This window comes from Poecile atricapillus, chromosome 26 (genome assembly GCF_030490865.1).
Source record: "Poecile atricapillus isolate bPoeAtr1 chromosome 26, bPoeAtr1.hap1, whole genome shotgun sequence".
Classification (NCBI taxonomy): Eukaryota; Metazoa; Chordata; class Aves; order Passeriformes; family Paridae; genus Poecile; species Poecile atricapillus.
In genome coordinates, this window is record NC_081274.1 from 2,812,969 (window position 1) to 3,845,657 (window position 1,032,689).

General features: G+C 48.9%; 13 protein-coding genes and 10 pseudogenes across 13 annotated transcripts; 9 read left to right on the top strand and 14 right to left on the bottom strand.

Moving 5' to 3' along the window:
• Window positions 1-3,234: 3,234 nt before the first annotated feature.
• Window positions 3,235-16,598, top strand: LOC131588447 (serine/threonine-protein kinase PAK 3-like). The gene is made up of 15 exons (XM_058857321.1): window positions 3,235-3,313; window positions 4,968-5,005; window positions 5,449-5,580; window positions 7,064-7,198; window positions 7,471-7,815; window positions 8,262-8,351; window positions 8,752-8,926; window positions 10,404-10,467; window positions 11,164-11,212; window positions 11,591-11,703; window positions 12,296-12,413; window positions 13,100-13,199; window positions 13,664-13,860; window positions 15,206-15,343; window positions 16,460-16,598. Exons 1-15 carry the CDS (start codon window positions 3,235-3,237, stop codon window positions 16,541-16,543), a joined length of 1,857 nt encoding a protein of 618 aa, XP_058713304.1. The 3' UTR covers window positions 16,544-16,598.
• A 1,390-nt stretch (window positions 16,599-17,988) lies between these two features.
• Window positions 17,989-515,133, bottom strand: LOC131588521 (zinc finger protein 850-like; annotated as a pseudogene).
• Window positions 49,255-960,855, top strand: LOC131588505 (zinc finger protein 208-like; annotated as a pseudogene).
• Window positions 49,550-89,502, top strand: LOC131588408 (zinc finger protein 729-like; annotated as a pseudogene).
• On the bottom strand, window positions 55,298-60,935 carry LOC131588409 (serine/threonine-protein kinase PAK 3-like). Its single transcript, XM_058857282.1, has 8 exons — window positions 60,880-60,935; window positions 59,998-60,046; window positions 58,877-58,986; window positions 57,992-58,109; window positions 57,501-57,600; window positions 56,885-57,081; window positions 55,840-55,977; window positions 55,298-55,387 (listed from the first exon to the last, which is right to left on the bottom strand). The coding sequence occupies exons 3-8, from the start codon at window positions 58,969-58,971 to the stop codon at window positions 55,298-55,300; spliced, it is 738 nt and encodes a 245-aa protein (XP_058713265.1). The 5' UTR covers window positions 58,972-58,986; window positions 59,998-60,046; window positions 60,880-60,935.
• LOC131588510 (zinc finger protein 850-like) lies at window positions 149,515-237,633 on the top strand (annotated as a pseudogene).
• On the bottom strand, window positions 186,822-203,483 carry LOC131588410 (serine/threonine-protein kinase PAK 3-like). Its single transcript, XM_058857283.1, has 13 exons — window positions 203,480-203,483; window positions 202,749-202,862; window positions 202,255-202,292; window positions 201,623-201,848; window positions 201,344-201,421; window positions 192,836-192,899; window positions 191,949-191,997; window positions 190,828-190,937; window positions 189,942-190,059; window positions 189,449-189,548; window positions 188,833-189,029; window positions 187,788-187,925; window positions 186,822-187,335 (listed from the first exon to the last, which is right to left on the bottom strand). Exons 1-13 carry the CDS (start codon window positions 203,481-203,483, stop codon window positions 187,243-187,245), a joined length of 1,329 nt encoding a protein of 442 aa, XP_058713266.1. The 3' UTR covers window positions 186,822-187,242.
• On the top strand, window positions 205,982-328,408 carry LOC131588448 (zinc finger protein ZFP2-like; annotated as a pseudogene).
• LOC131588552 (serine/threonine-protein kinase PAK 3-like) lies at window positions 245,221-254,060 on the bottom strand. Its single transcript, XM_058857483.1, has 11 exons — window positions 253,943-254,060; window positions 253,407-253,496; window positions 252,844-253,006; window positions 251,278-251,341; window positions 250,534-250,582; window positions 250,043-250,155; window positions 249,333-249,450; window positions 248,550-248,649; window positions 247,889-248,085; window positions 246,402-246,539; window positions 245,221-245,319 (listed from the first exon to the last, which is right to left on the bottom strand). Exons 2-11 carry the CDS (start codon window positions 253,446-253,448, stop codon window positions 245,236-245,238), a joined length of 1,068 nt encoding a protein of 355 aa, XP_058713466.1. The 5' UTR covers window positions 253,449-253,496; window positions 253,943-254,060; the 3' UTR covers window positions 245,221-245,235.
• LOC131588570 (zinc finger protein 239-like) lies at window positions 265,171-267,420 on the bottom strand (annotated as a pseudogene).
• LOC131588609 (zinc finger protein 239-like) lies at window positions 304,639-508,940 on the bottom strand. The gene is made up of 2 exons (XM_058857559.1): window positions 508,691-508,940; window positions 304,639-305,678 (listed from the first exon to the last, which is right to left on the bottom strand). Exon 2 carries the CDS (start codon window positions 305,676-305,678, stop codon window positions 304,953-304,955), a length of 726 nt encoding a protein of 241 aa, XP_058713542.1. The 5' UTR covers window positions 508,691-508,940; the 3' UTR covers window positions 304,639-304,952.
• Window positions 326,296-425,796, top strand: LOC131588535 (zinc finger protein 420-like; annotated as a pseudogene).
• On the bottom strand, window positions 337,446-406,143 carry LOC131588613 (zinc finger protein 239-like). Its single transcript, XM_058857565.1, has 3 exons — window positions 406,022-406,143; window positions 399,723-399,845; window positions 337,446-338,739 (listed from the first exon to the last, which is right to left on the bottom strand). The coding sequence occupies exon 3, from the start codon at window positions 338,618-338,620 to the stop codon at window positions 337,901-337,903; it is 720 nt and encodes a 239-aa protein (XP_058713548.1). The 5' UTR covers window positions 338,621-338,739; window positions 399,723-399,845; window positions 406,022-406,143; the 3' UTR covers window positions 337,446-337,900.
• Window positions 365,992-375,443, top strand: LOC131588538 (serine/threonine-protein kinase PAK 3-like). Its single transcript, XM_058857450.1, has 12 exons — window positions 365,992-366,113; window positions 366,386-366,730; window positions 367,177-367,266; window positions 367,667-367,841; window positions 369,321-369,384; window positions 370,070-370,118; window positions 370,497-370,609; window positions 371,202-371,319; window positions 372,006-372,105; window positions 372,569-372,765; window positions 374,116-374,253; window positions 375,336-375,443. Exons 2-12 carry the CDS (start codon window positions 366,437-366,439, stop codon window positions 375,417-375,419), a joined length of 1,422 nt encoding a protein of 473 aa, XP_058713433.1. The 5' UTR covers window positions 365,992-366,113; window positions 366,386-366,436; the 3' UTR covers window positions 375,420-375,443.
• On the bottom strand, window positions 377,110-378,433 carry LOC131588411 (zinc finger protein 70-like). Its single transcript, XM_058857284.1, has 2 exons — window positions 378,413-378,433; window positions 377,110-377,953 (listed from the first exon to the last, which is right to left on the bottom strand). Exons 1-2 carry the CDS (start codon window positions 378,431-378,433, stop codon window positions 377,285-377,287), a joined length of 690 nt encoding a protein of 229 aa, XP_058713267.1. The 3' UTR covers window positions 377,110-377,284.
• On the bottom strand, window positions 393,813-499,768 carry LOC131588643 (zinc finger protein 850-like; annotated as a pseudogene).
• LOC131588606 (gastrula zinc finger protein XlCGF49.1-like) lies at window positions 554,856-556,979 on the bottom strand. The gene is made up of 2 exons (XM_058857557.1): window positions 556,535-556,979; window positions 554,856-555,799 (listed from the first exon to the last, which is right to left on the bottom strand). Exons 1-2 carry the CDS (start codon window positions 556,584-556,586, stop codon window positions 555,126-555,128), a joined length of 726 nt encoding a protein of 241 aa, XP_058713540.1. The 5' UTR covers window positions 556,587-556,979; the 3' UTR covers window positions 554,856-555,125.
• On the bottom strand, window positions 599,819-610,435 carry LOC131588600 (zinc finger protein 239-like). The gene is made up of 2 exons (XM_058857553.1): window positions 610,189-610,435; window positions 599,819-600,895 (listed from the first exon to the last, which is right to left on the bottom strand). The coding sequence occupies exon 2, from the start codon at window positions 600,866-600,868 to the stop codon at window positions 600,128-600,130; it is 741 nt and encodes a 246-aa protein (XP_058713536.1). The 5' UTR covers window positions 600,869-600,895; window positions 610,189-610,435; the 3' UTR covers window positions 599,819-600,127.
• LOC131588595 (zinc finger protein 70-like) lies at window positions 722,752-724,636 on the bottom strand. Its single transcript, XM_058857547.1, is given in 1 exon segment — window positions 722,752-724,636. A coding segment is annotated over 1 exon segment (774 nt). The 5' UTR covers window positions 724,621-724,636; the 3' UTR covers window positions 722,752-723,846.
• On the top strand, window positions 774,734-781,850 carry LOC131588555 (class I histocompatibility antigen, F10 alpha chain-like). Its single transcript, XM_058857494.1, has 9 exons — window positions 774,734-774,740; window positions 775,016-775,100; window positions 776,575-776,838; window positions 777,363-777,635; window positions 778,663-778,935; window positions 779,021-779,125; window positions 779,221-779,256; window positions 779,376-779,419; window positions 781,598-781,850. The coding sequence occupies exons 2-8, from the start codon at window positions 775,025-775,027 to the stop codon at window positions 779,399-779,401; spliced, it is 1,053 nt and encodes a 350-aa protein (XP_058713477.1). The 5' UTR covers window positions 774,734-774,740; window positions 775,016-775,024; the 3' UTR covers window positions 779,402-779,419; window positions 781,598-781,850.
• LOC131588603 (zinc finger protein 70-like) lies at window positions 788,535-789,446 on the bottom strand (annotated as a pseudogene).
• On the bottom strand, window positions 826,760-851,951 carry LOC131588571 (zinc finger protein 239-like). Its single transcript, XM_058857518.1, has 2 exons — window positions 850,813-851,951; window positions 826,760-827,641 (listed from the first exon to the last, which is right to left on the bottom strand). The coding sequence occupies exons 1-2, from the start codon at window positions 851,412-851,414 to the stop codon at window positions 827,341-827,343; spliced, it is 903 nt and encodes a 300-aa protein (XP_058713501.1). The 5' UTR covers window positions 851,415-851,951; the 3' UTR covers window positions 826,760-827,340.
• A 48,305-nt stretch (window positions 960,856-1,009,160) lies between the features above and the next one.
• LOC131588591 (zinc finger protein 239-like) lies at window positions 1,009,161-1,010,568 on the top strand (annotated as a pseudogene).
• Window positions 1,010,569-1,032,689: the final 22,121 nt, after the last annotated feature.

The window sequence follows — 1,032,689 nt, forward strand, 5'->3', positions numbered from 1 at the left end:
TTCCCCAGTGTGAACCAGGCCATCTCAAACTCCCTCCCAGTTCCTCCCAGCACACCCCAGTCCCCCTCTGGCCCCCCCCAGTGCCTCCCCCGCTGCCCCCGGCGCTGTGGGGGCCGGGCCGTGCCCCAGTGCCGGCTCAGGGGGTGCTCCAGGCTGACGTGCTCCACCTGGCAGCTGGAGCTGAGCCCGCATTGCCGGGGGCGGTTTCCAGCAGCACCAGGAGCTGCTGGCTCCAGTCCCCGCTGGGGAGCACGGCAGTGGCCAGCACGTGGCCCGAGAGCTGCTGCTGGCCCTGGGAGCAGCTCAGCTGGATGTGGGCAGGGGAGAAATCCATCAGGGAGCAGAGCAGGCGGCCGGGGCCGGGCTGGGAGCTCGAGGGCACCAGCGAGATGGACACGATGGGAAGGGCACTGGGAGAGATCAGAGACAGACTGGGATCAGCTGGGGGGGGGAGGAACTGGGAGAGATGGGTGAGGAGTGGTGTGGCATTGGGAGGGACTGGGAATGGACTGGGAGGGACTGGGGTGACACTGAAAGAGATGAGAGCAGATACTGGGAGACAGGAAGAGGGTTTGTAGGTCTGGGAGTGAAGTGGGAATGAACTCGGAATAGTCTGGGAATGGGCTAAAAAGGAGTGGGAGTGACTCTGGGGCCTCAGGGTGGGACTGTGATGGCACTGGGCGGGACTGTGGTGGCACTGGGCGGGACTGTGGTGGCACTGGGCGGGACTGTGGTGGCACTGGGAGGGACTGTGGTGGCACTGGGAGGGACTGGGAATGAAGTGCGCGGCACTGGGAGGCCGAGTCCAGCGTGGGGCTCTCGGCTCTGTGGATCTGCCCGGCAACTGATGAGTCATCAGAGAGACGCGCTCTGATTGGCTGAGGGGCGGCAGATCCCCGGAGGAGCGAGATGGACAGGCGGGGTCACTGGGAGTGACTGGGATGGACTGGGAGAGGCTGGGATGGACTGGGAGAGCCACGGGAGCCACTAGGAGGTCTTAGAGATGGGCACAAGGAAGGCTGAGGGCTCTGGGGTGATTCCCAGGGAGGTTTGGAGGGACCTCTCCCTGCCCTTGTCCTGACCCACGAGGACTTGGATTTGGTTCAGTTCAGTGGAATTTATGGTGATTTGGGGGGAGCTGGAACAAAGCAGCTGGAAAGCACAGTGGGCTTGACAGGGACTGAACCAGGGCAGGAGCTGGGGCTGCCTCGAGTGAGCTCTCACAGTGTGAACCTTCATGGGGTCTTTCTAAGGGAATTTTGTTGAATTTTTACATTGATTATTAAAAAGCAGAGTCACAAGTGGAGCTCCGCTTTCACCTTGAAATGAGGGGATGGAACGTGGGCACTGAGAATTCCGTAACCTCAAGCTGTTCCTTGATACTGGACACTTTAGCTTTGGCAATCTGAAGCCCTTCAGCAGCAATGGCTCTGCCACCCCCTGGTTTCTGGCTCAGACCCAGCTCGCAGCTTGGACAAGGTCTGGGCTTTGTCCTCTTGAGCTTCGGGAGCCTCCCGGGAAGCACCAGCCCTCCCCAGCCCACCCTTGGTAGGACTTTTTCTTTTCTCTCTCCTGACGATTTTATCCCCAAAACTGCCGTGGGAACGTTGTATCCAAGCACATCCTCCAGCGCTGCACTTTCCTCCTGTGAATTCCCTGTGCAGGGAATGTGTCTGTGCTTTTCCCTGCTCTGTTCACTGACAAACAAACCTGAGCCCGTGGGACTGTCAGAGCTCCTTCATGCAATGAAATCAGGTTGTGTTGATCATGGCATGTTCTGGAGGAGCTTTTCTTGGTGTGTCTTGTGCTGCTGGAAATGACACAAGAGCCAGGAGGGAACAGAAGCTGCTGCTGCCCGTTGGCTCAGGGCCAGGGAACCAAGCTGTGCTCCTGTGCAGTTGGGCCCTGCTGGAAGCAGAGCCGCCTTTCCCTTGAGCAGCTCAAGCTTGTGACAGCTCCAAACAGGAAACCTCAGCAGAAAACTCTTCCTCCAAACTCAGCTGCTTTCCCTCCTGCAGCTGTTTGGGAAAGAGCCTCAAAGCACAGACTCTGCTGGGAGCCATTGGTGCATTTCCTCCCTCCCGGCAGCAGCAGCTCTTGAGCCCTTCACAGGCTCCTGTCCCTTCACAAACCCTTCAGCTCCCTTTGAACTCTCAGCAGTCACTAACATATGCATTTCTTTCATATTCAAGTTGCATTTAAACTTCTCTTTTTCTCTCCTCTCTATCTTTTTAATCTCCTCTTTATCTCCTTTAATCCCGTCAGCACCAGTAGGATGGGGATGGAGTCTTGGGGTGGGTGTGGGATGAACTGAGGATCCAGCAGAGAAGGGCAAGGCAGAGGGGAGAGGACTCAGCCAACCCTTCTCCTGCTCTCTCCTCCCCCAGGGTGCAGCTAAAGCAAGTCAGACTGGAAAGGATCCCACAAATGCTGTGTTCTCCTCCCTCTGAGCTTGGCTGGGGATCCTCAGCTTCAGCCTGGTGCAGTGATGGCTTAGATTCGCTAATTTGAGTTTTTTGGCTAATGCACTGAATTGAAGAGGTTTATTATTACTTAATCACCTTCCACCTTTGCCAAGTTCTGCTGCACTGCATCTGCTTTTCATCCAATAGACTGCTAGCTCACGTACACACATGTGCTTCTTATGATAATATTTAGATTCATAGCTTAATCTATAAAATCACACAATTACAGTTGAAAACTCTCCACCATCTCACTCAATGCAGTTTCTTATTTACTTATGGCATATTCTTACTTGCAGCTATAGGAACGTAAGCTTATGAATTCTTGACTCAGTGTCTGTGAACCTTTAGCATTGCATGAACCCAAGCTCCTTCCAAGGCTGTAAATCAAACCCTTCAGTATCTGTGGAAGTTTCTGTCTTTCCATTTCCCACAGCACACCAAAGGATTTGTGACACTTTGTGACAGAGGAGAACCTCCCAGGCAATTTTGTGTTTGCTGTAGGGAAGGTTGGGTTGCTCTGCATCAATTCCCAGAGCACCGCAGAGCATTGGCTTTGTGATGTCAGGGCATGGGTGCCACATTGTCGTGGTGACATCCCAAGGTTGCCTTGGTGCATGGAAGGCCTCAGTGTCAGAGCAGCTCTTGGGCTTGCTCAGTGCAGGAGCATCCTCCTGCTTGAGGCGTTTGTCAGTGGGCAGCTGCACACTGACAGGAGCCTTGTTTGTCCTTGAGTTGAGCACAGTCTGCAAACTGGCACAGCAGTGCTACAATGATTGAGCAGCTCGCTGCTGCCGTTTGCACCCTTTATGGCATTGGCTATTCCGGCTATTACCTGACCAACCTGGCACGTAAGTAGAGGTTTTCCCTGGCTGGAACCTGAGCTGGCTTTTGTAGGTCTCCCTGCTCTTTCTTAGTGACCGGGTTGCTATTGAAACAGAAAGACCATGAGGATGCCCCTGGTTTGGTAAAGCTCCTGTCAACACCTTCAGCAAAACACGGGGTGTCTGTAGCCAGGGGGCTGCGGGCAGCATTTGCAGGGGTTCTGTTCCCTCCACGGGAGAGCCTGTGGCAGCAGAGTCTGTCATTTCCTCACTTTGCTGGCTCAGTGTCTTGGGGTGACTTTACTTTTAAGACAGCTCTGAGAGCTCAGGAAGTTAAAACTGCTGGAGGCTGATGGGAGTTTTTTCTCCTGACTAATTCCTGGCCATGTGTGAGAATTGTCAGCGGTTTGAACTATTGAGAAGTGAGATCAACCTGTGAACACCACCTTAAGATGTAAGGCCGGGAATTTCTTGCTCTCTTTGGTTTCTGGCTTCTGACGAGGTCACAGGGCTCTGTCTCGGCCTCCTCCCCCCCTCCAGGCCGGACAAGGCTGCAGAGGGCGGGGTGGGGGGAGAAATGGAGCTGGCCCGGCCTGACTTGGTTTGCAGTTTCTGCCACTGAACTGAAACCTGACACCATCAACATCTGCAGCTTTAGCAAGATTTTAACTCTTTTACTACCTGGATGAGACTTGCAGATGAATCCTTTTCCAGAGAGAGAGAGGGGGAGTAATCAACCATCAACCCATCAAAGAGAGTGAAGAAAAAAATTAAATTTAGAGGGGGAAGAGAAATAAGGAGATGCTTTAATAAGCTGAAATAGTTTTCTGTTAAAGCTATGGAGATGGACAGTAGTGTTCTGACAAAAACTCCTTTAATTCATGACAGAGTATATTGGGAGGAATGGAGTGTTTCAAAGTGTGGATTTTGAGCAAATGATGAAGTAGTTGTGACACTGTGAGATGCTGGAACAGAGGGGGAGAAGTAATAGTTGAAGATTTTTGGCTTTTAAGAAGCAAAAAGAGAAAACTTTTGTTTCCAGGAGGGCTCACAAAAACAGATAATTTTTGCCTTTGAATAACTCATTCATAAAAATGACATCCCTAGACTCATGACCCATAACACACCTCAGAGTGATGTGAAATGGGAGGAGACAACTGATGGCAGATTTGCGGGCAGCCGGCATCAGAGAAATAGAAAGCTATGAAGAAAAAGAGTTTTCTTGTGAAAAACTCCATAGATAGCAGAAGAAGACTTCTGTTTCTCTACAAAGACTGATGAAAAGACTCTAGCAGGAATTGGGACTGTTGTAAACACCAAAGTTCCAAAGTTTTTTGTCTCTATGTTGTCATGTAAACAAGGGAATGGTTGAGTAGTGAGGGAGAAAAGGGTTGTTCTGGAAATTTTATTCTGGTTTCTTATTCTTGTGGTTTTTATTAATAAACTTTCTTTATTCCATTTAAGTTTTAAGCCTGTTTTGCTCTTGTTCTAATCCATATCTCACAGCAAGAAATAAGTAAGTTTTCTAGTGATTTTTTAGTTGCTGCTTTAAACCACAACAGTCAAGAGGGACACATTTGAAAATGTAGACTGGGAGATCTTCTCAGATGCTGTTCTAAATAGGCCACGGTTCTCTCCAGTTTTCTCAAAGAATTTGGTTCATTTTCCTTGCCCACTGCAGGTCATCTGAGCCGTGTGTTCAGAGGTGCCGATCCTGAGGTGAGTCAGAAAGGAACATTTGATGTTCCTGGTGTTTCAGAATTGTGCAGGGAACTGTGAGCTTGGCCTGTGGCAGTAGAGTGTAGAGGACCAGCTGGGTGGGCTGAAAGAAGATCCATTTCCATGTTTACAACAGCAATAGCAAAGGAATTGTTGGCTATTTCCTAATTTTCCATTACAGAGCTTTAAAAGAACTAAAAACTCAGATTTGCAGAGAGAACGTTGCTTGCTGATAGTAGCCAGGGTGAACTCTCTAATTCAGAGCTATTTGCAGCCTGGTTGAATTAACCCATTTTGATTTAGTTGGAGAGACTTAGAATCCCATTGCTATCAAAGCTGATGATTTGTGCTTGGTAGAGATGGTTGTAGGAATAGAGCTGAATAGAAATAAGGTTCTAAATGATAGGTAGCTGCCTGTCCCTAACTCCACCATCTGTCCACAGAGCCCAGAACCAAGAGCAGACTCTGCTGTGGCTCCCTCTGCTCCTGGAGAAGAGGCCAAAGAGGAGCAAAATGAGCAAAAGGAGCACGAGCCTCCAGCTGTGGTCACAGCCCAGCCTGACCATCCCCAGACAGTAAGTGCCAGTGCTGGGTGCTGCTGTCTTTAGTGCAAGGCAGAGCTGCAAGTTTCTGAGCAGCCAGCACTTGCTGTTGGTGGCTGAGGATGCTGAGTGCTGGAGTCCTGCCAGCACCCAGCCATTCTCCCATCCCGTGGCAGCTGGAAATTGGGCTTTGAGCCATCGTGCTGAGGCCCCAAAGCGCTGCTGCCTGCGGGTGAGCAGCTGGCTGCTTGGCCCAGTGAAGCTCTGTCTCTTGGCTTCTGCCAAGCCATGGCCAAGGGCTCACACGGCATTTCTGGGGCTCATAGGGCTTGGTTTGTTTGCTTTCCTTTTTTGGAAACCTCAGGATGACCTGGAGAAGTGTTCTGCAGTTTTCTTGAGTAATTCTTCACTTCTGCAGAGTCTTTTAGGCCACCTGTCTTTTGGCTTTTGATAAGCTGCAAGGAGATGATTGTGTTGTCCATGAAGCTGTGGCCAGCCATTCTTGTCCTGTGTGGCCAAAGAAACAAACTGCGTAGTTCTGAACCCTTCTTCTGAGGCAAAATCCACAAGGGGCAAGTTTCTGTTGATACGTTTTGTGGTGAAGTCTGCAGCTTTGGAAACTGCATTGGAGCCTAGTGTGGGGGCAAAGCTGCAGGTCCTTGAGTGCTGTCTTGTGTTGCTAAGAACCCCTTTAGAGATGGTTGTTTTTTTCCCCTTAGAGCTGTTTTCCTCCTCCTGCCTCTTCTGTCCTGACAATCCCTGTTTAACCTATAAATTTCTGCCTGTCCTAGTGAGGTGGGACAATTCCATGTTTTAGGTGGTTTTTGGTGACTTTGGTCATACATGCATTACATGACACATGGCTTCCTTCACTGGCATCCCTAGGGGTGTGTCAATTAATTTGTTGATGGGGCCTTTTGAGGATCTCTGTCACTGCCGCTCAGAATTCTCAGCTGACAAAAGACGGAGGAGAAACACCTTGGTCCTCTTCCATATCCTGAGGTGGCCATAGAGGCTCTCTGACCTGCAGCAGAGGATCCAATTGCACACATCCTTGTCTCCTGAATGAGCAGGATTTCTAACAAGAGTGTAGATGTCAGAAGGGCAGGAGTGGCAGTGCAGGCCTGAAAAGAACATGAACTCCAGCAGTGTCTCTCCCAAGGGGTGAGCTCACCCAGGAAGCCCCTGCAGAGCCAGGATGGAGCTGTGGGACAGGGCTGGCTGTCAGTCACTATGGAGAGACAAGCAGGACACAGCAGAAGGGGAGGGAGGCCCTTGAGAAATGCCCCACATTTCCTGTCAGCTGCCCAAGAGTCTGTTGGAGATTCAGTGCCAGATGGGCCCTGATTGCACTGCCAGGGTCACTTTGGAATCTGTGCTTCCCCACGGGCAGAGAACAAGGCAGGAGAGCAGCAGCACAGTGCTTTGGGAACGTGGGAGCCCATCAGTCTTTGAGTCTTGGCCCACAAATGTTGTATGAGAAGTTGAAGCCCATCTTCTCTTGCTTTCTCTGAAGGTCCTTCCAGAGAAAGAGCAGGAGCAGATTGTTTTATCAGGGAGGCCGTGCCAGACTGAGGGAGAGCTGTTCCCAGCCCAAGAGCAGGAAGAGCAGCTGGGGCAGCAGGTGGAAGAGCCACTGGAGAATGGCCAGGTAAGCCTGACTCAGCAGGTGACAGAGTGAAGGGCAGGAAGAGGGGCATAAAACGCAGCTCTTGGGACTGAGCAGGCCACGAGTGCCAGAGGCCCTGAAAGCAAAGAGCCTCTGCAGAGATCAGCAGCGGGACAGGAGGTTACAGTGGAAGCAGAGGTGGGTAGGGAAGCAGAAAGAAGTGACTGAATGAGTGTGATTTTGAGGCTGAAAATGAGGAAGAAGCTGAGCCTGATGGCAGCTCCCAGGCACTTGCTCTCCATTTGTGTGTGCAGAACATCAAGGCAGAGCCCCAAGCAGAGCTGCCCGAAGCTCAGAGGGCCATCATGGCAGTGAAGAGGAGGCACGAGGAAGACGGGAGAAACATCCAGGAGGAGATGAATCTCCATCAGCAGAGAGGCAGTCAACAAAACCAGGTGAGTGAAAGAGTGGCAGACACTCCACTCACAGAAATTCCTCTCTGTCGTTCTTCACAGGCCTCCGATGAGGAGCTGCTGGCAGAGCTGCAGGAAACTGAGGCTAGGATCAAGGAAAGGGAGAAGAGGCTGGAGGAAGAAAGGAAAATCATCCAAGAGAAATTTCATCTCCTCGTTCAGAAGCAAGAGGCTCTAGAAAATCGAGTGAGTGAAAGAGCGATAGGCACAGCAGTCACTGCAGTCTGGTGCTTTCTGCCCTTCTTGCCTTTCCTCTGCAGAGCAGCAGGGGGGTGGGCTGATGCCTCTCAGTGCCATCCTGCTGTAGTGTCTATCCCAGCTGCTTTGAAGGACATTTCCTGCTGTGCTCAATCTCAGCTGCTGCCCTGGACAGTGGGACCAGTCATTTGCCCCTTTTGCCAGCACTCATCTCAAGGGATTCCTGCTGGCCTGCTCCTGCTCTCCTTGTTTCTTCAGGGCTTTTTGCAAGTGAACAGAGTCCCCCAGATAGATTTGGAATACAAGCTGCAAGCTGTCTGTATCCCTTGGTGAATCTGCTGCTGTCCTGCTCTTTCCCTTTGCTCACAGTCAATGAGCCTTGGCACACAGGGACAAGCTGTGGTCTCTGACTGCTTTGTTCTGTTTGACTTGAGGTGGACGTGTTGATATCTCACCTGGCAGCCTGCGAAGGCTTCCAGCAAATGCCTGGTGATGAAGAGCCCCAAGGTCGGCGGGAGGCACAGGTACTGTCCCAAGCACAAGTGCTGCAGGCTGAACACGTTCTGAAGATGGTGCAGGAAAAGAGGACTGAGGGGGAGGAGCTCCAACATTAGAACAAGGAGCTGCAAATGTGTCTACAGCCCTTGGAGGGGGAAAGGGATCCTTGGGAGGAAGTGGAATGGTCGTTGTTGCAGTCATCCTTCAGAAAATCCAGGAAAATGGAATATGAAACTGGCCATGAACTTGATTAAAACCAACCTTGGGTTTTGACCATTTGGTTCCAGAAGCGGGCATCCAAAATAATCCAGTTGATGAGCTTTGCATGTGGCTAACAGCAACTTCCTAAGGGCTTGCATTTGAAAAGGGAACTCGGGGTAATCTCGGCCAGCCAGCTTTCTGACACAAACTCCTTTCTTCTCGCAGATCTACACAGGCTCTTCCATTGAATCTGCTGCAGCAGTAGCAGCAGCAGCAGCATCTAGAGGAGCCTTTGTTCCCCAAGCTGAGCAGTGGAGCCCGGGCAGTTTCTCCATTTCCAGCAGTGACACATCTGCTGCTCAGCTACAGGAGAGCCAGGGAGACTTCCTGGAGCAACTGAGTACGTCTGGTGTATTTCTTGTCTGAGGGACAGTGTATTGTGTGCACGTGCCAGCAGAGCTGTAGCAAATGATCCTCCTCACTTTGGTGTCCCAGAGACATTTAGGACTCCCCACAGGAACTGCTGTGCTCTGAGGCAGCGAGAGAGCGCTCTGGGTGTTCCTGCTGCCTCTGAGGGCAGCTTGGACTGGCTCGGCTTTGCCTGGGATTCCCTTGCCACTAAAGGCAGAAGCAGGAATTGTTCTTGGATCAGCAGAAGGCTGTGGCCTAGCAAATTATCTATGCAAGTCCTCTGTGCTAGTGGCCAAACTGAACAGAATATTTGATTCCTAAATTAGACTCCAGACTCCAGACTCCCCACCATCAGAACCCAAAGACTTCAGAGATATTGATTGGTTTTGGGGTTTTGTCTTTTTGTTGTGGTTCCGTTTTTAGTTTTCAGTTTTTATCCTTTTTTGGTTTTGGATTTGGGGTTTTTTGGAAGAGTTTGTTTTTTCTCCATCCTGAAAGAGCTGTTCTGCCCCATGTGTCTTACTGCTGTCATTTTTAGGACTGTTTTTATTGCCTCTACTACATCTACAAGGTTTTTATGAGAATGCTGTATTTTTGTCAGTGAGGACTCCTTTGAAAGAACATCAGGTGACAGCAGAAACAGAGAGCAAGAGATGTTTTCATTGGGCCCACAATGAAGAAACAGATACTTGTATAACAATCTGTAATTAACACCCTAGTTTTATTCTTATAAAAATGTGTCCAAGAGACACATCCACGTGGTGTGATCAGATAAAACAGCACTGCAGGCATTTCTCAGGAGCGAGCCTGCAGCCCCTCCGCTGTGTATTCCTCAGATCCATGGCACTTTTTCATACCTGATTCCCAGTCATTCCCATGACTCTTAGAATCCTACCTATTGGCCCAAGCCCTGCTCAGATCAGTCTCTGGGAAAACACATCAAGCCCTGTGTGATTCTGCAGCACAACCCATTTAATCTGCTTCTTGCCCATAACAGCTGCCAGTGCTGTGCTCTCAGAAAAGACCTGGTGGGGCTGAGAAAAGATCCCAGCTGATTTGGTGTCTACCTTCAGCTGCTGGGACAAAAAAGGGCCTTGATTTGCACCTGGATGTGTCTGATCTCCAAGGCAATGCTGTTGTGGCCTGAACGGGGGCCACAGCTTGTCAGGGGCTCAGGCTGGCTGTGTCTTCTTGCCATTGCTTGTCAGTGCTCATGCTTGGCCTTTGCCAGCCTTGTGCTGTGCCCTGCTGTGCTCTCTGCGCTTCATTTCCTTCCAAGGACTGGACAAACTCAGTCTCTCTGCTGGCCATTTGTACTGCACAACTGCCTGTCTTGTTGCTGCTGTGGTTGCTGCCCAGCTGACCACAGAGGGTTCAGAGCCCCAGACAGCGGGGCTGCCTTTGGGATCTCCTGCAAGTTAGGATCTCTGCCTGAAAGTGAGCATCTTGCATTTTGTTTCCCTCAGGGAGAATGGTGAACAAGGAAAATCCCGTCACAAAATACATTGAACTGGAAAGTCTTGGCAGCGGGTGAGTCCAACCACAGTTACTTCTACACAGCCATGGGCCAGGTGTTTCCCTGGTGGAATATCCATCAAGTGGGAAGTCAGACAAGTTGTCCACATGTTTAGACACCGGGCTTAGTCTGCCCCATCTCTCAGTACTGGCCAGAATTTGTCAAGTGTGCTCAGAAGGCATTGTCAAAGACATCTCCATGCTGCCAAGGTCTTGCCTGCAGCAAGGAACAGAACCTGGTAAATCTGCTTGTCTCTCAAGTATGGGACAGCTCAGGGTTCATTTCCTTCGCATTTTTGGATGTCTCCAAATCATCTGGCCTCACTAATGAGAGGAGAAGAATCTTGCTTGCCTGAAAGAGCAACCTACCCCCGATGAGAGCTGTCAGATAACAGTTCTCAGGAATGTTTCTCTCCAAGAGTTTGCTAAAGGAAATACTCCATGCTCAGGATTAGAATTGCACAGTTTAGAAGCTGATACCTGGGATGATGGAATAAGCTGCCTTTTGGAGCTGAGGCAGTAAAGCCCAGCGCTTCAGGAACAGGCCCAGTGCCCATGCACTTGAGGGGAAAATGCATCATCTGCCTTCTGGCAGACCCCTCCTGCAACCTGCAGCTTTTAGGCATTTACAGCAGAGCTCTCCTGTCTGGACTGGCTTTCAGTGCAAGATCTAAATGGCTTCTCCTTTCTTTGCTGCTGTTTTGTTTCTAGGGGTTTTGGAGAGGTTTCCAGAGCACTTGACACTGCCACAGGAGGAGAGGTAAATGTCAACAGCCCCTGCAGCCTCTGCTGCTCTCCAGGCCTTTCCCCACTGCTGACAGCTGTGGCTGGAGCTTTGAGTAGAGCTGTGCTGAAAAGGCACAAGAAGCACAGACTGGAGCCAGCCTGCAAATTGCACTTGGAACAGGCTTTGTGGACAAGACAAATCGCCAGTGACCACGTATCCTGTAACTGGCCCCCAAGGGAGCAGAGAAATGGGCTGTTGCAATGTCACTTCCTAATTACTCCAATGATGAGGTCTAATCACAAGGCACTTTGGCACAGCTTGGCTCTGCCATTCCAAAATCACTTGCTCCATGTGTGTTGTGGTCTCATGCTACCAGTTTCCTCAAATTACTCCTTTTCAATGTCCTTTGAGGTGGCCATAAAGAAAATAAGTGTACAAGGAGTGAGGAGGAAGATACTAACCATGAATGAAATCAGGATCATGGAGAGTAATAGGAGTCCCAGGGTCGTGAATTACTTAGCCAGGTGAGTGGTCACGGTCCTATCCCTTGAATGTTTGTTTACATACTACAAGCATGAGAGCTTAAAAACCCACTTTGGTCAGTGGCAGGAAATAGAGCTGTTAATTATTATTTCTCTACTTATCTCCAATGGATGGGAGGAGACTGCATTTTGTCTGCATGAATCTACCCTGGCAAATGCAGACTGAAAATTGTTCAAATACCTGCATCAGCCCTATCTTAAGAATTCAATACCTTGTAAGTTCATTGCCTCCACAGTTCTTTGGGATTGAGTTTTTCAAGTTTCTTAAATGCTGATGAACCATCCAAGAGAGGATTGCCCTTGCACTGTTGCCCCTCTTTTCCACTGCTGTGCATGCCAGGAAGACTAGGTGCTTATTTCCAGAAATGCCATGCGTGACAGGTTTTTTATCTGGGCTCTTCCTAAACTGCCTTTCTCCTTGAGACAGCACAGACTGCAAACACTGCACAGCCTAGAGGCAATGTCTATTCCTTTTCTTCTGCCCTTGTCTCAAAGGGACCCAGAAACAAGACTCAAGCAAAAAACCAACCTAGCCGTGCATGTTCACCTGCATGGCCTTGTTTCCTTTTTTCAGCTACCTTGTGCATGAGGAACTCTGGCTGGTGATGGAGTACATGGACGGAGGCACTCTGAGAGATCTCATCGACGAGGCTCAAATGTCTGAAGAAGAGATTGCAGCTGTCAGTCGGGAGGTCAGGGATCCCATCTGTGCTTCCAAGGCCTTGAGCTGGATTGTCTGGGAAACAGGGGCTCAGAACGGGAGTGATTTCATGGGCCAGGCTTGGTTTCTGTGTTGCTGCTAGGCTATGGGCAAGCAAGAGCATCTCAAGTGAACTGTCTGCCAGTGCCCCTACACTCACTGGACTCACTTCCTGTACTCTTATCCCCTGCTCTTGTATTCTAGCTCTGTCTCTCAGACTGGCATTTGCAGTTCTCCACCTTGCCTAGCTAAACTTTTGCCTGTCTGCACTACATTCCTTGTCTCTAAAGCAAAGGTGTGGTGGCAGGATTTGAAACAAACAGGAAAGAAAAAAAGAGAGACCAATTTCTTTTAGTCCTCAGCTGAAAAGGACAGTAGTGCAGCCCAAATGCTCTTTGCTTCTGAGCACATGCACTGCAGCTGCAGTCACCCTGGCTGGTTTGCAGGGGACAGTCTACAACAGCAGTTGCTGGTGCTCTTTCAAAAGCTGACATGCCTTTCCTGAGAAAGGTGCTGCTCTGCTACTGTTGGAGCAGCAGGCTCTTGCTCTCAATGGCGCTGTGTTCTGCCATTCCTCCCCATTCCCCTGCAAAGGGAACCTTCCACAGCTGTTTCCTTTCTTGTGGGATGAACTCACATCACTACTTTTTGCCCCCCTGGTTCTGTTTTCTCTCTCAGTGCCTGCAAGGACTGGATTTTCTTCACTCCAACCACGTGATCCATCGAGATGTGAAGAGCAACAACATCCTTCTCAGAACCGACGGCTCTGTCAAGCTGGGTCAGTGGATTCTTGGTCAGCTTCAGCGTTCCAGGAATGGGGGGTGTGGGGCTGCTTTCAGTGACTGCCAGCTCCCCAAAAATGCTGCTGCTGGCAGTGCAGGGGTCCCCCCTGCTGTGGGCTGAAGGCACGGTTGCAGTGTGCACAGAGCTATGACAAGGAACCACAAGCAGCCAAGAGTGCTATTGCTGTGTGTGTGTCTGTGTGTGTTCCTTCCAGAGGGAGGGAGCTACAATCTAAACCTTCAGGGGAACAAAAGGCACTGCTGGAGGAAGTGTAAAAAATGGGGGGATGTTTGAAGTAGCCAATTCATATTTCCTTGGCTAAAGCCCCAAGGAAACAGAGCAGGGACTGTTGTCCAGGAAATTCAACTGCACATTCTCAAACTTCTACAGGGGAATTCTTTGCCTTGGTTTCCTAATTGACAGTATTAAAATTAAAACCGTATTTTGCTTTCTCCTCAGCTGATTTTGGCCTTTCTGTTCAGCTCACCCCTGAGAAAAATCAACGGTGCTCAGTGATCGGGACTCCTTGGTGGATGGCACCTGAAGTGGTGAAGCGTCAACCATATGGCCCCAAAGTGGACGTGTGGTCTTTTGGAATTGTGGCAATTGAAATGGCCGAACAAAAAACTCCTTATGACAGTTTCACTGCTCGATCGGTAAGGAGCAAATACTCTCTGATCCCGCTGTCTTTCTCACCTGTCCCGTGTTCTCTGCTCACTGGACAAAATCCCATGGCCATCTGCTGGAAGTACTTCCACCAAGGCCCCTTCTACAAATGTCCCTGCAGCACATCAGCATCTGCTGTAGCTTTGGTTGCAGCAGTGGGGGAACTCAAGCCTTACCTCGCCCAAACCATCTCCATTCTCAGGCAGCATTTTGCTTTGCCTTAGAAGTCGTTCCAGCTCTTGTGGCTGTGTAGATGGCCCGAAGAATAGGAAACAAGCATCTCAGAGCTGGTGTTATCTTTCCAGAAATGAAGCAAAGAAACTCAAACCAAACCGAGTTTCTAAAACAGTGCTTTTGAGAGAAGAAGTGCACCCCCATTCTTCTCACAGGGAAACTTGCCTGAAACCTGGAGATGAGGCTGTAAAGCCAGAGTCTCTTCTGCTTCTTGTGCAGTGCTGCTGAGACACTCAGTGACCACCTTCTTTCATAACCCAAGCCACTTTCTCCATATCACCAAGCTGGAGCCTGGTGACGGGGAGAGCCTGCCAAAACCTCCTGTTTGTTTCCTGGCACTTTCTGGGATGGGCACAGCGTTAATGCATTGACTTGAGAATCCAACGAGCACAGGGTTACCACAGGGATGACACTTCTGATTTCAGCATGAATATTTTCCTTTTGCCACATAAGGGAACCTGAAATTTTCAGAGTGCTGAGAGACAGAGCTGCAGGTGGCTCCTGTGTGCCCAAACAGGCATTTTCAAGCCAATACATTTGTGGAGGCATCTTAATGTGTCTGTGTTGGAAATGAGATTCCAAATGTTTCTTTCCTTCCCTGAGGAACACCTGCTGCATTTCCTTTCGTTTCTTCCAATTGCCATCATTGTCAAGAACAGGACAAAAAGCTGGATGAGTTTTGTTTTATGGCAGTTGTGCTTAAGGGACCAACAAGCACTGCAGAGATTCATATAAGAATCCTTGGAAATAGTAGAGTTAGTTAGAATAGCAAAATCCCTCTTCCAAAAAGGCTGCCAAGCTGCTGGGAATCCTCCGAGAAGGAAACATGTATTTGCTGATGTAGTTGCCACTAACTAGATCAGGCAATGAAATCAGCTGCCAAGGCAAGATCTGCTGGACGTTGGCAAAGCTGTGGCTTTGGAGCTTGGGTTTTTTCATGATACAGGAAAGTCGTCATCCAAATGATACAGGAAAGTAATCTCTGCCTCTCTGCCAGGGCAAAAACTCTGCCACTGCAGAGTGGAGCTTAAACAATGGGCTCTGGAGAGCAGTTACAGATGGGAAAGAAGCAGGTGGAGGCTTGTGTTTCCTTTTCTCCAGGCTAAATACCACATAGCCACAAAAGGGACCCCACAGCTGCGGCAGCCCGACCAATTCTCGCCTTTGCTGCGTGACTTCCTGAGCTGCTGCCTGCAGAAAGGCGAGGCGCAGCGCTGGTCTGCCAAGGAGCTGCTGCAGGTAAAATGCCAAAAGGGCTGCAGGTGAAACAGTGTGCGAGGGATGGGCTCCTCCTCCACTGAAATCCAAGGCATCAGATGAGCCCCCATCCTCCTCACTTCCAACCTTGGTGCTGTTCAGCTGACAATGGGGAGGAATCCTAGACTGGGCTGGGCTGGCAGGGAGTGCTGGGATTTAGCGCTGGCTAAAATCACCAGTTCACTTACTCATTTCTTGCTGGGAGCTATGGATTAGGAGAAGGGCAAAACAGGCTTCAAACTTAAAAGGAATAACAAATTTTATTATCAGGCCCACAAGAATAAGAAAGGTCTCATCTGTGCAGTGAAAGGGTTCAATCTCACCCAGGTCATGGCAGTCACGGTGTTGGATTTCAGGCTGTGCTGGGCCCCTCTCTCTGCCCGGTAGCCGCTGGGAGGGGAGGCTCGGCCTGGAGCCGTCGCTGCACGCCGGGGAGAGGGTTTAGTGTGGGCAAGATGTCAGCAGCCGTGGCCTGGCCCAGCCTGGGGCCGGGGTCCCGCAGCCTCCATCCCCCGCCCGGGAGCCGCTGGGGTCTGGCCCGGCCTCCCCCAGGAGCACAGGCCGTGGGCGAGCAGGGCCGGCCTCACCAGAGCTCCGTTACCTTCGGGGGCCAGAAGCAAAGAGGGCCAGTTCCCGGGCTGGTGGTTTTCAAAATGTGGATCATCACAGAGGCACATCTCATTTCTAAATGGTGCAAAATGTTGTCAGTTCTCAGAACTAGCCAGCCACTGGCCTGTCTCAGGCACAGAGGAAGCTCCCAGCAGCTTCTCTCAAAGAAATCACTTCCGTGCGGGGTTTTTTACTTCTTTCCCTAAATGTCAATTCATTTCAAACTAACACACAGGGACATGGAAAGGTCATCTAGTCTGTGTCCTGCAATGAGCAGGGACATCTTTCAAGAGATCAGGATACTCACTCATCAGATGTTTCCAGGGGTGGGCCTCCTACCAGCTCTTGGGGCAGCCTGTGCCACTCTTGCCCCATGCTCCTGACCTAATCTGACTCAATCCCCTTTTCATTTAAAAAGTATTCCCCTGCCTTTGAAGCTCTTAGCTTGGAAAATCATGCTTTCTTGTTGTTTTCTTTTCCTTTCTGCAGCATCAATTTATAACATCGGCCATGCCTGGGTCCAGCCTGGCACCACTCATCATGGCAGTGAAGAAGTGGAAGGAGGAGATATGAATGCGCCAATCAATTTCAAACTGTTTTTTCCATGCTCAACTTAGAGTAGGACTGTAGAGTAGGATTGTAGAGTAGGATTGTAGTGTAGGATTGTAAAGTAGGACTGCAGTGTAGGATTGTAGTGCAGGATTGTAGAGTAGGATTATAAATAAAGTTACTAATACCTCAACTCCTTTGGAACATTTCTCTCCTTCTGACCCTGTGAGAAAGCTCAACATTTCCTCCTGAATTGTCAGTTTTTTCTTAGAGGTGGAAAGTGACATTGATGGCTTCTTTGGTACAGTTTGTAAGGGGGGAAGGCTCCTCTTCATTCATCCTCTCCAGACCACACTGCCTTTGGAATATGGCCAACTGGCCAAGTTTTGCCCAGCTGTGGCATTTCTATTTGAGGCAGAAACAGCAATGGCATTTGCAGGAAAAACCAAAGGAGGAGCGGTGCAACGCAAACATCCTGTGCAGATGCAGGCTGTGCAGATGTGACTCGGGAACATTTGGGTTCCTGCCACTTGGATTTGTATCCCTAAGAGAAATCTCTTTGGCTGGAGGAGAGTCTGGCTGAAGAGAGAAAGCAGAAAGAGCAGTGAGGGTGCTGTGCAAGGTGTCCTGGTGCAGAGCTGTCAGCGACTGTGAGGTGAGAGCGGGCCCGGCCTTGGCCAGGCTGGAGCCCCAGCAGAGCCCTGGCAGAGCCCGGAGAAGCCTGAGCCTCGGCAGAGGCAGGCTGGAAGGAGGCCCTTGGAGCTGCAAGAGGCAGCAGCCTGGTCCTGGCTGCCTCTTGCTGGCACCAGGCAAATCCTCCGCTCTCAGAGCCAAGCTGGCAGCTGGCTGCTCCTGAGGGGAAGCGGCGCCGTGCTGGGCACAGCACACACTGGTGCCATGGGCTGTCTGGAGTCTGCACAGGAGGAGAGAAAGGCAAAGAGCAGCCCAGGGCTGGTGCCCTGCCTGACCATTCCTGCTCTTCTGCCGCCTGCCCTGGAACTCCTGGCAATGGTCAGCAGTGTGTGCAGCACTCTGGGCACAGGGGGAGGGAGCCGGGCTGCTCCGCAGGCTCCAGCACAGGGCAGTGTCCTTCAGGCACGGCATTTCTGCCAGGGGAACCGAGCCCAGCGTGAGGCAGTGACAGCAAGTCAGGGCACATCTGCACGAGCCAGTGCCTCACACAGCTCTGGGACCAAGCGCCTGCAATCCTGGAGCTCTGCACTCAGCCAGAGCAAAGGTGTGAAATGCAGAGGGTTTTGCAGAAATATTCAGGGGCACCAGGCCAGCCTGCTTTGTGCTCTCTGGGGCACAGCAAGCACTGTGCAATGCAGCTCGGAGCTGCTGGCAGAGAGGGACTATGGGCATGTGCCTGAGGCTTGTTCTTGAGTAGTGATTTGAAAGGGAGCAGAAGGGTCTCAGTAGACAATTTGTGTTTTCTTCATTAATTGCTGAATGAAAGACACAATGTGGCATCATGCAGCAAGAGCACTTGGAAAACCTTTTGACTCTAACTTTATGCTGAATTCCAAGAAAAGGAAGGAGAGGTGTTGGGAAGAACAACATCTTGAAGTATAACAAATAAGGCTTGTGAATTCTGTTACGTTTAACAAACAGTTTTCTGGGATTGAAAGTCAACAAATCTGCTTTCCCCAAGGAATTCCCATGGTTGATCTGTGTCCGAATGGATGTTCCTGCTCCTGTGTCCATCCAGGTGCCCACAGGGAGCCAGGAAGAAGTGGAGCCTCCCAGCCAGGTGTCTTCCCAACACGGATCACCAGGACCACGGATCACCAGGGCTCTGCCCAACGGGGGTCACTGGGGATCATCCAACGCCGATCCTCCCATGGGGGATGGAGCTGGAGCAGCGCACGAAGCTCTTCCCGCACTCGGGGCACTCGCAGGGCTTCCCTTACTGGTGACTCTGTTGGTGTTGGGTCAAGGTAGATCTCCTGGAGAAGCTCTTCCCACACTGGGGACACTCGTAGGGCCTCTCCCCAGTGTGGATGCGCCGGTGGATGGTGAGGATGGTGTTGCGGTTGAAGCTCTTCCCGCAGTCAGGGCAGCGGAAAGGCCTCTCAGCTGTGTGAATCCGCTCATGTCTGATGAGAGTGGAGCTGCGCTGAAACCTCTTCCCACACTTGGGACACTCGTAGGGCTTCTCCCCTGTGTGGATGAGCTGGTGATTTGTCAGGGTGGAGCTCTGACCAAAGCTCTTCCCACAATCCAAGCAGGTGTAGGGCCGTTCCCCACTGTGGCTCCCCTGGTGCTTCCTAAGGCTGGAGCGGTCATTGAAGCTCTTCCCACATTCCCCACACTTGTAGGGCTTTTCCCCAGTGTGAATCACTTGGTGCCGCATGAGGGTGGAGCTCTGGCTGAAGCTCTTCCCACATTCCCCACACTCGTAGGGCTTTTCCCCAGTGTGGATCCTCTGGTGCTGCATCAGGTGGGAGTTCTGGCTGAAGCCCTTCCCACATTCCAAGCACCTGTGGGGCTTCTCCCCTCCATGAGGCTTCACCCCCAGCTCCGAGCTCTGGCTGGATCTCCGGCCGCCTTCCTGGCACTGGGAAGATCTTTCCTCTTCACAGCTCCTTGGGCTGGGTTTGCAGACCCTCCTCGTGTGGGATCTCTGGGGCTTTCCGTTCTCCTCCATCTGGCCTCAGTTTGGGAATGAAAAATCCTGGTTTGGGGAAAAAACAAGAGAAGAATGTCTTGGGCTGGGGATTCCTCCTTGCCCAAGTTCATCTCAGGAAGTCATTGGGCATCTTGTGTCTGTAAGAACCTCCAGGACACCAAGATTCACCACAAACATCCTGCAAACATCAAGATGTTATTATGGGGTTAAATGTTTCTGAAAATGTTTCTTAAAATCATGTAGAGGTAGGCCACAAGCATGCTTGGTATTAAGGATGGTCTAGCAAGCTGAAATGTTTACGGTAATGGGAACTGGTACTTGGGGTCTCCAAGATACCCACCCAGAGATAAGATTCGTACATGTTCATACAAGGATGAGCTAACTCTCATGAAGCAATATTGATAAAGTTAATGAAGATTTATTAATGAAACAATATTGATAAGGTGATTATAGTGATTACTGCTACAGCTGAAATTGTAGAAATATGTGCACTTTGGACAAAGATGATGGAGCTAGATTTGGGTTGCTGATACCCCCAATTCACGCACACTTCAGTAAAGCACCTGCACGTAATCAGTCTGTGATTATGTGTGTTCCTGAACTCTAACATTTTGGTGACCGAGATGGGACTCTGTGAGTGCTGCTGAGTGAGCTCACGACCCGATCACGCTCCAGCCGGCACCGAGGGATTCTCGGGGAGCCCATCCGGCTGCGACCGTCTCCGCCGCTCACAACAACCCTCTGAGAGAGGTAAGGTGCTTTTCGCTCTGCTCTGGTGCCTGCCGATAAGACACAGCCAAAGCTTTGCACGGTTGCGCTGGAGGAATTCCTGGTATTGCCCAGGCGCCGTCTGTCAGACAAGTGTGAAAGCGTTGCAGGTTGGGCAGCAGTGGTGTGTGGTGTATTGTAACTGTAACATGGAGAAGCTTAAAGGGATTTGAGGTGGCAATGCCCCTGTACCACGTACTTCTCCTTTGGGGTGCTTATTAGCACATTGGAAACAGGGTAACTTTGGGCAAGATTTATGTAAAGTTGATTGATTATTGTAATACATGGTGGCCAGGATATGACCTGGACAGTGGGGAAAAGTGGCCGAGAAATGGATCTTTGCAGTACAACACCATTTTACAGTTGATGTTGTTCTGTAAGCCAGAGGGAAAGTGGGATGAAGTTCCGTACGTTGATTTGTTTTCCTATTTGAGAGACAAGCCAGAATGGCAGGCTGAGTGTGGATTGATGGCAGTTAAGGCACGTGTGAGTGACAAATGTGAGGTTTGTGTAAAAGGAAAAAGTTGTTTAGAGCACCTGGCATTAAAAGAAAGTTTGCTTCAGGGGAAAGAGATGGATTTTGATTTACAAGTGGTTTCAGCAGAACCAAAAGAACCCAATTTTGTTTTGTCTGCCTCTGCTTCACCCAATCCTATTTCACCTAACCCTATCTCGCCTAATCCCACTTCACCTTGCCCTCTTTATCCTCCTCTACCGCCTTCACCTGATCCTTCTTCTCCAGGAGATGATCAAAATCTACCTGTGATACAAGGAAATGTGAAAAATGCTGGGGAGGAAGATAGCAGTAGCGGGGGTGATGATAATAAATCAGCGACACCGGTATCCCATCGGACTCGGTCACAGCTTGCTCCGGTTCTGGGTAGAACGGGAAAAGATTTGGGCAGACAAAGGCGGACTGTGATTGCCCCCTTGAGACAAGGAGTAGGAGTAGAAGGGCTGGTGTTTGTGGAAGTTCCTTTTTCACCCACAGACTTGATAATTTGGAAACAATCAGCTGGAACTTAGAGAGAAAATCCTGATAAAGTAGCAGGGGTGGTAAAAGTGATTATGAAAACTCAGAATCCAGACTGGGATGATATACAAGTAATAGTGGAGAATTTAATGGACCCTGCTGAGAAAGAGATGGTGCTTAGAGCAGCCAAGGAGAAGGTGAGAGAAGATCTCAGAACTGGGGTGGTGACGACGACTTTAGATGAGAACTTTCCAACCGAGGATCCAGGGTGGGATCCCAATGCCTTTGGGGACATGCGGAGGCTGAAGAGATATCAAGAGTGGCTCCAGACAGGGGTTTGGAATGCTGTACCTAAGGCTATTGTTAAGTCAAATCTTAAGGCAAGAATCAGACAGCACACCAATATGATGTGGAACTGAGACCTTTATTTTTTGCTCTTGCATTACCTATATAGTTTTTGCCAAGCATCTAAAAATAGAATACAAACTTATAGCTCTAGTTTATAACACTGTTTTCATTCTTCTCTAAACACGTTACTACCCTTATCTTAAAGCAAACTACTAGATGCTTGCAGACCTTTGTTTGATCCTTGTTCTTGCTCAACAAGCAGGAATATTTATCACTTTGTTTTCTTTGGCAGTTCACTGTTAGGGTCAGCATGCTCTGTAAAGAGGCTGTAAGCTAAGCACACCTGCAAAAGCCTCAACAGGCTACGAATTGGTCTAAATTGTATGAGATAAGACAGGAAAAGAAAGAATCCCCTGCTGCATTTTTGGAAAGGCTTAAGGAGGCAGCAAGAAAGTATACAGATTTTCAACCAGAAACAGAACAAGCGAATGTTCAGCTTGCGTTCATTTTTCTTGGGCAGTCGCAGGATGATATTAGGAGAAAATTGTAGAAGTTAGAAGGAGAAGATTCAAGGAATTTGAATAAATTACTTGAAGTGGCTTGGAAAGTATACAATAACAGGGAAAAAGAAGCTAGTAAAAAGCAGCAGCAAAATCTTTTGGCAGTGATCCAAGGAAGAGAGAATCCAAGTTTCAGAGGATGCGGCAGAGGTGGTCGTGGACTGGGGAGGGGCGGACTTGGCAGAGGACGAGGGGGATGGGTTTTGCCAAGATTGGGGTTAAATCAATGTGATTATTGTAGACAAGAGGGGCACTGGAAAAATGAATGCCCAAATTGGTTTAACCAGGGCAATCAGTTCAGCCAGAATCAAGATGCTTCCAAATTAATGGTGCTGGGGGAGTACAGCAGCTGACTAGAATCGGAATGAAAACCAACACAAGAACCTTTAGTTACTATACAACTGGGAGATAAAGAAGTAAAATTTCTGGTGGATACGGGGGCTACATATTCTGTGCTAAATGATCTAAAAGGGCAAACTGGAGACAAAACAGCAACAATAGTTGGAGCCACAGGGAAGGAGGAGAATCGACCATTCCTGCAACCCCTGGATTTGTGTTTTGGAAACACAAAGTGTTAACACATGAATTTTTAGATATGCCTGAGTGTCCAATTCCACTTTGAGGATGAGATTTATTAGCAAAACTTGATGCAGTGATAACTTTTGAAAACGGGGAGCTTTTCATGAAAATACCTGAATCAAAGACAGGACAAATCTTAATGATAAAAGAAAAACCAGTCCCTACTATCCCTCGGAAAGTAGAGGATGCAGTAATTCCCTCTGTATGGGAAACAGACATACCAGGAAAATATAAGTTGGCACAACCAGTACATGTAGAACAAAAAGGAGCAAAAGGTGTCCAGGTTAAACACTACCCCATAAAGCCAGAAGCATGGCAAGGAATAGTAAAGATTATTGAAAAATTTTTGAAGTACCAAATTTTAGAAGAATGTGAATCAGAATTGAATACACCAATATTTCCAGGGAAGAAACCAAATGATGAGTACAGACTAGTACAGGATTTGAGAGCAATAAATGGAATAACTAAAGATATTTAGCCAGTGGTAGCTAATCCTTACACATTGTTGACATCTGTGAAAGAGAAATAGAAATGGTTTACTGTAATTGATTTAAAAGATGCATTTTTCTGCATACCCCTTGACAAAGAAAGTAGGAAACTGTTTGCCTTTGAATGGGAAAATCCAGACAATGGAAGGAAAACCCAGCTCACCTGGACACGACTCCCACAAGGATACAAGAACAGTCCAACCCTATTTGGAAGCCAGCTGGCGAAGGAGCTGGAGATTTGGACCGAAAATGGGCAAGTTCTGAGGGAGCAATACCTGCTGTTACAGTATGTTGATGATATACTGACAGCTACAGAAGAGAAAACAACCTGCATAAAGGTAACAATTGAAATTTTAAATCAGCTGGGAATGGGAGGATATAAGGTGTCTAAAGGAAAGGCACAAATTGCCCAGCAGACTGTGATTTACCTGGGATGTGAAATCTCACAAGGACAGTGTAAGCTGGGTACTAATCGTATTCAAGCCATTTGTGCCATTCCAGAACCCCAGAACCTGCGTGAGCTACAAGTTTTCCTTGGGATGACAGAGCGGTGCCGCCGGTGGATCATGGACTATGGACTAATTGCAAAACCCCTGTATGAAGCCCAGAAGACACAACCGCTTACCTGGGGCAAACCACAGAAGGAGGCCTTCCTCAGACTGAAGGAGGCATTGACAACAGCTCCCGCGTTAGGATTGCCTGATCTATCCAAAGATTTTCAGCTGTTTGTGCATGAAAGATCACACCCAGCACTGGGAGTGCTGACCCAACATTTGGGAAGCTGGAAAAGGCTGGTAGGTTGCTTTTCCAAACAACTGGATAACGTGAGTGCCGGATGGCCTTCATGCCTGCGGGCAGTTGCAGCCACCGTGATGCTGATCCAAGAAGCCAGGAAACTCACGATGGGTAGACACACAGATGTCTATGTGCCACACATGGTGACCACTGTTCTAGAACAAAAGGGGGGCCATTGGCTATCTCCAAGCAAGATGATGAAATTCCAGGTAATCCTGACTGGGCAGGATGATGTCACACTAAAGACAACTAACCTCTTGAATCCAGCTTTGTTCCTTACCATCAAACACATCTGCCCAACGAGCAGAACTGGTTGCTTTAACCAGGGCATTAGAGATGAGTGAAGGGAACAAAGTAAATATCTGGACTGATTCAAAACATGCTTTTGGAATGGTGCATGTACAGAGAGAACTGTGGAAAGAAAGAGGACTGCTGTCTTCTCAAGGTATACACATTAAACATCAAGATGTAGTCCTGCAATTAATAAAAGCAGTACAAAAGCCTGAGCAAGTAGCAATCATGCACTGTAAAGATCACCAATCAGGAAGCTCCAAAATTCATGAGGGAAATCGGAAAGCAGACTGGACAGCCCGACAAGCTGCTCGAGAAGTACAAACTGCATTAGCATTGATACCTTTAAAGACTAATGTATCTCAATTCAATTTACCCCCAGAACCAAAATATTCAATAGAGGATGAGAAATTGGGACGCTCACTGAATGCACAGAAGAATTCAGAAGGGTGGTATGTGACTACACAGGGACAAGTAGTGGTAGCCTCCTTGATAATGAGAGAAGTTCTACAAATTAAACATAATGAATGTCATTGGGGTGCAGAGACATGGTGAAATTGTAAAAACAAAATTTAATTTTAGTACGGATGTTAATAATGGCAAAATCAGTAATGTCAAAATGTGAAATTTGCTTAAAGAATAATCCAGTGGCTAGACGACAGGCACAATTAGGGAAAACCAGGAGATTATTAGCAAGTAGATTTTGTAGAACTACCAAGAACTCAGGGATACAAATATCTATTGGTAGGGGTTGACACATTTTCAGGATGGCCAGAAGCTCTTCCCTGTCACACAAATCAAGCAAAGGAGACAGTCAAGTGGTTACTGCAAGAAATCATTCCAAGATTTGGGGTGCCTCTAGGAATATCATCAGATAGGGGCCCACATTTCACAGCCACAGTAGTGAGGGAGGTGAGTAGGTTGCTGGGAATAGCTTGGGATCTCCATACACCATGGAGACCCCAATCCAGTGGACAGGTAGAGAGGATGAATCAGACATTGAAGAGGCAAATCAGCAAAATATGCCAAGAGGCTAAATTGCAGCAGCCACAAGCTTTACCAATAGCACTGCTGAGGATTCGGATAAAGCCTAGAAGCGGGATGTCAGTCAGTCCTTATGAGATATTGGATGGGAAACCATATGAATCCCCTCAACCTAATCCAAATGTACATGTTACAGGGAAGCAAGAGGTGTAGAATTATGTTCTGTCTCTTGGAAAAGCTCGAGCTCGACTTCAGAGCACCCTTGTGTGGAATAGGCCGCTGACTCTTGAGAATCCAGTTCATGACATCCCCCCGGGAGATGAAGTGTACGTTAAAAACTGGAACGAAGAACCATTAAAAGAAAGGTGGAATGGACCCTATCAGGTACTGTTAACTACCTTGACAGCAGTCAAAGGAGCTGGACTGGATCCCTGCATACATTACACCAGAGTGAAGAAGATTTTCCCTGCACTGTGGACTGCACAAACTGTGGGGCCAACAAAGCTGCAGATAAAGCGGGTTTGATTGTTTCAAATGTCTAGGTTGCTGGTGACTGCAATGGTGATTATTTTATGGCCTTTAGGGCCATCAGTTGGAATCACTGTTACCTTGGGATGTGAAATGCAAAAGGATCAGCTGACAACTCTTCATTTGAGAATGAAGAGGGATGTGGGGGTGCAGCCAGAAACACAAGTGATAAAAGTCTCTAATACTATTCAGGCAGAAAATGGGATGATTGCATTAATTAAAGATTTTGCCAACATGCAAAACAGCAGCAAAATAACTGCCTGTCTGCCAATACCAAAGGCAGCAGGAGACCCAATAAATTAAAGAATTATAACATCAAAATTTCCTGAAATACAAAAGAATAAAAATGAAAATGTGAGCTGTGTATTGCAAATAGATTACGAGTACCCAAATAAGACAGTGTTTGAAAATGCTGTGAAGCCAAAGTATTCATCTATATGGGATTGTCATGAAAATGGAGGAAAGTATGAACCAAAACTAGGCTGGTATGGGGGATTAGGGAATTATGGATGCTGTTATGAAAAGATAGCAAAGGTTATTAAAGAAAAGATTCCAGTATCAAAGTGGAAGTGTGAAGGACAGGAAGGAAAAGATCGGGCTGAAGCTTGGGACAGTGCATGGTCAGTGAGTGTGCTTCAGAAATTCCAATCTATGCCAGATAGCCCTTGGTGCATTAAGTGGGAAGGCTCTGAAAATGAAACAGATCCAGGGGTATGGAACACTGCAACCAGTAGTAGAATGGAGGCAGACAAAGTGAATTGGTGGGTATGGAACAAAACTTAGGACTGTACTTCTGATGATGAAGAAATAAAACAAATGCCAACACTCGTGGTAGCTCTGCAAATTGGATGTGCCTGCAGAAGAATCAAACATAAACAAGGTGAAATAAATGACAAGACAGGACAAGTGATCCAAAAGGTAATATGTAGCACAAGTACAATTCAGAGTCCAGGCCAATTTGGATGGGCAGCAAGCGATGGCACCTGGACAACACATCTGCCTGTAGGTGAAAAAGTAAAAGAGATTACTTTAGACCTTATGCCCAATTTGGAAAAGGTCCCCATTCAAGGGAGAGCTGAACTTCTGCAAATAAGGACGAGACGAGAAGTTCAGGAAAACAAAATTGAAGATAAAGAAAGATGTCTGGAACCCTCCAGCAGTGTAAAATTTGAGTGGGCTCTGGAATCCTTGTTTGGTCCAATAGCAAATTATAATAATAGAAAGATGTTGTACAAACTTACAGGTCAGGTAGAAAGATTGGCAAGAGTTACCAAAGAGGGATTTAGAGAGCTAAATGTACAATTACAAGCCACAACTAAAATGACCCTGCAAAACAGATTGGCTTTAGATATGTTATTGTTGAAAGAACACGGAGTATGTGGGTACCTAAAAGGACAAATTGATCACTGCTGCATCCACATCCCAAATGGAACTGCAGATGTAGAACATGACATTAATCCATTAAAACAAATAGACCATGAACCACAGAAAGAGAGGGAAGATCTGACCACAAGTTGGGTAGATAAAATTTTTGAAGGCTTAGGAACAAAACTATTCCTGAGAGTCTGATAATCGTACTAATTGTGTTCTTAGCAATCTGGTTAATCTGTGCAGTTCTGAAAGGAGAGATAAAGAAAAGAGTATCCTGGAACCAGAAGATAATAAAGGCGCTGACACGGGACAGAGATCCACATCCACATTTGTCATCTCCAAGTCCTCCGAGTGTAACAACGCTCACGACAACTGTGGATTCGAAGATGAACATCAAGTATAAACACAGAAAAAGGACTGTATATAGTGAAAGCATTACACTTATAGTAAAGTGAAATATTTTCAAAGGGGGGAAATATGTTACTATGGGGTTAAATGTTTTTGAAAATGTTTCTTAAAATCATGTAGAGGTAGGCCACAAGAATGCTTGGTATTAGGGATGGTCTAGCAAGCTGAAATGTTTACGGTAATGGGAACTGGTACTTGGGGTCACCAAGATACCCACCCAGAGATAAGATTCAGACATGTTTGTGCAAGGATGAGTTAAGTCTCATGAAGGAATATAGATAAAATTAATGAAGATTTATTCATGAAGTAATATTGATAAGGTTGTTATAGTGATTACTGCTACAGCTGAAATTGTATGTGCACTTTGGACAAAGACGATGGAGCTAGATTTGGGTTGCTGATACCCCTAGTTCACCCATGCTTCAATAAAACACCTGCATACAGTCAATCTACAATTATGTGTGCTCCTGAACGCTAACAAAGACAGATGAAAAACTTCCAAAACACCAAAAATCTGATATCCCCCCCAAAACAGAAAGATTCTGCCCCCACAAAAAAAACCACAAAAACCACCGACATTCAGCCCAATAAAGCTCAGAAACTCCAAGATTCAGCCCCGTGGAAATCGTGCATCTCCCTGCCCGGGCACTCGCTGCATGGGGGGGTGAGGGGGGCAATGAGGCCGGGCCGGAGCAGGGGGTGCCTGAGAGAGGCCCCGAGCCCGGGGGAAGCCCCTGCAGAGCCATGGAAGTGGCTCCTGGCCGGACTCGGGGATCCCCCTGGCGATCCCCGCTGGAGCAGCCTGGTCCTGAGGGACTCTGGCCCCTGGCAGGGACCCCAGGCTGCAGCAGGACAAGGATTCCTGTCCCTCAGGGGGAGGCACTGACATGACCTGACTGTGACCCCCATCCCTGTGCCTCTGGGCGGGGAGGGGGACGGAGAGGGGCACAAAGTTAAGCCCGGGAAGGAGGGAGAGCGGGGGGGAAGATGGATTTCCGGAGGAATTACTTCTCATTTTCTTGCTCTGACATGTTGGATAATAAATTCAATTAATTTCTCCAAATCAGGTGTGCTGTGCCTGTGACCAAGGATTGAACTGTCCCCACCCTCATCCAGACCCCCGAGCCTTTCCTTGTGTGTTCGGCTCCCCGCTCGGGGCAGGAAGCAGAGTCACAGAGTTTTGGCCTCGCTCCGGCATAGCCCTGCTCCATCCCGGACTCACTCCCAGCTCGCAGCGTCCTCAGCTCCCGGGCACCCCGAGCTCCCGGCGCTTCAGCGCAGCGGCGCTTCCTTGGCCTCCTGCCCGGGCCGGGCCCAGCGCCGGGGCCGCTCCTCAGCCCAGGCTAACGAGAAATGGCGGAGCTCAGCCCAAGGCAGGCGAGGCCGTGCCGTGTGCAGAGCCCGCCGCTGGCTGCGATTGGCTGCTTCTGCCGTCACTCGTGGCTCTGGCGCGCGCTGATTGGGCAGAGCGGGGACAAGCCCGGCCCCGCTGGCGCCCCCAGGGCGGCCGTGGGGCAGGAGAGCCGCCATTGCCGGAGCGTCTGTGCGGGCCCGGCAGCGGCGGCAGCAGCGGCCGGAGCCCGGTGAGGCGGCGGCGGAGCTCGGAGGCGGCCCCGGCCATCGCAGGTGGGAGCCGCGCTCGGTTCTGCGGGGGCTCGGGGCTCGCTGCGGGCCCGGGAGGTTGTGTAATAAATGGAATTGATTCATGCTGACTAAATTGTAACTATTCGGAATGTTATTATTAGAAGCAACCAATGGAATCAGTGTTATAAGGCAGATGTACCCCTTTGCAGATGTTACATGTTAAAATTGAGGTACAGGATGTAGTTTAGAAGATAAGTGATGTCTCATGACCAAAACGGCCTTGAGATGGACAAAATTAAAACCACTTTAAGCATTGGGCCTAAAAATCAGTAAATATCAGACTAATGAGTAGAGTAACATAACACAACGCTTAGTACGCACACACAAACCTGTAAGGTTATCCAAAGGACAATGAGGAAGAGGAGAAGCCTTCACCAAAAGACCCCCAAAAGAAGACTGAAGACCCCCTAACAACAAATGATGCATGTGCCTTGAAGGAAAGTGACGTAAAGTCAAAAAAATCGGAAATAGGAGGAAACATACGAGAAACATTAATGAATATGTGTAAGCACACAGTATATAAGTTTAGCTTGAAGTGCTTTGTTCTGTACGTGAGGTGGAGTGAGAAGCCCCCCCCGTACCCCGGTCAGTTTTGCTTATGCCTTAACCATTTGTAACCACTGGCCAATTGTATTCACACATATATATGTATGTGTATATATATATATATATATATATATATATATATATAATTGTATCTTTCTTACAAAATTGTATTCTTTTACTAAATTGTATTCTTTTATTATTTTGTATCCAATTTATTAAAGTATATTATCAATTAATTAGATTGATTGTTTGGAAATTTGAAAGTCATTTATAACAATTTGGTGCCAAAACCCAGGAACTCCGATCTAGGGGAGGAACGGCTAATGATGGGAAGGAGCTCCCCACCAATTTTTCAAGGTGGTGCCAAGGTTAGATCGTGCTCCCTTGGAAATAGAAGTTCCACTTAGGATAAAGCATAAGCAGAAGAAACTGGCTGTAGGAAGCGTGCAGAAGAGCTCCCGTAGAGTGGCGGCCAGAGATAAAGGTGCCTGTAAAACGTCTTGTGCACAAGAAGCGCTGGGCAAACGGAGTGTGTGAGTCCCACGGGGCTGGGCAGGGGGGAGCTGTGTGCCTGTGTGTGTGTGTGCAGTGGCTGAGACGGGGCTGGGCAGCCCGGAGCCACAAAGGGAGTGCAGACCTCCGGCCGTACCGCGTTTTCGGCTCTCCGCGAGGAGACCGGCCGGGAAAGGAGGGAAGGGAAAGAGAAGAACGAGTGAAAATCCCCGGCAGGGACGGGAGGGAGAGTCCCAATCTTAAAACCCACGGGAAAGTCCTCGGGGAGAAGGGAGCGATCTGATCGCTGAGTGAAGTGACTCAGGAGGAGAGTGATCGAGTCAGGTTCAACTTCCTTTAAAAAGAGAAAATAGTTGGGAACTTTAGTACGTAGCTGAGAGGGATTGGGAAGAGAAGTAGCCAGAAATGAGTAGTCGAAGAGGGGTAAAAGAAATTGAGAAAGAGAGGAAATTAGACAGGAAGCGAGTAGTTGGCAAAAGACGGGATAGAGCAACAGAGTAATATTGAGGGAGGGGGGAAGTTGAAGCACGGAGTGAGTGAGGGGGATCAAGATTCTCCTGGTACCGGAGATTTCTTGCTTGGTTGCTGCCAGAGATGGGTTCAAGGGACAGTAAGTCCTTGAACCCAGGGGCTGGGAATTATAAGGGGAATTCGCAGGAGCCCGGAATATCTGAGAACCGTGAGGGGGTTTCTCAGGAGGGGAGCATTCCTCAGGACAGTCCACTGAGGATGATGTTATGATTTTGGGATACATGGGAATCCCGGAGAGGAAAAACAAGCAGAAAATGATTAATTATTGTATGTTTAAATAGACAAAGAAAATGATCCGAAAATATAATTTGAATTGGCCAAAGTTTGGATCGTTTAAAACTGGATTTGTTAAGCTTTAAATCAGTATGTAAATTCAAAAGAACCTTTTAATCAAGAGAGCGACTATGCTACCCTGCAGCTTCCCCGGGGTGGGGGAAAGATAAATTTATTACTAAAACACAAGAAAGCGAGAGTTATCTATTGTTGCTATATTTTATATATTAGTAAAGGCCTGTATGCACAAACCAGCCTTTGAAATAAGTCGTGATATTAAGGGCTAAAGTCCTTGAAACCTTCATGCAGAAGAGAGAGTAAAGCAAAACAATATCCCTGTGTGTAAGAGAAAAAATGTAAACTGTGTGTGTTAGCCAATAGTAGCTCACTCTGCCTGCAAACCCTGTAGAACCCTATAAAAGTGTGCTAAAGATAGAAATAAACTGGCATTCACAATTACTTCTGTGAAGACTGGTGAACAGCTTGGGGGTCTTTCAATAATCTGTTGTATCCTTTACAAACTAATAAGTAGCAGAAAAAAAAAAAAAAAAAAAAAAAAAAAAAAAAAAAAAGAGGTAAAACTGTTCCTTCACCTAAAGATATTTTGCTGGAAATAGAAACAGCAGCACTACCTAAATCCCATTTAACTGAAAAGTGTGCAGTGCTGGCTGTGCCAAGTGAACTCTAACATATAACACAACTGACCATTTGTTACAACCTGGCATTATTTTGGTTTGGTTTATTATATTTACACATTCAAAAGACAAATTCTGCCTTGCTCAGAGTCTGTGAAGCACAAACACATTTTATGAATATATAGTATCTAAATGGTGTGTTACAGTTGTGTTATGTGCATTATAAGTGTTAAAAACATGTAGCAGGTTTTTTTTCACAGAAACTTATATTTCCGTATTTTTAAAATATGTTTGTTTTCCAATATTTTGTATAGTAAATATAAATGGTTTTGACTAAATGTTTTATTTATTTAACAGCAAAATTTTTTCTAGAAGAACCCCCTGTTAATTAAAGCTTTATTAATAAATTGCTAACTGAAGTTGTGTAAAAAGTAACTTTTATTGTAGTTGGCACATCTCTGGAGCTTTAGTAGTTTAAATTAAAAGAAAAAAAATATAACTGACTAAGAGAGAGAGAGAGATAAGACAGTGCTGTGAAATCTGTGCCATCCTTGAAACAAGCAGAGTTGAAGTGGCTCATAGGAACCTTATGAGGCCAAGGGTAGCAGTGAGACCAAACGTGTCAGTGACCAGACCCCAGGGTATAAACTTTGCTACCAAGAAGAGCGGCACCTCGGCCCTTGGCTGCAGCCCAAGGGGCCTTGAGGAAGGTAGAGAGTGAAAACTCCTGAGGATTATTTTCACTGTGTTCATTAAGATACCCTTGGCAACTGGCCAAAACCATAAAGCAGGATGGGACAGAATGAAAAGAATAAGAAAGAAACAAGCGATATTAAAACAAGCAGCACAAAAGCAAACAATGAGCAAACAAACTATGCAAAAACAAAATCACAATAATTCTGATCCATGTGACAAATGCAAACAAATGTGACAAATACAAAAACAAGATAAAATCTATGTTTGTGGCACATCCATATGTTAATGCTGCCTGTTACAATCACAGTAATTTTATAAAAGTATAAAAAAATCTCAGGGAAAGAATTAGAGAAAATTAATAAGTAGTGTGAACAGTTGAAACAGCAGTATAGCAACTGAGATTGGCCAACCTTAACTAAAATATTTTTGTAAGTTAAATGCAAGAAGTAGTTACAGAACTAAAATTATTTAAATGTTAAATTTGTGAAAGACTTAAAATAGCTAAAAAATAGCTGTGGGAAAGTGAGAGTCTAGCTCCAGACCAATTTTTAAAATGAAATCTTACTCAAACTTCCAAGACATTAAAATAACCTGGAAGATAAATTTTGAATCATCAAATAATTAAAACAGTTTGTATCAGATAACAATACTAACACCTGGCCACCAAAAACTCCTGCTGGATATTAGAGAATGACAAAAAGAAACTAATTGTAGGATAACCATGTTGATTTGTGCTGGTATAAAAGTTCTGGAGCTAACCCTTACCAATCCATAAGTGACCTAAAATTCTATTTGGAACAACCAGGTACAACAAGTAACAAATGGAAAGCCCCTGATAGAATATATTAAATTTGTGAGTAAAGAGCATACAGTGAATTACCTCAAAAGTGAAAAAGAACCTGTATCTTAAGAGTTATATGACCCTCCTTCTTCGTTATACCGAGGTCCAGGAGCAATATGTTAAGAACACCACTTTATGAAACATTAAAGAACAATAAAAGAGACTTGAACCTTGACTTTCCAAAAGCAAGAAGAAACCAGAAATGAAGACAAATGGCCTGCAGAGAGATGACCCAGCCACTTGAGCTGCAGATGGATCTTAGAGATACAGAAACCAAATCTATCTATTGAATCAGTTCATAAAGCTGCAGACAGTAGTTAAAGTTGTTTCAAACCACACCTCTACTGCCCTAAAGCTGCTGGCCAAGCAACATTCACAAATGTGAGCATTTGTTTATGAAAACAGAATTGCCCTGGACTATTTGTTAGCTGAAGAAGGGGGAGTTTGTAGAAAGTTTAACAAATCTGAGTGTTGTATAAAGATAAATGATTATAGAAGAGCCATGACAAAAATTGCTAAAGATATTAAAAATGTAGCACATGTACCAGTTCAAAAATAGAATTTTATTTTGAAGACTGATTAGTGAGATAACCTTTTTAAAAGCACTTAGTGGAAAAAGTTAAAATTTATGGTATAGTGTTTTATATTATTGTTTCTATTTTGTATAATTTCATGCCTTATTAGACTAATCCGTTCAGTAATTCAAGGAATACTGAACGAAAAGAAACTATAATAGCTCAAAAAAAAGTTAACTAAATTTGAAAGAGAGTGCAAAAAGCTTGATACAGCATGGAAAAAGTTTAAAAATTAGAAATGAAAATAAAGTAAATGCAAGAAATGAAATTATTGAGAAGATAAAAAAAATAAGATTCAAGTTTGTTTGGTTTTTTTTTTTTTAAAAAAAGCATGAATAAAGGTAATAAAAAAGAGAAATGGGTCACTAAAATAAATGGAATTGATTTGTGCTGACTAAATTGTAACTATTCGGAAAGTTATTATTAGAAGCAACCAAAAGAATCAGTGTTATGAGGCAGATGTACCCCTTTGCATTAAAATTAAAATTAAGGTACAGGATGTAGTTTAGAAGATAAGTGATGTCTCATGACCAAAACGGCCTTGAGATGGACAAAATTAGAACGACTTTAAGCATTGGGCCTAAAAACCAGTAAATATCAGACTAATTAGTAGAGTAACCTAACACAACGCTTAGTACGCACACACAAACCTGTAAGGTTATCCAAAGGACAATGGGGAAGAGGAGAAGCCTTCGCCAGAAGACCCCCAAAAGAAGACTGAAGACCCCCTAACAACAAGTGACGCATGTGCCGTGATGAAAAGTGACGTAAAGTCAGAAAAATTTGAAATAGGTGGAAATTTACAGGAAGTAGTAATTAATATGTATAAGCATACACTATATCAGTTTAGCTTGAAGTGCATTGTTTTGTACATGAGGCAGGGTGAGGAACCCGTACCCCGGTTGGTTTTGCTTATTCTTTAATCATACTTAATTCCTGGCAAATTATATATATAATTTGTAATTTTTTCCTAAATTATATTATTTTACTAAACTGTATTCTTTTATACTAAATTACTATTCAATTTACTAAACTGTATTTATTTTTAATTAAACTGCCATTAACCCAACGGACCTGGTTGTCAAAGTTGTAATTTCATTGATCACAACCGGTGAGGCGGCGGCGGAGCTCGGAGGCGGCCCCGGCCATCGCAGGTGGGAGCCGCGCTCGGTTCTGCGGGGGCTCGGGGCTCGCTGCGGGCCCGGGAGGGGGCGGCAGGGGGCTGTGGCGGGTGGCTTGTGCCGTGGCCGGCCCGTGTTGGCCCTGGGCTGAGGGCGCTGCGGGAGCGGCTGCCCGCGGTCTCCTTGCCGCTGGGGCCTCGGCAGGAGGCGGTGGCGGAGCAGCGCTGGCTCGTCCCGCTTCGTGTCGGGAGGCCGGAGGTGGCTGCGCTGTGCCCGGGACGCTGCGCTGGGGCCGCCTCCGAGCTCCGCCGCCGCCTCACCGGGCTCCGGCCGCTGCTGCCGCCGCTGCCGGGCCCGCACAGACGCTCCGGCAATGGCGGCTCTCCTGCCCCACGGCCGCCCTGGGGGCGCCAGCGGGGCCGGGCTTGTCCCCGCTCTGCCCAATCAGCGCGCGCCAGAGCCACGAGTGACGGCAGAAGCAGCCAATCGCAGCCAGCGGCGGGCTCTGCACACGGCACGGACTCGCCTGCCTTGGGCTGAGCTCCGCCATTTCTCGGCAGCCTGGGCTGAGGAGCGGCCCCGGCGCTGGGCCCGGCCCGGGCAGGAGGCCAAGGAAGCGCCGCTGCGCTGAAGCGCCGGGAGCTCGGGGTGCCCGGGAGCTGAGGGCGCTGCGAGCTGGGAGTGAGTCCGGGATGGAGCAGGGCATGCCGGAGCGAGGCCAAAACTCTGTGACTCTCCTTCCTGTCACGGGCGGGGAGCAGAACACACAAGGAAAGGCTCGGGGGTCTGGATGAGGGTGGGGACAGTTCAATCCTTGGTCACGGGCACAGCACACCTGACTTGGGGAAATTAAATTGAATTTATTGTCCAACGTGTCAGAACAAGAAAACGAGAAGCAATTTAATTCCTCCGGAAATCCATCTTCCCCCCAGCTGTCCCTCCTTCCCGGGCTTAACTTTGTGCCCCTCTCCGTCCCCCTCCCCGCCCAGAGGCACAGGGATGGGGGTCACAGTCAGGTCATGTCAGTGCCTCCCCCTGAGGGACAGGAATCCTTGTCCTGCTGCAGCCTGGGGTCCCTGCCAGGGGCCAGAGTCCCTCAGGACCAGGCTGCTCCAGCGGGGATCGCCAGGGGGATCCCCGAGTCCGGCCAGGAGCCACTTCCATGGCTCTGCAGGGGCTTCCCCCGGGCTCGGGGCCTCTCTCAGGCACCCCCTGCTCCGGCCCGGCCTCATTGCCCCCCTCACCCCCGCATGCAGCGAGTGCCCGGGCAGGGAGATCCACGATTTTCACGGGGCTGAATCTTGGAGTTTCTGAGCTTTATTGGGATGAATGTTGGAGTTTTGTTTTTTTGTGGGGGCTGAATTTTTGTATTTTGGGGGCATATCAGATTTCTGGTGTTTTGGAAGTTTTTGATCTGTCTTTGTTAGCGTTCAGGAACACACATAATCACAGACTGGTTATATGCAGGTGCTTTATTGAAGCGTGGGGGAATTGGGGGTATCAGCATCCCAAATCTAGCTCCATCGTCTTTGTCCAAAATGCACATATTTCTACAATTTCAGCTGTAGCAGTAATCACTATAACCTTATCAATATTGCTTCATTAACTTTATCTATATTGCTTCATGAGAGTTAGCTCATCCTTGCACGAACATGTACAAATCTTATCTCTGGGTGGGTATCTTGGAGACCCCAAGTACCAGTTCCCGTTACTGTAAACATTTCAGCTTGCTAGACCATCCCTAATACCAAGCATTCTTGTGGCCTACCTCTACATGATTTTAAGAAACATTTTCAGAAACATTTAACCCCATAGTAACATATTTCCCCACTTTGAAAGTAATTCACTTTACTATAATAAGTGTAATGCTTTCACTATATGCAGTCCTTTTTCTGAGTTTATACTTGATGTTCATCTTGGAATCCACAGTTGTCGTAAGCGTTGTTACACTCTTGAGGACTTGGAGATGACAAATGCAGATGTGGATCTCTGTCCCGTGTCAGCGCCTTTATTATCTTCTGGTTCCAGGATACTCTTTTCTTTATCTCTCCTTTCAGAACTGCACAGATTAACCAGATTGCTAAAAACACAATTAGTAGGATTATTAATTATTAATATTAATATTAATAATAAAGTAATATTAATTAATATTAAAACTAGTCTCAAGAATAGTTTTGATCCAAGAGCTCACATTCCATCCTAACCCTTCAAAATTTTATCTAATCAACTTGTGGTCAGACCTTCCCTCTCTTTCTGTGGTTCATGTTCTATTTGTTTTAATTGATTAATGTCATGTTCTACATCTGCAGTTCCATTTGGGCTGTGGATGCAGCAGTGATCAATTTGTCCTTTTAGGTACCCACATACTCCGTGTTCTTTCAACAATAACATATCTAAAGCCAATCTGTTTTGCAGGGTCATTTTAGTTGTGGCTTGTAATTGTACATTTAGCTCTCTAAATCCCTCTTTGGTAACTCTTGCCAATCTTTCTACTGACCTGTAAGTTTGTACAACATCTTTCTATTGTTATAATTTGCTATTGGAGCAAACAAGGATTCCAGGGCCCACTCAAATTTTACACTACTGGAGGGTTCCTGCCATCTTTCTTCATCTTCAGATTTGTTTTCCTGATCTTCTCGTATCATCCTTATTTGCAGAAGTTCATGTTCTCCCTTGAATGGGGACCTTTTCCAAATTGGGCATAAGGTGGGGAGGCCTAAAGTAATCTCTTTTACTTTTTCACCTACAGGCAGATGTGTTGTCCAGGTGCCATCGCTTGCTGCCCATCCAAATTGGCCTGGACTCTGAATTGTACTTGTGCTACATATTACCTTTTGGATCACTTGTCCTATCTTGTCATTTATTTCACTTTGTTTATGTTTGATTCCTCTGCAGGCACATCCAATTTGCAGAGCTACCACTAGTGTTGGCATTTGTTTTATTTCTTCATCATCAGAAGTACAGTCCTAAGTTTTTTTCCATACCCACCAATTCACTTTGTCTGCCTCCATTCTACTTCTGGTTGCACTGTTCCATACCCCTGGATCTGTTTCACTTTCAGAGCCTTCCCACTTAATGCACCAAGGGCTATCTGCCATAGATTGGAATTTCTGAAGCACACTCACTGACCATGCACTGTCCCAAGCTTCAGCCCGATCTTTTCCTTCCTGTCCTTCACACTTCCACTTCGATACTGGAATCTTTTCTTTAATAACCTTTCCTATCTTTTCATAACACCATCCATAATTCCCTAATCTTCCATACCAGCCTAGTTTTGGTTCATACTTTCCTCCATTTTCATGACAATCCCATCTAGATGAATACTTTGGCTTCACATCATTTTCAAACACTGTCTTATTTGGGTACTCGTAATCTATTTGCAATACACAGCTCACATTTTCATTTTTATTCTTTTGTATTTCAGGTAATTTTGATGTTATAATTCCCCAATTTATTTGGTCTCCTGCTGCCTTTGTCATTGGCAGACAGGCAGTTATTTTGCTGCTGTTTTGCATGTTGGCAAAATCTTTAATTAATCAAATCATCCCATTTTCTGCCTGAATAGTATTAGAGACTTTTATCACTTGTGTTTCTGGCTGCACCCCCACATCCCTCTTCATTCTAAAATGAAGAGTTGTCAGCTGATCCTTTTGCATTTCACATCCCAAGGTAACTTTGATTCCAACTGATGGCAGTGAAGGCCGTAAAATAATCACCATTACAGTCACTAGCAACCTAGACTTTTGAAACAATCAAACCCGCTTTATCTGCAGCTTTGTTGGCCCTACAGTTTGTGCAGTCCACAGTGCAGGGGAAACCTTCTTCACTCTGGTGTAATGTATGCAGGGATCCAGTCCAGCTCCTTTGACTGCTGTCAAGGTAGTTAACAGTACCTGATAGGGTCCATTCCACCTTTCTTTTAATGGTTCTTCCTTCCAGCTTTTAACGTACACTTCATCTCCCGGGGGGATGTCATGAACTGGATTCTCAAGAGTCAGCGGCCTGTTCCACACAAGGGTGCTCCGAAGTTGAGCTTGAGCTTTTCCAAGAGACAGAACATAATTCTACACCTCTTGCTTCCCTGTAACAGGTACATTTGGATTAGGTTCAGGGGATTCATATGGTTTCCCATACAATATCTCATAAGGACTGACTGACATCCCGCTTCTAGACTTTATCCGAATCCTCAGCAGTGCTATTGGTAAAGCTTGTGGCTGCTGCAATTTAGCCTCTTGGCATATTTTGCTGATTTGCCTCTTCCATGTCTGATTCATCCTCTCTACCTGTCCACTGGATTGGGGTCTCCATGGTGTATGGAGATGCCAAGCTATTCCCAGTAACCTACTCACCTCCCTCACTACTGTGGCTGTGAAATGTGGGCCCCTATCTGATGATATTCCTAGAGGCACCCCAAATCTTGGAATGATTTCTTGCAGTAACCACTTGACTGTCTCCTTTGCTTGATTTGTGCAACAGGGAAGAGCTTCTGGCCATCCTGAAAATGTGTCAAGCCCTACCAATAGATATTTGTATCCTCGAGTTCTTGGTAATTCTACAAAATCTACTTGCCAATAATCTCCTGGTTTTCCCTAATTGTGCCTGTCATCTAGCCACTGGATTGTTCTTTAAGCAAATTTCACATTTTGACATTACTGATTTTGCCATTGTTGACATCTGTACTGAAATTAAACTTTGTTTTATCAATTTCACCAATGTCTCTGCACTCCAATGACATTTGTTATGTTTAATTTGTAGAACTTCTCTCATTATCAAGGGGGGTACCACTACTTGTCCCTGTGTAGTCACATACCACCCTTCTGAATTCTTCTGTGCATTCAGTTGAGTGTCCCAATTTCTCATTTTCTGAGTGTTTTGGTTCTGGAGGTAAATTGAATTGAGATACATTAGTTTTTAAAGGTATCAATGCCATTGCAGTTTGCACTTCTTGAGCAGCTTGTCGGGCTGTCCAGTCTGCTTTCCCATTTCCCTCATGAATTTTGGAGCTTCCTGATTGGTGAGCTTTGCAGTGCATGAATGTTACTTGCTCAGGCTTTTGTACTGCTTTTATTAATTGCAGGACTGCATCTTGATGTTTAATGTGTGTGCCTTGAGAAGACAGCAGTCCTCTTTCTTTCCCCAGTGCCCTGTGTACATGCACCATTCCAAAAGCATGTTTTGAATCAGTCCAGATATTTACTTTGTTCCCTTCACTCATCTCTAATGCCCTGGTTAAAGCAAACAGTTCTGCTCGTTGGGCAGATGTGTTTGCTGGTAAGGAACAAAGCTGGATTTGAAAGGTTAGCTGTCTTTAGTGTGACATCATCCTGCTTGGTTCGGATTACCTGGAATTTCATCATCCTGCTTGGAGATAGCCAATGGCCCCCTTTTGTTCTAAAACAGTGGTCACCATGTGTGGCACATAGACATCTGTGTGTCTACCCATCGTGAGTTTCCTGGCTTCTTGGATCAGCATCACAGTGGCTGCAGCTGCCCGCAGGCATGAAGGCCATCCGGCACTCACGTTGTCAAGTTGTTTGGAAAAGCAGCCTACCAGCCTTTTCCAGCTTCCCAAATGTTGGGTCAGCACTCCCAGTGCTGGGTGTGATCTTCCATGCACAAACAGCTGAAAATCTTTGGATAGATCAGGCAATCCTAACGCGGGAGCTGTTGTCAATGCCTCCTTCAGTCTGAGGAAGGCCTCCTTCTGTGGTTTGCCCCAGGTAAGCGGTTGTGTCTTCTGGGCTTCATACAGGGGTTTTGCAATTAGTCCATAGTCCATGATCCACAGGCAGCACCACTCTGTCATCCTGAGGAAATCTCGTAGCTCATGTAGGTTCTGGGGTTCTGGAATGGCACAAATGGCTTGAATACGATTAGTACCCAGCTTACACTGTCCTTGTGAGATTTCACATCCCAGGTAAATCAGAGCCTACTGGGCAATTTGTGCCTTTCCTTTAGACACCTTTTATCCTCCCATTCCCAGCTGATTTAAAATTTCAATTGTTACCTTTATGCAGGTTGTTTTCTGTAGCTGTCAGTATATCATCAACATACTGTAACAGCAGGTATTGCTCCCTCAGATCTTGCCCGTTTTCGGTCCAAATCTCCAGCTCCTTCACCAGCTGGCTTCCAAATAGGGTTGGACTGTTCTTGTATCCTTGTGGGAGTCGTGTCCAGGTGAGCTGAGTTTTCCTTCCATTGTCTGGATTTTGCCATTCAAAGACAAACAGTTTCCTACTTTCTTTGTCACAGGGTATGCAGAAAAAGGCATCTTTTAAATCACTTAGAGTAAACCATTTCTATTTCTCTTTCACAGATGTCAACAATGTGCAAGGATTAGCTACCACTGGGTAAATATCTTTAGTTATTCCATTTATTGCTCTTAAATCCTGTACTAGTCTGTACTCACTATTTGGTTTCTTCACTGGAAGTATTGGTGTATTCAGTTCTGATTCACATTCTTCTGAAATTTGGTACTTCAAAAACTTTTCAATAATCTTTACTATTCCTTGCCGTGCTTCTGGCTTTATGGGATACTGTTTAACCTGGACAGCTTTTGCTCCTTCTTTTCGTTCTACATGTACTGGTTGTGCCAACTTAGATTTTCCTGGTATGTCTGTTTCCCATACAGAGGGAATTGCTGCATCCTCTACTTCCTGAGGGATAGCAGGGACTGGTTTTTCTTTTATCATTAAGATTTGTCCTGTCTTTGATTCAGGTATTTTCACGAAAAGCTCCCCGTTTTCAAAAGTTATCACTGCATCAAGTTTTGCTAATAAATCTCATCCTCAAGGTGGAATTGGACACTCAGGCATATCTAAAAATTCATGTGTTAACACTTTGTTTCCAAAACACAAATCCAGGGGTTGCAGGAATGGTCAATTCTCTTCCTTCCCTGTGACTCCAACTATTGTTGCTGTTTTGTCTCCAGTTTGCCCTTTCAGATCATTTAGCACAGAATATGTAGCCCCCGTATCCACCAGAAATTTTACTTCTTTATCTCCCAATTGTATAGTTACTAAAGGTTCTTGTATTGGTTTTTGTTCTGATTCTAGTCAGCTGCTGTACTCCTTCAGCACCATTAATTTGGAAGCATCTTGATTCTGATTGAACTGATTGCCCTGGTTAAACCAATTTGGGCATTCATTTTTCCAGTGCCCCTCTTGTCTACAATAATCACATTGATTTAACCCCAATCTTGGCAAAACCCATCCCCCTCGTCCTCTGCCAAGTCCGCCCCACCCCAGGCCATGACCACCTCTGCTGTGACCTCTGAAACCTGGATTCCCTCTTCCTTGGATCACTGCCAAAAGACGTTGCTGCTGCTTTTTACTAGCTTCCTTTTCCCTGTTATTGTATACTTTCCAAGCCACTTCAAGTAATTGATTCAAATTCCTTAAATCTTCTCCTTCTGACTTCTGCAATTTTCTCCTAATACCATCCTGCGACTGCCCAAGAAAAATGAACACAAGCTGAACATTCGCTGTTCTGTTTCTGGTTGAAGATCTGTATACTTTCTTGCTGCCTCCTTAAGCCTTTCCAAAAATGCAGCAGGGGATTCTTTCTTTTCCTGTCTTACCTCATACAATTTAGACCAATTCATAGCCTTAGGTACAGCATTCCAAACCCCTGTCTGGAGCCACTCTTGATCTCTTCAGCCTCCGCATGTCCCCAAAGGCATTGGGATCCCACCCTGGATCCTCGGTTGGAAAGTTCTCATCTAAAGTCGCCGTCACCACCCCAGTTCTGAGATCATCTCTCACCTTCTCCTTGGCTGCTCTAAGCACCATCTCTTTCTCAGTAGAGTCCATTAAATTCTCCAGTATTACTTGTATATCATCCCAATCTGGATTCTGAGTTTTCATAATCCTTTTTACCACCCCTGCTACTTTATCAGGATTTTCTCTCTAAGTTCCAGCTGATTGTTTCCAAATTATCAAGTCTGTGGGTGAAAAAGGAACTTCCACAAACACCAGCCCTTCTACTCCTACTCCTTGTCTCAAGGGGGCAATCACAGTCCGCCTTTGTCTGCCCAAATCTTTTCCCATTCTACCCAGAACCGGAGCAAGCTGTGACCGAGTCCGATGGGATACCGGTGTCGCTGATTTATTATCATCACCCCCACTACTGCTATCTTCCTCCCCAGCATTTTTCACATTTCCTTGTACCACAGTTAGATTTTCTCCCGGAGAAGAAGGATCAGGTGAAGGCGGTAGAGGAGGATAAAGAGGAAAAGGTGAAGTGGGATTAGGCGAGATAGGGTTAGGTGAAATAGGATTGGGTGAAGTGGGGGCAGACAAAACAAAATTGGGTTCTTTTGGTTCTGCTGAAACCACTTGTAAATCAAAATCCATCTCTTTCCCCTGACACAAACTTTCTTTTAATGCCAGGTGCTCTAAACAACTTTTTCCTTTTACACAAAGCTCACATTTGTCACTCACACGTGCCTTAACTGCCATCAATCCACACTCAGCCTGCCATTCTGGCTTGTCTCGCAAATAGAAAAACAAATCAACGTACGGAACTTCATCCCACTTTCCCTCTGGCTTACAGAACAACATCAACTGTACAATGGTGTTGTACTGCAAAGATCCATTTCTCGGCCACTTTTCCCCACTGTCCAGGTCATATCCTGGCCACCATGTATTACAATAATCAATCAACTTTACATAAATCTTGCCTAAAGTTTCCATGTTTCCAATGTGCTAATAAGCACCCCAAAGGAGAAGTACATGGTATAGGGGCATTGCCACCTCAAATCCCTTTAAGCTTCTCCATGTTACAGTTACAATGCACCACACACCACTGCTGCCCAACCTGCAACGCTTTCACACTTGTCTGACAGACGGCGCCTGGGCAACACCAGGAATTCCTCCAGCCCAACCGTGCAAAGCTTTCGCTGTGTCTTATTGGCAGGCACCAGAGCAGAGCGAAAAGCTCCTTACCTCTCTCAGAGGGATGTTGTGAGCGGCGGAGACGGTCGCGGCCGGATGGGCTTCTGGAGAATTCCTGGCTCTGTTAATTGTTCTTCTGGAAGTTGAGGAATGTAGCGGGACTTGGTCTGAGCAGCAGTCCTTGTCAATTAGTAACATTTTCTGTAACTGGTGATTTCTCCCATTGTTTCCTATTGTACAAGTCCCTGGCCCTATCTCCAAGCAGATTCACTCATTGCCTCTGTTTTTTCTTCCTGGGTGTTCTTTGGTTTTGGGATTGCTCTCAGTGCCCTCATTCTCTGTCCTTTTGTAGCCGTTTGTGGCTCAGGAGGCCTGGCTGCCACCTGCATCCCCTTGCTCAGCTGCTGAATGAGCTGCACACAGCAAGGTGTGGTGCATGGTAAAAAGATGAGATTTCCTGTAGCACATGAGAGGAGAAACAGCATTAGTTTAACCCATGATCTGTGAGGGAAGCACAAAACCGTGTCCCATTCCCATCCTTTCCACGTTTGAGCAAGTACATGAGCTGCTTTGCTATTTCCTTTTTTTTTTTATCTGTTTCTGCACCTTTTCCTTGCTGATCTGTTTTCCATCAGTAGTTTCAATCATTTAACTTTCCCCAAACCTCTCCTTTTTCTGCTAAAAGGTAATCTGACCCCAACCCATGGTGAAATGTTGTGTTCCTCACCTGACTGGTTTGGTTGGGAGGAAGGTCAGGAGCTGGAGCTGTCTGGTTGGTTATTATTTCAATGACATCCTGGAATCTAATTATCGCATTGAAATGATAAATGGTTTCTCTGGTACCTGATATGAATTCATCAGGGTTGCCAGGGTCTGGTCCTTGGTGTTGCAGGATTTGTTCTGGTGGTTGTTCATCTTTTCCTCATTTCTGGGCGCTCCCTTTAGCTAGGGCTGCATCAATTGTCAGCTTTTCTCTCATTAAATCATCACATACTTGGATTCCCAGCTGATTTCCCTGAACTTGTGGTAGCAAATAAACCCCAGTGGTCTGATACACCCTATATAACATAGACAGTGACAGCACATGTTGGAGTGGGAACAGGGATGATTCCCCCCCACTTGTTTTAGTGAAGTTTTCACAACATTCCCCATCTTCTGTTTTCCTTTGCAGCTTAACCAATTTCTGCTGCAGAGTCAGATATCCTCACAATGGGCTGTGCCTTTAACTGTGCAAATTCCATCTGTGCAAGCAGGCAGAGCTTGGGCTGAGGGGCAGAGGGAATCATTCCAATTCCTCCCAAGGCAGGAAGCCCCTGAGCCATTGTACAGGCTTTGTCCCAGGAGTGTTAATTTGCATTTCTAAAGCTTCTCTCCTGGCTGCCTGGAAGGAAACTTCTCTTCCAGGGCAGCCATGGGATGACTCACATGTGGCCACTCCAAAAGTGACATTTTTGAAAAAAAAAATACTATACTATCTCTTTACGAGTTAAGGGGGTCACCTTTAAAACTCTTAGTTTTTAAAACTGAGGCATAAATGTGAACATTCAAAAATGCACACCAAAATTTTGCCATCGTAACAGCCATGCACACACATTCCCAAAAAAATCCAAAGCAATCAAGATTTTTTCTACTTCTTGCCCTAAGTCTAAAAACTGATTCTCCCAACCCTGGCCCAGCACTACCAGTCTGAGTAACAATATAGAAGTAGGATTATTAAAGAAAAGCATAATAATGGTGTAGTCTTGTCACCAAAACTGCGAGATGAATAAAAACTCTCCAACAATATAAAATCAAGGCATGACTTGAGTCTGGCCAGAATGTGCAACAGAAATCATTATTTCCTCACTTTGGCTGGGTGTGCAGAGAAAATCATTCCAAGAAATGTAAATTTAATGGATATTTCCTAAACTATATACAGTCTGAACCCATAGAAATCCCTTGGTTTAATGTTCATTGGTTTGAAGGTGTGGAGTTGTTAGGATTTGGTTTCCTGTGGCACCCGGATTTCTGTGCCTGTGATGTGAATTAGGTGGGCACTCCTGGATTTCCTGCTCAGCCTTTTCCAGACCAGGTGTCTCCAGCTGTGCCTGGGGCAGTGTCTGGGGGAGATGTTGGTTGATGTTTGCTGCTGGGTGTTGATGTTTTGATGGTTGTTATCTGGGGGAGAATCTTTTGTGCTATTCCCAGTCTGTTGAGGTGTAAATTTCATCTCTACTGAGTGGTGGAACATCCCTTAAAAAAAACCCTTTAAAATTCCTTTCCCCAAGGCAAAGGCAAACCTAGTGTGACCAGAGAAATAAGATTTGAAGCTATTTTAAAGTTGGTCTATTTTGGCAGCAGCTAATCCCAGGCAGGGCAGAGTGTGAGTGTAATTCAGAGGCAGAGTGGAATTGTCCCGGTGCCTTCCCCAGCAGCTGTGGCGAGGGCAGGCACAGAAAGGGCTGAAGCTGCAAGAGTGAGAGCAAGGATTGTCCCGCAGTGGCTGGAGATGGCAAAGGAGGGTGGCCAGGCCGAGGATTTGAGCAGAGGATCTGCGGGCAGGCCCAGGGGCTTCCCCCGCTGGGGAGCCCTGGCTGCTGCTGCGTTGCCTTCAGTGCAGGCTCAGGGGTGGCCTGTTTAATATTCCCTTGCAATTCAGATTTCTGAGTCTGGAAGAGCCATGGCTGGGGCATCAACCATTTTATTTTTTCATTTTGTTTTGTTTTGTATCATATGTCCACCCATAACATTGAGGCTATCTGGGGGTAAAAAATTCACAGAATGTTCTGGCTAGAAGCGAGAATCCTCAATCCAGCTCCTACAATTCCCTGTTAATCCTAAGAATTGCTGCAGCTCCTTTTTAGTCCTGGGTAGCATTATTTCTGAGGTTACCTGTACCCTCTCAGGGTTAATACAAGACAAAACTTCTGTCAAAATAGGTCCCAAATATTTAACCATTTTCTCCACCATTTGCATATTTTTTTTCATATACTCAAAGCTGCTTTTTTGCCTGAAAATGAAGCCATTTCACAGAGACTTCCTCTACCTCTTCTCCTTGTCCTCCTGACTGGATCAAGTCATCCACATCCTGCATTAAGCCAGTCCCTGGGGGTGAGGTCAATTCCTTTGATATTTCCTGCAAGGCTTGCCCCAGTCAGGCCGGTGCTTCCGTGCATCCCTGCAGAAGGACCGTCCATGTCTTGAGCATTTTCCCTTCTACCTCTTGTTGCCAGCCCAAGGCAGAATTCTGTTTGCATCCTCTGGGAGTGGGCAGATCCCCAGAAAGCATCTTTTGCATCAAGTTGTGAATGGCAGCAGTGTGAGGAGGGCACCTGGTTGAGGATGGTGTAAGGATCTGAGAGTGTGGGGTGCCTCGGTTTCATCATCTCATTTCTTCTTCTTGGGTCCTGCAGCATTCTGTGGATTCCATTGGATTTCTTGTTTGGCAGGATAGGAGCATTCTAGGGAGCCATCCCTGGCTCCCCAAGCCGTGCCTTGAGCAGGACTCAGAGACAGGCTGTGAGCCCTTCCTTCCCTCCCTTGGAACAGGGGATTGCTTTTCGACACCTCTTGTCCTGGTTGCTTGAGGGAAATTTGGAGAGGCTCCATATCTAATTTTGCCAATTTCCCTGGGGCTGCCCACACTTGTGGGTTCACTTCAGCCTGGGCTCTGCCAGACATTTGACACAGAGGTACAACAGAACCAGCCTCTGTATCACCTTTTGCAATATTAATATGCATTCCCCATTTAGCCATCAAATCCCTTCCCAGTAAATTACAATCACAATTGTGAGCAAATAAAAGCTCCTGCATTTCAAACCCACTCCCGACATCTCCTAATAGTGGCTGAATAAAACACTTCCACTCATCTTTCCCACTTAGTGCCTTAATAATTAAAATATTCCCTAACACCTTTAGGTGTAAGATTCCGAGTGGATGGAGAGGCCCCTGTGTCCATCAGGAAAGGTCTCCTCTGGATCCAGAGCCACCCTGGATGTTCCCAAGGGCTGCAGTGTGGTGGGTCCCTGGTGGAATGGGAGCTGTGAGACCGCTAAGAATCCGTGTCCATCAAGGGCTGGACTTGCTGGTGCTGAGGGTGCTCCTGTCTGTGCTTGCAGTGTCCTTGTGCCCTGCAGCTGGAAGGCTGATTCCTTGCCAGGGGCTGTTTGGGTGGGCTGTCCCCTGGCCAGGAGGGCAATGCCTGTGCCAGGTGCTTGTGGCCGAGGGTGTCCCCTGGGTGCTGGGGCCCCCTTGGGCCCTGGGCTTGATCCCTCAGGGGCTGTAGGAAGTGTGCCATGGCCTTTGCCTTCAGCTTGGCCTTTTGCTCATCCCTTCTTGCATTCAACTGCTGAGCCTTTGCAAGGAGCAAGTGCTGCAGGGGCTTCTTGTGGCCCTGCTGCAGCCCCCCTCAGTGCCTGTGGGTGCTCATCGTGTGGCAGCTGCTGAGCTTTCTGCAAAATCCTTCCTTTCTGCAGGGACCCAGCACAAAATGCTTAAAAGATGATGTGGATCCTTGCAGGTCTAATCCCCATTTCTGAGCTGTTCCTTCCTGGTGCTGGCTGTGCTGAGGCTCCCCTCCCCAGCCCGTATCCCAGAGCCGGTCCCTGTCCTGCCGCAGTGTCCAAAGGCGGCCCCCCCGGCGGGCAGGGCCGGCAGCTCCACGGGGCCGGGCAGCGGCCGGGGCGTCCCGCAGCCTCCTGGGGGCCGGGGGCCACTGCCGGCCCTGCCCGGGGGGTGCTGGGGTCAGGCAGCGCCCGGCGCTGAGCCCCGGCTGCCCCACAGCCCCGGCCCGGCCCCACAGCTCCCCACAGGCCCCCAGCCCGTGCTCCCGGTGCCGCAGCTCTGCGCCCGCTCCTGCCGCTCCCAGCTCAGAGAAACCCCCTGAAATCCTCACCTCCTTCTTTTCCTGTCCTGGAAAACTGGGATACAAAGGATCTGAGTCAGCTGGCAAATTCTGAGGATAAGACCCTTCAGTGAAACATCCCAATCCTCAGGTTTTTTTTTGTCTTCCTCCTCTTTTCCATCATCCTTTTTTTTACCCCATAGATTGCTCCTGCTGCTTCTTGCCTTAAGCACATTCCTGCACACTCCCCTTCAGCCAATCCCTTCCCAGCACACCAACCCCATCCAGCCCCTGTTGTCTAAATCCTTTCTCAGTTTCCCTTGTTGTCCCCCTTGTTGTCCATGTTCTTAATTCCCTCTGGGAGAATGTGCAAACGACCTCCACATGCTCCCAAGGGACCCTTGAGAGATATTTTGGGGTCATCATCCCTTTGTCCAGGATGCCCTTCTAACATTCCATTTTCTCCCCTCAATGGTCCTACCTGGATCCCACCTGTGCCCCCCGGGCCTTGGCGCCCCCCTTGAGGGGAATTTGGGGAGGTGGGAGGGGGGAGCGCCAAGGCCGGGCCCCCCCGCGCTGTGGTGGCGGGAGCGGCTGCAGTGGGGAGCGAGTGCGGGCGGAAGCGGCCGAGAGCCCAGCGCTGCCCCAGGCCGAGCTGGCCCAGCTCCATCCGTGCCCCTGCGGTGGGATGCTGTGGGACTGGGGGGGAAGAGGGAGGCGGCAGTGGGTGCTGGGCCTGGGGGCAGGAGGAGAAGGGAAGGAGAAGCAGGGTTGAAGACCAGAATGTTCAAAGGATGCACGTGGGAGGACAAGGTGGGACTGTGCAGGAGGAGGAGAAATAGTAGGAGGAAGAGGAGTGTGAGGAAGAGTAGGGCCACAGGAGGAGGAGGAGGAGCACGAAGAGGAAGCAGGACAAGGTTCCACCCTCCCTGTGTGTGCAGTTCCAGGAGTGTTGCCCTGCCCACCGTCAGCAGGTGACTGGACAGAGGGATCCATGATTTTGATGGGGCTGAATCTTGGTGTTTCTGAGTTTTATTGGGCTAAATGTTGCTGGTTTGTTTTTTTGCAGGGGCTGAATCTTTCTGTTCTGGAGGGAGTTTTGCCTGAATTTGGTGTTTGGGTAGCTTTTGATCTTTGTTTTGATGTTTGGAGGATGTTTGGGCTTGGTGTTTTAGAGATTCTTACATACACAAAATCCCCAATGACTTTCTGAGATGAACTTGGGCAAGGAGCAACCCCCAGCCCAAGGTGCTCTCCTCTTCTTTTTTTTCTCCTAACCAGGAATTTTCCTTCCCAAACTGTGTCCAGATGGAAGAGAAGGAGGAAAAGCCCTGGAGATCCCGCACGAGGAGGGGCTGCAAGCCCAGCCCAGGGAGCTGCGAGGAGGAAAGATCCCCCCAGTGCCAGGAACACGGCCAGAGATCCAGCCAGAGCTCAGAGCTGGGGGAGAAGCCCCACAGGTGCTTGGAATGTGGGAAGGGCTTCAGGTGGAGCTCCCACCTGATCCAGCACCAGGTGATTCATACTGGGGAAAAGCCCTACGAGTGTGGGGAATGTGGGAAGAGCTTCAGCCGGAGCTCCAGCCTTTGGAAACACCAGAGGATCCACACTGGGGTACGACCCTATGAGTGTGGGAAATGTGGGAAGGGCTTCAGAGAGATCTCTAACCTGATGAGACACCAGGTGATCCACACAGGGGAACGGCCCTACACCTGCTTGGAATGTGGGAAGAGCTTTGGACAGAGCTCTCGCCTGAGAAACCACCAGCGCATCCACACTGGGGAGAGGCCCTACGAGTGTCCTGAGTGTGGGAAGAGGTTTCAGACCAGCTCTGATGTCCTCCTACATGAGCGGATTCACACAGAGGAGAGGCCCTTCCGCTGCCCTGACTGCGGGAAGGGCTTCCAGCAAAACTCCAACCTCATCAGGCACCGGCGCATCCACAGTGGGGAGAGGCCCTACGAGTGTCCCAAGTGTGGGAAGAGCTTCTCACAGAGATCTAACCTGGCCAAACACCAAGGGAGGCACCAGTAAGGGAAGCCCTGCGAGTGCCCCGAGTGCGGGAAGAGCTTCATGCGCTGCTCCAGCTCCATCCCCCATGGGAGGATCGGCGTTGGATGATCCCCAGTGACCCCCGTTGGGCAGAGCCCTGGTGATCCGTGGTCCTGGTGATCCGTGTTGGGAAGACACCTGGCTGGGAGGCTCCACATCTTCCTGGCTCCCTGTGGGCACCTGGATGAAATCAGGGGAATGAAAGTCCATCAGGACACAGACCAACAATGGGAATTCCTTGTGGGGAGTAGATTTGTTGACTTTCAATCCCAGAAAATCTTTTAAATTCAGTCCTATCTTCTGGTGGCATCAAGGAATACTGTATGGTCTTGGAGGTCTTTTCTAACATCAGTGATTCCACAAGTTTAATTTCCTTCTGCCCAAGGGTGTCTTTCTCAGCAAAATGTTGATGGTTTTGGGCAAAGATCAATATTTTGGAGACAGTGGGGTGGAAATCCCCCGAAAAAGTTCTTTCCTCCCACCCAACTACGTGGATCATCAGCTGGCATGGACACAGAAATCTTTTACTTTGGGCCTTCTTTGGCTTTTCCTTTCTCTTCATCCTTTGAAAACGCCTGAAATTGGGGAAAAATAAAGACATTGAACTAAGACATGTGTAGGGAGCTTGAGGGACATGGACATGGTAAGACATGGACCTGGAGAGTGACATGGGAACACATGGACATGGACAGGGATGTAGCCATTCATGGGGACATGCGGGGACACTGGCACAGATGTGGGGGACAATGCCAGGGATGGAAACATGGTGGGGACACAGCCCTGGGTGAGGACATGGTGGGCCATGGCCAGTGACATGTGGGGACATGGCTGTGGCCACTGCCATGGGGGGAACTTGCAGGGGCTGTGGGGGATGCTGGGTTTGAGGGAGTTGAGGGTTCCTGGCAGGGACTTGGGGCTTGCTGAGGGCTTTGGGGAACCCAGGCCGAGCGGCTGCGGCTGCGCTGGGAGCCCCTGGCAGAGGTTCTGGGGCAGCTGCTCAAGGACTCCCTGGCCTGGAGCCCCAGCTGGGCATTGGGCTCCTGGAAGGGAATGAACGTCCTTGTGCCCAGGAGGGAAATCCCAGCACCCCCAGGGTATGGGGGGCAGCTGAGAGGCCACAGCAGGGAGGGGAAAGACAGACAGAGCTGTCCCCCTCCAGAACTGCACCCCAAAAATCCCCAAACTCAGGAATTGCTCCCAGGAAAAAGCTGCCAGCATCTGCTTGAATTGAGTGAAAGGGGGGATAAGAGAGGTGGGGTGGTGGATTGGTCGGCAGTGGGGGAGGAGTGGAGGAGCAGGGGAAAAGAGGGGCATGGGAGCCCCATATTGGGTTTGGATGAGTCTCGCTCCTTCTTCATCCCGCGTCCTTCTCCTCTCTGGCCCTTTTTCTCTTCCTCCATCTCTTCTCCTGTTCACCCCCGGCCCAGTGCCCACCCTTGGACCCCCTTTTTTCCCAATTCCTTCAGGCCCCATGGGAGGAGCCAGGATAGAGCCGGGGCAGGTTGGGCTGTGGCAGCGCTGGGCTCTTGGCATGGTCCAGGTACCACCCATGCACCCCCTCCCCAAATTTCCCTGGCGGCTTCAGGGGTCCCAGTGCTTTTTAGGGTTTGCTGGGTGCCATGCTGGAGTTTGGTGTCTCCCAAGGAGTCCCCAGAACAGGGTGACACATGGGGGGGACACACGGGGGTCCTGATCCATCACTGCACAGGGTCTGTCCCTGCCAGGGTCCCCCCACGGGGTCTCCCCATGTCCCTCCCCACTGCCCCCCATAAATGGGAGAGGGGCGAACTGGGAAGCTTTGCTGGGAACACTGGGAACAGCCGGGCGGGGGCAGAGTGACAGCAGGGCTGGGGGGACACACGACCCCTCCAAAATCAGGGTGGGGATGGAGCGGAGGGTCCCAGCCAGGCCTGAGGCCACGTGGAGGGGCTGCGACCGCCAGCGGCTCAGGAGCTCTGTGGGCAGAGAAAAGGGAGTGACACCGGGCTGGGGGTCATGGGGAAGCACACACGCTCCAGGGGAGGGGAGACACAACCTCCGGGACACCCCCTTACCTTCTTGTACAGGTAGAAGCCAATTTCCAGCACCAGGAAGACAAAGCCCAACAAGGAGCCCCCGATCCCTGTCAGCATCTTGCTGCGGGTAGAGTCTGGTGGCATCTCTGGGGGGTCTGCAGAGGTCAGGATCTCCCCCAAAAACTGTCTCAGACACCCCAAGCCCTTCCAAGCACCCTTCCACTCTCGTCCACCCCACCCAGGACCTCTGAAACCTCCTCCCAGTCCCTTCCCAGCCTCCCCAGGACCACGAAAGAACCTTCTGTTGCTATCAGGATCCCACAGCCTCCTCCCAGTTGCCCCCCACTGCCCCAGGACCCCCAAACCCTCTCCCAGTCCTTTCCCAGCCCCACCCGGACTCTCCCCAGTCTCTTCCCAGCACAATGAACCTCATCCCAACCCCTGCTTTCCAATGCCCAGTCTCGTTCCAGCCTTTCCAGGCTCACTCAAATCCCTCCCAGTGACACCCAGCACCCCTAAACTCCCTTCCAGTTTCCACCAGGACCCCCAGAACCCCATCCCACCCTCCCCAACATCCTTTAATCCCCTTCTCAGCCATTCTTGACCCTCAAACCCCTTTCCTAGTTTAAACCAGTCTATCTCAAACTCCCTCCCAGTTCCTCCCAGCACACCCCAATCCCCCTCTGGGCCCCTCAGTGCCTCCCCCGCTGCCCCCGGCGCTGTGGGGGCCGGGCCGTGCCCCAGTGCCGGCTCAGGGGGTGCTCCAGGCTGACGTGCTCCACCTGGCAGCTGGAGCTGAGCCCGCATTGCCGGGGGCGGTTTCCAGCAGCACCAGGAGCAGAAGACACAGAATACAAGTGTACAGCAATTTACATATGGGGAGGGCCCAGGGGTGGATACAAAACTTCAACCAGTGAGGGATATCCTGGGGAGGGGAATAGGACACATGGACCAATGGGGTGCTGTGGATTAGGGGATTTCCAAAGGGGACGTCCAAGCAGGGGGTTGGCATAAGGCAGGATTGACAGGGAACATTTGGGAACAAGGGGCAGGGTGGAAAAGATTGATAGGGAAGGTGCTGAAAAAAGGGGTTGGGATACAATGATGGGCAGGGCAGGGGAGGAGATAACTTTGGGTTAAACCAACAAAGCAGGGGGGTAACAGAACAAACCAATTATACAAACAGCTTCAAACTTTAAATTAAACAAAAACACAGCACAACATCTCCCCTTTTCTGTTTAAAAGGCAGAGCTGTGGTTTTGGGGGATCCATTCTCATTTTGGATACACGTCTCCCCAGCAGGGCTGGTCACTTGGCACTTCTCCCTGATTGACCTCTGCAGTGGGAGAGCCCTGGGAGGACTCGCTGAGCCTTGTCCAGCGGGGCCTGCGGGGCCAGGCCGGTCCCTGGCTGGGCTGCAGGGGGGTCCCAGGGTGTGAGGATGGAGGGTTTGGGAGGGTTCCAGTCCTGGATACAGGGGTGCACGGGGGTCCTGCTGCAGCGGAATGGGAGTTCAGGGGGGTCCCTTCCTATGTTCTGGGGTTCAAGGGGTCCCGGTGTATGAAAATGGAGGTTCAGGGGGGTCCTGGTGCCCAGAAATGGGGGTTCTGGGAGGTTTCCATTCCCGAGAATGGGGGTTCAGGGGGTTCCAGGTTCCAGATAAGGGGGTGCAAGGGTTTTTGGGGCTGGGGAAGGGGGTACCAGGGGGTCCCGGTGCCCCGAAATGAACGTTCAAGGGGGTCTCTGTGCCCAGGAAGGGGGATTCGCCCAGAAATGGAAGTGCAGGGGTTCCCCATTCCCAGTGTAATAAATGGAATTGATTCGTGCTAAATAAATTGTAACTGTTATTAAAGTTATTATTAGAAACTATAAAGAATCACTGTTACAAAGCAGATGTTACACGTCAAAATTAAGGTACAGGATGTAGTTTAGAAAATAAATGGTCAGTAAAATCAGAAAAAGGAGGAAACTTACAGGAAACATTAATGAATATGTAATAGCATACAGTATATAAGTTTACCTTGAAGTGCTTTGTTCTGTACATGAGGTGAGGTGAGAAGCACCCCCGTCCCCCGGTTGGTTTTGCTTATGCCTTAACCATTTCTAACCACTGGCCAATTATATTCATATATATATATATATATATATATATGTATCTGAATATATCTACTAAATTGTATCTCTTTTTTACTAAATTGTATTCTTTTAATAGATTGTATTCTTTTATTATTTTGTATCCAATTTATTAAACTATATTATCAATTAATTACATTTGATAGTCTGGAAATTTGAAAGTCATTTATAACACTACTATCTCAAAAGCAGTTAAAAGTGATTACAAACTGTGCTATATCAAAATAGTTGTGATTATAATAATTTGGAAAAGCCAGCACATAATAGCAAAGGGCAACAACAACATAGTTATTTATCACAAACACAGGGCAGGTTTTTCCCTTGCATGGAGCACTTGGGCCTTCCCCGGGCCCCTTCTGCCCTCCCGCAGAACCAGAGGCATTTTCCAGCGCACACAGTTTGTAAGCAAGAGCCGGCTGCAGCCCAGAAGGCTCCAAGCGCCTCCTTCCAGGCTGACTCTGCAGATGCCGAGGCTGCTCTGGGCTCTGCCAGGCTCTGCTGGGGCTCAGCTCTGGGCGAGGCTGGGCCCGCTCTCCCCTCGCAGTGCTCCGGGCAGCTGAGTCACAGTGGGAGAAGGACAGGACACCTCAAGGGACTTGAGCTTTAACAGAGATTTTATTCAAATAACTGACATAACAAACAGGCTGTCCTAACTACCCTAACTAACTAGCAGTACTAACTACCCTAACTAACTAACAGTGCTAATTAACATTACTAACTACTTGTCCTAACTACTAAAACGAAAAGATGTCCTCCTGTGCTTCATGTCCTCTTCTGCTCCCTCAGTTGCTTTGCTGCAGTGATCAGAGGGGTCAGGCTGGAGAGAGGCTTGGCTGATGATAAAAATGGGTGCTGCCCAAAGGATAAAAAAGAAAGAAATGAACTGTTACTTTCCAGAGTCAAGTTCCTCACAGGCTCTGTTGCAACAGGACAAAGGGGAATGGTTTGAAAGTCAAGAGAGGGAAGCAGGCTCAGATTAGATCTCAAGAAGAATTGCTGTAGCAGGAGAGTGAGGAAACCCTGACAGAGGGAGCCCAGGGATGTGGGAGGTGCCTCCTCCCTGGAAACATCCAGGCTCAGGTCAGGCAGGGCTCTGAGCCACCTGATGTGCTTGAAGATGTCCCCGCTCATGGCGGGGCACCAGGTCCAGATGAGCTCGACAGGAGCCTGCCAAGCCAAAGCAGGCGAGGATTCTGCTTGCTTTGCGTGTGAAAAGCAGCGGGAGTGGAGATGATGGGAGGGGGGCCCCACAAGAAAAGCCCTCCCTGGCGCTGCCGTTTCCCCCGCAGCCGCTTGGCATTCACCTGCAGCAGCTCCTGGGCAGAGTAGCGCCGCTCCTCGTCCGGCTCCAGGCTGCACTCGAGGAAGTCCCGCAGCAGAGCCGACAGGCGCCTGGGCTCCTGCAGCTGCGGGGTCCCGTTCTGCCGGATCAGAGCGCGAGCCTGCAGGAAAAGCAAACACAGCGCTCTGACAGCTTCCTCCACACCCACAAGTGCTCACATCCAGCCCGCTTGCTCTGCCCCAGCTCCCCGGGCACTTTCCTCCCTGGCAGAGATGCTGCTGCTCACAGCTCATTCTTCTGGGCCAACCAAAAAACCCAAACCCTGGTGCAGCCACAGCCATTGCAACACCCAAATGATCTTGCCTTCAGAGCCGATTGCATTGGCTGACTTTGTCAGTAGGAACCTCCATCAGAAATAGCCCATTTTGCTTCTCCAAATACAGACACCAACTTTACAGGCCATTTTCAAGAGTCAGTGTGGTCTGCCTGTGTTATTTCAAGGGATTCTTACATCAAATGCATCTCTGCAGTGCCACTGACACTCAAGTAAAAGCATTCCTGATGCCCCATGCCAGAAACTGCCAGGCAAGGAACAGCAGGTTTGTGTGGCTGAAAGCTCAGGCTTGGTGACACAGAGAAAGTAGCTTGGACTAGGAAAGAAATATGTTAGACTGTGGGGATGTTAAACAATCATCTTCATGTTTTAGACAAGTTTCCCAGTGAGAAGAGCCAGGGGGGAGTTCATCTCACAAAACCTCTTTTAGAAACTCCTTCAGAAAACTTGTTGGGTTTGGGTGTGGGTGTTGGGGTTGGTTTGGGGTTTTCTACAAGACAACATTAGAGCTGATGCACTTGCTTCATGTATTTGGGTCATCCTCACAAGAGCTGCAACAACTTAAATCCCAAAGCAAATTGTTGCTGGAGACTGCAGAATATTTGTCTGTGTTCAGGCTCAGGTGCTGTGGGAATTCCCTTCCCGATGTGCAGAAACCTCCAGCTGCTCCTCCCAGTGCAGGGTCACCCTGTGCTCACAGGCCTCTGCAAAGCCTGGAGAATTTGCCTCTTACCATGGCCCCCGTTTGCTGGAAGTAAGGAGGTTCTCCTTCCACCATCTCGATGGTCACAATGCCAAAGGACCAGATGTCCACCTTGGGGCCGTAAGGAGAACTGGTCACAACTTCTGGGGCCATCCAGTGAGCAGTGCCCACCATGGAGCTGCACTGGTCCTGCTCAGGGCTGAGCTGAGCGCAGAGGCCAAAATCAGCTGAGGACAGAAACAAGCACTGTCAAAGGCAGCTGCAATGAGGAAACCAAGCACAAAGATTCCCCACTCTCAGTCTGAGAATGCAGTGCTGAATCCAGCTGGAAAAGTCCTCAGGGCTGGAGGCAAGGAAAGATGGAACTGGACCCTTAAAGAAGCCCTCAGCTTTCATGCTTGGCTTTTACTGATTTCCTTTGAAGCTTTACATTGCAACTCCTGCCCCTCTGGGAGGGCCATACCCAGAGCAAAGGCACTCCTGACACCCTGCTCCTCTCCTGAGCTCTCTGCACGGGGCAGCCGCTCTCAGCTGGCAGCAGGGGCCGGGCAGTGCCACCAGCAGCACTTGTGGGGCTCTGGCCCTCACTGGGAAGCAGCCCCACAGCCGCACCCCGGGAGCGCCGTGCCTGGCCAGGAACACCCACCCAGCTTGACAGAGCCGTCCATTCCCAGAAGGATGTTGGAGCTCTTCAGATCTCTGTGGATCACCCGGATGGAATGGAGGAAATCCAGGCCCTGCAGACACTGAGAGACAACAAGAAACACGAGGGAAAAATCAGAGGCTGGAATATATCTCACAAGAAAGGACAGTTTAGAATTCTGCCAGCAGCAACTTTGCTGTGACAGCCCAGGAGTGCAGTGCAGACAAGCTCCAGGCAAAAGGTTCAAGGCAAAGCTGAGAACAGTAAATCAGATCCAAAAAAGACAAAGAGCACCACAACAGCAGGAAAGAAGACAAGAACAGAGTAGAAATGCAGTGATATTTGCAGACCATTCACTTCAGAGGCTCTTTCCTTTCCAGCTCATAAAAACGACACAGAAACAAAGGCCTGAGCATGGAGCCACTCTGTTCTCACAGCCTCTTTGGAAGGACCATGGTGTCCCAGCCATGGGAAGCACAAGCAGGATCCCTCACCTCCTGACTGACAGCTGCCATCTCTCCTTCAGCCATGCGTGTCTGTCTGACAACGTCCTGCAAAGTTCCTCCATCCATGTATTCCATCACCAGCCAGAGATCTCCATCAACAAGGAAGCTGGAAGAGGAGAACAATGGCACCCTTGAGATGAATGTGCATTGCTCAATGCCCCCAGGGAAAGGCCTGGAGAGGAGTTTTGTTCCCAGGTCACTTGTCAATGAGGACAGAATCAGATGGAGAGACATTCCTGCCAGGCTGCACAGGCCTTGGAATCTGCACAGTCTAAAGGAGAAGGAGGCACCCGGGAGAAAGGAGAGGCCTTAGATGGCAAGCAGGTGAAAAATGCACTTTAGCAACAGCCCAGCTCAATGTGGAACCACAACACTTGCCCCCAGCTGCTTCAGCATCTGAACTCATCATTTCCACCATTCCCTCTGGAACAAGGCAACACAACTTCCAGAGTTATCCAGGGGAGAAGGCCATGCAGCACTTGGGACAAAAGCAGTCAAATGCTTGGAAAACCTTGCACAAAGTCCCTTCAGAAATAGGCAAGGTCATTGAAAAATGGGCAAATGAGGCATTTCTGGGAACAAGAACCTGGTCTTCCTGGCATTTGCAGCAATGGGAAAGGACTGGGAAGAAGCAGCCAAGGAAAATAATTTCTACCAGGGTTTATCAGCACTTGCTGTAAAACACAGCAAATGGGGTCAACTTGAAGAAAAAGCCAAAGCAAAGCAACAAAAGCACATGGAAGGAGTGAAGTGCCAGGCTGTTGTTCTGGGAGATATGGCTGGGTCAGGCATTTTCAGAACAGGCTACAGACTGGGGATGCCAGGAAAGATGAACGCAGGGCCCATGCACGGGAGAAGACCTGAAGCACTCACCTGTCCAAAGAGTTGACAATGTTGGGGTTCTTCTTGTCCTTCAGGACCACGACCTCATTCACAGCTCGTTCCCTGTTCTGCCCTCTGAGACTCATTTTCTTGATGGCCACCTGAAGGGACATTGCAGACCTTTAACTGGAGGAGTCTGTGGCAGGAGGCCACAGCAAACACGGAGCGAGTCTTTTTGGAGCGACCGAGCCGGGCTGTGCCAAACTGCCTTGGGATGGGACACCAGAGCTCAGCAAGTGCCATTCCCACAGCCCATTGCTCTGCTCGCTGGGGGCTGTTACAGGACTCATGGCCAGAGACATTTGGCTCTGTAAGCTCTGCAGAAATGGTGCCTCAGCTGTCAGCCTCAGAGCTCTAACAACATTCTCTGCACCTACAGTCTTCTCTAATGGCCTCGGCACTCTTAGGATTATTATTCCAACACATTTTGCAAGCAGGAGGTAATTCTGTTTCTGTGCACACAGAGCAAAACAGCCAGGAACCCTTTAGCAATTCTATGGCATTTGGCCATGATTTCAAATGTCCCTGCTCTGTTTGGGATAGCACAACAAAGCAAACGTGCACATCCATTGCTCAGATAATCCCTGCCACAGCTGCCACTCACACCAGACCCAAACACAGCTGCAGGGTTTAGGAGAGAGCTTTGCTCTGGACATCCATCTTCTCATTTCTCTCCCTGGCTCTGTGGGGACAGCTGCAGTAGGACTAAAACCCCAAACTGAGCCCAAGCAGGATCTCTCCTTAATTAGGCCTCGAGGTAACCTGACGAAACTCAGGATGATAAAACTGCTAAACAGTGTTCCTGTCCGAGGCTGGGATGAAGGTAAATTGGGCCTCAGTCTCCAGCAGCTGATGCATTCACACTTTCAGACATGAAGACCAAGCCAGCGTGTCCTGCTCTGACAGACACCGCTGCCCTCCTTGCCTTCCTTTGGGCACTTCAGAAGGACCAAGTCTGTCCCAGCTGTGCTCTGCAGGCTGACACTGCTCTGCCTTCAGAGGAGCAGCCTGTGCAGGAAAGCTCTGCTGGGCCCCACAGCTCCAGCCACAGCTCCCAGCAGAGGGGAAAGGCCTCGAGAGCTGCCAGACGTGCTGGGCGTGTTGACACTGACCTCTCCTCCAGTGGCCCTGTCGAGTCCTTTGGAAACGGTTCCAAAAGCCCTGGAGACAAAACAGCAGAGAAGAAAGAAGCAGAGCTTTAGGCCCTGGCAGTGAAAGCCAGCCCAGACAGGAGATCTCTGCTGCCTGCAGCGTTCACAAAACACCCGAGTGCATCCACCCTTCAAACAACAGCACAGCAGCCACCAGCCCTCTGCCATGCAAGGTGTGCAAGAGAAAACTGAGGCCCAACACGAAGGAAAAGGGCTGGAGGAAATCCCAAATGTCCACACTGATTTCCTTCAGTTCAAAACCTGAGGTGGAGGGTGGGTGTCTGAAGAACTGGAAAAGAATGTATTTCATCCTTTATATATTTCCTGCCTGAGACCTGCAGGATCCCCAGGGGCCCTGCCAGCAGGCAGGTGATGCATTTTCCCCTCGAGTGCAGCAGCTCTGTGTCTGTTACTGAATGTATGGGCTCTGCTACCTGTGCTGAAAAGAGCTGTTATTAGTTCATCACTGGTTTCTGTTTCTAAACCATTATGTTGATAATCCTGACTGATGGATATTTTTGGAAACAAAATATTTGAAAGAAATCTTGAGCACTGTTTTCTGACAGTCACCATCACATGGTGAGTTGCTCTTTTAGGCAATCCAATTCCAGAGACAGAAGATCTTCCAGATCCCGCTCCTTGCTGCAGACAGGACACTGCCAGCCTCAGGGGCCTTTGACGGTGCCTTCTGACCACAGTTATCAATTCTGATCAGCACTGAGAGGCAGCAGCATTGTACCCCAGTGTCTGAAGGGGTTTGGAGCTCTCCTGACTTCTCACAGGATCCTGCACCAGCAAAATACCTGGGCCCTGCTTGTGCAGAAGTAACTGCCTTGCACTTACCCTTGGCCAATCTGCTCCAGTTCCAGGTATTTCTCGGCAGGCTCCCCCACGCTCACGGTGTTCCCTGAAAGAAACCACGTGGAAGATGCTCCCTCTCAGACGAGAGCCAGAATGCAGCCCCACTCCCTGGGGCCGGGAGCCCCTTGCTCTCAGCTGGGGAAGGACAATAAATGACCCTGTGCCATTCAGCTGCAGAGCAACACTGGGTGCAGCTGATGCTGAGACACACACACAGCACCCTGCTCTGGCACACAGGAACAGAGCAGACGTACTCAGCTGCATCAGGCTCCACTCCCCACTCCCCTCTGGCTGCAGGGCTGTGCTGCTGTCAGAATGTTCAGCCCAGGATCCTGCAGCACAGGGAGCTTCAGTGTCCTCTTCAGGAGCAGAGGGAGGTTCCTCATCCTCTTCCCAAAGCAGTGCAGGCTCCTCGTCCTCTTCCCAAAATGCTGCAGGTTCATCATCATCTTTCCAAGCCATGGGACATTCTCTGTCCGCTTCCCATGCTGGAAGATGTTCACCCTCCTCTTCCCAAGCCACAGGATGTCCACCATCTTCGTCCCACACCGGGAGATGTCCACTGTCCTTGTCACACACCGCGGGAGCCTCGCCGTTGTATTCCCAAACCGCGGGGTGTTTGCCCTCATCTCCCAGAACAGCGGGAAGTTCACTGCTCTCTTCCTCCTCTTTGGCCTCCTCTTTGCAAGCAGAGGGAGCCAGAGGAGGAGCTGATGCTGCTTTGGTGCCCTGTGGACAGACGGGAGCGTGAGGGACGGGAAGTTCTATCTCAGTTATCACCTTCTTTATCCTCAGCTACACATCCAGCTGCACTAAGCAGAAATAGGGTTCAGAGCTGTTCAAACTAACAATGGGCAAAAGTCGACATGGCCACTTATTGTTGGGAATTCCATATTCCACCATGGCTAAAGCCAGCAAGCAATCTTCTGCCTGCAAAGCCAGTCCTGCAGCTCTTCAAAAGCTCTTCAGCAGAAACAGAGAAAACTGCCAGGGATCTCTTTGCTGCTGCTGCTGCTGCTGCTGCTGCAAAGACACTGACAGGAACTTTCCTTCAGCCTCCCAGGCTGGCACTCGGCTGCCACACACCCAGCTCACAACTTGCTGCACAATTCTGAACACCAAAGCTTCCTTTGCCACTCACCGAAGGAGGAGCTGCTCGGGATCCACGCGTGAGGTGCCCTGCAATGGGAGAGGGAACATGAACCAGATGTTGTTAGGAAAAAACTGCCTGTGGTGGGAAATGAACAAGGCAACCCTGAGAGAGCATTTTGCTTTCACAGCATCCCTCCAGGAGCCACAGGCCCTTCACACAGCAAGCAAGAGAGCAGCACAAAAGACTGGGCTGTGTCAGCTCTTGGCTGGAGCAGCAAACGGAGGGAGTTCCAGGCTCTGCTGCCACAGACTCCCCGCTTGAGGGAACAGAACCCCCCCAGGCCTCATTGCAAATGCTGTGCACGCCCCGCTGGCTGCAGACACCCCCTTTTTCAGCTGCAGCTGCTGGCAGGAGCTCTCCCAAACCAACCGTGTCCTCATGGCAATTTGGTTACAGAGTCAACTCAGTTCCAGTGGAAGAACAGAAAGCACACAGCAAGCCCAAAGCCACAGAGGCTGCACCGAGGGAAAACCTCAACTTACGTGCCAAGTGGGTTAAAAAATACCCTGAATAAGCCACAGAGAACAGAGTGCCAACTGCAGCAACCACTTGCTGCATCATTTTGGCTGCGCTGCACACGTCTGCAGACTGTACCCCTGCAAGCACAGAAGGACACCCGTCAGGGGCTGGGCTGGCTGCTGAGAATGCCTCGGGCAGGAGGATCCTCTGGCAACGAGCAGGCGCCCAGAGCCGCTCTGGACACTGAGGCCTCCGTGTCCCACAGCAACGGGAACACCACGGGGACGTGGCAACGTTCCTGTGACACCACAGCAGCCGCTCACGCAAAAACCGCCTGGAAGCTTCTCCTGTGTCACAAAGGAGCACAAAGAATCCTCCCAGAGCACAGCCTATTGCCCAAAGGATCCAAGAGGAACTCTGAAAATGCAGCAAACAAGGACACCCCATAGGCCAGCCTGAGCACTGAGGAGGAACGAGGACAGGACCAAACCAAAGCAAACACGACCTGTAGTCACTGATACTGCTGAGTAAAACCAGCAAGGCTTGTTCCATCTGGAATCTTTGTTCTAGTTCTAAAAACAAGCAAGATTCTCCACTCTAAATATACAGAAGGCAGGAACTGGGGAGGAGGTGGGATTAGGAAGGAGGAGGAGCAGGAGGAGGGAGAAAGGAAAAGGAGGAGCAGGAACAGGAATAGAAGGAGAAGCTGGAGGTTCCAGTGCCCCCTGTGTCCGCAGCACCCCCGGCCACGGGCCCATCGCCCCCACCTCATCCTGCAGGTGAGCAGGGAGGGGGAGCTGGTCCCAAATCTGTCAGGGGGTCCCTGAGAGGGTCTTTTTATTGGGGTGTGTTTGGAACTTGCAGATTGAGGAACTGAGCCCAAAATATTGTCTGGTGTCCCTGTGAGGTTTTTTTCCTCTGGGTGTGTAGGTTTGGATCTTGCAGGACCCCAAAGCTGAGCCCCTTGGGGGATCTTTGGGGTCCACGTGGCCATTGCCCAGTATTGGCTGGGGGAGGACATTGGTCCTGGGGACCCCCGGGAGAGCAGAGGAGAGGAACTCCTGGGACCCCCAGAGTGGGGAGAGCAGAGAGGGACGATCCCGGAGCTGGGGGACCCCGGCAGCTTGGAGAGGTGGGAGCCTGGAGAGGAGAGACTCCTGGGATCCCTGGGATCTCAAAGCAGAGCATCAGGAGAGAAGGGACCCCATGGACCCCCAAAAGCCCCTGGATCATCACTAAGGAGGACCCCAGAGGAGGGGGAACCCCTGGAGTCCTTGGACCCCCATCATCCCAGGGAACTGAAACCTCTGGAAGCCCAGAAGTGGAAAGACAAGAGATGGGGAACTCCTGGGAGATTTTTTTGGGCTGAATCTTGATATTTTGGAGATTATCATGGACACAAGACTCCTGCTGAGCTCTAGACATGGACTTGGGCAGGAGGAGCGTCTACTCCAAGGCACTCCCACTTTGGTTTCTCCCAAACCAGGATTTGTCATTCCCAAGCCATGGCCAGATGGAGGAGGAGGAAAATTCCCAGGGATCCTGCATGAGGAGGGGCTGCAAACCCAGCCCAGGGAGCTGCAAGGAGGAAAGATCCCCCCTGTGCCAGGAAGGTGGCCGGAGATCCAGCCGGAGCTCAGAGCTGGGGGAGAGAGTTCAGGGCAGGGAGAAGCCCCACAAATGCTTGGAATGTGGGAAGGGCTTCAGCTGGAGCTTCCAGCTAAGGGAACACCAGAGGATCCACCCTGGGGAATTGCTCCGGGAGTGTGGGGGAGTGTGGGAAGGGCCTCAAGAATAGCTCCCATCTGATCTGGCACCAGGTGATTCACACTGGGGAGAGCCCCTAGGAGTGTGGGGAGTGTGGGAAGAGGTTCAGGAAGATCTCTGTCCTGATTAACCACCATAGGATCCACACAGGGGAAAAGCCTGGAAAGTGCTTAGAATGTGGGAAGAGCTTCAGTCACAACTCCCACGTGATCTGGTGCCAGAACATCCACACAGGAGAATGCCCCAGCGAGTGTGGGGAATGTGGGAAGAGCTTCATTGAGATGTCCAATCTGATTTGTCACCAGAAGATCCACACAGGGGAGAAGCCCTACACATGTGGGGAGTGTGTAGGGGGCTTCAGCTTTAGCTCCAACCTCAGGGCACACCAGTGCATCCTGAGTGTGGGAAGAGATTTCCAAGGAGTTCAGGTCTCATCAAACATCAGTGGATTCACACAGACGAGAGGCTCTTCTGCTGCCCTGACTGTGGGAAGGGTTTCACAAAACTGCACCCTCATTAGGCACCTGCACATCCACACTGGGGTGAGGCCCTACGAGTGTCCTCAGTGTGGGAAGAGCTTCTCACAGAGATAAACCTTGACCAAACAGATCTTGCTGACTCCCTGTGGACACCTGGATGAACACAGGGGCAGGAACGTCCATCAGAACACAGATGAACAAAGGGAACTGCAGATTGACTGGCCCTGAAGATTCACCAGAATGCAGAGATACACCCACAGCCCCTAGAGAAGCCCATGCCTGAGCAGGGGAATGCCTGAGATGAGGCTGTGACCCTGGGGGACACCTGTGGACAGAGGGGCCCCCGCTGGAGCCGCCTGTCCTGGAAGGTCTGACCCTGTGGCAGAGTGACCCACGCTGCAGCACTGTGAGGGGGCTGCTCCCCATGGAATGGACTCAGGTTGGAGAAGTTCCTGGAGACCTCTCTGGTGGAAGAGATCCCAGAGTGCAGCAGGGGAATGACTCCTGTCCTTGAACAGCAGGAAAAGCCACGGGAGATAAACTGACCATGGCTCCATTCCCTGTATCCCTGCACTGCCAGGTTAGGATGCAGAGCTGGAAGGAGGGAGGGGTGGAAGGAAGGTGCTTTTAAGGGTCTTCTTATTCTCCTGCTCTGAGCTTATTGGCAATAAATTCAATTTATATCTCCTGTTTTGCCTGTGACTGTGTTTGATGAGGAAACGCTCCCGGGTCCTTAACTCATGAACCCTTGGTTAAATTATCTCTCCCTGTGTAGCTGTGGAGGGCAGTGAGAGAGCGGCTGTGCTGGGTGCCTGGACTCTGGCCAGCATCACCCCACTGCAGTGGGACATGTCCTTGTGTGGCCCTGTGCTATGGTGCCACAGTTGCTGTTGCTTTTGTCTCCCTTATGATTTTATATTTTGCATTAAATGCTTGTGAAGCGCCCCCGGTGTCCCTCGTGTTCCCTCGGCACCGGTAGCCCTGTCCCTTCCCCTGCTCCCCGTCCCACGTTCCATCCCGGCTGGCGCAGCCTTGGAGCTGCCGTGGGGGCCGTGGGGCTGCCCCGGGGGCTGCGCCCCGAGCCGGGGCCCCTTCCCAGTGCTCCCAGTGCTGGATCCAGCCTGGAGCAGCCAGCGAGGGCTTCAGCTGGGACGGCAGAGAGGCACTGCTGGGGGGTCCCGGCTCACTTCGCTTTGGTTTTGGTATTTTTGGGAGTTTTGTGCAGGAAATCTCTCCTCTCCTCCACTCAGCAGAAGGGGTTTGGTGCGGTTTTCCCTTTTGGGGGGAAATCAAAGCAATGCATCAGTTCTCCTAATTAGACGTAGGAGAAGTGAGGCTCCAGGGCTTCCCGCTGAGCCGGAGTCACCCAGCAGCCAGGGCTGGGCAGGGCGGGCCGGGAGCTGCGGAGAACTTTGTTTGTGTTGGGAGCTCAATGGCGGCTCGGGCCGGGCCCGTTCCAGGGCTGTTCCTCATCCCCGCCTTTCCCCTCACGCAGCCCGGGGCGGGCCCTGAGAGCGCGGGGCGGGGCTGTGCCGCGTGCAGAGCCCGCCGCTGGCTGCGATTGGCTGCTTCTGCCGTCACTCCTGGCTCTGGCGCGCGCTGATTGGGCAGAGCGGGGACAAGCCCGGCCCCGCTGGCGCCCCCAGGGCGGCCGTGGGGCAGGAGAGCCGCCATTGCCGGAGCGTCTGTGCGGGCCCGGCAGCGGCGGCAGCAGCGGCCGGAGCCCGGTGAGGCGGCGGCGGAGCTCGGAGGCGGCCCCGGCCATCGCAGGTGGGAGCCGCGCTCGGTTCTGCGGGGGCTCGGGGCTCGCTGCGGGCCCGGGAGGGGGCGGCAGGGGGCTGTGGCGGGTGGCTTGTGCCGTGGCCGGCCCGTGTTGGCCCTGGGCTGAGGGCGCTGCGGGAGCGGCTGCCCGCGGTCTCCTTGCCGCTGGGGCCTCGGCAGGAGGCGGTGGCGGAGCAGCGCTGGCTCGTCCCGCTTCGTGTCGGGAGGCCGGAGGTGGCTGCGCTGTGCCCGGGGCTGGGCGGGAAAATTCCCGGCGCCAGAGGTTTGTGTGGCCCAAGGAGCCAGAGGAGTGGTGTGCGAGTGACTTTATTGCTGCCCAAAGGGAGAGGCCATGGGCCATTTGCCGTGCGCTCTCTCCAGTTGTTGGAGGACGCGGCCTCGTTTTTGTCCTGATTTTCCCGGCCGCATGTCCCTGTCCCTTTGCCCAACACTGGCGGAGGTGCTTGGAAGGTTCAGCCTTCCCGATCCGCCTGCTGCATGTCCTTTTTGTATAACACCCGATATTCCTGGCTCTGTGAAGTGTTTGTTCTCCTGGAAGTTCAGGAATGTGTTGGGACTTGGTCTGAGCAGCAGTCCTTGTCAATTAGTAACATTTTCTGAAACTGGTGATTTCTCCCATTCCTTCCTTATGTGCAAGTCCCTGGAACTATCTCCAAGCAGATTCACTCATTGCCTGTGTTTTTTCTTCCTGGGTGTTCTTTGGTTTTGGGATTGCTCTCAGTGCCCTCATTCTCTGTCCTTTTGTAGCCGTTTGTGGCTCAGGAGGCCTGGCTGCCACCTGCATCCCCTTGCTCAGCTGCTGAATGAGCTGCACTCAGCAAGGTGTGGTGCATGGTAAAAAGATGAGAGTTGCTGTAGCACATGAGAGGAGAAACAGCATTTGTTTAACCCATGGTCTGCCAGGGAAGCACAAAACTGTGTCCCATTCCCATCCTTTCCACGTTTGGACAAGTACATGAGCTGCTTTGCTATTTCCTTTGTTATCTGTTTTACTACTTTTCCATTGCCATCTATCTGCCAAGAGTAGTTTGAGTTACTTAACTTTTCCACAAACTCTTCCTCGATTTTCTGCTAAAAGATAATCTGATCCCATCCCATGGTGAAACGTTGTGTTCCTCATCTGAGTGGATTGGTTGGGGGGAAGGTCAGGAGCTGGAGCTGTGTGGTTGGTTATTATTTCAATGACATCCTGTAATCTAATTATGCCACTGAAATGATAAATGGTTTCTCTGGTACCTGCTATGAATTCATCAGGGTTCCCAGGGTCTGGTCCATGGTGTTGCAGGATTTGTTCTGGTGATCGTTCGTCTTTTCCCCAGTTTTGTGTGCTCCCTCCTGATATGCGAAATAAAAAGAGCTCTATAACTCGCAGAGTAGTTATAAGAGTAGGTATGAATTTATTCAGCACTGAGATGCATGGGGGATATCTCCTCCGAAAAGCATGCACACCTTTTTGATTTGGTTTTCTCTTTTTATCTTTTACAGACTAGGTTTACAAGATATGCCTAAAACATATTCATTTTTTAACTCTGCTTGTCCTCACTTCATATTACAATTAACTCCATGCCTCTTTCATTCCTCTGGCCACCTTTTGGAACTTTAAATCTGTTCTTTCCAGCTTAGGGCCTGAAGAATCTCCTTTATCTTGTGGTGCCATTGTCTTTGCATCTTGTTTGTGTATTCTGGCTCCTTATCTTATCTTGCAGTCTGACTCTTTTCTTGTTCTTGTGGATCAGAGTGTCAGGGTATGGTTTTTGTCCAACCCCCCTTTTAGTCAAGCATTTCTTTGTGTTTATTTCCTACTTTTTAATTTCTGTTTCACTCCAGCCAGGGCTCCATCAATTGTCAGCTTTTCTCTCATTAAATCATCACATACTTGGATTCCCAACTGATTTCCCTGAACTTGTGGTGGCAAATAAAGCACAGTGGATTTATTTATGGTACACCCTATATAACATAGACAGAGACAGCACATGTTGGAGTGGGGACAGGGATGATTCCCCCCAATTTGTTTTAGTGCAGTTTTCACAACATTCTCCATTTTCTGTTTTCCTTTGCAGCTTAACCAATTTCTGCTGCAGAGTCAGATATCCTCACAATGGGCTCTGCCTTTAGCTGTGCAAATTCCATCTGTGCAAGCAGGCAGAGCTTGGGCTGAGGGACAGAGGGAATCATTCCAATTCCTCCTGCAGGCAGGAAGCCCCATGGCCATTGTGCAGGCTTTGTCCCATCAGTGTTAATTTGCATTTCTAAAGCTCCTCTCCTGGCTGCCTGGATCAAAGCTTCTCTTCCAGGGCAGACATCCCAGGACTCACACGTGGCCCCCACTGATCTGCTATTTTTTTTTTTTAAACAATATTTTATTAACTCTTTATGTGTTAAAGCGCCAACTTTAAAGCTCTTCTAGTTTTCAAAGTGCAGCTTAAACGTGAACATTGAAAACTCATACCATCATTTTGCCATCACTAAGAGTCACGTAGAAATATAAAACAAGAATGAGAAAGCAATCAAGTGTTTTCCTTCTCCTAGGACTAAAAACTGATTCTCACACCACTGGCCCAAACAGAACCGACAATATAGTAGTAAAATTACTATGAAAGTTTATTCTAACCGTGTAATCTTTTCACTGAAATTGTGAAAAACAAAAACTCTCCACAATGTCTTTAGAGAAATAAGGCATTACTTGATTCTGGCCAGGATGTGCAACAGGAATAATTTCATGCACTCTTAGGCTGGGTGTGCAGAGAAAATCATTCCATGACACATGAGTTTGACTAGATTTTTCTAAATTTATACAGTCTGACCCCATAGAAATCCATTGGTTTAATGTTCATTGGTTTGAAGGTGTGGAGGTGTTAGGATTTGGTTTCCTGTTGCACCCGGATTTCTGTGCCTGTGATGTGAATTAGGTGGGCACTCCTGGGTTTCCTGCTCAGCCTTTTCCAGACAAGGTGTCTCCAGCTGTGCCTGGGGCAGTGTCTGGGGTGGATGTTGGTTGATGTTTGCTGCTGGGTGTTGATGTTTTGTTGATGGTCGTTATCTTAGTGGGAATCTTTTGGGCTATTCCCAGTCTGTTGAGGTGTTAATTTCATCTCTGCTGAGTGGTGGAAAAGAAACATTAAAATTCCTTTCCCCAAGGCAAAGGCAAACCTGGTGTGACCAGAGAAATAAGATTTGAAGCTATTTTAAAGTTGGTCTATTTTGGCAGCAGCTAATCCCAGGCAGGGCAGAGTGTGAGTGTAATTGAGAGGCAGAGTGGAATTGTCCCGGTGCCTTCCCCAGCAGCTGTGGCGAGGGCAGGCACAGAAAGGGCTGAAGCTGCAAGAGTGAGAGCAAGGATTGTCCCGCAGTGGCTGGAGATGGCAAAGGAGGGTGGCCAGGCCGAGGATTTGAGCAGAGGATCTGTGGGCAGGCCCAGGGGCTTCCCCCGCTGGGGAGCCCTGGCTGCTGCTGCGTTGCCTTCAGTGCAGGCTCAGGGGTGGCCTGTTTAATATTCCCTTGCAATTCAGATTTCTGAGTCTGCAAGAGCCATGGCTGGGGCATCAATCATTTTATTTTTTTCATTTTGTTAAGTTTTTTTCTCTTTCTTATTTCCACCTCATAACATTGAGGCTATCTGGGGCTAAAAAATTCACGCAATATTCTGGGTGGAAAAGAGAATCCTCGATCCAGCTCCTACAATTCCCTATTAATCCTAAGAATTGCTGCAGCTCCATTTTAGTCCTGGGTAACATTATTTCTGAGATTCCCTGAACCCTCTCTGAATCAATACACCACAAGCCTTCAGTCAAAATAGGTCTCAAATATTTAAACATTTTCTCTACCATTTGCCCTTTCTTTTTTTTTCAGACACTCAAAGCTGTTTTTTTGCCTGAAAATGAAGGCATTTCACAGAGGCCTCCTCTACCTCCTCTCCTTGTCCTCCTGACTGGATCAAGTCATCCACATCCTGCATTAAGCCAGTCCCTGGGGGTGAGGTCAATTCCTTTGATGTTTCCTGCAGGGCTTGCCCCAATCAGGCCGGTGCTTCCGTGCATCCCTGCAGAAGGACCGTCCATGTCTTGAGCATTTTCCCTTCTACCTCTTGTTGCCAGCCCAAGGCAGAATTCAGTTTGCATCCTCTGGGAGTGGGCAGATCCCCAGAAAGCATCTTTTGCATCAAGTTGTGAATGGCAGCAGTGTGAGGAGGGCACCTGGTTGAGGATGGTGTAAGGATCTGAGCCTGTGGGGTGCCTCGGTTTCATCATCTCATTTCTTCTTCTTGGGTCCTGTAGCATTCTGTGGATTCCATTGGATTTCTTGTTTGGCAGGATAGGAGCATTCTAGGGAGCCATCCCTGGCTCCCCAAGCCGTGCCTTGAGCAGGACTCAGAGACAGGCTGTGAGCCCTTCCTTCCCTCCCTTGGAACAGGGGATTGCTTTTCGACACCTCTTGTCCTGGTTGCTTGAGGGAAATTTGGAGAGGCTCCATATCTAATTTTGCCAATTTCCCTGGGGCTGCCCACACTTGTGGGTTCACTTCAGCCTGGGCTCTGCCAGACATTTGACACAGAGGTACAGCAGAACCAGCCTTTTTGCAACATTATTTTGACTACCAAATTTAGCCATCAAATCCCTTCCCAGTAAATTACAACCACAATTGTGAGCAAATAAAAATTCCTGCATTTTAAACCCATGCCCCACATCTGCTAATAGTGGCTGAATAAAACACACCCATTCATCTTTCCCACTTAGTGTTTTAATAATTAAAATATTCCCTAGCACCTTTAGGTGTAAGATTCTGAGTGGATGGAGAGGCCCCTGTGTCCATCAGGAAAGGTCTCCTCTGGATCCAGAGCCACCCTGGATGTTCCCAAGGGCTGCAGTGTGGTGGGTCCCTGGTGGAATGGGAGCTGTGAGACCGCTAAGAATCCGTGTCCATCAAGGGCTGGACTTGCTGGTGCTGAGGGTGCTCCTGTCTGTGCTTGCAGTGTCCTTGTGCCCTGCAGCTGGAAGGCTGATTCCTTGCCAGGGGCTGTTTGGGTGGGCTGTCCCCTGGCCAGGAGGGCAATGCCTGTGCCAGGTGCTTGTGGCCGAGGGTGTCCCCTGGGTGCTGGGGCCCCCTTGGGCCCTGGGCTTGATCCCTCAGGGGCTGTAGGAAGTGTGCCATGGCCTTTGCCTTCAGCTTGGCCTTTTGCTCATCCCTTGCTGCATTCAGCTGCTGAGCCTTTGTGAGCAAGTGCTGCAGGGGCTTCTTGTGGCCCTGCTGCAGCCCCCCTCAGTGCGTGTGGGTGCTCATCGTGTGGCAGCTGCTGAGCTTTCTGCAAAATCCTTCCTTTCTGCAGGGACCCCAAAACAAAATGCTTAAAAGTTCATCTGGATCCTTGCAGGTCTGATCCCCATTTCTGAGCTGTTCCTTCCTGGTGCTGGCTGTGCTGAGGCTCCCCTCCCCAGCCCGTATCCCAGAGCCGGTCCCTGTCCTGCCGCAGTGTCCAAAGGCGGCCCCCCCGGCGGGCAGGGCCGGCAGCTCCACGGGGCCGGGCAGCGGCCGGGGCGTCCCGCAGCCTCCTGGGGGCCGGGGGCCACTGCCGGCCCTGCCCGGGGGGTGCTGGGGTCAGGCAGCGCCCGGCGCTGAGCCCCGGCTGCCCCACAGCCCCGGCCCGGCCCCACAGCTCCCCACAGGCCCCCAGCCCGTGCTCCCGGTGCCGCAGCTCTGCGCTCGCTCCTGCCGCTCCCAGCTCAGAGAAACCCCCTGAAATCCTGACCTCCTTCTTTTCCTGTCCTGGAAAACTGGGATACAAAGCATCTGAGTCAGCTGGCAAATTCTGAGGATAAGACCCTTCTGAAACACATCCCAATCCTCAGTATTTTTCTCTTCCTCCTCTTTTCCATCATCATTTTTCTTACCCCATAGATTCCTCCTGTTGCTTCTTGTCTTAAGCACATTCCTGCACACTCCCCTTCAGCCAATCCCTTCCCAGCACACCAACACCATCCATCCCCTCTTGTCTAAATCCCTTCTGGACTTCCCTTATTGCCCCCCTGGGTGTCCATGTCCCTAGTTAGCTCTGGGAGAATGTGCAAACGACCTCCACATGCTCCCAAGGGACCCTTGAGAGATATTTTAGGATCCTCATCCCTTTTGCTGGGACCCCATTGTGGCTTTCCCTTTTGTCCCCTCCCTGGATGCCCTGCCATGTTTACTCCCCGAAGATCCCACTGGAGTCACTGCTGAGATTTTCAGTGCTCTCTCCCTGGTGACTCTTGAGAGCCCCCCTGATCCGTCCCTCGTCTGTCTCCTGCTCACTCTCGGGTACCCAATCAATCCCCGGTGCCGCCGCCAGCCGAGGGAGCCGATCCCCCAAACTGGGTGAGGCACCTTCAGCTGCACTCAGTGCCCGCCGGCCCGGACGGTGGAAGGAATTGCGGAGGAGCCCCAAGGTGTGTGGAAAAATTGACATCCCCAGAGGTTTCTGTCCACAAGGAAGACAGAGGAGTCCTGTAAAAGTAATTTCATTCATAAAAAAGGGAGTGGCCATGGGACATTTCTAATGAGATTTCTCCAATTGTTGGCAGACACAGCCTCCTTTTCATCCTAATTTTCTTGGTCACATCTCCCTCTCCACATTGGTTGATGTACTGTAATGGTACAGACTTCCCAATGCACCTCCTACATACCCCCTTAATATGCACCCCACTTTTGTATAGCTAACGATATTGATGGCTGTGTTTAGTCTTTGTTGTTCTTCTGGAAGTTGATGAATTTAGCAGGACCTTGGCTGATCAGCAGTCTGTGTCATCAATTAATAACATTTTGTGCAGCTGATGGCTCCTCCTGTCACTTCCTTATGTCCACGTCCCTGGCCCTATGTGCAGTGAGGTTGACGGGATCAGTTTGTAAAGAGCCTTTGTTGTTGTTCCTTTGCTGGGGTTCCCCCGTTTTGGGGCCATCCCCCCTGGAGCAGGGTGTCCCCCCTTGGTGCAGGCGCAGGGCTCAGGCAGGGCTGAGCCAATCAGAGCGCGCGGCGCTGATGACTCATCAGTGTCCAGGCAGAGCCGCAGCTGCCAGCGTTCCCCAGCTGGAGCCCAGCTGCGCCCCTCCCCCCCGGGCCTTGGCGCCCCCCTTGAGGGGAATTTGGGGAGGTGGGAGGGGGGAGCGCCAAGGCCGGGCCCCCCCGCGCTGTGGTGGCGGGAGCGGCTGCAGTGGGGAGCGAGTGCGGGCGGAAGCGGCCGAGAGCCCAGCGCTGCCCCAGGCCGAGCTGGCCCAGCTCCATCCGTGCCCCTGCGGTGGGATGCTGTGGGACTGGGGGGGAAGAGGGAGGCGGCAGTGGGTGCTGGGCCTGGGGCCAGGAGGAGAAGGGAAGGAGAAGAAGGGTTGAGGAACAAAACGGTCAAAATATGTACCTGGGGTTGTGCAGAAGGAGGAAGAGGAGTGTGAGGTAGACCAGGGGCACAGGAGGAGGAGGAGCAGGGAGAGGAAGCAGCATAAAGTTCATCCCTGTATCTTCAGTTCCCCTACCCCAGGAGTGTTGCCACCCCACATGCAGCAGGTGATTGGGGAGGGGGATCCACGATTTTCTTGGGGCTGAGTCTTGGTATTTCTGAGCTTTACTGGGCTATACGTTGGTGCTTTGGTTTCTTGTGAGGGCTGAACCTTTCTGTTCTGCAGGGGGTTTTGGCTGAATCTTGTTTGATTAGTTTTTGATCAGTGTTTTCTTGTTTGGGCTGAATGCTGGTGTTTTAGAGATTCTTTCAGACACAAGATGCCCAATGATTTTCTGAGATGAACTTGGGCAAGGAGGAACCCTCAGCCCAAGGCGCTCTCCTATTGTTTATTTCCCCCCAACCAGGATTTTACGTTCCCAAACCGTGTCCAGATGGAGGAGGATGAGGAAAAGCCCTGGAGATTCCACACAAGGAGGGGCTGTGAACCCAGTCCAGGGAGCTGCGAGGAGGAAAGATCCCCCCAGTGCCAGGAACACGGCCAGAGATCCAGCCAGAGCTCAGAGCTGGGGGAGAAGCCCCACAAGTGCTTGGAATGTGGGAAGGGCTTCAGAAAGAGCTCCCACCTGATCCGGCACCAGAGGATCCACACTGGGGAAAAGCCCTACGAGTGTGGGGAATGTGGGAAGAGCTTCAGCCACAGCTCCAAACTGAGAAATCACCAGAGGATCCACACTGGGGAAAGGCCCTATGAGTGTGGGAAATGTGGGAAGAGCTTTGGAAATATCTCTGACCTGATGAAACACCAGGTGATCCACACAGGGGAACGGCCCTACACCTGCTTGGAATGTGGGAAGAGCTTTGGGTGGAGCTCCTACCTGAGGGCACACCAGCGCATCCACACTGGGGAGAGGCCCTACGAGTGTCCTGAGTGTGGGAAGAGGTTTCACACCAGCTCCAATGTCCTCAAACATGAGCGGATTCACACAGAGGAGAGGCCCTTCCGCTGCCCCGACTGCGGGAAGGGCTTCAAGCAGAACGGCAACCTCACCGTCCACCGGCGCATCCACACTGGGGAGAGGCCCTACGAGTGTCCCCAGTGTGGGAAGAGCTTCTCACACAGCTCAGCCTTGACCCAACACCAACGGAGGCACCAGTAAGGGAAGCCCTGCGAGTGCCCCGAGTGCGGGAAGAGCTTCGTGCGCTGCTCCAGCTCCATCCCCCATGGGAGGATCGGCGTTGGATGATCCCCAGTGACCCCCGTTGGGCAGAGCCCTGGTGATCCGTGGTCCTGGTGATCCGTGTTGGGAAGACACCTGGCTGGGAGGCTCCACATCTTCCTGTGTCCTTGTGGGCACCTGGATGAAAGCAGGGGAATGAAAATCCAACAGGATACAGAATGACAGTGGGAATTGTTGACTTTCAATCCTTGAGAACCTTTTGCCTCAGGAGCTCTGTGGGCAGAGAAAAGGGGGTGACACCTGGCTTGGGGGGCCCAAGGGGAGCACACACGCTCTGTGGGGGGGGAGGACACGACTCCCAGGACCCCCCCTCACCTTCCTGTACAGGTAGAAGCTGAACCCCAGTACCAGGAAGATAAAGCCCAACATGGAGACTGCAGTCTCCGTCAGCATCTTGCTGTGGGCAATGTTTCACGGCATCCATGATGCATCTGCAGAGATCAGGAACCCCCAGAACCTCTCACAGAACCCCCAAGCTCCTCCAAAGACCCTCCCAGTCTCCCCCAGCCCACCCAGGACCCTCTGAAACCTCCTTTGGAGTCACTAATTTTAAACAATGAACAATTTTAGAAAAATTAGAGATCTTAGCTAGAGATCGGCCTTGCTGGAACTAGTTAGAGTTAATGATTAAGTGAGAAGCAGGATTTGAGATAATGAATCTCGGACTGAGGTAAAAAATTACTTTTCATTGTATGTTTGTTCAGCTGTGCTTATAATGAGAAAAGAGAAACTGATCAACGGGTTCAGGAAGATCACAGACCTTACATCTGGAAACCCATTTAAAAGTCACAAGGGAGAAAATTTGAGTTGTACCAAATGTCATTTGTAATGTCCACCATTGTAAAGGTAGAAAGGTGAGAGTGAGGAAGAGCAGTTTTCCTTCATCTCTTTATGACCCCTCCTCACCAAAATGACCTCAAATTAGGGAGCCCATCACGTAGGCAGAATGACTTTTTAAACTCATTACCGTGCATTTTAATCCAAAGTGGGGAATGGGAGGTGTTAGAATTGTGAATATGTATTAGTAATAATATGTATTCATCTTTTGGAAATTCAAGACTTTTGTAAATAAATAGACACTGGAATCTTTTGTCAACTTGCAGTGAGTATTAAGGGGATGAGTCCTGCACTCACCCAGTGCTGTGATTAAACATCCACTTTGTAACTTTAAACTGTTGGAGAGGTTTTTTGTCCATTAACAGATTGATGTTGATACTGGATCAATATTGCTATTTTGGTAAATCACTCCCAGTCTCTTCCCAGCCTCCCCAGGACCCACCAGAGCCCCTCCTGTTCCTCTCAGGATCCCACAACCCCCTCCCAATTTCTCCCCACTGCCCCAGGACCCCCAAACCCTCTCCCAGTCCCTTCCCAGCCCCACCAGGACTCATCAAGACTCTTCCCAGTCTCTTCCCAGCACAACCAACCTCATCCCAATCCCTGCTTTCCAATGCCCAATCTCCTTCCAGCTCCTCCAGGCTCACTCAAATCCCTCCCAGTGACTCCCAGCACCTCCAAACTCCCTCCCAGGGTCCACCAGGACCCCCAGAACCTCATCCCACCCTCCCCAACATCCTTCAAACCCCTTCCCCGCCATCCTAAGCACCTCAATCCCTTCCCCAGTTTAAACCAGTCTATCTCAAACTCCCTCCCAGTTCCTCCCAGCACACCCCAGTCCCCCTCTGGGCCCCCCCAGTGCCTCCCCCGCTGCCCCCGGCGCTGTGGGGGCCGGACCGTGCCCCAGTGCCGGCTCAGGGGGTGCTCCAGGCTGACGTGCTCCACCTGGCAGCTGGAGCTGAGCCCGCATTGCCGGGGGCGGTTTCCAGCAGCACCAGGAGCTGCTGGCTCCAGTCCCCGCTGGGGAGCACGGCAGTGGCCAGCACGTGGCCCGAGAGCTGCTGCTGGCCCTGGGAGCAGCTCAGCTGGATGTGGGCACGGGAGAAATCCATCAGGGAGCAGAGCAGGCGGCCGGGGCCGGGCTGGGAGCTCGAGGGCACCAGCGAGATGGACACGGTGGGGGCACTGGGAGAGAGCAGAGACAGACTGGGATCAGCTGGAGGGGAACTGGGAGAGATGGGTGAGGAGTGGTGTGGCATTGTGAGGGACTGGGAATGGACTGGGAGGGCCTGGGGTGGCACTGAAAGAGATGAGAGCAGATACTGGGACACTGGAAGAGAGTGTGTAGGTCTGGGAGTGAAGTGAGAATGAACTCGGAATAGAATGGGAATGGGCTAAAAAGTAATGGGAGTGACTCTGGGGCCTCTGGGCGGGACTGTGGTGGGACTGGGAAGGACTGTGGTGGCACTGGGCGGGACTGTGGTGGCACTGGAAGGGACTGTGGTGGCACTGGGCGGGACTGTGGTGGCACTGGGCGGGACTGTGGTGGCACTGGGAGGGACTGGGAATGAAGTGCGCGGCACTGGGAGGCCGAGTCCAGCGCGGGGCTCTCGGCTCTGTGGATCTGCCCGGCAACTGATGAGTCATCAGAGAGACGCGCTCTGATTGGCTGAGAGGCGAGGGGATCCACGAGAGGGGAGATGGATCAGGGGGGCATTTGGGGTGACGGGGATGGACTGGGAGAGGCTGGGATGGACTGGGAGAGCCACGGGAGCCACTAGGAGGTCTCAGGGATGGGCACAAGGAAGGCTGAGGGCTCTGGGGTGATTCCCAGGGAGGTTTGGAGGGACCTCTCCCTGCCCTTGTCCCGAACCACGAGGACTTGGATTTGTTTCAGTTCAGTGGAATTCATGGTGATTTGGGAGGAACTGGAGCAAAGCAGCTGGAAAGCACAGTGGGCTTGACGAGGACTGAACCAGGGCAGGAGTTGGGGCTGTCTCGAGTGAGCTCTCACAGTGTGAATCTTCATGGGGTCTTTCTAAGGGAATTTTGTTGAATTTTTACATTCATTATTAAAAAGCAGAGTCAGAAGTGGAGCTCTGCTTTCAGCTTGAAATGAGGGGATGGAACGTGGGCACTGGGAATTCCGTAACCTCAAGTTGTTCCTTGATAGTGGACACTTTAGCTTTGGCAATCTGAAGCCCTTCAGCAGCAATGTCTCTGCCACCCCCTGGTTTCTGGCTCAGACCCAGCTCGGAGCTTGGACAAGGTCTGGGCTTTGTCCTCTTGAGCTTTGGAAGCCCCCCGGGAAGCACCAGCCCTCCCCAGCCCACCCTTGGTAGGACTTTTTCTTTTCTCTCTGCTGACGATTTTATCCCCAAAACTGCCGTGGGAACGTTGTATCCAAGCACATCCTCCAGCTCTGCACTTTCCTCCTGTGAATTCCCTGTGCAGGGAATGTGTCTGTGCTTTTCCCTGCTCTGTTCACTGACAAACAAACCTGAGCCCGTGGGACTGTCAGAGCTCCTTCATGCAATGAAATCAGGTTGTGTTGATCATGGCATGTTCTGGAGGAGCTTTTCTTGGTGTGTCTTGTGCTGCTGGAAATGACACAAGAGCCAGGAGGGAACAGAAGCTGCTGCTGCCCGTTGGCTCAGGGCCAGGGAACCAAGTTGTGCTCCCGTGCAGTTGGGCCCTGCTGGAAGCAGAGCCGCCTTTCCCTTGAGCAGCTCAAGCTTGTGACAGCTCCAAACAGGAAACCTCAGCAGAAAACTCTTCCTCCAAACTCAGCTGCTTTCCCTCCTGCAGCTGTTTGGGAAAGAGCCTCAAAGCACAGACTCTGCTGGGAGCCATTGGTGCATTTCCTCCCTCCCGGCAGCAGCAGCTCCTGAGCCCTTCACGGGCTCCTGTCCCTTCACAAACCCTTCAGCTCCCTTTGAACTCTCAGCAGTCACTAACATATGCATTTCTTTCATATTTAAACTGCATTTAAACTTCTCTTTTTCTCTCCTCTCTATCTTTTTATCTCCTCTTTATCTCCTTTAATCCAGTCAGCACCAGTAGGATGGGGATGGAGTCTTGGGGTGGGTGTGGGATGAACTGAGGATCCAGCAGAGAAGGGCAAGGCAGAGGGGAGAGGACTCAGCCAACCCTTCTCCTGCTCTCTCCTCCCCCAGGGTGCAGCTAAAGCAAGTCAGACTGGAAAGGATCCCACAAATGCTGTGTTCTCCTCCCTCTGAGCTTGGCTGGGGATCCTCAGCTTCAGCCTGGTGCAGTGATGGCTTAGATTTGCTAATTTGAGTTTTTTGGCTAATGCACTAAATAATGTGGTGGGTTTAGCACTGGCTGAAATCTCCAGGGCACTTACTCATTTCTCACTGTGAGATATGGATTAGGAGAAGGGCAAAACAGGATTAAAAGTTAAAAGGATTAAAGAAACTTTATTAACAGGACTACAAGAATGAGATACGAGAATAAAACTTTCAGAACGCCTTTCTTCTCCTGAATAACTTTTGTGTTTTTTTTTTTTTTTTTAACTGACAGCATAGAGATAGAACTTGGGATGTTTAAACAGTATTCATTACACAAGAGTTTTTTATTAGTTTTTGTAGGGAGAGGAGTCTTTTCTTATTGTATCATGGGGACCTTTTTACAAGAAACAGGTTTTTTGTGGTTTTTTATTTTTACAAAGAGCAGCCATCTGGGAAAAAATTTTTCTATCGTGACATTTTTCTCATTTTTACAGCCCTCCTAGAGGTGTGTCTATGGGTTATGAATTCATGGGGTGTTATTTTAAGGATGAATTGTTTGAAGGCAAAGGTTTCGTCAATTTTTTTTTGATCATCTTTGGAAACAGAAGGTTTCTTCTTCTCTCCCTGGAGGCAAAGGGCATTTTATTGTTTTTATTTATTTTTCTGTTCAAACTTTTTACTGGATTACAGTTACTTTAACATTTGTTTGGTTTCATTAATGGATGCTTTTCCTTACATTTACAATTTGTATACTTTATTTTTTTATACTTTTTTTTCATGAATTAAAGGAGATGTTTTAGTATATCATTGTTTATTCCTATGGCTTTACTATAATAATATTTTAGTTTCAGTTGCCATTTTTTCATTTCTTTTCTATCTAAGGTTTGTCTTTTTTGTTTACTGACTTTGATGTTTTAATGTTGGGTTTTTTTGCATGTTGTTACTCTGTCCTTTTCTGTCCCTGGAGAGATGAACAAGGTTTGTAGGTCTCATCTCTGTATTGAAAGGGTTAATATCTTGCCCAGTGTTATAGATACATTTTATATTGTTGGCTTTTCGCAAATATTAAAATGAATGTTATGTGTATAAGAATGAGAAATTTTGTTGTATTAATATAGTTTTCTTTTTTTCTGTTATTGATGAAATTTAGAAATAGTAGTATAATACATATATGTTAGGTTATGGCATAGTATTAAAATAAAAACTGCTTTTGTTTGTATAACCCAAAGACTGAGGAAAAATAGCTAGAGAACTCCTGCATTTGTAAACTATCTTATCCAGATGAAGACAGCAGTGACCAGAACTCTGGGGGGAGGAATTTATTGCATTCCTGGTATCAGAGAATGTAAATCTCAATGGCGCCAAGAAGATTGATCTATTGGGAAGGGGGCAAGAGAAAACTAAACAGAAGAACACCAAAGATCCTAAGAAGAATGTATGAATATGTATGAGAAATTATGGATATGTAGTAGGGTTCTGTTTTTAAGGGACAATCCTTTGTTAGTAAGGTGTGCTCTCTTAGCTGAATGCAGAGACACCCGGCCGTATCTGTATACTTTATTTTTTTCTCCTAATTGTTTTTTTATTAAACTTTTAAATTCTATAAAAATTATGTGAACCTCGTTTTTCACAATTGGGGGCTCTTTGTCCAGGATAAACACCTCGCCTCTGAAGAGCACCGAGGGATCCTGAGTGGGAAAAAGCGCGCACCCTGCTGAGTTCAGCGGACCCCGCTCCGTTTCCCCTGGTGTGAGTCAGCAGTGGCTGCAGGTAAATACCCCGAGGACAAGAAGGAGAAGAAATAAAGCAAAGGAAAGGGAAAAGGCTCCCTAAACCGCGGTATTTGCTCCATAATTCTTGTGCACGAAGACCCAAAGAAGAAAACGGATTGTAAGTAATCTGTGGGGGAGCGGAAAGCGGGGGGTTGCAAAATATCCCCGGGGTCACTGGGACTGGGTCTCAGGGGAGGGGTGAGCCCCTCGGGAAAGGGAGCCGAGGGTTTTCCTGGCACAATCCACTGGGAAAACGGGATAAAAGCGGGGATCCCCAACACAGTGCTGGATTGAGGGGTACAGCCAAGAGCATCTGGGGTTAACAGTGCTGGATTGAGGGGTACAGCCAAGAGCATCCGGGGTTAACAGTGCTGGATTGAGGGGTACAGCAAAGAAACCTAAAACATCCAAGGCCTTATAATACCCATGGGAAGATATCAGTAACTTGAAAATAAAACATATTTTATTGTTGTTTAGCTTTGAGTAAAAATGAGTGAGAGTAAGTAAAACAGACGTGAGTGAATGTGAGTAAATAAATGTGTAATTGTTATTTTAAATAGTTGATTTTGGTTTGTTCAGAAGGAAGTGGACTGTATTAGGTTGTTTGTGTTGTGGTGAGGGGTTAAGGACTGGTGTGAGGCTATCAGAGAGCTCTTTCTAAAGCCAGATGTGCAAGTAGAATGCAGAGTGGTGCTGGGGTTAGTCGCAATTAAAGGGGAATGGGGGGGGGCACCCTGTAGTTATAGCTTTTGTTTTGTTAAGCCCCAAGACAATTTTTTTGTGAGATTGTGAGTAAGCATTTGTGATAGTGAGCTGTTTTGGTTTTTTTTCTGGTTTAAAGTGTAAGATTTCAGGAAGAGCAGAGAAGAGACAAAGAAATAAAAAGAGCGGGTGGAAATGGAGGAAGGAAAATGTTGTTGAATCTATGTTTAATTTTATTTTTTTGGGGAGGGGGAAAAGTTTATTGTGTTGTATGGTATTGTATAATATTGTATTGTTAAGAAAAAGGGTTTTCAGTGCCTGGGAAGAGGTGGGGAAGAAGGTAGTGTTTGGGTTGGTAGAAATAAATTGATTAAAAAAAAAAAAAAAAAAAAAAAAGGGGGCAGAAAACCAGTAAGTCGGGTTTGGGGAAAAACAAAGGTAAAAAGAAATTGCTAGAAGAAATACCCCAAGATAGCCCTTTGGGAGTTATGTTAGCTAATTGGGATATTACCCCAAGTACAAGAGAAAAGGATAGAGTAAAGATGATTAATTTTTGCATGATTGAATGGGCAAACAAGGAAGTAAGATCTGACCACGTTTGTTGGCCTAGATATGGTTCTTTTGAAACTTGGATTTGTCAGGCTTTAAACGTGTTTGTAAATTCAAAAGAACCGTTTAATGCAGAGGAGAAAGAATATGCAGCATGCTGGATGGGGGACACAAACTCTGAGAGAGTAAAAATTCTAGAAATATCAGAAATCTCAAAGATAAAACAAGAAGAAAAAAAGAAAGAGAAAAGCTGGGACCCTTTAGAAGTGTTCCCCCCTCCTCTCCTGCTTGGCCCCCGCCTGCTGCAGATGTCCCGCTGGGGGTCCCGCCTGCCCCGGCTGCAGCCGCGTGGCTCGCACTGGGCACCCCGCCGGCCCTGCCGGGGGTTCCATCTGCCCCAGCCCCGGCTGCTGTGCCCGCACTGGGCACCCCCGCTGTCCCATCCTCAGTCACTTTTCCCGCAGCTGCCCCGGCCATCCCGGCCCCGGTGGCTGTGTCCGTGCCGGCTGCGCTGGGCACCGCTGCTCCTGCCCCAGCAGACACCTGCAGACTGTCCACGCCCCGCTTTGGTTTCTGCCGAGAGACTCCGCTCTCTCGGTGCTTCCGGTACCAGTTCCTGCCTACGGCCCCCCTTGGAGGACTCAGCGGCGGGACGGATCCCTGCCTTCACCATCCCATCAACCTCTGCCATGGACGCAGCGCTCCTAAAGAATTTCTCCCGTAACGGAGAGGTACCATACCAAAATACAAGAAGCTTAGTTCAAAAGAAGGTTTCCCCTGACTCCTCCCCAAAACAATACAGAAAGGCTACTAGTTTATTCCCATTACGAGAAGTCCCAATGGGAGGGGGAAATATGGGATTTGTAAATGCCCCTTTGACTTCCTCAGAAGTCAGAGATTTTAAAAAAAGAGCTAAAAGGATTTGAAGTCAAAACTAACCTAGCCTTTCTTGTTTAACTAATTTGAACTCACAGAAAGAGATTAGCTCCTATGTTTACTGTTAAACTTTGTTTGATGTGATGTTTTCACTTTCCCTGTGTTGCTAAGAAATCCCTTTCAGGTACTACTGATAACTAAGGCAGCGAAGCTGCAATCTGGACCAAAGAGTAAAGTTGGATTCACACCAATAAGATCGGACTATAACACCGAAACCGAGTGATACCAAATGGACTCTTGAACAGAGACCGGCGGTAGTGAACTGAAACAATCCAAATGATCCAAGGGATGAGCTAAGAATTATGCCTAACTGGGAAGTAAGAGCAAGCCTGTATCAGTAATTTCAAGTCCTGCCTGGACAAGTTCTGGGACACCTTCGATATCCACCTTGGGGGGGGGGGGAAATTCCCACCCCAAACAGGAGGACTGGGGCTGTTTTGGTCGGGAAATCCTCATCTATTTTTGCTTTTGCCTGTGATGTGTATAAAGGAGGGGAGAAAATCACAACTTCCATCAGTGCCACATCATATACCTTGTCTAAATCATCCCAGTATGAGACATGCTAGCTGGATTAAATATAAGTACTTAAATTAGAGAAAAATAAGTATTGTAGTTCACAAAGTTAAGCCTCTCATTGCAGAAAGTGCTGTGTACCAAATCTATTAAGAATAACTTAAATGATAACTTTCGCTTTACAGATGGGAGATTACTAGTGCCTGTTGAGTGGGAAATACCTAAGAAACGGTGAGAAACTACTGTTAAAAGGTGTCAAAAAGGATTTACTGAGAAATTAAAAAAGAGGAAGTGCCAAAAGCTATTTGCCTGGAAACTGACAAAAAGGAGTTGATAAGGAAATAGAGGGCAAGACCGGGTTGGCCGCTGTAGTCGCCACCAAGAAGATACAATACACCTGCTATGGGTAGCAACCCCATAGGCATGGGAGGTGGGAATACAAGCCAAACCAGACCTCTGTTACTCCTTTTTTTGCACTCATTTTTTGTCTTTTCTCTTTGGGAATACCAGCAAACACGAGCCATAAATGCTACCGAAAGCTGTATATGCAAAGACATCGAGGTTCCTTTTTTGTCACTCATACCCGTATCAACAGTCACTGTTATAACCCATCCAAACTAGGTAACTGTATGCATAATGGGAAAAAATATTGGGTTACAGAAAATTTGGGAGCAAGTGGTAATAGGTTAGGAAGTGAATGTCCAAAAGGGGAGAGATGGATTTGTTTTACATATGTTATTGAGAGCAAAACCCAAGATTTAGAAAAAGAACAACTGATAAGCAAAAAGGCAAAACCAGCACAGCAATCTAATCCTGTGTCAGTTTCACTTCAAGATTTGTATACAAAACTAGAACAACAATTAGAAAAAGAAATAGATATCTCAAGACTGGGAAAAAAACAGTTTGTGGAGTTGGGAGAGAGAATCAGTAAGGAACTTAACATCACTAACTGTTGGGTATGTGGAGGGGCTTTGACATCAGAAGAATGGCCACAGAAAGGCAGCAGCTTAGGTCCAATTGAACTCCTAAAATGGAACCAGACAATTACAAAGAGAGAAAACCGTCCTGAAGGGTGGATTTTAAGCTCAACAGTGATAGGAGAAGAATGTCTCTGGCGCACAGGGAGGAATTTCCTTAATGAAGTAGGAAACACTCCCTGTAAGAGATATAAAGTTAGTAATGGAACTTCCACATGGTGGATCCCAGATGAACCAACTTGGTACTGGGCTCCCAGAAAAACAAAGGAAGGGGATTGCAAATATAATAATGAAACTAAACTGTTTCAATGTAAGAATAAAGGCAAGAATCCTTACTTTAGTATACCTGAAATCTCCAAACTCTGGGACAACTTAAATCAACAGAAAATTGATTTTTGGAAAGCACCAGATGGCTTATTTTGGATATGTGGAAAAAGAGCATACCCAAAACTCCCCCCACGATGGAAAGGGAGTTGTACTTTGGGAATTATACAGCCAGGATTTTTTCTTCTGCCAGGACCAAATGGAGACAAACTAGGAGTGCCAGTATATGAGGACCTAAAAAGAAGCAAAAGGGAGGAGACTGGAGGATTTCAAAAATGGGGAGATGAGAAATGGCCCCCTGAGCACATACTGGAAACCTATGGGCCAGCCACCTGGGCACAAGATGGGAGTTGGGGATACCGAACCCCAATTTATACTAAATCGCATCATAAGACTCCAGGCAGTTGTAGAAGTAATAACAAATAAAACTGCTCGGGTAATAGAATTAATATCCACTCAGCAACGTCAAGCCAGAGCTGCAATATATCAGAATAGGTTGGCTTTAGACTATTTGTTAGCTGAAGAAGGAGGTGTTTGTGGGAAATTTAATACATCAGATTGTTGTTTAAAAATAGATGACAATGGGGATGCCATTCTAGATATAGTCAATGATATCAGAAAAACAGCACATGTACCAGTTCAAAAATGGGACCCAATACTAAAAAGCAGTTGGTGGGATAATCTATTGGAAATAGAATGGTGGAAAAAGTCAGGCTTCTTCCTTTTGTGTGCTACAACTGGCTTGATATTTCTTCCTTGTTTAATCCCCTGCTTTATTCAGCTAATCACCAGAGTAGTTCAGAGTATGCAAGTGATAACAATGCCTATAGATCCAAAATTGACTACATCTAGAGCGGCACAAAAAATTATGGTGTTAAAGACACAGAACAACATAGAAGATCCTCTTGAAGAAGCAAGATTAATTTGGAAAAAAAACGAGCGAATAATGAAGGCTAGAGGACAAGAAATATTGGTCAAGCCAAATGATTCATGAAAAGAAAAAAGGGGGATATTGTTATAAATGCGTATCATATTATTGGCTTTTCACAAGTATTATAATGAATATTATATGTATAAGATTAAAAAATTTCGCTGTAATAATATAGTCTTCTTTATTTCTGTCATTAATGAAACTTAGAAATAGTGGTATAATACATGTATGTTAAGCTATGACATAGCATTAAAACAAAAACTACTTTTGTTTGTGTTACCCAAAGACTGAAAAAGATAGCTGGAGATCTTTTTTTCTTTTATAAACTATCTTATCCAGATGAAGACAGCAGTGACCAGAACTCTGGGGGGGAGGAATTTATTGCATTTCTGGTATCAGGAAATGTAAATCTCGATGGTGCCAAGAAGATTGATCTATTGAGAAGGGGGCAAGAGAAAACTAAACAGAAGAACACCAAAGATCCTAAAAAGAATGTCTGAATATGTATGAGAATTTATGGATATGTAGTAGGATTCTGCTTTTAAGGGACAATCCTTTGTTAGTAAGGTGTGCTCTCTTGGCTGAATGCAGAGACACCCGGCCGTATCTGTATACTTTACTTTATTTTTTCCTCCTAAGTGTTTTTTTATTAAACTTTTAAATTCTATAAAAATTATGTGAACCTCGTTTTTCACAGGATGTTATACAAAAAGGACATGCAGCAGGCGGATCGGGAAGGCTGAACATTCCAAGCACCTCCGCCAGTGTTGGGCAAAGGGACAGGGACATGCGGCCGGGAAAATCAGGACAAAAACGAGGCCGCGTCCTCCAACAACTGGAGAGAGCGCACGGCAAATGGCCCATGGCCTCTCCCTTTGGGCAGCAATAAAGTCACTCGCACACCACTCCTCTGGCTCCTTGGGCCACACAAACCTCTGGCGCCGGGAATTTTCCCGCCCAGCCCCGGGCACAGCGCAGCCACCTCCGGCCTCCCGACACGAAGCGGGACGAGCCAGCGCTGCTCCGCCACCGCCTCCTGCCGAGGCCCCAGCGGCAAGGAGACCGCGGGCAGCCGCTCCCGCAGCGCCCTCAGCCCAGGGCCAACACGGGCCGGCCACGGCACAAGCCACCCGCCACAGCCCCCTGCCGCCCCCTCCCGGGCCCGCAGCGAGCCCCGAGCCCCCGCAGAACCGAGCGCGGCTCCCACCTGCGATGGCCGGGGCCGCCTCCGAGCTCCGCCGCCGCCTCACCGGGCTCCGGCCGCTGCTGCCGCCGCTGCCGGGCCCGCACAGACGCTCCGGCAATGGCGGCTCTCCTGCCCCACGGCCGCCCTGGGGGCGCCAGCGGGGCCGGGCTTGTCCCCGCTCTGCCCAATCAGCGCGCGCCAGAGCCACGAGTGACGGCAGAAGCAGCCAATCGCAGCCAGCGGCGGGCTCTGCACACGGCACGGACTCGTTTGCCTTGGGTTGAGCTCCGCCATTTCTCGGCAGCCTGGGCTGAGGAGCGGCCCCGGCGCTGGGCCCGGCCCGGGCAGGAGGCCAAGGAAGCGCCGCTGCGCTGAAGCGCCGGGAGCTCGGGGTGCCCGGGAGCTGAGGGCGCTGCGAGCTGGGGGTGAGTCCGGGATGGAGCAGGGCTATGCCGGAGCGAGGCCAAAACTCTGTGACTCTGCTTCCTGCCCTGGGCGGGGAGCAGAACACACAAGGAAAGGCTCGGGGGTCTGGATGAGGGTGGGGACAGTTCAGTCCTTGTTCACGGGCACAGCACACCTGACTTGGGGAAATTAATTGAATTTATTATCAAACATGTCAGAACAAGAAAATGAGAAGCAAAGTAATTCCTCCGGAAATCCATCTTCCCCCCAGCTCTCCCTCCTTCCCGGGCTTAACTTTCTGCCCCTCTCCGTCCCCCTCCCCGCCCAGAGGCACAGGGATGGGGGTCACAGTCAGGTCATGTCAGTGCCTCCCCCTGAGGGACAGGAATCCTTGTCCTGCTGCAGCCTGGGGTCCCTGCCAGGGGCCAGAGTCCCTCAGGACCAGGCTGCTCCAGCGGGGATCGCCAGGGGGATCCCCGAGTCCGGCCAGGAGCCACTTCCATGGCTCTGCAGGGGCTTCCCCCGGGCTCGGGGCCTCTCTCAGGCACCCCCTGCTCCGGCCCGGCCTCATTGCCCCCCTCACCCCCCCATGCAGCGAGTGCCCGGGCAGGGAGATCCACGATTTTCACGGGGCTGAATCTTGGTGTTTCTGAGCTTTATTGGGCTGAATGTTGGTACTTTGGTTTCTTGTGAGGGCTGAACATTTCTATTTTGGAGGGGAATTTGACTGAATCTTGTTTGATTAGTTTTTGATCTGTTTTGATGTTTGGAGGGTGTTTGGGCTTAATCTTGGTGTTCTGGAGATTCTTCCAGATACAAGATGCCCAGTGATTTTCTGAGATGAACTTTGGCAAGGAGGAACCCCCAGCCCAAGGCACTCTCCTGTTGTTTTTTTCTCCCCAGCCAGGATTTTACGTTCCCAAACCGTGTCCAGATGGAGGAGGAGGAGGAAAAGCCACGGAGATGCCGCACAAGGAGGGGCTGCAAACCCAATTCACAGAGCTGCGAGGAGAAAAGACCCTCCCTGTGCCAGGAACACAGCTAGAGATCCAGCCAGAGCTCAGAGCTGGGGGAGAAGCCCCACAAGTGCTTGGAATGTGGGAAGGGCTTCAGAAAGAGCTCCCACCTGATCCTACACCAGAGGATCCACACTGGGGAAAAGCCCTATGAGTGTGGGGAATGTGGGAAGAGCTTCAGCCAGAGCTCCAACCTGAGGAATCACCAGATGATCCACACAGGGGAACGGCCCTATGAGTGTGGGAAATGTGGGAAGAGCTTCAGAGGTATCTCTGACCTGATGAGACACCAGGTGATCCACACAGGGGAATGGCCCTACACCTGCTTGGAATGTGGGAAGAGCTTTGGATGGAGCGCTGCCCTGAGAAAACACCAGCGCATCCACACTGGGGAGAGGCCCTACGAGTGTCCCCAGTGTGGGAAGAGGTTTCAGACCAGCTCCCATGTCCTCCAACATGAGCGGATTCACACAGAGGAGAGGCCCTTCCGCTGCCCCGACTGCGGGAAGGGCTTCAAGCACAACTCCACCCTTGTCAGACACCGGCGCATCCACACTGGGGAGAGGCCCTACGAGTGTCCCCAGTGTGGGAAGAGCTTCTCACAGAGTTCTCACTTGACCCAACACCAACGGAGGCACCAGTAAGGGAAGCCCTGCGAGTGCCCCGAGTGCGGGAAGAGCTTCGTGCGCTGCTCCAGCTCCATCCCCCATGGGAGGATCGGCGTTGGATGATCCCCAGTGACCCCCGTTGGGCAGAGCCCTGGTGATCCGTGGTCCTGGTGATCCGTGTTGGGAAGACACCTGGCTGGGAGGCTCCACATCTTCCTGGCTCCCTGTGGGCACCTGGGTGAAAGCAGGGGAATGAAAATCCAACAGGATACAGAATGACAATGGGAATTGTTGACTTTCAGTCCTTCAGAACATTTTGCGTCAGGAGCTGTGTGGGCAGAGAAAAGGGGGTGACACCAGGCTTGGGGGGCCCAAGGGGAGCACACACGCTCTGTGGGGGGAGGACACGACTCCCGGGACCCCCCCTCACCTTCCTGCACAGGCAGAAGCTGAGCCCCAGCACCAGGAAGACGAAGCCCAACACGGAGACTCCAATCCCTGTCAGCATCTTGCTGTGGGCAGCGTTTGACAGCATCCCTGGGGGGTCTGCAAAGGTCAGGACCCCCAAAACCTTTCACAGACACCTCAAGCTCCACCCAGGACCCTCTGAAACTTTCTTTGGACTCACTAATTTTGAAAAATGATGAATTAGAGAAAAAGTAGAGATCTTAGCTAGAGACAGGTTTTGCTGGAACTAGAGTTAATGATTAAGTGAGAAGCAGGATTTGAGATAATGAATCTTGGACTGAGGTAAAAAATTGCTTGTCATTGTATGTTTGTTCAGCTGTGCATATAATGAGAAAAGAGAAACTGATAAACGGGTTCAGGAAGATCACAGACCTTACATCTGGAAACCCATTTAAAAGTCACAAGGGAGGAAATTTGAATTGTACCAAATGTCATTTGTAATGTCAACCATTGTAAAGGTAGAAAGGTGAGAGTGAGGAAGAGCGGTTTTCCTTCATCTCTTGATGACGACTCCTCACCAAAACGACCCCCTCCTCAAATTATGCAGCCAACCATGCAGGCATAATGACATTTTAAAATCATTAACATGAATTTTAATCCGAAGTGGAGCATGGGAGGTGTTAGCATTATGAATATGTATTAGTATTAATATGTATTAGTATTTTGGATATTTAAGACTTTTGTAAATAAATAGACACTGGAATCTTCTGTCAACTTGCAGTGAGTATTAAAGGGATGACTCCCACACTCACCCAGTGCTGTGATTAAACATCCACTTTGTAACTTTAAACTGTTGGAGAGGTTTTTTGTCCATTAACAGATCGATGTTGATACTGGATCAATATCGCTATTTTGGTAAATCACTGCCAGTCTCTTCCCAGCCTCCCCAGGACCCACCAGAGCCCCTCCTGTTCCTCTCAGGATCCCACAGCCCCCTCTGGGCCCCCCCAGTGCCTCCCCCGCTGCCCCCGGCGCTGTGGGGGCCGGGCCGTGGCCCAGTGCCGGCTCAGGGGGTGCTCCAGGCTGACGTGCTCCACCTGGCAGCTGGAGCTGAGCCCGCATTGCCGGGGGCGGTTTCCAGCAGCACCAGGAGCTGCTGGCTCCAGTCCCCGCTGGGGAGCACGGCAGTGGCCAGCACGTGGCCCGAGAGCTGCTGCTGGCCCTGGGAGCAGCTCAGCTGGATGTGGGCAGGGGAGAAATCCATCAGGGAGCAGAGCAGGCGGCCGGGGCCGGGCTGGGAGCTCCAGGGCACCAGCGAGATGGACACGATGGGGGTGACAGTAAAAGGTTCTAAAATCTTAGAAAATTTGGAGACTTAGCAAGAAAGTTAAGTTTGCCAAGCCCTGGGAAAAGTAGGCCCTGGGAAATGTTAGACCTTGTGCTCACTAAAGATCAGGTCAAACTGCACCTGTGTAATCAGTATATGATAAATGATACAGTTGTTAGATATGATTAGATATAATTATTGTTTAAAGAACATGAGGAACAATGTTAGGAAGCTGGGGGAGATCACGAGAAATCCATGCTTGGATAAAAACAATGCGTACAATAGAACAATATAAGTTTAATAATTAATATGTAAGTTATATAAGGATGGAGTGTAAAAACATGTTCAACTCAAAACCAAGTCGGGTCAGATTTGGGTATGTGTACCCCTGACACCCAGAGCTCTTCAATAAAGCACCTGCATATAATCATTCTGTGATTATGTGTGTTCCTGAGCTCTAATATTTTGGCACCCCAGGTGGGACCCTGTGAGTGCTGCTGAGCTCGCTCACGACCCGATCACGCTCCAGCCGGCACCGAGGGATTCTCGGGGAGCCCATCCGGCTGCGACCGTCTCCGCTGCTCACAACGTCCCCGGGAGAGAAAGGTAAGGTGCTTTACTTTGGTTTGGGTGCCTGCCAGTTAGACACAGCGAAAGCTGCGCGTGGTTGGGCTAAAGGAATTCCTGTTGGTATTGCCCAGGCGCCGTCTGTCAGACGACTGCGAAAGCGTCGCAGGTTCGGCATTTGGTGTATTGTAGTTGTGACATGGAGCAGGGTTCTGGGCTGCAATGCTCCCATACTGGGTACTTCTCCTTTGGGGTGCTTATTAGCACATTGGAAACAAGGTAACTTTGGGGAACAATTACATAAGACTAAGTTAATTTTGGTGAGATCTCCCACAGAAAAAGACCCCAGCGACACCGTCTCATCTGTTGGTAGCTATAACCCCCTCTTCTCTCTCTCTTTACTTTGTTTTCTTTATCTCTCTCTCTCTCTCTCTCCCCTCTATCACATAACCCTTGTTGTTTTTACTAAAATAAAGGTACATTATTGCTGTTGTGATTTAAACTGAAATCCCTTTGTGTCCTTTTTGCACTCTGAGATCAAACAAACCTCTCACGAGTCCCACTCGCATTATTGAATCCTGACATTTAAACTGGAGTCACGGACAGGATTTCTGACAGACAGAAGGGGCTGCAGGTTTGTTGTGCAGTCTGTATTAGGGGAAGGACGTCTCGCTCCAGCCGCACCCAGCCCGACACTCCCAAAAGAGTGAGCGGTGTCTAGAAAGCAAGGGGGGCGACTCGAATTTCCCACAAACTGCACACACCGAGGTGAAAAGCACCCCACACTCACTTGAGGGCTCTGTCTGCAGAATTTCACAAAAGATCCCTTAGTGCAAAAGGGCGGGACTGTTTTTGTTCTTGTGTGTATGAATTTTGACTGCTTGGTGTAGCAGAAAGACAACCAGAATTTTAAACTGAAGGAGTGCTTCCCAAGCAGATTTGGTCTTTTCACCCATACAGGGAAGCAAAAAGCTCTGTGTGTGTGTATAATTTAAGTTTATACCTCTCTGTAGTGGTTTTTCCCTTTGTAAAATGACTGAAAACAGCAGTGCAAAAGTTAAAGCTACATTTTATGCATGTTATGCTCTGTTAGCAAAACACAATGCCAGACCTTCTCCAGGAGGGAAAAGTTGGTGCTTAATAATTGGTTTAATTTGGAAAATGTGATTGACAGAGTATGTTCTTTACAACATGAAACAAAATTTAAACTGGACAAAAATAAAACTGTACTCTGCTCAGTTTTGGGAGCTTGTCTTACAGCAGCTATAGAAACTCACTGTAAGTAAAGAAGTGAGGAAAAAACATCAACAGACTCCCTCCAAAACCTAGTTAAAACTTTGCAAAAACAATTGGATGAAGAAAGAAGTAAGATCAATCTATTGCGAGCAGCCCTCCATAATAAAATTCAAAGAATGTTGACTTGCTAAAAGAAACAAGAGAGGGAAACCCCTCTCATTAATCAAATTTACCCTCAAAAAGAGCTAACTTGGATAAAATTGTGGGGAACACTGCTGTCCTAGTTTGAAACCTCTAATTAAAACAGAATATAATTATATCAATGGTGAAAATCTTGATCCGCACATAACCACTAAAAATAGAAAAAAGGAAAAAAAAAAAAAAGAAAAAAAAAAAGAAAAAAAGGGAGTACGGGCGTCTCCCTCACGAGTCAGAGACAGAATACGTATTCCCAGTGTCTCTCACTGGAGGTGATCAAATTTGGTTGAGAGAACGGGAATCCAGTGGGCACTGGGGACATGAAGTCTTCTTAACAGCAGGAGACAGACGTAACCCATGGTCCCTAACTCAGCACACAGCTTATTGGGCAGAGGGGCTTCACCCCTTGGAAAGGGGGGACCCTATAGCTATAGTGAGTACCCCAAACCAACTCCTGAAAACATTCACAAAGCTGCCTGCTTGCAAATGATACACAAAAGAAAATTAATTGCTGGCTATGAATCACCAATGTTGTTACCTGTGAAAACTGAAATTATGACCCCTTTCATTCAAGGCCTTCCAGAATCACTTAAACCTACAGCAATTTTCCTCCAAAAACATAGCAGCTATAAACTCTGTGGATACACTAGACAGATTTCTTGGGAACCTGACTGCTCAACCTGGTTCCACTGATCCTGGGTTTACTCCCTTCACCACCCCCTCTCAGCCCACAGGTTCACAATTGTGTTCTCCTGCTAGGAACCATAAAATTTGGACACGGAGAAAAGTTGCAAAAGAGCTAATTAATTACAGTAGCAATTATGGACCTGTAAAAATCCCAGAAGAAAAATCAGAGAAAGCAAAGGGTGTTAGATACATTGGTTCTCTTAAGGAAAACCCAGAAAAGAGAAAACAAATCTCTAACCACCAGTATTGGTGGTCACTAGAGATAAAGAAAGGGGTCCCCAGAAACATAATGGATGGCTTATCACTTAAAAGTTGAGTAAAGCAGTTTCTAATTGGCACTGTCCCACTGTTCATTGTATCAAATGCCCCATTGTATAACCCAGCACAGCTCCACAGGCTCTGGGCTGGGAGCCAAAGCAGTCTCCTTCTCAGCTTCTGGGAGTGGAGCCCAAACAGCTTTAGAATCAGGGAAACTGGTAACTCTGCCTCTCATGGGTGAGCAGAGAGGCAGAGGTTGGTTGTATTTAAAATGCTCACTAGAAATAACAAAACTGGAGACGTACTGATTATAACAATAGTGGGTCCTAAACGTGCACCTATTACTTCTGTAGTTAACACTCGAGCCCAAATTTCTGTGTTGACCAATACAGACTAGTACAGGATTTGAGAGCAATAAATGGAATAACTAAAGATATTTAGCCAGTGGTAGCTAATCCTTGCGCATTGTTAACATCCATAAAAGAGAAATAGAAATGGTTTACTGGAATTGATTTAAAAGATGCCTTTTTCTGCATACCCCTTGACAAAGAAAGTAGGAAACTGCTTTTGAGTAGGAAAATCCAGAAAATGGAAGGAAAACCCAGCTCACCTGAACACGACTCTCACAAGGATACAAGAACAGTCCAACCCTATTTGGAAGCCAGCTGGTGAAGGAGCTGGAGATTTGAACTGAGAATGGGCAAGTTCTGAGGGAGCAATACCTGCTGTTACAGTATGTTGATGATATACTGACAGCTACAGAAGAGAAAACAACCTGCAGAAAGGTAACAATTGAAATTTTAAGTCAGCTGGGAATGGGAGGATATAAGGTATCTAAAGAAAAGGCACAAATTGCCTGGCAAACTGTGATTTACCTGGGGTGTGAAATCTCACAAGGACAGTGTAAGCTGGGTACTAATCGTATTCAAGCCATTTGTGCTATTCCAGAACCCCAGAACCTACATGAGCTACAAGTTTTCCTTGAGATGACAGAGTGGTACCACCTGTGGATCATGGACTATGGACTAATTGCAGAGCCCCTGTATGAAGCCCAGAAGACACAACCGCTTACCTGGGGCAGACCACAGAAGGAGGCCTTCCTCAGACTGAAGGAGGCATTGACAACAGCTCCAGTGTTAGGATTGCCTGATCTATCCAAAGATTTTCAGCTGTTTGTGCATGAAAGATCACACCCAGCACTGGGAGTGCTGACCCAACATTTGGGAAGCTGGAAAAGGCTGGTAGGCTGCTTTTCCAAACAACTTGACAACGTGAGTGCCGGATGGCCTTCATGCCTGCGGGCAGTTCCAGCCACTGTGATGCTGATCCAAGAAGCCAGGAAACTCACGATGGGGAGACACACAGATGTCTATGTGCCACACATGGTGACCACTGTTTTAGAACAAAAGGGGGCCATTGGCTATCTCCAAGCAGGATGATGAAATTCCAGGTAATCCTAACCGAACAGGATGATGTCACATTAAAGACAGCTAACCTCTTGAATCCAGCTTTGTTCCTAGGTACCACAACTGAAGAAGGCTCATTAGAGCACGACTGTGTAGAGGTAATAGAGTACACCTATTCAGCAAGAGAAGACCTGAGAGACATCCCACTGGAGCAACCAGAGTGAGAGCTATTCACAGATGGAAGCAGCTTCGTGGAGAACGGGACCAGATACGCTGGATATGCGGTAACAACAGTCAGTACAATAGTGGAGGCAAAAGCATTATCACCAAATACATCTGCCCAGAGGGCAGAACTGGTTGCCTTAACCAGAACACTAGAATTAAGTGAAGGGAAAAGGGTAAACATATGGACTGACTCAAAGTATGCTTTTGGAGTAGTGCATGTACACGGGGCACTGGGGAAAGAAGGAAGACTACTGTCTTCTCAAGGTATATACATTAAACATCAAGATGCAATTTTGCAATTGATAAAAGCAATACAAAAACCTGAAGAATTAGCAATTATACACTCTAAAGCACACCAATCAAGAAACTCCAAAATTTTGTGAGGAAAATCGAAAAGCAGACTGGACAGCCCGACAAGCTGCTCGAGAAGTGCAAACAACAATGGCATTGACACCTTTAAAAGTTAATGGATGTCAATTCAATTTGCCTCCAAAGCCGAAATATTCAATAGGAGATGAGAAATTGGGACATTTGCTAAATGCACAAAAGAATTCAGAAGAGTGGTATGTAACTGCACAAAGACAAATAGTGTTAACCCCACTGATAATGAGAGAAGTTCTACAAATTAAACAAAACAAATGTCATTGGGGTGCAGAGGCATTGGTGAAATTGCTAAAACAAAAATTAATCTCGGTACGGATGCTAACAATGGCAAAATTAACTCAGTGGCTAGACACAGGCATAGCTAGGGAAGATTAGGATAGGAATAGAATCAAGATAACACTTGGCAAGAACCCTCTAGTGAAGTGAAATTTAGGTGGGCCCTGGAGTCTTTGCTTGGTCCTACAGCAAACTATCAGAATAAAGAAATGTTGTACAAACTTACAGGTCAGGTAGATAAATTAGCAAGAGTGACCTGAGAAAGATTTAAAGAACTAAAGGTACAATTACAATTTACTACTCCTGAAAGAGCATGGAGTGTGTGAGTTTTTTTAAAGGGATGGATTGATCATTGCTGCATCCACACCCCAAATGTGACTGCAGATGTAGAATATGACATCAATCAGTCGCAACAAATAGAGCATGGAGCACAGGAAGAGCAAAAGGATTTGTCTACAAGTTGGTCAGGCAAAATCTTCAAAGGGTTAGGGTGGAATGTGAGTTCATGGATTAAATCTATCATTGAGAATGTGATCATCTTACTAATTGTATTCTTAGCAATTTGGTTAGCTGACAGCATCTTCAAGGGAGAAATACAGAAGAAAACGTCTTGGAACCAGAAAATAATAAAGGCACTGACACAAGATCTACCCCCACCATCTTCTGGTTCTCCAATTTGTGACAACATCCAGGACAATGCTTACATCAATCAAGGATTCGAAGAACATCAAGTATAAACTCAGAAACAAAGTACTGTATCAAGTGAAAACATTTGCACTTATGGTGAAGTGAAAATGCTTTCAAAGGGGGGAATGATAGTAAAAGGTTTTGAAATCATAGAAAATTTGGGGACATAGAAAGAAAGTTAGGTTTGGAAAGCCCAGGGAAAAGTAGGCCCTGGGAAATGTTAGGCCTTGTACTTGCTAAAGATCAGGTGAAACTGCACCTGTGTAATCAGTAGATGATAAATGATACAATTGTTAGATGTGATTAGATATAATTATTGTTTAAAGAACATGAGGAACAATGTTAGGGGGCTGGGGAGAATCACGAAAAATCCATGCCTGGGTAAAAACAATGCATGCAATAGAACAATGGAAGTTTAATATGTAATAGATATTATATGATAGAGTATAAAACATGTTCAGCTCAAAACCAAGATGGGTCAGATTTGTGTGTGTGTACCCCTGACACCCAGAGCTCTTCAATAAAGCACCTTCATATAATCATTCCATGACTATGTGTGTTCCAGAACACTAACAGCTCTGTTCCTCTCTTCCAGCCCTTGAAGACATGGCACATAACATCAGCCCCGCCATCAGAAGCCTGGCAATTCAAAAACTTTGTATCCTCTAGGCAGTAGAGAGAACTCAATATTCCATCTTTGGAAACCTGCAAGATCAGCTCGACATGGCACAGAGGACACGGTCTCATCTCTCAGGCCTTGACTGGATGCGCTGCTGGAGCTCTGCTGAGAGCTGATCTGGGAGGCTCTGTCTGCTGGGGCCACCTGAGCCAGCCAGGATTTTATTTTTCTTCAAAATTGTTCTTTCCTTATTTTTGTTTTTGTTTAGTATGTAAATATAGGATATGTTATAAATACACAGATTCCCAGGAGCTTTCTTTTGCTGCCCAAGGTCCACAGGATATCGGGGAAGAGAGGGAAAAGGGTCCTTGTGCTCAGCAACCTGCCGGGGTGTGCAGTGGTGAAGGGAAAATGGCCAGAAGCCCCTTGGCCTTTGGTGGTTTTGCTGAAGCCACAACCCCTGTCCCAGCCAGGAAGTGCCATCTGTGTCCTCGTGCCCGTGTGGTGCTGGCTGGGCTGCTGAGGGCTCCCAGGTGCCTCTTGATCCAGCTCCTCTGGAGCTCCTGTGGGGCTGCGGTGCTGCTGCCGGGCCACGCTGGGGGAGACCCTGAGGGAACAGGGTGCTGGGAGGCCATGAAGGGATGAGGGGCTGTGGAGGCCCTGACGGGACAAGGCAGTGGGAAGGCACAAGGGGGATGTGTGAGGGAGTGGATGGCAGGAGGCTCCGAGTGGATAGGAGGCCCCTGAGGGGCCGGGGTGGTGGGAAGACCTGAGGAACTGGGTGTCAGAGGCCATAAGCAGCCCCTGGGCAGCTGCCTGGTTCCTGACACCCGGCTGATCTGGCACTTCCCCAAAAAGTCTCCCAGGCCTGCAGCAGAAGCCCTCGAGGCTGGGACACCACCCCTCCAGGAGGGTGGGGACAGCCTGAGGTGTGCTCAGGCTGGGCTGGCTGGGGACATGGAGGGCAGGGTGGTGCTGCCAGGCCATGGCCACTGGGTGCCTGCGATGAGGGGCAGTGGGCAGAGGCAGGGCTGGCAGCCAGGCCGGGCCCTCACGGCTGCCCAGGCCACGCTGCTGTGACCGAGGCCCCCCTGACACAGAGCTCGGGGCCCACAGAGCTGCTGCCACCATGGGGAGGGTGGCGATGTCTCCTCCAGCAGGGCTGCCCAGTCACTGCTGCCCAAGCGGCTCTGGAGCCCACAGGAACAACAGCAGAGTGTGCACAGGAACAGCAGCAGAGTGTGCACAGGAACAGCAGCAGAGTGTGCACAGGAACAGCAGCAGAGTGTGCACAGGAACAGCAGCAGAGTGGGCACAGGAACAGCAGCAGAGTGTGCACAGGAACAGCAGCAGAGTGTGCACAGGAACAGCAGCAGAGTGGGCACAGGAACAGCAGCAGAGTGGGCACAGGAACAGCAGCAGAGTGTGCACAGGAACAGCAGCAGAGTGGGCACAGGAACAGCAGCAGAGTGGGAACAGGAACAGCAGCAGAGTGTGCACAGGAACAGCAGCAGAGTGTGCACAGGAACAGCAGCAGAGTGGGCACAGGAACAGCAGCAGAGTGGGCACAGGAACAGCAGCAGAGTGTGCACAGGAGCAGCAGCAGAGTGTGCACAGGAACAGCAGCAGAGTGTGCACAGGAACAGCAGCAGAGTGGGCACAGGAACAGCAGCAGAGTGTGCACAGGAACAGCAGCAGCCCGAACGTTGGCACCTGTGCACTGAGGCGTCCGCAGCAGCCGGGTGCCAAACAGGGGGAGGCTGTGGGCACAGCTGCCTTTGGTTTGGCAAAAGGCTTCAGCAGAATTGGCCACAATGGCTTTCTCTTGACTTGCCAGCCTCACAGCAACGCTTGGCAGCTTCAGCTGCAGCCTGTGCCCGTGACTGACTTGGATGGCCGTGCTTGAGGGCGGGCTCGCCTTCCACACTCAGGTGTCCCAAGACAGCGGCCTTGGCACCATCGTGACACAGAGAGAGAGAGACTCAGGACATGAGAACACAGGAACAGCCTGTTTGGCTCATTCTTGAGTTTGCTGCTCCTGCCTAAAATAATCATCAGGAGTATATGCTGATATAAAAGTATAGCTGAACACCAAGGACTTTTTCTGTACTGTCTAGAACTAAAACCTTCTGTGACTGTTCAGAGACTATAAAATGCAAGGTGAGAATGACAGCTCTGGTTTGTAAAAGTCCTAAAAATTTTGACATGTGATTTTTCTAGTCAAGGATTTTAATTCCAATGTGGAAACTACAAAACTATTAAAATTTGTTTTCATTGGCAACCGCTTTGAAATGGCATCAGCACACCTACAGGTGTACTGAGGACAGTACTTGGCAATTCATGGCTTCAGATGTGGGAGATAAATATTTTGCCCGGTTTCACCTTGAAGTTTTCCCAGGGCTTTGATTGACTGGTCATTGCAGGTAACTTTAATAAATGCAAAAGGATGTGAAAGCACAATTTCTGGAGAATGTGCACTGGGGACACAGAGAAAACCTTGAAAACAGTCAGCAGGCTCTGGAAAACTTAAAAAAAAATTAAAATTACTAATGTAAAAATTACTAATGTAAAAATAGATGTAGCTCTGTGACTGTTCAAGCAGGACTCTGTCTGTGGATGAAATGTTTGCCTTGCATCAGCTGTACCACAGACAGACACACAGCAACTGGAGCCTTGAACATCAGAGACTGGGCTAATGTTTGTCCCAGAAAAAGACAGAGAAGATCCCACTGATACAGGACAGTGCCTCTGTACAATCTAGCCATCCTGGGAAACTCAGCAGCTGATGGTGTTTTTGTGCTACTGCAAGCCCCTTCCATGAAAAACATCATTCCAGGAAGGAGCAACATCATCTGACAGATAGCAGCAATAGCTCCACGAGCTCCTGCCAAGACCCCAAAGGAAGGAGCCCAGCCCCCAATTCACGGGGCTTTGGCTTTGGCCCTCTGGCACAGAAGCCCCCCAGGAGCACAGGTCTCTGGGGCAGGAGAAGGACACCAGGGCTCGGCTGGGATGGCAGGTCTGCCTCGGTGGGGACTCTGCCACACCTGCTGATTTCAGTGCTGCCAGGCCCCTGTACAGATTCTGTGCGAGGCCCCGTGCCCTTCCTGCTGCAGCTGCCTCGGCAGCCCTGGGGGCTCCTTCTGCTGCCCTGAGCCTGCAGAGCAGGGCAGCGTTTGGTTGCTGTTCCTAAAGATCCTGTCAGGCTGTCTTAGACACTTTGGGCAAGGGATTCCTTCCATCCTGGGCCACTTTGGGGGGGATGGGGGCGGAACCAGGAAGGTGGCAGGGCGTGCAAGGGCCGTTAGTGACACGGCACAGCCTGGTAACCGTGGAATGGAACGGTGGAATGGACAAGAGCTGGCGGTGACAAGAGCACACCAGAGTGCCTGGTGCATGCGACGGGACAGGACACGCCAGAGTGGTGCTGTGAGGAGCCCCCACACAGCCCACTCGTTAGTGCCTGACCCGGAGCTTTTCTGAGGCGTAACTCCTACAGCTCACGTTGTGAGCAGACTGTGGGTCTTGGTGAGCCGGAGCTTTCCGTTGACATCTCTTTAGAAGGTGCTCCCAAGGCCCGATTTTGTCATGGCGGGCAGATTCTTCAGGATATTCAGAGTGTTCCGACGGAACGGAAACACCGACCCTGGAGCTGCCCCAGCAGAACACCCTGAAGAGCCAGAGCAGTTCCAGCAAGGGCAGGATGGTGAGTGGCAGAGCTGGGCCGCAGGGCTGAAGCTGCAGCCAGCTGGGCCCTGCACCATCCCATCCCATCCCATCCCATCCCATCCCATCCCATCCCATCCCATCCCATCCCATCCCATCCCATCCCATCCCATCCCATCCCATCCCATGTGGACATTCTCAAGGGCAGGACGGAATATGGGCTGGGTCTGACCCCTGGCAGTGGCCGTGCTCCATCCCCTGAGCCACCCCAGGGCTGTCCCTGCCTGGGGAGTGCAGGGCTGGGCTGCGTTCTCCGGCCTCTCCCGCAGCCCCTCAGCTCTGGCTGCTCTTTGACAGATGCAGCCATGGACAGGACACAAGAGCAGGAGCCTGCCCGTGGCCGCTTCCGCAAAATGCTGAAGGTACCTGCAGCCATCCCCACCTGGGCTGGGCCTGCTGTCACTGCTCAGCCCAGCTCTGCACATGGAGCACTCCTTGGAACATGCCTCTCTTCCCTGTCCTTTGTTCATTCTGCACAGAGGTTCCGCCGGTTCCTGCCAATTCGGCATAGAAAGATCAGCCCCAAGGGAACTGAGGGCACAGCTGAGCCTGACTCGGGGCTGACTGAGCTCCAGGCAGAGCCTGATGTCAGCCCAGATTCAGCTGCGCCCTCACAAGACTCTGATGCTGCGGTGAGTGATGCCAGGGCAAACTCTGATGTGGCACTGACTGAGGACACGGCCATTCCAAACACCAGAGAGACTCAGGGCATCACAAATACTGACACTACGCCCCCTCCCATGGTGAGTCACGCACCTAATACGGATGTTTTTGAAAGGGGGGTGTTCCTTCTGACCAGCAGGTAGCCAGCCAGGGGCCAGAACTGGAGGTCTGGCACGATCGTGTGCCCCTTCAAGCCACATCCACAGGGCCCCCTCAGCTTTTGAGGCCAGCACAGTGTGGCAGGAAGGGAAGCACTTCTTGGGAGAAGCTGGGGAAGCTGCTGCCTTGGACAGCGCTCCAAGTCTTCCCCATTCCTACTCTAGGTGCCAGCTATTGTACGGAGCATTCACCAGTGTCTTATGTGCTCCGTTACGGTGGATGCCAGGCTGGCCACTAACATCGTGAGGCTGGCTGAAGAACACCCGGACGATGTGGTGCTGACCCTCCTGCGCTGTGCCCCATCGTGTGACAGGTATGGGGCCCACGTGCCTTGAGAGCTCAGGGCTCACCGGCCTTTAGGGCCCATTGCCCTGCACAGCCTGTCCAATGGGCTCTGCCCAACAGGCAGAGAGCTCCAGGAGCCTCGGGCCCCTCTGTTTCCTGAGGCTGCTGCCAATGCTCCCTCCCTGCCCCTCAGGGCACTGGGGCTTTGTCACCTGGGACCCCACAGCTACAGAGGGCATGGCTCTGTGACTCAGACACCCCTGACACAGAGCTCTGATCTCACAGAGCTGCTGCAGTGATGTGGCAAACCATAGCCTCATCAGGACCAGCAATGGAGAAGGTGCTGCCAACTCTGCTCCATGTGATGGAGAACTGGCCACTTTGCAGCATCTGCACCTCTGATGAGGACAACAAGGACGTTTTTGCTCTGGCTGTGAGTTTGTGGAACTGGCCTTGACTGTCCCCTAGGTCGCTTCTCCAGCAGCTCTTCATCCTCTCCTTGCCTCAGGCTGGGCTGAAACCTGGGCTAGGGGCAGGCCCAGGGGGCACCAGGCCCGCTGTTCCCCCTGCATCTCCCCTTGGGCTCTGCCCCATGGACGCCTTGGCACTGAGCGCTGTCTTGGTGTGCTTCTTTTGCAGGCAACTCTGGTGCTCTGGGTGATTCTGCAAGTGCCTCAGCGCCATGAGGCGATGATGCATTATTCCAGCTCTCTCTTTACGGCTCTGCTGTTGCAAGTTTTCACCACCACACAGCTGATGCCAGCAGAAGTTGATAACTTCTGGAGAGCATGCCAGCAGGAACACCACCTTCCCAAAAAACCCAACAGGTGCCAGTCCTCCTGTCCTTCCCATGCCCCTGTGGCTGACACCAATTCACCCAATGTGACCTGGGCTTTGCTCTGCACACAGGTTTGCAGCGCAGGCCATGAAGGCTCTGCTCTGCTTTCTGCACTATGACAATGAGTTGATGGCCATGGAGCGCAAGTGTGGCTGGGAAACGCTGCTCCGTGCTGACACCCAGCACTATGCCGTGGGTCTGTTGGCCAGGTGAGACCCCTTCTCACCACTGCCTCTGAAATGTGTGCCCTGTGCCCAGGGTGCCCTACCACAGTCCCTGTGGTCCTGGCCAGAGGGCTTTGCCATTGAAGGATGGCTGAGCAGACTGGAGAAGTCTGAGAGGAGGGTGCCCAGAAGGAGCCCCATGGTCCCAAAACACCCACAAGTCCCTCCAGGGATGCTGGGGAAAGGCCAGATCTCCGTGAGTCATTCCTGGGAGAGGTTTGCCCCCCCACCCCCCACCTCATTGTCTTGGTGCCATTTCCCCCCTTCCAGGGTGATGCGCCGTGACTTGACGCCCTTGTGTTACCATGTTGCACACCAATTTATCCGGAGGCTCATCAGGGAGGAGGCACCTTGGGATCTGTCCTCCCTGGCATTCCTTGTGGAGGTGAGCCTGATGGCCAGCACTACCTTGCTGAGCTGCCTGCCAGCCCTGTCCCCTTGCATAGCCACAGCTGCCTGGGACGGTGCCCGCGCCCTGTGCTGCTGCCTGGGCCCAGCCCTGTGCAGTTCCAGGCTCCTGCCGGCTGGTTCCCCTGTCACTGCCCTGTGCCTTTCAGGTCCTGGATTGCCTAAACTTGAGTGACTGTGGGTACTGTGTCCTTGAGATCACGTCAAGGCAGCTGCAGAGCGAGTGCAGGCAGAGGTGTCGCCTGGCGCTCAGAGGCCTCGTGGTGCTCAGCAAGGAACCCTCGCTGGTGAGAACGGGGCAGCGGCTGAAGCTGTGCTGGGCAAAGCAGCCCCTTGGGCTGGCTGTGATTCAGGAGCTGAGGCAGCTGCTCCCAGCTCTCCTGCCTCACCTGCCTGAGTGCTTTGGGACAGGCCTTTGGCCTCTGGGCCCAGCAGCAGCAGGGTGGGGTTGCAGTGCCAGGGTGGTCTTGGCACTGCAGCCGTTCAGGGCTTCCCAGCACAGCCTTGTGTTCCACACAGGCCAGACCTATACGCAGACTGTGTAAAAGCGTCCTGCAGCTGCTGAGTGACACAGACGGAGAAGTGGTCAGCATGTCTCTGTCTGTGTTCACAAATCTGCTCAAGAGAAAACATCTTCGTTTATCAAGGAATGCTGCCCCCAAGATTGCTGAGCCACTTGTGCCTCTCTTTGACCATGTAAGGCTCTGTGCCCCAGCCACGGGCACTGGCTACTGCCCACACAAACTTTGGTCCTGTGGATTTTCAGGCCTTTGCCCAGGTGGGCTGGAGAAGTTGGCGCTGAGATCTTTTCCTCCTTCTTTCCTCCAGGACAAAAGCCACGTGCAGGTGCTCTCCATTCACCTCTTCTGCAAGGCCATGAACCTGGTAGTGGAAGAGGGAAAAAAGGCGATGGAGGGAATTGTGAAGCAGAGCCTGCTCCCACTCATTTTGCACTGCCACGATGAGAACCTGCGCGTGGCTGATGTGAGGTTTTGTGTGATGCTGGTTGATCTCTGGGAGGGGGCTCGGCTGCTTCCTGCTCTGCTGCCTCCCAGGCTGCAGCTTCCTCCTGGCCTTGGCACAGGGATGCAACTCCTGTGCCCTGGGCAGCAATGCCATCTCTGCATCTCTCCAGGCCTCTCGGGAAACCCTGCACTGTGCTGCCACCTTCTTGAAGAACACAGAGCTCCTGTGTGTGCTGCCAACAGAGGATCTGTCGAAGATCGCCGAATGTGTGGTAAAGGACGGCCTGGAAACCCCAGCCTCAGCCTGGAGAAGCTCCCTGGCCCCAGTGCTCAGTGTGTGGGGCTGGTAGCTGTGGCCCAGTGCTGCACCCAGGGGAGCCAGCCTGTGCCCCACATGCTGCTCCCTTCCCTGGGCCACACGGGTTCCTCTCCAGGCTCCTGTGGCCCCGAGCCGGGTGTCGATAGAGCCCCAGCCCAGTGGGGCTGCTGGCCGGGCCTCAGGGCTGGGCGGGCACGGGAGGCCGGGGCTGGCCGCAGGCAGCGCCCGGCCGAGGGGCAGAGCCCGCACCAACCCTTCCCTCCTGCCGCTCTCTGCAGCTGGCACAGGACGAGAGCCGAGCGGCCGAGCAGGTGAGCCGGGCCCTGCCATATCTGGACAGCCCACAGGAGTCCCTGCGAGAGGCGGCCGTCAGCTTCATCGGTGAGCCACGAGCCCGGGCTCCCTCCCCGCCCCGCCGCAGCTCGGCCCCAGCCCCGGCTGCTGCCCCGGCAGCGGCACCCGGGCCCGGTGCCCTGGAGCCCCGGCTGCCCTCGGGGCTGCTGCTGCCGGCCTCTGGCAGCCGTGCCCTTGGGCTGAGTCAGGATGCGGCAAGGGCCCGGGCTGAGCCCTGCCGGGGCGGGAGGCCGTGTGGCCCCAGGGCTGGCAGCGCCGCTGGCAGGGAGCTGTGCTGCTGGGGCCCTGACAGGCTCTGTGTTCCCAGGCACGGTCAGGATGTTCATGAACAAGGGCGCACAAGGAAGAGCTGCAGACCCTCAGTGAGGGTGAGTGAGAGCAGCAGGCTGGCACTGGGGGCTGGCGGGGGGCACTTGCAATGCCTGGGCAGGGAGCTGCAATCCCTGGCCCAGCTGCAGAGTGCTTCGTTCCCTGTCTGGGTGAGGGCGGTGTGGGCAGAGAGCAGAGAGATTTCAGGGACATGGGTGGGAGCTGTGGCCAGCACCTTCTGGCTGATCCTGTTGTCTGGTCCTCTCTTGTGGCCACTGCAAGAGCCAGGTGGAATGTCCTTGGGAGGAATGTCTCCTAGGATCCCTGCAGATGCATGCCCTGACCGTGCCTCTCCTCCTCTCTCTTCCAGCCACTGAAGCCCCGAGGAAAGACACCACTCCATCCCACAGCAACCAGAATATCCAAGCTCAGTTTGCCAGTAAACAAGTGTCCCAAGAACAGCAGCAGGAGACACTGAAGAGGACACCACCTCCCAGTGCCACTGGAGACAACTGGCACAGCTGAGCCTGTGGGATTCTCACGGGGCTTCAGCCCTCTCCCAGCCTGTAGATAGCTCCCTCCAGCCCTCAGACTGTGCCCATCCCCTTTTTTCCCTCTATTCTTCCTCCCTTTTGACAGCTCCTTCCCTCCAGCCCTCAGTCCATGCCCATCCCCTTCTTTCCCTTTCCAGTTCATCCCTGTTAATAAACAGTTTGCCTTTTTCACTTAACCTGCATCTCTGTGGAGCTGAAGGGTCACAAATCCGGAGCGCTGTGACACACAGGCCCCTCCTGCCGTTCTCTCCTGCACCGTGTTTTGTGCAGAGACACAGAGGAAGGAGCGCAGATCAGGCTGGAAAGGTCCCTGTGCTGAAGGCCTGGATCCACAGCATTGTGGAGTTAAAGGTGTTACTGAAGGCCAGTAGTGGGACAAGGAGCCTGTGTGTGTCAGGGAGCAAAGTTGTGTCTAAGGCCCTGCCGTATTTGGTCCTCTGTTGTGCACACCAACAGGATGACAAAGAACAGACTTTGAAGGAAACCTTATGGGTCGACTGCTGGGAATTTGACCCTTAAGAGGAACAACGGATTGATCAATTGATGGGAAGTTAGCCTGTGAAAGAGGAACAGTAACAATGAGGCTGTTATTGGCATGGTGACCTTACCTCCTGTACTGGCCAAGGGTGAGATGACATGGTAACTGGGAAAATTCCACTCCAGGGGAGAAGGTAGGAGGCTTGGTTCTGCAGAGGAGAGGCAAGAAGGACAAAATGCACGCCTTTTTGATGCAGGGCATGCCCTGAAGGTGCATGGCCTGCCTGCCCCTCCCATTGGAGCACCATGCTCCATCTCCTGCCGCTGCTCAGTGGCTTTTCACCAATCCAGAGGTTTGTAGGTATTATTTGCAACAGCAACTAATAAAATAAGACTTGCTTTGCAATTTTGTGCACGGGCATCTTCCAGCACCCATGATGTTCTTGGCAACGAGGATGGGATGCCCAGAGCACAAAAACCCATGGTGTTTTGAGCACGTGTGAGTGAAAAATGGACGCATGTTTGAGTGTGGGTAAGCGAACAGGGACAGGGTTTGGGCAGTGGAGTGTATGGTTGTGTAATATATGTTGGTATAATTTGTGTTTTATTGTACAAAAATATAATCAAGTATCAAAGCATATTTTATACTTGTACAAAATCAAGTATAAAAGCATGTTTTATGTAAAACAAAAACCACAAGCAACTTAAGATTGCAAAAGCAGCTGCTGGAAAACCAGGAATTTGCAAGAGAATGACCCAGCAATTAAGATAACACTGAGAAGAGCTGGGTCCACCCAAGCAAGATAAGCGCTCTAAGGACCCTGTGATTAACGCCTGATACCGACCTGATCTGATTCTCCAGGACCATACATCTCAATGTTGGTTTCCCAAAAAAAACTACGCAGACTAAAAAGAAAACTCACTACGATTCTACATCTCAAAGCCTGCTTCCCGAAAAACCACTCAAACTTCATCTTCTTCTCAGAAAACTTGTTATAAATTTGTATTGTGATATTGGCTTTCGCAGATGAATATTATATGTTAAATACTTTTTAGCTATGTGTTATAAATGCAAAGGCAATTTTGGGATAAAATCAAAGAGAAATTTATTAATAAACAATAATAAGTAGAAACAGCGATAAAAACCCACAATAAAAAGAACAGCGCAGCGCTGGGTGGACAGGGGTCTACACCGGAGGTATAGGTTTCCCAAATCCACGTCTGAGCATCCTCAGGATTGGGGTTTTATAGGATTTTTAAGTCCTCCGGCCAAAATTCCAGGCAGGTTCCATTCACCAAGTGTCCTTGATTGTCCAGTGAATGGATTTCCTGACATAGAATGATGACATTATTTCGTGTCCGGCCAGAATCTCCTCATATGCAAAGGAGACTCTGTGTGTTGCAATGTTAGGTTTTTCATGACAGGGTGGTGGAATCCGGGCTGGTGCCGATGGGTATCTCGGCCGGGTTTCCTCCTTTGTTTCCCCTGATTGCTTTTTCAACACAGAAATGTTTAAGTCTGGCGAAGTCTTTCTTTTGGAACTTGTCTTTTTCCTACTGATCGGTTTCTCTACCCACTGGAATCCGCAGGGCGTTGCTTGGATCCGGAGGTAGATAATTTCCCGAGCTAGTGTCATTGTTTTCCTGATGATCCGTGTCCTGTCTGTTTGTTTGGGTTGATGGGCCGGTTTTGGTTAGTTATCTTGGGCGTTGCTGGCAATCAGCAACTCCTTGGAGAAAAGCCTCATCCCACTTGGGGGGGAGGCTTTTCCATGCTTTATATTTTGTTTTGTCTCTACAAAACATATCTTTCTTATATACACTCCGAATTTTTAATACAACCATAATTTATTACAGTCCCCCACCTAATAATTTATCACATTTAAAAATTCGTTATTTTCACACTTTCTTTTAAAGAAAAGTATCCTTTTCTTACTCCTTTTTCCATCATCATTTTTTTTCTTTGTCTAATTGTCAATTTTAGTGGTCAGCATATGTTCGTTTTCAAATTTTTCTAAGGCCCTTAATGCCTTATTACTCTCTTTCTCTTCTTCTAAAACCAGTAATTTAGAAAGAAGGGCATTTTTATCTTGTGATTTTTCCGGATCTATTGGGAGGGCGGCAATTTGCATTCCTTGCACTACAGATTGTATTAGCCTAACCAGACAAGGAATTAAACAAGGCACAAAGATGATTCCGGCTATTGAACATCCTATAAAGAACATTAGCTTTTTCCACCAAGCCCCTTGACCGAAAATTTGGTCCCACCAAGAGGCTTGTAGAATAGAATTCCATTTTTGAACTGGCACATGTGCCACTTTCTTGATTTCCGCAGCTAGTCCCTTTATAGTCTCGCCATAATCATCTATTTCCATGCAACACTCTGATTCATTGAATCTCCCGCACACCCCTCCCTCCTCAGCTAGCAAGTAATCGAGGGCCAGTCTGTTCTGGTAAACAAAGGCCCTCATTTGAGAATGTTGCCTTGCTAGGAGTTCCAGGGCTTCTGAGGTGTGATTTGAAACTACCTCCATTACCGCTTGCAGTCGAATGAGCCGATTCAGAAGATAAATGGGGGTTCTATAACCCCAACTGCCATCATTCGCCCAAGTGGCCGGACCATAGTATTGTATGATTCTCTCGGCCGGCCATTCCTCCTCGTTCCATTTCTGGCTCCCTCCTGCTATCGGTAATATCTTTTTTAGGTCCCTCTTTTGTCGAGCTAATGTTTCAAAGAGGGGAGCCCCTAGGGATTTACTTTCATCTTTTGGTAGGGTGAAGAAAAACGGCCGAATTAGTCCCAGTGTGCATGACCCTTTCCACTTCTGAGGTAATTCACTGTATGCCTTTTTCCCGCATATCCAGTAAATTCCATCGGGAGCTTCCCAGTTTTTATTAGTTTTTGCCGGATCCTCCCAATAATCCCTCAGGCCTATGAAAACATGGAAGGGATTGGCCCCCGGCTTCTTGTTCCAACATAATCCGATAGTCTCTACCCACTCGCAATTGTTTTCCCGATAGGAGATCCAATATCCTTCGGGTGATTCCGGGTGCCAGATTTTTGTTTTCTTTTCTGAGTTTACTGTGAGTGTATTCACACACGGAGTGTATCCTACCAAATCGGTAAACTCTTTTCCCTCCCGGCTAATGCAAAACGTCCCAATTATTCGGTCATCTATGACCCATCCTTCTGGCCTCCGGGTAGTTTTTGAGAATTTTAATTCTGTCCCTTTTAATATTTGTTCCGGGGTCAATCCCTCTCCTTTCCATGGCCACCTCTCCGCTGATTTTAAACCACCGCATATCCAGCAGTTGGATATACCTAATTCAGTGGCTATTTCCTGCATTAGATCAACAAACAAGTTTTGGTTAGGGCTGGGTAATTTCCAATTATCGTATTGTCTTTCTAATAATTCATATTGTTCACTGAGAGAGTTTAACCTCTCTTGCTCCAGCCTTTTCTTTTTATTTTCCATTTCTTTTCGTTTTAAGTCTATAGCTATTTGCTTTATTTTACTCTCTGGATCTAATCCCTTTTCATCCTTTGAAAAGCAGAACACTGGGTCAAATTGAAGACACGAGTTCTCATCATCTGACTTCAATAATTCCAAAATTATGGGTTCATTATTGAATGTCAGCCTTGTCTCGTGTTTCACATTTTTCCCTTCCCAGTACAGCTTTCCCCCCATCATGCACGGTTTTAAGCTTGCTTCATTGTAGCAGGTAGGGTTAACTCGGTGGTATGCCAAAAACGTCGAGTGCTTCTTTCCCCCAATCCAGACAGTCTTATTACACTGTCCACAGACCTCGATTGGGGGAATTCCCTTTATTTCTCTTTTGTTTCGGAAGCGGGTCTCAACAGCCCCTATTTCTTCCAAGTTCCGAATGGGTTTTTCCTTGATACTTACTCTCGAGTTCGAGCACCAGATTTTCTTTTTTGATTTACACAATTCGAACTGAGTGCCGTTTAACCAACAAATACCTGCATGTAGTTCTGAAGGGCACTTGGTCAAGAGCTCGTTTTCTGGGGCAGTCTGACACTGCTCACACTTCCCCTGGGGAGCCTCCCCTGGGGGGGCCTCGGCCTCTATTCTCTTGATCGAGTACATGACTAGGCTCAGGGACATCAGGATTCCCCACAATTGTATCCCTCTGCCATTCCCTCCGCCCGTACAAAAGTATACGGCGGGGATAACCATCTTCCCGGCAGCAAGGACTGTCTTCAGGGGCCCTTGATGTCCTGATGGCAAACCTCCGCTTGAAGGTTGCCCACCGAGATGCTTTAACTGGTTCAAATCTACAAGGTACTTTTACGGTCCTCCGGCACTCAATTTCCAAGGGGTCTGCTTTGCAATCAAGCTGACCCCCTAATCCTTTTTGGTAAAACAGGAACCACTCCGGAGAGTCAAGTTCCAAAAGGCCCGCTCGAGTTGCAAGTATCAGGAATTGATTGGTCTGGTCTAACTCCCTCTCGTAGCACCTAGTGCACAATCCCCTCGGTTTATAACCCCTTATGCAATGAGTTACCCAAATCTGCTTACAATAAGCGCACTTAAAATGTATAAACGGGAAACAATAACAATCGCGGATATTGCAACTTATCCTCTCGCTATTGTTCATTTGTGGTGCCTTCGGAGCTTGATTTTCAAATCTCCTGGCGGGGTGGTGATCTTCCACTCGGGGGCTTGGCAATCCGGAACCTTCTTGGCCCGAGAGAAGTGAGTCCACCCTTTCTCGGCCGTTCGCACAGCAGTGTCCGTGGTCAGGAGAACGAGGAAGGGACCTTCCCAATGAGGACTGAGGGGAAGTTCCCTCCACACTTTAATCAATACTTTGTCGCCCGGCTGGATTTTGTGAATTGGAAATCCCAATGTTGTGCTCTGAGGAATCAATCCTTTTTTCCGGAGTTCCTGTAGATTTTTATTTATAGAAATGAGATAAGGTTGTAATTGCACATCCTCTATTTGAGGGTGTGCCACCGGCATCCCATGCCTATATGGCATTCCATATAGCATTTCAAAAGGGGATAAACCGGTTTCAGAATGAGGCATGGTCCTGATGTTTAACAAAGCTAAAGGAAGACATCGGACCCAAGTCATTTTTGTTTCGATTATTAATTTGGACAATTGCGATTTTAATGTTTGATTCATCCTTTCTACCTGTCCCGAGCTTTGAGGGTGCCAGGGGGTGTGATATTGCCATCTGATTCCCAATGCTTCTGACAGTTGTTTAATGATTTTGGAGGTGAAGTGAGTCCCTTGATCCGAATCGATATGGTCTATTATCCCATATCTAGGAATTATTTCCTCTAGTAGAATTTTAGACACGGTTTGGGCCGTAGCCTTTGCTCTGGGAAATGCCTCGACCCAATGTGTCAGTTTATCCACTATCACTAATAAATATTTATTTCTCCCAATCTTTGGTAGTTCCGTGAAATCTACCTGGACTCTCTCGAATGGCCTATACGAAAGTGGTCGGCCACCCCAATTTGTTTGTTTTGAATTGGCACGATTTACTTTCTGGCATATCACGCACCCCTGTACCTCTTGCTTGGCAAGTTCAAAGATTCCTTTACATCCGAAAAATTTTAAAAATTGTTCAGCCAGTGCTCTGGTTCCCCAGTGGGTTTGTTCATGCAATCTCCTGAGTATTCCTCTCGCTATACTTTTTGGAACCAGCTCCCTCCCGTCTGGCAACCACCATTTATTTTCTTTAAAATATCCACCTACCTTCTTGAAATCTTCTTGCTCCTTCTCTGAAGGAAGCACGGACACTTCTGGGGTTTCTTTGGGACTGATCTCGGGAATACTTACCGCCAGTAACGCAGCTCGTTTCGCCTCTTTGTCCGCTAGATTGTTTCCCCTGGTGTGAAACCGCCACCCAGTTTGGTGTCCTTTTACATGGACTACGGATATCTCCTGGGGCTCTCTGATAGCTTCTAAAATTTGTTTAATTATTTCTCCATGTATTAATCTTTTTCCCTTGGTGTTTATTAAACCTCTTTCTTCCCATATTTTCCCGAAAGTATGCACTACCCCAAATGCATACTTTGAATCCGTGAAAATAGCTCCCCTTTTTCCCTTCAGGCCTTTGAGGGCTCTTAAGAGTGCAAATAGTTCACAGGCTTGAGCCGACCAGCATGCCTGCAAGGGACCTGATTCTATGATTTGTTTCGGTCTTACCATTTATGATGGCATAACCTGACTTTCTTTTTCCTTCTACCATTTTTGATGAACTATCAATGAACCATTTTTCCCCCCCTTCTAACTCTTGATCTTCCAGGTCCGGTCTTACCTTAGTTTGCAATTCTACTGCTTCAATGCAATCATGCAATAGCTCACCTGTTGGTTCCCCAAACAAAAACTGCGCCGGGTTTTGGGCAGTAGTTGTCCTCAACTCGAGGCCTGGTGAACTAATTAGCATGGCTTCATATTTCAGAAGTCTTGAATCAGTTAGCCATTTCTCGGCTTTTTGTTGTAAGATATTTCTTACATCATGTGGGGTGTAGACTGTTAAAGAGGCTCCAAAAGTTATCTTTTTTGCTTCCCCAACTAACAGAGCTACTGCAACAATTGCTTGCAAGCAAGTAGGCCACCCTCGACTGACTGGATCTAGGATTTTTGATAAAAATCCTATGGGCTTTTTCTTTTCTGCCCACTCCTGGGTCAGAACTCCTTGGGCTGTTTGTCCACTTACATCAACAAATAGCTGGAATTCTTTGTTTGTGTCTGGCAAGGTTAGAACAGGGGCAGTTATGAGTGCAGTTTTCAATTCCTGAAACTTGCTTTCATCCTGAGTGGTCCATTTCACTCTATCTGTGTTTAATCTCTCATACAAAAATTTTACTTTTTCGCTGTATCCTTCAATCCACTGTCTGCAATATCCCAGGAGCCCTAAAAATTGCCTGATTTGTCTTTTCGTTTTTGGGGCTGGGAGCACGAGAATCCCAGCCACTCTGTCAGGATCTAACATCTTTTTCCCCTGAGAAATCCAATGTCCCAGATATTTTACCTCGGGCTCCGTAAACTGCAGTTTGGATTTTGATACTTTCAAACCCTTTTTTCCCAAAAAATTCAACAATGAAATTGTACTTTTTCTGACTTTTTCCTCCATGGTTCCAGCAATTAATAAATCATCTACATATTGTAAGAGCTTTGTCCCTTCCTCTGGAATGAATTCAGTAAGTAATTGTTCCAATGCCTGTCCAAATAAATTGGGTGATTCCACAAACCCCTGGGGGAGGACCGTCCACCTTAATTGTTGATTTCTGTTCGTGTCCGGATCCTCCCACTGAAAGGCAAAGAAATTCCTACTCCCTTCATCCAAAGGACAAGTCCAGAATGCGTCTTTTAAATCAATTACACTGTACCATACATCCTCGGGTGAGAGTCTGTTAAGTAAAGTATAAGGATTTGCCACTACCGGAAACCTGGTTCGGGTTCTAGCATTTACTGCCCTGAGATCCTGAACCAGTCGGAAGCTCCCATCCGCTTTCTTTACTGCCAGGATGGGGGTGTTATGTTGGGACATGCAGGGTTCGAGGGTACCTCCTCTAAGGAGGTCATCAATTACTAGTTTCAAACCCCTTTTCCCTTCTATCGGGATGGGATATTGTTTTACCCTTATCGGGTCCTCTGGGTTTTCTATTTCAATTTTGATGGGGGTGATATCTAATTTCCCCACCTCCCCTTTTGAATGCCACACTTTGGGATCAATTTCCCTTTCATCTTTCGGAGTTAAATGAAATATCTTTATTACTAATTCAGAATTCTTTACAACAATGTTTATACCTAACGAGACAATCATATCTCTTCCTAACAAATTGTAATCGGCTTCTTCTACTAATAACAAATTTCCTAGGCATATTTTATTTTCAGACTCTATTTCCACATCTTTAATTACAGAAACTTTGAAGGGATCTCCCTTCGCACCGATTACCACTACCTTTTCTTTACTTGCTACGCATCCCCTGGGTAATTTTTGCAGGGTGCTTCTCTCAGCTCCCGTGTCAACCAAAAATTCTATTTCCTCACGATGGGGACCCACTTTTTACTTTATCAAGGGCTCTTTAGCTGTTATCGTCCCCATCTGAAAGAGCCCAAGACTTCCCTAATCTTCTTGAAATACTTGTTCATCTTTTATTTTCTGGCGGCAATTCCGTTGTAAGTGTCCTACTTTCTTACAGTAAAAACATTCTGGGGGATCTTTCCGCGGGGCGGAGCCATCCTTCTGTGGCTCCTGCGGCTTTTTCGGCGCTGTTTTAAACTTGCCGTGCGCCTGTTCTTGTTTCTGAGCTTCTTTTACTGCGGCCACTAGTATTTTGGCCTGAAGTTTCTGTTTCTCGTCCTCTCTCCTCATGTAAATCTTTTGAGCTTCCCTTAGAAGCTCTTGGAGACCTTTCTCTTGCCACCCTTCAATCTTTTCTAATTTCTTTCTAATATCCTCCCATGATTTCGCCACGAATTGTGTTTTGAGTAACACTTCTCCTACCGGAGAGCTAGGGTCTGTCCCAGAATAAATCTGCAGACTTCGCCGCAATCTCTCCAACCACTCGGTGGGGGATTCCTCCTTCCCCTGACATTCCCCAAACACCTTACTAATATTTTGGCCCCGGGGAACCGCTTCCCTTATTCCTTGCACAATTATATTCCTTAAATCATTCATGCTCCTTCTGCCATCCTCTGTTTGGGCGCTCCAACTCGGGCTTACGCTCGGCCACTTCTGGTCGCCTGGCGTTCCCTGAGGGTTTCGCCGCTCCCAGTCTCTGATACCAGCCTGTTTAATCATTTCTCTTTCCTCTTGACTAAACAGAGATCTCAAGATAGCCATGAGATCCTCATATGTATAAATGCTACTGCCTAAAAATTCATCCAATCTCTCTGCTACTCCAAACGGATCATCTAACAATCGTCCCATCTCTTTCTTAAACGCTCGCACATCCCCTGAATTTAGGGGTACATTCACAAACCCAATCACTCCCGGAGCAGTAGGCACTTCCCTGAGAGGGAACATTCTGTGCCTACTCTCATTCTCTTCCCATTCTTCACTCATCTGTCTAGACTTAAACCGAGTCCTGCTTGCGGGGGGGGAATAGGGGTTTTTGAGAGTTTGTTCCTTTATTGCTGATGAACAATCAGTCGCCACTAGGTTATTATGAAGGATTCCCCTTGCCAAATTCGAGGAACCTGGCTGGGGCAGCGGGACGGGCAATGGGGGATACGGAGATCCCCGACTTTGCGCTACCATGGTTTCTGGGGAAACAGCGGCGGTTGCGGTTCCCACAGGAGGAGCCAGAGGAGGGGCCACCGGAACCACTGCTGGCGCCGGTTCCCCTGTTCGCGATGTGTGTGCTTCACCTTGTTGCGCTGGCGAGCTCGTGGGAGCTGATGGCACCACTTGATCCACCACGGGAGACCCTGCCGGCCCGTGGTATGGAGGGGGTAAATGATCAAGGGGCTCCCAGGTTTCTGTTTTTGTTTCACTTTTTAGTTTCATCGGAAATAGTCCTACTCTGGCCTTTAGCCAGAGTCTGGCATATTCCTTTTCCTCGGAGTCCGAGGAAACCTTGCTCTCTACATAAGAGAGTAACTCATTGCACGTCCACTTTTCAAACGTTCCTAATATTGGCCAAGTGAGATGGGGTCTCAGTTCCTGTTCACCCCAAACCTCGGCACAATAGTAGATCATTTTTGCCTTGGACTTCTTTTTCCTCTCAGGGCAATTTTCCCAATATTTTAACAACCAACCTAAAGGACTTTCTGGTGGGATGTCTAACAATTCCTTCGTTTCTATGGAAGGGTTTTTCTTATCTACTGGCTTTTGCATTTTACTCTTTTTCTGTCCCATGGTGAAGAAAAAAACCAAGAGTCTTACCTAGTACTCTGCGTTGTGTTTGTGGTTTGAGAGTCAAAAGTCTGCTAATACTCACCTTCGCGGTTTGCTGTTCCGGGGTTTTTCTTAGCGCTTTGATCTCTCCTTCGGACCTCTCCTGGATCCTAATTGCTAGAAGAGTTTACTCTTTCCCGAGCTCTACTGGACGTCTTCTTCCTCTTCCAGCCCTTTGTGATCGGTCCCCCAGAGCACCCCTTTGGCCCCAGGCTTTACAAACGCGTAGAGAGAGTCCTCTCACACCGATTCGCTTCCTCCGTGGCCGGCCAATTCCCTCGCGGGAGGATGGAACCGCGACTTTTGGAGTCCGCACTCGCTCCGTGATCAGATCACGTCTCACACACGCTTGCCCAATCACCCCGCTCAACCTCGCAGTACTTACAGCAATTTTCTTGCGAGGATGTCTTCGTGCACAACTGACTTTTTATGAGCTACCAAGCCGCGGCTTCTTTTCCCGAGCTCTTCTTGGATCCGTATCCTCTTTTATTGTGGTTTTTACCTCAGCCTAAATTTGGTTCGGATGTCGGAGTGAACTGCGGAGGTTCTCGGCTTCCCAGGCCGCTGAAATCAGCGGGGGTACCCCCCTGGATAGCGAGGTTCTCCCACAGTATTTCCGATCCGAGTCACGGCACCAATCTGTTATAAATGCAAAGGCAATTTTGGGATAAAATCAAAGAGAAATTTATTAATAAACAATAATAAGTAAAAACAGCGATAAAAACCCACAATAAAAAGATCAGCGCAGCGCTGGGTGGACAGGGGTCTACACCAGAGGTATAGGTTTCCCAAATCCACGTCTGAGCATCCTCAGGATTGGGGTTTTATAGGATTTTTAAGTCCTCCGGCCAAAATTCCAGGCAGGTTCCATTCACCAAGTGTCCTTGATTGTCCAGTGAATGGATTTCCTGACATAGAATGATGACATTATCTCGTGTCCGGCCAGAATCTCCTCATATGTAAAGGAGACTCTGTGTGTTGCAATGTTAGGTTTTTCATGACAGGGTGGTGGAATCCGGGCTGGTGCCGATGGGTATCTCGGCCGGGTTTCCTCCTTTGTCTCCCCTGATTGCTTTTTCAACACAGAAATGTTTAAGTCTGGCGAAGTCTTTCTTTTGGAACTTGTCTTTTCCCACTGATCGGTTTCTCTACCCACTGGAATCCGCAGGGCGTTGCTTGGGTCCGGAGGTAGATAATTTCCCGAGCTAGTTTCATTGTTTTCCTGATGGTCCGTGTCCTGTGTGTTTGTTTGGGTTGATGGGCCAGTTTGGGTTAGTTATCTTGGGCATTGCTGGCAATCAGCAACTCCTTGGAGAAAAGCCTCATCCTACTTTGAGGAGAGGCTTTTCCATGCTTTATATTTTGTTTTGTTCCTACAAAACATATCTTTCTTATATACACTCCGAATTTTTAATACAACAATAATTTATTACACCCTTCTCCTAATCCATATCTCACAGTGAGAAATGAGTAAGTGCCCTGGAGATTTCAGCCAGCGCTAAACCCACCACATTATTTAGTGCTTTAGCCAAAAAACTCAAATTAGCGAATCTAAGCCACTGCACCAGGCTGAAGCTGAGGATCCCCAGCCAAGCTCAGAGGGAGGAGAACACAGCATTTGTGGGATCCTTTCCAGTCTGACTTGCTTTAGCTGCACCCTGGGGGAGGAGAGAGCAGGAGAAGGGTTGGCTGAGTCCTCTCCCCTCTGCCTTGCCCTTCTCTGCTGGATCCTCAGTTCATCCCACACCCACCCCAAGACTCCATCCCCATCCTACTGGTGCTGACGGGATTAAAGGAGATAAAGAGGAGATTAAAAGGATAGAGAGGAGAGAAAAAGAGAAGTTTAAATGCAGCTTAAATATGAAAGAAATGCATATGTTAGTGACTGCTGAGAGTTCAAAGGGAGCTGAAGGGTTTGTGAAGGGACAGGAGCCCGTGAAGGGCTCAGGAGCTGCTGCTGCTGCCGGGAGGGAGGAAATGCACCAATGGCTCCCAGCAGAGTCTGTGCTTTGAGGCTCTTTCCCAAACAGCTGCAGGAGGGAAAGCAGCTGAGTTTGGAGGAAGAGTTTTCTGCTGAGGTTTCCTGTTTGGAGCTGTCACAAGCTTGAGCTGCTCAAGGGAAAGGCGGCTCTGCTTCCAGCAGGGCCCAACTGCACGGGAGCACAACTTGGTTCCCTGGCCCTGAGCCAACGGGCAGCAGCAGCTTCTGTTCCCTCCTGGCTCTTGTGTCATTTCCAGCAGCACAAGACACACCAAGAAAAGCTCCTCCAGAACATGCCATGATCAACACAACCTGATTTCATTGCATGAAGGAACTCTGACAGTCCCACGGGCTCAGGTTTGTTTGTCAGTGAACAGAGCAGGGAAAAGCACAGACACATTCCCTGCACAGGGAATTCACAGGAGGAAAGTGCAGCGCTGGAGGATGTGCTTGGATACAACGTTCCCACGGCAGTTTTGGGGATAAAATCGTCAGGAGAGAGAAAAGAAAAAGTCCTACCAAGGGTGGGCTGGGGAGGGCTGGTGCTTCCCGGGAGGCTCCCAAAGCTCAAGAGGACAAAGCCCAGACCTTGTCCAAGCTCCGAGCTGGGTCTGAGCCAGAAACCAGGGAGTGGCAGAGACATTGCTGCTGAAGGGCTTCAGATTGCCAAAGCTAAAGTGTCCAGTATCAAAAAACAACTTGAGGTTACGGAATTCCCAGTGCCCACGTTCCATCCCCTCATTTCAAGCTGAAAGCGGAGCTCCACTTGTGACTCTGCTTTCTATTAATGAATGTCAAACTTCAACAAAATTCCCTTAGAAAGACCCCATGAAAGTTCACACTGTGAGAGCTCACTCGAGGCAGCCCCAACTCCTGCCCTGGTTCAGTCCTTGTCAAGCCCACTGTGCTTTCCAGCTGCTTTGCTCCAGCTCCCCCCAAATCACCATGAATTCCACTGAACTGAACCAAATCCAAGTCCTCGTGGGTCGGGACAAGGGCAGGGAGAGGTCACTCAGGGACCACCATCAGGGGCACAACAGCCCGACATGGGGAAATGAATTGAATTTAGGACGGAGCAAATCAGACCAGGAGAATGAGGATTAAAATCAATCTTGAGAAACACCTCCTCCCGCTCCTGAACTTTTCTGTCCGGGCCGCTGCTCGTGGGGCACAGAGAGGGGCCCGGCCATGTCCTTCCAACCCTCCCTGGGAATCACCCCAGAGCCCTCAGCCTTCCTTCTGCCCATCCCCGGGGCCTCCCAATGGCTCCCGTGGCTCTCCCAGACCATCGAGCCTCTCCCAGTCCATCCCAGTCACTCCCAGTGACCCCGCCTGTCCATCTCGCTCCTCCGGGGATCTGCCGCCCCTCAGCCAATCACAGCGCGTCTCTCTGATGACTCATCAGTTGCCGGGCAGATCCACAGAGCCGACAGCCCCGCGCTGGACTCGGCCTCCCAGTGCCGCGCACTTCATTCCCAGTCCCTCCCAGTACCACCACAGTCCCTCCCAGTGCCACCACAGTCCCGCCCAGTGCCACCACAGTCCCGCCCAGTGCCATCACAGTCCCGCCCAGTGCCATCACAGTCCCGCCCAGAGGCCCCAGAGTCACTCCCACTCCTTTTTAGCCCATTCCCAGTCTCTTCCGAGTTCATTCCCACTTCACTCCCAGACCTCCACACTCTCTTCCAGTGTCCCAGTATCCACTCTCATCTCTTTCAGTGCCACCCCAGTCCCTGCCAGTCCATTCCCAGTCCCTTCCAATGCCACACCACTCTTCACCCATCTCTCCCATTTCCCCCCCAGCTGATCGCCGTCTGTCACCGATCTCTCCCAGTGCCCATCCCAGCGTGTCCATCTCGCTGGTGCCCTCGAGCTCCCAGCCCGGCCCCGGCCGCCTGCTCTGCTCCCTGATGGATTTCTCCCCTGCCCACATCCAGCTGAGCTGCTCCCAGGGCCAGCAGCAGCTCTCGGGCCACGTGCTGGCCACTGCCGTGCTCCCCAGCGGGGACTGGAGCCAGCAGCTCCTGGTGCTGCTGGAAACCGCCCCCGGCAATGCGGGCTCAGCTCCAGCTGCCAGGTGGAGCACGTCAGCCTGGAGCACCCCCTGAGCCGGCACTGGGGCACGGCCCGGCCCCCACAGCGCCGGGGGCAGCGGGGGAGGCACTGGGGGGGCCCAGAGGGGGACTGGGGTGTGCTGGGAGGAACTGGGAGGGAGTTTGAGATAGACTGGTTTAAACTGGGGAAGGGATTCAGGTGCTTAGGATGGCTGGGAAGGGGTTTGAAGAATGTTGGGGAGGGTGGGATGGGGTTCTGGGGGTCCTGCTGGACCCTGGGAGGGAGTTTGGGGGTGCTGGGTGTCACTGGGAGGGATTTGAGTGAGCCTGGAGGAGCTGGAAGGAGATTGGGCATTGGAAAGCAGGGATTGGGATGAGGTTGGTTCTGCTGGGAAGAGACTGAGAGGGTTCCTGATGAGTCCTGGTGGGGCTGGGAAGGGACTGGGAGAGGGTTTGGAGGTCCTGGGGCAGTGGGGGGAAATTGGGAGGGGGCTGTGGGATCCTGAGAGGAACAGGAGGGGCTCTGGTGGGTCCTGGGGAGGCTGGGAAGAGACTGGCAGTGATTTAGCAAAATAGCAATATTGATCTAGTATCAATATCAATCTGTTAATGGAGAAAAAACCTCTCCAACAGTTTAAAGTTACAAAGTGGATGTTTAATCACAGCACTGGGCGAGTGTGGGAGTCACCCCTTAATACACACTGCAAGTTGACAAAAGATTCCAGTGTGGTTTTATTCACAAAAGGCTTGAATATCCAAAATACTAATACATATTCATAATGCTAACACTTCCCATTCCCCACTTCAGATAAAAATGAATGGTAATGTTTTTAAAATGTCATTATGCCTGCATGGTGGGCTCCCTAATTTGAGGAGGGGGTCATTTTGGCGAGGAGGGGTCATCAAGAGATGAAGGAAAACGGCTCTTCCTCACTCTCACCTTTCTACCTTTACAATGGTTGACATTACAAATGACATTTGGTACAACTCAAATTTTCTCCCTTGCGACGTTTAAATGGGTTTCCAGATGTAAGGTCTGTGATCTTCCTGAACCCATTTATCAGTTTCTCTTTTCTCATTATAAGCACAGCTGAACACACATACAATGAAAAGTAATTTTTTACCTAAGTCTAAGATTCATTATCTCAAATCCTGCTTTTCACTTAATCATTAACTCTAACTAGTTCCAGCAAGGCCTATCACTAGCTAAGATTTCTAATTTTTCTAGAATTGTTGATTTTTTAAAATTAGTGACTCCCAAGGAGGTTTCAGAGGGTCCTGGGTGGGTGGGGGAGATTGGGAGGGTCTGTGTAGGGGCTTGGGGTGTCTGTGAGAGGTTTTGGGGGGATCATGACCTCTGCAGATGCCCCAGGGATGCCGTGAAACGCCACCCGCAGCAATTTCCTGATGGGGATCAGGGACTCCATGTTGGGCTTTGTGTTCCTGGTGCTGGGGCTCAGCTTCTACCTGAGCAAAAAGTGAGGGCGGGTCCCTAAATTCGGATTCCCCCTCCCCCAGAGCGTGTGTGCTCCAGTCGGGGCCCCCAAGCCCAGTGTCACCCCATTTTCTCTGTCCACAGAACTCCTTGAGGTGACGGCAAAAGGATCTCTAGAATTGAAAGTCAACAAATCCACTCCTCCCAAGGAATTCCCATTGTTGCTCTGTGTCCCAATGGATGTTCCTGCCCCGGTGTTCATCCAGGTGCCCACAGGGAGCCAGGAAGATGTGGAGCCTCCCAGCCAGGTGTCTCCCCAACACCGATCACCAGGACCACGGATCACCAGGGCTCTGCCCAACGGGGGTCACTGGGGATCATCCAACGCCGATCCTCCCATGGGGGATGGAGCTGGAGCAGCGCACGAAGCTCTTCCTGCACTCGGGGCACTCGCAGGGCTTCCCTTACTGGTGCCTCCGTTGGTGTTTGGTCAAGTCAGAGCTGTGTGAGAAGCTCTTCCCACACTGGGGACACTCGTAGGGCCTCTCCCCACTGTGGATGCGCCGGTGGACGGTGAGGGTGGAGTTGCGGTTGAAGCTCTTCCCACAGTCGGGGCAGCGGAAGGGCCTCTCCTCTGTGTGAATCCGCTCATGTAGGAGGACATTGGAGCTGGTCTGAAACCTCTTCCCACACTCAGGACACTCGTAGGGCCTCTCCCCAGTGTGGATGCGCTGGTGTGCCCTCAGGTAGGAGCTCCACCCAAAGCTCTTCCCACATTCCAAGCAGGTGTAGGGCCGTTCCCCTGTGTGGATCACCTGGTGTCTCATCAGGTAAGAGATACCCCTGAAGCTCTTCCCACATTTCCCACACTCATAGGGTCGTTCCCCAGTGTGGATCCTCTGGTGATTCCTTAGGGTGGAGCTCTGGCTGAAGCTCTTCCTACATTCCCCACACTTGTAGGGCTTTTCCCCAGTGTGGATCCTCTGGTGCCGGAGCAGCTCAGAGCTCCACATGAAGCCCTTCCCACATTCCAAGCACTTGTGGGGCTTCTCCCCCAGCTCTGAGCTCTGGCTGGATCTCTGGCCGTGTTGCTGGCACTGGGGGGATCTTTCTTCCTCGCAGCTCCCTGGGCTGGGTTTGCAGCCCCTCCTTGTGCGGCATCTCAGGGGCTTTTCCTCTTCCTCTTCCATCTGGACACAGCTTGGGAATGAAAATTCCTGGTTAGGAGGAAAAAAAGACAGGAGAGCACCTTGGGCTGAGGATTCCTCCTTGCCCAAGTTCATCTCAGAAAGTCATTGGTCATCTTGTGTCTGAAAGAATCTCCAAAACACCAACATTCAGCCCAGATATCCTCCAAACATCAAAACAAAAATCAAAAACTACCCAAACACCAAATCCAGGCAATCCCCTCCAGAATACAAAGATTCAGCCCCTGCAAAAACACAAACCACCAACATTTAGCCCAATAAAGTTCAGAAACACCAAGATTCAACCTCATCAAAATCGTGGATCCCCTCCCCAGTCACCTGCTGATGGTGGGCAAAGTAACACTCCTGGGACTGCACATACAGGGAGGGTGGAACCTTGTTCTGCTTCCTACTCCTGCTCCTCCTCCTCCTCTTGTGGCCCTACTCTTCCTCACACTTCACTTCCTCCTACTATTTCTCCTCCTCCTGCACAATCCCACCTTGTCCTCCCACGTGCATCCTTTGAACATTCTGGTCTTCAACCCTGCTTCTCCTTCCCTTCTCCTCCTGCCCCCAGGCCCAGCACCCACTGCCGCCTCCCTCTTCCCCCCCAGTCCCACAGCATCCCACCGCAGGGGCACGGATGGAGCTGGGCCAGCTCGGCCTGGGGCAGCGCTGGGCTCTCGGCCGCTTCCGCCCGCACTCGCTCCCCACTGCAGCCGCTCCCGCCACCACAGCGCGGGGGGGCCCGGCCTTGGCGCTCCCCCCTCCCACCTCCCCAAATTCCCCTCAAGGGGTATCCTGGACAAAAGGGATGAAGACCCCAAAATATCTCTCAAGGGTCCCTTGGGAGCATATGGAGGTCGTTTGCACATTCTCCCAGAGGGAATTAAGGACATGGACAGCCAGGGGGGCAATAAGGGAAGTCCAGAAGGGATTTAGACAACAGGGGATGGATGGTGTTGGTGTGCTGGGAAGGGATTGGCTGAAGGGGAGTGTGCAGGAATGTGCTTTAAGTCAGAAGCAGCAGGAGCAATCCATGGGGTAAGAAAAAGGATGATAGAAAAGAAGAGGAAATAAAAAATACTGAGGATTGGGATGTGTTTCATATAAGATGTCTTATCCTCAGAATTTCCCAGCTGACTCAGATCCTTTGTATCCCAGTTTTCCAGGACAGGAAAAGAAGGAGGTCAGGATATCACGGGGTTTCTCTGAGCTGGGAGCGGCAGGAGCGGGCGCAGAGCTGCGGCACCGGGAGCACGGGCTGGGGGCCTGTGGGGAGCTGTGGGGCCGGGCCGGGGCTGTGGGGCAGCCGGGGCTCAGCGCCGGGCGCTGCCTGACCCCAGCACCCCCCGGGCAGGGCCGGCAGTGGCCCCCGGCCCCCAGGAGGCTGCGGGACGCCCCGGCCGCTGCCCGGCCCCGTGGAGCTGCCGGCCCTGCCCGCCGGGGGGGCCGCCTTTGGACACTGCGGCAGGACAGGGACCGGCTCTGGGATACGGGCTGGGGAGGGGAGCCTCAGCACAGCCAGCACCAGGAAGGAACAGCTCAGAAATGGGGATTACACCTGCAAGGATCCACATGATCTTTTAAGCATTTTGTGCTGGGTCCCTGCAGAAAGGAAGGATTTTGCAGAAAGCTCAGCAGCTGCCACACGATGAGCACCCACAGGCACTGAGGGGGGCTGCAGCAGGGCCACAAGAAGCCCCTGCAGCACTTGCTCCCAAAGGCTCAGCAGCTGAATGCAGCAAGGGATGAGCAAAAGGCCAAGCTGAAGGCAAAGGCCATGGCACACTTCCTACAGCCCCTGAGGGATCAAGCCCAGGGCCCAAGGGGGCCCCAGCACCCAGGGGACACCCTCGGCCACAAGCACCTGGCACAGGCATTGCCCTCCTGGCCAGGGGACAGCCCACCCAAACAGCCCCTGGCAAGGAATCAGCCTTCCAGCTGCAGGGCACAAGGACACTGCAAGCACAGACAGGAGCACCCTCAGCACCAGCAAGTCCAGCCCTTGATGGACACGGATTCTTAGCGGTCTCACAGCTCCCATTCCACCAGGGACCCACCACACTGCAGCCCTCGGGAACATTCAGGCTGGCTCTGGATCCAGAGGAGACCTTTCCTGATGGACACAGAGGCCTCTCCATCCACTCAGAATCTTACACCTAAGAGGGGAATATTGTTAAGGAATATTTAAATTAAGGCACTAAGGGGGAAAGATGAGTGGGTGTGTTTTATTCAGACACTATTAGCAGATGTGGGACATGGGTTTCAAATGCAGGAATTTTTATTTGCTCAGAATTGTGGTTGTAATTTACTGGGAAGGGATTTGATAGCTAAATTGGGAATTCAGATTAATGTTGCAAAAGGTGATACAGAGGCTGGTTCTGTTGTACCTCTGTGTCAAATGTCTGGCAGAGCCTAGGCTGAAGTGAACCCACAAGTGTGGGCAGCCCCAGGGAAATTGGCAAAATTAGATATGGAGCCTCTCCAAACTTCCCTCAAGCAACCAGGACAAGAGCTGTGGAAAAGCAATCCCCTGTTCCAAGGGAGGGAAGGAAGGGCTCACAGCCTGTCTCTGAGTCCTGCTCAAGGCACGGCTTGGGGAGCCAGGGATGGCTCCCTAGAATGCTCCTATCCTGCCAAACAAGAAATCCAATGGAATCCACAGAATGCTGCAGGACCCAAGAAGAAGAAATGAGATGATGAAACCGAGGCACCCCACACTCTCAGATCCTTACACCATCCTCAACCAGGGGCCCTCCTCACACTGCTGCCATTCACAACTTGATGCAAAAGATGCTTTCTGGGGATCTGCCCACTCCCAGAGGATGCAAACACAATTCTGCCTTGGGCTGGCAACAAGAGGTAGAAGGGAAAATGCTCAAGACATGGACGGTCCTTCTGCAGGGATGCACGGAAGCACCGGCCTGACTGGGGCAAGCCTTGCAGGAAATATCAAAGGAATTGACCTCACCCCCAGGGACTGGCTTAATGCAGGATGTGGATGACTTGATCCAGTCAGGAGGACAAGGAGAAGAGGTAGAGGAAGCCTCTGTGAAATGGCTTCATTTTCAGGCAAAAAAGCAGCTTTGAGTATCTGAAAAAAAAGTGCAAATCATGGAGAAAATGGTTAAATATTTGAGACCTATTTTGACTGAAGGTTTGTGTTTTATTGAAAAGTTGGCTCTTTTACACATAAACAATTAATAAAATATTGTTAAAAAAAAAAATAAATAGCAGATTCTGTGGGGGCCACGTGTGAGTCACGGGATGTCTGCCCTGGAAGAGGAGTTTCCTTCCAGGCTGCCAGGAGAGAAGCTTTAGAAATGCAAATTAACACTCCTGGGACAAAGCCTGTACAATGGCCCAGGGGCTTCCTGCCTTGGGAGGAATTGGAATGATTCCCTCTGCCCCTCAGCCCAAGCTCTGTCTGCTTGCACAGATGGAATTTGCACAGCTAAAGGCAGAGCCCATTGTGAGGATATCTGACTCTGCAACACAAATTGGTTAAGCTGCAAAGGAAAACAGAAAATGGGGAATGTTGTGAAAACTTCACTAAATTAAGTGGGGGGGAATCATCCCTGTCCCCACTCCAACATGTGCTGTCTCTGTCTATGTTATATAGGCTGTATCAGACCACTGGGGTTTATTTGCTACCACAAGTTCAGGGAAATCAGTTGGGAATCCAAGTATGTGATGATTTAATGAGAGAAAAGCTGACAATTGATGCAGCCCTGCCTGAAGGGAGCACCCAAAAATGGGGAAAAGATGAACAACCACCAGAACAAATCCTGTAACACCATGGACCAGACCCTGGGAACCCTGATGAATTCATATCAGGTACCAGAGAAAACATTTATCATTTCAATGGCATAATTAGATTACAGGATGTCATTGAAATAATAACCAACCACACAGCTCCAGCTCCTGACCTTCCCCCCAGCCAATCCACTCAGATGAGGAACACAACATTTCACCATGGGATGGGATCACATAATCTTTTAGCAGAAAAAGGAGAGGTTTGGGGAAAGTTAAATGATTGAAACTGCTGATGGAAAACAGATCAGCAAGGCAAAGGTGCAGAAACAGATAAAAAAGGAAATAGCAAAGCAGCTCATGTACTTGTCCAAACGTGGAAAGGATGGGAATGGGACACGGTTTTGTGCTTCCCTGGCAGACCATGGGTTAAACAAATGCTGTTTCTCCTCTCATGTGCTACAGCAACTCTCATCTTTTTACCATGCACCACACCTAGCAAGGTGAGTGCAGCTCATTCAGCAGCTGAGCAAGGGGATGCAGGTGGCAGCCAGGCCTCCTGAGCCACAAATGGCTACAAAAGGACAGAGAATGAGGGCACTGAGAGCAATCCCAAAACCAAAGAAGAACCAGGAAGAAAAAACACAGGCAATGAGTGAATCTGCTTGGAGATGGGGCCAGGGACTTGCACATAAGGAAACAATGGGAGAAATCATCAGTTACAGAAAATGTTACTAATTGACAAGGACTGCTGAGACCAAGTCCCAACACATTCCTGAACTTCCAGAAGAACAAACACTTCACAGAGCCAGGAATATCGGGTGTTATACAAAAAGGACATGCAGCGGGCGGATCGGGAAGGCTGAACCTTCCAAGCACCTCCGCCAGTGTTGGGCAAAGGGATAATCAGATTACAGGATGTCATTGAAATAACACTCAACCAGACAGCTCCACCTCCTGACCTTCCTCCCAGCCAATCCACTCAGATGAGGAACACAACATTTCACCATATGATGGGATCACATTATCTATTAGCAGGAGGCAGAGTTTGTGGAAAAGTAAATGACTCAGACTGCTGTTGACAAATAGATGAGAACAGATACTAAAGGAAACAAGAAAGCAGCTCATGAACCAGTCCAAATGAGGAAAGGATGGAAATGGGAAACATTTTTGTGCTTCCCCAGCAGACCATGGGTTAAACGAATGCCAGACAGAGCTGTCCCCCTTCAAATCTACACACCAAAAATCCCGTAACTCAGGGATTCCTCCCAGAAAAAAATCTGCTAGGATCTCCCCATATTGAGTGAAAGGGGGCATGGGACCACCAGACTGAGCAGGAGGGGTCTGGGACCCCCAAATCCAAGCACGGGGGAGGGAGTTGGGGATTGGAGGGATGATTGGGAAGGGGCAAAAGAGTGGGGGAAAAGAAGGGTCTGGGACCCCCAAAGCGTGGGGGAGGGTGCTGGGAAACCCAAATTGCATTGAGAGGGGTCAATGAATTGGGGAAAGGGTGAGAAAGGTGGAGAGAGGAGAGGGAAAGGTGGGCTTGGGATGAAAGAAACCTGGTTCCCTGTCCTGCAGCACTCGATCCATGGAGCGATTCCCTGCGGCTTGTGGGGAGGAAGATCCGCATTGCGGGGTCCCCAAGCCCCCTGCCCATCCCAGCGTGTCCATCTCGCTGATGCCCTCGAGCTCCCAGCCCGGCCCCGGCCGCCTGCTCTGCTCCCTGATGGATTTCTCCCCTGCCCACATCCAGCTGAGCTGCTCCCAGGGCCAGCAGCAGCTCTCGGGCCACGTGCTGGCCACTGCCGTGCTCCCCAGCGGGGACTGGAGCCAGCAGCTCCTGGTGCTGCTGGAAACCGCCCCCGGCAATGCGGGCTCAGCTCCAGCTGCCAGGTGGAGCACGTCAGCCTGGAGCACCCCCTGAGCCGGCACTGGGGCACGGCCCGGCCCCCACAGCGCCGCCAGGGGCTGCCAGGACACGGAGGGCATTTGGGGCTCCTGGGCTTAACTGGCAGCCCCTCCTTGAGAACCCCTCTCCCCCTGTCCCAGCTCCCCTCATCCCCCTCTCCCAGCCCTTTCCCACCGCCTCCCGGCCCCGCTCCGCTCACCCCAGAGCTCCTCACCAGCAGCCGAGAGATGGAGGAGGAGGGGAAGGAGGAGGAGGAGCGGGAGGAAGAGGAGGGGTAGAGGAGGAGCAGGAACTGCAAGAGGAGCAGCAGAGGAGGCCCCACGTGCGTCCATCGCTCTCTGGATCTGCAGCCCCTTCGCGCCGGGAGCATCGGGCCCCGCGTCCCGCAGCTCACCGGGGACGGGAATGACGGATTTGTTTCTCTTTACAAACCAGCTGGGGCTCTGCTGACAGATGGAACCAGCAGTGATCGAGAAAAGAAACAATGGTGTTATAAATGCAAAGGCAATTTTGGGATAAAATCAAAGAAAAATTTATTAATAAACAATAATAAGTAGAAACAGCGATAAAAACCCACAATAAAAAGAACAGCGCAGCGCTGGGTGGACAGGGGTCTACACCGGAGGTATAGGTTTCCCAAATCCACGTCTGAGCATCCTCAGGATTGGGGTTTTATAGGATTTTTAAGTCCTCAGGCCAAAATTCCAGGCAAGTTCCATTCACCAAGTGTCCTTGATTGTCCAGTGAATGGATTTCCTGACCTAAAATGATGACATTATTTTTGTGTCCGGCCAGAGTCTCCTCTCATGCAAAGGAGATTCTGTGTGTTGCAAAGTTAAGTTTTTCATGACAGGGTGGTGGAATCCGGGTTGGTGCCGATGAATATCTTGGCCGGGTTTCCTCCTTTGTTTTCCCTGATTGCTTTTTCGACACAGAGATGTTTGAGTCTGGCGAAGCTTTTCTTTTGGAACTTGTCTTTTTCGATTGATCAGTTTCTCTACCCACTGGAATCCGCAGGGCGTTGCTTGGATCCGGAGGTAGATAATTTCCCGAGCTAGTGTCATTGTTTTCCTGATGGTCCGTGTCCTGTGTGTTTGTTTGGGTTGATGGGCCGGTTTTGGTTAGTTATCTTGGGCGTTGCTGGTAATCAGCAACCCCTCGGCAGAAAGCCTCATCCCACTTGGGGGGGAGAGGCTTTTCCATGCTTTATATTTTGTTTTGTTTCTACAAAACATATCTTTCTTATATACTCCGAATTTTTAATACAACCATAATTTATTACAGTCCCCCACCTAATAATTTATCACATTTAAAAATTCGTTATTTTACACTCTTTTTAAAGAAAAGTATCCTTTTCTTATTCTTTTTCCATCATCATTTTTTCTCTAATTGTCAATTTTGGTGGTCAGCATATGTTCGTTTTCAAATTTTTCTAAGGCCCTTAATGCCTTATTACTCTCTTTCTCTTCTTCTAAAACCAGTAATTTAGAAAGAAGGGCACTTTTATCTTGTGATTTTTCTGGATCTATTGGGAGGGCGGCAATTTGCATTCCTTGCACTACAGATTGTATTAGCCTAATCAGGCAAGGAATTAAACAAGGTAAAAAGATGATTCCGGCTATTGAACATCCTATAAAGAACACTAGCTTTTTCCACCAAGCTCCTTGACCGAAAATTTGGTCCCACCAAGAGGCTTGTAGAATAGAATTCCATTTTTGAACGGGCACATGTGCCACTTTCTTGATTTCCGCAGCTAGTCCCTTTATAGTTTCGCCATAATCATCTATTTCCATGCAACACTCCGATTCATTGAATCTCCCGCACACCCCTCCCTCCTCAGCTAGCAAGTAATCGAGGGCTAGTCTGTTCTGGTAAACAAAGGCCCTCATTTGAGAATGTTGCCTTGCTAGGAGTTCCAGGGCTTCTGAGGTGTGATTGGAAACTACCTCCATTACCGCTTGCAGTCGAATGAGCCGATTCAGAAGATAAATGGGGGTTCTATAACCCCAACTGCCATCATTCGCCCAGGTGGCCGGACCATAGTATTGTATGATTCTCTCGGCCGGCCATTCTTCCTCGTTCCATTTCTGGCTCCCTCCTGCTATCGGTAATATCTTTTTTAGGTCCCTCTTTTGTCGAGCTAATGTTTCAAAGAGGGGAGCCCCTAGGGATTTACTCTCATCTTTTGGTAGGGTGAAGAAAAACGGCCGAATTAGTCCCAGTGTGCATGACCCTTTCCACTTCCGAGGTAATTCACTGTATGCCTTTTTCCCGCATATCCAGTAAATTCCATCGGGAGCTTCCCAGTTTTTATTAGTTTTTGCCGGATCCTCCCAATAATCCCTCAGGCCTATGAAAACATGGAAGGGATTGGCCCCCGGTTTCTTGTTCCAACACAATCCAATAGTTTCTACCCATTTGCAATTGTTTTCCCGATAGGAGATCAAATATCCTTCGGGCGATTCCGGGTGCCAGATTTTTGTTTTCTTTTCTGAGTTTACTGTGAGTGTATTCACACACGGAGTGTATCCTACCAAATCGGTAAACTCTTTTCCCTCCCGGCTAATGCAAAACGTTCCAATTATTCGGTCATCTATGACCCATCCCTCTGGCCTCCGGGTAGTTTTTGAGAATTTTAATTCTGTCCCTTTTAATATTTGTTCCGGGGTCAATCCCTCTCCTTTCCATGGCCACCTCTCTGCTGATTTTAAACCACCGCATATCCAGCAGTTGGATATACCTAATTCAGTGGCTATTTCCTGCATTAAGTCAACAAACAAGTTTTGGTTAGGGCTGGGTAATTTCCAATTATCGTATTGTTTCTCTAATAATTCATATTGTTCGCTGAGAGAGTTTAACCTCTCTTGCTCCAGCCTTTTCTTTTTATTTTCCATTTCTTTCCGTTTTAAATCTATAGCTATTTGCTTTATTTTACTCTCTGGATCCAATCCCTTTTCATCCTTTGAAAAGCAAAACACTGGGTCGAATTGAAGACACGAGTTCTCATCATCTGACTTCAATAGTTCCAAAATTATGGGTTCATTATTGAATGTCAGCCTTGTCTCGTGTTTTACATTTTTCCCTTCCCAGTACAGCTTTCCCCCCATCATGCACGGTTTTAAGCTTGCTTCATTGTAGCAGGTAGGGTTAACTCGGTGGTATGCCAAAAACGTCGAATGCTTCTTTCCCCCAATCCAGACAGTCTTATTACACTGTCCACAGACCTCGATTGGGGGAATTCCCTTTATTTCTCTTTTGTTTCGGAAGTGGGTCTCAGCAGCCCCTATTTCTTCCAAGTTCCGAATAGGTTTTTCCTCGATACTTACTCTCGAGTTTGAGCACCAGATTTTCCTTTTTGATTTACACAATTCAAACTGAGTGCCGTTTAACCAACAAATACCTGCCTGTAGTTCTGAAGGGCACTCGGTCAAGAGCTCGTTTTCTGTGGCAGTCTGACACTGCTCACACTTCCCCTGGGGAGCCTCCCCTAGGGGGGCCTCGGCCTCTATTTTCTTGATCGAGTACATGACTAGGCTCAGGGACATCAGGATTCCCCACAATTGCATCCCTCTGCCATTCCCTCCGCCCGTACAAAAGTATACGGCGGGGATAACCATCTTCCCGGCAGCAAGGACTGTCTTCAGGGGCCCTTGATGTCCTGATGGCAAACCTCCGCTTGAAGGTTGCACACCGAGAGGCTTTAACTGGTTCAAATCTACAAGGTACTTTTACGGTCCTCCGGCACTCAATTTCCAAGGGGTCTACTTTGCAATCAAGCTGACCCCTTAATCCTTTTTGGTAAAACAGGAACCACTCCGGAGAGTCAAGTTCCAAAAGGCCCGCTCGAGTCGCAAGTATCAGGAATCGATTGGTCTGGTCTAGCTCTTTTTCGTAGCACCTAGTGCACAACCCCCTTGGTTTATAACCCCTTATGCAATGAGTTACCCAAATCTGCTTACAATAAGCGCACTTAAAATGTATAAACGGGAAACAATAACAATCGCGGATATTACAACTTATCTTCTCGCTATTGTTCATTTGTTGTGCCTTCGGAGCTTGATTTTCAAATCTCCTGGCGGGGTGGTGATCTTCCACTCGGGGGCTTGGCAATCCGGAACCTTCTTGGCCCGAGAAAAGTGTGTCCACCCTTTCTCGGCCGTTCTCACAGCAGTGTCCGTGGTCAGGAGAACGAGGAAGGGACCTTCCCAATGCGGACTGAGGGGAAGTTCCCTCCACACTTTAATCAATACTTTGTCGCCCGGCTGGATTTTGTGAACTGGAAATCCCAATGTTGGGCTCTGAGGAATCAATCCCTTTTTCCGGAGTTCCTGTAGATTTTTATTTATAGAAATGAGATAAGGTTGTAATTGCACATCCTCTATTTGAGGGTGTGCCACCGGCATCCCATGCCTATATGGCATTCCATATAGCATTTCAAAAGGGGATAAACCGGTTTCAGAATGAGGCATGGTCCGGATGTTTAACAAAGCTAAAGGAAGACATCGGACCCAAGTCATTTTTGTTTCGATTATTAATTTGGATAATTGCGATTTTAAGGTTTGATTCATCCTTTCCACCTGTCCCGAGCTTTGAGGGTGCCAGGGGGTGTGATATTGCCATCTGATTCCCAATGCTTCTGACAGTTGTTTGATGATTTTGGAAGTGAAGTGAGTCCCTTGATCAGAATCGATATGGTCTATTATCCCATATCTAGGAATTATTTCCTCTAGTAGAATTTTAGACACGGTTTGGGCCGTAGCCTTTGCTCTGGGAAATGCCTCGACCCAATGTGTCAGTTTATCCACTATCACTAATAAATATCTATTTCTCCCAATCTTTGGTAGTTCCGTGAAATCTACCTGGATTTTCTCGAATGGCCTATACGAAAGTGGCCGGCCACCCCAATTTGTTTGTTTTGAATTGGCACGATTTACTTTCTGGCATATCACGCACCCCTGTACCTCTTGCTTGGCAAGTTCAAAGATTCCTTTACATCCGAAAAATTTTAAAAATTGTTCAGCCAGTGCCCGGGTTCCCCAGTGGGTTTGTTCATGCAATTTCCTGAGTATTCCTCTCGCTATACTTTTTGGAACCAGCTCCCTCCCGTCTGGCAACCACCATTTATTTTCTTTAAAATATCCACCTACCTTCTGGAAATCTTCTTGCTCCTTCTCTGAAGGAAACACGGACACTTCTGGGGTTTCTTTGGGACTGATCTCGGGAATACTTACCGTCAGTAACGCAGCTCGTTTCGCCTCTTTGTCCGCTAGATTGTTTCCCCTGGTGTGAAACCGCCACCCAGTTTGGTGTCCTTTTACATGGACTACTGATATCTCCTGGGGCTCCCTGATAGCTTCTAAGATTTGTTTAATTATTTCTCCATGTATTAATCTTTTTCCCTTGGTGTTTATTAAACCTCTTTCTTCCCATATTTTTCCAAAAGTATGCACTACCCCAAATGCATACTTTGAATCTGTGAAAATAGTTCCCCTTTTTCCCTTCAGGCCTTTGAGGGCTCTTAAGAGTGCAAACAGTTCACAGGCTTGAGCCGACCAACATGCTTGCAAAGGACCTGATTCTATGATTTGTTCGGTCTTACCATTTATGATGGCATAACCTGACTTTCTTTTTCCTTCTACCATTTTTGATGAACCATCAATAAACCATTTTTCTCCCCCCTCTAACTCTTGATCTTCCAGGTCTGGTCTTACCTTAGTTTGCAATTCCACTGCTTCAATGCAATTATGCAACAGCTCACTTGTTGGTTCCCCAAACAAAAACTGCGCCGGGTTTTGGGCAGTAGTTGTCCTCAACTCGAGGCCTGGCGAACTAATTAGCATGGCTTCATATTTCAGAAGCCTCGAATCAGTTAGCCATTTCTCGGCTTTTTGTTGTAAGATATTTCTTACATCGTGTGGGGTGTAGACTGTTAAAGAGGCTCCAAAAGTTATCTTTTTGCTTCCCCAACTAACAGAGCTACTGCAACAATTGCTTGCAAGCAAGTGGGCCACCCTCGACTGACTGGATCTAGGATTTTTGATAAAAATCCTATGGGCTTTTTCTTTTCTGCCCACTCCTGGGTCAGAACTCCTTGGGCTGTTTGTCCACTTACAACGACAAATAGCTGGAATTCTTTGCTAGTGTCTGGCAAGGTTAGAACAGGCGCAGTTATGAGTGCAGTTTTCAATTCCTGAAACTTGCTTTCATCCTGTGTGGTCCATTTTACTCTATCTGTGTTTAATCTTTCATACAAAAATTTTACTTTTTCACTGTATCCTTCAATCCACTGTCTGCAATATCCCAGGAGCCCTAAAAATTGCCTGATTTGTCTTTTCGTTTTTGGGGCTGGGAGCACCAGAATCCCGGCCACTCTGTCAGGATCTAGCATCTTTTTCCCCTGAGAAATCCAATGTCCCAGATATTTTACCTCGGGCTCCGTGAACTGCAGTTTGGATTTTGATACTTTCAACCCCTTTTTCCCCAGAAAATTCAATAATGAAATTGTACTTTTTCTGACCTTTTCCTCCATGGTTCCAGCAATTAATAAATCATCTACATACTGTAAGAGCTCTGTCCCTTCCTCTGGAATGAATTCAGTAAGTAATTGTTCCAATGCCTGTCCAAATAAATTGGGTGATTCCACAAACCCCTGGGGGAGGACCGTCCACCTTAACTGTTGATTTCTGTTTGTGTCCGGATCCTCCCATTGAAAGGCAAAGAAGTTCCTACTCCCTTCATCCAAAGGACAAGTCCAAAATGCGTCTTTTAAATCAATTACACTGTACCATACATCCTCGGGTGAGAGTCTGTTAAGTAAAGTATAAGGATTTGCCACTACCGGAAACCTGGTTCGGGTTCTAGCATTTACTGCCCTGAGATCCTGCACCAGTCGGAAGCTCCCATCCGCTTTCTTCACTGCCAGGATGGGGGTGTTATGTTGAGACATGCAGGGTTCGAGGGTACCTCCTCTAAGGAGGTCATCAATTACTAGTTTCAGACCCCTTTTCCCTTCTATCGGGATGGGATATTGTTTTACCCTTATCGGGTCCTCTGGGTTTTCTATTTCAATTTTGATGGGGGTAATATCTAATTTCCCCACCTCCCCTTTTGAATGCCATACTTTGGGATCGATTTCCCTTTCATCTTTTGGAGTCAAATGGAATATCTTTATTACTAATTCAGAATTCTTTACGACAATGTTTATACCCAATGAGACAATCATATCTCTTCCTAACAAATTGTAATCGGCTTCTTCTACTAATAACAAATTTCCTAGGCATATTTTATTTTCAGACTCTATTTCCACATTTTTAATTACAGAAACTTTGAAGGGATCTCCCTTCGCACCGATTACCACTACCTTTTCCTTACTTACCACGCATCCCCGTGGTAATTTTTGCAGGGTGCTTCTCTCAGCTCCCGTGTCGACCAAAAATTCTATTTCCTCACGATGGGGACCTACTTTTAATTTTATCAAGGGCTCTTTAGCTGTTATCGTCCCCATCTGAAAGAGCCCAAGACTTCTCTAATCTTCTTGAAATACTTGTTTATCTTTTAATTTCTGACGGCAGTTCCACTGAATGTGTCTTACTTTCTTACAGTAAAAACATTCTGGGGAATCCTTCCGCGGGGCGGAGCCGTCCTTTTGAGACTCCTGCGGCTTTTTCGGCGCTGTTTTAAATTTGCCCTGTGCCTGTTCTTGTTTTCTGAGCCTCCTTTACTGCGGCCACTAGTATTTTGGCCTGGAGTTTCTGTTTCTCATCCTCTCTCCTCATGTAAATCTTTTGAGCTTCCCTCAGAAGCTCTTGGAGACCTTTCTCCTGCCACCCTTCAATCTTTTCCAATTTCTTTCTAATATCCTCCCATGATTTCGCCACGAACTGTGTTTTAAGTAACACTTCTCCTACCGGAGAACTAGGGTCCGTCCCAGAATAGATCTGCAGACTTCGCCGCAATCTTTCCAACCACTCGGTGGGGGATTCCTCTTTCCCCTGACATTCCCCAAACACCTTACTAATATTTTGGCCCCGGGGAACCGCTTCCCTTATTCCTTGCACAATTATATTCCTTAAATCATTCATGCTCCTTCTACCATCCTCTGTTTGGGCGCTCCAACTCGGGCTTACGCTCGGCCACTTTTGAGTGCCTGGCGTTCCCTGAGGGTTTCGCCGCTCCCACTCCCTGATACCAGCTTGTTTAATCATTTCTCTTTCCTCTTGACTAAACAGAGATCTCAAGATAGCCATGAGATCTTCATAGGTATAAATGCTACTGCCTAAAAATTCATCCAACCTTTCTGCCACTCCAAACGGATCATTCAACAATCTTCCCATCTCTTTCTTAAATGCCCGCACATCCCCTGAATTTAGGGGTACATTTACAAATCCAATCACTCCTGGAGCAGTAGGCACTTCCCTGAGAGGGAACATTCTGTGCCTACTCTCATTCTCTTCCCATTCCTCACTCATCTGTCTAGACTTAAACCGAGTCCTGCTTGCGGGGGGGGAATAGGGGTTTTTGAGAGTCTGGTCCTTTATTACTGATGTAAAGTCCGTTGCCACCAGGTTATTATGAAAGATTCCCCCTGTCAAATTTGAGGGACCTGGCTGTGGCAGCGGGACGGGCACTGGGGGATAAGGAGATCCCCGACCTTGCACCACCATGGATTCTGGAGAAGCGGCGGCGGCTGCGGTCCCCACAGGAGGAGCCAGAGGGGGGGGGGCCACCGGAACCACTGCTGGCGCCGGCTCCCCTGTTCGCGATGTGTGTGCTTCACCTGGCTGTGCCGGCGAGCTCGTGGGAGCTGATGGCACCACTTGATCCACCACGGGAGGTCCTGCCGGCCCATGGTACGGAGGGGGTAAATGATCAAGGGGCTCCCAGGTTTCTGTTTTTGTTTCGCTTTTTAGTTTCATCGGAAATAGCCCTACTCTGGCCTTTAGCCGGAGTTTGGCGTATTCCTTCTCCTCAGAGTCTGAGGAAACCTTGCTCTCTACATAAGAGAGCAATTCATTACACGTCCGCCTTTCAAACATTCCTAATATTGGCCAAATGAGATGGGGTCTCAGTTCCTGCCCACCCCAAACCTCGGCACAATAGTAGATCATTTTTGCCTTGGACTTCTTTTTCTCTCAGGGCAATTTTCTCAATATTTTAACAACCAACCTAAAAGGACTTTCTGGTGGGATGTCTAACAATTCCTTCGTTTCTATGGAAGGATTTTTCTTATCTACTGGCTTTTGTATTTTACTCTTCCTCTGTCCCATGGTGAAAAAGGGAGTCTTACCTGTTTCTCTGCGTTGTGTTTGTGTTTTGAGAGACAAAAGTCTGCTAATACTCACCTTCGCGGTTTGCTGTACCGGGGTCTTTCTTAGCGCTTTGATCTCTCCTCCGGACCTCTCCTTGGGCCCTGATTGCTAGAAGAGTTTACTCATTCCCGAGCTCTACTGGACGTCCTCTTCCTCTTCCAGCCCTTTGTGATCGGTCCCCCAGAGCACCCCTTTGGCCCCAGGCTTTACAAACGCGTAGAGAGAGCCCTCTCACACCGATTCGCTTCCTCCGTGGCCGGCCAATTCCCTCGCGGGAGGATGGAACCGCGGCTTTGGAGTCCGCTCTCGCTCCGTGATCAGATCACGTCTCACACACGCTTGCCCAATCACCAGCTCAACCTCGCAGTACTTACAGCAATTTTCTTGCGAGGATGTCTTCGTGCACGACTGACTTTTTATGAGCTACCAAGCCATGGCTTTTTCCCGAGCTCTTCTTGGATCCGTATCCTCTTTTATTGTGGTTTTTACCTCAGCCTAAATTTGGTTCGGATGTCGGAGTGAACTGCGGAGGTTCTCGGCTTCCCAGGCCGCTGAAATCAGCGGGGGTACCCTCCTGGACAGCGAGGTTCTCCCACAGTTTTCCGATCCGAGTCACGGCACCAATCTGTTATAAATGCAAAGGCAATTTTGGGATAAAATCAAAGAAAAATTTATTAATAAACAATAATAAGTAGAAACAGCGATAAAAACCCACAATAAAAAGAACAGCGCAGCGCTGGGTGGACAGGGGTCTACACCGGAGGTATAGGTTTCCCAAATCCACGTCTGAGCATCCTCAGGATTGGGGTTTTATAGGATTTTTAAGTCCTCAGGCCAAAATTCCAGGCAAGTTCCATTCACCAAGTGTCCTTGATTGTCCAGTGAATGGATTTCCTGACCTAAAATGATGACATTATTTTTGTGTCCGGCCAGAGTCTCCTCTCATGCAAAGGAGATTCTGTGTGTTGCAAAGTTAAGTTTTTCATGACAGGGTGGTGGAATCCGGGTTGGTGCCGATGAATATCTTGGCCGGGTTTCCTCCTTTGTTTTCCCTGATTGCTTTTTCGACACAGAGATGTTTGAGTCTGGCGAAGCTTTTCTTTTGGAACTTGTCTTTTTCGATTGATCAGTTTCTCTACCCACTGGAATCCGCAGGGCGTTGCTTGGATCCGGAGGTAGATAATTTCCCGAGCTAGTGTCATTGTTTTCCTGATGGTCCGTGTCCTGTGTGTTTGTTTGGGTTGATGGGCCGGTTTTGGTTAGTTATCTTGGGCGTTGCTGGTAATCAGCAACCCCTCGGCAGAAAGCCTCATCCCACTTGGGGGGGAGAGGCTTTTCCATGCTTTATATTTTGTTTTGTTTCTACAAAACATATCTTTCTTATATACTCCGAATTTTTAATACAACCATAATTTATTACAAATGGGATGGATTCCACTGATTGATGAATGGAAAAAGATATTTGCCTTTACAAAGAAACTGTAGATTTGCTGGTAAATGAGTTTGGATATTGAAAGATGAAGGAGGCAATGGGGAAACACCATAAATTCCATAAGAATTAAAAATGAAGACGCAGGGTTATACACTGTAGGGGAATCTTAGTTATCAGGCATTCTGGGAAATCTGTATCTCTCAAGTACCTCAGGCAATGGGGAAAGAGAGGGAGATGGAGCCGGGAAATTGGGATAAAAAGGAGGCTTCGTCCACCAAGAATTTGAGAGACCCCAGGGGAATGCCCCATGGCCTTTTCCTCTATTTGACTAAAGTAAAAGGACTCCTCTGTCTCCTTTTTGGACATAAACCTCTGATGTTTGTGGATTAATTTCGTGACAGCTGGAAGGAGGTAGGCATGAGGAGAAGCTGGTTTTAGAAGTCTTCCTTTCCTTCTCATGATCGTGCTCTGAGTTTTTGGAGTTTCTGCCAGAAATCTCTCCCCTCCCCCACTCGTCCACAGCGGTTTGGGGCGGTTTTCCCATTTTGGGGGAAATCAAAGTGATGCACTGATGCTCCTAATTAGACGTAGCAGAAGTGAGGCTCCAGGGCTTCCCGCTGAGCCGGAGCCACCCAGCAGCCAGGGCTGGGCAAGGCGGCCCGGGAGCTGCGGAGAACTTTGTTTGTGTTGGGAGCTCCATGGCGGCTCGGGCCGGGCCCGTTCCAGGGCTGTTCCTCATCCCCGCCTTTCCCCTCACGCAGCCCGGGGCGGGCCCTGAGAGCGCGGGGCGGGGCTGTGCCGTGTGCAGACCCCGCCGCTGGCTGCGATTGGCTGCTTCTGCCGTCACTCGTGGCTCTGGCGCGCGCTGATTGGGCAGAGCGGGGACAAGCCCGGCCCCGCTGGCGCCCCCAGGGCGGCCGTGGGGCAGGAGAGCCGCCATTGCCGGAGCGTCTGTGCGGGCCCGGCAGCGGCGGCAGCAGCGGCCGGAGCCCGGTGAGGCGGCGGCGGAGCTCGGAGGCGGCCCCGGCCATCGCAGGTGGGAGCCGCGCTCGGTTCTGCGGGGGCTCGGGGCTCGCTGCGGGCCCGGGAGGGGGCGGCAGGGGGCTGTGGCGGGTGGCTTGTGCCGTGGCCGGCCCGTGTTGGCCCTGGGCTGAGGGCGCTGCGGGAGCGGCTGCCCGCGGTCTCCTTGCCGCTGGGGCCTCGGCAGGAGGCGGTGGCGGAGCAGCGCTGGCTCGTCCCGCTTCGTGTCGGGAGGCCGGAGGTGGCTGCGCTGTGCCCGGGGCTGGGCGGGAAAATTCCCGGCGCCAGAGGTTTGTGTGGCCCAAGGAGCCAGAGGAGTGGTGTGCGAGTGACTTTATTGCTGCCCAAAGGGAGAGGCCATGGGCCATTTGCCGTGCGCTCTCTCCGGTTGTTGGAGGACGCGGCCTCGTTTTTGTCCTGATTTTCCCGGCCGCATGTCCCTGTCCCTTTGCCCAACACTGGCGGAGGTGCTTGGAAGGTTCCGCCTTCCCGATCCGCCTGCTGCATGTCCTTTTTGTATAACACCCGATATTCCTGGCTCTGTGAAGTGTTTGTTCTTCTGGAAGTTCAGGAATGTGTTGGGACTTGGTCTGAGCAGCAGTCCTTGTCAATTAGTAACATTTTCTGTAACTGATGATTTCTCCCATTGTTTCCTTATGTGCAAGTCCCTGGCCCCATCTCCAAGCAGATTCACTCATTGCCTGTGTTTTTTCTTCCTGGGTGTTCTTTGGTTTTGGGATTGCTCTCAGTGCCCTCATTCTCTGTCCTTTTGTAGCCGTTTGTGGCTCAGGAGGCCTGGCTGCCACCTGCATCCCCTTGCTCAGCTGCTGAATGAGCTGCACTCAGCAAGGTGTGGTGCATGGTAAAAAGATGAGAGTTGCTGTAGCACATGAGAGGAGAAACAGCATTTGTTTAACCCATGGTCTGTGAGGGAAGCACAAAACTGTGTCCCATTCCCATCCTTTCCATGTTTGGACAAGTACATGAGCTGCTTTGCTGTTTCCTTTGTTATCTGTTTTACTACTTTTCCATTGCCATCTATCTGCCAAGAGTAGTTTGAGTTACTTAACTTTTCCACAAACTCTGCCTCGATTTTCTGCTAAAAGATAATGTGATCCCATCCCATGGTGAAATGTTGTGTTCCTCATGTGGGTGGATTGGTTGGGAGGAAGGTCAGGAGCTGGAGCTGTGTGGTTGGTTATTATTTCAATGACATCCTGTTATCTAATTATTCTGTTGAAATGATAAACTGATTCTTTGGTACCTGATATGAATTCATCAGGGTTCCCAGGGTCTGGTCCATGGTGTTGCAGGATTTGTTCTGGTGATCGTTCGTCTTTTCCCCATTTTTTGGGTGCTCCCTCCTGATATGCAAAATAAAAAGAGCTCTATAACTCGCAGAGTAGTTATAAGAGTATGTATGAATTTATTCAGCACTGAGATGCATGGGGGATATCTCCCCTGAAAAGCATGCACACCTTTTTGATTTGGTTTTCTCTTTTTATCTTTTACAGACTAGGTTTACAAGATATGCCTATAACATATTCATTTTTTAACTCTGTCCTCACTTCATATTACAAATAACTCCATGCCCCTTTCATTCCTCTGGCCACCTTTTGGAACTTTAAATCTGTTCTTTCCGGCTTAGGGTCTATAGAATCTCCTTTATCTTGTGGTGCCTTTGTCTTTGCATCTTGTTTGTGTATTCCAGCTCCTTATCTTATCTTGCAGTCTGACTCTTTTCTTGTTCTTGTGGATCAGCGTGTCAGGGTATGGTTTTTGTCAAACCCCCCTTTTAGTCAAGCATTTCTTTGTGTTTATTTCCTAATTTTTAATTTCTGTTTCACTCCAGCCAGGGCTGCAGCAATTGTCACCTTTTGTCTCATTAAATCATCACATTCTTGGAATTCCCAACTGATTTCCCTGAACTTGTGGTAGCAAATAAACCCCAGTGGTCTGATACACCCTATATAACATAGACAGAGACAGCACATGTTGGAGTGGGGACAGGGATGATTCCCCCCAACTTGTTTTAGTGAAGTTTTCACAACATTTTCCATTTTCTGTTTTCCTTTGCAGCTTAACCAATTTGTGTTGCAGAGTCAGATATCCTCACAATGGGCTCTGCCTTTAGCTGTGCAAATTCCATCTGTGCAAGCAGGCAGAGCTTGGGCTGAGGGGCAGAGGGAATCAGCCCAATTCCTCCTGCAGGCAGGAAGCCCCTGGGCCATTGTGCAGGCTTTGGGGCATCAGTGTTAATTTGCATTTCTAAAGCTCCTCTCCTGGCTGCCTGGAACAAAGCTTCTCTTCCTGGGCAGACATCCTGTGACTCACAGGTGGCCCCCACTGATCTATTTTTTTTTTTAAACAATATTTTATTATCTGTTTATGTGTTAAAGCGCCAACTTTAAAGCTCTTCTAGTTTTCAAAGTGCAGCTTAAACGTGAACATTGAAAAATTCACACCATCATTTTGTCATCACTAAGAGTCACGTACAAATATAAAACAAGAATGAGAAAGCAGTCATGTGTTTTCTTTACCTTCTCCTAGGACTAAAAACTGATTCTCACACCACTGGCCCAAACAGAACCGACAATATAGTAGTAAAATTATTATGAAAATTTATTCTAACGGTGTAATCTTTTCACTGAAACTGTGAAAAGCAAAAGTCCTCAACAATGTCTTTAGAGAAATAAGGTGTTACTTGATTCTGGCCAGAATGTGCAACAGGAATAATTTCATGCACACTTAGACTGGGTGTGCAGAGAAAATCATTCCATGACACGTGAGTTTGACTAGATTTTTCTAAATTTATACAGTCTGACCCCATAGAAATCCATTGGTTTAATGTTCATTGGTTTGAAGGTGTGGAGTTGTTAGGATTTGGTTTCCTGTTGCAGCCGGATTTCTGTGCCTGTGATGTGAATTAGGTGGGCACTCCTGGATTTCCTGCTCAGCCTTTTCCAGACCAGGTGTCTCCAGCTGTGCCTGGGGCAGTGTCTGGGGGAGATGTTGGTTGATGTTTGCTGCTGGGTGTTGATGTTTTGTTGATGGTCGTTATCTTGCCATGGTGAGAATCTTTTGGGCTATTCCCAGTCTGTTGAGATGTTAATTTCATCTCTGCTGAGTGGTGGAAAAGAAACATTAAAATTCCTTTCCCCAAGGCAAAGGCAAACCAAGTCCATTTAGTGAAATAAGATTTGAAGCCATTTTAAAGTTGGTCTATTTTGCCAGAATCGAATCCCAGGCAGGGCAGAGTGTGAGTGTAATTGAGAGGCAGAGTGGAATTGTCCCAGTGCCTTCCCCAGCAGCTGTGGCGAGGGCAGGCACAGAAAGGGCTGAAGCTGCAAGAGTGAGAGCAAGGATTGTCCCGCAGTGGCTGGAGATGGCAAAGGAGGGTGGCCAGGCCGAGGATTTGAGCAGAGGATCTGTGGGCAGGCCCAGGGGCTTCCCCCGCTGGGGAGCCCTGGCTGCTGCTGCGTTGCCTTCAGTGCAGGCTCAGGGGTGGCCTGTTTAATATTCCCTTGCAATTCAGATTTCTGAGTCTGGAAGAGCCATAGCTGGGGCATCAATCATTTTACTTTTTCATTTTGTTAAGTTTTGTTCTCTTTCTTATGTCCACTCCATACCATTGAGGCTACCTGGGGCTAAAGAAGTGGCAAAATGTGTTGTCTGCAAAAGAGAATCCTCAATCCAGCTCCTGCAATTCCCTGTTAATTGTAAGAATTTTACCAGCTCCATTTTAGTCCTGGGTAACATTATTTCTGAGATTCCCTGGACCCTCTTAGGGTCAATACAAGCCAGAGCTTCAGTCAAAATAGGTCTCAAATATTTAACCATTTTCTCTACCATGTGCACTTTTTTTTCAGATACTCTAAGCTGCTTTTTTAGCCTGAAAATGAAGCCATTTCACAGAGGCTTCCTCTACCTCTTCTCCTTGTCCTCCTGACTGGATCAAGTCATCCACATCCTGCATTAAGCCAGTCCCTGGGGGTGAGGTCAATTCCTTTGATATTTCCTGCAAGGCTTGCCCCAGTCAGGCCGGTGCTTCCGTGCATCCCTGCAGAAGGACCGTCCATGTCTTGAGCATTTTCCCTTCTACCTCTTGTTGCCAGCCCAAGGCAGAATTGTGTTTGCATCCTCTGGAAGTGGGCAGATCCCCAGAAAGCATCTTTTGCATCAAGTTCTGAATGGCAGCAGTGTGAGGAGAGCACCTGGTTCAGGATGGTGGAAGGATCTGAGAGTGTGGGGTGCCTCAGTTTCATCATCTCATTTCTTCTTCTTGGGTCCTGCAGCATTCTGTGGATTCCATTGGATTTCTTGTTTGGCAGGATAGGAGCATTCTAGGGAGCCATCCCTGGCTCCCCAAGCCGTGCCTTGAGCAGGACTCCCAGACAGGCTGTGAGCCCTTCCTTCCCTCCCTTGGAACAGGGGATTGCTTTTTGACACCTCTTGTCCTGGCTGCTTCAGGGAAATTTGGAGAGGCTCCATATCTAATTTTGCCAATTTCCCTGGGTCTGCCCACACTTGTGGGTTCACTTGAGCCTAGGCTCTGCCAGACATTTGACACAGAGGTACAACAGAACCAGCCTCTGTATCACCTTTTGCAACATTAATTTGCATTCCCAATTTAGCCATCAAATCCCTTCCCAGTAAATTACAATCAGAATTGTGAGCAAATAAAAATTCCTGCATTTCAAACCCATCCCCATCATCTGCTAATAGTGGCTGAATAAAACACACTCACTCATCTTTCCCACTTAGTGCCTTAATAACTAAAATATTTCCTAGCACCATTAGGTGTAAGATTCCAAGTGGATGGAGAGGCCCCTGTGTCCATCAGGAAAGGCCTCCTCTCATGCAGAGCCACCCTGAATGTTCCCAAGGGCTGCAGTGTGGTGGGTCCCTGGTGGAATGGGAGCTGTGAGAGCGCTAAGAATCCGTGTCCATCAAGGGCTGGACTTGCTGGTGCTGAGGGTGCTCCTGTCTGTGCTTGCAGTGTCCTTGTGCCCTGCAGCTGGAAGGCTGATTCCTTGCCAGGGGCTGTTTGGGTGGGCTGTCCCCTGGCCAGGAGGGCAATGCCGGTGCCAGGTGCTTGTGATCCTTAAAAGTTCATCTGGATCCTTGCAGGTCTAATCCCCATTTCTGAGCTGTTCCTTCCTGGTGCTGGCTGTGCTGAGGCTCCCCTCCCCAGCCCGTATCGCAGAGCCGGTCCCTGTCCTGCCGCAGTGTCCAAAGGCGGCCCCCCCGGCGGGCAGGGCCGGCAGCTCCACGGGGCCGGGCAGCGGCCGGGGCGTCCCGCAGCCTCCTGGGGGCCGGGGGCCACTGCCGGCCCTGCCCGGGGGGTGCTGGGGTCAGGCAGCGCCCGGCGCTGAGCCCCGGCTGCCCCACAGCCCCGGCCCGGCCCCACAGCTCCCCACAGGCCCCCAGCCCGTGCTCCCGGTGCCGCAGCTCTGCGCCCGCTCCTGCCGCTCCCAGCTCAGAGAAACCCCCTGAAATCCTCACCTCCTTGTTTTCCTGTCCTGGAATCTGGAGGTACAGAGGATCTGGATCAGCTGGTTTGGTGGTTTTAGCAGTAGCTAAAAATCACTAGAATACTTATTCATTTCTTGTTGTGAGTTGTGGATTTGGAGAAGGGCAAAACAGGATTAAAACTTAAAAGGAATAAAGAAATTTTATTACTCGAACTACAAAAATAAGAAACCAGAATAAAACTTCCAGACACCTTTTCTTCCCATTTCACCTTTTTCCTTGCCCGACTGACAGCATAGAGACAAAATCTGGTGGTTAAAGCAGTCCCAGCTATACAATGGTCATTTCATCAGTCTTTGTAGAGAGAGTTCTCTCTTGTCATTCCATGGAGAGTTTTCCACAAGAAAAACAGTTTCTTGTGGCTTTTCCTTTCTCTTGATTGGCAGCTGCCCGGAAAAAACTCTGCCATCATTCCCTCTTCCCATTTCACACCACTCAGAGGTGCGTTCATGGGCCATGAACTCAAGGAGTATTATTTTAAGGATGAGTTATTCAAAGGCAAAGGTTCTCTTCATTTCTCCCTGTGATCATCTCTGGGAACAGAGGTTTTCTCTTTTTCTTCCTGGGTGCCCAAGTATCTCCATCAACTCTCACTTTTCATTCTCTGTTCCAGCATCTCATGGGATCACAACTACTCTCCCATCTGCTTAGCTCATCAGTGGATACCTTTGCTCAGAGTTCATGGTTTGAATAGTTCATTCCACCTTATACTCTTTTCATGAATTAAAGGAGTTATTCAGAAACATTGTTCATCTCCATGGCCTTACCAAAAGAGTATTTTAGCTTATTAAAGCATGTCCTCATTCTCCTTCCATCTGAGGCTTGATTCCTTCCTTCACTGACTTGGATGGTTTATGTTGTCTCTTTACATGATGATCACTCTCCCTTTCCTCTCTCTGGAAAAGGATTAAACCTGCAGGTCTCATCTGGGTAGTGAAGTGGTTTAAATCTGGCCCAAGTCTTGTGGATGCTCACGGGCAGAGGCTGGGGCTGTTTTTGATGGGTGATTTTTCAGTGGCTGTGCTGGGGGAGGGTGGCCAGCATCTCAGCACGCTGCAGGCCGATGGCTTCCCCTGCCCGTACTCGGCAGTTTCTGGTGAAATCCAGCGGCAGCAGAAATTTCAGCTGAGCCAGGGACCGGCCTGGCCCGGCAGTGCTGCTGTTCAGGGCTCGGCGGGCTTCCCGAGGGGCTCAGCCACTCTGGGAAAGGGCTCCTGCCAGTCTCCATCCCCTTCCTGGGAGCTGCTGGGCTCTGGCCCCACGCCCCCACCCCGAGGCCGTACAGGCTGTGGGGAAAGCGGGGAGGGGGGGGCCCGGCTGCACCAGAGCTCTGTTATGTTTTAAAGCCAGAAAAACAAAAGACCCAAAAGCTCCTGGCTTTAGGGTTAAAAGGTGGTATTCACAAAGGTAATCTCACTTTTCAGTGGTCAAAAATACTGTCAATTCTCAGAACTGGCCAGCTATTGGCCAGGTCTCAGGCAGAGAAGAAACTCCCAGCAGCCTCTCTCAGAGCCATCGTATTCGTGGATGTTTCCGACTTTTTTTCTTAAATGCCAACCCATCAGAGCTGGCAAATTTGGAGGATGAGACCCTTCTGAAAAACATTTCCAATGCTCAGTATTTTTCTCTACCCCCTCTTTTCTATCATCCCTTTTCTTACCCCATGGATTGCTCCTGCTGCTTCTTGCCTTAAGCACATTCCTGCACACTCCCCTTCAGTCAATCCCTTCCCAGCACACCAACACCATCCATCCCCTGTTGTCTAAATCCCTTCTGGACTTCCCTTCTTGTCCCCCCTTGCCGCGGCGGTGTCGATGACGGGTTCTGCGACTACCCTGAAGAAGCCGTCCTGAACAGGACTGCCCAGGGGAACAGGCACGTCCTCTGCCCGGCGAGTGATCTCAGCTCAGCGGCAGCGTGCAGGCAACGCGGAGAGAGAGACTAGAGAGGTGTATGGCATTCCACTGAGAAATAGCCTTTTTTATAGCAGGGCCCTCAGTGAAGGGAGCCAGTGACAGCAGCTGCCTGAACTGGGGAAAAACCAGGGTATTTATAGAGGAGGAGAGGGGTGGGGGAAACTTGGATACATGTATCGGGGTGGATTGATAGGGAGGGAAACCAATGGGGTGTAACAAATTAACATGTTCAACTCAAAGGCCTCTGGGAGTGACACTTTTTCTCTGCATGACATAGAAGTGTCTTGCCTAGGGAGAAGCTCTCCAGCGGAGAGCCAAGATTTCTGAACTGGCTGGTTCCCCAGTCCCCACACCCCCTGGATGTCCATGTCCTTAATTCCCTCTGGGAGAATGTGCAAACTACCTCCACAGGCTCCCAAGAGACCCTTGAGAGATATTTTGGGGTCATCATCCCTTTGTCCAGGATGCCCCTCTGGCATTCCATTTTCTCCCCACATTGGTCCTACCTGGATCCCACCTGTGCCCCCCGGGCCTTGGCGCCCCCCTTGAGGGGAATTTGGGGAGGTGGGAGGGGGGAGCGCCAAGGCCGGGCCCCCCCGCGCTGTGGTGGCAGGAGCGGCTGCAGTGGGGAGCGAGTGCGGGCGGAAGCGGCCGAGAGCCCAGCGCTGCCCCAGGCCGAGCTGGCCCAGCTCCATCCATGCCCCTGCGGTGGGATGCTGTGGGACTGGGGGGGAAGAGGGAGGCGGCAGTGGGTGCTGGGCCTGGGGGCAGGAGGAGAAGGGAAGGAGAAGCAGGGCTGAGGAACAAAATGGTCAAAGGATGCACGTGGAAGGAGAAGGTGGGATTGTGCAGGAGGAGGAGAAATAGTAGGAGAAAGAGGAGTGTGAGGAAGAGTAGGGCCACGGGAAGAGGAAGAGGAGCAGGAAGAGGAAGTAGCACAAGGTTCCTCCCTCCCTGTATGTGCAGTCCCAGGAGCATTGACCTGCCCGCAGTCAGAAGATGACTGGGGAGGGGGATCCACGATTTTCATGGGCCTCAATCTTGGTGTTTCTGAGCTTTATTGGGCTAAATGTTGGTGCTTTTTTTTTGCAGGAGCTGAATCTTTGTATTCTGGAGGCGGTTTTACCTAAATTTGGTGTTTGATTAGTTTTTGATCAGTGTTTTAATGTTTGGAGGATGTTTGGGGTGAATGTTGGTGTTTTAGAGATTCTTACAGACACAAGATGCCCAATGACTTCCTGAGATGAACTTGGGCAAGGAGGAACCCCAGCCCAAGGATCTCTCCTCTCTATTTTTCCTCCTAACCAGCAATTTTCATTCCCAAACTGTATCCAAATGGAAGAGGAGGAGGAAAAGCCCTGGAGATCCCGCACGAGGAAGGGCTGCAAACCCAGTCCAGGGAGCTGCGAGGAGGAAAGATCCCCCCAGTGCCAGGAACACGGCCAGAGATCCAGCCAGAGCTCAGAGCTGGGGGAGAAGCCCCACAAGTGCTTGGAATGTGGGAAGGGCTTCAGGTGGAGTTCCCAGCTGATCCAGCACCAGGTGACCCACACTGGGGAAAAGCCCTACGAGTGTGGGGAATGTGGGAAGAGCTTCAGCTGGAGCTCCAACCTGAGGAGTCACCAGATGATCCACACTGGGGAACGGCCCTATGAGTGTGGGAAATGTGGGAAGAGCTTCAGAGATACCTCTGACCTGATGAGACACCAGGTGATCCACACGGGGGAACGGCCCTACACCTGCTTGGAATGTGGGAAGAGCTTTGGGTGGAGCGCCGCCCTGAGTGCACACCAGCGCATCCACACTGGGGAGAGGCCCTACGAGTGTCCCAAGTGTGGGAAGAGGTTTCAGACCAGCTCCCATGTCCTCCTACATGAGCGGATTCACACAGAGGAGAGGCCCTTCCGCTGCCCCGACTGCGGGAAGGGCTTCAAGCACAACTCCACCCTCACCGTCCACCGGCGCATCCACAGTGGGGAGAGGCCCTACGAGTGTCCCCAGTGTGGGAAGAGCTTCTCACAGAGCTCAGCCTTGACCCAACACCAACGGAGGCACCAGTAAGAGAAGCCCTGCGAGTGCCCTGAGTGCGGGAAGAGCTTCGTGCGCTGCTCCAGCTCCATCCCCCGTGGGAGGATCGGCGTTGGATGATCCCCAGTGACCCCCGTTGGGCAGAGCCCTGGTGATCCGTGGTCCTGGTGATCCGTGTTGGGAAGACACCTGGCTGGGAGGCTCCACATCTTCCTGGCTCCCTGTGGGCCCCTGGGTGAACATCGGGGCAGGAACATCCATTGGGAAACAGACCAACAGTGGGAATTCCTTGTGGGGAGCAGATTTATTGACTTTCAATCCTAAAGAACCTTTTGTCGTCGCCTCAAGGAGCTCTTTGGACAGAGAAAACTGAGTGACATTGAGCGTGGGAGCCCTGGAGGGGAGCACACACGCTCTGGGGGAGGGAGGACACAATCCCCAGTACCCCCCTCACCTTCTTCCTCAGATAGAAGCTGAGCCCCAGCACCAGGAAGACAAAGCCCAACAAGGAGCCCCTGATGCCCATCAGCATCTTGCTGTGGGCAGTGTTTCACGGCATCCCTGGGGCATCTGCCAGATTTAGAACCCCCAAAACCTCTCACAGACACCCCAAGCCCCTCCAAAGACCCTCCCTGTTTTCCCCAACCCACCCAGGACCCTCTGAAACCTCCTTTGGAGTCACTAATTTTAATAAATTAAGTATTTTAGAAAAATTGGAGATCTTAGCTAGAGATAGGCCTTGCTGGAACTAGTTAGAGATAGTGATTAAGTGAGAAGCAGGATTTGAGATAATGAATCTCGGACTTAGGTAAAAAATTACTTGTATGTTTGTTCAGCTGTGCTTATAATGAGAGAAGAGAAACTGATCAACGGGTTCAGGAAGATCACAGACCTTACATCTGGAAACCCATTTCAAAGTGACAAGGGAGGAAACTGGAGTTGTACCAAATGTCATTTGTAAAGTCAACCATTGTAAAGGTAGAAAGGTGAGAGTGAGGAAGAGCGGTTTTCCTTCATCTCTTGATGACTCCTCCTCACCAAAACCACCCCCTCCTCAAATTAGGGAGCCCATCATGTAGGCAGAATGACTTTTTAAACTCATTACTGTGAATTTTAATCCAAAGTGGGGAATGGGAGGTGTTAGAATTGTGAATATGTATTAGTAATAATATATATTCATCTTTTGGAAATTCAAGATTTTTTAAATAAATATACACTGGAAGCTTTTGTCAACGTACAGTGCCTATTAAGGGGATGACTCCTGCACTCGCCCAGTGCTGTGATTAAACATCCACTTTGTAACTTTAAACTGTTGGAGAGGTTTTTTGTCCATTAACAGATTGATGTTGATACTGGATCAATATCGCTATTTTGGTAAATCATTGCCAGTCTCTTCCCAGCCTCCCCAGGACCCACCAGAGCCCCTCCTGTTCCTCTCAGGATCCCACAGCCCCCTCTGGGCCCCCCCAGTGCCTCCCCCGCTGCCCCCGGCGCTGTGGGGGCCGGGCCGTGCCCCAGTGCCGGCTCAGGGGGTGCTCCAGGCTGACGTGCTCCACCTGGCAGCTGGAGCTGAGCCCGCATTGCCGGGGGCGGTTTCCAGCAGCACCAGGAGCTGCTGGCTCCAGTCCCCGCTGGGGAGCACGGCAGTGGCCAGCACGTGGCCCGAGAGCTGCTGCTGGCCCTGGGAGCAGCTCAGCTGGATGTGGGCAGGGGAGAAATCCATCAGGGAGCAGAGCAGGTGGCTGGGGCCGGGCTGGGAGCTCGAGGGCACCAGCGAGATGGACACGATGGTGGCACTGGGAGAGGGTGGAGACACACTGGGATCAGCTGCGGAGGAACTGGGAGAGATGGGTGAAAAGTGGTGTGGCATTGGGAGGGACTGGGAATGGACTGGGAGGGACTGGGGTGGCACTGAAAGAGATGAGAGTGGATACTGGGACACTGGAAGAGAGTGGGGAGGTCTGGGAGTGAAGTGGGAATGAACTCGGAATAGAATGGGAATGGACTAAAAAGTAATGGGAGTGACTCTGGGGCCTCTGGGAGGGACTGGTGGCACTGGGAGGGACTGTGGTGGCACTGGGCGGGACTGTGGTGGCACTGGGCGGGACTGTGGTGGCACTGGGAGGGACTGTGGTGGCACTGGGAGGGACTGGGAATGAAGTGCGCGGCACTGGGAGGCCGAGTCCAGCGCGGGGCTCTCGGCTCTGTGGATCTGCCCGGCAACTGATGAGTCATCAGAGAGACGCGCTGTGATTGGCTGAGGGGCGGCAGATCCCCGGAGGAGCGAGATGGAGAAGCGGGGTCACTGGGAGTGACTGGGATGGACTGGGAGAGGCTGGGATGGACCGGGAGAGCCACGGGAGCCACTGGGAGGGACAAGGGGCACCGGGGAAGGGCACAAGGAAGGCTGAGGGCTCTGGGGTAATTCCCAGGGAGGTTTGGAGGGACACGACCGGGCCCCTCTCTGTGCCCCGCGAGCAGCGGCCCGGACAGAAAAGTTCAGGAGCGGGAGGAGGTGTTTCTCAAGATTGATTTTAATCCTCATTCTCCTGGTCTGATTTGCTCAGTCCTAAGTTCATTTCATTTCCCCATGTCGGGCTGTTGTGCCCCTGATGGTGATCCCTGAGTGGCCTCTCCCTGCCCTTGTCCCGACCCACGAGGATTTGGATTTGTTTCAGTTCAGTGGAATTCATGGTGATTTGGGAGGAGCTGGAGCAAAGCAGTTGGAAAGCACAGTGGGCTTGAGAGGGACTGAACCAGGGCAGGAGTTGGGGCTGCCTCGAGTGAGCTCTCACAGTGTGAACCTTCCTGGGGTCTTTCTAAGGGAATTTTGTGAAGTTTGACATTCATTATTAAAAAGCAGAGTCACAAGTGGAGTTCCACTTTCAGCTTGAAATGAGGGGATGGAACGTGGGCACTGGGAATTCCGTAACCTCAAGTTGTTCCTTGATACTGGACACTTTAGCTTTGGCAATCTGAAGCCCTTCAGCAGCAATGGCTCTGCCACCCCCTGGTTTCTGGCTCAGACCAGCTCGGAGCTTGGACAAGGTCTGGGCTTTGTCCTCTTGAGCTTCGGGAGCCTCCCGGGAAGCACCAGCCCTCCCCAGCCCACCCTTGGTAGGACTTTTTCTTTTCTCTCTCCTGAAGATTTTATCCCCAAAACTGCCGTGGGAACGTTGTATCCAAGCACATCCTCCAGCCCTGCACTTTCCTCCTGTGAATTCCCTGTGCAGGGAATGTGTCTGTGCTTTTCCCTGCTCTGTTCACTGACAAACAAACCTGAGCCCGTGGGACTGTCAGAGCTCCTTCATGCAATGAAATCAGGTTGTGTTGATCATGGCATGTTCTGGAGGAGCTTTTCTTGGTGTGTCTTGTGCTGCTGGAAATGACACAAGAGCCAGGAGGGAACAGAAGCTGCTGCTGCCCGTTGGCTCAGGGCCAGGGAACCAAGTTGTGCTCCTGTGCAGTTGGGCCCTGCTGGAAGCAGAGCCGCCTTTCCCTTGAGCAGCTCAAGCTTGTGACAGCTCCAAACAGGAAACCTCAGCAGAAAACTCCTCCTCCAAACTCAGCTGCTTTCCCTCCTGCAGCTGTTTGGGAAAGAGCCTCAAAGCACAGACTCTGCTGGGAGCCATTGGTGCATTTCCTCCCTCCCGGCAGCAGCAGCAGCTCCTGAGCCCTTCACGGGCTCCTGTCCCTTCACAAACCCTTCAGCTCCCTTTGAACTCTCAGCAGTCACTAACATATGCATTTCTTTCATATTTAAGCTGCATTTAAACTTCTCTTTTTCTCTCCTCTCTATCTTTTTAATCTCCTCTTTATCTCCTTTAATCCCATCAGCACCAGTAGGATGGGGATGGAGTCTTGGGGTGGGTGTGGGATGAACTGAGGATCCAGCAGAGAAGGGCAAGGCAGAGGGGAGAGGACTCAGCCAACCCTTCTCCTGCTCTCTCCTCCCCCAGGGTGCAGCTAAAGCAAGTCAGACTGGAAAGGATCCCACAAATGCTGTGTTCTCCTCCCTCTGAGCTTGGCTGGGGATCCTCAGCTTCAGCCTGGTGCAGTGGCTGAGATTCGCTAATTTGAGTTTTTTGGCTAATGCAGTAAATAATGTGGTGGGTTTAGCGCTGGCTGAAATCTCCAGGGCACTTACTCATTTCTCATTGTGAGATATGGATTAGGAGAAGGGCAAAACAGGCTTAAAACTTAGAAGGAATAAAGAAACTTCATTAACCGGAGTACAAGAATAAGAAACCAGAATTAAACTTTCAGAACACCTTTCCTCCCCCTGAATAACTTTTTTTTGTTTTATCTGACATTGTCGAGATAAAACTTGTGATTTTAAAACAGTATTAATTATGCAATAGTTTTTATTGGATTTTGTTATGTCATGGAGACTTTTTTACAAGGAACAGGTTTTTTGTGGTTTTTTATTTTTACAAATAGCAGCTGTCTGGGAAGAAATTTTGCTATTGTGACGTTTTTCTCATTTTTACAGCCCTCCTAGAGGTGTGTCTATGGGTTATGAATTCATGGGATGTTATTTTAAGGATGAGTTGTTTGAAGGCAAATGTTTTCTTCATTTGTTTTTGTGATCATCTCTGGGAACAGAAGTTTTCTTCTTCTCTCCCTGGGGGCAAAGGTTTTTTATTGTTTTTATTTATTTTTCTGTTCAAACTTTTTATGGGATTACAGTTATTTTAACATTTGGTTGGTTTCATTAATGGATGTTTTTGTTTAGATTTACAGTTTGAATATTTTTTTATACTTTTTTCATTAATTAAAGGAGATATTTTCATACATCATTGTTTATTTCTATGGCTTTACTAAAAGAATATTTTCGTTTTAATTTACATTTTTCCATTTTTTTTTCTATCAGAGGTTTGACTTTTTTTTTACTGACTTTGATGTTTTTATGTTGTTTTTTTGCGTGTTGTTAGTCTGTCCTTTTCTGTCCCTGGAGAGATGAACAAGGTTTGTAGGTCTCATCTGTGTATTGAAAGGGTTAATATCTTGCCCAGGCCTGTGGCTGGTTACTCGCTCTGTGCTGGGGCAGCTGCCGGAGCTGTTCCTGCTGGATGATTTTCCCGTGGCTGCACTGGGATCTCAGCAGCCAGGCCAGCACTCAGAGGCCGCTTCCGCTCCCCCTGCCCGGCAGCTTCTGCAGAAACTCAGTGGCAGCAGAATTTCAGCCGAGCCGGGGGCTGGCCCGGCCCGGCAGCGCCGCTGGAAGGGGCTGGGCGGGTTCCCCGGGAAGGGCTCGGCCCCCCGGGAACGGGACCCAGAGGGATTCCCGGGAGGGGCCAGCGCTGCAGCAGAGCCCGGCCCGGCCCCGCCAGGGCCCAACAGGGGCCGGATCCCCGTTACCTGCTCAGGGACAGAAGAAAAACAGAAAGAGGTTCCCAGGCTTGGGTTTTTGAAATGTGGTACTCACAGAAGCAGATCTAATTTTGAATGGTAAAAAATGTTATCAGTTCTCAGAATGAGCCAAATATTCTCACCCTGCAGAATCTCAATAAGAAGAACCTAAAGCACAGTGGATATCCTGCTGCAGTTTGGTGGTTTTTTTCATTCCTACATAGTCTACATAATGTTTGAAATAAGTAGTGTTATAAATGACTTTCAAATTTCCAAACAATCAATCTAATTAATTGATAAAATACTTTAATAAATTGGAAACAAAATAATAAAAGAATACAATTTAGTAAAAGAATACAATTTAATAAGAAAGATACAATTTAGTAAATATATTCAGGTATATATATTTCTATATATATGTGCTGTTGAAGAATGGCTCTCTTCTTGAGGCCATAGCTCCTTGGAAGGCCTGCACAACCCTGACTTTGAGCTAGCATAAGTCCTTGGCAAAATATTGTATCAAAGAAACGAAGAAGACTAATTGTTAATAAGACAATGAAGAATAAGAATTTAGGATGAGAAATCTGATAAATGTATCTTAACAAGTTTTACTAAAAAGTATCTTATAGAGCTTGGGTGTTATGAGCTGGTCCAATAGAAATGTAGAAATTAATGCATGAAAAATAGCAATTATCCAATCATAGTAGAATACAGATCGCAGGTTAGCTTTTCAAAATACTATAAAAATGTAGCTAAGATTGTAATAAATTTGGAAAAAGCAACTAACTCACATTGGGTCCTCTCTTGATTCCCAAACCTGTCTCTTACAATGTGCATACAATTGGGCAGTGGTTACAGATGGTTAAGGCATAAGCAAAACCGACTGGGGTACAGGGGGTGCTTCTCACCTCACCTCACGTACAAAATAAAGCACTTTAAGCTAAACTTATATACTGTATGCTTCTAAATATTCATTCATGTTTCCCGTAAGTTTCCTCCTATTTCTGATTTTGCTGACTTCACGTCACCTTTCTTCAATGGCGCATGCTTCACTTGTTGTTAGGGGGTCTTCAGTCTTCTTTTGGGGGTCTTTTGGCGAAGGCTTCTCCTCTTCCTCATTGTCCTTTGGATAACCTTACAGGTTTGCATGTGTGTACTAAGCGTTGTGTTATGTTGGTCTACTAATTACTCTTATATTTACTAATCTTTAGGCCCAATGCCTAGATTCATCCTAATTTTGTCCATCTCAAGGCCATTTTGGTCTTGAGACACCATTTATCTTCTAAACTACATCCTGTGCCTTAATTTTGACATGCAACATCTGCAAAGGGGTACATCTGCTTTAAAACACTGATTCTTGATAGTTTCTAATAACGACTTTAATAACAGCTGCAATTTAGTTAGCACAAACCAATTCCATTTATTACACTGGGAATGGGGAATCTCTGTGCTTCCATTTCCAGGTGAACCCCCCTTCCTGGGCACAGAGACCCCCTTGAATGTTCATTTCGGGGCACTGGGACCCCCTTGTACCCCCTTCCCCAGCCCCAAAAACCCTTGCACCCCCTTATCTGGAACCTGGAATCCCCTGAACCCCCATTCTTGGGAATGGAAACCTCCCAGAACCCCCATTTCTGGGCACCGGGACCCCCCTGAACCTCCATTTTCAAACACTGGGACCCCTTGAACCCCAGAACAGAGGAAGGGACCCCCTGAACTCCCATTCCGCTGCAGCAGGACCCCCGTGCACCCCTGTATCCAGGACTGGAACCCTCCCAAACCCTCCATCCTCACACCCTGGGACCCCCCTGCAGCCAAGCCAGGGACCGGCCAAAATGAGAATGGATCCCCCAAAACCACAGCTCTTCCTTTTAAACAGAAAAGGGGGAGATGTTGTGGTGTGTTTTTGTTTAAAGTTTGAAGCTGTTTGTATAAGTGGTCTGTTCTGTTACCCCCCTGCTTTCTTGGTTTAACCCAAAGTTATGTCCTCCCCTGCCCTGCCCATCATTGTATCCCAACCCCTTTTTCCAGCACCTTCCCTATCAATCTTGTCCACCCTGCCCCTTGTTCCCCAATGTTCCCTGTCAATCCTGCCTTATGCCAACCCCCTGCTTGGACGTCCCCTTTGGAAATCCCCTAATCCACAGCACCCCATTGGTCCATGTGTCCTATTCCTCTCCCCAGGATATCCCTCACTGGTTGAAGTTTTGTATCCACCCCTGGACCCTCCACATATATAAATTGCTGTACGCTTGTATTCTGTGTCTTTTGTCCCTGGACCCTTGGGCGGTTAAAACTTTCCCTCAAACCCAATATAAAATACCTTCCCCCCACTCTTGCCTCCACACTGTGTCTGACAGCTGTTAAGTGCTGTAGAGCATTGCTCTAAGCCACACCTCGAGTCATCCTGCTCGCGAGGTGTGTCCCACTTCCACCGTGGAGTGGATGAAGAGTTAACCGGGTCGGGCACTGTGTCACACCCAGCTGATCCCAGTGTGTCCCCACTCTCTCCCAGTGCCCTCCAGCATGTCCATCTCGCTGGTGCCCTTGAGCTGGAGCCAGCAGCTCCTGGTGCTGCTGGAAACCGCCCCCGGCAATGCGGGCTCAGCTCCAGCTGCCAGGTGGAGCACGTCAGCCTGGAGCACCCCCTGAGCTGGCACTGGGGCACGGCCCGGCCCCCACAGCGCCGGGGACAGCGGGGGAGGCACTGGGGGGGCCAGAGGGGGATTGGGGTGTGCTGGGAGGAACTGGGAGGGAGTTACAGATAGACTGGTTTAAACTGGGGAAGGGATTCAGGTGCTTAGGATGGCTGGGAAGGGGTTTGAAGAATGTTGGGGAGGGTGGGATGGGCTTCTGGGGGTCCTGGTGGACACTGGGAGGGAGTTTGGGGGTGCTGGGTGTCACTGGAAAGGATTTGAGTGAGCCTGGAGGAGCTGGAAGGAGATTGGGGATTGGAAAGCAGGGGTTGGGATGAGGTTGGTTGAGCTGGGAAGAGACTGGGAGGAGTCTTGATGAGTCCTGGTGAGGCTGGAAAGGGACTGGGAGAGGGTTTGGAGGTCCTGGGGCAGTGGGGAGAAATCGGGAGAGGGCTGTGGGATCCTGAGAGGAACAGGAGGGGCTCTGGTGGGTCCTGGGGAGGCTGGGAAGAGACTGGCAGTGATCTACCAAAATAGCGATATTGATCCAGTATCAATATCAATCTGTTAATGGAGAAAAAACCTCTCCAACAGTTTAAAGTTACAAAGTGGATGTTTAATCACAGCACTGGGCGAGTGCAGGAGTCATCCCCTTAATATGCACTGCAAGTTGACAGAAGATTCCAGTGTCTACTTATTTAAAAATCTTGAATTTCCAAATTACTAATACATATTAATATTAATAGATATGCATAATGCTAAACACTTCCCATTCCCCACTTTGGATTAAAATGCACTGTAATGAGTTTAAAATGTCACTATGCCTGCATGGTGGGCTCCCTAATTTGAGGAGGGGGTTGTTTTGGTGAGGAGGGGTCATCAAGAGATGAAGGAAAACCGCTCTTCCTCACTCTCACCTTTCTACCTTTACAATGGTTGACATTACAAATGACATTTGGTACAATTCCAATTTCCTTCCTTGTGACTTTTAAATGGGTTTCCAGATGTAAGGTCTGTGATCTTCCTGAACCCGTTGATCAGTTTCTCTTCTCTCATTATAAGCACATCTAAACAAACATACAATGAAAAGGAATTTTTTACCTAAGTCTGAGATTCATTATCTCAAATCCTGCTTCTCACGTAATCATTAACTCGAACTAATTCCAGCAAGGCCTATCTCTATCTAACGTCTCCAGTTTTTCTAAAATACCTCATTTTTTTAAAATCAGTGACTCCAAAGGAGGTTTCAGAGGGTCCTGGGAGGGCTGGGAGATATTGGAAGGGTCCTTGGAGGGGCTTGGGAGGTCTGTGAGAAGTTTTGGGGGTCCTGACCTCTGCAGACCCTCCTGGGATGCTGTCAAACGCTGCCCACAGCAAGAGGCCGACGGGGATTGGAGTTTCCATATTGGGCTTCATCTTCCTGGCACTGGGGTGACGCGGATCCGGATTTTTCCCCAGCCAGCTCCCGGCACCCAGCCAAGAGTGGGCTGCTCATGGAAAGCAGGGCAGCTTAGGGCTTATGCTCTATGGCAGTGGCTGTCCAGCATCGAGGGCAGGAGCAAGGACGAGGGAGAGGTCTTCCATGTGGTTTCCAAGAGGAATTTATTCTCTTGAAGGTTCCAGGGAAGAGAGATAAAAGATACAGGGGTACAGCAACTTATGTGTGGGGGAGGAGCAAGGGGAGTGTACAAATAATAAACCAATAGGGAAGACTTAGGGGAGGAGCACAAGGCGGGGTTACATAATACATAAACCAATGGAGAACACAAGGAGAGGAGAGTGGGGCACATGGGCTAATGGGGCTCTGAGGAATAGGGGAATTCCAAAGGGGGCGGTCCAGGCAGGTGTTGACACAGGGGAGGATTGACAACTTCATGGGAGGGGGAACAGGGAACATTCGGTAACAAGGGGCAGGTATCAGGGTGGCTTGGCAGATGGGGTAGGAGGGCATGATTGGGACCAAAGTATTAACATGTTTGAGGGGGGTAAAACTTAACAATAAAGAATGTAATTGAATCAAATATAATAAACAATGCACTGCAACACTGGGGCTCAGCTTCTGCCTGTGCAGGAAGGTGACTTGGGGGGCCCAGGGGTCGTGTGCTCCCCCCCACAGAGCATGTGTGCTCCCCTCGGGGCCCCCAAGCCTGGTGTCACCCCCTTTTCTCTGCCCACACAGCTCCTGAGGCAAAAGGTTCTAGAGGATTGAAAGTCAACAATTCCCATTGTCATTCTGTATCCTGTTGGATTTTCATTCCCCTGCTTTCATCCAGGTGCCCACAGGGAGCCAGGAAGATGTGGAGCCTCCCAGCCAGGTGTCTTCCCAACACGGATCACCAGGAGCACGGATCACCAGGGCTCTGCCCAACGGGGGTCACTGGGGATCATCCAACGCCGATCCTCCCACGGGGGATGGAGCTGGAGCAGCGCACGAAGCTCTTCCCGCACTCGGGGCACTCGCAGGGCTTCCCTTACTGGTGCCTCCGTTGGTGTTTGGTCAAGTCAGATCTCTGTGAGAAGCTCTTCCCACACTGGGGACACTCGTAGGGCCTCTCCCCAGTGTGGATGCGCTGGTGGAGAGTGAGGGTGAAGTTGCGGTTGAAGCTCTTCCCACAGTCGGGGCAGCGGAAGGGCCTCTCCTCTGTGTGAATCCGCTCATGTTTGAGGACATCGGAGCTGGTCTGAAACCTCTTCCCACACTGGGGACACTCGTAGGGCCTCTCCCCAGTGTGGATGAGCTGGTGATTTCTCAGGTTGGAGCTCCACCCAAAGCTCTTCCCACATTCCAAGCAGGTGTAGGGCCGTTCCCCTGTGTGGATCACCTGGTGTCTCATCAGGTAAGATGTGCTGGTGAAGCTCTTCCCACATTTCCCACACTCGTAGGGCCGTTCCCCCGTGTGGATCACCTGGTGATTCCTCAGTTTGGAGCTCTGGCTGAAGCTCTTCCCACATTCCCCACACTCGTAGGGCTTTTCCCCAGTGTGGATCCTCTGGTGCTGGATCAGGTTAGAGCTCTTTCTGAAGCCCTTCCCACATTCCAAGCACTTGTGGGGCTTCTCCCCCAGCTCTGAGCTCTGGCTGGATCTCTGGCCGTGTTCCTGGCACTGGGGGGATCTTTCCTCCTCGCAGCTCCCTGGACTGGGTTTGCAGCCCCTCCTCGTGCGGGATCTCCAGGGCTTTTCCTCCTCCTCTTCCATCTGGACAAAATTTGGGAATGAAAATTCCTGGTTAGGAGGAAAAAAAGAGAGGAGAGCGCCTTGGGCTGGGGGTGCCTCTGTTGGGAAGGTAGAATTAGAAAGAAATTATAAATATGACTCTTTGGCCAGAAAGGCTAAAGGAGAAATACAAATGAAAGCACGGTTTGAATAATTCAAATAAACCAGGCTGGTATGCCAGAGCACGTTCTTTCCCCCAGTAAAACTAAGCTGAGACCCCTCTTCCCCGCCTTATAAGGAAAGGTCTGAAGGACCCTGAGATAAAACAGTGATTTCTATAGGTCACACACAAATGTTACTGTATTAGTATACTTAGAAAGATTGGTTAGTAAAGGAATAGAATATTCAATGTATAGGTTACATAAGTAATTGTAAAAGAGAGTTCTCTCTCTTTGCTCTCTTGGTTCTCTTAGTCTCTCATAACTCTTGGCTCTCTTGCTACTCTCTCTTAGCTCTCTTGTTTCTCTTAGCCTTCTTGCCTCAGGCTTTCTACACTCTTGCTGCTCTCTTTTTTCTGCTCTTCTTTATCCCTTTTTCCCGACTCTCTCACTTCTGATCTGTTACTCTCTTTCTTAGCAATCTTAAAGTCTTGAACTCATGTATTCATATTTTACCCCCTTTTGTATTGTTCTCTCTGAGCCTGCTTTGCGCTCTGTTGGCTCATAGCAGGCTCTCTCTCTCTCTCTCTCCCCCATGCCCTGAAATAAACTACTAACATCTAACTCGACTATAGAGGTCTCTGCCGTGTCTCAGACCATCCACCCCCGAAGTGTCTCCTACATGCCCCCTTGCCCAGGTTCATCTCAGAAAGACATTGGGCATCTTCATCTGTAAGAACCTCAAAAACACCAAGATTCAGCCCAAACAACAAAACACAGATCAAAAACTAACCAAACAACAAGATTCAGCCAAAACCCCCTGCACAACAGAAAGGTTCAGCCCCTGCAAGAAACCAAAGCACCAACATTTAGCACAATAAGGCTCAGAAACACCAAGATTCAGACCTGTGAAAATCGTGGATCGCCCACTGTGGTCACCTGCTGCATGTGGGGAGGCAACGAACCTGGGGCTGGGGGAGCTGCAGATACAGGGATGAACTTTGTGCTGCTTCCTCTCCCTGCTCCTCCTCCTTCTCCTGTGTCGCTACTCTTCCTCACACTCCTCCTCCTCCTTCTGCAAAACCCCAGGTACATATTTTCACCGTTTTGTTCCTCAGCCCTGCTTCTCCTTCCCTTCTCCTCCTGCCCCCAGGCCCAGCACCCACTGCCGCCTCCCTCTTCCCCCCCAGTCCCACAGCATCCCACCGCAGGGGCACGGATGGAGCTGGGCCAGCTCGGCCTGGGGCAGCGCTGGGCTCTCGGCCGCTTCCGCCCGCACTCGCTCCCCACTGCAGCCGCTCCCGCCACCACAGCGCGGGGGGGCCCGGCCTTGGCGCTCCCCCCTCCCACCTCCCCAAATTCCCCTCAAGGGGGGCGCCAAGGCCCGGGGGGGAGGGGCGCAGCTGGGCTCCAGCTGGGGAACGCTGGCAGCTGCGGCTCTGCCTGGACACTGATGAGTCATCAGCGCCGCGCGCTCTGATTGCCTCAGCCCTGCCTGAGCCCTGCGCCTGCACCAAGGGGGGACACCCTGCTCCAGGGGGGATGGCCCCAAAACGGGGGAACCCCAGCAAAGGAACAACAACAAAGGCTCTTTACAAACTGATCCCGTCAACCTCATTGCACATAGGGCCAGGGACGTGGACATAAGGAAGTGACAGGAGGAGCCATCAGCTGCACAAAATGTTATTAATTGATGACACAGACTGCTGCTCAGCCAAGGTCCTGCTAAATTCATCAACTTCCAGAAGAACAACAAACACTTAACACAGCCATCAATACTGTTAGCTATACAAAATTACAGCTAAAATGGTGCATATTAAGGGGGTATGTAGTAGGTGCATTAGGAACTTCAGCCAATGGGGAGAGGGAGATGCGGCCGGAAAACTTTGAATGAAAAGGAGGCTGTGTCCTCCAACAATTGGAGACCACATGGGAAATGTCCCATAGCATCAACCCTTTTTTATGAATGAAATGACTTTTACAGGACTCCTCTGTCTTCCCTGTGGACAGAAACCTCTGGGGATGTCAATTTTTCCACACACCTTGGGGCTCCTCCGCAATTCCTTCCACCGTCCGGGCCGGCGGGCACTGAGTGCAGCTGAAGGTGCCTCACCCAGTTTGGGGGATCGGCTCCCTCGGCTGGCGGCGGCACCGGGGATTGATTGGGTACCCGAGAGTGAGCAGGAGACAGACGAGGGACGGATCAGGGGGGCTCTCAAGAGTCGGCAGGGAGAGAGCACTGAAAATCTCAGCAGTGACTCCAGTGGGATCTTCGGGGAGTAAACATGGCAGGGCACCCAGGGAGGGGACAAAAGGGAAAGCCACAATGGGGTCCCAGCCAAAGGGATGAGGATCCCAAAATATCTCTCAAGGGTCCCTTGGGAGCATGTGGAGGTCGTTTGCACATTCTCCCAGAGGGAATTAAGGACATGGACAGCCAGGGGGGCAATAAGGGAAGTCCAGAAGGGATTTAGACAAAAGGGGATGGATGGTGTTGGTGTGCTGGGAAGGGATTGGCTGAAGGGGAGTGTGCAGGAATGTGCTTAAGCCAAGAAGCAGCAGGAGGAATCCATGGGGTAAGAAAAAGGATGATGGACAAGAGGAGGAAGAGAAAAATACTGAGGATTGGGATGTGTTTCAGAAGGGTCTTATCCTCAGAATTTGCCAGCTGACTCAGATCCTTTGTATCCCAGTTTTCCAGGACAGGAAAAGAAGGAGGTCAGGATTTCAGGGGGTTTCTCTGAGCTGGGAGCGGCAGGAGCGGGCGCAGAGCTGCGGCACCGGGAGCACGGGCTGGGGGCCTGTGGGGAGCTGTGGGGCCGGGCCGGGGCTGTGGGGCAGCCGGGGCTCAGCGCCGGGCGCTGCCTGACCCCAGCACCCCCCGGGCAGGGCCGGCAGTGGCCCCCGGCCCCCAGGAGGCTGCGGGACGCCCCGGCCGCTGCCCGGCCCCGTGGAGCTGCCGGCCCTGCCCGCCGGGGGGGCCGCCTTTGGACACTGCGGCAGGACAGGGACCGGCTCTGGGATACGGGCTGGGGAGGGGAGCCTCAGCACAGCCAGCACCAGGAAGGAACAGCTCAGAAATGGGGATTAGACCTGCAAGGATCCAGATGATCTTTTAAGCATTTTGTGCTGGCTCCCTGCAGAAAGGAAGGATTTTGCAGAAAGCTCAGCAGCTGCCACAGGATGAGCACCCACAGGCACTGAGGGGGGCTGCAGCAGGGCCACAAGAAGCCCCTGCAGCACTTGCTCCCAAAGGCTCAGCAGCTGAATGCAGCAAGGGATGAGCAAAAGGCCAAGCTGAAGGCAAAGGCCATGGCACAGTTCCTACAGCCCCTGAGGGATCAAGCCCAGGGCCCAAGGGGGCCCCAGCACCCAGGGGACACCCTCAGCCACAAGCACCTGGCACAGGCATTGCCCTCCTGGCCAGGGGACAGCCCACCCAAACAGCCCCTGGCAAGGAATCAGCCTTCCAGCTGCAGGGCACAAGGACACTGCAAGCACAGACAGGAGCACCCTCAGCACCAGCAAGTCCAGCCCTTGATGGACACGGATTCTTAGCGGTCTCACAGCTCCCATTCCACCAGGGACCCACCACACTGCAGCCCTTGGGAACATTCAGGGTGGCTCTGGATCCAGAGGAGACCTTTCCTGATGGACACAGGGGCCTCTCCATCCACTCAGAATCTTACACCTAAAGGTGTTAGGGAATATTTTAATAATTAAGGCATTAAGTCGGATAGATGAGTGGGCGTGTTTTATTCAGCCACTATTAGCAGATGTGGGGGATGGGTTTGAAATGCAGGAATTTTTATGTGCTCACAATTGTGATGGTAATTTACTGGGAAGGGATTTGATGACTAAATTGGGAATTCAGATTAATGTTGCAAAAGGTGATACAGAGGCTGGTTCTGTTGAACCTCTGTGTCAAATGTCTGGCAGAGCCTAGGCTAAAGTGAACCAAGAAATGTGGGCAGCCCCAGGGAAATTGGCAAAATTAGATATGGAGCCTCTCCAAATTTCCCTCAAGCAACCAGGACAAGAGCTGTGGAAAAGCAATCCCCTGTTCCAAGGGAGGGAAGGAAGGGCTCACAGCCTGTCTGGGAGTCCTGCTCAAGGCACGGCTTGGGGAGCCAGGGATGGCTCCCTAGAATGCTCCTATCCTGCCAAACAAGAAATCCAATGGAATCCACAGAATGCTGCAGGACCCAAGAAGAAGAAATAAGATGATGAAACCGAGGCACCCCACACTCTCAGATCCTTACACCATCCTCAACCAGGTGCCCTCCTCACACTGCTGCCATTCACAACTTGATGCAAAAGATGCTTTCTGGGGATCTGCCCACTTCCAGAGGATGCAAACACAATTCTGCCTTGGGCTAGCAACAAGAGGTAGAAGGGAAAATGCTCAAGACATGGATGGTCCTTCTGCAGGGATGCACAGAAGCACCGGCCTGATTGGGGCAAGCCTTGCAGGAAATATCAAAGGAATTGACCTCACCCTCAGGGACTGGCTTAATGCAGGATGTGGATGAATTCATCCAGTCAGAAAAACATGAAGAGGTAGAGGAAGCCTCTGTGAAATTGCTTCATTTTCAAGCTAAAAAGCATGTTTGAGTATCTGGGAAAAAAGTGCAAATGGAAGAGAAAATGTTTAAATATTTGAGACCTATTTTGACTGAAAGCCTGTGGTGAATTGACTCAGAGAGGGTCCAGGGAATCTCAGAAATAATGTTACCCAGGACTAAAAAGGAGCTGCAGCAATTCTTACAATTAACAGGGAATTGTAGGAGCTGGACTGAGGATTCTCTCTTCTAGCCAGAACATTGTGTGGATTTCTTTTCCCCCAGATAGTCTCAATGTTAGGGAGTAGACATAAGAAAGAGAACAAAATTTAACAAAATGAAAAAATAAAATGATTGATGCCCCAGCCATGGCTCTTCCAGACTCAGAAATCTGAATTGGAAGGGAATATTAAACAGGCCACCCCTGAGCCTGCACTGAAGGCAACGCAGCAGCAGCCAGGGCTCCCCAGCAGGGGAAGCCCCTGGGCCTGCCCACAGATCCTCTGCTCAAATCCTCGGCCTGGCCACCCTCCTTTGCCATCTCCAGCCACTGCGGGACAATCCTTGCTCTCACTCTTGCAGCTTCAGCCCTTTCTGTGCCTGCCCTCGCCACAGCTGCTGGGGAAGGCACCGGGACAATTCCACTCTGCCTCTCAATTCCACTCACACTCTGCCCTGCCTGGGATTAGCTGCTGCCAAAATAGACCAACTTTAAAATGGCTTCAAATCTTATTTCTCTGGTCACACCAGGTTTGCCTTTGCCTTGGGGAAAGGAATTTTAAATGTTTATTTTAAGGGATGTTCCACCACTCAGCAGAGATGAAATTAACATCTCAACAGACTGGGAATAGCCCAAAAGATTCCCCACCAAGATAACGACCATCAACAAAACATCAACACCCAGCAGCAAACATCAACCAACATCTCCCCCAGACACTGCCCCAGGCACAGCTGGAGACACCTGGTCTGGAAAAGGCTGAGCAGGAAATCCAGGAGTGCCCACCTAATTCACATCACAGGCACAGAAATCCGGGTGCCACAGGAAACCAAATCCTAACAACTCCACACCTTCAAACCAATGAACATTAAACCAATGGATTTCTATGGGTTCAGACTGTATATAGTTTAGGAAACATCTATTAAATTCACATGTCTTGGAATGATTTTCTCTGCACACTCAGCCAAAGTGAGGAATTAATGATTTCTGTTGCACATCCTGGCCAGAATCAAGTCATGCCTTGATTTTATATTGTTGGAGAGTTTTTATTCATCTCGCAGTTTTGGTGACAAGACTACACCATTATTATGCTTTTCTTTAATAATCCTACTTCTATATTGTTACTCAGACTGGTAGTGCTGGGCCAGGGTTGGGAGAATCAGTTTTTAGACTTAGGGCAAGAAGTAGAAAATATCTTGATTGCTTTGGATTTTTTTGGGAATGTGTGTGCGTGGCTGTTACGATGGCAAAATTTTGGTATGCATTTTTGAATGTTCACTTTTATGCCTCAGTTTTAAAAACTAAGAGCTTTAAAGGTGACCCCCTTAACTTGTAAAGAGATAGTATAGCATTTTTTTCTTCAAAAATGTCACTTTTGGAGTGGCCACATGTGAGTCATCCCATGGCCTCCTGGGAAGAGAAGCTTTGTTCCAGGCAGCCAGGAGAGGAGCTTTAGAAATGCAAATTAACACTGATGGCCCAAAGCCTGCACAATGGCCCAGGGGCTTCCTGCCTGCAGGAGGAATTGGGCTGATTCTCTCTGCCCCTCAGCCCAAGCTCTGCCTGCTTGCACAGATGGAATTTGCACAGTTAAAGGCACAGCCCATTGTGAGGATATCTGACTCTGCTAGAGGAATTGGTTAAGATGCAAAGGAAAACAGAAAATAGGGAATGTTGTGAAAACTTCACTAAAACAAGTGGGGGAGAATCATCCCTGTCCCCACTCCAACATGTGCTGTCTCTGTCTATGTTATATAGGGTGTATCAGACCACTGGGGTTTATTTGCTACCACAAGTTCAGGGAAATCAGTTGGGAATCCAACTATGTGATGATTTAATGAGAGAAAAGCTGACAATTGATGCAGCCCTGGCTGGAGGGAGCACCCAAAAATGGGGAAAAGATGAACAACCACCAGAACAAATCCTGCAACACCATGGACCAGACCCTGGAACCCAAACAAATTGATATCAGATACCAGAGAAACCATTTATCATTTCAATGGGATAATCAGATTACAGGATACCATTGAAATAACACCCAACCACACAGCTCCACCTCCTGACTTTCCTCCCAACCAATCCACTCAGATGAGGAACACAACATTTCACCATGGGATGGGATCACATTATCTATTAGCAGAAGGAGGCAGAATTTGTGGAAAAGTAAATGATTCAAACTGCTGTTGACAAATAGATGAGAACAGATACCAAAGGAAACAAGAAAGCAGCTCATGAACCAGTCCAAACAAGGAAAGGATGGGAATGGAAAACGTTTTTGTGCTTCCCCAGCAGACCATGGGTTAAAGAAATGCCAGACAGAGCTGTCCCCCTTCAAACCTACACCCCAAAAATCCTGTAACTCAGGGATTCCTCCCAGAAAAAAATCTGCTAGGATCTCCCCAAATTGAGTGAAAGGGGGGATGGGACCCACAGACTGAGCAGGGGGTCTTGGAACCCCCAAATCCGAGCACGGGGGAGGGGGTTAGAGATTGGAGGGACGATTGGGAAGGGATGTGGAAGAAGAGTAGGAAAAAGAGAGGGCTGAAACCCCCAAAGTGTGGGGGAAGGTGCTGGGAAACCCAAATTGCATTGAGAGGGGTCAATGGACTGGGGGAAGGATGAGAAAGGGGGAGAGAGGAGAGGGAAAGGTGGGCTTGGGATGAAAGAAATGTGGTTCCCTGTCCTGCAGCACTCGATCCATGGAGCGATTCCCTGCGGCTTGTGGGGAGGAAGATCCGCATTGGGGGGTCCCCAAGCCCCCTGCCCATCCCAGCGTGTCCATCTCGCTGGTGCCCTCCAGCTCCCAGCCCGGCCCCGGCCGCCTGCTCTGCTCCCTGATGGATTTCTCCCCTGCCCACATCCAGCTGAGCTGCTCCCAGGGCCAGCAGCAGCTCTCGGGCCACGTGCTGGCCACTGCCGTGCTCCCCAGCGGGGACTGGAGCCAGCAGCTCCTGGTGCTGCTGGAAACCGCCCCCGGCAATGCGGGCCCAGCTCCAGCTGCCAGGTGGAGCACGTCAGCCTGGAGCACCCCCTGAGCCGGCACTGGGGCACGGCCCGGCCCCCACAGCGCCGCCAGGGGCTGCCAGGACACGGAGTGCATTTGGGGCTCCTGGGCTTAACTGGCAGCCCCTCCTTGAGAACCCCTCTCCCCCTGTCCCAGCTCCCCTCATCCCCCTCTCCCAGCCCTTTCCCACCGCCTCCCGGCCCCGCTCCGCTCACCCCAGAGCTCCTCGCCAGCAGCCGAGAGATGGAGGAGGAGGGGAAGGAGGAGGAGGAGCGGGAGGAAGAGGAGGGGTAGAGGAGGAGCAGGAACTGCAAGAGGAGCAGCAGAGGAGGCCCCACGTGCGTCCATCGCTCTCTGGATCTGCAGCCCCTTCGCGCCGGGAGCATCGGGCCCCGCATCCCGCAGCTCACCGGGGACGGGAACCTCGCCCCGAAGGTCTTGGGCCGTCCTGGCAGGATTTCTTTGAAGGGGAAGGGATATTTGGAGCTCACTCGAAGTATCTTTGGGGACCCCTGTTCCTTTTTCTGGGCACGGGCAGGGCAGAGCGATGTTTGGATCTTGCAGGACTCCAAAGCTGACCTGAGATGCCCGGTACCGGCAGGGGGAGGGGAGCAGCGAAAAGGGGGGAGCCCCGGGAGTCCCGGAGCCTGAAATGGGGGCCTGGAGAGGGGGGACCCCGAGAGCCGGGAGTGAGGGGAGCCTGGAGAAGGGGCAGCCCGGAGAAGGCATGAGCCTGGAGAGGGGGAAGCCCTGGGACACCAAAGTGGGGGCCCCACAGAAGGGGGACCTCAAGGAGTGATTTTTTCCTCTCAGTCCTGATGCTTTGGAGATTTTCATGGACACAAGATACCTGATGACTTCTAGAGATGGACTTGGGCAGGAGGAACCCTGAATCCCAGGTGGTCACCCCTTGTTATTCCCCCCAAACCAGACTTCTCATGCCCAAGCATTAGACAAATGGAGGAGAAGAAGGCAGAGAGGAAGATGCTCTGGGAACCCCAGGCAACAACAGTCAGTACAATAGTGGAGGCAAAAGCATTATCAGCAAATACATCTGCCCAGAGGGCAGAACTGGTTGCCTTAACCAGAACACTAGAATTAAGTGAAGGGAAAAGGGTAAACATATGGACTGGCTCAAAGTATGCTTTTGGAGTAGTGCATGTACACAGAGCACTGTGGAAAGAAAGAGGACTGCTGTCTTCTCAAGGCACACACATTAAACATCATGTGGAGGCTAGATTTAGAGCAGGGTGTAGGCCCATGGCCTGCCAGCCCTGCCTGATAGCTAGCCTGGGAATTTCATGGGAGGATTCCAAACAATCCTCAAAGATAGAAAACAGCCTGCAGGTGCTGTTTGTCTGTTCCTTGGTTTTCCTTGCAGGAGAGGGTCAGGGGGGTGGTGAGCCCCACTGACTAATGATGGTAATGTAGTACTTTACTAACCAGTAAGAGTTTCCTTTCTGTATTTTCCACGATCTGGTCTATAAGACAAGCCTAGAGCAATAAACTAGAGATTCTCTCCTGTTCTGACTCCCTTGAGAGTCCTGTCGTTCTTTCCAGCCGTTCCCAAATAGAACGACATCATCAAGATGCAGTCCTGCAATTAATAAAAGCAGTACAAAAGCCTGAGCAAGTAGCAACCATGCACTGCAAAGCTCACCAATCAGGAAACTCCAAAATGCATGAGGGAAATGGGAAAGCAGACTGGACAGCCCAACAAGCTGCTCAAGAAGTGCAAACTGCAGTGCCATTGATACCTTTAAAAACTAATGTATCTCAATTCAATTTACCTCCAGAACCAAAATATTCAATAGAGGATGAGAAATTGGGACGCTCACTGAATGCACAGAATTCAGAAGGGTGGTATGTGACTACACAGGGACAAGTAGTGATAACCCCCTTGATAATGAGAGAAGTTCTACAAATTAAACATAATGAATGTCATTGGGGTGCAGAGGCACTGATGAAATTGATAAAACAAAATTTAATTTCAGTATGGATGTTAACAATCCAAAATTATTAATGTCACAATGTGAAATTTGCTTAAAGAACAATCCAGTGGCTAGACGACAGGCACAATTAGGGAAAACCAGGAGATTATTGGCAAGTAGATTTTGTAGAATTACCAAGAACTCGAGGATACAAATATCTATTGGTAGGGCTTGACACATTTTCAGGATGGCCAGAAGCTCTTCCCTGTCACACAAATCAAGCAAAGGAGACAGTCAAGTGGTTACTGCAAGAAATCACTCCAAGATTTGGGGTGCCTCTAGGAATATCATCAGATAGGGGCCCACATTTCACAGCCACAGTAGTGAGGGAGGTGAGTAGGTTACTGGGAATAGCTTGGCATCTCCATACACCCTGGAGACCCCAATCCAGTGGACAGGTAGAGAGGATGAATCAGACACTGAAGAGGCAAATCAGCAAAATATGCCAAGAGGCTAAATTGCAGCAACCACAAGCTTTACCAATAGCACTGCTGAGGATTCGGATAAAGCCTAGAAGCGGGATGTCAGTCAGTCCTTATGAGATATTGGATGGGAAACCATATGAATCCCCTGAACCTAATCCAAATGTACATGTTACAGGGAAGCAAGAGGTGTAGAATTATGTTCTGTCTCTTGGAAAAGCTCGAGCTCGACTTCGGAGCACCCTTGTGTGGAACAGGCCGCTGACTCTTGAGAATCCAGTTCATGACATCCCCCCGGGAGATGAAGTGTACGTTAAAAGCTGGAAGGAAGAACCATTAAAAGAAAGGTGGAATGGACCCTATCAGGTACTGTTAACTACCTTGACAGCAGTCAAAGGAGCTGGACTGGATCCCTGCATACATTACACCAGAGTGAAGAAGGTTTCCCCTGCACTGTGGACTGCACAAACTGTGGGGCCAACAAAGCTGCAGATAAAGCGGGTCTGATTGTTTCAAATGTCTAGGTTGCTAGTGACTGTAATGGTGATTATTTTATGGCCTTTAGTGCCATCAGTAGGAATCAATGTTACTTTGGGATGTGAAATGCAAAAGGATCAGCTGACAACTCTTCATTTTAAAATGAAGATGGATGTGGGGGTGCAGCCAGAAACACAAGTGATAAAAGTCTCTAATCCTATTCAGGCAGAAAATGGGATGATTGGATTAATTAAAGATTTTGCCAACGTGCTAAACAGCAGCAAAATAACTGCCTGTCTGCCAATACCAAAGGCAGCAGGAGACCAAATAAATTGGGGAATTATAACATCAAAATTCCCTGAAATACAAAAGAATAAAAATGAAAATGTGAGTTGTGTATTGCAAATAGATTACAGGTACCAAAATAAGACAGTGTTTGAAAATGCTCTGAAGCCAAAGTATTCATCTATATGGGATTGTCATGAAAATGGAGGAAAGTATGAACCAAAACTAGGCTGGGATGGGGGATTAGGGAATTATGGATGGTGTTATGAAAAGATAGCAAAGGTTATTAAAGAAAAGATTCCAGTATCGAAGTGGAAGTGTGAAGGACAGGAAGGAAAAGATCGGGCTGAAGCTTGGGACAGTGCATGGTCAACGAGTGTGCTTCAGAAATTCCAATCTATGGCAGATAGCCCTTGGTGCATTAAGTGCGAAGGCTCTGAAAATGAAACAGATCCAGGGGTATGGAACACTGCAACCAGTAGTAGAATGGAGGCAGAGAAAGTGAATTGGTGGGTATAGAACAAAACTTAGGACTGTACTTCTGACATTTATTTCTGATGAAGAAATACAACAAATGCCACCACTTGTGGTAGCTCTGCAAATTGGATGTGCCTGCAGAGGAATCAAACACAAACAAGGTGAAATAAATGACAAGATAGGACAAGTGATCCAAAAGGTAATATGTAGCACAAGTACAATTCAGAGTCCTGGCCAATTTGGATGGGCAGCAAGCGATGGCACCTGGACAACACATTTGCCTGTAGGTGAAAAAGTAAAAGAAATTACTTTAGGCCTCCCCACCTTATGCCCAATTTGGAAAAGGTCCCCATTCAAGGGAGAGCATGAACTTCTGCAAATAAGGACGAGATGAGAAGTTCAGGAAAACAAATCTGAAGATGAAGAAAGATGGCAGGAACCCTCCAGTAGTGTAAAATTTGAGTGGGCTCTGGAATCCTTGTTTGGTCCAATAGCAAATTATAACAATAGAAAGATGTTGTACAAACTTAGAGGTCAGGTAGAAAGATTGGCAAGAGTTACCAAAGAGGGATTTAGAGAGCTAAATGTACAATTACAAGCACAAGCCACAACTAAAATGACCCTGCAAAACAGATTGGCTTTAGATATGTTATTGTTGAAAGAACACGGAGTATGCGCGTACCTAAAAAGGACAAATTGATCACTGCTGCATCCACATCCCAAATGGAACTGCAGATGTAGAAAATGACATTAATCAATTAAAACAAATAGAACATGAACCACAGAAAGAGAGGGAAGATCTGACCACAAGTTGGGTAGATAAAAGTTTTGAAGGCTTAGGATGGAATGTGAGCTCCTGGATCAAATCTATTCTTGAGAGTCTGATAATCCTACTAATTGTGTTCTTAGCAATCTGGTTAATCTGTGCAGTTCTGAAAGGAGAGATAAAGAAAAGAGTATCCTGGAACCAGAAGATAATAAAGGCACTGACACGGGACAGAGATCCACATCCACATTTGTCATCTCCAAGTCCTCCAGAGTGTAACAACGCTTATGACAACTGTGGATTCAAAGATGAACATCAAGTATAAACACAGAAAAAGGACTGTATACAGTGAAAGCATTGCACTTATTATAGCAAAGTGAAATATATTGAATGTGGGGAAAAACGTTACTATGGGGTTAAAAGTTTCTGAAAATGTTTCTTAAAATCATGTAGAGGTAGGCCACAAGAACGCTTGGTATTAGGGATGGTCTAGCAAGCTGAAATGTTTACGGTAATGGGAACTGGTACTTGGGGTCTCCAAGATACCCACCCAGAGATAAGATTCGTACATGTTCGTGCAAGGATGAGCTAACTCTCATGAAGCAATATAGATAAAGTTAATCAACCAATATTAATGAAGCAATATTGATAAGGTTGTTACAGTGATTATTGCTACAGCTAAAATTGTAGAAATATGTGCACTTTGGACAAAGACAACGGAACTAGATTTGAGTTGCTGACACCCCTAGTTCACCCACGCTTCAATAAAGCACCTGCATATATTCAGTCTGTGATTCTGTGTGTTCCTGAACGCTAACAAAGACAGATCAAAAACTTCCAAAACACCAGAAATCTGATATGCCCCCAGAATAGAAAGATTCTGCCCCCACAAAAAAACAAAACTCCAACATTTAGCCCAATAAAGCTCAGAAACTCCAAGATTCAGCCCCGTGAAAATCGTGCATCTCCCTGCCCGGGCACTCGCTGCATGGGGGGGTGAGGGGGGCAATGAGGCCGGGCCGGAGCAGGGGGTGCCTGAGAGAGGCCCCGAGCCCGGGGGAAGCCCCTGCAGAGCCATGGAAGTGGCTCCTGGCCGGACTCGGGGATCCCCCTGGCGATCCCCGCTGGAGCAGCCTGGTCCTGAGGGACTCTGGCCCCTGGCAGGGACCCCAGGCTGCAGCAGGACAAGGATTCCTGTCCCTCAGGGGGAGGCACTGACATGACCTGACTGTGACCCCCATCCCTGTGCCTCTGGGCGGGGAGGGGGACGGAGAGGGGCACAAAGTTAAGCCCGGGAAGGAGGGAGAGCGCGGGGGAAGATGGATTTCCGGAGGAATTACTTTACTTCTCATTTTCTTGCTCTGACATGTTGGATATTAAATACAATTTACTTCCCCAAATCAGGTGTGCAGTGCCCGTGACCAAGGATTGAACTGTCCGCACCCTCATCCAGATCCCCGAGCCTTTCCTTGTGTGTTCTGCTCCCCGCCCGGGACAGGAAGGAGAGTCACACAGTTTTGGCCTCTTTCCGGCATAGCCCTGCTCCATCCCGGACTCACCCCCAGCTCGCAGCGCCCTCAGCTCCCGGGCACCCCGAGCTCCCGGCGCTTCAGCGCAGCGGCGCTTCCTTGGCCTCCTGCCCGGGCCGGGCCCAGCGCCGGGGCCGCTCCTCAGCCCAGGCTAACGAGAAATGGCGGAGCTCAGCCCAAGGCAGGCGAGTCCGTGCCGTGTGCAGAGCCCGCCGCTGGCTGCGATTGGCTGCTTCTGCCGTCACTCGTGGCTCTGGCGCGCGCTGATTGGGCAGAGCGGGGACAAGCCCGGCCCCGCTGGCGCCCCCAGGGCGGCCGTGGGGCAGGAGAGCCGCCATTGCCGGAGCGTCTGTGCGGGCCCGGCGGCGGCGGCAGCAGCGGCCGGAGCCCGGTGAGGCGGCGGCGGAGCTCGGAGGCGGCCCCAGCGCAGCGTCCCGGGCACAGCGCAGCCACCTCCGGCCTCCCGACACGAAGCGGGACGAGCCAGCGCTGCTCCGCCACCGCCTCCTGCCGAGGCCCCAGCGGCAAGGAGACCGCGGGCAGCCGCTCCCGCAGCGCCCTCAGCCCAGGGCCAACACGGGCCGGCCACGGCACAAGCCACCCGCCACAGCCCCCTGCCGCCCCCTCCCGGGCCCGCAGCGAGCCCCGAGCCCCCGCAGAACCGAGCGCGGCTCCCACCTGCGATGGCCGGGGCCGCCTCCGAGCTCCGCCGCCGCCTCTCCGGTTGTTATCAATGAAATTACAATTTTGACAACTAGGTCCCTTGGGTTAATGGCAGTTTAATTAAAAATGAATACAATTTAGTAAATGAAATAGTAATTTGGTATAAAAGAATACAGTTTAGTAAAAGAATATCATTTAGCAAAAAATAACAATTTATATCTATCATTTGCCAGTAATTAAGTATGATTAAAGCATAAGCAAAACTAACCTGGGTACGGGTTCCTCACCCTGCCTCATGTACAGAGCAAAGCACTTCAAGCTAAACTTACATACTGTATGCTTATACATATTCATTAATGCTTCCTGTAAATTTCCTCGTATTTCAAATTTTGCTGACTTTAGGTCACTTTTCTTCACGGCACATGCTTCACTTGTTGTTAGGGGGTCTTCAGTCTTCTTTTGGGGGTCTTTTGGTGAAGGCTTCTCCTCTTCCTCATTGTCCTTCGGATAACCTTACAGGTTTGTGTGTGCGTACTAAGCGCTGTGTTATGTTACTCATTAATCTGATATTTACTGATTTTTAGGCCCAATGCCTAAAGTCGTTCTAATTTTGTCCATCTCAAGGACGTTTTGGTCTTGAGACATCACTTATCTTCTAAACTACATCCTGTACCTCAATTTTAACATGTAACATCTGCAAAGGGGTACATCTGCCTTGTAACACTGATTCTTTTGGTTGCTTCTAATAATAACTTTCCAAATAGTTACAATTTAGTCAGCACGAATCAATTCCATTTATTTTAATACCCCATTTCTCTTTTTGATTACATTTATTCATGCCTTTTTTTAAAAAAAACATAAACTTGAATCTTATTTTTTTATCTTCTCCATAATTTCATTTCTTGCATTTACTTTATTTTCATTTCTAATTTTTTAACATTTTTCATGCTGTATCAAGCTTTTTGCACTCTCTTTCAAATTTTGTTAACTTTTTTTTGAGCTATTATAGTTTCTTTTCCTTCAGTATTCCTTGAATTACTGAATGGATTAGTCTAATAAGGCATGAAATTATACAAAATAGAAACAATAATCTTAATATAAAACACTATGCCATAAATTTTAACTTTTTCCACTAAGTACTTCTTAGGTTATGTCACTAATCAGTCTTCAAAATAAAATTCTATTTTTGAACTGGTATATATATCTTTAGCAATTTTTGTGACGGCTCTTCTATAATCATTTATCTTTATACAAGACTCAGATTTGTTAAACTTTCTACAAACTCCCCCTTCTTCAGCTAACAAATAGTCCAGGGCAATTCTGTTTTCATAAACAAATGCTCACATTTGTGAATGTTGCTTGGCCAGCAGCTTTAGGGCAGTAGAGGTGTGGTTTGAAACAACTTTAACTACTGTCTGCAGCTTTATGAACTGATTTAATAGATAGATTTGGGTTCTGTATCTCTAAGATCCATCTGCAGCTCAAGTGGCTGGGTCATCTCTCTGCAGGCCATTTGTCTTCATTTCTGGTTTCTTCTTGCTTTTGGAAAGTCAAGGTTCAAGTCTCTTTTATTGTTCTTTAATGTTTCATAAAGTGGTGTACTTAACATATTGCTCCTGGACCTCGAAGAAGGAGGGTCATGTAACTCTTAAGATACAGGTTCTTCTCCACCTTTGAGGTAATTCACTGTATGCTCTTTACTCACAAATTTAATATATTCTATCAGGGGCTTTCCATTTGTTACTTGTTGTACCTGATTGTTCCAAATAGAATTTTAGGTCACTTATGGATTGGTAAGGGTTAGCTCCAGAACTTTTATACCAGCACAAATCAACATGGTTATCCTACAATTAGTTTCTTTTTGTCATTCTCTAATATCCAGCAGGAGTTTTTGGTGGCCAGGTGTTAGTATTGTTATCTGATACAAACTGTTTTAATTATTTGATGATTCAAAATTTATCTTCCAGGTTATTTTAATGTCTTGGAAGTTTGAGTAAGATTTCATTTTAAAAATTGGTCTGGAGCTAGACTCTCACTTTCCCACAGCTATTTTTTAGCTATTTTAAGTCTTTCACAAATTTAACATTTAAATAATTTTAGTTCTGTAACTACTTCTTGCATTTAACTTACAAAAATGTTTTAGTTAAGGTTGGCCAATCTCAGTTGCTATACTGCTGTTTCAACTGTTCACACTACTTACTAATTTTCTCTAATTCTTTCCCTGAGATTTTTTTATACTTTTATAAAATTACTGTGATTGTAACAGGCAGCATTAACATATGGATGTGCCACAAACATAGATTTTATCTTGTTTTTGTATTTGTCACATTTGTTTGCATTTGTCACAGGGATCAGAATTATTGTGATTTTGTTTTTGCATAGTTTGTTTGCTCATTGTTTGCTTTTGTGCTGCTTGTTTTAATATCGCTTGTTTCTTTCTTATTTTTTTGGATTCTGTCCCATCCTGCTTTATGGTTTTGGCCAGTTGCCAAGGGTATCTTAATGAACACAGTGAAAATAATCCTCAGGAGTTTTCACTCTCTGCCTTCCTCAAGGCCCCTTGGGCTGCAGCCAAGGGCCGAGGTGCCGCTCTTCTTGGTAGCAAAGTTTATACCCTGGGGTCTGGTCACTGACACGTTTGGTCTCACTGCTACCCTTGGCCTCATAAGGTTCCTATGAGCCACTTCAACTCTGCTTGTTTCAAGGATGGCACAGATTTCACAGCACTGTCTTATCTCTCTCTCTCTCTCTTAGTTATTTTTTTTTTTTCTTTTAATATAAACTACTAAAGCTTCAGAGATATGCCAACTACAATAAAAGTTACTTTTTACACAACTTCAGTTAACAATTCATTAATAAAACTTTAATTAACAGGGGCTTCTTTTAGCAAAATTTTTGCTGTTAAATAAATAAAACATTTAGTCAAAACCATTTATATTTACTATACAAAATATTGAAAAACAAACATTTTAAAAATACGGAAATTTAAGGTTCTGTGAAAAAAAAATGTGCTACATGTTTTTAACACTTATAATGCACATAACACAACTGTAACACACCATTTAGATACTATATATTCATAAAATGTGTTTGTGCTTCACAGACTCTAAGCAAGGCAGAATTTGTCTTTTGAATGTGTAAATATAATAAACCAAACAAAATTAATGCCGGGTTGTAACAAATGGTCAGTTGTGTTATATGTTAGAGTTCACTTGGCACAGCCAGCACTGCACACTTTTCAGTTAAATGGGATTTAGGTAATGCTGCTGTTTCTATTTCCAGCAAAATATCTTTAGGTGAAGGAACAGTTTTACCTCTTTTTTTTTTCTTTTTCCTACTGTTTAGTTTGTAAAGGATACAACAGATAACTCTCGCTTTCTTGTGTTTTAGTAATGAATTAATCTTTCCCCTACCCCGGGGAAGCTACAGGGTAGCATAGTCGCTCTCTTCTTGATAAAAAGGTTCTTTTGAATTTACATACTGATTTAAAGCTTAACAAATCCAATCTTTAAATGATCCAAACTTTGGCCAATTCAAATTATATTTTCGGATCATTTTCTTTGTCTATTTAAACAAATAATAATTAATCATTTTCTGCTTGTTTTTCCTCTCCGGGATTCCCATGTATTCCCATGTATTCCATGTATTCCCCTAGATTGGAGTTCCTGGGTTTTGGCATCGAATTGTTATAAATGACTTTCAAATTTCCAAATAATCAATCTAATTGATAATATACTTTAATAAATTGGATAAAAAATAATAAAAGAATACAATTTAGTAAAAGAATACAATTTAGTAAGAAAGATAAAATTTAGTAGATATATTCAGATATATATTTATATATATATATATGTGTGTGAATATAATTGGCCAGTGGTTACAAATGGTTAAGGCATAAGCAAAACCGACCCGGGGTACGGAGGGGGTTCCCCACCCTGCCTCACGTACAGAACAAAGCACTTCAAGCTAACCTTATATACTGTGTGCTTGTACATATTCATTTATGTTTCCCGTATGTTTTCTCCTATTTCCGATTTTGCTGACTTTAGGTCACTTTTCATCAAGGTACATGCTTCACTTGTTGTTAGGGGGTCTTCAGTCTTCTTTTGGGGGTCTTTTGGTGAAGGCTTCTCCTCTTCCTCATTGTCCTTTGGATAACCTTACAGGTTTGCGTGTGCGTACTAAGCGTTGTGTTAGGTTACTCTACTCATTAGTCTGATATTTACTGGGTTTTAGGCCCAATGCTTAAAGTCGTTCTAATTTTGTCCATCTCAAGGCCGTTTTGGTCTTGAGACACCACTTATCTTCTAAACTACATCCTGTACCTCAATTTTAACATGTAACATCTGCAAAGGGGTACATCTGCCTTATAACACTGATTCTTTTGGTTGCTTCTAATAATAACTTTCCAAATAGTTACAATTTAGTCAGCACAAATCAATTCCATTTATTACACAACCTCCCGGGCCCGCAGCGAGCCCCGAGCCCCCGCAGAACCGAGCGCGGCTCCCACCTGCGATGGCCGGGGCCGCCTCCGAGCTCCGCCGCCGCCTCACCGGGCTCCGGCCGCTGCTGCCGCCGCTGCCGGGCCCGCACAGACGCTCCGGCAATGGCGGCTCTCCTGCCCCACGGCCGCCCTGGGGGCGCCACCGGGGCCGGGCTTGTCCCCGCTCTGCCCAATCAGCGTGCGCCAGAGCCACGAGTGACGGCAGAAGCAGCCAATCGCAGCCAGCGGCGGGCTCTGCACACGGCACGGACTCGCCTGCCTTGGGCTGAGCTCCGCCATTTCTCGTTCGCCTGGGCTGAGGAGCGGCCCCGGCGCTGGGCCCGGCCCGGGCAGGAGGCCAAGGAAGCGCCGCTGCGCTGAAGCGCCGGGAGCTCGGGGTGCCCGGGAGCTGAGGGCGCTGCGAGCTGGGGGTGAGTCCGGGATGGAGCAGGGCATGCCGGAGCGAGGCCAAAACTCTGTGACTCTGCTTCCTGTCCCGGGCGGGGAGCAGAACACACAAGGAAAGGCTCGGGGGTCTGGATGAGGGTGGGGACGGTTCAATCCTTGGTCACGGGCACAGCACACCTGACTTGGGGAAATTATTTGAATTTGTTTTCAAACGTGTCAGAGCAAGAAAATGAGAAGTAAAGTAATTCCTCCGGAAATCCATCTTCCCCCCAGCTCTCCCTCCTTCCCGGGCTTAACTTTCTGCCCCTCTCCGTCCCCCTCCCCGCCCAGAGGCACAGGGATGGGGGTCACAGTCAGGTCATGTCAGTGCCTCCCCCTGAGGGACAGGAATCCTTGTCCTGCTGCAGCCTGGGGTCCCTGCCAGGGGCCAGAGTCCCTCAGGACCAGGCTGCTCCAGCGGGGATCGCCAGGGGGATCCCCGAGTCCGGCCAGGAGCCACTTCCATGGCTCTGCAGGGGCTTCCCCCGGGCTCGGGGCCTCTCTCAGGCACCCCCTGCTCCGGCCCGGCCTCATTGCCCCCCTCACCCCCCCATGCAGCGAGTGCCTGGGCAGGGAGATGCACGATTTTCACGGGGCTGAATCTTGGTGTTTCTGAGTGTTATTGGGCTGAATGTTGGAGTTTTGTTTTTTTGTGGGGGCTGAATCTTTCTATGTTGGGGGGGATATCAGATTTTTGGTGTTTTGGAAGTTTTTGATCTGTCTTGATGTTTGGAGGATTTTTTGGGCTGAATCTTGGTGTCCTGGAGGTCCTTCCAGACACTAGATGCCCAATGACTTCCTGAGATGAACTTGGGAAAGGAGAAATCCTCAGCCCAAGGCTTTTTCCTTTCTTTTTTTCCCCCAAACCAGGATTTTTCATTCCCAAGCTGTGGTCAGATGGAGGAGGAGGAGGAAAAGCCCTGGAGATCTCACACAAGGAGAGGCTGCAAACCCAGCCCAGGGAGCTGTGAGGAGGAAAGATCCTCCCTGTGCCGGGAAGGTGGTCGGAGATCCAGCCGGAGCTCAGAGCAGGGGGTGAAGCCCCACAAGTGTTTGGAATGTGGGAAAGATTTCAGCCACAGCTCCAGCCTGCTCCGGCACCAGGTGATCCACACTGGGGAAAAGCCCTACGAGTGTGGGGAATGTGGGAAGAGTTTCAACCAGAGCTCCAACCTGAGGGCACACCAGGTGATCCACAGTGGGGAAAGACCCTATGAGTGTGGGAAATGTGGGAAGAGCTTCAGAGATACCTCTGACCTGATGAAACACCAGGTGATCCACACGGGGGAACGGCCCTACACCTGCTTGGAATGTGGGAAGAGCTTTGGGTGGAGTTCCAATCTGAGGAAACACCAGCGCATCCACACCAGGGAGAGGCCCTACAAGTGTCCCAAGTGCGGGAAGAGTTTTCGGACCAGCTCTGATGTCCTCCTGCATGAGCGGATTCACACAGAGGAGAGGCCCTTCCGCTGCCCCGACTGCGGGAAGGGCTTCAAGCACAGTTCCCACCTCACTGTCCACCGGCGCATCCACACTGGGGAGAGGCCCTACGAGTGTCCTCAGTGTGGGAAGAGCTTCTCACAGAGATCTGACTTGACCAAACACCAACGGAGGCACCAGTAAGGGAAGCCCTGCGAGTGCCCCGAGTGCGGGAAGAGCTTCGTGCGCTGCTCCAGCTCCATCCCCCGTGGGAGGATCGGCGTTGGATGATCCCCAGTGACCCCCGTTGGGCAGAGCCCTGGTGATCCGTGGTCCTGGTGATCGGTGTTGGGAAGACACCTGGCTGGGAGGCTCCACATCTTCCTGGCTTCCTGTGGGCACCTGGATGAACACCTGGGCAGGAACAACATTGGGACACAGACCAACAATGGGAATTCCTTGTGGGGAGTGGATTTGTTGACTTTCAATCCCAGAAAATCTTTTGCATTCAATCCACCTATCTTCTGGTGGCATCAAGGAGGTCTTGGAGGTCTTGTCCAACCTCAGTGATTCCACAATTTTCATTTCCTATTGCCCAGAGGTGTCTTCCACAGCCAGATGTTGATGAAATGGGTCAAAGACCAAGGTTTTGGAGACAGTGGTCTGGAAAGCCTTCCAAAAAATGTTGTTCCCTTCCACCCAAGCACAGGGATCCTCAGCTGGCAGAAATCCTTTCAATATGGTCTGATGGGCTTTTCATTTTTCTTTATTCCTTCAAAATATCCAACTTTGGGGTGAAAATAATGACATTGAACTAAGACATGGGTGAGGACATTGAGACACATAGACATGGTGGGACATGGACAGTGATGTGGGGACACATGGACAGGGACATGGACATTCATGGGGACATGGGGGGACACAGGCACAGATGGAGACGTGGGGGACAATGCCAGGGATGGAAACATGGTGGGGACACAGCCCTGGGTGAGGACATGGTGGGCCATGGCCAGTGACATGTGGGGACATGGCTGTGGCCGCTGCCATGGGGGGAACTTGCAGGGGCTGTGGGGGATGCTGGGTTTGAGGGAGTTGAGGGTTCCTGGCAGGGACTTGGGGCTTGCTGAGGGCTTTGGGGAGCCCAGGCCGAGCGGCTGCGGCTGCGCTGGGAGCCCCTGGCGGAGGTTCTGGGGCAGCTGCTCAAGGACCCCCTGGCCTGGAGCCCCAGCTGGGCATTGGGCTCCTGGAAGGGAATGAACGTCCTTGTGCCCAGGAGGGAAATCCCAGCACCTCCAGGGTGTGGGGGGCAGCTGAGAGGCCACAGCGGGGAGGGGAAAGCCAGACAGAGCTGTCCTCCTCCAGAACTGCACCCCAAAAATCCCCAAACTCAGGAATTGCTCCCAGGAGAAAGCTGCCAGCATCTGCTTGAATTGAGTGAAAGGGGGGATAAGAGAGGTGGGGTGGTGGATTGGGCGGCAGTGGGGCAGGGGTGGAGGAGCAGGGGAAAAGAGGGGCATGGGAGCCCCATATTGGGTTTGGATGAGTCTCGCTCTTCCTTCATCCCGCCTCCTTCTCCTCTCTGGCCCTTTTTCTCTTCCTCCATCTCTTCTCCTGTTCACCCCCGGCCCAGTGCCCACCCTTGGACCCCCTTTTTTCCAATTCCTTCACGCCCCACGGGAGGAGCCAGGATAGAGCCGGGGCAGGTTGGGCTGTGGCAGCGCTGGGCTCTTGGCATGGTCCAGGTACCACCCATGCACCCCCTCCCCAAATTTCCCTGGTGGCTTCAGGGGTCCCAGTGCTTTTTAGGGTTTGCTGGGTGCCATGCTGGAGTTTGGTGTCTCCCAAGGAGTCCCCAGAACAGGGTGACACATGGGGGGGACACATGGGGGTCCTGACCCATCACTGCACAGGGTCTGTCCCTGCCAGGGTCCCCCCATGGGGTCTCCCCATGTCCCTCCCCACTGCCCCCCATAAATGGGAGAGGGGCGAACTGGGAAGCTTTGCTGGGAACACTGGGAACAGCCGGGCGGGGGCAGAGTGACAGCAGAGCTGGGGGGACACACGACCCCTCCAAAATCAGGGTGGGGATGGAGCGGGGGGTCCCAGCCAGGCCTGAGGCCACGTGGAGGGGCTGCGACCGCCAGTGGCTCAGGAGCTCTGTGGGCAGAGAAAAGGGGGTGACACCGGGCTGGGGGTCATGGGGAAGCACACACGCTCCAGGGGAGGGGAGACATGACCTCCAGGACACCCCCTTACCTTCTTGTACAGGTGGAAGCCAATTTCCAGCACCAGGAAGACAAAGCCCAACAAGGAGCCCCCGATCCCTGTCAGCAGCTTGCTGCGTGTAGAGTCTGGTGGCATCTCTGGGGGGGTCTGCAGAGGTCAGGATCTCCCCCAAAAACTGTCTCAGACACCCCAAGCCCTTCCAAGCACCCTTCCACTCTTGCCCACCCCACCCAGGACCTCTGAAACCTCCTCCCAGCCCCTTCCCAGCCTCCCCAGGACCACGAAAGAACCTCCTGTCCCTATCAGGATCCCACAGCCCCCTCCCAGTTGCCCCCCACTGCCCCAGGACCCCCAAACCCTCTCCCAGTCCTTTCCCAGCCCCACCCGGACTCTCAGTCTCTTCCCAGCACAATGAACCTCATCCCAACCCCTGCTTTCCAAGGCCCAGTCTCCTTCCAGCCTCTCCAGGCTCACTCAAATCCCTCCTGGTTACACCCAGCACCCCCAAACTCCCTCCCAGTTTCCACCAGGACCCCCAGAACCCCATCCCACCCTCCCCAACATCCTTTAATTCCCTTCTCAGCCATTCTTGACCCTCAAACCCCTTTCCCAGTTTAAACCAGTCTATCTCAAACTCCCTCCCAGTTCCTCCCAGCACACCCCAAACCTCTTGGGCTCCCCCAGTGCCTCCCCCGCTGCCCCCGGCGCTGTGGGGGCCGGGCCGTGCCCCAGTGCCGGCTCAGGGGGTGCTCCAGGCTGACGTGCTCCACCTGGCAGCTGGAGCTGAGCCCGCATTGCCGGGGGCGGTTTCCAGCAGCACCAGGAGCAAAAGAGAGAGAATACAAGCGTACAGCAATTTATATATGGGGAGGGTCCAGGGGTGGATACAAAACTTCAACCAGTGAGGGATATCCTGGGGAGGGGAATAGGACACATGGACCAATGGGGTGCTGTGGATTAGGGGATTTCCAAAGGGGACGTCCAAGCAGGGGGTTGGCATAAGGCAGGATTGACAGGGAACATTTGGGAACAAGGGGCAGGGTGGACAAGATTGATAGGGAAGGTGCTGGAAAAAGGGGTTGGGATACAATGATGGGCAGGGCAGGGGAGGAGATAACTTTGGGTTAAACCAACAAAGCAGGGGGGTAACAAAACAAACCACTTATACAAACAGCTTCAAACTTGAAATGAAACAAAAACACACCACAACATCTCCCCTTTTCTGATTAAAAGGAAGAGCTGTGGTTTTGGGGGATCCATTCTCATTTTGGCCGGTCCCTGGCTCGGCTGCAGGGGGGTCCCAGGGTGTGAGGATGGAGGGTTTGGGAGGGTTCCAGTCCTGGATACAGGGGTGCACGGGGGTCCTGCTGCAGCAGAATGGGAGTTCAGGGGGTCCCTTCCTCTGTTCTGGGGTTCAAGGGGTCCCGGTGCCTGAAAATGGAGGTTCAGGGGGGTCCCGGTGCCCAGAAATGGGGGTTCTGGGAGGTTTCCATTCCCGAGAATGGGGGTTCAGGGGATTCCAGGTTCCAGATAAGGGGGTGCAGGGGTTTTGGGGCTGGGTAAGGGGGTACCAGGGGGTCCCGGTGCCCCAAAATGAACATCCGAGGGGGTCTCTGTGCCCAGGAAGGGGGGTTTACCTGGAAATGGAAGCACAGAGGTTCCCCATTCCCAGTGTAATAAATGGAATTGATTCGTGCTAACTAAATTGTAACTGTTATCAAAGTTATTAATAGAAACGATCAAGAATCAGTGTTACAAAGCAGATGTACCCCTTTGTAGATGTTACGTGTCAAAATTAAGGTACAGGATGTAGTTTAGAAAATAAATGGCCAGTAAAATCAGAAAAAGGAGGAAACTTATGGGAAACATTAATGAATATGTATAAGCATACAGTATATAAGTTTAGCTTGAAGTGCTTTGTTTCGTACGTGAGGTGAGGTGAGAAGACCCCCCCCACACCCCGGTCGGTTTTGCTTATGCCTTTACCATTTGTAACCACTGCCCAATTATATTCACATATATATATATATATGTATAAATATGTATCTGAATATATCTACTAAATTGTATCTCTTTTTTACTAAATTGTATTCTTTTACTGAACTGTATTCGTTCATTATTTAGTATCCAATTTATTAAAGTATATTATCAATTAATTAAATTTGATTGTTTGGAAATTTGAAAGTCATTTATAACACTACTATATCAAAAGCAGTTAAAAGTGATTACAAACTGTGCTATATCAAAATCGTTGTGATTATAATAATTGGCAAAAGCCAGCACATAATAGCAAAGGTCAACAACAACACAGTTATTTATCACAAACACAGGGCAGGTTTTTCCCTTGCATGGAGCACTTGGGCCTTCCCCGGGCCCCTTCTGCCCTCCCGCAGAACCAGAGGCATTTTCCAGCGCACACAGTTTGTAAGCAAGAGCCGGCTGCAGCCCAGAAGGCTCCAAGCGCCTCCTTCCAGGCTGACTCTGCAGATGCCGAGGCTGCTCTGGGCTCTGCCAGGCTCTGCTGGGGCTCAGCTCTGGGCGAGGCTGGGCCCGCTCTCCCCTCGCAGTGCTCCGGGCAGCTGAGTCACAGCGGGAGAAGGACAGGACACCTCAAGGGACTTGAGCTTTAACAGAGATTTTATTCAAATAACTGCCATAACAAACAGGCTGTCCTAACTACCCTAACTAACTCACAGTGCTAACTACCATAACTAACTACTTGTTCTAACTACTATAACAAAAGGCTGGCCTCCTGTGCTTCATCTCCTCCTCTGCTGCTCCCTCAGTTGCTTTGCTGCAGTGATCAGAGGGGTCAGGCTGGAGAGAGGCTTGGCTGATGACAAAAATGGGTGCTGCCCAAAGGATAAAAAAGAAAGAAATGAACTGTTACTTTCCAGACTCAAGTTCCTCACAGGCTCTGTTGCTACAGGACAAAGGGGAATGGTTTGAAAGTCAAGAGAGGGAAGCAGGCTCAGATTAGATCTAAAGAAGAATTGCTGTAGCAGGAGAGTGGGGAAACACTGACAGAGGGAGCCCAGGGATGTGGGAGGTGCCTCCTCCCTGGAAACATCCAGGCTCAGGTCAGGCAGGGCTCTGAGCCACCTGATGTGCTTGAAGATGTCCCCGCTCGTGGCGGGGCACCAGGTCCAGATGAGCTCGACAGGAGCCTGCCAAGCCAAAGCAGGCGAGGATTCTGCTTGCTTTGCGTGTGAAAAGCAGCGGGAGTGGAGATGATGGGAGGGGGGCCCCACAAGAAAAGCCCTCCCTGGCGCTGCCGTTTCCCCCGCAGCCGCTTGGCATTCACCTGCAGCAGCTCCTGGGCAGAGTAGCGCCGCTCCTCGTCCGGCTCCAGGCTGCACTCGAGGAAGTCCCGCAGCAGAGCCGACAGGCGCCTGGGCTCCTGCAGCTGCGGGGTCCCGTTCTGCCGGATCAGAGCGCGAGCCTGCAGGAAAAGCAAACACAGCGCTCTGACAGCTTCCTCCACACCCACAAGTGCTCACATCCAGCCCGCTTGCTCTGCCCCAGCTCCCCGGGCACTTTCCTCCCTGGCAGAGATGCTGCTGCTGCTGCTCACAGCTCATTCTTCTGGGCCAGCCAAAAAACCCAAACCCTGGCGCAGCCACAGCCATTGCAACATCCAAATGATCTTGCCTTCAGAGCCGATTGCATTGGCTGACTTTGTTAGTAGGAACCTCCATCAGAAATAGCCCATTTTGCTTCTCCAAATACGGACACCAGCTTTACAGGCCATTTTCAAGAGTGAGTATGGTCTGCCTGCGTTATTTCAAGGGATTCTTACATCAAATGCATCTCTGCAGTGCCACTGACACTCAAGTAAAAGCATTCCTGATGCCCCATCCCAGAAACTGCCAGGCAAGGAACAGCAGGTTTGTGTGGCTGAAAGCTCAGGCTTGGTGACACAGAGAAAGTAGCTTGGACTAGGAAAGAAATATGTTAGACTGTGGGGATGTTAAACAATCATCTTCATGTTTTAGACAAGTTTCCCAGTGAGAAGAGCCAGGGGGGAGTTCATCTCACAAAACCTATTTCAGAAACTCCTTCAGAAAACTTGTTGGGTTTGGGTGTTGGGGTTGGTTTGTGGTTTTGTACAAGACAACATTAGAGCTGATGCACTTGCTTCATGTATTTGGGTCATCCTCACAAGAGAGGCAACAACTTAAATCCCAAAGGAAATTGTTGCTGGAGACTGCAGAATATTTGTCTGTGTTCATGCTCAGGTGCTGTGGGAATTCCCTTCCCGATGTGCAGAAACCTCCAGCTGCTCCTCCCAGTGCAGGGTCACCCTGTGCTCACAGGCCTCTGCAAAGCCTGGAGAATTTGCCTCTTACCATGGCCCCCGTTTGCTGGAAGTAAGGAGGTTCTCCTTCCACCATCTCGATGGTCACAATGCCAAAGGACCAGATGTCCACCTTGGGGCCGTAAGGAGAACTGGTCACAACTTCTGGGGCCATCCAGTGAGCAGTGCCCACCATGGAGCTGCACTGGTCCTGCTCAGGGCTGAGCTGAGCGCAGAGGCCAAAATCAGCTGAGGACAGAAACAAGCACTGTCAAAGGCAGCTGCAACGAGGAAACCAAGCACAAAGATTCCCCACTCTCAGTCTGAGAATGCAGTGCTGAATCCAGCTGGAAAAGTCCTCAGGGCTGGAGGCAAGGAAAGATGGAACTGGACCCTTAAAGAAGCCCTCAGCTTTCATGCTTGGCTTTTACTGATTTCCTTTGAAGCTTTAGATTGCAACTCCTGCCCCTCTGCGAGGGCCATACCCAGAGCAAAGGCACTCCTGACACCCTGCTCCTCTCCTGAGCTCTCTGCACGGGGCAGCCGCTCTCAGCTGGCAGCAGGGGCCGGGCAGTGCCACCAGCAGCACTTGTGGGGCTCTGGCCCTCGCTGGGAAGCAGCCCCACAGCCGCACCCCGGGAGCGCCGTGCCTGGCCAGGAACACCCACCCAGCTTGACAGAGCCGTCCATTCCCAGAAGGATGTTGGAGCTCTTCAGATCTCTGTGGATCACCCGGATGGAATGGAGGAAATCCAGGCCCTGCAGACACTGAGAGACAACAAGAAACACGAGGGAAAAAATCAGTGGCTGGAATATATCTCACAAGAAAGGACAGTTTAGAATTCTGCCAGCAGCAACTTTGCTCTGACAGCCCAGGAGTGCAGTGCAGACAAGCTCCGGGCAAAAGGTTCAAGGCAAAGCTGAGAACAGTAAATCAGATCCAAAAAAGACAGAGAGTACCACAACAGCTGGAAAGAGGGACAAGAACAGAGTAGAAATGCAGTGATATTTGCAGGCCATTCACTTCAGAGGCTCTTTCCTCTCCAGCTCATAAAAACAACACAGAAACAATGGCCTGAGCATGGAGCCACCCTGTTCTCACAGCCTCTTTGGAAGGACCATGGTGTCCCAGCCATGGGAAGCACAAGCAGGATCCCTCACCTCCTGACTGACAGCTGCCATCTCTCCTTCAGCCATGCGTGTCTGTCTGACAACGTCCTGCAAAGTTCCTCCATCCATGTATTCCATCACCAGCCAGAGATCTCCATCAACAAGGAAGCTGGAAGAGGAGAACAATGGCACCCTTGAGATGAATGTGCATTGCTCAATTCCCCCAGGGAAAAGTCTGGAGTGGAGTTTTGTTCCCAGGTCACTTGTCAATGAGGACAGAATCAGATGGAGAGACATTCCTGCCAGGCTGCACAGGCCTTGGAATCTGCACAGTCTAAAGGAGAAGGAGGCACCCGGGAGAAAGGAGAGGCCTTAGATGGCAAGCAGGTGAAAAATGCACTTTAGCAACAGCCCAGCTCAATGTGGAACCACAACACTTGCCCCCAGCTGCTTCAGCATCTGAACTCATCAGTTCCACCATTCCCTCCGGAACAAGGCAACACAACTTGCAGAGTTATCCAGGGGAGGAGGCTCTGCAGCACTTGGGGCAAAAGCAGTCAAATGCTTGGAAAACCTTGCACAAAGTCCCTTCAGAAATAGGCAAGGCCATTGAAAAATGGGCAAATGAGGCATTTCTGGAAGCAAGAACCTGGTCTTCCAGGCACCTGCAGCAATGGGAAAGGGCTGGGAAGAAGAAGCCAAGGAAAATAATTTCTATCAGGGTTTATCAGCACTTGCTGTAAAACACAGCAAATGGGGTCAACTTGAAGAAAAAGCCAAAGCAAAGCAACAAAAGCACATGGAAGGAGTGAAGTGCCAGGCTGTTTTTCTGGGAAGATATGGCCGGGTCAGGCATTTTCAGAACAGGCTACAGACTAGGGATGCCAGGAAAGATGAACGCAGGGGCCGTGCACGGGAGAAGACCTGAAGCACTCACCTGTCCAAAGAATTGACAATGTTGGGGTTCTTCTTGTCCTTCAGGACCACGACCTCATTCACAGCTCGTTCCCTGTTCTGCCCTCTCAGACTCATTTTCTTGATGGCCACCTGAAGGGACATTGCAGACCTTGAACTGGAGGAGTCTGTGGCAGGAGGCCACAGCAAACACGGAGCGAGTCTTTTTGGAGCGACCGAGCCGGGCTGTGCCAAACTGCCTTGGGATGGGACACCAGAGCTCAGCAAGTGCCATTCCCACAGCCCATTGCTCTGCTCGCTGGGGGCTGTTACAGGACTCATGGCCAGAGACATTTGGCTCTGTAAGCTCTGCAGAAATGGTCCCTCAGCTGTCAGCCTCAAAGCTCTAACAACATTCTCTGCACCTACAGTCTTCTCAAATGGCCTCAGCACTCTCAGGATTATTATTCCAGCACATTTTGCAAGCAGGAGGTAATTCTGTTTCTGTGCACACAGAGCAAAACAGCCGGGAACCCTTTAGCAATTCTATGGCATTTGGCCATGATTTCAAATGTCCCTGCTCTGTTTGGGATAGCACAACAAAGCAAACGTGCACATCCATTGCTCAGATAATCCCTGTCACAGCTGCCACTGACACCAGACCCAAACACAGCTGCAGGGTTTAGGAGAGAGCTTTGCTCTGGACATCCATCTTCTCATTTCTCTCCCTGTCTCTGTGGGAACAGCTGCAGTAGGACTAAAACCCCAAACTGAGCCCAAGCAGGATCTCTCCTTAATTAGGCCTTGAGGTATCCTGATGAAACTCAGGATGATAAAACTGCTAAATAGTGTTCCTGTCCGAGGCTGGGATGAAGGTAAATTGGGCCTCAGTCTCCAGCAGCTGATGCATTCACACTTTCAGACATGAAGACCAAGCCAGCGTGTCCTGCTCTGACAGACACCGCTGCCCTCCTTGCCTTCCTTTGGGCACTTCAGAAGGACCAAGTCTGTCCCAGCTGTGCTCTGCAGGCTGACACTGCTCTGCCTTCAGAGGAGCAGCCTGTGCAGGAAAGCTCTGCTGGGCCCCACAGCTCCAGCCACAGCTCCCAGCAGAGGGGAAAGGCCTCGAGAGCTGCCAGACGTGCTGGGCGTGTTGACACTGACCTCTCCTCCAGTGGCCCTGTCGAGTCCTTTGGAAACGGTTCCAAAAGCCCTGGAGACAAAACAGCAGAGAAGAAAGAAGCAGAGCTTTAGGCCCTGGCAGTGAAAGCCAGCCCAGACAGGAGATCTCTGCTGCCTGCAGCGTTCACAAAACACCCGAGTGCATCCACCCTTCAAACAACAGCACAGCAGCCACCAGCCCTCTGCCATGCAAGGTGTGCAAGAGAAAACTGAGGCCCAACACGAAGGAAAAGGGCTGGAGGAAATCCCAAATGTCCACACTGAATTCCTTAAGTTCAAAACCTGAGGTGGGGGTGGGTGTCTGAAGAACTGGAAAAGAATGTATTTCATCCTTTATATATTTCCTGCCTGAGACCTGCAGGATCCCCAAGGGCCCTGCCAGCAGGCAGGTGATGCATTTTCCCCTCGAGTGCAGCAGCTCTGTGTCTGTTACTGAATGTATGGGCTCTGCTACCTGTGCTGAAAAGAGCTCTTATTAGTTCATCTCTGGTTTCTGTTTCTAAACCATTATGTTGATAATCCTGACTGATGGATAGTTTTTGAAACAAAATATTTGAAAGAAATCTTCTTGAGAACTGTTTTCTGACAGTCACAGTCACCTCATGGTGAGTTGCTCTTTTAGGCAATCCAATTCCAGTAACAGAAGATCTTCCAGGTCCTGCTCCTTGCTGCAGACAGGACACTGCCAGCCTCAGGGGCCTTTGACGGTGCCTTCTGACCACAGTTATCAATTCTGATCAGCACTGAGAGACAGCAGCATCGTACCCCAGTGTCTGAAGGGGTTTGGAGCTCTCCTGACTTCTCACTGGATCCTGCACTAGCAAAATACCTGGGCCCTGCTTGTGCAGAAGTAACTGCCTTGCACTTACCCTTGGCCAATCTGCTCCAGTTCCAGGTATTTCTCGGCAGGCTCCCCCACGCTCACGGTGTTCCCTGAAAGAAACCACGTGGAAGATGCTCCCTCTCAGATGAGAGCCAGAATGCAGCCCCACTCCCTGGGGCCAGGAGCCCCTTGCTCTCATGAAGCCATAAAATAGATAGCCTTCAAGAAATAATGGGTTAAAACATAGAATATGAAGGGAACATCTGGAAGTAATAAACACAACGACAGGAGGGAAAGAGAAGGATAAAAAAAATCACCGGACTAAGCGTAATTTAAGCCGAAGCTAAAGCATGCCTAATGTCAATATGATAAGTTGGCCCTAGGAGGTTGGGAACTCGGCCAACTACACCGGGAAAGGACCAAATTTGGAAAGAAGTTCAAAAGTTTAAGGAGGAAGACTCCTCGGAGACCCTCGCCCACGATGAAGGCCGACCGGAACGACCCCCGAAAAGATCCTCAAAATAGAAGTTTCCGCCCACGCCCCGCCTACGGCACGCCCCATATGAATATGCATTGATATGATGTAATTCCAAACCTAAACTGTATAAAAGGCATGCTTTTGTTGTAAGACTTTGGAAAACTCCCTTTAGAGATTTCCCCAACGTGCACGTTGCTAATAAAATACCTCCTGTCTATTTGACTTAAACTGCGTCTCTTAGACAGTTATTCATCGCCTTTTGGGGCAAAATTCGGCATCAGTTCTGGCGACCCAGATGGGACGAAACAGGAGACTCAGACTTTGAGGGGTTCCCTCCGAAGAGCCGGTCCGGGGCCGGGACCCTCTGGGGCCCCTGACGGATTTTTGTCAGAAGAGACTCCCCTCCTGGACCAGCGCTCTTCGGCAGAGGAAGGATTCCCTGCATCTCCTGCTCCAATTAAGAGGTATTTTTAATTGTTTATTGGTTTTGGTTTAAAGCGCTTTATTGGGACACGGGGGTCAGACGTGACCACCGAAGGGTAAACCAGGGGACGCCCTGGTAAAAATCCCTAATTGGTACCATTTGTGTTCGATATCTCGGACATCATAGGTTTTGGTACTATTGGTGTTTGTCCCTAATTGGTACCATTTGTGTTCGATATCTCGGACATCATAGGTTTTGGTACTATTGGTGTTTGTCCCTAATTGGTACCATTTGTGTTCGATATCTCGGACATCATAGGTTTTGGTACTATTGGTGTTTGTCCCTAATTGGTACCATTTGTGTTCGATATCTCGGACATCATAGGTTTTGGTACTATTGGTGTTTGTCCCTAATTGGTACCATTTGTGTTCGATATCTCGGACATCATAGGTTTTGGTACTATTGGTGTTTGTCCCTAATTGGTACCATTTGTGTTCGATATCTCGGACATCATAGGTTTTGGTACTATTGGTGTTTGTCCCTAATTGGTACCATTTGTGTTCGATATCTCGGACATCATAGGTTTTGGTACCATTGGTGTTTGTATGTGTTTTGTGTCATAGGCTTTGGTACCATTGGTGTTTGTATGTGTTTTGTGTCATAGGTTTTGGTACCATTGGTGTTTGTATGTGTTTTGTGTCATAGGTTTTGGTACCATTGGTGTTTGTATGTGTTTTGTGTCATAGGTTTTGGTACCATTGGTGTTTGTATGTGTTTTGTGTGTTCGTTTTATGTGTTTGTTGCAAAGTTTTATAGGAGACATCTTGTCACTCTTTATGTAATAGACTGAAACGCGCATTGTGCTGTCTACGTGCCTTGAATTTGGGAAGCCGGTACTTCACAGTTTGAGGGCGACTTTTTTTGTGACAAAACCTGGTAAAACAATTTTATTTTATAAGTGTGTGTTGTATGTGAGGGTGAGTGAGACGCAGCGTAGCTGCGAAGCGAGAGGGAGTCCTGCTCCGCATTTCCTGTTCTTCGCGAGAAGCCAGGTCGGAAACGGACGAAGCGATTGAGATTGTGTGCATGAAGTGTTAAAATATATCAGCATATCGTGGTTGCGAGAGAGGGACTGTTTCGGTTAACAGAAAACGCAGATACAGGGGATAGTCATGGGAGGTCAACAGAGTAAGGACGCAAATATGAAAACCCCCTTAGGGTGCATCCTAAAGCATTGGAAGGACCTGGGAGGGAGTCCGGGGTTGGAAGGAGGGCAGCCCATTAAAATCAGAGATTGACGGGAGAAAAAACAACCCTCAGGGACTAGATAGTCCACAGGGGTCAGGGAGCTACATGAATGCTGACAGCCCACCCACACTGGAGGTTGAGGGGGAGGAAGGCAGTGGGTCAGAAGCAGAGAGCCGAAGGGAGGCACGTAGCATACCCGAGCTCAGTCCATATGGAGATAGCAACACCTCCAGAAATGGAGGCGTCTGTAGAATGGAAACCAGTGCACCAAGGACTGGGGATAAAAGCAATTCACCGGGAGGCGACGTCCCTAAATTGAGATACAGCAAGAAGAATGATAATGAGGCATGCGAAAGGGAGGCAGAGAGTAAGTCACAGAAACTGAACATAGTAATTCAGATAGAGGATAAGAGAAGTGGAGGGGGAGCAGAGGATGAGAGGAACCGCAGCCCGGGACAGGATAAGAGCTGGCAGATACAAAAGAGGCGACAGACGCAGGATGAGAATCGGATGGATTGTGTGATAGAGATAGGAGAGGAAAATGAAGAGCAAGAAGGGGGAAAGAAGAAAGAGAAGAGAAAGAATAGGGAAAGCATTGAGGCACAGGAAGAAAATCCCGGGGAGGGGACCAGTCACTCGTATTACACCAGATCTGTGGCACGGGGGGAAGCAAAGCAAGGGGAGAAAGGGAATCGCACGATAGCTCCTCTCCGACAAGTTATGCCAATGGTAGGGGAAAAGACTAGAGTAAAGGTGCCATTCTCGACGAGTGATTTGAACAATTGGAGGGATGAGGCAAGGAACTTCAGGAGGAATCCAGAGGGAGTAGCAAAGAGGTTTGAACTAATGGCAAAGAACTTAGATATTGATTGGGAGGATATAGAAGTGATGTTGTCAGAGTTGACAGATACGGAAAGGGAACTCGTATTGGAAACGGGGAGGCGACATGCCCAACTATTATCGGGGAGACTAGAAGATAATTTTCCCAGCAGTAAACCAGAGTGGGACCCGGGCAACGCGGAACACTATCAACGGCTAGTGCAGTATAGAGCTAGGGGAGGGTAAAAAGGAATTAGACTTTTTGATTGATACGGGAGCAACCTTTTCGGTTTTAAATCAAGAATTTGTACCTAAAAGTGATGAATTTGTGCAAGTTGTGGGAGCAACAGGCCAACCAGAAAAGGCTTACTTTTGAAACCCATTAAATACAAAATTGGGAAGCAAATGGGAATTCATCAGTTCCTGTATTTACCAAATTCACCAAAACCCCTACTAGGGAGAGACTTATTGGAGAACTTGGGGGCCGTAATAAAGTTTAACAAAGACCAATTGGAGTTTCAAGTAAATGAAGAACAACTGATTACAGCTCTAAGCCTAACGATCAGTTGTGTGGAGCCTAAACCTGAAAGCCACAATTTCGAGCAAATCCTGAGCAAGATGTACCCATTGGTGTGGGCTACTGATATACCTGGAAAATCAAAACAAGCAGCACCGATTGTCGTTGAACTTAAAGCTGGGACAAAACCGGTGAGAAAGAAACAATACCCTCTGAGGATAGAAGATAGGAAAGGGATTGAGCCCACAATCAGAAGGTTTATGGAACTGGGGTTATTGGTAGAATGCGAATCAGATTTTAATACACCAATCCTGCCAGTCAAGAAACCTAATGGAACCTATAGGTTAGTCCAGGATCTGAGAGCAGTAAATGAAATAACTAAGGCATTGCATCCGGTAGTTGCTAACCCATACACGCTTTTGACCAGACTGAAGGAGAATTTGGCCTAGTTCACCGTATTAGATTTAAAAGACGCGTTCTTTTGCCTCCCCTTAGCTCTCGAGAGTCAAAAGATTTTTGCCTTTGAGTGGGAATCTGTAGATAGTGGAAGAAAGACCCAACTCACCTGGACAGTGTTGCCCCAAGGGTGGTGCAATTCCCCTACGATTTTTGGGAATCAGTTAGCCAAGGAACTAGAACAGTGGGAAAGGCCGCTGGGAGATGGCACCCTTCTGCAGTACGTAGACGACCTCCTAATAGCAACAGCGACAGAGGAAGAATGCATTGAATGGACCATTTCCTTGCTGAATTTCCTGGGTTTAAATGGATATCGAGTCTCTCGACAGAAAGCACAGCTGGTACAGACACAAGTGGTGTACCTGGGATACGAAGTCTCCAGAGGACAGCGATCCCTGGGAGCAGCTAGGAAAGAGGCCATCTGCCAGATGCCCAAACCAGAGACGGTGAGAGATCTGCGCGCCTTTTTGGGGATGACAGGTTAGTGTCGGTTATGGATCTACCAGTACGGGATACTCGCTAAACCACTGTATGATTTGTTGAAGGAGGCTAAGAGCATCCTAGTTTGGACTCCCGAGGCAGAAGAAGCCTTCAAGAAGTTGAAGATGGAACTAATGAGAGCACCAGCCTTAGGTCTCCCAGACGTATCAAAACCATTCTGGCTGTTCTCCCACGAACGACAAGGGATGGCCTTAGGAGTCCTAGCACAGCAGCTGGGACCGCACAAGAGAGCTGTGGCCTACTTCTCTAAGCGATTGGATGAAGTAAGCAAAGGATGGCCAGGCTGTCTGAGGGCAGTGGCCGCAGTGATAATTAACATAGAAGAGGCCAGGAAGCTCATGCTGGGCCAAAAGGTGACTGTACTAGTATCCCACACCGTGTCAGCTGTGCTGGAACAGAAAGGCAACCATTGGTTGTCGCCTTCCAGATTCCTAAAATACCAGGCCGTTCTGGCTGAATCAGATGACGTAACCATTCAGGTAACTAACATTGTGAACCCAGCTTCATTTCTAGAAGGAAGAGCCCCGGCAGAACCCATCGAACACGACTACCTGGAGACAATTGAAGCTGTCTATTCCAGTCGCCCGGACCTCAAAGAAGAGCCGTTCGAAGATGCGGACAACTGGTTCTCAGATGGCAGCAGCTTCGTGAAGCAAGGAGTAAGAATGGCTGGTTATGCGGTCACTACTACAGAAAGGGTAATTGAGTCGAACCCCTTACCCACAGGAACTTCAGCCCAGAAGGCAGAACTGATAGCTCTGACTCGAGCTCTGGAATTGGCAGAGAATATGCAAATCAATATATGGACAGACTCTAAATATGCCTTTTCTGTTGTACATGCTCATGGGGCCATCTGGAAAGAAAGAGGACTGTTGACTACACAAGGAAAAACAGTCAAACATGCAGAAGAGGTTCTGCGATTGCTAGAGGCGGTCCAACTCCCAGCTCAAGTGGCCATAATGCATTGTAAGGGACATCTGAAAGGCAATACTATTCCAGAAATAGGAAATAGAAAGGCAGATACAGAGGCCAAATTGGCTGCCACAAAGTCTAGGGAAGTGGGAATAATGGCCCTAATACCAGGAGACCTGGATATCAGTATCAAGCCAGATTACCAGGAATCAGACCATAAATGGATTCAAAGAAATAAGGGCAAAATATTAGAAAATGGTTAGGGTCAATTGGAAACAGGACAGTTAGTAGTACCAGGAAATGTGATGTGGCAGTTTGTAAAAGCAGAACATGAGAAGGCCCATTGGGGTTTGGATCCGCTTTACCAATATTTGCAAACCAGGATAGCAGGACCGAAATTATTTACTACTATAAAGCACGTAACATCCCAGTGCGAACGGTGCCTGAGAAATAACCCGAATACGAGAACCAAGATACACCAAGGAGCCATAAGTCGAGGTAAATTCCCAGGTGAGGTATGGCAAATTGATTTTTCTGAGCTCCCAAGAAAAGGGGGGCTCCGATATTTGTTGGTATTAACTGATACATTTTCTGGGTGGCCTGAAGCATTCCCTTGCAGGACAAACAAGGAAAGAGAAGTGACCGAAATACTGTTGAATGAAATCATTCCGCGGTTTGGGGTACCGAAGAGTATTTCCTCGGATAGGGGTACACACTTCTGTGCGAAAGTGGTGAGAGCAATAAGCAAAGCATTATGGTATCAAGCCTTGCCTATTGCTCTGCTGAGGCTGAGAGTCAAACCAAGGTCAAAAGAGAAGCTAAGCCCATTCGAAATCCTGTATGGTAGACCTTATGCTATGCAAGTTGTAAACGGGGATGCCATAGGCCAAATCGGTAACCAGTACATTTATGATTATGTAATTACAGTGGGGAAACAATTGGATAAGAATGCTACCGTGGTAATAGAGCACCAACCTAAACAACCTGATTGTAAATTGCATCCGTTTAACCCCGGTGATTGGGTGTATGTTAAGAATCTTTTAGGAAAACCCCTACAAGAGAAGTGGGAAGGACCTTTCCAAGTGCTGCTGACTACCTTCACCGCGGTCCGGATCAAGGAGCGACCTACGTGGATTCATTACTCGCGGGTCAAGAAAGCTCCAGAGAGTAAACAAGAGGAACGGACATCATGACCTTGACTTCACCTCAAGCCCTTTCAACCCTGATCATTGGACTCTCGATAAGTATAGTTCTTCCCCGAGACTCTGACCCGATAGATCCATGGTCTCACGCACACCAGTGTACCCACCCGGAATGGGGAGCGAAGGGACCCTATTTCGAGGTATATGCCCTACGTAACAATCAGCCATACGCAAGTAAATTATGGCATCAATCTTCCATGGTAGCATACAAGGGAGACCAAATCCAAATTGGGTGTCGAGAGCTTGACTCAGTGGAAGGAAGAACAAAGCAGCTAGTATTGACAATTCGATCCTTGGGGAAGTCAGCATCCGAACATAACTTAATTACCTTTAGTCCGGTAAAAATGGGTAAGCCCACTATTTGGAGGCAGCAAAAGGGCCCAATTTCATGTCGGTGGAGTGATTTCCGGGAAGATCCAACCGGATCACAGCCCCAAAGACTTGCCCCAAGAAACCACTCCACCAGCGGAATGCAAACAATGTTTGGGCCAGTTATGATTATATCAAAAATAAGTGGCAATCGGTTAGCACAGAAGCATGTATTCCTAGAGGACAGCTAGGTTATGTTTGCGAAAACGCTGTAGTAGAGGCAGAAGATTTATGCTTAGATGCTGAGAATAGAGTGTGCACCTTTGAAGTGCTTTTGCGTAATCGAACACAGTCACAAGTTTACTATATAGGGAATGGGTGTGCTTGCGTACGGACAGCCTGTGACAATGTCACTATAGATAATTGCCAAGAGGAAACTAACAATACTAACTTTTGTGTATGCAACTTTACCAAAGTAGTGGGTTGCGATTTTCATTATACTGTCCCAATAACTACTCAACAGCTAATTAACACAGATTTTAACCTGTATCGAGAAATACCAGAATTGCAAATAGGGATGGATGTCAAAATTCTCAAAGCAATGCTTGCACACCCTAAAGTAAAGGAATTGGTGCAAAGAGTGAATCAAACAACTACACGGATGGTATGGCAGGTAGAACATGATTCAGAAAGAATAAAGAATGTCCTCACCGAAGTAGAACAAATAGGCCAGCATCATTGGTGGGATATCTTCACAGGATTTTCCCCAACAGCCACACAGGTTTTCAATTACCTGGTGCCCCCAATGATATTGGTAGTTGGAGCCTTGTTGGTTTTAACTTTTACAAATATTTTTATGTGGTGGAAGCTAAGGATCATAATGAAAAGGACCCAAATGGTTTGGGCTATGGTACGAGCGCATCAGCGCTCTTAGGATTAGACATCAGCACTCTTAGGATCAGACCTTGACGAAAGAATTCGTAAGTCATAAGAAAAGGGGGGAATGAAGCCATAAAATAGATAGCCTTCAAGAAATAATGGGTTAAAACATAGAATATGAAGGGAACATCTGGAAGTAATAAACACAACGACAGGAGGGAAAGAGAAGGATAAAAAAAATCACCGGACTAAGCGTAATTTAAGCCGAAGCTAAAGCATGCCTAATGTCAATATGATAAGTTGGCCCTAGGAGGTTGGGAACTCGGCCAACTACACCGGGAAAGGACCAAATTTGGAAAGAAGTTCAAAAGTTTAAGGAGGAAGACTCCTCGGAGACCCTCGCCCACGATGAAGGCCGACCGGAACGACCCCCGAAAAGATCCTCAAAATAGAAGTTTCCGCCCACGCCCCGCCTACGGCACGCCCCATATGAATATGCATTGATATGATGTAATTCCAAACCTAAACTGTATAAAAGGCATGCTTTTGTTGTAAGACTTTGGAAAACTCCCTTTAGAGATTTCCCCAACGTGCACGTTGCTAATAAAATACCTCCTGTCTATTTGACTTAAACTGCGTCTCTTAGACAGTTATTCATCGCCTTTTGGGGCAAAATTCGGCATCACTCAGCTGGGGAAGGACAATAAATGACCCTGTGCCATTCAGCTGCAGAGCAACACTGGGTGCAGCTGATGCTGAGACACACACACAGCACCCTGCTCTGGCACACAGGAACAGAGCAGACGTACTCAGCTGCATCAGGCTCCACTCCCCGCTCCCCTCTGGCTGCAGGGCTGTGCTGCTGTCAGAATGTTCAGCCCAGGATCCTGCAGCACAGGGAGGTTCAGTGTCCTCTTCAGGAGCAGAGGGAGGTTCCTCATCCTCTTCCCAAAGCACAGCAGCTTCTCTTTCCTCTTCCCAAAACTCTGCAGCTTCTCTGTCCTCTTCCCAAAAAGCTGCAGGTTCATCATCATCTTTCCAAGCCATGGGACATTCTCTGTCCGCTTCCCATGCTGGAAGATGTTCACCCTCCTCTTCCCAAGCCACAGGATGTCCACCATCCTCGTCCCACACCGGGAGATGTCCACTGTCCTTGTCACACACCGCGGGAGCCTCGCCGTTGTATTCCCAAAGCGCGGGGTGTTCGCCCTCGTCTCCCAGAACAGCGGGAAGTTCACTGCTCTCTTCCTCCTCTTTGGCCTCCTCTTTGCAAGCAGAGGGAGCCAGAGGAGGTGCTGATGCTGCTTTGGTGCCCTGTGGACAGACGGGAGCGTGAGGGACGGGAAGTTCTATCTCAGTTATCACCTTCTTTATCCTCAGCTACACATCCAGCTGCACTAAGCAGAAATAGGGTTCAGAGCTGTTCAAACTAACAATGGGCAAAAGTCGACATTGCCACTTATTGTTGGGAATTCCATATTCCACCATGGCTAAAGCCAGCAAGCAATCTTCTGCCTGCAAAGCCAGTCCTGCAGCTCTTCAAAAGCTCTTCAGCAGAAACAGAGAAAACTGCCAGGGATCTCTTTGCTGCTGCTGCTGCTGCTTAAAAGACACTGACAGGAACTTTCCTTCAGCCTCCCAGGCTGGCACTCAGCTGCCACACGCTGAGCTCACAACTTGCTGCACAATTCTGAACACCAAAGCTTCCTTTGCCACTCACCGAAGGAGGAGCTGCTCGGGATCCACGCGTGAGGTGCCCTGCAATGGGAGAGGGAACATGAACCAGATGTTGTTAGGAAAAAACTGCCTGTGGTGGGAAATGAGCAAGGCAACCCTGAGAGAGCATTTTGCTTTCACAGCATCCCTCCAGGAGCCACAGGCCCTTCACACAGCGAGCAAGAGAGCAGCACAAAAGACTGGGCTGTGTCAGCTCTTGGCTGGAGCAGCAAACGGAGGGAGTTCCAGGCTCCGCTGCCACAGACTCCCCGCTTGAGGGAACAGAACCCCCCCAGGCCTCATTGCAAATGCTGTGCACGCCCTGCTGGCTGCAGACACCCCCTTTTTCAGCTGCAGCTGCTGGCAGGAGCTCTCCCAAACCAACCGTGTCCTCATGGCAATTTGGTTACAGAGTCAACTCCGTTCCAGTGGAAGAACAGAAAGCACACAGCAAGCCCAAAGCCACAGATGCTGCACCGAGGGAAAACCTCAACTTACGTGCCAAGTGGGTTAAAAAATACCCCGAATAAGCCACAGAGAACAGAGTGGCAACTGCAGCAACCACTTGCTGCATCATTTTGGCTGCGCTGCACACGTCTGCAGACTGTACCCCTGCAAGCACAGAAGGACACCCGTCAGGGGCTGGGCTGGCTGCTGAGAATGCCTCGGGCAGGAGGATCCTCTGGCAACGAGCAGGCGCCCAGAGCCGCTCTGGACACTGAGGCCTCCGTGTCCCACAGCAACGGGAACACCACGGGGACGTGGCAACGTTCCTGTGACACCACAGCAGCCGCTCACGCAAAAACCGCCTGGAAGCTTCTCCTGTGTCACAAAGGAGCACAAAGAATCCTCCCAGGGCACAGCCTATTGCCCAAAGGATCCAAGAGGAACTCTGAAAATGCAGCAAACAAGGTCACCCCATAGGCCAGCCTGAGCACTGAGGAGGAACGAGGACAGGACCAAACCAAAGCAAACACGACCTGTAGTCACTGATACTGCTGAATAAAACCAACAAGGCTTGTTCCATCTGGAATCTTTGTTCTAGTTCTAAAAACAAGCAAGATTCTCCACTCTAAATATACAGAAGGCAGGAACTGGGGAGGAGGTGGGATTAGGAAGGAGCAGGAGCAGGAGGAGGGAGAAAGGAAAAGGAGGTGCAGGAACAGGAATAGAAGGAGAAGCTGGAGGTTCCAGTGTCCCCTGTGTCCGCAGCACCCCCGGCCACGGGCCCATTGCCCCCACCTCATCCTGCAGGTGAGCAGGGAGGGGGAGCTGGTCCCAAATCTGTCAGGGGGTCCCTGAGAGGGTCTTTTTATTGGGGTGTGTTTGGAACTTGCAGATTGTGGAATTGAGCCCCAAATATTGTCTGGCGTCCCTGGGAGGTTTTTTTTCTCTGTGTGTGTAGGTTTGGATCTTGCAGGACCCCAAAGCTGAGCCCCTTGGGAGATCTTTGGGGTCCACGTGGCCATTGCCCAGTATTGGCTGGGGGTGGACATTGGTCCAGGGGACCCCCAGGAGCGCAGAGGAGAGGAACCCCTGGGACCCCCAGAGTGGGGAGAGCAGAGAGGAGCGATCCTGGATCTCAGGGACCCTGGCAGCTTGGAGAGGTGGGAGCCTGGAGAGGAGACACTCCTGGGATCCCTGGGATCTCAAAGCAGAGCATCAGGGGAAAAAGGGACCCCATGGACCCCCAAAAGCCCCTGGATCATCACTAAGGAGGACCCCAGAGAAGGGGGAACCCCTGGAGCCCTTGGACCCCCATCATCCCAGGGAAGGGAAACCTCTGGAAGCCCAGAAGTGGAAAGACAAGAGATGGGGAACTCCTGGGAGATTTTTTGGGGCTGAATCTTGATATTTTGGAGATTTTCATGGACACAAGACTCCTGCTGAGCTCTAGACATGGACTTGGGCAGGAGGAGCCTCTACTCCAAGGCACTCCCACTTTGATTTCCCCCAAACCAGGATTTGTCATTCCATGGCCATGGCCAGATGGAGGAGGAGGAAAAGCCCCAGAGATCCTGCATGAGGAGGGGCTGCAAACCCAGCCCAGGGAGCTGCAAGGAGGAAGGATTCCCCCCCGTGCCAGGAAGGTGTCCAGAGATCCAGCCAGAGCTCAGAGCAGGGGGAGAGAGCTCATGGCAGGGAGAAGCCCCACAAATGGAATGTGGGAAGAGCTTCAGTCGCAGCTCCCACCTGATCTGGCACCAGAACATCCACACAGGAGAATGCCCCAGCGAGTGTGGGGAATGTGGGAAGAGCTTCACTGAGATGTCCAATCTGATTTGTCACCAGAAGATCCACACAGGGGAGAAGTCCTACACGTGTGGGGAGTGTGGAGAGGGCTTCAGCTGGAACTCCAGCCTTGGGGTATACCAGTGCATCCTGAGTGTGGGAAGAGATTTCCAAGGAGCTCAGGTCTCATCAAACGTCAGTGGATTCACACAGACGAGAGGCCCTTCCACCACCCTGACTGTGGGAAGAGCTTCACAAAACTGCACCCTCATCAGGCACCGGCACATCCACACTGGGGTGAGGCCCTACGAGTGTCCCCAGTGTGGGAAGAGCTTCTCACAGAGATAAACCTTGACCAAACAGATCTTCCTGACTCCCTGTGGGCACCTGGGTGAACACAGGGGCAGGAACATCCATCAGAACACAGACCAACAATGGGAATTGCAGATTGACTGGCCCTGAAGATTCACCAGAATGCAGAGATCCATGAGGATGCAGAGATCCCTGGATCCAGAGATCCACAGCCCCTGGAGAAGCCCATGCCAGAGCAGGGGAATGCCTGAGATGAGGCTGTGACCCCGGGGGACACCTGTGGACAGAGGGGCCCCCGCTGGAGCCGCCTGTCCTGGAAGGTCTGACCCTGTGGCAGAGTGACCCACGCTGCAGCACTGTGAGGGGGCTGCTCCCCATGGAATGGACTCAGGTTGGAAAAGTTCCAGGAGACCTCTCGGGTGGGAGAGATCCGAGTGCAGCAGGGGAATGACTACTGTCCCTGAGAAGCGAGAAAAGCCACGGGAGATGAACAGACCGTGGCCCCATCCCAGCTGGCGGAGCCTTGGAGCTGCCGTGGGGGCCGTGGGGCTGCCCCGGGGGCTGCGCCCCGAGCCGGGGCCCCTTCCCAGTGCTCCCAGTGCTGGATCCAGCCTGGAGCAGCCAGCGAGGGCTTCAGCTGGGACGGCAGAGAGGCGCTGCTGGGGGGTCCCGGCTCACTTCGCTTTGGTTGGCTCTTCCCAACCTGGGGACAAACGATTTTGGATGTTTTGTGCAGGAAATCTCTCCTCTCCTCCACTCAGCAGAAGGGGTTTGGTGCGGTTTTCCCTTTTGGGGGGGAAATCAAAGCAATGCACCAATTCTCCTAATTAGATGTAGGAGAAGTGAGGCTCCAGGGCTTCCCGCTGAGCCGGAGCCACCCAGCAGCCAGGGCTGGGCAAGGCGGGCCGGGAGCTGCGGAGAACTTTGTTTGTGTTGGGAGCTCAATGGCGGCTCGGGCCGGGCCCGTTCCAGGGCTGTTCCTCATCCCCGCCTTTCCCCTCACGCAGCCCGGGGCGGGCCCTGAGAGCGCGGGGCGGGGCTGTGCCGTGTGCAGAGCCCGCCGCTGGCTGCGATTGGCTGCTTCTGCCGTCACTCGTGGCTCTGGCGCGCGCTGATTGGGCAGAGCGGGGACAAGCCCGGCCCCGCTGGCGCCCCCAGGGCGGCCGTGGGGCAGGAGAGCCGCCATTGCCGGAGCGTCTGTGCGGGCCCGGCAGCGGCGGCAGCAGCGGCCGGAGCCCGGTGAGGCGGCGGCGGAGCTCGGAGGCGGCCCCAGCCATCGCAGGTGGGAGCCGCGCTCGGTTCTGCGGGGGCTCGGGGCTCGCTGCGGGCCCGGGAGGGGGCGGCAGGGGGCTGTGGCGGGTGGCTTGTGCCGTGGCCGGCCCGTGTTGGCCCTGGGCTGAGGGCGCTGCGGGAGCGGCTGCCCGCGGTCTCCTTGCCGCTGGGGCCTCGGCAGGAGGCGGTGGCGGAGCAGCGCTGGCTCGTCCCGCTTCGTGTCGGGAGGCCGGAGGTGGCTGCGCTGTGCCCGGGGCTGGGCGGGAAAATTCCCGGCGCCAGAGGTTTGTGTGGCCCAAGGAGCCAGAGGAGTGGTGTGCAAGTGACTTTATTGCTGCCCAAAGGGAGAGGCCATGGGCCATTTGCCGTGCGCTCTCTCCACTTGTTGGAGGACGCGGCCTCGTTTTTGTCCTGATTTTCCCGGCCGCATGTCCTTGTCCCTTTGCCCAACACTGGCGGAGGTGCTTGGAAGGTTCAGCCTTCCCGATCCGCCTGCTGCATGTCCTTTTTGTATAACATCCGATATTCCTGGCTCTGTGAAGTGTTTGTTCTTCTGGAAGTTGAGGAATGTGTTGGGACTTGGTCTGAGCAGCAGTCCTTGTCAATTAGTAACATTTACTGAAACTGGTGGTTTCTCCCAGTGTTTCCTTATGTACAAGTCCCTGGCCCTATCTCCAAGCAGATTCACTCATTGCCTCTGTTTTTTCTTCCTGGGTGTTCTTTGGTTTTGGGATTGCTCTCAGTGCCCTCATTCTCTGTCCTTTTGTAGCCGTTTGTGGCTCAGGAGGCCTGGCTGCCACCTGCATCCCCTTGCTCAGCTGCTGAATGAGCTGCACTCAGCAAGGTGTGGTGCATGGTAAAAAGATGAGAGTTGCTGTAGCACATGAGAGGAGAAACAGCATTTGTGTCACCCATGGTCTGCCAGGGAAGCAAAAAACCGTGTCCCATTTCTATCCTTTCCACGTTTGGACAAGTACATGAGCTGCTTTTTTATTTCCTTTTTAAACTGTTTTACTACTTTTCCATTGCTGTCTATTTGCCAAGAGTACTTTGAGTTACTTAACTTTTCCACAAACTCTGCCTCGATTTTCTGCTAAAAGATAATGTGATCCCATCCCATGGTGAAATGTTGTGTTCCTCATCTGAGTGGATTGGTGTGGGGGAAGGTCAGGAGCTGGAGCTGTGTGGTTGGTTATTATTTCAATGACATCCTGTAATCTAATTATGCCATTAAAATGATAAATGGTTTCTCTGGTACCTGATAATGAATTCATCAGGGTTCCTGGGGTCTGGTCCATGGTATTGCAGGATTTGTTCTGGTGGTCGTTCATCTTTTCCCCAGTTTTGGGTGCTCCCTCCGGATATGCGAAATAAAAAGAGCTCTATAACTCGCAGAGTAGTTATAAGAGTAGGTATGAATTTATTCAGCACTGAGGTGGATGGGGGATATCTCCTCCGAAAAGCATGGACACCTTTGTGATTTGGTTTTCTCTTTTTATCTTTTTCAGACTAGGTTTACAAGATACGCCTATTACATATTCATTTTTTAACTCTGCTTGTCCTCACTTCATATTACAATTAACTCCATGCCCCTTTCATTCCTCTGTCCACCTTTTGGAACTTTAAATCTGTTCTTTCCGGCTTAGGGTCTGAAGAATCTCCTTTATCTTGTGGTGCCTTTGTCTTTGCATCTTGTTTGTGTATTCCAGCTCCTTATCTTACCTTGCAGTCTGACTCTTTTCTTGTTCTTGTGGATCAGAGTGTCAGGGTATGGTTTTTGTCAAACCCCCCTTTTAGTCAAGCATTTCTTTGTGTTTATTTCCTAATTTTTAATTTCTGTTTCACTCCAGCCAGGGCTGCATCAATTGTCAGCTTTTCTCTCATTAAATCATCACATACTTGGATTCCCAACTGATTTCTTTGAACTTGTGGTAGCAAATAAACCCCAGTGGTCTGATACAGCCTATATAACATAGACAGTGACAGCACATGTTGGAGTGGGGACAGGGATGATTCCCCCCCACTTGTTTTAGTGAAGTTTTCACAACATTCTCCATTTTCTATTTTCCTTTGCAGCTTAACCAATTTGTGTTGCAGAGTCAGATATCCTCACAATGGGCTGTGCCTTTAGCTGTGCAAATTCCATCTGTGCAAGCAGGCAGAGCTTGGGCTGAGGGACAGAGGGAATTATTCCAATTCCTCCTGCAGGCAGGAAGCCCCTGGCCCATTGTGCAGGCTTTGGGCCATCAGTGTTAATTTGCATTTCTAAAGCTTCTCTCCTGGCTGCCTGGAACAAATCTTCTCTTCCAGGGCAGCTGTGGGTGATTCAAATGTTCTCCCCAATTCCCTGCTGGTGCCTTTGGTCCTTTTCTTTTTGTGACAAAAAATATTCTATTAACGGTTTATGAGTTAAAGGGTCACCTTTAAAGCTCTTCTAGTTTTTCAAAATGCAGCTTAAAGGTGAACATAAGATAACCCATACCATCATTTTGCCATCACTACGAACCACACACAAACATAAAAAGAAAAATTACAAAGCAATCAAGTGTTTTCTTTTTCTTCTGCTAAAATTAAAAAGTGATTCTCACAACATTGTCCCAAACAGAACGAACAATATAGAAGTAAAATTATTATGAAAAATTATTCTAACAGTGTGAACAGTGAAAAATTATTCTAACAGTATTCACTGAAACTGTGAAAAGCAAAACCTCTTTAACAGTGTCTTTAGAGAAATAAGGTGTTACTTGATTCTGGTCAGGATGTGCAACAGGAATAATTTCATGCACACTTAGGCTGGGTGTGCAGAGAAAATCATTCCATGACACATGAGTTTGACTAGATTTTTCCAAAACTTTATACAGTCTGACCCCATAGAAATCCCTTGGTTTAATGTTCATTGGTTTGAAGGTGTGGAGTTCTTAGGATCTGGTTTCCTGTTGCAGCCGGATTTCTGTGCCTGTGATGTGAATTAGGTGGGCACTCCTGGATTTCCTGCTCAGCCTTTTCCAGACCAGGTGTCTCCAGCTGTGCCTGGGGCAGTGTCTGGGGTGGATGTTGGTTGATGTTTGCAGCTGGGTGTTGATGTTTTGTTGATGGTCGTTATCTTGGGGGGGAATCTTTTGGGCTATTCCCAGTCTGTTGAGATGTTAATTTCATCTCTGCTGAGTGCTGGAACATCCCTTAAAAGACACCTTTAAATTTCCTTTCCCCAAGACAAATGCAAACCAAGTCCCTTTAGAGAAATAAGATTTGAAGCCATTTTAAAGTTGGTCTATTTTGCCAGCAGCTAATCCCAGGCAGGGCAGAGTGTGAGTGTAATTGAGAGGCAGAGTGGAATTGTCCCGGTGCCTTCCCCAGCAGCTGTGGCGAGGGCAGGCACAGAAAGGGCTGAAGCTGCAAGAGTGAGAGCAAGGATTGTCCCGCAGTGGCTGGAGATGGCAAAGGAGGGTGCCCAGGCCGAGGATTTGAGCAGAGGATCTGTGGGCAGGCCCAGGGGCTTCCCCTGCTGGGGAGCCCTGGCTGCTGCTGCGTTGCCTTCAGTGCAGGCTCAGGGGTGGCCTGTTTAATATTCCCTTGCAATTCAGATTTCTGAGTCTGGAAGAGCCATGGATAGGGCATCAACCATTTTATTTTTTTCATTTTGTTAAGTTTTCTTCTCTTTCTTATATGTACTCCATAACATTGAGGCTATCTGGGGGGAAAAATATTCATGCAATGCTCAGGCTAGAGCAAAGACTCCTCAGTCCAGCTCCTGCAATTCCCTGTTAATTGTAAGAACTGTACCAGCTCCATTTTAGTCCTGCGAAATGTTATTTCTGAGATAACCTGGACCCTGTCTGAGTCAATTCCCCTCAGGCCTTCAGTCAAAATAGGTCTCAAATATTTAAACATTTTCTCTTCCATTTGGAGGTTTTTTTCAGACACTCAAAGCTGCTTTTTTGCCTGAAAATGAAGCCATTTCACAGAGGTTTCCTCTGCCTCTTCTCCTTGTCCTCCTGACTGGATCAAGTCATCCACATCCTGCATTAAGCCAGTCCCTGGGGGTGAGGTCAATTCCTTTGATATTTCCTGCAAGGCTTGCCCCAGTCAGGCCGGTGCTTCCGTGCATCCCTGCAGAAGGACCGTCCATGTCTTGAGCATTTTCCCTTCTACCTCTTGTTGCCAGCCCAAGGCAGAATTCTGTTTGCATCCTCTGGAAGTGGGCAGATCCCCAGAAAGCATCTTTTGCATCAAGTTCTGAATGGCAGCAGTGTGAGGGGGGCACCTGGTTGAGGATGGTGTAAGGATCTGAGAGTGTGGGGTGCCTCGGTTTCATCATCTTATTTCTTATTCTTGGGTCCTGCAGCATTCTGTGGATTCCATTGGATTTCTTGTTTGGCAGGATAGGAGCATTCTAGGGAGCCATCCCTGGTTCCCAAAGCCGTGCCTTGAGCAGGACTCACAGACAGGCTGTGAGCCCTTCCTTCCCTCCCTTGGAACAGGGGATTGCTTTTTGACACCTCCTGTCCTGGTTGCTTCAGGGAAATTTGGAGAGGCTCCATATCTAATTTTGCCAATTTCCCTGGGGCTGCCCACACTTGTGGGTTCACTTCAGCCGTGGCTCTGCCAGACATTTGACACAGAGGTACAACAGAACCAGCCTCTGTATCACCTTTTGCAACAGTAATTTGCATTCCCCATTTAGCCATCAAATCCCTTCCCAGTAAATTACAATCACAACTGTGAGCAAATAAAAATTCCTGCATTTTAAACTCATCCCCCATATCTGATAATAGTGGCTGAATACAACACACACGCTTATTTTTCCTGCTTATTACCTTAATAATTAAAATATTCCTTAAAAATTTTCCCCCCTTAGGTGTAAGATTCCGAGTGGATGGAGAGGCCCCTGTGTCCATCAGGAAAGGTCTCCTCTGGATCCAGAGCCACCCTGGATGTTCCCAAGGGCTGCAGTGTGGTGGGTCCCTGGTGGAATGGGAGCTGTGAGAGCGCTAAGAATCCGTGTCCATCAAGGGCTGGACTTGCTCGTGCTGAGGGTGCTCCTGTCTGTGCTTGCAGTGTCCTTGTGCCCTGCAGCTGGAAGGCTGATTCCTTGCCAGGGGCTGTTTGGGTGGGCTGTCCCCTGGCCAGGAGGGCAATGCCTGTGCCAGGTGCTTGTGGCCGAGGGTGTCCCCTGGGTGCTGGGGCCCCCTTGGGCCCTGGGCTTGATCCCTCAGGGGCTGTAGGAAGTGTGCCATGGCCTTTGCCTTCAGCTTGGCCTTTTGCTCATCCCTTGCTGCATTCAGCTGCTGAGCCTTTGGGAGCAAGTGCTGCAGGGGCTTCTTGTGGCCCTGCTGCAGCCCCCCTCAGTGCCTGTGGGTGCTCATCGTGTGGCAGCTGCTGAGCTTTCTGCAAAATCCTTCCTTTCTGCAGGGACTCAGCACAAAATGCTTAAAAGATCATGTGGATCCTTGCAGGTCTAATCCCCATTTCTGAGCTGTTCCTTCCTGGTGCTGGCTGTGCTGAGGCTCCCCTCCCCAGCCCGTATCCCAGAGCCGGTCCCTGTCCTGCCGCAGTGTCCAAAGGCGGCCCCCCCGGCGGGCAGGGCCGGCAGCTCCACGGGGCCGGGCAGCGGCCGGGGCGTCCCGCAGCCTCCTGGGGGCCGGGGGCCACTGCCGGCCCTGCCCGGGGGGTGCTGGGGTCAGGCAGCGCCCGGCGCTGAGCCCCGGCTGCCCCACAGCCCCGGCCCGGCCCCACAGCTCCCCACAGGCCCCCAGCCCGTGCTCCCGGTGCCGCAGCTCTGCGCCCGCTCCTGCCGCTCCCAGCTCAGAGAAACCCCCTGAAATCCTGACCTCCTTGTTTTCCTGTCCTGGAAAACTGGGATACAAAAGATCTGAGTCAGCTGGGTAATTCTGAGGATAAGACCCTTCTGAAACATATCCCAATCCTCAGTATTTTTCTCTTCCTTTTCCTTTCCATCATCCTTTTTCTTACCCCATAGATTCCTCCTGCTGCTTCTTGCCTTAAGCACATTCCTGCACACTCCCCTTCAGCCAATCCCTTCCCAGCACACCAACACCATCCATCCCCTGTTGTCTAAATCCCTTCTGGACTTCCCTTATTGCCCCCCTGGGTGTCCATGTCCTTAATTCCCTCTGGGAGAATGTGCAAACGACCTCCACATGCTCCCAAGGGACCCTTGAGAGATATTTTGGGGTCATCATCCCTTTGTCCAGGATGCCCTTCTAACATTCCATTTTCTTCCCTCAATGGTCCTACCTGGAGCCCACCTGTGCCCCTCCCAGGCCTTGGCGCCCCCCTTGAGGGGAATTTGGGGAGGTGGGAGGGGGGAGCGCCAAGGCCGGGCCCCCCCGCGCTGTGGTGGCGGGAGCGGCTGCAGTGGGGAGCGAGTGCGGGCGGAAGCGGCCGAGAGCCCAGCGCTGCCCCAGGCCGAGCTGGCCCAGCTCCATCCGTGCCCCTGCGGTGGGATGCTGTGGGACTGGGGGGGAAGAGGGAGGCGGCAGTGGGTGCTGGGCCTGGGGGCTGGAGGAGAAGGGAAGGAGAAGCAGGGTTGAAGAGCAAAACGGTGAAATTATGTACCTGGGGTTGTGCAGAAGGAGGAGGAGGAGTGTGAGGATGAGTTGGGACACATGAGAAGGAAGAGCAGGACGTGGAAGAAACACAAGGTTCCTCCCTCCCTGTATGTGCAGTCCCAGGAGTGTTTCCCTGCCCACAGTCAGCAGGAGACTGGAGAGGGGGATCCATGATTTTCACTGTGCTGAATCTTGGTGTTTCTGAGTTTTATTGGGCTAAATGTTGGTGCTCTGTCTTTTTGCAGGGGCTGAATCTTTCTGTTCTGGAGGAGGTTTTGCCTGAATTTGGTGTTTGGGTAGTTTTTGATCAGTGTTTTGATATGTGGAGGATATTTGGGCTGAAACTTGGTGTTTTGGAGATTCTTAGATTCTTACAGGCACAAAATCCCCAATGACTTCCTGAGAAGAACTTGGACAAGGAGGAAACCCCAGTCCAAGACGCTCTCCTCTTGTTTTTTTCCTCCTAACCGGGAATTTTCATTCCCAAACCATGTCCAGATGGAAGAGGAGAAAAAGCCCCAGAGATCCCGCATGAGGAGGGGCTGCAAACCCAGCCCAGGGAGCTATGAGGAGCAAAGATCCCCCCAGTGCCAGAAGCATGGCCAGAGATCCAGCCAGAGCTCAGAGCTGGGGGAGAAGCCCCACAAGTGCTTGGAATGTGGGAAGGGCTTCAGGTGGAGCTCTGACCTGCTCCGCCACCAGGTGATCCACACTGAGGAAAAGCCCTACAAGTGTGGGAAATGTGGGAAGAGCTTCACCAGCACATCTTACCTGATGAGACACCAGGTGATCCACACTGGGGAACGGCCCTACAGCTGTTTGGAATGTGGGAAGAGCTTTGGGAGGAGCTCCAATCTGAGAGCACACCAGCGCATCCACACTGGGGAGAGGCCCTACGAGTGTCCCGAGTGTGGGAAGAGGTTTCAGACCAGCTCTGATGTCCTCGTACATGAGCGGATTCACACAGAGGAGAGGCCCTTCCGCTGCCCTGACTGCGGGAAGGGCTTCAACCGCAACTCCAACCTCACCATCCACCGGCGCATCCACACTGGGGAGAGGCCCTACGAGTGTCCCCAGTGTGGGAAGAGCTTCTCCAGGAGCTCAACCTTGACCCAACACCAACGGAGGCACCAGTAAGGGAAGCCCTGCGAGTGCCCCGAGTGCAGGAAGAGCTTCGTGCGCTGCTCCAGCTCCATCCCCCATGGGAGGATCGGCGTTGGATGATCCCCAGTGACCCCCGTTGGGCAGAGCCCTGGTGATCCGTGGTCCTGGTGATCCGTGTTGGGAAGACACCTGGCTGGGAGGCTCCACATCTTCCTGTGTCCTTGTGGGCACCTGGATGAAAGCAGGGGAATGAAAATCCAACAGGATACAGAATGACAATGGGTATTCCTTGAGGAGAGTGGATTTGTTGACTTTCAATCATAGAGAACTTTTTTCCACTGCATCAGGAGCTCGGTGGGCAGAGAAAAGGGGGTCACTGGGCAGTGGGGGTCCCTGGCGGGAGCACACACACTCTGGCGAGGGAGGACACAATCCCCAGGACCCCCTCTCACCTTTTTGCTCAGGTAGAAGCTGAGCCCCGGCACCAGGAAGGTGAAGCCCAACATGGAGCCCCCGATCCCCATCAGCATCTTGCTGCAGGTGGCATTTCACGGCATCCCTGGGGCATTTGCAGAGGTCAGGAACCTCAAAACCTCTCACAGACACCCTAAGCCTCTCCAAGCTCCCTCCCAGTCTCCCCCAGCCCACCCAGGACCCTCTGAAACCTCCTTTGCAGTCACTAATTTTAAAAACTGATGAATTTTAGAAAAATTAGGGATCTTAGCTAGAGATAGGCCTTGCTGGAACTAGTTAGAGTTATTGATTAAGTGAGAAGCAGGATTTGAGATAATGAATCTTAGACTTAGGTAAAAAATTGCTTGTCATTGTATGTTTGTTCAGCTGTGCTTATAATGAGAAAAGAGAAACTGATAAATCAGCTCAGGAAGATCACAGACCTTACATTTGGAAACCCATTTAAACGTCACAAGGGAGGAAATTGGAGTTGAACCAAATGTCATTTGTAATGTCAACCATTGTAAAGGTAGAAAGATCAGTGAGGAAGAGCAATTTTTTTTCATCTCTTGATGACTCCTCACCAAAACGACCCCCACCTCAAATTATGAAGCCAACCAGGCAGGTGTTATGACATTTTAAAATCATTACAGTGCATTTTAATCCAAAGTGGGGAATGGGAAGTGTTAGCATTATGCACATGTATTAGTATTTTAGATATTTAAGACTATTGTAAATAAGTAGACACTGGAAGCTTTTGTCAACTTGCAGTGTGTATTAAGGGGATTCCCATACTCACCCAGTGCTGTGATTAAACATCCACTTTGTAACTTTAAACTGTTGGAGAGGTTTTTTGTCCATTAACAGATTGATATTGATACTGGATCAATATTGCTATTTTGGTAAATCACTGCCAGTCTCTTCCCAGCCTCCCCAGGACCCACCAGAGCCCCTCCTGTTCCTCTCAGGATCCCACAGCCCCCTCCCAATTTCTCCCCACTGCCCCAGGACCTCCAAACCCTCTCCCAGTCCCTTCCAGCCCCACCAGGACTCATCAAGACTCCTCCCAGTCTCTTCCCAGCACAACCAACCTAATCCAAATCCCTGCTTTCCAATCCCCAATCTCCTTCCATCTCCTCCAGGCTCACTCAAATCCCTCCCAGTGACACCCAGCACCCCCAAACTCCCTCCCAGGGTCCACCAGGACCCCAGAACCCCATCCCACCCTCCCCAACATCCTTCAAACCCCTTCCCAGCCATCCTAAGCACCTCAATCCCTTCCCCAGTTTAAACCAGTCTATCTCAAACTCCCTCCCAGTTCCTCTCAGCACACCCCAATCCCCCTCTGGGTCCCCCCAGTGCCTCCCCCGCTGCCCCCGGCGCTGTGGGGGCCGGGCCGTGCCCCAGTGCCGGCTCAGGGGGTGCTCCAGGCTGACGTGCTCCACCTGGCAGCTGGAGCTGAGCCCGCATTGCCGGGGGCGGTTTCCAGCAGCACCAGGAGCTGCTGGCTCCAGTCCCCGCTGGGGAGCACGGCAGTGGCCAGCACGTGGCCCGAGAGCTGCTGCTGGCCCTGGGAGCAGCTCAGCTGGATGTGGGCAGGGGAGAAATCCATCAGGGAGCAGAGCAGGCGGCCGGGGCCGGGCTGGGAGCTCGAGGGCACCAGCGAGATGGACACGATGGGGGCACTGGGGGAGAGCAGAGACAGACTGGGATCAGCTGGAAGGGAACTGGGAGAGATGGGTGAGGAGTGGTGTGGCATTGGGAGGGACTGGGAATGGACTGGGAGGGACTGGGGTGACACTGAAAGAGATGAGAGTGGACACTGGGAGACAGGAAGAGGGTTTGTAGGTCTGGGAGTGAAGTGGGAATGAACTCGGAATAGTCTGGGAATGGGCTAAAAAGTAGTGGTGGTGACTCTGGGGCCTCAGGGCGGGACTGTGGTGGCACTGGGCGGGACTGTGGTGGCACTGGGAGGGACTGTGGTGGCACTGGGAGGGACTGGGAATGAAGTGCGCGGCACTGGGAGGCCGAGTCCAGTGCGGGGCTCTCAGCTGTGTGGATCTGCCCGGCAACTGATGAGTCATCAGAGAGACGCGCTCTGATTGGCTGAGGGGCGAGGGGATCCACGAGAGGCGAGATGGATCAGGGGGGCATTTGGGGTGACGGGGATGGACTGGGAGAGGCTGGGATGGACTGGGAGAGCCACGGGAGCCACTAGGAGGTCTCAGGGATGAACACAAGGAAGGCTGAGGGCTCTGGGGTGATTCCCAGGGAGGTTTGGAGGGACCTCTCCCTGCCCTTGTCCCGACCCACGAGGACTTGGATTTGTTTCAGTTCAGTGGAATTCATGGTGATTTGGGAGGAACTGGAGCAAAGCAGCTGGAAAGCACAGTGGGCTTGACAGGGACTGAACCAGGGCAGGAGTTGGGGCTGCCTCGAGTGAGCTCTCACAGTGTGAACTTTCATGGGGTCTTTCTAAGGGAATTTTGTTGAATTTTTACATTCATTATTAAAAAGCAGAGTCACAAGTGGAGCTCCGCTTTCAGCTTGAAATGAGGGGATGGAACGTGGGCACTGGGAATTCCGTAACCTCAAGTTGTTCCTTGATACTGGACACTTTAGCTTTGGCAATCTGAAGCCCTTCAGCAGCAATGGCTCTGCCACCCCCTGGTTTCTGGCTCAGACCCAGCTCGGAGCTTGGACAAGGTCTGGGCTTTGTCCTCTTGAGCTTCGGGAGCCTCCCGGGAAGCACCAGCCCTCCCCAGCCCACCCTTGGTAGGACTTTTTCTTTTCTCTCTCCTGACGATTTTATCCCCAAAACTGCCGTGGGAACGTTGTATCCAAGCACATCCTCCAGTGCTGCACTTTCCTCCTGTGAATTCCCTGTGCAGGGAATGTGGCTGTGCTTTTCCCTGCTCTGTTCACTGACAAACAAACCTGAGCCCGTGGGACTGTCAGAGCTCCTTCATGCAATGAAATCAGGTTGTGTTGATCATGGCATGTTCTGGAGGAGCTTTTCTTGGTGTGTCTTGTGCTGCTGGAAATGACACAAGAGCCAGGAGGGAACAGAAGCTGCTGCTGCCCGTTGGCTCAGGGCCAGGGAACCAAGTTGTGCTCCCGTGCAGTTGGGCCCTGCTGGAAGCAGAGCCGCCTTTCCCTTGAGCAGCTCAAGCTTGTGACAGCTCCAAACAGGAAACCTCAGCAGAAAACTCTTCCTCCAAACTCAGCTGCTTTCCCTCCTGCAGCTGTTTGGGAAAGAGCCTCAAAGCACAGACTCTGCTGGGAGCCATTGGTGCATTTCCTCCCTCCCGGCAGCAGCAGCAGCTCCTGAGCCCTTCACGGGCTCCTGTCCCTTCACAAACCCTTCAGCTCCCTTTGAACTCTCAGCAGTCACTAACACATGTATTTCTTTCATATTTAAGCTGCATTTAAACTTCTCTTTTTCTCTCCTCTCTACATTTTTGGGTTTTTCCTCTTTATCTCCTTTAATCCCGTCAGCACCAGTAGGATGGGGATGGAGTCTTGGGGTGGGTGTGGGATGAACTGAGGATCCAGCAGAGAAGGGCAAGGCAGAGGGGAGAGGACTCAGCCAACCCTTCTCCTGCTCTCTCCTCCCCCAGGGTGCAGCTAAAGCAAGTCAGACTGGAAAGGATCCCACAAATGCTGTGTTCTCCTCCCTCTGAGCTTGGCTGGGGATCCTCAGCTTCAGCCTGGTGCAGTGGCTGAGATTCGCTAATTTGAGTTTTTTGGCTAAAGCACTAAATAATGTGATGGGTTTAGCACTGGCTGAAATCTCCAGGGCACTTACTCATTTCTCACTGTGAGATATGGATTAGGAGAAGGGCAAAACAGGCTTAAAAGTTAAAAGGATTAAAGAAACTTTATTAACAGGACTACAAGAATGAGATACGAGAATAAAACTTTCAGAACGCCTTTCTTCTCCTGAATAACTTTTGTGGTTTTTTTTTTTTTTAAACTGACAGCATAGAGATAGAACTTGGGATGTTTAAACAGTATTCATTACACAAGAGTTTTTTATTAGTTTTTGTAGGGAGAGGAGTCTTTTCTTATTGTATCATGGAGACCTTTTTACAAGAAACAGGTTTTTTGTGGTTTTTTATTTTTACAAAGAGCAGCCATCTGGGAAAAATTTTTTCTATCGTGACATTTTTCTCATTTTTACAGCCCTCCTAGAGGTGTGTCTATGGGTTATGAATTCATGGGGTGTTATTTTAAGGATGAGTTGTTTGAAGGAAAATGTTTTCTTCTTCTGTTTTTGTGATCATCTTTGGAAACAGAAGGTTTCTTCTTCTCTCCCTGGAGGCAAAGGGCATTTTATTGTTTTTATTTATTTTTCTGTTCAAACTTTTTATGGGATTACAGTTACTTTAACATTTGTTTGGTTTCATTAATGGATGCTTTTCCTTACATTTACAATTTGTATACTTTATTTTTTTATACTTTTTTTTCATGAATTAAAGGAGATGTTTTAGTATATCATTGTTTATTTCTATGGCTTTACTATAATAATATTTTAGTTTCAGTTGCCATTTTTTCATCTTTTTTCTATCTAAGGTTTGTCTTTTTTGTTTACTGACTTTGATGTTTTAATGTTGGGTTTTTTTGCATGTTGTTACTCTGTCCTTTTCTGTCCCTGGAGAGATGAACAAGGTTTGTAGGTCTCATCTCTGTATTGAAAGGGTTAATATCTTGCCCAGTGTTATAGATACATTTTATATTGTTGGCTTTTCATAAATATTAAAATGAATGTTATGTGTATAAGAATGAGAAATTTTGTTGTATTAATATAGTTTTCTTTTTTTCTGTTATTGATGAAATTTAGAAATAGTAGTATAATACATATATGTTAGGTTATGGCATAGTATTAAAATAAAAACTGCTTTTGTTTGTATAACCCAAAGACTGAGGAAAAATAGCTAGAGAACTCCTGCATTTGTAAACTATCTTATCCAGATGAAGACAGCAGTGACCAGAGGTCTGAGGAGGAGGAATTTATTGAATTCCTGGTATCAGGGTATGTAAATCTCAACAGTGCCAAGAAGATTGATCTATTGGGAAGGGGGCAAGAGAAAACTAAACAGAAGAACACCAAAGATCCTAAGAAGAATGTATGAATATGTATGAGAATTTATGGATATGTAGTAGGGTTCTGTTTTTAAGGGACAATCCTTTGTTAGTAAGGTGTGCTCTCTTAGCTGAATGCAGAGACACACGGCCGTATCTGTATACTTTATTTTTTTCTCCTAATTGTTTTTTTATTAAACTTTTAAATTCTATAAAAATTATGTGAACCTCGTTTTTCACAATTGGGGGCTCTTTGTCCAGGATAAACACCTCGCCTCTGAAGAGCACCGAGGGATCCTGAGTGGGAAAAAGCGCGCACCCTGCTGAGTTCAGCGGACCCCGCTCCGTTTCCCCTGGTGTGAGTCAGCAGTGGCTGCAGGTAAATACCCCGAGGACAAGAAGGAGAAGAAATAAAGCAAAGGAAAGGGAAAAGGCTCCCTAAACCGCGGTATTTGCTCCATAATTCTTGTGCATGAAGACCCAAAGAAGAAAACGGATTGTAAGTAATCTTTGGGGGAGCGGAAAGCGGGGGGTTGCAAAATATCCCCGGGGTCACTGGGACTGGGTCTCAGGGGAGGGGTGAGCCCCTCGGGAAAGGGAGCCGAGGGTTTTCCTGGCACAATCCACTGGGAAAACGGGATAAAAGCGGGGATCCCCAACACAGTGCTGGATTGAGGGGTACAGCCAAGAGCATCCGGGGTTAACAGTGCTGGATTGAGGGGTACAGCCAAGAGCATCCGGGGTTAACAGTGCTGGATTGAGGGGTACAGCCAAGAGCATCCAGGGTTAACAGTGCTGGATTGAGGGGTACAGCCAAGAGCATCCGGGGTTAACAGTGCTGGATTGAGGGGTACAGCAAAGAAACCTAAAACATCCAAGGCCTTATAATACCCACGGGAAGATATCAGTAACTTGAAAATAAAACGTATTTTATTGTTGTTTAGCTTTGAGTAAAAATGAGTGAGAGTGAGTAAAATAGACGTGAGTGAATGTGAGTAAGTAAATGTGTAATTGTTATTTTAAATAGTTGATTTTGGTTTGTTCAGAAGGAAGTGGACTGTATTAGGTTGTTTGTGTTGTGGTGAGGGGTTAAGGACTGGTGTGAGGCTATCAGAGAGCTCTTTCTAAAGCCAGATGTGCAAGTAGAATGCAGAGTGGTGCTGGTGTTAGTCGCAATTAAAGGGGAATGGGGGGAGGCACCCTGTAGTTATAGCTTTTGTTTTGTTAAGCCCCAAGACAATTTTTTTGTGAGATTGTGAGTAAGCATTTGTGATAGTGAGCTGTTTTGGTTTTTTTTCTGGTTTAAAGTGTAAGATTTCAGGAAGAGCAGAGAAGAGACAAAGAAATAAAAAGAGCGGGTGGAAATGGAGGAAGGAAAATGTTGTTGAATCTATGTTTAATTTTATTTTTTTTGGGGGGGGAAAAGTTTATTGTGTTGTATGGTATTGTATAATATTGTATTGTTAAGAAAAAGGGTTTTCAGTGCCTGGGAAGAGGTGGGGAAGAAGGTAGTGTTTGGGTTGGTAGAAATAAATTGATTAAAAAAAAAAAAAAAAAAAAAAGGGGCAGAAAACCAGTAAGTCGGGTTTGGGGAAAAACAAAGGTAAAAAGAAATTGCTAGAAGAAATACCCCAAGATAGCCCTTTGGGAGTTATGTTAGCTAATTGGGATATTACCCCAAGTACAAGGGAAAAGGATAGAGTAAAGATGATTAATTTTTGCATGATTGAATGGGCAAACAAGGAAGTAAGATCTGACCACGTTTGTTGGCCTAGATATGGTTCTTTTGAAACTTGGATTTGTCAGGCCTTAAACGTGTTTGTAAATTCAAAAGAACCGTTTAATGCAGAGGAGAAAGAATATGCAGCATGCTGGATGGGGGACACAAACTCTGAGAGAGTAAAAATTCTAGAAATATCAGAAATCTCAAAGATGAAACAAGAAGAAAAAAAGAAAGAGAAAAGCTGGGACCCTTTAGAAGTGTTCCCCCCTCCTCTCCTGCTTGGCCCCCGCCTGCTGCAGATGTCCCGCTGGGGGTCCCGCCTGCCCCGGCTGCAGCCGCGTGGCTCGCACTGGGCACCCCGCCGGCCCTGCCGGGGGTTCCATCTGCCCCAGCCCCGGCTGCTGTGCCCGCACTGGGCACCCCCGCTGTCCCATCCTCAGTCACTTTTCCCGCAGCTGCCCCGGCCATCCCGGCCCCGGTGGCTGTGTCCGTGCCGGCTGCGCTGGGCACCGCTGCTCCTGCCCCAGCAGACACCTGCAGACTGTCCACGCCCCGCTTTGGTTTCTGCCGAGAGACTCCGCTCTCTCGGTGGTTCCGGTACCAGTTCCTGCCTACGGCCCCCCTTGGAGGACTCAGCGGCGGGACGGATCCCTGCCTTCACCATCCCATCAACCTCTGCCATGGACGCAGCGCTCCTAAAGAATTTCTCCCGTAACGGAGAGGTACCATACCAAAATACAAGAAGCTTAGTTCAAAAGGTTTCCCCTGACTCCTCCCCAAAACAATACAGAAAGGCTACTAGTTTATTCCCATTACGAGAAGTCCCAATGGGAGGGGGAAATACGGGATTTGTAAATGCCCCTTTGACTTCCTCAGAAGTCAGAGATTTTAAAAAAAGAGCTAAAAGGATTTGAAGTCAAAACTAACCTAGCCTTTCTTGTTTAACTAATTTGAACTCACAGAAAGAGATTAGCTCCTATGTTTACTGTTAAATTTTGTTTGATGTGATGTTTTCACTTTCCCTGTGTTGCTAAGAAATCCCTTTCAGGTACTACTGATAACTAAGGCAGCGAAGCTGCAATCTGGACCAAAGAGTAAAGTTGGATTCACACCAATAAGATCGGACTATAACACCGAAACCGAGTGATACCAAATGGACTCTTGAACAGAGACCGGCGGTAGTGAACTGAAACAATCCAAATGATCCAAGGGATGAGCTAAGAATTACGCCTAACTGGGAAGTAAGAGCAAGCCTGTATCAGTAATTTCAAGTCCTGCCTGGACAAGTTCTGGGACTTGGATATCCACCTTGGTGGGGGGGGGGAAAATTCCCACCCCAAACAGGAGGACTGGGGCTGTTTTGGTCGGGAAATCCTCATATATTTTTGCTTTTGCCTGTGATGTGTATAAAGGAGGGGAGAAAATCACAACTTCCATCAGTGCCACATCATATACCTTGTCTAAATCATCCCAGTATGAGACATGCTAGCTGGATTAAATATAAGTACTTAAATTAGAGAAAAATAAGTATTGTAGTTCACAAAGTTAAGCCTCTCATTGCAGAAAGTGCTGTGTACCAAATCTATTAAGAATAACTTAAATGATAACTTTCGCTTTACAGATGGGAGATTACTAGTGCCTGTTGAGTGGGAAATACCTAAGAAACGGTGAGAAACTACTGTTAAAAGGTGTCAAAAAGGATTTACTGAGAAATTAAAAAAGAGGAAGTGCCAAAAGCTATTTGCCTGGAAACTGACAAAAAGGAGTTGATAAGGAAATAGAGGGCAAGACCGGGTTGGCCGCTGTAGTCGCCACCAAGAAGATACAATACACCTGCTATGGGTAGCAACCCCATAGGCATGGGAGGTGGGAATACAAGCCAAACCAGACCTCTGTTACTCCTTTTTTTGCACTCATTTTTTGTCTTTTCTCTTTTGGAATACCAGCAAACACGAGCCATAAATGCTACCGAAAGCTGTATATGCAAAGACATCGAGGTTCCTTTTTTGTCACTCATACCTGTATCAACAGTCACTGTTATAACCCATCCAAACTAGGTAACTGTATGCATAATGGGAAAAAATATTGGGTTACAGAAAATTTGGGAGCAAGTGGTAATAGGTTAAAAAGTGAATGTCCAAAAGGGGAGAGATGGATTTGTTTTACATATGTTATTGAGAGCAAAACCCAAGATTTAGAAAAAGAACAACTGATAAGCAAAAAGGCAAAACCAGCACAGCAATCTAATCCTGTGTCAGTTTCACTTCAAGATTTGTATACAAAACTAGAACAACAATTAGAAAAAGAAATAGATATCTCAAGACTGGGAAAAAAACAGTTTGTGGAGTTGGGAGAGAGAATCAGTAAGGAACTTAACATCACTAACTGTTGGGTATGTGGAGGGGCTTTGACATCAGAAGAATGGCCACGGAAAGGCAGCAGCTTAGGTCCAATTGAACTCCTAAAATGGAACCAGACAATTACAAAGAGAGAAAACCGTCCTGAAGGGTGGATTTTAAGCTCAACAGTGATAGGAGAAGAATGTCTCTGGCACACGGGGAGGAATTTCCTTAATGAAGTAGGAAATACTCCCTGTAAGAGATATAAAGTTAGTAATGGAACTTCCACATGGTGGATCCCAGATGAACCAACTTGGTACTGGGCTCCCAGAAAAACAAAGGAAGGGGATTGCAAATATAATAATGAAACTAAACTGTTTCAATGTAAGAATAAAGGCAAGAATCCTTACTTTAGTATACCTGAAATCTCCAAACTCTGGGACAACTTAAATCAACAGAAAATTGATTTTTGGAAAGCACCAGATGGCTTATTTTGGATATGGGGAAAAAGAGCATACCCAAAACTCCCCCCACGATGGAAAGGGAGTTGTACTTTGGGAATTATACAGCCAGGATTTTTTCTTCTGCCAGGACCAAATGGAGACAAACTAGGAGCGCCAGTATATGAGGACCTAAAAAGAAGCAAAAGGGAGGAGATTGGAGGATTTCAAAAATGGGGAGATGAGAAATGGCCTCCTGAGCACATATTGGAAACCTATGGGCCAGCCACCTGGGCACAAGATGGGAGTTGGGGATACCGAACCCCAATTTATACTAAATCGCATCATAAGACTCCAGGCAGTTGTAGAAGTAATAACAAATAAAACTGCTCGGGTAATAGAATTAATATCCACTCAGCAACGTCAAACCAGAGCTGCAATATATCAGAATAGGTTGGCTTTAGACTATTTGTTAGCTGAAGAAGGAGGTGTTTGTGGGAAATTTAATACATCAGATTGTTGTTTAAAAATAGATGACAATGGGGATGCCATTCTAGATATAGTCAATGATATCAGAAAAACAGCACATGTACCAGTTCAAAAATGGGACCCAATACTAAAAAGCAGTTGGTGGGATAATCTATTGGAAATAGAATGGTGGAAAAAGTCAGGCTTCTTCCTTTTGTGTGCTACAACTGGCTTGATATTTTTTCCTTGTTTAATCCCCTGCTTTATTCAGCTAATCACCAGAGTAGTTCAGAGTATGCAAGTGATAACAATGCCTATAGATCCAAACTTAACTACATCTAGAGCGGCACAAAAAATTATGGTGTTAAAGAAACAGAACAACATAGAAGATCCTCTTGAAGAAGCAAGATTAATTTGGAAAAAAACCGAGTGAATAATGAAGGCTAGAGGACAAGAAATATTGCTCAAGCCAAATGATTCATGAAAAGAAAAAAGGGGGATATTGTTATAAATGCGTATCATATTATTGGCTTTTCACAAGTATTATAATGAATATTATATGTATAAGATTAAAAAATTTCGCTGTAATAATATAGTCTTCTTTATTTCTGTTATTAATGAAACTTAGAAATAGTGGTATAATACATGTATGTTAAGCTATGACATAGCATTAAAACAAAAACTACTTTTGTTTGTGTAACCCAAAGACTGAAAAAGATAGCTGGAGACCTTTTTTTCTTTTATAAACTATCTTATCCAGATGAAGACAGCAGTGACCAGAACTCTGGGGGGAGGAATTTATTGCATTTCCGGTATGAGGGAATGTAAATCTCGATGGTGCCAAGAAGATTGATCTATTGAGAAGGGGGCAAGAGAAAACTAAACAGAAGAACACCAAAGATCCTAAAAAGAATGTCTGAATATGTATGAGAATTTATGGATATGTAGTAGGATTCTGTTTTTAAGGGACAATCCTTTGTTAGTAAGGTGTGCTCTCTTGGCTGAATGCAGAGACACCCGGCCATATCTGTATACTTTACTTTATTTTTTCCTCCTAAGTGTTTTTTTATTAAACTTTTAAATTCTATAAAAATTATGTGAACCTCGTTTTTCACAGGATGTTATACAAAAAGGACATGCAGCAGGCGGATCGGGAAGGCTGAACCTTCCAAGCACCTCCGCCAGTGTTGGGCAAAGGGACAGGGACATGCGGCCGGGAAAATCAGGACAAAAACGAGGCCGCGTCCTCCAACAAGTGGAGAGAGCGCACGGCAAATGGCCCATGGCCTCTCCCTTTGGGCAGCAATAAAGTCACTCGCACACCACTCCTCTGGCTCCTTGGGCCACACAAACCTCTGGCGCCGGGAATTTTCCCGCCCAGCCCCGGGCACAGCGCAGCCACCTCCGGCCTCCCGACACGAAGCGGGACGAGCCAGCGCTGCTCCGCCACCGCCTCCTGCCGAGGCCCCAGCGGCAAGGAGACCGCGGGCAGCCGCTCCCGCAGCGCCCTCAGCCCAGGGCCAACACGGGCCGGCCACGGCACAAGCCACCCGCCACAGCCCCCTGCCGCCCCCTCCCGGGCCCGCAGCGAGCCCCGAGCCCCCGCAGAACCGAGCGCGGCTCCCACCTGCGATGGCCGGGGCCGCCTCCGAGCTCCGCCGCCGCCTCACCGGGCTCCGGCCGCTGCTGCCGCCGCTGCCGGGCCCGCACAGACGCTCCGGCAATGGCGGCTCTCCTGCCCCACGGCCGCCCTGGGGGCGCCAGCGGGGCCGGGCTTGTCCCCGCTCTGCCCAATCAGCGCGCGCCAGAGCCACGAGTGACGGCAGAAGCAGCCAATCGCAGCCAGCGGCGGGCTCTGCACACGGCACGGACTCGCCTGCCTTGGGCTGAGCTCCGCCATTTCTCGGCAGCCTGGGCTGAGGAGCGGCCCCGGCGCTGGGCCCGGCCCGGGCAGGAGGCCAAGGAAGCGCCGCTGCGCTGAAGCGCCGGGAGCTCGGGGTGCCCGGGAGCTGAGGGCGCTGCGAGCTGGGGGTGAGTCCGGGATGGAGCAGGGCACGCCGGAAAGAGGCCAAAACTCTGTGACTCTCCTTCCTGTCCCGGGCGGGGAGCAGAACACACAAGGGAAGGCTCGGGGGTCTGGATGAGGGTGGGGACAGTTCAATCCTTGGTCACGGGCACAGCACACCTGACTTGGGGAAATTAAATTGAATTTATTATTCAAACATGTCCGAGCAAGAAAACGAGAAGCAATTTAATTCCTACGGAAATCCATCTTCCCCCCAGCTGTCCCTCCTTCCCGGGCTTAACTTTGTGCCCCTCTCCGTCCCCCTCCCCGCCCAGAGGCACAGGGATGGGGGTCACAGTCAGGTCATGTCAGTGCCTCCCCCTGAGGGACAGGAATCCTTGTCCTGCTGCAGCCTGGGGTCCCTGGCAGGGGCCAGAGTCCCTCAGGACCAGGCTGCTCCAGCGGGGATCGCCAGGGGGATCCCCGAGTCCGGCCAGGAGCCACTTCCATGGCTCTGCAGGGGCTTCCCCCGGGCTCGGGGCCTCTCTCAGGCACCCCCTGCTCCGGCCCGGCCTCATTGCTCCCCTCACCCCCCCATGCAGCGAGTGCCCGGGCAGGGAGATGGACGATTTTCACGGGGCTGAATCTTGGAGTTTCTGAGCTTTATTGGGCTAAATGTTGGTGCTTTGTTTTTTTGTGGGAGCTGAATCTTACTATTCTGAGTGGATATCAGAATTTTGGTGTTTTGGAAGTTTTTGATCTGTCTTTGTTAGCGTTCAGGAACACACAGAATCACAGACTGAATATATGCAGGTGCTTTATTGAAGTGTGTGGGAACTAGGGGTATCAGCAACCCAAATCTAGCTCCATTGTCTTTGTCCAAAATGCACATATTTCTACAATGTCAGCTGTAGCAGTAATCACTGTAACAACGTTATCAATATTGCTTCATTAATATTGCTTCATTAACTTTATATTGCTTCCTGAGAGTTAGCTCATCCTTGCACAAACATGTCCGAATCTTATCTCTGGGTGGGTATCTTGGAGACCCCAAGTACCAGTTCCCGTTACCGTAAACATTTCAGCTTGCTAGTCCATTCCTAATACCAAGCATTCTTGTGGCCTACCTCTACATGATTTTAAGAAACATTTTCAGATACATTTAACCCCATAGTAACGTATTTCCCCACTTTGAAAATATTTCACTTTACTATAATAAGTGTAATGCTTTCACTGTATACAGTCCTTTTTCTGAGTTTATACTTGATGTTCATCTTTGAATCCACAGTTGTCGTAAGCGTTGTTACACTCTGGAGGACTTGGAGATGACAAATGCGGATGTGGATCTCTGTCCCGTGTCAGTGCCTTTATTATCTTCTGGTTCCAGGATACTCTTTTCTTTATCTCTCCTTTCAGAACTGCACAGATTAACCAGATTGCTAAGAACACAATTAGTAGGATTATCAGACTCTCAAGAATAGATTTGATCCAGGAGCTCACATTCCATCCCAACCCTTCAAAATTTTATCTACCCAACTTGTGGTGAGATCTTCCCTCTCTTTCTGTGCTTCATGTTCTATGGGTTTTAATGGATTAATGTCGTGTTCTACATCTGCAGTTCCATTTGGGATGTGGATGCAGCAGTGATTATTGAGAGACCGCCAGCTCTTCACCAGTCTTCACAGAAGTAATCGTGAATGCCACTTTATTTCTATCTTTAGCACACTTTTATAGGGTTCTACAGGGTGTGCAGGCAGAGCAAGTTACTATTGGCTAACACACACAGTTTACATTTTTTCTCTTACACACAGGGATATTGTTTTGCTTTACTCTCTCTTCAGCATGAAGGTTTCAAGGACTTTAGCTCTTAATATCATGACTTATTTCAAAGGCTGGTTTGTGCATACAGGCCTTTACTAATATATAAAATATAGCAACAAGTGATCAATTTGTCCTTTTAGGTACCCGCATACTCCGTGTTCTTTCAACAATAACATATCTAAAGCCAATGTGTTTTGCAGGGTCATTTTAGTCGTGGCTTGTAATTGTACATTTAGCTCTCTAAATCCCTCTTTGGTAACTCTTGCCAATCTTTCTACCTGACCTGTAAGTTTGTACAAGATCTTTCTATTGTTATAATTTGCTATTGGACCAAACAAGGATTCCAGCGCCCACTCAAATTTTACACTGCTGGAGGGTTCCTGCCATCTTTCTTCATCTTCAGCTTTGTTTTCCTGAAATTCTCATCTTCTCCTTATTTGCAGAAGTTCATGTTCTCCCTTGAATGGGGACCTTTTCCAAATTGGGCATAAGGTGGGGAGGCCTAAAGTAATCTCTTTTACTTTTTCACCTACAGGCAAATGTGTTGTCCAGGTGCCATCGCTTGCTGCCCATCCAAATTGGCCTGGACTCTGAATTGTACTTGTGCTCCATATTACCTTTTGGATCACTTGTCCTATCTTGTCATTTATTTCCCCTTGTTTATGTTTGATTCCTCTGCAGGCACATCCAATTTGCAGAGCTACCACAAGTGGTGGCACTTGTTTTATTTCTTCATCATCATAAGTACAGTCCTAAGTTTTGTTCCATACCCACCAATTGACTTTGTCTGCCTCTATTCTACTACTGGTTGCAGTGTTCCATACCCCTGGATCTGTTTCATTTTCAGAGCCTTCCCACTTAATGCACCAAGGGCTATCTGCCATAGATTGGAATTTCTGAAGCACACTCATTGACCATGCACTGTCCCAAGCTTCAGCCCGATCTTTTCCTTCCTGTCCTTCACACTTCCACTTTGATACTGAAATCTTTTCTTTAATGACCTTTGCTATCTTTTCATAACACCATCCATAATTCCCTAATCCCCCATCCCAGCCTAGTTTTGGTTCATACTTTCCTCCATTTTCATGACAATCCCATCTAGATGAATACTTTGGCTTCACAGCATTTTCAAACACTGTCTTATTTGGGTACTCGTAATCTATTTGCAATACATAGCTCACATTTTCATTTTTATTCTTTTGTATTTCAGGTAATTCTGATGTTATAATTCTTTAATTTATTTGGTCTCCTGCTGCCTTTGGTATTGGCAGACAGGCAGTTATTTTGCTGCTGTTTTGCATCTTGGCAAAATCTTTCATTAATCTAATCATCCCATTTTCTGCCTGAATAGTATTAGAGACTTTTATCACTTGTGTTTCTGGCTGCACCCCCACATCCCTCTTCATTCTAAAACGAAGAGTTGTCAGCTGATCCTTTTGCATTTCACATCCCAAGGTAACAGTGATTCCAACTGATGGCAGTGAAGGCCATAAAATAATCCCCATTACAGTCACTAGCAACCTAAACATTTGAAACAATCAAACCCGCTTTATCTGCAGCTTTGTTGGCCCTACAGTTTGTGCAGTCCACAGTGCAGGGTTAACGTTCTTCACTCTGGTGTAATGTATGCAGGGATCCAGTCCAGCTCCTTTGACTGCTGTCAAGGTAGTTAACAGTACCTGATAGGGTCCATTCCACCTTTCTTTTAATGGTTCTTCGTTCCAGCTTTTAACGTACACTTCATCTCCCGGGGGGATGTCATGAACTGGATTCTCAAGAGTCAGCGGCCTGTTCCACACAAGGGTGCTCCGAAGTTGAGCTCGAGCTTTTCCAAGAGACAGAACATAATTCTACACCTCTTGCTTCCCTGTAACATGTACATTTGGATTAGGTTCAGGGGATTCATATGGTTTCCCATCCAATATCTCATAAGGACTGACTGACATCCCGCTTCTAGGCTTTATCCGAGTCCTCAGCAGTGCTATTGGTAAAGCTTGTGGCTGCTGCAATTTAGCCTCTTGGCATATTTTGCTGATTTACCTCTTCAATGTCTGATTCATCCTCTCTACCTGTCCACTGGATTGGGGTCTCCATGGTGTATGGAGATCCCAAGCTATTCCCAGTAACCTACTCACCTCCCTCACTACTGTGGCTGTGAAATGTGGGCCCCTATCTGATGATATTCCTAGAGGCACCCCAAATCTTGGAATGATTTCTTGCAGTAACCACTTGACTGTCTCTTTTGCTTGATTTGTGCTACAGGGAAGAGCTTCTGGCCATCCTGAAAATGTGTCAAGCCCTACCAATAGATATTTGTATTCTCGTGTTCTTGGTAATTCTACAAAATCTACTTGCCAATAATCTCCTGGTTCTCCTCCTACCCAAATTTTCCCTAATTGTGCCTGTCATCTAACCACTGGATTGTTCTTTAAGCAAATTTCACATTTTGACATTACTGATTTTGCCATTGTTGACATCTGTACTGAAATTAAACTTTGTTTTAACAATTTCACCAGTGCCTCTGCACTCCAATGACATTTGTTATGTTTAATTTGTAGAACTTCTGTCATTATCGAGGGGGGTACCACTACTTGTCCCTGTGTAGTCACATACCACCCTTCTGAATTCTTCTGTGCATTCAGTGAGCGTCCCAATTTCACATCTTTTATTGAACATTTTGGTTCTGGGGGTAAATTGAATTGAGATACATTAGTTTTTAAAGGTATCAATGCCATTGCAGTTTGTACTTCTCGAGCAGTTTGTTGGGCTGTCCAGTCTGCTTTCCGATTTCCCTCATGAATTTTGGAGTTTCCTGATTGGTGAGCTTTACAGTGCATGATTGCTACTTGCTCAGGCTTTTGTACTGCTTTTATTAATTGCAGGACTGCATCTTGATGTTTAATGTGTGTACTTTGAGAAGACAGCAGTCCTCTTTCTTTCCACAGTGCCCTGTGTACATGCACCACTCCAAAAGCATGTTTTGAATCAGTCCAGATATTTACTTTGTTCCCTTCACTCATCTCTAATACCCTGGTTAAAACAACCAGTTCTGCTCGTTGGGCAGATGTGTTTGCTGGTAAGGAACAAAGCTGGATTCAAAAGGTTAGCTGTCTTTAGTGTGACATCATCCTGCAAAGTTGGGATTAACTGGAATTTCATCATCCTGCTTGGAGATAGCCAATGGCCCCCTTTTGTTCTAAAACAGTGGTCACCATGTGTGGCACATAGACATCTGTGTGTCTCCCCATCGTGAGTTTCCTGGCTTCTTGGATCAGCATCACAGTGGCTGCAACTGCCCGCAGGCATGAAGGCCATCCGGCACTCACGTTGTCAAGTTGTTTGGAAAAGCAACCTACCGGCCTTTTCCAGCTTCCCAAATGTTGGGTCAGCACTCCCAGTGCTGGGTGTGATCTTTCATGCACAAACAGCTGAAAATCTTTGGATAGATCACGCAATCCTAACACCGGAGCTGTTGTCAATGCCTCCTTCAGTCTGAGGATGGCCTCCTTCTGTGGTTTGCCCCAGGTAAGCGGTTGTGTCTTCTGGGCTTCATACAGGGGTTTTGCAATTAGTCCATAGTCCATGATCCACAGGCGGCACCGCTCTGTCATCCCAAGGAAAACTTGTAGCTCATGTAGGTTCTGGGGTTCTGGAATGGCACAAATAGCTTGAATACGATTAGTACCCAGCTTACATTGCCCTTCTGAGATTTCACATCCCAGGTAAATCACAGTCTGCTGGGAAATTTGTGCCTTTTCCTTAGACACCTTATATCCTCCCATTCCCAGCTGATTTAAAATTTCAATTGTTACCTTTATGCAGTCTGTTGAGATTTTAAACACATCTCTGCTGAGTGGTGGAAAAGAAACATTAAAATTCCTTTCCCCAAAGCAAAGGCAAACCAGGTCCATTTAGAGGAATAAGATTTGAAGCCATTTTAAAGTTGGTCTATTTTGGCAGCAGCTAATCCCAGGCAGGGCAGAGTGTGAGTGGAATTGAGAGGCAGAGTGGAATTGTCCCGGTGCCTTCCCCAGCAGCTGTGGCGAGGGCAGGCACAAAAAGGCCTGAAGCTGCAAGAGTGAGAGCAAGGATTGTCCCGCAGTGGCTGGAGATGGCAAAGGAGGGTGGCCAGGCCGAGGATTTGAGCAGAGGATCTGTGGGCAGGCCCAGGGGCTTCCCCCGCTGGGGAGCCCTGGCTGCTGCTGCGTTGCCTTCAGTGCAGGCTAAGGGGTGGCCTGTTTAATATTCCCTTCCAATTCAGATTTCTGAGTCTGGAAGAGCCATGGCTGGGGCATCAATTATTTTATTTTTTTCATTTTGTTAAGTTTTTTTCTCTTTCTTCTGTCCACCCCGTAACATTGAGAATATCTGGGAGTAAAAAAGTCACACAGTGTTGTGGCTAGAAGAGAGAATCCTCAATCCAGCTCCTGCAATTCCCTGTTAATGATAAGAATAATTCCACCTCCATTTTAGTCCTGGGAAATGTTATTTCTGAGATTCCCTGGACCCTCTCAGGGTCAATATACCACAAGCCTTCAGTCAAAATAGGTCTCAAATATTTAAACATTTTCTCCACTATTTGAACTTTTCCGTCAGATACTCAAAGCTGCTTTTTTGCCTGCAAATGAAGCCATTTCACAGAGACTTCCTCTACCTCTTCTCCTTGTCCTCCTGACTGGATCAAGCCATCCACATCCTGCATTAAGCCAGTCCCTGGGGGTGAGGTCAATTCCTTTGATATTTCCTGCAAGGCTTGCCCCAGTCAGGCCGGTGCTTCCGTGCATCCCTGCAGAAGGACCGTCCATGTCTTGAGCATTTTCCCTTCTACCTCTTGTTGCCAGCCCAAGGCAGAATTGTGTTTGCATCCTGTGGAAGTGGGCAGATCCCCAGAAAGCATCATTTGCATCAAGTTGTGAATGGCAGCAGTGTGAGGAGGGCACCTGGTTCAGGATGGTGTAAGGATCTGAGCCTGTGGGGTGCCTCGGTTTCATCATCTCATTTCTTCTTCTTGGGTCCTGCAGCATTCTGTGGATTCCATTGGATTTCTTGTTTGGCAGGATAGGAGCATTCTAGGGAGCCATCCCTGGCTCCCCAAGCCGTGCCTTGAGCAGGACTCCCAGACAGGCTGTGAGCCCTTCCTTCCCTCCCTTGGAACAGGGGATTGCTTTTTGACACCTCTTGTCCTGGTTGCTTCAGGGAAGTTTGGAGAGGCTCCATATCTAATTTTGCCAATTTCCCTGGGGCTGCCCACACTTGTGGGTTCACTTCAGCCTAGGCTCTGCCAGACATTTGACACAGAGGTACAACAGAACCAGCCTCTGTATCACCTTTTGCAACATTAATTTGCATTCTCAATTTAGCCATCAAATCCCTTCCCAATAAATTACAATCACAATTGTGAGCAAATAAAAGCTCCTGCATTTCAAACCCATGTCCCACATCTGCTAATAGTGGCTGAATAAAACACACTCCAACTCATCCTTCCCACTTAGTGCCTTAATTATTAAAATACTCCGTAGCACCTTTAGGTGTAAGGTTCTGAGTGGATGGAGAGGCCCCTGTGTCCATCAGGAAAGGTCTCCTCTGGATCCAGAGCCACCCTGAATGTTCCCAAGGGCTGCAGTGTGGTGGGTCCCTGGTGGAATGGGAGCTGTGAGAGCGCTAAGAATCCGTGTCCATCAAGGGCTGGACTTGCTGGTGCTGAGGGTGCTCCTGTCTGTGCTTGCAGTGTCCTTGTGCCCTGCAGCTGGAAGGCTGATTCCTTGCCAGGGGCTGTTTGGGTGGGCTGTCCCCTGGCCAGGAGGGCAATGCCTGTGCCAGGTGCTTGTGGCCGAGGGTGTCCCCTGGGTGCTGGGGCCCCCTTGGGCCCTGGGCTTGATCCCTCAGGGGCTGTAGGAAGTGTGCCATGGCCTTTGCCTTCAGCTTGGCCTTTTGCTCATCCCTTGCTGCATTCAGCTGCTGAGCCTTTGGGAGCAAGTGCTGCAGGGGCTTCTTGTGGCCCTGCTGCAGCCCCCCTCAGTGCCTGTGGGTGCTCATCGTGTGGCAGCTGCTGAGCTTTCTGCAAAATCCTTCCTTTCTCCAGGGACCCAGCACAAAATGCTTAAAAGATCATCTGGATCCTTGCAGGTCTAATCTCCATTTCTGAGCTGTTCCTTCCTGGTGCTGGCTGTGCTGAGGCTCCCCTCCCCAGCCCGTATCCCAGAGCCGGTCCCTGTCCTGCCGCAGTGTCCAAAGGCGGCCCCCCCGGCGGGCAGGGCCGGCAGCTCCACGGGGCCGGGCAGCGGCCGGGGCGTCCCGCAGCCTCCTGGGGGCCGGGGGCCACTGCCGGCCCTGCCCGGGGGGTGCTGGGGTCAGGCAGCGCCCGGCGCTGAGCCCCGGCTGCCCCACAGCCCCGGCCCGGCCCCACAGCTCCCCACAGGCCTCCAGCCCGTGCTCCCGGTGCCGCAGCTCTGCGCCCGCTCCTGCCGCTCCCAGCTCAGAGAAACCCCCTGAAATCCTGACCTCCTTCTTTTCCTGTCCTGGAAAACTGGGATACAAAGGATCTGAGTCAGCTGGCAAATTCTGAGGATAAGACCCTTCTGAAAAACATCCCAATCCTCAGTATTTTTCTCTTCCTCTTCTTTTCCATCATCATTTTTTTTACCCCATAGACTGCTCCTGCTGCTTCTTGCCTTAAGCACATTCCTGCACACTCCCCTTCAGCCAATCCCTTCCCAGCACACCAACACCATCCATCCCCTCTTGTCTAAATCCTGACTCAGTTTTCCTTGTTGTCCCCCTGGGTGTCCATGTCCCTAGTTAGCTCTGGGAGAATGTGCAAACGACCTCCACGTGCTCCCATGGGACCCTTGAGAGATATTTTGGGATCCTCATCCCTTTTGCTGGGACCCCATTGTGGCTTTCCCTTTTGTCCCCTCCCTGGGTGCCCTGCCATGTTTACTCCCCGAAGATGCCACTGGAGTCACTGCTGAGATTTTCAGTGCTCTCTCCCTGGTGACTCTTGAGAGCCCCCCTGATCCGTCCCTCGTCTGTCTCCTGCTCACTCTCGGGTACCCAATCAATCCCCGGTGCCGCCGCCAGCCGAGGGAGCCGATCCCCCAAACTGGGTGAGGCACCTTCAGCTGCACTCAGTGCCCGCCGGCCCGGACGGTGGAAGGAATTGCGGAGGAGCCCCAAGGTGTGTGGAAAAATTGACATCCCCAGAGGTTTCTGTCCACAAGGAAGACAGAGGAGTCCTGTAACAGTAATTTCATTTATAAAAAAGGATGAGGCCCTGGGACATTTCTAATGAGATTTCTCCAGTTGTTGGCAGACAGAGCCTCCTTTTCATCCTAATTTTCTTGGTCACATCTCCCTCTCCCTTTCCCCATTGGCTGAAGTACTGGAGAGGTACAGACTTCCCATTGCACCTCTTTCATACCCCCTTAATATGCACCCCACTTTTGTGTAGGTAACGATATTGATGGCTGTGTTAAGTCTTTGTTGTTCTTCTGGAAGTTGATGAATTTAGCAGGACCTTGGCTGAGCAGCAGTCTGTGTCATCAATTAATAACATTTTGTGCAGCTGATGGCTCCTCCTGTCACTTCCTTATGTCCATGTCCCTGGCCCCATGTCCAATGAGGTTCAGCGGATCAGTTTGTAAAGAGCCTTTGTTGTTGTTCCTTTGCTGGGGTTCCCCCGTTTTGGGGCCATCCCCCCTGGAGCAGGGTGTCCCCCCTTGGTGCAGGCGCAGGGCTCAGGCAGGGCTGAGCCAATCAGAGCGCGCGGCGCTGATGACTCATCAGTGTCCAGGCAGAGCCGCAGCTGCCAGCATTCCCCAGCTGGAGCCCAGCTGCGCCCCTCCCCCCCGGGCCTTGGCGCCCCCCTTGAGGGGAATTTGGGGAGGTGGGAGGGGGGAGCGCCAAGGCCGGGCCCCCCCGCGCTGTGGTGGCGGGAGCGGCTGCAGTGGGGAGCGAGTGCGGGCGGAAGCGGCCGAGAGCCCAGCGCTGCCCCAGGCCGAGCTGGCCCAGCTCCATCCGTGCCCCTGCGGTGGGATGCTGTGGGACTGGGGGGGAAGAGGGAGGCGGCAGTGGGTGCTGGGCCTGGGGGCAGGAGGAGAAGGGAAGGAGAAGCAGGGCTGAGGAATAAAATGATCAAAATATGTACCTGGGGTTTTGCAGAAGGAGGAGGAGGAGTGTGAATTAGAGCAGGGCCACAGGAGGAGGAGGAGCAGGGAGAGGAAGCAGCATAAAGTTCATCCCTATATCTTCACTTCCCCCACCCCAGGAGTGTTGCCACCCTACATGCAGCAGGTGACTGGGGAGGGGGATCCATGATTTTCTTGGGGCTGAGTCTTGGTATTTCTGAGCTTTACTGGGCTATACGTTGGTGCTTTGGTTTCTTGTGAGGGCTGAACCTTTCTGTTCTGCAGGGGATTTTGGCTGAATCTTGTTGTTTGATTAGTTTTTGATCAGTGTTTTCTTGTTTGAGCTGAATGCTGGTGTTTTAGAGATTCTTTCAGACACAAGATGCCCAATGACTTTCTGAGATGAACTTGGGCAAGGAGGAACCCTCAGCCCAAGGCGCTCTCCTATAGTTTATTTCCCCCCAACCAGGATTTTACGTTCCCAAACCGTGTCCAGATGGAGGAGGATGAGGAAAAGCCCTGGAGATTCCACACGAGGAGGGGCTGTGAACCCAGTCCAGGGAGCTCCGAGGAGGAAAGATCCCCCCAGTGCCAGGAACATGGCCAGAGGTCCAGCCAGAGCTCAGAGCTGGGGGAGAAGCCCCACAAGTGCTTGGAATGTGGGAAGGGCTTCAGGTGGAGCTCTGACCTGCTCCGCCACCAGAGGATCCACACTGGGGAAAAGCCCTACGAGTGTGGGGAATGTGGGAAGAGCTTCAGCCACAGCTCCAAACTGAGAAATCACCAGAGGATCCACACTGGGGAAAAGCCCTACGAGTGTGGAAAATGTGGGAAGAGTTTCAGAGATATCTCTGACCTGATGAAACACCAGGTGATCCACACAGGGGAACGGCCCTACACCTGCTTGGAATGTGGGAAGAGCTTTGGGAGGAGCTCCAATCTGAGGGCACACCAGCGCATCCACACTGGGGAGAGGCCCTACGAGTGTCCTGAGTGTGGGAAGAGGTTTCACACCAGCTCCAATGTCCTCCTACATGAGCGGATTCACACAGAGGAGAGGCCCTTCCGCTGCCCCGACTGCGGGAAGGGCTTCAAGCAGAACGGCAACCTCACCGTCCACCGGCGCATCCACAGTGGGGAGAGGCCCTACGAGTGTCCCCAGTGTGGGAAGAGCTTCTCACACAGCTCAGCCTTGACCCAACACCAACGGAGGCACCAGTAAGGGAAGCCCTGCGAGTGCCCCGAGTGCGGGAAGAGCTTCGTGCGCTGCTCCAGCTCCATCCCCCATGGGAGGATCGGCGTTGGATGATCCCCAGTGACCCCCGTTGGGCAGAGCCCTGGTGATCCGTGGTCCTGGTGATCCGTGTTGGGAAGACACCTGGCTGGGAGGCTCCACATCTTCCTGTGTCCTTGTGGGCACCTGGATGAAAGCAGGGGAATGAAAATCCAACAGGATACAGAATGACAGTGGGAATTGTTGACTTTCAATCCTTGAGAACCTTTTGCCTCAGTAGCTGTGTGGGCAGAGAAAAGGGGGTGACACCGAGCTTGGGGGGCCCAAGGGGAGCACACACGCTCTGTGGGGGGGGAGGACACGACTCCCAGGACCCCCCCTCACCTTCCTGTACAGGTAGAAGCTGAACCCCAGTACCAGGAAGATAAAGCCCAACATGGAGACTGCAGTCCCCGTCAGCATCTTGCTGTGGGCAATGTTTCACGGCATCCATGATGCATCTGCAGAGATCAGGAACCCCCAGAACCTCTCACAGAACCCCCAAGCTCCTCCAAAGACTCTCCCAGTCTCCCCCAGCCCACCCAGGACCCTCTGAAACCTCCTTTGGAGTCACTAATTTTAAACAATGAACAATTTTAGAAAAATTAGAGATCTTAGCTAGAGATCGGCCTTGCTGGAACTAGTTAGAGTTAATGATTAAGTGAGAAGCAGGATTTGAGATAATGAATCTCAGACTGAGGTAAAAAATTACTTTTCATTGTATGTTTGTTCAGCTGTGCTTATAATGAGAAAAGAAAAACTGATCAACGGGTTCAGGAAGATCACAGACCTTACATCTGGAAACCCATTTAAAAGTCACAAGGGAGGAAATTTGAGTTGTACCAAATGTCATTTGTAATGTCCACCATTGTAAAGGTAGAAAGGTGAGAGTGAGGAAGAGCAGTTTTCCTTCATCTCTTTATGACCCCTCCTCACCAAAATGACCTCAAATTAGGGAGCCCATCACGTAGGCAGAATGACTTTTTAAACTCATTACTGTGCATTTTAATCCAAAGTGGGGAATGGGAGGTGTTAGAATTGTGAATATGTATTAGTAATAATATGTATTCATCTTTTGGAAATTCAAGACTTTTGTAAATAAATAGACACTGGAATCTTTTGTCAACTTGCAGTGAGTATTAAGGGGATGACTCCTGCACTCGCCCAGTGCTGTGATTAAACATCCACTTTGTAACTTTAAACTGTTGGAGAGGTTTTTTGTCCATTAACAGATTGATGTTGATACTGGATCAATATTGCTATTTTGGTAAATCACTCCCAGTCTCTTCCCAGCCTCCCCAGGACCCACCAGAGCCCCTCCTGTTCCTCTCAGGATCCCACAACCCCCTCCCAATTTCCCCCCACTGCCCCAGGACCCCCAAACCCTCTCCCAGTCCCTTCACAGCCCCACCAGGACTCATCAAGACTCTTCCCAGTCTCTTCCCAGCACAACCAACCTCATCCCAATCCCTGCTTTCCAATGCCCAATCTCCTTCCAGCTCCTCCAGGCTCACTCAAATCCCTCCCAGTGACACCCAGCACCTCCAAACTCCCTCCCAGGGTCCACCAGGACCCCCAGAACCTCATCCCACCCTCCCCAACATCCTTCAAACCCCTTCCCCGCCATCCTAAGCACCTCAATCCCTTCCCCAGTTTAAACCAGTCTATCTCAAACTCCCTCCCAGTTCTTCCCAGCACACCCCAGTCCCCCTCTGGGCCCCCCCAGTGCCTCCCCCGCTGCCCCTGGCGGCGCTGTGGGGGCCGTGCCGTGCCCCAGTGCCGGCTCAGGGGGTGCTCCAGGCTGACGTGCTCCACCTGGCGGCTGGAGCTGAGCCCGCGTTGCCGGGGGCGGTTTCCAGCAGCACCAGGAGCTGCTGGCTCCAGTCCCCGCTGGGGAGCACGGCAGTGGCCAGCACGTGGCCCGAGAGCTGCTGCTGGCCCTGGGAGCAGCTCAGCTGGATGTGGGCAGGGGAGAAATCCATCAGGGAGCAGAGCAGGCGGCCGGGGCCGGGCTGGGAGCTCGAGGGCACCAGCGAGATGGACACGGTGGGGGCACTGGGAGAGAGCAGAGACAGACTGGGATCAGCTGGAGGGGAACTGGGAGAGATGGGTGAGGAGTGGTGTGGCATTGTAAGGGACTGGGAATGGACTGGGAGGGCCTGGGGTGGCACTGAAAGAGATGAGAGCAGATACTGGGACACTGGAAGAGAGTGTGTAGGTCTGGGAGTGAAGTGAGAATGAACTCGGAATAGAATGGGAACGGGCTAAAAAGTAATGGGAGTGACTCTGGGGCCTCTGGGCGGGACTGTGGTGGGACTGGGAAGGACTGTGGTGGGACTGGGCGGGACTGTGGTGGCACTGGGCGGGACTGTGGTGGCACTGGGAGGGACTGGGAATGAAGTGCGCGGCACTGGGAGGCCGAGTCCAGCGCGGGGCTCTCGGCTCTGTGGATCTGCCCGGCAACTGATGAGTCATCAGAGAGACGCGCTCTGATTGGCTGAGAGGCGAGGGACTTAACGAGAGGCGAGATGGACCAGGGGGGCATTTGGGGTGACGGGGATGGACTGGGAGAGGCTGGGATGGACTGGGAGAGCCACGGGAGCCACTAGGAGGTCTCAGGGATGGGCACAAGGAAGGCTGAGGGCTCTGGGGTGATTCCCAGGGAGGTTTGGAGGGACCTCTCCCTGCCCTTGTCCCGAACCACGAGGACTTGGATTTGTTTCAGTTCAGTGGAATTCATGGTGATTTGGGAGGAACTGGAGCAAAGCAGCTGGAAAGCACAGTGGGCTTGACGAGGACTGAACCAGGGCAGGAGCTGGGGCTGTCTCGAGTGAGCTCTCACAGTGTGAATCTTCATGGGGTCTTTCTAAGGGAATTTTGTTGAATTTTTACATTCATTATTAAAAAGCAGAGTCACAAGTGGAGCTCTGCTTTCAGCTTGAAATGAGGGGATGGAACGTGGGCACTGGGAATTCCGTAACCTCAAGTTGTTCCTTGATACTGGACACTTTAGCTTTGGCAATCTGAAGCCCTTCAGCAGCAATGGCTCTGCCACCCCCTGGTTTCTGGCTCAGACCCAGCTCGGAGCTTGGACAAGGTCTGGGCTTTGTCCTCTTGAGCTTTGGAAGCCTCCCGGGAAGCACCAGCCCTCCCCAGCCCACCCTTGGTAGGACTTTTTCTTTTCTCTCTGCTGACGATTTTATCCCCAAAACTGCCGTGGGAACGTTGTATCCAAGCACATCCTCCAGCTCTGCACTTTCCTCCTGTGAATTCCCTGTGCAGGGAATGTGTCTGTGCTTTTCCCTGCTCTGTTCACTGACAAACAAACCTGAGCCCGTGGGACTGTCAGAGCTCCTTCATGCAATGAAATCAGGTTGTGTTGATCATGGCATGTTCTGGAGGAGCTTTTCTTGGTTTGTCTTGTGCTGCTGGAAATGACACAAGAGCCAGGAGGGAACAGAAGCTGCTGCTGCCCGTTGGCTCAGGGCCAGGGAACCAAGTTGTGCTCCTGTGCAGTTGGGCCCTGCTGGAAGCAGAGCCGCCTTTCCCTTGAGCAGCTCAAGCTTGTGACAGCTCCAAACAGGAAACCTCAGCAGAAAACTCTTCCTCCAAACTCAGCTGCTTTCCCTCCTGCAGCTGTTTGGGAAAGAGCCTCAAAGCACAGACTCTGCTGGGAGCCATTGGTGCATTTCCTCCCTCCCGGCAGCAGCAGCAGCTCCTGAGCCCTTCACGGGCTCCTGTCCCTTCACAAACCCTTCAGCTCCCTTTGAACTCTCAGCAGTCACTAACATATGCATTTCTTTCATATTTAAACTGCATTTAAACTTCTCTTTTTCTCTCCTCTCTATCTTTTTAATCTCCTCTTTATCTCCTTTAATCTCGTCAGCACCAGTAGGATGGGGATGGAGTCTTGGGGTGGGTGTGGGATGAACTGAGGATCCAGCAGAGAAGGGCAAGGCAGAGGGGAGAGGACTCAGCCAACCCTTCTCCTGCTCTCTCCTCCCCCAGGGTGCAGCTAAAGCAAGTCAGACTGGAAAGGATCCCACAAATGCTGTGTTCTCCTCCCTCTGAGCTTGGCTGGGGATCCTCAGCTTCAGCCTGGTGCAGTGGCTGAGATTGGCTAATTTGAGTTTTTTGGCTAATGCACTAAATAATGTGGTGGGTTTAGCACTGGCTGAAATCTCCAGGGCACTTACTCATTTCTGGCTGTGAGATATGGATTAGGAGAAGGGCAAAACAGGCTTAAAACTTAGAAGCAATAAAGAAACTTTATTAACTGGAGTACAAGAATAAGAAACCAGAATAAAACTTTCAGAACACCTTTCCTCCCCCTGAATAACTTTTTTTTGTTTTATCTGACATTGTCGAGATAAAACTTGTGATTTTAAAACAGTATTAATTATGCAATAGTTTTTATTAGATTTTGTTATGTCATGTAGACTTTTTTACAAGGAACAGGTTTTTTGTGTTTTTTTATTTTTATAAATAGCAGCTGCATGGGAAGAAATTTTGCTATCGTGACATATTTCTCATTTTTACAGCCCTCCTAGAGGTGTGTCTATGGGTTATGAATTCATGGGGTGTTATTTTAAGGATGATTTGTTTGAAGGCAAAACTTTTCTTCATTTGTTTTTGTGATCATCTTTGGGAACAGAAGTTTTCTTCTTCTCTCCCTGGGGGCAAAGGGCATTTTATTGTTTTTATTTATTATTCTGTTCAAACTTTTTATGGGATTACAGTTACTTTAACATTTGTTTGGTTCCTTTAATGGATGCTTTTGTTTAGATTTACAGTTTGAATTTTTTTTATACTTTATTAATGAATTAAAGGAGATATTTTAGTATATCATTGTTTATTTCTATGGCTTTACTAATAATATTTTAGTTTCGATTGTCATTTTTTCATTTTTTTTTCTATCTGAGATTTGACTTTTTTTACTGACTTTGATGTTTTTATGTTGTTTTATTGCGTGTTGTTACTCTGTCATTTTCTGTCCCTGGAGAGAGGAACAAGGTTTGTAGGTCTCATCTGTGTATTGAAAGGGTTAATATCTTGCCCAGGCTCATAGTCTTCCTAGTGTTCCAAATAAATAGGTACTGTGAGGGATACATATCACAGGTGAGCACCCACTGCACAATCTGCTTTGGATTAAATCCCATCTCCGTCTTCATCAGCTCACAGTCACTGTGACACTATTCCTGCATGGAAGAAACAGGCTGGGATGGCCCTTTCTGCTTTTGGTCCTTTTTTTGGCAAATGAAATATTCTATTTGAAAACATTCAAAGTCTGGAGTTTCTTTGTATTTTCACCTGCAAATGCTGCCAGCCGAGGTTCCCAAGTGTCTGGTTCGTGTTTGTGTGCACAGAGCAAAGGTGTCAGCCTGTGTCCGTGGCCCGGGTGTCTGTCAATGTCCATTGAAGCAGACGGCTGGAAGGGGGCTCTGCCCGCCCTGCGCTGCTCCGGGGCTGGGGCTGGGCTGGCAGAGGCTGCAGAGCGCTCTGAGAGGCACCGCCTCAGCCCCGGCCGCCATCTTGTGCATGGTGGCACCGCCTCAGCCCCGGCCGCCATCTTGTGCATGGTGGCACCGCCTCAGCCCCGGCCGCCATCTTGTGCATGGTGGCACCGCCTCAGCCCCGGCCGCCATCTTGTGCATGGTGGCACCGCCTGGCCCCGGCCGGCATCTTGTGCATGGTGGCAGCTCTGAGGGCTGTGCGAGGGACGCTCTTCCCCAGCGCTGTTTCGTGTCCTTTCCTTTCCCAGGATGGCATTTGGAAATTTTTTTCAGCCTTGTCAATACACAACTCACTGTCTTACTTTATGCTTAGAAGGTTCTAAGAAGAAAATGAAAAGCATAGTGTGATTATGATGCACAAAAAGTAGTCAAGAAATCAGTACTCCATCGTGTAGGGCCTACAGAGCAGGGATTTGTTTCTTCAATACCAGGAGTGAGGGGGAAAGCTCCACCACAAACTCATTCATCCATTCTTTGCACAGGAGAAGCTTTTAAACTTTTTTAACTTAATGGGCACATTCTACTTTCCTAAGCTTCATATTTTCTAATTCCGTGATTATGGAAGCCCTTGTAGCAGGGCTCTGCATGAGGTGGTCGTCAGCCTCCTGGTGGTCATTTTGGATGAAGGCTCAGAAGCTAACTGAATTCAAAAGCCCTATTTGTTACACATCAACACCTCTCCTTCCTTTTCTGGGAATTCAACACAAACTTCTAGTCAGTAAGTTCTGCAAGTGCTCTTGCTGCGTGAAGCCACATTGTGTCTTTCATTCAGCAATTAATGAAGAAAACACAAATTGTCTACTGAGACCCTTCTGCTCCCTTCCAAATCACTACTCAAGAACAAGCCTCAGGCACATGCCCATAGTCCCTCTCTGCCAGCAGCTCCAAGCTGCATTGCACAGTGCTTGCTGTGCCCCAGAGAGCACAAAGCAGGCTGGCCTGGTGCCCCTGAATATTTCTGCAAAACCCTCTGCATTTCACACCTTTGCTCTGGCTCAGTGCAGAGCTCCAGGATTGCAGGCGCTTGGTCCCAGAGCTGTGTGAGGCACTGGCTCGTGCAGATGTGCCCTGACTTGCTGTCACTGCCTCACGCTGGGCTCGGTTCCCCTGGCAGAAATGCCGTGCCTGAAGGACACTGCCCTGTGCTGGAGCCTGCGGAGCAGCCCGGCTCCCTCCCTCTGTGCCCAGAGTGCTGCACACACTGCTGACCATTGCCAGGAGTTCCAGGGCAGGCGGCAGAAGAGCAGGAATGGTCAGGCAGGGCACCAGCCCTGGGCTGCTCTTTGCCTTTCTCTCCTCCTGTGCAGACTCCAGACAGCCCATGGCACCAGTGTGTGCTGTGCCCAGCACGGCGCCGCTTCCCCTCAGGAGCAGCCAGCTGCCAGCTTGGCTCTGAGAGCGGAGGATTTGCCTGGTGCCAGCAAGAGGCAGCCAGGGCCAGGCTGCTGCCTCTTGCAGCTCCAAGGGCCTCCTTCCAGCCTGCCTCTGCCGAGGCTCAGGCTTCTCTGGGCTCTGCCAGGGCTCTGCTGGGGCTCCAGCCTGGCCAAGGCCGGGCCCGCTCTCACCTCACAGTCGCTGACAGCTCTGCACCACAGGAGACCTTGCACAGCACCCTCACTGCTCTTTCTGCTTTCTCTCTTCAGCCAGACTCTCCTCCAGCCAAAAAGATTGCACTTAAGGATACAAATCCAAGTGGCAGGAACCCAAATGTTCTCGAGTCGCATCTGCACAGCCTGCATCTGCACAGGATGTTTGCGTTGCACCGCTCCTCTGGTTTTTCCTGCAAATGCCATTGCTGTTTCTGCCTCAAATAGAAATGCCAGAGCTGGGCAAAACTTGGCCAGTTGGCCATATTCCAAAGGCAGTGTGGTCTGGAGAGGATGAATGAAGAGGAGCCTTCCCCCCTTACAAACTGTACCAAAGAAGCCATCAATGTCACTTTCCACCTCTAAGAAAAAACTGACAATTCAGGAGGAAATGTTGAGCTTTCTCACAGGGTCAGAAGGAGAGAAATGTTCCAAAGGAGTTGAGGTATTAGTAACTTTATTTATAATCCTACTCTACAATCCTGCACTACAATCCTACACTGCAGTCCTACTCTACAATCCTGCACTACAATCCTACACTGCAGTCCTACTTTACAATCCTACACTACAATCCTACACTGCAGTCCTACTCTACAATCCTACTCTACAATCCTACTCTAAGTTGGGCATGGAAAAAACAGTTTGAAATTGATTGGCGCATTCATATCTCCTCCTTCCACTTCTTCACTGCCATGATGAGTGGTGCCAGGCTGGACCCAGGCATGGCCGATGTTATAAATTGATGCTGCAGAAAGGAAAAGAAAACAACAAGAAAGCATGATTTTCCAAGCTAAGAGCTTCAAAGGCAGGGGAATGCTTTTTAAATGAAAAGGGGATTGAGTCAGATTAGGTCAGGAGCATGGGGCAAGAGTGGCACAGGCTGCCCCAAGAGCTGGTAGGAGGCCCACCCCTGGAAATATCTGAGGTGTGAGTATCCTGATCTCTTGAAAGATGTCCCTGCTCATTGCAGGACACAGACTAGATGACCTTTCCATGTCCCTGTGTGTTAGTTTGAGATGAATTGACACAGAAGTGATTTCTTTGAGAGAAGCTGCTGGGAGCTTCCTCTGTGCCTGAGACAGGCCAATGGCTGGCTAGTTCTGAGAACTGACAACATTTTGCACCATTTAGAAATGAGATGTGCCTCTGTGATGATCCACATTTTGAAAACCACCAGCCCGGGAACTGGCCCTCTTTGCTTCCGGCCCCCGAAGGTAACGGAGCTCTGGTGAGGCCGGCCCTGCTCGCCCACGGCCTGTGCTCCTGGGGGAGGCCGGGCCAGACCCCAGCGGCTCCCGGGCGGGGGATGGAGGCTGCGGGACCCCGGCCCCAGGCTGGGCCAGGCCACGGCTGCTGACATCTTGCCCACACTAAACCCTCTCCCCGGCGTGCAGCGACGGCTCCAGGCCGAGCCTCCCCTCCCAGCGGCTACCGGGCAGAGAGAGGGGCCCAGCACAGCCTGAAATCCAACACCGTGACTGCCATGACCTGGGTGAGATTGAACCCTTTCACTACACAGGTGAGACCTTTCTTATTCTTGTGGGCCTGATAATAAAATTTGTTATTCCTTTTAAGTTTGAAGCCTGTTTTGCCCTTCTCCTAATCCATAGCTCCCAGCAAGAAATGAGGAAGTGCCCTGGTGATTTTCGCCAGCACTAAATCCCAGCACTCCCTGCCAGCCCAGCCCAGATTCCTCCCCATTGTCAGCTGAACAGCACCACGGTTGGAAGTGAGGAGGATGGGGGCTCATCTGATGCCTTGGATTTCAGTGGAGGAGGAGCCCATCCCTCGGACACTGTTTCACCTGCAGCCCTTTTGGCATTTTACCTGCAGCAGCTCCTTGGCAGACCAGCGCTGCGCCTCGCCTTTCTGCAGGCAGCAGCTCAGGAAGTCACGCAGCAAAGGCGAGAATTGGTCGGGCTGCCGCAGCTGTGGGGTCCCTTTTGTGGCTATGTGGTATTTAGCCTGGAGAAAAAGGAAACACAAGGCTCCACCTGCTTCTTTCCCATCTGGAACTGCTCTCCAGAGCCCATTGTTTAAGCTCCACTTTGCAGTGGCAGTTTTTGCCCTGGCAGAGAGGCAGAGATGTCTTTCCTGTATCATTTGGATGACGACTTTCCTGTATCATGAAAAAACCCAAGCCCCAAAGCCACAGCTTTGCCAACATCCAGCAGATCTTGCCTTGGCAGCTGATTTCATTGCCTGATCTAGTTAGTGGCAACTACATCAGCAAATACATGTTTCCTTCTCTGAGGATTCCCACCAGCTTGGCAGCCTTTTTGGAAGAGGGATTTTGCTATTCTAACTAACTCTACTATTTCCAAGGATTCTTATATGAAAAGCATCTCTGCAGTGCTTGTTGGTCCCTTAAGCACAGCTGCCACAAAAGAAAACTCATCAAGCTTTTTGTCCTGTTCTTGACAATGATGGCAATTGGAAGAAAAGAAAGGAAATCCAGCAGGTGTTCCTCAGAGAAGGAAACAAAAATTTGGAATCTCATTTCCAACACAGACACATTAAGATGCCTCCACAAATGTATTGGCTTGAAAATGCCTGTTTGGGCACACAGGAGCCACCTGCAGCTCTGTCTCTCAGCACTCTGAAAATTTCAGGTTCCCTTACGTGGCAAAAGGAAAATATTCATTGTGAAATCAGAAGCATCACCCCTGTGGTAACCCTGTGCTCGTTGGATTCTCAAGTCAATGCATTAACGCTGTGCCCATCCCAGAAGGTGCCAGGAAACAAACAGGAGGTTTTGGCAGGCTCTCCCCGTCACCAGGCTCCAGCTTGGTGATATGGAGAAAGTGGCTTGGGTTATGAAAGAAGGTGGTCACTGAGTGTCTCAGCAGCACTGCACAAGAAGCAGAAGAGACTCTGGCTTTACAGCCTCATCTCCAGGTTTCAGGCAAGTTTCCCTGTGAGAAGAATGGGGGTGCACTTCTTCTCTCAAAAGCACTGTTTTAGAAACTTGGTTCGGTTTGAGTTTCTTTGCTTCATTTCTGGAAAGATAACACCAGCTCTGAGATGCTTGTTTCCTATTCTTGGGGCCATCTACACAGCCAAAAGAGCTGGAACGACTTCTAAGGGAAAGCAAAATGCTGCCTGAGAATGGAGATGGTTTGGGCGAGGTAAGGCTTGAGTTCCCCCACTGCTGCAACCAAAGCTACAGCAGATGCTGATGTGCTGCAGGGACATTTGTAGAAGGGGCCTTGGTGGAAGTACTTCCAGCAGATGGCCATGGGATTTTGTCCAGTGAGCAGAGAACACGGGACAGGTGAGAAAGACAGCGGGATCAGAGAGTATTTGCTCCTTACCGATCGAGCAGTGAAACTGTCATAAGGAGTTTTTTGTTCGGCCATTTCAATTGCCACAATTCCAAAAGACCACACGTCCACTTTGGGGCCATATGGTTGACGCTTCACCACTTCAGGTGCCATCCACCAAGGAGTCCCGATCACTGAGCACCGTTGATTTTTCTCAGGGGTGAGCTGAGCAGAAAGGCCAAAATCAGCTGAGGAGAAAGCAAAATACTGTTTTAATTTTAATACTGTCAATTAGGAAACCAAGGCAAAGAATTCCCCTGTAGAAGTTTGAGAATGTGCAGTTGAATTTCCTGGACAACACTCCCTGCTCTGTTTCCTTGGGGCTTTAGCCAAGGAAATATGAATTGGCTACTTCAAACATCCCCCCATTTTTTACACTTCCTCCAGCAGTGCCTTTTGTTCCCCTGAAGGTTTAGATTGTAGCTCCCTCCCTCTGGCAGGAACACACACAGACACACACAGAGCAATAGCACTCTTGGCTGCTTGTGGTTCCTTGTCATAGCTCTATGCACACTGCAACTGTGCCTTCAGCCCACAGCAGGGGGGACCCCTGCACTGCCAGCAGCAGCATTTTTGGGGAGCTGGCAGTCACTGAAAGCAGCCCCACAGCCCCCATTCCTGGAACGCTGAAGCTGACCAAGAATACACTGACCCAGCTTGACAGAGCCGTCGGTTCTGAGCAGGATGTTGTTGCTCTTCACATCTCGATGGATCACGTGGTTGGAGTGAAGAAAATCCAGTCCTTGCAGGCACTGAGAGAGAAAACAGAACCAGGGGGGCAAAAAGTAGTGATGTGAGTTCATCCCACAAGGAAGGAAACAGCTGTGGAAGGTTCCCTTTGCAGGGGAATGGGGAGGAATGGCAGAACACAGCGCCATTGAGAGCAAGAGCCTGCTGCTCCAACAGTAGCAGAGCAGCACCTTTCTCAGGAGAGGCATGTCAGCTTTTGAAAGAGCACCAGCAACTGCTGTTGTAGACTGTCCCCTGCAAACCAGCCAGGGTGACTGCAGCTGCAGTGCATGTGCTCAGAAGCAAAGAGCATTTGGGCTGCACTACTGTCCTTTTCAGCTGAGGACTAAAAGAAATTGGTCTCTTTTTTTCTTTCCGTTTGTTTCAAATCCTGCCACCACACCTTTGCTTTAGAGACAAGGAATGCAGTGCAGACAGGCAAAAGTTTAGCTAGGCAAGGTGGAGAACTGCAAATGCCAATGCAAGAGACAGAGCTAGAATACAAGAGCAGGGGATAAGAGTACAGGAAGTGAGTCCAGTGAGTGCAGGGGCACTGGCAGACAGTTCACTTGAGATGCTCTTGCTTGCCCATAGCCTAGCAGCAACACAGAAACCAAGCCTGGCCCATGAAATCACTCCCATTCTGAGCCCCTGTTTCCCAGACAATCCAGCTCAAGGCCTTGGAAGCACAGAGGGGATCCCTGACCTCCCGACTGACAGCTGCAATCTCTTCTTCAGACATTTGAGCCTCGTCGATGAGATCTCTCAGAGTGCCTCCGTCCATGTACTCCATCACCAGCCAGAGTTCCTCATGCACAAGGTAGCTGAAAAAAGGAAACAAGGCCATGCAGATGAACATGCACGGCTAGGTTGGTTTTTTGCTTGAGTCTTGTTTCTGGGTCCCTTGGAGACAAGGGCAGAAGAAAAGGAATAGACATTGCCTCTAGGCTGTGCAGTGTTTGCAGTCTGTGCTGTCTCAAGGAGAAAGGCAGTTTAGGAAGAGCCCAGATAAAAAACCTGTCACACATGGCATTTCTGGAAATAAGCACCTAGTCTTCCTGGCATGCACAGCAGTGGAAAAGAGGGGCAACAATGCAAGGGCAATCCTCTCTTGGATGCTTCATCAGCATTTAAGAAACTTGAAAAACTCAATCCCAAAGAACTGTGGAGGCAATGAACTTACAAGGTATTGAATTCTTAAGATAGGGCTGATGCAGGTATTTGAACAATTTTCAGTCTGCATTTGCCAGGGTGGATTCATGCAGACAAAATGCAGTCTCTTCCCATCCATTGGAGATAAGTAGAGAAATAATAATTAACAGCTCTATTTCCTGCCAGTGACCAAAGTGGGTTTTTAAGCTCTCATGCTTGTAGTATGTAAACAAACATTCAAGGGATAGGACCGTGACCACTCACCTGGCTAAGTAATTCACGACCCTGGGACTCCTATTACTCTCCATGATCCTGATTTCATTCATGGTTAGTATCTTCCTCCTCACTCCTTGCACACTTATTTTCTTTATGGCCACCTCAAAGGACATTGAAAAGGAGTAATTTGAGGAAATTGGTAGCATGAGACCACAACACACATGGAGCAAGTGATTTTGGAATGGCAGAGCCAAGCTGTGCCAAAGTGCCTTGTGATTAGACCTCATCATTGGAGTAATTAGGAAGTGACATTCCAACAGCCCATTTCTCTGCTCCCTTGGGGGCCAGTTACAGGACACGTGGTCACTGGCGATTTGTCTTGTCCACAAAGCCTGTTCCAAGTGCAATTTGCAGGCTGGCTCCAGTCTGTGCTTCTTGTGCCTTTTCAGCACAGCTCTACTCAAAGCTCCAGCCACAGCTCTCAGCAGTGGGGAAAGGCCTGGAGAGCAGCAGAGGCTGCAGGGGCTGTTGACATTTACCTCTCCTCCTGTGGCAATGTCAAGTGCTCTGGAAACCTCTCCAAAACCCCTAGAAACAAAACAGCAGCAAAGAAAGGAGAAGCCATTTAGATCTTGCAGTGAGAGCCAGTCCAGACAGGAGAGCTCTGCTGTAAATGCCTAAAAGCTGCAGGTTGCAGGAGGGGTCTGCCAGAAGGCAGATGATGCATTTTCCCCTCAAGTGCATGGGCACTGGGGCTGTTCCTGAAGCGCTGGGCTTTACTGCCTCAGCTCCAAAAGGCAGCTTATTCCTTCATCCCAGGTATCAGTTTCTAAACTGTGCAATTCTAATCCTGAGCACGGAGTATTTCCTTTAGCAAACTCTTGGAAAGAAATGTTCCTGAGAACTGTTATCTGACAGCTCTCATGGGGGTAGGTTGTGCTTTCAGGCAAGCAAGATTCTTCTCCTCTCATTAGTGTGGCCAGATGCTTTGGAGACATCCAAAAATGTGAAGGAAATGAACCCTGAGCTGTCCCACACTTGAGAGACAAGCAGATTTACCAGGTTCTGTTCCTTGCTGCAGGCAAGACCTTGGCAGCATGGAGATGTCTTTGACAATGCCTTCTGAGCACACTTGACAAATTCTGGCCAGTACTGAGAGATGGGGCAGACTAAGCCCGGTGTCTAAACATGTGGACAACTTGTCTGACTTCCCACTTGATGGATATTCCACCAGGGAAACACCTGGCCCATGGCTGTGTAGAAGTAACTGTGGTTGGACTCACCCGCTGCCAAGACTTTCCAGTTCAATGTATTTTGTGACGGGATTTTCCTTGTTCACCATTCTCCCTGAGGGAAACAAAATGCAAGATGCTCACTTTCAGGCAGAGATCCTAACTTGCAGGAGATCCCAAAGGCAGCCCCGCTGTCTGGGGCTCTGAACCCTCTGTGGTCAGCTGGGCAGCAACCACAGCAGCAACAAGACAGGCAGTTGTGCAGTACAAATGGCCAGCAGAGAGACTGATTTTGTCCAGTCCTTGGAAGGAAATGAAGCGCAGAGAGCACAGCAGGGCACAGCACAAGGCTGGCAAAGGCCAAGCATGAGCACTGACAAGCAATGGCAAGAAGACACAGCCAGCCTGAGCCCCTGACAAGCTGTGGCCCCCGTTCAGGCCACAACAGCATTGCCTTGGAGATCAGACACATCCAGGTGCAGATCAAGGCCCTTTTTTGTCCCAGCAGGTGAAGGTAGACACCAAATCAGCTGGGATCTTTTCTCAGCCCCACCAGGTCTTTTCTGAGAGCACAGCACTGGCAGCTGTTATGGGCAAGAAGCAGATTAAATGGGTTGTGCTGCAGAATCACAAAGGGCTTGATGTGTTTTCCCAGAGACTGATCTGAGCAGGGCTTGGGCCAATAGGTAGGATTCTAAGAGTCATGGGAATGACTGGGAATCAGGTATGAAAAAGTGCCATGGATCTGAGGAATACACAGCAGAGGGGCTGCAGGCTCGCTCCTGAGAAATGCCTGCAGTGCTGTTTTATCTGATCACACCACGTGGATGTGTCTCTTGGACACATCTTTATAAGAATAAAACTAGGATATTAATTACAGATTGTTATACAAGTATCTGTTTCTTCACTGTGGGCCCAATGAAAACATCTCTTGCTCTCTGTTTCTGCTGTCACCTGATGTTCTTTCAAAGGAGTCCTCACTGACAAAAATACAGCATTCTCATAAAAACCTTGTAGATGTAGTAGAGGCAATAAGAACAGTCATAAAAATGAAACAGTCATAAAAAATAAAAATTACACCAGTAAGACACATGGGGCAGAACAGGTCCTCCAGGATGGAGAAAAACAAACTCTACCAAAAAAACCCAAATCTGAAACCAAAAAGGGATAAAAACTGAAAACTAAACACAGAACCACAACAAAAAGACAAACCCCAAAACCAATCAATATCTCTGAAGTCTTTTGGTTCTGATGAGTGGTGGGGAGTCTGGAGTCTAAGGAGAATTTAGGAATCAAATATTCTGTTCAGTTTGGCCACTAGCACACAGGACTTGCATAGATAATTTGCTGGGCCACAGCCTTCTGCTGATCCAAGAACAATTCCTGCTTCTGCCTTTAGTGGCAAGGGAATCCCAGGCAAAGCCGAGCCAGTCCAAGCTGCCCTCAGAGGCAGCAGGAACACCCAGAGCGCTCTCTCGCTGCCTCAGAGCACAGCAGTTCCTGTGGGGAGTCCTAAATGTCTCTGGGACACCAAAGTGAGGAGGATCATTTGCTCCAGCTCTGCTGGCACGTGCACACAATACACTGTCCCTCAGACAAGAAATACACCAGACGTACTCAGTTGCTCCAGGAAGTCTCCCTGGCTCTCCTGTAGCTGAGCAGCAGATGTGTCACTGCTGGAAATGGAGAAACTGCCCAGGCTCCACTGCTCAGCTTGGGGAACAAAGGCTCCTTTAGATGCTGCTGCTGCAGCAGATTCAATGGAAGAGCCTGTGTAGATCTGAGAGAAGAAAGGAGTTTGTGTCATAAAGCTGGCTGGCAGAGATTACCCCAAGTTCCCTTTTCAAATGCAAGCCCTTAGGAAGTTGCTGTTAGCCACATGCAAAGCTCATCAACTGGATTATTTTGGATGCCCGCTTCTGGAACCAAATGGTCAAAACCTAAGGTTGGTTTTAATCAAGTTCATGGCCAGTTTCATTTTCCATTTTCCTGGATTTTCTGAAGGATGACTGCAACAACGACCATTCCACTTCCTCCCAAGGATCCCTTTCCCCCTCCAAGGGCTGCAGACACATTTGCAGCTCCTTGTTCTAATGTTGGAGCTCCTCCCCCTCAGTCCTCTTTTCCTGCACCATCTTCAGAAGGTGCTCAGCCTGCAGCACTTGTGCTTGGGACAGTACCTGTGCCTCCCGCCGACCTTGGGGCTCTTCATCACCAGGCATTTGCTGGAAGCCTTCGCAGGCTGCCAGGTGAGATATCAACACGTCCACCTCAAGTCAAACAGAACAAAGCAGTCAGAGACCACAGCTTGTCCCTGTCTGCCAAGGCTCATTGACTGTGAGCAAAGGGAAAGAGCAGGACAGCAGCAGATTCACCAAGGGATACAGACAGCTTGCAGCTTGTATTCCAAATCTATCTGGGGGACTCTGTTCACTTGCAAAAAGCCCTGAAGAAACAAGGAGAGCAGGAGCAGGCCAGCAGGAATCCCTTGAGATGAGTGCTGGCAAAAGGGGCAAATGACTGGTCCCACTGTCCAGGGCAGCAGCTGAGATTGAGCACAGCAGGAAATGTCCTTCCAAGCAGCTGGGATAGACACTACAGCAGGATGGCACTGAGAGGCATCAGCCCACCCCCCTGCTGCTCTGCAGAGGAAAGGCAAGAAGGGCAGAAAGCACCAGACTGCAGTGACTGCTGTGCCTATCGCTCTTTCACTCACTCGATTTTCTAGAGCCTCTTGCTTCTGAACGAGGAGATTAAATTTCTCTTGGATGATCTTCCTTTCTTCCTCCAGCCTCTTCTCCCTTTCCTTGATCCTAGCCTCAGTTTCCTGCAGCTCTGCCAGCAGCTCCTCATCGGAGGCCTGTGAAGAACGACAGAGAGGAATTTCTGTGAGTGGAGTGTCTGCCACTCTTTCACTCACCTGGTTTTGTTGACTGCCTCTCTGCTGATGGAGATTCATCTCCTCCTGGATGTTTCTCCTGTCTTCCTCGTGCCTCCTCTTCACTGCCATGATGGCCCTCTGAGCTTTGGGCAGCTCTGCTTGGGGCTCTGCCTTGATGTTCTGTACACACAAATGGAGAGCAAGTGCCTGGGAGCTGCCATCAGGCTCAGCTTCTTCCTCAGTTTCAGCCTCAAAATCACACTCATTCAGTCACTTCTTTCTGCTTCCCTACCCACCTCTGCTTCCACTGTAACCTCCTGTCCCGCTGCTGATCTCTGCAGAGGCTCTTTGCTTTCAGGGCCTCTGGCACTCGTGGCCTGCTCAGTCCCAAGAGCTGCGTTTTATGCCCCTCTTCCTGCCCTTCACTCTGTCCCCTGCTGAGTCAGGCTTACCTGGCCATTCTCCAGTGGCTCTTCCACCTGCTGCCCCAGCTGCTCTTCCTGCTCTTGGGCTGGGAACAGCTCTCCCTCAGTCTGGCACGGCCTCCCTGATAAAACAATCTGCTCCTGCTCTTTCTCTGGAAGGACCTGCAGAGAAAGCAAGAGAAGATGGGCTTCAACTTCTCATACAACATTTGTGGGCCAAGACTCAAAGACTGATGGGCTCTCACGTTCCCAAAGCACTGTGCTGCTGCTCTCCTGCCTTGTTCTCTGCCCGTGGGGAAGCACAGATTCCAAAGTGACCCTGGCAGTGCAATCAGGACCCATCTGGCACTGAATCTCCAGCAGACTCTTGGGCAGCTGACAGGAAATGTGGGGCATTTCTCAAGAGTCTCCCTTCCCTTCTGCTGTGTCCTGCTTGTCTCTCCATAGTGACTGACAGCCAGCCCTGTCCCACAGCTCCATCCTGGCTCTGCAGGGCCTTCCTGAGTGAGCTCACCCCTTGTGAGAGACACTGCTGGAGTTCATGTTCTTTTCAGGCCTGCACTGCCACTCCTGCCCTTCTGACATTTACACTCTTGTTAGAAATCCTGCTCATTCAGGAGACAAGGATGTGTGCAATTTGATCCTCTGCTGCAGGTCAGAGAGCCTCTGTGGCCACCTCAGGATATGGAAGAGGACCAAGGTGTTTCTCCTCCGTCTTTTGTCAGCTGAGAATTCTGAGCAGCAGTGACAGAGATCCTCAAAAGGCCCCATCAACAAATTAATTGACACACCCCTAGGGATGCCAGTGAAGGAAGCCATGTGTCATGTAATGCATGTATGACCAAAGTCAGCAAAAACCACCTAAACCATGGAATTGTCCCACCTCACTAGGACAGGCAGAAATTTATATGTTAAACTGGGAGTGTCAGGACAGAAAAGGCAGGAGGAGGAAAACAGTTCTGAGGGGAAAAAAACAACCATCTCTAAAGGGGTTCTTAGCAACACAAGACAGCACTCAAGGACCTGCAGCTTTGCCCCCACACTAGGCTCCAATGCAGTTTCCAAAGCTGAAGACTTCACCACAAAACGTATCAACAGAAACTTGCCCCTTGTGGATTTTGCCTCAGAAGAAGGGTTCAGAACTACGCAGTTTGTTTCTTTGGCCACACAGGACAAGAATGGCCGGCCACAGCTTCATGGACAACACAATCATCTCCTTGCAGCTTATCAAAAGCCAAAGGACAGCTGGCCTAAAAGACTCTGCAGAAGTGAAGAATTACTCAAGAAAACTGCAGAACACTTCTCCAGGTCATCCAGAGGTTTCCAAAAAGGGACAGCAAACAAACCAAGCCCTGTGAGCCCCAGAAATGCTGTGTGAGCCCTTGGCCATGGCTTGGCAGAAGCCAAGAGACAGAGCTTCACTGAGCCAAGCAGCCAGCTGCTCACCCGCAGGCAGCAGCGCTTTGGGGCCTCAGCACGACGGCTCAAAGCCCAATTTCCAGCTGCCACGGGATGGGGGAATGGCTGGGTGCTGGCAGGACTCCAGCACTCAGCATCCTCAGCCACCAACAGCAAGTGCTGGCTGCTCAGAAACTTGCAGCTCTGCCTTGCACTAAAGACAGCAGCACCCAGCACTGGCACTTACTGTCTGGGGATGGTCAGGCTGGGCTGTGACCACAGCTGGAGGCTCGTGCTCCTTTTGCTCATTTTGCTCCTCTTTGGCCTCTTCTCCAGGAGCAGAGGGAGCCACAGCAGAGTCTGCTCTTGGTTCTGGGCTCTGTGGACAGATGGTGGAGTTAGGGACAGGCAGCTACCTATCATTTAGAACCTTATTTCTATTCAGCTCTATTTCTACAACCAGCTCTACCAAGCACAAATCATCAGCTTTGATAGCAATGGGATTCTAAGTCTCTCCAACTAAATCAAAATGGGTTAATTCAGCCAGGCAGCAAATAGTTCTGAATTAGAGAGTTCACCCTGGCTACTATCAGCAAGCAACGTTCTCTCTGCAAAACTGAGCTCTGAGTTCTTTTAAAGCTCTGCAATGGAAAATTAGGAAATAGCCAACAATGCCTTTGCTATTGCTGTTGTAAACATGGAAATGGATCTTCTTTCAGCCCACCCAGCTGGTCCTCTACACTCTACTGCCACAGGCAAAGCTCACAGTTCCCTCCACAATTCTGAAACACCAGGAACATCAAATGTTCCTTTCTGACTCACCTCAGGATCGGCACCTCTGAACACACGGGTCAGATGACCTGCAGTGGGCAAGGAAAATGAACCAAATTCTTTGAGAAAACTGGAGAGAACCGTGGCCTATTTAGAACAGCATCTGAGAAGATCTCCCAGTCTACATTTTCAAAGGTGTCCTGCTTGACTGTTGTGGTTTAAAGCAGCAACTAAAAAATCACTAGAAAACTTACTTATTTCTTGCTGTGAGATATGGATTAGAACAAGAGCAAAACAGGCTTAAAATTTAAATGGAATAAAGAAAGTTCATTAACAAAAACTACAAGAATAAGAAACCAGAATAAAACTTCTAGAACAACCCTTTTCTCCCCCACTACCCAACCATTCCCTTGTTTACATGACAACATGGAGACAAAAAACTTTGGAACTTTGGTGTTTACAACAGTCCCAATTCCTGCTAGAGTCTTTTCATCAGTCTTTGTAGAGAAACAGAAGTCTTCTTCTGCTATCTATGGAGTTTTTCACAAGAAAACTATTTTTCTTCATAGCTTTCTATTTCTCTGATGCCAGCTGCCCGGAAATCTGCCATCTCCTCCCATTTCACATCACTCTGAGGTGTGTTATGGGCCATGAGTCTAGGGATGTCATTTTTATGAATGAGCTATTCAAAGGCAAAAGTTCTCTTTATCTGTTTTTGTGACCTCCCTGGAAACACAAGTTTTCTCTTTTTGCTTCTTAAAAGCCACAGCTCTGTTCCAGCATCTCACAGTGTCACAACTACTTCATCATTTGCTCAAAATCCACACTTTGAAATACTCCATTCCTCCCAATATACTCTGTCATGAATTAAAGGAGTTTTCTTCAGAACACTACTGTCCATCTCCATAGCTTTAACAGAAAACTATTTCAGCTTATTAAAGCATCTCCTTATTTCTCTTCCCCCTCTAAATTTAATTTTTTTCTTCACTCTCTTTGATGGGTTGATGGTTGATCACTCCCCCTCTCTCTCTCTCTCTGGAAAAAAAGGATTAATCTGCAAGTCTCATCCAGATAGTAAAAGAGTTAAAATCTTGCTAAAGCTGCAGATGTTGATGGTGTCAGGTTTCAGTTCAGTGGCAGAAACTGCAAACCAAGTCAGGCCGGGCCGGCTCCGTTTCTCCCCCCACCCCGCCCTCTGCAGCCTTGTCCAGCCTGGAGGGGGGGAGGAGGCCGAGACAGAGCCCTGTGACCTCGTCAGAAGCCAGAAACCAAAGAGAGCAAGAAATTCCCGGCCTTCCATCTTAAGGTGGAGTTCACAGGTTGATCTCACTTCTCAATAGTTCAAACCGCTGACAATTCTCACACATGGCCAGTAATTAGTCAGAGAAAAAACTCCCATCAGCCTCCAGCAGTTTCAACTTCCCGAGCTCTCAGAGCTGTCTTAAAAGTAAAGTCACCCCAAGACATTGAGCCAGCAAAGTGAGGAAATGCCAGACTCTGCTGCCACAGGCTCTCCCGTGGAGGGAACAGAACCCCTGCAAATGCTGCCCGCAGCCTCCTGGCTACAGACACCCCGTGTTTTGCTGAAGGTGTTGACAGGAGCTTTACCAAAGCAGTGGCATCCTCATGGTCTTTCTGTTTCAATAGCAACCCGGTCACTAAGAAAGAGCAGGGAGACCTACAAAAGCCAGCTTAGGTTCCAGCCAGGGAAAACCTCTACTTACGTGCCAGGTTGGTCAGGTAATAGCCGGAATAGCCAATGCCATAAAGGGTGCAAACGGCAGCAGCGAGCTGCTCAATCATTGTAGCACTGCTGTGCCAGTTTGCAGACTGTGCTCAACTCAAGAACAAACAAGGCTCCTGTCAGTGTGCAGCTGCCCACTGACAAACGCCTCAAGCAGGAGGATGCTCCTGCACTGAGCAAGCCCAAGAGCTGCTCTGACACTGAGGCCTTCCGTGCACCAAGGCAACCTTGGGATGTCACCACGACAATGTGGCATCCATGCCCTGACATCACAAAGCCAATGCTCTGCGGTGCTCTGGGAATTGATGCAGAGCAACCTGAGCTTCCCTACAGCAAACACAAAATTGCCTGGGAGGTTCTCCTCTGTCACAAAGTGTCACAAATCCTTTGGTGGGCTGTGGGAAAGGGAAAGACAGAAACTTCCACAGATACTGAAGGGTTTGATTTCCAGCCTTGGAAGGAGCTTGGGTTTATGCAATGCTAAAGGTTCACAGACGTTGAGTCGAGAATTCATAAGTTTATGTTCCTATAGCTGCAAGTAAGAATATGCCATAAGTAAATAAGAAACTGCATTAAGTGAGATGGTGGAGAGTTTTCAACTGTAATTGTGTGATTTTATAGAGTAAGCTATGAATCTAAATATTATCATAAGAAGCACATGTGTGTACGTGAGCTAGCAGTCTATTGGGTGAAAAGCAGACACAGTGCAGCAGAACTTGGCAAAGGTGAAAGGTGATTAAGTAATAATAAACTCCATGTCAATTGTCCATTGTACCAAAATGTGATATATTGCTGTGTAACAAAGAAACTCATGACTACCTTTGAGCTATGGCCCACTTATACTCCTCCAAAATCTCATGCCTTCAGACTGAGACCTTTTTTGATGTATTTCAGCAATAAATCGACTTCACAGCACCAGTGGTCCCACCCCTGGTTATTTACAGCCTGACAATGGGCCAAACCCTGTTGTTGAAGAGATCCAAGAGTAACTCCAAGATTGCCCTGTGGAGAGAGAAAACAAAGAGAAGTTGTCATAAGACAACAAGGACCGCTCCTCAGTCAAGGCAGGATGGATGGAACAGAGTTTCTAAAATGTAACAAGTAGCAGAAGCAGAGGAGTTTGCAGAAGAAATTGTTTTACAAGTGCTTGCCCTAGGGAAATAAAACTGATGTGGCTAATAGGGAATTAATCATGTCTATTATTCATTAGCAGCCATCTGAACATTTATACTATTGGCTATCCAGGCTCACACTATTCTAACCCAATAGGAAAAAGAGCATGAAAGTTATGTGCACTTGTAATAAATGTTTCCAGATATACCACCTCTGGGGACCATGCATTGTTCATGTGCTGCAGTGCCCCAAGCACCCACATCCTGCACCGCAGCTGAGCTCTGAGATGGGACTAAACCAAAGAAAATTGGGTTTTTGGCCATTGATGCTTGTGACTAAACCCAAGAATGCCTGTTCCTGTACCAAAGGAACTGCACAGCCATCAGCCTGCTGCAGCACTGCTGGGGCATCTCAAAGAAGCATGTGGGCCTGTGCCTCAGCCCTGGAGCCCCCCCTGGGCACTTTTGTGAGCCACAGAGATGAGGCTGCAATGGTCATAAGGAAAGAGAAGAAGAAAGTCACAGAAGAATGGGGGAAGATGTAGAAGATGGTGGGAGGAGGAAGCCAGTGGGAGCAAATGGGTAACTTTCATCCAAATTGGGAGCTACGAGGCAGGGACCCAAGAGATGTGGGATAGAGACCCCATCACCTGTGACTTCCTCTCTCAGCTGAAAAGAAAAAGAACAGAGAAATAGCTGGGCTTTGGCTGTGTGTCTAGATATGAAGCCACGTTACATTTTTGAATGGCTCCACACGAGTTCTTCAAGTTTTCTCCCAGCCTGCAGGTTCCCCTGCCCCAGGACCACCAGTGGCCAGTTTTGTTGGTTTTGCATGGTTTAAATTTTGGTGAGGAGGGAAGAAGCCAGCCATGGGAATGCTATTTCTGCTAAAAGGAGCTGCTAAAAGCTTTCTCCATGCCTGGCAAAACCAATCACTGGCTGGCTCTGAGAACAGGCCCATTGCTAAGCCAATTAGAAAAGCTGGAAACACTTTGATGACAGCAGATTTAAGAGAGGAAAGAAACGTGGGAAGCTCTCTTTCTTTCTGCCCTCCGAGGGGTGGTGAGGGGGCACCGAACCCCTTCCCAGCAAGCCAGCTGTGGTGGTTTGGCATTTTAGAGAAAAAAGTAGAAAACACCCACAGAAGTGATTTCTCTGAGAGAGGCTGCTGGGAGTTTCTCTCTGCTTGAGATCAGGCCAATAGCCGGCCAGTTCTGAGAACTGACAGCATTTTGCAGCACTGAAAAGTGAGATCACCTTTGTGAATAGCACATTTAAAAACTCCAGCTGGGGAAGTTGTCTCTTTTTGTTTGCAGCCTTGAAAGGTATTGGAGCTGTGGTGTGGCTGGCCCCACTCCCCGCAGCCTGTGTGGCCTGGGGGGGCTGGGCTGGAGCCCAGTGGCTCTGGGCTGGGGGGATGGAGACTGCGGGACTTCCCCCGGCCCCAGGCCAGGCCGGGCTCTGCTGTGGCCCCTCCCGGGAAGCCCTCCCAGTCCCATTCCATGGGGTGGCTGAAGCCCTCCCCAGGGGGACCCCGGCCCTGAGCTGGGCCGGGCCACGGCTGCTGACATCTCGCTGATCCCCACCATGGCCTGCACAGACCGCTCCAAGCTGGAAACCGTCCCCTGCCTTCCAGCAGCTGCTGAGCTGAAATCCCACACCAGGAATGCCTGCCACACCTTGGGCCACATTTAACCCTTCCACTACACAGATGAGACCTGCAGACTTCATCCCCTCTCCAGAGAGCGCAAAGTGGGAGCGATCGACACGTAAAAGACAACATCAAACATCAAGGTCAGTACGAGGAAGAGTCAAGCCTCAGATGGAAGGAGAATGAGGAGATGCTTTAATAAGCTGAAATAGTCTTTTGGTAGGGCCATGGAGATGGACAATAATGTTCTGAAAAATAACTCCTTTCATTAATGAAAGAGTATTGGGAGGAATGAAGGATTCAAAGTGTAAATCTGAGCAAAGGTATCCATTGATGAAGCCAAGCAGGTGGTGGAGTAGCTGTGACCCCATGAGACCCTTGAACAGAGGGAGAGAGAGATGAGAGAGATGAGAGCTGATGAAGACCCTTTGGCCCCAGGGAGAGAAGGAGAAAACTTCTGTTCCCAGAGATGATCACAGAGACAGATGAAGAGAATAACTCTTGAATAACTCATGCTTAAAATAATACCCATTGAGTTCATGGCCCATGAACACACCTCAGAGTGGTGTGGAAATGGGAGGAAGGCACGATGGCAGAGTTTTGCCCTGGGTGGCTGCTATTCATAGAAATGAAAAGGCACGAGAAAACTCTTTTCTTGTAGAGAACTCTCCATGGAATGACAAGAGAAAACTCCTCTCCCTACAGATACTGATGAAAAGACTGTTGTATAGTTGGTACTGCTTTAACATCCTAAGTTTTATCTTTACATTGTTAGTTGAGAAAGGAAAAAGTTGGGTGGGGAGAGAACAGGTTTCTGGAGGTTTTATTCTGGTTTCTTATTTCTTGAAGTCCTGTTAATAAAGTTTCTTTATTCCTTTTAAGTTTTAAGCCTATTTTGCCCTTCTCCTAATCCATATCTCACAGTGAGAAATGAGTAAGTGCCCTGGAGATTTCAGCCAGTGCTAAACCCACCACATTATTTAGTGCATTAGCCAAAAACTCAAATTAGCCAATCTAAGGCACTGCACCAGGCTGAAGCTGAGGATCCCCAGCCAAGCTCAGAGGGAGGAGAACACAGCATTTGTGGGATCCTTTCCAGTCTGACTTGCTTTAGCTGCACCCTGGGGGAGGAGAGAGCAGGAGAAGGGTTGGCTGAGTCCTCTCCCCTCTGCCTTGCCCTTCTCTGCTGGATCCTCAGTTCATCCCACACCCACCCCAAGACTCCATCCCCATCCTACTGGTGCTGACGGGATTAAAGGAGATAAAGAGGAGATTAAAAAGATAGAGAGGAGAGAAAAAGAGAAGTTTAAATGCAGTTTAAATATGAAAGAAATGCATATGTTAGTGACTGCTGAGAGTTCAAAGGGAGCTGAAGGGTTTGTGAAGGGACAGGAGCCCGTGAAGGGCTCAGGAGCTGCTGCTGCTGCCGGGAGGGAGGAAATGCACCAATGGCTCCCAGCAGAGTCTGTGCTTTGAGGCTCTTTCCCAAACAGCTGCAGGAGGGAAAGCAGCTGAGTTTGGAGGAGGAGTTTTCTGCTGAGGTTTCCTGTTTGGAGCTGTCACAAGCTTGAGCTGCTCAAGGGAAAGGCGGCTCTGCTTCCAGCAGGGCCCAACTGCACGGGAGCACAACTTGGTTCCCTGGCCCTGAGCCAACGGGCAGCAGCAGCTTCTGTTCCCTCCTGGCTCTTGTGTCATTTCCAGCAGCACAAGACACACCAAGAAAAGCTCCTCCAGAACATGCCATGATCAACACAACCTGATTTCATTGCATGAAGGAGCTCTGACAGTCCCACGGGCTCAGGTTTGTTTGTCAGTGAACAAAGCAGGGAAAAGCACAGACACATTCCCTGCACAGGGAATTCACAGGAGGAAAGTGCAGCGCTGGAGGATGTGCTTGGATACAACGTTCCCACGGCAGTTTTGGGGATAAAATCGTCAGGAGAGAGAAAAGAAAAAGTCCTACCAAGGGTGGGCTGGGGAGGGCTGGTGCTTCCCGGGAGGCTCCTGAAGCTCAAGAGGACAAAGCCCAGACCTTGTCCAAGCTCCGAGCTGGGTCTGAGCCAGAAACCAGGGGGTGGCAGAGCCATTGCTGCTGAAGGGCTTCAGATTGCCAAAGCTAAAGTGTCCAGTATCAAGGAACAACTTGAGGTTACGGAAGTGACAGTGCCCACGTTCCATCCCCTCATTTCAAACTGAAAGCGGAGCTCCACTTGTGACTCTGCTTTTTAATAATGAATGTAAAAATTCAACAAAATTCCCTTAGAAAGTACCCATGAAGATTCACATTTTGAGAGCCCACTCAAGACAGCCACAACTCCTGCCCTGGTTCAGTCCTTGTCAAGCCCACTGTGCTTTCCAGCTGCTTTGCTCCAGCTCCCCCCAAATCACCAGGAATTCCACTGAACTGAAACAAATCCAAGTCCTCGTGGTTCGGGACAAGGGCAGGGAGAGGTCCCTCCAAACCTCCCTGGGAATCACCCCAGAGCCCTCAGCCTTCCTTGTGCCCATCCCTGAAACCTCCTAGTGGCTCCCGTGGCTCTCCCAGTCCATCCCAGCCTCTCCCAGTCCATCCCAGTCACCCCAAATGCCCCCCTGCTCCATCTCGCCTCTCGTGGATCCCCTCGCCCCTCAGCCAATCAGAGCGCGCCTCTCTGATGACTCATCAGTTGCCGGGCAGATCCACAGAGCCGAGAGCCCCGCGCTGGACTCGGCCTCCCAGTGCCGCGCACTTCATTCCCAGTCCCTCCCAGTGCCACCACAGTCCCGCCCAGTCCCACCACAGTCCCGCCCAGAGGCCCCAGAGTCACTCCTATTACTTTTTAGCCCATTCCCATTCTATTCCGAGTTCATTCTCACTTCACTCCCAGACCTACACATTCTCTTCCAGTGTCCCAGTATCTGCTCTCATCTCTTTCAGTGCCACCCCAGTCCCTCCCAGTCCATTCCCAGTCCCTCCCAATGCCACACCACTCCTCACCCATCTCTCCCAGTTGCCCCCAAGCTGATCCCACTCTGTCACGTTTTCTCCCAATGTCCCCGGCGTGTCCATCTCGCTGGTGCCCTGGAGCTCCCAGCCCGGCCCAGGCCGCCTGCTCTGCTCCCTGATGGATTTCTCCCCTGCCCACATCCAGCTGAGCTGCTCCCAGGGCCAGCAGCAGCTCTCGGGCCACGTGCTGGCCACTGCCGTGCTCCCCAGCGAGGACTGGAGCCAGCAGCTCCTGGTGCTGCTGGAAACCGCCCCCGGCAATGCGGGCTCAGCTCCAGCTGCCAGGTGGAGCACGTCAGCCTGGAGCACCCCCTGAGCCGGCACTGGGGCACGGCCCGGCCCCCACAGCGCCGGGGGCAGCGGGGGAGGCACTGGGGGGGCCCAGAGGGGGATTGGGGTGTGCTGGGAGGAACTGGGAGGGAGTTTGAGATAGACTGGTTTAAACTGGGGAAGGGATTGAGGTGCTTAGGATGGCTGGGAAGGGGATTAAAGGATGTTGGGGAGAGTGGGATGGGGTTCTGGGGGTCCTGGTGGACACTGGGAGGGAGTTTGGGGGTGCTGGGAATCACTGGGAGGGATTTGAGTGAGCCTGGAGGAGCTGGAAGGAGATTGGGCATTGGAAAGGAGGGATTGGGATGAGGTTGGTTGCACTGGGAAGAGACTGGGAGGAGTCTTGATGAGTCCTGGTGGGGCTGGGAAGGGACTGGGAGAGGGTTTGGGGGTCCTGGGGCAGTGGGGGGAAATTGGGAGGGGGCTGTGGGATCCTGAGAGGAACAGGAGGGGCTCTGGTGGGTCCTGGGGAGGCTGGGAAGAGACTGGCAGTGATTTACCAAAATAGCAATATTGATCCAGTATCAATATCAATCTGTTAATGGACAAAAAACCTCTCCAACAGTTTAAAGTTACAAAGTGCATGTTTAATCACAGCACTGGGCGAGTGTGGGAGTCACCCCTTAATACACACTGCAAGTTGACAAAGAATTCCAGTGTCTATTTATTTACAAAAGTCTTGAATATCCAAAATACTAATACATATTTATAATGCTAACACTTCCCATTCCCCACTTCAGATAAAAATGAATGGTAATGTTTTTAAAATGTCATTATGCCTGCGTGGTGGGCTCCCTAATTTGAGGAGGGGGTCATTTTGGCAAGGAGGGGTCATCAAGAGATGAAGGAAAACCGCTCTTCCTCACTCTCACCTTTCTACCTTTACAATGGTTGACTTTACAAATGACATTTGGTACAACTCCAGTTTCCTCCCTTGTGACTTTGAAATGGGTTTCCAGATGTAAGGTCTGTGATCTTCCTGAACCCGTTGATCAGTTTCTCTTTTCTCATTATAAGCACAGCTGAACACACATACAATGAAAAGTAATTTTTTACCTAAGTCTAAGATTCATTATCTCAAATCCTGCTTCTCACTTAAATCATTAACTCTAACTACTTCCAGCAAGGCCTATCTCTAGCTAAGATCTCGAATTTTTCTAAAATTCTTCATTTTTTAAAATTAGTGACTACAAAGGAGGTTTCAGAGGGTCCTGGGCAGGCTGGGGGAGACTTGAAGGGTCTTTGAAGAGGCTTGGGGTGTCTGTGAGAGGTTTTGGGTGACCTGAATCCAGCAGATGCCCCAGGGATGCCGTGAAATGCTGCCCACAGCAAGATGCTGATGGGCATTGGGGGCTCCTTGTTGGGCTTTGTCTTCCTGGTGCTGGGGCTCGGCTTCTATCTGAGGAAGAAGGTGAGGGGGGTACTGGGGATTGTGTCCTCCCTCCCCCAGAGCTTGTGTGCTCCCCTCCAGGGCTCCCAAGCTCCATGTCACCCCATTTTCTCTGCCCGCAGAGCTCCTGAGGTGACGGAAAAAGGTTCTCTAGGATTTAAAGTCAACAAATCCACTCTCCTCAAGGCATTCCCATTGTTTATCTGTATCCTGTTGGATTTTCATTCCTTCGATTTCATCCAGGTGCCCACAGGGAGCCAGGAAGATGTGGAGCCTCCCAGCCAGGTGTCTTCCCAACACGGATCACCAGGACCACGGATCACCAGGGCTCTGCCCAACCGGGGTCACTGGGGATCATCCAACGCCGATCCTCCCATGGGGGATGGAGCTGGAGCAGCGCACGAAGCTCTTCCCGCACTCGGGGCACTCGCAGGGCTTCCCTTACTGGTGCCTCCGTTGGTGCCGGGTCAAATGAAAGCTCCTGGAGAAGCTCTTCCCACACTGGGGACACTCGTAGGGCCTCTCCCCACTGTGGATGCGCCGGTGCCTGATGAGGTGGGAGTTACGGTTGAAGCCCTTCCCGCAGTCGGGGCAGCGGAAGGGCCTCTCCTCTGTGTGAATCCGCTCATGTCTGAGGACATCAGAGCTGGTCTGAAACCTCTTCCCACACTCAGGACACTCGTAGGGCCTCTCCCCAGTGTGGATGCGCTGGTGTGCTCTCAGATTGGAGCTCCACCCAAAGCTCTTCCCACATTCCAAGCAGGTGTAGGGCCGTTCCCCTGTGTGGATCACCTGGTGTGTCATCAGGTGAGAGATATCTCTGAAGCTCTTTCCACATTTCCCACACTCATAGGGCTTTTCCCCAGTGTGGATCATCTGGTGCTGGATCAGGTTGGAGCTCTGGCTGAAGCTCTTCCCACATTCCCCACACTCGTAGGGCTTTTCCCCAGTGTGGATCACCTGGTGCCGGATCAATTCAGAGCTCTTTCTGAAGCCCTTCCCACATTCCAAGCACTTGTGGGGCTTCTCCCCCAGCTCTGAGCTCTGGCTGGATCTCTGGCCGTGTTCCTGGCACTGGGGGGATCTTTCCTCCTCGCAGCTCCCTGGGCTGGGCTTGCAGCCCCTCCTTGTGCGGGATCTCTGGGGCTTTTCCTCTTCCTCTTCCATCTGGACACAGCTTGGGAATGAAAATTCCTGGTTAGGAGGAAAAAAAGAGAGGAGAGCGCCTTGGGCTGGGGGTTCCTCCTTGCCCAAGTTCATCTCAGAAAGTCATTTGGCATCTTGTGTCTGTAACAAACCAAAACACCAACATCCAGACCAAACATCCTCCAAACATCAAAACAAAGATCAAGAACTACCCAAACATCAAATTCAGGCAAAACCCGCTCCAGAATACAAAGATTCAGCCCCTGCAAAAAAGCAAACCAGCAACATTTAGCCCAATAAATCTCAGAAACACTAAGATTCAGCCCACTGAAAATTATGGATCACCCTGTCCAGTCACCAACTGACTGTGGGCATGGCAACGCTCCTGGGACTGCACATACAGGGAGGGTGGAACCTTGTGTTTCTTCCTCTTCCTGCTCCTGCTCCTCCTACTGTGGCCGTACTCTTCCTCACACTCCTCTTCCTCCTACTTCTCCTTCTCCCGCATAATCCCACCTTCTCCCACGTGCATCCTATGCCCATTTTGTTCCTCAGCCCTGCTTCTCCTTCCCCTCCCCTCCTGCCCCCAGGCCCAGCACCCACTGCCGCCTCCCTCTTCCCCCCCAGTCCCACAGCATCCCACCGCAGGGGCACGGATGGAGCTGGGCCAGCTCGGCCTGGGGCAGCGCTGGGCTCTCGGCCGCTTCCGCCCGCACTCGCTCCCCACTGCAGCCGCTCCCGCCACCACAGCGCGGGGGGGCCCGGCCTTGGCGCTCCCCCCTCCCCAAATTCCCCTCAAGGGGGGCGCCAAGGCCCGGGGGGGCACAAGTGGGATCCAGGTAGGACCATTGAGGGGAGAAAATGGAATGTTAGAAGGGCATCCTGGACAAAGGGATGAGGGTCCCAAAATATCTCTCAAGGGTCCATTGGGAGCATGTGGAGGTCGTTTGCACATTCTCCCAGAGGGAATTAAGGACATGGACACCCAGGGGGGCAATAAGAGAAGTCCAGAAGGGATTTAGACAACAGGGGATGGATGGTGTTGGTGTGCTGGGAAGGAATTGGCTGAAGGGGAGTGTGCAGGAATGTGCTTAAGGCAAGAAGCAGCAGGAGGAATCTATGGGGTAAGAAAAAAGATGATGGAAGAGAAGAGGAAGAGAAAAATACTGAGGATTGGGATGTGTTTCAGAAGGGTCTTATCCTCAGAATTTGCCAGCTGACTCAGATCCTTTGTATCCCAGTTTTCCAGGACAGGAAAAGAAGGAGGTCAGGATTTCAGGGGGTTTCTCTGAGCTGGGAGTGGCAGGAGCGGGCGCAGAGCTGCGGCACCGGGAGCACGGGCTGGGGGCCTGTGGGGAGCTGTGGGGCCAGGCCGGGGCTGTGGGGCAGCCGGGGCTCAGCGCCGGGCGCTGCCTGACCCCAGCACCCCCCGGGCAGGGCCGGCAGTGGCCCCCGGCCCCCAGGAGGCTGCGGGACGCCCCGGCCGCTGCCCGGCCCCGTGGAGCTGCCGGCCCTGCCCGCCGGGGGGGCCGCCTTTGGACACTGCGGCAGGACAGGGACCGGCTCTGGGATACGGGCTGGGGAGGGGAGCCTCAGCACAGCCAGCACCAGGAAGGAACAGCTCAGAAATGGGGATTAGACCTGCAAGGATCCAGATCATCTTTTAAGCATTTTGTGCTGGGTCCCTGGAGAAAGGAAGGATTTTGCAGAAAGCTCAGCAGCTGCCACACGATGAGCACCCACAGGCACTGAGGGGGGCTGCAGCAGGGCCACAAGAAGCCCCTGCAGCACTTGCTCACAAAGGCTCAGCAGCTGAATGCAGCAAGGGATGAGCAAAAGGCCAAGCTGAAGGCAAAGGCCATGGCACAGTTCCTACAGCCCCTGAGGGATCAAGCCCTGGGCCCAAGGGGGCCCCAGCACCCAGGGGACACCCTCGGCCACAAGCACCTGGCACAGGCATTGCCCTCCTGGCCAGGGGACAGCCCACCCAAACAGCCCCTGGCAAGGAATCAGCCTTCCAGCTGCAGGGCACAAGGACACTGCAAGCACAGACAGGAGCACCCTCAGCACCAGCAAGTCCAGCCCTTGATGGACACGGATTCTTAGCGCTCTCACAGCTCCCATTCCACCAGGGACCCACCACACTGCAGCCCTTGGGAACATTCAGGGTGGCTCTGGATCCAGAGGAGACCTTTCCTGATGGACACAGGGGCCTCTCCATCCACTCACAATCTTACACCTAAGGGGGGAAAATTGTTAGGGAATATTTAAATTATTAAGGCACTAAGTGGGAAAGATGAGTGGGTGTGTTTTATTCAGCCACTATTAGCAGATGTTGGGGATGGGTTTGAAATGCAGGAGCATTTTTATTTGCTCACAATTGTGATTGTAATTTATTGGGAAGGGATTTGATGGCTAAATGGGAAATGCAAATTAATTTTGCAAAAGGAGAAACAGAGGCTGGTTCTGTTCTACCTCTGTGTCAAATGTCTGGCAGAGCCTAGACTGGAGTGAACCCACAAGTGTGGGCAGCCCCAGGGAAATTGGCAAAATTAGATATGGAGCCTCTCCAAATTTCCCTCAAGCAACCAGGACAAGAGGTGTCGAAAAGCAATCCCCTGTTCCAAGGGAGGGAAGGAAGGGCTCACAGCCTGTCTGGGAGTCCTGCTCAAGGCACAGCTTGGGGAGCCAGGGATGGCTCCCTAGAATGCTCCTATCCTGCCAAACAAGAAATCCAATGGAATCCACAGAATGCTGCAGGACCCAAGAAGAAGAAATGAGATGATGAAACCGAGGCACCCCACACTCTCAGATCCTTACACCATCCTCAACCAGGGGCCCTCCTCACACTGCTGCCATTCACAACTTGATGCAAAAGATGCTTTCTGGGGATCTGCCCACTTCCAGAGGATGCAAACTGAATTCTGCCTTGGGCTGGCAACAAGAGGTAGAAGGGAAAATGCTCAAGACATGGACGGTCCTTCTGCAGGGATGCACGGAAGCACCGGCCTGACTGGGGCAAGCCTTGCAGGAAATATCAAAGGAATTGACCTCACCCCCAGGGACTGGGTTAATGCAGGATGTGGATGACTTGATCCAGTCAGAAAAACAAGAAGAAGAGGTAGAGGTAGCCTCTGTGAAATGGCTTCATTTTCAGGCGAAAAAGCAGCTTTGAGTATCTGAAAAAAAATAAGCAAATGGTGGAGAAAATGTTTAATATTTGGGAACTATTTTGATGGAAGTTTTGTCTTGTATTGACTCAGAGAGGGTTCAGGGAATCTCAGAAATAATATTTCCCTAGACTAAAATAGAGCTGGTACAATTCTTAAAATTAACAGGGAATTGTAGGAGCTGGATTGAGGATTCTCTCTTTTAGCCAGAACATTCTGTGAATTTTTTACCCCCAGATAGCCTCAATGTTATGGGTGGACATATGAAAGAAAACAAAACAAAATGAAAAAATAAAATGATTGATGCCCCAGCCATGGCTCTTCCAGACTTTAATATTCCCATGAATTGCAAGGGAATATTAAACAGGCCACCCCTGAGCCTGCACTGAAGGCAACGCAGCAGCAGCCAGGGCTCCCCAGCGGGGGAAGCCCCTGGGCCTGCCCACAGATCCTCTGCTCAAATCCTCGGCCTGGCCACCCTCCTTTGCCATCTCCAGCCACTGCGGGACAATCCTTGCTCTCACTCTTGCAGCTTCAGCCCTTTCTGTGCCTGCCCTCGCCACAGCTGCTGGGGAAGGCACCGGGACAATTCCACTCTGCCTCTCAATTACACTCACACTCTGCCCTGCCTGGGATTAGCTGCTGCCAAAATAGACCAACTTTAAAATGGCTTCAAATCTTATTTCTCTGGTCACACTAGGTTTGCCTTTTGTCTTGGGGAAAGGAATTTTAATGTTTCTTTACCAGCACTCAGCAGAGATGTATTTAACATCTCAACAGACTGGGAATAGCCCAAAAAATTCTCCCCAAGATAACGACCATCAACAAAACATCAACACCCAGCAGCAAACATCAACCAACATCCACCCCAGACACTGCCCCAGGCACAGCTGGAGACACCGGGTCTGGAAAAGGCTGAGCAGGAAATCCAGGAGTGCCCACCTAATTCACATCACAGGCACAGAAATCCAGCTGCAACAGGAAACCAAATCCTAACAACTCCACACCTTGAAACCAATGAACATTAAACCAAGGGATTTCTACAGGGTCAGAGTGTATAAATTTAGGAAAATCTCGTCAAACTCATGTGTCATGGAATCATTTTCTCTACACACCCAGCCTGAGTGTGCATGAAATTATTCCTGTTGCACATTCTGGCCAGAATTAAGTAATGCCTCATTTATATAAGACATCATTGGAGAGTTTTTGCTTTTCATAGTTTCAGTGAAAAGATTACACTGTTAGAACAATTTTTCGTAATACTTTTACTTCTATATTGTTGGTTCTATTTGGGCAGTGGTGTGAGAATCAGTTTTTAGTCCTAGGAGAAGAAAAAGAAAATATTTGATTGCTTTGTAGTTTTTCTTTTTATGTGTGTGTGGCTCGTAGTGATGGCAAAATGATGGTATGAGTCCTAGGTACCACAACTGAAGAAGGCCCACTGGAACACGATTGTGTGGCAGTGATAGAACACACCTGTTCAGCCAGAGCAGATTTGAAAGACGCCCCACTGGAACAGGCAGACTGGAGCTGTTTACAGATGGAAGCAGTTTTGTGGAGAACAGGACCAGTTACGTTGGATATGGGATAACAACAACAGGTGCAGTGGTGGAGGCAAAGGCCTTGCCAGCAAACACATCTGCCCAAGGAGCAGAACTGGTTGCTTTAACCAGGGCATTAGAGATGAGTGAAGGGAACAAAGTAAATATCTGGACTGATTCAAAACATGCTTTTGGAGTGGTGCATGTACACAGGGCACTGGGGAAAGAAAGAGGACTGCTGTCTCCTCAAGGCACACACATTAAACATCAAGATGCAGTCCTGCAAATAATAAAAGCAGTACAAAAGCCTGAGCAAGTAGCAATCATGCACTGCAAAGCTCACCAATCAGGAAGCTCCAAAATTCATGAGGGAAATCGGAAAGCAGACTGGACAGCCCGACAAGCTGCTCAAGAAGCGCAAACTGCAATGGCATTGATACCTTTAAAAACTAATGTATCTCAATTCAATTTACCCCCAGAACCAAAATATTCAATAGAGGATGAGAAATTGGGACGCTCACTGAATGCACAAAAGAATTCAGAAGGGTGGTATGTGACTACACAGGGACAAGCAGTGGTACCCCCCTTCATAATGAGAGAAGTTCTAGACATTAGGCATAACAAATGTCATTGGAGTGCAGAGGCATTGGTGAAATTGTTAAAACAAAGTTTAATTTCAGTACAGATGTTAACAATGGCAAAATCAGTAATGTCAAAATGTGAAATTTGCTTAAAGAACAATCCAGTGGCTAGATGACAGGCACAATTAGGGAAAACCAGGAGATTATTGGCAAGTAGATTTTGTAGAATTACCAAGAACTCGAGGATACAAATATCTATTGGTAGGGGTTGACACATTTTCAGGATGGCCAGAAGCTCTTCCCTGTCACACAAATCAAGCAAAGGAGACAGTCAAGTGGTTGCTGCAAGAAATCATTTCAAGATTTGGGGTGCCTCTAGGAATATCACCAGATAGGGGCCCACATTTCACAGCCACAGTAGTGAGGGAGGTGAGTAGGTTGCTGGGAATAGCTTGGCATCTCCATACACCATGGAGACCCCAATCCAGTGGACAGGTACAGAGGATGAATCAGACATTGAAGAGGCAAATCAGAAAAATATGCCAAGAGGCTAAATTGCAGCAGCCACAAGCTTTACCAATAGCACTGCTGAGGATTTGGATAAAGCCTAGAAGCGGGATGTCAGTCAGTCCTTATGAGATATTGGATGGGAAACCATATGAATCCCCTGAACCTAATCCAAATGTACATGTTACAGGGAAGCAAGAGGTGTAGAATTATGTTCTGTCTCTTGGAAAAGCTCGAGCTCGACTTCGGAGCACCCTTGTGTGGAACAGGCCGCTGACTCTTGAGAATCCAGTTCATGGCATCCCCCCGGGAGATGAAGTGTACGTTAAAAGCTGGAACGAAGAACCATTAAAAGAAAGGTGGAATGGACCCTATCAGGTACTGTTAACTACCTTGACAGCAGTCAAAGGAGCTGGACTGGATCCCTACATTACACCAGGGTGAAGAAGGTTTCCCCTGCACTGTGGACTGCACAAACTGTGGGGCCAACAAAGCTGCAGATAAAGCGGGTTTGATTGTTTCAAATGTCTAGGTTGCTGGTGACTGTAATGGTGATTATTTTATGGCCTTCACTGCCATCAGTTGGAATCAATGTTACCTTGGGATGTGAAATGCAAAAGGATCAGCTGACAACTCTTCATTTTAGAATGAAGAGGGATGTGGGGGTGCAGCCAGAAACACAAGTGATAAAAGTCTCTAATACTATTCAGGCAGAAAATGGGATGATTGCATTAATTAAAGATTTTGCCAACATGCACCAGCAAAATAACTGCCTGTCTGCCTATACCAAAGGCAGCAGGAGACCAAATAAATTGGGGAATTATAACATCAAAATTTCCTGAAATACAAAAGAATAAAAATGAAAATGTGAGCTGTGTATTGCAAATAGATTATGAGTACCAAAATAAGACAGTGTTTGAAAATGCTGTGAAGCCAAAGTATTCATCTCTATGGGATTGTCATGAAAATGGAGGAAAGTATGAACCAAAACTAGGCTGGTATGGGGGATGACAGAATTATGGATGGTGTTATGAAAAGATAGCAAAGGTCATTAAAGAAAAGATTCCAGTATTGAAGTGGAAGTGTGAAGGACAGGAAGGAAAAGATCGGGCTGAAGCTTGGGACAGTGCATGGTCAATGAGTGTGCTTCAGAAATTCCAATCTATGGCAGATAGCCCTTGGTGCATTAAGTGGGAAGGCTCTGAAAATGAAACAGATCCAGGGGTATGGAACACTGCAACCAGTAGTAGAATGGAGGCAGATAAAGTGAATTGGTGGGTATGGAACAAAACTTAAGACTGTACTTCTGACGATGAAGAAATAAAACAAATGCCACCACTAGTGATAGCTCTGTGAATTGGATGTGCCTGCAGAGGAATCAAACATAAACAAGGGGAAATAAATGACAAGACAGGACAAGTGATCCAAAAGGTAATATGGAGCACAAGTACAATTCAGAGTCCAGGCCAATTTGGATGGGCAGCAAGTGATGGCACCTGGACAACACATTTGCCTGTGGGTGAAAAAGTAAAAGAGATTACTTTAGGCCTCCCCACCTTATGCCCAATTTGGAAAAGGTCCCCATTCAAGGCAGAGCATGAACTTCTGCAAATAAGGACGAGACGAGAAGTTCAGGAAAACAAAATTGAAGATAAAGAAAGATGGCAGGAACCCTCCAGTAGTGTAAAATTTGAGTGGGCTCTGGAATCCTTGTTTGGTCCAATAGCAAATTATAACAATAGAAAGATGTTGTACAAACTTACAGGCCAGGTAGAAAGATTGGCAAGAGCTACCAAAGAGGGATTTAGAGAACTAAATGTACAATTACAAGCCACGACTAAAATGACCCTGCAAAACAGATTGGCTTTAGATATGTTATTGTTGAAAGAACACGGAGTATGTGGGTACCTAAAAGGACAAATTGATCACTGCTGCATCCACATCCCAAATGGAACTGCAGATGTAGAACACGACATTAATCCATTAAAACCCATAGAACATGAAGCACAGAAACAGAGAGAAGATCTGACCACAAGTTGGGTAGATAAAAGTTTTGAAGGGTTAGGATGGAATGTGAGATCCTGGATCAAATCTATTCTTGAGAGTCTGATAATCCTACTGATTGTGTTCTTAGCAATCTGGTTAATCTGTGCAGTTCTGAAAGGAGAGATAAAGAAAAGAGTATCCTGGAACCAGAAGATAATAAAGGCACTGACACGGGACAGAGATCCACATCCGCATTTGTCATCTCCAAGTCCTCCAGAGTGTAACAACGCTTACGACAACTGTGGATACAAAGATGAACATCAAGTATAAACTCAGAAAAAGGACTGTATATAGCGAAAGCATTACACTTATTATAGCAAAGTGAAATATATTGAATGTGGGGAAATACATTACTAGAGGGTTAAATGTTTCTGAAAATGTTTCTTAAAATCATGTAGAGGTAGGCCACAAGAATGCTTGGTATTAGGGATGGTCTAGCAAGCTGAAATGTTTACGGTAATGGGAACTGGTACTTGGGGTCTCCAAGATACCCACCCAGAGATAAGATTCGTACATGTTCATACAAGGATGAGTTAAGTCTCATGAAGCAATATGGACAAAGTTAATGAAGCAATATTAATAAAGTAATATTGATAAGGTTGTTATAGTGATTACTGCTACAGCTGAAATTGTAGAAATATGTGCATTTTGGACAAAGATGATGGAGCTAGATTTGGGTTGCTGATAACCCCAGTTCCTGCATGCTTCAATAAAGCACCTGCACATAATCAGTCTGTGATTATGTGTGTTCCTGAACGCTAACAAAGACAGATCAAAAACGTCCAAAACACCAGAAATCTGATATCCCCCCAAAATACAAAGATTCTGCCCCCACAAAAAAAACAAAACTCCAACATTCAGCCCAATAAAGCTCAGAAACTCCAAGATTCAGCCCCGTGAAAATCGTGGATCTCCCTGCCCGGGCACTCGCTGCATGGGGGGGTGAGGGGGGCAATGAGGCCGGGCCGGAGCAGGGGGTGCCTGAGAGAGGCCCCGAGCCCGGGGGAAGCCCCTGCAGAGCCATGGAAGTGGCTCCTGGCCGGACTCGGGGATCCCCCTGGCGATCCCCGCTGGAGCAGCCTGGTCCTGAGGGACTCTGGCCCCTGGCAGGGACCCCAGGCTGCAGCAGGACAAGGATTCCTGTCCCTCAGGGGGAGGCACTGACATGACCTGACTGTGACCCCCATCCCTGTGCCTCTGGGCGGGGAGGGGGACGGAGAGGGGCACAAAGTTAAGCCCGGGAAGGAGGGAGAGCTGGGGGGAAGATGGCTTTCCGGAGGAATTACTTTACTTCTCATTTTCTTGCTCTGACATGTTGGATATTAAATACAATTAATTTCCCCAAGTCAGGTGTGCTGTGCCCGTGACCAAGGACTGAACTGTCCCCACCCTCATCCAGACCCCCGAGCCTTTCCTTGTGTGTTCTGCTCCCCGCCCGGGACAGGAAGGAGAGTCACAGAGTTTTGGCCTCGCTCCGGCATAGCCCTGCTCCATCCCGGACTCACCCCCAGCTCGCAGCGCCCTCAGCTCCCGGGCACCCCGAGCTCCCGGCGCTTCAGCGCAGCGGCGCTTCCTTGGCCTCCTGCCCGGGCCGGGCCCAGCGCCGGGGCCGCTCCTCAGCCCAGGCTAACGAGAAATGGCGGAGCTCAGCCCAAGGCAGGCGAGTCCGTGCCGTGTGCAGAGCCCGCCGCTGGCTGCGATTGGCTGCTTCTGCCGTCACTCGTGGCTCTGGCGCGCGCTGATTGGGCAGAGCGGGGACAAGCCCGGCCCCGCTGGCGCCCCCAGGGCGGCCGTGGGGCAGGAGAGCCGCCATTGCCGGAGCGTCTGTGCGGGCCCGGCAGCGGCGGCAGCAGCGGCCGGAGCCCGGTGAGGCGGCGGCGGAGCTCGGAGGCGGCCCCAGCGCAGCGTCCCGGGCACAGCGCAGCCACCTCCGGCCTCCCGACACGAAGCGGGACGAGCCAGCGCTGCTCCGCCACCGCCTCCTGCCGAGGCCCCAGCGGCAAGGAGACCGCGGGCAGCCGCTCCCGCAGCGCCCTCAGCCCAGGGCCAACACGGGCCGGCCACGGCACAAGCCACCCGCCACAGCCCCCTGCCGCCCCCTCCCGGGCCCGCAGCGAGCCCCGAGCCCCCGCAGAACCGAGCGCGGCTCCCACCTGCGATGGCCGGGGCCGCCTCCGAGCTCCGCCGCCGCCTCTCCGGTTGTTATAAAAGAAATTACAATTTTGACAACCAGGTCCGTTGGGTTAATGGCAGTTTAATTAAAAATGAATACAATTTAGTAAATTGAATAGTAATTTGATATAATAAAAGAATACAGTTTAGTAAAAGAATATAATTTAGGAAATAATTACAAATTATATATATAATTTGCCAGTAATTAAGTATGATTAAAGCATAAGCAAAACCGACCGGGGTACGGGTTCCTCACCCTGCCTCACGTACAGAGCAAATCACTTCAAGCTAAACTTATACATATTCATTAATGCTTCCCATAAGTTTCCTCCTATTTCCGATTTTGCTGACTTTACATCACTTTTCTTCACGGCACATGCTTCACTTGTTGTTAGGGGGTCTTCAGTCTTCTTTTGGGGGTCTTTTGGTGAAGGCTTCTCCTCTTCCTCATTGTCCTTTGGATAACCTTACAGGTTTGTGTGTGCGTACTAAGCGTTGTGTTAGGTTACTCTACTAATTAGTCTGATATTTACTGGTTTTTAGGCCCAATGCTTAAAGTCGTTCTAATTTTGTCCATCTCAAGGCCGTTTTGGTCTTGAGACATCACTTATCTTCTAAACTACATCCTGTACCTTAATTTTAATTTTAATGCAAAGGGGTACATCTGCCTCATAACACTGATTCTTTTGGTTGCTTCTAATAGTAACTTTCCAAATAGTTAAAATTTAGTCAGCACAAATCAATTCCATCTATTTTAATGCCCCATTTCTCTTTTTTATTACATTTATTCATGCTTTTTTTTAAAAAAAAAAATAAACTTGAATTTTATTTTTTTATCTTCTCCATAATTTCATTTCTTGCATTTACTTTATTTTCATTTCTAATTTTTAAACTTTTTTCATGCTGTATCAAGCTTTTTGCACTCTCTTTCAAATTTAGTTAACTTTTTTTTTGAGCTATTATAGTTTCTTTTCATTCAGTATTCCTTGAATTACTGAATGGATTAGTCTAATAAGGCATGAAATTATACAAAATAGAAACAATAATCTTAATATAAAACACTATGCCATAAATTTTAACTTTTTCCACTAAGTACTTCTTAGGTTATCTCACTAATCAGTCTTCAAAATAAAATTCTATTTTTGAATTGGTGTATATGTATCTTTAGCAATTTTTGTGATGGCTCTTCTATAATCATTTATCTTTATACAACACTCAGATTTGTTAAACTTTCTACAAACTCCCCCTTCTTCAGCTAACAAATAGTCCAGGGCACTTCTGTTTTCATAAACAAATGCTCACACTTGTGAATGTTGCTTGGCCAGCAGCTTTAGGGCAGTAGATGTTTGGTTTGAAACAACTTTAACTACTGTCTGCAGCTTTATGAACTGATTCAATAGATAAATTTGGGTTCTGTATCTGTAAGATCCATCTGCAGCTCAAGTGGCTGGGTCATCTCTCTGCAGGCCATTTGTTTTCATTTCTGGTTTCTTCTTGCTTTTGGAAAGTCAAGGTTCAAGTCTCTTTTATTGTTCTTTAATGTTTCATTAAGTGATGTTCTTAACATATTGCTCCTGGACCTCGAAGAAGGAGGGTCATGTAACTCTTAAGATACAGGTTCTTCTCCACCTTTGAGGTAATTCACTATATGCTCTTTACTCACAAATTTAATATATTCTATCAGGGGCTTTCCATTTGTTACTTGTTGTACCTGGTTGTTCCAAATAGAATTTTAGGTCACTTATGGATTGGTAAGGGTTAGCTCCAGAACTTTTATACCAGCACAAATCAACATGGTTATCCTACAATTAGTTTCTTTTTGTCATTCTCTAATATCCAGCAGGAGTTTTTGGTGGCCAGGTGTTAGTATTGTTATCTGATACAAACTGTTTTAATTATTTGATGATTCAAAATTTATCTTCCAGGTTATTTTAATGTCTTGGAAGTTTGAGTAAGATTTCATTTTAAAAATTGGTCTGGAGCTAGACTCCCACTTTCCCACAGCTATTTTTTTAGCTATTTTAAGTCTTTCACAAATTTAACATTTAAATAATTTTAGTTCTGTAACTACTTCTTGCATTTAACTTACAAAAATATTTTAGTTAAGGTTGGCCAATCTCAGTTGCTATACTGCTGTTTCAACTGTTCACACTACTTATTCATTTTGTCTAATTCTTTCCCTGAGATTTTTTTATACTTTTATAAAATTACTGTGATTGTAACAGGCAGCATTAACATATGGATGTGCCACAAACATAGATTTTATCTTGTTTTTGCATTTGTCACATTTGTTTGCATTTGTCACATGGATCAGAATTATTGTGATTTTGTTTTTGCATAGTTTGTTTGCTCATTGTTTGCTTTTGTGCTGCTTGTTTTAATATCGCTTGTTTCTTTCTTATTTTTTTGGATTCTGTCCCATCCTGCTTTATGGTTTTGGCCAGTTGCCAAGGGTATCTTAATGAACACAGTGAAAATAATCCTCAGGAGTTTTCACTCTCTGCCTTCCTCAAGGCCCCTTGGGCTGCAGCCAAGGGCCGAGGTGCCGCTCTTCTTGGTAGCAAAGTTTATACCCTGGGGTCTGGTCACTGACACGTTTGGTCTCACTGCTACCCTTGGCCTCATAAGGTTCCTATGAGCCACTTCAACTCTGCTTGTTTCAAGGATGGCACAGATTTCACAGCACTGTCTTACCTCTCTCTCTCTTAGTCATTTATATTTTTTTTCTTTTAATTTAAACTACTAAAGCTCCAGAAATGTGCCAACTACAATAAAAGTTACTTTTTACACAATTTCAGTTAGTAATTTAATTAATAAAGCTTTAATTAACAGGGGGTTCTTTTAGCACAATTTTTGCTGTTAAATAAATAAAACATTTAGTCAAAACCATTTATATTGACTAAACAAAATACTGGAAAACAAACATATTTTAAAAATACGGAAATTTAAGTTTCTGTGAAAAAAAAACTGCTACATGTTTTTAACACTTATAATGCACATAACACAACTGTAACACACCATTTAGATACTATATATTCATAAAATGTGTTTGTGCTTCACAGACTCTGAGCAAGGCAGAATTTGTCTTTTGAATGTGTAAATATAATAAACCAAACCAAATTAATGCCAGGTTGTAACAAATGGTCAGTCGTGTTATATGTTAGAGTTCACTTGGCACAGCCAGCACTGCACACTTTTCAGTTAAATGGGATTTAGGTAATGCTGCTGTTTCTATTTCCAGCAAAATATCTTTAGGTGAAGGAACAGTTTTACCTCTTTTTTTTTTTTCTTTTTTTTTTTTTTTTTTTTCTGCTACTTATTAGTTTGTAAAGGATACAACAGATAACTCTCGCTTTCTTGTGTTTTAGTAATGAATTTATCTTTCCCCCCACCCCGGGGAAGCTGCAGGGTAGCATAGTCGCTCTCTTCTTGATAAAAAGGTTCTTTTGAATTTACATACTGATTTAAAGCTTAACAAATCCAATCTTTAAACGATCCAAACTTTGGCCAATTCAAATTATATTTTCGGATCATTTTCTTTGTCTATTTAAACATACAATAATTAATCATTTTCTGCTTGTTTTTCCTCTCCGGGATTCCCATGTATCCCAAAATCATAACATCATCCTCAGTGGACTGTCCTGAGGAATGCTCCCCTCCTGAGAAACCCTCTCACGGTTCTCAGATATTCCGGGCTCTTGCGAATTCCCGTTATAATTCCCAGCCCCTGGGTTCAAGGACTTACTGTCCCTTGAACCCATCTCTGGCAGCAACCAAGCAAGAAATCTCCGGTACCAGGAGAATCTTGATCCCCCTCACTCACTCCGTGCTTCAACTTCCCCCCTCCCTCAATATTACTGTGTTGCTCTATCCCGTCTTTTGCCAACTACTCGCTTCCTGTCTAATTTCCTCTCTTTCTCAATTTCTTTTACCCCTCTTCGACTACTCATTTCTGGCTACTTCTCTTCCCAATCCCTCTTAGCTACGTACTAAAGTTCCCAACTGTTTTCTCTTTTTAAAGGAAGTTGAACCTGACTCGATCACTCTCCTCCTGAGTCACTTCACTCAGCGATCAGATCGCTCCCTTCTCCCCGAGGACTTTCCCGTAGGTTTTAAGATTGGGACTCTCCCTCCCGTCCCTCCCGGGGATTTTCACTCGTTCTTCTCTTTCCCTTCCCTCCTTTCCCGGCCGGTCTCCTCGCGGAGAGCCGAAAACGCGGTACGGCCGGAGGTCTGCACTCCCTTTGTGGGTCCGGGCTGCCCAGCCCCGTCTCAGCCACTGCACACACACACACAGGCACACAGCTCCCCCCTGCCCAGCCCCGTGGGACTCACACACTCCGTTTGCCCAGCGCTTCTTGTGCACAAGACGTTTTACAGGCACCTTTATCTCTGGCCGGCACTCTACGGGAGCTCTTCTGCACGCTTCCTACAGCCAGCTTCTTCTGCTTATGCTTTATCCTAAGTGGAACTTCTATTTCCAAGGGAGCACGATCTAACCTTGGCACCACCTTGAAAAATTGGTGGGGAGCTCCTTCCCATCATTAGCCGTTCTCCCCCTAGATCGGAGTTCATGGGTTTTGGCACCAAATTGTTATAAATGACTTTCAAATTTCCAAACAATCAATCTAATTAATTGATAATATACTTTAATAAATTGGACACAAAATAATAAAATAATACAATTTAGTAAAAGAATACAATTTAGTAAGAAAGATACAATTTAGTAGATATATTCAGACATATATTTTTATATATTTATATAGATATAGATATAGATATAGATATAGATATAGATATAGATATAGATATAGATATAGATATAGATATAGATATAGATATAGATATAGATATAGATATAGATATAGATATGTGTGTGTTTGAATATAATTGGCCAGTGGTTACAAATGGTTAAGGCATAAGCAAAACCGACCGGGGTACGGGGGGGGCTTCTCACTCCACCTCACGTACAGAACAAAGCACTTCAAGCTAACCTTATATACTGTGTGCTTGTACATATTCATGAATGTTTCTCGTATGTTTCCTCCTATTTCCGATTTTGCTGGCTTTAGGTCACTATTCTTCACGGTACATGCTTCACTTGTTGTTAGGGGGTCTTCAGTCTTCTTTTGGGGGTCTTTGGCGAAGGCTTCTCCTCTTCCTCATTGTCCTTTGGATAACCTTACAGGTTTGCATGTGCGTACTAAGGGTTGTGTTATGTTACTCTACTCAGTCTGATATTTACTGATTTTTAGGCCCAATGCTTAAACTCGTTTTAATTTTGTCCATCTCAAGGCCGTTTTGGTCTTGAGACACCACTTATCTTCTAAACTACATCCTGTACCTCAATTTTAACATGTAACATCTGCAAAGGGGTACATCTGCCTTATAACACTGATTCCATTGGTTGGTTCTAATAATAACTTTCCAAATAGTTACAATTTAGTCAGCACAAATCAATTCCATTTATTCCACTACCTCCCGGGCCCGCAGCGAGCCCCGAGCCCCCGCAGAACCGAGCGCGGCTCCCACCTGCGATGGCCGGGGCCGCCTCCGAGCTCCGCCGCCGCCTCACCGGGCTCCGGCCGCTGCTGCCGCCGCTGCCGGGCCCGCACAGACGCTCCGGCAATGGCGGCTCTCCTGCCCCACGGCCGCCCTGGGGGCGCCAGCGGGGCCGGGCTTGTCCCCGCTCTGCCCAATCAGCGCGCGCCAGAGCCACGAGTGACGGCAGAAGCAGCCAATCGCAGCCAGCGGCGGGCTCTGCACACGGCACGGACTCGCCTGCCTTGGGCTGAGCTCCGCCATTTCTCGTTAGCCTGGGCTGAGGAGCGGCCCCGGCGCTGGGCCCGGCCCGGGCAGGAGGCCAAGGAAGCGCCGCTGCGCTGAAGCGCCGGGAGCTCGGGGTGCCCGGGAGCTGAGGGCGCTGCGAGCTGGGGGTGAGTCCGGGATGGAGCAGGGCTATGCCGGAGCGAGGCCAAAACTCTGTGACTCTCCTTCCTGTCCCGGGCGGGGAGCAGAACACACAAGGAAAGGCTCGGGGGTCTGGATGAGGGTGGGGACAGTTCAGTCCTTGGTCACGGGCACAGCACACCTGACTTGAGGAAATTAATTGAATTTATTATCAAACATGTCAAAACAAGAAAATGAGAAGTAAAGTAATTCCTCCGGAAATCCATCTTCCCCCCAGCTGTTCCTCCTTCCCGGGCTTAACTTTGTGCCCCTCTCCGTCCCCCTCCCCGCCCAGAGGCACAGGGATGGGGGTCACAGTCAGGTCATGTCAGTGCCTCCCCCTGAGGGACAGGAATCCTTGTCCTGCTGCAGCCTGGGGTCCCTGGCAGGGGCCAGAGTCCCTCAGGACCAGGCTGCTCCAGCGGGGATCGCCAGGGGGATCCCCGAGTCCGGCCAGGAGCCACTTCCATGGCTCTGCAGGGGCTTCCCCCGGGCTCGGGGCCTCTCTCAGGCACCCCCTGCTCCGGCCCGGCCTCATTGCCCCCCTCACCCCCCATGCAGCGAGTGCCCGGGCAGGGAGATCCACGATTTCCACGGGGCTGAATCTTGGCGTTTCTGAGCTTTATTGGGCTGAATGTCGGTGTTTTTTGTGGTTTTTTTTGTGGGGGCAGAATCTTTCTGTTTTGGGGGGGATATCAGATTTTTGGTGTTTTGGAAGTTTTTGATCTGTCTTTGTCAGCATTCAGGAACACACATAATTGTAGATTGACTTTATGCAGGTGTTTTATTGAAGCGTGGGTGAACTAGGGGTATCAGCAACCCAAATCTAGCTCCATCGCCTTTGTCCAAAGTGCACATACAATTTCAGCTGTAGCAGTAATCACTATAACAACCTTATCAATATTACTTCATTAATAAATCTTCATTAATTTTATCTATATTCCTTCATGAGACTTAACTCATCCTTGCACAAACATGTCTGAATCTTATCTCTGGGTGGGTGTCTTGGTGACCCCAAGTACCAGTTCCCATTACCGTAAACATTTCAGCTTGCTAGATCATCCCTAATACCAAGCATTCTTGTGGCCTACCTCCACATGATTTTAAGAAACATTTTCAAAAACATTTAACCCCATAGTAACATATTTCCCCCCTTTGAAAATATTTCACTTTACTATAAGTGTAATGCTTTCACTATATACAGTCCTTTTTCTGTGTTTATACTTGATGTTCATCTTCGAATCCACAGTTGTCGTGAGCGTTGTTACACTCTGGAGGACTTGGAGATGACAAATGTGGATGTGGATCTCTGTCCCGTGTCAGCGCCTTTATTATCTTCTGGTTCCAGGGATACTCTTTTCTTTATCTCTCCTTTCAGAACTGCACAGATTAACCAGATTGCTAAGAACAGAGTTAGTACGATTATCAGACTCTCAGGAATAGTTTTGTTCCTAAGCCTTCAAAAATTTTATCTACCCAACTTGTGGTCAGATCTTCCCTCTCTTTCTGTGGTTCATGTTCTATTTGTTTTAATGGATTAATGTCATGTTCTACATCTGCAGTTCCATTTGGGATGTGGATGCAGCAGTGATCAATTTGTCCTTTTAGGTACCCACATACTCCGTGTTCTTTCAACAATAACATATCTAAAGCCAATCTGTTTTGCAGGGTCATTTTAGTTGTGGCTTGTAATTGTACATTTAGCTCTCTAAATCCCTCTTTGGTAACTCTTGCCAATCTTTCTACCTGACCTGTAAGTTTGTACAACATCTTTCTATTATTATAATTTGCTATTGGAGCAAACAAGGATTCCAGGGCCCACTCAAATTTTACACTACTGGAGGGTTCCTGCCATCTTTCTTCATCCTCAATTTTTTTTTCCTGAACTTCTTGTCTTGTCCTTATTTGCAGAAGTTCATGTTCTCCCTTAAATGGGGACCTTTTCCAAGTTGGGCATAAGGTGGGGAGGCCTAAAGTAATCTCTTTTACTTTTTCACCTACAGGCAAATGTGTTGTCCAGGTGCCATCGCTTGCTGCCCATCCAAATTGGCCTGGACTCTGAATTGTACTTGTGCTCCATATTACCTTTTGGATCACTTGTCCTGTCTTGTCATTTATTTCACCTTGTTTATGTTTGATTCCTCTGCAGGCACATCCAATTTGCAGAGCTACCACTAGTGGTGGCATTTGTTTTATTTCTTCATCATCAGAAGTACAGTCCTAAGTTTTGTTCCATACCCACCAATTCACTTTGTCTGCCTCCATTCTACTACTGGTTGCAGTGTTCCATACCCCTGGATCTGTTTCATTTTCAGAGCCTTCCCACTTAATGCACCAAGGGCTATCTGCCATAGATTGGAATTTCTGAAGCACACTCATTGACCATGCACTGTCCCAAGCTTCAGCCCGATCTTTTCCTTCCTGTCCTTCACACTTCCACTTCGATACTGGAATCTTTTCTTTAATAACCTTTGCTATCTTTTCATAACACCATCCATAATTCCCTAATCTCCCATCCCAGCCTAGTTTTGGTTCATACTTTCCTCCATTTTCATGACAATCCCATCTAGATGAATACTTTGGCTTCACAGCATTTTCAAACACTGTCTTATTTTGGTACTCATAATCTATTTGCAATACACAGCTCACATTTTCATTTTTATTCTTTTGTATTTCAGGTAATTCTGATGTTATAATTCTTTAATTTATTTGGTCTCCTGCTGCCTTTGGTATTGGCAGACAGGCAGTTATTTTGCTGGTGTTTTGCATGTTGGCAAAATCTTTAATTAATCCAATCATCCCATTTTCTGCCTGAATAGTATTAGAGACTTTTATCACTTGTGTTTCTGGCTGCACCCCCACATCCCTCTTCATTCTAAAATGAAGAGTTGTCAGCTGATCCTTTTGCATTTCACATCCCAAGGTAACATTGATTCCTACTGCTGGCACGAAAGGCCATAAAATAATCCCCATTACAGTCACTAGCAACCTAGACATTTGAAACAATCAAACCCGCTTTATCTGCAGCTTTGTTGGCCCTACAGTTTGTGCAGTCCACAGTGCAGGGGAAACCTTCTTCACTCTGGTGTAATGTATGCAGGGATCCAGTCCAGCTCCTTTGACTGCTGTCAAGGTAGTTAACAGTACCTGATAGGGTCCATTCCACCTTTCTTTTAATGGTTCTTCGTTCCAGCTTTTAACGTACACTTCATCTCCCGGGGGGATGTCATGAACTGGATTCTCAAGAGTCAGCGGCCTATTCCACAGAAGGGTGCTCCGAAGTCGAGCTCAAGCTTTTCCAAGAGACAGAACATAATTCTACACCTCTTGCTTCCCTGTAACATGTACATTTGGATTAGGTTCAGGGGATTCATATGGTTTCCCATCCAATATCTCATAAGGACTGACTGACATCCCGCTTCTAGGCTTTATCCGAGTCCTCAGCTGTGCTATTGGTAAAGCTTGTGGCTGCTGCAATTTAGCCTCTTGGCATATTTTGCTGATTTACCTCTTCAATGTCTGATTCATCCTCTCTACCTGTCCACTGGATTGGGGTCTCCATGGTGTATGGAGATGCCAAGCTATTCCCAGTAACCTACTCACCTCCCTCACTACTGTGGCTGTGAAATGTGGGCCCCTATCTGATGATATTCCTAGAGGCACCCCAAATCTTGGAATGATTTCTTGCAGTAACCACTTGACTGTCTCCTTTGCTTGATTTGTGCTACAGGGTAGAGCTTCTGGCCATCCTGAAAATGTGTCAACCCCTACCAATAGATATTTGTATCCTTGACTTCTTGGTAGTTCTACAAAATCTACTTGCCAATAATCTCCTGGTTCTACTCCTACCCAAATTTTCCTTAATTGTGCCTGTCGTCTAGCCACTGGATTGTTCTTTAAGCAAATTTCACATTTCGACATTACTGATTTTGCCATTTTTAACATCCATACTGAAATTAAATTTTGTTTTAACAATTTCATCAGTGCCTCTGCACTCCAATGACATTCATTATGTTTAATTTGTAGAACTTCTGTCATTATCAAGGGGGGTACCACTGCTTGTCCCTGTGTAGTCACATACCACCCTTCTGAATTCTTCTGTGCATTCAGTGAGCGTCCCAATTTCTCATCCTCTATTGAATATTTTGGTTCTGGAGGTAAATTGAATTGAGTTACATTAGTTTTTAAAGGTATCAATGCCATTGCAGTTTGCACTTCTCGAGCAGCTTGTCGGGCTGTCCAGTCTGCTTTCCAATTTCCCTCATGAATTTTGGAGCTTCCTGATTGTTGAGCTTTACAGTGCATGATTGTTACTTGCTCAGGCTTTTGTACTGCTTTTATTAATTGCAGGACTGCATCTTGATGTTTAATGTGTGTGCCTTGAGAAGACAGCAGTCCTCTTTCTTTCCACAGTGCTCTGTGTACATGCACCACTCCTAAAGCATACTTTGAGCCAGTCCATATGTTTACCCTTTTCCCTTCACTTAATTCTAGTGTTCTGGTTAAGGACAACCAGTTCTGCCCTCTGGGCAGATGTATTTGCTGATAATGCTTTTGCCTCCACTATTGTACTGACTGTTGTTGCCTGGGGTTCCCAGAGCATCTTCCTCTCTGCCTTCTTCTCCTCCATTTGTCTAATGCTTGGGCATGAGAAGTCTGGTTTGGGGGGAAAAACAAGGGGTGACCACCTAGGATTCAGGGTTCCTCCTGCCCAAGTCCATCTCTAGAAGTCATCAGGTGTCTTGTGTCCATGAAAATCTCCAAAGCATCAGGACTGAGAGCAAAAAATCCCTCCCTGAGGTTCCCCTTCCCTGGGGTCCCCACTTTGGTGTCCCAGGGCTTCCCCCTGTGCAGGCTCATCCCTTCTCCGGGCTGCCCCTTCTCCAGGCTCCCCTCACTCCCGGCTCTCGGGGTTTCCCCTCTCCAGGCCCCCATTTCAGGCTCCGGGACTCCCGGGGCTCCCCCCTTTTCGCTGCTCCCCTCCCCCTGCCGGTACCGGGCATCTCAGGTCAGCTTTGGAGTCCTGCAAGATCCAAACATCGCTCTGCCCGGCCCAGCCCCAGAAAAAGGAACAGGGGTCCCCAAAGATACTTCGAGTGAGCTCCAAATATCCCTTCCCCTTCAAACAAATCCTGCCAGGACGGCCCAAGACCTTCGGGGCGAGGTTCCCGTCCCCGGTGAGCTGCGGGATGCGGGGCCCGATGCTCCCGGCGCGAAGGGGCTGCAGATCCAGAGAGCGATGGACGAACGTGGGGCCTCCTCTGCTGCTCCTCTTGCAGTTCCTGCTCCTCCTCTACCCCTCCTCTTCCTCCCGCTCCTCCTCCTCCTTCCCCTCCTCCTGCATCTCTCGGCTGCTGGCGAGGAGCTCTGGGGTGAGCGGAGCGGGGCCGGGAGGCGGTGGGAAAGGGCTGGGAGAGGGGGATGAGGGGAGCTGGGACAGGGGGAGAGGGGTTCTCAAGGAGGGGCTGCCAGTTAAGCCCAGGAGCCGCAAATGCCCTCCGTGTCCTGGCAGCCCCTGGCGGCGCTGTGGGGGCCGGGCCGTGCCCCAGTGCCGGCTCAGGGGGTGCTCCAGGCTGACGTGCTCCACCTGGCAGCTGGAGCTGAGCCCGCATTGCCGGGGGCGGTTTCCAGCAGCACCAGGAGCTGCTGGCTCCAGTCCCCGCTGGGGAGCACGGCAGTGGCCAGCACGTGGCCCGAGAGCTGCTGCTGGCCCTGGGAGCAGCTCAGCTGGATGTGGGCAGGGGAGAAATCCATCAGGGAGCAGAGCAGGCGGCCGGGGCCGGGCTGGGAGCTCGAGGGCACCAGCGAGATGGACACGCCGGGGGCATTGGGAGAAAACGGTGACAGAGTGGGATCAGCTTGGGGGCAACTGGCAGAGATGGGTGAGGAGCGGTATGGCATTGGGAGGGACTGGGAATGGACTGGGAGGGACTGGGGTGGCACTGAAAGAGATGAGAGCAGATACTGGGACACTGGAAGAGAATGTGGAGGTCTGGGAGTGAAGTGAGAATGAACTCGGAATAGAATGGGAATGGGCTAAAAAGTAGTGGGAGTGACTCTGGGGCCTCTGGGCGGGACTGTGGTGGCACTGGGCGGGACTGTGGTGGCACTGGGAGGGACTGTGGTGGCACTGGGCGGGACTGTGGTGGCACTGGGAGGGACTGGGAATGAAGTGCGCGGCACTGGGAGGCCGAGTCCAGCGCGGGGCTCTCGGCTCTGTGGATCTGCCCGGCAACTGATGAGTCATCAGAGAGACGCGCTCTGATTGGCTGAGGGGCGAGGGGATCCACGAGAGGCGAGATGGCTCAGGGGGGCATTTGGGGTGACGGAGATGGACTGGGAGAGGCTGGGATGGACTGGGAGAGCCACGGGAGCCACTAGGAGGTTTCAGGGATGGGCACAAGGAAGGCTGAGGGCTCTGGGGTGATTCCCAGGGAGGTTTGGAGGGACCTCTCCCTGCCCTTGTCCTGACCCACGAGGACTTGGATTTGTTTCAGTTCAGTGGAATTCATGGTGATTTGGGAGGAACTGGAGCAAAGCAGCTGGAAAGCACAGTGGGCTTGACGAGGACTGAACCAGGGCAGGAGTTGTGGCTGTCTTGAGTGGGCTCTCAAAATGTGAATCTTCATGGGTACTTTCTAAGGGAATTTTGTTGAATTTTTACATTATTTATTAAAAAGCAGAGTCACTAGTGGAGCTCCACTTTCAGCTTGAAATGAGGGGATGGAACGTGGGCACTGAGAATTCCGTAACCTCAAGTTGTTCCTTGATACTGGACACTTTAGCTTTGGCAATCTGAAGCCCTTCAGCAGCAATGGCTCTGCCACCCCCTGGTTTCTGGCTCAGACCCAGCTCGGAGCTTGGACAAGGTCTGGGCTTTGTCCTCTTGAGCTTCGGGAGCCTCCTGGGAAGTACCAGCCCTCCCCAGCCCACCCTTGGTAGGACTTTTTCTTTTCTCTCTCCTGACGATTTTATCCCCAAAACTGCCGTGGGAACGTTGTATCCAAGCACATCCTCCAGCGCTGCACTTTCCTCCTGTGAATTCCCTGTGCAGGGAATGTGTCTGTGCTTTTCCCTGCTCTGTTCACTGACAAACAAACCTGAGCCCGTGGGACTGTCAGAGCTCCTTCATGCAATGAAATCAGGTTGTGTTGATCATGGCATGTTCTGGAGGAGCTTTTCTTGGTGTGTCTTGTGCTGCTGGAAATGACACAAGAGCCAGGAGGGAACAGAAGCTGCTGCTGCCCGTTGGCTCAGGGCCAGGGAACCAAGTTGTGCTCCCGTGCAGTTGGGCCCTGCTGGAAGCAGAGCCGCCTTTCCCTTGAGCAGCTCAAGCTTGTGACAGCTCCAAACAGGAAACCTCAGCAGAAAACTCTTCCTCCAAACTCAGCTGCTTTCCCTCCTGCAGCTGTTTGGGAAAGAGCCTCAAAGCACAGACTCTGCTGGGAGCCATTGGTGCATTTCCTCCCTCCCGGCAGCAGCAGCAGCTCCTGAGCCCTTCACGGGCTCCTGTCCCTTCACAAACCCTTCAGCTCCCTTTGAACTCTCAGCAGTCACTAACATATGCATTTCTTTCATATTCAAGCTGCATTTAAACTTCTCTTTTTCTCTCCTCTCTATCTGTTTTAATCTCCTCTTTATCTCCTTTAATCCCGTCAGCACCAGTAGGATGGGGATGGAGTCTTGGGGTGGGTGTGGGATGAACTGAGGATCCAGCAGAGAAGGGCAAGGCAGAGGGGAGAGGACTCAGCCAACCCTTCTCCTTCTCTCTCCTCCCCCAGGGTGCAGCTAAAGCAAGTCAGACTGGAAAGGATCCCACAAATGCTGTGTTCTCCTCCCTCTGAGCTTGGCTGGGGATCCTCAGCTTCAGCCTGGTGCAGTGGCTGAGATTCGCTAATTTGAGTTTTTTGGCTAATGCAGTAAATAATGTGGTGGGTTTAGCGCTGGCTGAAATCTCCAGGGCACTTACTCATTTCTCACTGTGAGATATGGATTAGGAGAAGGGCAAAACAGACTTAAAACTTAGAAGGAATAAAGAAACTTTATTAACTGGAGTACAAGAATAAGAAACCAGATTTAAACTTTCAGAACATCTTTCCTCCCCCTGAATAACTTTTTTTTGTTTTATCTGACATTGTTGAGATAAAACTTGTGATTTTAAAACAGTATTAATTATGCAATAGTTTTTATTGGATTTTGTTATGTCATGGAGACTTTTTTACAAGGAACAGGTTTTTTGTGGTTTTTTATTTTTACAAATAGGAGCCGCCGGGGAAGAAATTTTGCTATTGTGACGTTTTTCTCATTTTTACAGCCCTCCTAGAGGTGTGTCTATGGGTTATGAATTCATGGGATGTTATTTTAAGGATGAGTTGTTTGAAGGCAAATGTTTTCTTCATTTGTTTTTGTGATCATCTCTGGGAACAGAAGTTTTCTTCTTCTCTCCCTGGGGGCAACGGTTTTTTATTGTTTTTATTTATTTTTCTGTTCACACTTTTTATGGGATTACAGTTATTTTAACATTTGGTTGGTTTCATTAATGGATGTTTTTGTTTAGATTTACAGTTTGAATATATTTTATAGTTTTTTCATTAATTAAAGGAGATATTTTCATACATCATTGTTTATTTCTATGGCTTTACTAAAAGAATATTTTCGTTTTAATTTACATTTTTTCAATTTTTTTTCTATCAGAGGTTTGATTTTTTTTTTACTGATTTTGATGTTTTTGTGTTGTTTTTTTGAGTGTTGTTACTCTGTCCTTTTCTGTCCCTGTAGAGATGAACAAGGTTTGTAGGTCTCATCTGTGTATTGAAAGGGTGAATATCTTGCCCAGGCCTGTGGCTGGTTACTCGCTCTGTGCTGGGGCAGCTGCCGGAGCTGTTCCTGCTGGATGATTTTCCCGTGGCTGCACTGGGATCTCAGCAGCCAGGCCAGCACTCAGAGGCCGCTTCCGCTCCCCCTGCCCGGCAGCTTCTGCAGAAACTCAGTGGCAGCAGAATTTCAGCCGAGCCGGGGGCTGGCCCGGCCCGGCAGCGCCGCTGGAAGGGGCTGGGCGGGTTCCCCGGGAAGGGCTCGGCCCCCCGGGAACGGGACCCAGAGGGATTCCCGGGAGGGGCCAGCGCTGCAGCAGAGCCCGGCCCGGCCCCGCCAGGGCCCAACAGGGGCCGGATCCCCGTTACCTGCTCAGGGACAGAAGAAAAACAGAAAGAGGTTCCCAGGCTTGGGTTTTTGAAATGTGGTACTCACAGAGGCAGATCTAATTTTGAATGGTAAAAAATGTTGTCAGTTCTCAGAATGAGCCAAATATTCTCACCCTGCAGAATCTCAATAAGAAGAACCTAAAGCACGGTGGATATCCTGCTGCAGTTTGGTGGTTTTTTTCATTCCTACATAGTCTACATAATGTTTGAAATAAGTAGTGTTATAAATGACTTTCAAATTTCCAAACAATCAATCTAATTAATTGATAAAATACTTTAATAAACTGGAAACAAAATAATAAAAAAATACAATTTAGTAAAAGAATACAATTTAGTAAGAAAGATACAATTTAGTAAATATATTCAGGTATATCTATTTCTATATATATGTGCTGTTGAAGAATGGCTCGCTTCTCGAGGCCATAGCTCCTTGGAAGGCCTGCACAACCCTGACTTTGAGCTAGCATAAATCCTTGGCAAAATATTGTATCAAAGAAATGAAGAAGACTAAGTGGTAATAAGACAATGAAGAATAAGAATTTAGGATGAGAAATCTGCTAAATGTATCTTAATAAGCTTTACTAAAAGGTATCTTATAGAGCTTGGGTGTTATGAGCTGGACCAATAGAAATGTAGAAATTAATGTGTGAAAAACAGCAATTATTCAATCATAGTAGAATAGAGATGGCATGTTAGCTTTTCAAAATACTATAAAAATGTAGCTAAGATTGTAATAAATTTGGAACAAGCTGCTAACTCACACTGGGTCGTCTCTTGATTCCCGAACCTGTCTCCTACATTTTGTTGCCCAAAACAGGGACCCAGGGATTACAAATAAAGCCAGCACGCTGCCTGAGGACCTTGTCAAGAGGCTCAGTATTGCAGAAATGCAGTAAAAGAATCCAGTGGATTCTGGAATAAGGAGAGAAGGCGATTCGGCACAAAGCGCCTGGAGAGGTTGAGAGGATCTGACGGCCGTCCTCCGAAGTGCCGGTAGCAGCGCTATCTCGGGAAATGGAGAGAGAAGCGGCATTATCGCTGCTGGCAGAATTTCTCGCTAAGTGAGAGCCCGGTGTAAGCACAAAAAAACTCCAAGAGCTATGTAAATGGGCAAAAGAGAAGGGATTTATGCAAGATTCCATGGAAACCTTTAACCGAACAGAGTGGCAAAAAATTGGAGATGCCTTATGGGATGCCACTATTGATGGCAGTAAATCTGCTAGAGACCTTGCTACCACTTGGAGAGAAATTATTCATGCGCTAAATCAATACCAAGCTGAAAAACGTATGGCATTAGCTGCACAGAAAATGTTAGGAGGGGAAGATATAGAAGTGTCAGCAAAATCAAGTTCTTTTTTATTCACTGACCCTAGTCCTGCAAAAGGTATTAAAGTGCCTGTCAAAACAAGTGCAAAAGAAATTGCCAATCAAGAGACAGGACTGACCTCAGTAACTCCGAATGCATCCCCCTTATCTCCTGTGAACAAACAACACAACACAGAAACAGGAGGCAAAGACTGTACAATTTCCCAATTCCGTACAACTAGTGCAAAAAACTCTGGGGATGAAAGCTCAGCTGACGAAGCTGACGGAACACCCTCTGATATTACAGTTCCAAAACATAAGAGGCCATCAGATAAACTTCTAGAAAAAGTAATCAAGAAAATGAGCAATCTAAATCCTCATGGAAGGCAGCCAGTAGGTGACATGATAATTACCACTTCAGGGGGAATGCAGATACGACCAGTTGAATCTCACAGTCGCTGGTCTGCAGTAATCAGGGATGCTATTTTAGAAGGACAATGGGAAGCTGCAGCTGCCTGTTCTCCACATGCCTATCCAGTACAGCAAGGAACTCTTGCTAATGGCCAGCCTGGAGCACAATATACACCTTTTGAATGGAAATTAATGCAGCAATTACGAAATACAGTTACTCAATATGGACTACATTCAGAGCCCTCTAAGCAAATGATTAATTATATTTTTGCATCTAATGTTTTGTCACCTGACGATTGTATGGCCATAGCAAAACTATTACTCACTCCCTCACAGTATGTATTGTGGGAGCGAGAATGGGAATCTGGCTGTAAGAGAATTATAAATACACCACGACAGCCAATTGATCCTCTTCATGGTGCCACTATCGATATGTTAATGGGCAAAGGTATCTATGCATCAGCGGCACAGCAATTACAATTTCCAGCAGATTTGCATAATGCATCTGCTGAGGAAGCAAAGCAAGCCCTGTGGAGGATTCCAGCTGATAAAAGAGCACCAAGCTACACCACTATCAAACAGGGAATGAATGAGTCTTTTGACTCTTTTATTAACAGACTTGTCATTTCACTCGATCAGGCAACAGACCTAACTCCTGAAGTACGAGAACAATTAACAAGGACTTTTGCATTTGAGAATGCAAATCCAAAAGCTAAAATGATACTAGCTACTCTCCCAGGCACAGCTGACTTGGGAACAATGTTAGAACGTATGGCCAATGCAGTGTATCAACAGCAAGCTGCTTTTATGTCAGAGGCTGTAGCTAGTGTTGTGAAAACACAAAATGAAACAATGTTAAATGTAATAACCACCCAAACCCAAGCTTTTGCTGCGGCTTTAAAACCTCTTGTAAAAGGAGGACGCTCCTGACCGACAAATGTTTGCTTTCGGTGTGGAAAAACTGGGCATTTACAAAAGCAATGTGTAGGCAATGTAAGGTGTAATAATTGCCAATCTAATACTCATGCTACCATGAGTATTAGATTGATGCCTACCATGACTGCGAAAGGCAGTCGCGTGCGGATAACAGCAACTGCCCCCGAGACCCAGAGTTATGCCCTGCAACCACAGGAAGCCTGGGAATCGACTTGGAAACAGCAGTAGGAGTTACCCTTATAGACAATCAGCCGCAAAAGATACCTACAACTTTCAAAGGTCCAATTCATTCCTCTAAACACGATGTAGGAGCATTATTGCTAGGACGTTCATCGGCAGGCTTAAAAGGTATCTTGGTGATACCAGGACTCATTGATGCAGATTACACGGGAGTTATTCAAATTGTTGCATATACACTGCATCCGCCTTTGTTTATACCTCAAGGCAGTAAAATTGCACAAATAATTCCCTTTCAAAATCTTGTATCTGCAATGATGAAAGGATCCAAGCCTATGTGACCCATGAGAGGAGATGCTTGCTTTGGTTCAACAGGACCAGTTACATACCTAACACTACGAATGCATGATCGTCCTGTTCAAAACACAACCATCATAAATGGAAAAGAACAGATAAATATACAAGCACTGTTAGATACAGGTGCAGATATTACCATCATTTCTAGTAAAATTTGGCCACCCTGTTGGCCATTGCAAACAACCACAACTGCTGTGGATGGAGTTGGAGGAGTGTCTGCAGCTGCTTCAGTCACACCTAATCCTCTAACATTTGTGCTTGAAGAAAGGCCTGTGCAGTTGCAACAGTAATACCTTTGCCAGAAGGAACATTTGCCCTCATTGGTCGAGAATGTTTAACTCAATGGGGAGTGGTACTAACTACCCCAGATTCGGTTTTCTCACCGCGGTCCCTGCAGTGCAGCCAGCCCCATGACAACTGACCTGGAAAAGTAATGATCCTTTGTGGGTGGAGCAGTGGCCGCTAAGTGAGGAACGGCTGCAAAAAGCACATGAATTGGTTAATGCAAAACATATTAAACCATCAGTAAGTCCATGGAGTACACCTATTTTTGTTATACCCAAGAAATCAGGAAAATGGAGACTTTTGCATGATTTACGAAAAGTTAATGAACAAATGCAGCCCATGGGAGCTTTACAACCAGGATTACCTTCACCTGCAATGTTACCACAAAAGTGGCCACTGTTAATTGTTGGTTTAAAAGACTGTTTTTTCACTATTCCACTACATCCAGATGATACAAAACGGTTTGCATTCACATTACCTGCAATTAATAAAGAGAAACCTAGTGAGAGATATGAATGGATTGTACTGCCTCAAGGAATGCACAGTAGTCCCACCATGTGTCAGCTGTTTGTGTCCACAGCTTTGCAGCCAATACATGAACAATGGCCACAAGCTATCATCTATCATTATATGGATGATATTCTCATTGCACAGGAACACCCTTTTACAGATGAACAATTAAAGGTGCTCACACAAGTATTGTCTAATGCTGGATTACAAATTGTTCCTGAGAAAACCTAAAAAACTGCCCCATGGAAATACTTGGGGTGGCAAATTAGTGACAGCATAATACATCTACTGAAAGCAACACTGAATTACAAAATACAAAATCTTACAGATGTACAAACTTTAATGGGTGATTTACAATGGGTCCACACTGTTGTTGGAATTACTAATGAAGATCTTGCCCCCTTGTGACCTTTATTAAAAGGAACTAACCCTGCTGCTCCAATTGTTCTCACAGAAACACAGCAACAATGTATTTAATATCTTCCTTCTTTACTTGTTACCAGATGGCCATCACAGCGTGTAATAAATTTACCTCTTCGTTTGCTTGTTATTTCACAGCCTTCTTCAGTGTGTGCCATCATTGCTCAATGGCAAAAGAAAAACAGGGGAGAGTATCTGGTTTACATAATTGAGTGGGTCTTTGTATCAATGCAACCTAAGCATAGCTTACAGACCCGGATGGAACAAGTGGGAGAGACAATTAAAAAAGGTTGTGATCATACAATTGCTTTTTCAGGAAATGGACCAGTGAGTATTCATATCCCAATGACTGCTGCTGATCTTGAACGGACAATGCATCACTCTTATCCTCTTCAGCTTGCATTATTGGCATACAATGGGCAAGTAACTAATGAAATTCCAAAAAGTAAAGTTATTCAAATATTGAAAGATCATAATTGGATTCAATTGCCTAAACATTCATTAATTCCTTTAAAAGAGGGACATACAGTTTTTACAGATGCTGGTAAAACAACCAGACGAGCAGCAATTGTCTGGCAGCAACAGGGATCTTGGACTTACCATATTTTACATGCTGAGCAGGGAGACTCATTACAGATGCTTGAACTAGCAGCAGTTTGTTGGGCTATGTGTCGGTGGATAAAATGTCCCCTTCATGTGGTTACAGATTCATTGTATGTTGCAGGTATTTTGAAAAGGATTGAGGATGCTTTTATTAAGGAAACTCAAAATAAACAGTTAATGCAGTTGTTTCAACAAATACAACAAGCTACATGATTAAGATCAGCACCATATTGTCTAATACATATTAGAAGTCATAAATTTCAAGAAGGCCTTGGTCTTGGCAATCATATTGCAGATCAATTAGTTAGTTGGGTGCAGAGGAGAGTTCCTCTCAATCAGCTTGAGTTTGCTCATATGGCTCATGAAGTTTCATCAAAATGCAAAGGGCCTACAAAGACAGTTCTCATTATCAATTTCAGAAGCACAAGGAATTGTACAAGCATGTCCACAATGTAGTCATCATGGTCCTGGGTTAGGGATAGGAGTCAACCCTAGAGGGTTAAAAGCCCTAGAGATATGGCAGATGGATATTACCCATGTTTCTGAATTTGGCAGATTAAAATATGTACATGTTACTGTAGATACCTATTCAAAATTTGTATGGGCTACAGCCCAGACAGGAGAAAAGAGTTTGCATGTAAAGAAACATTTAACCCAATGTTTTGCTATTATGGGGGTCCCAGAGTGAATTAAGACTGATAATGGCCCTGCATATGCCATTGACAATATTAGAAAATTCATGCAGCAATGGGGAGTTGACCATATTGAAGGGATTCCAAACTCTCCTACAGGACAAGCAATAGTGGAACGAACTAACAGAACCTTAAAGAAATATCTTAACAAATTCAAAGATATCTCTGACCCAATAGAAAAATTAGATGAAGTTCTTTTTGTAATTAACCATTTGTGTGTTTTTGCAGATTGTCAAGACCCTCCAGCTGTCATACACAATGAATGTGTAAAATCAAGTGTTGTAACTAATGAAGTATTTGTTCCTTACAGAGAGCCTAAAACAGGACATTGGATAGGACCAGCTAAAGTCCTATTTAATGGCCGAGGCTACGTGTGTGTTGATACCCCTACAGGACTGTTATGGGTGCCGAGTAAATGGACACGAGCCACAATCAACCACATCAACAGTGGGATATCACAGCCAGACTGCAAGGAAGTAGATGGTGGCGAGAAAGTAAACAGTGGCAACTTGCCCTTGAGCCATTAGTGAGAGAAGTCAATTATCTATTAGGTGTACAAGTTGATTATAGAACTCCCTATATAGAAAGCGTTTATTTTTCTGTTTATCTACAATGGGTTAAAGAAAAATTAGAAGGTATAAGGTGTTGGTATTGTAAAACCACAGAAAAATTGTGGATAAGAATTGTGTGTGAAGGTTGTAAAAGAGATTTGTGAGAATATCAGAGATCAAAACCTCACAGAGGTTGTCTTAGGTGTTATAGAGAAATTCACCATTTAACTCCGCTTGCTGCATTGACAAAATACTTAAATTGTTCTTTAACACAGGCAGAAGCCGTATCATTATGGGAAAATGTGGGTGCATTAGAAAGTGCCAATCTAATATTTAGAATTCAGAAAATAGCAACATTTACAAAACTTGCTCAGAAAACAAATATAATTGCAGCACAGTGCAAAAACTGTACTATTTCATGTAGACAGTGGGAAAGAGCACAAAATGGCAACTGGCATTTTCATTCTCGTAATTTTACCTTTAATAACAGGCATGTTAACTAGAGACCATAGATCCATGGGAAAATGTATGGGTTTCACTTGCTCGTAGTTTAAATACTACAACCTTCTGTGCTAGTCTGTCGACACCTCAGTCTCCTTTCATTATTTGTCTGATTGGTGTTCCAGTCAATGAATCAAGGTGGACTTTGTTAGACAAGGCAATGAAAGAGACTCAGGACATTTTTAAGACAAGGTGTCTAGGGAATAGATATAAGAATTTTTCACAATGTATGGAGAATTATGATGTTTGGAATGATCATCTTCCAGAAGGCCCTGAGCCACAAGAAATTGATCTAGCAGATTCATTAGATGCTGCTTATTGTATTTATCTAAATGCTAGCAACAAATTGTGTGCAAAAGGTACTGATCAAAGATGTGAACAATCCAGTATCATCACATTGACAAGTCCAACTGGCAATTTTTTGCAGTGGTGTGCTAAAATGGTGAGGAATGCATCAAACCCTGTATTTGGGACTCAATCCCCTCGTAGACTACCAACAGGTTATTTTCTAATTTGTGGTAACAGAGCATGGGCAGGTATCCCATCACAACCTGTTGGAGGTCTTTGCACAATTGGACAACTCAGCGTGGCGCTTCCACACCATCATCCTAATAGCACACATCGTGTCAGATGGAAAAGAGATCTTTGTCAAATTTTGAGTTCTGACTGTGATGATAATTTGGATTTATGGAACAGATGGCAAGTGGTTTTTGCTTCTACCTTTTTGCCAGGTGCTGCTGCTGCTAGAGCTCATCACAATTTAAAAAAACTTAGTTGTTGGGTTGTAAAACAAGCAAACGGTACTAGCAGAGTACTTTCTGAATTAGCAATTGATATGTCACAAGTTCAGCATGCAGTACTGCAAAATCAAGCAGGCATTGATTTTTTGTTGTTAGCACATGGTCATGGATGTGAAGACTTTGATGGTATGTGTTGTATGGACTTACAAGATCATTCAGAATCCATCCACAAGGAAATTCAAGAACTCATGCAATATACACAGAAGATCAAAGAAGATGTGGGATTCTTTGGGATTGATGAACTGGCTGATTGGCTTGGACTGACAGGATGGGTTAAGAGTTTATGTAAAACAGGATTATTAATTATCTCTGTTATGATCATTGGATTGTTATGTGTTAGTTGTGCAATATCCTTTGCAATTTTGTTGGATATTGCAATATCCTTTGCAATATCCAACAAAATCAAGCGTTTGTTTGTTAAGGTAACCAAAGTCATGGTTGTGCAGACGGAAAACGGGGGAATTGTTGAAGAATGGCTCGCTTCTCGAGGCCATAGCTCCTTGGAAGGCCTGCACAACCCTGACTTTGAGCTAGCATAAATCCTTGGCAAAATACTGTATCAAAGAAATGAAGAAGACTAAGTGTTAATAAGACAATGAAGAATAAGAATTTAGGATGAGAAATCTGCTAAATGTATCTTAATAAGTTTTACTAAAAAGTATCTTATAGAGCTTGGGTGTTATGAGCTGGTCCAATAGAAATGTAGAAATGAATGCGTGAAAAATAGCAATTATCCAATCATAGTAGAATACAGATGGCATGTTAGCTTTTCAAAATACTATAAAAATGTAGCTAAGATTGTAATAAATTTGGAACAAGCAACTAACTCACACTGGGTCGTCTCTTGATTCCCGAACCTGTCTCTTACAATGTGCATACAATTGGGCAGTGGTTACAGATGGTTAAGGCATAAGCAAAACCGACCGGGGTACAGGGGGTGCTTCTCACCTCACCTCACGTACAAAATAAAGCACTTCAAGCTAAACTTATATACTGTATGCTTATAAATATTCATTCATGTTTCCCATAAGTTTCCTCCTATTTCTGATTTTGCTGACTTTACGTCACCTTTCTTCAATGGCGCATGCTTCACTTGTTGTTAGGGGGTCTTCAGTCTTCTTTTGGTGGTCTTTTGGTGAAGGCTTCTCCTCTTCCTCATTGTCCTTTGGATAACCTTACAGGTTTGCACGTGTTGCATTCCTAAGCATTGTGTTATGTTAGTCTACTAATTAGCCTTATATTTACTAATCTTTAGGCCCAATGCCTAGATTCATTATAATTTTGGTCCATCTCAAGGCCATTTTGGTCTTGAGACACCATTTATCTTCTAAACTACATCCTGTACCTTAATTCTGACATATAACATCAGCAAAGGAGTACATCTGCTTTATAACACTGATTCTTGATAGTTTCTAATGATAACTTTAATAACAGTTACAATTTAAGTAGCACGAATCAATTCTATTTATTACACTGGGAATGGGGAACCCCTGCACTTCCATTTCCGGGCGAACCCCTCTTCCTCGGCATAGAGACCCCCTTGGATGTTCATTTCAGGACACCAGGACCCCCTGGTACCCCCTTCCCCAGCCCCAAAAACCCCTGCACCCCCTTATCTGGAACCTGGAATCCCCTGAACCCCCATTCTCGGGAATGGAAACCTCCCAGAACCCCCATTTCTGGGCACCAGGACCCCACTGAATCTCCATTTTCAGGCACTGGGACCCCTTGAACCCCAGAACAGAGGAAGGGACCCCCCTGAACTCCCATTCCGCTGCAGCAGGACCCCCGTGCACCCCTGTATCCAGGACTGGAACCCTCCCAAACCCTCCATCCTCACACCCTGGGACCCCCCTGCAGCCGAGCCAGGGACCGGCCTGGCCCCGCAGGCCCCACTGGACAAGGCTCAGCGAGCCCTCCCAGGGCTCTCCCACTGCAGAGGTCAATCAGGGAGAAGTGCCAAGTGACCAGCCCTGCTGGGGAGACGTGTATCCAAAATGAGAATGGATCCCCCAAAACCACAGCTCTGCCTTTTAAACAGAAAAGGGGAGATGTTGTGGTGTGTTTTTGTTTCATTTCAAGTTGTTTGTATAATTGGTTTGTTCTGTTACCCCCCTGCTTTGTTGGTTTAACCCAAAGTTATCTCCTCCCCTGCCCTGCCCATCATTGTATCCCAACCCCTTTTTCCAGCACCTTCCCTATCAATCTTGTCCACCCTGCCCCTTGTTCCTGAATGTTCCCTGTCAATCCTGCCTTATGCCAACCCCCTGCTTGGACGTCCCCTTTGGAAATCCCCTAATCCACAGCACCCCATTGGTCCATGTGTCCTATTCCCCTCCCCAGGATATCCCTCACTGGTTGAAGTTTTGTATCCACCCCTGGACCCTCCCCATATATAAATTGCTGTACGCTTGTATTCTGTGTATTTTGCTCCTGGTGCTGCTGGAAACCCCCCCCCCCCCCGGCAATGCGGGCTCAGCTCCAGCTGCCAGGTGGAGCACGTCAGCCTGGAGCACCCCCTGAGCCGGCACTGGGGCACGGCCCGGCCCCCACAGCGCCGGGGGCAGCGGGGGACGCACTGGGGGAGCCCAGAAGAGGTTTGGGGTGTGCTGGGAGTACCTGGGAGGGAGTTTGAGATAGACTGGTTTAAACTGGGAGAGGGGTTTAGGGGTCAAGAATGGCTAAGAAGGGAATTAAAGGATGTTGGAGAGGGTGGGATGGGGTTCTGGGGGTCCTGGTGGAAACTGGGAAGGAGTTTGGGCGTGCTGGGTGTCACTGGGAGGGATTTGAGTGAGACTGGAGGGGCTGGAAGGAGATTGGGGATTGGAAAGCAGGGGTTGGGATGTGGTTCATTGTGCTGGGAAGAGACTGAGAGGGTTCCTGATGAGTCCTGGTGGGGCTGGGAAGGGACTGGGAGAGGGTTTGGGGGTCTTGGGTGGGCTTGGAGAGACTGGGAGAGTGCTTGGAAGGGCTTGGGGTGTCCGTGTGAGGTTTTAGGGGGGATCCTGACCCCTGCAGACCCCCCAGAGATGCCACCGGACGCCGCCCACAGCAAGATGCTGATGGGGATCGGGGGCTCAGCTTCTACCTGTGCAAGATGGTGAGGGGGGTCCTGGGGGTCATATCCTCCCTCTCCTGGAATGTGTGTGCTCCCTCAGGGCCCCCAGCCTGATGTCACCCCATTTTTTCTGCCCACAGAGCTCCTGAGCCTCTGGTGGTTGCAGCCCCTCCCCGTGGCCTTGCACCCGGCCAGGAGCCCCCGTTCCATCCCTGTGCGGATTCTGGAGGGGTCGTGTGTCCCCCCAGCCCCGCTGTCACTCTGCCCCCGCCCGGCTGCTCCCAGTGTTGCCAGTAAAGCTTCCCAGTTCACCCCTGTCCCGTTTATGGGGGGCAGTGGGGAGGGACATGGGGTGACCCCACGCGGGGGCTGTGGCAGGAACAGACCCTGCCCTGTGATGGATCAGGACCCCCGTGTGTCCCCCCCATGTGTCATCCTGTTCTGGGGACTCCTTGGGAGACACCAAACTCCAGCATGGCACCCAGCAAACCCTAAAAAGCACTGGGACCCCTGAAGCCACCAGGGAAATTTGGGGAGGGGGTGCATGGGTGGTACCTGGACCATGCCAAGAACCCAGCACTGCCCCAGCCCGGCCTGCCCTGGCTCCATCCTGGCTCCTCCCGTGGGGTGTGAAGGAATTGGAAAAATGGGGATCCAAGGGTGTGCACTGGGCCTAAAGGGGAACAGGAGAAGAGATGGAGGAAGAGGAAAAATGCCAGAGAAGAGAAGGAGGCAGGATGAAGTAGGAGCGAGACTCATCCAAACCCAATATGGGGCTCCCATGCCCCTCTTTTCCCCTGCTCCTCCAGTCCTGCCCCACTACCGACCAATCCACCACCCCACCTCTCCTATCCCCCCTTTCACTCAATTGAAGCAGATCCTGGCAGCTTTTTCCTGGGAGCAATTCCTGAGTTTGGGGATTTTTGGGGTGCAGTTCTGGAGGGGGACAGCTCTGTCTGGCTTTCCCCTCCCTGCTGTGGCCTCTCAGCTGCCCCCCACACCCTGGAGGTGCTGGGATTTCCCTCCTGGGCACAAGGACCTTCATTCCCTTCCAGGAGCCCAATGCCCGGCTGGGGCTCCAGGCCAGGGGGTCCTTGAGCAGCTGCCCCAGAACCTCTGCCAGGGGCTCCCAGCGCAGCCGCAGCCGCTCGGCCTGGGCTCCCCAAAGCCCTCAGCAAGCCCCAAGTCCCTGCCAGGAACCCTCAACTCCCTCAAACCCAGCATCCCCCACAGCCCCTGCAAGTTCCCCCCATGGTAGCGGCCACAGCCATGTCCCCACATGTCACTGGCCATGGCCCACCATGTCCTCACCCATGGCTGTGTCCCCACCATGTTTTCATCCCTGGCAATGTCCCCCACGTCTCCATCTGTGCCAGTGTCTCCCCATGTCCCCATGAATGGCCACGTCCCCATCCCTGTCCAGGTCTCACCATGTCACTCCCCATGTCTGTGGCCCACCATGTCTATGTCCCTCAGTGTTCTCACCTGTGTCTTAATTCAGTGTCTTTATTTTTACGCCAAAATTAGATATTTTAAAGGAAAGAAGAGAAATGAAAAGCAAATATAGGCCAAAACAAAAGGATTTCTTTGTGCTGGCTGAGCATCCCTGTGACTGAGTGGGAGGGAAGAAGCTTTTTTGGAGGGCTTTCCACCCCACTGTCTCCAAAACCTTGATCTTTGCCCCACTTCATCACCATTTGGCTGTGGAAGACACCCTTGGGCAATAGGAAATCAAAATTGTGCATTTAATGAGGTTGGAAAAGACCTCCAAGACCATTCAGTATTCCTAGATGCCACCAGAAGATAGGATTGAATGCAAAAGATTTTCTGGGATTGAAAGTCAACAAATCTGCTCCCCACAATGAATTCCCATTGTTGGTCTGTGTCCCAATGGATGTTCCTGCCCCGGTGTTCATCCAGGTGCCCACAGGGAGCCAGGAAGATGTGGAGCCTCCCAGCCAGGTGTCTTCCCAACACGGATCACCAGGAGCACGGATCACCAGGGCTCTGCCCAACGGGGTCACTGGGGATCATCCAACGCCGATCCTCCCATGGGGGATGGAGCTGGAGCAGCGCACGAAGCTCTTCCCGCACTCGGGGCACTCGCAGGGCTTCCCTTACTGGTGCCTCCGTTGGTGTTGGGTCAAGTGATAGCCCCTGGAGAAGCTCTTCCCACACTGGGGACACTCGTAGGGCCTCTCCCCACTGTGGATGCGCCGGTGGACGGTGAGGTGGGAACTGTGCTTGAAGCCCTTCCCGCAGTCGGGGCAGCGGAAGGGCCTCTCCTCTGTGTGAATCCGCTCATGTAGGAGGACATGGGAGCTGGTCCGAAAACTCTTCCCGCACTTGGGACACTTGTAGGGCCTCTCCCTGGTGTGGATGCGCTGGTGTTTCCTCAGATTGGAACTCCACCCAAAGCTCTTCCCACATTCCAAGCAGGTGTAGGGCCGTTCCCCTGTGTGGATCACCTGGTGTTTCATCAGGTCAGAGGTATCTCTGAAGCTCTTCCCACATTTCCCACACTCATAGGGTCTTTCCCCACTGTGGATCACCTGGTGTGCCCTCAGGTTGGAGCTCTGGCTGAAGCTCTTCCCACATTCCCCACACTCGTAGAGCTTTTCCCTAGTGTGGATCACCTGGTGCCGGAGCAGGCTGGAGCTGTGGCTGAAATCTTTCCCACATTCCAAACACTTGTGGGGCTTCACCCCCTGCTCTGAGCTCCGGCTGGATCTCCGACCACCTTCCCGGCAGAGGGAGGATCTTTCCTCCTCACAGCTCCCTGGGCTGGGTTTGCAGCCTCTCGTTGTGTGAGATCTCCAGGGCTTTTCCTCCTCCTCCTCCATCTGACCACAGCTTGGGAATCAAAAATTCTGGTTTGGGGGAAAAAAAGAAAGGAAAAAGCCTTGGGCTGAGGGTTTCTCCTTTCCCAAGTTCATCTCGGGAAGTCATTGGGCATCTAGTGTCTGGAAGGACCTCCAGGACACCAAGATTCAGCCCAAAAAATCCTCCAAACATCAAAACAGATCAAAAACTTCCAAAACACCAAAAATCTGATATCCCCCCCAAGACAGAAAGATTCAGCCCCCACAAAAAAACAAAACTCCAACATTCAGCCCAATAACACTCAGAAACACCAAGATTCAGCCCCGTGAAGATCGTGGATCTCCCTGCCCAGGCACTCGCTGCATGGGGGGGTGAGGGGGGCAATGAGGCCGGGCCGGAGCAGGGGGTGCCTGAGAGAGGCCCCGAGCCCGGGGGAAGCCCCTGCAGAGCCATGGAAGTGGCTCCTGGCCGGACTCGGGGATCCCCCTGGCGATCCCCGCTGGAGCAGCCTGGTCCTGAGGGACTCTGGCCCCTGGCAGGGACCCCAGGCTGCAGCAGGACAAGGATTCCTGTCCCTCAGGGGGAGGCACTGACATGACCTGACTGTGACCCCCATCCCTGTGCCTCTGGGCGGGGAGGGGGACGGAGAGAGGCAGAAAGTTAAGCCCGGGAAGGAGGGAGAGCTGGGGGGAAGATGGATTTCCGTAAGAATTACTTTACTTCTCATTTTCTTGCTCTGAAATGTTGGATATTAAATACAATTAATTTCCCCAAGTCAGGTGTGCTGTGCCCGTGACCAAGGATTGAACTGTCCCCACCCTCATCCAGACCCCCGAGCCTTTCCTTGTGTGTTCTGCTCCCCGCCCGGGACAGGAAGGAGAGTCACAAAGTTTTGGCCTCTTTCCGGCATAGCCCTGCTCCATCCCGGACTCACCCGCAGCTCGCAGCGCCCTCAGCTCCCGGACACCCCGAGCTCCCGGCGCTTCAGCGCAGCGGCGCTTCCTTGGCCTCCTGCCCGGGCCGGGCCCAGCGCCGGGGCCGCTCCTCAGCCCAGGCTGCCGAGAAATGGCGGAGCTCAGCCCAAGGCAGGCGAGGCCGTGCCGTGTGCAGAGCCCGCCGCTGGCTGCGATTGGCTGCTTCTGCCGTCACTCGTGGCTCTGGCGCGCGCTGATTGGGCAGAGCGGGGACAAGCCCGGCCCCGCTGGCGCCCCCAGGGCGGCCGTGGGGCAGGAGAGCCGCCATTGCCGGAGCGTCTGTGCGGGCCCGGCAGCGGCGGCAGCAGCGGCCGGAGCCCGGTGAGGCGGCGGCGGAGCTCGGAGGCGGCCCCAGCCATCGCAGGTGGGAGCCGCGCTCGGTTCTGCGGGGGCTCGGGGCTCGCTGCGGGCCCGGGAGGGGGCGGCAGGGGGCTGTGGCGGGTGGCTTGTGCCGTGGCCGGCCCGTGTTGGCCCTGGGCTGAGGGCGCTGCGGGAGCGGCTGCCCGCGGTCTCCTTGCCGCTGGGGCCTCGGCAGGAGGCGGTGGCGGAGCAGCGCTGGCTCGTCCCGCTTCGTGTCGGGAGGCCGGAGGTGGCTGCGCTGTGCCCGGGGCTGGGCGGGAAAATTCCCGGCGCCAGAGGTTTGTGTGGCCCAAGGAGCCAGAGGAGTGGTGTGCGAGTGACTTTATTGCTGCCCAAAGGGAGAGGCCATGGGCCATTTGCCGTGCGCTCTCTCCAGTTGTTGGAGGACGCGGCCTCGTTTTTGTCCTGATTTTCCCGGCCGCATGTCCCTGTCCCTTTGCCCAACACTGGCGGAGGTGCTTGGAAGGTTCCGCCTTCCCGATCCGCCTGCTGCATGTCCTTTTTGTATAACATCCTGTGAAAAACTAGGTTCACATAATTTTTGTAGAATTTAAAAGTTTAATAAAAAAACAATTAGGAGGAAAAAATAAAGTAAAGTATGCAGATACGGCCGGGTGTCTCTGCATTCAGCCAAGAGAGCACACCTTTCTAACAAAGGATTGTCCCTTAAAAACAGAACCCTACTACATATCCATAAATTCTCATACATATTCATACATTCTTTTTAGGATCTTTGGTGTTCTTCTGTTTAGTTTTCTCTTGCCCCCTTCTCAATAGATCAATCTTCTTGGCACCATCGAGATTTACATTCCCTGATACCAGAAATGCAATAAATTCCTCCCCCCCAGAGTTCTGGTCACTGCTGTCTTCATCTGGATAAGATAGTTTATAAAAGAAAAAAAGATCTCCAGCTATCTTTTTCAGTCTTTGGGTTACACAAACAAAAGTAGTTTTTGTTTTAATGCTATGTCATAGCTTAACATACATGTATTATACCACTATTTCTAAGTTTCATTAATAACAGAAATAAAGAAGACTATATTATTACAGCGAAATTTTTTAATCTTATACATATAATATTCATTATAATACTTGTGAAAAGCCAATAATATGATACGCATTTATAACAATATCCCCCTTTTTTCTTTTCATGAATCATTTGGCTTGAGCAATATTTCTTGTCCTCTAGCCTTCATTATTCGCTCGTTTTTTTTCCAAATTAATCTTGCTTCTTCACGAGGATCTTCTATGTTGTTCTGTGTCTTTAACACCATAATTTTTTGTGCCGCTCTAGATGTAGTCAATTTTGGATCTATAGGCATTGTTATCACTTGCATACTCTGAACTACTCTGGTGATTAGCTGAATAAAGCAGGGGATTAAACAAGGAAGAAATATCAAGCCAGTTGTAGCACACAAAAGGAAGAAGCCTGACTTTTTCCACCATTCTATTCCCAATAGATTATCCCACCAACTGCTTTTTAGTATTGGGTCCCATTTTTGAACTGGTACATGTGCTGTTTTTCTGATATCATTGACTATATCTAGAATGGCATCCCCATTGTCATCTATTTTTAAACAACAATCTGATGTATTAAATTTCCCACAAACACCTCCTTCTTCAGCTAACAAATAGTCTAAAGCCAACCTATTCTGATATATTGCAGCTCTGGCTTGACGTTGCTGAGTGGATATTAATTCTATTACCCGAGCAGTTTTATTTGTTATTACTTCTACAACTGCCTGGAGTCTTATGATGCGATTTAGTATAAATTGGGGTTCGGTATCCCCAACTCCCATCTTGTGCCCAGGTGGCTGGCCCATAGGTTTCCAATATGTGCTCAGGAGGCCATTCTTTATCTCCCCATTTATGAAATCCTCCAATCTCCTCCCTTTTGCTTCTTTTTAGGTCCTCATATACTGGCACTCCTAGTTTGTCTCCATTTGGTCCTGGCAGAAGAAAAAATCCTGGCTGTATAATTCCCAAAGTACAACTCCCTTTCCATCGTGGGGGGAGTTTTGGGTATGCTCTTTTTCCACATATCCAAAATAAGCCATCTGGTGCTTTCCAAAAATCAATTTTCTGTTGATTTAAGTTGTCCCAGAGTTTGGAGATTTCAGGTATACTAAAGTAAGGATTCTTGCCTTTATTCTTACATTGAAACAGTTTAGTTTCATTATTATATTTGCAATCCCCTTCCTTTGTTTTTCTGGGAGCCCAGTACCAAGTTGGTTCATCTGGGATCCACCATGTGGAAGTTCCATTACTAACTTTATATCTCTTACAGGGAGTATTTCCTACTTCATTAAGGAAATTCCTCCCCGTGTGCCAGAGACATTCTTCTCCTATCACTGTTGAGCTTAAAATCCACCCTTCAGGATGGTTTTCTCTCTTTGTAATTGTCTGGTTCCATTTTAGGAGTTCAATTGGACCTAAGCTGCTGCCTTTCCGTGGCCATTCTTCTGATGTCAAAGCCCCTCCACATACCCAACAGTTAGTGATGTTAAGTTCCTTACTGATTCTCTCTCCCAACTCCACAAACTGTTTTTTTCCCAGTGTTGAGATATCTGCACTTTGAAAACTAGAAGAGCTTTAAAGTTGACGCTTTAACACAAAAACAGTTAATGGAATATTGTTTAAAAAAAAATAAATAGCAGATTCTGTGGGGGCCACGTGTGAGTCACAGGATGTCTGCCCTGGAAGAGAAGCTTTGTTCCAGGCAGCCAAGAGAGGAGCTTTAGAAATGCAAATTAACACTGATGGGACAAAGCCTGCACAAAGGCCCAGGGGCTTCCTGCCTGAGGGAGGAATTGGACTGATTCCAGGAAGAAAAAACACAGGCAGTGATTGAATCTGCTTGGAGATAGGGCCAGGGACTTGTTCTCTTTTTTATGTCCCCTGTCTAACACTGACGCTATCTGTGGCTAAAGAAGCACACAATGTTCTGGCTAGAAGAGAGAATCCTCAATCCAGCTCCTGCATTTCCCTGTTAATTGTAGGAATTGTCCCTTTTTAATCCTGGGAAATGTTATTTCTGAGATTCCATGAACCCTCTCAGGGTCAATAAAACACAAAGCTTCAGTCAAAATAGGTCTCAAAGATTTAACCATTTTCTCCACGATTTGCACTTTTTTTTCAGATACTCAAAGCTGCTTTTTTTGCCTGAAAATGAAGCCATTTCACAGACGCTTCCTCTACCTCTTCTGCTTGTCCTCCTGACTGGATCAAGTCATCCACATCCTGCATTAAGCCAGTCCCTGGGGGTGAGGTCAATTCCTTTGATATTTCCTGCAAGGCTTGCCCCAATCAGGCCGGTGCTTCCGTGCATCCCTGCAGAAGGACCGTCCATGTCTTGAGCATTTTCCCTTCTACCTCTTGTTGCCAGCCCAAGGCAGAATTGTGTTTGCATCCTCTGGGAGTGGGCAGATCCCCAGAAAGCATCTTTTGCATCAAGTTCTGAATGGCTGTAGTGTGAGGAGGGCACCTGGTTGAGGATGGTGTAAGGATCTGAGAGTGTGGGATGCCTCGGTTTCATCATCTCATTTCTTCTTCTTGGGTCCTGCAGCATTCTGTGGATTCCATTGGATTTCTTGCTTGGTAGGATAGGAGCATTCTAGGGAGCCATCCCTGGCTCCCCAAGCCATGCCTTGAGCAGGACTCCCAGACAGGCTGTGAGCCCTTCCTTCCCTCCCTTGGAACAGGGGATTGCTTTTGGACACCTCTTGTCCTGGTTGCTTGAGGGAAATTTGGAGAGGCTCCATATCTAATTTTGCCAATTTCCCTGGGGCTGCCCACACTTGTGGGTTCACTTCAGCCTAGGCTCTGCCAGACATTTGACACAGAGGTACAACAGAAGCAGCCTCTGTATCATTAATTTGCATTCCAAATTTAGCCATCAAATCCCTTCCCAATAAATTACAATCACAATTGTGAGCAAATAAAAATTCCTTCATTTCAATCCCATCCACCACATCTACTGATAGTGGCCGAATAGAGCACACCCACTCATCTTTCCCACTTAATGCCTTAATAACTAAAATATTCCCTAGCACCTTTAGGTGTAAGGTTCTGAGTGGATGGAGAGGCCCCTGTGTCCATCAGGAAAGGTCTCCTCTGGATCCAGAGCCACCCTGGATGTTCCCAAGGGCTGCAGTGTGGTGGGTCCCTGGTGGAATGGGAGCTGTGAGAGCGCTAAGAATCCGTGTCCATCAAGGGATGGACTTGCTGGTGCTGAGGGTGCTCCTGTCTGTGCTTGCAGTGTCCTTGTGCCCTGCAGCTGGAAGGCTGATTCCTTGCCAGGGGCTGTTTGGGTGGGCTGTCCCCTGGCCAGGAGGGCAATGCCTGTGCCAGGTGCTTGTGGCCGAGGGTGTCCCCTGGGTGCTGGGGCCCCCTTGGGCCCTGGGCTTGATCCCTCAGGGGCTGTAGGAACTGTGCCATGGCCTTTGCCTTCAGCTTGGCCTTTTGCTCATCCCTTGCTGCATTCAGCTGCTGAGCCTTTGGGAGCAAGTGCTGCAGGGGCTTCTTGTGGCCCTGCTGCAGCCCCCCTCAGTGCCTGTGGGTGCTCATCGTGTGGCAGCTGCTGAGCTTTCTGCAAAATCCTTCCTTTCTGCAGGGACCCAGCACAAAATGCTTTCAAGATCATCTGGATCCTTGCAGGTCTAATCCCCATTTGTGAGCTGTTCCTTCCTGGTGCTGGCTGTGCTGAGGCTCCCCTCCCCAGCCCGTATCCCAGAGCCGGTCCCTGTCCTGCCGCAGTGTCCAAAGGCGGCCCCCCCGGCGGGCAGGGCCGGCAGCTCCACGGGGCCGGGCAGCGGCCGGGGCGTCCCGCAGCCTCCTGGGGGCCGGGGGCCACTGCCGGCCCTGCCCGGGGGGTGCTGGGGTCAGGCAGCGCCCGGCGCTGAGCCCCGGCTGCCCCACAGCCCCGGCCCGGCCCCACAGCTCCCCACAGGCCCCCAGCCCGTGCTCCCGGTGCCGCAGCTCTGCGCCCGCTCCTGCCGCTCCCAGCTCAGAGAAACCCCCTGAAATCCTCACCTCCTTCTTTTCCTGTCCTGGAAAACTGGGATACAAAGGATCTGAGTCAGCTGGCAAATTCTGAGGATAACACCCTTCTGAAACACATCCCAATCCTCAGTATTTTTCTCTTCCTTTTCCTTTCCATCATCCTTTTTCTTACCCCATGGATTCCTCCTGCTGCTTCTTGCCTTAAGCACATTCCTGCACACTCCCCTTCAGCCAATCCCTTCCCAGCACACCAACACCATCCATCCCCTGTTGTCTAAATCCTTTCTGGAGTTCCCTTATTGCTCCCCTGGGTGTCCATGTCCTTAATTCCCTCTGGGAGAATGTGTAAACTGCCTCCACATGCTCCCAAGGGACCCTTCCTGGATATTTTGGGGTCATCATCTCTTTGTCCAGGATGCCCTTCTGACATTCCATTTTCTTCCCTCAATGGTCCCAGCTGGAGCCCAGCTGCGCCCCTCCCCCCCGGGCCTTGGCGCCCCCCTTGAGGGGAATTTGGGGAGGTGGGAGGGGGGAGCGCCAAGGCCGGGCCCCCCCGCGCTGTGGTGGCGGGAGCGGCTGCAGTGGGGAGCGAGTGCGGGCGGAAGCGGCCGAGAGCCCAGCGCTGCCCCAGGCCGAGCTGGCCCAGCTCCATCCGTGCCCCTGCGGTGGGATGCTGTGGGACTGGGGGGGAAGAGGGAGCCGGCAGTGGGTGCTGGGCCTGGGGGCAGGAGGAGAAGGGAAGGAGAAGCAGGGCTGAAGAACAAAATGGTGAAAGGATGCATGTGGGAGGAGAAGGTAGGATTGTACAGGAGGAGAAATAGTAGGAGGAAGTGAATTGTGAGGAAGAATAGGGCCACGGGAGGAGGAGGAGGAGGAAGAGGGAGCAGCACAAGGTTCCTCCCTTCCTGGTGTGTGCAGTCCCAGGAGTGTTGCCCTGCCCACAGGCATCAGGTGACTGGAGAGGGGGATCCACAATTTTCACTGGGCTGAATCTTGGTGTTTCTGAGTTTTATTGGGCTAAATGTTGGTGGTTTGTTTTTTTGCAGGGCCTGAATGTTTTTATTCTGGAGGAGGTTTGCCTGAATTTGGTGTTTGGGTAGTTTTTCATCACTGTTTTTATGTTTGGAGGAAGTTTGGGCTGAATCTTGGTGTGTAGTAGGCTCTTACATACACAAGATGCCAAATGACTTCCTTAGATGAACTTGGGCAAGGAGGAATCCCCACCCCAAAGCGCTGTCCTCTTGTTTTTTCCCCAAACCAGGATTTTACATTCCCGCACCGTGGCCAGATGGAAGAGGAGGAGGAAAAGCCCTGGAGATGCCGCACAGGGAGGAGCTGCAAACCCAGTCCAGGGAGCTGTGAGGAGGAAAGATCCCCCCAGTGCCAGGAACACAGCCAGAGATCCAGCCAGAGCTCAGAGCTGAGGGAGAAGCCCCACAAGTGCTTGGAATGTGGGAAGGGCTTCAGAAAGAGCTCCCACCTGATCCAGCACCAGAGGATCCACACTGGGGAAAAGCCCTATGAGTGTGGGGAATGTGGGAAGAGCTTCAGCCAGAGCTCCAACCTGAGGAATCACCAGAGGATCCACATGGAGGAACGGCCCTATGAGTGTGGAAAATGTGGAAAGAGCTTCAGAAGTATCTCTAACCTGATGAGACACCAGGTGATCCACACAGGGGAACGGCCCTACACCTGCTTGGAATGTGGGAAGAGCTTTGGGTGGAGCTCTGACCTGAGAACACACCAGCTCATCCACACTGGGGAGAGGCCCTACGAGTGTCCCAAGTGTGGGAAGAGGTTTCAGCGCAGCTCCCATGTCCTCGTACATGAGCGGATTCACACAGACGAGAGGCCCTTCCGCTGCCCCGACTGCGGGAAGGGCTTCCAGCAAAACTCCAACCTCACCCTCCACCGGCGCATCCACAGTGGGGAGAGGCCCTACGAGTGTCCCCAGTGTGGGAAGAGCTTCTCACGGAGCTCTCACTTGACCCGACACCAACGGAGGCACCAGTAAGGGAAGCCCTGCGAGTGCCCCGAGTGCGGGAAGAGCTTCGTGCGCTGCTCCAGCTCCATCCCCCATGGGAGGATCGGCGTTGGATGATCCCCAGTGACCCCCGTTGGGCAGAGCCCTGGTGATCCGTGGTCCTGGTGATCCGTGTTGGGAAGACACCTGGCTGGGAGGCTCCACATCTTCCTGGCTCCCTGTGGGCACCTGGATGAACACCGGGGCAGGAAAAACCATTGGGACACAGACCAACAATGGGAATTCCTTGTGGGGAGCAGATTTATTGACTTTCAATCCTAAAGAACCTTTTGTCGTCGCCTCAAGGAGTTCTTTGGACAGAGAAAACAGGGTGACATTGAGCTTGGGAGCCCTGGAGGGGAGCACACACGCTGCAGGGGAGGGAGGACACAATCCCCAGTACCCCCCTCACCTTCTTCCTCAGATAGAAGCTGAGCCCCAGCACCAGGAAGACAAAGCTCAACAAGGAGCCCCTGATGCCCATCAGCATCTTGCTGTGGGCAGTGTTTCACGGCATCCCTGGGGCATCTGCCAGATTTAGAACCCCCAAAACCTCTCACAGACACCCCAAGCCCCTCCAAAGACCCTCCCTGTTTTCCCCAACCCACCCAGGACCCTCTGAAACCTCCTTTGGAGTCACTAATTTTAAACAATTAAGTATTTTAGAAAAATTGGAGATCTTAGGTAGAGATAGGCCTTGCTGGAACTAGTTAGAGTTAGTGATTAAGTGAGAAGCAGGATTTGAGATAATGAATCTCGGACTTAGGTAAAAAATTACTTGTCACTGTATGTTTGTTCAGCTGTGCATATAATGAGAAAAGAGAAACTGATCAACGGGTTCAGGAAGATCACAGACCCTACATCTGGAAACCCATTTAAACGTCACAAGGGAGGAAACTGGAGTTGTACCAAATGTCATTTGTAATGTCAACCATTGTAAAGGTAGAAAGGTGAGAGTGAGGAAGAGCGGTTTTCCTTCATCTCTTGATGACCCCTCCTCACCAAAACCACCCCCTCCTCAAATTAAGGAGCCCATCACATAGGCAGAATGACTTTTTAAACTCATTACCGTGCATTTTAATCCAAAGTGGGGAATGGGAGGTGTTAGAATTGTGAATATGTATTAGTAATAATATATATTCATCTTTTGGAAATTCAAGATTTTTTAAATAAATAGACACTGGAAGCTTTTGTCAACTTGCAGTGTGTATTAAGGGGATGACTCCTGCACTCGCCCAGTGCTGTGATTAAACATCCACTTTGTAACTTTAAACTGTTGGAGAGGTTTTTTGTCCATTAACAGATTGATGTTGATGCTGGCTCAATATCACTGTTTTGCTAAATCACTGCCAGTCTCTTCCCAGCCTCCCCAGGACCCACCAGAGCCCCTCCTGTTCCTCTCAGGATTCCACAGCCCCCTCCCAATTTCTCCCCACTGCCCCAGGACCCCCAAACCCTCTCCCAGTCCCTTCCCAGCCCCACCAGGACTCATCAAGTCCCCTCCCAGTCTCTTCCCAGCACAACCAACCTCATCCCAATCCCTGCTTTCCAATCCCCAGTCTCCTTCCAGCTCCTCCAGGCTCACTCAAATCCCTCCCAGTGACACCCAGCACCCCCAAACTCCCTCCCAGGGTCCACCAGGACCCCCAGAACCCCATCCCACCCTCCCCAACATCCTCCAAACCCCTTCCCAGCCATCCTAAGCACCTCAATCCCTTCCCCACTTTAAACCAGTCTATCTCAAACTCCCTCCCAGTTCCTCCCAGCACACCCCAATCCCCCTCTGGGCCCCCCCAGTGCCTCCCCCGCTGCCCCCGGCGCTGTGGGGGCCGGGCCGTGCCCCAGTGCCGGCTCAGGGGGTGCTCCAGGCTGACGTGCTCCACCTGGCAGCTGGAGCTGAGCCCGCATTGCCGGGGGCGGTTTCCAGCAGCACCAGGAGCTGCTGGCTCCAGTCCCCGCTGGGGAGCACGGCAGTGGCCAGCACGTGGCCCGAGAGCTGCTGCTGGCCCTGGGAGCAGCTCAGCTGGATGTGGGCAGGGGAGAAATCCATCAGGGAGCAGAGCAGGCGGCCGGGGCCGGGCTGGGAGCTGGAGGGCACCAGCGAGATGGACACGATGGGGGAACTGGGAGAGAGTGGAGAGGAGTGGTGTGGCATTGAGAGGGACTGGGAATGGACTGGCAGGGCCTGGGGTGGCACTGAAAGAGATGAGAGTGGATACTGGGACACTGGAAGAGAGTGTGGAGGTCTGGGAGTGAAGAGAGAAAAAGCTAGGAATAGACTGGGAATGGCTAAAAAGGAGTGGGAGGGTCTCTGGGGCCTCTGGGCGGGACTCTGGTGGCACTGGGAGGGACTGTGGTGGCACTGGGAGGGACTGGGAATGAAGCGCGCGGCACTGGGAGGCCGAGTCCAGGGCGGAGCTCTCAACTCTGTGGATCTGCCCGGCAACTGATGAGTCATCAGAGAGACGCGATCTGATTGGCTGAGGAGCGGCATATACACGGAGGGGCGAGATGGACAAGCGGCGTCACTGGGAGTGACTGGGATGGATTGGGAGTGACTGGGATGGACTGGGAGAGCCACGGGAGCCATTGGGAGGAACAAGAGGCCCCGGGGATGGGCACAAGGAAGGCTGAGGGCTCTGGGCTGATTCCCAGGGAGGTTTGGAGGGACACGGCCGGGCCCCTCTCTGTGCCCCGCGGGCAGCGGCCCGGACAGAAAAGTTCAGGAGCGGGAGGAGGTGTTTCTCAAGATTGATTTCAATCCTCATTCTCCTGTTCTGATTTGCTCAATCCTAAGTTCAGTTCATTTCCCCATGTCTGGCTGTTGTGCCCCTGATGGCGATCCCTGAGTGACCTCTCCTTGCCCTTGTCCCGACCCACGAGGACTTGGATTTGGTTCAGTTCAGTGGAATTCGTGGTAATTTGGGAGGAGCTGGAGCAAAGCAGCTGGAAAGCACAGTGGGCTTGACAGGGACTGAACCAGGGCAGGAGTTGGGGCTGCCTCGAGTGAGCTCTCACAGTGTGAACCTTCATGGGGTCTTTCTAAGGGAATTTTGTTGAAGTTTGACATTCATTATTAAAAAGCAGAGTCACAAGTGGAGCTCTGCTTTCAGCTTGAAATGAGGGGATGGAACGTGGGCACTGGGACTTCCGTAACCTCAAGTTGTTCCTTGATACTGGACACTTTAGCTTTGGCAATCTGAAGCCCTTCAGCAGCAATGGCTCTGCCACCCCCTGGTTTCTGGCTCAGACCCAGCTCGGAGCTTGGACAAGGTCTGGGCTTTGTCCTCTTGAGCTTCGGGAGCCTCCCAGGAAGCACCAGCCCTCCCCAGCCCACCCTTGGTAGGACTTTTTCTTTTCTCTCTCCTGACGATTTTATCCCCAAAACTGCCGTGGGAACGTTGTATCCAAGCACATCCTCCAGCGCTGCACTTTCCTCCTGTGAATTCCCTGTGCAGGGAATGTGTCTGTGCTTTTCCCTGCTCTGTTCACTGACAAACAAACCTGAGCCCGTGGGACTGTCAGAGCTCCTTCATGCAATGAAATCAGGTTGTGTTGATCATGGCATGTTCTGGAGGAGCTTTTCTTGGTGTGTCTTGTGCTGCTGGAAATGACACAAGGGCCAGGAGGGAACAGAAGCTGCTGCTGCCCGTTGGCTCAGGGCCAGGGAACCAAGTTGTGCTCCCGTGCAGTTGGGCCCTGCTGGAAGCAGAGCCGCCTTTCCCTTGAGCAGCTCAAGTTTGTGACAGCTCCAAACAGGAAACCTCAGCAGAAAACTCTTCCTCCAAACTCAGCTGCTTTCCCTCCTGCAGCTGTTTGGGAAAGATCCTCAAAGCACAGACTCTGCTGGGAGCCATTGGTGCATTTCCTCCCTCCCAGCAGCAGCAGCTCCTGAGCCCTTCACGGGCTCCTGTCCCTTCGCAAACCCTTCAGCTCCCTTTGAACTCTCAGCAGTCACTAACATATGCATTTCTTTCATATTTAAGCTGCATTTAAACTTCTCTTTTTCTCTCCTCTCTACATTTTTGGGTTTTTCCTCTTTATCTCCTTCAATCCCGTCAGCACCAGTAGGATGGGGATGGAGTCTTGGGGTGGGTGTGGGATGAACTGAGGATCCAGCAGAGAAGGGCAAGGCAGAGGGGAGAGGACTCAGCCAACCCTTCTCCTGCTCTCTCCTCCCCCAGGGTGCAGCTAAAGCAAGTCAGACTGGAAAGGATCCCACAAATGCTGTGTTCTCCTCCCTCTGAGCTTGGCTGGGGATCCTCAGCTTCAGCCTGGTGCAGTGGCTGAGATTCGCTAATTTGAGTTTTTTGGCTAATGCACTAAATAATGTGGTGGGTTTAGCGCTGGCTGAAATCTCCAGGGCACTTACTCATTTCTCACTGTGAGATATGGATTAGGAGAAGGGCAAAACAGGCTTAAAAGTTAAAAGGATTAAAGAAACTTTATTAACAGGACTACAAGAATGAGATATGAGAATAAAACTTTCAGAACGCCTTTCCTCTCCTGAATAACTTTTGTGGTTGTTTTTTTTTTTTAAACTGACAGCATAGAGATAGAACTTGGGATGTTTAAACAGTATTCATTACACAAGAGTTTTTTATTAGTTTTTGTAGGGAGAGGAGTCTTTTCTTATTGTATCATGGAGACCTTTTTACAAGAAACAGGTTTTTTGTGTTTTTTTATTTTTACAAAGAGCAGCCATCTGGGAAAAATTTTTTCTATCGTGACATTTTTCTCATTTTTACAGCCCTCCTAGAGGTGTGTCTATGGGTTATGAATTCATGGGGTGTTATTTTAAGGATGAGTTGTTTGAAGGAAAATGTTTTCTTCTTCTGTTTTTGTGATCATCTTTGGAAACAGAAGGTTTCTTCTTCTCTCCCTGGAGGCAAAGGGCATTTTATTGTTTTTATTTATTTTTCTGTTCAAACTTTTTACTGGATTACAGTTACTTTAACATTTGTTTGGTTTCATTAATGGATGCTTTTCCTTACATTTACAATTTGTATACTTTATTTTTTTATACTTTTTTTTCATGAATTAAAGGAGATGTTTTAGTATATCATTGTTTATTTCTATGGCTTTACTATAATAATATTTTAGTTTCAGTTGCCATTTTTTCATTTCTTTTCTATCTAAGGTTTGTCTTTTTTGTTTACTGACTTTGATATTTTAATGTTGGGTTTTTTTGCATGTTGTTACTCTGTCCTTTTCTGTCCCTGGAGAGATGAACAAGGTTTGTAGGTCTCATCTCTGTATTGAAAGGGTTAATATCTTGCCCAGTGTTATAGATACATTTTATATTGTTGGCTTTTCGCAAATATTAAAATGAATGTTATGTGTATAAGAATGAGAAATTTTGTTGTATTAATATAGTTTTCTTTTTTTCTGTTATTGATGAAGTTTAGAAATAGTAGTATAATACATATATGTTAGGTTATGGCATAGTATTAAAATAAAAACTGCTTTTGTTTGTATAACCCAAAGACTGAGGAATAATAGCTAGAGAACTCCTGCATTTGTAAACTATCTTATCCAGATGAAGACAGCAGTGACCAGAGGTCTGAGGAGGAGGAATTTATTGCATTCCTGGTATCAGAGTATGTAAATCTCAATGGTGCCAAGAAGATTGATCTATTGGGAAGGGGGCAAGAGAAAACTAAACAGAAGAACACCAAAGATCCTAAGAAGAATGTATGAATATGTATGAGAAATTATGGATATGTAGTAGGGTTCTGTTTTTAAGGGACAATCCTTTGTTAGTAAGGTGTGCTCTCTTAGCTGAATGCAGAGACACCCGGCCGTATCTGTATACTTTACTTTATTTTTTTCTCCTAATTGTTTTTTTTATTAAACTTTTAAATTCTATAAAAATTATGTGAACCTCGTTTTTCACAATTGGGGGCTCTTTGTCCAGGATAAACACCTCGCCTCTGAAGAGCACCGAGGGATCCTGAGTGGGAAAAAGTGCGCACCCTGCTGAGTTCAGCGGACCCCGCTCCGTTTCCCCTGGTGTGAGTCAGCAGTGGCTGCACGTAAATACCCCGAGGACAAGAAGGAGAAGAAATAAAGCAAAGGAAAGGGAAAAGGCTCCCTAAACCGCGGTATTTGCTCCATAATTCTTGTGCACGAAGACCCAAAGAAGAAAACGGATTGTAAGTAATCTCTGGGGGAGCGGAAAGCGGGGGGTTGCAAAATATCCCCGGGGTCACTGGGACTGGGTCTCAGGGGAGGGGTGAGCCCCTCGGGAAAGGGAGCCGAGGGTTTTCCTGGCACAATCCACTGGGAAAACGGGATAAAAGCGGGGATCCCCAACACAGTGCTGGATTGAGGGGTACAGCCAAGAGCATCCAGGGTTAACAGTGCTGGATTGAGGGGTACAGCAAAGAAACCTAAAACATCCAAGGCCTTATAATACCCACGGGAAGATATCAGTAACTTGAAAATAAAACATATTTTATTGTTGTTTAGCTTTGAGTAAAAATGAGTGAGAGTGAGTAAAATAGACGTGAGTGAATGTGAGTAAGTAAATGTGTAATTGTTATTTTAAATAGTTGATTTTGGTTTGTTCAGAAGGAAGTGGACTGTATTAGGTTGTTTGTGTTGTGGTGAGGGGTTAAGGACTGGTGTGAGGCTATCAGAGAGCTCTTTCTAAAGCCAGATGTGCAAGTAGAATGCAGAGTGGTGCTGGGGTTAGTCGCAATTAAAGGGGAATGGGGGGAGGCACCCTGTAGTTATAGCTTTTGTTTTGTTAAGCCCCAAGACAATTTTTTTGTGAGATTGTGAGTAAGCATTTGTGATAGTGAGCTGTTTTGGTTTTTTTTCTGGTTTAAAGTGTAAGATTTCAGGAAGAGCAGAGAAGAGACAAAGAAATAAAAAGAGCGGGTGGAAATGGAGGAAGGAAAATGTTGTTGAATCTATGTTTAATTTTATTTTTTTGGGGGGGGGAAAAGTTTATTGTGTTGTATGGTATTGTATAATATTGTATTGTTAAGAAAAAGGGTTTTCAGTGCCTGGGAAGAGGTGGGGAAGAAGGTAGTGTTTGGGTTGGTAGAAATAAATTGATTAAAAAAAAAAAAAAAAAAAAGGGGCAGAAAACCAGTAAGTCGGGTTTGGGGAAAAACAAAGGTAAAAAGAAATTGCTAGAAGAAATACCCCAAGATAGCCCTTTGGGAGTTATGTTAGCTAATTGGGATATTACCCCAAGTACAAGGGAAAAGGATAGAGTAAAGATGATTAATTTTTGCATGATTGAATGGGCAAACAAGGAAGTAAGATCTGACCACGTTTGTTGGCCTAGATATGGTTCTTTTGAAACTTGGATTTGTCAGGCCTTAAACGTGTTTGTAAATTCAAAAGAACCGTTTAATGCAGAGGAGAAAGAATATGCAGCATGCTGGATGGGGGACACAAACTCTGAGAGAGTAAAAATTCTAGAAATATCAGAAATCTCAAAGATAAAACAAGAAGAAAAAAAGAAAGAGAAAAGCTGGGACCCTTTAGAAGTGTTCCCCCCTCCTCTCCTGCTTGGCCCCCGCCTGCTGCAGATGTCCCGCTGGGGGTCCCGCCTGCCCCGGCTGCAGCCGCGTGGCTCGCACTGGGCACCCCGCCGGCCCTGCCGGGGGTTCCATCTGCCCCAGCCCCGGCTGCTGTGCCCGCACTGGGCACCCCCGCTGTCCCATCCTCAGTCACTTTTCCCGCAGCTGCCCCGGCCATCCCGGCCCCGGTGGCTGTGTCCGTGCCGGCTGCGCTGGGCACCGCTGCTCCTGCCCCAGCAGACACCTGCAGACTGTCCACGCCCCGCTTTGGTTTCTGCCGAGAGACTCCGCTCTCTCGGTGGTTCCGCTACCAGTTCCTGCCTACGGCCCCCCTTGGAGGACTCAGCGGCGGGACGGATCCCTGCCTTCACCATCCCATCAACCTCTGCCATGGACGCAGCGCTCCTAAAGAATTTCTCCCGTAACGGAGAGGTACCATACCAAAATACAAGAAGCTTAGTTCAAAAGAAGGTTTCCCCTGACTCCTCCCCAAAACAATACAGAAAGGCTACTAGTTTATTCCCATTACGAGAAGTCCCAATGGGAGGGGGAAATATGGGATTTGTAAATGCCCCTTTGACTTCCTCAGAAGTCAGAGATTTAAAAAAAAGAGCTAAAAGGATTTGAAGTCAAAACTAACCTAGCCTTTCTTGTTTAACTAATTTGAACTCACAGAAAGAGATTAGCTCCTATGTTTACTCTTAAATTTTGTTTGATGTGATGTTTTCACTTTCCCTGTGTTGCTAAGAAATCCCTTTCAGGTGCTACTGATAACTAAGGCAGCGAAGCTGCAATCTGGACCAAAGAGTAAAGTTGGATTCACACCAATAAGATCGGACTATAACACCGAAACCGAGTGATACCAAATGGACTCTTGAACAGAGACCGGCGGTAATGAACTGAAACAATCCAAATGATCCAAGGGATGAGCTAAGAATTACGCCTAACTGGGAAGTAAGAGCAAGCCTGTATCAGTAATTTCAAGTCCTGCCTGGACAAGTTCTGGGACACCTTTGATATCCACCTTGGGGGGGGGGAAATTCCCACCCCAAACAGGAGGACTGGGGCTGTTTTGGTCGGGAAATCCTCATATATTTTTGCTTTTGCCTGTGATGTGTATAAAGGAGGGGAGAAAATCACAACTTCCATCAGTGCCACATCATATACCTTGTCTAAATCATCCCAGTATGAGACATGCTAGCTGGATTAAATATAAGTACTTAAATTAGAGAAAAATAAGTATTGTAGTTCACAAAGTTAAGCCTCTCATTGCAGAAAGTGCTGTGTACCAAATCTATTAAGAATAACTTAAATGATAACTTTGGCTTTACAGATGGGAGATTACTAGTGCCTGTTGAGTGGGAAATACCTAAGAAACGGTGAGAAACTACTGTTAAAAGGTGTCAAAAAGGATTTACTGAGAAATTAAAAAAGAGGAAGTGCCAAAAGCTATTTGCCTGGAAACTGACAAAAAGGAGTTGAGAAGGAAATAGAGGGCAAGACCGGCTTGGCCGCTGTAGTCGCCACCAAGAAGATACAATACACCTGCTATGGGTAGCAACCCCATAGGCATGGGAGGTGGGAATACAAGCCAAACCAGACCTCTGTTACTCCTTTTTTTGCACTCATTTTTTGTCTTTTCTCTTTTGGAATACCAGCAAACACGAGCCATAAATGCTACCGAAAGCTGTATATGCAAAGACATCGAGGTTCCTTTTTTGTCACTCATACCCGTATCAACAGTCACTGTTATAACCCATCCAAACTAGGTAACTGTATGCATAATAGGAAAAAATATTGGGTTACAGAAAATTTGGGAGCAAGTGGTAATAGGTTAGGAAGTGAATGTCCAAAAGGGGAGAGATGGATTTGTTTTACATATGTTATTGAGAGCAAAACCCAAGATTTAGAAAAAGAACAACTGATAAGCAAAAAGGCAAAACCAGCACAGCAATCTAATCCTGTGTCAGTTTCACTTCAAGATTTGTATACAAAACTAGAACAACAATTAGAAAAAGAAATAGATATCTCAAGACTGGGGAAAAAAACAGTTTGTGGAGTTGGGAGAGAGAATCAGTAAGGAACTTAACATCACTAACTGTTGGGTATGTGGAGGGGCTTTGACATCAGAAGAATGGCCACGGAAAGGCAGCAGCTTAGGTCCAATTGAACTCCTAAAATGGAACCAGACAATTACAAAGAGAGAAAACCGTCCTGAAGGGTGGATTTTAAGCTCAACAGTGATAGGAGAAGAATGTCTCTGGCGCACGGGGAGGAATTTCCTTAATGAAGTAGGAAATACTCCCTGTAAGAGATATAAAGTTAGTAATGGAACTTCCACATGGTGGATCCCAGATGAACCAACTTGGTACTGGGCTCCCAGAAAAACAAAGGAAGGGGATTGCAAATATAATAATGAAACTAAACTGTTTCAATGTAAGAATAAAGGCAAGAATCCTTACTTTAGTATACCTGAAATCTCCAAACTCTGGAACAACTTAAATCAACAGAAAATTGATTTTTGGAAAGCACCAGATGGCTTATTTTGGATATGTGGAAAAAGAGCATACCCAAAACTCCCCCCACGATGGAAAGGGAGTTGTACTTTGGGAATTATACAGCCAGGATTTTTTCTTCTGCCAGGACCAAATGGAGACAAACTAGGAGTGCCAGTATATGAGGACCTAAAAAGAAGCAAAAGGGAGGAGATTGGAGGATTTCAAAAATGGGGAGATGAGAAATGGCCCCCTGAGCACATATTGGAAACCTATGGGCCAGCCACCTGGGCACAAGATGGGAGTTGGGGATACCGAACCCCAATTTATATTAAATCGCATCATAAGACTCCAGGCAGTTGTAGAAGTAATAACAAATAAAACTGCTCGGGTAATAGAATTAATATCCACTCAGCAACGTCAAGCCAGAGCTGCAATATATCAGAATAGGTTGGCTTTAGACTATTTGTTAGCTGAAGAAGGAGGTGTTTGTGGGAAATTTAATACATCAGATTGTTGTTTAAAAATAGATGACAATGGGGATGCCATTCTAGATATAGTCAATGATATCAGAAAAACAGCACATGTACCAGTTCAAAAATGGGACCCAATACTAAAAAGCAGTTGGTGGGATAATCTATTGGGAATAGAATGGTGGAAAAAGTCAGGCTTCTTCCTTTTGTGTGCTACAACTGGCTTGATATTTCTTCCTTGTTTAATCCCCTGCTTTATTCAGCTAATCACCAGAGTAGTTCAGAGTATGCAAGTGATAACAATGCCTATAGATCCAAAATTGACTACATCTAGAGCGGCAAAAAAAATTATGGTGTTAAAGACACAGAACAACATAGAAGATCCTCTTGAAGAAGCAAGATTAATTTGGAAAAAAAATGAGCGAATAATGAAGGCTAGAGGACAAGAAATATTGCTCAAGCCAAATGATTCATGAAAAGAAAAAAGGGGGATATTGTTATAAATGCATATCATATTATTGGCTTTTCACAAGTATTATAATGAATATTATATGTATAAGATTAAAAAATTTCGCTGTAATAATATAGTCTTCTTTATTTCTGTTATTAATGAAACTTAGAAATAGTGGTATAATACATGTATGTTAAGCTATGACATAGCATTAAAACAAAAACTACTTTTGTTTGTGTAACCCAAAGACTGAAAAAGATAGCTGGAGACCTTTTTTTCTTTTATAAACTATCTTATCCAGATGAAGACAGCAGTGACCAGAACTCTGGGGGGAGGAATTTATTGCATTTCTTGTATCAGGGAATGTAAATCTCGATGGTGCCAAGAAGATTGATCTATTGAGAAGGGGGCAAGAGAAAACTAAACAGAAGAACACCAAAGATCCTAAAAAGAATGTATGAATATGTATGAGAATTTATGGATATGTAGTAGGATTCTGTTTTTAAGGGACAATCCTTTGTTAGTAAGGGGTGCTCCCTTGGCTGAATGCAGAGACACCCGGCCGTATCTGCATACTTTACTTTATTTTTTCCTCCTAAGTGTTTTTTTATTAAACTTTTAAATTCTATAAAAATTATGTGAACCTCGTTTTTCACAGGATGTTATACAAAAAGGACATGCAGCAGGCGGATCGGGAAGGCTGAACCTTCCAAGCACCTCCGCCAGTGTTGGGCAAAGGGACAGGGACATGCGGCCGGGAAAATCAGGACAAAAACGAGGCCGCGTCCTCCAACAACTGGAGAGAGCGCACGGCAAATGGCCCATGGCCTCTCCCTTTGGGCAGCAATAAAGTCACTCGCACACCACTCCTCTGGCTCCTTGGGCCACACAAACCTCTGGCGCCGGGAATTTTCCCGCCCAGCCCCGGGCACAGCGCAGCCACCTCCGGCCTCCCGACACGAAGCGGGACGAGCCAGCGCTGCTCCGCCACCGCCTCCTGCCCAGGCCCCAGCGGCAAGGAGACCGCGGGCAGCCGCTCCCGCAGCGCCCTCAGCCCAGGGCCAACACGGGCCGGCCACGGCACAAGCCACCCGCCACAGCCCCCTGCCGCCCCCTCCCGGGCCCGCAGCGAGCCCCGAGCCCCCGCAGAACCGAGCGCGGCTCCCACCTGCGATGGCCGGGGCCGCCTCCGAGCTCCGCCGCCGCCTCACCGGGCTCCGGCCGCTGCTGCCGCCGCTGCCGGGCCCGCACAGACGCTCCGGCAATGGCGGCTCTCCTGCCCCACGGCCGCCCTGGGGGCGCCAGCGGGGCCGGGCTTGTCCCCGCTCTGCCCAATCAGCGCGCGCCAGAGCCACGAGTGACGGCAGAAGCAGCCAATCGCAGCCAGCGGCGGGCTCTGCACACGGCACGGCCTCGCCTGCCTTGGGCTGAGCTCCGCCATTTCTCGGCAGCCTGGGCTGAGGAGCGGCCCCGGCGCTGGGCCCGGCCCGGGCAGGAGGCCAAGGAAGCGCCGCTGCGCTGAAGCGCCGGGAGCTCGGGGTGCCCGGGAGCTGAGGGCGCTGCGAGCTGGGGGTGAGTCCGGGATGGAGCAGGGCTATGCCGGAGCGAGGCCAAAACTCTGTGACTCTGCTTCCTGCCCTGGGCGGGGAGCAGAACACACAAGGAAAGGCTCGGGGGTCTGGATGAGGGTGGGGACAGTTCAATCCTTGGTCACGGGCACAGCACACCTGACTTGGGGAAATTAATTGAATTTATTGTCCAACGTGTCAGAGGAAGAAAATGAGAAATTAAGTAATTCCTACGGAAATCCATCTTCCCCCCAGCTCTCCCTCCTTCCCGGGCTTAACTTTGTGCCCCTCTCCGTCCCCCTCCCCGCCCAGAGGCACAGGGATGGGGGTCACAGTCAGGTGATGTCAGTGCCTCCCCCTGAGGGACAGGAATCCTTGTCCTGCTGCAGCCTGGGGTCCCTGCCAGGGGCCAGAGTCCCTCAGGACCAGGCTGCTCCAGCGGGGATCGCCAGGGGGATCCCCGAGTCCGGCCAGGAGCCACTTCCATGGCTCTGCAGGGGCTTCCCCCGGGCTCGGGGCCTCTCTCAGGCACCCCCTGCTCCGGCCCGGCCTCATTGCCCCCCTCACCCCCCCATGCAGCGAGTGCCCGGGCAGGGAGATCCACGATTTTCACGGGGCTGAATCTTGGAGTTTCTGAGCTTTATTGGGCTGAATGTTGGTGCTTTGGTTTCTTGTGAGGGCTGAACATTTCTATTTTGGAGGGGATTTTGACTGAATCTTGTTTGATTAGTTTTTGATCTGTTTTGATGTTTGGAGGGTGTTTGGGCTGAATCTTGGTGTTCTGGAGATTCTTCCAGATACAAGATGCCCAGTGATTTTCTGAGATGAACTTTGGCAAGGAGGAACCCCCAGCCCAAGGCGCTCTCCTGTTGTTTTTTTCTCCCCAGCCAGGATTTTACGTTCCCAAACTGTGTCCAGATGGAGGAGGAGGAGGAAAAGCCACGGAGATGCCGCACAAGGAGGGGCTGCAAACCCAATTCACAGAGCTGCGAGGAGAAAAGACCCTCCCTGTGCCAGGAACACGGCCAGAGATCCAGCTGGAGCTCAGAGCAAGGGGAGAAGCCCCACAAGTGCTTGGAATGTGGGAAGGGCTTCAGGTGGAGCTCTGAGCTGCTCCGGCACCAGGTGACCCACACTGGGGAAAAGCCCTACAAGTGTGGGAAATGTGGGAAGAGCTTCAGAGAGATCTCTCACCTGCTGACACACCAGGTGATCCACACTGGGGAACGGCCCTACACCTGCTTGGAATGTGGGAAGAGCTTTGGGTGGAGCTCCTACCTGAGGGCACACCAGCTCATCCACACTGGGGTGAGGCCCTACGAGTGTCCCAAGTGTGGGAAGAGGTTTCACACCAGCTCCAATGTCCTCAAACATGAGCGGATTCACACAGAGGAGAGGCCCTTCCGCTGCCCCGACTGCGGGAAGGGCTTCAACCGCAATGGTAACCTCACCGTCCACCGGCGCATCCACAGTGGGGAGAGGCCCTACGAGTGTCCCCAGTGTGGGAAGAGCTTCTCACAGAGCTCTCACTTGACCAAACACCAAAGGAGGCACCATTAAGAGAAGCCCTGCGAGTGCCCCGAGTGCGGGAAGAGCTTCGTGCGCTGCTCCAGCTCCATCCCCCATGGGAGGATCGGCGTTGGATGATCCCCAGTGACCCCCGTTGGGCAGAGCCCTGGTGATCCGTGGTCCTGGTGATCCGTGGTCCTGGTGATGCGTGTTGGGAAGACACCTGGCTGGGAGGCTCCACATCTTCCTGGCTCCCTGTGGACACCTGGATGAAAGCAGGGGAATGAAAATCCAACAGGATACAGAATGACAATGGGAATTGTTGATTTTCAGTCCTTCAGAACATTTTGTGTCAGGAGCTGTGTGGGCAGAGAAAAGGGGGTGACACCGGGCTTGGGGGGCCCAGAGGGGAGCACACATGCTCTGTGGGGGGAGGACACGACTCCCAGGACCCCCCCTCACCTTCCTGCACAGGCAGAAGCTGAGCCCCAGCACCAGGAAGACAAAGCCCAACACGGAGACTCCAATCCCTGTCAGCATCTTGCTGTGGGCAGCATTCGACAGCATCCCTGGGGGGTCTGCAGGGGTCAGGACCCCCAAAACCTTTCACAGACACCTCAAGCTCCACCCAGGACCCTCTGAAACTTTCTTTGGACTCACTAATTTTGAAAAATGATGAATTAGAGAAAAAGTAGAGATCTTAGCTAGAGACAGATTTTGCTGGAACTAGAGTTAATGATTAAGTGAGAAGCAGGATTTGAGATAATGAATCTTGGACTGAGGTAAAAAATTTCTTGTCATTGTATGTTTGTTCAGCTGTGCATATAATGAGAAAAGAGAAACTGATAAACAGGTTCAGGAAGATCACAGACCTTACATCTGGAAACCCATTTAAAAGTCACAAGGGAGGAAATTGGAGTTGTACCAAATGTCATTTGTAATGTCAACCATTGTAAAGGTGGAAAGGTGGGAGTGAGGAAGAGCGGTTTTCCTTCATCTCTTGATGACCCCTCCTCACCAAAACGACCCCCTCCTCAAATTACAGAGCCCACCATGCAGGCATAATGACATTTTAAAATCATTAACATGAATTTTAATCCGAAGTGGAGCATGGGAGGTGTTAGCATTATGAATATGTATTAGTATTAATATGTATTAGTATTTTGGATATTTAAAACTTTTGTAAATAAATAGACACTGGAATCTTTTGTCAACTTGCAGTGAGTATTAAAGGGATGACTCTCACACTCACCCAGTGCTGTGATTAAACATCCACTTTGTAACTTTAAACTGTTGGAGAGGTTTTTTGTCCATTAACAGATCGATGTTGATACTGGATCAATATCGCTATTTTGGTAAATCACTGCCAGTCTCTTCCCAGCCTCCCCAGGACCCACCAGAGCCCCTCCTGTTCCTCTCAGGATCCCACAGCCCCCTCTGGGCCCCCCCACTGCCCCAGGACCCCCAAACCCTCTCCCAGTCCCTTCCCAGCCCCACCAGGACTCATCAAGACTCTTCCCAGTCTCTTCCCAGTGCAACCAGCCTCATCCCAATCCCTGCTTTCCAATGCCCAATCTCCTTCCAGCTCCTCCAGGCTCACTCAAATCCCTCCCAGTGACACCCAGCACCCCCAAACTCCCTCCCAGTGTCCACCAGGACCCCCAGAACCTCATCCCACCCTCCCCAACATCCTCCAGTCCTTTTCTCAGCCATTTTGGACCCCCAAACCCCTCTCCCAGTTTAAACCAGTCTATCTCAAACTCCCTCCCAGTTCCTCCCAGCACACCCCAATCCCCCTCTGGGCCCCCCCAGTGCCTCCCCCGCTGCCCCCGGCGCTGTGGGGGCCGGGCCGTGGCCCAGTGCCGGCTCAGGGGGTGCTCCAGGCTGACGTGCTCCACCTGGCAGCTGGAGCTGAGCCCGCATTGCCGGGGGCGGTTTCCAGCAGCACCAGGAGCTGCTGGCTCCAGTCCCCGCTGGGGAGCACGGCAGTGGCCAGCACGTGGCCCGAGAGCTGCTGCTGGCCCTGGGAGCAGCTCAGCTGGATGTGGGCAGGGGAGAAATCCATCAGGGAGCAGAGCAGGCGGCCGGGGCCGGGCTGGGAGCTCGAGGGCACCAGCGAGATGGACACGATGGGGGTGATAGTAAAAGGTTCTAAAATCTTAGAAAATTTGGAGACTTAGCAAGAAAGTTAAGTTTGCCAAGCCCTGGGAAAAGTAGGCCCTGGGAAATGTTAGACCTTGTGCTCACTAAAGATCAGGTCACACTGCACCTGTGTAATTAGTAGATGATAAATGATACAATTGTTAGATGTGATTAGATATAATTATTGTTTAAAGAACATGAGGAACAATGTTAGGAAGCTGGGGGAGATCACGAGAAATCCATGCTTGGATAAAAACAATGAGTATAATAGAACAATATAAGTTTAATAATTAATATGTAAGTTATATAAGGATGGAGTGTAAAAGCATGTTCAACTCAAAACCAAGTCGGGTCAGATTTGGGTCTGTGTACCCCTGACACCCAGAGCTCTTCAATAAAGCACCTTCATATAATCATTCTGTGATTATGTGTGTTCCTGAGCTCTAATATTTTGGCACCCCAGATGGGACCCTGTGAGTGCTGCTGAGCTCGCTCACGACCCGATCACGCTCCAGCCGGCACCGAGGGATTCTCGGGGAGCCCATCCGGCTGCGACCGTCTCCGCTGCTCACAACGTCCCCGGGAGAGAAAGGTAAGGTGCTTTACTTTGGTTTGGGTGCCTGCCAGTTAGACACAGCGAAAGCTGCGCGTGGTTGGGCTAAAGGAATTCCTGTCGGTATTGCCCAGGCGCCGTCTGTCAGACGACTGCGAAAGCGTCGCAGGTTCGGCATTTGGTGTATTGTAGTTGTGACATGGAGCAGAGTTCTGGGCTCCAATGCTCCCATACTGGGTACTTCTCCTTTGGGGTGCTTATTAGCACATTGGAAACAAGGTAACTTTGGGGAAGAATTACGTAAGACTAAGTTAATTTCGGTGAGATCTCCCACAGAAAAAGACCCCAGCGACCCCCTCTCATCTGTTGGTAGCTATAACCTCTTCTCTCTCTCTTTACTTTGTTTTCTTTATCTGTCTCTCTCTCTCTCTCCCTTTCCTCTATCGCACAACCCTTGTGGTTGGCACTAAAATAAAGGTACATTATTGCTGTTGTTATGATTTAAACTGAAATCCCTTTGTGTCCTTTTTGCACTCTGAGATCAAACAAACCTCTCACGAGTCCCACTCGCATTATTGAATCCTGACATTTAAACTGGAGTCACGGACAGGATTTCTGACAGACAGAAGGGGCTGCAGGTTTGTTGTGCAGTCTGTATTAGGGGAAGGACGTCTCGCTCCAGCCGCACCCAGCCCGACACTCCCAAAAGAGTGAGCGGTGTCTCGAAAGCAGGGGGGCGACTCGAATTTCCCACAAACTGCACACACCGAGGTGAAAAGCATCCCACACTCACTTGAGGGCTCTGTCTGCAGAATTTCACCAAAGATCTCCTAGTGCAAAAGGGTGGGACTGTTTTTATTCTTGTGTGTATGAATTTAGACTGCTTGGTGTAGCAGAAAGACAACCAGAATTTCAAACTGAAGGAGTGCCTCCCAAGCAGATTTGGTCTTTTCACCCATACAGGGAAGCAAAAAGTTGCGTGTGTGTGTGTATAATTTAAGTTTATACCTCCCTGTCGTGGTTTTTTCCTTTGTAAAATGACTGAAAACAGCAGTGCAAAAGTTAAAACTGCATTTTATGCAGGTTATGCTCTCTTAGCAAAACACAATGCCAGACCTTCTGCAGGAGGGAAAAGTTGCTGCTCAATAATTGGTTTAATTTGGAAAATGTGATTGACAGAGTATGTTCTTTACAACATGAAACAAAATTTAAACCGGGCAAAAATAAAATTGTACTCTGCTCAATTTTGGGAGCTTGTCTTACAGCAGCTATAGAAACTCGCTGTAAGTAAAGAAGTGAGGAAAAAACTACAATAGACTCCCTCCAAAACCTAGTTAAAACTTTGCAAAAACAATTGGATGAAGAGAGAAGTAAGATCAATCTGTTGCAAGCAGCCCTCCATAAAAAAATTCAAAAAATACTGACTTGCTAAAAGAAACAAGAGAGGGAAACCCCTCTCATTATTCAAATTTACCCTCAAGAAGAGCTAACTTGGATAAAATTGTGGGGAACACTGCTGTCCTAGTTTGAAACCTCTAATTAAAACAGAATATAATTATATCAATGATGAAAATCTTGATCCACACATAACTACTAAAAATAGAAAAAAGGAAAAAAAAAAAGAAAAAAGAAAAAAAAAGAGGAAAAAAAGGGGAGTATGGGCGTCTCCCTCACGAGTCAGAGACAGAATACGTATTCCCAGTGTCTCTCACTAGAGGTGATCAAATTCGATTGAGGGAACTGGAATCCAGTGGGCACTGGGGACATGAAGTCTTCTTAACAGCAGGAGACAGACGTAACCCATGGTCCCTAACTCAGCACACAGCTTATTGGGCAGAGGGGCTTCACCCCTTGGAAAGGGGGGACCCTATAGCTATAGTGAGTACCCCAAACCAACTCCTGAAAACATTCACAAAGCTGCCTGCTTGCAAATGATACACAAAAGAAAATTAATTGCTGGCTATGAATCACCAATGTTGTTACCTGTGAAAACTGAAATTATGACCCCTTTCATTCAAGGCCTTCCAGAATCACTTAAACCTACAGCAGTTTTCCTCCAAAAACATAGCAGCTATAAACTCTGTGGATACACTAGGTAGATTTCTTGGGAACCCGACTGCTCAACCTGGTTCCACTGATCCTGGGTTTACTCCCTTCACCACCCCCTCTCAGCCCACAGGTTCACAATTGTGTTCTCCTGCTAGGAACCATAAAATTTGGACACAGAGAAAAATTGCAAAAGAGCTAATTAATTACAGTAGCAATTATGGACCTGTAAAAATCCCAGAAGAAAAATCAGAGAAAGCAAAGGGTGTGAGATACATTGGTTCTCTTAAGGAAAACCCAGAAAAGAGAAAACAAATCTCTAACTGCCCGTATTGGTGGTCACTAGAGATAAAGAAAGGGGTCCCCAGAAACATAATGGATGGCTTATCACTTAAAAGTTGAGTAAAGCAGTTTCTAATTGACACTGTCCCACTGTTCACTGTATCAAATGCCCCATTGTATAACCCAGCACAGCTCCACAGGCTCTGGGCTGGGAGCCAAAGCAGTCTCCTTCTCCGCTTCTGGGAGTGGAGCCCAAACAGCTTTAGAATCAGGGAAACTGGTAACTCTGCCTCTCATGGGTGAGCAGAGAGGCAGAGGTTGGTTGTATTTAAAATGCTCACTAGAAATAACAAAACTGAAGATGTACTGATTATAACAATAGTGGGTCCTAAACGTGCACCTATTGCTTCTGTAGTTAACAGTAGAGCCCAAATTTCTGTGTTGACCAATACAGACTAGTACAGGATTTGAGAGCAATAATAGAATAACTAAAGGTATTTAGCCAGTGGTAGCTAATCCCTACGCATTGTTAACATCTGTAAAAGAGAAATAGAAAAGGTTTACTGGAATTTATTTAAAAGATGCCTTTATCTGCATACCCCTTGACAAAGAAAGTTGGAAACTGTTTGCCTTTGAATGGGAAAATCCAGACAACGGAAGGAAAACTCAGCTCACCTGAACACGACTCCCACAAGGATACAAGAACAGTCCAACACTATTTGGAAGCTTAAGCTCTTGGCTAAGGAGCTGGAGATTTGGACTGAGAATGGGCAAGTACCAAGAGAACAATACCTGCTGTTACAGTATGTTGATGATATACTGACAGCTACAGAAGAGAAAACAACCTGCATAAAGGTAACAATTGAAATTTTAAATCAGCTGGGAATGGGAGGATATAAAGTGTCTAAAGGAAAGGCACAAATTGCCCGACAAACTGTGATTTACCTGGGGTGTGAAATCTCACAAGGGCAATGTAAGCTGGGTACTAATCGTATTCAAGCCATTTGTGCCATTCCAGAACCCCAGAACCTGCATGAGCTGTGAGTTTTCCTTGGGATGACAGAGTGGTACCACCTGTGGATCATGGACTATGGACTAATTGCAAAACCCCTGTATGAAGCCCAGAACACACAACCGCTTACCTGGGGCAAACCACAGAAGGAGGCCTTCCTCAGACTGAAGGAGGCGTTGACAACAGCTCCAGTGTTAGGATTGCCTGATCTATCCAAAGATTTTCAGCTGTTTGTGCATGAAAGATCACACCCAGCACTGGGAGTGCTGACCCAACATTTGGGAAGCTGGAAAAGGCTGGTAGGCTGCTTTTCCAAACAACTTGATAACGTGAGTGCCGGATGGCCTTCATGCCTGCGGGCAGTTGCAGCCACTGTGATGCTGATCCAAGAAGCCAGGAAACTCACGATGGGTAGACACACAGATGTCTATGTGCCACACATGGTGACCACTGTTTTAGAACAAAAGGGGGGCCATTGGCTATCTCCAAGCAGGATGATGAAATCCCAGGTAATCCTAACCGAACAGGATGATGTCACACTAAAGACAACTAACCTCTTGAATCCAGCTTTGTTCCTAGGTACCACAACTGAAGAAGGCTGATTAGAGCACAACTGTGTAGAGTTAATAGAGTACACCTATTCGGCAAGAGAAGACCTGAGAGACATCCCACTGGAGCAACCAGAGTGAGAGCTATTCACAGATGGAAGCAGCTTCGTGGAAAACGGGTCCAGATACGCTGGATATGTGGTAACAACAGTCAGTACAATAGTGGAGGCAAAAGCATTATCAGCAAATACATCTGCCCAGAGGGCAGAACTGGTTGCCTTAACCAGAGCACTAAAATTGAGTAAAGGGAAAAGGGTAAACATATGGACTGACTCAAAGTATGCTTTTGGAGTAGTGCATGTACATGGAGCATTGTGGAAAGAAGGAAGACTACTGTCTTCTCAAGGTACACACATTAAACATCAAGATGCAATTTTGCAATTGATAAAAGCAATACAAAAACCTGAAGAAGTAGCAATTATACCCTGTAAAGCACACCAATCAAGAAATTCCAAAATTTGTGAGGAAAATTGAAAAGCAGACTGGACAGCCCGACAGACTGCAACATAAAACATGCTCAGCTCAAAACCAAGATGGGTGAGATTTGGGTATGTGTACCCCTGACACCCAGAGCTCTTCAATAAAGCACCTTCATATAATCATTCCATGATTGTGTATTCCTGAACGCTAACACCGCCCCTCAGCCAATCAGAGCGCGTCTCTCTGATGACTCATCAGTTGCCGGGCAGATCCACAGAGCCGAGAGCCCCGCGCTGGACTCGGCCTCCCAGTGCCGCGCACTTCATTCCCAGTCCCTCCCAGTGCCACCACAGTCCCTCCCAGTGCCACCACAGTCCCTCCCAGTGCCACCACAGTCCCGCCCAGTGCCACCACAGTCCTTCCCAGTGCCACCACAGTCCCTCCCAGTGCCACCACAGTCCCTCCCGGTGCCACCACAGTCCCGCCCAGTGCCACCACAGTCCCTCCCGGTGCCACCACAGTCCCGCCCAGTGCCACCACAGTCCCGCCCAGTGCCACCACAGTCCCGCCCAGTGCCACCACAATCCCGCCCAGTGCCACCACAGTCCCTCCCACTCCCTCCCAATGCCACACCATTCCCTCCACTCTCTCCCACTGTCCCCATCGTGTCCATCTCGCTGGTGCCCCCGAGCTCCCAGCCAGGCCCCGGCCGCCTGCTCTGCTCCCTGATGGATTTCTCCCCTGCCCACATCCAGCTGAGCTGCTCCCAGGGCCAGCAGCAGCTCTCGGGCCACGTGCTGGCCACTGCCGTGCTCCCCAGCGGGGACTGGAGCCAGCAGCTCCTGGTGCTGCTGGAAACCGCCCCCGGCAATGCGGGCTCAGCTCCAGCTGCCAGGTGGAGCACGTCAGCCTGGAGCACCCCCTGAGCCGGCACTGGGGCACGGCCCGGCCCCCACAGCGCCGGGGGCAGCGGGGGAGGCACTGGGGGGGCCCAGAGGGGGATTGGGGTGTGCTGGGAGGAACTGGGAGGGAGTTACAGATAGACTGGTTTAAACTGGGAGAGGGATTGAGGTGCTTAGGATGGCTGGGAAGGGGTTTGAAGGATGTTGGGGAGAGTGGGATGGGGTTCTGGGGGTCCTGGTGGACACTGGGAGGGAGTTTGGGGGCGCTGGGTGTCACTGGGAGGGATTTGAGTGAGCCTGGAGGAGCTGGAAGGAGATTGGGCATTGGAAAGCAGGGATTGGGATGAGGTTGGTTGAGCTGGGAAGAGACTGGGAGGGTTCCTGATGAGTCCTGGTGGGGCTGGAAGGGACTGGGAGAGGGTTTGGGGGTCCTGGGGCAGTGGGGAGAAATTGGGAGGGGGCTGTGGGATCCTGAGAGGAACAGGAGGGGCTCTGGTGGGTCCTGGGGAGGCTGGGAAGAGACTGGCAGTGATTTAGCAAAACAATGATATTGATCTATTATCAATATCAATCTGTTAATGGACAAAAAAAATCTCCAACAGTTTAAAGTTACAAAGTGGATGTTTAATCACAGCACTGGGCGAGTGCAGGAGTCACCCCCTTAATACACACTGCAAGTTGACAAAAGATTCCAGTGTCTATTTATTTACAAAAGTCTTGAATATCCAAAATATGAATACATATTAATACTAATACATATTCATAATGCTTAAGACCGACCATGCTCCACTTTGGATTAAAATTCACGGTAATGAGTTTAAAATGTCATTATGCCTGTGTGGTGGGCTCCCTAATTTGAGGAGGGCGTTGTTTTGGTGAGGAGGAGTCATCAAGAGATGAAGGAAAACCGCTCTTCCTCACTCTAACCTTTCTACCTTTACAATGGTTGACATTACAAATGACATTTGGTACAACTCCAGTTTCCTCCCTTGTCACTTTTAAATGGGTTTCCAGATGTAAGGTCTGTGATCTTCCTGAACCTGTTTATCAGTTTCTCTTTTCTCATTATAAGCACAGCTGAACAAACATACAATGACAAGAAATTTTTTACCTCAGTCCAAGATTCATTATCTCAAATCCTGCTTCTCACTTAATCATTAACTCTAACTAGTTCCAGCAAGGCCGATCTCTAGCCAAGATCCCTAATTTTTCTAAAATTCTTAATTGTTTAAAATTAGTGACTCCAAAGGAGGTTTCAGAGGGTCCTGGGTGGACTGGGGGAGACTGGGAAGGTTCTTGGAAAGGCTTAGGATGTCTGTGAGAGGTTTTGGGGGTCCTGACCCCTGCAGACCCCCCAGGGATGCCATCAAACACTGCCCACAGCAAGATGCTGATGGGGATTGGAGTCTCTGTGTTGGGCTTCGTCTTCCTGGCACTGAGGTTCAGCTTCTGCCTGCGCAGGAAGGTGAGGGGGGGGTTCTGGGGATTGTGTCTCCCTCACCCAGAGTGTGTGCACTCCCCTCAGGGCCCCCAAGCCCAGTGTCACCCTTTTTTCTCTGCCCACAGAGCTCCTGAGGCTGCGGCAAAAGGTTCTCTAGGATTGAAAATCAACAAATCCACTCTCCTCAAGGAATTCCCATTGTTGGTCTGTGTCCCAATGGATGTTTCTGCTCCTGTGTTCATCCAGGTGCCCACAGGGAGCCAGGAAGATGTGGAGCCTCCCAGCCAGGTGTCTTCCCAACACGCATCACCAGGACCACGGATCACCAGGGCTCTGCCCAACGGGGGTCACTGGGGATCATCCAACGCCGATCCTCCCATGGGGGATGGAGCTGGAGCAGCGCACGAAGCTCTTCCTGCACTCGGGGCACTCACAGGGCTTCCCTTACTGGTGACTCCGTTGGTGTCGGGTCAAATGAGAGCTCCTGGAGAAGCTCTTCCCACACTGGGGACACTCGTAGGGCCTCTCCCCACTGTGGATGCGCTGGTGCCTGACAAGGGTGGAATTTTGCTTGAAGCCCTTCCCGCAGTCGGGGCAGCGGAAGGGCCTCTCCTCTGTGTGAATCCGCTCATGTCTGATGAGAGTGGAGCTGCTCTGAAACCTCTTCCCACACTTGGGACACTCGTAGGGCCTCTCCCCAGTGTGGATGCGCTGGTGTTTTCTCAGATCAGAGCTCCTCCCAAAGCTCTTCCCACATTCCAAGCAGGTGTAGGGTCGTTCCCCTGTGTGGATCACCTGGTGCCGGATGAGATGGTCTTTCTGGCTGAAGCTCTTCCCACACTTCCCACACTCATAGGGCTTTTCCCCATTGTGGATCCTCTGGTGTTTCCGCAGGCTGGAGCTCTGGCTGAAACTCTTCCCACATTCCCCACACTCGTAGGGCTTTTCCCCAGTGTGGATCACCTGGTGCCGGTGCAGGTTGGACCTGTAGCTGAGGCCCTTCCCACATTCCAAGCATTTGTGGGGCTTCTCCCCCAGCTCTGAGCTCCGTCTGGATCTTTGGCCACCTTCCTGGCACTGGGGAGATCTTTCCTCCTTGCAGCTCCCTGGGCTGGGTTTGCAGCCTCTCCTGGTGTGGCATCTCCAAAGCTTTTTCTCCTCCATCTGGCCACAGCTTGGGAAAATAAAATCCTAGTTTTGGGGAAAGAAGAAGAGGAGAGCGCCTTGGGCTGGGGCCTCCTTCTTCCAAAGTTCATCTCAGGAAGTCATTGGGCATCTTGTGTCTGTAACAAACCAAAACACCAAGATTCAGCTCAAACATCCTCTGAACATCAAGAGACAGATCAAAAACTAATCGACCATCAAGATTCAGGCAAAATCCTCCTCCAGAATACAAAGATTTAGCCCCTGCAAAAAAACAAAGCACCAACATTTAGCCCAATAAAGCTCAGAAACACCAAGATTCAGTCCCAGGAAAATCATGGATCCCCCTCCCCAGTCACCTGCTGACTGTGAGCAGGGCAACACTCCTGGGACTGCACACACAGGGAGAGTGGAACCTTGTGCTGCTTCCTCTTCCTGCTCCTCCTCCTCCTCCTGTGTCCCAACTCTTCCTCACACTCCTCTTCCCCCTTCTCCTGCACAATCGCATTTTTTCCTCCCACGTGCAGCCTTTGACCATTTTGTTCCTCAACCCTGCTTCTCCTTCCCCTCCCCTCCTGCCCCCAGGCCCAGCACCCACTGCCGCCTCCCTCTTCCCCCCCAGTCCCACAGCATCCCACCGCAGGGGCACGGATGGAGCTGGGCCAGCTCGGCCTGGGGCAGCGCTGGGCTCTCGGCCGCTTCCGCCCGCACTCGCTCCCCACTGCAGCCGCTCCCGCCACCACAGCGCGGGGGGGCCCGGCCTTGGCGCTCCCCCCTCCCACCTCCCCAAATTCCCCTCAAGGGGGGCGCCAAGGCCCGGGGGGGCACAGGTGGGATCCAGGTGGGACCACTGAGGGAGGAAAATGGAATATTAGAAGGGCATCCGGGACAAAGGGATGATGACCCCAAAATATCTCTCAAGGGTCCCTTGGGAGCATGTGGAGGTCATTTGCACATTCTCCGAGAGGGAATTAAGGACATGGACACCCAGGGGGGCAAGAAGGGAAGTCCAGAAGGGATTTAGACAACAGGGAAAGGATGATGTTGGAGTGCTGGGAAGGAATTGGCTGAAGGGGAGTGTGCAGGAATGTGCTTAAGGCAAGAAGCAACAAGAGCAATCTATGGGGTAAGAAAAAGAATGATGGAAAAGAAGAGAAAGAGAAAAATACTGAGGACTGGGATGTTTTTCAGAAGGGTCTTATCCTCAGAATTTGCCAGCTGACTCAGATCCTTTGTATCCCAGTTTTCCAGGACAGGAAAACAAGGAGGTCAGGATTTCAGGGGGTTTCTCTGAGCTGGGAGCGGCAGGAGCGGGCGCAGAGCTGCGGCACCGGGAGCACGGGCTGGGGGCCTGTGGGGAGCTGTGGGGCCGGGCCGGGGCTGTGGGGCAGCCGGGGCTCAGCGCCGGGCGCTGCCTGACCCCAGCACCCCCCGGGCAGGGCCGGCAGTGGCCCCCGGCCCCCAGGAGGCTGCGGGACGCCCCGGCCGCTGCCCGGCCCCGTGGAGCTGCCGGCCCTGCCCGCCGGGGGGGCCGCCTTTGGACACTGCGGCAGGACAGGGACCGGCTCTGGGATACGGGCTGGGGAGGGGAGCCTCAGCACAGCCAGCACCAGGAAGGAACAGCTCAGAAATGGGGATTACACCTGCAAGGATCCAGATGATCTTTTAAGCATTCTGTGCTGGGTCCCTGCAGAAAGGAAGGATTTTGCAGAAAGTTCAGCAGCTGCCACAGGATGAGCACCCACAGGCACTGAGGGGGGCTGCAGCAGGGCCACAAGAAGCCCCTGCAGCACTTGCTCACAAAGGCTCAGCAGCTGAATGCAGCAAGGGATGAGCAAAAGGCCAAGCTGAAGGCAAAGGCCATGGCACAGTTCCTACAGCCCCTGAGGGATCAAGCCCAGGGCCCAAGGGGGCCCCAGCACCCAGGGGACACCCTCGGCCACAAGCACCTGGCACAGGCATTGCCCTCCTGGCCAGGGGACAGCCCACCCAAACAGCCCCTGGCAAGGAATCAGCCTTCCAGCTGCAGGGCACAAGGACACTGCAAGCACAGACAGGAGCACCCTCAGCACCAGCAAGTCCAGCCCTTGATGGACACGGATTCTTAGAGGTCTCACAGCTCCCATTCCACCAGGGACCCACCACACTGCAGCCCTTGGGAACATCCAGGGTGGCTCTGGATCCAGAGGAGACCTTTCCTGATGGGCACAGGGGCCTCTCCATCCACTGGGAATCTTACACCCAAAGGTGTTAGGGAATATTTAAATAATTAAGGGACTAAGTGGGAAAGATGAGTGGAAGTGTTCAGCCACTATTAACCAATGTGGGGGATGGGTGTGAAATGCAGGAATTTTTATTTGCTCACAATTGTGATTGTAATTTACTGGGAAGGGATTTGATGGCTACACTGGGAATGCAAATTAATGTTGCAAAAGGTGATACAGAGGCTGGTTCTGTTGTACCTCTGGGTCAAATGTCTGGCAGAGCCACGGCTGAAGTGAACCCACAAGTGTGGGCAGCCCCAGGGAAATTGGCAAAATTAGATATGGAGCCTCTCCAAATTTCCCTGAAGCAGCCAGGACAAGAGGTGTCGAAAAGCAATCCCCTGTTCCAAGGGAGGGAAGGAAGGGCTCACAGCCTGTCTGGGAGTCCTGCTCAAGGCACGGCTTGGGGAGCCAGGGATGGCTCCCTAGAATGCTCCTATCCTGCCAAACAAGAAATCCAATGGAATCCACACAATGCTGCAGGACCCAAGAAGAAGAAATGAGATGATGAAACCGAGGCACCCCACACTCTCAGATCCTTACACCATCCTCAACCAGGTGCCCTCCTCACACTGCTGCCATTCACAACTTGATGCAAAAGATGCTTTCTGGGGATCTGCCCACTTCCACAGGATGCAAACACAATTCTGCCTTGGGCTGGCAACAAGAGGTAGAAGGGAAAATGCTCAAGACATGGACGGTCCTTCTGCAGGGATGCACGGAAGCACCGGCCTGACTGGGGCAAGCCTTGCAGGAAATATCAAAGGAATTGACCTCACCCCCAGGGACTGGCTTAATGCAGGTTGTGGATGACTTGATCCAGTCAGGAGGACAAGGAGAAGAGGGAGAGGAAGCCTCTGTGTAATGGCTTCATTCTCAGGCAAAAAAGCAGCTTTGAGTACCTGGAAAAAAAGGAAGAGCAAATGGTAGAGAAAATGGTTAAATATTTGGGACATTTTTTGACTGAGGGACTGTGGTGTATTGATTCAGAGAGGGTTCAGGCAATCTCAGAAATAATGTTTCCCAGGACAAAAATGGAGCTGGAACAATTCTTAGGATAACTAAGGAACTGCAGAAGCTGGACTGAAGATTCTTTGTTCTAGCCTGAGCATTGTGTGACTTTCTTAGCCCCAGATAGCCTCAATGTTATGGAGTGGACATAAGAAAGAGAAAAAAACTTAACAAAATTAAAAAAATAAAATTATTGATGCTTCAGCCATGGCTCTTCCAGACTCAGAAATCTGAATTGGAAGGGAATATTAAACAGGCCACCCCTGAGCCTGCACTGAAGGCAACGCAGCAGCAGCCAGGGCTCCCCAGCGGGGGAAGCCCCTGGGCCTGCCCACAGATCCTCTGCTCAAATCCTCGGCCTGGCCACCCTCCTTTGCCATCTCCAGCCACTGCAGGACAATCCTTGCTCTCACTCTTGCAGCTTCAGCCCTTTCTGTGCCTGCCCTCGCCACAGCTGCTGGGGAAGGCACCGGGACAATTCCACTCTGCCTCTCAATTACATTCACACTCTGCCCTGCCTGGGATTAGCTGCTGCCAAAATAGACCAACTTTAAAATGGCTTCAAATCTTATTTACCTGGTCACACTAGGTTTCTCTTTGCCTTGGGGAAAGGAATTTTAATCTTTCTTTTCCACCACTCAGCAGAGATGTGTTTAACATTTCAACAGACTGCATAAAGGTAACAATTGAAATTTTAAATCGCTGGGAATGGGAGGATATAAAGTGTCTAAAGAAAAGGCACAAATTGCCTGGCAGACTGTGATTTACCTGGGGTGTGAAATCTCACAAGGGCAGTGTAAGCTGGGTACTAATCGTATTCAAGCCATTTGTGCCATTCCAGAACCCCAGAACCTACATGAGCTACAAGTTTTCCTTGGGATGACAGAGCGGTGCCGCCTATGGATCATGGACTATGGACTAATTGCAGAGCCCCTGTATGAAGCCCAGAAGACACAACCTCTTACCTGGGGCAGACCACAGAAGGAGGCCTTCCTCAGACTGAAGGAGGCATTGACAACAGCTCCTGCGTTAGGATTGCCTGATCTATCCAAAGATTTTCAGCTGTTTGTGCATGAAAGATCACACCCAGCACTGGGAGTGCTGACCCAACATTTGGGAAGCTGGAAAAGGCTGGTAGGCTGCTTTTCCAAACAACTTGACAACGTGAGTGCCGGATGGCCTTCATGCCTGCGGGCAGTTGCAGCCACTGTGATGCTGATCCAAGAAGCCAGGAAACTCACGATGGGTAGACACACAGATGTCTATGTGCCACACATGGTGACCACTGTTTTAGAACAAAAGGGGGGCCATTGGTTATCTCCAAGCAGGATGATGAAATTCCAGGTAATCCCAACTGAGCAGGATGATGTCACATTAAAGACAGCTAACCTTTTGAATCCAGCTTTGTTTCTTGCCAGCAAACACATCTGCCCAACGAGCAGAACTGGCTGCTTTAACCAGGGCATTAGAGCTGAGTGAAGGGAACAAAGTAAATATCTGGACTGATTCAAAACATGCTTTTGGAGTGGTGCATGTACACAGGGCACTGTGGAAAGAAAGAGGACTGCTGTCTTCTCAAGGTACACACATTAAACATCAAGATGCAGTCCTGCAATTAATAAAAGCAGTACAAAAGCCTGAGCAAGTAGCAATCATGCACTGCAAAGCTCACCAATCAGGAAACTCCAAAATTCATGAGGGAAATTGGAAAGCAGACTGGACAGCCCGACAAGCTGCTCGAGAAGTGCAAACTGCAATGGCATTGATACCTTTAAAAACGAATGTATCTCAATTCAATTTACCCCCAGAACCAAAATATTCAATAGAGGATGAGAAATTGGGACGCTCACTGAATGCACAAAAGAATTCAGAAGGGTGGTATGTGACTACACAGGGACAAGTAGTGGTACCCCCTCGATAATGAGAGAAGTTCTACAAATTAAACATAATGAATGTCATTGGAGTGCAGAGGCATTGGTGAAATTGTTAAAACAAAGTTTAATTTCAGTACAGATGTCAACAATGGCAAAATCAGTAATGTCAAAATGTGAAATTTGCTTAAAGAACAATCCAGTGGCTAGATGACAGGCACAATTAGGGAAAACCAGGAGATTATTGGCAAGTAGATTTTGTAGAATTACCAAGAACACGAGGATTCAAATATCTATTGGTAGGGCTTGACACATTTTCAGGATGGCCAGAAGCTCTTCCCTGTCGCACAAATCAAGCAAAGGAGACAGTCAAGTGGTTGCTGCAAGAAATCATTCCAAGATTTGGGGTGCCTCTAGGAATATCATCAGATAGGGACCCACATTTCACAGCCACAGTAGTGAGGGAGGTGAGTAGGTTACTGGGAATAGCTTGGCATCTCCATACACCATGGAGACCCCAATCCAGTGGACAGGTAGAGAGGATGATTGAGACATTGAAGAGGCAAATCAGCAAAATATGCCAAGAGGCTAAATTGCAGCAGCCACAAGCTTTACCAATAGCACTGCTGAGGATTTGGATAAAGCCTAGAAGCGGGATGTCAGTCAGTCCTTATGAGATATTGGATGGGAAACCATATGAATCCCCTGAACCTAATCCAAATGTACATGTTACAGGGAAGCAAGAGGTGTAGAATTATGTTCTGTCTCTTGGAAAAGCTCGAGCTCAACTTCGGAGCACCCTTGTGTGGAATAGGCCACTGACTCTTGAGAATCCAGTTCATGACATCCCCCCGGGAGATGAAGTGTACGTTAAAAGCTGGAACGAAGAACCATTAAAAGAAAGGTGGAATGGACCCTATCAGGTACTGTTAACTACCTTGACAGCAGTCAAAGGAGCTGGACTGGATCCCTGCATACATTACACCAGAGTGAAGAAGGTTTCCCCTGCACTGTGGACTGCACAAACTGTAGGGCCAACAAAGCTGCAGATAAAGCGGGTTTGATTGTTTCAAATGTCTAGGTTGCTGGTGACTGTAATGGTGATTATTTTATGGCCTTTAGGGCCATCAGTTGGAATCAATGTTACCTTGGGATGTGAAATGCAAAAGGATCAGCTGAAAACTCTTCATTTTAGAATGAAGAGGGATGTGGGGGTGCAGCCAGAAACACAGGTGATAAAAGTCTCTAATCCTATTCAGGCAGAAAATGGGATGATTGCATTAATTAAAGATTTTGCCAACATGCAAAACACCAGCAAAATAACTGCCTGTCTGCCAATACCAAAGGCAGCAGGAGACCAAATAAATTGGGGAATTATAACATCAAAATTTCCTGAAATACAAAAGAATAAAAATGAAAATGTGAGCTGTGTATTGCAAATAGATTACAAGTACCCAAATAAGACAGTGTTTGAAAATGCTGTGAAGCCAAAGTATTCATCTACATGGGATTGTCATGAAAATGGAGGAAAGTATGAACCAAAACTAGGCTGGGATGGGGGATTAGGGAATTATGGATGGTGTTATGAAAAGATAGGAAAGGTCATTAAAGAAAAGATTCCAGTATCGAAGTGGAAGTGTGAAGGACAGGAAGGAAAAGATCGGGCTGAAGCTTGGGACAGTGCATGGTCAATGAGTGTGCTTCAGAAATTCCAATCTATGGCAGATAGCCCTTGGTGCATTAAGTGGGAAGGCTCTGAAAATGAAACAGATCCAGGGGTATGGAACACTGCAACCAGTAGTAGAATGGAGGCAGACAAAGTGAATTGGTGGGTATGGAACAAAACTTAGGACTGTACTTCTGATGATGAAGAAATAAAACAAATGCCAACACTTGTGGTAGCTCTGCAAATTGGATGTGCCTGCAGAGGAATCAAACATAAACAAGGGGAAATAAATGACAAGACAGGACAAGTGATCCAAAAGGTAATATGGAGCACAAGTACAATTCAGAGTCCAGGCCAATTTGGATGGGCAGCAAGCGATGGCACCTGGACAACACATTTGCCTGTAGGTGAAAAAGTAAAAGAGATTACTTTAGGCCTCCCCACCTTATGCCCAATTTGGAAAACGTCCCCATTCAAGGGAGAACATGAACTTCTGCAAATAAGGACGAGACAAGAAGTTCAGGAAAACAAAATTGAAGATAAAGAAAGATGGCAGGAACCCTCCAGTAGTGTAAAATTTGAGTGGGCCCTGGAATCCTTGTTTGGTCCAATACCAAATTATAACAATAGAAAGATGTTGTACAAAATTACAGGCCATGTAGAAAGAGATTGGCAAGAGTTACCAAAGAGGGATTTAGAGAGCTAAATGTACAATTACAAGCCACGACTAAAATGACCCTGCAAAACAGATTGGCTTTAGATATGTTATTGTTGAAAGAACACGGAGTATGCGGGTACCTAAAAGGACAAATTGATCACTGCTGCATCCACATCCCAAATGGAACTGCAGATGTAGAACACAACATTAGCCCATTAAAACAAATAGACCATGAAGCACAGAAAGAGAGGGAAGATCTGACCACAAGTTGGGTAGATAAAAGTTTTGAAGGCTTAGGATGGAATGTGAGCTCCTGGATCAAATCTATTCTTGAGAGTCTGATAATCCTACTAATTGTGTTCTTAGCAATCTGGTTAATCTGTGCAGTTCTGAAAGGAGAGATAAAGAAAAGAGTATCCTGGAACCAGAAGATAATAAAGGCACTGACACGGGACAGAGATCCACATCCACATTTGTCATCTCTAAGTCCTCCAGAGTGTAACAACGCTTACGACAACTGTGGATTCGAAGATGAACATCAAGTATAAACTCAGAAAAAGGACTGTATACAGTGAAAGCATTGCACTTATTATAGCAAAGTGAAATATATTGAATGTGGGGAAAAACGTTACTATGGGGTTAAATGTTTCTGAAAATGTTTCTTAAAATCATGTAGAGGTAGGTCACAAGAATGCTTGGTATTAGGGATGGTCTAGCAAGCTGAAATGTTTACGGTAATGAGAACTGGTACTTGGGGTCTCCAAGATACCCACCCAGAGATAAGATTTGTACATGTTCATGCAAGGATGAGCTAAGTCTCATGAAACAACATGGACAAAGTTAATGAAGCAATATTAATAAAGCAATATTCATAAGGTGGTTATAGTGATTACTGCTACAGCTGAAACTGTAGAAATATGTGCACTTTGGACAAAGATGATGGAGCTAGATTTGGGTTGCTGATACCCCCAGCTCCTGCGCGCTTCAATAAAGCACCTGCACATAATCAGTCTGTGATTATGTGTGTTCCTGAACTCTAACAAAGACAGATCAAAAACTTCCAAAACACCAAAAATCTGATATCCCCCCAAAATAGAAAGATTCTGCCCCCACAAAAAAACAAAACTCCAACATTCAGCCCAATAAAGCTCAGAAACTCCAAGATTCAGCCCCGTGGAAATCGTGCATCTCCCTGCCCGGGCACTCGCTGCATGGGGGGGTGAGGGGGGCAATGAGGCCGGGCCGGAGCAGGGGGTGCCTGAGAGAGGCCCCGAGCCCGGGGGAAGCCCCTGCAGAGCCATGGAAGTGGCTCCTGGCCGGACTCGGGGATCCCCCTGGCGATCCCCGCTGGAGCAGCCTGGTCCTGAGGGACTCTGGCCCCTGGCAGGGACCCCAGGCTGCAGCAGGACAAGGATTCCTGTCCCTCAGGGGGAGGCACTGACATCACCTGACTGTGACCCCCATCCCTGTGCCTCTGGGCGGGGAGGGGGACGGAGAGGGGCACAAAGTTAAGCCCGGGAAGGAGGGAGAGCTGGGGGGAAGATGGATTTCCGTAAGAATTACTTAATTTCTCATTTTCTTCCTCTGACACGTTGGACAATAAATTCAATTAATTTCCCCAAGTCAGGTGTGCTGTGCCCGTGACCAAGGATTGAACTGTCCCCACCCTCATCCAGACCCCCGAGCCTTTCCTTGTGTGTTCTGCTCCCCGCCCAGGGCAGGAAGGAGAGTCACAGAGTTTTGGCCTCGCTCCGGCATAGCCCTGCTCCATCCCGGACTCACCCCCAGCTCGCAGCGCCCTCAGCTCCCGGGCACCCCGAGCTCCCGGCGCTTCAGCGCAGCGGCGCTTCCTTGGCCTCCTGCCCGGGCCGGGCCCAGCGCCGGGGCCGCTCCTCAGCCCAGGCTGCCGAGAAATGGCGGAGCTCAGCCCAAGGCAGGCGAGGCCGTGCCGTGTGCAGAGCCCGCCGCTGGCTGCGATTGGCTGCTTCTGCCGTCACTCGTGGCTCTGGCGCGCGCTGATTGGGCAGAGCGGGGACAAGCCCGGCCCCGCTGGCGCCCCCAGGGCGGCCGTGGGGCAGGAGAGCCGCCATTGCCGGAGCGTCTGTGCGGGCCCGGCAGCGGCGGCAGCAGCGGCCGGAGCCCGGTGAGGCGGCGGCGGAGCTCGGAGGCGGCCCCGGCCATCGCAGGTGGGAGCCGCGCTCGGTTCTGCGGGGGCTCGGGGCTCGCTGCGGGCCCGGGAGGGGGCGGCAGGGGGCTGTGGCGGGTGGCTTGTGCCGTGGCCGGCCCGTGTTGGCCCTGGGCTGAGGGCGCTGCGGGAGCGGCTGCCCGCGGTCTCCTTGCCGCTGGGGCCTCGGCAGGAGGCGGTGGCGGAGCAGCGCTGGCTCGTCCCGCTTCGTGTCGGGAGGCCGGAGGTGGCTGCGCTGTGCCCGGGGCTGGGCGGGAAAATTCCCGGCGCCAGAGGTTTGTGTGGCCCAAGGAGCCAGAGGAGTGGTGTGCGAGTGACTTTATTGCTGCCCAAAGGGAGAGGCCATGGGCCATTTGCCGTGCGCTCTCTCCGGTTGTTGGAGGACGCGGCCTCGTTTTTGTCCTGATTTTCCCGGCCGCATGTCCCTGTCCCTTTGCCCAACACTGGCGGAGGTGCTTGGAAGGTTCAGCCTTCCCGATCCGCCTGCTGCATGTCCTTTTTGTATAACACCCGATATTCCTGGCTCTGTGAAGTGTTTGTTCTTCTGGAAGTTCATGAATGTGTCGGGAGTTGGTCTGAGCAGCAGTCCTTGTCAATTAGTAACGTTTTCTGACACTGATGGTTTCTCCCATTGTTGCCTTATGTACAAGTCCCTGGCCCCATCTCCAAGCAGATTCACTCATTGCCTGTGTTTTTTCTTCCTGGGTGTTCTTTGGTTTTGGGATTGCTCTCAGTGCCCTCATTCTCTGTCCTTTTGTAGCCGTTTGTGGCTTAGGAGGCCTGGCTGCCACCTGCATCCCCTTGCTCAGCTGCTGAATGAGCTGCACTCAGCAAGGTGTGGTGCATGGTAAAAAGATGAGAGTTGCTGTAGCACATGAGAGGAGAAACAGCATTTGTTTAACCCATGGTCTGTGAGGGAAGCACAAAACTGTGTCCCATTCCTATCCTTTCCACGTTTGGAGAAGTACATGAGCTGCTTTGCTGTTTCCTTTGTTATCTGTTTTACTACTTTTCCATTGCCATCTATCTGCCAAGAGTAGTTTAAGTTACTTAACTTTTCCACAAACTCTGCCTCGATTTTCTGCTAAAAGATAATGTGATCCCATCCCATGGTGAAATGTTGTGTTCCTCATCTGAGTGGATTGGTTGGAGGGAAGGTCAGGAGCTGGAGCTGTGTGGTTGGTTATTATTTCAATGACATCCTGTAATCTAATTATGCCATTGAAATGATAAATGGTTTCTCTGGTACCTGCTATGAATTCATCAGCGTTCCCAGGGTCTGGTCCATGGTATTGCAGGATTTGTTCTGGTGATCGTTCGTCTTTTCCCCATTTTTGAGTGCTCACTCCGGATATGCGAAATAAAAAGAGCTCTATAACTCGCAGAGTAGTTATAAGAGTAGGTATGAATTTATTCAACGCTGAGGTGGATGGGGGATATCTCCTCTGAAAAGCATGCACACCTTTTTGATTTGGTTTTCTCTTTTTTTCTTTTACAGACTAGGTTTACAAGATACGCCTAGTACATATTCATTTTTTAACTCTGCTTGTCCTCACTTCATATTACAATTAACTCCATGCCTCTTTCATTCCTCTGGCCACCTTTTGGAACTTTAAATCTGTTCTTTCCGGCTTAGGGCCTGAAGAATCTCCTTTATCTTGTGGTGCCTTTGTCTTTGCATCTTGTTTGTGTATTCTGGCTCCTTATCTTATCTTGCAGTCTGACTCTTTTCTTGTTCTTGTGGATCAGCGTGTCAGGGTATGGTTTTTGTCAAACCCCACTTTTAGTCAAGCATTTCTTTGTGTTTATTTCCTACTTTTTAATTTCTGTTTCACTCCAGCCAGGGCTGCATCAATTGTCAGCTTTTCTCTCATTAAATCATCACATACTTGGATTCCCAACTGATTTCACTGAACTTGTGGTGGCAAATAAAGCACAGTGGATTTATTTATGGTACACCCTATATAACACAGACAGAGACAGCACATGTTGGAGTGGGGACAGGGATGATTCCCTCCCACTTGTTTTAGTGCAGTTTTCACAACATTCTCCATTTTCTGTTCTCCTTTGCAGCTTAACCAATTTGTGTTGCAGAGTCAGATATCCTCACAATGGGCTCTGCCTTTAGCTGTGCAAATTCCATCTGTGCAAGCTGGCAGAGCTTGGGCTGAGGGGCAGAGGGAATTATTCCAATTCCTCCTGCAGGCAGGAAGCCCCTGGGCCATTGTGCAGGCTTTGGGCTATCAGTGTTAATTTGCATTTCTAAAGCTCCTCTCCTGGCTGCCTGGAACAAAGCTTCTCTTCCAGGGCAGACGTCCCCTGACTCACACGTGGCACCCACAGAATCTGCTTTTATTTTTAGTTTTTTTTTTAACAATATTTTATTAACTGTTTATGTGTTAAAGCGCCAACTTTAAAGCTCTTCTAGTTTTCAAAGTGCAGCTTAAAGGTGAACATAAGATAACCCATACCATCATTTTGTCATGACTAAGAGTCACGTAGAAATATAAAACAAAAATGAGAAAGCAATCAAGTGTTTTCTTTTTATTCTCCTATGCCTAAAAACTGATTCTCACACCACTGGCCCAAACAGAAGCGACAATATAGAAGTAAAAATACTATGGAAATTTATTCTAACAGTGTAATCCTTTCACTGAAACTGTGAAAAGTAAAAACTCTCCACAATGTCTTTAGAGAAATAAGGTGTTACTTGATTCTGGCCAGAATGTGCAACAGGAATAATTTCATGCACACTTAGGCTGGGTGTGCAGAGAAAATCATTCCATGACACATGAATTTGACTAGATTTTCCCTAAATTTATACAGTCAGTACCCGTAGAAATCCCTTGGTTTAATGTTCATTGGTTTCAAGGTGTGGAGTTGTTAGGATTTGGTCTTCTGTTGCAGCCGGATTTCTGTGCCTGTGATGTGAATTAGGTGGGCACTCCTGGATTTCCTGCTCAGCCTTTTCCAGACCAGGTGTCTCCAGCTGTGCCTGGGGCAGTGTCTGGGGTGGATGTTGGTTGATGTTTGCTGCTGGGTGTTGATGTTTTGTTGATGGTCGTTATCTGGGGGAGAATCTTTTGGGCTATTCCCAGTCTGTTGAGATGTTAAATACATCTCTGCTGAGTGCTGGTAAAGAAACATTAAAATTCCTTTCCCCAAGACAAAAGGCAAACCTACTGTGACCAGAGAAATAAGATTTGAAGCCATTTTAAAGTTGGTCTATTTTGGCAGCAGCTAATCCCAGGCAGGGCAGAGTGTGAGTGGAATTGAGAGGCAGAGTGGAATTGTCCCGGTGCCTTCCCCAGCAGCTGTGGCGAGGGCAGGCACAGAAAGGGCTGAAGCTGCAAGAGTGAGAGCAAGGATTGTCCCGCAGTGGCTGGAGATGGCAAAGGAGGGTGGCCAGGCCGAGGATTTGAGCAGACGATCTGTGGGCAGGCCCAGGGGCTTCCCCCGCTGGGGAGCCCTGGCTGCTGCTGCGTTGCCTTCAGTGCAGGCTCAGGGGTGGCCTGTTTAATATTCCCTTCCAATTCAGATTTCTGAGTCTGGAAGAGCCATGGCTGGGGCATCAATCATTTTATTTTTTTCATTTAGTTAAGTTTTGTTCTCTTTTTTATGTCCCCTGTCTAACACTGACGCTATCTGTGGCTAAAGAAGCACACAATGTTCTGGCTAGAAGAGAGAATCCTCAATCTGGCTCCTGCATTTCCCTGTTAATTGTAGGAATTGTCCCTTTTTAATCCTGGGAAATGTTATTTCTGAGATTTCATGAACCCTCTCAGGGTCAATAAAACACAAAGCTTCATTCAAAATAGGTCTCAAATATTTAACCATTTTCTCCACGATTTGCACTTTTTTTTCAGATACTCAAAGCTGCTTTTTTGCCTGAAAATGAAGCCATTTCATAGAGGCTTCCTCTACCTCTTTTTGTCCTCCTGACTGGATCAAGTCATCCACATCCTGCATTAAGCCAGTCCCTGGGGGTGAGGTCAATTCCTTTGATATTTCCTGCAAGGCTTGCCCCAGTCAGGCCGGTGCTTCCGTGCATCCCTGCAGAAGGACCGTCCATGTCTTGAGCATTTTCCCTTCTACCTCTTGTTGCCAGCCCATGGCAGAATTCTGTTTGCATCCTGTGGAAGTGGGCAGATCCCCAGAAAGCATCTTTTGCATCAAGTTGTGAATGGCAGCAGTGTGAGGAGGGCACCTGGTTGAGGATGGTGTAAGGATCTGAGAGTGTGGGGTGCCTCGGTTTCATCATCTCATTTCTTCTTCTTGGGTCCTGCAGCATTGTGTGGATTCCATTGGATTTCTTGTTTGGCAGGATAGGAGCATTCTAGGGAGCCATCCCTGGCTCCCCAAGCCGTGCCTTGAGCAGGACTCCCAGACAGGCTGTGAGCCCTTCCTTCCCTCCCTTGGAACAGGGGATTGCTTTTCGACACCTCTTGTCCTGGCTGCTTCAGGGAAATTTGGAGAGGCTCCATATCTAATTTTGCCAATTTCCCTGGGGCTGCCCACACTTGTGGGTTCACTTCAGCCGTGGCTCTGCCAGACATTTGACCCAGAGGTACAACAGAACCAGCCTCTGTATCACCTTTTGCAACATTAATTTGCATTCCCAGTGTAGCCATCAAATCCCTTCCCAGTAAATTACAATCACAATTGTGAGCAAATAAAAATTCCTGCATTTCACACCCATCCCCCACATTGGTTAATAGTGGCTGAACACTTCCACTCATCTTTCCCACTTAGTCCCTTAATTATTTAAATATTCCCTAACACCTTTGGGTGTAAGATTCCCAGTGGATGGAGAGGCCCCTGTGCCCATCAGGAAAGGTCTCCTCTGGATCCAGAGCCACCCTGGATGTTCCCAAGGGCTGCAGTGTGGTGGGTCCCTGGTGGAATGGGAGCTGTGAGAGCGCTAAGAATCCGTGTCCATCAAGGGCTGGACTTGCTGGTGCTGAGGGTGCTCCTGTCTGTGCTTGCAGTGTCCTTGTGCCCTGCAGCTGGAAGGCTGATTCCTTGCCAGGGGCTGTTTGGGTGGGCTGTCCCCTGGCCAGGAGGGCAATGCCTGTGCCAGGTGCTTGTGGCCGAGGGTGTCCCCTGGGTGCTGGGGCCCCCTTGGGCCCTGGGCTTGATCCCTCAGGGGCTGTAGGAACTGTGCCATGGCCTTTGCCTTCAGCTTGGCCTTTTGCTCATCCCTTGCTGCATTCAGCTGCTGAGCCTTTGGGAGCAAGTGCTGCAGGGGCTTCTTGTGGCCCTGCTGCAGCCCCCCTCAGTGCCTGTGGGTGCTCATCCTGTGGCAGCTGCTGAGCTTTCTGCAAAATCCTTCCTTTCTGCAGGGACCCAGCACAAAATGCTTAAAAGATCATCTGGATCCTTGCAGGTGTAATCCCCATTTCTGAGCTGTTCCTTCCTGGTGCTGGCTGTGCTGAGGCTCCCCTCCCCAGCCCGTATCCCAGAGCCGGTCCCTGTCCTGCCGCAGTGTCCAAAGGCGGCCCCCCCGGCGGGCAGGGCCGGCAGCTCCACGGGGCCGGGCAGCGGCCGGGGCGTCCCGCAGCCTCCTGGGGGCCGGGGGCCACTGCCGGCCCTGCCCGGGGGGTGCTGGGGTCAGGCAGCGCCCGGCGCTGAGCCCCGGCTGCCCCACAGCCCCGGCCCGGCCCCACAGCTCCCCACAGGCCCCCAGCCCGTGCTCCCGGTGCCGCAGCTCTGCGCCCGCTCCTGCCGCTCCCAGCTCAGAGAAACCCCCTGAAATCCTGACCTCCTTGTTTTCCTGTCCTGGAAAACTGGGATACAAAGGATCTGAGTCAGCTGGCAAATTCTGAGGATAAGACCCTTCTGAAAAACATCCCAGTCCTCAGTATTTTTCTCTTTCTCTTCTTTTCCATCATTCTTTTTCTTACCCCATAGATTGCTCTTGTTGCTTCTTGCCTTAAGCACATTCCTGCACACTCCCCTTCAGCCAATCCCTTCCCAGCACACCAACACCATCCATCCCCTGTTGTCTAAATCCCTTCTGGACTTCCCTTCTTGCCCCCCTGGGTGTCCATGTCCTTAATTCCCTCTGGGAGAATGTGCAAACGACCTCAACATGCTCCCAAGGGACCCTTGAGAGATATTTTGGGACCCTCATCCCTTTTGCTGGGACCCCATTGTGGCTTTCCCTTTTGTCCCCTTTCTGGGTGCCCTGCCATGTTTACTCCCCGAAGATGCCACTGGAGTCACTGCTGAGATTTTCAGTGCTCTCTCCCTGCCGACTCTTGAGAGCCCCCCTGATCCGTCCCTCGTCTGTCTCCTGCTCACTCTCGGGTACCCAATCAATCCCCGGTGCCGCCGCCAGCCGAGGGAGCCGATCCCCCAAACTGGGTGAGGCACCTTCAGCTGCACTCAGTGCCCGCCGGCCCGGACGGTGGAAGGAATTGCGGAGGAGCCCCAAGATGTGTGGAAAAATTGACATCCCCAGAGGTTTCTGTCCACAAGGAAGACAGAGGAGTCCTGTAAAAGTAATTTCATTCATACAAAAGGTAGAGGCCATGGGACAATTTCCATGGTGTCTCTCCTGTTATTGGAGGACACAGCCTCCTTTTCATCTGAATTTTCTTGGCCACATCTCCCTCTCCCTTTCCCCATTGGCTGAAGTACTGGAGAGGTGCAGACTTCCCAATGCACCTCCTACATACCCCCTTAATATGCACCCCACTTTTGTATAGCTAACGATATTGATGGCTGTGTTAAGTCTTTGTTGTTCTTCTGGAAGTTGATGAATTTATCAGGACCTTGGCTGAGCAGCAGTCTGTGTCATCAATTAATAACATTTTGTGCAGCTGATGGCTCCTCCTGTCACTTCCTTATGTCCACGTCCCTGGCCCTATGTGCAATGAGGTTGACGGGATCAGTTTGTAAAGAGCCTTTGTTGTTGTTCCTTTGCTGGGGTTCCCCCGTTTTGGGGCCATCCCCCCTGGAGCAGGGTGTCCCCCCTTGGTGCAGGCGCAGGGCTCAGGCAGGGCTGAGGCAATCAGAGCGCGCGGCGCTGATGACTCATCAGTGTCCAGGCAGAGCCGCAGCTGCCAGCGTTCCCCAGCTGGAGCCCAGCTGCGCCCCTCCCCCCCGGGCCTTGGCGCCCCCCTTGAGGGGAATTTGGGGAGGTGGGAGGGGGGAGCGCCAAGGCCGGGCCCCCCCGCGCTGTGGTGGCGGGAGCGGCTGCAGTGGGGAGCGAGTGCGGGAGGAAGCGGCCGAGAGCCCAGCGCTGCCCCAGGCCGAGCTGGCCCAGCTCCATCCGTGCCCCTGCGGTGGGATGCTGTGGGACTGGGGGGGAAGAGGGAGGCGGCAGTGGGTGCTGGGCCTGGGAGCAGGAGGAGAAGGGAAGGAGGAGAAGGGCTGAAGAACCAAATGGTCAAAATATGTTGGGGTTGTGCAGAAGGAGGAGGAGTAGTGTGACATAGAGCACAGACACAGAAGGAAGAGGAGCAGAAACAGGAAGCAGCACAAAGTTCCTCCCTGTATCTGCAGCTCCCCCAGCCCCAGGAGCATTTCCCCCCCCCCCCCCCCCCCAAATGCAGCAGGTGACTGGGGAGGGGAATAACCATTTTCACAGGTCTGAATCTTGGTGTTTCTGAGCTTTATTGGGCTAAATGTTGGTGCTTTGGTTTCTTGCAGGGGCTGAACCTTTCTATTCTGGAGGGGGTTTTGGCCAAATCTCGTTGTTTGATTAGTTTTTGATCTGTTTTCATGATTGGAGGTTGTTTGGGCAGAATCTTTGTGTCCTGGATGTTCTTATAAACACAAGATGCCCAATGACTTCCTGAGATGAACTTGGGCAAGGAGAAAACCCCAGTCCAAGGTGCTCTCCTGTTGTTTTTTTCCCCCCAACCAGGATTTTACGGTCCCAAACTGTGTTGAGATGGAAGAGAAGAAAAAGGCCCAGAGATCCCACACGAGGAGGGGCTGCAAACCCAGCCCAGGGAGCTGCGAGGAGGAAAGATCCCCCCAGTGCCAGGAACAGGGCCAGAGATCCAGCCAGAGCTCAGAGCTGGGGGAGAAGCCCCACAAGTGCTTGGAATGTGGGAAGGGCTTCAGGTACAGCTCTGAGCTGCTTCGGCACCAGGTGATCCACACTGGGGAAAAGCCCTACGAGTGTGGAAAATGTGGGAAGAGCTTCACAAAAATGTCTCACCTGAGGCAACATCAGGTGATCCACACGGGGGAAGACCCTACAGATGCTTGGAATGTGGGAAGAGCTTTGGGTGGAGCTCCACCCTGCGAAATCACCAGCTCATCCACAGTGGGGAGAGGCCCTACGAGTGTCCCCAGTGTGGGAAGAGGTTTCGGACCAGCTCTGATGTCCTCAAACATGAGCGGATTCACACAGACGAGAGGCCCTTCCGCTGCCCCGACTGTGGGAAGGGCTTCAACCGCAACTCCAACCTCACTCTCCACCGGCGCATCCACACTGGGGAGAGGCCCTACGAGTGTCCCCAGTGTGGGAAGAGGTTTCGGACCAGCTCTGATGTCCTCAAACATGAGCGGATTCACACAGACGAGAGGCCCTTCCGCTGCCCCGACTGTGGGAAGGGCTTCAACCGCAACTCCAACCTCACTCTCCACCGGCGCATCCACACTGGGGAGAGGCCCTACGAGTGTCCCCAGTGTGGGAAGAGCTTCTCACAGAGATCTACCTTGACCCAACACCAACGGAGGCACCAGTAAGGGAAGCCCTGCGAGTGCCCCGAGTGCAGGAAGAGCTTCGTGCGCTGCTCCAGCTCCATCCCCCATGGGAGGATGGGCGTTGGATGATCCCCAGTGACCCCCGTTGGGCAGAGCCCTGGTGATCCGTGATCCTGGTGATCCGTGTTGGGAAGACACCTGGCTGGGAGGCTCCACATCTTCCTGGCTCCCTGTGGGCACCTGGATGAACACTGGGACAGGGACATCTATTGGGACACAGACCAACAATGGGAATTCCTTGAGGAGATTTGATTGGTTGACTTTCAGTCCTAGAGAACCTTTTGCTGCTGCCTTAGGATCTCTGTGGGCAGAGAAAAGGGGGTATCATCAGTGGGTGTCCTTGGGGGGAGCACAAATGCTCTGGGCGAGGGAGTACACAACCCCCAGGACCCCTCCCTGACCTTCTTGCTCAGGTAGAAGCCGAGCCCCAGCACCAGGAAGACGAAGCCCAACAAGGACCCCCAATCCCCATAAGCATCTTGTGGTGGCGCGGCGTTTCACAGCAACCCTGGGGCATCTGCAGAGGTCAGGACCCCCAAAACCTCTCATAGACACCCCATGCCCCTCCAAGGACCCTCCCAGTCTCCCCCAGCCCACCTAGGACCCTCTGAAACCTTTTTTGGAGTCACTAATTTTAAAAAATTAGCTATTTTATAAAAATTAGAGATCTTAGCTAGAGATAGGCCTTGCTGGAAGTAGTTAGAGTTAATGATAAAGTGAGAAGCAGGATTTGCGATAATGAATCTCGGACTTACGTAAAAAATTACTTTTCATTGTATGTTTGTTTAGATGTGCTTATAATGAGAGAAGAGAAACTGATAAACGGGTTCAGGAAGATCACAGACCTTACATCTGGAAACCCATTTCAAAGTCACAAGGGAAGAAACTGGAGTTGTACCAAATGTCATTTGTAATGTCAACCATTGTAAAGGTAGAAAGGTGAGAGTGAGGAAGAGCGGTTTTCCTTCATCTCTTGATGACCTCTCCTCGCCAAAACCACCCCCTCCTCAAATTAGGGAGCCCACCATGCAGGCATAATAACTTTTTAAACTCATTACTGTGAATTTTAATCCAAAGTGGGGAACGGGTGGTGTTAGCATTGTGAGTATGTATTTGTATTTTGGATATTTAAGACTTTTGTAAATAAATAGACACTGGAATCTTTTGTCAACTTGCAGTGTGTATTAAGGGGATGACTCCCGCACTCGACCAGTGCTGTGATTAAACATCCACTTTGTAACTTTAAACTCTTGGAGAGGTTTTTTTGTCCCTTAACAGATTGATATTAATACTGGATCAATATCACTATTTTGTTAAATCACTCCCAGTCTCTTCCCAGCCTCCCCAGGACCCACCAGAGCCCCTCCTGTTCCTCTCAGGATCCCACAGCCTCCTCCCAATTTCTCCCCAGTGCCCCAGGATCTTCAAACCCTCTCCCAGTCCCTTCCCAGCCCCACCAGGACTCATCAAGACTCCTCCCCTTCTCTTCCCAGCACAACCAACCCCATCCCAATCCCTGCTTTCCAATGCCCAATCTCCTTCCAGCTCCTCCAGGCTCACTCAAATCCCTCCCAGTGACACCCAGCACCCCCAAACTCCCTCCCAGGGTCCACCAGGACCCCAGAACCCCATCCCACCCTCCCCAACATCCTTCAGATCCCTTCCCAGCCACCCTAAGCACCTCAATCCCTTCCCCAGTTTAAACCAGTCTATCTCAAACTCCCTCCCAGTTCCTCCCAGCACACCCCAATCCCCCTCTGGGTCCCCCCAGTGCCTCCCCCGCTGCCCCCGGCGCTGTGGGGGCCGGGCCGTGCCCCAGTGCCGGCTCAGGGGGTGCTCCAGGCTGACGTGCTCCACCTGGCAGCTGGAGCTGAGCCCGCATTGCCGGGGGCGGTTTCCAGCAGCACCAGGAGCTGCTGGCTCCAGTCCCCGCTGGGGAGCACGGCAGTGGCCAGCACGTGGCCCGAGAGCTGCTGCTGGCCCTGGGAGCAGCTCAGCTGGATGTGGGCAGGGGAGAAATCCATCAGGGAGCAGAGCAGGCGGCCGGGGCCGGGCTGGGAGCTCGAGGGCACCAGCGAGATGGACACGCTGGGAGCACTGGGATCAGCGGGGACAGACGGGGATGAGCTTGGGGTGAAACTGGGAGAGATGGGAGAGGAGTGGTGTGGCGTCGGGTGTGACCGGGAACCGGATAGCAGGGACTGGGGTGGCGCTGAAATAGATGAGCGTGGATACTGGGACACTGGATGAGGGCGTAGATGGCTGGGAGTGGAAGGAGGAATTAATTCGAAATGGACTGGGAGTGGGCTAAAAGGAGTGGGAGGGACTCTGGGGCCTCTGGGCCGGACCGTGGTGGCACTGGGCGGGACTGTGGTGGCACTGGGAGGGACTGTGGTGGCACTGGGAGGGACTGGGAATGAAGTGCGCGGCACTGGGAGGCCGAGTCCAGCGCGGGACTCTCGGCTCTGTGGATCTGCCCGGCAACTGATGAGTCATCAGAGAGACGCGCTCTGATTGGCTGAAAGGCGGCAGATCCACGGAGGGAAGAGATGGACAAGAGGAGGCACTTGGTGAGACTGGGATGGACTGGGAGGAGCTGGGATAGACTGGGAGAACCACGGGAGCCATTGGGAGGGACAAGGATCCCCGGGGATGGGAACAAGGAAGGCTGAGTGCTCTGGGGTGCTTCCCCTTCAGCTCCCTTTGAACACTCAGCAGTCACTAACATACGTATTTCTTTCATATTCAAGCTGCATTTAAACTCCTCTTTTTCTCTGTTCTCCACGTTTTTGGTTTTTTCCTCTTTATCTCCTTTAATCCCATCAGCACCAGTAGGATGGGGATGGAGTCTTGGGGTGGGTGTGGGATGAACTAAGGATCCAGCAGAGAAGGGCAAGGCAGAGGGGAGAGGACTCAGCCAACCCTTCTCCTGCTCTCTCCTCCCCCAGGGTGCAGCTAAAGCAAGTCAGACTGGAAAGGATCACACAAATGCTGTGTTCTCCTCCCTCTGAGCCTGGCTGGGGATCCTCAGCTTCAGCCTGGTGCAGTGCCTTAGATTCGCTAATTTGACTTTTTTGGCTAATGCACTAAATTGAAGATGTTTATTATTACTTAATCACCTTTCACCTTTGCCAAGTTCTGCTGCACTGTGTCTGCTTTTCACCCAATAGACTGCTAGCTCACGTACACACATGTGTTTCTTATGATAATACTTAGATTCATAGGTTACTCTATAAAATCACACAATTACAGTTGAAAGCTCTCCACCATCTCACTCAATGCAGTTTGTTATTTACTTATGGCATATTCTTACTTGCAGCTATAGGAACATAAGCTTATGAATTCTTGACTCAGTGTCTGTGAACCTTTAGCATTGCATGAAGCCAAGCTCCTTCCAAGGCTGGAAATCCAACCCTTCAGTATCTGTGGAAGTTTCTGTCTTTCCATTTCCCACAGCACACCAAAGGATTTGTGACACTTTGTGACAGAGGAGAACCTCCCAGGCAATTTTGTGTTTGCTGTAGGGAAGGTTGGGTTGCTCTGCATCAATTCCCAGAGCACCGCAGAGCATTGGCTTTGTGATGTCAGGGCATGGGTGCCACATTGTCGTGGTGACATCCCAAGGTTGCCTTGGTGCACGGAAGGCCTCAGTGTCAGAGCAGCTCTTGGGCTTGCTCAGTGCAGGAGCATCCTCCTGCTTGAGGCGTTTGTCAGTGGGCAGCTGCACACTGACAGGAGCCTTGTTTGTCCTTGAGTGGAGCACAGTCTGCAAACTGGCACAGCAGTGCTACAATGATTGAGCAGCTCGCTGCTGCCGTTTGCACCCTTTATGGCATTGGCTATTCCGGCTATTACCTGACCAACCTGGCACGTAAGTAGAGGTTTTCCCTGGCTGGAACCTGAGCTGGCTTTTGTAGGTCTCCCTGCTCTTTCTTAGTGACCGGGTTGCTATTCAAACAGAAAGACCATGAGGATGCCACTGGTTTGGTAAAGCTCCTGTCAACACCTTCAGCAAAACACGGGGTGTCTGTAGCCAGGGGGCTGCGGGCAGCATTTGCAGGGGTTCTGTTCCCTCCACGGGAGAGCCTGTGGCAGCAGAGTCTGTCATTTCCTCACTTTGCTGGCTCAATGTCTTGGGGTGACTTTACTTTTAAGACAGCTCTGAGAGCTCGGGAAGTTGAAACTGCTGGAGGCTGATGGGAGTTTTTTCTCCTGACTAATTACTGGCCATGTGTGAGAATTGGCAGCAGTTTTAACAATTGAGAAGTGAGATCAACCTGTGAACACCACCTTAAGATGTAAGGCCGGGAATTTCTTGCTCTCTTTGGTTTCTGGCTTCTGACGAGGTCACAGGGCTCTGTCTCGGCCTCCTCCCCCCCTCCAGGCCGGACAAGGCCGCAGAGGGCGGGGTGGGGGGAGAAACGGAGCCAGCCTGGCCTGACTTGGTTTGCAGTTTCTGCCACTGAACTGAAACCTGACACCATCAACATCTGCAGCTTTAGCAAGATTTTAACTCTTTTACTACCTGGATGAGACTTGCAGATTAATCCTTTGTTTCCAGAGAGAGAGAAAGGGAGTGATCAACCATCAACCCATCAAAGAGAGTGAAGAAAAAAATTAAATTTAGAGGGGGAAGAGAAATAAGGAGATGCTTTAATAAGCTGAAATATTTTTCTGTTAAAGCTATGGAGATGGACAGTAGTGTTCTAAAAAAAACTCCTTTAATTCATGACAGAGAATATTGGGAGGAATGGAGTGTTTCCAAGTGTGGATTTTGAGCAAATGATGAAGTAGTTGTGACACTGTGAGATGCTGGAACAGAGGGGGAGAAGTAATAGTTGAAGATTTGTGGCTTTTAAGAAGCAAAAAGAAAACTGCTGTTTCCAGGAGGGCTCACAAAAACAGATAATTTTTGCCTTTGAATAACTAATTCATAAAAATGACATCCCTAGTCTCATGACCCATAACACACCTCAGAGTGATGTGAAATGGGAGGAGACAACTGATGGCAGATTTCCGGGCAGCTGGCATCAGAGAAATAGAAAGCTATGAAGAAAAAGAGTTTTCTTGTGAAAAACTCCATAGATTGCAGAAGAAGACTTCTGTTTCTCTACAAAGACTGATGAAAAGACTCTAGCAGGAATTGGGACTGTTGTAAACACCAAAGTTCCAAAGTGTTTTTGTCTCTATGTTGTCATGTAAACAAGGGAATGGTTGGGTAGTGGGGGAGAAAAGGATTGTTCTAGAAGTTTTATTCTGGTTTCTTATTCTTGTAGTTTTTGTTAATAAACTTTCTTTATTCCATTTAAGTTTGAAGCCTGTTTTGCTCTTGTTCTAATCCATATCTCACAGCAAGAAATAAGTAAGTTTTCTAGTGATTTTTTAGTTGCTGCTTTAAACCACAACAGTCAAGCAGGACACCTTTGAAAATGTAGACTGGGAGATCTTCTCAGATGCTGTTCTAAATAGGCCACGGTTCTCTCCAGTTTTCTCAAAGAATTTGGTTCATTTTCCTTGCCCACTGCAGGTCATCTGACCCGTGTGTTCAGAGGTGCCGATCCTGAGGTGAGTCAGAAAAGAACATTTGATGTTCCTGGTGTTTCAGAATTGTGGAGGGAACTGTGAGCTTGGCCTGTGGCAGTAGAGTGCAGAGGGCCAGCTGGGTGGGCTGAAAGAAGATCCATTTCCATGTTTACAACAGCAATAGCAAAGGCATTGTTGGCTATTTCCTAATTTTCCATTGCAGAGCTTTAAAAGAACTAAAAACTCAGATTTGCAGAGAGAATGTTGCTTGCTGATAGTAGCCAGGGTGAACTCTCTAATTCAGAGCTATTTGCTGCCTGGCTGAATTAACCCATTTTAATTTACTTGGAGAGACTTAGAATCCCATTGCTATCAAAGCTGATGATTTGTGCTTGGTAGAGCTGGTTGTAGAAATTGAGCTGAATAGAAATAAGGTTCTAAATGATAGGTAGCTGCCTGTCCCTAACTCCACCATCTGTCCACAGAGCCCAGAACCAAGAGCAGACTCTCCTGTGGCTCCCTCTGCTCCTGAAGAAGAGGCCAAAGAGGAGCAAAATGAGCAAAAGGAGCACGAGCCTCCAGCTGTGGTCACAGCCCAGCCTGACCATCCCCAGACAGTAAGTGCCAGTGCTGGGTGCTGCTGTCTTTAGTGCAAGGCAGAGCTGCAAGTTTCTGAGCAGCCAGCACTTGCTGTTGGTGGCTGAGGATGCTGAGTGCTGGAGTCCTGCCAGCACCCAGCCATTCCCCCATCCCGTGGCAGCTGGAAATTGGGCTTTGAGCCGTCGTGCTGAGGCCCCAAAGCGCTGCTGCCTGCGGGTGAGCAGCTGGCTGCTTGGCTCAGTGAAGCTCTGTCTCTTGGCTTCTGCAGTGCCATGGCCAAGGGCTCACACGGCATTTCTGGGGCTCACAGGGCTGGGTTTGTTTGCTTTCCCTTTTTGGAAACCTCTGGATGACCTGGAGAACTGTTCTGCAGTTTTCTTGAGTAATTCTTCACTTCTGCAGAGTCTTTTAGGCCACCTGCTTTTTGGCTTTTGATAAGCTGCAAGATGATTGTGTTGTCCATGAAGCTGTGGCCGGCCATTCTTGTCCTGTGTGGCCAAAGAAACAAACTGCGTAGTTCTGAACCCTTCTTCTGAGGCAAAATCCACAAGGGGCAAGTTTCTGTTGATACGTTTTGTGGTGAAGTCTGCAGCTTTGGAAACTGCATTGGAGCCTAGTGTGGGGGCAAAGCTGCAAGTCCTTGAGTGCTGTCCTGTGTTGCTAAGAGCAGGAAAGGCATCTGGAAATGATAGCTGCAGTATTTTAAGTCAAATGTGCAACTGGGTGCTTGGGCAGCTGCCTGGGACCAAAGCACCCAGGGGTGCCGCTCAACAGCAGCTGAAGCTGAGCCAGGCTGGGTTGGCTCAGGTGGCCAAGAAGGCCAAGGGCCTGCTGGCCTGTGTCAGCAATAGTGGGGCAGCAGGAGCAGGGCAGTGACCGTCCCCCTGTGCTGGGCACTGCTGTGGCCGCAGCGCCAGTGCTGTGTCCAGTTCTGGGCCCCTCTGATCAGAAAGTCATTGAGGAGCTGGAGCGTGTCCAGAGAAGGAGAAAGGCACTGGGGAAGGCTGTGGAGGACAAATGCAGTGAGGAGGTGCCAAGGGAGCTTTATCCTGGAGAAAGGCAGGCTGATGAGGGACCAGCAGGCAGACTTCCATAAATCCCTACATGACCTTGTTCACCACAAGGGCTTTTTCCCTGCCAAACATCCCCTCGCTGCATCCAAGTACTTTTGACACTGGAGGAGGTGACATTTTCACCTTATCTCTGTTGCATTGTTGGTCTGCAAAGAGGAGAAAACCTGTTTCTTTTCTCTTTCTCCAGCAACCAAAGATGCTTTTTGCTCCAGATTTCCTGTCTTTTTCCAGCACTGGTGGAGATTGTGATAGACTTTCAGTTTGCAAGGTGGAAGTTCGGGAAGATGCAGTATTTTTGCATGAGAACATGTAGTTTGGGGCAGGGATGTTGGTGCAGAAGGAGCTGTTCTGGTACCAGGCAAGACAGCAGGGCTTGCACATCTTTTTCAGGTTCACAGTGTTCATGTCTTTTTGCAAGCCTGAGGGATCAGTATGTGTTGTGTTTGGGAACTGAGCAGGAAATCAATGCCCTTGCATTGCAGCTGGTCCTCCAGAGATCAGAGAGGCTGGGAGGGGCTGGGATTCATTTCTGATTCCAGCCACTTCAGCACCGTCACTGTGGTTGTGTCCAAGAGAAGAACTTGTCTGAGCACAGATGCACAAAGACTGCAGTTCCCAGTGCAGTGCTCTGGCTCTGATCACATTCCATAAGGACCGACACGCTCCAGATTCCCCAGGAGTGCGGTTTATTGGAGCAACAGGAGAGCGAGTTCAGCATTGCTGCTGATCAGGGGACTGGCTACCAAGGGTTGATGTGTGTAGTGACAGAAATTATAGTGAGAGAGTTTATAATAGTGAGATCTAGCTGTCTGTCTATCTATCCATCTATCTATCCATGTAACTTTTACATAATTGATTCTTCCCAGCTCTGGTCCAAAGCCATTGGGGGTGCAAATCTCACCTAAAGGCATCCCATTCAGGAGAAGAGAAGAGACATGTTCTGTTGACTGATCCTCAGCAGGCAGAGATGTTTTCCCCTTTAGAGATCGTTGTTTTTTTCCCCTCAGAGCTGTTTTCCTCCTCCTGCCTCTTCTGTCCTGACAATCCCTGTTTAACCTATAAATTTCTGCCTGTCCTTGTGAGGTGGAACAATTCCATGGTTTAGGTGGTTTTTGGTGACTTTGGTCATACATGCATTACATGACACATGGCTTCCTTCATTGGCATCCCTAGGGGTGTGTCAATTAATTTGTTGATGGGGCCTTTTGAGGATCTCTGTCACTGCCGCTCAGAATTCTCAGCTGACAAAAGAGGGAGGAGAAACACCTTGGTCCTCTTCCATATTCTGAGGTGGCCATTGAGGCTCTCTGACCTGCAGCAAAGGATCAAATTGCACACATCCTTGTCTCCTGAATGAGCAGGATTTCTAACAAGAGTGTAGATGTCAGAAGGGCAGGAGTGGCAGTGCAGGCCTGAAAAGAACATGAACTCCAGCAGTGTCTCTCACAAGGGATGAGCTCACCCAGGAAGCCCCTGCAGAGCCAGGATGGAGCTGTGGGGCAGGGCTGGCTGTCAGTCACTATGGAGAGACAAGCAGGACACAGCAGAGGGAGAGGGAGGCCCTTGAGAAATGCCCCACATTTCCTGTCAGCTGCCCAAGAGTCTGTTGGAGATTCAGCGCCAGATGGGCCCTGACTGCACTGCCAGGGTCACTTTGGAATCTGTGCTTCCCCACGGGCAGAGAACAAGGCAGGAGAGCAGCAGCACAGTGCTTTGGGAACGTGGGAGCCCATCAGTCTTTGAGTCTTGGCCCACAAATATTGTATGAGAAGTTGAAGCCCATCTTCTCTTGCTTTCTCTGCAGGGCCTTCCAGAGAAAGAGCAGGAGCAGATTGTTTTATCAGGGAGGCCGTGCCAGACTGAGGGAGAGCTGTTCCCAGCCCAAGAGCAGGAAGAGCAGCTGGGGCAGCAGGTGGAAGAGCCACTGGAGAATGGCCAGGTAAGCCTGACTCAGCAGGGGACAGAGTGAAGGGCAGGAAGAGGGGCATAAAACGCAGCTCTTGGGACTGAGCAGGCCACGAGTGCCAGAGGCCCTGAAAGCAAAGAGCCTCTGCAGAGATCAGCAGCGGGACAGGAGGTTACAGTGGAAGCAGAGGTGGGTAGGGAAGCAGAAAGAAGTGACTGAATGAGTGTGATTTTGAGGCTGAAACTGAGGAAGAAGCTGAGCCTGATGGCAGCTCCCAGGCACTTGCTCTCCATTTGTGTGTACAGAACATCAAGGCAGAGCCCCAAGCAGAGCTGCCCGAAGCTCAGAGGGCCATCATGGCAGTGAAGAGGAGGCACGAGGAAGACAGGAGAAGCATCCAGGAGGAGATGAATCTCCATCAGCAGAGAGGCAGTCAACAAAACCAGGTGAGTGAAAGAGTGGCAGACACTCCACTCATGGAAATTCCTCTCTCTGGTTCCTCACAGGCCTCCGATGAGAAGCTGCTGGCAGAGCTGCAGGAAACTGAGGCTAGGATCAAGGAAAGGGAGAAGAGGCTGGAGGAAGAAAGGAAAATCATCCAAGAGAAATTTAATCTCCTCGTTCAGAAGCAAGAGGCTCTAGAAAATCGAGTGAGTGAAAGAGCGATAGGCACAGCAGTCACTGCAGTCTGGTGCTTTCTGCCCTTCTTGCCTTTCCTCTGCAGAGCAGCCGGGGGGTGGGCTGATGCCTCTCAGTGCCATCCTGCTGTAGTGTCTATCCCAGCTGCTTGGAAGGACATTTCCTGCTGTGCTCAATCTCAGCTGCTGCCCTGGACAGTGGGACCAGTCATTTGCCCCTTTTGAGTGCTCTCATCTCAAGAGATTCCTGCTGGCCTGCTCCTGCTCTCCTTGTTTCTTCAGGGCTTTTTGCAAGTGAACAGAGTCCCCCAGATAGATTTGGAATACAAGCTGCAAGCTGTCTGTATCCCTTGGTGAATCTGCTGCTGTCCTGCTCTTTCCCTTTGCTCACAGTCAATGAGCCTTGGCACACAGGGACAAGCTGTGGTCTCTGACTGCTTTGTTCTGTTTGACTTGAGGTGGACGTGTTGATATCTCACCTGGCAGCCTGCGAAGGCTTCCAGCAAATGCCTGGTGATGAAGAGCCCCAAGGTCAGCGGGAGGCACAGGTACTGTCCCAAGCACAAGTGCTGCAGGCTGAGCACATTCTGAAGATGGTGCAGAAAAAGAGGACTGAGGGGGAGGAGCTCCAACATTAGAACAAGGAGCTGCAAATGTGTCTGCAGCCCTTGGAGGGGGAAAGGGATCCTTGGGAGGAAGTGGAATGGTCGTTGTTGCAGTCATCCTTCAGAAAATCCAGGAAAATGGAAAATGAAACTGGCCATGAACTTGATTAAAACCAACCTTGGGTTTTGACCATTTGGTTTCAGAAGCGGGCATCCAAAATAATCCAGTTGATGAGCTTTGCATGTGGCTAACAGCAACTTCCTAAGGGCTTCCATTTGAAAAGGGAACTCGGGGTAATCTCTGCCAGCCAGCTTTCTGACACAAACTCCTTTCTTCTCTCAGATCTACACAGGCTCTTCCATTGAATCTGCTGCAGCAGCAGCAGCAGCAGCAGCATCTAGAGGAGCCTTTGTTCCCCAAGCTGAGCAGTGGAGCTCGGGCAGTTTCTCCATTTCCAGCAGTGACACATCTGCTGCTCAGCTACAGGAGAGCCAGGGAGACTTCCTGGAGCAACTGAGTACGTCTGGTGTATTTCTTGTCTGAGGGACAGTGTATTGTGTGCACGTGCCAGCAGAGCTGGAGCAAATGATCCTCCTCACTTTGGTGTCCCAGAGACATTTAGGACTCCCCACAGGAACTGCTGTGCTCTGAGGCAGCGAGAGAGCGCTCTGGGTGTTCCTGCTGCCTCTGAGGGCAGCTTGGACTGGCTCGGCTTTGCCTGGGATTCCCTTGCCACTAAAGGCAGAAGCAGGAATTGTTCTTGGATCAGCAGAAGGCTGTGGCCTAGAAAATGATCTATGCAAGTCCTGTGTGCTAGTGGCCAAACTGAACAGAATATTTGATTCCTAAATTCTCCTTAGACTCCAGACTCCCCACCAGTCATCAGAACCAAAAGACTTCAGAGATATTGATTGGTTTGGGGGTTTTGTCTTTTTGTTGTGGTTCTGTGTTTAGTTTTCAGTTTTTATCCTTTTTTGGTTTCAGATTTGGGCTTTTTTGGTAGAGTTTGTTTTTCTCCATCCTGGAAGACCTGTTCTGCCCCATGTGTCTTACTGGTGTCATTTTTATGACTGTTTTTATTGCCTCTACTACATCTACAAGGTTTTTATGAGAATGCTGTATTTTTGTCAGTGAGGACTCCTTTGAAAGAACATCAGGTGACAGCAGAAACAGAGAGCAAGAGATGTTTTCATTGGGCCCACAATGAAGAAACAGATATTTGTATAACAATCTGTAATTAATATCCTAGTTTTATTTTTATAAAGATGTGTCCAAGAGACACATCGACGTGATGTAATCAGATAAAACAGCACTGCAGGCATTTCTCAGGAGCGAGCCTGCAGCCCCTCTGCTGTGTATTCCTCAGATCCATGGCACTTTTTCCATACCTGATTCCCAGTCATTCCCATGACTCTTAGAATCCTACCTATTGGCCCAAGCCCTGCTCAGATCAGTCTCTGGGAAAACACATCAAGCCCTTTGTGATTCTGCAGCACAACCCATTTAATCTGCTTCTTGCCCATAACAGCTGCCAGTGCTGTGCTCTCAGAAAAGACCTGGTGGGGCTGAGAAAAGATCCCAGCTGATTTGGTGTCTACCTTCACCTGCTGGGACAAAAAGGGCCTTGATCTGCACCTGGGTGTGTCTGATCTCCAAGGCAATGCTGTTGTGTCCTGAACGGGGGCCACAGCTTGTCAGGGGCTCAGGCTGGCTGTGTCTTCTTGCCATTGCTTGTCAGTGCTCATGCTTGGCCTTTGCCAGCCTTGTGCTGTGCCCTGCTGTGCTCTCTGCGCTTCATTTCCTTCCAAGGACTGGACAAACTCAGTCTCTCTGCTGGCCATTTGTACTGCACAACTGCCTGTCTTGTTGCTGCTGTGGTTGCTGCCCAGCTGACCACAGAGGGTTCAGAGCCCCAGACAGCGGGGCTGCCTTTGGGATCTCCTGCAAGTTAGGATCTCTGCCTGAAAGTGAGCATCTTGCATTTTGTTTCCCTCAGGGAGAATGGTGAACAAGGAAAATCCCGTCACAAAATACATTGAACTGGAAAGTCTTGGCAGCGGGTGAGTCCAACCACAGTTACTTCTACACAGCCATGGGCCAGGTGTTTCACTGGTAGAATATCCATCAAGTGGGAAGTCAGAAAAGTTGTCCACATGTTTAGACACCGGGCTTAGTCTGCCCCATCTCTCAGTACTGGCCAGAATTTGTCAAGTGTGCTCAGAAGGCATTGTCAAAGACATCTCCATGCTGCCTGCAGCAAGGAACAGAACCTGGTAAATCTGCTTGTCTCTCAAGTGTGGGACAGCTCAGGGTTCATTTCCTTCACATTTTTGGATGTCTCCAAATCATCTGGCCTCACTAATGAGAGGAGAAGAATCTTGCTTGCCTGAAAGCACAACCTACCCCCGATGAGAGCTGTCAGATAACAGTTCTCAGGAACATTTCTTTCCAAGAGTTTGCTAAAGGAAATACTCCGTGCTCAGGATTAGAATTGCACAGTTTAGAAGCTGATACCTGGGATGAAGGAATAAGCTGCCTTTTGGAGCTGAGGCAGTAAAGCCCAGCGCTTCAGGAACAGCCCCAGTGCCCATGCACTTGAGGGGAAAATGCATCATCTGCCTTCTGGCAGACCCCTCCTGCAACCTGCAGCTTTTAGGCATTTACAGCAGAGCTCTCCTGTCTGGACTGGCTTTCAGTGCAAGATCTAAATGGCTTCTCCTTTCTTTGCTGCTGTTTTGTTTCTAGGGGTTTTGGAGAGGTTTCCAGAGCACTTGACATTGCCACAGGAGGAGAGGTAAATGTCAACAGCCCCTGCAGCCTCTGCTGCTCTCCAGGCCTTTCCCCACTGCTGAGAGCTGTGGCTGGAGCTTTGAGTAGAGCTGTGCTGAAAAGGCACAAGAAGCACAGACTGGAGCCAGCCTGCAAATTGCACTTGGAATAGTCTTTGTGGACAAGGCAAATCGCCAGTGGCCACGTATCCTGTAACTGGCCCCCAAGGGAGCAGAGAAATGGGCTGTTGGAATGTCACTTCCTAATTACTCCAATGATGAGGTCTAATCACAAGGCACTTTGGCACAGCTTGGCTCTGCCATTCCAAAATCACTTGCTCCATGTGTGTTGTGGTCTCATGCTACCAATTTCCTCAAATTACTCCTTTTCAATATCCTTTGAGGTGGCCATAAAGAAAATAAGTGTGCAAGGAGTGAGGAGGAAGATACTAACCATGAATGAAATCAGGATCATGGAGAGTAATAGGAGTCCCAGGGTCGTGAATTACTTAGCCAGGTGAGTGATCACGGTCCTATCCCTTGAATGTTTGTTTACATACTACAAGCATGAGAGCTTAAAAACCCACTTTGGTCAGTGGCAGGAAATAGAGCTGTTAATTATTATTTCTCTACTTATCTCCAATGGATGGGAAGAGACTGCATTTTGTCTGCATGAATCCACCCTGGCAAATGCAGACTGAAAATTGTTCAAATACCTGCATCAGCCCTATCTTAAGAATTCAATACCTTGTAAGTTCATTGCCTCCACAGTTCTTTGGGATTGAGTTTTTCAAGTTTCTTAAATGCTGATGAACCATCCAAGAGAGGATTGCCCTTGCATTGTTGCCCCTCTTTTCCACTGCTGTGCATGCCAGGAAGACTAGGTGCTTATTTCCAGAAATGCCATGCGTGACAGGTTTTTTATCTGGACTCTTCCTAAACTGCCTTTCTCCTTGAGACAGCACAGACTGCAAACACTGCACAGCCTAGAGGCAATGTCTATTCCTTTTCTTCTGCCCTTGTCTCCAAGGGACCCAGAAACAAGACTCAAGCAAAAAACCAACCTAGCCATGCATGTTCACCTGCATGGCCTTGTTTCCTTTTTTCAGCTACCTTGTGCATGAGGAACTCTGGCTGGTGATGGAGTACATGGACGGAGGCACTCTGAGAGATCTCATCGACGAGGCTCAAATGTCTGAAGAAGAGATTGCAGCTGTCAGTCGGGAGGTCAGGGATCCCATCTGTGCTTCCAAGGCCTTGAGCTGGATTGTCTGGGAAACAGGGGCTCAGAACGGGAGTGATTTCATGGGCCAGGCTTGGTTTCTGTGTTGCTGCTAGGCTATGGGCAAGCAAGAGCATCTCAAGTGAACTGTCTGCCAGTGCCCCTACACTCACTGGACTCACTTCCTGTACTCTTATCCCCTGCTCTTGTATTCTAGCTCTGTCTCTTGCATTGGCATTTGCAGTTCTCCACCTTGCCTAGCTAAACTTTTGCCTGTCTGCACTACATTCCTTGTCTCTAAAGCAAAGGTGTGGTGGCAGGATTTGAAACAAACAGGAAAGAAAAAAAGAGAGACTAATTTCTTTTAGTCCTCAGCTGAAAAGGACAGTAGTGCAGCCCAAATGCTGTTTGCTTCTGAGCACATGCACTGCAGCTGCAGTCACCCTGGCTGGTTTGCAGGGGACAGTCTACAACAGCAGTTGCTGGTGCTCTTTCAAAAGCTGACATGCCTTTCCTGAGAAAGGTGCTGCTCTGCTACTGTTGGAGCAGCAGGCTCTTGCTCTCAATGGTGCTGTGTTCTGCCATTCCTCCCCATTCCCCTGCAAAGGGAACCTTCCACAGCTGTTTCCTTCCTTGTGGGATGAACTCACATCACTACTTTTTGCCCCCCTGGTTCTGTTTTCTCTCTCAGTGCCTGCAAGGACTGGATTTTCTTCACTCCAACCACGTGATCCATCGAGATGTGAAGAGCAACAACATCCTGCTCAGAACCGACGGCTCTGTCAAGCTGGGTCAGTGTATTCTTGGTCAGCTTCAGCGTTCCAGGAATGGGGGGTGTGGGGCTGCTTTCAGTGACTGCCAGCTCCCCAAAAATGCTGCTGCTGGCAGTGCAGGGGTCCCCCCTGCTGTAGGCTGAAGGCACGGTTGCAGTGTGCACAGAGCTATGACAAGGAACCACAAGCAGCCAAGAGTGCTATTGCTCTGTGTGTGTCTGTGTGTGTTCCTTCCAGTGGAGGGAGCTACAATCTAAACCTTCAGGGGATCAAAAGGCACTGCTGGAGGAAGTGTAAAAAATGGGGGGATGTTTGAAGTAGCCAATTCATATTTCCTTGGCTAAAGCCCCAAGGAAACAGAGCGGGGACGGCTGTCCAGGAAATTCAACTGCACATTCTCAAACTTCTACAGGGGAATTCTTTGCCTTGGTTTCCTAATTGACAGTATTAAAATTAAAACAGTATTTTGCTTTCTCCTCAGCTGATTTTGGCCTTTCTGTTCAGCTCACCCCTGAGAAAAATCAACGGTGCTCAGTGATCGGGACTCCTTGGTGGATGGCACCTGAAGTGGTGAAGCGTCAACCATATGGCCCCAAAGTGGACGTGTGGTCTTTTGGAATTGTGGCAATTGAAATGGCCGAACAAAAAACTCCTTATGACAGTTTCACTGCTCGATCGGTAAGGAGCAAATACTCTCTGATCCCGCTGTCTTTCTCACCTGTCCCGTGTTCTCTGCTCACTGGACAAAATCCCATGGCCATCTGCTGGAAGTACTTCCACCAAGGCCCCTTCTACAAATGTCCCTGCAGCACATCAGCATCTGCTGTAGCTTTGGTTGCAGCAGTGGGGGAACTCAAGCCTTACCTCGCCCAAACCATCTCCATTCTCAGGCAGCATTTTGCTTTGCCTTAGAAGTCGTTCCAGCTCTTGTGGCTGTGTAGATGGCCCCAAGAATAGGAAACAAGCATCTCAGAGCTGGTGTTATCTTTCCAGAAATGAAGCAAAGAAACTCAAACCGAACCAAGTTTCTAAAACAGTGCTTTTGAGAGAAGAAATGCACCCCCATTCTTCTCACAGGGAAACTTGCCTGAAACCTGGAGATGAGGCTGTAAAGCCAGAGTCTCTTCTGCTTCTTGTGCAGTGCTGCTGAGACACTCAGTGACCACCTTCTTTCCTAACCCAAGCCACTTTCTCCATATCACCAAGCTGGAGCCTGGTGACGGGGAGAGCCTGCCAAAACCTCCTGTTTGTTTCCTGGCACCTTCTGGGATGGGCACAGCGTTAATGCATTGACTTGAGAATCCAATGAGCACAGGGTTACCACAGGGGTGACACTTCTGATTTCACCATGAATATTTTCCTTTTGCCACATAAGGGAACCTGAAATTTTCAGAGTGCTGAGAGACAGAGCTGCAGGTGGCTCCTGTGTGCCCAAACAGGCATTTTCAACCCAATACATTTGTGGAGGCATCTTAATGTGTCTGTGTTGGAAATGAGATTCCAAATGTTTGTTTCCTTCTCTGAGGAACACCTGCTGGATTTCCTTTCTTTTCTTCCAATTACCATCATTGTCAAGAAGGGGACAAAAAGCTTGATGAGTTTTGTTTTATGGCAGCTGTGCTTAAGGGACCAACAAGCACTGCAGAGATTCTTTTCATATAAGAATCCTTGGAAATAGTAGAGTTAGTTAGAATAGCAAAATCCCTCTTCCAAAAAGGCTGCCAAGCTGGTGGGAATCCTCAGAGAAGGAAACATGTATTTGCTGATGTAGTTGCCACTAACTAGATCAGGCAATGAAATCAGCTGCCATGGCAAGATCTGCTGGATGTTGGCAAAGCTGTGGCTTTGGGGCTTGGGTTTTTTCATGATACAGGAAAGTCGTCATCCAAATGATACAGGAAAGACATCTCTGCCTCTCTGCCAGGGCAAAAACTGCCACTGCAAAGTGGAGCTTAAACAATGGGCTCTGGGAGAGCAGTTCCAGATGGGAAAGAAGCAGGTGGAGCCTTGTGTTTCCTTTTTCTCCAGGCTAAATACCACATAGCCACAAAAGGGACCCCACAGCTGCGGCAGCCCGACCAATTCTCGCCTTTGCTGCGTGACTTCCTGAGCTGCTGCCTGCAGAAAGGCGAGGCGCAGCGCTGGTCTGCCAAGGAGCTGCTGCAGGTAAAATGCCAAAAGGGCTGCAGGTGAAACAGTGTCCGAGGGATGGGCTCCTCCTCCACTGAAATCCAAGGCATCAGATGAGCCCCCATCCTCCTCACTTCCAACCTTGGTGCTGTTCAGCTGACAATGGGGAGGAATCTGGGCTGGGCTGGCAGGGAGTGCTGGGTTTTAGCGCTGGCGAAAATCACCAGGGCACTTACTCATTTCTTGCTGGGAGCTATGGATTAGGAGAAGGGCAAAACAGGCTTCAAACTTAAAAGGAATAACAAATTTTATTATCAGGCCCACAAGAATAAGAAAGGTCTCATCTGTGTAGTGAAAGGGTTCAATCTCACCCAGGTCATGGCAGTCACGCTGTTGGATTTCAGGCTGTGCTGGGCCCCTCTCTCTGCCCGGTAGCCGCTTGGAGGGGAGGCTCGGCCTGGAGCCGTCGCTGCACACCGGGGAGAGGGTTTAGTGTGGGCAAGATGTCAGCAGCCGTGGCCTGGCCCAGCCTGGGGCCGGGGTCCCACAGCCTCCATCCCCCGCCCGGGAGCCGCTGGGGTCTGGCCCGGCCTCCCCCAGGAGCACAGGCCGTGGGCGAGCAGGGCCGGCCTCACCAGAGCTCCGTTACCTTCGGGGGCCGGAAGCAAAGAGGGCCAGTTCCCGGGCTGGTGGTTTTCAAAATGTGGATCATCACAGAGGCACATCTCATTTCTAAATGGTGCAAAATGTTGTCAGTTCTCAGAACTAGCCAGCCATTGGCCTGTCTCAGGCACAGAGGAAGCTCCCAGCAGCTTCTCTCAAAGAAATCACTTCTGTGTCAATTCATCTCAAACTAACACACAGGGACATGGAAAGGTCATCTAGTCTGTGTCCTGCAATGAGCAGGGACATCTTTCAAGAGATCAGGATACTCACACCTCAGATATTTCCAGGGGTGGGCCTCCTACCAGCTCTTGGGGCAGCCTGTGCCACTCTTGCCCCATGCTCCTGACCTAATCTGACTCAATCCCCTTTTCATTTAAAAAGCATTCCCCTGCCTTTGAAGCTCTTAGCTTGGAAAATCATGCTTTCTTGTTGTTTTCTTTTCCTTTCTGCAGCATCAATTTATAACATCGGCCATGCCTGGGTCCAGCCTGGCACCACTCATCATGGCAGTGAAGAAGTGGAAGGAGGAGATATGAATGCGCCAATCAATTTCAAACTGTTTTTTCCATGCCCAACTTAGAGTAGGATTGTAGAGTAGGACTGTAGTGTAGGATTGTAGTGTAGGATTGTAAAGTAGGACTGCAGTGTAGGATTGTAGTGCAGGATTGTAGAGTAGGATTATAAATAAAGTTACTGATACCTCAACTCCTTTGGAACATTTCTCTCCTTCTGACCCTGTGAGAAAGCTCAACATTTCCTCCTGAATTGTCAGTTTTTTCTTAGAGGTGGAAAGTGACATTGATGGCTTCTTTGGTACAGTTTGTAAGGGGGGAAGGCTCCTCTTCATTCATCCTCTCCAGACCACACTGCCTTTGGAATATGGCCAACTGGCCAAGTTTTGCCCAGCTCTGGCATTTCTATTTGAGGCAGAAACAGCAATGGCATTTGCAGGAAAAACCAAAGGAGGAACGGTGCAACACAAACATCCTGTGCAGATGCAGGCTGTGCAGATGCGACTCGAGAACATTTGGGTTCCTGCCACTTGGATTTGTATCCTTAAGTGCAATCTTTTTGGCTGGAGGAGAGTCTGGCTGAAGAGAGAAAGCAGAAAGAGCAGTGAGGGTGCTGTGCAAGGTCTCCTGTGGTGCAGAGCTGTCAGCGACTGTGAGGTGAGAGCGGGCCCGGCCTTGGCCAGGCTGGAGCCCCAGCAGAGCCCTGGCAGAGCCCGGAGAAGCCTGAGCCTCGGCAGAGGCAGGCTGGAAGGAGGCCCTTGGAGCTGCAAGAGGCAGCAGCCTGGCCCTGGCTGCCTCTTGCTGGCACCAGGCAAATCCTCCGCTCTCAGAGCCAAGCTGGCAGCTGGCTGCTCCTGAGGGGAAGCGGCGCCGTGCTGGGCACAGCACACACTGGTGCCATGGGCTGTCTGGAGTCTGCACAGGAGGAGAGAAAGGCAAAGAGCAGCCCAGGGCTGGTGCCCTGCCTGACCATTCCTGCTCTTCTGCCGCCTGCCCTGGAACTCCTGGCAATGGTCAGCAGTGTGTGCAGCACTCTGGGCACAGGGGGAGGGAGCCGGGCTGCTCCGCAGGCTCCAGCACAGGGCAGTGTCCTTCAGGCACGGCATTTCTGCCAGGGGAACCCAGGCCAGCGTGAGGCACTGACAGCAAGTCAGGGCACATCTGCACGAGCCAGTGCCTCACACAGCTCTGGGACCAAGCGCCTGCAATCCTGGAGCTCTGCACTGAGCCAGAGCAAAGGTGTGAAATGCAGAGGGTTTTGCAGAAATATTCAGGGGCACCAGGCCAGCCTGCTTTGTGCTCTCTGGGGCACAGCAAGCACTGTGCAATGCAGCTCAGAGCTGCTGGCAGAGAGGGACTATGGGCATGTGCCTGAGGCTTGTTCTTGAGTAGTGATTTGGACGGGAGCAGAAGGGTCTCAGTAGGCAATTTGTGTTTGCTTCATTAATTGCTAAATGAAAGACACAATGTGGCCTCATGAAGCAAGAGCACTTGCAGAACTTATTGACTATAAGTTTGTGTCAAATTCAAGAAAAGGAAGGAGAGGTGTTGATCTGTAACAAATAGGGCTCGTGAGTTCCATTAGCTTTAACAGCTTTCTAGGATTGAAAGTCAACAAACCTGCTCTCCCAAAGGAATTCCCACTATTGGTCTGTGTCCCGATGGATGTTCCTGCCCCGGTGTTCATCCAGGTGCCCACAGGGAGCCAGGAAGATGTGGAGCCTCCCAGCCAGGTGTCTCCCCAACATGGATCACCAGGACCACGGATCACCAGGGCTCTGCCCAACGGGGGTCACTGGAGATCATCCAATGCCGATCCTCCCATGGGGGATGGAGCTGGAGCAGCGCACGAAGCTCTTCCTGCACTCGGGGCACTCGCAGGGCTTCCCTTACTGGTGACTCCGTTGGTGTTGGGTCAAGTTAGATCTCTGTGAGAAGCTCTTCCCACACTGGGGACACTCGTAGGGTCTCTCCCCAGTGTGGATGCGCCGGTGGATGGTGAGGGTGGAGTTGCGGTTGAAGCTCTTCCCGCAGTCGGGGCAGCGGAAGGGCCTCTCGTCTGTGTGAATCCGCTCATGTCTGATGAGAGTGGAGCTGCGCTGAAACCTCTTCCCACACTCGGGACACTCGTAGGGCCTCTCCCCAGTGTGGATGACCTGGTGTTTTCTCAGGTCAGAGCTCCTCCCAAAGCTCTTCCCACATTTCAAGCAGGTGTAGGGCCATTCCCCTGTGTGGCTCCTCTGGTGTGCCCTTAGGTTGGAGCTGTAGCTGAACCTCTTCCCACATTCCCCACACTCGTAGGGCTTTTCCCCAGTGTGGATGCTCTGGTGTGCCCTCAGGTTGGAACTGTAGCTGAACCTATCCCCACATTCCCCACACTCGTAGGGCTTTTCCCCAGTGTGGATCATTTGGTGCCGCATGAGGCTGTAGCTGTGGCTGAAGCTCTTCCCACATTCCCCACACTCGTAGGGCTTTTCCCCAGTGTGGATCACCTGGTGCCGGATCAGGTGGGAGCTCTTTCTGAATCCCTTCCCACATTCCAAGCACTTGTAGGCCTTCTCACTCTGCTCTGAGCTCCAGCTGGATCTCTGGCCGCCTTCCTGGCACTGGGGGGATCTTTCCTCCTTGCAGCTCCCTGGGCTGGGTTTGCAGATCGTCCTTGTGTGGGATCTCTGGGGCTTTTCCTCCTCCTCCATCTGGCCACGGTGCAGGAATGAAAATCCTGGTTTGGGGAAAAAAAAAGAGGAGACTGCCTTAGGGTGGGGATTCCTCCTTGCCCAAGTTCATGTCAGGAAGTCATTGGGCATCTTGTGTCTGTAAGAACCTCCAGGACACCAAGATTCAGCACAAACATCCTCCAAACATCAAGATGTTACTATGGGGTTAAATGTTTCTGAAAATATTTCTTAAAATCATGTAGAGGTAGGCCACAAGAATGTTTGGCATTAGGGATGGTCTAGCAAGCTGAAATGTTTACGGTAATGGGAACTGGTACTTGGGGTCTCCACGATACCCACCCAGAGATAAGATTCGGACATGTTCATACAAGGATGAGCTAACTCTCATGAAGCAAAACTGATAAAGTTAATGAAGCAATATTAATGAAGCAATATTGATAAGGTTGTTATAGTGATTACTGCTACAGCTGACATTGTAGAAATATGTGCACTTTGGACAAAGACAACGGAACTAGATTTGGGTTGCTGATACCCCTAGTACCCGCACACTTCAGTAAAGCACCTGAATATAATCAGTCTGTGATTATGTGTGTTCCTGAACTCTAACATTTTGGGGACCCAGATGGGACCCTGTGAGTGCTGCTGAACGAGCTCATGACCCGATCACACTCCAGCCGGCACCGAAGGATTCTCGGGGAGCCCATCCGGCCGCGACCGTCTCCGCTGCTCACAACGTCCCTCTGAGAGAGGTAAGGTGCTTTTCGCTCTGCTCTGGTGCCTGCCGAGAAGACGCAGCGAAAGCTTTGCACGGTTGGGCTGGAGGAATTCCTGGTATTGCCCAGGCGCCGTCTGTCAGACAAGTGTGAAAGCGTTGCAGGTTGGGCAGCAGTGGTGTGTGGTGCATTGTAACTGTAACATGGAGAAGCTTAAAGGGATTTGAGGTGGCAATGCCCCTGACCCACGTACTTCTCCTTTGGGGTGTTTATTAGCACATTGGAAACAGGGAAACTTTGGGCAAGATTTACGTAAAGCTGATTGATTATTGTAATACATGGTGGCCAGGATATGACCTGGACAGTGGGGAAAAGTGGCCAAGAAATGGATCTTTGCAGTAGAACACCATTGTACAGTTGATGTTGTGCTGTAAGCCAGAGGGAAAGTGGGATGAAGTTCCATACGTTGATTTGTTTTTCTATTTGCGAGACAAGCCAGAATGGCAGGCTGAGTGTGGATTGATGGCAGTTAAGGCACGTGTGAGTGATAAATGTGAGCTTTGTGTAAAAGGAAAAAGTTGTTTAGAGTACCTGGCATTAAAAGAAAGTTTGTGTCGGGGGAAAGAGATGGATGTTGATTTACAAGTGGTTTCAGCAGAACCAAAAGAACCCGATTTTGTTTTGTCTGCCCCCACTTCACCCAATCCTATTTCACCTAACCCTATCTCACCTAATCCCACTTCACCTTTCCCTCTTTATCCTCCTCTACCGCCTTCACCTGATCCTTCTTCTCTGGGAGATGATCAAAATCTAACCGTGATGCAAGGAAATGTGAAAAATGCTGGGGAGGAAGACAGCAGTAGTGGGGTGATGATAATAAATCAGCGACACCGGTATCCCATCGGACTCGGTCACAGCTTGCTCCGGTTCTGGGTAGAATGGGAAAAGATTTGGGCAGACAAAGGCGGACTGTGATTGCCCCCTTGAGACAAGGAGTAGGAGTAGAAGGGCCGGTGTTTGTGAAAGTTCCTTTTTCACCCGCAGACCTGATAATTTGGAAACAATCAGCTGGAACTTAGAGAGAAAATCCTGATAAAGTAGCAGGGGTGGTAAAAATTATTATGAAAACTCAGAATCCAGATTGGGATGATATACAAGTAATATTGGAGAATTTAATGGACTCTACTGAGAAAGAGATGGTGCTTAGAGCAGCCAAGGAGAAGGTGAGAGAAGATCTCAGAACTGGGCTGGTGACGGCGACTTTAGATGAGAACTTTCCAACCGAGGATCCAGGATGGGATCCCAATGCCTTTGGGGACATGCGGAGGCTGAAGAAATATCAAGAGTGGCTCCAGACAGGGGTTTGGAATGCTGTACCTAAGGCTATGAATTGGTCTAAATTGTATGAGGTAAGACAGGAAAAGAAAGAATCCCCTGCTGCATTTTTGGAAAGCCTTAAGGAGGCAGCAAGAAAGTATACAGATCTTCAACTAGAAACAGAACAAGCGAATGTTCAGCTTGCGTTCATTTTTCTTGGGCAGTCGCAGGATGATATTAGGAGAAAATTGCAGAAGTTAGAAGGAGAAGATTCAAGGAATTTGAATAAATTACTTGAAGTGGCTTGGAAAGTATACAATAACAGGGAAAAGGAAGCTAGTAAAAAGCAGCAGCAAAATCTTTTGGCAGTGATCCAAGGAAGAGAGAATCCAGGTTTCAGAGGATGTGGCAGAGGTGGTCGTGGGCTGGGGAGGGGCAGACATGGCAGAGGACGAGGGGGATGGGTTTTGCCAAGATTGGGGTTAAATCAATGTGCTTCTTGTAGACAAGAGGGGCAATGGAAAAATGAATGCCCAAATCGGTTTAACCAGGGCAATCAGTTCAATCAGAATCAAGATGCTTCCAAATTAATGGTACTGGGGGAGTACAGCAGCTGACTAGAATCAGAACAAAAACCAATACAAGAACCTTTAGTAACTATACAATTGGGGGATAAAGAAGTAAAATATCTGGTGGATATGGGAGCTAAATATTCTGTGCTAAATGATCTAAAAGGGCAAACTGGAAACAAAACAGCAACAATAGTTGGAGCCACAGGGAAGGAGGAGAATCGACCATTCCTGCAACCCCTGGATCTGTGCTTTGGAAACAAAGTGTTAACACATGAATTTTTAGATATGCCTGAGAGTTCAATTCCACTCTGAGGATGAGATTTATTAGCAAAACTTGATGCAGTGATAACTTTTGAAAACAGGGAGCTTTTCATGAAAATACCTGAATCAAAGACAGGACAAATCTTAATGATAAAAGAAAAACCAGTCCCTACTATAACTCGGGAAGTAGAGGATGCAGTAATTCCCTCTGTATCGGAAACAGACATACCAGGAAAATCTAAGTTGGCACAACCAGTACATGTAGAATGAAAAGAAGGAGCAAAAGCTGTCCAGGTTAAACAGTATCCCATAAAGCCAGAAGCACGGCAAGGAATAGTAAAGATTATTGAAAAGTTTTTGAAGTACCAAATTTCAGAAGAATGTGAATCAGAATTTAATACACCGATATTTCCAGTGAAGAAACCAAATGGTGAGTACAGACTAGTACAGGATTTAAGAGCAATAAATGGAATAACTAAAGATATTTACCAGTGGTAGCTAATCCCTACACATTGTTGACATCTGTGAAAGAGAAATGGTTTACTGTAATTGATTTAAAGGATGCCTTTTTCTGCATACCCCTTGACAAAGAAAGTAGGAAACTGTTTGCCTTAGAATGGGAAAATCCAGACAATGGAAGGAAAACCCAGCTCACCTGGACACGACTCCCACAAGGATACAAGAACAGTCCAACCCTATTTGGAAATCAGCTGGTGAAGGAGCTGGAGATTTGGACTGAGAATGGGCAAGTACCAAGAGAACAATACCTGCTGTTACAGTATGTTGGTGATATACTGACAGCTACAGAAGAGAAAACAACCTGCAGAAAGGTAACAATTGAAATTTTAAATCAGCTGGGAATGGGAGGATAGAAGGTGTCTAAAGAAAAGGCACAAATTGCCTGGCAGACTGAGATTTACCTGGGGTGTGAAATCTCACAAGGGCAATGTAAGCTGGGTACTAATCGTATTCAAGCTATTTGTGCTATTCCAGAACCCCAGAACCTGCATGAGCTGCGAGTTTTCCTTGGGATGACAGAGTGGTACCACCTGTGGATCATGGACTATGGACTAATTGCAGAGCCCCTGTATGAAGCCCAGAAGACACAACCACTTACCTGGGGCAGACCACAGAAGGAGACCTTCCTCAAACTGAAGGAGGCATTGACAACAGCTCCGGTGTTAGGATTGCCTGATCTATTCAAAGATTTTCAGCTGTTTGTGCATGAAAGATCACACCCAGCACTGGGAGTGCTGACCCAACATTTGGGAAGCTGGAAAAGGCTGGTAGGCTGCTTTTCCAAACAATCCAGTGGACAGGTAGAGAGGATGAATCAGACATTGAAGAGGCAAATCAGCAAAATATGCCAAGAGGCTAAATTGCAGTAGCCACAAGCTTTACCAATAGCACTGCTGAGGATTCGGATAAAGCCTAGAAGCAGGATGTCAGTCAGTCCTTATGAGATATTGGATGGGAAACCATATGAATCCCCTGAACCTAATCCAAATGTACATGTTACAGGGAAGCAAGAGGTGTAGAATTATGTTCTGTCTCTTGGAAAAGCTCGAGCTCGACTTCGGAGCACCCTTGTGTGGAACAGGCCGCTGACTCTTGAGAATCCAGTTCATGACATCCCCCCGGGAGATGAAGTGTACGTTAAAAGCTGGAAGGAAGAACCATTAAAAGAAAGGTGGAATGGACCCTATCAGGTACTGTTAACTACCTTGACAGCAGTCAAAGGAGCTGGACTGGATCCCTGCATACATTACACCAGAGTGAAGAAGGTTTCCCCTGCACTGTGGACTGCACAAACTGTAGGGCCAACAAAGCTGCAGATAAAGCGGGTTTGATTGTTTCAAATGTCTAGGTTGCTAGTGACTGTAATGGTGATTATTTTATGGCCTTCACTGCCATCAGTTGGAATCACTGTTCCTTTCGGATGTGAAATGCAAAAGGATCAGCTGACAACTCCTCATTTTAGAATGAAGAGGGATGTGGGGGTGCAGCCAGAAACACAAGTGATAAAAGTCTCTAATACTATTCAGGCAGAAAATGGGATGATTGCATTAATTAAAGATTTTACCAACACGCAAAACACCAGCAAAATAACTGCCTGTCTGCCAATACCAAAGGCAGCAGGAGACCCAATAAATTGGGGAATTATAACATCAAAATTTCCTGAAATACAAAAGAATAAAAATGAAAATGTGAGCTGTGTATTGCAAATAGATTACGAGTACCCAAATAAGACAGTGTTTGAAAATGCTGTGAAGCCAAAGTATTCATCTAGATGGGATTGTCATGAAAATGGAGGAAAGTATGAACCAAAACTAGGATGGTATGGGAGATCAGGGAATTATGGATGGTGTTATGAAAAGATAGCCAAGGTCATTGAAGACAAGATTCCAGTATCAAAGTGGAAGTGTGAAGGACAGGAAGGAAAAGATCGGGCTGAAGCTTGGGACAGTGCATGGTCAATGAGTGGGCTTCAGAAATTCCAATCTATGGCAGATAGCCCTTGGTGCATTAAGTGGGAAGGCTCTGAAAATGAAACAGATCCAGGGGTATGGAACACTGCAACCAGTAGTAGAATGGAGGCAGACAAAGTCAATTGGTGGGTATGGAACAAAACTTAGGACTGTACTTATAAAATAAAACAAATACTTATAATAAAATATATTTATTATAAAATAAAACAAATACTTATAAATAAAACAAATGCCACCACTAGTGGTAGCTCTGCAAATTGGATGCGCCTGCAGAGGAATCAAACATAAACAAGGGGAAATAAATGACAAGATAGGACAAGTGATCCAAAAGGTAATATGCAGCACAAGTACAATTCAGAGTCCAGGCCAATTTGGATGGGCAGCAATCGATGGCACCTGGACAACACATTTGCCTGTAGGTGAAAAAGTAAAAGAGATTACTTTAGGCCTCCCCACCTTATGCCCAATTTGGAAAAGGTTCCCATTCAAGGGAGAACATGAACTTCTGCAAATAAGGACAAGACAAGAAGTTCAGGAAAACAAAACTGAAGATAAAGAAAGATGGCAGGAACCCTCCAGTAGTGTAAAATTTGAGTGGGCCCTGGAATCCTTGTTTGCTCCAATAGCAAATTATAACAATAGAAAGATGTTGTACAAACTTACAGGACAGGTAGAAAGAGACTGGCAAGAGTTACCAAAGAGGGATTTAGAGAGCTAAATGTACAATTACAAGCCACAACTAAAATGACCCTGCAAAAGAGATTGGTTTTAGATATGTTATTGTTGAAAGAACACGGAGTATGCGAGTACCTAAAAGGACAAATTGATCACTGCTGCATCCACATCCCAAATGGAACTGCAGATGTAGGACACAACATTAGCCCATTAAAACAAATAGACCATGAAGCACAGAAAGAGAGGGAAGATCTAATGACAAGTCGGGTAGATAAAAGTTTTGAAGGCTTAGGATGGAATGTGAGCTCCTGGATCAAATCTATTCTTGAGAGTCTGATAATCCTACTAACTGTGTTCTTTGTTGGAGTCTGAAATACAAACTTTGTGCCTTTGCTTTTAATGTTTAGTTCTGGGATTCAAGGGAACACTGAATTTCATATAATATGAAATTCATGAGCATGTTTTCATAGTGGTACATGAAAACAAATGCTAAAGTTAGATAAGAAAAGTAAGTGTGTAGATTAGAAAGTTTCTTAAATCACTGGGTGAAAAAGTAGTTTAGAGAACAGGAGACAAGATGGAGGATTTAGGGTGTTGTCTCTTGTCCTTCCTCTTTCTTCTTCATGTTCTGCTCCTAGAGGTTTTTGGGTAGTAGTTAGTAATTGGATAGAAAATGCCGCAGTGCATCACAGAGGTGATGGGTCATTGGGTCATTAAGAAAAATAATATACGTGTCTATTGTTAATTGGGTAAAAATAGGTATAAAGATAAAAGAACTGCGTAATTCGGGGCCATTTTGTGTATCAGACATGAAGTGTGCCACAAGGCCTTGTTCGTACCATCAGAAGAAAGAAATGTGCCAAATTGCAAAGATTAACCTTGAAACCAACCTAGAGAAACCTGTTAACTTTTGTAAGGATCCTGCAATAAACACGAGAAACAAGATTCTAACGAGCTCGAGAGTTTACTTCGAATAATGAGAACTGAGATAAGTGGAACTCCCCACGAGGGAGGATCCCGGGAGAATTCAGCCCAGAGGAGGCTGGGGAATTAGAGAAGAACTGTATTCACAGAGAATTCAGCCCAGAGAAGGCTGGGGAACTATAGAAAGGCTGTATCTACAGAAAATTCAGCCCAGAGGAGGCTAAGAGACTATAGAGAGCTGTATTCACAGAGAATTGAGCCCAGAGAAGGCTGAGAGACAAAGAAAAGATATATCCACAGAGAACAGAGCCCAAAGGAGGCAAGGAAAAGAGAGACAGAGGTAACAAGTGGTGCCCCGTGTGAGGACAAACTCACAGAAGCTTCAATCAACACCTGCAGGATCACAGCAACCAGTTCCTGAAAGAAATCCGTCTGGAGAAAAACATCTGCTATCACATTCCGAAATTCCAAGGGCCCTGGACTCGGAACATTGGATTCTGCTGGTCGGTAATCTGAAGATAGCCAGGTCTGGTAAGCTGTATACAGTCTAGATAATGGGGTTGAGTATTTATAAAGAGAGATTGTTTAAACCCAGGATTTGGGGGAAAATATAAATATGATGTTTAAAGAGTTAGAACCCCGGGAATAGGGGGAGATGAACTGCCCTTTCTGAAAGCGCGGGAAACCCAGATAATTCCCCAGCGGCGTGGTTCCCCTGCCCCTGTCCCTTCAGAGAACGTGGGGGGACGAGGGAGGAATGCGAGGGAAAACTGAACACCGGGAAGCTTGTGTTACTTCAGAAAGCAGAGTGAGCAGTTTGTTATATTGTTAGAGGTTAAAAAGATTGCATGGAGAGATATGATGGTTTATATAGAGTCTTTTTGGAATTATTGCAGTTAGAAGAAATCGCGGGGGGGGGGAATGGAAAAAAAAAAAAAAAAAAAAAAAAAAAAAAAAAGTTAGAAGAGTTCCACGCTGTTTCTGAAACCACGCCTTTAGAACAGCCCCCTATCCTGCACCCTCCATGCACGTCAGAGGAGCCAGAGCGAGGGAAGGAGCCTACCCCGCCCTCTGACGAATTTAATAATCCAGAGATGTTAGAAAAGGCTGGTAAAGGTGTGTCTGCCCAAGAGGGGACACGGAGGGGGGGTAATTGCTCAGCAGGCAACCCCGAAAATACCCGCCCATCAGGCGGAGTTAGAAGCTGCCCAAAGAGGAGAGGCTTCAAAGAGCGGCGGGAAACGGCGGGATGGCCGCGCCGCGGAGTGACCCCGAGCAGAGGGGGGAAAGATTAGAAAAAGAAAAAGAAATATATTAGAACGCTGCCATAGACAGACAGCGAAAGAAAAGGGGCTGGCCAAAGTTATAAAGGCACGCCCCGCAGGGAAAGCACAGCCGTGATCTATGAAGGGGAGGACCCGGCCCTCCAGAGGGGAGATTGGCGGGGTCCCTTGTCGAGCCGCGCATGCGCGTTTCAGCACTGAAAGCCGAGCCTGTGAAGTTCGGGAAATCAGCCCGGCTGGCTCAGCCGGCAGAGCCTGAGACTCTTAATCTCAGGGTCGTGGGTCCGTTTTCTGGCACAAACAGCAGTCACCCAAAAAGGGATTTATCTCCTAAAAAGGAGTTTCTTCCTAAATATAAGTTTTTAGAGTTTTTTCTTAGATTTAAAAGCAGCACTTGATAGCACACAGCAGCCAGAAACGCTGTCGCCATGACAACCACCGGTAAAACAACTCCAGCAACTTCGATGAAGCTACAGAAAGCAACAAAACAAAAGAGAAAGAACAGAAAGCTGGACATCCCAGAGAAGGACAAAAAAGAGAGTGTTTTGATTGGACAATTAAAAAATTTGAAACTTTGCAAATTGTATTGTTGATAAATCAGCAAATTGTTGTAATAATGATTAACATTTAAAAAGAAGTCTTTATTGAATAAAGTGCCTTCAAAAATAGATCAAAAAGTTTATAGATATTTTATAGTAAAATATATATAGATGTTGTATTTCTAATAATATCTGCTGGTTTTGTTTTTACAAAATAGCATAGAAAATGATATTTATACATCCCAAGAAATTTAAAAGATTTTTATTCTGTTTCAGTATTTCTAATATATGAAGGTTTTGAAAATGTTATCTTCTCTATACATCTACTGATAATGTAATACTGTATCATATGGAGTGATCATCAAGCATTATTACTGTAGTTACAGTCAGTTTCTGCAAGAAGCAGTTCTTTAAAATTGAGTTGAAAGATCATATGATTAACCCTACAGAAAAAGGATTGAATGACAAGTTTCTTTCATTTTTAACCTTTCCTTTCATTTGAGTAACTGTATTGTGGAGTTAGTTCAATACAGTTTTCAGTAATTTCAAAATTATGTTAACCATATATTACCCATTTGCTTGGTATTTTTTTATAATTAAGCAATTTCTATGTGAGTCCTTTTGTTACAAAAAACATGTATAACAGCATATATATCAATTTGAATTTTAAATTTTAGTTAAAAAGTTAGACTTAATGTTTCTGAAAAGTACTACAAAAACTGAATAGCAGATTACCAAATCTGTAGTATTGTATTTTTTTTTCTAGTGAAACTGCATTCTAAAAATCCTAACAAATGTAAGCATATACCAAGCAAATTCTTGTTATGAATTGGTATTTTTAATAGCATCTACAATTATTATGAATTATTTTCAAAACCAGATAACATAGAATAGTAATAAATTTGTTACATCCCTATAATCTCTATAGTGAACCAATATTCCTATTATATTGTGTTCAAAGAAGTGTATACCAAACTTTTAGTTGCTTTTTTTTTTTATAATAATAGAGTAAGATTAAGTCATATTTTCATCTAATACAGATTAAGTGTTAATAGAATTAATCAAAGTTAAATTTCACTATGTTTAAGTTTGAGTGTTTTTAACTTAAGTTATAACTTTGGTATTTTTTGATTTTAAGTTTTGTTACTTCCTCCTATCATAATTAATTTCTAACAGGTTTAAAATTAAATTGCTTTATGTTTTATTGAAGATATTTGTTTAAATTGCAAAGTATAGTTATTTTCCTAAAGAGATGAAGATGAACACCTGCTTGTGGACAGAATTGAATGCAGTCTGTGACACCTTTGACTTCATTGAGAGTTCTATTGTTTGTTGTTATATTATTATTGTTATATTGTTATATTGTTGATATATTATTATTGCTATTGTTATAGCTTTCTTATTTTTCAGTGTTTTCAGAATTTTAAGATGTACCATTACTAAAGGTCAGCTGCCATGAGAGAAGCTTCAGATTAAACCAACTGCTGCATGGTTTAATTGGTCTGGTACCTAAAGCTTCTAGTCATTTGCTTTATACAAATGCTTTTTAAAAGTTTGCTGTGTTTTAACCATCTTATAGCTGTTATTTTTAAACCCCTTGCTTTGAGAATGAGTTAGGAGACATCTTTCCAGATGAAGCCTAAGGCTCTGGCCAAGCCTTGACTTTACCTGGATGGAGAATTTACCAATAAACCCAGAAGTTTTCTGCATCGAAACAATATTCAGGTCAATTTGACTTGGCAATTAGTGAATTAATATAGCAGCTGGATTTTACATTGAGCTTGGAAAATTGTTATCCGGACATGATTTTCCAATCTTCCATTGATTTATCAGCTGTAGCAGACTCTGGGATGAGAGTATATATTTAGTACATTTAGCCATTCATATTACAGATTATTTAAATAAGTTTAATATCGCATAATATTAATTATGCATCTTCTTAATAAGTTCTTGATTTCTGTAAAAGTGTTATTTCCTATGTGTATACATGTGCAAGTGTTTTAATTTGATAGTTTTTCATTGTCATAACAAAAAACCAAATACCTTAATTATATAAAAAAAAAAGGGGGGGACCAAGGCTATGCCTCGGAAGTATAAAAACCTAATATATCTTAAATTTTTGAAAAAAGCATAAAGATCTTATATGTATTGCAAACAATTCTTGAACAGTCCTTTTTAAACAAGTCTTTTACGAAGCCAGTTCCATCAATTATTAGGTATTGTTCTAATAGTACTCAAGCAAATTTGAAAGAGATCTCTTAAGTTCTAGTCAAAAGTTCAGAAGCAAAAAGATTAAAAAATCTATTTCAATTAATAATTTGGAAGAAAGTGTGTGTTTGTGTATTCACAGGTTCAAAACAAAAATAACTTCCTAGCAAAGAACATGAAAACTCATCAGCTGCAGAGACAAGCAGACAGCCCAGAGAGCAGAAGAGCGAGTACGCTGATGTGAACTGTATCAAGATCACAGTTGACAGCAGAACAGCTTGGATCCAACATGCAAGAACAGTGAACTTTGGGTTTCATGTGAAACAGTGGGAAAGTCAATATTTTAAAGCCTCATTTGTTAAAGCATGGTGTGAACAGTGTCAAGATTCAGAATCTTGCACGAAAGATAAAGTCCTTGAATATGAAGGTGAATCAGGTATCACCCTTAAGCTGTATCATTTTGTTGATCACTTTGTGATGCAATTTCACCTGCATCACTTCTTTTAGTTAACTCAAAAGAAAGTATACCTTATCTCAGAAAATAGATTTTTGTATAACATCCAATTTTTCTGTGTTAAAACAGAATGAAGATGAGATAATGAATGTTATTCCAAATCATACTCTATACAAAGAAGCAACATCTTAGTGTAATCTTATATCAATCTTAGTTACACCTGATTGTGAAGAGTTTGACTTTTGAAATTTTAGATAGAGATTTATAACAACTCAGCTTTCAATTCAAGTAGCTTCAGCAGAAACTTTAGAGCAATTAGACAAATTAAGCTACTGGTCAAGTAAGCAACCTAGATCTATTCCTCTAGTTTTGAGTAGTTAGTTAACTAATGTTCAAAACTGGAGGCAGAGCGCTCTGTGGAACAGAGCAGCAGTTCTGTTGTTAGTGCATAAAGCATGAGTGAAGGAAAAATAACCCTTCTTGAAAAGAAATCAAAGAAAAGCTTTGAGTTGATTTTTTTTTTTTTTTTTTTTTTTTTAAAGAGAGGGGCAGATGTTGGAGTCTGAAATACAGACTGTGTGCCCTTGTTTTTAATATTTAGTTCTGAGATTCAAGAAAACACTGAATTTCATATAATATGAAATTCATGAGCATGTTTTCATAGTGATACATGAAAACAAATGCTAAAGTTAGACAAGAAAGGTAGGTGTGTAGATTAGAAAGTTTCTTAAATCACTGGGTGAAAAAGTAGTTTAAAGAACAGGAGACAAGATGGAGGATTTAGGGTGTTGTCTCTTGTCTTTCTTCTTTCTTCTTCATGTCCTTCTCCTAGAGGTTTTTGGGTAATAGTGAGTGATTGGACAGAAAATGCCGCAGTACAGCACACAGGTGATGGGTCATTGGGTCATTAAGAAAAATAATATACGTGTCTATTGTTAATTGGATAAAAATAGGTATAAAGATTAAAGAACTACGTAGTTCAGGGCCATTTTGTGTATCAGACATGAAGTGTGCCACAAGGCCTTGTTTGTACCATCAGAAGAAAGAAATGTACCAAATTGCAAAGATTAACCTTATAACCAGCCTAGAGAGACCTGTTAACTTTTGTAAGGATCCTACAATAAACACGAGAAACAAGATTCTAACGAGCTCGAGAATTTACTTCAAATAATGAGAATTGAGATAAGTGGAACTCCCCACGAGGGAGGACCCCGGGAGAATTCAGCCCAGAGGAGGCTGGGGAATTAAAGAAGAACTGTATTTACAGAGAATTCAGCCCAGAGGAGGCTGGGAGACTATAGAAAGCTGTATCTACAGAAAATTCAGCCCACAGAAGGCTGAGAGACTAAATAAAAGATATATCCACAGAGAACAGAGCCCAAAGGAGGCAAAGTAAAGAGAGACAGAAGTAACAATCCCACACCCACCCCAAGACTCCATCCCCATCCTACTGGTGCTGACCGGATTAAAGGAGATAAAGAGGAGATTAAAAAGATAGAGGGGAGAGAAAAAGAGAAGTTTAAATGGAATTTAAATATGAAAGAAATGCATATGTTAGTGACTGCTGAGAGTTCAAAGGGAGCTGAAGGGTTTGTGAAGGGACAGGAGCCCGTGAAGGGCTCAGGAGCTGCTGCTGCTGCCGGGAGGGAGGAAATGCACCAATGGCTCCCAGCAGAGTCTGTGCTTTGAGGCTCTTTCCCAAACAGCTGCAGGAGGGAAAGCAGCTGAGTTTGGAGGAAGAGTTTTCTGCTGAGGTTTCCTGTTTGGAGCTGTCACAAGCTTGAGCTGCTCAAGGGAAAGGCGGCTCTGCTTCCAGCAGGGCCCAACTGCACGGGAGCACAACTTGGTTCCCTGGCCCTGAGCCAACGGGCAGCAGCAGCTTCTGTTCCCTCCTGGCTCTTGTGTCATTTCCAGCAGCACAAGACACACCAAGAAAAGCTCCTCCAGAACATGCCATGATCAACACAACCTGATTTCATTGCATGAAGGAGCTCTGACAGTCCCACGGGCTCAGGTTTGTTTGTCAGTCAACAGAGCAGGGAAAAGCACAGACACATTCCCTGCACAGGGAATTCACAGGAGGAAAGTGCAGCGCTGGAGGATGTGCTTGGATACAACGTTCCCACGGCAGTTTTGGGGATAAAATCGTCAGCAGAGAGAAAAGAAAAAGTCCTACCAAGGGTGGGCTGGGGAGGGCTGGTGCTTCCCGGGAGGCTCCCAAAGCTCAAGAGGACAAAGCCCAGACCTTGTCCAAGCTCCGAGCTGGGTCTGAGCCAGAAACCAGGGGGTGGCAGAGCCATTGCTGCTGAAGGGCTTCAGATTGCCAAAGCTAAAGTGTCCAGTATCAAGGAACAGCTTGAGGTTACGGAAGTCCCAGTGCCCACGTTCCATCCCCTCATTTCAAGCTGAAAGCAGAGCTCCACTTGTGACTCCGCTTTTTAATAAAGAATGTCAAACTTCAACAAAATTCCCTTAGAAAGACCCCACGAAGGTTCACATTGTGAGAGCTCACTCAAGGCAGCCCCAACTCCTACCCTGGTTCAGTCCCTGTCAAGCCCACTGTGCTTTCCAGCTGCTTTGCTCCAGCTCCCCCCAAATCACCATGAATTCCACTGAACTGAACCAAATCCAAGTCCTCGTGGGTCGGGACAAGGGCAGGGAGAGGTCACTCAGGGATCACTATCAGGGGCACAACAGCCCGACATGGGGAAATGAACTGAACTTAGGACTGAGCAAATCAGACCAGGAGAATGAGGATTGAAATCAATCTTGAGAAACACCTCCTCCCGCTCCTGAACTTTTCTGTCCGGGCCGCTGCTCGCGGGGCACGGAGAGGGGCCCGGCCGTGTCCCTCCAAACCTCCCTGGGAATCACCCCAGAGCCCTAAGCCTTCCTTGTGCCCATCCCCGGGGCCTCCCAATGGCTCCCGTGGCTCTCCCAGTCCATCCCAGTCACCCCAAATGACACCCGGGTCCATTTCGCGTCTCGGCGGATCTGCCGCCCCTCAGCCAATCACAGCGCGTCTCTCTGATGACTCATCAGTTGCCGGGCAGATCCACAGAGCCGAGAGCCCCGCGCTGGACTCGGCCTCCCAGTGCCGCGCACTTCATTCCCAGTCCCTCCCAGTGCCACCACAGTCCCGCCCAGTGCCACCACAGTCCCGCCCAGTGCCACCACAGTCCCGCCCTGAGGCCCCAGAGTCACTCCCACTCCTTTTTAGCCCATTCCCAGTCTCTTCCGAGTTCATTCCCACTTCACTCCCAGACCTCCACACTCTCTTCCAGTGTCCCAGTATCCACTCTCATCTCTTTCAGTGCCACCCCAGGCCCTGCCAGTCCATTCCCAGTCCCTCTCAATGCCACACCACTTCTCACCCATCTCTCCCAGTTCCCCTCCAGCTGATCCCAGTCTGTCTCTGCTCTCTCCCAGTGCCCCCGTCGTGTCCATCTCGCTGGTGCCCTGGAGCTCCCAGCCCGGCCCCGGCCGCCTGCTCTGCTCCCTGATGGATTTCTCCCCTGCCCACATCCAGCTGAGCTGCTCCCAGGGCCAGCAGCAGCTCTCGGGCCACGTGCTGGCCACTGCCGTGCTCCCCAGCGGGGACTGGAGCCAGCAGCTCCTGGTGCTGCTGGAAACCGCCCCCGGCAATGCGGGCTCAGCTCCAGCTGCCAGGTGGAGCACGTCAGCCTGGAGCACCCCCTGAGCCGGCACTGGGCCACGGCCCGGCCCCCACAGCGCCGGGGGCAGCGGGGGAGGCACTGGGGGGGCCCAGAGGGGGATTGGGGTGTGCTGGGAGGAACTGGGAGGGAGTTTGAGATAGACTGGTTTAAACTGGGGAAGGGATTGAGGTGCTTAGGATGGCTGGGAAGGGGTTTGAAGGATGTTGGAGAGGGTGGGATGAGGTTCTGGGGGTCCTGATGGACACTGGGAGGGAGTTTGGGGGTGCTGGGTGTCACTGGGAGGGATTTGAGTGAGCCTGGAGGAGCTGGAAGGAGATTGGGCATTGGAAAGCAGGGATTGGGATGAGGTTGGTTGTGCTGGGAAGAGACTGGGAGGAGTCTTGATGAGTCCTGGTGGGGCTGGGAAGGGACTGGGAGAGGGTTTGGGGGTCCTGGGGCAGTGGGGAGTAATCGGGAGGGGGCTGTGGGATCCTGAGAGGAACAGGAGGGGCTCTGGTGGGTCCTGGGGAGGCTGGGAAGAGACTGGCAGTGATTTAACAAAAAAATTGCGATATTGATTCAGTATCAATATCAATCTGTAATTGGACAAAAAACCTCTCCAACAGTTTAAAGTTACAAAGTGGATGTTTAATCACAGCACTGGGCGAGTGCAGGAGTCATCCCCTTAATATGCACTGCAAGTTGACAAAAGATTCCAGTGTCTATTTATTTACAAAAGTCTGAAATATCCAAAATAATAATACATATTAATACTAATACATATTCATAATGCTAACACTTCCCATGCTCCACTTTGGATTAAAATTCATGGTAATGATTTTAAAAAGTCACTATGCCTGCGTGGTGGGCTCCCTAATTTGAAGAGGGGGTTGTTTTGGTGAGGAGGGGTCATCAAGAGATGAAGGAAAACGGCTCTTCCTCACTCTCACCTTTCTACCTTTACAATGGTTGACATTACAAATGACATTTGGTACAACTCCAGTTTCCTTCCTTGTGACTTTGAAATGGGTTTCCAGATGTAAGGTCTGTGATCTTCCTGAACCCCTTTATCAGTTTCTCTTTTCTCATTATAAGCACAGCTGAACAAACATACAATGAAAAGGAATTTTTTACCTAAGTCTGAGATTGATTATCTCAAATCCTGCTTCTCACTCAATCATTAACTCTAACTAGTTCCAGCAAGGCCTATCTCTAGCTAAGATCTCCAATTTTTCTAAAATACCTGATTTTTTTAAAATCAGTGACTCCAAAGAAGGTTTCAGAGGGTCCTGGGAGGGCTGGGAGATATTGGAAGGGTCCTTGGAGGGGCTTGGGGTGTCTGTGAGAAGTTTTGGGGGTCCTGACCTCTGCAGACCCCCCAGGGATGCTGTCAAACGCTGCCCACAGCAAGAGGCTGATGGGGATTGGAGTCTCCGTGTTGGGCTTCATCTTCCTGGAGATGGGGCTCGGCTTCTGCCTGTGCAGGAAGGTGAGGGGGGGTCCCGGGGGTGGTGTCCTCTCTTCCAGAGAGCGTGTGTGCTCCCCTCGGGGCCCCCCAAGCCCGGTGTCATCCCCTTTTCTCTGCCCACACAGCTCCTGAAGCAGGGGCAAAAGGTTCTGGAGGATTGAAAGTCAACAATTCCCATTGTCATTCTGTATCCTGTTAGATTTTCATTCCCCTGTGTTCATCCAGGTGCCCACAGGGAGCCAGGAAGATGTGGAGCCTCCCAGCCAGGTGTCTTCCCAACACGGATCACCAGGACCACGGATCACCAGGGCTCTGCCCAACGGGGGTCACTGGGGATCATCCAACGCCGATCCTCCCATGGGGGATGGAGCTGGAGCAGCGCACGAAGCTCTTCCTGCACTCGGGGCACTCGCAGGGCTTCCCTTACTGGTGCCTCCGTTGGTGTTGGGTCAAGGCTGAGCTCTGTGAGAAGCTCTTCCCACACTGGGGACACTCGTAGGGCCTCTCCCCACTGTGGATGCGCCGGTGGACAGTGAGGTGGGAACTGTGCTTGAAGCCCTTCCCGCAGTCGGGGCAGCGGAAGGGCCTCTCCTCTGTGTGAATCCGCTCATGTTGGAGGACATGGGAGCTGGTCTGAAACCTCTTCCCACACTGGGGACACTCGTAGGGCCTCTCCCCAGTGTGGATGCGCTGGTGTGCCCTCAGGTAGGAGCTCCACCCAAAGCTCTTCCCACATTCCAAGCAGGTGTAGGGCCGTTCCCCCGTGTGGATCACCTGGTGTGTCATCAGGTGAGAGATCTCTCTGAAGCTCTTCCTACATTTCCCACACTCATAAGGTCGTTCCCCAGTGTGGATCCTCTGGTGTTTCCACAGGCTGGAGCCGTGGTTGAAGCTCTTCCCACATTCCCCACACTCGTAGGACTTTTCCCCAGTGTGGATCCTCCGGTGCTGGATCAGGCTAGAGCTCTTTCTGAAGCCCTTCCCACATTCCAAGCACTTGTGGGGCTTCTCCCCCAGCTCTGAGCTCTGGCTGGATCTCTGGCCGTGTTCCTGGAACTGGGGGGATCTTTCCTCCTCGCAGCTCCCTGGACTGGGTTTGCAGCCCCACCTCGTGCGGCATCTCTGGGGCTTTTTCTCCTCCTCCTCCATCTGGACCGAGTTTGGGAATGAAAATTCCGGATTAGGAGGAAAAAAAGAGAGGAGGGTGCTTTGGGCTGGGGGTTCCTCCTTGCCCAAGGTCATCTCAGAAAGTCACTGGGCATCTTGTGTCTGTAAAAAACCAAAACACCAAGATTCAGCCCAAACATCCTCCAAACATCAAAACAAAGATGAAAAACTACCCAAACACCAAATTCAGGCAAAACCCCCTGCAGAAGAGATAGATTCAGCCCCTGAAAAAAGACAAAGCACCAACATTTAGCCCAATAAAGCTCAGAAACACCAAGATTCAGACCTGTGAAAACTGCGGATCCCCCTCCCCAGTCACCTGCTGACTGTGGGCAGGGCAACGCTCCTGGGACTGCACATACAGGGAGGGTGGAACCTTGTCCTGCTTCCTCTTCCTGCTCCTCCTCCTCCTCTTGTGGCCCTACTCTTCCTCACACTCCTCTTCCTCCTATTTCTCCTCCTGCACAATCCCACCTTCTCCTACCAGGTGCATCCTTTGAACATTTTGCTCTTCAGCCCTGCTTCTCCTTCCCTTCTCCTCCTGCCCCCAGGCCCAGCACCCACTGCCGCCTCCCTCTTCCCCCCCAGTCCCACAGCATCCCACCGCAGGGGCACGGATGGAGCTGGGCCAGCTCGGCCTGGGGCAGCGCTGGGCTCTCGGCCGCTTCCGCCCGCACTCGCTCCCCACTGCAGCCGCTCCCGCCACCACAGCGCGGGGGGGCCTGGCCTTGGCGCTCCCCCCTCCCACCTCCCCAAATTCCCCTCAAGGGGGGCGCCAAGGCCCGGGGGGGAGGGGCGCAGCTGGGCTCCAGCTGGGGAACGCTGGCAGCTGCGGCTCTGCCTGGACACTGATGAGTCATCAGCGCCGCGCGCTCTGATTGCCTCAGCCCTGCCTGAGCCCTGCGCCTGCACCAAGGGGGGACACCCTGCTCCAGGGGGGATGGCCCCAAAACGGGGGAACCCCAGCAAAGGAACAACAACAAAGGCTCTTTACAAACTGATCCCGTCAACCTCATTGCACATAGGGCCAGGGACGTGGACATAAGGAAGTGACAGGAGGAGCCATCAGCTGCACAAAATGTTATTAATTGATGACACAGACTGCTGCTCAGCCAAGCTCCTGCTAAATTCATCAACTTCCAGAAGAACAACAAAGACTTAACACAGCCATCAATATCGTTAGCTATACAAAAGTGGGGTGCATATCAAGGGGGTATGTAGGAGGTGCATTGGGAAGTCTGTACCTCTCCAGTACTTCAGCCAATGGGGAAAGGGAGAGGGAGATGTGACCAAGAAAATTAGGATGAAAAGGAGGCTGTGTCTGCCAAAAACAGGAGAGACACCATGGAAATTGTCCCATGGCCTCTCCCTTTTTTATAAATGAAATTACTTTTACAGGACTCCTCTGTCTTCCTTGTGGACAGAAACCTCTGGGGATGTCAATTTTTCCACACACCTTGGGGCTCCTCTGCAATTCCTTCCACCGTCCGGGCCGGCGGGCACTGAGTGCAGCTGAAGGTGCCTCACCCAGTTTGGGGGATCGGCTCCCTCGGCTGGCGGCGGCACCGGGGATTGATTGGGTACCCGAGAGTGAGCAGGAGACAGACGAGGGACGGATCAGGGGGGCTCTCAAGAGTCGGCAGGGAGAGAGCACTGAAAATCTCAGCAGTGACTACAGTGGGATCTTCGGGGAGTAAACATGGCAGGGCACCCAGGGAGGGGACAAAAGGGAAAGCCACAATGGGGTCCCAGCAAAAGAGATGAGGATCCCAAAATATCTCTCAAGGGTCCCTTGGGAGCATGTGGAGGTCGTTTGCACATTCTCCCAGAGGGAATTAAGGACATGGACACCCAGCAAGGCAATAAGGGAAGTCCAGAAGGGATTTAGACAAAAGGGGATGGATGGTGTTGGTGTGCTGGGAAGGGATTGGCTGAAGGGGAGTGTGCAGGAATGTGCTTAAGGCAAGAAGCAGCAGGAGCAATCTATGGGGTAAGAAACAGGATGATGGAAAAGAGGGGGAAGAGAAAAAAATACTGAGGATTGGGATGTTTTTCAGAAGGGTCTTATCCTCAGAATTTGCCAGCTGACTCAGATCCTTTGTATCCCAGTTTTCCAGGACAGGAAAAGAAGGAGGTCAGGATTTCAGGGGGTTTCTCTGAGCTGGGAGCGGCAGGAGCGGGCGCAGAGCTGCGGCACCGGGAGCACGGGCTGGGGGCCTGTGGGGAGCTGTGGGGCCGGGCCGGGGCTGTGGGGCAGCCGGGGCTCAGCGCCGGGCGCTGCCTGACCCCAGCACCCCCCGGGCAGGGCCGGCAGTGGCCCCCGGCCCCCAGGAGGCTGCGGGACGCCCCGGCCGCTGCCCGGCCCCGTGGAGCTGCCGGCCCTGCCCGCCGGGGGGGCCGCCTTTGGACACTGCGGCAGGACAGGGACCGGCTCTGGGATACGGGCTGGGGAGGGGAGCCTCAGCACAGCCAGCACCAGGAAGGAGCAGCTCACAAATGGGGATTAGATCTGACAGGATCCAGATGAACTTTTAAGCATTTTTGTGTTGGGTCCCTGCAGAAAGGAAGGATTTTGCAGAAAGCTCAGCAGCTGCCACACGATGAGCACCCACAGGCACTGAGGGGGGCTGCAGCAGGGCCACAAGAAGCCCCTGCAGCACTTGCTCCCAAAGGCTCAGCAGCTGAATGCAGCAAGGGATGAGCAAAAGGCCAAGCTGAAGGCAAAGGCCATGGCACAGTTCCTACAGCCCCTGAGGGATCAAGCCCAGGGCCCAAGGGGGCCCCAGCACCCAGGGGACACCCTCGGCCACAAGCACCTGGCACAGGCATTGCCCTCCTGGCCAGGGGACAGCCCACCCAAACAGCCCCTGGCAAGGAATCAGCCTTCCAGCTGCAGGGCACAAGGACACTGCAAGCACAGACAGGAGCACCCTCAGCACCAGCAAGTCCAGCCCTTGATGGACACGGATTCTTAGCGGTCTCACAGCTCCCATTCCACCAGGGACCCACCACACTGCAGCCCTTGGGAACATCCAGGGTGGCTCTGGATCCAGAGGAGACCTTTCCTGATGGACACAGGGGCCTCTCCATCCACTCAGAATCTTACACCTAAGGGGGGAAAATTGTTAAGGAATATTTTAATAATTAAGGCACTAAGTGGGAAAGATGAGTGGGTGTGTTTTATTCAGCCAATATTAGGAGATGGGGGGGATGGGTTTGAAATGCAGGAAGTTTTATTTGCTCACAATTGTGATTGTAATTTACTAGGAAGGGATTTGATGGCTAAATGGGGAATGCAAATTAATGTTGCAAAAGGTGATACAGAGGCTGGTTCTGTTGTACCTCTGTGTCAAATGTCTGGCAGAGCCTAGGCTGAAGTGAACCCACAAGTGTGGGCAGCCCCAGGGAAATTGGCAGAATTAGATATGGAGCCTCTCCAAATTTCCCTCAAGCAACCAGGACAAGAGGTGTGGAAAAGCAATCCCCTGTTCCAAGGGAGGGAAGGAAGGGCTCACAGCCTGTCTGGGAGTCCTGCTCAAGGCACGGCTTGGGGAGCCAGGGATGGCTCCCTAGAATGCTCCTATCCTGCCAAACAAGAAATCCAATGGAATCCACAGAATGCTGCAGGACCCAAGAAGAAGAAATGAGATGATGAAACCGAGGCACCCCACACTCTCAGATCCTTACACCAGCCTGAACCAGGTGCCCTCCTCACACTGCTGCCATTCACAACTTGATGCAAAAGATGCTTTCTGGGGATCTGCCCACTTCCAGAGGATGCAAACACAATTCTGCCTTGGGCTGGCAACAAGAGGTAGAAGGGAAAATGCTCAAGACATGGACGGTCCTTCTGCAGGGATGCACGGAAGCACCGGCCTGATTGGGGCAAGCCTTGCAGGAAATATCAAAGGAATTGACCTCACCCCCAGGGACTGGCTTAATGCAGGATGTGGATGACTTGATCCAGTCAGAAAAACAAGGAGAAGAGGTAGAGGAAGCCTCTGTGAAAGGGCTTCATTTTCAGGCTAAAAAGCAGCTTTGAGTATCTGAAAAAAAAGGGCAAATGGTAGAGAAAATAGTTAAATATTTGGGAACTATTTTGACTGAAGCTTTGTCTTGCATTGATCATGAGAGGGTTCAGGGAATCTCAGAAATAATGTACCCTAGGACTAAGAAGGAACTGCAGCAATTCTTAGGATTAACAGGGAATTGCTGGAGCTGGATTGAGGATTCTCTCCTCTCGCCAGAACATTGTGTGACATTTTACTCCCAGGTATTCTCAATTTTACGGGGTGGACATAAGAAAGAGAACAAAACTTAACAAAATGAAAAAAATAAAATTATTGATGCTTCAGCCATGGCTCTTCCAGACTCAGAAATCTGAATTGCAAGGGAATATTAAACAGGCCACCCCTGAGCCTGCACTGAAGGCAACGCAGCAGCAGCCAGGGCTCCCCAGCGGGGGAAGCCCCTGGGCCTGCCCACAGATCCTCTGCTCAAATCCTCGGCCTGGCCACCCTCCTTTGCCATCTCCAGCCACTGCGGGACAATCCTTGCTCTCACTCTTGCAGCTTCAGCCCTTTCTGTGCCTGCCCTCGCCACAGCTGCTGGGGAAGGCACCGGGACAATTCCACTCTGCCTCTCAATTACACTCACACTCTGCCCTGCCTGGGATTAGCTGCTGCCAAAATAGACCAACTTTAAAATGGCTTCAAATCTTATTTCTCTGGTCACACTAGGTTTGCCTTTTGTCTTCGGGAAAGGAATTTTAATGTTTCTTTGCCAGCACTCAGCAGAGATGTATTTAACATCTCAATAGACTGGGAATAGCCCAAAAGATTCTCCCCAAGATAACGACCATCAACAAAACATCCACACCCAGCAGCAAACATCAACCAACATCCACCCCAGACACTGCCCCAGGCACAGCTGGAGACACCTGGTCTGGAAAAGGCTGAGCAGGAAATCCAGGAGTGCCCACCTAATTCACATCACAGGCACAGAAATCCGGCTGCAACAGGAAACCAAATCCTAACAACTCCACACCTTGAAACCAATGAACATTAAACCAAGGGATTTCTACGGGGTCAGAGTGTATAAATTTAGAAAAATCTAGTCAAACTCATGTGTCATGGAATCATTTTCTCTACACACCCAGCCTGAGTGTGCATGAAATTATTCCTGTTGCACATTCTGGCCAGAATTAAGTAATGCCTCATTTATATAAGACATCATTGGAGAGTTTTTGCTTTTCATAGTTTCAGTGAAAAGATGACACTGTTAGAACAATTTTTCGTAATACTTTTACTTCTATATTGTTGGTTCTATTTGGGCAGTGGTGTGAGAATCAGTTTTTAGTCCTAGGAGAAGAAAAAGAAAATATTTGATTGCTTTGTAGTTTTTCTTTTTATGTGTGTGTGGGTCGTAGTGATGGCAAAATGATGGTATGAGTCCTAGGTACCACAACTGAAGAAGGCCCACTGGAACACGATTGTGTGGCAGTGATAGAACACACCTGTTCAGCCAGAGCAGATTTGAAAGACGCCCCACTGGAACAGGCAGACTGGAGCTGTTTACAGATGGAAGCAGTTTTGTGGAGAACGGGACCAGATACGTTGGATATGCGATAACAACAACAGGTGCAGTGGTGGAGGCAAAGGCCTTGCCAGCAAACACATCTGCCCAATGAGCAGAACTGGCTGCTTTAACCAGGGCATTAGAGATGAGTGAAGGGAACAAAGTAAATATCTGGACTGATTCAAAACATGCTTTTGGAGTGGTGCATGTACACAGGGCACTGGGGAAAGAAAGAGGACTGCTGTCTCCTCAAGGCACACACATTAAACATCAAGATGCAGTCCTGCAATTAATAAAAGCAGTACAAAAGCCTGAGCAAGTAGCAATCATGCACTGTAAAGCTCACCAATCAGGAAGCTCCAAAATTCATGAGGGAAATCGGAAAGCAGACTGGACAGCCTGACAAGCTGCTCGAGAAGTGCAAACTGCAATGGCACTGATACCTTTAAAAACTAATGTATCTCAATTCAATTTACCTCCAGAACCTAAATATTCAATAGAGGATGAGAAATTGGGACGCTCACTGAATGCACAGAAGAATTCAGAAGGGTGGTATGTGACTACACAGGGACAAGCAGTGGTACCCCCCTTGATAATGAGAGAAGTTCTACAAATTAAGCATAACAAATGTCATTGGAGTGCAGAGGCATTGGTGAAATTGTTAAAACAAAGTTTAATTTCAGTACAGATGTTAACAATGGCAAAATCAGTAATGTCAAAATGTGAAATTTGCTTAAAGAACAATCCAGTGGCTAGATGACAGGCACAATTAGGGAAAACCAGGAGATTATTGGCAAGTAGATTTTGTAGAATTACCAAGAACACGAGAATACAAATATCTATTGGTAGGGGTTGACACATTTTCAGGATGGCCAGAAGCTCTTCCCTGTCACACAAATCAAGCAAAGGAGACAGTCAAGTGGTTGCTGCAAGAAATCATTCCAAGATTTGGGGTGCCTCTAGGAATATCATCAGATAGGGGCCCACATTTCACAGCCACAGTAGTGAGGGAGGTGAGTAGGTTACTGGGAATAGCTTGGGATCTCCATACACCATGGAGACCCCAATCCAGTGGACAGGTACAGAGGATGAATAAGACATTGAAGAGGCAAATCAGCAAAATATGCCAAGAGGCTAAATTGCAGCAGCCACAAGCTTTACCAATAGCACTGCTGAGGATTCAGATAAAGCCTAGAAGCAGGATGTCAGTCAGTCCTTATGAGATATTGGATGGGAAACCATATGAATCCCCTCAACCTAATCCAAATGTACATGTTACAGGGAAGCAAGAGGTGTAGAATTATGTTCTGTCTCTTGGAAAAGCTCGAGCTCGACTTCGGAGCACCCTTGTGTGGAACAGGCCGCTGACTCTTGAGAATCCAGTTCATGACATCCCCCCGGGAGATGAAGTGTACGTTAAAAGCTGGAAGGAAGAACCATTAAAAGAAAGGTGGAATGGACCCTATCAGGTACTGTTAACTACCTTGACAGCAGTCAAAGGAGCTGGACTGGATCCCTGCATACATTACACCAGAGTGAAGAAGGTTTCCCCTGCACTGTGGACTGCACAAACTGTGGGGACAACAAAGCTGCAGATAAAGCGGGTTTGATTGTTTCAAATGTCTAGGTTGCTGGTGACTGTAATGGTGATTATTTTATGGCCTTCACTGCCATCAGTTGGAATCACTGTTACCTTGGGATGTGAAATGCAAAAGGATCAGCTGACAACTCTTCATTTTAGAATGAAGAGGGATGTGGGGGTGCAGCCAGAACCACAAGTGATAAAAGTCTCTAATACTATTCAGGCAGAAAATGGGATGATTGGATTAATTAAAGATTTTGCCAACATGCACCAGCAAAATAACTGCCTGTCTGCCTATACCAAAGGCAGCAGGAGACCAAATAAATTGGGGAATTATAACATCAAAATTTCCTGAAATACAAAAGAATATAAATGAAAATGTGAGCTGTGTATTGCAAATAGATTATGAGTACCCAAATAGGACAGTGTTTGAAAATACTGTGAAGCCAAAGTATTCATCTAGATGGGATTGTCATGAAAATGGAGGAAAGTATGAACCAAAACTAGGCTGGGATGGGGGATGACGGAATTATGGATGGTGTTATGAAAAGATAGGGAAGGTTATTAAAGAAAAGATTCCAGTATCGAAGTGGAAGTGTGAAGGACAGGAAGGAAAAGATCGGGCTGAAGCTTGGGACAGTGCATGGTCAATGAGTGTGCTTCAGAAATTCCAATCTATGGCAGATAGCCCTTGGTGCATTAAGTGGGAAGGCTCTGAAAATGAAACAGATCCAGGGGTATGGAACACTGCAACCAGTAGTAGAATGGAGGCAGACAAAGTGAATTGGTGGGTATGGAACAAAACTTACGACTGCACTTCTGACGATGAAGAAATAAAACAAATGCCACCACTAGTGGCAGCTCTGCAAATTGGATGTGCCTGCAGAAGAATCAAACATAAACAAGGGGAAATAAATGACAAGACAGGACAAGTGATCCAAAAGGTAATATGTAGCACAAGTACAATTCAGAGTCCAGGCCAATTTGGATGGGCAGCAAGTGATGGCACCTGGACAACACATCTGCCTGTAGGTGAAAAAGTAAAAGAGATTACTTTAGGCCTCCCCACCTTATGCCCAATTTGGAAAAGGTCCCCATTCAAGGCAGAGCATGAACTTCTGCAAATAAGGACGAGACGAGAAGTTCAGGAAAACAAAATTGAAGATGAAGAAAGATGGCAGGAACCCTCCAGTAGTGTAAAATTTGAGTGGGCCCTGGAATCCTTGTTTGGTCCAATAGCAAATTACAACAATAGAAAGATGTTGTACAAACTTACAGGCCAGGTAGAAAGATTGGCAAGAGCTACCAAAGAGGGATTTAGAGAGCAAAATGTACAATTACAAGCCACAACTAAAATGACCCTGCAAAACAGATTGGCTTTAGATATGTTATTGTTGAAAGAACACGGAGTGTGCGGGTACCTAAAAGGACAAATTGATCACTGCTGCATCCACATCCCAAATGGAACTGCAGATGTAGAACACAACATTAATCCATTAAAACCCATGGACCATGAAGCACAGAAAGAGAGGGAAGATAAGACCACAAGTTGGGTAGATAAAAGTTTTGAAGGGTTAGGATGGAATGTGAGCTCCTGGATCAAATCTATTCTTGAGAGTCTGATAATCCTACTGATTGTGTTCTTAGCAATCTGGTTAATCTGTGCAGTTCTGAAAGGAGAGATAAAGAAAAGAGTATCCTGGAACCAGAAGATAATAAAGGCACTGACACGGGACAGAGATCCACATCCACATTTGTCATCTCCAAGTCCTCCAGAGTGTAACAACGCTTACGACAACTGTGGATTCAAAGATGAACATCAAGTATAAACTCAGAAAAAGGACTGTATATAGTGAAAGCATTACACTTATTATAGTAAAGTGAAATATTTTCAAAGTGGGGAAATACATTACTATGGGGTTAAATGTTTCTGAAAATGTTTATTAAAATCATGTAGAGGTAGGCCACAAGAATGCTTGGTATTAGGAATGGACTAGCAAGCTGAAATGTTTACGGTAATGGGAACTGGTACTTGGGGTCTCCAAGATATCCACCCAGAGATAAGATTCGGACATGTTCGTGCAAAGATGAGCTAATTCTCATGAAGCAATATAGATAAAGTTAATGAAGATTTATTAATGAAGCAATATTGATAAGGTTGTTACAATGATTACTGGTACAGCTGAAATAAGAGAAATATGTGCACTTTGGACAAAGACAACGGAACTAGATTTGGGTTGCTGATACCCCCAGTTCCCACACAATTCAATAAAACACCTGCATACAGTCAATCTACAATTATGTGTTTTCCTGAACGCTAACAAAGACAGATCAAAAACTTCCAAAACACCAAAAATCTGATATCCTCCCAAAACAGAAATATTCAGCCCCCACAAAAAAACAAAGCATCAACATTTAGCCCAATAAAGCTCAGAAACTCCAAGATTCAGCCCCGTGAAAATCGTCCATCTCCCTGCCCGGGCACTCGCTGCATGGGGGGGTGAGGGGGGCAATGAGGCCGGGCCGGAGCAGGGGGTGCCTGAGAGAGGCCCCGAGCCCGGGGGAAGCCCCTGCAGAGCCATGGAAGTGGCTCCTGGCCGGACTCGGGGATCCCCCTGGCGATCCCCGCTGGAGCAGCCTGGTCCTGAGGGACTCTGGCCCCTGGCAGGGACCCCAGGCTGCAGCAGGACAAGGATTCCTGTCCCTCAGGGGGAGGCACTGACATGACCTGACTGTGACCCCCATCCCTGTGCCTCTGGGCGGGGAGGGGGACGGAGAGGGGCACAAAGTTAAGCCCGGGAAGGAGGGACAGCTGGGGGGAAGATGGATTTCCGTAAGAATTACTTTGCTTCTCGTTTTATTGTTCTGACATGTTGGATAATAAATTCAATTTAATTTCCCCAAGTCAGGTGTGCTGTGCCCGTGACCAAGGACTGAACTGTCCCCACCCTCATCCAGACCCCCGAGCCTTTCCTTGTGTGTTCTGCTCCCCGCCCGGGCCAGGAAGCAGAGTCACAGAGTTTTGGCCTCTTTCCGGCATCCCCGGCTCCATCCCGGACTCACCCCCAGCTCGCAGCGCCCTCAGCTCCCGGGCACCCCGAGCTCCCGGCGCTTCAGCGCAGCGGCGCTTCCTTGGCCTCCTGCCCGGGCCGGGCCCAGCGCCGGGGCCGCTCCTCAGCCCAGGCTAACGAGAAATGGCGGAGCTCACCCCAAGGAGAGTCCGTGCCGTGTGCAGAGCCCGCCGCTGGCTGCGATTGGCTGCTTCTGCCGTCACTCGTGGCTCTGGCGCGCGCTGATTGGGCAGAGCGGGGACAAGCCCGGCCCCGCTGGCGCCCCCAGGGCGGCCGTGGGGCAGGAGAGCCGCCATTGCCGGAGCGTCTGTGCGGGCCCGGCAGCGGCGGCAGCAGCGGCCGGAGCCCGGTGAGGCGGCGGCGGAGCTCGGAGGCGGCCCCGGCCATCGCAGGTGGGAGCCGCGCTCGGTTCCGCGGGGGCTCGGGGCTCGCTGCGGGCCCGGGAGGTTGTGTAATAAATGGAATTGATTCCTGCTGACTAAATTGTAACTATTTGGAAAGTTACTATTAGAAGCAACCAAAAGAATCAGTGTTATAAGGCAGATGTACCCCTTTGCAGATGTTACATGTTAAAATTGAGGTACAGGATGTAGTTTAGAAGATAAATGGTGTCTCAAGACCAAAACGGCCTTGAGATGGACAAAATTAGAACGACTTTAAGCATTGGGCCTAAAAATCAGTAAATATCAGACTAATTAGTAGAGTAACATAACACAACCCTTAGTACGCACACACAAACCTGTAAGGTTATCCAAAGGACAATGAGGAAGAGGAGAAGCCTTCACCAAAAGACCCCCAAAAGAAAACTGAAGACCCCCTAACAACAAGTGAAGCATGTGCTGTGATGAAAAGTGACCTAAAGCCAGCAAAATCGGAAATAGGAGAAAACATATGGGAAACATAAATGAATATGTATAAGCATACAGTATATAAGGTTAGCTTGAAGTGCTTTGTTCTGTACGTGAGGCAGGGTGGGGAACCCCCTCCGTACCCCGGGTCGGTTTTGCTTATGCCTTAACCATTTGTAACCACTGGCCAATTATATTCACACATATATATACATAAATATATATCTGAATATATCTACTAAATTTTATCTTTCTTACTAAATCGTATTCTTTTACTAAATTGTATTCTTTTATTATTTTGTATCCAATTTATTAAAGTATATTATCAATTAATTAGATTGATTATTTGGAAATTTGAAAGTCATTTATAACAATTTGATGCCAAAACCCAGGAACTCCAATCTAGGGGAATACATGGAATACATGGGAATACATGGGAATCCCGGAGAGGAAAAACAAGCAGAAAATTATAAATTATTATATGTTTAAATAGACAAAGAAAATGATCCGAAAATATAATTTGAATTGGCCAAAGTTTGGATCGTTTAAAGATTGGATTTGTTAAGCTTTAAATCAGTATGTAAATTCAAAAGAACCTTTTTATCAAGAAGAGAGCGACTATGCTACCCTGCAGCTTCCCCGGGGTGGGGGGAAAGATAAATTTATTACTAAAACACAAGAAAGCGAGAGTTATCTGTTGTATCCTTTACAAACTAAAAAGTAGGAAAAAAAAAAAAAGAGGTAAAACTGTTTCTTCACCTAAAGATATTTTGCTGGAAATAGAAACAGCAGCATTACTTAAATCCCATTTAACTGAAAAGTGTGCAGTGCTGGCTGTGCCAAGTGAACTCTAACATATAACACAACTGACCATTTGTTACAACCTGGCATTAATTTGGTTTGGTTTATTATATTTAGACATTCAAAAGACAAATTCTGCCTTGCTCAGAGTCTGTGAAGCACAAACACATTTTATGAATATATAGTATCTAAATAGTGTGTTACAGTTGTGTTATGTGCAGTATAAGTGTTAAAAACATGTAGCAGGTTTTTTTTTCACAGAAACTTAAATTTCCTTATTTTTAAAATATGTTTGTTTTTCAATATTTTGTATAGTAAATATAAATGGTTTTGACTAAATGTTTTATTTATTTAACAGCAAAAATTTTGCTAAAAGAAGCCCCTGTTAATTAAAGTTTTATTAATAAATTGCTAACTGAAGTTGTGTAAAAAGTAACTTTTATTGTAGTTGGCACATCTCTGGAGCTTTAGTAGTTTAAATTAAAAGAAAAAAAAAATAACTAAGAGAGAGAGAGAGAGAGGTAAGACAGTGCTGTGAAATCTGTGCCATCCTTGAAACAAGCAGAGTTGAAGTGGCTCATAGGAACCTTATGAGGCCAAGGGTAGCAGTGAGACCAAACGTGTCAGTGACCAGACCCCAGGGTATAAACTTTGCTACCAAGAAGAGCGGCACCTCGGCCCTTGGCTGCAGCCCAAGGGGCCTTGAGGAAGGTAGAGAGTGAAAACTCCTGAGGATTATTTTCACTGTGTTCATTAAGATACCCTTGGCAACTGGCCAAGACCATAAAGCAGGATGGGACAGAATGAAAAGAATAAGAAAGAAACAAGCGATATTAAAACAAGCAGCACAAAAGCAAACAATGAGCAAACAAACTATGCAAAAACAAAATCACAATAATTCTGATCCATGTGACAAATGCAAACAAATGTGACAAATGCAAAAACAAGATAAAATCTGTGTTTGTGGCACATCCATATGTTAATGCTGCCTGTTACAATCACAGTAATTTTATAGAAGTATAAAAAAGATCCCAAAGAAAGAATTAGACAAAATGAATAAATAGTGTGAACAGTTGAAACAGCAGTATAGCAACTGAGATTGGCCAGCCTTAACTAAAATATTTTTGTAGGTTTAATGCAAGAAGTAGTTATAGAATTAAAATTATTTAAATGTTAAATTTGTGAAAGACTTAAAATAGCTAAAAAAATAGCTGTGGGAAAGTGAGAGTCTAGCTCCAGACCAATTTTTAAAATGAAATCTTACTCAAACTTCCAAGAGAATAAAATGACCTAGAAGATAAATTTTGAATCATCAAATAATTAAAACAGTTTGTATCAGATAACAATACTAACACCTGGCCACCAAAAACTCCTGCTGGATATTAGAGAATGACAAAAAGAAACTAATTGTAGGATAACCATGTTGATTTGTGCTGGTATAAAAGTTCTGGAGCTAACCCTTACCAATCCATAAGTGACCTAAAATTCTATTTGGAACAACCAGGTACAACAAGTAACAAATGGAAAGCCCCTGATGGAATATATTAAAATTGTGAGTAAAGAGCATACAGTGAATTACCTCAAAAGTGAAAAAGAACCTGTATCTGAAGAGTTATATGACCCTCCTTCTTCGTTATACCGAGGTCCAGGAGCAATATGTTAAGAACACCACTTTATGAAACATTAAAGAACAATAAAAGGGACTTGAACCTTGACTTTCCAAAAGCAAGAAGAAACCAGAAATGAAGACAAATGGCCTGCAGAGAGATGACCCAGCCACTTGAGCTGCAGATGGATCTTAGAGATATAGAACCCAAATCTATCTATTGAATCAGTTCATAAAGCTGCAGACAGTAGTTAAAGTTGTTTCAAACCACACCTCTACTGCCCTAAAGCTGCTGGCCAAGCAACATTCACAAGTGTGAGCATTTGTTTATGAAAACAGAATTGCCCTGGAGTATTTGTTAGCTGAAGAAGGGGGAGTTTGTAGAGAGTTTAACAAATCTGAGTGTTGTATAAAGATAAATGATTATAGAAGAGACATCACAAAAATTGCTAAAGATATATATACCAGTTCAAAAATAGAATTTTATTTTGAAGACTGATTAGTGAGATAACCTTTTTAGAAGCACTTAGTGGAAAAAGTTAAAATTTATGGTATAGTGTTTTATATTAAGATTATTGTTTCTATTTTGTATAATTTCATGCCTTATTAGACTAATCCATTCAGTAATTCAAGGAATACTGAACGAAAAGAAACTATAATAGCTCAAAAAAAAAAAGTTAACTAAATTTGAAAGAGTGCAAAAAGCTTGATACAGCATGAAAAATGTTAAAAAATTAGAACTGAAAATAAAGTAAATGCAAGAAATGAAATTATTGAGAAGATAAAAAAATTAAAATTTAAGTTTATGTTTTTTTTTTAAAAAGCACCAATAAATGCAATAAAAAAGAGAAATGGGGGATTAAAATAAATGGAATTGATTCGTGCTGACTAAATTGTAACTATTTGGAAAGTTATTATCAGAAGCAACCAAAAGAATCAGTGTTACGAGGCAGATGTACCCCTTTACAGATGCTACATGTTAAAATTGAGGTACAGGATGTAGTTTAGAAGATAAGTGATGTCTCATGACCAAAACGGCCTTGAAATGGACAAAATTAGAACGACTTTAAGCATTGGGCCTAAAAATCACTAAATATCAGGCTAATGAGTAGAGTAACATAACACAACGCTTAGTACGCACACACAAACCTGTAAGGTTATCCAAAGGACAATGAGGAAGAGGAGAAGCCTTCGCCAAAAGACCCCCAAAAGAAAACTGAAGACCCCCTAACAACAAGTGAAGCATGTGCCGTGAAGAAAAGTGACATAAAGACAGAAAAATCGGAAATAAGAGGAAAGTTATGGGAAGTATTAATGAATATGTATAAGCATACAGTATATAAGTTTAGCTTGAAGTGATTTGCTCTGTACATGAGGCAGGGTGAGGAACCCGGTTGGTTTTGCTTATGCTTTAATCTTACTTAATTACTGGCAAATATATATATAAATTGTAACTTTTTGCTAAATGATATTCTTTTACTAAACTGTATTCTTTTATACCAAATTACTATTCAATTTACTAAATTGTATTCATTTTTAATTAAACTGCCATTAACCCAAGGGACCTAGCTGTCAAAATTGTAATTTCATTGATAACAACCGGTGAGGCGGCGGCGGAGCTCGGAGGCGGCCCCGGCCATCGCAGGTGGGAGCCGCGCTCGGTTCTGCGGGGGCTCGGGGCTCGCTGCGGGCCCGGGAGGGGGCGGCAGGGGGCTGTGGCGGGTGGCTTGTGCCGTGGCCGGCCCGTGTTGGCCCTGGGCTGAGGGCGCTGCGGGAGCGGCTGCCCGCGGTCTCCTTGCCGCTGGGGCCTCGGCAGGAGGCGGTGGCGGAGCAGCGCTGGCTCGTCCCGCTTCGTGTCGGGAGGCCGGAGGTGGCTGCGCTGTGCCCGGGACGCTGCGCTGGGGCCGCCTCCGAGCTCCGCCGCCGCCTCACCGGGCTCCGGCCGCTGCTGCCGCCGCTGCCGGGCCCGCACAGACGCTCCGGCAATGGCGGCTCTCCTGCCCCACGGCCGCCCTGGGGGCGCCAGCGGGGCCGGGCTTGTCCCCGCTCTGCCCAATCAGCGCGCGCCAGAGCCACGAGTGACGGCAGAAGCAGCCAATCGCAGCCAGCGGCGGGCTCTGCACACGGCACGGACTCGCCTGCCTTGGGCTGAGCTCCGCCATTTCTCGTTAGCCTGGGCTGAGGAGCGGCCCCGGCGCTGGGCCCGGCCCGGGCAGGAGGCCAAGGAAGCGCCGCTGCGCTGAAGCGCCGGGAGCTCGGGGTGCCCGGGAGCTGAGGACGCTGCGAGCTGGGGGTGAGTCCGGGATGGAGCAGGGCTATGCCGGAAAGAGGCCAAAACTCTGTGACTCTGCTTCCTGTCCCGGGCGGGGAGCCGAACACACAAGGAAAGGCTCGGGGGTCTGGATGAGGGTGGGGACAGTTCAGTCCTTGGTCACGGGCACAGCACACCTGACTTGGGGAAATTAAATTGAATTTATTATCCAACATGTCAGAACAATAAAACGAGAAGCAAAGTAATTCTTACGGAAATCCATCTTCCCCCCAGCTGTCCCTCCTTCCCGGGCTTAACTTTGTGCCCCTCTCCGTCCCCCTCCCCGCCCAGAGGCACAGGGATGGGGGTCACAGTCAGGTCATGTCAGTGCCTCCCCCTGAGGGACAGGAATCCTTGTCCTGCTGCAGCCTGGGGTCCCTGCCAGGGGCCAGAGTCCCTCAGGACCAGGCTGCTCCAGCGGGGATCGCCAGGGGGATCCCCGAGTCCGGCCAGGAGCCACTTCCATGGCTCTGCAGGGGCTTCCCCCGGGCTCGGGGCCTCTCTCAGGCACCCCCTGCTCCGGCCCGGCCTCATTGCCCCCCTCACCCCCCCATGCAGCGAGTGCCCGGGCAGGGAGATCCACGATTTTCACGGGGCTGAATCTTGGAGTTTCTGAGCTTTATTGAGCTAAATGTTGGTGTTTTGTTTTTTTGTGGGGGCAGAATCTTTCTATTTTGGGGGCATATCAGATTTCTGGTGTTTTGGAAGTTTTTGATCAGTCTTTGTTAGCGTTCAGGAACACACATAATCACAGACTTATTATATGCAGGTACTTTATTGAAGCGTGGGGGAACTAGAGGTATCAGCAACCCAAATCTAGCTCCATTGTCTTTGTCCAAAGTGCACATATTTCTACAATTTCAGCTGTAGCAGTAATCACTATAACAACCTTATCAATATTGCTTTATTAATATTGCTTCATTAACTTTGTCCATATTGCTTCATGGGACTTAACTCATCCTTGCATGAACATGTCCGAATCTTATCTCTGGGTGGGTATCTTGGAGACCCCAAGTACCAGTTCCCATTACAGTAAACATTTCAGCTTGCTAGTCCATCCCTAATACCAAGCATTCTTGTGGCCTACCTCTACATGATTTTAAGAAACATTTTCAGAAACATTTAACCCCATAGTAACGTATTTCCCCACATTCAATATATTTCACTTTGCTATAATAAGTGTAATGCTTTCACTATATGCAGTCCTTTTTCTGAGTTTATACTTGATGTTCATCTTCGAATCCACAGTTGTCGTAAGCGTTGTTACACTCTGGAGGACTTGGAGATGACAAATGTGGATGTGGATCTCTGTCCCGTGTCAGTGCCTTTATTATCTTCTGGTTCCAGGATACTCTTTTCTTTATCTCTCCTTTCAGAACTGCACAGATTAACCAGATTGCTAAGAACACAATCAGTAGGATTATCAGACTCTCAAGAATAGATTTGATCCAGGAGCTCACATTCCATCCTAACCCTTCAAAACTTTTATCTACCCAACTTGTGGTCTTATCTTCCCTCTCTTTCTGTGCTTCATGGTCTATTTGTTTTAATTGAGTAATGTCGTGTTCTACATCTGCAGTTCCATTTGGGATGTGGATGCAGCAGTGATCAATTTGTCCTTTTAGGTACCCGCATACTCCGTGTTCTTTCAACAATAACGTATCTAAAGCCAATGTGTTTTGCAGGGTCATTTTAGTCGTGGCTTGTAATTGTACATTTAGCTCTCTAAATCCCTCTTAGGTAACTCTTGCCAATCTTTCTACCTGACCTGTAAGTTTGTACAACATCTTTCTGTTGTTATAATTTGCTATTGGACCAAACAAGGATTCCAGGGCCCACTCAAATTTTACACTACTGGAGGGTTCCTGACATCTTTCTTTATCTTCAATTTTCCTGAACTTCTCATCTTGTCCTTATTTGCAGAAGTTCATGCTCTCCCTTGAATGGGGACCTTTTCCTAATTGGGCATAAGGTGGGGAGGCCTAAAGTAATCTCTTTTACTTTTTCACCTACAGGCAGATGTGTTGTCCAGGTGCCATCGCTTGCTGCCCATACAAATTGGCCTGGACTCTGAATTGTACTTGTGCTACATATTACCTTTTGGATCCCTTGTCCTGTCTTGTCATTTATTTCCCCTTGTTTATGTTTGATTCCTCTGCAGGCACATCCAATTTGCAGAGCTGCCACTAGCAGTGGCATTTGTTTTATTTCTTCATCATCAGAAGTACAGTCCTAAGTTTTGTTCCATACCCACCAATTGACTTTGTCTGCCTCCATTCTACTACTGGTTGCAGTGTTCCATACCCCTGGATCTGTTTCATTTTCAGAGCCTTCCCACTTAATGCACCAAGGGCTATCTGCCATAGATTGGAATTTCTGAAGCACACTCATTGACCATGCACTGTCCCAAGCTTCAGCCCGATCTTTTCCTTCCTGTCCTTCACACTTCCACTTCGATACTGGAATCTTTTCTTTAATGACCTTTGCTATCTTTTCATAACACCATCCATAATTCCCTAATCTCCCAAACCAGCCTACTTTTGGTTCATACTTTCCTCCATATTCATGACAATCCCATCTAGATGAATACTTTGGCTTCTCAGCATTTTCAAACACTGTCTTATTTGGGTACTCGTAATCTATTTGCAATACACAGCTCACATTTTCATTTTTATTCTTTTGTATTTCAGGTAATTTTGATGTTACAATTCCCCAATTCATTTGGTCTCCTGCTGCCTTTGGTATTGGCAGACAGGCAGTTATTTTGCTGCTGTTTTGCATGTTGGCAAAATCTTTAATTAATGCAATCATCCCATTTTCTGCCTGAATAGTATTAGAGACTTTTATCACTTGTGTTTCTGGCTGCACCCCCACATTGCTCTTCATTCTAAAATGAAGAGTTGTCAGCTGATCCTTTTGCATTTCACATCCCAAGGTAACAGTGATTCCAACTGATGGCCCTAAAGGCCATAAAATAATCCCCATTCCAGTCACTAGCAACCTAGACATTTGAAACAATCAAACCCGCTTTATCTGCAGCTTTGTTGTCCCCACAGTTTGTGCAGTCCACAGTGCAGGGGAAACCTTCTTCACTCTGGTGTAATGTATGCAGGGATCCAGTCCAGCTCCTTTGACTGCTGTCAAGGTAGTTAACAGTACCTGATAGGGTCCATTCCACCTTTCTTTTAATGGTTCTTCCTTCCAGCTTTTAACGTACACTTCATCTCCCGGGGGGATGTCATGAACTGGATTCTCAAGAGTCAGCGGCCTGTTCCACACAAGGGTGCTCCGAAGTCGAGCTCGAGCTTTTCCAAGAGACAGAACATAATTCTACACCTCTTGCTTCCCTGTAACATGTACATTTGGATTAGGTTCAGGGGATTCATATGGTTTCCCATCCAATATCTCATAAGGACTGACTGACATCCCGCTTCTAGGCTTTATCCAAATCCTCAGCAGTGCTATTGGTAAAGCTTGTGGCTACTGCAATTTAGCCTCTTGGCATATTTTGCTGATTTGCCTCTTCAATGTCTGATTCATCCTCTCCACCTGTCCACTGGATTGGGGTCTCCATGGTGTATGGAGATCCCAAGCTATTCCCAGCAACCTACTCACCTCCCTCACTACTGTGGCTGTGAAATGTGGGCCCCTATCTGATGATATTCCTAGAGGCACCCCAAATCTTGGAATGATTTCTTGCAGTAACCTCTTGACTGTCTCCTTTGCTTGATTTGTGTGACAGGGAAGAGCTTCTGGCCATCCTGAAAATGTGTCAACCCCTACCAATAGATATTTGTATCCTCGAGTTCTTGGTAATTCTACAAAATCTACTTGCCAATAATCTCCTGGTTCTACTCCTACCCAAATTTTCCCTAATTGTGCCTGTTGTCGAGCCACTGGATTGTTCTTTAAGCAAATTTCACATTTTGACATTAATAATTTTGGATTTTTAACATCCATACTGAAATTAAATTTTGTTTTATCAATTTAATCAGTGCCTCTGCACTCCAATGACATTCATTATGTTTAATTTGTAGAATTTCCCTCATTATCAAGGAGGGTACCACTACTTGTCCCTGTGTAGTCACATACCACCCTTCTGAATTCTTCTGTGCATTCAGTGAGCGTCCCAATTTCTCATCTTCTATTGAATATTTTGGTTCTGGGGGTAAATTGAATTGAGATACATTAGTTTTTAAAGGTATCAATGCCATTGCAGTTTGCACTTCTCGAGCAGCTTGTCGGGCTGTCCAGTCTGCTTTCCGATTTCCCTCATGAATTTTGGAGCTTCCTGATTGGTGAGCTTTGCAGTGCATGATTGCTACTTGCTCAGGCTTTTGTACTGCTTTTATTAATTGCAGGACTGCATCTTGATGTTTAATGTGTGTGCCTTGAGAAGACAGCAGTCCTCTTTCTTTCCCCAGTGCCTCGTGTACATGCACCACTCCAAAAGCATACTTTGAGCCAGTCCATATGTTTACCCTTTTCCCTTCACTTAATTCTAGTGTTCTGGTTAAGGACAACCAGTTCTGCCCTCTGGGCAGATGTATTTGGTGATAATGCTTTTGCCTCCACTATTGTACTGACTGTTGTTGCCCGGGGGTCCCAGAGCATCTTCCTCTCTGCCTCCTTCTCCTCCATTTGTCTAATGCTTGGGCATGAGAAGTCTGGTTTGGGGGGAAAAAAACAAGGAGTGACCACCTAGGATTCAGGGTTCCTCCTGCCCAAGTCCATCTCTAGAAGTCATCAGGTGTCTTGTGTCCATGAAAACCTCCAAAGCATCAGGACTGAGAGGAAAAAATCCCTCCCTGAGGTTCCCCTTCTGAGGGGTCCCCACTTTGGTGTCCCAGGGCTTCCCCCTGTGCAGGCTCATCCCTTCTCCGGGCTGCCCTTTCTCCAGGCTCCCCTCAGTCCCGGCTCTCGGGGTCCCCCCTCTCCAGGCCCCCATTTCAGGCTCCGGGACTCCCGGGGCTCCCCCCTTTTCGCTGCTCCCCTCCCCCTGCCGGTACCGGGCATCTCAGGTCAGCTTTGGAGTCCTGCAAGATCCAAACATCGCTCTGCCCTGCCCCTGCCCAGAAAAAGGAACAGGGGTCCCCAAAGATACTTCGAGTGAGCTCCAAATATCCCTTCCCCTTCAAACAAATCCTGCCAGGACGGCCCAAGACCTTCGGGGCGAGGTTCCTGTCCCCGGTGAGCTGCGGGATGCGGGGCCCGATGCTCCCGGCGCGAAGGGGCTGCAGATCCAGAGAGCGATGGACGCACGTGGGGCCTCCTCTGCTGCTCCTCTTGCAGTTCCTGCTCCTCCTCTACCCCTCCTCTTCCTCCCGCTCCTCCTCCTCCTCCTTCCCCTCCTGCTCCATCTCTCGGCTGCTGGCGAGGAGCTGTGGGGTGAGCGGAGCGGGGCCGGGAGGCGGTGGGAAAGGGCTGGGAGAGGGGGATGAGGGGAGCTGGGACAGGGGGAGAGGGGTTCTCAAGGAGGGGCTGCCAGTTAAGCCCAGGAGCCCCAAATGGCCTCCGTGTCCTGGCAGCCCCTGGCGGCGCTGTGGGGGCCGGGCCGTGCCCCAGTGCCGGCTCAGGGGGTGCTCCAGGCTGACGTGCTCCACCTGGCAGCTGGAGCTGAGCCCGCATTGCCCGGGGCGGTTTCCAGCAGCACCAGGAGCTGCTGGCTCCAGTCCCCGCTGGGGAGCACGGCAGTGGCCAGCACGTGGCCCGAGAGCTGCTGCTGGCCCTGGGAGCAGCTCAGCTGGATGTGGGCAGGGGAGAAATCCATCAGGGAGCAGAGCAGGCGGCCGGGGCCGGGCTGGGAGCTGGAGGGCACCAGCGAGATGGACACGCTGGGATGGGCAGGGGGCTTGGGGACCCCCCAATGCGGATCTTCCTCCCCACAAGCCGCAGGGAATCGCTCCAGGGATCGAGTGCTGCGGGACAGAGAACCACATTTCTTTCATCCCAAGCCCACCTTTCCGTCTCCTCTCTCCCCCTTTCTCATCCTTCCCCCAGTCCATTGACCCCTCTCAATGCAATTTGGGTTTCCCAGCACCCTCCCCCACGCTTTGGGTGTTTCAGCCCTCTCTTTTTCCTACTCTTCTTCCACATCCCTTCCCAATCGTCCCTTTAATCTCTAACCCCCTCCCCCGTGCTCGGATTTGGGGGTTCCAAGACCCGCTGCTCAGTCTGTGGGTCCCATCCCCCGTTTCACTCAATTTGGGGAGATCCTAGCAGATTTTTTTCTGGGAGGAATCCCTGAGTTACAGGATTTTTGGGGTGTAGGTTTGAAGGGGGACAGCTCTGTCTGGCATTTCTGTAACCCATGGTCTGCTGGGGAAGCACAAAAACGTTTCCCATTCCCATCCTTTCCTTGTTTGGACTGGTTCATGAGCTGCTTTCTTGTTTCCTTTGGTATCTGTTCTCATCTATTTGTCAACAGCAGTTTGAATCATTTACTTTTCCACAAATTCTGCTTCCTTCTGCTAATAGATAATGTGATCCCATCCCATGGTGAAATGTTGTGTTCCTCATCTGAGTGGATTGGTTGGGAGGAAGGTCAGGAGCTGGAGCTGTCTGGTTGGTTATTATTTCAATGGCATCCTGTAATCTAATTATCCCATTGAAATGATAAATGGTTTCTCTGGTATCTGATATCAGTTTGTTTGGGTTCCAGGGTGTGGTCCATGGTGTTGCAGGATTTGTTCTGGTGGCCATTCATCTTTTCCCCATTTTTGGGTGCTCCCTCCAGCCAGGGCTGCATCAATTGTCAGCTTTTCTCTCATTAAGTCATCACATACTTGGATTCCCAACTGATTTCCCTGAACTTCTGGTAGCAAATAAACCCCAGTGGTCTGATACACCCTATATAACATAGACAGTGATGGCACATGTTGGAGTGGGGACAAGGATGATTCTCCCCACTTGTTTTAGTGAAGTTTTCACAACATTCCCTATTTTCTGTTTTCCTTTGCATCTTAACCAATTCCTCTAGCAGAGTCAGATATCCTCACAATGGGCTCTGTTTTTAGCTGTGCAAATTCCATCTGTGCAAGCAGGCAGAGCTTGGGCTGAGGGGCAGAGAGAATCAGACAAATTCCTCCTGCAGGCAGGAAGCCCCTGGTCCATTGTGCAGGCTTTGTCCCAGGAGTGTTAATTTGCATTTCTAAAGCTCCTCTCCTGGCTGCCTGGAACAAAGCTTCTCTTCCCAGGAGGCCATGGGCTGACTCACATTTGGCCACTCCAAAAGTGACATTTTTGAAGAAAAAAATACTATACTATCTCTTTACAAGTTAAGGGGGTCACCTTTAAAGCTCTTAGTTTTTAAAACTGAGGCATAAAGGTAAACATTCAAAAATGCATACCAAAATCTTGCCATCATAACAGCCACGCACACACATTCCCAAAAAAATCCAAAGCAATCAAGATTTTTTCTACTTCTTGCCCTAAGTCTAAAAACTGATTCTCCCAACCCTGGCCCAGCACTACCAGTCTGAGTAACAATATAGAAGTAGGATTATTAAAGAAAAGCATAATAATGGTGTAGTCTTGTCACCAAAACTGCGAGATGAATAAAAACTCTCCAACAATATAAAATCAAGGCATGATTTGAGTCTGGCCAGAATGTGCAACAGAAATCATTAATTCCTCACTTTGGCTGGGTGTGCAGAGAAAATCTTTCCAAGACATGGGAATTTAATAGATGTTTCCTAAACTATATACAGTCTGAACCCATAGAAATCCATTGGTTTAATGTTCATTGGTTTGAAGGTGTGGAGTTGTTAGGATTTGGTTTCCTGTTGCAGCCGGATTTCTGTGCCTGTGATGTGAATTAGGTGGGCACTCCTGGATTTCCTGCTCAGCCTTTTCCAGACCAGGTGTCTCCAGCTGTGCCTGGGGCAGTGTCTGGGGTGGATGTTGGTTGATGTTTGCTGCTGGGTGTGGATGTTTTGTTGATGGTCGTTATCTTGGGGAGAATCTTTTGGGCTATTCCCAGTCTGTTGAGATGTTAAACACATCTCTGCTGAGTGGTGGAACATCCCTTAAAATAAACATTTAAAATTCCTTTCCCCAAGGCAAAGGCAAACCTAGTGTGACCAGAGAAATAAGATTTGAAGCTATTTTAAAGTTGGTCTATTTTGGCAGCAGCTAATCCCAGGCAGGGCAGAGTGTGAGTGTAATTGAGAGGCAGAGTGGAATTGTCCCGGTGCCTTCCCCAGCAGCTGTGGCGAGGGCAGGCACAGAAAGGGCTGAAGCTGCAAGAGTGAGAGCAAGGATTGTCCCGCAGTGGCTGGAGATGGCAAAGGAGGGTGGCCAGGCCGAGGATTTGAGCAGAGGATCTGTGGGCAGGCCCAGGGGCTTCCCCCGCTGGGGAGCCCTGGCTGCTGCTGCGTTGCCTTCAGTGCAGGCTCAGGGGTGGCCTGTTTAATATTCCCTTGCAATTCAGATTTCTGAGTCTGCAAGAGCCATGGCTGGGGCATCAATCATTTTATTTTTTCATTTTGTTAAGTTTTGTTTTCTTTCTTGTGTCCACTCCATAACATCGAGGCTATCTGGGACTAAAAAACTCATACAATGCTCAGGCTAGAGCAAAGAATCCTCAGTCCAGCTTCAGCAATTCCCTGTTAATTGTAAGAATTGTTCCAGCATTATTTTAGTCCTAGGAAACATTATTTCTGGTATTCCCTGGACCCTCTCTGAGTCAATTCACCACAAGCCTTCAGTCAAAATAGGTCCCAAATATTTAAACATTTTCTCCACCATTTGCCCTTTCTTTATTTTCAGATACTCAAAGCTGAAAATGAAGCCATTTCACAGAGGATTCCTCTACCTCTTCTCCTTGTTTTTCTGACTGCATCAAGTCATCCACATCCTGCATTAAGCCAGTCCCTGGGGGTGAGGTCAATTCCTTTGATGTTTCCTGCAAGGCTTGCCCCAATCAGGCCGGTGCTTCCGTGCATCCCTGCAGAAGGACCGTCCATGTCTTGAGCATTTTCCCTTCTACCTCTTGTTGCCAGCCCAAGGCAGAATTATGTTTGCATCCTCTGGGAGTGGGCAGATCCCCAGAAAGCATCTTTTGCATCAAGTTGTGAATGGCAGCAGTGTGAGGAGGGCACCTGGTTGAGGATGGTGTAAGGATCTGAGAGTGTGGGGTGCCTCGGTTTCATCATCTCATTTCTTCTTCTTGGGTCCTGCAGCATTCTGTGGATTCCATTGGATTTCTTGTTTGGCAGGATAGGAGCATTCTAGGGAGCCATCCCTGGCTCCCCAAGCCGTGCCTTGAGCAGGACTCCCAGACAGGCTGTGAGCCCTTCCTTCCCTCCCTTGGAACAGGGGATTGCTTTCCGACACCTCTTGTCCTGGTTGCTTGAGGGAAATTTGGAGAGGCTCCATATCTAATTTTGCCAATTTCCCTGGGGCTGCCCACACTTGTGGGTTCACTTCAGCCTGGGCTCTGCCAGACATTTGACACAGAGGTACAACAGAACCAGCCTCTGTATCATGAATTTGCATTCCAAATTTAGCCACCAAATCCCTTCCCAGTAAATTACAATCACAATTGTGAGCAAATAAAAATTCCTGCATTTTAAACCCATCCCTCACAACTGCTAATAGTGGCTGAATAAAACACTGCCACTCATCTTTCCCACTTAGTGCCTTAATAATTATAATATTCCCTAACACCTTTAGGTGTAAGATTCCGAGTGGATGGAGAGGCCCCTGTGTCCATCAGGAAAGGTCTCCTCTGGATCCAGAGCCACCCTGGATGTTCCCAAGGGCTGCAGTGTGGTGGGTCCCTGATGGAATGGGAGCTGTGACAGTGCTAAGAATCCGTGTCCATCAAGGGCTGGACTTGCTGGTGCTGAGGGTGCTCCTGTCTGTGCTTGCAGTGTCCTTGTGCCCTGCAGCTGGAAGGCTGATTCCTTGCCAGGGGCTGTTTGGGTGGGCTGTCCCCTGGCCAGGAGGGCAATGCCTGTGCCAGGTGCTTGTGGCCGAGGGTGTCCCCTGGGTGCTGGGGCCCCCTTGGGCCCTGGGCTTGATCCCTCAGGGGCTGTAGGAACTGTGCCATGGCCTTTGCCTTCAGCTTGGCCTTTTGCTCATCCCTTGCTGCATTCAGCTGCTGAGCCTTTGTGAGCAAGTGCTGCAGGGGCTTCTTGTGGCCCTGCTGCAGCCCCCCCTCAGTGCCTGTGGGTGCTCATCGTGTGGCAGCTGCTGAGCTTTCTGCAAAATCCTTCCTTTCTGCAGGGACCCAGCACAAAATGCTTAAAAGATGATCTGGATCCTGTCAGATCTAATCCCCATTTGTGAGCTGTTCCTTCCTGGTGCTGGCTGTGCTGAGGCTCCCCTCCCCAGCCCGTATCCCAGAGCCGGTCCCTGTCCTGCCGCAGTGTCCAAAGGCGGCCCCCCCGGCGGGCAGGGCCGGCAGCTCCACGGGGCCGGGCAGCGGCCGGGGCGTCCCGCAGCCTCCTGGGGGCCGGGGGCCACTGCCGGCCCTGCCCGGGGGGTGCTGGGGTCAGGCAGCGCCCGGCGCTGAGCCCCGGCTGCCCCACAGCCCCGGCCCGGCCCCACAGCTCCCCACAGGCCCCCAGCCCGTGCTCCCGGTGCCGCAGCTCTGCACCCGCTCCTGCCGCTCCCAGCTCAGAGAAACCCCCTGAAATCCTCACCTCCTTCTTTTCCTGTCCTGGAAAACTGGGATACAAAGGATCTGAGTCAGCTGGCAAATGCTGAGGCTAAGACCCATCTGAAACACATCCCAATCCTCAGTATTTTTCTCTTCCTCCTCTTTTCCATCATCATTTTTCTTACCCCATAGATTCCTCCTGCTGCTTCTTGCCTTAAGCACATTCCTGCACACTCCCCTTCAGCCAATCCCTTCCCAGCACACCAACACCATCCATCCCCTGTTGTCTAAATCCCTTCTGGCCTTCCCTTATTGCCCCCCTGGGTGTCCATGTCCTTCCTTAATTCCCTCTGGGAGAATGTGCAAACGACCTCCACATGCTCCAAGGGACCCTTGAGAGATATTTTGGGATCCTCATCCCTTTTGCTGGGACCCCATTCTGGCTTTCCCTTTTGTCCCCTCCCAGGGTGCCCTGCCATGTTTACTCCCCGAAGATCCCACTGGAGTCACTGCTGAGATTTTCAGTGCTCTCTCCCTGCCGACTCTTGAGAGCCCCCCTGATCCGTCCCTCGTCTGTCTCCTGCTCACTCTCGGGTACCCAATCAATCCCCGGTGCCGCCGCCAGCCGAGGGAGCCGATCCCCCAAACTGGGTGAGGCACCTTCAGCTGCACTCAGTGCCCGCCGGCCCGGACGGTGGAAGGAATTGCGGAGGAGCCCCAAGGTGTGTGGAAAAATTGACATCCGCAGAGGTTTCTGTCCACAGGGAAGACAGAGGAGTCCTGCAAGAGTAATTTCATTCATAACAATGGGTGAGGCCCTGGGACATTTCTAATGAGATTTCTCCAATTGTTGGAGAACAAAGCCGCCTTTTCATCCTAATTTTCTTGGTCACATCTCCCTCTCTCTTTCCCCATTGACTGAAGTACTGGACAGGTACAGACTTCCCAATGCACCTCCTACATACCCCCCTTAATATGCACCCCACTTTTGTATAGCTAACGATATTGATGGCTGTGTTAAGTCTTTGTTGTTCTTCTGGAAGTTCATGAATTTAGCAGGAGCTTGGCTGAGCAGCAGTCTGTGTCATCAATTAATAACATTTTGTGCAGCTGATGGCTCCTCCTGTCACTTCCTTATGTCCACGTCCCTGGCCCTATGTGCAATGAGGTTGACGGGATCAGTTTGCAAAGAGCCTTTGTTGTTGTTCCTTTGCTGGGGTTCCCCCGTTTTGGGGCCATCCCCCCTGGAGCAGGGTGTCCCCCCTTGGTGCAGGCGCAGGGCTCAGGCAGGGCTGAGGCAATCAGAGCGCGCGGCGCTGATGACTCATCAGTGTCCAGGCAGAGCCGCAGCTGCCAGCGTTCCCCAGCTGGAGCCCAGCTGCGCCCCTCCCCCCCGGGCCTTGGCGCCCCCCTTGAGGGGAATTTGGGGAGGTGGGAGGGGGGAGCGCCAAGGCCGGGCCCCCCCGCGCTGTGGTGGCGGGAGCGGCTGCAGTGGGGAGCGAGTGCGGGCGGAAGCGGCCGAGAGCCCAGCGCTGCCCCAGGCCGAGCTGGCCCAGCTCCATCCGTGCCCCTGCGGTGGGATGCTGTGGGACTGGGGGGGAAGAGGGAGGCGGCAGTGGGTGCTGGGCCTGGGGGCAGGAGGAGAAGGGAAGGAGAAGCAGGGTTGAAGAGCAAAACGGTGAAATTATGTACCTGGGGTTTTGCAGAAGGAGGAGGAGGAGTGTGAGGTAGAGTGGGGACTCAGGAGGAGGAGGAGTAGGAGTAGGAAGAGGAAGCAGCACAAAGTTTATCTCTGTTTTTGCAGTCCCCCCAGCCCCAGGAGTGTTTCCCTCTCTCCCCCACATGCAGCGGGTGATTGGGGAGGGGGATCCACGATTTTCTTGGGGCTGAATCTTGGTGTTTCTGAGCTTTATTGGGCTAAATGTTGGTGCTTTAGTTTCTTGTGAGGGCTGAACGTTTCTATTTTGCAGGGGGTTTTGGCTGAATCTTGTTGTTTGATTAGTTTTTCATCTGTTTTGATATTTGGAGGATGACTGGGCTGAATCTTGGTGTCCTGGAGGTTCTTACAGATACAACTGCCAAGTGACTTTCTGATATAAACTTGGCCAAGGACGAACCCCCAGTCCAAGGTGCTCTACTGTTGTTTTTTTCCCCCCAAACAGGATTTTACATTCCTGAACTGTGTTCAGATGGAGGAGGAGGATAAGCCCCAGAGATCCCACACAAGGAGGGTCTGCAAACCCAGTCCAGGGAGCTGCGAGGAGGAAAGATCCCCCCAGTTCCAGGAACATGGCCAGAGATCCAGCCAGAGCTCAGAGCTGGGGGAGAAGCCCCACAAGTGCTTGGAATGTGGGAAGGGCTTCAGAAAGAGCTCCCACCTGATTGAGCACCAGGTGATCCACACTGGGGAAAAGCCCTATGAGTGTGGGGAATGTGGGAAGAGCTTCAGCCAGAGGTCCAGCCTGTGGAATCACCAGAGGATCCACACGGGGGAAAAGCCCTATGAGTGTGGGAAATGTGGGAAGAGCTTCACCAGCACATCTTACCTGATGAGACACCAGGTGATCCACACAGGGGAACGGCCCTACACCTGCTTGGAATGTGGGAAGAGCTTTGGGTGGAGCTCTGACCTGAGAAACCACCAGCGCATCCACACTGGGGAGAGGCCCTACGAGTGTCCCCAGTGTGGGAAGAGGTTTCAGACCAGCTCCCACGTCTTGAAACATGAGCGGATTCACACAGACGAGAGGCCCTTCCGCTGCCCCGACTGTGGGAAGGGCTTCAAGCACAACTCCCACCTCACCATCCACCAGCGCATCCACAGTGGGGAGAGGCCCTACGAGTGTCCCCAGTGTGGGAAGAGCTTCTCAGACAGCTCTCACTTGACCCGACACCAACGGAGTCACCAGTAAGAGAAGCCCTGCGAGTGCCTCGAGTACGGGAAGAGCTTCGTGCGCTGCTCCAGCTCCATCCCCCATGGGAGGATCGGCGTTGGATGATCCCCAGTGACCCCCGTTGGGCAGAGCCCTGGTGATCCGTGGTCCTGGTGATCCGTGTTGGGAAGACACCTGGCTGGGAGGCTCCACATCTTCCTGGCTCCCTGTGGACACCTGGATGAAAGCAGGGGAATGAAAATCCAACAGGATACAGAATGACAATGGGAATTGTTGACTTTAAATCTTCGAGAACTGTTGCAGTCAGCAACCTCAGGATCGTCCAGGGAAGCAGCAGGATTCTGGGGACCAACATGAAACACCAACGAGCCGGGCTTCCGGTTCATGAAACCATTTAATCAGCATGGGAACAAACTCAGGTCCAGGACAGAGAGCCCCGAACAGAGGCACAGCAGGGGTTTTTGAGGGACAGAACCCCTGAGGGTCTCCACCCATGAGGGTGGAGTTCAGGGTCATGGACCAGTAGAAGCACAGCAAGGGAGAACCTTCCAGGGACACAAACCCAATCAGAACCTCTGGGCCACCCTTCACAAGGGGTTTGGGGTGGGACAATGTAACCCTTTGTTGTTCCTGAGGCACACTGCCACATCTGCTTCTTTTTTATTATCTTTTTTTTTTTTTCAAATTTTGATTAGGAGCTTAAAATGTTTCCAAACGTAGGCCTTAAAATCACCTCCTGCACAGAGCACCCGCTTTGCTTTGTTGGACACCAAAAACTCAGTAACAAAACACATTAAGCAAACAGAAAAAACAAAATTAAAAACAAACACTTAAATCTCGGACCACGCTGGGCAAATTAAACGGTGATGGTACTTAATACAAACATAATGGTTTTTTAGTTCAGTCTCTTCGAGTTTAGGATTATCTTTTAGGAAGGGTGCAGCTCTTAGATCTTGTCTCACAAGGGGCAGAATTCTTCGATCTCCAGTTTCGGCTCTGATCTCCAGCTTCACCTTTGGCTCCAGCTCCCATGTGGGAGTCGCCCCTTTAGATGTTCTCAGTGAAATGCTGGCTTTGGGAGCTCAGGTTACAGTTTCGATTTCCCCGAGGGGGTGTTGCCCACGATGTCAAAGGCAGAGCCCCCAGGGTGGAGCAGCTGAACAAAGGGGTGGGACCGGAGCAGGAGTTACTGGGGGAAGGGAAGGTTCGGGACGGGAAAAGAAGGAGCAAGGCGGGAAACAAGAGATCCCAGACTGCATGGCTGGCGCCATCTTGGGATGTGGGGGGTCTGGGACGGACTTTCCCGGACAGGGAACGGGGAATATGGAAAGACAGGGGGTGAAGGAGGACATGGAACGGCGGGCAGACGGCAGCAGACCGGCATCACTCTGGATGTTCTCCGTCCCTTGCTTACCTTCAGGAAAACAGGGGATGGGATAGCAGAAAGACACTGGCGTGATGGGGAGACATCCCCGAGCCATCTTGGCTTTTTTCACCCTTTGTCCTGCCCTTAGGAACAGAGGAAAGGGGAAGGTACAGGGAGGTGTACACCAAAAAAGAAAAGGGAACTTCACAGAAGACAAAAAACAGTCTACCGGAAGAGCCATACCGTCCATAATCATCCATAATGTTAATATAATCGTCCATAATATTAATATCATCCATAATATGTCTCGTTGGGTGATGTCCCAACATCCCCTCGTGGGTGTTTGTCCCAGTGTCTGGTCTCGGCTCCCACACCTCCGTAAGCCCTTTTCTTCCCCATGCCTGAGGCACTCTCAACCCAGCCTCCCTGCCAGGTCTCTCGAGTCCTCCTTTCCAAGGTGGGGGTCTCGCCGGCTCTCAAGCCATCAGCCGGGGACTTACGAGGTGTCCATGGAGCCGGGTCCTGCTGTTCTCTTGCTTCGCTGGATGCCACGCATGCTCCACCATTTGTTGCAGTCAGCAACCTCAGGGTCTCATCCAGGGAAGCAGCAGGATTCTGGGGACCAGCATGAAACACCAACCGAGACGGGCTCCCATTCATGAAACCATTTATTCAGCATGGGAACAAAGTCAGGTCCAGAACAGAGAGCCCCGAACAGAGGCACAGCAGGGGTTTTTGAGGGACAGAACTCTCAAGGGTCCCCACCTTTGAGGGTGGAGTTCAGGGTCAGGGACCAGTAAAAGCACACCAAGGGAGAACCCCCCAGGGACTCAAACCCAATCAGAACTCCTGGGCTGCCCTTCACAAGGGGTTTGGGGTGGGACAATGTAACTCTTTGTCTCACCTGAGGTTGCTGCCACAGTTTCTTATCATAAAACAAACAGTCCATTTCATTCTAAAATACAACATGATAAAATAATTAACCTCATAGTCACTATAGCCCGTTATTTATTGTAGTGCCTGCGTAGTTTGTCGCGTGTCAATAACCTTAGGGGCATCGACAACACGTGAAACACCAACCATGTTATGTGCATTCGTTATAGAAGTCAATTGTGTCAACCGCCTCATCATCCTCCAATTCATGATGTACAAAATTGCTGATAGAACAAAACTGTTGGAGTCTGGAATACAGACTGTGTGCCCTTGTTTCTGTTACTTAGTTAAAAGATCCAGAAAAACACTGAATTTCATATCATATGAAATTCATGAGCATGTTTTCATGGTGATACATGAAAACAAATGTTAAAGTTAGATAGAAAAAGCTAAAAGTCTAAGTGTGTAGATTAGAGAGTTTTCTTAAGTCACTGGGTGAAAAAGTTAGTTTAGAGAACAGGAGACAAGATGGAGGATTTAGGGTGTTGTCTCTTGTCCCTTCTTTCTTCTTCATGTTCTTCTCCTAGAGGTTTTTGGGTAATAGTGAGTGATTGGTTAGAAAATGCCGCGGTACAGCACACAGGTGATGGGTCATTGGGTCATTAAGAAAAATAATATATGTGTCTATTGTTAATTGGGTAAAAATAGGTATAAAGATAAAAGAACTGCGTAGTTTGGGGCCATTTTGTGCATCAGACACGAAGTGTGCCACAAGGCCTTGTTTGTACCATCAGAAGAAAGAAATGTACCAGATTGCAAAGATTAGCCTTGTGTAACCAGCCTAGAAAGACCTGTTAAGTTTTGTGATGGCCTTCTAATAAACACGAGAAACAAGATTCTAACGAGCTTGGGAGTTTTCTTCGAATCATAAGAACCGAGATAAGCAGGGCTCCCCACAAGGGAGGATCCCAAAAGAATTCAGTCCAAAGGAGGCTGAGAAATCCAAGAATAAAAAGAAAAATACAGAAGAAATGCAGCAGAAACAGAGAAACAGAAAAAGGATTTTTTAGAGAAAAGTTACAAAAACCAAGTAAAACTAAGACAAAGAGGATGATGATGGGATGACACAATTTGTTCAGAACACCGGTAGCAGTCAGTGACCATCCAAAAAGAGTGTCCCATCACTTGTGTTCAGCATCTTTCCTTATTCTTTCCAAAACACGATGTATTCCTTTCACATTGTGGTGAACCGTAACTAAGGTCTTTTGTCCATCCTTTTTGATCTTTTTCCAAAATTTCGATTAAATCCTGGTGAAGCAACAATTGCCTCACCAGAGTCAAGTTCATTCCAATTGGAGCAGCCACTAAATGATGAATCAAAGTGTGATTATACTGCAAAAGATAATATGAAGTAACTGGAGCTAAATAAGAAAAGTCACATCCAATAATTTCAGTAAAATTGCATACACAAAAATTTGAATGATTCTTAGTATCCACTACTATGTTTTCTACAAGCATACTCTCACAAGCAGTTCTCAAGCATACACATCCATTGCCTACATACACAAGCACTGTTTCAGAAGTCTCATTAGGATGGATTCCAAAATGACAGATATTCTGTTCTATGTCTAAACAAATGTCTTGAGTTTTGATTGCATTACTTTCACAGATAAACCCTTGTTGTTCCTGGACAATTCAATTTTCTAAACCAACAGTTTGCCATTTCCCACCAATCTGACAGGCCCATTCCCTATGCTCTAAAGGATAGAGAACAGCTCCATCATGATTCAGCCCAGTGCAATGATAGGAAAGATTGAATGTACTGAAGCATTACGTATTGTCAGCACAAAAGCTGTGGCTCTGTTTGTGGTGGGATCGTAGGTAAAATTCACCAAATTCCACCAAGATTGAAATTCTTTTTCAAAATCCTTGGCATTGTCCCAGACTATTTTCCGAATTTCAGTGGGAAAGGTGCCTTCTTCACCCTCTCTGATAATTGATGCAGCACCTGACTGCATCCACAACTGGGCTTGAATACAGCTAAGAGCCAGAGAAACATGTTTTGGGTAGCACTGAGTGCATCAATTATTAATTTGTGATCATCTACATTTACCATTTCCCAATTTGGTAATATGTTTGATAGCAACCACTCTTGGGTTCCCAAAGCTGTTAAAGATGACCTCAGTGGTTGTTGTATTTTGGTCAAATCTTTAGTTGCAACAGCCAATTTATTCATTCTGAGCATTCTGAACACTTCTGAATCAATACTATTCAAAATTCCTAGTCCTGATCCCACAGCACTGGTTATATCTCTTGTCGTCTGTTTGTGAAAAGAATTGCGCTTTCGCAACCAGGTTGTCCGCCCCTCAAAGGAAGTCTGTAAAAAAGGTGAACAAGCTGGCTGAATCTCTGAGACATTGTTTTGCATTAGTGATTTGACCTGTTTGATAGACCATGCTGGATTAAATAGCATTTGTTGTTGGCCAGTTTTCCTGATTACATACGGTCCAATTTCAGAAATTTTTGGAGTCAATCTAATTGGTGGCTGTGTGGTAGGTATTACAACCTGAACATTAAGCTCTCCCAATATTTGGTATTGTTTTTACCACACACAACTTCGGAGGACAATTGTACAGCCATTAAATTCAGCCAACAATCTTGATTCCGAGTTTCACAAGATATAACCTGGCCACGAGATCCGGTGACTTGACTGTGTACAGGCTCAGTGTGGGATCCAGTACCCAGTCTGCAGCGTGTTGAAACATCATCACCTTGAGTTAACAGGAAAGAAGGGAAAACATTAGTTTTGCCATTCAGCACAAAAGGGGTGTTCACACCATGGTATGTGATTATTACACTTAATACAGGCCTTGCCACAGCATTTATCTTAAACCTGTGAATTAAACCTGTAAATCCTGATTGACCAGCTGGGTTATTTTGCCAACTGCAGGTCACGTGAACTGGTCTGATTAAGGTAAAATTGTACCAGCAGTCATTGGGCTCCCTTCTACAGAGCTTTGTGCTTTCAACATTGTTGGTGCTAGGATCTAGTGTGTAGTTTCCAATGTTCTTCTGGTGGTAACACAATATGAGGGGATCATATTTGTCACATTTCCAATCTTCTGTGAAACAAAGTTTTGCTGAAATATTAGGGTGCAAACTGCTTGTTAAATTCAGTTCAAGAAGGTTACCAGCAATTGTAATGGTGGAGGCTTTCTCATAACGAGATTTTTTTATTTTCCTACATCCTATCTTAATTTCCTCCCCAATTGTTCCTGTTAGCATTCTAACCCAATCCTTTTGATCCCACTCCCAGTCACCTGGGCAGTACACTTCAGAGTTATGCAGTACTACATTGCTAGATTCTGCTGATGGTCTCCTGTTGCTTTATTAGGAACGGCGAAAGAACGACACAGACTCTCTTGGGAGTCCATCAGGAGAATTTCTCTCTGGTTTATTACCTCAGGTCTTTTTTATAGACCGATATGTGAAAAGTACAGAAAAGAAAACTCTTACTGGTTAGTAAACTAACACATCACCATCATTGGTCAGTGGGGTTCACCACCCCTCAACCTTCTCTTGCCAGAAAACAAGGAACAGACAAATAGCACCTGCAAGGCTGTTCTCTATCTCTGAGGATTGTTTTAATTCCTCCTTATGAATTCCCAGGCCACTTTCCCAGGCAAGACTGAGAAAACTATGTGGCCTTCAATTTCCACAGGCACCGTGCTCTCTATTTCAGAGTGAGCATCCATGGTCTCCAGGGTAATGTCCTATGGCAGAGTTGCTGGTGACTGCTTTGGACCACGGACACTCAGTTGGGTTTTGGCCATGATATTGCGGCAGGATGAAAAGAAGGATTAGTAGTGTTATCGTGGCTTATTCAATTTTCATGTCCCTCGGAGTTCTTCTGTGAAAGTAAAAGAAACAACAGATTCTGCCACATTGGGGCAGGAGATTAAAATGAAGGAATTTTCCAGCGTGTGTTTATCCGATGCTCCTTCCCCAGGGCATCAGATGCTACCCACACATACTTGTTCAAGGGAACTTTCAGTATCAGTGGCACTTCCCCTACTGTGGGGAGGTCCACCAAAACTGGCTGACCAGGGTAGTGCGCTGGATTCTTAGAATCATCTGGCCCCCATGATGCAGGGATGATGCTAGGAGCTTTTGGGCAAAAGGCAGTGATTTTAGGACACCCATTCACCCCCCATCTATCATTTACAGTTTTGACAGCTTTCCATAATTGAACATCCCAATTCCCTTCATGTGGTTTCAGGAGTCGCTTAAGGAGACCATTGGTTCTCTCTACAATCCCGTTAGCTTGAGGGTAGTAAGGGGTGTGAAAGGTCCATTTAATTCCCTCATCCTTTGTCCAGTCTTGCACAACTTTAGCAGTAAAGTGAGAACCATTATCAGATTGAATTTCCTGTGGTTTTGGGAAAGTTCCAAACCATCCCTGCAAAGCCTTAACAGTGTTGTCACCAGTGGCTCTGTTAAAAGCATCAGCCTGAACTAACCCGGACACAATTTCTACCCCTACCAGCACAAAGTGTTTACCTCTTGACTGTTTGAAAGGGCCGATATAATCGACTTGCCATGCATCCCAAAGTCCTTTGCCTGTTCTTAAATGCAAAGGATCATCTTTCAGAGGGTGCCTTTCCAGCCGTTTGAGGCATTGCTCACAGGCTGATACACATGTTTTGCACATTTCTCTGGTAACAGGCCACCCACGGGCAAAAGCTTCTTTATACAAATCCTTTACACCTGTGTGTTGTCTTTTTACATGCAGCCACTCTAATAAGTGATCCCAGTCATCTGTAACAAGTTCCTCCTTTAGAGGACTTATTCTTGCTAGTCCATCAACTGCATTGTTCAGGTTACCAGCTAAATCTCCATTTGTTTGATGTGAAGCCACCCATCCTACAGCAAAATTTCCTTGGGTTGCAATACTTAAAATTTCTTGCCATTTTTTCCTTCTGCCACACTGCAATCCTATTTACTTCCCAATCATTTTGTTGCCAAAAAGAGAGCCACTCTGTACATCCTTTAAACACAGCATAGGGGTCAGTGTAAATCTAAACTACAGAGGTATTCTGTGCCTCACGTTTGAAAACGCTCCAAACAGCTATTAATTCACCCACTTGAGCACTACCTTCTCCTTCAGTAACTATTTGTTCACCTGAGGAAGTGTGGAGAGCTACTGCCCGGTACTTCCATACCTTCCCTTCTCGCTTGGCAGAAGCATCAGTGAACCAAGAGTTTGTTGATTTTTTGGGGGAGAAAGGAGGGGCTACCTTAATTACAGAAACAGGTTTTTCGTGGCCGTCAGCCAAGCTCTCAGTTTCTTGTATGGCCAGATTTTTTATAGCTCCTTCAGTGATTGAAAAGATGTCACAGTAATGTTCGATCTGGGCATACCATTTTCTTACTCAAGCCCTCTGTGCCGCCCCGTCAGGGGGGGAGTCCCAGTAGTGACTGTTTTTATAACTTTAAAAGGGCCTCTCAGCACTATGGGTTGTTGTTGTGTAATTTTCTCCACTTCTATGAGAGCTATGCTAACCACAAACAGTCCCTTTTCCCAGGTGGTGTATCTCTTCTCAGCATCTTTAAAGCCGCAGGAGAAAAACCCAACAGGTCTTGTAGGGCCCTCTGGACCCCATTGCCATATGTGAACTGACAGTGCTGAAGCAGCAAACCCCCATTCTACTTGGAAAGGATCTGTGGGATGTATGGGGCCCAGTGCTTGATAGGCTATTGCTTCAAAGATTAATAATTGCAATGCCTCTTCCTGGGAAGGGGTCCATTCCCATTGCATCCCTTTTCTTAACAAATCATAAAGGGGTCTGGCAATTATTGAAAAATCTGGGATGTGTTTTCTCCAAAACACTAACAAGCCTAAAGCTTGTTGAAGCTCTTTCTTGGATTCAGGCATTTTAATCTGATCTGGAGTGGTTAGGGTATCAGGTGGTATACATGTCATACCTCCCTTCCACCAGATTCCCAAAAATTTCACCTCTTGTGATGGTCTCTGAATTTTTTCTGAGGGGATTTGTAGGTCAAGGCTTTCTAGGTGAGATATTATTTTTTGCTGAACCTCCCCCACTACTTCTTTTTCCTCTCCCCCCACAAGAATGTCATCAATGTATTGATAAACAGCTATATCCTCAGGCTTGGATATCTTGTCTAATTCTTGTGCCAAAGCATGGTGAGCTAAGGTGGGAGAGTGTTTGCACCCTTGTGGTAATCTGGTGAAGGTGTATTGCTGACCGTCCCAAGTAAAAGCAAAACGGTCCATGTCCTCTGGCTGTGTAGTTATGATAAAGAACATGTCTTTGACATCTATAGTTGCCATGAATGGGTGAGCTTTTTCTTGAATTGATATTATTAATTCAGCTAAATTTGGAACAGCTGCAGTGAGGGGATCTGTGTTGGCATTTAGCCTGCGAAAGTCAATGTAAGTCTCTACTTTCCATTAGGTTTCTGCACTGGCCACACTGGAGAGTTAAAAGGGGAATGAGTGTTAACTATTACCCCTTGATCTCGTAAATCCTGAATTACAGTTTTGATACCTTCCTTGGCACCAGAAGGGAGAGGATATTGTTTAACATTAGTGATTTTGCTGTGCGGCAGGGAAGGTGCTACTTGGAGCAAGTTAATGTTAAGATGTGATGTGCCAAAAGACCACAATAGGCCGTCCTGATCTTCCCACTGCCTTCCAGCCAAAACATCCATGCCCAATAAATCATTTGGGATATCTCCAAGCACTACTTTGATAGTTAATTGTTCTTCCTCTCCAGGTAATAAGATTTTTACAAAAGCTATTTTCATAGCTTCTGAAGTTCCCAAAGCATTCAGGACACAATATCTTTTCTTTATTGGAACAATTCCACATTTTTGGGCAGTTGTATTTGTTAACGCAGAAATTTGGGCTCCAGTGTCTATTACAAAAGTGACCAGTGTTTGCTTGGGACCAACTATTGCTGTTATTAATAAATCTCCAGTTTGTCGATTGCGGGTGAGCTGTCCAAGATATATCCAATTGCTCCCCCCATCTCTATGCTCACCTTCAATTAGAGACGGGGGTTCAAGTTTCCCTGCTTCTGAAAATGTTTCAATTCCATTGCTAAACTTTGGGGTTGTTTCTGCTCCCTATCCAGAGCTTGTGAGTGATTTTGCTTTGACCCACTGCTCAGAAACTGTGATTGTTTCTGCTCACTGTCCAGAACCTGTGAGTGATGTTGCTTTGGCCCACTACCCAGATACTGTGCATAAGGCTGTGTTGGCTCACTGTCTGGGGAAGGTGGAATGGGTACAATGTACATCATGGTACAATGGGGCTGGACTCCTGCCACCAAGAAACCGGTTTACTTAATTTTTCAAATGGTAGGTTATCCATTAACCCCTTTGGTATCCCCTTTTTCAGCCCCAAGTTCCACCAATACTGTCGGCTAGAAATTTGCCTACCCTTTTCTGTTTTTATGTTTGGAGGGGCAATGTGCCTAACACCCTTTGTTCTTTCTAGCTTTTCCTCTGGGGTTTTTACAGGACCATATTTTCTGTTATAGTTTAGTAACTCTTCTGCAACTTCACTCCATGTCCAAATTTTGTGATTTCCAGCAACTAAATTGAGTTGTGAGTTCGTATGTGGTGAAGGATTCCTGTACGGAGAAAATCCAGGATCAACAGATCTACTTTTATTTTTTGGGTTTTCCAGAAGCCTGTCCAGTCTTTCTATTGGGCTTATGGCAGCTATCGTTTTCTGGAGAAGGATAGCAGTGGGTTTAAGCGATTCTGGAAGGCCACGAATTAAAGGGGTCATAATTTCAGCCTTCACAGGTAACAACATTGGTGATTCAGAACCAGTAATTAATTTTCTTTCGTGAATCAGTTGTAGACAAGCTGCCTTATGAATGTTTTCTAGAATTTGATCTGGGGAGCCAGTCAGAGCTACAGGATCTCCCCTTTCCAGGGGGTTAAGTCCCCCTGCCCAATATGCAGCTCGCTGGGTTAGGGACCATGGGTTGCGTTTATCTCCCGTTGTTAAGAAAACACCATGTCCCCAGTAACCACTTGCTTCTTGTTCTGTTAATCGAATTTGATCTCCCCCTGTGAGAGACACTCGGAATACGTATTCTGTCTCTGACTCATGAGGGAGACGCCCGTATTCCTTTTTCAACTTAGCCAATTCAGTAGCAGTGTACGGGATTTCTTTAGTGGTTATATGTGGATCAAAATCTTCATCATTGATGTAGTTATATTCTGTTTTAATCAAAGGTTTTATTTGGGAGCAACAGTTTTCACCACCATTTTTTACCAAATGTAATTCTGCTTGAGGATATATGTGATTTATCTGAGGAGTTTCTTTTTCCAGTGACTCCTTACAGGAATCAGCACACTGTGAATTTTTGGCACACTCCTCACTCAGAGCAGGTCATAAGAAATAAATTTCATTTTGCAAACTTTCAACTAAATTTTGTAAGGATTGTATAATTACATTCTCTTTTTGCCTTCATCTCGTGCGAGCCTCTACAGCTGATGTAAGGCAAGCTCCCAGTACAGAATAAATTATGGTTTTATTACGGCCAAATTTGAACTTTGACTCATGTTGCAGGGAGCAAATTCTATCAGTTACATTTTCCAGGTTGAACCAATTATTTTGAGCCCATTCTTCCCCAGCTGGGGAGGGCTTAGCATTGTGCTTTGCTAACAAAGCAAAGAATGCAGCTTTATCTTTTATACTAGAGTTTTCAGAGTGTTCACTCATCTTTGTGTGTGTGAAGGGCCCAGTACCACTACAGGGAGGTAAAACTTAAGTTACGCACAAACGCAGCCTTTGCCACGTCACCCTTCGCGTCCCTGTATGGATGAAGAGACCAAATCTGCTTGGGAGGCACCCCTTTAATTCAAAATTCAGTCTGTCTCTTCACTACACCAAGCAGTCAGAATTCATCAAAAACACATAACAGTACACAGAACCACTCCAGGGAGGTAAAACTCAGTCACACTACATCAGACACAGCCAACGCTGTGTTCCCCCCTGCCGTGGGTGGAGAGACCAAATCTGCTTGGGAGGCACTCCTTTAGTTCAAAATTCAGGTTGTCTCTCCACTACACCAAGCAGTCAGCATATAAAAAATCAGTAAGTCCCACCTTTTGTACTCAAAGGTCCCGTGTAAAATTCTGCAGACAGAGCCCTCAAACGAGTGTAGGGGTGCTTTTCACCTGGGCGTGTGCAGTTTGTGAGAAATTCGAGTCGCCTCCCTTGCTTTCTAGACACTGCTCACCAGCGTGGCAGGCTAGGTGCGGCTGAAGCGAAATGTCCTTCCCCTGATCCAGACTGCACAACAACCTGCAACCCCTTCTGTCTCTCAGAATCCTGTCCGTGACACCAATTTATGTCACGATCCGCAAGGTGGGATTCGTGATGTGGTTCTTTTAGTCGGTCTTAGAGTACAAAAGATTATCAGCAAACCAAGGACTTAAACAGCAAAACACACTTTATTGAGTGCTCATCAGCACTAATATGCGATAGAGAGAAAAGAGGAGAAAGCAAAGCATAAGGAAAAGAGAGTAAGGGGATTATAGCAACCAACGTCGAAGACCACTCAGCCGTCCAACGACGCAGAGTCTTCTGTCCGCTGGGGAGATCTCAAAGGAAGGTAAATTTGGGGTATAATTTTATAGTCTTTTGCAAAGCGAGGGGCACAGAGCCAAAAACGGAGGAGATTAATGATCATTGTGATGAATTCCATTGCATAGGCAGCAGGTGTAGGGTACAGAGCGATCCATGTCTTGCAAGTCTTTGCTCACCAGCAGGAATGAGGGTAATGTGTCGTAGAAAACCCATTGCACTGGGTACCACGCAAAAACCTCTGCTCACCAGCAGGAACAAGGGCAGTGTACCATGCAACCACCTGCAAACAATCACTTAGCAAACATCCACCTCAGCTAGGCCCAAACCCCCAAGCCAAGTCCCTTGTGGTATTCAGGGTCTCAGTCTCTGTCCTTGAGACGGCTGTGAGACAGATGAGAGAATCTTCAGACCGTTTCTTACAAGGTTACAGAAGTCCCAGTGCCCATGTTCCATCCCCTCATTTCAAGCTGAAAGCAGAGCTCCATTTGTGACTCTGCTGCTTAATAAAGAATGTAAAAATTCAACAAAATTCCCTTAGAAAGACCCCAGGAAGGTTCACACTGTGAGAGCTCACTCGAGGCAGCCCCAACTCCTGCCCTGGTTCAGTCCCTCCCAAGCCCACTGTGCTTTCCAGCTGCTTTGCTCCAGCTCCCCCCACATCACCATGAATTCCACTGAACTGAACCAAATCCAAATCCTCGTGGGTCAGGACAAGGGCAGGGAGAGGTCCCTCCAAACCTCCCTGGGAATCACCCCAGAGCCCTCAGCCCTCCATCTGCCGATCCCCAGGGCCTCCCAGTGGCTCCCGTGGCTCTCCCAGTCTATCCCAGCCTCTCCCAGTCCATCCCAGCCTGTTCTAGCTCATCCCCGTCACCCCAAATGCCCCCGGGTCCATCTCGTCCCTCCGTGGATCACCTCGCCCCTCAGCCAATCAGAGCGCGTCTCTCTGATGACTCATCAGTTGCCGGGCAGATCCACAGAGCCGAGAGCCCCGCGCTGGACTCGGCCTCCCAGTGCCGCGCACTTCATTCCCAGTCCCTCCCAGTGCCACCACAGTCCCTCCCAGTGCCACCACAGTCCCGCCCAGTGCCACCACAGTCCCGCCCAGAAGCCCCAGAGTCACTCCCACTCCTTTTTAGCCCATTCCCAGTCTCTTCCGAGTTCATTCCCACTTCACTCCCAGACCTCCACACTCTCTTCCAGTGTCCTAGCATCCACTCTCATCTCTTTCAGTGCCACCCCAGTCCCTGCCAGTCCACTCCCAGTCCCTCCCAATGCCACACCACTCTTCACCCATCTCTCCCAGTTCCCCTCCAGCTGATCCCACTCTGTCACCGTTTTCTCCCAATGTCCCCGGCGTGTACATCTCGCTGGTGCCCTGGAGCTCCCAGCCCGGCCCCGGCCGCCTGCTCTGCTCCCTGATGGATTTCTCCCCTGCCCACATCCAGCTGAGCTGCTCCCAGGGCCAGCAGCAGCTCTCGGGCCACGTGCTGGCCACTGCCGTGCTCCCCAGCGGGGACTGGAGCCAGCAGCTCCTGGTGCTGCTGGAAACCGCCCCCGGCAATGCGGGCTCAGCTCCAGCTGCCAGGTGGAGCACGTCAGCCTGGAGCACCCCCTGAGCCGGCACTGGGGCACGGCCCGGCCCCCACAGCGCCGGGGGCAGCGGGGGAGGCACTGGGGGGGCCCAGAGGGGGATTGGGATGAGCTGGAAGAAACTGGGAGGGAGTTTGAGATGGCCTGGTTCACACTGGGGAAGGGATTGAGGTGCTTACGATGGCTGGGAAGGGGTTTGAAGGATGTTGGGGAGGGTGGGATGAGGTTCTGGGGTGCTGGTGGACCCTGGGAGGGAGTTTGGGGGTGCTCGGTGTCACTCGGAGGGATCTGAGTGAGCCTGGAGGAGCTGGAAGGAGATTGGGGATTGGAAAGCAGGGATTGGGATGAGGTTGGTTGTGCTGGGAAGAGACTGGGAGGAGTCTTGATGAGTCCTGGTGGGGCTGGGAAGGGACTGGGAGAGGGTCTGGGGGTCCTGGGGCAGTGGGGAGAAATTGGGAGGGGGCTGTGGGATCCTGAGAGGAACAGGAGGGGCTCTGGTGGGTCCTGGGAAGGCTGGGAAGAGACTGGCAGTGATTTACCAAAACAGTGATATTGAGCCAGTATCAACATCAGTTTGTTAATGGACAAAAACCTCTCCAACAGTTTAAAGTTACAAAGTGGATGTTTAATCACAGCACTGGGTGAGTGCAGGAGTCACCCCTTAATACACACTGCAAGTTGACAAAAGGTTCCAGTGTCTACTTATTTACAAAAGTCTTAAATATCCAAAATACTAATACATGTGCATAATGCTAACACTTCCCATTCCCCACTTTGGATTAAAATACACTGTAATGATTTTAAAATGTCATAACTCCTGCCTGGTTGGCTTCATAATTTGAGGAGGAGGTCGTTTTGGTGAGGAGTCATCAAGAGATGAAAAAAAATTGCTCTTCCTCACTGATCTTTCTACCTTTACAATGGTTGACATTACAAATGACATTTGGTACAACTCCAGTTTCCTCCCTTGTGACTTTGAAATGGGTTTCCAGATGTAAGGTCTGTGATCTTCCTGAACCCGTTTATCGGTTTCTCTTTTCTCATTATAAGCACAGCTGAACAAACATACAATGAAAACAAATTTTTTACCTCAGTCTGAGATTCATTATCTCAAATCCTGCTTCTCACTTAATCATTAACTCTAGTTCCAGTAAGGCCTATCTCTAGCTAAGATCTCTAACTTTTCTCTAATTCTTAATTTTCTAAAATTAGTGACTTCAAAGAAGGTTTCAGAGGGTCCTGGGTGGTCTAGGGGAGACTGGGAGGGTACTTTGAGGTACCTGGGAGTTCAGTGAGAGGTTTTGGGGGTCCTGACATCTGCAGACCCCTCAGGGATGCAGTGAAATGTCACCTGCAGCAAGATGCTGATGGGGATCGGGGGCTCCTTGTTGCATTTTGTCTTCCTGGCACTGGGGCTTGGCTTCTACCTGAGCAAGAATGTGAGAGGGGGTCCCTAGGTTCAGATATCCCCTCCCCTAGAGTGTGTGTCTTCCCTCAGGGCCCCCAAGCCCTGTGTCACCCCCTTTTCTCTGCCCACACAGCCCACAGGCAGTGAGGAAAGGTTCTCTATGATTGAACGTCAACAAATCCAATCTCCTCAAGGAATTCCCATTTTTGGTCTGTGTCCTGATGGACTTTGATTCCCTTGCTTTCATCCAGGTGCCCACAAGGACACAGGAAGATGTGGAGCCTCCCAGCCAGGTGTCTTCCCAACACGGATCACCAGGATCACGGATCACCAGGGCTCTGCCCAACGGGGGTCACTGGGGATCATCCAACGCCGATCCTCCCATGGGGGATGGAGCTGGAGCAGCGCACGAAGCTCTTCCCGCACTCGGGGCACTCGCAGGGCTTCCCTTACTGGTGCCTCTGTTGGTGTCGGGTCAAGTGAGAGCTGTCTGAGAAGCTCTTCCCACACTGGGGACACTCGTAGGGCCTCTCCCCACTGTGGATGCGCCGGTGGACGGTGAGGGTGGAGTTGTACTGGAAGCCCTTCCCGCAGTCGGGGCAGCGGAAGGGCCTCTCGTCTGTGTGAATCCGCTCATGTCTGATGAGAGTGGAGCTGCGCTGAAACCTCTTCCCACACTCGGGACACTTGTAGGGCCTCTCCCCAGTGTGGATGAGCTGGTGTGCTCTCAGGGTGGAGCTCCGCCCAAAGCTCTTCCCACATTCCAAGCAGGTGTAGGGCCGTTCCCCTGTGTGGATCATCTGGTGATTCCTCAGTTTGGAGCGTTCGCTGAAGCTCTTCCCACATTCCCCACACTTGTAGGGCTTTTCCCCAGTGTGGGTCACCTGGTGCTGGATCAGGTGGGAGCTCTTTCTGAGGCCCTTCCCACATTCCAAGCACTTGTGGGGCTTCTCCCCCAGCTCTGAGCTCCGGTTGGATCTCTGGCCGTGTTCCTGGCACTGGGGGGATCTTTCCTCCTCGCAGCTCCCTGGGCTGGGTTTGCAGCCCCTCCTTGTGAGGCATCTCCAGGGCTTTTCTACCTCCTCCTCCTCCATCTGGACACAGTTTGGAAAGGAAAATTCCTGGTTAGGAGGAAAAAAAGAGAGGAGAGCGCCTTGGGCTGAGGGTTCCTCCTTGCCCAAGTTCATCTCAGAAATTCATTGGGCATCTTGTGTCTGTAACAAAGCAAAGGACCAAGATTCAGCCCAAACATCAAAACAATGATGAAAAACTACCCAAACACCAAATTCAGGCAAAACCCCTCCAGAATACAAAGATTCAGCCCCTGCAAAAAAAACAAAGCACCAACATTTAGCCCAATAAAGGTCAGAAACACCAAGATTCAGCCCCATCAAAATCGTGGAGCCCCCTCCCCAGTCTCCTGCATGGCAACACTCCTGGGACTGCACATACAGGGAGGGTGGAACCTTCTCCTGCTTCCTCTTCCTGCTCCTCCTCCTGTGGCCCTACCGTTCCTCACACTCCTCTTCCTCCTACTATTTCTCTTGTTTCACAATCCAACCTTCTCCTCCCACGTGCAGCCTTTGACCATTTTGTTCTTCAACTCTGCTTCTCCTTCCCTTCTCCTCCTGCCCCCAGGCCCAGCACCCACTGCTGGCTCCCTCTTCCCTCCCAGTCCCACAGCATCTGTCATGGGGTTACTTTACCTTTAAGAAAGTTAAAGTTGCTGGGGACTGCCGGGAGTCTTTTCTCCTGACCAATTATCGGTCATTGCTGAGAATTGACAGCAGTTTTAGCCACTGAAAAGTAGAATCAACTTGTGAACCCCACCTTAAAGTGTACAACCAGAACTCTGTGGTTCTCTTTGTTTTTCTGGCTGTGAAATGTAGCAGAGCTTCGGCCTCTCGCTCTCTGCCCAGCCACGTGGCCGGGCGGGGGCCGGGCTGGGCCTGCCGTTCTCCCGGCCGGGAGATGGGGCCTGCGGGAGCTTGCTCCGAGCCAAGCTGGGCCAGGCCGGTTCCTGGCTCGGCTGCAGGTTTTGCCGTGATGGAATTTACCAGAAAACTGTCGAGTGAAGAAGAAGAGGAGCTCTGGGCCTGCAGCAAGCAGAGACACCGACTGCACTCTCTACAGCAGCTATGAGGAACTTTCTATCGCAGACGGCTCCAGCTCCTGTTCAGCAGAGATCACCGAACCATCTACAGAAGCTTGGGCAAGATTTTAACTCTTTCTTATCCAGATGAGACTTGCGGATTGGTCTTTTTGTCCAGAGAGAGAAAGGGAGAGTGATTATCATGAAGAGAGACTTTATAAACTATTAGTGGCAAGAAGGAAAAGGGGCGTCAGGAAAGGTGGAGAATTAAGAAGATGCTTTGGTTGAGCTGAGGTGTCTTTCTGTTGGAACTATGGAGATGGACAGTGGGGTCCTGAGGGGAACTCCTTTAATTCATGATGGAGTATGGGGAGGAATGGAGTGTTCAAAGTGTAAATTTGGGTAAAGAGTGGAGTAATTGTGGTATAGTGAAGTGCTGAGAGATTTGAGGCCTTGCGAGACAATGAGAAAACTGTTTTCTGGTGAGGCTCACAGAAACAGATGAAGAATACTTTTTGCCTTTGACTAACTTATCCTTAAAAATACTATCCCTAAACATCATGACCCATAACACATTTCAGAGTGATGTGGAATGGGAGAAGTGGGCTTTGATAACAGCAGCTCTGGGCAGCTGATATCAAGGAAACCGAAAACTATAACAAAAATAGCTTTCTTGTGAGAAACTCCATAAATTAACAGAAAGGAACTTCTGTTTCTTTACAGAAACTGATGGAAAGACTGTAGAAAAAATTGAGATTATTTAAACCATCAAAATTATAAAGTTCTTATCTCTGTTGTCATGTGAAGAAAAAAATGGTAGGCAGTGAGAAATGAAAAGGTTTTTCTAAAAGTTTATTCTGGTGTTCTTATTCTTGTAGTTTGTCAATAAACTTTCTTTATTCCTTTTAAGTTTTATGTCTGGTTTGCTCTTGTTTTAATCCATATCTCACAGCAAGAAATAAATAATTCATTTTTTCCCCTTTTTGTTAATTACTGGTTCAAAACCACGACAAAAAGGAAATAGCAAAGCAGCTCATGTACTTGTTCAAACGTGGAAAGGATGGGAAGGGGACACAGTTTTATGGTTCCCTCACAGACCGTGGGTTTAACAAATGCTGTTTCTCCTCTCATGTGCTACAGCAACTCTCATCTTTTTACCATGCACCACACCTTGCTGAGTGCAGCTCATTCAGCAGCTGAGCAAGGGGATGCAGGTGGCAGCCAGGCCTCCTGAGCCACAAACGGCTACAAAAGGACAGAGAATGAGGGCACTGAGAGCAATCCCAAAACCAAAGACCCAGGAAGAAAAAACAGAGGCAATGAGTGAATCTGCTTGGAGATGGGGCCAGGGACTTGTACATAAGGCAACAATGGGAGAAATTACCAGTTTCAGAAAATGTTACTAATTGACAAGGACTACTGTTCAGACCAAGTCCCAACACATTCCTGAACTTCCAGAAGAACAAACACTTCACAGAGCCATGAATTCTCCAGAAGCCCATCCGGCCGCAACCGTCTCCGCCGCTCACAACGTCCCTCTGAGAGAGGTAAGGTGCTTTTCGCTCTGCTCTGGTGCCTGCCGAGAAGACGCAGCCAAAGCTTTGCACGGTTGGGCTGGAGGAATTCCTGGTATTGCCCAGGCGCCGTCTGTCAGACAAGTGTGAAAGCGTTGCAGGTTGGGCAGCAGTGGTGTGTGGTGCATTGTAACTGTAACATGGAGAAGCTTAAAGGGATTTGAGGTGGCAATGCCCCCATACCACGTACTTCTCCTTTGGGGTGCTTATTAGCACATTGGAAACAGGGAAACTTTGGGCAAGATTTACGTAAAGTTGATTGATTATTGTAATACATGGTGGCCAGGATATGACCTGGACAGTGGGGAAAAGTGGCCGAGAAATGGATCTTTGCAGTACAACACCATTTTACAGTTGATGTTGTTCTGTAAGCCAGAGGGAAAGTGGGATGAAGTTCCGTACGTTGATTTGTTTTTCTATTTGCGAGACAAGCCAGAATGGCAGGCTGAGTGTGGATTGATGGCAGTTAAGGCACGTGTGAGTGATAAATGTGAGCTTTGTGTAAAAGGAAAAAGTTGTTTAGAGCGCCTGGCATTAAAAGAAAGTTTGTGTCAGGGGAAAGAGAGGGATGTTGATTTACAAGTGGTTTCAGCAGAACCAAAAGAACCCGATTTTGTTTTGTCTACCTCCACTTCACCCAATCCTATTTCACCTAACCCTATCTCGCCTAATCCCACTTCACCTTTTCCTCTTTATCCTCCTCTACCGCCTTCACCTGATCCTTCTTCTCCGGGAGATGATCAAAATCTAACCGTGATACAAGGAAATGTTAAAAATTCTGGGGAGGAAGATAGCAGTAGTGGGGTGATGATAATAAATCAGCGACACCGGTATCCCATCGGACTCGGTCACAGCTTGCTCCGGTTCTGGGTAGAACGGGAAAAGATTTGGGCAGACAAAGGCAGACTGTGATTGCCCCCTTGAGACAAGGAGTAGGAGTAGAAGGGCTGGTGTTTGTGGAAGTTCCTTTTTCACCCACAGACTTGATAATTTGGAAACAATCAGCTGGAACTTAGAGAGAAAATCCTGATAAAGTAGCAGGGGTGGTAAAAAGGATTATGAAAACTCAGAATCCAGATTGGGATGATATACAAGTAATAGTGCAGAATTTAATGGACTCTGCTGAGAAAGAGATGGTGCTTAGAGCAGCCAAGGAGAAGGTGAGAGAAGATCTCAGAACTGGGGTGGTGATGGCAACTTTAGATGAGAACTTTCCAACCGAGGATCCAGGGTGGGATCCCAATGCCTTTGGGGACATGCGGAGGCTGAAGAGGTATCAAGAGTGGCTCCAGACAGGGGTTTGGAATGCTGTACCTAAGGTTATGAATTGGTCTAAATTGTATGAGATAAGACAGGAAAAGAAAGAATCCCCTGCTGCATTTTTGGAAAGGCTTAAGGAGGCAGCAAGAAAGTATACAGATCTTCAACCAGAAACAGAACAAGCGAATGTTCAGCTTGCGTTCATTTTTCTTGGGCAGTCGCAGGATGATATTAGGAGAAAATTGCAGAAGTCAGAAGGAGAAGATTCAAGGAATTTGAATCAATTACTTGAAGTGGCTTGGAAAGTATACAATAACAGGGAAAAGGAAGCTAGTAAAAAGCAGCAGCAAAATCTTTTGGCAGTGATCCAAGGAAGAGAGAATCCAGGTTTCAGAGGATGCGGCAGAGGTGGTCATGGGCTGGGGAGGGGCGGACTTGGCAGAGGACGAGGGGGATGGGTTTTGCCAAGATTGGGGTTAAATCAATGTGATTATTGTAGACAAGAGGGGCACTGAAAAAATGAATGCCCAAATTGGTCTAACCAGGGCAATCAGTTCAATCAGAATCAAGATGCTTCCAAATTAATGGTGCTGGGGGAGTACAGCAGCTGACTAGAATCGGAACAAAAACCAATACAAGAACCTTTAGTAACTATACAATTGGGAGATAAAGAAGTAAAATTTCTGGTGGATACGGGGGCTACATATTCTGTGCTAAATTATCTAAAAGGGCAAACTGGAGACAAAACAGCAACAACTGTTGGAGCCACAGGGAAGGAAGAGAATCGACCATTCCTGCAACCCCTGGATTTGTGTTTTGGAAACAAAGTGTTAACACATGAATTTTTAGATATGCCTGAGTGTTCAATTCCACTTTGAGGATGAGATTTATTAGCAAAATTTGATGCAGTGATACCTTTTAAAAACAGGGAGCTTTTAATGAAAATACCTGAATCAAAGACAGGACAAATCTTAATGATAAAAGAAAAACCAGTCCCTACTATCCCTCGGGAAGTAGAGGATGCAGCAATTCCCTCTGTATGGGAAACAGACATACCAGGAAAATCTAAGCTGGCACAACCAGTACATGTAGAACGAAAAGAAGGAGCAAAAGCTGTCCAGGTTAAACAGTATCCCATAAAGCCAGAAGCACGGCAAGGAATAGTAAAGATTATTGAATAGTTTTTGAAGTACCAAATTTTAGAAGAATGTGAATCAGAATTGAATACACCAATATTTCCAGTGAAGAAATCAAATGGTGAGTACAGACTAGTACAGGATTTAAGAGCAATAAATGGAATAACTAAAGATATTTACTCAGTGATAGCTAATCCTTACACATTGTTGACATCTGTGAAAGAGAAATAGAAATGGTTTACTGTAAGTGATTTAAAAGATGCCTTTTTCTGCATAGCCCTTGACAAAGAAAGTAGGAAACTGTTTGCCTTTGACTGGGAAAATCCAGACAATGGAAGGAAAACCCAGCTCACCTGGACACGACTCCCACAAGGATACAAGAACAGTCCAACCCTATTTGGAAGCCAGCTGGTGAAGGAGCTGGAGATCTGGAACGAGAATGGGCAAGTACCATGAGAACAATACCTGCTGTTACAGTATGTTGATGATATACTGACAGCTACAGAAGAGAAAATAACCTGCATAAAGGTAACAATTGAAATTTTAAATCAGCTGGGAATGGGAGGATATAAGGTGTCTAAAGAAAAGGCACAAACTGCCTGGCAGACTGTGATTTACCTGGGATGTGAAATCTCACAAGGGCAATGTAAGCTGGGTACTAATCGTATTCAAGCTATTTGTGCTATTCCAGAACCCCAGAACATGCATGAGCAGTGAGTTTTCCTTGGGATGACTTCCCCCCGGGAGATGAAGTGTACGTTAAAAGCTGGAACGAAGAACCATTAAAAGAAAGGTGGAATGGACCCTATCAGGTACTGTTAACTACCTTGACAGCAGTCAAAGGAGCTGGACTGGATCCCTGCATACATTACACCAGGGTGAAGAAGGTTTCCCCTGCACTGTGGACTGCACAAACTGTAGGGCCAACAAAGCTGCAGATAAAGCGGGTTTGATTGTTTCAAATGTCTAGGTTGCTAGTGACTGTAATGGGGATTATTTTATGGCCTTTAGGGCCATCAGCTGGAATCAATGTTACCTTGGGATGTGAAATACAAAAGGATCAGCTGACAACTCTTTGTTTTAGAATGAAGATGGATGTGGGGGTGCAGCCAGAAACACAAGTGATAAAAGTCTCTAATACTATCCAGGCAGAAAATGGGATGATTGCATTAATTAAAGATTTGGCCAACGTGCAAAACACCAGCAAAATAACTGCCTGTCTGCCAATACCAAAAGCAGCAGGAGACCCAATAAATTGGGGAATTATAACATCAAAATTTCCTGAAATACAAAAGAATAAAAATGAAAATGTGAGCTGTGTATTGCAAATAGATTACGAGTACCCAAATAAGACAGCGTTTGAAAATGCTGAGAAGCCAAAGTATTCATCTACATGGGATTGTCATGAAAATGGAGGAAAGTATGAACCAAAACTAGGCTGGGATGGGAGATCAGGGAATTATGGATGGTGTTATGAAAAGATAGCCAAGGTCATTGAAGACAAGATTCCAGTATCGAAGTGGAAGTGTGAAGGACAGGAAGGAAAAGAACGGGCTGAAGCCTGGGACAGTGCATGGTCAATGAGTGCTTCAGAAATTCCAATCTATGGCAGATAGCCCTTGGTGCATTAAGTGGGAAGGCTCTGAAAATGAAACAGATCCAGGGGTATGGAACACTGCAACCAGTAGTGGAATGGAGGCAGACAAAGTGAATTGGTGGGTATGGAACAAAACTTATGACTGTACTTCTGATGATGAAGAAATAAAACAAATGCCACTGCTAGTGGTAGCTCTGCAAATTGGATGTGTCTGCAGAGGAATCAAACATAAACAAGGTGAAATAAATGACAAGACAGGACAAGTGATCCAAAAGGTAATATGGAGCACAAGTACAATTCAGAGTCCAGGCCAATTTGTATGGGCAGCAAGCGATGGCACCGGGACAACACATCTGCCTGTAGGTGAAAAAGTAAAAGAGATTACTTTAGGCCTCCCCACCTTATGCCCAATTTGGAAAAGGTCCCCATTCAAGGGAGAGCATGAACTTCTGCAAATAATGACGAGACAAGAAGTTCAGGAAAACAAAATTGAAGATAAAGAAAGATGGCAGCAACCCTCCAGTAGTGTAAAATTTGAGTGGGCTCTGGAATCCTTGTTTGGTCCAATAGCAAATTATAACAATAGAAAGATGTTGTACAAACTTACAGGTCAGGTAGAAAGAGATTGGCAAGAGTTACCAAAGAGGAATTTAGAGAGCTAAATGTACAATGACAAGCCACAACTAAAATGACCCTGCAAAACAGATTGGCTTTAGATATGTTATTGTTGAAAGAACACGGAGTATGCAGGTACCTAAAAGGACAAATTGATCACTGCTGCATCCACATCCCAAATGGAACTGCAGATGTAGAACATGACATTAATCAATTAAAACAAACAGAACATGAAGCACAGAAAGAGAAAGAAGATCTGACCACAAGTTGGGTAGATAAAAGTTTTGAGGCGTAAGGATGGAATGTGAGCTCTTGGATCAAATCTATTTTTGAGAGACTGATAATCCTACTAATTGTGTTCTTAGCAATCTGGTTAATCTGTGCAGTTCTGAAAGGAGAGATAAAGAAAAGAGTATCCTGGAACCAGAAGATAATAAAGGCACTGACACGGGACAGAGATCCACATCCACATTTGTCATCTCCAAGTCCTCCAGAGTGTAACAACGCTTACGACAACTGTGGATTCGAAGATGAACATCAAGTATAAACTCAGAAAAAGGACTGTATATAGCGAAAGCATTACACTTATTATAGTAAAGTGAAATACTTTCAAAGAGATGAAATATGTTACTATGGGGTTAAATGTTTCTGAAAATGTTTCTTAAAATCTTGTAGAGGTAGGCCACAAGAATGCTTGGTATTAGGGATGGACTAGCAAGCTGCAATGTTTACGGTAATGGGAACTGGTACTTGGGGTCTCCAAGATACCCACCCAGAGATAAGATTCGGACATGTTCGTGCAAGGATGAGCTAACTCTCATGAAGCAATATAGATAAAGTTAATCAACCAATATTAATGAAGCAATATTGATAAGGTTGTTACAGTGATTATTGCTACAGCTAAAATTGTAGAAATATGTGCACTTTGGACAAAGACAACGGAACTAGATTTGAGTTGCTGATACCCCTAGTTCACCCACGCTTCAATAAAGCACCTGCATATATTCAGTCTGTGATTCTGTGTGTTCCTGAACGCTAACAAAGACAGATCAAAAAATTCCAAAACACCAGAAATCTGATATGCCCCCAAAATAGAAAGATTCTGCCCCCACAAAAAAAACCACAAAAACCACCGACATTCAGCCCAATAAAGCTCAGAAACTCCAAGATTCAGCCCCGTGGAAATCGTGGATCTCCCTGCCCGGGCACTCGCTGCATGGGGGGGTGAGGGGGGCAATGAGGCCGGGCCGGAGCAGGGGGTGCCTGAGAGAGGCCCCGAGCCCGGGGGAAGCCCCTGCAGAGCCATGGAAGTGGCTCCTGGCCGGACTCGGGGATCCCCCTGGCGATCCCCGCTGGAGCAGCCTGCTCCTGAGGGACTCTGGCCCCTGGCAGGGACCCCAGGCTGCAGCAGGACAAGGATTCCTGTCCCTCAGGGGGAGGCACTGACATGACCTGACTGTGACCCCCATCCCTGTGCCTCTGGGCGGGGAGGGGGACGGAGAGGGGCACAAAGTTAAGCCCGGGAAGGAGGGACAGCTGGGGGGAAGATGGATTTCCGGAGGAATTACTTTGCTTCTCATTTGCTTGTTCTGACATGTTGGATAATAAATTCAATTAATTTCCCCAAGTCAGGTGTGCTGTGCCCGTGACCAAGGACTGAACTGTCCCCACCCTCATCCAGACCCCCGAGCCTTTCCTTGTGTGTTCTGCTCCCCGCCCAGGGCAGGAAGCAGAGTCACACAGTTTTAGCCTCGCTCCGGCATAGCCCTGCTCCATCCCGGACTCACCCCCAGCTCGCAGCGCCCTCAGCTCCCGGGCACCCCGAGCTCCCGGCGCTTCAGCGCAGCGGCGCTTCCTTGGCCTCCTGCCCGGGCCGGGCCCAGCGCCGGGGCCGCTCCTCAGCCCAGGCTGCCGAGAAATGGCGGAGCTCACCCCAAGGCAGGCGAGTCCGTGCCGTGTGCAGAGCCCGCCGCTGGCTGCGATTGGCTGCTTCTGCCGTCACTCGTGGCTCTGGCGCGCGCTGATTGGGCAGAGCGGGGACAAGCCCGGCCCCGCTGGCGCCCCCAGGGCGGCCGTGGGGCAGGAGAGCCGCCATTGCCGGAGCGTCTGTGCGGGCCCGGCAGCGGCGGCAGCAGCGGCCGGAGCCCGGTGAGGCGGCGGCGGAGCTCGGAGGCGGCCCCGGCCATCGCAGGTGGGAGCCGCGCTCGGTTCTGCGGGGGCTCGGGGCTCGCTGCGGGCCCGGGAGGAAGTGTAATAAATGGAATTGATTCCTGCTGACTAAATTGTAACTATTTGGAAAGTTATTATTAGAAGCAACCAATGGAATCAGTGTTATAAGGCAGATGTACCCCTTTGCAGATGTTACATGTTAAAATTGAGGTACAGGATGTAGTTTAGAAGATAAGTGATGTTTCAAGACCAAAACGGCCTTGAGATGGACAAAATTAAAACGAGTTTAAGCATTGGGCCTAAAAATCAGTAAATATCAGACTAATTAGTAGAGTAACATAACACAACCCTTAGTACGCACACACAAACCTGTAAGGTTATCCAAAGGACAATGAGGAAGAGGAGAAGCCTTCGCCAAAGACCCCCAAAAGAAGACTGAAGACCCCCTAACAACAAGTGAAGCATGTACCATGAAGAATAGTGACCTAAAGCCAGCAAAATCGGAAATAGGAGGAAACATACGGGAAACATTCATGAATATGTACAAGCACACAGTATATAAGGTTAGCTTGAAGTGCTTTGTTCTGTACGTGAGGTGGAGTGAGAGGCGCCCCCCGTACCCCGGTCGGTTTTGCTTATGCCTTAACCATTTGTAACCACTGGCCAATTATATTCAAACACACACATACACATATCTATATCTATATCTATATCTATAAATATAAATATAAATATATAAAAATATATGTCTGAATATATCTACTAAATTGTATCTTTCTTACTAAATTGTATTCTTTTACTAAATTGTATTATTTTATTATTTTGTATCCAATTTATTAAACTATATTGTCAATTAATTAGATTGATTGTTTGGAAATTTGAAAGTCATTTATAACAATTTGGTGCCAAAACCCATGAACTCCGATCTAGGGGGAGAACGGCTAATGATGGGAAGGAGCTCCCCACCAATTTTTCAAGGTGGTGCCAAGGTTAGATCGTGCTCCCTTGGAAATAGAAGTTCCACTTAGGATAAAGCATAAGCAGAAGAAGCTGGCTGTAGGAAGCGTGCAGAAGAGCTCCCGTAGAGTGCCGGCCAGAGATAAAGGTGCCTGTAAAACGTCTTGTGCACAAGAAGCGCTGGGCAAACGGAGTGTGTGAGTCCCACGGGGCTGGGCAGGGGGGAGCTGTGTGCCTGTGTGTGTGTGTGCAGTGGCTGAGACGGGGCTGGGCAGCCCGGAGCCACAAAGGGAGTGCAGACCTCCGGCCGTACCGCGTTTTCGGCTCTCCGCGAGGAGACCGGCCGGGAAAGGAGGGAAGGGAAAGAGAAGAACGAGTGAAAATCCCCGGCAGGGACGGGAGGGAGAGTCCCAATCTTAAAACCCACGGGAAAGTCCTCGGGGAGAAGGGAGCGATCTGATCGCTGAGTGAAGTGACTCAGGAGGAGAGTGATCGAGTCAGGTTCAACTTCCTTTAAAAAGAGAAAATAGTTGGGAACTTTAGTACGTAGCTAAGAGGGATTGGGAAGAGAAGTAGCCAGAAATGAGTAGTCGAAGAGGGGTAAAAGAAATTGAGAAAGAGAGGAAATTAGACAGGAAGCGAGTAGTTGGCAAAAGACGGGATAGAGCAACAGAGTAATATTGAGGGAGGGGGGAAGTTGAAGCACGGAGTGAGTGAGGGGGATCAAGATTCTCCTGGTACCGGAGATTTCTTGCTTGGTTGCTGCCAGAGATGGGTTCAAGGGAGAGTAAGTCCTTGAACCCAGGGGCTGCGAATTATAAGGGGAATTCGCAAGAGCCCGGAATATCTGAGAACCGTGAGGGGGTTTCTCAGGAGGGGAGCATTCCTCAGGCCAGTCCACTGAGGATGATGTTATGATTTTGGGATACATGGGAATCCAGGAGAGGAAAAACAAGCAGAAAATGATTAATTATTGTATGTTTAAATAGACAAAGAAAATGATCCGAAAATATAATTTGAATTGGCCAAAGTTTGGATCGTTTAAAGATTGGATTTGTTAAGCTTTAAATCAGTATGTAAATTCAAAAGAACCTTTTTATCAAGAAGAGAGCGACTATGCTACCCTGCAGCTTCCCCGGGGTGGGGGGAAAGATAAATTTATTACTAAAACACAAGAAAGCGAGAGTTATCTGTTGTATCCTTTACAAACTAATAAGTAGTAGAAAAAAAAAAAAAAAAAAAAGAGGTAAAACTGTTCCTTCATCTAAAGATATTTTGCTGGAAATAGAAACAGCAGCACTACCTAAATCCCATTTAACTGAAAAGTGTGCAGTGCTGGCTGTGCCAAGTGAACTCTAACATATAACACAACTGACCATTTGTTACAACCTGGCATTAATTTGGTTTGGTTTATTATATTTAGACATTCAAAAGACAAATTCTGCCTTGCTCAGAGTCTGTGAAGCACAAACACATTTTATGAATATATAGTATCTAAATGGTGTGTTACAGTTGTGTTATGTGCATTATAAGTGTTAAAAACATGTAGCAGGTTTTTTTTTCACAGAAACTTAAATTTCCGTATTTTTAAAATATGTTTGTTTTTCAATATTTTGTATAGTAAATATAAATGGTTTTGACTAAATGTTTTATTTATTTAACAGCAAAAATTTTGCTAAAAGAAGCCCCTGTTAATTAAAGTTTTATTAATAAATTGCTAACTGAAATTGTGTAAAAAGTAACTTTTATTGTAGTTGGCACATCTCTGAAGCTTTAGTAGTTTAAATTAAAAGAAAAAAAAAAATAACTAAGAGAGGGAGAGAGAGATAAGACAGTGCTGTGAAATCTGTGCCATCCTTGAAACAAGCAGAGTTGAAGTGGCTCATAGGAGCCTTATGAGGCCAAGGGTAGCAGTGAGACCAAACGTGTCAGTGACCAGACCCCAGGGTATAAACTTTGCTACCAAGAAGAGCGGCACCTCGGCCCTTGGCTGCAGCCCAAGGGGCCTTGAGGAAGGTAGAGAGTGAAAACTCCTGAGGATTATTTTCACTGTGTTCATTAAGATACCCTTGGCAACTGGCCAAAACCATAAAGCAGGATGGGACAGAATCCAAAAAAATAAGAAAGAAACAAGCAATATTAAAACAAGCAGCACAAAAGCAAACAATGAGCAAACAAACTATGCAAAAACAAGATCACAATAATTCTGATCCATGTGACAAATGCAAACAAATGTGACAAATGCAAAAACAAGATAAAATCTGTGTTTGTGGCACATCCATATGTTAATGCTGCCTGTTACAATCACTGTAATTTTATAAAAGTATAAAAAAATCTCAGGGGAAGAATTAGACAAAATGAATAAATAGTGTGAACAGTTGAAACAGCAGTATAGCAACTGAGATTGGCCAACTTTAACTAAAATCATTCTGTAGGTTTAATGCAAGAAGTAGTTATAGAATTAAAATTATTTAAATGTTAAATTTGTGAAAGACTTAAAATAGCTAAAAAAATAGCTGTGGGAAAGTGAGAGTCTAGCTCCAGACCAATTTTTAAAATGAAATCTTACTCAAACTTCCAAGAGAATAAAATGACCTAGAAGATAAATTTTGAATCATCAAATAATTAAAACAGTTTGTATCAAATAACAATACTAACACCTGGCCAACCAAAAACTCCTGCTGGATATTAGAGAATGACAAAAAGAAACTAATTGTAGGATAACCATGTTGATTTGTGCTGGTATAAAAGTTCTGGAGCTAACCCTTACCAATCCATAAGTGACCTAAAATTCTATTTGGAACAACCAGGTACAACAAGTAACAAATGGAAAGCCCCTGATAGAATATATTAAATTTGTGAGTAAAGAGCATATAGTGAATTACCTCAAAGGTGGAGAAGAACCTGTATCTTAAGAGTTACATGACCCTCCTTCTTCGAGGTCCAGGAGCAATATGTTAAGTACACCACTTTATGAAACATTAAAGAACAATAAAAGGGACTTGAACCTTGACTTTCCAAAAGCAAGAAGAAACCAGAAATGAAGACAAATGGCCTGCAGAGAGATGACCCAGCCACTTGAGCTGCAGATGGATCTTAGAGATACAGAACCCAAATCTATCTATTGAATCAGTTCATAAAGCTGCAGACAGTAGTTAAAGTTGTTTCAAACCACGCCTCTTCTGCCCTAAAGCTGCTGGCCAAGCAACATTCACAAATGTGAGCATTTGTTTATCAAAACAGAATTGCCCTGGAGTATTTGTTAGCTGAAGAAGGGGGAGTTTGTAGAAAGTTTAACAAATCTGAGTGTTGTATAAAGATAAATGATTATAGAAGAGACATCACAAAAATTGCTAAAGATATATATACCAGTTCAAAAATAGAATTTTATTTTGAAGACTGATTAGTGAGATAACCTAAGAAGTACTTAGTGGAAAAAGTTAAAATTTATGGCATAGTGTTTTATATTAAGATTATTGTTTCTATTTTGTATAATTTCATGCCTTATTAGACTAATCCATTCAGTAATTCAAGGAATACTGAACGAAAAGAAACTATAATAGCTCAAGAAAAAAGTTAACTAAATTTGAGAGTGCAAAAAGCTTGATACAGCATGAAAAATGTTAAAAAATTAGAAATGAAAATAAAGTAAATGCAAGAAATTAAATTATGGAGAAGATAAAAAAAATAAGATTCAAGTTTATTTTTTTTTAAAAAAAGCATGAATAAATGTAATAAAAAAGAGAAATGGGGCATTAAAATAAATGGAATTGATTTGTGCTGACTAAATTTTAAATATTTGGAAAGTTATTATTAGAAGCAACCAAAAGAATCAGTGTTATGAGGCAGATGTACCCCTTTATAGATGTTACATGTTAAAATTGAGATACAGGATGTAGTTTAGAAGATAAGTGATGTCTCATGACCAAAACGGCCTTGAAATGGACAAAATTAGAACACCTTTAGGCATTGGGCCTAAAAATCAGTAAATATCAGACTAATGAGTAGAGTAACATAACACAACGCTTAGTACGCACACACAAACCTGTAAGGTTATCCAAAGGACAATGAGGAAGAGGAGAAGCCTTTGCCAAAAGACCCCCAAAAGAAGACTGAAGACCCCCTAACAACAAGTGAAGCATGTGCCGTGAAGAAAAGTGACGTAAAGTCAGAAAAATTTGAAATAGGAGGAAATTTACAGGAAGCATTAATGAATATGTATAAGCATACACTATATCAGTTTAGCTTGAAGTGCTTTGCTCTGTACATGAGGCAGGGTGAGGAAGCCGTACCCCGGTCGGTTTTGCTTATGCTTTAATCATACTTAATTACTGGAAATTATAGATATAAATTGTAATTTTTTGCTAAATGATATTCTTTTACTAAACTGTATTCTTTTATTATATCAAATTACTATTCAATTTACTAAATTGTATTCATTTTTAATTAAACTACCATTAACCCAAGGGACCTAGCTGTCAAAATTGTAATTTCATTGATAACAACGGGAGAGGCGGCGGCGGAGCTCGGAGGCGGCCCCGGCCATCGCAGGTGGGAGCCGCGCTCGGTTCTGCGGGGGCTCGGGGCTCGCTGCGGGCCCGGGAGGGGGCGGCAGGGGGCTGTGGCGGGTGGCTTGTGCCGTGGCCGGCCCGTGTTGGCCCTGGGCTGAGGGCGCTGCGGGAGCGGCTGCCCGCGGTCTCCTTGCCGCTGGGGCCTCGGCAGGAGGCGGTGGCGGAGCAGCGCTGGCTCGTCCCGCTTCGTGTCGGGAGGCCGGAGGTGGCTGCGCTGTGCCCGGGACGCTGCGCTGGGGCCGCCTCCGAGCTCCGCCGCCGCCTCACCGGGCTCCGGCCGCTGCTGCCGCCGCTGCCGGGCCCGCACAGACGCTCCGGCAATGGCGGCTCTCCTGCCCCACGGCCGCCCTGGGGGCGCCAGCGGGGCCGGGCTTGTCCCCGCTCTGCCCAATCAGCGCGCGCCAGAGCCACGAGTGACGGCAGAAGCAGCCAATCGCAGCCAGCGGCGGGCTCTGCACACGGCACGGACTCGCCTGCCTTGGGCTGAGCTCCGCCATTTCTCGTTAGCCTGGGCTGAGGAGCGGCCCCGGCGCTGGGCCCGGCCCGGGCAGGAGGCCAAGGAAGCGCCGCTGCGCTGAAGCGCCGGGAGCTCGGGGTGCCCGGGAGCTGAGGGCGCTGCGAGCTGGGGGTGAGTCCGGGATGGAGCAGGGCTATTCCGGAGCGAGGCTAAAACTGTGTGACTCTCCTTCCTGTCCCGGGCGGGGAGCAGAACACACAAGGAAAGGCTCCGGGGTCTGGATGAGGGTGGGGACAGTTCAATCCTTGGTCACGGGCACAGCACACCTGACTTGGGGAAATTAAATTGAATTTATTATCCAACATGTCAGAACAAGAAAACGAGAAGCAAAGTAATTCTTACGGAAATCCATCTTCCCCCCAGCTCTCCCTCCTTTCCGGGCTTAACTTTGTGCCCCTCTCCGTCCCCCTCCCCGCCCAGAGGCACAGGGATGGGGGTCACAGTCAGGTCATGTCAGTGCCTCCCCCTGAGGGACAGGAATCCTTGTCCTGCTGCAGCCTGGGGTCCCTGCCAAGGGCCAGAGTCCCTCAGGACCAGGCTGCTCCAGCGGGGATCGCCAGGGGGATCCCCGAGTCCGGCCAGGAGCCACTTCCATGGCTCTGCAGGGGCTTCCCCCGGGCTCGGGGCCTCTCTCAGGCACCCCCTGCTCCGGCCCGGCCTCATTGCCCCCCTCACCCCCCCATGCAGCGAGTGCCCGGGCAGGGAGATGCACAATTTTCACGGGGCTGAATCTTGGAGTTTCTGACCTTTATTGGGCTGAATGTTGGTGTTTTGTTTTGTTGTGGGGGCTGAATCTTTCTATTTTGGGGTGATATCAGATTTTTGGTGTTTTGGAAGTTTTTGATCTGTCTTTGTTAGCGTTCAGGAACACACAGAATCACAGACTGATTATATGTAGGTACTTTATTGAAGCGCGCAGGAACTAGAGGTATCAGCAACCCAAATCTAGCTCCATTGTCTTTGTCCAAAATGCACATATTTATGCAATTTCAGCTGTAGCAGTAATCACTATAACCACGTTATAAATATTGCTTCATTAATATTGCTTCATTAACTTTGTCCATATTGCTTCATGAGAGTTAGCTCATCCTTGCACGAACATGTCCGAATCTTATCTCTGGGTGGGTATCTTGGAGACCCCAAGTACCAGTTCCCATTACCGTAAACATTTCAGCTTGCTAGTCCATTCCGAATACCAAGCATTCTTGTGGCCTACCTCTACATGATTTTAAGAAACATTTTCAGAAACATTTAACCCTATAGTAACGTATTTCCCCACATTCAATGTATTTCACTTTGCTATAATAAGTGTAATGCTTTCACTATATACAGTCCTTTTTCTGAGTTTATACTTGATGTTCATCTTCGAATCCACAGTTGTTGTAAGTGTTCTTACACTCTGGAGGACTTGGAGATGACAAATGTGGATGTGGATCTCTGTCCCGTGTCAGCGCCTTTATTATCTTCTGGTTCCAGGATACTCTTTTCTTTATCTCTCCTTTCAGAACTGCACAGATTAACCAGATTGCTAAGAACACAATCAGTAGGATTATCAGACTCTCAAGAATAGATTTGATCCAGGAGCTCACATTCCATCCCAACCCTTCAAAAATTTTATCTAACTAACTTGTGGTCAGATCTTCCCTCTCTTTCTGTGCTTCATGGTCTATTTGTTTCAATAGATTAATGTCATGTTCTACATCTGCAGTTCCATTTGGGATGTGGATGCAGCAGTGATCAATTTGTCCTTTTAGGTACCTGCATACTCCGTGTTCTTTCAACAATAACATATCTAAAGCCAATCTGTTTTGCAGGGTCATTTTAGTTGTGGCTTGTAATTGTACATTTAGCTCTCTAAATCCCTCTTTGGTAACTCTTGCCAATCTTTCTACCTGACCTGTAAGTTTGTACAACATCTTTCTATTGTTATAATTTGCTATTGGACCAAACAAGGATTCCAGAGCCCACTCAAATTTTACACTACTGGAGCGTTCCTGCCATCTTTCTTCATCTTCAGATTTGTTTTCCTGAACTTCTCGTCTTGTCCTTATTAGCAGAAGTTAATGTTCTCCCTTGAATGGGGACCTTTTCCAAATTGGGCATAAGGTGGGGAGGCCTAAAGTAATCTCTTTTACTTTTTCACCTACAGGCAAATGTGTTGTCCAGCTGCCATCGCTTGCTGCCCATCCAGATTGGCCTGGACTCTGAATTGTACTTGTGCTCCATATTACCTTTTGGATCACTTGTCCTGTCTTGTCATTTATTTCACCTTGTTTATGTTTGATTCCTCTGCAGGCACATCCAATTTGCAGAGCTATCACTAGTGGTGGCATTTGTTTTATTTCTTCATCATCAGAAGTACAGTCCTAAGTTTTGTTCCATACCCACCAATTCACTTTGTCTGCCTCCATTCTACTACTGGTTGCAGTGTTCCATACCCCTGGATCTGTTTCATTTTCAGAGCCTTCCCACTTAATGCACCAAGGGCTATCTGCCATAGATTGGAATTTCTGAAGCACACTCATTGACCATGCACTGTCCCAAGCTTCAGCCCGATCTTTTCCTTCCTGTCCTTCACACTTCCACTTCGATACTGGAATCTTTTCTTTAATGACCTTTCCTATCTTTTCATAACACCATCCCTAATTCCCTAATCCCCCATCCCAGCCTAGTTTTGGTTCATACTTTCCTCCATTTTCATGACAATCCCATCTAGATGAATACTTTGGCTTCACAGCATTTTCAAACACTGTCTTATTTGGGTACTCGTAATCTATTTGCAATACACAACTCACATTTTCATTTTTATTCTTTTGTATTTCAGGTAATTTTGATGTTATAATTCCCCAATTTATTTGGTCTCCTGCTGCCTTTGGTATTGGCAGACAGGCAGTTATTTTGCTGGTGTTTTGCATGTTGGCAAAATCTTTCATTAATCTAATCATCCCATTTTCTGCCTGAATAGTATTAGAGACTTTTATCACTTGTGTTTCTGGCTGCACCCCCACATCCCTCTTCATTCTAAAATGAAGAGTTGTCAGCTGATCCTTTTGCATTTCACATCCCAAGGTAACATTGATTCCAACTGATGGCAGTGAAGGCCATAAAATAATCACCATTCCAGTCACTAGCAACCTAGACATTTGAAACAATCAAACCCGCTTTATCTGCAGCTTTGTTGGCCCCACAGTTTGTGCAGTCCACAGTGCAGGGGAAACCTTCTTCACTCTGGTGTAATGTATGCAGGGATCCAGTCCAGCTCCTTTGACTGCTGTCAAGGTAGTTAACAGTACCTGATAGGGTCCATTCCACCTTTCTTTTAATGGTTCTTCGTTCCAGCTTTTAACGTACACTTCATCTCCCGGGGGGATGTCATGAACTGGATTCTCAAGAGTCAGCGGCCTATTCCACACAAGGGTGCTCCAAAGTCGAGCTCGAGCTTTTCCAAGAGACAGAACATAATTCTACACCTCTTGCTTCCCTGTAACATGTACATTTGGATTAGGTTCAGGGGATTCATATGGTTTCCCATCCAATATCTCATAAGGACTGACTGACATCCCGCTTCTAGGCTTTATCCGAGTCCTCAGCAGTGCTATTGGTAAAGCTTGTGGCTGCTGCAATTTAGCCTCTTGGCATATTTTGCTGATTTACCTCTTCAATGTCTGATTCATCCTCTCTACCTGTCCACTGGATTGGGGTCTCCATGGTGTATGGAGATGCCAAGCTATTCCCAGTAACCTACTCACCTCCCTCACTGCTGTGGCTGTGAAATGTGGGCCCCTATCTGATGATATTCCTAGAGACACCCCAAATCTTGGAATGATTTCTTGCAGTAACCACTTGACTGTCTACTTTGCTTGATTTGTGCGACAGGGAAGAGCTTCTGGCCATCCTGAAAATGTGTCAACCCCTACCAATAGGTATTTGTATCCTCGAGTTCTTGGTAATTCTACAAAATCTACTTGCCAATAATCTCCTGGTTTTCCCTAATTGTGCCTGTCATCTAGCCACTGGATTGTTCTTTAAGCAAATTTCACATTGTGACATTAATAATTTTGGATTGTTAACATCCATACTGAAATTAAATTTTGTTTTATCAATTTCATCAGTGCCTCTGCAATCCAATGACATTCATTATGTTTAATTTGTAGAACTTCTGTCATTATCGAGGGGGGTACCAGTACTTGTCCCTGTGTAGTCACATACCACCCTTCTGAATTCTGTGCATTCAGTGAGCGTCCCAATTTCCCATCTTCTCTTGAATATTTTGGTTCTGGGGGTAAATTGAATTGAGATACATTAGTTTTTAAAGGTATCAATGGCACTGCAGTTTGCGCTTCTCGAGCAGCTTGTTGGGCTGTCCAGTCTGCTTTCCGATTTCCCTCATGCATTTTGGAGTTTCCTGATTGGTGAGCTTTGCAGTGCATGATTGCTACTTGCTTGGGCTTTTGTACTGCTTTTATTAATTGCAGGACTGCATCTTGATGATGTCGTTCTATTTGGGAACGGCTGGAAAGAACGACAGGACTCTCAAGGGAGTCAGAACAGGAGAGAATCTCTAGTTTATTGCTCTAGGCTTGTCTTATAGACCAGATCGTGGAAAATACAGAAAGGAAACTCTTACTGGTTAGTAAAGTACTACATTACCATCATTGGTCAGTGGGGCTCGCCACCCCCCTGATCCTCTCCTGCAAGGAAAACAAAGGAACAGACAAACAGCACCTGCAGGCTGTTTTCTGTCTTTGAGGATTGTTTGGAATCCTCACATGAAATTCCCAGGCTAGCTCTCAGGCAGGGCTGGCAGGCCATGGGCCTACAGCCTGCTCTAAATCTAGCCTCCACATGATGTTTAATGTGTGTGCCTTGAGAAGACAGCAGTCCTCTTTCTTTCCACAGTGCTCTGTGTACATGCACTACTCCAAAAGCATACTTTGAGCCAGTCCATATGTTTACCCTTTTCCCTTCACTTAATTCTAGTGTTCTGGTTAAGGCAACGAGTTCTGCCCTCTGGGCAGATGTATTTGGTGATAATGCTTTTGCCTCCACTATTGTACTGACTGTTGTTGCCTGGGGGTCCCAGAGCATCTTCCTCTCTGCCTTCTTCTCCTCCATTCATCTAATGCTTGGGCATGAGAAGTCTGGTTTGGGGGGAAAAGCAAGGGGTGACCACCTAGGATTCAGGGTTCCTCCTGCCCAAGCCCATCTCTAGAAGTCATCAGGTGTCTTGTGTTCATGAAAATCTCCAAAGCATCAGGACTGAGAGGAAAAAATCCCTCCCTGAGGTTCCCCTTCTGAGGGGTCCCCACTTTGGTGTCCCAGGGCTTCCCCCTGTGCAGGCTCATCCCTTCTCCGGGCTGCCCCTTCTCCAGGCTCCCCTCCCTCCCGGCTCTCGGGGTCCCCTCTCTCCAGGCCCCCATTTCAGGCTCCGGGACTCCCGGGGCTCCCCCCTTTTCGCTGCTCCCCTCCCCCTGCCGGTACCGGGCATCTCAGGTCAGCTTTAGAGTCCTGCAAGACCCAAACATCGCTCTGCCCTGCCCGTGCCGAGAAAAAGGAACAGGGGTCCCCAAAGATCCTTCGAGTGAGCTCCAAATATCCCTTCCCCTTCAAAGAAATCCTGCCAGGACGGCCCAAGACCTTCGGGGCGAGGTTCCCGTCCCCGGTGAGCTGCGGGATGCGGGGCCCGATGCTCCCGGCGCGAAGGGGCTGCAGATCCAGAGAGCGATGGACGCACGTGGGGCCTCCTCTGCTGCTCCTCTTGCAGTTCCTGCTCCTCCTCTACCCCTCCTCTTCCTCCCGCTCCTCCTCCTCCTTCCCCTCCTGCTCCATCTCTCGGCTGCTGGCGAGGAGCTCTGGGGTGAGCGGAGCGGGGCCGGGAGGCGGTGGGAAAGGGCTGGGAGAGGGGGATGAGGGGAGCTGGGAGAGGGGGAGAGGGGTTCTCAAGGAGGGGCTGCCAGTTAAGCCCAGGAGCCCCAAATGGCCTCCGTGTCCTGGCAGCCCCTGCCGATGCTGTGGGGGCCGGGCCGTGCCCCAGTGCCGGCTCAGGGGGTGCTCCAGGCTGACGTGCTCCACCTGGCAGCTGGAGCTGAGCCCGCATTGCCGGGGGCGGTTTCCAGCAGCACCAGGAGCTGCTGGCTCCAGTCCCCGCTGGGGAGCACGGCAGTGGCCAGCACGTGGCCCGAGAGCTGCTGCTGGCCCTGGGAGCAGCTCAGCTGGATGTGGGCAGGGGAGAAATCCATCAGGGAGCAGAGCAGGCGGCCGGGGCCGGGCTGGGAGCTGGAGGGCATCAGTGAGATGGACACGCTGGGATGGGCAGGGGGCTTGGGGACCCCCCAATGCGGATCCTCCTCCCCACAAGCCGCAGGGTATCGCTCCAGGGATCGAGTGCTGCGGGACGGGGAACCACATTTCTTTCATCCCAAGCCCACCTTTCCCTCTCCTCTCCCCCCTTTTTCGTCGTTCCCCCGATCCACTAACCCCACCGAATTCAATTTGGGTTTCTCAGCACCGTCTCCTATTCTTTGTGAGTCCCAGCCCCTTCTTTTCCCCCACTCTTTTGCCCCTTCCCAATCATCCCGCCAATCCCCAACCCCCTCCTCCTATGTGTTTAGATTTGGGGGTTCCAGGCCCCTCCTGCTCAGTCTGGGGGTCCCCATCCTCCCTTTCACTCAATTTGGGGAGATCCTAGCAGATATTTCTGGAGGAATTCCTGAGTTACAGAATTTTTGGTGTGTGGGTTTGAAGGGGGACAGCTCTGTCTGGCATTTGTTTAACCCATGGTCTGCTGGGGAAGCACAAAAACGTTTCCCATTTCCATCCTTTCCTTGTTTGGACTGGTTCATGAGCTGCTTTCTTGTTTCCTTTGGTATCTGTTCTCATCTATTTGTCAACAGCAGTTTGAGTCATTTAATTTTCCACAAATTCTGCCTCCTTCTGCTAATAGATAATGTGATCCCATCCCATGATGAAATGTTGTGTTCCTCATCTGAGTGGATTGGCTGGGGGGAAGGTCAGGAGCTGGAGCTGTCTGGTTGGTTATTATTTCAATGACATCCTGTAATCTAATTATGCCATTGAAATGATAAATGTTTTCTCTGGTACCTGATATGAATTCATCAGGGTTCCCAGGGTCTGGTCCATGGTGTTGCAGGATTTGTTCTGGTGGCCGTTCATCTTTTCCCCATTTCTGGGTGCTCCCTTCAGCCAGGGCTGTATCAATTGTCGGCTTTTTTCTCATTAAATCATCACATACTTGGATTCCCAGCTGATTTCTCTGAACTTGTGGTAGCAAATAAACCCTAGTGGTCTCATACACCCTATATAACATAGACAGAGACAGCACATGTTGGAGTGGGGACAGGGATGATTCCCCCCCCCTTGTTTTAGTGAAGTTTTCACAACATTCCCCATCTTCTGTTTTCCTTTGCAGTTTAACCAATTTCTGCTGCAGAGTCAGATATCCTCACAATGGGCTCTGCCTTTAGCTGTGCAAATTCCATCTGTGCAAGCAGGCAGAGCTTGGGCTGAGGGGCAGAGGGAATTATTCCAATTCCTCCTGCAGGCAGGAAGCCCCTGGTCCACTGTGTAGGCTTTGGGCCATCAGTGTTAATTTGCATTTCTAAAGCTCCTCTCCTGGCTGCCTGGAAGGAAACTTCTCTTCCAGGGCAGCCATGGGATGACTCACATGTGGCCACTCCAAAAGTGACATTTTTGAAGAAAAAAATACTATACTATCTCTTTACAAGTTAAGGAGGTCACCTTTAAAACTCTTAGTTTTTAAAACTGAGGCATAAAGGTGAACATTCAAAAATGCACACCAAAATTTTGCCATCGTAACAGCCACGCACACACATTCCCAAAAAAATCCAAAGCAATCAAGATTTTTTCTACTTCTTGCCCTAAGTCTAAAAACTGATTCTCCCAACCCTGGCCCAGCACTACCATTCTGAGTAACAATATAGAAGTAGGATTATTAAAGAAAAGCATAATAATGGTGTAGTCTTGTCACCAAAACTGCGAGATGAATAAAAACTCTCCAACAGTATAAAATCAAGGCATGACTTGAGTCTGGCCAGAATGTGCAACAGAAATCATTAATTCCTCACTTTGGCTGGGTGTGCAGAGAAAATCATTCCAAGACATGTGAATTTAATAGATGTTTCCGGAATTTATACAGTCTGACCCCATAGAAATCCCTTGGTTTAATGTTCATTGGTTTGAAGGTGTGGAATTGTTAGGATTTGGTTTCCTGTTGCAGCCGGATTTCTGTGCCTGTGATGTGAATTAGGTGGGCACTCCTGGATTTCCTGCTCAGCCTTTTCCAGACCAGGTGCCTCCAGCTGTGCCTGGGGCAGTGTCTGGGGGAGATGTTGGTTGATGTTTGCTGCTGGGTGTTGATGTTTTGTTGATTTTGTCGTTATCTTGGGGAGAATCTTTTGGGCTATTCCCAGTCTGTTGAGGTGTTAAACACATCTCTGCTGAGTGGTGGAAAAGAAACATTAAAATTCCTTTAAAAGAATTATTAAAATTCCTTTCCCCAAGACAAAAGGCAAACCTAGTGTGACCAGAGAAATAAGATTTGAAGCCATTTTAAAGTTGGTCTATTTTGGCAGCAGCTAATCCCAGGCAGGGCAGAGTGTGAGTGGAATTGAGAGGCAGAGTGGAATTGTCCCGGTGCCTTCCCCAGCAGCTGTGGCGAGGGCAGGCACAGAAAGGGCTGAAGCTGCAAGAGTGAGAGCAAGGATTGTCCCGCAGTGGCTGGAGATGGCAAAGGAGGGTGGCCAGGCCGAGGATTTGAGCAGAGGATCTGTGGGCAGGCCCAGGGGCTTCCCCCGCTGGGGAGCCCTGGCTGCTGCTGCGTTGCCTTCAGTGCAGGCTCAGGGGTGGCCTGTTTAATATTCCCTTCCAATTCAGATTTCTGAGTCTGGAAGAGCCATGGCTGGGGCATCAATTATTTTATTTTTTTCATTTTGTTAAGTTTTGTTTTCTTTCTTGTGTCCACTCCATAACATTGAGGCTATCTGGGGCTAAAAAACTCATACAATGCTCAGGCTAGAGCAAAGAATCCTCAGTCCAGCTCCAGCAATTCCCTGTTAATTGTAAGAATTGTTCCAGTACCTTTTTAGTCCTAGGAAACATTATTTCTGGTATTCCCTGGACCCTCTCTGAGTCAATTCACCACAAGCCTTCAGTCAAAATAGGTCCCAAATATTTAAACATTTTCTCCACCATTTGCCCTTTCTTTATTTTCAGATACTCAAAGCTGTTTTTTTGCCTGAAAATGAAGCCATTTCACAGAGGTTTCCTCTACCTCTTCTCCTTGTTTTTCTGACTGGATCAAGTCATCCACATCCTGCATTAAGCCAGTCCCTGGGGGTGAGGTCAATTCCTTTGATATTTCCTGCAAGGCTTGCCCCAATCAGGCCGGTGCTTCCGTGCATCCCTGCAGAAGGACCGTCCATGTCTTGAGCATTTTCCCTTCTACCTCTTGTTGCCAGCCCAAGGCAGAATTCTGTTTGCATCCTCTGGAAGTGGGCAGATCCCCAGAAAGCATCTTTTGCATCAAGTTGTGAATGGCAGCAGTGTGAGGAGGGCACCTGGTTGAGGATGGTGTAAGGATCTGAGAGTGTGGAGTGCCTCGGTTTCATCATCTCATTTCTTCTTCTTGGGTCCTGCAGCATTCTGTGGATTCCATTGGATTTCTTGTTTGGCAGGATAGGAGCATTCTAGGGAGCCATCCCTGGCTCTCCAAGCCGTGCCTTGAGCAGGACTCCCAGACAGGCTGTGAGCCCTTCCTTCCCTCCCTTGGAACAGGGGATTGCTTTTCGACACCTCTTGTCCTGGTTGCTTCAGGGAAATTTGGAGAGGCTCCATATCTAATTTTGCCAATTTCCCTGGGGCTGCCCACACTTGTGGGTTCACTTCAGCCTAGGATCTGCCAGACACTTGACACAGAGGTAAAACAGAACCAGCCTCTGTATCACCTTATGCAACATTAATTTGCATTCCCAATTTAGCCATCAAATCACTTCCCAGTAAATTGCAGTCACAGTTGTGAGCAAATAAAACTTCCTGCATTTTAAACCCATCCCTCACAACTGCTAATAGTGGCTGAATAGAGTACACCCACTCATATTTCCCACTTAGTGCCTTAATTATTAAAATATTCCTTAACAATTTTCCCCCCTTATGTGTAAGATTCTGAGTGGATGGAGAGGTCCCTGTGTCCATCAGGAAAGGTCTCCTCTGGATCCAGAGCCACCCTGGATGTTCCCAAGGGCAGCAGTGTGGTGGGTCCCTGGTGGAATGGGAGCTGTGAGACCGCTGAGAATCCGTGTCCATCAAGGGCTGGACTTGCTCGTGCTGAGGGTGCTCCTGTCTGTGCTTGCAGTGTCCTTGTGCCCTGCAGCTGGAAGGCTGATTCCTTGCCAGGGGCTGTTTGGGTGGGCTGTCCCCTGGCCAGGAGGGCAATGCCTGTGCCAGGAGCTTGTGATCCTTAAAAGATCATCTGGATCCTTGCAGGTGTAATCCCCATTTGTGAGCTGTTCCTTCCTGGTGCTGGCTGTGCTGAGGCTCCCCTCCCCAGCCCGTATCCCAGAGCCGGTCCCTGTCCTGCCGCAGTGTCCAAAGGCGGCCCCCCCGGCGGGCAGGGCCGGCAGCTCCACGGGGCCGGGCAGCGGCCGGGGCGTCCCGCAGCCTCCTGGGGGCCGGGGGCCACTGCCGGCCCTGCCCGGGGGGTGGTGGGGTCAGGCAGCGCCCGGCGCTGAGCCCCGGCTGCCCCACAGCCCCGGCCCGGCCCCACAGCTCCCCACAGGCCCCCAGCCCGTGCTCCCGGTGCCGCAGCTCTGCGCCCGCTCCTGCCGCTCCCAGCTCAGAGAAACCCCCTGAAATCCTGACCTCCTTGTTTTCCTGTCCTGGAATGTGGAGGTACAGAGGATCTGGATCAGCTGGTTTGGTGGTTTTAGCAGTAGCTAAAAATCACTAGAATACTTATTCATTTCTTGTTGTGAGTTGTGGATTTGGAGAAGGGCAAAACAGGATTAAAACTTAAAAGGAATAAAGAAATTTTATTACTGGAACTACAAAAATAAGAAACCAGAATAAAACTTCCAGACACCTTTTCTTCCCATCTCACCTTTTTCCTTGCCCGACTGACAGCATAGAGACAAAATCTGGTGGTTAAAGCAGTCCCAGCTCTACAATGGTCATTTCATCAGTCTTTGTAGAGAGAGTTCTCTCTTGTCATTCCATGGAGAGTTTTCCACAAGAAAAACAGTTTCTTGTGGCTTTTCCTTTCTCTTGATTGGCAGCTGCCTGGAAAAAACTCTGCCATCATTCCCTCTTCCCATTTCACACCACTCTGAGGTGCGTTCATGGGCCATGAACTCAAGGAGTATTATTTTAAGGATGAGTTATTCAAAGGCAAAGGTTCTCTTCATTTCTCCCTGTGATCATCTCTGGGAACAGAGGTTTTCTCTTTTTCTTCCTGGGTGCCCAAGTATCTCCATCAACTCTCACTTTTCATTCTCTGTTCCAGCATCTCATGGGATCACAACTACTCTCCTATCTGCTTAGCTCATCAGTGGATACCTTTGCTCAGAGTTCATGGTTTGAATAGTTCATTCCACCTTATACTCTTTTCATGAATTAAAGGAGTTATTCAGAAACATTGTTCATCTCCATGGCCTCACCAAAAGAGTATTTTAGCTTATTAAAGCATGTCCTCATTCTCCTTCCATCTGAGGCTTGATTCGTTCCTTCACTGACTTGGATGGTTTATGTTGTCTCTTTACATGATGATCACTCTCCCTTTCCTCTCTCTGGAAAAGGATTAAATCTGCAGGTCTCATCTGGGTAGTGAAGTGGTTTAAATCTGGCCCAAGTCTTGTGGATGCTCACGGGCAGAGGCTGGGGCTGTTTTTGATGGGTGATTTTTCAGTGGCTGTGCTGGGGGAGGGTGGCCAGCATCTCAGCACGCTGCAGGCCGATGGCTTCCCCTGCCCGTACTCGGCAGTTTCTGGTGAAATCCAGCGGCAGCAGAAATTTCAGCTGAGCCAGGGACCGGCCTGGCCCGGCAGTGCTGCTGTTCAGGGCTCCTGCCAGTCTCCATCCCCTTCCCGGGAGCTGCTGGGCTCTGGCCCCACGCCCCCACCCCGAGGCCGTACAGGCTGTGGGGAAAGCGGGGAGGGGGGGGCTCGGCTGCACCAGAGCTCTGTTATGTTTTAAAGCCAGAAACACAAAAGACCCAAAAGCTCCTGGCTTTAGGTTTAAAAGGTGGTATTCACAAAGGTAATCTCACTTTTCAGTGGTCAAAAATACTGTCAGAACTGGCCAGCTATTGGCCAGGTCTCAGGCAGAGAAGAAACTCCCAGCAGCCTCTCTCAGAGCCATCGTATTCGTGGATGTTTCCAACTTTTTTTCTTAAATGCCAACCCATCAGAGCTGGCGATTTTGGAGGATAAGACCCTTCTGAAAAACATTTCCAATTCTCAGTATTTTTCTTTACCCCCTCTTTTCTATCATCCCTTTTCTTACCCCATGGATTGCTCCTGCTGCTTCTTGCCTTAAGCACATTCCTGCACACTCCCCTTCAGCCAATCCCTTCCCAGCACACCAACACCATCCATCCCCTGTTGTCTAAATCCCTTCTGGACTTCCCTTATTGCCGCCCCCTGGGTACCCATGTCCTTAATTCCCTCTGGGAGAATGTGCAAACGACCTCCACAGGCTCCCAAGGGACACTTGAGAGATATTTTGGGGTCATTATCCCTTTGTCCAGGATGCCCCTCTGACATTCCATTTTCTTCCCTCAATGGTCCCACCTGGATCCCACCTGTGCCCCCCGGGCCTTGGCGCCCCCCTTGAGGGGAATTTGGGGAGGTGGGAGGGGGGAGCGCCAAGGCCGGGCCCCCCCGCGCTGTGGTGGCGGGAGCGGCTGCAGTGGGGAGCGAGTGCGGGCGGAAGCGGCCGAGAGCCCAGCGCTGCCCCAGGCCGAGCTGGCCCAGCTCCATCCGTGCCCCTGCGGTGGGATGCTGTGGGACTGGGGGGGAAGAGGGAGGCAGCAGTGGGTGCTGGGCCTGGGGGCAGGAGGAGAAGGGAAGGAGAAGCAGGGCTGAGGAACAAAATGGTCAAAGAATTCACGTGGAAGGAGAAAGTAGGATTGTGCAGCAAGAGAAATAGTAGGAGGAAGAGGAGTGTGAAGAAGAGTAGGGACACAGGAGGTGGAGGAGCAGGAAGAGGAAGCAGCACAAGGTTCCACCCTCGCTGTATGTGAAGTCCCAGGAGTGTTGCCCTGGAGGTGACTGGGGAGGGGATCCACAATTTTGATGGGGCTGAATCTTGGTGTTTCTGAACTTTATTGGGCTAAATGTTGGTGCTTTGTGTTTTTGCAGGGGTTGAATCTTTGTATTCTGGAGGGGTTTTGCCAGAATTTGGTGTTTGGGTAGTTTCTGATCTTTGTTTTGATGTTTGGGCTGAATCTTGGTGCTTTGCTTTGTTACAGACACAAGATGCCCAATGACTTTCTGAGATGAACTTGGGCAAGGAGGAACCCCCAGCCCAAGGCACTCTCCTCTCTCTTTTTCCTCCTAACCAGGAATTTTCCTTTCCAAACCGTGTCCAGATGGAAGAGGAGGAGGAAAAGCCCTGGAGATGCCGCACAAGGAGGGGCTGCAAACCCAGTCCAGGGAGCTGCAAGGAGGAAAGATCCCCCCAGTGCCAAGAACACGGCCAGAGATCCAGCCAGAGCTCAGAGCTGGGGGAGAAGCCCCACAAGTGCTTGGAATGTGGGAAGGGCTTCAGGTGGAGCTCTGAGCAGATCCGGCACCAGAGGATCCACACTGGGGAAAAGCCCTACGGGTGTGGGGAATGTGGGAAGATCTTCAGCCAGAGCTCCAGCCTGAGGAAACACCAGAGGATCCACACTGGGGAACGACCCTATGAGTGTGGGAAATGTGGGAAGAGCTTCAGAGATATCTCTAACCTGATGACACACCAGGTGATCCACACAGGGGAACGGCCCTACACCTGCTTAAAATGTGGGAAGAGCTTTGGGTGGAGCTCTGACCTGAGAAAACACCAGCTCATCCACACTGGAGAGAGGCCCTACGAGTGTCCCGAGTGTGGGAAGAGGTTTCAGCGCAGCTCTCATGTCCTCGTACATGAGCGGATTCACACAGAGGAGAGGCCCTTCCGCTGCCCCGACTGCGGGAAGAGCTTCAACCGCAACTCCAACCTCACCATCCACCGGCGCATCCACAGTGGGGAGAGGCCCTACGAGTGTCCCCAGTGTGGGAAGAGCTTCTCACACAGCTCTAACTTGACCCGACACCAAGGGAGGCACCAGTAAGGGAAGCCCTGCGAGTGCCCCGAGTGCGGGAAGAGCTTCGTGCGCTGCTCCAGCTCCATCCCCCATGGGAGGATCGGCGTTGGATGATCCCCAGTGACCCCCGTTGGGCAGAGCCCTGGTGATCCGTGGTCCTGGTGATCCGTGTTGGGAAGACACCTGGCTTGGAGGCTCCACATCTTCCTGGGTCCCTGTGGGCACCTGGATGAAAGCAGGGGAATAAAAATCCAACAGGATACAGAATGACAATGGGAATTGTTGACTTTCAATCCTCGAGAACCTTTTGCCTCAGGAGCTGTGTGGGCAGAGAAAAGGGGGTGACACCGGGCTTGGGGGGCCCAGAGGGGAGCACACACGCTCTGTGGGGGGGGAGGACATGACCCCCGGGCCCCCCACGTCACCTTCCTGCACAGGCAGAAGCCAAGCCCCAGTGCCAGGAAGACGAAGCCCAACAACGGAAACTATAATCCCCGTCAGCCTCTTGCTGTGGGCAGTGTTTGATGGCATCTCTGGGGGTCTACAGAAGTCAGGACCCCCAAAACTTCTCACAAACACTCCAAGCACCCTCCCAGCCCTCCCAGGACCCTCTGAAACCTCCTTTGGACTCACTAATTTTAAAAAATTAGGTATTTTAGAAAAATTGGAGATGTTAGCTAGAGATAGGCCTTGCTGGAACTAGTTAGAGTTAATGATTAATTGAGAAGCAGGATTTGAGATAATGAATCTCGGACTTAGGTAAAAAATTCCTTTTCATTGTATGTTTGTTCAGCTGTGCTTATAATGAGAGAAGAGAAACTGATCAACGGGTTCAGGAAGATCACAGACCTTACATCTGGAAACCCATTTAAAAGTCACAAGGAAGGAAACTGGAATTGTACCAAATGTTATTTGTAATGTCCACCATTGTAAAGGTAGAAAGGTGAGAGTGAGGAAGAGCGGTTTTCCTTCATCTCTTGATGACCTCTCCTCACCAAAACCACCCCCTCCTCAAATGATGGAGCCAACCACACAGGCATAATGACTTTTTAAACTCATTGCTGTGCATTTTAATCCAAAGTGGGGAATGGGAAGTGTTTAGCATTATGCATATCTATAAATATTAATATGTATTTTGGATATTTAAGACTTTTGTAAGTAAATAGACACTGGAATCATTTGTCAACTTGCAGTGTGTATTAAGAGGTGACTCCTGCACTTGCCCAGTGCTGTGATTAAACATCCACTTTGTAACTTTAAACTGTTGGAGAGGTTTTTTGTCCATTAACAGATTGATATTGATACTGGATCAATATCATTGTTTTGCTAAATCACTGCCAGTCTCTTCCCAGCCTCCCCAGGACCCACCAGAGCCCCTCCTGTTCCTCTCAGGATCCCACAGCCCCCTCCCAATTTCTCCCCACTGCCCCAGGACCCCCAAACCCTCTCCCAGTCCCTTCCAGCCCCACCAGGACTCATGAAGTCCCCTCCCAGTCTCTTCCCAGCACAACCAACCTCATCCCAATCCCTGCTTTCCAATCCCCAATCTCCTTCCAGCTCCTCCAGGCTCACTCAAATCCCTCCCAGTGACACCCAGCACCCCCAAACTCCCTCCCAGTGACACCCAGCACCCCCAAACTCCCTCCCAGTGTCCACCATGAGAAGAATGACAGGTTTGTCTTTACAAACAAGCTGTGGGTCAGTTGATAAGATATACTATCAGTGAGAGACACAGAAACAATGGGATGGATTCCAGTAGAAGATCAAAGGGGCACTGAAAGAACACTATGAATTCCATAAAAGTTAAGAAGGGATTATGCATGGAGGGGGGGGGGAGAAAGGTATCACCGCCGGTATCAGGCGTTCCGGGAAGCCTGTACCTCTCAAGTACCTCAGCCTATGGGGAAAGAGAGAAGGGACAAGCGGCCGGGAATTAGGATAAAAAGGAGGCTGCACCCTCCAAGAATTTGAGAGACCCCAGGGGAATGCCCCATGGCCTCTCCCTTTATTCGAATAAAGAAAAAGGACTCCTCTGTCTCCTTTTTGGACATAAACCTCTAGTGTTTGTGGATTAATTTTCCTGACAACCAGAACCCCCAGAACCCCATCCCACCCTCCCCAACATCCTTCAAACCCCTTCCCAGCCATCCTAAGCACCTCAATCCCTTCCCCAGTTTAAACCAGTCTATCTCAAACTCCCTCCCAGGGACTCCCAGCACACCCCAATCCCCCTCTGGGCCCCCCCAGTGCCTCCCCCGCTGCCCCCGGCGCTGTGGGGGCCGGGCCGTGCCCCAGTGCCGGCTCAGGGGGTGCTCCAGGCTGACGTGCTCCACCTGGCAGCTGGAGCTGAGCCCGCATTGCCGGGGGCGGTTTCCAGCAGCACCAGGAGCTGCTGGCTCCAGTCCCCGCTGGGGAGCACGGCAGTGGCCAGCACGTGGCCCGAGAGCTGCTGCTGGCCCTGGGAGCAGCTCAGCTGGATGTGGGCAGGGGAGAAATCCATCAGGGAGCAGAGCAGGCGGCCGGGGCCGGGCTGGGAGCTCGAGGGCTCCAGCGAGATGGACACGCTGGGGGCACTGGGAGAGAGTGGAGGGAATGGTGTGGCATTGGGAGGGAGTGGGAGGGACTGTGGTGGCACTGGGCGGGATTGTGGTGGCACTGGGCGGGACTGTGGTGGCACTGGGAGGGACTGGGAATGAAGTGCGCGGCACTGGGAGGCCGAGTCCAGCGCGGGGCTCTCGGCTCTGTGGATCTGCCCGGCAACTGATGAGTCATCAGAGAGACGCGATCTGATTGGCTGAGGGGCGGTGTTGGCGTTCAGGAATACACAATCATGGAATGATTATATGCAGGTGCTTTATTGAAGAGCTCTGGGTGTCAGGGGTACACATACCCAAATCTCACCCATCTTGGTTTTGAGCTGAGCATGTTTTATGTTGCAATCTGTCGGGCTGTCCAGTCTGCTTTTCAATTTTCCTCACAAATTTTGGAATTTCTTCATCGGTGTGCTTTACAGGGTATAATTGCTACTTCTTCAGGTTTTTGTATTGCTTTTATCAATTGCAAAATTGCATCTTGATGTTTAATGTGTGTACCTTGAGAAGACAGTAGTCTTCCTTCTTTCCCCAGTGCCCCGTGTACATGCACTACTCCAAAAGCATACTTTGAGTCAGTCCATATGTTTACCCTTTTCCCTTTACTCAATTTTAGTGCTCTGGTTAAGGCAACCAGTTCTGCCCTCTGGGCAGATGTATTTGGTGATAATGCTTTTGCCTCCACTATTGTACTGACTGTTGTTACCACATATCCAGCGTATCTGGTCCCGTTCTCCACGAAGCTGCTTCCATCTGTGAATAGCTCTCACTCTGGCTGCTCCAGTGGGATGTCTCTCAGGTCTTCTCTTGCCGAATAGGTGTACTCTATTACCTCTACACAGTTGTGCTCTAATGAGCCTTCTTCAGTTGTGGTACCTAGGAACAAAGCTGGATTCAAAAGGTTAGTTGTCTTTAGTGTGACATCATCTTGCTCAGTCAGGATTACCTGGAATTTCATCATCCTGCTTGGAGATAGCCAATGGCCCCCCTTTTGTTCTAAAACAGTGGTCACCATGTGTGGCACATAGACATCTGTGTGTCTACCCATCGTGAGTTTCCTGGCTTCTTGGATCAGCATCACAGTGGCTGCAACTGCCCGCAGGCATGAAGGCCATCCGGCACTCATGTGGTCAAGTTGTTTGGAAAAGCAGCCTACCAGCCTTTTCCAGCTTCCCAAATGTTGGGTCAGCACTCCCGGTGCTGGGTGTGATCTTTCATGCACAAACAGCTGAAAATCTTTGGATAGATCAGGCAATCCTAACACCGGAGCTGTTGTCAATGCCTCCTTCAGTCTGAGGAAGGCCTCCTTCTGTGGTTTGCCCCAGGTAAGCGGTTGTGTCTTCTGGGCTTCATACAGGGGTTTTGCAATTAGTCCATAGTCCATGATCCACGGTACCACCCTGTCATTCCAAGGAAAACTCGCAGCTCATGCAGGTTCTGGGGTTCTGGAATAGCACAAATAGCTTGAATACGATTAGTACCCAGCTTTTATTGCCCTTGTGAGATTTCACATCCCAGGTAAATCACAGTCTGTCAGGCAATTTGTGCCTTTCCTTTAGACACTTTATATCCTCCCATTCCCAGCTGATTTAATATTTTCAATTTTTTACCTTTATGCAGGTTGTTTTCTCTTTTGTAGCTGTCAGTATTTCATCAACATACTGTAACAGCAGGTATTGTTCTCTTGGTACTTGCCCATTCTCAGTCCAAATCTCCAGCTCCTTCACCAGCTGGCTTCCAAATAGTGTTGGACTGTTCTTGTATCTTTGTGGGAGTCGTGTCCAGGTGAGCTGAGTTTTCCTTCCATTTTCTGGATTTTCCCATTCAGAGGCAGTTTCCTGCTTTCTTTGTCAAGGTGTATGCAGAAAAAGGCATCTTCTAAATCAATTCCAGTAAACCATTTCTATTTCTCTTTTACAGATGTTAACAATGTGCAAGGATTAGCTACCACTGGCTAAATATCTTTAGTTATTCTATTATTGCTCTCAAATCCTGTACTAGTCTGTATTGGTCAACACAGAAATTTGGGCTCGAGTGTTAACTACAGAAGCAATAGGTGCACGTTTAGGACCCACTATTGTTATAATCAGTACATCTCCAGTTTTGTTATTTCTAGTGAACATTTAAAATACAACCAACCTCTGCCTCTCTGCTCACCCATGAGAGGCAGAGTTACCAGTTTCCCTGATTCTAAAGCTGTTTGGGCTCCTCTCCCAGAAGCTGAGAAGGAGACTGCTTTGGCTCCCAGCCCAGAGCCTGTGGAGCTGTGCTGGGTTATACAATGGGGCATTTGATACAGTGAACCTGGGACAGTGCCAATTAGAAACTGCTTTACTCAACTTTTAAGTGATAAGCCATCCATTATGTTTCTGGGGACCCCTTTCTTTATCTCTAGTGACCACCAATATGGGCGGTTGGAGATTTGTTTTCTCTTTTCTTTGTTTTCCTTAAGAGAACCAATGTATCTAACACCCTTTGCTTTCTCTGATTTTTCTTCTGGGATTTTTACAGGTCCGTAATTTCTTCTGTAATTAATTAGCTCTTTTGCAACTTTTCTCCGTGTCCAAATTTTATGGTTCCTAGCAGGAGAACACAATTGTGAACCTGTGGGCTGAGAGGGGGTGGTGAAGGGAGTAAACCCAGGATCAGTGGAACCAGGTTGAGCAGTCGGGTTCCCAAGAAATCTACCTAGTGTATCCACAGGGGTTACAGCTATGTTTTTGGAGGAAAATTGCTGTAGGTTTAAGTGATTCTGGAAGGCCTTGAATGAAAGGGGTCATCATTTCAGTTTTCACAGGTAACAACATTGGTGATTCATAGTCAGCAATTAATTTTCTTTTGTGCATCATTTGCAAGCAGGCAGCTTTGTGAATGTTTTCAGTAGTTGGTTTGGGGTACTCACTATAGCTATAGGGTCCCCCCTTTCCAAGGGGTGAAGCCCCTCTGCCCAATAAGCTGTGTGCTGAGTTAGGGACCATGGGTTACGTCTGTCTCCTGCTGTTAAGAAGACTTCATGTCCCCAGTGCCCACTGGATTCCAGTTCCCTCAATCGAATTTGATCACCTCCAGTGAGAGACACTGGGAATACGTATTCTGTCTCTGACTCGTGAGGGAGACGCCCGTACTCCCCTTTTTTTCCTCTTTTTTTTTCTTTTTTCTTTTTTTTTTTCCTTTTTTCTATTTTTAGTGGTTATGTGTGGATCAAGATTTTTATCATTGATATAATTATATTCTGTTTTAATTAGAGGTTTCAAACTAGGACAGCAGTGTTCCCCACAATTTTATCCAAGTTAGCTCTTTTTGAGGGTAAATTTGATTAATGAGAGGGGTTTCCCTCTCTTGTTTCTTTTAGCAAGTCAGCATTCTTTGAATTTTACTATGGAGGGCCGCTCGCAACAGATTGATCTTAATTCTTTCTTCATCCAATTGTTTTTGCAAAGTTTTAACTAGGTTTTGGAGGGAGTCTATTGTAGTTTTTTCCTCACTTCTTTACTTACAGCGAGTTTCTATAGCTGCTGTAAGACAAGCTCCCAAAACTGAGCAGAGTATAGTTTTATTTTTGCCCAGTTAAAATTTTGTTTCATGTTGTAAAGAACATACTCTGTCAATCACATTTTCCAAATTAAACCAATTATTGAGCACCAACTTTTCCCTCCTGGAGAAGGTCTGGCATTGTGTTTTGCTAACAGAGCATAACATGCATAAAATGCAGCTTTAACTTCTGCACTGCTGTTTTCATTCATTTTTACAAAGGGAAAAACCACTACAGGGAGGTATAAACTTAAATTATACACACACACGCAACTTTTTGCTTCCCTGTTTGGGTGAAAAGACCAAATCTGCTTGGGAGGCACTCCTTCAGTTTAAAATTCTGGTTGTCTCTTTGCTACAACAGTCAAAATTCATACACACAACAAGAACAAAAACAGTCCTGCCCTTTTGCACTAAGAGATCTTTTATGAAATTCTGCAGACAGAGCCCTCAAGTGAGTGTGGGGTGCTTTTCACCTCAGTGTGTGCAGTTTGTGGGAAATTCAAGTCGCCCCCCTTGCTTTCTAGACACCGCTCACTCTTTTGGGAGTGTCGGGCTGGGTGCGGCTGGAGCGAGACGTCCTTCCCCTAATACAGACTGCACAACAAACCTGCAGCCCCTTCTGTCTGTCAGAAATCCTGTCCGTGACTCCAGTTTAAATGTCAGGATTCAAGAACGCGAGTGGGACTCGTGAGAGGTTTGTTTGATCTCAGAGTGCAAAAAGGACACAAAGGGATTTCAGTTTAAATAATAACAACAATAATGTACCTTTATTTTAGTGCCAACAACAAGGGTTATATGGTAGAGAAGAGGGGGAGAGAGACAGAGAGAGATAAAGAAAACAAAGTAAAGAGAGAGAGAAGAGGTTATAGCTACCAACAGATGAGACGGGGTTGCTGGGGTCTTTTTCTGTGGGAGATGTCACCAAAATTAACTTAGTCTTATGTAATTCTTCCCCAAAGTTACCTTGTTTCCAATGTGCTAATAAGCACCCCAAAGGAGAAGTACCCAGTATGGGAGCACTGCAGCCCAGAACCCTGCTCCATGTCACAACTACAATACACCAAATGCCGAACCTGCGACGCTTTCGCAGTCGTCTGACAGACGGCGCCTGGGCAATACCAACAGGAATTCCTTTAGCCCAACCACGCGCAGCTTTCGCTGTGTCTAACTGGCAGGCACCCAAACCAAAGTAAATCACCTTACCTTTCTCTCCCGGGGACGTTGTGAGCAGCGGAGACGGTCGCAGCCGGATGGGCTCCCCGAGAATCCCTCGGTGCCGGCTGGAGCGTGATCGGGTCGTGAGCGAGCTCAGCAGCACTCACAGGGTCCCATCTGGGGTGCCAAAATATTAGAGCTCAGGAACACACATAATCACAGAATGATTATATGAAGGTGCTTTATTGAAGAGCTCTGGGTGTCAGGGGTACACATACCCAAATCTGACCTGACTTGGTTTTGAGTTGAACATGTTTTTACACTCCATCCTTATATAACTTACATATTAATTATAAAACTTATATTGTTCTATTGTACGCATTGTTTTTATCCAAGCATGGATTTCTCGTGATCTCCCCCAGCTTCCTAACATTGTTCTTCATGTTCGTTAAACAATAATTATATCTAATCATATTTAACAATTGTATCATTTATCATCTACTGATTACACAGGTGCAGATTGAACTGATCTTTAGCGAGCACAAGGTCTAACATTTCCCAGGGCCTACTTTTCCCAGGGCTTGGCAAACTTAACTTTCTTGCTAAGTCTCCAAATTTTCTAAGATTTTAGAACCTTTTACTATCACCCCCATCGTGTCCATCTCGCTGGTGCCCTCGAGCTCCCAGCCCGGCCCCGGCCGCCTGCTCTGCTCCCTGATGGATTTCTCCCCTGCCCACATCCAGCTGAGCTGCTCCCAGGGCCAGCAGCAGCTCTCGGGCCACGTGCTGGCCACTGCCGTGCTCCCCAGCGGGGACTGGAGCCAGCAGCTCCTGGTGCTGCTGGAAACCGCCCCCGGCAATGCGGGCTCAGCTCCAGCTGCCAGGTGGAGCACGTCAGCCTGGAGCACCCCCTGAGCCGGCACTGGGGCACGGCCCGGCCCCCACAGCGCCGGGGGCAGCGGGGGAGGCACTGGGGGGGCCCAGAGGGGGATTGGGGTGTGCTGGGAGGAACTGGGAGGGAGTTTGAGATAGACTGGTTTAAACTGGGGAAGGGATTGAGGTGCTTAGGATGGCTGGGAAGGGAATTAAAGGATGTTGGGGAGGGTAGGATGGGGTTCTGGGGGTCCTGATGGACACTGGGAGGGAGTTTGGGGGTGCTGGGTGTCACTGGGAGGGATTTGAGTGAGCCTGGAGGAGCTGGAAGGAGATTGGAAAGCAGGGATTGGGATGAGGTTGGTTGTGCTGGGAAGAGACTGGGAGGGGACTTCATGAGTCCTGGTGGGGCTGGGAAGGGACTGGGAGAGAGTTTGGGGGTCCAGGGGCAGTGGGGAGAAATTGGGAGGGGGCTGTGGGATCCTGAGAGGAACAGGAGGGGCTCTGGTGGGTCCTGGGGAGGCTGGGAAGAGACTGGGAGTGATTTACCAAAATAGCAATATTGATCCAGTATCAACATCAATCTGTTAATGGACAAAAAACCTCTCCAACAGTTTAAAGTTACAAAGTGGATGTTTAATCACAGCACTGGGCGAGCGAGGAAGTCACCCCTTAATACACACTGCAAGTTGACAAAAGATTCCAGTGTCTATTTATTTACAAAAGTCTTAAATATCCAAAATACTAATACATATGTATAATGTTAACACCTCCCATGCTCTGCTTTGGATTAAAATGCACGGTAATGAGTTTAAAATGTCATTACACCTGCGTGGTTGGCTCCCTAATTTGAGGAGGGGGTCATTTTGGCGAGGAGTCATCAAGAGATGAAGAAAAACTGCTCTTCCTCACTCTCACTTTTCTACCTTTACAATGGTTGACATTACAAATGACATTTGGTACAACTCCAGTTTCCTCCCTTGTGACTTTTAAATGGGTTTCCAGATGTAAGGTCTGTGATCTTCCTGAACCCGTTGATCAGTTTCTCTTTTCTCATTATAAGCACAGCTGAACAAACATACAATGAAAAGTAATTTTTTACCTATGACCGAGATTCATTATCTCAAATCCTGCTTCTCAATTATTAACTCTAACTACTTCCAGCAAGGCCTATCTCTAGCTAAGATCTCCAATTTTTCTAAAATTCTTAATTGCGTAAAATTAGTGACTCCCAAGGAGGTTTCAGAGGGTCCTGGGTGGGCTGGGGGAGACTGGGAGGGTCCTTGGAGGAGCTTGGGGGTTCTGTGAGAGGTTTTGGAGGTCCTGACCTTTGCAGATTCCCCAGGGATGCCATGAAACGCCACCCACAGCAAGATACCGAGGGGATCGGGGGCTCCATGTTGGGCTTCGTCTTCCTGGCACTGGGGCTCGGCTTCTGCCTGTGCAGGAAGGTGAGGGGGAAACCCGGGGGTCGTTTCCTCCCCCCCCACAGAGCGTGTGTGCTCCCCTTGGGCCCCCCAAGCCTGGTGTCACCCCCTTTTCTCTGCCCACACAGCTCCTGAGTCAAAAGGTTCTCGAGGATTGAAAGTCAACAATTCCCACTGCCATTTTGTATCCTGTTGGATTTTCACTCCCCTGCTTTTATCCAGGTGCCCACAGGGAGCCAGGAAGATGTGGAGCCTCCCAGCCAGGTGTCTTCCCAACACGGATCACCAGGACCACGGATCACCAGGGCTCTGCCCAACGGGGGTCACTGGGGATCATCCAACGCCGATCCTCCCATGGGGGATGGAGCTGGAGCAGCGCACGAAGCTCTTCCCGCACTCAGGGCACTCGCAGGGCTTCCCTTACTGGTGCCTCCGTTGGTGTTGGGTCAAGTGAGAGCTCTGTGAGAACCTCTTCCCACACTGGGGACACTCGTAGGGCCTCTCCCCACTGTGGATGCGCCGGTGGGCAGTGAGGGTGGAGTTGTGCTTGAAGCCCTTCCCGCAGTCGGGGCAGTGGAAGGGCCTCTCGTCTGTGTGAATCCGCTCATGTAGGAGGACATGGGAGCTGGTCTGAAACCTCTTCCCACACTGGGGACACTCGTAGGGCCTCTCCCCAGTGTGGATGCGCTGGTGTGTTCTCAGGTCAGAGCTCCACCCAAAGCTCTTCCCACATTCCAAGCAGGTGTAGGGCCGTTCCCCTGTGTGGATCACGTGGTGTCTCATCAGGTAAGAGATATCTCTGAAGCTCTTCCCACATTTCCCACACTCATAGGGCTTTTCCCCAGTGTGGATCCTCTGGTGCCGGAGCAGGTTAGATCTCTTTCTGAAGCCCTTCCCACATTCCAAGCACTTGTGGGGCTTCTCCCCCTGCTCTGAGCTCTGGCTGGATCTCTGGCCGTGTTCCTGGCACTTGGGGGATCTTTCCTCCTCGCAGCTCCCTGGGCTGGGTTTGCAGCCCCTCCTCATGGGGGATCTCTGGGGCTTTTTCTCCTCTTCCATCTGGACACGGTTTGGAAAGGAAAATTCCCGGTTAGGAGGAAAAAAACAAGAGGCGAGCGCCTTGGACTGGGATTTCCTCCTTGTCCAAGTTCTTCTCAGGAAGTCATTGGGGATTTTGTGTCTGTAAGAATCTCCAAAACACCAAGTTTCAGCCCAAATATCCTCCACATAACAAAACACTGATCAAAAACTACCCAAACACCAAATTCAGGCAAAACCTCCTCCAGAACAGAAAGATTCAGCCCCTGCAAAAAGACAAAGCACCAACATTTAGCCAAATAAAACTCAGAAACACCAAGATTCAGCACAGTGAAAATCATGGATCCTCCTCTGCAGTCTCCTGCTGACTGTGGGCAGGGCAACACTCCTGGGACTGCACACACAGGGAGGGAGGAACCTTGTGCTTCTTCCACGTCCTGCTCTGAACCTTGTGTTTCTTCCACGTCCTGCTCTTCCTCCTCATGTGTCCCAACTCATCCTCACACTCCTCCTCCTTCTTCTGCACAACCCCAGGTACATATTTTGACCATTTTGTTCTTACTCTGCTTCTCCTCCCCTTCTCCTCCTGCCCCCAGGCCCAGCACCCACTGCCGCCTCCCTCTTCCCCCCCAGTCCCACAGCATCCCACCGCAGGGGCACGGATGGAGCTGGGCCAGCTCGGCCTGGGGCAGCGCTGGGCTCTCGGCCGCTTCCGCCCGCACTCGCTCCCCACTGCAGCCGCTCCCGCCACCACAGCGCGGGGGGGCCCGGCCTTGGCGCTCCCCCCTCCCACCTCCCCAAATTCCCCTCAAGGGGGGCGCCAAGGCCCGGGGGGCACAGGTGGGCTCCAGGTAGGACCATTGAGGGAAGAAAATGGAATGTTAGAAGGGCATCCTGGACAAAGGGATGATGACCCCAAAATATTTCTCAAGGGTCCCCTGGGAGCATGTGGAGGTCGTTTGCACATTCTCCCAGAGGGAATTAAGGACATGGACACCCAGGGGGGCAATAAGGGAAGTCCAGAAAGGATTTAGACAACAGGGGATGGATGGGGTTGGTGTGCTGGGAAGGGATTGGCTGAAGGGGAGTGTGCAGGAATGTGCTTAAGGCAAGAAAGAGCAGGAGGAATCTATGGGGTAAGAAAAAGGATGATGGAAAGGAAAAGGAAGAGAAAAATACTGAGGATTGGGATGTGTTTCAGAAGGGTCTTATCCTCAGAATTTGCCAGCGGACTCAGATCCTTTGTATCCCAGTTTTCCAGGACAGGAAAAGAAGGAGGTCAGGATTTCAGGGGGTTTCTCTGAGCTGGGAGCGGCAGGAGCGGGCGCAGAGCTGCGGCACCGGGAGCACGGGCTGGGGGCCTGTGGGGAGCTGTGGGGCCGGGCCGGGGCTGTGGGGCAGCCGGGGCTCAGCGCCGGGCGCTGCCTGACCCCAGCACCCCCCGGGCAGGGCCGGCAGTGGCCCCCGGCCCCCAGGAGGCTGCGGGACGCCCCGGCCGCTGCCCGGCCCCGTGGAGCTGCCGGCCCTGCCCGCCGGGGGGGCCGCCTTTGGACACTGCGGCAGGACAGGGACCGGCTCTGGGATACGGGCTGGGGAGGGGAGCCTCAGCACAGCCAGCACCGGGAAGGAACAGCTCAGAAATGGGGATTAGACCTGCAAGGATCCAGATCATCTTTTAAGCATTTTGTGCTGGGTCTCTGGAGAAAGGAAGGATTTTGCAGAAAGCTCAGCAGCTGCCACAGGATGAGCACCCACAGGCACTGAGGGGGGCTGCAGCAGGGCCACAAGAAGCCCCTGCAGCACTTGCTCCCAAAGGCTCAGCAGCTGAATGCAGCAAGGGATGAGCAAAAGGCCAAGCTGAAGGCAAAGGCCATGGCACAGTTCCTACAGCCCCTGAGGGATCAAGCCCAGGGCCCAAGGGGGCCCCAGCACCCAGGGGACACCCTCGGCCACAAGCACCTGGCACAGGCATTGCCCTCCTGGCCAGGGGACAGCCCACCCAAACAGCCCCTGGCAAGGAATCAGCCTTCCAGCTGCAGGGCACAAGGACACTGCAAGCACAGACAGGAGCACCCTCAGCACGAGCAAGTCCAGACCTTGATGGACACGGATTCTTAGCGGTCTCACAGCTCCCATTCCACCAGGGAACTACCACACTGCAGCTTTTGGGAACATTCAGGGTGGCTCTGGATCCAGAGGAGACCTTTCCTGATGGACACAGGGGCCTCTCCATCCACTCAGAATCTTACACCTAAAGGTGCTAGGGAATATTATAATTATTAAAACACTAAGTGGGAAAGATGAGCAGGTGTGTTTTATTCAGCCACTATTAGCAGATGTGGGGGATGGGTTTGAAATGCAGGAATTTTTATTTGCTCACAATTGTGATTGTAATTTACTGGGAAGGGATTTTATGGCTAAATTGGGAATGCAAATTAATGTTGCAAAAGGTGGTACAGAGGGTGGTTCTGTTGTACCTCTGTGTCAGATGTCTGGCAGAGCCACGGCTGAAGTGAACCCACAAGTGTGGGCAGCCCCAGGGAAATTGGCAAAATTAGATATGGAGCCTCTCCAAATTTCCCTGAAGCAACCAGGACAAGAGGTGTTGAAAAGCAATCCCCTGTTCCAAGGGAGGGAAGGAAGGGCTCACAGCCTGTCTGGGAGTCCTGCTCAAGGCACGGCTTGGGGAGCCAGGGATGGCTCCCTAGAATGCTCCTATCCTGCCAAACAAGAAATCCAATGGAATCCACACAATGCTGCAGGACCCAAGAAGAAGAAATGAGATGATGAAACCGAGGCACCCCACACTCTCAGATCCTTACACCATCCTCAACCAGGTGCCCTCCTCACACTGCTGCCATTCACAACTTGATGCAAAAGATGCTTTCTGGGGATCTGCCCACTTCCAGAGGATGCAAACACAATTCTGCCATGGGCTGGCAACAAGAGGTAGAAGGGAAAATGCTCAAGACATGGACGGTCCTTCTGCAGGGATGCACGGAAGCACCGGCCTTATTGGGGCAAGCCTTGCAGGAAATATCAAAGGAATTGATCTCACCCCCAGGGACTGGCTTAATGCAGGATGTGGATGACTTGATCCAGTCAGGAGGACAAGGAGAAGAGGCAGAGGAAGCCTCTGTGAAATGGCTTCATTTTCAGGCAAAAAAACAGCTTTGAGTGTCTGAAAAAAAAAGGAAGAGCAAATGGTAGAGAAAATGATTAAATATTTGAGACCTGTTTTGACTGAAGGCTTGTGGTGTATTGATTCAGAGAGGGTTCGGGGAATCTCAGAAATAATGTTTCCCAGGACTAAAATGGAGCTGCAGCAATTCTTAGGATTAATAGGGAATTGTAGGAGCTGGATCGAGGATTCTCTTTTCCACCCAGAATATTGCGTGAATTTTTTAGCCCCAGATAGCCTCAATGTTATGAGGTGGAAATAAGAAAGAGAACAAAACTGAACAAAATGAAAAAAATAAAATGAGTGATGCCCCAGCCATGGCTCTTGCAGACTCAGAAATCTGAACTGGAAGGGAATATTAAACAGGCCACCCCTGAGCCTGCACTGAAGGCAACGCAGCAGCAGCCAGGGCTCCCCAGCGGGGGAAGCCCCTGGGCCTGCCCACAGATCCTCTGCTCAAATCCTCGGCCTGGGCACCCTCCTTTGCCATCTCCAGCCACTGCGGGACAATCCTTGCTCTCACTCTTGCAGCTTCAGCCCTTTCTGTGCCTGCCCTCGCCACAGCTGCTGGGGAAGGCACCGGGACAATTCCACTCTGCCTCTCAATTACACTCACACTCTGCCCTGCCTGGGATTAGCTGCTGCCAAAATAGACCAACTTTAAAATGGCTTCAAATCTTATTTCTCTAAATGGACTTGGTTTGCATTTGCCTTGGGGAAAGGAATTTTAAAGGTGTCTTTTTTTAAGGGATGTTCCACCACTCAGTAGAGATGAAATTTACAACAGACTGGGAATAGCCCAAAAGATTCTCCCCCAGATAACGACCATCAACAAAACATCAACACCCAGCAGCAAACATCAACCAACATCCACCCCAGACACTGCCCCAGGCACAGCTGGAGACACCGGGTCTGGAAAAGGCTGAGCAGGAAATCCAGGAGTGCCCACCTAATTCACATCACAGGCACAGAAATCCGGCTGCAAAAGGAAACCAAATCCTAACAACTCCACACCTTCAAACCAATTTACATTAAACCAATGGATTTCTATTGGGTCAGACTGTATAAATTTAGAAAAATCTAGTCAAACTCATGTGTCATGGAATGATTCTCTCTGCACACCCAGCCTAAGTGTGCAAGAAATTATTCCTGTTGCACATCCTGGCCAGAATCAAGTAACACCTTATTTCTCTAAAGACATTGTGCAAAGTATTTGCTTTTCACAGTTTCAGTGAAGATTACACCGTTAGAATAAATTTTCATAATAATTTTAGTACTATATTGTCGGTTCTGTTTGGGCCAGTGGTGTGAGAATCACGTTTTAGTCGTAGGAGAAGGTAAAGAAAACACTTGATTGCTTTCTCATTTTTGTTTTATATTTGTACGTGACTCTTAGTGATGACAAAATGATGGTATGAGTTTTTCAATGTTCACGTTTAAGCTGCACTTTGAAAACTAGAAGAGCTTTAAAGTTGGCGGTTTAACACATAAATAGTTAAGAAAATATTGTTTTTAAAAAAAAATAGCAGATTCTGTGGGGTGGCCACATGTGAGTCATGGGATGTCTGCCCTGGAAGAGAAGCTTTGTTCCAGGCAGTCAGGAGAGGAGCTTTAGAAATGCAAATTAACACTGATGGGACAAAGCCTGCACAGCGGCCCAGGGGCTTCCTGCCTGCAGGAGGAATTGGGCTGATTCTCTCTGCCCCTCAGCCCAAGCTCTGCCTGCTTGCACAGATGGAATTTGCACAGATAAAGGCACAGCCCATTGTGAGGATATCTGACTCTGCAGCACAAATTGGTTAAGCTGCAAAGGAAAACAGAAAATGGAGAATGTTGTGAAAACTTCACTAAAACAAGTTGGGGGGAATCATCCCTGTCCCCACTCCAACATGTGCTGTCTCTGTCTATGTTATATAGGGTGTATCATAAATAAACCCATTGGGCTTTATTTCCCACCACAAGTTCAGAGAAATCAGTTGGGAATTCCAAGAATGTGATGATTTAATGAGAGAAAAGCTGACAATTGATGCAGCCCTGGCTGGAGTGAAACAGAAATTAAAAATTAGGAAATAAACACAAAGAAATGCTTGACTAAAAGGGGAGTTGGACAAAAACCATACCCTGACACACTGATCCACAAGAACAAGAAAAGAGTCAGACTGCAAGATAAGATAAGGAGCCAAAATACACAAACAAGTTGCAAAGACAAAGGCACCACAAGATAAAGGAGATTCTTCAGACCCTAAGCCAGAAAGAACAGATTTAAAGTTCCAAAAGGCGGCCAGAGGAATGAAAGAGGCATGGAGTTAATTGTAAGATGAAGTGAGGACAAGCAGAGTTAAAAAATGAATGTGTTTTAGGCATATCTTGTAAACCTAGTCTGAAAAAGATAAAAAGAGAAAACCAAATCAATAAGGTGTGCATGCTTTTCGGAGGAGATATCCCCCATGCATCTCAGTGCTGAATAAATTCATACCTACTCTTATAACTACTCTGCGAGTTATAGAGCTCTTTTTATTTCGCATATCAGGAGGGAGCACCCAAAACTGGGGAAAAGACGAACGATCACCAGAACAAATCCTGCAACACCATGGACCAGACCCTGGGAACCCTGATGAATTCATATCAGGTACCAAAGAATCAGTTTCTCATTTCAATAGCATAATTAGATAACAGGATGTCATTGAAATAATAACCAACCAGACAGCTCCAGCTCCTGACCTTCCCCCAACCAATCCACTCAGATGAGGAACACAACATTTCACCATGAGATGGGATCACATTATCTTTTAGCAGAAAATCGAGGCAGAGTTTGTGGAAAACTTAAGTAACTCAAACTACTCTTGGCAGATAGATGGCAATGGAAAAGTAGTAAAACAGATAAAAAAAGGAAACAGCAAAGCAGCTCATGTACTTGTCCAAACGTGGAAAGGATGGGAATGGGACACGGTTTTGTGCTTCCCTGGCAGACCATGGGTTAAACAAATGCTGTTTCTCCTCTCATGTGCTACAGCAACTCTCATCTTTTTACCATGCACCACACCTTGCTGAGTGCAGCTCATTCAGCAGCTGAGCAAGGGGATGCAGGTGGCAGCCAGGCCTCCTGAGCCACAAACGGCTACAAAAGGACAGAGAATGAGGGCACTGAGAGCAATCCCAAAACCAAAGAACACCCAGGAAGAAAAAACACAGGCAATGAGTGAATCTGCTTGGAGATAGTTCCAGGGACTTGCACATAAGGAAACACTGGGAGAAACCACCAGTTTCAAAAAATATTACTAATTGACTAGGAATGCTGCTCAGACCAAGTCCTGCTACATTCCTGAACTTCCAGAAGAACAAACACTTCACAGAGCCAGGAATATCGGGTGTTATACAAAAAGGACATGCAGCAGGCGGATCGGGAAGGCTGAACCTTCCAAGCACCTCCGCCAGTGTTGGGCAAAGGGACAGGGACATGCGGCCGGGAAAATCAGGACAAAAACGAGGCCGCGTCCTCCAACAACTGGAGAGAGCGCACGGCAAATGGCCCATGGCCTCTCCCTTTGGGCAGCAATAAAGTCACTTGCACACCACTCCTCTGGCTCCTTGGGCCACACAAACCTCTGGCGCCGGGAATTTTCCCGCCCAGCCCCGGGCACAGCGCAGCCACCTCCGGCCTCCCGACACGAAGCGGGACGAGCCAGCGCTGCTCCGCCACCGCCTCCTGCCGAGGCCCCAGCGGCAAGGAGACCGCGGGCAGCCGCTCCCGCAGCGCCCTCAGCCCAGGGCCAACACGGGCCGGCCACGGCACAAGCCACCCGCCACAGCCCCCTGCCGCCCCCTCCTGGGCCCGCAGCGAGCCCCGAGCCCCCGCAGAACCGAGCGCGGCTCCCACCTGCGATGGCTGGGGCCGCCTCCGAGCTCCGCCGCCGCCTCACCGGGCTCCGGCCGCTGCTGCCGCCGCTGCCGGGCCCGCACAGACGCTCCGGCACTGGCGGCTCTCCTGCCCCACGGCCGCCCTGGGGGCGCCAGCGGGGCCGGGCTTGTCCCCGCTCTGCCCAATCAGCGCGCGCCAGAGCCACGAGTGACGGCAGAAGCAGCCAATCGCAGCCAGCGGCGGGCTCTGCACACGGCACAGCCCCGCCCCGCGCTCTCAGGGCCCGCCCCGGGCTGCGTGAGGGGAAAGGCGGGGATGAGGAACAGCCCTGGAACGGGCCCGGCCCGAGCCGCCATTGAGCTCCCAACACAAACAAAGTTCTCCGCAGCTCCCGGCCCGCCTTGCCCAGCCCTGGCTGCTGGGTGGCTCCGGCTCAGCGGGAAGCCCTGGAGCCTCACTTCTCCCACGTCTAATTAGGAGCATCAGTGCATCGCTTTGATTTTTCCCAAAAAAGGGAAACCCCCCCCCCCCCAAAAACCCCTTTGGCTGAGTGGAGGAGAGGAGAGGAGAAATTTCTTGCACAAAACTCCCAAAAATACCAAAACCAAAGCGAAGTGAGCCGGGACCCCCCAGCAGCGCCTCTCTGCCGTCCCAGCTGAAGCCCTCGCTGGCTGCTCCAGGCTGGATCCAGCACTGGGAGCACTGGGAAGGGGCCCCGGCTCGGGGCGCAGCCCCCGGGGCAGCCCCACGGCCCCCACGGCAGCTCCAAGGCTCCGCCAGCCGGGATGGAACGTGGGACGGGGAGCAGGGGAAGGGACGGGGGTACCGGTGCCGAGGGAACACGAGGGACACCAGGGGCAGTTCACAAGCATTTAATGCAAAAGATAAAATCATAAGGGAGACAAAAGCAACAGCAGCTGTGGCACCATAGCACAGGGCCACACAAGGACATGTCCCACTGCAGTGGGGTGATGCTGGCCCGAGTCCAGGCACCCACCACAGCTGCTCTCTCACTGCCCTCCACAGCCACACAGGGAGAGAAAATTTAACCAAGGGTTCATGAGTTAAGGACCCGGGAGCGTTTCCTCATCAAACACAGGCACGGGCAAAACAGGAGATATAAATTGCATTTATTGCCAATAAGCTCAGAGCAGGAGAATAAGAAGACCCTTAAAAGCACCTTCCTTCCACCCCTCCCTCCTTCCAACTCTGCATCCTAACCTGGCAGTGCAGGGATACAGGGAATGGAACCATGGTCAGTTCATCTCCCTGGCTTTTCCTGCTGACCAGGCACAGGAGTTGTTCCCCTGCTGCACTCTGGGGTCTCTCCCACCAGAGAGGTCTCCAGGAACTTCTCCCACCTGAGTCCATTCCATGGGGAGCAGCCCCCTCACAGTGCTGCAGCGTGGGTCACTCTGCCACAGGGTCAGACCTTCCAGGACAGGCGGCTCCAGCAGGGTCCCCTCTGTCCACAGGTGTCCCCCAGGGTCACAGCCTCATCTCAGGCATTCCCCTGCTCAGGCATGGGCTTCTCCAGGGGCTGCAGGTGTATCTCTGCATCCTGGTGAATCTTCAGGGGCTATCAATCTGCAATTCCCATTGTTGGTCTGTGTTCTGATGGATGTTCCTGCCCCTGTGTTCATCCAGGTGCCCACAGGGAACCAGGATGATCTGTTTGGTCAAGGTTTGTTGTAGTTGATAGCTTGAAATGTATCTTTTCCCATCTTTTAGTTGTGATTTCCCCCCCCCCCCCCCTCCCCAGCTTCTCTTTCTCCTAATTGTTTACCTGGCGTCAAGTTACCATGGTTACTGAAGTTTCTCTCCTCAGCCCCACGGTGAGAGGCTGGATAGAGTAAAGAGAGGACCCTGCTGGCATTTCCAGCTGCTTGAAGTTTCTTTAGCCCAGGAAAGCACGGGGTTGGGAGAAGAGAGGCCCTTCTTTCCAACACGGAAGTTCCTAACTTTGTTTTTCCTGTCCCAGAATGCCTCTGACCTATGGAAGCTGAGAGGGCATGCTTACCTTCCCTTCCCTTTCTTTCCCCCCTGTGTTGCCAGGAAACCAAGCCCCCCCCTCTCTCCCCCTCTGCCCCTCTGTGGAGAATACTCCTACACCCTTGTGGGCATTTGAAGAAGCTAGTGTCTGTTATTTCTTATCTTGGTGCGTGTAAACCTTGACTTGTAGAAAGTTTGTAAGATGTACTAACTGAGAAAAATAATTGGTTCTTTCTCTGATGTTCCCTCCCTCTGAGAAACCCTGTTAAAAGAGACCCCCCAGACCCCAAATCCTTTGTCTCTCGTCCTTTGGATTCCCCTTCACAGAAATAAACTGTGGAATGCAAAACAGAGAGAGAGTCTCCCCCTGATTTCTTTACTCACTCTATAGACTTGGATTCTTGAAGAAAATCAGTGAACCCCACAAACATATGCTGGCTCGAAACTCGAGTGAAGAGAAACCTCATCACTGAACTAGCTGGGCCACACTCAAGAAGATCGAGTCACTCTCTGTCTTTTTTGGATCTGATTTGCTGTTCTCAGCTTTGCCTTGAACCTTTTGCCTGGAACCTGTCTGCACTGCACTCCTGGGCTGTCACAGCAAAGATGCTGCTGGCAGAATTCTAAACTGTCCTTTCTTGTGTGATATATTCCAGCTATTGATTTTTTCCCTTTTTTCCCTGTGTCTCCTTTTGGTTATTTTCGTTTTCTTGTTGTTTCTCAGTGTCTGCAGGGCCTGGATTTCCTCCATTCCATCCGGGTGATCCACAGAGAACTGAAGAGCTCCAGCATCCTTCTGGGAATGGACGGCTCTGTCAAGCTGGGTGGGTGTTCCTGGCCAGGCACGGCGCTCCCGGGGTGCGGCTGTGGGGCTGCTTCCCAGTGAGGGCCAGAGCCCCACAAGTGCTGCTGGTGGCACTGCCCGGCCCCTGCTGCCAGCTGAGAGCGGCTGCCCCGTGCAGAGAGCTCAGGAGAGGAGCAGGGTGTCAGGAGTGCCTTTGCTCTGGGTATGGCCCTCCCAGAGGGGCAGGAGTTGCAATCTAAAGCTTCAAAGGAAATCAGTAAAAGCCAAGCATGAAAGCTGAGGGCTTCTTTAAGGGTCCAGTTCCATCTTTCCTTGCCTCCAGCCCTGAGGACTTTTCTAGCTGGATTCAGCACTGCATTCTCAGACTGAGAGTGGGGAATCTTTGTGCTTGGTTTCCTCATTGCAGCTGCCTTTGACAGTGCTTGTTTCTGTCCTCAGCTGATTTTGGCCTCTGCGCTCAGCTCAGCCCTGAGCAGGACCAGTGCAGCTCCATGGTGGGCACTGCTCACTGGATGGCCCCAGAAGTTGTGACCAGTTCTCCTTACGGCCCCAAGGTGGACATCTGGTCCTTTGGCATTGTGACCATCGAGATGGTGGAAGGAGAACCTCCTTACTTCCAACAAACGGGGGCCATGGTAAGAGGCAAATTCTCCAGGCTTTGCAGAGGCCTGTGAGCACAGGGTGACCCTGCACTGGGAGGAGCAGCTGGAGGTTTCTGCACATCGCGAAGGGAATTCCCACAGCACCTGAGCCTGAACACAGACAAATATTCTGCAGTCTCCAGCAACAATTTGCTTTGGGATTTAAGTTGTTGCAGCTCTTGTGAGGATGACCCAAATACATGAAGCAAGTGCATCAGCTCTAATGTTGTCTTGCAGAAAACCCCAAACCAACCCCAACACCCACACCCAAACCCAACAAGTTTTCTGAAGGAGTTTCTAAAAGAGGTTTTGTGAGGTGATCTCCCCCCTGGCTCTTCTCACTGGGAAACTTGTCTACAACATGAAGATGATTGTTTAACATCCCCACAGTCTAACATATTTCTTTCCTAGTCCAAGCTACTTTCTCTGTGTCACCAAGCCTGAGCTTTCAGCCACACAAACCTGCTGTTCCTTGCCTGGCAGTTTCTGGGATGGGGCATCAGGAATGCTTTTACTTGAGTGTCAGTGGCACTGCAGAGATGCATTTGATGTAAGAATCCCTTGAAATAACACAGGCAGATCACCCTGACTCTTGAAAATGGCCTGTAAAGCTGGTGTCTGTATTTGGAGAAGCAAAGTGGGCTATTTCTGATGGAGGTTCCTACTGACAAAGTCAGCCAATGCAATCGGCTCTGAAGGCAAGATCATTTGGATGTTGCAATGGCTGTGGCTGCACCAGGGTTTGGGTTTTTTGGTTGGCCCAGAAGAATGAGCTGTGAGCAGCAGCATCTCTGCGAGGGAGGAAAGTGCCCGGGGAGCTGGGGCAGAGCAAGCGTGCTGGATGTGAGCACTTGTGGGTGTGGAGGAAGCTGTCAGAGCGCTGTGTTTGCTTTTCCTGCAGGCTCGCGCTCTGATCCGGCAGAACGGGACCCCGCAGCTGCAGGAGCCCAGGCGCCTGTCGGCTCTGCTGCGGGACTTCCTCGAGTGCAGCCTGGAGCCGGACGAGGAGCGGCGCTACTCTGCCCAGGAGCTGCTGCAGGTGAATGCCAAGCGGCTGCGGGGGAAACGGCAGCGCCAGGGAGGGCTTTTCTTGTGGGGCCCCCCTCCCATCATCTCCACTCCCGCTGCTTTTCACACGCAAAGCAAGCAGAATCCTCGCCTGCTTTGGCTTGGCAGGCTCCTGTCGAGCTCATCTGGACCTGGTGCCCCGCCACGAGCGGGGACATCTTCAAGCACATCAGGTGGCTCAGAGCCCTGCCTGACCTGAGCCTGGATGTTTCCAGGGAGGAGGCACCTCCCACATCCCTGGGCTCCCTCTGTCAGTGTTTCCCCACTCTCCTGCTACAGCAATTCTTCTTTAGATCTAATCTGAGCCTGCTTCCCTCTCTTGACTTTCAAACCATTCCCCTTTGTCCTGTTGCAACAGAGCCTGTGAGGAAGTTGAGTCTGGAAAGTAACAGTTCATTTCTTTCTTTTTTATCCTTTGGGCAGCACCCATTTTTGTCATCAGCCAAGCCTCTCTCCAGCCTGACCCCTCTGATCACTGCAGCAAAGCAACTGAGGGAGCAGCAGAGGAGGAGATGAAGCCCAGGAGGACAGCTTTTTGTCACAGTAGTTAGGACAAGGAGTTAGTTAGGGTAGTTAACACTGTGAGTTAGTTAGGGTAGTTAGGACAGCCTGTTTGTTATGGCAGTTATTTGAATAAAATCTCTGTTAAAGCTCAAGTCCCTTGAGGTGTCCTGTCCTTCTCCCGCTGTGACTCAGCTGCCCGGAGCACTGCGAGGGGAGAGCGGGCCCAGCCTCGCCCAGAGCTGAGCCCCAGCAGAGCCTGGCAGAGCCCAGAGCAGCCTCGGCATCTGCAGAGTCAGCCTGGAAGGAGGCGCTTGGAGCCTTCTGGGCTGCAGCCGGCTCTTGCTTACAAACTGTGTGCGCTGGAAAATGCCTCTGGTTCTGCGGGAGGGCAGAAGGGGCCCGGGGAAGGCCCAAGTGCTCCATGCAAGGGAAAAACCTGCCCTGTGTTTGTGATAAATAACTATGTTGTTGTTGACCTTTGCTATTATATGCTGGCTTTTTCCAATTATTATAATCACAACGATTTTGATATAGCACAGTTTGTAATAACTTTTAACTGCTTTTGATATAGTAGTGTTATAAATGACTTTCAAATTTCCAAACAATCAAATTAATTTAATTGATAATATAGTTTAATAAATTGGATACAAAATAATAAAAGAATACAATTTAGTAAAAAAATACAATTTTGTAAAAAAGAGATACAATTTAGTACATATATTCAGATATATATATCTATATATATGTATATCTGAATATATGTACCAAATTGTATCATGTTTTTAATATATATATATATATGAATATAATTGGCCAGTGGTTACAAATGGTTAAGGCATAAGCAAAACCGACCGGGGAACGGGGGGTGCTTCTCACCTCACCTCATGTAGGAAACAAAGCACTTCAAGACAAACTTATATACTGTATGCTTATACATATTCATTAATGTTTCCCATAAGTTTCCTCCTATTTCCCATTTTTCAGACCATTTATCTTCTAAACTACATCCTCTACCTTAATTTTGACATGTAACATCTGCAAAGGGGTACATCTGCTTTATAACACTGATTCTTAATGGTTTCTAATAATAACTTTAATAACAGTTATAATTTAGTTAGCACGAATCAACTCCATTTATTACACTCGGAATGAGGAACCCCTGCACTTCCATTTCTGGGTGAATCCCCCTTCCTGGGCACAGAGACCCCCTTGGATGTTCATTTCGGGGCACCAGGACCCTCTGGTACCCCCTTACCCAGCCCCAAAAACCCCTTATCTGGAACCTGGAATCCCCTGAACCCCCATTCTCGGGAATGGAAACCTCCCAGAACCCCCATTTCTGGGCACCGGGACCCCCCTGAACCTCCATTTTCAGGCACTGGGATCCCTTGAACCCCAGAACAGAGGAAGGGACCCCCCTGAACTCCCATTCCGCTGCAGCAGGACCCCCGTGCACCCCTGTATCCAGGACTGGAACCCTCCCAAACCCTCCATCCTCACACCCTGGGACCCCCCTGCAGCCGAGCCAGGGACCGGCCTGGCCCCGCAGGCCCCGCTGGACAAGGCTCAGCGAGCCCTCCCAGGGCTCTCCCACTGCAGAGGTCAATCAGGGAGAAGTGCCAAGTGACCAGCCCTGCTGGGGAGACGTGTATCCAAAATGAGAATGGATCCCCCAAAACCACAGCTCTTCCTTTTAAACAGAAAAGGGGAGATGTTGTGGTGTGTTTTTGTTTCATTTCAAGTTTGAAGTTGTTTGTATAATTAGTTTGTTCTGTTACCCCCCTGCTTTGTTGGTTTAACCCAAAGTTATCTCCTCCCCTGCCCTGCCCATCATTGTATCCCAACCCCTTTTTCCAGCACCTTCCCTATCAATCTTGTCCACCCTGCCCCTTGTTCCCAAATGTTCCCTGTCAATCCTGCCTTATGCCAACCCCCTGCTTGGACGTCCCCTTTGGAAATCCCCTAATCCACAGCACCCCATTGGTCCATGTGTCCTATTCCCCTCCCCAGGATATCCCTCACTGGTTGAAGTTTTGTATCCACACCTGGACCCTCCCCATATATAAATTGCTGTACGCTTGTATTCTGTGTTTTTTGCTCCTGGTGCTGCTGGAAACCGCCCCCGGCAATGCGGGCTCAGCTCCAGCTGCCAGGTGGAGCACGTCAGCCTGGAGCACCCCCTGAGCCGGCACTGGGGCACGGCCCGGCCCCCACAGCGCCGGGGGCAGCGGGGGAGGCACTGGGGGGGCCCAGAGGGGGATTGGGGTGTGCTGGGAGGAACTGGGAGGGAGTTTGAGATAGACTGGTTTAAACTGGGAAAGGGGTTTGAGGGTCAAGAATGGCTGAGAAGGGGATTAAAGGATGTTGGGGAGGGTGGGATGGGGTTCTGGGGGTCCTGGTGGAAACTGGGAGGGAGTTTAGGGGTGCTGGGTGTCACTGGGAGGGATTTGAGTGAGCCTGGAAAGGCTGGAAGGAGACTGGGCATTGGAAAGCAGGGATTGGGATGAGGTTCATTGTGCTGGGAAGAGACTGAGAGTCCAGGTGGGGCTGGGAAAGGACTGGGAGAGGGTTTGGGGGTCCTGGGGCAGTGGGGGGCAACTGGGAGGAGGCTGTGGGATCCTGATAGGGACAGAAGGTTCTTTTGTGGTCCTGGGGAGGCTGGGAAGGGACTGGGAGGAGGTTTCAGAGGTCCTGGGTGGGGTGGACGAGAGTGGAAGGGTGCTTGGAAGGGCTTGGGGTGTCTGAGACAGTTTTTGGGGGAGATCCTGACCTCTGCAGACCCCCCACAGATGCCGCCAGACTCTACCCGCAGCAAAATGCTGACAGGGATCAGGGGCTCCTTGTTGGGCTTTGTCTTCCTGGTGCTGGAAATTGGCTTCTACCTGTACAAGAAGGTAAGGGGGTGTCCCGGAGGTCATGTCTCCCCTCCCCTGGAGCGTGTGTGCTTCCCCATGACCCCCAGCCCGGTGTCACTCCCTTTTCTCTGCCCACAGAGCTCCTGAGCCGCTGGCGGTCGCAGCCCCTCCATGTGGCCTCAGGCCTGGCTGGGACCCCCTGCTCCATCCCCACCCTGATTTTGGAGGGGTCGTGTGTCCCCCCAGCTCTGCTGTCACTCTGCCCCCGCCCGGCTGTTCCCAGTGTTCCCAGCAAAGCTTCCCAGTTCGCCCCTCTCCCATTTATGGGGGGCAGTGGGGAGGGACATGGGGAGACCCTGGCAGGGACAGACCCTGTGCAGTGATGGATCAGGACCCCCGTGTGTCCCCCCCATGTGTCACCCTGTTCTGGGGACTCCTTGGGAGACACCAAACTCCAGCATGGCACCCAGCAAACCCTAAAAAAGGCTGGGACCCCTGAAGCCACCAGGGAAATTTGGGGAGGGGGTGCATGGGTGGTACCTGGACCATGCCAAGAGCCCAGCGCTGCCACAGCCCAACCTGCCCCGGCTCTATCCTGGCTCCTCCCATGGGGCGTGAAGGAATTGGAAAAAAGGGGGTCCAAGGGTGGGCACTGGGCCGGGGGTGAACAGGAGAAGAGATGGAGGAAGAGAAAAAGGGCCAGAGAGGAGAAGGAGGCGGGATGAAGAAGGAGCGAGACTCATCCAAACCCAATATGGGGCTCCCATGCCCCTCTTTTCCCCTGCTCCTCCACCCCTGCCCCACTGCCGACCAATCCACCACCCCACCTCTCCCATCCCCCCTTTCACTCAATTCACGCAGATGCTGGCAGCTTTTTCCTGGGAGCAATTCCTGAGTTTGGGGATTTTTGGGGTGCAGTTCTGGAGGGGGACAGCTCTGTCTGTCTTTCCCCTCCCTGCTGTGGCCTCTCAGCTGCCCCCCATACCCTGGGGGTGCTGGGATTTCCCTCCTGGGCACAAGGACGTTCATTCCCTTCCAGGAGCCCAATGCCCAGCTGGGGCTCCAGGCCAGGGGGTCCTTGAGCAGCTGCCCCAGAACCTCTGCCAGGGGCTCCCAGCGCAGCCGCAGCCGCTCGGCCTGGGCTCCCCAAAGCCCTCAGCAAGCCCCAAGTCCCTGCCAGGAACCCTCAACTCCCTCAAACCCAGCATCCCCCACAGCCCCTGCAAGTTCCCCCCATGGCAGTGGCCACAGACATGTCCCCACATGTCACTGGCCATGGCCCACCATGTCCTCACCCATGGCTGTGTCCCCACCATGTTTCCATCCCTGGCATTGTCCCCCACATCTGTGCCAGTGTCCCCGCATGTCCCCATGAATGGCTACATCCCTGTCCATGTCCATGTGTTCCCATGTCACTCTCCATGTCCATGTCTTACCATGTCCATGTCCCTCAAGCTCCCTACACATGTCTTTGTCAATGTCTTTATTTTTCCCCAATTTCAGGCGTTTTCAAAGGATGAAGAGAAAGGAAAAGCCAAAGAAGGCCCAAAGTAAAAGATTTCTGTGTCCATGCCAGCTGATGATCCACGTAGTTGGGTGGGAGGAAAGAACTTTTTCGGGGGATTTCCACCCCACTGTCTCCAAAATACTGATCTTTGCCCAAAACCATCAACATTTTGCTGAGAAAGACACCCTTGGGCAGAAGGAAATTAAACTTGTGGAATCACTGATGTTAGAAAAGACCTCCAAGACCATACAGTATTCCTTGATGCCACCAGAAGATAGGACTGAATTTAAAAGATTTTCTGGGATTGAAAGTCAACAAATCTACTCCCCACAAGGAATTCCCATTGTTGGTCTGTGTCCTGATGGACTTTCATTCCCCTGATTTCATCCAGGTGCCCACAGGGAGCCAGGAAGATGTGGAGCCTCCCAGCCAGGTGTCTTCCCAACACGGATCACCAGGACCACGGATCACCAGGGCTCTGCCCAACGGGGGTCACTGGGGATCATCCAACGCCGATCCTCCCATGGGGGATGGAGCTGGAGCAGCGCACGAAGCTCTTCCCGCACTCGGGGCACTCGCAGGGCTTCCCTTACTGGTGACTCTGTTGGTGTTTGGTCAAGGTTGAGCTCCTGGAGAAGCTCTTCCCACACTGGGGACACTCGTAGGGCCTCTCCCCACTGTGGATGCGCCGGTGCCTGATGAGGTTGGAGTTTTGCTGGAAGCCCTTCCCGCAGTCGGGGCAGCGGAAGGGCCTCTCGTCTGTGTGAATCCGCTCATGTAGGAGGACATGGGAGCTGGTCTGAAACCTCTTCCCACACTCGGGACACTCGTAGGGCCTCTCCCCAGTGTGGATGCGCTGGTGGTTTCTCAGGCCAGAGCTCTGTCCAAAGCTCTTCCCACATTTCAAGCAGGTGTAGGGCCGTTCCCCTGTGTGGATCACCTGGTGTCTCATCAGGTTAGAGATCTCTCTGAAGCCCTTCCCACATTTCCCACACTCATAGGGTCGTACCCCAGTGTGGATCCTCTGGTGTTTCCAAAGGCTGGAGCTCCGGCTGAAGCTCTTCCCACATTCCCCACACTCGTAGGGCTTTTCCCCAGTATGAATCACCTGGTGCTGGATCAGGTGGGAGCTCCACCTGAAGCCCTTCCCACATTCCAAGCACCTGTGGGGCTTCTCCCTCAGCTCTGAGCTCCGGCTGGATCTCTGGCCGTGTTCTTGGCACTGGGGGGATCTTTCCTCCTCGCAGCTCCCTGGAATGGGTTTGCAGCCCCTCCTCGTGCGGGATCTCCAGGGCTTTTCCTCCTTCTCTTCCATCTGGACACAGTTTGGGAAGGAAAATTCCTGGTTAGGAGGAAAAAAAGAAGAGGAGAGCGCCTTGGGCTGGGGGTTGCTCCTTGCCCAAGTTCATCTCAGAAAGTCATTGGGGATTTTGTGTATGTAAGAATCTCTAAAACACCAAGCCCAAACATCCTCCAAACATCAAAACAAAGATCAAAAGCTACCCAAACACCAAATTCAGGCAAAACTCCCTCCAGAACAGAAAGATTCAGCCCCTGCAAAAAAACAAACCAGCAACATTTAGCCCAATAAAACTCAGAAACACCAAGATTCAGCCCCATCAAAATCATGGATCCCTCTGTCCAGTCACCTGCTGACGGTGGGCAGGGCAACACTCCTGGAACTGCACACACAGGGAGGGTGGAACCTTGTCCTGCTTCCTCTTCCTGCTCCTCCTCCTCCTCCTGTGGCCCTACTCTTCCTCACACTCCTCTTCCTCCTACTATTTCTCCTCCTCCTGCACAGTCCCACCTTGTCCTCCCACGTGCATCCTTTGACAATTTTGGTCTTCAGCCCTGCTTCTCCTTCCCCTCCCCTCCTGCCCCCAGGCCCAGCACCCACTGCCGCCTCCCTCTTCCCCCCCAGTCCCACAGCATCCCACCGCAGGGGCACGGATGGAGCTGGGCCAGCTCGGCCTGGGGCAGCGCTGGGCTCTCGGCCGCTTCCGCCCGCACTCGCTCCCCACTGCAGCCGCTCCCGCCACCACAGCGCGGGGGGGCCCGGCCTTGGCGCTCCCCCCTCCCACCTCCCCAAATTCCCCTCAAGAGGGGCGCCAAGGCCCGGGGGGGAGGGGCGCAGCTGGGCTCCAGCTGGGACCATTGAGGGGAGAAAATGGAATGTTAGAAGGGCATCCTGGACAAAGGGATGATGAACCCAAAATATCCAGGAAGGGTCCCTTGGGAGCATGTGGAGGTCGTTTGCACATTCTCCCGGAGGGAATTAAGAACATGGACAACAAGGGGGACAACAAGGGAAACTGAGAAAGGATTTAGACGACAGGGGCTGGATGGGGTTGGTGTGCTGGGAAGGGATTGGCTGAAGGGGAGTGTGCAGGAATGTGCTTAAGGCAAGAAGCAGCAGGAGCAATCCATGGGGTAAGAAAAAGGATGATGGAAAAGAGGAGGAAGACAAAAAAAAACCTGAGGATTGGGATGTTTCACTGAAGGGTCTTATCCTCAGAATTTGCCAGCTGACTCAGATCCTTTGTATCCCAGTTTTCCAGGACAGGAAAAGAAGGAGGTCAGGATTTCAGGGGGTTTCTCTGAGCTGGGAGCGGCAGGAGCGGGCGCAGAGCTGCGGCACCGGGAGCACGGGCTGGGGGCCTGTGGGGAGCTGTGGGGCCGGGCCGGGGCTGTGGGGCAGCCGGGGCTCAGCGCCGGGCGCTGCCTGACCCCGGCACCCCCCGGGCAGGGCCGGCAGTGGCCCCCGGCCCCCAGGAGGCTGCGGGACGCCCCGGCCGCTGCCCGGCCCCGTGGAGCTGCCGGCCCTGCCCGCCGGGGGGGCCGCCTTTGGACACTGCGGCAGGACAGGGACCGGCTCTGGGATACGGGCTGGGGAGGGGAGCCTCAGCACAGCCAGCACCAGGAAGGAACAGCTCACAAATGGGGATTAGACCTGCAAGGATCCACATGATCTTTTAAGCATTTTGTGCTGGGTCCCTGGAGAAAGGAAGGATTTTGCAGAAAGCTCAGCAGCTGCCACACGATGAGCACCCACACGCACTGAGGGGGGCTGCAGCAGGGCCACAAGAAACCCCTGCAGCACTTGCTCCCAAAGGCTCAGCAGCTGAATGCAGCAAGGGATGAGCAAAAGGCCAAGCTGAAGGCAAAGGCCATGGCACACTTCCTACAGCCCCTGAGGGATCAAGCCCAGGGCCCAAGGGGGCCCCAGCAGCCAGGGGACACCCTCGGCCACAAGCACCTGGCACAGGCATTGCCCTCCTGGCCAGGGGACAGCCCACCCAAACAGCCCCTGGCAAGGAATCAGCCTTCCAGCTGCAGGGCACAAGGACACTGCAAGCACAGACAGGAGCACCCTCAGCACGAGCAAGTCCAGCCCTTGATGGACACGGATTCTTAGAGGTCTCACAGCTCCCATTCCACCAGGGACACACCACACTGCAGCCCTTGGGAACATCCAGGGTGGCTCTGGATCCAGAGGAGACCTTTCCTGATGGACACAGGGGCCTCTCCATCCACTCAGAATCTTAGACCTAAGGAAGGAAAATTATTAAGGAATATTTTAATTAAGGCACTAAGTGGGAAAGATGAGTGGAAGTGTTTTATTCAGCCACTATTAGCAGATGTGGGACATGGGTTTGAAATGCAGGAGCTTTTATTTGCTCACAATTGTGATTATAATTTACTGGGAAGGGATTTGATGGCTAAATTGAGAATGCAAATTAATATTGCAAAAGGTGATACAGAGGCTGGTTCTGTTGTACCTCTGTGTCAAATGTCTGGCAGAGCCTAGGCTGAAGTGAACCCACAAGTGTGGGCAGCCCCAGGGAAATTGGCAAAATTAGATATGGAGCCTCTCCAAATTTCCCTGAAGCAACCAGGACAAGAGGTGTCGAAAAGCAATCCCCTGTTCCAAGGGAGGGAAGGGCTCACAGCCTGTCTGTGAGTCCTGCTCAAGGCACGGCTTGGGGAGCCAGGGATGGCTCCCTAGAATGCTCCTATCCTGCCAAACAAGAAATCCAATGGAATCCACACAATGCTGCAGGACCCAAGAATAAGAAATGAGATGATGAAACCGAGGCACCCCACAGGCTCAGATCCTTACACCATCCTCAACCAGGTGCCCTCCTCACACTGCTGCCATTCACAACTTGATGCAAAAGATGCTTTCTGGGGATCTGCCCACTCCCAGAGGATGCAAACACAATTCTGCCTTGGGCTGGCAACAAGAGGTAGAAGGGAAAATGCTCAAGACATGGACAGTCCTTCTGCAGGGATGCACGGAAGCACCGGCCTGATTGGGGCAAGCCTTGCAGGAAATATCAAAGGAATTGACCTCACCCCCAGGGAATGGCTTAATGCAGGATGTGGATGACTTGATCCAGTCAGAAAAACAAGGACAAGAGATAGAGGAAGCCTCTGTGAAATGGCTTCATTTGCAGGCAAAAAAGCAGCTTTGAGTATCTGACGGAAAAGTTCAAATAGTGGAGAAAATGTTTAAATATTTGAGACCTATTTTGACTGAAGGCTTGTGGTATATTGACCCTGAGAGGGTTTAGGGAATCTCAGAAATAACATTTCCCAGGACTAAAATGGAGATGGAATTATTCTTATCATTAACAGGGAATTGCAGGAGCTGGATTGAGGATTCTCTCTTCTAGCCACAACACTGTGTGACTTTTTTACTCCCAGATATTCTCAATGTTACGGGGTGGACAGAAGAAAGAGAAAAAAACTTAACAAAATGAAAAAAATAAAATAATTGATGCCCCAGCCATGGCTCTTGCAGACTCAGAAATCTGAATTGGAAGGGAATATTAAACAGGCCACCCCTGAGCCTGCACTGAAGGCAACGCAGCAGCAGCCAGGGCTCCCCAGCGGGGGAAGCCCCTGGGCCTGCCCACAGATCCTCTGCTCAAATCCTCGGCCTGGCCACCCTCCTTTGCCATCTCCAGCCACTGCGGGACAATCCTTGCTCTCACTCTTGCAGCTTCAGCCCTTTCTGTGCCTGCCCTCGCCACAGCTGCTGGGGAAGGCACCGGGACAATTCCACTCTGCCTCTCAATTACACTCACACTCTGCCCTGCCCTGCCCAGGATTAGCTGCTGGCAGAACAGACCAACTTTAAAATGGCTTAAAAACTTATTTCTCTCGTCACACTAGGTTTGCCTTTGCCTTGGGGAAAGGAATTTTAATGTTTCTTTTCCACCACTCAGCAGAGATGTGTTTAACATCTCAACAGACTGCATAAAGGTAACAATTGAAATTTTAAATCAGCTGGGAATGGGAGGATATAAGGTGTCTAAAGAAAAGGCACAAATTTCCCAGCAGACTGTGATTTACCTGGGGTGTGAAATCTCACAAGGACAGTGTAAGCTGGGTACTAATCGTATTCAAGCCATTTGTGCCATTCCAGAACCCCAGAACCTACATGAGCTGTGAGATTTCCTTGGGATGACAGAGCGGTGCCGCCTGTGGATCATGGACTATGGACTAATTCCAAAACCCCTGTATGAAGCCCAGAAGACACAACCACTTACCTGGGGCAGACCACAGAAGGAGGCCTTCCTCAGACTGAAGGAGGCGTTGACAACAGCTCCGGTGTTAGGATTGCCTGATCTATCCAAAGATTTTCAGCTGTTTGTGCATGAAAGATCACACCCAGCACTGGGAGTGCTGACCCAACATTTGGGAAGCTGGAAAAGGCTGGTAGGCTGCTTTTCCAAACAACTTGACAACGTGAGTGCCGGATGGCCTTCATGCCTGCGGGCAGTTGCAGCCACTGTGATGCTGATCCAAGAAGCCAGGAAACTCACGATGGGTAGACACACAGATGTCTATGTGCCACACATGGTGACCACTGTTTTAGAACAAAAGGGGGGCCATTGGCTATCTCCAAGCAGGATGATGAAATTCCAGTTAATCCCAACTTTGCAGGATGATGTCACACTAAAGACAGCTAACCTTTTGAATCCAGCTTTCTTCCTTACTAGCAAACACATCTGCCCAACGAGCAGAACTGGTTGCTTTAACCAGGGCATTAGAGATGAGTGAAGGGAACAAAGTAAATATCTGAACTGATTCAAAACATGCTTTTGGAGTGGTGCATGTACACAGGGCACTGTGGAAAGAAAGAGGACTGCTGTCTTCTCAAGGCACACACATTAAACATCAAGATGCAGTCCTGCAATTAATAAAAGCAGTATAAAAGCCTGAGCAAGTAGCAATCATGCACTGCAAAGCTCACCAATCAGGAAGCTCCAAAATTCATGAGGGAAATCGGAAAGCAGACTGGACAGCCCAACAAACTGCTCGAGAAGTACAAACTGCAATGGCATTGATACCTTTAAAAACTAATGTATCTCAATTCAATTTACCCTCAGAACCAAAATGTTCAATAAAAGATGTGAAATTGGGATGCTCACTGAATGCACAGAAGAATTCAGAAGGGTGGTATGTGACTACACAGGGACAAGTACTGGTACCCCCCTCGATAATGACAGAAGTTCTACAAATTAAACATAACAAATGTCATTGGAGTGCAGAGGCACTGGTGAAATTGTTAAAACAAAGTTTAATTTCAGTACAGATGTCAACAATGGCAAAATCAGTAATGTCAAAATGTGAAATTTGCTTAAAGAACAATCCAGTGGCTAGACGACAGGCACAATTAGGGAAAATTTGGGTAGGAGTAGAACCAGGAGATTATTGGCAAGTAGATTTTGTAGAATTACCAAGAACACGAGAATACAAATATCTATTGGTAGGGGTTGACACATTTTCAGGATGGCCAGAAGCTCTTCCCTGTCACACAAATCAAGCAAAGGAGACAGTCAAGTGGTTACTGCAAGAAATCATTCTAAGATTTGGGGTGCCTCTAGGAATATCATCAGATAGGGACCCACATTTCACAGCCACAGTAGTGAGGGAGGTGAGTAGGTTACTGGGAATAGCTTGGCATCTCCATACACCATGGAGACCCCAATCCAGTGGACAGGTGGAGAGGATGAATCAGACATTGAAGAGGCAAATCAGAAAAATATGCCAAGAGGCTAAATTGCAGCAGCCACAAGCTTTACCAATAGCACTGCTGAGGACTCGGATAAAGCCTAGAAGCGGGATGTCAGTCAGTCCTTATGAGATATTGGATGGGAAACCATATGAATCCCCTGAACCTAATCCAAATGTACATGTTACAGGGAAGCAAGAGGTGTAGAATTATGTTCTGTCTCTTGGAAAAGCTCGAGCTCGACTTCGGAGCACCCTTGTGTGGAACAGGCCGCTGACTCTTGAGAATCCAGTTCATGACATCCCCCCGGGAGATGAAGTGTACGTTAAAAGCTGGAAGGAAGAACCATTAAAAGAAAGGTGGAATGGACCCTATCAGGTACTGTTAACTACCTTGACAGCAGTCAAAGGAGCTGGACTGGATCCCTGCATACATTACACCAGGGTGAAGAAGGTTTCCCCTGCACTGTGGACTGCACAAACTGTAGGGCCAACAAAGCTGCAGATAAAGCGGGTTTGATTGTTTCAAATGTCTAGGTTGCTAGTGACTGTAATGGTGATTTTTTTATGGCCTTCACTGCCATCAGTTGGAATCACTGTTACCTTGGGATGTCAAATGCAAAAGGATCAGCTGACAACTCTTCATTTGAGAATGAAGAGGGATGTGGGGGTGCAGCCAGAAACACAAGTGATAAAAGTCTCTAATACTATTCAGGCAGAAAATGGGATGATTAGATTAATTAAAGATTTTGCCAAGATGCAAAACAGCAGCAAAATAACTGCCTGTCTGCCAATACCAAAGGCAGCAGGAGACCAAATAAATTGGGGAATTATAACATCAAAATTTCCTGAAATACAAAAGAATAAAAATGAAAATGTGAGCTATGTATTGCAAATAGATTACGAGTACCAAAATAAGACAGTGTTTGAAAATGCTGTGAAGCCAAAGTATTCATCTAGATGGGATTGTCATGAAAATGGAGGAAAGTATGAACCAAAACTAGGCTGGGATGGGGGATTAGGGAATTATGGATGGTGTTATGAAAAGATAGCAAAGGTCATTAAAGAAAAGATTTCAGTATCAAAGTGGAAGTGTGAAGGACAGGAAGGAAAAGATCGGGCTGAAGCTTGGGACAGTGCATGGTCAGTGAGTGTGCTTCAGAAATTCCAATCTATGGCAGATAGCCCTTGGTGCATTAAGTGGGAAGGCTCTGAAAATGAAACAGATCCAGGGGTATGGAACACTGCAACCAGTAGTGGAATGGAGGCAGACAAAGTGAATTGGTGGGTATGGAACAAAACTTAGGACTGTACTTATGATGATGAAGAAATAAAACAAATGCCACCACTTGTGGTAGCTCTGCAAATTGGATGTGCCTGCAGAGGAATCAAACATAAACAAGGGGAAATAAATGACAAGATAGGACAAGTGATCCAAAAGGTAGTATGTAGCACAAGTACAATTCAGAGTCCAGGCCAATTTGGATGGGCAGCAACCGATGGCACCTGGACAACACATTTGCCTGTAGGTGAAAAAGTAAAAGAGATAACTTTAGGCCTCCCCACCTTATGCCAAATTTGGAAAAGGTCCCCATTCAAGGGAGAGCATGAACTTCTGCAAATAAGGAGAAGATGAGAATTTCAGGAAAACAAAGCTGAAGATGAAGAAAGATGGCAGGAACCCTCCAGCAGTGTAAAATTTGAGTGGGCGCTGGAATCCTTGTTTGGTCCAATAGCAAATTATAACAATAGAAAGATCTTGTACAAACTTACAGGTCAGGTAGAAAGATTGGCAAGAGTTACCAAAGAGGGATTTAGAGAGCAAAATGTACAATTACAAGCCACAACTAAAATGACCCTGCAAAACAGATTGGCTTTAGATACGTTATTGTTGAAAGAACACGGAGTATGCGGGTACCTAAAAGGACAAATTGATCACTTGTTGCTATATTTTATATATTAGTAAAGGCCTGTATGCACAAACCAGCCTTTGAAATAAGTCATGATATTAAGAGCTAAAGTCCTTGAAACCTTCATGCTGAAGAGAGAGTAAAGCAAAACAATATCCCTGTGTGTAAGAGAAAAAATGTAAACTGTGTGTGTTAGCCAATAGTAACTTGCTCTGCCTGCAGACCCTGTAGAACCCTATAAAAGTGTGCTAAAGATAGAAATAAAGTGGCATTCACGATTACTTCTGTGAAGACCGGTGAAGAGCTGGCGGTCTCTCAATAATCACTGCTGCATCCACATCCCAAATGGAACTGCAGATGTAGAACACGACATTAATCCATTAAAACCCATAGAACATGAAGCACAGAAAGAGAGGGAAGATCTCACCACAAGTTGGGTAGATAAAATTTTTGAAGGGTTAGGATGGAACGTGAGCGCATGGATCAAAACTATTCTTGAGAATTTAATAATCCTACTAATTGTGTTCTTAGCAATCTGGTTAATCTATGCAGTTCTGAAAGGAGACAGAAAGAAAAGAGTATCCTGGAACCAGAAGATAATAAAGGCACTGACACGGGACAGAGATCCACATCCGCATTTGTCATCTCCAAGTCCGCCAGAGTGTAACAACGCTTACGACAACTGTGGATTCGAAGATGAACATCAAGTATAAACTCAGAAAAAGGACTGTATAGAGTGAAAGCATTACACTTATTATAGTAAAGTGAAATATTTTCAAAGTGGGAAATACATTACTATGGGGTTAAATGTATCTGAAAATGTTTCTTAAAATCATGTAGAGGTAGGCCACAAGAATGCTTGGTATTAGGAATGGACTAGCAAGCTGAAATGTTTACGGTAACGGGAACTGGTACTTGGGGTCTCCAAGATACCCACCCAGAGATAAGATTTGGACATGTTCGTGCAAGGATGAGCTAACTCTCATGAAGCAATATGGACAAAGTTAATGAAGCAATATTAATGAAGCAATATTGATAAGGTTGTTACAGTGATTACTGCTACAGCTGACATTGTAGAAATATGTGCATTTTGGACAAAGACAATGGAGCTAGATTTGGGTTGCTGATACCCCTAGTTCCCACACACTTCAATAAAGCACCTGCATATATTCAGTCTGTGATTCTGTGTGTTCCTGAACGCTAACAAAGACAGATCAAAAACTTCCAAAACACCAAAATTCTGATATCCACTCAGAATAGAAAGATTCAGCTCCCACAAAAAAACAAAACACCAACATTTAGCCCAATAAAGCTCAGAAACTCCAAGATTCAGCCCCGTGAAAATCGTGCATCTCCCTGCCCGGGCACTCGCTGCATGCGGGGGTGAGGGGGGCAATGAGGCCGGGCCGGAGCAGGGGGTGCCTGAGAGAGGCCCCGAGCCCGGGGGAAGCCCCTGCAGAGCCATGGAAGTGGCTCCTGGCCGGACTCGGGGATCCCCCTGGCGATCCCCGCTGGAGCAGCCTGGTCCTGAGGGACTCTGGCCCCTGGCAGGGACCCCAGGCTGCAGCAGGACAAGGATTCCTGTCCCTCAGGGGGAGGCACTGACATGACCTGACTGTGACCCCCATCCCTGTGCCTCTGGGCGGGGAGGGGGACGGAGAGGGGCACAAAGTTAAGCCCGGGAAGGAAGAACAGCTGGGGGAAAGATGGATTTCCGTAGGAATTACTTACTTCTCGTTTTCTTGTTCTGATACATTTGGCAATAAATTCGATTAATTTCCCCAAGTCAGGTGTGCTGTGCCCGTGACCAAGGATTGAACTGTCCCCACCCTCATCCAGACCCCCGAGCCTTTCCTTGTGTGTTCTGCTCCCCGCCCAGGGCAGGAAGGAGAGTCACAGAGTTTTGGCCTCTTTCCGGCATGCCCTGCTCCATCCCGGACTCACCCCCAGCTCGCAGCGCCCTCAGCTCCCGGGCATCCCGAGCTCCCGGCGCTTCAGCGCAGCGGCGCTTCCTTGGCCTCCTGCCCGGGCCGGGCCCAGCGCCGGGGCCGCTCCTCAGCCCAGGCTAACGAGAAATGGCGGAGCTCAGCCCAAGGCAGGCGAGGCCGTGCCGTGTGCAGAGCCCGCCGCTGGCTGCGATTGGCTGCTTCTGCCGTCACTCGTGGCTCTGGCGCGCGCTGATTGGGCAGAGCGGGGACAAGCCCAGCCCCGCTGGCGCCCCCAGGGCGGCCGTGGGGCAGGAGAGCCGCCATTGCCGGAGCGTCTGTGCGGGCCCGGCAGCGGCGGCAGCAGCGGCCGGAGCCCGGTGAGGCGGCGGCGGAGCTCGGAGGCGGCCCCAGCGCAGCGTCCCGGGCACAGCGCAGCCACCTCCGGCCTCCCGACACGAAGCGGGACGAGCCAGCGCTGCTCCGCCACCGCCTCCTGCCGAGGCCCCAGCGGCAAGGAGACCGCGGGCAGCCGCTCCCGCAGCGCCCTCAGCCCAGGGCCAACACGGGCCGGCCACGGCACAAGCCACCCGCCACAGCCCCCTGCCGCCCCCTCCCGGGCCCGCAGCGAGCCCCGAGCCCCCGCAGAACCGAGCGCGGCTCCCACCTGCGATGGCTGGGGCCGCCTCCGAGCTCCGCCGCCGCCTCACCGGTTGTGATCAATGAAATTACAATTTTGACAGCTAGGTCCCTTGGGTTAATGGCAGTTTAATTAAAAATTAATACAATTTAGTAAATGGAATAGTAATTTGGTGTAAAAGAATACAGTTTAGTAAAAGAATATCATTTAGGAAAAAATTACAATTTATATCTATAATTTGCCAGTAATTAAGTATGATTAAAGCATAAGCAAAACCAACCGGGGTACGGGTTCCTCACCCTGCCTCATGTACAGAGCAAAGCACTTCAGGCTAAACTGATATAGTGTATGCTTATACATATTCATTAATGCTTCCTGTAAATTTCCTCCTATGTCAAATTTTTCTGACTTTACGTCACTTTCCTTCACGGCACATGCGTCACTTGTTGTTAGGGGGTCTTCAGTCTTCTTTTGGGGGTCTTTTGGTGAAGGCTTCTCCTCTTCCTCATTGTCCTTTGGATAACCTTACAGGTTTGTGTGTGCGTACTAAGCGTTGTGTTATGTTACTCTACTAATTAGTCTGATATTTACTGGTTTTTAGGCCCAATGCTAAAAGTCGTTCTAATTTTGTCCATCTCAAGGCCGTTTTGGTCTTGAGACATCACTTATCTTCTAAACTACATCCTGTACCTCAATTTTAACATGTAACATCTGCAAAGGGGTACATCTGCCTTATAACACTGATTCTTTTGGTTGCTTCTAATAATAACTTTCCAAATAGTTAAAATTTAGTCAGCACAAATCAATTCCATTTATTTTAATGCCCCATTTCTCTTTTTTGATTACATTTATTCATGCTTTTTTTAAAAAAATAATAAACTTGAATCTTATTTTTTTTATCTTCTCAATAATTTCATTTCTTGCATTTACTTTATTTTCATTTCTAATTTTTAAACTTTTTCCATGCTGTATCAAGCTTTTTGCACTCTCTTTCAAATTTAGTTAACTTTTTTTTGAGCTATTATAGTTTCTTTTCATTCAGTATTCCTTGAATTACTGAATGGATTAGTCTAATAAGGCATGAAATTATACAAAATAGAAACAATAATCTTAATATAAAACACTATACCATAAATTTTAACTTTTTCCACTAAGTTCTTTTAAAAAGGTTATCTCACTAATCAGTCTTCAAAATAAAATTCTATTTTTGATCTGGTACATGTGCTACATTTTTAATATCTTTAGCAATTTTTGTGATGGCTTTTCTGTAATCATTTATCTTTATACAACACTCAGATTTGTTAAACTTTCTACAAACTCCCCCTTCTTCAGCTAACAAATAGTCCAGGGCAATTCTGTTTCCATAAACAAATGCTCACATTTGTGAATGTTGCTTGGCCAGCAGCTTTAGGGCAGTAGAGGTGTGGTTTGAAACAACTTTAACTACTGTCTGCAGCTTTATGAACTGATTCAATAGATAGATTTGGGTTCTGTATCTCTAAGATCCATCTGCAGCTCAAGTGGCTGGGTCATCTCTCTGCAGGCCATTTGTCTTCATTTCTGGTTTCTTCTTGCTTTTGGAAGGTCAAGGTTCAAGTCTCTTTTATTGTTTTTTAATGTTTCATAAAGTGGTGTTCTTAACATATTGCTCCTGGACCTCGAAGAAGGAGGGTCATGTAACTCTTAAGATACAGGTTCTTCTCCACCTTTGAGGTAATTCACTCTATGCTCTTTACTCACAAATTTAATATATTCTATCAGGGGCTTTCCATTTGTTACTTGTTGTACCTGGTTGTTCCCAATAGAATTTTAGGTCACTTATGGACTGGTAAGGGTTGGCTCCAGAACTTTTATACCAGCACAAATCAACATGGTTATCCTACAATTAGTTTCTTTTTGTCATTCTCTAATATCCAGCAGGAGTTTTTGGTGGCCAGGTGTTAGTATTGTTATCTGATACAAACAGTTTAAATTATTTGATGATTCAAAATTTATCTTCCAGGTTATTTTAATGTCTTGGAAGTTTGAGTAAGATTTCATTTTAAAAATTGGTCTGGAGCTAGACTCCCACTTTCCCACAGCTATTTTTTGAGCTATTTTAAGTCTTTCACAAATTTAATATTTAAATAATGTTAATTCTATAACTACTTCTTGCATTAAACCTACAGAATTATTTTAGTTAAAGTTGGCCAGTCTCAGTTGCTATACTGCTGTTTCAACTGTTCACACTACTTATTCATTTTGTCTAATTCTTTCCCTGAGATTTTTTTATACTTTTATAAAATTACAGTGATTGTAACAGGCAGCATTAACATATGGATGTGCCACAAACACAGATTTTATCTTGTTTTTGCATTTGTCATATTTGTTTGCATTTGTCACATGGATCAGAATTATTTTGATTTTGTTTTTGCATAGTTTGTTTGCTCATTGTTTGCTTGTTTTAATATTGCTTGTTTCTTTCTTTTTTTTTGGATTCTGTCCCATCCTGCTTTATGGTTTTGGCCAGTTGCCAAGGGTATCTTAATGAACACAGTGAAAATAATCCTCAGGAGTTTTCACTCTCTACCTTCCTCAAGGCCCCTTGGGCTGCAGCCAAGGGCCGAGGTGCCGCTCTTCTTGGTAGCAAAGTTTATACCCTGGGGTCTGGTCACTGACACGTTTGGTCTCACTGCTACCCTTGGCCTCATAAGGTTCCTATGAGCCACTTCAACTCTGCTTGTTTCAAGGATGGCACAGATTTCACAGCACTGTCTTATCTCTCTCTCTCTTAGTCAGTTATATTTTTTTTCTTTTAATTTAAACTACTAAAGCTCCAGAGATGTGCCAACTACAATAAAAGTTACTTTTTCCACAACTTCAGTTAGCAATTTATTAATAAAGCTTTAATTAACAGGGGCTTCTTCTAGAAAAATTTTTGCTGTTAAATAAATAAAACATTTAGTCAAAACCATTTATATTGACTATACAAAATATTGAAAAACAAACATATTTAAAAAATACGGAAATTTAAGGTTCTGTGAAAAATCCTGTGCTACATGTTTTTAACACTTATAATGCACATAACACAACTGTAACACACCATTTAGATACTATATATTCATAAAATGTGTTTGTGCTTCACAGACTCTAAGCAAGGCAGAATTTGTCTTTTGAGTGTCTAAATATAATAAACCAAACCAAATTAATGCCAGGTTGTAACAAATGGTCAGTTGTGTTATATGTTAGAGTTCACTTGGCACAGCCAGCACTGCACACTTTTCAGTTAAATGGGATTTAGGTAATGCTGCTGTTTCTATTTCCAGCAAAATATCTTTAGATGAAGGAACAGTTTTACCTCTTTTTTTTTTTTTTTTTTTTTTTTCTGCTACTTATTAGTTTGTAAAGGATACAACAGATTATTGAAAGACCCCCAAGCTGTTCACCAGTCTTCACAGAAGTAATTGTGAATGCCAGTTTATTTCTATCTTTAGCACACTTTTATAGGGTTCTACAGGGTCTGCAGGCAGAACAAGCTACTATTGGCTAACACACACAGTTTACATTTTTTCTCTTACACACAGGGATATTGTTTTGCTTTACTCTCTCTTCTGCATGAAGGTTTCAAGGACTTTAGCCCTTAATATCACGACTTATTTCAAAGGCTGGTTTGTGCATACAGGCCTTTACTAATATATAAAATATAGCAACAATAGATAACTCTCGCTTTCTTGTGTTTTAGTAATAAATTTATCTTTCCCCCCACCCCGGGGAAGCTGCAGGGTAGCATAGTCGCTCTCTTGATTAAAAGGTTCTTTTGAATTTACATACTGATTTAAAGCTTAACAAATCCAGTTTTAAACGATCCAAACTTTGGCCAATTCAAATTATATTTTCGGATCATTTTCTTTGTCTATTTAAACATACAATAATTAATCATTTTCTGCTTGTTTTTCCTCTCCGGGATTCCCATGTATTCCCAAATCATAACATCATCCTCAGTGGACTGTCCTGAGGAATGCTCCCCTCCTGAGAAACCCCCTCACGGTTCTCAGATATTCCGGGCTCTTGCGAATTCCCCTTATAATTCCCAGCCCCTGGGTTCAAGGACTTACTGTCCCTTGAACCCATCTCTGGCAGCAACCAAGCAAGAAATCTCCGGTACCAGGAGAATCTTGATCCCCCTCACTCACTCCGTGCTTCAACTTCCCCCCTCCCTCAATATTACTCTGTTGCTCTATCCCGTCTTTTGCCAACTACTCGCTTCCTGTCTAATTTCCTCTCTTTCTCAATTTCTTTTACCCCTCTTTGACTGCTCATTTCTGGCTACTTCTCTTCCCAATCCCTCTTAGCTACGTACTAAAGTTCCCAACTATTTTCTCTTTTTAAAGGAAGTTGAACCTGACTCGATCACTCTCCTCCTGAGTCACTTCACTCAGCGATCAGATCGCTCCCTTCTCCCCGAGGACTTTCCCGTGGGTTTTAAGATTGGGACTCTCCCTCCCGTCCCTGCCGGGGATTTTCACTCGTTCTTCTCTTTCCCTTCCCTCCTTTCCCGGCCGGTCTCCTCGCGGAGAGCCGAAAACGCGGTACGGCCGGAGGTCTGCACTCCCTTTGTGGCTCCGGGCTGCCCAGCCCCGTCTCAGCCACTGCACACACACACACAGGCACACAGCTCCCCCCTGCCCAGCCCCGTGGGACTCACACACTCCGTTTGCCCAGCGCTTCTTGTGCACAAGACGTTTTACAGGCACCTTTATCTCTGGCCGCCACTCTACGGGAGCTCTTCTGCACGCTTCCTACAGCCAGCTTCTTCTGCTTACGCTTTATCCTAAGTGGAACTTCTATTTCCAAGGGAGCACGATCTAACCTTGGCACCACCTTGAAAAATTGGTGGGGAGCTCCTTCCCATCATTAGCCGTTCTCCCCCTAGATCGGAATTCATGGGTTTTGGCACCAAATTGTTATAAATGACTTTCAAATTTCCAAACAATCTAATTAATTGATAATATAGTTTAATAAATTGGATACAAAATAATAAAAAAATACAATTTAGTAATAAAGATACAATTTACTAGATATATTCTGATATATATATATATGTGTGTGTGTGTGAATATAATTGGCCAGTGGTTACAAATGGCTAAGGCATAAGCAAAACCATTTGGGGTACGGGGGGGACTTCTCACTCCACCTCACGTACAGAACAAAGCACTTCAAGCTAAATTTATATACTGTATGCTTATACATATTCATTAGTGTTTCCCGTATGTTTCCACATATTTCCGATTTTTCTGACTTTACGTCATTTTTCTTCACGGTGCATGCTTCACGTGTTGTTAGGGGGTCTTCAGTCTTCTTTTGGGGATCTTTTGGCGAAGGCTTCTCCTCTTCCTCATTGTCCTTTGGATAACCTTACAGGTTTGCGTGTGCGTACTAAGGGTTGTGTTCTGTTACTCTACTAATTAGTCTGATATTTACTGATTTTTAGGCCCAATGCTTAAAGCCGTTCTAATTTTGTCCATCTCAAGGCCGTTTTGGTCATGAGACATCACTTATCTTCTAAACTACATCCTGTACCTCAATTTTAACATATAACATCTATAAAGGGGTACATCTGCCTTGTAACACTGATTCTTTTGGTTGCTTCTAATAGTAATTTTCCAAATAGTTAAAATTTAGTCAGCACGAATCAATTCCACTTATTACACAACCTCCCGGGCCCGCAGCGAGCCCCGAGCCCCCGCAGAACCGAGCGCGGCTCCCACCTGCGATGGCCGGGGCCGCCTCCGAGCTCCGCCGCCGCCTCACCGGGCTCCGGCCGCTGCTGCCGCCGCTGCCGGGCCCGCACAGACGCTCCGGCAATGGCGGCTCTCCTGCCCCACGGCCGCCCTGGGGGCGCCAGCGGGGCCGGGCTTGTCCCCGCTCTGCCCAATCAGCGCGCGCCAGAGCCACGAGTGACGGCAGAAGCAGCCAATCGCAGCCAGCGGCGGGCTCTGCACACGGCACGGACTCGCCTGCCTTGGGCTGAGCTCCGCCATTTCTCGTTAGCCTGGGCTGAGGAGCGGCCCCGGCGCTGGGCCCGGCCCGGGCAGGAGGCCAAGGAAGCGCCGCTGCGCTGAAGCGCCGGGAGCTCGGGGTGCCCGGGAGCTGAGGGCGCTGCGAGCTGGGGGTGAGTCCGGGATGGAGCAGGGCTATGCCGGAAAGAGGCCAAAACTCTGTGACTCTCCTTCCTGTCCCGGGAGGGGAGCAGAACACACAAGGAAAGGCTCGGGGGTCTGGATGAGGGTGGGGACAGTTCAGTCCTTGGTCACGGGCACAGCACACCTGACTTGGGGAAATTAAATTGAATTTATTATCCAACATGTCAGAACAATAAAACGAGAAGCAAAGTAATTCTTACGGAAATCCATCTTCCCCCCAGCTGTTCCTCCTTCCCGGGCTTAACTTTGTGCCCCTCTCCGTCCCCCTCCCCGCCCAGAGGCACAGGGATGGGGGTCACAGTCAGGTCATGTCAGTGCCTCCCCCTGAGGGACAGGAATCCTTGTCCTGCTGCAGCCTGGGGTCCCTGCCAGGGGCCAGAGTCCCTCAGGACCAGGCTGCTCCAGCGGGGATCGCCAGGGGGATCCCCGAGTCCGGCCAGGAGCCACTTCCATGGCTCTGCAGGGGCTTCCCCCGGGCTCGGGGCCTCTCTCAGGCACCCCCTGCTCCGGCCCGGCCTCATTGCCCCCCTCACCCCCGCATGCAGCGAGTGCCCGGGCAGGGAGATGCACGATTTTCACGGGGCTGAATCTTGGAGTTTCTGAGCTTTATTGGGCTGAATGTTGGTGTTTTGTTTTTTTGTGGGGGCAGAATCTTTCTATTTTGGGGGGATATCAGATTTTTGGTGTTTTGGAAGTTTTTGATCTCTCTTTGTTAGCATTCAGGAAAACACATAATTGTATATTGACTGTATGCAGGTGTTTTATTGAAGCGTGGGGAAACTAGAGGTATCAGCAACCCAAATCTAGTTCCGTTGTCTTTGTCCAAAATGCACATATTTCTACAATTTCAGCTGTAGCAGTAATCACTGTAACAACCTTATCAATATTGCTTCATTAATATTGCTCCATTAACTTTATCTGTATTGCTTCATGAGAGTTAGCTCATCCTTGCTCGAACATGTCCGAATCTTATCTCTGGGTGGGTATCTTGGAGACCCCAAGTACCAGTTGCCATCACCGTAAACATTTCAGCTTGCTAGACCATCCGTAATACCAAGCATTCTTGTGGCCTACCTCTACATGATTTTAAGAAAATTTTCAGAAACATTTAACCCCATAGTAATGTATTTCCGCCCTTTGAAAATATTTCACTTTACTATAATAAGTGTAATGCTTTCACTCTATGCAGTCCTTTTTCTGAGTTTATACTTGATGTTCATCTTTGAATCCACAGTTGTCGTAAGCGTTGTTACACTCTGGAGGACTTGGAGATGACAAATGCGGATGTGGATCTCTGTCCCGTGTCAGTGCCTTTATTATCTTCTGGTTCCAGGATACTCTTTTCTTTCTGTCTCCTTTCAGAACTGCATAGATTAACCAGATTGCTAAGAACACAGTTAGTAGGATTATCAGACTCTCAAGAATAGATTTGATCCAGGAGCTCACATTCAATCCTAACCCTTCAAAATTTTATCTAATCAACTTGTGGTCAGATCTTCCCTCTCTTTCTGTGGTTCATGTTCTATTTGTTTTAATTGAGTAATGTCGTGTTCTACATCTGCAGTTCCATTTGGGATGTGGATGCAGCAGTGATCAATTTGTCCTTTTAGGTACGCGCATACTCCGTGTTCTTTCAACAATAACATATCTAAAGCCAATCTGTTTTGCAGGGTCATTTTAGTTGTGGCTTGTAATTGTACATTTAGCTCTCTAAATCCCTCTTAGGTAACTCTTGCCAATCTTTCTACCTGGCCTGTAAGTTTGTACAACATCTTTCTATTGTTATAATTTGCTATTGGACCAAACAAGGATTCCGGAGCCCACTCAAATTTTACACTACTGGAGGTTTCCTGCCATCTTTCTTCATCTTCAGCTTTGTTTTCCTGAACTTCTCGTCTCATCCTTATTTGCAGAAGTTCATGTTCTCCCTTGAATGGGGACCTTTTCCAAATTGGGCATAAGGTGGGGAGGCTTAAAGTAATCTCTTTTACTTTTTCACCTCCAGGCAAATGTGTTGTCCAGGTGCCATCGCTTGCTGCCCATCCAAATTGGCCTGGACTCTGAATTGTACTTGTGCTCCATATTACCTTTTGGATCACTTGTCCTATCTTGTCATTTATTTCCCCTTGTTTATGTTTGATTCTTCTGCAGGCACATCCAATTTGCAGAGCTACCACTAGTGGTGGCATTTGTTTTATTTCTTCATCATCAGAAGTACAGTCCTAAGTTTTGTTCCATACCCACCAATTCACTTTGTCTGCCTCCATTCTACTACTGGTTGCAGTGTTACATACCCCGGGATCTGTTTCATTTTCAGAGCCTTCCCACTTAATGCACCAAGGGCTATCTGCCATAGATTGGAATTTCTGAAGCACACTCATTGACCATGCACTGTCCCAAGCTTCAGCCCGATCTTTTCCTTCCTGTCCTTCACACTTCCACTTCGATACTGGAATCTTTTCTTTAATGACCTTTGCTATCTTCTCATAACACCATCCATAATTCCCTAATCCCCCATCCCAGGCTAGTTTTGGTTCATACTTTCCTCCATTTTCATGACAATCCCATACAGATGAATACTTTGGCTTCACAGCATTTTCAAACACTGTCTTATTTGGGTACTTGTAATCTATTTGCAATACACAGCTCACATTTTCATTTTTATTCTTTCGTATTTCGGGAAATTTTGATGTTATAATTCTTTAATTTATTGGGTCTCCTGCTGCCTTTGGTATTGGCAGACAGGCAGTTATTTTGCTGGTGTTTTGCATGTTGGCAAAATCTTGAATTAATGCAATCATCCCATTTTCTGCCTGAATAGTATTAGAGACTTTTATCACTTGTGTTTCTGGCTGCACCCCCACATCCCTCTTCATTCTAAAATGAAGAGTTGTCAGCTGATCCTTTTGCATTTCACATCCCAAGGTAACAGTGATTCCAACTGATGGCAGTGAAGGCCATAAAATAATCACCATTGCAGTCACCAGCAACCTAGACATTTGAAACAATCAAACCCGCTTTATCTGCAGCTTTGTTGGCCCCACAGTTTGTGCAGTCCACAGTGCAGGGGAAACCTTCTTCACCCTGGTGTAATGTATGCAGGGATCCAGTCCAGCTCCTTTGACTGCTGTCAAGGTAGTTAACAGTACCTGATAGGGTCCATTCCACCTTTCTTTTAATGGTTCTTCGTTCCAGCTTTTAACGTACACTTCATCTCCCGGGGGGATGTCATGAACTGGATTCTCAAGAGTCAGCGGCCTGTTCCACACAAGGGTGCTCCGAAGTCGAGCTCGAGCTTTTCCAAGAGGCAGAACATAATTCTACACCTCTTGCTTCCCTGTAACATGTACATTTGGATTAGGTTCAGGGGATTCATATGGTTTCCCATCCAATATCTCATAAGGACTGACTGACATCCCGCTTCTAGGCTTTATCCGAGTCCTCAGCAGTGCTATTGGTAAAGCTTGTGGCTACTGCAATTTAGCCTCTTGGCATATTTTGCTGATTTGCCTCTTCAATGTCTGATTCATCCTCTCTACCTGTCCACTGGATCGGGGTCTCCATGGTGTATGGAGATGCCAAGCTATTCCCAGTAACCTACTCACCTCCCTCACTACTGTGGCTGTGAAATGTGGGTCCCTATCTGATGATATTCCTAGAGGCACCCCAAATCTTGGAGTGATTTCTTGCAGTAACCACTTGACTTGACTGTCTCCTTTGCTTGATTTGTGCAACAGGGTAGAGCTTCTGGCCATTGTGAAAATGTGTCAACCCCTACCAATAGATATTTGAATCCTCGTGTTCTTGGTAATTCTACAAAATCTACTTGCCAATAATCTCCTGGTTCTACTCCTACCCAAATTTTCCCTAATTGTGCCTGTTGTCTAGCCACTGGATTGTTCTTTAAGCAAATTTCACATTTTAACATTACTGATTTTGCCATTGTTGACATCTGTACTGAAATTAAACTTTGTTTTAACAATTTCACCAGTGCCTCTGCACTCCAATGACATTTGTTATGTTTAATTTGTAGAACTTCTGTCATTATCGAGGGGGGTACCACTACTTGTCCCTGTGTAGTCACATACCACCCTTCTGAATTCTTCTGTGCATTCAGTGAGCGTCCCAATTTCACATCTTTTATTGAACATTTTGGTTCTGGGGGTAAATTGAATTGAGATACATTAGTTTTTAAAGGTATCAATGCCATTGCAGTTTGTACTTCTCGAGCAGCTTGTCGGGCTGTCCAGTCTGCTTTCCAATTTCCCTCATGAATTTTGGAGTTTCCTGATTGGTGAGCTTTGCAGTGCATGATTGCTACTTGCTCAGGCTTTTGTACTGCTTTTATTAATTGCAGGACTGCATCTTGATGTTTAATGTGTGTACCTTGAGAAGACAGCAGTCCTCTTTCTTTCCACAGTGCCCTGTGTACATGCACCACTCCAAAAGCATGTTTTGAATCAGTCCAGATATTTACTTTGTTCCCTTCACTCATCTCTAATGCCCTGGTTAAAGCAACCAGTTCTGCTCGTTGGGCAGATGTGTTTGCTGGTAAGGAACAAAGCTGGATTCAAAAGGTTAGCTGTCTTTAATGTGACATCATCCTGCTCGGTTAGGATTACCTGGAATTTCATCATCCTGCTTGGAGATAGCCAATGGCCCCCCTTTTGTTCTAAAACAGTGGTCACCATGTGTGGCACATAGACATCTGTGTGTCTACCCATCGTGAGTTTCCTGGCTTCTTGGATCAGCATCACAGTGGCTGCAACTGCCCGCAGGCATGAAGGCCATCCGGCACTCACGTTGTCAAGTTGTTTGGAAAAGCAGCCTACCAGCCTTTTCCAGCTTCCCAAATGTTGGGTCAGCACTCCCAGTGCTGGGTGTGATCTTTCATGCACAAACAGCTGAAAATCTTTGGATAGATCAGGCAATCCTAACGCCGGAGCTGTTGTCAATGCCTCCTTCAGTCTGAGGAAGGCCTCCTTCTGTGGTTTGCCCCAGGTAAGCGGTTGTGTCTTCTGGGCTTCATACAGGGGTTCTGCAATTAGTCCATAGTCCGTGATCCACAGGCAACACTGTCATCCTGAGGAAAACTCACAGCTCATGCAGGTTCTGGGGTTCTGGAATGGCACAAATGGCTTGAATACGATTAGTACCCAGCTTACATTGCCCTTGTGAGATTTCACACCCCAGGTAAATCACAGTCTGCCAGGCAATTTGTGCCTTTTCTTTAGACACCTTATATCCTCCCATTCCCAGCGATTTAAATTTTCAATTGTTACCTTTATGCAGTCTGTTGAAATGTTAAACACATCTCTGCTGAGTGGTGGAAAAGAAAGATTAAAATTCCTTTCCCCAAGGCAAAGAGAAACCTAGTGTGACCAGGTAAATAAGATTTGAAGCCATTTTAAAGTTGGTCTATTTTGGCAGCAGCTAATCCCAGGCAGGGCAGAGTGTGAGTGGAATTGAGAGGCAGAGTGGAATTGTCCCGGTGCCTTCCCCAGCAGCTGTGGCGAGGGCAGGCACAGAAAGGGCTGAAGCTGCAAGAGTGAGAGCAAGGATTGTCCCGCAGTGGCTGGAGATGGCAAAGGAGGGTGCCCAGGCCGAGGATTTGAGCAGAGGATCTGTGGGCAGGCCCAGGGGCTTCCCCCGCTGGGGAGCCCTGGCTGCTGCTGCGTTGCCTTCAGTGCAGGCTCAGGGGTGGCCTGTTTAATATTCCCTTCCAATTCAGATTTGTGAGTCTGGAAGAGCCATGGCTGGGGCATCAATCATTTTGTTTTTCTTCATTTTGTTAAGATTTGTTCTCTTTCTTATGTCCACTCCATAGCATTGAGGGTATCTGGGGCTAAAGAAATCATACAATGCTCAGGCTAGAACAAAGAATCCTCAATCCAGCTCCTGCAATTCCTTAATTATCCTAAGAATTGCTTGAGCTCCATTTTAGTCCTGGGTAACATTATTTCTGAGATTCCCTGAACCCTCTCTGAATCAATACACCACAAACCCTCAGTCAAAAAATGTCCCAAATATTTAACCATTTTCTCTACCATTTGCTCTTCCTTTTTTTCAGATACTCAAAGCTGCTTTTTTGCCTGAAAATGAAGCCATTTCACAGAGGCTTCTTCTACCTCTTCTCCTTGTCCTCCTGACTGGAGCAAGTCACCCACATCCTGCATTAAGCCAGTCCCTGGGGGTGAGGTCAATTCCTTTGATATTTCCTGCAAGGCTTGCCCCAGTCAGGCCGGTGCTTCCGTGCATCCCTGCAGAAGGACCGTCCATGTCTTGAGCATTTTCCCTTCTACCTCTTGTTGCCAGCCCAAGGCAGAATTGTGTTTGCATCCTCTGGAAGTGGGCAGATCCCCAGAAAGCATCTTTTGCATCAAGTTGTGAATGGCAGCAGTGTGAGGAGGGCACCTGGTTGAGGATGGTGTAAGGATCTGAGAGTGTGGGGTGCCTCGGTTTCATCATCTCATTTCTTCTTCTTGGGTCCTGCAGCATTCTGTGGATTCCATTGGATTTCTTGTTTGGCAGGATAGGAGCATTCTAGGGAGCCATCCCTGGCTCCCCAAGCCGTGCCTTGAGCAGGACTCCCAGACAGGCTGTGAGCCCTACCTTCCCTCCCTTGGAACAGGGGATTGCTTTTCGACACCTCTTGTCCTGGTTGCTTCAGGGAAATTTGGAGAGGCTCCATAACTAATTTTGCCAATTTCCCTGGGTCTGCCCACACTTGTGGGTTCACTTCAGCCTAGGCTCTGCCAGACATTTGACACAGAGGTACAGCAGAACCAGCCTCTGTATCACCTTTTGCAACAGTAATTTGTATTCCAAATTTAGCCATCAAATCCCTTCCCAGTAAATTACAATCACAATTGTGAGCAAATAAAAATTCCTGCATTTTAAACCCATCCCCCACATCTGCTCATAGTGGCTGAATAAAACACACCTGCTCATCTTTTCCACTTAGTGTTTTAATAATTATAATATTCCCTAGCACCTTTAGGTGTAAGATTGTGAGTGGATGGAGAGGCCCCTGTGTCCATCAGGAAAGGTCTCCTCTGGATCCAGAGCCACCCTGGATGTTCCCAAGGGCTGCAGTGTGGTGGGTCCCTGGTGGAATGGGAGCTGTGAGAGCGCTAAGAATCCGTGTCCATCAAGGTCTGGACTTGCTGGTGCTGAGGGTGCTCCTGTCTGTGCTTGCAGTGTCCTTGTGCCCTGCAGCTGGAAGGCTGATTCCTTGCCAGGGGCTGTTTGGGTGGGCTGTCCCCTGGCCAGGAGGGCAATGCCTGTGCCAGGTGCTTGTGGCCGAGGGTGTCCCCTGGGTGCTGGGGCCCCCTTGGGCCCTGGGCTTGATCCCTCAGGGGCTGTAGGAAGTGTGCCATGGCCTTTGCCTTCAGCTTGGCCTTTTGCTCATCCCTTGCTGCATTCAGCTGCTGAGCCTTTGGGAGCAAGTGCTGCAGGGGCTTCTTGTGGCCCTGCTGCAGCCCCCCTCAGTGCCTGTGGGTGCTCATCCTGTGGCAGCTGCTGAGCTTTCTGCAAAATCCTTCCTTTCTGCAGGGACCCAGCACAAAATGCTTAAAAGATCATGTGGATCCTTGCAGGTCTAATCCCCATTTCTGAGCTGTTCCTTCCTGGTGCTGGCTGTGCTGAGGCTCCCCTCCCCAGCCCGTATCCCAGAGCCGGTCCCTGTCCTGCCGCAGTGTCCAAAGGCGGCCCCCCCGGCGGGCAGGGCCGGCAGCTCCACGGGGCCGGGCAGCGGCCGGGGCGTCCCGCAGCCTCCTGGGGGCCGGGGGCCACTGCCGGCCCTGCCCGGGGGGTGCTGGGGTCAGGCAGCGCCCGGCGCTGAGCCCCGGCTGCCCCACAGCCCCGGCCCGGCCCCACAGCTCCCCACAGGCCCCCAGCCCGTGCTCCCGGTGCCGCAGCTCTGCGCCCGCTCCTGCCGCTCCCAGCTCAGAGAAACCCCCTGAAATCCTCACCTCCTTCTTTTCCTGTCCTGGAAAACTGGGATACAAAGGATCTGATGATAAGAGCCTTCTGAAAAACATCCCAATCCTCAGTGGTTTTCTATTCCTCTTCTTTTCCATCATCTTTTTTCTTACCCCACAGATTGCTCCTGCTGCTTCTTGCCTTAAGCACATTCCTGCACACTCCCCTTCAGCCAATCCCTTCCCAGCACACCAACACCATCCATCTCCTGTTGTCTAAATCCCTTCTGGACTTCTCTTATTGCCCCCCTGGGTGTCCATGTCCTTAATTCCCTCTGGGAGAATGTGCAAACGACCTCCACATGCTGCGAAGGGACCCTTGAGAGATATTTTGGGATCCTGATCCCTTTTGCTGGGACCCTATTCTGGCTTTCCCTTTTGTCCCCTCCCTGGGTGCCCTGCCATGTTTACTCCCCGAAGATCCCACTGGAGTCACTGCTGAGATTTTCAATGCTCTCTCCCTGCCGACTCTTGAGAGCCCCCCTGATCTGTCTCTCGTCTGTCTCCTGCTCACTCTCGGGTACCCAATCAATCCCCGGTGCCGCCGCCAGCCGAGGGAGCCGATCCCCCAAACTGGGTGAGGCACCTTCAGCTGCACTCAGTGCCCGCCGGCCCGGACGGTGGAAGGAATTGCGGAGGAGCCCCAAGGTGTGTGGAAAAATTGACATCCCCAGAGGTTTCTGTCCACAAGGAAGACAGAGGAGTCCTGTAAAAGTAATTTCATTCATAAAAAAGGTAGAGGCCATGGGACAATTTCCATGGTGTCTCTCCTGTTTTTGGCAGACAGAGCCTCCTTTTCATCCTAATTTTCTTGGCCACATCTCCCTCTCCCTTTCCCCATTGGCTGAAGTACTGGAGAGGTACAGACTTCCCAATGCACCTCCTACATACCCCCTTAATATGCACCCCACTTTTGTATAGCTAACGATATTGATGGCTGTGTTAAGTCTTTGTTCTTCTGGAAGTTGATGAATTTAGCAGGACCTTGGCTGAGCAGCAGTCTGTGTCATCAATTAATAACATTTTGTGCAGCTGATGGCTCCTCCTGTCACTTCCTTATGTCCACGTCCCTGGCCCAATGTGCAATGAGGTTGACGGGATCAGTTTGTAAAGAGCCTTTGTTGTTGTTCCTTTGCTGGGGTTCCCCCGTTTTGGGGCCATCCCCCCTGGAGCAGGGTGTCCCCCCTTGGTGCAGGCGCAGGGCTCAGGCAGGGCTGAGGCAATCAGAGCGCGCGGCGCTGATGACTCATCAGTGTCCAGGCAGAGCCGCAGCTGCCAGCGTTCCCCAGCTGGAGCCCAGCTGCGCCCCTCCCCCCCGGGCCTTGGCGCCCCCCTTGAGGGGAATTTGGGGAGGTGGGAGGGGGGAGCGCCAAGGCCGGGCCCCCCCGCGCTGTGGTGGCGGGAGCGGCTGCAGTGGGGAGCGAGTGCGGGCGGAAGCGGCCGAGAGCCCAGCGCTGCCCCAGGCCGAGCTGGCCCAGCTCCATCCGTGCCCCTGCGGTGGGATGCTGTGGGACTGGGGGGGAAGAGGGAGGCGGCAGTGGGTGCTGGGCCTGGGGGCAGGAGGGGAGGGGAAGGAGAAGCAGGGTTGATGAACAAAATGATCAAAATATGTACCTGGCGTTTTGCAGAAGGACGAGGCGGAGTGTGAATTAGAGCAGGGGCACAGGAGGAGGAGGAGCAGGGAGAGGAAGCAGCATAAAGTTCATCCCTGTATCTTCAGTTCCCCCACCCCAGGAGTGTTGCCACCCCACATGCAGCAGGTGACTGGGGAGGGGGATCCACGATTTTCTTGGGGCTGAGTTTTGGTATTTCTGAGTTTTACTGGGCTATACGTTGGTTCTTTGGTTTCTTGTGAGGGCTGAACCTTTCTGTTCTGCAGGGGGTTTTGGATGAATCTTGTTGTTTGATTAGTTTTTGATCAGTGTTTTCTTGTTTGGGCTGAATGCTGGTGTTTTAGAGATTCTTTCAGACACAAGATGCCCAATGACTTTCTGAGATGAACTTGGGCAAGGAGCAACCCCCAGCCCAAGGCGCTCTCCTATTGTTTATTTCCCCCCAACCAGGATTTTACGTTCCCAAACCGTGTCCAGATGGAGGAGGATGATGAAAAGCCCTGGAGATTCCACACGAGGAGGGGCTGTGAACCCAGTCCAGGGAGCTGCGAGGAGGAAAGATCCCCCCAGTGCCAAGAACACGGCCAGAGATCCAGCCGGAGCTCAGAGCTGGGGGAGAAGCCCCACAAGTGCTTGGAATGTGGGAAGGGCTTCAGAAAGAGCTCTGACCTGACCCAGCACCACAGGATCCACACTGGGGAAAAGCCCTACGAGTGTGGGGAATGTGGGAAGAGCTTCAACCAGAGCTACAACCTGAGGAATCACCAGAGGATCCACACGGGGGAAAAGCCCTATGAGTGTGGAAAATGTGGAAAGAGCTTTGGAAATATCTCTGACCTGATGAGACACCAGGTGATCCACACAGGGGAACGGCCCTACACCTGCTTGGAATGTGGGAAGAGCTTTGGGTGGAGCTCCACCCTGAGAAAACACCAGCGCATCCACACTGGAGAGAGGCCCTTTGAGTGTCCCCAGTGTGGGAAGAGGTTTCAGACCAGCTCCAATGTCCTCCTACATGAGCGGATTCACACAGAGGAGAGGCCCTTCCGCTGCCCCGACTGCGGGAAGGGCTTCAACCGCAACTCCAACCTCACCGTCCACCGGCGCATCCACAGTGGGGAGAGGCCCTACGAGTGTCCCCAGTGTGGGAAGAGCTTCTCACAGAGATCTAACTTGACCAAACACCAACGGAGTCACCAGTAAGGGAAGCCCTGCGAGTGCCCCGAGTGCGGGAAGAGCTTCGTGCGCTGCTCCAGCTCCATCCCCCATGGGAGGATCGGCGTTGGATGATCCCCAGTGACCCCCGTTGGGCAGAGCCCTGGTGATCCGTGGTCCTGGTGATCCGTGTTGGGAAGACACCTGGCTGGGAGGCTCCACATCTTCCTGGCTCCCTGTGGGCACCTGGATGAAAGCAGGGGAATGAAAATCCAACAGGATACGGAATGACAGTGGGAATTGTTGACTTTCAGTCCTCCAGAACCTTTTGCCTCAGGAGCTGTGTGGGCAGAGAAAAGAGGGTGACACCGGGCTTGGGGGGCCCAGAGGGGAGCACACACGCTCTGTGGGGGGGGAGGACACGACTCCCAGGACCCCCCTCACCTTCCTGCACAGGCAGAAGCTGAACCCCAGTACCAGGAAGATAAAGCCCAACATGGAGACTGCAATCCCCGTCAGCATCTTGCTGTGGGCAATGTTTCACGGCATCCATGATGCATCTGCAGAGATCAGGAACCCCCAGAACCTCTCACAGAACCCCCAAGCTCCTCCAAGGACCCTCCCAGTCTCCCCCAGCCCACCCAGGACCCTCTGAAACCTCCTTTGGACTCACTAATTTTAAACAATGAACAATTTTAGAAAAATTAGAGATCTTAGCTAGAGATAGGCCTTGCTGGAAGTAGTTAGAGTTAATGATTAAGTGAGAAGCAGGATTTGGGATAATGAATCTTGGACTGAGGTAAAAAATTACTTGTCATTGTATATTTGTTCAGCTGTGCTTATAATGAGAAAAGAGAAACTGATCAACGGGTTCAGGAAGATCACAGACCTTACATCTGGAAACCCATTTAAAAGTCACAAGGGAGGAAACTGGAGTTGTACCAAATGTCATTTGTAATGTCCACCATTGTAAAGGTAGAAAGGTGAGAGTGAGGAAGAGCGGTTTTCCTTCATCTGTTTATGACCCCTCCTCACCAAAACCACCCCCTCCTCAAATTAGGGAGCCCATCACGTAGGCAGAATGACTTTTTAAACTCATTACCGTGCATTTTAATCCAAAGTGGGGAATGGGAGGTGTTAGAATTGTGAATATGTATTATTAATAATATGTATTCATCTTTTGGAAATTCAAGATTTTTTAAATAAATATACACTGGAAGCTTTTGTAAACTTGCAGTGCGTATTAAGGGGATGACTCCCGCACTCGCCCAGTGCTGTGATTAAACATCCACTTTGTAACTTTAAACTGTTGGAGAGGTTTTTTGTCCATTAACAGATTGATGTTGATACTGGATCAATATTGCTATTTTGGTAAATTACTCCCACTCTCTTCCCAGCCTCCCCAGGACCCACCAAAGCCCCTCCTGTTCCTCTCAGGATCCCACAGCCCCCTCCCAATTTCTCCCCACTGCCCCAGGACCCCCACACCCTCTCCCAGTCCCTTCCAGCCCCACCAGGACTCATCAGGAACCCTCCCAGTCTCTTCCCAGCACAACCAACCTCATCCCAATCCCTGCTTTCCAATGCCCAATCTCCTTCCAGCTCCTCCAGGCTCACTCAAATCCCTCCCAGTGACACCCAGAACCCCCAAACTCCCTCCCAGTGTCCACCAGGACCCCCAGAACCCCATCCCACCCTCCCCAACATCCTTCAAACCCCTTCCCAGCCATCCTAAGCACCTCAATCCCTTCCCCAGTGTGAACCAGGCTATCTCAAACTCCCTCCCAGTTCCTCCCAGCACACCCCAATCCCCCTCTGGGCCCCCCCAGTGCCTCCCCCGCTGCCCCTGGCGGCGCTGTGGGGGCCGGGCCGTGCCCCAGTGCCGGCTCAGGGGGTGCTCCAGGCTGACGTGCTCCACCTGGCAGCTGGAGCTGAGCCCGCATTGCCGGGGGCGGTTTCCAGCAGCACCAGGAGCTGCTGGCTCCAGTCCCCGCTGGGGAGCACGGCAGTGGCCAGCACGTGGCCCAAGAGCTGCTGCTGGCCCTGGGAGCAGCTCAGCTGGATGTGGGCAGGGGAGAAATCCATCAGGGAGCAGAGCAGGCGGCCGGGGCCGGGCTGGGAGCTCGAGGGCACCAGCGAGATGGACACGCTGGGATGGGCAGGGGGCTTGGGGACCCCCCAATGTGGATCTTCCTCCCCACAAGCTGCAGGGAATCGCTCCAGGGATCGAGTGCTGCGGGACGGGGAACCACATTTCTTTCATCCCAAGCCCACCTTTCCCTCTCCTCTCTCCCCCTTTCTCATCCTTCCCCCAGTCCATTGACCCCTCTCAATGCAATTTGGGTTTCCCAGCACCCTCCCCCACGCTTTGGGGGTTTCAGCCCTCTCTTTTTCCTCCTCTTCTTCCACATCCCTTCCCAATCGTCCCTTTAATCTCTAACCCCCTCCACCGTGCTCGGATTTGGGGGTTCCAAGACCCCCTGCTCAGTCTGTGGGTCCCATCCCCCCTTTCACTCAATTTGGGGAGATCCTAGCAGATTTTTTTCTGGGAGGAATCCCTGAGTTACAGGAATTTTAGGGTGTAGGTTTGAAGGGGGACAGCTCTGTCTGGCATTTCTGTAACCCATGGTCTGCTGGGGAAGCACAAAAATGTTTCCCATTCCCATCCTTTCCTTGTTTGGACTGGTTCATGAGCTGCTTTCTTGTTTCCTTTGGTATCTGTTCTCATCTATTTGCCAACAGCAGTTTGAATCATTTACTTTTCCACAAATTCTGCCTCCTTCTGCTAATAGATAATGTGATCCCATCCCATGGTGAAATGTTGTGTTCCTCATCTGAGTGGATTGGTTGGGAGGAAGGTCAGGAGTTGGAGCTGTGTGGTTGGTTATTTCAATGGCATCCTGTAATCTGATTATCGCATTGAAATGAGAAATGGTTTCTCTGGTATCTGATATCAGTTTGTTTGGGTTCCAGGGTGTGGTCCATGGTGTTGCAGGATTTGTTCTGGTGGCCATTCATCTTTTCCCCATTTTTGGGTGCTCCCTCCAGCCAGGGCTGCATCAATTGTCAGCTTTTCTCTCATTAAGTCATCACATACTTGGATTCCCAACTGATTTCCCTGAACTTCTGGTAGCAAATAAACCCCAGTGGTCTGATACACCCTATATAACATAGACAGTGACAGCACATGTTGGAGTGGGGACAAGGATGATTCTCCCCACTTGTTTTAGTGAAGTTTTCACAACATTCCCTATTTTCTGTTTTCCTTTGCATCTTAACCAATTCCTCTAGCAGAGTCAGATATCCTCACAATGGGCTGTGCCTTTATCTGTGCAAATTCCATCTGTGCAAGCAGGCAGAGCTTGGGCTGAGGGGCAGAGAGAATCAGCCCAATTCCTCCTGCAGGCAGGAAGCCCCTGGGCCATTGTGCAGGCTTTGGGCCATCAGTGTTAATTTGCATTTCTAAAGCTCCTCTCCTGGCTGCCTGGAACAAAGCTTCTCTTCCCAGGAGGCCATGGGATGACTCACATTTGGCCACTCCAAAAGTGACATTTTTGAAGAAAAAAATACTATACTATCTCTTTACAAGTTAAGGGGGTCACCTTTAAAGCTCTTAGTTTTTAAAACTGAGGCATAAAGGTGAACATTCAAAAATGCATACCAAAATCTTGCCATCATAACAGCCATGCACACACATTCCCAAAAAACTCCAAAGCAATCAAGATTTTTTCTACTTCTTGCCCTAAGTCTAAAAACTGATTCTCCCAACCCTGGCCCAGCACTACCAGTCTGAGTAACAATATAGAAGTAGGATTATTAAAGAAAAGCATAATAATGGTGTAGTCTTGTCACCAAAACTGCGAGATGAATAAAAACTCTCCAACAATATAAAATCAAGGCATGATTTGAGTCTGGCCAGAATGTGCAACAGAAATCATTAATTCCTCACTTTGGCTGGGTGTGCAGAGAAAATCTTTCCAAGACATGTGAATTTAATAGATGTTTCCTAAACTATATACAGTCTGACCCCATAGAAATCCATTGGTTTAATGTTCATTGGTTTGAAGGTGTGGAGTTGTTAGGATTTGGTTTCCTGTTGCAGCCGGATTTCTGTGCCTGTGATGTGAATTAGGTGGGCACTCCTGGATTTCCTGCTCAGCCTTTTCCAGACCAGGTGTCTCCAGCTGTGCCTGGGGCAGTGTCTGGGGGAGATGTTGGTTGATGTTTGCTGTTGGGTGTTGATGTTTTGTTGATGGTCGTTATCTTGGGGAGAATCTTTTGGGCTATTCCCAGTCTGTTGAGATGTTAAACACATCTCTGCTGAGTGGTGGAACATCCCTTAAAAAAAACCTTTAAAATTCCTTTCCCCAAGGCAAAGGCAAACCTAGTGTGACCAGAGAAATAAGATTTGAAGCTATTTTAAAGTTGGTCTATTTTGGCAGCAGCTAATCCCAGGCAGGGCAGAGTGTGAGTGGAATTGAGAGGCAGAGTGGAATTGTCCCGGTGCCTTCCCCAGCAGCTGTGGCGAGGGCAGGCACAGAAAGGGCTGAAGCTGCAAGAGTGAGAGCAAGGATTGTCCCGCAGTGGCTGGAGATGGCAAAGGAGGGTGGCCAGGCCGAGGATTTGAGCAGAGGATCTGTGGGCAGGCCCAGGGGCTTCCCCCGCTGGGGAGCCCTGGCTGCTGCTGCGTTGCCTTCAGTGCAGGCTCAGGGGTGGCCTGTTTAATATTCCCTTCCAATTCAGATTTCTGAGTCTGGAAGAGCCGTGGCTGGGGCATCAATCATTTTATTTTTTCATTTTGTTAAGTTTTGTTTTCTTTCTTGTGTCCACTCCATAACATCGAGGCTATCTGGGACTAAAAAACTCATACAATGCTCAGGCTAGAGCAAAGAATCCTCAGTCCAGCTCCAGCAATTCCCTGTTAATTGTAAGAATTGTTCCAGCATTATTTTAGTCCTAGGAAACATTATTTCTGGTATTCCCTGGACCCTCTCTGAGTCAATTCACCACAAGCCTTCAGTCAAAATAGGTCCCAAATATTTAAACATTTTCTCCACCATTTGCCCTTTCTTTATTTTCAGATACTCAAAGCTGAAAATGAAGCCATTTCACAGAGGCTTCCTCTACCTCTTCTCCTTGTTTTTCTGACTGCATCAAGTCATCCACATCCTGCATTAAGCCAGTCCCTGGGGGTGAGGTCAATTCCTTTGATATTTTCTGCAAGGCTTGCCCCAATCAGGCCGGTGCTTCCGTGCATCCCTGCAGAAGGACCGTCCATGTCTTGAGCATTTTCCCTTCTACCTCTTGTTGCCAGCCCAAGGCAGAATTCTGTTTGCATCCTCTGGGAGTGGGCAGATCCCCAGAAAGCATCTCTTGCATCAAGTTGTGAATGGCAGCAGTGTGAGGAGGGCACCTGGTTCAGGATGGTGTAAGGATCTGAGCCTGTGGGGTGCCTCGGTTTCATCATCTCATTTCTTCTTCTTGGGTCCTGCAGCATTCTGTGGATTCCATTGGATTTCTTGTTTGGCAGGATAGGAGCATTCTAGGGAGCCATCCCTGGCTCCCCAAGCCGTGCCTTGAGCAGGACTCACAGACAGGCTGTGAGCCCTTCCTTCCCTCCCTTGGAACAGGGGATTGCTTTTCGACACCTCTTGTCCTGGTTGCTTCAGGGAAATTTGGAGAGGCTCCATATCTAATTTTGCCAATTTCCCTGGGGCTGCTCACACTTCTGGGTTCACTTCAGCCATGGCTCTGCCAGATATTTGACACAGAGGTACAACAGAACCAGCCTCTGTATCATGAATTTGCATTCCAAATTTAGCCATCAAATCCCTTCCCAGTAAATTACAATCACAATTGTGAGCAAATAAAAATTCCTTCATTTCAAACCCATCCCCCACATCTGCTAATAGTGGCTGAATAAAACACACCCACTCATCTTTCCCACTTAGTGCCTTAATTATTAAAATATTCCCTAGCACCTTTAGGTGTAAGGTTCTGAGTGGATGGAGAGGCCCCTGTGTCCATCAGGAAAGGTCTCCTCTGGATCCAGAGCCACCCTGGATGTTCCCAAGGGCTGCAGTGTGGTGGGTCCCTGGTGGAATGGGAGCTGTGAGACTGCTAAGAATCCGTGTCCATCAAGGGCTGGACTTGCTGGTGCTGAGGGTGCTCCTGTCTGTGCTTGCAGTGTCCTTGTGCCCTGCAGCTGGAAGGCTGATTCCTTGCCAGGGGCTGTTTGGGTGGGCTGTCCCCTGGCCAGGAGGGCAATGCCTGTGCCAGGTGCTTGTGGCCGAGGGTGTCCCCTGGGTGCTGGGGCCCCCTTGGGCCCTGGGCTTGATCCCTCAGGGGCTGTAGGAAGTGTGCCATGGCCTTTGCCTTCAGCTTGGCCTTTTGCTCATCCCTTGCTGCATTCAGCTGCTGAGCCTTTGTGAGCAAGTGCTGCAGGGGCTTCTTGTGGCCCTGCTGCAGCCCCCCTCAGTGCGTGTGGGTGCTCATCGTGTGGCAGCTGCTGAGCTTTCTGCAAAATCCTTCCTTTCTCCAGGGACCCAGCACAAAATGCTTAAAAGATCATGTGGATCCTTGCAGGTCTAATCCCCATTTGTGAGCTGTTCCTTCCTGGTGCTGGCTGTGCTGAGGCTCCCCTCCCCAGCCCGTATCCCAGAGCCGGTCCCTGTCCTGCCGCAGTGTCCAAAGGCGGCCCCCCCGGCGGGCAGGGCCGGCAGCTCCACGGGGCCGGGCAGCGGCCGGGGCGTCCCGCAGCCTCCTGGGGGCCGGGGGCCACTGCCGGCCCTGCCCGGGGGGTGCTGGGGTCAGGCAGCGCCCGGCGCTGAGCCCCGGCTGCCCCACAGCCCCGGCCCGGCCCCACAGCTCCCCACAGGCCCCCAGCCCGTGCTCCCGGTGCCGCAGCTCTGCGCCCGCTCCTGCCGCTCCCAGCTCAGAGAAACCCCCTGAAATCCTGACCTCCTTCTTTTCCTGTCCTGGAAAACTGGGATACAAAGGATCTGAGTCAGCTGGCAAATTCTGAGGATAAGACCCTTCAGTGAAACATCCCAATCCTCAGTATTTTTCTCTTCCTCTTCATTTCCATCATCCTTTTTCTCACCCCATAGATTGCTCCTGCTGCTTCTTGCCTTAAGCACATTCCTGCACACTCCCCTTCAGCCAATCCCTTCCCAGCACACCAACACCATCCATCCCCTGTTGTCTAAATCCCTTCTGGACTTCCCTTATTGCCCCCCTGGGTGTCCATGTCCTTCCTTAATTCCCTCTGGGAGAATGTGCAAACGACCTCCACATGCTCCCAAGGGAGCCTTGAGAGATATTTTGGGATCCTCATCCCTTTTGCTGGGACCCCATTCTGGCTTTCCCTTTTGTCCCCTCCCTGGGTGCCCTGCCATGTTTACTCCCCGAAGATCCCACTGGAGTCACTGCTGAGATTTTCAGTGCTCTCTCCCTGCCGACTCTTGAGAGCCCCCCTGATCCGTCCCTCGTCTGTCTCCTGCTCACTCTCGGGTACCCAATCAATCCCCGGTGCCGCCGCCAGCCGAGGGAGCCGATCCCCCAAACTGGGTGAGGCACCTTCAGCTGCACTCAGTGCCCGCCGGCCCGGACGGTGGAAGGAATTGCGGAGGAGCCCCAAGGTGTGTGGAAAAATTGACATCCCCAGAGGTTTCTGTCCACAAGGAAGACAGAGGAGTCCTGCAAGAGTAATTTCATTCATAACAATGGGTGAGGCCGTGGGACATTTCTAATGAGATTTCTCCAATTGTTGGAGAACAAAGCCGCCTTTTCATCCTAATTTTCTTGGTCACATCTCCCTCTCCCTTTCCCCATTGGCTGAAGTGCTGGAGAGGTACAGACTGCCCAATGCACCTCCTACATACCCCCTTAATATGCCCCCCACTTTTGTATAGCTAACGATGTTGATGGCTGTGTTAAGTCTTTGTTGTTCTTCTGGAAGTTGATGAATTTAGCAGGACCTTGGCTGAGCAGCAGTCTGTGTCATCAATTAATAACATTTTCTGCAGCTCATGGTTCCTCCTGTCCCTTCCTTATGTCCACGTCCCTGGCCCCATGTGCAGTGAGGTTGACGGGATCAGTTTGTAAAGAGCCTTTGTTGTTGTTCCTTTGCTGGGGTTCCCCCGTTTTGGGGCCATCCCCCCTGGAGCAGGGTGTCCCCCCTTGGTGCAGGCGCAGGGCTCAGGCAGGGCTGAGGCAATCAGAGCGCGCGGCGCTGATGACTCATCAGTGTCCAGGCAGAGCCGCAGCTGCCAGCGTTCCCCAGCTGGAGCCCAGCTGCGCCCCTCCCCCCCGGGCCTTGGCGCCCCCCTTGAGGGGAATTTGGGGAGGTGGGAGGGGGGAGCGCCAAGGCCGGGCCCCCCCGCGCTGTGGTGGCGGGAGCGGCTGCAGTGGGGAGCGAGTGCGGGAGGAAGCGGCCGAGAGCCCAGCGCTGCCCCAGGCCGAGCTGGCCCAGCTCCATCCGTGCCCCTGCGGTGGGATGCTGTGGGACTGGGGGGGAAGAGGGAGGCGGCAGTGGGTGCTGGGCCTGGGGGCAGGAGGAGAAGGGAAGGAGAAGCAGGGTTTAGGAGCAAAACGGTCAAATGGTGAAAATGGGGTTGTACAGGAGAAGAAGGAATAGCAGGAGGAAGAGGAGTGTGAGGAAGAGTTGGGACCCAGGAGGGGGAGGAGGAGCAAAAAGAGGAAGTCGTACAAGTTTCCACCTCTCCCTGTATCTGGAATCCCTACAGCCCCCCCCCCCCCAATATGCAGGAAGTTACTGGGGACGGGGATCGATGATTTTCATGGGGCTGAATGTTGGTGTTTCTGAGCTTTATTGGGCTAAATGTAGGTGCTTTGTTTTTTTATGTTGGCTGGATCTTTCTATTTTGGAGGAGGTTTTGGCTGAATCTTGGTGTTCTGGAGGTTCTTACAGACACGAGATTCGGGGTGACCTCCTGAAGTGATCTGGGGTAAGGAGGAATCCCCAGCCTTAGGTGCTCACTTGTTTTTTTCCCCACAGGCAGGAGTTTTATTCCCAAGACATGTCAGCAGGGAGGCAGAGAAAAAGCTCTGGAGCTCCTGCATGAGAAGGGGCTGTAAATCCAGCCTGAGGAGCTGTGAGGAGGAAAGGTCCCCCCAGTGCCAGGAACACGGCCAGAGATCCAGCTGGAGCTCAGAGCTGGGGGAGAAGCCTCATGATAGGGAGAAGTCTCAGAAGTGCTTGGAATGTGAGAAGGGTTTCACGTACAGCTCCCAACTGATCCAGCACCAGATGACCCAGACTGGGGAAAAGCCCTATGAGTGTGGAAAATGTGGGAAGAGCTTCAGAGATGTCTCTGGCCTGATGAGACACCAGGTGATCCACACGGGGGAACGGCCCTACACCTGCTTGGAATGTGGGAAGAGCTTTGGGTTGAGCTCCAACCTGAGGGCACACCAGCTCATCCACACTGGGGAGAGGCCCTACGAGTGTCCCCAGTGTGGGAAGAGGTTTCAGACCAGCTCAAATGTGCTCCAACATGAGCGGATTCACACAGAGGAGAGGCCCTTCCGCTGCCCCGACTGCGGGAAGGGCTTCAAGCACAACTCCACCCTCACCGTCCACCGGCGCATCCACACTGGGGAGAGGCCCTACGAGTGTCCCCAGTGTGGGAAGAGCTTCTCCACCAGCTCAGCCTTGACCAAACACCAACGGAGGCACCAGTAAGGGAAGCCCTGCGAGTGCCCCGAGTGTGGGAAGAGCTTCGTGCGCTGCTCCAGCTCCATCCCCCATGGGAGGATCGGCGTTGGATGATCCCCAGTGACCCCCGTTGGGCAGAGCCCTGGTGATCCGTGGTCCTGGTGATCCGTGTTGGGAAGACACCTGGCTGGGAGGCTCCACATCTTCCTGGCTCCCTGTGGGCACCTGGATGAAAGCAGGGGAATGAAAATCCAACAGGATGCAGAATGACAATGGGAATTATTGACTTTCAATCCTCCAGAACCTTTTGCCTCAGGAGCTGTGTGGGCAGAGAAAAGGGGGTGACACTGAGCTTGGGGGGCCCAGGGGGAGCACACACGCTCTGTGGGGGGGAAGATAGGACCCCTAGGACCCCCCCTCACCTTCCTGCGCAGGCAGAAGCCGAACCCCATTGCCAGGAAGATGAAGCCCAACACAGAAACTCCAATCCCCGTCAGCCTCTTTCTGTGGGCAGTGTTTCACAGCATCCCTGGGGGGTCTACAGGGTTCAGGACCCCCAAAACCTCTCACAGACACCCCAAGCCCCTCCAAGGATCCTACCAGTCTTCCCCAGCCCACCCAGGACCCTCTGAAACCTCCTTTGGAGTCACTAATTTTAAAAAATAAGGTATTTTAGAAAAAATAGAGATCTTAGCTAGTGATAGGCCTTGCTGGAAGTAGTTTGAGTTAATGATTAAGTGAGAAGCAGGATTTGAGATAATGAATCTCAGACTTGGGTAAAAAATGACTTGTCCTTCTATGTTTATTTAGATGTGCTTATAATGAGAAAAGAGAAACTGATAAACGGGTTCAGGAAGATCACAGACCTTACATCTGGAAACCCATTTCAAAGTCACAAGGGAGGAAATGTGAGTTGTATCAAATGTCACTTGTAATGTCAACCATTGTAAAGATAGAAAGGTGAGAGTGAGGAAGAGTGGTTTTCCTTCATCTCTTGATGACCCCTCCTTGCCAAAATGACCCCCTCCTCAAATTACAGAGCCCACCACGCAGGTATAACGACGTTCTAATCCCATTACCATGAATTTTAATCCAAAGGGGGGATTGGGAAGTGTTAGCATTATGAATATGTATTAGTATTAATATGCATTAGTATTTTGCATATTTAAGACATTTGTAGGTAAATAGACACTGGAATCTTTTGTCGATTTACAGTGTGTATTAAGGGGTGACTCCTGCACTCGCCCAGTGCTGTGATTAAACATCCAGTTTGTAACTTTAAACTGTTGGAGAGGTTTTTTGTCCATTAACAGATTGATATTGATACTGGATCAATATTGCTATTTTGGTAAATCACTGCCAGTCTCTTCCCAGCCTCCCCAGGACCCACCAGAGCCCCTCCTGTTCCTCTCAGGATCCCACAGCCCCCTCCCAATTTCTCCCCACTGCCCCAGGACCCCCAAACCCTCTCCCAGTCCCTTCCCAGCCCCACCAGGACTCATGAAGTCCCCTCTCAGTCTCCTCCCAGCACAACCAACCTCATCCCAATCCCTGCTTTCCAATGCCCAATCTCCTTCCAGCTCCTCCAGGCTCACTCAAATCCCTCCCAGTGACACCCAGCAACCCCAAACTCCCTCCCATTGTCCATCAGCACCCCCAGAACCCCATCCCACCCTCCCCAACATCCTCTAATCCTTTTCTTAGCCATTTTTGACCCCCAAACCCCTCTCCCAGTTTAAACCAGTCTATCTCAAACTCCCTCCCAGTTCCTCCCAGCACACCCCAATCCCCCTCTGGGCCCCCCCAGTGCCTCCCCCGCTGCCCCCGGCGCTGTGGGGGCCGGGCCGTGCCCCAGTGCCGGCTCAGGGGGTGCTCCAGGCTGACGTGCTCCACCTGGCAGCTGGAGCTGAGCCCGCATTGCCGGGGGCGGTTTCCAGCAGCACCAGGAGCTGCTGGCTCCAGTCCCCGCTGGGGAGCACGGCAGTGGCCAGCACGTGGCCCGAGAGCTGCTGCTGGCCCTGGGAGCAGCTCAGCTGGATGTGGGCAGGGGAGAAATCCATCAGGGAGCAGAGCAGGCGGCCGGGGCCGGGCTGGGAGCTCGAGGGCACCAGCGAGATGGACACGCTGGGAAGGGCACTGGGAGAGAGTGGAGAGGAGTGGTGTGGCATTGAGAGGGACGGGGAATGGACTGGCAGGGCCTGGGGTGGCACTGAAAGAGATGAGAGTGGATACTGGGACACTGGAAGAGAGTGTGGACGTCTGGGAGTGAAGGGGGAATGAACTCGGAATAGAATGGGAATGGGCTAAAAAGTAATGGGAGTGACTCTGGGGCCTCTGGGCGGGACTGTGGTGGCACTGGGCGGGACTGTGGTGGCACTGGGAGGGACTGTGGTGGCACTGGGAGGGACTGGGAATGAAGTGCGCGGCACTGGGAGGCCGAGTCCAGCGCGGGGCTCTCGGCTCTGTGGATCTGCCCGGCAACTGATGAGTCATCAGAGAGACGCGCTCTGATTGGCTGAGGGGCGGCAGATCCACGGTGGGGCGAGATGGACAGGTGGGGTCACTGGGAGTGACTGGGATGGACTGGGAGAGGCTGGGATGGACTGGGAGAGCCACGGAAGCCATTGGGAGGAACAAGGGGCCCCGGGGATGGGCACAAGGAAGGCTGAGGGCTCTGGGGTGATTCCCAGGGAGGTTTGGAGGGACACGGCCGGGCCCCTCTCTGTGCCCCGCGAGCAGCGGCCCGGATAGAAAAGTTCAGGAGCGGGAGGAGGTGTTTCTCAAGACTGATTTTAATCCTCATTCTCCTGGTCTGATTGGCTCAGTCCTAAGTTCAGTTCATTTCCCCATGTCGGGCTGTTGTGCCCCTGATGGTGATCCCTGAGTGACCTCTCCCTGCCCTTGTCCCGACCCACGAGGACTTGGATTTGGTTCAGTTCAGTGGAATTCATGGTGATTTGGGGGGAGCTGGAGCAAAACAGCTGGAAAGCACAGTGGGCTTGACAGGGACTGAACGAGGGTAGGAGTTGGGGCTGCCTCGAGTGAGCTCTCACAGTGTGAACCTTCATGGGGTCTTTCTAAGGGAATTTTGTTGAATTTTTACATTCATTATTAAAAAGCAGAGTCAGAAGTGGAGCTCTGCTTTCAGCTTGAAATGAGGGGATGGAACGTGGGCACTGGGAATTCCATAACCTCAAGTTGTTCCTTGATACTGGACACTTTAGCTTTGGCAATCTGAAGCCCTTCAGCAGCAATGGCTCTGCCACCCCCTGGTTTCTGGCTCAGACCCAGCTCGGAGCTTGGACAAGGTCTGGGCTTTGTCCTCTTGAGCTTCGGGAGCCTCCTGGGAAGCACCAGCCCTCCCCAGCCCACCCTTGGTAGGACTTTTTCTTTTCTCTCTGCTGACCATTTTATCCCCAAAACTGCCGTGGGAACGTTGTATCCAAGCACATCCTCCAGCGCTGCACTTTCCTCCTGTGAATTCCCTGTGCAGGGAATGTGTCTGTGCTTTTCCCTGCTCTGTTCACTGACAAACAAACCTGAGCCCGTGGGACTGTCAGAGCTCCTTCATGCAATGAAATCAGGTTGTGTTGATCATGGCATGTTCTGGAGGAGCTTTTCTTGGTGTGTCTTGTGCTGCTGGAAATGACACAAGAGCCAGGAGGGAACAGAAGCTGCTGCTGCCCGTTGGCTCAGGGCCAGGGAACCAAGTTGTGCTCCCGTGCAGTTGGGCCCTGCTGGAAGCAGAGCCGCCTTTCCCTTGAGCAGCTCAAGCTTGTGACAGCTCCAAACAGGAAACCTCAGCAGAAAACTCTTCCTCCAAACTCAGCTGCTTTCCCTCCTGCAGCTGTTTGGGAAAGAGCCTCAAAGCACAGACTCTGCTGGGAGCCATTGGTGCATTTCCTCCCTCCTGGCAGCAGCAGCAGCTCCTGAGCCCTTCACGGGCTCCTGTCCCTTCACAAACCCTTCAGCTCCCTTTGAACTCTCAGCAGTCACTAACATATGTATTTCTTTCATATTTAAGCTGCATTTAAACTTCTCTTTTTCTCTCCTCTCTATCTATTTTAATCTCCTCTTTACCTCCTTTAATCCCGTCAGCACCAGTAAGATGGGGATGGAGTCTTGGGGTGGGTGTGGGATGAACTGAGGATCCAGCAGAGAAGGGCAAGGCAGAGGGGAGAGGACTCAGCCAACCCTTCTCCTGCTCTCTCCTCCCCCAGGGTGCAGCTAAAGCAAGTCAGACTGGAAAGGATCCCACAAATGCTGTGTTCTCCTCCCTCTGAGCTTGGCTGGGGATCCTCAGCTTCAGCCTGGTGCAGTGGCTGAGATTCGCTAATTTGAGTTTTTTGGCTAAAGCACTAAATAATGTGGTGGGTTTAGCGCTGGCTGAAATCTCCAGGGCACTTACTCATTTCTGGCTGTGAGATATGGATTAGGAGAAGGGCAAACCAGGCTTAAAACTTAGAAGCAATAAAGAAACTTTATTAACCGGAGTACAAGAATAAGAAACCAGAATAAAACTTTCAGAACACCTTTCCTCCCCCTGAATAACTTTTTTTTGTTTTATCTGACATTGTCGAGATAAAACTTGTGATTTTAAAACAATATTAATTATGCAATAGTTTTTATTAGATTTTGTTATGTCATGGAGACTTTTTTACAAGGAACAGGTTTTTTGTGCTTTTTTATTTTTACAAATCGCAGCCGCCGGGGAAGAAATTTTGCTATTGTGACGTTTTTCTCATTTTTACAGCCCTCCTAGAGGTGTGTCTATGGGTTATGAATTCATGGGATGTTATTTTAAGGATGAGTTGTTTGAAGGCAAATGTTTTCTTCATTTGTTTTTGTGATCATCTCTGGGAACAGAAGTTTTCTTCTTCTCTCCCTGGGGGCAACGGTTTTTTATTGTTTATATTTATTTTTCTGTTCAAACTTTTTATGGGATTACAGTTATTTTAACATTTGGTTGGTGTCATTAATGGATGTTTTTTGTTTAGATTTACAGTTTGAATATTTTTTTATACTTTTTTCATTAATTAAAGGAGATATTTTCATACATCATTGTTTATTTCTATGGCTTTACTAAAAGAATATTTTCGTTTTAATTTACATTTTTTCATTTTTTTTCTATCAGAGGTTTGACTTTTTTTTTTACTGATTTTGATGTTTTTGTGTTGTTTTTTTGCGTGTTGTTACTCTGTCCTTTTCTGTCCCTGGAGAGATGAACAAGGTTTGTAGGTCTCATCTGTGCATTGAAAGGGTTAATATCTTGCCCAGGCCTGTGGCTGGTTACTCGCTCTGTGCTGGGGCAGCTGCCGGAGCTGTTCCTGCTGGATGATTTTCCCGTGGCTGCACTGGGATCTCAGCAGCCAGGCCAGCACTCAGAGGCCGCTTCCGCTCCCCCTGCCCGGCAGCTTCTGCAGAAACTCAGTGGCAGCAGAATTTCAGCCGAGCCGGGGGCTGGCCCGGCCCGGCAGCGCCGCTGGAAGGGGCTGGGCGGGTTCCCCGGGAAGGGCTCGGCCCCCCGGGAACGGGACCCAGAGGGATTCCCGGGAGGGGCCAGCGCTGCAGCAGAGCCCGGCCCGGCCCCGCCAGGGCCCAACAGGGGCCGGATCCCCGTTACCTGCTCAGGGACAGAAGAAAAACAGAAAGAGGTTCCCAGGCTTGGGTTTTTGAAATGTGGTACTCACAGAGGCAGATCTAATTTTGAATGGTAAAAAACGTTGTCAGTTCTCAGAATGAGCCAAATATTCTCACCCTGCAGAATCTCAATAAGAAGAACCTAAAGCACAGTGGATATCCTGCTGCAGTTTGGTGGTTTTTTTCATTCCTACATAGTCTACATAATGTTTGAAATAAGTAGTGTTATAAATGACTTTCAAATTTCCAAACAATCAATCTAATTAATTGATAAAATACTTTAATAAAATGGAAACAAAATAATAAAAAAATACCATTTAGTAAAATAATACAATTTAGTAAGAAAGATACAATTTAGTAAATATATTCAGGTATATCTATTTCTATATATATCTGCTGTTGAAGAATGGCTCGCTTCTCGAAGCCATAGCTCCTTGGAAGGCCTGCAAAACCCTGACTTTGGGCTAGCATAAGTCCTTGGAAAAATATTGTATCAAAGAAATGAAGAAGACTAAGTGTTAATAAGACAATGAAGAATAAGAATTTAGGATGAGAAATCTGCTAAATGTATCTTAATAAGCTTTACTAAAAGGTATCTTATAGAGCTTGGGTGTTATGAACTGGTCCAATAGAAATGTAGAAATTAATGTGTGAAAAACAGCAATTATCCAATCATAGTAGAATACAGATGGCATGTTACCTTTTCAAAATACTATAAAAATGTAGCTAAGATTGTAATAAATTTGGAACAAGCTGCTAACTCACACTGGGTCGTCTCTTGATTCCCGAACCCGTCTCCTACATTTTGTTGCCCAAAACAGGGACCCAGGGATTACAAATAAAGCCTGCACGCTGCCTGAGGACCTTGTCAAGAGGCTCAGTATTGCAGAAATGCAGTAAAAGAATCCAGTGGATTCTGGAATAAGGAGAGAAGGCGATTCGGCACAAAGCGCCTGGAGAGGTTGAGAGGATCTGACGGCCGTCCTCCGAAGTGCCGGTAGCAGCGCTGTCTCGGGAAATGGAGAGGGAAGCGGCATTATCCCTGCTGGCAGAATTTCTCGCTAAGTGTAAGCACAAAAAAACTCCAAGAGCTATATAAATGGGCAAAAGAGAAGGGATTTATGCAAGATTCCATGGAAATCTTTAACCAAACAGAGTGGCAAAAAATTGGAGATGCCTTATGGGATGCCACTATTGATGGCAGTAAGTCTTCTAGAGACCTTGCTACCACTTGGAGAGTGGTAAATCAATGCGCTAAATCAATACCAAGCTGAAAAACATATGGCATTATCTGCACAAAAAATGTTAGGAGGGGAAGATATAGAAGTGTCAGCAAAATCAAGTTCTTTTTTATTCACTGACCCTAGTCCTGCAAAAGGTATTAAAGTGCCTGTCAAAACAAGTGCACAAGAAATTGCCAATCAAGAGACAGGACTGACCTCAGTAACTCCGAATGCATCCCCCTTATCTCCTGTGAACAAACAACACAACACAGAAACAGGAGGCAAAGACTGTACAATTTCCCAATTCCGTACAACTAGTGCAAAAAACTCTGGGGATGAAAGCTCAGCTGACAAAGCTGACGGAACACCCTCTGATATTACAGTTCCAAAACACAAGAGGCCATCAGATAAACTTTTAGAAAAAATAATCAAGAAAATGAGCAATCTAAATCCTCATGGAAGGCAGCCAGTAGGTGACATGATAATTATCACTTCAGGGGGAATGCAGATACGACCAGTTGAATCTCACAGTCGCTGGTCTGCAGTAATCAGGGATGCTATTTTAGAAGGACAATGGGAAGTTGCAGCTGCCTGTTCTCCACATGCCTATCCAGTACAGCAAGGAACTCTTGCTAATGGCCAGCCTGCAGCACAATATACACCTTTTGAATGGAAATTAATGCAGCAATTACGAAATACAGTTACTCAATATGGACTACATTCAGAGCCCTCTAAGCAAATGATTAATTATATTTTTGCATCTAATGTTTTGTCACCTGACGATTGTATGGCCATAGCAAAACTATTACTCACTCCCTCACAGTATGTATTGTGGGAGCGAGAATGGGAATCTGGCTGTAAGAGAATTATAAATACACCACGACAGCCAATTGATCCTCTTCATGGTGCCACTATCGATATGTTAATGGGCAAAGGTATCTATGCATCAGCAGCACAGCAATTACAATTTCCAGCAGATTTGCATAATGCATCTGCTGAGGAAGCAAAGCAAGCCCTGTGGAGGATTCCAGCTGATAAAAGAGCACCAAGCTACACCACTATCAAACAGGGAATGAATGAGTCTTTTGACTCTTTTATTAACAGACTTGTCATCTCACTCGATCAGGCAACAGACCTAACTCCTGAAGTACGAGAACAATTAACAAGGACTTTTGCATTTGAGAATGCAAATCCAAAAGCTAAAATGATACTAGCTACTCTCCCAGGCACAGCTGACTTGGGAACAATGTTAGAACACATGGCCAATGCAGTGTATCAACAGCAAGCTGCTTTTATGTCAGAGGCTGTAGCTAGTGCTGTGAAAAAACAAAATGAAACAATGTTAAATGTAATAATCACCCAAAACCAAGCTTTTGCTGCGGCTTTAAAACCTCTTGTAAAAGGAGGACGCTCCTGACTGACAAATGTTTGCTTTTGGTGTGGAAAAACTGGGCATTTACAAAAGCAATGTGTAGGCAATGTAAGGTGTAATAATTGCCAATCTAATACTCATGCTACCATGAGTATTAGATTGATGCCTACCATGACTGCGAAAGGCAGTCGCGTGCGGATAACAGCAACTGCCCCCGAGACCCAGAGTTATGCCCTGCAACCACAGGAAGCCTGGGAATCGACTTGGAAACAGCAGTAGGAGTTACCCTTATAGACAATCAGCCACAAAAGATACCTACAACTTTCAAAGGTCCAATTCATTCCTCTAAACACCATGTAGGAGCATTATTGCTAGAACGTTCATCGGCAGGCTTAAAAGGTATCTTGGTGATACCAGGACTCATTGATGCAGATTACACGGGAGTTATTCAAATTGTTGCATATACACTGCATCCGCCTTTGTTTACACCTCAAGGCAGTAAAATTGCACAATTAATTCCCTTTCAAAATCTTGTATCTGCAATGATGAAAGGATCCAAACCTATGTGACCCATGAGAGGAGATGCTTGCTTTGGTTCAACAGGACCAGTTACATACCTAACACTACGAATGCAGGATCATCCTGTTCAAAACACAACCATCATAAATGGAAAAGAACAGATAAATATACAAGCACTGTTAGATACAGGTGCAGATATTACCATCATTTCTAGTAAAATTTGGCCACCCTGTTGGCCATTGCAAACAACCACAACTGCTGTGGATGGAGTTGGAGGAGTGTCTGCAGCTGCTTCAGTCACACCTAATCCTCTAACATTTGTGCTTGAAGAAAGGCCTGTGCAGTTGCAACAGTAATACCTTTGCCAGAAGGAACATTTGCCCTCATTGGTCGAGAATGTTTAACTCAATGGGGAGTGGTACTAACTACCCCAGATTCGGTTTTCTCACCGCGGTCCCTGCAGTGCAGCCAGCCCCATGACAACTGACCTGGAAAAGTAATGATCCTGTGTGGGTGGAGCAGTGGCCGCTAAGTGAGGAATGGCTGCAAAAAGCACATGAATTGGTTAATGCAAAACATATTAAACCATCAGTAAGTCCATGGAGTACACCTATTTTTGTTATACCCAAGAAATCAGGAAAATGGAGACTTTTGCATGATTTACGAAAAGTTAATGAACAAATGCAGCCCATGGGAGCTTTACAACCAGGATTACCTTCACCTGCAATGTTACCACAAAAGTGGCCACTGTTAATTGTTGGTTTAAAAGACTGTTTTTTCACTATTCCACTACATCCAGATGATACAAAACGGTTTGCATTCACATTACCTGCAATTAATAAAGAGGAACCTAGTGAGAGATATGAATGGATTGTACTGCCTCAAGGAATGCACAGTAGTCCCACCATGTGTCAGCTGTTTGTGTCCACAGCTTTGCAGCCAATACATGAACAATGGCCACAAGCTATCATCTATCATTATATGGATGATATTCTCATTGCACAGGAACACCCTTTTACAGATGAACAATTAAAGGTGCTCACACAAGTATTGTCTAATGCTGGATTACAAATTGTTCCTGAGAAAACCTAAAAAACTGCCCCATGGAAATACTTAGGCTGGCAAATTAGTGACAGCATAATACATCTACTGAAAGCAACACTGAATTACAAAATACAAAATCTTACAGATGTACAAACTTTAATGGGTGATTTACAATGGGTCCACACTGTTGTTGGAATTACTAATGAAGATCTTGCCCCCTTGTGACCTTTATTAAAAGGAACTAACCCTGCTGCTCCAATTGTTCTCACAGAAACACAGCAACAATGTATTTAATATCTTGCTTCTTTACTTGTTACCAGATGGCCATCACGGCGTGTAATAAATTTACCTCTTCGTTTGCTTGTTATTTCACAGCCTTCTTCAGTGTGTGCCATCATTGCTCAATGGCAAAAGAAAAACAGGGGAGAGTATCTGGTTTACATAATTGAGTGGGTCTTTGTATCAATGCAACCTAAGCATAGCTTACAGACCCGGATGGAACAAGTGGGAGAGACAATTAAAAAAGGTTGTGATCATACAATTGCTTTTTCAGGAAATGGACCAGTGAGTATTCATATCCCAATGACTGCTGCTGATCTTGAACGGACAATGCGTCACTCTTATCCTCTTCAGCTTGCATTATTGGCATACAATGGGCAAGTAACTAATGAAATTCCAAAAAGTAAAGTTATTCAAATATTGAAAGATCATAATTGGATTCAATTGCCTAAACATTCATTCATTCCTTTAAAAGAGGGACATACAGTTTTTACAGATGCTGGTAAAACAACCAGACGAGCAGCAATTGTCTGGCAGCAACAGGGATCTTGGACTTATCATATTTTGCACACTGAGCAGGGAGACTCATTACAGATGCCTGAACTAGCAGCAGTTTGTTGGGCTATGTGTCGGTGGATAAAATGTCCCCTTCATGTGGTTACAGATTCATTCTATGTTGCAGGTATTTTGAAAAGGATTGAGGATGCTTTTATTAAGGAAACTCAAAATAAACAGTTAATGCAGTTGTTTCAACAAATACAACAAGCTACATGATTAAGATCAGCACCATATTGTCTAATACATATTAGAAGTCATACATTTCAAGAAGGCCTTGGTCTTGGCAATCATATTGCAGATCAATTAGTTAGTTGGGAGCAGAGGAGAGTTCCTCTCAATCAGCTTGAGTTTGCTCATATGGCTCATGAAGTTTCATCAAAATGCAAAGGGCCTACAAAGACAGTTCTCATTATCAATTTCAGAAGCACAAGGAATTGTACAAGCATGTCCACAATGTAGTCATCATGGTCCTGGGTTAGGGATAGGAGTCAACCCTAGAGGGTTAAAAGCCCTAGAGATATGGCAGATGGATGTTACACATGTTTCTCAATTTGGCAGATTAAAAGATGTACATGTTACTGTAGATACCTATTCAAAATTTGTATGGGCTACAGCCCAGACAGGAGAAAAGAGTTTGCATGTAAAGAAACATTTAACCCAATGTTTTGCTATTATGGGGGTCCCAGAGTGAATTAAGACTGATAATGGCCCTGCATATGCCATTGACAATATTAGAAAATTCATGCAGCAATGGGGAGTTGAGCATATTGAAGGGATTCCAAACTCTCCTACAGGACAAGCAATAGTGGAACGAACTAACAGAACCTTAAAGAAATATCTTAACAAATTCAAAGATATCTCTGACCCAAAAGAAAAATTAGATGAAGTTCTTTTTGTAATTAACCATTTGTGTGTTTTTGCAGATTGTCAAGACCCTCCAGCTGTCATACACAATGAATGTGTAAAATCAAGTGTTGTAACTAATGAAGTATTTGTTCCTTACAGAGAGCCTAAAACAGGACATTGGATAGGACCAGCTAAAGTCCTATTTAATGGCCGAGGCTACGTGTGTGTTGATACCCCTACAGGACTGTTATGGGTGCCGAGTAAATGGACACGAGCCACGATCAACCACATCAACAGTGGGATATCACAGCCAGACTGCAAGGAAGTAGATGGTGGCGAGAAAGTAAACAGTGGCAACTTGCCCTTGAGCCATTAGTGAGAGAAGTCAATTATCTATTAGGTGTACAAGTTGATTATAGAACTCCCTATATAGAAAGTGTTTATTTTTCTGTTTATCTACAATGGGTTAAAGAAAAATTAGAAGGTATAAGGTGTTGGTATTGTAAAACCACAGAAAAATTGTGGATAAGAATTGTGTGTGAAGGTTGTAAAAGAGATTTGTGGGGATATCAGAGATCAGAACCTCACAGAGGCTGTCTTAGGTGTTATAGAGAAATTCACCATTTAACTCCGCTTGCTGCATTGACAAAATACTTACATTGTTCTTTAACACAGGCAGAAGCCGTATCATTATGGGAAAATGTGGGTGCATTAGAAAGAGCCAATCTAATATTTAGAATTCAGAAAATAGCAACTTTTACAAAACTTGCTCAGAAAACAAATATAATTGCAGCACAGTGCAAAAACTGTACTATTTCATGTAGACAGTGGGAAAGAGTTCAAAATGGCAACTGGCATTTTCATTCTCGTAATTTTACCTTTAATAACAGGCATGTTAACTAGAGAGACCATAGATCCATGGGAAAATGTATGGGTTTCACTTGCTCGTAGTTTAAATACTACGACCTTCTGTGCTAGTCTGTCGACACCTCAGTCTCCTTTCATTATTTGTCTGATTGGTGTTCCAGTCAATGAATCGAGGTGGACTTTGTTAGACAAGGCAATGAAAGAGACTCAGGACATTTTTAAGACAAGGTGTCTAGGGAATGGATATAAGAATTTTTCACAATGTATGGAGAATTATGATGTTTGGAATGATCATCTTCCAGAAGGCCCTGAGCCACAAGAAATTGATCTAGCAGATTCATTAGATGCTGCTTATTGTATTTATCTAAATGCTAGCAACAAATTGTGTGCAAAAGGTACTGATCAAAGATGTGAACAATCCAATATCATCACATTGACAAGTCCAACTGGCAATTTTTTGCAGTGGTGTGCTAAAATGGTGAGGAATGCATCAAACCCTGTATTTGGGACTCAATCCCCTCGTAGACTACCAACAGGTTATTTTCTAATTTGTGGTAACAGAGCATGGGCAGGTATCCCATCACAACCTGTTGGAGGTCTTTGCACAATTAAACAACTCAGCGTGGCGCTTCCACACCATCATCCTAATAGCACACATCGTGTCAGATGGAATAGAGATCTTTGTCAAATTTTGAGTTCTGACTGTGATGATAATTCGGATTTATGGAACAGATGGCAAGTGGTTTTTGTTTCTACCTTTTGCCAGGTGCTGCTGCTGCTAGAGCTCATCGCAATTTAAAGAAACTTAGTTGTTGGGTTGTAAAACAAGCAAACAGTACTAGCAGAGTACTTTCTGAATTAGCAATTGATATGTCACAAGTTCAGCATGCAGTACTGCAAAATCGAGCAGGCACTGATTTTTTGTTGTTAGCACATGGTCATGGATGTGAAGACTTTGATGGTATGTGTTGTATGGATTTACAAGATCATTCAGAATCCATCCACAAGGAAATTCAAGAACTCATGCAACATACACAGAAGATCAAAGAAGATGTGGGATTCTTTGGGATTGATGAACTGGCTGATTGGCTTGGACTGACAGGATGGGTTAAGAGTTTATGTAAAACAGGATTATTAATTATCTGTGTTATGATCATTGGATTGTTATGTGTTAGTTGTGCAATATCCTTTGCAATTTTGTTGGATATTGCAATATCCTTTGCAATATCCAACAAAATCAAGTGTTTGTTTGTTAAGGTAACCAAAGTCATGGTTGTGCAGACGGAAAACGGGGGAATTGTTGAAGAATGGCTCGCTTCTCGAGGCCATAGCTCCTTGGAAGGCCTGCACAACCCTGACTTTGAGCTAGCATAAATCCTTGGCAAAATACTGTATCAAAGAAATGAAGAAGACTAATTGTTAATAAGAAAATGAAGAATAAGAATTTAGGATGAGAAATCTGCTAAATGTATCTTAATAAGTTTTACTAAAAAGTATCTTATAGAGCATGGGTGTTATGAGCTGGTCCAATAGAAATGTAGAAATTAATGCGTGAAAAATAGCAATTATCCAATCATAGTAGAATACAGATCGCATGTTAGCTTTTCAAAATACTATAAAAATGTAGCTAAGATTGTAATAAATTTGGAACAAGCTGCTAACTCACATTGGGTCGTCTCTTGATTCCCGAACCTGTCTCTTACAATGTGCATACAATTGGGCAGTGGTTACAGATGGTTAAGGCATAAGTAAAACCGATGGGGGTACAGGGGGTGCTTCTCACCTCACCTCACGTACAAAATAAAGCACTTCAATCTAAACTTATATACTGTATGCTTATAAATATTCATTCATGTTTCCCATAAGTTTCCTCCTATTTCTGATTTTGCTGACTTTACATCACCTTTCTTCAATGGCGCATGCTTCACTTGTTGTTAGGGGGTCTTCAGTCTTCTTTTGGGGGTCTTTTGGCGAAGGCTTCTCCTCTTCCTCATTGTCCTTTGGATAACCTTACAGGTTTGCATGTGCGTACTAAGTGTTGTGTTATGTTGGTCTACTAATTACTCTTATATTTTCTAATCTTTAGGCCCAATGCCTAGATTCATCCTAATTTTGTCCATCTCAAGGCCATTTTGGTCTTGAGACACCATTTATCTTCTAAACTACATCCTGTGCCTTAATTTTGACATGCAACATCTGCAAAGGGGTACATCTGCTTTAAAAGACTGATTCTTGATAGTTTCTAATAACGACTTTAATAACAGCTGCAATTTAGTTAGCACAAACCAATTCCATTTATTACACTGGGAATGGGGAACCTCTGTGCTTCCATTTCCAGGTGAATCCCCCTTCCTGGGCACAGAGACCCCCTGGAACGTTCATTTCAGGACACCAGGACCCCCTGGTACCCCCTTCCCCAACCCTGAAAAACCCTTGCACCCCCTTATCTGGAACCTGGAATCCCCTGAACCCCACATTCTCGGGAATGGAAACCTCCCAGAACCCCCATTTCTGGGCACCGGGACCCCACTGAACCTCCATTTTCAGGCACTGGGACCCCTTGAACCCCAGAACAGAGGAAGGGACCCCCTGAACTCCCATTCCGCTGCAGCAGGACCCCCGTGCACCCCTGTATCCAGGACTGGAACCCTCCCAAACCCTCCATCCTCACACCCTGGGACCCCCCTGCAGCCGAGCCAGGGACCTGCCAAAATGAGAATGGATCCCCCAAAACCACAGCTCTTCCTTTTAATCAGAAAAGGGGGAGATGTTGTGCTGTGTTTTTGTTTAATTTAAAGTTTGAAGCTGTTTGTATAATTGGTTTGTTCTGTTACCCCCCTGCTTTGTTGGTTTAACCCAAAGTTATCTCCTCCCCTGCCCCGCCCATCATTGTATCCCAACCCCTTTTTCCAGCACCTTCCCTATCAATCTTGTCCACCCTGCCCCTTGTTCCCAAATGTTCCCTGTCAATCCTGCCTTATGCCAACCCCCTGCTTGGACGTCCCCTTTGGAAATCCCCTAATCCACAGCACCCCATTGGTCCATGTGTCCTATTCCCCTCCCCAGGATATCCCTCACTGGTTGAATTTTGTATCCACCCCTGGACCCTCCCCATATGTAAATTGCTGTACGCTTGTATTCTGTGTCTTTTGTCCCTGGACCCTTGGGCGGTTAAAACTTTCCCTCAAACCCAATATAAAAGACCTTCCCCCCATTCTTGCCTCCACACTGTGTCTGACAGCTGTTAAGTGCTGTAGAGCATTGCTCTAAGCCACACCTCGAGTCATCCTGCTCCCGAGGTGTGTCCCACTTCCAGCGTGGAGTGGATGAAGAGTTAACCGGGTCGGGCACTGTGTCACACCCAGCTGATCCCAGTGTGTCCCCACTCTCTCCCAGTGCCCTCCAGCATGTCCATCTCGCTGGTGCCCTTGAGCTGGAGCCAGCAGCTCCTGGTGCTGCTGGAAACCGCCCCCGGCAATGCGGGCTCAGCTCCAGCTGCCAGGTGGAGCACGTCAGCCTGGAGCACCCCCTGAGCCGGCACTGGGGCACGGCCCGGCCCCCACAGCGCCGGGGGCAGCGGGGGAGGCACTGGGGGGGCCCAGAGGGGGATTGGGGTGTGCTGGGAGTATGGATGTTAACTATGAGCAAAAGTAGGGAGCACAGTGCCTGTGGAATAGCAGGCCGCATAACTTTCTCAGTCTCGCCTGAGAAAGTGGCCTGGGAAATCATAAGGAGGAATTAAAACAATCCTCAGAGACAGAGAACAGCCCTGCAGGTGCTGTTTGTCAGTTTCTTGTTTTCTTGCAAGAGAAGGTCGAGGGGTGGTGTACCCCACTGACCAATGATGGTGATGTGTTAGTTCACTGACCAGTAAGAGTTTTACTTTTCTATACTTTCACGTATCGGTCTATAAAAGAAGATCTTAGGTAATAAACCTTAAGAGCTCTCCTGTTCAACTCACAAGAGAGTCTGTGTCGTTCTTCTTGCTGTTCCCAATAGAGCGACACTGGGAGTAACTGGGAGGGAGTTTGAGATAGACTGGTTTAAACTGGGGAAGGGATTGAGGTGCTTAGGATGGCTAAGAAGGGGATTAAAGGTTGTTGGGGAGGGTGGGATGGGGTTCTGGGGGTCCTGGTGGAAACTGGGAAGGAGTTTGGGCGTGCTGGGTGTCACTGGGAGGGATTTGAGTGAGACTGGAGGGGCTGGAAGGAGATTGGGGATTGGAAAGCAGGGGTTGGGATGTGGTTCATTGTGCTGGGAAGAGACTGAGAGGGTTCCTGATGAGTCCTGGTGGGGCTGGAAGGGACTGGGAGAGGGTTTGGGGGTCTTGGGTGGGCTTGGAGAGACTGGGAGAGTGCTTGGAAGGGCTTGGGGTGTCCGTGTGAGGTTTTAGGGGGGATCCTGACCCCTGCAGACCCCCCAGAGATGCCACTGGACGCCGCCCACAGCAAGATGCTGATGGGGATCGGGGGCTCAGTTTCTACCTGTGCAAGAAGGTGAGGGGGGTCCTGGGGGTCATATCCTCCCTCTCCTGGAATGTGTGTGCTCCCCCAGGCCCCCCAGCCTGATGTCACCCTCTTTTTTCTGCCCACAGAGCTCCTGAGCCTCTGGTGGTCGCAGCCCCTCCCTGTGGCCTTGCACCCGGCCAGGAGCCCCTGCTCCATCCCTGCAGTGATTCTGGAGGGGTCGTGTGTCCTCCCAGCCCTGCTGTCACTCTGTCCTCACCTGGCTGCTCCCAGTGTTCCCAGTAAAGCTTCCCAGTTCACCCCTGTCCCGTTTATAGGGGGCAGTGGGGAGGGACATGGGGTGACCCCGCGGGGGGGCTGTGGCAGGGACAGACCCTGCCCCGTGATGGATCAGGACCCCCGTGTGTCCTCCCCATGTGTCACCCTGTTCTGGGGACTCCTTGGGAGACACCAAACTCCAGCATGGCACCCAGCAAACCCTAAAAAGCACTGGGACCCCTGAAGCCGCCAGGGAAATTTGGGGAGGGGGCGCATGGGTGGTGCCCAAACCATGCCAAGAGCCCAGCACTGCCCCAGCTCCATCTGCCCTGGTTCCATCCCAGCTCCTTCCGTGGGATGCGAAGGAATTGGAAAAATGGGGATCCAAGGCTGGGCGCTGGGCTCAGGGGAGCAGAAGAGATGGAGGAGGAGGAGGAGGAGGGCAGAGGAAGTAGCGAGAGAAGGGCCGGAGAGGAGAAGGAGGCAGGATGAAGAAGAAGGAGGAGCGAGACTCATCCAAACCCAATATGGAGCTCCCATGCGCCCCTTGTCCTCTGCACTTCCACCCCTGCCTCACTGCCACTCAATCCACCACCCCACCCCTCTGCTTGGTTTTGGGTGTTCCAGGTCCCTCCTGCTCAATCCAGGCCTCCCATCCCCCCTTTCACTCAATTCTGGCAGCTTCTGGCAGCCTTTTCCTGGGCAGAATCCCAGAGTTTGGGAATTTTTGAGGTGCAGTTCTGGAGGAGCGCCGCAGCAGTGTCGATGGCAGGGGTTCCGTGACTACCCTGAAGAAGCCATCCTGAAAAGGACTGTCCAGGGGAACAGGCACGTCCTCTGCCCGGCGAGTGATCTCAGCTCAGCGGCAGCGTGCAGGCGACACGGAGAGAGAGACTAGAGAGCTGTATGGCATTCCATGGAGAACCAGCCTTTATTGTAGCAGGGTCCTCGGTGAAGGGAGCCAGTGACAGCAGCTGCCTGAACTGGGGAAAAACCAGGGTATTTATAGAGGAGAGGGGCGGGGGAAACTGGGATACATGTATCGGGGTGGATTGATAGGGAGGAAAACCAATGGGGTGTAACAAATTAACATGTTCAACTCTAGGGCCTCTGGGAGTGACACTTTTTCTATTCATGGGAGCAAAGTGTCTCACCTAGGGAGAAGCTCTCCAGGGGAGAGCCAAAATCTCTGAGCTGGCCAGTTCTTTGGGCCCCACAGAGGAAGACAGTGCTGTCTGCTGTGGCCTCTCAGCTGTCCCCCACACCCTGGGGGTGCTGGGATTTCCCTCCTGGGCACAAGGACCTTCATTCCCTTCCAGGAGCCCAATGCCCGGCTGGGGCTCCAGGCCAGGGGGTCCTTGAGCAGCTGCCCCAGAACCTCTGCCAGGGGCTCCCAGCGCAGCCGCAGCCGCTCGGGCTGGGCTCCCCAAAGCCCTCAGCAAGCCCCAAGTCCCTGCCAGGAACCCTCAACTCCCTCAAACCCAGCATCCCCCACAGCCCCTGCAAGTTCCCCCCATGGCAGCGGCCACAGCCATGTCCCCACATGTCACTGGCCACAGCCCACCATGTCCTCACCCAGGGCTGTGTCCCCACCATGTTTCCATCCCTGGCATTGTCCCCCACGTCTCCATCTGTGCCCGTGTCCCCCCATGTCCTCATGAAAGGCCACATCCATGTCCATGTGTCACCATGTCACTCTCCATGTCCCACAATGTTCTCACCCGTGTCTTGATTCAATGTCTTTATTTCTACCCCAAAATTAGATATTTTAAAGGAAAGAAATGATAAGCAAATCAAGGCCAAAACAAAAGGATTTCTTTCTGCTGGCTGAGCATCCCTGTGATTGAGTGGGAAGAAAGAAGATTTTTTGGAGGCGTTTCCACCCCACTGTCTCCAAAACCTTGATCTTTGCCCCACTTCATCACCATTTGGCTGTGGAAGACACCCTTGGGCAATAGGAAATCAAAATTGTGCAATCAGTGAGTCCACCCTTACTGCTGGTTGGTGTTGGGTCAAGTTAGATGTGGTGGAGAAGCTCTTCCCAAACTGGGGACACTCGTAGGGCCTCTCCCCAGTGTGGATGCGCCGGTGGACGGTGAGGGTGGAGTTGTCTTTGAAGCCCTTCCTGCAGTCAGCAGCACAAGGGCCTCTCCTCCGTGTGTGTTTTTTGATGCCTCAGGAGATTTGACCTGGTCCGAAATCCTTTCCCACACTCAGGACACTCGTAGGGCCGTTCCTCACTGTGGCTCTTCTGGTGGCTGATCAGGCTGGATTTCTGGCAGAAGCTCTTGCCACACCCGAAGCACTTGTAGGGCCGTTCCCCAGAGTGGAGCTTCTGGTGCTGGACCAGGACAGAGCTCAGGCTGAAGCTCTTCCCACATTCCCCACACTCGTAGGGCCGTTCCCCTGTGTGCTGCCGCATGTGGGGGATGAGATGGGAGGTGCAGTTGAAGCTCTTGCCACATTCCAAGCACTGGTAGGGCCATTGCCCCGTGTGTACTTGGTGGTGGATGAAGAGGTGGGAGGTGTGGCTGAAGCTCTTCCCACATTCCAAGCACCAGTAGGGCTTCTCCCCGGCGTGAAGCTGCTCATGGACCACCAGGTTGGATCTCTGGATGAAGCACAGGGGGGGTCTTTTCTCCTCAGAGCACCCTGGGATGGGTTTGGAGCCCCTCCCTGTGGGGGATCCCTTTGTCATTTCCTCCCCATTGGATTCCTGCCCCTTGGAGCTGCTCAAAACGGCCTCGTCCACGAGGTTCTGCTGTGGGGATTTGTCCTCCCTGGTCTCCCTCTGCAGCTCAGTGCCTGGGGGAGGAAGGACAAGGGGAGGAAGGAGCGAGGAAGGAAGAAGGGAAGAACAAGGAGAAGAAGGAGGGTAGAGAAGGATGAAGGAGAGGAAGGGACAGTAAGAAAAAAGGGAAAAAGAAAGGGATCAAGAAGGAAGAGAAACAAGAAGAGGAAGGAACAAGGGGAGGGAAGGAGGGAAGGAGGGAAGGAGGGAGGGAAGGAGGGAGGGAGGGAGGGAGGGAAGGAAGGAAGGAAGGAAGGAAGGAAGGAAGGAAGGAAGGAAGGAAGGAAGGAAGGAAGGAAGGAAGGAAGGAAGGAAGGAAGGAAGGAAGGAAGGAAGGAAGGAAGGAAGGAAGGAAGGAAGGAAGGAAGGAAGGAAGGAAGGAAGGAAGGAAGGAAGGAAGGAAGGAAGGAAGGAAGGAAGGAAGGAAGGAAGGAAGGAAGGAAGGAAGGAAGGAAGGAAGGAAGGAAGGAAGGAAGGAAGGAAGGAAGGAAGGAAGGAAGGAAGGAAGGAAGGAAGGAAGGAAGGAAGGAAGGAAGGAAGGAAGGAAGGAAGGAAGGAAGGAAGGAAGGAAGGAAGGAAAAGGAGGGGATGGGATTTGTCTCCAAGCCACAGGGAAGGGGAAGGAGCTGTGCCCAGTCTGTCCCTGGCAGGAAGGCATCTGCAGCAGGGTTGTCCTTCAGTCGGGGGCCATCCTGGGCTGGGAGATGGAGCAGAAGAGAGGGGGAAAGGGGCAGTGACTTCCACCTCACCTGCCTGGGGGTCCCAGAGCATCTTCCTCTCTGCCTTCTCCTCCTCCTCCATTCGTCTAATGCTTGGGAATGAGAAGTCTGGTTTGGGGAGAAAAACAAGGGGTGACCACCTAGGATTCAGGGTTCCTCCTGCCCAAGTCCATCTCTAGAAGTCATCAGGTATCTTGTGTCCATGAAAACCTCCAAAACATCAGAAAACATCAAAACATCATAGGAAAAAATCCCTCCCTGAGGTTCCCCTTCCCTGGGGTCCCCACTTTGGTGTCCCAGGGCTTCCCCCTGTGCAGGCTCATCCCTTCTCCGGGCTGCCCCTTCTCCAGGCTCCCCTCACTCCCGGCTCTCGGGGTCCCCCCTCTCCAGGCCCCCATTTCAGGCTCCGGGACTCCCGGGGCTCCCCCCTTTTCGCTGCTCCCCTCCCCCTGCCGGTACCGGGCATCTCAGGTCAGCTTTGGAGTCCTGCGAGATCCAAACATCGCTCTGCCCGGTCCGACCCCAGAAAAAGGAACAGGGCTCCCCAAAGACACTTCGAGTGAGCTCCAAATATCCTTTCCCCCTTCAAACTGAGAGGAATGATGGGTTTGTCTTTACAAACAAGCTGTGGGTCAGTTGATAAGATGTACTATCAGTGAGAGACGACAGAAACAATGGGATGGATTCCAGTAGAAGATCAAAGGGGCACTAACAGAACACTATGAATTCCATAAAAGTTAAGAAGGGATTATGCATGGGGGGGGGGGGGGGAGAAAGGTATCACCGCTGGTATCAGGCGTTCCGGGAAGCCTGTACCTCTCAAGTACCTCAGCCTATGGGGAAAGAGAGAAGGGACAAGCGGCCGGGAATTAGGATAAAAAGGAGGCTGCGCCCTCCAAAAATTTGAGAGACCCCAGGGGAATGCCCCATGGCCTCTCCCTTTATTCGAATAAAGAAAAAGGACTCCTCTGTCTCCTTTTTGGACATAAACCTCTAGTGTTTGTGGATTAATTTTCCTGACAGTTGGGAATCCAAGTATGTGATGATTTAATGAGAGAAAAGCTGGCAATTGATGCAGCCCTGGCTGGAGTGAAACAGAAATTAAAAAGTAGGAAATAAACACAAAGAAATGCTTGACTAAAAGGGGGGTTTGACAAAAACCATACCCTGACACGCTGATCCACAAGAACAAGAAAAGAGTCAGACTGCAAGGTAAGATAAGGAGCCAGAATACACAAACAAGGTGCAAAGACAAAGGCACCACAAGATAAAGGAGATTCTTCAGACCCTAAGCCGGAAAGAACAGATTTAAAGTTCCAAAAGGTGGCCAGAGGAATGAAAGAGGCATGGAGTTAATTGTAACATGAAGTGAGGACAAGCAGAGTTACAAAAAGAATACGTTTTAGGTGTATCTTGTAAACCTAGTCTGTAAAAGATAAAAAGAGAAAACCAAATCAAAAAGGTGTCCATGTTTTTCAGAGGAGATATCCCCCATGCATCTCAGCGCTGAATAAATTCATACCTACTCTTATAACTACTCTGCGAGTTATAGAGCTCTTTTTATTTCGCATATCAGGAGGGAGCACCCAAAAATGGGGAAAAGATGAACGATCACCAGAACAAATCCTGCAACACCATGGACCAGACCCTGGGAACCCTGACGAATTCATATCAGGTACCAGAGAAACCATTTATCATTTCAATGGTATAATTAGATTACAGGATGTCATTGAAATAATAACCAACCAGACAGCTCCAGCTCCTGACCTTCCCCCCAGCCAATCCACTCAGATGAGGAACACAACATTTCACCATGAGATGGGATCACATTATCTATTAGCAGAAAATCGAGGCAGAGTTTGTGGAAAAGTTAAGTAACTCAAACTACTCTTGGCAGATAGATGGCAATGGAAAAGTAGTAAAACAGATAACAAAGGAAACAGCAAAGCAGCTCATGTACTTGTCCAAACGTGGAAAGGATAGAAATGGGACACGGTTTTGTGCTTCCCTGGCAGACCATGGGTTAAACAAAAGCTGTTTCTCCTCTCCTGTGCTACAGCAACTCTCATCTTTTTACCATGCACCACACCTTGCTGAGTGCAGCTCATTCAGCAGCTGAGCAAGGGGATGCAGGTGGCAGCCAGGCCTCCTGAGCCACAAACGGCTACAAAAGGACAGAGAATGAGGGCACTGAGAGCAATCCCAAAACCAAAGAACACCCAGGAAGAAAAAACAGAGGCAATGAGTGAATCTGCTTGGAGATAGGGCCAGGGACTTGTACATAAGGAAGCAGTGGGAGAAATCACCAGTTTCAGAAACTGTTACTAATTGTCAAGGACTGCTGCTCAGACCAAGTCCCAACACATTCCTGAACTTCCAGAAGAACAAACACTTCACAGAGCCAGGAATATCGGGTGTTATACAAAAAGGACATGCAGCAGGCGGATCGGGAAGGCTGAACCTTCCAAGCACCTCCGCCAGTGTTGGGCAAAGGGACAGGGACATGCGGCCGGGAAAATCAGGACAAAAACGAGGCCGCGTCCTCCAACAACTGGAGAGAGCGCACGGCAAATGGCCCATGGCCTCTCCCTTTGGGCAGCAATAAAGTCACTCGCACACCACTCCTCTGGCTCCTTGGGCCACACAAACCTCTGGCGCCGGGAATTTTCCCGCCCAGCCCCGGGCACAGCGCAGCCACCTCCGGCCTCCCGACACGAAGCGGGACGAGCCAGCGCTGCTCCGCCACCGCCTCCTGCCGAGGCCCCAGCGGCAAGGAGACCGCGGGCAGCCGCTCCCGCAGCGCCCTCAGCCCAGGGCCAACACGGGCCGGCCACGGCACAAGCCACCCGCCATAGCCCCCTGCCGCCCCCTCCCGGGCCCGCAGCGAGCCCCGAGCCCCCGCAGAACCGAGCGCGGCTCCCACCTGCGATGGCCGGGGCCGCCTCCGAGCTCCGCCGCCGCCTCACCGGGCTCCGGCCGCTGCTGCCGCCGCTGCCGGGCCCGCACAGACGCTCCGGCAATGGCGGCTCTCCTGCCCCACGGCCGCCCTGGGGGCGCCAGCGGGGCCGGGCTTGTCCCCGCTCTGCCCAATCAGCGCGCGCCAGAGCCACGAGTGACGGCAGAAGCAGCCAATGGCAGCCAGCGGCGGGCTCTGCACACGGCACGGCCTCGCCTGCCTTGGGCTGAGCTCCGCCATTTCTCGTTAGCCTGGGCTGAGGAGCGGCCCCGGCGCTGGGCCCGGCCCGGGCAGGAGGCCAAGGAAGCGCCGCTGCGCTGAAGCGCCGGGAGCTCGGGGTGCCCGGGAGCTGAGGGCGCTGCGAGCTGGGGGTGAGTCCGGGATGGAGCAGGGCTATGCCGGAGCGAGGCCAAAACTCTGTGACTCTGCTTCCTGTCCTGGGCGGGGAGCAGAACACACAAGGAAAGGCTCGGGGGTCTGGATGAGGGTGGGGACAGTTCAATCCTTGGTCACGGGCACAGCACACCTGACTTGGGGAAATTAATTGAATTTATTATCCAACATGTCAGAACAAGAAGACGAGAAGCAAAGTAATTCCTCCGGAAATCCATCTTCCCCCCAGCTGTCCCTCCTTCCCGGGCTTAACTTTGTGCCCCTCTCCGTCCCCCTCCCCGCCCAGAGGCACAGGGATGGGGGTCACAGTCAGGTCATGTCAGTGCCTCCCCCTGAGGGACAGGAATCCTTGTCCTGCTGCAGCCTGGGGTCCCTGCCAGGGGCCAGAGTCCCTCAGGACCAGGCTGCTCCAGCGGGGATCGCCAGGGGGATCCCCGAGTCCGGCCAGGAGCCACTTCCATGGCTCTGCAGGGGCTTCCCCCGGGCTCGGGGCCTCTCTCAGGCACCCCCTGCTCCGGCCCGGCCTCATTGCCCCCCTCACCCCCCCATGCAGCGAGTGCCCGGGCAGGGAGATCCACAATTTTCACGGGGCTGAATCTTGGAGTTTCTGACCTTTATTGGGCTGAATGTTGGTGTTTTGTTTTTTTGTGGGAGCTGAATCTTACTATTTTGGGTGATATCAGATTTTTGGTGTTTTGGAAGTTTTTGATCTCTCTTTGTTAGTGTTCAGGAACACACATAATCACAGACTGATTATGTGCAGGTGCTTTATTGAAGTGTGTGGGAACTAGGGGTATCAGCAACCCAAATCTAGTTCTGTTGTCTTTGTCCAAAGTGCACATATTTCAACAATTTCAGCTGTAGCAGTAATCACTATAACAACCTTATCAATATTGCTTCATTTACTTTGTCCATATTGCTTCATGAGACTTAACTCATCCTTGCACTAACATGTCCGAATCTTATCTCTGGGTGGGTATCTTGGTGACCCCAAGTACCAGTTCCCGTTACCGTAAACATTTCAGCTTGCTAGACCATGCCTAATACCAAGCACTCTTGTGGCCTACCTCTACATGATTTTAAGAAACATTTTCAGAAACATTTAATCCCATAGTAACATATTTCCCCCCTTTGAAAATATTTCACTTTGCTATAATAAGTGTAATGCTTTCACTATATACAGTCCTTTTTCTGAGTTTATACTTGATGTTCATCTTCAAATCCACACTTGTCGTAAGTATTGTTACACTCTGGAGGACTTGGAGATGACAAATGCGGATGTGGATCTCTGTCCCGTGTCAGTGCCTTTATTATCTTCTGGTTCCAGGATACTCTTTTCTTTATCTCTCCTTTCAGAACTGCACAGATTAACCAGATTGCTAAGAACACAATTAGTAGGATTATCAGACTCTCAAGAATAGATTTGATCCAGGAGCTCACATTCCATCCCAACCCTTCAAAAATTTTATCTACCCAACTTGTGGTCAGATCTTCCCTCTCTTTCTGTGCTTCCTGTTCTATTTGTTTTAATTGATTAATGTTGTGTTCTACATCTGCAGTTCCATTTGGGATGTGGATGCAGCAGTGATCAATTTGTCCTTTTAGGTACCCGCATACTCCGTGTTCTTTCAACAATAACATATCTAAAGCCAATCTGTTTTGCAGGGTCATTTTAGTTGTGGCTTGTAATTGTACATTTAGCTCTCTAAATCCCTCTTTAGTAACTCTTGCCAATCTTTCTACCTGGCCTGTAAGTTTGTACAACATCTTTCTATTGTTATAATTTGCTATTGGACCAAACAAGGATTCCAGGGCCCACTCAGATTTTACACTACTGGAGGGTTCCTGCCATCTTTCTTCATCTTCAGTTTTGTTCTCCTGAACTTCTCGTCTCGTCCTTATTTGCAGAAGTTCAGCTCTCCCTTGAATGGGGACCTTTTCCAAATTGGGCATAAGGTGCGGAGGCCTAAAGTAATCTCTTTTACTTTTTCACCTACAGGCAGATGTGTTGTCCAGGTGCCATCGATTGCTGCCCATCCAAATTGGCCTGGACTCTGAATTGTACTTGTGCTCCATATTACCTTTTGGATCACTTGTCCTATCTTGTCATTTATTTCACCTTGTTTATGTTTGATTCCTCTGCAGGCACATCCAATTTGCAGAGCTACCACTAGTGTTGGCATTTGTTTTATTTCTTCATCATCAGAAGTACAGTCCTAAGTTTTGTTCCATACCCACCAATTGACTTTGTCTGCCTCCATTCTACTACTGGTTGCAGTGTTCCATACCCCTGGATCTGTTTCATTTTCAGAGCCTTCCCACTTAATGCACCAAGGGCTATCTGCCATAGATTGGAATTTCTGAAGCACACTCATTGACCATGCACTGTCCCAAGCTTCAGCCCGATCTTTTCCTTCCTGTCCTTCACACTTGCACTTTGATACTGGAATCTTTTCTTTAATGACCTTTGCTATCTTTTCATAACACCATCCATAATTCCCTTATCCCCCTTACCAGCCTAGTTTTGGTTCATACTTTCCTCCATTTTCATGACAATCCCATGTAGATGAATACTTTGGCTTCACAGCATTTTCAAACACTGTCTTATTTGGGTACTCGTAATCTATTTGCAATACACAGCTCACATTTTCATTTTTATTCTTTTGTATTTCAGGTAATTTTGATGTTATAATTCCCCATTTTATTTGGTCTCCTGCTGCCTTTGGTATTGGCAGACAGGCAGTTATTTTGCTGGTGTTTTGCACGTTGGCAAAATCTTGAATTAATGCAATCATCCCATTTTCTGCCTGAATAGTATTAGAGACTTTTATCACTTGTGTTTCTGGCTGCACCCCACATCCCTCTTCATTCTCAAATGAAGAGTTGTCAGCTGATCCTTTTGCATTTCACATCCCAAGGTAACTTTGATTCCAGCTGATGGTCCTAAAGGCCATAAATTAATCACCATTACAGTCACTGGCAACCTAGACATTTGAAACAATCAAACCCGCTTTATCTGCAGCTTTGTTGGTCCTACAGTTTGTGCAGTCCACAGTGCAGGGGAAACCTTCTTCACTCTGGTGTAATGTATGCAGGGATCCAGTCCAGCTCCTTTGACTGCTGTCAAGGTAGTTAACAGTACCTGATAGGGTCCATTCCACCTTTCTTTTAATGGTTCTTCCTTCCAGCTTTTAACGTACACTTCATCTCCCGGGGGGATGTCATGAACTGGATTCTCAAGAGTCAGCGGCCTGTTCCACACAAGGGTGCTCCGAAGTTGAGCTCGAGCTTTTCCAAGAGACAGAACATAATTCTACACCTCTTTCTTCCCTGTAACATGTACATTTGGATTAGGTTCAGGGGATTCATATGGTTTCCCATCCAATATCTCATAAGGACTGACTGACATCCCGCTTCTAGGCTTTATCTGAATCCTCAGCAGTGCTATTGGTAAAGCTTGTGGCTGCTGCAATTTAGCCTCTTGGCATATTTTGCTGATTTACCTCTTCAATGTCTGATTCATCCTCTCTACCTGTCCACTGGATTGGGGTCTCCATGGTGTATGGAGATGCCAAGCTATTCCCAGCAACCTACTCACCTCCCTCTCTACGGTGGCTGTGAAATGTGGGTCCCTATCTGATGATATTCCTAGAGGCACCCCAAATCTTGGAATGATTTCTTGCAGTAACCACTTGACTGTCTCCTTTGCTTGATTTGTGTGACAGGGAAGAGCTTCTGGCCATCCTGAAAATGTGTCAACCCCTACCAATAGATATTTGAATCCTCGAGTTCTTGGTAATTCTAGAAAATCTACTTGCCAATAATCTCCTGGTTTTCCCTAATTGTGCCTGTCATCTAGCCACTGGATTGTTCTTTAAGCAAATTTCACATTTTGACATTACTGATTTTGCCATTGTTGACATCTGTACTGAAATTAAATTTTGTTTTAACAATTTCACCAATGCCTCTGCACTCCAATGACATTTGTTATGTTTAATTTGCAGAACTTCTCTCATTATCAAGGGGGGTACCACTACTTGTCCCTGTGTAGTCACATACCACCCTTCTGAATTCTTCTGTGCATTCAGTGAGCGTCCCAATTTCTCATCTTCTATTGAATATTTTGGTTCTGGGGGTAAATTTAATTGGGAGTTTTTAAAGGTATCAATGCCATTGCAGTTTGCGCTTCTCGAGCAGCTTGTCGGGCTGTCCAGTCTGCTTTCCGATTTCCCTCATGAATTTTGGAGTTTCCTGATTGGTGAGCTTTGCAGTGCATGATTGCTACTTGCTCAGGCTTTTGTACTGCTTTTATTAATTGCAGGACTGCATCTTGATGTTTAATGTGTGTGCCTTGAGAAGACAGCAGTCCTCTTTCTTTCCACAGTGCCCTGTGTACATGCACCACTCCAAAAGCATGTTTTGAATCAGTCCAGATATTTACTTTGTTCCCTTCACTCATCTCTAATGCCCTGGTTAAAGCAGCCAGTTCTGCTCGTTGGGCAGATGTGTTTGCTGGTAAGGAACAAAGCTGGATTCAAGAGGTTAGCTGTCTTTAGTGTGACATCATCCTGCTCGGTTAGGATTACCTGGAATTTCATCATCCTGCTTGGAGATAGCCAATGGCCCCCTTTTGTTCTAAAACAGTGGTCACCATGTGTGGCACATAGACATCTGTGTGTCTACCCATCGTGAGTTTCCTGGCTTCTTGGATCAGCATCACAGTGGCTGCAACTGCCCGCAGGCATGAAGGCCATCCAGCACTCACGTTGTCAAGTTGTTTGGAAAAGCAGCCTACCAGCCTTTTCCAGCTTCCCAAATGTTGGGTCAGCACTCCCAGTGCTGGGTGTGATCTTTCATGCACAAACAGCTGAAAATCTTTGGATAAATCAGGCAATCCTAACACCGGAACTGTTGTCAATGCCTCCTTCAGTCTGAGGAAGGCCTTTGTTGCAGTCTGCAACCTCAGGATCTCGTCCAGAGAAGCAGCAGGGTTCTGGGGACCAGCATGAAACACCAACGAGACAGGCTCCCGTTCATGAAACCATTTATTCAGCATGAGAACAAACTCAGGTCCAGAACAGAGAGCCCTGAACAGAGGCACAGCAGGGGTTTTTGAGGGACAGAACCGAGGGTTTCCACCTTTGAGGGTGGAGTTCAGGGTCAGGGACCATTAGAAACACAGCAACGGAGAACCCCCCAGGGACTCAAACCCAATCAGAACTCCTGGGCCGCCCTTCACAAGGGGTTTGGGGTGGAACAATGTTAACTCTTTGTCTCCCTGAGGCCGCTGCAACATCTGCTCCTTTTTTTTTTTTTTTTTTTTTTTTTTTTTTTTTTTTCAAATTTTAATTAGGAGCTTAAAATGTTTCCAAACATACACCTTAAAATCTCACCTCTTCCACAGAGCACCCACTTTGCTTTGTGGGACACCAATAGCTCAATAACAAAACACATTAAGCAAACAGAAAAAACAAAATTGAAAACAAACACTTAAATCTCGGACTACGCCGGGCAAATTAAACGGTGATGGTACTTAATGCAAACATAATTTTTTTTTTTTGTTCAGTCTCTTCCACTTTAGGATTCTCTGTTAGGAAGGGTGCAGCTCTTAGATCTCCTCTTACGAGGGGCAGAATTCTTCGATCTCCAGCTTCGGCTCCGGCTCCCATGTGGGCGTCGCCTCTTTAGATGATCTCGGTGAAACACTGGCTTTCGGAGCTCGGTTACAGTTTCGATTTCCCCAGAGGAGGTGTTGCCCACGATGGAGAAGGCACAGCCCCCAGGGGTGGAGCACCGAACAAAGGGATGGGGCCAAGCAGGAGTTAACTGGGAGGTTCGGGAAGGGAAGGTTTGGGACCGGAAAAGAAGGAGCAAGGCGGGAAACAAGGGATCCCAGACCGCGTGGCCGGCGCCATCTTGGGATGTGGGGGGTCCGGGATGGACTTTCCCGGACAGGGAACGGGGAATATGGAAAGACAGGGGTGAAGGAGGACACGGAACGGCGGGCAGACGGCAGCAGACCCGCATCACTCTGGATGTTCTCCGTCCCTTGCCTGCCTTCAGGAAAACAGGGGATGGGATGGCAGAAAGACACCGGGGTGACGGGGAGTCGGCAGCAACCCCGAGCCATCTTAGCTTTTTTCACCCTTTGTCCTGCCCTTAGGAACAGAGGAAAGGGGAAGGTACAGGAAGGTATACACCAAAAAAGGAACTCCACAGAAGACAAAAACAGTCCACTGGAAGAGCCATACCGTCCATAATCGTCCATAATGTTGATATCGTCCATAGTGTTGATATCGTCCATAATCGTCCATAATGTTGATATTGTCCATAATACGTCTCGTTGGGTGATGTTAGGTGCTTGTCCCAGCGTCTGGTCTCGGCTCCCACACCTCCGTAATCCCTTTTCTTCCCCCATGCCCGAGGCACTCCCAACCCAGTCTCCCTGCCAGGTAATCTCGAGTCCTCCGTTCCAAGGCGGGGGTCTCGCCGGCTCTCAAGCCATCAGCCGGGGACTTACGAGGTGTCCATGGAGCCGGGTCCTGCTGTTCTCCTGGTGCTTCACTGGATGCCCGCATTCTCTCACCATTTGTTGCAGTCCGCAACCTCAGGATCTCGTCCAGAGAAGCAGCAGGGTTCTGGGGACCAGCATGAAACACCAACGAGACGGGCTCCCGTTCATGAAACCATTTATTCAGCATGAGAACAAACTCAGGTCCAGAACAGAGAGCCCCGAACAGAGGCACAGCAGGGGTTTTTGAGGGACAGAACCGAGGGTTTACACCTTTGAGGGTGGAGTTCAGGGTCAGGGACCATTAGAAACACACCAAGGGAGAACCCCCCAGGGACTCAAACCCAATCAGAACTCCTGGGCCGCCCTTCACAAGGGGTTTGGGGTGGGACAATGTAACTCTTTGTCTCCCTGAGGCCGCTGCAACAGGCCTCCTTCTGTGGTTTGCCCCAGGTAAATGGCTGCATCTTCTGGGCTTCATACAGGGGCTCTGCAATTAGTCCATAGTCCATGATCCACAGGTGGTACCACTCTGTCATCCCAAGGAAAACTCACAGCTCATGCAGGTTCTGGGATTCTGGAATGGCACAAATAGCTTGAATACGATTAGTACCCAGCTTAGATTGCCCTTGTGAGATTTCACATCCCAGCTAAATCACAGTCTACTGGGCAATTTGTGCCTTTTCCTTAGACACCTTATATCCTCCCATTCCTAGTTGATTTAAAATTTCAATTGTTACCTTTATGCAGGTTGTTTTCTCTTCTGTAGCTGTCAGTATTTCATCAGCATACTGTAACAGCAGGTATTGTTCACTTGGTACTTGCCCATTCTCAGTCCAGATCTCCAGCTCCTTCACCAGCTGGCTTCCAAATAGGGTTGGACTGTTCTTGTATCCTTGTGGGAGTCGTGTTCAGGTGAGCTGGGTTTTCCTTCCATTGTCTGGATTTTCCCATTCAAAGGCAAACAGTTTCCTACTTTCTTTTTCAAGGGGTATGCAGAAAAAGGCATCTTTTAAATCACTTACAGTAAACCATTTCTATTTCTCTTTTACAGATGTCAACAATGTGTAAGGATTAGCTACCACTGGGTAAATATCTTTAGTTATTTCGTTTATTTCTCTCAAATCCTGTACTAGTCTGTACTCACCATTTGGTTTCTTCACTGGAAATATTGGTGTATTCAATTCTGATTCACATTCTTCTAAAATTTGGTACTTCAAAAATTTTTCAATAATCTTTACTATTCCTTGCTGTGCTTCTGGCTTTTTGGGATATTATTTAACCTGTACAGCTTTTGCTCCTTCTTTTCATTCTCCATGTACTGGTTGTGCCAACTTAGATTTTCCTGGTATGTCTGTTTCCCATACAGAGGGAATTACTGCATCCTCTGTTTCCCGAGGGATAGTAGGGACTGGATTTTCTTTTATCATTAAGATTTGTCCTGTCTTTGATTCAGGTATTTTCATGAAAAGCTCCCCATTTTCAAAAGTTATCACTGCATCAAGTTTTGCTACTAAATCTCGTCCTCAAAGTGGAATTGGACACTCAGGCATATCTAAAAATTCATGTGTTAACACTTTGTTTCCAAAGCACAAATCCAGGGGTTGCAGGAATGGTCGATTCTCCTCCTTCCCTGTGTCTCCAACTATTGTTGCTGTTTTGTCTCCAGTTTGCCCTTTTAGATCATTTAGCACAGAATATGTAGCCCCCGTATCCACCAGAAATTTTACTTCTTTATCTCCCAATTGTATATTTACTAAAGGTTCTTGTATTGGTTTTTGTTCTGATTCTAGTCAGCTGCTGTACTCCCCCAGCACCATTAATTTGGAAGCATCTTGATTCTGATTGAACTGATTGCCCTGGTTAAACCGATTTGGGCATTCATTTTTCCAGTGCCCCTCTTGTCTACAATAATCACATTGATTTAACCCCAATCTTGGCAAAACCCATCCCCCTCGTCCTCTGCCAAGTCCGCCCCTCCCCAGTCCACGACCACCTCTGCCGTGACCTCTGAAACCTGGATTCTCTCTTCCTTGGATCACTGCCAAAAGATTTTGCTGCTGCTTTTTACTAGCTTCCTTTTCCCTGTTATTGTATACTTTCCAAGCCACTTCAAGTAATTTATTCAAATTCCTTGAATCTTCATCCTTCTAACTTCTGCAATTTTCTCCTAATATCATCCTGCAACTGCCCAAGAAAAATGAATGCAAGCTGAACATTCGCTTGTTCTGTTTCTAGTTGAAGATCTGTATACTTTCTTGCTGCCTCCTTAAGCCTTTCCAAAAATGCAGCAGGGGATTCTTTCTTTTCCTGTCTTACCTCATACAATTTAGACCAATTCATAGCCTTAGGTACAGCATTCCAAACCCCTGTCTGGAGCCACTCTTGATATCTCTTCAGCCTCCGCATGTCCCCAAAGGCATTGGGATCCCACCCTGGATCGTCGGTTGGAAAGTTCTCATCTAAAGTCCCCATCACCACCCCAGTTCTGAGATCTTCTCTCACCTTCTCCTTGGCTGCTCTAAGCACCATCTCTTTCTCAGTAGAGTCCATTAAATTCTCCACTATTACTTGTATATCATCCCAATCTGGATTCTGAGTTTTCATAATCCTTTTTACCACCCCTGCTACTTTATCAGGATTTTCTCTCTAAGTTCCAGCTGATTGTTTCCAAATTATCAGGTCTGCAGGTGAAAAAGGAACTTCCACAAACACCGGCCCTTCTACTCCTACTCCTTGTCTCAAGGGGGCAATCACAGTCCGCCTTTGTCTGCCCAAATCTTTTCCCGTTCTACCCAGGACCGGAGCAAGCTGTGACCGAGTCCGATGGGATACCGGTGTCGCTGATTTATTATCATCACCCCTGCTACTGCTATCTTCCTCCCCAGCATTTTTCACATTTCTTTGTATCACAGTTAGATTTGGATCATCTCCTGGAGAAGAAGGATCAGGTGAAGGCGGTAGAGGAGGATAAAGAGGGCAAGGTGAAGTGGGATTAGGCGAGATAGGGTTAGGTGAAATAGGATTGGGTGAAGCGGAGGCAGACAAAACAAAATTGGGTTCTTTTGGTTCTGCTGAAACCACTTGTAAATCAACATCCATCTCTTTCCCCCGACACAAACTTTCTTTTAATGCCAGGTGCTCTAAACAACTTTTTCCTTTTACACAAAGCTCACATTTATCACTCACACGTGCCTTAACTGCCATCAATCCACACTCAGCCTGCCATTCTGGCTTGTCTCGCAAATAGGAAAACAAATCAACGTACGGAACTTCATCCCACTTTCCCTCTGGCTTACAGAACAACATCAACTGTAAAATGGTGTTGTACTGCAAAGATCCATTTCTCGGCCACTTTTCCCCACTGTCCAGGTCATATCCTGGCCACCATGTATTACAATAATCAATCAACTTTACGTAAATCTTGCCCAAAGTTTCCCTGTTTCCAATGTGCTAATAAGCACCCCAAAGGAGAAGTACGTGGTATGGGGGCATTGCCACCTCAAATCCCTTTAAGCTTCTCCATGTTACAGTTACAGTACACCACACACCACTGCTGCCCAACCTGCAACGCTTTCACACTTGTCTGACAGACGGCGCCTGGGCAATACCAGGAATTCCTCCAGCCCAACTGTGCGAAGCTTTGGCTGCGTCTTCTCGGCAGGCACCAGAGCAGAGCGAAAAGCACCTTACCTCTCTCAGAGGGACGTTGTGAGCGGCGGAGACGGTCGGGCCGGATGGGCTTCTGGAGAATTCGTGGCTCTGTGAAGTGTTTGTTCTTCTGGAAGTTCAGGAATGTGTCGGGACTTGGTCTGATCAGCAGTCCTTGTCAATTTTCTGAAACTGGTGATTTCTCCCATTGTTTCCTTATGTACAAGTCCCTGGCCCTATCTCCAAGCAGATTCACTCATTGCCTCTGTTTTTTCTTCCTGGGTGTTCTTTGGTTTTGGGATTGCTCTCAGTGCCCTCATTCTCTGTCCTTTTGTAGCCGTTTGTGGCTCAGGAGGCCTGGCTGCCACCTGCATCCCCTTGCTCAGCTGCTGAATGAGCTGCACTCAGCAAGGTGTGGTGCATGGTAAAAAGATGAGAGTTGCTGTAGCACATGAGAGGAGAAACAGCTTTTGTTTAACCCATGGTCTGCCAGGGAAGCACAAAACCGTGTCCCATTCCCATCCTTTCCACGTTTGGACAAGTACATGAGGTGCTTTGCTATTTCCTTTGTTATCTGTTTTACTACTTTTCCATTGCCATCTATCAGCCAAGAGTACTTTGAGTTACTTAACTTTTCCACAAACTCTGCCTCGATTTTCTGCTAAAAGATAATCTGATCCCATCCCATGGTGAAATGCTGTGTTCCTCACCTGACTGGATTGGTGTGGGGGAAGGTCAGGGGCTGAAGCTGTCTGGTTGGTTATTATTTCAATGACATCCTGTAATCTAATTATGCCACTGAAATGAGAAATGTTTTCTCTGGTACCTGCTATGAATTCATCAGGGTTCCCAGGGTCTGGTCCATGGTGTTGCAGGATTTGTTCTGGTGGCTGTTCATCTTTTCCCCATTTCTGGGCGCTCCCTTCAGCCAGGGCTGCATCAATTGTCAGCTTTTCTCTCATTAAATCATCGCATACTTGGATTCCCAAGTGATTTCCCTGAACTTGTGGTAGCAAATAAACCCCAGTGGTCTGATACACCCTATATAACATAGACAGTGACAGCACATGTTGGAGTGGGGACAGGGATGATTCTCCCCACTTGTTTTAGTGAAGTTTTCACGACATAGCCTATTTTCTGTTTTCCTTTGCACCTCAACCAATTTCTGCTGCAGAGTCAGATATCCTCACAATGGGCTGTGCCTTTAGCTGTGCAAATTCCATCTGTGCAAGCAGGCAGAGCTTGGGCTGAGGGGCAGAGGGAATCAGCCCAATTCCTCCTGCAGGCAGGAAGCCCCTGGGCCATTGTGCAGGCTTTGGGCCATCAGTGTTAATTTGCATTTCTAAAGCTCCTCTCCTGGCTGCCTGGAACAAAGCTTCTCTTCCAGGGCAGCCATTTTTGGTAAAATGTGGCCACTCGAAAAGTGACATTTTTGAAGAAAATAATAATATACTATCTTTTTACAAGCTAAGGGCATCACCTTTAAAGCTCTTAGTTTTTAAAACTGAGGCATAAAGGTGAACATTGAAAAATGCATACCAAACTTTTGCCATCATAACAGCCATGCACAGACATTCCCAAAAAAATCCAAAGCAATAAAGATTTTTTCTACTTCTTGCCCTAAGTCTAAAAACTGTTTCTCCCAACCCTGGCCCAGCACTACCAGTCTAAGTAATAATATAGAAGTAGGATTATTAAGGAAAAGCATAATAATGGTGTAGTCTTGTCACCAAAAATGCGGGATGAATAAAAACTCTCCAACAATATAAAATCAAGGCATGACTTGAGTCTGGTCAGAATGTGCAACAAAAATCATTAATTCCTCACTTTGGCTGGGTGTGCAGAGAAAATCATTCCAAGACATGTGAATTTAATAGATGTTTCCTAAACTGTATACAATCTGAACCCATAGAAATCCATTGGTTTAATGTTCATTGGTTTGAAGGTGTGGAGTTGTTAGGATTTGGTTTCCTGTTGCAGCCGGATTTCTGTGCCTGTGATGTGAATTAGGTGGGCACTCCTGGATTTCCTGCTCAGCCTTTTCCAGACCAGGTGTCTCCAGCTGTGCCTGGGGCAGTGTCTGGGGGAGATGTTGGTTGATGTTTGCTGCTGGGTGTTGATGTTTTGTTGATGGTCGTTATCTTGGTTGCAATCTTTTGGGCTATTCCCAGTCTGTTGAGATGTTAATTTCATCTCTGCTGAGTGGTAGAAAAGAAACATTAAAATTCCTTTCCCCAAGGCAAAGGCAAACCTAGTGTGACCAGAGAAATAAGATTTGAAGCCATTTTAAAGTTGGTCTATTTTGGCAGCAGCTAATCCCAGGCAGGGCAGAGTGTGAGTGGAATTGAGAGGCAGAGTGGAATTGTCCCGGTGCCTTCCCCAGCAGCTGTGGCGAGGGCAGGCACAGAAAGGGCTGAAGCTGCAAGAGTGAGAGCAAGGATTGTCCCGCAGTGGCTGGAGATGGCAAAGGAGGGTGGCCAGGCCGAGGATTTGAGCAGAGGATCTGTGGGCAGGCCCAGGGGCTTCCCCCGCTGGGGAGCCCTGGCTGCTGCTGCGTTGCCTTCAGTGCAGGCTCAGGGGTGGCCTGTTTAATATTCCCTTCCAGTTCAGATTTCTGAGTCTGGAAGAGCCATGGCTGGGGCATCAATCATTTTATTTTTTCATTTTGTTAAATTTTGTTCTCTTTCTTATATCCACTCCCTAACATTGAGACTATCTGGGGGAAAAGAAATCCACGCAATGTTCTGGCTAGAAGAGAGAATCCTCAATCCAGCTCCTGCAATTCCCTGTTAATTGTAAGAATTGCTGCAGCTCCTTTTTAGTTGTGGGAAATGTTATTTCTGAGATTCCCTGCACCCTCTCTAAGTCAATTCACCACAGGCCTTCAGTCAAAATAGGTCTCAAATATTTAAACATTTTCTCTTCCATTTGCACTTTTTTTCCAGATACTCAAACATGCTTTTTAGATTGAAAATGAAGCAATTTCACAGAGGCTTCCTCTACCTCTTCTTGTTTTTCTGACTGGATCAAGTCATCCACATCCTGCATTAAGCCAGTCCCTGGGGGTGAGGTCAATTCCTTTGATATTTCCTGCAAGGCTTGCCCCAATCAGGTTGGTGCTTCTGTGCATCCCTGCAGAAGGACCGTCCATGTCTTGAGCATTTTCCCTTCTACCTCTTGTTGCCAGCCCAAGGCAGAAGTCTTTTGCATCCTCTGGAAGTGGGCAGATCCTCAGAAAGCATCTTTTGCATCAAGTTGTGAATGGCAGCAGTGTGAGGAGGGCACCTGGTTGAGGATGGTGTAAGGATCTGAGAGTGTGGGGTGCCTCGGTTTCATCATCTCATTTCTTCTTCTTGGGTCCTGCAGCATTCTGTGGATTCCATTGGATTTCTTGTTTGGCAGGATAGGAGCATTCTAGGGAGCCATCCCTGGCTCCCCAAGCCGTGCCTTGAGCAGGACTCCCAGACAGGCTGTGAGCCCTTCCTTCCCTCCCTTGGAACAGGGGATTGCTTTTCAACACCTCTTGTCCTGGTTGCTTGAGGGAAATTTGGAGAGGCTCCATATCTAATTTTGCCAATTTCCCTGGGGCTGCCCACACTTGTGGGTTCACTTCAGCCGTGGCTCTGCCAGACATTTGACACAGAGAACCAGCCTCTGTATCACCTTTTGCTTTGTTAATTTGCATACCCAATTTAGCCATCAAATCCCTTCCCAGTATATTACAATCACAATTGTGAGCAAATAAAAATTCCTGCATTTCAAACCCATCCCCCACATTGATTAATAGTGGCTGAATAAAACACTCCCACTCATCTTTCCCACTTAGTCCCTTAATTATTAAAATATTCCCTAACACCTTTAGGTGTAAGATTCCGAGTGGATGGAGAGGCCCCTGTGTCCATCAGGAAAGGTCTCCTCTGGATCCAGAGCCACCCTGGATGTTCCTAAGGGCTGCAGTGTGGTGGGTCCCTGGTGGAATGGGAGCTGTGAGAGCGCTAAGAATCCGTGTCCATCAAGGGCTGGACTTGCTGGTGCTGAGGGTGCTCCTGTCTGTGCTTGCAGTGTCCTTGTGCCCTGCAGCTGGAAGGCTGATTCCTTGCCAGGGGCTGTTTGGGTGGGCTGTCCCCTGGCCAGGAGGGCAATGCCTGTGCCAGGTGCTTGTGGCCGAGGGTGTCCCCTGGGTGCTGGGGCCCCCTTGGGCCCTGGGCTTGATCCCTCAGGGGCTGTAGGAACTGTGCCATGGCCTTTGCCTTCAGCTTGGCCTTTTGCTCATCCCTTGCTGCATTCAGCTGCTGAGCCTTTGTGAGCAAGTGCTGCAGGGGCTTCTTGTGGCCCTGCTGCAGCCCCCCTCAGTGCCTGTGGGTGCTCATCGTGTGGCAGCTGCTGAGCTTTCTGCAAAATCCTTCCTTTCTGCAGGGACCCAGCACAAAATGCTTTCAAGTTCATCTGGATCCTTGCAGGTGTAATCCCCATTTCTGAGCTGTTCCTTCCTGGTGCTGGCTGTGCTGAGGCTCCCCTCCCCAGCCCGTATCCCAGAGCCGGTCCCTGTCCTGCCGCAGTGTCCAAAGGCGGCCCCCCCGGCGGGCAGGGCCGGCAGCTCCACGGGGCCGGGCAGCGGCCGGGGCGTCCCGCAGCCTCCTGGGGGCCGGGGGCCACTGCCGGCCCTGCCCGGGGGGTGCTGGGGTCAGGCAGCGCCCGGCGCTGAGCCCCGGCTGCCCCACAGCCCCGGCCTGGCCCCACAGCTCCCCACAGGCCCCCAGCCCGTGCTCCCGGTGCCGCAGCTCTGCGCCCGCTCCTGCTGCTCCCAGCTCCGAGAAACCCCCTGAAACCCTGACCTCCTTCTTTTCCTGTCCTGGAAAACTGGGATACAAAGCATCTGAGTCAGCTGGCAAATTCTGAGGATAAGACATCTTATATGAAACACATCCCAATCCTCAGTATTTTTTATTTCCTCTTCTTTTCTATCATCCTTTTTCTTACCCCATGGATTGCTCCTGCTGCTTCTTGCCTTAAGCACATTCCTGCACACTCCCCTTCAGCCAATCCCTTCCCAGCACACCAACACCATCCATCCCCTGTTGTCTAAATCCCTTCTGGATTTCCCTTATTGCCTTCCTCGGTGTCCATGTCCTTAGTTAGCTCTGGGAGAATGTGCAAACGACCTCCACATGCTCCCAAGGGACCCTTGAGAGATATTTTGGGATCCTCATCCCTTTTGCTGGGACCCCATTCTGGCTTTCCCTTTTGTCCCCTCCCTGGGTGCCCTGCCATGTTTACTCCCCGAAGATCCCACTGGAGTCACTGCTGAGATTTTCAGTGCTCTCTCCCTGCCGACTCTTGAGAGCCGCCCTGATCCGTCCCTCGTCTGTCTCCTGCTCACTCTCGGGTACCCAATCAATCCCCGGTGCCGCCGCCAGCCGAGGGAGCCGATCCCCCAAACTGGGTGAGGCACCTTCAGCTGCACTCAGTGCCCGCCGGCCCGGACGGTGGAAGGAATTGCGGAGGAGCCCCAAGGTGTGTGGAAAAATTGACATCCCCAGAGGTTTCTGTCCACAAGGAAGACAGAGGAGTCCTGTAAAAGTAATTTCATTCATAAAAAGGGTGAGGCCATGGGACATTTCTAATGAGATTTCTCTAATTGTTGGAGGACACAGCCTCTTTTTCATCCTAATTTTCCCGGCCACATCTACCTCTTCTTTTTCCCATTGGCTAAAGTGCTGGACAGGTACAGACTTCCCAATGCAACTACTACCTACCCCCTTAATATGCACCTTACTTTTGTATAGCTAACGATATTGATGACTGTATTAAGTCTTTGTTCTTCTGGAAGTTCTTGAATTTAGCAGGACCTTGGCTGAGCAGCAGTCTGTGTCATCAATTAATAACATTTTGTGCAGCTGATGGCTCCTCCTGTCACTTCCTTATGTCCACGTCCCTGGCCCTATGTGCAATGAGGTTGACGGGATCAGTTTGTAAAGAGCCTTTGTTGTTGTTCCTTTGCTGGGGTTCCCCCGTTTTGGGGCCATCCCCCCTGGAGCAGGGTGTCCCCCCTTGGTGCAGGCGCAGGGCTCAGGCAGGGCTGAGGCAATCAGAGCGCGCGGCGCTGATGACTCATCAGTGTCCAGGCAGAGCCGCAGCTGCCAGCGTTCCCCAGCTGGAGCCCAGCTGCGCCCCTCCCCCCCGGGCCTTGGCGCCCCCCTTGAGGGGAATTTGGGGAGGTGGGAGGGGGGAGCGCCAAGGCCGGGCCCCCCCGCGCTGTGGTGGCGGGAGCGGCTGCAGTGGGGAGCGAGTGCGGGCGGAAGCGGCCGAGAGCCCAGCGCTGCCCCAGGCCGAGCTGGCCCAGCTCCATCCGTGCCCCTGCGGTGGGATGCTGTGGGACTGGGGGGGAAGAGGGAGGCGGCAGTGGGTGCTGGGCCTGGGGGCAGGAGGAGAAGGGAAGGAGAAGCAGGGTTGAGGAACAAAACGGTGAAAATATGTACCTGGGGTTGTGCAGAAGGAGGAGGAGGAGTGTGAGGTCGAGTAGGGACACAGGAGGAGGAGGAGGAGCAGGGAGAGGAAGCAGCACAAAGTTCATCCCTGAATCTGCAGCTCCCCTAGCCCCAGGTTCGTTGCCTCCCCACATGCAGCGGGTGACCAGAGTGGGCGATCCACGATTTTTATGGGCCTGAATCTTGGTGTTTCTGAGCCTTATTGTGGTAAATGTTGGTGCTTTGGTTTCTTGCAGGGGCTGAACCTTTCTGTTGTGCAGGGGGTTTTGGCTGAATCTTGTTGTTTGGTTAGTTTTTGATCTGTGTTTTGTTGTTTGGGCTGAATCTTGTTGTTTTTGAGGTTCTTACAGACACAAGATGCCAAATGTCTTTCTGAGATGAACCTGGGCAAGGAGGCATGTAGGAGACACTTTGGGGGTGGATGGTCTGAGACACGGCAGAGACCTCTATAGTCGAGTTAGATGTTAGTAGTTTATTTCAGGGCATGGGGGAGAGAGAGAGAGAGAGAGCCTGCTATGAGCCAACAGGGCACAAAGCAGGCTCAGAGAGAAGAATACAAAAGGGGGTAAAATATGAATACATGAGTTCAAGACTTTAAGATTGCTAAGAAAGAGAGTAACAGATCAGAAGTGAGAGAGCCAGGAAAAAGAGAAGAAAGAAGAGGAGGAAAGAGCAGGAAAAAGAGAGCAGGAAGAGTGTAGAAAGAGTGAGGCAAGAAGGCTAAGAGAAACAAGAGAGCAGAGAGAGAGCCAAGAGAGAGTAGCAAGAGAGCCAAGACTTAAGAGAGACTAAGAGAGCCAAGAGAGAGAACTCTCTTTTACAATTACTTATATAACCTATACATTGAATATTCTATTCCTTTACTAACCAATCTTTCTAAGTATACTAATACAGTAACATTTGTGTGTGACCTATAGAAATCGCTGTTTTATCTCAGGGTCCTTCAGACCTTTCCTTATAAGGCTGGGAAGAGGGGTCTCAGCTTAGTTTTATTGGGGGAAAGAATGTGTTCTGGCACACCAGCCTGGTTTATTTGAATTATTCAAACCGTGCTTTCATTTGTATTTCTCCTTTAGCCTTTCTGGCCAAAGAGTCATATTTATAATTTCTTTCTAATTCTACCTTCCCAACAGAGGCACCCCCCAGCCCAAGGCGCTCTCCTCTCTTTTTTTCCTCCTAACCAGGAATTTTCATTCCCAAATTTTGTCCAGATGGAAGAGGAGGAGGAAAAGCCCCAGAGATCCCGCACGAGGAGGGGCTGCAACCCCAGTCCAGGGAGCTGCGAGGAGGAAAGATCCCCCCAGTGCCAGGAACACGGCCAGAGATCCAGCCAGAGCTCAGAGCTGGGGAAGAAGCCCCACAAGTGCTTGGAATGTGGGAAGGGTTTCAGAAAGAGCTCCCACCTGATCGAGCACCACAGGATCCACACTGGGGAAAAGCCCTACAAGTGTGGGGAATGTGGGAAGAGCTTCAGCCACAGCTCCAACCTGAGGAATCACCAGAGGATCCACACTGGGGAAAAGCCCTACGACTGTGGGGAATGTGGGAAGAGCTTCTGCCGGAGCTCCAACCTGTGGACTCACCAGAGGATCCACACTGGGAAACGACCCTATGAGTGTGGGAAATGTAGGAAGAGCTTCAGAGCTATCTCTGAACTGATGAGACACCAGGTGATCCACACAGGGGAACAGCCCTACACCTGCTTGGAATGTGGGAAGAGCTTTGGTCAGAGCTCCAGTCTGAGGGCACACCAGCGCATCCACACTGGGGAGAGGCCCTACGAGTGTCCCCAGTGTGGGAAGAGGTTTCGGACCAGCTCCCATGTCCTCCTACATGAGCGGATTCACACAGAGGAGAGGCCCTTCCGCTGCCCCGACTGCGGGAAGGGCTTCAAACGCAACTCCACCCTCACCGTCCACCGGCGCATCCACAGTGGGGAGAGGCCCTACGAGTGTCCCCAGTGTGGGAAGAGCTTCTCCACCAGCTCTCACTTGACCCGACACCAACAGAGGCACCAGTAAGGGAAGCCCTGCGAGTGCCCCGAGTGCGGGAAGAGCTTCATTCGCTGCTCCAGCTCCATCCCCCATGGGAGGATCGGCGTTGGATGATCCCCAGTGACCCCCGTTGGGCAGAGCCCTGGTGATCCGTGGTCCTGGTGATCCGTGTTGGGAAGACACCTGGCTGGGAGGCTCCACATCTTCCTGGCTCCCTATGGGCACCTGGATGAACACCGGGGCAGGAACAACATTGGGACATAGACCAACAATGGGAATTCCTTGGGGAGAGTGAATTTGTTAATTTCAATCCTAGTGAACCTTTTCCTGCTGCCTCAGGAGCTCTGTGGGCAGAGAAAAGGGGGTGACACCAGAGTGGGGGTCCCTGGAGGGAACACACACGTTATGGGGGAGGGAGGACACGACCCCCGGGGCCCCCCCTCACCTTTTTGCTCAGGCAGAAGCTGAGCCCCCAGCACCAGGAAAACAAATCCCAGCAAAAAGCCCCCGATCCCCATCAGCTGTGAGCAGTGTCCGACAGCATCCCTGGGGGGTCTGCAGAGGTCAGGACCCCCAAAAGCTTTCACAGACACCTCAAGCTCCTCCAAGGACCCTCCCTGTTTCACCCAGCCCACCCAAGACCCTCTGAAACCTCCTTTGGGGTCACTAATTGTAAAAAATGAAGAATTTTAGAAAAATTTGAGTTCTTAGCTAGAGATTGGCCTTGCTGGAAGCAGTTAGAGTTAATGATGAAGCGAGAAACAGGATTTGAGATAATGAATCTTGGACTTAAGCAAAAAATTACTTTTCATTGTATGTTCAGCTGTGCTTGTAATGAGAAAAGAGAAACTGATAAACGGGTTCAGGAAGATCACAGACCTTACATCTGGAAACCCATTTAAACGTCACAGGGGAGGAAACTGGAGTTGTACCAAATGTCATTTGTAATGTCAACCATTGTAAAGGTAGAAAGGTGAGAGTGAGGAAGAGCGGTTTTCCTTCATCTCTTGATGACCTCTCCTCACCAAAACGACCCACTCCTCAAATTAGGGAGCCCACCACTCAGGCATAATGACTTTTTAAACTCATTACCATGAATTTTAATCCAAAGTGGAGCATGGGAAGTGTTAGCATTATGAATATGTATTAGTATTAATATGTATTAGTATTTTGGATATTTAAGACTTTTGTAAATAAATAGACACTGGAATCTTTTGTCAGCTTGCAGTGTGTATTAAGGGGATGACTCCTGCACTTGCCCAGTGCTGTGATTAAACATCCACTTTGTAACTTTAAACTGTTGGAGAGGTTTTTTGTCCATTAACAGATTGATATTGATACTGAATCAATATTGCAATTTTTTTGGTAAATCACTGCCAGTCTCTTCCCAGCCTCCCCAGGACCCACCAGAGCCCCTCCTGTTCCTCTCAGGATCCCACAGCCCCCTCCCAATTTCTCCCCACTGCCCCAGGACCCCCAAACCCTCTCCCAGTCCCTTCCCAGCCCCACCAGGACTCATCGAGACTCCTCCCAGTCTCTTCCCAGCACAACCAACCACATCCCAATCCCTGCTTTCCAATCCCCAGTCTCCTTCCAGCTCCTCCAGGCTCACTCAAATCCCTCCCAGTGACACCCAGCACCCCCAAACTCCCTCACAGTGTCCACCAGGACCCCCAGAAGCCCATCCCACCCTCCCCAACATCCTTCAAACCCCTTCCCCGCCATCCTAAGCACCTCAATCCCTTCCCCAGTTTAAACCAGGCCATCTCAAACTCCCTCCCAGTTCCTCCCAGCACACCCCAATCCCCCTCTGGGCCTCCCCAGTGCTTCCCCCGCTGCCCCCGGCGCTGTGGGGGCCGGGCCGTGCCCCAGTGCCGGCTCAGGGGGTGCTCCAGGCTGACGTGCTCCACCTGGCAGCTGGAGCTGAGCCCGCATTGCCGGGGGCGGTTTCCAGCAGCACCAGGAGCTGCTGGCTCCAGTCCCCGCTGGGGAGCACGGCAGTGGCCAGCACGTGGCCCGAGAGCTGCTGCTGGCCCTGGGAGCAGCTCAGCTGGATGTGGGCAGGGGAGAAATCCATCAGGGAGCAGAGCAGGCGGCCGGGACCGGGCTGGGAGCTCGAGGGCACCAGCGAGATGGACACGCCGGGGACATTGGGAGAAAACGGTGACAGACCGGGATCAGCTGGAGGGGAACTGGGAGAGATGGGTGAGAAGTGGTGTGGTATTGGGAGGGACTGGAAATGGACTGGCAGGGACTGGGGTGGCACTGAAAGAGATGAGAGTGGATACTGGGACACTGGAAGAGAGTGTGGAGGTTGGGGAGTGAAGTGGGAATGAACTCGGAAGAGACTGGGAACGGGCTAAAAAGGAGTGGGAGTGACTCTGGGGCCTCTGGGCGGGACTGTGATGGCACTGGGCGGGACTGTGGTGGCACTGGGAGGGACTGGGAATGAAGTGCGCGGCACTGGGAGGCTGAGTCCAGCGCAGGGCTCTCGGCTCTGTGGATCTGCCCGGCAACTGATGAGTCATCAGAGAGACGCGCTCTGATTGGCTGAGGGGCGGCAGATCCACGGAGGGGCGAGATGGACAGGCGGGGTCACTGGGAGTGACTGGGATGGACTGGTAGAGGCTCGATGGTCTGCGAGAGCCACGGGAGCCATTGGGAGGCCCCGGGGATGGGCACAAGGAAGGCTGAGGGCTCTGGGGTGATTCCCAGGGAGGGTTGGAAGGACACGGCCGGGCCCCTCTCTGTGCCCCGCGAGCAGCGGCCCGGACAGAAAAGTTCAGGAGCGGGAGGAGGTGTTTCTCAAGATTGATTTTAATCCTCATTCTCCTGGTCTGATTTGCTCAGTCCTAAGTTCAGTTCATTTCCCCATGTCGGGCTGTTGTGCCCCTGATGGTGATCCCTGAGTGACCTCTCCCTGCCCTTGTCCCGACCCACGAGGACTTGGATTTGGTTCAGTTCAGTGGAATTCATGGTGATTTGGGGGGAGCTGGAGCAAAGCAGCTGGAAAGCACAGTGGGCTTGACAAGGACTGAACCAGGGCAGGAGTTGGGGCTGCCTCGAGTGAGCTCTCACAGTGTGAACCTTCATGGGGTCTTTCTAAGGGAATTTTGTTGAAGTTTGACATTCATTAATAGAAAGCAGAGTCACAAGTGGAGCTCCGCTTTCAGCTTGAAATGAGGGGATGGAACGTGGGCACTGGGAATTCCGTAACCTCAAGTTGTTCCTTGATACTGGACACTTTAGCTTTGGCAATCTGAAGCCCTTCAGCAGCAATGGCTCTGCCACCCCCTGGTTTCTGGCTCAGACCCAGCTCGGAGCTTGGACAAGGTCTGGGCTTTGTCCTCTTGAGCTTCGGGAGCCTCCCGGGAAGCACCAGCCCTCCCCAGCCTACCCTTGGTAGGACTTTTTCTTTTCTCTCTGCTGACCATTTTATCCCCAAAACTGCCGTGGGAACGTTGTATCCAAGCACATCCTCCAGCGCTGCACTTTCCTCCTGTGAATTCCCTGTGCAGGGAATGTGTCTGTGCTTTTCCCTGCTCTGTTCACTGACAAACAAACCTGAGCCCGTGGGACTGTCAGAGCTCCTTCATGCAATGAAATCAGGTTGTGTTTCTCATGGCATGTTCTGGAGGAGCTTTTCTTGGTGTGTCTTGTGCTGCTGGAAATGACACAAGAGCCAGGAGGGAACAGAAGCTGCTGCTGCCCGTTGGCTCAGGGCCAGGGAACCAAGTTGTGCTCCCGTGCAGTTGGGCCCTGCTGGAAGCAGAGCCGCCTTTCCCTTGAGCAGCTCAAGCTTGTGACAGCTCCAAACAGGAAACCTCAGCAGAAAACTCTTCCTCCAAACTCAGCTGCTTTCCCTCCTGCAGCTGTTTGGGAAAGAGCCTCAAAGCACAGACTCTGCTGGGAGCCATTGGTGCATTTCCTCCCTCCCGGCAGCAGCAGCAGCTCCTGAGCCCTTCACGGGCTCCTGTCCCTTCCCAAACCCTTCAGCTCCCTTTGGACTCTCAGCAGTCACTAACATATGCATTTCTTTCATATTTAAACTGCATTTAAACTTCTCTTTTTCTCTCCTCTCTATCTTTTTAATCTCCTCTTTATCTCCTTTAATCCCGTCAGCACCAGTAGGATGGGGATGGAATCTTGGGGTGGGTGTGGGATGAACTGAGGATCCAGCAGAGAAGGGCAAGGCAGAGGGGAGAGGACTCAGCCAACCCTTCTCCTGCTCTCTCCTCCCCCAGGGTGCAGCTAAAGCAAGTCAGACTGGAAAGGATCCCACAAATGCTGTGTTCTCCTCCCTCTGAGCTTGGCTGGGGATCCTCAGCTTCAGCCTGGTGCAGTGCCTTAGATTCGCTAATTTGACTTTTTTGGCTAATGCACTAAATTTAAGATGTTTATTATTACTTAATCACCTTTCACCTTTGCCAAGTTCTGCTGCACTGTGTCTTCTTTTCACCCAATAGACTGCTAGCTCACGTACACATATGTGCTTCTTATGATAATATTTAGATTCATTGCTTACTCTATAAAATCACACAATTACACTTGAAAACTCTCTACCATCTCACTCAATGCAGTTTCTTATTTACTTATGGCATATTCTTACTTGCAGCTATAGGAACATAAACTTATGAATTCTCAACTCAACGTCTGTGAACCTTCAGCATTGCATGAACCCAAGCTCCTTCCAAGGCTGTAAATCAAACCCTTCAGTATCTGTGGAAGTTTCTGTCTTTCCATTTCCCACAGCCCACCAAAGGATTTGTGACACTTTGTGACAGAGGAGAACCTCCCAGGCAATTTTGTGTTTGCTGTAGGGAAGCTCAGGTTGCTCTGCATCAATTCCCAGAGCACCGCAGAGCATTGGCTTTGTGATGTCAGGGCATGGATGCCACATTGTCGTGGTGACATCCCAAGGTTGCCTTGGTGCACGGAAGGCCTCAGTGTCAGAGCAGCTCTTGGGCTTGCTCAGTGCAGGAGCATCCTCCTGCTTGAGGCGTTTGTCAGTGGGCAGCTGCACACTGACAGGAGCCTTGTTTGTCCTTGAGTGGAGCACAGTCTGCAAACTGGCACAGCAGTGCTACAATGATTGAGCAGCTCGCTGCTGCCGTTTGCACCCTTTATGGCATTGGCTATTCCGGCTATTACCTGACCAACCTGGCACGTAAGTAGAGGTTTTCCCTGGCTGGAACCTGAGCTGGCTTTTGTAGGTCTCCCTGCTCTTTCTTAGTGACCGGGTTGCTATTCAAACAGAAAGACCATGAGGATGCCACTGGTTTGGTAAAGCTCCTGTCAACACCTTCAGCAAAACACGGGGTGTCTGTAGCCAGGGGGCTGCGGGCAGCATTTGCAGGGGTTCTGTTCCCTCCACGGGAGAGCCTGTGGCAGCAGAGTCTGTCATTTCCTCACTTTGCTGGCTCAATGTCTTGGGGTGACTTTACTTTTAAGACAGCTCTGAGAGCTCGGGAAGTTGAAACTGCTGGAGGCTGATGGGAGTTTTTTCTCCTGACTAATTACTGGCCATGTGTGAGAATTGGCAGCAGTTTTAACAATTGAGAAGTGAGATCAACCTGTGAACACCACCTTAAGATGTAAGGCCGGGAATTTCTTGCTCTCTTTGGTTTCTGGCTTCTGACGAGGTCACAGGGCTCTGTCTCGGCCTCCTCCCCCCCTCCAGGCCGGACAAGGCCGCAGAGGGCGGGGTGGGGGGAGAAACGGAGCCAGCCTGGCCTGACTTGGTTTGCAGTTTCTGCCACTGAACTGAAACCTGACACCATCAACATCTGCAGCTTTAGCAAGATTTTAACTCTTTTACTACCTGGATGAGACTTGCAGATTAATCCTTTGTTTCCAGAGAGAGAGAAAGGGAGTGATCAACCATCAACCCATCAAAGAGAGTGAAGAAAAAAATTAAATTTAGAGGGGGAAGAGAAATAAGGAGATGCTTTAATAAGCTGAAATATTTTTCTGTTAAAGCTATGGAGATGGACAGTAGTGTTCTAAAAAAAACTCCTTTAATTCATGACAGAGAATATTGGGAGGAATGGAGTGTTTCCAAGTGTGGATTTTGAGCAAATGATGAAGTAGTTGTGACACTGTGAGATGCTGGAACAGAGGGGGAGAAGTAATAGTTGAAGATTTGTGGCTTTTAAGAAGCAAAAAGAAAACTGCTGTTTCCAGGAGGGCTCACAAAAACAGATAATTTTTGCCTTTGAATAACTAATTCATAAAAATGACATCCCTAGTCTCATGACCCATAACACACCTCAGAGTGATGTGAAATGGGAGGAGACAACTGATGGCAGATTTCCGGGCAGCTGGCATCAGAGAAATAGAAAGCTATGAAGAAAAAGAGTTTTCTTGTGAAAAACTCCATAGATTGCAGAAGAAGACTTCTGTTTCTCTACAAAGACTGATGAAAAGACTCTAGCAGGAATTGGGACTGTTGTAAACACCAAAGTTCCAAAGTGTTTTTGTCTCTATGTTGTCATGTAAACAAGGGAATGGTTGGGTAGTGGGGGAGAAAAGGATTGTTCTAGAAGTTTTATTCTGGTTTCTTATTCTTGTAGTTTTTGTTAATAAACTTTCTTTATTCCATTTAAGTTTGAAGCCTGTTTTGCTCTTGTTCTAATCCATATCTCACAGCAAGAAATAAGTAAGTTTTCTAGTGATTTTTTAGTTGCTGCTTTAAACCACAACAGTCAAGCAGGACACCTTTGAAAATGTAGACTGGGAGATCTTCTCAGATGCTGTTCTAAATAGGCCACGGTTCTCTCCAGTTTTCTCAAAGAATTTGGTTCATTTTCCTTGCCCACTGCAGGTCATCTGACCCGTGTGTTCAGAGGTGCCGATCCTGAGGTGAGTCAGAAAAGAACATTTGATGTTCCTGGTGTTTCAGAATTGTGGAGGGAACTGTGAGCTTGGCCTGTGGCAGTAGAGTGCAGAGGGCCAGCTGGGTGGGCTGAAAGAAGATCCATTTCCATGTTTACAACAGCAATAGCAAAGGCATTGTTGGCTATTTCCTAATTTTCCATTGCAGAGCTTTAAAAGAACTAAAAACTCAGATTTGCAGAGAGAATGTTGCTTGCTGATAGTAGCCAGGGTGAACTCTCTAATTCAGAGCTATTTGCTGCCTGGCTGAATTAACCCATTTTAATTTACTTGGAGAGACTTAGAATCCCATTGCTATCAAAGCTGATGATTTGTGCTTGGTAGAGCTGGTTGTAGAAATTGAGCTGAATAGAAATAAGGTTCTAAATGATAGGTAGCTGCCTGTCCCTAACTCCACCATCTGTCCACAGAGCCCAGAACCAAGAGCAGACTCTCCTGTGGCTCCCTCTGCTCCTGAAGAAGAGGCCAAAGAGGAGCAAAATGAGCAAAAGGAGCACGAGCCTCCAGCTGTGGTCACAGCCCAGCCTGACCATCCCCAGACAGTAAGTGCCAGTGCTGGGTGCTGCTGTCTTTAGTGCAAGGCAGAGCTGCAAGTTTCTGAGCAGCCAGCACTTGCTGTTGGTGGCTGAGGATGCTGAGTGCTGGAGTCCTGCCAGCACCCAGCCATTCCCCCATCCCGTGGCAGCTGGAAATTGGGCTTTGAGCCGTCGTGCTGAGGCCCCAAAGCGCTGCTGCCTGCGGGTGAGCAGCTGGCTGCTTGGCTCAGTGAAGCTCTGTCTCTTGGCTTCTGCAGTGCCATGGCCAAGGGCTCACACGGCATTTCTGGGGCTCACAGGGCTGGGTTTGTTTGCTTTCCCTTTTTGGAAACCTCTGGATGACCTGGAGAACTGTTCTGCAGTTTTCTTGAGTAATTCTTCACTTCTGCAGAGTCTTTTAGGCCACCTGCTTTTTGGCTTTTGATAAGCTGCAAGATGATTGTGTTGTCCATGAAGCTGTGGCCGGCCATTCTTGTCCTGTGTGGCCAAAGAAACAAACTGCGTAGTTCTGAACCCTTCTTCTGAGGCAAAATCCACAAGGGGCAAGTTTCTGTTGATACGTTTTGTGGTGAAGTCTGCAGCTTTGGAAACTGCATTGGAGCCTAGTGTGGGGGCAAAGCTGCAAGTCCTTGAGTGCTGTCCTGTGTTGCTAAGAGCAGGAAAGGCATCTGGAAATGATAGCTGCAGTATTTTAAGTCAAATGTGCAACTGGGTGCTTGGGCAGCTGCCTGGGACCAAAGCACCCAGGGGTGCCGCTCAACAGCAGCTGAAGCTGAGCCAGGCTGGGTTGGCTCAGGTGGCCAAGAAGGCCAAGGGCCTGCTGGCCTGTGTCAGCAATAGTGGGGCAGCAGGAGCAGGGCAGTGACCGTCCCCCTGTGCTGGGCACTGCTGTGGCCGCAGCGCCAGTGCTGTGTCCAGTTCTGGGCCCCTCTGATCAGAAAGTCATTGAGGAGCTGGAGCGTGTCCAGAGAAGGAGAAAGGCACTGGGGAAGGCTGTGGAGGACAAATGCAATGAGGAGGTGCCAAGGGAGCTTTATCCTGGAGAAAGGCAGGCTGATGAGGGACCAGCAGGCAGACTTCCATAAATCCCTACATGACCTTGCTCACCACAAGGGCTTTTTCCCTGCCAAACATCCCCTCGCTGCATCCAAGTACTTTTGACACTGGAGGAGGTGACATTTTCACCTTATCTCTGTTGCATTGTTGGTCTGCAAAGAGGAGAAAACCTGTTTCTTTTCTCTTTCTCCAGCAACCAAAGATGCTTTTTGCTCCAGATTTCCTGTCTTTTTCCAGCACTGGTGGAGATTGTGATAGACTTTCAGTTTGCAAGGTGGAAGTTCGGGAAGATGCAGTATTTTTGCATGAGAACATGTAGTTTGGGGCAGGGATGTTGGTGCAGAAGGAGCTGTTCTGGTACCAGGCAAGACAGCAGGGCTTGCACATCTTTTTCAGGTTCACAGTGTTCATGTCTTTTTGCAAGCCTGAGGGATCAGTATGTGTTGTGTTTGGGAACTGAGCAGGAAATCAATGCCCTTGCATTGCAGCTGGTCCTCCAGAGATCAGAGAGGCTGGGAGGGGCTGGGATTCATTTCTGATTCCAGCCACTTCAGCACCGTCACTGTGGTTGTCTCCAAGAGAAGAACTTGTCTGAGCACAGATGCACAAAGACTGCAGTTCCCAGTGCAGTGCTCTGGCTCTGATCACATTCCATAAGGACCGACACGCTCCAGATTCCCCAGGAGTGCGGTTTATTGGAGCAACAGGAGAGCGAGTTCAGCATTGCTGCTGATCAGGGGACTGGCTACCAAGGGTTGATGTGTGTAGTGACAGAAATTATAGTGAGAGAGTTTATAATAGTGAGATCTAGCTGTCTGTCTATCTATCCATCTATCTATCCATGTAACTTTTACATAATTGATTCTTCCCAGCTCTGGTCCAAAGCCATTGGGGGTGCAAATCTCACCTAAAGGCATCCCATTCAGGAGAAGAGACATGTTCTGTTGACTGATCCTCAGCAGGCAGAGATGTTTTCCCCTTTAGAGATCGTTGTTTTTTTCCCCTCAGAGCTGTTTTCCTCCTCCTGCCTCTTCTGTCCTGACAATCCCTGTTTAACCTATAAATTTCTGCCTGTCCTTGTGAGGTGGAACAATTCCATGGTTTAGGTGGTTTTTGGTGACTTTGGTCATACATGCATTACATGACACATGGCTTCCTTCATTGGCATCCCTAGGGGTGTGTCAATTAATTTGTTGATGGGGCCTTTTGAGGATCTCTGTCACTGCCGCTCAGAATTCTCAGCTGACAAAAGAGGGAGGAGAAACACCTTGGTCCTCTTCCATATTCTGAGGTGGCCATTGAGGCTCTCTGACCTGCAGCAAAGGATCAAATTGCACACATCCTTGTCTCCTGAATGAGCAGGATTTCTAACAAGAGTGTAGATATCAGAAGGGCAGGAGTGGCAGTGCAGGCCTGAAAAGAACATGAACTCCAGCAGTGTCTCTCACAAGGGATGAGCTCACCCAGGAAGCCCCTGCAGAGCCAGGATGGAGCTGTGGGGCAGGGCTGGCTGTCAGTCACTATGGAGAGACAAGCAGGACACAGCAGAGGGAGAGGGAGGCCCTTGAGAAATGCCCCACATTTCCTGTCAGCTGCCCAAGAGTCTGTTGGAGATTCAGCGCCAGATGGGCCCTGACTGCACTGCCAGGGTCACTTTGGAATCTGTGCTTCCCCACGGGCAGAGAACAAGGCAGGAGAGCAGCAGCACAGTGCTTTGGGAACGTGGGAGCCCATCAGTCTTTGAGTCTTGGCCCACAAATATTGTATGAGAAGTTGAAGCCCATCTTCTCTTGCTTTCTCTGCAGGGCCTTCCAGAGAAAGAGCAGGAGCAGATTGTTTTATCAGGGAGGCCGTGCCAGACTGAGGGAGAGCTGTTCCCAGCCCAAGAGCAGGAAGAGCAGCTGGGGCAGCAGGTGGAAGAGCCACTGGAGAATGGCCAGGTAAGCCTGACTCAGCAGGGGACAGAGTGAAGGGCAGGAAGAGGGGCATAAAACGCAGCTCTTGGGACTGAGCAGGCCACGAGTGCCAGAGGCCCTGAAAGCAAAGAGCCTCTGCAGAGATCAGCAGCGGGACAGGAGGTTACAGTGGAAGCAGAGGTGGGTAGGGAAGCAGAAAGAAGTGACTGAATGAGTGTGATTTTGAGGCTGAAACTGAGGAAGAAGCTGAGCCTGATGGCAGCTCCCAGGCACTTGCTCTCCATTTGTGTGTACAGAACATCAAGGCAGAGCCCCAAGCAGAGCTGCCCGAAGCTCAGAGGGCCATCATGGCAGTGAAGAGGAGGCACGAGGAAGACAGGAGAAGCATCCAGGAGGAGATGAATCTCCATCAGCAGAGAGGCAGTCAACAAAACCAGGTGAGTGAAAGAGTGGCAGACACTCCACTCATGGAAATTCCTCTCTCTGGTTCCTCACAGGCCTCCGATGAGAAGCTGCTGGCAGAGCTGCAGGAAACTGAGGCTAGGATCAAGGAAAGGGAGAAGAGGCTGGAGGAAGAAAGGAAAATCATCCAAGAGAAATTTAATCTCCTCGTTCAGAAGCAAGAGGCTCTAGAAAATCGAGTGAGTGAAAGAGCGATAGGCACAGCAGTCACTGCAGTCTGGTGCTTTCTGCCCTTCTTGCCTTTCCTCTGCAGAGCAGCCGGGGGGTGGGCTGATGCCTCTCAGTGCCATCCTGCTGTAGTGTCTATCCCAGCTGCTTGGAAGGACATTTCCTGCTGTGCTCAATCTCAGCTGCTGCCCTGGACAGTGGGACCAGTCATTTGCCCCTTTTGAGTGCTCTCATCTCAAGAGATTCCTGCTGGCCTGCTCCTGCTCTCCTTGTTTCTTCAGGGCTTTTTGCAAGTGAACAGAGTCCCCCAGATAGATTTGGAATACAAGCTGCAAGCTGTCTGTATCCCTTGGTGAATCTGCTGCTGTCCTGCTCTTTCCCTTTGCTCACAGTCAATGAGCCTTGGCAGACAGGGACAAGCTGTGGTCTCTGACTGCTTTGTTCTGTTTGACTTGAGGTGGACGTGTTGATATCTCACCTGGCAGCCTGCGAAGGCTTCCAGCAAATGCCTGGTGATGAAGAGCCCCAAGGTCAGCGGGAGGCACAGGTACTGTCCCAAGCACAAGTGCTGCAGGCTGAGCACATTCTGAAGATGGTGCAGAAAAAGAGGACTGAGGGGGAGGAGCTCCAACATTAGAACAAGGAGCTGCAAATGTGTCTGCAGCCCTTGGAGGGGGAAAGGGATCCTTGGGAGGAAGTGGAATGGTCGTTGTTGCAGTCATCCTTCAGAAAATCCAGGAAAATGGAAAATGAAACTGGCCATGAACTTGATTAAAACCAACCTTGGGTTTTGACCATTTGGTTTCAGAAGCGGGCATCCAAAAAAATCCAGTTGATGAGCTTTGCATGTGGCTAACAGCAACTTCCTAAGGGCTTGCATTTGAAAAGGGAACTCGGGGTAATCTCTGCCAGCCAGCTTTCTGACACAAACTCCTTTCTTCTCTCAGATCTACACAGGCTCTTCCATTGAATCTGCTGCAGCAGCAGCAGCAGCAGCAGCAGCATCTAGAGGAGCCTTTGTTCCCCAAGCTGAGCAGTGGAGCCCGGGCAGTTTCTCCATTTCCAGCAGTGACACATCTGCTGCTCAGCTACAGGAGAGCCAGGGAGACTTCCTGGAGCAACTGAGTACGTCTGGTGTATTTCTTGTCTGAGGGACAGTGTATTGTGTGCACGTGCCAGCAGAGCTGGAGCAAATGATCCTCCTCACTTTGGTGTCCCAGAGACATTTAGGACTCCCCACAGGAACTGCTGTGCTCTGAGGCAGCGAGAGAGCGCTCTGGGTGTTCCTGCTGCCTCTGAGGGCAGCTTGGACTGGCTCGGCTTTGCCTGGGATTCCCTTGCCACTAAAGGCAGAAGCAGGAATTGTTCTTGGATCAGCAGAAGGCTGTGGCCTAGAAAATGATCTATGCAAGTCCTGTGTGCTAGTGGCCAAACTGAACAGAATATTTGATTCCTAAATTCTCCTTAGACTCCAGACTCCCCACCAGTCATCAGAACCAAAAGACTTCAGAGATATTGATTGGTTTGGGGGTTTTGTCTTTTTGTTGTGGTTCTGTGTTTAGTTTTCAGTTTTTATCCTTTTTTGGTTTCAGATTTGGGCTTTTTTGGTAGAGTTTGTTTTTCTCCATCCTGGAAGACCTGTTCTGCCCCATGTGTCTTACTGGTGTCATTTTTATGACTGTTTTTATTGCCTCTACTACATCTACAAGGTTTTTATGAGAATGCTGTATTTTTGTCAGTGAGGACTCCTTTGAAAGAACATCAGGTGACAGCAGAAACAGAGAGCAAGAGATGTTTTCATTGGGCCCACAATGAAGAAACAGATATTTGTATAACAATCTGTAATTAATATCCTAGTTTTATTTTTATAAAGATGTGTCCAAGAGACACATCGACGTGATGTAATCAGATAAAACAGCACTGCAGGCATTTCTCAGGAGCGAGCCTGCAGCCCCTCTGCTGTGTATTCCTCAGATCCATGGCACTTTTTCCATACCTGATTCCCAGTCATTCCCATGACTCTTAGAATCCTACCTATTGGCCCAAGCCCTGCTCAGATCAGTCTCTGGGAAAACACATCAAGCCCTTTGTGATTCTGCAGCACAACCCATTTAATCTGCTTCTTGCCCATAACAGCTGCCAGTGCTGTGCTCTCAGAAAAGACGTGGTGGGGCTGAGAAAAGATCCCAGCTGATTTGGTGTCTACCTTCACCTGCTGGGACAAAAAGGGCCTTGATCTGCACCTGGGTGTGTCTGATCTCCAAGGCAATGCTGTTGTGTCCTGAACGGGGGCCACAGCTTGTCAGGGGCTCAGGCTGGCTGTGTCTTCTTGCCATTGCTTGTCAGTGCTCATGCTTGGCCTTTGCCAGCCTTGTGCTGTGCCCTGCTGTGCTCTCTGCGCTTCATTTCCTTCCAAGGACTGGACAAACTCAGTCTCTCTGCTGGCCATTTGTACTGCACAACTGCCTGTCTTGTTGCTGCTGTGGTTGCTGCCCAGCTGACCACAGAGGGTTCAGAGCCCCAGACAGCGGGGCTGCCTTTGGGATCTCCTGCAAGTTAGGATCTCTGCCTGAAAGTGAGCATCTTGCATTTTGTTTCCCTCAGGGAGAATGGTGAACAAGGAAAATCCCGTCACAAAATACATTGAACTGGAAAGTCTTGGCAGCGGGTGAGTCCAGCCACAGTTACTTCTACACAGCCATGGGCCAGGTGTTTCGCTGGTGGAATATCCATCAAGTGGGAAGTCAGACAAGTTGTCCACATGTTTAGACACCGGGCTTAGTCTGCCCCATCTCTCAGTACTGGCCAGAATTTGTCAAGTGTGCTCAGAAGGCATTGTCAAAGACATCTCCATGCTGCCAAGGTCTTGCCTGCAGCAAGGAACAGAACCTGGTAAATCTGCTTGTCTCTCAAGTATGGGACAGCTCAGGGTTCATTTCCTTCGCATTTTTGGATGTCTCCAAATCATCTGGCCTCACTAATGAGAGGAGAAGAATCTTGCTTGCCTGAAAGCACAACCTACCCCCGATGAGAGCTGTCAGATACCAGTTCTCAGGAACATTTCTCTCCAAGAGTTTGGTAAAGGAAATACTCCATGCTCAGGATTAGAATTGCACAGTTTAGAAGCTGATACCCGGGATGAAGGAATAAGCTGCCTTTTGGAGCTGAGGCAGTAAAGCCCAGCGCTTCAGGAACAGGCCCAGTGCCCATGCACTTGAGGGGAAAATGCATCATCTGCCTTCTGGCAGACCCCTCCTGCAACCTGCAGCTTTTAGGCATTTACAGCAAAGCTCTCCTGTCTGGACTGGCTTTCAGTGCAAGATCTAAATGGCTTCTCCTTTCTTTGCTGCTGTTTTGTTTCTAGGGGTTTTGGAGAGGTTTCCAGAGCACTTGACACTGCCACAGGAGGAGAGGTAAATGTCAACAGCCCCTGCAGCCTCTGCTGCTCTCCAGGCCTTTCCCCACTGCTGAGAGCTGTGGCTGGAGCTTTGAGTAGAGCTGTGCTGAAAAGGCACAAGAAGCACAGACTGGAGCCAGCCTGCAAATTGCACTTGGAACAGTCTTTGTGGACAAGGCAAATCGCCAGTGGCCACATGTCCTGTAACTGGCCCCCAAGGGAGCAGAGAAATGGGCTGTTGCAATGTCACTTCCTAATTACTCCAATGACCAGGTCTAATCACAAGGCACTTTGGCACAGCTTGGCTGTGCCATTCCAGAATCACTTGCTCCATGTGTGTTGTGGTCTCATGCTACCAGTTTCCTCAAATTACTCCTTTTCAATGTCCTTTGAGGTGGCCATAAAGAAAATAAGTGTGCATGGAGTGAGGAGGAAGATACTAACCATGAATGAAATCAGGATCATGGAGAGTAATAGGAGTCCCAGGGTCGTGAATTACTTAGCCAGGTGAGTGGTCACGGTCCTATCCCTTGAATGTTTGTTTACATACTACAAGCATGAGAGCTTAAAAACCCACTTTGGTCAGTGGCAGGAAATAGAGCTGTTAATTATTATTTCTCTACTTATCTCCAATGGATGGGAGGAGACTGCATTTTGTCTGCATGAATCTACCCTGGCAAATGCAGACTGAAAATTGTTCAAATACCTGCATCAGCCCTATCTTAATAATTCAATACCTTGTAAGTTCATTGCCTCCACAGTTCTTTGGGATTGAGTTTTTCAAGTTTCTTAAATGCTGATGAACCATCCAAGAGAGGATTGCCCTTGCATTGTTGCCCCTCTTTTCCACTGCTGTGCATGCCAGGAAGACTAGGTGCTTATTTCCAGAAATGCCATGTGTGACAGGTTTTTTATCTGGGCTCTTCCTAAACTGCCTTTCTCCTTGAGACAGCACAGACTGCAAACACTGCACAGCCTAGAGGCAATGTCTATTCCTTTTCTTCTGCCCTTGTCTCCAAGGGACCCAGAAACAAGACTCAAGCAAAAAACCAACCTAGCCGTGCATGTTCACCTGCATGGCCTTGTTTCCTTTTTTCAGCTACCTTGTGCATGAGGAACTCTGGCTGGTGATGGAGTACATGGACGGAGGCACTCTGAGAGATCTCATCGACGAGGCTCAAATGTCTGAAGAAGAGATTGCAGCTGTCAGTCGGGAGGTCAGGGATCCCATCTGTGCTTCCAAGGCCTTGAGCTGGATTGTCTGGGAAACAGAGGCTCAGAACGGGAGTGATTTCATGGGCCAGGCTTGGTTTCTGTGTTGCTGCAAGGCTATGGGCAAGCAAGAGCATCTCAAGTGAACTGTCTGCCAGTGCCCCTGCACTCACTGGACTCACTTCCTGTACTCTTATCCCCTGCTCTTGTATTCTAACTCTGTCTCTCAGACTGGCATTTGCAGTTCTCCACCTTGCCTAGCTAAACTTTTGCCTGTCTGCACTGCATTCCTTGTCTCTAAAGCAAAGGTGTGGTGGCAGGATTTGAAACAAACAGGAAAGAAAAAAAGAGAGACCAATTTCTTTTAGTCCTCAGCTGAAAAGGACAGTAGTGCAGCCCAAATGCTCTTTGCTTCTGAGCACATGCACTGCAGCTGCAGTCACCCTGGCTGGTTTGCAGGGGACAGTCTACAACAGCAGTTGCTGGTGCTCTTTCAAAAGCTTGCCTTTCCTGAGAAAGGTGCTGCTCTGCTACTGTTGGAGCAGCAGGCTCTTGCTCTCAATGGTGCTGTGTTCTGCCATTCCTCCCCATTCCCCTGCAAAGGGAACCTTCCACAGCTGTTTCCTTCCTTGTGGGATGAACTCACATCACTACTTTTTGCCCCCCTGGTTCTGTTTTCTCTCTCAGTGCCTGCAAGGACTGGATTTTCTTCACTCCAACCACGTGATCCATCGAGATGTGAAGAGCAACAACATCCTGCTCAGAACCGACGGCTCTGTCAAGCTGGGTCAGTGTATTCTTGGTCAGCTTCAGCGTTCCAGGAATGGGGGGTGTGGGGCTGCTTTCAGTGACTGCCAGCTCCCCAAAAATGCTGCTGCTGGCTGAAGGCACAGTTGCAGTGTGCACAGAGCTATGACAAGGAGCCACAAGCAGCCAAGAGTGCTATTGCTCTGTGTGTGTCTGTGTGTGTTCCTGCCAGAGGGAGGGAGCTACAATCTAAACCTTCAGGGGAACAAAAGGCACTGCTGGAGGAAGTGTAAAAAATGGGGGGATGTTTGAAGTAGCCAATTCATATTTCCTTGGGTAAAGCCCCAAGGAAACAGAGCAGGGAGTGTTGTCCAGGAAATTCAACTGCACATTCTCAAACTTCTACTGGGGAATTCTTTGCCTTGGTTTCCTAATTGACAGTATTAAAATTAAAACAGTATTTTGCTTTCTCCTCAGCTGATTTTGGCCTTTCTGTTCAGCTCACCCCTGAGAAAAATCAACGGTGCTCAGTGATCGGGACTCCTTGGTGGATGGCACCTGAAGTGGTGAAGCGTCAACCATACGGCCCCAAAGTGGACGTGTGGTCTTTTGGAATTGTGGCAATTGAAATGGCCGAACAAAAAACTCCTTATGACAGTTTCACTGCTCGATCGGTAAGGAGCAAATACTCTCTGATCCCGCTGTCTTTCTCACCTGTCCCGTGTTCTCTGCTCACTGGATAAAATCCCATGGCCATCTGCTGGAAGTACTTCCACCAAGGCCCCTTCTACAAATGTCCCTGCAGCACATCAGCATCTGCTGTAGCTTTGGTTGCAGCAGTGGGGGAACTCAAGCCTTACCTCGCCCAAACCATCTCCATTCTCAGGCAGCATTTTGCTTTGCCTTAGAAGTCGTTCCAGCTCTTGTGGCTGTGTAGATGGCCCGAAGAATAGGAAACAAGCGTCTCAGAGCTGGTGTTATCTTTCCAGAAATGAAGCAAAGAAACTCAAACCGAACCAAGTTTCTAAAATAGTGCTTTTGAGAGAAGTGCACCCCCATTCTTCTCACAGGGAAACTTGCCTGAAACCTGGAGATGAGGCTGTAAAGCCAGAGTCTCTTCTGCTTCTTGTGCAGTGCTGCTGAGACACTCAGTGACCACCTTCTTTCCTAACCCAAGCCACTTTCTCCATATCACCAAGCTGGAGCCTGGTGACGGGGAGAGCCTGCCAAAACCTCCTGTTTGTTTCCTGGCACTTTCTGGGATGGACACAGCGTTAATGCATTGACTTGAGAATCCAACGAGCACAGGGTTACCACAGGGATGACACTTCGGATTTCACCATGAATATTTTCCTTTTGCCACGTAAGGGAACCTGAAATTTTCAGAGTCTGAGAGACAGAGCTGCAGGTGGCTCCTGTGTGCCCAAAAAGGCATTTTCAACCCAATACATTTGTGGAGGCATCTTAATGTGTCTGTGTTGGAAATGAGATTCCAAATGTTTGTTTCCTTCCCCGAGGAACACCTGCTGGATTTCCTTTCTTTTCTTCCAATTACCATCATTTTCAAGAACAGGACAAAAAGCTTGATGAGTTTTCTTTTATGGCAGCTGTGCTTAAGGGACCAACAAGCACTGCAGAGATTCTTTTCAGATAACAATCCTTGGAAATAGTAGAGTTAGTTAGAATAGCAAAATCCCTCTTCCAAAAAGGCTGCCAAGCTGCTGGGAATCCTCCGAGAAGGAAACATGTATTTGCTGATGTAGTTGCCACTAACTAGATCAGGCAATGAAATCAGCTGCCAAGGCAAGATCTGCTGGATGTTGGCAAAGCTGTGGCTTTGGGGCTTGGGTTTTTTCATGATACAGGAAAGTCGTCATCCAAATGATACAGGAAAGTCATCTCTGCCTCTCTGCCAGGGCAAAAACTGCCACTGCAGAGTGGAGCTTAAACAATGGGCTCTGGAGAGCAGTTACAGATGGGAAAGAAGCAGGTGGAGCTTTGTGTTTCCTTTTTCTCCAGGCTAAATACCACATAGCCACAAAAGGGCCCCCACAGCTGCGGCAGCCCGACCAGTTCTCGCCTTTGCTGCGTGACTTCCTGAGCTGCTGCCTGCAGAAAGGCGAGGCGCAGCGCTGGTCTGCCAAGGAGCTGCTGCAGGTAAAATGCCAAAAGGGCTGCAGGTGAAACAGTGTCCGAGGGATGGGCTCCTCCTCCACTGAAATCCAAGGCATCAGATGAGCCCCCATCCTCCTCACTTCCAACCTTGGTGCTGTTCAGCTGACAATGGGGAGGAATCCTAGACTGACTGGGCTGGGCTGGCAGGGAGTGCTGGGATTTAGCGCTGGCGAAAATCACCAGGGCACTTACTCATTTCTTGCTGGGAGCTATGGATTAGGAGAAGGGCAAAACAGGCTTCAAACTTAAAAGGAATAACAAATTTTATTATCAGGCCCACAAGAATAAGAAAGGTCTCACCTGTGTAGTGAAATCTCACCCAGGTCATGGCAGTCACGGTGTTGGATTTCAGGCTGTGCTGGGCCCCTCTCTCTGCCCGGTAGCCGCTGGGAGGGGAGGCTCGGCCTGGAGCCGTCGCTGCACGCTGGGGAGAGGGTTTAGTGTGGGCAAGATGTCAGCAGCCGTGGCCTGGCCCAGCCTGGGGCCGGGGTCCCGCAGCCTCCATCCCCCGCCCGGGAGCCGCTGGGGTCTGGCCCGGCCTCCCCCAGGAGCACAGGCCGTGGGCGAGCAGGGCCGGCCTCACCAGAGCTCCGTTACCTTCGGGGGCCGGAAGCAAAGAGGGCCAGTTCCCGGGCTGGTGGTTTTCAAAATGTGGATCATCACAGAGGCACATCTCATTTCTAAATGGTGCAAAATGTTGTCAGTTCTCAGAACTAGCCAGCCATTGGCCTGTCTCAGGCACAGAGGAAGCTCCCAGCAGCTTCTCTCAAAGAAATCACTTCTGTGTCAATTAATCTCAAACTAACACACAGGGACATGGAAAGGTCATCTAGTCTGTGTCCTGCAATGAGCAGGGACATCTTTCAAGAGATCAGGATACTCACACCTCAGATATTTCCAGGGGTGGGCCACCTACCAGCTCTTGGGGCAGCCTGTGCCACTCTTGCCCCATGCTCCTGACCTAATCTGACTCAATCCCCTTTTCATTTAAAAAGCATTCCCCTGCCTTTGAAGCTCTTAGCTTGGAAAATCATGCTTTCTTGTTGTTTTCTTTTCCTTTCTGCAGCATCAATTTATAACATCGGCCATGCCTGGGTCCAGCCTGGCACCACTCATCATGGCAGTGAAGAAGTGGAAGGAGGAGATATGAATGCACCAATCAATTTCAAACTGTTTTTTCCATGCCCAACTTAGAGTAGGATTGTAGAGTAGGATTGTAGAGTAGGACTGCAGTGTAGGATTGTAGTGTAGGATTGTAGAGTAGGACTGTAGTGTAGGATTGTAGTGTAGGATTGTAAAGTAGGACTGCAGTGTAGGATTGTAGTGCAGGATTGTAGAGTAGGATTATAAATAAAGTTACTAATACCTCAACTCCTTTGGAACATTTCTCTCCTTCTGACCCTGTGAGAAAGCTCAACATTTCCTCCTGAATTGTCAGTTTTTTCTTAGAGGTGGAAAGTGACATTGATGGCTTCTTTGGTACTGTTCGTAAGGGGGGAAGGCTCCTCTTCATTCATCCTCTCCAGACCACACTGCCTTTGGAATATGGCCAACTGGCCAAGTTTTGCCCAGCTCTGGCATTTCTATTTGAGGCAGAAACAGCAATGGCATTTGCAGGAAAAACCAAAGGAGGAGCGGTGCAACGCAAACATCCTGTGCAGATGCAGGCTGTGCAGATGTGACTCGAGAACATTTGGGTTCCTGCCACTTGGATTTGTATCCCTAAGTGCAATCTCTTTGGCTGGAGGAGAGTCTGGCTGAAGAGAGAAAGCAGAAAGAGCAGTGAGGTTGCTGTGCAAGGTCTCCTGTGGTGCAGAGCTGTCAGCGACTGTGAGGTGAGAGCGGGCCCGGCCTTGGCCAGGCTGGAGCCCCAGCAGAGCCCTGGCAGAGCCCGGAGAAGCCTGAGCCTCGGCAGAGGCAGGCTGGAAGGAGGCCCTTGGAGCTGCAAGAGGCAGCAGCCTGGCCCTGGCTGCCTCTTGCTGGCACCAGGCAAATCCTCCGCTCTCAGAGCCAAGCTGGCAGCTGGCTGCTCCTGAGGGGAAGCGGCGCCGTGCTGGGCACAGCACACACTGGTGCCATGGGCTGTCTGGAGTCTGCACAGGAGGAGAGAAAGGCAAAGAGCAGCCCAGGGCTGGTGCCCTGCCTGACCATTCCTGCTCTTCTGCCGCCTGCCCTGGAACTCCTGGCAATGGTCAGCAGTGTGTGCAGCACTCTGGGCACAGGGGGAGGGAGCCGGGCTGCTCCGCAGGCTCCAGCACAGGGCAGTGTCCTTCAGGCACGGCATTTCTGCCAGGGGAACCCAGGCCAGCGTGAGGCAGTGACAGCAAGTCAGGGCACATCTGCACAAGCCAGTGCCTCACACAGCTCTGGGACCAAGCGCCTGCAATCCTGGAGCTCTGCACTCAGCCAGAGCAAAGGTGTGAAATGCAGAGGGTTTTGCAGAAATATTCAGGGGCACCAGGCCAGCCTGCTTTGTGCTCTCTGGGGCACAGCAAGCACTGTGCAATGGAGCTCGGAGCTGCTGGCAGAGAGGGACTATGGGCATGTGCCTGAGGCTTGTTCTTGAGTAGTGATTTGGGAGGGAGCAGAAGGGTCTCAGTAGGCAATTTGTGTTTGCTTCATTAATTGCTAAATGAAAGACACAATGTGGCCTCACGCAGCAAGAGCACTTGCAGAACTTATTGACTGTAAGTTTGTGTCAAATTCCAGAAAAGGAAGGAGAGGTGTTGATCTGTAACAAATAGGGCTGGTGAGTTCCATTAGCTTTAACAGTTTTCTGGGATTGAAAGTCAACAAATCTGCTCTCCCAAAGGAATTCCCACTATTGGTCTGTGTCTCGATGGATGTTCCTGCCCCGGTGTTCATCCAGGTGCCCACAAGGAGCCAGGAAGATGTGGAGCCTCCCAGCCAGGTGTCTTCCCAACACCGATCACCAGGACCACGGATCACCAGGGCTCTGCCCAACGGGGGTCACTGGGGATCATCCAACGCCGATCCTCCCATGGGGGATGGAGCTGGAGCAGCGCACGAAGCTCTTCCTGCACTCGGGGCACTCGCAGGGCTTCCCTTACTGGTGACTCTGTTGGTGTTGGGTCAAGTTAGATCTCCTGGAGAAGCTCTTCCCACACTGGGGACACTCGTAGGGCCTCTCCCCAGTGTGGATGCGCCAGTGGACGGTGAGGATGGTGTTGCGGTTGAAGCTCTTCCCGCAGTCGGGGCAGCGGAAAGGCCTCTCATCTGTGTGAATCCGCTCATGTCTGATGAGAGTGGAGCTGCGCTGAAACCTCTTCCCACACTTGGGACACTCGTAGGGCTTCTCCCCGGTGTGGATGAGCTGGTGATTTGTCAGGGTGGAGCTCTGACCAAAGCTCTTCCCACAATCCAAGCAGGTGTAGGGCCGTTCCCCACTGTGGCTCCCCTGGTGCTTCCTAAGGCTGGAGCGGTCATTGAAGCTCTTCCCACATTCCCCACACTTGTAGGGCTTTTCCCCAGTGTGAATCACTTGGTGCCGCATAAGGGTGGAGCTCTGGCTGAAGCTCTTCCCACATTCCCCACACTTGTAGGGCTTTTCCCCAGTGTGGATCCTCTGGTGCTGCATCAGGTGGGAGTTCTGGCTGAAGCCCTTCCCACATTCCAAGCACCTGTGGGGCTTCTCCCCTCCATGAGGCTTCACCCCCAGCTCCGAGCTCTGGCTGGATCTCCGGCCGCCTTCCTGGCACTGGGGGGATCTTTCCTCTTCACAGCTCCTTGGGCTGGGTTTACAGACCCTCCTCGTGCGGGATCTCTGGGGCTTTCCCTTCTCCTCCATCTGGCCTCAGTTTGGGAATGAAAAATCCTGGTTTGGGGAAAAAACAAGAGAAGAATGTCTTGGGCTGGGGATTCCTCCTTGCCCAAGTTCATCTCAGGAAGTCATTGGGCATCTTGTGTCTGTAAGAACCTCCAGGACACCAAGATTCACCACAAACATCCTGCAAACATCAAGATGTTACTATGGGGTTAAATGTTTCTGAAAATGTTTCTTAAAATCATGTAGAGGTAGGCCACAAGCATGCTCGGTATTAAGGATGGTCTAGCAAGCTGAAATGTTCACGGTAACAGGAACTGGTACTTGGGGTCTCCAAGATACCCACCCAGAGATAAGATTCAGACATGTTCGTACAAGGATGAGCTAACTCTCATGAAGCAATATAGATAAAGTTAATGAAGATTTATTAATGAAACAATATTGATAAGGTGATTATAGTGATTACTGCTACAGCTGAAATTGTAGAAATATGTGCACTTTGGACAAAGATGATGGAGCTAGATTTGGGTTGCTGATACCCCCAATTCACGCACACTTCAGTAAAGCACCTGCACGTAATCAGTCTGTGATTATGTGTGTTCCTGAACTCTAACATTTTGGTGACCGAGATGGGACTCTGTGAGTGCTGCTGAGTGAGCTCACGACCCGATCACACTCCAGCCGGCACCGAGGGATTCTCGGGGAGCCCATCTGGCCGCGACCGTCTCCGCCGCTCACAACATCCCTCTGAGAGAGGTAAGGAGCTTTTCGCTCTGCTCTGGTGCCTGCCGAGAAGACGCAGCGAAAGCTTCGCACGGTTGCGCTGGAGGAATTCCTGGTATTGCCCAGGCGCCGTCTGTCAGACAAGTGCAAAAGCGTTGCAGGTTGGGCAGCAGTGGTGTGTGGTGTATTGTAACTGTAACATGGAGAAGCTTAAAGGGATTTGAGGTGGCAATGCCCCTGTACCACGTACTTCTCCTTTGGGGTGCTTATTAGCACATTGGAAACAGGGTAACTTTGGGCAAGATTTATGTAAAGTTGATTGATTATTGTAATACATGGTGGCCAGGATATGACCTGGACAGTGGGGAAAAGTGGCCGAGAAATGGATCTTTGCAGTAGAACACCATTTTACAGTTGATGTTGTGCTGTAAGCCAGAGGGAAAGTGGGATGAAGTTCCGTACGTTGATTTGTTTTCCTATTTGCGAGACAAGCCAGAATGGCAGGCTGAGTGTGGATTGATGGCAGTTAAGGCACGTGTGAGTGACAAATGTGAGGTTTGTGTAAAAGGAAAAAGTTGTTTAGAGCACCTGGCATTAAAAGAAAGTTTGCTTCAGGGGAAAGAGATGGATGTTGATTTACAAGTGGTTTCAGCAGAACCAAAAGAACCCGATTTTGTTTTGTCTGCTTCCGCTTCACCCAATCCTATTTCACCTAACCCTATCTCGCCTAATCCCACTTCACCTTTCCCTCTTTATCCTCCTCTACCGCCTTCACCTGATCCTTCTTCTCCAGGAGATGATCAAAATCTACCTGTGATACAAGGAAATGTGAAAAATGCTGGGGAGGAAGATAGCAGTAGTGGGGTGATGATAATAAATCAGCGACACCGGTATCCCATCGGACTCGGTCACAGCTTGCTCCGGTTCTGGGTACAATGGGAAAAGATTTGGGCAGACAAAGGCGGACTGTGATTGCCCCCTTGAGACAAGGAGTAGGAGTAGAAGGGCTGGTGTTTGTGGAAGTTCCTTTTTCACCTGCAGACCTGATAATTTGGAAACAATCAGCTGGAACTTAGAGAGAAAATCCTGATAAAGTAGCAGGGGTGGTAAAAGTGATTATGAAAACTCAGAATCCAGACTGGGATGATATACAAGTAATAGTGGAGAATTTAATGGACTCTACGGAGAAAGAGATGGTGCTTAGAGCAGCCAAGGAGAAGGTGAGAGAAGATCTCAGAACTGGGGTGGTGACGGCGACTTTAGATGAGAACTTTCCAACCGAGGATCCAGGGTGGGATCCCAATGCCTTTGGGGACATGCGGAGGCTGAAGAGATATCAAGAGTGGCTCCAGACAGGGGTTTGGAATGCTGTACCTAAGGCTACTGTTAAGTCAAATCTTAAGGCAAGAATCAGACAGCACACCAATATGATGTGGAACTGAGACCTTTATTTTTTGCTCTTGCATTACTTATATAGTTTTTGCCAAGCATCTAAAAATAGAATACAAACTTATAGCTCTAGTTTATAACACTGTTTTCATTCTTCTCTAAACACGTTACTACCCTTATCTTAAAGCAAACTACTAGATGCTTGCAGACCTTTGTTTGATCCTTGTTCTTGCTCAACAAGCAGGAATATTTATCACTTTGTTTTCTTTGGCAGTTCACTGTTAGGGTCAGCATGCTCTGTAAAGAGGCTGTAAGCTAAGCACACCTGCAAAAGCCTCAACAGGCTATGAATTGGTCTAAATTGTATGAGATAAGACAGGAAAAGAAAGAATCCCCTGCTGCATTTTTGGAAAGGCTTAAGGAGGCAGCAAGAAAGTATACAGATCTTCAACTAGAAACAGAACAAGCGAATGTTCAGCTTGTGTTCATTTTTCTTGGGCAGTCACAGGATGATATTAGGAGAAAATTGTAGAAGTTAGAAGGAGAAGATTCAAGGAATTTGAATCAATTACTTGAAGTGGCTTGGAAAGTATACAATAACAGGGAAAAGGAAGCTAGTAAAAAGCAGCAGCAACATCTTTTGGCAGTGATCCAAGGAAGAGAGAATCCAGGTTTCAGAGGTCACGGCAGAGGTGGTCATGGCCTGGGGTGGGGCGGACTTGGCAGAGGACGAGGGGGATGGGTTTTGCCAAGATTGGGGTTAAATCAATGTGATTATTGTAAACAAGAGGGGCACTGGAAAAATGAATGCCCAAATTGGTTTAACCAGGGCAATCAGTTCAGCCAGAATCAAGATGCTTCCAAATTAATGGTGCTGGGGGAGTACAGCAGCTGACTAGAATCAGAACAAAAACCAATACAAGAACCTTTAGTAACTATACAATTGGGAGATAAAGAAGTAAAATTTCTGGTGGATACAGGAGCTACATATTCTGTGCTAAATTATCTAAAAGGGCAAACTGGAGACAAAACAGCAACAATAGTTGGAGACACAGGGAAGGAAGAGAATCGACCATTCCTGCAACCCCTGGATTTGTGCTTTGGAAACAAAATGTTAACACATGAATTTTTAGATATGCCTGAGTGTCCAATTCCACTTTGAGGATGAGATTTATTAGCAAAACTTGATGCAGTGATAACTTTTGAAAACGGGGAGCTTTTAATGAAAATACCTGAATCAAAGACAGGACAAATCTTAATGATAAAAGAAAAACCAGTCCCTACTATCTCTCAGGAAGTAGAGGATGCAGTAATTCCCTCTGTATGGGAAACAGACATACCAGGAAAATCTAAGTTGACACAACCAGTACATGTAGAATGAAAAGAAGGAGCAAAAGCTGTCCAGGTTAAACAGTATCCCATAAAGCCAGAAGCACGGCAAGGAATAGTAAAGATTATTGAAAAGTTTTTGAAGTACCAAATTTCAGAAGAATGTGAATCAGAATTTAATACACCAATATTTCCAGTGAAGAAACCAAATAGTGAGAACAGACTAGTACAGGATTTGAGAGCAATAAATTGTATAACTAAAGATATTTACCCAGTGGTAGCTAATCCTTACACATTGTTGACATCTGTGAAAGAGAAATAGAAATGGTTTACTGGAATTGATTTAAAAGATGCCTTTTTCTGCATAGCCCTTGACAAAGAAAGTAGGAAACTGTTTGCCTTTGAATGGGAAAACCAGACAATGGAAGGAAAACTCAGCTCACCTGGACACGACTCCCACAAGGATACAAGAACAGTCCAACCCTATTTGGAAGCCAGCTGGTGAAGGAGCTGGAGATTTGGACTGAGAATGGGCAAGTACCGAGAGAACAATACCTGCTGTTACAGTATGCTGATGATATACTGACAGCTACAGAAAACAACCTGCATAAAGGTAACAATTGAAATTTTAAATCAGCTGGGAATGGGAGGATATAAAGTGTCTAAAGGAAAGGCACAAATTGCCCAGCAGACTGTGATTTACCTGGGGTGTGAAATCTCACAAGGGCAATGTAAGCTGGGTACTAATCGTATTCAAGCTATTTGTGCCATTCCAGAACCCCAGAACCTGCGTGAGCTGCGAGTTTTCCTTGGGATGACAGAGTGGTACCACCTGTGGATCATGGACTATGGACTAATTGCAGAGCCCCTGTATGAAGCCCAGAAGACACAACCGCTTACCTGGGGCAAACCACAGAAGGAGGCCTTCCTCAGACTGAAGGAGGCATTGACAACAGCTCCTGCGTTAGGATTGCCTGATTTATCCAAAGATTTTCAGCTGTTTATGCATGAAAGATCACACCCAGCACTGGGAGTGCTGACCCAACATTTGGGAAGCTGGAAAAGGCCGGTAGGTTGCTTTTCCAAACAACTTGACAACGTGAGTGCCGGATGGCCTTCATGCCTGCGGGCAGTTGCAGCCACTGTGATGCTGATCCAAGAAGCCAGGAAACTCACGATGGGTAGACACACAGATGTCTATGTGCCACACATGGTGACCACTGTTTTAGAACAAAAGGGGGCCATTGGCTATCTCCAAGCAGGATGATGAAATTCCAGGTAATCCTAACCGAGCAGGATGATGTCACATTAAAGACAGCTAATCTCTTGAATCCAGCTTTGTTCCTTACCAGCAAACACATCTGCCCAACGAGCAGAACTGGTTGCTTTAACCAGGGCATTAGAGATGAGTGAAGGGAACAAAGTAAATATCTGGACTGATTCAAAACATGCTTTTGGAGTGGTGCATGTACACAGGGCACTGGGGAAAGAAAGAGGACTGCTGTCTTTTCAAGGCACACACATTAAACATCAAGATGCAGTCCTGCAATTAATAAATGCAGTATAAAAGCCTGAGCAAGTAGCAATCATGCACTGTAAAGCTCACCAATCAGGAAACTCCAAAATTCATGAGGGAAATCGGAAAGCAGACTGGACAGCCCGACAAGCTGCTTGAGAAGCGCAAACTGCAATGGCATTGATACCTTTAAAAACTAATGTATCTCAATTCAATTTACCTCCAGAACCAAAATATTCAATAGAGGATGAGAAACTGGGACGCTCACTGAATGCACAGAAGAATTCAGAAGGGTGGTATGTGACTACACAGGGACAAGTAGTGGTACCCCCCTCGATAATGACAGAAGTTCTGCAAATTAAACATAACAAATGTCATTGGAGTGCAGAGGCATTGGTGAAATTGTTAAAACAAAATTTAAATTCAGTACAGATGTCAACAATGGCAAAATCAGTAATGTCAAAATGTGAAATTTGCTTAAAGAACAATCCAGTGGCTAGATGACAGGCACAATTAGGGAAAACCAGGAGATTATTGGCAAGTAGATTTTGTAGAATTACCAAGAACACGAGGATACAAATATCTATTGGTAGGGGTTGACACATTTTCAGGATGGCCAGAAGCTCTTCCCTGTCGCACAAATCAAGCAAAGGAGACAGTCAAGTGGTTGCTGCAAGAAATCATTCCAAGATTTGGGGTGCCTCTAGGAATATCATCAGATAGGGGCCCACATTTCACAGCCACAGTAGTGAGGGAGGTGAGTAGGTTACTGGGAATAGCTTGGCATCTCCATACACCATGGAGACCCCAATCCAGTGGACAGGTACAGAGGATGAATCAGACATTGAAGAGGCAGATCAGCAAAATATGCCAAGAGGCTAAATTGCAGCAGCCACAAGCTTTACCAATAGCACTGCTGAGGATTCAGATAAAGTCTAGAAATGGGATGTCAGTCAGTCCTTATGAGATATTGTATGGGAAACCATATGAATCCCCTGAACCTAATCCAAATGTACATGTTACAGGGAAGCAAGAGGTGTAGAATTATGTTCTGTCTCTTGGAAAAGCTCGAGCTCGACTTCAGAGCACCCTTGTGTGGAACAGGCCGCTGACTCTTGAGAATCCAGTTCATGACATCCCCCCGGGAGATGAAGTGTACGTTAAAAGCTGGAAGGAAGAACCATTAAAAGAAAGGTGGAATGGACCCTATCAGGTACTGTTAACTACCTTGACAGCAGTCAAAGGAGCTGGACTGGATCCCTGCATACATTACACCAGAGTGAAGAAGGTTTCCCCTGCACTGTGGACTGCACAAACTGTGGGGCCAACAAAGCTGCAGATAAAGTGGGTTTGATTGTTTCAAATGTCTAGGTTGCTAGTGACTGTAACGGTGATTATTTTATGGCCTTTAGGGCCATCAGTTGGAATCAATGTTACCTTGGGATGTGAAATGCAAAAGGATCAGCTGACAACTCTTCATTTTAGAATGAAGAGGGATGTGGGGGTGCAGCCAGAAACACAAGTGATAAAAGTCTCTAACACTATTCACGCAGAAAATGGGATGATTGCATTAATGAAAGATTTTGCCAACATGCAAAACAGCAGCAAAATAACTGCCTGTCTGCCAATACCAAGGCAGCAGGAGACCAAATAAATTGGGGAATTATAACATCAAAATTTCCTGAAATACAAAAGAATAAAAATGAAAATGTGAGCTGTGTATTGCAAATAGATTACGAGTACCAAAGTAAGACAGTGTTTGAAAATGCTGTGAAGCCAAAGTATTCATCTAGATGGGATTGTCATGAAAATGGAGGAAAGTATGAACCAAAACTAGGCTGGGATGGGGGATTAGGGAATTATGGATGGTGTTATGAAAAGGTAGCAAAGGTTATTAAAGAAAAGATTCCAGTATCGAAGTGGAAGTGTGAAGGACAGGAAGGAAAAGATCGGGCTGAAGCTTGGGACAGTGCATGGTCAATGAGTGTGCTTCAGAAATTCCAATCTATGGCAGATAGCCCTTGGTGCATTAAGTGGGAAGGCTCTGAAAATGAAACAGATCCAGGGGTATGGAACACTGCAACCAGTGAATGGAGGCAGACAAAGTCAATTGGTGGGTATGGAACAAAATGTAGGACTGTACTTCTGATGATGAAGAAATAAAACAAATGCCAACACTAGTGGTAGCTCTGCAAATTGGATGTGCCTGCAGAAGAATCAAACATAAACAAGGTGAAATAAATGACAAGACAGGACAAGTGATCCAAAAGGAAATATGGAGCACAAGTACAATTCAGAGTCCAGGCCAATTTGGATGGGCAGCAAGCGATGGCACCTGGACAACACATTTGCCTGGAGGTGAAAAAGTAAAAGAGATTACTTTAGGCCTCCCCACCTTATGCCAAATTTAGAAAACGTCACCATTTAAGGGAGAACATGAACTTCTGCAAATAAGGACGAGATGAGAAGTTCAGGAAAACAAAACTGAAGATAAAGAAAGATGGCAGGAACCCTCCAGCAGTGTAAAATTTGAGTGGGCTCCGGAATCCTTGTTTGCTCCAATAGCAAATTATAACAATAGAAAGATGTTGTACAAACTTACAGGTCAGGTAGAAAGATCGGCAAGAGCTACCTAAGAGGGATTTAGAGAGCTAAATGTACAATTACAAGCCACAACTAAAATGACCCTGCAAAACAGATTGGCTTTAGATACGTTATTGTTGAAAGAACACGGAGTGTGCGCGTACCTAAAAGGACAAATTGATCACTGCTGCATCCACATCCCAAATGGAACTGCAAATGTAGAACACGACATTACTCAATTAAAACAAACAGAACATGAAGCACAGAAAGAGAGAGAAGATCTGACCACAAGTTGGGTAGATAAAAATTTTGAAGGGTTAGGATGGAATGTGAGCTCCTGGATCAAATCTATTATTGAGAGTAATAATCCTACTAATTGCGTTCTTAGCAATCTGGTTAATCTGTGCAGTTCTGAAAGGAGAGATAAAGAAAAGAGTATCCTGGAACCAGAAGATAATAAAGGCACTGACACGGGACAGAGATCCACATCCGCATTTGTTATCTCCAAGTCCTCCAGAGTGTAACAACACTTACGACAACTGTGGATTCAAAGATGAACATCAAGTATAATCTCAGAAAAAGGACTGTATATAGTGAAAGCCTTGCACTTATTATAGCAAAGTGAAATATATTGAATGTGGGGAAATACGTTACTATAGGGTTAAATGCTTCTGAAAATGTTTCTTAAAATCATGTAGAGGTAGGCCACAAGAATGCTTGGTATTAGGGACGGTCTAGCAAGCTGAAATGTTTACGGTGATGGCAACTGGTACTTGGGGTCTCCAAGATACCCACCCAGAGATAAGATTCGGACATGTTCGAGCAAGGATGAGCTAACTCTCATGAAGCAATATAGATAAAGTTAATGGAGCAATATTAATGAAACAATATTGATAAGGTTGTTACAGTGATTACCGGTACAGCTGAAATTGTAGAAATATGTGCACTTTGGACAAAGACAACAGAACTAGATTTGGGTTGCTGATACCTCTAGTTCACCCACGCTTCAATAAAACACCTGCATACAGTCAATATACAATTATGTGTTTTCCTGAATGCTAACGAAGACAGATCAAAAACTTCCAAAACACCAAAAATCTGATATCCCCCCAAAATACAAAGATTCTGCCCCCACAAAAAAACAAAACACCAACGTTTAGACCAATAAAGCTCAGAAACTCCAAGATTCAGCCCCGTGAAAATCGTGGATCTCCCTGCCCGGGCACTCGCTGCATGGGGGGGTGAGGGGGGCAATGAGGCCGGGCCGGAGCAGGGGGTGCCTGAGAGAGGCCCCGAGCCCGGGGGAAGCCCCTGCAGAGCCATGGAAGTGGCTCCTGGCCGGACTCGGGGATCCCCCTGGCGATCCCCGCTGGAGCAGCCTGGTCCTGAGGGACTCTGGCCCCTGGCAGGGACCCCAGGCTGCAGCAGGACAAGGATTCCTGTCCCTCAGGGGGAGGCACTGACATGACCTGACTGTGACCCCCATCCCTGTGCCTCTGGGCGGGGAGGGGGACGGAGAGGGGCACAAAGTTAAGCCCGGGAAGGAGGGAGAGCTGGGGGGAAGATGGATTTCCGGAGGAATTACTTTACTTCTCATTTTCTTCCTCTGAAATGTTTGAAAACAAATTCAAATAAGTTCCCCAAGTCAGGAGTGCTGTGCCCGTGACCAAGGATTGAACTGTCCCCACCCTCATCCAGACCCCCGAGCCTTTCCTTGTGTGTTCTGCTCCCCGCTCGGGACAGGAAGGAGAGTCACAGAGTTTTGGCCTCGCTCCGGCATAGCCCTGTTCCATCCCGGACTCACCCCCAGCTCGCAGCGCCCTCAGCTCCCGGGCACCCCGAGCTCCCGGCGCTTCAGCGCAGCGGCGCTTCCTTGGCCTCCTGCCCGGGCCGGGCCCAGCGCCGGGGCCGCTCCTCAGCCCAGGCTAACGAGAAATGGCGGAGCTCAGCCCAAGGCAGGCGAGGCCGTGCCGTGTGCAGAGCCCGCCGCTGGCTGCGATTGGCTGCTTCTGCCGTCACTCGTGGCTCTGGCGCGCGCTGATTGGGCAGAGCGGGGACAAGCCCGGCCCCGCTGGCGCCCCCAGGGCGGCCGTGGGGCAGGAGAGCCGCCATTGCCGGAGCGTCTGTGCGGGCCCGGCAGCGGCGGCAGCAGCGGCCGGAGCCCGGTGAGGCGGCGGCGGAGCTCGGAGGCGGCCCCAGCGCAGCGTCCCGGGCACAGCGCAGCCACCTCCGGCCTCCCGACACGAAGCGGGACGAGCCAGCGCTGCTCCGCCACCGCCTCCTGCCGAGGCCCCAGCGGCAAGGAGACCGCGGGCAGCCGCTCCCGCAGCGCCCTCAGCCCAGGGCCAACACGGGCCGGCCACGGCACAAGCCACCCGCCACAGCCCCCTGCCGCCCCCTCCCGGGCCCGCAGCGAGCCCCGAGCCCCCGCAGAACCGAGCGCGGCTCCCACCTGCGATGGCCGGGGCCGCCTCCGAGCTCCGCCGCCGCCTCTCCGGTTGTTATAAAAGAAATTACAATTTTGACAGCTAGGTCCCTTGGGTTAATGGCAGTTTAATTAAAATGAATACAATTTAGTAAATTGAATAGTAATTTGGTATAAAATAATACAGTTTAGTAAAATAATATAATTTAGGAAAAAATTACAAATTATATATATAATTTGCCAGGAATTAAGTATGATTAAAGCATAAGCAAAACCGACCGGGGTACGGGTTCCTCACCCTGCCTCATGTACAGAGCAAAGCACTTCAAGCTAAACTTATAAACGGTGTGCTTATACATATTAATTAATACTTCCTGTAAATTTCCTCCTATTTCAAATTTTTCTGACTTTACGTCACTTTTCTTCACGGCACATGCGTCACTTGTTGTTAGGGGGTCTTCAGTCTTCTTTTGGGGGTCTTTTGGCGAAGGCTTCTCCTCTTCCTCATTGTCCTTTGGATAACCTTACAGGTTTGTGTGTGCGTACTAAATGATGTGTTAGGTTACTCTACTCATTAGTCTGATATTTACTGGTTTTTAGGCCCAATGCTTAAAGTCGTTCTAATTTTGTCCATCTCAAGGCCATTTTGGTCTTGAGACATCACTTATCTTCTAAACTACATCCTGTACCTTAATTTTAATTTTAATGCAAAGGGGTACATCTGCCTTGTAACACTGATTCTTTTGGTTGCTTCTAATAATAACTTTCCGAATAGTTAAAATTTAGTCAGCACAAATCAATTCCATTTATTTTAATGCCCCATTTCTCTTTTTTATTACATTTATTCATGCTTTTTTAAAAAAAAAACAAAAACAACTTGAATCTTATTTTTTTTACCTTCTCAATAATTTCATTTCTTGCATTTACTTTATTTTCATTTCTAATTTTTAAACTTTTTCCATGCTGTATCAAGCTTTTTGCACTCTCTTTCAAATTTAGTTAACTTTTTTTTGAGCTATTATAGTTTCTTTTCATTCAGTATTCCTTGAATTACTGAACGGATTAGTCTAATAAGGCATGAAATTATACAAAATAGAAACAATAATCTTAATATAAAACACTATACCATAAATTTTAACTTTTTCCACTAAGTGCTTCTAAAAAGGTTATCTCACTAATCAGTCTTAAAAATAAAATTCTATTTTTGAACTGGTACATGTGCTACATTTTTAATATCTTTAGCAATTTTTGTGATGGCTTTTCTGTAATCATTTATCTTTATACAACACTCAGATTTGTTAAACTTTCTACAAACTCCCCCTTCTTCAGCTAACTAATACTCCAGGGCAATTCTGTTTTCATAAACAAATGCTCACATTTGTGAATGTTGCTTGGCCAGCAGCTTTAGGGCAGTAGAGGTGTGGTTTGAAACAACTTTAACTACTGTCTGCAGCTTTATGAACTGATTCAATAGATAGATTTGGGTTCTATATCTCTAAGATCCATCTGCAGCTCAAGTGGCTGGGTCATCTCTCTGCAGGCCATTTGTCTTCATTTCTGGTTTCTTCTTGCTTTTGGAAAGTCAAGGTTCAAGTCTCTTTTATTGTTTTTTAATGTTTCATAAAGTGGTGTACTTAACATATTGCTCTTGGACCTCGGTATAACGAAGAAGGAGGGTCATGTAACTCTTCAGATACAGGTTCTTTTTCACTTTTGAGGTAATTCACTATATGCTCTTTACTCACAAATTTAATATATTCCATCAGGGGCTTTCCATTTGTTACTTGTTGTACCTGGTTGTTCCCAATAGAATTTTAGGTCACTTATGGATTGGTAAGGGTTAGCTCCAGAACTTTTATACCAGCACAAATCAACATGGTTATCCTACAATTAGTTTCTTTTTGTCATTCTCTAATATCCAGCAGGAGTTTTTGGTGGCCAGGTGTTAGTATTGTTATTTGATACAAACTGTTTTAATTATGTGATGATTCAAAATTTATCTTGTAGGTTATTTTATTCTCTTGGAAGTTTGAGTAAGATTTCATTTTAAAAATTGGTCTGGAGCTAGACTCTCACTTTCCCACAGCTATTTTTTTAGCTATTTTAAGTCTTTCACAAATTTAATATTTAAATAATTTTAATTCTGTAACTACTTCTTGCATTAAACCTACAAAAATATTTTAGTTATGGTTGGCCAATCTCAGTTGCTATACTGCTGTTTCAACTGTTCACACTACTTATTCATTTTGTCTAATTCTTTCTTTGGGATCTTTTTTATACTTTTATAAAATTACTGTGATTGTAACAGGCAGCATTAACATATGGATGTGCCACAAACACAGATTTTATCTTGTTTTTGCATTTGTCATATTTGTTTGCATTTGTCACATGGATCAGAATTATTGTGATTTTGTTTTTGCATAGTTTGTTTGCTCATTGTTTGCTTTTGTGCTGCTTGTTTTAATATCGCTTGTTTCTTTCTTATTTTTTTGGATTCTGTCCCATCCTGCTTTATGGTTTTAGCCAGTTGCCAAGGGTATCTTAATGAACACAGTGAAAATAATCCTCAGGAGTTTTCACTCTCTACCTTCCTCAAGGCCCCTTGGGCTGCAGCCAAGGGCCGAGGTGCCGCTCTTCTTGGTAGCAAAGTTTATACCCTGGGGTCTGGTCACTGACACGTTTGGTCTCACTGCTACCCTTGGCCTCATAAGGTTCCTATGAGCCACTTCAACTCTGCTTGTTTCAAGGATGGCACAGATTTCACAGCACTGTCTTATCTCTCTCTCTCTTAGTCAGTTATATTTTTTTTCTTTTAATTTAAACTACTAAAGCTTCAGAGATGTGCCAACTACAATAAAAGTTACTTTTTACACAACTTCAGTTAGCAATTTATTAATAAAACTTTAATTAATAGGGGCTTCTTTTAGCAAAATTTTTGCTGTTAAATAAATAAAACATTTAGTCAAAACCATTTATATTTACTATACAAAATACTGAAAAACAAACATATTTTAAAAATACGGAAATTTAAGGTTCTGTGAAAAAAACCTGTGCTACATGTTTTTAACACTTATAATGCACATAACACAACTGTAACACACTATTTAGATACTATATATTCATAAAATGTGTTTGTGCTTCACAGACTCTGAGCAAGGCAGAATTTGTCTTTTGAATGTGTAAATATAATAAACCAAACCAAATTAATGCCAGGTTGTAACAAATGGTCAGTTGTGTTATATGTTAGAGTTCACTTGGCACAGCCAGCACTGCACACTTTTCAGTTAAATGGGATTTAGGTAGTGCTGCTGTTTCTATTTCCAGCAAAATATCTTTAGGTGAAGGAACAGTTTTACCTCTTTTTTTTTTTTTCCTACTGTTTAGTTTGTAAAGGATACAACAGATAACTCTCACTTTCTTGTGTTTTAGTAATGAATTTATCTTTCCCCCCACCCCAGGGAAGCTACAGGGTAGCATAGTCGCTCTCTTCTTAATAAAAAGGTTCTTCTGAATTTACATACTGATTTAAAGCTTAACAAATCCAATCTTTAAACGATCCAAACTTTGGCCAATTCAAATTATATTTTCGGATCATTTTCTTTGTCTATTTAAACAAATAATAATTAATCATTTTCTGCTTATTTTTCCTCTCCGGGATTCCCATGTATTCCCATGTATTCCATGTATTCCCCTAGATTGGAGTTCCTGGGTTTTGGCATCGAATTGTTATAAATTACTTTCAAATTTCCAAATAATCAATCTAATTGATAATATACTTTAATAAATTGGATAAAAAATAATAAAAGAATACAATATAGTAAAAGAATACAATTTAGTAAGAAAGATAAAATTTAGTAGATATATTCAGATATATATTTATATATATATATATATATGTGTGAATATAATTGGCCAGTGGTTACAAATGGTTAAGGCATAAGCAAAACCGACCCGGGGTACGGAGGGGGTTCCCCACCCTGCCTTACGTACAGAACAAAGCACTTCAAGCTAACCTTATATACTGTATGCTTATACATATTCATTTATGTTTCCCGTATGTTTTCTCCTATTTCTGATTCTGCTGACTTTAGGTCACTTTTCATCACGGCACATGCTTCACTTGTTGTTAGGGGGTCTTCAGTTTTCTTTTGGGGGTCTTTTGGCGAAGGCTTCTCCTCTTCCTCATTGTCCTTTGGATAACCTTACAGGTTTGTGCGTGCGTACTAAGCGTTGTGTTATGTTACTCTACTAATTAGTCTGATATTTACTGATTTTTAGGCCCAATGCTTAAAGTCGTTTTAATTTTGTCCATCTCAAGGCCGTTTTGGTCATGAGACATCACTTATCTTCTAAACTACATCCTGTACCTCAATTTTAACATGTAACATCTGCAAAGGGGTACATCTGCCTTATAACACTGATTCTTTTGGTTGCTTCTAATAGTAACTTTCCAAATAGTTACAATTTAGTCAGCACAAATCAATTCCATTTATTACACAACCTCCCGGGCCCGCAGCGAGCCCCGAGCCCCCGCAGAACCGAGCGCGGCTCCCACCTGCGATGGCCGGGGCCGCCTCCGAGCTCCGCCGCCGCCTCACCGGGCTCCGGCCGCTGCTGCCGCCGCTGCCGGGCCCGCACAGACGCTCCGGCAATGGCGGCTCTCCTGCCCCACGGCCGCCCTGGGGGCGCCAGCGGGGCCGGGCTTGTCCCCGCTCTGCCCAATCAGCGCGCGCCAGAGCCACGAGTGACGGCAGAAGCAGCCAATCGCAGCCAGCGGCGGGCTCTGCACACGGCACGGCCTCGCCTGCCTTGGGCTGAGCTCCGCCATTTCTCGGCAGCCTGGGCTGAGGAGCGGCCCCGGCGCTGGGCCCGGCCCGGGCAGGAGGCCAAGGAAGCGCCGCTGCGCTGAAGCGCCGGGAGCTCGGGGTGCCCGGGAGCTGAGGGCGCTGCGAGCGCTGCGAGCTGGGGGTGAGTCCGGGATGGAGCAGGGCTGTGCCGGAGCGAGGCCAAAACTCTGTGACGCTCCTTTCTGCCCCGGGCGGGGAGCCGAACACACAAGGAAAGGCTCGGGGGTCTGGATGAGGATGGGAACAGTTCAATCCTTGGTCACGGGCACAGCACACCTGACTTGGGGAAATTAATTGAATTTATTACCAAACGTATCAGAACAAGAAAATGAGAAGCAAAGTAATTCCTCTGGAAATGCATCTTTCCCACAGCTGTCCCTCCTTCCCGGGCTTAACTTTCTGCCCCTCTCCGTCCCCCTCCCCGCCCAGAGGCACAGGGATGGGGGTCACAGTCAGGTCATGTCAGTGCCTCCCCCTGAGGGACAGGAATCCTTGTCCTGCTGCAGCCTGGGGTCCCTGCCAGGGGCCAGAGTCCCTCAGGACCAGGCTGCTCCAGCGGGGATCGCCAGGGGGATCCCCGAGTCCGGCCAGGAGCCACTTCCATGGCTCTGCAGGGGCTTCCCCCGGGCTCGGGGCCTCTCTCGGGCACCCCCTGCTCCGGCCCGGCCTCATTGCCCCCCTCACCCCCCCATGCAGTGAGTGCCCGGGCAGGGAGATCCACGATCTTCACGGGGCTGAATCTTGGTGTTTCTGAGTGTTATTGGGCTGAATGTTGGTGCTTTGTTTTTTTGTGGGAGCTGAATCTTACTATTCTGAGTGGATATCAGAATTTTGGTGTTTTGGAAGTTTTTGATCTCTCTCTGTTAGCGTTCAGGAATACACATAATCACAGACTGGTTATATGCAGGTGCTTTATTGAAGCGTGGGGGAACTAGGGGTATCAGCAACCCAAATCTAGCTCCATCATCTTTGTCCAAAGTGCACATATTTCCACAATGTCAGCTGTAGCGGTAATCACTGTAACAACCTTATCAATATTGTTTCATTAATATTGCTTCATTAACCTTGTCCATATTGCTTCATGAGAGGTAGCTCATCCTTGCACGAACATGTCCGAATCTTATTTCTGGGTGGGTATCTTGGAGACCCCAAGTACCAGTTCCCATTACCGTAAACATTTCAGCTTGCTAGACCATCCCTAATACCAAGCATTCTTGTGGCCTACCTCTACATGATTTTAAGAAACATTTTCAGAAACATTTAACCCATAGTAACATATTTCCCCCCTTTGAAAGTATTTCACTTTACTATAATAAGTGTAATGCTTTCACTATATACAGTCCTTTTTCTGAGATTATACTTGATGTTCATCTTTGAATCCACAGTTGTCGTAAGCGTTGTTACACTCTGGAGGACTTGGAGATGACAAATGTGGATGTGGATCTCTGTCCTGTGTCAGTGCCTTTATTATCTTCTGGTTCCAGGATACTCTTTTCTTTATCTCTCCTTTCAGAACTGCACAGATTAACCAGATTGCTAAGAACACAATTAGTAGGATTATCAGACTCTCAAGAATAGTTTTGATCCATGCGCTCACGTTCCATCCTAACCCTTCAAAAATTTTATCTACCCAACTTGTGGTGAGATCTTCCCTCTCTTTCTGTGCTTCATGTTCTATGGGTTTTAATGGATTAATGTCGTGTTCTACATCTGCAGTTCCATTTGGGATGTGGATGCAGCAGTGATTATTGAGAGACCGCCAGCTCTTCACCAGTCTTCACAAAAGTAATTGTGAATGCCACTTTATTTCTATCTTTAGCACACTTTTATAGGGTTCTACAGGGTCTGCAGGCAGAGCAAGTTACTATTGGCTAACACACACAGTTTACATTTTTTCTCTTACAGGAATATTGTTTTGCTTTACTCTCTCTTCAGCATGAAGGTTTCAAGGACTTTAGCTCTTAATATCACGACTTATTTCAATGGCTGGTTTGTGCATACAGGCCTTTACTAATATATAAAATATAGCAACAAGTGATCAATTTGTCCTTTTAGGTACCCGCATACTCCGTGTTCTTTCAACAATAACATATCTAAAGCCAATCTGTTTTGCAGGGTCATTTTAGTTGTGGCTTGTAATTGTACATTTAGCTCTCTAAATCCCTCTTTGGTAACTCTTGCCAATCTTTCTACCTGACCTGTAAGTTTGTACAACATCTTTCTATTGTTATAATTTGCTATTGGACCAAACAAGGATTCCAGGGCCCACTCAAATTTTACACTACTGGAGGGTTCCTGCCATCTTTCTTCATCTTCAGCTTTGTTTTCCTGAACTTTTCGTTTCATCCTTATTTGTATAAGTTCATGTTCTCCCTTGAATGGGGACCTTTTCCAAATTGGGCATAAGGTGGGGAGGCCTAAAGTAATCTCTTTTACTTTTTCACCTACAGGCAAATGTGTTGTCCAAGTGCCATCGCTTGCTGCCCATACAAATTGGCCTGGACTCTGAATTGTACTTGTGCTCCATATTACCTTTTGGATCACTTGTCCTGTCTTGTCATTTATTTCCCCTTGTTTATGTTTGATTCCTCTGCAGGCACATCCAATTTGCAGAGCTACCACTAGTGTTGGCATTTGTTTTATTTCTTCATCATCAGAAGTACAGTCCTAAGTTTTGTTCCATACCCACCAATTGACTTTGTCTGCCTCCATTCTACTACTGGTTGCAGTGTTCCATACCCCTGGATCTGTTTCATTTTCAGAGCCTTCCCACTTAATGCACCAAGGGCTATCTGCCATAGATTGGAATTTCTGAAGCACACTCATTGACCATGCACTGTCCCAAGCTTCAGCTCGATCTTTTCCTTCCTGTCCTTCACACTTCCACTTCGATACTGGAATCTTTTCTTTAATGACCTTTGCTATCTTCTCATAACACCATCCATAATTCCCTAATCCCCCATCCCAGCCTAGTTTTGGTTCATACTTTCCTCCATTTTCATGACAGTCCCATATAGATGAATACTTTGGCTTCACAGCATTTTCAAACACTGTCTTATTTGGGTACTCGTAATCTATTTGCAATACACAGCTCACATTTTCATTTTTATTCTTTTGTATTTCAGGAAATTTTGATGTTATAATTCTTTAATTTATTTGGTCTCCTGCTGCCTTTGGTATTGGCAGACAGGCAGTTATTTTGCTGGTGTTTAGCACGTTGGCAAAATCTTTAATCAATCTAATCATCCCATTTTCTGCCTGAATAGTATTAGAGACTTTTATCACTTGTGTTTCTGGCTGCACCCCCACATCCCTCTTCATTCTAAAATGAAGAGTTGTCAGCTGATCCTTTTGCATTTCACATCCCAAGGTAACAGTGATTCCAACTGATGGTAGTGAAGGCCATAAAATAATCACCATTCCAGTCACTAGCAACCTAGACATTTGAAACAATCAAACCCACTTTATCTGCAGCTTTGTTGGCCGTACAGTTTGTGCAGTCCACAGTGCAGGGGAAACCTTCTTCACCCTGGTGTAATGTATGCAGGGATCCAGTCCAGCTCCTTTGACTGCTGTCAAGGTAGTTAACAGTACCTGATAGGGTCCATTCCACCTTTCTTTTAATGGTTCTTCCTTCCAGCTTTTAACGTACACTTCATCTCCCGGGGGGATGTCATGAACTGGATTCTCAAGAGTCAGCGGCCTGTTCCACACAAGGGTGCTCTGAAGTCGAGCTCGAGCTTTTCCAAGAGACAGAACATAATTCTACACCTCTTGCTTCCCTGTAACATGTACATTTGGATTAGGTTCAGGGGATTCATATGGTTTCCCATACAATATCTCATAAGGACTGACTGACATCCCACTTCTAGGCTTTATCCGAGTCCTCAGCAGTGCTATTGGTAAAGCTTGTGGCTGCTGCAATTTAACTTCTTGGCATATTTTGCTGATTTGCCTCTTCAGTGTCTGATTCATCCTCTCTACCTGTCCACTGGATTGGGGTCTCCATGGTGTATGGAGATGCCAAGCTATTCCCAGCAACCTACTCACCTCCCTCACTACTGTGGCTGTGAAATGTGGGCCCCTATCTGATGATATTCCTAGAGGCACCCCAAATCTTGGAATGATTTCTTGCAGTAACCACTTGACTGTCTCCTTTGCTTGATTTGTGTGACAGGGAAGAGCTTCTGGCCATCCTGAAAATGTGTCAAGCCTTACCAATAGATATTTGTATCCTCGTGTTCTTGGTAATTCTACCAATCTACTTGCCAATAATCTCCTGGTTTTCCCTAATTGTGCCTGTCGTCTAGCCACTGGATTGTTCTTTAAGCAAATTTCACATTTTGACATTACTGATTTTGCCATTGTTGACATCTGTACTGAAATTAAACTTTGTTTTAACAATTTCACCAATGCCTCTGCACCCCAATGACATTTGTGATGTTTAATTTGTAGAACTTCTGTCATTATCGAGGGGGGTACCACTACTTGTCCCTGTGTAGTCACATACCACCCTTCTGAATTCTTCTGTGCATTCAGTGAGCGTCCCAATTTCTCATCTTTTATTGAACATTTTGGTTCTGGGGGTAAATTGAATTGAGATACATTAGTTTTTAAAGGTATCAATGCCATTGCAGTTTGCGCTTCTCAAGCAGCTTGTCGGGCTGTCCAGTCTGCTTTCCCATTTCCCTCATGAATTTTGGAATTTCCTGATTGGTGAGCTTAGCAGTGCATGATTGTTGCTTGCTCAGGCTTTTGTACTGCTTTTATTAATTGCAGGACTGCATCTTGATGTTTAATGTGTGTACCTTGAGAAGACAGCAGTCCTCTTTCTTTCCACAGTGGTCCGTGTACATGCACCACTCCAAAAGCATGTTTTGAATCAGTCCAGATATTTACTTTCTTCCCTTCACTCATCTCTAATGCTCTGGTTAAAGCAACCAGTTCTGCTCGTTGGGCAGATGTGTTTGCTGGTAAGGAACAAAGCTGGATTCAAGAGGTTAGCTGTCTTTAGTGTGACATCATCCTGCTTGGTTCGGATTACCTGGAATTTCATCATCCTGCTTGGAGATAGCCAATGGCCCCCCTTTTGTTCTAAAACAGTGCTCACCATGTGTGGCACATAGACATCTGTGTGTCTACCCATCGTGAGTTTCCTGGCTTCTTGGATCAGCATCACAGTGGCTGCAACTGCCCGCAGGCATGAAGGCCATCCGGCACTCACGGTGTCAAGTTGTTTGGAAAAGCAGCCTACCAGCCTTTTCCAGCTTCCCAAATGTTGGGTCAGCACTCCCAGTGCTGGGTGTGATCTTTCATGCACAAACAGCTGAAAATCTTTGGATAGATCAGGCAATCCTAACGCAGGAGCTGTTGTCAATGCCTCCTTCAGTCTGAGGAAGGCCTCCTTCTGTGGTCTGCCCCAGGTAAGCGGTTGTGTCTTCTGGGCTTCATACAGGGGTTTTGCAATTAGTCCATAGTCCATGATCCACAGGCGGCACCGCTCTGTCATCCCGAGGAAAACTCACAGCTCATGTAGGTTCTGGGGTTCTGGAATGGCACAAATAGCTTGAATATGATTAGTACCCAGCTTACACTGTCCTTGTGAGATTTCACACCCCAGGTAAATCACAGTCTGCTGGGAAATTTGTGCCTTTTCTTTAGACACCTTATATCCTCCCATTCCCAGCGATTTTAATTTTCAATTGTTACCTTTATGCAGTCTGTTGAGATGTTAAACACATCTCTGCTGAGTGGTGGAAAAGAAACATTAAAATTCCTTTCACCAAGGCAAAGACAAACCTAGTGTGACCAGAGAAATAAGTTTTTAAGCCATTTTAAAGTTGGTCTATTTTGTCAGCAGCGAATCCCAGGCAGGGCAGAGTGTGAGTGGAATTGAGAGGCAGAGTGGAATTGTCCCGGTGCCTTCCCCAGCAGCTGTGGCGAGGGCAGGCACAGAAAGGGCTGAAGCTGCAAGAGTGAGAGCAAGGATTGTCCCGCAGTGGCTGGAGATGGCAAAGGAGGGTGGCCAGGCCGAGGATTTGAGCAGAGGATCTGTGGGCAGGCCCAGGGGCTTCCCCCGCTGGGGAGCCCTGGCTGCTGCTGCGTTGCCTTCAGTGCAGGCTCAGGGGTGGCCTGTTTAATATTCCCTTCCAGTTCAGATTTGTGAGTCTGGAAGAGCCATGGCTGGGGCATCAATCATTTTATTTTTTTCATTTTGTTAAGTTTTGTTCTCTTTCTTATGTCCACTCCATAACATTGAGGCTATCTGGGGCTAAGAAAGTCACACAATGCTCAGGCAAGAACAAAGAATCTTCAGTCCAGCTTCTGCAGTTCCTTAATTATCCTAAGAATTGTTCCAGCTCCATTTTTGTCCTAGGAAACATTATTTCTGAGATTCCCTGAACCCTCTCTGAATCAATACACCACAATCCCTCAGTCAAAAAATGTCCCAAATATTTAACCATTTTCTCTACCATTTGCTCTTCCTTTTTTTCAGGTACTCAAAGCTGCTTTTTAGCCTGAAAATGAAGCCATTTCACAGAGGCTTCCTCTACCTCTTCTCCTTGTCCTCCTGACTGGATCAAGTCATCCACATCCTGCATTAAGCCAGTCCCTGGGGGTGAGGTCAATTCTTTGATGTTTCCTGCAAGGCTTGCCCCAATCAGGCCGGTGCTTCCGTGCATCCCTGCAGAAGGACCGTCCATGTCTTGAGCATTTTCCCTTCTACCTCTTGTTGCCAGCCCAAGGCAGAATTGTGTTTGCATCCTGTGGAAGTGGGCAGATCCCCAGAAAGCATCATTTGCATCAAGTTGTGAATGGCAGCAGTGTGAGGAGGGCACCTGGTTCAGGCTGGTGTAAGGATCTGAGAGTGTGGGGTGCCTCGGTTTCATCATCTCATTTCTTCTTCTTGGGTCCTGCAGCATTCTGTGGATTCCATTGGATTTCTTGTTTGGCAGGATAGGAGCATTCTAGGGAGCCATCCCTGGCTCCCCAAGCCGTGCCTTGAGCAGGACTCACAGACAGGCTGTGAGCCCTTCCTTCCCTCCCTTGGAGCAGGGGATTGCTTTTCGACACCTCTTGTCCTGGTTGCTTCAGGGAAATTTGGAGAGGCTCCATATCCAATTTTGCCAATTTCCCTGGGGCTGCCCACACTTCTGGGTTCACTTCAGCCTGGGCTCTGCCAGACATTTGACACAGAGGAACAAGAGAACCAGCCTCTGTATCCCCTTTTGCAACATTAATTTGCTTTCCCAATTTAGCCATTAAATCCCTTTCCAGTAAATGACAATCACAATTGTGAGCAAATAAAAATTCATGCATTTTAAACCCATTCCACACATCTGCTAATAGTGTTTCAATAAAACACAGCCACTCATCTTTCCCACTTAGTGCCTTAATAATTTAAATATTCCCTAACACCTTTATGTGTAAGATTCCGAGTGGATGGAGAGGCCCCTGTGTCCATCGGGAAAGGTCTCCTCTGGATCCAGAGCCACCCTGAATGTTCCCAGGGGCTGCAGTGTGGTGGGTCCCTGGTGGAATGGGAGCTGTGAGAGCGCTAAGAATCCGTGTCCATCAAGGGCTGGACTTGCTGGTGCTGAGGGTGCTCCTGTCTGTGCTTGCAGTGTCCTTGTGCCCTGCAGCTGGAAGGCTGATTCCTTGCCAGGGGCTGTTTGGGTGGGCTGTGCCCTGGCCAGGAGGGCAATGCCTGTGCCAGGTGCTTGTGGCCGAGGGTGTCCCCTGGGTGCTGGGGCCCCCTTGGGCCCTGGGCTTGATCCCTCAGGGGCTGTAGGAACTGTGCCATGGCCTTTGCCTTCAGCTTGGCCTTTTGCTCATCCCTTGCTGCATTCAGCTGCTGAGCCTTTGGGAGCAAGTGCTGCAGGGGCTTCTTGTGGCCCTGCTGCAGCCCCCCTCAGTGCCTGTGGGTGCTCATCGTGTGGCAGCTGCTGAACTTTCTGCAAAATCCTTCCTTTCTCCAGGGACCCAGCACAAAATGCTTAAAAGATGATCTGGATCCTTGCAGGTCTAATCCCCATTTCTGAGCTGTTCCTTCCTGGTGCTGGCTGTGCTGAGGCTCCTCTCCCCAGCCCGTATCCCAGAGCCGGTCCCTGTCCTGCCGCAGTGTCCAAAGGCGGCCCCCCCGGCGGGCAGGGCCGGCAGCTCCACGGGGCCGGGCAGCGGCCGGGGCGTCCCGCAGCCTCCTGGGGGCCGGGGGCCACTGCCGGCCCTGCCCGGGGGGTGCTGGGCTCAGGCAGCGCCCAGCGCTGAGCCCCGGCTGCCCCACAGCCCCGGCCCGGCCCCACAGCTCCCCACAGGCCCCCAGCCCGTGCTCCCGGTGCCGCAGCTCTGCGCCCGCTCCTGCCGCTCCCAGCTCAGAGAAACCCCCTGAAATCCCGACCTCCTTGTTTTCCTGTCCTGGAATCTGGAGGTACAGTAGCTAAAAATCACTAGAATACTTATTCATTTCTTGTTGTGAGTTGTGGATTTGGAGAAGGGCAAAACAGGATTAAAACTTAAAAGGAATAAAGAAATTTTATTACTCGAACTACAAAAATAAGAAACCAGAATAAAACTTTCAGACACCTTTTCTTCCCATCCCACCTTTTTCCTTGCCCGACTGACAGCATAGAGACAAAATCTGGTGGTTAAAGCAGTCCCAGCTCTACAATGGTCATTTCATCAGTCTTTGTAGAGTGAGTTCTCTCTTGTCATTCCATGGAGAGTTTTCCACAAGAAAAACAGTTTCTTGTGGCTTTTCCTTTCTCTTGATTGGCAGCTGCCTGGAAAAAACTCTGCCATCATTCCCTCTTCCCATTTCACACCACTCTGAGGTGCGTTCATGGGCCATGAACTCAAGGAGTATTATTTTAAGGATGAGTTATTCAAAGGCAAAGGTTCTCTTCATTTCTCCCTGTGATCATCTCTGGGAACAGAGGTTTTCTCTTTTTCTTCCTGGGTGCCCAAGTATCTCCATCAACTCTCACTTTTCATTCTCTGTTCCAGCATCTCATGGGATCACAACTACTCTCCCATCTGCTTAGCTCATCAGTGGATACCTTTGCTCAGAGTTCATGGTTTGAATAGTTCATTCCACCTTATACTTATTTCATGAATTAAAGGAGTTATTCAGAAACATTGTTCATCTCCATGGCCTTACCAAAAGAGTATTTTAGCTTATTAAAGCATGTCCTCATTCTCCTTCCATCTGAGGCTTGATTCCTGCCTTCACTGACTTGGATGGTTTATGTTGTCTCTTTACATGATGATCACTCTCCCTTTCCTCTCTCTGGAAAAGGATTAAACCTGCAGGTCTCATCTGGGTAGTGAAAGGGTTTAAATCTGGCCCAAGTCTTGTGGATGCTCACGGGCAGAGGCTGGGGCTGTTTTCGATGGGTGATTTTTCAGTGGCTGTGCTGGGGGAGGGTGGCCAGCATCTCAGCACGCTGCAGGCCGATGGCTTCCCCTGCCCGTTCTCGGCAGTTTCTGGTGAAATCCAGCGGCAGCAGAAATTTCAGCTGAGCCAGGGACCGGCCTGGCCCGGCAGTGCTGCTGTTCAGGGCTCGGCGGGCTTCCCGAGGGGCTCAGCCACTCTGGGAAAGGGCTCCTGCCAGTCTCCATCCCCTTCCCGGGAGCTGCTGGGCTCTGGCCCCACGCCCCCACCCCGAGGCCGTACAGGCTGTGGGGAAAGCGGGGAGGGGGGGGCCCGGCTGCACCAGAGCTCTGTTATGTTTTAAAGCCAGAAACACAAAAGACCCAAAAGCTCCTGGCTTTAGGTTTAAAAGGTGGTATTCACAAAGGTAATCTCACTTTTCAGTGGTCAAAAACACTGTCAATTCTCAGAACTGGCCAGCTATTGGCCAGGTCTCAGGCAGAGAAGAAACTCCCAGCAGCCTCTCTCAGAGCCATCGTATTCGTGGATGTTTCCAGCTTTTTTTCTTAAATGGCAACACATGACAGCTGGCAAATTTGGAGGATGAGACCCTTCTGATAAACCTCCCAATCCTTTGTATTTTTCTCTACCGCCTGTATCATCCCTTTTCTTACCCTATAGATTGCTCCTGCTGCTTCTTGCCTTAAGCACATTCCTGCACACTCCCCTTCAGCCAATCCCTTCCCAGCACACCAACACCATCCATCCCCTGTTGTCTAAATCCCTTCTGGACTTCCCTTATTGCCCCCCTGGGTGTCCATGTCCTTAATTCCCTCTGGGAGAATGTGCAAACGACCTCCACATGCTCCCAAGGGACCCTTGAGAGATATTTTGGGGTCTTCATCCCTTTGTCCAGGATGCCCCTCTAACATTCCATTTTCTCCCCTTAATGGCCCTACCTGGATCCCACCTGTGCCTCCCCAGGCCTTGGTGCCCCCCTTGAGGGGAATTTGGGGAGGTGGGAGGGGGGAGCGCCAAGGCCGGGCCCCCCCGCGCTGTGGTGGCGGGAGCGGCTGCAGTGGGGAGCGAGTGCGGGCGGAAGCGGCCGAGAGCCCAGCGCTGCCCCAGGCCGAGCTGGCCCAGCTCCATCCGTGCCCCTGCGGTGGGATGCTGTGGGACTGGGGGGGAAGAGGGAGGCGGCAGTGGGTGCTGGGCCTGGGGGCAGGAGGGGAGGGGAAGGAGAAGCAGGGCTGAAGAACAAAATGGTTAAATTATCCACTTGGGAGTAGAAGATGGGATTGTGCAAGAGGAGTAGGAAGAGGAGTGTGAGGAAGAGTAGGGCCACAGGAGGAGGAGTAGGAAGAGGGAGCAGCACAAGGTTCCTCCTTCCCTGTGTGTGCAGTCCCAGGAGTGTTGCCCAGCCCACAGTCAGCAGGGGACCGGGTAAGGGGATCCACAGTTTTCACTGGGCTGAATCTTGGTGTTTCTGAGCTTTACTGGGCTAAATGTTGGTGGTTTGTTTTTTTGCAGGGGCTGAATCTTTCTGTTCTGGAGGAGGTTTTGCCTGAATTTGGTGTTTGGGTAGTTTTTGATCAGTGTTTTGATTTGTGGAGGATGTTTGGGCTGAATCTTGGTGTTTTAGAGATTCTTACAAGATGCCCAGTGACTTTCTGAGATGAACTTGGGCAAGGAGGAACCCCCAGTCCAAGGTGCTCTCGTCTCTATTTTTCCTCCTAACCAGGAATTTTCATTCCCAAACTGTGTCCAGATGGAAGAGGAGGAGAAAAAGCCCCAGAGATCCCGCACGAGGAGGGGCTGCAAACCCAGTCCAGGGAGCTGTGAGGAAAAAAGATCCCCCCAGTGCCAGGAACACGGCCAGAGATCCAGCCAGAGCTCAGAGCTGGGGGAGAAGCCCCACAAGTGCTTGGAATGTGGGAAGGGCTTCAGAACGAGCTCCCACCTGATCCGGCACCAGGTGATCCACACTGGGGAAAAGCCCTACGAGTGTGGGGAATGTGGGAAGAGCTTCAGCCAGAGCTCCAACCTGAGGAATCACCAGATGATCCACACTGGGGAACGGCCCTATGAGTGTGGAAAATGTGGGAAGAGCTTCAGAGACATCTCTGACCTGATGAGACACCAGGTGATCCACACAGGGGAACGGCCCTACACCTGCTTGGAATGTGGGAAGAGCTTTGGGTGGAGCTCCGCCCTGAGAAAACACCAGGTCATCCACACTGGGGAGAGGCCCTACGAGTGTCCTGAGTGTGGGAAGAGGTTTCGGACCAGCTCTGATGTCCTCCTACATGAGCGGATTCACACAGAGGAGAGGCCCTTCCGCTGCCCGGACTGCGGGAAGAGCTTCAAGCACAACTCCACCCTCACCATCCACCGGCGCATCCACAGTGGGGAGAGGCCCTACGAGTGTCCCCAGTGTGGGAAGAGCTTCTCACAGAGCTCAGCCTTGACCAAACACCAACGGAGGCACCAGTAAGGGAAGCCCTGCAAGTGCCCCGAGTGCGGGAAGAGCTTCGTGCGCTGCTCCAGCTCCATCCCCCGTGGGAGGATCGGCGTTGGATGATCCCCAGTGACCCCCGTTGGGCAGAGCCCTGGTGATCCGTGGTCCTGGTGATCCGTGTTGGGAAGACACCTGGCTGGGAGGCTCCACATCTTCCTGGCTCCCTGTGGGCACCTGGATGAAAGCAGGGGAATGAAATTCCAACAGGATACAGAATGACCGTGGCAATTGTTGACTTTCAATCCTGGAGAAGCTTTTGCCTCAGGAGCTGTGTGGGCAGAGAAAAGGGGGTGACTCCGGGCTTGGGGGCCCCGAGGGGAGCACACACGCTCTGTGGGGGAGGACACGATCCTGGGACCCCCCTCTCACTTTCCTCCAGAGGCAGAAGCCGAGCCCCAGTGGCAGGAACACAGAGAGACGAAGCCCCGTCAGCCTCTTGCTGTGGGCAGCGTTTGATGGCATCCCTGGGGCATCTGCCGGGGTCAGGACCCCCAAAACCTCTCACAGGCACCTTAAGCCCCTCCAAGGACCCTCCCAGTCTCTCCCAGCCCACCCAAGACCCTCTGAAACCTCCTTTGGAGTCACTAATTTTAAAAAATGAAGAGTTTTAGAAATATTACACATCTTAGCTAGAGATAGGCCTTCATGGAACTAGTTAATGGTTAAGTGAGAAGCAGGATTTGAGATAATGGATCTCAGACTTAGGTAAAAAATTAATTTTCATTGTATGTGTGTTCAGCTGTGCTTATAATGAGAAAAGAGAAACTGATCAACGGGTTCAGGAAGATCACAGACCTTACATCTGGAAACCCATTTAAAAGTCACAAGGGAGGAAATTTGAATTGTACCAAATGTCATTTGTAATGTCAACCATTGTAAAGGTAGAAAGGTGAGAGTGAGGAAGAGCGGTTTTCCTTCATCTCTTGATGACCCCTCCTCACCAAAACGACCCCCTCCTCAAATTAGGGAGCCAACCACACAAGCATAATGACATTTTAAAATCATTACGATCCATTTTAATCCAAAGTGGGGAATGGGAAGTGTTAGCATTATGGATACGTATTAGTATTAATATGTATTAGTATTTTGGATATTCAAGACTTCTGTAAATAAATAGACACTGGAATCTTTTGTCAACTTGCAGTGTGTATTAAGGGGTGACTCCTGCACTCGCCCAGTGCTGTGATTAAACATCCACTTTGTAACTTTAAACTATTGGAGAGGTTTTTTGTCCATTAACAGATTGATGTTGATACTGGATCAATATTGCTATTTTGGTAAATCACTGCCAGTCTCTTCCCAGCCTCCCCAGGACCCACCAGAGCCCCTCCTGTTCCTCTCAGGATCCCACAGCCCCCTCCCAATTTCTCCCCACTGCCCCAGGACCCCCAAACCCTCTCCCAGTCCCTTCCAGGCCCACCAGGACTCATCAAGACTCCTCTCAGTCTCTTCCCAGCACAACCAACCTCATCCCAATCCCTGCTTTCCAATCCCCAATCTCCTTCCAGCTCCTCCAGGCTCACTCAAATCCCTCCCAGTGACACCCAGCACCCCCAAACTCCCTCCCAGGGTCCACCAGGACCCTCAGAACCCCATCACAAACTCCCCAACATCCTCCAATCCTTTTCTCAGCCATTCTTGACCCCCAAACCCCTCTCCCAGTTTAAACCAGTCTATCTCAAACTCCCTCCCAGTTCCTCCCAGCACACCCCAATCCCCCTCTGGGCCCCCCCAGTGCCTCCCCCGCTGCCCCCGGCGCTGTGGGGGCCGGGCCGTGGCCCAGTGCCGGCTCAGGGGGTGCTCCAGGCTGACGTGCTCCACCTGGCAGCTGGAGCTGAGCCCGCATTGCCGGGGGCGGTTTCCAGCAGCACCAGGAGCTGCTGGCTCCAGTCCCCGCTGGGGAGCACGGCAGTGGCCAGCACGTGGCCCGAGAGCTGCTGCTGGCCCTGGGAGCAGCTCAGCTGGATGTGGGCAGGGGAGAAATCCATCAGGGAGCAGAGCAGGCGGCCGGGGCCGGGCTGGGAGCTGGAGGGCACCAGCGAGATGGACACGCTGGGAAGGGCACTGGGAGAGAGTGGAGAGGAGTGGTGTAGCATTGAGAGGGACTGGGAATGGACTGGGAGGGACTGGGGTGGCACTGAGAGAGATGAGAGTGGATACTGGGATACTGGAAGAGAGCGTGGACGTCTGGAAGTGGAGTGGGAATGAACTCGGAAGAGACTGGGAATGGCTAAAAAGGAGTGGGAGGGACTGTGGTGGCACTGGGAGGGACTGTGGTGGCACTGGGAGGGACTGGGAATGAAGTGCGCGGCACTGGGAGGCCGAGTCCAGCGCGGGGCTCTCGGCTCTGTGGATCTGCCCGGCAACTGATGAGTCATCAGAGAGACGCGCTCTGATTGGCTGAGGGGCGGCAGATCCACGGAGGGGCGAGATGGACAGGCGGGGTCACTGGGAGTGACTGGGATGGACTGGGAGAGGCTGGGATGGACTGGGAGAGCCACGGGAGCCATTGGGAGGAACAAGGGGCCCAGGGGAAGGGCACAAGGAAGGCTGAGGGCTCTGGGGTGATTCCCAGGGAGGTTTGGACGGACACGGCCGGGCCCCTCTCTGTGCCCCGCGAGCAGCGGCCCGGACAGAAAAGTTCAGGAGCGGGAGGAGGTGTTTCTCAAGATTGATTTTAATCCTCATTCTCCTGGTCTTATTGGCTCAGTCCTAAGTTCAGTTCATTTCCCCATGTCGGGCTGTTGTGCCCCTGATGGTGATCCCTGAGTGACCTCTCCCTGCCCTTGTCCCGACCCACGAGGACTTGGATTTGGTTCAGTTCAGTGGAATTCATGGTGATTTGGGGGGGAACTGGAGCTAAGCAGCTGGAAAGCACAGTGGGCTTGACAGGGACTGAACCAGGGCAGGAGTTTAGGCTGCCTCGAGTGAGCTCTCACAGTGTGAACCTTCATGGGGTCTTTCTAAGGGAATTTTGTTGAATTTTTACATTGATTATTAAAAAGCAGAGTCACAAGTGGAGCTCTGCTTTCAGCTTGAAATGAGGGGATGGAACGTGGGCACTGGGACTTCCGTAACCTCAAGTTGTTCCTTGATACTGGACACTTTAGCTTTGGCAATCTGAAGCCCTTCAGCAGCAATGGCTCTGCCACCCCCTGGTTTCTGGCTCAGACCCAGCTCGGAGCTTGGACAAGGTCTGGGCTTTGTCCTCTTGAGCTTCGGGAGCCTCCCGGGAAGCACCAGCCCTCCCCAGCCCACCCTTGGTAGGACTTTTTCTTTTCTCTCTCCTGACGATTTTATCCCCAAAACTGCCGTGGGAACGTTGTATCCAAGCACATCCTCCAGCTCTGCACTTTCCTCCTGTGAATTCCCTGTGCAGGGAATGTGTCTGTGCTTTTCCCTGCTCTGTTGACTGACAAACAAACCTGAGCCCGTGGGACTGTCAGAGCTCCTTCATGCAATGAAATCAGGTTGTGTTGATCATGGCATGTTCTGGAGGAGCTTTTCTTGGTGTGTCTTGTGCTGCTGGAAATGACACAAGAGCCAGGAGGGAACAGAAGCTGCTGCTGCCCGTTGGCTCAGGGCCAGGGAACCAAGTTGTGCTCCCGTGCAGTTGGGCCCTGCTGGGAGCAGAGCCGCCTTTCCCTTGAGCAGCTCAAGCTTGTGACAGCTCCAAACAGGAAACCTCAGCAGAAAACTCTTCCTCCAAACTCAGCTGCTTTCCCTCCTGCAGCTGTTTGGGAAAGAGCCTCAAAGCACAGACTCTGCTGGGAGCCATTGGTGCATTTCCTCCCTCCCGGCAGCAGCAGCAGCTCCTGAGCCCTTCACGGGCTCCTGTCCCTTCACAAACCCTTCAGCTCCCTTTGAACTCTCAGCAGTCACTAACATATGCATTTCTTTCATATTTAAACTGCATTTAAACTTCTCTTTTTCTCTCCTCTCTATCCTTTTAATCTCCTCTTTATCTCCTTTAATCCCGTCAGCACCAGTAGGATGGGGATGGAGTCTTGGGGTGGGTGTGGGATGAACTGAGGATCCAGCAGAGAAGGGCAAGGCAGAGGGGAGAGGACTCAGCCAACCCTTCTCCTGCTCTCTCCTCCCCCAGGGTGCAGCTAAAGCAAGTCAGACTGGAAAGGATCCCACAAATGCTGTGTTCTCCTCCCTCTGAGCTTGGCTGGGGATCCTCAGCTTCAGCCTGGTGCAGTGATGGCTTAGATTCGCTAATTTGAGTTTTTTGGCTAATGCACTAAATAATGTGGTGGGTTTAGCGCTGGCTGAAATCTCCAGGGCACTTACTCATTTCTCATTGTGAGATATGGATTAGGAGAAGGGCAAAACAGGCTTAAAACTTAGAAGGAATCAAGAAACTTTATTAACCAGAGTACAAGAATAAGAAACTAGAACAAAACTTTCAGAAAATCTTTCCTTCCCTGACTTTTTCTTTTTTTTAACTGACAACGTAGAAATAAATCTTTGGATGTTAAAACAGTATTAATTATACAATAGATTTTCATTAGTTTTTGTAGGGAGAGGAGTTTCTTTTTGTTATGTCATGGAGACTTTTTTACAACAAACAGGTTTTGTGTTTTTTATTTTTACGAATAGCAGCAGTCTGGGAAGAAATGTTGTTATCGTGAGAGTTTTCTCATTTTTACAGCCCTCCGAGAGGTGTGTCTATGGGTTATGAATTCATGGGGTGTTATTTTAAGGATGAGTTGTTTGAAGGCAAATGTTTTCTTCATCTGTTTTTGTGATGATCTTTGGAAACAGAAGTTTTCTTCTTCTCTCCCTGGGGGCAAAAGGCATTTTATTATTTTTATTTTTTTTCTGTTCAACCTTTTATGGGATTCTTAAAAACGAGATTCACTTAATAAATTATAAAAAGTTTTAATATAAATAAAAAGACAATTAGGAGACAAAAGAAATAAAGCAAAGGGTTAAAACGGCCGGGTGCCTTGGCGCGCTGCCAAGAGCACACCTGGTATCTCAGGCACCCTCCCTTTTATCTTCCCTTGCTGTGAGGGGTTAATGCATATTCAAAGCGTGTTCCTTCCCTGGTTCCGCCTCCTTAGAATATGCTCTTGTACAATTTTATTTTCTGCTGGTCAGTACTATTTTTGCTGGTCATCATGATTCATGCTGTTCAGCATTATTTTGGAGTTTGGTTTCTTTTCCTCTGGAAATGTTCGATAAGGGCATAGGCCCCTCATCCTTCTTTTGAGGGTAGCTGGTCTTCCTGTCTTTCGCTGATAACAGTTTGGGCTCTATTGTTCTCCTGATAATAGCTTGGGCCCCACTGTCCTTGCCCTCTGGGGTTTCCTTGCATTGTACCTAGGAAATTCTTTTAAGCTTAAGACTTGTTAGTAAGAAAAAAGTACATACATAGCTAAAAGTATTTAACATATAAGATTCATCCGCAAAAGCCAATATCACAATACAAATTTATAACAGGATTATAGTTATTTTAACATTTGTTTGGTTTCATTAATGGATGCTTTTGTTTAGATTTACAGGTTGAATTTTTTTTTTACTTTTTTCATGAATTAAAGGAGATATTTTCATACATCGTTTCTATGGTTTTACTAAAAGAATATTTTTGTTTCAATTGCCATTTTATCATTTCTTTTCTATCTGAGGTTTGACTTTTTTTTTTACTGGCTTTGATGTTTTTATGGTGGTTTTTTGTGTGTTGTTACTCTGTCCTTTTCTGTCCCTGGAGAGATGAACAAGGTTTGTAGGTCTCAACTGTGCATTGAAAGGGTTAATATCTTGCCCAGCCTCATAATCTTCCTAGTGTTCCAAATAAATAGGTACTGTGAGGGATACATATCACAGGTGAGCACCCACTGCACAATCTGCTTTGGATTAAATCCCATCTCCGTCTTCATCAGCTCACAGTCACTGTGACACTATTCCTGCATGGAAGAAACAGGCTGGGATGGCCCTTTCTGCTTTTGGTCCTTTTACTGGCAAATGAAATATTCTATTTGAAAACCTTCAAACCCTGGAGTTTCTTTCTATTTTCCCCTGCAAATGCTGCCAGCCGAGGTTCCCAAGTGTCTGGTTCGTGTTTGTGTGCACCGAGCAAAGGTGTCAGCCTGTGTCCGTGGCCCGGGTGTCTGTCAATGTCCATTGAAGCAGACGGCTGGAAGGGGGCTCTGCCCGCCCTGCGCTGCTCCGGGGCTGGGGCTGGGCTGGCAGAGGCTGCAGAGCGCTCTGAGAGGCACCGCCTCAGCCCCGGCCGGCATCTTGTGCATGGTGGCACCGCCTCAGCCCCGGCCGCCATCTTGTGCATGGTGGCACCGCCTCAGCCCCGGCCGCCATCTTGTGCATGGTGGCACCGCCTCAGCCCCGGCCGCCATCTTGTGCATGGTGGCACCGCCTCAGCCCCGGCCGCCATCTTGTGCATGGTGGCACCGCCTCAGCCCCGGCCGGCATCTTGTGCATGGTGGCAGCTCTGAGGGCTGTGCGAGGGACGCTCTTCCCCAGCGCTGTTTCGCATCCTTTCCTTTCCCAGGATGGCATTTGGAAATGTTTCTTCAGCCCTATTCTTAAAAACGAGATTCACTTAATAAATTATAAAAAAGAATTTAATATAAACAAAAAGACAATTAGGAGACAAAAGAAATAAAGCAAAGGGTTAAAACGGCTGGGTGCCCTGGCGGGTTGCCAGGAACACTCCTGGTATCTTGGGAACACTCTTTTTATCCCCCCCTGCTGTGAGGATTTTATGCATATTCAAACATGTCCCCTCCCTGGTTCCGCCTTCTTAGATCATGCTTTTCCACAATTTTTTTATTTTCTGCTGGTCAGCATATTTTTTGCTGGTCATCATTATTCTAGCTGGTCAGCATTATTTGAAGTTTGGTTTCCTTTCTTTTGCAAATGGTCACTTGTTGATAACCATCTGGGCCTCTCATCCTTCCTTTTGAGGGCAGCTGGCCTTCATATCTTCTGCTGATAACAGTTTGGGCTCTATTGTTCTCCTGATAAGCAGCTTTGGCTCAACTGTCCTTGCCCTCTGGGGTTTCCTTGCCTTGTACCTAGGAAATTCTTTTAAGCTTAAAACTTGTTAACAAGAAAAAAGTACATACATAGCTAAAAAGTATTTAACATATAATATTCATCTGCGAAAGCCAATATCACAATACAAATTTATAACAAGTTTTCTGAGAAGAAGATGAAGTTTGAGTGGTTTTTCGGGAAGCAGGCTTTGAGATGTAGAATCGTAGTGAGTTTTCTTTTTAGTCTGCGTAGTTTTTTTTGGGAAACCGACATTGAGATGTATGGTCCTGGAGAATCAGATCAGGTCGGTATCAGGCGTTAATCACAGGGTCCTTAGAGCGCTTATCTTGCTTGGGTGGACCCAGCTCTTCTCAGTGTTATCTTAATTGCTGGGTCATTCTCTTGCAAATTCCTGGTTTTCCAGCAGCTGCTTTTGCAATCTTAAGTTGCTTGTGGTTTTTGTTTTACACAAAACATGCTTTTATACTTGATTTTGTACAAGTATAAAATATGCTTTTATACTTGATTATATTTTTGTACAATAAAACACAAATTATACCAACATATATTACACAACCATACACTCCACTGCCCAAACCCTGTCCCTGTTCTCTTACCCACACTCAAACATGCGTCCATTTTTCACTCACACGTGCTCAAAACACCATGGGTTTTTGTGCTCTGGGCATCCCATCCTCGTTGCCAAGAACATCATGGGTGCTGGAAGATGCCCGTGCACAAAATTGCAAAGCAAGTCTTATTTTATTAGTTGCTGTTGCAAATAATACATACAAACCTCTGGATTGGTGAAAAGCCACTGAGCAGCGGCAGGAGATGGAGCATGGTGCTCCAATGGGAGGGGCAGGCAGGCCATGCACCTTCAGGGCATGCCCTGCATCAAAAAGGCATGCATTTTGTCCTTCTTGCCTCTCCTCTGCAGAACCAAGCCTCCTACCTTCTCCCCTGGACTGGAATTTTCCCAGTTACCATGTCATCTCACCCTTGGCCAGTACAGGAGGTAAGGTCACCATGCCAATAACAGCCTCATTGTTACTGTTCCTCTTTCACAGGTTAACTTCCCATCAATTGATCAATCCGTTGTTCCTCTTAAGGGTCAAATTCCCAGCAGTCGACCCATAAGGTTTCCTTCAAAGTCTGTTCTTTGTCATCCTGTTGGTGTGCACAACAGAGGACCAAATACGGCAGGGCCTTAGACACAACTTTGCTCCCTGACACACACAGGCTCCTTGTCCCACTACTGGCCTTCAGTAACACCTTTAACTCCACAATGCTGTGGATCCAGGCCTTCAGCACAGGGACCTTTCCAGCCTGATCTGCGCTCCTTCCTCTGCGTCTCTGCACAAAACACGGTGCAGGAGAGAACGGCAGGAGGGGCCTGTGTGTCACAGCGCTCCGGATTTGTGACCCTTCAGCTCCACAGAGATGCAGGTTAAGTGAAAAAGGCAAACTGTTTATTAACAGGGATGAACTGGAAAGGGAAAGAAGGGGATGGGCATGGACTGAGGGCTGGAGGGAAGGAGCTGTCAAAAGGGAGGAAGAATAGAGGGAAAAAAGGGGATGGGCACAGTCTGAGGGCTGGAGGGAGCTATCTACAGGCTGGGAGAGGGCTGAAGCCCCGTGAGAATCCCACAGGCTCAGCTGTGCCAGTTGTCTCCAGTGGCACTGGGAGGTGGTGTCCTCTTCAGTGTCTCCTGCTGCTGTTCTTGGGACACTTGTTTACTGGCAAACTGAGCTTGGATATTCTGGTTGCTGTGGGATGGAGCGGTGTCTTTCCTCGGGGCTTCAGTGGCTGGAAGAGAGAGGAGGAGAGGCACGGTCAGGGCATGCATCTGCAGGGATCCTAGGAGACATTCCTCCCAAGGACATTCCACCTGGCTCTTGCAATGGCCACAAGAGAGGACCAGACAACAGGATCAGCCAGAAGGTGCTGGCCACAGCTCCCACCCATGTCCCTGAAATCTCTCTGCTCTCTGCCCACACTGCCCTCACCCAGACAGGGAACGAAGCACTCTGCAGCTGGGCCAGGGATTGCAGCTCCCTGCCCAGGCATTGCAAGTGCCCCCCGCCAGCCCCCAGTGCCAGCCTGCTGCTCTCACTCACCCTCACTGAGGGTCTGCAGCTCTTCCTTGTGCGCCCTTGTTCATGAACATCCTGACCGTGCCTGGGAACACAGAGCCTGTCAGGGCCCCAGCAGCACAGCTCCCTGCCAGCGGCGCTGCCAGCCCTGGGGCCACACGGCCTCCCGCCCCGGCAGGGCTCAGCCCGGGCCCTTGCCGCATCCTGACTCAGCCCAAGGGCACGGCTGCCAGAGGCCGGCAGCAGCAGCCCCGAGGGCAGCCGGGGCTCCAGGGCACCGGGCCCGGGTGTCGCTGCCGGGGCAGCAGCCGGGGCTGGGGCCGAGCTGCGGCGGGGCGGGGAGGGAGCCCGGGCTCGTGGCTCACCGATGAAGCTGACGGCCGCCTCTCGCAGGGACTCCTGTGGGCTGTCCAGATATGGCAGGGCCCGGCTCACCTGCTCGGCCGCTCGGCTCTCGTCCTGTGCCAGCTGCAGAGAGCGGCAGGAGGGAAGGGTTGGTGCGGGCTCTGCCCCTCGGCCGGGCGCTGCCTGCGGCCAGCCCCGGCCTCCCGTGCCCGCCCAGCCCTGAGGCCCGGCCAGCAGCCCCACTGGGCTGGGGCTCTATCGACACCCGGCTCGGGGCCACAGGAGCCTGGAGAGGAACCCGTGTGGCCCAGGGAAGGGAGCAGCATGTGGGGCACAGGCTGGCTCCCCTGGGTGCAGCACTGGGCCACAGCTGCCAGCCCCACACACTGAGCACTAGGGCCAGGGAGCTTCTCCAGGCTGAGGCTGGGGTTTCCAGGCCGTCCTTTACCACACATTCGGCGATCTTCGACAGATCCTCTGTTGGCAGCACACACAGGAGCTCTGTGTTCTTCAAGAAGGTGGCAGCACAGTGCAGGGTTTCCCGAGAGGCCTGGAGAGATGCAGAGATGGCATTGCTGCCCAGGGCACAGGAGTTGCATCCCTGTGCCAAGGCCAGGAGGAAGCTGCAGCCTGGGAGGCAGCAGAGCAGGAAGCAGCCGAGCCCCCTGCCAGAGATCAACCAGCATCACACAAAACCTCACATCAGCCACGCGCAGGTTCTCATCATGGCAGTGCAAAATGAGTGGGAGCAGGCTCTGCTTCACAATTCCCTCCATTGCCTTTTTTCCCTCTTCCACTACCAGGTTCATGGCCTTGCAGAAGAGGTGAATGGAGAGCACCTGCACGTGGCTTTTGTCCTGGAGGAAAGAAGGAGGAAAAGATCTCAGCGCCAACTTCTCCAGCCCACCTGGGCAAAGGCCTGAAAATCCACAGGACCAAAGTTTGTGTGGGCAGTAGCCAGTGCCCGTGGCCGGGGCACAGAGCCTTACATGGTCAAAGAGAGGCACAAGTGGCTCAGCAATCTTGGGGGCAGCATTCCTTGATAAACGAAGATGTTTTCTCTTGAGCAGATTTGTGAACACAGACAGAGACATGCTGACCACTTCTCCGTCTGTGTCACTCAGCAGCTGCAGGACGCTTTTACACAGTCTGCGTATAGGTCTGGCCTGTGTGGAACACAAGGCTGTGCTGGGAAGCCCTGAACGGCTGCAGTGCCAAGACCGCCCTGGCACTGCAACCCCACCCTGCTGCTGCTGGGCCCAAAGGCCAAAGGCCTGTCCCAAAGCACTCAGGCAGGTGAGGCAGGAGAGCTGGGAGCAGCTGCCTCAGCTCCTGAATCACAGCCAGCCCAAGGGGCTGCTTTGCCCAGCACAGCTTCAGCCGCTGCCCCGTTCTCACCAGCGAGGGTTCCTTGCTGAGCACCACGAGGCCTCTGAGCGCCAGGCGACGCCTCTGCCTGCACTCGCTCTGCAGCTGCCTTGACGTGATCTCAAGGACACAGTACCCACAGTCACTCAAGTGTAGGCAATCCAGGACCTGAAAGGCACAGGGCAGTGACAGGGGAACCAGCCAGCAGGAGCCTGGAACTGCGCAGGGCTGGGCCCAGGCAGCAGCACAGGGCATGGGCACCGTCCCAGGCAGCTGTGGCTATGCAAGGGGACAGGGCTGGCAGGCAGCTCAGCGAGGTAGTGCTGGCCATCAGGCTCACCTCCACAAGGAATGCCAGGGAGGACAGATCCCAAGGTGCCTCCTCCCTAATGAGCCTCCGGATAAATTGGTGTGCGACATGGTAACACAAGGGCGTCAAGTCACGGCGCATCACCCTGGAAGGGGGGAAATGGCACCAAGACACTGAGGTGGGGGGTGGGGCGGCAAACCTCTCCCAGGGATGACTCACGGAGATCTGGCCTTTCCCCAGCATCCCTGGAGGGACTTGTGGGTGTTTTGGGACCATGGGGCTCCTTTTGGGCACCCTCCTCTCAGACTTCTCCAGTCTGCTCAGCCATCCCTCAATGGCACAGCCCTCTGGCCAGGACCACAGGGACTGTGGTAGGGCACCCTGGGCACAGGGCACACATTTCAGAGGCAGTGGTGAGAAGGGGTCTCACCTGGCCAACAGACCCACGGCATAGTGCTGGGTGTCAGCACGGAGCAGCGTTTCCCAGCCACACTTGCGTTCCATGGCCATCAACTCATTGTCATAGTGCAGAAAGCAGAGCAGAGCCTTCATGGCCTGCGCTGCAAACCTGTGTGCAGAGCAAAGCCCAGGTCACATTGGGTGAATTGGTGTCAGCCACAAGGGCATGGGAAGGACAGGAGGACTGGCACCTGTTGGGTTTTTTGGGAAGGTGGTGTTCCTGCTGGCATGCTCTCCAGAAGTTATCAACTTCTGCTGGCATCAGCTGTGTGGTGGTGAAAACTTGCAACAGCAGAGCCGTAAAGAGAGAGCTGGAATAATGCATCATCGCCTCATGGCGCTGAGGCACTTGCAGAATCACCCAGAGCACCAGAGTTGCCTGCAAAAGAAGCACACCAAGACAGCGCTCAGTGCCAAGGCGTCCATGGGGCAGAGCCCAAGGGGAGATGCAGGGGGAACAGCGGGCCCGGTGCCCCCTGGGCCTGCCCCTAGCCCAGGTTTCAGCCCAGCCTGAGGCAAGGAGAGGATGAAGAGCTGCTGGAGAAGCGACCTAGGGGACAGTCAAGGCCAGTTCCACAAACTCACAGCCAGAGCAAAAACGTCCTTGTTGTCCTCATCAGAGGTGCAGATGCTGCAAAGTGGCCAGTTCTCCATCACATGGAGCAGAGTTGGCAGCACCTTCTCCATTGCTGGTCCTGATGAGGCTATGGTTTGCCACATCACTGCAGCAGCTCTGTGAGATCAGAGCTCTGTGTCAGGGGTGTCTGAGTCACAGAGCCATGCCCTGTGTAGCTGTGGGGTCCCAGGTGACAAAGCCCCAGTGCCCTGAGGGGCAGGGAGGGAGCATTGGCAGCAGCCTCAGGAAACAGAGGGGCCCGAGGCTCCTGGAGCTCTCTGCCTGTTGGGCAGAGCCCATTGGACAGGCTGTGCAGGGCAATGGGCCCTAAAGGCCGGTGAGCCCTGAGCTCTCAAGGCACGTGGGCCCCATACCTGTCACACGATGGGGCACAGCGCAGGAGGGTCAGCACAACTTCGTCCGGGTATTCTTCAGCCAGCCTCACGATGTTAGTGGCCAGCCTGGCATCCACCGTAACGGAGCGCATAAGACACTGGTGAATGCTCCGTACAATAGCTGGCACCTAGAGTAGGAATGGGGAAGACTTGGAGCGCTGTCCAAGGCAGCAGCTTCCCCAGCTTCTCCCAAGAAGTGCTTCCCTTCCTGCCACACTGTGCTGGCCTCAAAAGCTGAGGGGGCCCTGTGGATGTGGCTTGAAGGGGCACACGATCGTGGCAGACCTCCAGTTCTGGCCCCTGGCTGGCTACCTGCTGGTCAGAAGGAACACCCCCCTTTCAAAAACATCCGTATTAGGTGCATGACTCACCATGGGAGGGGGCGTAGTGTCAGTATTTGTGATGCCCTGAGTCTCTCTGGTGTTTGGAATGGCCATGTCCTCAGTCAGTGCCACATCAGAGTTTGCCCTGGCATCACTCACCGCAGCATCAGAGTCTTGTGAGGGCGCAGCTGAATCTGGGCTGACATCAGGCTCTGCCTGGAGCTCGGTCAGCCCCAAGTCAGGCTCAGCTGTGCCCTCAGTTCCCTTGGGGCTGATCTTTCTATGCCGAATTGGCAGGAACCGGCGGAACCTCTGTGCAGAATGAACAAAGGACAGGGAAGAGAGGCATGTTCCAAGGAGTGCTCCATGTGCAGAGCTGGGCTGAGCAGTGACAGCAGGCCCAGCCCAGGTGGGGATGGCTGCAGGTACCTTCAGCATTTTGCGGAAGCGGCCACGGGCAGGCTCCTGCTCTTGTGTCCTGTCCATGGCTGCATCTGTCAAAGAGCAGCCAGAGCTGAGGGGCTGCGGGAGAGGCCGGAGAACGCAGCCCAGCCCTGCACTCCCCAGGCAGGGACAGCCCTGGGGTGGCTCAGGGGATGGAGCACGGCCACTGCCAGGGGTCAGACCCAGCCCATATTCCGTCCTGCCCTTGGGAATGTCCACATGGGATGGGATGGGATGGGATGGGATGGGATGGGATGGGATGGGATGGGATGGGATGGGATGGGATGGGATGGGATGGGATGGGATGGGATGGGATGGTGCAGGGCCCAGCTGGCTGCAGCTTCAGCCCTGCGGCCCAGCTCTGCCACTCACCATCCTGCCCTTGCTGGAACTGCTCTGGCTCTTCAGGGTGTTCTGCTGGGGCAGCTCCAGGGTTGGTGTTTCTGTTCCGTCGGAACACTCTGAATATCCTGAAGAATCTGCCCGCCATGACAAAATCGGGCCTTGGGAGCACCTTCTAAAGAGATGTCAACGGAAAGCTCCGGCTCACCAAGACCCACAGTCTGCTCACAACGTGAGCTGTAGGAGTTATGCCTCAGAAAAGCTCCGGGTCAGGCACTAACGAGTGGGCTGTGTGGGGGCTCCTCACAGCACCACTCTGGCGTGTCCTGTCCCGTCGCATGCACCAGGCACTCTGGTGTGCTCTTGTCACCGCCAGCTCTTGTCCATTCCACCGTTCCATTCCATGGTTACCAGGCTGCGCCGTGTCACTAACGGCCCTTGCACGCCCTGCCACCTGCCCTGGTTCCGCCCCCATCCCCCCCAAAGTGGCCCAGGATGGAAGGAATCCCTTGCCCAAAGTTGTCTAAGACAGCCTGACAGGATCTTTAGGAACAGCTCCAACCATCAGCAAACGCTGCCCTGCTCTGCAGGCTCAGGGCAGCAGAAGGAGCCCCCAGGGCTGCCGAGGCAGCCGCAGCAGGAAGGGCACGGGGCCTTGCACAGAATCTGTACAGGGGCCTGGCAGCACTGAAATCAGCAGGTGTGGCAGAGTCCCCACCGAGGCAGACCTGCCACCCCAGCCGAGCCCTGGCAGTGCTGGTGCCCTTCTCCTGCCCCAGAGACCTGTGCCCCTGGGGGGCTTCTGTGCCAGAGGGCCAAAGCCAAAGCCCCATGCATTGGGGGCTGGGCTCCTTCCTTTGGGGTCTTGGCAGGAGCTCGTGGAGCTATTGCTGGCCACTCCTGCTATCTGTCAGATGATGTTGCTCCTTCCTGGAATGATGTTTTTCATGGAAGGGGTTTGCAGTAGCACAAAAACACCATCAGCTGCTGAGTTTCCCAGGATGGCTAGATTGTACAGAGGCACTGTCCTGTATCAGTGGGATCTTCTCTGTCTTTTTCTGGGACAAACATTAGCCCAGTCTCTGATGTTCAAGGCTCCAGTTGCTGTGTGTCTGTCTGTGTTACAGCTGATGCAAGGCAAACATTTCATCCACAGACAGAGTCCTGCTTGAACAGTCACAGAGCTACATCTATTTTTACATTAGTAATTTTTACATTAGTAATTTTAATTTTTTTTTAAGTTTTCCAGAGCCTGCTGACTGTTTTCAAGGTTTTCTCTGTGTCCCCAGTGCACATTCTCCAGAAATTGTGCTTTCACATCCTTTTGCATTTATTAAAGTTACCTGCAATGACCAGTCAATCAAAGCCCTGGGAAAACTTCAACTTCAAGGTGAAACCGGGCAAAATATTTATCTCCCACATCTGAAGCCATGAATTGCCAAGTACTGTCCTCAGTACACCTGTAGGTGTGCTGATGCCATTTCAAAGCGGTTGCCAATGAAAACAAATTTTAATAGTTTTGTAGTTTCCACATTGGAATTAAAATCCTTGACTAGAAAAATCACATGTCAAAATTTTTAGGACTTTTACAAACCAGAGCTGTCATTCTCGCCTTGCATTTTATAGTCTCTGAACAGTCACAGAAGGTTTTAGTTCTAGACAGTACAGAAAAAGTCCTTGGTGTTCAGCTATACTTTTATATCAGCATATACTCCTGATGATTATTTTAGGCAGGAGCAGCATACTCAAGAATGAGCCAAACAGGCTGTTCCTGTGTTCTCATGTCCTGAGTCTCTCTCTCTCTGTGTCACGACGGCGCCAAGGCCGCTGTCTTGGGACACCTGAGTGTGGAAGGCGAGCCCGCCCTCAAGCACGGCCATCCAAGTCAGTCACGGGCACAGGCTGCAGCTGAAGCTGCCAAGCGTTGCTGTGAGGCTGGCAAGTCAAGAGAAAGCCATTGTGGCCAATTCTGCTGAAGCCTTTTGCCAAACCAAAGGCAGCTGTGCCCACAGCCTCCCCCTGTTTGGCACCCGGCTGCTGCGGACGCCTCAGTGCACAGGTGCCGATGTTCGGGCTGCTGCTGTTCCTGTGCCCACTCTGCTGCTGTTCCTGTGCCCACTCTGCTGCTGTTCCTGTGCCCACTCTGCTGCTGTTCCTGTGCCCACTCTGCTGCTGTTCCTGTTCCCACTCTGCTGCTGTTCCTGTGCACACTCTGCTGCTGTTCCTGTGCCCACTCTGCTGCTGTTTCTGTGCACACTCTGCTGCTGTTCCTGTGCACACTCTGCTGCTGTTCCTGTGCCCACTCTGCTGCTGTTCCTGTGCCCACTCTGCTGCTGTTCCTGTGCCCACTCTGCTGCTGTTCCTGTGCACACTCTGCTGCTGTTCCTGTGCACACTCTGCTGCTGTTCCTGTGCACACTCTGCTGTTGTTCCTGTGGGCTCCAGAGCTGCTTGGGCAGCAGTGACTGGGCAGCCCTGCTGGAGGAGACATCGCTGCCCTCCCCATGGTGGCAGCAGCTCTGTGGGCCCCGAGCTCTGTGTCAGGAGAGCCTCGGTCACAGCAGCGTGGCCTGGGCAGCCGTGAGGGCCCGGCCTGGCCGCCAGCCCTGCCTCTGCCCACTGCCCCTTATCGCAGGCACCCAGTGGCCGTGGCCTGGCAGCACCACCCTGCCCTCCATGTCCCCAGCCAGCCCAGCCTGGGCACACCTCAGGCTGTCCCCACCCTCCTGGAGGGGTGGTGTCCCAGCCTCGAGGGCTTCTGCTGCAGGCCTGGGAGACTTTTTGGGGAAGCGCCAGATCAGCCGGGTGTCAGGAACCAGGCGGCTGCCCAGGGGCTGCTTATGGCCTCTGACACCCAGTTCCTCAGGTCTTCCCACCACCCCGGCCCCTCAGGGGCCTCCTATCCACTCGGAGCCTCCTGCCATCCACTCCCTCACACATCCCCCTTGTGCCTTCCCACTGCCATGTCCCGTCAGGGCCTCCACAGCCCCTCATCCCTTCATGGCCTCCCAGCACCCTGTTCCCTCAGGGTCTCCCCCAGCGTGGCTCTGCTGCAGCGCCGCAGCCCCACAGGAGCTCCAGAGGAGCTGGATCAAGAGGCACCTGGGAGCCCTCAGCAGCCCAGCCAGCACCACACGGGCACGAGGACACAGATGGCACTTCCTGGCTGGGACAGGGGTTGTGCCCTCAGCAAAACCACCAAAGGCCAAGGGGCTTCTGGCCATTTTCCCTTCACCACTGCACACCCCGGCAGGTTGCTGAGCACAAGGACCCTTTTCCCTCTCTTCCCCGATATCCTGTGGACCTTGGGCAGCAAAAGAAAGCTCCTGGGAGTCTGTGTATTTATAACATATCCTATATTTACATACTAAACAAAAACAAAAATAAGGAAAGAACAATTTTGAAGAAAAATAAAATCCTGGCTGGCTCAGGTGGCCCCAGCAGACAGAGCCTCCCAGATCAGCTCTCAGCAGAGCTCCAGCAGCGCATCCAGTCAAGGCCTGAGAGATGAGACCGTGTCCTCTGTGCCATGTCGAGCTGATCTTGCAGGTTTCCAAAGATGGAATATTGAGTTCTCTCTACTGCCTAGAGGATACAAAGTTTTTGAATTGCCAGGCTTCTGATGGCGGGGCTGATGTTATGTGCCATGTCTTCAAGGGCTGGAAGAGAGGAACAGAGCTGTTAGCGTTCTGGAACACACATAGTCATGGAATGATTATATGAAGGTGCTTTATTGAAGAGCTCTGGGTGTCAGGGGTACACACACACAAATCTGACCCATCTTGGTTTTGAGCTGAACATGTTTTATACTCTATCATATAATATCTATTACATATTAAACTTCCATTGTTCTATTGCATGCATTGTTTTTACCCAGGCATGGATTTTTCGTGATTCTCCCCAGCCCCCTAACATTGTTCCTCATGTTCTTTAAACAATAATTATATCTAATCACATCTAACAATTGTATCATTTATCATCTACTGATTACACAGGTGCAGTTTCACCTGATCTTTAGCAAGCACAAGGCCTAACATTTCCCAGGGCCTACTTTTCCCTGGGCTTTCCAAACCTAACTTTCTTTCTATGTCCCCAAATTTTCTATGATTTCAAAACCTTTTACTATCATTCCCCCCTTTGAAAGCATTTTCACTTCACCATAAGTGCAAATGTTTTCACTTGATACAGTCCTTTGTTTCTGAGTTTATACTTGATGTTCTTCGAATCCTTGATTGATGTAAGCATTGTCCTGGATGTTGTCACAAATTGGAGAACCAGAAGATGGTGGGGGTAGATCTTGTGTCAGTGCCTTTATTATTTTCTGGTTCCAAGACGTTTTCTTCTGTATTTCTCCCTTGAAGATGCTGTCAGCTAACCAAATTGCTAAGAATACAATTAGTAAGATGATCACATTCTCAATGATAGATTTAATCCATGAACTCACATTCCACCCTAACCCTTTGAAGATTTTGCCTGACCAACTTGTAGACAAATCCTTTTGCTCTTCCTGTGCTCCATGCTCTATTTGTTGCGACTGATTGATGTCATATTCTACATCTGCAGTCACATTTGGGGTGTGGATGCAGCAATGATCAATCCATCCCTTTAAAAAAACTCACACACTCCATGCTCTTTCAGGAGTAGTAAATTGTAATTGTACCTTTAGTTCTTTAAATCTTTCTCAGGTCACTCTTGCTAATTTATCTACCTGACCTGTTTCTTTATTCTGATAGTTTGCTATAGGACCAAGCAAAGACTCCAGGGCCCACCTAAATTTCACTTCACTAGAGGGTTCTTGCCAAGTGTTATCTTGATTCTATTCCTATCCTAATCTTCCCTAGCTATGCCTGTGTCTAGCCACTGAGTTAATTTTGCCATTGTTAGCATCCGTACCGAGATTAATTTTTGTTTTAGCAATTTCACCAATGCCTCTGCACCCCAATGACATTTGTTTTGTTTAATTTGTAGAACTTCTCTCATTATCAGTGGGGTTAACACTATTTGTCTTTGTGCAGTTACATACCACTCTTCTGAATTCTTTTGTGCATTTAGCAAATGTCCCAATTTCTCATCTCCTATTGAATATTTCGGCTTTGGAGGCAAATTGAATTGACATCCATTAACTTTTAAAGGTGTCAATGCCATTGTTGTTTGCACTTCTCGAGCAGCTTGTCGGGCTGTCCAGTCTGCTTTTCGATTTTCCTCACAAAATTTTGGAGTTTCTTGATTGGTGTGCTTTAGAGTGTATAATTGCTAATTCTTCAGGTTTTTGTATTGCTTTTATCAATTGCAAAATTGCATCTTGATGTTTAATGTATATACCTTGAGAAGACAGTAGTCTTCCTTCTTTCCCCAGTGCCCCGTGTACATGCACTACTCCAAAAGCATACTTTGAGTCAGTCCATATGTTTACCCTTTTCCCTTCACTTAATTCTAGTGTTCTGGTTAAGGCAACCAGTTCTGCCCTCTGGGCAGATGGATTTGGTGATAATGCTTTTGCCTCCACTATTGTACTGACTGTTGTTACCGCATATCCAGCCTATCTGGACCCGTTCTCCACGAAGCTGCTTCCATCTGTGAATAGCTCTCACTCTGGTTGCTCCAGTGGGATGTCTCTCAGGTCTTCTCTTGCTGAATAGGTGTACTCTATTACCTCTACACAGTCGTGCTCTAATGGGCCTTCTTCAGTTGTGGTACCTAGGAACAAAGCTGGATTCAAGAGGTTAGTTGTCTTTAGTGTGACATCATCCTGTTCGGTTAGGATTACCTGGAATTTCATCATCCTGCTTGGAGATAGCCAATGGCCCCCTTTTGTTCTAAAACAGTGGTCACCATGTGTGGCACATAGACATCTGTGTGTCTACCCATCGTGAGTTTCCTGGCTTCTTGGATCAGCATCACAGTGGCTGCAACTGCCCGTAGGCATGAAGGCCATCCAGCACTCACATTGTCAAGTTGTTTGGAAAAGCAGCCTACCAGCCTTTTCCAGCTTCCCAAATGTTGGGTCAGCACTCCCAGTGCTGGGTGTGATCTTTCATGCACAAACAGCTGAAAATCTTTGGATAGATCAGGCAATCCTAACGCCGGAGCTGTTGTCAATGCCTCCTTCAGTTTGAGGAAGGCCTCCTTCTGTGGTCTGCCCCAGGTAAGCGGTTGTGTCTTCTGGGCTTCATACAGGGGCTCTGCAATTAGTCCATAGTCCATGATCCACAGGTGGTACCACTCTGTCATCTCAAGGAAAACTTGTAGCTCATGTAGGTTCTGGGGTTCTGGAATGGCACAAATAGCTTGAATACGATTAGTACCCAGCTTACACTGCCCTTGTGAGATTTCACACCCCAGGTAAATCACAGTTTGCCAGGCAATTTGTGCCTTTTCTTTAGATACCTTATATCCTCCCATTCCCAGCTGACTTAAAATTTCAATTGTTACCTTTCTGCAGGTTGTTTTCTCTTCTGTAGCTGTCAGTATATCATCAACATACTGTAACAGCAGGTATTGCTCCCTCAGAACTTGCCCATTCTCAGTTCAAATCTCCAGCTCCTTCACCAGCTGGCTTCCAAATAGGGTTGGACTGTTCTTGTATCCTTGTGAGAGTCGTGTTCAGGTGAGCTGGGTTTTCCTTCCATTTTCTGGATTTTCCTACTCAAAAGCAGTTTCCTACTTTCTTTGTCAAGGGGTATGCAGAAAAAGGCATCTTTTAAATCAATTCCAGTAAACCATTTCTATTTCTCTTTTATGGATGTTAACAATGCGCAAGGATTAGCTACCACTGGCTAAATATCTTTAGTTATTCCATTTATTGCTCTCAAATCCTGTACTAGTCTGTATTGGTCAACACAGAAATTTGGGCTCGAGTGTTAACTACAGAAGTAATAGGTGTACGTTTAGGACCCACTATTGTTATAATCAGTACATCTCCAGTTTTGTTATTTCTAGTGAGCATTTTAAATACAACCAACCTCTGCCTCTCTGCTCACCCATGAGAGGCAGAGTTACCAGTTTCCCTGATTCTAAAGCTGTTTGGGCTCCACTCCCAGAAGCTGAGAAGGAGACTGCTTTGGCTCCCAGCCCAGAGCCTGTGGAGCTGTGCTGGGTTATACAGTGGGGCATTTGATACAATGAACAGTGGGACAGTGCCAATTAGAGACTGCTTTACTCAACTTTTAAGTAATAAGCCATCCATTATGTTTCTGGGGACCCCTTTCTTTATCTCTAGTGACCACCAATATGGGCAGTTAGAGATTTGTTTTCTCTTTTCTGTGTTTTCCTTAAGAGAACCAATGTATCTAACACCCTTTGCTTTCTCTGATTTTTCTTCTGGGATTTTTACAGGTCCATAATTGCTACTGTAATTAATTAGCTCTTTTGCAACTTTTCTCCGTGTCCAAATTTTATGGTTCCTAGCAGGAGAACACAATTGTGAACCTGTGGGCTGAGAGGGGGTGGTGAAGGGAGTAAACCCAGGATCAGTGGAACCAGGTTGAGCAGTCGGGTTCCCAAGAAATCTACCTAGTGTATCCACAGAGTTTATAGCTGCTATGTTTTTGGAGGAAAATTGCTGTAGGTTTAAGTGATTCTGGAAGGCCTTGAATGAAAGGGGTCATAATTTCAGTTTTCACAGGTAACAACATTGGTGATTCATAGCCAGCAATTAATTTTCTTTTGTGCATCATTTGCAAGCAGGCAGCTTTGTGAATGTTTTCAGGAGTTGGTTTGGGGTACTCACTATAGCTATAGGGTCCCCCCTTTCCAAGGGGTGAAGCCCCTCTGCCCAATAAGCTGTGTGCTGAGTTAGGGACCATGGGTTACGTCTGTCTCCTGCTGTTAAGAAGACTTCATGTCCCCAGTGCCCACTGGATTCCCGTTCCCTCAATCGAATTTGATCACCTCCAGTGAGAGACACTGGGAATACGTATTCTGTCTCTGACTCGTGAGGCAGACGCCCGTACTTCCTTTTTTTTCTTTTTTTTTTCTTTTTTCTTTTTTTTTTCCTTTTTTCTATTTTTAGTGGTTATATGCGGATCAAGATTTTTATCATTGATATAATTATATTCTGTTTTAATTAGAGGTTTCAAACTAGGACAGCAGTGTTCCCCACAATTTTATCCAAGTTAGCTCTTTTTGAGGGTAAATTTGAGAGGGGTTTCCCTCTCTTGTTTCTTTTAGCAAGTCAGCATTTTGTGAATTTTTTTTATGGAGGGCTGCTTGCAACAGATTGATCTTACTTCTCTCTTCATCCAATTGTTTTTGCAAAGTTTTAACTAGGTTTCGGAGGGAGTCTATTGTAGTTTTTTCCTCACTTCTTTACTTACAGCGAGTTTCTATAGCTGCTTTAAGACAAGCTCCCAAAACTGAGCAGTTTTATTTTTGCCCCGTTAAAATTTTGTTTCATGTTGTAAAGAACATACTCTGTCAATCACATTTTCCAAATTAAACCAATTATTAAGCACCAACTTTTCCCTCCTGGAGAAGGTCTGGCATTGTGTTTTGCTAATAGAGCATAACATGCATAAAATGCAGCTTTAACTTCTGCACTGCTGTTTTCAGTCATTTTACAAAGGGAAAAACCACTACAGGGAGGTATAAACTTAAATTATACACACACACAGAGCTTTTTGCTTCCCTGTTTGGGTGAGAAGACCAAATCTGCTTGGGAGGCACTCCTTCAGTTTGAAATTCTGGTTGTCTTTCTGCTACACCAAGCAGTCAAAATTCATACACACAACAACAACAAAAACAGTCCTGCCCTTTTGCACTAAGAGACCTTTTGTGAAATTCTGCAGACAGAGCCCTCAAGTGAGTGTGGGGTGCTTTTCACCTCGGTGTGTGCAGTTTGTGGGAAATTCGAGTCGCCCCCCTTGCTTTCTAGACACCGCTCACTCTTTTGGGAGTGTCGGGCTGGGTGCGGCTGGAGCGAGACGTCCTTCCCCTAATACAGACTGCACAACAAACCTGCAGCCCCTTCTGTCTGTCAGAAATCCTGTCCGTGACTCCAGTTTAAATGTCAGGATTCAATAACATGAGTGGGACTCGTGAGAGGTTTGTTTGATCTCAAAGTGCAAAAAGGACACAAAGGGATTTCAGTTTAAATCACAACAGCAATAATGTACCTTTATTTTAGTGCCAACAACAAGGCTTATACGATAGAGGAGATAGAGAGAGAGAGAGAGAAAGAAAACAAAGAGAGAAGAGGGGGGTTATAGCTACCAACAGATGAGACGGGGTTGCTGGGGTCTTTTTCTGTGGGAGATCTCGCATAAATTAACTTAGCCTTATGTAATTCTTCCCCAAAGTTACCTTGTTTCCAATGTGCTAATAAGCACCCCAAAGGAGAAGTACCCAGTATGGGAGCACTGCAGCCCAGAACCCTGCTCCATGTCACAACTACAATACACCAAATGCCGAACCTGCGACGCTTTCGCAGTCGTCTGACAGACGGCGCCTGGGCAATACCAACAGGAATTCCTTTAGCCCAACCACGCGCAGCTTTCGCTGTGTCTAACTGGCAGGCACCCAAACCAAAGTAAAGCACCTTACCTTTCTCTCCCGGGGACGTTGTGAGCAGCGGAGACGGTCGCAGCCGGATGGGCTCCCCGAGAATCCCTCGGTGCCGGCTGGAGCGTGATCGGGTCGTGAGCGAGCTCAGCAGCACTCACAGGGTCCCATCTGGGGTGCCAAAATATTAGAGCTCAGGAACACACATAATCACAGACTGATTATATGAAGGTGCTTTATTGAAGAGCTCTGGGTATCAGGGGTACACAGACCCAAATCTGACCCATCTTGGTTTTGAGTTGAACATGTTTTTACACTCCGTCCTTATATAACTGACATATTAATTATTAAACTTATATTGTTCTATTGTACGCATTGTTTTTATCCAAGCATGGATTTCTCGTGATCTCCCCCAGCTTCCTAACATTGTTCCTCATGTTCTTTAAACAATAATTATATCTAATCATATCTAACAATCGTATCATTTATCATATACTGATTACACAGGTGCAGTTTGACCTGATCTTTAGTGAGCACAAGGTCTAACATTTCCCAGGGCCTACTTTTCCCAGGGCTTGGCAAACTTAACTTTCTTGCTAAGTCTCCAAATTTTCTAAGATTTTAGAACCTTTTACTATCACCCCCATCGTGTCCATCTCGCTGGTGCCCTCGAGCTCCCAGCCCGGCTCCGGCCGCCTGCTCTGCTCCCTGATGGATTTCTCCCCTGCCCACATCCAGCTGAGCTGCTCCCAGGGCCAGCAGCAGCTCTCGGGCCACGTGCTGGCCACTGCCGTGCTCCCCAGCGGGGACTGGAGCCAGCAGCTCCTGGTGCTGCTGGAAACCGCCCCCGGCAATGCGGGCTCAGCTCCAGCTGCCAGGTGGAGCACGTCAGCCTGGAGCACCCCCTGAGCCGGCACTGGGGCACGGCCCGGCCCCCACAGCGCCGGGGGCAGCGGGGGAGGCACTGGGGGGGCCCAGAGGGGGCTGTGGGATCCTGAGAGGAACAGGAGGGGCTCTGGTGGGTCCTGGGGAGCCTGGGAAGAGACTGGCAATGATTTACCAAAATAGCGATATTGATCCAGTATCAACATCGATCTGTTAATGGACAAAAAACCTCTCCAACAGTTTAAAGTTACAAAGTGGATGTTTAATCACAGCACTGGGTGAGTGTGGGAGTCATCCCCTTAATACACACTGCAAGTTGACAGAAGATTCCAGTGTCTATTTATTTACAAAAGTCTTAAATATCCAAAATACTAATACATATTAATACTAATACATATTCATAATGCTACCACCTCCCATGCTCCACTTCGGATTAAAATTCATGTTAATGATTTTAAAATGTCATTATGCCTGCATGGTGGGCTCTGTAATTTGAGGAGGGGGTCGTTTTGGTGAGGAGGGGTCATCAAGAGATGAAGGAAAACCGCTCTTCCTCACTCCCACCTTTCCACCTTTACAATGGTTGACATTACAAATGACATTTGGTACAACTCAAATTTCCTCCCTTGTGACTTTTAAATGGGTTTCCAGATGTAAGGTCTGTGATCTTCCTGAACCCGTTTATCAGTTTCTCTTTTCTCATTATAAGCACAGCTGAACAAACATACAATGAAAAGTAATTTTTTACCTCAGTCCGAGATTCATTATCTCAAATCCTGCTTCTCACTTAATCATTAACTCTAACTAGTTCCAGCAAGGCCGATCTCTAGCTAAGATCTCTAATTTTTCTAAAATTGTTCATTGTTTAAAATTAGTGACTCCAAAGGAGGTTTCAGAGGGTCCTGGGTGGGCTGGGGGAGACTGGGAGGGTGCTTGGAGGAGCTTGGGGGTTCTGTGAGAGGTTCTGGTGGTTCCTGATCTCTGCAGATGCATCATGGATGCCGTGAAACATTGCCCACAGCAAGATGCTGACGGGGATTGCAGTCTCCATGTTGGGCTTTGTCTTCCTGGTACTGGGGTTCGGCTTCTGCCTGTGCAGGAAGGTGATGGGGGGTCCCAGGAGTCGTGTCCTCCCCCCCCACAGAGCGTGTGTGCTCCCCTTGGGCCCCCCAAGCTCGGTGTCACCCCCTTTTCTCTGCCCACACAGCTCCTGAGGCAAAAGGTTCTCGAGGACTGAAAGTCAACAATTCCCACTGTCATTCTGTATCCTGTTGGATTTTCATTCCCCTGCTTTCATCCAGGTGCCCACAGGGAGCCAGGAAGATGTGGAGCCTCCCAGCCAGGTGTCTTCCCAACACGGATCACCAGGACCATGGATCACCAGGGCTCTGCCCAACGGGGGTCACTGGGGATCATCCAACGCCGATCCTCCCATGGGGGATGGAGCTGGAGCAGCGCACGAAGCTCTTCCCGCACTCGGGGCACTCGCAGGGCTTCCCTTACTGGTGCCTCCGTTGGTGTCGGGTCAACGCTGATCTCTGTGAGAAGCTCTTCCCACACTGGGGACACTCGTAGGGCCTCTCCCCAGTGTGGATGCGCCGGTGGACCGTGAGGTGGCCGTTCTGCTTGAAGCCCTTCCCGCAGTCGGGGCAGCGGAAGGGCCTCTCCTCTGTGTGAATCCGCTCATGTTTGAGGACATGGGAGCTGGTCTGAAACCTCTTCCCACACTCGGGACACTCGTAGGGCCTCTCCCCAGTGTGGATGCGCTGGTGTGCCCTCAGGTAGGAGCTCCACCCAAAGCTCTTCCCACATTCCAAGCAGGTGTAGGGCCGTTCCCCTGTGTGGATCACCTGGTGTTTCATCAGGTCAGAGATATTTCCAAAGCTCTTCCCACATTTCCCACACTCATAGGGTCTTTCCCCACTGTGGATCACCTGGTGTGCCCTCAGGTTGGAGCTCTGGTTGAAGCTCTTCCCACATTCCCCACACTCGTAGGGCTTTTCCCCAGTGTGGATCACCTGGTGCCGGAGCAGGCTGGAGCTGTGGCTGAAATCTTTCCCACATTCCAAACACTTGTGGGGCTTCACCCCCTGCTCTGAGCTCCGGCTGGATCTCCGACCACCTTCCCGGCAGAGGGAGGATCTTTCCTCCTCACAGCTCCCTGGGCTGGGTTTGCAGCCTCTCCTTGTGTGAGATCTCCAGGGCTTTTCCTCCTCCTCCTCCATCTGACCACAGCTTGGGAATGAAAAATCCTGGTTTGGGGGAAAAAAAGAAAGGAAAAAGCCTTGGGCTGAGGGTTTCTCCTTTCCCAAGTTCATCTCAGGAAGTCACTGGGCATCTAGTGTCTGGAAGGACCTCCAGGACACCAAGATTCAGCCCAAAAAATCTTCCAAACATCAAGACAGATCAAAAACTTCCAAAACACCAAAAATCTGATATCCCCCCCAACATAGAAAGATTCAGCCCCCACAAAAAAAACAAAGCACCAACATTCAGCCCAATAACACTCAGAAACTCCAAGATTCAGCCCCGTGAAAATCGTGGATCTCCCTGCCCGGGCACTCGCTGCATGGGGGGGTGAGGGGGGCAATGAGGCCGGGCCGGAGCAGGGGGTGCCTGAGAGAGGCCCCGAGCCCGGGGGAAGCCCCTGCAGAGCCATGGAAGTGGCTCCTGGCCGGACTCGGGGATCCCCCTGGCGATCCCCGCTGGAGCAGCCTGGTCCTGAGGGACTCTGGCCCCTGGCAGGGACCCCAGGCTGCAGCAGGACAAGGATTCCTGTCCCTCAGGGGAAGGCACTGACATGACCTGACTGTGACCCCCATCCCTGTGCCTCTGGGCGGGGAGGGGGACGGAGAGGGGCACAAAGTTAAGCCCGGGAAGGAGGGAGAGCTGGGGGGAAGATGGATTTCCGTAGGAATTACTTTACTTCTCATTTTCTTGCTCTGACATGTTTGATAATAAATTCAATTTCCCCAAGTCAGGTGTGCTGTGCCCGTGACCAAGGATTGAACAGTCCCCACTCTCATCCAGACCCCCGGGCCTTTCCTTGTGTCTTCTGCTCCCCGCCCGGGCCAGGAAGGAGAGTCACACAGTTTTGGCCTCTTTCCGGCATCCCCGGCTCCATCCCAGACTCACCCCCAGCTCGCAGCGCCCTCAGCTCCCGGGCACCCCGAGCTCCCGGCGCTTCAGCGCAGCGGCGCTTCCTTGGCCTCCTGCCCGGGCCGGGCCCAGCGCCGGGGCCGCTCCTCAGCCCAGGCTGCCGAGAAATGGCGGAGCTCAGCCCAAGGCAGGCGAGGCCGTGCCGTGTGCAGAGCCCGCCGCTGGCTGCGATTGGCTGCTTCTGCCGTCACTCGTGGCTCTGGCGCGCGCTGATTGGGCAGAGCGGGGACAAGCCCGGCCCCGCTGGTGCCCCCAGGGCGGCCGTGGGGCAGGAGAGCCGCCATTGCCGGAGCGTCTGTGCGGGCCCGGCAGCGGCGGCAGCAGCGGCCGGAGCCCGGTGAGGCGGCGGCGGAGCTCGGAGGCGGCCCCGGCCATCGCAGGTGGGAGCCGCGCTCGGTTCTGCGGGGGCTCGGGGCTCGCTGCGGGCCCGGGAGGGGGCGGCAGGGGGCTGTGGCGGGTGGCTTGTGCCGTGGCCGGCCCGTGTTGGCCCTGGGCTGAGGGCGCTGCGGGAGCGGCTGCCCGCGGTCTCCTTGCCGCTGGGGCCTCGGCAGGAGGCGGTGGCGGAGCAGCGCTGGCTCGTCCCGCTTCGTGTCGGGAGGCCGGAGGTGGCTGCGCTGTGCCCGGGGCTGGGCGGGAAAATTCCCGGCGCCAGAGGTTTGTGTGGCCCAAGGAGCCAGAGGAGTGGTGTGCGAGTGACTTTATTGCTGCCCAAAGGGAGAGGCCATGGGCCATTTGCCGTGCGCTCTCTCCAGTTGTTGGAGGACGCGGCCTCGTTTTTGTCCTGATTTTCCCGGCCGCATGTCCCTGTCCCTTTGCCCAACACTGGCGGAGGTGCTTGGAAGGTTCAGCCTTCCCGATCCGCCTGCTGCATGTCCTTTTTGTATAACACCCGATATTCCTGGCTCTGGGAAGTGTTTGTTCTTCTGGAAGTTCAGGAGTGTGTTGGGACTTGGTCTGAGCAGCAGTCCTTGTCGATTAGTAACATTTTCTGTAACTGATTATTTCTCCCATTCCTTCCTTATGTGCAAGTCCCTGGCCCCATCTCCAAGCAGATTCACTCATTGCCTGTGTTTTCTCTTCCTGGGTGTTCTTTGGTTTTGGGATTGCTCTCAGTGCCCTCATTCTCTGTCCTTTTGTAGCCGTTTGTGGCTCAGGAGGCCTGGCTGCCACCTGCATCCCCTTGCTCAGCTGCTGAATGAGCTGCACTCAGCAAGGTGTGGTGCATGGTAAAAAGATGAGAGTTGCTGTAGCACATGAGAGGAGAAACAGCATTTGTTTAACCCATGGTCTGTGAGGGAAGCACAAAACTGTGTCCTATTCCCATCCTTTCCACGTTTGGAGAAGTACATGAGCTGCTTTGCTATTTCCTTTGTTATCTGTTTTACTACTTTTCCATTGCCATCTATCTGCCAAGAGTAGTTTGAGTTACTTAACTTTTCCACAAACTCTGCCTCGATTTTCTGCTAAAAGATAATGTGATCCCATCCCATGGTGGAATGTTGTGTTCCTCATCTGAGAGGATTGGTTGCGAGGAAGGTCAGGAGCTGGAGCTGTCTGGTTGGTTATTATTTCAATGACATCCTGTTATCTAATTATCCCATTGAAATGTTAAATGGTTTCTCTGGTACCTGATATGAATTCATCAGGGTTCCCGGGGTCTGGTCCATGGTATTGCAGGATTTGTTCTGGTGGCTGTTCATCTTTTCCCCAGTTTTGGGTGCTCCCTCCGGATATGCGAAATAAAAAGAGCTCTATAACTCGCAGAGTAGTTATAAGAGTAGGTATGAATTTATTCAGCACTGAGATACATGGGGGATATCTCCTCCGAAAAGCATGCACACCTTTTTGATTTGGTTTTATCTTTTTCAGACTAGGTTTACAAGATATGCCTAAAACACATTCATTTTTTAACTCTGCTTGTCCTCCCTTCATATTACAATTAACTCCATGCCTCTTTCATTCCTCTGGCCGCCTTTTGGAACTTTAAATCTGTTCTTTCTGGCTTAGGGTCTGAAGAATCTCCTTTATCTTGTGGTGCCTTTGTCTTTGCAACTTGTTTGTGTATTCTGGCTCCTTATCTTATCTTGCAGTCTGACTCTTTTCTTGTTCTTGTGGATCAGTGTGTCAGGGTATGGTTTTTGTCCAACCCCCCTTTTAGTCAAGCATTTCTTTGTGTTTATTTCCTAATTTTTAATTTCTGTTTCACTCCAGCCAGGGCTGCATCAATTGTCAGCTTTTCTCTCATTAAATCATCACATTCTTGGAATTCCCAACTGATTTCTCTGAACTTGTGGTGGCAAATAAAGCCCAATGGGTTTATTTATGATACACCCTATATAACATAGACAATGACAGCACATGTTGGAGTGGGGACAGGGATGATTCCCCCCAACTTGTTTTAGTGAAGTTTTCACAACATTCTCCATTTTCTGTTTTCCTTTGCAGCTTAACCAATTTCTGCTGCAGAGTCAGATATCCTCACAATGGGCTCTGCCTTTAGCTGTGCAAATTCCATCTGTGCAAGCAGGCAGAGCTTGGGCTGAGGGGCAGAGAGAATCAGCCCAATTCCTCCTGCAGGCAGGAAGCCCCTGGGCCATTGTGCAGGCTTTGTCCGATCAGTGTTAATTTGCATTTCTAAAGCTCCTCTCCTGGCTGCCTGGAACAAAGCTTCTCTTCCCAGGGCAGACATCCCATCACTCACACGTGGCCCCCACAGAATCTGCTTTTTTTTTTTTTTGTTTTTTTTTTAAAACAATATTTTATTAACTGTTTATATGTTAAAGTGCCAACTTTAAAGCTCTTCTAGTTTTCAAAGTGCAGCTTAAACGTGAACATTGAAAAACTCATACCATCATTTTGTCATCACTAAGATTCACATACAAATATAAAACAAAAATGAGAAAGCAATCAAGTGTTTTCTTTTTATTCTCCTGGGACTAAAAAGTGATTCTCACACCACTGGCCCAAACAGAACCGACAATAAAGAAGTAAAATTATTATGAAAATTTATTCTAACGGTGTAATCTTTTCTCTAAAACTGTGAAAAGCAAAAACTCTCCACAATGTCTTTAGAGAAATACGGTGTTACTTGAATCTGGCCAGGATGTGCAACAGGAATAATTTCATGCACACTTAGGCTGGGTGTGCAGAGAAAATCATTCCATGACACATGAGTTTGACTAGATTTTTCCTAAATTTATACAGTCTGACCCCATAGAAATCCCTTGGTTTAATGTTCATTGGTTTCAAGGTGTGGAGTTGTTAGGATTTGGTTTCCTGTTGCACGGGATTTCTGTGCCTGTGATGTGAATTAGGTGGGCACTCCTGGATTTCCTGCTCAGCCTTTTCCAGACCAGGTGTCTCCAGCTGTGCCTGGGGCAGTGTCTGGGGTGGATGTTGGTTGATGTTTGCTGCTGGGTGTTGATGTTTTGTTGATGGTCGTTATCTTGGTGGGAATCTTTTGGGCTATTCCCAGTCTGTTGAGATGTTAAACACATCTCTGCTGAGTGCTGGAAAACACACATTAAAATTCCTTTAAAACAAACATTAAAATTGCTTTCCTCAAGGCAAAAGGAAACCTAGTGTGACCAGAGAAATAAGATTTGAAGCTATTTTAAAGTTGGTCTATTTTGGCAGCAGCTAATCCCAGGCAGGGCAGAGTGTGAGTGGAATTGAGAGGCAGAGTGGAATTGTCCCAGTGCCTTCCCCAGCAGCTGTGGCGAGGGCAGGCACAGAAAGGGCTGAAGCTGCAAGAGTGAGAGCAAGGATTGTCCCGCAGTGGCTGGAGATGGCAAAGGAGGGTGGCCAGGCCGAGGATTTGAGCAGAGGATCTGTGGGCAGGCCCAGGGGCTTCCCCCGCTGGGGAGCCCTGGCTGCTGCTGCGTTGCCTTCAGTGCAGGCTCAGGGGTGGCCTGTTTAATATTCCCTTCCAATTCAGATTTGTGAGTCTGGAAGAGCCATGGCTGGGGCATCAATCATTTTATTTTTTTCATTTTGTTAAGTTTTGTTCTCTTTCTTATTCCCACCTCATAACATTGAGGCTATCTGGGGCTAAAAAATTCACGCAATATTCTGGGTGGAAAAGAGAATCCTCGATCCAGCTCCTATAATTCCCTATTAATCCTAAGAATTGCTGCAGCTCCATTTTAGTCCTGGGAAACATTATTTCTGAGATTCCCCGAACCCTCTCTGAATCAATACACCACAAGCCTTCAGTCAAAATAGGTCTCAAATATTTAATCATTTTCTCTACCATTTCCTCTTTCTTTTTTTTTCAGACACTCAAAGCTGTTTTTTTGCCTGAAAATGAAGCCATTTCACAGAGGCTTCCTCTACCTCTTCTCCTTGTCCTCCTGACTGGATCAAGTCATCCACATCCTGCATTAAGCCAGTCCCTGGGGGTGAGGTCAATTCCTTTGATATTTCCTGCAAGGCTTGCCCCAGTCAGGCCGGTGCTTCCGTGCATCCCTGCAGAAGGACCGTCCATGTCTTGAGCATTTTCCCTTCTACCTCTTGTTGCCAGCCCAAGGCAGAATTCTGTTTGCATCCTCTGGAAGTGGGCAGATCCCCAGAAAGCATCTTTTGCATCAAGTTGTGAATGGCAGCAGTGTGAGGAGGGCACCTGGTTCAGGATGGTGTAAGGATCTGAGAGTGTGGGGTGCCTCAGTTTCATCATCTCATTTCTTCTTCTTGGGTCCTGCAGCATTCTGTGGATTCCATTGGATTTCTTGTTTGGCAGGATAGGAGCATTCTAGGGAGCCATCCCTGGCTCCCCAAGCCGTGCCTTGAGCAGGACTCCCTGACAGGCTGTGAGCCCTTCCTTCCCTCCCTTGGAACAGGGGATTGCTTTTCGACACCTCTTGTCCTGGTTGCTTGAGGGAAATTTGGAGAGGCTCCATATCTAATTTTGCCAATTTCCCTGGGGTGCCCACACTTGTGGGTTCACTTCAGCCGTGGCTCTGCCAGACATTTGACACAGAGGTACAACAGAACCAGCCTCTGTATCACCTTTTGCAACAGTAATTTGCATTTCCCATTTAGCCATCAAATCCCTTCCTAGTAAATTACAATCACAATTGTGAGCAAATAAAAATTCCTGCATTTCAAACCCATCCCCCCCATCTCCTAATAGTGGCTGAATAAAACACACCCACTTATCTTTCCCACATAGTGCCTTAATTATTAAAATATTCCTTAACAATTTTCCCCCCTTAGGTGTAAGATTCCGAGTGGATGGAGAGGCTCCTGTGCCCATCAGGAAAGGTCTCCTCTGGATCCAGAGCCACCCTGAATGTTCCCAAGGGCTGCAGTGTGGTGGGTCCCTGGTGGAATGGGAGCTGTGAGACCGCTAAGAATCCGTGTCCATCAAGGGCTGGACTTGCTGGTGCTGAGGGTGCTCCTGTCTGTGCTTGCAGTGTCCTTGTGCCCTGCAGCTGGAAGGCTGATTCCTTGCCAGGGGCTGTTTGGGTGGGCTGTCCCCTGGCCAGGAGGGCAATGCCTGTGCCAGGTGCTTGTGGCCGAGGGTGTCCCCTGGGTGCTGGGGCCCCCTTGGGCCCTGGGCTTGATCCCTCAGGGGCCGTAGGAACTGTGCCATGGCCTTTGCCTTCAGCTTGGCCTTTTGCTCATCCCTTGCTGCATTCAGCTGCTGAGCCTTTGTGAGCAAGTGCTGCAGGGGCTTCTTGTGGCCCTGCTGCAGCCCCCCTCAGTGCCTGTGGGTGCTCATCGTGTGGCAGCTGCTGAGCTTTCTGCAAAATCCTTCCTTTCTCCAGGGACCCAGCACAAAATGCTTAAAAGTTCATGTGGATCCTTGCAGGTGTAATCCCCATTTCTGAGCTGTTCCTTCCTGGTGCTGGCTGTGCTGAGGCTCCCCTCCCCAGCCCGTATCCCAGAGCCGGTCCCTGTCCTGCCGCAGTGTCCAAAGGCGGCCCCCCCGGCGGGCAGGGCCGGCAGCTCCACGGGGCCGGGCAGCGGCCGGGGCGTCCCGCAGCCTCCTGGGGGCCGGGGGCCACTGCCGGCCCTGCCCGGGGGGTGCTGGGGTCAGGCAGCGCCCGGCGCTGAGCCCCGGCTGCCCCACAGCCCCGGCCCGGCCCCACAGCTCCCCACAGGCCCCCAGCCCGTGCTCCCGGTGCCGCAGCTCTGCGCCCGCTCCTGCCGCTCCCAGCTCAGAGAAACCCCCTGAAATCCTGACCTCCTTCTTTTCCTGTCCTGGAAAACTGGCATACAAAGGATCTGAGTCAGCTGGGAAAATCTGAGGATAAGACCCTTCTGAAAAACATCCCAATCCTCAGTATTTTTTTCTCTTCCTCCTCTTTTCCATCATCCTATTTCTTACCCCATAGATTCCTCCTGCTGCTTCTTCCCTTAAGCACATTCCTGCACACTCCCCTTCAGCCAATCCCTTCCCAGCACACCAACACCATCCATCCCCTTTTGTCTAAATCCCTTCTGGACTTCCCTTCTTGCCCCCCTGGGTGTCCATGTCCTTAATTCCCTCTGGGAGAATGTGCAAACGACCTCCACATGCTCCCAAGGGACCCTTGAGAGATATTTTGGGATCCTCATCTCTTTTGCTGGGACCCCATTGTGGCTTTCCCTTTTGTCCCCTCCCTGGGTGCCCTGCCATGTTTACTCCCCGAAGATCCCACTGGAGTCACTGCTGAGATTTTCAGTGCTCTCTCCCTGCTGACTCTTGAGAGCCCCCCTGATCCGTCCCTCGTCTGTCTCCTGCTCACTCTCGGGTACCCAATCAATCCCCGGTGCCGCCGCCAGCCGAGGGAGCCGATCCCCCAAACTGGGTGAGGCACCTTCAGCTGCACTCAGTGCCCGCCGGCCTGGACGGTGGAAGGAATTGCGGAGGAGCCCCAAGGTGTGTGGAAAAATTGACATCCCCAGATGTTTCTGTCCACAAGGAAGAAAGAGGAGTCCTGTAAAAGTAATTTCATTTATAAAAAAGGGAGAGGCCATGGGACAATTTCCATGGTGTCTCTCCTGTTTTTGGCAGACACAGCCTCCTTTTCACCCTAGTTTTCTTGGTCACATCTCCCTCTCCCTTTCCCCATTGGCTGAAGTACTGGAGAGGTACAGACTTCCCAATGCACCTCCTACATACCCCCTTGATATGCACCCCACTTTTGTATAGCTAATGATATTGATGGCTGCGTTAAGTCTTTGTTGTTCTTCTGGAAGTTGATGAATTTAGCAGGACCTTGGCTGAGCAGCAGTCTGTGTCATCAATTAATAACATTTTGTGCAGCTGATGGGTCCTCCTGTCACTTCGTTATGTCCACGTCCCTGGCCCGATGTGCAGTGAGGTTGACGGGATCAGTTTGTAAAGAGCCTTTGTTGTTGTTCCTTTGCTGGGGTTCCCCCGTTTTGGGGCCATCCCCCCTGGAGCAGGGTGTCCCCCCTTGGTGCAGGCGCAGGGCTCAGGCAGGGCTGAGGCAATCAGAGCGCGCGGCGCTGATGACTCATCAGTGTCCAGGCAGAGCCGCAGCTGCCAGCGTTCCCCAGCTGGAGCCCAGCTGCGCCCCTCCCCCCCGGGCCTTGGCGCCCCCCTTGAGGGGAATTTGGGGAGGTGGGAGGGGGGAGCGCCAAGGCCGGGCCCCCCCGCGCTGTGGTGGCGGGAGCGGCTGCAGTGGGGAGCGAGTGCGGGCGGAAGCGGCCGAGAGCCCAGCGCTGCCCCAGGCCGAGCTGGCCCAGCTCCATCCGTGCCCCTGCGGTGGGATGCTGTGGGACTGGGGGGGAAGAGGGAGGCGGCAGTGGGTGCTGGGCCTGGGGGCAGGAGGAGAAGGGAAGGAGAAGCAGGGTTTAGGAGCAAAACGGTCAAATGGTGAAAATGGGGTTGTGCAGGAGAAGAAGGAATAGCAGGAGGAAGAGGAGTGTGAGGAAGAGTTGGGACCCAGGAGGGGGAGGAGGAGCAGAAAGAGGAAGTCGTACAAGGTTCCACCTCTCCCTGTATCTGGGGACCGTACAGGCCCCCCCCCCCCCCAATATGCAGCAAGTTAATGGGGACAGGGATCGATGATTTTCATGGGGCTGAATGTTGGTGTTTCTGAGCTTTATTGGGCTAAATGTTGGTGCTTTGTTTTTTTATGTTGGCTGGATCTTTCTGTTTTGGAGGAGGTTTTGGCTGAATCTTGGTGTTTTGGAGGTTCTTACAGACACTAGATTCGGGGTGACCTCCTGAAGTGATCTGGGGTAAGGAGGAATCCCCAGCCTCAGGTGCTCGCTTGTTTTTTTCCCCACAGGCAGGAGTTTTATTCCCAAGACATGTCAGCAGGGAGGCAGAGAAAAAGCTCTGGAGCTCCTGCATGAGAAGGGGCTGTAAATCCAGCCTGAGGAGCTGCGAGGAGGAAAGATCCCCCCTGTGCCAGGAACACGGCCAGAGATCCAGCCGGAGCTCAGAGCTGGGGGAGAAGCCTCATGATAGAGAGAAGTCTCAGAAGTGCTTGGAATGTGAGAAGGGTTTCACGTACAGCTCCCAACTGATCCAGCACCAGATGACCCAGACTGGGGAAAAGCCCTACGGGTGTGGGGAATGTGGGAAGAGCTTCAGCCAGAGCTCCAGCCTGAGGAATCACCAGATGATCCACACTGGGGAATGACCCTACGAGTGTGGGAAATGTGGGAAGAGTTTCAGAGATATCTCTGACCTGATGAGACACCAGGTGATCCACACAGGGGAACGGCCCTACACCTGCTTGGAATGTGGGAAGAGCTTTGGATGGAGCTCCTACCTGAGTGCACACCAGCGCATCCACACTGGGGAGAGGCCCTACGAGTGTCCCCAGTGTGGGAAGAGGTTTCAGACCAGCTCCCATGTCCTCAAACATGAGCGGATTCACACAGAGGAGAGGCCCTTCCGCTGCCCCGACTGCGGGAAGGGCTTCAAGCACAACTCCACCCTCACCGTCCACCGGCGCATCCACAGTGGGGAGAGGCCCTACGAGTGTCCCCAGTGTGGGAAGAGCTTCTCACAGAGCTCTCACTTGACCCAACACCAACGGAGGCACCAGTAAGAGAAGCCCTGCGAGTGCCCCGAGTGCGGGAAGAGCTTCGTGCGCTGCTCCAGCTCCATCCCCCATGGGAGGATCGGCGTTGGATGATCCCCAGTGACCCCCGTTGGGCAGAGCCCTGGTGATCCGTGGTCCTGGTGATCCGTGTTGGGAAGACACCTGGCTGGGAGGCTCCACATCTTCCTGGCTCCCTGTGGGCACCTGGATGAAAGCAGGGGAATGAAAATCCAACAGAATACAGAATGACAATGGGAATTGTTGACTTTCAATCCTCGAGAACCTTTTGCCTCAGGAGCTGTGTGGGCAGAGAAAAGGGGGTGACACCGGTCTTGGGGGGCCCAGGGGGAGCACACAGGCTCTGTGGGGGGGAAGATACGACCCCTGGGACCCCCCCTCACCTTCCTGCTCAGGCAGAAGCCGAGCCCCAGTTCCAGGAAGACAAAGCCCAACACGGAAACTCCAATCCCCGTCAGCCTCTTTCTGTGGGCAGTGTTTCACGGCATCCCTGGAGGGTCTACAGAAGTCAGGACCCCCAAAACCTTTCACAGACACCCCAAGCCCCTCCAAGGATCCTACCAGTCTTCCCCAGCCCACCCAGGACCCTCTGAAACCTCCTTTGGAGTCACTAATTTTAAAAAAATAGGTATTTTAGAAAAAATACAGATCTTAGCTAGTGATAGGCCTTGCTGGAAGTAGTTTGAGTTAATGATTAAGTGAGAAGCAGGATTTGAGATAATGAATCTCAGACTTAGGTAAAAAATGACTTGTCCTTGTATGTTTGTTTAGCTGTGCTTATAATGAGAAAAGAGAAACTGATCAACGGGTTCAGGAAGATCACAGACCTTACATCTGGAAACCCACTGAAAAGTGACAAGGGAGGAAATGTGAGTTGTACCAAATGTCACTTGTAATGTCAACCATTGTAAAGGCAGAAAGGTGAGAGTGAGGAAGAGCGGTTTTCCTTCATCTCTTGATGACCCCTCCTTGCCAAAATAACCCCCTCCTCAAATTAGGGAGCCCACCACGCAGGTATAACGACGTTCTAATCTCATTACCATGAACTTTAATCCAAAAGGGGGATTGGGAAGTGTTAGCATTATGAATATGTATTAGTATTAATATGCATTAGTATTTTGCATATTTAAGACATTTGAAGGTAAATAGACACTGGAATCTTTTGTCGACTTACAGTGTGTATTAAGGGGTGACTCCTGCACTCGCCCAGTGCTGTGATTAAACATCCACTTTGTAACTTTAAACTGTTGGAGAGGTTCTTTGTCCATTAACAGATTGATATTGATACTGGCTCAAAATCACTGTTTTGGTAAATCACTGCCAGTCTCTTCCCAGCCTCCCCAGGACCCACCAGAGCCCCTCCTGTTCCTCTCAGGATCCCACAGCCCCCTCCCAATTTCCCCCACTGCCCCAGGACCCCCAAACCCTCTCCCAGTTCCTTCCCAGCCCCACCAGGACTCATCAAGTCCCCTCTCAGTCTCCTCCCAGCACAACCAACCTCATCCCAATCCCTGCTTTCCAATCCCCAATCTCCTTCCAGCTCCCCCAGGCTCACTCAAATCCCTCCCAGTGACACCCAGCACCCCCAAACTCCCTCCCAGGGTCCACCAGGACCCCCAGAACCCCATCCCACCCTCCCCAACATCCTCTAATCCTTTTCTCAGCCATTTTTGACCCCCAAACCCCTCTCCCAGTTTAAACCAGTCTATCTCAAACTCCCTCCCAGTTCCTCCCAGCACACCCCAATCCCCCTCCGGGCCCCCCCAGTGCCTCCCCCGCTGCCCCCGGCGCTGTGGGGGCCGGGCCGTGCCCCAGTGCCGGCTCAGGGGGTGCTCCAGGCTGACGTGCTCCACCTGGCAGCTGGAGCTGAGCCCGCATTGCCGGGGGCGGTTTCCAGCAGCACCAGGAGCTGCTGGCTCCAGTCCCCGCTGGGGAGCACGGCAGTGGCCAGCACGTGGCCCGAGAGCTGCTGCTGGCCCTGGGAGCAGCTCAGCTGGATGTGGGCAGGGGAGAAATCCATCAGGGAGCAGAGCAGGCGGCCGGGGCCGGGCTGGGAGCTCGAGGGCACCAGCGAGATGGACACGCTGGGGGAACTGGGAGAGATGGGTGAGGAGTGGTGTGGCATTGTGAGCGACTGGAAATGGACTGGGAGGGCCTGGGGTGGCACTGAAAGAGATGAGAGTGGATACTGGGACACTGGAAGAGAGTGTGGACGTCTGGGAGTGAAGAGAGAAAAAGCTAGGAATAGACTGGGACTGCCTAAAAAGGAGTGGGAGGGACTCTGGGGCCTCTGGGCGGGACTGTGGTGGCACTGGGAGGGACTGTGGTGGCACTGGGAGGGACTGGGAATGAAGTGCGCGGCACTGGGAGGCCGAGTCCAGCGCGGGGCTCTCGGCTCTGTGGATCTGCCCGGCAACTGATGAGTCATCGGAGAGACGCGCTCTGATTGGCTGAGGGGCGGCAGATCCACGGAGGGGCGAGATGGACAGGCGGGGTCATTGGCAGTGACTGGGATGGACTGGGAGAGGCTGGGATGGACTGGGAGAGCCACGGGAGCCATTGGGAGGGACAAGGGGCCCCGGGGATGGGCACAAGGAAGGCTGAGGGCTCTGGGCTGATTCCCAGGGAGGTTTGGAAGGACACGGCCGGGCCCCTCTCCGTGCCCCACGAGCAGCGGCCCAGACAGAAAAGTTCAGGAGCGGGAGGAGGTGTTTCTCAAGATTGATTTCAATCCTCATTCTCCTGGTCTGATTTGCTCAGTCCTAAGTTCAGTTCATTTCCCCATGTCGGGCTGTTGTGCCCCTGATAGTGATCCCTGAGTGACCTCTCCCTGCCCTTGTCCCGAACCACGAGGACTTGGATTTGGTTCAGTTCAGTGGAATTCATGGTGATTTGGGGGGAGCTGGAGCAAAGCAGCTGGAAAGCACAGTGGGCTTGACAGGGACTGAACCAGGGTAGGAGTTGGGGCTGCCTTGAGTGAGCTCTCACAGTGTGAACCTTCATGGGGTCTTTCTAAGGGAATTTTGTTGAAGTTTGACATTCTTTATTAAAAAGCGGAGTCACAAGTGGAGCTCTGCTTTCAGCTTGAAATGAGGGGATGGAACGTGGGCACTGGGAATTCCGTAACCTCAAGTTGTTCCTTGATACTGGACACTTTAGCTTTGGCAATCTGAAGCCCTTCAGCAGCAATGTCTCTGCCACCCCCTGGTTTCTGGCTCAGACCCAGCTCGGAGCTTGGACAAGGTCTGGGCTTTGTCCTCTTGAGCTTCGGGAGCCTCCCGGGAAGCACCAGCCCTCCCCAGCCCACCCTTGGTAGGACTTTTTCTTTTCTCTCTCCTGACCATTTTATCCCCAAAACTGCCGTGGGAACGTTGTATCCAAGCACATCCTCCAGCGCTGCACTTTCCTCCTGTGAATTCCCTGTGCAGGGAATGTGTCTGTGCTTTTCCCTGCTCTGTTGACTGACAAACAAACCTGAGCCCGTGGGACTGTCAGAGCTCCTTCATGCAATGAAATCAGGTTGTGTTGATCATGGCATGTTCTGGAGGAGCTTTTCTTGGTGTGTCTTGTGCTGCTGGAAATGACACAAGAGCCAGGAGGGAACAGAAGCTGCTGCTGCCCGTTGGCTCAGGGCCAGGGAACCAAGCTGTGCTCCCGTGCAGTTGGGCCCTGCTGGAAGCAGAGCCGCCTTTCCCTTGAGCAGCTCAAGCTTGTGACAGCTCCAAACAGGAAACCTCAGCAGAAAACTCTTCCTCCAAACTCAGCTGCTTTCCCTCCTGCAGCTGTTTGGGAAAGAGCCTCAAAGCACAGACTCTGCTGGGAGCCATTGGTGCATTTCCTCCCTCCCGGCAGCAGCAGCTCCTGAGCCCTTCACGGGCTCCTGTCCCTTCACAAACCCTTCAGCTCCCTTTGAACTCTCAGCAGTCACTAACATATGCATTTCTTTCATATTTAAATTCCATTTAAACTTCTCTTTTTCTCTCCTCTCTGTCTTTTTAATCTCCTCTTTATCTCCTTTAATCCCGTCAGCACCAGTAGGATGGGGATGGAGTCTTGGGGTGGGTGTGGGATTGTTACTTCTGTCTCTCTTTACTTTGCCTCCTTTGGGCTCTGTTCTCTGTGGATATATCTTTTCTTTAGTCTCTCAGCCTTCTGTGGGCTGAATTTTCTGTAGATACAGCTTTCTATAGTCTCCCAGCCTCCTCTGGGCTGAATTCTCTGTAAATACAGTTCTTCTTTAATTCCCCAGCCTCCTCTGGGCTGAATTCTCCCGGGGTCCTCCCTCGTGGGGAGTTCCACTTATCTCAATTCTCATTATTTGAAGTAAATTCTCGAGCTCGTTAGAATCTTGTTTCTCGTGTTTATTGTAGGATCCTTACAAAATTTAACAGGTCTCTCTAGGCTGGTTATAAGGTTAATCTTTGCAATTTGGTACATTTCTTTCTTCTGATGGTACAAACAAGGCCTTGTGGCACACTTCATGTCTGATACACAAAATGGCCCTGAACTACGTAGTTCTTTAATCTTTATACCTATTTTTATCCAATTAACAATAGACACGTATATTATTTTTCTTAATGACCCAATGACCCATCACCTGTGTGCTGTACTGCGGCATTTTCTATCCAATTACTAACTATTACCCAAAAACCTCTAGGAGAAGGACATGAAGAAGAAAGAAGAAAGACAAGAGACAACACCCTAAATCCTCCATCTTGTCTCCTGTTCTTTAAACTACTTTTTCACCCAGTGATTTAAGAAACTTTCTAATCTACACACCTACCTTTCTTGTCTAACTTTAGCATTTGTTTTCATGTATCACTATGAAAACATGCTCATGAATTTCATATTATATGAAATTCAGTGTTTTCTTGAATCTCAGAACTAAATATTAAAAACAAGGGCACACAGTCTGTATTTCAGACTCCAACATCTGCCCCTCTCTTTAAAAAAAAAAAAAAAAAAAAAAAAATCAACTCAAAGCTTTTCTTTGATTTCTTTTCAAGAAGGGTTATTTTTCCTTCACTCATGCTTTATGCACTAACAACAGAACTGCTGCTCTGTTCCACAGAGCGCTCTGCCTCCAGTTTTGAACATTAGTTAACTAACTACTCAAAACTAGAGGAATAGATCTAGGTTGCTTACTTGACCAGTAGCTTAATTTGTCTAATTGCTCTAAAGTTTCTGCTGAAGCTACTTGAATTGAAAGCTGAGTTGTTATAAATCTCTATCTAAAATTTCAAAAGTCAAACTCTTCACAATCAGGTGTAACTAAGATTGATATAAGATTACACTAAGATGTTGCTTCTTTGTATAGAGTATGATTTGGAATAACATTCATTATCTCATCTTCATTCTGTTTTAACACAGAAAAATTGGATGTTATACAAAAATCTATTTTCTGAGATAAGGTATACTTTCTTTTGAGTTAACTAAAAGAAGTGATGCAGGTGAAATTGCATCACAAAGTGATCAACAAAATGATACAGTTCAAGGGTGATACTTGATTCACCTTCATATTCAAGGACTTTATCTTTCGTGCAAGATTCTGAATCTTGACACTGTTCACACCATGCTTTAACAAATGAGGCTTTAAAATATCAATTTTCCCACTGTTTTACATGAAACTCAAAGTTCACTGTTCTTGCATGTTGGATCCAAGCTGTTCTGCTGTCAACGGTGGTCTTGATACAGTTCACATCTGCGTGCTCGCTCTTCTGTTCTTTGGGCTGTCTGCTTGTCTCTGCAGCTGATGAGTTTTCATGTTCTTTGCTAGGAAGTTATTTTTGTTTTGAACTTGTGAATACACAAACATACACTTTCTTCCAAATTATTAATTGAAATAGATTTTTTAATCTTTTTGCTTCTGAACTTTTGACCAGAACTTAAGAGATCTCTTTCAAATTTGCTTGAGTACTATTAGAACAATACCTAATAATTGATGGAACTGGCTTCGTAAAAGACTTGTTTAAAAAGGACTGTTCAAGAATTGTTTGCAATACATATAAGATCTTTATGCTTTTTTCAAAAATTTAAGATATATTAGGTTTTTATACTTCCGAGGCATAGCCTTGGTCCCCCCCTTTTTTTTTTATATAATTAAGGTATTTGGTTTTTTGTTATGACAATGAAAAACCATTAAAGTAAAACACTTGCACATGTATACACATAGGAAATAACACTTTTACAGAAATTAAAAACTTATTAAGAAGATGCATAATTAATATTATGCGATATTAAACTTATCTAAATAATCTGTAATATGAATTGCTAAATGTACTAAATATATACTCTCATCCCAGAGTCTGCCACAGCTGATAAATCAATGGAAGATTGGAAAATCATGTCCGGATAACAATTCTCCAAGCCCACTGTAAAATCCAGCTGCTATATTAATTCACTAATTGCCAAGTCAAATTGACCTGAATATTGTTTTGATGCAGAAAACTTCTGGGTTTATTGGTAAATTCTCCATCCAGGTAAAGTCAAGGCTTGGCCAGAGCCTTAGGCCTCATCTGGAAAGATGTCTCCTAACTCATTCTCAAAGCAAGGGGTTTAAAAATAACAGCTATAAGATGCTTAAAACACAGCAAACTTTTAAAAAGCATTTGTGTAAAGCAAATGACCAGAAGCCTTAGGTACCAGACTAATTAAACCATGCAGCAGTTGGTTTAATCTGAAGTTTCTCTCATGGCAGCTGACCCTTAGCAATGGTACATCTTCTTAAAATTCTGAAAACACTGAAAAATAAGAAAGCTATAACAATAGCAATAACAATATATCAACAATATAACAATATAACAATAATAATATAACAACAAACAATAGAACTTCCAATGAAGTCAAAGGTGTCACAGACTGCATTCACTTCTGTCCACAAGCAGGTGTTCATCTTCATCTCTTTAGGAAAATAACTATACTTTGCAATTTAAACAAATATCTTCAATAAAACATAAAGCAATTTAAATTTAAACTTGTTAGAAATGAATTATGATAAAAGGAAGTAACAAAACTTAACATTAAAAAATACCAAAGTTATAACTTAACTTAAAAACACTCAAACTTAAACATAGTGAACAAACATTTAAACAAACATTTAACTTTGATTAATTCTATTAACACTTAATCTATATCAGATGAAAACATGATTTAATCTTACTCTATTATTATTAAAAAAAGGCAACTAAAAGCTTGGTATACACTTCTTTGAACACAATATAATAGGAATATTGGTTCACTATAGAGGTTATAGGGATGTAACAAATTTATCACTATTCTGTGTTATCTGGTTTTGAGAATAACTCATAATAATTGTAAATGTTATTAAAAATACCAATTCATAACAAGAATTTGCTTGGTATATGTTTATATTTGTAAGGATTTTTAGACTGCAGTTTCACTAGAAAAAAAATACAGCACCACAGATTTGGTAATTTACTATTCAGCTTTTGTAGTACTTTTCAGAGACATTAAGTCTAACTTTTTAACTAAAATTCAAAATCCAAATTGATATATATGCTGTTATACATGTTTTTTTATAACAAAAGGACTCACATTAAAACTGCCTAATTATATAAAAAAATACCAAGCAAATGGGTAATATATGGTTAACATAATTTTGAAATTACTGAAAACTATTAAACTAACTCCACAATACTGTTACTCAAATGAAAGGTTAAAAATGAAAGAAACTTGTCATTTAATCCTTTTTTTTGTAGGGTTAATCATATGATCTTTCAACTCAATTTTAAAGAAATGCTTTTTGCAGAAACTGACTGTAACTACAGTAATAATGCTTGATGATCACTCCATATGATACAGTATTACATTATCAGTAGATGTATAGAGAAGATAACCTTTTCAAAACTTTCATATATTAGGAATACTGAAACAGAATAAAAATCTTTTAAATTTCTTGGGATGTATAAATATCATTTTCCATGCTATTTTGTAAAAACAAAACCAGCAGATATTATTAGAAATACAACATCTATATATATTTCACTATAAAATATCTATAAACTTTTTGATCTATTTTTGAAGGCACTTCATTCAACAGAAACTTCTTTTTAAAACTCAATTATGATTACAACAATTTGCTGATTTACTAACAATACAATTTGCAAAGCTTCTAATTTTTGAATTGTCCAATTAAAACTCTCTCTTTTTTATCCCTCTCTGAGGTGTCCAGCTTTCTGTTCTTTCTCTTTTGTTTTGTTGCTTTCTGTAGCTTCATCGAAGTTGCTTGAGTTGCTTTACCGGTGGTTGCCATGGCAACCGCGTTTCTGGCTGCTGTGTGCTATCAAGCCCGTCCGCGCCGGGCTGCTTTTGAATCTGAGAAAAAACTCTAAAAACTTATATTTAGGAAGAAACTCCTTTTTAGGAGATAAATCCCTTTTTGGGTGACTGCTGTTTGTCCCAGAAAACGGACCCACGACCCTGAGATCAAGAGTCTCAGGCTCTGCCGGCTGAGCCAGCCGGGCTGATTTCCCGAGCTCCACAGGCTCGGCTTCAGTGCCGGAACGCGCATGCGCGGCTCGACAGGGTTACACCGCCAATCTCCCCTCCGGAGGGCCGGGTCCTCCCCGTCATGGGTCACGGTAGTGCTTTCCCTGCGGGGCGTGCTTTTATAACTTTGGCCAGCCCCTTTTCTTTCGCTGTCTGTCTATGTCAGCATTCTAATATATTTTTTCTTCTCTAATCTTTCCCCCCTTTGCTCGGGGTCACTCCGCGGCGCGGCCATCCCGCCGTTTCCCGCCGCTCTTTGAAGCCTCTCCTCTTTGGGCAGCTTCTAACTCCGCCTGATGGGCGGGTATTTTCGGGGTCGCCTGCTGAGCAAATACCCCCCTCCGTGTCCCCTCTTGGGCGGACACACCTTTACCAGCCTTTTCTAACATCTCTGGATTATTAAATTCGTCAGAGGGCGGGGTAGGCTCCTTCCCTCGCTCTGGCTCCTCTGACGTGCATGGAGGGTGCAGGATAGGGGGCTGTTCTAAAGGCGTGGCTTCAGAAACAGCGTGGAACTTTTCTAACTTTTTTTTTTTTTCTCCATCCCCCCCCCACGATTTCTTCTAACTGCAATAATTCTAAAAAGACTCTATATAAACCATCATATCTCTCCATGCAATTTTTTTTTTAACCTCTAACAATATAACAAACTGCTCACTCTGCTTTCTGAAGTAACACAAGCTTCCCGGTGTTCAGTTTTCCCTCGCATTCCTCCCTCATCCCCCCACGCTCTCTGAAGGGACAGGGACAGGGGTACCACGCCGCTGGGGAATTATCTGGGTTTCCCGCGCTTTCAGAAAGGGCAGTTCATCTCCCCCTATTCCCGGGGTTCTAACTCTTTAAACATCATATTTATATTTTCCCCCAAATCCTGGGTTTAAACAATCTCTCTTTATAAATATTCAACCCCATTATCTAGACTGTATACAGCTTACCAGACCTGGCTATCTTCAGATTACCGACCAGCAGAATCCAGTGTTCCGAGTCCAGGGCCCTTGGAATTTCGGAATGTGATAGCAGATGTTTTTCTCCAGACGGATTTCTTTCAGGAACTGGTTGCTGTGATCTGATCCTGCAGGTGTTGATTGAAGCTTCTGTGAGTTTGTCCTCACACGGGGCACCACTTGTTACCTCTGTCTCTCTTTTCCTTGCCTCCTTTGGGCTCTGTTCTCTGTGGATATATCTTTTCTTTAGTCTCCCAGCCTTCTCTGGGCTGAATTCGCTGTAGATACAGCTTTCTATAGTCTCCCAGCCTCCTCTGGGCTGAATTCTCTGTGAATACAGTTCTTCTCTAATTCCCCAGCCTCCTCTGGGCTGAATTCTCCCGGGATCCTCCCTCGTGGGGAGTTCCACTTATCTCAGTTCTCATTATTTGAAGTAAACTCTCGAGCTCGTTAGAATCTTGTTTCTCGTGTTTATTGCAGGATCCTTACAAAAGTTAACAGGTTTCTTCAGGCTGGTTACAAGGTTAATCTTTGCAATTTGGTACATTTCTTTCTTCTGATGGTACAAACAAGGCCTTGTGGCACACTTCATGTCTGATACACAAAATGGCCTCGAACTACGCAGTTCTTTTATCTTTATACCTATTTTTACCCAATTAACAATAGACACGTATATTATTTTTCTTAATGACCCAATGACCCATCACCTCTGTGATGCACTGCGGCATTTTCTATCCAATCACTAACTACTACCCAAAAACCTCTAGGAGCAGAACATGAAGAAGAAAGAAGAAGGACAAGAGACAACACCCTAAATCCTCCATCTTGTCTCCTGTTCTCTAAACTACTTTTTCACCCAGTGATTTAGGAAACTTTCTAATCTACACACCTACCTTTCTTGTCTAACTTTAGCATTTGTTTTCATGTATTACTATGAAAACATGCTCATGAATTTCATATTATATGAAATTCAGTGTTTTCTTGGATCTCAGCACTAAACATTAAAAGCAAGGGCACACAGTCTGTATTTCAGACTCCAACAAATATATCTACTAAATTTTATCTTTCTTACTAAATTGTATTCTTTTACTAAATTGTATTCTTTTATTATTTTGTATCCAATTTATTAAAGTATATTATCAATTAGATTGATTATTTGGAAATTTGAAAGTAATTTATAACAATTCGATGCCAAAACCCAGGAACTCCAATCTAGGGGAATACATGGAATACATGGGAATACATGGGAATCCCGGAGAGGAAAAACAAGCAGAAAATGATTAATTATTATTTGTTTAAATAGACAAAGAAAATGATCCGAAAATATAATTTGAATTGGCCAAAGTTTGGATCATTTAAAGATTGGATTTGTTAAGCTTTAAATCAGTATGTAAATTCAAAAGAACCTTTTTATCAAGAAGAGAGCGACTATGCTACCCTGCAGCTTCCCCGGGGTGGGGGGAAAGATAAATTCCTCACTAAAACACAAGAAAGCGAGAGTTATCTGTTGTATCCTTTACAAACTAAACAGTAGGAAAAAAAAAAAAAAAGAGGCAAAACTGTTCCTTCACCTAAAGATATTTTGCTGGAAATAGAAACAGCAGCATTACCTAAATCCCATTTAACTGAAAAGTGTGCAGTGCTGGCTGTGCCAAGTGAACTCTAACATATAACACAACTGACCATTTGTTACAACCTGGCATTAATTTGGTTTGGTTTATTATATTTACACATTCAAAAGACAAATTCTGCCTTGCTTAGAGTCTGTGAAGCACAAACACATTTTATGAATATATAGTATCTAAATAGTGTGTTACAGTTGTGTTATGTGCATTATAAGTGTTAAAAACATGTAGCACAGGTTTTTTTCACAGAACCTTAAATTTCCGTATTTTTAAAATATGTTTGTTTTTCAGTATTTTGTATAGTAAATATAAATGGTTTTGACTAAATGTTTTATTTATTTAACAGCAAAAATTTTTCTAGAAGAAGCCCCTGTTAATTAAAGTTTTATTAATAAATTGCTAACTGAAGTTGTGTAAAAAGTAACTTTTATTGTAGTTGGCACATCTCTGAAGCTTTAGTAGTTTAAATTAAAAGAAAAAAAAAATAACTAAGAGAGAGAGAGAGAGAGGTAAGACAGTGCTGTGAAATCTGTGCCATCCTTGAAACAAGCAGAGTTGAAGTGGCTCATAGGAACCTTATGAGGCCAAGGGTAGCAGTGAGACCAAACGTGTCAGTGACCAGACCCCAGGGTATAAACTTTGCTACCAAGAAGAGCGGCACCTCGGCCCTTGGCTGCAGCCCAAGGGGCCTTGAGGAAGGTAGAGAGTGAAAACTCCTGAGGATTATTTTCACTGTGTTCATTAAGATACCCTTGGCAACTGGCCAAAACCATAAAGCAGGATGGGACAGAATCCAAAAAAAAAGAAAGAAACAAGCGATATTAAAACAAGCAGCACAAAAGCAAACAATGAGCAAACAAACTATGCAAAAACAAAATCACAATAATTCTGATCCATGTGACAAATGCAAACAAATATGACAAATGCAAAAACAAGATAAAATCTGTGTTTGTGGCACATCCATATGTTAATGCTGCCTGTTACAATCACTGTAATTTTATAAAAGTATAAAAAAATCTCAGGGAAAGAATTAGACAAAATGAATAAATAGTGTGAACAGTTGAAACAGCAGTATAGCAACTGAGATTGGCCAACTGTAACTAAAATCATTCTGTAGGTTTAATGCAAGAAGTAGTTATAGAATTAAAATTATTTAAATGTTAAATTTGTGAAAGACTTAAAATAGCTAAAAAAATAGCTGTGGGAAAGTGAGAGTCTAGCTCCAGACCAATTTTAAAAATGAAATCTTACTCAAACTTCCAAGACATTAAAATAACCTGGAAGATAAATTTTGAATCATCAAATAATTAAAACAGTTTGTATCAGATAACAATACTAACACCTGGCCACCAAAAACTCCTGCTGGATATTAGAGAATGACAAAAAGAAACTAATTGTAGGATAACCATGTTGATTTGTGCTGGTATAAAAGTTCTGGAGCTAACCCTTACCAATCCATAAGTGACCTAAAATTCTATTTGGAACAACCAGGTACAACAAGTAACAAATGGAAAGCCCCTGATGGAATATATTAAATTTGTGAGTAAAGAGCATATAGTGAATTACCTCAAAGGTGGAGAAGAACCTGTATCTTAAGAGTTACATGACCCTCCTTCTTCGAGGTCCAGGAGCAATATGTTAAGAACACCACTTTATGAAACATTAAATAACAATAAAAGAGACTTGAACCTTGACTTTCCAAAAGCAAGAAGAAACCAGAAATGAAGACAAATGGCCTGCAGAGAGATGACCCAGCCACTTGAGCTGCAGATGGATCTTAGAGATACAGAACCCAAATCTATCTATTAAATCAGTTCATGAAGCTGCAGACAGTAGTTAAAGTTGTTTCAAACCACACCTCTACTGCCCTAAAGCTGCTGGCCAAGCAACATTCACAAATGTGAGCATTTGTTTATGAAAACAGAATTACCCTGGACTATTTGTTAGCTGAAGAAGGGGAAGTTTGTAGAAAGTTTAACAAATCTGAGTGTTGTATAAAGATAAATGATTATAGAAGAGCCATGACAAAAATTGCTAAAGATATATATACCAGTTCAAAAATACAATTTTATTTTGAAGACTGATTAGTGAGATAACCTTTTTAGAAGCACTTAGTGGAAAAAGTTAAAATTTATGGTATAGTGTTTTATATTAAGATTATTGTTTCTATTTTGTATAATTTCATGCCTTATTAGACTAATCCATTCAGTAATTCAAGGAATACTGAACGAAAAGAAACTATAACAGCTCAAAAAAAAAAAAAAGTTAACTAAATTTGAAAGAGAGTGCAAAAAGCTTGATACAGCATGAAAAATGTTAAAAAATTAGAACTGAAAATAAAGTAAATGCAAGAAATGAAATTATTGAGAAGATAAAAAAATTAAGATTTAAGTTTATGGTTTTTTTTAAAAAAAAGCACCAATAAATAAAAAAAAAAAAAAAGAGAAATGGGGGATTATAATAAATGGAATTGATTTGTGCTGACTAAATTGTAACTATTTGGAAAGTTATTATCAGAAGCAACCAAAAGAATCAGTGTTACGAGACAGATGCATCCCTTTACAGATGTTACATGTTAAAATTGAGGTACAGGATGTAGTTTAGAAGATAAGTGATGTCTCATGACCAAAACGGCCTTGAGATGGACAAAATTAGAACGACTTTAAGCATTGGGCCTAAAAATCACTAAATATCAGGCTAATGAGTAGAGTAACATAACACAACGCTTAGTACGCACACACAAACCTGTAAGGTTATCCAAAGGACAATGAGGAAGAGGAGAAGCCTTCGCCAAAAGACCCCCAAAAGAAAACTGAAGACCCCCTAACAACAAGTGAAGCATGCACTGTGAAGAAAAGTGACATAAAGACAGAAAAATCGGAAATAGGAGGAAAGTTATGGGAAGCATTAATGAATATGTATAAGCATACAGTATATAAGTTTAGCTTGAAGTGATTTGCTCTGTACATGAGGCAGGGTGAGGAACCCGGTTGGTTTTGCTTATGCTTTAATCATACTTAATTCCTGGCAAATTATAGATCTAAATTGTAATTTTTTGCTAAATGATATTCTTTAACTAAACTGTATTCTTTTATTATATCAAATTACTATTCAATTTACTAAATTGTATTAATTTTTAATTAAACTGCCATTAACCCAAGGGACCTAGCTGTCAAAATTGTAATTTCTTTTATAACAACCGGAGAGGCGGCGGCGGAGCTCGGAGGCGGCCCCGGCCATCGCAGGTGGGAGCCGCGCTCGGTTCTGCGGGGGCTCGGGGCTCGCTGCGGGCCCGGGAGGGGGCGGCAGGGGGCTGTGGCGGGTGGCTTGTGCCGTGGCCGGCCCGTGTTGGCCCTGGGCTGAGGGCGCTGCGGGAGCGGCTGCCCGCGGTCTCCTTGCCGCTGGGGCCTCGGCAGGAGGCGGTGGCGGAGCAGCGCTGGCTCGTCCCGCTTCGTGTCGGGAGGCCGGAGGTGGCTGCGCTGTGCCCGGGACGCTGCGCTGGGGCCGCCTCCGAGCTCCGCCGCCGCCTCACCGGGCTCCGGCCGCTGCTGCCGCCGCTGCCGGGCCCGCACAGACGCTCCGGCAATGGCGGCTCTCCTGCCCCACGGCCGCCCTGGGGGCGCCAGCGGGGCCGGGCTTGTCCCCGCTCTGCCCAATCAGCGCGCGCCAGAGCCACGAGTGACGGCAGAAGCAGCCAATGGCAGCCAGCGGCGGGCTCTGCACACGGCACGGCCTCGCCTGCCTTGGGCTGAGCTCCGCCATTTCTCGTTCGCCTGGGCTGAGGAGCGGCCCCGGCGCTGGGCCCGGCCCGGGCAGGAGGCCAAGGAAGCGCCGCTGCGCTGAAGCGCCGGGAGCTCGGGGTGCCCGGGAGCTGAGGGCGCTGCGAGCTGCGGGTGAGTCCGGGATGGAGCAGGGCTATGCCGGAGCGAGGCCAAAACTCTGTGACTCTCCTTCCTGTCCCGGGCGGGGAGCAGAACACACAAGGGAAGGCTCGGGGGTCTGGATGAGGGTGGGGACAGTTCAATCCTTGGTCACGGGCACAGCACACCTGACTTGGGGAAATTAATTGAATTTATTGTCCGACATATCAGGACAAACAAATGAGAAGTAAAGTAATTCCTCCGGAAATCCATCTTCCCCCCCGCTCTCCCTCCTTTCCGGGCTTAACTTTCTGCCCCTCTCCGTCCCCCTCCCCGCCCAGAGGCACAGGGATGGGGGTCACAGTCAGGTCATGTCAGTGCCTCCCCCTGAGGGACAGGAATCCTTGTCCTGCTGCAGCCTGGGGTCCCTGCCAGGGGCCAGAGTCCCTCAGGACCAGGCTGCTCCAGCGGGGATCGCCAGGGGGATCCCCGAGTCCGGCCAGGAGCCACTTCCATGGCTCTGCAGGGGCTTCCCCCGGGCTCGGGGCCTCTCTCAGGCACCCCCTGCTCCGGCCCGGCCTCATTGCCCCCCTCACCCCCCCATGCAGCGAGTGCCCGGGCAGGGAGATCCACGATTTTCACGGGGCTGAATCTTGGTGTTTCTGAGCTTTATTGGGCTAAATGTTGGTGCTTTGTTTTTTTGTGGGAGCTGAATCTTACTATTCTGAGTGGATATCAGAATTTTGGTGTTTTGGAAGTTTTTGATCTGTCTTTGTTAGCGTTCAGGAACACACAGAATCACAGACTGAATATATGCAGGTGCTTTATTGAAGTGTGTGGGAACTAGGGGTATCAGCAACCCAAATCTAGCTCCATTGTCTTTGTCCAAAATGCACATATTTCTACAATGTCAGCTGTAGCAGTAATCACTGTAACAACCTTATCAATATTGCTTCATTAATATTACTTCATTAACTTTATATTGCTTCATGAGAGTTAGCTCATCCTTGCACAAACATGTCCGAATCTTATCTCTGGGTGGGTATCTTGGAGACCCCAAGTACCAGTTCCCGTTACCGTAAACATTTCAGCTTGCTAGACCATCCTTAATACCAAGCATTCTTGTGGCCTACCTCTACATGATTTTAAGAAACATTTTCAGATACATTTAACCCCATAGTAATGTATTTCCCCACTTTGAAAATATTTCACTTTACTATAATAAGTGTAATGCTTTCACTGTATACAGTCCTTTTTCTGTGTTTATACTTGATGTTCATCTTTGAATCCACAGTTGTCGTAAGCGTTGTTACACTCTGGAGGACTTGGAGATGACAAATGCGGATGTGGATCTCTGTCCCGTGTCAGTGCCTTTATTATCTTCTGGTTCCAGGGTACTCTTTTCTTTATCTCTCCTTTCAGAACTGCACAGATTAACCAGATTGCTAAGAACACAATTAGTAGGATTATTAAATTCTCAAGAATAGTTTTGATCCATGCGCTCACGTTCCATCCTAACCCTTCAAAAATTTTATCTACCCAACTTGTGGTGAGATCTTCCCTCTCTTTCTGTGCTTCATGTTCTATGGGTTTTAATGGATTAATGTCGTGTTCTACATCTGCAGTTCCATTTGGGATGTGGATGCAGCAGTGATTATTGAGAGACCGCCAGCTCTTCACCAGTCTTCACAGAAGTAATCGTGAATGCCACTTTATTTCTATCTTTAGCACACTTTTATAGGGTTCTACAGGGTGTGCAGGCAGAGCAAGTTACTATTGGCTAACACACACAGTTTACATTTTTTCTCTTACACACAGGGATATTGTTTTGCTTTACTCTCTCTTCAGCATGAAGGTTTCAAGGACTTTAGCTCTTAATATCATGACTTATTTCAAAGGCTGGTTTGTGCATACAGGCCTTTACTAATATATAAAATATAGCAACAAGTGATCAATTTGTCCTTTTAGGTACCCGCATACTCCGTGTTCTTTCAACAATAACATATCTAAAGCCAATCTGTTTTGCAGGGTCATTTTAGTCGTGGCTTGTAATTGTACATTTTGCTCTCTAAATCCCTCTTTGGTAACTCTTGCCAATCTTTCTACCTGACCTGTAAGTTTGTACAAGATCTTTCTATTGTTATAATTTGCTATTGGACCAAACAAGGATTCCAGCGCCCACTCAAATTTTACACTGCTGGAGGGTTCCTGCCATCTTTCTTCATCTTCAGCTTTGTTTTCCTGAAATTCTCATCTTCTCCTTATTTGCAGAAGTTCATGCTCTCCCTTGAATGGGGACCTTTTCCAAATTTGGCATAAGGTGGGGAGGCCTAAAGTAATCTCTTTTACTTTTTCACCTACAGGCAAATGTGTTGTCCAGGTGCCATCGCTTGCTGCCCATCCAAATTGGCCTGGACTCTGAATTGTACTTGTGCTCCATATTACCTTTTGGATCACTTGTCCTATCTTGTCATTTATTTCCCCTTGTTTATGTTTGATTCCTCTGCAGGCACATCCAATTTGCAGAGCTACCACTAGTGGTGGCATTTGTTTTATTTCTTCATCATCAGAAGTACAGTCCTAAGTTTTGTTCCATACCCACCAATTCACTTTGTCTGCCTCCATTCTACTACTGGTTGCAGTGTTCCATACCCCTGGATCTGTTTCATTTTCAGAGCCTTCCCACTTAATGCACCAAGGGCTATCTGCCATAGATTGGAATTTCTGAAGCACACTCATTGACCATGCACTGTCCCAAGCTTCAGCCCGATCTTTTCCTTCCTGTCCTTCACACTTCCACTTTGATACTGAAATCTTTTCTTTAATGACCTTTGCTATCTTTTCATAACACCATCCATAATTCCCTAATCCCCCATCCCAGCCTAGTTTTGGTTCATACTTTCCTCCATTTTCATGACAATCCCATCTAGATGAATACTTTGGCTTCACAGCATTTTCAAACACTGTCTTATTTGGGTACTCGTAATCTATTTGCAATACACAGCTCACATTTTCATTTTTATTCTTTTGTATTTCAGGAAATTTTGATGTTATAATTCCCCAATTTATTGGGTCTCCTGCTGCCTTTGGTATTGGCAGACAGGCAGTTATTTTGCTGCTGTTTTGCATCTTGGCAAAATCTTTCATTAATCTAATCATCCCATTTTCTGCCTGGATAGTATTAGAGACTTTTATCACTTGTGTTTCTGGCTGCACCCCCACATCCCTCTTCATTCTAAAATGAAGAGTTGTCAGCTGATCCTTTTGCATTTCACATCCCAAGGTAACAGTGATTCCAACTGATGGCAGTGAAGGCCATAAAATAATCCCCATTACAGTCACCAGCAACCTAGACATTTGAAACAATCAAACCCGCTTTATCTGCAGCTTTGTTGGCCCTACAGTTTGTGCAGTCCACAGTGCAGGGGAAACCTTCTTCACTCTGGTGTAATGTATGCAGGGATCCAGTCCAGCTCCTTTGACTGCTGTCAAGGTAGTTAACAGTACCTGATAGGGTCCATTCCACCTTTCTTTTAATGGTTCTTCCTTCCAGCTTTTAACGTACACTTCATCTCCCGGGGGGATGTCATGAACTGGATTCTCAAGAGTCAGCGGCCTGTTCCACACAAGGGTGCTCCGAAGTTGAGCTCGAGCTTTTCCAAGAGACAGAACATAATTCTACACCTCTTGCTTCCCTGTAACATGTACATTTGGATTAGGTTCAGGGGATTCATATGGTTTCCCATCCAATATCTCATAAGGACTGACTGACATCCCGCTTCTAGGCTTTATCCGAGTCCTCAGCAGTGCTATTGGTAAAGCTTGTGGCTGCTGCAATTTAGCCTCTTGGCATATTTTGCTGATTTACCTCTTCAATGTCTGATTCATCCTCTCTACCTGTCCACTGGATTGGGGTCTCCATGGTGTATGGAGATCCCAAGCTATTCCCAGTAACCTACTCACCTCCCTCACTACTGTGGCTGTGAAATGTGGGCCCCTATCTGATGATATTCCTAGAGGCCCCCCAAATCTTGGAATGATTTCTTGCAGTAACCACTTGACTGTCTCCTTTGCTTGATTTGTGTGACAGGGAAGAGCTTCTGGCCATCCTGAAAATGTGTCAACCCCTACCAATAGATATTTGTATCCTCGAGTTCTTGGTAATTCTACAAAATCTACTTGCCAATAATCTCCTGGTTCTACTCCTACCCAAATTTTCCCTAATTGTGCCTGTCATCTAGCCACTGGATCGTTCTTTAAGCAAATTTCACATTTTGACATTACTGATTTTGCCATTGTTGACATCTGTACTGAAATTAAACTTTGTTTTAACAATTTCACCAGTGCCTCTGCACTCCAATGACATTTGTTATGTTTAATTTGTAGAACTTCTGTCATTATCGAGGGGGGTACCACTACTTGTCCCTGTGTAGTCACATACCACCCTTCTGAATTCTTCTGTGCATTCAGTGAGTGTCCCAATTTCACATCTTTTATTGAACATTTTGGTTCTGGGGGTAAATTGAATTGAGATACATTAGTTTTTAAAGGTATCAATGCCATTGCAGTTTGTACTTCTCGAGCAGTTTGTCGGGCTGTCCAGTCTGCTTTCCGATTTCCCTCATGAATTTTGGAGTTTCCTGATTGGTAATCTTTACAGTGCATGATTGCTACTTGCTCAGGCTTTTGTACTGCTTTTATTAATTGCAGGACTGCATCTTGATGTTTAATGTGTGTGCCTTGAGAAGACAGCAGTCCTCTTTCCCCAGTGCCCTGTGTACATGCACCACTCCAAAAGCATGTTTTGAATCAGTCCAGATATTTACTTTGTTCCCTTCACTCATCTCTAATGCCCTGGTTAAAGCAACCAGTTCTGCTCCTTGGGCAGATGTGTTTGCTAGTAAGGAACAAAGCTGGATTCAAAAGGTTAGTTGTCTTTAGTGTGACATCATCCTGCAAAGTTGGGATTAACTGGAATTTCATCATCCTGCTTGGAGATAGCCAATGGTCCCCCTTTTGTTCTAAAACAGTGGTCACCATGTGTGGCACATAGACATCTGTGTGTCTACCCATCGTGAGTTTCCTGGCTTCTTGGATCAGCATCACAGTGGCTGCAACTGCCCGCAGGCATGAAGGCCATCCGGCACTCACGTTGTCAAGTTGTTTGGAAAAGCAACCTACCAACCTTTTCCAGCTTCCCAAATGTTGGGTCAGCACTCCCAGTGCTGGGTGTGATCTTTCATGCACAAACAGCTGAAAATCTTTGGATAGATCATGCAATCCTAACACCGGAGCTGTTGTCAATGCCTCCTTCAGTCTGAGGAAGGCCTCCTTCTGTGGTTTGCCCCAGGTAAGCGGTTGTGTCTTCTGGGCTTCATACAGGGGTTTTGCAATTAGTCCATAGTCCATGATCCATAGGCGGCACCGCTCTGTCATCCCAAGGAAAACTTGTAGCTCATGTAGGTTCTGGGGTTCTGGAATAGCACAAATAGCTTGAATACGATTAGTACCCAGCTAACACTGTCCTTGTGAGATTTCACATCCCAGGTAAAATCACAGTCTGCTGGGAAATTTGTGCCTTTTCCTTAGACACCTTATATCCTCCCATTCCCAGCTGATTTAAAATTTCAATTGTTACCTTTATGCAGTCTGTTGAGATTTTAAACACATCTCTGCTGAGTGGTGGAAAAGAAACATTAAAATTCCTTTCCCCAAAGCAAAGGCAAACCAGGTCCATTTAGAGGAATAAGATTTGAAGCCATTTTAAAGTTGGTCTATTTTGGCAGCAGCTAATCCCAGGCAGGGCAGAGTGTGAGTGTAATTGAGAGGCAGAGTGGAATTGTCCCGGTGCCTTCCCCAGCAGCTGTGGCGAGGGCAGGCACAGAAAGGGCTGAAGCTGCAAGAGTGAGAGCAAGGATTGTCCCGCAGTGGCTGGAGATGGCAAAGGAGGGTGGCCAGGCCGAGGATTTGAGCAGAGGATCTGTGGGCAGGCCCAGGGGCTTCCCCCGCTGGGGAGCCCTGGCTGCTGCTGCGTTGCCTTCAGTGCAGGCTCAGGGGTGGCCTGTTTAATATTCCCTTGCAATTCAGATTTGTGAGTCTGGAAGAGCCATGGCTGGGGCATCAATTATTTTATTTTTTTCATTTTGTTAAGTTTTTTTCTCTTTCTTATGTCCACCCCGTAACATTGAGAATATCTGGGAGTAAAAAAGTCACACAGTGTTGTGGCTAGAAGAGAGAATCCTCAATCCAGCTCCTGCAATTCCCTGTTAATGATAAGAATAATTCCATCTCCATTTTAGTCCTGGGAAATGTTATTTCTGAGATTCCCTGGACCCTCTCAGGGTCAATATACCACAAGCCTTCAGTCAAAATAGGTCTCAAATATTTAAACATTTTCTCCACTATTTGAACTTTTCCGTCAGATACTCAAAGCTGCTTTTTTGCCTGCAAATGAAGCCATTTCACAGAGACTTCCTCTACCTCTTCTCCTTGTCCTCCTGACTGGATCAAGCCATCCACATCCTGCATTAAGCCAGTCCCTGGGGGTGAGGTCAATTCCTTTGATATTTCCTGCAAGGCTTGCCCCAATCAGGCCGGTGCTTCCGTGCATCCCTGCAGAAGGACCGTCCATGTCTTGAGCATTTTCCCTTCTACCTCTTGTTGCCAGCCCAAGGCAGAATTGTGTTTGCATCCTGTGGAAGTGGGCAGATCCCCAGAAAGCATCTTTTGCATCAAGTTGTGAATGGCAGCAGTGTGAGGAGGGCACCTGGTTGAGGATGGTGTAAGGATCTGAGCCTGTGCGGTGCCTCGGTTTCATCATCTCATTTCTTCTTCTTGGGTCCTGCAGCATTCTGTGGATTCCATTGGATTTCTTGTTTGGCAGGATAGGTGACTCGATCTTCTCGAGTGGCCCGGCTAGCTCAGTGATGAGGTTTCTCTTCACTCGAGTTTCGAGCCAGCATATGTTTGTGGGGTTCACTGATTTTCTTCAAGAATTCAAGTCTATAGAGCGAGTAAAGAAATCAGGGGGGGACTCTCTCTCTGGTTTGCATTCCACAGTTTATTTCTGTGAAGGGGAATCCAAAGGACGAGAGACAAAGGATTTGGGGTCTGGGGGGTTTCTTTTAACAGGGTTTCTCGGAGGGTGGGAACATCAGAGAAAGAACCAATTATTTTTCTCAGTTAGTACATCTTACAAACTTTCTACAAATCAAGGTTACACACATCAAGATAAGAAATAACAGACACCAACTTCTTCAAATGCTCACAAAGCTGTAGGAGTATTCTCCACAGAGGGACAGAGGGGGAGAGAGGGGGGGGCTTGGTTTCCTGGCAACACAGGGGGGAAAGAAAGGGAAGGCAAGGTAAGCATGCCCTCTCAGCTTCCATAGCTCAGAGGCATTCTGGGACAGGAAAAACAAAGTTACAAACTTCCGTGTTGGAAAGAGGGGTCTCTCTTCTCTCAACCCCGTGCTTTCCTGGGCTAAAGAAACTTCAAGCAGCTGGAAATGCCAGCAGGGTCTTCTCTTTACTCTATCCGGCCTCTCACCGTGGTGCTGAGGAGAGAAACTTCAGTAACCATGGTAACTTGACGCCAGGTAAACAATTAGGAGAAAGAGAAGCTGGGGGGGGGAAATCACAACTAAAAAATGAGAAAAATACATTTCAGGCTATCAACTACAACATCTCCCCCTAATTTTTTCTAAAAGAAGGAAGGGAACTCGGTTTTACTTCTGCAAACCAAGGGAAAGGGGTTTGGGTTGTATTGGGATTTGGGAATTCCACAGCATTTATCTGAGGTGCAGGAGAAATTAACTTGGTGGTGGTGGTAACACACCAACGTTACAAAACAGAAAACATAATCAAAACAACAACAACAATTGCAAAAAACCCTAAAACAGTCCAAAAAACAGAAGACAGCCATCCCGAAAATCCCCGCTGGGGATGGTTTCTTCCTAAAATACAGGTAAACAAGGAACAAAAAACATTAGCTGAATTCATCAATGTTGGAGTCTGAGATACAGACTGTGTGCCCTTGCTTTTAATATTTAGTTCCAAGATTCAAAGAAACACTGAATTTCATATAATATGAAATTCATGTGCATGTTTTCATGGTGATACATGAAAACAAATGTAAAAGTTAGATCGGAAATGTGTAAATGTGTAGATTAGAAAGTTTCTTAAGTCACTGGGTGAAAAAGTAGTTTAGAGAACAGGAGACAAGATGGAGGATTTAGGGTGTTGTCTCTTGTCCTTCTTCTTTCTTCTTCATCTTCTCCTCCTAGGGGTTTTTGGGTAGTAGTAAGTGATTGGGTAGAGGATGCCGCAGTGCAGCACACAGGTGTTGGGTCATTGGGTCACTAAGAAAAATAGCTTAGTTGGCATCTGTTAATTGGGTAAATGGACATATAAAAGACCTTGAAGAAGATCTTTGTTAGCCATTTTACCCCTTTTCTATCATAGTGCACATAGCTCCTTGTACCTTGTAATACTGATAAGAAAAAATAAACAACTGAGACCGAACGAAAGAAAAAAAAAATCGCCTCCCTCTCATCAATCTTCAGTTCAAAGAGAAAAAGAACCCAAATCTAAAAGTCCCCTAAACGGACACATCAATAAACAGATTCAACAGAGGAAAATCAGGGTAAAATGGAGAATCCGGATTTCCTTCTCCACCCAAATACCTGTTTGTTCTTTTAACTTCTGCCACTGAAATATCAGGGGGTCTTGTGGGATGTTTTTCAATGTACGGTTTTACCCACCTCTGTGGGACCCACCGTAAACCCAGGGGTGTTGATACACAAGCGTATCCTCTTCCCCATGTCACTAATTTGTAAGGACCTTCAATTTTTCCACTCTCAGGGTCTCTCATCAACACTGGTGGATGTTCCTTGAGCTTGTGTTTGCTATGAGGGGAGAAATGCTTAACTACTGGGGGGTTTTGATCTTCCATAGAACAATTTAAAAAATTGAGAGTGAACAGGACTTTGCATAATCTTTCCTGTGGTGTTAACTTTACTTTGTCTTTCCATTGATTTTTCAAAACTGTTTTGAGTGACTGGTGTGCTCTCTCTACTATTGCTTGACCTGTTGGAGAGTGGGGGATTCCTGTCTTGTGTCTCACTCCCCATTCTTGCAAAAATTCCTTAAACACTTTCGAAATATATGCTGGTCCATTATCTGTTTTAATTTCTTTAGGGATTCCTAGCACAGAAAAAGCTTGCAACAGGTGCTTTGTGGCATGCACACCTTTTTCTCCTGCATGGGCTGAGGCAAAAATTGCTCCTGAGAAGGTATCAATAGATACATGTACATATTTTACCTGTCCAAATTCAGGAATGTGTGTTACATCAGTTTGCCACACTTCACAGCTTTCAAGTCCTCTTGGATTGACTCCAGCACCCAGGGATGGCAGAGCTGTGTGCTGACAGTGGGGACATGTGGCCACAATGGCTTTGGCTTGATCTCGTTTCAGATTAAACTGTCGAATCAAACCTGGTACATTTTGATGAAACATTTCATGGCTTAATTTTGCCTGTTGAAACAGGTCAGGGAGTCTGGCCAGCCCAACAGGGGCAGCAGCCAGGGAATCAGCTCTGTCATTCCCTTCTGCTATGAAACCAGGTAATTCCGTGTGCGACCGGGTATGCATAACAAAATAAGGATGTTCTCGATGGGACACTGCATAAATCAATTTTGAGAGTAATTCAAACAAAGTTCTGTTTGAGATCTCCTTGAGGACTGCATTCTCTGCTCTGGAAACCACTCCTGCTACATAAGCTGAATCAGTGACCAAATTGAATGGTTCTGAAAATCTCTCAAATGCTCTAACCACTGCTGCTAACTCAGCAATTTGAGGGGATCCTTCTACATAATCAATATCTGATTCCCACTGCTGCGTCTGAGGATCCTTCCAGGTCATTACTGACCTTCCGGATGCTCCAGAAGCATCAGTAAAAACAGTCAAAGCCTCAAGGGGCTTCTGACTCCTCTTATCTTTTGGTACCAAATTAAATTTTGAATTAAACAATTTGTGTGCAGGGGCATGAACTGAAATCTGACCAGTAAAATTCTCCAGAGCAATTTGCAGGGTCTCTTGATTCCTCAAGAGGTGCTCAAACATTTCCCTGGTCATCTTCACTGAGGAGGTTTCTTCCTCAGAGAGACTTAGGGGCAAATGTATACATGAAAAATCACAACCAGCAAGTTCTCTTATTCTCAGCCTGGCCTTTCCAACCAGCTGGGCCATTAATTCCTGTGGCCTTGTAATATTTTTGGATCGATGGTGACTGAGAAAGACCCACTCTATGATAATCAAATGGTCTTTCTGGTCCTTGTCCCACTGAAAAATCAACCCCTGAAGGTGTGGCAATTTCCCCATTACAATAAATTTGAAAGGCAGCTCTGGATGGCATCTATGTGCCTGTCTCTTCTCCATCATGCCGCTTACCTTCTCTAAAGCATCCTTGGCTTCTGGAGTCAGTGTCCTTGGAGCACTCAGCTCATCTCCCCCTTTCAATAAATTGAAAAGAGGGGCTAGATCATCAGTGGCAATGCCTAGCCAAGGCCTAACCCAATTCAGTGTTCCACATAGAGAGTGCAAGTCGGCTAAGGTTTTGGGATTGCTGTTAAAAGCCAATTTCTGAGGAACAATTGTTTTTGCAGTGATTTCCAGACCTAGGTATTTCCAAGGAGGTATCTTTTGTACTTTTTCCTCCTGAAGGGTGAGTCCTGCAGTTGTTAAAACTTCGGTCACCCGGTCCAGTGTGGACTGGAGCAGTTTTTCCTGGGGGGCACACACTAGCACATCATCCATATAATGCAGGATGATGGCTTCCCCCATCTCAGCTCGCACAGGGGATAACAAGGCAGCAACATACCATTGACAAATCACAGGTGAATTTTTCATCCCTTGAGGGAGGGATTTCCAATGAAACCTTCTCATTGGGGCTTCTCTGTTGAGGGAAGGCACAGAAAAAGCAAACCTGGGGGCATCGATAGAGTCTAGAGGAATTTTGAAAAAGCAATCTTTGATGTCAATCACAGCCAATTCCCAATCTTGAGGAAGCATGGCAGGAGACGGCATTCCTGGTTGAAGAGGTCCCATGTCCACAATGACTTTGTTAATTTCTCTCAGATCATGAACCAATCTCCACTTGTCTTTCCCTGGCTTTTTAATGACAAACACAGGGAAGTTCCAAGGGCTAAAAGTAGGTTCAATATTGCCTTGGGCTAATTGCTCATCTACTAACTCGTTTAGCGCCTTTAATTTCTCTTTACTCAGCGGCCACTGGGGTATCCAAATTGGGGAATCTGTGGTCCATTCTAGTTTTTGGGTCTGGCGCTTCTCAGTGGCCGCAATCAAAAATCCCGAGGTGTTTTCGGAATTTCAATGCGGACTCCCCATTGGGACATGACATCTCTTCCCCACAGGGGAACCTGGAAGTCCGTGACAATGGGGCGAATAGATGCTATTTTCCCATCAGGTCCTCTAATCTGAATGGGTTCCTTAGATATCTTGGCCAATTGGGCTCCCCCTATACCTTGGATGTGGTTAACCATCGGTTGCAGTTCCCATTGCGGTGGCCATCTCCTTTCAGGGATGACAGTCACATCTGCTCCTGTGTCTATCATGCCTGTCATTCCCATGCCTTCACTACCTTTTTTCAAATGGCATGAGATGATGGGTTTGTTTTCTCCCACTGCTTGAGCCCAGTAGATCTGAGGTGCTACATCATCTACTGGGATCCCTGATGGAATGGGAATAGCTTGAGCAATTACTTGCCCTTGTGCCAGGTAGAATGGTGGGTTGATGCACCGTGCCAAAAGGATGAGTGCATCCAAGTCAGCTGAAAGAGTGACAGGAGAAATTTCAATCTCTGGGGGTGTGTTTTTTGTGTCCCCAATAACAAGAAACTTACAATTCAGGTCGGGAGTCAGTTTTTCCCTCAGCGGGTCAACGGAAACAACCGTCCAGTGGCGAGATCTAAAAAAATGATCTTTCACAGTAAACAATTTGAGAGGTAATTTTGGCTTCCAAACCTCACAACCCTTGGTGTTATTTCGGTGGCAGAAGTCAGACCTGTGAGAAATGTCACATTTAAGAGTGTTATCACATTCAATTTTCCCTCCACCTGTGACTTCTATTCCACTTGTGTCTCTGCGCGGAATAGACTCGCGCTGTGTATCTAGTTTTTTTGGTTCTGAGGACCCCCTCCCTTTTCCCGGTTTCCCTGCCCTTGCTTGTTAGGATATGGCACTTGGCAGAACTTTGCAAAATGTCCTGGCTGTCCACACCGATGACAGGTGAATGGTCCCTTCGGCTTGGCTGGCGATGGCAGAGTAGGTACAGCTGTGGCTGCAATCCTTCCTGGGGTTCTCTGGGAATCCTCAGTCCTTGGCACTGAAGTGCTGATTACATCCGTACACATCTCAATCAAAGTTGTCAAGGTCGGTGGTGGATCCTTCGGCAGCACCCGAATCAGTGCTTTGCAGGCTTCATTCGCATTCACTCGAGCCATTTCCAACAGCAAGTCAGAGTGCAGGGTGGTATTCTGCACTTGTCTTTCAATCTGTACCTTTAATCTATTCACAAAATCTACAAATCTTTCATCAAAACGTTGTTTAACTTGAGCATAGGGAACAACAGATTCAGAAAGAGGAATATTAAAAAATGCTTTCTCTGCAGCCTTCTGTATTTTCTCTCTAACTCCTTTTGGCAAATTTTGGGCCTGGTCAATAGGTTCATTCCAATCACCTTCCCCACATAAATGATTCATGGTAATTATTTTACCCCTTTCATCTAAAGCTTCAAAATCACTGCTCAGTAATTCTCCCAAAAGGGTTTTCAACAATCTTTTCCAAGCCCCTTCCCAGAGCAAATATTCTCCTGGGGATAGAAGGCAGGAAAACAAATCCTTCAAATCATGGGGGACGAACTGGTTGGAGGAGAGGGTTGCCTTTAAAAGACTTTTAAAAAATTGGCTTTCCTTTCCAAACTCTTTTGCTGCTTTACATAATTCCATTTTCAACCGAAATGACATTGCATTCCATTCTGGTAATGCTCCTCCCCTCCCAGAAGTTACAGGTGCTGCAAAGAAGGCAGGCCTTTGTTCCTGGTTTGTCCCTTCACCCCCTCCCTTCTCCACACTGTGTGAGCTGGAGGGAGTGACCTGGGAGCCAGCAGCAGAGAGAGGGCAGGCAGGGTTGCAGGGGGGATAGGAGGGGTCAGGGGTGGGGTGCCTTGGGAGGGAGACACCCCTGAGGGGTGGGGCGGAGGCAGAGGAGGGAGGGTCTGGAGGACCAGGAGGGGGGAGGTCTTGAGGGAGGAAAGGGTTGAAGGGGGGAGGGGAAACAAAGGGATTGTGGGAAGAAGAAGCAACCTGGGGGTCGACCATGTGCTCACCACCATTTTGAAGTTCCTGGGCCCTTTGTGTAACACTTGGGGGGAGACTCACCATGTGGTCTCCTCCATCTTGTGTACCCAAAAGATCACCAGGAACAAAAGGAGAGGGATGCTTAGGATAAAGAGGGGTAGGAGAGGGAGCTGGGATGGGTTTTAGGGAAAGGTTTCCAACAGCTTGGCCAGAGCTCCTGGAACAGGGGTGCTGAGAGGACTCCCCCAGCTTAGGGTAACAGGGTTGAGGTAAAGAAACAGGGTTATCAGGGTTAGGATTGGGTAACCTTTTTTCTTCTTTCTCAATAAGGGTTAGTCTAATCAAAACAAACAAATGGATTACTTTCTCTGCTGAACTATCTCCAGCATTCACAGATTCAGTCAATTTTGTCCCCACTCTGTTCCAAAAGGAAACAGAAGTTACATCTGCAGGAGACACTTGAGGAAAATTTAAAAAAACCCAATTCACTAATTTTTTCACTTTTTTCTTAGAAAATGGTTTCTCTCCAATTTGCAAAATGCCAATCACTTGATTAAAAATCCCCCTTTGTGCTACAGACAGTCTTGCACCCATCTCTGTGATCTCACCTGTCCATCGCAGCTATTTCACCAACGGCTCCAAACTGCTCTGCATCCAGAAGTTTCACCTGGGATGGGACTCTTCTCTCACCCACTCCCTCTTCACCACTTCCCCCCTTTGGGGAATTCAGTCTTCAGAATGCTCCTGCCGTTGTCTCGCTCTCAAAAGCAGCCCCTCGGTGCACAGGGGTTCTTGCTTTTCTCCCCAACACGTCTTCCACTTAGAACAGCGAAGAGACGCTTCTGGGGTAGATGTCGTCCCAGCGGTGGTCAGAATCTCACCTTCCGTGGCTCTTCTGTCCCCTTTATTGAGGGACAGGCCAGCCTCACGTTCTGGGCGTCATCTGACTCGATCTTCTCGAGTGTGGCCCGGCTAGCTCAGTGATGAGGTTTCTCTTCACTCGAGTTTCGAGCCAGCATATGTTTGTGGGGTTCACTGATTTTCTTCAAGAATTCAAGTCTATAGAGCGAGTAAAGAAATCAGGGGGGGACTCTCTCTCTGGTTTGCATTCCACAGTTTATTTCTGTGAAGGGGAATCCAAAGGACGAGAGACAAAGGATTTGGGGTCTGGGGGGTTTCTTTTAACAGGGTTTCTCGGAGGGTGGGAACATCAGAGAAAGAACCAATTATTTTTCTCAGTTAGTACATCTTACAAACTTTCTACAAATCAAGGTTACACACACCAAGATAAGAAATAACAGACACCAACTTCTTCAAATGCCCACAGAGGTGTAGGAGTATTCTCCACAGAGGGACAGAGGGGGAGAGGGGGGGGGGGCTTGGTTTCCTGGCAACACAGGGGGGAAAGAAAGGGAAGGCAAGGTAAGCATGCTCTCTCAGCTTCCATAGCTCAGAGGCATTCTGGGACAGGAAAACAAAGTTACAAACTTCCGTGTTGGAAAGAAGGGTCTCTCTTCTCCTAACCCCGTGCTTTCCTGGGCTAAAGAAACTTCAAGCAGCTGGAAATGCCAGCAGGGTCTTCTCTTTACTCTATCCGGCCTCTCACCGTGGTGCTGAGGAGAGAAACTTCAGTAACCATGGTAACTTGACGCCAGGTAAACAATTAGGAGAAAGTGAAGCTGGGGGGGGGAAAATCACAACTAAAAAATGAGAAAAATACATTTCAAGCTATCAACTACAACATCTATGCATTCAGTGAGTGTCCCAATTTCACATCTTTTATTGAACATTTTGGTTCTGGGGGTAAATTGAATTGAGATACATTAGTTTTTAAAGGTATCAATGCCATTGCAGTTTGTACTTCTCGAACAGCTTGTCGGGCTGTCCAGTCTGCTTTCCGATTTCCCTCATGAATTTTGGAGCTTCCTGATTGGTGAGCTTTGCAGTGCATGATTGCTACTTGCTCCGGCTTTTATACTGCTTTTATTAATTGCAGGACTGCATCTTGATGTTTAATGTGTGTGCCTTGAGAAGACAGCAGTCCTCTTTCTTTCCCCAGTGCCCTGTGTACATGCACCACTCCAAAAGCATGTTTTGAATCACTCCAGATATTTACTTCGTTCCCTTCACTCATCTCTAATGCCCTGGTTAAAGCAACCAGTTCTGCTCGTTGGGCAGATGTGTTTGCTGGTAAGGAACAAAGCTGGATTCAAAAGGTTAGCTGTCTTTAGTGTGACATCATCCTGCTCGGTTAGGATTACCTGGAATTTCATCATCCTGCTTGGAGATAGCCAATGGCCCCCTTTTGTTCTAAAACAGTGGTCACCATGTATGGCACATAGACATCTGTGTGTCTACCCATCGTGAGTTTCCTGGCTTCTTGGATCAGCATCACAGTGGCTGCAACTGCCCGCAGGCATGAAGGCCATCCGGCACTCACGTTGTCAAGTTGTTTGGAAAAGCAGCCTACCAGCCTTTTCCAGCTTCCCAAATGTTGGGTCAGCACTCCCAGTGCTGGGTGTGATCTTTCATGCACAAACAGCTGAAAATGTTTGGATAAATCAGGCAATCCTAACACCGGAGTTGTTGTCAATGCCTCCTTCAGTTTGAGGAAGGTCTCCTTCTGTGGTTTGCCCCAGGTAAATGGCTGCATCTTCTGGGCTTCATACAGGGGCTCTGCAATTAGTCCATAGTCCATGATCCACAGGTGGTACCACTCTGTCATCCCAAGGAAAACTCACAGCTCATGCAGGTTCTGGGATTCTGGAATGGCACAAATAGCTTGAATACGATTAGTACCCAGCTTACATTGCCCTTGTGAGATTTCACATCCCAGCTAAATCACAGTCTACTGGGCAATTTGTGCCTTTTCCTTAGACACCTTATATCCTCCCATTCCTAGTTGATTTAAAATTTCAATTGTTACCTTTATGCAGGTTGTTTTCTCTTCTGTAGCTGTCAGTATATCACCAACATACTGTAACAGCAGGTATTGTTCACTTGGTACTTGCCCATTCTCAGTCCAAATCTCCAGCTCCTTCACCAGCTGGCTTCCAAATAGGGTTGGACTGTTCTTGTATCCTTGTGGGAGTCGTGTTCAGGTGAGCTGGGTTTTCCTTCCATTGTCAGGATTTTCCCATTCAAAGGCAAACAGTTTCCTACTTTCTTTTTCAAGGGGTATGCAGAAAAAGGCATCTTTTAAATCACTTACAGTAAACCATTTCTATTTCTCTTTTACAGATGTCAACAATGTGTAAGGATTAGCTACCACTGGGTAAATATCTTTAGTTATTTCATTTATTTCTCTCAAATCCTGTACTAGTCTGTACTCACCATTTGGTTTCTTCACTGGAAATATTGGTGTATTCAATTCTGATTCACATTCTTCTAAAATTTGGTACTTCAAAAATTTTTCAATAATCTTTACTATTCCTTGCTGTGCTTCTGGCTTTTTGGGATATTATTTAACCTGTACAGCTTTTGCTCCTTCTTTTCATTCTCCATGTACTGGTTGTGCCAACTTAGATTTTCCTGGCATGTCTGTTTCCCATACAGAGGGAATTACTGCGTCCTCTATTTCCCGAGGGATAGTAGGGACTGGATTTTCTTTTATCATTAAGATTTGTCCTGTCTTTGATTCAGGTATTTTCATGAAAAGCTCCCCATTTTCAAAAGTTATCACTGCATCAAGTTTTGCTACTAAATCTCGTCCTCAAAGTGGAATTGGACACTCAGGCATATCTAAAAATTCATGTGTTAACACTTTGTTTCCAAAGCACAAATCCAGGGGTTGCAGGAATGGTCGATTCTCCTCCTTCCCTGTGTCTCCAACTATTGTTGCTGTTTTGTCTCCAGTTTGCCCTTTTAGATCATTTAGCACAGAATATGTAGCCCCCGTATCCACCAGAAATTTTACTTCTTTATCTCCCAATTGTATAGTTACTAAAGGTTCTTGTATTGGTTTTTGTTCCGATTCTAGTCAGCTGCTGTACTCCCCCAGCACCATTAATTTGGAAGCATCTTGATTCTGATTGAACTGATTGCCCTGGTTAAACCGATTTGGGCATTCATTTTTCCAGTGCTCCTCTTGTCTACAATAATCACATTGATTTAACCCCAGTCTTGGCAAAACCCATCCCCCTCGTCCTCTGCCAAGTCTGCCCCTCCCCAGTCCACAACCACCTCTGCCGCATCCTCTGAAACCTGGATTCTCTCTTCCTTGGATCACTGCCAAAAGATTTTGCTGCTGCTTTTTACTAGCTTCCTTTTCCCTGTTATTGTATACTTTCCAAGCCACTTCAAGTAATTTATTCAAATTCCTTGAATCTTCATCCTTCTAACTTCTGCAATTTTCTCCTAATATCATCCTGCAACTGCCCAAGAAAAATGAATGCAAGCTGAACATTTGCTTGTTCTGTTTCTAGTTGAAGATCTGTATACTTTCTTGCTGCCTCCTTAAGCCTTTCCAAAAATGCAGCAGGGGATTCTTTCTTTTCCTGTCTTACCTCATACAATTTAGACCAATTCATAACCTTAGGTACAGCATTCCAAACCCCTGTCTGGAGCCACTCTTGATATCTCTTCAGCCTCTGCATGTCCCCAAAGGCATTGGGATCCCACCCGGGATCCTCGGTTGGAAAGTTCTCATCTAAAGTCCCCATCACCACCCCAGTTCTGAGATCTTCTCTCACCTTCTCCTTAGCTGCTCTAAGCACCATCTCTTTCTCAGTAGAGTCCATTAAATTCTCCACTATTACTTGTATATCATCCCAATCTGGATCTGAGTTTTCATAATCATTTTTACCACCCCTGCTACTTTATCAGGATTTTCTCTCTAAGTTCCAGCTGATTGTTTCCAAATTATCAAGTCTGTGGGTGAAAAAGGAACTTCCACAAACACCAGCCCTTCTACTCCTACTCCTTGTCTCAAGGGGGCAATCACAGTCCGCCTTTGTCTGCCCAAATCTTTTCCCATTCTACCCAGAACCGGAGCAAGCTGTGACCGAGTCCGATGGGGTACCGGTGTCGCTGATGTATTTTCATCACCCCGCTACTGCTATCTTCCTCCCCAGCATTTTTCACATTTCTTTGTATCACAGTTAGATTTGGATATCTCCCAGAGAAGAAGGATCAGGTGAAGGCGGTAGAGGAGGATAAAGAGGGAAAGGTGAAGTGGGATTAGGCGAGATAGGGTTAGGTGAAATAGGATTGGGTGAAGCGGAGGCAGACAAAACAAAATTGGGTTCTTTTGGTTCTGCTGAAACCACTTGTAAATCAACATCCATCTCTTTCCCCTGACACAAACTTTCTTTTAATGCCAGGTGCTCTAAACAACTTTTTCCTTTTACACAAAGCTCACATTTATCACTCACACGTGCCTTAACTGCCATCAATCCACACTCAGCCTGCCATTCTGGCTTGTCTCGCAAATAGGAAAACAAATCAACGTACGGAACTTCATCCCACTTTCCCTCTGGCTTACAGAACAACATCAACTGTAAAATGGTGTTGTACTGCAAAGATCCATTTCTCGGCCACTTTTCCCCACTGTCCAGGTCATATCCTGGCCACCATGTATTACAATAATCAATCAACTTTACGTAAATCTTGCCCAAAGTTTCCCTGTTTCCAATGTGCTAATAAGCACCCCAGAGGAGAAGTACGTGGTATGGGGGCATTGCCACCTCAAATCCCTTTAAGCTTCTCCATGTTACAGTTACAATGCACCACACACCACTGCTGCCCAACCTGCAACGCTTTCGCACTTGTCTGACAGACGGCGCCTGGGCAATACCAGGAATTCCTCCAGCCCAACCGTGCGAAGCTTTGGCTGCGTCTTCTCGGCAGGCACCAGAGCAGAGCGAAAAGCACCTTACCTCTCTCAGAGGGACGTTGTGAGCGGCGGAGACGGTCGGGCCGGATGGGCTTCTGGAGAATTCGTGGCTCTGTGAAGTGTTTGTTCTTCTGGAAGTTCAGGAATGTGTCGGGACTTGGTCTGATCAGCAGTCCTTGTCAATTTTCTGAAACTGGTGATTTCTCCCATTGTTTCCTTATGTACAAGTCCCTGGCCCTATCTCCAAGCAGATTCACTCATTGCCTCTGTTTTTTCTTCCTGGGTGTTCTTTGGTTTTGGGATTGCTCTCAGTGCCCTCATTCTCTGTCCTTTTGTAGCCCTTTGTGGCTCAGGAGGCCTGGCTGCCACCTGCATCCCCTTGCTCAGCTGCTGAATGAGCTGCACTCAGCAAGGTGTGGTGCATGGTAAAAAGATGAGAGTTGCTGTAGCACATGAGAGGAGAAACAGCATTTGTTTAACCCGTGGTCTGTGAGGGAAGCACAAAACCGTGTCCCATTCCCATCCTTTCCACATTTGGACAAGTACATGAGGTGCTTTGCTATTTCCTTTGTTATCTGTTTTACTACTTTTCCATTGCCATCTATCAGCCAAGAGTACTTTGAGTTACTTAACTTTTCCACAAACTCTGCCTCGATTTTCTGCTAAAAGATAATCTGATCCCATCCCATGGTGAAATGCTGTGTTCCTCACCTGACTGGATTGGTGTGGGGGAAGGTCAGGGGCTGAAGCTGTGTGGTTGGTTATTATTTCAATGACATCCTGTAATCTAATTATGCCACTGAAATGAGAAATGTTTTCTCTGGTACCTGATATGAATTCATCAGGGTTCCCAGGGTCTGGTCCATGGTGTTGCAGGATTTGTTCTGGTGGCCATTCATCTTTTCCCCATTTCTGGGCGCTCCCTTCAGCCAGGGCTGCCTCAATTGTCAGCTTTTCTCTCATTAAATCATCGCATACTTGGATTTCCAAGTGATTTCCCTGAACTTGTGGTAGCAAATAAACCCCAGTGGTCTGATACACCCTATATAACATAGACAGTGACAGCACATGTTGGAGTGGGGACAGGGATGATTCTCCCCACTTGTTTTAGTGAAGTTTTCACAACATTCTCCATTTTCTGTTTTCCTTTGCACCTCAACCAATTTCTGCTGCAGAGTCAGATATCCTCACAATGGGCTGTGCCTTTAGCTGTGCAAATTCCATCTGTGCAAGCAGGCAGAGCTTGGGCTGAGGGGCAGAGGGAATCAGCCCAATTCCTCCTGCAGGCAGGAAGCCCCTGGGCCATTGTGCAGGCTTTGGGCCATCAGTGTTAATTTGCATTTCTAAAGCTCCTCTCCTGGCTGCCTGGAACAAAGCTTCTCTTCCAGGGCAGCCATTTTTGGTAAAATGTGGCCACTCGAAAAGTGACATTTTTGAAGAAAATAATAATATACTATCTTTTTACAAGTTAAGGGCGTCACCTTTAAAGCTCTTAGTTTTTAAAACTGAGGCATAAAGGTGAACATTGAAAAATGCATACCAAACTTTTGCCATCATAACAGCCATGCACACACATTCCCAAAAAAATCCAAAGCAATGAAGATTTTTTCTACTTCTTGCCCTAAGTCTAAAAACTGTTTCTCCCAACCCTGGCCCAGCACTACCAGTCTAAGTAATAATATAGAAGTAGGATTATTAAGGAAAAGCATAATAATGGTGTAGTCTTGTCACCAAAAATGCGGGATGAATAAAAACTCTCCAACAATATAAAATCAAGGCATGACTTGAGTCTGGTCAGAATGTGCAACAGAAATCATTAATTCCTCACTTTGGCTGGGTGTGCAGAGAAAATCATTCCAAGACATGTGAATTTAATAGATGTTTCCTAAACTGTATACAATCTGAACCCATAGAAATCCATTGGTTTAATGTTCATTGGTTTGAAGGTGTGGAGTTGTTAGGATTTGGTTTCCTGTTGCAGCCGGATTTCTGTGCCTGTGATGTGAATTAGGTGGGCACTCCTGGATTTCCTGCTCAGCCTTTTCCAGACCAGGTGTCTCCAGCTGTGCCTGGGGCAGTGTCTGGGGGAGATGTTGGTTGATGTTTGCTGCTGGGTGTTGATGTTTTGTTGATGGTCGTTATCTTGGTTGCAATCTTTTGGGCTATTCCCAGTCTGTTGAGATGTTAATTTCATCTCTGCTGAGTGGTAGAAAAGAAACATTAAAATTCCTTTCCCCAAGGCAAAGGCAAACCTAGTGTGACCAGAGAAATAAGATTTGAAGCCATTTTAAAGTTGGTCTATTTTGGCAGCAGCTAATCCCAGGCAGGGCAGAGTGTGAGTGTAATTGAGAGGCAGAGTGGAATTGTCCCGGTGCCTTCCCCAGCAGCTGTGGCGAGGGCAGGCACAGAAAGGGCTGAAGCTGCAAGAGTGAGAGCAAGGATTGTCCCGCAGTGGCTGGAGATGGCAAAGGAGGGTGGCCAGGCCGAGGATTTGAGCAGAGGATCTGTGGGCAGGCCCAGGGGCTTCCCCCGCTGGGGAGCCCTGGCTGCTGCTGCGTTGCCTTCAGTGCAGGCTCAGGGGTGGCCTGTTTAATATTCCCTTGCAATTCAGATTTGTGAGTCTGGAAGAGCCATGGCTGGGGCATCAATCATTTTATTTTTTCATTTTGTTAAATTTTGTTCTCTTTCTTATATCCACTCCCTAACATTGAGACTATCTGGGGGAAAAGAAATCCACGCAATGTTCTGGCTAGAAGAGAGAATCCTCAATCCAGCTCCTGCAATTCCCTGTTAATTGTAAGAATTGCTGCAGCTCCTTTTTAGTTGTGGGAAATGTTATTTCTGAGATTCCCTGGACCCTCTCTAAGTCAATTCACCACAGGCCTTCAGTCAAAATAGGTCTCAAATATTTAAACATTTTCTCTTCCATTTGCACTTTTTTTCCAGATACTCAAACATGCTTTTTAGATTGAAAATGAAGCAATTTCACAGAGGCTTCCTCTACCTCTTCTTGTTTTTCTGACTGGATCAAGTCATCCACATCCTGCATTAAGCCAGTCCCTGGGGGTGAGGTCAATTCCTTTGATATTTCCTGCAAGGCTTGCCCCAGTCAGGCCAGTGCTTCCGTGCATCCCTGCAGAAGGACCGTCCATGTCTTGAGCATTTTCCCTTCTACCTCTTGTTGCCAGCCCAAGGCAGAATTCTGTTTGCATCCTCTGGGAGTGGGCAGATCCCCAGAAAGCATCTTTTGCATCAAGTTCTGAATGGCAGCAGTGTGAGGAGGGCACCTGGTTGAGGATGGTGTAAGGATCTGAGAGTGTGGGGTGCCTCGGTTTCATCATCTCATTTCTTCTTCTTGGGTCCTGCAGCATTCTGTGGATTCCATTGGATTTCTTGTTTGGCAGGATAGGAGCATTCTAGGGAGCCATCCCTGGCTCCCCAAGCTGTGCCTTGAGCAGGACTCCCAGACAGGCTGTGAGCCCTTCCTTCCCTCCCTTGGAACAGGGGATTGCTTTTCGACACCTCTTGTCCTGGTTGCTTGAGGGAAATTTGGAGAGGCTCCATATCTAATTTTGCCAATTTCCCTGGGGCTGCCCACACTTGTGGGTTCACTTCAGCCGTGGCTCTGCCAGACATTTGACACAGAGAACCAGCCTCTGTATCACCTTTTGCTTTGTTAATTTGCATACCCAATTTAGCCATCAAATCCCTTCCCAGTATATTACAATCACAATTGTGAGCAAATAAAAATTCCTGCATTTCAAACCCATCCCCCACATTGATTAATAGTGGCTGAATAAAACACTCCCACTCATCTTTCCCACTTAGTCCCTTAATTATTAAAATATTCCCTAACAACTTTAGGTGTAAGATTCCGAGTGGATGGAGAGGCCCCTGTGTCCATCAGGAAAGGTCTCCTCTGGATCCAGAGCCACCCTGAATGTTCCCAAGGGCTGCAGTGTGGTGGGTCCCTGGTGTAATGGGAGCTGTGACAGCGCTAAGAATCCGTGTCCATCAAGGGCTGGACTTGCTGGTGCTGAGGGTGCTCCTGTCTGTGCTTGCAGTGTCCTTGTGCCCTGCAGCTGGAAGGCTGATTCCTTGCCAGGGGCTGTTTGGGTGGGCTGTCCCCTGGCCAGGAGGGCAATGCCTGTGCCAGGTGCTTGTGGCCGAGGGTGTCCCCTGGGTGCTGGGGCCCCCTTGGGCCCTGGGCTTGATCCCTCAGGGGCTGTAGGAACTGTGCCATGGCCTTTGCCTTCAGCTTGGCCTTTTGCTCATCCCTTGCTGCATTCAGCTGCTGAGCCTTTGGGAGCAAGTGCTGCAGGGGCTTCTTGTGGCCCTGCTGCAGCCCCCCTCAGTGCCTGTGGGTGCTCATCGTGTGGCAGCTGCTGAGCTTTCTGCAAAATCCTTCCTTTCTGCAGGGACCCAGCACAAAATGCTTTCAAGATGATCTGGATCCTTGCAGGTCTAATCCCCATTTCTGAGCTGTTCCTTCCTGGTGCTGGCTGTGCTGAGGCTCCCCTCCCCAGCCCGTATCCCAGAGCCGGTCCCTGTCCTGCCGCAGTGTCCAAAGGCGGCCCCCCCGGCGGGCAGGGCCGGCAGCTCCACGGGGCCGGGCAGCGGCCGGGGCGTCCCGCAGCCTCCTGGGGGCCGGGGGCCACTGCCGGCCCTGCCCGGGGGGTGCTGGGGTCAGGCAGCGCCCGGCGCTGAGCCCCGGCTGCCCCACAGCCCCGGCCCGGCCCCACAGCTCCCCACAGGCCCCCAGCCCGTGCTCCCGGTGCCGCAGCTCTGCGCCCGCTCCTGCCGCTCCCAGCTCAGAGAAACCCCCTGAAATCCTGACCTCCTTCTTTTCCTGTCCTGGAAAACTGGGATACAAAGGATCTGAGTCAGCTGGCAAATTCTGAGGATAAGACATCTTATATGAAACACATCCCAATCCTCAGTATTTTTTATTTCCTCTTCTTTTCTATCATCCTTTTTCTTACCCCATGGATTGCTCCTGCTGCTTCTTGCCTTAAGCACATTCCTGCACACTCCCCTTCAGCCAATCCCTTCCCAGCACACCAACACCATCCATCCCCTGTTGTCTAAATCCGTTCTGGATTTCCCTTATTGCCTTCCTCGGTGTCCATGTCCTTAGTTAGCTCTGGGAGAATGTGCAAACGACCTCCACATGCTCCCAAGGGACTCTTCAGAGATATTTTGGGATCCTCATCCCTTTTGCTGGGACCCCATTCTGGCTTTCCCTTTTGTCCCCTCCCTGGGTGCCCTGCCATGTTTACTCCCCGAAGATCCCACTGGAGTCACTGCTGAGATTTTCAGTGCTCTCTCCCTGCCGACTCTTGACAGCCCCCCTGATCCGTCCCTCGTCTGTCTCCTGCTCACTCTCGGGTACCCAATCAATCCCCGGTGCCGCCGCCAGCCGAGGGAGCCGATCCCCCAAACTGGGTGAGGCACCTTCAGCTGCACTCAGTGCCCGCCGGCCCGGACGGTGGAAGGAATTGCGGAGGAGCCCCAAGGTGTGTGGAAAAATTGACATCCCCAGAGGTTTCTGTCCACAAGGAAGACAGAGGAGTCCTGTAAAAGTAATTTCATTCATAAAAAGGGTGAGGCCATGGGACATTTCTAATGAGATTTCTCTAATTGTTGGAGGACATAGCCTCTTTTTCATCCTAATTTTCCCGGCCACATCTACCTCTTCTTTTTCCCATTGGCTAAAGTGCTGGAGAGGTACAGACTTCCCAATGCAACTACTACCTACCCCCTTAATATGCACCTTACTTTTGTATAGGTAACGATATTGATGGCTGTGTTAAGTCTTTGTTGTTCTTCTGGAAGTTCATGAATTTAGCAAGACCTTGGCTGAGCAGCAGTCTGTGTCATCAATTCATAACATTTTGTGCAGCTGATGGCTCCTCCTGTCCCTTCCTTATGTCTACGTCCCTGGCCCTATGTGCAATGAGGTTGACGGGATCAGTTTGTAAAGAGCCTTTGTTGTTGTTCCTTTGCTGGGGTTCCCCCGTTTTGGGGCCATCCCCCCTGGAGCAGGGTGTCCCCCCTTGGTGCAGGCGCAGGGCTCAGGCAGGGCTGAGGCAATCAGAGCGCGCGGCGCTGATGACTCATCAGTGTCCAGGCAGAGCCGCAGCTGCCAGCGTTCCCCAGCTGGAGCCCAGCTGCGCCCCTCCCCCCCGGGCCTTGGCGCCCCCCTTGAGGGGAATTTGGGGAGGTGGGAGGGGGGAGCGCCAAGGCCGGGCCCCCCCGCGCTGTGGTGGCGGGAGCGGCTGCAGTGGGGAGCGAGTGCGGGCGGAAGCGGCCGAGAGCCCAGCGCTGCCCCAGGCCGAGCTGGCCCAGCTCCATCCGTGCCCCTGCGGTGGGATGCTGTGGGACTGGGGGGGAAGAGGGAGGCGGCAGTGGGTGCTGGGCCTGGGGGCAGGAGGAGAAGGGAAGGAGAAGCAGGGTTGAGGAACAAAACGGTGAAAATATGTACCTGGGGTTGTGCAGAAGGAGGAGGAGGAGTGTGAGGTCGAGTAGGGACACAGGAGGAGGAGGAGGAGCAGGGAGAGGAAGCAGCACAAAGTTCATCCCTGAATCTGCAGCTCCCCCAGCCCCAGGTTCGTTGCCTCCCCACATGCAGCGGGTGACCAGAGTGGGCGATCCATGATTTTTATGGGCCTGAATCTTGGTGTTTCTGAGCCTTATTGTGGTAAACGTTGGTGCTTTGGTTTCTTGCAGGGGCTGAACCTTTCTGTTGTGCAAAGGGTTTTGGCTGAATCTTGTTGTTTGGTTAGTTTTTGATCTGTGTTTTGATGTTTGGGCTGAATCTTGTTGTTTTTGAGGTTCTTGCAGACGCAAGATGCCCAATGTCTTTCTGAGACGAACCTGGGCAAGGAGGTATGTAGGAGACACTTCGGGGGTGGATGGTCTGAGACACGGCAGAGACCTCTATAGTCGAGTTAGATGTTAGTAGTTTATTTCAGGGCATGGGGGAGAGAGAGAGAGAGAGAGCCTGCTATGAGCCAACAGGGCACAAAGCAGGCTCAGAGAGAAGAATACAAAAGGGGGTAAAATATGAATACATGAGTTCAAGACTTTAAGATTGCTAAGAAAGAGAGTAACAGATCAGAAGTGAGAGAGCCAGGAAAAAGAGAAGAAAGAAGAGGAGGAAAGAGCAGGAAAAAGAGAGCAGGAAGAGTGTAGAAAGAGTGAGGCAAGAAGGCTAAGAGAAACAAGAGAGCAGAGAGAGAGCCAAGAGAGAGTAGCAAGAGAGCCAAGACTTAAGAGAGACTAAGAGAGCCAAGAGAGCCAAGAGAGAGAACTCTCTTTTACAATTACTTATATAACCTATACATTGAATATTCTATTCCTTTACTAACCAATCTTTCTAAGTATCCTAATACAGTAACATTTGTGTGCGACCTATAGAAATCGCTGTTTTATCTCAGGGTCCTTCAGACCTTTCCTTATAAGGCTGGGAAGAGGGGTCTCAGCTTAGTTTTATTGGGGGAAAGAATGTGTTCTGGCACACCAGCCTGGTTTATTTGAATTATTCAAACCGTGCTTTCATTTGTATTTCTCCTTTAGCCTTTCTGGCCAAAGAGTCATATTTATAATTTCTTTCTAATTCTACCTTCCCAACAGAGGCACCCCCAGCCCAAGGCGCTCTCCTCTCTTTTTTTCCTCCTAACCAGGAATTTTCATTCCCAAATTTTGTCCAGATGGAAGAGGAGGAGGAAAAGCCCCAGAGATCCCGCACGAGGAGGAGCTGCAAACCCAGTCCAGGGAGCTGCGAGGAGGAAAGATCCCCCCAGTGCCAGGAACACGGCCAGAGATCCAGCCAGAGCTCAGAGCTGGGGAAGAAGCCCCACAAGTGCTTGGAATGTGGGAAGGGTTTCAGAAAGAGCTCCCACCTGATCGAGCACCACAGGATCCACACTGGGGAAAAGCCCTACGAGTGTGGGGAATGTGGGAAGAGCTTCAGCCACAGCTCCAACCTGAGGAATCACCAGAGGATCCACACTGGGGAAAAGCCCTACGAGTGTGGGGAATGTGGGAAGAGCTTCTGCCGGAGCTCCAACCTGTGGACTCACCAGAGGATCCACACTGGGAAACGACCCTATGAGTGTGGGAAATGTGGGAAGAGCTTCAGAGCTATCTCTGAACTGATGAGACACCAGGTGATCCACACAGGGGAACAGCCCTACACCTGCTTGGAATGTGGGAAGAGCTTTGGTCAGAGCTCCAGTCTGAGGGCACACCAGCGCATCCACACTGGGGAGAGGCCCTACGAGTGTCCCGAGTGCGGGAAGAAGTTTCGGACCAGCTCCCATGTCCTCCTACATGAGCGGATTCACACAGAGGAGAGGCCCTTCTGCTGCCCCGACTGTGGGAAGGGCTTCAAACGCAACTCCACCCTCACCGTCCACCGGCGCATCCACACTGGGGAGAGGCCCTACGAGTGTCACCAGTGTGGGAAGAGCTTCTCCACCAGCTCTCACTTGACCCGACACCAACAGAGGCACCAGTAAGGGAAGCCCTGCGAGTGCCCCGAGTGCGGGAAGAGCTTCGTGCGCTGCTCCAGCTCCATCCCCCATGGGAGGATCGGCGTTGGATGATCCCCAGTGACCCCCGTTGGGCAGAGCCCTGGTGATCCGTGGTCCTGGTGATCCGTGTTGGGAAGACACCTGGCTGGGAGGCTCCACATCTTCCTGGCTCCCTATGGGCACCTGGATGAACACCGGGGCAGGAACAACATTGGGACAGACTAACAATGGGAATTCCTTGGGGAGAGTGAATTTGTTAATTTCAATCCTAGTGAACCTTTTCCTGCTGCCTCAGGAGCTCTGTGGGCAGAGAAAAGGGGGTGACACCAGAGTGGGGGTCCCTGGAGGGAACACACACATTATGGGGGAGGGAGGACACGACCCCCGGGGCCTTCCCTCACCTTTTTGCTCAGGCAGAAGCCAAGCCCCAGCACCAGGAAAACAAATCCCAGCAAAAAGCCCCCGATCCCCATCAGCTGTGAGCAGTGTCCGACAGCATCCCTGGGGGGTCTGCAGAGGTCAGGACCCCCAAAAGCTTTCACAAACACCTCAAGCTCCTCCAAGGACCCTCCCTGTTTCACCCAGCCCACCCAAGACCCTCTGAAACCTCCTTTGGAGTCACTAATTGTAAAAAATGAAGAATTTTAGAAAAATTTGAGTTCTTAGCTAGAGATTGGCCTTGCTGGAAGCAGTTAGAGTTAATGATGAAGCGAGAAACAGGATTTGAGATAATGAATCTTGGACTTAAGCAAAAAATTACTTTTCATTGTATGTTCAGCTGTGCTTGTAATGAGAAAAGAGAAACTGATAAACGGGTTCAGGAAGATCACAGACCTTACATCTGGAAACCCATTTAAACGTCACAGGGGAGGAAACTGGAGTTGTACCAAATGTCCTTTGTAATGTCAACCATTGTAAAGGTAGAAAGGTGAGAGTGAGGAAAAGCGGTTTTCCTTCATTTCTTGATGACCCCTTCTCACCAAAACAACCCCCTCCTCAAATTAGGGAGCAAACCACGCAGGCATAATGACATTTTAAATCATTACAGTGCATTTTAATCCAAAGTGGAGCATGGGAAGTGTTAGCATTATGAATATGTATTAGTATTAATATGTATTAGTATTTTGGATATTTAAGACTTTTGTAAATAAATAGACACTGGAATCTTTTGTCAACTTGCAGTGAGTATTAAGGGGATGACTCCCACACTCACCCAGTGCTGTGATTAAACATCCACTTTGTAACTTTAAACTGTTGGAGAGGTTTTTTGTCCATTAACAGATTGATGTTGATACTGGATCAATATTGCTATTTTGGTAAATCACTGCCAGTCTCTTCCCAGCCTCCCCAGGACCCACCAGAGCCCCTCCTGTTCCTCTCAGGATCCCACAGCCCCCTCCCAATTTCTCCCCACTGCCCCAGGACCCCCAAACTCTCTCCCAGTCCCTTCCCAGTCCCACCAGGACTCATCAGGAACCCTCCCAGTCTCTTCCCAGCACAACCAACCTCATCCCAATCCCTGCTTTCCAATCCCCAATCTCCTTCCAGCTCCTCCAGGCTCACTCAAATCCCTCCCAGTGACACCCAGCACCCCCGGACTCCCTCCCAGTGTTCATCAGGACCCCCAGAACCTCATTCCACCTTCCCCAACATCCTTTAATCTCCTTCCCAGTTATCCTAAGCACCTCAATCCCTTCCCCAGTTTAAACCAGTCTATCTGTAACTCCCTCCCAGTTCCTCCCAGCACACCCCAATCCCCCTCTGGGCCCCCCCAGTGCCTCCCCCGCTGCCCCCGGCGCTGTGGGGGCCGGGCCGTGCCCCAGTGCCGGCTCAGGGGGTGCTCCAGGCTGACGTGCTCCACCTGGCAGCTGGAGCTGAGCCCGCATTGCCGGGGGCGGTTTCCAGCAGCACCAGGAGCAAAAGACACAGAATACAAGCGTACAGCAATTTATATATGGGGAGGGTCCAGGGGTGGATACAAAACTTCAACCAGTGAGGGATATCCTGGGGAGGGGAATAGGACACATGGACCAATGGGGTGCCGTGGATTAGGGGATTTCCAAAGGGGACGTCCAAGCAGGGGGTTGGCATAAGGCAGGATTGACAGGGAACATTCGGGAACAAGGGGCAGGGTGGACAAGATTGATAGGGAAGGTGCTGGAAAAAGGGGTTGGGATACAATGATGGGCAGGGCAGGGGAGGAGATAACTTTGGGTTAAACCAACAAAGCAGGGGGGTAACAGAACAAACCAATTATACAAACAGCTTCAAACTTTAAATGAAACAAAACCACACCACAACATCTCCCGTTTTCTGTTTAAAAGGCAGAGCTGTGGTTTTGGGGGATCCATTCTCATTTTGGCCGGTCCCTGGCTCGGCTGCAGGGGGGTCCCAGGGTGTGAGGATGGAGGGTTTGGGAGGGTTCCAGTCCTGGATACAGGGGTGCACGGGGGTCCTGCTGCAGCGGAATGGGAGTTCAGGGGGGTCCCTTCCTCTGTTCTGGGGTTCAAGGGGTCCCAGTGCCTGAAAATGGAGGTTCAGGGGGGTCCCGGTGTCCAGAAATGGGGGTTCTGGGAGGTTTCCATTCCCGAGAATGGGGGTTCAGGGGGTTCCAGGTTCCAGATAAGGGGGTGCAGGGGTTTTTGGGGCTGGGAAGGGGGTACCAGGGGGTCCTGGTGTCCTGAAATGAACGTTCAAGGGGGTCTCTGTGCCCAGGAAGAGGGGTTCGCCCGGAAATGGAAGTGCAGGGGTTCCCCATTCCCAGTGTAATAAATGGAATTGATTTGTGCTACTTCAATTGTAACTGTTATTAAAGTTATCATTAGAAACTATCAAGAATCAGTGTTATAAAGCAGATGTACTCCTTTGCTGATGTTACATGTCAAAATTAAGGTACAGGATGTAGTTTAGAAAATAAATGGTGTCTCAAGACCCAAATGGCCTTCAGATGGACCAAAATTATAATGAATCTAGGCATTGGGCCTAAAGATTAGTAAATATAAGGCTAATTAGTAGACTAACATAACACAATGCTTAGGAATGCAACACGTGCAAACCTGTAAGGTTATCCAAAGGACAATGGGGAAGAGGAGAAGCCTTCACCAAAAGACCCCCAAAAGAAGACTGAAGATCCCCTAACAACAAGTGAAGCATGCGCCATTGAAGAAAGGTGACGTAAAGGCAGCAAAATCAGAAATAGGAGGAAACTTATGGGAAATATGAATGAATATTTATAAGCATACAGTATATAAGTTTAGCTTGAAGTGCTTTATTTTGTACGTGAGGTGAGTTGAGAAGCACCCCCTGTACCCCGGTCGGTTTTGCTTATGCCTTAACCATCTGTAACCACTGCCCAATTGTATGCACATTGTAAGAGACAGGTTCGGGAATCAAGAGAGGACCCAATGTGAGTTAGTTGCTTTTTCCAAATTTATTACAATCTTAGCTACATTTTTATAGTATTTTGAAAAGCTAACATGCGATCTGTATTCTACTATGATTGGATAATTGCTATTTTTCACGCATTAATTTCTACATTTCTATTGGACCAGCTCATAACACCCAAGCTCTATAAGATACTTTTTAGTAAAACTTATTAAAATACATTTAGCAGATTTCTCATCCTAAATTCTTATTCTTCATTGTCTTATTAACAATTAGTCTTCTTCATTTCTTTGATACAATATTTTGCCAAGGATTTATGCTAGCTCAAAGTCAGGGTTGTGCAGGCCTTCCAAGGAGCTATGGCCTCAAGAAGTGAGCCATTCTTCAACAATTCCCCTGTTTTCCGTCTGCACAACCATGACTTTGGTTACCTTAACAAACAAACGCTTGATTTTGTTGGATATTGCAAAGGATATTGCAATATCCAACAAAATTGCAAAGGATATTGCACAACTAACACATAACAATCCAATGATCGTAACACAGATAATTAATAATCCTGTTTTACATAAACTCTTAACCCATCCTGTCAGTCCAAGCCAATCAGCCAGTTCATCAATCCCAAAGAATCCCACATCTTCTTTGATCTTCTGTGTATGTTGCATGAGTTCTTGAATTTCCTTGTGGATGGATTCTGAATGATCTTGTAAGTCCATACAACACATACCATCAAAGTCTTCACATCCATGACCATGTGCTAACAACAAAAAATCAATGCCTGCTCGATTTTGCAGTACTGCATGCTGAACTTGTGACATATCAATTGCTAATTCAGAAAGTACTCTGCTAGTACCATTTGCTTGTTTTACAACCCAACAACTAAGTTTCTTTAAATTGTGATGAGCTCTAGCAGCAGCAGCACCTGGCAAAAAAGTAGAAGGTAGAAGCAAAAACCACTTGCCATCTGTTCCATAAATCCAAATTATCATCACAGTCAGAACTCAAAATTTGACAAAGATCTCTATTCCATCTGACACGATGTGTGCTATTAGGATGATGGTGTGGAAGCGCCACGCTGAGTTGTCCAATTGTGCAAAGACCTCCAACAGGTTGTGATGGGATACCTGCCCATGCTCTGTTACCACAAATTAGAAAATAACCTGTTGGTAGTCTATGAGGGGATTGAGTCCCAAATACAGGGTTTGATGCATTCCTTACCATTTTAGCACACCACGGTGAAAAATTGCCAGTTGGACTTGTCAATGTGATGATATTGGATTGTTCACATCTTTGATCAGTACCTTTTGCACACAATTTGTTGCTAGCATTTAGATAAATGCAATAAGCAGCATCTAATGAATCTGCTAGATCAATTTCTTGTGGCTCAGGGCCTTCTGGAAGATGATCATTCCAAACATCATAATTCTCCATACATTGTGAAAAATTCTTATATCCATTCCTTAGATGCTTTGTCTTAAAAATGTCCTGAGTCTCTTTCATTGCCTTGTCTAACAAAGTCCACCTTGATTCATTGACTGGAACACCAATCAGACAAATAATGAAAGGAGACTGAGGTGTCGACAGACTAGCACAGAAGGTCGTAGTATTTAAACTACGAGCAAGTGAAACCCATACATTTTCCCATGGATCTATGGTCTCTCTAGTTAACATGCCTGTTATTAAAGGTAAAATTATGAGAATGAAAATGCCAGTTGCCATTTTGAACTCTTTCCCACTGTCTACATGAAATAGTACAGTTTTTGCACTGTGCTGCAATTATATTTGTTTTCTGAGCAAGTTTTGTAAATGTTGCTATTTTCTGAATTCTAAATATTAGATTGGCACTTTCTAATGCACCCACATTTTCCCATAATGATACGGCTTCTGCCTGTGTTAAAGAACAATTTAAGTATTTTGTCAATGCAGCAAGCGGAGTTAAATGGTGAATTTCTCTATAACACCTAAGACAACCTCTGTGAGGTTTTGATCTCTGATATTCTCACAAATCTCTTTTACAACCTTCACACACAATTCTTATCCACAATTTTTCTGTGTTTTTACAATACCAACACCTTATACCTTCTAATTTTTCTTTAACCCATTGTAGATAAACAGAAAAATAAACGCTTTCTATATAGGGAGTTCTATAATCAACTTGTACACCTAATAGATAATTCACTTCTCTCACTAATGGCTCAAGGGCAAGTTGCCACTGTTTACTTTCTCGCCACCATCTACTTCCTTGCAGTCTGGCTGTGATATCCCACTGTTGATGTGGTTGATCGTGGCTCGTGTCCATTTACTCGGCACCCATAACAGTCCTGTAGGGGTATCAACACACATGTAGCCTCGGCCATTAAATAGGACTTTAGCTGGTCCTATCCAATGTCCTGTTTTAGGCTCTCTGTAAGGAACAAATACTTCATTAGTTACAACACTTGATTTTACACATTCATTGTGTATGACAGCTGGAGGGTCTTGACAATCTGCAAAAACACACAAATGGTTAATTACCTAATTACCTAATTAACCCTAATTACAAAAAGAACTTAATCTAATTTTTCTTTTGGGTCAGAGATATCTTTGAATTTGTTAAGATATTTCTTTAAGGTTCTCTTAGTTCGTTCCACTATTGCTTGTCCTGTAGGAGAGTTTGGAATCCCTTCAATATGCTCAACTCCCCATTGCTGCATGAATTTTCTAATATTGTCAATGGCATATGCAGGGCCATTATCAGTCTTAATTCACTCTGGGACCCCCATAATAGCAAAACATTGGGTTAAATGTTTCTTTACATGCAAACTCTTTTCTCCTGTCTGGGCTGCAGCCCATACAAATTTTGAATAGGTATCTACAGTAACATGTACATATTTTAATCTGCCAAATTCAGAAACATGGGTAACATCCATCTGCCATATCTCTAGGGCTTTTAACCCTCTAGGGTTGACTCCTATCCCTAACCCAGGACCATGATGAGTACATTGTGGACATGCTTGTACAATTCCTTGTGCTTCTGAAATTGATAATGAGAACTGTCTTTGTAGGCCCTTTGCATTTTGATGAAACTTCATGAGCCATATGAGCAAACTCAAGCTGATTGAGAGGAACTCTCCTCTGCACCCAACTAACTAATTGATCTGCAATATGATTGCCAAGACCAAGGCCTTCTTGAAATTTATGACTTCTAATATGTATTAGACAATATGGTGCTGATCTTAATCATGTAGCTTGTTGTATTTGTTGAAACAACTGCATTAACCGTTTATTTTGAGTTTCCTTAATAAAAGCATCCTCAATCCTTTTCAAAATACCTGCAACATACAATGAATCTGTAACCACATGAAGGGGACATTTTATCCACCGACACATAGCCCAACAAACTGCTGCTAGTTCAAGCATCTGTAATGAGTCTCTCTGCTCAGTGTGCAAAATATGGTAAGTCCAAGATCCCTGTTGCTGACAGACAATTGCTGCTCGTCTGCTTGTTTTACCAGCATCTGTAAAAACTGTATGTCCCTCTTTTAAAGGAATTAATGAATGTTTAGGCAATTGAATCCAATTATGATCTTTCAATATTTGAATAACTTTACTTTTTGGAATTTCATTAGTTACTTGCCCATTGTATGCCAATAATGCAAGCTGAAGAGGATAAGAGTGACGCATTGTCCGTTCAAGATCAGCAGCAGTCATTGGGATATGAATACTCACTGGTCCATTTCCTGAAAAAGCAATTGTATGATCACAACCTTTTTTAATTGTCTCTCCCACTTGTTCCATCCGGGTCTGTAAGCTACGCTTAGGTTGCATTGATACAAAGACCCACTCAATTATGTAAACCAGATACTCTCCCCTGATTTTCTTTTGCCATTGAGCAATGATGGCACACACTGAAGAAGGCTGTGAAATAACAAGCAAACAAAGAGGTAAATTTATTACACCCTGTGGTGGCCATCTGGTAACAAGTAAAGAAGCAAGATATTAAATACATTGTTGCTGTGTTTCTGTGAGAACAATTGGAGAAGCAGGGTTAGTTCCTTTTAATAAAGGTCACAAGGGGGCAAGATCTTCATTAGTAATTCCAACAACAGTGTGGACCCATTGTAAATCACCCATTAAAGTTTGTACATCTGTAAGATTTTGTATTTTGTAATTCAGTGTTGCTTTCAGTAGACGTATTATGCTGTCACTAATTTGCCACCCCAAGTATTTCCATGGGGCAGTTTTTCAGGTTTTCTCAGGAACAATTTGTAATCCAGCATTAGACAATACTTGTGTGAGCACCTTTAATTGTTCATCTGTAAAAGGGTGTTCCTGTGCAATGAGAATATCATCCATATAATGATAGATGATAGCTTGTGGCCATTGTTCATGTATTGGCTGCAAAGCTGTGGACACAAACAACTGACACATGGTGGGACTACTGTGCATTCCTTGAGGCAGTACAATCCATTCATATCTCTCACTAGGTTTCTCTTTATTAATTGCAGGTAATGTGAATGCAAACCGTTTTGTATCATCTGGATGTAGTGGAATAGTGAAAAAACAGTCTTTTAAACCAACAATTAACAGTGGCCACTTTTGTGGTAACATTGCAGGTGAAGGTAATCCTGGTTGTAAAGCTCCCATGGGCTGCATTTGTTCATTAACTTTTCGTAAATCATGCAAAAGTCTCCATTTTCCTGATTTCTTGGGTATAACAAAAATAGGTGTACTCCATGGACTTACTGATGGTTTAATATGTTTTGCATTAACCAATTCATGTGCTTTTTGCAGCCGTTCCTCACTTAGCGGCCACTGCTCCACCCACACAGGATCATTACTTTTCCAGGTCAGTTGTCATGGGGCTGGCTGCACTGCAGGGACCGCGGTGAGAAAACCGAATCTGGGGTAGTTAGTACCACTCCCCATTGAGTTAAACATTCTCGACCAATGAGGGCAAATGTTCCTTCTGGCAAAGGTATTACTGTTGCAACTGCACAGGCCTTTCTTCAAGCACAAATGTTAGAGGATTAGGTGTGACTGAAGCAGCTGCAGACACTCCTCCAACTCCATCCACAGCAGTTGTGCTTGTTTGCAATGGCCAACAGGGTGGCCAAATTTTACTAGAAATGATGGTAATATCTGCACCTGTATCTAACAGTGCTTGTATATTTATCTGTTCTTTTCCATTTATGATGGTTGTGTTTTGAACAGGACGATCATGCATTCGTAGTGTTAGGTATGTAACTGGTCCTGTTGAACCAAAGCTAGCATCTCCTCTCATGGGTCACATAGGTTTGGATCCTTTCATCATTGCAGATACAAGATTTTGAAAGGGAATTATTTGTGCAATTTTACTGCCTTGAGGTATAAACAAAGGCGGATGCAGTGTATATGCAACAATTTGAATAACTCCCGTGTAATCTGCATCAATGAGTCCTGGTATCACCAAGATACCTTTTAAGCCTGCCGATGAACGTTCTAGCAATAATGCTCCTACATGGTGTTTAGAGGAATGAATTGGACCTTTGAAAGTTGTAGGTATCTTTTGCGGCTGATTGTCTATAAGGGTAACTCCTACTGCTGTTTCCAAGTCGATTCCCAGGCTTCCTGTGGTTGCAGGGCATAACTCTGGGTCTCGGGGGCAGTTGCTGTTATCCGCACGCGACTGCCTTTCGCAGTCATGGTAGGCATCAATCTAATACTCATGGCAGCATGAGTATTAGATTGGCAATTATTACACCTTACATTGCCTACACATTGCTTTTGTAAATGCCCAGTTTTTCCACACCGAAAGCAAACATTTGTCGGTCAGGAGCGTCCTCCTTTTACAAGAGGTTTTAAAGCCGCAGCAAAAGCTTGGTTTTGGGTGATTATTACATTTAACATTGTTTAATTTTGTGTTTTCACAGCACTAGCTACAGCCTCTGACATAAAAGCAGCTTGCTGTTGATACACTGCATTGGCCATACGTTCTAACATTGTTCCCAAGTCAGCTGTGCCTGGGAGAGTAGCTAGTATCATTTTAGCTTTTGGATTTGCATTCTCAAATGCAAAAGTCCTTGTTAATTGTTCTCGTACTTCAGGAGTTAGGTCTGTTGCCTGATCGAGTGAAATGACAAGTCTGTTAATAAAAGAGTCAAAAGACTCATTCATTCCCTGATTGATAGTGGTGTAGCTTGGTGCTCTTTTATCAGCTGGAATCCTCCACAGGGCTTGCTTTGCTTCCTCAGCAGATGCATTATGCAAATCTGCTGGAAATTGTAATTGCTGTGCCGCTGATGCATAGATACCTTTGCCCATTAACATATCGATAGTGGCACCATGAAGAGGATCAATTGGCTGTCGTGGTGTATTTATAATTCTCTTACAGCCAGATTCCCATTCTCGCTCCCACAATACATACTGTGAGGGAGTGAGTAATAGTTTTGCTATGGCCATACAATCGTCAGGTGACAAAACATTAGATGCAAAAATATAATTAATCATTTGCTTAGAGGGCTCTGAATGTAGTCCATATTGAGTAACTGTATTTCGTAATTGCCGCATTAATTTCCATTCAAAAGGTGTATATTGTGCTCCAGGCTGGCCATTAGCAAGAGTTCCTTGCTGTACTGGATAGGCATGTGGAGAACAGGCAGCTGCAACTTCCCATTGTCCTTCTAAAATAGCATCCCTGATTACTGCAGACCAGCGACTGTGAGATTCAACTGGTCGTATCTGCATTCCCCCTGAAGTGGTAATTATCATGTCACCTACTGGCTGCCTTCCATGAGGATTTAGATTGCTCATTTTCTTGATTACTTTTTCTAAAAGTTTATCTGAAGGCCTCTTGTGTTTTGGAACTGTAATATCAGAGGGTGTTCCGTCAGCTTCATCAGCTGAGCTTTCATCCCCAGAGTTTTTTGCACTAGTTGTACGGAATTGGGAAATTGTACGGTCTTTGCCTCCTGTTTCTGTGTTGTGTTGTTTGTTCACAGGAGATAAGGGGGATGCATTCGGAGTTACTGAGGTCAGTCCTGTCTCTTGATTGGCAATTTCTTTTGCTCTTGTTTTGACAGGCACTTTAATACCTTTTGCAGGACTAGGGTCAGTGAATAAATGAGAACTTGATTTTGCTGACACTTCTATATCTTCCCCTCCTAACATTTTCTGTGCAGCTAATGCCATATGTTTTTCAGCTTGGTATTGATTTAGCACATGAATAATTCCTCTCCAAGTGGTAGCAAGGTCTCTAGCAGATTTACTGCCATCAATAGTGGCATCCCATAAGGCATCTCCAATTTTTTGCCACTCTGTTCGGTTAAAGATTTCCATGGAATCCTGCATAAATCCCTTCTCTTTTGCCCATTTACATAGCTCTTGGAGTTTTTTTGTGCTTACACCGGGCTCTCACTTAGCGAGAAATTCTGCCAGCAGCGATAATGCCGCTTCTCTCTCCATTTCCCGAGATAGCGCTGCTACCGGCACTTCGGAGGACGGCCGTCAGATCCTCTAAACCTCTCCAGGCTCTTTGTGCCGAATCGCCTTCTCTCCTTATTCCAGAATCCACTGGATTCTTTTACTGCATTTCTGCAATACTGAGCCTCTTGACAAGGTCCTCAGGCAGCGTGCTGGCTTTATTTGTAATCCCTGGGTCCCTGTTTTGGGTGACAAAATGTAGGAGACGGGTTCGGGAATCAAGAGACGACCCAGTGTGAGTTAGCAGCTTGTTCCAAATTTATTACAATCTTAGCTACATTTTTATAGTATTTTGAAAAGCTAACATGCCATCTGTATTCTACTATGATTGAATAATTGCTGGTTTTCACACATTAATTTCTACATTTCTATTGGTCCAGCTCATAACACCCGAGCTCTATAAGATACCTTTTAGTAAAACTTATTAAGATACATTTAGCAGATTTCTCATCCTAAATTCTTATTCTTCATTGTCTTATTAACACTTAGTCTTCTTCATTTCTTTGATACAATATTTTGCCAAGGACTTATGCTAGCTCAAAGTCAGGGTTGTGCAGGCCTTCCAAGGAGCTATGGCCTCGAGAAGCGAGCCATTCTTCAACAGCACATATATATAGAAATAGATATACCTGAATATATTTACTAAATTGCATCTTTCTTACTAAATTGTATTCTTTTACTAAATTGTATTCTTTCATTATTTTGTTTCCAATTTATTAAAGTATTTTATCAATTAATTAGATTGATTGTTTGGAAATTTGAAAGTCATTTATAACACTACTTATTTCAAACATTATGTAGACTATGTAGGAATGAAAAAAACCACCAAGCTGCAGCAGGATATCCACTGTGCTTTAGGTTCTTCTTATTGAGATTCTGCAGGGTGAGAATATTTGGCTCATTCTGAGAACTGACAACATTTTTTACCATTCAAAATTAGATCTGCTTCTGTGAGTACCACATTTCAAAAACCCAAGCCTGGGAACCTCTTTCTGTTTTTCTTCTGTCCCTGAGCAGGTAACGGGGATCCGGCCCCTGTTGGGCCCTGGCGGGGCCGGGCCGGGCTCTGCTGCAGCGCTGGCCCCTCCCGGGAATCCCTCTGGGTCCCGTTCCCGGGGGGCCGAGCCCTTCCCGGGGAACCCGCCCAGCCCCTTCCAGCGGCGCTGCCGGGCCGGGCCAGCCCCCGGCTCGGCTGAAATTCTGCTGCCACTGAGTTTCTGCAGAAGCTGCCGGGCAGGGGGAGCGGAAGCGGCCTCTGAGTGCTGGCCTGGCTGCTGAGATCCCAGTGCAGCCACGGGAAAATCATCCAGCAGGAACAGCTCCGGCAGCTGCCCCAGCACAGAGCGAGTAACCAGCCACAGGCCTGGGCAAGATATTAACCCTTTCAATGCACAGATGAGACCTACAAACCTTGTTCATCTCTCCAGGGACAGAAAAGGACAGACTAACAACACGCAAAAAAACAACATAAAAACATCAAAGTCAGTAAAAAAAAAGTCAAACCTCTGATAGAAAAAAAATTGAAAAAATTTAAATTAAAACAAAAATATTCTTTTAGTAAAGCCATAGAAATAAACAATGATGTATGAAAATATCTCCTTTAATTCATGAAAAAAGTATAAAAAATATTCAAACTGTAAATCTAAACAAAAACATCCATTAATGAAACCAACCAAATGTTAAAATAACTGTAATCCCATAAAAAGTTTGAACAGAAAAAATAAATAAAAACAATAAAAAACCGTTGCCCCCAGGGAGAGAAGAAGAAAACTTCTGTTCCCAGAGATGATCACAAAAACAGATGAAGAAAACATTTGCCTTCAAACAACTCATCCTTAAAATAACACCCCATGAATTCATAACCCATAGACACACATCTCAGAGGGCTGTAAAAATGAGAAAAACGTCACAATAGCAAAATTTCTTCCCAGGCGGCTGCTATTTATAAAAATAAAAAAACACAAAAAACCTGTTCCTTGTAAAAAAGTCTCCATGACATAACAAAATCTAATAAAAACTATTGCATAATTAATACTGTTTTAAAATCACAAGTTTTATCTCGACAATGTCAGATAAAACAAAAAAAAGTTATTCAGGAAAGGAAAGGTGTTCTGAAAGTTTAATTCTGGTTTCTTATTCTTGTACTCCGGTTAATAAAGTTTCTTTATTGCTTCTAAGTTTTAAGCCTGTTTTGCTCTTCTCCTAATCCACATCTCACAGTGAGAAATGAGTAAGTGCCCTGGAGATTTCAGCCAGCGCTAAACCCACCACATTATTTAGTGCATTAGCCAAAAAAACTCAAATTAGCGAATCTCAGCCACTGCACCAGGCTGAAGCTGAGGATCCCCAGCCAAGCTCAGAGGGAGGAGAACACAGCATTTGTGGGATCCTTTCCAGTCTGACTTGCTTTAGCTGCACCCTGGGGGAGGAGAGAGCAGGAGAAGGGTTGGCTGAGTCCTCTCCCCTCTGCCTTGCCCTTCTCTGCTGGATCCTCAGTTCATCCCACACCCACCCCAAGACTCCATCCCCATCCTACTGGTGCTGACTGGATTAAAGGAGATAAAGAGGAGATTAAAAAGATAGAGGGGAGAGAAAAAGAGAAGTTTAAATGCAGTTTAAATATGAAAGAAATGCATATGTTAGTGACTGCTGAGAGTTCAAAGGGAGCTGAAGGGTTTGAGAAGGGACAGGAGCCCGTGAAGGGCTCAGGAGCTGCTGCTGCTGCCGGGAGGGAGGAAATGCACCAATGGCTCCCAGCAGAGTCTGTGCTTTGAGGCTCTTTCCCAAACAGCTGCAGGAGGGAAAGCAGCTGAGTTTGGAGGAAGAGTTTTCTGCTGAGGTTTCCTGTTTGGAGCTGTCACAAGCTTGAGCTGCTCAAGGGAAAGGCGGCTCTGCTTCCAGCAGGGCCCAACTGCACGGGAGCACAACTTGGTTCCCTGGCCCTGAGCCAACGGGCAGCAGCAGCTTCTGTTCCCTCCTGGCTCTTGTGTCATTTCCAGCAGCACAAGACACACCAAGAAAAGCTCCTCCAGAACATGCCATGATCAACACAACCTGATTTCATTGCATGAAGGAGCTCTGACAGTCCCACGGGCTCAGGTTTGTTTGTCAGTGAACAGAGCAGGGAAAAGCACAGACACATTCCCTGCACAGGGAATTCACAGGAGGAAAGTGCAGCGCTGGAGGATGTGCTTGGATACAACGTTCCCACGGCAGTTTTGGGGATAAAATCGTCAGGAGAGAGAAAAGAAAAAGTCCTACCAAGGGTGGGCTGGGGAGGGCTGGTGCTTCCCGGGAGGCTCCCGAAGCTCAAGAGGACAAAGCCCAGACCTTGTCCAAGCTCGGAGCTGGGTCTGAGCCAGAAACCAGGGGGTGGCAGAGACATTGCTGCTGAAGGGCTTCAGATTGCCAAAGCTAAAGTGTCCAGTATCAAGGAACAACTGGAGGTTACGGAATTCTCAGTGCCCACGTTCCATCCCCTCATTTCAAGCTGAAAGCAGAGCTCCACTTGTGACTCTGCTTTTTAATAATCAATGTCAAACTTCAACAAAATTCCCTTAGAAAGACCCCATGAAGGTTCACACTGTGAGAGCTCACTCGAGGCAGCCCCAACTCCTGCCCTGGTTCAGTCCCTCTCAACCCCACTGTGCTTTCCAGCTGCTTTGCTCCAGCTCCCCCCAAATCACCATGAATTCCACTGAACTGAACCAAATCCAAGTCCTCGTGGGTCGGGACAAGGGCAGGGAGAGGTCACTCAGGGATCACCATCAGGGGCACAACAGCCCGACATGGGGAAATGACTGAACTTAGGACTGAGCAAATCAGACCAGGAGAATGAGGATTGAAATCAATCTTGAGAAACACCTCCTCCCGCTCCTGAACTTTTCTGTCCGGGCCGCTGCTCGCGGGGCACAGAGAGGGGCCCGGCCGTGTCCCTCCAAACCTCCCTGGGAATCAGCCCAGAGCCCTCAGCCTTCCTTGTACCCATCCCCGGGGCCCCTTGTCCCTCCCAATGGCTCCCGTGGCTCTCCCAGTCCATCCCAGCCTCTCCCAATCCATCCCAGTCACTCCCAGTGACCCCGCCTGTCCATCTCGCCCCTCCGTGGATCCCCTCGCCCCTCAGCCAATCAGAGCGCGTCTCTCTGATGACTCATCAGTTGCCGGGCAGATCCACAGAGCCGAGAGCCCCGCGCTGGACTCGGCCTCCCAGTGCCGCGCACTTCATTCCCAGTCCCTCCCAGTGCCACCACAGTCCCGCCCAGTGCCACCACAGTCCCGCCCAGTGCCACCACAGTCCCGCCTAGAGGCCCCAGAGTCCCTCCCACTCCTTTTTAGCTCATTCCCAGTCTATTCCGAGTTCATTCCCCTTCACTCCCAGGCGCCCACACTCTCTTCCAGTGTCCCAGTATCCACTCTCATCTCCTTCAGTGCCACCCCAGTCCCTGCCAGTCCATTCCCCGTCCCTCTCAATGCCACACCACTCCTCTCCACTCTCTCCCAGTGCCCCCAGCGTGTCCATCTCGCTGGTGTCCTCGAGCTCCCAGCCCGGCCCCGGCCGCCTGCTCTGCTCCCTGATGGATTTCTCCCCTGCCCACATCCAGCTGAGCTGCTCCCAGGGCCAGCAGCAGCTCTCGGGCCACGTGCTGGCCACTGCCGTGCTCCCCAGCGGGGACTGGAGCCAGCAGCTCCTGGTGCTGCTGGAAACCGCCCCCGGCAATGCGGGCTCAGCTCCAGCTGCCAGGTGGAGCACGTCAGCCTGGAGCACCCCCTGAGCCGGCACTGGGGCACGGCCCGGCCCCCACAGCGCCGGGGGCAGCGGGGGAGGCACTGGGAGGGCCCAGAGGGGGATTGGGGTGTGCTGGGAGGAACTGGGAGGGAGTTACAGATAGACTGGTTTAAACTGGGGAAGGGATTGAGGTGCTTAGGATGGCGGGGAAGGGGTTTGAAGGATGTTGGGGAGGGTGGGATGAGGTTCTGGGGGTCCTGGTGGACCCTGGGAGGGAGTTTGGGGGTGCTGGGTGTCACTGGGAGGGATTTGAGTGAGCCTGGAGGAGCTGGAAGGAGATTGGGCATTGGAAAGCAGGGATTGGGATGAGGTTGGTTGTGCTGGGAAGAGACTGGGAGGGTTCCTGATGAGTCCTGGTGGGGCTGGGAAGGGACTGGGAGAGGGTTTGGGGGTCCTGGGGCAGTGAGGGGAAATTGGGAGGGGGCTGTGGGATCCTGAGAGGAACAGGAGGGGCTCTGGAGGGTCCTGGGGAGGCTGGGAAGAGACTGGGAGTCATTTACCAAAATAGTAATATTGATCCAGTATCAACATCAATCTGTTATTGGACAAAAAACCTCTCCAACAGTTTAAAGTTACAAAGTGGATGTTTAATCACAGCACTGGGCAAGTGCAGGAGTCATCCCTTAATACACACTGCAAGTTGACAAAAGATTCCAGTGTCTATTTATTTACAAAAGTCTTGAATATCCAAAATACTAATACATATTAATACTAATGCATGTGCATAATGCTAACACTTCCCATTCCCCACTTTGGATTAAAATGCACTGTAATCAGTTTAAAATGTCATTACACCTGCGTTGTTGGCTCCCTAATTTGAGGAGGGGGTCGTTTTGGTGAGGAGGGGTCATCAAGAGATGAAGGAAAACCACCCTTCCTCACGCTCACCTTTCTACCTTTACAATGGTTGATATTACAAATGACATTTGGTACAACTCCAGTTTCCTCCCTTGTGACTTTGAAATGGGTTTCCAGATGTAAGGTCTGTGATCTTCCTGAACCCGTTTATCAGTTTCTCTTTTCTCATTATAAGCACAGCTGAACAAACATACAATGACAAGAAATTTTTTACCTCACTCCCAAGTTGATTATCTCAAATCCTGCTTCTCACTTAATCATTAACTCTGACTACTTCTAGCAAGGCCTGTCTCTAGCTGAGATCTCCAAATTTTCTAAAATACCTAATTTTTTAAAATTAGTTAGTCCAAAGGAGGTTTCAGAGGGTCCTGGGTGGGCTGGGGGAGACTGGGAGGGTCCTTGGAGGGGCTTGGGGTGTCTGTAAGAGGTTTTGGGGGTCCTGACCCCTGCAGACCCCCAGGGATGCCGTGAAATGCTGCCCACAGCAAGAGGCTGATGGGGATTAGAGTCTCTGTGTTGGGCTTCGTCTTCCTGGCACTGGGGCTCGGATTCTGCCTGTGCAGGAAGGTGAGGGGGGGGTCCCAGGGGTCGTGTCCTTCCCCCCCACAGAGCCTGTGTGCTCCCCTTGGGCCCCTCAAGTCTGGTGTCACCCCCTTTTCTCTGCCCACACAGCTCCTGACGCAAAAGGTTCTCGAGGACTGAAAGTCAACAATTCCCATTGTCATTCTGTATCCTGTTGCATTTTCATTCCCCTGGCTTCATCCAGGTGCCCACAGGGAGCCAGGAAGATGTGGAGCCTCCCAGCCAGGTGTCTTCCCAACACGGATCACCAGGAGCACGGATCACCAGGGCTCTGCCCAACGGGGGTCACTGGGGATCATCCAATGCCGATCCTCCCATGGGGGATGGAGCTGGAGCAGCGCACGAAGCTCTTCCCGCACTCGGGGCACTCGCAGGGCTTCCCTTACTGGTGCCTCCGTTGGTGTTTGGTCAAGTAAGAGCTCTGTGAGAAGCTCTTCCCACACTGGGGACACTCGTAGGGCCTCTCCCCACTGTGGATGCGCCGGTGGACGGTGAGGTTGCCGTTCTGCTTGAAGCCCTTCCCGCAGTCGGGGCAGCGGAAGGGCCTCTCCTCTGTGTGAATCCGCTCATGTTTGAGGACATCAGAGCTGGTCCGAAACCTCTTCCCACACTCGGGACACTCGTAGGGCCTCTCCCCAGTGTGGATGCGCTGGTGTTTTCTCAGGGCAGTGCTCCACCCAAAGCTCTTCCCACATTCCAAGCAGGTGTAGGGCCGTTCCCCTGTGTGGATCACCTGGTGTTTCATCAGGTCAGAGATATCTCTGAAGCTCTTCCTACATTTCCCACACTCATAGGGTCGTTCCCCTGTGTGGATCATCTGGTGATTCCTCAGGCTGGAGCTCCGGCTGAAGCTCTTCCCACATTCCCCACACTCGTAGGGCTTTTCCCCAATGTGGATCCTCTGGTGCCGGAGCAGGAAGGGCCTGTAGCTGAAGCCCTTCCCACATTCCAAGCACTTGTGGGGCTTCTCCCCCAGCTCTGAGCTCTGGCTGGATCTCTGGCCGTGTTCCTGGCACTGGGGGGATCTTTCCTCCCTGCAGCTCCCTGGACTGGGTTTGCAGCTCCTCATGTGGGATCTCTGGGGCTTTTCCTCCTCCTCCATCTGGCCAGGGTGAGGGAATGAAAATCCTGGTTTGGGGAAAAAACAAGAGGACAGCGCTTTGGGGTGGGGATTCCTCCTTGCCCAAGTTCATCTCAGGAAGTCATTTGGCATCTTGTGTCGGTAAGAGCCTACTACACACCAAGATTCAGCCCAAACATCCTCCAAACATAAAAACACTGATCAAAAACTACCCAAAAACCAAATTCAGTCAAACCTCCTCCAGAATAAAAAGATTCAGCCCCTGCAAAAAAACAAACCACCAACATTTAGTCCAATAAAACTCAGAAACACCAAGATTCAGCCCAGTGAAAATCATGGATCCCCCTCTGCAGTCACCTGCTGACTGTGGGCAGGGCAACACTCCTGGGACTGCACATACAGGGAGGGAGGAACCTTCTGCTGCTTCCTCTTCCTGCTCGTCCTCCTCATGTCTCCCTATGCATCCTCACACTCCACTTCCTCCTACTACTACTCCTCCCGCACAATCCCACCTTGTCCTCCCACGCGAATTTTTTGACCATTCTGGTCTTCAACCCTGCTTCTCCTTCCCTTCTCCTCCTGCCCCCAGGCCCAGCACCCACTGCCGCCTCCCTCTTCCCCCCCAGTCCCACAGCATCCCACCGCAGGGGCACGGATGGAGCTGGGCCAGCTCGGCCTGGGGCAGCGCTGGGCTCTCGGCCGCTTCCGCCCGCACTCGCTCCCCACTGCAGCCGCTCCCGCCACCACAGCGCGGGGGGGCCCGGCCTTGGCGCTCCCCCCTCCCACCTCCCCAAATTCCCCTCAAGGGGGGCGCCAAGGCCCGGGGGGGAGGGGCGCAGCTGGGCTCCAGCTGGGGAATGCTGGCAGCTGCGGCTCTGCCTGGACACTGATGAGTCATCAGCGCCGCGCGCTCTGATTGCCTCAGCCCTGCCTGAGCCCTGCGCCTGCACCAAGGGGGGACACCCTGCTCCAGGGGGGATGGCCCCAAAACGGGGGAACCCCAGCAAAGGAACAACAACAAAGGCTCTTTACAAACTGATCCCGTCAACCTCACTGCACATAGGGCCAGGGACATGGACATAAGGAAGTGACAGGAGGAGCCATCAGCTGCACAAAATGTTATTAATTGATGACACAGACTGTGGCTCAGCCAAGGTCCTGCTAAATTCATCAACTTCCAGAAGGACAACAAAGACTTAACACAGCCATCAATATCATTACCTATACAAAAGTGGGGTGCATATTAGGGGGTATGTAGGAGGTGCATTGGGAAGTCTGTACCTCTCCAGGACTTCAGCCAATGGGGAAAGGTAGATGTGACTAAGAAAATTAGGATGAAAAGGAGGCTTTGTTCTCCAACAATTGGAGAAATCTCATTAGAAATGTCCCACGGCCTCACCCTTTTTATGAATGAAATTACTCTTGCAGGACTCCTCTGTCTTCCTTGTGGACAGAAACCTCTGGGGATGTCAATTTTTCCACACACCTTGGGGCTCCTCTGCAATTCCTTCCACCGTCCGGGCCGGCGGGCACTGAGTGCAGCTGAAGGTGCCTCACCCAGTTTGGGGGATCGGCTTCCTCGGCTGGCGGCGGCACCGGGGATTGATTGGGTACCCGAGAGTGAGCAGGAGACAGACGAGGGACGGATCAGGGGGGCTCTCAAGAGTCGGCAGGGAGAGAGCACTGAAAATCTCAGCAGTGACTACAGTGGCATCTTCGGGGAGTAAACATGGCAGGGCACCCAGGGAGAGGACAAAAGGGAAAGCCACAATGGGGTCCCAGCAAAAGGGATGAGGATCCCAAAATATCTCTCAAGGCTCCATTGGGAGCATGTGGAGGTAGTTTGCACATTCTCCCAGAGGGAATTAAGGAAGGACATGGACACCCAGGGGGGCAATAAGGGAAGTCCAGAAGGGATTTAGACAACAGGGGATGGATGGTGTTGGTGTGCTGGGAAGGGACTGGCTGAAGGGGAATGTGCAGGAATGTGCTTAAGGCAAGAAGCACCAGGAGCAATCTATGGGGTGAGAAAAAGGATGATGGAAATGAAGAGGAAGAGAAAAATACCGAGGACTGGGATGTTTCACTGAAGGGTCTTATCCTCAGAATTTGCCAGCTGACTCAGATCCTTTGTATCCCAGTTTTCCAGGACAGGAAAACAAGGAGGTCAGGATTTCAGGGGGTTTCTCTGAGCTGGGAGCGGCAGGAGCGGGCGCAGAGCTGCGGCACCGGGAGCACGGGCTGGGGGCCTGTGGGGAGCTGTGGGGCCGGGCCGGGGCTGTGGGGCAGCCGGGGCTCAGCGCCGGGCGCTGCCTGACCCCAGCACCCCCCGGGCAGGGCCGGCAGTGGCCCCCGGCCCCCAGGAGGCTGCGGGACGCCCCGGCCGCTGCCCGGCCCCGTGGAGCTGCCGGCCCTGCCCGCCGGGGGGGCCGCCTTTGGACACTGCGGCAGGACAGGGACCGGCTCTGGGATACGGGCTGGGGAGGGGAGCCTCAGCACAGCCAGCACCAGGAAGGAACAGCTCAGAAATGGGGATTAGACCTGCAAGGATCCAGATGATCTTTTAAGCATTTTGTGCTGGGTCCCTGCAGAAAGGAAGGATTTTGCAGAAAGCTCAGCAGCTGCCACAGGATGAGCACCCACAGGCACTGAGGGGGGCTGCAGCAGGGCCACAAGAAGCCCCTGCAGCACTTGCTCCCAAAGGCTCAGCAGCTGAATGCAGCAAGGGATGAGCAAAAGGCCAAGCTGAAGGCAAAGGCCATGGCACACTTCCTACAGCCCCTGAGGGATCAAGCCCAGGGCCCAAGGGGGCCCCAGCACCCAGGGGACACCCTCGGCCACAAGCACCTGGCACAGGCATTGCCCTCCTGGCCAGGGGACAGCCCACCCAAACAGCCCCTGGCAAGGAATCAGCCTTCCAGCTGCAGGGCACAAGGACACTGCAAGCACAGACAGGAGCACCCTCAGCACGAGCAAGTCCAGCCCTTGATGGACACGGATTCTTAGCGCTCTCACAGCTCCCATTCCACCAGGGACCCACCACACTGCAGCCCTTGGGAACATCCAGGGTGGCTCTGGATCCAGAGGAGACCTTTCCTGATGGACACAGGGGCCTCTCCATCCACTCAGAATCTTACACCTAAAGGTGCTAGGGAATATTTTAATTATTAAGGCACTAAGTGGGAAAGATGAGTGGGTGTGTTTTATTCAGACACTATTAGCAGATGTTGGGGATGGGTTTGAAATGCAGGAATTTTTATTTGCCCACAATTCTGATTGCAATTTACTGGGAAGGGATTTGATGGCTAAATTGGGAATGCAAATTAATGTTGCAAAAGGTGATACAGAGGCTGGTTCTGTTGTACCTCTGGGTCAAATGTCTGGCAGAGCCACGGCTGAAGTGAGCCCAGAAGTGTGGGCAGCCTCAGGGAAATTGGCAAAATTAGATATGGAGCCTCTCCAAATCTCCCTCAAGCAACCAGGACAAGAGGTGTGGAAAAGCAATCCCCTGTTCCAAGGGAGGGAAGGAAGGGCTCACAGCCTGTCTGTGAGTCCTGCTCAAGGCACAGCTTGGGGAACCAGGGATGGCTCCCTAGAATGCTCCTATCCTGCCAAACAAGAAATCCAATGGAATCCACAGAATGCTGCAGGACCCAAGAAGAAGAAAGGAGATGATGAAACCGAGGCACCCCACACTCTCAGATCCTTACACCAGCCTCAACCAGGTGCCCTCCTCACACTGCTGCCATTCAGAACTTGATGCAAAAGATGCTTTCTGGGGATCTGCCCACTTCCAGAGGATGCAAACACAATTCTGCCTTGGGCTGGCAACAAGAGGTAGAAGGGAAAATGCTCAAGACATGGACGGTCCTTCTGCAGGGATGCACGGAAGCACCGGCCTGATTGGGGCAAGCCTTGCAGGAAATATCAAAGGAATTGACCTCACCCCCAGGGACTGGCTTAATGCAGGATGTGGGTGACTTGATCCAGTCAGGAGGACAAGGAGAAGAGGTAGAGGAAGCCTCTGTGAAATGGCTTCATTGTCAGGCAAAAAAACAGCTCAGAGTATCTGAAAAAAAAGAAAGAGCAAATGGTAGAGAAAATGGTTAAATATTTGAGACCTATTTTGACTGAAAATTTGTCTTGTATTGACCCTGAGAGGGTTCAGGGAATCTCAGAAATAATGTTACCCAGGACTAAAATGGAGCTGGAACAATTCTTAGGATAATTAAGGAAATGCAGGAGCTGGACTGAGGATTCTCTCTTCTAGCCTGAGCATTGTATGACTTTTCTAGCCCCAGATAGCCTCAATGTTATGGAGTGGACATAAGAAAGAGAACAAAACTTAACAAAATGAAAAAAATAAAATGATTGATGCCCCAGCCATGGCTCTTCCAGACTCAGAAATCTGAATTGCAAGGGAATATTAAACAGGCCACCCCTGAGCCTGCACTGAAGGCAACGCAGCAGCAGCCAGGGCTCCCCAGCGGGGGAAGCCCCTGGGCCCGCCCACAGATCCTCTGCTCAAATCCTCGGCCTGGCCACCCTCCTTTGCCATCTCCAGCCACTGCGGGACAATCCTTGCTCTCACTCTTGCAGCTTCAGCCCTTTCTGTGCCTGCCCTCGCCACAGCTGCTGGGGAAGGCACCGGGACAATTCCACTCTGCCTCTCAATTACACTCACACTCTGCCCTGCCTGGGATTAGCTGCTGCCAAAATAGACCAACTTTAAAATGGCTTCAAATCTTATTTCTCTGCTCACACAAGGTTTGCCTTTGCCTTGGGGAAAGGAATTTTAAATGTTTATTTTAAGGGATGTTCCACCACTCAGCAGAGATGTGTTTAACATCTCAACAGACTGGGAATAGCACAAAAGATTCCAGCAGCAAACATCAACCAACATCAACCCCAGACACTGCCCCAGGCACAGCTGGAGACACCTGGTCTGGAAAAGGCTGAGCAGGAAATCCAGGAGTGCCCACCTAATTCACATCACAGGCACAGAAATCCGGGTGCAATAGGAAACCAAATCCTAACAACTCCACACCTTCAAACCAATGAACATTAAACCAAGGGATTTCTATGGGTTCAGACTGTATATAGTTTAGGAAACATCTATTAAATTCACATGTCTTGGAATGATTTTCTCTGCACACCCAGCCAAGGTGAGGAATTAATGATTTCTTTTGCACATCCTGGCCAGACTCAAGTCATGCCTTGATTTTATATTGTTGGAGAATTTTTATTCATCTCGCAGTTTTGGTGACAAGACTACACCATTATTATGCTTTTCTTTAATAATCCTACTTCTATATTGTTACTCAGACTGGTAGTGCTGGGCCAGGGTTGGGAGAATCAGTTTTTAGACTTAGGGCAAGAAGTAGAAAAAATCTTGATTGCTTTGGATTTATTTGGGAATGTGTGTGCATGGCTGTTATGATGGCAAGATTTTGGTATGCATTTTTGAATGTTCACCTTTATGCCTCAGTTTTAAAAACTAAGAGCTTTAAAGGTGACCCCCTTAACTTGAAAAGAGATAGTATAGTATTATTTTCTTCAAAAATGTCACTTTTGGAGTGGCCACAGGTGAGTCATCCCATGGCCTCCTGGGAAGAGAAGCTTTGTTCCAGGCAGCCAGGAAAGGAGCTTTAGAAATGCAAATTAACACTGATGGGACAAAGCCTGCACAATGGCCCAGGGGCTTCCTGCCTGCAGGAGGAATTGGGCTGATTCTCTCTGCCCCTCAGCCCAAGCTCTGCCTGCTTGCACAGATGGAATTTGCACAGCTAAAGGCACAGCCCATTGTGAGGATATCTGACTCTGCAACAGAAATTGGTTAAGCTGCAAAGGAAAACAGAAAATAGGGAATGTTGTGAAAACTTCACTAAAACAAGTGGGGGGGAATCATCCCTGTCCCCACTCCAACATGTGCTGTCACTGTCTATGTTATATAGGGTGTATCAGACCACTGGGGTTTATTTGCTACCACAAGGTCAGGGAAATCAGTTGGGAATCCAAGTATGTGATGATTTAATGAGAGAAAAGCTGACAATTGATGCAGCCCTGGCTGGAGGGAGCACCCAAAAATGGGGAAAAGATGAACAACCACCAGAACAAATCCTGCAACACCATGGACCAGACCCTGGAACCCAAACAAATTGATATCAGATACCAGAGAAACCATTTATCATTTCAATGGGATAATCAGATTACAGGATGCCATTGAAATAATAACCAACCACACAGCTCCAGCTCCTGACCTTCCTCCCAGCCAATCCACTCAGATGAGGAACACAACATTTCACCATGGGATGGGATCACATTATCTATTAGCAGAATAAGGCAGAATTTGTGGAAAAGTAAATGATTCAAACCGCTGTTGACAAATAGATGAGAACAGATACCAAAGGAAACAAGAAAGCAGCTCATGAACCAGTCCAAATGAGGAAAGGATGGAAATGGGAAACGTTTTTGTGCTTCCCCAGCAGACCATGGGTTAAAGAAATGCCAGACAGAGCTGTCCCCCTTCAAACCTACACCCCAAAAATCCTGTAACTCAGGGATTCCTCCCCGAAAAAAATCTAGGATCTCCCCAAATTGAGTGAAAGGGGGGATGGGACCCACAGACTGAGCAGGGGGTCTTGGAACCCCCAAATCCGAGCACGGGGGAGGGGGTTAGAGATTGGAGGAATGATTGGGAAGGGATGTGGAAGAAGAGTAGGAAAAGGAGAGGACTGAAACCCCCAAAGCGTGGGGGAGGGTGCTGGGAAACCCAAATTGCATTGAGAGGGGTCAATGGACTGGGGGAAGGATGAGAAAGGGGGAGAGAGGAGACGGAAAGGTGGGCTTGGGATGAAAGAAATGTGGTTCCCTGTCCCGCAGCACTCGATCCATGGAGCGATTCCCTGTGGCTTGCGGGGAGGAAGATCCGCATTGGGGGATCCCCAAGCCCCCTGCCCATCCCAGCGTGTCCATCTCGCTGGTGCCCTCGAGCTCCCAGCCCGGCCCCGGCCGCCTGCTCTGCTCCCTGATGGATTTCTCCCCTGCCCACATCCAGCTGAGCTGCTCCCAGGGCCAGCAGCAGCTCTCGGGCCACGTGCTGGCCACTGCCGTGCTCCCCAGCGGGGACTGGAGCCAGCAGCTCCTGGTGCTGCTGGAAACCGCCCCCGGCAATGCGGGCTCAGCTCCAGCTGCCAGGTGGAGCACGTCAGCCTGGAGCACCCCCTGAGCCGGCACTGGGGCACGGCCCGGCCCCCACAGCGCCGCCAGGGGCTGCCAGGACACGGAGGCCATTTGGGGCTCCTGGGCTTAACTGGCAGCCCCTCCTTGAGAACCCCTCTCCCCCTGTCCCAGCTCCCCTCATCCCCCTCTCCCAGCCCTTTCCCACCGCCTCCCGGTCCCGCTCCGCTCACCCCAGAGCTCCTCGCCAGCAGCCGAGAGATGCAGGACGAGGGGGAGGAGGAGGAGGAGGAGCGGGAGGAAGAGGAGGGGTAGAGGAGGAGCAGGAACTGCAAGAGGAGCAGCAGAGGAGGCCCCACGTGCGTCCATCGCTCTCTGGATCTGCAGCCCCTTCGCGCCGGGAGCATCGGGCCCGCATCCCGCAGCTCACCGGGGACGGGAACCTCGCCCCGAAGGTCTTGGGCCGTCCTGGCAGGATTTGTTTGAAGGGGAAGGGATATTTGGAGCTCACTCGAAGTATCTTTGGGGACCCCTGTTCCTTTTTCTGGGCACGGGCAGGGCAGAGCGATGTTTGGATCTTGCAGGACTCCAAAGCTGACCTGAGATGCCCGGTACCGGCAGGGGGAGGGGAGCAGCGAAAAGGGGGGAGCCCCGGGAGTCCCGGAGCCTGAAATGGGGGCCTGGAGAGGGGGGACCCCGAGAGCCGGGAGTGAGGGGAGCCTGGAGAAGGGGCAGCCCGGAGAAGGGATGAGCCTGCACAGGGGGAAGCCCTGGGACACCAAAGTGGGGACCCCACAGAAGGGGAACCTCAGGGACGGATTTTTTCCTATGATGTTTTGATGTTTTCTGATGTTTTGGAGGTTTTCATGGACACAAGACACCTGATGACTTCTAGAGATGGACTTGGGCAGGAGGAACCCTGAATCCTAGGTGGTCACCCCTTGTTTTTTTCCCCCAAACCAGACTTCTCATTCCCAAGCATTAGACAAATGGAGGAGAAGGAGGCAGAGAGGAAGATGCTCTGGGACCCCCAGGCAACAACAGTCAGTACAATAGTGGAGGCAAAAGCATTATCACCAAATACATCTGCCCAGAGGGCAGAACTGGTTGCCTTAACCAGAACACTAGAATTAAGTGAAGGGAAAAGGGTAACATATGGACTGACTCAAAGTATGCTTTTGGAGTGGTGCATATACATGGGACACTGTGGAAAGAAAGAGGACTGCTGTCTCCTCAAGACACACACATTAAACATCAAGATGCAGTACTGCAATTAATAAAAGCAGTACAAAAGCCTGAGCAAGTAGCAATCATGCACTGCAAAGCTCACCAATCAGGAAGCTCCAAAATTCATGACAGAAATCGGAAAGCAGACTGGACAGCCCGACAAGCTGCTCGAGAAGCGCAAACTGCAATGGCACTGATACCTTTAAAAACTAATGTATCTCAATTCAATTTACCTCCAGAACCAAAATGTTCAATAAAAGATGAGAAATTGGGACGCTCACTGAATGCACAGAAGAATTCAGAAGGGTGGTATGTGACTACACAGGGACAAGTAGTGGTACCCTCCTTGATAATGAGGGAAATCCTACAAATTAAACATAATGAATGTCATTGGAGCGCAGAGCCACTGATTAAATTGATAAAAAAAAATTTAATTTCAGTATGGATGTTAAAAATCCAAAATCATTAATGTCAAAATGTGAAATTTGCTTAAAGAACAATCCAGTGGCTAGACGATAGGCACAATTAGGGAAAACCAGGAGATTATTGGCAAGTAGATTTTGTAGAATTACCAAGAACTCGAGGATACAAATATCTATTGGTAGGGGTTGACACATTTTCAGGATGGCCAGAAGCTCTTCCCTGTTGCACAAATCAAGCAAAGGAGACAGTCAAGTGGTTACTGCAAGAAATCATTCCAAGATTTGGGGTGCCTCTAGGAATATCATCAGATAGGGGCCCACATTTCACAGCCACAGTAGTGAGGGAGGTGAGTAGGTTACTGGGAATAGCTTGGCATCTCCATACACCATGGAGACCCCAATCCAGTGGACAGGTAGAGAGGATGAATCAGACATTGAAGAGGCAAATCAGCAAAATATGCCAAGAGGCTAAATTGCAGTAGCCACAAGCTTTACCAATAGCACTGCTGAGGACTCGGATAAAGCCTAGAAGCGGGATGTCAGTCAGTCCTTATGAGATATTGGATGGGAAACCATATGAATCCCCTGAACCTAATCCAAATGTACATGTTACAGGGAAGCAAGAGGTGTAGAATTATGTTCTGTCTCTTGGAAAAGCTCAAGCTCAACTTCGGCGCACCCTTGTGTGGAACAGGCCGCTGACTCTTGAGAATCCAGTTCATGACATCCCCCCGGGAGATGAAGTGTACGTTAAAAGCTGGAACGAAGAACCATTAAAAGAAAGGTGGAATGGACCCTATCAGGTACTGTTAACTACCTTGACAGCAGTCAAAGGAGCTGGACTGGATCCCTGCATACATTACACCAGAGTGAAGGTTTCCCCTGCACTGTGGACTGCACAAACTGTGGGGCCAACAAAGCTGCAGATAAAGCGGGTTTGATTGTTTCAAATGTCTAGGTTGCTGGTGACTGTAATGGTGATTTTTTTATGGCCTTCACTGCCATCAGTTGGAATCAAAGTTACCTTGGGATGTGAAATGCAAAAGGATCAGCTGACAACTCTTCATTTGAGAATGAAGAGGGATGTGGGGGTGCAGCCAGAAACACAAGAGATAAAAGTCTCTAATCCTATTCAGGCAGAAAATGGGATGATTGCATTAATGAAAGATTTTGCCAACGTGCTAAACACCAGCAAAATAACTGCCTGTCTGCCAATACCAAAGGCAGCAGGAGACGCAATAAATCGGGGAATTATAACATCAAAATTTCCTGAAATGCAAAAGAATAAAAATGAAAATGTGAGCTGTGTATTGCAAATAGATTACGAGTACCAAAATAAGACAGTGTTTGAAAATGCTGTGAAGCCAAAGTATTCATCTAGATGGGATTGTCATGAAAATGGAGGAAAGTATGAACCAAAACTAGGCTGGTATGGGGGATTAGGGAATTATGGATGGTGTTATGAAAAGATAGCAAAGGTTATTAAAGAAAAGATTCCTGTGTTGAAGTGGAAGTGTGAAGGACAGGAAGGAAAAGATCGGGCTGAAGCTTGGGACAGTGCATGGTCAATGAGTGTGCTTCAGAAATTCCAATCTATGGCAGATAGCCCTTGGTGCATTAAGTGCGAAGGCTCTGAAAATGAAACAGATCCAGGGGTATGGAACACTGCAACCAGTAGTAGAATGGAGGCAGACAAAGTGAATTGGTGGGTATGGAACAAAACTTAGGACTGTACTTCTGATGATGAAGAAATAAAACAAATGCCACCACTAGTGATAGCTCTGCAAATTGGATGTGCCTGCAGAGGAATCAAACATAAACAAGGTGAAATAAATGACAAGATAGGACAAGTGATCCAAAAGGTAATATGTAGCACAAGTACAATTCAGAGTCCAGGCCAATTTGGATGGGCAGCAAGCGATGGCAGCTGGACAACACATTTGCCTGTAGGTGAAAAAGTAAAAGAGATTACTTTAGGCCTCCCCACCTTATGCCCAATTTGGAAAAGGTCCCCATTCAAGGGAGAGCATGAACTTCTGTAAATAAGGATGAGACGAGAAGTTCAGGAGAACAAAACTGAAGATGAAGAAAGATGGCAGGAACCCTCCAGTAGTGTAAAATCTGAGTGGGCTCTGGAATCCTTGTTTGGTCCAATAGCAAATTATAACAATAGAAAGATGTTGTACAAACTTACAGGTCAGGTAGAAAGATTGGCAAGAGTTACCAAAGAGGGATTTAGAGAGCTAAATGTACAATTACAAGCCACAACTAAAATGACCCTGCAAAACAGATTGGCTTTAGATATGTTATTGTTGAATGAACACGGAGTATGCGGGTACCTAAAAGGACAAATTGATCACTGCTGCATCCACAGCCCAAATGGAACTGCAGATGTAGAACACGACATTAATCCATTAAAACAAATAGAACAGGAAGCACAGAAAGAGAGGGAAGATCTCACCACAAGTTAGTTAGATACAATTTTTGAAGGGTTGGGATGGAATGTGAGCTCCTGGATCAAATCTATTCTTGAGAGTCTGATAATCCTACTAATTGTGTTCTTAGCAATCTGGTTAATCTGTGCAGTTCTGAAAGGAGAGATAAAGAAAAGAGTATCCTGGAACCAGAAGATAATAAAGGCACTGACACGGGACAGAGATCCACATCCGCATTTGTCATCTCCAAGTCCTCCAGAGTGTAACAACGCTTACGACAACTGTGGATTCGAAGATGAACATCAAGTATAAACTCAGAAAAAGGACTGTATATAGTGAAAGCATTACACTTATTATAGCAAAGTGAAATATTTTCAAAGGGGGGAAATATGTTACTATGGGATTAAATGTTTCTGAAAATGTTTCTTAAAATCATGTAGAGGTAGGCCACAACAGTGCTTGGTATTAGGGATGGACTAGCAAGCTGAAATGTTTACGGTAACGGGAACTGGTACTTGGGGTCTCCAAGATACCCACCCAGAGATAAGATTCGGACATGTTCGTGCAAGGATGAATTAAGTCTCATGAAGCAATATGGACAAAGTTAATGAAGCAATATTGATAAGGTTGTTACAGTGATTACTGCTACAGCTGAAATTGTAGAAATATGTGCACTTTGGATAAAGATGATGGAGCTAGATTTGGGTTGCTGATACCCCTAGTTCCCCCACGCTTCAATAAAGCACCTGCATATAACCAGTCTGTGATTATGTGTGTTCCTGAATGCTAACAAAGACAGATCAAAAACTTCGAAAACACCAAAAATCTGATATCACCCAAAATACAAATATTCTGCCCCCACAAAAAAACAAAGCACCAACATTCAGCCCAATAAAGCTCAGAAACTCCAAGATTCAGCCCCGTGAAAATCGTGCATCTCCCTGCCCGGGCACTCGCTGCATGGGGGGGTGAGGGGGGCAATGAGGCCGGGCCGGAGCAGGGGGTGCCTGAGAGAGGCCCCGAGCCCGGGGGAAGCCCCTGCAGAGCCATGGAAGTGGCTCCTGGCCGGACTCGGGGATCCCCCTGGCGATCCCCGCTGGAGCAGCCTGGTCCTGAGGGACTCTGGCCCCTGGCAGGGACCCCAGGCTGCAGCAGGACAAGGATTCCTGTCCCTCAGGGGGAGGCACTGACATGACCTGACTGTGACCCCCATCCCTGTGCCTCTGGGCGGGGAGGGGGACGGAGAGGGGCACAAAGTTAAGGCCGGGAAGGAGGGAGAGCGGGGGGGAAGATGGATTTCCGTAGAAATTACGTTGCTTCTCGTCTTCTTGTTCTGACATGCTTGATAATAAATTCAATTAATTTAAACCCAAGTCAGGTGTGCTGTGCCCGTGACCAAGGATTAAACTCTCCCCACCCTCATCCAGACCCCCGAGCCTTTCCTTGTGTGTTCTGCTCCCCGCCCGGGACAGGAAGGAGAGTCACAGAGTTTTGGCCTCGCTCCGGCATGCCCTGCTCCATCCCGGACTCACCCCCAGCTCGCAGCGCCCTCAGCTCCCGGGCACCCCGAGTTCCCGGCGCTTCAGCGCAGCGGCGCTTCCTTGGCCTCCTGCCCGGGCCGGGCCCAGCGCCGGGGCCGCTCCTCAGCCCAGGCTGCCGAGAAATGGCGGAGCTCAGCCCAAGGGAGGCGAGTCCGTGCCGTGTGCAGAGCCCGCCGCTGGCTGCGATTGGCTGCTTCTGCCGTCACTCGTGGCTCTGGCGCGCGCTGATTGGGCAGAGCGGGGACAAGCCCGGCCCCGCTGGCGCCCCCAGGGCGGCCGTGGGGCAGGAGAGCCGCCATTGCCGGAGCGTCTGTGCGGGCCCGGCAGCGGCGGCAGCAGCGGCCGGAGCCCGGTGAGGCGGCGGCGGAGCTCGGAGGCGGCCCCGGCCATCGCAGGTGGGAGCCGCGCTCGGTTCTGCGGGGGCTCGGGGCTCGCTGCGGGCCCGGGAGGGGGCGGCAGGGGGCTGTGGCGGGTGGCTTGTGCCGTGGCCGGCCCGTGTTGGCCCTGGGCTGAGGGCGCTGCGGGAGCGGCTGCCCGCGGTCTCCTTGCCGCTGGGGCCTCGGCAGGAGGCGGTGGCGGAGCAGCGCTGGCTCGTCCCGCTTCGTGTCGGGAGGCCGGAGGTGGCTGCGCTGTGCCCGGGGCTGGGCGGGAAAATTCCCGGCGCCAGAGGTTTGTGTGGCCCAAGGAGCCAGAGGAGTGGTGTGCGAGTGACTTTATTGCTGCCCAAAGGGAGAGGCCATGGGCCATTTGCCGTGTGCTCTCTCCACTTGTTGGAGGACGCGGCCTCGTTTTCGTCCTGATTTTCCCGGCCGCATGTCCCTGTCCCTTTGCCCAACACTGGCGGAGGTGCTTGGAAGGTTCCGCCTTCCCGATCCGCCTGCTGCATGTCCTTTTTGTATAACACCCGATATTCCTGGCTCTGTGAAGTGCTTGTTCTTCTGGAAGTTCACGAATGTGTTGGGACTTGGTCTGAGCAGCAGTCCTTATCAATTAGTAACATTTTCTGTAACTGATGGTTTATCCCATTTCTTCCTTATGTACAAGTCCCTGGCCCCATCTCCAAGCAGATTCACTCATTGCCTCTGTTTTTTCTTCCTGGGTCTTTGTTTTTGGGATTGCTCTCAGTGCCCTCATTCTCTGTCCTTTTGTAGCCGTTTGTGGCTCAGGAGGCCTGGCTGCCACCTGCATCCCCTTGCTCAGCTGCTGAATGAGCTGCACTCAGCAAGGTGTGGTGCATGGTAAAAAGATGAGAGTTGCTGTAGCACATGAGAGGAGAAACGGCATTTGTTTAACCCATGGTCTGTGAGGGAAGCACAAAACCGTGTCCCATTCCCATCCTTTCCACGTTTGGACAAGTACATGAGCTGCTTTGCTGTTTCCTTTGTTATCTGTTTTACTACTTTTCCATTGCCATCTATCTGCCAAGAGTAGTTTGAGTTACTTAACTTTTCCACAAACTCTGCCTTGATTTTCTGCTAAAAGGTAATCTGATCCCATCTCATGGTGAAATGTTGTGTTCCTCATCTGAGTGGATTGGTTGGGGGGAAGGTCAGGAGCTGGAGCTGTGTGGTTGGTTATTATTTCAATGACATCCTGTAATCTAATTATGCTATTGAAATGAGAAACTGATTCTTTGGTACCTGATATGAATTCATCAGGGTTCCCAGGGTCTGGTCCATGGTGTTGCAGGATTTGTTCTGGTGATCGTTCATCTTTTCCCCAGTTTTGGGTGCTCCCTCCTGATATGCAAAATAAAAAGAGCTCTATAACTCGCAGAGTAGTTATAAGAGTAGGTATGAATTTATTCAGCACTGAGATGCATGGGGGATATCTCCTCTGATACGCATGCACACCTTTTTGATTTGGTTTTCTCTTTTTATCTTTTACAGACTAGGTTTACAAGATATGCCTAAAACATATTCTTTTTGTAACTCTGCTTGTCCTCACTTCATATTACAATTAACTCCATGCCCCTTTCAGTCCTTTGGCCACCTTTTGTAACTTTAAATCTGTTCTTTCCGGCTTAGGGTCTAAAGAATCTCCTTTATGTTGTGGTGCCTTTGTCTTTGCATCTTGTTTGTGTATTCCATCTCCTTATCTTAACTTGCAGTCTGACTCTTTTCTTGTTCTTGTGGATCAGCGTGTCAGGGTATGGTTTTTGTCAAACCCCTCTTTTAGTCAAGCATTTATTTGTGTTTATTTCCTAATTTTTAATTTCTGTTTCACTCCAGCCAGGGCTGCATCAATTGTCAGCTTTTCTCTCATTAAATCATCACATACTTGGATTCCCAAGTGATTTCCCTGAACTTGTGGTAGCAAATAAACCCCACTGGTCTGATACACCCTATATAACATAGACAGAGACAGCACATGTTGGAGTGGGGACAGGGATGATTCCCCCCAATTTGTTTTAGTGAAGTTTTCACAACATTTTCCATTTTCTGTTTTCCTTTGCAGCTTAACCAATTTCTGTTGCAGAGTCAGATATCCTCACAATGGGCTGTGCCTTTAGCTGTGCAAATTCCATCTGTGCAAGCAGGCAGAGCTTGGGCTGAGGGGCAGAGGGAATCAGCCCAATTCCTCCTGCAGGCAGGAAGCCCCTGGTCCATTGTGCAGGCTTTGGGCCATCAGTGTTAATTTGCATTTCTAAAGCTCCTCTCCTGGCTGCCTGGAACAAAGCTTCTCTTCCAGGGCAGACATCCCGTGACTCACATGTGGCCACCCCACAGAATCTGCTATTTTTTTTTTTATTTTAACAATATTTTATTAACTGTTTATGTGTTAAAGCGCCAACTTTAAAGCTCTTCTAGTTTTCAAAGTGGAGCTTAAAGGTGAACATTGAAAAACTCATACCATCATTTTGTCGTCACTAAGAGTCATGTACAAATATAAAACAAGAATGAGAAAGCAATCAAGTGTTTTCTTTTTATTCTCCTACGACTAAAATCTGATTCTCACACCACTGGCCCAAACAGAACCGACAATATAGAAATAAAATTATTACAAAAAATTATTCTCATGGTGTAATCTTTTTACTGAAACTGTGAAAAGCAAAAACTCTCCACAATGTCTTTAGAGAAATAAGGCATTACTTGATTCTGGCCAGAATGTGCAACAGGAATAATTTCATGCACACTTAGGCTGGGTGTGCAGAGAAAATCATTCCATGACACATGAGTTTGACTAGATTTTTCTAAATTTATACAGTCTGACCCCATAGAAATCCCTTGGTTTAATGTTCATTGGTTTGAAGGTGTGGAGTTGTTAGGATTTGGTTTCCTGTTGCAGCCGGATTTCTGTGCCTGTGATGTGAATTAGGTGAGCACTCCTGGATTTCCTGCTCAGCCTTTTCCAGACCAGGTGTCTCCAGCTGTGCCTGGGGCAGTGTCTGGGGTGGATGTTGGTTGATGTTTGCTGCTGGGTGTTGATGTTTTGATGGTTGTTATCTGGGGGAGAATCTTTTGGGCTATTCCCAGTCTGTTGTAAATTTCATCTCTACTGAGTGGTGGAACATCCCTTAAAAAAAACCCTTTAAAATTCCTTTCCCCAAGGCAAAGGCAAACCTAGTGTGACCAGAGAAATAAGATTTTAAGCTATTTTAAAGTTGGTCTATTTTGGCAGCAGCTAATCCCAGGCAGGGCAGAGTGTGAGTGTAATTGAGAGGCAGAGTGGAATTGTCCCGGTGCCTTCCCCAGCAGCTGTGGCAAGGGCAGGCACAGAAAGGGCTGAAGCTGCAAGAGTGAGAGCAAGGATTGTCCTGCAGTGGCTGGAGATGGCAAAGGAGGGTGGCCAGGCCAAGGATTTGAGCAGAGGATCTGTGGGCAGGCCCAGGGGCTTCCCCCGCTGGGGAGCCCTGGCTGCTGCTGCGTTGCCTTCAGTGCAGGCTCAGGGGTGGCCTGTTTAATATTCCCTTGCAATTCAGATTTCTGAGTCTGGAAGAGCCATGGCTGGGGCATCAATCATTTGATTTTTTTTCATTTTATTAAGTTTTGTTTTCTTTCTTATGTCCCCTGTCTAACACTGACGCTATCTGTGGCTAAAGAAGTTCTGGCTAGAAGAGAGAATCCTCAATCCGGCTCCTGCATTTCCCTGTTAATTGTAGGAATTGTCCCGTTTTAATCCTGGGAAATGTTATTTCTGAGATTCCATGAACCCTCTCAGGGTCAATAAAACACAAAGCTTCAGTCAAAATAGGTCTCAAATATTTAACCATTTTCTCCACGATTTGCACTTTTTTTTCAGATACTCAAAGCTGCTTTTTTGCCTGAAAATGAAGCCATTTCACAGACGCTTCCTCTACCTCTTCTTGTCCTCCTGACTGGATCAAGTCATCCACATCCTGCATTAAGCCAGTCCCTGGGGGTGAGGTCAATTCCTTTGATGTTTCCTGCAAGGCTTGCCCCAATCAGGCCGGTGCTTCCATGCGTCCCTGCAGAAGGACCGTCCATGTCTTGAGCATTTTCCCTTCTACCTCTTGTTGCCAGCCCAAGGCAGAATTGTGTTTGCATCCTCTGGAAGTGGGCAGATCCCCAGAAAGCATCTTTTGCATCAAGTTGTGAATGGCAGCAGTGTGAGGAGGGCACCTGGTTCAGGCTGGTGTAAGGATCTGAGCCTGTGGGGTGCCTCGGTTTCATCATCTCATTTCTTCTTCTTGGGTCCTGCAGCATTCTGTGGATTCCATTGGATTTCTTGTTTGGCAGGATAGGAGCATTCTAGGGAGCCATCCCTGGCTCCCCAAGCCGTGCCTTGAGCAGGACTCCCAGACAGGCTGTGAGCCCTTCCTTCCCTCCCTTGGAACAGGGGATTGCTTTTCCACACCTCTTGTCCTGGCTGCTTCAGGGAAATTTGGAGAGGCTCCATATCTAATTTTGCCAATTTCCCTGGGGCTGCCCACACTTCTGGGTACACTTGAGCCTAGGCTCTGCCAGACATTTGACCCAGAGGTACAACAGAACCAGCCTCTGTATCACCTTTTGCAACATTAATTTGCATTCCCCATTTAGCCATCAAATGTCGGAGAAGGGAGACGCAGACACCAGGTGGTCGTCAAGCAAATCTCGTTTATTGATCCTTACAGTCGTGTTTAAATACATGATTTAATTAGCTCATACATATTGCAAAAGTATAGCTCATCATTGGTTATTCTGCTATTTACGTCACTACGAAACATAGCTATCTGCCTCTGCATTCTTGCGGTTACCAGACCGTCCCTGTTCCTTCTTTTTCGTTCTGTTTACCACATTCTTGTTCTCCTCCCCACATCTCAAGGGCAATCCGGCCTTGAGACTGTCTCTACACTAGTTATGTTTTATCTCTAGCAAGTTTGTACAGTCATGGCCTTTCTCGCCTAACCATTCTGCCACAAAAGTCTCCACACTTCCCCCGCTTTCTTTTTGGCAAGCGTTTTAGTACATCTGTCCCACACCTTAGGGTGGATAAACCTTACAAACTCATTTACGACTTTGACAACCCAACGCCTTGTAATAACAAGCGAATTAGGTTTACGACTTAATTAATTTACAACTTACTATCTAACCTTTTTCGATGATTCCATCATCCTTCTGGGCCCAGGCTCTCCCGTCAAGAATAGACTCACTATCTTGACCGCTGCTCCTTGACTCAGGGTATCCTTGCTTTCTTCTTGTCTCACTTTTCTTGTTCCTGGGTTTCGGCACCATATGTCGGGGTCAAGCAAGGCTGGTACCCTGGCTGGAACCAGCACGGGCGGCTATCCTCAGCCGCGCGGTCCATATCCCACTGCATCAATGTGATGGATGGCAATATGGCGATTTATTGCAGGGAAACTTAACATTTTATAGCCTGGGGGTCACTGTGTTACTCCCATCTGCATACGTCACACCTGGGTGCTATTGGCTAATTGCAGGTTTTGCTATCCTAACAGAGAGGGGGTCTAGCAGCTTCCCGTTACAATCCCGAATTCTTCCGCAGCGCAATGCCCTAGACTACAACATATTCCCCCCTCTCTATGAATAATTAATTTGCTAAAATATAAGGTATATTAGTCTTAAAAATTCTAATGTTATTTTTTATACGTACTTCTAAACACTTTGTCTTAAACTATTATCTAACTACTTTTAACACACGTGCTCTATATATATGTAGTCTAAGCATGAAAGCAATTTGCTAAAAGGATAAACACACAATTACAATTTGCTTTATATATAGTTAGATGGAGTCTCTACACTTCCCAAATCTTCTACAGAATTTCTCCAACACGATTCAGTCCTGGAACATTCACTGCTCCCGTGATGTCAGCTGGCAGCTGATCGGTGACTGAGGGCTTTGATGTTCAAGTTGTTCTTTAGACCCTTCTAAATCTTAGAAACACCACATCATAATAACAACATAAAATTTCTGTTGGCAAATGTCTGTTAATGTTTAGACACAACTGTGTCCTGACAGGTCCACTTCTGATCCATGTCTGGAGTATCAAGACTGTGTGATGACATCTCTGTTCACTGGATCTCATGTGTTCAGAGGCAGACAGTCTGGTCAGATGGACAGGTGACTTTTCTGAATCTGTCAACAAAACACAGTCACTTCTCTCCTTGAAGTTAATGAAATACACTAATCAAATTGCTTTTAGGGAATCAATTTCCCCCGTTTTCTAAAAAATAAAAATGAAATGTATTTCTGTTCAACATTAACACAAAACCTTATATACAATTAGTAAGAACGTATAACAGTTAAAAATCAATTAATATGAAGGTACTGTTAATTATTAAAACACTGCACCAGCATCTCATAGTTAACAAACAAACAAAACCAAAAATCATCAGTGAAGGATTGGATCATCATCTCCGGAAGTGATTCTCCAAGCTCACTTTAAAATTGATCCAGCTGTCATATTAATAGGGTCAAATTGCAAAGTCAAAAAGTGACTCAAATACTGATTTGGGACAAAAAACATCTGGATCTGTTGATAAACATTCTGTCCAGGTAAAGTTAAGACTTGGCCAGGGCCTTAGACTTTAAACTGGAAAGATGTCTCTTAATATATTTTTAGAACAAGATTTTTAATAGCAACAGCTATGAGATGCTTACAGCATTTGTACAAAGCAAATAATCGGAAGCCTTAGGTACCAGACTAATTAAATCATTCAGCAGTTGGTTTAATTTGAAGCCTCTTTAATGGCAGCTGATTTTTAGCAATGGTACATCTTAAAATTCTGGAAACACTAAAAAATAAAAAAATAAATAAAAAATAAAGCTATGAAAAACAAAACCTGCAGAGATTGTAACAACCAATAGAACTCCCAATGAAGTCTAGGGTGTCACAGTCTGCATTCATTTCTGTCCACAAGCAGGTGTTCATCAGTGGTTTATCATAGTTGCTTCAGTTGTAGCTGTCTTCATATTTCTAGGAAAATAACTATGGTTTGCAATTTAAACAAGTGTTTTCAGTGAAACATAAAACAATTCAAAGTAAACAAAATTTAAACTTAACAATAATTATTTATAACAAAAGGAAATAGCAAAACCTAACTTTAAAAAAAAATATCTAAGTTATACAGCTTAACTTAAAAACATCTAAGTCAACAGTAACATGGATTCATTATAAAATTATAAAAATTTAACAAATACATCACAATTCCATGCCATTTAGCTTTGAGAATAACCCATAATAACTGCAAATGTTACTAAAAACACTCATTCACAACAAGAATTTGCCTAGTATATGCTCAAATTTGCTAAGACTCCAAAGTGCAGCCTTTCCAAAGAAAAAGCCACAATACAGGATTGGGCAAGTTGTCATTTAGCTTTTGCAGCACTTCTCAAAAATATCAAGTCCAATTTTTAAACTAAAATCCAAAATCCAAAGTGGTATATATGCAGTTATATGTGTTTTGTATAACAATTCACATTAAAATTTCCTTATTAAAATTGTCAAAAACTCAACAAATGGGTAATATATGATCAACATAACTTTGAAATTACTGAAACAAAACAAGAATCTTTTAAGTTTCTTGGGATGCAAAAATACAACATTTAAATCTTTTAATCGATTTGTGAAGGCACTTAATTCAATAGAAACTTATTTTTAAATCTCAATTTTAATTACAACAATTTGCTAATTTATAAACAATACAATTTACAAAGCTTCTAATTTTTAAATTGTCTAATTAAAACTATCTCTTTTTCTTATCCTTCTCAAAGATGTCCAGCTTTCTGTTGTTCTTCTTTTGTTTTGTAGTTTTACTTTCGGCGGTTCCATTGAAGTCGCTGTTACTTGTTTCAGCGGTGGTTGCCATGGCGACAGCGTACTGCCGTGTGTTTTCCTGAACTGGGCCGTGCCGGGCTACTTTTTAAATCTGAGAAAAACTCTGAAAACTCCAACTGCATAAACTCATAATTACTTAAAACACAAAATTAACTCCAAAAGGGTACATGAACACCTTTTAAAAACTCAGTAAATTATGACTTTGTAACAAACTCGGTATTGTCCCGCCGCTTCTCGGGGGGGGGGGGGGGGGGGGGTTGTGAACCGCTTGTATCTCAGTCAAAGTCAAAACTGGTGGGTTACTTCCCGTTTGCCGTGCCTTTTCTTGGGCCCCGGCTTCGCTACCACCCCCGTGGGCAGGCTGTTCCCTCCCCCCTCGTCCCTAACTTTGTCTGGTCCGGAAATCATCTGAGCTTCGGTTCTTTTATAATTTCCTAATCCCATCATCTCTTCTACTGTAATTCCCTGTAACGGATCACCTGGTCCTCTTTGAACTGCAACCGACTCTTGAACTAAAGCTTGCCAATGTGCGTTAAACAGCAGCTGCTGATGTTGAATAAACATCAGTTTCACAATGCTTCTACAGTCATTGACAGTTAGCAAATGTGTATCAAATATGTAGTCTATCATTTGTTTAGCTGGTTCACTCTTAAATCCAAATTGACTTACTGTCTGTCGCAGCTGAGCTAATAACTTCCAATCAAGAGGTGTATAGGTCCCTAACTGAACAGCTTGTCCTTGTTGGTTTACCCCCGGGGTGTAAACTACAGGCAGAGCCCACGTCCTTGCCGCCTCCACGGTGACTTCATCCCCACTCTCTAGCCCATGCTTAGCCAATGCGTTCCAGGCTTCTCTCCTCTGTCTAGCCATTTCCTCCCACAGGTCACTCTCTGCCCCAGGGACAGGATCTGGCTCTGGCGGAGATTGTGAACTACGCATTCCAGGCTTAACAGATTGGGCTGAAGGGTCCTTAATATCGGAGGTGGCTACGACAGGCACTTCAGCGTCCTCTGTGGACTCAGTGAGAGGGGGCGCCGAGGGCCAAGCACAATCATCTGTGCCCAAACTGCTAGAAGCAGGTATAATTACTTGAGAGACACTTGGCGCTAAAGGTTCATGATCTCCATACCGTGCATTCCTTTTATAGGCTTCTACTGCTTGCTGAGCCGCTCTTTTTTCTGCCTGATGTTTCAATAGAGTATTATGCACAACTCGCCAAATTTTTCCTAACTTTTTTGCTGTTTTATCTTCTTCTAAGACTGCTTCACACAACACATCTCCTAACTTACGCCACTCACTCAATTCATGTACCGTGTGCGGGTTGGAAAAACAACCCTTCGCGTGCCCCCATGCTAGCAATCCCGGTACGTCTTTTCTAGGATTTATGTCTCTAACCCCCAGCTTATCTAATAACCCCAAAAATAAATCATATGCTGCTTGCCTGTCCATTTTTGTCGTCAGCGCTGTTGCACCTCTCCGGCTCCGGCAGCACGTATGGCTCAAGACCACCGATGTGATCCTTGAGGGTGCTTTCCCTTCGTCGTTTAGCACCGACCCGGGTGCATCGGGCCCCAACACTACTTCACCGACCGTGGCGCGTTCTCTCCCCCGCTTTCTTTTCAGCAGGGGGTCGACGTCGGGGTCACCATTTGTCGGAGAAGGGAGACGCAGACACCAGGTGGTCGTCAAGCAAATCTCGTTTATTGATCTTTACACTTGTGTTTAAATACATGATTTAATTAGCTCATACATATTGCAAAAGTATAGCTCATCATTGGTTATTCTGCTATCTACGACACTGCGAAACATAGCTATCTGCCTTTGCATTCTTGCGATTACCAGACCGTCCCTGTTCTTTCTTTTTCGTTCTGTTTACTACATTTTTGTTCTCCTCCCCACATCTCAAGGGCAATCCGGCCTTGAGACTGTCTCTACACTAGTTATGTTTTATCTCTAGCAAGTTTGTACAGTCATGGCCTTTCTCGCCTAACCATTCTGCCACAAAAGTCTCCACAAGCAGGAAATCCAGGAGTGCCCACCTAATTCACATCACAGGCACAGAAATCCGGCTGCAACAGGAAACCAAATCCTAACAACTCCACACCTTCAAACCAATGAACATTAAACCAAGGGATTTCTACGGGGTCAGAGTGTATAAATTTAGGAAAATCAAGTCAAACTCATGTGTCATGGAATCATTTTCTCTACACACCCAGCCTGAGTGTGCATGAAATTATTCCTGTTGCACATTCTGGCCAGAATTAAGTAATGCCTCATTTATATAAGACATCATTGGAGAGTTTTTGCTTTTCATAGTTTCAGTGAAAAGATTACACTGTTAGAACAATTTTTCGTAATACTTTTACTTCTATATTGTTGGTTCTATTTGGGCAGCGGTGTGAGAATCAGTTTTTAGTCATAGGAGAAGAAAAAGAAAATATTTGATTGCTTTGTAGTTTTTCTTTTTATGTGTGTGTGGCTCGTAGGGATGGCAAAATGATGGTATGAGTCCTAGATACCACAACTGAAGAAGGCCCACTGGAACACGATTGTGTGGCAGTGATAGAACACACCTGTTCAGCCAGAGCAGATTTGAAAGACGCCCCACTGGAACAGGCAGACTGGAGCTGTTTACAGATGGAAGCAGTTTTGTGGAGAACAGGACCAGATACGCTGGATATGCCGTAACAACAACAGGTGCAGTGGTGGAGGCAAAGGCCTTGCCAGCAAACACATCTGCCCAATGAGCAGAACTGGTTGCTTTAACCAGGGCATTAGAGATGAGTGAAGGGAACAAAGTAAATATCTGGACTGATTCAAAACATGCTTTTGGAGTAGTGCATGTACACAGGGCACTGGGGAAAGAAAGAGGACTGCTGTCTCCTCAAGGCACACACATTAAACATCAAGATGCAGTCCTGCAATTAATAAAAGCAGTACAAAAGCCTGGGCAAGTAGCAATCATGCACTGCAAAGCTCACCAATCAGGAAGCTCCAAAATTCATGACGGAAATCAAAAAGCAGACTGGACAGCCCGACAAGCTGCTCGAGAAGCGCAAACTGCAATGGCATTGATACCTTTAAAAACTAATGTATCTCAATTCAATTTACCCCCAGAACCAAAATATTCAATAGAGGACGAGAAATTGGGACGCTCACTGAATGCACAGAAGAATTCAGAAGGGTGGTATGTGACTACACAGGGACAAGCAGTGGTACCCCCCTTGATAATGAGAGAAGTTCTACAAATTAAGCATAACAAATGTCATTGGGGTGCAGAGGCATTGGTGAAATTGTTAAAACAAAGTTTAATTTCAGTACAGATGTTAACAATGGCAAAATCATTAATGTCAAAATGTGAAATTTGCTTAAAGAACAATCCAGTGGCTAGATGACAGGCACAATTACGGAAAACCAGGAGATTATTGGCAAGTAGATTTTGTAGAATTACCAAGAACTCAAGGATACAAATATCTATTGGTAGGGGTTGACACATTTTCAGGATGGCCAGAAGCTCTTCCCTGTCACACAAATCAAGCAAAGGAGACAGTCAAGTGGTTGCTGCAAGAAATCATTCCAAGATTTGGGGTGCCTCTAGGAATATCATCAGATAGGGACCCACATTTCACAGCCACAGTAATGAGGGAGGTGAGTAGGTTACTGGGAATAGCTTGGCATCTCCATACACCATGGAGACCCCAATCCAGTGGACAGGTAGAGAGGATGAATCAGACATTGAAGAGGTAAATCAGCAAAATATGCCAAGAGGCTAAATTGCAGCAGCCACAAGCTTTACCAATAGCACTGCTGAGGATTCAGATAAAGCCTAGAAGCGGGATGTAAGTCAGTCCTTATGAGATATTGGATGGGAAACCATATGAATCCCCTCAACCTAATCCAAATGTACATGTTACAGGGAAGCAAGAGGTGTAGAATTATGTTCTGTCTCTTGGAAAAGCTCGAGCTCAACTTCGGAGCACCCTTGTGTGGAACAGGCCGCTGACTCTTGAGAATCCAGTTCATGACATCCCCCCGGGAGATGAAGTGTACGTTAAAAGCTGGAACGAAGAACCATTAAAAGAAAGGTGGAATGGACCCTATCAGGTACTGTTAACTACCTTGACAGCAGTCAAAGGAGCTGGACTGGATCCCTGCATACATTACACCAGAGTGAAGAAGGTTTCCCCTGCACTGTGGACTGCACAAACTGTAGGGCCAACAAAGCTGCAGATAAAGCGGGTTTGATTGTTTCAAATGTCTAGGTTGCTAGTGACTGTAATGGGGATTATTTTATGGCCTTTAGGGCCATCAGTTGGAATCAATGTTACCTTGGGATGTGAAATGCAAAAGGATCAGCTGACAACTCTTCATTTTAGAATGAAGAGGGATGTGGGGGTGCAGCCAGAACCACAAGTGATAAAAGTCTCTAATACTATTCAGGCAGAAAATGGGATGATTGGATTAATGAAAGATTTTGCCAACATGCACCAGCAAAATAACTGCCTGTCTGCCTATACCAAAGGCAGCAGGAGACCAAATAAATTGGGGAATTATAACATCAAAATTTCCTGAAATACAAAAGAATAAAAATGAAAATGTGAGCTGTGTATTGCAAATAGATTATGAGTACCAAAATAAGACAGTGTTTGAAAATGCTGTGAAGCCAAAGTATTCATCTAGATGGGATTGTCATGAAAATGGAGGAAAGTATGAACCAAAACTAGGCTGGGATGGGGGATTAGGGAATTATGGATGGTGTTATGAAAAGATAGCCAAGGTCATTGAAGAAAAGATTCCAGTATTGAAGTGGAAGTGTGAAGGACAGGAAGGAGAAGATCGGGCTGAAGCTTGGGACAGTGCATGGTCAATGAGTGTGCTTCAGAAATTCCAATCTATGGCAGATAGCCCTTGGTGCATTAAGTGGGAAGGCTCTGAAAATGAAACAGATCCAGAGGTATGGAACACTGAAACCAGTAGTAGAATGGAGGCAGACAAAGTGAATTGGTGGGTATAGAACAGAACTTAGGACTGTACTTCTGACATTTATTTCTGATGAAGAAATAAAACAAATGCCAACACTAGTGGTAGCTCTGCAAATTGGATGTGCCTGCAGAGGAATCAAACATAAACAAGGTGAAATAAATGACAAGACAGGACAAGTGATCCAAAAGGTAATATGGAGCACAAGTACAATTCAGAGTCCAGGCCAATTTGGATGGGCAGCAAGCAATGGCACCTGGACAACACATTTGCCTGGAGGTGAAAAAGTAAAAGAGATTACTTTAGGCCTCCCCAACTTATGCCCCATTTGGAAAAGGTCCCCATTCAAGGGAGAACATGAACTTCTGCAAATAAGGACGAGACGAGAAGTTCAGGAAAACAAAATTGAAGATGAAGAAAGATGGCAGGAACCCTCCAGTAGTGTAAAATTTGAGTGGGCCCTGGAATCCTTGTTTGGTCCAATAGCAAATTATAACAATAGAAAGATGTTGTACAAACTTACAGGCCAGGTAGAAAGATTGGCAAGAGTTACCAAAGAGGGATTTAGAGAGCTAAATGTACAATTACAAACCACAACTAAAATGACCCTGCAAAACAGATTGGCTTTAGATATGTTATTGTTGACAGAACATGGAGTATGCGGGTACCTAAAAGGACAAATTGATCACTGCTGCATCCACATCCCAAATGGAACTGCAGATGTAGAACACGACATTAATCCATTAAAACAAATAGAACAGGAAGCACAGAAAGAGAGAGAAGATCTGACCACAAGTTTGGTAGATAAAAGTTTTGAAGGGTTAGGATGGAATGTGAGATCCTGGATCAAATCTATTCTTCAGAGTCTGATAATCCTACTGATTGTGTTCTTAGCAATCTGGTTAATCCGTGCAGTTCTGAAAGGAGAGATAAAGAAAAGAGTATCCTGGAACCAGAAGATAATAAAGGCGCTGACACGGGACAGAGATCCACATCCACATTTGTCATCTCCAAGTCCTCCAGAGTGTAACAACGCTTACGACAACTGTGGATTCCAAGATGAACATCAAGTATAAACTCAGAAAAAGGACTGTATATAGTGAAAGCATTACACTTATTATAGTAAAGTGAAATATATTGAATGTGGGGAAATACATTACTATAGGGTTAAATGTTTCTGAAAATGTTTCTTAAAATCATGTAGAGGTAGGCCACAAGAATGCTTGGTATTAGGGATGGTCTAGCAAGCTGAAATGTTTACGGTAATGGGAACTGGTACTTGGGGTCTCCAAGATACCCACCCAGAGATAAGATTCGTACATGTTCATACAAGGATGAGTTAAGTCTCATGAAGCAATATGGACAAAGTTAATGAAGCAATATTAATAAAGTAATATTGATAAGGTCGTTATAGTGATTACTGCTACAGCTGAAATTGTAGACATATGTGCATTTTGGACAAAGATGATGGAGCTAGATTTGGGTTGCTGATAACCTCAGTTCCTGCATGCTTCAATAAAGCACCTGCACATAATCAGTCTGTGATTATGTGTGTTCCTGAACGCTAACAAAGACAGATCAAAAACGTCCAAAACACCAAAAATCTGATATCCCCCCAAAATACAAAGATTCTGCCCCCACAAAAAAACAAAATACCAACATTTAGCCCAATAAAGCTCAGAAACTCCAAGATTCAGCCCCGTGAAAATCGTGGATCTCCCTGCCCGGGCACTCGCTGCATGGGGGGGTGAGGGGGGCAATGAGGCCGGGCCGGAGCAGGGGGTGCCTGAGAGAGGCCCCGAGCCCGGGGGAAGCCCCTGCAGAGCCATGGAAGTGGCTCCTGGCCGGACTCGGGGATCCCCCTGGCGATCCCCGCTGGAGCAGCCTGGTCCTGAGGGACTCTGGCCCCTGGCAGGGACCCCAGGCTGCAGTAGGACAAGGATTCCTGTCCCTCAGGGGGAGGCACTGACATGACCTGACTGTGACCCCCATCCCTGTGCCTCTGGGCGGGGAGGGGGACGGAGACGGGCAGAAAGTTAAGCCCGGGAAGGAGGGAGAGCTGGGGGGAAGATGGATTTCCGTAGGAATTACTTCACTTCTCATTTTCATGTTCTGATACGTTTGGTAATAAATTCAATTAATTTCCCCAAGTCAGGTGTGCTGTGCCCGTGACCAAGGATTGAACTCTCCCCACCCTCATCCAGACCCCCGAGCCTTTCCTTGTGTGTTCTGTTCCCCGCCCAGGACAGGAAGGAGAGTCACACAGTTTTAGCCTCGCTCCGGCACAGCCCTGCTCCATCCCAGACTCACCCCCAGCTCGCAGCGCCCTCAGCTCCCGGGCACCCCGAGCTCCCGGCGCTTCAGCGCAGCGGCGCTTCCTTGGCCTCCTGCCCGGGCCGGGCCCAGCGCCGGGGCCGCTCCTCAGCCCAGGCTGCCGAGAAATGGCGGAGCTCAGCCCAAGGCAGGCGAGTCCGTGCCGTGTGCAGAGCCCGCCGCTGGCTGCGATTGGCTGCTTCTGCCGTCACTCGTGGCTCTGGCGCGCGCTGATTGGGCAGAGCGGGGACAAGCCCGGCCCCGCTGGCGCCCCCAGGGCGGCCGTGGGGCAGGAGAGCCGCCGTTGCCGGAGCGTCTGTGCGGGCCCGGCAGCGGCGGCAGCAGCGGCCGGAGCCCGGTGAGGCGGCGGCGGAGCTCGGAGGCGGCCCCAGCGCAGCGTCCCGGGCACAGCGCAGCCACCTCCGGCCTCCCGACACGAAGCGGGACGAGCCAGCGCTGCTCCGCCACCGCCTCCTGCCGAGGCCCCAGCGGCAAGGAGACCGCGGGCAGCCGCTCCCGCAGCGCCCTCAGCCCAGGGCCAACACGGGCCGGCCACGGCACAAGCCACCCGCCACAGCCCCCTGCCGCCCCCTCCCGGGCCCGCAGCGAGCCCCGAGCCCCCGCAGAACCGAGCGCGGCTCCCACCTGCGATGGCCGGGGCCGCCTCCGAGCTCCGCCGCCGCCTCTCCGGTTGTTATAAAAGAAATTACAATTTTGACAACCAGGTCCGTTGGGTTAATGGCAGTTTAATTAAAAATGAATACAATTTAGTAAATGGAATAGTAATTTGATATAATAAAAGAATACAGTTTAGTAAAAGAATATAATTTAGCAAAAAATTACAATTTATATCTATAATTTGCCAGTAATTAAGTATGATTAAAGCATAAGCAAAACCGACCGGGGTACGGGTTCCTCACCCTGCCTCATGTACAGAGCAAAGCACTTCAAGCTAAACTGATATAGTGTATGCTTATACATATTCATTAATGCTTCCTGTAAATTTCCTCGTATTTCAAATTTTTCTGACTTTATGTCACTTTCCTTCACAGCACATGCTTCACTTGTTGTTAGGGGGTCTTCAGTCTTCTTTTGGGGGTCTTTTGGCGAAGGCTTCTCCTCTTCCTCATTGTCCTTCGGATAACCTTACAGGTTTGTGTGTGCGTACTAAGCGTTGTGTTATGTTACTCTACTAATTAGTCTGATATTTACTGATTTTTAGGCCCAATGCCTAAAGGTGTTCTAATTTTGTCCATCTCAAGGACGTTTTGGTCTTGAGACATCACTTATCTTCTAAACTACATCCTGTACCTCAATTTTAACATGTAACATCTGTAAAGGGATGCATCTGCCTTATAACACTGATTCTTTTGGTTGCTTCTAATAATAACTTTCCAAATAGTTACAATTTAGTCAGCAGGAATCAATTCCATTTATTTTAATACCCCATTTCTCTTTTTGATTACATTTATTCATGCCTTTTTTTAAAAAAAACATAAACTTGAATCTTATTTTTTTATCTTCTCCATAATTTCATTTCTTGCATTTACTTTATTTTCATTTCTAATTTTTTAACATTTTTCATGCTGTATCAAGCTTTTTGCACTCTCTTTCAAATGTTGTTAATTTTTTTTTGAGCTATTATAGTTTCTTTTCCTTCAGTATTCCTTGAATTACTGAATGGATTAGTCTAATAAGGCATGAAATGATACAAAATAGAAACAATAATCTTAATATAAAACACTATGCCATAAATTTTAACTTTTTCCACTAAGTACTTCTTAGGTTATGTCACTAATCAGTCTTCAAAATAAAATTCTATTTTTGAACTGGTATATATATCTTTAGCAATTTTTGTGACGGCTCTTCTATAATCATTTATCTTTATACAACACTCAGATTTGTTAAACTTTCTACAAACTCCCCCTTCTTCAGCTAATAAATAGTCCAGGGCAATTCTGTTTTCATAAACAAATGCTCACATTTGTGAATGTTGCTTGGCCAGCAGCTTTAGGGCAGTAGAGGTGTGGTTTGAAACAACTTTAACTACTGTCTGCAGCTTTATGAACTGATTCAATAGATAAATTTGGGTTCTGTATCTCTAAGATCCATCTGCAGCTCAAGTGGCTGGGTCATCTCTCTGCAGGCCATTTGTCTTCATTTCTGGTTTCTTCTTGCTTTTGGAAAGTCAAGGTTCAAGTCTCTTTTATTGTTTTTTAATGTTTCATAAAGTGGTGTTCTTAACATATTGCTCCTGGACCTCGAAGAAGGAGGGTCATGTAACTCTTAAGATACAGGTTCTTCTCTACCTTTGAGGTAATTCACTATATGCTCTTTACTCACAATTTTAATATATTCTATCAGGGGCTTTCGATTTGTTACTTGTTGTACCTGGTTGTTCCAAATAGAATTTTAGGTCACTTATGGATTGGTAAGGGTTAGCTCCAGAACTTTTATACCAGCACAAATCAACATGGTTATCCTACAATTAGTTTCTTTTTGTCATTCTCTAATATCCAGCAGGAGTTTTTGGTGGCCAGGTGTTAGTATTGTTATCTGATACAAACTGTTTTAATTATTTGATGATTCAAAATTTATCTTCTAGGTCATTTTATTCTCTTGGAAGTTTGAGTAAGATTTCATTTTAAAAATTGGTCTGGAGCTAGACTCCCACTTTCCCACAGCTATTTTTTTAGCTATTTTAAGTCTTTCACAAATTTAACATTTAAATAATTTTAATTCTATAACTACTTCTTGCATTAACCCTACAGAATGATTTTAGTTAAAGTTGGCCAATCTCAGTTGCTATACTGCTGTTCCAACTGTTCACACTACTTACTCATTTTGTCTAATTCTTTCCCTGAGATTTTTTTATACTTTTATAAAATTACTGTGATTGTAACAGGCAGCATTAACATATGGATGTGCCACAAACACAGATTTTATCTTGTTTTTGCATTTGTCACATTTGTTTGCATTTGTCACATGGATCAGAATTATTGTGATCTTGTTTTTGCATAGTTTGTTTGCTCATTGTTTGCTTTTGTGCTGCTTGTTTTAACATCGCTTGTTTCTTTCTTATTTTTTTGGATTCTGTCCCATCCTGCTTTATGGTTTTGGCCAGTTGCCAAGGGTATCTTAATGAACACAGTGAAAATAATCCTCAGGAGTTTTCACTCTCTACCTTCCTCAAGGCCCCTTGGGCTGCAGCCAAGGGCCGAGGTGCCGCTCTTCTTGGTAGCAAAGTTTATACCCTGGGGTCTGGTCACTGACACGTTTGGTCTCACTGCTACCCTTGGCCTCATAAGGTTCCTATGAGCCACTTCAACTCTGCTTGTTTCAAGGATGGCACAGATTTCACAGCACTGTCTTACCTCTCTCTCTCTTACGCAGTTATTTTTTTTTTTCTTTTAATTTAAACTACTAAAGCTCCAGAGATGTGCCAACTACAATAAAAGTTACTTTTTACACAATTTCAGTTAGTAATTTATTAATAAAGCTTTAATTAACAGGGGGTTCTTTTAGCACAATTTTTGCTGTTAAATAAATAAAACATTTAGTCAAAACCATTTATATTTACTATACAAAATATTGGAAAACAAACATATTTTAAAAATACAGAAATATAAGTTTCTGTGAAAAAAAAACCTGCTACATGTTTTTAACACTTATAATGCACATAACACAACTGTAACACACCATTTAGATACTATATATTCATAAAATGTGTTTGTGCTTCACAGACTCTGAGCAAGGCAGAATTTGTCTTTTGAATGTGTAAATATAATAAACCAAACCAAATTAATGCCAGGTTGTAACAAATGGTCAGTTGTGTTATATGTTAGAGTTCACTTGGCACAGCCAGCACTGCACACTTTTCAGTTAAATGGGATTTAGGTAGTGCTGCTGTTTCTATTTCCAGCAAAATATCTTTAGGTGAAGGAACAGTTTTACCTCTTTTTTTTTTTTTTTTTTTTTTCTGCTACTTATTAGTTTGTAAAGGATACAACAGATAACTCTCGCTTTCTTGTGTTTTAGTAATGAATTTATCTTTCCCCCCACCCCGGGGAAGCTGCAGGGTAGCATAGTCGCTCTCTTCTTGATAAAAAGGTTCTTTTGAATTTACATACTGATTTAAAGCTTAACAAATCCAATCTTTAAACGATCCAAACTTTGGCCAATTCAAATTATATTTTCGGATCATTTTCTTTGTCTATTTAAACATACAATAATTAATCATTTTCTGCTTGTTTTTCCTCTCCTGGATTCCCATGTATCCCAAAATCATAACATCATCCTCAGTGGACTGTCCTGAGGAATGCTCCCCTCCTGAGAAACCCCCTCACGGTTCTCAGATATTCCGGGCTCTTGCGAATTCCCCTTATAATTCGCAGCCCCTGGGTTCAAGGACTTACTGTCCCTTGAACCCATCTCTGGCAGCAACCAAGCAAGAAATCTCCGGTACCAGGAGAATCTTGATCCCCCTCACTCACTCCGTGCTTCAACTTCCCCCCTCCCTCAATATTACTCTGTTGCTCTATCCCGTCTTTTGCCAACTACTCGCTTCCTGTCTAATTTCCTCTCTTTCTCAATTTCTTTTACCCCTCTTCGACTGCTCATTTCTGGCTACTTCTCTTCCCAATCCCTCTTAGCTACGTACTAAAGTTCCCAACTATTTTCTCTTTTTAAAGGAAGTTGAACCTGACTCGATCACTCTCCTCCTGAGTCACTTCACTCAGCGATCAGATCACTCCCTTCTCCCCGAGGACTTTCCCGTGGGTTTTAAGATTGGGACTCTCCCTCCCGTCCCTCCCGGGGATTTTCACTCGTTCTTCTCTTTCCCTTCCCTCCTTTCCCGGCCGGTCTCCTCGCGGAGAGCCGAAAACGCGGTACGGCCGGAGGTCTGCACTCCCTTTGTGGCTCCGGGCTGCCCAGCCCCGTCTCAGCCACTGCACACACACACACAGGCACACAGCTCCCCCCTGCCCAGCCCCGTGGGACTCACACACTCCGTTTGCCCAGCGCTTCTTGTGCACAAGACGTTTTACAGGCACCTTTATCTCTGGCCGCCACTCTACGGGAGCTCTTCTGCACGCTTCCTACAGCCAGCTTCTTCTGCTTATGCTTTATCCTAAGTGGAACTTCTATTTCCAAGGGAGCACGATCTAACCTTGGCACCACCTTGAAAAATTGGTGGGGAGCTCCTTCCCATCATTAGCCGTTCTCCCCCTAGATCGGAGTTCATGGGTTTTGGCACCAAATTGTTATAAATGACTTTCAAATTTCCAAACAATCAATCTAATTAATTGATAATATAGTTTAATAAATTGGATACAAAATAATAAAAAAATACAATTTAGTAATAAAGATACAATTTACTAGATATATTCTGATATATATATATATATATATGTGTGTGTGTGTGTGAATATAATTGGCCAGTGGTTACAAATGGTTAAGGCATAAGCAAAACCATTTGGGGTACGGGGGGGACTTCTCACTCCACCTCACGTACAGAACAAAGCACTTCAAGCTAAATTTATATACTGTATGCTTATACATATTCATTAGTGTTTCCCGTATGTTTCCACATATTTCCGATTTTTCTGACTTTACGTCATTTTTCTTCACGGTGCATGCTTCACTTGTTGTTAGGGGGTCTTCAGTCTTCTTTTGGGGATCTTTTGGCGAAGACTTCTCCTCTTCCTCATTGTCCTTTGGATAACCTTACAGGTTTGCGTGTGCGTACTAAGGGTTGTGTTATGTTACTCTACTAATTAGTCTGATATTTACTGATTTTTAGGCCCAATGCTTAAAGCCGTTCTAATTTTGTCCATCTCAAGGCCGTTTTGGTCATGAGACATCACTTATCTTCTAAACTACATCCTGTACCTCAATTTTAACATATAACATCTATAAAGGGGTACATCTGCCTTATAACACTGATTCTTTTGGTTGCTTCTAATAGTAATTTTCCAAATAGTTAAAATTTAGTCAGCAGGAATCAATTCCATTTATTACACAACCTCCCGGGCCCGCAGCGAGCCCCGAGCCCCCGCAGAACCGAGCGCGGCTCCCACCTGCGATGGCCGGGGCCGCCTCCGAGCTCCGCCGCCGCCTCACCGGGCTCCGGCCGCTGCTGCCGCCGCTGCCGGGCCCGCACAGACGCTCCGGCAACGGCGGCTCTCCTGCCCCACGGCCGCCCTGGGGGCGCCAGCGGGGCCGGGCTTGTCCCCGCTCTGCCCAATCAGCGCGCGCCAGAGCCAGGAGTGACGGCAGAAGCAGCCAATCGCAGCCAGCGGCGGGCTCTGCACACGGCACGGACTCTCCTCCCTTGGGCTGAGCTCCGCCATTTCTCGTTAGCCTGGGCTGAGGAGCGGCCCCGGCGCTGGGCCCGGCCCGGGCAGGAGGCCAAGGAAGCGCCGCTGCGCTGAAGCGCCGGGAGCTCGGGGTGCCCGGGAGCTGAGGGCGCTGCGAGCTGGGGGTGAGTCCGGGATGGAGCCGGGGATGCCGGAAAGAGGCCAAAACTCTGTGACTCTCCTTCCTGTCCCGGGCGGGGAGCAGAACACACAAGGAAAGGCTCGGGGGTCTGGATGAGGGTGGGGACAGTTCAATCCTTGGTCACGGGCACAGCACACCTGACTTGGGGAAATTAATTGAATTTATTATCCAACATGTCAGAACAATAAAACGAGAAGCAAAGTAATTCTTACGGAAATCCATCTTCCCCCCAGCTCTCCCTCCTTCCCGGGTTTAACTTTCTGCCCCTCTCCGTCCCCCTCCCCGCCCAGAGGCACAGGGATGGGGGTCACAGTCAGGTCATGTCAGTGCCTCCCCCTGAGGGACAGGAATCCTTGTCCTGCTGCAGCCTGGGGTCCCTGCCAGGGGCCAGAGTCCCTCAGGAGCAGGCTGCTCCAGCGGGGATCGCCAGGGGGATCCCCGAGTCCGGCCAGGAGCCACTTCCATGGCTCTGCAGGGGCTTCCCCCGGGCTCGGGGCCTCTCTCAGGCACCCCCTGCTCCGGCCCGGCCTCATTGCCCCCCTCACCCCCCCATGCAGCGAGTGCCTGGGCAGGGAGATCCACGATTTTCACGGGGCTGAATCTTGGAGTTTCTGAGCTTTATTGGGCTAAATGTTGGTGCTTTGTTTTTTTGTGGGGGCTGAATATTTCTGTTTTGGGAGGATATCAGATTTTTGGTGTTTTGGAAGTTTTTGATCTGTCTTTGTTAGCGTTCAGGAAAACACATAATTGTAGATTGACTGTATGCAGGTGTTTTATTGAAGTGTGTGGGAACTGGGGGTATCAGCAACCCAAATCTAGTTCCGTTGTCTTTGTCCAAAGTGCACATATTTCTCTTATTTCAGCTGTACCAGTAATCATTGTAACAACCTTATCAATATTGCTTCATTAATAAATCTTCATTAACTTTATCTATATTGCTTCATGAGAGTTAGCTCATCTTTGCACGAACATGTCCGAATCTTATCTCTGGGTGGGTATCTTGGAGACCCCAAGTACCAGTTCCCATTACCGTAAACATTTCAGCTTGCTAGTCCATTCCTAATACCAAGCATTCTTGTGGCCTACCTCTACATGATTTTAATAAACATTTTCAGAAACATTTAACCCCATAGTAACATATTTTCCCCCTTTGAAAGTATTTCACTTTACTATAATAAGTGTAATGCTTTCACTATATACAGTCCTTTTTCTGAGTTTATACTTGATGTTCATCTTGGAATCCACAGTTGTCGTAAGCGTTGTTACACTCTGGAGGACTTGGAGATGACAAATGTGGATGTGGATCTCTGTCCCGTGTCAGCGCCTTTATTATCTTCTGGTTCCAGGATACTCTTTTCTTTATCTCTCCTTTCAGAACTGCACAGATTAACCAGATTGCTAAGAACACAATTAGTAGGATTATTAAATTCTCAAGAATAGTTTTGATCCATGCGCTCACGTTCCATCCTAACCCTTCAAAAATTTTATCTACCCAACTTGTGAGATCTTCCCTCTCTTTCTGTGCTTTATGGTCCATGGGTTTTAATGGATTAATGTCGTGTTCTACATCTGCAGTTCCATTTGGGATGTGGATGCAGCAGTGATCAATTTGTCCTTTTAGGTACCCGCATACTCCGTGTTCTTTCAACAATAACATATCTAAAGCCAATCTGTTTTGCAGGGTCATTTTAGTTGTGGCTTGTGCTTGTAATTGTACATTTTCCTCTCTAAATCCCTCTTTGGTAGCTCTTGCCAATCTTTCTACCTGGCCTGTAAGTTTGTACAACATCTTTCTCTTGTTGTAATTTGCTATTGGACCAAACAAGGATTCCAGGGCCCACTCAAATTTTACACTACTGGAGGGTTCCTGCCATCTTTCTTCATCTTCAATTTTGTTTTCCTGAACTTCTCGTCTCGTCCTTATTTGCAGAAGTTCAGCTCTCCCTTGAATGGGGACCTTTTCCAAATTGGGCATAAGGTGGGGAGGCCTAAAGTAATCTCTTTTACTTTTTCACCTACAGGCAAATGTGTTGTCCAGCTGCCATCGCTTGCTGCCCATCCAAATTGGCCTGGACTCTGAATTGTACTTGTGCTACATATTACCTTTTGGATCACTTGTCCTGTCTTGTCATTTATTTCACCTTGTTTATGTTTGATTCTTCTGCAGGCACATCCAATTTGCAGAGCTACCACTAGTGGTGGCATTTGTTTTATTTCTTCATCGTCAGAAGTGCAGTCGTAAGTTTTGTTCCATACCCACCAATTCACTTTGTCTGCCTCCATTCTACTACTGGTTGCAGTGTTCCATACCCCTGGATCTGTTTCATTTTCAGAGCCTTCCCACTTAATGCACCAAGGGCTATCTGCCATAGATTGGAATTTCTGAAGCACACTCATTGACCATGCACTGTCCCAAGCTTCAGCCCGATCTTTTCCTTCCTGTCCTTCTCACTTCCACTTCAACACAGGAATCTTTTCTTCAATGACCTTGGCTATCTTTTCATAACACCATCCATAATTCCCTAATCCCCCATACCAGCCTAGTTTTGGTTCATACTTTCCTCCATTTTCATGACAATCCCATATAGATGAATAGATTTTCAAACACTGTCTTATTTTGGTACTCATAATCTATTTGCAATACACAGCTCACATTTTCATTTATATTCTTTTGTATTTCAGGAAATTTTGATGTTATAATTCCCCAATTTATTTGGTCTCCTGCTGCCTTTGGTATAGGCAGACAGGCAGTTATTTTGCTGGTGCATGTTGGCAAAATCTTGAATTAATGCAATCATCCCATTTTCTGCCTGAATAGTATTAGAGACTTTTATCACTTGTGGTTCTGGCTGCACCCCCACATCCCTCTTCATTCTAAAATGAAGAGTTGTCAGCTGATCCTTTTGCATTTCACATCCCAAGGTAACAGTGATTCCAACTGATGGCAGTGAAGGCCATAAAAAAATCACCATTACAGTCACTGGCAACCTAGACATTTGAAACAATCAAACCCGCTTTATCTGCAGCTTTGTTGGCCCCACAGTTTGTGCAGTCCACAGTGCAGGGGAAACCTTCTTCACTCTGGTGTAATGTATGCAGGGATCCAGTCCAGCTCCTTTGACTGCTGTCAAGGTAGTTAACAGTACCTGATAGGGTCCATTCCACCTTTCTTTTAATGATTCTTCGTTCCAGCTTTTAACGTACACTTCATCTCCCGGGGGGATGTCATGAACTGGATTCTCAAGAGTCAGCGGCCTGTTCCACACAAAAGTGCTCCGAAGTTGAGCTCGAGCTTTTCCAAGAGACAGAACATAATTCTACACCTCTTGCTTCCCTGTAACATGTACATTTGGATTAGGTTGAGGGGATTCATATGGTTTCCCATCCAATATCTCATAAGGACTGACTGACATCCCGCTTCTAGGCTTTATCCAAATCCTCAGCAGTGCTATTGGTAAAGCTTGTGGCTGCTGCAATTTAGCCTCTTGGCATATTTTGCTGATTTACCTCTTCAATGTCTTATTCATCCTCTCTACCTGTCCACTGGATTGGGGTCTCCATGGTGTATGGAGATGCCAAGCTATTCCCAGTAACCTACTCACCTCCCTCACTACTGTGGCTGTGAAATGTGGGCCCCTATCTGATGATATTCCTAGAGGCACCCCAAATCTTGGAATGATTTCTTGCAGCAACCACTTGACTGTCTCCTTTGCTTGACTTGTGTGACAGGGAAGAGCTTCTGGCCATCCTGAAAATGTGTCAACCCCTACCAATAGATATTTGTATCCTTGAGTTCTTGGTAATTCTACAAAATCTACTTGCCAATAATCTCCTGGTTTTCCCTAATTGTGCCTGTCATCTAGCCACTGGATTGTTCTTTAAGCAAATTTCACATTTTGACATTACTGATTTTGCCATTGTTAACATCTGTACTGAAATTAAACTTTGTTTTAACAATTTCACCAATGCCTCTGCACTCCAATGACATTTGTTATGTTTAATTTGTAGAACTTCTCTCATTATCAAGGGGGGTACCACTGCTTGTCCCTGTGTAGTCACATACCACCCTTCTGAATTCTTCTGTGCATTCAGTGAGCGTCCCAATTTCTTATCCTCTATTGAATATTTTGGTTCTGGGGGTAAATTGAATTGAGATACATTAGTTTTTAAAGGTATCAATGCCATTGCAGTTTGCACTTCTCGAGCAGCTTGTCGGGCTGTCCAGTCTGCTTTTCCGATTTCCCTCATGAATTTTGGAGCTTCCTGATTGCTGATCTTTGCAGTGCATGATTGCTACTTGCCCAGGCTTTTGTACTGCTTTTATTAATTGCAGGACTGCATCTTGATGTTTAATGTGTGTGCCTTGAGGAGACAGCAGTCCTCTTTCTTTCCCCAGTGCCCTGTGTACATGCACCACTCCAAAAGCATGTTTTGAATCAGTCCAGATATTTACTTTGTTCCCTTCACTCATCTCTAATGCCCTGGTTAAAGCAACCAGTTCTGCTCATTGGGCAGATGTGTTTGCTGGCAAGGCCTTTGCCTCCACCACTGCACCTGTTGTTGTTACCGCATATCCAACGTATCTGGTCCTGTTCTCCACAAAACTGCTTCCATCTGTAAACAGCTCCAGTCTGCCTGTTGCAGTGGGACATCTTTCAAATCTGCTCTGGCTGAACAGGTGTGTTCTATCACTGCCACACAATCGTGTTCCAGTGGGCCTTCTTCAGTTGTGGTACCTAGGACTCATACCATCATTTTGCCATCACTACGAGCCACACACACATAAAAAGAAAAACTACAAAGCAATCAAATATTTTCTTTTTCTTCTCCTAGGACTAAAAACTGATTCTCACACCACTGCCCAAATAGAACCAACAATATAGAAGTAAAAGTATTACGAAAAATTGTTCTAACAGTGTAATCTTTTCACTGAAACTATGAAAAGCAAAAACTCTCCAATGATGTCTTATATAAATCAGGCATTACTTAATTCTGGCCAGAATGTGCAACAGGAATAATTTCATGCGCACTCAGGCTGGGTGTGTAGAGAAAATGATTCCATGACACATGAGTTTGACTAGATTTTCCTAAATTTATACACTCTGACCCCGTAGAAATCCCTTGGTTTAATGTTCATTGGTTTCAAGGTGTGGAGTTGTTAGGATTTGGTTTCCTGTTGCAGCCGGATTTCTGTGCCTGTGATGTGAATTAGGTGGGCACTCCTGGATTTCCTGCTCAGCCTTTTCCAGACCAGGTGTCTCCAGCTGTGCCTGGGGCAGTGTCTGGGGTGGATGTTGGTTGATGTTTGCTGCTGGGTGTTGATGTTTTGTTGATGGTCGTTATCTTGGGGAGAATTTTTTGGGCTATTCCCAGTCTGTTGAGATGTTAAATACATCTCTGCTGAGTGCTGGTAAAGAAACATTAAAATTCCTTTCCCAAAGACAAAAGGCAAACCTAGTGTGACCAGAGAAATAAGATTTGAAGCCATTTTAAAGTTGGTCTATTTTGGCAGCAGCTAATCCCAGGCAGGGCAGAGTGTGAGTGGAATTGAGAGGCAGAGTGGAATTGTCCCGGTGCCTTCCCCAGCAGCTGTGGCGAGGGCAGGCACAGAAAGGGCTGAAGCTGCAAGAGTGAGAGCAAGGATTGTCCCGCAGTGGCTGGAGATGGCACAGGAGGGTGCCCAGGCCGAGGATTTGAGCAGAGGATCTGTGGGCAGGCCCAGGGGCTTCCCCCACTGGGGAGCCCTGGCTGCTGCTGCGTTGCCTTCAGTGCAGGCTCAGGGGTGGCCTGTTTAATATTCCCTTGCAATTCAGATTTCTGAGTCTGGAAGAGCCATGGCTGGGGCATCAATCATTTTATTTTTTCATTTTGTTTTCTTTTCTTTCATATGTCCACCCATAACATTGAGGCTATCTGGGGGTAAAAAATTCACAGAATGTTCTGGCTAAAAGAGAGAATCCTCAATCCAGCTCCTACAATTCCCTGTTAATTTTAAGAATTGTACCAGCTCTATTTTAGTCTAGGGAAATATTATTTCTGAGATTCCCTGAACCCTCTCTGAGTCAATACAAGACAAAACTTCCATCAAAATAGTTCCCAAATATTTAAACATTTTCTCCACCATTTGCTTATTTTTTTTCAGATACTCAAAGCTGCTTTTTCGCCTGAAAATGAAGCCATTTCACAGAGGCTACCTCTACCTCTTCTTCTTGTTTTTCTGACTGGATCAAGTCATCCACATCCTGCATTAAGCCAGTCCCTGGGGGTGAGGTCAATTCCTTTGATGTTTCCTGCAAGGCTTGCCCCAATCAGGCCGGTGCTTCCGTGCATCCCTGCAGAAGGACCATCCATGTCTTGAGCATTTTCCCTTCTACCTCTTGTTGCCAGCCCAAGGCAGAATTGTGTTTGCATCCTCTGGAAGTGGGCAGATCCCCAGAAAGCATCTTTTGCATCAAGTTGTGAATGGCAGCAGTGTGAGGAGGGCCCCTGGTTGAGGATGGTGTAAGGATCTGAGAGTGTGAGGTGCCTCGGTTTCATCATCTCATTTCTTCTTCTTGGGTCCTGCAGCATTCTGTGGATTCCATTGGATTTCTTGTTTGGCAGGATAGGAGCATTCTAGGGAGCCATCCCTGGCTCCCCAAGCCGTGCCTTGAGCGGGACTCACAGACAGGCTGTGAGCCCTTCCTTCCCTCCCTTGGAACAGGGGATTGCTTTTCGACACCTCTTGTCCTGGTTGCTTGAGGGAAATTTGGAGAGGCTCCATATCTAATTTTGCCAATTTCCCTGGGGCTGCCCACACTTGTGGGTTCACTCCAGTCTAGGCTCTGCCAGACATTTGACACAGAGGTACAACTGAACCAGCCTCTGTTTCTCCTTTTGCAACATTAATTTGCATTTCCCATTTAGCCATCAAATCCCTTCCCAATAAATTACAATCACAATTGTGAGCAAATAAAAATGCTCCTGCATTTCAAACCCATCTCCAACATCTGCTAATAGTGGCTGAATAAAACACACCCACTCATCTTTCCCACTTAGTGCCTTAATAATTTAAATATTCCCTAACAATTTTCCCCCCTTAGGTGTAAGATTCCGAGTGGATGGAGAGGCCCCTGTGCCCATCAGGAAAGGTCTCCTCTGGATCCAGAGCCACCCTGGATGTTCCCAAGGGCTGCAGTGTGGTGGGTCCCTGGTGGAATGGGAGCTGTGAGACCGCTAAGAATCCGTGTCCATCAAGGGCTGGACTTGCTCGTGCTGAGGGTGCTCCTGTCTGTGCTTGCAGTGTCCTTGTGCCCTGCAGCTGGAAGGCTGATTCCTTGCCAGGGGCTGTTTGGGTGGGCTGTCCCCTGGCCAGGAGGGCAATGCCTGTGCCAGGTGCTTGTGGCCGAGGGTGTCCCCTGGGTGCTGGGGCCCCCTTGGGCCCTGGGCTTGATCCCTCAGGGGCTGTAGGAACTGTGCCATGGCCTTTGCCTTCAGCTTGGCCTTTTGCTCATCCCTTGCTGCATTCAGCTGCTGAGCCTTTGTGAGCAAGTGCTGCAGGGGCTTCTTGTGGCCCTGCTGCAGCCCCCCTCAGTGCCTGTGGGTGCTCATCGTGTGGCAGCTGCTGAGCTTCCTGCAAAATCCTTCCTTTCTGCAGGGACCCAGCACCAAATGCTTAAGAGATCATCTGGATCCTTGCAGGTCTAATCCCCATTTGTGAGCTGTTCCTTCCTGGTGCTGGCTGTGCTGAGGCTCCCCTCCCCAGCCCGTATCCCAGAGCCGGTCCCTGTCCTGCCGCAGTGTCCAAAGGCGGCCCCCCCGGCGGGCAGGGCCGGCAGCTCCACGGGGCCGGGCAGCGGCCGGGGCGTCCCGCAGCCTCCTGGGGGCCGGGGGCCACTGCCGGCCCTGCCCGGGGGGTGCTGGGGTCAGGCAGCGCCCGGCGCTGAGCCCCGGCTGCCCCACAGCCCCGGCCCGGCCCCACAGCTCCCCACAGGCCCCAGCCCGTGCTCCCGGTGCCGCAGCTCTGCGCCTGCTCCTGCCGCTCCCAGCTCAGAGAAACCCCCTGAAATCCTGACCTCCTTCTTTTCCTGTCCTGGAAAACTGGGATACAAAGGATCTGAGTCAGCTGGCAAATTCTGAGGATAAGACCCTTCTGAAACACATCCCAATCCTCAGTATTTTTCTCTTCCTCCTCTTTTCCATCATCCTTTTTCTTACCCCATAGATTCCTCCTGTTGCTTCTTGCCTTAAGCACATTCCTGCACACTCCCCTTCAGCCAATCCCTTCCCAGCACACCAATACCATCCATCCCCTGTTGTCTAAATCCCTTCTGGACTTCCCTTCTTGCCCCCCTGGGTGTCCATGTCCCTAGTTAGCTCTGGGAGAATGTGCAAACGACCTCCACATGCTCCCAAAGGACCCTTGAGAGATATTTTAGGATCCTCATCCCTTTTGCTGGGACCCCATTCTGGCTTTCCCTTTTGTCCCCTCCCTGGGTGCCCTGCCATGTTTACTCCCCGAAGATCCCACTGGAGTCACTGCTGAGATTTTCAGTGCTCTCTCCCTGCCGACTCTTGAGAGCCCCCCTGATCCGTCCCTCGTCTGTCTCCTGCTCACTCTCGGGTACCCAATCAATCCCCGGTGCCGCCGCCAGCCGAGGGAGCCGATCCCCCAAACTGGGTGAGGCACCTTCAGCTGCACTCAGTGCCCGCCGGCCCGGACGGTGGAAGGAATTGCGGAGGAGCCCCAAGGTGTGTGGAAAAATTGACATCCCCAGAGGTTTCTGTCCACAAGGAAGACGCAGGAGTCCTCTAACAGTAATTTCATCCATAAAAAAGGGTGAGGCCCTGGGACATTTCTAATGAGATTTCTTCAGTTGTTGGCAGACAGAGCCTCCTTTTCATCCTAATTTTCTTAGTCACATCTCCCTCTCCCCATTGGTTGATGTACTGTAATGGTACAGACTTCCCAATGCACCTCCTACACACCCCCTTAATATGCACCCCACTTTTGTATAGCTAACGATATTGATGGCTGTGTTAAGTCTTTGTTGTCCTTCTGGAAGTTGATGAATTTAGCAGGACCTTGGCTGAGCAGCAGTCTGTGTCATCAATTAATAACATTTTGTGCAGCTGATGGCTCCTCCTGTCCCTTCCTTATGTCCACGTCCCTGGCCCTATGTGCAGTGAGGTTGACGGGATCAGTTTGTAAAGAGCCTTTGTTGTTGTTCCTTTGCTGGGGTTCCCCCGTTTTGGGGCCATCCCCCCTGGAGCAGGGTGTCCCCCCTTGGTGCAGGCGCAGGGCTCAGGCAGGGCTGAGGCAATCAGAGCGCGCGGCGCTGATGACTCATCAGTGTCCAGGCAGAGCCGCAGCTGCCAGCGTTCCCCAGCTGGAGCCCAGCTGCGCCCCTCCCCCCCGGGCCTTGGCGCCCCCCTTGAGGGGAATTTGGGGAGGTGGGAGGGGGGAGCGCCAAGGCCGGGCCCCCCCGCGCTGTGGTGGCGGGAGCGGCTGCAGTGGGGAGCGAGTGCGGGCGGAAGCGGCCGAGAGCCCAGCGCTGCCCCAGGCCGAGCTGGCCCAGCTCCATCCGTGCCCCTGCGGTGGGATGCTGTGGGACTGGGGGGGAAGAGGGAGGCGGCAGTGGGTGCTGGGCCTGGGGGCAGGAGGAGAAGGGAAGGAGAAGCAGGGTTGAAGAACAAAATGGTCAAAATATCTATCTCGGGTTTTACAGAAGAAGGAGGAAGAGGAGTGTGAGCAAGAGTTGGGACACAGGAGGAGGAGGAGCAGGAAAAGGAAGCAGCACAAGGTTCCACCCTCCCTGTATGTGCAGTTCCAGGAGTGTTGCCCTGCCCACCATCAGCAGGTGACTGGACAGAGGGATCCATGATTTTGATGGGGCTGAATCTTGGTGTTTCTGAGTTTTATTGGGATAAATGTTGCTGGTTTGCTTTTTTGCAGGGGCTGAATTTTTCTGTTCTGGAGGGAGTTTTGCCTGAATTTGGTGTTTGGGTAGCTTTTGATCTTTGTTTTGATGTTTGGAGGATGTTTGGGCTTGGTGTTTTAGAGATTCTTACATACACAAGATCCCCAATGACTTTCTGAGATGAACTTGGGCAAGGAGCAAACCCCAGCCCAAGGCGCTCTCCTCTCTTTTTTTCCTCCTAACCAGGAATTTTCCTTCCCAAACCGTGTCCAGATGGAAGAGAAGGAGGAAAAGCCCTGGAGATCCCGCACGAGGAGGGGCTGCAAACCCAGTCCAGGGAGCTGCGAGGAGGAAAGATCCCCCCAGTGCCAGGAACACGGCCAGAGATCCAGCCGGAGCTCAGAGCTGAGGGAGAAGCCCCACAAGTGCTTGGAATGTGGGAAGGGTTTCAGGTGGAGCTCTGAGCTGCTCCGGCACCAGATGACCCACACTGGGGAAAAGCCCTATGAGTGTGGGGAATGTGGGAAGAGCTTCAGCCGGAGCTCCAGCCTTTGGAAACACCAGAGGATCCACATGGGGGAACGACCCTATGAGTGTGGGAAATGTGGGAAGAGCTTCAGAGAGATCTCTGGCCTGATGAGACACCAGGTGATCCACACAGGGGAACGGCCCTACACCTGCTTGGAATGTGGGAAGAGCTTTGGGTGGAGCTCCGCCCTGAGGGCACACCAGCGCATCCACACTGGGGAGAGGCCCTACGAGTGTCCTGAGTGTGGGAAGAGGTTTCAGACCAGCTCCAATGTCCTCAAACATGAGCGGATTCACACAGAGGAGAGGCCCTTCCGCTGCCCCGACTGCGGGAAGGGCTTCAACCGCAACTCCAACCTCACCATCCACCGGCGCATCCACAGTGGGGAGAGGCCCTACGAGTGTCCCCAGTGTGGGAAGAGCTTCTCCAGGAGATCTAACTTAGCCCGACACCAAAGGAGGCACCAGTAAGGGAAGCCCTGCGAGTGCCGCGAGTGCGGGAAGAGCTTCGTGCGCTGCTCCAGCTCCATCCCCCATGGGAGGATCGGCGTTGGATGATCCCCAGTGACCCCCGTTGGGCAGAGCCCTGGTGATCCGTGGTCCTGGTGATCCGTGTTGGGGAGACACCTGGCTGGGAGGCTCCACATCTTCCTGGCTCCCTGTGGGCACCTGGATGAAAGCAGGGGAATGAAAATCCAACAGGATATAGAATGACAGTGGGAATTGTTGACTTTCAGTCCTCGAGAACCTTTTGCCTCAGGAGCTGTGTGGGCAGAGAAAAGGGGGTGACACCGGGCTTGGGGGGCCCAGAGGGGAGCACACAGGCTCTGTGGGGGGGAGGACACGACCCCTGGGATCCCCCCTCACTCTCCTGCACAGGCAGAAGCTGAACCCCAGTACCAGGAAGACAAAGCCCAACATGGATTCCCCGATCCCCTCGGCATCTTGCTGTGGGTGGCGTTTCATGGCATCCCTGGGGCATCTGCAAAATACAGGACCTCCAAAACCTTTCACAGACACCCCAAGCCCCTCCAAGCACCCTCCCAGTCTCCCCCAGCCCAGCCAGGACCCTCTGAAACCTCCTTTGGAGTCACTAATTTTAAACAATTAAGAATTTTAGAAAAATTGGAGATCTTAGCTAGAGATAGGCCTTGCTGGAACTAGTTCAAGTTAATGACTAAGTGAGAAGCAGGATTTGAGGTAATGAATCTTGGTCTTAGGTAAAAAATTACTTTTCATTGTATGTTTGTTCAGCTGTGCTTATAATGAGAGAAGAGAAACTGATCAATGGGTTCAGGAAGATCACAGACCTTACATCTGGAAACCCATTTAAACGTCACAAGGGAGGAAACTGGAGTTGTACCAAATGTCATTTGTAATGTCAACCATTGTAAAGGTAGAAAGGTGAGAGTGAGGAAGGGTGGTTTTCCTTCATCTCTTGATGACCCTGCCTCACCAAAACGACCCCCTCCTCAAATTACACAGCCAACAACGCAGGTGTAATGACATTTTAAACTGATTACTATGCATTTTAATCCAAAGTGGAGCACGGGAGGTGGTAACATTATACTTATGTATTAGTATTTTGGATATTTAAGACTTTTGTAAATAAATAGACACTGGAATCTTTTGTCAACTTGCAGTGCGTATTAAGGGGTGACTCCTGCACTCGCCCAGTGCTGTGATTAAACATCCACTTTGTAACTTTAAACTGTTGGAGAGGTTTTTTGTCCATTAACAGATTGATATTGATAACAGGTCAATATCATTGTTTTGCTAAATCACTGCCAGTCTCTTCCCAGCCTCCCCAGGACCCACCAGAGCCCCTCCTGTTCCTCTCAGGATCCCACAGCCCCCTGCCAATTTCTCCCCACTGCCCCAGGACCCCCAAACCCTCTCCCAGTCCCTTCCCAGCCCCACCAGGACTCATCAAGTCCCCTCTCAGTCTCTTCCCAGCACAACCAACCTCATCCCAATCCCTGCTTTCCAATGCCCAATCTCCTTCCAGCTCCTCCTGTTACCTCTGTCTCTCTTTTCTTTGCCTCCTTTGGGCTCTGTTCTCTGTGGATATATCTTTTCTCTAGTCTCTCAGCCTTCTCTGGGCTGAATTCGCTGTAGATACAGCTTTCTATAGTCTCCCAGCCTCCTCTGGGCTGAACTTTCTGTGAATACAGCTTTCTATAGTTCCCCAGCCTTCTCTGGGCTGAATTCTCTGTGAATACAGTTCTTCTCTAATTCCCCAGCCTCCTCTGGGCTGAATTCTTCTGGGATCCTCCCTCGTGGGGAGTTCCACTTATCTCAATTCTCATTATTTGAAGTAAACTCTCGAGCTGGTTAGAATCTTGTTTCTCGTGTTTATTGCAGGATCCTTACAGAACTTAACAGGTCTGTCTAGGCTGGTTACAAGGTTAATCTTTGCAATCTGGTACATTTCTTTCTTCTGATGGTACAAACAAGGCCTTGTGGCACACTTCGTGTCTGATACACAAAATGGCCCCGAACTACGCAGCTCTTTTATCTTTATACCTATTTTTATCCAATTAACAATAGGCACGTATATTATTTTTCTTAATGACCCAATGACCCATCACCTTTGTGATGCACTGCGGCATTTTCTATCCAATTACTAACTACTACCCAAAAACCTCTAGGAAAAGAACATGAAGAAGAAAGAAGAAGGACAAGAGACAACACCCTAAATCCTCCATCTTGTCTCCTGTTCTCTAAACTACTTTTTCACCCAGTGATTTAAGAAGCTTTCTAATCTACACACCTACTTTTCTTATCTAACTTTAACATTTGTTTTCATGTATCACTATGAAAACATGCTCATGAATTTCATATAATATGAAATTCAGTGTTCTCTTGAATCCCAGAACTAAACATTAAAAGCAAGGGCACACAGTCTGCATTTCAGACTCCAACACCGAGAACACCCTAAACCTCCATTCCTGGGCAGGGGAACCCCCCTGAGTCCCATTTTGGGTCCTGTGACCCCCCTCAATCCCCTTTCCCAGCACCGGGACCCCCGTGTACCCCCTCATCTGGAACCGGCACCCCCCTGAACCCCGATTCCCGGGCATTCGGCTTTTCCCAGACCCGAGACCCGCCCTTTTCCTCGGCTTTTGGACCCCCGGATCTCCGAAATTTCCGTCTCCACCCCGTTTTCCACTCCCGCCGCTTCCCGAAACGGGGTCCCAGAGGGTCCCAGGGGTCTCGGGGGGTCTCAGCAGGGATCCAGTGGGGTCCGGATGAACTCCCTGGAATTCCCCTTTCCCCGCGTCCCCTCCCCCCACCGCGTTCCCTCGGTCACTTTCTCTTTCTCCCAAACTGCGTCCCCGGGATCCGCCTGCCTCTCCCCGCCCCAGCCCCCCTTTCCCGTCACCCAGGGACCCCCTGGACCCCCATTCCTGCCTTTCCCAGCTCCCACACCCCGCTCTCCTCAACCCCAGGGACCCCTGGACCCCCTTTCGTGGGCACAGGGACCCCCTGGATCCCCCATCGCGCCTCTCCCAGCCCCTTCCTTGAACCTTGGACCATTCCCGGCTCTCCCGGTTTCGCTTCCTGACCTTTGGACGCCCCCAGACCCCCAAATCTCTGCGTCCCCCCAGTTCTCCACCCCCTGCGCGTCCTGTGGGGGGTCCTGGGTGATCCCAGGGGGGATTCAGGGGAATTCCCAGGGTTTCCTCTGTCCCCTCCCCGCGCTCTCCCGGTCACTTTCGCGTCTCCCAAGCTGCGGCACCGGGATCTGCCCGGGGACCGGGGACTGCCCCCGGCACCGGGACCCCCCTGAGCCGCAATTCCTGGGCACCGGGAACCCCTGCACTTCCATTTCCGGGCGAACCCCCCTTCCTGGGCACAGAGACCCCCTTGAACGTTCATTTCGGGGCACCGGGATGCCCCTGTACCCCCTTCCCCAGCCCCGAAAACGCCTGCACCCCCTTATCTGGAACCTGGAACTCCCTGAACCCCCATTCTCGGACACGGAAACCTCCCTGAACCCCCATTTCTTCGGCACCGGGACCCCCCTGAACCTCCATTTTCAGGCACTGGGACCCCTTGAACCCCGGAACATGGGAAGGGACCCCCAGAACCCCATTTCCTGGGCACCGGGACCCCCTGAATCCCCATTCCTCTGCATCAGGACCCCCTAAGGCCCCCATTCCTGGGAAAGGGAACCCCCCTGCACCCCCTTTCCCAGCACCGGATCCCCACCACGCCATTATCTGGCACCGGGACCCCCTGAACCCCGATGACCAGGAAGGGACCCCCCCCCCCCCCCGAACCCCATTTCCTGTGCATCGGGACCCCCCTGCATCCCCTTATGCAGCACCGGGACTCCCTGAACCCCCATTCCGCTGCACCAGGACCCCCGTGCACCCCCGTACCCGGGACTGGAGCCCTCCCAAACCCTCCATCCTCGCACACTGGCACCCCCCTGTACCCCCATATCCAGCACGGGGATCCCCCTGCAGCCCCATCTCCAGTACCCCCCCACCCCCTTTCCCGCCCCTCCCCCTCTCGGAGACCCCAGCCCCCACTTTTCCTTGACCCCGGGACCCCCTGAACCTCCGTTCCTGGGCATGGGGACCCTCTGCATCCCCTTCTCCGGGACTTGAACCCCCTCCTGCACCCTCTTCCCGTGTTCTGGGACACCCCGCCCCCCGTTCCCGGGCACCCCGCCCTTCCCAGACCCCCGAGCCGCCCTTTTCCTTCACCTTTGCACCCCCAGATCCCCCAAATTTCCGTGTCACCTCAGTTCTCCGCATCCGGCGCTTTCTCAAGCGGGGTTCCAGGGGGTCCCAGGTGGTTCCCAGAGGGCTCCAGGGCGGCCGCAGCGGGGATCCAGAGGGATCCAGAGGGACCCAGGGGGATCCAGAGGAATTCTCTGGAATTCCCCCGTCCCCTCCCCCCAGCCCTGCCTCGGGCTCGTCCTCTTCCGCGTCCTAACCTGAGAACCCGGGATCTGCCCGGCGCCCGGTGACGTCACTGACACATCGGGCTGCCATTGGGGAACAGGAAATAGCGGCGCCAATGGCGGGGCAGGAGGCGGCTCTGTGGGCGGGGCCAGAGCTGTGGGCGGGAGGGACCAGAGCTGTGCCCGGGACCGCAGCGCAGCAGCGCGATGGGTCCAGCGCTGCCTCTGGGGCTCCTCTTGGGGCTGCAGGGGATCCTGGGGGACCCGGGCGGCCCGACAAGAGGTGAGTGGGACCCCTCCGAAACCGGAACCACTCTGAGCCGCAATTCCCGGACAGCGGGACCACCCTGAACTTCCATTTCCGGGTACCAGGAACCCCCTGAACTTCCATTCCCGGGCAGGTGAACCCCCCTGAGTCCCATTTTGGGTCCTGTGACCCCCCCTCAATCCCCTTTCCCAGCACCGGGACCCCCGTGTACCCCCTCATCTGGAACCGGCACCCCCCTGAACCCCAATTCCCGGGCACTGGGAACCCCCTGCACCCCCTAATCCTGGACTGGGACCCCCCCGCACCCCCGCCAGTGCTCTGGGACCCCCCTGCACCCTATTCCCGGGCATCGCGTTTTTCCCAGACCCCAGACCCGTCGTTTTCTTTGGCGTTTGGACTCTCCGTATCTCCGAAATTTCCGTCTCCACCCCATTTTCCACTCCCGCCGCTTCCCGAAACGGGGTCCCAGAGGGTCCCAGGGGTCTCGGGGGTCTCAGCAGGGATCCAGTGGGGTCCGGATGAACTCCCTGGAATTCCCCTTTCCCCCCGTCCCCTCCCCCCACCGCGTTCCCTCGGTCACTTTCTCTTTCCTTTCTCCCAAACTGCGTCCCCGGGATCCGCCCGCCTCTCCCCGCCCCAGCCCCCCTTTCCCGTCACCCAGGGACCCCCTGGACCCCCATTCCTGCCTTTCCCAGCTCCCAGACCCCGCTCTCCTCAACCCCAGGGACCCCTGGACCCCCTTTCGTGGGCACAGGGACCCCCTGGATCCCCCATCGCGCCTCTCCCAGCCCCTTCTTTGAACCTTGGACCATTCCCGGCTCTCCTGGTTCCGCTTCCTGACCCCCAAATCTCTGCGTCCCCCCAGTTCTCCACCCCCTGTTCGTCCTACTGAGGGGTTCCAGGGGGTCCGGGACGGTCCCTGGGGGGCCGTGGAGGGTCCCAGGGAGGATTCTGAGCCCTGAATTTTCAGTCTCAGGCACTGGGACCTCCCCTGCACTCCCTTATCCTGTACCAACCCCCCCCCCCGCACCCCCTTTCCCATCCATCCCGCCTTTCCCAGTCCCCAGCCCCCCCTTTTCCTTCACCTTGAGACACCCCCAGACCCCCATTCCTGTTTTTCTCAGCTCTCACCCCCCCATTCCTCTGCATCAAGGACCCCCGAGCCCCCCATTCCAGCCATCCCCACCTCGTGACCCCTTTCCTTGACACTGGGGACCCCTGGACCCCCTTTCCTGGGCACAGGGACCTGCTGGAACCCCCACCCCACCTCTCCCAGTCCCTGCACCCCCCCTTTCATAACCCTGGAACCCCCTGAGCCCCTGGACACCGGGACCCCCCTGCACGCCCTTTCCTGTCCACCCCACCTCTCCCACCCCTGGAGACATCTTTTCCTTGTCCCCAGGATCCCCAAATCCCTTCCCGGCTCTCCCAGTTCCCCTTTCATTGATCCATGACCCCCTCAGCCCCCCAAATCTCCGTGTCCCCCCAGTTCTCCATTCCCTGCATTACCTGTCTGTGGCGGTGTCAGAGCCCAGCCCGGGGGTCCCCCAGTTCATGGAATTGGGGTTGGTGGACGGGATCCCCTTCACGCGCTACGACAGCGAGCGGGGCCGGAAAGTGCCGCTGACGCGGTGGATGGAGGAGGGAGCTGAGCCGGGATATTGGGAGAGCCAGACCCAGATCTGTCAGGTGAACCAGCATGTGCGTGTGGAGGACCTGAAGACGCTGCGGCACCGGTACAACCAGAGCGGGGGTGAGTGGGGGGATCTGTGGGGATTTGTAGGATTGGGATGGGATCTGTAGGATTGGGATGGAGATCCATGGACTGGGATGGGATCTGTGGGGCTGAGATGGGATCTGTGGGGCTGGAATAGGATCCGTGGGGCTGGGACATGGATCCATGGGGGTGGGATGAGATCTGTGGGCTGGAATGGAGATCCATGACTTTAGGACATGGATCCATGGGGCTGGGATGGGATCTGTGGGTTTGAGACATGGATCTATGGGGCTGGAATGGGATCTGTAGGGCTGGAATGGGATCTGTGGGGTTGGGATGGGATCCCTGGGGCTGGGATGGGAATTGTGGGGCTGGGATGGAGATCCATGACTTTGGGACATGGATCCCTGGGGCTGGGATGGGATCTGTGGGGCTGGAATAGAAATCCATGACTTTGGGACATGGATCCATGGGGCTGGGATGGTATCTGTGGGGCTGAGATGGGTTCTGTGGGGCTGGGACACAATTCCATGTGTCTCTGTGGTTACAATCCCCCCCAGGTCTCCACACCATACAGTTGCTTTCCGGCTGTGACCTCCTGTCTGACGGGAGTGTCCGTGGATCCGAGCGGTTCGGCTACGATGGGCGGGATTTCATCTCCTTCGAGCTGGGATCCAAGAGCTTCGTGGCGGCCGACGACGCTGCTGAGATCACACGGAGGCGCTGGGAAGATGAGAACGTGGCTGAGGGGCGGGAGAATAGCCTGAAACATGTCTGCCCAGAATGGCTCCGGAAATACATTGGATACGGGATGAAAGAGCTGGAGCGCAAAGGTGGGTGGGAATTTGGGATTTGGGAATGGAGGACTTGTGAACGTGATAATTCCTGTGGGAATTCCATGGGCGGATATCACCACCATCCTGTTGTAGTGCATCTAAAAATCTTGGTACCTCCCAAGGGTAAAACTCACCTCTGGTTTGTGTAATGTTAGTTCCTACCTGAGAACCTTCTTTCCCTTCCCCCTTCTCATTGGCTGTGACCTCCCTGCATCCCCTAATCAGCCCTGCCCCCTGGTATAAGAGATAAGACCCAGAGCATTTCGCCCTCTCTCTCTTGCCCCGGATGGACTACAGACAATAAACCCGGGATTATTCCAGCAAGTTTGAGCCTCCTGTGTCTAGATACTTTGAGTCTGTGTTGTATCCACTCCAGGACCTCCTCCACCACCTGTGCCCAGAGACCAGGCTCTCACCACAGGGGGTGGGACAGAGGGGTCCCATCAGGGAGAAGGATTGCAACAGAGTGGCGCCCAACGTGGGGCGCCACCTGAAGAGATCCTTCCTTAGCCCCTCGAAGTAATCCAATCCTCTGTCGATGGAGGGGTTCAGGGAGATCCTTCATGACCAAGAAAAAGACCAAAAAGTGCTTCTCCATCCCATTCCAGTGGGAATGCCATGGGCAGATATCTCCAGCATCCCATTCCCATGGAATTCCATGGTCAGATCTCACCCCCATCCCATTCCCATTCCCACGGAATTCCATGGGCAGATCTCACCCAATCCCATTGCCATGGAATTCCATGGGCAGATATCACCACCATCCCATTCCCATGGAATTCCATGGGCGGATATCTCCAGCATCCCATTCCCATTCCCATGGAATTCCATGGGCAGATCTCACCCAGTCCCATTCCCACAGAATTCCATGGGCGGATATCTCCAGCATCCCATTCCCATTCCCATGGAATTCTATGGGCAGATCTCACTCAGTCCCATTCCCACAGAATTCCATGGTCAGATCTCACCCCTATCCCATTCCCATGGAATTCCGTGCATGAGTTCCACCATTATCCCATTCCAGTGGTCCCTGACGTCCATGTGTCCGGGAAAGAGGAACATGGGACACTGATCCTATCCTGCCACGTGTACGGATTCTATCCCAACACCATCGCAGTCAACTGGATGAAGGGGGGTGAAATCCGGGATCAGGAGACAGAGTGGGGCAGGATCGTTCCCAACAGCGACGGCACCTTCCACACCTGGGCCAGGATCGAGGCGCTGCCGGAGGAGTGGGAGCAGTACCGGTGCCAGGTGGACCATCCCGGAATGCTGGAACCCGGGATCTTCGCTTGGGGTGAGGCTGGGAATGTGGGAATTGAGGATTTGGAATTCTGGAATGGGGATTCCGCTTCCCCTCCTCACTATCCCGCGTTTCCCAGAGCCGACATCTGGCATGAATCTCGCTGTGGTGATCGCTGTGTCCGTCATCGCTGCCATCCTCGTCCTTGTCCTCATTGGATTCGGTGTCTGGAGGCTCCAATCCGGTAACACACGGGATGGGGGTCGGGAAGGGGCACGGATCCACCCAGCACCGTTCTGGGAATGCAGCACCCACACTGATCCCGCTGTTTTTCCACAGGGAAGAGGGACAGGAATGGATACAACCCACCAGCCGGTGAGTTCCAGTGGTGGATCCAGCTTTGGATCCCCTCTTTGTGCATCCCAGGGTGGATCCTGGGGTTAATCCCGGTGTGTGATCCATGCTGGAATCTCACGGATCTTCTCTTTCTGCAGGAAGGGACATGGAAATGAATGGCTGAACCACATTTATGGAGCAGGTTTGGGGTGGGATTACAGAGGAGAATCAGGGCAGGATGGACAGACTGGGATCAGGGAGGGATTCTGGATCAGAGCAGGGATCCAGAGCAGGATCAGATGGAATTGTTGAGTGGAATCGGTGCTGGATTCTGGAGCAGGATCAGGTGGGATGGATGGAGCAGGATTGGTGTGGAATGGATGGAGAGGGATCAGGGCTGCATTCCAGACAAGAATCAGGTGGCTGCATTCCAGACAAGAATCAGCTGGAGGAATGGAGCAGGATTGGGGCAGCAGGGATGGGGTGGGATCAGGTGGGATTCTGGATCAAGGCAGGATTCCAGTGTGGGATTAGTTGAGATGGATGGAGCAGGATCAGGTTGGGATTCCCAAGAGGGATTGGGGCAGGGTGGATGTGGCAGGATTGGGTGGGATGGATGGATGGATGGATGGATGGATGGATGGATGGATGGATGGATGGATGGATGGATGGATGGATGGATTGTCGTGGTTTTAAACTAGTAACAAAAAATTACTTATTTCTTGCTAGAGATATGGATTAAAATAAGAGCAAAACAGGCTTAAAACTTAAAAGGAATAAAGACAGTTTATTAACAAACTACTAGAATAAGAATACCAGAATAAACTTTCAGAAAACCCTTTTACTTCTCACTACTTAACTATTTCTTTGTACACATAAGATAGAGACAAAAAATTTTAGAATCTTGGTGGTCAAAAACAGTCTCAATTTCTAGAGTCTTTTCATCAGTCCCCATAGAGAAACAGAAGTCTCTTTCTGCCAATCTATGGAGTTTCTAGAGTCCACTCCTCCCATTGTACACTACTCCGAGGTGTGCATGGGTCAAATGAGTCCAGGGATGCTATTTTTAAGGATAGAAATATTCAAAGGTAGAAATCTTCTTCATTTGTTTCTGTGAGCCTTCCTGGAAAACAGCCATCTCCTTGGCTCCTTTAAGGCTTTAAAATTCTCACTTCACTCGTAAGTTCCAGCAACTCACAGTATCACAACTACTCTCTCTTTTCTCTAAAGTCCACACTTTGAATACTCTATTCCTCCCATACTCTAGTTATGAATTAAAGGAGTCTTCTAAACTATTACTGTCCATCTCTATAGCTGTAACAAAAAGATATTTCAGCTGTAAAGCATCTTCTTATTCCCTCCTTCTTATTTAAACTTAACTCTTTTCTTCACTGTTTTTAGTAGTTCTATGATGTCTTTTGCATGTTGATTGTCTCTCTTTCTTTGTCTTTTCTAAGAAAAGGAGTAATCTGTTTGTTTATCCAAGTAGTAAAAGAATTAAAAGCTTAGAAAACTGTAAAAGTTCATGGTGTCAGGTTTCAGTCCAGCTGCAGAAACTGAAAACCAAGCTCGGCTGACCAGCTCTGCTTCCCCCCCCCCTTCCCTGCGGCCTCGTTCTGGCCTGGGAGGGGGAGGGGAAAGCCAAGATAGAGCTTGTTACCTGGTCAGCAGTCGGAAATCAAAGAGAACGAGACAGCTCAGAATGTACTTCTTAAGGAGGCGTTTACAAGTTGAATTCACTTTTTACTGGTCAGAACGGCTGTCCATTCTTGGAAATGACTGATAATTGGTCTGGAGGAAAAACTCCCATCAGCCACCAGTAGCTTCAACTTCCCCTCTTTTTACTCTGTCTTAAAGGTGAAGCTACCCCATGACATGGATGGATGGATGGATGGATGGATGGATGGATGGATGGATGGATGGATGGATGACGGATGGATGGAGGATGGAGTGGAATCAGGGAGGGATTTCAGTATGGAATTGGGTGGGATGGATGGAGCAGGATTGGGGCAAGATCAGGTTGGGATTCCAGAGAGGGATTGGGACAGGGTGGATGTGGCAAGATCAGGTGGGATGGATGGAGCAGGATTGGTACAGAATGGATGAAGAAGGATCAAGGAGGGATTCCAGAGAGGGACTGGGGCAGAATGGATCAAGCAGGATCAGGTGGGATTCCGGAGAAGGATTGGGGCAGGAAGGATGTGGCAGGATCAGGTGGGATGGATGGAGCAGGATCAGGTGGTATGGATAGAGGAGGATTGAGGTGGGATCAGGTGGGATTCTGGAGCAGCTCCTGCTCCCCATCGGCTCCAGCCAGGTCCATCCTGTGGAATGGGGATAGGGAGGAGGGTGACACCATGACCCTCTCTCATCCCGGCAGGAATCACCGCCTCAGCGATCCATGGAGCTGGATCGGGCCCTTTCCCTCTTCCCGGGAAAGCCAAGAGCTGCCAGCAGAGCTCATCCCTCTGCTGCCACCCACCCCACAGCTCTTGCTAACGGATCGATTTCCTGTTTTCCAATGTTTTAGAGCCAAAACCCACAAATATTCCCAATGCTTTACTTCTGGTGTGAAATTATCCTGCTTGGGGCAAGAAATCCTGCTTGGAGCAAGAAATCCGGGTTCCTCCTCCAGTGTCCAGCAGTTCCTCTCTGGGAGCCTGGAGTGGGAGTGGGGACACTGGGGACAGGGATGGGGACACTGGCAGTAGGGATGGGAACAGCAGGAATGGGAATGGGGACCCCAGGAACTGGGGTGGGGACCCCAGGAGCAGGGTGAGGATACCAGGACCAGGGTGAGGACACCAGGACTGGGACGGGGACACCAGGAACAGGTTTGAGACACCAGGAGCAGGATGGGGACACCAGGAGTGGGATGGGGACACCAGGACTGAGATGGGGATACCAGGAGCAGGATGGGGACACCAGGACTGGGTTGGGGACATCAGGAGCAGGGTGGGGACTTGCCAGCCACACCCAGCTCCATTCCCCAGGATTCATTTCCTGCTTCATGTCCCATATCCAAGGTGTCCCCAGGAGGGTTTGGCCACATCAGGCTCCTGGAGGGGCAGTGGGATGGGGGGAGGGGTCAGACCAGGCCTCGCTGTCCCCAGGTGTCCTTGAGTGTCCCAAAATCGGTGCTTGGGATCACAGAGAGGTTCCCTGGCCATGACCATGGCCATGACACAAGCACAAGATGGCCATGAGATGAGAGTGACCATGAGTGACACAACCCTGAGATGACCATGACCATGGGATAACCATGACTGTGACCACAACTGTGACCATGACCAGGAGATGACCATGACCATGACACAACCACAACCCTGACCATGAGATGATTTGGACCAAGAGATGACCATGGCTTGGCCATGAGACAGCCGTGGCCTTGAGGTGACGCTGATGTGATTGTGGCCATGAGATGACCATGAGGTGACAATGGCATGATCATGAGATGACCATTACAGTGAGATGACCATGAGCATAAGATGATGGTGATCAGGAAATGACTGTGACCATGAGACAACCACAAGATGATCGTGACATCGTGACAGATGACCACGAGATAACCATGACACCACCATGGTCATGAAATGATGGAAGGCCTTGAGATGACCATGACTGTGACCATGACATGATCTTGACCAAGAGGTGCCACACCACACCATAGCTGTGTGGTGATCAAGACCATGAGATGATCATGACACAACCATGGCTGTGAGATGATTGTGACCATGAGATGACTGTGAGATGACCATGAGGTGACCATGACCATAAGATGATGGTGATGACCATAACCGTGGGAAATAATAAAACCCTTACAGAATAAGGACCTTTTCCACCTTTGTTAAATCCCAGTCACTTCCGTTCACTTTTGTTCACCAAAAAGCACTCTGGGAAGGGTTCAGCTGCAGGTCAGATGGTCCGAGAGTGGGCTGGTGGTCATCTCATGGGTGAGGCAGTGATTGGCTGGGGAGATGCGTGGCCACCACATGATCAGAGAGCTGACTGGGTAAAGGAATGCATCAACAGCGACACTACAGTGGCAGACAGCCAATGCATGCTTGGTTCGGTTTAGTTAAGTTTGGTTAAGTTTGGGTCAGGCTTGGTTAGGTTTGGGTTAGGTTTTGTTAAGTTTGGGTTAGGTTTGGTTAAGTTTGGGTTAGGTTTGGTTAAGTTTGGGTTAGGTTTGGTTAAGTCTGGGTTAGGTTTTGTTAAGTTTGGGTTATGTTTCAAGTATAAAAAGGCTCAGTTGGTTACAATAAAGGATCTTTGAAGCAAGCAAGGAAGTCCTTGTGTCTTTGTTCCCCATTGCTATTCATGACCATGAGATGGCTGTGACTGTGACCATGAGATGAGTCAGCTATGATCCTGGCATAACCATGATATGATTGTGGCCATGAGTTGACCATGAGACAATCATGAGGTGACCATGACACAACCATTACCATGGCATAACCATGATATGATTGTGGCCATGAGTTGACCATGAGATGATCGTGAGGTGACCATGACCATGTGATGACCATGACTGTGACCATGCCCATGAGATATCATGACCATGAGAGGACTGTGACAGTCAGATGACCACAACACAGCCATGAGCATGAGATCGTGACCATGAGAGGAGCATGAGCATGAACATGGGATGATTGTGATCAGGAGACGACAATGAACATGAGATGATGGTGCTCAGGAAATGACCATGACCATGACATGACTATGACTGTGGCCGTGACATGACTATGGCCATAAGATGACCACGAGATGACTGTGAGCATTTCATGACCATGAGCATTTCATGACCATGACACAGCCATGAGGTGATCAAGTTAATGAGATGACTGTGAGGTGACCATGACTTAACCATGGGCATGGGGTCATAAAGACCATGAGATGAGCAAGAGATGACCATGGTCGTGATACAATGACCATGAGATGACCATAATGAGGCAACTATGAACATGAGATGATTGTGACCAAGAGATGACCATGAGATGACCACATCACAACCATGGCCATGAGACCATTGTGACCATGTGGTGATTTTGAGATGACTATGGGGTGACCATGACCGTGAGATAACCACAACATGATCATGACAGGATCAAGACCATGACAGGATAGTGACCATAAGATGGCCACAAGATGATCATGAGATGACCATGACACAACCATGACCTTGAGATGACTATGACCATATGATGACCATGACCATGATATGAACTTGACAGAACCATGACCATTACAATGAGATGACCATGACCATGAGATGATGGTGATCAGGAAATGACCATGACCATGAAATGGCCATGAGATGACTGACCATGAGATGACCATGATCATGAGATGACCAGGACCATGGAATGACCATTACAACAATATAACCAGGACTATGAGGTGACCATGAGCATGAGATAATTGTGAGCAAGAGATGACCTTGAGATGGCCATGGCCATGTGTGACCATGATCATGAGGTGACTGTGAGATGACCCTTACAGTGAGATGACCGTGACACGAGAAGACCAAAATAGAATCATGGCCATGACATGGCTATGACATGACCATGACATGACCATGGATGTGAGATGATCGTAACCATCAGGTGACTGTGAGTTGACCATGAGAGGACAGTGATCAGGAAATGACTGTGACCATGAGATGACCTTGACCATGACAAAACCACAACCATGAAATGACCATGTTATGATTGGCCATGAGTTGACTGTGAGATGACCATGACGTGATTGTGACCATGAGATGACCATGAGTATGAGATGACCATGAGTATGAGATGACCATGAGCATGAGATGGCCATGAGCATGCAATGACCCTGACTGTGACCATGACACAGCCATGGTCATGGACCATCATGATGAGATGACCATGCATGTGAGATTACTTTGAGCATGTGATGGCTGTGACCAAGAGATGACCATGAGATGACCATGAGATGACCATGCTCATGAGATCATTGTGAACATGAGATGGTCATGAGGTTACCATGATGTGATTGTGACCATGAGATGACCATGACAATGAGATGACTGAGAGGATGAGATGATGACTATCAGGAAATGACCATGCAATGGGCGTGAGGTCATAAGATAACCATGACCATGACCCAAACACCACTGAGAGATGACCATGATAAGATTGTGGCAAATGAGTTGATCATGAGATGATCATAAAATGACCATAACCATGCAATGACCATGACTGTGGTCATGACACAACCATGGCCATGGAATGACCATGATCATGGGATGACCATTACAATGAGATGACCATGACTGTGAGGTGACCATGAACATGAGATGATTGTGACCAAGAGATGACCATGAGATGATCACAACACACCATGGCCATGTGTGACCATGATTGTGAGGTGACTGGGACATGACCATTACAGTGAGACGACTGTGACCATGAGATGATCAAGACCATGAGATGATCGTGAGATTATCATGACCATGACACACCCATGATCATAAGATGACTATTACAGTGAGATGACCATGAATGTGACCATGACACGACCATGACCATGGGGTGATCATGAGCATGTGATGACTGTAACCAAGACATGACCACAATGCAACCATGGCCATGTGGTGATCAAGGCCATGAGATGACCATGACTGTGACCATAATACAACCACAACCATGAAAGGATAGAGATCATGACATGATTCTGACTATGAGCTGACCAAGAGATAACCATGCCCATGACACAACCACAGCTGTGAGGTGACCATGACGTGATTGTGGCCACGAGCTGACCATGAGATGACCATGAGGTAACAATGACATGACCATGACCAGGAGATGACCATGACATGACCGTGAGCATGTGGTGATTGTGACCAAGAGATGACCACAGCACACCATGCCCATGTGGTAATCAAGACCATGAGATGGTCATTACAATGAGATGACCACGACCATGGAATAACCATGACTATGGCACAACTATGGCTGTAAGATGACCATGATGTGACTGTGGCCATGAGATGACCATGAGATACCCATGAAATGACCATGAGATGACCATGACCATGCAATGACCATGACACAACCATGACCATGAGATGATTTGGATTAAGAGATGACCATGAGGTGACCACAATATGACCATGGCTATGAAATGCTTGTGACCATGGGGTGACAACGACCATGAGATGATTGTGATCAGGAAATGACCATGACTGTGATGATGACACAACTACAACTGCGAGATGACCACGAACATGAAATATTGAGACCAAGAGATGACCATGACCATGAGAGGACTGTGACCATGAGATGACCATGTGTCCTAGTTTAGGGTACATTTGGGAGAGAACCTCTAAATGGGGTTCCCCCAGGAAAGCAAAATTCAAACGACCCCTCTCCCCTACTGGTTCGGGAAAAAAAAATTCTTTGGAGAGAAGTGGAAAAAACTGTTTATTTAACAGAAATTTAATAATATTGAACAATAAAACCTCTCACTGTTTGATGAAATGGTGAATCTAGGAAGAAAAGTCCTTTTCATGTGGTTTAACTTGGCTTGCTCAGGTTCTTATCAGTCCCTCCGGCACTGGATAGTGCCAAGGCATAGGCCCCGGTGGGACACAGGCGTGAGCTCCTGGGGTTTGTCTGGGTGTCTTTCAGTCCAGAGCAGGTTTGCACAGATCCAAGAAAAAAGGAAGATAAGTCCAGGGAGCTCCTCTGCCTCAGCTAGCTAAAACTAACTAAAAGCCAGAGAGAAGCTCTGTCCCGCTGTCTGTCCGTACTGCAGACACCACAGTCCAGGAGCAGGATATGGGGGAGTGATGTCTTCTTTTAACACAAACTGCGCGCTTCTTCTGCCCCCCTTCACTCTCAGAGCCAGTCTTAAAGGTGCAGAACTTAATATGTAACATAAACCAGGCGACTGGGAATACAAGTATCATAAAGTCGCCCAGGACAAGGTGGAAAGTGACATTGATGGCTTCTTTGGTACGGTTTGTAAGTGGGGAAGGCTCCTCTTCATTCATCCTCTCCAGACCACACTGCCTTTGGAATATGGCCAACTGGACAAGTATTTCCCAGCTCTGGCATTTCTATTTGAGGCACGAACAGCAATGGCATTTGCAGGAAAAACCAAAGGAGGAGCGGTGCAACGCAAACATCCTGTGCAGATGCAGGCTGTGCAGATGTGACTCGAGAACATTTGGGTTCCTGCCACTTGGATTTGTATCCCTAAGAGAAATCTCTTTGGCTGGAGGAGAGTCTGGCTGAAGAGAGAAAGCAGAAAGAGCAGTGAGGGTGCTGTGCAAGGTCTCCTGTGGTGCAGAGCTGTCAGCGACTGTGAGGTGAGAGCGGGCCCGGCCTTGGCCAGGCTGGAGCCCCAGCAGAGCCCTGGCAGAGCCCGGAGAAGCCTGAGCCTCGGCAGAGGCAGGCTGGAAGGAGGCCCTTGGAGCTGCAAGAGGCAGCAGCCTGGCCCTGGCTGCCTCTTGCTGGCACCAGGCAAATCCTCCGCTCTCAGAGCCAAGCTGGCAGCTGGCTGCTCCTGAGGGGAAGCGGCGCCGTGCTGGGCACAGCACACACTGGTGCCATGGGCTGTCTGGAGTCTGCACAGGAGGAGAGAAAGGCAAAGAGCAGCCCAGGGCTGGTGCCCTGCCTGACCATTCCTGCTCTTCTGCCACCTGCCCTGGAACTCCTGGCAATGGTCAGCAGTGTGTGCAGCACTCTGGGCACAGGGGGAGGGAGCCGGGCTGCTCCACAGGCTCCAGCACAGGGCAGTGTCCTTCAGGCACGGCATTTCTGCCAGGGGAACCCAGGCCAGCGTGAGGCAGTGACAGCAAGTCAGGGCACATCTGCACGAGCCAGTGCCTCACACAGCTCTGGGACCAAGCGCCTGCAATCCTGGAGCTCTGCACTCAGCCAGAGCAAAGGTGTGAAATGCAGAGGGTTTTGCAGAAATATTCAGGGGCACCAGGCCAGCCTGCTTTGTGCTCTCTGGGACACAGCAAGCACTGTGCAATGCAGCTCAGAGCTGCTGGCAGAGAGGGACTATGGGCATGTGCCTGAGGCTTGTTCTTGAGTAGTGATTTGGGAGGGAGCAGAAGGGTCTCAGTAGGCAATTTGTGTTTGCTTCATTAATTGCTAAATGAAAGACACAATGTGGCCTCACGCAGCAAGAGCACTTGCAGAACTTATTGACTAGAAGTTTGTGTCAAATTCCAGAAAAGGAAGGAGAGGTGTTGATCTGTAACAAATAGGGCTGGTGAGTTCCATTAGCTTTAACAGTTTTCTGGGATTGAAAGTCAACAAATCTGCTCTCCCAAAGGAATTCCCACTATTGGTCTGCGTCTCGATGGATGTTCCTGCCCCGGTGTTCATCCAGGTGCCCACAGGGAGCCGTGAAGATGTGGAGCCTCCCAGCCAGGTGTCTTCCCAACACCGATCACCAGGACCACGGATCACCAGGGCTCTGCCCAACGGGGGTCACTGGGGATCATCCAACGCCGATCCTCCCATGGGGGATGGAGCTGGAGCAGCGCACGAAGCTCTTCCCGCACTCGGGGCACTCGCAGGGCTTCCCTTACTGGTGCCTCTGTTGGTGTTGGGTCAAGTTAGATCTCTGTGAGAAGCTCTTCCCACACTCAGGACACTCGTAGGGCCTCTCCCCACTGTGGATGCGCTGGTGCCTGACAAAAGTGGAGTTGCGGTTGAAGCTCTTCCCGCAGTCGGGGCAGCGGAAGGGCCTCTCCTCTGTGTGAATCCGCTCATGTCTGATGAGAGTGGAGCTGCGCTGAAACCTCTTCCCACACTCGGGACACTCGTAGGGCCTCTCCCCAGTGTGGATGCGCTGGTGTGCTCTCAGGGTGGAGCTCCGCCCAAAGCTCTTCCCACATTCCAAGCAGGTGTAGGGCCGTTCCCCTGTGTGGATCATCTGGTGATTCCTCAGTTTGGAGCGTTCGCTGAAGCTCTTCCCACATTCCCCACACTCGTAGGGCTTTTCCCCAGTGTGGGTCACCTGGTGCTGGATCAGGTGGGAGCTCTTTCTGAAGCCCTTCCCACATTCCAAGCACTTGTGGGGCTTCTCCCCCAGCTCTGAGCTCCGGTTGGATCTCTGGCCGTGTTCCTGGCACTGGGGGGATCTTTCCTCCTCGCAGCTCCCTGGGCTGGGTTTGCAGCCCCTCCTTGTGCGGCATCTCCAGGGCTTTTCTACCTCCTCCTCCTCCATCTGGACACAGTTTGGAAAGGAAAATTCCTGGTTAGGAGGAAAAAAAGAGAGGAGAGCGCCTTGGGCTGAGGGTTCCTCCTTGCCCAAGTTCATCTCAGAAATTCATTGGGCATCTTGTGTCTGTAACAAAGCAAAGGACCAAGATTCAGCCCAAACATCAAAACAATGATGAAAAACTACCCAAACACCAAATTCAGGCAAAACCCCTCCAGAATACAAAGATTCAGCCCCTGCAAAAAAAACAAACCACCAACATTTAGCCCAATAAAGGTCAGAAACACCAAGATTCAGCCCCATCAAAATCGTGGAGCCCCCTCCCCAGTCTCCTGCATGGCAACACTCCTGGGGCTGCACATACAGGGAGGGTGGAACCTTCTCCTGCTTCCTCTTCCTGCTCCTCCTCCTGTGGCCCTACCGTTCCTCACACTCCTCTTCCTCCTACTATTTCTCTTGTTTCACAATCCAACCTTCTCCTCCCACGTGCAGCCTTTGACCATTTTGTTCTTCAACTCTGCTTCTCCTTCCCTTCTCCTCCTGCCCCCAGGCCCAGCACCCACTGCTGGCTCCCTCTTCCCTCCCAGTCCCAGAGCATCTGTCATGGGGTTACTTTACCTTTAAGAAAGTTAAAGTTGCTGGGGACTGCCGGGAGTCTTTTCTCCTGACCAATTATCGGTCATTGCTGAGAATTGACAGCAGTTTTAGCCATTGAAAAGTAGAATCAACTTGTGAACCCCACCTTAAAGTGTACAACCAGAACTCTGTGGTTCTCTTTGTTTTTCTGGCTGTGAAAGGTAGCAGAGCTTTGGCCTCTCGCTCTCTGCGTGGCCACGTGGCCGGGCGGGGGCCGGGCTGGGCCTGCCGTTCTCCCGGCTGGGAGATGGGGCCTGCGGGAGCTTGCTCCGAGCCAAGCTGGGCCAGGCCGGTTCCTGGCTTGGCTGCAGGTTTTGCCGTGATGGAATTTACCAGAAAACTGCTGAGTGAAGAAGGAGAGGAGCTCTGGGCCTGCAGCAAGCAGAGACACCGACTGCACTCTCTACAGCAGCTATGAGGAATTTTCTATTGCAGACGGCTCCAGCTCCTGTTCAACAGAGATCACCGAACCATCTACAGAAGCTTGGGCAAGATTTTAACTCTTTCTTATCCAGATGAGACTTGCAGATTGGTCTTTTTGTCCAGAGAGAGAAAGGGAGAGTGATTATCATGAAGAGAGACTTTATAAACTGTTAGTGGCAAGAAGGAAAAGGGGCGTCAGGAAAGGTGGAGAATTAAGAAGATGCTTTGGTTGAGCTGAGGTGTCTTTCTGTTGGAACTATGGGGATGGACAGTGGGGTCCTGAGGGGAACTCCTTTAATTCATGATGGAGTATGGGGAGGAATGGAGTGTTCAAAGTGTAAATTTGGGTAAAGAGTGGAGTAATTGTGGTATAGTGAAGTGCTGAGAGATTTGAGGCCTTGCGAGACAATGAGAAAACTGTTTTCTGGTGAGGCTCACAGAAACAGATGAAGAATACTTTTTGCCTTTGACTAACTTATCCTTAAAAATACTATCCCTAAACATCATGACCCATAACACATTTCAGAGTGATGTGGAATGGGAGGAGTGGGCTTTGATAACAGCAGCTCTGGGCAGCTGATATCAAGGAAACCGAAAACTATAACAAAAATAGCTTTCTTGTGAGAAACTCCATAAATTAACAGAAAGGAACTTCTGTTTCTTTACAGAAACTGATGGAAAGACTGTAGAAAAAATTGAGATTATTTAAACCATCAAAATTATAAAGTTCTTATCTCTGTTGTCATGTGAAGAAAAAAATGGTAGGCAGTGAGAAATGAAAAGGTTTTTCTAAAAGTTTATTCTGGTGTTCTTATTCTTGTAGTTTGTCAATAAACTTTCTTTATTCCTTTTAAGTTTTATGTCTGGTTTGCTCTTGTTTTAATCCATATCTCACAGCAAGAAATAAATAATTCATTTTTTCCCCTTTTTGTTAATTACTGGTTCAAAACCATGACAAAAAGGAAATAGCAAAGCAGCTCATGTACTTGTTCAAACGTGGAAAGGATGGGAAGGGGACACAGTTTTATGGTTCCCTCACAGACCGTGGGTTTAACAAATGCTGTTTCTCCTCTCATGTGCTACAGCAACTCTCATCTTTTTACCATGCACCACACCTTGCTGAGTGCAGCTCATTCAGCAGCTGAGCAAGGGGATGCAGGTGGCAGCCAGGCCTCCTGAGCCACAAACGGCTACAAAAGGACAGAGAATGAGGGCACTGAGAGCAATCCCAAAACCAAAGAACACCCAGGAAGAAAAAACACAGGCAATGAGTGAATCTGCTTGGAGATGGGGCCAGGGACTTGTACATAAGGCAACAATGGGAGAAATTACCAGTTTCAGAAAATGTTACTAATTGACAAGGACTGCTGCTCAGACCAAGTCCCAACACATTCCTGAACTTCCAGAAGAACAAACACTTCACAGAGCCATGAATTCTCCAGAAGCCCATCCGGCCGCGACCGTCTCCGCCGCTCACAATGTCCCTCTGAGAGAGGTAAGGTGCTTTTCACTCTGCTCTGGTGCCTGCCGAGAAGACGCAGCCAAAGCTTCGCACGGTTGGGCTGGAGGAATTCCTGGTATTGCCCAGGCGCCGTCTGTCAGACAAGTGTGAAAGCGTTGCAGGTTGGGCAGCAGTGGTGTGTGGTGCATTGTAACTGTAACATGGAGAAGCTTAAAGGGATTTGAGGTGGCAATGCCCCCATACCACGTACTTCTCCTTTGGGGTGCTTATTAGCACATTGGAAACAGGGAAACTTTGGGCAAGATTTACGTAAAGTTGATTGATTATTGTAATACATGGTGGCCAGGATATGACCTGGACAGTGGGGAAAAGTGGCCGAGAAATGGATCTTTGCAGTACAACACCATTTTACAGTTGATGTTGTTCTGTAAGCCAGAGGGAAAGTGGGATGAAGTTCCGTACGTTGATTTGTTTTTCTATTTGCGAGACAAGCCAGAATGGCAGGCTGAGTGTGGATTGATGGCAGTTAAGGCACATGTGAGTGATAAATGTGAGCTTTGTGTAAAAGGAAAAAGTTCTTTAGAGCACCTGGCATTAAAAGAAAGTTTGTGTCAGGGGAAAGAGAGGGATGTTGATTTACAAGTGGTTTCAGCAGAACCAAAAGAACCCGATTTTGTTTTGTCTGCCTCCGCTTCACCCAATCCTATTTCACCTAACCCTATCTCGCCTAATCCCACTTCACCTTTTCCTCTTTATCCTCCTCTACCGCCTTCACCTGATCCTTCTTCTCCGGGAGATGATCAAAATCTAACTGTGATACAAGGAAATGTGAAAAATGCTGGGGAGGAAGATAGCAGTAGCGGGGGTGATGATAATAAATCAGCGACACCGGTATCCCATCGGACTCGGTCACAGCTTGCTCCGGTTCTGGGTAGAATGGGAAAAGATTTGGGCAGACAAAGGCAGACTGTGATTGCCCCCTTGAGACAAGGAGTAGGAGTAGAAGGGCTGGTGTTTGTGGAAGTTCCTTTTTCACCCACAGACTTGATAATTTGGAAACAATCAGCTGGAACTTAGAGAGAAAATCCTGATAAAGTAGCAGGGGTGGTAAAAATGATTATGAAAACTCAGATCCAGATTGGGATGATATACAAGTAATATTGGAGAATTTAATGGACTCTACTGAGAAAGAGATGGTGCTTAGAGCAGCCAAGGAAAAGGTGAGGGAAGATCTCAGAACTGGGGTGGTGATGGCGACTTTAGATGAGAACTTTCCAACCGAGGATCCAGGGTGGGATCCCAATGCCTTTGGGGACATGTGGAGGCTGAAGAGGTATCAAGAGTGGCTCCAGACAGGGGTTTGGAATGCTGTACCTAAGGTTATGAATTGGTCTAAATTATATGAGATAAGACAGGAAAAGAAAGAATCCCCTGCTGCATTTTTGGAAAGGCTTAAAGAGGCAGCAAGAAAGTATACAGATCTTCAACCAGAAACAGAACAAGCAAATGTTCAGCTTGCGTTCATTTTTCTTGGGCAGTCGCAGGATGATATTAGGAGAAAATTGCAGAAGTCAGAAGGAGAAGATTCAAGGAATTTGAATCAATTACTTGAAGTGGCTTGGAAAGTATACAATAACAGGGAAAAGGAAGCTAGTAAAAAGCAGCAGCAAAATCTTTTGGCAGTGATCCAAGGAAGAGAGAATCCAGGTTTCAGAGGACGAGGCAGAGGTGGTCATGGCCTGGGGAGGGGCGGACTTGGCATAGAACGAGGGGGATGGGTTTTGCCAAGATTGGGGTTAAATCAATGTGATTATTGTAGACAAGAGGGGCACTGGAAAAATGAATGCCCAAATTGGTTTAACCAGGGCAAGCAGTTCAATCAGAATCAAGATGCTTCCAAATTAATGGTGCTGGGGGAGTACAGCAGCTGACTAGAATCAGAACAAAAACCAATACAAGAACCTTTAGTAACTATACAATTGGGAGATAAAGAAGTAAAATTTCTGGTGGATACGGGGGCTACATATTCTGTGCTAAATTATCTAAAAGGGCAAACTGGAGACAAAACAGCAACAACTGTTGGAGCCACAGGGAAGGAAGAGAATCGACCATTCCTGCAACCCCTGGATTTGTGTTTTGGAAACAAAGTGTTAACACATTAATTTTTAGATATGCCTAAGTGTCCAATTCCACTTTGAGGATGAGATTTATTAGCAAAATTTGATGCAGTGATACCTTTTAAAAACAGGGAGCTTTTAATGAAAATACCTGAATCAAAGACAGGACAAATCTTAATGATAAAAGAAAAACCAGTCCCTACTATCCCTCGGGAAGTAGAGGATGCAGCAATTCCCTCTGTATGGGAAACAGACATACCAGGAAAATCTAAGCTGGCACAACCAGTACATGTAGAATGAAAAGAAGGAGCAAAAGCTGTCCAGGTTAAACAGTATCCCATAAAGCCAGAAGCACAGCAAGGAATAGTAAAGATTATTGAATAGTTTTTGAAGTACCAAATTTTAGAAGAATGTGAATCAGAATTGAATACACCAATATTTCCAGTGAAGAAATCAAATGGTGAGTACAGACTAGTACAGGATTTAAGAGCAATAAATGGAATAACTAAAGATATTTACTCAGTGATAGCTAATCCTTACACATTGTTGACATCTGTGAAAGGGAAATAGAAATGGTTTACTGTAAGTGATTTAAAAGATGCCTTTTTCTGCATAGCCCTTGACAAAGAAAGTAGGAAACTGTTTGCCTTTGACTGGGAAAATCCAGACAATGGAAGGAAAACCCAGCTCACCTGGACACGACTCCCACAAGGATACAAGAACAGTCCAACCCTATTTGGATCCCAGCTGGTGAAGGAGCTGGAGATCTGGAACGAGAATGGGCAAGTACCATGAGAACAATACCTGCTGTTACAGTATGTTGATGATATACTGACAGCTACAGAAGAGAAAATAACCTGCATAAAGGTAACAATTGAAATTTTAAATCAGCTGGGAATGGGAGGATATAAGGTGTCTAAAGAAAAGGCACAAACTGCCTGGCAGACTGTGATTTACCTGGGATGTGAAATCTCACAAGGGCAATGTAAGCTGGGTACTAATCGTATTCAAGCTATTTGTGCTATTCCAGAACCCCAGAACCTGCGTGAGCTGTGAGTTTTCCTTGGGATGACTTCCCCCCGGGAGATGAAGTGTACATTAGAAGCTGGAAGGAAGAACCATTAAAAGAAAGGTGGAATGGACCCTATCAGGTACTGTTAACTACCTTGACAGCAGTCAAAGGAGCTGGACTGGATCCCTGCATACATTACACCAGAGTGAAGAAGGTTTCCCCTGCACTGTGGACTGCACAAACTGTAGGGCCAACAAAGCTGCAGATAAAGCGGGTTTGATTGTTTCAAATGTCTAGGTTGCTAGTGACTGTAATGGGGATTATTTTATGGCCTTTAGGGCCATCAGCTGGAATCAATGTTACCTTGGGATGTGAAATACAAAAGGATCAGCTGACAACTCTTTGTTTTAGAATGAAGAGGGATGTGGGGGTGCAGCCAGAAACACAAGTGCTAAAAGTCTCTAATACTATTCAGGCAGAAAATGGGATGATTGCATTAATTAAAGATTTGGCCAACGTGCAAAACACCAGCAAAATAACTGCCTGTCTGCCAATACCAAAAGCAGCAGGAGACCCAATAAATTGGGGAATTATAACATCAAAATTTCCTGAAATACAAAAGAATAAAAATGAAAATGTGAGCTGTGTATTGCAAATAGATTACGAGTACCCAAATAAGACAGTGTTTGAAAATGCTGTGAAGCCAAAGTATTCATCTACATGGGATTGTCATGAAAATGGAGGAAAGTATGAACCAAAACTAGGCTGGGATGGGAGATCAGGGAATTATGGATGGTGTTATGAAAAGATAGCCAAGGTCATTGAAGACAAGATTCCAGTATCGAAGTGGAAGTGTGAAGGACAGGAAGGAAAAGATCGGGCTGAAGCTTGGGACAGTGCATGGTCAATGAGTGTGCTTCAGAAATTCCAATCTATGGCAGATAGCCCTTGGTGCATTAAGTGGGAAGGCTCTGAAAATGAAACAGATCCAGGGGTATGGAACACTGCAACCAGTAGTGGAATGGAGGCAGACAAAGTGAATTGGTGGGTATGGAACAAAACTTAGGACTGTACTTCTGATGATGAAGAAATAAAACAAATGCCACTGCTAGTGGTAGCTCTGCAAATTGGATGTGTCTGCAGAGGAATCAAACATAAACAAGGTGAAATAAATGACAAGACAGGACAAGTGATCCAAAAGGTAATATGTAGCACAAGTACAATTCAGAGTCCAGGCCAATTTGGATGGGCAGCAAGCGATGGCACCTGGACAACACATCTGCCTGTAGGTGAAAAAGTAAAAGAGATTACTTTAGGCCTCCCCACCTTATGCCCAATTTGGAAAAGGTCCCCATTCAAGGGAGAGCATGAACTTCTGCAAATAATGACGAGACAAGAAGTTCAGGAAAACAAAATTGAAGATAAAGAAAGATGGCAGCAACCCTCCAGTAGTGTAAAATTTGAGTGGGCTCTGGAATCCTTGTTTGGTCCAATAGCAAATTATAACAATAGAAAGATGTTGTACAAACTTACAGGTCAGGTAGAAAGAGATTGGCAAGAGTTACCAAAGAGGAATTTAGAGAGCTAAATGTACAATGACAAGCCACAACTAAAATGACCCTGCAAAACAGATTGGCTTTAGATATGTTATTGTTGAAAGAACACGGAGTATGCAGGTACCTAAAAGGACAAATTGATCACTGCTGCATCCACATCCCAAATGGAACTGCAGACGTAGAACATGACATTAATCAATTAAAACAAACAGAACATGAAGCACAGAAAGAGCAGGAAGATCTCACCACAAGTTGGGTAGATAAAAGTTTTGAGGCGTAAGGATGGAATGTGAGCTCTTGGATCAAATCTATTTTTGAGAGACTGATAATCCTACTAATTGTGTTCTTAGCAATCTGGTTAATCTGTGCAGTTCTGAAAGGAGAGATAGAGAAAAGAGTATCCTGGAACCAGAAGATAATAAAGGCGCTGACACGGGACAGAGATCCACATCCGCATTTGTCATCTCCAAGTCCTCCAGAGTGTAACAACGCTTACGACAACTGTGGATTCGAAGATGAACATCAAGTATAAACTCAGAAAAAGGACTGTATATAGTGAAAGCATTACACTTATTATAGTAAAGTGAAATACTTTCAAAGAGATGAAATATGTTACTATGGGGTTAAATGTTTCTGAAAATGTTTCTTAAAATCTTGTAGAGGTAGGCCACAAGAATGCTTGGTATTAGGGATGGACTAGCAAGCTGAAATGTTTACGGTAATGGGAACTGGTACTTGGGGTCTCCAAGATACCCACCCAGAGATAAGATTCGGACATGTTAGTGCAAGGATGAGCTAACTCTCATGAAGCAATATAGATAAAGTTAATCAACCAATATTAATGAAGCAATATTGATAAGGTTGTTACAGTGATTATTGCTACAGCTAAAATTGTAGAAATATGTGCACTTTGGACAAAGACAACGGAACTAGATTTGAGTTGCTGATACCCCTAGTTCACCCACGCTTCAATAAAGCACCTGCATATATTCAGTCTGTGATTCTGTGTGTTCCTGAACGCTAACAAAGACAGATCAAAAACTTCCAAAACACCAGAAATCTGATATGCCCCCAAAATAGAAAGATTCTGCCCCCACAAAAAAACAAAGCACCAACATTCAGCCCAATAAAGCTCAGAAACTCCAAGATTCAGCCCCGTGAAAATCGTGCATCTCCCTGCCCGGGCACTCGCTGCATGGGGGGGTGAGGGGGGCAATGAGGCCGGGCCGGAGCAGGGGGTGCCTGAGAGAGGCCCCGAGCCCGGGGGAAGCCCCTGCAGAGCCATGGAAGTGGCTCCTGGCCGGACTCGGGGATCCCCCTGGCGATCCCCGCTGGAGCAGCCTGGTCCTGAGGGACTCTGGCCCCTGGCAGGGACCCCAGGCTGCAGCAGGACAAGGATTCCTGTCCCTCAGGGGGAGGCACTGACATGACCTGACTGTGACCCCCATCCCTGTGCCTCTGGGCGGGGAGGGGGACGGAGAGGGGCAGAAAGTTAAGCTGGGGAAGGAGGGAGAGCTGGGGGGAAGATGGATTTCCGTAGGAATTACTTTGCTTCTCGTTTTCTTGTTCTGACATGTTGGATAATAAATTCAATTAATTTCCCCAAGTCAGGTGTGCTGTGCCCGTGACCAAGGACTGAACTGTCCCCACCCTCATCCAGACCCCCGAGCCTTTCCTTGTGTGTTCTGCTCCCCGCCCGGGACAGGAAGGAGAGTCACACAGTTTTGGCCTCGCTCCGGCATAGCCCTGTTCCATCCCGGACTCACCCCCAGCTCGCAGCGCCCTCAGCTCCCGGGCACCCCGAGCTCCCGGCGCTTCAGCGCAGCGGCGCTTCCTTGGCCTCCTGCCCGGGTCGGGTCCAGCGCCGGGGCCGCTCCTCAGCCCAGGCTAACGAGAAATGGCGGAGCTCAGCCCAAGGCAGGCGAGGCCGTGCCGTGTGCAGAGCCCGCCGCTGGCTGCGATTGGCTGCTTCTGCCGTCACTCGTGGCTCTGGCGCGCGCTGATTGGGCAGAGCGGGGACAAGCCCGGCCCCGCTGGCGCCCCCAGGGCGGCCGTGGGGCAGGAGAGCCGCCATTGCCGGAGCGTCTGTGCGGGCCCGGCAGCGGCGGCAGCAGCGGCCGGAGCCCGGTGAGGCGGCGGCGGAGCTCGGAGGCGGCCCCGGCCATCGCAGGTGGGAGCCGCGCTCGGTTCTGCGGGGGCTCGGGGCTCGCTGCGGGCCCGGGAGGTAGTGGAATAAATGGAATTGTTTCGTGCTGACTAAATTGTAACTATTTGGAATGTTATTATTAGAAGCAACCAATGGAATCAGTGTTACGAGGCAGATGTTACGTGTTAAAATTGAGGTACAGGATGTAGTTTAGAAGATAAGTAATGTCTCATGACCAAAACGGCCTTGAGATGGACAAAATTAGAACGACTTTAGGCATTGGGCCTAAAAACCAGTAAATATCAGACTAATTAGTAGAGTAACATAACACAACGCTTTGTACGCACACACAAACCTGTAAGGTTATCCAAAGGACAATGAGGAAGAGGAGAAGCCTTCACCAAAAGACCCCCAAAAGAAGACTGAAGACCCCCTAACAACAAATGATGCATGTGCCTTGAAGGAAAGTGACGTAAAGTCAAAAAAATCAGAAATAGGAGGAAACATACGAGAAACATTAATGAATATGTGTAAGCACACAGTATATAAGTTTAGCTTGAAGTGCTTTGTTCTGTACGTGAGGTGGAGTGAGAAGTCCCCCCCGTACCCCAAATGGTTTTGCTTATGCCTTAACCATTTGTAACCACTGGCCAATTATATTCACACACACACATATATATATATATATATCAGAATATATCTTCTAAATTGTATCTTTATTACTAAATTGTATTATTTTATTATTTTGTATCCAATTTATTAAACTATATTATCAATTATTTAGATTGATTGTTTGGAAATTTGAAAGTCATTTATAACAATTTGGTGCCAAAACCCATGAACTCCGATCTAGGGGGAGAACGGCTAATGATGGGAAGGAGCTCCCCACCAATTTTTTAAGGTGGTGCCAAGGTTAGATCGTGCTCCCTTGGAAATAGAAGTTCCACTTAGGATAAAGCATAAGCAGAAGAAGCTGGCTGTAGGAAGCGTGCAGAAGAGCTCCCGTAGAGTGGCGGCCAGAGATAAAGGTGCCTGTAAAACGTCTTGTGCACAAGAAGCGCTGGGCAAACGGAGTGTGTGAGTCCCACGGGGCTGGGCAGGGGGGAGCTGTGTGCCTGTGTGTGTGTGTGTGCAGTGGCTGAGACGGGGCTGGGCAGCCCGGAGCCACAAAGGGAGTGCAGACCTCCGGCCGTACCGCGTTTTCGGCTCTCCGCGAGGAGACCGGCCGGGAAAGGAGGGAAGGGAAAGAGAAGAACGAGTGAAAATCCCCGGCAGGGACGGGAGGGAGAGTCCCAATCTTAAAACCCACGGGAAAGTCCTCGGGGAGAAGGGAGCGATCTGATCGCTGAGTGAAGTGACTCAGGAGGAGAGTGATCGAGTCAGGTTCAACTTCCTTTAAAAAGAGAAAATAGTTGGGAACTTTAGTACGTAGCTAAGAGGGATTGGGAAGAGAAGTAGCCAGAAATGAGCAGTCAAAGAGGGGTAAAAGAAATTGAGAAAGAGAGGAAATTAGACAGGAAGCGAGTAGTTGGCAAAAGACGGGATAGAGCAACAGAGTAATATTGAGGGAGGGGGGAAGTTGAAGCACGGAGTGAGTGAGGGGGATCAAGATTCTCCTGGTACCGGAGATTTCTTGCTTGGTTGCTGCCAGAGATGGGTTCAAGGGACAGTAAGTCCTTGAACCCAGGGGCTGGGAATTATAAGGGGAATTTGCAAGAGCCCGGAATATCTGAGAACCGTGAGGGGGTTTCTCAGGAGGGGAGCATTCCTCAGGCCAGTCCACTGAGGATGATGTTATGATTTTGGGATACATGGGAATCCCGGAGAGGAAAAACAAGCAGAAAATGATTAATTATTATATGTTTAAATAGACAAAGAAAATGATCTGAAAATATAATTTGAATTGGCCAAAGTTTGGATTGTTTAAAGATTGGATTTGTTAAGCTTTAAATCAGTATGTAAATTCTAAAGAACCTTTTAATCAAGAGAGCGACTATGCTACCCTGTAGTTTCCCGGGGTGGGGGGGGTGAGATAAATTTATTACTAAAACACAAGAAAGCGAGAGTTATCTGTTGTATCCTTTACAAACTAATAAGTAGCAGAAAAAAAAAAAAAAAAAAAAAGAGAGGTAAAACTGTTCCTTCATCTAAAGATATTTTGCTGGAAATAGAAACAGCAGCACTACCTAAATCCCATTTAACTGAAAAGGGTGAAGTGCTGGCTGTGTCAAGTGAACTCTAACATATAACACGACTGACCATTTGTTACAACCTGGCATTAATTTGGTTTGGTTTATTATATTTAGACATTCAAAAGACAAATTCTGCCTTGCTTAGAGTCTGTGAAGCACAAACACATTTTATGAATATATAGTATCTAAATGGTGTGTTACAGTTGTGTTATGTGCATTATAAGTGTTAAAAACATGTAGCACAGGTTTTTTTCACAGAACCTTAAATTTCCGTATTTTTAAAATATGTTTGTTTTTCAATATTTTGTATAGTAAATATAAATGGTTTTGACTAAATGTTTTATTTATTTAACAGCAAAAATTGTGCTAAAAGAACCCCCTGTTAATTAAAGTTTTATTAATACATTGCTAACTGAAGTTGTGTAAAAAGTAACTTTTATTGTAGTTGGCACAACTCTGGAGCTTTAGTAGTTTAAATTAAAAGAAAAAAAATATAACTGACTAAGAGAGAGAGAGAGATAAGACAGTGCTGTGAAATCTGTGCCATCCTTGAAACAAGCAGAATTGAAGTGGCTCATAGGAACCTTATGAGGTCAAGGGTAGCAGTGAGACCAAACGTGTCAGTGACCAGACCCCAGGTATAAACTTTGCTACCAAGAAGAGCGGCACCTCGGCCCTTGGCTGCAGCCCAAGGGGCCTTGAGGAAGGTAGAGAGTGAAAACTCCTGAGGATTATTTTCACTGTGTTCATTAAGACACCCTTGGCAACTGGCCAAAACCATAAAGCAGGATGGGACAGAATCCAAAAAAATAAGAAAGAAACAAGCGATATTAAAACAAGCAGCACAAAAGCAAACAATGAGCAAACAAACTATGCAAAAACAAAATCACAATAGTTCTGATCCATGTGACAAATGCAAACAAATGTGACAAATGCAAAAACAAGATAAAATCTGTGTTTGTGGCACATCCATATGTTAATGCTGCCTGTTACAATCACTGTAATTTTATAAAAGTATAGAAAATATCTCAGGGAAAGAATTAGACAAAATGAATAAGTAGTGTGAACAGTTGAAACAGCAGTATAGCAACTGAGATTGGCCAACCTTAACTAAAGTATTTTTGTAGGTTTAATGCAAGAAGTAGGTATAGAATTAAAATTATTTAAATGTTAACTTTGTGAAAGACTTAAAATAGCTCAAAAAATAGCTGTGGAAAAGTGGGAGTCTGTAGCAGTGGCCTCAGGGAGACAAAGAGTTAACATTGTTCCACCCCAAACCCCTTGTGAAGGGCGGCCCAGGAGTTCTGATTGGGTTTGTGTCCCTGGGGGGTTCTCCCTTGGTGTGTTTCTAATGGTCCCTGACCCTGAACTCCACCCTCAAAGGTGGAAACCCTCGGTTCTGTCCCTCAAAAACCCCTGCTGTGCCTCTGTTGGGGGCTCTCTGTTCTGGACCTGAGTTAGTTCCCATGCTGAATAAATGGTTTCATGAACTGGGAGCCCATCTTGTTGGTGTTTGATGCTGGTCCCCAGAATCCTGCTGCTTCCCTGGATGAGATCCCGAGGTTGCGGACTGCAACAAATGGTGGAGCATGCGTGGCATCCAGTGAAGCAAGAGAAGAGCAGGACCCGGCTCCATGGACACCTCGTAAGTCCCTGGCTGATGGCTTGAGAGCCGGTGAGACCCCCGCCTTGGAAAGGAGGACTCGAGAGACCTGGCAGGGAGGCTGGGTTGAGAGTGCCTCAGGCATGGGGAAGAAAAGGGCTTACGGAGGTGTGGGAGCCAAGACCAGACACTGGGACACCTTACATCACCCAACAAGACGTATTATGGACGATATTAACATTATGGACGATTATATTAATATTATGGACAATTATGGACGATATCGACATTATGGACGATTATATTAACATTATGGATGAATTTTTTTATTTTCTTTTTTGGTGTATACCTCCCTGTACCTTCCCCTTTCCTCTGTTCCTAAGGGCAGGACAAAGGGTGAAAAAAGCCAAGACGGCTTGGGGTTGCTGCCGTCTCCCCATCACCCCGGTGTCTTTCTGCTATCCCATCCCCTGTTTTCCTGAAGGTAAGCAAGGGACAGAGAACATCCAGAGTGATGCGGGTCTGCTGCCGTCTGCCCGCCGTTCCATGTCCTCCTTCACCCCCTGTCTTTCCATATTCCCGTTCCCTGTCCGGGAAAGTCCGTCCCGGACCCCCCACATCCCAAGATGGCGCCAGCCATGCAGTCTGGGATCTCGTTTCCCGCCTTGCTCCTTCTTTTCCCGTCCCGAACCTTCCCTTCCCCCAGTAACTCCTGCTCCGGTCCCACCCCTTTGTTCAGCTGCTCCACCCTGGGGGCTCTGCCTTTGACATCGTGGGCAACACCCCCTCGGGGAAATCGAAACTGTAACCTGAGCTCCCAAAGCCAGCATTTCACTGAGAACATCTAAAGGGGTGACTCCCACATGGGAGCTGGAGCCAAAGGTGAAGCTGGAGATCAGAGCTGAAACTGGAGATCGAAGAATTCTGCCCCTTGTGAGAGAAGATCTAAGAGCTGCACCCTTCCTAAAAGATAATCCTAAACTCGAAGAGACTGAACTAAAAAACCATTATGTTTGTATTAAGTACCATCACCGTTTAATTTGTCTGGCGTGGTCCGAGATTTAAGTGTTTGTTTTTAATTTTGTTTTTTCTGTTTGCTTAATGTGTTTTGTTACTGAGTTTTTGGTGTCCCACAAAGCAAAGCGGGTGCTCTGTGCAGGAGGTGATTTTAAGGCATATGTTTGGAAACATTTTAAGCTCCTAATCAAAATTTGGAAAAAAAAAAAAGATAATAAAAAAGAAGCAGATGCGGCAATGTGCCTCAGGAACAACAAAGGGTTCCATTGTCCCACCCCAACCCCATGTGAAGGGCGGCCCAGAGGTTCTGATTCAGTTTGTGTCCCTGGGAGGTTCTCCCTTGCTGTGCTTTTACTGGTACATGACCCTGAACTCCACCCTCATGGGTGGAGACCCTCGGGGGTTCTGTCCCTCAAAAACCCCTGCTCAGCCTCTGTTCGGGGCTCTCTGTCCTGGACCTGAGTTCCTTCCCATGCTGATTAAATGGTTTCATGAACCGGGAGCCCATCTTGTTGGTGTTTGATGCTGGTCCCCAGAATCCTGCTGCTTCCCTGGACGATCTTGAGGTTGCTGACTACAACAGTTCTCGAGGATTTAAAGTCAACAATTCCCATTGTCATTCTGTATCCTGTTAGATTTTCATTCCCCTGCTTTCATCCAGGTGCCCACAGGGAGCCAGGAAGATGTGGAGCCTCCCAGCCAGGTGTCTTCCCAACACGGATCACCAGGACCACGGATCACCAGGGCTCTGCCCAACGGGGGTCACTGGGGATCATCCAACGCCGATCCTCCCATGGGGGATGGAGCTGGAGCAGCGCACGAAGCTCTTCCCGCACTCGGGGCACTCGCAGGGCTTCCTTTACTGGTGCCTCCATTGGTGTCGGGTCAAATGAGAGCTCCATGAGAAGCTCTTCCCACACTGGGGACACTCGTAGGGCCTCTCCCCAGTGTGGATGCGCCGGTGGACGGTGAGGGTGGAGTTGCGTTTGAAGCCCTTCCCGCAGTCGGGGCAGCGGAAGGGCCTCTCCTCTGTGTGAATCCGCTCATGTAGGAGGACATCAGAGCTGGTCCGAAACCTCTTCCCACACTCGGGACACTCGAAGGGCCTCTCCCCAGTGTGGATGCGCTGGTGTGCCCTCAGGTAGGAGCTCCACCCAAAGCTCTTCCCACATTCCAAGCAGGTGTAGGGCCATTCCCCTGTGTGGATCACCTGGTGTGTCATCAGGTTAGAGATACCTCTGAAGCTCTTCCCACATTTCCCACACTCATAGGGCCGTTTCCCAGTGTGAATCATCTGGTGATTCCTCAGGCTGGAGCTCTGGCTGAAGCTCTTCCCACATTCCCCACACTCGTAGGGCTTTTCCCCAGAGTGGATCCTGTAGTGCTCAATCAGGTGGGAGCTCCACCTGAAGCCCTTCCCACATTCCAAGCACTTGTGGGGCTTCTCCCCCAGCTCTGAGCTCTGGCTGGATCTCTGGCCGTGTTCCTGGCACTGGGGGGATCTTTCCTCCTCGCAGCTCCCTGGACTGGGTTTGCAGCCCCTCGTGTGGGATCTCTGGGGCTTTTCCTCCTCCTCCATCTGAACACAGTTCAGGAATGTAAAATCCTGGTTGGGGGGAAAAAAACAACACTAGAGCACCTTGGACTGGGGTTTCGTCCTTGCCCAAGTTCATCTCAGAAAGTCACTGGGCATCTTGTGTCTGTAAGAACCTCCAGGACACCAAGATTCAGCCCAATCATCCTCCAAATATCAAAACAGATAAAAAACTAATCAAACTACAAGATTCAGCCAAAACCCCCTGCAAAATAGAAACGTTCAGCCCTCACAAGAAACTAAAGCACCAACATTTAGCCCAATAAAGCTCAGAAACACCACGATTTGAGACCCATCAAAATTGTGGATCCCCCTCCCTGGTAACCCGCTGCATGTGGGGGAGAGAGGGAAACACTCCTGGGGCTGGGTTAGCTGCAGATACAGGGATGAACCTTGTGCTGCTTCCTCTTCCTCCTCGTCCTCCTGTGTCCCTGGTCTACCTCACACTCCTCCTCCTCCTTCTGCAAAACCCCAGGTACATAATTTCACCGTTTTGCTCTTCAACCCTGCTTCTCTTTCCCTTCTCCTTCAGCCCCCAGGCCCAGCACCCACTGCCGCCTCCCTCTTCCCCCCCAGTCCCACAGCATCCCACCGCAGGGGCACGGATGGAGCTGGGCCAGCTCGGCCTGGGGCAGCGCTGGGCTCTCGGCCGCTTCCGCCCACACTCGCTCCCCACTGCAGCCGCTCCCGCCACCACAGCGCGGGGGGGCCCGGCCTTGGCGCTCCCCCCTCCCACCTCCCCAAATTCCCCTCAAGGGGGGCGCCAAGGCCCGGGGGGGAGGGGCGCAGCTGGGCTCCAGCTGGGGAACGCTGGCAGCTGCGGCTCTGCCTGGACACTGATGAGTCATCAGCGCCGCGCGCTCTGATTGCCTCAGCCCTGCCTGAGCCCTGCGCCTGCACCAAGGGGGGACACCCTGCTCCAGGGGGGATGGCCCCAAAACGGGGGAACCCCAGCAAAGGAACAACAACAAAGGCTCTTTACAAACTGATCCCGTCAACCTCATTGCACATCGGGCCAGGGACGTGGACATAAGGAAGTGACAGGAGGAGCCATCAGCTGCACAAAATGTTATTAATTGATGACACAGACGGCTGCTCAGCCAAGGTCCTGCTAAATTCATCAACTTCCAGAAGAACAACAAAGACTTAACACAGCCATCAATATCGTTAGCTATACAAAAGTGGGGTGCATATTAAGGAGGTGCATTGGGAAGTCTGTAACATTACAGTACATCAACCAATGGGGGAGAGGGAGATGTGACCAAGTAAATTAGGATAAAAAGGAGACTGTGTCCTCCAACAACAGGAGAAATCTCATTAGAAATGTCCCATGACCTCACCCTTTTTTATGAATGAAATTACTTTTACAGGACTCCTCTGTCTTCCCTGTGGACAGAAACCTCTGGGGATGTCAATTTTTCCACACACCTTGGGGCTCCTCCGCAATTCCTTCCACCGTCCGGGCCGGCGGGCACTGAGTGCAGCTGAAGGTGCCTCACCCAGTTTGGGGGATCGGCTCCCTCGGCTGGCGGCGGCACCGGGGATTGATTGGGTACCCGAGAGTGAGCAGGAGACAGACGAGGGACGGATCAGGGGAGCTCTCAAGAATCGGCAGGGAGAGAGCACTGAAAATCTCAGCAGTGACTCCAGTGGGATCTTCGGGGAGTAAACATGGCAGGGCACCCAGGGAGGGGACAAAAGGGAAAGCCACAATGGGGTCCCAGCAAAAGGGATGAGGATCCCAAAATATCTCTCAAGGGTCCCTTGGGAGCATGTGGAGGTCGTTTGCACATTCTCCCAGAGGGAATTAAGAACATGGACACCCAGGGGGGCAAGAAGGGAAGTCCAGAAGGGATATAGACCACAGGGGATGGATGGTGTTGGTGTGCTGGGAAGGGATTGGCTGAAGGGGAGTGTGCAGCAATGTGCTTAAGGCAAGAAGCAGCAGGAGCAATCTACAGGGTAAGAAACAGGATGATGGAAAAGAGGAGGAAGAGAAAAAAATACTGAGGATTGGGATGTTTTTCAGAAGGGTCTTATCCTCAGAATTTGCCAGCTGACTCAGATCCTTTATATCCCAGTTTTCCAGGACAGGAAAAGAAGGAGGTCAGGATTTCAGGGGGTTTCTCTGAGCTGGGAGCAGCAGGAGCGGGCGCAGAGCCGCGGCACCGGGAGCACGGGCTGGGGGCCTGTGGGGAGCTGTGGGGCCGGGCCGGGGCTGTGGGGCAGCCGGGGCTCAGCGCCGGGCGCTGCCTGACCCCAGCACCCCCCGGGCAGGGCCGGCAGTGGCCCCCGGCCCCCAGGAGGCTGCGGGACGCCCCGGCCGCTGCCCGGCCCCGTGGAGCTGCCGGCCCTGCCCGCCGGGGGGGCCGCCTTTGGACACTGCGGCAGGACAGGGACCGGCTCTGGGATACGGGCTGGGGAGGGGAGCCTCAGCACAGCCAGCACCAGGAAGGAACAGCTCAGAAATGGGGATTACACCTGCAAGGATCCAGATGATCTTGAAAGCATTTTGTGCTGGGTCCCTGGAGAAAGGAAGGATTTTGCAGAAAGCTCAGCAGCTGCCACACGATGAGCACCCACACGCACTGAGGGGGGCTGCAGCAGGGCCACAAGAAGCCCCTGCAGCACTTGCTCACAAAGGCTCAGCAGCTGAATGCAGCAAGGGATGAGCAAAAGGCCAAGCTGAAGGCAAAGGCCATGGCACACTTCCTACAGCCCCTGAGGGATCAAGCCCAGGGCCCAAGGGGGCCCCAGCACCCAGGGGACACCCTCAGCCACAAGCACCTGGCACAGGCATTGCCCTCCTGGCCAGGGGACAGCCCACCCAAACAGCCCCTGGCAAGGAATCAGCCTTCCAGCTGCAGGGCACAAGGACACTGCAAGCACAGACAGGAGCACCCTCAGCACCAGCAAGTCCAGCCCTTGATGGACACGGATTCTTAGCGGTCTCACAGCTCCCATTCCACCAGGGACCCACCACACTGCAGCCCTTAGGAACATTCAGGGTGGCTCTGGATCCAGAGGAGACCTTTCCTGATGGACACAGGGGCCTCTCCATCCACTCAGAATCTTAGACCTAAGGAAGGAAAATTATTAAGGAATATTTTAATTAAGGCACTAAGTGGGAAAGATGAGTGGAAGTGTTTTATTCAGCCACTATTAGCAGATGTGGGACATGGGTTTGAAATGCAGGAGCTTTTATTTGCTCACAATTGTGATTATAATTTACTGGGAAGGGATTTGATGGCTAAATTGAGAATGCAAATTAATATTGCAAAAGGTGATACAGAGGCTGGTTCTGTTGTACCTCTGTGTCAAATGTCTGGCAGAGCCTAGGCTGAAGTGAACCCACAAGTGTGGGCAGCCCCAGGGAAATTGGCAAAATTAGATATGGAGCCTCTCCAAATTTCCCTCAAGCAACCAGGACAAGAGGTGTCGAAAAGCAATCCCCTGTTCCAAGGGAGGGAAGGAAGGGCTCACAGCCTGTCTCTGAGTCCTGCTCAAGGCACAGCTTGGGGAGCCAGGGATGGCTCCCTAGAATGCTCCTATCCTGCCAAACAAGAAATCCAATGGAATCCACAGAATGCTGCAGGACCCAAGAAGAAGAAATGAGATGATGAAACCGAGGCACCCCACACTCTCAGATCCTTACACCATCCTGAACCAGGTGCCCTCCTCACACTGCTGCCATTCACAACTTGATGCAAAAGATGCTTTCTGGGGATCTGCCCACTCCCAGAGGATGCAAACACAATTCTGCCTTGGGCTGGCAACAAGAGGTAGAAGGGAAAATGCTCAAGACATGGACAGTCCTTCTGCAGGGATGCACGGAAGCACCGGCCTGATTGGGGCAAGCCTTGCAGGAAATATCAAAGGAATTGACCTCACCCCCAGGGACTGGCTTAATGCAGGATGTGGATGGCTTGATCCAGTCAGGAGGACAAGGAGAAGAGGTAGAGGAAGTCTCTGTGAAATGGCTTCATTTGCAGGCAAAAAAGCAGCTTTGAGTATCTGACGGAAAAGTTCAAATAGTGGAGAAAATGTTTAAATATTTGAGACCTATTTTGACTGAAGGCTTGTGGTATATTGACCCTGAGAGGGTCCAGGGAATCTCAGAAATAACATTTCCCAGGACTAAAATGGAGATGGAATTATTCTTATCATTAACAGGGAATTGCAGGAGCTGGATTGAGGATTCTCTCTTCTAGCCACAACACTGTGTGACTTTTTTACTCCCAGATATTCTCAATGTTACGGGGTGGACATAAGAAAGAGAAAAAAACTTAACAAAATGAAAAAAATAAAATAATTGATGCCCCAGCCATGGCTCTTCCAGACTCAGAAATCTGAATTGCAAGGGAATATTAAACAGGCCACCCCTGAGCCTGCACTGAAGGCAACGCAGCAGCAGCCAGGGCTCCCCAGCGGGGGAAGCCCCTGGGCCTGCCCACAGATCCTCTGCTCAAATCCTCGGCCTGGCCACCCTCCTTTGCCATCTCCAGCCACTGGGGGACAATCCTTGCTCTCACTCTTGCAGCTTCAGCCCTTTCTGTGCCTGCCCTCGCCACAGCTGCTGGGGAAGGCACCGGGACAATTCCACTCTGCCTCTCAATTCCACTCACACTCTGCCCTGCCCAGGATTAGCTGCTGGCAGAACAGACCAACTTTAAAATGGCTTAAAAACTTATTTCTCTCGTCACACTAGGTTTGCCTTTGCCTTGGGGAAAGGAATTTTAATGTTTCTTTTCCACCACTCAGCAGAGATGTGTTTAACATCTCAACAGACTGCATAAAGGTAACAATTGAAATTTTAAATCAGCTGGGAATGGGAGGATATAAGGTGTCTAAAGAAAAGGCACAAATTTCCCAGCAGACTGTGATTTACCTGGGGTGTGAAATCTCACAAGGACAATGTAAGCTGGGTACTAATCGTATTCAAGCCATTTGTGCCATTCCAGAACCCCAGAACCTACATGAGCTGTGAGATTTCCTTGGGATGACAGAGCGGTGCTGCCTGTGGATCATGGACTATGGACTAATTGCAAAACCCCTGTATGAAGCCCAGAAGACACAACCGCTTACCTGGGGCAAACCACAGAAGGAGGCCTTCCTCAGACTGAAGGAGGCATTGACAACAGCTCCGGTGTTAGGATTGCCTGATTTATCCAAAGATTTTCAGCTGTTTATGCATGAAAGATCACACCCAGCACTGGGAGTGCTGACCCAACATTTGGGAAGCTGGAAAAGGCTGGTAGGCTGCTTTTCCAAACAACTTGACCACGTGAGTGCCGGATGGCCTTCATGCCTGCGGGCAGTTGCAGCCACTGTGATGCTGATCCAAGAAGCCAGGAAACTCACGATGGGTAGACACACAGATGTCTATGTGCCACACATGGTGACCACTGTTTTAGAACAAAAGGGGGGCCATTGGCTATCCCCAAGCAGGATGATGAAATTCCAGTTAATCCCAACTTTGCAGGATGATGTCACACTAAAGACAGCTAACCTTTTGAATCCAGCTTTCTTCCTTACTAGCAAACACATCTGCCCAACGAGCAGAACTGGTTGCTTTAACCAGGGCATTAGAGATGAGTGAAGGGAACAAAGTAAATATCTGAACTGATTCAAAACATGCTTTTGGAGTGGTGCATGTACACAGGGCACTGTGGAAAGAAAGAGGACTGCTGTCTTCTCAAGGCACACACATTAAACATCAAGATGCAGTCCTGCAATTAATAAAAGCAGTATAAAAGCCTGAGCAAGTAGCAATCATGCACTGCAAAGCTCACCAATCAGGAAGCTCCAAAATTCATGAGGGAAATCAGAAAGCAGACTGGACAGCCCAACAAACTGCTCGAGAAGTACAAACTGCAATGGCATTGATACCTTTAAAAACTAATGTATCTCAATTCAATTTACCCTCAGAACCAAAATGTTCAATAAAAGATGTGAAATTGGGATGCTCACTGAATGCACAGAAGAATTCAGAAGGGTGGTATGTGACTACACAGGGACAAGTAGTGGTACCCCCCTCGATAATGACAGAAGTTCTACAAATTAAACATAACAAATGTCATTGGAGTGCAGAGGCACTGGTGAAATTGTTAAAACAAAGTTTAATTTCAGTACAGATGTCAACAATGGCAAAATCAGTAATGTCAAAATGTGAAATTTGCTTAAAGAACAATCCAGTGGCTAGACGACAGGCACAATTGGGGAAAATTTGGGTAGGAGTAGAACCAGGAGATTATTGGCAAGTAGATTTTGTAGAATTACCAAGAACACGAGAATACAAATATCTATTGGTAGGGGTTGACACATTTTCAGGATGGCCAGAAGCTCTTCCCTCTCGCACAAATCAAGCAAAGGAGACAGTCAAGTGGTTACTGCAAGAAATCATTCCAAGATTTGGGGTGCCTCTAGGAATATCATCAGATAGGGACCCACATTTCACAGCCACAGTAGTGAGGGAGGTGAGTAGGTTACTGGGAATAGCTTGGCATCTCCATACACCATGGAGACCCCAATCCAGTGGACAGGTGGAGAGGATGAATCAGACATTGAAGAGGCAAATCAGAAAAATATGCCAAGAGGCTAAATTGCAGCAGCCACAAGCTTTACCAATAGCACTGCTGAGGATTCAGATAAAGCCTAGAAGCGGGATGTCAGTCAGTCCTTATGAGATATTGGATGGGAAACCATATGAATCCCCTGAACCTAATCCAAATGTACATGTTACAGGGAAGCAAGAGGTGTAGAATTATGTTCTGTCTCTTGGAAAAGCTTGAGCTCGACTTCGGAGCACCCTTGTGTGGAACAGGCCACTGACTCTTGAGAATCCAGTTCATGACATCCCCCCGGGAGATGAAGTGTACGTTAAAAGCTGGAACGAAGAACCATTAAAAGAAAGGTGGAATGGACCCTATCAGGTACTGTTAACTACCTTGACAGCAGTCAAAGGAGCTGGACTGGATCCCTGCATACATTACACCAGAGTGAAGAAGGTTTCCCCTGCACTGTGGACTGCACAAACTGTAGGGCCAACAAAGCTGCAGATAAAGCGGGTCTGATTGTTTCAAATGTCTAGGTTGCTAGTGACTGTAATGGTGATTATTTTATGGCCTTTAGGGCCATCAGTTGGAATCAATGTTACCTTGGGATGTGAAATGCAAAAGGATCAGCTGACAACTCTTCATTTTAGAATGAAGAGGGATGTGGGGGTGCAGCCAGAAACACAAGTGATAAAAGTCTCTAATACTATTCAGGCAGAAAATGGGATGATTGGATTAATTCAAGATTTTGCCAATGTGCAAAACACCAGCAAAATAACTGCCTGTCTGCCAATACCAAAGGCAGCAGGAGACCTAATAAATTGGGGAATGATAACATCAAAATTACCTGAAATACAAAAGAATAAAAATGAAAATGTGAGCTGTGTATTGCAAATAGATTATGAGTACTGAAATAAGACAGTGTTTGAAAATGCTGTGAAGCCAAAGTATTCATCTAGATGGGATTGTCATGAAAATGGAGGAAAGTATGAACCAAAACTAGGCTGGGATGGGGGATTAGGGAATTATGGATGGTGTTAAGAAAAGGTAGCAAAGGTCATTAAAGAAAAGATTCCAGTATCAAAGTGGAAGTGTGAAGGACAGGAAGGAAAAGATCGGGCTGAAGCTTGGGACAGTGCATGGTCAATGAGTGTGCTTCAGAAATTCCAATCTATGGCAGATAGCCCTTGGTGCATTAAGTGGGAAGGCTCTGAAAATGAAACAGATCCAGGGGTATGGAACACTGCAACCAGTAGTAGAATGGAGGCAGACAAAGTGAATTGGTGGGTATGGAACAAAACTTAGGACTGTACTTCTGATGATGAAGAAATAAAACAAATGCCACCACTCGTGATAGCTCTGCAAATTGGATGTGCCCGCAGAGGAATCAAACATAAACAAGGTGAAATAAATGACAAGACAGGACAAATCCAAAAGGTAATATGTAGCACAAGTACAATTCAGAGTCCAGGCCAATTTGGATGGGCAGCAAGCGATGGCACCTGGACAACACATCTGCCTGTAGGTGAAAAAGTAAAAGAGATTACTTTAGGCCTCCCCACCTTATGCCCAATTTGGAAAAGGTCCCCATTCAAGGGAGAACATGAAATTCTGCAAATAAAGAGAAGATGAGAATTTCAGGAAAACAAAGCTGAAGATGAAGAAAGATGGCAGGAACCCTCCAGTAGTGTAAAATCTGAGTGGGCCCTGGAATCTTTGTTTGGTCCAATAGCAAATTATAACAATAGAAAGATGTTGTACAAACTTACAGGTCAGGTAGAAAGATTGAGAGTCTGATAATCCTACTAATTGTGTTCTTAGCAATTTGGTTAATCTGTGCAGTTCTGAAAGGAGAGATAAAGACAAGAGTATCCTGGAACCAGAAGATAATAAAGGCACTGACACGGGACAGAGATCCACATCCACATTTGTCATCTCCAAGTCCTCCAGAGTGTAACAACGCTTATAACAACTGTGGATTCGAAGATGAACATCAAGTATAAACTCAGAAAAAGGACTGCATACAGTGAAAGTATTACACTTATTACAGCAAAGTGAAATATTTTCAAAGGGGGGAAATATGTTACTATGGGGTTAAATGTTTCTGAAAATGTTTCTTAAAATCATGTAGAGGTAGGCCACATGAATGCTTGGTATTAGGGATGGTCTAGCAAGCTGAAATGTTTACGGTAATGGGAACTGGTACTTGGGGTCTCCAAGATACCCACCCAGAGATAAGATTCGGACATTTTCATACAAGGATGAGCTAACTCTCATGAAGCAATACAGATAAAGTTAATGAGGCAATATTAATGAAACAATATTGATAAGGTTTTTACAGTGATTACTGCTACAGCTGAAATTGTAGAAATATGTGCACTTTGGACAAAGATGATGGAGCTAGATTTGGGTTGTTGATACCCCTAGTTCTTGCATGCTTCAATAAAGCACCTGCATATAATCAGTCTGTGATTATGTGTGTTCCTGAACGCTAACAAAGACAGATCAAAAACTTCCAAAACACCAAAAATCAGATATCCCCCCAAAATAGAAATATTCCGCCCCCACAAAAAAAAAAAAAAAAAAAAATAATTTTGCCCAATAAAGCTCAGAAACACTAAGATTCAGCCCCGTGAAAATCGTGGATCTCCCTGCCCGGGCACTCGCTGCATGGGGGGTGAGGGGGGCAATGAGGCCGGGCCGGAGCAGGGGGTGCCTGAGAGAGGCCCCGAGCCCGGGGGAAGCCCCTGCAGAGCCATGGAAGTGGCTCCTGGCCGGACTCGGGGATCCCCCTGGCGATCCCCGCTGGAGCAGCCTGGTCCTGAGGGACTCTGGCCCCTGGCAGGGACCCCAGGCTGCAGCAGGACAAGGATTCCTGTCCCTCAGGGGGAGGCACTGACATGACCTGACTGTGACCCCCATCCCTGTGCCTCTGGGCGGGGAGGGGGACGGAGAGGGGCACAAAGTTAAGCCCGGGAAGGAGGGAGAGCTGGGGGGAAGATGGATTTCCGTAAGAATTACTTTGCTTCACGTTTTCTTGTTCTGACACGTTGGACAATAAATTCAATTAATTTCCCCAAGTCAGGTGTGCTGTGCCCGTGACCAAGGATTGAACTGTCCCCACCCTCATCCAGACCCCCGAGCCTTTCCTTGTGTGTTCTACTCCCCGCCCGGGCCAGGAAGGAGAGTCACAGAGTTTTGGCCTCTTTCCGGCATGCCCTGCTCCATCCCGGACTCACCCCCAGCTCGCAGCGCCCTCAGCTCCCGGGCACCCCGAGCTCCCGGCGCTTCAGCGCAGCGGCGCTTCCTTGGCCTCCTGCCCGGGCCGGGCCCAGCGCCGGGGCCACTCCTCAGCCCAGGCTGCCGAGAAATGGCGGAGCTCAGCCCAAGGCAGGCGAGTCCGTGCCGTGTGCAGAGCCCGCCGCTGGCTGCGATTGGCTGCTTCTGCTGTCACTCGTGGCTCTGGCGCGCGCTGATTGGGCAGAGCGGGGACAAGCCCGGCCCCGCTGGCGCCCCCAGGGCGGCCGTGGGGCAGGAGAGCCGCCATTGCCGGAGCGTCTGTGCGGGCCCGGCAGCGGCGGCAGCAGCGGCCGGAGCCCGGTGAGGCGGCGGCGGAGCTCGGAGGCGGCCCCGGCCATCGCAGGTGGGAGCCGCGCTCGGTTCTGCGGGGGCTCGGGGCTCGCTGCGGGCCCGGGAGGGGGCGGCAGGGGGCTGTGGCGGGTGGCTTGTGCCGTGGCCGGCCCGTGTTGGCCCTGGGCTGAGGGCGCTGCGGGAGCGGCTGCCCGCGGTCTCCTTGCCGCTGGGGCCTCGGCAGGAGGCGGTGGCGGAGCAGCGCTGGCTCGTCCCGCTTCGTGTCGGGAGGCCGGAGGTGGCTGCGCTGTGCCCGGGGCTGGGCGGGAAAATTCCCGGCGCCAGAGGTTTGTGTGGCCCAAGGAGCCAGAGGAGTGGTGTGCAAGTGACTTTATTGCTGCCCAAAGGGAGAGGCCATGGGCCATTTGCCGTGCGCTCTCTCCGGTTGTTGGAGGACGCGGCCTCGTTTTTGTCCTGATTTTCCCGGCCGCATGTCCCTGTCCCTTTGCCCAGCACTGGCGGAGGTGCTTGGAAGGTTCCGCCTTCCCGATCCGCCTGCTGCATGTCCTTTTTGTATAACATCCTGTGAAAAACGAGGTTCACATAATTTTTATAGAATTTAAAAGTTTAATTAAAAAACACTTAGGAGGAAAAAATAAAGTAAAGTATGCAGATACGGCCGGGTGTCTCTGCATTCAGCTAAGAGAGCACACCTTACTAACAAAGGATTGTCCCTTAAAAACAGAACCCTACTACATATCCATAAATTCTCATACATATTCATACATTCTTTTTAGGATCTTTGGTGTTCTTCTGTTTAGTTTTCTCTTGCCCCCTTCTCTATAGATCAATCTTCTTGGCACCATCGAGATTTACATTCCCTGATACCAGAAATGCAATAAATTCCTCCCCCCCAGAGTTCTGGTCACTGCTGTCTTCATCTGGATAAGATAGCTTACAAAAGAAAAAAAGATATCCAGCTATCTTTTTCAGTCTTTGGGTTACACAAACAAAAATAGGTTTTGTTTTAATGCTATGTCATAGCTTAACATACATGTATTATACCACTATTTCTAAGTTTCATTAATAACAGAAATAAAGAAGACTATATTATTACAGTGAAATTTTTTAATCTTATACATATAATATTCATTATAATACTTGTGAAAAGCCAATAATATGATACGCATTTATAACAATATCCCCCTTTTTTCTTTTCATGAATCATTTGGCTTGAGCAATATTTCTTGTCCTTTAGCCTTCATTATTCGCTTGTTTTTTTCCCAAATTAATCTTGCTTCTTCAAGAGGATCTTCTATGTTGTTCTGTTTCTTTAACACCATAATTTTTTGTGCCACTCTAGATGTAGTCAATTTTGGATCTATAGGCATTGTTATCACTTGCATACTCTGAACTACTCTGGTGATTAGCTGAATAAAGCAGGGGATTAAACAAGGAAGAAATATCAAGCCAGTTGTAGGACACAAAAGGAAGAAGCCTGACTTTTTCCACCATTCTATTCCCAATAGATTATCCCACCAACTGCTTTTTAGTATTGGGTCCCATTTTTGAACTGGTACATGTGCTGTTTTTCTGATATCATTGACTATATCTAGAATGGCATCCCCATTGTCATCTATTTTTAAACAACAATCTGATGTATTAAATTTCCCACAAACACCTCCTTCTTCAGCTAACAAATAGTCTAAAGCCAACCTATTCTGATATATTGCAGCTCTGGCTTGACGTTGCTGAGTGGATATTAATTCTATTACCCGAGCAGTTTTATTTGTTATTACTTCTACAGCTGCCTGGAGTCTTATGATGCGATTTAGTATAAATTGGGGTTCGGTATCCCCAACTCCCATCTTGTGCCCAGGTGGCTGGCCCATAGGTTTCCAATATGTGCTCAGGGGGCCATTTCTCATCTCCCCATTTTTGAAATCCTCCAATCTCCTCCCTTTTGCTTCTTTTTAGGTCCTCATATACTGGCACTCCTAGTTTGTCTCCATTTGGTCCTGGCAGAAGAAAAAATCCTGGCTGTATAATTCCCAAAGTACAACTCCCTTTCCATCGTGGGGGGAGTTTTGGGTATGCTCTTTTTCCACATATCCAAAATAAGCCATCTGGTGCTTTCCAAAAATCAATTTTCTGTTGATTTAAGTTGTCCCAGAGTTTGGAGATTTCAGGTATACTAAAGTAAGGATTCTTGCCTTTATTCTTACATTGAAACAGTTTAGTTTCATTATTATATTTGCAATCCCCTTCCTTTGTTTTTCTGGGAGCCCAGTACCAAGTTGGTTCATCTGGGATCCACCATGTGGAAGTTCCATTACTAACTTTATATCTCTTACAGGGAGTATTTCCTACTTCATTAAGGAAATTCCTCCCCGTGTGCCAGAGACATTCTTCTCCTATCACTGTTGAGCTTAAAATCCACCCTTCAGGACGGTTTTCTCTCTTTGTAATTGTCTGGTTCCATTTTAGGAGTTCAATTGGACCTAAGCTGCTGCCTTTCCGTGGCCATTCTTCTGATGTCAAAGCCCCTCCACATACCCAACAGTTAGTGATGTTAAGTTCCTTACCGATTCTCTCTCCCAACTCCACAAACTGTTTTTTTCCCAGTCTTGAGATATCTATTTCTTTTTCTAATTGTTGTTCTAGTTTTATATACAAATCTTGAAGTGAAACTGACACAGGATTAGATTGCTGTGCTGGTTTTGCCTTTTTGCTTATCAGTTGTTCTTTTTCTACATCTTGGGTTTTGCTCTCAATAACATATGTAAAACAAATCCATCTCTCCCCTTTTGGACATTCACTTCCTAACCTATTACCACTTGCTCCCAAATTTTCTGTAACCCAATATTTTTTCCCATTATGCATACAGTTACCCAGTTTGGATGGGTTATAACAGTGACTGTTGATACGGGTATGAGTGACAAAAAAGGAACCTCGATGTCTTTGCATATACAGCTTTCGGTAGCATTTATGGCTCGTGTTTGCTGGTATTCCAAAAGAGAAAAGACAAAAAATGAGTGCAAAAAAAGGAGTAACAGAGGTCTGGTTTGGCTTGTATTCCCACCTCCCATGCCTATGGGGTTGCTACCCACAGCAGGTGTATTGTATCTTCTTGGTGGCGACTACAGCAGCCAACCCGGTCTTGCCCTCTATTTCCTTATCAACTCCTTTTTGTCAGTTTCCAGGCAAATAGCTTTTGGCACTTCCTCTTTTTTAATTTCTCAGTAAATCCTTTTTGACACCTTTTAACAGTAGTTTCTCACCGTTTCTTAGGTATTTCCCACTCAACAGGCACTAGTAATCTCCCATCTGTAAAGCCAAAGTTATCATTTAAGTTATTCTTAATAGATTTGGTACACAGCACTTTCTGCAATGAGAGGCTTAACTTTGTGAACTACAATACTTATTTTTCTCTAATTTAAGTACTTATATTTAATCCAGCTAGCATGTCTCATACTGGGATGATTTAGACAAGGTATATGATGTGGCACTGATGGAAGTTGTGATTTTCTCCCCTCCTTTATACACATCACAGGCAAAAGCAAAAATATATGAGGATTTCCCGACCAAAACAGCCCCAGTCCTCCTGTTTGGGGTGGGAATTTTCCCCCCCACCAAGGTGGATATCGAAGGTGTCCCAGAACTTGTCCAGGCAGGACTTGAAATTACTGATACAGGCTTGCTCTTACTTCCCAGTTAGGCGTAATTCTTAGCTCATCCCTTGGATCATTTGGATTGTTTCAGTTCACTACCGCCGGTCTCTGTTCAAGAGTCCATTTGGTATCACTCGGTTTCGGTGTTATAGTCCGATCTTATTGGTGTGAATCCAACTTTACTCTTTGGTCCAGATTGCAGCTTCGCTGCCTTAGTTATCAGTAGCACCTGAAAGGGATTTCTTAGCAACACAGGGAAAGTGAAAACATCACATCAAACAAAGTTTAACAGTAAACATAGGAGCTAATCTCTTTCTGTGAGTTCAAATTAGTTAAACAAGAAAGGCTAGGTTAGTTTTGACTTCAAATCCTTTTAGCTCTTTTTTAAAATCTCTGACTTCTGAGGAAGTCAAAGGGGCATTTACAAATCCCGTATTTCCCCCTCCCATTGGGACTTCTCGTAATGGGAATAAACTAGTAGCCTTTCTGTATTGTTTTGGGGAGGAGTCAGGGGAAACCTTCTTTTGAACTAAGCTTCTTGTATTTTGGTATGGTACCTCTCCGTTACGGGAGAAATTCTTTAGGAGCGCTGCGTCCATGGCAGAGGTTGATGGGATGGTGAAGGCAGGGATCCGTCCCGCCGCTGAGTCCTCCAAGGGGGGCCGTAGGCAGGAACTGGTACCGGAACCACCGAGAGAGCGGAGTCTCTCGGCAGAAACCAAAGCGGGGCGTGGAGAGTCTGCAGGTGTCTGCTGGGGCAGGAGCAGCGGTGCCCAGCGCAGCCGGCACGGACACAGCCACCGGGGCCGGGATGGCCGGGGCAGCTGCGGGAAAAGTGACTGAGGATGGGACAGCGGGGGTGCCCAGTGCGGGCACAGCAGCCGGGGCTGGGGCAGATGGAACCCCCGGCAGGGCCGGCGGGGTGCCCAGTGCGAGCCACGCGGCTGCAGCCGGGGCAGGCGGGACCCCCAGCGGGACATCTGCAGCAGGCGGGGGCCAAGCAGGAGAGGAGGGGGGAACACTTCTAAAGGGTCCCAGCTTTTCTCTTTCTTTTTTTCTTCTTGTTTTATCTTTGAGATTTCTGATATTTCTAGAATTTTTACTCTCTCAGAGTTTGTGTCCCCCATCCAGCATGCTGCATATTCTTTCTCCTCTGCATTAAACGGTTCTTTTGAATTTACAAACACGTTTAAGGCCTGACAAATCCAAGTTTCAAAAGAACCATATCTAGGCCAACAAACGTGGTCAGATCTTACTTCCTTGTTTGCCCATTCAATCATGCAAAAATTAATCATCTTTACTCTATCCTTTTCCCTTGTACTTGGGGTAATATCCCAATTAGCTAACATAATTCCCAAAGGGCTATCTTGGGGTATTTCTTCTAGCAATTTCTTTTTACCTTTGTTTTTCCCCAAACCCGACTTACTGGTTTTCTGGCCCTTTTTTTTTTTTTTTTTTTTTTTTTAATCAATTTATTTCTACCAACCCAAACACTACCTTCTTCCCCACCTCTTCCCAGGCACTGAAAACCCTTTTTCTTAACCATACAATATTATACAATACCATACAACACAATAAACTTTTCCCCCCCCCAAAAAAAATAAAATTAAACATAGATTCAACAACATTTTCCTTCCTCCATTTCCACCCGCTCTTTTTATTTCTTTGTCTCTTCTCTGCTCTTCCTGAAATCTTACACTTTAAACCAGAAAAAAAACCAAAACAGCTCACTATCACAAATGCTTACTCACAATCTCACAAAAAAATTGTCTTGGGGCTTAACAAAACAAAAGCTATAACTACAGGGTGCCCCCCCCATTCCCCTTTAATTGCGACTAACACCAGCACCACTCTGCATTCTACTTGCACATCTGGCTTTAGAAAGAGCTCTCTGATAGCCTCACACCAGTCCTTAACCCCTCACCACAACACAAACAACCTAATACAGTCCACTTCCTTCTGAACAAACCAAAATCAACTATTTAAAATAACAATTACACATTTATTTACTCACATTCACTCACGTCTATTTTACTCACTCTCACTCATTTTTACTCAAAGCTAAACAACAATAAAATATGTTTTATTTTCAAGTTACTGATATCTTCCCATGGGTATTATAAGGCCTTGGATGTTTTAGGTTTCTTTGCTGTACCCCTCAATCCAGCACTGTTAACCCCGGATGCTCTTGGCTGTACCCCTCAATCCAGCACTGTGTTGGGGATCCCCGCTTTTATCCCGTTTTCCCAGTGGATTGTGCCAGGAAAACCCTCGGCTCCCTTTCCCGAGGGGCTCACCCCTCCCCTGAGACCCAGTCCCAGTGACCCCGGGGATATTTTGCAACCCCCCGCTTTCCGCTCCCCCACAGATTACTTACAATCCCTTTTCTTCTTTGGGTCTTCGTGCACAAGAATTATGGAGCAAATACCGCGGTTTAGGGAGCCTTTTCCCTTTCCTTTGCTTTATTTCTTCTCCTTCTTGTCCTCGGGGTATTTACCTGCAGCCACTGCTGACTCACACCAGGGGAAACGGAGCGGGGTCCGCTGAACTCAGCAGGGTGCGCGCTTTTTCCCACTCAGGATCCCTCGGTGCTCTTCAGAGGCGAGGTGTTTATCCCGGACAAAGAGCCCCCAGTTGTGAAAAACGAGGTTCACATAATTTTTATAGAATTTAAAAGTTTAATAAAAAAACGATTAGGAGAAAAAAATAAAGTAAAGTATACAGATACGGCCGGGTGTCTCTGCATTCAGCTAAGAGGGCACACCTTACTAACAAAGGATTGTCCCTTAAAAACAGAACCCTACTACATATCCATAAATTCTCATACATATTCATACATTCTTCTTAGGATCTTTGGTGTTCTTCTGTTTAGTTTTCTCTTGCCCCCTTCCCAATAGATCAATCTCCTTGGAACCTTTGAGATTTACATACTCTGATACCAGGAATGCAATAAATTCCTCCTCCTCAGACCTCTGGTCACTGCTGTCTTCATCTGGATAAGATAGTTTACAAATGCAGGAGTTCTCTAGCTATTTTTCCTCAGTCTTTGGGTTATACAAACAAAAGCAGTTTTTATTTTAATACTGTGCCATAACCTAACATATATGTATTATACTACTATTTCTAAATTTCATCAATAACAGAAAAAAAGAAAACTATATTAATACAACAAAATTTCTCATTCTTATACACATAACATTCATTTTAATATTTGCGAAAAGCCAACAATATAAAATGTATCTATAACACTGGGCAAGATATTAACCCTTTCAATACAGAGATGAGACCTACAAACCTTGTTCATCTCTCCAGGGACAGAAAAGGACATAGTAACAACATGCAAAAAAACCCAACATTAAAACATCAAAGTCAGTAAACAAAAAAGACAAACCTTAGATAGAAAAGAAATGAAAAAATGGCAACTGAAACTAAAATATTATTATAGTAAAGCCATAGAAATAAACAATGATATACTAAAACATCTCCTTTAATTCATGAAAAAAAAGTATAAAAAAATAAAGTATACAAATTGTAAATGTAAGGAAAAGCATCCATTAATGAAACCAAACAAATATTAAAGTAACTGTAATCCCATAAAAAGTTTGAACAGAAAAATAACTAAAAACAATAAAATACCCTTTGCCTCCAGGGAGAGAAGAAGAAACCTTCTGTTTCCAAAGATGATCACAAAAACAGAAGAAGAAAACATTTTCCTTCAAACAACTCATCCTTAAAATAAAACCCCATGAATTCATAACCCATAGACACACCTCTAGGAGGGCTGTAAAAATGAGAAAAATGTCATGATAGAAAAATTTTTTCCCAGATGGCTGCTCTTTGTAAAACTAAAAAACCACAAAAAACCTGTTTCTTGTAAAAAGGTCTCCATGATACAATAAGAAAAGACTCCTCTCCCTACAAAAACTAATAAAAAACTCTTGTGTAATGAATACTGTTTAAACATCCCAAGTTCTATCTCTATGCTGTCAGTTTAAAAAAAAAAAAAACACAAGTTATTCAGGAGAGGAAAGGCGTTCTGAAAGTTTTATTCTCGTATCTCATTCTTGTAGTCCTGTTAATAAAGTTTCTTTAATCCTTTTAACTTTTAAGCCTATTTTGCCCTTCTCCTAATCCATATCTCACAGTGAGAAATGAGTAAGTGCCCTGGAGATTTCAGCCAGCGCTAAACCCACCACATTATTTAGTGCATTAGCCAAAAAACTCAAATTAGCGAATCTCAGCCACTGCACCAGGCTGAAGCTGAGGATCCCCAGCCAAGCTCAGAGGGAGGAGAACACAGCATTTGTGGGATCCTTTCCAGTCTGACTTGCTTTAGCTGCACCCTGGGGGAGGAGAGAGCAGGAGAAGGGTTGGCTGAGTCCTCTCCCCTCTGCCTTGCCCTTCTCTGCTGGATCCTCAGTTCATCCCACACCCACCTCAAGACTCCATCCCCATCCTGCTGGTGCTGACGGGATTAAAGGAGATAAAGAGGAAAAACCCAAAAATGTAGAGAGGAGAGAAAAAGAGAAGTTTAAATGCAGCTTAAATATGAAAGAAATGCATATGTTCGTGGCTGCTGAGAGTTCAAAGGGAGCTGAAGGGTTTGTGAAGGGACAGGAGCCCGTGAAGGGCTCAGGAGCTGCTGCTGCTGCCGGGAGGGAGGAAATGCACCAATGGCTCCCAGCAGAGTCTGTGCTTTGAGGCTCTTTCCCAAACAGCTGCAGGAGGGAAAGCAGCTGAGTTTGGAGGAAGAGTTTTCTGCTGAGGTTTCCTGTTTGGAGCTGTCACAAGCTTGAGCTGCTCAAGGGAAAGGCGGCTCTGCTTCCAGCAGGGCCCAACTGCCCGGGAGCACAACTTGGTTCCCTGGCCCTGAGCCAACGGGCAGCAGCAGCTTCTGTTCCCTCCTGGCTCTTGTGTCATTTCCAGCAGCACAAGACACACCAAGAAAAGCTCCTCCAGAACATGCCATGATCAACACAACCTGATTTCATTGCATGAAGGAGCTCTGACAGTCCCACAGGCTCAGGTTTGTTTGTCAGTGAACAGAGCAGGGAAAAGCACAGACACATTCCCTGCACAGGGAATTCACAGGAGGAAAGTGCAGCGCTGGAGGATGTGCTTGGATACAACGTTCCCACGGCAGTTTTGGGGATAAAATGGTCAGGAGAGAGAAAAGAAAAAGTCCTACCAAGGGTGGGCTGGGGAGGGCTGGTGCTTCCCGGGAGGCTCCCGAAGCTCAAGAGGACAAAGCCCAGACCTTGTCCAAGCTCCGAGCTGGGTCTGAGCCAGAAACCAGGGGGTGGCAGAGCCATTGCTGCTGAAGGGCTTCAGATTGCCAAAGCTAAAGTGTCCAGTATCAAGGAACAACTTGAGGTTACGGAAGTCCCAGTGCCCACGTTCCATCCCCTCATTTCAAGCTGAAAGCGGAGCTCCAATTGTGACTCTGCTTTTTAATAATGAATGTAAAAATTCAACAAAATTCCATTAGAAAGACCCCACAAAGGTTCACACTGTGGGAGCTCACTCGAGGCAGCCCCAACTCCTACCCTGGTTCAGTCCCTGTCAAGCCCACTGTGCTTTCCAGCTGCTTTGCTCCAGCTCCTCCCAAATCACCATGAATTCCACTGAACTGAACCAAATCCAAGTCCTCGTGGGTCGGGACAAGGGCAGGGAGAGGTCCCTCCAAACCTCCCTGGGAATCACTCCAGAGCCCTCAGCCTTCCATGTGCCCATCTCCGGGTCCTCCCAGTGGCTCCTGTAGCTCTCCCAGTCCACCCCAGTCCATCCCAATCACTCCTAATGCCCCTCTAATCCATCTCACTCGTCCGTGGATCTGCCGCCCCTCAGCCAATCAGAGCGCGTCTCTCTGATGACTCATCAGTTGCCGGGCAGATCCACAGAGCCGAGAGCCCCGCGCTGGACTCGGCCTCCCAGTGCCGCGCACTTCATTCCCAGTCCCTCCCAGTGCCACCACAGTCCCTCCCAGTGCCACCACAGTCCCGCCCAGTGCCACCACAGTTCCTCCCACTTCTTTTTAGCCATTCCCAGTCTATTCCTAGTTCATTCTCACTTCACTGCCAGACCTCTACCCCCTCATCCAGTGTCCCAGTATCCACTCTCATGTCTCTCAGCGCAACCGCAGTCCCTGCCAGTCCACTCCCAGTCCCTCCCAATGCTACACAACTCATCTCCATTCTCTCCCAGTTTCCCTCCAGCTGATCCCAGTCTGTCCCCACTCCCTCCCAGTGCCCTTCCCATCGTGTCCATCTCGCTGGTGCCCTCGAGCTCCCAGCCCGGCCCCGGCCGCCTGCTCTGCTCCCTGATGGATTTCTCCCCTGCCCACATCCAGCTGAGCTGCTCCCAGGGCCAGCAGCAGCTCTCGGGCCACGTGCTGGCCACTGCCGTGCTCCCCAGCGGGGACTGGAGCCAGCAGCTCCTGGTGCTGCTGGAAACCGCCCCCGGCAATGCGGGCTCAGCTCCAGCTGCCAGGTGGAGCACGTCAGCCTGGAGCACCCCCTGAGCCGGCACTGGGGCACGGCCCGGCCCCCACAGCGCCGCCAGGGGCAGCGGGGGAGGCACTGGGGGGGCCCAGAGGGGGATTGGGGTGTGCTGGGAGGAACTGGGAGGGAGTTTGAGATAGACTGGTTTAAACTGGGGAAGGGATTGAGGTGCTTAGGATGGCTGGGAAGGGGTTTGAAGGATGTTGGGATGGGTGGGATGGGGTTCTGGGGGTGCTGGTGGACCCTGGGAGGGAGTTTGGGGGTGCTGGGTGTCACTGGGAGGGATTTGAGTGAGCCTGGAGGAGATGGAAGGAGATTGGGGATTGGAAAGCAGGGATTGGGATGAGGTTGGTTGTGCTGGGAAGAGACTGGGAGCTTTCCTGATGAGTCCTGGTGGGGCTGGAAGGGACTGGGAGAGGGTTTGGAGGTCCTGGGGCAGTGGGGAGAAATTGGGAGGGGGCTGTGGGATCCTGAGAGGAACAGGAGGGGCTCTGGTGGGTCCTGGGGAGGCTGGGAAGAGACTGGCAGTGATTTACCAAAATAGCAATATTGATCTGGTATCAATATCAATCTGTTAATGGACAAAAAACCTCTCCAACAGTTTAAAGTTACAAAGTGGATGTTTAATCACAGCACTGGGCGAGTGTGGGAATCATCCCCTTAATATACACTGCAAGTTGACAAAAGCTTCCAGTGTCTACTTATTTACAATAGTCTTAAATATCTAAAATACTAATACATGTGCATAATGCTAACACTTCCCATTCCCCACTTTGGATTAAAATGCACTGTAATGATTTTAAAATGTCATAACACCTGCCTGGTTGGCTTCATAATTTGAGGTGGGGGTCGTTTTGGTGAGGAGTCATCAAGAGATGAAAAAAAATTGCTCTTCCTCACTGATCTTTCTACCTTTACAATGGTTGACATTACAAATGACATTTGGTTCAACTCCAATTTCCTCCCTTGTGACGTTTAAATGGGTTTCCAAATGTAAGGTCTGTGATCTTCCTGAGCTGATTTATCAGTTTCTCTTTTCTCATTATAAGCACAGCTGAACAAACATACAATGACAAGCAATTTTTTACCTAAGTCTAAGATTCATTATCTCAAATCCTGCTTCTCACTTAATCAATAACTCTAACTAGTTCCAGCAAGGCCTATCTCTAGCTAAGATCCCTAATTTTTCTAAAATTCATCAGTTTTTAAAATTAGTGACTGCAAAGGAGGTTTCAGAGGGTCCTGGGTGGGCTGGGGGAGACTGGGAGGGAGCTTGGAGAGGCTTGGGGTGTCTGTGAGAGGTTTTGAGGTTCCTGACCTCTGCAGATGCCCCAGGGATGCCGTGAAATGCCACCTGCAGCAAGATGCTGATGGGGATCGGGGGCTCCATGTTGGGCTTCACCTTCCTGGTGCTGGGGCTCAGCTTCTACCTGAGCAAAAAGGTGAGAGGGGGTCCTGGGGATTGTGTCCTCCCTCGCCAGAGTGTGTGTGCTCCCGCCAGGGACCCCCACTGCCCAGTGACCCCCTTTTCTCTGCCCACCGAGCTCCTGATGCAGTGGAAAAAAGTTCTCTATGATTGAAAGTCAACAAATCCACTCTCCTCAAGGAATACCCATTGTTGGTCTGTGTCCTGATGGACTTTCATTCCCCTGCTTTCATCCAGGTGCCCACAAGGACACAGGAAGATGTGGAGCCTCCCAGCCAGGTGTCTTCCCAACACGGATCACCAGGACCACGGATCACCAGGGCTCTGCCCACCGGGGGTCACTGGGGATCATCCAACGCCGATCCTCCCATGGGGGATGGAGCTGGAGCAGCGCACGAAGCTCTTCCCGCACTCGGGGCACTCGCAGGGCTTCCCTTACTGGTGCCTCCATTGGTGTTGGGTCAAGTGATAGCCCCTGGAGAAGCTCTTCCCACACTGGGGACACTCGTAGGGCCTCTCCCCAGTGTGGATGCGCTGGTGGACGGTGAGGTTGGAGTTGCGGTTGAAGCCCTTCCCGCACTCGGGGCAGCGGAAGGGCCTCTCCTCTGTGTGAATCCGCTCATGTACGAGGACATCAGAGCTGGTCTGAAACCTCTTCCCACACTCGGGACACTCGTAGGGCCTCTCCCCAGTGTGGATGCGCTGGTGTTTTCGCAGGGTGGAGCTCCACCCAAAGCTCTTCCCACATTCCAAACAGCTGTAGGGCCGTTCCCCAGTGTGGATCACCTGGTGTCTCATCAGGTAAGATGTGCTGGTGAAGCTCTTCCCACATTTCCCACACTTGTAGGGCTTTTCCTCAGTGTGGATCACCTGGTGCCAAAGCAGCTCAGAGCTGTACCTGAAGCCCTTCCCACATTCCAAGCACTTGTGGGGCTTCTCCCCCAGCTCTGAGCTCTGGCTGGATCTCTGGCCATGCTTCTGGCACTGGGGGGATCTTTGCTCCTCATAGCTCCCTGGGCTGGGTTTGCAGCCCCTCCTCATGCGGGATCTCTGGGGCTTTTTCTCCTCTTCCATCTGGACACGGTTTGGGAATGAAAATTCCTGGTTAGGAGGAAAAAAACAAGAGGAGAGCGTCTTGGACTGGGGTTTCCTCCTTGTCCAAGTTCTTCTCAGGAAGTCATTGGGGATTTTGTGCCTGTAAGAATCTAAGAATCTCCAAAACACCAAGTTTCAGCCCAAATATCCTCCACATATCAAAACACTGATCAAAAACTACCCAAACACCAAATTCAGGCAAAACCTCCTCCAGAACAGAAAGATTCAGCCCCTGCAAAAAGACAGAGCACCAACATTTAGCCCAATAAAACTCAGAAACACCAAGATTCAGCACAGTGAAAATCATGGATCCCCCTCTCCAGTCTCCTGCTGACTGTGGGCAGGGAAACACTCCTGGGACTGCACATACAGGGAGGGAGGAACCTTGTGTTTCTTCCACGTCCTGCTCTTCCTTCTCATGTGTCCCAACTCATCCTCACACTCCTCCTCCTCCTTCTGCACAACCCCAGGTACATAATTTCACCGTTTTGCTCTTCAACCCTGCTTCTCCTTCCCTTCTCCTCCAGCCCCCAGGCCCAGCACCCACTGCCGGCTCCCTCTTCCCCCCCAGTCCCACAGCATCCCACCGCAGGGGCACGGATGGAGCTGGGCCAGCTCGGCCTGGGGCAGCGCTGGGCTCTCGGCCGCTTCCGCCCGCACTCGCTCCCCACTGCAGCCGCTCCCGCCACCACAGTGCGGGGGGGCCCGGCCTTGGCGCTCCCCCCTCCCACCTCCCCAAATTCCCCTCAAGGGGGGCGCCAAGGCCTGGGAGGGGCACAGGTGGGCTCCAGGTAGGACCATTGAGGGAAGAAAATGGAATGTTAGAAGGGCATCCTAGACAAAGGGATGATGACCCCAAAATATCTCTCAAGGGTCCCTTGGGAGCATGTGGAAGTCGTTTGCACATTCTCCCAGAGGGAATTAAGGACATGGACACCCAGGGGGGCAATAAGGGAAGTCCAGAAGGGATTTAGACAACAGGGGATGGATGGTGTTGGTGTGCTGGGAAGGGATTGGCTGAAGGGGAGTGTGCAGGAATGTGCTTAAGGCAAGAAAGAGCAGGAGGAATCTATGGGGTAAGAAAAAGGATGATGGAAAGGAAAAGGAAGAGAAAAATACTGAGGATTGGGATATGTTTCAGAAGGGTCTTATCCTCAGAATTACCCAGCTGACTCAGATCTTTTGTATCCCAGTTTTCCAGGACAGGAAAAGAAGGAGGTGAGGATTTCAGGGGGTTTCTCTGAGCTGGGAGCGGCAGGAGCGGGCGCAGAGCTGCGGCACCGGGAGCACGGGCTGGGGGCCTGTGGGGAGCTGTGGGGCCGGGCCGGGGCTGTGGGGCAGCCGGGGCTCAGCGCCGGGCGCTGCCTGACCCCAGCACCCCCCGGGCAGGGCCGGCAGTGGCCCCCGGCCCCCAGGAGGCTGCGGGACGCCCCGGCCGCTGCCCGGCCCCGTGGAGCTGCCGGCCCTGCCCGCCGGGGGGGCCGCCTTTGGACACTGCGGCAGGACAGGGACCGGCTCTGGGATACGGGCTGGGGAGGGGAGCCTCAGCACAGCCAGCACCAGGAAGGAACAGCTCAGAAATGGGGATTAGACCTGCAAGGATCCAGATGATCTTTTAAGCATTTTGTGCTGAGTCCCTGGAGAAAGGAAGGATTTTGCAGAAAGCTCAGCAGCTGCCACAGCATGAGCACCCACAGGCACTGAGGGGGGCTGCAGCAGGGCCACAAGAAGCCCCTGCAGCACTTGCTCCCAAAGGCTCAGCAGCTGAATGCAGCAAGGGATGAGCAAAAGGCCAAGCTGAAGGCAAAGGCCATGGCACAGTTCCTACAGCCCCTGAGGGATCAAGCCCAGGGCCCAAGGGGGCCCCAGCACCCAGGGGACACCCTCGGCCACAAGCACCTGGCACAGGCATTGCCCTCCTGGCCAGGAGACAGCCCACCCAAACAGCCCCTGGCAAGGAATCAGCCTTCCAGCTGCAGGGCACAAGGACACTGCAAGCACAGACAGGAGCACCCTCAGCACCAGCAAGTCCAGCCCTTGATGGACACGGATTCTTAGCGCTCTCACAGCTCCCATTCCACCAGGGACCCACCACACTGCAGCCCTTGGGAACATCCAGGGTGGCTCTGGATCCAGAGGAGACCTTTCCTGATGGACACAGGGGCCTCTCCATCCACTCGGAATCTTACACCTAAGGGGGGAAAATTTTTAAGGAATATTTTAATTATTAAGGTAATAAGCAGGAAAAATAAGCGTGTGTGTTGTATTCAGCCACTATTATCAGATATGGGGGATGAGTTTAAAATGCAGGAATTTTTATTTGCTCACAGTTGTGATTGTAATTTACTGGGAAGGGATTTGATGGCTAAATGGGGAATGCAAATTACTGTTGCAAAAGGTGATACAGAGGCTGGTTCTGTTGTACCTCTGTGTCAAATGTCTGGCAGAGCCTAGGCTGAAGTGAACCCACAGGTGTGAGCAGCCCCAGGGAAATTGGCAAAATTAGATATGGAGCCTCTCCAAATTTCCCTGAAGCAACCAGGACAGGAGGTGTCAAAAAGCAATCCCCTGTTCCAAGGGAGGGAAGGAAGGGCTCACAGCCTGTCTGTGAGTCCTGCTCAAGGCACGGCTTGGGGAGCCAGGGATGGCTCCCTAGAATGCTCCTATCCTGCCAAACAAGAAATCCAATGGAATCCACAGAATGCTGCAGGACCCAAGAATAAGAAATAAGATGATGAAACCGAGGCACCCCACACTCTCAGATCCTTACACCATCCTCAACCAGGTGCCCTCCTCACACTGCTGCCATTCAGAACTTGATGCAAAAGATGCTTTCTGGGGATCTGCCCACTTCCAGAGGATGCAAACACAATTCTGCCTTGGGCTGGCAACAAGAGGTAGAAGGGAAAATGCTCAAGACATGGACGGTCCTTCTGCAGGGATGCACGGAAGCACCGGCCTGACTGGGGCAAGCCTTGCAGGAAACATCAAAGGAATTGACCTCACCCCCAGGGACTGGCTTAATGCAGGATGTGGATGACTTGATCCAGTCAGGAGGACAAGGAGAAGAGGCAGAGGAAGCCTCTGTGAAATGGCTTCATTTTCAGGCTAAAAAGCAGCTTTGAGTGTCTGAAAAAAACCTCCAAATGGAAGAGAAAATGTTTAAATATTTGAGACCTATTTTGACTGAAGGCCTGAGGTGAATTGACTCAGACAGGGTCCAGGTTATCTCAGAAATAACATTTCGCAGGACTAAAATGGAGCTGGTACAGTTCTTACAATTAACAGGGAATTGCAGGAGCTGGACTGAGGAGTCTTTGCTCTAGCCTGAGCATTGCATGAATATTTTTCCCCCCAGATAGCCTCAATGTTATGGAGTACATATAAGAAAGAGAAGAAAACTTAACAAAATGAAAAAAATAAAATGGTTGATGCCCCATCCATGGCTCTTCCAGACTCACAAATCTGAATTGCAAGGGAATATTAAACAGGCCACCCCTGAGCCTGCACTGAAGGCAACGCAGCAGCAGCCAGGGCTCCCCAGCGGGGGAAGCCCCTGGGCCTGCCCACAGATCCTCTGCTCAAATCCTCGGCCTGGCCACCCTCCTTTGCCATCTCCAGCCACTGCGGGACAATCCTTGCTCTCACTCTTGCAGCTTCAGCCCTTTCTGTGCCTGCCCTCGCCACAGCTGCTGGGGAAGGCACCGGGACAATTCCACTCTGCCTCTCAATTACACTCACACTCTGCCCTGCCTGGGATTAGCTGCTGCCAAAATAGACCAACTTGAAAATGGCTTCAAATCTTATTTCTCTAAAGGGACTTGGTTTGCCTTTGCCTTGGGGAAAGGAAATTTAAAGGTGTCTTTTAAGGGATGTTCCACCACTCAGCAGAGATGAAATTAACATCTCAACAGACTGGGAATATCCCAATAGATTCCCCCCCAAGATAACGACCATCAACAAAACATCAACACCCAGCAGCAAACATCAACCAACATCCACCCCAGACACTGCCCCAGGCACAGCTGGAGACACCTGGTCTGGAAAAGGCTGAGCAGGAAATCCAGGAGTGCCCACCTAATTCACATCACAGGCACAGAAATCCCGGTGCAACAGGAAACCAAATCCTAACAACTCCACACCTTCAAACCAATGAACATTAAACCAAAGGATTTCTATGGGGTCAGACTGTATAAAGTTTTGGAAAAATCTAGTCAAACTCATGTGTCATGGAATGATTTTCTCTGCACACCCAGCCTAAGTGTGCATGAAATTATTCCTGTTGCACATCCTGACCAGAATCAAGTAACACCTTATTTCTCTAAAGACACTGTTAAAGAGGTTTTGCTTTTCACAGTTTCAGTGAATACTGTTAGAATAATTTTTCACTGTTCACACTGTTAGAATAATTTTTCATAATAATTTTACTTCTATATTGTTCGTTCTGTTTGGGACAATGTTGTGAGAATCACTTTTTAATTTTAGCAGAAGAAAAAGAAAACACTTGATTGCTTTGTAATTTTTCTTTTTATGTTTGTGTGTGGTTCGTAGTGATGGCAAAATGATGGTATGAGTTATCTTATGTTCACCTTTAAGCTGCATTTTGAAAAACTAGAAGAGCTTTAAAGGTGACCCTTTAACTCATAAACCATTAATAGAATATTTTTTGTCACAAAAAGAAAAGGACCAAAGGCACCAGCAGGGAATTGGGGAGAACATTTGAATCACCCACAGCTGCCCTGGAAGAGAAGATTTGTTCCAGGCTGCCGGGAGAGAAGCTTTAGAAATGCAAATTAACACTGATGGGACAAAGCCTGCACAATGGGCCAGGGGCTTCCTGCCTGCAGGAGGAATTGGAATAATTCCCTCTGCCCCTCAGCCCAAGCTCTGCCTGCTTGCACAGATGGAATTTGCACAGCTAAAGGCAGAGCCCATTGTGAGGATATCTGACTCTGCAACACAAACTGGTTAAGCTGCAAAGGAAAATAGAAAATGGAGAATGTTGTGAAAACTTCACTAAAACAAGTGGGGGGGAATCATCCCTGTCCCCACTCCAACATGTGCTGTCACTGTCTATGTTATATAGGCTGTATCAGACCACTGGGGTTTATTTGCTACCACAAGTTCAAAGAAATCAGTTGGGAATCCAAGTATGTGATGATTTAATGAGAGAAAAGCTGACAATTGATGCAGTCCTGGCTGGAGTGAAACAGAAATTAAAAATTAGGAAATAAACACAAAGAAATGCTTGACTAAAAGGGGGGTTTGACAAAAACCATACCCTGACACTCTGATCCACAAGAACAAGAAAAGAGTCAGACTGCAAGGTAAGATAAGGAGCTGGAATACACAAACAAGATGCAAAGACAAAGGCACCACAAGATAAAGGAGATTCTTCAGACCCTATGCCGGAAAGAACAGATTTCAAGTTCCAAAAGGTGGCCAGAGGAATGAAAGGGGCATGGAGTTAATTGTAATATGAAGTGAGGACAAGCAGAGTTAAAAAATGAATATGTACTAGGCGTATCTTGTAAACCTAGTCTGAAAAAGATAAAAAGAGAAAACCAAATCACAAAGGTGTCCATGCTTTTCGGAGGAGATATCCCCCATCCACCTCAGTGCTGAATAAATTCATACCTACTCTTATAACTACTCTGCGAGTTATAGAGCTCTTTTTATTTCGCATATCCGGAGGGAGCACCCAAAACTGGGGAAAAGACGAACGATCACCAGAACAAATCCTGCAATACCATGGACCAGACCCCAGGAACCCTGATGAATTCATTATCAGGTACCAGAGAAACCATTTATCATTTTAATGGCATAATTAGATTACAGGATGTCATTGAAATAATAACCAACCAGACAGCTCCAGCTCCTGACCTTCCCTCCAACCAATCCACTCAGATGAGGAACACAACATTTCACCATGGGATGGAATCAGATTATCTTTTAGCAGAAAATCGAGGCAGAGTTTGTGGAAAAGTTAAGTAACTCAAAGTACTCTTGGCAAATAGACAGCAATGGAAAAGTAGTAAAACAGTTTAAAAAGGAAATAAAAAAGCAGCTCATGTACTTGTCCAAACGTGGAAAGGATAGAAATGGGACACGGTTTTTTGCTTCCCTGGCAGACCATGGGTTAAACAAATGCTGTTTCTCCTCTCATGTGCTACAGCAACTCTCATCTTTTTACCATGCACCACACCTTGCTGAGTGCAGCTCATTCAGCAGCTGAGCAAGGGGATGCAGGTGGCAGCCAGGCCTCCTGAGCCACAAACGGCTACAAAAGGACAGAGAATGAGGGCACTGAGAGCAATCCCAAAACCAAAGAACACCCAGGAAGAAAAAACAGAGGCAATGAGTGAATCTGCTTGGAGATGGGGCCAGGGACTTGTACATAAGGAAACACTGGGAGAAACCACCAGTTTCAGTAAATGTTACTAATTGACAAGGACTGCTGCTCAGACCAAGTCCCAACACATTCCTCAACTTCCAGAAGAACAAACACTTCACAGAGCCAGGAATATCGGATGTTATACAAAAAGGACATGCAGCAGGCGGATCGGGAAGGCTGAACCTTCCAAGCACCTCCGCCAGTGTTGGGCAAAGGGACAGGGACATGCGGCCGGGAAAATCAGGACAAAAACGAGGCCGCGTCCTCCAACAACTGGAGAGAGCGCATGGCAAATGGCCCATGGCCTCTCCCTTTGGGCAGCAATAAAGTCACTCGCACACCACTCCTCTGGCTCCTTGGGCCACACAAACCTCTGGCGCCGGGAATTTTCCCGCCCAGCCCCGGGCACAGCGCAGCCACCTCCGGCCTCCCGACACGAAGCGGGACGAGCCAGCGCTGCTCCGCCACCGCCTCCTGCCGAGGCCCCAGCGGCAAGGAGACCGCGGGCAGCCGCTCCCGCAGCGCCCTCAGCCCAGGGCCAACACGGGCCGGCCACGGCACAAGCCACCCGCCACAGCCCCCTGCCGCCCCCTCCCGGGCCCGCAGCGAGCCCCGAGCCCCCGCAGAACCGAGCGCGGCTCCCACCTGCGATGGCCGGGGCCGCCTCCGAGCTCCGCCGCCGCCTCACCGGGCTCCGGCCGCTGCTGCCGCCGCTGCCGGGCCCGCACAGACGCTCCGGCAATGGCGGCTCTCCTGCCCCACGGCCGCCCTGGGGGCGCCAGCGGGGCCGGGCTTGTCCCCGCTCTGCCCAATCAGCGCGCGCCAGAGCCACGAGTGACAGCAGAAGCAGCCAATCGCAGCCAGCGTCGGGCTCTGCACACGGCACAGCCCCGCCCCGCGCTCTCAGGGCCCGCCCCGGGCTGCGTGAGGAGAAAGGCGGGGATGAGGAACAGCCCTGGAACGGGCCCGGCCCGAGCCGCCATTGAACTCCCAACACAAAGTTCTCCGCAGCTCCCGGCCCGCCTTGCCCAGCCCTGGCTGCTGGGTGGCTCTGGCTCAGCGGGAAGCCGTGGAGCCTCACTTCTCCTACGTCTAATTAGGAGAATTGGTGCATTGCTTTGATTTCCCCCCCAAAAGGGAAAACCGCACCAAACCCCTTTGGCTGAGTGGAGGAGAGGAGAGATTTCCTGCACAAAACATCCAAAATCGTTTGTCCCCAGGTTGGGAAGAGCCAACCAAAGCGAAGTGAGCCGGGACCCCCCAGCAGCGCCTCTCTGCCGTCCCAGCTGAAGCCCTCGCTGGCTGCTCCAGGCTGGATCCAGCACTGGGAGCACTGGGAAGGGGCCCCGGCTCGGGGCGCAGCCCCCGGGGCAGCCCCACGGCCCCCACGGCAGCTCCAAGGCTCCGCCAGCTGGGATGGGGCCACGGTCTGTTCATCTCCCGTGGCTTTTCTCGCTTCTCAGGGACAGTAGTCATTCCCCTGCTGCACTCGGATCTCTCCCACCCGAGAGGTCTCCTGGAACTTTTCCAAACTGAGTCCATTCCATGGGGAGCAGCCCCCTCACAGTGCTGCAGCGTGGGTCACTCTGCCACAGGGTCAGACCTTCCAGGACAGGCAGCTCCAGCGGGGCCCCTCTGTCCCACAGGTGTCCCCCAGGGTCACAGCCTCATCTCAGGCATTCCCCTGCTCAGGCATGGGCTTCTCCAGGGGCTGTGGGTGTATCTCTGCATTCTGGTGAATCTTCAGGGCCAGTCAATCTGCAATTCCCATTGTTGGTCTGTGTTCTGATGGATGTTCCTGCCCCAGTGTTCACCCAGGTGCCCACAGGGAGTCAGGAAGATCTGTTTGGTCAAGGTTTATCTCTGTGAGAAGCTCTTCCCACACTGGGGACACTCGTAGGGCCTCACCCCAGTGTGGATGTGCCGGTGCCTGATGAGGGTGCAGTTTTGTGAAGCTCTTCCCACAGTCAGGGCAGCGGAAGAGCCTCTCTATGTGAATCCACTGATGTTTGATGAGACCTGAGCTCCTTGGAAATCTCTTCCCACACTCAGGATGCACTGGTATGCCCCAAGGCTGGAGTTCCAGCTGAAGCCCTCTCCACACTCCCCACACGTGTAGGGCTTTTCCCTTGTGTGGATCTTCTGGTGACAAATCAGATTGGACATCTCAGTGAAGCTCTTCCCACATTCCCCACACTCGCTGGGGCATTCTCCTGTGTGGATGTTCTGGTGCCAGATCAGGTGGGAGCTGCGACTGAAGCTCTTCCCACATTCCATTTGTGGGGCTTCTCCCTGCCATGAGCTCTCTCCCCTGCTCTGAGCTCTGGCTGGATCTCTGGACACCTTCCTGGCACGGGGGGGAATCCTTCCTCCTTGCAGCTCCCTGGGCTGGGTTTGCAGCCCCTCCTCATGCAGGATCTCTGGGGCTTTTCCTCCTCCTCCATCTGGCCATGGCCATGGAATGACAAATCCTGGTTTGGGGGAAATCAAAGTGGGAGTGCCTTGGAGTAGAGGCTCCTCCTGCCCAAGTCCATGTCTAGAGCTCAGCAGGAGTCTTGTGTCCATGAAAATCTCCAAAATATCAAGATTCAGCCCCAAAAAATCTCCCAGGAGTTCCCCATCTCTTGTCTTTCCACTTCTGGGCTTCCAGAGGTTTCCCTTCCCTGGGATGATGGGGGTCCAAGGGCTCCAGGGGTTCCCCCTTCTCTGGGGTCCTCCTTAGCGATGATCCAGGGGCTTTTGGGGGTCCATGGGATCCCTTTTTCCCCTAATGCTCTGCTTTGAGATCCCAGGGATCTCAGGAGTGTCTCCTCTCCAGGCTCCCACCTCTCCAAGCTGCCAGGGTCCCTGAGATCCAGGATCGCTCCTCTCTGCTCTCCCCACTCTGGGGGTCCCTGGGGTTCCTCTCCTCTGCGCTCCTGGGGGTCCCCTGGACCAATGTCCACCCCCAGCCAATACTGGGCAATGGCCACGTGGACCCCAAAGATCCCCCAAGGGGCTCAGCTTTGGGGTCCTGCAAGATCCAAACCTACACACACAGAGAAAAAAAACCTCCCAGGGACGCCAGACAATATTTGGGGCTCAATTCCACAATCTGCAAGTTCCAAACACACCCCAATAAAAAGACCCTCTCAGGGACCCCCTGACAGATTTGGGACCAGCTCCCCCTCCCTGCTCACCTGCAGGATGAGGTGGGGGCGATGGGCCCGTGGCCGGGGGTGCTGCGGACACAGGGGGCACTGGAACCTCCAGCTTCTCCTTCTATTCCTGTTCCTGCACCTCCTTTTCCTTTCTCCCTCCTCCTGCTCCTGCTCCTTCCTAATCCCACCTCCTCCCCAGTTCCTGCCTTCTGTATATTTAGAGTGGAGAATCTTGCTTGTTTTTAGAACTAGAACAAAGATTCCAGATGGAACAAACCTTGTTGGTTTTATTCAGCAGTATCAGTGACTACAGGTCGTGTTTGCTTTGGTTTTCTCCTGTCCTCGTTCCTCCTCAGTGCTCAGGCTGGCCTATGGGGTGACCTTGTTTGCTGCATTTTCAGAGTTCCTCTTGGATCCTTTGGGCAATAGACTGTGCCCTGGGAGGATTCTTTGTGCTCCTTTGTGACACAGGAGAAGCTTCCAGGCGGTTTTTGCGTGAGCGGCTGCTGTGGTGTCACAGGAACGTTGCCATGTCCCCGTGGTGTTCCCGTTGCTGTGGGACACGGAGGCCTCAGTGTCCAGAGCAGCTCTGGGCGCCTGCTCGTTGCCAGAGGATCCTCCTGCCCGAGGCATTCTCAGCAGCCAGCCCAGCCCCTGACGGGTGTCCTTCTGTGCTTGCAGGGGTACAGTCTGCAGACGTGTGCAGCGCAGCCAAAATGATGCAGCAAGTGGTTGCTGCAGTTGGCACTCTGTTCTCTGTGGCTTATTCGGGGTATTTTTTAACCCACTTGGCACGTAAGTTGAGGTTTTCCCTCGGTGCAGCATCTGTGGCTTTGGGCTTGCTGTGTGCTTTCTGTTCTTCCACTGGAACGGAGTTGACTCTGTAACCAAATTGCCATGAGGACACGGTTGGTTTGGGAGAGCTCCTGCCAGCAGCTGCAGCTGAAAAAGGGGGTGTCTGCAGCCAGTGGGGTGTGCACAGCATTTGCAATGAGGCCTGAGGGGGTTCTGTTCCCTCAAGCGGGGAGTCTGTGGCAGCAGAGCCTGGAACTCCCTCCGTTTGCTGCTCCAGCCAAGAGCTGACACAGCCCAGTCTTTTGTGCTGCTCTCTTGCTTGCTGTGTGAAGGGCCTGTGGCTCCTGGAGGGATGCTGTGAAAGCAAAATGCTCTCTCAGGCTTGCCTTGCTCATTTCCCACCACAGGCAGTTTTTTCCTAACAACATCTGGTTCATGTTCCCTCTCCCGTTGCAGGGCACCTCACGCGTGGATCCCGAGCAGCTCCTCCTTCGGTGAGTGGCAAAGGAAGCTTTGGTGTTCAGAATTGTGCAGCGAGTTGTGAGCTCAGCGTGTGGCAGCTGAGTGCCAGCCTGGGAGGCTGAAGGAAAGTTCCTGTCAGTGTCTTTGCAGCAGCAGCAGCAGCATCAAAGAGATCCCTGGCAGTTTTCTCTGTTTCTGCTGAAGAGCTTTTGAAGAGCTGCAGGACTGGCTTTGCAGGCAGAAGATTGCTTGCTGGCTTTAGCCATGGTGGAATATGGAATTCCCAACAATAAGTGGCAATGTCAACTTTTGCCCATTGTTAGTTTGAACAGCTCTGAACCCTATTTCTGCTTAGTGCAGCTGGATGTGTAGCTGAGGATAAAGAAGGTGATAACTGAGATAGAACTTCCCGTCCCTCACGCTCCCGTTTGTCCACAGGGCACCAAAGCAGCATCAGCTCCTCCTCTGGCTCCCTCTGCTTGCAAAGAGGAGGCCAAAGAGGAGGAAGAGAGCAGTGAACTTCCCGCTGTTCTGGGAGACGAGGGCGAACACCCCGCGGTTTGGGAATACAACGGCGAGGCTCCCGCGGTGTGTGACAAGAACAGTGGACATCTCCCGGTGTGGGATGAGGACGGTGGATGTCCCCTGGTGTGGGATGAGAATGGCCAAGCTCCCATGGCAAGTGACGAGGATGATGGCAATCTCCCAGTGTGGGATGAGGACAGAGGACATCCTGTGGCTTGGGAAGAGGAGGGAGAACATCTTCCAGCATGGGAAGTCGACGGAGAACATCCCGCAGCTTGGAAAGATGATGATGAACATGCAGCACTTTGGGAAGAGGACGAGGAGCCTGCACTGCTTTGGGAAGAGGATGGAGAACCTCCCTCTGCTCCTGAAGAGGATACTGAAGCTCCCTGTGCTGCAGGATCCTGGGCTGAACATTCTGACAGCAGCACAGCCCTGCAGCCAGAGGGGAGTGGGGAGTGGAGCCTGATGCAGCTGAGTACGTCTGCTCTGTTCCTGTGTGCCAGAGCAGGGTGCTGTGTGTGTGTCTCAGCATCAGCTGCACCCAGTGTTGCTCTGCAGCTGAATGGCACAGGGTCATTTATTGTCCTTCCCCAGCTGAGAGCAAGGGGCTCCCGGCCCCAGGGAGTGGGGCTGCATTCTGGCTCTCATCTGAGAGGGAGCATCTTCCACGTGGTTTCTTTCAGGGAACACCGTGAGCGTGGGGGAGCCTGCCGAGAAATACCTGGAACTGGAGCAGATTGGCCAAGGGTAAGTGCAAGGCAGTTACTTCTGCACAAGCAGGGCCCAGGTATTTTGCTGGTGCAGGATCCTGTGAGAAGTCAGGAGAGCCCCAAACCCCTTCAGACACTGGGGTACGATGCTGCTGTCTCTCAGTGCTGATCAGAATTGATAACTCTGGTCAGAAGGCACCGTCAAAGGCCCCTGAGGCTGGCAGTGTCCTGTCTGCAGCAAGGAGCGGCACCTGGAAGATCTTCTGTCCCTGGAATTGGATTGCCTAAAAGAGCAACTCACCATGAGGTGACTGTGACCGTCAGAAAACAGTTCTCAAGAAGATTTCTTTCAAATATTTTGTTTCAAAAATTATCCATCAGTCAGGATTATCAACATAATGGTTTAGAAACAGAAACCAGAGATGAACTAATGAGTGCTCTTTTCAGCACAGGTAGCAGAGCCCATACATTCAGTAACAGACACAGAGCTGCTGCACTCGAGGGGAAAATGCATCACCTGCCTGCTGGCAGGGCCCTTGGGGATCCTGCAGGTCTCAGGCAGGAAATATATAAAGGATGAAATACATTCTTTTCCAGTTCTTTACACACCCATCCCCCACCTCAGGTTTTGAACTGAAGGAATTCAGCATGGACATTTGGGATTTCCTCCAGCCCTTTTCCTTCATGTTGGGCCTCAGTTTTCTCTTGCACACCTTGCATGGCAGAGGGCTGGTGGCTGCTGTGCTGTTGTTTGAAGGGTGGATGCACTCGGGTGTTTTGTGAACGCTGCAGGCAGCAGAGATCTCCTGTCTGGGCTGGCTTTCACTGCCAGGGCCTAAAGCTCTGCTTCTTTCTTCTCTGCTGTTTTGTCTCCAGGGCTTTTGGAACCGTTTCCAAAGGACTCGACAGGGCCACTGGAGGAGAGGTCAGTGTCAACACGCCCAGCACGTCTGGCAGCTCTCGAGGCCTTTCCCCTCTGCTGGGAGCTGTGGCTGGAGCTGTGGGGCCCAGCAGAGCTTTCCTGCACAGGCTGCTCCTCTGAAGGCAGAGCAGTGTCAGCCTGCAGAGCACAGCTGGGACAGACTTGGTCCTTCTGAAGTGCCCAAAGGAAGGCAAGGAGGGCAGCGGTGTCTGTCAGAGCAGGACACGCTGGCTTGGTCTTCATGTCTGAAAGTGTGAATGCATCAGCTGGTGGAGACTGAGACCCAATTTACCTTCATCCCAGCCTCGGACAGGAACACTATTTAGCAATTTTATCATCCTGAGTTTCAACAGGATACCTCAAGGCCTAATTAAGGAGAGATCCTGCTTGGGCTCAGTTTGGGGTTTTAGTCCTACTGCAGCTGTCCCCACAGAGACAGGGAGAGAAATGAGAAGATGGATGTCTAGAGCAAAGCTCTCTCCTAAACCCTGCAGCTGTGTTTGGGTCTGGTGTCAGTGGCAGCTGTGACAGGGATTATCTGAGCAATGGATGTGCACGTTTGCTTTGTTGTGCTATCCCAAACAGAGCAGGGACATTTGAAATCATGGCCAAATGCCATAGAATTGCTAAAGGGTTCCTGGCTGTTTTGCTCTGTGTGCACAGAAACAGAATTACCTCCTGCTTGCAAAATATGTTGAAATAATAATCCTGAGAGTGCTGAGGTCATTTGAGAAGACTGTAGGTGCAGATAATGTTGTTAGAGCTCTGAGGCTGACAGCTGAGGCACCATTTCTGCAGAGCTTACAGAGCCAAATGTCTCTGGCCATGAGTCCTGTAACAGCCCCCAGCGAGCAGAGCAATGGGCTGTGGGAATGGCACTTGCTGAGCTCTGCTGTCCCATCCCAAGGCAGTTTGGCACAGCCCGGCTCGGTCGCTCCAAAAAGACTCGCTCCGTGTTTGCTGTGGCCTCCTGCCACAGACTCCTCCAGTTCAAGGTCTGCGATGTCCCTTCAGGTGGCCATCAAGAAAATGAGTCTGAGAGGGCAGAACAGGGAACGAGCTGTGAATGAGGTCGTGGTCCTGAAGGACAAGAAGAACCCTAACATTGTCAATTCTTTGGACAGGTGAGTGCTTCAGGTCTTCTCCCGTGCACGGGCCCTGCGTTCATCTTTCCTGGCATCCCCAGTCTGTAGCCTGTTCTGAAAATGCCTGACCCAGCCATATCTTCCCAGAACAACAGCCTGGCACTTCACTCCTTCCATGTGCTTTTGTTGCTTTGCTTTGGCTTTTTCTTCAAGTTGACCCCATTTGCTGTGTTTTACAGCAAGTGCTGATAAACCCTGGTAGAAATTATTTTCCTTGGTTTCTTCTTCTCAGCCCTTTCCCATTGCTACAGGTGCCAGGAAGACCAGGTTCCTGTTTCCAGAAATGCCTCATTTGTCCATTTTTCAATGGCCTTGCCTATTTCTGAAGGGACTTTGTGCAAGGTTTTCCAAGCATTTGACTGCTTTTGCCCCAGGTGCTGCAGAGCCTTCTCCCCTGGATAACTCTGCAAGTTGTGTTGCCTTGTTCCGAAGGGAATGGTGGAAATGATGAGTTCAGATGCTGAAGCAGCTGGGGGCAAGTGTTGTGGTTCCACATTGAGCTGGGCTGTTGCTGAAGTGCATTTTTCACCTGCTTGCCATCTAAGGCCTCTCCTTTCTCCCAGGTGCCTCCTTCTCCTTTAGACTGTGCAGATTCCAAGGCCTGTGCAGCCTGGCAGGAATGTCTCTCCATCTGATTCTGTCCTCATTGACAAGTGACCTGGGAACAAAACTCCACTCCAGGCTTTTCCCTGGGGGAATTGAGCAATGCACATTCATCTCAAGGGTGCCATTGTTCTCCTCTTCCAGCTTCCTTGTTGATGGAGATCTCTGGCTGGTGATGGAATACATGGATGGAGGAACTTTGCAGGACGTTGTCAGACAGACACGCATGGCTGAAGGAGAGATGGCAGCTGTCAGTCAGGAGGTGAGGGATCCTGCTTGTGCTTCCCGTGGCTGGGACACCATGGTCCTTCCAAAGAGGCTGTGAGAACAGAGTGGCTCCATGCTCAGGCCATTGTTTCTGTGTTGTTTTTATGAGCTGGAGAGGAAAGAGCCTCTGAAGTGAATGGCCTGAAAATATCACTGCATTTCTACTCTGTTCTTGTCCTCTTTCCAACTGTTGTGGTACTCTCTGTCTATTTTGGATCTGATTTACTGTTCTCAGCTTTGCCTTGAACCTTTTGCCTGGAGCTTGTCTGCACTGCACTTCTGGGCTGTCACAGCAAAGTTGCTGCTGGCAGAATTCTAAACTGTCCTTTCTTGTGTGATATATTCCAGCCTCTGATTTTTCCCTCGTGTTTCTTGTTGTCTCTCAGTGTCTGCAGGGCCTGGATTTCCTCCATTCCATCCGGGTGATCCACAGAGATCTGAAGAGCTCCAACATCCTTCTGGGAATGGACGGCTCTGTCAAGCTGGGTGGGTGTTCCTGGCCAGGCACGGCGCTCCCGGGGTGCGGCTGTGGGGCTGCTTCCCAGTGAGGGCCAGAGCCCCACAAGTGCTGCTGGTGGCACTGCCCGGCCCCTGCTGCCAGCTGAGAGCGGCTGCCCCGTGCAGAGAGCTCAGGAGAGGAGCAGGGTGTCAGGAGTGCCTTTGCTCTGGGTATGGCCCTCCCAGAGGGGCAGGAGTTGCAATCTAAAGCTTCAAAGGAAATCAGTAAAAGCCAAGCATGAAAGCTGAGGGCCTCTTTAAGGGTCCAGTTCCATCTTTCCTTGCCTCCAGCCCTGAGGACTTTTCCAGCTGGATTCAGCACTGCATTCTCAGACTGAGAGTGGGGAATCTTTGTGCTTGGTTTCCTCATTGCAGCTGCCTTTGACAGTGCTTGTTTCTGCCCTCAGCTGATTTTGGCCTCTGCGCTCAGCTCAGCCCTGAGCAGGACCAGTGCAGCTCCATGGTGGGCACTGCTCACTGGATGGCCCCAGAAGTTGTGACCAGTTCTCCTTACGGCCCCAAGGTGGACATCTGGTCCTTTGGCATTGTGACCATCGAGATGGTGGAAGGAGAACCTCCTTACTTCCAGCAAACGGGGGCCATGGTAAGAGGCAAATTCTCCAGGCTTTGCAGAGGCCTGTGAGCACAGGGTGACCCTGCACTGGGAGGAGCAGCTGGAGGTTTCTGCAAATCGCAAAGGGAATTCCCACAGCACCTGAGCATGAACACAGACAAATATTCTGCAGTCTCCAGCAACAATTTGCTTTGGGATTTAAGCTGTTGCAGCTCTTGTGAGGATGACCCAAATACATGAAGCAAGTGCATCAGCTCTAATGTTGTCTTGTAGAAAACCCCAAACCAGCCCCAACACCCAAACCCAACAAGTTTTCTGCAGGAGTTTCTAAAAGAGGTTTTGTGAGATGAACTCCCCCTGGCTCTTCTCACTGGGAAACTTGTCTAAAATATGAAGATGATTGTTTAGCATCCCCACAGTCTAACATATTTCTTTCCTAGTCCAAGCTACTTTCTCTGTGTCACCAAGCCTGAGCTTTCAGCCACACAAACCTGCTGTTCCTTGCCTGGCAGTTTCTGGCATGGGGCATCAGGAATGCTTTTACTTGAGTGTCAGTGGCACTGCAGAGATGCATTTGATGTAAGAATCCCTTCAAATAACAGAGGCAGACCACAGTGACTCTTGAAAATGGCCTGTAAAGCTGGTGTCTGTATTTGGAGAAGCAAAATGGGCTATTTCTGATGGAGGTTCCTACTGACAAAGTCAGCCAATGCAATCGGCTCTGAAGGCAAGATCATTTGGATGTTGCAATGGCTGTGGCTGCACCAGGGTTTGAGTTTTTTGGCTGGCCCAGAAGAATGAGCTGTGAGCAGCAGCATCTCTGCCAGGGAGGAAAGTGCCCGGGGAGCTGGGGCAGAGCAAGCGGGCTGGATGTGAGCACTTGTGGGTGTGGAGGAAGCTGTCAGAGCTCTGTGTTTGCTTTTCCTGCAGGCTCGCGCTCTGATCCGGCAGAACGGGACCCCGCAGCTGCAGGAGCCCAGGCGCCTGTCGGCTCTGCTGCGGGACTTCCTCGAGTGCAGCCTGGAGCCGGACGAGGAGCGGCGCTACTCTGCCCAGGAGCTGCTGCAGGTGAATGCCAAGCGGCTGCGGGGGAAACGGCAGTGCCAGGGAGGGCTTTTCTTGTGGGGCCCCCCTCCCATCATCTCCACTCCCGCTGCTTTTCACACGCAAAGCAAGCAGAATCCTCGCCTGCTTTGGCTTGGCAGGCTCCTGTCGAGCTCATCTGGACCTGGTGCCCCGCCACGAGCGGGGACATCTTCAAGCACATCAGGTGGCTCAGAGCCCTGCCTGACCTGAGCCTGGATGTTTCCAGGGAGGAGGCACCTCCCACATCCCTGGGCTCCCTCTGTCAGTGTTTCCCCACTCTCCTGCTACAGCAATTCTTCTTTAGATCTAATCTGAGCCTACTTCCCTCTCTTGACTTTCAAACCATTCCCCTTTGTCCTGTTGCAACAGAGCCTGTGAGGAACTTGACTCTGGAAAGTAATAGTTAATTTCTTTCTTTTTTATCCCTTGGGCAGCACCCATTTTTATCATCAGCCAAGCCTCTCTCCAGCCTGACCCCTCTGATCACTGCAGCAAAGCAACTGAGGGAGCAGCAGAGGAGGAGATGAAGCACAGGAGGCCAGCTTTTCGTTTTAGTAGTTAGGAAAAGTAGTTAGTTAGGGTAGTTAGGACTGCTAGTTAGTTAGGGTAGTTAGGACAGCCTGTTTGTTATGGCAGTTATTTGAATAAAATCTCTGTTAAATCTCAAGTCCCTTGAGGTGTCCTGTCCTTCTCCCGCTGTGACTCAGCTGCCCGGAGCACTGCGAGGGGAGAGCGGGCCCAGCCTCGCCCAGAGCTGAGCCCCAGCAGAGCCTGGCAGAGCCCAGAGCAGCCTCGGCATCTGCAGAGTCAGCCTGGAAGGAGGCGCTTGGAGCCTTCTGGGCTGCAGCCGGCTCTTGCTTACAAACTGTGTGCGCTGGAAAATGCCTCTGGTTCTGCGGGAGGGCAGAAGGGGCCCGGGGAAGGCCCAAGTGCTCCATGCAAGGGAAAAACCTGCCCTGTGTTTGTGATAAATAACTATGTTGTTGTTGACCTTTGCTATTATGTGCTGGCTTTTGCAAATTATTATAATCACAACGATTTTGATATAGCACAGTTTGTAATCACTTTTACCTGCTTTTGATATAGTAGTGTTATAAATGACTTTCAAATTTCCAAACAATCAAATGTAATTAATTCATAATATAGTTTAATAAATTGGATACAAAATAATAAAATAATACAATGTATTAAAAGAATACAATTTAGTAAAAAGAGATACAATTTAGTAGATATATTCAGATATATATTTCTATATATTTATATATATGTGAATATAATTGACCAGTGGTTACAAAAGGTTAAGGCATAAGCAGAAACCGACCGGGGTATGGGGGGGGGCTTCTCACCTCACCCCACCTACAGAGCAAAGCACTTCAAGCTAAACTTATAGACTGTGTGCTTATTCATTAATGTTTCCCATAAGTTTCCTCCTATTTCCGATTTTGCTGACTGTCACTTTTCTTTACGGCACATGCTTCACTTGTTGTTAGGGGGTCTTCAGTCTTCTTTTCATGGTCTTTTGGCAAAGGCTTCTTCTCTTCCTCATTGTCCTTTGGATAACCTTACAGGTTTGCATGTGTGTACTTAGCGTTGTGTTATGTTAGTCTACTAATTAGCCCTCTGTTTTCTAATCTTTAGGCCCAATGCCTAGATTCATCCTAATTTTGTTCCATCTCAAGGCCATTTTGGTCTTGAGACACCATTTATCTTCTAAACTACATCCTGTACCTTAATTTTGACATGTAACATCTGCAAAGGGGTACATCTGCTATATAACACTGATTCTTGATAGTTTCTAACGACAACTTTAGTAACAGTTACGATTTAGTTAGCACGAATCAATTCCATTTATTACACTGGGAATGGGGAACCCCTGCACTTCCATTTCTGGGCAAACCCCCCTTCCTGAGTACAGAGACCCCCTTGAACGTTCATTTTGGGGCACTGGGACCCCCTGGTACCCCCTTCCCCAACCCTGGAAAACCCTGCACCCCCTTATCTGGAACCTGGAACCCCCTGAACCTCCATTTTCAGGCACCGGGACCCCTTGAACCCCAGAACAGAGGAAGGGACCCCCCTGAACTCCCATTCCGCTGCAGCAGGACCCCCGTGCACCCCTGTATCCAGGACTGGAACCGTCCCAAACCCTCCATCCTCACACCCTGGGACCCCCCTGCAGCCGAGCCAGGGACCGGCCTGGCCCCGCAGGCCCCGCTGGACAAGGCTCAGCGAGCCCTCCCAGGGCTCTCCCACTGCAGAGGTCAATCAGGGAGAAGTGCCAAGTGACCAGCCCTGCTGGGGAGACGTGTATCCAAAATGAGAATGGATCCCCCAAAACCACAGCTCTGCCTTTTAAACAGAAAAGGGGGAGATGTTGTGGTGTGTTTTTGTTTAATTTAAAGTTTGAAGTTGTTTGTATAATTGGTTTGTTCTGTTACCCCCCTGCTTTGTTGGTTTAACCCAAAGTTATCTCCTCCCCTGCCCTGCCCATCATTGTATCCCAACCCCTTTTTCCAGCACCTTCCCTATCAATCTTGTCCACCCTGCCCCTTGTTCCCCAATGTTCCCTGTCAATCCTGCCTTATGCCAACCCCCTGCTTGGACGTCCCCTTTGGAAATCCCCTAATCCACAGCACCCCATTGGTCCATGTGTCCTATTCCCCTCCCCAGGATATCCCTCACTGGTTGAAGTTTTGTATCCACCCCTGGACCCTCCCCATATGTAAATTGCTGTACGCTTGTATTCTGTGTCTTTTGCTCCTGGTGCTGCTGGAAACCGCCCCCGGCAATGCGGGCTCAGCTCCAGCTGCCAGGTGGAGCACGTCAGCCTGGAGCACCCCCTGAGCCGGCACTGGGGCACGGCCCGGCCCCCACAGCGCCAGGGGCAGCGGGGGAGGCACTGGGGGAGCCCAGAAGAGGTTTGGGGTGTGGTGGGAGTACCTGGGAGGGAGTTTGAGATAGACTGATTTAAACTGGGAGAGGGGTTTAGGGGTCAAGAATGGCTGGGAAAGGGATTAAAGGATGTTGGAGAGGGTGGGATGGGGTTCTGGGGGTCCTGGTGGAAACAGGGAAGGAGTTTGGGGGTGCTGGGTGTCACTGGGAGGGATTTGAGTGAGCCTGGAGGGGCTGGAAGGAGATTGGGGATTGGAAAGCAGGGGTTGGGATGTGGTTCATTGTGCTGGGAAGAGACTGAGAGGGTTCCTGATGAGTCCTGGTGGGGCTGGGAAGGGACTGGGAGAGGGTTTGGGGGTCTTGGGTGGGCTTGGAGAGACTGGGAGAGTGCTTGGAAGGGCTTGGGGTGTCCCTGTGAGGTTTTAGGGGGGATCCTGACCCCTGCAGACCCCCCAGAGATGCCACCGGATGCCGCCCACAGCAAGATGCTGATGGGGATTGGGGGCTCAGCTTCTACCTGTGCAAGAAGGTGAGGGGGGTCCTGGGGGTCATATCCTCCCTCTCCTGGAATGTGTGTGCTCCCCCGGGGCCCCCCAGCCTGATGTCACCCCCTTTTCTCTGCCCACAGAGCTCCTGAGCCTCTGGTGGTCGCAGCCCCTCCCCGTGGCCTTGCACCCAGCCAGGAGCCCCCGCTCCATCCCTGTGCTGATTCTGGAGGGGTCGTGTGTCCCCCCAGCCTTGCTGTCTTCTGCCCCTGCCTGGCTGCTCCCAGTGTTCCCAGTAAAGCTTCCCAGTTTGCCCCTGTCCCGTTTATGGGGGGCAGTGGGGAGGGACATGGGGTGACCCCGCGGGGGGGCTGTGGCAGGAACAGACCCTGCCCCAGGATGGATCAGGACCCCCGTGTGTCCCCCTCATGTGTCATCCTGTTCTGGGGACTCCTTGGGAGACACCAAACTCCAGCATGGCACCCAGCAAACCCTAAAAAGCACTGGGACCCCTGAAGCCACCAGGGAAATTTGGGGAGGGGGTGAATGGGTGGTACCTGGACCATGCCAAGAGCCCAGCACTGCCCCAGCTTGGCTTGCCCCAGCTCCTCCCGTGGAATGTGAAGGAATTGGAAAAATGGGGATTCAAGGCTGGGCGCTGGGCCAGGGGTGAACAGGAGAAGATATGGAGGAAAAGAGCCAGAGAAGAGAAGGAGGCGGGATGAAGAAGGAGGAGCGAGACTCATCCAAACCCAATATGGGGCTCCCATGACCCTCTTTTCTCCTGCTCCTCCACCCCTGCCCCACTGCCGACCAGTCCACCACCCCACCTCTCCTATCCCCCCTTTCACTCAATTCAAACAGATCCTGGCAGCTTTTTCCTGGGAGCAATTCCTGAGTTTGGGGATTTTTGGGGTGCAGTTCTGAAGGGGGACAGCTCTGTCTGGCTTTCCCCTCCCTGCTGTGGCCTCTCAGCTGCCCCACACACCCTGGGGGTGCTGGGATTTCCCTCCTGGGCACAAGGACGTTCATTCCCTTCCAGGAGCCCAATGCCTGGCTGGGGCTCCAGGCCAGGGGGTCCTTGAGCAGCTGCCCCAGAACCTCCGCCAGGGGCTCCCAGCGCAGCCGCAGCCGCTCGGCCTGGGCTCCCCAAAGCCCTCAGCAAGCCCCAAGTCCCTGCCAGGAACCCTCAACTCCCTCAAACCCAGCATCCCCCACAGCCCCTGCAAGTTCCCCCCATGGCAGTGGCCACGGCCATGGCCCCACATGTCACTGGCCATGGCCCACCATGTCCTCACCTATGGCTGTGTCCCCACCATGTTTCCATCCCTGGCATTGTCCCCCACATCTCCATCTGTGCCTGTGTCCCCCCATGTCCCCATGAATGGCCACATCCATGTGTCACCATGTCACTCTCCATGTCCATGGCCCACCATGTCCATGGCCCTCGAAGTCCCTACACATATCTTAGTTCAATGTCTTTATTTTTCCCCAATTTCAGGTGTTTTCAAAGGATGAAGAGAAGGGAAAAGCCAAACAAGGCCCAAAGTAAAGGATTTCTGTGTCCATGCCAGCTGATGATCCCCGTAGTTGGGTGGGAGGAAAGAACTGTTTTGGGGCATTTCCACCCCACTGTCTCCAAAATATTGATCTTTGCCCAAATCCATCAACATTTTGCTGAGAAAGACACCCTTGGGCAGAAGGAAATGAAACTTGTGGAATCACTGATGTTAGAAGAGACCTCCAAGACCATCCAGTATTCCTTGATACCACCAGAAGATAGGATTGAATTTAAAAGATTTTCTGGGATTGAAAGTCAACAAATCTGCTTTCCCCAAGGAATTCCCATTGTTGGTCTGTGTCCCAATGGATGTTCCTGCCCCGGTGTTCATCTTGGTGCCCAGAGGGAGCCAGGAAGATGTGGAGCCTTCCAGCCAGGTGTCTTCCCAACACGGATCACCAGGACCACGGATCACCAGGGCTCTGCCCAACGGGGGTCACTGGGGATCATCCAACGCCGATCCTCCCATGGCGGATGGAGCTGGAGCAGCGCACGAAGCTCTTCCCGCACTCGGGGCACTCGCAGGGCTTCCCTTACTGGTGCCTCCGTTGGTGTTTGGTCAACTCAGAGCTCTGTGAGAAGCTCTTCCCACACTTGGGACACTCGTAGGGCCTCTCCCCAGTGTGGATGCGCCGGTGGACGGTGAGGGTGGAGTTGTGCTTGAAGCCCTTCCCGCAGTCGGGGCAGCGGAAGGGCCTCTCCTCTGTGTGAATCCGCTCATGTACGAGGACATGGGAGCTGGTCTGAAACCTCTTCCCACACTCGGGACACTCGTAGGGCCTCTCCCCAGTGTGGATGAGCTGGTGTGCCCTCAGATTGGAGCTCCACCCAAAGCTCTTCCCACATTCCAAGCAGGTGTAGGGTCGTTCCCCTGTGTGGATCACCTGGTGTCTCATCAGGTCAGAGACATCTGTGAAGCTCTTCCCACATTTCCCACACTCATAGGGCCGTTCCCCTGTGTGGATCCTCTGGTGATTCCTCAGGTTGGAGCTCTGGCTGAAGCTCTTCCCACATTCCCCACACTCGTAGGGCTTTTCCCCAGTGTGGATCCTCCTGTGCTTTATGAGGTGGGAGCTGTACCTGAAACCCTTCCCACATTCCAAGCACTTGTGGGGCTTCTCCCCCAGCTCTGAGCTCTGGCTGGATCTCTGGCCGTGTTCCTGGCACTGGGGAGATCTTTCCTCCTCGGAGCTCCCTGGGCTGGGTTTGCAGCCCCTCCTTGTGCGGCATCTCTGGGGCTTTTCCTCCTCCTCTTCCATTTGGACACAGTTTGGGAATGAAAATTCCAGATTAGGAGGAAAAAAAGAGAGGAGAGCACCTTGGGCTGGCGGTTCCTCCTTGCCCAAGTTCATCTCAGAAAATCACTGGGCATCTTGTGTCTGGAAGAAACCAAAACACAAAGATTCAGCAAAAACATCCTCCAAACATCAAAACACTGATCAAAAACTACCCAAACACCAAATTCAGGCAAAACCCCCTCCAGAATACAAAGATTCAGCCCCTGCAAAAAAACCAAAGCACCAACATTTAGCCCAATAAAACTCAGAGACACCAAGATTCAGCCCAGTGAAAATCATGGATCCTCCTCTCCAGTCGCCTGCTGACTGTGGGCAAGGAAACACTCCTGGGACTGCACATACAGCGAGGGAGGAACCTTGTGCTTCTTCCACGTCCTGCTCTGAAACTTGTGCTTCTTCCACGTCCTGCTCTTCCTCCTCATGTGTCCCAACTCATCCTCACACTCCTTCTCCTTCTTCTGTAAAACCCCAGATAGATATTTTGATCATTTTGTTCTTCACCCCTGCTTCTCCTTCCCTTCTCCTCCTGCCCCCAGGCCCAGCACCCACTGCCGCCTCCCTCTTCCCCCCCAGTCCCACAGCATCCCACCGCAGGGGCACGGATGGAGCTGGGCCAGCTCGGCCTGGGGCAGCGCTGGGCTCTCGGCCGCTTCCGCCCGCACTCGCTCCCCACTGCAGCCGCTCCCGCCACCACAGCGCGGGGGGGCCCGGCCTTGGCGCTCCCCCCTCCCACCTCCCCAAATTCCCCTCAAGGGGGGCGCCAAGGCCCGGGGGGGAGGGGCGCAGCTGGGCTCCAGCTGGGGAACGCTGGCAGCTGCGGCTCTGCCTGGACACTGATGAGTCATCAGCGCCGCGCGCTCTGATTGCCTCAGCCCTGCCTGAGCCCTGCGCCTGCACCAAGGGGGGACACCCTGCTCCAGGGGGGATGGCCCCAAAACGGGGGAACCCCACCAAAGGAACAACAACAAAGGCTCTTTACAAACTGATCCCGTCAACCTCACTGCACATAGGGCCAGGGACGGGGACATAAGGAAGTGACAGGAGGAGCCATCAGCTGCACAAAATGTTATGAATTGATGACACAGACTGCTGCTCAGCCAAGGTCCTGCTAAATTCATCAACTTCCAGAAGAACAACAAAGACTTAACGCAGCCATCAATATCGTTACCTATACAAAAGTGGGGTGCATTTTAAGGGGGTATGTAGTAGATGCATTGGGAAGTCTGTACCTCTCCAGGACTTCACCCAAAGGGGAAAGGGAGAGGGAGATGTGACCAAGAAAATTAGGATGAAAAGGAGGCTGTGTCTGCCAACAACTGGAGAGACCCCATGGGAAATGTCCCATGGCATCATCCCTTTTCTTATGAATGAAATTACTGTTACAGGACTCCTCTGTCTTCCTTGTGGACAGAAACCTCTGGGGATGTCAATTTTTCCACACACCTTGGGGCTCCTCCGCAATTCCTTCCACCGTCCGGGCCGGCGGGCACTGAGTGCAGCTGAAGGTGCCTCACCCAGTTTGGGGGATCGGCTCCCTCGGCTGGCGGCGGCACCGGGGATTGATTGGGTACCCGAGAGTGAGCAGGAGACAGACGAGGGACGGATCAGGGGGGCTCTCAAGAGTCGGCAGGGAGAGAGCACTGAAAATCTCAGCAGTGACTACAGTGGCATCTTCGGGGAGTAAACATGGCAGGGCACCCAGGGAGGGGACAAAAGGGAAAGCCAGAATGGGGTCCCAGCAAAAGGGATGAGGATCCCAAAATATCTCTCAAGGCTCCCTTGGGAGCATGTGGAGGTCGTTCGCACATTCTCCCAGAGGGAATTAAGGACATGGACACCCAGGGGGGCAATAAGGGAAGTCCAGAAGGGATTTAGACAACAGGGGATGGATGGTGTTGGTGTGCTGGGAAAGGATTGGCTGAAGGGGAGTGTGCAGGAATGTGCTTAAGGCAAGAAGCAGCAAGAGCAATCAATGGGGTAAGAAAAAGGATGATGGAAAAGAAGTGGAATAGAAAAAAATACTGAGGATTGGGATGATTTTCAGAAGGGTCTTATCCTCAGAATTGCCAGCTGACTCAGATCCTTTGTATCCCAGTTTTCCAGGACAGGAAAACAAGGAGGTGAGGATTTCAGGGGGTTTCTCTGAGCTGGGAGTGGCAGGAGCGGGCGCAGAGCTGCGGCACCGGGAGCACGGGCTGGGGGCCTGTGGGGAGCTGTGGGGCCGGGCCGGGGCTGTGGGGCAGCCGGGGCTCAGCGCCGGGCGCTGCCTGACCCCAGCACCCCCCGGGCAGGGCCGGCAGTGGCCCCCGGCCCCCAGGAGGCTGCGGGACGCCCCGGCCGCTGCCCGGCCCCGTGGAGCTGCCGGCCCTGCCCGCCGGGGGGGCCGCCTTTGGACACTGCGGCAGGACAGGGACCGGCTCTGGGATACGGGCTGGGGAGGGGAGCCTCAGCACAGCCAGCACCAGGAAGGAACAGCTCAGAAATGGGGATTACACCTGCAAGGATCCAGATGATCTTTTAAGCATTTTGTATTGGGTCCCTGGAGAAAGGAAGGATTTTGCAGAAAGCTCAGCAGCTGCCACAGGATGAGCACCCACAGGCACTGAGGGGGGCTGCAGCAGGGCCACAAGAAGCCCCTGCAGCACTTGCTCCCAAAGGCTCAGCAGCTGAATGCAGCAAGGGATGAGCAAAAGGCCAAGCTGAAGGCAAAGGCCATGGCACAGTTCCTACAGCCCCTGAGGGATCAAGCCCAGGGCCCAAGGGGGCCCCAGCACCCAGGGGACACCCTCGGCCACAAGCACCTGGCACAGGCATTGCCCTCCTGGCCAGGGGACAGCCCACCCAAACAGCCCCTGGCAAGGAATCAGCCTTCCAGCTGCAGGGCACAAGGACACTGCAAGCACAGACAGGAGCACCCTCAGCACCAGCAAGTCCAGCCCTTGATGGACACGGATTCTTAGCGCTCTCACAGCTCCCATTCCACCAGGGACCCACCACACTGCAGCCCTTGGGAACATTCAGGGTGGCTCTGGATCCAGAGGAGACCTTTCCTGATGGACACAGGGGCCTCTCCATCCACTCGGAATCTTACACCTAAAGGGGGAAAATTGTTAGGGAATATTTAAATTTTAAGGCACTAACTGGGAAAGATGAGTGGGTCTGTTTTATTCAGCCACTATTAGCAGATAGGGGGATGGGTTTGAAATGCAGGAGCTTTTATTTGCTCACAATTGTGATTGTAATTTACTGGGAAGGGATTTGATGGCTAAATTGGGAATTCAGATTAATGTTGCAAAAGGCGAAACAGAGGCTGGTTCTGTTGAACCTCTGGGTCAAATGTCTGGCAGAGCCTAGGCTGAAGTGAACCCAGAAGTTTGGGCAGACCCAGGGAAATTGGCAAAATTAGATATGGAGCCTCTCCAAATTTCCCTCAAGCAACCAGGACAAGAGGTGTCTAAAAGCAATCCCCTGTTCCAAGGGAGGGAAGGAAGGGCTCACAGCCTGTCTGGGAGTCCTGCTCAAGGCACGGCTTGGGGAGCCAGGGATGGCTCCCTAGAATGCTCCTATCCTGCCAAACAAGAAATCCAATGGAATTCACAGAATGCTGCAGGACCCAAGAAGAAGAAATGAGATGATGAAACCGAGGCACCCCACACTCTCAGATCCTTACACCATCCTGAACCAGGTGCCCTCCTCACACTGCTGCCATTCAGAACTTGATGCAAAAGATGCTTTCTGGGGATCTGCCCACTTCCAGAGGATGCAAACACAATTCTGCCTTGGGCTGGCAACAAGAGGTAGAAGGGAAAATGCTCAAGACATGGACGGTCCTTCTGCACGGAAGCACCGGCCTGATTGGGGCAAGCCTTGCAGGAAATATCAAAGGAATTGACCTCACCCCCAGGGACTGGCTTAATGCAGGATGTGGATGACTTGATCCAGTCAGGAGGACAAGGAGAAGAGGTAGAGGAAGCCTCTGTGAAATGCCTTCATTTTCAGGCTAAAAAGCAGCTTTGAGTACCTGAAAAAAAAAACAAAGAGCAAATGGTAGAGAAAATGATTAAATATTTGAGACCTATTTTGACTGAAGGCTTGTGGTGTATTGACCCTGAGAAAGTCCAGGTAATCTCAGAAATAATGTTTCCCAGGACCATAAAGGATTTGCAGCAATTAATAGGATTATTAAGGAACTAGAGGACCTGATCTGAAGATTCTCTTTTGCACCCAGAACATTGTGAGGCTTTTTTAGCCCCAGATAGCCTCAATGTTATGGAGTGGACACAAGAAAGAAAACAAAACTTAACAAAATGAAAAAATAAAATGATTGATGCCCCAGCCATGGCTCTTCCAGACTCAGAAATCTGAACTGGAAGGGAATATTAAACAGGCCACCCCTGAGCCTGCACTGAAGGCAACGCAGCAGCAGCCAGGGCTCCCCAGCGGGGGAAGCCCCTGGGCCTGCCCACAGATCCTCTGCTCAAATCCTTGGCCTGGCCACCCTCCTTTGCCATCTCCAGCCACTGCGGGACAATCCTTGCTCTCACTCTTGCAGCTTCAGCCCTTTCTGTGCCTGCCCTCGCCACAGCTGCTGGGGAAGGCACCGGGACAATTCCACTCTGCCTCTCAATTCCACTCACACTCTGCCCTGCCTGGGATTAGCTGCTGCCAGAATAGACCAACTTTAAAATGGCTTCAAATCTTATTTCTCTGGTCACACTAGGTTTGCCTTTGCCTTGGAGAAAAGAATTTTAATGTTTCTTTTCCAGCACTCAGCAGAGATGTGTTTAACATCTCAACAGACTGGGAATAGCCCAAAAGATCCCACCAAGATAACGACCATCAACAAAACATCAACATCCAGCAGCAAACATCAACCAACATCCAGCCCAGACACTGCCCCAGGCACAGCTGGAGACACCTGGTCTGGAAAAGGCTGAGCAGGAAATCCAGGAGTGCCCACCTAATTCACATCACAGGCACAGAAATCCGGGTGCAACAGGAAACCAAATCCTAACAACTCCACACCTTCAAACCAATGAACATTAAACCAAGGGATTTCGATGGGTTCAGACTGTATAAATTTAGGAAAAATCTAGTCAAACTCATGTGTCATGGAATGATTTTCTCTGCACACCCAGCCTAAGTGTGCATGAAATTATTCCTGTTGCACATTCTGACCAGAATCAAGTAACACCTTATTTCTCTAAAGACATTGTTGAAGAGTTTTTGCTTTTCAGTTTCAGTGAAAAGATTACACCATTAGAATAATTTTTTGTAATAATTTTACTTCTATATTGTCGGTTCTGTTTGGGCCAGTGGTGTGAGAATCACTTTTTTAGTCCTAGGAGAAGAAAAAGAAAACACTTGATTGCTTTCTCAGTTTTGTTTTATATTTGTACGTGACTCTTAGTGATGACAAAATGATGGTATGAGTTTTTCGATGTTCAGCTTTAAGCTGCACTTTGAAAACTAGAAGAGCTTTAAAGTTGGCGCTTTAACACATAAACAGTTAACAAAATATTGTTTAAAGAAAAAAAAATAGCAGATTCTGTGGGGGGCACGTGTGAGTCATGGGATGTCTGCCCTGGAAGAGAAGCTCTGTTGCAGGCAGCCAGGAGAGGAGCTTTAGAAATGCAGATTAACACTCCTGGGACAAAGCCTGTACAATGGCCCAGGGGCTTCCTGCCTGCAGGAGGAATTGGAATAATTCCCTCTGCCCCTCAGCCCAAGCTCTGCCTGCTTGCACAGATGGAATTTGCACAGCTAAAGGCAGAGCCCATTGTGAGGATATCTGACTCTGCAACACAAATTGGTTAAGCTGCAAAGGAAAACAGAAAATGGAGAATGTTGTGAAAACTTCACTAAAACAAGTGGGGGGAATCATCCCTGTCCCCACACCTGTCTCATGTGCTGTCTCTGTCTATGTTATATAGGGTGTATCAGACCAGTGGGGTTTATTTGCTACCACAAGTTCAGGGAAATCACTGGGGAATCCAAGTATGTGATGATTTAATGAGAGGAAAGCTGACAATTGATGCAGCCCTGGCTGGAGTGAAACAGAAATTAAAAATTAGGAAATAAACACAAAGAAATGCTTGACTAAAAGGGGGTTTTGACAAAAACCATACCCTGACACCCTGATCCACAAGAACAAGAAAAGAGTCAGACTGCAAGGTAAGATAAAGAGCCAGAATACACAAACAAGATGCAAAGACAAAGGCACCACAAGATAAAGGAGATTCTTCAGACCCTATCCCGGAAAGAACAGATTTAAAGTTCCAAAAGGTGGCCAGAAAAATGAAAGGGGCATGGAACTAATTGTAATATGAAGTGAGGACAAGCAGAGTTACAAAAAGAATATGTTTTAGGTGTATCTTGTAAACCTAGTCTGTTAAAGATAAAAAGAGAAAACCGAATCAAAAAGGTGTGCATGCTTTTCAGAGGAGATATCCCCCATGCATCTCAGTGCTGAATAAATTCATACCTACTCTTATAACTACTCTGCGAGTTATAGAGCTCTTTTTATTTCGCATATCAGAAGGGAGCACCCAAAAATGGGGAAAAGATGAACGACCACCAGAACAAATCCTGCAACACCATGGACCAGACCCTGGGAACCCTGATGAATTCATAGCAGGTACCAGAGAAACCATTTCTCATTTCAATGGCATAATTAGATTACAGGATGTCATTGAAATAATAACCAACCACACAGCTCCAGCTCCTGACGTTCCTCCCAACCAATCCTCTCAGATGAGGAACACAACATTTCACTATGGGATGGGATCAGATTATCTTTTAGCAGAAAATCGAGGCAGAGTTTGTGGAAAAGTTAAGTAACTCAAACCGCTCTTGGCAGATAGATGGCAATGGAAAAGTAGTAAAACAGATAACAAAGGAAATAGCAGAGCAGCTCATGTACTTCTCCAAACGTGGAAAGGATGTGAATGGGACACGGTTTTGTGCTTCCCTGGCAGACCATGGGTTAAACAAATGCTGTTTCTCCTCTCATGTGCTACAGCAACTCTCATCTTTTTACCATGCACCACACCTTGCTGAGTGCAGCTCATTCAGCAGCTGAGCAAGGGGATGCAGGTGGCAGCCAGGCCTCCTGAGCCACAAACGGCTACAAAAGGACAGAGAATGAGGGCACTGAGAGCAATCCCAAAACCAAAGAACACCCAGGAAGAAAAAACACAGGCAATGAGTGAATCTGCTTGGAGATGGGGCCAGGGACTTGTACATAAGGAAACACTGGGAGAAACCACCAGTTTCAGAAAATGTTACTAATTGACAAGGACTGCTGCTCTGACCAAGTCCCAACACATTCCTGAACTTCCAGAAGAACAAACAATTAACAGAGCCAGGAATATCGGGTGTTATACAAAAAGGACATGCAGCAGGCGGATCGGGAAGGCTGAACCTTCCAAGCACCTCCGCCAGTGTTGGGCAAAGGGACAGGGACATGCGGCCGGGAAAATCAGGACAAAAACGAGGCCGCGTCCTCCAACAACTGGAGAGAGCGCACGGCAAATGGCCCATGGCCTCTCCCTTTGGGCAGCAATAAAGTCACTCGCACACCACTCCTCTGGCTCCTTGGGCCACACAAACCTCTGGCGCCGGGAATTTTCCCGCCCAGCCCCGGGCACAGCGCAGCCACCTCCGGCCTCCCGACACGAAGCGGGACGAGCCAGCGCTGCTCCGCCACCGCCTCCTGCCGAGGCCCCAGCGGCAAGGAGACCGCGGGCAGCCGCTCCCGCAGCGCCCTCAGCCCAGGGCCAACACGGGCCGGCCACGGCACAAGCCACCCGCCACAGCCCCCTGCCGCCCCCTCCCGGGCCCGCAGCGAGCCCCGAGCCCCCGCAGAACCGAGCGCGGCTCCCACCTGCGATGGCCGGGGCCGCCTCCGAGCTCCGCCGCCGCCTCACCGGGCTCCGGCCGCTGCTGCCGCCGCTGCCGGGCCCGCACAGACGCTCCGGCAATGGCGGCTCTCCTGCCCCACGGCCGCCCTGGGGGCGCCAGCGGGGCCGGGCTTGTCCCCGCTCTGCCCAATCAGCGCGCGCCAGAGCCACGAGTGACGGCAGAAGCAGCCAATCGCAGCCAGCGGCGGGCTCTGCACACGGCACGGACTCGCCTGCCTTGGGCTGAGCTCCGCCATTTCTCGGCAGCCTGGGCTGAGGAGCGGCCCCGGCGCTGGGCCCGGCCCGGGCAGGAGGCCAAGGAAGCGCCGCTGCGCTGAAGCGCCGGGAGCTCGGGGTGCCCGGGAGCTGAGGGCGCTGCGAGCGGGGGGTGAGTCCGGGATGGAGCAGGGTTATGCCGGAGCGAGGCCAAAACTCTGTGACTCTGCGTCCTGCCCTGGGCGGGGAGCAGAACACACAAGACAAGGCTCGGGGGTCTGGATGAGGGTGGGGACAGTTCAATCCTTGGTCACGGGCACAGCACTCCTGACTTGGGGAAATTAATTGAATTTATTATCCAACATGTCAGTACAAGAAAACGAGAAATAAGTAATTCCTCCGGAAATCCATCTTCCCCCCAGCTCTCCCTCCTTCCCGGGCTTAACTTTGTGCCCCTCTCCGTCCCCCTCCCCGCCCAGAGGCACAGGGATGGGGGTCACAGTCAGGTCATGTCAGTGCCTCCCCCTGAGGGACAGGAATCCTTGTCCTGCTGCAGCCTGGGGTCCCTGCCAGGGGCCAGAGTCCCTCAGGACCAGGCTGCTCCAGCGGGGATCGCCAGGGGGATCCCCGAGTCCGGCCAGGAGCCACTTCCATGGCTCTGCAGGGGCTTCCCCCGGGCTCGGGGCCTCTCTCAGGCACCCCCTGCTCCGGCCCGGCCTCATTGCCCCCCTCACCCCCCCATGCAGCGAGTGCCCGGGCAGGGAGATGCACGATTTTCACGGGGCTGAATCTTGGTGTTTCTGAGCTTTATTGGGCTGAATGTTGGAGTTTTGTTTTTTTGTGGGGGCAGAATCTTTTTATTTTGGGGTGATATCAGATTTTTGGTGTTTTGGAAGTTTTTGATCTGTCTTTGTTAGCGTTCAGGAACACACATAATCACAGACTGATTATGTGCAGGTGCTTTATTGAAGTGCACAGGAACTAGGGGTATCAACAACCCAAATCTAGGTCCATTGTCTTTGTCCAAAGTGCACATATTTCTACAATTTCCGCTGTGGCAGTAATCAGTATAACGACCTTATCAATATTGCTTCATTAATATTGCTTCATTAACATTTTCCATATTGCTTCATGAGACTTAACTCATCCTTGTATGAACATGTCCGAATCTTACCTCTGGGTGGGTATCTTGGAGATCCCAAGTACCAGTTCCTGTTACTGTAAACATTTCAGCTTGCTAGACCATCCCTAATACCAAGCATTCTTGTGGCCTACCTCTACATGATTTTAAGAAACATTTTCAGAAACATTTAACCCTATAATAACGTATTTCCCCACATTCAATATATTTCACTTTGCTATAATAAGTGCAAGGCTTTCACTCTATACAGTCCTTTTTCTGAGTTTATACTTGATGTTCATCTTCGAATCCACAGTTGTTGTGAGCGTTGTTACACTCTGGAGGACTTGGAGATGACAAATGCGGATGTGGATCTCTGTCCCGTGTCAGTGCCTTTATTATCTTCTGGTTGCAGGATACTCTTTTCTTTATCTCTCCTTTCAGAACTGCACAGATTAACCAGATTGCTAAGAACACAATTAGTAGGATTATCAGACTCTCAAGAATAGATTTGATCCAGGAGCTCACATTCCATCCTAACCCTTCAAAAATTTTATCTGACCAACTTGTGGTGAGACCTTCCCTCTCTTTCTGTGCTTCATGGTCTATTTGTTTTAATGGGCTAATGTTGTGTTCTACATCTGCAGTTCCATTTGGGATGTGGATGCAGCAGTGATCAATTTGTCCTTTTAGGTACCCACATCCTCCGTGTTCTTTCAACAATAACGTATCTAAAGCCAATCTGTTTTGCAGGGTCATTTTAGTCGTGGCTTGTAATTGTACATTTAGCTCTCTAAATCCCTCTTTGGTAACTCTTGCCAATCTCTTTCTACCTGACCTGTAAGTTTGTACAAGATCTTTTTATTGTTATAATTTGGTATTGGACCAAACAAGGATTCCAGAGCCCACTCAAATTTTACACTACTGGAGGGTTCCTGCCATCTTTCTTCATCTTCAGTTTTGTTCTCCTGAACTTCTCGTCTCGTCCTTATTTGCAGAAGTTCATGTTCTCCCTTGAATGGGGACCTTTTCCAAACTGGGCATAAGGTGGGGAGGCCTAAAGTAATCTCTTTTACTTTTTCACCTACAGGCAAATGTGTTGTCCAGCTGCCATCGCTTGCTGCCCATCCAAATTGGCCTGGACTCTGAATTGTACTTGTGCTACATATTACCTTTTGGATCACTTGTCCTGTCTTGTCATTTATTTCACCTTGTTTATGTTTGATTCTTCTGCAGGCACATCCAATTTGCAGAGCTACCACTAGTGGTGGCATTTGTTTTATTTCTTCATCATCAGAAGTACAGTCCTAAGTTTTGTTCCATACCCACCAATTCACTTTGTCTGCCTCCATTCTACTACTGGTTGCAGTGTTCCATACCCCTGGATCTGTTTCATTTTCAGAGCCTTCCCACTTAATGCACCAAGGGCTATCTGCCATGGATTGGAATTTCTGAAGCACACTCATTGACCATGCACTGTCCCAAGCTTCAGCCCGATCTTTTCCTTCCTGTCCTTCTCACTTCCACTTCAATACTGGAATCTTTTCTTTAATGACCTTTGCTACCTTTTCATAACACCATCCATAATTCCCTAATCCCCCATCCCAGCCTAGTTTTGGTTCATACTTTCCTCCATTTTCATGACAATCCCATCTAGATGAATACTTTGGCTTCATAGCATTTTCAAACACTGTCTTATTTGGGTACTCATAATCTATTTGCAATACACAGCTCACATTTTCATTTTTATTCTTTTGTATTTCAGGAAATTTTGATGTTATAATTCCCCAATTTATTTGGTCTCCTGCTGCCTTTGGTATTGGCAGACAGGCAGTTATTTTGCTGGTGTTTTGCATGTTGGCAAAATCTTTCATTAATGCAATCATCCCATTTTCTGCCTGAATGGTATTAGAGACTTTTATCACTTGTGTTTCTGGCTGCACCCCCACATCCCTTTTCATTCTAAAATTAAGAGTTGTCAGCTGATCCTTTTGCATTTCACATCCCAAGGTAACAGTGGTTCCAACTGATGGCAGTGAAGGCCATAAAACAATCACCATTACAGTCACCAGCAACCTAGACATTTGAAACAATCAAACCTGCTTTATCTGCAGCTTTGTTGGCCCCACAGTTTGTGCAGTCCACAGTGCAGGGGAAACCTTCTTCACCCTGGTGTAATGTATGCAGGGATCCAGTCCAGCTCCTTTGACTGCTGTCAAGGTAGTTAACAGTACCTGATAGGGTCCATTCCACCTTTCTTTTAATGGTTCTTCCTTCCAGCTTTTAACGTACACTTCATCTCCCGGGGGGATGTCATGAACTGGATTCTCAAGAGTCAGCGGCCTGTTCCACACAAGGGTGCTCCGAAGTCGAGCTCGAGCTTTTCCAAGAGACAGAACATAATTCTACACCTCTTGCTTCCCTGTAACATGTACATTTGGATTAGGTTCAGGGGATTCATATGGTTTCCCATCCAATATCTCATAAGGACTGACTGACATCCCGCTTCTAGGCTTTATCCGAGTCCTCAGCAGTGCTATTGGTAAAGCTTGTGGCTGCTGCAATTTAGCCTCTTGGCATATTTTTCTGATTTGCCTCTTCAATGTCTGATTCATCCTCTCTACCTGTCCACTGGATTGGGGTCTCCATGGTGTATGGAGATGCCAAGCTATTCCCAGTAACCTGCTCACCTCCCTCACTACTGTGGCTGTGAAATGTGGGCCCCTATCTGATGATATTCCTAGAGGCACCCCAAATCTTGGAATGATTTCTTGCAGCAACCACTTGACTGTCTCCTTTGCTTGATTTGTGTGACAGGGAAGAGCTTCTGGCCATCCTGAAAATGTGTCAACCCCTACCAATAGATATTTGTATCCTCGAGTTCTTGGTAATTCTACAAAATCTACTTGCCAATAATCTCCTGGTTTTCCCTAATTGTGCCTGTCATCTAGCCACTGGATTGTTTTTAAGCAAATTTCACATTTTGACATAATGATTTTGCCATTGTTAACATCTGTACTGAAATTAAACTTTGTTTTAACAATTTCACCAATGCCTCTGCACTCCAATGACATTTGTTATGCCTAATTTGTAGAACTTCTCTCATTATCAAGGGGGGTACCGCTACTTATCCCTGTGTAGTCACATACCACCCTTCTGAATTCTTCTGTGCATTCAGTGAGTGTCCCAATTTCTCATCCTCTATTGAATATTTTGGTTCTGGGGGTAAATTGAATTGAGATACATTAGTTTTTAAAGGTATCAATGCCATTGCAGTTTGCACTTCTCGAGCAGCTTGTCGGGCTGTCCAGTCTGCTTTCCGATTTCCCTCATGAATTTTGGAGTTTCTTGATTGGTGAGCTTGGCAGTGCATGATTGCTACTTGTTCAGGCTTTTGTACTGCTTTTATTAATTGCAGGACTGCATCTTGATGTTTAATGTGTGTGCCTTGAGGAGACAGCAGTCCTCTTTCTTTCCACAGTGCCCTGTGTACATGCACCACTCCAAAAGCATGTTTTGAATCAGTCCAGATATTTACTTTGTTCCCTTCACTCATCTCTAATGCCCTGGTTAAAGCAACCAGTTCTGCTCGTTGGGCAGATGTGTTTGCTGGCAAGGCCTTTGCCTCCACCACTGTACCTGTTGTTGTTATCTCATATCCAACGTATCTGGTCCTGTTCTCCACAAAACTGCTTCCATCTGTAAACAGCTCCAGTCTGCCTGTTCCAGTGGGGCGTCTTTCAAATCTGCTCTGGCTGAACAGGTGTGTTCTATCACTGCCACACAATCGTGTTCCAGTGGGCCTTCTTCAGTTGTGGTACCTAGGACTCATACCATCATTTTGCCATCACTACGAGCCACACACACATAAAAAGAAAAACTACAAAGCAATCAAATATTTTCTTTTTCTTCTCCTAGGACTAAAAACTGATTCTCACACCACTGCCCAAATAGAACCAACAATATAGAAGTAAAAGTATTACGAAAAATTGTTCTAACAGTGTAATCTTTTCACTGAAACTATGAAAAACAAAAACTCTCCAATGATGTCTTATATAAATGAGGTATTACTTAATTCTGGCCAGAATGTGCAACAGGAATAATTTCATGCGCACTCAGGCTGGGTGTGTAGAGAAAATGATTCCATGACACATGAGTTTGACTAGATTTTCCTAAATTTATACAGTCTGACCCCGTAGAAATCCCTTGGTTTAATGTTCATTGGTTTCAAGGTGTGGAGTTGTTAGGATTTGGTTTCCTGTTGCAGCCGGATTTCTGTGCCTGTGATGTGAATTAGGTGGGCACTCCTGGATTTCCTGCTCAGCCTTTTCCAGACCAGGTGTCTCCAGCTGTGCCTGGGGCAGTGTCCGGGGTGGATGTTGGTTGATGTTTGCTGCTGGCTGTTGATGTTTTGTTGATGGTCGTTATCTTGGGGAGAATTTTTTGGGCTATTCCCAGTCTGTTGAGATGTTAAATACATCTCTGCTGAGTGCTGGTAAAGAAACATTAAAATTCCTTTCCCCAAGACAAAAGGCAAACCTAGTGTGACCAGAGAAATAAGATTTGAAGCCATTTTAAAGTTGGTCTATTTTGGCAGCAGCTAATCCCAGGCAGGGCAGAGTGTGAGTGTAATTGAGAGGCAGAGTGGAATTGTCCCGGTGCCTTCCCCAGCAGCTGTGGCGAGGGCAGGCACAGAAAGGGCTGAAGCTGCAAGAGTGAGAGCAAGGATTGTCCCGCAGTGGCTGGAGATGGCAAAGGAGGGTGGCCAGGCCGAGGATTTGAGCAGAGGATCTGTGGGCAGGCCCAGGGGCTTCCCCCGCTGGGGAGCCCTGGCTGCTGCTGCGTTGCCTTCAGTGCAGGCTCAGGGGTGGCCTGTTTAATATTCCCTTCCAGTTCAGATTTCTGAGTCTGGAAGAGCCATGGCTGGGGCATCAATCATTTTATTTTTTTCATTTTGTTAAGTTTTGTTCTCTTTCTTATGTCCACCCCGTAAAATTGAGAATATCTGGGAGTAAAATGTCACACAATGTTCTGGCGAGAGGAGAGAATCCTCAATCCAGCTCCTACAATTCCCTGTTAATCCCAAGAATTGCTGCAGTTCCTTCTTAATCCTAGGGAACATTATTTCTGAGATTCCCTGAACCCTCTCATGGTCAATGCAAGATAAAGCTTCAGTCAAAATAGTTCCCAAATATTTAACTATTTTCTCTACCATTTGCCCTTTTTTTTCAGATACTCAAAGCCGCTTTTTAGCCTGAAAATGAAGCCATTTCACAGAGGCTTCCTCTACCTCTTCTCCTTGTCCTCCTGACTGGAGCAAGTCATCCACATCCTGCATTAAGCCAGTCCCTGGGTGTGAGGTCAATTCCTTTGATATTTCCTGCAGGGCTTGCCCCAATCAGGCCGGTGCTTCCGTGCATCCCTGCAGAAGGACCGTCCATGTCTTGAGCATTTTCCCTTCTACCTCTTGTTGCCAGCCCAAGGCAGAATTCTGTTTGCATCCTCTGGAAGTGGGCAGATCCCCAGAAAGCATCTTTTGCATCAAGTTCTGAATGGCAGCAGTGTGAGGAGGGCCCCTGGTTCAGGATGGTGTAAGGATCTGAGAGTGTGGGGTGCCTCGGTTTCATCATCTCATTTCTTCTTCTTGGGTCCTGCAGCATTCTGTGGATTCCATTGGATTTCTTGTTTGGCAGGATAGGAGCATTCTAGGGAGCCATCCCTGGCTCCCCAAGCCGTGCCTTGAGCAGGACTCCCAGACAGGCTGTGAGCCCTTCCTTCCCTCCCTTGGAACAGGGGATTGCTTTTCGACACCTCTTGTCCTGGTTGCTTCAGGGAAATTTGGAGAGGCTCCATATCTAATTTTGCCAATTTCCCTGGGGCTGCCCACACTTGTGGGTTCACTTGAGCCTAGGCTCTGCCAGACATTTGACCCAGAGGTACAACAGAACCAGCCTCTGTATCACCTTTTGCAACATTAATTTGCATTCCCAATTTAGCCATCAACCCCCTTCCCAGTAAATTACAATCACAATTGTGAGCAAATAAAAATTCCTGCATTTCAAACCCATCCCCCCCATCTCCTAATAGTGGCTGAATAAAACACTTCCACTCATCTTTCCCACTTAGTGCCTTAATTATTAAAATATTCCTTAACAATTTTCCCCCCTTAGGTGTAAGATTCCGAGTGGATGGAGAGGCCCCTGTGTCCATCAGGAAAGGTCTCCTCTGGATCCAGAGCCACCCTGGATGTTCCCAAGGGCTGCAGTGTGGTGGGTCCTTGGTGGAATGGGAGCTGTGAGAGCGCTAAGAATCCGTGTCCATCAAGGGCTGGACTTGCTGGTGCTGAGGGTGCTCCTGTCTGTGCTTGCAGTGTCCTTGTGCCCTGCAGCTGGAAGGCTGATTCCTTGCCAGGGGCTGTTTGGGTGGGCTGTCCCCTGGCCAGGAGGGCAATGCCTGTGCCAGGTGCTTGTGGCCGAGGGTGTCCCCTGGGTGCTGGGGCCCCCTTGGGCCCTGGGCTTGATCCCTCAGGGGCTGTAGGAACTGTGCCATGGCCTTTGCCTTCAGCTTGGCCTTTTGCTCATCCCTTGCTGCATTCAGCTGCTGAGCCTTTGCAAGGAGCAAGTGCTGCAGGGGCTTCTTGTGGCCCTGCTGCAGCCCCCTCTGCCTGTGGGTGCTCATCGTGTGGCAGCTGCTGAGCTTTCTGCAAAATCCTTCCTTTCTCCAGGGACCCCACCACAAAATCCTTACAGGATCATCTGGATCCTTGCAGGTCTAATCCCCATCTCTGAGCTGTTCCTTCCTGGTGCTGGCTGTGCTGAGGCTCCCCTCCCCAGCCCGTATCCCAGAGCCGGTCCCTGTCCTGCCGCAGAGTCCAAAGGCGGCCCCCCCGGCGGGCAGGGCCGGCAGCTCCACGGGGCCGGGCAGCGGCCGGGGCGTCCCGCAGCCTCCTGGGGGCCGGGGGCCACTGCCGGCCCTGCCCGGGGGGTGCTGGGGTCAGGCAGCGCCCGGCGCTGAGCCCCGGCTGCCCCACAGCCCCGGCCCGGCCCCACAGCTCCCCACAGGCCCCCAGCCCGTGCTCCCGGTGCCGCAGCTCTGCGCCCGCTCCTGCCGCTCCCAGCTCAGAGAAACCCCCTGAAATCCTGACCTCCTTCTTTTCCTGTCCTGGAAAACTGGGATACAAAGGATCTGAGTCAGCTGGCAAATGCTGAGGATAAGACCCTTCTGAAAAACATCCCAATCCTCAGTATTTTTTTCTCTTCCTCCTCTTTTCCATCATCCCTTTTCTTACCCCATAGATTGCTCCTGCTGCTTCTTGCCTTAAGCACATTCCTGCACACTCCCCTTCAGCCAATCCCTTCCCAGCACACCAACACCATCCATCCCCTGTTGTCTAAATCCCTTCTGGACTTCCCTTCTTGCCCCCCTTGGGTGTCCATGTCCTTAATTCCCTCTGGGAGAATGTGTAAACGACCTCCACATGCTCCCAAGGGACCCTTGAGAGATATTTTGGGATCCTCATCTCTTTTGCTGGGACCCCATTGTGGCTTTCCCTTTTCTCCCCTCCCTGGGTGCCCTGCCATGTTTACTCCCCGAAGATCCCACTGGAGTCACTGCTGAGATTTTCAGTGCTCTCTCCCTGCCGACTCTTGAGAGCCCCCCTGATCCGTCCCTCGTCTGTCTCCTGCTCACTCTCGGGTACCCAATCAATCCCCGGTGCCGCCGCCAGCCGAGGGAGCCGATCCCCCAAACTGGGTGAGGCACCTTCAGCTGCACTCAGTGCCCGCCGGCCCGGACGGTGGAAGGAATTGCGGAGGAGCCCCAAGGTGTGTGGAAAAATTGACATCCCCAGAGGTTTCTGTCCACAAGGAAGAAAGAGGAGTCCTGTAACAGTAATTTCATTTATAAAAAAGGGAGAGGCCATGGGACAATTTCCATGGTGTCTCTCCTGTTTTTGGCAGACACAGCCTCCTTTTCATCCTAATTTTCTTGGTCACATCTCCCTCTCCCTTTCCCCATTGGCTGAAGTACTGGAGAGGTACAGATTTCCCAATGCACCTCCTACATACCCCCTTGATATGCACCCCACTTTTGTACAGCTAACAATATTGATGGCTGTGCTAAGTCTTTGTTGTTCTTCTGGAAGTTGATGAATTTAGCAGGACCTTGGCTGAGCAGCAGTCTGTGTCATCAATTAATAACATTTTGTGCAGCTGATGGCTCCTCCTGTCACTTCCTTATGTCCACGTCCCTGGCCCTATGTGCAATGAGGTTCAGAGGATCAGTTTGTAAAGAGCCTTTGTTGTTGTTCCTTTGGTGGGGTTCCCCCGTTTTGGGGCCATCCCCCCTGGAGCAGGGTGTCCCCCCTTGGTGCAGGCGCAGGGCTCAGGCAGGGCTGAGGCAATCAGAGCGCGCGGCGCTGATGACTCATCAGTGTCCAGGCAGAGCCGCAGCTGCCAGCGTTCCCCAGCTGGAGCCCAGCTGCGCCCCTCTGTGGGTGCGGAGGAGCCTGCTGGGCCCGAGATACTGGCCCTCCCCTGGAGAGGAGATACTTCTCTGTAAGAGCGACACAATGTTGCTCCCAGGGGTCTTTGAGTTAGTTATGTTAAACTGTTGTGTTTCATTGGTGTTCCCCCCCTGCTGTCCCACCCCGATACAGGTATCTGGGGCTTCCCCCCGCCCCTCTCCTTCCCCATAAATATCCCGGGTTTTCCTCTGTTCGAGAGATTCGCTGTTACCAGCACCCTTCGCCGAAGCTTTGCCTGAATAAAGGCTTGTGCCTTGGTGGAACGCTGGACCAGCTGTCTCGTCCCTGCTTCCTGTGTTGCCTGCCCGCCGCCGCTGCCGAGCTGAGCTGAGCTGAAATCACTATACTATTACTGAGCTGAGCTAGAATCACTCGACTGCTCGAAGCTGCTCGCATGCGCTTCGGGCCAGCCTTTTTCAAGGCTGCTTCTGGAGAAGTCGCGGTGTTCCGGGCTTTCCACCGCCGCGGCAAGTGGCGACCAACGTGGGGGCTTTGAAGAAGCCCTGAAGAAGCGTCCGCCTGCACCTTCAGCTGTGAGGCGAGCCGCCGTTGGAGCCGCCGCCCCTCGAGGAAGCTTGCTTGCGTTCTAGCAAGAAGCGATCCAAGAGGCTGCGACCGGGACCCTCGCTGACCATCTGGGGCAAGGGAAAGCCCCGGAGGACCGGTCGTCAGGTGACCACCCACCCAGCAGCTTTGTTTTCGCCCGCCGGCATCTGCCGAAGAGAAATTGTAAGTGTATCCCTTGAAAGGTTTTTTTCTTCGGGCTTTTTTCTCTTTTTTTTGCTGTTTTACTGCTGGGTGGGGAGTGAAAAAGGATGGGGAATGAGTCCTCTGTATTGAGGCTGACCCCACCTGAGAGGGACTTTTATATCCAAGTTGTAACTACCTTAAAAGCGGGAAATTTTAAGTTTTCTAAAGGGGATTTAAAAAGATTTATTCATTGGGTTTTTAAACATTTTAAGATTAATTCGGACTCTGCTAAATCAGGAATTTTTTGGGATAATGTGGGGAGAAAGTTATATACAGTTCAAGCTAAAGGGGATTTTTCTGTTGCAAAGTTTTTTCCTGTGTTTCAAAATATTATTTTCTCATTGGAAAAAGAGGGAAAAAAAGAAGAGGGAGTTTTGGGTCCCCAGTTAAAACCCCCAACCCCGTCAGCCCCTCCAGGTGTCCCTGAACCCCTTTCCCTGCCTGAGAGCCAGTCGGCGGGTGGACATTGCCCCCGGGCACAGGGCTGCTGCCGTCTCCCTGACACCCTCCTACCGTCTCTCTACCCGCACCAGGGTGGCAGTGGCCATGCCGCTCTGGGTCTTTCCCCTACCCTTTCTCCTATGCCCTCACACCCGGTTGTGTCCCCCCCAGTTCTTAGCGTTAGCACAGATGGCGCCGGCAGCGTGGCCAGCCCCGCCATTTTGTCCCACTCCCACCCCAGTTTTCCCGCCCTCGATGCCCAAAATGGCCACTTTCCCGCCTTCACCCCTTCTCTTCCTGCCGCGTCCTGCTCCTCCTCCCCCCCCACTGCGTCGTTGGGTGTAACCGCGTCGGGCCCTCCCCCATCCATCGGGAAACCCCTCCCCGTCGCGGGCCCCGCTCCTGTCCCTTTGTGCCGGGGCCCCGTCCCCAGCGGCGCGCCCGCTCCAGGGTCCCTGTGTCCCGGAGGTCGGGACGGCTCCGGCCGGAGCGGGGCCACCCCCGCTTCCCCACGCAGCCACAAAAGGGCCAGCTCTAGACACCTGAGCCGGCCCCGCGCTGCCACCAAGTGCCCCCCATCTCCACTAGGAGATGAGAGCAGTGAATCTTCTTATTCAGATTCTGAGTATGAAGATCACTGGGCTGAGGTGCAGAGGGAAGCCACACGGGCGGGGAACTCAGCTCTGTCCCAGAAAATACTTGCCTTTCCTGTAATAATGAGGAGAGACAGGACAGGGGCACAGGTTGCTGCATGGGAATCCCTTCACTATAGGGAACTGCAGGAACTTTGTAAAGCTGCCGAGGAACATGGCAGGAGTTCACATTTTTTTAAACACCTGCTGGAAGCCTCCTTCTCTGCCCACGTCATGGTCCCTCATGACATCAAAAATATTATGAACTGCCTCCTCTCTCCAGCAGAATACATGTTGTGGGATAGGCAGTGGAAAAAACATTTAAAGCAATTGGCAGATGTTTATGCAAGAGATGCTAACAGACCCAATTTTACTTTAGAGCAATTAGCAGGAGAAGGAGATTTCCAAAAGCCCCGAGATCAGGCCAGGGATCTGCCTGAAGCAGCCTTACAGGATATAGCTAATGCTGCCAAGATATCTCTTTTTACCACCCCTGATGATAAAGTGCCAACGCAGTGCTTCACCAATATTAAGCAGGGGGCAACTGAGTCTTTTATTAAGTATATTGATAAGCTAAAAATAGCCATTGAAAAGCAGATAGAGAGCCCTCAGGCACAAAAGGAATTATTAGTAAAAATAGCAATGGCCAATGCTAATCAGGAGTGCAAAGCAGTTTTGCGAGCCCTCCCTCTGGACCCCGAACCAACCATAGATCAGATGGTTGAAGCCTGCACCAAACACTCCTCTGCCTCAAGTGAGAATACAGTGGCACTTGCAGTGGCTAAAGGAGTGGCAGAGGCGATATCTGGAGCTTATGCTGCAAACCCCAATGGAAATTATTGTTTTAATTGTGGTGAGCCTGGACACTTTTTCAAAGACTGTCCGGAGAGACATTCTATACAACCGCCAGCCCACCAACAGTTCCCCAGACAGAACTGGCATTCGGGAAACTTCAAGCAGAGCGCGGGACGGCCCCGCGCTTCGACATCAAATCAAATGCCGCACCGTTCCACCCCTCCTGCCAAACCCACCATCCTGCCTCCACGGGGGCCCCAATTTTAAGCCCAGCAGGTGGAGCGCTTCAGATGGGAACTCGGCGTCAACTGGTAACTAGACTCTCTTTACATATGAAAGGTGACTGTGTTTACAAAGTCCCCACAGGGAAACGTGGACCACCAGGTGGTCCCTCTAACATCTTAATACTTGGGGATCCAACTAACTGTCCAGGACAAATTCAGACTGTTCCTGAAGTCCAGACTATATACCCTGGAGATGAAATTTCCATCTCTTTGGCCTGCATAGACCCTCCTTATTATTGAAAGGAACAGACCCCTGTGGCACAGGCCTTTTTACTTCCTAGTGACTGCCCAGATCATGTTCCCCTCAACCCCAGTGCTATGTGGACACAGGTTGTGGGCTTCTGCAAACCCATTGTGGACTGTGGCATGTTTTGTTATGGGGAAAGGATTCAGCGCCCAGGAATGATAGACACTGGAGCAGATGTTACCATCATCGCTCGCTCCGAGTGGCCAGACAATTGGGAATTACAACCTGTAGCAGGCATGATTTCAGGAATTGGAGGGATGACAGCCTCCATGAGGAGCAAACGGAATATTGTTATCGAAGGACCTGAGGGACAAATGGCAACCATCAGGCCATTTGTGGTGAGAGCACCAATCACCCTCTGGGGACGGGATCTCTTGTCCCAATGGGGGGCTTCTCTGAGGATTCCCAGCAGGGATTTTTAGTGGGGGTCACTGAGGAGCGCGCTATGCCTACCATCCCCCAACTCACCTGGAAACAGCACCATCCAGTGTGGGTTGATCAGTGGCCCCTATCTGAGACCAAACTGCGCGCACTGGAAGCTCTCGTAGAAGAGCAGCTTGCCAAGGGCCACATCACTGAGACCAATAGCCCTTGGAACTCCCCTGTCTTTGTGCTACGCAAACCAGGCAAAGACAGGTGGAGACTCCTTCAGGACCTCAGGAAAATCAATGATGTTATTGAAGACATGGGCCCCCTCCAGCCTGGCATGCCTTCCCCTTCAATGCTCCCCCGAGATTGGAAGCTGGCTGTCATTGACATAAAGGACTGTTTTTTCAACATACCCCTCCACCCTCAGGACGCCCCCAGATTTGCATTCTCGGTTCCCTCTCCAAACAGACAAGCACCTTTAAAAAGATACCATTGGCTAGTCCTTCCTCAAGGGATGAAAAATTCTCCTACCATCTGCCAATGGTACGTGGCCCGCATCCTGTCACCTGTGAGGACCCTGTTCCCAGATGCTGTCATCCTCCACTACATGGATGACATCCTGGTTTGTGCTGCTGACGATGACTATCTGCACCAGACTTTACAAAAAACTATCCAGACGATCGAGGACGCTGGATTTGAGATCCGTGAGGACAAGATCCAGCACACCTGCCCATGGACCTACCTGGGACTCCAGATCCGTGAGCGGACCATCGTGCCCCAGCAGCTGACCATCAAAGATGACCCCAAGACCCTGCGGGACCTACATCAGCTCTGTGGGTCCATCAACTGGATACGCCCTCTGCTTGGGGTAACAACAGAAGTCCTTGCGCCCCTATTCAACCTGCTCCGTGGCAGTGAGGCCCTCGATTCACCACGCTCCCTCACGCCAGAGGCTCGAGAATCCATCACCAAGGTCCAGGAGGCCCTGTCTTCACGGCAAGCCCACCGCTATGAGCCCGGCCTGCCCTTCCAGCTGGTTGTCCTGGGTAAGGCCCCGCGCTTACACGCACTCATCTTTCAATGGGACACTGCATTGAAGGATCCTCTCCTTATCATTGAGTGGATCTTTACACATAACCAGCCCACTAAGACTATCACCACTCCACAAGAAATCATGGCTGAGCTCATTAAAAGAGCTAGAGTCCGTCTCCGCACTCTTGCAGCCTGTGAGTTCACCTGCATCTTCCTCCCATTGGCAACTGGAAGTTTGGAGCCTTTGCTCCAAACCAATGAGAGCCTTCAGTTTGCTCTCGATAGCTATTCAGGCCAAATTTCTATACACCCACCTGGCCACAGACTTTTCAAAACCACATTTAATTTGGTCCCCAAATCATTACAGAGCAAAACACCGCTCCAGGCCCTGACGGTTTTCACAGATGGCTCAGGGAAATCCCACAAGTCAGTCATGACTTGGAAGGACCCCAAGACACAGAAATGGGAGTCTGATGTCCAAGTGGTCGAGGGATCACCACAGATTGCTGAATTAGCAGCTGTTGTCAGAGCTTTTGAGAAATTCCAAGAACCTTTCAATCTCGTGACTGATTCAGCTTATGTGGCTGGAATAGCTATGAGAGCAGAACATGCATTTCTGAAAGAAGTCTCTAACCCAAATTTATACAAATTGCTTTCTGAATTAGTATATCTTATCTCTCACAGAAAGCAACCTTACTATGTCATGCATGTGAGGGCGCACACCGACCTCCCAGGTGCCATTGCCGAAGGAAACAGGAGGGCAAACGCCTTAGCCATGCCTGCTGGAGCAGCCAATGTCCCTGACATTTTCGCACAAGCGAAATTGTCCCACCAGTTCTTCCACCAAAATGTGCCTGCACTGATGAGAATGTTCAGACTACCCAGAGACCAGGCTAGGGCAATAGTTGCCACCTGTCCTAATTGCCAATCGTTCCAAATACCTGTCGTTAACTCCGGGGTTAACCCCCGAGGACTTAACAGCTGCCAGATATGGCAAACCGATGTCACTCATGTCCCATCCTTCGGGAGAGTCAAATACGTACATGTCTCCGTAGACACCTTCTCTGGTGCAGTGTTTGCCTCAGCCCATGCAGGAGAAAATGCCAAGCACACCATCCGACATTTTCTCCTTGCTTTTGCTACCCTGGGAGTCCCAGAACAAATTAAAACAGACAATGGACCTGCTTACACCTCTCACAAACTAAGAGACTTTTTCAATGAGTGGGGGGTGAAACACACCACGGGCATTCCTCATTCCCCTACAGGGCAATCAATAGTAGAGAGAACCCACCAAAACCTAAAAAGAGTCCTTGATCACCAGCGGGGAGGAACAGAAATCATTCCTCCCATTGAGAGGCTCTGTAAGGCTCTATATGTCATGAACTTTCTAAATTGCTCACCTACAGAGCCTGACCCCCCTGTAATACGGCACTTCTCTAACTCAACTCATGCCAAACTCACAGAGAAGCCGCCGGTGCTGATCAAGGATCCTGAATCACAACGGACATCAGGACCCTTCCCACTGATTACCTGGGGGAGAGGGTATGCGTGTGTGTCCACACCATCAGGACCTAAGTGGCTCCCGGGGAAAAATGTAAAACCTTATTTAGGCCCTACAAACCCTGCACCAAATTCAGAACTTTCAAAGTCTCCTGAGACCCACACAGGTCCAGAAAAACAGCAGCCCACTGCAGCCTGGAAACGGAGACGTCGTTGGAGTCCACAGAACCGACCTGCCACCAGACCAACAACCAGACAGAGGCCAAACCGTCCTGCTACCAGAGCTGCAACGAGACGACTGCCAACGTCACGCCTGACACCGTGACAGTACACAAGTCTTCTTAACTCCCTCCCCCTTCCCCTTCTTGCCCTCGTTGCCTAGCCCAAATTGCCAGCTTACACCCAAGTGCACCTCTGTGCTGCTGCTGGTGTTGGGTCTTGTGTCCCCAATACACAGAATAATCTTGCTTATAATTAGTGGTTTTGTTTTTGTTTGGGTTTTTTTTTTTGTTTTTTTTAAAGAGGGGGGAGACGGGAGAGGAAAGGGAGAAAGAAAATAGCTCCCCCCTCTCCAAAAATTAGAGCTAATCTTCTATGTCCTGTTGTAGAAAATGGAGAGCAAAACCGTCCTTGAGTTCCTGATGTCCCTGATTATCTGGATGCTCCTGAAAACATCAGCTGTGGATGCCTGGCTAGTAGCACAGCCCCAGGAGAATGTGGGGATCACCCTCGCAAAGCAACTCCAACAAGACCACGTGTTTGTCCATGGGCAGTGCCACCAACCCTCTAGACCTTTTGCTCCTGGCCCATGGACATGGCTGCGAGGAATTTAATGGACTGTGCTGCTTTGATCTCTCCAGCCCCAGTGAAGGCATCCACGCCCGCATCCAGAGACTCCAACACACGGTCCAGGAACTCCAAACTGAAAAGGAGCCCCAGTGGCTTGAGGACCTTTTTGGGAACTAAGGACTCAAAGGATGGGTTGCCTCCCTCCTCAAAAATATTTTTTTTTTCTTGGGTTTTCCTAGTTGTTATTATCTTCCTAAGTATGTTTTCATGTTTTAAGAAGCTATCAGCTAACTCTCTAGGGGATGCCTTTTTAATAAATAAAGAAGTGGGAGTTGTGGGTGCGGAGGAGCCCGCTGGGCCCGAGATACTGGCCCTCCCCTGGAGAGGAGATACTTCTCTGTAAGAGCGACACAATGTTGCTCCCAGGGGTCTTTGAGTTAGTTATGTTAAACTGTTGTGTTTCATTGGTGTTCCCCCCCTGCTGTCCCACCCCGATACAGGTATCTGGGGCTTCCCCCCGCCCCTCTCCTTCCCCATAAATATCCCGGGTTTTCCTCTGTTCGAGAGATTCGCTGTTACCGGCACCCTTCGCCGAAGCTTTGCCTGAATAAAGGCTTGTGCCTTGGTGGAACGCTGGACCAGCTGTCTCGTCCCTGCTTCCTGTGTTGCCTGCCCGCCGCCGCTGCCGAGCTGAGCTGAGCTGAAATCACTATACTATTACTGAGCTGAGCTAGAATCACTCGACTGCTCGAAGCTGCTCGCATGCGCTTCGGGCCAGCCTTTTTCAAGGCTGCTTCTGGAGAAGTCGCGGTGTTCCGGGCTTTCCACCGCCGCGGCACCCCTCCCCCCCGGGCCTTGGCGCCCCCCTTGAGGGGAATTTGGGGAGGTGGGAGGGGGGAGCGCCAAGGCCGGGCCCCCCCGCGCTGTGGTGGCGGGAGCGGCTGCAGTGGGGAGCGAGTGCGGGCGGAAGCGGCCGAGAGCCCAGCGCTGCCCCAGGCCGAGCTGGCCCAGCTCCATCCGTGCCCCTGCGGTGGGATGCTGTCGTGGTTTTGAACCAGTAATTAACAAAAAGGGGGAAAAAAGAATTATTTATTTCTTGCTGTGAGATATGGATTAAAACAAGAGCAAACTAGGCATAAAACTTAAAAGGAATAAAGAAAGTTTATTGACAAACTACGAAAATAAGAACATCAGAATAAAGTTTTAGAAAAACCTTTTCATTTCTCACTGCCCTCCATTCTTTTGTTCACATGACAACAGAGACAAAACCTTTATAATTTTGATGGTTTAAACAATCTCAATTCTTTCTACAGTCTTTCCATCAATTTCTGTAAAGAAACAGAAGTTCCTTTCTGTTAATTTATGGAGTTTCTCACAAGAAAGCTATTTTTGTTATAGTTTTCTGTTTCCTTGATATCAGCTGCCCAGAGCTGCTGTTATCAAAGCCCACTCCTCCCATTCCACATCACTCTGAAATGTGTTATGGGTCATGATGTTTAGGGATAGTATTTTTAAGGATAAGTTAGTCAAAGGCAAAAAGTATTCTTCATCTGTTTCTGTGAGCCTCACCAGAAAACAGTTTTCTCATTGCCTCGCAAGGCCTCAAATCTCTCAGCACTTCACTATACCACAATTACTCCACTCTTTACCCAAATTTACACTTTGAACACTCCATTCCTCCCCATACTCCATCATGAATTAAAGGAGTTCCCCTCAGGACCCCCCTGTCCATCCCCATAGTTCCAACAGAAAGACACCTCAGCTCAACCAAAGCATCTTCTTAATTCTCCACCTTTCCTGACGCCTCTTTTCCTTCTTGCCACTAATAGTTTATAAAGTCTCTCTTCATGTTGATCACTCTCCCTTTCTCTCTCTGGACAAAAAGACCAATCCGCAAGTCTCATCTGGATAAGAAAGAGTTTAAATCTTGCCCAAGCTTCTGTAGATGGTTCGGTGATCTCTGCTGAACAGGAGCTGGAGCTGTCTGTGATAGAAAGTTCCTCATAGCTGCTGTAGAGAGTGCAGTCGATGTCTCTGCTTGCTGCAGGCCCAGAGCTCCTCTCCTTTACTCGGCAGTTTCTGGTAAATTCCATCACGGCAAAACCTGCAGCCAAGCCAGGAACCAGCCTGGCCCGGCTTGGCTCGGAGCAAGCTCCCGCAGGCCCCATCTCCCGGCCGGGAGAACGGCAGGCCCAGCCCGGCCCCCGCCCGGCCACGTGGCTGGGCAGAGAGCGAGAGGCCGAAGCTCTGCTACCTTTCACAGCCAGAAAAACAAAGAGAACCACAGAGTTCTGGTTGTACACTTTAAGGTGGGGTTCACAAGTTGATTCCACTTTTCAATGGCTAAAACTGCTGTCAGTTCTCAGCAATGACCGATAATTGGTCATGAGAAAAGACTCCCGGCAGTCCCCAGCAACTTTAACTTTCTTAAAGGTAAAGTAACCCCATGACAGATGCTCTGGGACTGGGGGGGAAGAGGGAGCCAGCAGTGGGTGCTGGGCCTGGGGGCAGGAGGAGAAGGGAAGGAGAAGCAGAGTTGAAGAACAAAATGGTCAAAGGCTGCACGTGGGAGGAGAAGGTTGGATAGTGCAACAAGAGAAATAGTAGGAGGAAGAGGAGTGTGAGGAACGGTAGGGCCACAGGAGGAGGAGCAGGAAGAGGAAGCAGGAGAAGGTTCCACCCTCCCTGTATGTGCAGTCCCAGGAGTGTTGCCATGCAGGAGACTGGGGAGGGGGCTCCACGATTTTGATGGGGCTGAATCTTGGTGTTTCTGAACTTTATTGGGCTAAATGTTGGTGCTTTGTTTTTTTTGCAGGGGCTGAATCTTTGTATTCTGGAGGGGTTTTGCCTGAATTTGGTGTTTGGGTAGTTTTTCATCATTGTTTTGATGTTTGGGCTGAATCTTGGTCCTTTGCTTTGTTACAGACACAAGATGCCCAATGACTTTCTGAGATGAACTTGGGCAAGGAGGAACCCTCAGCCCAAGGCTCTCTCCTCTCTTTTTTTCCTCCTAACCAGGAATTTTCCTTTCCAAACTGTATCCAAATGGAAGAGGAGGAGGAAAAGCCCCGGAGATCCCGTACAAGGAGGGGCTGCAAACCCAGCCCAGGGAGCTGCAGAGAGGAAAGATCCCCCCAGTTCCAGGAACACGGCCAGAGATCCAGCCAGAGCTCAGAGCTGGGGGAGAAGCCCCACAAGTGCTTGGAATGTGGGAAGGGCTTCAGAAAGAGCTCTGACCTGATCCTACACCACAGGATCCACACTGGGGAAAAGCCCTACGAGTGTGGGGAATGTGGGAAGAGCTTCAGCCGGAGCTCCAGCCTGAGGAATCACCAGAGGATCCACACGGGGGAACGGCCCTATGAGTGTGGAAAATGTGGGAAGAGCTTCAGAGATGTCTCTGGCCTGATGAGACACCAGGTGATCCACACAGGGGAACGGCCCTACACCTGCTTGGAATGTGGGAAGAGCTTTGGGTGGAGCTCCTACCTGAGGGACCACCAGCTCATCCACACTGGGGAGAGGCCCTACGAGTGTCCCCAGTGTGGGAAGAGGTTTCAGCGCAGCTCCGATGTCCTCGTACATGAGCGGATTCACACAGAGGAGAGGCCCTTCCGCTGCCCCGACTGCGGGAAGGGCTTCCAGCAAAACTCCAACCTCACCGTCCACCGGCGCATCCACACTGGGGAGAGGCCCTACGAGTGTCCCCAGTGTGGGAAGAGCTTCTCCAGGAGCTCTCACTTGACCCAACACCAACGGAGGCACCAGTAAGGGAAGCCCTGCGAGTGCCGCGAGTGCGGGAAGAGCTTCGTGCGCTGCTCCAGCTCCATCCCCCATGGGAGGATCGGCGTTGGATGATCCCCAGTGACCCCCGTTGGGCAGAGCCCTGGTGATCCGTGGTCCTGGTGATCCATGTTGGGAAGACACCTGGCTGGGAGGCTCCACATCTTCCTGTGTCCTTGTGGGCACCTGGATGAAAGCAAGGGAATCAAAGTCCATCAGGACACAGACCAACAATGGGAATTCCTTGAGGAGATTGGATTTGTTGACGTTCAATCATAGAGAACCTTTCCTCACTGCCTCAGGAGCTGTGTGGGCAGAGAAAAGGGGGTGACACAGGGCTTGGGGGCCCTGAGGGAAGACACACACTCTAGGGGAGGGGATATCTGAACCTAGGGACCCCCTCTCACATTCTTCCTCAGGTAGAAGCCAAGCCCCAGTGCCAGGAAGACAAAACGCAACAAGGAGCCCCCGATCCCCGTCAGCATCTTGCTGCAGGTGACATTTCACTGCATCCCTGGGGGGTCTGCAGTGGTCAGGACCCCCAAAACCTCTCACTGAACTCCCAGGTACCTCAAAGTACCCTCCCAGTCTCCCCTAGACCACCCAGGACCCTCTGAAACCTTCTTTGAAGTCACTAATTTTAGAAAATTAAGAATTAGAGAAAAGTTAGAGACCTTAGCTAGAGATAGGCCTTACTGGAACTAGAGTTAATGATTAAGTGAGAAGCAGGCTTTGAGATAATGAATCTCAGACTGAGGTAAAAAATTTGTTTTCATTGTATGTTTGTTCAGCTGTGCTTGTAATGAGAAAAGAGAAACTGATCAACGGGTTCAGGAAGATCACAGACCTTACATCTGGAAACCCATTTAAATGTCACAAGGGAGGAAATTGGAGTTGTACCAAATGTCATTTGTAAAGTCAACCATTGTAAAGGTAGAAAGATCAGTGAGGAAGAGCAATTTTTTTTCATCTCTTGATGACTCCTCACCAAAACGAACTCCTCCTCAAATTATGAAGCCAACCAGGCAGGAGTTACGACATTTTAAAATCATTACAGTGCATTTTAATCCAAAGTGGGGAATGGGAAGTGTTAGCATTATGCACATGTATTAGTATTTTGGATATTTAAGACTTTTGTAAATAAGTAGACACTGGAACCTTTTGTCAACTTGCAGTGTGTATTAAGGGGTGACTCCTGCACTCACCCAGTGCTGTGATTAAACATCCACTTTGTAACTTTAAACTGTTGGAGAGGTTTTTGTCCATTAACAGATTGATGTTGATACTGGATCAGTATTGCTATTTTGGTAAATCACTGCCAGTCTCTTCCCAGCCTCCCCAGGACCCACCAGAGCCCCTCCTGTTCCTCTCAGGATCCCACAGCCCCCTCCCAATTTCTCCCCACTGCCCCAGGACCCCCAAACCCTCTCCCAGTCCCTTCCCGGCCCACCAGGACTCATCAAGACTCCTCCCAGTCTCTTCCCAGCGCAACCAACCTCATCCCAATCCCTGCTTTCCAATGCCCAATCTCCTTCCAGCTCCTCCAGGCTCACTCAAATCCCTTCCAGTGACACCCAGCACCCCCAAACTCCCTCCCAGGGTCCACGGGGACCCCCAGAACCCCATCCCACCCTCCCCAACATCCTTCAAACCCCTTCCCCGCCATCCTAAGCACCACAATCCCTCTCCCAGCTTAAACCAGTCTATCTCAAACTCCCTCCCAGTTCCTCCCAGCACACCCCAATCCCCCTCTGGGCCCCCCCAGTGCCTCCCCCGCTGCCCCCGGCGCTGTGGGGGCCGGGCCGTGCCCCAGTGCCGGCTCAGGGGGTGCTCCAGGCTGACGTGCTCCACCTGGCAGCTGGAGCTGAGCCCGCATTGCCGGGGGCGGTTTCCAGCAGCACCAGGAGCTGCTGGCTCCAGTCCCCGCTGGGGAGCACGGCAGTGGCCAGCACGTGGCCCGAGAGCTGCTGCTGGCCCTGGGAGCAGCTCAGCTGGATGTGGGCAGGGGAGAAATCCATCAGGGAGCAGAGCAGGCGGCCGGGGCCGGGCTGGGAGCTCGAGGGCACCAGCGAGATGGACACGATGGGGGTGATAATAAAAGGTTCTAAAATCTTAGAAAATTTGGAGACTTAGCAAGAAAGTTAAGTTTGCCTAACCCTGGGAAAAGTAGGCCCTGGGAAATGTTAGGCCTTGTGCTCACTAAAGATCAGGTCAAAAACTGCACCTGTGTAATCAGTATATGATAAATGATACAATTGTTAGATATGATTAGATATAATTATTGTTTAAAGAACATGAGGAACAATGTTAGGAAGCTGGGGGAGATCATGAGAAATCCATGCTTGGATAAAAACAATGCGTACAATAGAACAATATAAGTTTAATAATTAATATGTCAGTTATATAAGGATGGAGTGTAAAAACATGTTCAACTCAAAACCAAGATGGGTCAGATTTGGGTATGTGTACCCCTGACACCCAGAGCTCTTCAATAAAGCACCTCCATATAATCATTCTGTGATTATGTGTGTTCCTGAGCTCTAATATTTTGGCACCCCAGATGGGACCCTGTGAGTGCTGCTGAGCTCGCTCACGACCCGATCACGCTCCAGCCGGCACCGAGGGATTCTCGGGGAGCCCATCCGGCTGCGACCGTCTCCGCTGCTCACAACGTCCCCGGGAGAGAAAGGTAAGGTGCTTTACTTTGGTTTGGGTGCCTGCCAGTTAGACACAGCGAAAGCTGCGCGTGGTTGGGCTAAAGGAATTCCTGTTGGTATTGCCCAGGCGCCGTCTGTCAGACGAGTGCGAAAGCGTCGCAGGTTCGGCATTTGGTGTATTGTAGTTGTGACATGGAGCAGGGTTCTGGGCTGCAGTGCTCCCATACTGGGTACTTCTCCTTTGGGGTGCTTATTAGCACATTGGAAACAAGGTAACTTTGGGGAAGAATTACATAAGGCTAAGTTAATTTATGCGAGATCTCCCACAGAAAAAGACCCCAGCAACCCCGTCTCATCTGTTGGTAGCTATAACCCCCCTCTTCTCTCTTTGTTTTCTTTCTCTCTCTCTCTCTCTATCTCCTCTATCGTATAAGCCTTGTTGTTGGCACTAAAATAAAGGTACATTATTGCTGTTGTGATTTAAACTGAAATCCCTTTGTGTCCTTTTTGCACTTTGAGATCAAACAAACCTCTCACGAGTCCCACTCGCGTTATTGAATCCTGACATTTAAACTGGAGTCACGGACAGGATTTCTGACAGACAGAAGGGGCTGCAGGTTTGTTGTGCAGTCTGTATTAGGGGAAGGACGTCTCGCTCCAGCCGCACCCAGCCCGACACTCCCAAAAGAGTGAGCGGTGTCTAGAAAGCAAGGGGGGCGACTCGAATTTCCCACAAACTGCACATACCGAGGTGAAAAGCACCCCACACTCACTTGAGGGCTCTCTGCAGAATTTCACAAAAGGTCTCTTAGTGCAAAAGGGCGGGACTGTTTTTGTTGTTGTTGTGTGTATGAATTTTGACTGCTTGGTGTAGCAGAAAGACAACCAGAATTTCAAACTGAAGGAGTGCCTCCCAAGCAGATTTGGTCTTCTCACCCAAACAGGGAAGCAAAAAGCTCTGTGTGTGTGTATAATTTAAGTTTATACCTCCCTGTAGTGGTTTTTCCCTTTGTAAAATGACTGAAAACAGCAGTGCAGAAGTTAAAGCTGCATTTTATGCATGTTATGCTCTATTAGCAAAACACAATGCCAGACCTTCTCCAGGAGGGAAAAGTTGGTGCTTAATAATTGGTTTAATTTGGAAAATGTGATTGACAGAGTATGTTCTTTACAACATGAAACAAAATTTTAACGGGGCAAAAATAAAACTGCTCAGTTTTGGGAGCTTGTCTTAAAGCAGCTATAGAAACTCGCTGTAAGTAAAGAAGTGAGGAAAAAACTACAATAGACTCCCTCCAAAACCTAGTTAAAACTTTGCAAAAACAATTGGATGAAGAGAGAAGTAAGATCAATCTGTTGCAAGCAGCCCTCCATAAAAAAAATTCACAAAATGCTGACTTGCTAAAAGAAACAAGAGAGGGAAACCCCTCTCAAATTTACCCTCAAAAAGAGCTAACTTGGATGAAATTGTGGGGAACACTGCTGTCCTAGTTTGAAACCTCTAATTAAAACAGAATATAATTATATCAATGATAAAAATCTTGATCCGCATATAACCACTAAAAATAGAAAAAAGGAAAAAAAAAAGAAAAAAGAAAAAAAAAAGAAAAAAAAGGAAGTACGGGCGTCTGCCTCACGAGTCAGAAACAGAATATGTATTCCGTGTGTCTCTCACTGGAGGTGATCAAATTCGATTGAGGGAACGGGAATCCAGTGGGCACTGGGGACATGAAGTCTTCTTAACAGCAGGAGACAGACGTAACCCATGGTCCCTAACTCAGCACACAGCTTATTGGGCAGAGGGGCTTCACCCCTTGGAAAGGGGGGACCCTATAGCTATAGTGAGTACCCCAAACCAACTCCTGAAAACATACACAAAGCTGCCTGCTTGCAAATGATGCACAAAAGAAAATTAATGGCTGGCTATGAATCACCAATGTTGTTACCTGTGAAAACTGAAATTATGACCCCTTTCATTCAAGGCCTTCCAGAATCACTTAAACCTACAGCAATTTTCCTCCAAAAACATAGCAGCTATAACCCCTGTGGATACACTAGACAGATTTCTTGGGAACCTGACTGCTCAACCTGGTTCCACTGATCCTGGGTTTACTCCCTTCACCACCCCCTCTCAGCCCACAGGTTCACAATTGTGTTCTCCTGCTAGGAACCATAAAATTTGGACACGGAGAAAAGTTGCAAAAGAGCTAATTAATTACAGTAGCAATTACGGACCTGTAAAAATCCCAGAAGAAAAATCAGAGAAAGCAAAGGGTGTTAGATACATTGGTTCTCTTAAGGAAAACCCAGAAAAGAGAAAACAAATCTCTAACTGCCCATATTGGTGGTCACTAGAGATAAAGAAAGGGGTCCCCAGAAACATAATGGATGGCTTATCACTTAAAAGTTGAGTAAAGCAGTTTCTAATTGGCACTGTCCCAGGTTCATTGTATCAAATGCCCCATTGTATAACCCAGCACAGCTCCACAGGCTCTGGGCTGGGAGCCAAAGCAGTCTCCTTCTCAGCTTCTGGGAGTGGAGCCCAAACAGCTTTAGAATCAGGGAAACTGGTAACTCTGCCTCTCATGGGTGAGCAGAGAGGCAGAGGTTGGTTGTATTTAAAATGCTCACTAGAAATAACAAAACTGGAGATGTACTGATTATAACAATAGTGGGTCCTAAACGTGCACCTATTACTTCTGGAGTTAACACTCGAGCCCAAATTTCTGTGTTGACCAATACAGACTAGTACAGGATTTGAGAGCAATAAATGGAATAACTAAAGATATTTAGCCAGTGGTAGCTAATCCTTGTGCATTGTTAACATCCATAAAAGAGAAATAGAAATGGTTTACTGGAATTGATTTAAAAGATGCCTTTTTCTGCATACCCCTTGACAAAGAAAGTAGGAAACTGCTTTTGAGTAGGAAAATCCAGAAAATGGAAGGAAAACCCAGCTCACCTGAACACGACTCTCACAAGGATACAAGAACAGTCCAACCCTATTTGGAAGCCAGCTGGTGAAGGAGCTGGAGATTTGAACTGAGAATGGGCAAGTTCTGAGGGAGCAATACCTGCTGTTACAGTATGTTGGTGATATACTGACAGCTACAGAAGAGAAAACAACCTGCATAAAGGTAACAATTGAAATTTTAAATCAACTAGGAATGGGAGGATATAAGGTGTCTAAAGAAAAGGCACAAATTGCCCAACAGACTGTGATTTACCTGGGATGTGAAATCTCACAAGGGCAGTGTAAGCTGGGTACTAATCGTATTCAAGCTATTTGTGCCATTCCAGAACCCCAGAACCTACATGAGCTACAAGTTTTCCTTGGGATGACAGAGCGGTGCCGCCTGTGGATCATGGACTATGGACTAATGGCAGAGCCCCTGTATGAAGCCCAGAAGACACAACTGCTTACCTGGGGCAAACCACAGAAGGAGGCCTTCCTCAGACTGAAGGAGGCATTGACAACAGCTCCAGCGTTAGGATTGCCTGATCTATCCAAAGATTTTCAGCTGTTTGTGCATGAAAGATCACACCCAGCACTGGGAGTGCTGACCCAACATTTGGGAAGCTGGAAAAGGCTGGTAGGCTGCTTTTCCAAACAACTTGACAACGTGAGTGCTGGATGGCCTTCATGCCTGCGAGCAGTTGCAGCCACTGTGATGCTGATCCAAGAAGCCAGGAAACTCACGATGGGTAGACACACAGATGTCTGTGTGCCACACATGGTGACCACTGTTTTAGAACAAAAGGGGGCCATTGGCTATCTCCAAGCAGGATGATGAAATTCCAGGTAATCCTGACTGGGCAGGATGATGTCACACCAAAGACAACTAACCTTTTGAATCCAGCTTTGTTCCTAGGTACCACAACTGAAGAAGGCCCATTAGAGCATGACTGTGTAGAGTTAATAGAGTACACCTATTCAGCAAGAGAAGACCTGAGAGACATCCCACTGGAGCAACCAGAGTGAGAGCTATTCACAGATGGAAGCAGCTTCGTGGAGAACGGGACCAGATACGCTGGATATGTGGTAACAACAGTCAGTACAATAGTGGAGGCAAAAGCATTATCAGCAAATACATCTGCCCAGAGGGCAGAACTGGTTACCTTAACCAGAACACTAGAATTAAGTGAAGGGAAAAGGGTAAACATATGGACTGACTCAAAGTATGCTTTTGGAGTAGTGCATGTACACGGGGCACTGGGGAAAGAAGGAAGACTACTGTCTTCTCAAGGTATATACATTAAACATCAAGATGCAATTTTGCAATTGATAAAAGCAATACAAAAACCTGAAGAATTAGCAATTATACACTCTAAAGCACACCAATCAAGAAACTCCAAAATTTTGTGAGGAAAATCGAAAAGCAGACTGGACAGCCCGACAAGCTGCTCGAGAAGTGCAAACAACAATGGCATTGACACCTTTAAAAGTTAATGTATGTCAATTCAATTTGCCTCCAAAGCCGAAATATTCAATAGGAGATGAGAAATTGGGACATTTGCTAAATGCACAAAAGAATTCAAAAGAGTGGTATGTAACTGCACAAAGACAAATAGTGTTAACCCCACTGATAATGAGAGAAGTTCTACAAATTAAACAAAACAAATGTCATTGGGGTGCAGAGGCATTGGTGAAATTGCTAAAACAAAAATTAATCTCGGTATGGATGCTAACAATGGCAAAATTAACTCAGTGGCTAGATACAGGCATAGCTAGGGAAGATTAGGATAGGAATAGAATCAAGATAACACTTGGCAAGAACCCTCTAGTGAAGTGAAATTTAGGTGGGCCCTGGAGTCTTTGCTTGGTCCTATAGCAAACTATCAGAATAAAGAAACAGGTCAGGTAGATAAATTAGCAAGAGTGACCTGAGAAAGATTTAAAGAACTAAAGGTACAATTACAATTTACTACTCCTGAAAGAGCATGGAGTGTGTGAGTTTTTTTAAAGGGATGGATTGATCATTGCTGCATCCACACCCCAAATGTGACTGCAGATGTAGAATATGACATCAATCAGTCGCAACAAATAGAGCATGGAGCACAGGAAGAGCAAAAGGATTTGTCTACAAGTTGGTCAGGCAAAATCTTCAAAGGGTTAGGGTGGAATGTGAGTTCATGGATTAAATCTATCATTGAGAATGTGATCATCTTACTAATTGTATTCTTAGCAATTTGGTTAGCTGACAGCATCTTCAAGGGAGAAATACAGAAGAAAACGTCTTGGAACCAGAAAATAATAAAGGCACTGACACAAGATCTACCCCCACCATCTTCTGGTTCTCCAATTTGTGACAACATCCAGAACAGTGCTTACATCAATCAAGGATTCGAAGAACATCAAGTATAAACTCAGAAACAAAGGACTGTATCAAGTGAAAACATTTGCACTTATGGTGAAGTGAAAATGCTTTCAAAGGGGGGAATGATAGTAAAAGGTTTTGAAATCATAGAAAATTTGGGGACATAGAAAGAAAGTTAGGTTTGGAAAGCCCAGGGAAAAGTAGGCCCTGGGAAATGTTAGGCCTTGTGCTTGCTAAAGATCAGGTGAAACTGCACCTGTGTAATCAGTAGATGATAAATGATACAATTGTTAGATGTGATTAGATATAATTATTGTTTAAAGAACATGAGGAACAATGTTAGGGGGCTGGGGAGAATCACGAAAAATCCATGCCTGGGTAAAAACAATGCATGCAATAGAACAATGGAAGTTTAATATGTAATAGATATTATATGATAGAGTATAAAACATGTTCAGCTCAAAACCAAGATGGGTCAGATTTGTGTGTGTGTACCCCTGACACCCAGAGCTCTTCAATAAAGCACCTTCATATAATCATTCCGTGACTATGTGTGTTCCAGAACGCTAACAGCTCTGTTCCTCTCTTCCAGCCCTTGAAGACATGGCACATAACATCAGCCCCGCCATCAGAAGCCTGGCAATTCAAAAACTTTGTATCCTCTAGGCAGTAGAGAGAACTCAATATTCCATCTTTGGAAACCTGCAAGATCAGCTCCACATGGCACAGAGGACACGGTCTCATCTCTCAGGCCTTGACTGGATGCGCTGCTGGAGCTCTGCTGAGAGCTGATCTGGGAGGCTCTGTCTGCTGGGGCCACCTGAGCCAGCCAGGATTTTATTTTTCTTCAAAATTGTTCTTTCCTTATTTTTGTTTTTGTTTAGTATGTAAATATAGGATATGTTATAAATACACAGACTCCCAGGAGCTTTCTTTTGCTGCCCAAGGTCCGCAGGATATCGGGGAAGAGAGGGAAAAGGGTGCTTGTGCTCAGCAACCTGCTGGGGTGTGCAGTGGTGAAGGGAAAATGGCCAGAAGCCCCTTGGCCTTTGGTGGTTTTGCTGAAGCCACAACCCCTGTCCCAGCCAGGAAGTGCCATCTGTGTCCTCGTGCCCGTGTGGTGCTGGCTGGGCTGCTGAGGGCTCCCAGGTGCCTCTTGATCCAGCTCCTCTGGAGCTCCTGTGGGGCTGCGGCGCTGCTGCCGGGCCACGCTGGGGGAGACCCTGAGGGAACAGGGTGCTGGGAGGCCATGAAGGGATGAGGGGCTGTGGAGGCCCTGACGGGACATGGCAGTGGGAAGGCACAAGGGGGATGTGTGAGGGAGTGGATGGCAGGAGGCTCCGAGTGGATAGGAGGCCCCTGAGGGGCCGGGGTGGTGGGAAGACCTGAGGAACTGGGTGTCAGAGGCCATAAGCAGCCCCTGGGCAGCCGCCTGGTTCCTGACACCCGGCTGATCTGGCGCTTCCCCAAAAAGTCTCCCAGGCCTGCAGCAGAAGCCCTCGAGGCTGGGACACCACCCCTCCAGGAGGGTGGGGACAGCCTGAGGTGTGCCCAGGCTGGGCTGGCTGGGGACATGGAGGGCAGGGGGGTGCTGCCAGGCCATGGCCACTGGGTGCCTGCGATAAGGGGCAGTGGGCAGAGGCAGGGCTGGTGGCCAGGCCGGGCCCTCACGGCTGCCCAGGCCACGCTGCTGTGACCGAGGGCCCCCTGACACAGAGCTCGGGGCCCACAGAGCTGCTGCCACCATGGGGAGGGCAGCGATGTCTCCTCCAGCAGGGCTGCCCAGTCACTGCTGCCCAAGCGGCTCTGGAGCCCACAGAAACAGCAGCAGAGTGTGCACAGGAACAGCATCAGAGTGGGCACAGGAACAGCAGCAGAGTGGGCACAGGAACAGCAGCAGAGTGGGCACAGGAACAGCAGCAGAGTGTGCACAGGAACAGCAGCAGAGTGGGCACAGGAACAGCAGCAGAGTGTGCACAGGAACAGCAGCAGAGTGTGCACAGGAACAGCAGCAGAGTGGGCACAGGAACAGCAGCAGAGTGTGCACAGGAACAGCAGCAGAGTGGGCACAGGAACAGCAGCAGAGTGTGCACAGGAACAGCAGCAGAGTGGGAACAGGAACAGCAGCCTAGTGGGAACAGGAACAGCAGCAGAGTGGGAACAGGAACAGCAGCAGAGTGGGCACAGGAACAGCAGCAGAGTGGGCACAGGAACAGCAGCACCCCGAACGTCGGCACCTGTGCACTGAGGCGTCCGTAGCAGCCGGGTGCCAAACAGGGGGAGGCTGTGGGCACAGCTGCCTTTGGTTTGGCAAAAGGCTTCAGCAGAATTGGCCACAATGGCTTTCTCTTGACTTGCCAGCCTCACAGCAACGCTTGGCAGCTTCAGCTGCAGCCTGTGCCCGTGACTGACTTGGATGGCCGTGCTTGAGGGCGGGCTCGCCTTCCACACTCAGGTGTCCCATGACAGCGGCCTTGGCGCCGTCGTGACACAGAGAGAGAGAGAGACTCAGGACATGAGAACACAGGAACAGCCTGTTTGGCTCATTCTTGAGTATGCTGCTCCTGCCTAAAATAATCATCAGGAGTATATGCTGATATAAAAGTATAGCTGAACACCAAGGACTTTTTCTGTACTGTCTAGAACTAAAACCTTCTGTGACTGTTCAGAGACTATAAAATGCAAGGCGAGAATGACAGCTCTGGTTTGTAAGAGTCCTAAAAATTTTGACATGTGATTTTTCTAGTCAAGGATTTTAATTCCAATGTGGAAACTACAAAAATATTAAAATTTGTTTTCATTGGCAACCGCTTTGAAATGGCATCAGCACACCTACAGGTGTACTGAGGACAGTACTTGGCAATTCATGGCTTCAGATGTGGGAGATAAATATTTTGCCCGGTTTCACCTTGAAGTTGAAGTTTTCCCAGGGCTTTGATTGACTGGTCATTGCAGGTAACTTTAATAAATGCAAAAGGATGTGAAAGCACAATTTCTGGAGAATGTGCACTGGGGACAGAGAGAAAACCTTGAAAACAGTCAGCAGGCTCTGGAAAACTTAAAAAAAAATTAAAATTACTAATGTAAAAATTACTAATGTAAAAATAGATGTAGCTCTGTGACTGTTCAAGCAGGACTCTGGAGGAAATGTTTGCCTTGCATCAGCTGTACCACAGACAGACACACAGCAACTGGAGCCTTGACCATCAGAGACTGGGCTAATGTTTGTCCCAGAAAAAGACAGAGAAGATCCCACTGATACAGGACAGTGCCTCTGTACAATCTAGCCATCCTGGGAAACTCAGCAGCTGATGGTGTTTTTGTGATGATGTTTTTCCATGAAAAACATCATTCCAGGAAGGAGCAACATCATCTGACAGATAGCAGCAATAGCTCCACGAGCTCCTGCCAAGACCCCAAAGGAAGGAGCCCAGCCCCCAATTCACGGGGCTTTGGCTTTGGCCCTCTGGCACAGAAGCCCCCCAGGAGCACAGGTCTCTGGGGCAGAAGGGCACCAGCACTGCCAGGGCTCGGCTGGGGTGGCAGGTCTGCCTCGGTGGGGACTCTGCCACACCTGCTGATTTCAGTGCTGCCAGGCCCCTGTACAGATTCTGTGCAAGGCCCCGTGCCCTTCCTGCTGCGGCTGCCTCGGCAGCCCTGGGGGCTCCTTCTGCTGCCCTGAGCCTGCAGAGCAGGGCAGCGTTTGCTGATGGTTGGAGCTGTTCCTAAAGATCCTGTCAGGCTGTCTTAGACACTTTGGGCAAGGGATTCCTTCCATCCTGGGCCACTTTGGGGGGGATGGGGGCGGAACCAGGAAGGTGGCAGGGCGTGCAAGGGCCGTTAGTGACACGGCACAGCCTGGTAACCGTGGAATGGAACGGTGAAATGGACAAGAGCTGGCGGTGACAAGAGCACACCAGAGTGCCTGGTGCATGCGACGGGACAGGACACGCCAGAGTGGTGCTGTGAGGAGCCCCCACACAGCCCACTCGTTAGTGCCTGACCCGGAGCTTTTCTGAGGCGTAACTCCTACAGCTCACGTTGTGAGCAGACTGTGGGTCTTGGTGAGCCGGAGCTTTCCGTTGACATCTCTTTAGAAGGTGCTCCCAAGGCCCGATTTTGTCATGGCGGGCAGATTCTTCAGGATATTCAGAGTGTTCCGACGGAACAGAAACACCAACCCTGGAGCTGCCCCAGCAGAACACCCTGAAGAGCCAGAGCAGTTCCAGCAAGGGCAGGATGGTGAGTGGCAGAGCTGGGCCGCAGGGCTGAAGCTGCAGCCAGCTGGGCCCTGCACCATCCCATCCCATCCCATCCCATCCCATCCCATCCCATCCCATCCCATCCCATCCCATCCCATCCCATCCCGACATTCCCAAGGGCAGGACGGAATATGGGCTGGGTCTGACCCCTGGCAGTGGCCGTGCTCCATCCCCTGAGCCACCCCAGGGCTGTCCCTGCCTGGGGAGTGCAGGGCTGGGCTGCGTTCTCCGGCCTCTCCCGCAGCCCCTCAGCTCTGGCTGCTCTTTGACAGATGCAGCCATGGACAGGACACAAGAGCAGGAGCCTGCCCGTGGCCGCTTCCGCAAAATGCTGAAGGTACCTGCAGCCATCCCCACCTGGGCTGGGCCTGCTGTCACTGCTCAGCCCAGCTCTGCACATGGAGCACTCCTTGGAACATGCCTCTCTTCCCTGTCCTTTGTTCATTCTGCACAGAGGTTCCGCCGGTTCCTGCCAATTCGGCATAGAAAGATCAGCCCCAAGGGAACTGAGGGCACAGCTGAGCCTGACTCCGGGCTGACCGAGCTCCAGGCAGAGCCTGATGTCAGCCCAGATTCAGCTGCGCCCTCACAAGACTCTGATGCTGCGGTGAGTGATGCCAGGGCAAACTCTGATGTGGCACTGACTGAGGACACGGCCATTCCAAACACCAGAGGGACTCAGGGCATCACAAATACTGACACTACGCCCCCTCCCATGGTGAGTCACGCACCTAATACGGATGTTTTTGAAAGGGGGGTGTTCCTTCTGACCAGCAGGTAGCCAGCCAGGGGCCAGAACTGGAGGTCTGCCACGATCGTGTGCCCCTTCAAGCCACATCCACAGGGCCCCCTCAGCTTTTGAGGCCAGCACAGTGTGGCAGGAAGGGAAGCACTTCTTGGGAGAAGCTGGGGAAGCTGCTGCCTTGGACAGCGCTCCAAGTCTTCCCCATTCCTACTCTAGGTGCCAGCTATTGTACGGAGCATTCACCAGTGTCTTATGTGCTCCGTTACGGTGGATGCCAGGCTGGCCACTAACATCGTGAGGCTGGCTGAAGAACACCCGGACGATGTGGTGCTGACCCTCCTGCGCTGTGCCCCATCGTGTGACAGGTATGGGGCCCACGTGCCTTGAGAGCTCAGGGCTCACCGGCCTTTAGGGCCCATTGCCCTGCACAGCCTGTCCAATGGGCTCTGCCCAACAGGCAGAGAGGTCCAGGAGCCTCGGGCCCCTCTGTTTCCTGAGGCTGCTGCCAATGCTCCCTCCCTGCCCCTCAGGGCACTGGGGCTTTGTCACCTGGGACCCCACAGCTACACAGGGCATGGCTCTGTGACTCAGACACCCCTGACACAGAGCTCTGATCTCACAGAGCTGCTGCAGTGATGTGGCAAACCATAGCCTCATCAGGACCAGCAATGGAGAAGGTGCTGCCAACTCTGCTCCATGTGATGGAGAACTGGCCACTTTGCAGCATCTGCACCTCTGATGAGGACAACAAGGACGTTTTTGCTCTGGCTGTGAGTTTGTGGAACTGGCCTTGACTGTCCCCTAGGTCGCTTCTCCAGCAGCTCTTCATCCTCTCCTTGCCTCAGGCTGGGCTGAAACCTGGGCTAGGGGCAGGCCCAGGGGGCACCAGGCCCGCTGTTCCCCCTGCATCTCCCCTTGGGCTCTGCCCCATGGACGCCTTGGCACTGAGCGCTGTCTTGGTGTGCTTCTTTTGCAGGCAACTCTGGTGCTCTGGGTGATTCTGCAAGTGCCTCAGCGCCATGAGGCGATGATGCATTATTCCAGCTCTCTCTTTACGGCTCTGCTGTTGCAAGTTTTCACCACCACACAGCTGATGCCAGCAGAAGTTGATAACTTCTGGAGAGCATGCCAGCAGGAACACCACCTTCCCAAAAAACCCAACAGGTGCCAGTCCTCCTGTCCTTCCCATGCCCTTGTGGCTGACACCAGTTCACCCAATGTGACCTGGGCTTTGCTCTGCACACAGGTTTGCAGCGCAGGCCATGAAGGCTGTGCTCTGCTTTCTGCACTATGACAATGAGTTGATGGCCATGGAGCGCAAGTGTGGCTGGGAAACGCTGCTCCGTGCTGACACCCAGCACTATGCCGTGGGTCTGTTGGCCAGGTGAGACCCCTTCTCACCACTGCCTCTGAAATGTGTGCCCTGTGCCCAGGGTGCCCTACCACAGTCCCTGTGGTCCTGGCCAGAGGGCTTTGCCATTGAGGGATGGCTGAGCAGACTGGAGAAGTCTGAGAGGAGGGTGCCCAAAAGGAGCCCCATGGTCCCAAAACACCCACAAGTCCCTCCAGGGATGCTGGGGAAAGGCCAGATCTCCGTGAGTCATCCCTGGGAGAGGTTTGCCCCCCCACCCCCCACCTCAGTGTCTTGGTGCCATTTCCCCCCTTCCAGGGTGATGCGCCGTGACTTGACGCCCTTGTGTTACCATGTCGCACACCAATTTATCCGGAGGCTCATCAGGGAGGAGGCACCTTGGGATCTGTCCTCCCTGGCATTCCTTGTGGAGGTGAGCCTGATGGCCAGCACTACCTTGCTGAGCTGCCTGCCAGCCCTGTCCCCTTGCATAGCCGCAGCTGCCTGGGACGGTGCCCGCGCCCTGTGCTGCTGCCTGGGCCCAGCCCTGCGCAGTTCCAGGCTCCTGCCGGCTGGTTCCCCTGTCACTGCCCTGTGCCTTTCAGGTCCTGGATTGCCTACACTTGAGTGACTGTGGGTACTGTGTCCTTGAGATCACGTCAAGGCAGCTGCAGAGCGAGTGCAGGCAGAGGCGTCGCCTGGCGCTCAGAGGCCTCGTGGTGCTCAGCAAGGAACCCTCGCTGGTGAGAACGGGGCAGCGGCTGAAGCTGTGCTGGGCAAAGCAGCCCCTTGGGCTGGCTGTGATTCAGGAGCTGAGGCAGCTGCTCCCAGCTCTCCTGCCTCACCTGCCTGAGTGCTTTGGGACAGGCCTTTGGCCTCTGGGCCCAGCAGCAGCAGGGTGGGGTTGCAGTGCCAGGGCGGTCTTGGCACTGCAGCCGTTCAGGGCTTCCCAGCACAGCCTTGTGTTCCACACAGGCCGCACATATACGCAGACTGTGTAAAAGCGTCCTGCAGCTGCTGAGTGACACAGACGGAGAAGTGGTCAGCATGTCTCTGTCTGTGTTCACAAATCTGCTCAAGAGAAAACATCTTCGTTTATCAAGGAATGCTGCCCCCAAGCTTGCTGAGCCACTTGTGCCTCTCTTTGACCATGTAAGGCTCTGTGCCCCGGCCACGGGCACTGGCTACTGCCCACACAAACTTTGGTCCTGTGGATTTTCAGGCCTTTGCCCAGGTGGGCTGGAGAAGTTGGCGCTGAGATCTTTTCCTCCTTCTTTCCTCCAGGACAAAAGCCACGTGCAGGTGCTCTCCATTCACCTCTTCTGCAAGGCCATGAACCTGGTAGTGGAAGAGGGAAAAAAGGCAATGGAGGGAATTGTGAAGCAGAGTCTGCTCCCACTCATTTTGCACTGCCACGATGAGAACCTGCGCGTGGCTGATGTGAGGTTTTGGGTGATGCTGGTTGATCTCTGGGAGGGGGCTCGGCTGCTTCCTGCTCTGCTGCCTCCCAGGCTGCAGCTTCCTCCTGGCCTTGGCACAGGGATGCAACTCCTGTGCCCTGGGCAGCAATGCCATCTCTGCATCTCTCCAGGCCTCTCGGGAAACCCTGCACTGTGCTGCCACCTTCTTGAAGAACACAGAGCTCCTGTGTGTGCTGCCAACAGAGGATCTGTCGAAGATCGCCGAATGTGTGGTAAAGGACGGCCTGGAAACCCCAGCCTCAGCCTGGAGAAGCTCCCTGGCCCCAGTGCTCAGTGTGTGGGGCTGGCAGCTGTGGCCCAGTGCTGCACCCAGGGGAGCCAGCCTGTGCCCCACACGCTGCTCCCTTCCCTGGGCCACACGGGTTCCTCTCCAGGCTCCTGTGGCCCCGAGCCGGGTGTCGATAGAGCCCCAGCCCAGTGGGGCTGCTGGCCGGGCCTCAGGTCTGGGCGGGCACGGGAGGCCGGGGCTGGCCGCAGGCAGCGCCCGGCCGAGGGGCAGAGCCCGCACCAACCCTTCCCTCCTGCCGCTCTCTGCAGCTGGCACAGGACGAGAGCCGAGCGGCCGAGCAGGTGAGCCGGGCCCTGCCATATCTGGACAGCCCACAGGAGTCCCTGCGAGAGGCGGCCGTCAGCTTCATCGGTGAGCCACGAGCCCGGGCTCCCTCCCCGCCCCGCCGCAGCTCGGCCCCAGCCCCGGCTGCTGCCCCGGCAGCGACACCCGGGCCCGGTGCCCTGGAGCCCCGGCTGCCCTCGGGGCTGCTGCTGCCGGCCTCTGGCAGCCGTGCCCTTGGGCTGAGTCAGGATGCGGCAAGGGCCCGGGCTGAGCCCTGCCGGGGCGGGAGGCCGTGTGGCCACAGGGCTGGCAGCGCCGCTGGCAGGGAGCTGTGCTGCTGGGGCCCTGACAGGCTCTGTGTTCTCAGGGACGGTCAGGATGTTCATGAACAAGGGCGCACAAGGAAGAGCTGCAGACCCTCAGTGAGGGTGAGTGAGAGCAGCAGGCTGGCACTGGGGGCTGGCGGGGGGCACTTGCAATGCCTGGGCAGGGAGCTGCAATCCCTGGCCCAGCTGCAGAGTGCTTCGTTCCCTGTCTGGGTGAGGGCGGTGTGGGCAGAGAGCAGAGAGATTTCAGGGACATGGGTGGGAGCTGTGGCCAGCACCTTCTGGCTGATCCTGTTGTCTGGTCCTCTCTTGTGGCCATTGCAAGAGCCAGGTGGAATGGCCTTGGGAGGAATGTCTCCTAGGATCCCTGCAGATGCATGCCCTGACCGTGCCTCTCCTCCTCTCTCTTCCAGCCACTGAAGCCCCGAGGAAAGACACCGCTCCATCCCACAGCAACCAGAATATCCAAGCTCAGTTTGCCAGTTAACAAGTGTCCCAAGAACAGCAGCAGGAGACACTGAAGAGGACACCACCTCCCAGTGCCACTGGAGACAACTGGCACAGCTGAGCCTGTGGGATTCTCACGGGGCTTCAGCCCTCTCCCAGCCTGTAGATAGCTCCCTCCAGCCCTCAGACTGTGCCCATCCCCTTTTTTCCCTCTATTCTTCCTCCCTTTTGACAGCTCCTTCCCTCCAGCCCTCAGTCCATGCCCATCCCCTTCTTTCCCTTTCCAGTTCATCCCTGTTAATAAACAGTTTGCCTTTTTCACTTAACCTGCATCTCTGTGGAGCTGAAGGGTCACAAATCCGGAGCGCTGACACACAGGCCCCTCCTGCCGTTCTCTCCTGCACCGTGTTTTGTGCAGAGACGCAGAGGAAGGAGCGCAGATCAGGCTGGAAAGGTCCCTGTGCTGAAGGCCTGGATCCACAGCATTGTGGAGTTAAAGGTGTTACTGAAGGCCAGTAGTGGGACAAGGAGCCTGTGTGTGTCAGGGAGCAAAGTTGTGTCTAAGGCCCTGCCGTATTTGGTCCTCTGTTGTGCACACCAACAGGATGACAAAGAACAGACTTTGAAGGAAACCTTATGGGTCGACTGCTGGGAATTTGACCCTTAAGAGGAACAATGGATTGATCAATTGATGGGAAGTTAACCTGTGAAAGAGGAACAGTAACAATGAGGCTGTTATTGGCATGGTGACCTTACCTCCCGTACTGGCCAAGGGTGAGATGACATGGTAACTGGGAAAATTCCAGTCCAGGGGAGAAGATAGGAGGCTTGGTTCTGCAGAGGAGAGGCAAGAAGGACAAAATGCACGCCTTTTTGATGCAGGGCATGCCCTGAAGGTGCATGGCCTGCCTGCCCCTCCCATTGGAGCACCATGCTCCATCTCCTGCCGCTGCTCAGTGGCTTTTCACCAATCCAGGGGTTGGTATGTATTATTTGCAACAGCAACTAATAAAATAAGACTTGCTTTGCAATTTTGTGCACGGGCATCTTCCAGCACCCATGATGTTCTTGGCAACGAGGATGGGATACCCAGAGCACAAAAACCCCATGGTGTTTTGAGCACGTGTGAGTGAAAAATGGACGCATGTTTGAGAGTGGGTAAGCGAACAGGGACAGGGTTTGGGCAGTGGAGTGTATGGTTGTGTAATATATGTTGGTATAATTTGTGTTTTATTGTACACATATAAAATCATGTATAAAAGCATGTTTTATGTAAAACAAAAACCACAAGCAACTTAAGATTTCAAAAGCAGCTGCTGGAAAACCAGGAATTTGCAAGAGAATGACCCAGCAATTAAGATAACACTGAGAAGAGCTGGGTCCACCCAAGCAAGATAAACGCTCTAACGACTCGGTGATTAACGCCTGATACCGACCTGATCTGATTCTCCAGGACCATACATCTCAATGTCGGTTTCCCAAAAAAACCTACACAGACTAAAAAGAAAACTCACCATGATTCTACATCTCAAAGCCTGCTTCCCGAAAAACCACTCAAACTTCATCTTCTTCTCAGAAAACTTGTTATAAATTTGTATTGTGATATTGGCTTTCGCAGATGAATATTATATGTTAAATACATTTTAGCTATGTATGTACTTTTTTCTTGTTAACAAGTTTTAAGCTTAAAAGAATTTCCTAGGTACAAGGTGTCCTAGTGTAATAAATTATTGTTTGTATTAAAAATTCGAAGGTTATAACTAAGACAAATGTGTTTGCAATGACATAAAAATATGAAATGTAAAAAGCCTCTCCTTGCGGAGGGGGGGAACGGGATTCTCTCCGGAAAACCACTGATTGCCACCAACACCCAGATAACGAACTCAGGCAGGCCCATCAACTCGGACAAACAGACAGGACACGGATCATCAAAACGACAATGGAGCTGGCTCGGGGAAATTACCTGCCTCCGGACCCGAGCAACGCCCTGCAGATTCCTGTAGGGAACAATCTGATCGACGAAAGAAAGACAAGCTCCAAAAGATAGGCCTTGCCAGACCTGAACATCCCGGTGTTGCAAAAGCAATCATTGGAAACAAAGGGGAAGACTCCGCCGAGATTTCCATCGGCACCAACCCCGGATCACATCACTTCATCCTTGATAACTCAGAATTAAAATACATACAGAGTCTCTTTGCATATGAGGAGACTCTGTCCGGACACAAGTTAGGTCTATTCTTCCAAGCCAGGAAATCTATTCACCAAACAATCAGAAACACTTGGTGAATGGAGCCTGCTCGAAATTTTAGCCTGAGGACTTAAAAATCCTATAAAACCCCAAGCCTGAGAGCGCTCAGACGTGGATTTGGGAAACCTACACCTCGGGTGTAGGTCCTGTCCACCCAGCGCTGCGCTGACCATTTTTATTGTGGTTTTTCTCTCTGTTTTTTTCTATGTTGTTTATTAATAAATTTCTCTTTGATTTTATCCCAAATTTGCCTTTGCATTTATAACACTAGTTTAGGGCAAATTAGGGAGGAAAACTCCAAATGGGGATTTCCCCAGGGAAATGCCCCTCCTCACTTTCTGGTCCGGGAAAAGAAAGAAAAAAAAATTCTTTGGAGAGAAGTGGAAAAAGCTGTTTATTTAACAGAAATTGAGTAATAGTAAATAATAATAAAACCTCTTGCTGTTCGATGGGATGGCAAGTCTAGGAAGAAAAGTCCTTTTCATGTGGTGAACGGCTCGCTCAGTTTCTTATCAGTCCCTCCGGCGCTGGAAAGTGCCAAAGCCCAGGCCCCGGTGGGCCACAGGCGTGAGCTCCCGGGGTTTGGCTGGGTGTTCAGTCCAGAGCAGGCTTGCACAGATCCAGAAAAAAGGGAAAAAACAAAGGTCCGGGGAACTCTGCCTCAGCTAGCTAAAACTAACTAAAAACCAGGGAGAAGCTCTGTCCCGCTGTCTGTCCGTGCTGCAGACACCACAGTCCAGGAGCGAGATGTGTGGGAGTGATGTTTTCTTTAACACAAACTGCGGCTTCTTCTACCCCCCTCTCTTGCTCTCAGAGTCAGTCTTAAAGGTGCAGAACTTAATATATAACATAAACCAGACGATTGGGGATACCAGTATCATAAAGTCACCCCAGGACATTCCACCCCTTATCCCCATATCGTCAACTTATTATCAAAATTAATATATATATATTTTAACTCTACAACACATACATTATATACAGACAAGGGAATTAATTCATGATCTTCGCCCAACCATCAGATCTCCCTGAGGTACACATTGTGTTGTTCCATCTTTCTGCATTATCCACCATGTGCAACCCGGTCCCTGAGCAAAAACAACCCCACGAATGGGATTGTCTGCACTCGAAGTAGAATTGATCCAAACTGTCTTTCCTAACAAACCTCTGAGGTGTACTGCTGGGACTTTGTCTCCGTCTACTATATGTAGGGTCTCAGATTGGGCTGGTCCTGCTCGGTTGGTGGAACCTCGGGTGTTAACTATCCAGGTGGCCTTTGCTAGATGCTGCTCCCAATTTTTGAAAGATCCCCCACCCAACGCTTTCAAGGTAGTCTTTAACAGTCTATTGTACCTTTCTACTTTCTCTGTAGCAGGTGCATGGTAGGGGATATGGTACACCCACTCAATGCCATGTTCCCTAGCCCAGGTGTTTATAAGGTTATTCTTGAAATGAGTCCCATTGTCTGACTCAATTCTCTCAGGGGTGCCATGCCTCCAAAGGACCTGCTTTTCAAGTCCCAGGATGGTGTTTCGGGCAGTGGCATGAGGCACAGGGTAGGTTTCCAACCATCCTGTGGTGGCTTCTACCATTGTGAGCACATAGCGCTTGCCTTGGCGGGTTTGGGGCAGTGTGATGTACTCAATCTGCCAGGCCTCCCCATACTTGTATCTGGACCACCGCCCACCGTACCAGAGGGGCTTCAACCGCTTGGCCTGCTTGATCGTGGCACACGTCTCACAGTCATGGATAACCTGAGAAATACTGTCCATGGTTAGATCCACCCCTCGGTCTCGTGCCCGCTTATAGGTGGCATCTCTACCTTGATGACCTGAGGCGTCATGGGCCCATCGAGCTAGGAACAACTCTCCCTTGTGTTGCCAATCTAAGTCTGTCTTTGACACCTCTATCTTTGCAGCCTGATCCACCTGTTCATTGTTTCGGTGCTCTTCATTAGCTCTACTCTTGGGAACATGGGCATCTACATGACGGACCCTCACAGACAGTTTCTCTACCCTGGTGGCGATGTCTTTCCACTCATCAGCAGCCCAGATTGGCTTTCCTCTGCGTTGCCAGTTGGCCTTTTTCCACTTTTCTAGCCATCTCTACAGAGCATTGGCTACTATCCATGAATCAGTGTAGAGGTAGAGTTTTGGCCACTTCTCTCTTTCAGCAATATCTAGGGCCAGCTGAACAGCTTTGAGTTCAGCAAGTTGGCTTGATCTACTTTTTTCTTCAGTGGCCTCTGCGACCTGTCGTGTGGGGCTCTATACGGCTGCTTTCTACTTCTGGTTCATCCCTACGATGCGACAGGAACTATCAGTGAACAGAGCGTAGCGTGTTTCTTCTGCTGGCAGTTGGTTGTACGGTGGAGCTTCTTCAGCTCGTGTCACTTGTTCTTGTTTCTCTTTATCAGTGAGACCAAAGTTTTCACCTTCCGGCCAGTTTGTAATTATCTCTAAAATCTCAGGGCGATTTGGGTTTCTAATACGGGCGCGCTGTGTGATGAGAGTGATCTACTTGTTCTATGTAGCGTCGGTGGCGTGGTGGGTAGAGGGAACCTTTCTTTTAAACATCTACTCCAGCACTGGCAGTCGGGGTGCCAGGAGGAGTTGTGCTTTTGTGTCAATCACTTCTGAGGCGGCTTGAACTCTTTCATAGGCAGCTAAGATTTTCTTCTCTGTGGGAGTGTAGTTGGCTTCGGACCCTCTGTAGCTTCGGCTCCAGAATCTCAGTGGTCGGCCTCGAGTCTCCCCAGGCACTTTCTGCCAGAGGCTCCAGGAGAGACCATGGCTCCCGGCTGCAGAGTAGAGCACGTTCTTCACATCTGGTCTTGTTTTGACTGGGCTAAGGGTTACTGCATGAACAATCTCCTGTTTGATCTGAGCAAAGGCTTGTTGTTGTTCAGGGCCCCACTGGAAAGTGTTCTTTTTGCGGGTGACCAGGTAAAGAGGGCTCACGATCTGGCTGTACTTAGGAATGTGCATCTTCCAAAAACTTATGGCACTTAGGAAAGCTTGCGTTTCTTTCTTGTTGGTTGGTGGAGACATTGCTGTGATCTTGTTGATGACATCAGTAGGAATCTGACGCTATCTTGCCACTTTACCCCCAAGAACTGAATTTCACGAGCTGGTCTCTTAACTTTGCTCTTCTTGATGGTAAAACTGGCTTTCAGGAGAACTTGGATGATTTTCTCTCTTTTTTCAAAGACCTCTTCAGCCATCTTTCTTCAAACAATGATGTCATCAATGTACTGCAGATGTTCTGGAGCCTCACCCTTTTCCAGGGCAGCCTGGATCAGTCTATGGCAGATGGTGGGGCTGTGCTTTCACCCCTGGGGCAGTCGGTTCCAGGTGTACTGCACTCCCCTCCACGTGAAAGCAAACTGAGGCCTACATTCTGCTGCCAGGGGAATGGAGAAAAATGCATTGGCAATGTCGATAGTGGCGTACCACTTCGCTGCTTTGGACTCCAGCTCGTACTGGAGCTCCAGCATGTCCGGCACGGCAGCGCTCAGTGGTGGAGTCACTTCATTCAATGCACGATAGTTCACAGTCAGTCTCTATTTTCTGTCAGACTTGCGCACAGGCCAGATGGGGCTGTTGAAGGGTGAGTGGGTTTTGCTGACCACTCCTTGGCTCTCCAGTTCTCGGATCATCTTGTGGATGGGGATCACAGCATCTCGAGTTGTTTTATATTGTCGGCGGTGCACCGTCGAGGTGGCAATTGGCACTCGCTGTTCTTCCACCTTCAGGAGTCTTACTGCAGATGGGTTTTCTGATAGTCCAGGCAAGGTGTTCAATTGCTTAATGTCTTCTGCCTCTACAGCAGCTATTTCAAAAGCCCACCTGAGTCCCTTTGGGTCTTTGTAATAGCCATTTTGAAGGAAGTCCATGCCCAGAATACACGGGGCCTCTGGGCCAGTCACAATGGGATGTTTCTGCCACTCCTTCTCAGTCAGGCTCACCTCAGCTTCCAACAGAGTCAACTGCTGCGATCCCCCCGTCACCCCAGCAATGGAAACAGGTTCTGCCCCCACATGTCCTGACGGCATTAGGGTACACTGTGCACCAGTATCAACTAAAGCTTCGTATTTTTGTGGCTCTGATGTGCCAGGCCATCGGATCCACACCGTCCAAAACGTCCACGTTTTCCCGTGCCTCTTTCTGGCTAGAGGCAGGGCCCCTCTAGCACTGGTCATCCTCTCCTCCCTGGCATACATGCTAGAGGTTCCTTCAAGGGGATCATCCTCTTTTCTGTAATATCTGGCAGTTTCGTCACGGGAGGTTGAGGCTACCTTCACTTTAGTGGAACCTTTCTGGTTACTGGTTCCCTGCCTGAGTTGACGCACTCGTGCTGCCAGGGCAGAAGTGGGTTTCCCATCCCACTTTCCCATGTCTTCCCTATGGTCACGTAGAAAGAACCACAGCTCAGTTCGTGAGGTGTACCTTCTCTCTCTAGCTGGGGGACGCGGGGCTTGGAATTTTGGGCTTGTGACCCGCACTGGTGCCATATGGGAACTGCTCTTCTTCATCTCTTCTCTCATTTCCCTCATCTCCTCTTTGAGTTCCTTAATCACAGCAGAAATCTTAGCCTGATGTGGGCCATGGACCATACTGTCATAATTTCTAAGCCTGGTGGCAACAGAACCCACCGTCTCTCGGCCGTTATCGGCATTAATCGTTGCAATATAGGTGGTGTAGTCACGTGGCCCTAGATTTGCCAGACTCCACAACATCTGTCCAGTGCACCTGACTTTGTCGGGGTCATTATCATGCTGTCCACCCCTTCTAAAAAGGACTTCTAATATCGCTACTTCTCTCAGCTGTTGGATCCCTTCCTCAATGGTTTTCCATTCCCTTCTATGATAGTGCTCTTCCATTCTCTCTCTGTGGACAAACCTCTCTCTTACACTCATCAAAAGCCGCTCCCAGAGGGAAAGGGGCCCTTGCTCCCTGACGAATATCTGATTCACACCTGAGTCCTGCGTCAAGGGTCTCACATTCCTTGCCTCACCACCATCCAGCTGCACGCCTGTACCCATAAGGTCCCAGACCCGAAGTAACCAGGTGGTATAAGGCTCACGCCCCCGCCTCACAATGTCTTTTTGTAACTTACGGAGACTGTCGTATGTCAGCGACTCAGTGATGATTTCAACTTCTGGCTCCCCTGTGGGTTGTGAGGACCCTCCTTTCTTATCCTTATCAGCAGGGTGCTGTGATTTCATTTTAGACTTCCTCGTTTCCACAGGGGCAACAGCTGCTGGCTGTGACTGCCCTTGTGGTTCAGCTGGAACCTGGACGGATGTAACATCTGTGGGTTCCACTGCTGCACCATCAGACTCTCCCTCTTTGGGGCAGGGGAAGGGTTTCCCAGCAGCTGAGTAAATGCACTCCTTTAGCATCTGGCCCATCTCATGCATCTCCTTCACCAACACCCCCACCCACCCTGGGTGGTTCATTTCTGAGGTGGGCTGTGGGGCAGGGGCAGGCTCTGGAGCAGCACTCCCTGTCTCTGGGGCAGGGGCAGGCTCTGGGGCAGCACTCCCTGTCTCTGGGGCAGGGGCAGGCTCTGGAGCAGCACCCCCCCGCTCTGGGGCTGTGCCAGGCTCTGGAGCAGCACCTCCGGTCTCTTTCCCTTTGTCTCTGAAGGCTAGGTAGAACAGGCCTATCAGCAACACCAGCCACTGTATGATGTCATTAGCATCCAGAGAAGATTTTAGCCCTTTGAAAACTGGCGGGGTAGGCCCAAGGAACTGGGTGAAAGGTTGGGAGAAAATTTCCCCAGCTGTCTTTTTCTCCCAGTAGGTACCATTATTAAAGTAACCTGAAAACCATCCAGTTAGTGTGTGACAGCTCTGAATCCATGAGCCCGCTGTCCAGAGGACGTTAAACATCCATGAATTCCTCACCTTATCAACCCACAAAACAAGCTGGATAATAGCCACAGTAGCCTTAGTTATAGGACCCATATTTAGGTAAGGTGCAGCAAATGGGAGAAATATAGCTGTGACCACATGGCCCACGAACCTGGGTAAGCTAAACAACATGGTTCTACCTAACAAGGTTTCTAAAATCCAGCACACAAAAGTTAGGTTATTTAAGAACTGTTATTCCTTTTTTGCCCTTTTTCTCTCAGTGCCCCACGTTGGGCGCCAAAATCTGTCTTGGTTCTAGAAGACAGGTGTCTGCTAGGGAGAGCAGGAGCCTCCCTTGGGATGAAAGAATGTAGACCCCCTCCCTCCGAATTATTATAATTTTGAAATCAAGGGGTTTTCAGGCAGAGATCTGGGGATAGGAATAACAGTTCTTTACTAGTATAACCAGGTAAACAAACAAACAATAACTACAGCAATAACAAGAAAACAGAACCAGGGACCCCGGGACAGCTTTCTCGGCTGAGACGGGATGGAGGAGAGGCTTTGTTTTCACAAACCCCTCGGGCAGTCAGTCCCGGTGCTCCTGCAGGGCTCCGAGGAAACAGTCAGCTGGAACAGCAGGGACGAGCTGCGATCCTGGGCTGGTGGATGAGGTGTATCAGCAGCTCCACGGCGATGCCTGGCAGGACAGCGGGTGCGAGGCCACCAACCAAGAGGGGAGAAGGAGAAGAAGCAGCTCCGCGACCCAGCGCACGAACGTCCTTCTTCCCCGAAGCCGAGGAAAAAGCCAGCTAAAAACTGTCCCCACCCTCCTTTTTCTGCCCCCTTCCCCGCCACCCTGGGCCCGGCTACTCTTTGTCCTTTGTGAGCACCCTTAAGTACCGGTAGTTAGGTTTCCCAGCACATAATGGGTAAAAATTCCCACCTAACCCTCAACACGTATAGAGAATACGTATTCTGTCTCTGACTCGTGAGGGAGACGCCCGTACTCCCCCCCCTTTTTTTTTTTCTTTTTTTTTTTCCTTTTTTCCATTTTTAGTGGTTATGTGCGGATCAACATTTTTATCATTGATATAATTATATTCTGTTTTAATTAGAGGTTTCAAACTAGGACAGCAGTGCTCCCCACAATTTTATCCAAGTTAGCTCTTTTTGAGGGTAAATTTGATTAATGAGAGGGGTTTCCCTCTCTTGTTTCTTTTAGCAAGTCAGCATTTTGTGAATTTTATTATGGAGGGCTGCTTGCAATAGATTGATCTTACTTCTTTCTTCATCCAATTGTCTTTGCAAAATTTTAACTAGGCTTTGGAGGGAGTCTATTGTAGTTTTTTCCTCACTTCTTTACTTACAGCGAGTTTCTATAGCTGCTGTAAGACAAGCTCCCAAAACTGAGCAGTGCACAGTTTTATTTTTGCCCCGTTTAAATTTTGTTTCATGTTGTAAAGAGCATACACTGTCAATCACATTTTCCAGATTAAACCAATTATTAAGCACCAACTTTTCCCTCCTGGAGAAGGTCTGACATTGTGTTTCGCTAAGAGAGCATAACATGCATAAAATGTAGCTTTAACTTCTGCACTGCTGTTTTCAGTCATTTTACAAAGGGAAAAACCACTACAGGGAGGTACAAATTTAAATTATACACACACACACAACTTTTTGCTTCCCTGTATGGGTGAAAAGACCAAATCTGCTTGGGAGGCACTCCTTCAGTTTGAAATTCTGGTTGTCTTTCTGCTACACCAAGCAGTCAAAATTCATACACACAAGAACAAAAACAGTCCCGCCCTTTTGCACTAGGAGATCTTTGGTGAAATTCTGCAGACAGAGCCCTCAAGTGAGTGTGGGGTGCTTTTCACCTCGGTGTGTGCAGTTTGTGGGAAATTCGAGTCGCCCCCCTTGCTTTCTAGACACCGCTCACTCTTTTGGGAGTGTCGGGCTGGGTGCGGCTGGAGCGAGACGTCCTTCCCCTAATACAGACTGCACAACAAACCTGCAGCCCCTTCTGTCTGTCAGAAATCCTGTCCGTGACTCCAGTTTAAATGTCAGGATTCAATAACGTGAGTGGGACTCGTGAGAGGTTTGTTTGATCTCAGAGTGCAAAAAGGACACAAAGGGATTTCAGTTTAAATCAAAACAACAATAATGTACTTTTATTTTAGTGCCAACCACAAGGGTTGTGCGATAGAAGAGAGGGAGAGAGGGAGAGAGAGAGAAATAAAGAAAACAAAGTAAAGAAAGAGAGAAGAGGTTATAGCTACCAACAGATGAGACGGGGTTGCTGGGGTCTTTTTCTGTGGGAGATCTCGCATAAATTAACTTAATCTTATGTAATTCTTCCCCAAAGTTACCTTGTTTCCAATGTGCTAATAAACACCCCAAAGGAGAAGTACCCAGTATGGGAGCATTGCAGCCCAGAACCCTGCTCCATGTCACAACTACAATACACCAAATACCGAACCTGCGACGCTTTCGCAGTCGTCTGACAGATGGCGCCTGGGCAATACCAACAGGAATTCCTTTAGCCCAACCACGCGCAGCTTTCGCTGTGTCTAACTGGCAGGCACCCAAACCAAAGTAAAGCACCTTACCTTTCTCTCCCGGGGACGTTGTGAGCAGCGCAGACGGTCGCAGCCGGATGGGCTCCCCGAGAATCCCTCGGTGCCGGCTGGAGCGTGATCGGGTCGTGAGCGAGCTCAGCAGCACTCACAGGGTCCCATCTGGGGTGCCAAAATATTAGAGCTCAGGAACACACATAATCACAGAATGATTATATGCAGGTGCTTTATTGAAGAGCTCTGGGTATCAGGGGTACACATACCCAAATCTGACCCGACTTGGTTTTGAGTTGAACATGTTTTTACACTCTATCCTTATATAACTTACATATTAATTATTAAACTTATATTGTTCTATTGTACGCATTGTTTTAATCCAAGCATGGATTTCTCGTGATCTCCCCCAGCTTCCTAACATTGTTCCTCATGTTCTTTAAACAATAATTATATCTAATCATATCTAACAATTGTATCATTTATCATATACTGATTACACAGGTGCAGATTGAACTGATCTTTAGTGAGCACAAGGCCTAACATTTCCCAGGGCCTACTTTTCCCAGGGCTTGGCAAACTTAACTTTCTTTCTAAGTCTCCAAATTTTCTAAGATTTTAGAACCTTTTACTATCACCCCCATCGTGTCCATCTCGCTGGTGCCCTCGAGCTCCCAGCCCGGCCCCGGCCGCCTGCTCTGCTCCCGGATGGATTTCTCCCCTGCCCACATCCAGCTGAGCTGCTCCCAGGGCCAGCAGCAGCTCTCGGGCCACGTGCTGGCCACTGCCGTGCTCCCCAGCGGGGACTGGAGCCAGCAGCTCCTGGTGCTGCTGGAAACCGCCCCCGGCAATGCGGGCTCAGCTCCAGCTGCCAGGTGGAGCACGTCAGCCTGGAGCACCCCCTGAGCCGGCACTGGGGCACGGACCGGCCCCCACAGCGCCGGGGGCAGCGGGGGAGACACTGGGGGGGCCCAGAGGGGGATTGGGGTGTGCTGGGAGGAACTGGGAGGGAGTTTGAGATAGACTGGTTTAAAGTGGGGAAGGGATTGAGGTGCTTAGGATGGCTGGGAAGGGGTTTGAAGGATGTTGGGGAGGGTGGGATGGGGTTCTGGGGGTTCTGGTGGACACTGGGCGGGAGTTTGGGGGTGCTGGGTGTCACTGGGAGGGATTTGAGTTAGCCTGGAGGAGCTGGAAGGAGATTGGGCATTGGAAAGCAGGGATTGGGATGAGGTTGGTTGCACTGGGAAGAGACTGGGAGGGTTCCTGATGAGTCCTGGTGGGCCTGGAAGGGACTGGGAGAGGGTTTGGGGGGTCCTGGGGCAGTGGGGGGAAATTGGGAGGGGGCTGTGGGATCCTGAGAGGAACAGGAGGGGCTCTGGTGGGTCCTGGGGAGGCTGGGAAGAGACTGGGAGTGATTTACCAAAATAGCAATATTGATCCAGTATCAATATCAATTTGTTAATGCAGAAAAAACCTCTCCAACAGTTTAAAGTTACAAAGTGGATGTTTAATCACAGCACTGGGCAAGTGAGGGAGTCACCCCTTAATACACACTGCAAGTCGACAAAAGATTCCAGTGTCTATTTATTTACAAAAGTCTTAAATATCCAAAATACTAATACATATTAATACTAATGCATGCGCATAATGCTAACACTTCCCATTCCCCAGGTTTGATTAGAATGCACAGTAATGATTTAAAAAGTCATTATGCCTGCATGGTGGGCTCTGTGATTTGAGGAGGAGGTCATTTTGGCAAGTAGGAGTCATCAAGAGATGAAGGAAAACTGCTCTTCCTCACTCTCACCTTTCTACCTTTACAATGGTTGACATTACAAATGACATTTGGTACAACTCCAATTTCCTCCTTTGTGACTTTGAAATGGGTTTCCAGATGTAAGGTCTGTGATCTTCCTGAACCCGTTCATCAGTTTCTCTCTTCACATTATAAGCACACTTGAACAAACATACAATCAAAAGTAATTTTTTACCTAAGTCCGAGATTCATTATCTCAAATCCTGCTTCTCACTTAAATCATTAACTCTAACTAGCTCCAGCAAGGCCTATCTCTAGCTAAGATCTCAAATTTTTCTCTAATTCTTAATTTTTTAAAATTAGTGACTCCAAAGGAGGTTTCAGAGGGTCCTGGGTGGGCTGGGGGAGACTGGGAGGGTCCTTGGAGGGGCTTGGGATGTCTGTGAAAGGTTTTGGGGGTCCTGACCCCGGCAGTTGCCCCAGGGATGCCATGAAATGCCACCCGCAGCAAGATGCTGACAGGGACCGGGGGCTCCGTGATGGCCTTCATCTTCCTGGCACTGGGGCTCGGATTCTGCCTGTGCAGGAAGGTGAGGGAGGGTCCCAGGGGTCGTGTCCTCCCCCTCCACAAAGCATGTGTGCTCCCCTCTGGGCCCCCAAGCCCGGTGTCACCCCCTTTTCTCTGCCCACACAGCTCCTAAAGCAAAAGGTTCTCGAGGAATTAAAGTCAACAATTCCCACTGTCATTCTGTATCCTGTTGGATTTTCATTCCCCTGCTTTTATACAGGTACCTACAGGGAGCCAGGAAGATGTGGAGCCTCCCAGCCAGGTGTCTTCCCAACACGCATCACCAGGACCACGGATCACCAGGGCTCTGCCCAACAGGGGTCACTGGGGATCATCCAACGCCGATCCTCCCATGGGGGATGGAGCTGGAGCAGCGCACGAAGCTCTTCCCGCACTCGGGGCACTTGCAGAGCTTCCTTTACTGGTGCCTCTGGGTCAAGTGTTGGGTCAAGTGAGAGCTCCTGGAGAAGCTCTTCCCACACTGGGGACACTCGTAGAGCCTCTCCCCACTGTGGATGCGCTGGTGCCTGACAAGGGTGGACTTGTGCTTGAAGCCCTTCCCGCAGTCGGGGCAGCGGAAGGGCCTCTCCTCTGTGTGAATCCGCTCATGTACGAGGACATCAGAGCTGGTCCGAAACCTCTTCCCACACTCGGGACACTCGTAGGGCCTCTCCCCAGTGTGGATGAGCTGGTGTGCCCTCAGGTAGGAGCTCCACCCAAAGCTCTTCCCACATTCCAAGCAGGTGTAGGGCCGTTCCCCTGTGTGGATCACCTGGTGTGTCATCAGGGCAGAGACATCTCTGAAGCTCTTTCCACATTTACCACACTCATAGAGCCGTTCCCCCATGTGGATCCTCTGGTGTTTCCTCAGGTTGGAGCTCTGGCTGAAGCTCTTCCCACATTTCCCACACTCGTAGGGCTTTTCCCCAGTGTGGGTCACCTGGTGCCGGAGCAGCTCAGAGCTCCACCTGAAGCCCTTCCCACATTCCAAGCACTTGTGGGGCTTCTCCCCCAGCTCTGAGCTCTGGCTGGATCTCTGGCCGTGTTCCTGGCACTGGGGGGATCTTTCCTCCTCGCAGCTCCCTGGGCTGGGTTTGCAGCCCCTCCTTGTGCGGCATCTCTGGGGCTTTTCCTCCTCCTCCTCCATCTGGACACTGTTTGGGAATGAAAATTCCTGGTTAGGAGGAAAAAACAAGAGGAGACATCCTTGGGCTCGGGTTCCTCCTTACCCAAGTTCATCTCAGGAAGTCATTGGGCATCTTGTGTCTGTAAGAATCTCTAAAACACCAACATTCAGCCCAAACATCCTCCAAGCATAAAAACACTGATCAAAAAATACCCGAACACCAAATCCAGGCAAAACCCCCTCCAGAATAGAAAGATTCAGCCCCTGCAAAAAGACAAAGCACCAACATTTAGCCCAATAAAGCCCAGAAACACCAAGATTCAGCCCAGTGAAAATTGTGGATCAACCTCCCCAGTCACCTACTGACTGTGGGCAGGGAAACACTCCTAGAACTGCACATACAGGGAGGGTGGAACCTTGTGCTGCTTCCTCTTCCTGCTCCTCCTCCTCCTCTTGTGGTCCTACTCTTCCTCACACTCCTCTTCCTCCTACTATTTCTCCTCCTGCACAATCCCACCTTCTCCTACTACCTGTGTCCTTTGACCATTTTGTTCTTCAACCCTGCTTCTCCTTCCCTTCTCCTCCTGCCCCCAGGCTCAGCACCCACTGCCGCCTCCCTCTTCCCCCCCAGTCCCACAGCATCCCACCGCAGGGGCACGGATGGAGCTGGGCCAGCTCGGCCTGGGGCAGCGCTGGGCTCTCGGCCGCTTCCGCCCGCACTCGCTCCCCACTGCAGCCGCTCCCGCCACCACAGCGCGGGGGGGCCCGGCCTTGGCGCTCCCCCCTCCCACCTCCCCAAATTCCCCTCAAGGGGGGCGCCAAGGCCCGGGGGGGAGGGGCGCAGCTGGGCTCCAGCTGGGGAACGCTGGCAGCTGCGGCTCTGCCTGGACACTGATGAGTCATCAGCGCCGCGCGCTCTGATTGCCTCAGCCCTGACTGAGCCCTGCGCCTGCACCAAGGGGGGACACCCTGCTCCAGGGGGGATGGCCCCAAAACGGGGGAACCCCAGCAAAGGAACAACAACAAAGGCTCTTTACAAACTGATCCCGTCAACCTCATTGCACATAGGGCCAGGGACGTGGACATAAGGAAGGGACAGGAGGAACCATCAGCTGCAGAAAATGTTATTAATTGATGACACAGACTGCTGCTCAGCCAAGGTCCTGCTAAATTCATCAACTTCCAGAAGAACAGCAAAGACTTAACACAGCCATCAATATCGTTAGCTATACAAAAGTGGGGTGCATATTAAGGGGGTGTGTAGGAGGTGCATTGGGGAGTCTGTACCATTACAGTACATCAACCAATTGGGAGAGGGAGATGTGGCCAAGAAAATTAGGATGAAAAGGAGACTGTGTCTACCAACAACTGGAGAAGTCTCATTAGAAATGTCCCATGGCCTCAACCCTTTTTTATGAATGAAATTACTTTTACAGGACTCCTCTGTCTTCCTTGTGGACAGAAACCTCTGGGGATGTCAATTTTTCCACACACCTTGGGGGTCCTCCACAATTCCTTCCACCGTCCGGGCCGGCGGGCACTGAGTGCAGCTGAAGGTGCCTCACCCAGTTTGGGGGATCGGCTCCCTCGGCTGGCGGCGGCACCGGGGGATTGATTGGGTACCCGAGAGTGAGCAGGAGACAGACGAGGGACGGATCAGGGGGGCTCTCAAGAGTCGGCAGGGAGAGAGCACTGAAAATCTCAGCAGTGACTCCAGTGGCATCTTCGGGGAGTAAACATGGCAGGGCACCCAGGGAGGGGACAAAAGGGAAAGCCAGAATGGGGTCCCAGCAAAAGGGATGAGGATCCCAAAATATCTCTCAAGGCTCCCTTGGGAGCATGTGGAGGTCGTTCGCACATTCTCCCAGAGGGAATTAAGGACATGGACACCCAGGGGGGCAAGAAGGGAAGTCCAGAAGGGATTTAGACAACAGGGGATGGATGGTGTTGGTGTGCTGGGAAGGGACTGGCTGAAGGGGAATGTGCAGGAATGTGCTTAAGGCAAGAAGCACCAGGAGCAATCTATGGGGTGAGAAAAAGGATGATGGAAATGAAGAGGAAGAGAAAAATACCGAGGACTGGGATGTTTCACTGAAGGGTCTTATCCTCAGAATTTGCCAGCTGACTCAGATCCTTTGTATCCCAGTTTTCCAGGACAGGAAAAGAAGGAGGTGAGGATTTCAGGGGGTTTCTCTGAGCTGGGAGCGGCAGGAGCGGGCGCAGAGCTGCGGCACCGGGAGCACGGGCTGGGGGCCTGTGGGGAGCTGTGGGGCCGGGCCGGGGCTGTGGGGCAGCCGGGGCTCAGCGCCGGGCGCTGCCTGACCCCAGCACCCCCCGGGCAGGGCCGGCAGTGGCCCCCGGCTCCCAGGAGGCTGCGGGACGCCCCGGCCGCTGCCCAGCCCCGTGGAGCTGCCGGCCCTGCCCGCCGGGGGGGCCGCCTTTGGACACTGCGGCAGGACAGGGACCGGCTCTGGGATACGGGCTGGGGAGGGGAGCCTCAGCACAGCCAGCACCAGGAAGGAACAGCTCACAAATGGGGATTAGATCTGACAGGATCCAGATGATCTTTTAAGCATTTTGTGCTGGGTCCCTGGAGAAAGGAAGGATTTTGCAGAAAGCTCAGCAGCTGCCACACGATGAGCACCCACAGGCACTGAGGGGGGCTGCAGCAGGGCCACAAGAAGCCCCTGCAGCACTTGCTCCCAAAGGCTCAGCAGCTGAATGCAGCAAGGGATGAGCAAAAGGCCAAGCTGAAGGCAAAGGCCATGGCACAGTTCCTACAGCCCCTGAGGGATCAAGCCCAGGGCCCAAGGGGGCCCCAGCACCCAGGGGACACCCTCGGCCACAAGCACCTGGCACAGGCATTGCCCTCCTGGCCAGGGGACAGCCCACCCAAACAGCCCCTGGCAAGGAATCAGCCTTCCAGCTGCAGGGCACAAGGACACTGCAAGCACAGACAGGAGCACCCTCAGCACCAGCAAGTCCAGCCCTTGATGGACACGGATTCTTAGCGCTCTCACAGCTCCCATTCCACCAGGGACCCACCACACTGCAGCCCTTGGGAACATTCAGGGTGGCTCTGGATCCAGAGGAGACCTTTCCTGATGGACACAGGGGCCTCTCCATCCACTCAGAATCTTACACCTAAAGGTGTTAAGGAATATTTTAATAATTAAGGCACTAAGTGGGAAAGATGAGTGGGTGTGTTTTATTCAGCCACTATTAGGAGATGTGGGGGATGGGTTTGAAATGCAGGAATTTTTACTTGCTCACAATTGTGATTGTAATTTACTGGAAAGGGATTTGATGGCTAAATTGGGAATGCAAATTAATGTTGCAAAAGGTGATACAGAGGCTGCTTCTGTTCTACCTCTGTGTCAAATGTCTGGCAGAGCCTAGGCTGAAGTGAACCCACAAGTGTGGGCAGCCCCAGGGAAATTGGCAAAATTAGATATGGAGCCTCTCCAAATTTCCCTCAAGCAACCAGGACAAGAGGTGTCGAAAAGCAATCCCCTGTTCCAAGGGAGGGAAGGAAGGGCTCACAGCCTGTCTGGGAGTCCTGCTCAAGGCACGGCTTGGGGAGCCAGGGATGGCTCCCTAGAATGCTCCTATCCTGCCAAACAAGAAATCCAATGGAATCCACAGAATGCTGCAGGACCCAAGAAGAAGAAATGAGATGATGAAACCGAGGCACCCCACACTCTCAGATCCTTACACCATCCTCAACCAGGTGCCCTCCTCACACTGCTGCCATTCACAACTTGATGCAAATGATGCTTTCTGGGGATCTGCCCACTTCCACAGGATGCAAACTGAATTCTGCCTTGGGCTGGCAACAAGAGGTAGAAGGGAAAATGCTCAAGACATGGACGGTCCTTCTGCAGGGATGCACGGAAGCACCGGCCTGACTGGGGAAGCCTTGCATGAAATATCAAACAAATTGACCTCACCCCCAGGGACTGGCTTAATGCAGGATGTGGATGGCTTGATCCAGTCAGAAAAAGAAGGAGAAGAGGTAGAGGAAGCCTCTGTGAAATGGCTTCATTTTCAGGCAAAAAAGCAGCCTAGAGTACCTGGGAAAAAATGCAAACAGTGGAGAAAATAGTTAAATATTTGAGACCTATTTTAACTGAAGCTTTGTCTTCTATTGACCCTGACAGGATTCAAGGAATCTCAGAAATAATGTTTCCCTGGACAAAAAAGTACCTGCAGCAATTCTTAGGATTAACAGCGAATTGTAGGAGCTGGATTGAGAATTCTCTTTTGCAGCCAAAACATTTTGTGACTTCTTTAACCCCAGATAGTCTCAATGGTATGGAGTGGACATAAGAAAGAGAACAAATCTTAAGAAAATGACAAAAATAAAATTATTGATGCCCCAGCCATGGCTCTTGCAGACTCAGAAATCTGAATTGCAAGGGAATATTAAACAGGCCACCCCTGAGCCTGCACTGAAGGCAACGCAGCAGCAGCCAGGGCTCCCCAGCAGGGGAAGCCCCTGGGCCTGCCCACAGATCCTCTGCTCAAATCCTCGGCCTGGCCACCCTCCTTTGCCATCTCCAGCCACTGCGGGACAATCCTTGCTCTCACTCTTGCAGCTTCAGCCCTTTCTGTGCCTGCCCTCGCCACAGCTGCTGGGGAAGGCACCGGGACAATTCCACTCTGCCTCTCAATTACACTCACACTCTGCCCTGCCTGGGATTAGCTGCTGCCAAAATAGACCAACTTTAAAACAGCTTAAAATCTTATTTCTCTGGTCACACTAGGTTTGCCTTTGCCTTGGGGAAAGGAATTTTAAAGGGTTTTTTTTAAGGGATATTCCACCACTCAGCAGAGATGTGTTTAACATCTCAACAGACTGGGAATAGCCCAAAAGATTCCCAGATAATGACCATCAACAAAACATCCACACCCAGCAGCAAACATCAACCAACATCCACCCCAGACACTGCCCCAGGCACTGCTGGAGACACCTGGTCTGGAAAAGGCTGAGCAGGAAATCCAGGAGTGCCCACCTAATTCACATCACAGGCACAGAAATCCGGCTGCAACAGGAAACCAAATCCTAACAACTCCACACCTTCAAACCAATGAACATTAAACCAAGGGATTTCTATGGGTTCAGACTGTATATAGTTTAGGAAACATCTATTAAATTCACATGTCTTGGAATGATTTTCTCTGCACATCCAGCCAAGGTGAGGAATTAATGATTTCTGTTGCACATTCTGGCCAGACTCAAGTCATACCTTGATTTTATATTGTTGGAGAGTTTTTATTCATCTCGCAGTTTTGGTGACAAGACTACACCATTATTATGCTTTTCTTTAATAATCCTACTTCTATATTGTTACTCAGACTGGTAGTGCTGGGCCAGGGTTGGGAGAATCAGTTTTTAGACTTAGGGCAAGAAGTAGAAAAAATCTTGATTGCTTTGGAGTTTTTTGGGAATGTGTGTGCATGGCTGTTATGATGGCAAGATTTTGGTATGCATTTTTGAATGTTCACCTTTATGCCTCAGTTTTAAAAACTAAGAGCTTTAAAGGTGACCCCCTTAACTTGTAAAGAGATAGTATAGTATTTTTTTCTTCAAAAATGTCACTTTTGGAGTGGCCACAGGCGAGTCATCCCATGGCCTCCTGGGAAGAGAAGCTTTGTTCCAGGCAGCCAGGAAAGGAGCTTTAGAAATGCAAATTAACACTGATGAGACAAAGCCTGCACAATGGCCCAGGGGCTTCCTGCCTGCAGGAGGAATTGGGCTGATTCTCTCTGCCCCTCAGCCCAAGCTCTGCCTGCTTGCACAGATGGAATTTGCACAGCTAAAGGCACAGCCCATTGTGAGGATATCTGACTCTGCTAGGGGAATTGGTTAAGATGCAAAGGAAAACAGAAAATAGGGAATGTTGTGAAAACTTCACTAAAACAAGTGGGGGGGAATCATCCCTGTCCCCACTCCAACATGTGCTGTCTCTGTCTATGTTATATAGGGTGTATCAGACCACTGGGGTTTATTTGGTACCACAAGGTCAGGGAAATCAGTTGGGAATCCAAGTATGTGATGATTTAATGAGAGAAAAGCTGACAACTGATGCAGCCCTGGCTGGAGGGAGCACCCAAAAATGGGGAAAAGATGAACAACCACCAGAACAAATCCTGCAACACCATGGACCAGACCCTGGAACCCAAACAAATTGATATCAGATACCAGAGATATCATTTCAATGGGATAATTAGATTACAGGATGCCATTGAAATAATAACCAACCACACAGCTCCAGCTCCTGACCTTCCTCCCAGCCAATCCACTCAGATGAGGAACACAACATTTCACCATGGGATGGGATCACATTATCTATTAGCAGAAGGAGGCAGAATTTGTGGAAAAGTAAATGACTCAAACTGCTGTTGACAAATAGATGAGAACAGATACCAAAGGAAACAAGAAAGCAGCTCATGAACCAGTCCAAACAAGGAAAGGATGGGAATGGGAAACATTTTTGTGCTTCCCCAGCAGACCATGGGTTAAAGAAATGCCAGACAGAGCTGTCCCCCTTCAAACCTACACCCCAAAAATCCTGTAACTCAGGGATTCCTCCCAGAAAAAAATCTGCTAGGATCTCCCCAAATTGAGTGAAAGGGGGGATGGGACCCACAGACTGAGCAGGGGGTCTTGGAACCCCCAAATCTGAGCACGGGGGAGGGGGTTAGAGATTGGGGGGACAATTGGGAAGGGATGTGGAAGAAGAGTAGGAAAAAGAGAGGGCTGAAACCCCCAAAGCGTGGGGGAAGGTGCTGGGAAACCCAAATTGCATTGAGAGGGGTCAATGGACTGGGGGAAGGATGAGAAAGGGGGAGAGAGGAGAGGGAAAGGTGGGCTTGGGATGAAAGAAACCTGGCTCCCCGTCCCGCAGCACTCGATCCCTGGAGCGATTCCCTGCGGCTTCTGGGGAGGAAGATCCACATTGGGGGGGTCCCCAAGCCCCCTGCCCATCCCAGCGTGTCCATCTCGCTGGTGCCCTCCAGCTCCCAGCCCGGCCCCGGCCGCCTGCTCTGCTCCCTGATGGATTTCTCCCCTGCCCACATCCAGCTGAGCTGCTCCCAGGGCCAGCAGCAGCTCTCGGGCCACGTGCTGGCCACTGCCGTGCTCCCCAGCGGGGACTGGAGCCAGCAGCTCCTGGTGCTGCTGGAAACCGCCCCCGGCAATGCGGGCTCAGCTCCAGCTGCCAGGTGGAGCACGTCAGCCTGGAGCACCCCCTGAGCCGGCACTGGGGCACGGCCCGGCCCCCACAGCGCCGCCAGGGGCTGCCAGGACACGGAGGGCATTTGGGGCTCCTGGGCTTAACTGGCAGCCCCTCCTTGAGAACCCCCTCATCCCGCAGCTCACCGGGGACGGGAACCTCGCCCCGAAGGTCTTGGGCCGTCCTGGCAGGATTTCTTTGAAGGGGAAGGGATATTTGGAGCTCACTCCAAGTATCTTTGGGGACCCCTGTTCCTTTTTCTGGGGCCGGGCCGAGCAGAGCGATGTTTGGATCTTGCAGGACTCCAAAGCTGACCTGAGATGCCCGGTACCGGCAGGGGGAGGGGAGCAGCGAAAAGGGGGGAGCCCCGGGAGTGCCGGAGCCTGAAATGGGGGCCTGGAGAGGGGGGACCCCGAGAGCCGGGAGTGAGGGGAGCCTGGAGAAGGGGCAGCCCGGAGAAGGGATGAGCCTGGAGAGGGGGAAGCCCTGGGACACCAAAGTGGGGGCCCCACAGAAGGGGAACCTCAGGGAGGGATTTTTCCTCTCAGTCCTGATGCTTTGGAGATTTTCATGGACACAAGACACCTGATGACTTCTAGAGATGGACTTGGGCAGGAGGAACCCTGAATCCTAGGTGGTCACCCCTTGTTTTTTCCCCCCAAACCAGACTTCTCATTCCCAAGCATTAGGCGAATGGAGGAGAAGAAGGCAGAGAGGAAGATGCTCTGGGACCCCCAGGCAACAACAGTCAGTACAATAGCGGAGGCAAAAGCATTATCACCAAATCCATCTGCCCAGAGGGCAGAACTGGTTGACCTTAACCAGAACACTAGAATTAAGTGAAGGGAAAAGGGTAAACATATGGACTGGCTCAAAGTATGCTTTTGGAGTAGTGCATGTACACAGAGCACTGTGGAAAGAAAGAGGACTGCTGTCTTCTCAAGGCACACACATTAAACATCAAGATGCAGTCCTGCAATTAATAAAAGCAGTACAAAAGCCTGAGCAAGTAGCAATCATGCACTGCTAAGCTCACCAATCAGGAAGCTCCAAAATTCATGACGGAAATCGGAAAGCAGACTGAACAGCCCAACAAGTTGCTCGAGAAGTGCAAACTGCAATGGCATTGATACCTTTAAAAACTAATGTATCTCAATTCAATTTACCCCCAGAACCAAAATATTCAATAGAGGATGAGAAATTGGGACGCTCACTGAATGCACAGAAGAATTCAGAAGGGTGGTATGTGACTACACAGGGACAAGTAGTGGTACCCTCCTTGATAATGAGGGAAATTCTACAAATTAAACATAATTAATGTCATTGGAGTGCAGAGGCACTGATTAAATTGATAAAACAAAATTTAATTTCAGTATGGATGTTAAAAATCCAAAATCATTAATGTCAAAATGTGAAATTTGCTTAAAGAACAATCCAGTGGCTAGACGACAGGCACAATTAGGGAAAACCAGGAGATTACTGGCAAGTAGATTTTGTAGAATTACCAAGAACTCGAGGATTCAAATATCTATTGGTAGGGGTTGACACATTTTCAGGATGGCCAGAAGCTCTACCCTGTTGCACAAATCAAGCAAAGGAGACAGTCAAGTGGTTACTGCAAGAAATCATTCCAAGATTTGGGGTGCCTCTAGGAATATCATCAGATAGGGGCCCACATTTCACAGCCACAGTAGTGAGGGAGGTGAGTAGGTTACTGGGAATAGCTTGGCATCTCCATACACCATGGAGACCCCAATCCAGTGGACAGGTAGAGAGGATGAATCAGACATTGAAGAGGCAGATCAGCAAAATATGCCAAGAGGCTAAATTGCAGCAGCCACAAGCTTTACCAATAGCACTGCTGAGGATTCGGATAAAGCCTAGAAGCGGGATGTCAGTCAGTCCTTATGAGATATTGGATGGGAAACCATATGAATCCCCTGAACCTAATCCAAATGTACATGTTACAGGGAAGCAAGAGGTGTAGAATTATGTTCTGTCTCTTGGAAAAGCTCGAGCTCGACTTCGGAGCACCCTTGTGTGGAACAGGCCGCTGACTCTTGAGAATCCAGTTCATGACATCCCCCCGGGAGATGAAGTGTACGTTAAAAGCTGGAAGGAAGAACCATTAAAAGAAAGGTGGAATGGACCCTATCAGGTACTGTTAACTACCTTGACAGCAGTCAAAGGAGCTGGACTGGATCCCTGCATACATTACACCAGAGTGAAGAAGGTTTCCCCTGCACTGTGGACTGCACAAACTGTGGGGCCAACAAAGCTGCAGATAAAGCGGGTCTGATTGTTTCAAATGTCTAGGTTGCTAGTGACTGTAATGGGGATTATTTTATGGCCTTCACTGCCATCAGTTGGAATCACTGTTACCTTGGGATGTGAAATGCAAAAGGATCAGCTGACAACTCTTCATTTGAGAATGAAGAGGGATGTGGGGGTGCAGCCAGAAACACAAGTGATAAAAGTCTCTAATCCTATTCAGGCAGAAAATGGGATGATTGCATTAATTAAAGATTTTGCCAACATGCAAAACAGCAGCAAAATAACTGCCTGTCTGCCAATACCAAAGCCAGCAGGAGAACCAATAAATCGGGGAATTATAACATCAAAATTTCCTGAAATACAAAAGAATAAAAATGAAAATGTGAGCTGTGTATTGCAAATAGATTACGAGTACCCAAATAAGACAGTGTTTGAAAATGCTGTGAAGCCAAAGTATTCATCTATATGGGATTGTCATGAAAATGGAGGAAAGTATGAACCAAAACTAGGCTGGGATGGGGGATTAGGGAATTATGGATGGTGTTATGAGAAGATAGCAAAGGTCATTAAAGAAAAGATTCCAGTATCAAAGTGGAAGTGTGAAGGACAGGAAGGAGAAGATCGGGCTGAAGCTTGGGACAGTGCATGGTCAATGAGTGGGCTTCAGAAATTCCAATCTATGGCAGATAGCCCTTGGTGCATTAAGTGGGAATGCTCTGAAAATGAAACAGATCCAGGGGTATGGAACACTGCAACCAGTAGTAGAATGGAGGCAGACAAAGTCAATTGGTGGGTATGGAACAAAACTTAGGACTGTACTTGTGATGATGAAGAAATACAACAATTTCCACCACTAGTGGTAGCTCTGCAAATTGGATGTGCCTGCAGAGGAATCAAACACAAACAAGGTGAAATAAATGACAAGATAGGACAAGTGATCCAAAAGGTAATATGGAGGACAAGTACAATTCAGAGTCCAGGCCAATTTGTATGGGCAGCAAGCGATGGCACCTGGACAACACATCTGCCTGGAGGTGAAAAAGTAAAAGAGATTACTTTAGGCCTCCCCACCTTATGCCCAATTAGGAAAACGTCCCCATTTAAGGGAGAACATGAACTTCTGCAAATAATGACGAGACAAGAAGTTCAGGAAAACAAAATTGAAGATAAAGAAAGATGGCAGGAACCCTCCAGTAGTGTAAAATTTGAGTGGGCTCTGGAATCCTTGTTTGGTCCAATAGCAAATTATAACAATAGAAAGATGTTGTACAAACTTACAGGTCAGGTAGAAAGAGACTGGCAAGAGTTACCAAAGAGGGATTTAGAGAGCTAAACGTACAATTACAAGCACAAGCCACAACTAAAATGACCCTGCAAAACAGATTGGCTTTAGATATGTTATTGTTGAAAGAACACGGAGTGTGCAGGTACCTAAAAGGACAAATTGATCACTGCTGCATCCACATCCCAAATGGAACTGCAGATGTAGAACACTACATTAATCCATTAAAACCCATAGAACATGAAGCACAGAAAGAGAGGGAAGATCTGACCACAAGTTGGGTCGATAAAAGTTTTGAAGGGTTAGGATGGAATGTGAGCTCCTGGATCAAATCTATTTTTGAGAGTCTGATAATCCTACTAATTGTGTTCTTAGCAATCTGGTTAATCTGTTCAGTTCTGAAAGGAGAGATAAAGAAAAGAGTATCCTGGAACCAGAAGATAATAAAGGCACTGACACGGGACAGAGATCCACATCCACATTTGTCATCTCCAAGTCCTCCAGAGTGTAACAACGCTTACGACAACTGTGGATTCAAAGATGAACATCAAGTATAAACTCAGAAAAAGGACTGTATAGAGTGAAAGCATTACACTTATTATAGTAAAGTGAAATATATAGAATGTGGGGAAATACGTTACTATGGGGTTAAATGTTTCTGAAAATGTTTCTTAAAATCATGTAGAGGTAGGCCACAAGAATGCTCGGTATTAGGGATGGTCTAGCAAGCTGAAATGTTTACGGTAATGGGAACTGGTACTTGGGGTCTCCAAGATAACCACCCAGAGATAAGATTCAGACATGTTCATACAAGGATGAGCTAGGTCTCATGAAGCAATATGGACAAAGTTAATGAAGCAATATTAAAGAAGCAATATTGATAAGGCTGTTATAGTGATTACTGCTACAGCTGAAATTGTTGAAATATGCGCACTTTGGACAAAGACAATGGAGCTAGATTTGGGTTGCTGATACCCTTAGTTCCTGCGCAATTCAGTAAAGCACCTGCATATAAATCAGTCTGTGATTATTTGTGTTCCTGAACTCTAACAAAGACAGATCAAAAACTTCCAAAACACCAAAAATCTGATATCACCCCAAAATACAAAGATTCTGCACCCACAAAAAACCAAAACACCAACATTCAGCCCAATAAAGCTCAGAAACACCAAGATTCAGCCCCGTGAAAATCGTGCATCTCCCTGCCCGGGCACTCGCTGCATGGGGGGGGTGAGGGGGGCAATGAGGCCGGGCCGGAGCAGGGGGTGCCTGAGAGAGGCCCCGAGCCCGGGGGAAGCCCCTGCAGAGCCATGGAAGTGGCTCCTGGCCGGACTCGGGGATCCCCCTGGCGATCCCCGCTGGAGCAGCCTGGTCCTGAGGGACTCTGGCCCCTGGCAGGGACCCCAGGCTGCAGCAGGACAAGGATTCCTGTCCCTCAGGGGGAGGCACTGACATGACCTGACTGTGACCCCCATCCCTGTGCCTCTGGGCGGGGAGGGGGACGGAGAGGGGCACAAAGTTAAGCCCGGGAAGGAGGGACAGCTGGGGGGAAGATGGATTTCCGTAAGAATTACTTCGCTTCTCGTTTTCTTGTTCTGACATGTTGGATAATAAATTCAATTAATTTCCCCAAGTCAGGTGTGCTGTGCCCGTGACCAAGGATTGAACTGTCCCCACCCTCATCCAGACCCCCGAGCCTTTCCTTGTGTGTTCTGCTCCTAGCCCAGGGCAGGAAGCAGAGTCACAGAGTTTTGGCCTCGCTCCGGCACAGCCCTGCTCTGTCCCGGACTCACCCCCAGCTCGCAGCGCCCTCAGCTCCCGGGCACCCCGAGCTCCCGGCGCTTCAGCGCAGCGGCGCTTCCTTGGCCTCCTGCCCGGGCCGGGCCCAGCGCCGGGGCCGCTCCTCAGCCCAGGCTGCCGAGAAATGGCGGAGCTCAGCCCAAGGCAGGCGAGTCCGTGCCGTGTGCAGAGCCCGCCGCTGGCTGCGATTGGCTGCTTCTGCCGTCACTCGTGGCTCTGGCGCGCGCTGATTGGGCAGAGCGGGGACAAGCCCGGCCCCGCTGGCGCCCCCAGGGCGGCCGTGGGGCAGGAGAGCCGCCATTGCCGGAGCGTCTGTGCGGGCCCGGCAGCGGCGGCAGCAGCGGCCGGAGCCCGGTGAGGCGGCGGCGGAGCTCGGAGGCGGCCCCAGCGCAGCGTCCCGGGCACAGCGCAGCCACCTCCGGCCTCCCGACACGAAGCGGGACGAGCCAGCGCTGCTCCGCCACCGCCTCCTGCCGAGGCCCCAGCGGCAAGGAGACCGCGGGCAGCCGCTCCCGCAGCGCCCTCAGCCCAGGGCTAACACGGGCCGGCCACGGCACAAGCCACCCGCCACAGCCCCCTGCCGCCCCCTCCCGGGCCCGCAGCGAGCCCCGAGCCCCCGCAGAACCGAGCGCGGCTCCCACCTGCGATGGCCGGGGCCGCCTCCGAGCTCCGCCGCCGCCTCGCCGGTTGTTATCAATGAAATTACAATTTTGACAGCTAGGTCCCTTGGGTTAATGGTAGTTTAATTAAAAATGAATACAATTTAGTAAATTGAATAGTAATTTGATATAATAAAAGAATACAGTTTAGTAAAAGAATATCATTTAGCAAAAAATTACAATTTATATCTATAATTTGCCAGTAATTAAGTATGATTAAAGCATAAGCAAAACCGACCGGGGTACGGGTTCCTCACCCTGCCTCATGTACAGAGCAAAGCACTTCAAGCTAAACTGATATAGTGTATGCTTATACATATTCATTAATGCTTCCTGTAAATTTCCTCCTATTTCAAATTTTTCTGACTTTACGTCACTTTTCTTCACGGCACATGCTTCACTTGTTGTTAGGGGGTCTTCAGTCTTCTTTTGGGGGTCTTTTGGTGAAGGCTTCTCCTCTTCCTCATTGTCCTTTGGATAACCTTACAGGTTTGTGTGTGCGTACTAAGCGTTGTGTTATGTTACTCTACTAATTAGTCTGATATTTACTGATTTTTAGGCCCAATGCCTAAAGGTGTTCTAATTTTGTCCATCTCAAGGACGTTTTGGTCTTGAGACATCACTTATCTTCTAAACTACCTCCTGTACCTAAATTTTAACATGTAACATCTGCAAAGGGGTACATCTGCCTTGTAACACTGATTCTTTTGGTTGCTTCTAATAATAACTTTCCAAATAGTTACAATTTAGTCAGCACGAATCAATTCCATTTATTTTAATACCCCATTTCTCCTTTTGATTACATTTATTCATGCCTTTTTTTAAAAAAAACATAAACTTGAATCTTATTTTTTTATCTTCTCCATAATTTCATTTCTTGCATTTACTTTATTTTCATTTCTAATTTTTTAACATTTTTCATGCTGTATCAAGCTTTTTGCACTCTCTTTCAAATTTAGTTAACTTTTTTTTTGAGCTATTATAGTTTCTTTTCGTTCAGTATTCCTTGAATTACTGAATGGATTAGTCTAATCAGGCATGAAATTATACAAAATAGAAACAATAATCTTAATATAAAACACTATGCCATAAATTTTAACCTTTTCCACTAAGTACTTCTTAGGTTATCTCACTAATCAGTCTTCAAAATAAAATTCTATTTTTGAACTTGTATATATATCTTTAGCAATTTTTGTGATGTCTCTTCTATAATCATTTATCTTTATACAACACTCAGATTTGTTAAACTTTCTACAAACTCCCCCTTCTTCAGCTAACAAATAGTCCAGGGTAATTCTGTTTTGATAAACAAATGCTCACATTTGTGAATGTTGCTTGGCCAGCAGCTTTAGGGCAGTAGAGGTGTGGTTTGAAACAACTTTAACTACTGTCTGCAGCTTTATGAACTGATTCAATAGATAGATTTGGTTTCTGTATCTCTAAGATCCATCTGCAGCTCAAGTGGCTGGGTCATCTCTCTGCAGGCCATTTGTCTTCATTTCTGGTTTCTTCTTGCTTTTGGAAAGTCAAGGTTCAAGTCTCTTTTATTGTTTTTTAATGTTTCATAAAGTGGCGTACTTAACATATTGCTCCTGGACCTCGGTATAATGAAGAAGGAGGGTCATGTAACTCTTAAGATACAGGTTCTTTTCCACTTTTGAGGTAATTCACTGCATGCTCTTTGCTCACAAATTTAATATATTCTATCACGGGCTTTCCATTTGTTACTTGTTGTACCTGGTTGTTCCCAATAGAATTTTAGGTCACTTATGGATTGGTAAGGGTTAGCTCCAGAACTTTTATACCAGCACAAATCAACATGGTTATCCTACAATTAGTTTCTTTTTGTCATTCTCTAATATCCAGCAGGAGTTTTTGGTGGCCAGGTGTTAGTATTGTTATCTGATACAAACTGTTTTAATTATTTGATGATTCAAAATTTATCTTCCAGGTCATTTTAATGTCTTGGAAGTTTGAGTAAGATTTCATTTTAAAAATTGGTCTGGAGCTAGACTCTCACTTTCCCACAGCTATTTTTTTAGCTATTTTAAGTCTTTCACAAATCTAATATTTAAATAATTTTAATTCTGTAACTACTTCTTGCATTAAACCTACAAAAATATTTTAGTTAAGGTTGGCCCATCTCAGTTGCTATACTGCTGTTTCAACTGTTCACACTACTTATTTATTTTGTCTAATTCTTTCTTTGGGATCTTTTTTATACTTTTATAAAATTACTGTGATTGTAACAGGCAGCATTAACATATGGATGTGCCACAAACACAGATTTTATCTTGTTTTTGCATTTTTCACTGTCTCATTTTGGACTTTCGGATTTGGGTTCTTTTTCCCTTTGAACTGAAGATTGATGAGAGGGAGGCTGGTTTTTTTCTCTCGTTCGGTCTCAGTTGTTTATTTTTTCTTATCAGCATTACAAGGTACAAGGAGTTATGTGCACTATGATAGAAAAGGGGTAAAATGGCTCACAAAGATCTTCTTCAAGGTCTTTTATATGTCCATTTACCCAATTAACAAATACCAACCAAGCTATTTTCCTTAGTGACCCAATGACCCAACACCTGTGTGCTGCACTGCGGCATTTTCTACCCAATCACCTACTACTACCCAAACACCCCTAGGAGAAGAACATGAAGAAGAAAGAAGAAGGACAAGAGACAACACCCTAAATCCTCCATCTTGTCTCTTGTTCTCTAAACTACTTTTTCACACAGTGATTTAAGAAACTTTCTAATCTACACACCTACCTTTCCTATCTAACTTTAGCATTTGTTTTCATGTATCACCATGAAAACATGCACATGAATTTCATATTATATGAAATTCAGTGTTTCCTTGAATCCTAGAACTAAAAAAACCAAGGGCACACAGTCTGTATCTCAGACTCCAACACTGAAAGACATCCCACTCTAGAAACCAGAGTGAGAGCTATTCACAGATGGAAGCAGCTTCATGGAGAACGGGACCAGATACGCTGGATATGCGGTAACAACAGTCAGTACAATAGTGGAGGCAAAAGCATTATCACCAAATCCATCTGCCCAGAGGGCAGAACTGGTTGCCTTAACCAGAACACTAGAATTAAGTGAAGGGAAAAGGGTAAACATATGGACTGGCTCAAAGTATGCTTTTGGAGTAGTGCATGTACACAGAGCACTGTGGAAAGAAGGAAGACTGCTGTCTTCTCAAGGTATATACATTAAACATCAAGATGCAATTTTGCAATTGATAAAAGCAGTACAAAACCTGAACAAGTAGCAATTATACACTCTAAAGCACACCAATCAAGAAACTCCAAAATTTGTGAGGAAAATCGAAAAGCAGACTGGATAGCCCGACAAGCTGCTCGAGAAGTGCAAACAACAATGGCATTGATACCTTTAAAAACTAATGTATCTCAATTTAATTTGCCTCCAAAGCCGAAATATTCAATAGGAGATGAGAAACTGGGACATTTGCTAAATGCACAAAAGGATTCAGAAGAGTGGTATGTAACTGCACAAAGACAAATAGTGTTAACCCCCTTGTTAATGAGAGAAGTTCTACAAATTAAACATAACAAATATCATTGGGGTGCAGAGGCATTGGTGAAATTGCTAAAGCAAAAATTAATCTCGGTACGGATGCTAACAATGGCAAAATCAACTCAGTGGCTAGACACAGGAACAGCTAGGAAGGATTAGGATAGGAATAGAATCAAGATAACACTTGGCAAGAACGCTCTAGTGAAGTGAAATTTAGGTGGGCCCTGGAATCTTTGCTTGGTCCTATAGCAAACTATCAGAATAGAGAAACAGGTCAGGTAGATACATTAGCAAGAGTCACCCAGGAAAGATTTAAAGAACTAAACGTACAATGACAATTTACTACTCCTGAAAGAGCATGGAGTGTGTGAGTTTTTCTAAAGGGACAGATTGATCATTGTTGTGTCCACATCCCAAATGTGACTGCAGATGTAGAATATGACATCAATCAGTTGCAACAAATAGAGCACGAAGCACAGGAAGAGCAAAAGGATTTGTCTACAAGTTGGTCAGGCAAAATCTTCAAAGGGTTAGGGTGGAATGTGAGTTCATGGATTAAATCTATCATTGAGAATGTGATCATCTTACTAATTGTATTCTTAGCAATTTGGTTAGTTGACAGCATCTTCAAGGGAGAAATACAGAAGAAAATGTCCTGGAACCAGAAAATAATAAAGGCACTGACACGAGATCTACCCCCACCATCTTCTGGTTCTCCAATTTGTGACAACATCCAGAACAGTGCTTACATCAATCAAGGATTCGAAGAACATCAAGTATAAACTCAGAAACAAAGGACTCTATCGAGTAAAAACATTTGCACTTATGGTGAAGTGAAAATGCTTTCAAAGGGGGGAATGATAGTAAAAGGTCTTAAAATCTTAGAAAATTCGGGGACATAGAAAGAAAGTTAGGTTTGGAAAGCCCAGGGAAAAGTAGGCCCTGGGAAATGTTAGGCCTTGTGCTTGCTAAAGATCAGGTGAAACTGCACCTGTGTAATCAGTAGATGATAAATGATACAGTTGTTAGATGTGATTAGATATAATTATTGTTTAAAGAACATGAGGAACAATGTTAGGGGGCTGGGGACAATCACGAAAAATCCATGCCTGGGTAAAAACAATGCATGCAATAGAACAATGGAAGTTTAATATGTAAGTTATATAAGGATAGAGTATAAAACATGTTCAGCTCAAAACCAAGATGGGTCAGATTTGGGTATGTGTAACCCTGACGCCCAGAGCTCTTCAATAAAGCACCTTCATATAATCATTCCATGACTATGTGTGTTCCAGAACACTAACAGCTCTGTTCCTCTCTTCCAGCCCTTGAAGACATGGCACATAACATCAGCCCCACCATCAGAAGCCTGGCAATTCAAAAACTTTGTATCCTGCAGGCAGTAGAGAGAACTCAATATTCCATCTTTGGAAACCTGCAAGATCAGCTCCACATGGCACAGAGGACACGGTCTCATCTCTCAGGCCTTGACTGGATGCGCTGCTGGAGCTCTGCTGAGAGCTGATCTGGGAGGCTCTGTCTGCTGAGGCCACCTGAGCCAGCCAGGATTTTATTTTTCTTCAAAATTGTTCTTTCCTTATTTTTGTTTTTGTGTTAAGTATGTAAATATAGGATATGTTATAAATACACAGACTCCAAGGAGCTTTCTTTTGCTGCCCAAGGTCCGCAGGATATCGGGGAAGAGAGGGAAAAGGGTGCTTGTGCTCAGCAACCTGCTGGGGTGTGCAGTGGTGAAGGGAAAATGGCCAGAAGCCCCTTGGCCTTTGGTGGTTTTGCTGAAGCCACAACCCCTGTCCCAGCCAGGAAGTGCCATCTGTGTCCTCGTGCCCGTGTGGTGCTGGCTGGGCAGCTGAGGGCTCCCAGGTGCCTCTTGATCCAGCTCCTCTGGAGCTCCTGTGGGGCTGCGGTGCTGCTGCCGGGCCACGCTGGGGGAGACCCTGAGGGAACAGGGTGCTGGGAGGCCATGAAGGGATGAGGGGCTGTGGAGGCCCTGACGGGACAAGGCAGTGGGAAGGCACAAGGGGGATGTGTGAGGGAGTGGATGGCAGGAGGCTCCGAGTGGATAGGAGGCCCCTGAGGGGCCGGGGTGGTGGAAGACCTGAGGAACTGGGTGTCAGAGGCCATAAGCAGCCCCTGGGCAGCCGCCTGGTTCCTGACACCCGGCTGATCTGGCGCTTCCCCAAAAAGTCTCCCAGGCCTGCAGCAGAAGCCCTCGAGGCTGGGACACCACCCCTCCAGGAGGGTGGGGACAGCCTGAGGTGTGCCCAGGCTGGGCTGGCTGGGGACATGGAGGGCAGGGGGGTGCTGCCAGGCCATGGCCACTGGGTGCCTGCGATAAGGGGCAGTGGGCAGAGGCAGGGCTGGCGGCCAGGCCGGGCCCTCACGACTGCCCAGACCACGGTGCTGTGACCAAGGCTCTCCTGACACAGAGCTCGGGGCCCACAGAGCTGCTGCCACCATGGGGAGGGCAGCGATGTCTCCTCCAGCAGGGCTGCCCAGTCACTGCTGCCCAAGCGGCTCTGGAGCCCACAGGAACAGCAGCAGAGTGTGCACAGGAACAGCAGCAGAGTGGGCACAGGAACAGCAGCAGAGTGTGCACAGGAACAGCAGCAGAGTGGGCACAGGAACAGCAGCAGAGTGGGCACAGGAACAGCAGCAGAGTGTGCACAGGAACAGCAGCAGAGTGGGAACAGGAACAGCAGCAGAGTGGGCACAGGAACAGCAGCAGAGTGGGCACAGGAACAGCAGCAGAGTGGGCACAGGAACAGCAGCAGAGTGTGCACAGGAACAGCAGCAGAGTGGGAACAGGAACAGCAGCAGAGTGGGCACAGGAACAGCAGCAGAGTGGGCACAGGAACAGCAGCAGCCCGAACGTCGGCACCTGTGCACTGAGGCGTCCGCAGCAGCCGGGTGCCAAACAGGGGGAGGCTGTGGGCACAGCTGCCTTTGGTTTGGCAAAAGGCTTCAGCAGAATTGGCCACAATGGCTTTCTCTTGACTTGCCAGCCTCACAGCAACGCTTGGCAGCTTCAGCTGCAGCCTGTGCCCGTGACTGACTTGGATGGCCGTGCTTGAGGGCGGGCTCGCCTTCCACACTCAGGTGTCCCAAGACAGCGGCCTTGGCGCCGTCGTGACACAGAGAGAGAGAGACTCAGGACATGAGAACACAGGAACACCCTGTTTGGCTCATTCTTGAGTTTGCTGCTCCTGCCTAAAATAATCATCAGGAGTATATGCTGATATAAAAGTATAGCTGAACACCAAGGACTTTTTCTGTACTGTCTAGAACTAAAACCTTCTGTGACTGTTCAGAGACTATAAAATGCAAGGCGAGAATGACAGCTCTGGTTTGTAAGAGTCCTAAAAATTTTGACATGTGATTTTTCTAGTCAAGGATTTTAATTCCAATGTGGAAACTACAAAAATATTAAAATTTGTTTTCATTGGCAACCGCTTTGAAATGGCATCAGCACACCTACAGGTGTACTGAGGACAGTACTTGGCAATTCATGGCTTCAGATGTGGGAGATAAATATTTTGCCCGGTTTCACCTTGAAGTTGAAGTTTTCCCAGGGCTTTGATTGACTGGTCATTGCAGGTAACTTTAATAAATGCAAAAGGATGTGAAAGCACAATTTCTGGAGAATGTGCACTGGGGACAGAGAGAAAACCTTGAAAACAGTCAGCAGGCTCTGGAAAACTTAAAAAAAAATTAAAATTACTAATGTAAAAATTACTAATGTAAAAATAGATGTAGCTCTGTGACTGTTCAAGCAGGACTCTGGAGGAAATGTTTGCCTTGCATCAGCTGTACCACAGACAGACACACAGCAACTGGAGCCTTGACCATCAGAGACTGGGCTAATGTTTGTCCCAGAAAAAGACAGAGAAGATCCCACTGATACAGGACAGTGCCTCTGTACAATCTAGCCATCCTGGGAAACTCAGCAGCTGATGGTGTTTTTGTGCTACTGCAAACCCCTTCCATGAAAAACATCATTCCAGGAAGGAGCAACATCATCTGACAGATAGCAGCAATAGCTCCACGAGCTCCTGCCAAGACCCCAAAGGAAGGAGCCCAGCCCCCAATTCACGGGGCTTTGGCTTTGGCCCTCTGGCACAGAAGCCCCCCAGGGGCACAGGTCTCTGGGGCAGGAGAAGGGCACCAGCACTGCCAGGGCTCGGCTGGGGTGGCAGGTCTGCCTCGGTGGGGACTCTGCCACACCTGCTGATTTCAGTGCTGCCAGGCCCCTGTACAGATTCTGTGCAAGGCCCCGTGCCCTTCCTGCTGCAGCTGCCTCGGCAGCCCTGGGGGCTCCTTCTGCTGCCCTGAGCCTGCAGAGCAGGGCAGCGTTTGGTTGCTGTTCCTAAAGATCCTGTCAGGCTGTCTTAGACACTTTGGGCAAGGGATTCCTTCCATCCTGGGCCACTTTGGGGGGGATGGGGCGGAACCAGGGCAGGTGGCAGGGCGTGCAAGGGCCGTTAGTGACACGGCGCAGCCTGGTAACCGTGGAATGGAACGGTGGAATGGACAAGAGCTGGCGGTGACAAGAGCACACCAGAGTGCCTGGTGCATGCGACGGGACAGGACACGCCAGAGTGGTGCTGTGAGGAGCCCCCACACAGCCCACTCGTTAGTGCCTGACCCGGAGCTTTTCTGAGGCGTAACTCCTACAGCTCACGTTGTGAGCAGACTGTGGGTCTTGGTGAGCCGGAGCTTTCCGTTGACATCTCTTTAGAAGGTGCTCCCAAGGCCCGATTTTGTCATGGCGGGCAGATTCTTCAGGATATTCAGAGTGTTCCGACGGAACAGAAACACCAACCCTGGAGCTGCCCCAGCAGAACACCCTGAAGAGCCAGAGCAGTTCCAGCAAGGGCAGGATGGTGAGTGGCAGAGCTGGGCCGCAGGGCTGAAGCTGCAGCCAGCTGGGCCCTGCACCATCCCATCCCATCCAATCCCATCCCATCCCATCCCATCCCATCCCATCCCATCCCATCCCATCCCATCCCATCCCATCCCATCCCATCCCATCCCATCCCATCCCATCCCATCCCATCCCATCCCATGTGGACATTCCCAAGGGCAGGACGGAATATGGGCTGGGTCTGACCCCTGGCAGTGGCCGTGCTCCATCCCCTGAGCCACCCCAGGGCTGTCCCTGCCTGGGGAGTGCAGGGCTGGGCTGCGTTCTCCGGCCTCTCCCGCAGCCCCTCAGCTCTGGCTGCTCTTTGACAGATGCAGCCATGGACAGGACACAAGAGCAGGAGCCTGCCCGTGGCCGCTTCCGCAAAATGCTGAAGGTACCTGCAGCCATCCCCACCTGGGCTGGGCCTGCTGTCACTGCTCAGCCCAGCTCTGCACATGGAGCACTCCTTGGAACATGCCTCTCTTCCCTGTCCTTTGTTCATTCTGCACAGAGGTTCCGCCGGTTCCTGCCAATTCGGCATAGAAAGATCAGCCCCAAGGGAACTGAGGGCACAGCTGAGCCTGACTCGGGGCTGACCGAGCTCCAGGCAGAGCCTGATGTCAGCCCAGATTCAGCTGCGCCCTCACAAGACTCTGATGCTGCGGTGAGTGATGCCAGGGCAAACTCTGATGTGGCACTGACTGAGGACATGGCCATTCCAAACACCAGAGGGACTCAGGGCATCACAAATACTGACACTACACCCCCTCCCACGGTGAGTCACGCACCTAATACGGATGTTTTTGAAAGGGGGGTGTTCCTTCTGACCAGCAGGTAGCCAGCCAGGGGCCAGAACTGGAGGTCTGCCACGATCGTGTGCCCCTTCAAGCCACATCCACAGGGCCCCCTCAGCTTTTGAGGCCAGCACAGTGTGGCAGGAAGGGAAGCACTTCTTGGGAGAAGCTGGGGAAGCTGCTGCCTTGGACAGCGCTCCAAGTCTTCCCCATTCCTACTCTAGGTGCCAGCTATTGTACGGAGCATTCACCAGTGTCTTATGCGCTCCGTTACGGTGGATGCCAGGCTGGCCACTAACATCGTGAGGCTGGCTGAAGAACACCCGGACGAAGTTGTGCTGACCCTCCTGCGCTGTGCCCCATCGTGTGACAGGTATGGGGCCCACGTGCCTTGAGAGCTCAGGGCTCACCGGCCTTTAGGGCCCATTGCCCTGCACAGCCTGTCCAATGGGCTCTGCCCAACAGGCAGAGAGGTCCAGGAGCCTCGGGCCCCTCTGTTTCCTGAGGCTGCTGCCAATGCTCCCTCCCTGCCCCTCAGGGCACTGGGGCTTTGTCACCTGGGACCCCACAGCTACACAGGGCATGGCTCTGTGACTCAGACACCCCTGACACAGAGCTCTGATCTCACAGAGCTGCTGCAGTGATGTGGCAAACCATAGCCTCATCAGGACCAGCAATGGAGAAGGTGCTGCCAACTCTGCTCCATGTGATGGAGAACTGGCCACTTTGCAGCATCTGCACCTCTGATGAGGACAACAAGGACGTTTTTGCTCTGGCTGTGAGTTTGTGGAACTGGCCTTGACTGTCCCCTAGGTCGCTTCTCCAGCAGCTCTTCATCCTCTCCTTGCCTCAGGCTGGGCTGAAACCTGGGCTAGGGGCAGGCCCAGGGGGCACCAGGCCCGCTGTTCCCCCTGCATCTCCCCTTGGGCTCTGCCCCATGGACGCCTTGGCACTGAGCGCTGTCTTGGTGTGCTTCTTTTGCAGGCAACTCTGGTGCTCTGGGTGATTCTGCAAGTGCCTCAGCGCCATGAGGCGATGATGCATTATTCCAGCTCTCTCTTTACGGCTCTGCTGTTGCACGTTTTCACCACCACACAGCTGATGCCAGCAGAAGTTGATAACTTCTGGAGAGCATGCCAGCAGGAACACCACCTTCCCAAAAAACCCAACAGGTGCCAGTCCTCCTGTCCTTCCCATGCCCTTGTGGCTGACACCAGTTCACCCAATGTGACCTGGGCTTTGCTCTGCACACAGGTTTGCAGCGCAGGCCATGAAGGCTCTGCTCTGCTTTCTGCACTATGACAATGAGTTGATGGCCATGGAGCGCAAGTGTGGCTGGGAAACGCTGCTCCGTGCTGACACCCAGCACTATGCCGTGGGTCTGTTGGCCAGGTGAGACCCCTTCTCACCACTGCCTCTGAAATGTGTGCCCTGTGCCCAGGGTGCCCTACCACAGTCCCTGTGGTCCTGGCCAGAGGGCTTTGCCATTGAGGGATGGCTGAGCAGACTGGAGAAGTCTGAGAGGACGGTGCCCAAAAGGAGCCCCATGGTCCCAAAACACCCACAAGTCCCTCCAGGGATGCTGGGGAAAGGCCAGATCTCCGTGAGTCATCCCTGGGAGAGGTTTGCCCCCCCACCCCCCACCTCAGTGTCTTGGTGCCATTTCCCCCCTTCCAGGGTGATGCGCCGTGACTTGACGCCCTTGTGTTACCATGTCGCACACCAATTTATCCGGAGGCTCATCAGGGAGGAGGCACCTTGGGATCTGTCCTCCCTGGCATTCCTTGTGGAGGTGAGCCTGATGGCCAGCACTACCTCGCTGAGCTGCCTGCCAGCCCTGTCCCCTTGCATAGCCACAGCTGCCTGGGACGGTGCCCATGCCCTGTGCTGCTGCCTGGGCCCAGCCCTGCGCAGTTCCAGGCTCCTGCCGGCTGGTTCCCCTGTCACTGCCCTGTGCCTTTCAGGTCCTGGATTGCCTACACTTGAGTGACTGTGGGTACTGTGTCCTTGAGATCACGTCAAGGCAGCTGCAGAGCGAGTGCAGGCAGAGGTGTCGCCTGGCGCTCAGAGGCCTCGTGGTGCTCAGCAAGGAACCCTCGCTGGTGAGAACGGGGCAGCGGCTGAAGCTGTGCTGGGCAAAGCAGCCCCTTGGGCTGGCTGTGATTCAGGAGCTGAGGCAGCTGCTCCCAGCTCTCCTGCCTCACCTGCCTGAGTGCTTTGGGACAGGCCTTTGGCCTCTGGGCCCAGCAGCAGCAGGGTGGGGTTGCAGTGCCAGGGCGGTCTTGGCACTGCAGCCGTTCAGGGCTTCCCAGCACAGCCTTGTGTTCCACACAGGCCGCACATATATGCAGACTGTGTCGAAGCTTCCTGCAGCTGCTGAGTGACACAGACGGAGAAGTGGTCAGCATGTCTCTGTCTGTGTTCACAAATCTGCTCAAGAGAAAACATCTTCGTTTATCAAGGAATGCTGCCCCCAAGCTTGCTGAGCCACTTGTGCCTCTCTTTGACGATGTAAGGCTCTGTGCCCCGGCCACGGGCACTGGCTACTGCCCACACAAACTTTGGTCCTGTGGATTTTCAGGCCTTTGCCCAGGTGGGCTGGAGAAGTTGGCGCTGAGATCTTTTCCTCCTTCTTTCCTCCAGGACAAAAGCCACGTGCAGGTGCTCTCCATTCACCTCTTCTGCAAGGCCATGAACCTGGTAGTGGAAGAGGGAAAAAAGGCAATGGAGGGAATTGTGAAGCAGAGCCTGCTCCCACTCATTTTGCACTGCCACGATGAGAACCTGCGCGTGGCTGATGTGAGGTTTTGTGTGATGCTGGTTGATCTCTGGGAGGGGGCTCGGCTGCTTCCTGCTCTGCTGCCTCCCAGGCTGCAGCTTCCTCCTGGCCTTGGCACAGGGATGCAACTCCTGTGCCCTGGGCAGCAATGCCATCTCTGCATCTCTCCAGGCCTCTCGGGAAACCCTGCACTGTGCTGCCACCTTCTTGAAGAACACAGAGCTCCTGTGTGTGCTGCCAACAGAGGATCTGTCGAAGATCGCCGAATGTGTGGTAAAGGACGGCCTGGAAACCCCAGCCTCAGCCTGGAGAAGCTCCCTGGCCCCAGTGCTCAGTGTGTGGGGCTGGCAGCTGTGGCCCAGTGCTGCACCCAGGGGTTCCAGCCTGTGCCCCACACGTTGCTCCCTTCCCTGGGCCACACGGGTTCCTCTCCAGGCTCCTGTGGCCCCGAGCCGGGTGTCGATAGAGCCCCAGCCCAGTGGGGCTGCTGGCCGGGCCTCAGGGCTGGGCGGGCACGGGAGGCCGGGGCTGGCCGCAGGCAGTGCCCGGCCGAGGGGCAGAGCCCGCACCAACCCTTCCCTCCTGCCGCTCTCTGCAGCTGGCACAGGACGAGAGGCGAGCGGCCGAGCAGCTGAGCCGGGCCCTGCCATATCTGGACAGCCCACAGGAGTCCCTGCGAGAGGCGGCCGTCAGCTTCATCGGTGAGCCACGAGCCCGGGCTCCCTCCCCGCCCCGCCGCAGCTCGGCCCCAGCCCCGGCTGCTGCCCCGGCAGCGGCACCCGGGCCCGGTGCCCTGGAGCCCCGGCTGCCCTCGGGGCTGCTGCTGCCGGCCTCTGGCAGCCGTGCCCTTGGGCTGAGTCAGGATGCGGCAAGGGCCCGGGCTGAGCCCTGCCGGGGCGGGAGGCCGTGTGGCCCCAGGGCTGGCAGCGCCGCTGGCAGGGAGCTGTGCTGCTGGGGCCCTGACAGGCTCTGTGTTCCCAGGCACGGTCAGGATGTTCATGAACAAGGGCGCACAAGGAAGAGCTGCAGACCCTCAGTGAGGGTGAGTGAGAGCAGCAGGCTGGCACTGGGGGCTGGCGGGGGGCACTTGCAATGCCTGGGCAGGGAGCTGCAATCCCTGGCCCAGCTGCAGAGTGCTTCGTTCCCTGTCTGGGTGAGGGCGGTGTGGGCAGAGAGCAGAGAGATTTCAGGGACATGGGTGGGAGCTGTGGCCAGCACCTTCTGGCTGATCCTGTTGTCTGGTCCTCTCTTGTGGCCATTGCAAGAGCCAGGTGGAATGTCCTTGGGAGGAATGTCTCCTAGGATCCCTGCAGATGCATGCCCTGACCGTGCCTCTCCTCCTCTCTCTTCCAGCCACTGAAGCCCCGAGGAAAGACACCGCTCCATCCCACAGCAACCAGAATATCCAAGCTCAGTTTGCCAGTAAACAAGTGTCCCAAGAACAGCAGCAGGAGACACTGAAGAGGACACCACCTCCCAGTGCCACTGGAGACAACTGGCACAGCTGAGCCTGTGGGATTCTCACGGGGCTTCAGCCCTCTCCCAGCCTGTAGATAGCTCCCTCCAGCCCTCAGACTGTGCCCATCCCCTTTTTTCCCTCTATTCTTCCTCCCTTTTGACAGCTTCTTCCCTCCAGCCCTCAGTCCATGCCCATCCCCTTCTTTCCCTTTCCAGTTCATCCCTGTTAATAAACAGTTTGCCTTTTTCACCTGCATCTCTGTGGAGCTGAAGGGTCACAAATCCGGAGCGCTGTGACACACAGGCCCCTCCTGCCGTTCTCTCCTGCACCGTGTTTTGTGCAGAGACGCAGAGGAAGGAGCGCAGATCAGGCTGGAAAGGTCCCTGTGCTGAAGGCCTGGATCCACAGCATTGTGGAGTTAAAGGTGTTACTGAAGGCCAGTAGTGGGACAAGGAGCCTGTGTGTGTCAGGGAGCAAAGTTGTGTCTAAGGCCCTGCCGTATTTGGTCCTCTGTTGTGCACACCAACAGGATGACAAAGAGCAGACTTTGAAGGAAACCTTATGGGTCGACTGCTGGGAATTTGACCCTTAAGAGGAACAACGGATTGATCAATTGATGGGAAGTTAACCTGTGAAAGAGGAACAGTAACAATGAGGCTGCTATTGGCATGGTGACCTTACCTCCTGTACTGGCCAAGGGTGAGATGACATGGTAACTGGGAAAATTCCAGTCCAGGGGAGAAGATAGGAGGCTTGGTTCTGCAGAGGAGAGGCAAGAAGGACAAAATGCACGCCTTTTTGATGCAGGGCATGCCCTGAAGGTGCATGGCCTGCCTGCCCCTCCCATTGGAGCACCATGCTCCATCTCCTGCCGCTGCTCAGTGGCTTTTCACCAATCCAGGGGTTTGTAGGTATTATTTGCAACAGCAACTAATAAAATAAGACTTGCTTTGCAATTTTGTGCATGGGCATCTTCCAGCACTGTTGAGAATTCATGCTGTAAATATTGGCTTTTCACAATTATTCTGATAAATATAGATATTATATGCTTTCACTATATTCTTTTTTCTCTTAGCAAGTTATAGATAGGAATGCTGAATGGTAAGGATAGGTTTCATCTGGACAAGGCAAGATAAACAAGCAAGACAATGGGAAGATCAAGCTGTGGAAAACAGGCTATGGAGAACAAATGGTTATCAAAAAGTACCAGGACGCTGGCAGGGGGGGAAGATATGAAGACCAGCTACCCTCAAAAGAAGGATGAGGGGCCTATGCCCTTATCAAACATTTCCAGAGGAAAAGAAACCAAAAAAATGCTGAACAGCATGAATCATGATGACCAGCAAAAATAGTACTGACCAGCAGAAAATAAAATTGTACAAGAACATATCCTAAGAAGGCGGAACCAGGGAGGGAACACGCTTTGAATATGCATTAACCCCTCACAGAAGGGGAAGATAAAAGGGAGTGTCCCTGAGATACCAGGTGTGCTCTTGGCAGCGCGCCAAGGCACCCGGCCATAACTCTTTGCTTTACTTTATGTCTCTTATTGTCTTCATTCAACTGTTTTAAAATTTTACAGGAGTGAACTTCGTTTTTCACAGAAATTGGGGGCTCTCGTCCGGGATCAAGCACCTCACCCCGGGGAAACCAGGAGATTCCAGGCGGAGGAAGGCGCCTCCCTGCCAGCTTTGGTAATCCACTTTGGCTCTTCTGGTGTCATCGGTGGTAGCAGGGCAACACCCGGAGGACAAGAGAGAGACAAGTAAAGCAAAGAAAAAAATAAAGACATAAAGCGCTCCTTCAAAACCCCCTAATCTTTCAGGACCTGAACAGGAATTGGTAAGTAACTGACCAAGGGGGTGGAAACGGGGGGATGAATGTGTGTGAATGAGACGCAAGCTGGTTACCCCAGACCTGCGGAGTGAGAGCGGAGTCCATAGTACCGCGTTTCCTATATTTCGCGAGAAAATAGGCCGGGAATTGGACGAAGCGAATGAAAAAGGAGTGAAAGAATCCCCCCGGGGTTACTGGGACTGGGGTCTCAGGGAGGGGTTGGACCCCTGGAAGGGAAGGAGCCGGGAGTTCTCCTAAGTTCAGTGCACTAGGAGACGGGACAAAAAGGGGAAAAAAATAATAAATCCCCGGGAATATTGCCAGGTTGAGGGTGCAAACCACGGGAAGTGTGGGATACAGTACCCAAGAGAATCTGGGGGGTTGGCCAGCAACATTGAAGGTACCTTATTATTGTATTGTCTTGGTGTGAGTGAAAATGAGTGAAGAAAACCTATTAAAGAAATGAGAATGCATGTGTGAATGAGAGATCGTGTATAACTGTATCCTGAAGGGGGGAAGGTGGACTGTAACAAGAACACTGAGAGAGGGATTTGGGGTTTGTGGTTTTTGTTGGTGGTGCTGTGAAGAGTGATTAGTGTCTTAAAGAAGTGAACTCGTGGGTTTTTTTTGGTTTTTTTAGGGAGTTGAAATAGGTATTTCAAAGAAGTGAACTGGTGTTCTAGAGGAGTGGAATTGGTATTCTAAAATAGTACAATTGGTGTTCTAAATAGTGGTGCTTAAAGGAGTAGGTTGAAACAGAGAACACTTGGAAAAATGGGACAGAGAACCAGTAAGCTGGCCTTAAGAGAAAAAAGAATTAACAAAATACCAGAGGATATACCTCAAGATAGTCCCCTAGGGATTAAGCTAGCAAATTGGGATACAGATCCCGATACAAAGGGGAAAGACAAAGTAAAAATGATCCAATTTTTCATGAAGGAGTGGGTAAAAAAGGAAATTAGACTTGATCATGTTTACTGGCCAAAATACGGGTCCTCTGAGGCTTGGATCTGCCAGGCTCTGAATATATTTGTGAATTCAAAAGAGCCATTTAATCCAGAAGAAAGAGAATATGCCTCTTGCTGGTTAGGAAGCACAGAACCTCTGGGAGACAGAGTTTTTAAAGTATCTAAAACTCCAGAGGTTGAGCAAACAGAAAACAAAAAAAAATGGGATCCCCTGAATGTCTTACCTCCACCGCTGGCACAGGGAGCCCCCCCGCTACAGCCAGCAGCAGGGGTTCCCCAGCCTCCGGGAATTCCTCCGCCTCCAATGGCGCCGGGAATCCTCCCACCCCCTCTGATGCTGGGAATCCCACCCGTCCCGGGAACTCCTGCCCCCCCCTTCGAACCGGGGAGTGTGCTGGGTGTCCCGACTTTGGCTTCTGCTCCACCCGCCCTGGCGGCCCCGGCTTCACTGCCGGGCTTCAGCATCCCTGCCCTGGCAGCCCCGGCTTCACTGCCGGACACCAGAACTCCAACTGCAGCAGCTCCGGCTCCACTGCCGGACACCAGAACTCCAACTGCAGCAGCTCCGGCTTCACTGCCAACCATCAGCAGCTCTGCACAGGCGGCCCTGGCTTCACTGCCAGGCCCCGCCCTCACTCCTTCTGCACTAGGGATCCCAGCTTCCCTGCTGGACTCTGTTCCTGACTATTTTCCTTTGGAGGGTTCAGTGCCTGCCGCCCAGATAACATCTCTTCTTAATGAAGGGGCACCATATCAGAACACAAGGGGAGCAATTAAAGCTCAAAAGCAGCCTGATAATCTCTATGTTACCAACACTAATACAAAACAAGGGAAGGGGGGTGTAAAAACAGATAGACAGGGAGAATGGAACCAAGAAATCAATTTATTCCCATTACGAGAAGTACCTATGGGAGCAGTCCAAGGGGGAACGGGATTTGTGAATGCTCCTTTGACTTCTACAGAAGTTAGGAATTTCAAAAAGGAGATTAAAGGGCTATTAGAAGACCCTATAGGTACAGCTGAACAATTGGATCAATTCCTAGGGCCCAATATTTTCACTTGGGAAGAAATGCAATCAATAATGAAAATAATATTTTCCCAAGAGGAAAGAGATATGATTAGAACTGCTGGGATAAAAATATGGGAAAGAGAAAACCAACAAGGCCCACCAGGAGAACAGAAATTGCCAACTGCACCTCCTAACTGGAACCAGAATGATGAAGCTGGGAGGGGAAGTATGAATGATTATCGTAATTTGATAATCAAAGGGATAAAGGAGGGAGCGCCCCGAGGGCAAAATGTTAGAAAAGCCTTTGAAGGACAACAGGGAAAAGAGGAAACCCCAACTGAATGGCTGGAAAGGCTCCGAAAAAATATGAAACAATACTCTGGAATAGACCCTGAGTCCCTAGCAGGACAAGCCCTGCTAAGGGTCAATTTTGTCACCCGGGCATGGCCAGATATTAGGAAAAAACTAGAAAAATTGGAGGACTGGCACGACAAACCCTTAAATGACTTATTAAGAGAAGCTCAAAGGGTTTATGTACGGAGAGATGAAGAAAAAGCTAAAGTGGAAGCAAAAATCATGATAGCCACTATGAGGGAAAACACATTCCAGAAAAATATGAATCAAAAACCCTCAGGAATTCCTCCTAAACACTCAGGGGTTAGAAGTGGGGAAAAGGGAAGAAATAAAAATCAAGCACAATCAAAATTCCCAGGACAACCCAGGAATACCTGTTTTTACTGCAAAAAGGAAGGGCATTTTAAACGAGAATGCCCTCACTTAAGGAGGGATCTAAAGATATTTCAAGAAACACCTCCAGAGGAAGAATAGGGAAGTCACGGGCTCTATTTTCTGGGGGACAAATACCATCTGGAGCCTTTGATAACTTTAAAAGTGGGCCCCCAAGAGGAGACATTAGAATTCATAGTTGATACTGGGGCAGAAAGGACTTGTGTTGTTAATATTCCAACGGGATGTGATATAAGTAATGATACTGTAAAAGTAACAGGGGCAAAAGGGGAAGGGTTTAAAGTTCCTGTCATTAAAAATGTGGTCATAGAAGGAGAAACAAAAGTAGGAATAGGAGATGTTTTACTAGTTCCTGGGGCGGGCAGCAACTTATTGGGAAGGGATTTACAGATACAATTAGGAATTGGGGTTAGCCCAGAAGAAGGGAAAATGACAGCCAAAGTGTTAAAACTTGGCCAAGAAGATGAAGAGAAAATTAACAAAGAGGTTTGGGCTGGAAAAGGAAATAGGGGTGGATTGAATATTGACCCCATAAGGGTCACTATTGAAAGGGAAGAATGTCCCATACGTGTACGTCAGTATCCTATTTCTTTGGAGGGGAGAGAAGGCTTAAAGCCAGTAATAGAAGAATTGATAAAGGATGGGACATTGGAACCGTGTAAATCTCCTCATAACACCCCTATACTCCCAGTAAAGAAACCTGATGGAAATTACAGATTAGTGCAGGATTTAAGGGAGGTAAATAAAAGAACACGAGCCCCTTACCCTGTGGTTCCTAATCCTTATACTCTTTTAAGTAAAGTCCCACCTCAACATCAGTGGTTCAGTGTGGTGGACCTTAAAGATGCTTTCTGGGTGTGCCCACTAGCGGAAGAAAGCCGAGATATTTTTGCCTTTGAATGGGAAGATCCAAATACCGGGAGAAAACAACAATTAAGATGGACAAAATTACCACAAGGATTCACAGAGTCCCCAAATCTATTCGGGCAAGCCTTAGAAGAGATACTACAAACTTTCCCCACTCCTGTAGGAATACAAATCATCCAATATGTGGATGATCTCCTAATATCAGGAGAAATAGAAGCTGAAGTAAGAGAAGCTACTATAAAACTTCTGAATTTTCTTGGGGAAAAGGGACTCAGAGTATCAAAAGGAAAATTACAGTTTGTGGAATCAGAGGTAAAATATCTTGGTCACCTGATAAGCAAGGGTAGCAGGAAATTAAATCCTGAAAGAATTGCAGGGATCCTATCCCTTCCTCCTCCCTCTTCAAAGAAAGAGGTTAGGAAACTACTAGGACTGCTGCGATATTGCAGATTGTGGATTGAAGGATACACACAAGCAGTAAAATTTTTGTATGAGAAATTGACAGGGGGAGATAATATAAGATGGACTAAAGATGATGATGATAAATTAGAAAAATTGAAATCGAAACTAGCCTCAGTACCAGCCCTGAGCCTGCCCTCCTTAGAAAAACCCTTTCATTTATATGTGAATGTGGAAAATGGAGTAGCTCACGGGGTTTTAGTTCAAGAATGGGGGGGGGTGAAGAAACCAATAGCCTTTTTATCCAAATTATTAGATCCGGTGAGCCATGGCTGGCCAGTATGTATTCAGGCAATAGCAGCTACTGCTATTTTAGTGGAGGAAAGCCGTAAGCTCACCTTTGGAAGTAAATTAATTGTATGCACACCCCATGCTGTCCGAAATGTGCTAAATCAAAAAGCTGAGAAATGGTTAACAGACTCCAGGATGTTAAAATATGAAGCAATCTTAATTGACAATAATGATTTGACAATAGAAACAAGCAGGAGTCTCAATCCGGCCCAATTTCTGTATGGGGAACCAAAAGATGATTTGGCACATAATTGTCTGGAAATCATACAATGCCAAACTAAAGTTCGGGAAGATTTAGCAGAACAAGCCCTTTTGGAGGGAAAAAAAATATACGTTGATGGTTCATCCAGATGCTTGCAAGGAAAAAGAATGTCAGGATATGCTGTAGTTGATGGGGAAAATATGCAGACCATTGAGAAAGGAAGTCTACCTTCAAACTGGTCTGCTCAATCTTGTGAATTATATGCTCTAAAAAGAGCACTGGAGCATCTAGCACATAAAAAGGGGACCATCTACACTGACTCAAAGTATGCCTTTGGAGTAATTCATACCTTTAGGAAAATTTGGGAAGAGAGGGGGTTACTAAACTCAAAAGGGAAAGGGCTAGTGCATGAGGGACTTATTTTAGAAGTTTTAGAAGCATTAAAACTACCTGAGGAGATACCTGTAGTACATATCAAAGGACACCAAAAGGGAATGACACCCGAAATAAGAGGGAATAACTTGGCGGATCAGGAGGCTAAAGAGGCGGCAGAAAATGGGGACAAACGAGTAATGTCAATTTTAACCCCAGGCAGGGAAGAATTGGAAATCCCTAAATTTAGTGAGAAAGAAGAAAAAGAATTACTTAAGATAGGGGGAGAACGGGATCAATCTGGAAAGTGGAAACTCCCTGATGGGAGACAGTTACTTAATAAGCCACTCACCAGAAAAATATTAGAAGATATGCATCAGGAAACTCATTGGGGTACTCAGGCTTTGTGTGATCACTTTCTAAGGGATTTTGGATGCATTGGAATTTTTGGGGTAGCAAAACAAATAACTGAAAACTGCATAACTTGCCAAAAGGTAAATAGAAAAATAATGAGAAAAACACCATTAGGTGGCCGTGAATTAGCCTTACGGCCATTCCAAAGTATTCAAGTGGATTTCACTGAACTTCCCCAAGTGCAAAAATGGAAGTTCCTATTGGTAATAGTAGACCACTTAACTCACTGGGTGGAAGCTATTCCCGCTGCCAGGGCCACAGCTAATGTGGTGTGTAAAACTCTTTTAGAACAGATTATTCCCAGGTATGGAATGGTTAATAAAATAGACTCAGATAGAGGAACACATTTTACATCTAAAGTCTTACAGCAAATAACCCAAGCCTTGGGAATAAAATGGGAATTGCATACCCCCTGGCACCCACAAAGTTCAGGCCGGGTGGAAAGAATGAATCAAACTTTAAAGAAGACCTTAACAAAATTAATGATTGAAACCCAGATGTCCTGGGTAAAATGTTTACCTCTGGCTCTATTAAGGGTCCGAACACAACCCAGGTCAGACCTGGGAGTGTCACCCTATGAAATGATGTTTAGACTACCCTTCCTTACCACCCGACATGAAACTGCCACTTATGAAGTAGGGGAAATAGGTGTCAGAAAGTATGTCACCACAATTGCTAAAACACTTGAAAACTTAAGGTTAAAAGGAATGATCCCCCAAACCACCCCTTTAGAGTTCAAAATTCATAATATTCATCCAGGAGAATGGGTACTGGTAAAGACATGGAAGGAACAATCTTTAACTCCTCAATGGGAAGGTCCTTTTTCAGGTATTGCTGACAACGGAGGCTGCAATCTGGACCAGGGAGTGAGGTTGGATCCACGCCAGCAGAATCAAGGGACCTGTGAAAAGACCTGAGGAGTGGACTGTAACTTCTGAACCAGGTGATACCAAATTGACTCTAAAGCGGGGGCCGGGTGGTAATGAACTGGGACAATCCACAGGATCCAAGGAATGAGCAAAGAATCACGACTAATTGGGAAGTGAGACCAAGCCTGTATCAGTGGTTTCAAGTCCTGCCTGGACAAGTTCTGAGACACCTTCGATATCCACCTTGAGCGGGGATACTCCCACTCCAAACAGGAGGATCGGGGCTGTTTCGGTCGGGAAATCCTCATATTTTTGCTTTGGCCTGTGATCTGTATAAAGAAGGGGGAGAATCACAACTTCCATCAGTGCCACACCATATACCTTGTATAAACCATCCCAATACAGGACATGCTAGCTGGGTTAAATATAAGTGTTTAATTAACTTAGAAAATTAAATTAATTAGAAAAGTTGGTATTGCAGCTCACACAACCGGCGTTCTTGCTGTAGGGAGTGTCGAACACATAATCGATCTTCTATCCAAACAGATTGCAGGCAACTGAAATAATAACTCTGCTCTGTGGATGGGAATTGCTAGTGCCTGTTGAGTGGGAAATACCTGAAGAACGGAGGGATACTACTATTAAAAGGTGTCAAAAGAGATTTGCTTGGAAATTACAAAAGAGGAAGTGACAAGGAAATAGGGGGCAAGACCAGACTGACCACTACAACTCGCCACCAAGAAGAATATAAACACCTGCTGTGAGCTGCAACCTCATAGGCAGGATGGGTGGGGGTGTAAGCCATACTGGACCCCTATTATTCCTTCTTCTGTCACTTATCCTTTTCCCTTTTGGGACACCAGCAAAGCCATGTTACAAATGCTATCGAAAACTTTACATGGAAAGACGCCGGGGTTTCTTTCTCATTACCCACACCAATATCAATAGTCACTGCTATAACCCATCCAATTTAAGTACCTGTATACATAAAGAGGAAAAATACTGGATCACAGAAAACTTAGGAGTCAGTGGCACTAGATTGGGAAGCACTTGCCCAAAAGGGGAAAAACAGATTTGCTTCACAGGGGCGGCCAAGGGAAAGACCCAAGATTTGATAAACGAGCAAGTGATAAGAAAAAACACAAAACCAACACAGCAACCTAAACCTATCTTAACCTCACGTCAGGATCTGTATGCAAGGCTCAAAGAGCAATTAAAAGGGGAAATAGATATCTCAAGACTAGGGAAAAACCTGTTTGTGGATTTAGGGGAGAGGATAAGTAAAGAACTTAATATAACGAACTGTTGGGTCTGTGGAGGAGCCTTGATGACGGAGGAATGGCCATGGAAAGGTAGTAGCATAGGCCCAGTGGAACTCCTTAAGTGGAACCGGACCAATATAAGAGGGGGGACTCGACCAGAAGGATGGATTCTAAGTTCAACAGTGATAGGGGAAGAATGTTTATGGCGAACTGGTAAGGAGTTTCTTAAAGAAATAGGGAAAACTCCCTGTAAAAGGTATAAGGTTAGCAATGGAACTTCTACATGGTGGATCCCAGAGGAACCAACTCTGTATTGGACTCAAGGAAAAGTAAAAGAAAAGAATTGTGTGTATGATAATCGAACCAGACTCTTCAGATGTAATGGTAAAGGGAAGAATCCTTACTCTGGAATCCCAGAAATATCTAAATTTTGGGAAAATATAAATCAACAGAAAAATGACTATTGGAAGGCACCAGATGGCTTATTTTGGATATGTGGGAAAAGGGCATACCCAAAGCTCCCTTCACAATGGAAAGGGAGTTGTACTCTGGGAATCATTCAACCAGGATTCTTCCTTTTGCCAGGACCAGATGGAGATCAATTGGGAGTGCCGGTTTATGAGGACCTAAAAAGAAACAAAAGGGAATTGTTTGGAGGACCTCAAAAATGGGGAGATGAGGAATGGCCCCCTGAACGCATACTGGAAACATATGGGCCAGCTACTTGAGCACAAGATCGAAGTTGGGGATATCGAACCCCAATTTACATGCTAAATCGTATTATAAGACTCCAGGCTGTAGTAGAAATCATAACCAATGAAACAGCTGGGGCTATGGAATTAATAGTCAGCCAGCAACGCCAAGCCAGAGCTGCAATATATCAGAATAGACTCGCTTTGGACTATCTATTGGCTGAAGAAGGGGGTGTTTGTGGGAAATTTAATACATCAGATTGTTGTTTGCAAATTGATGACAATGGAAATGCCGTTCTAGATATCGCCAAGAACATCAGAAAAATAGCCCACGTACCAGTCCAAAAATGGGAGTCAATGATGACCACTAATTGGTGGGATAACCTGTTGGGGACAGAATGGTGGAAGAAGCTAGGTTTCTTCCTCCTATGCGCTACAGCTGGTTTAATATTCCTTCCTTGTCTAATCCCCTGTTTCATCCAACTAATCACCAAAGTGGTGCAGGGCATGCAAATAGTAGCAATGCCTACAGACCCAAAATTGGCTACATCTGGAACGGCACAAAAAATCATGGTATTAAGAAAACAAAATAATGTGAAAGATCCGTTGGAAGAAGCTAAATTGATTTGTGAAAAAAATGAACGAGTACTAGAAGCTACAAAACAAGAATTATTGCTCAAGCCAAATGATTTATAAAAAAGATAAAAGGTGGGATTGTTGTGAATTCATGTTGTAAATATTGGCTTTTCACAATTATTCTGATAAATATATATATTATATGCTTTCACTATATTCTTTTCTCTCTTAGCAAGTTATAAGCTTAGATAGGAATTCTGAATGGTAAGGATATGTTTCATCTGGACAAGGCAAGATAAACAAGCAAGACAATGGGAGGATCAAGCTGTGGAAAACAGGCTATTATCAACAGCAGGAAATGGAGAGCAAATGGTTATCAAGAAGCCGGTACCAGGACGCTGGCAAGGGGGGAAGACAGGAAGACCAGCTACCCTCAAAGGAAGGATGAGGGGCTTGAGATTCTTATCGATCAGTGAACATTTCCAGAGGAAAGGAAACCAAACTCCAAAATAATGCTCATCAGCAAAAATAGTGCTGACCAGCAGAAAATTAAGTTGTGCAAAAGCATGATCTAAGAAGACAGAACCAGGGAGGGGACACCCTTTGAATATGCATTAACCCCTCACAGCAGGGGAAGATAAAAAGAGGGTCCCTGAGATACCAGGTGTGCTCTTGGCAGCGCGCCAAGGCACCCGGCCGTAACTCTTTGCTTTACTTTATGTCTCTTATTGTCTTTATTAAACTGTTTTAAAATTTTACAGGAGGGAACTTCGTTTTTCACAAGAACAAATCCTGTAACACCATGGACCAGACCCCGGGAACCCTGATGAATTCATATCAGGTACCAGAGAAAACATTTTTCATTTCAATGGGATAATCACATTACAGGATGTCATTGAAATCATAACCAACCACACAGCTCCAGCTCCTGACCTTCCCTCCAACCAATCCACTCAGATGAGGAACACAACATTTCACCATGGGATGGGATCACATTATCTTTTAGCAGAAAAAGGAGAGGTTTGGGGAAAGTTAAATGATTGAAACTGCTGATGGAAAACAGATCAGCAAGGAAAAGGTGCAGAAACAGTTAAAAAAGGAAATAGCAAAGCAGCTCATGTACTTGTCCAAACGTGGAAAGGATGGGAATGGGACACAGTTTTGTGTTTCCCTGGCAGACCATGGGTTAAACAAATGCTGTTTCTCCTCTCATGTGCTACAGCAACTCTCATCTTTTTACCATGCACCACACCTTGCTGAGTGCAGCTCATTCAGCAGCTGAGCAAGGGGATGCAGGTGGCAGCCAGGCCTCCTGAGCCACAAACGGCTACAAAAGGACAGAGAATGAGGGCACTGAGAGCAATCCCAAAAACAAAGAACACCCAGGAAGAAAAAACAGAGGTAATGAGTGAATCTGCTTGGAGATAGGGCCAGGGACTTCTACATAAGGCAACAATGGGAGAAACCACCAGTTTCAGAAAATGTTACTAATTGATAAGGACTGCTGAGACCAAGTCCCGATACATTCCTGAACTTCCAGAAGAACAAACACTTCACAGAGCCAGGAATATCGGATGTTATACAAAAAGGACATGCAGCAGGCGGATCGGGAAGGCTGAACCTTCCAAGCACCTCCGCCAGTGTTGGGCAAAGGGATAATCAGATTACAGGATGTCATTGAAATAACACTCAACCAGACAGCTCCAGCTCCTGACCTTCCTCCCAACCAATCCACTCAGATGAGGAACACAACATTTCACCATATGATGGGATCACATTATCTATTAGCAGGAGGCAGAGTTTGTGGAAAAGTAAATGACTCCGACTGCTGTTGACAAATAGATGAGAAGAGATACCAAAGGAAACAAGAAAGCCGCTCATGAACCAGTCCAAACGAGGAAAGGATGGGAATGGGAAACATTTTTGTGCTTCCCCAGCAGACCATGGGTTAAACGAATGCCAGACAGAGCTGTCCCCCTTCAAATCTACACCCCAAAAATCCTGTAACTCAGGGATTCCTCCCAGAAAAAAATCTGCTAGGATCTCCCCATATTGAGTGAAAGGGGGCATGGGACCACCAGACTGAGCAGGAGGGGTCTGGAACCCCCAAATCCAAGCACGGGGGAGGGAGTTGGGGATTGGAGGGATGATTGGGAAGGGGCAAAAGAGTGGGGGAAAAGAAGGGTCTGGGACCCCCAAAGCGTGGGGGAAGGTGCTGGGAAACCCAAATTGCTTTGAGAGGGGTCAATGAATTGGGGAAAGGGTGAGAAAGGTGGAGAGAGGAGAGGGAAAGGTGGGCTTGGGATGAAAGAAATGTGGTTCCCTGTCCCGCAGCACTCGATCCCTGGAGCGATTCCCTGCGGCTTGTAGGGAGGAAGATCCACATTGGGGGGTCCCCAAGCCCCCTGCCCATCCCAGCGTGTCCATCTCGCTGGAGCCCTGGAGCTCCCAGCCCGGCCCCGGCCGCCTGCTCTGCTCCCTGATGGATTTCTCCCCTGCCCACATCCAGCTGAGCTGCTCCCAGGGCCAACAGCAGCTCTCGGGCCACGTGCTGGCCACTGCCGTGCTCCCCAGCGGGGACTGGAGCCAGCAGCTCCTGGTGCTGCTGGAAACCGCCCCCGGCAATGCGGGCTCAGCTCCAGCTGCCAGGTGGAGCACGTCAGCCTGGAGCACCCCCTGAGCCGGCACTGGGGCACGGCCCGGCCCCCACAGCGCCGCCAGGGGCTGCCAGGACACGGAGGGCATTTGGGGCTCCTGGGCTTAACTGGCAGCCCCTCCTTGAGAACCCCTCTCCCCCTGTCCCAGCTCCCCTCATCCCCCTCTCCCAGCCCTTTCCCACCGCCTCCCGGCCCCGCTCCGCTCACCCCAGACCTCCTCGCCAGCAGCCGAGAGATGCAGGAGGAGGGGAAGGAGGAGGAGGAGCGGGAGGAAGAGGAGGGGTAGAGGAGGAGCAGGAACTGCAAGAGGAGCAGCAGAGGAGGCCCCACGTGCGTCCATCGCTCTCTGGATCTGCAGCCCCTTCGCGCCGGGAGCATCGGGCCCCGCATCCCGCAGCTCACCGGGGACGGGAATGACGGATTTGTTTCTCTTTACAAACCAGCTGGGGCTCTGCTGACAGATGAAACCAGCACGGAGCGAGAAAAGAAACAATGGGATGGATTCCACTGATTGATGAATGGAAAAAGATATTTGCCTTTACAAACAAACAGTAGATTTGCTGGTAAATGAGTTTGGATATTGAAAGATGGAGGCAATGGGGAAACACCATAAATTCCGTAAGAATTAAAAATGAAGACGCAGGGTTATACACTGTAGGGGAATCTTAGTTATCAGGCATGCCGGGAAATCTGTACCTCTCAAGTATCTCAGGCAATGGGGAAAGAGAGGGAGATGGAGCCGGGAAATTGGGATAAAAAGGAGGCTTCGTCCACCAAGAATTTGAGACCCCAGGGGAATTCCCCATGGCCTTTTCCTCTATTTGACTAAAGTAAAAGGACTCCTCTGTCTCCTTTTTTGGACATAAACCTCTGATGTTTGTAGATTAATTTTCCTGATAGCTGGAAGGAGGGAGGCATGAGGGGAAGCTGGTTTTAAAAGTCTTCCTTTCCTTCACATGATTGTGCTCTGAGTTTTTGGAGTTTACAGCCAGAAGTCTTCCTCTTTCCCCACTCATCCACCGGGCTTGGAACGGTTTTCCCTTTTAGGGGAAATCAAAGCGATGCACTCATGCTCCTAACTAGAGGTCGGAGAAGTGAGGCTCCAGGGCTTCCCGCCGAGCCGGAGCCACCCAGTAGCCAGGGCCGGGAGCTGCGGAGAACTTTGTTTGTGTTGGGAGCTCAATGGCGGCTCGGGCCGGGCCCGTTCCAGGGCTGTTCCTCATCCCCGCCTTTCCCCTCACGCAGCCCGGGGCGGGCCCTGAGAGCGCGGGGCGGGGCTGTGCCGTGTGCAGAGCCCGCCGCTGGCTGCGATTGGCTGCTTCTGCCGTCACTCGTGGCTCTGGCGCGCGCTGATTGGGCAGAGCGGGGACAAGCCCGGCCCCGCTGGCGCCCCCAGGGCGGCCGTGGGGCAGGAGAGTCGCCATTGCCGGAGCGTCTGTGCGGGCCCGGCAGCGGCGGCAGCAGCGGCCGGAGCCCGGTGAGGCGGCGGCGGAGCTCGGAGGCGGCCCCGGCCATCGCAGGTGGGAGCCGCGCTCGGTTCTGCGGGGGCTCGGGGCTCGCTGCGGGCCCGGGAGGGGGCGGCAGGGGGCTGTGGCGGGTGGCTTGTGCCGTGGCCGGCCCGTGTTGGCCCTGGGCTGAGGGCGCTGCGGGAGCGGCTGCCCGCGGTCTCCTTGCCGCTGGGGCCTCGGCAGGAGGCGGTGGCGGAGCAGCGCTGGCTCGTCCCGCTTCGTGTCGGGAGGCCGGAGGTGGCTGCGCTGTGCCCGGGGCTGGGCGGGAAAATTCCCGGCGCCAGAGGTTTGTGTGGCCCAAGGAGCCAGAGGAGTGGTGTGCGAGTGACTTTATTGCTGCCCAAAGGGAGAGGCCATGGGCCATTTGCCGTGCGCTCTCTCCAGTTGTTGGAGGACGCGGCCTCGTTTTTGTCCTGATTTTCCCGGCCGCATGTCCCTGTCCCTTTGCCCAACACTGGCGGAGGTGCTTGGAAGGTTCAGCCTTCCCGATCCGCCTGCTGCATGTCCTTTTTGTATAACACCCGATATTCCTGGCTCTGTTAATTGTTTGTTCTTCTGGAAGTTCAGGAATGTGTTGGGACTTGGTCTGAGCAGCAGTCCTTGTCAATTAGTAACATTTTCTGTAACTGATGGTTTATCCCATTTCTTCCTTATGTACAAGTCCCTGGCCCTATCTCCAAGCAGATTCACTCATTGCCTCTGTTTTTTCTTCCTGGGTGTTCTTTGGTTTTGGGATTGCTCTCAGTGCCCTCATTCTCTGTCCTTTTGTAGCTGTTTGTGGCTCAGGAGGCCTGGCTGCCACCTGCATCCCCTTGCTCAGCTGCTGAATGAGCTGCACTCAGCAAGGTGTGGTGCATGGTAAAAAGATGAGAGTTGCTGTAGCACATGAGAGGAGAAATAGCATTTGTTTCATGCGTGGCCTGCCAGGGAAGCACAAAACTGTGTCCCATTCCCATCCTTTCCACGTTTGGACAAGTACATGAGCTGCTTTTTTATTTCCTTTGTTATCTGTTTTACTACTTTTCCATTGCCATCTATCTGCCAAGAGTAGTTTGAGTTACTTAACTTCTCCACAAACTCTGCCTCGATTTTCTGCTAAAAGATAATCTGATCCCATCCCATGGTGAAATGTTGTGTTCCTCATCTGAGTGGATTGGTTGGGAGGAAGGTCAGGAGCTGGAGCTGTGTGGTTGGTTATTATTTCAATGACATCCTGTAATCTAATTATCCCATTGAAATGAGAAATGGTTTCTCTGGTACCTGCTATGAATTCATCAGGGTTCCCAGGGTCTGGTCCATGGTGTTGCAGGATTTCTTCTGGTGGTCGTTCATCTTTTCCCCATTTTTGGGTGCTCCCTCCTGATATGCGAAATAAAAAGAGCTCTATAACTCGCAGAGTAGTTTTAAGAGTAGGTATGAATTTATTCAGCGCTGAGATGCATGGGGGATATCTCCTCCGAAAAGCATGCACACATTTTTGATTTGGTTTTCTCTTTTTATCTTTTACAGACTAGGTTTACAAGATATGCCTAAAACATATTCATTTTTTAACTCTGCTTTTCCTCACTTCATATTACAATTAACTCCATGCCTCTTTCATTCCTCTGGCCACCTTTTGGAACTTTAAATCTGTTCTTTCCGGCTTAGGGTCTGAAGAATCTCCTTTATCTTGTGGTGCCATTGTTTTTGCATCTTGTTTGTGTATTCTGGCTCCTTATCTTATCTTGCAGTCTGACTCTTTTCTTGTTCTTGTGGATCAGCGTGTCAGGGTATGGTTTTTGTCAAACCCCTCTTTTAGTCAAGCATTTCTTTGTGTTTATTTCCTAATTTTTAATTTCTGTTTCACTCCAGCCACAGCTCCATCAATTGTCAGTTTTTCTCATATTAAATCATCACATTCTTGGAATTCCCAACTGATTTCTCTGAACTTGTGGTGGCAAATAAAGCACAGTGGATTTATTTATGGTACACCCTATATAACATAGACAGAGACAGCACATGTTGGAGTGGGGACAGGGGTGATTCCCCCCAATTTGTTTTAGTGCAGTTTTCACAACATTCCCCATTTTCTGTTTTCCTTTGCATCTTAACCAATTTCTGTTGCAGAGTCAGATATCTTCACAATGGGCTCTGCCTTTAGCTGTGCAAATTCCATCTGTGCAAGCAGGCAGAGCTTGGGCTGAGGGGCAGAGGGAATCATTCCAATTCCTCCTGCAGGCAGGAAGCCCCTGGGCCATTGTGCAGGCTTTGTCCCATCAGTGTTAATTTGCATTTCTAAAGCTCCTCTCTTGGCTACCTGGAACAAAGCTTCTCTTCCAGGGCAGACATCCCGTCACTCACACGTGGCCCCCACTGATCTGCTTTTTTTTTTTTTTAAACAATATTTTATTAATTGTTTATGTGTTAAAGCGCCAACTTTAAAGCTCTTCTAGTTTTCAAAGTGCAGCTTAAACGTGAACATTGAAAAACTCATACCATCATTTTATCATCACTAAGAGTCACGTAGAAATATAAAACAAGAATGAGAAAGCAATCAAGTGTTTTCCTTCTCCTAGGACTAAAAACTGATTCTCACACCACTGGCCCAAACAGAACCGACAATATAGTAGTAAAATTATTATGAAAATTTATTCTAACGGTGTAATCTTTTCACTGAAACTGTGAAAAACAAAAACTCTCCACAATGTCTTTAGAGAAATAAGACATTACTTGATTCTGGCCAGGATGTGCAACAGGAATAATTTCATGCACTCTTAGGCTGGGTGTGCAGAGAGAATCATTCCATGACACATGAGTTTGACTAGATTTTCCTAAATTTATACAGTCTGACCCCATAGAAATCCCTTGGTTTAATGTTCATTGGTTTGAAGGTGTGGAGTTGTTAGGATTTGGTTTCCTGTTGCAGCCGGATTTCTGTGCCTGTGATGTGAATTAGGTGGGCACTCCTGGATTTCCTGCTCAGCCTTTTCCAGACCAGGTGTCTCCAGCTGTGCCTGGGGCAGTGTCTGGGGTGGATGTTGGTTGATGTTTGCTGCTGGGTGTGGATGTTTTGTTGATGGTCGTTATCTTGGTTGGAATATTTTGGGCTATTCCCAGTCTGTTGAGATGTTAATTTCATCTCTGCTGAGTGGTGGAAAAGAAACATTAAAATTCCTTTCCCCAAGGCAAAGGCAAACCTAGTGTGAGCAGAGAAATAAGATTGTAAACCATTTTAAAGTTGGTCTATTTTGCCAGAATCGAATCCCAGGCAGGGCAGAGTGTGAGTGTAATTGAGAGGCAGAGTGGAATTGTCCCGGTGCCTTCCCCAGCAGCTGTGGCGAGGGCAGGCACAGAAAGGGCTGAAGCTGCAAGAGTGAGAGCAAGGATTGTCCCGCAGTGGCTGGAGATGGCAAAGGAGGGTGGCCAGGCCGAGGATTTGAGCAGAGGATCTGTGGGCAGGCCCAGGGGCTTCCCCCGCTGGGGAGCCCTGGCTGCTGCTGCGTTGCCTTCAGTGCAGGCTCAGGGGTGGCCTGTTTAATATTCCCTTCCAATTCAGATTTCTGAGTCTGGAAGAGCCATGGCTGAAGCATCAATAATTTTATTTTTTTCATTTTGTTAAGTTTTGTTCTCTTTCTTATGTCCACCCCGTAAAATTGAGAATACCTGGGAGTAAAATGTCACACAATGTTCTGGCGAGAGGAGAGAATCCTCAATCCAGCTCCTACAATTCCCTGTTAATCCTAAGAATTGCTGCAGTTCCTTCTTAGTCCTAGGGATCATTATTTCTGAGATTCCCTGAACGCTCTCATGGTCAATGCAAGACAAAGCTTCAGTCAAAATAGTTCCCAAATATTTAACTATTTTCTCTACCATTTGCCCTTTTTTTTCAGATACTCAAAGCCGCTTTCTAGCCTGAAAATGAAGCCATTTCACAGAGGCTTCCTCTACCTCTTCTCCTTGTCCTCCTGACTGGATCAAGTCATCCACATCCTGCATTAAGCCAGTCCCTGGGGGTGAGGTCAATTCCTTTGATATTTCCTGCAAGGCTTGCCCCAATCAGGCCGGTGCTTCCGTGCATCCCTGCAGAAGGACCGTCCATGTCTTGAGCATTTTCCCTTCTACCTCTTGTTGCCAGCCCAAGGCAGAATTCTGTTTGCATCCTCTGGGAGTGGGCAGATCCCCAGAAAGCATCTTTTGCATCAAGTTGTGAATGGCAGCAGTGTGAGGAGGGCACCTGGTTCAGGCTGGTGTAAGGATCTGAGAGTGTGGGGTGCCTCGGTTTCATCATCTCATTTCTTCTTCTTGGGTCCTGCAGCATTCTGTGGATTCCATTGGATTTCTTGTTTGGCAGGATAGGAGCATTCTAGGGAGCCATCCCTGGCTCCCCAAGCCGTGCCTTGAGCAGGACTCAGAGACAGGCTGTGAGCCCTTCCTTCCCTCCCTTGGAACAGGGGATTGCTTTTCGACACCTCTTGTCCTGGTTGCTTGAGGGAAATTTGGAGAGGCTCCATATCTAATTTTGCCAATTTCCCTGGGGCTGCCCACACTTCTGGGTTCACTTCAGCCGTGGCTCTGCCAGACATTTGACACAGAGGTACAGCAGAACCAGCCTCTGTATCACCTTATGCAACATTAATTTGCATTCCCAATTTAGCCATCAAATCCCTTCCCAATAAATTACAATCACAATTGTGAGCAAATAAAAATTCCTGCATTTCAAACCCATCCCCCCCATCTCCTAATAGTGGCTGAATAAAACACACCCACTCATCTTTCCCACATAGTGCCTTAATTATTAAAATATTCCTTAACAATTTTCCCCCCTTAGGTGTAAGATTCTGAGTGGATGGAGAGGCTCCTGTGCCCATCAGGAAAGGTCTCCTCTGGATCCAGAGCCACCCTGAATGTTCCCAAGGGCTGCAGTGTGGTGGGTCCCTGGTGGAATGGGAGCTGTGAGACCGCTAAGAATCCGTGTCCATCAAGGGCTGGACTTGCTGGTGCTGAGGGTGCTCCTGTCTGTGCTTGCAGTGTCCTTGTGCCCTGCAGCTGGAAGGCTGATTCCTTGCCAGGGGCTGTTTGGGTGGGCTGTCCCCTGGCCAGGAGGGCAATGCCTGTGCCAGGTGCTTGTGGCTGAGGGTGTCCCCTGGGTGCTGGGGCCCCCTTGGGCCCTGGGCTTGATCCCTCAGGGGCTGTAGGAAGTGTGCCATGGCCTTTGCCTTCAGCTTGGCCTTTTGCTCATCCCTTGCTGCATTCAGCTGCTGAGCCTTTGTGAGCAAGTGCTGCAGGGGCTTCTTGTGGCCCTGCTGCAGCCCCCCTCAGTGCCTGTGGGTGCTCATCGTGTGGCAGCTGCTGAGCTTTCTGCAAAATCCTTCCTTTCTCCAGGGACCCAGCACAAAATGCTTAAAAGTTCATCTGGATCCTTGCAGGTGTAATCCCCATTTCTGAGCTGTTCCTTCCTGGTGCTGGCTGTGCTGAGGCTCCCCTCCCCAGCCCGTATCCCAGAGCCGGTCCCTGTCCTGCCGCAGTGTCCAAAGGCGGCCCCCCCGGCGGGCAGGGCCGGCAGCTCCACGGGGCCGGGCAGCGGCCGGGGCGTCCCGCAGCCTCCTGGGGGCCGGGGGCCACTGCCGGCCCTGCCCGGGGGGTGCTGGGGTCAGGCAGCGCCCGGCGCTGAGCCCCGGCTGCCCCACAGCCCCGGCCCGGCCCCACAGCTCCCCACAGGCCCCCAGCCCGTGCTCCCGGTGCCGCAGCTCTGCGCCCGCTCCTGCCGCTCCCAGCTCAGAGAAACCCCCTGAAATCCTGACCTCCTTCTTTTCCTGTCCTGGAAAACTGGGATACAAAGGATCTGAGTCAGCTGGCAAATTCTGAGGATAAGACCCTTCTGAAAAACATCCCAGTCCTCGGTATTTTTCTCTTCCTCTTCTTTTCCATCATCCTTTTTCTTACCCCATAGATTCCTCCTGCTCCTTCTTGCCTTAAGCACATTCCTGCACACTCCCCTTCAGCCAATCCCTTCCCAGCACACCAATACCATCCATCCCCTGTTGTCTAAATCCTTTCTGGAGTTCCCTTATTGCCCCACTGGGCGTCCATGTCCTTAATTCCCTCTGGGAGAATGTGCAAACGACCTCCACATGCTCCCAAGGGACCCTTGAGAGATATTTTGGGGTCATCATCCCTTTGTCCAGGATGCCCTTCTGACATTCCATTTTCTCCCCTCAATGGTCCCAGCTGGAGCCCAGCTGCGCCCCTCCCCCCCGGGCCTTGGCGCCCCCCTTGAGGGGAATTTGGGGAGGTGGGAGGGGGGAGCGCCAAGGCCGGGCCCCCCCGCGCTGTGGTGGCGGGAGCGGCTGCAGTGGGGAGCGAGTGCGGGCGGAAGCGGCCGAGAGCCCAGCGCTGCCCCAGGCCGAGCTGGCCCAGCTCCATCCGTGCCCCTGCGGTGGGATGCTGTGGGACTGGGGGGGAAGAGGGAGGCGGCAGTGGGTGCTGGGCCTGGGGGCAGGAGGAGAAGGGAAGGAGAAGCAGGGCTGAGGATCAAAATGGTGAAAGGATGCATGTGGGAGGAGAAGGTGGGATTGTGCAGGAGGAGGAGAAATAGTAGGAGGAAGTGGAGTGTGAGGAAGAGTAGGGCCACAGGAGGAGGAGGAGCAGGAAGAGGAAGCAGCACAAGGTTCCACCCTCCCTGTATGTGCAGTCCCAGGAGTGTTGCCCTGCCCACAGGCATCAGGTGTCTGCAGTGGGGGATCCACAATTTTCACTGGGCTGAATCTTGGTGTTTCTGAGTTTTATTGGGCTAAATGTTGGTGGTTTGTTTTTTTGCAGGGCCTGAATGTTTTTATTCTGGAGGAGGTTTGCCTGAATTTGGTGTTTGGGTAGTTTTTCATCACTGTTTTTATGTTTGGAGGAAGTTTGGGCTGAATCTTGGTGTGTAGTAGGCTCTTACATACACAAGATGCCAAATGACTTCCTTAGATGAACTTGGGCAAGGAGGAATCCCCACCCCAAAGCGCTGTCCTCTTGTTTTTTCCCCAAACCAGGATTTTACATTCCTGCACCGTGGCCAGATGGAAGAGGAGGAGGAAAAGCCCTGGAGATGCCGCACAAGGAGGAGCTGCAAACCCAGTCCAGGGAGCTGTGAGGAAAAAAGATCCCCCAAGTGCCAGGAACACGGCCAGAGATCCAGCCAGAGCTCAGAGGTGAGGGAGAAGCCCCACAAGTGCTTGGAATGTGGGAAGGGCTTCAGAAAGAGCTCCCACCTGATCCAGCACCAGAGGATCCACACTGGGGAAAAGCCCTACGAGTGTGGGGAATGTGGGAAGAGCTTCAGCCAGAGCTCCAACCTGAGGAATCACCAGAGGATCCACATGGAGGAACGGCCCTATGAGTGTGGAAAATGTGGAAAGAGCTTCAGAAGTATCTCTAACCTGATGAGACACCAGGTGATCCACACAGGGGAACGGCCCTACACCTGCTTGGAATGTGGGAAGAGCTTTGGGTGGAGCTCTGGCCTGAGAAAACACCAGCGCATCCACACTGGGGAGAGGCCCTACGAGTGTCCCAAGTGTGGGAAGAGGTTTCAGCGCAGCTCCAATGTCCTCGTACATGAGCGGATTCACACAGAGGAGAGGCCCTTCCGCTGCCCCGACTGCGGGAAGGGCTTCCAGCAGAACGGCAACCTCACCGTCCACCGGCGCATCCACAGTGGGGAGAGGCCCTACGAGTGTCCCCAGTGTGGGAAGAGCTTCTCCAGGAGCTCTCACTTGACCCAACACCAACGGAGGCACCAGTAAGGGAAGCCCTGCGAGTGCCCCGAGTGCAGGAAGAGCTTCGTGTGCTGCTCCAGCTCCATCCCCCATGGGAGGATCGGCGTTGGATGATCCCCAGTGACCCCCGTTGGGCAGAGCCCTGGTGATCCGTGGTCCTGGTGATCCGTGTTGGGAAGACACCTGGCTGGGAGGCTCCACATCTTCCTGGCTCCCTGTGGGCACCTGGATGAACACCGGGGCAGGAACAACCATTGGGAAACAGACCAACAATGGGAATTCCTTGTGGGGAGCAGATTTATTGACTTTCAATCCTAAAGAACCTTTTGTCGTCGCCTCAAGGAGTTCTTTGGACAGAAAAAACAGGGTGACATTGAGCTTGGGAGCCCTGGAGGGGAGCACACACGCTGTAGGGGAGGGAGGACACAATCCCCAGTACCCCCCTCACCTTCTTCCTCAGATAGAAGCTGAGCCCCAGCACCAGGAAGACAAAGCTCAACAAGGAGCCCCTGATGCCCATCAGCATCTTGCTGTGGGCAGTGTTTCACGGCATCCCTGGGGCATCTGCCAGATTTAGAACCCCCAAAACCTCTCACAGACACCCCAAGCCCCTCCAAAGACCCTCCCTGTTTTCCCCAGCCCACCCCAGACCCTCTGAAACCTCCTTTGGAGTCACTAATTTTAAACAATTAAGTATTTTAGAAAAATTGGAGATCTTAGGTAGAGATAGGCCTTGCTGGAACTAGTTAGAGTTAGTGATTAAGTGAGAAGCAGGATTTGAGATAATGAATCTCGGACTTAGGTAAAAAATTACTTGTCATTGTATGTTTGTTCAGCTGTGCTTATAATGAGAAAAGAGAAACTGATCAACGGGTTCAGGAAGATCACAGACCTTACATCTGGAAACCCATTTAAAAGTCACAAGGAAGGAAACTGGAGTTGTACCAAATGTCATTTGTAATGTCAACCATTGTAAAGGTAGAAAGGTGAGAGTGAGGAAGAGCGGTTTTCCTTCATCTCTTGATGACCCCTCCTCACCAAAACCACCCCCTCCTCAAATTAGGGAGCCCATCACGTAGGCAGAATGACTTTTTAAACTCATTACCGTGCATTTTAATCCAAAGTGGGGAATGGGAGGTGTTAGAATTGTGAATATGTATTAGTAATAATATATATTCATCTTCTGGAAATTCAAGATTTTTAAAATAAATATACACTGGAAGCTTTTGTCAACTTACAGTGCCTATTAAGGGGATGACTCCTGCACTCGCCCAGTGCTGTGATTAAACATCCACTTTGTAACTTTAAACTGTTGGAGAGGTTTTTTGTCCATTAACAGATTGATGTTGATACCAGATCAATATTGCTATTTTGGTAAATCACTGCCAGTCTCTTCCCAGCCTCCCCAGGACCCACCAGAGCCCCTCCTGTTCCTCTCAGGATCCCACAGCCCCCTCCCAATTTCTCCCCACTGCCCCAGGACCCCCAAACCCTCTCCCAGTCCCTTCCCAGCCCCACCAGGACTCATCAAGTCCCCTCCCAGTCTCTTCCCAGCACAACCAACCTCATCCCAATCCCTGCTTTCCAATCCCCAATCTCCTTCCAGCTCCTCCAGGCTCACTCAAATCCCTCCCAGTGACACCCAGCACCCCCAAACTCCCTCCCAGGGTCCACCAGGACCCCCAGAACCCCATCCCACCCTCCCCAACATCCTTCAAACCCCTTCCCAGCCATCCTAAGCACCTCAATCCCTTCCCCACTTTAAACCAGTCTATCTCAAACTCCCTCCCAGTTCCTCCCAGCACATCCCAATCCCCCTCTGAGTCCCCCCAGTGCCTCCCCCGCTGCCCCCGGCGCTGTGGGGGCCGGGCCGTGCCCCAGTGCCGGCTCAGGGGGTGCTCCAGGCTGACGTGCTCCACCTGGCAGCTGGAGCTGAGCCCGCATTGCCGGGGGCGGTTTCCAGCAGCACCAGGAGCTGCTGGCTCCAGTCCCCGCTGGGGAGCACGGCAGTGGCCAGCACGTGGCCCGAGAGCTGCTGCTGGCCCTGGGAGCAGCTCAGCTGGATGTGGGCAGGGGAGAAATCCATCCGGGAGCAGAGCAGGCGGCCGGGGCCGGGCTGGGAGCTCCAGGGCACCAGCGAGATGGACACGATGGGGGTGATAGTAAAAGGTCTTAAAATCTTAGAAAATTTGGAGACTTAGCAAGAAAGTTAAGTTTGCCAAGCCCTGGGAAAAGTAGGCCCTGGGAAATGTTAGACCTTGTGCTCGCTAAAGATCAGTTCAATCTGCACCTGTGTAATCAGTAGATGATAAATGATACAATTGTTAGATGTGATTAGATATAATTATTGTTTAAAGAACATGAGGAACAATGTTAGGGGGCTGGGGGGGGATCATGAGAAATCCATGCTTGGGTAAAAATAATGCTTACAATAGAACGATGTCAGTTTAATGATTAATATGTAAGTTATATAAGGATAGAGTATAAAAACATGTTCAATTCAAAACCAAATCGGGTCAGATTTGGGTCTGTGTACCCCTGACACCCAGAGCTCTTCAATAAAGCACCTTCATATAATCAGTCTGTGATTATGTGTGTTCCTGAGCTCTAATATTTTGGCACCCCAGGTGGGACCCTGTGAGTGCTGCTGAGCTCGCTCACGACCCGATCACGCTCCAGCCGGCACCGAGGGATTCTCGGGGAGCCCATCCGGCTGCGACCGTCTCCGCTGCTCACAACGTCCCCGGGAGAGAAAGGTAAGGTGCTTTACTTTGGTTTGGGTGCCTGCCAGTTAGACACAGCGAAAGCTGCGCGTGGTTGGGCTAAAGGAATTCCTGTTGATATTGCCCAGGCGCCGTCTGTCAGACGACTGCGAAAGCGTCGCAGGTTCGGCATTTGGTGTATTGTAGTTGTGACATGGAGCAGGGTTCTGGGCTGCAATGCTCCCATACTGGGTACTTCTCCTTTGGGGTGCTTATTAGCACATTGGAAACAAGGTAACTTTGGGGAAGAATTACATAAGACTAAGTTAATTTATGCGAGATCTCCCACAGAAAAAGACCCCAGCGACCCCGTCACGTCCGTTGATGGCTATAAACCCCTCTTCTCTCTCTCTTTGTTTTTTCTCTCTCTCTCTCTCTCTCTCCTCTATCACATAACCTTTGTTGTTGGCACTAAAATAAAGGTACATTATTGTTGTTATGATTTAAACTGAAATCCCTTTGTGTCCTTTTTGCACTCTGAGATCAAACAAACCTCTCACGAGTCCCACTCGCGTTATTGAATCCTGACATTTAAACTGGAGTCACGGACAGGATTTCTGACAGACAGAAGGGGCTGCAGGTTTGTTGTGCAGTCTGTATTAGGGGAAGGACGTCTCGCTCCAGCCGCACCCAGCCCGACACTCCCAAAAGAGTGAGCGGTGTCTAGAAAGCAAGGGGGGCGACTCAAATTTCCCACAAACTGCACACACCGAGGTGAAAAGCACCCCACACTCACTTGAGGGCTCTGTCTGCAGAATTTCACAAAAGATCTCTTAGTGCAAAAGGGCGGGACTGTTTTTGTTCTTGTTGTGTGTATGAATTTTGACTGCATGGTGTAGCAGAAAGACAACCAGAATTTTAAACTGAAGGAGTGCCTCCCAAGCAGATTTGGTCTTTTCACCCAAACAGGGAAGCAAAAAGCTCTGTGTGTGTGTGTATAATTTAAGTTTATACCTCCCTGTAGTGGTTTTTCCCTTTGTAAAATGACTGAAAACAGCAGTGCAGAAGTTAAAGCTGCATTTTATGCATGTTATGCTCTGTTAGCAAAACACAATGTCAGACCTTCGCCAGGAGGGAAAAGTTGGTGCTTAATAATTGGTTTAATTTGGAAAATGTGATTGACAGAGTATGTTCTTTACAACATGAAACAAAATTTAAACTGTACAAAAATAAAACTGTACACTGCTCAGTTTTAGGAGCTTGTCTTACAGCAGCTATAGAAACTCGCTGTAAGTAAAGAAGTGAGGAAAAAGCTACAATAGACTCCCTCCAAAACCAAGTTAAAACTTTGCAAAAACAATTGGATGAAGAAAGAAGTAAGATCAGTCTGTTGCAAGCAGCCCTCCATAATAAAATTCAAAGAATGCTGACTTGCTAAAAGAAACAAGAGAGGGAAACCCCTCTCATTAATCAAATTTACCCTCAAAAAGAGCTAACTTGGATAAAATTGTGGGGAACACTGCTGTCCTAGTTTGAAACCTCTAATTAAAACAGAATATAATTATATCAATGATAAAAATCTTCATCTGCACATAACCACTAAAAACAGAAAAAAGGAAAAAAAAAAGAAAAAAGAAAAAAAAGAGAAAAAAAAGGGAGTATGGGCGTCTCCCTCACGAGTCAGAGACAGAATACGTATTCCCAGTGTCTCTCACTGGAGGTGATCAAATTCGATTGAGGGAACTGGAATCCAGTGGGCACTGGGGACATGAAGTCTTCTTAACAGCAGGAGACAGACGTAACCCATGGTCCCTAACTCAGCACACAGCTTATTGGGCAGAGGGGCTTCACCCCTTGGAAAGGGGGGACCCTATAGCTACAGTGAGTACCCCAAACCAACTACTGAAAACATTCACAAAGCTGCCTGCTTGCAAATGATACACAAAAGAAAAATAATTGCTGGCTATGAATCACCAATGTTGTTACCTGTGAAAACTGAAATTATAGACCTGTAAAAAATCCCAGAAGGAAAAAATCAGAGAAAGCAAAGGGTGTTAGATACATTGGTTCTCATAATGAAAGCCAAAAAAAAAAAAAAAAAAGAGAGAGAAAACAAATCTCTAATCGCCAGCAGTATTGGTGGTCACTAGAGATAAAGAAAGGGGTCCCCAGAAACATAATGGATGGCTTATCACTTAAAAGTTGAGTAAAGCAGTTTCTAACTGGCACTGTCCCAGGCTGACTGTATCGAATGCCCCATTGTATAACCCAGCACAGCTCCACAGGCTCTGGGCTGGGAGCCAAAGCAGTCTCCTTCTCAGCTTCTGGGAGTGGAGCCCAAACAGCTTTAGAATCAGGGAAACTGGTAACTCTGCCTCTCATGGGTGAGCAGAGAGGCAGAGGTTGGTAGTATTTAAAATGCTCACTATAAATAACAAAACTGGAGATGTACTGATTATAACAATAGTGGGTCCTAAACGTGCACCTATTACTTCTGTAGTTAACACTCGAGCCCAAATTTCTGTGTTGACCAATACAGACTAGTACAGGATTTGAGAGCAATAAATGGAATAACTAAAGGTCTTTAGCCAGTAGCTAATCCTTGCACATTGTTAACATCCGTAAAAGAGAAATAGAAATGGTTTACTGGAATTGATTTAAAAGATGTCTTTATCTGCATATGCCTTGACAAAGAAAGTAGGAAACTGTTTGCCTTTGAATGGGAAAATCCAGAAAATGGAAGGAAAACTCAGCTCACCTGGACACGACTCCCACAAGGATACAAGAACAGTCCAACCCTATTTGAAAGCCAGCTGGCGAAGGAGCTGGAGATTTGGACCGAGAATGGGCAAGTACCAAGAGAACAATACCTGCTGTTACAGTATGTTGATGATATACTGACAGCTACAGAAGAGAAAACAACCTGCATAAAGGTAACAATTGAAATTTTAAATCAGCTGGGAATGGGAGGATATAAAGTGTCTGAAGAAAAGGCACAAATTGCCCAGTAGACTGTGATTTACCTGGGATGTGAAATCTCACAAGGACAGTGTAAGCTGGGTACTAATCGTATTCAAGCTATTTGTGCCATTCCAGAACCCCAGAACCTGCGTGAGCTGCGAGTTTTCCTTGGGATGACAGAGCGGTGCCGCCTGTGGATCATGGACTATGGACTAATTCCAAAACCCCTGTATGAAGCCCAGAAGACACAACCGCTTACCTGGGGCAAACCACAGAAGGAGGCCTTCCTCAGACTGAAGGAGGCATTGACAACAGCTCCGGTGTTAGGATTGCCTGATCTATCCAGAGATGTTCAGCTGTTTGTGCATGAAAGATCACACCCAGCACTGGGAGTGCTGACCCAACATTTGGGAAGCTGGAAAAGGCTGGTAGGCTGCTTTTCCAAACAACTTGACAACGTGAGTGCCGGATGGCCTTCATGCCTGCGGGCAGTTGCAGCCACTGTGATGCTGATCCAAGAAGCCAGGAAACTCACGATGGGTAGACACACAGATGTCTATGTGCCACACATGGTGACCACTGTTTTAGAACAAAAGGGGGCCATTGGCTATCTCCAAGCAGGATGAGGAAATTCCAGGTAATCCTAACCGAGCAGGATGATGTCACACTAAAGACAACTAACCTTTTGAATCCAGCTTTGTTCCTAGGTACCACAACTGAAGAAGGCCCATTAGAGCACGACTGTGTAGAGGTAATAGAGTACACCTGTTCGGAAAGAGAAGACCTGAGAGACATCCCACTGGAGCAACCAGAGTGAGAGCTATTCACAGATGGAAGCAGCTTCGTGGAGAACGGGACCAGATAGGCTGGATATGCGGTAACAACAGTCAGTACAATAGTGGAGGCAAAAGCATTATCACCAAATCCATCTGCCCAGAGGGCAGAACTGGTTGCCTTAACCAGAGCACTAAAATTGAGTGAAGGGAAAAGGGTAAACATATGGACTGGCTCAAAACATGCTTTTGGAGTGGTGCATGTACACGGGGCACTGGGGAAAGAAGGAAGACTACTGTCTTCTCAAGGTATATACATTAAACATCAAGATGCAATTTTGCAATTGATAAAAGCAATACAAAAACCTGAAGAAGTAGCAATTATACACTGCAAAGCACACCAATCAAGAAACTCCAAAATTTGTGAGGAAAATTGAAAAGCAGATTGGACATCTCAACAGATTGCTCAAGAAGTGCAAACAACAATGGCATTGATACCTTTAAAAACTAATGCATCTCATTTTAATTTGCCTCCAAAACTGAAATATTCAATAGAAGATGAGAAATTGGGACATTTGCTAAATGCACAAAAGGATTCAGAAGGGTGGTATGTAACTGCACAAAGACAAATAGTGTTAACCCCACTGATAATGAGAGAAGTTCTACAAATTAAACAAAACAAATGTCATTGGGGTGCAGAGGCATTGGTGAAATTGCTAAAACAAAAATTAATCTCGGTATGGATGCTGACAATGCCATTATGTCAAAATGTGAAATCTGCTTAAAAAACAACTCAGTGGCTAGACACAGGCATAGCTAGGGAAGATTAGGATAAGAATAGAATCAGGATGACACTTGGCACCCTCTAGTAGAGTGAAATTTGGGTGGGCCCTGGAGTCTTTGCTTGGTCCTATAGCAAACTATCAGAATAAAGAAACAGGTCAGGTAGATACATTAGCAAGAGTCACCCAGGAAAGATTTAAAGATCTAAATGTACAATTACAATTTACTACTCCTGAAAGAGCATGGAGTGTGTGAGTTTTTCTAAAGGGATGGATTGATCATTGCTGCATCCACACCCCAAATGTGACTGCAGATGTAGAATATGACATCAATCAGTTGCAACAAATAGAGCACGAAGCACAGGAAGAGCAAAAGGATTTGTCTACAAGTTGGTCAGGCAAAATCTTCAAAGGGTTAGGGTGGAATGTGAATTCATGGATTAAATCTATCATTGAGAGTGTGATAATCTTACTAACTGTATTCTTAGCAATTTGGTTAGTTGACAGCATCTTAAAAGGAGAAATACAGAAGAAAATGCCCTGGAACCAGAAAATAATAAAGGCACTGACACGAGATCTACCCCCACCATCTTCTGGTTCTCCAATTTGTGACAACATCCAGAACAGTGCTTACATCAATCTAGGATTCGAAGAACATCAAGTATAAACTCAGAAACAAAGGACTGTATCAAGTGAAAACATTTGCACTTATGGTGAAGTGAAAATGCTTTCAAAGGGGGGAATGATAGTAAAAGGTTTTGAAATCATAGAAAATTCGGGGACATAGAAAGAAAGTTAGGTTTGGAAAGCCCTGGGAAAAGTAGGCCCTGGGAAATGTTAGGCCTTGTACTTGCTAAAGATCAGGTGAAACTGCACCTGTGTAATCAGTAGATGATAAATGATACAATTGTTAGATGTGATTAGATATAATTATTGTTAAAAGAACATGAGGAACAATGTTAGGGGGTTGAGGATGATCACGAGAAATCCATGCTTGGGTAAAAACAATGGATACAATAGAACAATGTCAGTTTAATAATTCATATGTAAGTTGTATAATGACAGAGCATAAAACATGTACAGCCCAAAACCAAGATGGGTGAGATTTGGGTATGTGTACCCCTGACACCCAGAGCTCTTCAATAAAGCACCTGCATATAATCATTCCAGGATTGTGTATTCCTGAATGCTAACATCGCCCCTCAGCCAATCAGAGCGCGTCTCTCTGATGACTCATCAGTTGCCGGGCAGATCCACAGAGCCGAGAGCCCCGCGCTGGACTCGGCCTCCCAGTGCCGCGCACTTCATTCCCAGTCCCTCCCAGTGCCACCACAGTCCCTCCCAGTGCCACCACAGTCCCGCCCAGAGGCCCCAGAGTCCCTCCCACTCCTTTTTAGCCCATTCCCACTCTATTCCGAATTCATTCCCGCTTCACTCCCAGACCTCCACACTCTCATCCAGTGTCCCAGTATCCACTCTCATCTTTCAGTGCCACCCCAGTCCCTCCCAATGCCACACCACACCTCTCCACTCTCTCCCAGTTGTCCCCATCGTGTCCATCTCGCTGGTGCCCTCGAGCTCCCAGCCCGGCCCCGGCCGCCTGCTCTGCTCCCTGATGGATTTCTCCCCTGCCCACATCCAGCTGAGCTGCTCCCAGGGCCAGCAGCAGCTCTCGGGCCACGTGCTGGCCACTGCCGTGCTCCCCAGCGGGGACTGGAGCCAGCAGCTCCTGGTGCTGCTGGAAACCGCCCCCGGCAATGCGGGCTCAGCTCCAGCTGCCAGGTGGAGCACGTCAGCCTGGAGCACCCCCTGAGCCGGCACTGGGGCACGGACCGGCCCCCACAGCGCCGGGGGCAGCGGGGGAGGCACTGGGGGGGCCCAGAGGGGGATTGGGGTGTGCTGGGAGGAACTGGGAGGGAGTTTGAGATAGACTGGTTTAAGCTGGGAGAGGGATTGTGGTGCTTAGGATGGCGGGGAAGGGGTTTGAAGGATGTTGGGGAGGGTGGGATGGGGTTCTGGGGGTCCCCGTGGACCCTGGGAGGGAGTTTGGGGGTGCTGGGTGTCACTGGGAGGGATTTGAGTGAGCCTGGAGGAGCTGGAAGGAGATTGGGGATTGGAAAGCAGGGATTGGGATGAGGTTGGTTGTGCTGGGAAGAGACTGGGAAGAGTCTTGATGAGTCCTGTTGGGGCTGGAAGGGACTGGGAGAGGGTTTCGGGGTCCAGGGGCAGTGGGGAGTAATCGGGAGGGGGCTGTGGGATCCTGAGAGGAACAGGAGGAGCTCTGGTGGGTCCTGGGGAGGCTGGGAAGAGACTGGGAGTGATTTAACAAAATAGCAATATTGATCCAGTATCAACATCAGTTTGTTAATGGACAAAAAACCTCTCCAACAGTTTAAAGTTACAAAGTGGATGTTTAATCACAGCACTGGGCAAGTGCGGGAGTGATTCCCTTAATATGCACTGCAAGTTGACAAAAGATTCCAGTGTCTATTTACTTACAAAAGTCTTAAATATCCAAAGTACTAATACATATTCATAATGCTAACAGATCCCATTCCCCACTTTGGATTAAAATTCATGGTAATGATTTTAAAATGTCATTATGCCTGCGTGGTTTGCTCCCTAATTTGAGGAGGGGGTCGTTTTGGTGAGGAGAGGTCATCAAGAGATGAAGGAAAACCGCTCTTCCTCACTCTCACCTTTCTACCTTTACAATGGTTGACATTACAAATGACATTTGGTACAACTCCAGTTTCCTCCCTTGTGACTTTGAAATGGGTTTCCAGATGTAAGGTCTGTGATCTTTCTGAACCCGTTTATCAGTTTCTCTTTTCTCATTATATGCACAGCTGAACAAACATACAATGAAAAGGAATTTTTTACCTAAGTCTGAGATTCATTATCTCAAATCCTGCTTCTCACTTAAATAATTAACTCTAACTACTTCCAGCAAGGCCTATCTCTGGCCAAGATCTCTAATTTTTCTCTAATTCTTAATTGTTTAAAATTAGTGACTCCAAAGGAGGTTTCAGAGGGTTCTGGGTGGGCTGGGAGAGACTGGGAGAGTCCTTGGAGGGGCTTGCGGTGTCTGTGAGAGGTTTTGGGGGTCCTGAATCCAGCAGATGCCCCAGGGATGCCGTGAAACGCCGCCCACAGCAAGATGCTGATGGGGATTGGGGGCTCCATGTTGGGTTTCGTCTTCCTGGTGCTGGGGCTCGGCTTCTACCTGAGCAAAACGGTGAGAGGGGGGCCTGGGGCTTGTGTCCTCCCTCCCCCAGAGTGTGTGTGCTCCCCTCAGAGTTCCCAAGCTCCATGTCACCCCCTTTTCCCTGCCCACAGAGCTCCTGATGCAGTGGCAAAAAGTTCTCTAGGATTGAAAGTCAAAAAATCCACTCTCCTCAAGGAATTCCCATTGTTGGTCTGTGTCCCAATGGATCTTCCTGCTCCGGTGTTCATCCAGGTGTCCACAGGGAGCCAGGAAGATGTGGAGCCTCCCAGCCAGGTGTCTTCCCAACACGGATCACCAGGACCACGGATCACCAGGGCTCTGCCCAACGGGGGTCACTGGGGATCATCCAACGCCGATCCTCCCATGGGGGATGGAGCTGGAGCAGCGCACGAAGCTCTTCCCGCACTCGGGGCACTCGCAGGGCTTCCCTTACTGGTGCCTCCGTTGGTGTTGGGTCAAGGTAGATCTCTGTGAGAAGCTCTTCCCACACTGGGGACACTCGTAGGGCCTCTCCCCACTGTGGATGCGCCGGTGGACGGTGAGGGTGGAGTTGTGCTTGAAGCCCTTCCCGCAGTCGGGGCAGCGGAAGGGCCTCTCGTCTGTGTGAATCCGCTCATGTAGGAGGACATTGGAGCTGGTCTGAAACCTCTTCCCACACTCGGGACACTCGTAGGGCCTCTCCCTGGTGTGGATGCGCTGGTGTGCCCTCAGGTAGGAGCTCCACCCAAAGCTCTTCCCACATTCCAAGCAGGTGTAGGGCCGTTCCCCTGTGTGGATCACCTGGTGTTTCATCAGGTAAAACGTGTTGGTGAAGCTCTTCCCACATTTCTCACACTCATAGCGCTTTTCCCCAGTGTGGATCCTCTGCTGATTCCTCAGGTTGGAGCTGTGGCTGAAGCTCTTCCCACATTCCCCACACTCGCAGGGCTTTTCCCCAGAGTGGATCCTCTGGTGCCGGAGCAGGAAGGACCTGTAGCTGAAGCCCTTCCCACATTCCAAGCACTTGTGGGGCTTCTCCCCCAGCTCTGAGCTTAGACTGGACCTCTGGCCGTGTTCCTGGTACAGGGAGGGTCTCTCCTCCTCGGAGCTCCCTGGAATGGGTTTACAGCCCCTCCTTGTGTGGGATCTCCATGGCTTTTCCTCCTCCTCCTCCATCTGAACACAGTTCCGGAACGTAAAATCCTGGTTGTGGGAAAAAAAAACAAAACAGGAGACCGCCTTGGACTGGGGGTTCCTCCTTGCCCAAGTGCATCTCAGAAAGTCATTGGGCATCTTGTGTCTGGAAGAACCTCCAGGACACCAAGACTCAGCCAAATATCCTCCAAATATCAAAACAGATCAAAAACTAATCAAATAACAAGATTCAGCCAAAACCCCCTCCAGAATAGAAAGGTTCATCCCTCAAAAGAAACCAAAGCACCAACTTTTAGGCAAAGGCCATGGCACAGTTCCTACAGCCCCTGAGGGATCAAGCCCAGGGCCCAAGGGGGCCCCAGCACCCAGGGGACACCCTCGGCCACAAGCACCTGGCACAGGCATTGCCCTCCTGGCCAGGGGACAGCCCACCCAAACAGCCCCTGGCAAGGAATCAGCCTTCCAGCTGCAGGGCACAAGGACACTGCAAGCACAGACAGGAGCACCCTCAGCACCAGCAAGTCCAGCCCTTGATGGACACGGATTCTTAGCGCTCTCACAGCTCCCATTCCACCAGGGACCCACCACACTGCAGCCCTTGGGAACATTCAGGGTGGCTCTGGATCCAGAGGAGACCTTTCCTGATGAAGACGGGCCTCTCCATCCACTCAGAATCTTACACCAAGAGGTGTTAGGGAATATTTTAGCTATTAAGGCACTAAGTGGGAAAGATGAGTGGAAGTGTTTTATTCAGCCACTATTACAAGATGTCAGGGATGGGTTTGAAATGCAGGAATTTTTATTTGCTCACAATTGTGACTGCAATTTACTAGGAAGGGATTTGATGACTAAATTTGGAATGGAAATTAATATCGCAATAGGTGATACAGAGGCTGGTTCTGTTGTACCTCTGTGTCAAATGTCTGGCAGAGCCTAGGCTGAAGTGAACCCAGAAGTTTGGGCAGCCCCGGGGAAATTGGCAAAATTAGATATGGAGCCTCTCCAAATTTCCCTGAAGCAACCAGGACAAGAGGTGTCGAAAAGCAATCCCCTGTTCCAAGGGAGGGAAGGAAGGGCTCACAGCCTGTCTGGGAGTCCTGCTCAAGGCACGGCTTGGGGAGCCAGGGATGGCTCCCTAGAATGCTCCTATCCTGCCAAACAAGAAATCCAATGGAATCCACACAATGCTGCAGGACCCAAGAAGAAGAAATGAGATGATGAAACCGAGGCACCCCACACTCTCAGATCCTTACACCATCCTGAACCAGGTGCCCTCCTCACACTGCTGCCATTCACAACTTGATGCAAAAGATGCTTTCTGGGGATCTGCCCACTTCCACAGGATGCAAACAGAATTCTGCCTTGGGCTGGCAACAAGAGGTAGAAGGGAAAATGCTCAAGACATGGACGGTCCTTCTGCAGGGATGCACGGAAGCACCGGCCTGACTGGGGCAAGCCTTGCAGGAAATATCAAAGGAATTGACCTCACCCCCAGGGACTGGCTTAATGCAGGATGTGGATGACTTGATCCAGTCAGGAGGACAAGGAGAAGAGGTAGAGGAATCCTCTGTGAAATGGCTTCATTTTCAGGCAAAAAAGCAGCTTTGAGTATATGAAAAAAAATATGCAAATGGTGGAGAAAATGGTTAAATATTTGGGACCTATTTTGACAGAAGTTTTGTCTTGTATTAACCCTGAGAGGGTACAGGTAACCTCAGAAATAATGCTACCCAGGACTAAAAAGGAGCTGCAGCAATTCTTAGGATTAACAGGGAATTGTAGGAGCTGGATTGAGGATTCTCGCTTCTAGCCAGAACATTCTGTGAATTTTTTACCCCCAGATAGCCTCAATGTTATGGGTGGACATATGATACAAAACAAAACAAAATGAAAAAATAAAATGATTGATGCCCCAGCCATGGCCCTTCCAGACTCAGAAATCTGAACTGGAAGGGAATATTAAACAGGCCACCCCTGAGCCTGCACTGAAGGCAACGCAGCAGCAGCCAGGGCTCCCCAGCGGGGGAAGCCCCTGGGCCTGCCCACAGATCCTCTGCTCAAATCCTCGGCCTGGCCACCCTCCTTTGCCATCTCCAGCCACTGCGGGACAATCCTTGCTCTCACTCTTGCAGCTTCAGCCCTTTCTGTGCCTGCCCTCGCCACAGCTGCTGGGGAAGGCACCGGGACAATTCCACTCTGCCTCTCAATTCCACTCACACTCTGCCCGTCCTGGGATTAGCTGCTGCCAAAATAGACCAACTTTAAAATAGCTTCAAATCTTATTTCTCTGGTCACACTAGGTTTGCCTTTGCCTTGGGGAAAGGAATTTTAAAGGGTTTTTTTTAAGGGATGTTCCACCACTCAGTAGAGATGAAATTTACACCTCAACAGACTGGGAATAGCACAAAAGATTCTCCCCCAGATAACAACCATCAAAACATCAACACCCAGCAGCAAACATCAACCAACATCTCCCCCAGACACTGCCCCAGGCACAGCTGGAGACACCTGGTCTGGAAAAGGCTGAGCAGGAAATCCAGGAGTGCCCACCTAATTCACATCACAGGCACAGAAATCCGGGTGCCACAGGAAACCAAATCCTAACAACTCCACACCTTCAAACCAATGAACATTAAACCAAGGGATTTCTATGGGTTCAGACTGTATATAGTTTAGGAAATATCCATTAAATTTACATTTCTTGGAATGATTTTCTCTGCACACCCAGCCAAAGTGAGGAATTAATGATTTCTGTTGCACATTCTGGCCAGACTCAAGTCATGCCTTGATTTTATATTGTTGGAGAGTTTTTATTCATCTCGCAGTTTTGGTGACAAGACTACACCATTATTATGCTTTTCCTTAATAATCCTACTTCTATATTGTTACTCAGACTGGTAGTGCTGGGCCAGGGTTGGGAGAATCAGTTTTTAGACTTAGGGCAAGAAGTAGAAAAAATCTTGATTGCTTTGGATTTTTTTGGGAATGTGTGTGCATGGCTGTTACGATGGCAAAATTTTGGTGTGCATTTTTGAATGTTCACATTTATGCCTCAGTTTTAAAAACTAAGAGATTTAACGGTGACCCCCTTAACTTGTAAAGAGATAGTATAGTATTTTTTTTTTCAAAAATGTCACTTTTGGAGTGGCCACATGTGAGTCATCCCATGGCTGCCCTGGAAGAGAAGTTTCCTTCCAGGCAGCCAGGAGAGAAGCTTTAGAAATGCAAATTAACACTCCTGGGACAAAGCCTGTACAATGGCTCAGGGGCTTCCTGCCTGCAGGAGGAATTGGAATGATTCCCTCTGCCCCTCAGCCCAAGCTCTGCCTGCTTGCACAGATGGAATTTGCACAGTTAAAGGCACAGCCCATTGTGAGGATATCTGACTCTGCAGCAGAAATTGGTTAAGCTGCAAAGGAAAACAGAAGATGGGGAATGTTGTGAAAACTTCACTAAAACAAGTGGGGGGGAATCATCCCTGTTCCCACTCCAACATGTGCTGTCACTATCTATGTTATATAGGGTGTATCAGACCACTGGGGTTTATTTGCTACCACAAGTTCAGGGAAATCAGCTGGGAATCCAAGTATGTGATGATTTAATGAGAGAAAAGCTGACAATTGATGCAGCCCTGGCTAAAGGGAGCGCCCAGAAATGAGGAAAAGATGAACAACCACCAGAACAAATCCTGCAACACCAAGGACCAGACCCTGGCAACCCTGATGAATTCATATCAGGTACCAGAGAAACCATTTATCATTTCAATGCGATAATTAGATTCCAGGATGTCATTGAAATAATAACCAACCAGACAGCTCCAGCTCCTGACCTTCCTCCCAACCAAACCAGTCAGATGAGGAACACAACATTTCACCATGGGATGGGATCAGATTACCTTTTAGCAGAAAAAGGAGAGGTTTGGGGAAAGTTAAATGATTGAAACTACTGATGGAAAACAGATCAGCAAGGAAAAGGTGCAGAAACAGATTAAAAAAAAAAGGAAATAGCAAAGCAGCTCATGTACTTGCTCAAACGTGGAAAGGATGGGAATGGGACACGGTTTTGTGCTTCCCTCACAGATCATGGGTTAAACTAATGCTGTTTCTCCTCTCATGTGCTACAGGAAATCTCATCTTTTTACCATGCACCACACCTTGCTGAGTGCAGCTCATTCAGCAGCTGAGCAAGGGGATGCAGGTGGCAGCCAGGCCTCCTGAGCCACAAACGGCTACAAAAGGACAGAGAATGAGGGCACTGAGAGCAATCCCAAAACCAAAGAACACCCAGGAAGAAAAAACAGAGGCAATGAGTGAATCTGCTTGGAGATAGGGCCAGGGACTTGTACAATAGGAAACAATGGGAGAAATCACCAGTTACAGAAAATGTTACTAATTGACAAGGACTGCTGCTCAGACCAAGTCCCGCTACATTCCTCAACTTCCAGAAGAACAATTAACAGAGCCAGGAATTCTCCAGAAGCCCATCCGGCCGCGACCGTCTCCGCCGCTCACAACGTCCCTCTGAGAGAGGTAAGGAGCTTTTCGCTCTGCTCTGGTGCCTGCCGATAAGACACAGCCAAAGCTTTGCACGGTTGGGCTGGAGGAATTCCTGGTATTGCCCAGGCGCCGTCTGTCAGACAAGTGTGAAAGCGTTGCAGGTTGGGCAGCAGTGGTGTGTGGTGTATTGTAACTGTAACATGGAGAAGCTTAAAGGGATTTGAGGTGGCAATGCCCCTGTACCATGTACTTCTCCTTTGGGGTGCTTATTAGCACATTGGAAACATGGAAACTTTAGGCAAGATTTATGTAAAGTTGATTGATTATTGTAATACATGGTGGCCAGGATATGACCTGGACAGTGGGGAAAAGTGGCCGAGAAATGGATCTTTGCAGTACAACACCATTTTACAGTTGATGTTGTTCTGTAAGCCAGAGGGAAAGTGGGATGAAGTTCCGTACGTTGATTTGTTTTTCTATTTGTGAGACAAACCAGAATGGCAGGCTGAGTGTGGATTGATGGCAGTTAAGGCACGTCTGAGTGATAAATGTGAGCTTTGTGTAAAAGGAAAAAGTTGTTTAGAGCACCTGGCATTAAAAGAAAGTTTGCTTTAGGGGAAAGAGATGGATGTTGATTTAAAAGTGGTTTCAGCAGAACCAAAAGAACCCAATTTTGTTTTGTCTGCCCCCACTTCACCCAATCCTATTTCACCTAACCCTATCTCGCCTAATCCCACTTCACCTTTTCCTCTTTATCCTCCTCTACCGCCTTCACCTGATCCTTCTTCTCCAGGAGATGATCAAAATCTAACTGTGATACAAGGAAATGTGAAAAATGCTGGGGAGGAAGATAGCAGTAGTGGGGTGATGATAATAAATCAGCGACACCGGTATCCCATCGGACTCGGTCACAGCTTGCTCCGGTTCTGGGTAGAATGGGAAAAGATTTGGGCAGACAAAGGCAGACTGTGATTGCCCCCTTGAGACAAGGAGTAGGAGTAGAAGGGCTGGTGTTTGTGGAAGTTCCTTTTTCACCTGCAGACTTGATAATTTGGAAACAATCAGCTGGAACTTAGAGACAAAATCCTGATAAAGTAGCAGGGGTGGTAAAAAGGATTATGAAAACTCAGAATCCAGATTGGGATGATATACAAGTAATACTGGAGAATTTAATGGACTCTACTGAGAAAGAGATGGTGCTTAGAGCAGCCAAGGAGAAGGTGAGAGAAGATCTCAGTCAGAACTGGGGTGGTGACGGCGACTTTAGATGAGAACTTTCCAACCGAGGATCCAGGGTGGGATCCCAATGCCTTTGGGGACATGCGGAGGCTGAAGAGATATCAAGAGTGGCTCCAGACAGGGGTTTGGAATGCTGTACCTAAGGCTGTGAATTGGTCTAAATTGTATGAGGTAAGACAGGAAAAGAAAGAATCCCCTGCTGCATTTTTGGAAAGGCTTAAGGAGGCAGCAAGAAAGTATACAGATCTTCAACCAGAAACAGAACAGCGAATGTTCAGCTTGTGTTCATTTTTCTTGGGCAGTCGCAGGATGACATTAGGAGAAAATTGCAGAAGTCAGAAGGAGAAGATTTAAGGAATTTGAATCAATTACTTGAAATGGCTTGGAAAGTATACAATAACAGGGAAAAGGAAGCTAGTAAAAAGCAGCAGCAACGTCTTTTGGCAGTGATCCAAGGAAGAGGGAATCCAGGTTTCAGAGGTCACGGCAGAGGTGGTCATGGCCTGGGGTGGGGCGGACTTGGCAGAGGACGAGGGGGATGGGTTTTGCCAAGATTGGGGTTAAATCAATGTGATTATTGTAAACAAGAGGGGCACTGGAAAAATGAATGCCCAAATTGGTTTAACCAGGGCAATCAGTTCAATCAGAATCAAGATGCTTCCAAATTAATGGTGCTGAGGGAGTACAGCAGCTGACTAGAATCAGAACAAAAACCAATACAAGAACCTTTAGTAACTATACAATTGGGGGATAAAGAAGTAAAATTTCTGGTGGATACGGGGGCTACATATTCTGTGCTAAATGATCTGAAAGGGCAAACTGGAGACAAAACAGCAACAATAGTTGGAGCCACAGGGAAGGAGGAGAATTGACCATTCCTGCAACCCCTGGATTTGTGTTTTGGAAACAAAGTGTTAACACATGAATTTTTAGATATGCCTGAGTGTCCAATTCCACTTTGAGGATGAGATTTATTAGCAAAACTTGATGCAGTGATAACTTTTGAAAACGGGGAGCTTTTCGTGAAAATACCTGAATCAAAGACAGGACAAATCTTAATGATAAAAGAAAAACCATTCCCTACTATCCCTCGGGAAACAGAGGATGCAGTAATTCCCTCTGTATGGGAAACAGACATACCAGGAAAATCTAAGTTGGCACAACCAGTACATGTAGAACGAAAAGAAGGAGCAAAAGCTGTCCAGGTTAAACAGTATCCCATAAAGCCAGAAGCACGGCAAGGAATAGTAAAGATTATTGAAAAGTTTTTGAAGTACCAAATTTCAGAAGAATGTGAATCAGAATTGAATACACCAATACTTCCAGTGAAGAAACCAAATAGTGAGTACAGACTAGTACAGGATTTAAGAGCAATAAATGGAATAACTAAAGATATTTACCCAGTGGTAGCTAATCCTTGCACATTGTTGACATCTGTGAAAGAGAAATAGAAATGGTTTACTCTAAGTGATTTAAAAGATGCCTTTTTCTGCATACCCTGTGACAAAGAAAGTAGGAAACTGTTTGTCTTTGAATGGCAAAATCCAGACAATGGAAGGAAAACTCAGCTCACCTGGACACAACTCCCACAAGGATACAAGAACAGTCCAACCCTATTTGGAAGCCAGCTGGTGAAGGAGCTGGAGATTTGGACCGAAAACGGGCAAGATCTGAGGGAGCAATACCTGCTGTTACAGTATGTTGATGATATACTGACAGCTACAGAAAACAACCTGCATAAAGGTAACAATTGAAATTTTAAATCAGCTGGGAATGGGAGGATAAAAGGTGTCTAAAGGAAAGGCACAAATTGCCCAGTAGGCTCTGATTTACCTGGGATGTGAAATCTCACAAGGACAGTGTAAGCTGGGTACTAATCGTATTCAAGCCATTTGTGCCATTCCAGAACCCCAGAACCTGCATGAGCTACGAGATTTCCTCAGGATGACAGAGCGGTGCCGCCTGTGGATCATGGACTATGGACTAATTGCAGAGCCCCTGTATGAAGCCCAGAAGACACAACCGCTTACCTGGGGCAGACCACAGAAGGAGACCTTCCTCAGACTGAAGGAGGCATTGACAACAGCTCCGGCGTTAGGATTGCCTGATCTATCCAAAGATTTTCAGCTGTTTGTGCATGAAAGATCACACCCAGCACTGGGAGTGCTGACCCAACATTTGGGAAGCTGGAAAAGGCTGGTAGGCTGCTTTTCCAAACAACTTGACAACGTGAGTGCCGGATGGCCTTCATGCCTGCGGGCAGTTGCAGCCACTGTGATGCTGATCCAAGAAGCCAGGAAACTCACGATGGGTAGACACACAGATGTCTATGTGCCACACATGGTGACCACTGTTTTAGAACAAAAGGGGGCCATTGGCTATCTCCAAGCAGGATGATGAAATTCCAGTTACTCCCAACTTTGCAGGATGATGTCACACTAAAGACAGCTAACCTTTTGAATCCAGCTTTGTTCCTTACCAGCAAACACATCTGCCCAAGGAGCAGAACTGGTTGCTTTAACCAGGGCATTAGAGATGAGTGAAGGGAACAAAGTAAATATCTGGACTGATTCAAAACATGCTTTTGGAGTGGTGCATGTACACAGGGCACTGTGGAAAGAAAGAGGACTGCTGTCTTCTCAAGGCACACACATTAAACATCAAGATGCAGTCCTGCAATTAATAAAAGCAGTACAAAAGCCTGAGCAAGTAACATTCATGCACTGCAAAGCTCACCAATCAGGAAGCTCCAAAATTCATGAGGGAAATCGGAAAGCAGACTGGACAGCCCGACAAGCTGCTCGAGAAGTGCAAACTGCAATGGCACTGATACCTTTAAAAACTAATGTATCTCAATTCAATTTACCTCCAGAACCAAAACACTCAGAAAATGAGAAATTGGGACACTCAACTGAATGCACAGAAGAATTCAGAAGGGTGGTATGTGACTACACAGGGACAAGTAGTGGTACCCCCCTTGATAATGAGAGAAGTTCTACAAATTAAACATAACAAATGTCATTGGAGTGCAGAGACATTGGTGAAATTGATAAAACAAAGTTTAATTTCAGTACAGATGTCAACAATGGCAAAATCAGTAATGTCAAAATGTGAAATTTGCTTAAAGAACAATCCAGTGGCTAGACGACAGGCACAATTAGGGAAAATTCGGGTAGGAGTAGAACCAGGAGATTATTGGCAAGTAGATTTTGTAGAATTACCAAGAACTCGAGGATACAAATATCTATTGGTAGGGGTTGACACATTTTCAGGATGGCCAGAAGCTCTTCCCTGTTGCACAAATCAAGCAAAGGAGACAGTCAAGTGGTTGCTGCAAGAAATCATTCCAAGATTTGGGGTGCCTCTAGGAATATCATCAGATAGGGGCCCACATTTCACAGCCACAGTAGTGAGGGAGGTGAGTAGGTTACTGGGAATAGCTTGGCATCTCCATACACCATGGAGACCCCAATCCAGTGGACAGGTAGAGAGGATGAATCAGACATTGAAGAGGCAAATCAGCAAAATATGCCAAGAGGCTAAATTGCAGCAGCCACAAGCTTTACCAATAGCACTGCTGAGGATTTGGATAAAGCCTAGAAGCGGGATGTCAGTCAGTCCTTATGAGATATTGGATGGGAAACCATATGAATCCCCTGAACCTAATCCAAATGTACATGTTACAGGGAAGCAAGAGGTGTAGAATTATGTTCTGTCTCTTGGAAAAGCTCGAGCTCGACTTCGGAGCACCCTTGTGTGGAACAGGCCGCTGACTCTTGAGAATCCAGTTCATGACATCCCCCCGGGAGATGAAGTGTACGTTAAAAGCTGGAACGAAGAACCATTAAAAGAAAGGTGGAATGGACCCTATCAGGTACTGTTAACTACCTTGACAGCAGTCAAAGGAGCTGGACTGGATCCCTGCATACAATACACCAGAGTGAAGAAGGTTTCCCCTGCACTGTGGACTGCACAAATTGTGGGGCCAACAAAGCTGCAGATAAAGCGGGTTTGATTGTTTCAAAAGTCTAGGTTGCTAGTGACTGTAATGGTGATTATTTTATGGCCTTCACTGCCATCAGCTGGAATCAATGTTACCTTGGGATGTGAAATGCAAAAGGATCAGCTGACAACTCTTCATTTTAGAATGAAGAGCAATGTGGGGGTGCAGCCAGAAACACAAGTGATAAAAGTCTCTAATACTATTCAGGCAGAAAATGGGATGATTGCATTAATTAAAGATTTTGCCAACATGCAAAACACCAGCAAAATAACTGCCTGTCTGCCAATGACAAAGGCAGCAGGAGACCAAATAAATTAAAGAATTATAACATCAAAATTTCCTGAAATACAAAAGAATAAAAATTAAAATGTGAGCTGTGTATTGCAAATAGATTACGAGTACCCAAATAAGACAGTGTTTGAAAATGATGTGAAGCCAAAGTATTCATCTAGATGGGATTGTCATGAAAATGGAGGAAAGTATGAACCAAAACTAGGCTGGTATGGAAGATTAGGGAATTATGGATGCTGTTATGAAAAGATAGGAAAGGTTATTAAAGAAAAGATTCCAGTATCGAAGTGGAAGTGTGAAGGACAGGAAGGAAAAGATCGGGCTGAAGCTTGGGACAGTGCATGGTCAATGAGTGTGCTTCAGAAATTCCAATCTATGGCAGATAGCCCTTGGTGCATTAAGTGGGAAGGCTCTGAAAATGAAACAGATCCAGGGGTATGGAACACTGCAACCAGTAGTAGAATGGAGGCAGACAAAGTGAATTGGTGGGTATGGAACAAAACTTACGACTGCACTTCTGACGATGAAGAAATAAAACAAATGCCACCACTAGTGGTAGCTCTGCAAACTGGATGTGCCTGCAGAGGAATCAAACATAAACAAAGTGAAATAAATGACAAGATAGGACAAGTGATCCAAAAGGTAATTTGGAGCACAAGTACAATTCAGAGTCCAGGCCATTTTGGATGGGCAGCAAGCGATGGCACCTGGACAACACATTTGCCTGTAGGTGAAAAAGTAAAAGAGATTACTTTAGGCCTCCCCACCTTATGCCCCATTTGGAAAAGGTCCCCATTCAAGGGAGAACATGAACTTCTGCAAATAAGGATGATACGAGAAGATCAGGAAAACAAACCTGAAGATGAAGAAAGATGGCAGGAACCCTCCAGTAGTGTAAAATTTGAGTGGGCCCTGGAATCCTTGTTTGGTCCAATAGCAAATTATAACAATAGAAAGATCTTGTACAAACTTACAGGTCAGGTAGAAAGAGATTGGCAAGAGTTACCAAAGAGGGATTTAGAGAGCTAAATGTACAATTACAAGCCACAACTAAAATGACCCTGCAAAACAGATTGGCTTTAGATATGTTATTGTTGAAAGAACACGGAGTATGTGGGTACCTAAAAGGACAAATGGATCACTGCTGCATCCACATCCCAAATGGAACTGCAGATGTAGAACACAACATTAATCCATTAAAACAAATAGAACAGGAAGCACAGAAAGAGAGGGAAGATCTCACCACAAGTTAGTTAGATACAATTTTTGAAGGGTTGGGATGGAATGTGAGCTCCTGGATCAAATCTATTCTTGAGAGTCTGATAATCCTACTAATTGTGTTCTTAGCAATCTGGTTAATCTGTGCAGTTCTGAAAGGAGAGATAAAGAAAAGAGTATCCTGGAACCAGAAGATAATAAAGGCACTGACACGGGACAGAGATCCACATCCGCATTTGTCATCTCCAAGTCCTCCAGAGTGTAAGAACACTTACAACAACTGTGGATTCCAAGATGAACATCAAGTATAAACTCAGAAAAAGGACTGTATATAGTGAAAGCCTTGCACTTATTATAGCAAAGTGAAATACATTGAATGTGGGGAAATATGTTACTATGGGGATAAATGTTTCTGAAAATGTTTCTTAAAATCATGTAGAGGTAGGCCACAAGAATGCTTGGTATTAGGGATGGACTAGCAAGCTGAAATGTTTACGGTAATGGGAACTGGTACTTGGGGTCTCCAAGATACCCACCCAGAGATAAGATTTGTACATGTTCATACAAGGATGAGCTAGCTCTCATGAAGCAATATGGGCAAAGTTAATGAAGCAATATTAATGAAGCAATATTGATAAGGTTGTTATAGTGATTACTGCTTCAGCTGAAATTGTAGAAATATGTGCATTTTGGACAAAGACAATGGAGCTAGATTTGGGTTGCTGATACCCCTAGTTCCTGCGCGCTTCAATAAAGTACCTACATATAATCAGTCTGTGATTCTGTGTGTTCCTGAATGCTAACAAAGACAGATCAAAAACTTCCAAAACACCAAAAATCTGATATCCCCTCAAAATAGAAAGATCCAGCCCCCACAAAAAAACAAAACACCAACATTTAGCCCAATAAAGTTCAGAAACTCCAAGATTCAGCCCCGTGAAAATCGTGGATCTCCCTGCCCGGGCACTCGCTGCATGGGGGGGTGAGGGGGGCAATGAGGCCGGGCCGGAGCAGGGGGTGCCTGAGAGAGGCCCCGAGCCCGGGGGAAGCCCCTGCAGAGCCATGGAAGTGGCTCCTGGCCGGACTCGGGGATCCCCCTGGCGATCCCCGCTGGAGCAGCCTGGTCCTGAGGGACTCTGGCCCCTGGCAGGGACCCCAGGCTGCAGCAGGACAAGGATTCCTGTCCCTCAGGGGGAGGCACTGACATGACCTGACTGTGACCCCCATCCCTGTGCCTCTGGGCGGGGAGGGGGACGGAGAGGGGCACAAAGTTAAGCCCGGAAAGGAGGGAGAGCTGGGGGGAAGATGGATTTCCGGAGGAATTACTTTGCTTCTCGTTTTATTGTTCTGACATGATGGATAATAAATTCAATTTAATTTCCCCAAGTCAGGAGTGCTGTGCCCGTGACCAAGGATTGAACTGTCCCCACCCTCATCCAGACCCCCGAGCCTTTCCTTGTGTGTTCGGCTCCCCGCCCGGGACAGGAAGGAGAGTCACACAGTTTTAGCCTCGCTCCGGAATAGCCCTGCTCCATCCCGGACTCACCCCCAGCTCGCAGCGCCCTCAGCTCCCGGGCACCCCGAGCTCCCGGCGCTTCAGCGCAGCGGCGCTTCCTTGGCCTCCTGCCCGGGCCGGGCCCAGCGCCGGGGCCGCTCCTCAGCCCAGGCGAACGAGAAATGGCGGAGCTCAGCCCAAGGGAGGCGAGTCCGTGCCGTGTGCAGAGCCCGCCGCTGGCTGCGATTGGCTGCTTCTGCCGTCACTCGTGGCTCTGGCGCGCGCTGATTGGGCAGAGCGGGGACAAGCCCGGCCCCGCTGGCGCCCCCAGGGCGGCCGTGGGGCAGGAGAGCCGCCATTGCCGGAGCGTCTGTGCGGGCCCGGCAGCGGCGGCAGCAGCGGCCGGAGCCCGGTGAGGCGGCGGCGGAGCTCGGAGGCGGCCCCAGCGCAGCGTCCCGGGCACAGCGCAGCCACCTCCGGCCTCCCGACACGAAGCGGGACGAGCCAGCGCTGCTCCGCCACCGCCTCCTGCCCAGGCCCCAGCGGCAAGGAGACCGCGGGCAGCCGCTCCCGCAGCGCCCTCAGCCCAGGGCCAACACGGGCCGGCCACGGCACAAGCCACCCGCCACAGCCCCCTGCCGCCCCCTCCCGGGCCCGCAGCGAGCCCCGAGCCCCCGCAGAACCGAGCGCGGCTCCCACCTGCGATGGCCGGGGCCGCCTCCGAGCTCCGCCGCCGCCTCACCGGTTGTGATCAATGAAATTACAATTTTGACAACCAGGTCCGTTGGGTTAATGGCAGTTTAATTAAAAATAAATACAGTTTAGTAAATTGAATAGTAATTTAGTATAAAAGAATACAGTTTAGTAAAATAATATAATTTAGGAAAAAATTACAAATTATATATATAATTTGCCAGGAATTAAGTATGATTAAAGAATAAGCAAAACCAACCGGGGTACGGGTTCCTCACCCTGCCTCATGTACAAAACAATGCACTTCAAGCTAAACTGATATAGTGTATGCTTATACATATTAATTACTACTTCCTGTAAATTTCCACCTATTTCAAATTTTTCTGACTTTACGTCACTTTTCATCACGGCACATGCGTCACTTGTTGTTAGGGGGTCTTCAGTCTTCTTTTGGGGGTCTTCTGGCGAAGGCTTCTCCTCTTCCCCATTGTCCTTTGGATAACCTTACAGGTTTGTGTGTGCGTACTAAGCGTTGTGTTAGGTTACTCTACTAATTAGTCTGATATTTACTGGTTTTTAGGCCCAATGCTTAAAGTCGTTCTAATTTTGTCCATCTCAAGGCCGTTTTGGTCATGAGACATCACTTATCTTCTAAACTACATCCTGTACCTTAATTTTAATTTTAATGCAAAGGGGTACATCTGCCTCATAACACTGATTCTTTTGGTTGCTTCTAATAATAACTTTCCGAATAGTTACAATTTAGTCAGCACAAATCAATTCCATTTATTTTAGTGACCCATTTCTCTTTTTTATTACATTTATTCATGCTTTTTTTAAAAAAAAAAAAACCAAACAAACTTGAATCTTATTTTTTTTATCTTCTCAATAATTTCCTTTCTTGCATTTACTTTATTTTCATTTCTAATTTTTAAACTTTTTCCATGCTGTATCAAGCTTTTTGCACTCTCTTTCAAATTTAGTTAACTTTTTTTTGAGCTATTATAGTTTCTTTTCGTTCAGTATTCCTTGAATTACTGAATGGATTAGTCTAATAAGGCATGAAATTATACAAAATAGAAACAATAATATAAAACACTATACCATAAATTTTAACTTTTTCCACTAAGTGCTTTTAAAAAGGTTATCTCACTAATCAGTCTTCAAAATAAAATTCTATTTTTGAACTGGTACATGTGCTACATTTTTAATATCTTTAGCAATTTTTGTCATGGCTCTTCTATAATCATTTATCTTTATACAACACTCAGATTTGTTAAACTTTCTACAAACTCCCCCTTCTTCAGCTAACAAATAGTCCAGGGCAATTCTGTTTTCATAAACAAATGCTCACATTTGTGAATGTTGCTTGGCCAGCAGCTTTAGGGCAGTAGAGGTGTGGTTTGAAACAACTTTAACTGTCTGCAGCTTTATGAACTGATTCAATAGATAGATTTGGGTTCTATATCTCTAAGATCCATCTGCAGCTCAAGTGGCTGGGTCATCTCTCTGCAGGCCATTTGTCTTCATTTCTGGTTTCTTCTTGCTTTTGGAAAGTCAAGGTTCAAGTCTCTTTTATTGTTCTTTAATGTTTCATAAAGTGGTGTACTTAACATATTGCTCCTGGACCTCGGTATAACGAAGAAGGAGGGTCATGTAACTCTTAAGATACAGGTTCTTCTCTACCTTTGAGGTAATTCAATATATGCTCTTTACTCACAAATTTAATATATTCTATCAGGGGCTTTCCATTTGTTACTTGTTGTACCTGGTTGTTCCAAATAGAATTTTAGGTCACTTATGGATTGGTAAGGGTTAGCTCCAGAACTTTTATACCAGCACAAATCAACATGGTTATCCTACAATTAGTTTCTTTTTGTCATTCTCTAATATCCAGCAGGAGTTTTTGGTGGCCAGGTGTTAGTATTGTTATCTGATACAAACTGTTTTAATTATTTGATGATTCAAAATTTATCTTCCAGGTTATTTTAATGTCTTGGAAGTTTGAGTAAGATTTCATTTTAAAAATTGGTCTGGAGCTAGACTCTCACTTTCCCACAGCTATTTTTTAGCTATTTTAAGTCTTTCACAAATTTAACATTTAAATAATTTTAGTTCTGTAACTACTTCTTGCATTTAACTTACAAAAATATTTTAGTTAAGGTTGGCCAATCTCAGTTGCTATACTGCTGTTTCAACTGTTCACACTACTTATTAATTTTCTCTAATTCTTTCCCTGAGATTTTTTTATACTTTTATAAAATTACTGTGATTGTAACAGGCAGCATTAACATATGGATGTGCCACAAACATAGATTTTATCTTGTTTTTGTATTTGTCACATTTGTTTGCATTTGTCACATGGATCAGAATTATTGTGATTTTGTTTTTGCATAGTTTGTTTGCTCATTGTTTGCTTTTGTGCTGCTTGTTTTAATATCGCTTGTTTCTTTCTTATTCTTTTCATTCTGTCCCATCCTGCTTTATGGTTTTGGCCAGTTGCCAAGGGTATCTTAATGAACACAGTGAAAATAATCCTCAGGAGTTTTCACTCTCTACCTTCCTCAAGGCCCCTTGGGCTGCAGCCAAGGGCCGAGGTGCCGCTCTTCTTGGTAGCAAAGTTTATACCCTGGGGTCTGGTCACTGACACGTTTGGTCTCACTGCTACCCTTGGCCTCATAAGGTTCCTATGAGCCACTTCAACTCTGCTTGTTTCAAGGATGGCACAGATTTCACAGCACTGTCTTATCTCTCTCTCTCTCTTAGTCAGTTATATTTTTTTTCTTTTAATTTAAACTACTAAAGCTCCAGAGATGTGCCAACTACAATAAAAGTTACTTTTTAAACAATTTCAGTTAGTAATTTATTAATAAAGCTTTAATTAACAGGGGGTTCTTTTAGCACAATTTTTGCTGTTAAATAAATAAAACATTTAGTCAAAACCATTTATATTTACTATACAAAATATTGGAAAACAAACATATTTTAAAAATACGGAAATATAAGTTTCTGTGAAAAAAAAACCTGCTACATGTTTTTAACACTTATAATGCACATAACACAACTGTAACACACCATTTAAATACTATATATTCATAAAATGTGTTTGTGCTTCACAGACTCTGAGCAAGGCAGAATTTGTCTTTTGAATGTGTAAATATAATAAACCAAACCAAAATAATGCCAGGTTGTAACAAATGGTCAGTTGTGTTATATGTTAGAGTTCACTTGGCACAGCCAGCACTGCACACTTTTCAGTTAAATGGGATTTAGGTAGTGCTGCTGTTTCTATTTCCAGCAAAATATCTTTAGGTGAAGGAACAGTTTTACCTCTTTTTTTTTTTTTTTTTTTTTTTTTTCTGCTACTTATTAGTTTGTAAAGGATACAACAGATAACTCTCGCTTTCTTGTGTTTTAGTAATAAATTTATCTTTCCCCCCACCCCGGGGAAGCTGCAGGGTAGCATAGTCGCTCTCTTGATTAAAACGTTCTTTTGAATTTACATACTGATTTAAAGCTTAACAAATCCAGTTTTAAACGATCCAAACTTTGGCCAATTCAAATTATATTTTCGGATCATTTTCTTTGTCTATTTAAACATATAATAATTAATCATTTTCTGCTTGTTTTTCCTCTCCGGGATTCCCATGTATCCCAAAATCATAACATCATCCTCAGTGGACTGTCCTGAGGAATGCTCCCCTCCTGAGAAACCCTCTCACGGTTCTCAGATATTCCGGGCTCTTGCGAATTCCCCTTCTAATTCCCAGCCCCTGGGTTCAAGGACTTACTGTCCCTTGAACCCATCTCTGGCAGCAACCAAGCAAGAAATCTCCGGTACCAGGAGAATCTTGATCCCCCTCACTCACTCCGTGCTTCAACTTCCCCCCTCCCTCAATATTACTCTGTTGCTCTATCCCGTCTTTTGCCAACTACTCGCTTCCTGTCTAATTTCCTCTCTTTCTCAATTTCTTTTACCCCTCTTCGACTACTCATTTCTGGCTACTTCTCTTCCCAATCCCTCTTAGCTACGTACTAAAGTTCCCAACTATTTTCTCTTTTTAAAGGAAGTTGAACCTGACTCGATCACTCTCCTCCTGAGTCACTTCACTCAGCGATCAGATCGCTCCCTTCTCCCCGAGGACTTTCCCGTGGGTTTTAAGATTGGGACTCTCCCTCCCGTCCCTGCCGGGGATTTTCACTCGTTCTTCTCTTTCCCTTCCCTCCTTTCCCGGCCGGTCTCCTCGCGGAGAGCCGAAAACGCGGTACGGCCGGAGGTCTGCACTCCCTTTGTGGCTCCGGGCTGCCCAGCCCCGTCTCAGCCACTGCACACACACACACAGGCACACAGCTCCCCCCTGCCCAGCCCCGTGGGACTCACACACTCCGTTTGCCCAGCGCTTCTTGTGCACAAGACGTTTTACAGGCACCTTTATCTCTGGCCGCCACTCTACGGGAGCTCTTCTGCACGCTTCCTACAGCCAGCTTCTTCTGCTTATGCTTTATCCTAAGTGGAACTTCTATTTCCAAGGGAGCACGATCTAACCTTGGCACCACCTTAAAAAATTGGTGGGGAGCTCCTTCCCATCATTAGCCGTTCTTCCCCTAGATTGGAGTTCACAGGTTTTGGCACCAAATTGTTATAAATGACTTTCAAATTTCCAAACAATCAATCTAATTAATTGATAATATAGTTTAATAAATTGGATACAAAATAATAAAAAATTACAATTTAGTAATAAAGATACAATTTACTAGATATATTCTGAGATATATATATATATATATATATATGTGTGTGTGTGTGTGTGAATATAATTGGCCAGTGGTTACAAATGGTTAAGGCATAAGCAAAACCATTTGGGGTACGGGGGGGACTTCTCACTCCACCTCACGTACAGAACAAAGCACTTCAAGCTAAATTTATATACTGTATGCTTATACATATTCATTAGTGTTTCCCATATGTTTCCACATATTTCCGATTTTTCTGACTTTACGTCATTCTTCTTCACGGTGCATGCTTCACTTGTTGTTAGGGGGTCTTCAGTCTTCTTTTGGGGATCTTTTGGCGAAGGCTTCTCCTCTTCCTCATTGTCCTTTGGATAACCTTACAGGTTTGTGTGTGCGTACTAAGCGTTGTGTTATGTTACTCTACTCATTAGTCTGATATTTACTGATTTTTTGGTCCAATGCTTAAAGCCGTTCTAATTTTGTCCATCTCAAGGCCGTTTTGGTCATGAGACATCACTTATCTTCTAAACTACATCCTGTACCTCAATTTTAACATGTAACATCTGCAAAGGGGTACATCTGCCTTATAACACTGATTCCATTGGTTGCTTCTAATAATAACTTTCCAAATAGTTACAATTTAGTCAGCACAAATCAATTCCATTTATTACACAACCTCCCGGGCCCGCAGCGAGCCCCGAGCCCCCGCAGAACCGAGCGCGGCTCCCACCTGCGATGGCCGGGGCCGCCTCCGAGCTCCGCCGCCGCCTCACCGGGCTCCGGCCGCTGCTGCCGCCGCTGCCGGGCCCGCACAGACGCTCCGGCAATGGCGGCTCTCCTGCCCCACGGCCGCCCTGGGGGCGCCAGCGGGGCCGGGCTTGTCCCCGCTCTGCCCAATCAGCGCGCGCCAGAGCCACGAGTGACGGCAGAAGCAGCCAATCGCAGCCAGCGGCGGGCTCTGCACACGGCACGGCCTCGCCTGCCTTGGGCTGAGCTCCGCCATTTCTCGTTAGCCTGGGCTGAGGAGCGGCCCCGGCGCTGGGCCCGGCCCGGGCAGGAGGCCAAGGAAGCGCCGCTGCGCTGAAGCGCCGGGAGCTCGGGGTGCCCGGGAGCTGAGGGCGCTGCGAGCTGGGGGTGAGTCTGGGATGGAGCAGGGCTATGCCGGAGCGAGGCTAAAACTCTGTGACTCTCCTTCCTGTCCCGGGCGGGGAGCCGAACACACAAGGAAAGGCTCGGGGGTCTGGATGAGGGTGGGGACAGTTCAGTCCTTGGTCACGGGCATAGCACACCTGATTTGGGGAAATTAATTGAATTTATTATCCAACATGTCAGAGCAAGCAAATGAGAAGTAAAGTAATTCTTACGGAAATCCATCTTCCCCCCAGCTGTTCCTCCTTCCCGGGCTTAACTTTGTGCCCCTCTCCGTCCCCCTCCCCGCCCAGAGGCACAGGGATGGGGGTCACAGTCAGGTCATGTCAGTGCCTCCCCCTGAGGGACAGGAATCCTTGTCCTGCTTCAGCCTGGGGTCCCTGCCAGGGGCCAGAGTCCCTCAGGAGCAGGCTGCTCCAGCGGGGATCGCCAGGGGGATCCCCGAGTCCGGCCAGGAGCCACTTCCATGGCTCTGCAGGGGCTTCCCCCGGGCTCGGGGCCTCTCTCAGGCACCCCCTGCTCCGGCCCGGCCTCATTGCCCCCCTCACCCCCCCATGCAGCGAGTGCCCGGGCAGGGAGATCCACGATTTTCACGGGGCTGAATCTTGGTGTTTCTGAGTGTTATTGGGCTGAATGTTGGTGCTTTGTTTTTTTGTGGGGGCAGAATCTTTCTATGTTGGGGGGGATATCAGATTTTTGGTGTTTTGGAAGTTTTTGATCTGTCTTTGTTAGCATTCAGGAAAACACATAATTGTATATTGACTGTATGCAGGTGTTTTATTGAAGCGTGGGGGAACTAGAGGTATCAGCAACCCAAATCTAGTTCCGTTGTCTTTGTCCAAAGTGCACATATTTCTACAATTTCAGCTGTAGCAGTAATCACTATAACAACCGTATAAATATTGCTTCATTAATATTGCTCCATTAACTTTATCTATATTGCTTCATGAGAGTTAGCTCATCCTTGCTCGAACATGTCCGAATCTTATCTCTGGGTGGGTATCTTGGAGACCCCAAGTACCTGTTGCCATCACCGTAAACATTTCAGCTTGCTAGACCATTCCTAATACCAAGCATTCTTGTGGCCTACCTCTACATGATTTTAAGAAACATTTTCAGAAACATTTAACCCCATAGTAATGTATTTCCGCCCTTTGAAAATATTTCACTTTACTATAATAAGTGTAATGCTTTCACTATATACAGTCCTTTTTCTGAGTTTATACTTGATGTTCATTTTCGAATCCACAGTTGTCGTAAGCGTTGTTACACTCTGGAGGACTTGGAGATGACAAATGTGGAAGTGGATCTCTGTCCCGTGTCAGTGCCTTTATTATCTTCTGGTTCCAGGATACTCTTTTCTTTATCTCTCCTTTCAGAACTGCACAGATTAACCAGATTGCTAAGAACACAGTTAGTAGGATTATCAGACTCTCAAAAATAGATTTGATCCAGGAGCTCACATTCCATCCTAACCCTTCAAAATTTTATCTAATCAACTTGTGGTCAGATCTTCCCTCTCTTTCTGTGGTTCATGTTCTATTTGTTTTAATTGAGTAATGTCGTGTTCTACATCTGCAGTTCCATTTGGGATGTGGATGCAGCAGTGATCAATTTGTCCTTTTAGGTACCCGCATCCTCCGTGTTCTGTCAACAATAACATATCTAAAGCCAATCTGTTTTGCAGGGTCATTTTAGTTGTGGCTTGTAATTGTACATTTAGCTCTCTAAATCCCTCTTTGGTAACTCTTGCCAATCTTTCTACCTGGCCTGTAAGTTTGTAAAACATCTTTCTATTGTTATAATTTGCTATTGGACCAAACAAGGATTCCGGAGCCCACTCAAATTTTACACTACTGGAGGGTTCCTGCCATCTTTCTTCATCTTCAGTTTTGTTCTCCTGAACTTCTCGTATCATCCTTATTTGCAGAAGCTCATGTTCTCCCTTGAATGGGGACCTTTTCCAAATTGGGCATAAGGTGGGGAGGCCTAAAGTAATTTCTTTTACTTTTTCACCTACAGGCAAATGTGTTGTCCAGGTGCCATCACTTGCTGCCCATCCAAATTGGCCTGGACTCTGAATTGTACTTGTGCTACATATTACCTTTTGGATCACTTGTCCTATCTTGTCATTTATTTCACCTTGTTTATGTTTGATTCCTCTGCAGGCACATCCAATTTGCAGAGCTACCAGTAGCGGTGGCATTTGTTTTATTTCTTCATCATCAGAAGTACAGTCCTAAGTTTTGTTCCATACCCACCAATTGACTTTGTCTGCCTCCATTCTACTACTGGTTGCAGTGTTCCATACCCCTGGATCTGTTTCATTTTCAGAGCCTTCCCACTTAATGCACCAAGGGCTATCTGCCATAGATTGGAATTTCTGAAGCACACTCATTGACCATGCACTGTCCCAAGCTTCAGCCCAATCTTTTCCTTCCTGTCCTTCTCACTTCCACTTCGATACTGGAATCTTTTCTTTAATAACCTTTGCTACCTTTTCATAACACCATCCATAATTCCCTAATCCCCCATCCCAGCCTAGTTTTGGTTCATACTTTCCTCCATTTTCATGACAATCCCATCTAGATGAATACTTTGGCTTCACAGCATTTTCAAACACTGTCTTATTTTGGTACTCGTAATCTATTTGGAATACAAAGCTCACATTTTCATTTTTATTCTTTTGTATTTCAGGTAATTTTGATGTTATAATTGCCCAATTTATTTGGTCTCCTGCTGCCTTTGGTGTTGGCAGACAGGCAGTTATTTTGCTGCTGTTTTGCACGTTGGCAAAATCTTTCATTAATCCAATCATCCCATTTTCTGCCTGAGTAGTATTAGAGACTTTTATCACTTGTGTTTCTGGCTGCACCCCCACATCCCTCTTCATTCTAAAATGAAGAGTTGTCAGCTGATCCTTTTGCATTTCACATCCCAAGGTAACTTTGATTCCAGCTGATGGCCCTAAAGGCCATAAAATAATCACCATTACAGTCACTGGCAACCTAGACATTTGAAACAATCAAACGCGCTTTATCTGCAGCTTTGTTGGCCCCACAGTTTGTGCAGTCCACAGTGCAGGGGAAATCTTCTTCACTCTGGTGTAATGTATGCAGGGATCCAGTCCAGCTCCTTTGACTGCTGTCAAGGTAGTTAACAGTACCTGATAGGGTCCATTCCACCTTTCTTTTAATGGTTCTTCGTTCCAGCTTTTAACGTACACTTCATCTCCCGGGGGGATGTCATGAACTGGATTCTCAAGAGTCAGCGGCCTGTTCCACACAAGGGTGCTCCGAAGTCGAGCTCGAGCTTTTCCAAGAGACAGAACATAATTCTACACCTCTTGCTTCCCTGTAACATGTACATTTGGATTAGGTTGAGGGGATTCATATGGTTTCCCATCCAATATCTCATAAGGACTGACTGACATCCCGCTTCTAGGCTTTATCCGAATCCTCAGCAGTGCTATTGGTAAAGCTTGTGGCTGCTGCAATTTAGCCTCTTGGCATATTTTGCTGATTTGCCTCTTCAATGTCTGAATCATCCTCTCTACCTGTCCACTGGATTGGGGTCTCCATGGTGTATGGAGATGCCAAGCTATTCCCAGCAACCTACTCACCTCCCTCACTACTGTGGCTGTGAAATGTGGGCCCCTATCTGATGATATTCCTAGAGGCACCCCAAATCTTGGAATGATTTCTTGCAGTAACCACTTGACTGTCTCCTTTGCTTGATTTGTGTGACAGGGAAGAGCTTCTGGCCATTGTGAGAATGTGTCAACCCCTACCAATAGATATTTGTATCCTCGAGTTCTTGGTAATTCTACAAAATCTACTTGCCAATAATCTCCTGGTTTTCCCTAATTGTGCCTGTCATCTAGCCACTGGATTGTTCTTTAAGCAAATTTCACATTTCGACATTACTGATTTTGGATTTTTAACATCCATACTGAAATTAAATTTTGTTTTATCAATTTCACCAATGCCTCTGCACTCCAATGACATTCATTATGTTTAATTTGTAGAACTTCTCTCATTATCAAGGGGGTACCACTACTTGTCCCTGTGTAGTCACATACCACCCTTCTGAATTCTTCTGTGCATTCAGTGAGCGTCCCAATTTCTCATCCTCTATTGAATATTTTGGGCCTGGAGGTAAATTGAATTGAGATATATTAGTTTTTAAAGGTATCAATGCCATTGCAGTTTGCACTTCTTGAGCAGCTTGTCGGGCTGTCCAGTCTGCTTTCTGATTTCCGTCATAAATTTTGGAGCTTCCTGATTGGTGAGCTTTTCAGTGCATGATTGCTACTTGCTCAGGCTTTTGTACTGCTTTTATTAATTGCAGGACTGCATCTTGATGTTTAATGTGTGTACCTTGAGGAGACAGCAGTCCTCTTTCTTTCCCCAGTGCCTCGTGTACATGCACCACTCCAAAAGCATGTTTTGAGTGAGTCCATATGTTTACCCTTTTCCCTTCACTTAATTCTAGTGTTCTGGTTAAGGACAACCAGTTCTGCCCTCTGGGCAGATGTATTTGGTGATAATGCTTTTGCCTCCACTATTATACTGACTGTTGTTGCCTGGGGGTCCCAGAGCATCTTCCTCTCTGCCTCCTTCTCCTCCATTTGTCTTATGCTTGGGCATGAGAAGTCTGGTTTGGGGGGAAAAAACAAGGGGTGACCACCTAGGATTCAGGGTTCCTCCTGCCCAAGTCCATCTCTAGAAGTCATCAGGTGTCTTGTGTCCATGAAAATCTCCAAAGCATCAGGACTGAGAGGAAAAAATCCCTCCCTGAGGTTCCCCTTCTGTGGGGTCCCCACTTTGGTGTCCCAGGGCTTCCCCCTGTGCAGGCTCATCCCTTCTCCGGGCTGCCCCTTCTCCAGGCTCCCCTCACTCCTGGCTCTCGGGGTTCCCCCTCTCCAGGCCCCCATTTCAGGCTCCGGGACTCCCGGGGCTCCCCCCTTTTCGCTGCTCCCCTCCCCCTGCAGGTACCGGGCATCTCAGGTCAGCTTTGGAGTCCTGCAAGATCCAAACATCGCTCTGCCCTGCCCGTGCCCAGAAAAAGGAACAGGGGTCCCCAAAGATACTTGGAGTGAGCTCCAAATATCCCTTCCCCTTCAAACAAATCCTGCCAGGACGGCTTAAGACATTCGGGGTGAGGTTCCCGTCCCCGGTGAGCTGCGGGATGCGGGGCCCGATGCTCCCGGCGCGAAGGGGCTGCAGATCCAGAGAGCGATGGACGCACGTGGGGCCTCCTCTGCTGCTCCTCTTGCAGTTCCTGCTCCTCCTCTACCCCTCCTCTTCCTCCCGCTCCTCCTCCTCCTCCTTCCCTTCCTCCCTCCTCCATCTCTCGGCTGCTGGCGAGGAGCTCTGGGGTGAGCGGAGCGGGGCCGGGAGGCGGTGGGAAAGGGCTGGGAGAGGGGGATGAGGGGAGCTGGGACAGGGGGAGAGGGGTTCTCAAGCAGGGGCTGCCAGTTAAGCCCAGGAGCCCCAAATGCCCTCCGTGTCCTGGCAGCCCCTGGCGGCGCTGTGGGGGCCGGGCCGTGCCCCAGTGCCGGCTCAGGGGGTGCTCCAGGCTGACGTGCTCCACCTGGCAGCTGGAGCTGAGCCCGCATTGCCGGGGGCGGTTTCCAGCAGCACCAGGAGCTGCTGGCTCCAGTCCCCGCTGGGGAGCACGGCAGTGGCCAGCACGTGGCCCGAGAGCTGCTGCTGGCCCTGGGAGCAGCTCAGCTGGATGTGGGCAGGGGAGAAATCCATCAGGGAGCAGAGCAGGCGGCCGGGGCCGGGCTGGGAGCTCCAGGGCTCCAGCGAGATGGACACGCTGGGATGGGCAGGGGGCTTGGGGACCCCCCAATGCGGATCTTCCTCCCCACAAGCCGCAGGGAATCGCTCCAGGGATCGAGTGCTGCGGGACAGGGAACCACATTTCTTTCATCCCAAGCCCACCTTTCCCTCTCCTCTCTCCCCCTTTCTCATCCTTCCCCCAGTCCATTGACCCCTCTCAATGCAATTTGGGTTTCCCAGCACCTTCCCCCACACTTTGGGGGTTTCAGCCCTCTCTTTTTCCTACTCTTCTTCCACATCCCTTCCCAATCGTCCCTCCAATCTCTAACCCCCTCCCCCGTGCTCGGATTTGGGGGTTCCAAGACCCCCTGCTCAGTCTGTGGGTCCCATCCCCCCTTTCACTCAATTTGGGGAGATCCTAGCAGATTTTTTTCTGGGAGGAATCCCTGAGTTACAGGATTTTTGGTGTGTAGGTTTGAAGGGGGACAGCTCTGTCTGGGATTTGTTTAACCCATGGTCTGCTGGGGAAGCACAAAAACGTTTCCCATTTCCATCCTTTCCTCATTTGGACTGGTTCATGAGCTGCTTTCTTGTTTCCTTTGGTATCTGTTCTCATCTATTTGTCAACAGCAGTTTGAATCATTTACTTTTCCACAAATTCTGCCTCCTTCTGCTAATAGATAATGTGATCCCATCCCATGGTGAAATGTTGTGTTCCTCATCTGAGTGGATTGGTTGGGAGGAAGGTCAGGAGCTGGAGCTGTGTGGTTGGTTATTATTTCAATGGCATCCTGTAATCTAATTATCCCATTGAAATGATAAATGGTTTCTCTGGTATCTGATATCAATTTGTTTGGGTTCCAGGGTCTGGTCCATGGTGTTGCAGGATTTGTTCTGATGGCCATTCATCTTTTCCCCATTTTTGGGTGCTCCCTCCTATTGAAAGACCCCCGAGCTGTTCACCAGTCTTCACAGAAGTAATCGTGAATGCCGCTTTATTTCTATCTTTAGCACACTTTTATAGGGTTCTACAGGGTCTGCAGGCAGAACAAGCTACTATTGGCTAACACACAGAGTTTACATTTTTTTCTCTTACACACAAGGATATTGTTTTGCTTTACTCTCTCTTCTGCATGAAGGTTTCAAGGACTTTAGCCCTTAATATCATGACTTATTTCAAAGGCTGGTTTGTGCATACAGGCCTTTACTAATATATAAAATATAGCAACAATTCCCCCTTTCTCTTTTTGCACAAACCAGGCTTTGGATAAGATAACATATAACTTTAACATTATAAGTAAAGTCCGTCCCCCTTCTAGCACAAGAGACCTCGACCATCTAGTGATGCCCCAGCTGGCGAACCAACCTCCGATGGGATCACTATCTTCCTTCAGGGCATGCAACCCATCCTGTAGCTGTTGTAGTTGCTCATGGATGGAAGCTGAATGATCAGTAAGATCCAAGCAGCACATGCCTTCAAACTCTCCACAACCATGTCCTTGTGCTAAGAGCAAAAGGTCAATTGCAACTTGATTTCATAGTACTGCGTGATATACACTACTCACATCGGCTGAAAGCTCACTTAACATTGTGGATGTTAAGTTCAATTCTTCCTTAGTCTAACAAGCGAGCCTTTTTAGATTTGCTAGGCCTTAATTCATTCAGGCTTCGCTTTGACTGTTTGATGTTCTTCATTTTGCTAGCTACATTCAAGAATTGATGTAAGCTTGGGTGGAACAAAGTGAGTTTCCCAAGATAACAGGGTCTTCCATGTGGATTAGCAAGAATCTAATTCCATGCTCTATCTCCACAGATTAGGAATGTGGAACTAGGTAATCGCTTTGGTAATTGTCCTGTGAGATTGCACCACGAATAAAGGCTTTACTTTCAATGGTAGTAACGAGATCAGCTATAGGGTTGACTGCAACCCAGTGCTGTATTACTTTGTTAGAATGACTTTTTGTCGGGGTTTCAAACATTATCCATCCACCTGAGGTATTGGTGGAACATAACAAATCTAATTCTTCTGAGGGTTGTAACATTAAGAACTTTGGTAATTTTTGCTTGCTAACAGGCTTCAAGTTGTCTTAATGTGAAGCCAACAGTGCGACTGCACTCTTGCAACATTGCTAATCGATTCAGTTGAGTCTCATTACTAATTAAAGCTTTAAATGCCGGAGGATCCCATTCAGGGACTCCTATGAGACAGGTGCGAAAGGATCTCCAGGGGTGGCTAGGCTCAAACACATTGACCTTTGGCCAGTTCAATGTGCCAGAGTGACCCATATGTTCTGTCACTTTTGGATGTTAGTTAGCAGACAGTTGGTCAGGACTATACACAACACAATTACCATAAGCATTTTACCATGTAAATGACACCATATTTGCAAACTCACAGCTAGAACTTCAATCGTTAAATGAACTTTCAAAGATGCTTACACTACCTCTTGAAGAGGGAATACTTATACTTTATACTAACATAACAATTACTATACAAGCTAAACACTTAAACTATTATCTAACTACTTTTAACACAGGTGCTTTGGTATATATGTAGTCTAAGCGTGAAAGCAATTTGCTAAAAGGGTAAACACACAACTACAATTTGCTTTATATACAGTTAAATGGAGTCTCTACACTTCTTAGATCTTCTACAGAATTTCTCCAGCACGATTCAGTCCTGGAACGTTCACTGCTCCTGTGATGTCAGCTGGCAGTTGATCGGTGACTGAGGGCTTTGATGTTCAAGTTGTTCTTCAGATCCTTCTAAATCTTAAAACAAAGGATACCTGAAAAATTGGTAGAGACACAACATCATAATAACAACATAAAAGTTCTGTTGGCAACTGTCTATATAGTGTTCAGACACAACTGTCTCCTGACAGGTCCACTTCTGATCCATGTCTGGAGTACCAAGGCTGTGTGATGACTTCTCTGTTCACTGGATCTCGTGTGTTCAGAGGCAGACAGTCTGGTCAGATGGACAGGTGACCTTTTTGAACCTGCCAACAAAACACAGACACTTCTCTCCTTGAAGTTAATGAATTACACTAATTAAATGCTTGTGGGGCATCAATCTCCCCCATTTTCTTAAAAAAAATAAAAATGAGATGTACTTCTGTTCAACATTAACACAAAACCTTATGCACAATTAGTAAGAACTTATACCAGTTAAAAATCAATTAAATCTTAAACATTATTAATAAGGTATATAATATAAAACTGCTATTAATTACTAAAACACTGCACTAGCATCCCGTAGTTAGCAAACGAACAGAAACAAAACAATCAGTGAAGGATTGGATCATCACCTCCGGAAATGATTCTCCAAGCCCACTTCAAAATTGATCCAGCTGTCATATTAATAGGGTCAAATTGTTGAGTCAAAAAGTGACTCAAATAGTGATTTGGGACAGAAAATATCTGGATCTGTTGGCAAACATTCTGTCCAGGTAAAGTCAAGGCTTGGCCAGGGCCTGGCTTTAAACTGGAAAGATGCCTCTTAACTCATTTCTAAAACAAGGTTCTCAATAGTAGCAGCTATGAGATGCTTACAGCATAGCAAACTGTTAAAATGGATTTGTACAAAGCAAATGATCAGGAGCCTTAGGTACCAGACCAATTAAACCATGCAGCAGTTGGTTTAATCTGAAGCCTCTCCTATGGCAGCTGATCCTCAGCAATGGCACATCTTCTTAAAATTCTGGAAACACTGGAAAATAATAAAACTATGAAAAACAAAATTGCAGAGATTGCAACAACCAATAGAACTCCTGATGAAGTCAAGGGTGTCACAGACTGCATTCACTTCTATTCACAAGCAGGTGTTCACCAGTGTTCCATCACAGCTGTCTCAGCTGTGGCCATCCTCTTCACTCTAGGAAAACAACTATACTTTGCAGTTTAAACAAGTGTCTCCAAGAAAACATAAAACAATTTCAATCAAACAATATCTAAACTCAACAATAATTATATATGACAAAAGGAAATAACAAACTTAACCTTAAAAGAATATCTAAGTTAGAGAACTTAACTTAAAAGCATTCAAGCCTAAACATTATAAAACTTGACTATCCTTAATTCTATTAACACTTAATCTATATTAAATGAAAACATAACTTAATCTTATTCTGTTACTACAAAAAAGCAACTAAAAGTTTAATATATACCTTTTAAACACAATATAACAATAACATAAATTCACTATAAAGATTATAAAGATGTAGCAAACACATCACAATTCTATGTCATCTAGCTTTGAGAATAACCCACAATAACTGCAAATGTTACTAAAAATACTTATTCATAATAGAAATTTGCCTAGTATATGCTTAAATTGGTTAGGATGTTAAAGTGCAGTTTTTCTAGAGAAAAACCACCACAACAACATGGGATTTGGCAAGTTGCCATCCAGCTTTTGTAGCACTTTTCAAAAACATTAAGTCCAATTTTTAAACTAAAACCCAAAATCCAAATTGGTATATATGCAGTTATATGTGTTTTATATAACAAAAAAAAACTCACAATAAAATTACCTTATTAAAATTGTGGAAAAAACAAGCAAATAGATAATATATACCTTAACTTAACTTTGTCTTGTGCAGTAAAATTCTCTTGACTAATTTTTTTTTAAACCACAAATCTCTTCTGTAGATAACATTAACTGGAAGAAGGTTTTCCTAGAAGCTATAAATCACACCATGTTTTAACCTTGGATTCTAAAACCAATTATTGCAAGACAACTTCTGTTAATATTCACCTTAAACACTTTTTTTTTTTTTTTCAAACCTTCAAAGAACCACAATAATTTCTCTAATAAAACTCTAAAAACTGCAATTGCATAAACTCATAATTACTTAAAACACAAAATTAACTCTACAGTGGTATATAAAAACATTTTGAAAACCCAGTAAATCATGACTCTGCAACAAACCAGGCACCATCCCAGTGCCCCCCCCGAGAGAGGGAGCGGGGGGGTCAACCGCCCGCCCCGCCGCTGCTGCAGCTCTGCTCTTATCTTTCTTCACATTCTCCACATACTCTCGCAGCGAGGAAAAACGGAGAGAAAGAAAAAAAAGCCTCACAAAGTTAACTTTAACAAATGCAGTTTTTTCTCTCAATCACTCTTGTTTGCTGATAGAGGAAAAAGGGGCACGATTTTGCAAAAGCAGGCGATTTTACATGAAAAGTCTCTCACAGCCAGGTGCTAACAACGGTGATCATTGCGGTTTATCAGCTTCTAATTACAAGGATGAATTTTGAACTAGATACCATTTAGTTTGAGATTTTTTGACTAGTTTGTCTCTCTTGGAAGCTGTCTGAGCCACCTGTTTCTGCTCAGTTGTTTCTGTAATTGTTCAGAGTGGCCTTGGAGCTTTTCGTGCGCTGCTTCTACCCCCAGGGTGCCTTTGTTCTCTGCGCCCACCTCGCTCCCTCATTTCCCCCTGGTTTAGGTGGAAACCAGTCCAAATCCGGCTTCTTTTCTTCCAGGGTGGTAAAGATGGAACTTAAATAAGGTTGTAGTGCTAAGAGTGACTCCAAAAATGAAGCAAATAGTTCTGGATGTATCACATCCTGCCATAACTGAACAGATTCTGTTCGTTGTTTCAGCATTCGCTGTGGAACTTTTTTTTTTTTTTTCTCATTATTTTCTTCTCCCTAACTCTCCCTCCCTCACTCCATGGGCAGCATAGATAGGAGAGCTTGCCCAGCAGTGGGAGGTAAAGGCATCTGCCGCTGTGACGGAGGTAGAATTACAGGGCTCACAGCTTCAGCATATCTCATTTTTCTGTTTTTTAAGGTATTAATTACAATCTGCCAAGTTTGACCGAGAAACACAGTGTCCTTGCTCTTTTCCGTAATTGCCGTTTTCCATATCAGAGCTGATTTATCAGTCTGTTCTTGTACCGCAAAAAGCAGTGAGCACTGCAAATGCCCAAGACAATTAGCCCATATAATGAGCATATCCAGGTCCCTTTCCTGGGCTGCTTCGCCTCGTTTAACGAGGATGCAGAGAAGCAGTTTATCTGCCGCTGCAAATTCCACATCCATGCTGACAGCACCCGCAAGGGGGAAGGTTGCGACCCTTCTACAGCGCCCTTGCCTCTGGGCCCCCCCCAGCAGCCCTACTTCCACGTCTAACCGCTCCGCGTCTCACCGCGCTCAGGCTGCCTATCTGGTGCCGATCCGAGCCCGCGACGTCTAACGCCCAGATCCACTCCGCTGACTCCAGAGCCCCTCTGCCCGCAGGGATGTCTCTGGTCGAAGCGCCAAATATTGAAAAGACCCCCGAGCTGTTCACCAGTCTTCACAGAAGTAATCGTGAATGCCGCTTTATTTCTATCTTTAGCACACTTTTATAGGGTTCTACAGGGTCTGCAGGCAGAACAAGCTACTATTGGCTAACACACACAGTTTACATTTTTTTCTCTTACACACAAGGATATTGTTTTGCTTTACTCTCTCTTCTGCATGAAGGTTTCAAGGACTTTAGCCCTTAATATCATGACTTATTTCAAAGGCTGGTTTGTGCATACAGGCCCTTACTAATATATAAAATATAGCAACACCCTCCAGCCAGGGCTGCATCAATTGTCAGCTTTTCTCTCATTAAATCATCACATACTTGGATTCCCAACTGATTTCCCTGAACTTGTGGTAGCAAATAAACCCCACTGGTCTGATACACCCTATGTAACATAGACAGTGACAGCACATGTTGGAGTGGGGACAAGGATGATTCTCCCCACTTGTTTTAGTGAAGTTTTCACAACATTCCCTATTTTCTGTTTTCCTTTGCATCTTAACCAATTCCTCTAGCAGAGTCAGATATCCTCACAATGGGCTGTGCCTTTAGCTGTGCAAATTCCATCTGTGCAAGCAGGCAGAGCTTGGGCTGAGGGGCAGAGAGAATCAGCCCAATTCCTCCTGCAGGCAGGAAGCCCCTGGGCCATTGTGCAGGCTTTGTCCCATCAGTGTTAATTTGCATTTCTAAAGCTCCTCTCCTGACTGCCTGGAACAAAGCTTCTCTTCCAGGGCAGCCATGGGATGACTCACATGTGGCCACTCCAAAAGTGACATTTTTGAAGAAAAAAATACTATACTATCTCTTTACAAGTTAAGGAGGTCACCTTTAAAACTCTTAGTTTTTAAAACTGAGGCATAAAGGTGAACATTCAAAAATGCACACCAAAATTTTGCCATCGTAACAGCCACGCACACACATTCCCAAAAAAATCCAAAGCAATCAAGATTTTTTCTACTTCTTGCCCTAAGTCTAAAAACTGATTCTCCCAACCCTGGCCCAGCACTACCAGTCTGAGTAACAATATAGAAGTAGGATTATTAAAGAAAAGCATAATAATGGTGTAGTCTTGTCACCAAAACTGCGAGATGAATAAAAACTCTCCAACAATATAAAATCAAGGCATGACATGAGTCTGGCCAGAATGTGCAACAGAAATCATTAATTTCTCACTTTGGCTGGGTGTGCAGAGAAAATCATTCCAAGACATGTGAATTTAATAGATGTTTTCTAAAATATATACAGTCTGACCCCATAGAAATCCCTTGGTTTAATGTTCATTGGTTTGAAGGTGTGGAGTTGTTAGGATTTGGTTTCCTGTTGCAGCCGGATTTCTGTGCCTGTGATGTGAATTAGGTGGGCACTCCTGGATTTCCTGCTCAGCCTTTTCCAGACCAGGTGTCTCCAGCTGTGCCTGGGGCAGTGTCTGGGGTGGATGTTGGTTGATGTTTGCTGCTGGGTGTTGATGTTTTGTTGATGGTCGTTATCTTGGGGGGGAATCTTTTGGGCTATTCCCAGTCTGTTGAGGTGTTAATTTCATCTCTGCTGAGTGGTAGAACATCCCTTAAAAAAAACCCTTTAAAATTCCTTTCCCCAAGGCAAAGGCAAACCTAGTGTGACCAGAAAAATAAGATTTGAAGCCATTTTCAAGTTGGTCTATTTTGGCAGCAGCTAATCCCAGGCAGGGCAGAGTGTGAGTGTAATTGAGAGGCAGAGTGGAATTGTCCCGGTGCCTTCCCCAGCAGCTGTGGCGAGGGCAGGCACAGAAAGGGCTGAAGCTGCAAGAGTGAGAGCAAGGATTGTCCCGCAGTGGCTGGAGATGGCAAAGGAGGGTGGCCAGGCCGAGGATTTGAGCAGAGGATCTGTGGGCAGGCCCAGGGGCTTCCCCCGCTGGGGAGCCCTGGCTGCTGCTGCGTTGCCTTCAGTGCAGTCTCAGGGGTGGCCTGTTTAATATTCCCTTCCAATTCAGATTTCTGAGTCTGGAAGAGCCATGGCTGGGGCATCAATCATTTTATTTTTTCATTTTGTTAAGTTTTGTTTTCTTTCTTGTGTCCACTCCATAACATTGGGGCTATCTGGGGCTAAAAAACTCATACAATGCTCAGGCTAGAGCAAAGAATCCTCAGTCCAGCTCCAGCAATTCCCTGTTAATTTTAAGAATTGTTCCAGCACCTTTTTAGTCCTAGGAAACATTATTTCTGGTATTCCCTGGACCCTCTCTGAGTCAATTCACCACAAGCCTTCAGTCAAAATAGGTCCCAAATATTTAAACATTTTCTCCACCATTTGCCCTTTCTTTATTTTCAGATACTCAAAGCTGAAAATGAAGCCATTTCACAGAGGCTTCCTCTACCTCTTCTCCTTGTTTTTCTGACTGGATCAAGTCACCCACATCCTGCATTAAGCCAGTCCCTGGGGGTGAGGTCAATTCCTTTGATATTTCCTGCAAGGCTTGCCCCAGTCAGGCCGGTGCTTCCGTGCATCCCTGCAGAAGGACCATCCATGTCTTGAGCATTTTCCCTTCTACCTCTTGTTGCCAGCCCAAGGCAGAATTCTGCTTGCATCCTCTGGGAGTGGGCAGATCCCCAGAAAGCATCTTTTGCATCAAGTTGTGAATGGCAGCAGTGTGAGGAGGGCACCTGGTTCAGGCTGGTGTAAGGATCTGAGAGTGTGGGGTGCCTCGGTTTCATCATCTCATTTCTTCTTCTTGGGTCCTGCAGCATTCTGTGGATTCCATTGGATTTCTTGTTTGGCAGGATAGGAGCATTCTAGGGAGCCATCCCTGGCTCCCCAAGCCGTGCCTTGAGCAGGACTCAGAGACAGGCTGTGAGCCCTTCCTTCCCTCCCTTGGAACAGGGGATTGCTTTTCGACACCTCTTGTCCTGGTTGCTTCAGGGAAATTTGGAGAGGCTCCATATCTAATTTTGCCAATTTCCCTGGGGCTGCCCACACTTGTGGGTTCACTTCAGCCGTGGCTCTGCCAGACATTTGACACAGAGGTTCAACAGAACCAGCCTCTGTATCACCTTTTGCAACAGTAATTTGCATTCCCAATTTAGCCATCAAATCCCTTCCCAATAAATTACAATCACAATTGTGAGCAAATAAAAGTTCCTGCCTTTCAAACCAATCCCCCACATCTGCTAATAGTGTCTGAATAAAACACACCCACTCATCTTTCCCACTTAGTGCCTTAATTATTAAAATATTCCCAGCAATTTACCCCCCTTAAGTGTAAGATTCCAAGTGGATGGAGAGGCCCCTGTGCCCATCAGGAAAGGTCTCCTCTGGATCCAGAGCCACCCTGAATGTTCCCAAGGGCTGCAGTGTGGTGGGTCCTTGGTGGAATGGGAGCTGTGAGAGCGCTAAGAATCCGTGTCCATCAAGGGCTGGACTTGCTGGTGCTGAGGGTGCTCCTGTCTGTGCTTGCAGTGTCCTTGTGCCCTGCAGCTGGAAGGCTGATTCCTTGCCAGGGGCTGTTTGGGTGGGCTGTCCCCTGGCCAGGAGGGCAATGCCTGTGCCAGGTGCTTGTGGCCGAGGGTGTCCCCTGGGTGCTGGGGCCCCCTTGGGCCCTGGGCTTGATCCCTCAGGGGCTGTAGGAACTGTGCCATGGCCTTTGCCTTCAGCTTGGCCTTTTGCTCATCCCTTGCTGCATTCAGCTGCTGAGCCTTTGGGAGCAAGTGCTGCAGGGGCTTCTTGTGGCCCTGCTGCAGCCCCCCTCAGTGCCTGTGGGTGCTCATCGTGTGGCAGCTGCTGAGCTTTCTGCAAAATCCTTCCTTTCTGCAGGGACCCAGCACAAAATGCTTAAAAGATGATCTGGATCCTTGCAGGTCTAATCCCCATTTCTGAGCTGTTCCTTCCTGGTGCTGGCTGTGCTGAGGCTCCCCTCCCCAGCCCGTATCCCAGAGCCGGTCCCTGTCCTGCCGCAGTGTCCAAAGGCGGCCCCCCCGGCGGGCAGGGCCGGCAGCTCCACGGGGCCGGGCAGCGGCCGGGGCGTCCCGCAGCCTCCTGGGGGCCGGGGGCCACTGCCGGCCCTGCCCGGGGGGTGCTGGGCTCAGGCAGCGCCCGGCGCTGAGCCCCGGCTGCCCCACAGCCCCGGCCCGGCCCCACAGCTCCCCACAGGCCCCCAGCCCGTGCTCCCGGTGCCGCAGCTCTGCGCCCGCTCCTGCCGCTCCCAGCTCAGAGAAACCCCCTGAAATCCTGACCTCCTTCTTTTCCTGTCCTGAAAAACTGGGATACAAAGGATCTGATGATAAGACTCTTCTGAAAAACATCCCAGTCCTCAGTGGTTTTCTCTTCCTCTTCTTTTCCATTGTCTTTTTTCTTACCTCATAGATTGCTCCTGCTGCTTCTTGCCTTAAGCACATTCCTGCACACTCCCCTTCAGCCAATCCCTTCCCAGCACACCAACACCATCCATCCCCTGTTGTCTAAATCCCTTCTGGACTTTCCTTCTTGCCCCCCTTGGGTGTCCATGTCCTTAATTACATCTGGGAGAATGTGCAAACAACCTCCACATGCTCCCAAGGGACCCTTGAGAGATATTTTGGGATCCTCATCCCTTTTGCTGGGACCCCATTGTGGCTTTCCCTTTTGTCCCCTCCCTGGGTGCCCTGCCATGTTCACTCCCCGAAGATCCCACTGTAGTCACTGCTGAGATTTTCAGTGCTCTCTCCCTGCCGACTCTTGAGAGCCCCCCTGATCAGTCCCTCGTCTGTCTCCTGCTCACTCTCGGGTACCCAATCAATCCCCGGTGCCGCCGCCAGCCGAGGGAGCCGATCCCCCAAACTGGGTGAGGCACCTTCAGCTGCACTCAGTGCCCGCCGGCCCGGACGGTGGAAGGAATTGCGGAGGAGCCTCAAGGTGTGTGGAAAAATTGACATCCCCAGAGGTTTCTGTCCACAAGGAAGACAGAGGAGTCCTGTAAATGTAATTTCATTCATAAAAAAGGGAGAGGCCATGGGACATTTCTAATGAGATTTCACCAATTGTTGGGAGAGACAGCCTCCTTTTCATCCTAATTTTCTTGGCCACATCTCCCTCTCCCTTTCCCCATTGGCTGAAGTACTGGAGAGGTACAGACTGCCCAATGCACCTCCTACATACCCCCTTAATATGCACCTCACTTTTGTATAGCTAACGATATTGATGGCTGTGTTAAATCTTTGTTGTTCTTCTGGAAGTTGATGAATTTAGCAGGACCTTGGCTGAGCAGCAGTCTGTGTCATCAATTCATAACATTTTGTGCAGCTGATGGCTCCTCCTGTCACTTCCTTATGTCCACGTCCCTGGCCCTATGTGCAATGAGGTTGACGGGATCAGTTTGTAAAGAGCCTTTGTTGTTGTTCCTTTGCTGGGGTTCCCCCGTTTTGGGGCCATCCCCCCTGGAGCAGGGTGTCCCCCCTTGGTGCAGGCGCAGGGCTCAGTCAGGGCTGAGGCAATCAGAGCGCGCGGCGCTGATGACTCATCAGTGTCCAGGCAGAGCCGCAGCTGCCAGCGTTCCCCAGCTGGAGCCCAGCTGCGCCCCTCCCCCCCGGGCCTTGGCGCCCCCCTTGAGGGGAATTTGGGGAGGTGGGAGGGGGGAGCGCCAAGGCCGGGCCCCCCCGCGCTGTGGTGGCGGGAGCGGCTGCAGTGGGGAGCGAGTGCGGGCGGAAGCGGCCGAGAGCCCAGCGCTGCCCCAGGCCGAGCTGGCCCAGCTCCATCCGTGCCCCTGCGGTGGGATGCTGTGGGACTGGGGGGGAAGAGGGAGGCGGCAGTGGGTGCTGGGCCTGGGGGCAGGAGGAGAAGGGAAGGAGAAGCAGGGCTGAAGACCAAAATTGTCAAAGGATGCACGTGGGAGGACAAGGTGGGACTGTGCAGGAGGAGGAGAAATAGTAGGAGGAAGAGGAGTGTGAGCAAGAGTTGGGCCACAGGAGGAGGAGGAGGAGCAGGAAGAGGAAGCAGCACAAGGTTCCACCCTCCCTGTATGTGCAGTTCCAGGAGTGTTGCCCTGCCCACCGTCAGCAGGTGACTGGACAGAGGGATCCATGATTTTGATAGGGCTGAATCTTGGTGTTTCTGAGTTTTATTGGGATAAATGTTGCTGGTTTGTTTTTTTGCAGGGGCTGAATCTTTCTGTTCTGGAGGGAGTTTTGCCTGAATTTGGTGTTTGGGTAGCTTTTGATCTTTGTTTTGATGTTTGGAGGATGTTTGGGCTTGGTGTTTTAGAGATTCTTACATACACAAAATCCCCAGTGACTTTCTGAGATGAACTTGGGCAAGGAGCAACCCCCAGCCCAAGGCCCTCTCCTCTTCTTTTTTTCCTCCTAACCAGGAATTTTCCTTCCCAAACTGTGTCCAGATGGAAGAGAAGGAGGAAAAGCCCTGGAGATCCCGCACGAGGAGGGGCTGCAAACCCATTCCAGGGAGCTGCGAGGAGGAAAGATCCCCCCAGTGCCAGGAACACGGCCAGAGATCCAGCCAGAGCTCAGAGCTGGGGGAGAAGCCCCACAAGTGCTTGGAATGTGGGAAGGGCTTCAGGTGGAGCTCCCAGCTGATCCGGCACCAGGTAATCCACACTGGGGAAAAGCCCTACGAGTGTGGGGAATGTGGGAAGAGCTTCAGCCGGAGCTCCAGCCTTTGGAAACACCAGAGGATCCACATGGGGGAACGGCCCTATGAGTGTGGGAAATGTGGAAAGAGCTTTGGAAGTATCTCTAACCTGATGAGACACCAGGTGATCCACACAGGGGAACGGCCCTACACCTGCTTGAAATGTGGGAAAAGCTTTGGACAGAGCTCTGGCCTGAGAAAACACCAGCGCATCCACACTGGGGAGAGGCCCTACGAGTGTCCCCAGTGTGGGAAGAGGTTTCAGCGCAGCTCCCATGTCCTCGTACATGAGCGGATTCACACAGAGGAGAGGCCCTTCCGCTGCCCCGACTGCGGGAAGGGCTTCCAGCAAAACTCCACCCTCACCGTCCACCGGCGCATCCACACTGGGGAGAGGCCCTACGAGTGTCCCCAGTGTGGGAAGAGCTTCTCACAGAGCTCTCACTTGACCCGACACCAACGGAGGCACCAGTAAGGGAAGCCCTGCGAGTGCCCCGAGTGTGGGAAGAGCTTCGTGCGCTGCTCCAGCTCCATCCCCCATGGGAGGATCGGCGTTGGATGATCCCCAGTGACCCCCGTTGGGCAGAGCCCTGGTGATCCGTGGTCCTGGTGATCCGTGTTGGGAAGACACCTGGCTGGGAGGCTCCACATCTTCCTGGCTCCCTCTGGGCACCTGGATAAAAGCAGGGGAATGAAAATCCAACAGGATACAGAATGACAATGGGAATTGTTGACTTTCAGTCCTCGAGAACCTTTTGCCTCAGGAGCTGTGTGGGCAGAGAAAAGGGGGTGACACCTGGCGTGGGGGGCCCAGAGGGGAGCACACAGGCTCTGTGGCGGGGGAGGAAATGACCCCTGGGATCCCCCCTCACTCTCCTGCACAGGCAGAATCCGAGCCCCAGCACCAGGAAGACAAAGCCCAACATGGAGCCGCCAATCCCCTCGACATCTTGCTGTGGGTGGCGTTTCATGGCATCCCTGGGGCATCTGCAAAAGTCAGGACCCCCAAAACCTCTCACAAACACCTCAAGCCCCTCCAAGCACCCTCCCAGTCCCTCCCAGCCCACCCAGGACCCTCTGAAACCTCCTTTGGAGTCACTAATTTTAAACAATTTAGAATTTTAGAAAAATTGGAGATCTTAGCTAGAGATAGGCCTTGCTGGAACTAGTTAGAGTTAATGATTAAGTGAGAAGCAGTATTTGAGATAATGAATCTCGGACTTAGGTAAAAAATTACTTTTCATTGTATGTTTGTTCAGCTGTGCTTATAATGAGAAAAGAGAAACTGATCAACGGGTTCAGGAAGATCACAGACCTTACATCTGGAAACCCATTGAAAAGTCACAAGGGAGGAAGTTGTGCTAAATGTCATTTGTAATGTCAGCCATTGTAAAGGTAGAAAGGTGAGAGTGAGGAAGAGCGGTTTTCCTTCATCTCTTGATGACCCCTCCTCACCAAAACGACCCCCTCCTCAAATTACACAGCCAACAACGCAGGTGTAATGACATTTTAAACTGATTACAGTGCATTTTAATCCAAAGTGGAGCACGGGAGGTGTTAACATTATACTTATGTATTAGTATTTTGGATATTTAAGACTTTCGTAAATAAATCGGCACTGGAATCTTTTGTCAACTTGCAGTGTGTATTAAGGGGATGACTCCTGCACTCACCCAGTGCTGTGATTAAACATCCACTTTGTAACTTTAAACTGTTGGAGAGGTTTTTTCTCCATTAACAGATTGATATTGATAATAGATCAATATCATTGTTTTGCTAAATCACTCCCAGTCTCTTCCCAGCCTCCCCAGGACCCACCAGAGCCCCTCCTGTTCCTCTCAGGATCCCACAGCCCCCTCCCAATTTCTCCCCACTGCCCCAGGACCCCCAAACCCTCTCCCAGTCCCTTCCCAGCCTCAGCAGGACTCATCAGGAACCCTCCCAGTCTCTTCCCAGCACAACCAACCTCATCCCAATCCCTGCTTTCCAATCCCCAATCTCCTTCCAGCTCCTCCAGGCTCACTCAAATCCCTCCCAGTGACACCCAGCACCCCCAAACTCCCTCCCAGTGTCCACCAACAGCCCCAGAACCCCATCCCACCCTCCCCAACATCTATTAATCCCCTTCCGAGCCACCCTAAGCACCTCAATCCCTTCCCCAGTTTAAACCAGTCTATCTCTAACTCCCTCCCAGTTCCTCCCAGCACACCCCAATCCCCCTCTGGGCCCCCCCAGTGCCTCCCCCGCTGCCCCCGGCGCTGTGGGGGCCGGGCCGTGCCCCAGTGCCGGCTCAGGGGGTGCTCCAGGCTGACGTGCTCCACCTGGCAGCTGGAGCTGAGCCCGCATTGCCGGGGGCGGTTTCCAGCAGCACCAGGAGCTGCTGGCTCCAGTCCCCGCTGGGGAGCACGGCAGTGGCCAGCACGTGGCCCGAGAGCTGCTGCTGGCCCTGGGAGCAGCTCAGCTGGATGTGGGCAGGGGAGAAATCCATCAGGGAGCAGAGCAGGCGGCCGGGGCCGGGCTGGGAGCTCAAGGGCACCAGCGAGATGGACACGATGGGGGCACTGGGAGAGAGTTGAGAGGAGTGGTGTGGCATTGAGAGGGACTGGGAATGGAGTGGGAGGGACTGGGGTGGCACTGAAAGAGATGAGAGTGGATACTGGGACACTGGAAGAGAGTGTGGGCGCCTGGGAGTGAAGTGGGAATGAACTCGGAATAGAGTGGGAATGGGCTAAAAAGGAATGGGAGGGACTCTGGGGCCTCTAGGCGGGACTGTGGTGGCACTGGGCGGGACTGTGGTGGCACTGGGCGGGACTGTGGTGGCACTGGGAGGGACTGTGGTGGCACTGGGAGGGACTGTGGTGGCACTGGGAGGGACTGGGAATGAAGTGCGCGGCACTGGGAGGCCGAGTCCAGCGCGGGGCTCTCGGCTCTGTGGATCTGCCCGGCAACTGATGAGTCATCAGAGAGACGCGCTCTGATTGGCTGAGAGGCGGCAGATCCACGGAGGGGCGAGATGGCTCAGGGGGGCATTTGGGGTGACGGGGATGGACTGGGAGAGGCTGGGATGGACTGGGAGAGCCACGGGAGCCACTGGGAGGTCCCAGGGATGGGCACATGGAAGGCTGAGGGCTCTGGGGTGATTCCCAGAGTGGTTTGGGGTGGATCTCTCCCTGCCCTTGTCCCGAACCACGAGGATTTGGATTTGGTTAGGTTCAGTGGAATTCCTGGTGATTTGGGAGGAACTGGAGCAAAGCAGCTGGAAAGCACAGTGGGCTTGACAGGGACTGAATCAGGGCAGGAGTTGGGGCTGCCTCGAGTGAGCTCTCACAGTGTGAACCTTCATGGGGTCTTTCTAAGGGAATTTTGTGAAGTTTGACATTCATTATTAAAAAGCAGAGTCACAAGTGAAGCTCTGCTTTCAGCTTGAAATGAGGGGATGGAACGTGGGCACTGGGACTTCCGTAACCTCAAGCTGTTCCTTGATACTGGACACTTTAGCTTTGGCAATCTGAAGCCCTTCAGCAGCAATGGCTCTGCCACCCCCTGGTTTCTGGCTCAGACCCAGCTCGGAGCTTGGACAAGGTCTGGGCTTTGTCCCCTTGATCTTTGGGAGCCTCCCGGGAAGCACCAGCCCTCCCCAGCCCACCCTTGGTAGGACTTTTTCTTTTCTCTCTGCTGACGATTTTATCCCCAAAACTGCCGTGGGAACGTTGTATCCAAGCACATCCTCCAGCGCTGCACTTTCCTCCTGTGAATTCCCTGTGCAGGGAATGTGTCTGTGCTTTTCCCTGCTCTGTTCACTGACAAACAAACCTGAGCCCGTGGGACTGTCAGAGCTCCTTCATGCAATGAAATCAGGTTGTGTTGATCATGGCATGTTCTGGAGGAGCTTTTCTTGGTGTGTCTTGTGCTGCTGGAAATGACACAAGAGCCAGGAGGGAACAGAAGCTGCTGCTGCCCGTTGGCTCAGGGCCAGGGAACCAAGTTGTGCTCCCGTGCAGTTGGGCCCTGCTGGAAGCAGAGCCGCCTTTCCCTTGAGCAGCTCAAGCTTGTGACAGCTCCAAACAGGAAACCTCAGCAGAAAACTCTTCCTCCAAACTCAGCTGCTTTCCCTCCTGCAGCTGTTTGGGAAAGAGCCTCAAAGCACAGACTCTGCTGGGAGCCATTGGTGCATTTCCTCCCTCCCTGCAGCAGCAGCAGCTCCTGAGCCCTTCACGGGCTCCTGTCCCCTCCCAAACCCTTCAGCTCCCTTTGAACTCTCAGCAGTCACTAACATATGCATTTCTTTCATATTTAAACTGCATTTAAACTTCTCTTTTTCTCTCCCCTCTATCCTTTTAATCTCCTCTTTATCTCCTTTAATCCCGTCAGCACCAGCAGGATGGGGATGGAGTCTTGAGGTGGGTGTGGGATGAACTGAGGATCCAGCAGAGAAGGGCAAGGCAGAGGGGAGAGGACTCAGCCAACCCTTCTCCTGCTCTCTCCTCCCCCAGGGTGCAGCTAAAGCAAGTCAGACTGGAAAGGATCCCACAAATGCTGTGTTCTCCTCCCTCTGAGCTTGGCTGGGGATCCTCAGCTTCAGCCTGGTGCAGTGGCTGAGATTCACTAATTTGAGTTTTTTGCCTAATGCACTAAATAATGTGGTGGGTTTAGCGCTGGCTGAAATCTCCAGGGCACTTACTCATTTCTCACTGTGAGATGTGGATTAGGAGAAGGGAAAACGAGGCTTAAAACTTAGAAGGAATAAAGAAACTTTATTAACAGGACTACAAGAATGAGAAACTAGAATAAAACTTTCAGAACGCTTTTTCTCTCCTGCCTTTTTTTTTTTTTACCTGACAACGTAGAGATAGAACTTGGGATGTTAACACAGTATTCATTACACGATAGTTTTTTATTAATTTTTGTAGGGACAGAAGTTTTTCTTGTTACGTCATGGAGGATTTTTTACGAGGAACAGATTTTTTTGTGGTTTTTTATATTTACAAATAGCAGCCGTCTGGGAAGAAATTTTGCTATCGTGACATTTTTCTCATTTTTACAGCCCTCCTAGAGGTGTTTTTATGGGTTTTGAATTCATGGGATGTTATTTTAAGGATGAGTTGTTTGAAGGCAAAGGTTTTCTTCATCTGTTTTTGTGATCATCTCTGGGAACAGAAGTTTTCTTCTTCTCTCCCTGAGGGCAAAGGGCATTTTATTGTTTTTATTTGTTTTTCTGTTCAAACTTTTTATGGGATTACAGTTACTTCAACATTTGTTTGGTTTCTTTAATGGATGCTTTTGTTTAGATTTACAGTCTGAAATTTTTTTATACTTTATTAATGAATTAAAGGAGATATTTTAGTATATCATTGTATATTTCTATGGCTTTACTAAGAATATTTTAGTTTCAATTGTCATTTTTTCATTTTTTTTTTCTGTCTCAGATTTGACTTATTTTACTGACTTTGATGTTTTTATGTTGTTCTTTTTTGTGTTGTTACTCTGTCCTTTTCAGTCCTTGGAGAGAAGAACAAGGTTTGTAGGTCTCATCTGTGTATTGAAAGGGTTAATATCTTACCCAGGCTCATAATCTTCCTAGTGTTCCAAATAAATAGGTACTGTGAGGGATACATATCACAGGTGAGCACCCACTGCACAATCTGCTTTGGATTAAATCCCATCTCCGTCTTCATCAGCTCACAGTCACTGTGACACTATTCCTGCATGGAAGAAACAGGCTGGGATGGCCCTTTCTGCTTTTGGTCCTTTTACTGGCAAATGAAATATTCTATTTGAAAACATTCAAACCCTGGAGTTTCTTTGTATTTTCACCTGCAAATGCTGCCAGCCGAGGTTCCCAAGTGTCTGGTTCGTGTTTGTGTGCACAGAGCAAAGGTGTCAGCCTGTGTCCGTGGCCCGGGTGTCTGTCAATGTCCATTGAAGCAGACGGCTGGAAGGGGGCTCTGCCCGCCCTGCGCTGCTCCGGGGCTGGGGCTGGGCTGGCAGAGGCTGCAGAGCGCTCTGAGAGGCACCGCCTCAGCCCCGGCCGGCATCTTGTGCATGGTGGCACCGCCTCAGCCCCGGCCGCCATCTTGTGCATGGTGGCACCGCCTCAGCCCCGGCCGCCATCTTGTGCATGGTGGCACCGCCTCAGCCCCGGCCGCCATCTTGTGCACGGTGGCACCGCCTCAGCCCCGGCCGCCATCTTGTGCATGGTGGCAGCTCTGAGGGCTGTGCGAGGGACGCTCTTCCCCAGCGCTGTTTCACGTCCTTTCCTTTCCCGGGATGGCATTTGGAAATGTTTCTTCAGCCCTATTCTTAAAAACGAGATTCACTTAATAAATTATAAAAAAGAATTTAATATAAACAAAAAGACAATTAGGAGACAAAAGAAATAAAGCAAAGGGTTAAAACGGCCGGGTGCCCTGGCGGGTTGCCAGGAACACTCCTGGTATCTTGGGAATACTCTTTTTATCCCCCCCTGCTGTGAGGATTTTATGCATATTCAAACATGTCCCCTCCCTGGTTCCGCCTTCTTAGATCATGCTTTTCCACATTTTTTTTATTTTCTGTTGTTCAGCATATTTTTTGCTGGTCATCATTATTCTAGCTGGTCAGCATTATTTGAAGTTTGGTTTCCTTTCTTTTGCAAATGGTCACTTGTTGATAACCATCTGGGCCTCTCATCCTTCCTTTTGAGGGCAGCTGGGCTTCATATCTTCTGCTGATAACAGTTTGGGCTCTATTGTTCTCCTGATAAGCAGCTTTGGCTCAACTGTCCTTGCCCTCTGGGGTTTCCTTGCCTTGTACCTAGGAAATTCTTTTAAGCTTAAAACTTGTTAACAAGAAAAAAGTACATACATAGCTAAAAAGTATTTAACATATAATATTCATCTGCGAAAGCCAATATCACAATACAAATTTATAACAAGTTTTCTGAGAAGAAGATGAAGTTTGAGTGGTTTTTCGGGAAGCAGGCTTTGAGATGTAGAATCGTAGTGAGTTTTCTTTTTAGTCTGCGTAGTTTTTTTTGGGAAACCAACATTGAGATGTATGGTCCTGGAGAATCAGATCAGGTCGGTATCAGGCGTTAATCACAGGGTCCTTAGAGCGCTTATCTTGCTTGGGTGGACCCAGCTCTTCTCAGTGTTATCTTAATTGCTGGGTCATTCTCTTGCAAATTCCTGGTTTTCCAGCAGCTGCTTTTGCAATCTTAAGTTGCTTGTGGTTTTTGTTTTACATAAAACATGCTTTTATACTTGATTTTGTACAAGTATAAAATATGCTTTGATACTTGATTATATTTTTGTACAATAAAACACAAATTATACCAACATATATTACACAACCATACACTCCACTGCCCAAACCCTGTCCCTGTTCTCTTACCCACACTCAAACATGCGTCCATTTTTCACTCACACGTGCTCAAAACACCATGGGTTTTTGTGCTCTGGGCATCCCATCCTCGTTGCCAAGAACATCATGGGTGCTGGAAGATGCCCGTGCACAAAATTGCAAAGCAAGTCTTATTTTATTAGTTGCTGTTGCAAATAATACATACAAACCTCTGGACTGGTGAAAAGCCACTGAGCAGCGGCAGGAGATGGAGCATGGTGCTCCAATGGGAGGGGCAGGCAGGCCATGCACCTTCAGGGCATGCCCTGCATCAAAAAGGCGTGCATTTTGTCCTTCTTGCCTCTCCTCTGCAGAACCAAGCCTCCTATCTTCTCCCCTGGAGTGGAATTTTCCCAGTTACCATGTCATCTCACCCTTGGCCAGTACAGGAGGTAAGGTCACCATGCCAATAACAGCCTCATTGTTACTGTTCCTCTTTCACAGGTTAACTTCCCATCAATTGATCAATCCGTTGTTCCTCTTAAGGGTCAAATTCCCAGCAGTCGACCCATAAGGTTTCCTTCAAAGTCTGTTCTTTGTCATCCTGTTGGTGTGCACAACAGAGGACCAAATACGGCAGGGCCTTAGACACAACTTTGCTCCCTGACACACACAGGCTCCTTGTCCCACTACTGGCCTTCAGTAACACCTTTAACTCCACAATGCTGTGGATCCAGGCCTTCAGCACAGGGACCTTTCCAGCCTGATCTGCGCTCCTTCCTCTGCGTCTCTGCACAAAACACGGTGCAGGAGAGAACGGCAGGAGGGGCCTGTGTGTCACAGCGCTCTGGATTTGTGACCCTTCAGCTCCACAGAGATGCAGGTTAAGTGAAAAAGGCAAACTGTTTATTAACAGGGATGAACTGGAAAGGGAAAGAAGGGGATGGGCATGGACTGAGGGCTGGAGGGAAGGAGCTGTCAAAAGGGAGGAAGACTAGAGGGAAAAAAGGGGATGGGCACAGTCTGAGGGCTGGAGGGAGCTATCTACAGGCTGGGAGAGGGCTGAAGCCCCGTGAGAATCCCACAGGCTCAGCTGTGCCAGTTGTCTCCAGTGGCACTGGGAGGTGGTGTCCTCTTCAGTGTCTCCTGCTGCTGTTCTTGGGACACTTGTTAACTGGCAAACTGAGCTTGGATATTCTGGTTGCTGTGGGATGGAGTGGTGTCTTTCCTCGGGGCTTCAGTGGCTGGAAGAGAGAGGAGGAGAGGCACGGTCAGGGCATGCATCTGCAGGGATCCTAGGAGACATTCCTCCCAAGGACATTCCACCTGGCTCTTGCAATGGCCACAAGAGTGGACCAGACAACAGGATCAGCCAGAAGGTGCTGGCCACAACTCCCACCCATGTCCCTGAAATCTCTCTGCTCTCTGCCCACACCGCCCTCACCCAGACAGGGAACGAAGCACTCTGCAGCTGGGCCAGGGATTGCAGCTCCCTGCCCAGGCATTGCAAGTGCCCCCCGCCAGCCCCCAGTGCCAGCCTGCTGCTCTCACTCACCCTCACTGAGGGTCTGCAGCTCTTCCTTGTGCGCCCTTGTTCATGAACATCCTGACCGTCCCTGAGAACACAGAGCCTGTCAGGGCCCCAGCAGCACAGCTCCCTGCCAGCGGCGCTGCCAGCCCTGGGGCCACACGGCCTCCCGCCCCGGCAGGGCTCAGCCCGGGCCCTTGCCGCATCCTGACTCAGCCCAAGGGCACGGCTGCCAGAGGCCGGCAGCAGCAGCCCCGAGGGCAGCCGGGGCTCCAGGGCGCCGGGCCCGGGTGTCGCTGCCGGGGCAGCAGCCGGGGCTGGGGCCGAGCTGCGGCGGGGCGGGGAGGGAGCCCGGGCTCGTGGCTCACCGATGAAGCTGACGGCCGCCTCTCGCAGGGACTCCTGTGGGCTGTCCAGATATGGCAGGGCCCGGCTCACCTGCTCGGCCGCTCGGCTCTCGTCCTGTGCCAGCTGCAGAGAGCGGCAGGAGGGAAGGGTTGGTGCGGGCTCTGCCCCTCGGCCGGGCGCTGCCTGCGGCCAGCCCCGGCCTCCCGTGCCCGCCCAGCCCTGAGGCCCGGCCAGCAGCCCCACTGGGCTGGGGCTCTATCGACACCCGGCTCGGGGCCACAGGAGCCTGGAGAGGAACCCGTGTGGCCCAGGGAAGGGAGCAGCGTGTGGGGCACAGGCTGGAACCCCTGGGTGCAGCACTGGGCCACAGCTGCCAGCCCCACACACTGAGCACTGGGGCCAGGGAGCTTCTCCAGGCTGAGGCTGGGGTTTCCAGGCCGTCCTTTACCACACATTCGGCGATCTTCGACAGATCCTCTGTTGGCAGCACACACAGGAGCTCTGTGTTCTTCAAGAAGGTGGCAGCACAGTGCAGGGTTTCCCGAGAGGCCTGGAGAGATGCAGAGATGGCATTGCTGCCCAGGGCACAGGAGTTGCATCCCTGTGCCAAGGCCAGGAGGAAGCTGCAGCCTGGGAGGCAGCAGAGCAGGAAGCAGCCGAGCCCCCTGCCAGAGATCAACCAGCATCACACAAAACCTCACATCAGCCACGCGCAGGTTCTCATCGTGGCAGTGCAAAATGAGTGGGAGCAGGCTCTGCTTCACAATTCCCTCCATTGCCTTTTTTCCCTCTTCCACTACCAGGTTCATGGCCTTGCAGAAGAGGTGAATGGAGAGCACCTGCACGTGGCTTTTGTCCTGGAGGAAAGAAGGAGGAAAAGATCTCAGCGCCAACTTCTCCAGCCCACCTGGGCAAAGGCCTGAAAATCCACAGGACCAAAGTTTGTGTGGGCAGTAGCCAGTGCCCGTGGCCGGGGCACAGAGCCTTACATGGTCAAAGAGAGGCACAAGTGGCTCAGCAAGCTTGGGGGCAGCATTCCTTGATAAACGAAGATGTTTTCTCTTGAGCAGATTTGTGAACACAGACAGAGACATGCTGACCACTTCTCCGTCTGTGTCACTCAGCAGCTGCAGGAAGCTTCGACACAGTCTGCGTATATGTGCGGCCTGTGTGGAACACAAGGCTGTGCTGGGAAGCCCTGAACCACCCTGGCACTGTAACCCCACCCTGCTGCTGCTGGGCCCAGAGGCCAAAGGCCTGTCCCAAAGCACTCAGGCAGGTGAGGCAGGAGAGCTGGGAGCAGCTGCCTCAGCTCCTGAATCACAGCCAGCCCAAGGGGCTGCTTTGCCCAGCACAGCTTCAGCCGCTGCCCCGTTCTCACCAGCGAGGGTTCCTTGCTGAGCACCACGAGGCCTCTGAGCGCCAGGCAACGCCTCTGCCTGCACTCGCTCTGCAGCTGCCTTGACGTGATCTCAAGGACACAGTACCCACAGTCACTCAAGTGTAGGCAATCCAGGACCTGAAAGGCACAGGGCAGTGACAGGGGAACCAGCCGGCAGGAGCCTGGAACTGCGCAGGGCTGGGCCCAGGCAGCAGCACAGGGCGCGGGCACCGTCCCAGGCAGCTGTGGCTATGCAAGGGGACAGGGCTGGCAGGCAGCTCAGCGAGGTAGTGCTGGCCATCAGGCTCACCTCCACAAGGAATGCCAGGGAGGACAGATCCCAAGGTGCCTCCTCCCTGATGAGCCTCCGGATAAATTGGTGTGCAACATGGTAACACAAGGGCGTCAAATCACAGCGCATCACCCTGGAAGGGGGGAAATGGCACCAAGACAATGAGGTGGGGGGGCAAACCTTTCCCAGGAATGACTCACAGAGATCTGGCCTTTCCCCAGCATCCCTGGAGGGACTGTGGGTGTTTTGGGACCATGGGGCTCTTTCTGGGCACCCTCTTCTCAGACTTCTCCAGTCTGCTCAGCCATCCCTCAATGGCAAAGCCCTCTGGCCAGGACCACAGGGACTGTGGTAGGGCACCCTGGGCACAGGGCACACATTTCAGAGGCAGTGGTGAGAAGGGGTCTCACCTGGCCAACAGACCCACGGCATAGTGCTGGGTGTCAGCACGGAGCAGCGTTTCCCAGCCACACTTGCGCTCCATGGCCATCAACTCATTGTCATAGTGCAGAAAGCAGAGCAGAGCCTTCATGGTCTGCACTGCAAACCTGTGTGCAGAGCAAAGCCCAGGTCACATTGGGTGAATTGGTGTCAGCCACAAGGGCATGGGAAGGACAGGAGGACTGGCACCTGTTGGGTTTTTTGGGAAGGTGGTGTTCCTGCTGGCATGCTCTCCAGAAGTTATCAACTTCTGCTGGCATCAGCTGTGTGGTGGTGAAAACGTGCAACAGCAGAGCCGTAAAGAGAGAGTCGGAATAATGCATCATCGCCTCATGGCGCTGAGGCACTTGCAGAATCACCCAGAGCACCAGAGTTGCCTGCAAAAGAAGCACACCAAGACAGCGCTCAGTGCCAAGGCGTCCATGGGGCAGAGCCCAAGGGGAGATGCAGGGGGAACAGCGGGCCTGGTGCCCCCTGGGCCTGCCCCTAGCCCAGGTTTCAGCCCAGCCTGAGGCAAGGAGAGGATGAAGAGCTGCTGGAGAAACGACCTAGGGGACAGTCAAGGCCAGTTCCACAAACTCACAGCCAGAGCAAAAACGTCCTTGTTGTCCTCATCAGAGCTGCAGATGCTGCAAAGTGGCCAGTTCTCCATCACATGGAGCAGAGTTGGCAGCACCTTCTCCATTGCTGGTCCTGATGAGGCTATGGTTTGCCACATCACTGCAGCAGCTCTGTGGGATCAGAGCTCTGTGTCAGGGGTGTCTGAGTCACAGAGCCATGCCCTGTGTAGCTGTGGGGTCCCAGGTGACAAAGCCCCAGTGCCCTGAGGGGCAGGGAGGGAGCATTGGCAGCAGCCTCAGGAAACAGAGGGGCCCGAGGCTCCTGGACCTCTCTGCCTGTTGGGCAGAGCCCATTGGACAGGCTGTGCAGGGCAATGGGCCCTAAAGGCCGGTGAGCCCTGAGCTCTCAAGGCACGTGGGCCCCATACCTGTCACACGATGGGGCACAGCGCAGGAGGGTCAGCACCACATCGTCCGGGTGTTCTTCAGCCAGCCTCACGATGTTAGTGGCCAGCCTGGCATCCACCGTAACGGAGCACATAAGACACTGGTGAATGCTCCGTACAATAGCTGGCACCTAGAGTAGGAATGGGGAAGACTTGGAGCGCTGTCCAAGGCAGCAGCTTCCCCAGCTTCTCCTAAGAAGTGCTTCCCTTCCTGCCACACTGTGCTGGCCTCAAAAGCTGAGGGGGCCCTGTGGATGTGGCTTGAAGGGGCACACGATCGTGGCAGACCTCCAGTTCTGGCCCCTGGCTGGCTACCTGCTGGTCAGAAGGAACACCCCCCTTTCAAAAACATCCGTATTAGGTGCATGACTCACCGTGGGAGGGGGCGTAGTGTCAGTATTTGTGATGCCCTGATTCTCTCTGGTGTTTGGAATGGCCATGTCCTCAGTCAGTGCCACATCAGAGTTTGCCCTGGCATCACTCACCACAGCATCAGAGTCTTGTGAGGGCGCAGCTGAATCTGGGCTGACATCAGGCTCTGCCTGGAGCTCGGTCAGCCCCGAGTCAGGCTCAGCTGTGCCCTCAGTTCCCATGGGGCTGATCTTTCTATGCCGAATTGGCAGGAACCGGCGGAACCTCTGTGCAGAATGAACAAAGGACAGGGAAGAGAGGCATGTTCCAAGGAGTGCTCCATGTGCAGAGCTGGGCTGAGCAGTGACAGCAGGCCCAGCCCAGGTGGGGATGGCTGCAGGTACCTTCAGCATTTTGCGGAAGCGGCCACAGGCAGGCTCCTGCTCTTGTGTCCTGTCCATGGCTGCATCTGTCAAAGAGCAGCCAGAGCTGAGGGGCTGCGGGAGAGGCCGGAGAACACAGCCCAGCCCTGCAGTCCCCAGGCAGGGACAGCCCTGGGGTGGCTCAGGGGATGGAGCACGGCCACTGCCAGGGGTCAGACCCAGCCCATATTCCGTCCTGCCCTTGGGAATGTCCACATGGGATGGGATGGGATGGGATGGGATGGGATGGGATGGGATGGGATGGGATGGGATGGGATGGGATGGGATGGGATGGGATGGGATGGGATGGGATGGGATGGGATGGGATGGTGCGGGGCCCAGCTCTGCCACTCACCATCCTGCCCTTGCTGGAACTGCTCTGGCTCTTCAGGGTGTTCTGCTGGGGCAGCTCCAGGGTCGGTGTTTCTGTTCCGTCGGAACACTCTGAATAGCCTGAAGAATCTGCCCGCCATGACAAAATCGGGCCTTGGGAGCACCTTCTAAAGAGATGTCAACGGAAAGCTCCGGCTCACCAAGACCCACAGTCTGCTCACAACGTGAGCTGTAGGAGTTACGCCTCAGAAAAGCTCCGGGTCAGGCACTAACGAGTGGGCTGTGTGGGGGCTCCTCACAGCACCACTCTGGCGTGTCCTGTCCCGTCGCATGCACCAGGCACTCTGGTGTGCTCTTGTCACCGCCAGCTCTTCTCCATTCCACCGTTCCATTCCACGGTTACCAGGCTGCGCCGTGTCACTAACGGCCCTTGCACACTCTGCCACCTGCCCTGGTTCCGCCCCCATCCCCCCCAAAGTGGCCCAGGATGGAAGGAATCCCTTGCCCAAAGTGTCTAAGACAGCCTGACAGGATCTTTAGGAACAGCTCCAACCATCAGCAAACGCTGCCCTGCTCTGCAGGCTCAGGGCAGCAGAAGGAGCCCCCAGGGCTGCCGAGGCAGCTGCAGCAGGAAGGGCACGGGGCCTTGCACAGAATCTGTACAGGGGCCTGGCAGCACTGAAATCAGCAGGTGTGGCAGAGTCCCCACCGAGGCAGACCTGCCACCCCAGCCGAGCCCTGGCAGTGCTGGTGCCCTTCTCCTGCCCCAGAGACCTGTGCTCCTGGGGGGCTTCTGTGCCAGAGGGCCAAAGCCAAAGCCCTGTGCATTGGGGGCTGGGCTCCTTCCTTCGGGGTCTTGGCAGGAGCTCGTGGAGCTATTGCTGGCCACTCCTGCTATCTGTCAGATGATGTTGCTCCTTCCTGGAATGATGTTTTTCATGGAAGGGGTTTGCAGTAGCACAAAAACACCATCAGCTGCTGAGTTTCCCAGGATGGCTAGATTGTACAGAGGCACTGTCCTGTATCAGTGGGATCTTCTCTGTCTTTTTCTGGGACAAACATTAGCCCAGTCTCTGATGTTCAAGGCTCCAGTTGCTGTGTGTCTGTCTGTGTTACAGCTGATGCAAGGCAAACATTTCATCCACAGACAGAGTCCTGCTTGAACAGTCACAGAGCTACATCTATTTTTACATTAGTAATTTTTACATTAGTAATTTTAATTTTTTTTTAAGTTTTCCAGAGCCTGCTGACTGTTTTCAAGGTTTTCTCTGTGTCCCCAGTGCACATTCTCCAGAAATTGTGCTTTCACATCCTTTTGCATTTATTAAAGTTACCTGCAATGACCAGTCAATCAAAGCCCTGGGAAAACTTCAACTTCAAGGTGAAACCGGGCAAAAAATTTATCTCCCACATCTGAAGCCATGAATTGCCAAGTACTGTCCTCAGTACACCTGTAGGTGTGCTGATGCCATTTCAAAGCGGTTGCCAATGAAAACAAATTTTAATAGTTTTGTAGTTTCCACATTGGAATTAAAATCCTTGACTAGAAAAATCACATGTCAAAATTTTTAGGACTTTTACAAACCAGAGCTGTCATTCTCGCCTTGCATTTTATAGTCTCTGAACAGTCACAGAAGGTTTTAGTTCTAGACAGTACAGAAAAAGTCCTTGGTGTTCAGCTATACTTTTATATCAGCATATACTCCTGATGATTATTTTAGGCAGGAGCAGCAAACTCAAGAATGAGCCAAACAGGCTGTTCCTGTGTTCTCATGTCCTGAGTCTCTCTCTCTCTCTGTGTCACGACGGCGCCAAGGCTGCTGTCATGGGACACCTGAGTGTGGAAGGTGAGCCCGCCCTCAAGCACGGCCATCCAAGTCAGTCACGGGCACAGGCTGCAGCTGAAGCTGCCAAGCGTTGCTGTGAGGCTGGCAAGTCAAGAGAAAGCCATTGTGGCCAATTCTGCTGAAGCCTTTTGCCAAACCAAAGGCAGCTGTGCCCACAGCCTCCCCCTGTTTGGCACCCGGCTGCTGCGGACGCCTCAGTGCACAGGTGCCGATGTTCGGGCTGCTGCTGTTCCTGTGCCCACTCTGCTGCTGTTCCTGTGCCCACTCTGCTGCTGTTTCTGTGCCCACTCTGCTGCTGTTCCTGTGCACACTCTGCTGCTGTTCCTGTGCCCACTCTGCTGCTGTTTCTGTGCCCACTCTGCTGCTGTTCCTGTGCCCACTCTGCTGCTGTTCCTGTGCCCACTCTGCTGCTCTTCCTGTGCACACTCTGCTGCTGTTCCTGTGCCCACTCTGCTGCTGTTTCTGTGCCCACTCTGCTGCTGTTCCTGTGCACACTCTGCTGCTGTTCCTGTGCCCACTCTGCTGCTGTTTCTGTGCCCACTCTGCTGCTGTTCCTGTGCACACTCTGCTGCTGTTCCTGTGCACACTCTGCTGCTGTTCCTGTGCACACTCTGCTGCTGTTCCTGTGCACACTCTGCTGTTGTTCCTGTGGGCTCCAGAGCCGCTTGGGCAGCAGTGACTGGGCAGCCCTGCTGGAGGAGACATCGCTGCCCTCCCCATGGTGGCAGCAGCTCTGTGGGCCCCGAGCTCTGTGTCAGGGGGGCCTCGGTCACAGCAGCGTGGCCTGGGCAGCCGTGAGGGCCCGGCCTGGCCGCCAGCCCTGCCTCTGCCCACTGCCCCTTATCGCAGGCACCCAGTGGCCATGGCCTGGCAGCACCCCCCTGCCCTCCATGTCCCCAGCCAGCCCAGCCTGGGCACACCTCAGGCTGTCCCCACCCTCCTGGAGGGGTGGTGTCCCAGCCTCGAGGGCTTCTGCTGCAGGCCTGGGAGACTTTTTGGGGAAGCGCCAGATCAGCCGGGTGTCAGGAACCAGGCGGCTGCCCAGGGGCTGCTTATGGCCTCTGACACCCAGTTCCTCAGGTCTTCCCACCACCCCGGCCCCTCAGGGGCCTCCTATCCACTCGGAGCCTCCTGCCATCCACTCCCTCACACATCCCCCTTGTGCCTTCCCACTGCCTTGTCCCGTCAGGGCCTCCACAGCCCCTCATCCCTTCATGGCCTCCCAGCACCCTGTTCCCTCAGGGTCTCCCCCAGCGTGGCCCGGCAGCAGCGCCGCAGCCCCACAGGAGCTCCAGAGGAGCTGGATCAAGAGGCACCTGGGAGCCCTCAGCAGCCCAGCCAGCACCACACGGGCACGAGGACACAGATGGCACTTCCTGGCTGGGACAGGGGTTGTGGCTTCAGCAAAACCACCAAAGGCCAAGGGGCTTCTGGCCATTTTCCCTTCACCACTGCACACCCCAGCAGGTTGCTGAGCACAAGCACCCTTTTCCCTCTCTTCCCTGATATCCTGCGGACCTTGGGCAGCAAAAGAAAGCTCCTGGGAGTCTGTGTATTTATAACATATCCTATATTTACATACTAAACAAAAAAAAAAAATAAGGAAAGAACAATTTTGAAGAAAAAAAAAATCCTGGCTGGCTCAGGTGGCCCCAGCAGACAGAGCCTCCCAGATCAGCTCTCAGCAGAGCTCCAGCAGCACATCCAGTCAAGGCCTGAGAGATGAGACCGTGTCCTCTGTGCCATGTGGAGCTGATCTTGCAGGTTTCCAAAGACGGATTATTGAGTTCTCTCTACTGCCTGCAGGATACAAAGTTTTTGAATTGCCAGGCTTCTGATGGCGGGGCTGATGTTATGTGCCATGTCTTCAAGGGCTGGAAGAGAGGAACAGAGCTGTTAGTGTTCTGGAACACACATAGTCATGGAATGATTATATGCAGGTGCTTTATTGAAGAGCTCTGGATGTCAGGGGTACACATACCCAAAGCTGACCCATCTTGGTTTTGAGCTGAACATGTTTTATACTCTATCGTTATATAACTTACATATTAATTATTAAACTTCCATTGTTCTATTGCATGCATTGTTTTTACCCAGGCATGGATTTTTCGTGATTCTCCCCAGCCCCCTAACATTGTTCCTCATGTTCTTTAAACAATAATTATAGCTAATCACATCTAACAATTGTATCATTTATCATCTACTGACTCCACAGGTGCAGTTTCACCTGATCTTTAGCAAGTACAAGGCCTAACATTTCCCAGGGCCTACTTTTCCCTGGGCTTTCCAAACCTAACTTTCTTTCTAAGTCCCCGAATTTTCTAAGATTTTAAGACCTTTTACTATCATTCCCCCCTTTGAAAGCATTTTCACTTCACCATAAGTGCAAACGTTTTTACTTGATACAGTCCTTTGTTTCTGAGTTTATACTTGATGTTCTTCGAATCCTTGATTGATGTAAGCACTGTTCTGGATGTTGTCACAAACTGGAGAACCAGAAGATGGTGGGTGTGGATCTCACATCAGTGCCTTTATTATTTTCTGGTTCCAGGACATTTTCTTCTGTATTTCTCCCTTGAAGATGCTGTCAACTAACCAAATTGCTAAGAATACAATTAGTAAGATGATCACATTCTCAATGATAGATTTAATCCATGAACTCACATTCCACCCTAACCCTTTGAAGATTTTGCCTGACCAACTTGTAGACAAATCCTGTTGCTCTTCCTGTGCTTCGTGCTCTATTTGTTGCAACTGATTGATGTCATATTCTACATCTGCAGTCACATTTGGGATGTGGACACAACAATGATCAATCTGTCCCTTTAGAAAAACTCACACACTCCATGCTCTTTCAGGAGTAGTAAATTGTAATTGTACGTTTAGTTCTTTAAATCTTTCTCAGGTCACTCTTGCTAATTTATCTACCTGACCTGTTTCTTTATTCTGATAGTTTGCTATAGGACCAAGCAAAGACTCCAGGGCCCACCTAAATTTCACTTCACTAGAGGGTTCTTGCCAAGTGTCATCTTGATTCTATTCCTATCCTAATCTTCCCTAGCTATGCCTGTGTCTAGCCACTGAGTTAATTTTGCCATTGTTAGCATCCGTACCGAGATTAATTTTTGTTTTAGCAATTTCACCAATGACATTTGTTTTGTTTAATTTGTAGAACTTCTCTCATTATCAAGGGGGTTAACACTATTTGTCTTTGTGCAGTTACATACCACTCTTCTGAATCCTTTTGTGCATTTAGCAAATGTCCCAATTTCTCATCTTCTATTGAATATTTCAGTTTTGGAGGCAAATTAAATTGAGATGCATTAGTTTTTAAAGGTATCAATGCCATTGTTGTTTGCACTTCTTGAGCAATCTGTCGAGATGTCCAATCTGCTTTTCAATTTTCCTCACAAATTTTGGAGTTTCTTAATTGGTGTGCTTTGCAGTGTATAATTGCTACTTCTTCAGGTTTTTGTATTGCTTTTATCAATTGCAAAATTGCATCTTGATGTTTAATGTGTGCCTTGAGAAGACAGTAGTCTTCCTTCTTTCCACAGTGCTCTGTGTACATGGACCACTCCAAAAGCATACTTTGAGCCAGTCCATATGTTTACCCTTTTCCCTTCACTCAGTTTTAGTGCTCTGGTTAAGGCAACCAGTTCTGCCCTCTGGGCAGATGTATTTGGTGATAATGCTTTTGCCTCCACTATTGTACTGACTGTTGTTACCGCATATCCAGCGTATCTGGTCCCGTTCTCCACGAAGCTGCTTCCATCTGTGAATAGCTCTCACTCTGGTTGCTCCAGTGGGATGTCTTTCAGGTCTTCTCTTGCCGAATAGGTGTACTCTATTACCTCTACACAGTTGTGCTCTAATGGGCCTTCTTCAGTTGTGGTACCTGGGAACAAAGCTGGATTCAAAAGGTTAGTTGTCTTTAGTGTGACATCATCCTGCCCAGTCAGGATTACCTGGAATTTCCTCATCCTGCTTGGAGATAGCGTATGGAGAATACGTATTCTGTCTCTGACTCGTGAGGGAGACGCCCGTACTCCCCCCCTTTTTTCTTTTTCTTTTTTTTTTTCCTTTTTTCTATTTTTAGTGGTTATGTGCGGATCAAGATTTTTATCATTGATATAATTATATTCTGTTTTAATTAGAGGTTTCAAACTAGGACAGCAGTGTTCCCCACAATTTTATCCAAGTTAGCTCTTTTTGAGGGTAAATTTGATTAATGAGAGGGGTTCCCCTCTCTTGTTCCTTTTAGCAAGTCAGCATTCTTTGAATTTTATTATGGAGGGCTGCTTGCAACAGATTGATCTTACTTCTTTCTTCATCCAATTGTTTTTGTAAAGTTTTAACTTGGTTTTGGAGGGAGTCTGTTGATGTTTTTTCCTCACTTCTTTACTTACAGCGAGTTTCTATAGCTGCTGTAAGACAAGCTCCCAAAACTGAGCAGTGTACAGTTTTATTTTTGCCCCGTTTAAATTTTGTTTCATGTTGTAAAGAGCATACACTGTCAATCACATTTTCAAGATTAAACCAATTATTAAGCACCAACTTTTCCCTCCTGGAGAAGCTCTGGCATTGTTTTTTGCTAATAGAGCATAACATGCATAAAATGCAGCTTTAACTTCTGCACTGCCGTTTTCAGTCATTTTACAAAGTGAAAAACCACTACAGAGAGGTATAAACTTAAATTATACACACACACACAGAGCTTTTTGCTTCCCTGTTTGGGTGAAAAGACCAAATCTGCTTGGGAGGCAGTCCTTCAGTTTAAAATTCTGGTTGTCTTTCTGCTACACCAAGCAGTCAAAATTCATACACACAACAACAACAAAAACAGTCCCGCCCTTTTGCACTAAGAGATCTTTGGTGAAATTCTGCAGACAGAGCCCTCAAGTGAGTGTGGGGTGCTTTTCACCTCGGCGTGTGCAGTTTGTGGGAAATTTGAGTCGCCCCCCTTGCTTTCTAGACACCGCTCACTCTTTTGGGAGTGTCGGGCTGGGTGCGGCTGGAGCGAGACGTCCTTCCCCTAATACAGACTGCACAACAAACCTGCAGCCCCTTCTGTCTGTCAGAAATCCTGTCCGTGACTCCAGTTTAAATGTCAGGATTCAATAACGCGAGTGGGACTCGTGAGAGGTTTGTTTGATCTCAGAGTGCAAAAAGGACACAAAGGGATTTCAGTTTAAATCATAACAACAATAATGTACCTTTATTTTAGTGCCAACCACAAGGGTTGTGCGATAGAGGAGAGGGAGAGAGAGAGAGAGAGAGATAAAGAAAACAAAGTAAAGGGAGAGAGAGAAGAGGGGGGTTATAGCTACCAACAGATGAAATGGGGTCGCTGGGGTCTTTTTCTGTGGGGAGATCTCGCATAAATTAACTTAGTCTTATGTAATTCTTCCCCAAAGTTACCTTGTTTCCAATGTGCTAATAAGCACCCCGAAGGAGAAGTACCCAGTATGGGAGCATTGCAGCCCAGAACCCTGCTCCATGTCACAACTACAATACACCAAATGCCGAACCTGCGACGCTTTGGCACTCGTCTGACAGACGGCGCCTGGGCAATACCAACAGGAATTCCTTTAGCCCAACCACGCGCAGCTTTCGCTGTGTCTAACTGGCAGGCACCAAAACCAAGTAAAGCACCTTACCTTTCTCTCCCGGGGACGTTGTGAGCAGCGGAGACGGTCGCAGCCGGATGGGCTCCCCGAGAATCCCTCGGTGCCGGCTGGAGCGTGATCGGGTCGTGAGCGAGCTCAGCAGCACTCACAGGGTCCCATCTGGGGTGCCAAAATATTAGAGCTCAGGAACACACATAATCACAGAATGATTATATGCAGGTGCTTTATTGAAGAGCTCTGGGTATCAGGGGTACACATACCCAAATCTGACCCGACTTCGTTTTGAGTTGAACATGTTTTTACACTCCATCCTTATATAACTTACATATTAATTATTAAACTTATATTGTTCTATTGTACGCATTGTTTTAATCCAAGCATGGATTTCTCGTGATCTCCCCCAGCTTCCTAACATTGTTCCTCATGTTCTTTAAACAATAATTATATCTAATCATATCTAACAATCGTATCATTTATCATATAATGATTACACAGGTGCAGTTTGACCTGATCTTTAGCGAGCACAGGGTCTAACATTTCCCAAAGCCTACTTTTACCAGGGCTTGGCAAACTTAACTTTCTTGCTAAGTCTCCAAATTTTCTAAGATTTTAGAACCTTTTACTATCACCCCTATCGTGTCCATCTCGCTGGTGCCCTTGAGCTCCCAGCCCGGCCCCGGCCGCCTGCTCTGCTCCCTGATGGATTTCTCCCCTGCCCACATCCAGCTGAGCTGCTCCCAGGGCCAGCAGCAGCTCTCGGGCCACGTGCTGGCCACTGCCGTGCTCCCCAGCGGGGACTGGAGCCAGCAGCTCCTGGTGCTGCTGGAAACCGCCCCCGGCAATGCGGGCTCAGCTCCAGCTGCCAGGTGGAGCACGTCAGCCTGGAGCACCCCCTGAGCCGGCACTGGGGCACGGCCCGGCCCCCACAGCGCCGGGGGCAGCGGGGGAGGCACTGGGGGGGCCCAGAGGGGGATTGGGGTGTGCTGGGAGGAACTGGGAGGGAGTTTGAGATGGCCTGGTTTAAACTGGGGAAGGGATTGAGGTGCTTAGGATGGCTGGGAAGGGGTTTGAAGGATGTTGGGGAGGGTGGGATGGGGTTCTGGGGGTTCTGGTGGACACTGGGAGGGAGTTTGGGGGTGCTGGGTGTCACTGGGAGGGATCTGAGTGAGCCTGGAGGAGCTGGAAGGAGATTGGGCATTGGAAAACAGAGATTGGGATGAGGTTGGTTGAGCTGGGAAGAGACTGGGAGGGTTCCTGATGAGTCCTGGTGGGGCTGGAAGGGACTGGGAGAGGGTTTGGGGGTCCTGGGGCAGTGGGGAGAAATTGGGAGGGGGCTGTGGGATCCTGAGAGGAACAGGAGGGGCTCTGGTGGGTCCTGGGGAGGCTGGGAAGAGACTGGCAGTGATTTACCAAAATAGCAGTATTGATCCAGTATCAACATCGATCTGTTAATGGACAAAAAACCTCTCCAACAGTTTAAAGTTACAAAGTGGATGTTTAATCACAACACTGGGTGAGTGCAGGAGTCACCCCTTAATACGCACTGCACGTTGACAAAAGATTCCAGTGTCTATTTATTTACAAAAGTCTTAAATATCCAAAATACTAATACATATTAATACTAATACATATTCATAATGCTAACACCTCCCATGCTCCACTTCGGATTAAAATTCATGTTAATGATTTTAAAATGTCATTATGCCTGCATGGTGGGCTCCCTAATTTGAGGAGGGGGTCGTTTTGGCGAGGAGTCGTCATCAAGAGATGAAGGAAAACCGCTCTTCCTCACTCTCACCTTTCTACCTTTACAATGGTTGACACTACAAATGACGTTTGGTACAATTCAAATTTCCTCCCTTGTGACTTTTAAATGGGTTTCCAGATGTAAGGTCTGTGATCTTCCTGAACCTGTTTATCAGTTTCTCTTTTCTCATTATATGCACAGCTGAACAAACATACAATGAAAAGCAA

Excerpts from the sequence above, each read along its gene's own strand:
- LOC131588447 (XM_058857321.1), top strand. The coding sequence starts at position 3,235 with ATGATTGAGCAGCTCGCTGCTGCCGTTTGCACCCTTTATGGCATTGGC. Across the intron at positions 7,816-8,261 it reads AAGAGGCTCTAGAAAATCGA|GTGGACGTGTTGATATCTCA; the intron begins GTGAGTGAAAGA and ends GTTTGACTTGAG. Across the intron at positions 13,200-13,663 it reads CGACGGCTCTGTCAAGCTGG|CTGATTTTGGCCTTTCTGTT; the intron begins GTCAGTGGATTC and ends CTTTCTCCTCAG.
- LOC131588409 (XM_058857282.1), bottom strand. The coding sequence starts at position 58,971 with ATGAGTCTCAGAGGGCAGAACAGGGAACGAGCTGTGAATGAGGTCGTG. Across the intron at positions 58,110-58,876 it reads ATTGTCAACTCTTTGGACAG|CTTCCTTGTTGATGGAGATC; the intron begins GTGAGTGCTTCA and ends CTCCTCTTCCAG. Across the intron at positions 57,601-57,991 it reads TGGCAGCTGTCAGTCAGGAG|TGTCTGCAGGGCCTGGATTT; the intron begins GTGAGGGATCCT and ends GTTGTCTCTCAG.
- LOC131588410 (XM_058857283.1), bottom strand. Across the intron at positions 201,849-202,254 it reads CCCGAGCAGCTCCTCCTTCG|GGCACCAAAGCAGCATCAGC; the intron begins GTGAGTGGCAAA and ends GTCTGTCCACAG. Across the intron at positions 189,549-189,941 it reads TGGCAGCTGTCAGTCAGGAG|TGTCTGCAGGGCCTGGATTT; the intron begins GTGAGGGATCCT and ends GTTGTCTCTCAG.
- LOC131588552 (XM_058857483.1), bottom strand. The coding sequence starts at position 253,448 with ATGCCTGGTGATGAAGAGCCCCAAGGTCGGCGGGAGGCACAG. Across the intron at positions 249,451-250,042 it reads GTCGTGAATTACTTAGCCAG|CTACCTTGTGCATGAGGAAC; the intron begins GTGAGTGGTCAC and ends TCCTTTTTTCAG. Across the intron at positions 246,540-247,888 it reads ACAGTTTCACTGCTCGATCG|GCTAAATACCACATAGCCAC; the intron begins GTAAGGAGCAAA and ends CTTTTTCTCCAG.
- LOC131588609 (XM_058857559.1), bottom strand. The coding sequence starts at position 305,678 with ATGGAGGAGGAGGAGGAAAAGCCCTGGAGATCTCACACAACGAGAGGC.
- LOC131588613 (XM_058857565.1), bottom strand. The coding sequence starts at position 338,620 with ATGGAGGAGAAAAAGCTTTGGAGATGCCACACCAGGAGAGGCTGCAAA.
- LOC131588538 (XM_058857450.1), top strand. The coding sequence starts at position 366,437 with ATGGCAGTGAAGAGGAGGCACGAGGAAGACAGGAGAAGCATCCAGGAG. Across the intron at positions 370,119-370,496 it reads ACATTGCCACAGGAGGAGAG|GTGGCCATAAAGAAAATAAG; the intron begins GTAAATGTCAAC and ends ATATCCTTTGAG. Across the intron at positions 370,610-371,201 it reads GTCGTGAATTACTTAGCCAG|CTACCTTGTGCATGAGGAAC; the intron begins GTGAGTGATCAC and ends TCCTTTTTTCAG.
- LOC131588411 (XM_058857284.1), bottom strand. The coding sequence starts at position 378,433 with ATGTCCGAATCTTATCTCTGG. Across the intron at positions 377,954-378,412 it reads TGTCCGAATCTTATCTCTGG|AAGGCCTACAAGTGCTTGGA; the intron begins GTGGGTATCGTG and ends GAGCAGAGTGAG.
- LOC131588606 (XM_058857557.1), bottom strand. The coding sequence starts at position 556,586 with ATGGAGGAGGAGGAGAAGGCAGAGAGGAAGATGCTCTGGGACCCCCAG. Across the intron at positions 555,800-556,534 it reads GCTCTGGGACCCCCAGGCAG|GCACTGAGCTGCAGAGGGAG; the intron begins GTGAGGTGGAAG and ends TTCCTCCCCCAG.
- LOC131588600 (XM_058857553.1), bottom strand. The coding sequence starts at position 600,868 with ATGGAGGAGAAGGGAAAGCCCCAGAGATCCCGCACGAGGAGGGTCTGT.
- LOC131588555 (XM_058857494.1), top strand. The coding sequence starts at position 775,025 with ATGGGTCCAGCGCTGCCTCTGGGGCTCCTCTTGGGGCTGCAGGGGATC. Across the intron at positions 778,936-779,020 it reads ACCCGGGATCTTCGCTTGGG|AGCCGACATCTGGCATGAAT; the intron begins GTGAGGCTGGGA and ends CGCGTTTCCCAG. Across the intron at positions 779,126-779,220 it reads TGTCTGGAGGCTCCAATCCG|GGAAGAGGGACAGGAATGGA; the intron begins GTAACACACGGG and ends GTTTTTCCACAG.
- LOC131588571 (XM_058857518.1), bottom strand. The coding sequence starts at position 851,414 with ATGAACTTGGGCAAGGAGGAACCGCCAGCCCAAGGTGCTCTCCTCTCT. Across the intron at positions 827,642-850,812 it reads TGTCCCGAGTGTGGGAAGAG|CTTTGGGTGGAGCTCCACCC; the intron begins GTTTCAGACCAG and ends ATGTGGGAAGAG.